At 43.4% G+C, this 1,120,518-nt stretch overlaps 4 protein-coding genes and 2 long non-coding RNA genes across 14 annotated transcripts; 2 read left to right on the forward strand and 4 right to left on the reverse strand.

The window, feature by feature from the left end:
- Positions 1-31,067: 31,067 nt before the first annotated feature.
- MTUS2 (microtubule associated scaffold protein 2) lies at positions 31,068-534,603 on the forward strand. The gene is made up of 16 exons (XM_038385037.2): positions 31,068-31,316; positions 51,643-51,715; positions 222,440-225,041; positions 230,845-231,085; positions 249,766-249,972; positions 387,138-387,299; positions 416,150-416,251; positions 422,216-422,427; positions 467,910-467,976; positions 482,315-482,529; positions 508,258-508,363; positions 513,315-513,388; positions 517,498-517,596; positions 519,093-519,212; positions 520,749-520,846; positions 527,519-534,603. The coding sequence occupies exons 3-16, from the start codon at positions 222,738-222,740 to the stop codon at positions 527,724-527,726; spliced, it is 4,215 nt and encodes a 1,404-aa protein (XP_038240965.1). The 5' UTR covers positions 31,068-31,316; positions 51,643-51,715; positions 222,440-222,737; the 3' UTR covers positions 527,727-534,603.
- A 6,190-nt stretch (positions 534,604-540,793) lies between these two features.
- On the reverse strand, positions 540,794-601,616 carry SLC7A1 (solute carrier family 7 member 1). Of its 2 annotated transcripts, none has more exons than XM_038398024.2 (12): positions 601,304-601,616; positions 570,075-570,458; positions 566,072-566,230; positions 562,431-562,605; positions 559,221-559,348; positions 557,001-557,223; positions 556,028-556,167; positions 553,881-553,983; positions 549,827-550,038; positions 549,391-549,557; positions 547,957-548,065; positions 540,794-547,689 (listed from the first exon to the last, which is right to left on the reverse strand). In XM_038398024.2, the coding sequence occupies exons 1-12, from the start codon at positions 601,614-601,616 to the stop codon at positions 547,580-547,582; spliced, it is 2,223 nt and encodes a 740-aa protein (XP_038253952.2). In that variant the 3' UTR covers positions 540,794-547,579. The 2 variants fall into 2 exon arrangements, with proteins under 2 accessions (XP_038253952.2, XP_043360299.1); XM_043504364.1 differs by lacking the exon at positions 601,304-601,616 and adding an exon at positions 600,999-601,126.
- On the forward strand, positions 600,626-604,299 carry LOC122457914. Of its 3 annotated transcripts, none has more exons than XR_006277644.1 (2): positions 600,626-600,843; positions 604,063-604,299. It is a non-coding gene; the product is annotated as an uncharacterized LOC122457914 (long non-coding RNA). The 3 variants fall into 3 exon arrangements; XR_006277642.1 differs by lacking the exon at positions 600,626-600,843 and adding an exon at positions 601,111-601,242; XR_006277643.1 differs by lacking the exon at positions 600,626-600,843 and adding an exon at positions 601,551-601,686.
- An 82,403-nt stretch (positions 604,300-686,702) lies between these two features.
- UBL3 (ubiquitin like 3) lies at positions 686,703-770,178 on the reverse strand. The gene is made up of 5 exons (XM_038374005.2): positions 769,178-770,178; positions 702,721-702,829; positions 694,210-694,296; positions 688,768-688,845; positions 686,703-688,428 (listed from the first exon to the last, which is right to left on the reverse strand). The coding sequence occupies exons 1-5, from the start codon at positions 769,202-769,204 to the stop codon at positions 688,376-688,378; spliced, it is 354 nt and encodes a 117-aa protein (XP_038229933.1). The 5' UTR covers positions 769,205-770,178; the 3' UTR covers positions 686,703-688,375.
- A 77,328-nt stretch (positions 770,179-847,506) lies between these two features.
- Positions 847,507-865,645, reverse strand: LOC122457598. The gene is made up of 6 exons (XR_006277228.1): positions 865,044-865,645; positions 864,016-864,017; positions 862,563-862,566; positions 855,694-855,702; positions 849,203-849,209; positions 847,507-847,517 (listed from the first exon to the last, which is right to left on the reverse strand). It is a non-coding gene; the product is annotated as an uncharacterized LOC122457598 (long non-coding RNA).
- A 74,994-nt stretch (positions 865,646-940,639) lies between these two features.
- Positions 940,640-991,307, reverse strand: KATNAL1 (katanin catalytic subunit A1 like 1). 6 transcript variants are annotated; one of them, XM_038388066.2, is made up of 11 exons: positions 991,022-991,307; positions 978,674-978,849; positions 974,230-974,390; positions 969,960-970,128; positions 961,533-961,660; positions 960,379-960,484; positions 955,416-955,574; positions 951,685-951,811; positions 949,514-949,648; positions 946,151-946,277; positions 940,640-941,045 (listed from the first exon to the last, which is right to left on the reverse strand). In XM_038388066.2, the coding sequence occupies exons 2-11, from the start codon at positions 978,833-978,835 to the stop codon at positions 940,847-940,849; spliced, it is 1,473 nt and encodes a 490-aa protein (XP_038243994.1). In that variant the 5' UTR covers positions 978,836-978,849; positions 991,022-991,307; the 3' UTR covers positions 940,640-940,846. The 6 variants fall into 6 exon arrangements, with proteins under 6 accessions (XP_038243994.1, XP_043360300.1, XP_038243996.1 ...); XM_043504365.1 differs by lacking the exon at positions 991,022-991,307 and adding an exon at positions 990,882-990,970; XM_038388068.2 differs by lacking the exon at positions 991,022-991,307 and adding an exon at positions 990,758-990,935.
- Between the last annotated feature and the right edge of the window lie 129,211 nt (positions 991,308-1,120,518).

Raw genomic sequence — 1,120,518 nt, forward strand, 5'->3', positions numbered from 1 at the left:
AAGGAATTATGACGTGATTGGAATAACAGAGACTTGGTGGGATAACTCACATGACTGGAGTACAGTCATGGATGGTTATAAACTGTTCAGGAAGGACAGGCAGGGCAGAAAAGGTGGGGGAGTAGCACTGTATGTAAGGGAGCAGTATGACTGCTCAGAGCTCCGGTACGAAACTGTGGAAAAACCTGAGTGTCTCTGGATTAAGTTTAGAAGTGTGTGCAACAAGAGTGATGTCATGGTGGGAGTCTGCTATAGACCACCGGACCAGGGGGATGAGGTGGATGAGGCTTTCTTCCGGCAACTCACGGAAGCTACTAGATCGCATGCCCTGATTCTCATGGGTGACTTTAATTTTCCTGATATCTGCTGGGAGAGCAATACAGCGGTGCATAGACAATCCAGGAAGTTTTTGGAAAGCGTAGGGGACAATTTCCTGGTGCAAGTGCTAGGGGAGCCAACTAGGGGGAGCGCTTTTCTTGACCTGCTGCTCACAAACCGGGTAGAATTAGTGGGGGAAGCAAAAGTGGATGGGAATCTGGGAGGCAGTGACCATGAGTTGGTTGAGTTCAGGATCCTGACGCAGGGAAGAAAGGTAAGCAGCAGGATACGGACCCTGGACTTCAGGAAAGCAGACTTTGACTCCCTCAGGGAACAGATGGCCAGGATCCCCTGGGGGACTAACATGAAAGGGAAGGGAGTCCAGGAGAGCTGGCTGTATTTCAAGGAATCCCTGTTGAGGTTACAGGGACAAACCATCCCGATGAGTCGAAAGAATAGTAAATATGGCAGGCGACCAGCTTGGCTTAATGGTGAAATCTTAGCGGATCTTAAACATAAAAAAGAAGCTTACAAGAAGTGGAAGGTTGGACATATGACCAGGGAAGAGTATAAAAATATTGCTCGGGCATGTAGGAAAGATATCAGGAGGGCCAAATCGCACCTGGAGCTGCAGCTAGCAAGAGATGTCAAGAGTAACAAGAAGGGTTTCTTCAGGTATGTTGGCAACAAGAAGAAAGCCAAGGAAGGTGTGGGCCCCTTACTGAATGAGGGAGGCAAGCTAGTGACAGAGGATGTGGAAAAAGCTAATGTACTCAATGCTTTTTTTGCCTCTGTTTTCACTAACAAGGTCAGCTCCCAGACTGCTGTGCTGGGCATCACAAAATGGGGAAGAGATGGCCAGCCCTCTGTAGAGATAGAGGTGGTTAGGGACTATTTAGAAAAGCTGGACGTGCACAAGTCCATGGGGCCGGACGAATTGCATCCGAGAGTGCTGAGGGAATTGGCGGCTGTGATTGCAGAGCCCTTGGCCATTATCTTTGAAAACTCGTGGCGAACGGGGGAAGTCCCGGATGACTGGAAAAAGGCTAATGTAGTGCCCATCTTTAAAAAAGGGAAGAAGGAGGATCCTGGGAACTACAGGCCGGTCAGCCTCACCTCAGTCCCTGGAAAAATCATGGAGCAGGTCCTCAAAGAATCAATCCTGAAGCACTTAGAGGAGAGGAAAGTGATCAGGAACAGTCAGCATGGATTCACCAAGGGAAGGTCATGCCTGACTAATCTAATCGCCTTTTATGATGAGATTACTGGTTCTGTGGATGAAGGGAAAGCAGTGGATGTATTGTTTCTTGACTTTAGCAAAGCTTTTGACACGGTCTCCCACAGCATTCTTGTCAGCAAGTTAAGGAAGTATGGGCTGGATGAATGCACTATAAGGTGGGTAGAAAGCTGGCTAGATTGTCGGGCTCAACGGGTAGTGATCAATGGCTCCATGTCTAGTTGGCAGCCGGTGTCAAGTGGAGTGCCCCAGGGGTCGGTCCTGGGGCCCGTTTTGTTCAATATCTTCATAAATGATCTGGAGGATGGTGTGGATTGCACTCTCAGCAAATTTGCGGATGATACTAAACTGGGAGGAGTGGTAGATACGCTGGAGGGGAGGGATAGGATACAGAAGGACCTAGACAAATTGGAAGATTGGGCCAAAAGAAATCTAATGAGGTTCAATAAGGATAAGTGCAGGGTCCTGCACTTAGGATGGAAGAATCCAATGCACCGCTACAGACTAGGGACCGAATGGCTCGGCAGCAGTTCTGCGGAAAAGGACCTAGGGGTGACAGTGGACGAGAAGCTGGATATGAGTCAGCAGTGTGCCCTTGTTGCCAAGAAGGCCAATGGCATTTTGGGATGTATAAGTAGGGGCATAGCGAGCAGATCGAGGGACGTGATCGTTCCCCTCTATTCGACACTGGTGAGGCCTCATCTGGAGTACTGTGTCCAGTTTTGGGCCCCACACTACAAGAAGGATGTGGATAAATTGGAAAGAGTACAGCGAAGGGCAACAAAAATGATTAGGGGTCTAGAGCACATGACTTATGAGGAGAGGCTGAGGGAGCTGGGATTGTTTAGTCTGCAGAAGAGAAGAATGAGGGGGGATTTGATAGCTGCTTTCAACTACCTGAAAGGGGGTTTCAAAGAGGATGGCTCTAGACTGTTCTCAATGGTAGCAGATGACAGAACGAGGAGTAATGGTCTCAAGTTGCAATGGGGGAGGTTTAGATTGGATATTAGGAAAAACTTTTTCACTAAGAGGGTGGTGAAACACTGGAATGCGTTACCTAGGGAGGTGGTAGAATCTCCTTCCTTAGAGGTTTTTAAGGTCAGGCTTGACAAAGCCCTGGCTAGGATGATTTAACTGGGACTTGGTCCTGCTTTGAGCAGGGGGTTGGACTAGATGACCTTCTGGGGTCCCTTCCAACCCTGATATTCTATGATTCTATGATTCTATGATGAGCTCTGCACTCACCTGCAGCTTGCCACGCTGGCCAAACAGGAAATTGAAATTCAAAAGTTCACAGGCCTTTTCCTGTCTACCTTGCCAGGAGTTGCATCAGAGTGCATCTGAGTTGAGAGTGCTGTCCAGAGCAGTCACAATGGAGCACTCTGGGATAGTTCCCGGAGGCCAATACCATCTAATTGCGTCCGCAGTATCCCAAATTCGACCCGGCAAGGCCGATTTCAGTGCTAATCCTCTTGTCGGGGGTGGAGTAAGGAAATCGATTTTAAGAGCCCTTTAAGTGAAAAAAAAGGGCTTCGTCGTGTGGATGGGTGCAGGGTTAAATCGATTTAACGCTGCTAAATTCCATACCTTTCTACCTGCTAGCTATAGGGGCAACTCAACAACAAAAAACGGAGGACCAAGAAATGAGATTCATTTTAAGGGGGACATTAACAAGCTAGAGAAAATGAGGGTTGGGGAAGCAGCTTGAAATGTTGCCCTTTGTACTGCAGGTATCTGAGTTAGCTTGCAAGTTCTTTTAGGCAGGGAGCCCGTCTGTCTTATATGTTTTGTAAAGCACTATATATGTTTATGGTGCTATATGGGAAGGGGGTGTCAAAATGCTCTGATTCTGGTCCACTGCTGGTGGAAGGAAGACGATATTTTAAATTCTCCAATATATTCATGCTCATCAAGACCTGACTAAGTGCCCCTTTATCTCTATGCAATGCTTAAAACCACTGGAATAAATATATAGAATAATTTGTTTTATACTTAATATGCTTGTTTTGCTTTTTGGGGGGTGAGGTATGGCTCTTGGACCACTGAAACTGAAAAGGTTGTCAGTTATGGGCTGCCCAATAATAGTGGCTTTCTGTTGTTTTCATCAGGAAGCAGTAATCCAGTTCTTGGGTTAATAAACTCCCAGTTCTCTCGCTGGGATAAACTGCATAACCTTGATTATCTCTGTCAGGAAGCAAGACAGTAGTATTATTGTCACTTTCACATTTTACAGATTAGAATTATTTTTTACCTCTTCAAGTCATGACTGTGCATCATGATAAATTATTTTGTGAATGTGAGCACCACTGCCCTCTACTGGCTGTCAAAACAGGCTTTTAGATTGATGTGTCAACTCTTTCATGCCTCAATGATCCATTGACAATTGCTAGACAATTGCTTGGTCAAAATGTTTGCTCTTGTACATTTCAGGAGATTGCTTTGGGCTTTTGTAAAGTCAATTTAAAAATGCAGTTGACTGTGTTTGGAGTTTATGAGATAAGAACTCCAAAACAGATGGGATGTATTACTGTTCTAGAACCAGTTTGGGCTGAGTGAACCTATGACCCTTGAAGAGAAGACATTCTACCTAGTGAAGCCCACATTACACTAAGGGCCAATTCTAGTTTCTGTTAAAGTAAATGGAAAGAGTCCCACTGGAGCAAATCAAAGGTGAATCAGGCTCTAAAATAAAATGCACTCTACCCCACATCCCTGCATTTCTCAGATATACCTACAGTTGCAGTGAATGGCTGATCATCAGAGTGTAGAGAGGTCAATGTGGCACCTTAGACACTAATAAATTTATTTGAGCATAAGCTTTTGTGAGCTACAGCTCACTTCATCAGATGCAGTGAGCTGTAGCTCACGAAAGCTTATGCTCAAATAAATTTGTTAGTCTCTAAGGTGCCACAAGTACTCCTTTTCTTTTAGAGAGGTCAATAGTGTGGTGCCCAAGAGCTGGTGTGGGGACCAGTGCTATTTCATTTAGATTGTAAACTTTTCAGGGTAGGGATAATTTCTTTCTTGTATGTTTGTAAATTACCTAGTGTCCAAACTAATAGTATTCTTATGCCACATGGATCTCAGATGCAAAATTAGTATCCGAGTCTATATATTGAACACTTGGATCTATTCATAGATCTCCTTCCTTTGAGGTTTTTAAGGTCAGGCTTGATAAAGTCCTGGCTGGGATGATTTAGTTGGGGATTGGTCCTGCTTTGAGCAGGGGGTTGGACTAGATGACCTCCTGAGCTCCCTTCCAACCCTGATATTCTATGATAAGAGACTATTGTGGTTATCTAGCATGACCTCCTGTTTAACACAAGCCACCAGAATTCCCTGGAATTAATACCTGCTTCAAGTCCAGTAGTTGTCATTGAGTGTGTGGAACAGTGAGGAGGTGGGCGAGTAAGAGTGAGTTTTCTAGGCAGTGGAAATAAGTGAGGTTACATGGAGAGAGTAAAACCATGCCTGTCAGTTGCGAAGACTGAGTGAGGACTCAACTAATGAGTAGGCACTTGAATGACCTTAACTGTCTTTTAACTAACCTTCTGGAATTATGAAGTCACCAGTAGAGATTCCAGTCAAATTGTTTAAAAATTATTAGTGATTTTGGGTTCCCACCTTGACACACTGATTTTCACAGGGTGTATAGCTGATCTGGCCAAATCCTATATGGAGCTCCACTGACTTGCCCCATTTGTGGATCTGGTCTGTATACTAAATTTGTCTGTGCTTTTGATAAGGTAAGTAATGTAGAGTATATAATCAACTTTGCAGTCATTTTCTGCCTAATGCATGATAAGATGATGGGAATAGTCTCCTGAGGGCTGTATTATTTTGCTCCAGTTCTGGTTGTTAGGCTTGTGTAAAGGTGGCTGAGTGGTATTGGTGGCCTGTTATATACAGGAGGTCAGACTAGATAATTTGGTGGTTCCTTCTGACTTTGTGGTAAGGTAACATTGCGAGATCAGAGTCAAGGCTGTGCAGTGCGATTTTCAGTTCTTCGAGGTGTGCTCTAAAGATGATAGCATTGTCACATTGAAAGCAAGTGTGTATTAGAGAGGGTATTAATGAGTGGGAGTAGTGGAGTGTCATGATGGTGGTGGGTGGCTAATGCTTGGAGATTGGGTTTGTGTTTGATGCAACTGTTTCCTTAATTGATGATGTTCTTGCCTTTTATTTTTTGCATATGGTAAAATACACTAGGGCAAGCTAAACCAATTATTTTGTTTGGGAATACAAACAATAAGTGGGCTATGCTGGAATAATTTGTTCTAATGTTCAGAACAGAAAACAAAAGCAAAGCAAAGCAAAGGGCATGCTTCTATAGAATATTTTTCTTACAGCCCTGAATTACTTTGTCAATTGTTCAAGTGACTCATAACACATTTGAAATTCAAACAGCCTTCACAGATTGCTATCATTTTTACCATCCGGATGTTTCAGTTATGCTAACATAATGGCCTCAAGCACTTTCATCATTGGTACCTTCAACTGAATGTGCAAGACTAGGGTCAGAATTAGTTTGATGTCATTGTAGCATGCAAGCAAGCAAAGGAGAGCATTAGCACTATATGTTTTTAAATGTGGGAAAAGGACCCAAATGAGAAACAAGACAAAGCAGTACAGAAAATTCCTTAGGTATAACAAAGGTTTTCTAGAATCTTAGGAACAGAGGTCAATGCTGTGTCTGTTATGAAATCACAGACTGAGAGAGTGAGAGAAAATATGCCAACTATGTGTTATTAAGGCAAATGTGAATCAAAATACAGGACAGGGAGGATAGTTCAGGAAGTGTTATATAACAATGGGGATATTAAAAATACAACATAAAGGATACTGACTTCTGTGCTATGCTGTGTGTTAACATATGAGGAACCTTACAGAAGAACCCCATATAAAATGTGATGAATTCAATGAAGATTTCTTAGGCTGAACTGAAGATGAAGGATACATTAAAAAAGTTGTTGAAGATGAAATTAGTCCACTCACCTTAGTACTACCAACCCAAATATTCAAAAAATCATGAGTCAGGTCCCCAAAAAATCAGAAAATGGGCTCAGAAATCATGAGATTTAAAAGAAAAATTGGGTTCACACTGTCTGGTTTTTTAATCTTTAGGGTGCACATTGTTGGCACCAGGTGGCTATTGCCCCGAACGGATCTTTAATGACTCCCAGTGGAGCAGATTACTGTCATGACAGTGAAAAAGGTCCACAGTAATTATCTTGCATACACTAGTTTATTTGAGAAGGAATTACACAAGCGGTAAAGGGTTACATTAAGCCCATATCTCCTATGTTAGACATTAAGAAGGAACTATAAATTAAGAGCTATACATTCCTCTTAGCTAGCCTCTCTTTCACAAAAATAGACAAACAGGCCCTGTGCTAGCCTCACACAGTTCCTGATCAGCCAACAGAAAAGGTGGTTACCAATACTATGGATGGCTTCTTCTCTCCAGGTCTGTTCTCCTCAGCCCTTTGGTCTGTTTCAGATTCTCTCGAGGCCAGGCCTTGGCTGCCTGGAGATCCCTCTGGTTCATAGTCCTACTTGAGCCCACGGAGCAGAGTTTTGGTACTTTGTCTAGCAGCATTGTTTCTTTAAGTGTTAATTAAAGAATCCCTCAACAGTAATTTAATTTGCTTGATTTTTATACTCTTTTTCCTCAGAAGAGTCACATGTCTTAAAAGCATGCCCAGTGGGCATGTAGCTACCAATTTTTACCTAATTATAGTTTAGGAGGAGACTGCAGAGTGGTGCCAACTGAACATTACCTCACATTCACTCCCTTATCAATCATTCACTTCAGCCCCCTGCCTGATGTCCTTCAACAGAGTCGAGATGCCCCGGTCAGCCCATGCTCCACTCAGGATGTTCTACATATGTTGTTTGCTTTCAAGTGGACATATCTGCTGACTCAAAGATCAGTACTGATCATACACACAGCATGGAGCCAGTCAGTTTTACCTCTGACATCTGCCTGATGCTAATAGAAGGATTCTGCTCCCAGAATCCTCTTTCGCAGTTCAGTCATGTCAAGCCATGTTCTCACCATTCATTCAGTATGGCCACATGAATTTGGCACTATCCCAACACACATGGGTCACATTGTCAAGCTTTCCTCCTCAATGATGAAGATTAGAAACTTACATTTTAAAAAATGAAAATGGACATTCTCATGACTCCAGGAGCTGGGGCTTTGAGAATAACACCAAATATCACAAGACTCACAATAAAATCATAGGAGATAGGAGCACTGTCATTTAACCCTAACAGAATCTGTGCTCAGCGCTCCAAGGTCCCTGCCTGTTCTGTGCAATTCAGGTTCTTATACTGTGCCCATCACGGTAGGAAGCCGAAAACATTTGCTGTGGTATCTTTGTGCTTGAGACATATTTTCAATCTTAAATTAGTAGCAAGATCATGCATCTAAGGCACAGCCCTGGGTTTGGGACAGTGCGGAGCTGCAGTACCTCAGCAGGAGCTCAGGGAGTAATTGCGCCTTGTGGAAACATAAACCCTCCAGAAGCTGCCTAGTGCATATATACACACACACACACACACACACAAAGACACAGAAGGAGCAGTCCCTGTATGTCCTAGGAACACAGGGACTGCAGCTGTAGCCCTATGCAGGCTGTGCACCCCCCTAAAAGGCCAGCCACAGTCTGATCCTTGGGGATGAATTAAACCCTGTGCATGTAAACAGGAATTACCATGTTAAATATCTAATCCCATATGAGACTTGAGAAATACCATGGGCACCCTAGTAATTCCCAGCTGCCACCACAAGCTTTTCCACTTTGCGTCCCAATAGTATCTATTCTGACATAATCTCCTGAAGCAGACAGCTCCCTCCCTCTCGCAGAGTGGATCCAGTATTGATTAAGTTTTGGCACCATTGGCTGGGACTGACTAGTGATAAGATCAGCACAAGATGGCTGCTGACTGGTAGATGAGCTGCCTGGAGGGCCTAGGGGAGGAAACCAAAATGGCAGCTGGCCAGCAAAAGAGTAGCAGCTTATCATATGCATGTGAAACAGCTGGTGATAGACATGGGGAATTAGTTATAGAAGAGAAATGAAAATCACGCCCCATTAAGAACTGACACAAACACATCATTTACTGCCTTAGCAACTAGCTTCACAGCATGCTAGGCTGGGGGTGGCTTATTTGTATTATTTATAGAGTGTCTGCAACTAACTACTGGAAAGATGAAAGGTCAAACTTTGCTTGATGCTGTTGAACAAGCACAAAAACAAGCGTGCTGTAATTTAGTATTTTCTACTGGACCGAACAAGTAACAACTGCCTTTCTGAAACTAAAATCCTGGTAATATTGTCATACTATGGGATTTAATTGCCTGACTTCAGAGAGAGCTCTGCGTGCTCAGGAAGTCCTAAAATCAGACATTACTAGGTGATGGATGAATTGTTTGTATGGACTGATTTTTTAAAGATCTTTCTATGTCCTTCATTGTAGGATATGAATACCTCACAAACATTAATGAACATAGTCTTAGAACGTCCTCATGAGGCAGGAAAGCATTATTTCCAAACCAGCTCTCCTGATTCTCATTTCTGGTCTTTAGCTACCAGACCAGCTTCCTTCCTCTCTACAAAGCACTGCTACCTTCTCATTCTAGCTGAAAACACTTTTAAGTTTATGTCTTTGTAATTTTATGGTGACGACATAGGTGGACACAAACGATCTTCAGACTGAGGGCAGTGAATCCACAATTCTCTCACCACTCCACTTCCATGGTGTTAGGAGCTGGAATTTCCTGCCATGTAATGACATTTTACAGACAAACTAATGCTAAATATTGTGAGGTAGACACTTTCTACAGCAAATTTACAGAACTTGTAGGAAGATGATAAGCTCCTAGTTTTGAGGAGCTTAAAGTCTCTCTCTGTCAACTAAAATACACAAAACAATAATTCAAACTCCAGAAGGGTCTGAAATATCCCTGGTGAGACCAGTGTAGGAAGGCTTCCTGAAACAAGTGTGTCCTAAGGAGGGAGGGCACTTGTCACAGCTAGAACAGCAGGCTTTTCACAAGAGGGTCAGGAAAGAAGGCACAAACAAGGACTGGGGAAGAGCAGGCAAAGGGATCAGTCTGGAGAGCATGTGTAGATGAGCATAATGGGTAAGAAAAGGCAGAGGCTGAGATGAGAACATGCTTATCACCATGGTGTTTGAGCCGCAACAGAGAGGGAAATATATTACTTATACAACACTGTTAAGTACACATGGATCTGCCAATGAATGTCCTTTCTCTCCAGTTTCCTATGCAGAGATTACTGTGAAGCTCAAACATAGACAATAACACTTGGTTCTAAATCTCTACTCTACAAAAGAGCATTTGCATGATGGATTTTAAAACAGGGATGTTTTAGCTAACTCCAAGTCCACGTAGTCTAGTCACAAAGCAAGATCAAACACCCAGAGCAAAATCCTGATGGCCATTGTGACAGGTGTACGTGACCCCTGCTGGAAGCCCTGCTGTCCTACTACATCCTGCCCCATGAAGGAGCAGTGAAAGTGGGTCCTCCAGGCCTGCCTAGAAAGGCTGTATGGTAGCAGTCAATCAGAGACCAGCCAGGCTTAAATAAAAGGAGCTGCAGGGCTTTAGCATGTTAGTTCCTGGTTAGGATGGATTGATCTTGTGCTCTGGCTAGAGCAGTTTGATGGGCTGCATTTGCTAAATGTGGGAGTGAGAAGATGAGAATTCTAACCCTAAGGTAATAGGTGGAGGTAAAGGGACTAGGTGGGAAGAGGCCCAGCTAATGCAGGAGCAACTAATTAAAGGAAACAGCATGTGGCTGCTGTTTATACGGTCCCTGGGTTGGAACCTGGTGTAGTGGGTGGGCCTGATTTCCCCCACTGGCTGCTAGCAAAGTGGCCTAAGCTCTGGGAAGTGGAACAAGGCTCCCTTAGAAATCTGAGTAAAGGCCTGGATTTCAAGGGCTCAGAGATGGGGAGGAAGACCTTGGTGAAGGCACATAGTTTGTTGAATTCTGCTATCCTGGAAGGAATCAATTTGACTGTGTGACTTGGCCAGAGGGCTGAGCCACTGAAGACTTGCCTAGGCAGGTTGGCAACCTACAGGGGGTGCCAGGAGTGGGGGGGAAACCTTGCAGCTGCTAGGAGGGACTCAAGAAGTGAGTGCCCCCTGTCCCCCATTACAGGCATGTTAGCCCCTTACTGCTGTGTATAGAAGTATCATGCCAGTCTACTTTCTCCTGTGGATGAGGGTAGTGTGGTAGGGAATGTGGTGTGGTACTTCAGCTGTTCTGTTGTCAGGCTCTCTGGAGAACTATAAGAGGCTCCTCATCCCCCTGACTGAATCTTTGCCTTCCCTGGATAGGCTCCATGGAAGCTACTGAAGCCCTGGGCCCAAAGGTTACTATAACCTTTGTAAAACCATCTGCAGAGGAGTCTGGGGACTGCGATTCTGTTACTTTCTCCCCCTATCCCCAAAAGTTAGCTGCTAGGAGGTTAGAGAGGTCTAAGGGGATAGTCTGTGCCTTGTAGGCTCCCTGTTCTGCAGCTGTCTAATATCTACTGGGAGGTCCATTTTGGAAAGGTCTGTTACTTCACATGTCTGCAGGGAGCTCTTGGACCCTTCCTTGCCTCCAAAGTTGAACTCCCTGTCACACTGACAGCTGAGGAAACCTTGCCCCCACAGACAGGGATTTTAGGGCTGTACACCTGGTGCCTGCCACAAATGGTGGTGAGGAGCAAAGCCTAAATAAACCTTCTGACCATAAGGTCTAGCTGGGTTGCAGGTCTCTGGTATTCTTGCCAGCAAGTTAAAGAAGTATGGGCTGGATGAATAGACTAAAGGTGGATAGAAAGCTGGCTAGATCATCAGGCTTAATGGGTAGTGATCAATGGCTCCATGTCTAATTGGCAGCTGGTATCAAGCAGAGTGCCCAAGGGTGAGTCCTGGGGCCAATTTTGTTCAATATCTTCATTAATGATCTGGAGGATGGTGTGGATTGCACCCTCAGCAAGTTTGCAAATGACACTAAACTGGGAGGAGTGATAGATTCATAGATACTAAGGTCAGAAGGGACCATTCTGATCATCTAGTCCGACCTCCTGCACAGCGCAGGCCACAGAATCTCACCCACCCACTCCTACAAAAAACCGCACCTATGTCTGAGCTATTGAAGTCCTTAAATCATGGTTTAAAGACTTCAAGGAGCAGAGAAGCCTCCCTCAAGTCACCCATGCCCCATGCTACAGAGGAAGGTGAAAAACCTCCAGGGCCTCTCCAATCTGCCCTGGAGGAAAATTCCTTCCCGACCCCAAATATGGCAATCAGCTAAACCCTGAGCATATGGGCAAGATTCACCAGCCAGATACTACAGAAAATTCTTTCCTGGGTAACTCAGATCCCATCCATCTAATAGCCCATCTCAGGGGATTTGGCCTATTTACCCTGAATATTTAAAGATCAATTACTTGCCAAAATCACATTATACCATCTCCTCCATAAACTTACCGAATAGAATCTTAAAACCAGATAGATCTTTTGCCCCCACTGCTTTCCTTGGAAGGCTATTCCAAAACTTCACTCCTCTGATGGTTAGAAACCTTCGTCTGATTTCAAGTCTAAACTTCCTGGTGGCCAGATTATACCCATTTGTTCTTGTGTCCACATTGGTGCTGAGCTGAAATAATTCCTCTCCCTCTCCTGTATTTATCCCCCTGATATATTTATAGAGAGCAATCATATCTCCCCTCAACCTTCTTTTAGTTAGGCTAAACAAGCCAAGCTCCTTAAGTCTCCTTTCATAAGACAAGTTTTCCATTCCTCGGATCATCCTAGTAGCCCTTCTCTGTACCTGCTCCAGTTTGAATTCATCCTTTTTAAACATGGGAGACCAGAACTGCACACAGTATTCTAGGTGAGGTCTCACACCAGGTCTTGTATAATGGTACTAAAACCTCCTTATCCCTACTGGAAATGCCTCTCCTGATGCATCCCAAAACCGCATTAGCTTTTTTCACAGCCATATCACATTGGCAGCTCATAGTCATCCTATGATCAACCAATACTCCAAGGTCCTTCTCCTCTTCCATTACTTCTAATTGATGCGTCCCCAATTTATAACTAAAATTCTTGTTGTTAATCCCTAAATGCATAAGCTTACACTTCTCACTATTAAATTTCATCCTATTGCTATTACTCCAGTTTACAAGGTCATCCAGATCCTCCTGTATAATAACCTGATCCTTCTCTGAATTGGCAATACCTCCCAGCTTTGTATCATCTGCAGACTTTATTAGTACACTCCCACTTTTTGTGCCGAGGTCAGTAATAAAAAGATTAAATAAGATTGGTCCCAAAACCAATCCCTGAGGAACTCCACTGGTAACCTCCCTCCAACCTGACAGTTCACCTTTTCAGTAGGACCCGTTGCAGTCTCCCCTTTAACCAATTCCTTAACCACCTTTTGATGTTCATATTGATCCCCATCTTCTCCAATTTAACCAATAATTCCCCATGTGGCACGGTATCAAATGCCTTACTGAAATCGAGGTAAATTAGATCCACTGCATTTCCTTTATCTAAAAAATCTGTTACTCTTTCAAAAAAGGAGATTAGGTTGGTTTGGCACAATCTACCTTTTGTAAAACCATGTTGTATTTTTGTCCCATTTACCATTGACTTCAATGTCCTTAACTAATTTCTCCTTCAAAATTTTTTCCAGGACCTTGCATACTACAGATGTCAAATTAACTGGCCTGTAGTTACCCGGATCACTTTTTTTTCCTTTCTTAAAAATAGGAACTATATTAGCAATTCTCCAATCATTCGGTACTACTCCTGAGTTTACAGATTCATTAAAAATTCTTGCTAATGGGCTTGCAATTTCAGGTGCCAATTCCTTTAATAATCTTGGATGAAGATTATCTGGGACCCCCGATTTAGTCCCATTAAGCTGTTTCAGTTTTGCTTCTACCTCAGATATGGTAATATCTACCTCCATATCCTCATTCCCATTTGTCATGCTACCATTATCCCTAAGATCCTCTTTAGCCTTATTAAAGACTGAGGCAAAGTATTTGTTTTAGATATTGGGCCATGCCTAGATTATCTTTAACCTCCCCTCCATCCTCAGTGTTAAGCGGCCCCACTTCTTCTTTCTTAGTTTTCTTCTTATTTATATGGCTGTAGAACCTTTTACTATTGGTTTTAATTTCCTTTGCAAGGTCCAACTCTACTCGACTTTTAGCCTGTCTCACTTTATCCTTACACGTTCTGACCTCAATTAGGTAGCTTTCCTTGCTGATCCCTCCCATCTTCCACTCCCTGTATGCTTTCTGCTTCTTCTTAATCACCTCTCTAAGATGCTTGCTCATCCAGCTTGGTCTACAACTCCTTCCTATGAATTTTTTCCCCTTTCTTGGGATACAGGTTTCCGATAGCTTCTGCAGCTTTGATTTAAAGTAATCCCAGACCTCCTCTGCCTTTAGATCCATAAGTTCTTCAGTCCAATCCACTTCCCTAACTAATTTCCTTAATTTTTGAAAGTCAGCCCTTTTGAAATCAAAAACTTTAGTTGCAGATTTATTTTTGTTAATCCTTCCATTTAGTTTGAACTGAATTAGCTCATGATCACTTGAGCCAAGATTGTCCCCTATAACCATTTTTTCTATGAGGTCCTCGCTACTCACCAAAATTAAAATCTAAAATGGCATCCCCTCTAGTCCGTTCAGCAACTACTTGATGAAGGAATCCATCAGCTATCTCATCTAGGAAAATCTGAGCCCTATTATTATTACTAGCACTGGTCCTCCAGTCTATATCTGGGAAGTTAGTCTCCCATGATCACGCAGTTTCCATTAGTATTTACTTTATTAAAGACATTAAAAAGGGCTCTATCCATATCCAAATTAGATCCCGGAGGTCTATAGCACACCCTAAACACTATCGTAGGAGAGGCTTTACTAGTTATCTTCCCCAACGTAATTTTTGCCCAGACGGACTCTGTCTTATCCATTGCATCGCTTCTTATTTCTTTACATTCTACCTCATCATTGATATACAATGCTACTCCACCACCTTTACCTTTGTTTCTGTCTTTCCTAAACAGCACATACCCTTCAATACCTGTAGTCCAGTCATGACTACTATTCCACCATGTTTCTGTTATCCCTCTAATATCTGGTTTCACTTCCTGCACCAGTAGCTCTAGTTCCTCCATTTTGTTACCTAGGCTCCTCGCATTGGTGTACAAACATCTTAATTTTTGCTGTTTGGCCTCGCTCACATTTTGTACCCTATTAGGCACAGTCATTCTACAGCCAGTATAACCTATTAGACTAGTATCCACACCGCTCTCGCTCCTTATATACATTCTCCTACCCACGGCTGTATCCTTTCTTACTTCGTCTTCTTCCGTTAATGCTAAAATCTGGTGTGGAGATTTCCTGGACATCTCCCATCCATCTCCCCTAAACTAATTCCTAGTTTAAAGCTCTCTTTATCAGTTGTGCCAGCCTCGATCCTAGAAGTCTATTTCCTTCCCTACTCAGATGAAGTCCATCCCGAGAGAACTGTCCTCTGTCCGTGAATGCCTCCCAGTGGCCATACATCCCAAAGCCCTCCTTATAGCACCACTGCCTAAGCCATCTGTTGACAGTCATAATCTTGTCACACCTTTGTTGCCCTTCTCTAGGAGCAGGCAGGATCACGCTAAAGATCACCTGAGCCTCAATTTCCTTAAGCGTCTTCCCCAGCCTAGCATAGTCTCACTTAATACTTTCCAGCGAGAATCTAGCCGTATCATTTGTTCCCACATGAAGGATAATTGGGGGATTCTTTCCCGCTCCCTTTAGGATTCTTTTCAACCTCAGGTCTACATCCCGTATCTTAGCACCCGGAAGACAGCACACCCTTCTATTCTCTGGATCAGCTCTAGTTACAGGCCTGTCTATTCTTCTCAATAAAGAGTCCCCAATCACATAGACCTGCCTTTTGCTGGTGACAGTGCTATTCTCCAGTCTCTCCCCTGTTCCCTCTGTCTGCAAGTTCTTTCCATTCCTATTTTCCCTTATCTTCTTCAACCCATCCTGTATCCTCCTGGGGCTCATATTTAGTGTAGTCTCCCTTGACTCTTCCACTTTTCCTATAGGACTAGCCTCTCTTCTCTTCTTCCTTACCCTTCCACCTTCAACAAGTACCTGCTGAGCCCCTTCTTCATTTGCCAACTCTGCAAACCTGTTCCTAAGCTCTATTTCTCCTTCACTAGCCCGTCTTTTCCTCTGCCTGGTTCTTTGAGTCACATGCTTCCACTGACCACTTTCCTCACCCAGTCTCCCCTCAAAATTCCCCAGCCCTGCTTCCATCTGTGAGTCTGAGCTTTTCCCTTCAGATACCTCATATCTTTGCTCCATCATCTGCTCAAACCCCTTCCTAAACTCAACCAGACTTTCCACCTGCATCTCCAAGCCTTGGATCTTTTCCTCCATCAGCTCTATCAGACGACATTTCATGCAGAAAAAACTCTTACCGGTTCCCCCCTCCAGGATCATGTACATACCACAGCTTCCACATCCAGTCATCCTCAATGTGTCTTCCACTACAGGAGTCACTCCCACAGCTGCCTCCGTATCTGTCATCGCCTTCCCACCTAAGTCCTGTTAATCTGGGAAACACAAGTCACACCAAAAAGACCATCCCCCCCAGCAAAAGCAAACCCCAAACAATCAGCACAATACAAACTCCCCTTTCAAACGCCCACTCAAACTCCCCTGTTTACAGCTCTGTTTGCTAGCTCCTGTGCCGCTGTTGAAAGATACGCTGGAGGGCAGGGATGGCATACAAAGAGATGTAGACAAATTAGAGGATTGGGCCAAAAGAAATCTGATGAGGTTCAACAAGGACAAGTGCAGAGTCCTGCACTTAGGATGGAAGAATCCCATGCACTGCTACTGACTAGGGACTGAGTGGCTAGGCAGGAGTTCTGCAGAAAAGGACCTAGAGGTTACAGTGGACAAGAAGCTGGATATGAGTCAACAGTGTGCCCTTCTTGCTAAGAAGGCTAACGGCATTTTGGGATGTATAAGTAGGAGCATTTCCAGCAGATTGAGGGACATGATCATTCCCCTCTATTCGGTATTGGTGAGACCTCATCTGGAGTACTGTGTCCAGTTCTGGGCCCCACACTACAAGAAAGATATGGGAAAAATTGGAAAGCATCCAGTGCAGGGCAACAAAAATGATTAGGGAGCTGGAGCACATGATTTATGAGAAGAGGCTGAGGGAACTGGGATTATTTAGTCTGCAGAAGAGAAGAATGGGGGGGGGGGGATTTGATAGCTGCTTTCAACTACCTGAAAGGAGGTTCCAAAGAGGATGGCTCTAGACTGTTCTCAGTGGTAGCAGATGACAGAACAAGGAGTAATGATCTCAAGTTGCAGTGGGGGAGATTTAGGTGGATATTAGGGAAAAACTTTCACTAGGAGGGTGGTGAAGTGGGTTACCTAGGGAGGTGGTGAAATCTTCTTCCTTGGAGATTTTTAAGGTCAGGCTTGACAAAGCCCTGGCTGGGATGATTTAGTTGGTGTTGGCCCTGCTTTGAGCAGGGGATTGGACAAGATGATCTCCTGGGGTCACTTCCAACCCTGATATTCTATGATTCAATGGCTTCCGCTCATTGGCTTGTTATGAAATTTTTAAATAAGTAATATTGCAATGAAAAATGCTTAGTTCCATGTACAGTAAAACTTCAAATATCTAAAGACTTTTTGGTGGGTGGCATCCAAAACCTAGGGGAAGCTGAGGGTTTGAAATGTGAGATGAACATGAAATAACCAACACAACTAGTGAAGAGAGAGATTACAATCGAAAGTAGGCACTGTTATATGAATCATTGTGTATACTTAATTGTGGTTCTTGTAAGATGTTAGTTACTGCTGCTAAGGTGTGAAGAAATTTATCACATATATTTTTTTTACTACTATTTTTCTCTACTGCTGTTATGTAGCGCTATCTCAGTAACAGAAGCTGCACACAATCTGTGTCACTTTTGCGATCTAGCTTGGATAAGCATTTCCCAATGCATTCCGCTGGCTCAGAATCTGTCAGTCATTGTTATAATTTTTTCCTCTTTCACTTCATTTGCGATATTCTTTCCTGGAACAGAGTCCATGTCATTCAGGGTTGTGAATAAGCCAAATTGTCAGTCATATTTCCACAACCCTCATTATTCTGTATCCACTTCCTTGATGATTTCAGAGTGTGAATTCCATTGCTGTCCTATCTGTTGGTTCTTTTTCCACAGTTGTTACTATGACTGTTCCCACTATGACTGTTCCCACATTACTTATACCTTACCTACAATAAGCTCTTCCTTAAAATTGCCAGCCATTGTACTCCCAGCAGTGGAACTTCACAGCTGATAGTGATGGTGAAAGCTGTATTGTAAACCTGCTGCTGCTATCTTTATTACTATCCTCTAACCATGCTCAGAGCAAACCTAGATGGCACAGGGGGATTAAAAACCAGGATGGCTGTGACACAGCTATTGGTGCCAAATGGCAAAGCGCTCACTGTTCTTTGCAAACAACTCCTGTCTCAGGTGTAGTGAGTTTGTCGGGTCTAATACACCATCATGGTATTTATCTATAAAGGCTAGGTGAGGTGTCTACTGAAACTTATCAATACTCATACTTATCAGTACTCATAATTGTGAGATGTGCACATGTAATTATTAAGGAATAATGTAACTACTGAAAACTATACCTTATGGTCATGGAGTGAAAGTGAGTCATCAGGGACCGGCCCATTCTAGGCCATTATGTAACGTATTGCTCAGTTGTCCACCACTGCAACTACCAAGAGTCAAAGAAAACCATCAAAGAAGAACTATAAACATTGAAACCACTGGGAAGCGAAAAGGAACGATATGACAGTGAAGGGATCTCCCAAACTGGGAATAAAGACAAACAACTGATTCAGTATATGACAGGGTTTCCAGTTTAGTAATAGTGACTTAGCCATAGGCCAACGTTTCAAAACCAAAATATATTACATTTTTGGATTTAGTTTTAATTATTGTAAAATCTAAATACAAACTTAAAACTAATTACATTGTGTATAATCATCATCCCACTTGCCTTTGCCTTATTTTAGTGGCTGATGGTACAAATAGGGCAACCACCCATTCAGATATGGAGTACTTGTGGCACCTTAGAGACTAACAAATTTATTTGAGCATAATCTTTCGTGAGCTACAGCTCACTTCATCGGAGGCATTCAGTGGAAAATACAGTGGGGAGATTTATATACACAGAGAACATGAAACAATGGGTGTTACCATACTCACTGTAACGAGAGTGATCAGATAAGGTGAGCTATTACCAGCAGGAGGGGGGGGGAACCTTTTGTAGTGATAATCAAGGTGGGCCATTTCCAGCAGTTGACAAGAATGTCCAAGGAACGGAGGGGGCGGAATAAACATGGGGAAATAGTTTTACTTTTTGTAATGACCCATACACTCCCAGTCTCTATTCAAGCCTAAGTTAATTGTATCCAGTTTGCAAATTAATTCCAATTCAGCAGTCTCTCGTTGGAGTCTGTTTTTGAAGTTTTTTTGTTGAAGAATTGCAACTTTTGGTCTGTAATTGAGTGACCAGAGAGATTGAAATGTTCTCTGACTAGTTTTTGAACGTTATAATACTTGACGTCTGATTTGTGTCCATTTAGTCTTTTATATAGACTGTCCAGTTTGGACAATATACATGGCAGAGGGGCATTGCTGGCACATGATGGCATATATCACATTGGTAGATGTGCAGGTGAATGAACCTCTGATAGTGTGGCTGGTGTGATTAGGCCCTATGATGTCCCCTGAATAGATATGTGGACGGAGTCGGCAACGGGCTTCGTTGCAAGGATAGGTTCCTGGGTTAGTGGTTCTGTTGTGCGGTGTGTGTGGTTGCCGGTGAGTATTTGCTTCAGGTTGGGGGGGCTGTCTGTAAGCAAGGACTGGCCTGTCTCCCAAGATCTGTGAGAGTGATGGGTCGTCCTTGATGATACGTTGGAGAGGTTTTTAGTTGGGAGCTGAAGGTGATGGCTAGTGGCATTCTGTTATTTTCTTTGTTGGGCCTGTCCTGTAGTAGGTGACTTCTGGCTCTGTCAATCTGTTTCTTCACTTCAGCAGGTGGGTATTGTAGTTGTAAGAATGCTTGATAGAGATCTTGTAGGTGTTTGTCTGTCTGAGGGGTTGGAGCAAATGCGATTGTATCGTAGAGCTTGGCTGTAGACAATGGATCTTGTGGTGTGGTCTGGATGAAAGCTGGAGGCATGTAGGTAGGCATAGCGATCAGTAGGTTTCCGGTATAGGGTGGTGTTGATGTGACCATCGCTTATTAGCAACGTAGTGTCCAGGAAGTGGATCTCTTGTGTGGACTGGTCCAGGCTGAGGTTGATGGTCAGATGGAAATTGTTGAAATCATGGTAGAATTCCTCAAGGGCTTCTTTTCCATGGGTCCAGATGATGAAGATGTCGTCAATGTAGCGCAAGTAGAATAGGGACATTAGGGGACGAGAGCTGAGGAAGCGTTGTTCTAAGTCAGCCATAAAAATGTTGGCATACTGTGGGGCCATGCGGGTACCCATAGCAGTGCTGCTGATTTGAAGGTATACATTGTCCCCAAATGTGAAATAGTTATGGGTAAGGACAAAGTCACAAAGTTCAGCCACCAGGTTAGCCGTGACATTATTGGAGATGCTGTTCCTGACGGCTTGTAGTCCATCTTTGTGTGGAATGTTGGTGTAGAGGGCTTCTACATCCATAGTGGCTAGGATGGTGTTTTTAGGAAGGTCACCGATTGGATTGTAGTTTCCTCAAGAAGTCAGTGGTGTCTCGAAGATAGCTGGGAGTGCTGGTAGCGTAGGGCCTGAGGAGGGAGTCCACATAGCCAGACAATCCTGCTGTCAGGGTGCCAATGCCTGAGATGATGGGACGTCCAGGATTTCCAGGTTTATGGATCTTGGGTAGCAGAATACCCCTGGTCGTGGTTCCAGGGGTGTGTCTGTGCAGACTTGTTCTTGGGGTAGGTCTTCTACTTGTCTAGAGCTGTATGGACAGAGCTGATTATGTTTCTTAATGCCACTATATAGTCCTTCTGAGCAAGTTGGCTTCATAAATTGAAAACAGAGCTGTAAAGGTCCTCCTTAACTTGTTGGACAAACTGTCTAAATAAGCAGCATACCTCTGACCTTTTTAACAAGGGTGAATTGGAAGACATATTTGTAATGGCAACAACTGCCATGTTTAGTTGCTTATTAATATGCTCTAATCTCAATTTGATTAGGGATTTCCCATTTTTTAAACTTTTTAAATCTAATCCGTTCTAATTCTGAGAGGCCTAGAGAATGCAAAAAGTTCTGCATACACTCTAACCAAGGAAATTTACGTGACAAAGCCTGACTAAGCACCGAGGAATTGCTCATCTTTGGCAAATATTATGGATGCAGACTATGAATGTGAAACCAAAAATTGATATTATGGAATTGCACTTTAACCACAATAGAATTAATGCCTGCCTTTGGCTGTAAGGAGAGTGGCTGGGGTATTTGGGAGACTCAGCATTTTCCAAAGAAACTTGTTTTGGATCACTTCCAATCTCCAATCACCATGACACCCTTCTGATAACAAAAATTACTCATGTCCCCAGGAAAGGAGACCAAAGCCTGAGCCCACCCAAGCCCACTGCCCCAGGTGGTGGTGGTGCAGGGGAGGGCAAAGCCCCACCACCCCAGGTGGTGGGGCTCAAGCTTCAGCATCAGCCCCAGGCTGTGGTGCTAGGGCTTTCCCCCTGGGTGGTGGGGCTTGGGTTTTGGCCCCGGGCCCCAGCAAGTAAGGTCAGTCCTGGCAACTCCATTAATATGGGCTTGCGACCCACCTTGGGGTCCCGACCCACAAGAACCGCTATCCTAGGATCATTCCACCTCATACTTATGCACCATACAAAATTTGAGCGCATACCTTGGCCTCAAACACTTTAAGGTCTGGAGCAATTAAGTTGCCTCTGAGTCCAGTTGAAACATAACTCAGCTTGCACTAAATTTGAGACCTTCTCTTTTGATCTCTGAACTATATCACAGGGTAGAGAAAGAACTTTGTAACCAATCACTGAGGAGGTACCCTAAAAAAAAAAAGATTAAAGACTGGGCCCTGTCTCCTTGAGGCTAGCAAACACTGCAAAAGACTGAATTTTGGGTTGAAAATCGAAAATAGGAAAGGTAACTATTAATAAAGTGTAGGCCCTAGTTCACTTTTTGTGCTTTTGTTTATGTATTGTACCCATTTGTTTTCATCACTCACACTTGTTTCTATTTGAACCTCTGTTTCTTAAAATAAACTTCCTTTGATTTTACTACAATCAGACATAAGTGCTGTGTATGATATAGGAGTGGTGGGCTAAGGTTAAATTGGTGTACACTGCTCCTTTGTGAATGGAGGATCTGGGGTGTCTGTGGATAGCCTGTGATCAGGGGTTAGATACTACAGGGGGATACTTTGAAGGGATTCAGGGGCTGGGATGCATCCATTGTCAACCGGCAGAGTAGTATAGGCCTGAGGAGAGTGCTTGAGTGGCTGACGGGCTGGCTGTGTTAGGGAGCTAACAACCAGCTGGGACAGGAAAGGTTCCCTCCTGCTGGAAGCAGGTGACAACAAGGTGTCTGACAGACCTGGATGCTCTGAGAAGCATCAGTCATCCTGTTTGCTCTAGAGCTTCCAATTCCCACCCACTGGCAGAGTTGTATTTCTGAATTAGTACACTCATGGGAGACTTTTTAAGGAATGCCTCAGTGTGGGCAGGTCTTGGTGGCTCAATTTTAAATTGAGCTAGTATTTGACCATGGTATCTATTCTCATCTCATTCTATTACAGTGCACCCTTAATTTTCAGACTTCATAACATCTACTATGGAACTCTCCTTATCTTCCTCTTTGAGACCATGGACTGATTCTCCCCATGTTTGGACACAATGCTGGCCATAGGGAGCTAGTTGCAGCTCCTGGACCCTTGGCCACCAGGCCTCAATGAAAATTGGAGCACTGGGGGCCTACTAACATCCACTACTGACGCAAATGGCACATCGGGCATAGTGGAGCTCTGCTTCTCCACCAGGCCTCTTCTCTCCCCAGGAATACCCCTGGCACCTCTCTTTACACTGCCATAGGTGGTGCAGGAGGCAGCTTTGCCTGGGGAGAGTTCCCTTTCTCCACCTGCTCTCTGGCCATTTTAAGGTCACTTTGTGGTACCTAAGTGACTCTGGAGAACCAGCGACTCCAGCTTAATTGTAAGAAGTTGACATCTGTAGTATCACCATCTTAAATTGTGGCTTTTCAATAACTTACTGAAAAATAGGGTATTATTAACATTTTATTATTTTTTATTTATTTGTATTGCAGTGGTACCTAGGAGCCCCAGTCCTGGATCAGGGCCCCATTGTAAGAGGTGCTGTACAAACACAGAACAAAAGGACAGACCTTGTCCTAATGAGATTACTATCTAATAGGGTTCTATGGTGGTTGTCATTCAATTAACTCTATCAAATTCACTCACTTAACAAGTAAAGGAACTGTTGCTGAGGTGTGTGTAGGTGGCTTTGTGTCACCCTCTCCTACCCCCAGCTATCAGTGGTGTAAAACTAGGACCAGATATTTCTGTCCTTACTCATGGAAGACTATTTGTGGAGTAAGGTACAACAGGGTGGCAGAACCGGGTCCTTAATTTTCAGTGTGCAAGTCAGCTTCTGTTTTTTCCATTCACCAATCTTCATCAGGAATAAAGATTCTGCAGGCAGAATATAGCTAACCATTTTATTGAGACTTAAGCCAGAATAGAACCCAGCTCACTCTTTTAGAGCTGTATCAGTTCTCTAACAATAACAGAAGTAAAATTAGGAAAAAAAGTATCTTAGCTAGCTACAAGCCTAATTCTGCAATGTTTACTCGTGATTACAAATTACTCACTTCAATAGTCCCATTAGTTCAGGCAAAATGTGTTCAGTTATATTCGTTCAGACAGTAAGCATAGCTTTGAGCAGGCTGCCATTTTTATCTGACCATAAGTGCACTTTACTATGGTAAGAATTCTTTGGTCCCAATGGGATGAATGTCTTCAATGGTATCCTTCAGGAGAAAACACAATTTAGCATGAGTATCAGTTGTGTCTAGCATGTCATTGCTGTTATCAATGTAATATAAGAACAGCCATACTGGCTCAGATCAAAGGTCCATCTAGTCCAGTATCCTGTCTTCTGACTGTGGCCAATGCCAGGTGCACCAGAGGGAATGAGCAGAACATGTAATCAAGTGATCCATTCCCAGCTTTGGGCAAATAGAGGCTAGGAACACCTATGAAGCAGTAATACAGCTCTGAGAGGCAACTGTTATCTCAAATGACTGAATTTATGGCTTAAAATAATCGAAGTATTTAAATCCATGCACTTGGCTGTATCCCCTCAAACAGGGAGGTTATCCATGTTACTGTGTTTAAAGCAATATGGCTGAATAGATGTCAGTCACCAATAATTTAAGCATATTAGATGTTCCTTATAACTTGAATCAAACTGCAAAATGAGCCACTGCTTTAAAGATACAGTTGAAGTAGAGCCAGATTCTCCCACAGCAAGAGCTTCAGGAGACAATACCTCCGTTTCTGAAGCTTGTTTAAATGCATATATTGTACCATGTTAATGATACTGGTAGAGCTAAAGAAATACAATCTCCTAGTGTGGATGCAGTTATCAGTACAAAGATGCTTATATAAATATAGCTATTCCATATGGGAAGGTGAATAACATGATTTAATAAATTGGTCTTATGTCACCTATTTAGTGATATAGCTGTGTCCACGCTAGGGCTCTTGCCAATATAACTATTTCAGTACTACCACCACCCTACCCCGCTGCAAATCTCAGCCCAAACCAAAATAGTTGTACTGGTAAAATTTTTAGGTGTAGATGAGGCCTGAGTGCATAAGGAAAGTGTCCCTTAAGAGGGTGTAGCATATGCTTCCTGCTGTGGCTGGCCACTGTGGGGAGAGGATGGATCTGGAGCCAGATTTCCTACCTATTCCTCTTGAGGTGCCTAAGGACTTGTCTTCACTGAAACACTGTAGCATTTTAAGCTTAGACATTACCTGTGCTGATGGGAGGGGTTCTCCTGTCAATGTAAGTAATCTGCCGAGGCTGACAGAAGAATTCTTCTATTGACCTAGTGCTGTCTACACGAGTGGTTAGGTCGGCCATAACTATGTCTCTGAGGGGTGTGGATTTTTCCAGCTCTAGCACAACTAGTGTTTACAGGTGGAAGCCGTCCTCATACTTGTGACCATAAGAACCACAACTGTGGTCACAAGCTGCAGAGGTGTGCAGAACAGGGAGAGGCTGTGACAGAGTGGGGAATTTATCATAATATGGATGAATATGGTGTGCCTCAGTTTCCCCATAGGTGGGAGGTTGTGGTCTTTAGACATCCAGATGTGACTGATGCTTGGCTATTTAGGCTTGGGAGCCATGCCCCTGGAGAGTCCCGGAAGGCAATTGGCTGGATTTTGGCACCTAGTAACTAATGACTGTGGTGGGGCCCACCCTTGGGAGGGCTTACTTGGCAGAAAGCCAGCTGGTTACCACCAGCTGGAGAAAAGAGGACTAAGGACATGGCCAGATGACCAGGTTTTCTGGGGAACAAGATCAAAGGACTAAGGAGGGGCCCCTTGGGGTTGTTAAGTGGTGGGTTTCTGGAAGCAGGAGAAGCTTCCAGACTGGGACTAAGAAGGGGTCAGAGGAGAGCTCTGGGCTCTGAACTGACCTAGATGGACTATGCTGTAACTTTCTGTTATCTGATAATGAAGGACATTCTATGCCTCGATCCAGATATTTAGTAAACTCTTCTGTCTTTACAATGCAGGCTGAGAATCAGTAGTCCATAGTCAGGAAGTCGGGTGCATTTCTCCCATTGGGTGTGTAAGTCTCCCTCTGGGGTCCAATGCAGGTGGACTTGCTGGAGGGAGCTCCTGGCGTGAAGCAGGGGTACTGAAGGCTCTGAGGTTTTGTCCCAGGAGGCAGTGAAGCTAAGGGGCTTACCACAGTGAGAGTTACCCTAAGGAGGCCGACTCACTGCAGGGGCTCTCCCATGGACTCTTCTAAAGCTGTATAAGAGCACCGGACCTCTGCATCTGTGACAAATTCATGATGTCCTCCTCTTCTCCTCCACTTGCGCTGGGATGGGCCACAGTCTGGCCTATAGCTTCCTCAACTGGAGAGTCATTCTGTTTCCATCTCTATGGTTGACTCTATTCAGCCAACAGCCACTAGTCATGATGGCTCATCTTAAATTGGATAAACTGAAGTGGTTTTAGCTTTGACCTTGTACTTGAAACTGCTGTACCTTAATTCAAGCATTCGTTTGTCCCAGGATTCATTTCTTTAGGTTTTTAAGGGTTTTTTTTTTTCTTCCCCCTCCTCCCCCCCTTTATTGTGTGCTGGACCTGCTCGTTGTCTGTAGAGAAAGCAATGTCTCCTCTTTTTTGCTTGTCTTGAGTCACATACTGTGACATTCCTTGCTACAAACTTAAATGCAACTTGCAGTTTTTTCAGTCTTTCCCAAATGTTCCATGAAACATGAATTGTCTTTTGTAGAGATTTCCCCATTGCACACAGAAACCAATGCCAAGAAAAACACCTAAGTTCTGTATTTACATAGCATTTGATTAGGTGTTGTGATGGCACTAATTGATCTCTGGAATGCAAACAGCTAGGTGATCAAGGGTGTTAATGATTTAGGTGCTAATTGGCTGCTAAAATGTTGTTGTGTTTTAAAGAAAGGTTTCAGAGTAGCAGCCGTGTTAGTCTGTATTCGCAAAAAGAAAAGGAGTACTTGTGGCACCTTAGAGACTAACAAATTTATTAGAGCATAAGCTTGAGCTCACGAAAGCTTATGCTCTAATAAATTTGTTAGTCTCTAAGGTGCCACAAGTACTCCTTTTCTTTTTGTTTTAAAGAAAGGCCTTCTCAAGGCCAGTTACAGATCTCTTTCAGAAAGTCAGGTTTTGATTGACCTGTTGATATTTTGAACCAATCTGGGGGGGGTGTCCAATTATTTTCCACACTTTGGATATGGCTAGTAAATTTTGGCAAGTACCATTATAGGAAGAAGACTGAAAGATTGCTTTCTTTGTCAGAGTGCCTCATTGAGAATTCAATGATGCCTTGGGGATGATTAGTGGGCCTGCCACTTTCTTGAGATTAATGTCTAAACTGACAAACGTCTTAAAAGGATGCTTGTAATCTTGGTATTTGTCATTATTATTGTGTACAATCCCAACTGGATGGAATATGTCTTTGTAGCATTCACTGCAGACTATTCAGGCCTGGGTTGGAGTTCCTGTTCCTTTGCGCAGTGCATTGTGAAACTTGGGGGAAACGCATCAGTGGTGAGATTGCACCTGATCAAAACAAACTCCTCCTTATATTGGATTCTTTAAGTCTTTTTTTTTTTTTTTTTTTTTTTTTTGGAAGTGAAAACTAGCTTTACTGAAAGGGCAATGTCCTTGAAAGCTCTCAACACCCAAGCCACCACAGATGAATTTCACGTGCACTAATGAGTCGGAGCACAATTTTTACTAAGGGAATTGCTACACTATGTTAGCTTGTCATGCTACAAGTACTGTACTTGCAGTCCTCTGTCCTATACACTAATACAAGCATTATGGGTTGGGTAGTAGTCCTTGAGCAGAAATGGTATCCTACTAATACTGTGTGTGTGTGTGTGTGTGTGTGTGTGTGTGTGTGTGTATATATATAATATATAAAATAATATGAATGAGAGGCAAAAATGAGATGAACTACTCTACAGTACAAGAACAGAACAGAGTCGTAATGAGTTTGATTCAGTGCCCCCTGAAGTCAGTCTTGAGTTAATGGGCATTGGGTCAGGCTCCATATGGACACTCTGTGCTAAATGGTACCAAATATGTTACATTATGGACAGATCATAATCTCTAACCTGGTTCATTTTACATAGCAGGTCTTAGGAGCTGATTTGAAACAATGGATGGTGTGTGTTTGTTTGTTTTTCCAGGAGTATATCTTTAATATAGTGGTATAAACTTACACAGAGCTTTAAAAATATAGATAAGATGAATTGCCACAGAACTTTTAGCTCATATAAAACTAAACAAGACACTGGGCAATAGCTCAAAAGTAAAAGTGTAAAGATTATTACTTGAAGAAACTATTTTTAAAAAGGGATTTAGAGGTGCAGGGTACTCTCTGCATATTTTGGAGGGTACCTCCAGAGAAGAGGATTGGAGAGAAGCCAATCAAGGATCAGCCATGGCCAACAAAAAATAGCGCATATGCAAGTTGGCCATTTACTCAGTCCTATATACTCAGAAGGCCACTAGCACATGTAAACGGTAACTTCATAGGAAAAGGAACAGGGATACAAATTGGCATATACTTTAAATGCCAACAGCATACAAAAATTTACTAAATATAGGTTTCAGAGTAGCAGCTGTTTTAGTCTGTATTTGCAAAAAGAAAAGGAGTACTTGTGGTACCTTAGACTAACAAATTTATTTGAGCATAATGCATCCGATGAAGTGAGCTGTAGCTCACGAAAGCTTATGCTCAAATAAATTTGTTAGTCTCTAAGGTGCCACAAGTACTCCTTTTTTCTTTTTACTAAATTTTTGTTTTCTTAATTTCATCTTCTGAATATCCCAGGGCTGGTTTGACCCTTATATTGCAAGCTCCTATGTCCAGGCACCAGTTGTGGTTTGTACAGCCGGTTGTAGACTGTCATCACTTTAATTTCCTACTTTTTGTATGACCTAACTGTGATGCTGGCAGACCAGATGCCAGCTCATGCGATGGCCAATAGGCCTCAACTGAACACTGACAAATGCATAGCTGGAAACCAGTTTGGCTCACCTGTTAGTATTGTTAAAATAGATATTTGGATTATGAAAGTGTCGAGACTTTGATATGCTTCTAAATTGCTGCATGCATTAATCTCACTTATAATGTGTGTATTCCATGTGATAAGGTAATATTTAAGTGTTTGCTCTGAAATTGTAAATCCACTAGTCAGGAGAGAAGTATTAATGAGTGTGAAATACTAGTTTACTACAGGGGGTGTTATTTCCTGCCCAGAAAAAGAAAACCCATAGACGCCAGATAAACCATTGTGGAACATCAGAGGACAAAAGACTTTGATTGCTCCCCCCCACACCCATGAAGAGATCTGCATGGGGACTCATCCTATCAACGTGAACTCTAGGGGAAGGGAATAAAAATCCTTAACAAGGAAACACTCTATGCTGCTTGAACTCTGAGGGGCAAGAATTACTAAGCGTAAGCAAAAGATCCCCAGTGCTTTGCCTTGGTTAGTCTTCAAGGACCACAGAGCTTGGTTATTATAGAAGATTCTACCACCTTTTGAAACCTAAGACTAACTCATTTGTGTGTGTTTGTCTCTTTACCTCATAAATTTCTTCTTTTTTTAGTTTTATTATAGGATTGCCTACAAGCATTGTCTTTGTAAGATCTAGGTGCCATTGACTCGGGGTAAGTGACTGGCCCTTTGGGACTGAGAGTAACATAAATATTGCTGTGATTTTTGGTGTAAGGGACCAAATGGCACAAAGGCAGGCTTGCCTGGGTGGCAAGATAGAATGGAGTACCCACGGGGACTGTTAGTGCCTGAGGCATTAACACATGGTACTTGGTTGGTGAAATCTAAGTATAGAACTCATAACCAGTTTGGGGATTCCTTGCTGCTTGACAGTCTGCTCTGAGGTTGGTACTTCTGAGCCACTCCAGACAGCTTGACAATTGCCACAACTGCATATGGTATTCAGTTGTGTGTCTGTATTTGCCTAGACTGTATGTTCCTGTTTTTATGTACTAACAATTAATTTGCATACATTATTGTGGGACTAAAAATCCCTTTCCTAGTCAGTTGCTCAGCCTGCATTTTTGATGCATCCAATATTGTCACTTAATTTGTTCTCCAGTTATCATAGTCTTCTAGATCAGACAGGACCTGAATTTCTAATGTGTGTGTGGTTTTTTTTTTTTTTTTTTTTAAAGCAAAAAACCAAATTTTTGGGAGGGTGGTTCGAGAAGCACATTTTAGGCATTCTTTATACATCATAAATAGGCACAATTTGTTTTCCTTTTCAGGTTTAAGTGAGAGCATATAACAAATTAGAATCTTGACATTTAGAATAGGAACTTCGAAATGGAAGGCCTCGAGCATGCATTCTGTCCTCAGTAAAGAAAGTACCCTAAAGCAGTGGTTTTTCAAGACACTATCACCTTGCTCTGGTCAGCACCGCCAGCTGGGACAGTAAAAGTTCTATCAGCAGCGCTGCCCAGCTAAGGCAGGCTAGTGCTTACCTTTTTTCCAACACTGCTCTGCACCCTGGAAGCAGCCAGCAGCGGATCTGGCTTCTAGGCAGGGGGACCATGGGGCTCCATGCGCTGCCCCACCCTAAGCGCCAGCTGCCACCCCAGAGCTTGCACCTGCAGCCCAAAGCCCTGAACCCAAACCAGAGCCCCCCAAACCTGGAGCCCCTCCTGCATCCCAAACCCCTCATCCCCACCCCCACACCAGAACCGGCACCCCTACACCCCAACCCTTTGCCACAGCCCTGAGCCCCTCCTACACCCCAAACCCTTCATTCCCAGCTCTGTTGGATTGCAGGCATCAACAATTTTCTTCAGCTGGGTCCCCAGAAAAAAAGTTTGAAAACCATTGCCCTAAAGGTTAGCAAACTCAGGCTATTTCAGACCAGGGCCTATCCACATTTCAGACACCAGGATTTAGCACATCATCATCCATCGTGTGATAGCATTGCAGAGTTCTAGCTTCTAATGCTAATGGTCAGAGTAATGGTCCCTGAAACAGTGTTGTCTACTGCAACTGTATCTCAAATCTCACAGTACTGGTGTCTTTCTGTTTTTTAAATCCCCAGCATCTGGAATCATGGTGTTGTTACATGAGAATCCCAGCCTTCATTTAATAAAAGGTTTTAGCCCTCACACTTGCAGAGAAAAGCCTGAAAATGTGAACCCTAAGGGCTCTGAAAACAGAAGGCAAATGAATCTTTCAAAATCTCACGAGTTTTAAGTCCATCCCCTGATTTTTGTGGGGCAGCTGACTCTCGGCTTTCGGCAGCCTGGGGCTGGCAATGCTTCTGGGAGCGTTTGGGGACCTGCCAACGTCCCATGAGCGGGGCCCACAGAGCCGGGCGCCAGCCCTAGTCAAAAGTGGGACAGCATTGGGTAATTGCTGCTGCTTATTATTTATTTGCATGCAGCCTAAAATCCATCCCCGTGGGCTTTCTTTGCTGTAGCGGCAGGATTGAGCCAGTCTGGACCCCCAGCTCCTTTGGAAAACCAGCCTCCAAGGGACACCGCTGCCGGTGCGCCTGCAGAGGGCGCTGTGGCTCCTGCCTTGGCCGGCCGCGGGAGGCTGGGGAGCGGGGAGGCAGCGGGCGCCGCTGGAAGAGGCTGCGCGCGGGGGGTATATATAGCTCCCTGCCCGCGCCCGCCTCTCCTCTTCGCTGGGGCTGGCCGGGTGCGAGTTGAGGCTGTAGCAGGAGCCCTCGGCTGGGAGCGGGCGCGCTGGTGCCCCCCGCCCCCCGCGTACTCCCGGCCTCCCTTTGTCCTGGAGGAGAAGGCGGCTGCACCGCGGACCCAGGTACGGATCGTGCATCCTTCCCGGGAGCTGCTCCCCGCGTGGCAGGGGCGGGCGGGCGGCCGGGGACTTCCCGGACCCGGCCACGCGGAGGCGGGTTTCTGCGCAGCATCCTCCCAGCCGCGGCTTTGCCTGCGCAAGTTTTGACCGCCCCGCCCGCCCCGCAGCGGGGTCTCGTTCTCGGGCGTCTGCCACCCGGGGGGGGGGGGCTTGAGGACTCCACATCCACGGCCCTCTGCCGCACGGGACCCTCCCCCCCCCCCCCCGCAGCCTGACGGCGCAAGGCTGAGCAGACCCCCAAACAAAACCAACCTCGCCACTGCCCGCTTTTGTGACTAGCGCGACCCGCCCCCGGCCAGCTGCGCAGGTTGCATATTTCCCAGGGCTGGAGAAGATGCTGTTTCTCTCCCCCCCCCCATGGCACAAGACACCTTAGCCCCCCCCCCCCAGCCCCACACAACACTCCCAGCTCCCCACAGAGAAAGGGTCACACGTTCCTAATAAGAAAAGGAGGACTTGTGGCACCTTAGAGACTAACACATTTATTAGAGCATAAGCTTTCGTGAGCTACAGCTCACTTCATCGGATGCTGTAGCTCACGAAAGCTTATGCTCTAATAAATGTGTTAGTCTCTAAGGTGCCACAAGTACTCCTTTTCTTTTTGCGAATACAGACTAACACGGCGGCTACTCTGAAATGTTGCTAATAACTGTCTAGAGCGTGACCTCATCAGGCATTTCTAGCCTTCTGGGGCTGGGACAGGTACTGCAGCGTCTTGGGCAGCTACTAGTCCTCTGAGTGCTGCTCATGTCACTTACACGGGCTGATGGGGGAAGCTGGGCTGCATGATGGGCGTATGATGAGACGGAGTTAGCTGCTTGGTGTCCTAGAGGCGCGGAGTGAGGTGAAAGCTGCATCTGAAGAAAGTCCAAGTGCCTCCTTCCCCTACCTCGCTGTGCTTAGGGGGAGCAAGCACATCTGGTGTGTGGAAGCGCTCACTGAGACCTTAGCGGGTGACGAGAAGGCTGATGCATCAGCCTAAACTTTGAACGTCCTCCTCGCTCCTGTTACCATAGACATAAGCACATTTTTAAAAAAAAAAAAAAATCTTTCTTCAAGATGGCACTTCCCTGTAGGATCTCTGACAGGAATTGCTATTAAGGGGCTAACTTTTGTTTTTGGCTTGTGTAGTGCTTTGTTCATTATGTCCACTGAGCATTTGTTTTCATTTTTTGCATATAATTGCTCTAGAGACATCTTGGGATATGTGTTTGAGCCTTCCCTGGAAGGAGATTAGTTTTGTTTATTTAATCCTTAGATGTTTGTATAATAAAAGTTAATGCAGAAGAAAATGCATAGAAAAGAACTTTAAATATGCCAAATGTTACTAGTATATTTTAAATACTAATGTAATTCTTTGAAACATAGTCTACAGGTTTTTTTTGTTTCAATATCTGACTATTGATAGAACTATTACTGCCTGTGGTGAAAACATATGTTATTATTCCTAAAATGCTTAGTAGGGATAAGTAATGTCACCAGGATTTCTCATATGCTCAGTGAAGAGTTCTAAGGAACCTAATGAATTAAATAGTTAAGGTGCCGTTTACCCCTGTACAGCATCTGGATGAGGACCAAAGGTTGCTTGGTTGGTGCTCACTTTTAACAGCAGCAACACTGCTGAGTTCTGGGTACCTATTGACAAGTGCATAGCACCCACAGCTCTTGTATTCAGTGGAGCTGACCTAATTTACTTCACAAAAAGAAAAGGAGTACTTGTGGCACCTTGGAGACTAACACATTTATTTGAGCATAAGCTTTCGTGAGCTACAGCTCACCACGAAAGCTTATGCTCAAATAAATGTGTTTAGTCTCTAAGGTGCCACAAGTACTCCTTTTCTTTTTGCGAATACAGACTAACACGGCTGCTACTCTGAAACCTAATTTACTTCAGGTGGTGATCTGACCCAGTGTGGTGGTCAGATTTCCTTAGCAGCACTCTGCAGCACCTAGTTACTATCTTTAAAGACTATAAACAATAGTAGCTACTGTGGATTATAAACTGGCATATATCTTCAGTCCTGGGGGAAATAGATGACAAAATCATTAAAGATGGCGGACCTGACTCTGCAATCCAAACTCAGACAAAACACCCATAACTACAGAATAAGGTCATAGTTAATCTTCCCCCCTACATTAGTGTAACATGGTAGGGATCAGTGTGATTTGCTAGGGGCAAGCCACTGAGGCTCTTGTCATTTATTATTGTCTAGTGTGAAGTATTTGTACACACATAACGGTATATTTTTGCAACAGATAGATATAAGATTGTTACAAAGGCACCTGGTAGCAACTCCATAATTGCATTTTGAAATAGGACCTAAATTCTGGGTTTTTGTCTAAATGTTAGTGGCCAGTTGGGATGAGACTTCACACAGGGTTAGGGTTTTCTGTCCTTCGGGTTTTCCGATAGACTTCGGTTTCTACACATTAACTTTTGAATATTTTGCCTTGCATTTGGGTATCTGAATTTTCCTTGGTAGGCCAGCTTTTTCATTGTTTTTTAAGCAAGAGCTACATTTCTGAAGCAATGTAGTATAGCACCAGAACTTTAGGGTAGCATTAATAAAGTATTGCCAAAAGAGTTAGCAGATATAATTTAATTTATTGGTGGAAGCAATAGTTTGTTTAGGTTAAATAGCAGTTGCCATAACATACGAGTTAGGAACAGTTCTTGTAGAGGTCACCCTAGTGCACCCCTGTGGTCAGGTGTGGTGCTGCAGGTGAGCCCCTGCCTTAGTGTTCCATCACCTGTGAAACAAACAAGTCCAAGAAGGCCTTTCTAATATTAAAAATCATCCTCATCAGTGGGTATCATCATTTTAACAGAAAAGGACAACATGAAAACAAAATAAAAGCTTCAGTCAGCTCCTCCACAAGAAACTCTCTGCCTCTGGGTTAATCAGTCTTACATCATGTCCCTCTAGCCATAGAGTGCACACTCAGGCTAAATTCCCTGCCTGGATCTTAGGCCTCTGTTAAGTGATCAGCCAAATGCCACCCTTCTCCTGACAGTGCTGAATGAACAAGTTCCAAGTAGCTCCCAAAGAGGTCCCATGCCCAGTTTGTTCTTCTGGGCTGCTTTGGGCCCTTGCTTGGGAGTTGTTAAATACTCCCAGTAATACATTAACGTCTTTCCTGGAAAAACAAAGGCTTGGTGCAAGACCCAGGTGTGGGTGTGGGGGAAGAGAAGTGACGTTTTGCCACTTTTTGGAGTCCCTGGACTCTGAGCTGGGCTGCTCTAAGTTATGTCTAGATAGAATGGCCCTTTGAGAGTGGCCCTTTGGCAGCCATTGTATCAGCCAAGCGCTGCCTGAGTACAGAGATGCTCCAACCACGTTCTCTTCCTTGACATGCTAACGGCTGAGTGGGATCATGTTAGAGCTCTTTCTGCCACCTGAGATTCCTCCAGTCTGGGGCAATCCTCATTTCGCTGTTTAAACTGACTGTACAGCCCCTTTTTTACTGCCAGGGCAATACAAAGGGGCTGGAGCAGATCTGAGGAGCTTGTATTTTATTATTATGATTTAAAAAACAAAACAAAACCAGCACAGCAATACTATGGCATTAGCAGGTGCTGTTATGTCATAAGTAAAGGTGAAAGCTAAAGAGAAAAGTGAAGATTCAGGGCATCATAACGGATCTATACAGCCTTGGCAGGATTTGCTGATGCCAACATTCCAGAATCATTATGATGGGTTGTGCAGAGGGAATGTCTTAGAGTTCTTGTCTAAAGCTCAAGATACCAGTAAAGACCTGCTCACCAGATAGCTTCACTCTGTACAAGACCTTCAAGTAGTGTCCCTATGGGTGCTCACAAGAACGGCCATACTGGATCAGACCAAAGGTCCATCTAGCCCAGTATCGTGTCTTCTGACCGTGGCCAATGCCAGGTGCTTCAGAGGGAATGAACAGAACAGGTGATCCATCCCCTGTCACCCATTCCCAGCTTCTGGCAAACAGAGGCTAGGGACATCATTCCTGCCCACCTTGGATAATAGCCATTGATGAATCTATCATCAATTTCATTCGCCATTTTGTTGCCCAGGCACCCAGTTTTGTGAGATCCCTTTAACTCCTTCGGACTTATCTTAAATAGTTTTGTATCGTATGCAGATTTTGCTACCTCACTGTTTTGCCCCTTTTTCCAGATCATTCTTACAGTTAAGAAGTTTTTCCTGAGATTTAATCTAAATATGCTAGTCTGTAGTTTGAATCCATTGCCTCTTGTCTCTGTGGCAAGAGAACAACTTTTCTCCATCTTTAATTCTTCAGCCCTGTTCACCTGAATTCATTCAGATTTGTCAAAGATCTGATGTTTACTTATCCTGATGTGCATCCCTTCCCCTTTATTTTCTATGATAACGTTGCTAGTCATCTGGTCACGTTTTTTTGAGAGACAACTGAAGCAAAGTAGGCTTTGGGCAGCTCTGCCTTCCTATCATCTTCTGTTACCAGCTCATCTTCTCCACTGAGCAGTGGACCAACACCATCCCTGATCTTTCTTTTGTCTGACGTATTTGAAGAATGCCCTCCTGTTGCTAACATTCCTTGCCAGCTGTAACTTATTCTTTGCTTTGGCTTTCCTGATTTTTGTCCCTACATGCTCATGCTATTCCCATGTTTTCTTCCTTGGTGACATGCTCCTCCTTCCATTTCCTGTGTGTCCCCTTTTTGGGTTTTAATTAGCTAAAAAGCTCCTTGTGCAGCCACATTGGCTTCCTGTGGCTCTTAGCTATCTTTTGCATTGGAATAGTTTTGATGTTGACCCTCTAGTACAGGGGTCGGCAACCTTTCAGAAATGGTGTGCCAAGTCATCATTTATTCACTCTAAGGTTTTGCATGCCAGTAATACATTTTTAAAGGTCTTTCTATGTCTTTAATATATAACTAAACTATTGTTGTATGTAAAGTAAATAAGGTTTTTAAAATTTAAATTAAAATGCAGAGCCCCCCCAGACCAGTGGCCAGGACCCAGGCAGTGTGAGTGCCACTGAAAATCAGCATGCCATAGGTTGCCTCCCTCTGCTCTAGTATTACATCTTTTAGGAACTGCCTGCCCCCTTCATCTCCTCCTTTTTTCTTCCTAATGGCATGCACCTTTCAATTGGAGATTTTTAGGTGGCAGTGCCTATTTAGCTCATGTATGCTCCTGTCAAGTTTCCTTCCCCACTCTGAACTCTAGGGTACAGATGTGGGGACCTGCATGAAAAACCCCCTAAGCTTATTTTTACCAGCTTATGGTCAACTTCCCCAAGGTACAAACTATTTTACCTTTTGCCCCTGGACTTTATTGCTGCCACCACCAAGCATCTAACAAATATACAACAGGGAAAGAGTCCGTTTGGAAAAGTCTTCTCCCCTCCCCCCCCAAAAAAATCCTCCCAAACCCTACACCCCCTTTCCTGTGGAAGGCTTGATAAAAATCCTCACCAATTTGCATAGGTGAACACAGACCCAAACCCTTGGATCTTAAGATCCATGAAAAAGCAATCAGGTTCTTAAAAGAATGTTAATTGAAGTAAAAGAATCACCTCTGTAAAATCAGGATGGTAAATACCTTACAGGGTAATCAGATTCAAAACATTGAGAATCCCTCTAGGCAAAACCTTAAGTTACAAAAAGACAAACAGAATATACATTCCATTCAGCACAACTTATTTTCTCAGCCATTCAAACAAAACAGAATCTAATGCATATCTAACTAGATTGCTTATTAGCCCTTTACAGGAGTTCTGACCTGCATTCCTGCTCTGGTCCCAGCAAAAGCAGCACACAGACGGAGAGAACCTTTGTTTCTCCCCGAATCCAGCTTTGAAAGTATCTTGTCTCCTCATTGGTCATTTTGGTCAAGTGCCAGCGAGGTTATCCTAGCTTCTTAACCCTTTACAGGTGAAAGGGTTTTTCCTCTGGCCAGGTGGGATTTAAAGGTGTTTACCCTTCCCTTTATATTTATGACACGCCCCCCCAAATCACAGATAGGGTGAAACGCTGGCTGTGATTTCTTCCTGGAGCTCTAGGAGAAAATGGAGTTAATAAGATACATGCACCTCTAAATATACTACCAAGTATATAAAGACTAACAATATTTTCCACATCTCAAGGACGATTTTAACCAGTTGATTCTGGGAAACTTTCATGGGAGAGTGCATCAGCCACTTTGTTAGAAGCTCCTGAGATGTTGGATGTTGAAATCAAAATCTTGGAGAGCTAAACTCCAACGAATAATTTCTTTTTTTTGTTATTTCCCATGACGGTATGAAGCCACTGTAGCGCAGAATGGTCGGTTTGCAGGTGGAAACGCTGTCCCCAAACATGGGCGTCGTTTTTCCAGAGCATAGACAATGGCGTAACATTCTTTTTCACTGACTGACCAGACAGCTTCTTTCTGAGAAACGCTACAGGGCGGAATTTTTGATCCGGTCCTTCCTGCGTTAAAACTGCTCCCACACCACACTCGGACGTATCTGTGATTACTAGGAACGGTTTGTCAAAGTCTGGGGCCCTTAGTACAGGGTCAGACACAAGTGTCGCTTTAAGCTGGTTAAAGGCCTTCTGACACTCTTCAGTCCACTGAACGGCATTTGGCTGTTTCTTTTTGGTTAGGTCTGTCAGTGGGGCAGCGATTTGGCTGTATTGCAGTACAAATCGCCTGTAATAACCGGCCAAGCCTAAGAAGGATTAGATCTGTTTCTTTGACTTTGGGACAGGCCACTTGGATAGCATCCACTTTGGCCTGTAGGGGGTTGATGGTTCCTTGACCCGCCTGGTGTCCAAGGTAAGTCACTCTGTTTAGCTTCTTTGACACTTCTTAGCCTTAACAGTTAGTCCTGCCTCCCTTATATGCTCAAAGACTTTTTGTAGATGTGCCAGGTGTTCGCCCAGGAATCTGAAAATATGGCCACATTGTCAAGGTAGGTGACTTCATATTCTCCTAATCCTGCTAGGAGACCATCTACAAGTCTTGGAAGGTAGCGGGTACATTCCGCAGCCCAAAAGGGAGTGCATTAAATTCATACAGCCCGACGTGTGGTGAAGGCTGACCTTTCCTTTGCAGATTCATCTAGCGGTACCTGCCAGTACTCCTTGGTTAAGTCCAAGGTAGAGATGAACTGGGCCCATTCCAGTTTCTAATAGTTCATCTGTGCGTGCCATTGGATAGTTGTCAGGGTGAGTTACGTTTGTGTGTGGACTACCGTAAGCTAAATGCTGTATCTCCCCATCTGGTTTGGGAACTAGAACCACTGGAGATGCCCAGGCACTGCCAGAGGGGCAGATTACCCCGATCTGTAGCATATCCTGGATCTCCCATTCTATAGCAGTTTTAGCTTGAGACGACACCCGGTAAGGCTGGATTTGAATTGGGTGAGCATTACCTGTGTCAATGGAGTGGTATGCCCATTCAGTCAGTCCTGGGGTGGCTGAGAACATTTGCGCGTAGCTAGTGCACAGCTCCTTGATCTGCTGTCGCTGCATACGCCCGAGGGTCATGGAGATGTTCACCTCTTTCATGCCACCAGCACTTTTCCTTTCATAGTAGACATCTTCAGGCCACTCAGCATCATCTCCTCCCTGGGTTGTAAACTGAGAAACCTTTAATTCTCTGGAATAAAAGGGCTCTAGAGAATTAATATAGTACACCTTAGGTTTTCAGTTGGAGGTTGGGAATGCTATGAGATAATTAACAGCTCCCAGGTGCTCCTGGACCATGAATGGCCCTTCCCATGATGCTTCCATTTTATGGGCCTGGAGCGCATTTAAGACCATGACCTGGTCCCCCTACTTTGAAGGAACACTCTCTGGCATGTTTATCATACCAGGCTTTTTTCTCTTTTTGAGCATCCTTTAGGTTTTCTTTAGCAAGGGCTAGAGAGGTTCGGAGGGTGTCTTGTAGGTTGGTTACAAAGTCCAGAATGTTAGTTCCTGGAGAAGGTGTAAACCCCTCCCATTGCTGCTGTACCAACTGTAATGGCCCCTTAACCTCACAGCCATATACAAGTTCAAATGGTGAAAACCCTAAACTGGGATGTGGTACAGCTCTGTAGGCAAAGAGCAACTGCTGCAACACTAGGTCCCAATCATTGGAGTGCTCATTTACAAATTTATGTATCATGGCCCCCAAAGTCCCATTACATTTCTCTACCAGGCCATTTGTTTGATGGTAAGGGGTGGCAACCAAGTGATTCACCCCATAAGCTTCCCAAAGGCTTTCCATAGTTCCTGCCAGGAAATTAGTTCCTGCATCTGTGAGGATGTCGGAGGGCCAACCTCCCCTGGCAAAAATGTCTGCTAGTGCCCAGCACACACTTTTAGCCCTGGTGTTGCTTGGAGCTACTGCTTCCGGCCATCGGGTGGCAAAATCCATGAAAGTCAGTATGTACTGCTTTCCTCTGGGTGGTGGGGTTTTTTTTTTTTTGTTTTTTGGAAAAGGACCCAGAATATCCACAGCTACTCGCTGAAATGGCACTTCAATGATGGGGAATGGCTGGAGAGGGACTTTGACCTGGTCTTGGGGTTTTCCCACTCATTGGCATACCTCACAAGACCAGACATAGGTAGAAACCTACTTTCCCATTCCCTCCCAGTGGAATGACCTCCCCAAATGGTCTTTGGTCCTGTTCACCCCTGCATGGACACTAGGATAATCGTGGGCCAAGCTCAAGAGCTTGACCCAGTACAGTTGAAACTACCAACTGTCTCTGAGAATGCCATAAAGAGGACTTTTATACAAGGAAACTCTTTCTACAACAAACCTGGATTGATTAGAAGAGCTGAGAGGCGGTGGGTTGCTCCATGCCATCGTCCAAGCTCTCTGGAGGCTTTCATCTGCTTCCTGTTCAGTCTGGAATGTTCCCTTGATGCTGGAGACATCAGTTCCTCATTGGATTGTGGACCTAGGCTTGGTCCCTCTAGAAGCAATGTAGGGGATGGGGCTGTTTCTGTTGACACTGAACCGCTCTCCGCTGGTGCACTATGTTGGGGATCAGGCTCTGGCTGAGCCTCTTGTATAGGGTTATCAGCTGCTGCCAGTTCCGATTCTGGGACTGGCTCTGTCTGGGTCTCTGGGACTGGATCACTACTGCTGTTGCAGACATTGGCATGGGGTCCGGGTCCATCACCTGGGTCCTAGTAGTTTCCAGAACAGAGCTAGGCGGGATGGCTTGCTTAGCCTGGCTGCGGGTGAGCATTCCCACCCTCTTGGCTAGCTTCACGTGATTGGCCAAGTCTTCCCCCAACAGCATGGGGATGGGATAATCATCATAGACTGCAAAAGCTCCTGTACTGGACAGGCAACTTGGCTGTAGGCAAATTGAAAGAGTTGGACTTGAAGGGTTTAATTGTCACTTGGATCTCTGGGTCAATTAAATTGGGGTCCACTAAGGAAGCATGGATAGCAGACACTTGTGCTCCGGTGTCCCTCCACGTGGTGACCTTCTTCCTGCCCACACTCAGTTTCCCTCCACTCCGAGGGTATCTGGTAGGTATCTGGGCCTGAGGACCTCTGGTGTGATTTCGGTGCAATGATCTGTAATCTGTTGGGGTTCTGGGAGCAGTTGGCCTTTACATGCCCCGGCTCATTACATTTAAAACATTGTCCAGCTGACAGGTCACTGGGGAGAGGTGGATTGCTGGAGAACAGTGTGGCAGGATGATAAGGTGTTTGGAGTATTCTTTGGTGTGTAGTTGGGGGGCCTTGGGCTGCCCCTGGTAGTAAGATGTGGTCTGAGGGTGTCCCTTCCGGTATCCGCTCCAACTGCGACCAGGGTTGTTCCTCTCTCTTCCCTCCACCCATTTTTGTTCCGGCTTGCCCCACCTCTCTGGTGGTCTGGGACTGCTCGTATCGATCAGCATAAGAAGCAAGACTTTCTGCTGAGTCCATTTCCTTATCCCATAAACGCTGTTTTATTTCCTCCTTGGACATGTTCAAGAATTGCTCCTGAGCTATCCAATCACACATTCTGTCAAATCTAGTGACACCCCTTCCTTGGACCCATTTATCTAACAGAGCCTTCATCTGGTTTAGATAAGCCACATTACTTAGTCCAGGCCCTCTCTTAAGGGTTTGAAATTTTACTCTGTACATTTCAGATGTAATTTGAAATTGCTTTAAAACCAAATCCTTGAACTTATTATAGTCAGAAGCCTCTCAATAGGCATCTTATTGAATATGCCCAGAGCTCTTCCAGTTCATTTTGCGACCAATATGGTCATCTTGTGAGCTTCAGGAATTTTATGGAGAGTGCACAGTCTCTAAGGTGAGAATATTCAGCAATATCACTGGATTCATCATACTGTGGACATAGTCGCTCCCATTTGTGGATTGTTGGGGAAGGATGGTTAGAGTTATCCAGTAGATTCCGCTCAGCCTTTGCCTTCTCCATCTCTAGTGCATGCTTCCTCTCTTTTTCCTTCTCTGCCTCAGCATGCTTTTTTTTTTTTTTCTTTTCCACCATTTCTTTTTTCCCTTGCCTCCATAGCTCTCCTGTGGGCAGCGTCTTTGGCAGTTGGTTTCTGTCATCTTTGCCTCTCTCTGTTTTTAACTAACTTTACACCCAAGAGTTAGAACTAAAACAAACAAACTTGGCTTGTCAAAACAAAAATACCTATGTTCTCTGATAGTGACAGTCAGCCTACAGAAATTTTTTTTTTTTTTAAAGAAAACAAAACAACCTAACACCTTTGTCTCCAGGCAAATAGACAGAAAACCCCTCTAGTTGCTCTTTGGTTTTAAAAAAAAAAAAACAAAAACAAAACAAACAAAAAAAACTTCAGGTCTGTGAAGACTTGTGAATTTCCCTGCAGGAGGTAAACTACCCTGCCTTTAGGTAGAGAACTCCAGCTCACAAAAGACAATTACCTTTTGTCTCTGCTCTGGACCCCAAGCAGAGACAAAAAAAAACCCTCTAACTGCTTTCAGCTTAAAACCTGCTTTCCAGCAGCCCAAAGGAAGAAAAATATTTCCTTTAAAAAAAAAAAAATCTGTGCTTCTGGTTCAAAAAAAAATCTCAATGATTTCAAGTTAATTCCACCACTCTGCCACCGTGTCAAGGTTCCTTCCCCACTCTGAACTCTGGGGTACAGATGTGGGGACCTGCATGAAAAACTCCCAAGCTTATTTTTACCAGCTTAGGTTAAAACTTCCCCAAGTTACAAACTATTTTACCATTTGCCCCTGGACTTTATTGCTGCCATCACCAAGCATCTAGCAAATATATAACAGGGAAAGGGCCCGCTTGGAAATGTCTTCTCCCTTCCTCCCTCCCCCCCCCCCCAAATCCTCCCAAACCCTACACCCTCTTTCCTGTGGAAGGCTTGATTAAAAATCCTCACCAATTTGCATAGGTGAACACAGACCCAAACCCTTAGATCTTAAGAACAATGGAAAAGCCATCAGATTCTTAAAAGAAGAATTTTAATAGAAGAAAAAGTAAAAGAATCACCTCTGTAAAATCAGGATGGTAAATACCTTACAGGGTAATCAGATTCAAAACATTGAGAATCCCTCTAGGCAAAACCTTAAGTTACAAAAAGACAAACAGAATATACATTCCATTCAGCACAACTTATTTTCTCAGCCATTCAAACAAAACAGAATCTAATGCATATCTAACTAGATTGCTTATTAGCCCTTTACAGGAGTTCTGACCTGCATTCCTGCTCTGGTCCCAGCAAAAGCAGCACACAGACGGAGAGAACCTTTGTTTCTCCCCGAATCCAGCTTTGAAAGTATCTTGTCTCCTCATTGGTCATTTTGGTCAAGTGCCAGCGAGGTTATCCTAGCTTCTTAACCCTTTACAGGTGAAAGGGTTTTTCCTCTGGCCAGGTGGGATTTAAAGGTGTTTACCCTTCCCTTTATATTTATGACAGTTCCCTACACATCTTCATGCCCTATATTGAGGATATATAGAGACACAGGCACTGGCTTCCTTCAGCCCTGTGGGTGCTCCCCACCCCCACCCCACCCCTTCTCCCCACCTCTTTCAAAAAAGTGGGAGGGCTACCTCCCCCCGGTTCCAGTGCCATTGATAGGTTTCAGAGTAGCAGAAAGCTTATGCTCAAATAAATTTGTCTCCAAGGTGCCACAAGTACTCCTTTTCTTTTAGTGCCATTGATGTATCCCAAGATCATTCCTCATTCTATGAGCTCATACTCCATATCTGTGGCCCTGCTAAAGGACATGTCTGTTATGGAAATATGCAAGACTGCTACATGAACTTTAATCCATGCTTTCCTTGGTTGATGCTTCTCAGATGGATGCTGCCTTTGGGTTTGAACTTCAATGTACATTTAAATCAAGGGTATTTAATCCTAGTTTGCAAACTGCAGAGCAAATATCTAAAAATTAGACTGGACAGAACTGCAAAATATACTAGAAGGAAACAACCTTACTTTGGCAGCATGCTGGACAAGATGACTTAACAGGACTCTTCCCTCTGTGAAGAAGTGAGACAATTGCAGCTATCTGTCCTAGATATTTATAGATCATGGATAAGGCTGCGAGTTTGTCACAAAAGCCACAGATTCACATGACTTCTGCAGCAGCCAGTGCAGCTGACCCGAGGGCTGCCTGAGCAGCTGGTGTGGCCCTGGGGCCAGCCACACCAGCCACTGCTGGGGCAGTCTTAGGCCTCTGTGTTTGGGGGGGCCCCCCCAGCAGCAGCAGGAGTTTGGGTTGGGGGCTCAGGGCTGGGGCACAGGAGGGGGTGAGGGCTCTGGGTGGCACATACCTTGGGGGAGAGGGGAGTTCCCTGGAAGCAGCAACATCCCTTGGCCCCCTGTGGGGGAGGTGTGGCCAGGCAGCTCTGCACGCTGCCTCCACCTGCAGGCACTAACCCCGCAGCTCCCATTGTCTGCAGTTCCTGGCCAATGAGAGCTGTGGAGCCAGCACTCAGGGCAGAGTGCAGAGCTGCCTGGCCACACCTCTGCCTAAGAGCTGAGGGAGGGGGATGTTGCTGCTTCTGGGGAGGTGTGGGGCCAGGTAGGGAGCCTGCCAGCTGCCCCCCAAGCACCAGCAGGGGTACCAGGCCACATGCCACCTTCTGCCCCAGCACCTGTGGTGCCCTCCAGGCCCCCACCCCCTAAAGTTTTAGTCAGGGGTATTTAGTAAAAATCATGGACAGGTTATGGCCCATGAATCTTTGTTTACTGCCAATGACCTGTCCATGACTTTTACTAAATACCCATGACTAAAATGTAGCCTTAATCATCAATTAACATAATATGTACATGCTGATCTGTATATAGCCTGGTCCTAAACAACGGTAGCTCTTAAGTGTTGTTTCTTAGATGAGCTGAATTTGCATGCATGGAAGCATAAGATCCTGTGTGCAGTCTAATTGTTTAGCTTAGTCTAACTGTAAAAGAAATGTAACTATAAAAATGATGCAGGCTTCATCTTACAGCTCTCATTGATCAAAGTCCTGTTATATGAAATGAGAACAGTGCAAGCTTACAGACTATTAGATAACACAGCAGAGTTTATGGCCCAATTCTGTAGCCTTTACTCATGTAAATCGACTCTTGATTTCATGAGGCTCTCTGATACTAATGCTGGAGAAAGAGAAGCCTGAAACCTCAAAATTGCACTCGGAGCAGCCCTCAAGTGCATGTGGGGCAAAGGTGGCTTAATCCCACCTCTATGAATCTCCAGTTCTATTGCTGGGTCATCTTCAGCATAAATTAGAGCAGCCTTAAGGTAAAACCTATCCAACTGAAACTATAACATTGGAGTCTGATGAACCCAAAACAATTTTTAAATGCACAGCTTTTTTTAAACATCAACTCACAGAAAATCAGCACTGTTTGTTCCTCTTATACAATAGCAATGTCTCTGGAATTTTAGAGAAGCCACAGGCTATATGTCTATTACATAACAAATGGAAGCTGTACTAATCTATGCTGGGCTGCCTATGACCTCAAGCAACTGTTCCAGCAACTAGGAATAGCGCTAGAGAGGAGATGTCATAGCCAAACTCCCTATGCCGAGGCTTCAGTGATAAGATGGAGCAGAGTTGCTACACTGCAAGAGAGTCCCTGCCAGACAGGTCTGATGGGTTTATAGTCCTCTTCTGCTAGAAGAGGGACTGTAGCGTAGTGGTTCTCAAAGCCGGTCCGCTGCTTGTTCAGGGAAAGCCTTGGCAGGCCAGGCTGATTTGTTTATCTGCCACATCTGCAGGTTCGGCCGATCGTGGCTCCCACTGGCTGCGGTTCACCGCTCCAGGCCAATGGGGGCTGCGGGAAGCGGTGAAGGCCGAGGGCTGTGCTGGCTGCCCTTCCCGTAGCCCCCATTGGCCTGGAGCGGCAAACCGCGGCCAGTGGGAGCCGTGATCAGCTGAACCTGTGGATGCGGCAGATAAACAAATCAGCCTGGGCCACCAAGGCTTTCCCTGAACAAGTGGCGGACCGGCTTTGAGAACCACTGCTCTAGATAGCTGCCTCTGCCACCTACTCCACCATGGTAACATGGCTGTTTGCCATGATGTCGTTGGCTGCTTCCCCATGCACTTGTGCTGTAGCAGCCACAAAGGCAACAAGGCAGGCGTTAATGCTGCTTGGAGTGTCATTCATTCCTGACCACGTCTCCATATTATATGTAGGGAAGTATAATTCAAAGGGTTGCTGCTCCCAAGCTCCAGTGAGAAATTTGGGTGTGAGTCTGATTCTGAGCTCAGATGGTGGGCGATCCTACCATGCAGAGAGTCCTCTTCCTCCCCAGTGGGTTCTGCACAATTAGGCAGGCAGAGTGGAGCCTTACTGGAGGGGAGAACAGGATACTGAGGATGCCCTGTCGGGTTTGGCCCTGTGTGAGCATAGGGCAAAATGAAAACTGCACAAAGGTGGCTGGGTGGGGGGGGGGATTTGTTTTGGTGTCTGATACCTGCTAGGGAGTGAGGTGTGGAGAGATTATTTAAAGACTAAATACCAATTTAGCAAATTAGTCCTTTTTTTTAAATATAATTTACCATGTAGCTATAACTTGCTTTTTCTTGGAGTTTATTACTTGGGTGAAATTCCTATTGAAGCCAATAGGCCAAGTGTAGCCCTGACTTACTCCTTGTGCAAAGCTATTGAAATCAGTGTTATTTCATGGACTATAAGCCAGGGCAGAATTGGGCTATGAGTTTCCTTAAATAAGGACTGAAGGATCCAACCCGAGTTTTATTTTAGTTCTTGCCTATTTATTTTGTTTTCTGAATCTTGTACTTATTTGTGCACAGCAAATACCAGAGCACAGCTGTTTGTATTCTCTGTGTATCAACCAGAGAGTGTTTCACGTGTTCTCCACAATTTGCTACACTGATGCCACAAAACCATCTAACTGTTTTTTGTTGTTTTGTTTTGTTTTTTAAGAAGTTTGTCGCCCAATGAACTAGGCAAAATAAGAGTTTTTATTGCTACTGGTTTAACATACAAAATGCATTTGGTAACAGTGGGCTTTTTTGGTTGATACTGTTTTGAGGGCTGCGTAATCCTATCTAAGGTATTTACGTGGCCCCCATTAGCACAGGGTCTGAGTACCAATCTTTAATGTAGCTATCCTCACAACACTCCTCTAATGGTGGGAGGGACTATGACTAGAGAGCCTAAGCATATATTAGAGCAAAGAATTGCACCAAGTCCAAGACTAGTGTTCTAACCACTGGACCCTAGCATTACTGGTACTCTCTAGTCTAGTCACAATGGGAAGATATTCCATTTTACTAACCTACAGGTCACAAGCACAAACCTACTTTGCTCTTTTTAGAACACTCTTTGCTGTAGTTTTCACTCAGTGCTCTAGCTATAGTAGATATTTTGTTAGTGCCCATTATTGTAGTATCAAAACACTTCCTCCCCTCTTCCCCCCGTCTTCTTTATACTGTGAATCTTTATCTCCTTAGCCCGCTGATGGAACAAAGCATATTGAAATGGGTCAGAGCCCAAAAGAACAGAAAGACAGTGAATGGGGATAATTTGATATTTGGATCTTAGGATGTTTCCCTTAATTAATATAAACAGCAGCTGAAAATGGCTGATAAAGCTAAATAATACTGTTTAATAAGCCCTTGTAAGATGAAGCCTAAATGCTAGAAAGCAAACAGTACCAGAGTCCGTATCATGGATGTAAGCATAGGAGAAATGGGTTCAGACATGAGGGGGCAGGAAGAAGTGTGGTGACCTTTTTAGCATCTTCCCTTTGCTGTCCACACTGTGTTTGGATTGTCTCCTGACACTATGTTGTTTTCTGGACCCACTCAGTTTAAACTTTGACTGAGTATAAATCTATTAGCTGAAAGGAGTAAATCTCTAATTTTGCTTTTAAAACAAAGATGTGTGGGTTTTTGGGGGTGGGTTTTTTATTTTTTTATTTATTTTTTAAAAACTAAAAAAAAATCCCTTCTGGGATGTTTTGGGGGAGGGAGGGATTGGAGGTAACTGTATAAAGAGACATCTAATTAAAGCAGTGAAGAAATGGATGGATTAGTAATGAGGCAGAAAATGCAACTAATGCAGTTGTTTGAAAAAAATATACTTTCCACAGTACCTTGTGATGGGGAACGGAAGATGGAAAATAGTCCATATCTGGACTCTTGCGTTAACTCACACAAGGTGAAATCCAGGCCTAACTGAAATCAATAGAAGTTTTGCCCCTGACTTAAGTTGGGACAGGATTTTTATCTGTAGTGTTTGGGTGGATTTTACTGCAGAAGGTGACTACAGCCTACAGGGGAGAAATGAGTGAATAAAACACACTAAGACAATACATACAAAAAAAAAAAAAGATAAATACCATAGTGTACAGTTAAAATATACAGTTAAAATCTCAAATCCTCAGGCGCTAATCCAAATTACTTGTTCTCAGAGCCAAAACTATAGCTATGGGGCATTAGTTCTGCCTCTGATGTAACCCTTTCCATTGGAGGGGCTCATTTTTATGAGTGACCTATCCTCCATTTTTAATTCCTGATTCAAACACACATCACAACTATGTATGTACAGAAATAGATTTTAATACCAGATGAAGGGAAGAGAAATGGTAGATTCTGAGACAGCACTTGCCTTCACTGTCCAGTTGGTGTATTCTGAACTTAGAAAATAAGTGGGAGGAAAGGGGGGAAAATAATCTTTCCTGTGAGGCTGCTGGGCCAGGAGCCATATTAGCTGTCCTTGTCACAATGTTTGCGTGTAACTAAATGCATAACTTCAACAGACTCGAAAAATATAATTTCGATCAGTCCTTCAACAACAGGGCATGTACTGAAATAGAAAGAAAAATACCCAACATAGGTTGAAACTACTTATCAGAAGAAGGAGGAGAGATACACAGCCACCCATGTGGGCCAACTCTATGAGTGCTCTTGGGCTCAAGCACTCACTGGAAAAAAAAATAGGGGGTGTTTAGCACACACAGCGCCAGATCAATCTTTTATGGGCCCCAGTGTCCAGACCAGCTCCCTCCCCTCTTCCCCCACTGCGCTCTGAGATCCCACCCCCAATCGGTATCTTCCCTCCCAAGACTCCACTTCTGCACCAAGGCCCCACCCTCGCTCTGCCGCTTCCTCCCCAGGCGTCACCCGCTGCGCGCAAAGAGTAGAGTGGAGCACCCACTGGCAAAACCAAGTCAGCGCCTGTGCAGCCACCAGTCTCAAAATTGTTGCTTTAAAGGCTCAGCATGTATGTTTTTGCCAAATGTAAAGGGCCAGTCCATTTCCACCACCAAGGCATGCTAGGAGAAAGTACCTGTAAGATGGCAGACCGAGGCAAGTCAGTAGAGAATGGGTAGTGACTGAGAGTTTGTCTTGGAGGAGACTGCTTCTCTTTATGTCACTACTAGATAACAAGGAGAAAGTCTTTTTTGAAAAAGAGGGAAGACAGCAGCTGGTGGAGTGACAAGAACCCTAATCTATTAGTTTTATATAAAGACCCAGCAGAGGTTACCTGGTGTGCAGTTTTCCAGAACCTACTCCATGGAAGTGGTCTCCAGCCTCAAGCAGCCTAATGGTAGGACCTATCAAAGTCCCTCATCCCAGGAATTTCTTCCCCTCTGAATCAGCCCAGTAGCAGGGGTATTAGCCTTTGCTGTTCTTTCTCTCTTCTCCTCCCCCCCAAACCTCAGGACACGCTGGTATTTTCTTTCATGATTCTCTTCCCAGTCTCCTGTGTGAAGTTTTGGACCCTGGTCTGTGTAGACCTCTCCTTTGTCCAACTCCTACTTTATTTCTTGCTTCTCTTTTCACTGCTGAGTGTTCCCCAGCTTCCTTTGAATGTTCTGTTTGTTACAATTTTCTTTCCTGCTCTTCCACATTTCACCTGTCTTCTCCCTAAAATCTAGTATTCACCTGAAAGGGATTTAAAATGGCTTTTTCCCCCATTGTTTTCTGCCCCCTTCTCTGCTTTCCCTTTACATCTCATCTTCCTGCCCCAATTATTGTCACTCCATTTCTTTACTGCTCTGTTCTCCTTTCTTCCTGAATTATTTTCCTTCTGCTTACTTCCCTAGCTGGCCTTGTCTGCTCTCCCTTCCCTAATTACATTTACTCTCCCTGCCTACTTTTTCCAATGTCTCTGCTGGGGCCTATGGCGTCTCCTCTATCATTGAGCTCTTGAGCAGTATAGTAGAAAGAGAGAGCCTGAAGCATGGGCCTGGCGCAAGGCCTGCAGCTGCTAAGCCCATGCTTCAGACTCTTTTTCTACTACAAATGGCTAGAAAATACCTGTGTTGGGGATGGGAAACCAAAGATCAGCTGCCTGTGTGGAAGGTGCTTCCTGCTGCAGTGACTGGACATGAAACTGGCAGATGAAATTCAATGTTGATAAATGCAAAGTAATGCACATTGGAAAAATGTAATCCCAACTATACATACAAAATGATGGGGTCTAAATTAGCTGTTACCACTCAAGAAGGAGATCTTGGAGTTCTGACAACATCTGCTCAATGTGCAGTGGCAGTCAAAGCTAACAAATGTTTAGGAACCATTAGGAAAGTGATAGATGACAATATCATAATGCCACTATATATATCCATGGTACACCCACACCCTGAATACTGTGTGCAGAGCTGGTAATCCCCTCTCAAAAGATATTAGAATGGGGAAAAAGTACAGAAAAGGGCAAGAAAAATGATTAATGGTATGGATCAACTTCCATATATGGGGAGTTTTAAAAGACTGGGCCTGTTCAGCTTGGAAAAGCGATAACTGAGGGGGGATGCGATAGAGGTCTGTAAAATCATGACTGGTGTGGAGAAAGTGAATAGGGAAGTGTTATTTACCCCTTCACAGAACACATGATCCAGAGATCACCCAATGAAATGAACAGGCAGCAAGTTTAAAACAAACATGAGGAAGTACTTCACACATCTCCAGTCAGCCTGTGAAACTCGTTGCCAGGAGACACAAAGAGCAAAAGTATAACTGGGTTCAAAAAAAGAATTAGATAAGTTCATGCAGGACAGGTCCATCAGGGTCTGTTAACCCAGATGGTCATGGATGCAACCCTATGTTGTGGGTGCCCTTAAACCGCTTGCTTCTAGAAGCTGGGATTTGACAACAGGGGGATGGATCACTCGATAATTGTCCTGTGCCTCTGAAGCATCTGGCACCAGCCACTGTCTGAAAACATGGACCATTCATCTGACCCAGTATGGCCATTCTTATGCTTTGTATTTAGTCACCAGAGGCCCTTGCCATGAATGAGTGCCCTCCCCCCCCCCCAACAAAATGTGACAAAGGGACAGGTGTTAGCCTGACACTTAAAATCACCCAAATCCAAACAACTCTGTCCCCCTGAAATAAAGTATTCCCCAAAGAAACCTGAGAGACAAGGTGGGTGAGGAAATATCTTCTTTGGACCCAACATCTTTGTGAAAGAGACAAGCTTACACAGAACTCTTCTTCAGAAATCCGTCGGCTTCAGTACTAATCTTCCCCCCAGTTCAACTGATGTACTCCTAAGTGATAGTACCCAAAGACATAGCTAGTTTATTAATTGACTGTGAAGATTGTTGTAAGCAGGATTGATAGAGGAACAGTGTGGACATTTGGAGTTCTTGGTTCACAAGGGCCTGTACCTCCCAATGTTTAAAAAAAAACCACCCAACAAAATATGGACCAATTTGTCTGTGAACTAGTTGCAGGAAACTGAGAAATAAGCACAATCAGAAGTAAAGATTTTTTGACAGGTTTAATCTTAAGCAAGATGTTTACAAAACAAAATAGGACGCACCATGTGTGTACTCTTGACAACCCATTTGTTTGATTCTAAAGCCTCTTTTGTCCTTTTTAAAAAGGTTTCCAGCGTTGGATTGTCTTCTAGGGCAAATTGTCACCAATGGCAGTAAAACTTGTTTTCCAGCATTCTGGGTGAGTTTGTTTTCTGTGTTGATTGATTCTATGATTACATTTGAATCTAAAGACATTTTAAGAACAGTATTTCATTTTTGTACCAAATCTGTTATTCATGGTGGGGAAGAATGGGGAACCTTTCAACAATTCTTGTAAACAGTACAGTAGTTGAAAGAGGTGACTTGAAAGCATAACTAAAAGTGAGACTTTTATACCAGGGGAAACTGTCAAGCATAAATAGAAATAAAAGTTCACAATATTTCTTACTGTGTCTGGCAGTTATACTATATTGATAGTAAATACGATATTCATGTCTAAACCAAGCTTTGCTCCTTCACTACCTAGTTTCTCTTCTGGTTTGATTCTTGTAACAGAGTGTACTCACCTCTCGTGAGCGTCTTCTGCTGGGGGTGAGTGAACCTGTGCGCTCGCTTTTTGCTCCTGGTGCCCCCTGTTGGCAGTTAACTCATCAAGTGGGTCTTCAATGGCTCAGCCCTCCAGCTAAGTCACTCATATTCTAAACATATGAAGGAATCCCTTCCAGGATAAAAGGTCCAGCAGGGCCTGCCCTGTGCCCTTGGTTATGTCTGCAGCTGTCTTTGGGCTCAGTTGTCAGCCCCAGCTGGGCTAGCTCTAAGACTACCCCGCCCTGTTATAGAGCAGCGTCCCCAGGGCTTTCTCCTTGGAGACTCTTTGTCCTCTGCAGTTCTCACTGACTCAGGCCTCCAGCCAGGTCACTTCTCACATTCAGTCCCCTTCTGGGGGTGGGGGGTAACAGAGTTCAACAAATGGTTGGGACAAGCTTATGGTTGGTATTCTAAATGAAACTTGTCCCCTTCTTGGGGCTTTGGCTACCCTGTCAGTGGCTTGCAGGGCAGCATGGGCCAGGACCACCCACTACTGTGGGTCCCAACCCAGGGACTCTACAAATGGCAGCCACGTGCTGCTTCCTTTAACTCAGTTGCCACTGCTATTGCCTGAATCACTTCCCATGTAGCGCCTTCCTCTTCACCCTTACCTCAGGGTTGAAGTTCTCTGTCTGTTCCCTGCTTGAGCAGGGTCTCTCTGAGGCTTCCTCACCTGGAGAGTCGCACAGCCTTCCTTGCCCCTCTGGTCCCAGCCAGCAACTGATCTGCTCAGCCCCTGCAGCTCCTTTTAACTGAGCCCTCTACACTCTGATTGGCTGCTTTCCTGCAGTCTCTCTAGGCAATCTGAGAGGACCCACTTTCACTGCTCCTTTTCTGGGTGAGGTTTGGTAGGACCATGAGGCCTCCAGCCAGGGGCCTTAAAAGACCTGGTACATCCTGTCACAATTCTCTAGAGGAGTATTAAAGCCATTTGTGGGACAGTCACATAACCATTGTGGTAATGGTTTTTTGATGTTGTGGGGGAGAGGTGGCCATACTCTGATCTCAAAATCATATGAGCGAAATTGTAACCTGCAGTTCCTACTGATTTTTGGTGTGGCTTACACAATTTTTTGTACTGGTGTAAGTATTTCAGTTTGCGGTACAATTATTTTTCCTGAAATGGTTATACCAGTAGTACCCCTACTGTGGATGTAGTTACACTGCTATAGCCTGTTCCCCTTCCCGTATAGGAATAAGCTATACTGGTATAAACATTTATACTTGTGTAACTGCATCCACACTGGTATGGGGAGGGGTTGTACAATTTTATCTATACCAGTATAGTTAAAGCAGTACAACTTTTGTGTGAAGAGAAGGTCTTCATTTAGACTTGCATGTGTATATCTGAGAAAATGGCCTGATACTGCATGGGAATGGGAGCTTGCTATGGATTGGACCTGGAATTTGGCCCATGATTATGGCTTTGCTTCAAGCCAAAGGGAAGATGCACTTAATTGCAATAGGGAGGGGAAAACAGAAAAAAGTGCATGTGAAATATACTTCCTTTTGTATAAATGTCTTTGTCTTTCCCAGTTTGCTTCAATAGTCTTCAGTGTTTGGCTGAAAATGATGAGGTCCAAAGCAGTACCACGGTAGATAGCACTGCGCTATTAACTTTATATGTTTTTGATTTTTGTATAACCATGCTTAAAGGAGATAAGAAAATATAAACAGGCGAGGGATTAGTTTCTCCAGTTGTCCCCTTCTAAATGCCATAATTAAGATGTTCCCACTCATTAATAAAGTCCTCTAAATTTCACTGTTAATAGGCATCAAATGGTTTCATTAATTTAATGCATTTGGTTCCATTTTTATGAATTAATCTGTTGGTGGTATTTAAAGTATGGCATTTGAAAAGCTGAATCTGAAGTCTGATTCCTCTCAAAATGATTAAACCAAGAGGATGATTCTTCCACCAAAGAGTACCAGCTGAAAAAGTCTGAGGAATCTTTTAAATGAATTTGCTACATGTAATGAGATTTTGAGGAATATTCAGAGTGTGAAAACCCTTTGAATACTTCAGTGAGTTTTGTAAGAAGAAAATTGCAAAATTAATAGAGGTCAAATAGAGCAACAGATATCAGGCAGTGCCTCAGAATATGAATGCTTTCTGCAAATCTAGAAAAGTGGACATTTCATTTAGGAGACTGAGTTATCGACCTCCTAAAATGTATTGTTTCAAGGGGAGCAGGACCAAAGTGCGTATATGAAGGAATAAAGTGGCACTTATTTTTCTGTGTGGATCTTAGAGAATTTTGTGGCAGGGTAACGGGTCCCTTTGTATTTCCCAGAGCCCGAGTGAGTCCTATTTGGACAACAGCATAATTCAAGAAGTCTGTGTATCAAAACCAGGGTTTTTTTCTTGTCAGTAGTTTAAAGAAATATGACCTTGTTTTAACAATTGAATTTTGTTACAATACATGACTGACACAACTGCACATAATAGGAAGTAACTTGAAACATCACCAAAGAAATATGGGATTATAACAGTCCTTTTTTTTTTTTTTTTTAAAGTAATAGGTCATCATGGTGCTTGCATACAAGGATTTGGGTCAAATGTTTAATACTGTTCCTGTACCTTTGTATAATTAGCTGGTAGAATGAGTCAAAGATGAATGGCTTTTTGCTACTGTTGCAATTAAAAGCAGATACTCCAGCAAGCAATCTGATAACACTTTACAGAGTCATCCTGTTAATTAATGCTGGATTACAGTAGAAATCCTATTGAAGTACTTACAGCACCATCGATATGTCAAATGGATTAATCATGATTAAATTTATTGCATTAAATACCAACGGGATTAATAATGTCTGGGTCTTTATATTCTGGATTCATAGGTTTTTAAGGCTAAAAGCGAACATTATTATCATCCAGTCTGACCTCCTGCATAATGCATGTCAAAGGAACTCACCCAATAATTTCTGCATTGAGCCCATCACTTCTGTTTGAGCCATAGCATATTTTTTAGAAAGATATCTGATCTTTAAATCAAGACTTCAAATGATGGCAAGTACACGCGGTCAATGGGTTAGTTGTTCCAATTGTTAACAATCTCACTGTTTAAAAAAAAAAAGAGAGAGTGAGAGAGAGAGAATGAAAATTGCTCCTTATTTCTAGTCTGAATTTTTCTTTCTTCAGCTTCCAGCTTCTTACTGTTCCTTTTTTCATCACACTGTTTCTTCCCCCACCCCGCTAGATTAAAGAGCTGTCTACTGTTAGAATGTCGATTACTCATTTACAATGACTTTTTGCAGTCTATCAGTTAACCCAGTTTTCAATCCATTTAATATGGGCTCCACTGATTTGGCATAGTACAGTTTTTTAATCAGAATGTCACATGAAACTAAGGGTATGTCTACATTTAAAAGCCATAGTGCTACAGCGGCAGTGTTTCAGTGTAGGTACTACCTATATCAAGGCTAGGGGTTCTCCCATCAGCACAGGTAATCCACTTCACTGAGAGGCCATTGCTAGATTGGAATTCTTCCAATGACCTAGGCCTTTCGTTACAGGGGTTAGCTTGGCATAGCTACGTCTCTCAAGTTGTGGATTTTTTCTGAGAGATGTAGCTATGCTGATGTAAGTTCCCGGGGTAGACCAGTCCTTAGTCAAATGCCTTACTGAAGTCTAAGTATATTTATATCCATACAGTTACCTTCCTACTTCAGAGTGAAACCAGTCATAGATTCATAGATACTAAGGTCCGAAGGGACCATTCTGATCATCTAGTCCGACCTCCTGCACAATGCAGTCATTGTAGTTAGCAAATTTCTAATGAAATAGGTTTAGCTTGACCTTTTTAAAAACTAAGGAAGTTATTCAAACAGTCCTGGCCATATTGGTGAAAATGTCATTATAGTTAGCTCCATAGTGTACAGTCAAAATTTATACTTTTTTGATAGTGGGATGCTGTTGCTAGCCATTGAGAGCTTGATTCTGCAGACTTCTGAGTCCATATGGCCTTTTGCAAGCCTGAGGTCATTACTGTGCTGCCATACAGCTGTAGTTGAGAACAGAGAATGTACATTTCATGAAGTGGAGATCTCTTTGTGTGTTGGCTTCGGAGATAACTTTCTACGGCAGCTGGTCCTTGAGACAGAAAGGACAATAGCCAGGGTCAAAAGTTGATATCTCTTTCCAGCAATAGATTGTGCAAAAGAGACTTAAAACAATTGAAGAAGATCCTTCTACTAGTAATCCAAATTACTAATAAAAAAATACCCAAAGAGTCAAAAGTAGCAGTCACCTAGGCTCAGATCCTCAAAGATATTTAGGTGCATACTTCCTATTGAAATGAATGAGAGTTAAGCACCTAAAGAATTTCTAGGGCCCAGATCATCAAAGGTAACTTCCCACACTCTTTGAAACAAGTTAAGGCATGTCTGATGTGACTTGTCAGTGTACTGTGTCCCTTTCTCTCTTTCACCTGGATCCTGACTGTTACTGGTGCTATGTCCCCTGGCATAGTCTAGTCATGGTAAGTGATTGTAGGGAGCTGTGAATAAAAAAAATTGATTTGGTCCTGGTCGCCACATGTGAATGCCTGAGCCACAATCACACTATCAAGGTTTTTATTCCATACTCATCACCGTGGTATCTGAGTGCCTCTCATCTCTTTGTGCAGAGGAATTGGAGAATGGCCTTTTATGGTAGTTTGGAGGGATCAGGATAGGAATAGCCATCTTCCCTGTTTTACATGCACAAGGTGAATGATTGTGCTGTTTCTAGGGCATAGCAAAATAGATAGATTTTAGCCTCTAAAGAGCAGTAGCAGATTTGTAAACTCTTTGGGTCAAGGACTATCTTTGTTCTGTATTTGTATAGCACCTAGCACAATGGGGTCATGGTTTTTGACTAGAGCTCTGTGATGGGGTGTACAAACCCCACACTGGACAGCAAGGGATTAAGAAGCTGCTCTGGGCTCAGTCAGCTTTGCCCCATCACACCTGCAAGGCATGCACAGGCTGGAGGAGGAGTTAAAAGTACTCCTGAGGGAATTCTGCTCCACTGTGCACACGCAGAATTCATGTCCTCTGCAGAATTTTTTTTTCTCCACAGAAAATACATTCTGCCAGAGAGGTGCTGCAATTATGCCTTTTGTGGTGCTAGAACAGCGGGCAGGACAGCGTGGGGCACATGGGGCTGTTGGGGCGTGTATCACAAACTGGGGTTCAGAAAGGCTAGTCAGAGGGACAGACTTGGGTGGGGGATGAATAGGAGTGGGGTGCAGGGACATATGGGGATGGGGGACAGGGGTGGAGCGGGGGCTGAGTGGTAGTGCAGTGACACATGTAAATGGGGGAAGGAAGGGTGGCTAAATGAGGGTACAGGGACACATGGGTAGGGGATGCTGAGGGGGGCATGTGGAGAGACACATGGGGGCAGGGGCAGATGTGCCTGACTGAATGGGAGAGGCTAGAGGTCAGCCAGGGTCTGCATGGGGGAGGCTCTCCAACTCCTTAACAAACCCTCCTCCCCCCCCAACCTCTGTTCCATACTTCTTCCACCCACACCCAACAACCCCCCAGGTTCATTCCCAGGTTACTTCCCAGCAATTACTTCCCTCTCACTCAGCTCCTCTGTTACCCCTACTCTCCCAAGCCTTAGCACTGCTTCTGAGGGGTGCAGGAAATACGGTTCTGTATAGTAGTTTGAACTAATTATTACTCAGTGCTCTGTATCAATATGAGGCTGGGGCTGGCAGCCGGGACCCCATGCAAAACCTCTAGTTCCCACACCTATGGACCTGGCCAGAGGGCCAAGTCACAGGAAGAGGCAGGCCACTGCAGAGGTGGAGCAACCAGTGGCAGCAGACCCCAGCAGAGAGAGACAGCTGCCAAGCCACCTCCAGCTACGAGTTGGTGCTGGTGGTGAGCTGATCCACTCACAAGCTTTTATACACTATTATGATATAAAATGAGGAGTGTAGACTGGACCAGATACCATGAGCTTGCAATGACATAATAGAAGGTATAGCTTCATAAACTCCTAGATAAGCCCACCAATGCAAAGTTACTTGCAAAAGATCTTTGGGTATGTTGATTTATTGGTGGCACCTTTCTGGATTGCAAAACAGTTTGACTTTGGCTGCGAAGTAAAGATGCATAAAAGCATTTTAGGTTTATTTTTCATAATTAATCATGCAAAAGTCAATTTTATGGTAAAATAGACAAATGAGATGTTAGGAAGCAGTTGATGGTGAATGCACCGCCTCAAGATGTTAGCATGATTTGTGTTTCAGCTAAAACAAAACACAGAATTTCTTTTATCTGCATTGTAAAATGAAACCAATACAGGAAAGTAGACTCCAGTTATTATATATTTATATTGTTTGATTATTGAAATCTGTCTAATTTGTAATCTGTGTGTATTGATATGTATATATAGGCTTGCAAGGATTAGATTATAATAAATGTCAGTAAGCATTGATTTCACTGTACATCCACAAACTGAAAAAATATTTCCATTAATAAAAATTGAAAATTACAGCTAGGCAAAGTAAGAAAAATGCTCCTTGAGGACTTGTTTGAGTTTGATATCAGGATATTTACATTGTATATTTTGACATGTGATGTTGACAATTTGTTTTAACTGCTCTAAAGCTTGAACTTTTTGAAATCAATGTCTGTGAATAACTCCGCTGTCGTCTGACCCCCAGCCATAATTTCCTGCAACTGTGAACATTTTAAATTGATAAAAACAAAAAGCAAAGTGCTTAAAACCCATAATTTTGTTCAACTGTGAAAATTTACATTAATTAAAAATTGAAAAAATGCTGAAATGAACATTTGATATCTTCTGAAATTCTAAAAATCAAATTTTCCTAGGCCTAAATATATATCAAACTTTCCCCTTATTCTCCCTTTCCCCCCTCAGCATTTCGGCATAGGCTGCGGCCATGTTTTCAGTCAGGGCAGCTTTTTCCTTCCCTGAAGGTCCTCACACACATATCAATTTCTCTCCATCTTCTTCCTTCTTTCCTTCTGAAGTAACTGGCTCCAGTGACTGTTGAAGAACAGGATACTGGAGTGGATGTACCATTGGTCTGATTTAGTATAGCCATTCTTCTATTCTTCATATTGCTCTGGAAACTAACTTTGTAAATATCAATAGTTTACTGTGCTACAGTGAAGCAAAGATCAAAAGGATAGTTCAAAGGCTGCATCTGCTCATATCAAGAAAAGCTGCAACAACCTTTCCTCTGAATGTCAGAGAAATACTTGTGGCCTCTTCTGGAGCTTCTGACAAAACTACTCTACAGATCATCCAGGAGAGTGACTCTCTTGAAAAGGGGTGGGGAGTAATTTACACTTCCCTTTGGACAACAAGGATGTTGCTGAAATTACATTAATGATGGTTGTTACTGACACACTGGGTATGTCTTCACAGCAAAGAAAAACCCGCGGCTAGCCTGTGCCAGCTCACTTGGGCTCCTGGGGCTGTTTCATTGCTGTGTAGACTTCTGGGCTCGGGCTGGAGCCCAAGCTCTGGGACTCTCCCACCTCGCAGGGTCCTAGAGTCTAGGCTCCAACCCAAGCCTGGAAGCCAACACAGCAATGAAGCCTGAGTCGGCTAGCGTAGGCCAGCCGCAGGTGTCTAACTGCTGGGTAGATGTACGCTCAGAGGGTGGCTGCTCTGCACTTGAGGCATTTTGGATCTGGCCCTCAACTTCATGGATGGGGCCATGTTTTAGAGATAACAAAACCTTCATGAATATGATATATACAGATAATTAACTCTTATAATGATGTTAATAATGGCAGCCACTGAAGCATTTATTATCATAAATGTCTCTCTTAATGGGATTTCCTGACTTCTAGTGTAAATTGTAATTTTATTAAAAAATATCTTCTATTGTCTTGTCCTTTCTATTTAGTCTGTCCTGGCCTGTTATATCTGTTACATATGCTCAGTATTAGTCTTCAAGGTAAGCCTGAACTCCTTAATATAAAGCAGTGTGACTGGAGTCTTGTGATATGTGTTGCCTTTCCTTCTGGTCTGTACAGGTGGGGGAGTGCAGCTTGGATGAGGAAAAGTCACTTAGGGTCTCTTAGTGAACTAGTTTGGGGAACAGTGGGTTCTTAGCTGTGGGGTTTTGCACTGAAGCTGTGTGAGTGTCAGATAACACGTGGTTAAAGCCCACCACCACTTTTTTTCCCCTAGTGTGGCTGCACCCACAGTTTTGTGTGATTTTGACACACAAAGAAATTAAAACAATTCAGCATCAGATTTGTTTTGAAAATTCATTTGAACCCAAAACACAAAGTGAAACTCAAATATATTGTGAAAGGGTCACCCCATACCTGGCATCAGACCTGGTTTCTGCCTCAGTTTCCCCACTAAGCCGTGGGCCAGCTCACTGGCCAGTGCATCAGTGAAGGTCCCATCATCATCAATATTTCACTTTCTTTTCCAAGGGATGGATTTATTGCATTATTGTTCTTGATTAAGTGAATTTAATAATCTAGGGAATAAAGTGGCAGTTCTCCATGGGCATATAATGTTTTCAAAAACAAATGTATGGAACTTCTAGTTTATCCTCCAATCTTTTGAGTTACAGTAGCATTCCTACTTCACTAGTGGTCTTTCATATTGCTCAGGAATCTGTTCCTGTAAATATCAATAGTCTAAAGTGCATGATAAAAAGAAAAACTCAGATGTGAATTTCAAATGCAGTTTCTGCTTGGAGCAAGAGTGCCTGTTGGCATTAAAAAAAAATCAAGATGTTCCCATTTTGAGTATGAGATAAGATCAGAGCTAAACTGAGATCCTTTCTTTTTGAGACCTGTACTCTCATGAGAAACACAGCTGGAAGTTGAGGGATATTTTCCATCTGGTTTAAGATTTTATGAATAGGGGGAAACTTGAATTTAGGTACATAGCTTGCTTTAAAATGTACATTTTACCATTTTTCATTCACAAGGAGAATAAAAATACTTTGTATTTAGGGACCTAAGCTGCTGCCAAACGAGAGTGGAATACATGAATTTGTGAACCTGCTACAGCTTTTAAAAGAAATCTTAATATCACTTTTTTTTTCCTTTGCATGCATGTTCCACTCGTACTAAATTTCAAAGATTACTTTGGTAAAACTTATGGGGCAATTGGCTTGGCATCTATTAATTTAATTCCCCTGTACTACTGTAATAGGATATAAATTAGAACTCTGGGGATCACTGGTAATGTTCAATGAATAAGATGAAACTTTGAAGGATATGAAAGGGATTGCTCTGCTAATACCACAAGTAGTAACATACAGAGCTAGAGGAAGATTTTACTGTACTGTAGTCTTCTGAGATAGTTGAGGAAGGAGGAGAGTGGGTAGTCCAAAAACCCAAACCCAGAGTTCCTGGCTATATTTGCTTTATATTTTTATATAGACTCTAGTTCCTCCCACTCACAATAAAAACATTCTCTGGCCTCTCCCTTCCTAAAACAACCCATTCTCTTAACTCGACCTGCCTTGTCAGCTAGCACCCTATATCCTGTCTTTCCTTCATCTCTATTCTCAAGTGTACTGCCTACAATTGCTGTTTCAGGTTCTCCTCCAACTCCAACTGGTCTGATTTCTGCCATCTCTACTCCACTGAACTTATTCTCGCTAAGATCCTTAATGGTGAGATCTCAGGACACCTTTTCATCCTCCTTCACTTTTCTGCTTTTGAAACAATTAAGCATTCTAGAGCTGAGCAAAAATCAGTATTTCCATCCACAGGAAATTCCAGTGCTTTATTATTTGTTTTCATACTGAAGTGGGGAAAAAATTCAAACTATCAACATTTTTATGGAATGAACATTTCCAAAAAAATCCTATTTCGAAATGCCAGAGTTCTGTTTTGACATTTTTGATTGGAACACTTTGACAATCCTGAACTGAAATGTTGTGTTTTGGTGTGCTGAATCAAATCGAAACAATGTTTTGAGAGCGTTCAGCTTTCAGTTGCATCTTCCTATGGGCCAGGTTCCTTGGCTGGACTACATCTCGCATGATGCACCGCATCATTTGGTTAAAGGGAAGGCTGCAGTGCATCATGAAAGATGTAGTCCAGGCCAGGACCCTGCCGCAGAGAAGCAAATGGGGGAATGAAAAACCCAAACTATAGCTCCCATGAAACACTGCAGAAGCATAAGTGGATGCAGTTTAATGTTGACTTGTAACAAAGTTTTGCTTCAGTTCAACAAAAAGAAATATTTTGATCTGGATTGAATTTACTCAGTGAAATTTTGTTTTGCTTTTCCTAATGGAAAATGAAAAATTTCAGTAAAATCGGATTCCCCCCCCCAAAATTACATGTAGTAGAAATGGCACTTTCCATCAAAAACACGTAATCAGAAAATTCCCAACAAGTTCTAAATCATACCAGGCTTTTTGAAATCTTACACTCCTTTTGGCTTTCATGAATCCATCCTCTCCTAGTTATCTTCCTACCATTCTGGTTGATCCTTCAGTGGATGGTGATCCTCCTTCTGTTTCTTACCTCCACGGAGATCTGTCTTTGCTCTGCACCCTCTCTAGATATTTTTTTCATCTCACACAGCTTCCATTAACAACTTTATGTCAGCAATGCACAAATCGGCCTTTCCACTCCTGATCTGAGGAGGCCTACATGTTGGCCTTTCTCTCTGACATCTCCTGAATGTTTCACCATCAATTTAAAACTAACATGGCAAACATGGAACTTTTCTTCCTCTCCTTCTGCTCACCTTTCTCTGTCACTGTTGATGGCATCACCGTCTTCCCCGTCTCCCTCTTCCCTCTCTTGCTTCATGCATCTCAAATTTGCCGTTGCTTCCTCCATAGCATCTCTTAGATTCAATCTGTTCTGTCTGTCAGCACAGCTAATACTCTCTCAGCTATGCCCTCATCACCTTCTGTTTTGACTACTTTCTGGACACCACATCACCCACTTCAGTCCATTTCAAACACAGCTGCTCTGGTGCTGTCTCTCCATCACCTTCTTCTTTGAATCCTTCCAGTGGCTCTTTTTTGTGGCCACATCAGGTTCAAGTTATCCTCACTGTTAAGGTTCTTCGCAGCTTTTCTCATCCTTATGTATCTGTTCTTGTATACCACGCAGTCACCCTCTGCTCTCAGTGATGCTGACCTCCTCTGCCCACTTTTCCAATTCTCCCTCAAGCACTTTTTCAATTCTTCCACATTGCCCTTTACACATGGAATGGCCTGTTAGAACACGTCTGTAAAGAAACTACCTTCTCTCCTCCCCCCCGCAACTACCATTATACCAACTGATAAAGGCTAGCTAGGGGCTAGAGGGAACTGCTGATTATTATTTATTAAAACCATAATAACCACTTTTAAACTATTTGAAATGATTAAGTGGAGCACATAGATCTATATAATAAAACCTGGCTCTTCAATGGCGCTTTTCATCAGTAGATCTCAGAGAGCTTTAGGGGGTCAGTATCATTATCCCTATTTACAGATGGGGAAACTGAGGCACAGAGAAGCAGAGCGACTTGCCTAACATCATCCAATAGGCCAGCAGCAGTCAGGAACAGAGCCTAGGTCTCCTGAGTCCCAGTCCAGTGCTCTTCCCAATAGGCCACACTGCCTCTCTGTGTAAACACATCATATTATGGTTATCATCATCTTCTCACCTCCTTTCCTCCAACTGTTTGTTACACCCTCTTGTCTTAAACTAGACTGTAAACTCTTTGGGGCTGGGGCTGTATCTGCATATATTTGTACATAATGAGTCCTGATCCTGACTGGTAATTCTGGACACGATCACAAGACCAATAATAAATAAGTAAAACAATCCCAATGCAGAGAAGATGCTAGTGAAAAGTAGTCTTGCTGCAATAAATTAGGGGTTTGTGGATAACAACACGCCTATATTAATCTTGATTTTCCAATCTGTAGAAAATTGCTAACAAAAAAAGATGGAAAAGCTGCTATTTTCTACCTGGAAAACTGTCTTTGTGTCTTGAATGGCTGCTGATAGTAGTTGTTCTCTTACAGCTTTTCTTCTCTTGTATTTTGTGAACCTATCAATTTGTAAAAGCTTACAACCCTGATGTCAATTAAGGACACCACTTCAAACCAGTGGTGAGGAAATACAAAGAAAATTATTGAAGGCCTGATTCTCCTCTCACACACACTTTTTACTCCGGAGCAGCTCCACTGACTTCAGTTGAATTACACCTGAGTTACACAGGAGTCAGTGAGAGGCCCTTTATGGAAGTTCATTGTGTGGTGCAGTGACTAAAATGGGGATTTAAAGTGAAAGATAATAAAGCATAATGTCTTTGTGAAGTGGGATTTGTATGTGCATTGATGTGAACTATGTTTCCTTCTGATGGTCAGACTCTTTCAGAGGGAAAACTCTACAGGAAATTACAGTGGTGAGGGTCATTCTGCAAACCGTCTTCCCAGGAAGTCATTTCTCAGCATAGTGCTAGGAAACATTGTGCTGACGGAGGTGGCATCTCTGCGTTGAGATAGAAAACAGAAGTCCTGATCACTTGTGCTCATTGAAGTTCCTATTACGGCTTTTGGAGTGGAACATGAAACCAGACAAATTGTCTGTTTTCAGATTTAGTAACTAGCCCAAAATTCAGCCCTCCTTTGCAGAAAGAGTTGTTGAGCTTTACTGATCTTTTGGGTGAACCTGGCCATGTTTTTTTGAATCATAGTTTTCTTCCAACAGGGCTCACTGGTTTGTTGGCTCCCCTAGTCCTAAGTGTTTTGAGGTTGGCATCCTTCTAAATCCTCTAGAAATGTCTTCAAGGTTGTCAATTCCTTGCCCATCAGTGGGACTCATAAATCCTCTTTTCGTCTCACAGATGCGGCTTTAGAGGCAATTTACTTTTATTCTGGGGCCTGAGGTACCTCCAGAATACACCTGGTGCTATTTGGGAATTGTTACTTGATGTTTATGACCCTACAGGATCTATTTTGGGCACGTAGTGTAGGTTCAAGAACATGGAGTCTCTGCCCTCTAAGTAAGTAAAGTCCTCTAAAAAACTGGTCTTTAAATATGAAAATGGGCCAACTGTAAAAATAATGAAAGTTTTTATGTTTGGGGCTTTTTGTAATTATTGCTAAAGGGATTTGCAGTCTGGGTGTCAGACAAGCACCGTTACTTGCACCTCTGTAAAAACCTGACGGCATGCTGCTGTAAAAATGGCTTAAGACTTGGCCTGATTCACCACTGCTTTGAATCCTGTGCAGTGACCTATGCCTGAACACAGGAGGTGCAAAAAACTTCCAGTCTGGGTTGGTAGCCCTTTGCAGAGCAGTAGACAACTGCACAAGGTTCAAAGCAGTGGAAAATGAGGCTCCTGACTTTCACTGTTCTCCTCCTCCTCTCCAGTTCCCAGGCCAACAGCACCCCAGGAAACAGTGAACATTCCAAAGAACAACTTTTTTAAAAAAAAATTGAGCCAGTATTAGCTGCAGAGATGCCCAGGGCATCACAACCAGTGAAAGAAGAGCCCATTTTTCATTTGTAAATGTGCTTAAGCATATGGATTTTGTCATCAGTCAAAGTAGGACAGGACAGCTTAGACAATCTAACCTTTTATCTATAACAGAAGAATATTTCCCTTATGAATAATCTTTAGATGTCAGAAAAGACCTATTATTCTGCTGAGAAGTCATCTTCCCACAGGTCTAGCAAAATCAGACACCTTTATTGCTTATTACCTTGTATCTATTAAACGTGCTGCTTCAGTGATGCTGTTGCCATTCTCAGAGGCCAAAGAACACTGCTTTGTACATGTAAAAACCTCCCCATATCCGGAAAATGTCCCTGCTTTCATCTGACACCATATCTCTTATTTAATAAGAGGATTAGTAGAGTCTTCATTTATGTGCTAGAGTGTTTTTGTAGTTGAGATATTGTATTAGAGGAGTTCCAACCCCTCCTTTCTCAGATATAGAGTTAATGCTCTTTACGTGCACAACTTCAGTATTCTACTCTATGCTCCTAACCAATCATTCACCAGACTAACTTATGGCAGGGCTGGGCTTTGCAGGTTACAGAATAGTGCTCTTAGAGGGATGCATCATCACACAGGCTCTTGACGTCTCTGCAAACCATTGTGTGGAAATAACATTCAGCATATCTGGCTGACAAATATAAAATCAAACTGTTGCATTGGTTAAAAGTTAACTTTCAAGTATGCTTGGATATGATGACTTGTCAAGCAGTATCTATCCAGAATTGTTACCAAGGCTCCATATACTCCATAGCAAGTTTGACATGACTTCTACAACAGAGTGGAGATTCTGTGGCAGGTGCAGATACATTCAGTAAAAACCTAGATTTTAAAATTATGTATGAAAATGGATAATATAATCACTACAGTCTCACCCCTTATTTAATTTGATACTAAATTCTGTTTGATCTATGCTGCATCTATATTTTTAATTTTCAAGTTGCTGCAGTATTTTTTATTGAAATGTATAACTGCATAGCTAAAGTACCAGGAGTGGGAATGAAGCTGAAGATTTGGGAAGCTGGAGAGAGGACACTTAGACCTTCTCTTCATTAGGCAGAAAGGTATGTTCTTAACTCATGTTAGTTACCAAGAGGTAACTTCGACCTGCTAACTTGTGTGAAAACTACACACAGCTTTGTCTTCATCCTGGTTTTATCCCCATGTTAGTTACCATGTGTTAGCTAACACAGGTTAAGAACACACCTTTTTTCCAAGTAACAACTCACCTTTTGGACTTCTTTCATCTGGGAAGGTGTGGGAGGCAATTTTGGATTGTGGGACATGCACATCAGGCTATTTCTGCTAAAATTATCATAATTTAAATAGTTAACATTGATATTGGCATTGTCGTCACTAGATTTCAAAGTTAAAACACTATTGTGACAAATGGAAATGGTTCACACTTTTCCCAGAGGTGCTGTTTTGGGTTGCCTGCAGGTATGTCTTCACTGCAGAGTTAACTCACATTACCAACACTTGGGTTACTCACAGTGCGTTAGCCTAGCTCAAATAACAGCAACACACCAAAAAATAACACTCAAGCTACTGTGTCTACACTAGCGCTTCACTCTCTCGAGTGTGGCATTGAGATTTCTGGGGACACATCTCGTACTTTCCGCTGCAGTAAGCTGAGCTGCTCTATGAATTTTTTTTCTCAGTGAGATATGGGTGAACTTGGCTGTCCTTTCTGGGCACAGTTTATTGGACTACTAGTAGCACATGAACCTGTACTCCTCCACCCCCCCATGGACAAAATCACACTTGAGTGAAGGGGGTTGTGTGTGGATGGGACTCAAGTTAGGAGCAAACACTCGAGAGAGACAACAGTTGAGTTAAGACAAGGCCTCAGAAAGAGAACACTACATGAGTTTGCACTCAATTTGTTTGGAAGGTTTCCTTTGCAACCACAGGGGCTAGAAATTTAAATTTTGTAAATGGAAGCTTAGATTTAGGAAGATTTTGAGCAAATCATATGGCTGTAGAATTATGGAGCCTTGATTATTACGTTTCATGATAGAATATCCTGTGAAAAAATTAACAAGCACATTGAAGTTAGTTCACATGACCAGAATATTATTTAAAATAGTCACTTGTATGTAATTCCTAAAAGCACTGTGTAAGACATCATCCTTGCCTCAAAGATCCTACAGTTGTCAGCAAAGAAACAGAGAAGAATAGTTCATGAAGCTGGGAGAAGCATGCAGAGACACTTACTTGTGAGGAAAAGGTGAAGAGTGTTCCTGAAAGAAGTGGATTTGAAAGAGGGGGAGACAGAGTTTGGAGAAGAAGGCTACTGAGCTATGGGGTAACACTGGAAGGCATGAAGCTGAGACTGGGAGAAAGATTAAGGGGCAGTGTAGGTGAGAAGACTGGAAGGAGAATAAGGAATGAATAGAAGGAAATAAGATCAGAAATGTAAGATTATGAAGGGGCCTGGAAGGTAAAGATGAGGACTTAGAAGTTGATGTTGTAAGGCACAGGGAGCCAATGAAGGTTTTTGAAGAAGAAGGTGAAATTGTCAGAGGGACAGGAGAGGTAGATTACTTTAGCTATGGCATTGTACACAGTCTTCATTAGAACTGTGTGTATGGTGTTGCTTCCCCATTACTAGTGTACGTTGTACTAGTTAGTATGTGCTCAGGAGAGAATGCATGGCCATCATTAACTGTGTGAGCCCTCAGCTCATACTGACTCTGCTCTGGTATCTGGAAATACCAAATTCACACTGGGAATGCTGGAGGCTTAACATAGGTATTAGCATTGTTTCTTCTATACTACTGTAGTCTCTTGATACCATCCCTTATATGTGCCAGCCACTGTATGAGTTCTGGAAATCGGAGAGGGAGTAGCAGCCATTTAGGAGCTAAAAAACTTTATGCTTTTGGTTTCTTTCTTTGTCCCATGGCAGGAAAGCAATCAGTCATGGTCAGATTTTTCATTTCTGTTGAATGCCAAAGGCAAGATTAGAGGCGGTATGGTCTACTGAATAGAGCACTGACCCTGGGAGTTAGGAAACCTGGATTCAATTCCCAGATCAGTTCCTAATCTGGTGCCTGCCCTCCTGGCAAGTTACTTCACCGCTCTGTTCCTCTATTTCCTCTCCTATTCTTTGTCTGCCTTTGTCTGCCTATTAGATTACAAGCTTTTTGAGGCAGGGCTTAGCGCAGTGGGGCTCCAGCGTTATTCGGCACTACTGTCATACAAATAATAATATACAATTGAATTAGGAAGAAAGAGAATTTACACTGGAGTCTGTGAAGCTCTTATGCTGGTATGTATGCTGGTATGTGCACAGTTACACAGCATGAAACGAGAGTAAACAAGAAGGTTGTTCCAGAGTTTACTGTTAAAGATTCCGTTGTGTTTGACCAATGAAACAAACCTTCAGAGAATGTTTACACACCATTAGGAATGTTTCTTCTTGTACAACACAAGAACAACAGGGACATTCGATTAAATTGAAAGGTGGCAAATTCAAAACGGACAAAAGGAAATACTTTTTTATGTAATGTGTAATTAGCCTGTGGAACTCATTGCCACAGAAAGTCATTTAGGTGAATAATTTGATACATTTCTAAAAGAGAACGGACATTTATATGGCTGTCCAGAATATCCAGAGTTATAATAGTGAATGCTAACAAAAAATTTGGAAGGGATCTTAAACCTTATACTTTAGGGTTTAAGGAATCTGTAATATTTGGAGACCAGGATGATGCCTAATGGTGGGGGTGGAGGGAACCGTATCCCACTTCTACCTACTGCAGGGTTCCTGTACCTTCCTCTGAACCATTTTGTACTGATCAGTGTTGGGGACACAATATTGGCCTAGATAGATCTCAGGTCTGATTTAGTATGGTGATTCATATGTTCCTCTCTGAAAATATCCTTGCTTTTCTTTATAGGAAACTGCTAAAGGCATAAAATACCCATGGTATTTGTATAAGAATCTGACTAGAATAAATGTCAGACAATGAGCTGCTACCCGGTTGGCAGTTTTATCAGAAAGGCTAGCAGTTAAATGTGCATAGAACAACCAAACCATTCTCTCAGACCAGGTGGTCCCCCCAAGGTCAGATCCAAGCAGCCTGGTAGGAAGATTTCATTTTCACTTGTGCTGCCCCGTAGACAAAGAGGTCTTTAGGTTCTGGAGCTGTCAATCTGGCACTTCTCACAAGCACTAAATTCACTTAAAAAATTAAACAAGTGCCCTAGAACTGAATGTTAAAAACACATTATAGATAATTGGGCTTTCTTCTCCCCATAATAAGAGCACATAATTCTCATTTGTAATGGGAATTATGTATGCTGATCTCAAGGGAAAATGGAGCCTATTGCAGGTCGAAGCTTATTGCAGATGTTAGCACTGATCAGACAATTTGTGTATTAATATTCTGATATTTCCACTTTAGACAGAAAACTGACTGAACGTGCTGCTTGTTTAGTTAAAATATATTTTTCTGAAGAGAACCAGTGATGTGTTCACACAAGCTGTGATTAAAACACTTACAATGTAGAATTTGATTTTAAAGCTGTACGAACCCTGGTGACTGACAGGTCTTGCCATGTGATAAAAGCATTTCAGATTTCATTTCTGTCACTGCTGTTCTCTGTGATGCATATTGCTCCTGTTGTGTCTGATTTCAGACCCAGCTCCTTTCCTGTCGTATATTCCTTTGTGGCCTTGGGTAAAACAGGTTTTTATACATTTCTGCTGTGCTATTGCTGGCTTGACTTTTGAGGAATGTTTATATTAAGTAAGTTGCCAGCCCTTTCCCAATGGAAAAACAGATATCCTCTTTTGCTGAGCCATTATTCTCTTCGCTGATCCTGGAATTCATGATAGGACATTCCTCCACCTGCCTGACTTTGCATCAAAACTGGGTTGTCAAACCAAGCAAGATAAATAACAATAACAATAATGATCTAATTTATTATTTGTCTTGCTATAGTGCCTAGGAACCCTAGTCATGGATCAGGACCCCACTCTGCTGGGAGTTGTAAAAACACAGAATATCAGCAAAAACCAACCAACCAAGCAAACAAACAGTCCCTGCCCCAAGGAGCTTACAATCTAAATATAAGATAAGAGATAACAGATAGATACAGACAGACAGACAGACAGGGGAGTACAAGGAAACAATGAAACCATATTGGCTAGCATGATAGGCAGTGGTCTCAGCACATCAGCAGCTTAACAGTTGTCAAATATTTTTTGTAGGTGTCATGGAAAAGGAAAGTTTTGAGGCATGGTTTGAAGGAAGTTAATGAGGTAGCATTGCTCATATTTACAGGGAGCTTCTCCTAAGCATGAGGGGCCATGTAGGAAAAGCACAAAGATGCTTGTTTGAAAATGTAACAAGTGGGAGATGGAGGCTGGCCAATCAGAGGCAGACATCAACAGCTCACTGGCGAATGAGAGATAATAGGTAGGGTGATGATAAACCATGAAGATGTGTCTGTAGCTTGTAGAGAGATTCCCTACAGGAGTTACCAACAGTGTTATTCACAGTGTGTGCGTGCTGCGCGTAAATATAAGACTTTGTAATAAATAAACCAGAAGTCCTTTCTTGAAAAAATAAAGATCAGTTATTCAGGGTAATTTTTTAGCCATTAGGTAGTTAGCATCCAAACATGAGAGGTGGTCAGACCTTTGTAGAACTTAAAAAAAAAAATTAAAATGCTCACACTCAAAGGATTTTGCAAACCACACCCATAAATGATATTAAACATACCTTTCTACTTATGCGGCCCATAGTCCAGCACAAGATAATGTTTAATTGGAGTGTTGTGGGGAATGAGACACACTTTGTTTACTATTGAAATATATCATTTTTGTCATCTAAACATAGCTGTTATGTAACTTTTAAGTTCATTCAAATGGAGCCCAGCTGTTACTACTTCAGTTAGGGAAAATGGTAAACCACATACATCTCAACCTTGTTCACCCTTTTGACAAAGAAAATGTGATGTGCAATCACTTTAATTGCAAAAGCCATGCAAATGTATACATGCAAAACATAACTATGGTCATGTCCTTTTTTTTATGCAGCCCTGTTCTTTTCAATAAACCTGCAGAACATACCATATAATAGACAATCTGTGCCTGATTCGGATCTCACTTGCACCATTTTTTTCAACTGTTTCTCCATTGATTTCAGAGTAGGGCTTGCTAGAAAATAAAAATTCTGTTTCATGTAGATTTTTGAGTTTGACGCTTGTTTTTGTTCCAGATTGGGACAAAATGGAGACCTTTTTTAAAATGTTCAGGGTGGGGAGAGAGTGAGACCCTAGAATAGCCAATAGCCCAGTGGATGGAAAACTCAAGTTCAAGTCCCTACTCCAGGTAGCGCAGGGACTTGAATCTGAGTCTCCTACTTTCCAGGAGACTAGCCTGACCACTAGGCTATTCGGGGGTAGATGCCTTGTTTCTTCAACCAGAAACTTCATCCGGGTCCTGAGAAAGTTTGGGTTTGTTGAGAAATTCCTGACAAGCTATACTTCAAAGGAGGTACTCCTCATTTACACCATTGTAACTGAGAGCAGAGTCAGGCCCTAGGGAGTTAGTGGCAGCCAAAGAAATCTGCTATATCTCCATGATTTTGATTGTCAAGGCACACTGTATATGTACGTTCTATGATTTGTAAATTGAAAGGGCGGGGGGAGAGAAAAAATGTGGGTTAGCTTTCATTTAAACTACAATGGGTAGTTTTAGTGCTGTCACGCAAGGCTGGCTCTTGTCTGCCAAGATTGAATAAAAGTCTGGATGAGAAAAAGGCCGCATTTCTCATAAACTGAGTTTAACTGGATTTTTTTTTTCATGGGCATAAATTGTGTAAATATAGCCATTGCTGTATAGCAACTGTTATTGTCAAGTTACTGCTTCTCTAACCCCTGTTGTCAGTCACTTAATGTTTTTCATCCTTTTGGGATGAAGTTTTTACTTGCTTGGTGTCAGCTCAAGGGTAATTTATTTTAGAAAATTTGAACTAATTTTCTTGCATAGTTTTTGAGTTATCAGACTACGGAAAACATACAATATTGCCTCCTCCTTACACCCAATTTTCTGCAAGTAACAGGGCCAAATGAGGAAGGACACAAGCAGTAGATTTAGGCCACGTAGCCACAGTATTATAAGCAAACAAGTTAACACGTAAAGGCAAACTGAACTAGTGTTAGTGAAAGTTAGGGGGAGGGGGACAGCTGTTGTAGGTTTTTACTGACCTGCTGTACTCCATTTGATACTCAAATCCTATGCATCCAAACTGTCAGAAGCCTAAGAAACCTACTTAAACCTAAGGCTTCGTTGGGTCACTGCATTTCCAAGGCCTGCAGCCCCATTTGGTTACTTTTGGGGAAGACAAGCAAGGAGAGCTTGGACATTCCTTCAGGTCCATCCCCCTTTAACAGAGAAAATTAATGTTGATTAATTCGAGGATAAGACATTATCCCCTCTCTCAATCTCCTCAGGCATGGTAACATCCAAGCTTCACTCCCCAATAACTATAATGCTGCCACAGGAAATATAACCGCTAGGGCCAGGATAAACTACTACAGATGTCACATAACTCACCAGCAAACTTTGTAATCAAATCCCAAGCTGGGATGGTATGTCCAGGTTGAAAAATATCAGCTTCTGCACACAAGAGGTGCATGCCACCTGGACAAAGAGAGTCCAGGGTAACCGTAAGCTTTCATGCTTCAGCATCTGGCTCCTGGTGGAATTCACAAAACTTTTCAGTGCCTTCTTCTGCACTGGATCCATTATCACAGGTGTAGACGTGCCTCTCCAACTCATCACAGTAGTAGCTCAGACCATACTAACATGGCCTCTTGCTTATACTTGTGTAAGACAGCAGTATCTCTATAGGGGTCACTGGTGTAATTGAGGGTGAATCTCATGAGCTCTGCTGAGATTAATTCTCCATGATTAACTAGATTAATAAATGGATTTTAAACTGGGATGATTTCTGTTTTTAATTTCTTCCTTATTTGTTTTCAGTATTTTTCTAAGCTCCAACTTCAAGTGACAGTTTATTTTTTGCCTAACACTACCCTTCTCCTTCTCTTTCTTATTATAGAATGCTTTTCCTGAGTCAGTTTCCTCTTTCAGTTCTGTTCTCCTTTCTTCCCTGCTGTTTGTCTATTTCAGTGCTTTTTCTATAGCTCTGAACTTTACTTACTTACCAGTTTACTCTTTTTATCTCTTTAAGTCCTTCTCCTCTTCCTGTGTGCACACTGCCATTCTCACCCCCTGCAAAAAAAGTATCTCTTCCCCTTCTGCTCTTTTCTTCTAGTCTTTTCCTCTTCCTGGCCCAGCCTGTAGTCGAAAGTTGCCCCTCTCTTCTTCCTGTCCAGATTTGCCCAAATTTCCCTCTTGAAACTGCCTCCCTCCTCAAATGGCCCTGTAGCCTGCTTTAGCTTCTCAGGGTCTCTGCAAGGTGCACCTGACATGACACTTGGGTTGTAAGATTTTTCAGGAATGCCTCCAAACTCTCAGGACTTAGGAAATTTCTATGGGATGGCAACAGTCCCAGAATGAAGGAGAAATAAATTGATGGGTCCTGCCCAAGAAGCAGCAAAGAACGTGATTTTTGAGCTCCATTGGTATCCAGGTGAACTCAGAATCAGGAGGTGATTATTTTCCTAATTTAAAAACAATATTAAATTTGATGGCCATTTAAAAGAAGAAATGGACAAGGGAATATGAGGTGGGAAGCAGCCAAGGTGAAAACCTCAGGCTTGTTACTTTCCCATTTTAGGCAGATATGCCGCAAGACTAACAGCTGCCAACACTGTATTAATTCCCCTATGGACTGCTAAGAATTTGGGAGAAGCACTGGAGAACTGGTAAGGAGCAAGGAGAACTAGTCAGAAGCGCTGTGCAGTGCTACCTGGGGTAAGGGGGTGGGGCAGCAGCACAGATTTATCTGAGTAATGCTGAGGCAGAAATATTTGAGCAGTAATCATGGGAGTCCCCTGGCAGACATAGCAGAGGAATCTGTCAGTGGTGGCTTCCATGCAGCATTCTGGGCATGGCCATCCAGAAGAGGCATAAAATCCAGGACACAGCACATACAGATTTTGCACTCTGAGTAAAAATAAGCTCCAGTGACATGTTTGTGGTATGCTAGTGCATCTGCTCCTGCAGGACCCCAGGAGTACAGAGCTGCATGAAAAGGATAAGTAAACTTGTGAGGGTGAGTGTGGTAACAGAACGCTCTAACTCAGCAGTCTGATTAGAGCTCTCGCTGAAACCATGGGAGTGGGGAGACTGTTTGCTCTGTCCCCCACCCTCCGAGTCAGTTCACTCCTAATTGGTATAGGTACTTATCTATGGCAGCATCCCCTTAGCATCTGTGAAGCTCCCAAGCATTTAAAAAATGGAAATTGCTGTAACAAACTCTCTCTCTCTCTTTGTTCCTAGCCTGTGGGATAAATAGCTTGGTTTAGAGAGGTTTTTTTAATTGTTCGTATGTCAAGAATTTATTGTAGGAAAGCTAAGCTGAAGGAGCTAGTTTTGCATTTAATTGTAAATGTGGTGAGGTCTGTGGTCATTCTTACCTGTTACAGGAAGGAGTTCTACAGCCTATGTCCAACTCTTGTGAAAATTCCATCTCCTGAACTCACCTGCCTCCCCCATGAGTTGACTTTTCATTGTTTTGCTGCGAATAACTCTCATGTGAGGTAATGGTTTAGTATGGAGGGGAAGGTGATCTCTCAGGTAGCTAGAGCAATGGTTCTGAACCTTTTTTCATTTGCAGACCTCTACATTTTTGAATGAAAGTGCGAACCCTTTGGAAATCTTAGACATAGTCTGCGAACCCCCAGGGTTACTCAGACCACAGGTTGAGAACCACTGCCATAGAGGTTTGACTATCAGGGCAGAGACCTGGGACTGGACTCTGTATTCAAAAGGGACCAGTACAAAAAGCTGAGCATTTGGGCGATGAGTTCACGGGGATCAACCCATCTATCTTAGGGTTTTACACTGTTGCCCATCACTGTAGTTTCTTAGCACCTTCCAGGTAAAATCACTAGCAATAGCAAAGTTTCTAGTGAACTTCATGGAGTTGGTGGTTCTTCCGTTGTTTGGTGTTTTGTTTACCTGTGTTACTAAGTAGACTGGCTGCTGTATTTTGTATCAGTTGGAGCTTTTCTAGAGTTTGTGGCTTCATACCCAGTTAGGAATTGCAATAATCAAATCTGTTGTTCATAGTGTTGTTGTAGCTGTGTTGGTCCCAGGATATTAGAAAGACAAGGTGGGTGAGGAAATATCTTTTATTGGACCAGCTTCTGTTCATGAGAGGGACAAGCTTTCGAGCTACACAGAGCTCTTCTTCAGGTTAATATCAAATCTGGAGGTCATGCAAACACACACAAACCTTATATGCTATCTTTTGAATTTATGCTGTTAAGAGACTGATTTGAACTAATCAGTTCCATTGAACTTGGAAAACCAGAGTTAGGACAACCCACTCCCTCTTTTATGCATGATTTTTGAGGTATTGCTGCACATATTATACATATATTAAGAATATACACTGTTCTCCAGCTCTTGAAATATAGGACAAGGACACAGTGGGATACATTTTCAAACATGAATGGAGTCATACAGCTAGCCTCATGCCACTTTGTTAGAAAGGTCTACTGAGAGAGCTTAAATAATCAGAATTTCCTTCCTTTAAACATTAAGGTTTTAAACATAGGATTTTTTATTTCTTTTGTTTTCAAAAACCCAAACTGCATTAAACTGTAATTGCTTCAAGATTTCAGTGGAATTATTCTGATACTTCCATTGATTGAAATTACTTCTTTGCAATCAATAAAATATGATTTGGAAATATGAGACATTTTATAATTTGTAGGCCTGTTATAATATTTTTGTGTGAAGGTGTATTTATAAAATCTTTAATCTGTGGATTCTTAAGAAGTACCTGCCTTTTAAATATCTTTGAGAAGCAGTTATTGTATATGTGCAGTAGCTGCATTCCTAGATTAATATATTGTCTCTTTCAATGTTTGTGAAATATCTGAAGGCTCTAGGTCCTTATTGGCCTGCAAGAGTACTTAAAAATAACTGACTTTTTTTACTCCTCCCCCACAACAAACCAATTCTTTTCACAATTGTTAAAAGTTGCACCACTCCTCTTCTCCTCAATTTTTTTAAACTGAAACAATCTAGGCACTTCCAGGATGGGAACTTTGTCAAACTTCAGCTCCTTTTAAAACAAACAAAAAAAACAATTTCTTTATCATTAGTTCCATTCCTAGCATTGTGCAGAGTAGATGGTAGGGAAATCTGCATTGAGTGGACTATTGTGAATCTGTTCCAACACCACATACCTTTGGTTGGTTGAAGGTGATTTTGGTAGATAGGAAGTGGTACCCTAAGGTTAGGGTACAGACCACGTAGTATGCTCTGTTCTTATTTCTAATTGATTAATTAACATTGTATCATAGAATCACAGACTCATAGACTTTAAGGTCAGAAGGGACCATTATGATCATCTAGTCTGACCTCCTGCATAACGCAGGTCACAGAATCTCACCCACCCACTCCTGTAACAAACCCCTGACCTATGTCTGAGCTATTGAAGTCCTCAAATCATGGTTTAAAGACTTCAAGGTGCAGAGAATCGTCCAGCAAGTGACCCGTGCCCCACACTGCAGAGGAAGGCGAAAAATCTGCAGGGCCTCTGCCAACCTGCCCTGGAGGAAAATTCCTTCCCGACCCCAAATACAGCGATCAGCTAAACCCTGAGCGTGTGGGCAAGACTCACCAGCCAGACACCCAGGAAAGAATTCTCTGTAGTAACTCAGATCCCACCCCATCTAACATCCCATCACAGGCCATTAGGCATATTTACTGCTAATAGTCAAAGATCAATTAATTGCCAAAATTAGGCTATCCCATCATACCATTCCCTCCATAAACTTATCTATCTTAGTCTTGAAACCAGATATGTCTTTTATCCCCACTGCTCCCCTTGGAAGGCTGTTCCAGAACTTCACTCCTCTGATGGTTAAAAATCTTAGTCTAATTTCAAGTCTAAACTTCCTGATGGCTAGTTTATATCCATTTGTTCTTGTGTCCACATTGGTACTGAACTTAAATAATTCCTCCCCCTCCCTGGTATTTATCCCTCTGATATATTTGTACAGAATAATCATATCTCCCCTCAGCCTTCTTTTGGTTAGGCTAAATAAGCCAAGCTCTTTGAGTCTTCTTTCATAAGACAAGTTCTCCGTTACTTTGATAATCCTAGTAGCCCTTCTCTGTACCTGTTCCAGTTTGAATTCATCCTTCTTAAACATGGGAGACCAGAACTGCACACAGTATTCCAGATGAGGTCTCACCAGTGCCTTATATAACGGTACTAACACCCCCTTATCTCTATTGGAAATACCTTGCCTGATGCATCCCAAGACCGCATTAGCTTTTTTCACAACCATATCACATTGGTGGCCCATAGTCATCCTGTGATCAACCAATACTCTGAGGTCCTTCTCTTGCTTTGTTACTTCCAAGTGATGCGTCCCCAGTTTATAACAAAATTTTTTTGTTATTAATCCCTAAATTCATGACGTTGCACTTTTCACTATTAAATTTCATCCTATTACTATTACACCTCTACCCTGATATAACGCGGTCCTCAGGAGACAAAAAATCTCACCATGTTATAGGTGAGACCACATTATATTGAACTTGCTTTGGCCCCCCCATTCCTTGTTCCCTGACCGCCCCCTCCAGTGACCCCCCCATCCCTAATCACCCCCAGGACCCCACCCCCATCCAACCCCCTTGTTCCCTGACTGCTCCGATCCCTATTCACACCCCCTACCCCCTGACAGGCACTCACCAGCGTCGGGAAGCGGAGCAGCCCACTCCACTCCGCCACTTCAGTGCCGCAGGTGAGTACGGGGGGCGTCCTTTTCCCAACCTCCCTGCACTCACCGGCAGTGGGAAGTGGAGCGCCGTGGCTGGGAGCTGGCAGAGTAGAGAGGGCTGGGACCAGGCTGCTCCACTTCCCGCTGCTGGTGAGTGCAGGGAGGTTGGGGAAAGGACGCCCTCCACACTCACTGGTGGCAGGAAGTGGAGTGACGTGGCCCCAGCCTGCTCCGCTTTCCTTGCACTGGCCCCAGCCGTGTCACTGCAGGGGATGTTGGGGAAAGATCCAGGACTCACCTGCCACAGGAAACGGAGCGCCATGGTTGGGAGCTGGCAGAGTAGAGTGGGCTGGGGCCGGGCTGCTCCACTTCCGCCGCTGCCGGTGAATACAGAGGGGATCCCTTCCCCCAAGCCCCCTCCCCTGAGCAACACGGCTGGGGCTGGGATGAGGGAAGTGGAGTGGGCTGCTCCCAGCCCCCCGCTAATCCCATGGCCACTCTGGGACTGTGGGGCCCCAAAAGTGTCCCCCAAAGCTCCTGCCTCCCAGACCCTGCGGGGGAGCCTCTGACTGCCCCTGAGACCCTCTGCTCCTTATCCAACACCTCAACCCCAGCCTGGCCTGGCACCCTTAACACGCTGCTCAGAGCAGCGTGTCGGCGCTTTCTGCATTGTATGCGAACCCACGTTATATCTGGGTAATGGTGTACTCCACTTTACAAGGTCATCCAGATCTTTTTGTATGATATCCCGGTCCTTCTCTGTACTGGCAATACCTCCCAGCTTTGTGTCATCTGCAAAGTTTATTAGCATATTCCCACTTTTTGTGCCAAGGTCAGTAATAAAAATTAAATAAGATTGGTTCCAAAACCGATCCCTGAGGAACTCCACTAGTAACCTCCTTCCAGCCTGACAGTTCACTCTTCAGAGTGACCCATTGTAGTCTCCCCTTTAACCAGTTCCTTATCCACCTTTCAATTTTCATGTTGATCCTCATCTTTTCCAATTTAGCTAATAATTCCCCATATGGAACCATATTAAATGCCTTACTGAAATCGAGGTAAATTAGATCCACTGCGTTTCCTTTGTCTAAAAAATCTGTTACCTTCTCAAAGAAGGAGATCAGGTTGATTTGGCACAATCTACCTTTTGTGAAACCATGTTGTATTTTGTCCCAATTATCATTGACCTCAATGTCCTTAACTACTTTCTCCTTCAAATTTTTTTCCAAGACCTTGCATACTATAGATGTCAAACTAACAGACCTGTAGTTACCCAGATCACCTTTTTTCCCTTTCTTAAAAATAGGAACTATGTTAGCAATTCTCCAGTCATATGTTACAACCTCTGAGTTTACAGATTCATTAAATATTCTTGCTAATGGGCTTGCAATTTTGTGTGCCAGTTCCTTTAATATTCTTGGATGAAGATTATCTGGGCCCCCCGATTTAGCCCCATTAAACTGTTCGAGTTTGGCTACTACCTCGGATGTGGTAATATCTACCTCCATATCCTCATTCGAATTTGTCGTCCTACCATTATCCCTAAACTCCTCATTAGCCTAATTAAAGACTGAGGCAAAGTATTTGTTTAGATATTGGGCCATGCCTAGATTATCCTTAACCTCCACTCGATCCTCAGTGTTTAGCGGTCCCACTTCTTCTTTCTTTGTTTTCTTCTTATTTATATGACTATAGAACCTTTTACTGTAATATTGTAATATCACTTAGAGGCCCTAATTAAAAATGAGAGCCTCATTGTGCTAGGTACTGTACAAATAAGTAAAATAAAGATAGTCCCTGCTCCAGAGTTCACCAGTGGGATAAAAAGGTAACAATAAAGACACGCATTCTTGTATAAACCACTGGCAGATGTAATAGCAAAAAATAGGACAGAAATAAAATTAAGTAGAGTTAATACTTGAACAATATTTGTCTTAACTATACATGCGAATACAAAATGTTATACAAAGATTCACGATTCACAAGCTGGTGTGTAGTCACACAGGATATTTCTTATTTCAGGCACAGGGCTTTGTGAGTCATAGATACTAAGGTCAGAAGGGACCATTCTGATCATCTAGTCCGACCTCCTGCACAGCGCAGGCCACAGAATCTCACCCACCCACTCCTACGAAAAACCTCACCTATGTCTGAGCTACTGAAATCCTCAAATCCTGGTTTAAAGACTTCAAGGAGCAGAGAAGCCTCCCTCAAGTGACCCGTGCCCCATGCTACAGAGGAAGGCGAAAAACCTCCAGGGCCTCTCCAATCTGCCCTGGAGGAAAATTCCTTCCTGACCCCAAATATGGCGATCAGCTAAACCCTGAGCATATGGGCAAGATTCACCAGCCAGACACTACAGAAAATTCTTTCCTGGGTAACTCAGATCCCATCCATCTAATATCCCATCTCAGGGGATTAGTCCTATTTACCCTGAATATTTAAAGATCAATTACTTACCAAAATCACATTATCCCATCATACCATCTCCTCCATAAAGTTATCAAGTAGAATCTTAAAACCAGATAGATCTTTTGCCCCCACTGCTTCTCTTGGAAGGCTATTCCAAAACTTCACTCCTCTGATGGTTAGAAACCTTCGTCTAATTTCAAGTCTAAACTTCCTGTTGGCCAGTTTATACCCATTTGTTCTTGTGTCCACATTGGTGCTGAGCTGAAATAATTCCTCTCCCTCTCCTGTATTTATCCCTCTGATATATTTATAGAGAGCAATCATATCTCCCCTCAACCTTCTTTTAGTTAGGCTAAACAAGCCAAGCTCCTTAGGTCTCCTTTCATAAGACAAGTTTTCCATTCCTCGGATCATCCTAGTAGCCCTTCTCTGAACCTGCTCCAGTTTGAATTCATCCTTTTTAAACATGGGAGACCAGAACTGCACACAGTATTCTAGGTGAGGTCCCACCAGTGCCTTGTATAATGGTACTAAAACCTCCTTATCCCTACTGGAAATGCCTCTCCTGATGCATCCCAAAACCGCATTAGCTTTAGCTGCCATATCACATTGGCAGCTCACAGTCATCCTATGATCAACCAATACTCCAAGGTCCTTCTCCTCTTCTGTTACTTCTAATTGATGCATCCCCAGCTTATAACTAAAATTCTTGTTATTAATCCCTAAATGCATAACCTTACACTTCTCACTATTACATTTCATCCTATTACTATTACTTCAGTTTACAAGGTCATCCAGATCCTCCTGTATAATATCCCGATCCTTCTCCGAATTGGCAATACCTCCCAGCTTTGTATCATCTGCAAACTTTATTAGCACACTCCCACTTTTTGTGCCAAGGTCAGTAACAAAAAGATTAAATAAGATTGGTCCCAAAACCGATCCCTGAGGAACTCCACTGGTAACCTCCCTCCAACCTGACAGTTCGCCTTTCAGTAGGACCCGTTGCAGTCTCCCCTTTAACCAATTCCTTATCCACCTTCTGATGTTCATATTGATCCCCATCTTCTCCAATTTAACTAATAATTCCCCATGTGGCACGGTGTCAAATGCCTTACTGAAATCTAGGTAAATTAGGTCCACTGTATTTCCTTTATCTAAAAAATCTGTTACTTTTTCAAAAAAGGAGATTAGGTTGGTTTGGCACGATCTACCTTTTGTAAAACCATGTTGTATTTTTGTCCCATTTACCATTGACTTCAATGTCCTTAACTAATTTCTCCTTCAAAATTTTTTCCAGGACCTTACATACTACAGATGTCAAACTAACTGGCCTGTAGTTACCCGGATCACTTTTCTTCCTTTCTTAAAAATAGGAACTATATTAGCAATTCTCCAATCATTCGGTACTACTCCTGAGTTTACAGATTCATTAAAAATTCTTGCTAATGGGCTTGCAATTTCAGGTGCTAATTCCTTTAATATTCTTGGATGAAGATTATCTGGGCCCCCCGATTTAGTCCCATTAAGCTGTTTGAGTTTCGCTTCTACTCAGATATGGTAATATATACCTCCATATCCTCGTTCCCATTTGTCATGCTACCATTATCCCCAAGATCCTCTTTAGCCTTATTAAAGACTGAGGCAAAGTATTTGTTTAGATATTGGGCCATGCCTAGATTATCTTTAACTTCCACTCCATCCTCAGTGTTTAGCGGCCCCACTTCTTCTTTCTTAGTTTTCTTCTTATTTATATGGCTATAGAACCTTTTACTATTGGTTTTAATTTCCTTTGCAAGGTCCAACTCTACTCGACTTTTAGCCTGTCTCACTTTATCCCTGCATGTTCTGACCTCAATTAGGTAGCTTTCCTTGCTGATCCCTCCCATCTTCCACTCCCTGTATGCTTTCTGCTTCTTCTTAATCACCTCTCTAAGATGCTTGCTCATCCAGCTTGGTCTACAACTCCTTCCTATGAATTTTTTCCCCTTTCTAGGAAGGAGTTGTAGACCAAGTCAATAGGTGAAAAGACTGCATGCCTTCAGCCTCTGAGAAATGTGTGTTTCTGGCTGAATCCTGCTCCAAATTATTGGGCGAATTCTGCTCTCAGCTACTAGGTGCAAATCCAATGAGCAATATCCTATGTAACTGCACACCACAAGTATTAGTAGGTTAATCTTAAAAGAAGGCTGACAGACAAATTCCAGAGCTGCTATCGCAGCCATCAGTGGAGTTGGACTATGCACTAACTGAGCAGACTGACACAAATCTAGATGCGAGTCCTAGGGGAAAAAAAAGTATTCTGAAGCTTAGCATTTGCAACCTACATCTGCCAAGTTGCTATGTTATTTGAAGGAGAACAGTAATTAGCTGTACACTTGGAGCAAGTATAAAAAGAGGTCTAAATCTTTATAACTGCTCATATGGATTGTAAACAGAAAATAAGAGTGCTGTACTTATCAACACGTAATGCTGAGGTTTGCAATAGCATGCATCTGTTTGTTTGCTTTGAAACTGTGCCACTGTAGATGTAACCTCGGAAACCTAATTGATGAATTTATGTGTGTATAAAGAATATGGGTTGTGCATACATGATAAGATGGGTGACCAAAACTGATTGGAGTAGGTCTTTCAAAAGTATTTTCTTGGAACCTCTCATATATGATAGTTTTCTTTCCCCCACATTTTATGATTTAAAAAAAAAACAGGATTGCAAACAACAATACACTAATAATATGGTAGTGATGACTGAGAAATAAAGCCTTTCTACAATAGCTATTCGTAAACAGAAAGTAAGAAAAAATTGGAAGTATGCATATCTTCAGTTACGGGTGACATGTATACTTGGGTGATATAAGGGAATTTACTTATGAATTTACCAAACCCCTGCTAACTGATTTTTGAAGAGTTATGGAGAGCTGCAGTACAAGAAGTCTTGAGGCAAGAAATGTTGTAATGATCTTCAAAGAAGGATTAAAAGAGTGCTTCTGACAATTACTATTGGGTAATGCTAAATCCAAATAATCATGCACCCGTTAAGAGAGAAATTTGTAAATTATCTTAAAGATAATGGACTTGTGAGCAATAAATAACATGGATTCATACAGGACAAATTGCAGTATACAAACTTGATTTCTTGGTTTTGGAAGAATTAAAAAAAAGTTGACAAATACAGGAATACGGTATTTGCCATTGGTCTTGACGTTATATTAAAATGTTTGATAGATTCTCTGTCTTTACCTAACACATTAATTTAAATTGGCATGGCTAGGAGTACTATCACACATGCTGAAGACCTCATGAAAGATGGTAAGTGAAGCGTACGAAATGATAGACAATCATATATCACATTGGGAGGTAGTGTCCATTGGGGTCCCATAGGAATTAGTACTAAACTTGGCCTTAACTAATTATCTGTAAATGTAAAGAGCACATCAGTTGAATGTGGAGAAGATACTAAATTGGGAGGTGCTGTGAATACCAGTGGAGATAGAGAAATTTCATAACAAAGAACTTAGAAATAATAGAAATATAGACAGTACATAACAAAATAAGGTTCAAATAGGAAAAATGTAAACTGACACACCTGGGGGAAATGATCTAACCCAGATATTAAATGGGAGGTGATAATTCATAAGTAGTAATGCCAAAGAATTTGGGGTGATAGTGGACAAAATATTAGTTTGAGCCTGTAATGAAGATTACTTTAACCATGGAAAAAAGCGGGAGATTTATGGACTGCATGCATGGGGGCCAACAGATCTGGGAGTTGGCCCATCCTATGTTATACAGCACTATCAATTCTAGAGAATTCAAACAAGAGCAACCAAAATCTTACTTCTTCTGAGGCAGCAATGTCAGGGGTGTTCTTTCAATGCTGCTATCCTAGTGGAGCAACATTGGGTGTACCCATTATCTTTAACCCTCTGTCCCACATACCCACCCACCTACCTCTCCCATATTTCTGCTCATCCCTATGCTCCATTCCTGTTCCTAAGGGGGGTGGCAGTGTCTGAGAAAGTGAGGGTAATATGAGGGTAACATGGATACAACAAAGAGCACTTATGGGGGAATAGGAAGGAGAGCTGGGATGGGGAAAGCCACCAGTGATCCAGAATGCAAGGGAGATCTTCACCCCAGTTGGCTAGAGTTCTGAATCAATGAACAGACTCTGGTCTTGTCCAGCCAGGACTTCCCTTTGGAAGTTCACCAGAGGGAAAATCAGCCTCTGGAGCAGAGAGGCTAGCTCTCCTCCCAAAGTATCCTCAGCTGCAATTCTGATCCTCTCCCTGCCCATGTTTATAGGTTCTGGTATAAATCAGAACAAAATTTTAATTGTTTCCTGTTTACAATATTTAGTGGTTCTTTGTGCATTGAAAATCTGGAAAACTTAGAACAGCTACACATGCATGTTTACATACAGGCTGTAGAATGGATTATATTTTGGTGATTGGCAAATAAGTATTAAGTCAACCATTTGTCATCTTCAGGGACTTAAGACTTATTTGTGTTGAGTTAGTGCTTAGAGGGCATCATCAAGATTGGGTTTTGCCTTCTAATAGCAATAGGATCTGAATTCAGTTCTTAGTGCCCAGGAGTTCACATGGCCAAAACCACCAGTTTTTGGCACCTTAGTTCACAGACTTACCAGAGAGGCCATTGAGACCAAGCATCTGTCTCCAAGTTTGACCCTCCAGGTCAGTGGTTATGACACGTTGTAGGGTAGTGATAGGGAAGCTGGCACATCTGCTCCCTGTTCTGTGTATGACCATAGGACTTTGGCCACCTTTCACAAGCTCTGAATTCTCCTTAAAATAATGCACTATGGTAAATCACATTTTTGTGTGTCTTAAGAGTTGGACATTTTGGTTTGATAGTGAACATTTTACACAAACATATACTTTTTTTCAAGGAAGGGGTGGAAAAAGCCCTTTTTTTAATTGAAGCATGTAAAAAAATCTTCGTTAACAACTTAATAGTACGTACTGTTCTACACTGGAGAAAAAGCCTATGTACAGTATAAGTGTAAGCATATCAATGCTGCAAATGACTCATTGTTGCAACCAAAAAAAAGGGAGGGGGAGAAGTACAAAAAGAAAAGAGAACAGCCTACTGTATAGAGCTCAGGTAACTTAAGCATTTATTGGATTGGATGTCTTCACTGAAATAAGCTGGGTAAGCATAAACACAGAGGACATTATAGGGTTTGATTTCAAAATAAATCTTGCTGATCAATACACTTCACTGAGACTGCTTCATCCAACATTTTATGTTTTCAGGGATTAACAGTTATATTTATGTTGTATAGGCTGGATAAGCAACTCATAAATACAATAACATCCCCTGTAAGGTTGATTGTGAATTTTCTCAGCTGAAACTTGACATGTGCTAGGTAGTTTCAGACTATGGCTTGCAAAAAGCACTCATTTGGGTATATGCATTTTGGATTTGCACTTCTAGAATATCATTTGTTTTTGAGGTTTCAGACTTCATCTGAAAGCGAATATACAATATATGATCTCATCCAGCCACATGTGGTACATTTTTGAAAGAGATAAAGAAGGAAGAAGATCAATAGGGGAAGCAGCATGGTTTAGTGAATAAGGTCCTGGATTGGGAGTCAGGAGACCTGAATTTTAGTCCCAACTCTGCTATTCACTTTCTCTGTGACCTTGGGGAAGTCACTTCACCCTTTTGTTTCCCCACTCCAACCCTTTGTTTGTCTTAATTGTTTAAACTGTAAGCTCTTTGGGACAAGGTCTGTCTCTTACTAATGTGTTTGCACAGTACTTCTCTTAATATTAATCATTAAAAAGTTGAAATATTTCCTACAAGTGAGTAAAAAATGTTACAGCAGATAAAAGGATTAGAATTTTTATGCCCCCAAAGAGGAACACAATAGAAAACTGACTTGAAAAAATATTAATCTGTATTATGAACTCTCTAAAATGCCTGTTAAAGGGCCAGTTCCTGTGGTCCTTACCCAGTTTGTACTGAGGCACTTTACTTTAGCAGTAGTAAACTGAGTAAAAACCGCAGGAATTTAGCCCAAAAGGAATAAAGTTGCTGAAAAAATAACGGTCTGCTGTATCAAGGTTATTCATCTAACTCTAATCTGTAACTTGCAGTTTGATCTTTCAGACGTGATTTTTTTAATATTATGCATAGCAGTGTGTTGCCATGTCTCTCATGGAGCAGGTTCAAACATTACTAAGAATCTGGGGAGTATCTCTAGTTTCAGAATGCTACTTGCTGTATGTGATTGTTTCTCCCTCTTCCCCTTTTCCCCCCCACCAAATCAGCATCTACAGCATATATAAACTAAAACTTTTGGGCAAGCTGTGTTAGTGTCATGACAGTATTAAGCATGAAACTATACTTTGCTCCCACAGATCTACTTCCTTTTACAAAGTATTTCAGTAATGGGACATATATCAAACAAGTTGGAAATTCCACCCCATTCTTTTCCATTCCCTCTTCATATTCATTTGCATTGAAGTTTATGTTGCATCTGACTTAGAAAATTTTGCATTCTTAGTAGATCTTAGGTCCGAATAAAAGGCTACATATTGGGCCTGATTTTGCAGCTGGAAACTCCCTTGACTTCAGGTGGGCTGTCATAAATATAAAGGGAAGGGTAACCACCTTTCTGTATACAGTGCTATAAAATCCCTCCTGGCCAGAGGCAACATCCTCTTACCTGTAAAGGGTTAAGAAGCCCAGCTAACCTGGCTGGCACCTGACCCAAAGGACCAATAAGGGACAAGATACTTTCAAATCTTGGGAGAGGTTTTTGTTTGTGCTGTTTGTTTACGTGGTTGTTCTCTCTTGGGACTGAGAGAAGCCAGACAGAAATCCATCTTCTCCAACCCATCCTAATCCAAGTCTCCAATATTGCAACCAGTATAGGTAGGACAGGCAAGGCGGATTAGTTTATCTTTTGTTTTATGTGAATTTTCCCTGTGTTAAGAGGGAGGTTTATTCCTGTTTTCTGTAACTTTAAGGTTTTGCCCAGATGGAGCTCCTTTGAATCTGAATACCCTGTAAAGCATTTTCCATCCTGATTTTACAGAGATGATTTTTACCTTTCTTTTTTTTTTTTAACAAAATCCTACTTTTAGGAACCTGACTGATTTTTCCATTGTTCCAAGATCCAGGGGTTTGGGTCTTTGATGATTTTGTAACAAATTAGTGAGGATTATTCTCAAGCCTCCCAAGGAAAGGGGGTGTGTAGGCCTTGGGGGGATATTTTGGGGGAAGACGTCTCCAAGTGGTCTCTTTCCCTGTTCTTTGTTTAGAACGCTTGGTGGTGGCAGTATACTGTTCAAGGCCAAGGCAAAGTTTGTACCTTGGGGAAGTTTTTAACCTAAGCTGGTAAGAATAAGCTTAGGGGGTCTTTCATGCGGGTCCCCACATCTGTACCCTAGAGTTCAGAATGGGGAAGGAACCCTGACATGGGCATTTTGTTTGAACACTGTAGCACAAACACCTTACTTTTTGCTGTTTCTGTGACATTACATTCATGGAGCAATATGAGCTCTTCCTGGCAGCTAGCGAACAGTTGCAAACTCCCACATGAAAAGCTATTACCCAAGAGTCTGTATCTTAATGGATGTATGCTGTAGCCTCCCACTGTGTTTAGAAAGGGGAGGTCAAATCCTGCATGGTGGTTCCCTTACTAAATTCTGTTTGTCTTGGGGAATCGAACAACTCAGTAGAGTTGTAACTGGCAGTAGTTGGAGTTAATATATACTTGACAACTGGCCCATTTTTTTCCAGGATTGTCCCAGATTTTACTCTGCTGTTGCCTTCTCAGGCCAAAGTCTTAGGTAGCTGACTGAGTCCTTTAGGTACTATAAGTGGGGTCATAGTTCCACTTACTATTAAGGTTACCTGAAACTTCTGCTTATGAGACCCTGTTTTCAGCTGCAGATCAATTCCCTGAAGATCCTGTTTGCACTGGGCATGCTTCACCCCTCGGGCTGCAGGGCCAAAGCTGGACTTTCTCTGCAATTGAAGCTAGGGTTGTCACCTGGCCAGCTATTAACTGGCCTGTCTGATTTTTGTATTGCTTTGCTGGTGAAAAGATTTAATGTGCTGGGTTTTCTTATTTGGTTACTTACAAGGTTTCCTTTAAGCTGTGTTCCTGTGCAGCAACCTTGTAACTACAGTACGTGTCACATGGCTGGGAGTGAGGTCAGCGCTCAGGTCTTGCTCTGCGTACCATCAGGCCCTCAGCCGGCCAAAACCACAGCAGTTCTTTCAGCACTGGGGCCAGGAAGTGGGACAGACTGGAGGCTCATCAGCAGGGTGTGGGAGGCAGGGGATCCTGGGAGGAGATGGTAGGGGGGGCTCCCTCAAGGGCTGAGATCTGGGGGGCAGAACATGATCGTGCATTTCAGAGGTGGCAGCCCTATCTGAAGTTGGGCTGCTGCAGAATGTGCGGGGTCCAGGCACCTGAAATGAAAGCAGGGACCTTGTCTCTACTGTGCTTTCAGTTATGCCCTTCTGAGCCTAGGCAGCGTGGAGGAGGAAACATGGTTCGAATGCACAGGAGACAAGAGCCAGACCTGCAGAGAGGGTAGGGGGAGTAGATTGGGACAAAGAGCTTGAGGAGTGGTGGAAACTGGGACTTGGAGGCAGGTGAGGAGAGGGGAGAGAGAAACTGGGACTGAGTTTGCAGGTGGTAGTGCTGAGCCTGACTGGGCAAGGAGACTAGGACTGGGAGTCAGGGAGGTGGGGATTTGGGAGTTTGAGTGTGAAGGCTGGGGAGAGAGATTGGGGCTGGGAGCCTGTGGGTGCAGGGAATGTGGTGGTGGTGGTGGGTGACTGGAAGTCAGATCAAGGGAGAGAGACAGATTGGATAAGGAGCTGGGGGAATTGGGAGTGTGGAGGATAGTGAGGCTAAGTGAGGAGAATGGGACTAGGACAAGGAGCCAGGGGTGGGGAAGGGACAGGACTGGGACAGGTTGGAGGGGACAGAGCAAAAGGGATCTAGCTCTGGAGGAATGGGCAGAAAACTGGAACACATTCCCCTCCAGATCCTAGAGTAGAATCCATTATTCCTGAGTCTCACCATTCCTCTGCTGTCAGCAAATATCTGTGAAATCCACTGACAAGGTGTCCCATCCCCCTTTAGTGCTGGCCTACACAGAGGATGACACCTTACTGCTGCTATCAGTTACTCCAAGTGGCACAGGGCTGTGAAGAGGATTTAAAAGTTTTAACCCTGCTAATGAAACATGTGGGTGTCAGTATGATGCCATATTATGAAACTTCTGTTTTTTCAGTTTGCTTAAAAAAAAAAAAACAACCTCAGAAATTACACACCAAAAATTGTTAAAAAGCCATTGTTGTGCTTGCAAAACCAATCACTCAAAAATAGGAAAATGCCAGAATTAAGGTTGTTTGTGCAATCTTCATTCAGCCCTTTTGTGCATATGCATTATGATACAGTCTTTTATACATGATCACATCCTATCTTTTTCCACAGGACCCCGTCTCATTCATTGCACAGGATGGGCCTGCTCTAGGGATGAATCAGGACTGTGTAGTGAAGGAGACTGCTGTCTCCTGCTTCATTTGTTGCAGAAGTTGGAAGATGTGTACCTGTTGTGGTTTCTGGGAGATGGCCGGCCCACCCAAAGCTAAAGGCCTGCCCTTCCTCTGATTAATATGGGGTGCAGTGTCACACTGTTCTTTCTCTATTTTGGCTTGCATTCCTTCCCCCTTGTTGTTAGTATTAATTGTGTTGAGTATCTGGTGACCATTAACCTTTTTAGTGAAGACTGAAGCAAAATAGACATTAAATACCTCAGCTCCTCTCCCATTAAGTAGAGGGCCTATACTTTCCTTCTTCTTTCTCTTACTCCTAATGTATTATGAAGAGGTTCTTTAATGTCTCTTTGTAGGTGTTACTCATTTTGTGCCTTAGCCTTTCTGATTTTGTTCCTACATGCTTGTTCCTTTCTTTTATACTCCTCCTTAGTAATTTGTCCCTATTTCCACTTTTTGCGGGATTTCTTTTTGATTTTCAGGTCATTAAAGAGCTCCTGATGGAGTCATATTGGCATCTTACTATTCTTATCTTTCCTTTGAATTGGGATAGTTTGCAGTTGTGCCTTTATTATTCTCTTCTTGAAACTGCCTGCTGTCCTGAAACCCTTTTTCCCTTAGATTTTCTTCTCATGGGACTTTACCTAACAATTCTCAGAAATTGTTAAAATCTGCTTTTTTTTTTTTTTTTTTTTGAAGTCCATTATCCTTATTCTGCTGCTCTCACTCCTTCCTTTTCTTAGAATTAGGAAAGCTATCATTTCACGGTCACTTTCACCCAAATTGCTTTCTACCTTCAGATTCACTACCAATTCCTCCCTGTGGGTCTAAAATGGCTGTCCTCCTGGTTATTTCCTCCACTTTCTGGAATAAAAGGTTGTCCCTAATATATTCCAAGAACATATTGGAAACTTGGTGTTTTGCTGTATTACTTTTCCAATGATAATTAAAGACCCCCATTACAATCAGGTCTTGTATTTTGGATATTTCTGTTATTTGTTCTAGAAATGCTTCATCCACTTCCTCTTCCTCATTTCGTGGTCTATATTAGATCCCTACCATGATGTCACCTCTATTTTTTACCCCTTTTATCTTTACCCAGAGAGACTTAGCCGATCTGCCTCCCACTTCCCACTGGATCTCAGAACAAGTGTATATATTCCTGATTTATAATACAGCACCTGGTCTCTCTTTACCCTGCTTGTCCTTCCTGAACAAGCTATACCCCTCTATGCCACGTTGTGACACTTAGGACCTGATATTTTAGAACACGTGCTGTTGGGGTGGAACATGAGGGCAAGAAAGTGGATGGCATGAAACATGAGTGTGTACAAATGTTTCCTGGGTGCGGTTCAGAGACAGACTGGCTGAATGTCATTCAGCCAACTCAGGTGGCATGTTGGGGCCTGCCAGGGAGGCTTGTGGGGCAGGAGCCCGCTGATGAGTTCCGGAGGGCCAGGGTTGGAAGGCGGGTGATGAATGAGGCAGGGGATTGCAGGAAGAGCAAGGATGGTCTCATGATTAAGGCAATTAAATGCAGCCCTGGAGACCCGGATTCTATCTCTGCCTTTGCCACAGAGTTCCTGTGTGATGCTAGACAAGACACTTAAACCAAATATTTCACAGGTGGGCACTAATTGTGTGTTCCTCATTTTCTGGGTGCCTGACCTGAGATCCTGAAGTCTGATTAGCAGAAGTGCTGCATGCTCCCAGCTGCAGCTGAAGTTCATGGGAGCTGCGGGTTTGACCACATACAGAGCTATATAATGCTAAGTATTCTGAAAGATCAGGTCCTGGGTGCCACAAATTAGGCACCCAAAATTAGTGGTACTTTTGACCTTAATCTCTCTGTGCCTCAGTTCACCATCTGTAAAATGGGGGTAATACCAACACCTCACCCCCCAGGGGTGTTGTGACCCTCTCTGTGTTTGTTCCCCTATTCCCATAAAATAGCAGGATGATGAAAATATTCACACCACTTACCTCACACAGTTGCTGTGAAGATTAATGTTTGGACAGGCCTTTGAAAATAAAATGTAACTAAAGGGGCTATACACTTACAAGAGGTCAGAAGCCACAAAGTGCTTTTCCTTTAGAGGGCTTTTTCTTTGATCTTTTGTGGCAAATGAGGGAGTTATATGTATTTTTAAAATATCCTGTTCACCTCAATTTACCTGTGTGTCTGCCTGGCTGAACACAAAGGAAACCAACAATGAACAAAATAATAGCAAAGATAAGGTACGGTCGAGCGTAAAGCAGAGGTCCTTGGGGAAACAATGGGGAAGATATTAATTGGGGAGTATCCTTGGCTTGGCTCCATCTTGGCTGGCAAAGTTGACTCTTCCTAGACCTGAGGCTAGAAAGAAAGAAGACCCTAAAACTGTAAGGATGCTGGCTTAAGGAAAAAGTGTGTGTGGGCGGGGGGGTGTTGATCGGGTTGTCAGCAGCTGCCCAAGAGTGAGATGTTGACAGAGACACTCCGAGAAAGAGACCAAAATGGCAGCAAGCAGGTTGTCTCTCCCAACCCAGATATGGAGGTGACTGGGCTGAAGGGAAATCTTACAAGGACCGATTAAGGGTATGTCTACGCTATAGCCTGTGTTGCATAACTTATTTCATTCTGGGGTGTGAATAAACTACCCCCAAGCGAAATAAGTTACAGTGGCATAAGCACTCATATGCACAGCATTATGTTGGCCTGAGAGCTTCTCCCACCAACACAGATTTTGCCACTCGTGGAGGAGTTTTATGCCGACACGAGACCTCTTCCATTGGCATAGAGCATCTTTACCAGATGAGCTGCAGTGGTGCAGCTGTACTGCAGCACTATACATAGAGCCATGTCTTTAGTTTTAGATAAGGGGAAATAGGTATTTAGGATTTTTGTTCTATCCCATTGCTCTGTGCATGACGCCCCTTTGGGTGATTAAATAATGCTTTGGTTTGAAGAAGATGTTTTGGTGTTATTTTAATTAGCTGCTGGTCAGAGGTCCCCAGAGGAAAAGGGCTTATAGGCGCCGAACCCAGTTGGACCTGTCAGGTTAACTGTGGGAACACGGTGTATCTGTGAGCTAGTTAAGAATATTTATCAGCTAGTCAAGGCCGCGGTGAACCTTTAATGAGCTTTGAGAAAGAGTTACAGGCTGGGACGTGATCCAGGCAAACTGGCAACACCAGACTTTGTTGACAACAGATAGCGGACAGCTGTGCTCCAATCAAGAGGAAGGACGCATGTGCATGGCCCGTGCTGAGGCTGCTCGACCAACGAGATGTCTCCGCTACCGGGTGATGGACTTTGGAGGGGGTTGAAAATATTATGTAAAAGGAGTGTATAAAAGCAATGAGAGAATAACAGATAAACGGCTTTGCTACCAACCATATTGGCTGATGTGCTTTGTCCGGCTCGCATGAAAACCCCAACAGTTAACATGGTTGGTAAACGGGGGCTGTAGCCCAGACTCCATCTGAGAAAGGTTGGACCATGTGGTACCACCCAGAGAGGGATGAAGCTTGTGAAGCCTGTCACCAGATGGGTGCACCCAAGGGGGACTCAAAGGGATCTAAAATATAGCTCACTCTGTAACTGTGACACCCCTCTTCCTTTTTCTGAGTGTCCTTTTCCCCTCCCTCTGTCGTCTTTTCTCTCCTTTTGGGCTGAAGGCAGTTAGGAAAAAGGAATCAGAGTAGCAGCCGTGTTAGTCTGTATTCACAAAAAGAAAAGGAGTACTTGTGGCACCTTAGAGACTAACAAATTTATTAGAGCATAAGCTTTCGTGAGCTACAGTGAGCTGTAGCTCACGAAAGCTTATGCTCTAATAAATTTGTTAGTCTCTAAGGTGCCACAAGTACTCCTTTTCTTTTTAGGAAAAAGGAAGAAATTTTCAGACTGCAGACTGAGGTAAGGACACCCTTGCATCCAGGCTGAGGTGACAGAAGGGGGGCTTAGGTGGCAGTAACTGACAGGGCTATTTGTCTCTTTCATTCTATGTAGGTGGTGTCATAAGTATTTACAATGTACTATGTCTTCTGTGAGCTCTAAACACATTAAAGTAAACATCGTCATTGCCATCTTCCAAATGGAAAAACTAGGGGTATGTCTACACTGCCAGCTCTGTTGCGGTAGCACTGTAGTGTAGACACCTATTATGACGGAAAGATTTTTCTGTTGCTGTAGTAAATCTACCCCCTTGAGAGTCGGTAACTAGGTTGATGGAAGAACTCTTTCATTGACCTAGCTGCATCTGCTGTGGGGGTTAGGTCAACCTAAGTATATTGCACAAGTCGTTAATTTTTTCACAGCCCTGAGCAATGTAGTTAGGTTGACCTAAGTTTTAGGTGTAGACCAGGCCTCAGGCAGAGAGAAATTAAGGGTCTTATCTAGCTCCCATGGATTTCAGTGGGAGTTGAATCAGATCCTAAATATTTTACTCAGAGCCACACAGCAAATCAATAGCTGAGCCAGTTTTAGAACTCAGCAGTTCTTTGCCCTTTCCCTCCCAGTCCTATGTTTTATTCCTCTAGCCGTGTTCTCTCTATTGCTCTCCATTCTAGATGTTTCCATTATAGGACAGGTGGGAAGGGCAGGAGAAACAGTCAGTTTTTTTGTGGTTTTAATCATATGCTAATTTGAAAAAATAAACTGTTATACAAATATGTTGTGAAAAATTCCGGTTGCTCTTTCTTAAAGTAAATCTAAACCCATGACATGTGCTGAGCACATTCTATAACTTGTACCTCTTAAAAGACACTTAATGGTTTAAGCTGCAGGTTTTAGCATTATCCAAGAATCACAGGACTTTTCCATTTGCAAATTAATTAGAACCTTTAGGGTCAATGCTGCTCACACTGACGTCAATGGGATTTTTATGCTATTGACTTCAGTTGGTACATGATCAACCCCCTGTTGTCCTTTGCCAATTTCTTTTTAGGTTATCCTGTATTATACAGTATTAATTGATGTATCCTGCACTCAGCTATGATCATTTTCTTCTCTAAGCTGATCATTCATTCTAACACTGAATAAATGAGAAAAAATAAATAAAATAAAAAAAGAAGAAAGCCTGGCACTACATGCAGAATGGTATGGCATGGCAGGACTACATGCAGAATGGTATCCAGTCCTTAGTGTGGACCCAAACATAAACAAAGCTATACCTGTACCATATCCACAGTTATAGCATGCAAATGTAGCATTTTAAAATGAGTAATATCCAGACTGAGTGTTAGTTTGATATTTAAGAGCATCAGAATGGCCATATTGAGTCAGACCAAAGGTCCATTTAGCCCAGTATCCTGTCTTCCAACAGTGGCCAATGCCAGATGCTTCAGAGGGAATGAACAGAACAGGTAATCCTCAAGTGATCCATTGCCTGTTGTCCATTCCCAGCTTCTGGCAAGCAAACGCTAAGGGCACCATCCCTGCCCATCCTGGCAAATAGCCATTCAACTACAGTACTTGGTGCTGGAATTGTAGACCAAAATAAAATGAGAATATATAACCCATTTTCTGCTATAAAGTATGATAAATGTGGGACAGCATGTTCTCTTACAAAGAATGCTCTCCTTAAAATCTGATCTATAACCATGAAGCATGCAATGGTTTTCTAACTTATTTCTGCAGTGCAATTAAAAAAAAATAAAAAGAGAAAAGAAAAGAAAAAACAGAACATTTTTATGGACCTGCAGGAAGCAAACTCAAATTTCTGGGCTAGCTGCCAAGAGCCCTGGATCCTGAGGCTTTGAATGAACATTAAGAGTTTTAGTCGATCTAGTTCCTTAGTGTTTCACTTTTTGTAACAATATTGTGATGTGTTTTATCTTTTGCCTCATACAGTGGTTTATCTTTTGCTTCTAGATTTCCAGAGAAAACAGGATTCAGAAACCTTGGTAGACATACAGATCAGACTAATCTGTGCATTTTTAAAATCTGATTCTAATTGAAACGACACTATACTTAATGCAGTGGTAAAAATGCTGGGTAGAAATAAGACTACGCAACCCTCAGGAAGTATTAAGATTTAATAGCAAGACTGAAACCTGACATACCATTGCAAACCCCTTAGAGCTTTACAGCATAGCATTTTGATTCCATTGTCAATGTGTTTGAAAATGAGTCTATACTTGATTATGCAAATTATTCTAATATCAAGGAACCACTGTGTGCTATAAAATTAAAACTGGCAGAAAAAATAACTACTATGGAATAATATGCAATAAATCTACTGCAGCGGTTGGCTTCTGTAACATAATGTCTCATCCTTGTAAGAATGAAATATTTCTCAGTCGTATCATTATTGTTCCACTCAGAAATATCCAGTTGATTGAACCACACTGGAAAGATCAGTAATGTGGAGCAAATATCAGGTTTTCCCTATAGGAACATTCTGCCGAGGAAGGGAGATACACTAGAGTGATGGTCTGGAAAGCTCAGCTGTTGCAGTTCTTGTAATTGCTATTCTCTTGTGATTTCTTTGCTGAATGAACTAAAAATGCTTCCCACAAACAGATCTGAGAACAAAACATTTGACTCCTCACCAGAGCAAAACTCTTAGTAAGCTGTGGTTCATGAATAGCCTTCTTCCATTGTTTTCCAGGTTCGCTATATGCTATTGAATGTCTCATCTGATTTTATGGTGCCAGACTTAACACGGAGAGCGAGTGCTTCTATTTCAGTTGGTGGTGTTTAATTTTTCATGATCAGTGCAGTGTCTCCCCAGGTAGGTGACTCTGACGCTAATTAGCAAGGAGATGTTTTCTGGCTGCACGGGATACGTGTCCAATGCATTTTGGTTCTATTAAACAAATGGGGGTAGTGAAATTGGTAGTGCAGCTAACAGTGACCACCATCTCCCTTCTTACTACTATTACTATTTGACAAAAGCACTGTTAAATGTAACTCATGCTGGGCACACTGCTGCAAAGTAACATGTTTTTCTGTGTGGGGACTCACTGTTGAAGGAGAACTGTGGTCTTTCTTGATAGAAGCTGGTGAGCATCAAACCTTATAGAAGTATTCTTGTGCATGGTGTGAACAAAGGGCAGATCGTGTTTCATTCTTGCATGTATCCTTTTATGATTAGGATATTGTTCCTTATGGCATTAATGACATTTTGCCTCACAGAACTATAACCAGTACAAATCCATGGCAAATAAATAAATCATCTCAGATCTCCAGTGTTGCATTTAAAATATTTGCTTTTCTTCAGTACACAATAAGAAAGAACTATAATACCATAAAATCCATGTTATTTTAGATGTTGAATGAAATAAATGTCAAGGTTTATTTTATGGACTTTTTCTTCAGAATGTATATTGAGATAAAAATTAGCACAGCAGCTACTATATCTCATTTAAGAGGTGGCTGTATTAAATAGCATAGGAATTGCTAAAGGGAATTGTTTAAAATGCATAAAATTAATTTTTTGCATAATTTGTTAAGGCGTTTTTATCGTTGCCACTTTTTTTGAACAAAGAGTTCTCGCTCCAAATTTTATATTGATTGGCAGTAGGTTTTTCAACAGCATTGTGTCTTGATGGCTGTCTGCATTTTTAAGGCTGTTTACCAGACTATTGCACATAGAGGCTACAGTATTTTAAAAGGTTTCAGAGTAGCAGCCGTGTTAGTCTGTATTCACAAAAAGAAAAGAAGTACTTGTGGCACCTTAGAGACTAACAAATTTATTTGAGCATAAGCTTTCGTGAGCTACAGCTCACTTCATCGGATGCATTCAGTGGAAAATACAGTGGGGAGATTTATACACACAGAGAACATGAAACAATGGGTGTTACCATACACACTGTAAGGAGTGATCACTTAAGATGAGCCATTACCAGCAGGAGAGTAGGGCGGGGGAGAAAACCTTTTGTAGTGATAATTAAGGTGGGCCATTTCCAGCAGTTGACAAGAATGTCTGAGGAACAGTGGGGCCAGGGGTGGGGGAATAAACATGGGGAAATAGTTTTACTTTGTGTAATGACCCATCCACTCTCAGTCTCTATTCAAGCCTAAGTTAATTGTATCCAGTTTGCAAATTAATTCCAATTCAGCAGTCTCTTGTTGGAGTCTGTTTTTGAAGTTTTTTTGTTGAAGAATAGCCCCTCTTAGGTCTGTAATTGAGTGACCAGAGAGATTGAAATGTTCTCCGACTGGTTTTTTGAATGTTATAATTCTTGACGTCTGATTTGTGTCCATTTATTCTTTTACGTAGAGATTGTCCAGCTTGACCAATGTACATGGTAGAGGGGCATTGCTGGCACATGATGGCATATATCACACTGGTAGATGCGCAGGTGAACGAGCCTCTGATAGTAAACTTCAAAAACAGACTCCAATGAGAGACTGCTGAATTGGAATTAATTTGCAAACTGGATACAATTAACTTAGGCTTGAATAGAGACTGGGAGTGGATGGGTCATTACACAAAGTAAAACTATTTCCCCATGTTTATTCCCCCCCCCCCGCCCACTGTTCCTCAGACGTTCTTGTCAACTGCTGGAAATGGCCCACCTTGATTATTACTACAAAAGGTTTTCTCCCCCCTGCCCTACTCTCCTGCTGGTAATAGCTCATCTTAAGTGATCACTCTCTTTAAAGTGTGTAAGGTAACACCCATTGTTTCATGTTCTCTGTGTATCTGTGTATATAAATCTCCCCACTGTATTTTCCACTGAACGCATTCGATGAAGTGAGCTGTAGCTCACTAAAGCTTATGCTCAAATAAATTTGTTAGTCTCTAAGGTGCCACAAGTACTCCTTTAGTATTTTAAAAGTTTTTGAATTAGGAAACTGATGGAGCAAATAGTGGTGTGGGTTTTTGTGTGTGTGTGTGCATGTGTATGGTAAAGTGATGTGGGAAAAAAACCCTCCCTGCATTGAAGTAAAATGAAGGTTTTGCCAGAAGTCCACAAGTCAAAGTTAGGAGTACCCTTTAGGTCAGGCTTGCTTTTTAACCTGATCTCTCCAGAAGAATAGTTGAGGCAGGACAGGATGGTGAAATCTGTGGTATACTACAGAGCTTAACTGAGTGCTGCATGTGCTACTGCTCCTGTTTTCTGAGGCTCCCATAACCCCCAGGAGGGGTCTTGGGAGAACCATGAGGGACTCCTCACAGAGTTTTCTGTTAGTCATTCAGAGTGTGTACATGTGGGTGGGGGGGGGAAGCGTGCTTCCCCCATGCAAAACTGGCAGCAGTCTTACCCCCCTGAAAACCTAAATATCTGTAAGACCTGTACGAAGGCCCTTCACCTGTTCAGATTTCCTGGTCCCTACTTTGGCCTCAGGGAATCTTTAGCCACTGGCTGTTCCTGGGATTTGTGCCTGGGTGGAGGGGACACAGAAAACATTATGTACTCTGAGGCCATGTGGCTTGGACCCTATGAAGGGCTCTTTTGGGTTCCACAATGTGGGTAGTTGGGGAGGAGTAGTGCCTCAGAAGTGATTGATTCATCTCCCCCATGCCTATTCCTCAGCACCGGGGGGAGGAGGGGGAGTGATTGGCATAGGAGCAGATTCCCCATTCGCTCCCTGTGAGATGGGGCAGATCCACACAGGGCGAACTTCCATGCTCCGCTGATGGAGCCAGAATTAAATGGAGGCTGTCAGCATGACATCTTTCTAAACCAACACCCAAAACAACAGAAAATTTAAGGCTGACACTCAGTTCTATTGATCCCAGATATTGCAGCATTTATCTACCTCCACTTATTGGTGCAGAGCTTGCCAAGCCAAGCTGTGGCAGCCTCATCAGCGAAGTAGAGAGCTCTCAGATCACCCATCATATCTGGTTAGAGGGCAGTCGTCAGTGATGTGTGACATTGTCCTTTTGGCCACAACTGCATTGGGATCCTCTCGTTGGCCACCAGGTGTGAAGCGTGGCTGCACGTTGACTCTGGCATTTGATATCAGTTCAGAAGGGCCCACGAGTGGCATGGCAAATCAAAGCCAGATACATACATGTCAGGTCAGTTATAAGAGACTGGTTTCTGATGTCATTAGACCATTCTTCATGCCACATTTAAGTTGCAGAGAAATCTGGGCAGCACAAGTGGGCCTACAACAGGTGCCTCAACGACCAGTGTGCTCTTGGGTGATTGAAGAAGTCTGTGTATAGTGGTAGGCTTTGTTTGCCCTGAACTTCTTAACCATTCTGGGTGTAGCATCGGATGGATTTGTGGAGGAGTGATGTTGCTTAACATGGGGAGCCATGCTACTGGTTTGGGTTGAATCATCCCAGTTATGATGTGTATGGTTGTGGCTAGTTGTGTGGCAACCAACTTGACGTGAGATGAATAGAGCCAGACTGGAGCACAGTATTCTGGTGCAGAATAACAGAGGGCTAAACTGGAGGATTGGAGAGTTTGAATGTTTGCTCCCCATGAAGTGATGGCCAGTTTGTTTAGATGGTGGTTGTTCATCCTCACCTTAGGCACGGTTTTCTTTAAGTGGTTAAGATACGTGAGAGATCTGACTAGGGTTTGTCTGAGGTAGACTGAGTGGGAATCGCGTTTCAGGCAGGGTCCATTGAGAAAGATATTCTGTTCTTGGTCTGCTGTGGCCTTGTAAAGATGGAACACACTCAAACTGTCTTGGTTACACTTGGCTGTAAATGCCACCGACTACAATATTCAGCCACCTTAGTCAAATCAGTGTTTAGGACATCTTCAAGTTTCATTTAGTTTCATTTATGTATTGATGAAAAGAGCTAGATAAGTGCTAGTATACTATTATTACAGAGTGTGAAAGGTTAATGTCTTGAGGTTGCCCCCTGGGGCTGAGAGCAGGCACCTTGCTTACCTCTTATGTCATTCTCCAGGCAGTTGCAATCCTGTGGTATGCTCCTGGGGTACAGTGTACAGTCTTCCAGTTGTGCCTTTCAGTGAGTCTACTCTCTTTTGGAGATACAAATCAGTCCAAACGAAAGGAAAATACTCTCCAACCCCATTCCTTGTGCTAGAGAGAGGGAAGCAGTTTCTCAGGCCCTGCAGGTAGTCTCAGTTCCTGCTCCTCACTCTGAGTCTGAATAAAGGTTGGGCTTAATCATGGGGGGATTTCAACAAGAAAACCAACCTGACCTGATGACTTCCTCAGAGGGTTCAGACAGGTGGCATTTGCAAGTTGGTCTGTTGGTGCCACAGGGGTCCCAGTCTGGGAGCTGAGAGTCCTGGCTCTGCTTGTTTCTGAGTGCCACCGCCACTGCGCTGAGCTTCTCCATTTTAAGGGCCCACTTCCAGGCCTGACAGGTACAATAGGGTGGATTGCGACAACAGGAGTTCCTTAACCCTTGCCTGGCTGGTGGAGGTGGGGGGAGGAGGGGCCATCTGCCCCATCACATACCACTCCCTTTCCCCCAAGACAGGGTCTCATCCTCCAAGCCTGGTTCACCCACTTCTTGAGAGAAGAAGTCTTCATTGTTGTGTTCTTTTCCTGTGCAGTGCTGGACTTGAAAACTATAGGGTTAGAGGAATAGGTACTAATGCATTATTTAGGGGTTTGGCTCCTTCACGGAATTCAGCCACTTCAACAGGGTGTGATTGGTAATGAGATAAAAAGGATTACCCAGCAAATAATAGCTGAAGGCATCTGTCACCCATTTGATGGTGAGAGCTACTTTTTCAATCACCATGTTGGCTCTCTCTCTGGGGAACAGCTTAGGACTGAGATAGAGGACATGGTCATTATTGTTCACCACCAGGTGAACTGCTCCCGGCATCCATTTGCAGGATAAATGTGGTGCTTAATTTGTAAAGAATTAAAAGGTTTTCTTCTAGCCCAGGTGCACAGCACAAGGAGTGTCATGAGCCAGGCACTGTACCATCCAGAGGTACAAGCGAGGTACCAGTTGTTGGATTCTCACCTCACCAGTTAGCTTATTTAGTCTGACACAACAGAGGCATTCATCATGGAGCACAACGTGTGGCCACTGCTTGACCCACTAGGGTTTCACTACTTGGCGATTTACAGAGGCTGTTTGCTCATAGGCCCAGCTCAGTGTCTGTCCCCATTCTGTTCCTGCATAAAACCTGTGTCATGATCTAGTGCCTCTAGATGGGTAGCACCAACTCTTGAGTCATCTCCTCCTTGTGGGGTGGTGTTAGGTGAACAGTGACCCTCAAGCCAGCTAGACCAGTTCTGGGACCACCTTCAACAAAGGGCCACTGCCATTTGTCCTGGTACTTTGCCTCCCCATTTCTCGTATCATCTCCTGAAAGTAGCCCCAATAATAACAGGATAGGCCAAGGTCAGAGACAGTTCTATCAGGAGCACCTCAGTGTGTGGTCCATGATTAGTTGCAGCCATCTACTCGGGTGTGCCTTCATATACATGTGGATACACTGGAGGAAAATTGTTTCTCTTGGGACCGCCTCTGTCCCCAGCTGATGAGTCTGCACCAAAGTCTGGCTGCACCCCAAGTCCAATAGCCCTTGACCTGGTCCTATTGATCCACTTGGGAACTGTTAGGTTGGCAGACCTTCGTATACAGACTTGGTTCTCAGCTGTCCATACCTGGGCATACCCACATTCCATTAAAGGGCTTTCCTATCAAAGGTGACCTCATTGTCCTGTTGTAGGATGCAACAGTGTGCTGGCCAGGAGTTGCTGAGCCAGGCCCCTGTTAGCCCAGCTCCAATGAAGAAGTATTAATTGGGGCTGGCTGAGTATGCCACGCCTAATTGCTAGAAAAGAAGCACCTGCGGGCCTTATTAGCCAGGGGGCTATATAAGGCTGGCAGGCAGGCAGGAAGGGAAGGGGAGGGGTTGAGCCGAGCCGAGCTGCCGCCGCCGCCGCCGCCGCCGCCGCCGCCGCAAAAGGCTGTGCATCTCTGCTGGCTGGAGAAGCTAACTGTCCCCCAGGTTGCTGGTTTGGAGCAGAGTCTAAATAGAAGGTGGTAGGAGCTGACACTGAAAATCAAAAGCACTGGTGATTGCACCCAGAAGGGGTCTCTAGCTGATTTGCTGCGAGGGCAAGGGAACTCCTCATTACATAGGGATATTGATCACAAAGGCCCAAAGAGTTAAAGATGTTTATAAACTCACTGTCCAACATTAAAATGTGGCTGATGGGTTTGAGATTATTTTTAAGAGCCTTTGGTTTTACTTGGTTACTTCGCAAACATCCAAAAGCATTCATACAAATTTAAAGTTTATTGATTAAACACAAGAATGAACAAGCAATTAAAACAGGCACTGTATACTGAAACTGTGGCTGAGGGATTTTGCAAAATGAACATAGTCAAATCTTATTAAAGTCTTTCTCCTTCTGGAGTCAAAGAGAAACCTTTATGTTATGAAAAGGAGAAAGTTAATTTTACTCTCAGTCTTGATATGAAAGACATTCACTCAACCTATCCTTGACAGACAGGCAGACCCCAGGTGGAGGAGAGAGTCAATACAACAGATGGGTTAAATACGGCTTTTGTTAAGTTTAGTTATGTTCTGGCCAGGGCCATCATCTCGTTGGATCGTTTCTCCTTAGACAAGGCATGTTTGGATGGATGCAATCTGACTGGCATCAGAATTCAATGAGAAGTCAAGAGAATGAGGTAGGATAGGAAGGAAAAAAAGAGGAGCAGAAAATAACACAACAAGGCAAGGGAATATGACACAGGCTCTTACATGCCTTTGCTGTGCGGATAATTAGCTATCTCCAGTGGGGGGCTAAGGACTGGATGTCATGATAATGTGATGACTTCCAGCACTCAGAGATGAAAACAAAGTTTTTTAAACAAAAGCAAGAAGAAAGTCCTGTAGATGAGTCAAAATGAGTTGCAGTGCTGGCAGCTCAGAGGATGAGCCGGGGGAAGATGAGACAAGACGAGTTGGGATGCAAGGTGGGACAGAGGATGAGAGGGATGTTTTTTCAAAGTCTCCTTTAAAGAAACCCAAAAAGGGAAAAAGTGGGTGGCATAGTTCATCGCCCTCATTATTTTGTCCACCAATTAGGCCTAAGATTCATCACACCAATTTTGATGTGTTTTTACCATGCGAAATTTCAATAGTCCTTGGATTACATAAACGTAGCCTTTTTGGTTTAGACTAATCCAGCTTCTTTGTCTGGTTCTCTTGCACTTATTACAACATTCATTGCCATAAACAGCTTGACCTATTCTTTATGGTTATCATAACATCTTATGAACCTTCACATATATCTTTTACATTTGAGCACACAATAGGGATATATTTTGTGAGCCCAATAGTCACAACAGTCCACATGAGAAGGAGGTCACCGGGTTACTGCCCAAGCCTCTTGCCTCATTCAGTAAGGAGTCTCCCTGATAGAGAAGTCAGACCTCAGGATTGAACAGGACCCTCCATGTGAGACCATTCAGCCAGTTCTGGCACCTCACTGAGCATCCTCTGCCTACTGCTGGAGCCAGGTGGAAATTGGAGTAGTCGGCTTGAGTACTGGTGGGGCCAGTGTCACTGATACTTGTCCCTGATGTGTGGAGGGCAAACCCCCCTGATCAGGACTTAACTCAGGTCAGGTCAATTTCTTAGTCCCTGGGTACATCCTTCCTCCCATCCCTGTAGGCTCTTCAGTGGCCATGAAGTTCTCCATTAATTGTATTGCTTCCAACAATGTCCCTGGCTGTGTCTTAACACCCTGTCTCATCCCCCGGCCAGGAGTATTTGTATAAACTGCTCTACCAAGATTAATTCTGCCACTGGGGCACCGATCCACTCTTCAGGCCATTGCCAGTGCCAGCAGTATAACTTTTAAAATTAGTAACTTAAAGGTAAGGAATAAAACTTAACTGAATTTTAAGGGTTGAGCTTTTAGAGCTGTTACAGGTAATCTAATTTAGTGGAGGACTGTGAATAACAATGAGGAATAAAATTAAAAACTTCATTTAAAATAAAATAGTTAATTAAAAGCAAACAGACATTACAATACAACTATACACTACATTTATATTGATGTTTTAAGATGAAATGATGCATCTAGAGGTGAATAATCTGTTGCTGCCACATAGTCAAGTCCTTGGTAGTCGGCCTGTGCTGGGCAAATCAAATAGGGGGACAGACCAAGGGTTTAGTTTTCCTGTGGCCTCTGTGTGGAAATTGCCACCTGTTCACAGGTGGTCAAGAATGCTTTGGTGTCATTGTCTGGTCCCATCTTTTTTAAGTTTCACAAGTACCAGTGGACATGCAAGTCCTGAATCCATGGTTCCTGCTGGTAGGCCTCCGGCTGCCCCAACTAGCTGTCATCCTGCCATTTGCTCTTCTGCTAGCGGCTGTTGTTGATCTTACTGCTGAGTAGCCAGCTTGCATAACAGCCGCTGCTGGTGGGCAGTCTGGAGCTGTTGTTGTGTCACCCACTGCTGTAATACTTGTTGAAACTGTTGTTGTTGGGCTGTCTGCTGTAGCAGGTTCTCAACGAACCACTTCAACTACTGTTCTATATCCAGGCTTCATTTGGTCTACGTCTTTTTGTGTCCACAGACCTTCAACCTTGTTTACACCACACCTTATTATAGAGCTGAGACTATTGCCTCTATTCTCCACCACTCACCAAAGGTTAATGTCATGAGGTCACCACTTTGGGGTGGCAGCTGCCACATCGTTTTGCTCCTATGTCATTCTACAGGCAGCCACAACGCTGTGGTCTGGTTCTGGCCCTCCAACTGAGCCTTTCTGAGAGTCCACTCACTTTTGGGGGATATAAATCAGTCCAAGCAAAAGGAAAATACATCCCTGACCCCCTTCTTGTGCTAGGGAGAGGGAAGCAGTCTTCATTCCCGCTCCTGAGTGTGAGGAAAGATCGGTGTTTAATCATGGGGGGATTTCAACACAGAAAACCAGCCTGGTCTGTCATCTTCCTCAGAGGACTGGGGCAGGCAGTGTTTGCAAGCTGTAGATCAGTTAGTGCCACAGAGCCGCGGACTGGGAGCTCACAAACTGAGCTGACTGAGACCACAGAAGTTCCTTAACCCTGGCCTGGCAGGTGGGATGGGGTGGGTGGGGGGAGTTATGCATTTAAATCAGAGAGAGGGGCACAAACTAGTGAGACATCACCAAAATTAAGAACTTCAATTACTGTAACATTGTTTTATGCACAATAATCGCCTTGGTTTTTTAACAGTAGGTATGAAACAAGCAAATAAAATTACATAGAATCATAGCAGTGTAGGACTAGAAGGGACCTTGAGAGGTCATCTAATTCAGTCCCTACACTCAGGACAGGATTACTTACTTCACCATTCCTGACAGCTGTTTGTCTAACCTGTTCTTAAAAATCTCCAATGACTGAGATTCCACAACCTCCCTTGGCAATTTGTTCCAGTGCTTGACTACCTTGACAGGAAGCTTTTCCTAATGTCCAACCTAAACCTCCCTTGCTGCGATTTAAGCCCATTGCTTCTTGTCCTATCCTCTGAGGTTAAGGAGAACAATTTTTCACCCTCCTCCTTGTAACAATCTTTTATGTACTTGAAAACTGTTATCATGTCCTCCCTGTCTTCTTTTCTCCAGACTAAACAAACCCATTTTTTTCAGTCTTTCCTCATAGGTCATGTTTTGTAGACTTTTAATAATTTTTGTTGCTCTCCTCTGGACTTTCTCCAATTTCTCCACATCTTTTTTGAAATTTGGCACTCAGAACTGGACACAATACTCCAGTTGAGGCTTTAGCATGGAGTAGAGCGAATACACAGTGTATTTCAGTTAGCAGTTATTAAGAAAACTTTAGGCAATAAAAGCATATTAATAGGGTTTTGGCCTACAGATTCTAGATTAAATAGGTCAACTTTTCACAGTTATTATGATCTGCCATAGCTATAGTTGAAAGCTTGTTAATTTGTGGCTCACCAAGACTTTAAACTTTGGAATTATTACTATTCATTTATGTAAGTGACGCTGAAATTCCTGTTGAAAATTCCAATAACATTTGCTTAACAAATGTACTGTGAATATACAGTAGCCATATCTATAAGCAGAATAAACTGTTTGGTCTAAAAATGTGTCTCCTCGTCCCACCAAAAAAATTGTGAACTAATGTCTTACAACATTTCAGTGTATTTCATTGGGGGGGTGGGGTGGGGATCAGCATTCACGTTGCACTCCCCCTCAGTACCTGGCCCAAGCCGGGGCAGCTAATGATCCAAGCAGCGGACCAAATTCGGTGATGAATCCTGATCATGTGCCACCAGAGGCACGTTGCGCTTACGCTAAGATGAGTGTATTTCATTGGAATTGCAAACATCATAAACAAATAATGTTTTCTTATATTGATATAACCTAAAAAAATGGCTCAATTGACTGTTTTTTCCTTCATACTTTAAGAGCCACTACTGAGACTGAGTTACTTTGGTATTAAATTGATGGCAATGGTTGATTAATCTTTTAAATCTGTGTCCATATTTTAAGAGCTTTAAGCATCTGTAAATCGGATGGTATTTGTACTTGTTTGAGATGTGGATACAGGCAAATGAGTTTAAAAATGAAATTTCACATATGATCTCTTCTTTAAAAAAAATAATTTGTTTAAATAACAGCTGGTTGAATTCTAGTTTGTTCCAATTGATGCCCAGGAATTGTAGCGTATTTTCTCCTGGGCAACTAATAAAACGAACAGCAATAGTAGTGTTGCCTATTCTTGCAATTTTATCACAAGTCATGCACCATTTGGTATTTATCTTAAAGCCCCATCTCCTGGATTAATGTGAATACATAAAAACCTCAGGTTTAATTAAACAAAAATAAAAAGTAAGTTTCTAGCCCTCATGGTTGTGGAGAAAAGTTTGAAAACATGACCCAAATGAATCCTAAAGGTTTACAAATAAAAGTAAATAAAAACAAGCCAAATATGTTTGTTTAAAATCTCATGATTTCTTGGGGCCTGACAGATGATTTTTGAACACTCGGGGTTTGCAACATACTAACCCCTAGGGGATTTTGGAGGAGGGGAGAATCTGGATGGCAGGAAGGAGTAGCATGAAATTCTCCAAGCAGGTTCCCCCTCACACTTCTGAGCATACTAGGCCATGAAGAAACCTGGCAGATTCTGTGGGGTGCAAGGCCTGGCCCTCTGAAACAAAATAAGCCAATGAGACGCAGGTTTGGAGTTATGAGCAGGTGATTTTCCAAGTCTGCGCTCATTGTATAAAGTCAGATTTGCCTCCTTCTTTGGGCTGGGCCTTATTGGTAATTCAATAACTGACAATAGCCTCAACCTAAGCTTTCTCCTCAGGTGTAGCTGTTCCTAGGTTTTCCTGCAGCAGCCTGGACAACACCAAACATACAAAAATCCTAAGTCAGGCTCTAAAAATCATGAGTTAAAAAAACAAGCAAACCCATAAACAAAAAAACTGTTTGGGTTTTATTTGCTTTCTGTCTGCTGAGACTTTAGGGTGCACTTGATTCACATTTGTAATATTTTCTGTAGGACAAAGGACTAGCAACTTCTTTTTTTTAAATGAAAGCTGAGATTCTCACCTAAGCACATGCATCTAGGAGGTGGAGCTTTAAGTAAAAACGCTAAATATTGCCAGAGTTAGAAACACTATTACTATTCCTAGTTCCCTCAGGGTAAAGGGGGTCATGACCATCTTTTTTTATAACCCCTTGAAGTTAACAAGCTTCACATGCCACAGTGAATCAGCAGAATTTACTCAGCAGTTGTATGCAGCTTTGTAACCTGTTAATAGGCTAGATCAGTGGAAGAGTCCCAAATCCTTATTTGAGGCTGTAGATCCCACTGCCCTGTTACAGGGGTAACACCAAAAATTCTGAGTAAGTCCTCTGAATTTTATACTAGCTATAGTTGGGTTTATTAAGCATATTCTGTATGATGTGTTCAAAATATTGTTTTTTTTTTTGGTAAATATAAACACACTTAGTTTGTTAGCCACAAGCATTTTCCTTATATGACTAATTCAGTTTTATTACCAAGATTTACAGTGTTATCTACAGAGTTCAGTAGCCTATTCAGTATTGAGTAGCCTTTGTGTGAAAGAAACACTTGGAACAGTAACCTGAGTTGAATATGTTGTTGCTTTCCATATCTATGGAAAAACATAAATGTTCATCTGTCACTGCTGAATTCTGTCAGCTCACATATTGAAAGTTCTTGGTTTAATATCTAGATTTAATTCCCAAAGGGATTTACAAAATGTACACGGTTAGGGAAAACACATAAGTAAACATAGATTGATTGATTGAATTACATGAACTGAGCTCATTGCTGTGGAGAAGAACGTCAGAGCTGAATTCTGTAATGCATCATTTGGTGTCTTTCAATAGAATACTGATGACCCTTTCAATGATTTGGGTCACTGGAATGGATGTAATTCTACCTTCATAACAGAAAATGTGTTACATTCACAAATTTTTGGGATGCATCATTAAGAATATTATTTAGAAGAAGACTTAATATAATGTTTTTTTTCAGAGTAGCAGCCGTGTTAGTCTGTATTCGCAAAAAGAAAAGGAGTACTTGTGGCACCTTAGAGACTAACAAATTTATTAGAGCATAAGCTTTCGTGAGCTACAGCTCACTTCATCGGGTGAGCTGTAGCTCACAAAAGCTTATGCTCTAATAAATTTGTTAGTCTCTAAGGTGCCACAAGTACTCCTTTTCTTTTTATAATGTTTTTGTCATTTAATATATTTTATTTATTCACTATTTGTAGTATTTTTCCAGGAGACCATTTGAATCTTGTTTTTATACACGTAGGAGAAAATGGGAGGGTAAACAACACAAAACTCTTCTCATGTCTAGTTTAAACCGACAAATGCCAGGAATTCAGAATGAATAGTAGTATGTGGCTAAAGCTAGTTTTGCCAGAGATTATAATTATAAACAGTAAGCAGTCTTATATAATACATCCTGTGGCATCACCTAGCAAGGGATATGAGTTCCAATCTTAACTCCTGACTTGTCCATTTTTGTGTACTTGTTTTTTCCCCCCCTCCTTTTTTAATTTGAGAGAGGAATGGCCAAAAATAGCTGGTGAAAGGGACAGCTGAGGGGGAAAAACAAAAAACAAAACTGAAGAAGAGCTCTGTATAAACTCATAAGCTTGGCTCTCAAAGATATTATCTCACCTACCTTGTCTCTGAAGCTATTATAGTCCTGTCATGTAAATGCATATTAAGGAATTTTGGCTTTTTATTTTTTTTTTTTTAAAGCATGTAATATTTTACACCTCTGTGCACCCTCCTTTCCCTGCCTGCAGAGATTGTAATGTCTCTGCTGCTCCTCAGAGCTCAGCCATGAACTTCTAAATGCACAACTTCAGTGCCAATTGCAGGGTAGATATTTTTCCCCCAAAAAGTGACACTTACAATTTGAACATCTCTTTTATTCCCATACTGGGGCTGGCAGGAACAGGAAAGGTTGCCAATAGCCTAGGTACAGAGACTTAGACAGATACCATTCAAAGAGAGCAATAGAGCTAAATGTTTGGGTCCCTGGGGAAGTCCAGTTGAGAGTTGGAGCTCTGCAGGCCTATAGCCTGGGTGCCTTCTCCAGTCTTGTCTCTATTCAAGCAAATAGGAGTTTTGGATTTCCAGGCCAGGCTCAGTTAGTGTCTTTCATTGGGGCCTCTCTCTACTTGCTCCCTGCCTAGCCGCTGCTGCTCCCCCACACAGACCTGCACCTAGGGTTGCCAACTTTCTAATTGCGGAAAACCAAACACTCCTTCCCTGAGGCCCTGACCCCAGCTAACTCCATCCCCTCTCCCTCCCTCACTCGCTCTCTCTCCCCCCCATGCTTGTTCATTGTCACTGCCAGGCCCGAGCAGGCACCAGGAACATAGGTGCCGATTTCCTCTCTACCCGGGGAGTGCTCGACTCCCCTCCCTTCCCCAAGCCCCCATCCCCACCCCCACTCTGCCTCTTCCCACCCTTGCTCTGCCCCCACATTCACTCCACCCCTTCCTTCAAGGCCTCATCCCCGCCCACCTCTTCCTGCCCCACCTCTTTCCGCCCCGTCCCCACTCCTTCCCCTCCCTCCAAGCACCTCCTGCCTGCTGTGGAACAGCTAATCTGCGGTGGGCAGGAGGTACAGGCTCTGGGAGGGAGGGGAAGAACTTGATCAGCAGAGCTGCAAGCGTGGGGGAGGTGCTGGAGGGAGGAGGGGAACTGGCTGCCGGTGGGTGCTAAGCATCTGCTAATTTTTTTTTCATGGGTGCTCCAGCCATGGAGTTGACGCCTATAGCCAGGAGCTGCAAAAGTTTGAATGTGGAAGATGGAATGTGTGATTCAAATAGCCTTCACCTCGCCAGGGAGAGATTTTAAACACTATTGTAAAATTAATTGCCCCCCCAAAAGAGTCCCACTCACTTGCAATGAGCGAGAGTAAAGAGACTATTGCAGGAGCTTGATTTTTTTTCTTGCTTTCTCCCAGCTTTTCTGGTAGAGGATCCAGTAGAGCTGCAGCCACTGACTGACTCCTTCCCTACCTAACAATGAACTGTATAGCAGGGAAAAAAAGTTATGCTGTTCCATGTTTAATGACTAGTTAAATTGTTTAAATGTATGCTTTAATAGACAATATATGCAATATGGACAAATTAATGTTATGGGAGTCTTAATGTTAACATTTCTTGACATTTATGTTTAAATATATAACCTTAATATTGCATTGATGTTATTTTATGAATTCATTATAGCTCTTTAATGTTAAGAGGTGAGGTTCCATAAAATGTAATTCATGCTGCAGAAACTGACCCCTCCCTATTTTACCATCCTGCTAACCAATAGATTTTCCAGGATTCTTCGTTTCAAGTTTTTTCCCCTGTACTGTGTCCCAGATTTGTCCCGAATCAGGTTGAGAGGAAATACCTTAGAATGTTGCACACAGCGTGACCACTTGTCCTTTGTTCGGTGCCCAATGTTCCACATTACACATCAAATCAATAAATATAGACTTGTATACATCAATAATCATGCAAAGGATTGTACACTCTAATACAACATGGTGTTTCTCTGAGTGTGTGTCACAAATAAAACATAATTTTCCTATATATAATTCTCCTATAATTTCCAAGTTGTCCTTTATTTGAAACATAAAGGGTTTGTATATGGGCATGAGGGAGATTACCATAGCCAGGGACTAGCTCTTCTGTTTCACGACCATCAGTCCTAGTGAAGCTGTGCATTCCCTGTTGCCAGGCCCCTTTTGTGCTACTTGTGGTGTTGGCGCCATCAGACTATATGACCCACTTACTTTTTGCAGACTCAGGCAGGCAGGCACCCACCAGTGTGAAGTGCCAGGCTTTGTGCTCAGCGATGTCTGGCTGCTGGCATGGCTCCTGATGTGCCCTGCTGACTGGGTGGGTGGCTCCTGATGTGCCCTGCTGACTGGGTGGGTGGCAGTGGCCACCCCAGTGGTAGAAGCCTGACCAGCCCCAGTGCACTGTCCCTGGATGCACTGACAGAAACACGCTCAAAACCACACTAATCTACATGAACCTCCTGCAGGGAGGGACTGGCTTGCACAGCCATCTAGGCTAGCAGCTGCTGTGTTCCACTTGCTGGGAAGGGGTGTGTGTGTGTGGGGGGGGGGGGGGTGTCTACACAGCAATTAGAGCTGGCTGCCCCCTGTTCGCTGACTGGGGCTTGCTATGGGGCTGTGTTTGGTCTAGCTGAAGCCCAAGCTCTGAGATCCTTGAGGGGGGAGGGACTCAGAGAGCCCAAATGTCTACACAGTAATGTTACAGCCCCAGTCTGCTGAGCCAGGCAGCAGGGTGTTTAATTGCAGTGTAAACATACCCCCGATTCCACAGAGGGGCTGAAGTGGAGGCTCCCAGGTAGGGACTACCGGGGAAGGGAGCTACAAATTTGGAGCATCTCCTCCTGATCCCTCCTCCTCAAGCAGCTGACGGCTGCTTGTAGGGAGCAGGACCCTCTAGGTGGGGCAGCTACTAGGAAGAGCAAGAGGGTGCTTGGGGCTGGGAGTTAGGTGAGGGAGCGGAGTGCAGGATGGGAGGCAGGGGGTTGGGGTGCAAGAGGGGGTATGGGCTCTGGGCTGGGGGGTGTGGGCTCCAGGGTGGGGTCAGACATTAGGGGTTCAGGGTATGGGAGGGGGCTCTGGCGGGGTAGGGAGTTTGGGTGTGGGAGGGGGTAGGGCTGTGGATGAGGGGTTTGGAGTGCAGGAGGGGGCTCCGAGCTGGAACTGTGGGTTGGGGTATAGGAGGGGGTTTGAGGTGCGGGCTCTGGGCGGCTCTTGCTGATGTGGTATGTGGGGTCTCTGGGAGGCACTGACCTCAGGTGGACTTCCTTAGCAGTCGTACCAGCTCTGCCCCAGCGTTTCCCGGGAAGGAGGAAATCCATGTGGCTCCCAGGAAGCTGCAGCATGTCCAGTTCCTAGGCAGAAGGTCAGCCAAGGGGGCTCTGTGTGCTGCCCCCGTCTGTAGGCACCACACTGAGTGCTGGCTCTGCAACTCCCATTGACCGCGGCACCCTGGATTTGCACCTACCCTGGCTTCCCGGTCAATGAGAACTGCAGAGCCGGCACCCTCAGGCTGTCCCTCCACCTAGGACCCGGAAGGACATGCACCCGCTTCCCAGGATGGGAGGCAGCCTTAGCCCTGCTGCAGCCAACCGGACTTTTTGCGACCCTGTCAGCTGTGCTGACTGGAGCTGCCAGGATCCCTTTTCAATTAAATGTTCCAGTTTAAAACTGAACATCTGTCAACCCTACCTGCACCCAGCTGTAATATCTGGCAGTCACAGCCTGTTCTGCACGGAGTTCTGCATACAATTCTTAGAGTTCTTTCTCCTCCAGCTTTTCTGCAGCTCCTGGCTTGGTGTCTGGCCACTGCCTCCAAACAAAACACGGTCACCTTCCGGTTCTGGCCCTTTCCCCTCTTTACCTGTCCAGGAGAAAGGATTTGTGTAGTGGGGAGAGGGCTGATGGGAGTTGTAGTTACCTGCTTAGCAAATCCATCACACCATTGTGACGATAGTCCCTGTGCATGCACAATAATTATTTTTTCATGCTTATAACTTGGAAATTTTAAATATTTCTGCAAATGGTTTTAGGACCATGTGGTTTAAAACTTGACATAGAATTAGTGTTCATGGGAGGTGTCATGTAGGCAGCACTACCAAAGCCCTTTATGTCTATCCAGCAGGTTCAACTTGGGCAACGACATTCCCTCAGCACCGCTCAGGAAGCTCACTTGTAGGAGTGAGAGAGAGTTCAGCCTCCAGGCTCATTCTTTTTTGGCTCCATGCTCATTCAATCCTGCTCTTGGTGTGTGTTGATTACAAAACAAAAAACAGCAGCAATGTTGGCAATCAATCCACTGTTCCACTAGGAGCTGGAGTAATGGCAAAAGCACATTTCAGATAGGGTGCCTGCAGATGATTGATTGCTTCCATCATGGAGTTGTTGTTTTTTTACTGTGTAGATCTCAAAGTGCTTCACACAGATAGGTAAGTATCACTGTCCCCATATTACAGATTGGAGAACCTGAGAGACAAGCAGGTGAAGTGACTTGCCCAGAGTAACAGAGCAGCTTAATGTTAATTAATAGCTGTATTATAGTAGTTCCTAGAGGTCCCAAATGAGAGTGGGGCTCCATTGTGGTTGGCACAAGACAAATCTCATGAACATTCTCTGCCCTGAAGAGATTAGATTAAATAGACAAGGCAGACCAAGGGTGGAAGGGGAAGTAGACAGACAGAGATTTCCAGAATCAGTCCTATATTTTATCCAGTATATTGCAATGGCTGCTATCCCGGGCAATATTTTAATAAGCATAAAATATCCCCACACAATTACAAATCCCAGTCCCATAAGTGATATAGTTCCTCCATAACTTGTTTTCAAAAAACTTTAAATTGTTTTGCATTTTATAGTCTTCTCATTATCATTGGTTGTAATACCCTCTTGAAAGCTTGGAAATGACATTTTTGTCTTTTATCCTTTTTTTGTTTCTGGCAACCACTGGAATTTTTAAAAACATCTCTTGTTTCTTTTTCAATACAAAGCAAATATATAGTAGCTCTGAATTATATATTTCCTAATTTGCTATCAACACCATGAGGGTGTAATAAATTACTGTGTATCAGCATAATGACAGGTTTCAGAGTAGCAGCCGTGTTAGTCTGTATTCGCAAAAAGAAAAGGAATACTTGTGGCACTTCAAATGCATCCGATGAAGTGAGCTGTCGCTCACGAAAGCTTATGCTCAAATAAATTTGTTAGTCTCTAAGGTGCCACAAGTACTCCTTTTCTTTTTGCATCAGCATAGTTTTCCAAAAAGGCTTTGTTAGCCATGTAGCGATCTGTCTGGCTTTTCATTTCAGATAAGTCCTGGTATTGTTTGTGCCTTACTTTAAAATAACTTTTATGTGTGATTTAATTTTTTTTTTTCAATTTACAACAGTAACTTCAACAATTCTCTATAACAGAGCAGTGGATTTTACAAAAGCAAGTGAGGAAAAATATTTACAGTTTTTAAATATTATTTAAAAGTAATGGGCTAAACTATACTTGTCTTCAAGAGCAAAATAGTTTTTGAGTTCTGGGAACTCAGAGAGAATGTGAGATTGGTAAAAATTGTTTTTTATTTACCACTTTTACTTTATTGTATAGCTCAAACACCCTGGTTTGATGGCCATTCTATACTGCAAGTGAATTTCCCCCCATAACTTTTGAGAAGACTTTAAGAAAATAAAATATGCTTTTGATATGAGTGATTTTCTAGTAAGTGGCAGTTGAGGAGAATTCCTGTACGTCAGAGTTGTAAACCCTTGAGATTAAAGATAGTAGTGATCAAATGTTAAATGTAGTAGCACTGCAGTGACTGGTTCTATTATAACACTTTCCAGATTCTTTTGCATTTCTGCTTTTATTTGCATCACTGGTCAGGAAATTCTTCTAACTCTGTAGGAGCTATTGGCACAGGAATGAACGCTATCCTTCTAGCAAGTGAAATATGAAAATAGGAAATATAAGCAGCATATTGACTTACTCATGTAACTTCTACAAATTCAAATCCTGCTTACTTTACTGATATAAGTAGACTGAATGACTTCCCCAGGGGGCTGTGTGGGGGGAAAAAAAGGAGCAGGATCTGTCCTAGAAGCTGTTTGAAGGTGAATTGTAGGGGAAACCAGTTTGGAAGTGCCAATTGGTAGATGCAGGTATTCTATGGGCTTATTTGCCTCCTACAGAAAGCTGTTGTGTTTGATTCGGTTCTTTCTGAAGGGCCTGAGCTGCTTTGCACAAGGAGTTACAATTGGTTTCAATGGGCCTTGTACACACAGGCTGCATTCTACAAACTGCTCTATCTTTCAAGGTGATCCGCAGAGGAAAAAGAAGATTGGGATTTTGCCAGTTTCCCCTTCATTGTGAGGATTAAAGATGGCCTGAGAGGTGTATTATCATGTTGTGGGTTTTTTAGTATTTGTTTTAAAACTGAGAAATATAAGGAGTGTTAGATCTCCTCTTTCTTGGTTAGATGTTCTTGGAGGGTTCAGATGTGTATTGTGAGCTTTCCCCACCCTTCATTGAAAAGGCAGAAGGCTTTGAATCATTAACATGCAGATCTTTTCTCCCAACGGTTTATATGGTATCTAAATGAAATAGCTGTAGCACAACACACAGGACAGTTTTAAACAGTCTGAATAGAAATGACGTCCCTCACTTAAGCAGACAGCCCTGTCGTGATGTCCTAATCTTTCTAGTTCTCCAGTCAGCTAGGGAGCCTTCCGCGTCGAAGAGGGCAGACAAAACTGTAAAAAAACAAAACAAAAAAAAAACACTTGGGCGGGGTGGGGGTGGTGGTATGCAAATCCTAGACAACCCTTTCGGGCCTTCTTTATACATCATAAAGAAACAAAAGGGCCTAAACACTTTTTTTTTCCCTTTTCCTTTTAAAACAACTACTGCCTCTACCTAAAGACTATGAGTCTAATCCTGACTTTTGAAGTCAGTGGCAAAACTCCCATGGATTTCAATGGGACTAAAATTTCATCCTATAACCTGTAGAACATATTCAGTCCCTACTCAGGCAAAGCTCCCCTTCTAGTCAAGATTAGTGGGGCATTCCATCCCCCTACCGAGACTCTGGAAACCTTCCTTGGGTTTACGTATTGTATATTATGTGTGCTAGATTCTGAGCTCAATGGGGATACTGGCTTATTTAAAAATAGTAGGGTTACCATACGTCTGTATTTTCCCGGAGACGTCCGGCTTTTTGGTTCTTAAACTGCTGTCTGGGAGGAATTTTAAAATATCTAAAAATGTCCAGGATTTTGCCATTATTATTTTTCCCCAAAGAAGGGTTGATCATTCAAGAAGAGAGTGAATGTCGGTCATTAGAGAGCGTGCCCGCTTTTCCCCCCTAGCTCCCAGTGCTTGCACCACGAAACAGCTGTTTTGCGCGGCTGGGAGGGAGGGGGGAGGAGGGGGAACGTGGTGCGCTCAGGGGAGGAGGCGGGGCTGGGGCGGGGATTTGGGGAAGGGGTCCAATGGGCAGGAAGAGGCAGAGTTGGGGCAGGGACTTTGGGGAAGGGGTTGGAAAGGGGGCAGGGAAGGGGTGGAGTTAGGGCGGGGCCAGGGGTGGGGGGGTCACGAGCAAATATCCCCCCCCCCGTGGAGTGTCCTATTTTTTGAATGTTCTAATATGGTAACCCTAAAAATAGAAGATTAAGTATCTTCAGGAGCCATCAAGCTACCTAAGTAATTATGATTTTATCTTCATTTCCCACCTCCCCCTTTCCCTCTTTTGATTTGTCATGCTTGCTTGTTGTGTCTTGTCTCAAATTAGAGCCTAAAATCATCAGGGCTGCTATTACATCTATTGCTAATAATAATTAATTAATTAATCACTGCAGCATTTGGACCTAAAAGTCTAAGCTTTTATTCTCTTGAGGCAGTTTTTTATAACTTCAGGGACTCTGACTTTCTATCCCTGAGCATCAGTGACCTCAGGAACATCTGTGCGTACTAATGCCATGAAGGGAAGACATGCTGCTACTGCCATTGTTCATTTGAAATGGAAATCCTAAAAATCTTCTTATTGTTGAAAATTGCTGCTAAAAAATGTTCCCATCTTTAATCTCTCTAAATCATAAAGCATGCTAATCCAGCCTTTGTTTTGAGTAACAGAAGCCCTAAAGCTTAAACACTGTGGGCCTGGTTCTGCCACTCTTTAATTGAGCAATACAAGCAATGGCACTACTCATAGAGTAAGGTACTACTCAACATGAGTAAGGGTTCACATTGGGCCTACAGAGATTAAACTAGATGTCCAGTTTCTGTTGCCCCAGGAGGGCTTGATTAAGTGCCCTATTTAGGGTCAGACTGTCCTCTGATGTCCGTGCCTTGTCATGGCAGGACAGCTTCCATGCTCTAATGATCCCCAGAGTCTGTGTCAGTGGGGGCTTTTTGCTCCTGGTAGGTTCAACCATGCCAGATTAGTCTGTGGTGGAGAGGCCGGACAAAACAGACACCCTGGTCCTCCAGGTTGGGGGTTAGTCACAGGGCTAACAACCCTGTCCGGTAGAACAGTGGTTCTCAAAGTCGGTCCGCCGCTTGTGCAGGGAAAGCTCCTGCCGGGCCGGGCCAGTTTGTTAACCTGCTGCGTCCATGTTTTCGGCCGATTGTGGCTCCCACTGGCCGCGGTTTGCTGCTCCAGGCCAATGGGGGCTGCGGGAAGTGGCGCAGGCCAAAGGACATGCTGGCCGCCCTTCCCACAGCCCCCATTCATCTGGAGCAGCAAACCGTGGCCGGTGGGAGCCGCGATTGGCCAAACCTGTGGACACGGCAGGTAATAAACCAGTCTGGCCTGCCAGGCCAAGTGGTGGATCTGCTTTTGAGAACCACTGCCATAGAAAACAAAAAAACATTATGGAAAAATTGACCATTACTGTGTGTGATGACCCATATAATTGCCAGTGGTGACAGCCGAAAGGAAGCCACTGGCATGAAGACTGAAGTACTCAACACTAAGACAAAAACCAGACTTGGTTTTTGGAACATACGGACAATATACGAAACGTGGAAGCTAGCTCAGGTCACAGCAGAGATGAGACGCTACAGCTTCAACGTGGTGAAGAGCTGTGGAAGCCAAGATGAAATACCTGGGGCACAGCTGGGGAACCATTGAAAGACTTGCCAGAAACAGACAGGAGTGGAGGAGCTTTGTCACTGCCCTAAATGCCAGAGGCATAATAGGAACATGATGATGATTAGGCTCAGAGTCTGATACAGTTACTCATGCTGAGTGGCACCTGGCTCCTTGAGTAATCCCATTGATTTCAATGGGATCACCTGCAGAATAAGGTATCATTCAATATGAAAAAGGGGTCAGAATCTTACTCTTTGTGATTTGGGGTAAAATTTTCAAAAGCACATAAATCCCATTTTCAAAAGGGGCATAAGCACTTTGGAGCCTAAATCTCATTTTGTAAATCAATGGGACACATGTCCCTAAGTGCATATGTTACTTTTGCAAATAGGACGTCGGCTCCTAAATTGCTTAAATGCTTTAACTTTGATCTAGTAAGATTTTAATTGTTCAGTCCTTTGTCTGAACACAACATGTGTGCTTGTCTGAACTTAAGAAACATTTTAAAATATCCTTTGCTCTAGGTAAAATATAAATCTTACCATGCTGTTTATCATCTGTGCATGTTGCTGTTGTCATTTGTGCATGAATTATGGCATATTTAGGCTTTGCAGGATTAGATTTTTATGGGTAAATTTCAGTAAACCTCAATTTCATCATACCACATACAAACCAAAAAATATTTCTATGAATAATTATTGAAATTTACAGATAAGCAAACTAAGAAAAATGCTGCATGAGAACTTCAGGGTCTGATTTAAGGATATTTACTTTGTGTATTTTGATATGAGGTGATGACAGTTTTGTGTTTTAAAAGTCAATAAGCTTTAACTTTTTGAAAATCAGTATCTACTGTCATTAAGTAATTGTCTCACCCCCCTGTAATTTCCCAAAACTGAAAATTTAAATGGATTAAAATAGAAAAATGTTTAAAAATAAATATTGATATTATCCATCAAAACTATTCAAAAAATAAAAATTGAATTCTGCCAACCTCATCTTCAGTGTGCTGCATAACTATTGATAGCACAGTGTTACCATTTGTGCAAATGTAGAAGTGTTGTGAATAGAGTGAAGCAGGTGGTAACTAGAGAATAATGAAACGATAGTTGTCTCGAGCAATACAAATTCATCTAGTATGAACCCTTGCAGGCAAATGAGTTTATCAAATCAGGGATAAAATTGGGTATTTTACCCTTGGATTTGGTGAAGTGAATGCATTTGAATTTTACCATAATCTATGCTTTACACATCAATCATTCAGAAGGTAATTGTCTCCAGTACTATACATTCTGTTTAGTACTGCCTTTAACAAATAAATAAAAGAAAAGCAGAAAAATTAGCCTGAGGTGATGCCTACACTTTCCTTAGAGAATCAGAGACTTTTTTTTTTAAACCATTCATTTTGCTCAGGTGTGCGTGCGTGTGTAATCATTTATCTCCTAGCCAGTCAGACATCTATTATCCCCTGAAACAGCAGAAGCCAAAATGTTTTGTGGATTTATACATTGCTGCATTTACTTGCTGAAGGACTACTGTCAGGATATTATAAGTTCCCATATGTATTAATGTGTGTGTGTGTGTGTATTCTAAAGGATGCAAGGGGCAACTGCTGTAGATAAGATTGCAGAACAGTTTCCATTACAAGCTTTCAGATTTTTACTTGCTCATAACTTTCTGAAACCTCTGTCTTTTGGGGTGAAATTTTCCATGGTCCATGTCAAAAGTTGACAATCTTTTTATGGAAGATTGAGCAATATCCTGTCCAGTATTTTTGAGAGAAGGGAGAGTGAAAAAGTAAATGTTCCCATTTTGAAGAACTTCCGTGGTGTTTCTTCTGGTGGGATTGTGTGCAAATTTAAACTTAAAGTTTAGGTCCTGTTTATACAGCTAAGGGTTTGCTATGTTTCAAAAAATGTGTAAAATAATGGAGTAATGGCTATTTGAAAATCAGCGCAGGTGTGCATATGGTAGAAAACACTGCTACCTTTTAAATTGTGATGTAAATCCCCATATGAACTGGGTATCCATGCAAAGTAAGTAGGGCCCTTCATTTTCAGTTTTTATTTTATTTAATTTATCCTGGGATAATGGTGTTTGTTACTACAACAACAAAAACAGGTGAAAATTGATGGGAAAAGCTATTAATAATTTTGCTGGGTAAATATCGGGGTTTATTTTGATGGACGGAAGGACGGGGGGGAAAAGTATTCAGTAGATTAATGCTTTGATGAACGGAATTCAATGTGGTTTGCTGCAGAACTAAAACAGAACTCAAAACACAATGCCACCTCTGACTTTAAGAAAACAATACATCTCTAATCCCCAAATAACCTTTTCATTTGAATAAACAGTTTACTGTTGCAGACGTAAAACTATTAGCCTATAAATATTTACATTTACATAATTGGGCCACACTATTTGCACTGCATACATTCAACTTCATCCTTTTTGTTTTTGTTTTTTTAAACTTTTGAATATTTGCTTGTGTTCTGAAACTTACTCTGATACAGATTTTAATTTTCTTCCTGTCTCAGTGTGTCAAATCTTTAAACCATTATCTGCTAACAGCTTGAAATGTATACATTGTGGGCAAGAGATTCATCTGTACATTCAGATGCTTGTGTGCATGCCTGTTTGTTTGTTGTCTATCTTCTAGACTAATACATAGCCTTAGTTCAACAGGCAGCTTTGCATATACACAGAAATAAATATCGTAATACATGTATCTCATGCAATGTATTGTATTTTTCCTAATAAAACAAGGGTTTTTTTATATATTTGAATGATACAAAAGTAGAGTGGAAAATTGGGGGGGAAAAAAGGAATTATACTTTTTGTAAAACCCAGGATTTTTTTGGTAAAAATCGGTTTAAACTGAAAATGAAGGGACTTAAATGTAAGATAGCTTTATAGCTAACCACCAGATCCGAAAAAATGCTCCAAACCATCCCAGGAACCTTTTCAAATGTCTCGGGTCAGATAAAAGGAGCCTCTTCCTCTAGCAGCAGTGAAAGGCAAAGTGGGGCTAATAGGCTAAGGGAACAAGCACACCACCTACATGCTCAGGGTAGCTAAACTGAGGGAAGTATGTTTACAATGTGGATTCTTCAGCCAAATCTTTGAAAACTGAAGTTCTGTTGTCTGAGTGTGGATGTCAGAATTGGGTACTGTCCTAGTGTTGCTGAACAGAATGGCTCATATTCCTGATTGCGGTGTTTTGGCTGCTACTGTCCTCCCCAGAGCCTGGTAGAATTCCAGGCTGCTGCGCTTATATATTCATATGTCATCCCTGCTACATGCAAGTTGAGAGCTGAGAACGGGCCTATAAGAATTCCATATTAAAGTTGCATGATGAAGTACTCAAGACATAAATACACCAAATTAAGGTTGAATGCCTAGCTTTAAGTCTGCCCCTGTACACATTACAATAGTCATCATTGTGTTCTCTTTTGTGTTACATGAGGAATCGGGTCTTGAGAAACTAGCTTGCCCAGGAAAAGCAGACATTTTGCTCATGCAAGTGGGGTGAGTGGAACCAATGATCTACTGTTTCTTTCTGTAGGGGCAAGTGTGGGGATGCACGTAGAACAGTGCCACTGCATGTTTAAGAAGGGAGCTGAACAGCCTCTGCACTGCTCGTTGGTTTTGAGTGGGAGGGAGCCAAGCAGATGGAGCTGTTACATCTTTCAAGGTAGAGGAATCGGTTGACAGAGAGCAGATCAGGGCTAGAGTCACTGCTGTTTTTACAGGCTGGGAGTTGGGATAGGAGCAGGGGGCCAGGTGTAGAGGAGAACTTGTTAGGAGGCCAAGTGCCATTTGCATGCTAGGAAGGCACCAGAAGCAAAAACAAAGGAGACCTGTGTAGCAGTAGGGCTCCTCTTAAATTGATTTATTGCAGGGGAGAGGCAGCCTACTCTGTGCCTGTGTTTTGTGGTGGGGGTGGGGAGGCATGGGTAGCATTAACTGGGAGTGTGGCGTTTAGCCTTCAGGAAACCAGGATCTTTGGGCCCAAGCAGTAAGTGGCAGGGGACTGGGCAGGAGGAAATGTGGCTTGGAGCATGGCCAGTGTGTTGCTCTATAGTAGGGTGGCCTGTCACTTTCAGGGCAACAGAGCCTGGAACCAGCAGCCCCGTTGAGTTTATCAGACCCAGCTGAGAAGAGATCCTTGTTCTCTACAAAGGGCTGAGACGGCTCAGTTGAACATCAGCTGCAGGAGGGAGGATGGCTCCTGTGTTTAGCCCAGGAGAGGGCGGAAAGAAAAAAGGAAGTGGGATGGGGGGGTCAGAGAGGTCTTTGGGTCCCAGTATCCTTTGTGTGAGTGACAGTGAGTCCTTCCTGGGAAGGCTGGGTGAATGTGGGCAGGTGATTGGCTCTGGATCTGAAGAGGAAACTGAGGCAGAAGCAGTTAGCCTGAAGACTGACTGGGTAGGCCGTGCTGTTGTAACACCGACCCCAGTTGTCGTCTGGCAGGATCGAACCAGGGACCTGTGGAGTTTAAAGCATGAACCTCTACTGCATGAGCTAAAAGCCAACTGGCTGTTAGCTAAGGCTGTAGAGCAGACTCATGTAACGCTCTCTCTGTCTCTAAGTGGCCTTGGTGCCACTAGATGGGACAAAACACTACACCCAAGAGATGTGTGGGTTACTCTGTGACACATCCCTTGACTGGGTGCAGCCCTACCACACCTGGGAAGCTATCCCTGGTAGACTTCAGTGGTGCATGTGTGTATTATTTAGTGACCTAGATATAATAATTTCAGTATTTATTCAAACATTGTACAAAAGGCTAATTGCTCCATCATACAGAGAACTTGTGATCATTGCTAAACCCCCCCCTCTGGAGAGTGGTCTGATTGTCCCTTTCTACAGGATGAAGAGGGAAGAAATTGGCAAGGCTCTCCTTGGGGAGTTTTCTCCTCAGTGATTCTGTCAGTAGGGTGGGCTTTGCTTTCCCATAGAACAGGCCTCTGGGCTGGTTGGCAAAGCCAGCAGCTCCCCAGAGATCTACTGAAGGCCAAAGATGCCTTAAACAGCTCTGTGACTTTAGCAGCACACTGTGTTCCAGCTGCTGACATGGCTTCCACAGCTGGCAGCTGCTCCCAGGACCCTCCTTAAAAGGAGGTTCCAAATCCTAGCCACTTGGGAGCAGGCTGCAGGAAAACACAACCTGGGGCTATGGATGGAAGGATGCACCCTCTTCGCCCTTCCTCCGCCTTTGGCTGGATTTAGGTACCTGGAAAGGGGGGTAATGCTGCCTCCCCCTTTCCTGTGCTGGATATGAGAGATCTGCATGAACAGCCCCCTCCACATAAGTGCAACCAGGCCCTTTGCTTTGGTTCTGCTATTAGTGACACAGTTGTGTTGCTAATATCTATAGAAAACTAAACTTGACAAAGTTCTTTTGAAGACAGGTTTCACTCCTTTATATCACATGAATCACACGTGTATGTGGGATATTTAATTTCAGTATGCAGCAGAATTTCTCTTCTGCATCAGTACATATTGCACTTCCTCGTTCTGTCATCTGCTACCACTGAGAACAGTCTAGATCCATCCTCTTTGGAACCCCCTTTCAGGTAGTTGAAAGCAGCTATCAAATCCCTCCTCATTCTTCTCTTCTGCAGACTAAACAATCCCAGTTCCCTCAGCCTCTCCTCATAAGTCATGTGTTCCAGTCCCCTAATAATTTTTGTTGCCCTCCGCTGGATGCTTTCCAATTTTTCCTCATCCTATTGTAGTGCGGGCCCAAAACTGGACACAGTACTCCAGATGAGGCCTTGTGGTCTCAAGTTGCAGTGGAGGAGGTTAGGTTGGATATTAGGAAAAACTTTTTCACCAGGAGGGTGGTGAAGCACTGGAATGTGTTACCTAGAGAGGTGGTGGAATCTCCTTCCTTAGAGGTTTTTAAGGTCCAGCTTGACAAAGCCCTGTCTGGGATGATTTAGTTGGGGATTGGTCCTGCTTTGAGCAGGGGGTTGGACTAGATGACCTCCTGAGGTCCCTTCCAAGCCTGATGTTCTATGATTCCATTGTACTTCCTCTCTGAAGGTTTAGATAGAATAAGCCGCATTGTTTGTTTTGAGTGAGGCCATCCAGGAGGATTAGATTGAAGTGTTCCATCTGGTAGCATAAACAAGCTTTGTGTGATATCTGCATCACTGCATTTTCCAAAATACCTGGTGTAAAGCAAAAATATCTGAAGTTATGTAAATATTTACACACACTGATTTTTATTTAGATTTGAGATAAAGATTGTCAGAGTGGTAAATTTGAGGACAGGGCAGTCATACAGTGCGATCTGTATCTCTTGGTAAACAAAGCCCGTTCAGATAAACTGTGCTTCAATACAGCCAAATATTAAGGCTTGGTACAAGGAATGCAGGCCAGACCTACAGAATGGGGGACTGTATCCTGGGAAGAAGTGTCTCTGAGAAGAATTTAGGGGTCATAGTGGACAAGCTCCCAGTGTGATGCTATGTCAAAAAGGACTAATGCAATCCTTGGGTGTAAAAACATGGGAGTAGTGAGTAGAAGTAGGGAAATGATTGTACCTCTGTACATGGCATTGGTGAGCTCTATACTGGAATATTCTGATGTCCACAGTCAGACACATTTCACTGGGAAATAAGGCACAGATTTTTAACAGTGAGGGTGATTAACCATTGGCACATTGCAAAGGTGGATATTTGGCTCTTAGTTTTTTTTATTAGAGCTGTTTGAATTATTCATTGTGAATAAATTTTGAATGAATTTGCCCCCTTTTCTTGTTAGTGACTAATTTGCAAACCACTTCTGAGTTCTGGGAATACTTTGAATGAGATATTTTCAGCCTTTGGGTGTTTGCGAAGTTCACTTTGACTATTTACTGTTTGGTTATTTGTGGAGTGTAATTAGTCACCTTCATCACATGATATTGGTTCTGCTCCTTGACTGGATTCCTGCAACTTTTAAAATAGGATGAATGATGGAGAGAATTAATGCCATTTAAATGAATGACAGACAGCGAATACTGAATACATTTTTTTAACTTGTGAATCCCTTGTTCACATCTAAATATAGACATATGTTCCAAGAGTAGCCATTAACTAAACATTGATGCGATTTAGCTCCAGGGGCAAGAAGAAGCAGTGCACTCTCTGCGCGGGCATGTGTGGTTTTATCCACAATTTTTTTTTCCCCCCACATCGTCTCACAAGGTAAAGACATGGAGTAGGGGAAGAGAAAGAAGCACATACAGACCTAAAATGTACGGAGTAAATTAGCATTATTGGGATGTTTCATGCATCATATTGATTTAAATTTATTTTTAGTTCTTTGAAATGGTGGCACTGATATACTGATGTATTCCTTGTTCCCTTCCATTAGTGCTGTAAAATAGTTCCTATTCTCAGAACAGCTTACGCTGATGGCCCTTTGAAATTATATTAAAACTAAAAGAGATGTTTAGTTCCATTCAAGGAGGTGGTGGGGGGAGCCTGAAACTTTCAAGAGAGCAGATTGCTTGTAAAGATAACTGTTCTGAGAAGTTTATTGCTCACCCTTCAGTAATTAGGCTTATTTCTATAGCAACATTATCAGTTCGGTACGAGAATTTTGAGATTTTGTATCATGCAGTAATTAAACTTTCTAATTTTAGCAAATATCACGTTTGTATTTGGCAAGAGTCTTATATGCGCATATACTTGGCCTTAGAAATAAGGCTCCATTTTGTTCATTTTTTTTCTTCTTGGCTCAGTGTAGGCTGGTTATGTAGTTAATAGCAAAGCCCTGAAGTCTGCTGTCATCACTTTTACCTAAGGGATCTGTCCAGCAGACCAGGTACATGCATGTATTTATTTATTTAAATTTATAAAAATGCTAACAAGTCTGCCTGCCCATATGCGCTAGGTACCCTTGATCTAACTTAAAGGTGCAACTGAAATGTAACAATTTAAAATAACCCAGACAATCCTCATTTAAATTGCTTGACTTTATTAAGGTAGCGAAGGTTTCCTTCCCTGATGAATAATTCGCAGTCAGGGACCAACCACCAATCCAGATAAGCTGTGGAGGGGGAATTCCCATTTGCCGCCTTTTTTTTTTTTTCAGGAGATTCACATCTAGGAACCCGAAAGATCTAGCTTAGATTGCAAAGATTCAAAATTAGTGTAACCCTTCCTATGGCGCTGGGAGCAATGGCTATCTATCAGCCTTACCTTTTAAGGCTCTGATTACTGTTGTCTCAGAGTGCCTCATGTCCTGTAGTGTAGTTATCCTCCTAACACACCTATGAGGTAAGGAGGGTGTATTATTTCCATTTTACAGATGGGGAACTGAGGCACAAAGATTTGACCAAATCTGCAGCAAAGGAGGGGACTGAACCTAAGTTTCCCAAATCCCAGGCTGGTGCCTTAACCACTGGATCATAAGCAGCTATCACTGTCCCTACACCTTTTACAGGGACAAGGAGGGTTTGCTGTAGTCCAGCAAGAAAAGTAGGAAGAAAGGGGGAATTACTGACCTAAAACAGCTTGTGCTGCCCATCACAGGTACCAAATATTCAACTGGGGCCACTGTTCTCAGCCTCCCAAGCTGATAAGCAACACAGCTAATATGGTTAGAAGGGGAGAGAGATCACAGCAAGGTAAAGGTCGCGATGAGCCCAACAGAACATTTACAAATACTTGGGCCCCCAGGTCGAAGGATATTGGAGGGTGTGCCCAATCGCCATTGAGGACTCTTTACTTTCATATAGATGAGGATTCCATTCTGTTCCTATTCATGGGCAAGGTGATGCAGACCTCTTCAGATCCAAGGGCGACTTTTATTCATGGAATTACTAAGGGAGTAAAAGTAGTGAGAGCAAATTCTTGTGCAAGATCCTTAGCTAGTGTAAATGATCATCTCTGTTGACTTCAATGGATCTATACTAGTTTACACCAGTAGAGAATCTGGCCCCTTACATCCTAACTCCTCACTCTTTCTGTAACCAGCCTGGAATTCTACATGTATTATTATCATTAGGGTTAGGCTGTAAACATTTACTAGTTGAATTAAAACAACAGTTTTCGACTCATTGAAGCTGTCTGTGATGATTTAGTGAGAAAGATCCTGAAAAAAAAAATGAGTAGGAAATATTTTAACAGTAAATCTCCCTGTCTAGGCAGATTTTGCAGAAACCCGTTGCATCCTCTTGCTTTCTAAGTTAACTTGTTTTTCAAGAAAGTGGGATATTTTATCCATATGGGGGAGGGGGGGAACAAAAAAATTCATCTTCTAAAATAAAAGTAACAATCTGGAGTAGCACAGAAGGCTCAGCAAATGTAGTATTTATAAAATAGCATCCGAATAATCATTTCAGTTGCTAATGAGCTCTGAAGGTAAGAGAATAGTTAATGTATTCATCTGGGACTTATACTCAGACTTATAAATATTTTATGATTTTCAGGGATTGGGAAGCAAACTACTATAAAGCTTGGACCCAGATATAAAGTAATTTTGATCAGCTAAGGCCTTTGGGTTTTGCAGATGCAGCAACTCGGCCACAATCTTTCTGGCAGGGGAAAAGAACTGCTTACGGGACTCACTGTACAGTGTTTGGGGACTTACAACTTAGTCTTTGTGGCCTCCTGGGGTTCTATCACAATTTGGGATCTCCCCCTCTCCAGGGAAAATGAAAGTCCTGTAGTATAACCAATATTTTGCTAACTTGTGTTTATCTGCAGAAATTCTGTTATAAATCTAAATTAAGGACAGTTGTGAAGCATATTGTTGGCATATAATGTGCTCTATTGGAGATGGACCTGAGTGTAAATTGGCAGATAGTAACTATTTTTAGGAAATACTAGTGATATGGGCAGACTTTTTTTGTATGTGAATCATTGTAATACTTGGAGTCTGGAACACGGATTTCTTTTCCCATGGAAACTTTGGGCCCTAAAATATTTAAATAGCTGAAATAATGTTCAAATATGAAAATTCTTCTGTGTATGTCGTGGTTACTCATTGCTCATGACTTACAAAGCACAGTTAATTTTTCCATTATTACCAGGGTCAAACAGGACTACTGGGTGGGAGAGAGTTCCAGGTTGGCATTGGTGTCCACACTGCCACTGCCTGTAAACAGGTGATATTTACTGTTAGTGCATGGAGGTACCTCAGATGTTGCAGTTGTGTCCTGTTCTAAATGTGAGGCAATGACAATAGTTTCTCCAATACCACCGGTATGGAATTATTTATGAATATTGACCTTTTAATAGTGACAATTGTATTTCACAAGAAAAGAATCGCATACAAAAAGGAAATTACAATAGACCAAAACAGATTGAGTATTTAGGTCCTAAATCTGCAGAGGGAACCACACCAGCATTTGCACATGCAGATCCATTTCACGATTGGAAGTGTAATCATCTCACTTACGTTCCACCTAGACCGTGCTCTACAGCAAGCCCTGCTCTGGGAGGTGGAGTGAGTGTAGCAAAACCACCTAGAGTGAGAGACAGGAAATAGTTTTCTCTTTCTATCTCTAATAGCTTCCTCTTAATTGATCCAGCAGCTCTCTTGTTAATAGGTCACTTCAATCAATCCATCTATTCTTCCCCTTTGGGAACTTTCCTCCAAACTTGGCAACCGAGATAGTACTTTGGAAGAGGTAAAGGATTTTAAGCCCAACAAACATTGTGTGGGCTCTGTGTATTCCACAAACGCTGGTTTGTCTTTTTTCTTTCATAATAGGATGATGGTAGAACATCAGCTTCACACATTACATCTTTCCAGTCACTACTTATGGTGAGTGGTCTATATACCTAATGCCCTGAGAAATGGAGATTCTACATTCTGTTTTCCTCTTGGCTCACAAGGGGTGGTTTTTGTTTTTTTGGTGTAGTCCATCTTTCCCTCTATGGAAAACTAAAGTAACAATTAAGAAAATAACTTGAGCAGCAAATCTGTTCAGGATATTGTAAAATATAGTAGAAATAATTTTACTTGTCTGAAAATAGGGGTACAGATTACAATTCACTAAATATTAATTACTGGGTATTTCACTGAACTCTCCAAATAAAAGGTATTTGTTTTACTGTAAGGTCTCTTCTGAATCATGTTTGATAGTGATTGTTTTAAAAAGTCAAGATGCTAAAAGTAAGGATCCATCATCTATCTTGGATTACTCTGTATTGCACGCAAATATCTAGCATAATTAACTTGTATGGCTAGAGTAGCTTAACACATGCACCTGACAGCAGCTGACTTTTTGCAAGAGACAGACTGGGGATGAAGAAGATAAGCAGATGCCAATGCATGGTTTCCCAGTGGTGTGTACCCATTTTTGCTACCACAGAATCCTGCTTGCCATCCTCAGGTTCCGTTTAGACAGAAATAGAGGAAGAGCTTCACCTGTGAAGCACCTTCACTGAAGCTACCTATTTGAGTCCCTCTGGGTGTTTGCTTAGGGCTTGGTGTAAGTCCTCCCTGTTAGGAATCATTTTATTCACGATCCTATATTGGTGATATACATTTAAGGGGAAATAAATATACGCTTTTCCCTTCTTTTCTTGATCTTGTTGCTGTATAAGGATCGGGCGAAGGAGAAGAAATGCCACCAAGCTGGTCTCAGTTTCAGCTGACAATAGAGGAATTTTTTTTACCAACATGCTATGGATTCTGATTGTGGTTGTGTTGGATGTCGGGATGCAAGTTGTCTTGTGGCTTCTCTTTTAAGTCTCTTGTGCCTGATCCAAAACACATTTACTTCAATGGGCTTTGGATTAGTTAAAGGAGATGCTCATATTTCATCCCTAAAATGGAACTTGTGGACAGCATTAGAGGGTCTATAGGAAAGTGCAAGATCTATTGCGAAGAGTAAAGAGAGCAGGAAAGCCTAATGAGAACCCTGTTACACTTTTTCAGTCAAAGAATTTGCATAGCTTTCTAGTAGGAAAAATAGGACACATGGGATGATATTTCTGGATTTAAAAATTGTAGTATGCAGTGATAAATGTAAGAAAGAAAAGACCACGATGAACGTCGTCTGAACATTTAGCACTTTAGTGGAAACCTGATTTCATGAGTACAAACTTGAATAAAACCATAACACCATAACCTACAGCGAACAACCAAAAAGCATCCAACAACTCCTTCCAATCTTCACCTTTTCTCACTTTTATTGACCATGTTTCCCATAGTGTCTCAGTGGAGTCTCACTACTTATAAAATTTATGTCAAGTCCAATATATAAGGCATCTCTTTCATTTTAGTATACCTTTAGCGATTTGTTTGTTTAGGGCAATGTGAAAAGGAAATAACGTCTCACATTTATTTAGTGCTTTTCATCCCAAATGTTCTTAGAGTGTTTTACAAACCATACGTAGGGATTCCGCTGAAATGGAGCCACCTGTGGGCTGAACCCCAGAAAATGTATAATAATAGCTTAGACAGGAAGTAAAAAATTGATTTGAAATGGTAGAAGACACTTAGCTGGGCAGTGTGAAACTAGCTATACTGAAATATGGCTAGGGCACTAGGCAACTGATCTCTTGTGGGATCTTTTTTTGACTGGAAGCAGTCAGTACCTTATTCCAAACCTGTTATCTTGTGTGCCTAGATGCTCTGCTAAGGCATTGGTTCAGTGCTACTGACTCAGAATGAGGAGAAGTGCCTATATAATCACAATATATAGGCAGCACTCTGGGGTCCTGAATCTCCATTAGTTGCATGTTAGTTAGTCATTTACACTTGAGAAAACTAAATGTAAAGCACTACCAGGTCAGAATGGTGGCATTTTACACCCAGGTGTAAACAGCCACACAAGGTGCAAGGCAGTGGAGAATCAAGTCCAGCCTGTTCCATAGGTCTCAGAATCAAGTAACAAGCTAACTTGACCCTGTTTAACTTGTAAGAGCTACCTAGGTCAGATCACGAAGTGGTATGCATTCAGACAATATTATTAAAATAATCATTTTTTAAATATGGGAAACAACTTGAAATGTTATAGCTATAAATCTCTAATCCACTATTAAGGGTTTTCATTTCAAAGCAATTAAATTAACCATAAAAATCAATTGCAAATACATAAAAGAATAAACAACTCATTCTAGTCCATTTCCCAAATAGACTCAAAGCTGGTCAGTATTGCTGTGAGTTAATTTCATTAAACTTTAACTGGAAGCAACGCTTCCTAAAAGTCAGCTGAAATCTTTTAGGCAAATTAAAGTGCTGACAAGCTAATAATGACTGTTCTGGTTGTTGAATAGGATTGACTTGGATTTAGCATTAGGAGGTAGGTGATAAATTCCTGGATTTGCAGCTGAAGAATATTTTATTAGACTGGCAGCTTCTGGAATCCGGCTGCATCAGAGCATTCAGATGTGGGCTAATTACAGCCATGTGAAAAAATTAGTGACCAATGAGAGAGACACTTACTTAGAACACAGTATAGTTCTTAGATACGTTCTTCTTCATACGTTAGCAATTACAGATTGCCTTTTATTCCTGTGATTCCTCAGGAGCCAAGAGTTATCCATTCTGTTACCGTTTATTTGTCCTGTTTAATCCCCTTGATACAGTGGATTCTGTACAATTATTAGTTAAAATTAATATGCAGCCCAGTGAAGAGAAACACGTTTATAGTGGTTTGAAAGAGTTTGCCTGGTTAGTCTTGTTAAGCTTTCATCATAAAATCATTTGGATTAATAATGCACTGGCATTCTAGAATTCACATCTGTTCCAACAATAATACACGAGGCAGCACTGAATATTTAGGATACAAAAATCACAGAAAGCTTGTATTCTACATAGAAAATCAAAAAGCTGGTGAATATTCAAAGTTTCTTTTTTGTCCAGTTAATTTCTGCAGCTGGGTTCTTCTTTCTGTATTGCCAGACAGATGGATTCTGTAGAGGGACTACCCCAATACAAGAATGAATGTGTGCATGGAACCAAAGTAACACTTTGGCTTTGGATGCCAAAGTCTGAAAGTTTCAGATGTCTTGAGACTGAGATCAGCACTGAAGAGAGAGGGGAAAATGAGGAGATGGTATTTATTGGATGTGAAAGTTACAGGGTCTGCCATTATGTGCACAGAACCCATATTGAAGTTGGAGTTTTATGTGCTGATCTGTTACAGGATTGAGTAGTTGACTTTGTTATTAGCAGCAAAAGCTATTGCACAAGTTACTTTAATCTTTGAGCATAATGGGGACGTTGATCAGAGTCCTAAGTGAATGTGGCTGAAGACAGTCTTCCTCACTATCCCTTCTAGGACAGGAAAGGACAAATGTTTGAACACTAGGGGGAAAGTCTGGTGTTCTCTGAAGGGCGCTATATGGAAGTTCATAGAAAAAAGTGACTAGATTATAGCATGTCTGTTGGACTAATAAAGCATAGAAGAGGGATTTAAGAATGAAATAAGAATCTTAACTCCAGATTTTTACCTTCCTCAGTTTGCAGTGTCAATGGTTTTTTAATGTAGCTGTTTGTATTTAATTATGAAACAGTACAATGTGTCCTAAGAAAACCTATGACAAGTTATATGGTAGCCCTGCTTTATAATGTATCCTTTTCTTGAAGAGACTGTATATTAATCTTTTATCATTTAGGTCTCTACAATTCCACAGGCAAAATTCTGAAACCTCTGACACCTTAGTCACCGGCCTTCTCACATGCATGCTTTCATTATCTAGGAAAGCTTGGTCACTGAGTGCACCAGGCAGATATAACTAAAGATAATGGGATGAAATTAAGAGAGGGGAAATTTAGGCTGATTATAAGAAAAATGACTTATTGACAGCGAGAAGTATTAAGCTGTGGAACAAATTCTCAAGGGAAGTGGTGAAAGTTACATCACTTATGGTATTCTAAAAATTAGATGGGATAAATAACTAGAAAACACATTGTCAGGCAGAGGCAACGTGTAACTGTTGGTAATGTGGGGGCACGTATTTTGAACCCGTTCCCCACCAAAAAAAAAATGAAAATCCTGGCAGATATCTGGCAAGGCACGTGACCTCCTCCCCTCCACCTCACCTCTGCTGTCGGGAAGAATCCTGAACTCTCGGAATATTTTCCCTATAATCAGTCTAATTTTTCTCTTTCTTAATGTTATGCACTTTACCACCCCAAATCTCGGTTTCTCATGGGCTTTTATATAGCCTCTATGGTATTGGTTTCTATCTATCTAGGTACTTAAATGGTATGCATCACCCTAATACTGAGCACTTCCCACGAGTTTGTGGATTTATCCTCACTACACCCCTGTGAGTTAGGGAATTACTATCCTTTTATATCCTCTCCATCAAGCATGCACATATACTAAACCTACCTGTGAATGAACAGCTAACGTGGGTCTGAATCCTATAGGGATTTAGAACCTAAGACCCTGAGCTCCGAAAGCTTTTTTCCTGACTTCTAACCACTAGAGGGCAAAACTGCCATATACAGACCTCCTCCTACATTCAAAAAGGGATACACTTTCAGCGCATAAATACTTGGTATCTATCACATTCCAGCAGGCACAAACTAAACAGCACCAAGGTTTACACACACCTGTGCCCACTTCGTGTGTTAGAGCCCTCTGCTTCTCCTGGGACTTGAAGCAAGGATTGTTGGATTTAAAATAGACACTCAAGCACTAGAGCTAAAGGAAAATTTTCTGCAAGGCAGTTCAAATATGTTGGTGGTGTTTATATGAAAATTCTTTGTTGGGACTGTCTTGCTCCTATATCAGATATAGACTGACTGCAGAGCTTACTTCTGAGCAAGACGCACTCCAGTGTGTTCATCACAAGATCCTTTAATGCACTGCTAGGTATGGCTGAGGTTAGCTTAAATAAGGTATAAAGAAAAGGTGGACTTGTGGCACCTTAGAGACTAACAAATTTATTTGAGCATAAGCTTTCGTGAGCTACAGCTCACTTCATCGGATGCATTTGAAGTGAGCTGTAGCTCACGAAAGCTTATGCTCAGATAAATTTGTTAGTCTCTAAGGTGCCACAAGTCCTCCTTAGTCTTTTTTTTTTTCTTTTTTTTTTTTTTGCAAATACAAACACGGCTGCTACTCTGAAACCTGTAAATAAGGTATGTTACACACAGAGCCCCCTGATGGATGAACAATGTAATTAATACAGGCAAAGAGTCCTGTGGCACCTTATAGACTAACAGACATATTGGAGCATAAGCTTTCATGGGTGAATACCCACTTAGTTGGATGCATGTAGTTGAAATTTCCAGAGGCGGGTATAAATATGCAAGCAAGAATCAGGCTAGGGAAAATGAGGTTAGTTCAGTCAGGTAATACAGTTTAGTATTCTATTACATCTCCCCCTTTAAGTTCTACATTCCTTCTATTAAGTACCTTTGAATTGTACTGGTTTTCTCATTACATGACCCGAATGTTTAACAGTTTGGTCATCTGGCTGCCCGCGCAGAGAGTGCACTGCTTCTTCTTGCCCCTGGAGCTAAATCGCATCAATGTTTAGTTGCAACAACTGTCCGTGGTCGGTTTGGAATCTGAGTTGTCATCATCTTGTTCTGCATTCACCATCTGTAGAATTTGTTTTGTTGATTGTTCTTTCTGAGGAACAAACTGTGGATGTCAACGGTTTCTGTGGAACTCTGTGCTGACAATCTCAATCAGATATGATTGAGGCACTGAAATCTTTTTCTTTACAACAGCTGGTGTTGTCCATCCTTTTTCTCAATCCAAATTGATATGAACACAGAACCAGGTTCTAGACCTGAAAGCTCTCCGAGTGACTTCCGTTGTAAAAGAGTTCATAAGCTCTTTTAGTCTTTTTTATCCAATTGGGCTACTCTCTCCATGTCTGGCCACTTTGGAGATGGATTCTTTTCCAAAATGGGATCAGGAGTTGTGCTGGACTGTATCCAGTAGTTGCTACTGGTCTTGATCTGTAGCTCAGAAAAGCAAGGATTGGATCTTCGTGCTATAGGATTTTTGTGGCTGTCTATATAGCTCTCTCAATCCTCTCCATTCACTTGTGGGTAATGTGGGCTGCTAATAATATTAAAATTATATTTCATTCAGAATGATTTAAATTCTGCTGGAGTAGACTGTGGTCTGTTGTCCATCACTAGATGTTCTGGAATACCGGAGTGAGCAAAAGTGCACTTCAGCGTCTCTATTTCACTGTGACACGTTACATTTTTCAAGTACATTATTTCCATGTACCCGGAAAAATAGTCCACCAAGTAAGGATGTTCTCTCAATTGGCATAAATCTGCAGCTAGTCTCTTCCAAGGTCTGTCTGCTAGGGGTGTTTGGTGTGGTTCAGCATTATCTCTTAAATTGATTTGTATGGGATCTCCTTTCAAAAGTCCAGTATCCTCAAATCCACAATCAAATTCTTCCCCTGTCTCATAAGTCTCATCATGGCTGCCACACTGCGGCTGAGAAAGTTGTTGGTCTTTGTTCCTTTGATCACATGCATTCTGGATTCAAAGCTTTTGTCTTTGTAAGTTGTTTCTGTAGTGAATTGGCCTATGCAGTTCAGGATATTTCCAAGGCTAGTCAGAACTGTGTCAGGTGACATCAGCTCTGGGAGGGATTGAAGGTGATTGTATGTCCCTTCTGAGATGATTGTGACATCAGCTCCTGAGTCAAGTTTAAAGTCAATAGTCTTGCCATGAATATTCAATTTCACTCTCCAGGCACATTGTGACATCACAAACAATAGCTCCCAAAAATAATAGCTCTTGATTGTCTGTAATATGTCAACTCCTTGATGGCTTTGGTGCGGCAAGCAGCAGCAAAATGTCCATATTTTGTATATTTATTATACACTTTTCCTCTGGCTGGAGATGCATCATCTCTTGGGATATGACTTTTTCAACACCTTGTGAGTATGGGCTGGAATTTGTCCCTTTTAGCCTCAGGAGTCTTATGATAATGACTTTTTAGAGTCATGCTGAGTCTTTCTACTGCTTCTAAGCTAGTTTCTTGTTTTTTAAGTTTGGCAGGTTGCTCTTGGTTTTGTTGTCTCACCAGCTCAGATTGCTTTGCTATTTGAATAGCTGTGTCTATGGTTAAGTCTGTGTTCAGTGGTAGCTGCTGTGAAAGATTTATCTGTTTACCCAATAAGCAGTGTCTCTGATATTTTCATGTTTTACAATGCCAAAATCAGTTTTCAGCCAATGTATGCAGCGCTCTTATAAAACATTCAGCATGTTCTCCTTGTTCTTGAATTATCTGGTGGAAACATGCTCTTTCTTAAACCACATTTCTCTGAAGTACAAAGTATGCTTCAAACATAGCCCAGAATCCTTTCAAAATCATTTTAGCGACTGTCTTCAGTAAAGTCAAAGGATTTAAAGGTATGCTCTGCTTGCTTCCCCATAGCATGAATTAAAGAATATACCTGTATATCTCCAGTTTCTTTGTGGAGCTTGTTTGCAATTGAAATCTTGCAAAATACTGCTTCCAATCTGTCCATTGTGAAGTTTTGTCATAACTGAAGTTCTCTAGGGCAGTGGAGGGGGATGTTGATGAGATCCTGCAATCTTTGTTGCTTTGTTTCTTCTGTTTCTGTTCTCCCCCGGCACTAGTTTACTTCTGACACCATATCATGCTCCTGTCTATGACTACAGAGCTTACTTCTGAGCAAGATACACACCAGATGTGTTCATCATAAAATCCTTTAATGCACTGACAAGTATGGTTAAGGTTAGCTTAAATAAGGTATGGTATATACAGTGCCACCTTCTGGTGGAACAGTATAATACATGTTAGCATTCCGTTACAGGGAGTGTAGAAGATTTTCTGATACAAAACCGGTAACTCCTAATTTGAACTAAGAAAATTTCCAATTCCTGTCATTGATATTTTTTTCCAGGCTTCTAATGAACAGAGAGCAAAGAGCTTTGATAAGGTGAATGCATTCTCAAGAACCAGACAGCAAGTAATAAAACAAGCATGTGAGGGAAATGTTCTCAGATATCACAGTCTGAAGTCCCTTAGAAAGAAAAGGAGTACTTGTGGCACCTTAGAGACTAACAAATTTATTTGAGCATAAGCTTTTGTGAGCTATAGCTCACCTGTCCTTTTCTTTGTGCGAATACAGACTAACACGGCTGTTACTCTGAAAAAAGTCCCTTAGGTATCTCTCAAAGGCAACACTCATTTGAATCTGAAAAGTACAATACCTCGTTAAACAGATAATCAGGTATCCCTTTCTCAGAACTTGAGGGGACAGCTATATATCTTTAACAATGAGATCTTTTATCTCATTCACTATTTATCAGGTGATAGCAAAACCAAAGTGTATTAAACATTGACAAAAAATTCCCTTTCTTTTCCATTGCTCAGATTTTACTCCCTTGGTACTTCTAATTTCTGTATGGAGCAGCATGAGCGGCTCCACAGCTAATGGATAAACCCAGTTTTAAATTCTTTCCCATAACTTCCCCCCAAATAAACCAATTCCTCTGAAATTTCACATGCTGCAGCTTATCCCTGGAACTTCTGGGAATTTTTGTAACGGAGTTTGGAAAATAGGAGTGTTTGCGAAATTTACCTCAGTTCACTTTTGAAAAATTTTCTAATTCTTTTTGGCATTTTGGTTTACAAAATAACTTGACCTATAAATTCCAAACTTGCTTTGCATTGGTGTTGCTTCAAAGAAATTCCTTTCAGTAGTGGAGATTTTGGGGGAACTAATGGGTAAATTACAAAGATGTTCAGTAGAAAAAGCTTGTGATACCCCACACTGAGGGAAGGTATGAAAGGGTTAATTAGAAGCTCATTAAAGCATAGACACTAAGTTTTGTTCTGCTTCATGTGATATTTTATACAGAATGAGTTTGCATATTAATAAATGGTTTGACTTTTACCATAAGCTTATGCTTATGGGTGACACCTCCTGTTGTAAACGGTGGAGGGGGCTGGACATGAAACTGCAGAAAACTGGCAGTTCTTTTGGGGTTGATGGTTGGGTACTAAAGGGTGTTGCTGTGACTGGGGGAGGGGGTAATTTTAACGCATGGGCAATTCAGGCTGTTGATGGTGCTGGTGGTATAGGAGGACCTGGGATTGGCATGACTGATTCTTCCTAAAAGTGGGAGTCCATGAGGCCCAACCCCCTCCATGGCCCTGCCCCCTGGCCAAACCAGAAGCCAGAGCTAGACCGGGGAGCCCCGGTCCCTCCACCTGCCCAGGGTCCCTTGCAGCCCCCAGCCCATGTCCCTTCCCTGCCCGGGCCCCTTGCCCAGGGCAGGTGGAGGATCTTTGGCTTCCCACAGTTGCCTGGATGGCTCTTACTATGGCTCAGCTGCACCTTTTCAGCCCCCAGGGTCCTGTCCCCAGGTCAGGGTAAGAGCTGGGCAGGCACATGGGCCAGGGATGCTCTCAGGCCCCCACACCCCAGACTGGTGGAGGGTCTGTGGCTTCCCCAGCTACCTGAGCTCCCTGGGCCATTCTTACCTGGGCTGAGCTCCAGCTTCTGGCCTGGGTGGGGGACGGGGGGGCAGGGCCTATGGGGAAAAGGAGGGGCAGGGGGCCAGGCCCGTGGCGAAAAGTGGGAGTACTGCACCCCCCCACCCACCGTTCCTGCGCCCCTTGCTGGGATTCATGTGGGGCAAAAGGATACCTGTGTGGGAGAGGGTGCTGGGACTTTTAGGACTAGGCTGCGACTGGGTTGGTATGGGGCCCTTCACCTAGTGGAGGTGGGGGTAGGGATAGGCTATCCTGCTGTGCCAACTTTTCTGCAGGAATTACTTTGGGGAAGTTCTATGGCCTGTGTTCTGTAGGAGGTCAGGCTAGATGATCGAAGTAGTCCCTTCTGGCCTTGGAATTTATGAATCACTCCACCCCCTTTCAGCTGCCTGTTCCTGGTCCCGGTCCAACAGGGGCACAGCAAAAGAGGTGGTGCCTGACTGCCTACTCATCAGATGCCACAGCAAAAGGCAGAAATTCAGACAAATGTCTCTAGCCTTGCCACAGCACAGCTGGCTGTCAATCCATTTGAGATGGAGGGATATGTAACAGGGCTGCCAAACGTGCTTGTGTGACACTTGGCAGTCTTTTATTAAAGCAGAGCTATAAAAAGGAGCCAGTGAAATGATGAGGAAGGGGCCTCTGAAGGCAAAAGGAAGAGAAGGCACCTGCCTATCTCTGCAAGAAAAGAGGAAGGATTTTATTCATACCATCATTATTGTTTCTAACTGTACCTGCACAACTTGCCATTGCAGATTTTTTTTTTTGCATATCTAGGAGAAGACAGTTTTTTCAGTTTTGATCATTATTTTATACATCATGCTATGCAATTATTATGCAGGCATTACAGTACTCTGTAAATCCAAGATCTGTATTCTTTGTTTGTTTGACCCATCTAGTAAAATAGAATCTTGCAATTGTTTGGGCTAATTCACTACTGATAGAAGCATATACTGTTCCATTGCAGTCAGTGGCATTCCACCCAATAGTATTACCAGTGAATTTGCCACATTTAAAAACATAAGATGTAACAAATAAGTTTCATGACTGTAGATTTAAATTGCCAGGTAAAAATTCCCAAATGGGCAATTAAGGGAGAAACGTTTCCATCAACATCAAAAATTGATGGCATTTGCTAGAAAGACACCTTGCTGGGAAATCTGAATGATTCTACAGTGCAAGTCTGTAACAGATTAAACTAATGAGCCTGTCACATTTTCAGTGTAACTGCACCTGTATTCTCCCCCAATCCCCATGGACCTGCAAGGGCATCCATTGAAAGGTTTTTGGCTTCCAGTCATCCCCTCTCTTGGGCAGAGATCCACATCTCATTCTCTCCTGACTGGGGGTTTTAAAGCTGCATAGCTCACTGGATGACACTGTGATATCCCCAGCAAGCCAGACTGCCTACAAGACCAGCTTAGAATCATAGAAATGTAGGACTGGAAAGGACCTCAATAGGTCATCTAGTCCAGTCCTCTACACTGAGGTAAGACTAAGTATCATCTAGACCATCCCTGACAAAGTTTGCTTTGCTTTACGAAGGCTATGACCAGTGTATTGCTCATAGTTTTAAACTACCACACAGCTCTTCTAAACAAGCACATTTATTCTTAAGATAAAATCATTACAGAGAAAACATTAACAAACAACAAAACAAAGTACCTACATGCATCCTAGAAAGTGTACCAGAGGTCACCCCCTATTCCAGCTCAGGGCTCTGGTAGGTTTCAGTCCTTCAAAACCCACAGTTGGTTTTTTCTGTTGGTTACAAATTCATACATCTTAGAACCAGAACCCCCAAATGGGCAGATCAGGGATTTCTTTGTACAGCTTAGACCTTTAATCTTGGCCTTCTGTAACAGGTACTCAGTGTTGGGTGTTTGCATAACCCAAGCTGGGTAATTTGCATCAACTTCTCCCTGGGGATTCCCTAGGAAATCTACTTAACACTTATTGGCCCCAAAGTCCCCACTTGTCTGGCACATTTTCAGTATAGTCTTTTGGATTCCTAGGTCTCACATCTGTAACATCTCCCTCCTAGAGAGGTTGCATTCAATCCAGGCCCATGATGATAGATAAACCTAATACAATTAGGTCTTTCAAGGATATTACAGGAAATTGCCATATCTGTCACATCTCCCCCCTGAAGAAGTGGATATAACTAGGTTGCATGACTGGCATCAGAATTTCTTATTTCAACTATGTGTAGCGCCCCCTCTCCACCTGGTTACCTCCTTTAATGCCAATTTTCTTACAGGTTTTGATGGACAGGTCTGGGTTCTTTGGGATCCCGCCACCCACTCAGCGGGTGTGTGTCTTCTTTCTTTTTTTCCTATGAAATTATTTGACGGTGCCTCCACCCCCTCGCTCCTTCCTGGCAGGATCACCAGGGCAGCTTGGGCGGAAAATTCTAACTACAGAGTAATCCCCACTTACTTGCCAGATTGCTGGAGACTTCCAAGAAATAACACAAACACATAAAAATATATTCAACACAATAATTATATTAAACAGGAGACAAACACAACATAACAGGGTAAAACACTATTTTTAGAGTCACCTGTGCCCACACTGCAAATACCTGTGACTTGATGTAGCAAATGTAAAATTAGTGTCCCATTGGTACGTGTACTTTGCTGGGGCCCTTGATGACCTATAACCACAAAATTCTTCTCTGCAGTGATTTAGCAGCGTGGCTGACTGGGTTCAGTATAGCCCAAAGGACTCACAAGTGGGAGATGGTGGTATATCCATCCACAGGTATAATATGCTGCAGGGTATAAAATCCTCAAACCCTTACTCCCTGGCTTGAGGACACAGTTCAGAGAGTAGGGGGTCCCCAGAACAAATTCTCTGACTAACTAACTAAACGATGATGTACTCACAAACTCCATGAATGATCCTCCGGTTCGAAGATGACTCTGGACTCCTCAGTCACTGCAGAGGGGCTGCTCTCTGCAGGCAGGGATCCTCCTCCGGCAGGAATCAGGCTGCGTCGGTCCCAGGGTTTCCCCTCACCACAAAGGGGTGCAGGGCTTAAGGTGTAGGTTACACAACTACTCTAACATCCAAACGGTAGCCTGCTAGCCCAGCCTCCAGTCACACACTCAGCAGGCAGCTTCCCTGGACTAGCAGACAGAGCAGAGCTGACCACGTGGTGACTGGTCTCACCTAGGGAGCTGGAGGGCGAACTCAGCCTGGCTGGGAAGTTTCCCAGCAAATGCTACAAATTGGGAATCATCAGTGGGGAAGGAAAAAACCCAGCTGAGGGATCTGCTGTCAGGTCCCTAGAGGCCTGTTCTCCGGGGGAACCCTGCATGCAGGCCTGGGACTCACCAGCTCCCCACACAGCCAGTCCTGCCCTTTTCCTGGCTGGCTCCAGACTGACTCCAAAATGGCTTCTCCCTGGGAGGGCCTCTCACTCCCCATTGGTGGCTGGGCGGACTCTAAGTCTGCCTTGGCTCCCCTTCCCTACCAGGGACAGTGTGTCTCTCCCTGAGCTGCCAGCAGACAGAGCCCCAGGAATCTGTGTAATCTCCTTGGGGGTTACATATGCTTATGTGGCTCTCTTCTGTTCACTGGCCTACTATTAGGTTGTTCAAGATAGGGGAAGTCTGCCTTGTGACTTTTTGCACAACTTTGGGAAACTGGGCCTGAGGCTCCTCCATGTGCTCTGTGTTGTGTGTCACTGTGTGTTCACCTCAGACTAGACTCACTCAGACAAACCACCAGGGACAAGGTTTTATTCTGTAAAGAAACATAGAATGGGTTTAGAATCCAGCAGCCTCCTCTCTGCTTTCCTGCCTCGTGCTCCCAGCTTAGTCAGCTCTCAGACTTCTTGCTGGGAGGGCAGAGGTTATGTCCTGGCAGGAACCAGGAAGTTCTCCCAATGTTCCATAGTTTGTAGTGCACAACTTGCCATTCGCAAGGCTGCTGTTGAAGCATACTGGAGCTTGGGCTACACATATAATAAACATTCTGCTAGCATGCCAGCATACATCCTTCAAAACCCCCTACAGAGCTGTTCAACAACTACCCTCTATAATTTCTCCGGGTAGAACCAATGGGCTAATCTCTCACACACCCTCTTGTACTGTTGTTCACCCCAAATCTTTGGCTGTGAACTTGAGACCTGATTCTTCCACTCCCACCTCCCATCCGGTTCCTAGGGAGTGTGTGTGGTGTCCCTTTGTCACTCAAGGGGTCAGCTGCCCCAGCAGTGGTTTGAGGGTCTCCCAGCCCCACTCAAAAAACAAGAAACAAGGCAGGGCTGGCTCCTTGTGAAGCAGCTCATAACCATGTGCTGCTTTTAACATCAGAGGGGGCAAGTAAGGGAGATTCTTCAAGCTTTCCCCATGGCCAAATTCCTTTCTCTTCCCCATCTCCTCAGAGGTTGGGACCTGGGGATTCTGGTTTCTTAACTTCAGCTTCTTCGAGGGGAGTGGGAAGATGTTGATCCTCCACCGTACTGGGATGGCCCTTTGATCCCCACATACTGAGTCAAGGCCCACAGCATTTCTTCTCCCACCAGGCTCAGGCAGTTGTAGACTGGGAGTAGACGTTCCCGTTTCTTCCTGGCTGTAGTTACTGCTATCCTCTCCCAAGCAGCTGCCATACACTGTACTTGGGCGTTCCTCACCTTATGGAGGGTGTTCTAGATTTGGCAGAGCACCACAATGGCCTCATTGTCTCTACTTTTGGCTGGAGACACTGCCATCACAATGCTCTGTATTGCGTCTGGTTCCCTGTTCAGGGTAGGCAGAGAGTTTATTTCCCTGGCCTGGGCTTCAGGACTCAGAGAATTTCCCTTCAAGTCAGGAGGCCCATCTGTGTGCTACATATTCCACCCAATCTGGTGCAAAATGCTAATTTTATTCCATCACTATTAAAACAACAACAAGATCATAAAGCTGTTTTAAGTAACTCCACAGACCAGAATAGAAACACTATACATAGTCTCTTCACTATGCTGCTAGTTCTAACACTTCTTTGGATGTTCCTTCACACTCTAATTGCCCAGCTGAAAGTGGTCTCATTATAAATTTGTTTATAACACTCAAAATGTTTGGATGCTGAGGGTTATGTATAAAGAGAAGGCAGGGTAGTTTAAAAACTTGTAGTAGTATTTTCTTTCCCCCCTAAGAGCCGCCCCAGAACTCAGCTCATTTCTAGGGCCAGATTTTAACCTCTGATATGATGTGCATTGTTTTGTAATGTGAAAAACTTTGTACTGTGCTTTCATGCACAAACACAGTAACAGATTGTTTCTGGTTTTGCATGCCAGACACTGGAGATTAGAATTTGACTCTGATGCTATGAATGATCTTGCAGTTGTATCAGCTTTCAAGGGCATACTTTGCACATGTAATTTTCATTGACATCAATTCAAGTTCTATTTACAAACCAAGTGTACAACATGCCCCATAATATATAAGATGTATTCAGTTTCTCTCTCCAGTTATTCTCAACATAGTACGAACACACTTATTACAATGTATACACACACTTCAGTGGAGAATGAGAGAGAAAACAGACTGTTGTTCTTAATCCTTCAAGTAACCCCATCTATGGATAAGGTAGTGACACTAATTACTTTTATAAATAGTAAACAGAGCAGAGTAACATCAATACAGTAAAGTAAAGCCAATCTGTTTTGCTAGTCCAACATCATAGATGAGTTTTAATGTTACATACCATGGACCACACTTAACAACTTGACACTTACTACCCAAAGAAGTGTGTTTTTGTTTTTTTTAAATGTCACTCACTGTCAGTGGGTGACTGGCTCCTTTCTGGGTCGATTGGGCCAGCCAGCCAGCCATACCTGTGCCATAATTAATTAGTTGCTTTCCAGCCTGAGGATGGGGGCGAGGTAATAGTTTAATGGACATCTGAACCTCATAAAAGGACTGAGACACCTCCGTCTGAGAAGAACCACAGGGAATGGGCAGGTTTCTTTGGAAGTCCCTGAGCCGGGGTCTACAGGAGGTCAGTTTCTCCAGGGGAACCAGCCTGGGAGCCAAGTGCTCTGTCCCAGAGCCAGAAAGACTCTCCAAAGTAACCCAAAAAGGGCCTAGGAACAGGGCCCAGATATCAGTCTGAGGAGAAGCCCTGAAGGGCAGAAGAATATTTTTTCCATGGGGACTTTTTTGTCCTTTTCGCTACCCCAAAAGGAATTAGGTTTGTTTGTGATTTGTCCAGAAGGCTAAACCACATCTCCAGCACAGACTAATGTGAAAAGCCAAGGAGACCCATCTCGAGAAAAATGACAGTCAATATGGGTTTATGGAAAATAGATCCTGTCAAACTAATTTGATATCTTTTTGTGTGTGGAGGGGGTGATATTACAAGTTTGGTTGATAAAGGTCATAGTGTTGATCTAATATTCTTAGATTTCTGTAAGGCATTTAACTAGGTACCACATGACATTTTGATTTAAATGAAACCTCCTTAACATGGCACATTAAGTGGATTAAAAGCTAGCTAACTGATAGGTCTCAGAATGTAATTGTAAACAGGGAATCGTCACTGAACAGGTGGGTGTGTTTCTGGTATGGTCCCACAGGGAGCAGTTCGTAGCCTTATGCTATTTAACGTTTTTATTAATGACATGGAAGAAAACATAAAATCATCATTGATAAAGTTTTCAGGTGACAAAAATTGTGGAAATGGTAAATAATAAAGAGGACAGGTCACAAATACAGAGTGATCTAGGTCGCTTGATAAGCTGAGTGCAAGCAAACAATATGCATTTTGATATGTCTAAATGTAAACGTATACATCTAGGAACAAAGAAAGTAAGCCATACTTGCAGGATAGCAAACTGTATCCTGGGAAGCTGAGACTCTGAAAAAGATTTGGGGATTGTAGTGGATAATCAGCTGAACATGAACTCCTAGTGTGATGCTGTGGCCAAAAGGGTTAATGAGATCCCTGGAGGCATAAACCAGGCGTCTTGAGTAGGGATAGAGAGGTTAGTTTATCTCTGTATGCGGTACTGCAACTGCTGCTGGAATACTGTGTCCCATTCTGATGTCAACAGTTCAAGAAGGATGTTGATAAATTGGAGAGGGTTCAGCGCAAGAATGATTAAAGGATTAGAAAACCTGCCTTATTGTGATTGAACTCCTTGAGATTATCTGTTTTGTTTATTAAATAAAAGGGTAGGCGTGACTTGATTACAGTCTATAAATACCTACATGAGAAATAAATATTTAATAATGGAGTCATCAATCTAACATGATCCAATGGCTGAAAGTTGAAGCTAGGCAAATTCAAACTGGAAATAAGTTCCCAAGGGTTGTGGTGGATTCTCCATCACTGATCATTTTAAAATCAAGATTGAATGTTATGCTAAAAGATCTGCTCCAGGCATTATTTGGGGAACTTCTCTGGCCTGTATTATACAGGAAATCAGATTAGATGATCAGAATGGTCCCTTCTGGCCTTGGAATCTAGGAATGCTTCACTTTTTTTGTATTAGTCATTATAGTTGTCTCCTGACTTCTCTATTGTTAAATGAAATTCTGTTCTTCTGTACTTATCTGTTTTGCTTGTTTCTTCCATTCTCTTCTGTAGCTATGGTCTCATATTTAAACTTTATCTTAAGCCCGATCTCCAGTAGTGGACTGGCAAATGGGACTAGTTCCACAGTTCTACAGCTCCTCTATGTTTACTGAAACATTGATTTTCTTCAAGTATATGTAGTTGGGGGAAAATGTATATCCCTTTACACAATGCAGAACCAGTAGTAAAGAGGCACCCTGCCAACCTACAATAAAGAGCTAGTACCCAGAGAGGAATATCGTTCATTGAAACAGAAACATATACTACTTAGTCTAAGGCAAAGAAAAGCTTGGTTCTCTGAACTGTGGCACTAAAGCCACCACACATAGAGCCTAAATACTTTCCAACCAACTTGCAAGCAAAGATCCAAAAGAAATCTCCCTCCTTCAACATGCTATGGAGAAACTGAGGGAATATTACACAACTTACCTGTCATGGCATTTTCAAATATTGGTGAACACACAGCATGATTCTTTTAAAATAAAATACAAGAGGCAAAATGTAAATCAGTGGGAGTTTTGCCATTGATCTCAGTTGAGCCACATTTTCACCCAGATCTCTCTTTCATGCAGAAAATACCTAATTTTCATTTTGGTAAATATATCCTCAATCTTTAGAAGAAGAGAAGTGTGGATGGTATGTGCCATTTTACAAATGTAACTTCATTTTCCATTCTTATGCAGCAGGGATGTGCTTCTTGTGACAGACAGATAATAAGAGATGTTCGCTTTGCATGTTATAAATGTGTTTCAAGCTTTTTTTGCACCTCATTCTGTAAAACTTGAAGGAAACATGATGAGCTGCATTTAGATGGAGAGTTGATGAAGAAGCGGGGTGGTACTTTGGTACTGTAATTATAAGCTTTCTCCAGCTTTAGTACCTAGCTGTGTGTGTGTGTTTTGGTTTGTTTTTTGTTTTAAGATTAACAATTAAAAGCAATATAAAGAAATGCCTTGTTGGGACTGCAGATACTATTTCATGTATTGTTTTTGGATGGCAATCCCAGATAGTGTCTGTCTCATGGCTTGTAAGTGGGTTCTTACCGGGAAAAAAAGAGTCTCAGTGAGAAATGTGTTGTGTATTCTTTTGTCTTGGTGTGGTGCCAGGCTACTAGTACTATGCAGGAGCGGGGAAGACTACAGTGGTATTTTGGAGGAACTATGGATACTTTACTTAGAGTGGCGAGGGCCCCAAAAAAGGCTGATGCATTCTTAGGTCTGAGCGTCAGTGGGGTTGAGTGACCAGCAAAGTTTTTAAGTTATTGTTGATCATGAAGAAATGTTACAAAGGCAGGTATAAAGATCTGGGATTAAGCAAACTATGTGAACAGCAAACAGTGGAGTTATTAGAAGAAATTCCAAGAGGCAGAACCTCATTCATGACATGACAGATTCTATGAAGCCAAGTGGCATCTTTGAAGTAATATCAACTGGGAACAGAATGACCAACGTGGTTGAATTGTGGAAGTTGTCTGTCTCTTTCTGAACTAAGATAAGGGCTAACGTATGAAGTGAAAGTTGGTTTTCTTTCTAGAGGGGAAGATGCAGGGGTTCAAACAGCAATCAAAATCACTGAGGACAAACCAAAGCTAAACAGATGGAATAAGAAGGAAAACATCATAAATCACCATAGATATGCTTTCTTCTCTATCTGATTTTAAATAATTTTATGTGTATTTCCAACATTCAAAGCAAGACAAGTAGTGTTCTGAAACAGAAGAGGTGACATATTTAGTGTACAAAAATGTATATACAAATGCAAGGAGTATGGGAGTTAAACTAGAAATCACACTAAATGATGGATATTATGATCTAGTAAGTTTCACTGAGACCTGATGCAATGTGTCTTGTGAATTGCAATGTCAATATAGATAGATACAATCCATACAGGAGAGACAAAATGAGAAAAGGTGATGAGTTGGCACTATGCCATTTATCCTACAGATCTACAATGCCACTGAGGTACAATGAAGAGAGGAGGAGTGTCTGTCATTGATGCTTCAGAGCCAGGATGGAGAAAGGAATATCCTTCTGAAATGGTCTGATTGTTCACTTTTGCCACAACTCCCCCCCCCCCCCACAGGCACACCCAGAAGCTTGAAGTGTTGAATAGTTATCCAAAAATGCATATGAAGTTAGACAAATAGCTAGTAAATACACACTGAAGAACCACACGCACAGGCAAAGAGATGGAGTAGATGATTTCCATCTCTGGACTGTAAGATGTAAAGAAAACAGAGTGAACAATGAAAAGTGATTGCTTGGTATGGTTCAAAAGTTGATGGCATCCTGACCAATATATGATGGAAGATTGGATTTTTTTATGTCAGCCAAACCCTGTATACCTCCTGATCTCTATGTGCTTATTAATATGATAAAGAGGGCTGAACAATTTTAAATTTAAACCTTCTCTGGTGTGCTTAGCAAAAATTAGTTTGAGTATTTACACTCTTAGTACCATACTCAGACAGGGATGAAGTGACTGAAGAGGCTGGAGTTGAGACTGAGAAGTTGAAATAATGACTGACTGGTGTTCAATTATTACAGGGATTCACACTGTATAAAGAAGAAAAATGCCCATATTTTCCACGATGGGACAAGGCTATTTCCTCTGCATACAATAACAGGCACTCAACTACTCCCTCGTGAGGCCACATTTTTATTTTCTGAAGTTTGCTGCAAGAGAACATTGAAGTGTGGTGTTTGTGAACTCTCAGCAGACATTAAAAGGAATGATCATGTTCTGTGCATCCAGTACTTTCCCACTCAGTGTTTTTGAAATCTATTTGATAAGCAGTAACCATAAGTAAAAGTGAATAGTTAAGGATATAGTTAATCTAAAATCTAAATAGTCTGATCTAGTGCTGTTTTTATATATGCTGGGAAAGCTTTTTGGTTTTATGTTTCCTTTATATAAAACAGTGTTGTGTTATTAGGTCACAAAAGTGTCATGTATAAGACCTCTCAATGGTACTTATCTGGCCCCCATCACCTTAGAAACTGAGCACCTCACAATATTCTTGTGAGGAAGCGAAGAACTATTTTTCCCATGTGACCGGGGTTTCTCAATTAGGGCAAATGGCAAAGAATAGGGCAGAAAATCCCCAAAGCTGGTGGATATTCCAATACCTAGATTTCCCAAGCCAGCACAAAACAGCTTCTACAATACCTTACCGGTTGCACAGAATCCAAAACACAGTTCCCTTTTAGTAACCCAGTCTTAGGCTTCCACCCAGACACCCAAGTCAAATATGATGAAGATTACTGAAAATCTTATCATATAAGAAAGTTCTACCAATCCCAAAGGATCGGACACATTACCTCCCAAGTTAATGAATATTTCAGATTTTACCCAAATACAGTCTTACAGCCAATTCTTATTAACTAAACTAAAATTTATTAAAAAAGAAAGAGTATTGGTTAAAAGATCAGTATACATACAGACATGAGTAAAGATCTGAGATCAGTTTCATAGTAGAGATGGTGAGCTTTGGAGTTACAAAGAGTTCTAAAATTAGTCCATAGATTCAGTCCAATGTTCATATCCAGGGTGATCCAGGTGGGACACGAGATCTCAGTCTTACGACTCAGGCTTCCTCTGCATGAAGCATCAAGCAGATCTGAGATTAAAGGATCAGGTCCCAAGAGTCTTTTTTTGTACAGTTTTCTGACAGGCTATGATAGCCTCTTCACAGCAGGTGTTCCTTGGATGAAGACTTGAAGTAGAACTACCTATTTTCTGGGTGTGCCCAAGTAACTAGTTGCATTCATCAGCATAAGGTAATTATTCATTAAGCAGTTTATAGACAGTTTACCACAAACCTTGAAGTGAAATATAGACAGTCACATTATCATACCCATGTTTCATCTAAATGTTAATATTCCCTTTTGATCTCTAAATCAATAGCTATAGTAATAGACAGGAACTGTTTGTTTACATGGCTAACATCTAACAAGATATAAGTAAACACATACAGTTAGTATCACCTCTACTTTTCTAACAATACAGGTTTGCATTTCAAAGTTCTAGCCTATCTAACATGGAATGGTGCTAATTACCATTTACATACTTTTCTAACATGTCTCTAAAGGTTGAATCTGGGTCATTTAGCTGGCTAGCTGCTTAACCCTTTCTGGCCAGGTGTCACACCCCATTTACAGATGGAGAGCAGAGGCAATAAGTGACTAACCCAAGGAGGCTGTGCAGACCAGGGAACTGAACCCAGGGCTTCTGTCTGCTTGGCCAGTGTCCTGACTATGACTATGTTCTTTCTCTCTGAAGAAGGCCCAGAACCAGTATAATGCACAGCCATCCACTCCTGGTAGGTTTCTCAGGCAAGTTAGTAATACCTTATAGTTGACTGTGTCAAATGCTGCTGATAGCAGAATGAAGATGACTGCTGGTCCTTTATATGGATTAGAGATGAGATTCTCCATACACCTGGCCAGCCCAGACTCGGTGCTATAGCTTAGACTGAAACATAACTGTGCCGTCTAAGGTATTAGGAGAGGTTAGATGTTGCAGACAGCATCTCACTTTGCTCCAGAATGATAGGTTAGACACCAGAGAGAAGGTGGGTGAGATAATATCTTTTATTGGACCAACTTCTGGTGACGAGAGAGAGAGAGAGAAGCTTTTGTGCCACACAGAGCTCTTCTTCAGGTCACCTGGTCCGACCAGGCTACAACTACACTGCATACAACAGATTAAACACCAGTCAGAAACTGGCAGATGGGTTACATCAAATGGTGTTTTTTAGAGTGCTAGATGAGATATTCTGGGCTTAAGTTGACAAGGAGTTTTGGACGGTAACTGAAGGTTAACGCTGTATCTCCATAAGGATAACACTGAATCTGAAACTTAGGGGGAGGAATTTAGGAAGGCGAAATGTAATTATTCACAGCGGAATTACGTTAGATCACTGAGGTTAATATTAGAACATTTTCAGGCAAATAGTTTGTCAAAAAATGCAATTTCATTTAACCTGAAACTTCTCATGAATTTGTGTCAAATTTGCCAAATACTTTCAGCTCCAAAAATAAAATTCAGGTGTGTTCCAGAAGGTGGCTTAGACACCATTCAGAAAGTGGTGGTGGTGGTACTGCTGCTGCACCCTCATGTGACCAATAGCCCATAGGTTAAGGCACTCACCTGGATTGTGAGAGACCAGCATTCAAGTTCCTGTGTTTGAGCAAGAATTTGAATCCAGATCTCCCACATCCAGGCATATGTTCTTACGACCTGGCTATTCTGTGATGGGGCTTTTGCATTAATTTAGATAGAATATGGCCAAAGTGTCAAAGGTGTTAACAAAACCCAATCACTTTAAATAGTTTTAAACAAGGTTTGGTATACAGAGATCTCAGTGTGCTTAGTACCGTGACAAACACATCATTAAAAATCTCTTTAACCTTTTATTAAAGATACAGAAAAGAAGGAAAAACAGTTAAAGCATTTGAAATGTAATGTATTAAGGCTTTCATTTTAACAGCATCAATTATCCCCTTGCCCTTTTTAGATGGAGAGAGTTTTTAGAAGGATACCGCCCTCGCCCTTGTTTGACAGTCTCTTAGGGGATATCACAGATGGTAAAAGCTGTCCTTTTTGGGGGAAAAGAGAAGAAGTTAGTTGAGATGTGTTGGAGCTGCTGCTGCTGCTGAAGTCCGATCAAATTTCCTAAAATAAAACAAACATACACAACATGGGAGAGAAAAGAATAACAAACATAGAAAGTGCAGCTTCTGCCTCTCGTTTTGACTTCTGGAGAAACAGAGGCCTGGCACAAGACCAAGACCTGGCAAACTTGTACCAGCATTGGGCTGTTCAGGGCATTACTTTTAGCTGCTTCTTTCAGGATTGCAGCAGTTGCTGCAAAATATAAAATCTTGACTGGCTAAACCAGGCTCTTATTAGACAGAAGGAAAAAGAAATAAGGTAGGGGGGAAAAGGACGCTTCTTAGGGGTGGAATGACAGTCTGACTTTCTAGGTGGTGTTCAGGATTCATCCATTGCTGGTGGAAGTGGCAGTGGCAGCTGGCTCCTTCTTTTTCTGGCCTGGTTTGGTCAGGACATCTCTCAGGAATCTGATTATGATAAAGACTGTCCAGGGTTCTCGCTCTGGATCCCTAGGTCCCAGGAGATGGGGTAGGGGAAGTGGGGGCGGCAGCCATGACTGTTAAGATCGCTCCTTCCCCTTCTTTCAGTCAGCCATTGTTGCCAGTAGCCAGCTTTTTCCCTCTGCTTGTGTTGTTGTAGCTTATTGTGGCACTTTCTGAACTTTCATCCTCTTTTTACAGTAGAACTCACAAATAGGGTAAATTTGTAGGCCCAATTATTGCAACAGGTCTCTCTCAATCTCTCCTCTTGAGATTGTTCCATTTTGTATAAAATACTTAAATATTCATTGGGCCAGTGAAAGAGTGTGAGAGATTTCAGAGTAGCAGCCGTGTTAGTCTGTATTCGCAAAAAGAAAAGGAGTACTTGTGGCACCTTAGAGACTAACAAATTTATTAGAGCATTCACTTCATCGGATGTGAGAGAGACTCTCTAGCCTTGTGGTTTGGGCACTTTCCTTAAGGGGACAAGGGACACCTGGTTTCCAGTCCCTGCTATAATGACTATTTAATTGTTTATACAAAATAGAATAGCTCTAGCGGAAGAATTGAGAGACCCCCTGTCAAGGTTCCTTCCCCACTCTGAACTCTAGGGTACAGATGTGGGGACCTGCATGAAAACCTCCTAAGCTTACTTTTACCAGCTTAGGTTAAAACTTCCCCAAGGTACAAACTATTTTACCTTTTGCCCTTGTACTTTATCGCTGCCACCACCAAATGTCTAACAGATATATAACTGGGAAAGAGCCCGTTTGGAAACGTCTTTCCCCCCAAAATCCTCCCAAACCTTACACCCCCTTTCCTGGGGAAGGTTTGATTAAAAATCCTCACCAATTTGCATAGGTGAACACAGACCCAAACCCTTGGATCTCAAGAACAATGAAAAAGCAATCAGATTCTTAAAAGAAGAATTTTAATAGAAGAAAAAGTAAAAAGAATCACCTCTGTAAAATCAGGATGGTAAATACCTTACAGGGTAATCAGATTCAAAACATAGAGAATCCCTCTAGGCGAAATCTTAAGTTACAAAAGACACAAAAACAGGAATCTACATTCTATTCAGCACAGCTTATTTTCTCAGCCATTTAAAGAAAACAGAATCTAACGCATATCTAGCTAGATTACTTACTAAGTTCTAAGACTCCATTCCTTTCCTGTTCCCGGCACATGCATCAGACAGACAGAGAGGCTTTGTTTTTCCCTCCCCCCAGCATTTGAAAATATCTTGTCTCCTCATTGATCAATTTGGTCAGGTGCCAGCGAGGTTATCCTAGCTTCTTAACCCTTTACAGGTGAAAGGGTTTTTCCTCTGGCCAGGAGGGATTTTAAAGGTGTTTACCCTTCCCTTTATATTTATGACACCCCCCACCCCGCCACTGCAGAATGCCCTACAGCTCAGAGATTAGAGCATTCACCTCTAACATTGTTTAAATCCCTGCTCTGCCACATTTGAAGCAGTAACTTGAACTTGGGTCTCCAACATCCCAGGTTAGTGCCTTAATTGTGGGAGGGGCATTGTCAGTTCCTCCCCCTGTTCTGTGAAAGCCCAAAATCAAAACATTTTTGTTTTGGAATTGAACAAAATGTTTCATTTGACCCAAAACTAATTTTGTTTTGTTTTCTTTACTTTTGCTGAAAAAGTCAAAACATTTTATTTTCAGGTTGATCTGAAGCAAAATCTTTTTTTTTTTTTTCAGTTCATCCAGTGAACTGTTAACCTCTGAGGATAGGACAATAAGCAATGAGCTTAAATAGCACCAAGGGCAGTTTAGGTTGGACATTAGGGAAAACTTCCTAACTGTCAGGATGGTTAAGCACTGGAATAAATTGCCTAGAGAGGTTGTGGAATCTCTGTCATTGGAGATTTTTAAGAACAGGTTCGACAAACACCTGTCAGGAATGGTCTGGATAATACTTAGTGCTGCTTTGAGTGCAGGGTACTGGACTAGAAGACTCTCAAGATCCCTTTCAGTCCTACGATTTTATGAACCAAAAATGATTATTTGCACAGTTCTAGTTAACATCTCCTACTCAGGGTTATTAAGGATCACTCTTTGTGAAACTGCTCAGGGTTTTGTTTTAAGTCTCCTCCAAACGATGACCCACTCTAACAACATAGTTGCCCCTAACAACACTCTGGGTTGTTTATTCAGTTCAGGCTCTTAGAAAAGTGCAACACACAGATACCTTTTCCAGCCAGGGAGACCCAGCTTAGCTAGTGGAGTCTAACGAGGTCACAGCCCACAGTGTTATGGCTCCAGTAATTGCTGAATAAATGAATCACTAATAACTCTCCAATGTTATAGCATCAACTTTCTTTATGTAGTAAAAACATTGTCTCTCCCTAAGTATGAGATTTTCCAATATCAGTATTAAACTTCCACTATTATTAGGACTACTATATGCCCAAATTGCAAAATTAACACCTTGTAATTATCTTGTACATTTCATGTCATTCACTGCCAGCATTCTGAATATAAAGAACAATGTGCAAACCCAGCAGTATTTTCAAATGACAAAGCCATTATCAATGCTAAACTCTGTTATCAGCCAGTAGCCAAATGTGTCAGCAGATGTAACCAAATACGATTAAAGTTTCGAGACCAGAAACGTTCTGATGCAAAAAGAACTTTTGCATGAACAGTTTTGCCTTTAAACATTATCTCCGAGTGCATGTACCATAATTTTTCCATCTGTTTACTATACATCTGAGGAAAGCAAAAACTAGAATATTGTAAAATTATAATTATCTGATTAATTTCTTTTTCAGTTACTGGGTTTTCTTCTAGGTAGGAGATAGAAATTCATTTTTTATTATGAATGTGGATAATTGTGGGCTCCAGAATATTCCCTGAAATTCAATGACTGCTTATTTTTTCTTTTCTCTGATTTGAGATTATATTATATAAACACAAATAGCCTAACAATGGATATTTTTTCTATGGGGTTAAATATGGCTGGTTTAGCTACATTCTTAAAATGGCTGGCTGCATTTGACTGAGACTATGCATTTGCTTTGGAAGTGTCCTGTTGTGCCATTTAATTAACTTGTGTCATGTGAAATATGTGAACTAAGAGATTACTATAAATTCTGAAATCCCAGAGGACATGAGTATGGACGTGTTTCTGTCATGCTCCATTCCCAATATTAGCACAAGTGTTTTTGAGACTGTATTAGAGGAACTTCATTAAATGAGGAAAATCAGTAGGGAAATACTTAGCAAAGTGAGAGAGAAGCTTTATTATAATACAAGCTAGTACACTGCCACTTATTCTTCAGTGCATCCCAGTGAACATAACTCAGCTACAAATCAGTGATAGGAAATAGATGATGTTTAATATATCTGATGGTAGCCTTCTCGTCCCACAAATCTATACCATTAAACAACTCTAGTGCCCTTGGAATTGAAGCAATTTAAAAAAAAATATTTAGAGTATCTTTCTGAAACATTGGCAAGTAGTTTATTGGGAATTTTTGTTGGTCAGTTTTGTTATTTGCTAGGCTAGGCATTAAATTACAGCATAGTATTTTATTAGATACCCAGAGGCCTTTGGGCATGGAAACCTATAATGTAAACATAATAAATTTCACCAAATTTTCACCAATGAGCACATTCAGCCTAACTGTGTTCTTAACTCTCACTGTTACTCCAGATCTCAGGGTTAACATTTGAGGGCTAAATAATACAAATTTGCTTATTTGTGACATGACTTTTGTAGCCAGTTATGAGACAATATTTTTCCTTCTACATAAACATAGAAAGTGGAGATGGAAGAAACTACAGCTCAACTGTGTTATGTTAAATGATTAAGTGTCTCATGGGTATATAGAAGGAATGTGTGTTAAGTGTGTACCTTGTGTGCTTCCTACAAGGATGAGAAGTCCAGGTTCTGCCTCTGAAAAACTAAATTATTAACCTCAAATATTCAATCTCCTGTAATGTACTGAAGGAACCACCCTTTAATATTTAGAAAACCAAAGCATTCTTTTGTGTGGTAGTGCATGGAGCTGGAGTTGTAGAACAGATGGTCTTAGGCAAGTGTTGCGTTTATTAATGCAGGTATTGTACCTGCAGAATAAGGACAGCTAGAGGATATGCAGCCCTGACGCCCAGAACTGTGTGTATTGTTCTGTGAGAGGTCCCACAAGTTCTACATGGATAGGAGCTGTCTTTTTTTTCTGGTCTGGAATCTGATGTCCTTGTATATGCAGCCCAAATTCACATAGGATTTTTGCCATCGTATTGTATTCTGAGCATATATTTAGTTCATTGTTACAGTGAAGTCTTTCAACATTGCTCCCCTCCCTCTGAATATTTCTCACCTGTCATTTTTTTATTGCCTACAAAGTCTGTATAATGTTGCATTCTCCTATATCTTTATCACTTCACCTTGTGGGATACAAGCTCCTTATGCACCAGCTCCTTGTGCGCTGAACCACCATTGCATCATCATCTCCTTTGCTGGCCTTGTGCCTTTTACACCCGGAACATCTCATGTCCTCATTCATCAACATGCATTCTTTCTTCCTTCAAATTCCATTTTAAAATTCACCTCTTCAGTTGATCCATCCTTCCCTTTTCTTATCATTCAGGTCATATCTGTGCTTGGAGCGGAGCGTGTGATTCCCAGCTCGCATAGACATATCACTCTAGCTCTCATCAAGCTAGTGCGCTAAAAATAGTAGTGTAGTGTAGCCGTGGTAGCATGGACAGCAGCAAGTGGCACTACAGGCTAGCTTTGCAGAATACCAACCTGAGTGGGTTTGTACTCTGCACACCCCTGGCTCCAAGTGTAGATATAGCCTTAATACCGTGTAGACCCTGCGCTAGACTAGCGGCTATGCATTTCTTGTCTTGAATGTATGTGTTCGTTCTTAGATTGTAAGAATTTCGGGTCAGGGAACATGTCTCATCTATTTTGTAAAGTCAGAGTAAATTCCCAGATTTTTGTTGTTATAATCATAATTTCCCCAAAAATATATTTTCTTGTATTTTTCCTAACTGAATTTCACTTTGTTACATGCTGCCTGTACACCCTGCTCTTAGAGAAGGACTCACAAATCCATTTAGTGATATTGTTTCCACAGTTACAGAATGTGTTTGAAGAACTAGCTGGTTTGTTGAAAGGTATGGCTCAGTAGTTTGCCAATCTCAGAATAGTAGCGACAACATAAGGGCTGCTGCTTGTACAAAATGTAACCATTAGCATGGGCATTGGTAATGAAAACTGTCTGTGGATTTTTTGTCTAATGGTAAGAAGCACTCTGCTAATAATGTAGGACAAGGAGAGGCACAGAGTGGATGCTATCCCTGAGAGTTGGTGGAATGGAGACTTCTTCTCTTTTCGGATAAAAATCAGTGTGAGAATTAGGTCACACGTGCCTGTTTAGTTGAAGTAAAAATAAATGTGGGACATAGAATGCAATTCTACTATGTGTGTATTAACCTACTGGGCTTGAGATGGTTTATAGTGAGTTTCTGTGTTTGTACTGAAGAAACAGATTTTCTGCTGAGGGATTTCTTCTTTGGTTATCTTTTGGCCTCAGTCACTGATGGCTCTTGAAAAACAAAAGCAAAACAAGATTTTTGTGTAGCTGATCTTAAATGGTTGTGAGCTTAATTGCATCGGTTATTGTGATCTCTCAGAAATCATACACAATCCCTATCTACCAATCAAATTTGAAAGATAGCTATTCAAAAAGGAATTAACTACATGGATTCACTCAGCAGAGGCAGTAAACTGAGTGCAGATGGCTGCCAGAGAATACCAAGAGCATAAAGGGTGTGTTCCCCCGAAACCACAAAGTTCCTGAAATGGTTCTATGCTGCCCACCTTCCTGGTCCCCAGTATAGGGGTGAACTAGTAGTGTGATGTAGGAAAGTAGAATTGTGACCAGAGTGCTGCTGTGCTCTGGCTAGTGTTGGGTGGTGGATGGCCCATTGGGAGCCAATAAGAACATAAATTAGAGCAGCCTGTCAGGAGGCACTGAGGTCCAAACCTGGCAGTACCACCTAGTAGCAATGGTCTGGGCTGTACACCCAGTAGTGAGAATCCATGGCCGGGATAGGGGAACCCAGGCCCTCCCTATTCCACCAGCTTCCAAACCAGGGCCCTGTGAACAATAGTTCAAATATGCGGCCTGGGGCAGATACCCTTATGCCTGTTCCCTGGGCCACTTCCTACCCTGGCTTCGGTTCCTCTGTCTGCACAATTGATCAGTTTCTGGATTCTCCCTGGAGTTCTTTCTGATCACGTTCCAGCAGGTCTTCCTCTCTCAGCCACGGCCCATCGTTCCCTGCCTTCGTGGAGTGAAGGACCTATGGCGGCTCGGCAGTGCGGTCTTGTGCATGGAGCCCCAATGACTTCTTTGCAGGAGCTTTCAGTGCGTGACTTCTCCCCTGCTCTGTCTGCCCAGACTGAATTAAGCTGCTCCCTTTTGAGCCCAGCCTCCAACGGGAGTATGCCTAGCTGGTGCGGCTGGGCAGGGTCTTCTAGGCCCAGAGCTGCTCTAACCTCACTTCACCATTCTGGGACATGTACACCCCATCACACACCTTTAATTTACAGTCTGGGCTGAGAATCCAGAGCATTCAAAAGTTGCTTGAAGCCATTTTTTTCCCTTCCTTCTCACCCATTCCCATGCTGACTGAAGATCTGGAGAATTGAGGGGTATGTGTGTGTGGTTTCAAATTATGCATGTACTATCTAATTGGCAAATGAATATATATTATGTAACTGCTAATCACATTACAGAGGCAAGGTGGGTGAGGTAATATCTTTTATTGGACAGACTTCTGTGGGGGAGAGAGACTGTAAAATCCTGGGACCAGCACAGCTACAACACTGCATACGATCATATTAGGAAGATGAAAATAAAATAGAATAAAAAGAACTAGGAATCTGTAAGAGGTGAAAAGAAAAAGCGGTTGGCAGGTGTATTACTGGCAAGGCAGGAAAGAAGAGGAGAGGAGGAATGGAAAACAGGCTGACAAGCGAGGACCTGCTGGCTTGCTTGTTTTTGGACGATCATTATTCCTGTAGGGCACATCTGTGTTATGAAACTACCTTGTAGCAGCTCCCAGGATGAGGAGAATAGATCCAGATTGCCTCATATTAAACACATATTGCACAGCCACATTTAATTTGATGTTTGTCTCTTTCAGTTTTCAAATTTAAATACAATCCTAGAGACATAAGGTAAAATCCTTTATTCTTCCATATGTGTGGAGTGGGGAGGGAGGCTTAAATTCAACAGAGCCTCTGTGATTTCAGTATGCACGGTGTGAAAGTCTGTTTGGGGCACAGTCCATCCTTTGCAGTGGTCATGGAGCAATGGTTTGCAGTGGCTCTCTGCAGCAGCACAAAGGGGATGTTGGGGGCTGAGCTAGGGCAGGACAAGGTAAGGAGAGGATGCAGCTGTATGGACTGAATGGCTAAATCTCCCACAGAGGGGTCATCAAATAATGTTCTGGGAAGGATTCTTTCTTCCCTGTTCTCCATGGAGATACCCAGCATTAATCTATATGCTTGGGCCCTGCTTATGCTGTGGGTTAAGGACTTGGCACATTGATCATGTTAAAGTCTTTCTTGTGGCCTGAGGAGTCATCTCAGTGAATGGAATTTTGTTTGTTTGTTAAGTGAACGATATTTATTTATTTATTTTAATGAGGAAACCATTTCAAACTGTATGCTAGCAATGTACCTAGCAGTTTAAAATGCACTATGTTGCTCTGCAGTGTCTAATAGATGGTTTAAAAACAATAAATCATAAAATAAACTGTCTTGTATTTTTTTAGAAAGTTAATAATTAATATGAATTATACTGAAATTATGCAAGAAGAAATGAAAGGCAGTCTTCTAATGGAAGTTATGGGGCTTGATTGTGATCTCCATTACAATGGTATAAATCTAGAGCCAGTGGTATCAATTAAATTACTCTGGGTTTGCACTGACATAACTGAAATCACAATCAAGCCCCATGGGTTCTAATCCTAGTGAGTCTCTATAATCTCTTCCCTGGCACCATGTTGTAAGGAATCAATTGCATTATCAAAATTGTTCATCTTTTAGATTGTGCAGATATAGTCCGGTTGAACTGTCACTTCTACCTTCTAGATAAAGAAAATGTTAAAAGTCCTCTATTGTATAACACACAACTCCAGTGGAGAGCCAATAAATTTTAGTGTAAAAAGGAAAGACAAGTATTTTGGTTCCAGAAAAGTAGCTGTGTGAAAGTACAACACAGAAGAATTAGTCGCTAATAAAAAATGTATTGCCTTTATGATGTACTTAAAGCTACATAAATAGTCTTTGATTGCACACAGCTGGATAGCTATATATAAAGAGAGCAATAAACATGATACTGTATCAGTGAAATGACTGAGTGAATTAATATAGCTTATATAAAATTTGTACCTAGTTCTGTTGTGTCCCTCTTCCTCCACTTTTTGTATGTTTTATCATAGAATGGTAAGACTGGAAGGGACATCAAGAGGTCAATCCAGTCCCCTGCGCTCATGGCAGGACTATATTATCTAGACCATCCCTGACAGGTGTTTGTCTAACCTGATCTTAAGAATCTCCAATGATGGAAATTCCACAGCTTCCCTAGGCAATTTATTTCAATGCTTAACCACCCTGGCAGTTAGGAAAAACTTCCTAATATCCAACCTAAACAGCCTTTGCTGCAATTTAAGTCCATTGCTACTTGTCCTATCCTCAGAGGTTAAGTAGAACAATTTTTCTCCCTCCTCCTTGTAACAGCCTTTTATGTACTTTAAAAACTGTTATGTCCCCTCTATTTTCTCTTCTCCAGACTAAACAAACCCAATTTTTTCAAGTGGCAGTTCCCACAGCTCCCATTGGCTGGGAACAACGAACCGCGGCCACAGGGAGCTGAGGGACTCCATGCCTGCAGAAGCTCCACGTAAACAAAACGTCCAAAAGCTAGCGGCTTACCCTAATGGGCCAGGAGCCAAAGTTTGCCAACCCCTGAAATATAGGGTCGGCTTATGAAAGGGTCATACAGTTTTTGCTCTTTTTACCTATCCATCTTGAGGGGTCGGCTTATAATTGAATGGGCTAATGAACGAGCATATACGGTGCTTCTCTTGTCTTGCTTACAACACTCCTGCTAATATAAATCTAAGACTGAAAAGTTGTAAGGCCATTTTTTCTTTGTGAATAAGAGTGCTTAGCACAATGAAGCCTCTAACAGACATTCTAATAGAAATAATAAATAATAATTATCCCTTCTTACATTTTATATTGTCAATTTCCATTATTCCTGTATAGCATTCTGAAGAGTTAAATAAAGAGAGCAATAGTGTGATGTTAAGGTATCTCCTACCCAAACCTGGATATTTTAAGAAAGATGTGGACAAATTGGAGAATGTCCAGAGAAGATCAATAAAAATAAGAGGTTTGGAAAAAAAAATATCCAGGAGGAAAGGCTGAAAGAATTGGGCATGTTTAGTCTGGAGAAGAGAGGAATGAGTGGGGACGTAAGTCTTAAATATGTGGAAGGTTGTTAAGAGAATTGTTAGAGAATGAGCAGGCTGACCCAAAGGTGTATTGAGTAAACGAGCTTCTTTATTGTGATACTTGTTCCCCTCGATCCAATTGTTGAGTAAGCACTGAGCTAATCACATCACACTCTTTTATCTAAGTTAATATGTAAATACCTACTTTTACTACAATACCCCCAAAACCCTTACTGAGTAATATGAACACCCATACAATGAATATTAATAGCTATATGCTTAATATAATTATTCTTGCCCCTGTTTACAGCATTAAGCATATTCTACAGACATTTTTACCTTGAAGATACATTTCTCTGCAGCAATTGCATTCACAAATTTCCTTGAGCAGCAGTTCACAGGTAAGGGAGAAAGGGACCATGACCCCAAGGTCGTTTATGTAGCTGGGAAAGGAAGGGAGGGGGCGATAATACTACTTTACACAAAGGATATTGTTTAGACACCCACATTCCTTATGCAGCTGCAATGCTTATCAATCCTTAACAAGCAGAAGGGAAGGGAGAGGAGGGATGGCACTTTATCTATCAAGCGCAGTAACTGTGCCTGCCCGGGTTCTACTCCCTAATACCATGTCAGCACATCAGCAGTTTCCCCGGTTTTTACTTAACCCTTACATATCCCAACAAGGATGGTGATCAATTGTTCTCCATATCCACTGAGAGAAGACCAAGGACTCAGTTAATCAGCAGCAAGAGAGATTAAGGTTAGATATTAGAAAAACTTTCTAACTAAAAGGATAGTTAAGTATGGGAATAGACTTCCAAGGGAGGTTGTGGAATCCCCATCACTGGGAGGTTTTTAAGAACAGGTAGACAAACATTTGTCAGGGATGGTCTAGGGTACACAATCCTGCTTCAGTGTGGAGGAGATGGATAGATGATCTCTTGAAGTCCCTTCCAGTCCTGCATTTCTATAATTCTATATTAAATATGCTGATAATTCCAAACTGTATGTCAGTATGACAAATGACCATGTATCACCTAACCTAGTGTAAAACCCATCTGTAATCCTGGACTTTTGTGGAAAAGGGATTATTTTCGGACTTTAGTTGTACAAATTCTATTATATTTTTGGGTTGATTTGATTTAATTTTATTTGAATTTATATTTTATGCAGCCTTTTATGGTTAATATTATTTCAAAAGTATGCAAATAATGGTAGCTTATTCCATTTTTAAAATAAATAAAAAAATAAATAAAAATGGAAAATATTTCCAGCTTCTCCTGTTATCTCATTCCTAGTGATAAGAGAATTAGGCTCATTTGTAATTTGTATTGAATTATTACAGAAAAAGCATTTCTCACAAATCTACCACTGTTTAAAAACAGAACTTTTAAAAATGAATAACACCAGTTCATTGGTTTCTGGACCCCAAAATCCTCCAAAAGGTGATTTAAAAAAATCAATATAATATCCTTTAACTGGAAATTTTAAATTAGGATTTGGATTTAGGTTGAAAGATGTACAAAATTATACGTAGATATCTCTCCATTGACTAAATGTCTGAGATTATATATTGTGCATGGTTTTTCAGCTAATGTGGAAAATATTGCTGTTAGGAGTTATATACGTGATGCCTTTTATTCTGACACAAATATGCAAATAGCTTGGGTCCAAGTCCTACATGCTCCCTTCCACAGGTTGTCTGAATAGACATACCTGGGACATTGGAGCTGGATGGGAAACAACTTTCCTGGCCCATGAAAAAAATTGAGATTTAATTGTTTACACAAAGTAAAACAGTTCTAATAGGAAAGACAGAGACCTACCCCGGAATTCCCAATAGCCTGGTGGTTAGGGCACACACCTGGAATATGGGAGACCCCAATATAAGTCCCTGATCAAACCTTTGGGCTATTGCCTATTCTTGGGTAATCTTTTGGCCACAAATTCCATTCTGGACCCAAGAAGCCATTTCTCAACAAAATTTCACTGAAACAGATATGTTTTTGAGAAAAGTTTGTTTCAATGAGTTGGCATTTGCTGACAATAACAGTTTTTCATCAAAAAATTTCTGATGACTGTACTGGACAGCTAGCATAGAGACTATTTCTTGCTCATACATACCTGTTGTTCTATTTCCAGATGATATTGATGTACATATGGAATTGAGAATCAGGCCCTTACAGTTTTGGTCTAGACTGCAATCCTTTGCATAAATTTATCAGAAACAAGTGCACATTTCATGAACACTATATATTCTATAATGGAAGAAAACAACAAACGTAGCCTCCTCATAAAAAGAAAAGGAGTACTTGTGGCACCTTAGAGACTAACAAATTTATTAGAGCATAAGCTTTCGTGAGCTACAGCTCACTTCATCGGATGCATTTATCCGATGAAGTGAGCTGTAGCTCACGAAAGCTTATGCTCTAATAAATTTGTTAGTCTCTAAGGTGCCACAAGTACTCCTTTTCTTTTTGCGAATACAGACTAACACGGCTGCTACTCTGAAGCCTCTTTATAGTCAATGAGGAGGTATCTGCCTCTGTGTGGTTTTTGCACATCTCTCAGCTAAATCAGTTACATTAATGCAAATTCTGTCAGTTGGGGATATCCTATAGATTTGGGAGTCTTTGGATCTATATGCAAATGAATGGATTATATTGCCCCAGATATATGGCTGTCATCTGGTGAAAGAAATGAGTAGATATTCTTTATTTTCTAAAGACTACAAGTCAAATTCAATACACATTTACTGATATTTGTTTGGAATACTCTGGACTATATTAAACTGCTTTAGAACACCATATGCGAAATAACACACCTGACTGGAAATTGCTTATACAAACCATGCAGGGTGACTGCTGTATTTGATGGAGAAGTGAAGTGAAAAGCATACAATACTCTGGTTTTTAGGAGGCAAATCACATTCAAGATGACATCCCATGCCTTTCACTTCACTGAGATATGCCACAAAATACTGCAGTCCCAACTCTCAAATTCTGCCATACGAGTTTTTCAGGTAATATTGTGCTATGTATTGTGTAATATATGGTTGCAATGTGAGTGGAAAAGTGATAGCCAAATATTATATATTTCCTTGTCATAGATGTGCTGGATATGCTGTTTGCCTCAAACTACAGAGTCCAAAGATGTTGCTTATTTCTCATATTTTAATTCCTATGTATTATGTTGATCTAACCCATCATGCAAAGAAATAGCTAGGAAGGCCATTCTGGATTGGACAGTAAGTAATAGACCTAAACTTAAGCAGAAATGCTTATTTGGTTTAAAATTTGCTTGAAAATGACTATTTACCAGACCCAAGATATGGAATCCCCAAATACAGCCAGAGCTGGTCATGCACATTTGGCAAAATAATCAGATTAATGTGTTGGCACCAGGAATTGTTGGTCCTCTGGATAAATTCGTTCTTCATAAAGCATGTCAAAATGCAACATCAAAAAATGATGATATTTCATGGGACGTAGATAATATTGGGACTCTTTAAATCCTTCAAGCCAGAAAACAGAATCTCTTCACTGAAACAGGGGAGATAAGAGAATATTATGTGTGGCAACTGATAATCTACTTTTCCCGCTTATTGCTTTTCACACTTTGATCAGCCTGGTGTATACTTCTGTTTAAAAGGTTTTTTCTTTGCTGGTTGCCTTCTCACTCCCCAAGAGTGATCTAGCCCTAAATGTAAGGTGCATATTATACATCTCTCCATTGGTTCAGAGTGAGACATATTTTTTAAAATAATAGCCACTCTGGTTTATTATTTTTCACTTTTATGTTAATATTTAAAATAATGTTAACCCCTACCTGGGCTTTCCACGGGGGCAACGAAATAAAATCCTGATAAACCAAGAACTCAGCGTTTTGAAATCACAGGGTGAGCAGTTGTTCCAAAGAGGATCTGATGGCTGTAGGAGAGGAACAACGTCTCTGATGTGGCAGCAATCCTAAAATAGGGTAATGTAGAAGTTAGAGCTGGAAAAGACATATGTTATTGGATAGAGAGCCTATTCCCCTCCCACTGTAGGATATTGAGCCCCAGTAAAGGATTTATAAAATAATAACCTGATAATAGATACTCATTCTGGATACTACACTTTCATGATCTGGAAAATGTAATGGATGGCTTCTAGCCACAGAACCATCGCCATTAGCAAAATGTAGTCTATTTTTAAATTATTTTCAGAGTAAAAACTGAGAATCCCTTTTATCTTGACTGTGTTTCATGTTTTGTATTAAATAAGCTAATGTATGTGCTGCAGGCAGCTGTCAGTTTAGAAGCATCTGACTTGTAAGAGCTTACTTTATCTCGCAAACTCAATAAAACAGTTAACATCGCCCTATCTTGTGTATAATTCTTCAGTTTACCAAGATAGGGAAAACTCTCCAGAATGGACCAAATTATGAAGATTTGGGATATAAATATGCTCAGTAGGTCTAATTCTTTTTCATATGCCTAACACTACATATTCTTCTCTATATGACCTTTTGGGCTGTATCTGGTAGCGTTTTAGTAATTTAAGGGCCAGATTCTTTCACCCTTACATTCAATTCAATTCAACCTCACTCCACAAATATTTCCATTAAAATCAGTGGGACAACTTGCAGGCACTATGAGTTTGAGTAAGGGCAGCAGAATCTGACCATGAAGTAGCTGTACCTCAATCATAAGAAGTGAATGAAATGTCTAGTAGAAGACTTGTATCCTCTAGGACCTTAATACATGTCTAGCATCTATATTGACCGTGGCTAATATTTTCAAAGGCATTTCAGGGAGTTAGGCCCCTTTGATAATCCCAGCCCACATGACTTTCTACATATCTTAGTAACTAGATTTTCCCTGGAAGTTCAGTATGTTTGAAAAAGAGAAATCTGGATGCTTGTAGCTCATCATTTCATGTAAAAATTTAATTGTAATTTTCTCCTTACAATTTTTCACTCACTACTGTAGATTACTGTAACGAGAAAAGTAACAATAAGATACAGTAATGGTACTAAAGAATGATAATGACATGAGGTGTGAATTAAAATGATCACAAGGGTTCTGTGTCAGAGGCACAGCAATAAAAAGAAAAAGAAAAGACATTCCCCCAAAAGTCTCAGTCTGAGAGAGATAAAGTATTGGTGTTAGAGATGCAGTTTTGGGGCTGTTGAAGCTTTCATCTAAAATAAAGTGTGGAAGAAGGGAAGGTGGCTGGCTGACTTTCCCTTTCTTCACAGATTCTTATAAAGTTTTTACAGGTGCCCAAACCAATTCTCACTACCTTCTAGACACTAAGATTGGTTGGCTTGTTGTTTTTTTCTTTGCCATTGCAAATTTGCAGGAGAGTTTTTTGCAGAAGAGTCTTATTGCCCATCTTGAAAGACGGGGACTGAAGGTATGATATACAGAATAGAACTAGGTTCATATACCGCTCATCACCATGGCTTCTGAGCAGCTTCCAGTAGTGCATCAAGTGATGTAACTAACATCCGTCATGTGTAGTTCATTCTCTCTCATCCACATCTCCTGGTAGATGTACTTCTCCCTGAAATTATGTTTCTGACAATATTCCACTATCTCTACATTTCCTAAATTCAAGGCTATCCTAATTTTATCCCTAATTTTATAAGCCTTCTGTGCTAGTCTAGTGGTGATCCTGAATAAGGTGTGACAAAGTTCCTCCTCTACCTTGGTGGGTCTTGCGCTTATTGGCAGATTTGCTTGTCTTGGAGCTTGACGGCAGCCCTCAGTTTGGCCATTTTCGTGAACCCACAGTCCAGGTCAACTCCTCCTATGTCTGACCAGGAGTTGGGAGGTTTGGGGGGAACCCAGGCCCGCGCTTTACTCCAGGTTCCAGCCCAGGGCCCTGTGGAATGCAGCTGTCTAGAGTGCCTTCTGGAACAGCTGTGCGACAGCTACAACTCCCTGGGCTACTGTCCCATGGCCTTCTCTCAACACCTTCTTTATCCTCACCATAGGACCTTCCTCCTGGTGTCTGATAATGCTTGTACTCCTCAGTCCTCCAACAGTATGCATTCTCACTCTCTGCTCCTAGCGCCTCTTGCTCCCCGCTCCTTCCACATACACCACAAACTGAAGTGAGCTCCTTTTTAAACCCAGGTGCCCTGATTAGCCTGCCTTAATTGATTCTTGCAGCTTCTTGATTGGTTACAGGTGTTCTAATCAGCCTGTCTGTTTTAATTGTCTCCAGAAGGTTCCTGATTTGTTCTGGAACCTTCTCTGTTACCTTACCCAGGGAAAAGGGACCTACTTAACCTAGGGCTAATATATCTGCCTTCTATTACTCTCCTGGAGCCATCCGGCCCGACCCTGTCACAAAGAGTAGTATTGTAGAAGGTGGAATACTGGCAGAGTTTAAAGCTTTATTTAACTTCCTGTTTCAATTTTTTTATTTGAAACAGAGTTGGGGTAAATTTAGGCTGTATTTGTGTCAAGTTTTTAAGCAGCACTCCCCATTGTTTTCAAGTGGAGAGTTCTACTTAGAAATTGATAGCATAATATCACCCTGAATTTGGGATATTCCATATTAATATGAAATGAATGATATAACCAGTAATACTTTTGTAAAATATTTTTATATCAAAGTTCATTATACATATACTATTAGACTTTAAAGTTCCAAGTAACATTATATATTATGAAAAAACCAAACGGCTGAAAATCAATTTCTCCTTCACATACCTGCCAAGACCTGATTTGAGAAATGAATGTTTTATGTCACTAATATCTCCACCCCTTGAGCTGTGATCTGGTATGTGCTGGGTGCCACCCTTCTTGTGGCATGCACCATCCACTAGATATATAGTGCCAACATGTGGGGCAACCTGTGGGGATTTTTGCAGGGAAGTGCAGCTCTTTTTATATTAGCTTGCTGATTGGCTGCTTCCCACACAGCTGTTCTAGGCAGTTTGGAGGATCTCCCTACTGCCCTTTTTCTGGGGAGGAGTGTGGCAAGGCCACAAGGCCTTCAAGAGGGGCCTCAGGGCCTAGTCACCCCATCACAGGGACCCTCAGAGCTTTTCTTTTCCTTCCTGTGGGTTCCCCTGGGGAAGGCCATCACTTTACCCACAGTTCTGAATAAAGAGTGGCATTTCTGAGCTATCTTCTGCTGGTGTCTGGAATCCTGAAAATTTGCATAATCATTGACACCAGCAATAAAGTAGTACAGTTTAAGAAAATTGTGAACCAGTGATCTACTTCAGAAGATTAACACAAACTAGATGTATACACATTACAGTTAAACGCTAATGATTTGCATTAATGCTGAAACAGCTTATGACAGAATTTGATTTGTAATTTTTTTCTTAGGATTCCCATACTTCTGGTATGAGAAATGGTGTCATTTTTCACCAAAATGTTTATCAGCAGAAAATATGCCCAGCAGTTATCAAAGCACAACATATTAAAATGTTGGAAGGAGAACAAGTCTGGTCCAGGAAGGCTCCATCAAACCCTATAGCCCTCCCCTCCACTTCCTCAACTGACACTGTCCCACATACAGGCCTGGATTCTTCTCCTTGTTGTATTTTTCTTCTTGAGAGAGAGGAAGAGACTGGCAGCCTATTATCCCTCAGGGGTGGATGTTCTTACTCTCTCAGGGAGGGCCAGGAACCTGCTGCTAGCCCCACCCTTTATAAAGCATTGTTTCTCTTTGTGGGGCAGGCTGCTGGCCCACTCATGCTTTCTGTGGATGTCCTCAAAAAGTAGCATGACCCAGTCCCTCTGCTGGGTTCCACTCATTTGTCATTTTAAACATAAGAACATAAGAATACTGGCCATACTGGGTCAGACCAAAGGTCCATCCAGCCCAGTATTCTGTCTACTGACACTGGCCAATGCCAGGTGCCCCATAGGGAGTGAACCTAACAGGTAATGATCAGGTGATCTCTCTCTCCTGCCATCCATCTCCACCCTCTGACAAACAGAGGCTAGGGACACCATTCCTTACCCATCCTGGCTAATAGCCATTAATGGACTTAACCTCCATGAATTTATCCAGTTCTCTTTTAAACCTGTTATAGTCCTAGCCTTCACAACCTCCTCAGGAAGGAGTTCCACAGGTTGACTGTGCACTGAGTGAAGAACTTCCTTTTATTTCTTTTAAACCTGCTACCCATTAATTTCATGTGGTGACCCCTAGTTCTTATATTATGGGAACAAGTAAATAACTTTTCCTTATTCACTTTCTCCACACCACTCATGATTTTATATATCTCTATCATATCTCCCCTTAGTCTCCTCTTTTCCAAACTGAAAAGTCCTAGCCTCTTTAATCTCTCCTCCTATGGGACCCATTCCAAACCCCTAATCATTTTAGTTGCCCTTTTCTGAACCTTTTCTAATGCCAGTATATCTTTTTTTGAGATGAGGGGACCACATCTATACACAGTATTCAAGATGTGGGCATACCATGGATTTATATAAGGGCAATAAGATATTCTCCGTCTTATTCTCTGTCCCTTTTTTTAATGATTCCTAACAACCCATTTGCTTTTTTGACTGCTGCTGCACACTGCATGGATGTCTTCAAAGAACTATCCATGTTGACTCCAAGATCTTTCTCCTGATTAGTTGTAGCTAAGTTAGCCCCTCATCATATTGTATGTATAGTTGAGGTTATTTTTTCCAATGTGCATTACTTTACAATTATCCACATTAAATTTCATTTGCCATTTTGTTGCCCAATCACTTAGTTTTGTATCTTTTTGAAGTTCTTCACAGTCTGCTTTGGTCTTAACCATCTTGAGTAGTTTAATATCATCTGCAAACTTTGTCACCTCACTGTTTACCCCTTTCTCCAGATCATTAATGAATAAATTGAATAGGATTGGTCCCAGGACTGACCTTTGGGGAACACCACTAGTTCCCCCTCTCCATTCTGAAAATTTACCATTTATTCCTACCCTTTGTTCCCTATCTTTTAATTAGTTCTCAATCCATGAAAGGATCTTCCCTGTTATCCCATGACAACTTAATTTCCATAAGAGCCTTTAGTGAAGGACCTTGTCAAAAGCTTTCTGGAAATCTAAATACACTTGTAGAATTTTAAAAGGTTTCAGAGTAGCAACCGTGTTAGTCTGTATTCGCAAAAAGAAAAGGAGTACTTGTGGCTCCTTAGAGACTAACACATTTATTAGAGCATAAGCTTTCGTGAGCTACAGCTCACTTCATCCGATGAAGTGAGCTGTAGCTCACGAAAGCTTATGCTCTAATAAATGTGTTAGTCTCTAAGGTGCCACAAGTACTCCTTTTCTTTTTACAATTTTAAAAGGCATTCTGTAACCTGTATCCCAAAGCTCATCCACAGTACTGTGAAATCCCTTCGCACAAGGATAGCAGATCCAGCCTTGGGATCTCAAATCCTGTCCCCCATTCTGAATTAACAATGGAGTCCCTTGGGTAAAAGGTATAAGCTCTAGCGGGACAGACTTAAATCAATGGACAGCCTGGCAATTCCTGAAAAAGGACATCCTGAAGCCAGAAAGGATAGCAGGGTCTTCTGAAGAGCAGAAAGATTCACCAAAAAGGACAGTACATTTCTGGTTTCTCCTTATGCAAGAAGACAACATAGCAGATAACATGCGAGGATTGCAAGGACCACTTTAGATAATCTATCTCTAGTCAGGAGAGGACACGAAATCTGAATGAACCTCAAAAAATGGTATGGTTGGTTTGAAATGTTTCTCCTACTGATTTCATTAGTTTCCTCATTCCTCTCAGAAATGCCAGTGGTGTTGATTAAAACGTTGTGGTATAATCTCTTCGTCAAATGCCTTTGTGGACCTTCTTGGAGCGCTGTGGATGTTAATTTACAGCAGAACATTTTTCACAATGTATGTAACAAATAAAAATGGCTTGTTTTTGTTTAAAAGTTTGATCAATGAAAAAAGAATAAAAAGGACTGCACTTTGAATTTTGGTTTCCCTCGAACTTCTGTCTGTGCTGCAAGACCTAATTTCATGTGCTGTTTCTGAAGTGCCTTCCAAAGTTGCAAATTAATTAAGGTGAGAATAACCCTGATTTATGATTACAAATGCACTGTGAGGCTGGAAGAAAAGGAGTACTTGGGGCACCTTAGAGACTAACAAATTTATTTGAGCATAAGCTTTCGCGAGCTACAGCTCACTTCATCGGCGAAAGCTTATGCTCAAATAAATGTGTTAGTCTCTAAGGTGCCACAAGTACTCCTTTTCTTTTTGCGAATACAGACTAATACGGCTGCTACTCTGAAATCTGTGAGGCTGGAAGATCAATAGCACTTTACTACCTACTAAAGAAGCTGTTTATTTAAATTGTTACTTCTTATGACATATACCAGTAAATAAACAGTGTGTAACTTAGTAAATTTTGTGTGACTGAATGCTCTGTGACTTGTCCCTTCAGTTCATTTTTATGCCATTAATTTCTGAATTTATTCCACAGTAAACACAGATACTGCCATTCCATAATTTAAAGAAGAGTTATGTCTCTTCAACTGAGAGAATCTGTGTGTGTTACATGAATTGCCTATCAAATTTTCATTGTTTTAGTCAATTGAAAGTGATAAGTACTTGTTTTCAGTTGGGAAAGTATTGTAAATTCACATAGTAATTCTTCCATCTAGAAACCCTACTGTCTGTTTTACAAAAGATCATAAAGAAACTTTATGCCTGTGCTCCAAATTTCAGCCCTTTCAGAAGTATTTATGCTCATGATAAAAAAAAATCACAATTTTTCATATATCAAAACTATTTATTGTACGTGATCTTGTTTCTGTTCCTGTACTGATGGCTGCAGCCCAGCCTCAGTTTGCCTCCACAGCTGCTTACTGTGAAAACTGCCCTCTCTTTTCTGAGAGAGGATAGCACTTTCTCCTGGGAAAGTGGGTACACAATTGTAAGCAGAGTCTGGCTAAGCTCTTCCCTGATATCTAGTGGTGAGCTGTGGAAAAAGACTTCAGAAGGTGATCTCATTTGCATGGACACACCCACCCTGCCTAGATGCTCAGCATGATGGGACTGCTTGCCTAAATGATCACTTGTGGCTGGTGTTGGATCCCCAGTCTCTTTGTTATTGGGACAGGAGTAATAAAGGGTTGCTATCCTCATTGTGTGACCCGAGGGAAGCAGAACTGTACCTGGAATACTCCAATGGAGGGACTCGCCCTCAACTGAACATCACTTGTTAGGCTGGGGACATGGGTTCCAAAGGCCAATGAGTTTAGAGAGGGTGTGGGCTCCTGTTTAAGGATCCTAGACACTATTTGACCCTTCCTTGGTATAATAAAAGAGCTAATTTAGACTCACTTAAGAGTTTTGTTACATGCTGCAGAGCTGAAATCACTGTTGCCTTCGTCTAAGTATTAGACCTACTTTGGGACAGTGTCTCTATTGCAAGAGTCTGTACAGGGTGCACTATCAGTGAGGCTCTCACACTAACAGCTGAAATCACTGAGAGCTGTGTTAAGTGTGGGGAGGGCCCTGAAGACATCTTGATGAGTGGGCAGCTGGTGGAAAGGTGTGGCATAGGTGGAAAGGTGTGGCGGTTATCAGGGTGGCTGGCAGAGAAGTGCGACCAGCAGTGCAGCTTGGGGAGATGTGTGGCCAGCGGCCAGCAGAGAAGCTGGTGGAGAGAGCCAGAGCAGTGCAGCATATAAGGTGCCTCTTTCCGCCCCCACCTTCCACACAGGATGGGAGGTGAACTCTGCGGATGAACCTCTGAACTCTGGGGCTGCACTGGCCAAGGACAGCCACTGTGAGTGGGGTACAGAGAAGGGACAGGCACGTTAAAGGGACTTTTGAGTTGCTGGATTTAAGACCCTGAGGGGAAAAGGACACTGCCCAACTTACTTGGGGGTGGGTCTTTTGCTCATGGTTTGTGTTTATGAACCCTAGTTCCAGTGTTTTCCCAAATTAATGCTGAGTTAATTCCCTCTTTTTATTAAAAGTTTTTGCTACACTCAGACTCTGTGCTTGCGAGAGGGGAAGTATTGCCTCTTAGAAGTGCCCAAGGGGGGGGGTGTATAATTGTCCCAGATCACTGGGTGGGGCTTAAGCTGGTTTTATATCCTATTGTTGAAAAGGAACCCCTCTGAACTGAACCCGGCCCTTGTTGCTGCTGGCTCCACCTGGCAGAAGGGTTACACAATGATGGTCTCAGTCCGGTCCCCTGCCTAGATGTGGAATGTGGCATAGGAATGACATTGGGATGTGCTTCTGGACTGGGAGGGGAGGGGTGGATGTCTCCTAAGCTGACTGATGTCATGGAAGATGTGTCACCTTTAAAGAGGCCATGTAGCCCAAATAATGTTTTTTGCCTTTTAGCTCTGAAAGGGAAATCTGTGAGGGGGAGAGTCTTGGCCCCCTGAGCTAATGATTCCCCCCACCACCAATTTTAATGACAAATGTGGCTTATAGGTAAGAAAAAATGCACAGTATTTTTCTCATTTTCTAACTAGCTCTGCTGTCTACTTTGTTCTCCATATATTTTGTTTCTTTCAGTCACTAATCGTTATGGCACTCTGCTCTACAGTTTACCACAGGGGTTCCCAAACTTTGCTGGCATGACACCATTTTAATGCATTATTTCCTCCTGGCACCTCAGACAGCATGGAGGACACAATTCTGTAGAGGAAAATGGTATCCTCCACATGGTGTGACATTGCATGCACTATATGTGTGGCATTGTTTGCACAGCATGACCTCATATGTAAAAGGCATGCAAGGTCATGCTGTGTGGAGGATGTCATATTGTAGAGCAAAATGGTGTCTTCCCTGCATTGTGTCCTCGCATGCATCATACATGCATGGTTATGCTGTGTGGAGCAAAATGGTGTCTTCGACGCACTAGTCTTCACCAGGGTCACTTGGGTTCATGACCCACAGTTGGGGAACTGCTGCTCTCTCCTCCTAGGTTCCAACTGCTGGATCCAATGGCCTCAAATTTATTGTTTAGTGAGTTCAGTTTCTAATGACCATTTCAGCTAGGCTGAATAGCTGTTTACTCTGATCAGCTTAATCTGATTGTGATGGGTTGGACACCCCCTTCCGGAGAGTCACTTGATGTGCGGGGGTCCTACTGAGCCCACCTGTTCCACCAGCCTGGGCTCCCTTACCCTGTTCCACTGTGCCAGGCCCTCAAGCCTTCTCCAGCACACACACAGGTGGGGACATACCCAGCTGCAAATGGTCCCAGAGACACTGAGTTCAGCTCTGTGTGGAAAAAAATAAGCTTGGGGATTGCCCAGCATTCAAGTGCACACTTCCTTTGGGATGCAAACCCAAAATTATATTGCATAGAGATCTATGAGTTATATTATCTTATGTAGAGATCTATACAGCAAAAGCTCATAAAAATTGCCCCCCTCCTTCAATGCAGAGGAAGATATGCACAGCTTTTTGGCAACTCCCTTTCCTAGTTATGAATTGCACAAACTGGATTTTGAAATAAACAAGAAACAAGTTTATTAACTATACAAGGTAAATTTTAAGTGACTATAAGAGCAAACAGAACAAAGCAGATTACTAAGCAAATAAAACAACATGTGCAAACTAGGCTGGATACATTAAAGAAATAGGTTACAAAAAGTAATTTCTCACCCTAAATGTTGGTTTAAGCAGGTTGCAGAGTTTCTTGACAGTAAACTGCACTGCTTGCAGCTTAAATCTCCAGGAATTCCTTTTACAGGCTGATCTGTTTCACCTGGACTCAGCCCCCCGCCCACCCCAGGTTAGTTCCTGTGTTTCTTCAGGTGTTTTCAGCAGTCTTCCTTCTTGGACGGGGAGGCAATGGAGAAGAGCCTTGATTAATTCACTGCCCACCCTTAAATAGAATTTACATATGGCCAGAACCTTTTGTTTTCCCAGTCTGGCCCCCAACGCCTCTTTTAATGGAAAAACACTGGAAGCCCAAGATGGAGGGTCGGGGGATGGTCTAGTATCAGGTGACACGATCACATGATCCTTCAGTGTCAAAGCAGCAACCTAGGAAGCTTCTCAGGAAGGCAGGAGATTAGTATCTTCGAAGTCTTTTTGTTCTTCCTAATGGCCCATTCAGACTGATTGCTTACTGGCTGGTGGATGTTCCCGGATGCAAACACTTTTGCAATTGATACAGATCTTATATTCCTAACTTCAGATACAGCAAAGATGCATGCATACAAATAGGATAATCATATTTAGTAAATCATAACCTTTCTAATGATACCTCACATGACGCCTCTTTCTAAAATACATCTATTATGCCATTTTCATATCATAAGTATATTTCTATGAAGAATATGGGGGGTAATATGACACTGATGGCTTTTGAAAATTGCCCTCTGTAGAGACACTTGGTAAGAGCTGAATTTTCCAGCAGTCACTGTGTCTAGTACTGAAACTGAACAGGGAGAAGAGAAACACTTTCCCGCAAATTAGTGTGCAGTTTTCAGCACCTTTGGGATATTAGACATGACCATGGAGAGAAACACACCTCCCTTGAGGCCTGAGATTGACTGTGAGCATATCTGAGGGTGGCAGTGGAAGGGGAGGGATAGCTCGGCATTGGCCTGCTAAACCAAGGGTTGTGAGTTCAATCCTTGAGGGGGCTATTTAGGGATCTGGGGCAAAAATAAGGGATGGTACTTGGTCCTGTTGTGAAGGCAGGGGACTGGACTCAATGACCTTTCAAGGTCCTTCTAGCTCTATGAGATAGGTATATCTCCATATTAAAAACTTAGGCCCCAAGGGACAGATTCCTTTCTTATTACATCTGTGTATGTGAAGTAAGTGGAATTACTCAGGATTTACCCTGGTTTAACTGATTCAGAAAACGTCCTGAAAGAAATAGGAATGTCACTCATAATGTTAACCTGCCTTTGCTTTTTCTGCTTACTATGTGAACTCCCACTTCAGCTTGTATTTTCACAATGTGGCAATCACCCAAAGGGTCTATGGTAATCATAACCTAATCTTCCAGGTCAACACAGACAATTAATTGCTTAGCGCTTCTCACTTCAATGCCTATTTCTGATGTGCAAAAGCTTTATAGTGATAATGGCAAATAACTCCAGTGTGCTATCCCTGCCTCACAGAACTGACTAATCGGTTTAACATTATGATATCATTACTACACTCTACCCCTTGTCAAATGTAGTACAAATCATTGCTGTGAGCAATAAAGAGAGGATTTGGCAGGAGAAAAATAATGGAGGAAATATAACTTCTTTTGCATATCAGAGAAATCAATTTGATTTTGCAACTGGAGTATTAATGCATCTGTATGTTGTGGAGTATAGTGCAAGTCATTCTTGTGCAGTAATAAGCAATTCTGTCTTGAACAGAAGGTGGGATTTTTGTTGTATCCAAAAACACTTCAGTACAAAACATGAAGAGCTTTTTCTTTTCTTTTTTCCTCTCTAGAAAGTCTTTACTTGGGCTTATCTCAATTTTTCCACTGCATGGCTTCACTGAATATTTTTCACATTTCCATGTTTTCTTACTTTTGGGCTAACCAAAAAAGTTAGTTAAAAAAAGATTATGCTGTTGACCCTGGTGTGCACAAGGGGTTATTTCTTCTAAAATTTAAAAAATCTTGAACTTCAGATTCACAAAATAAATGAGCAAAGGAACAGTTTTAATGATCAACTCAATGATTGCTTCACTGCTTGAATTGCTCGCTGCTCTCACAAAGAAAACAAACTACACAAAAATATGGCTAATAGTGACAGGATATGTTATATTAACTGTAACATGCATATTGTTCAAAGGGGAGTTCCAATTATCAAACCCTAATGCCCCTCAATATTTTCTTGCAATTAGTATATTATCAGAACTAGTGAATGTTTGGTATGGAGAACTCATGGCTTACTTTCATTCTCCACAGTCAGGAGCTTTATAAATGAACTATAGTTGAAAAATATGAGCTGCTGTCTAAAAAATTAACTAAAGACGTATGAGGTTGTGATTACATTCATGGTGGGAAACATAACAAATATTGATGATAGAATGATTAAACAAGATGCGAGAGAATGAACCACACATATCAGATGTTAGTCATGTCACAATGCACTTTTGGAAGGCTCTCAGGCCTACAATGATGAAGATGGTATAAGAATCTCTATAAAATAGTATAGAAAATTTGCTTCCACTTGTGTACCATGTACCTGTCTTGGATTTTCACTTAATTTTCATGAATGAGAAACATAATTATACCATTATACCATGAGGGATTTTGCCTCCCAAATCTACAAACTGAAAGTACAATGTGCAACCCCTTACCCCTACCAATGGTCTGTTGCAAACTCGGGGCAGAGCATTACAACTCTAGTCCTGAGTGATTTGAAATATTATGATGTGGAATGTGTGATTCTGAGACAAGAATACCATACATAGATCTTTTCCTTATTCAGGTTGGTATGTTTGGGATTATGGAAGCCCCTTTAAGGTTTTAAGACAAGAAAATTGTTTGGGATTTGAACACAACTATGTGGAATTGAGTTAGCTGACAAAATTCTGACTATAACTGGTCAGTGGAGATCAGACCAAATTGTGTCAGTGAATTGTGGTTAAAACCTGCTGAGGTTATACTGTTACAAAGTATCATGATTTGTTTTCTTCTGCACTGGCTGGTCAGTCATGATCATCAGTACTGGATCAGCAAATGTAACTCTAAGCTTATCGTGTTCAGACATGACTCAGTTTTCAGGTGAAGACAAGCCCTAAGATGGTATTGACTCATAAGGATCCATTTAAGGGGTCACCTCTGATTGCTCATGTGGCTAAGAGATGTATAAAAGGGCTTACAGTTGGTATTGCTGTTGGTCCTTGATGAAAGCCCATAAAGCCCAAATGTCTGATTTTTTTTTTAAATGAATTGGTTTCCTACCTCTCCCTCCCCCGCCCCCTCCCCCCGTCTCTCTCTACCCCACTTCCTACCATGGAATGCAGTCTCTACTAGAGGTAGTGCAAAACCAACTTGCTCTGTCATTTTTAAATTTTTCCTCCTGGGGAAACTTTTATGCCAAATTTTAGCTTGGAACAAATATTTACAACAGAGATGTAGATCACTGCAAACCAGGGTTTGAAATGGTAATTGTTACACAGCTTCAACTGTAATGGTGCTTTTGGCTCCTCTGTTGTTTTATCAATTACAGCATCGAGCTTCCTAATGAATTAACGATGTAGCTGTGTAAATGTTCCAGAATTCCTTGATGGGCTATGTCGAATGACATATACTCCACTCCATTTTATTTTGAAAATCCCATTCTCCTGTTTACTTCCAAACCCCTTGAGCTAGCTACGGGATAAAGAGGTGTCATATATAATAGAAGATTCATTATCGTATTCCAGTACCCATATTTCATTTCTGGGCAAATATATGCAACCAGAGCCGGATTTAGGAGCAGGTGACCACCTGGAGTGCTGGGCCTGGAGGTGCCAGATTTAGGGTGCTGTTTTTGTTGTTATTGATGAAAGAGAAAACAGAATGTTTTTGAAATAAAATATTTCAGGTATTCTGTATGTGGATTAATTTTTCACTACCCTTCTAGAATGTTCTGGACCTTTGTGGAATCTTGGGAAATCTTCCAGATTTTCTGAGGAACTACATTTTCCTCGAACCTCCTAAAATGTTGTCATTCATGCCCTCACAGGTATATAAGGGCAGGGCACCACCAGTCAATCAGTGAGATATAAGAATGAACTGAAGTGAAATGAACCCCGCTATGATATCATGAACCTTTGTTTTATTGTGGAAGTGTACTCGTGTTTTAAGACTTGAAGAGTGTAAATAGCAACTAATAAAGGACATATTTAATGAGATGCTGGAGTTATCTGTAGAACCCCTCTCTATGCAACAATCTAAAAGAAATACTGTTACTTCTTTTGCCATGCTTAACATGCAGTGTGGATGGCTTTCTAATACTCTAATGACTTTGGCTCTCCCAAACACTGTTTGTTTTTTCCCCCCATAGAAAATAAAAGATGCCCCTCAAGATGCCTTCAGAAGCTCAGTATAGGAAGCGAAAAGCTCAATTGCATCTAGTTGCAGCAAGGGGCAAATTTGATGGGAAAATATCTGAAACAGAACAACATGGACCGGGTTTAGGCAGTAGCAGTTGTCCCAGTGCAGAAGAAATTAAGGACTTTTTTAAAATTAAAAAGTTTCTATAAGTTTAGAGGAAACAGTTTTTTATTTGCTTATATATGGTATGACTAGATACAGATTTACAGATCCTAGCATGCAAATTCATCATTTTATGTGACAAGGAAAAATCATGCATGCAAATTATGCATAAAAGTTGTGAAAAGGGCTACAAATGCAATAAAAATAAGGTACCCAAAAGTTTAACAAATTGGGGGTGTAACAGGGTGCAGCTAGGTTCCTCTTCGCTTCCAACCCTGTTGCGCCCACAAGCCAGCCAAAGACCTCTGTGTTGGTGTAATCACTTGTGCTCTTTATTTATAGTTTACTTTCCCACCACCTTGAAGCTGTTGGTAGCTATAGTCTTACAGCCCCAGGGACTGCTAGCTCCTGCAGACAGCAGGGAAGAGCTCCCACTCCCTCTAACTCTCTGGTTCCTCCCTTTTCTGGCTTCCTTCCTGCCAGCTTTTATGTAGCCCCTGGCTAACGAGGCTGGCAGCAGTTCTCCGTTTGCCACTCAGGCCTGGGCTTACTCAGCCAGCTCCAATGCCCCTTTCTTGATTGGAGTGGGCAGGACAGAGGCCTGGCTCAGAGTTTCTTAGCCAGCACCCTGTGACATACCCAGGTTGTCCTTCCTCATCCTCTCTGCCTTCTACTGGTGGGATTTAGCCAGGGAAGTCTCTCCCCTTCTTCTTGGTGATCCTTGGCATCATTTTCATGGGGTTCCTTCATCCCCATCTGCAGAAAGTACACTGTTTATTCATGGGGACAGGAGATATTGTGGTGGCCCAGGTGCCACTAGAAGTGTGGGGCAGATTTAAATGGAAGCAGGTTGGGGTAGTAGAGGGGTTACCATATCCCATTGTGTTGGGTACGGACTGGGGTCCTCTCACTGGAGGGAAAAGGAAAGGTTCCCTGAAGAAGGGGGCGGAGATCCCTTGACTGAGAAGCCCTGGGGAGGAAGTCGAGCAGGGTCCTCAGGGAAATGAACACAGAAACCCTAGAAAAAGAGCCCAGATAAGGTAGGAAGAGGGGAAGGAGGTGCGGGGGAGATGGCCAGCCCAAGCCCCTTAGTGGGAGAAAAGGGGCAACTGTAGCTCCCCACAATGCAGCTCCTAGAGGAGGAGAAGCAGACCCCGCTTGGTGGCTTTGGAGAACCTGAGGCCCGGTGTGTCCTGGAGAAGGTCGGGATTGACCCCGACCCCCTCCCGGAAGAAAAGGGGATAAAGGAGAAGGGACGCATTAAGCTTTCCTCAAGTATCACTAGACCGGGGTTCTCAAACTGGGGGTCATGACCCCTCAGAGGGTTGCGAAGTTATTACCTGGGGGCGTTGCGAGCTGTCAGCCTTCACCCCAAACCCCGCTTCAGCTCCAGCATTTATAATAGTGTTAAATATTTTAAGTGTTTTTAATTTATAAGGGGGGGTCGCACTCAGAGGCTTGCTGTGTAAAAGGGGTCAACATTACAAAAGTTTGAGAACCATTGCACTAGACAATCATGGCATGTCTGGTGTACAGTAAAATTTCATACATGTGAGAACATTCATTATTATGTGAGAATTTTTTTTTAAACCTTAGCACCTTAATAAATTGAATGTGATCAAACAGAACAGTAACCAGAAAATAAGCTTTTAGGGTTAAAAAAAACTGTGCACAATAATATTTGTCAGGTTTCAGAGTAGTAGCCGTGTTAGACTGTATTTGCAAAAAGAAAAGGAGTACTTGTGGCACCTTAGAGACTAACAAATTTATTTGAGCATAAGCTTTCGTGAGCTACAGCTCACTTCATCAATGCATCCAATGAAGTGAGCTGTAGCTCACAAAAGCTTATGCTCAAATAAAATTATATTTGTGAGACATCTTTAGCCTGCTATTTTTTTAAAGCAAATATTTGAGCTATGTTTGAAAGCTAATTGCTTCTTTGGATTTTTGAAACATATTGTAAAGGGTTTGGATGCCTGTGAGAATTAAATCACATTTAAAACTTTCAGCACTCAAATCTTGCATTGAATAATATAAAGTATAATGAAATGTCTGACATTTCCTCCAGTGCTGAACCAGCATGATTTTAGCTGACTGTCTTTCCTGGCCATCTGGTAAAATAGTGTGAAGGAACTTTACAGGGACTAATTATTTTCTAGATTAATATTGCTGACAAGCACTCCATGGTGTAGTATGAGTGTTTCTGGGGTTTTATGCTATTAGAAATGTCATTAATTATTATGCCTATGATTGCTGTGATTCTGTATGTTGGCATTCCGCCCCAACGTCACCATCGGTGTACAACATTCCTATATCACAGGATATACTATGTAATTTACTTCAGTTTTCTATGGATGTTGTTACATTTACAGATCTAAGAAGCTAGATTCTTTCCAAATTCTGTTTGATTGTGGATTTTTTTTCTTTTGAGTATAATGACTGGACAAAAAAACTTTTGCTTTTTTTTTTAAACTTTCCCCTCATAAATTGTGAATGTCTAATAGTTATTGTTAATATATGTAAAGTACTTTTCCTATATTGGCTGCTTTCAAATGTAGCAATAGAAATTGAGTAATAAAATCTCAGGCATCAGATGATTTCTCTATTTGTGTATAACACATACTGTAACTAACATGGTTTTTATTTGTACAGAAATTAAAATGCTATACTTTATGTACTATGCTCTAATGTAAATACAGAAAATCACTTGTTCTATTTGCTGTTTCAATATTTATGATATGAATAGAGAAGTTGCCGTAATTTGACAAAACACAACAAAATTAATTCTTAACACTGTCAGGGCTTTCATTAAAATGAGGATGGAAATTATGCTAAATCAAAATACAAAAGAATATTTTAAAGTTGTAAACTGATTTTGCTTTCATTCGTTTTGCATACTGCGCATTTCTAATTATTTTCTTTCCAAAACACAAATGTGGTATAATTCCAAACTTAGTCACAGACTCAAGGAATCATTGTTCTTTTAAGTATAAATTTGTAAAGCCCTCATTAAGAATAATTTCAGTAGTAACATGCCAATAGGTTTTCTTTGACCTTCTCGGTTGTTTACTATAGCTTCAAGGTCTTTTGACACCTAAGGTGTAGAAAAACAGTCTGATGTAGCAAACTCCTGCAGGTTCTTCTGTTGTTGAAACAGATGCCTTGCCTTATGTACTGTACAATGGGACATTCACCCAGTGGAGCAACACACAAATTCAAAAGACGTCTATCCACTGGTTAAAAGAAAATCTCAAGTGAAGATGAGGGGAGGGAAGGGCAGTCGCGTGGTACTTCAGCAGAGAAAAGATGCACATTGACGAGTTCATACAGTGCCAGGGATCTTAAATCAAGAAACCAATTTAAAGATGGGGAACTTGGGATGGGTGAATTAAAGGTGTTTAAGAATGTGTACATATGGTGACAAATGGGAGAATGACTTGGGTTTGGGAGGGGCAGGGCAAAAATGTTCAAAGCTTGGTGGGAAAAATGATAAAAGTTGCCAGAGAAAGCCCAGCAATATTTTGTAAAATGTACGAAATAAAAGGTATAAGAAAAGGGCGTTCTCTTGGCCATGACAATCCCTAACCCATTTTGCCCACTAAGAAGTTTCTCCACCAATCTAGGCAGCTGCATGGGACAGGTTCAAGCAACAAAAGATGGACTTAAGAACAAACTACTCCACCCAGGGAAATGAGATAAATGTATCACATTCCCAAATTTCAGATCCTGGTTAGGTCTTTTAGATCTCTTTTGGAGCTCCTGAAGATTATGTAGGCAGGAGGTTCTCCTTCAGCTTTTGGTCAGTTAAGAGGAAACAGCTATGTTACTTGCTGAACCTGCATTAATCATACAATATCCTATTCTGACATTCATAAAAAGGGCTCGCTTCCTCTCAATGAGAGATACAGTAAAGCCACTGCAGTTGTTTATTATTTATATTACAGTAGCACATAGAGATCAGGGCTCCATTGTGCAGGGTGCTATACAGAGACATAGCAAGAGACAGCCCTTGACCCCAAGAGGATAAATCTAAACTGACACAATAGACAAAAGGTAAGAGAATGTAGGGCAGTGGGGAACTCTCCATAACTGAAAAAGGGGCTTAGTATGTACCCACAGCATTCATCTGGATTTGATCTTATTTTTGGATCAGCTGTTTATTGGAGGACATCCGAAGGCCAAGGCTGATCAAATGAATTCAGGTTTCAGAGTAGCAGCCGTGTTAGTCTGTATTCGCAAAAAGAAAAGGAGTACCCATGGCACCTTAGAGACTAACAAATTTATTAGAGCATAAGCTTTCGTGAGCTACAGCTCACTTCATCGGATGCATTCAGGACACCACTTGAGCTGAAGCACGGCATTGAGTTCAGTGGGGCTATACTGATATACACCAACTGAGGATCTGGTCCAAAACTTTATTTAACACACTCACAGATTTGTTTTTCTTCTTTTAAACAAAAGACTCTTGTGTTGCTTGTGGAGAAGTTTCCAGGGCAGGCTCTGGCCTCTCAGAAAGAGGCTTGGCTAATTCCATTTTTGTACAAGAACTCCAGAAATACTTTCTCACGTGTAACTTCAGGGAATACATGGAGAAAAATCTATAAAACTTCTCAGGATGTTCTTCCATTTCCCAAATGGCTCCTGTCACACCTGATCCCTGAAGTCCCTAGAGAGTAACTGGATTAGATTGATTTTTAATGTTGGATATTTTCAAGTGGGTCATACGGCTGCCTTATGTAATTAAAATACACTGTTGGCAATATCTAGCTCATTTAATAAAACATGTATGAACTAGATTCTGAAACCTTTACTCCTGGTGAGTAGTACCTTACTCCTTGAACCCGTCCATTGAAACCAGAGGGGCTTATTGTGATATAAGGTGCTGTTCATTGTGAGTAAGGATATTTCACTTTAGCTCAATATTAATAAATATCTCTATTGGGTGTGTTTTCTTCTCCAGTTTTCTCTCTTTAAATCAGTTGCTTTGTCTTGGGTGTGGTTTCTGTATCAATTTTAAAGGGGACAGAAGAGAGGAAAACATGCTCTATTTTTGCAGAAAAGAGAGTGTGATATTTTTGGAGTATATGGACATGTTTGCTTAAATACAGACTCACTTTGTTGTGGGAAAGAGGCAAAATATCTACCTTAAAAACATAAATCAGCATACAAAGGAGCTACATATAAACTGTACAAGAACTAGGTTCCGTAATGGAAGTAATTTTGGCCCTGATCCTGTATCAGGAGCTGCTAGTGTGGGGTCTAAATGAGACACTGTAGAGGGAACAAGTATGCACTAATGGATCTGAATGCTGAGTTAGGGCCTTCAGAACCAGGTAATGTGGAAAATGATAGAATTTCTTTTCACAGACCTTGACAAGCACTAACTAATACAATGCCCCTCTTTTGGATCCTTTTGTAAGTGAGGCAGAAATGTTGTGACCTGCCACAGAGAATCAATCAGGATTAGAACTCAGAATTCCAAGCTCCCAGTCATGTGTTCAGATGCCAGGTTATGTCTTGCTTTCAATATTCTTCAAAACAAAAATAAACCCAACAACAAAAGTTAGAACCATGAAAGTAATGGAAATAAATTCTTTCATATTTTCCTTTGTTCTTCTACATGAGAACATCCTAGATTTGCATTATAACCAGGAGGATTTTTCAGAACAGCTACATTGCTTATCAGGAGGAATCTATATCATTTCTGTAAGGCACAGCCATTGCTGTTCAACTTATTTGCATTTGTGGTTCTCAAAAATTATCATATTGTAATTAAGTTTATAGAAAAGAAAGAATGTTTTTTTGATTTTATGCAGAGTTTTCTGACCCAGAGAGGTTACTTGTTCTGGGAGATGAAACTGGCAAATGAGAACCATTTTTTTAACCCTTCTGATCGATAAATGCCTGTAAAAAAGGTGGATGCACTACTAGTGACGAAAATGAGATGATGATTGGGTAGTTAAAATAGCATGGCAGAATCCAGGCTAAACAATCACACACATAATTCATATATTAAAGAGCTTAGCACAACCCACCTGTGATCAAACATTTCCTTGGACAAGCCAGACTTTGGCACCCCATAACTGATGCCAGCAGGGTCAGATTGAAGAAAGCTGCTTTTGAGTCAGTGGCACATGCAGGAGGAAATGTGTTTTGCTGGGAAGGCAGAGACAGCATGGCATAATGGAGGTAGCCTTATTTAGTTGAGGGGTTAGTCTGGTTATGCCCCTAGTTGGGTCCATTGGCAAAGCCCTGGCAGGCAGCAATAGGCTGCCACTGTTTCTGAGTGAGACAAATAAAGAGAAGAGAGGATTAAGAGATGGCAAGGAAAGGAGAAGAATTTGATCTAGGTTTAGATTCTCAGATGAGGTGGTAGCTCATTGGCATCCTGTCTTGGAAGAACTTCGAAAAACAGATGCAACTTGGAACCAGTTAGTTGCCAAAGGAAACATGAAATCACTCCTTGTCCTTCCTTTCTCTCTCCCCTCATATCCCCAGTTTTCCTATTGTCTGTCACTTACATTGTGCTGCTTTCTTATTCCTTCTGTTTCCCAAGCCTGAATTGGGGTTTTTGGAAGCAACAGTTCTGTCTGAGATAGACAAGAAACACTTTTTTCCCACCCAGGGTGTATTTGGTGTTACTTTTTCTCTTGTCTGTACTTCTGTCTTCCTGTGTCTTTTCGCCTAACCTTATTGTATTTTTCCATTGCTAATCACCTCATTTTCTCCCTGCCTTTTTGTCTTTTAAGATTTTCTCTTATAATCTATTAACTCTTCTCCTCCTTCCTCATATGTTGGTGTTTCCTCATCTTTCCTCCCCTTCTTGTCTCTGCAAAATTCTTTAGCTCTCTGGTATGTTGTCATGTCGTAGACACTATGCTACCTGCGGACTGAGGTTATTTAATGGAGTGCTTCCTCTTTCTCTGCAGACAAATCCCTTCAGTGTAATGTGAGACATATCAGAAGAGCATAACCAAGAATGGCCCCAACCATATTGCTTACCTGGTACTGAAGCTCAACATAAAATTGGTCAAATAAATAGTATATTACGTGAACATTTTCAAAAGAAACATTATTGTTCCTTAGAAATTTCAGTGAAATTATTTTTTGTGATAGTTTTTTAAATGACATTTTTCAAAATGTACTTGCTTTTTAAAAAATGTCACTTGGTTTGGTAGGAAAAAAAAACACCTCTCACTTTTTTACTCCCCTCCATTTTTCCAGGGGGGGGGGAATAAGAAGAGGGAATGTCTTTCAATGAAAATTTTTGAAATCTTTTGAAAGATTTTGTTTTAGTTAGTAAAAAAAACCCAAACAAACAAAAAAAAAACCCCAACAACCCTAGACAACGACAAAAAGTTTTGACAGAAAAAATTTCACCAGCTCTAATAAACATTAATTCCCAATCCCATTGAAGTCCGTGGGAATCTTGCCATTATCTTCAGTGAGGCTCGGATTTCACCCAGAGGGTAGAAATTTGCAGTATTTTATACCTCATGCAGTTCAATTGAAATAAATGCTATTGATTCAGAGCCAGGTGTTGCACAGGTGTTGCATTACTCTGGTTATGGCTCTAGGTCTCAACCTTATGCAAGACATGGGGCAATAGAGCCATCCCTGTTCTCTGAGGAATTCTACTGATAATATTTATTTCATTATGAACAGCAAGTATAATACAAATGTATTTTCTAAAGCATTTTTTCCTATAAGCTGGGTTCCAAAATGTTTTATGGAGTTAAATAAGAGAGTTATAAATGTAAGTATTAAACAATGGAGAGAGTGAAGAGACTAGAAGAAGAGTATTCCAGGTGTTAGGAGTGTTAGAGGACCAGGTTGTGGCACCTGCAATAGGCAGTATTGCTTGAGCTTTAGTAAATAATTTTCCCTATCACTAATCGGTGTGAATGGGCAGATTCTTTACTTGATAGTCTGAACTCAGGAATAAATTGAGTCTGAATATTTAAGTGTTCTCAATGCACTAGGTTCACATCAGGCTTATTTAAGTTTGTTAAACCCTAACTTGATCAGGCCCTCTGTACAGAGGTGACTTTTACCATATTTGTTTTTTCTGGTGTGTGACTGGTCACATGGTGTGTTTGCTTCTTAATTGGATGACTGGAACTCTTCAAATGAGAACATGGGAAATCAAAGATTTCAATGTGATCTCTGTGTCAAGATTTCTCATAGCTGCATAAGTGGCTGCATGCAAGTGTATGAATATAATGGATTAGAAATGAGCATGAATTGACTTGATATAGGCTAAACAAACCTGAGGACAAAGATTCATTCCCATGCATTTTAAACTGGTGGGAATGCAAAATGAAGATAAATTTAATTATAATTCCACCAGAAATGAGGAGGAGGAATTTCTTTAAGCGCCATCTTTTTCCTGCAATTTTAATGCATATATATTCAGATATCTGTTTCACTGTGTGATCTTTGTTCCGTTTTTATAAATTTTAACATCAAATTATGGATGGCTAGCCAACCTGTCTTTGGGACTGCTCTATTTTGTATTACAGCAGTGTTTGAGATAGGGCCCTTTTATGCTGGGCACTCTACCAATGTGTAATATAAGATTGTAAATGCTGTGCAGCAAGGACTGTCTCAATAATCAAGACAGACCAAACAATAGTAGGGGAAACGGAGAGATGAAGTGTCTTGACTAAGGTTACACAGCAGACTAGTGACAGAACTGGGAATAGAAATCTGGTTTCCTGACTCCAGGTCTAGAGCCCTAATCATGCTCCCTGCTATAAAATACCTTCTTTTACCTTTGTGCATCCGATGAAGTGGGTATTCACCCACGAAAGCTTATGCTCCAATATGTCTGTTAGTCTATAAGGTGCCACAGGACTCTTTGCCACTTCTTTATAGGGCGGAGCAATAATTATTTTCCATTCTCAGCAAGCTGTTTGGAATTGAGTCTTGTGCTTTAACAGAGAATATTCTTGCTAAATCCTAGGGCCAGAGAGAGAATATCCGAGGAATGTAGCTAAGAACCATGAAGAACACAGTATGCAAAACTTTGGTCTTTGACACATTGCTGCAGAAGCAACAGTGCAGTAATTTATTTTCATTTGCATGTTGAAGGTGTGGTTTTAATTTTCAGACTGTGCAGAATAGGTCAGATAAGAGCTTCGATGTCACAATCCACCTGATTCCTTATGCACTCAGAAGCAGAAGAATTTTTGCCCACTGATGCAAAATGTAATACTGGCTAGTAGTTTTCAATTAATAAAAAGGATATATGCTGGAGGGACTTTGTTACCTCTAGTTGTTGCTTTGCACATTCCCTAGGGGTAAGATAAAATAATTTTGCTTGACTTATGCTCTGAATAGAACATTAGAAATCAAGAATGTAAGATAGGAAAGAGAGAAGATGAAAGCTGAGACATTATTAGGTATACATGTATTACAGAGGAAGCAATTAAAACCCAGATAGATTTTTACAAGAATTCAGGACCTGCAGAAATATGCCCCACCACTTGTAAAATCCTGATTATGCATTATATCATATTATGGCTATGCCCTCTAGCATTATTATAGTGACGGGTCTATCACTGTCTCCCTGTTTTTAGTGGTTTAAAACCAATTCATAAAAGATTAGCTCTGAGTTGAAATTTATGATGTAGTCTCTCACCCCTGAACATTTATTTCATTTTAAAAAATGGGTTGGCATTTTAACTTACAAACGTGCAAACAAAAGAAAAGAGCCTTTTCGAATGGCTACTTGTCACATTTTAAGTTAGTGTGTATATAGCACTTCACATGTTTAAACTGCTACCACAAGCAAGAGCTGTTTTGAAAAGCTGTCCATAATTCAGTGTGGTGAAAGAATAGTGAAAAGACAAAGGTATTTTGAATAGAAGCATGACTACCGATCATATGCAGTGACTTCTGTTATCAAGCATTTCAAGTAGGATTGCCAACTTTTTACTTGCACAAAACCGAATACCCTTGCCCTGCCCTGTTCCTCCTCCGAGGCACCACCCCTTCTCAGAGGTCCTGACCATGCTCGCTCTCCCAACCCTCCCTCACTCGCCCGTTTTCACCAGGCAGGCTCAGGAGGCTGGGGTGGGGGAGGGGGTGAGGGCTCTGGCTGGGGGTGCAGGCTCCAGCGTGAACATAAGAATGGCCATACTGGTACAGACCAAAGGTCCATCTAGTCTAGTATCCAGTTTTCCAACAGTGGCCAATGCCAAGTGCCCCAGAGGGGATGAACAGAACAGGTAATCATCAAGTGATCCATCCCCTATCACCCATTCCCAGCTTCTGGGGTGGGGCCAGAAATGAGGAGTTCAGCATGTGGGAGGGGGCTCCAGGCTGAGGCATTGGGTTGGGCTGCAAGAGGGGGTGAGGGCTCCGGCTGGAGATGTGGGGCCAGGGATGAGGGGCTTGGGATGTAAGAGGGTACTCCAGGCTGGGACTGAGGGGTTCAGAGGATAGGAGTTGGCTTCAGGATGGGGCAGGGTGTGGGGAGCTGGGGGGTGGGATGAGGGGTTTGGGGTGCAGGAGGGTGCTCTGGGCAGGGACTGAGGGGTTCGGAATGCGTGCAGAGGATCAGAGCTGGGATGGGGGTGGGGGTGTGGGCTCTGGGGTGGTGCTGGGGATGAGAGGTTTGGGGTGCAAGAGGGTGCTCCAGGCTGGGATCGAGGGGTTCAGAGGGTGGGAGGGGGATTAGGGCTGGGGCAGGGGGTTGGGGCGCAGGAGGGGGTCAGGGGTGCAGCCTCCCAGCAGCACTTATCTCAAGCAGTTCCTGGAAACAGCGGCATGTCCCCCCTCCAACTCCTATGTGGTGGTGCGGCCAGGCTGCTCTGCACGCTGCGCTGCCCCTGCAGCTCCCATTGACCGCGGTTCCCAGCCAATGGGAGCGTGCAGAGCCCCCTGGCTGCCCCATACATAGGAGCCGGAGGCAGGACATGCCAGCTGCTTCCGGGGAACTGCACAGAGAGGTTAACAGGGAGCCTGCCTTAGACCCACTGCGCGGCGCCGCCAACTGGACAGCCAACGGCTCAGTCAGCAGTGCTGACCGGAGCCATCAGGATCCCTTTTCTACCAGGTGTTCTGGTCAAACACTGGACACCTGGTCATCCTAATTTCAAGATGGATTTTTACTATGTAGATTTCAAGTGTGTATATGTTAATTGCACTGAGCCCATTTGCTAGAAATAACTCTGGAGCAGCTGTTCTGACATGTTTTATCAACAGTGTACATATTTGTGCAATAGACAATAAATTCCTCATTTTAATAAGTTCCTAAATACATATTTACAATATAGACTTTGACATCTCCTCAAATCAGATAAGGCTACAACACTGTTACCAGTGGGTTTTGGCATTAATTACTTGGCAACAGTTTTTGTTGGAAGAAAAATAATTAATGTACAAAGCACAGAGAAGCTATCTATAAAAATGTCCACTCAGCGTTTGTTCTAAACCCAACATTAACATGTTAACTGATTGAGTCCTTATGAGGTAGTCTAACATGATGGTGTAACTGCTTCCTGCAGTCCCCATTGGCCTGGAATGGCGAACTGCAGCCAGTGGGAGCTGTGATAGGCCAAACCTGCAGACACTGCAGGTAAACAAACTGTCCCAGCCCGCCAGCAGATTTCCATGAAAGGCCACGTGCCAAAGGTTGCCGATCCCTGATCTAGTCTATTCCCTGTGGCCAGGGAAGAGTTGTTGCTTACAGTACAGTTTGCAGTACTTTCTCTTAAGCAGTTTTGAATGATTCCAGCAATAGATTTGAACTTGCTCCTATTCAAGGCAATAAAAAACTCCCATTGACTTTGGTGGGCCAAGACAGAGCCCTAATAGGGGAAAAAAATGTTTCCTGATATTAATTTAGCCTAAAACTTCCTCTGCTCATTTCTATCCCATTCCTATGTGAACACCCTCTTGGAAAACTCTGAACAGATATGCTCCTTCCATGCTGTACAGTGGGTGGGTATTATTGTCCTAATCCTGTTGATACTTAGGCATGTGCTTAACTTTACTGCTTATATCTCCCTGTAGTTATAATTTAGCCAACTTGTACACATTTAGTTCTTTTTCTGTTTCTTCACAACGTATGTTAACACCTCCAGCCTTCTAATAATTTCTGTTGCTCTTCTCTTTAGGTCCTCTAATTTGTTGCCAAGTTTCTGGTATATGAAGTACTCAGAACTGCACACCTAATTCTAGGCAAACGACTTATCTATATCAATATAAGAGACTTTTACCTTCCCCGTCAGTGATGTGATGCTTCTATGTCTGAAGCGCAAAATAACAAAGGATAGGAATAAATACTCAGTTTTCTGAAGGGAGAGAGGTTAAATAGTGGTGTCCCCCAGGGGTCTGTACTGGGACCAATATTGTTCAACATATTCATAAATGACCTGGAAAAAGGGGTAAACCGTGAGGTGGCAAAATTTGCAGATGATACCAAACTATTCAAGATAGTTAAGTCCAAAGCAGACTGCAAAGAGTTACAAAAGGATCTCACAAAACTGGGTGACTGGGCAACAAAATGGCAGATGAAATTCAGTGTTGATAAATGTAAATTACTGCACATTGGAAAACATAATCCCAACTATACATATAAGATGATGGGGTCTAAATTAGCTATTAGCAATCAAGAAAGAGATCTTGGAGTCATTGTGGATAGTTCTCTGAAAACATCCACTCAATGTGCAGCGGCAGTCAAAAAAGCTAACAGAATGTTGGGAATCGTTAAGAAAAGGCTAAATAATAAGACAGAAAATAGCATATTGCTTCTATATAAATCCATGGTACGCTCACATCTTGAATACTGTGTGTAGATGTGGTTGCCCATCTCAAAAAAGATCTATTGGAATTGGAAAAGGTACAGAAAAGGTCAACAAAAATGATTAGGAGTCTGAAACAGCTTCCACGTGAGGGGAGATTAATAAGACTGGGACTTTTCAGCTTGGAAAAGAGACGACTAAGGGGAGATATGATAGAGGTCTATAAAATCATGACTGGTGTGGAGAAAGTAGATAAGGAAGTGTTGTTTACTCCTTCTCATAACACAAGAACTAGGGGTCACCAAATGAAATTAATAGGCAACAGGTTTAAAACAAATAAAAAAAAAATTTTCTTCACGCAGCACACAGTCAACCTGTGGAACTCTTTGCCAGAGGATGTTGTGAAGGCCAAGATTATAACAGAGTTCAAAAAAGAACTAGATAAATTTATGGAGGATAGGTCCATCAATGGCTATTAGCCAGGGGGGCAGGGATGGAAAACCATGAACTGAGTATCCCTAGCCTCTGTTTTCCAGAAGCTGGGAATGGGCGACAGGAGATGGATCACTTGATGATTACCTATTCTGGTCATTCCCTCTGAAGCATCTGGCATTGGCCACTATCAGAAGACAGAATACTGGGCTGGATAGACCATTTGTCAGACCCAGTATGGCCATTCTTATGTTCTTATGAAATCTTATTAATACATTTTATTGCCAGAAGGGACCACTGCGATCATCTAGTCTGACTTCCAGCATAACACAGGCCATACGACTTGTGTGATCATCTTTATTTATTTTGATTGACACATCTTTAAGAAGTGCCTCTCCAAATGCTTTTGATAACTGTTAAAAAAAACTCAGTTAAAATAATTTAAAACAATATAGTAGATAAAAATAACAGCGTACAGCCTATTTCTGCCATATTTCATTTGTAACTCATACCTTATTTGAAGTTCATTATGATCCCAAGGTCTTTTTTCACACCACTTTCTTCCAGACAGCTGCAGTGTCTTTCCAATTAAGTCCAAAAATAAAGTGCACATGGATCGTTATTTGATTGTGGTGCATGCATTGGGTGCATTGTGGGCATCATGATTTTTCACACTTGCTATCTGGTCAGCCTAATTGTGGGACATGATGCTGAAGGCTAAGTAGCTTCAACCAGCTGAGAAGGCAGAAATAGCCAAGTAAATGATGACCCTGATGTAGCTTTATTGTACTAGAGTAATTCAAAAATATGACAGAACCCTTTGAGAGTTAACAATAGATTATTTTTGGAAAAATAAATGAAGTAATTCCATAGAATTTCCATAAGCCAAACTTGCACTGACATCAATGGGAATTTTGTCTGTTGGGGCCAGGCCGGAGGGCCTTTTGACTATCACTGTGTTGGAAAATAGTTCAGAGAGAAAAAAAATGAACAAATTAAAACTGTTAAGAAGGATGGTTGGGGCTCCTCTGCGATGCAACAGATGCAAAAAATGGGGAAGTTATGGAAGGAATTGGGTAGATAACAGACTTTTGTCTTCTGTTTTGGGGTCCAGTGCACCAATATTCAAGGTGGCTCTGAGAAAGACAATGGTGGAGATGGTCAGAGGGCATAGATGCTCTGCTGTAGAGTTAGACCAATGTATAGTTACTCAAGCTGCATATACAATTCCAGGCATGCATTTCTTATTGTGTTGGTCATGGCTATGTTCGTTTCTGTGTAGTTACATATTTATTCAGATTAATATTTTCTCTAATGCTTTGCAAAGGATTTAAATTATAGTTATTGGAGATGGTTGTGATTTTGTTTTTTCCCTTGCTTTATTCCATTTGGCTGGTGCTTCTGGGATTTTCTGATTGCTTTTTTTCCCCCTCCCATCAGAAATAATTGCTGCCAGTTCAGTAAGTTAACAACATTTTCATGACAATGTGGAAGGCGTGTTCTAATGGAGTTATGCCACTGTATAATTGAAGTAACACAATGATGAATCCAGCCCAGTAGTTTTATGCTGATATAGCTATTAAGTGTTCTCTTATACAATGTACTGACAAGATCATTCATTCGCCTAATTCCTTCTCTTGTTAAAGAGTAATTTTAAAAAACATCGGAGAATTGATTTTGAATCAGAGTTGTTTTTCTCTCTCTCCATTTCAGAATCATAGCTCAATTTTAATGGCTTGCTTTCTCTCTAAAGTTTCATATACTCCTGATGTGTTCATAAAGCTATTCTTATACCTCTGAAGACCATGAGCTACTATTAACATATATTGCTTTTTCTGCTGCTCTTATCTTTTCTCTGCAATACTTACCTGATTCAGGATGTTCTTCTTTGATTCCCTCTGCACTTATCCACTTCCTGCTGTTTTCTTTTGTATTTTTTAACCCATAGGCCTTGGAGCAGGCCCTCCTGGGGTCATAGTGACCATTTCTTGTTCCTTATGCTTTTCTACTGTAAGATTGTGTAGAATGACTATGTTGTTTTTTCAGGATGCTTGAAATCGTACTTTCAAACTTCATATTGAAGTAGATATGAGTACAGTCACTTGTAATGAAAGCTGTCCAAAGGATCCCAGAGAAAGGAATGGCAAATGGTGATGTATTGAGTTGTGGAGAGAGAGAGAGTAGGGTGGCCAGGGACTGATAGGGCCACTTTTATGTAACACCTTCAGTATTCACTATAAGGCGATTAACAGCAAATTAATTAGGGCAGCAAATTAAATAGGACAGAAAATCTGGCAAGTATGTTACTGTCTGAATTAAAAGAGAGATGCGTGTATAGGGAAAAAACCTAAAGCTCCTCTTTTTTTTCTTTTTCTTTTTTTTAAATGGATTATAGGCCAAGCAAGCTAGTGCACAAGGCAATAACAGGGTTTGGAGCTCTTCTCTCCTGCAAACTTGCCAACGGAAGGTTTTGTACAGGCTGCACCATTGGTTTCAGACGAGCCATGGCAGCTGCCATGTGGATAAAGGATTCTGAAGTGCACAACTGCAGATTTGCTATTGGATAGTAGGCACCACTACATATTTAAATTTGGTGCATAATACATCATTTTATCAAGGGGAGTCACTACTGTAGTGCCACCTTACTAAACTCATTGTCTGTGCCTAAACCTGGCCCAGACAAACTTTGGCTAACATCCTTGCATCAGAGAGGTTTCTGATTTCAGAGTCATCATTTAGGATATCGGTCACTACAGGAACTCAGAAGGGTTTTAATATTTTTTACAGTATTTATACAGAACCCATTTCAACTTAAAACAGTAGGAGTAGTTCTGTTCCAGCAATAACCCTGAAAAATTCTACTGTACTAAAACACAAGAGAAAGACCACAATCTATAGATTCCTATCTGATAACCCTAACACTGTACAGACCATATCTTACCATACACAAATTGAGTATATTATGAAAGTTTTAAACAGATAAATGATAGCAGGTTTGTAGTTCAGTAGGCAGTTTTTTCCACCCATATGGTGGAAATGCCCCAAAGTTGTAGTGTGGTTCTAGTCTGAAAAGTGACTACAAAAATGATACCTTCAAGCACAGCACATCTGGTCCCTGTGTGTATTCAAAGTCATATCTACTTACTTTTGTGATAAAAAAGTAAGTTTTTTTTAGCTGTCCTTTTTAAAAAAACCACCTCTGTTAGCCCAGCAGAGCTGAGAGTGAGCTATGGATTCTATTCCTGTTTATATGTCATCAGTGGGATTATTTATGGCGTTCTAAACAGACCTGTGTAAACATATTGAAGGTATTGGGACGGCACATATTTTCCACAGGACATAATTTTCTGACAAAGACATGGCACAGGTGTAACTGAGGGAATAATTTGGCCTGCAGAAGTATTGTTATTGTTGGTGGTGATGTATGAGAAGTAGAGCCAGTCAGAAAAATGCAAATTAGTTGCAACTGAAATATTTAGCACAAGAGGTTTGACTTTGACAAACTTCGAACCCTATCCAGGGGATTTTGCTGAGCCTTGAAGCTGGTCTTTCAAGCTGTCGGCTCCCTATCACTCCTCTAAGTGGGCTACCAAGGAGCCAAGTTTTCTTGGACTTCCAGGCTCCCCGGGTCCCTGCCAGGTGGGCTGCCATGGAGATGGGGACCCTGAATGGCAGTGGTGAAACTGACCAGCCTAGTCATACTACTCTGGCTGTTTCACCTGCTATTCCTTGTGGGCAGCAGTGAAACTGACAACTATGTCAATTCAGTCAGCAGCTGCCAAGGTTTCTGGCTCCCTGTACCATGCCAGATGGGCAGCCAGGGATCCCGGCAAGCATATTTCATTATGGAAACACTATATTTTGTAGGATTTTAGTTCAGCAAAAAATTGAGGGTTTTTTGTAATAATTTGGGATAAAAATATATTTCTGAAAATTCAAAAATTTCCACAGAACTAAAAATCAGTTTCCCACTGAGCTCTAATGAGGAGGAAGGAACTCCAGTGTAATGTTCAAATTCCAGGTTCTGGTATTTAGAGCTTAGTTCAGGTAAAATAGAAGTGATGTTAGTACTATGAAGGAAACAATCAGAAACTATAGTGGGGATTATTTCTCCCCCTTTCATCAGAGGTGCATACCTGCTGGTTTTATATGAGCTGGTGTAACCTACAGGTCAGTGTGCATTACATGTGCCACTCTGAATGCCTCTGTGGCTCAGGCACAATCTGAAGCTCCTCATTTTAACAGAGTGGGGCTGCTGGCAGGCTGTTTTTCATGCAGGGCTGAGTCTTTGGAATTCACTTCCCCACTTTGCCTGAAATAGCCAGAATCTGTTGAGTTTAAGGGCATGCTGCAAAACTCCTATCTTTTCCCAACTTTTGAGATAGGAGATAAGAATCTCAGGCCAGAAAAATTGGATTGTTGGAATATTTTGGGCTGGGGTCAGTGACTTGAATGGGGTGTCATTTTCTCCTCTTTGGGGAGGGACTTGACAAGACTGCTGGTTTGCATTTGTGATGTTTAAATTGATTTGTATCTCTAATGTCAGAGATACCTTGAGCTTTTGTACAGGTGATTTTTAGGTGAAATTGAAATAATCAAATAAAAAAAAAAAAGAGTGTAAATGTATTTAATCTTCCCACTAGAATCCATGTATTCTTGTTGTTGTAAAGTCTGCATGGAAGAAAAAACTGAAATGAGAATGTCTTTTATTTTGTCTATAAGAATTAGAAATGTTAGGAGGTTAGAAAATGTTAAAGGCACATAAAGAATATCTGCTTATTTCCCTATTTTATGAAAAGGATAATGCAATTATGTGACAGACAAATTACAGAAAATGGCTTTGATATACATTTTTCTAAGCAGAACAAACATAATTGCTTACAGAGAAGTGATCATTGTGATCTATTTCCCTTGTAGTATTTTCAAGATTAAACAGCAGACTTGTGATGCATTATCTGTGCTTGATATTTCTGAATGACAAGGTTTGGGTTCTGTCCTCTGTGATCCTTAACGAGGATTTTCTTTCTTCTTCATCCTTGATAGGCCCAAAATCACCAAAACCTGCTTGGGCAAGTGTCACAGGGTCACTCACCACACTGGCACCTCCAGGTGGGCGTTTTGGGAATTAGATCAGTCCCAAAGGGTGTGCCCTCAGGCGGTGGTAGCTCTCCCATCTTTGCCTCCTCCTGTAGATCCGTTGTGTTTCCTTTCTTTCAGCGTCTGCTTCATGGCACAGCCCTCTGGCCGTGTCATAGAATCATAGAATCATAGAATATCAGGGTTGGAAGGGACCCCAGAAGGTCATCTAGTCCAACCCCCTGCTCAAAGCAGGACCAAGTCCCAGTTAAATCATCTTAGCCAGGGCTTTGTCAAGCCTGACCTTAAAAACCTCTAAGGAAGGAGATTCTACCACCTCCCTAGGTAACGCATTCCAGTGTTTCACCACCCTCTTAGTGAAAAAGTTTTTCCTAATATCCAATCTAAACCTCCCCCATTGCAACTTGAGACCATTACTCCTCGTTCTGTCATCTGCTACCATTGAGAACAGTCTAGAGCCATCCTCTTTGAAACCCCCTTTCAGGTAGTTGAAAGCAGCTATCAAATCCCCCCTCATTCTTCTCTTCTGCAGACTAAACAATCCCAGCTCCCTCAGCCTCTCCTCATAAGTCATGTGCTCTAGACCCCTAATCATTTTTGTTGCCCTTCGCTGTACTCTTTCCAATTTATCCACATCCTTCTTGTAGTGTGGGGCCCAAAACTGGACACAGTACTCCAGATGAGGCCTCACCAGTGTCGAATAGAGGGGAACGATCACGTCCCTCGATCTGCTCGCTATGCCCCTACTTATACATCCCAAAATGCCATTGGCCTTCTTGGCAACAAGGGCACACTGCTGACTCATATCCAGCTTCTCGTCCACTGTCACCCCTAGGTCCTTTTCCGCAGAACTGCTGCCGAGCCATTCGGTCCCTAGTCTGTAGCGGTGCATTGGATTCTTCCATCCTAAGTGCAGGACCCTGCACTTATCCTTATTGAACCTCATTAGATTTCTTTTGGCCCAATCTTCCAATTTGTCTAGGTCCTTCTGTATCCTATCCCTCCCCTCCAGCGTATCTACCACTCCTCCCAGTTTAGTATCATCCGCAAATTTGCTGAGAGTGCAATCCACACCATCCTCCAGATCATTTATGAAGATATTGAACAAAACGGGCCCCAGGACCGACCCCTGGGGCACTCCACTTGACACTGGCTGCCAACTAGACATGGAGCCATTGATCACTACCCGTTGAGCCCAACAATCTAGCCAGCTTTCTACCCACCTTATAGTGCATTCATCCAGCCCATACTTCCTTAACTTGCTGACAAGAATGCTGTGGGAGACCGTGTCAAAAGCTTTGCTAAAGTCAAGAAACAATACATCCACTGCTTTCCCTTCATCCACAGAACCAGTAATCTCATCATAAAAGGCGATTAGATTAGGCGATTAGATTAGGCCATCACCAGTGTCACCATCTGGTTTTCCCCCCCCTTCCAGGGGACTTCTCCAACAAGAGTCCAGCCACTCCTCGCAGCAGCTTGGCAGTCCACAGTCAGGCTGCTCCTTCAGCGGCTACTGGGGAAGGGAGGGAGGCGCCAGGCCCGCCCACTACTCTGGGCCCTGGTCCAGAAACCCTGCAAACAGTAGCTTCCCGCTGCCTCTTCCTTCCAGCTCACTGTCTCTATTCCCAGGGCCACTTCCCCGCAGCCTCGGTTCATTCTGCCTCTGGCTCCAGCTCCTTTGCCCTCTTCCCAGGGTCTCGAGCCTGCAAGTCCTGGCAGCCCATCAGGATCTCTCCCCAGGTCCCTGCTAGCACCTGCCCTTCCCTGCAGCAGATACTTGCTCTCATCTGCAGCTTCTTTTATATGAGCCAGCTGGGCCCTGATTGGCTGGTCCAACCGCTGCCCTAATTGTCTGCAGCTGCTGCACTAATTGGCTGTTTCCTCTGCAGCCACTCCTTTGGCTGCCTGCAGCTCAGCCTCCCTAGGCTGGTTTTAACCCTCTCATGGCCAGTGCGGGGTAGGCGCCCTATCACACCAAGAAAGGGGGGAGGGACTGGATGTTACTTCTTCTGACACACATCAGTTCAGCTTCTTGTTCAGTCACAGGGGTTCCAATGGAACAACACAAAGAGTTCCTTGGTCCCTAATAGCTGAAATTGCTGCTGGTTCTTACTGGGCCTAGGAATCTAACCCATATCCCTTGTAAGATATGGTGATGGAGCATTAACTAAAGAATCAACGAACTGACCTCACTATGCCAGTCAAAATGGGTTGTTTTAATTTATGGAATCAGGGCCCCATAATTAAGATTGTAATCTAGATTTAACCACTGTTTTCATCTCACCCCTTCCTTCCAATTTGTTAAATAAAAACTTTTGACCATTGAGTCTCAGGTCAAGGATAAACAGGTTTTGGAAGTTTAGAGCAAATTATCTCCACTTATTCTGAATTACAGGTTAGTGGAAATATACAGTATTTTTGACCGTGTGTGTGTCTTGGTTGTTGTATTTTTTTGTTAATACTTATTAGCTGGTTCAACCTGTCTGCAGTGATGTTTTTTGGTGATTTGACAGTTAACCTAAATTAGCATAGATTCTATAGTGTTAACATTTTCAAACCTGGATGCCTAAAATTAGGCTTCTAAATCCCCACTTAGGGACTGTGACAGAGTCAGGCCAGATGGCTCCAGGAGAGTAATAGAAGGCAGATATATTAGCCCGAGGCTAAGTAGGTCCCTTTTCCCTGGGTAAGGTAACATGGAAGGTTCCAGAATAATCAGGAACCTTCTGGAGACAATTAAGACAGGCTGATTAGAACACCTGCAGCCAATCAAGAAGCTGCTAGAATCAATTAAGGCAGCTAATCAGGGCACCTGGGTTTTAAATAGGAGCTCACTTCAGTTTGTGGTGTGTGTGTGAGGAGCTGGGAGTAAAAGGCACTAGGAGCTGAGAGTGAGAATGTGGCCTGTTGGGGAAAACAAGCATTATCAGACACCAGGAGGAAGGTCCTATGGTGAGGATAAAGAAGGTGTTGGGAGGAGGCCATGGGGAAGTAGCCCTAGGAGTTGTAGCTGTCGCACAGCTGTTCCAGAAGGCACTCTAGACAGCTGCAATCCACAGGGCCCTGGCTGGAACCTGGAGTAGAGGGCAGACCTGGGTTCCCTCCAAATCATCCCCAACTCCTGGTCAGACATAGGAGGAGTCGAGCTGGACTGTGAATTCAGAAAAACCGCCAAGCTGATGGCTGCCGTGAAGCTCCAAGGCGAGCAAATCCGCCAATAAGTGCAAGACCCACCAAGGTAGAGCAGGAACTTTGTCACAGGACTTATATAAGAGTGTACATATTTTCAGAAGTGCTGGGCACATTTACCTCCCATTGACTTCAGCAGGATTCAGAAACTGGTGCTGAAGATAGCTTACCCTTGGCTACACTTGCAGTTAAACTGAATTCAGCATTAGTTGTAACTGCATTATCAGCAATGGGTAAACTTGTTAAAATAGATAAGGTTTATGAGCTTCTCATTCTTGCTTCTTGGAAAGCAAAATTCCAAACTCATATGTGCTTAAATTTTGCAACTATAAACATTTTCCCCCTTTCTCAGCTGTTTTGCAAGAGGGGAATAATTTAGCAATCTTAACAAAGTGCTTCACTTTCAAAATGTTACACACTTCACAGGTTATGTACAGGTTTGGTACTGTACAACAAAAGATTAAGTAGAAAAGTGAATGGGGGCCCAAAATATCTGATCTTCAGGTGTTAGTAGATTTTATGATAATCCGTAGTTTGTGTTTTGTGAGGTGCGTTATATTGATCTGTTCATCTTGCTTTTTATAGAATGGAATGAAGTTGAGAAAGCTGCAGAAAAAGCCCAATAATCAACTTCTAGTGTTTACCTTTTCTCAAAAATCCTTCCCTCAACCATCCATGCATCCATTGATCTATTTTAGGATTTTATACTTCTGCCCATTTCTGGAGTGTCTGACCAATTTCTATGTAAAATCTATAGCAATAGTGAAGTCTCTTATGGATTTCATGGAGTGTCTGGTTCATCTCCCTTTTTAGGGTAAACATTCTGCTTTGGGTATTTTTTATTGTTTGAGGGGTTTGACTTCTTTTTCACAGGTTGGTTGATTCGTTACAGTTTAAAATATTTGGGTGGAGATATGGGTAAATGGGGACTCAATGTTGAGAGTATCCTTCTTGCTGTGGTAAAAGGGCTCTAATGAGGAGAGATTTTCAGCATTTCCTAAAGACTCTGGATGAGTGTAATCTCCTCTGGAAGTTTGTTCCATAGCCAGATCCCCTTGACGGAGATGCTTTGACAGATCCCCTGTTCTCCTGTGCATTATCCTGCGCTTTGTGACCAAGATCTTAAACTGGTATTTGAAATTGACTGGGGCCAGCGGAGAGACTTGAGCATGGTCCTTATATGCTCCTGGGAGCCAAGACTATGGAAGAAACAGGTGGCTGCATTCTGTACCAGCTGGAGACTGTGCACTGTCTTTACATTCAATATCAGATACAGTGAATCAGAGTCATCAAGCCTGGAGGTGACAAATAGGCAAAGTTTCCTGGAGAGCTGGAGATGAAAGAAGGCATTTTTAGACATTGATGCTATGTGGTCATCCAGTCTTAATGAGGAGTCATACCAGACTGAAGGCCTCACACTGCTTTGACTAATGGGGTCTGTACATCTGTGCAGACAGTATCTCAGCTGGTTTTTCAAAATGTTTCCCCCTTGCAACTGTAATCCACACACCTTCTGGGTGTGGTGTTCTGTCTGATCTAGTGGCACCGAGACCACTTAGAAAGATAAAATGAGTCTGGTTTACAGCCTTCGCGAATAGCCAGTTGGCTTTTGGCTCATGAGGTAGAGGCTCATGCACTAAGCTCCAAAAGCCCCAGGTTCGATCCCACCTGCCAACAACCAGCGTCTGTCAGTGTTACAAGTGGGGGTTCATCTGGGATTTCAGATGGGAAGACTCTGAAGATTGGGACGCGCTTCCTCAGTTAGGGGAAGTATGTAACCCACACACCTTCTGGGTGTGGTGCTCTGTCCCATCTAGTAGCACCGAGACCACTTAAAGAGAGAGATAAAATGAGTCTGCTCTACAGCCTTAGCTAATAGCCAATTGGCTTTTGGTTCATGCACTAAGCTCCAGAGGTACGCGGTTCGATCCTGCCCACCGTTGACCAGGGTCTGTCGGCATTACATAACCAGCATCAGTTCACTCTTGCCTGGGTTCAGCTTGGGCCAGCAGGTCTTTTTCCAAGGAGGTATTCCGACATCTCAGTTGTGATGGTGCTTGCATCAGCTGAGAATGGGCTAGATAGTTGTGTTGTCTGCATATTGTTGTCAGCTGTACCCATGCTATTTCACTAGCTCTCTCAGTGGTCTCATGAGATAAGTGAAGAGAAGCAGATATATCATCAATCCATGTATGATGGTACAGGTGAGGAACTTAAGAGAGGAGCAGTTACCCCTCACCATTGTGAGTTCTGCTGGAGAGGAATCATTGGAGCCACTGTAGTGCTTGTTCCATCTACTCCTTCTATGTCATCCAGGCAGGCTAGCAAAACCTTGTGATTTATTGCATCAAGAGCTGTAGTGAGATCCACCAATATGAGGATGGAGACAGTGCCTATGTCTATGGCCATAATGGATTCCTCTTTTAGTGCCTGTAGTTCTGCCCTGGTCTGAACTCTGATTGTAATGCACCTGAAATACTGGCTGATGTCACATTTGTTGGAGCTTGGAAGCTACTAGTACACCTCACTATTCTTTCTTTCTCTACTTCCTACTGTCCTTTAAAGTTCCAGTTCTGTTCTCTGTTAGAAAAGAGTGTGTGTGTGTGTGTGGGGGGGGGGGGGGTGGAATCATTCTACATATATTTAGCAACTCCCTCTAAAAGAAATTCCTTGTCGACTCTTGATTTTACCATTTTCATATTACTAATTTGGTCTATCTAAATGTGATCAACATTACTTCCTTTATCTGGCTCAATCTCCTGCCCTCTTTTTACACTTTCTGTGTTGCCCTGGCTGCTTGTGGCTATGTGCTACTGAGCTCACTGGTCAGGAACAGTTTGCTGGAATCTCACGTTGCTGACTTGGCTTCACTTCTACTTACCCACTTGCTCTTTTTACCCTTTGGACTGATAATATGCACTCATCTAGCTCTGTATCTCTCCACAGTGGTATATCCCTGGGTTGTCCTGGGTTTTAGTCCTTAAATTGTACTGTATTAAATGGAAAGCTTCAGTTTTCTGATAGTATGCACAAATTCCTATATGTTTAAACAAGCAACGTAATCTGAAACTAAAATAAAAATGAAACTTGTTCAAGGGTAGTTGAAATGATAATCTAATTAGCTTTGTGGTTGACTTTATTCAGAAGATCAGAGACATATGGCTTTTTGGAACCTTATTAATAGGATTGTTTATATTGCACTATGTCAAGTTCTCCAACTGTGAATTTTTTAAAAATTAGGGTTGGAAGTACACAATTATTATGACTTATGCCTTATAGAAACTTGTTTGATGCTAATTATTAAAATAATTTGTCAGTTTTGATAATCAGGATCTTTAATCCTAAAGCCTACACTCTTTTTTGAAATAACAGAAAGCAGGATTCTTTCCACATAATGTCCTTGGGTATTAGAGACTGACAGGTAATAAATTATTAGGTTAGCTCTTCACATTTTTGTTTAAAATATGCTGGTTTTGAAAAGCATTCATAAGATAACTTATGAAAAAAATATTTGATATATATTCTCAGAAGGTTTTTGATCTGAGATCTGTTCTCATATAAAATTCACTGAACCCCAAAATGTAACTGGGGAAATGTTGTTTGAGATATAGAGGGCTTGTTGCCCTCTACACTGCTGATGAATCTTCTATGGTGTGGTAAGTTGTAGGCCTGTTCCCTAGAAAGCGGGACACCCACAACTCCCATTAGTCAGCCAGACTTGCATGTGGCAATGGCCATTTCCTCTCAGGAACAGACCTGTGAAATCAATTACCCCCTTATTGAAAAGGGGTCTCTGGCTGTGAAACACGCATAGTATTGCCAACCCCAAAAGCTCAAAAATCCTGAGTCAGACGCCCAAAACCATGAGGTTTTAAAAATACTGTATTTTGGTTTTTGAACCCCCTTCTGCCCATCCCCAGCATGTGACCATTAGCATTGCCCACGCTCCCAAATTTACTGAGTAAGTTGATTTTGGCTCTCACTATAGGAGCTCTCACGTCCCCATCTGCCGGTCTCCTGCCCAGCAATTAACTTTGCTCCCCAAACCTCCAAATCCTCCCCCACATCTGTTCTGTTGGTGCCAGTCCAGGTTTTCCAATGATTGTGTTTTTTTTGAGGTAGCTGTCCCAGGACATTAAAAGTGAATTAACTCCTGGTTTTTGTCCGTTGAGTCACCTCTTGGGCTGCTGCTGGGGTGGGGAAGTCTCATCTTTCTCCTCCTCGTGCTGCTCCTCCACGCTACTGGCTGCTATGCAGTTCCCGCAAAGAAGCCATGCAGCAGCAGCAGCTGCTTCCTACTTGACCAACAAGCTTCTCAAAGCAGTAAAAAGAGCTCAAGGAAATAGCCCCACAGTGCCTTGCTTCTTGCCATAGTGTCAGCTATTCCTGCTCAGCAGGGCCCTAATCCACACCCACGAGCCACCTCCTATCTTCCCCTGCACCTTCCCAGCTCAGGGATATCCTGATTTTTGTACTTCAGAGGTGGCAACCCTACGGTCTCCCTAGCCCCATCTGTCCAGCCCCCATCAGTTGTGCCACACCCTCCCTTCCCCTGCCACATTTCTGATCATCCTGGAGCTCTTCAGCCCCTCTCCAGACCTGGGGGCTGCAGTAGGGTCTCCACTCCCCCTTCCAGGCTGGAGGGCAGCTCCAGGGGCTCTTCACCCCTTCTCTGCCCCCTTCCCAGGCCAGGTGTTGCAGGCAGCCGGGGGTGGATAGGAGGAGGCATCTCCTTGCTCACAGGAAGGGAGGGGGAAGAGGGAGTGAGTTGCTGGGCCTTGTGCTCCCCCCGCCACCTCCCCTCCTGTGAGAAAGATGGTGTCTGAGGGGAGCAGGAGGGAGTTCTGTCTGCTTTATGCAGCAGCCTGGATTGGCTGTTCTGTCCCCTGGAGATGGGCTAGTGGGATAGGCAGCCAATCAGAGGAGGTCCCATCCCCCTCTGGCAGGTCTGCAATTTGGCTAGAGGGTGGGAGCATCTCACCTTGTCATAAGACAAGCTCCAACCCTGGCCAAACTCCTGTCACTGCTGAAAAAATCCCTAGAGTTAGCAGCTCTGAAGGCAACATAATCCCTTTGCTATCCCTCCTGTGCTAGGGCCCCCTTTCTCCCTGCCACCACATTCCATGCACAAGGAAGTTAAACTGTATCAAAATGCTTATAGTGGGGCAAGTGCTGTTGGTTCGGCTTTTTACTCAGAAAGGAAAGTGAATTGTAAACTGATCATGCACTCCTTAAATGGATAGAAGCAATGAGAGATCCTAGTGCTGTTACCCAGGGTTTCTGAACCCAAAGCTCTTGGCAACTTTTACTCTTGATGAAGCGGTGGCAGGAAATAAATCACTAGAGACAGACGTTCAACCGATAGATGGCTGACACAAACAATACAAGAATGCTTTCACTGAAAGCTATACTTTTAGTCTCAAGCACTTATACACCTCCACATTGGGTTGCCAACCCTGACTGAAGCTATTCTGGGAGATTTTTCCCTCCAACATGACATAATGTCATTTTTCTTAAAATATCCTATTAAAATCTCCCGGATTCCTTTCAGTAGTCACCGGGAAATCGATGCTGATCCCAGGAGACTCCAGGCCAATCCTGAAGGGTTGGCAATCGTATCTCCACAACAGATTGGTAAAACACCCCCCAAAATCTCAGATTTGTATTTACCCAAGGTCTTGAAGAGGTTTTGAGTGGATAACTGCAAACGTCCAGTGGCCAGTGTTCTGTCTGCATGGGACCTTGAGAGGTGTTCAAGTGTCCATAGAGCTCAGATTTTTCCCTCTTTTTATACCCAATTTGTTAGTATTACATAGCTTGTTCATCAAAACAAAAAAACCCAAACAAACTGCTGAGTCTAAACTAAATTAAGTGTGGAGATTTCCAGCTTGTCAGAGAATATTCCATCAGTTAACCAACTGTATAGCAATAATTAACTATTGCCAGACTTTCAATCTTACAAAACTGCATGCTTGGGAAAAACAACTCAAGTCAGGAGGGCAGAGGATCATGTTTACTCCTCGAGCTCACTCACTTCCCTCTCCCCTCCTGGTCTGTTAGTTGTGCTAAGGTTTCAGAAAGGCCTTCTTTTAGCTGCTTTCAGCAATAAGCATAACAATTAGTATTGCAGCAACTGGCAGTGGTTTAAACACATTGCTTGGTTCTGGGGTATCAAAAATCTGCTCCTACAGTGCCTATTGGCACATGATTCTTCAGTTCTGTTCTTTCATGGTGTGCCACAGGTTGTGTAAGGTGCACTGAGATGCTGAGCTCCCCCTCCCCCCCATTGTGGGGTGGGAAGAGTGTGGTCTCCTGCATTTAATTTTAGCTATTCTTTCAGCAATGACGTGTGTGACAAGTTGATGAAATCCCCATTGATTTCCAGCAAACAGGGAATTAATTCACTTCCTAGATATTTCCTTGAAGCTTAAGATAGAGAAATAAAATGGAAGGAGGCTGAAGGCTTTTTGGCTTTTTCTGTTTGGGTTCTTTTATTGTATAGGAATTGGGTAGAATCCCTATAAATAGTCAGGTTTCAGAGTAGCAGCCGTGTTAGTCTGTATTCGCAAAAAGAAAAGGAGTACCCGTGGCACCTTAGAGACTAACAAATTTATTAGAGCATAAGCTTTCGTGAGCTACAGCTTACTTCATCGGATGCATTTGGTGGAAAAAGCAGAGGAGAGATTTATATACACACACACACACACACACACACACACAGAGAACATGAAACAATGGGTTTATCATACACACTGTAAGGAGAGTGATCACTTAAGATAAGTCATCACCAGCAGCGGGGGGGGGGGGGGGGGGGGGGGGCGGAGGAAAACCTTTCATGGTGACAAGCAAGGTAGGCTAATTCCAGCAGTTAACAAGAATATCAGAGGAACAGTGGGGGGTGGGAGGGAGAAATACCATGGGGAAATAGTTTTACTTTGTGTAATGACTCATCCATTCCCAGTCTCTATTCAAGCCTAAGTTAATTGTATCCAGTTTGCAAATTAATTCCAATTCAGCAGTCTCTCGTTGGAGTCTGTTTCTGAAGCTTTTTTGTTGAAGTATAGCCACTCTTAGGTGTGTGATCGAGTGACCAGAGAGATTGAAGTGTTCTCCAACTGGTTTTTGAATGTTATAATTCTTGACGTCTGATTTGTATCCATTCATTCTTTTACGTAGAGACTGTCCAGTTTGGCCAATGTACATGGCAGAGGGGCATTGCTGGCACATGATGGCATATATCACATTGGGAGATGCGCAGGTGAACGAGCCTCTGATAGTGTGGCTGATGTGATTAGGCCCTATGATGGTATCCCCTGAATAGATATAAATAGTCAGTGAGCCCTCTGGTGGTGCTCTCTGTGTTCTTAGAAACATGCCAGAGAAGTGGTGTATGTATGGAACTCAGCCTTGCATGTTGCGTGTAGTTAGTAAAGATGGTTATTTGACCTCCACTGTGCCATATGATTGCTTCATATTACATTTGTTGTGTAAAGAGCGAAAGACACAGCAGTTGGCAGCGAGCATGGGATAGTGATCCAGGAATACAGTGGAATAGAGCGTGCCTGCGGAGGCCTGGTACAACTGAAAAGCCCTCCAGCCACTGGGACTGTGAGAACACTGCTGATTTAGGGAGAAAGAAGGCTTAAAGTATGCATCTGTTTAGGGCAAATGGATTTTGAACTTCGATAGCTCAATAGAAGACTGGCTCACCTATACTGAGAAGCCAGAACGTTATATAGTAGGTCATTAGATCACCTAGTTTGACCTCCAGTATAACACAAATATTACAGTTTACCCAGTTACCCTATAATAGGGCCCACTGACATTAGTGAGACTAAAGCATTTCAGTCCTCAGGAGACAACTGTTCAGTGCCACAGGCAGAGAACAGGAGAGACCAAGGAGCCATCAATGCCTGAATCCCCTGCAATGTTAGAGAATTCATTAAGTGAGATGTGCCCAGATGATCCTAGCAGGTGATCCATTTGCCATGCAGAGGAAGGTGAAATCCCGCCAGTGTCCCTGCTAATATGACCTGGGGGAAATTCCTTCCTGGTGCTGAATCTGGTGATTAGTTTGACCCTGAGCATGTGAGCGAGATACATAGGGTTGCCAACTTTCTAGTTGCACAAAACCGAACACCCTAGCCTTGCCCCTTCCCGAGGCCCTACCCCTGCCCCAAGGTCCCACCCCCACTCACTACATTTGCTCTCTCTCCGTGGCTTGCTCTCCTTCACCCTCACTCACTTTTACTGGGCTGGGGCAGGGGGTGAGGACTCTAACTGGGGGTGCGGGCTCTGTGGTGAAGCCAGAAATGTGGGGTTCAGGGTGCAGGAGGGGGCTCTAGGATGGGAAAGGGAGTTGAGGTGCAGGATGGGGTGAGGACTCCGGCTAGGGATGACAGGTTTGGGGTGCAGGAGGGGGCTCCAGGCTGGGGCCGAGGGATTTGAAGTAGAGGAGGGGGCTGTGGGTTGAGGCAGGGGGTTGGGGTGCAGGAGGGGGTAAGGACTCTGGGGTAGGGCCAGGGATGAGTGGTTCGGGGGGGCTCTGGGCTGAGGCAGGAGGTTGGGTTGCAGTGGGGGTGACAGCTCTGGGCTGGGGGTGCAGGCTCTGGGGTGGGGCTGGGGATGAGGGGTTTGCAGTACAGGAGGGGGCTCTGGGTTGAGGGGGCTGTGGGTGGGGGTTGGGGCTCAGGGCTGGGGCATGGGCTTACCTCGCGTGGCTCCCGGTCAGTGGTGCAGTGGAAGGGACTAAGGCAGGCTCCTTGCCTGTCCTGGCACTGCGTTGCACACACCCCAGAAGCAGCCAGCAGGTCCAGGGTCTAGGCGGGGGGGCCAGGGAGGTTCCATGCACTTCTCTCACCCACAGGCACCGTCCCCCCCTCCAAGCAGTGCATGGAGCCTTGTGGCTCCCCCATCTAGGAGCCGGATCTGCTGGCCGCTTCTGGGGCACAGAGCGGTGCCAGCCAGGACAGGTAGGGACTAGCCTGCCTTAGCGCCGCAGCACTGCCGACTGGACTTTTAACGGCCTGGGTGACAGTGCTGGCCTGAGCCACCAGGGTCCCTTTTCGACTGGGTATTCCAGTTGAAAACCGGACACCTGGTCACCCTAGAGCAGAGGTGGATAAACTACGGCCCGTGGGCCACAACCTGCCTGGCCCCTGAGCTCCCGGCTGGGGAGGCTAGCCCCTGGCCCCTCCCCCGCTGTCCCCCCCTCCCACAGCATACCGCTGTGTGGGCAGCGCTCTGGCCCGCCGCTCCTTTCGGGCAGCGCAGCTGGCTCTGGCATGGTAAGGGGGCGGAGGGGGTGGGATAAGGGGCAAGGTATCCCGAGGGGCAGTCAGGGGACAGGAGCAGGGGTGGTTGGATGGGGAGGAGGTTCTGGAGGGGTGGCAGTCGGGACGGGGAGCAGCGGGAGCTGGATAGGGGATGGGGTCCCGGGGGTGGTTAGGGGCCGGGGTGTGGATAGGGGTCATGGCAGTCAGGGGACAGGGAGTTGGGGGGGGCGGGGAAGTTGGATGGGGGTGGGGTGCCTGGAGGTGGTTAGGGGCGGGGGGTCCTGGAAGGGGGTGGTCAGGGGTCAAAGAGCAGGGGGGATTGGATGGGTCAGGGGTTCTGAGGGGGGTGGGAAGTGGGAGGGGGTGGATAGGGGCAGGGGCCAGGCTGTTTGGGGAGGCACAGCCTTCCCTACCCGGCCCTCCATACAGTTGCGCAACCCCAGTGTGGCCCTCAGGCCAAAAAATCAGCCAGGCATCTGAGAAAGAGGATTCTTTGTACCACCTCAGAGCCCTAATCCACCATCTGGTGTCCTGTCTTCAGCCATGGCCAATCTGTGATACTTTGGAGAAAGGTAGGGAAAAAACTCCAGAATACATCTGGTCAATTGTGCATGATAGAATGATATAAATAAATATATCACAATGAGAGAAAAGTGGCAGTTTTGCTTAGTGTCATGGGGGCTAAAACCTGTAACCTGGGGCATGGCTCCTATTAACCAGCAGACAAAGCATTTGCTGAGATTGTGCAAATGCTACAAAAATCGCTTATCCCTAGAGCCACTGGTGCTTGCAGAATGTTTATGCTTTTATAAACAGAATCCAAAAGAAAATTTAACATTTCTGAATGTGGTTGAATTAAGGAAATTAACAGAGCATTGCCAGTTTGGAGAGAATTTAAATGATGCATTAAGAGATATATTGGTATGTGGTATGCAAAGTAAAACAATCCAAAACCAGCTATTGACAAGATTAATTTGACCCCACAATGTGCACTAAAATTTGCTGTATCAAGGAAGACAGCTACTAAAGATGTCAGGGAGTAGCATCATTATGTAATCTGTGCAACAAATACACGAGCCATCATGCAGGAAGCACAACCTGTGCAACACTCCAACACTGCATGCTTTCATTGTGGGAAACAGTCTCACAATGCAAATGGAGGGCAAATCTTGTAAAAACGGCAACGAACAGGTACACACTGAAAATGTGCGGGCAGTGCAGCAAGTACAACTGCTGCCTCGGAAGGGCAATTCCAGAGGATTTCAGATTCAGCAGCTTGCAGATAAATGACGACAGGAAGTCGATCTGTGCACCTGTTTAAATTAAAGACAATGAACAAAGGCCAGGACTACATTACAAAGTTTTGTCAGCAAAGCTATATCTGATGGGGTGTGAAAAAAAACACACCCCCTAGACCAACATAGCTATGCCAGCAAAATCCCCATTGTGGCCACCCTTTTTTGCTCAGGCTGTTGCGCTCTCGGAGCTTGGAGTGGCAAATTTTTTGCTTGGGGCGGCAAAAAACCTAGAGCTGGTCCTGGTTCTTGTAAATCAGAAACCAGAAAGAGCTGTCAGCATAAGCTCTAGGTACTGTACTGTAGCAGCCAACACATTTTTAGCATCAATTTAACATCATAAATATTTAGTTGATAGAATTGCAGTGCTGGTGATGAGGGAATATTTATGATATTCTACGCTCAGGAAATAGTTCTTATTAGAGCCGGTCAACAATTGCAACCAGCTTCTGGTTTTATTTCTTTGTTTCTAGCTTTTATTTCTTGTAATGTTTTTTGAGCATTCCTCTATGGACCTCAAGATTATTGATGCTCTATTTTTGGTCTCTTATTAAAAACAAAAAAAAGCCCCAATAATATGGTGAGGCTTTATCTTTTTTTCTTTTATGTAGCGCCTTCTGAGAATACAAACAACACATGCCACCAGTGTTATTCCTAATGTGCCTGTTTTACAATAACAAAGACAAGAGTTGCTGCTGTTGTTTCAAATGGAATGTCACCTTCCTGGTCTAGCTGATCCTATTCTGTTAAAAAGGTCCATATGGTATTATTGTCCCCACAGTGTGTGGTGGGACATAAATCGTCCAGTTCTGCCTTCACCTTCTTCCTTGTGTTGCAGGTGGTAGGTTGGAATCAGATGGCAAGAATGAAATTTAGGAGAGGCTAGGGCATGTGAAATTAGGGACCTTGTTACAGGTTGAAAGAAATCCTTAGTTAGCTTGATGACCATCTACTGGATTATGGTGACCAAATGAGATTTTATGGTGACCAGATTTTATATTTTATTTATTTAAAGTACATTTTTCCTCAGTTATTTTGTCTTGTTTTTAGTTGATCGTTATTTTCTGCTGCTTTTCTCTTGGGGTTATGATTTCAAATCTCTCTCCCATTTTTTAATGTTCTAAAGTAAATTGTTTCTCTCCCCACCCACTGTATTTTTCTTTTTCTCAAATCTTTTTCCCCCACCCCTTTTGTTTAATTGTGGTTATGTCCTCTGTGTTCAGTCTTTAAAATAATTCCATGCATGGAACTTCCCTTTCAGGTCAGTGGGAATTAGGAGTTTGGATTTGTAATAGCTACGTGTTCACAAGCAATCGTCATTGTCCTGTGATTATATACAGAGGTAAACTTTCTTGAAGTCAGACATCTGGGAGGGAAATGAAGGTTTCTGAAACTAACAAAACTAATTAGCAGTGTCTCAGGCTTTTCAGAAATTTTCTCTTCCCTTTAGGAACCGCCAATAATCATAGATTGATGGCTTGTCTTATTCTGCCCACCAGCTTCTCTATTTTGCTTTGTATACTTTGTTCACAGCATACTGAAATTGTATCCTACCATGATTTCAAGAGCTGTAACATAACATGAGTTTCCACACCCACAAATTCAGAAGAAACATTTTCTACCTTGCTTCGTATTGTAATATGAGACTTTTACCCACATCGAGACTTTTGTGTATTAAGTCCAGTCTTTAAATCTTTCAGTCCTACTCCTTATCCAGGATCTGCACGGCACTGCTTCTAGGGGATGTGATGCCACTGTCTTTGTTATCTGATGTCAGTAGTTTAGGTTTAAAAGGTTGCCTATTAAGAATTGTTAAAACCTTCCAGAGTTGCAAAAAGTGATGTAAGCTATGTGTGTGTGACCAGTTGCTAACAAGTTGATTTAGAAAGAACTCAGACACATTTATCTCCTTCCTCACTTCCCTCTTGATATTTGTTTCATCCTAATGACTCCCAAACAGCTTATTGAAGCTAAGGTTAGACATGCCATTTAGGGAAAGCTATGCAGCTCAATCCCCAGTGACATAATTTATTCACGTAGAAGTTATCTATATTAGAATGATCAGATGCAATAGGTGCCTACATTTAATACAAAACTATAAGTCATATACTCAAATATATCTGTCATAGTCACCTAAAATATTTATTGTGCTGACTGAAACAAAAAAAATGTTTTGGATTCCTTATCACAGAAGCCTGAATAAACAGTATATTTATTAATCAACATATGAATTCTTATCTCTATTTTATGCATTGGTTCTGCAGAAAACCTACAGCTTTGAGCATATTTTAAGTCAGAGTGGAGCCTTAAGATTTATTCCAGCACCACTGCTACATTCTTCTGAGTTGATAATCCTGACAGCTATATTTACATTGCATAATTTTCCATTATTGAAACAGGGATCATATGGCATAAATCCAACTATTGGTCTATCTAATCAAAGAATGTATGTCATGCTTACAAGATTGGGGATTGTATCTTGAAAAACAGTGGCTCTGAAAAGGACGTAGGGGTCATGGTGGACAATCGTTTGAACAGGAGTTGATGGTGCAATACTGTGGCTAAAAGAGCTAACACATACCTTGGATGTATAAAGAGGAGAATATTGGGTAGAAGTAAGGAAGTGGCATTAGTTCTGTATATGGTGTTAGTGAGACCATTACTGGGTGAAATCCTTGTCCCACTGAGGTCAAATGGGAGTCTTGCCATTGATTTCAATGAAGCTAGGATTTCACTTACTGTGTCTAAATCTAAAAAGAAAAGGAGTACCCGTGGCACGTTAGAAACTAACAAATATATTAGAGCATAAGCTTTCGTGAGCTACAGCTCACTTCATCGGATGCATTTGGTGGAAAAAGCAGAGGAGAGATTTATATACACACACACACACACACAGAGAACATGAAACAATGGGTTTATCATACACACTGTAAAGGAGAGTGATCACTTAAGATAAGCCATCACCAGCAGCAGGGGGGGGAAAAGGAGGAAAACCTTTCATGGTGACAAGCAAGGTAGGCTAATTCCAGCAGTTAACAAGAATATCAGAGGAACAGTGGGGGGTGGGGTGGGAGGGAGAAATACCATGGGGAAATAGTTTTACTTTGTGTAATGACTCATCCATTCCCAGTCTCTATTCAAGCCTAAGTTAATTGTATCCAGTTTGCAAATTAATTCCAATTCAGCAGTCTCTCGTTGGAGTCTGTTTTTGAAGCTTTTTTGTTGAAGGATAGCCACTCTTAGGTCTGTGATCGAGTGACCAGAGAGATTGAAGTGTTCTCCAACTGGTTTTTGAATGTTATAATTCTTGACGTCTGATTTGTGTCCATTCATTCTTTTACGTAGAGACTGTCCAGTTTGGCCAATGTACATGGCAGAGGGGCATTGCTGGCACATGATGGCATATATCACATTGGGAGATGCGCAGGTGAACAAGCCTCTGATAGTGTGGCTGATGTGATTAGGCCCTATGATGGTGTCCCCTGAATAGATATGTGGACAGAGTTGGCAACGGGCTTTGTTGCAAGGATAGGTTCCTGGGTTAGTGGTTCTGTTGTGTGGTGTGTGGTTGCTGGTGAGTATTTGCTTCAGATTGGGGGGCTGTCTGTAAGCAAGGACTGGTCTGTCTCCCAAGATCTGTGAGAGTGATGGCTCGTCCTTCAGGATAGGTTGTAGATCCTTGATGATGCGTTGGAGAGGTTTTAGTTGGGGGCTGAAGGCGATGGCTAGTGGCGTTCTGTTGTTTTCTTTGTTGGGCCTGTCCTGTAGTAGGTGACTTCTGGGTACTCTTCTGGCTCTGTCAATCTGTTTCTTCACTTCAGCAGGTGGGTATTGTAGTTGTAGGAATGCATGATAGAGATCTTGTAGGTGTTTGTCTCTGTCTGAGGGGTTGGAGCAAATGCGGTTATATCATAGCGCTTGGCTGTAGACAATGGATCGAGTGGTATGATCTGGATGAAAGCTAGAGGCATGTAGGTAGGAATAGCGGTCAGTAGGTTTCCGATATAGGGTGGTGTTTATGTGACCATCGCTTATTAGCACCGTAGTGTCCAGGAAGTGGATCTCTTGTGTGGACTGGTCCAGGCTGAGGTTGATGGTGGGATGGAAATTGTTGAAATCATGGTGGAATTCCTCAAGAGCTTCTTTTCCATGGGTCCAGATGATGAAGATGTCATCAATGTAGCGCAAGTAGAGTAGGGGCATTAGCGGACGAGAGCTGAGGAAGCGTTGTTCTAAGTCAGCCATAAAAATGTTGGCATACTGTGGGGCCATGCGGGTACCCATCGCAGTGCCGCTGATTTGAAGGTATACATTGTCACCAAATGTGAAATAGTTATGGGTGAGGACAAAGTCACAAAGTTCAACCACCAGGTTAGCCGTGACAGTATCGGGGATACTGTTCCTGACGGCTTGTAGCCCATCTTTGTGTGGAATGTTGGTGTAGAGGGCTTCTACATCCATAGTGGCTAGGATGGTGTTTTTAGGAAGATCACCAATGGACTGTAGTTTCCTCAGGAAGTCAGTGGTGTCTCGAAGATAGCTGGGAGTGCTGGTAACGAAGGGCCTGAGGAGGGAGTCTACATAGCCAGACAATCCTGCTGTCAGGGTGCCAATGCCTGAGATGATGGGGCGTCCAGGATTTCCAGGTTTATGGATCTTGGGTAGCAGATAGAATACCCCAGGTCGGGGCTCCAGGGGTGTGTCTGTGCGGATTTGTTCTTGTGCTTTTTCAGGGAGTTTCTTGAGCAAATGCTGTAGTTTCTTTTGGTAACTCTCAGTGGGATCAGAGGGTAATGGCTTGTAGAAAGTGGTGTTGGAGAGCTGCCTAGTAGCCTCTTGTTCATACTCCGACCTATTCATGATGACGACAGCACCTCCTTAGTGTCCACACATTGAAAAGGATGTTGAAAAACTGGGAAGAGTTCAGAAAAGAGCGATGAGAATGAGTCAGGGTCTGGAAAACCTGCTTTATAGTGAAAGACTAAAGAATGAATCTCCATCCTTAGAGGTTTTTAAGGCCCGGCTTGACAAAGCCCTGGCTGGGATGATTTAGTGGGTGTTGGTCTTGCTTTGAGCAGAGGATTGGACTAGATAACCTCCTGAGGTCTCTTCCAACCGTAATATTCTATGATTCTAAGATCAAGCTATGTAGTTTATTAAAGAAAAGGTTAAGATGTGACTTGATCATCATATATAGGTTCTCTGTGGGGAGAAGATATCTGATACTAAAAGTTTCTTCAATTTAGCCGATGAAGGCATAAAAAAGATCCAATGGCTGGATATTAAAACTAGACAAATTCAGATTAGAAATTAGGTACACATTTTTAAAAGTGAGGGTTATTAACCACTGAAGCAATTTACCAAAAGGATATAGTGGATTCTCCAAGCCTTGGAAGTCTTTAAATCAAGAATGGATGTCTTTCTAAAAGAGATGCTCCAAGTGAGACAGAAGTGATGGACTTGGAATCACTGGCTGAGATTCTCTTACCTATGTTATGCAGAAGGTCAGACTAGATCTCAGAATCTAGAGGTAGGTTGGGTTCCTCCCTTGGGAAGTGGCCAACACCTGATGCTGTAAATTAATCAGTGATCAGTTTATGCCCCAAAACATGACTTTTGACTACCTCATTTAGCTCTGTAATGTTCCACTGTAGTGAATGCTCCAGGATAAGCACATGTTCTGTGAAGTGTTTCTAATTTTTTTTTTTCAAATTTACCTTCCATCAGTTTCATTGAGTGCCCACTTGTATTCACATCATGGAGCAGTGTAAAGAGGGGGTACTAACTAGTGTTTATCTTATCCACCACAATCTTAAATACCTCACTTAATTCCCTTCTAACATTTTGTAAGACATTTATTTAAAAACTATCAACAGGCTAGAGTGCTAATCAAATTGCACATTTAAAAATGTGTAAGATATAATTGTGCACCTGCACGTAGCATTATTTATTTGTGGTGCTGTAGTGTCTAGATTGTTCTCCCTGGGTCTGAGAATCCATAAGTGAGGAAGGGACAAGGAGTTAGTGGCACAACACCAGAGGGGTCCATCAGCCTTGTGCAATTGAGGCAGGGTATATAATGCAACTTTGGGAATATTGAATCTTAGCCTTTACTTTCCCAGTGGGGATCCTGTTTAAGGGGGCTCCTTACAGCTGCTGCTAGCCTCAGAAGTACTGTCAGTGTAGCTCCACTGGAGTTCTGCTGCAGGATGCGCCAGAGACCCAGAGGTATGAGACCTCTGTGTGAATATACTTGGTCTTCTTTTTGTTCTGGGGATTCATCAGATCCTGGGGATTTCATGGAATTCAGTGGTGGACCCTGCCTCTTGTTGTCTGGGGGGAGCCCCTCCCTCTGGTGAGCTGACAGAATAACTGGGGAGAATTTCAGTGAGGGAATATCAGAGACTTCCTCCTATTAGTTTCCCTGCAGGAGTGTGTGTGGGGCGGGGAAGTAACATTCCCTAGTGATGTCATCCCTACTAATCTGCAGAGAACATGATAAAGGTTTTTTTTTTTAAACTAACTCAAATTATTGCAAAATATCTGACATCAAGATCACGCACTACTAAAAAAAAAAAGAAATTTTATTGTCCTTGTCAGTTTCGTTTTCCATTTGAGGGAAATACAGTTCTGTTTGAAGAACAAAGCCTGAGCACATCTCTTCAATTTAGTCAGATTGGTCAACTTTCCACTACAGGGAAACCATATGCCCAATAAAATTAATCATGTACATTCCACATGCTAAGCAAATACAAGTTTACTTTATTGACTAAGAGGTGAATATATATGGCTTTTGTTTTTTATTTGGTTGAAAAATTGTATTTGGCAAGCACAGTACAAATTTGAGAAAAATATTTCCTTGCGTGTACTTGAAAAGTGATCTGCATTACTGGTGAGAGTAAAGTGACAAAGAGGAGGTTGGGGTTTTCGTTTTGTTTGTTTGTTTTCTTGTTAAAATACTATTTTGTTCATACATTCTATACAAAAGTAATGGAACAGAATGCAAATCAGCCTATGACAATAGCATTGCTCCTCTCTCTGCACCCTCTACCCCCACCCCCAAAAGGCATGGAACACTGACAACTGAGCACCTGTTCTGAGTAAGCATAGTTCATACCTTTGATTCTGACCGTATAAATAAGTAAGTCAAATAGTGACTCAAAGCATTAACTTGGGTTACATACCTGGAAACCACAATTTTTATGATAGTCTTCTCTTTATTCTCCCTAACCCCAGGAGGAGTAGTGAGGAAAGGAAACCCATTACTTCATATCAGTTCTGTTTTTCCTTCCTTCTCAGCAATTACACAATTAAAATAAGATTCTGCTAGATAGCCTCTCTATTAATTTCTTTGTTAGTGCAATTGTATTATGTATAGTGTTTGAGGTTTTTTGGAGGTGGGAGGATGGAATTAGGAAGAGGGAAGGGATGTTGGGTAGAGGCTGAATTTGAGTTTTCCCATCCTTTTCTGAGCCCTAATGCTCTCCTTGCTGTTCTTTTTGTTTTAAAATCCCTTACCTTTGACGCCATGCACCCTAACCATTGACTGTCTATCGGAGAACCCGAGGGTCGCCATTTAGCAATGAGTCATCCCCTATAGGTTGAGGGTTTAGCCTTCACAATTAATGTGTAAATTCTGGTACTGTAATTCTGCAAAATATTTTAATTGGAGAAAGTCCAAATTTTAAATAAAACCTTTAAATATCTACAATCAGTTCAATAATTTAATCTCTGGGAGTAAAGGCAGAACATAGCATTAATTTAAAATTAAGATCCTAAAGTGCTCCAAGGATAAGATGTATAATAACACAGTTCTGTGATATTGAAATGGAGGTCTGATATAATGTCCTGTTTCATGAATTAACGTAATTAGTTAATGTTTGTTCTAGAGAGGGAACTGAGCCAGAAAGTGGAATCCAAACCCAACCGTGTGTCTGTCTGTCTGTGTGTGCATGCACACGTGCTAAAATCTGGACTTGAACTCTGATCTGAAAGTTAGGATCAGGGCCTTTTTGTATAATGGGCTGAACTGGAACCTTGAGTCTAGAGGGATTTTGAAATTCCATCCTAAACTTGCACCAGATGTTATAGATAGAGCCTATCTCTAAAACGGGCTGATACAGTACCTCCTAACTGGAATCTCAATATCTTAGGGTATTAAGGTGGTGGTTGCAAATCTGGGTCTCAGTTTTTCAGCTTTGGTTCATTTCTAGTTTTCCAAATGCACATATTATTACATGTTAAACATTATTCATATTAATAATTACTTTTGAATTACTTGAGATAAAATGTGAGGACACAAGTATAGAAAGCTGTCTTCTAGCCATTGCAGTTGACAGAGGATGCCTGCTCCCTTTTAGCGCCCTACAAAAAGTCAGGGAGGGCCTGCTTTGATGGCTGTAACATCTATACTATGATAGCTTACATCTATACTATGAACTAAGGGTGTGATTTCCAGCTCGTGTAGACATATTTGTACTAGCTCAGTTCTGAGATAATATGCCAAAAGTAGTAGTACAGCAGCACTGGCCGTGGTAGCGGAGGCATGGCTTAGCCATGCCAACTACGAATCTGCCTGACACTGGTGGGGACGCACTTGGCACGGCTAAGCCATGCCTCCACGGCAGCTCCCCATGCCACCACGGCTGCTGTTTATACTCACGCGAGCTCTTGTTGAGCTAGAATGGATGTGTGTCTGCAAGCATGGAAGTCCATCCCTAGCTCCTAAAGTAGATATAGCCTTAGCGTGTGTATCACTGCCATCTGGGGGAGGGAGGGAAGCCAAGTAAACTTTTCCTGACGTTGCCAGCATTTTGTTCCTCAGGACTTGTGTACACTAGAAAGTGGTGTCATTTTAATCATACTGGGATAGTTAAGTGGCATAACTCTCTCAGTTATATCAGTATACAAGTGCTTATACCAGTGTAGCTTTTTCCTGTACGAGAAGTGAAAAAAGCTATGATATAACTACATCCACACTAGTGCTTATATGGGTATAACACACACAAATCACACCCCTTTCCAACATAGTTATGATGATACACCTTTTCTGGTGTAGACCAGGCCATGGTCTACAAATATTTGTTATTAGCAATAATTGAAAATGTATATAAAGTGTTATGATACATTAATCTGTGGATGCAACAGTGCGTATTGCTAGTGACATCATTTGAGTTAACAACATGTGTGGGGGTTTTTTAAGCCCCGTGACCTAATGTAACTTTTTTTTCTTCCCTTATAGGTTAAATGGACTAACTGGCTCTCATTCTGAGGGAACCTAATGGATATATCTTGCTTTAAATAAATCTCTACTGTATGTCAAAAAGATTTCTCAAGTCTGGAAGCTGCTCTGAAAGCCATTGAAGCAGCATAAAAATGTGAATCTAACAAGACTCCAAACAGCTTGAGAGAGAATTTTCTACTGATCAGTTTGTAATTTAAATCCTTAACTGAAGCATGCATAATAGTTAAACTGGTTGAAGAGAGAGCTTGCTCCTTAAATAGGACTGTCAAAAAAAGCAGTCACCTGAAATTTCAAAATGAGTGCATCACTGATACCAAGTGAGCCATATTACACCCAGCTGCAGGACAACAGAAATGAAATAAAAAATAACAATGAAAGTATAATAAGTATGGGAGATACAAATGCCAACCAAATTATGACAAAGGTCAGAAGCACTGAAGGGGAGGTCAAGAGATGTGATTTGACAGCTGATCCTGGAAGTGGGCATACTGGTGGGTCAGAGAACATTACACAGTTGGATACAGAGCAGAATAAACTTCTGGTCTTCAAGGAATCTCAGATTTGTGACATCAATGTACAAGAATTTAGGTTGTCTCCTACCATAAACAGGGAATTGAATAAAGATTACAGGACTGATGAAGTTAAGGATACTTCAAAGAATATTCGAATTAGCCGAGGAAAAAGTCTGTCTAATTTGAAGAGCAGTGCAAATGACACCAGTTTAGGGGTTCTTTCAAAAGATGATGTTGAATTTACCCAGCATATTTCTAAGGATAAAATGATCAGGACCATGGAGGCTGAAGGAATAAAAAGGCTTTCTTTGGGAAGATCAAGTAAATTTTCTACTAAAACAGAAGCATTTTCAAAAGAACGTGTGTCGTGTAAACGTTCGCTTTCTGCATCACTGGATTCCATTGATACATCACATCATTTGATTGGTGATACTGAGAAATCACAGAAAACACCAGTGGATCATTTTCTAGGTATGGTTTTTCATCCACTTGACAATACCTCAGAGGAAAATACAGTGTTTTATTCAAAACCATCTACCTCAGAAAACAAGAAGGTAAATATTCCGGAGATCCAAATGGATGTGGAAGATGTACCAAATGTTAAAAGTAAAAGCGTACTGCATCCTGCTCACGTAGATCTAAACTTAAGTGGTAAGCCCAGTGAAGTCTCTAGTAAGTCAGAAGCACAATTAGGTCAGGGTGATAAGAGTAAAAAACTGGAGCTAAAAAATCCACCACTTGTACCATCTAAGAATATTTGTCAACAAAAAATTGAGAGAATTATGTTGGTTGAATTTCTAGGCTGTCAAAGAGAAGAAAGTACATTAGTACAAGAGAAGAAAGGATGTGGAGCTGAAGTGTCCAAAATGCAAGCTCCCCAGTTTCAAGACTTTTGTAGTAAAGTAGGGGATCCGCTCTTAAACCAAGTGGTAGCCTATGCTGAGGACAGACTACTAAGTGGTAATAACACCTGCCCTGGGTTAGGAAGAGGAAGTAGTAATGATGAAAACAGGGCAGCTAATCAAGTTCGTCAGGAATACATAACAGACAAAGAAATTGGATCTGTATTTCCTCTTACTGATGATAGCAAATCCAGTGGCAAACTGACACCTACAAGAAATAGAAACTTACTTGAAGCTGGTACAAGTTGCATTCAGACAGTTGGTGGACATATATCTTTTCTACACAACGTTAGTCTTCCTTACAGCAAAACCATGAAAGTTAATGAGAATAAACTGATGCTAGTCAAAGGGAACACTGAAAACACCACAATGTCTGCTTCTGATCTCTTGGATCAACACAGAGCGCTTAGTACAGAAACAATGTCAAACGAACAGCCAAACAACCGGAATAATGATGTGGAAACCACAAGCTTTTCAGTTCAGAATAAAAAGACGGCTGTTGCAAAGAAATATCTTTCAGATGAAGCATCAGAGAGTTATAAAATTTCAGCAAGGGCTGATGCCTTTTTCTGTGTCCCAACTTCCTTGCGCCCAGTGGCAACTGTGAATGTTAATAATCAGCCCACAATTTCAAACAGCAATTTAAAGGATCTTTATTCACTTCATGTTGACAAGCTGTCACCCTCCTCAGTCCTGTCTCCCATTGACAGTACCCAGTTGTTAAACATATCCCCTAAAGTGCCTATCAAGACTGCTGCCAACAGTGGAATCCCCAAACCAATCCTTGTCCATTCCAAGGGCTCCCTTACAGCCAAGGGTGATGTGGAGAGCAACTGCAGTGAAAAGTCTGAAGAAAACATTGAGATAAAACCTTCCATACCCAAGCCCAAACATGTGAGACCTAAGATCATCACTTACATTAGAAGAAATCCTCAGTCTATAGACCATCTTGACCCTTCCTTTGCCTCAACTGAGCTGCCGTATGGTCCCCCTGTGTGCGGTATGCCCATGGCAAAAGAACAGCAGATATTGAGTGGTGGGGATATTAAACCATCTAACATTCTGTATGACAAATTTAAACCCGACTTGCAGAAGCCAAGAATCTATGGTTCAGGACTCATGGTATCTGGCATTAAACCCTCAGGGCATCATTTTGGTCAAATGAGTGAAAAGTTTTTACAGGAGGTAAGGAGATAACCACCTTTTTTGTATACCTATTGACGTTTGTTTGTTTACTTGTTTCTTTGAGGAAAATAGCAGAGATTGGCTGTAAAACCTGAAAACAGTAAATCGATACTGGGATATATGTGGGCATTGTAAACAAATTTTCTTAACTGTTTCTGACACTGACGTGGTCACGACGAATAGTCTGTTGCTGGAAGCTGTCATTCTACTGTCACACTGCTTCCCAGAAGCACACAGTCACCCCCCTAATATTTGAAAGCTATAAATGGGAACATTGGAGAGAGAGAGAAAGGCCTGTCTCTTAACTTCATTGACATACATGGGCAAGCCTTTTGAAGAGACAGCTGAAGAAAATGGTAACTATTTGCTGGTAAACAGGGGCTTTTCCTCCTCCAGAGAAAAGTTGGCAGGTACATCCAGCAAGAGCTCTGGACTGGTGGCATGCAGTAGGACTAGAAGAGTTTGCCTCTCATTTGAACGAACCGAAAAACAGGGCCTTTCAAAGTTGCTGTAAGACAATTTATAATGTTTAGTAAAATGTTTGTCTTGGTTCATTTTGAAGGGCGGGTATATTAACCATTCTTTCAAAATAACAGAATTTTCATTTCCCCGGCTGTTTCTCAGTGCAGTCAAAGGATAACTGAATTCCCTATGGCCCATTGAGTTCCGCCTTGCCAAGATATCTGCTTCCAGTTTGATCACTCTGGGCAAGATCACGGTTCACCTTCTACCCCCATTGTCAGTTACAGAGCAGCTGCTTCTGTGCCACTACGCCCCCTCTAGTGCAGAAGGGCAGGGGAGTGGGCAAGCAGGGGTCACAGTTGGGTCCCTGGTTAGTTTGTGGGACAGCTACTTACTGCCCCTTACTTGGGACTTGTGGTACATTATGATACAGTCGTTATGTGGTCATACTATTTTTTCCACATTTCCCCCACTTCCCACACACACATTCCCAGTGCACAGGATGGAAGGTGCTCACTGACTGAGCAGCTATTCAATATTTTGTTTTATCCTCATTGTTCACTGTGTGGCCCTAGCCATATTAACCACGTACAATTCAAACCCCTCTTTGAAGATGGAATTATTAATTTCTAATGAGTTTGTTGGTGATGCTCATCACCATGGTATCTGAGTGCTTCACAAATATTAATTTATTTTTGTAATACTCTCTGTCAAGTAAGGTGGTATATTTTATTCCCATATTACAGATGGGAAACTGAGGCACAGAAATTAAGGCCTAAGTATCCACTAGTTTCAGGTGCTGTAACAAGGCGGTCTGTCCAGCTAAGGACAGTGGGCTCTGGGGCCAGCCAACCCTGTTCTAAAACATGGCACCTTTAATTCAGTTATTCAGGAAGAATCAGCAGACCAAGCTGGGAAGGGGGGCCAAATGCCAGAATCAGGTGACCACCTCCTGAGCATTATAAAGGACCACTCTTAGCTCAGTGGAGGGGAAAGCCAAGAGTCAGGAGAGATGACTCTGAGGAGGTAGAACCAGAATCTTGATGGGCCAGGGAGGCCTGCCCTGTTTAAAGTACAGCCCCAGGAAAGAAGGGCTGTGGGTGCACTGTTCACAGGGTAAAGGAATTTTAGCTGAGGATTACAGCTGAAAAGACTTTTCAGAGAGGCCAGGCTGGTACATAGGAAGAAGCTCTAAGAAGGAAAAGTAGAACGAGTTAGAGTTTGAATTATGTGGCATATAGCCCAGTAGTTTAGGGTTCCCAGGGTCAAGAAGCCACAGTAGAGGTTAGGTGTGTGTTCTCCCAATGCTGTCATCCTATGAGGGGATGCAGCTACTCTTGCTACTAAGGGGAGAGAAAGGGGCTGACCAGAGCCCAGGAGGGCTGGAACCTGAGCCCAAGAGAAGGGCCAAAGACTGTGGTATGGAACAGTCAGACCCTGTGGAGAAGGGCTCTGCATGGCACAGGTCCGGGGTGGAAAACTGATGTTGGTGTTTTACTTTGGACTTCGGTTACCCTGGAAGGGGTTGCATTATGTAGCCTAGCCAGAAGGCTAGGTCACCTCTATAACTGAACCTTGCTGAAGGCATAGAGAACTAATGGAGACAAAGGGAAATCAAGGCAGGGTGACTGCAGTGCCACACCATGGGGATGTGTTCTGGTAGTGCTGCCTGTCAAATTTAAGTCCTTGCTCCAAAGCATGGAGGCCAATAGAACCTCTCAATGAAAGGGCTATAAGAATCTTATTTTACATGGGCCATATAACATAATTTTCCCTTACATGCAGTGTAGTTGTAGCCATGTCGGTCCCACCTTTTATTGTCTCTCAACAACAGAAGTAGGTCCAATAAAAGATATTACCTCACCCACCTTGTCTCCATAATTTTCCCTTATCTCAGTCTCAGAAAAGGTGGAACCAAAAGAGTGAATAAATAAATAAATAAATCACCAGAACACAGACACCCAACCAAGAAAAGCTTGTCCTGAACGTAAAGTTTATTAAATGTAAAGATTGTAAAGTCTTATAATGGAAAATGCTGGGCAATCTTAACTGTAGGCATTGCTACCAGTTCTGTTTAGAATTAGCCATATTGTGGAAGTTTCAGTTGCTAATTTGCACTTAACTGCTGACTTTTCAAGTGATTGAGGCTTCTTCAGCACATTGGTTTATACATAGAGTGAGTAGGAGATATTTATTGCATACCATGGCATGTGAAATCAAAAGTCTAAAATTACAGGAGTTGGGAGCTTTAACAGGATATATCAGTTCATTCTTTAAAAGCCCCAAACAGCTAATGCAGAATACTATAGGCCAAAACGAGCCTTGTAATCAGGTACAACTCCACTGAAGCCAGTCAAATTACACCCTATCTACATTTGTCCCAAAGTACAAACCGTAAAAATGGACTCAATCCACAAACAGCAATTTTGTCTCACTCAGAATAGAGCGATTGTATGTGGAATTTTTTTTTAAACAAAACTATTAACTGTATTTGTTGAGAAATGATCAGGCAAGTCCTCCTGGATTCCATCAGAGGATTCGTTTTAAATTTGTGATAATCTTTTCATGTTAGGGTAACCAGATGGCAAGTGTGAAAAATTGGGACGGGGGTGGGGGATAGTAGGAACCTATATAAGAAAAATACCCCAAAATCTGGACTATCCCTATAAAATCAGGACATCTGGTCACCTTATTTCATGTCTGCAGCCCTGCTGTCTTACCTATAGAGCACTGTCAATAAAGATTAACACAAATAGTTTGAAGCCTTGGCAAAACTAATTCAGCTTATTAAAAATGCATGGTCTCTGTATTCAAAGAATTTCTCTGTTCCTTCTGTTTAGGAATTTATTGTTGGTCTATTCACTGCCAGTTATAAACAAAACGATAGGAAGTGTATAATGCAATCTGACTGAAATATGCTCATATGAGGAGAAAAGGTAACTAAATCTTATCCAGAAAAAGAATCTCACACCTAAAAGCTTCAGTAAAACTACTACATTGATTAATTTTGAAAAATTAAGATAATTTACTTTTATAAATTCATACAAGTTAGGCATCAGGAATCAGACATATGTAATAAAAACCTGAATTCTAACATAGAAAAGTAGGTCATATAAGTATAATACAAAGAAAGAAGAATATCATTAAAGATTCAATGGTGGAAAACAAGGCTACATTTATGGTGAGAAATGTAGAGCAAAGATAAAATGCTCAGGCCTGGTGTACACTAGGAAATTAGATCGTTATAACTGCATTGCTCCGGGGTGTGAAAAATCCACAACCCAGGAGTGACACAGTTAAACTGACCTAATCCCTGGTGTAGACGGCGCTAGGTCAACAGGAGAATTCTCCCTTCAGGGAGGTGAATTACACTGACAGAAGAACCCCCTCCTGTTGGCATAGGTTGGTCCTTTGCTGAAGTGCTACAGCAGCGCAGCTGCAGCGTTTTACGGGTGGACAAGCCCTAAATATCTACAGTATCTGTCTTATCAGAATTTCAGTATAAAATATGCAAAACCCTAAAAGATTCTAAACTGATTCTGTAATAGTTTAAGGCCAATCTTATGTATTTTGGAATGTTAAAGATGTGCTTATGAATCTGCTAGGATCAAAGCTCCTATAGTCACTGTTAAAGTGCATCCTCTAAATGCTTATAATTGCTGAAAAGATATGGGCTTGCCATATTAAATACATTGTAATTTACAGCAAAATTAATTAATCAGTAGATATTCTTCTGCATGTGTGATGGCCTGAGGCTATTTTTGATTAATTTTTAAAATAAATTTAGCCCTGGTTTCCAAGCCACTCCCCCCCTCCCAAAATAACCCCAAACCCCTAACTGGGACACACTGGAAAATATTAAAGGGTCCTTAACAGAGAATTATTATTTATATTTTAAAAGAAAAGTCTACAAAAGTTGGACTCTAATCCAGAGTGTTAATCGGGTCAATAGTGTAAATGTGTCTTAGCAAATTGTGGAGAAGTGAACACCCATAGGTATGTGACATCGCTGTCTTTTATCCCAAGTCATGGAAAGCAGCCACAGCCTGAAGAGGTAGACTCAGGGCAGGTCTACACTTAAAGCGCTGCAGCTGTAGCGCTTAGTGAAGACGCTACCTAAACTGATGGGACTCACGGGAGAACTTCTCCCATCAGCTTAGGTACTTCACTTCCCTGAGAATTGGTAGCTATGTCAACAGGAGAAGTCCTCCCATTCACATAGCGCTCTCTACACTGGGAGTTTGGTTGGTATTACTACGTCGCTCACGGGGTGGATTTCAGTTAAACTGACATAAGTTTGTAGTGTAGACCGAGCCTCCTCATGTGTGGAGCTAAGCACGTGTATAGGTCTTTGCAGGTTCATGGCCTTTATGTGGAGAATTTGCTCTGCTGCTGTTCGTGGGGCTGTGCTTTTCATCAGGATTCAGACAACAGCCGATTTATTTGGGACATGAATCCTGAAAGTTTATATGAATCCTGAAAGGTTCATGAATTGGACCACACATTTGTCAAAAACGTTTCCCTCTTTTAAGAAGCTTCAGTTTCAGGGAGCAGAAACAGCACCATATGATTTAAGTTACCTACTATATAGCATGAATAACAAAAGACAAAGTGAACAGTCTGTGATTAGCCCGTATGGTAATGTTTTCATACCAAACTATCTGGCAAATGTTTATGAATAGCAAATAAATTCATAGGACTCAGGGTCATTCTGTGAACAAATAAGGCCAAGTTTCTTTGTGTACCTTCATCACAATGAATGTGAACATATTAATCTCAAATGAGATTATTTTTCTGATGAAATTAGCTAAAAGTACTTTTAACTTTGTTTATAATTGTTTCATTCATCATGGTGTAAACATTTAAATTCTCCACATTCCTGTAATAAAAGACAACTTGCTCATCCAAGAAACTTTGCTAGAGATGAGTATCTTTTTTTTTAAAAAAATGGAGCTCTAGTTTATCTTCCAATAAGGAGTATTTTAAATAACATCCAAAAAAATTCCCTTTACTCATTTTCTTGGCACATTATTCTCCATGGTCAAGGAGATTTACCTTTCAGGTGTTAATAGTGTCACTTCATTTTCACTACTTGAGGCTTTTTCTGAGAGCAAGGGTCAGCAGTGTGTTGCATTTGGCTGGGTTGTGAATACAATTTTTATTCCATGGCTAGTGATCAATGTTATCAAACCGTCACATTTTGAATCTCCCATGCTGATCTCAAAGCAGAAACCACGAAGAGGAGAAATTAGTCATAGTCTTTACAAGTAAATGTAAGCTCCATGTGTCCTGGATGTCTGAATACACTGCAGTGATATCTGTTTCATTTGTTTCTCTATAGGTTGGGAAAAGGCCTATGAAAGAAGAATTCTGTTCTCCACCATATACCCACTATGAAGTATCCCCAAGTTTTTATCGATCTGCCATGATACTTAAACCACAGTTAGGACTGGGTGCGGTTTCCAGGTTGCCCTCTGCAAAAAGTAGGATTTTGATTGCAAGTCAAAGGTCCTCAGATAGCTGCCTCCATCAACCAGGACAAATAACAAATGCGTCCAGCCTTTATCATCCTGAGTCTTCAGGTAAACTACAAACACTTCCTTTCTTTTAACTATAATCAGTAATTATTTTTTCAGACAGGCATATGACAAAATGAGCAATACCTTGGCCTGATACCAGAAAGCTCTAATATCACTCTACAAGATGCCTTTATCCAGTCTGAGGTAAGACTCTGCTGCCTAAGGAGCCTGGGGCTTGTAGGAAGGTTACTGGGTCTCTTGCCAAGGAGGAATGATCAGTTTTGTACCAGTCATTACAGTGCTTGTGTACCTGATCCTCCTCCTTCCTGTAGGTGTCTGAAATGTCTTATCCGCAATAGTTAACTTTGCTGTTGTACTAGGGAAGTTAATTGAACACTTTTTTCCCCATCACAAAAGTCCTTTTTAGAATTTACTATCTCATTCCATCCCCTCCCCCATAACATTGTGTTCTGTTCTGATGTGCCTCACAGTGTTAAAATATGCTGGCAGAGAAGTGAAATTTACTACAGTCCTGATCTTCTGAAGGCCCGGCACAGACCTCTTCTGTGCCAGAACATTGAACACAGTGCAAGATCAAGCAGACTAATATGAAGGGGGAGGGAGAGAACAATAGAAGAATGTGAGGGAAAGAGTCAAACACAGCAGGAGAGAAATAATTCTCCTCCTCCTCATCAGACCTTACACAATTTATACATAATGGCTTTCATCCTGAAGGATATCAAAGATTATTAAAATGTGTATATATAATATCTGGTTCAAAGACCACTGAAATGTAGCCTTCTCTGGAGTGGAACATGGTAGCCACCTAATAGCATACCATACTACAAAGAAATGTAGGACAAGAAGTAAAGCTGCAATTAAAAACTCCCGAAGGTATTTAGGTAGGCAGAATGGAATATGACCCCAACATAGTGCTTAACACCCCCTCTATCCTTGAAAAGAGTGTTGTTTGATAGTTAAAAAGCACAAGTTGTCTGGGTCTTAGTTTTGCATCTCATCAGAAAGTCAGTACCTCCAGCAGCACAGTGCCTCCTATCGCCATCTTGGTGAAATTGGTGCTGTATTGCCTCAGTACCTGGATTTTTTTTCTCTGTGGTCCTATTTGCAAATATTGGCCAAATCCGTCTCTGCATAACTTCTGAGAATTTACAAGCTCACAGAATAAGGTAGTAAAGCTGTAAGTGACACAGGAATATAGGGGGACCAGAGTGAAGGGCTAAGAAGCTAGAAACAATACTGACACTGAGAGGAGATGTAAGAGCTTGAAGGAAGGGAAGGATGAGACAGTCCTTAAAAGGTGGAAACTCAGAGACGATGTAAGTTTATGGGAGAGGAAAACACAGGGAATGGGCATGCTAACATATTTAGTGACTTATCTGATGGTTCAAATGAATGATTTTTATTCACCCTCTTCATAAATAAAATAATTTTATTCACTCTGTACTTTTCATTTTGCAATCTCTGCTTTTGCCAATCCATTTCTTTGTTCATTCAAAGACATGCTGTCTTCCATGTATTAGCCTTGTCTAGATTATGCATTGTGTCTTACTTCATTGAAGTGTTGTTGTCGCCATGTTGGTCCCAGAATATAAGAGAGAGAAGGTAGACACCAAAAAACATGGACTTTAACAGGGACACTGATTTTATGGCTCATTACAACAGTTTGTAGCACACCACATTGCCTGCTACCTTTAATTGCCCAATTAAACAATCTGTGCATAACAATCTAATGCCCAGTTGCCCACTTCATTTCAAGTGACTGGCTCCAACACGTTATGCCTTCTGCTTAACAATCTATCCCAACTTGTGTTTAGCTCAGATACTCTGCATTGAGCCTCCTCCTCTGGACTGGAAGAAGAGCTCTGTGGGGCTCAAAAGCTTGTACTTTCCACCACAGAAGTTGGTCTGATAAAATATTCTACCTCACCTACCTCATCTCTTACTGTCTGCAACACCATCTGGAAATCCAAGTAGAATCTGTCTGTGCCTTGCCTCTGTTTCTTTTCTGTAATGTCATCTTAAAGTTTCTAATTGACAAGATTTATCCCTTAAGAAACAGTTGGCCATTAATTATCAAGTCATGTTTTTCTAATTATTTTGTGATCTCATCACTGATGATCTCTAGGATCTTGTCTGCCACCAAGGCCAGATTTAATTCCTTCGCTCCCCATAGCTTCCTTCTTAAAGAATTTCATTATGTTTGCATTTCTCCAGCCCATTGTTACCTCACTAATTTCAAAGATACTATTAAAAATAACTCTTGTTGGACTGCTAATGATCTGTTGTGCCATCTCCCTCTGCATCTTGATGTGTAACTCATCTGACCTTGGCATTCCATCTGTTTTTTATTGATTTTTAAATTACACAAAACTTGTTCTGGAATGATTGCCTAATGCCTTGAGTTTTTCATTGTGTTGCCCCAGACACGTTATTTCCATTTCTGTCATCTCACCTCCAATTTCCCTTATGAACAGTGAGATAAAGAACTGGTTTAATTTTTCTGCCGTATCTTGTTCCTATGTTGTTAAGTTCTTTCCACTGCTCTCTAGTGATTCACTGGTTTTCTTTATTGATCAATTTTTTTTATTTATTACAAGTATCTTCTATTGTTTTCCTTTACTTCCTGGGCAGTCCCTCTTTTATTTTCAGTATTTTCTTTCCTTAATACCCATGCAGTATTGGTTAGTATTTTTCTTTGTCATCTTTATAGTTTTGTATCCTTAAATCTTATACAACCCATTTTTCCCCTTAACAGCTTTTTGACTTCTTAAGCCATCTAAACCCTTCACCCCCAGATGGAGCCCTCACCCCCCTGCACCCCAACCCCCTGCCCCAGCCCAGAACCCCCTCCCACCCCCTGAATCCCTCTTCCCCACCCCCCCTAACCTGGAGCCCCCTCCTGCACCCCAAACTCCTAATCCCTGGCCCCACCCCAGAGCCCACACCCCTAGACAGAGCCCTCACCCCCTCCCACACCCCAACCCCCTACCCCAGCCTGGAGCCCCCTCCTGCACTCTGAGCCCCTCATTTCTGGCCCTACCCCAGAACTTGCACCCCCAGTTAGAGCTGTCATCCCCTCCTGCACCCCAACCCCTTGCCCCAGCCCAGTGAAAGTGAGTGAGGGTGGGGGAGGGCGAGCCACTGAGGGATGGGGAATGTAGTGAGCGGGGGCAGGGCTGTGGGGAAAGGGTGGGGTGGGGATGTGGCCCTGGGGAAGGGGCATGGCTAGGGTGTTCAGTTTTGTGGGATTAGAAAATTGGCAACCCTAATGTCCATACATGCTCTGATGACTCAGAGGCAGCGATCCCATATTCTTCCTGAGGCATCCATTGGAAAGGCTTACTGGGTGGGATGAATTTCTTAAAAGGCCCGTTGTGAGCTGACTGTGCTTAATAGGCCATCAACACATAGTTCGTTGGCCCTAATATAAATTCTCTCTGGGGGGGTGTTACCCAGAAATAAAACACGTATGTAAGATACCAATCCATAGCCAATATTTCTAACTTCAGATACAAAGATGATATAAACAGGATAATCGTACTTAGCAAATCATAACTTTTCCATTCACACCTTACATGACTTACTTTGTACAAGATTTGTTGCAACTAGGTAACAGTGGTAGCAATAATGATACAAATGGTCATATTCAATCATACAGCATCACTTTAGTGGAGAAGACAAGGAAGGAATGGGCCTGGAACTACTGTCTCAGATCCAGAAGGATTAAGGCACATTGACGAAGCAAGATTGGGAAGCTTGCACTGTTGCTGTATGTGTACTGTGAAAAAATAGAGAACTTCATTGTCTAAGCCTGTCAAGCTGGCACTTTCGCTTATGCTGAATCCACTAAAAATTTACTCTACCCAGTCTATGTAAATGGTTGCGTTTAGCTCTCCCTTTTGCACTGGAAGTGAGGAGTGGAATTCCATTTTGTTCATAGTTTTTGAAGTATCGGTTTATAATTTGAAATGAAAAGAGCAATCTAGCGGAACCCATCCCATCCAGATAACTGAGTATGACATACAGATCTGATAGATTCAAACAAAGCACTGATATTACTCTAACTGTTTTATGGTCAGAACAAACCTATTATGTTTCCAGGAATTCGACACTCTTATCTCTTGCTGTCAATTTATTTCCCTTAATTTGACGGGCTGTTGCGGTGTTATGTTAAATTATTTCCTTTTATCTGCCTTATTGTTTTGTATGTGGTATTAGAGCAACAGGATGAACTATAGCTTAGATAACCGTAATATAATCAAATGAAACACACAAAACAAAGCCCTTTCCTTGATATAAATGAAGGCAATGTTTTGTTCTTAAAAGTGCACATTTATAGGTTTGCTAGATTAAAGCATAATCAGCTGTGGTATCATAAGTGCTTTCTCTTGCTAGGCTACCATTATTACAAGCAAGAAACGTTAGTGAGCACCCATTTGAGGGCTGATCTTGAGCCCTTAATGCGACAAGCCTTTCATGGATTTCAGTCTTGCAGGGTTAGGTATTCGAGTGGTGGAAATGGAAGGAAATAGCCAGTCCCAGAGTGTGATGTTACTACTACGCGAATCTGCCTTGCCACAGTACAGAAGCCAGGGCAGAACCAGTGCCTTGTAATGGAGATTTTATTCCTCTCCGCTCTGCCTTCCACTCATTTAACCAGAGTTGATGTTGCTGTGGCACTGAGTATTTCAGCTCTCAGACAATAATAATAATGAAGACAATGCTGTCTCTAAAGCAGTTGAGCATTAAATCCCTAAACTCCTGCTGTCAGACAAGCCACAGAGCAATGCATTAAGGGTCTTGTTAGTTTCAAGCAGTTATAGTCTTCATTGGATTACTGGACTCCAGTAAGGCAGTGTTGTGGAGGGGAAATCTAATAATGAATGGTTCTGTGTATAATGCTGGTAAACATCCCATGATGAGACTAAAAATGTGATTGAGTTGATTACAATTCTGTATCTGTTATATATTCAGTCCATGGTGCACCTCTGCATGTGTTATACTGTCATTTTTGTATTTAGTGGTACTGTTCTTTAGAAACGTTTAAATGGATGACTAACTTTAAGAAGAGGATATAAAGTGGGCAGGCAAGGAGTAAGAAAGTGTTCAACACTATAGGAGGTATAGTAAGTCAATGAATTGTGATGTATTCAAAGGGAGTTGGGTGTCATTCTCTCTCTCTCTCTCTCTCTCTCTCTCTCTCTCTCTGAGCTTAACATAACACTCATTTATTCTGCATAAATTTCCCTTACCTCTTCTACAAGAGCCATCAAGTGTTGAACAAGTATTTAATATCACTTTACACTATGTCTGTAATGTATAAGTTGTTAATATGCTTTCCTCTGTTATGAAGACTTTTTGGAGCAAATATGGTAATGTTTGTGTGAAGTGGCTGATTTTGATTGGCAGACTATCTGACTTTGAAAAGTAAAATAGTGATCCCTTGGCCATCTTTTCAATTAAATTAAATGTCTACTATTTTTTCCTGATGTTTACGGATATTTTTTCCTTGTGGAGTGTGAGTTAATTAAATTCTCCCCCTTTTAATTTATGACGTTTACTATTTAGGATTTGTGGCAATCTTGAACCAACTCCATACAATGGAAATTGAATCAAAGCAAAATCTGTTACCAATAAAAGGATACTCAAAGCACTTATACTTTTCTCTCTGTTAATGAGTTGGGACATAATCCTGACAGGTGCTCAGCACCCCCATCTAGGTGCTAAGAGTTCCCAAGTCCCACTGGAGATGCATTTTTTTCTTCCAAAAGATAGAAACAGGACTGTATTTTTCTCTCTCGCGCGCGCGTGCGCGCGCGCGCGCACACATATGTAAAGTACATCACTAGTGCCACTATGTCTCTGCAGCTTTCTCCTTCTGGGTCGTCTTTATTTTTTATGTTGTCACTCAGGGCTACTGAATATCAAATGAGATTTGAAGATAAGAATTGCACTTTGAAGTTGCATCCTGTAATTTTGTATTTATGCTATTCAGGCTTCAATTTCATTCATTTGTTCTGCAATCTGATAAACCTGGGTCTGGGGGCAGATCTGAGTTGTTGAGCTTCTTAGTTTTTTGAAGAGAGAGATCACACACTCAGAATTCAAGGAGGAATATGTGATAGTGCTCTGCTCTGTATCTCCTAGTTACTCCGGCATAATGATTCTGAACGGCATTGCCTACTTTTTCAGCTGGCGGAATGGTGTCTGTATGTTTTTGTGGAGATTTAGAAGTGTCTCAATATGACATATCTCTTCAGAAGAATTATATGAAGGACAATTATTGCCACCTTAGAAACCTAGCTCTATTCTCCCTCCCCTCTCTCGGCTAATAGTGCCTGTTTAAAGTAAACAACCTGCAATAACATTTTACATGCCACATTCTCTGGCTGTCTCCATTGTTCTGTGTCACATTGTAATTCTACACCTGGTGCCACAGACGTTGTCAGTAACAGTATTGAAATACATTGCATCAATCTGTATTTTTGTACATTGCAAAGAAAATGCTAAAGTGATTATTAAATACTAAGTGCTTATGTACTGCTTCAATCTCACCCTAGCGTAGAAAATCTGACAGAATGCATTTCCATGGGGAGTTAGGATACAGAAAGAGAGGACTTAACATAATTCCATAATCAGTGTGTAAATGAAATGAAAAGGTGTGAAGGTGAAAGTGGATAATGAAAAAGGAGAAACATGGAATGAGACAAGAGTGAAAAAAGCAGGTGAGTTAGAGGCAGCCCTTAGTGAAGAAGGGAGGGAGGGAGTAAAGGCAGTTGGAAATGGAGAGACCTATCCATTGTGTGACATAATTGTAAGTGTACTGACTATAGCCATTCTTCAAAATACATTCTAGCCATCTTCTTGAGGATTTCCATTCAGTTAACTCCTAAGGCAGTTTCTCATGAGACTTTGCTTAATATCAACAAGCTTCTGGACACAGTGAGTATGGAAATCTGTGATCCAGAACAGGCTCCAGGAACAGAAAATAGGATCATAGAAATGTAGTATTGGAAGGGACCTTGAGAGATCTTCTAGTTCAGTCCCACCTCCTTGTAACAACCTTTTAGGTATTTAAAAACTATCATGTCCGTCCCCCCCGCCGCACCCAGTCTTCTCGTCTCCAGACTAAACAAACCCAATTTTTAAATTTTCCCTCGTAGGTCATGTTTTCTCGACTTTTAATCATGTTTGTTTCTCTTCTCTGGACTTTCTCCAATTTGTCCACATCTTTCCGGAAATGTGATGCCCATAATTGGACACAATATTTCAGTTGATGCCTAATCAGTGCAGGATAGAGTAGAAGAATTACTTCTCATTTCTTGCTTACAACACTCTTGCTAATACATCCCAGAATGATTTTCACTTTCTTTAGGGCTATCGATTAATTGCAGCTAACTCGTGTACTTAACTAAAAAAAATGAATCATGATTAAAAAAATTAATTGTGATTAATCACACTTTTAATTGCACTGTTAAATAATAGAATAACAATTGAAATTTATTAAATGTTTTTGGATGTTTTCCTACATTTTCAAATATATTTATTTTTATTACAACACAGAATACAAAGTGTACAGTGCTCACTTTATATTTTTTATTACAAATATTTGCACTGTAAAAATGATAAACAGAAATTGTATTTTTCAATTCACCTCATACAAGTACTATAGTGCAATCTCTATTGTGAAAGTGCAATTTAGAAATATAGATTTTTTTTTTGTTATATAACTACACTCCAAAACAAAACAAAACAATGTAAAACTTCAGAGCCTACGTGTCCACTCAGTCCTACTTCCTATTCAGCCAATTGCCAAGACAAAAAAGTTTGTTTACATTTACAGGAGATAGTGCTGCTTACTTCCTATTTACAGTGTCACCTGAAAGTGAGGACAGGTGTTCACATGGCAATTTTGGAGCCGACATTGCAAGATATTTACGTGCCAGATATGCTAAACATCCATATGCCCCTTCATGCTTCGCCCACCATTCCAGAGGACATGCTTCCATGCTGATGATGCTCTTAAAAAAATGTTAATTAAATTTGTGACTGAACTACTTGGGGGAGAATTGTATGTCTCCTGTTCTGTTTTACCTGCATTCTGCCATATATTTCATGTTATAGCAGTCTCTGATGATGACCCAGTACATGTTGTTCATTTTAAGAACACCTTCACTACAGACTTGGCAGAATGTAAAGAAGGTACCAATGTGAGATTTCTAAAAATAGCTATAGCACTCGACCCAAGTTTTAAGAATCTGAAGTACTTTCTAAAAATCTGTGAGGGACGAGGTCTGGAGCATTTTTTCAGAAGTCTTAAAGGAACAACACTCCGATGTGGAAACTACAGAACCCAAACCACCAAAAAAGAAAATCAACCTTCTGCTGTTGGCATCTGACTCAGATGATGAAAATGAACATGCATCGGTCTGCACTGCTTTGGAATGTTATTGAGCAAAACCTGTCATCAGCATGGACACGTCTTCTGGAATGGTGGTTGAAGCATGAAGTGACATCTGAATCTTTAGTGCATCTGGCATGTAAATATCTTGTGACCCACCTACAACAGCACCATGTGAACACCTGTTCTCAGTTTCAGGTGACACTGTAAACAAGAATTACAGCATTATCTCCTGCAAAAGTAAACACACTTGTTTGTCTGAGCGATTGGCTGAACAAGAAGTAGGATTGAGTGGACACGTAGGCTCTAAAGTTTTCCATTGTTTTATTTTTGAATGCAGCTTTTTTTGTATATAATTCTACATTTGTAAGTTCAACTTTCATGATAAAGAGGATGCATTATAGTACTTGTATTAGGTGAATTGAAAAATATTATTTCTTTTGTTTATTATAATGCAAATGTTTGTAATAAAAATAAAGTGAGCACTGTACACTTTGTATTCTGTGTTGTAATTAAAATCAATATATTTGAAAATGTCAGAAAGACCCAAAAATATTTAAATAAATGGTATTCTATTGTTTAACATCATGATTAATCGCACAATTAATCACAATTAATTTTTTAATTGCACAATTAATCATGATTGATTTTTTTAATCGCTTGACAGCCCTACTTTTTTTGCAACGATGTTACATTTTTGATTCATATTTAGCTTGTGATCCACTATGACCCTCAGATCACTTTCTGCAGTACTCCTTCTTAGGCAGTCATTTCCCATTTTGTATGTGTGAAATTGATTGTTCCTTCCTAAGTGGAGTTCTTTTCACTTATCCTTATTCAATTTCATCCTATTTACTTCAGACCATTTCTCTAGTTTGTCCAGATCATTTTGAATTTTAATCCTATCCTCCAAAGCACTTGCAGCCCCTCCCAGTATGGTATAGTCCGAAAGCTTTATAAGTGTACTCTCTATGCCATTATCTAAATCATTGATGAAGATACTGAAAAAAGTCAGACCCAGAACAGATCCCTGCAGGATCCCAATCATTATGCCCTTCCAGCTTGACTGTGAAACACGCATATCTACTCTCTGGAAACGGTTTTCCAACCAGTTATGCACCCACCTTATAATGCTCCAGCTAGGTTTTATTTCCCTAGTTTGTTTATGAGAAGGTCATGCGAGATAGTATCAAAAGTCTTACTAACATCAAGATATACCACAACTACCACTTCCACCCATCCACAAGGCTCGTTACCCTGTCAAAGAAAGCTATTAGGTTGGGTTGACATGATTTGTTCTTGACAAATCCATGCTGACTGTTACTTATCACCTTATTAACTTCTAGGTGTCTGCAAACTGATTGCTTAACTATTTGCTCCGTTATTTTTCCAGGTACTGAAGTTGAATTGACTGGTCTGTAATTCCCCAGGTTGTCCTTATTTCCCTCTTTATAGATTGGCACTCCCGTCTTCCATGACTTTTTGAAGATAATTGCTAATGGCTCAATCTCCTCAGTCAGCATCTTGTGTATTCTAGGATGTATTTTATCAGGCCCTAGTAACTTGAAGATATTAACTTGTCTAAGTAATCTTTAACTTGTTGTTTTCCTATTTTAGCTTCTGATCCTGCCTCATTTTTACTGGCATTCAATAAATTAGATGTCCAATTGCTACTGAACTTTCTGGTGAAAATCGAAACAAAAAAGTTCTTCATCACTATGATGGGTGGGTTCAGAGTAGGGGTGGAGTACTGCCTGCTGCCAAAAGTAACCAGTGTCCTCCCTGTGACAGAGTCATATCCCCGTTCCCCAGTGGCATGACAGCAATCCTCTCTAGCTCTCTATCCCATAGCTATCCCACCTGCTTCCTGAGGGATTCCACCAGGAGACGCCTTTCATGCTGGACGATCCTCCCACAGCCTGGATTTGCAGAGAGGCCCAGTCTCTGCAAATCCATATCAGGATATGGGTAAAGGCATCCATGATTAGCTTTTCTGTCTGGATACAGGTGTAGGTGGAGGGGAGAGGAGCAGTGTTGGCACTGGCGATGTGGCCGTTCCTAATCATAACGATTATACGTTAGTTAACAGCTGACCTTCCTTCCAAAGTAATTCTTTTAATCTAACATGTTAATTCTTGATATTTTTGAGAGAGAGAAGGATTTTAGTGCTAGCTGGAGGGCAAAATGATGAGAGAGCAAGAAGTGTGGGAGGGCGGGGGAGCTGAGTGCTTAGAGGATTGGGAATGGAGACTGGTTGACCATCCACCTGTCTCTCAGTATCGTTCTGCTAGTCTCAGCTTTCTTATTGAAAGGACAAAGGCAGAGCTGGGGACCAGCTATTCCCTTCACCACAGTAAGGTAGTGGCAGCCATTTTTACTTTCACTTGCTTGTTAGAGCTGGGCACAGTGCCTTGGGGGAGCACACAAGCAGAGGTGGTTGTCTCTCTTGCTGAATATGACGAAATGCCAAGCAGAGTCCCCGCCACATGGAGAGTCCATCTTGCATCAGAGCAGCTGCAACTGGAGGAAGGAAAAGCAGTGTCAACAGACAACTAAGTGGCCTTATCTTTTTCAGGGTAGTATTGTGTTCTGAGTCTGCGGGCAGGGAGTCTCATGGGGAGTATTATATTATCTGCACTGGCAGCTCCAGCAGAACCTTCCTGATCTGTACTTCAGTAAATTGCAAACATGGAAATCCAATGTGGATTTGTAATCTAAGTGCAAATTAACAAGTTTCTTCTGTGCAGTGAAAATTTCCTAAAGGAGGCCAATTGGGTTTTGTAGACTGGATTGTTCAGGAGCAGTAACATAGTTGAGTGCAAATGCGGGTAAACAGAGTTTACCGCTTTCCCATTTGGGAAACATGGTGTTTGCCACTGCTCAGCCTGGAACAGCAGAAAGGTCAGTTTACCCATTCCATTTTTTTACCATTACATCACTGTTCAGCAGACTGCAAGACACATAGCTTTTTTGAGTCTGAGTCACTGGTTCAAATCTGACCCAGGTTTATTTGAAAACTTGTTACCATTGGCTGTTTGCCATTAATTGATGGTCAGTCCAGTGACTATTGTTTAATTTTGGAAGCCAAACAGTCCTGGGCCTGACTAGTACTTGGGTGGGAGAACACCTGGGAATCCAAGGTACTGCATGCAGTCCAGTGACTCTTGTTCATGTACAAGTAGCAAAACATCTTAAGATCCATTTTAAGGTTTTTACTCAGATAAAAACTCCTGGTGACCTTAGCAGGAAAATTATCAATCCTTGATTGGAACAATTGTTGGCAGTTCCAGAAGAGATCGAAGATTGAATTACCTTCTGTGTTCATCCAAAATATGCATGCGGCATCATTGATTGCTGTGTGACCTGGGACAGCTCACTTCACCTCTGCCTCAGTTTCTCCATATTTAACATGGGAGTAACCATTAGAGCTAGCTGTAGAACGTCAGTTCCATTTTGTGACAACTTTCAAATTTTTGACCGTTTTTCCCCCCTCAATGGAATGAAAAGAAAACCTTGAATATTTTCATGAAAATGGAATTGTGTTGAATTTTCAGTTTTTGAAATACAAAACCTGAGGCTTTCATTTCAGTTGGAGTTGTTGAAAAGAGGGTAAGAGTATGTCTGCCCTGCAAACAATCAGCTGCAGCACTGAAGCTACTCCTCTCTAGCATAGACACTTACTATGAGGATGAAAGAGGATTTTCCATCACTGTAGTAAATCCATCCACTCAAGCCTATGTCAACGGAAGGACATTTTTGTTGACTGACCATTGTCTATTCCAGAGCTTAGGTTGGCTTAACTATGTCTTTCAGGGGTGTAAATTTTTCACACCACTGAGTGACATAGCTAGGTTGACCTAAGGTGCAGTCCAGCTGCCTGTGTGTGTGTTGGGTGAGGAGGTTTGGCTGCTGCCATGGAATGTAGGAAATCCAATATCAAGTCCCTGTTGAGGGAAAATGTGTCACAAAAACTTGAAGGGTCCTGAATTTCAAGGAGGGTTTGAGTTGTTGAGCTACAGATCCCTTTTATGCATACCGAAATGTACACAGCCATTTTCTTTTACTTATTGTTTGTTTTAGCTGAGACATTTTCAGATTTCACAGAGAGCTCACTTGAAAGTTATTGTTTAGTTATTCGCATCTATGGAGATGTAGTTTACATGCTGCACGAATGCTTACAAAATGATTGCTTGGTAGTTTCCTTGAGGCTTCTAAGGCACGTTTGTCTTGTGTTACCAATGACCACCTGCAAACGTTTTCTCATTCCCAGATAGAAACAGCTCAAGTGTCACAGAAACTGACTCATGTAACCTACAGGCAACAATTCTTAATTCTATAATTAGCTTCAAGCAGGCAGACAGCTGGAATGATTTTTGCCAGTTTTTCTTAGCTTATTTTGGCAGATTTTTATTAAAACGAAAGCTGCTCATTAAAATAACTTAATTCTTCTTGAAAAGAGAAAAGGAGTATTTGTGGCACCTTAGTGTTAGTCTCTAAGGTGCCACAACACTAAGGTGCCACAAGTACTCCTTTTCTTTTTGCGAATACAGACTAACATGGCTGCTATTCTGAAATCTTAATTCTCGGAGTGCTTGCATGTGTCCGTTCCACTTCAGATGTCTGCACACCAATGCATTGGAGCCAGAGAACTTTTTCCCATAGAGTTTCCCATCAGGGAAACATCTTTGTGCTGCCAGCCAAGAATAAAAAGAATCCAGGGCTTCTCATCCGTGGCACTGTGTTTACAAGATCTCCATCAAGGCACTGTTCTCTACCCGCTACCATCTTTGGTACCAGTACTGGTACCTAACAAAGTATGGATGCTATCCCTTCCAGTGTCTGACCCTCCTGCTCTAAATGCTGGGTTTCAGAGTAATTCTCACTCTTTACTAGACCAATTAATATTTAATTAAAGTGAAAAAACTTCAGTAAGAGATTGAGGAAGATCTACCTCCCATAGTCCAGTGGTTAAGGTACTCAATGAAAAGGTGGTTCAGATCTCTTGTCCTCATCAGACAGAGAGGGGATTTGAACAAGGTGTTTCCCATGTCCCACATGAGTACGCTAACCACTGGGCTAAAGGGAGGCCCTCCTCTAGCTGTTTTGCAGCCTCTGAGTTAGGCAGCCTACTACTGGATTGGGCCCTGCATATGACTAAGGTGGAGGAACTTTTGTCTTCCCCTGTTTGTGGATCACTAGCAGAGATAAGCAAACACTTGCAATCCAAATTTAGGTACCTGTCTCTGAGAGATGGGACGTAGCCCATATCCCTCTTGTTGGCATCTCCCATTGGCTAACTTAGGTGGCTCCTTTTGTGGAGTGCAATCGAAGGAATCTGTCTTTCCCCTATTTGTTGTATAGGGAGACAAACTCTTTGTGAATAGCTGTAATTTTCTAGGCATCTAAAGGTTAGATATTGTGATGTAGTGTCACAAGACCTAAATCCCTTTGTGAATCCAAGCCTTAGTACTTGAACTGTAAGGCAAGAAAGTTGTGCTTGAAAGCTATTTATGTTTTACCTGTAACAGTCATCATTTGTTCATTGGCTTACAAGAAATGAGTTGGTGATTGCATTCCTGAACCCATTACTCAAATGTCCACACCGCAGAGGCCCATTTTTTTTGCCTGGCCTTTGAAATATTGGCCAATGCATGAAGGTCTTAGTATCTGTATGGATTGCCGCCGTTTACAAAACCAAATGCACATTTCAATTTTAAATAACTGGCGGGGTACATGGAGCCTGTGTTTTGGGCCCTTTTTATTGTTCTTAATTGAAAGAGAATAAATAAAAACAACCAACATGATTTGCATTCATTGCCAACCTTGTTGGCAGTGACGGGAAAATATTAAGACCCAGTTCTCCAGTGCCTTGTCCCTCAAGTAGTCATTTCCATGTAAAGTGAGTGTAAAGTCCTACATGTTGTGTGAGTGAAGAATTCATGTTTGGTAGTTGTAACAGGGTAGTCTGCCCTTTAAGGGTCAGGGGGCCTGGGGCCTGCTAGCCCTAGGCAGATATAAGCCCCATCTGCAAAGGGGTCAAGTAATTATAAAAGCCGGTAAGTGGCTCAGTTGAGAGAGGAGTTGCAGGAGTGAGAGTGTTCCTGCAGTAGACCCTGAGACAGGGAAGGGTGGGGTAGGATGTGGTGTGTCCACCTTTTAGCACTGAGAGACAAGGAGAAAAGCCTGGGGGAGCTGTAGTCCATGCTGGAAAGAAGAACTATGTTTAGACTTTTTTTTTTTTGCCTGAAGTTTTATATTTGAAGAATTAAAACAGATTTGGGACATGGCAGCGAGTCCTTCATGGGCTGGGGAGGCAGGCCAGCAGCCTAGAGAGGTGTCTCAGGCTCATTTTACACAGATCTAAATGGCACCTACACATGATGCAAGGCAGGGGAAAATCAGGCTCAAAGGATTTAATGGTCAAAAGAGACCAAATTATCCTCTCAGTTTCTAGGGGTGGTCCCTCCAGGTCATGGTCATAGCACCATGGAGGGACAGTGTAGGTAAGCTAGTACCTGAAACCCCCCCTCCCCCCGTTTTTTCCAGTCTTTGTTTAAGTCAACTAATAGTCGTTGCCACATGTCAGATCAAACACTAGAAAATGCATAAAAGAATTTGTGCTGTATTTTTGTATAATAATTCGGAGGCAAAAAGATGAGAAAGTAGAGCTCACGTAAAATATACTTGTTAACAAAATAATGCAGAAGTGTAAAAGCAAAAATATTTTTTGTGCATGTGTGCCCATTGTCATCTGATGGCCTGTGAAAAACTTTACACTCAAACACCTGGTTCTTAAATGTTAGTACTTATCTAAAATCCTGAGAAGTTACTAAATGTTTTTCTAAGTACAGTTATAAGGGATTACCATATAAATCCCTTTGTTGGCTTAGTGGATAATCTTTTACTCTTATGTCGAGTACTTTAAAGGAAAATCTTTTAAAAAAACAGATTGGGGATTTTTTTGCATTGCTGTTACATATATTGTTTTCTTTTTAAAAAGATATCTGCTTAGTATTTTTGTGCTGAAATTCAGAAGTATATGTCAAATTCCAGTATTATTTAAAACTATTTTTCTGTTCAGACAGATACTTACTTTTGTTTTTTGTAGAGATTTGTCAAACAGTAATCCCTAATTAAACATAGTAAGGCTATGACCTACATAATTTACGGTGGATTTAAATATTGTGATAATACGAATGCTATATTTGTTTCTATGCAGTTAATTCCCATTTCCCCTATACGATTATGAATATACACTTAATTTGAAATATTCTTCGATTCTAATGTGTAAATTGGTTTCACAAAGTGGGGAGAGGAGTTTGACTGAATAAGCATATAACCTTGCTGGCTTTTAAATGACCCACTACTTTCTTGAAGAACTTCCAGGGCAGATGAAAGTAGGGATAGGTTCAAAAAAAGCATAACTTTCTTACCCCCATGCAGACCCTGAATCTTTCCACATTTCTAGAACCCAATTTTTCAGAAAGTTTTGGAAAATTTTGGTTTTTATTTATTTTCCTTCTTTGTCACTTTTGTATATCTTTGCACATCTGGATTCCAACAGGGATTGAAACCCAGAAGTGCCAAAATATCAGGAGAGAACTGCAGTATTTGTAGCCTAACTGGAGGAAAGAAGAAAAGGAGTACTTGTGGCACCTTAGAGACTAACAAATTTATTTGAGCATAAGCTTTCGTGAGCTACAGCTCACTTCATCAGATGCATTTGGTGGAAAAAACAGAGGGGAGATTGATATACATACACAGAGAACATGAAACAATGAGTTTATCATACACACTGTAAGGAGAGTGATCACTTAAGATAAGCCATCACCAGCAGCGGGGGGGGGGGGGGGGGGGGGGAAGAAGGAAAACCTTTCATGGTGACAAGCAAGGTAGGCTATTTCCAGCAGTTAACAAGAATATCTGAGGAACAGTGGGGGGTGGGGTAGAGTGGGGGAGAGAAATAACATGGGGAAATAGTTTTACTTTGTGTAATGATTCATCCATTCCCAGTTTCTATTCAAGCCTAAGTTAATTGTATCCAGTTTGCAAATTAATTCCAATTCAGCAGTCTCTCGTTGGAGTCTGTTTTTGAAGCTTTTTTGTTGAAGGATAGCCACTCTTAGGTCTGTAATTGAGTGACCAGAGAGATTGAAATGTTCTCCAACTGGTTTTTGAATGTTATAATTCTTGACGTCTGATTTGTGTCCATTCATTCTTTTACGTAGAGAATGTCCAGTTTGGCCAATGTACATGGCAGAGGGGCATTGCTGGCACATGATGGCATATATCACATTGGGAGATGCGCAGGTGAACGAGCCTCTGATAGTGTGGCTGATGTGATTAGGCCCTATGAAGGTGTCCCCTGAATAGATATGTGGACAGAGTTGGCAACGGGCTTTGTTGCAAGGATAGGTTCCTGGGTTGGTGGTTCTGTTGTGTGGTGTGTGGTTGCTGGTGAGTATTTGCTTCAGATTGGGGGGCTGTCTGTAAGCAAGGACTGGCTGTCTCCCAAGATCTGTGAGAGTGATGGGTCGTCCTTCAGGATAGGTTGTAGATCAGAAAACCTGTTCTTGCAAGCCTTCTAACCACATTTTGTGTACTAAAGGGGCTTGCATAGTTTAGATCTAATTGGGCTAAGCATCCAGACTTTTTGTGCTTTTCAAACAAAACTCAAACTCCAAACCTTTGGAGGATCATATATCCCTAGTTGAAGATAATTTGGGAAAGTTATGAAACGATATTCCTGAGTTGTCTAGAAAAGTCTGGCTGAGCCATAGCAGTTAACAATAAGGTCAGAGGTAGAGTGGAGAAGAATGGTCAGTTAACGGCTATCATAGGTACTATAGGTAGATCTGGTGACAATTTCTATTGCTGAGGTTGCCTAGTATTTTCTATTTTAAACTCAAGTTTTCAGTAGTTTATAACTTAGCTAAACATCATCTGCTTAGGTTGAACTTCTGTAGCAGGGAGGAGTCTGACAGTAGAAGTGGTGAATGTGGGGTATTAGGGGTGAAGGTGTACTTACTAAGCATACCTTAAGTGTAGATCATACTTACACAATGGTAGGAACAAAGAATGTAGGCCATACTTACAGGGTGGGGGAAGCAGCAACTCTGAAAAAGCTTTGGCCGTCATGGTGAATAATCAGCTGAACATGAGCTCCCAGTGTGATGATGTGGCCAAAAGGGCTAATTCAATCCTTGGATGCATAAACAGGGGACTCTTGAGTAGTAGAGAAGTTATTTTACTTCTGTATTTGTCACTGGTACAACTGCTGCTGGAATCTTCTGTCCAGTTCTGGTGTCTACAGTTAAAGAAGGATGTTGATATATTAGAGATGTTCAGAGAAGAGCCATGAGAATGATTAAAGGATTAGAACACTTGCCTTATAGTGATAGACTGAAAGAGCTCAATCTAGTTAGCTTGACAAAGAGAAGGTTAAGGGGTGAGTTGATTACAGTCTATAAGTAACTACATGGGAATAAATACTTAATAAGGGGCCCTTCAATCTAAGAAAGAAAGATATAACACAATCCAATAGCTGGAAGTTGAACCTAGACAAATTCAGACTGTAAATAAGGCATAACTTTTTACCAATTAATGTAATTAACCATTAGAACAACTTCCTAAGGGTTGTGGTGGATTCTCCATCACTGGCCATTTTTAATTCAGGATTTGACATTTTTCTAAAAGATAATTATTTTGGAATGGTCTCTGGCCTGTGTTATAGGAGGTCAGAATAAATTATCACAATGATCCTTTCTGATCTTTGAATCTGATGTGGACATTTCCTTTCTTTTAAGAGTTTAAGTGGGGGGTGATTTCATTTAGCAACTTTATCTGATTTTTAAAGAATCCTTTTCTTTGTGGGAATACATGAATGATTTTGGAAGCTACGTGGTAGAACGATTATTTCAAAAATGGCAGCATAAAGCTGTATTCCCACAAAGAAAAGGATGGATATATATATATATATAAATTCTTTTAGCTTGCAGAACTAAAATAGGATTTAACGGTGGAAAGTAATACAATAACTCATTTATAAAAGATTTTATTTGCTTGTTAGTCCATTAGTTGGATGGATTTTTGACTTCATACATTCCAGTTCTCAGTGTATTTCACCTTTTGCAATCCATTGTGAACTCTAATTGTTTTAAATGTATATTTGGCTGAGGAAAGGCCAAGATACCCATGCAGTTTAGGCAGCTTTTATTACTCACGTTCATTTTCATATTACGTTAATTTATTGATTTATTTTAAGTACCCTGCAACGTGTCCTGGTTTCCTAGTTTTAATACCAAATTGTTTCTTCTTTCAGTTGATCTAAAAAAAGACCCGTGCCCAAATGCTGCAAAATCCAGTCTCCCCAAGCCATGTCAATCTGGACTTCGTCCTCCTGGCTATTCACGCTTGCCAGCGGCTAAGCTGGCAGCATTTGGTTTTGTCAGGAGCTCGAGTGTATCCTCTGTCTCAAGCAACCAGTCAAATGACAGCGTTCAGAGTGATCAAAGCAGAACAACCAACCGTAAGTCAGAGAAAAAATGTTCTGTATTTTAATATTAAAAAGATGTATCCCAAATGTGCTCAAACTTGTGACAACTTAAGTCTCTTCTGTTCCATAAGGTTGGGGGTTTAGAATTCTGATTTTTCCCATTTGAAAATGTTTAATAAATAATGGTGGATTAATAATTACCAGAGATAAATTGCACAGAGGGGATTGCTCTCCCTGTTGCAGAGGAAATTGCTTTAAAGGATGCATTTAATTTTTGTACTCTATTTTTACTTACTTGGAGAATTTTCCTTCTTTAGTAAATAAATACAATAGATGTATTTGGTCAGCACATTGCGATCATGGACAACAGGCATTTTAGGGGAGAAATTATATGAACTGAATAGTATATTCTTTCTCATTTACTGTTTTTCTGCACATCTCCATGTGCTGTGTGCTAAACTAGGTTTAGAAAGTTAATCAAATAATGCGAGGGGTACAAAATAGGATCAGAATTGGTTTCTTATCTGTGGTCTCTTCTCCAGTCTTGGAAAGATCTCTTGGCTGAAATGTCATCTCAAATCCTATTTTCTGTAGCTAATGTTAATTTTATTAAGTACTAAATAATGCAAGCTGGAATGTGCACTCCTTGTGAAATACACACATACCATGGACTCGGAACATAAACGGAGATTGAGGATTTTTAATGCCAGTTTTTCTTTGAAGACTGGTTTCAGCCTGAACCATGTCAATTTCAAAGCAACTGTTATCAGTCTTAAAGTGGTTCAAATTGAATGTGCCAGACTGCATAAAATTCCAGTGGCTTTAGGATGCTGTTGGGTCCTAAATCTTTTAAATTTTATATTACTGTAATTTTTAAATGAACTACCTTAAATAAAAACAAAAATACACAAAAAATCCTCAGGATTTCTTCTTCTTTGTACTTTTTTATATGGGGTCATTGAAATGCAGGCAATTAATGCATCTAATGAGTTCTGACACACACAATGGTTTTGAAAGCTAAATGTGTGTTAGAATCCTTATTACACTGTTGGACTCTTCTTTATTCTTACCTGTCTCATAATGAATGTTCTTTAGTTCTGAAGTTTTTTTTGTTCCCCCTTCCCCTAATTTTGTGTGTTCATAAAATTTGTCTTTTATCAGTTATTAAGGCCTTTTTTTAGGGGGGCAAAAAAACTCATGTCACCACTTATTTAATCCAAGCTACTGTATTTTGGCTAGAAACTCTGTGTGTACAGATGTAATACAACCTTAGTAGATATTGTTGATACCTATAATTCCAACCTCTTCTATTAGAATATTTTAATTTTAGTAAACTCTCTGAGTAAGATTCTCAACTCCAAAATCCGGAGTCCGTTGATTTCAGTGCAGTTACTCTGGAATTACACTGATGAAAATGTGATCAGAATCTAGCTTTGTATGTATTCCAAGGATTACAAAACCTCATAAACTTTGGAAGAAGTATATAGTCATATGAAAGCCAGGCAGTTGAGTCCAAGTTTTGGTGAGTTTGAAATACAGAGGTAGTTTAGTTTGTATGTAGTGATGGACCCTGTCCACAATATCTGGATCCAAGTTTCCAACACCATAGTTTTTGTGGAGATGTTTGGATCAGAGATTTTGATTCAGGCCACTTGATTAAAGATTATAACCATTTGTACAAGTCAAACTTAGATTCATGTTAGGATTTCTGAACAACTCCGAAGTTTGTGTGTTTGGAATTGGAGTTTTGGCTGGACCCATCTATAACTATTGGTGGTTACCTATCACATACTGAGTTTGTGACTCATAAGCAAGGCCAAAAATAGAACCTTATCAGCTCCTGTGTCATAGAATCATAGAATCATAGAATATCAGGGTTGGAAGGGACCCCAGAAGGTCATCTAGTCCAACCCCCTGCTCAAAGCAGGACCAAGTCCCAGTTAAATCATCCCAGCTAGGGCTTTGTCAAGCCTGACCTTAAAAACCTCTAAGGAAGGAGATTCTACCACCTCCCTAGGTAACGCATTCCAGTGTTTCACCACCCTCTTAGTGAAAAAGTTTTTCCTAATATCCAATCTAAACCTCCCCCATTGCAACTTGAGACCATTACTCCTCGTTCTGTCATCTGCTACCATTGAGAACAGTCTAGAGCCATCCTCTTTGAAACCCCCTTTCAGGTAGTTGAAAGCAGCTATCAAATCCCCCCTCATTCTTCTCTTCTCCAGACTAAACAATCCCAGCTCCCTCAGCCTCTCCTCATAAGCCATGTGCTCTAGACCCCTAATCATTTTCGTTGCCCTTCGTTGTACTCTTTCCAATTTATCCACATCCTTCCTGTAGTGTGGGGCCCAAAACTGGACACAGTACTCCAGATGAGGCCTCACCAGTGTCGAATAGAGGGGAACGATCACGTCCCTCGATCTGCTCGCTATGCCCCTACTTATACAACCCAAAATGCCATTGGCCTTCTTGGCAACAAGGGCACACTGCTGACTCATATCCATGTCTGCTAGGGCCATGCTGTTGCCCACAATCAGACCACCAGATCACTTTTTGCATTTAAGAAGTGTAAAGAACAGTCTTCTCCTCATCTGAATACATGGAAAAATCCTTTTCTTGAAGGACAGAGAGGTGAGGTTTGTATTGCCGTAAACATCTTCCAAGCGCTGTGTCTGTACATGAGATGTATAGTAACCAGGAGATTTCTGGACTAGAAGCAAAACCTATTTTTATTTTGTCTTCAACCCAATATGGATAATTAACCCTTCTCTCCCAATCCCTTAAACTTGGTCAGATGGATTTATTTCTAAATAACTAATAGGAGACATTGCATTTTATTTTCTTACTGTTGAATAATTAACTGTAATAGAAATATTATCAAACTGAAACTCCCAACTCCTCCTGAATATACTCTGTAGATCAAGGAAAGTTGAAACAATGGTATCACACCTAGTGTACTCAAATTAGACTAATGTTTATTCTGTTCCAGTGAGCTTTGTATTCCACCAAGGTCACCGAGGTACCTGATCATCTATAGCATGGAACAAAATAGAAGGGGCGGGGAGGAAACTATCTAACAAATCTTAACAGGATAAATGATTTATTTTCCCTTGCTGTCCATTGGAAGAGTGGTTTTATTTAATTTAAATAGCTGATTCTATAACTTCTAAATTGGATCATAAAATGTAACTAAATCAGATGCATTTGCTGAGCAGAAGGCAGGGTAAGGCAAGGTATTTATATCCTGCCTCAGTGGGGTGCAGAGTGCTAAATGATGAATCTTTATAAATCTTTAAAGATAACATGATTTCCTATTCAAGCAGCACCACTGTGTATCAGGAAAACACAATATTATTGAAAACATCTTGGCAGTCCAAATATACAGTAAATTCAGGGGCATATAGTTGTGGATCTGATATGTGTCATAGTGAAACAAACAAACATAAGCAAATGGTAAAATATTGCTTCTGCAAGCAGATATCTATAATTGCAGAGTGGGGGGACATATAGTAAAGAACGATATTAGATCCAGATGATCTTTTCCTCAGGTGTTCCTGTCTCTTTTTTTTTCTACTCTTGGATGTTTCAAGGTGCTAGTTCTTGCAGTGATACATAATGGTCATATTACTTTCCAAAGCAACTATACTACTGTTTAGTTTCGGCAAATTAATATGGATTCATTAAATACCCTCTACACAGATAAATGGCTTTGAATTATGGTTGTCTAAGGAGACAGGTAACATTCCTTATTTGGAGAAATTTATTAATGAGGTTGTGGTGAGGCAGCTCTGGCATTACACCAAATTCTCAACTTTTCTTGATCATCCTGAAGGCTTTAAACGTGGGTATGGCACAGATCCTGTTCTGGTTTCCTTGGTCTACAGTCTCATTATGGCAATGGATAAAGATTGGGTGCTTGCTGATTCTCGTAAAGAGAATTACATTACATTTCACTTAGAGAGGACCCAGTGAGGTGATTTCTTGTTTGTTGTGAGTAGAGTGAATAATTTATTTATTTATTTATTTTTAGTACTGCCAGGGAACCAAAAAGATCAGGGAAAATACTTGGTTTGGTTCAGAAAATGTTTGTGATTTGTCAGCAAATTGGAAAAGTCCACATCTTCTCTGCCTGGTTCAGAGGAGGAATTTGAATCCCCAACTCCCAGGCGAGTGCCTTAGTCTCCAGGCTGTAGAGTCATTCTCATTGCTGTTGGTCATTGGCACAATGCATATTTAAATATTTATAAAACATGCAGCAGTTTCAACAGGAGAAATTGAGAGCGACCCATCCCAGAATAGCCAATGGCCTGTGGTTAGAGCCCTGGCAGTGAGGAGACCAGAATATAAGGACTTGCTCCAGAGTGGGGAATCAAACCTGGGTCTCCCCCATGCCTGGCAAGCGTCCTACCCTTTGGGATATAGGTTATAAAAGGTCGCACGCTCACATAGTTTGCTGGTCCTGAAAAACTTTTCCTTGGGCACAATTGTCAGGTCAAATTCACAAATAGTTTTGTGTCAGCTGATATTGCAGTTTTTGGTAAATAAACTCTTTGGCAAAAAAAAAATCACCCAGCTCTAGCTTTAGTTGTGAGGTCTTTCCTGTGTGGGGTACCACAGAGTTCTATTCTCTCACCCCTCTGCTGCAGCATGTAAGTTAGGCTGCTATGGGAGATTGTGTGAGAGCTTAGGTTGCATTACCCTCAGTTGCTGATGACATTGCTCCCTCGGGCAGATCAAGTTGTAGGGGAGCAGCTCCAGTGTATGCCAGTGGAAGAGCAGGCATACTGGAGTTATGCTTCCCCTTGATCCTGTCGGCTTCTCTTGGGGACAGAGAAGTGGCTGGAATCAGAGGGAGTAATGGATGTTGAATATAAGAGGCTTAGGGAGGCTAAGCTTCCCCAAATAAGTCTGACCATGAAGGAGGGCAAATGCCACAGATGCGGCGTGGGTCACCTTCCTTTGGAGGTGCACTGGCCCACCACCTTTGTAGCGCCGGAAGTAAAGATCCCTAGAAGTGTGGGGAGGCACGCCCACTTGGCCTCTTCCCCCATGTTCCCATTCCACCAGCTGCTCGCTTCTCTCTGTGGAGAGGAGCGAGTGGTGGGCAAGGGGGGTCCTCGTGGGAAGAGAAGGAGAGGGGCAGGCAAATGGGGGGGTCTCGCGGGAGGGAGCAGAGTGGGGGAGGGGCTTGCATGTAAGTCTCCACAAATGGAAGACTCATGTGCCGCCTATGGAGGAGGTAAAGTCTCTCCACCAGCTTTCTATTGGCAGGAAGAAAAGGAGTACTTGTGGCACCTTAGAGACTAACAAATTTATTAGAGCATAAGCTTTCGTGAGCTACAGCTCACTTCAGCTGTAGCTCACGAAAGCTTATGCTCTAATAAATTTGTTAGTCTCTAAGGTGCCATAAGTACTCCTTTTCTTTTTGCGAATACAGACTAACACGGTTGCTACTCTGAAACCTGTCATTATTGGCAGGAAGTTTCCTTGCACAGGGCAATTCTGCACTGGCCATCTCTGGCCATTTTAAATCCACTTTGTGCTGCTTACAGGCAAAGTGGATCAAGCACACTAGTGAATCGGGCCCTAGGTCTCCATTAAATCAGACTTGGATTGTGTGATCACACAGCTTTCCGAGTGGCTGGCTGAGACTGGAGCTTGGGTGGGAGCTAGCAGCTATATGAAGCTCATTCTGGGCAAGACTGAGTTGTTGCTGATGTTGGCGCAACTTCTATCTAGGTTGATTGGAGAAGCTCAGGACTGCAGACAGATCAGGGAGCCACATGACTGCAGACACCAGGCTCTGGTTAGAATGTTGTGCCATGTTCTAATAAAGTTAGTTTAATTGTTAAAGACAAACTCTCTCTGCCTTACTGAGAACAACACAGCTGATGGGTTGGGAAAAACAAGCAGAAGAATGCAGAAAGTGATATCTGTCATAAGAACATAAGAATGGCCATACTGGGTCAGATCAAAGGTCCATCAAGCCCAGTATCCTGTCCTCTGACAGTGGCCAATGGCAGGTGCCCCAAAGGGAATGAACAGACAGGTAATCATCACGTGATCCATCCCCTCTCGCCCATTCTCATCTTCTGGCAAAGAGAGACTGGGGACACCATTCCTGCCCATCCTGGCTGATAGGTCCATCAATGGCTATCTTCCATGAATCTATCTAGCTCCCTTTTGAACCCTGTTATAGTATTGGCCTTCACAAAGCCCTCTGGCAAGGAGTTCCAGAGGTTGACAGTGCATTGCGTGAAAAAATACTTTCTTGTGTTTGTTTTAAATGTACTACCTGTTAATTTCATTTGGTGGCCCCTTGTTCTTGTATTATGAAAAGGAGTAAATAACACTTCCTTATGTACTTTCTCTATACCACTCAAGATATTATAGACCTCTATCATATCCCTCCTTAGTCGCCTCTTTTCCAAGCTGAAAAGTCTGTTTTATTAATCTCTCTTCATATGGAAGCCGTTCTATACCCCTAATCATTTTTGTTGCCCTTTTCTGAACCTTTTCCAATTCCAATGCATCTTTTTTGAGATGGGGTGACCACATCTGCATGCAGTATTTAAGATGTAGGAGGACTTCAATAGCTCAGACATAGGTGAGGTTTTTCGTAGGAGTGGGTGTGTGAGATTCTGTGGCCTGCATTGTGCAGGAGGTCGGACTAGATGATCAGAATGGTCCCTTCTGACCTTAGTATCTATGAATCAGTTTCAGTTAAAATTAAATAAAACTGGGTCCTGTAAGATATGTAGCAGTTGTTAGAGTTTCTCGGGAATGATCTCTATGTGTTTGGATGTATTTTAAGTTTAAACGTATCTCTGTATTTCCTGGGTTTTTAATACTTGTTTTGGGTTTAACTGCAACAATCTCATGATTGTTTTTGTGTTTTGTTTTCTACCGTGAAGTTACAGATCTGTACTCTCAACATTAATTCCAGTTTAACCTAGTGGGGGTTTTTTATCTGGGAAGATAGGTAAGATTTAACAATGACTTTGAACTTCAGCACTTAATTGCCATTGTGCCTTTGAAAGATGTTTAGGATGGAATGGGCATATCAGCAATAGTAGCAGAACTGGCTTTACATTATAGGGGGAGATTTTCAAGCACCACTTTTTGCTCAAAATTAACCGTGAGCTACAAATTTATGCTTGCTTTAATACTGCTTAATATTGTGAGGGTTTGAATAAATGTGATGAGCCATTTTCCTTTAATTGAGCATGGGTTTTGAAAGGATATTTTCACACTGTAGGAAAATTATTAAAATGTTGTGTATACCCAGAATTGGTGAGAATACAGAAATTAAAATGTGCCATGTATTTAATTTTCATAGTGGGAGATTGAGAATTTTGCCAAGTAAGAGGAAAAAGTTGGTTGAGAAATAAAGACTTAATAAGGTTATGGCTGAAGTCAATGAGAGTTGGATCTGAGTAGGACTGAATCCTGCAACAGTTGTGAAATGACTGTTTCTTTCAGAATTTAAGATTTTCAGTTCTTTAGCTCCTCCCATATCTACCTCTTAGGTAATTTGTCTTAAAGTTTTTGATGCTGAATTCCAAACAGTATGCTAAAGTCTTCTGTTTGTTGTGTAATTTTTAATATATTGTGACAAAGCTCTGTCCTTGCCTCCGTGGGTCCCGCGTTTCCTGGCGGATTTCACTAGCCTCAGAGGTTCACTGTGACCCTCCACGTAACCCTTCCTTCTTTAGAGACAAGGGTCACAGCCTACTGAGCCATTTTCCTCATAAGCCAGCGAGGGAGGTGAGGAGAAGTTATCCTTCCTTGCACAGTCTCTGTTGTCTCCCAGTCTCAGTGATTAAACAGGGGGCAAAGGTGGGGGGGAGCCCGGGCCCACGCTCTACTCCGGGCTCTAGCCCAGGGACCCTAATAGTATCAGCTATGGTAGCTGACCTTTTAGAAACATGACATGTACAATTCCCTGGGCTACTTCCCCCACAGCAGCCCTTAATTCCTCAAGCTCCACTTCACCCTTACTAAGGGCCTCCTTCCTTGTGCCTGATATGGTGTGTACTACTCAGTCTCTCCAACAGCGCAACTTCTTCCCACAGCTCCTGACATGCACACCCACCTGACTGACTGGGAGGCTTTTAACTAGTTCCAGCCAGCCCCTGATTAGCTTCAGGTGTCCCAATCAACATAGCCTTCTCCCTGCCTTCTGGAAAGTTCTTAATTGGCCCCAGGTGTCTTAATTGACCTGGAGCAGCTTCCATTTCACTTAACTTGGTACCAGGGATTTGTTTAGCCTGGAGCTAATATATCTATCTCCCACTACTTTTCTATAGCCATCTGGCCTTGCCCCATCACAATATACACTTCTATAGTTCATTATATAGCAATATTACAATGTTTGTGATTTTGTTTCAGTTGTATGTGTTATAAGCATAATTCTCATAATTCTTGGCTTTAATGTTATCTGTGTTGCTTGTATCGGTATTTCTCTTGGTTCATTTAATATAACGTTGATTTAATTTATTTTGTATATTTAATCCAAAGGGATTCCAAAGTACTGTAAGTACTATAAAGAAAACACTTCACCAACCTCACTTGGGGAGAAATGCAAAAAAGGAAACATTGTTTAGGATGGTATGAATGAGATAACTGGGATGAATTCAAAACATGGAAAATGTAGGTTTTAAATCAGGGAAATACTTTTTGGTCATAAAATCTATTAGTAAAAATAATCTTCCAAGTCAAGTAATGAAAGCCTTATTGCTCAGGATTCTTAAAATAGAATAACAGCATAGTGTAAGAAACAGTTCTCCCTTGGCAAGGGAATGGACTAGAAAAGATAACACTATTCAGTCTCTACCCAACATTCTAGATTTAAAGAATTCTAGAATTAAAGAATTCCTTTAATGTGGGGCAGAGAAAGGATAGGGTAATGGATGCTTCTGTAAACTTCACTGATAATATATCAGGTCAGCAAATGTTTGATGGTTAAAATTGTAGAAATAGGAAACTCTTCGGTCTAATTTTATTTTGGTTTTATCTCTTGCAAGCTACACGTTTCACCACACAGCTTCACGCTTTTTTTGGCCTTTCTTTGCTTGCTTTATGAATATTGGATTTCCATAAGATTAAGCAAAGGTATCAGAGTAATCAAACATATGCAGGTGAGTGGAGAGAAGGCGAAATTAGAGTGGACACAGAAATCTTGAATCAACTGCTGATTGCTTCTAGAGAGGTAGAAACATCAGAAGTGTAACTTGGTGCCATGAAATACTCATTCATCTAAAATATGTAATTATGTAAATCCAGAATGTTTTTATCTATGAAAAGAATATCTCTGTCTTCCTGTTGATTTTTCCAGCCCCCCAAATCCAGCTATTTTTTCCTTTCCACTTGTCTTTTTCCCCCGACTTGAATACTGTGATGTGTCCTCTAGTAGGAAGTACGTTTTCAACTGCATTAGACAGAAATTGTATTAGGCCAATGTTTCCCAAAGTGTGGGTCACATCCCTTAAGGAGGCACACAAAACTAACCAGGGGAAAACAGGGTCCAGAAAGGCCTCTCAGCCATTCTCCAGAGTCTCAGCTTTCATTAAAAACAAAAAAGTCTAGCGTTACAGGTGTGAAGAAAACCTTCAGAGCATAAAATAACTGATGCAGCATTGTCTGCCGGAGCACGTAGAGAAGCTGAACCAGTAGCTCTGAGGTGTGAGCTGTCCCATTCCTTTCGATGAACACTGCTAAATCAGGTGCCAGTGATAATATCTTAAAACAAAAAGACTCTTCTGGGGCTTTTTTTATTTTTTTGGTTGGGTTAGTTTTGTTTTACTTTTGGAGTTACAAAGCTAAATCAGCCTTATCATGTAACCATGATTTCAATCTTAGCAGTCTCCCATTAGTAAACCACACACCCTGGCAGGGCTGGGCCAAAGACCCTGGTCCTATAGCTCCACAAACATTCCTTTTGCACCCACCTCTCTCTCTTTCTCCCTCACAGCCACATATAGGTCAACCTTTAGAAAGTGTTCACCAATTGTGGGTGCCTCCGTTTTGGAGTGTTTAAATAGAGTGTCTACTGATTTTCAGAGATGCCAAGTACCTGGAACTCTCATTAACTTCAGCTGGAGTTCTGGTGTGGGGTCAGAAATTCAGGCCTGTAGGTGTCCAAAATTAGGTGCACACAAATGGAATGATCCTGAAATGAAAGCCACTGTTGAAAATGTAGGCAGTAATGTCCTAGCCTGCACCCACTGAAGTCAATAGTAAAAAAAACTTGGTAAAATTGTATGGCCTATGTTGAGTAGGAGGTCAGACTAGATCGGGGAGGCCAACCTGAGCCTGAGACAGAGCCAGAATTTACTGATGTACATTGCCAAAGAGCCTCAGTAATACATCAGCAGCCCCCCCTTCACCTCCCCCCACACACTCCCAGTGCCTCCCATCTACTGGCAGTCCCACCAATCAGCACCTCCCCCTTCCTCCCCACACCTCCCGATCAGCTGTTTTGTGGGGTGCAGGAGGCTCTGGGAGGAAGGAGCGAGGGCACGGCAGGCTCGGGATGGGGCAGGAAGGGGTGGAGTGAGGGCAAGGCCTGTGGCAGAGCCAGGGGTTGAGCAGTGAGCACCCCCCGGCACATTGAAAAATTGGTGCCTGTAGCTCCAGCCCTGGAGTCGGTGCCTATACAAAGAGCCACATATTAACTTCTGAAGAGCCGCATGTGGCTCCGGAGCCACAGGTTGGCCAACCCTGGACTAGATGATCAGGGTGGTGCCTTCTCGCTTTAAGGTATATGCCTCTATGAGTGTGCAATTAGACCAAACACTGTCAGTGACAAAAATTATTATAAACTGTGCTGTATTCCTATATATTTTCTTCAAATATAGCTGATGAATAAACATTCAAGGGGATTTAACAGTCCAGAATAGAAAATTTGCCATAGTTGTCACAAAACATTTTTTGAATTAGAGGGAGGCAAAGAAATGCCAGAGAAGTCAAAAATTCAAATCAGAGTAATTTTTAAAATGACGTTTAACTGAAAATGATTTTGATCCAATTTCTTTAAACTTTGTAGAAACTTTCTCCTTTGCCTTCCCAGTAACTCTGGCAATTTTCAGACTAACTGAATTTTGTAAGCTAAAGTTACAGCTAAAATTGCGCTCTGTAATGCAACCCTAACAGGCTGCTACCTTTCTGTAATGTTCCATGTTGATGAAACACGTGTTTATTATATGTAGCTTCCCTGTAATGGTAGCAAACTGTTGTTTTAAATCACGCAGCAGATTTTTTCTCAAACAAAACAGGAAACTAAGGCAGGGTAAAAGCTTTCCCTGTTCTATATTGGCCAGGAAGAGGAAAGAATAAAATAAAAAGTTAGACATGCTGTTGATCATCTCATTCAGATTATATAGTTAGCATCTGCTGTGGACAACCAAACCTTTGAAGTTTGTCACATGTAGAAATAAAGCACTATGTTCCTTACTAGTAATAACTACATTAAAAAGCCAAAATTATATTGCTCTATGTTCTTGATAGACCTCATTTAGCCCACAGTTATCTGAAAGCAGCACCGGGCTCCTTGTACTACATGATTCATAACTGGTTAAATTAAATCTTATGTCCTTGCAAAATGAATATGGATGCACAAACAAACAGGGATTTGAAAAATGTGTGTACAATGTCTCTTCTTTTTAAGGAGGGAAAGAGACTGCTTAGTATAGGGGAACCTTGCTAAATTAGTGCAGGTATGGATTTATAATAGAGCAAAGCAAGGCAAACTTCAAAGCAATTCCAGTCTTTGATCCCCTTATGACTGCCTGTAGTAGACTTTTGAATTCTGATTCAAACAAATTCGAATTCTCAACAACAATAGTGAGTATAGCCAAAAAAACCAAAAAACTCTACGTCTTGAACAAACTTTTCCTGCATTATAGGGTGGGTTGGCATCTCCCTTATGAGGATTTTCCATCATGTTTAACGAGTCCAAAGAGCGTAAAATTAAGGTCAGACCAGTAGCCTCTCCATTTGTTCTTGAGGTTCTCTGCAGTAAAATGCAGAAATCGCATCACTTGATAGTGCCAAAGGTCTGTTAGTTGTGATTTGAGAACTGAGATTGCAGCTTTAACAGCTGCTCTTTCAAGCTTGCTGTTTTGACGTTCTCTAGAGTCTAATCTAAGACTGCAGATGCTGTAAAGAGTTAACAATTTGGTCAATTTCTGCATTGCATTAGGTGCAAGACCACAAGCCATCAATTTCTGCCAGAAATTCTGGTCTCTCAAGTTAATTTAGGTGTTAATCAGACGCTGGTTGAGGTCTAAAATAAGTCAAAACAGTAGTGGCAGAAAAAATGACAAATGGAGACCTGCTGACAAAAAAACATAAACCTGAATAAAATAGAAACAGTTGCACATTATTTTCCTTCTGGGTAGCGGTTATAGGAAATGTAGGTAATTGACACACTAGACATCTACAGCACAGCCGTCAGCTGCTAACAACCATTTACTCTGCTCCCTTGGATGTGAGGCTGAAAAATGGTAACATGCCTCCCATGCAGTTAGCCTTAATGTGTACCTGTGGTGTCAATATCATTACAGGAAAAGTTGACTGCTGTTAGACTTGTTTGCAAATTACAGTCAAGACTGGACTCCTTTTCTCATTGCAACAATAAGTAAATTAACCAGGATTATGTGGCGTGAATAGGAGTCTGAGTTCTTAATTTACACAGAATAACATCTCATAGGCTGCTGATGTGCTTTCATATCCTTTATCTTAAGTTATCATTCTTTGCAGAAAAGGCTACATTTTCAGAAGCTTGCAAAAAATTGAGCAGCCAGTGTAGGTGAATAAATATCTCAAAGCATAGGTGCATATTGGGATTTGCATAAGCACATTGCAGTATGTATGCATAAACTTCAATTAAAAGTGTGCATCGTGGAATTTGTTTACATACCCAGCATGCTTGCATATTTGTAATTACATTTCAGAATGGCCCTTAATAGTCTCATCTTCAAAAGAAACTCCTAATTTTGGAAGCCCATCTTGAGACTTCTAGGGTCTGATTTTCAGAGCTGCTGAGCACCCAAAGTAATCTCTGACTGCAGCTGGAATAGTGGGTGCTCAGCAGTGGCTATTGGACTCAATTCAACTCCACAAAGCAGCTCCGCAGCTGCTCACTGGACTTGGTCTGGGGGGAAGGTCCAGGCTCCAGTCTGGCTGCTGGTGTTTTGAGCACCTGGCGAAGGATTTACTCTAAAAACAGCTGCAATTGATTATTAGAAAAAATAGACTCCTAATAACACTAATGCAGCACTTCAGTGCTCCTCCATACCCCGTGAAAGAGGGTTTAGAGTACTTGGCTGCATGTACAGTGCACACAATTTACCTCCCTCCTAATTCTGAGAGAGAGAAATCTGGCACTGGCTGATGGGCTATGTTCTGTTTCAGTAATTTATTACTAGCAAACACAAAAACATTAATTCTCCATGCTGCTCCCTACTGCAACAAAACAGAAACAGCAGCTTGCTCCAGTACTTCCGCTCGCCTTCATAGCGACACCAAGACCTTTCTCCCACAGTACATGGAATCGTTTCTCCTTTTTTGTTGTTTTTAAGGCACACAAAATCCAATACACAAACCTTTATTTTTTTTTAATTATCAAAAAAGAAAGAAGAAAATAGGATTTTAATTGACAAATATGAATTGGAAGTTATTTTTTTTCAATGTAACTGTCATACTGCAGGGTGTTTCCTTAAGGCGCTTTGCGTGTCAGAAGGTGTGTGTGTGTGTGTTTGTGTGTCAGGATTGCCATGGTAATTTATTTTACTCAATGGTTAAAAAAAGAAAAAATATTTGAATCAAAATCCCACATGTTTTTTGAGTAAGCGTTAGCGCTACAGCACCATCCAGGAAAGGTGGGTAAAGCAAAACTGAATGAGGGTGGGTCTTGAATAGAGCACATGTTGTTCGCAAAGTCACATGATGGACCAGCAAAGAGAAACCCTAAGTTGCTTTCCTAGTACTGCTACTAACATATGGATTTGGGTGGAGATTGAACAAAATCAATTTTAAGTGTTTCAGTAGGATTTCTTGTGCTAAAGGGATGAAAGAATTAATCGAGAAGAAGTAGGGTTGCCAACTTTCCAGTTGCAGAAAACCGAACACCCTTGCCACGCCCCTTCTCCGAGCCCTGCCCCCAGTTCACTTTATTGCCCCTCCCTCCATTGCTCACTGTCCCCCACCCTTGCTCACTCACTCATTGTCACCAGGCTGTGCACGGTGTTCGGGTGCGGGAGGGAGTGAGGGCTCCAGCTGGAGGTGTGCACTCCAGGTTGGGGCCAGAAATGAGGGATTTTGAGTGTGGGAGGCGGCTCTGGGCTGGGACTGAGAGGTTCAGAGAGCGGGAGGCGTTGCAGGCTCTGGAAGGGTGTTTGGGTGCGGGAGGGGGCTTAGGGTTGGGGCAGGGGGTTGGGGTGCAGGAGGCGGTGTGAGGTGTGGGCACCAGCTCTGCGCAGTTCGCACTGGCCTGTCCACAGGCACCACCCCCGCAGCTCCCATTGGCTGTGGTTCCCGACCAATGGGAGCTGTGGTGCTGGTGCTCAGGGCTGGGGCAGTGCACGGAGCCCCCATGGCCAAGCCTCTGCCTAGAATCCAGAGGGGGAAGTACCGGCTGCTTCCGGGAGCCGTGCGGAACTGGGTAGGGAGCCTGCCTTAGCTCTGCTGTGCTGCCGACTGGACTTTTAACGGCCTGATCAGCTCTGCTGACCAGAGCCACCAGGGTCCCTTTTCGACCAGGCGTTCCGTTCGAAAACTGGATGCCTGGCAACCCCAAGAACAGCGAAAATATTTTATATAATGCATTCATCATTTATTGTAAAACCTTATGATGTATCCCCAGCACAGACCCAATAATGATAGGGAATGGTGTGAAAATGAATTTGTAATCTGAAAAAAGGGGCCTTCCCATTAAACAATATTGCAAAACTGTTCTTTAATCAGAAATTTTATTTGGAAACACTTGAAATGTCTTGGAATAAAACAATCCTGCTCTGAGATGTTCCAGTGTTTACTAAATATTTATGTAGTATGGACAGCTGTCAAAGGAATTTTAATTATCTCCTAGGTACACAATAGCTGTTTAGAATTAAGGTATTTATCACTTGTTATAACAGCTTGTAAATGTAGATACAAAACAGACTTGCACACTGTGCAGTGTATGTGAAAGTAAAAACAAGAGAGGTGGTGCTGTAGCTCTCTGTAGGCCTTCCAAACAGATCAATAATGAATGCACGTTTAAAATGTTTAATGCATAACTAAAAGTAAATTCAAATTTACAAGTAAGATGCATGAAAATAAAAATAGTGCCTCCCCCCCAGTATACTAGTCATATGTGTTCTAGTCATACCAATATCCTGATCCAGGAGCAGCCAGAGTAGCTAGCCCACTAAATTATACCTGTATTAGTAATAAATCCACTGCCAGAACTCTAGAAGTACATTGGAGCTTGGATCCTTGTGCCAAAAGAAACACTTAGGGAAAAGATGTGCATTATTTAGTGCAGAACTGTTATCTATACGTTGTCTGAACCAGTGTCCAGCATATGATAAAAGGCCAAATTAAAAATCAAAAACCCCACCAGGTACAAAGGCATAATATAGTATAGGAAAAGTCACAGTAGAAAAGAGCTAGCTATTGAATCAATCAAACTAGACACAATATAATTTAGTACTAATTTGGTCTGTCTTCCCCAGTTCAGAGCTCACTAGCTAAACATGTTAATTTTCCTAAACGTCTTCTGAAACAATAATTCATGTAAGTGTAACTTATTTTTTAAAACAAAATGATTCTTGTATGAATCCTACCACAGGGAACTGGTTGAGTTATCTGTAACCATGTCTTGTTTAACCTGATGATTTAAATGGTTAATCTTTTCCTAACATGGATGCTTTTCCAGCTGTCACAGGCCAAATTCTGCTCTCAGTTACTGTATACTGGGGTAAATGCTCTCCCCAGTTGAGCTGGGAGGCAAGAGGGATACTACCAGACAGCCCCACCCCTGGCCTTTGATGAACAATGGAAAGTGTCTGGAGGAGGGGGAGGTGCTTCTCTGCCTCCTATTGGTTGCAATGGGGGGAATAGTGGAGGTGATTGGCTCCAGTGAAAGCAGAATTTGATCTCACATCTTTATATGACTGAACTGTTCTTTTTCTAACTGATTTTTTTGTTTGTTTTTTGTTTTTGCATGTGAAATATCTTGGACTAGAATTTGTTTTAGGAAAGTCAGAAAAATTAATTTTGATACCACTTTGAATTGCTACATTGCTTTATTGTTCTAACATTTAAGGAGCTCCATAACCCGGCGCTTGCCTATGGTACATCTCTGCCCTCCTCAGACGTCCTTCATCCTCTCATCCCTATCCACCACCCAAGCTTCCCTGATCTCTGCTTTGGTCCATTTCACCTACTCCCGACTTCTTGCTGTCTTTAATACCACTTGGCATGCCTGGAAGAACCTGCCAATGATCATATGCCAAATTTGTTCTCTCATACATGTTTGAAAATACAACTGTTTCTTGAAGATTTCCTGTCATAATGACCATACGCTATCCCAGTGGTCCCCAAACTTTTTCCGTCGTGCTCCCCACCCCTTACCCGTAATGGAACCTGTCCACGCCTGCAGCTGGGAGCCAGGGGCCAAGCTGGGAGTGGGGCTGAGGGGCAGGGCTGGAGCGAAGCTAGGGGCAGAGTGGGGCTGGGTGGCACTTCTTCCCCACCACCTGTGGGGCTGGTCTGAACCCCATCACGCCCCTCCAAATATTCCTCCATGTTGCTCTACGGGGTGTGCCCCATAGTTTGGGGACCACTGCACTATTCTGTGTTGTACTGTTTTGTCTCATGTCCCTTAGAGCTCTTCAGATCAGTGATTTGTTATCTGTCTGGTGCTGTTCACCTATTGTGCTGTACCGTGTACACTCCTGGTGACATAATCTATCAGATTCTGGGAAAAGTTAATGTAAGAGCAACTGTAATTACCTTTCATAAAAGGTAGTGTCTCTACTAATCTGCACACTCCTTACTTAACAATGGAAATTTACAGGTATTCGATTAGCTCTGGATAATGCTTCCCGAATATTACTGAATGATTGGGTGAACCTGTACCTGCCTGCAAAACTACTAAGGAGTAGGTTTTGGAGTTAGGAGATTTTTCAGGGTTTAAGGTCCAAGAGTTTCCAAAATATTCTCCCATGAGATGGGTAGGTCTGGGGGGGCCTCCAGAGATCACAGAGAAGGAAGCCCCTATTCCCCCAGGCTCCTGCAGGAGCTATGTTGCAGGCTGCCTATGTCTGCACAAACGTCCCTCAAAAGAGGGTTTTCAGGAAATAACAGTTTAAGGAGGGGAGAATGCCATACCAGTGGTGTACAAACTGGAAAGTGAGCCCCCTCGGGGGTGGGGGGCACAAGAGGTTCTTTGGGATGGCGTGAAGAAACTGGGATTGGGCAGGACCCGCTACCATAATAGAAGGAGCGGGATAAAAATAGAATGGGTATTGCAGGGTGGGATTAAAAAAATAGTCCTCCGACACTGCAAACAACATGAATTCCCTGGCCAGCAGCTTCTGATCTCTGGCCGCCCAGCTCTGAAGGCAGTGCCACTGCAGCAGTGCAGAAGTAAGGGTGGCAATGCCCTGGCCAGCAGCTGCCTCTCTCCAGCCACCCAGCTCTGAAGGCAGCGCCACTGCCAGCAGCAGCACCAAGAGAAGGGGGAGCAGTAAAGGGAGGGAACGACAAATTCCATGAATGGTAAAGGGGGTGCTACTGGAAAAGTTTGCACAAATCCTTTTCCAATCCATTTTATCTGATGACTGTATCCCTTTCATAATGAGTAGCTGCTCTGGACATCTGCCACAAGTTTTATGTACTAAATTGCAACAACCCACTTCGTCTTGGCCAGTCTGGCAGTGAAGGAAAAATTCCTTCCCAGCCCCCAAAGAAAAGGGGGACCAGCCACTAGCATAATGTCCACAGCAGATGATGAAGAACATAGGTGCCAACTCTGTGGGTGCTCCGGCCTTGGAGCACCCATGGAAAAAAATTAGTGGGTGCTTAGCACCCACCGGCATCCAGCTTCCCCTCTTCTCCCCCAGCGCCTCCCATCTGCTGGCAGCCCTGCCAATCAACTCCTCCCCGTCCCTCCCCACACCTCCCACCCACTGCAATCACCTGTTCCGCGGCATACAGGAGGTGGGGGAGGAGGAGCAGGGAGAGGGCGGAACTGGGTGGGATGAGGCGGAGTGGGGGCGGGAAGGGGCGGGGTGAGGGTTTGGGCGAAGGGATGGGTTGGGGCGGGGTGGGGGTTTGGGGAAGGGGGCAAGTAGTGGTGGGGCCTGGGGCAGAGTGTGGGAGGTTGAGTACCCCCAGGGCCTGCCCCTTTTACAGATTCAGAAGCCTGGTCCTTTTAAAGAAGTTTGGTCCTTTTACAGATTCAATGGGTGAAAGCCGCCATTCTGATCCAGGTGAAAGAGGGCTCATCTGGGACTGAACGGGGTGTAAATACTCCCTCCCTTCTTCTGGTCAGATGTGAGAGCAGCGTGCTTCTTCTCCGCGAACCCCTAACCAGGTCCAGTCACTTTATGCTCCTTCCTGTTCTGTCCTGGTAAACTTTCTCCTTCCTCCCCTCCTGCTACTGGCAGCTGGACAAGGATCCACCACATATAGTTGCAGTGATTACATTGCGATAGGCACTGTACAAACACTTAGTGAGAGGCAGTCCCTGGCCCAGATGGAGTAGAGACCCATTACTTGAATTTTACCCATGGTTCAAGATTAAGCCTGCTAATATTAAACAAAACTGCACATTGACAATGAAATCTAAAATGCAGGAAGATGGTGCCTTGCCAAGCAATTTAGAAAAGAAATTAAAAACTAGGCTACTATAGTATATAATACATTTTACCATGTTGTAATATGAAGTTATACATTCCTGACTATCAAGTGGTTTTGTGTTTACACCACACAGTTACAGTGGGTAGAAATTATATTTAAATTCAACATCTCTTTAACATTAGCCTGAAGACTTGAGGGGAAAATAAAAATTAACAATAGATTTGCTACAGTTGACAGCAGTCTTCTGTTGCTCAGCAACCTTAAATGCTGCTTAGTGGATTTTCAAACTAACTATTCAAGCACAGATGCATTTTAACAAGGATAGCATAAGAAACTACATTATATAGCGCACATTGAGCTGATAGATGTTTTAACTTTCTCTTCTATTCTTACAGATTTGTGCCTGCAGTTAAATAATTATTTATAGTTAATCAAAGAGAATGAATCAGAGAGGATAGAAAAGTTCCTGACCAATGTTAGACTCTTTTCATATGGATTAAATAGTAAAAATGCAGAAAGCAATTAAGGGACCAAATCTGAAAACACGTACAGTACCAGGCTGTACTGCTTACTATCTCAAATAGTTTCATTAACTGACTTCAATGGGACTGTTGAGTGTAGTGCACATTAGCAAGGTTGGGCCCTAACATAACACTCTTGCACCAGCTTGGAAATCCATATCATGTAGTGTGCTTAAAGAGCAATATGTTCCCACTATATTTACATTTGGGAAGCCCAGTAATAATACATATTACTTCTCTAGCAAAAAAGAAAAGGAGTACTTGTGGCACCTTAGAGACTAAAATTTATTTGAGCATAAGCTTTTGTGAGCTACAGCTCAAATAAATTCGTTAGTCTCAAGGTGCCACAAGTACTCTTCTTTTTTGCGAATACAGACTAACACGGCTGCTACTCTGAAACCTACTTCTCTAGCAGTTGTCATTTAAGTGCATATGGCAAACATTACTTTTGTTTCGCAGTACCCATGTGGTAAGTACATCTTATCCCCGTTTTGCAGAAGGGAAAATTGAGGTACAAAGAGACTAATATTGTATTTTTCAAAACCTTGCATGGAAGCAAATAACCATTTAGGAGCCCATTTTCAGGCACAAATTGGGATTGGGTATACACGGAATTTTTAAAAATTGCTCTTGTTTGGGGTAGAGTGCCCTGCCCACTCCAGGTCTCTTATGTTCCATAGAGGCAGGTCTGGGATGTAGTAGTAGAGATGAGAGCTCTAAGAACATCAACAGAATCTGATCAGGGATTGCAGAGATTGACTTGTAAGTAAAGCTTAAAGAGCTGGCTTGGCTAAGTGATGACTGAGGTGGTCATGATAAGAGTGAACATATTTGAAGGACACTTAGTGCTACATTTAGCTACCCACCAACACTGAGAGTGGTGTGAAGCTGCACCATGCACCTGCCTGGGGCAAGCTTTGATTGGGATTCTGCCTTAGATAACACATCTGCTCCCCCAGGTCCCTCCCGAATACAGGGAGAATGTGCATGGGAAGCACTCCAAGCGAAGGTGCACAACAGTCCTGGCCTTCCATATAGATGGATTTTGAGCTTACCATATCAACATACTAAAAATTATAAGAGAGACGAGGTGGGTGAGGTAATATCTTTTATAGGACCAACTTCTGTTGGTGAGAGAGACAAGCTTTTGACCTTGCACAGAGCTGTTCTTCAAGTCCTGGGACCAACCCGGCTACAACAACACTGCATGCTAAAAATTATAAAGCAATTTGTAGGCATTCATTTTTTCCAATGGGTGAATTGTTACAAAATGGGAGAAATGGGGCAGCTTTCATGTTGACAGTAAATAGGGAATTAAGGAATAGTTATTTCTTTAACATGGTACTGAAATTAGAATGACTTTCTATGTAAGCTAATCAAAGCAAATATAAAAACAAGTTCAAGACATTTTGCCCTTTCCATGTAGAAATCAAAAGGAGGGGACAGATATATTTACAGAGTGCATATATTTCTGTATTCAGATAAATGGGGTTACACTATGGTAATTAGCTGAATACAACAGTCTCCCATGGGAAAAAAGCCAATCAAAATCTAATAGTTACTTTTCTCAATCAGAATTGATAATGAATAATAGCAGACTATGAAGTATTTTTATGGATATAACCTAAAAATTAGCTAGGACTCTCAGTAGTGGTAATAACTAACTCTTAATAGAACTTTTTTTCCATATATTTCAAAGTGCTTATTCATCCACGAAAGCTTATGCTCCAATACATCTGTTAATCTATAAGGTGCCACAGGACTCTTTGCCGCTTTTACAAAGGAAGTGAGTATCTGTTGTGAGGTGATGACTCACCAGCGCAGCGCCTCCTGCTGGTCGTCTTGGGAATTAGCTCTCCAGCATATGAAGCGCCTCCTCCTGGCCGGTGTCTCGCCTACCACTGGCCCCTGTGTCCCTCCCGGACCTCAGTGCCCCTTTACCTGGGGGTCCTGCCCCCTGGCAATGCCTTCACACTCTGGGTCTCCCCTCCCAACCCTTTAGCCCCACCTTGCCTCAGTGGCTACTGCCAGTCATCATCTGGCCCCTGCTCACTGGGACAGACTGCAGTCTGTAAACCACTCATCATTGGCAAGGGGGTTGGACCAGCTGCCTCTGCCTAACCCTGGGCTGCTCCTCCCAGCCCCCGTACCTGCATAGGCCTCTACCAAGGCCTGCAGCCTGGAGGTTTACCAGGCTGGAGCTCCCCAGCTCCCTTTGCCCTTTTCCCCAGCACTGCTTTCCTTCAGGTACCTTGCTCCCAGGCAGCTAGCCCTTCCCACTCCAAGGCTAGAGTGAGATTCCCTCATCTCCCGGCCCCCAGCCCTCTTATCAGGGCCAGCTGGGCCTTAATTGAGCTGGCTAACCTGTGGTCAGCTATTCAGGTGCTTTCACTGCTTTTCCCAGTCACAGCCCTCTCCAGGGCTGCTTTTACTGTATCATTGTCCCATTTTACAGCTGGAGAAACTAAGGCACAAAGAGGTGAGGTGACCGCTCAAGGTCAGCCAGCAGGTTAGCGGCAGAGGCAGGAATAGAATCCACATCTTCTGCATCCCTGTCCAATGCTCTCTATTCACTAGGCAACACTACCTCCCATTGCAAAATGGTAATTTACAAGTCTCTCATTAGTGAAATTTAGAATGTACCATTTCTAGAATACTTCCCCCTCCAAATACATATCCAATTTGTGTGTTACTTATTCTCTGTATAAAGCAATTCTACCTAAATTTATTTAGTTCTCAGCTCTTTCTCAGTTTAAGTGTGTAGCCTCTTCTGCCTGTGTTGACACTAATCTGCCTTCATTATTTCTCTGTTTTCTCCAGAACATTATATAAATCAGAGTGATCCCCTCTTAATCTTTCCCATGATAACACTAGTAAGCCTTCTATTCAAACATTTTATACAATGTCCAAATATGAGCTTCCAAACATTTAAACACTTGTATCAGTAATAGAGGCCAGATGCTGAGCATCTTCTGAATCCATGAGAGTTGAGAATGCTAAATATTAGAGTGGAATGGGAAACAGTTTTCCCAACCCTGAAAAATTTTGAGATTTCAAAAATGTTCCCATCCCAAATTTGGGTGAAAAAGTCATAATCACAAACTTTCACAGACTGAAAATCCAGACAAAAAATTAGCTAGTGTCAGTCAAAACATTTTGTTTTTGTAATTTGGATTTCAATCCTTATTTTTTTTAAAAAATGCTATAAATGAACTTAAATTTCAAAACAAAAAGTTGTTTCGATCTGAAAAATGTAACTTTTCATTTTGAAAACATCAGGACAGGATTTTTGATTTTAAGAATTTTTTTTTAATTGATCTCCTTTCCAAAGAAAATTTTCAGTTGTTTCAAGTTAGCAGCTTTCAATGGAAAACAATATTTGAGCAAAAAATTCCCAACCAGCACTATATTAAACATTGTTCAGGATCAAGATCTTAGTCACATTTGGATGTTGAAATGCCTGTTTCAGCTCCCAGATGTTGGCTATAGACACTTAATTTGGACACCATGTTTGATAATATGGTCCACAGATTTTGGAGGTTTGGTATTGCAGCTTTTTAACAGATGAATCTTTAAACATTGGAAATCTGGGATCTAAAGTTTCCTTAAACTATTAATTAAAACAAGTTTACTTGTCTCATTCAGAGATGCATTAGTAAAAACAATCCAAGCAATTGAAAGAAACCTGCGTGTAACCTACATGTCCTATTATATCTGGCTCTACAGAACTATTATACCCTTAATTTCATAATCTATGCAAGTAAAAATACTAGTAAGTTAAAAGTAAATTGGAAGAGAAGCTTCTCAACATGAGCTGCACAACTGGCAAAAATATTTCTCCTAGTAGTGAGAATACTGGGTCATTCAGATTTCTCCTCTTAGTTGTGGGCTGTTTGCAGAGAAGCACAGTCAGCTTCTGCTGCATGAGGTAAACATACCCTATTCTATCTGATAAAAAAAATTCTAATTAGTATTCAAATAATTTATACATCAGTGAAATGGCTCAGATGTATGTTTGCATATTCTTTTTGGCTAAGCTGTATCTGTTCTTCTCAATTAGCCTGGTGTAGTTTAGCTGTGACTTTTAAAAAGCAAGAACCAAGCCTATTTAACACAGTGGAATCCAGTGTGCTCATTTAATCTCTGGCAATTGTTTAACCTATTGAGTGCCAGAGGGATTCCAGTGCAAGACGAGGGCAATAATTACAGCTTTTTGAATGTGCACCGGTCCTGCTGGTGCTCTGCTGATAAAAATAGGTCTACCTCTGGGCATGCAGGAGGCACGTCTTCAAAGGGCTATTAGTATAAGCTTTTGGTGCCATTTTCACACACAGTTAAGGGTGTTTTATTGTCCTGAATACATTTGCTAGATTCATTTAATTTCAAGAGTAGTTAAAGCTACACAAGGAATTGATTTTCAGGCGGTTTGTCTTTCACTTAGAACAATTGTGGGAGATATTTTAGTTAATAAATATATCCGCATTTAAAATCCTTCAGGATCTGTACAGTCTTCTGCTGAATCTTTTAAACATGTGCATTTATGATTATTTAGAGAGCCAGACTCAGAATGGTTTAGTGGCCCGTTGGTGCTTTGTGCTTCCATATGTGAGACTTAGTTTTGATTAATTACTATTTATTATTTCGACAGCTTCATACGCATGCTTGGTGTTTTGCACCTACAAGGCCACAAACTCCCTGCCTTGAACAATTTACAGTCTAAGCCCCCAGGCCTGTGAAGGCACAAGCACAAACTTAGCTTTATGCGCTTTGAGTAGTGGGACTACTTATTGCATAAAGCACACATGCAAGTCTTTGCAGGATCAGGGTCTAAGGCCTCTGCTCGGCTCTCCACACGCAGGCCCCTACCCCTTCAGAGTCCCAGTGACTTCAGTGGGGCTCTGCACAGGCACTGGGGGCAGCCTGTACAAAGAAGCTCGAAGGGCTGGCATCCAAGTTCTATCATATCTCCTGTTCTGACTGCGCGTTAGACAGGGGCCCTGAGTTCAGGGCAGTCGGCAGAATAAGGCCAACATTTCAAAAGTGACCACTGATTTCAGGTGCTTCTGTTTCTGGGACAACTTCGTTTTCTTTTAATTTAAATCAGTGTGATATGGATAACAGTGTTCATGTAATAAAGTAATCTAATTTGAAAGACTTAAATACCCTTTACATTCTTTATAACATCATGTATGAGACAAAATAAGTAGGAAGGGGGCTTATTCCTCTAGCCTGTGCTCTTGTAGACTGAGAACTAGACAGGACAGAGGGGGCCATCACCACCACGACCCCCAGAGCAAGAAAAACTGGTGCTATGCAATAGAAATGATCTTATCCTCCATCCTTGAAACCTACTAATATAATCAAAGAATAGGCACCCGAAAGCCCACTCCCCACCCCAAACAATGTCAAAATAGGAGACATTTGTTAGGAACCCCAACATAAGAGCATGGCACAAGTGGGGCAGTAGTGCTGGTAAAGTCACACAGAGCAGGATAGCCACTGCTACCTATGACATGACAAACCCATGTTGGAGAGGGGCATGACGTTTGTGTCATAGCATATGAAAAGGGCAGCAGACCTGCAGGTCTCCCCTCTTTAAAAACAGGCAGCCAGCCAGGTCCATGGAACTAAAAATCCAAAGTGCACAGAATTGTGGGTAATTAGGACAAATCATGCCAGTTAATGTTCTCATCTTTCCTTCCCGCCCCCTCGCTCCCCCACACTCCCATGTTGTGTAGAGAAAACCAAATCCATCCCATGCATTAATATCCTCACCCTGTTTTTTGCTGTTAATGAGGGAGGAGGAGTGGAAGATGGGGAACCCTCTTCTCCGGAAAAGCATCCAGAAACAAGGTATTCATAATAGAATTCCCCATCCTGAGAGAATTTCATGAATATAAATATTTGCATTGGTACCAGAATGGCGAACTGGTCAATGTAGGCCCTTACAACCCTGTATAAAATGAACTGGCTAGGAAGCCTGGTCTGGATTATTCAGACAGAACAAGGCATGTAGTGAACTAAAACCATGCTACTAAAGATCACAGAGATGGTAATACTGCAGGCATAAGGGTTTTAAACATGTGTCAGAAGTCTGGACATGTACAGCCAGATCCTTATATAGGTCGGCCAAAGCAATCAGAGCATAGAAAGTATAAGCTTTGCTGCTGTAAGTAGATATACCTACACTTTCTTGTTTGCTTTTTTGAACAAAGCAAAGCATTATACTCTCAGAGCTAGTTAGCTGACCTAGAGTGCCACAAATTGTATGACAAAAAAGATCCTTTTTAAGCGTTTTAGTTTTGGTGAGAGACTTATACGCTGGCAGCTGCAGTGATATTAGAAGTATTGTGACAAAGAAATATATTGTATGTTTCCTGAAAGATCTGAATCCAAACAAATGTTGTGTTTTAAACCCAAATCTTCCTTGCAATACAAAATGAAACAAATACAATTTTTTGTTTAGAGTGATGATCCTAATCTTAAACTAAATTACATCCTATCTCCCAGTAACCATAATCTACTTATGATTTATCTTATGAGGCTGGCTAGCCATGGAGGACCCAGTTTTATGACTGAATACTACTGTTACCACTGGGTTATTTGCAGTTCCAGAGAGAGAGAAAGAGAAAGGTGAGGGCTAGGGTTTTATACAGTGAAAAGCTGTGAAGTGATATAATGCTTATTGCTTCAAGAGACAGCAGTTGCTATACTTGTCTTCACAGTATGAATGCACAAGTATTTTGTCTTTAAACATACTGTAGTAAACTATTAATAGTTCTGTTACTGGAAAATAAAATATTTATCAATAGACGTCAACTTTGCTGAACCGTCAAGATTTTCATTGCATTCATTGGTAACTGTTTACGACAGAATAGCAGTGTGTAGAGGGAGACTGCCATGTTAAAACTGGTATTTTAAAACAATCCTTCTTTGTTACAAACACCACCTGAGGTTGTTAAAACTGAAAGTGCTCAAAAATAGCCAGTTTACTTTTATATTGTCTGCTATCTTGGACATTTCACCAACTTGGACAGTGAAATTAGATTAGTCAGTTTTCCTTTTTCCTAGCCTGTTTCTAGTCAATTTAACTTCAAGCCTCTCCCACAGCAGCAACATATGGAGTGTGTTTGTTTTTAACACGCAATCCATGGGGACTTTATATATATATATATAAGTCATGTGTGACCTGGGAGTGTCTCTTTAAACAAAGATTTTCTCTTCACCCTTCCGGTTCTCCTACTGTACCTACTGTGCAGTGCAATCATAGGACCCAACACCACAAGTCAATTTCTCTAACTCAAGATCAGAGTCTGACCCTTCCAATTGTGATGGGTGGGAGGAGGAGGGCACAAGGAGCTTCCTTCTCCTTAGTGCAACCCAAAAGTGGGCAGGGCTGAGGCAGTGTCATTGCTTGGCACCTCCACACATGCTGGCAAGTAAGCTGCACCCCACAGTGGCGCATAGCAGTGGCCACTCCAACTCTGTTTGCTCAAGCGTTTCAGGAGACTTGTTGTCCTACGGGATCAGGCAGCGTGGGTTCACACTGTCCCTTACTGGGGGCTGTGTCTAAATGGTGTAATCTAGCTCAAAAGTATTCTTATTGACTTCAGTGAGACTGTTCTAAGGATCAAACCATTCATTCCTTATTTGTGGCATAATAAACTCTTGTCACTTGAGCTTGGTTTCTGGAATGTCATAAATTCTTTTTTGAGTGATGGTCCCTCTTGTATTCCACTGAGTGTTAGGCACGCGCACCGTATGCCCAGAGTCAGAGAATTTGACAGTAGTGTCCGTTGGTCCGCGCATACACCTTGGCTCGCCTTGTGCTTCTGTCCAAGGTGATAAAGGGCTGGGCAGACCAACTGTGCCGTCAGTTCCTTCTCACCGCCGCATGCTCTGGGTTGGAACTTTCAGTGGCCTCGTCTCTGACACACCTTTAAATGCATAGTTGTAAAAAGTTTCGAGTTTTGTAGTATTTTTACCAGTTTTATTGTAGTTTTCAGTGCTTAGTTTAGATAGATTGGGGGTTCATTTCTCTTCAATCCCCCATACCCACCTGCAGCTCCAGGACTATGCCCAGGAAGCTCACATCATATCTAGGTGCAGAATCTGCCAGTCCTTCCCCAGCCATACCTGAGAAGGCCAAGCTCTCTGCCTCCAGAGGCATCTCATGGAACTCTCACCATGGGGCCTCACTTGGACTGAAGCCAGGGGACACACATCTCCTGAAACCGCAAGGAGTGCACCTCCTGCTACTGAGTCCAAATCCGATACTGGTGGATGGTGGAACCATCCCTATGGATCCCATGCTGGGGCCTAGTTGGGAGGTAAGGCAGCATACCCATAAGCATGGGACTAAGTTTTCCTCAGAGGCAAAGAAAGTGGATGCTCCTTCCATGAGTTCAAGGCATGGAGATGGAGCTTGCGCTGAATCCCATAGACATGAAAAGAAGTCCTACAAACATGGGGATCTGGCAGTTCCAAGCACTGGTCCACGGTACCGTCCATACCGGTGCCCCACAAGACATGGGATTCACCTGCTCCGGGGAAGTCCACAGCATCAACATCGGTACTGAGTAAAGGGAGGGTACCTCTGACACCAGGGAGATCAGGAACTGTGTGTGTGCCCCAGGACGTATTCGCCTTAACCAAGGTCACCCTGTCTGTTGGACCTTTTTACCTCTAGGGAGATTATTTCTCCCCCTCGTGATATGCCTCCACTGTGGGACCCCTCGCTGCCCGCTCCGATGGTCTACACCCTTCCACCAGCTCCAACGGTACCGCCAATGGAACTGGAGTCTGCCTTCTCATCCTCCAAAAAATCAGAAGTTGGAGAGGGACTGTTGATGTCTTACCATCCATATGTGCATTTGTAGAGGCTGTCCTGGTCTTGGCAACAACTACCACTTCAATCACCCTGGAGTCACTGGTCCCGCATGATGTGGGGACTGCCTCAACATCCCCCAGATCCAGCCTATTGTCTGTACTGGGGACCCTGGTCCCAACACCCTCCCTCAGAACCAGCCTGAACTGCAAGGGAACTTTCACCTGCTTCTCCATTGAGAAGGAAGCACCAAGGAAGCAACAGAAAACCCAGAGATCCTACCTCCTGGGACCCCCTTCACAGGCTTTCACCTCACAGCTACAACCTCCTACCAAAAGATATTTCTGAGACAACCTTGAAAGCTGCTAACCACTTTGCCTACCACCTCACAACCTCTTTACCCCCTTTGGGGGTTGTTTAGCACTCTTTCCCCCAGTTTGGAGTGCAATAACAATGGACAAATGGAGAGCTGAACATCATCCACCGTGGCTATCTGATCGAATTCATCATACTACCTCCTCCAAAACTCCCCTCCCTATCCCTCCTCAGGGACCACTCTCGTGACAGCAGTCTCACGCAAGAGGTGAATTTCTTACTACAATGGGGAGTGTAGAACGTGTCCCCCCGGAATATCAAGGAACGGAGTTCTATTTGACTTACTTCCCGATATCTAAGAAGAAAGGTGGATGGAGACTAATCCTCGATCTCAGCCATCTCATTTGCTTCATCCACAGATTCAAGTTTTGTATGGTCATGTTGGCAGTGATTATTCCATCCCTATGAAAGGCATGTAGTTTATTGCTCTTGATATGCAGGATGCTTCTTTTCACATCTGTATCTATCCACCCCACAGACGTTTCCTGAGATTCACATTGTGCACCCACCATTTCCAGTACAGGATGCTTCCTTTCAGAATAGCCACAGAATCTTCACAAAGTTTCTCCTGTTGCAGTGGCCCGTATCAGACATGAAATGAAAAGCACTCTCACAATGTTAAGCACTTGGCACTCCAGCTGAGTTGCGCATACAGTCTGTATGTGGAACAAAACAGATCCCTTATGGGGTATATAGCCCAACAGGAGCCTATCCCAGTACCCCTCTGTTGGCGTCTCTGTAGTCCTCCCTGTAATTGCTGGAGAGTGATTGTCATCCATGTGTCCCACACCCAAGGACACTTCCTTGCCATTGGGTCACTGTGCTATGTGTTACCAGTATTTCCAAGCCTTTGTTCAAAAACCACATGGCAGAACCCCCAAAATCATGTGACGCTCTTAAAATATCATTAGACGTCAAAAAAAAATTAGTCTCATGTTTTTGGTCTGAAATACTTCTGTTTATTTAATTGTGAGAGAAAGCTCCCCCTCTCCTGATCTGTCTGAGATGAATTTAACTTGAAAATTCAAGCTGAAATGCATTGCACAGAAGAGGCGCCTCCTTGCTGGCAGTGTCAATGCATGGCTTCAGGGCAGCCCTGCATGCAGGGCTGGCTCCAGGCACCAGCTTTCCAAGCAGGTGCTTGGGGCGGCATTTAGAATGGGGCGGCAGTCCGTGTCCCACAGCAGCAATTCAGCGGCAGCTCCGCTGCTCTTCCTGCTGTGGCAGCTTTTGGCGGCAGCTCCACCGCTGTTGCGGTGGCGGCAATTCGGTGGCGACTGCTTGGGGCGGCAAAATTGGTATAGCCGCCCCTGCCTGCAAGTGGCCACTCAGTTTTTCTTGATTCCTCAAACTCAGGACAGCCTTTGGCATATGTAAGCAGCCTTTTTTGCAGCATTAATTTATTACCAAAAGTCCCATTACCATAAATCAGAATCACTCCAGCACAGTCCAAACAGGATTTTGGTCCCCAACAACTCCAGGTACAGCTTCAGTTTCTCTGACCATGCCTCACCCCTACCGCTGTAGCTGGGGACATAGAGTCTAGAGTTTGAGATCAGAAGGGACCACCAGATTATCTCGTATTACTTCTTGTATATCACAGGCCATCAACACCACCCACCACCTATGCACTAATGCCAACAACCAAAAGAGACCAGAGTATTACAGCCCACAGGAGACCAGACTATTATGTCCCACAGGACAGGGAACAGGAGGGACCGATGTGCACCAGTGCTCGAGGTACCTGCAAAGGCAGGGAAATGATTGAGAAATACCCAGATAATCCTGCCCCACCCCCACACAGTGCAGAGGAAGGTGAAAATCCCCCAAGGTCACTGCCAATCTGACCTCAGGGAAAATTCCTTCCCAACCCCACATATGGCAAACAGTTACACATGAGCATATGAGCAAGAGCCAGCCAGCCAAGCACTTGAGAGAGAGAGAATGCTCCATGTCTCCTCAGAGCCCCAACCCTCACTGTTTCTCCACACCTGGCGTTTCTCCACCCCTTTTTCTTCCCAGGTAGAGTACCAGCTCTTGTGTGGAGACATCTTAAACTCACCCCATCATCATTCGCCAGCCTTCAGCCCCCTCTGGCATCATCTCTCTGGCTCAGAGATCCAGCAGACATTTCCCTCTGCTGCTCTGTCTTCAGTCCTTTCCAGCCGTCTCAGGCTGCAGCTGTCTAACCTGAGACAGTTTGTAGGTGACCTCCTGACTGCCTTCCTACCTTCTACTTTCACGAGCCTAATCTGAGTTCACTGCTCAGCCAGGGAACCCTGACCACTCCCTCCATCAGGAGTATCCCCTCCCTGAAACGCTCAGACCAGCTCTGATCTTCCTCTGAGCTCTCTGGCCTCTGTCCCTTTCTAAACAGTGAGTTGTAAACTCTCCCTCCAAGTTCTGTCTCAGCATTCTGGACTCTCATGTATAACTCTTGGGGGCAGCCCCACCCTCTTCATTACACCAAACTGGGGTGCACCTGAACTGAAACAGGAGAGCTGAGCCCAGTTTTAGTTAAGGGGCCAGCTACCCTGTTATAGGCAAGTAAGAGGGAGATTCTACTGGGGTAGGGATAGAGGTGTTGTCACCCCTTCCCTCGTTTATTCTCATTCTGTCCTGGTCACCTGCCCCCACCCCCTCCTGCCTCTTTCTTGCCCTTTTCTTATCTCCTGTCTCCCTTGTGTACCTGCTGCCTCCACTCCCCCTCTGCCAGTTCTGCACCAGTATTAACTTCAGATCTCCCACTTTAAAGCAGTTATGACTTGCTTTAATTTATACTGTCCTCATGATGAATTCCTATGCATAGCCAAGAGCCCGTGCAAATTTGTGTGGTTAGACCCATCTTTCCTGGTGTACATCAGCACTTGGTGCATTATATGCACATTGGAGAGTGCTCAACCTGGTGGCACTCCTGTGGGGAGAATTTGATGCACCTATGATGCACTCATTTGCTCCCTCTTGTGTGTTGCACACTTGGAGGGAAGCTAGGAGCTTAAGTTTTGAGAGGATAGTCACATAACACATAACAGCTTTCAGGGCAATAATGCCCCTTTAAACTTGAAGAAGAGCTCTGTGGAGCTCAAAAGCTTGTCCCTTTCACAACAGAGTTTGGTCCTTTAAAAGATATCACTTCACCTACCATGTTTCTCTCAGATCCTGGAACCAACATGGCTACAACAACTCTGCAAACAACCTTTATATCAAAAGCAGTTAATCTAATTGATTATAGGTGGGCAAAGATGTTTAATTAAAATAAAGTTATGAGTAGTTTAATCCCTTTCAAAACTATAATTTAGGGTTGAAAGTCTGATGACAGTGAGTTGCTTTGAGGCATAGTTGTTTGTTGGCTGGTAATTTAATGGTAATAACATAGAACAAGCCTCCTTCTTAATCACCAAGCAACTAGTATTACATTTGGATTGTGGCATAGATTATACTACTTTGTAATGACAGAATCCTCCTAATGCACACAAAAGCACTGCATTTCTGAGGCTGCCCACACCCAATGGATTTGTTCTTTTAAAGACTGTCTCAGAGAAGGATGCCTTTCAAATGCTGTGCTGGGAAGTTACAAAGGCACTAGTGTAGTAATCTAAGATTTTGAACCAAAATCAGCTAGCTATGGGATTTGGTTTGCTGGGATGGTTTACAGTCCTGACGAATAATTTTTGGAAATGTGAACTATTTGTTGCAGCTATGAGGATTAAATTATCTGGAATTCTATCTGCTCATAAAGCCACCATCACCAAAACTGAGTGCCTAAACAAGGTCTCCTCTCTCTCAGTATCCCAAGAAATGACTGTTGAGCTATTTTATCCTTGCTATTTCCCTTCTGAATTTATAGATTATACAGAAAATGCAGACGTTTTACCAACATGTTTTTAGGTCTCTCGCTGGCCCCTAGCCAAGTTTACTTCTCTAGTAACCTTTCTTTTCTTCTTGTGCAATATGTTTATATTGGTTGCTAAGCAGATTACTTCCTAGTTGCATGTTTAACAAGGATGAAAATGCTAATATAGAGTTAGGAGGTGCCAGATAGCAGCATGGTATTTTTTAGTTAGGAAACTGTAAATAAGCGACTAAAATAATGATAGCTACCGCTGCCTGGGATGGAATTTTTATGCATGAAATACTTGGGATTTTGATATATACTGTGTTTTATGTTGTGTCTTTATTTCCATTATTGTCTGAAAATGTCTGCACAGACAGCAAGAAATTTCAGCTGAGGAAATGTAAGTGGTGTGTATATATTTATTCATTTATTTATTTATTTATTTATTTATTATGAAATAGTTTTTGAAACTTTAATCTTTTCTTCCAGTCTGTTCTCTTTCAAATCCTGTGTGCAATTATGCAAAGTCAAATTTAACTCATCATGTTAACCCTTCTTTGTATTATAAGTAGGGCTGTCGATTAATTGCAGTTAACTCACAGAATTAATTCAAAAAATTAATCGTGATTTAAAAAATTAATTGCAATTAATCGCACTGTTAAACAATAGAATACCAATTGAAATTTATTAAATATTTTAAATGTTTTTCTACATTTTCAAATAGATCTTTGAAATTTGAAGATTTCTTCTGTTGACATCGCTAATTGTCGTTTGGAGAGTTGGTGTTCGTGCACAGGCAAAAAACCTCCTGTTTTCATACACTGTGGGTATGTCTACACTGCAAGCAAAAGACCACAGTTGGCCTAGGTCAGCTAGCTTGGGTTCATGGGGCTTGGGCGGCTAGGAGCTGTTTAATTGTGTAGATATTCAGGCTTGGGCTGCAGTCCAAGCTGTCGACCCTGCGAGGTAGGGAGGGTCCCATAGCTTGAGCTGCAACCTGAGCCCAAACATTTACAGTACAATTAAACAGCCCCTCAGCCCAAGACAGCTGGCATGGCCCACTGTCTAACTGAAGTGTAGACATTTTTTTATGTATTTACACGGGGGGGGGTCAGTCTGTATAGCTATACCAGTATAGCTATATCAGCTGAGGTAGGTGTATTGTATACTGGCCTTTAGATCGCAAGGTCTTTGAGCCAAGAACTGTTATTCTCTGGCCCAGTAGAACCCCATGCTGGTTGAAGAGGCTGAGAGCTACCACATCGTAAATGCTAAATAACAAATTAAAATAATCTGAAAAGTTTGGATTAAATTAACATATTTCATCATTTTTAAAAAGAAGCACAGCTTCCTATGAAGCTACCTTCTGCCAATTAGACACAGCACTGCTTTTGGGGGACGATGTGCACCCACACTGCCCTACAGGGAGCTCCCACAGGTGACTGGGGGAAGGTGCGTGTGTACATATAATAAACACTTCCTGGGTGTAGTGTTCTGTCCCATCTAATGGCACCGAGACCACTTAGAGATGAAATAAGAAGAGTCTGCTCTATAGCCTTAGCTAACAGCCTGTTGGCTTTTAGCTCATGCTGTAGGGGCTCGTGCACTAAACTCCAGAGGTCCACAGATCGATCCTGCATGCCAACAACCAGGGTCTGTCAGCGTTGTATACGCACAAGCTACCCCATATTTTAGAATGGTGCATCCTGCTCCTACTCAGTGCATCTAGTCTGCTCTGTGAGGCACTGTGGGGAGGTGTGGAACTATGGCCCTGTCTCCTTCCTGCTCTCTTTCAGGGCAATATACACTTCAGGGGATACGTAGGCAGGGCAGTCCCTGCTCTCCACTCTTGCCACCAGCACATTCCCACTTCCTCAGTGCTCTCCACTTCTTTTTCTGTCCCGATCTCCTGCACAAACACCAGTCGTGATTTGGCCCACATCATTCCCTAGTACTGCACATACAGCTGACCATGGGTGGTTACATGGTTTTGTCTGTTGAGCCATTAATAATACACATCTAAACACTGATACCTAATACCCTGAAAGGGCGGTTTCTCGCTGCTAGTTAAATTGTAGTTTTTTTCCAGATTAGATAGGAATATGCTTGAGAATGGCTGAAATATGGAAGCCAGTTAAATTACACCAAATTATTGTTTTTGAAAGTGAAATTGGGGCAAGATATAAAGTGGTCTGTTGGCACCCTTTACATGTGCCAATCGCAATGTCTGCCTGAAAACTCAAATTATACTGCACTGCATACAATCAGATGGCAATGTGGTGATTTTTATTTTGCAACAATAGTGGGTAGATCAAAAAGAGGTTCACTTCCACCGCTTGTTGTTTCTTTATGGGCAGGTTAGCCAATCCCAGTGCTTAAAAGAAATGTAGGGAATATATTGATGGCAGCCTCCCTAACAGAGGAGGGCCACAACTGGTTAGCAGCCACCATGCCCCGCCCAAGGATGGGACTGCACATTTTGGCCCCCAGTCTGCTATTTGAGATAGCCATAAAGTGCCAGCCCTTGTTTGACACGAGTTTGGAATAACCTCATTGCCATCAAGTAATGCTTCACTTGCCACAACTTTACAGATCTTGTTTGTCCCACACATTTTAGGGAAAAAGCTATTTTATAAACATTTTATACTTTGTGTGAGTTTACTGTTGACATGAGTCATAGACACTAAAGCAATCCAACTACAGGATTTAGAATGAAAGAAACATAAATATCAATATTTTTCTTCAGTGATTTTCCTCTATCATAGCATGGAGCAATATAGACACTGTTGCAGTCATATCTAGCTCTTTTCCCTGAAATATGCTGGCTAATCAGTATTGTTTCTCTTAGTAAGCACTGCCCTACACTTACCTTCATTAAAATACATCTGCCATCGTGTTGCCCAGTCACTTGCTTTGATTAGATCCTTCTGGAATTCCTCACAATCCTCGGTAGTTTCTGTAACCTAAATAATTTTGTTTCCTCAGCAAATTTCAATATCTTGCTGCCGACTTCATCCTCAAGATCATTACTAAATTAGTTGAATAGCACTGTTATTAAGAGAACCCAAATATTTACCCTGACAAAAGACCCTTTAGTTTCTTTCAATGCTTTTTTTCTCTACTTTTAATCCACAGGAGGATTCTGCATTTCCCTGGATATTTACAAAGTATCATTTGTATTTTATTGTGTGCAGTCTCCTCAACAACTTTGTGTAAATCCAGATAAACTGTCTGCTTTAGTATCTCTTTGTCCACATAAAGAGTTCTACCAGGTTTGCCAGGGACAATTTACTCTGACAGGAATTTTGCTGGCTTCTTGCTATTCATTTATATTTAGCCAGTTGGTTTTATTAATCTGTCTTTAATAAGCCTATTGAAGTATAGATGATCACATCTATTTTGTAGCACTAAGCAGTAGTAAAAAGAATATTCCAAGATAGAGAGCATATTCATAAGTGTACCTTGGGATGTATGTATCAAAAATACAAAAACACAATGACAATCTTTCCCATTACATTTTACTGCATGTTTGAGACATATCTGTGGATTGTTTGCAATTAAATGAGTTGAAGTGTAAAAGATTCTTAGGTGCAAAGCTACCTTGATATCTTTGTTCCTTTCTAGGGGTCTTTTCAGTTTGTCTTCCATTCATTATCTGGTCTTTGTTTTTGTGTATTCTGATAAATATATATTGATAAGAAAAATAGTACAGATTTAGCTTACAGGCTATAAAAGGAAAAGATCTGTAAGGTTGCATAGGAATGGATGGATATTATGTTCTCCTTATTATTTTTCTGCATTTAGACTGAGGATTTTGCACCTGCAAAAGAAAAGATTAAAAGTGACCTGCAAATATATTTGTGATAGTCTATCAAGTACAAAAAGACAAAGTAAATATCATGGACACGCCAACCCTCACTGGAGTTTATATTTGTTGACCACTGCTTTGTAGCCTCATTGAACGTTGGGGATTTAAAATCCTATTTTCCACACACAAAAAAACAAAAATTAAAATAAAACCTTTCCAAGTGTTGCTGATTACTTTTGCTTATAACAGGTTTCAGAGTAGCAGCCGTGTTAGTCTGTATTGGTAAAAAGAAAAGCAGTACTTGTGGCACCTTAGAGACTAACAAATTTATTAGAGCATAAGCTTTCGTGAGCTACAGCTCACTTCATTGGATGCATTTGGTGGAAAAAACAGAGGAGAGATTGATATACACACACAGAGAACATGAAACAATGAGTTTATCATACACACTGTAAGGAGAGTGATCACTTAAGATAAGCCATCACCAGCAGCGGGGGGGGGGGGGGGGGGAAGGAAAACCTTTCATGGTGACAAGCAAGGTAGGCTAATTCCAGCAGTTAACAAGAATATCAGAGGAACAGTGGGGGGTGGGGAGGGGGGGAGAAATAACATGGGGAAATAGTTTTACTTTGTGTAATGACTCTTCCATTCCCAGTCTCTATTCAAGCCTAAGTTAATTGTATCCAGTTTGCAAATTAATTCCAATTCAGCAGTCTCTCGTTTTGAATCTGTTTTTGAAGCTTTTTTGTTGAAGGATAGCCACTCTTAGGTCTTGTGGCACCTTAGAGACTAACAAATTTATTAGAGCATAAGCTCTAATATGCTCTAATAAATTTGTTAGTCTCTAAGGTGCCACAAGTACTCCTTTTCTTTTTACGAATACAGACTAACACGGCTGCTACTCTGAAACCACTATTAGGTCTGTAATCGAGTGACCAGAGAGACTGAAGTGTTCTCCAACTGGTTTTTGAATGTTATAATTCTTGACGTCTGATTTGTGTCCATTCATTCTTTTACGTAGAGACTGTCCAGTTTGGCCAATGTACATGGCAGAGGGGCATTGCTGGGACATGATGGCATATATCACATTGGGAGATGCGCAGGTGAACGAGCCTCTGATAGCGTGGCTGATGTGATTAGGCCCTATGATGGTATCCCCTGAATAGATATGTGGACAGAGTTGGCAACGGGCTTTGTTGCAAGGATAGGTTCCTGGGTTAGTGGTTCTGTTGTGTGGTGTGTGGTTGCTGGTGAGTATTTGCTTCAGATTGGGGGGCTGTCTGTAAGCAAGGACTGGCCTGTCTCCCAAGATCTGTGAGAGTGATGGGTCGTCCTTCAGGATAGGTTGTAGATCCTTGATGAAGCATTGGAGAGGTTTTAGTTGGGGGCTGAAGGTGATGGCTAGTGGCGTTCTGTTATTTTCTTTGTTGGGCCTGTCCTGTAGTAGGTGACTTCTGGGTACTCTTCTGGCTCTGTCAATCTGTTTCTTCACTTCAGCAGGTGGGTATTGTAGTTGTAGGAATGCATGATAGAGATCTTGTAGGTGTTTGTCTCTGTCTGAGGGGTTGGAGCAAATGCGGTTATATCGTAGCGCTTGGCTGTAGACAATGGATCGAGTGGTATGATCTGGATGAAAGCTAGAGGCATGTAGGTAGGAATAGCGGTCAGTAGGTTTCCGATATAGGGTGGTGTTTATGTGACCATCGCTTATTAGCACCGTAGTGTCCAGGAAGTGGATCTCTTGTGTGGACTGGTCCAGGCTGAGGTTGATGGTGGGATGGAAATTGTTGAAATCCTGGTGGAATTCCTCAAGGGCTTCTTTTCCATGGGTCCAGATGATGAAGATGTCATCAATGTAGCGCAAGTAGAGTAGGGGCATTAGGGGACGAGAGCTGAGGAAGCGTTGTTCTAAGTCAGCCATAAAAATGTTGGCATACTGTGGGGCCATGCGGGTACCCATCGCAGTGCCGCTGATTTGAAGGTATACATTGTCCCCAAATGTGAAATAGTTATGGGTGAGTACAAAGTCACAAAGTTCAACCACCAGGTTAGCCGCTTCATCAAGGATCTACAACCGATCCTGAAGGACGACCCATCACTCTCACAGATCTTGGGAGACAGGCCAGTCCTTGCTTACAGACAGCCCCCCAATCTGAAGCAAATACTCACCAGCAACCACACACCACACAACAGAACCACTAACCCAGGAACCTATCCTTGCAACAAAGCCCGTTGCCAACTCTGTCCACATATCTATTCAGGGGATACCATCATAGGGCCTAATCACATCAGCCACACTATCAGAGGCTCGTTCACCTGCGCATCTCCCAATGTGATATATGCCATCATGTGCCAGCAATGCCCCTCTGCCATGTACATTGGCCAAACTGGACAGTCTCTACGTAAAAGAATGAATGGACACAAATCAGACGTCAAGAATTATAACATTCAAAAACCAGTTGGAGAACACTTCAATCTCTCTGGTCACTCGATCACAGACCTAAGAGTGGCTATACTTCAACAAAAAAGCTTCAAAAACAGACTCCAACGAGAGACTGCTGAATTGGAATTAATTTGCAAACTGGATACAATTAACTTAGGCTTGAATAGAGACTGGGAATGGATGAGTCATTACACAAAGTAAAACTATTTCCCCATGGTATTTCTCCCTCCCACTCCCCCCCCCACTGTTCCTCTGATATTCTTAGGTTTCAGAGTAGCAGCCGTGTTAGTCTGTATTCGCAAAAAGAAAAGGAGTACTTGTGGCACCTTAGAGACTAACAAATTTATTAGAGCATAAGCTTTCGTGAGCTACAGCTCACTTCATCGGATGCATTTGGTGGAAAAAACAGAGGAGAGATTTATATACACACACACCCAGAGAACATGAAACAATGGGTTTATCATACACACTGTAAGGATAGTGATCACTTAAGATAAGCCATCACCAACAGCAGGGGGGGGAAGGAGGAAAACCTTTCATGGTGACCTTTCATGGCCTAGGCCCTCCCACTCCACTGGGCTCTGACTCACCTCAGGGTTTTCAACGTCCTTACCCTCTTCTAGCTACGGAGGGGTGCGGGGGGTGGAAATGAGGTTTAAACCTAGCCTGCAGCAGGGGCAGTAGGTAGGGGAGCTCAGGCCCTTCCACTCCAGGACCCTATGAGAGACAACAGCATCATGCACTCTAGAGTACCCCAAAGATACCTCCCTGGATCAGTTTCTACCATCTGTCTACCCCCATGGAGCCAAGTCCAGTATAAGATAGCAAAAGAAAAGACAACTAAACCTTCAGCCCCAGCTAGGCTTAGCAGATAGCCTTTCTTCCTCACAGGGAGGCTTCTTTGGGACCCTTGTTCAGGAGCCCTTGGGGTAGGTCTGTTTTCCTCCCCCATCTGAGCTGAGTTGCTCCTTTTAAGCTTCCTTTCCAGTAGGATTATGCTCTGCAGGTCTGGAGGGTTGGGAGTGTTCCCCTGTGCCGAGTCTGCTGGCTCCCTAGACACCTTTGAAGAGCAGTGAGCGCTGTCCAGGATCCTTCCGGATCCCTGATTTTGAATCTGTGACCCTCACTCCTGACCCTGTTTGCCATTACTTGTCCCCTGACCTTGCTTGAGCCCTGGGTTTGGTAGGTCCTCCCCTTAGTCTGGGGGAGGGGGTCTTCAGATGTGAGTGGGCTTGTGCCTGCCCACCCACCAGAACTCACTAGGCCTGCAGGGGTGGGGCTACCTGGGTCCAGTATTGGCCTTTAACCCCTTCATGTCCTGGTGTGGGATTTGTACAGTCCATCACAGTTTACAGTTCTGAACATGAATTTAGCAGCTAATCTGGAAAATGCCTGGTTTATCTGCTTCTAATATATCAGCACAGAAATTCTGTTTGGGCCATATTGATGATATACATAGTTCAGAAATAAGTTTAGTGTACAGGCAACACCTTTGCTTACAATTAATGGCTAATCTATTGATGCTGATGTGTCTGTCATTTATGATTCTGGATATTGCTGTGGAGGTCAAAGTATATTTGACGTTTGCTTGCTTTGCAAGTTGTAGATGATAGAGTAGTAAATGCAAGTGTCTGATTTCACAGATAAATTTTAAAGCAATTATCTACACAGATATCAACTGTGTATCTTGATCCTGAGCTTCCGTATCATGCATTTTATTCCTGGGTCTTCCCTAAAATTGCTTGTTTTCTTTTAAAGCATTAGATGGCTAGGAAATGCTCAGTAGGACCCAATCTACGATGACCAAACTTCTTTCTATATACAGATGATATGGATGCAGATAATTGATATTTTATAGTAAAGTTTCACATAAAAAATGACTGACAGTAGAGAATATAATGGTGTCATTCGTATGCTATGGAGCAATGGGTCATACAGAAGGGACAAATGAAATTATAATTAGGGAGGTTCTATACTATGCTGGGGAATAGGGCCATGCTGTGGAACATGCATATACAGTATGACAAGTCAAAAGAAATTGCCTTGAACATGAACAGTACCTGAACTAAACACAGATTGCTTTGGCACAGTATAGGTAGGTCTCAATAAGTGGGGTTATCCTCCTAGGGAGGAGATTTCAAACCACTCATGTAGTATGGGTCGTCTTTCTAATCGGTGTCTAGTTTCATTTTATTTGAGATCTTAATTCTTATCCAATCCCCTGCCTACCAGTTCCAAAAGGCTAAAGCATTAGACTGCATGCCAAGTCAGAAGGCCTGAAAAGCAGACTAAAATCAAAGAATGTAACTGTATTTAGCCAATAAAACTGGGCAAGCACTTCTTCTGTGAACAGAGGACTTCTGACTGCATCGCTGCTGTAGTCCGGTCCCAACTTCTGACAGTCAAAGGCTTAGGGACACTCAGAGCATGGGATGCATCCCTGATCATTTTAATAGCCACTGATAGACTTATCCTTCATGAACTTATCTAATTCTTTTAGTTACACTTTTGGTCTTTACAACATCACCTGGCAACGAGTTCCACAGTTTGACTGTGCATTTGTGTGAAGAAGTATTTCCTTTTGTTTGTTTTACATCTGTTGCCTATTAATTCAAGGTGTGCCTGTACCATGGATTTATATAGTGGCATTATGATATTTTCTGTCTTGCTACCTACTCCTTTCCTAATGGTTTCTAACATTGTTAGCTTTTTTTTTATTTATTTTCTGCACATTGAGCAGATGTTTTCAGAGAACTATCCACAATGACTCCAAGACCTTATTTTGTTTTGTTTTTTGAGTGCTAACAGTTAATTTATACCCCATCATTTTGTATGTATAATTGGGATTGTGTGTTCCAATGTGCATTACTTTGCACTTAACATTGAATTTCATCTGCCATTTTGTTGCCCAGTAACCCAGTTTTGAGAGAGTCCTCTGTAACTCTTCGCAGTCTGCTTTGGACTTAACTATCCCGAGTAATTTTGTTTCTTCTTCAGACTTTGCCACCTCACTGTTTACCCTCTTTTCCTGATCACTTATAAATATGTTCAACAGCAGATGTCCCAGTACAAATTTTGGGGAGACCCTGTTATTTACCTCTCTCCATTGTGAAAACTGACCGTTAATTCCTACTCTTTGTTTTCTATGTTTTATAACCAGTTACTGAACCATGAGACAACTTTCCCTCTTATCCCATGATTGTGTATTTTGCTTAAGAGCATTTGGTCAGGGACCTTGTCAAAGGCTCTCTGAAAGTCCAAGTACACTATGTCCAGTGGCTCCCCATGTTTGTTGACCCCTTCAAGGAATTCTAATGGATTGGTGAGACATGCTTTCACTTTACAAAAGCTGTGTTGACTCTTTCCCAACATATCTAATTCATCTATGTATCTGATAATTCTGTTATTTACTGTGGTTTCAACCTATTTGCTGGTACTGAAGTTAGACTTACTGACCTGTAATTACCGGGATCGCCTCTCGGGCCTTTTAAAAAAATTGACATCACATTAGCTATCCTTGAGTCATCCGCTACAGATGATGATTTAAACAGTAGGTTACATACCACAGTTAAAAGAAAAGGAGTACTTGTGGCACCTTAGAGACTAACAAATTTATTTGAGCATAAGCTTTCATGAGCTACAGCTCACTTCATCGGATGCATGATTGCTTATGCTCAAATAAATTTGTTAGTCTCTAAGGTGCCACAAGTACTCCTTTTCTTTTTGCGAATACAGAGTAACACGGCTGCTACTCTGAAACATACCACAGTTAGTAGTTCTGCAATTTCATGTTTGAGTTCCTTCAGAACTCTTGTGTGAATACCCTCTGGTCCTGGTGACTTTTTATTGTTTAATATATCAATTTGTTCCAACACCTCCTCTACTGACTCCTCAATCTGGGAAAGTTCATCAGATTTGTCACCTAAAAAGAATGACTCCGATGTGGAAATCTAGTTTAATCTGTATTACGGCATGCCTCACATCTCATGGAAGCCTTGGTGAATCGTCTTTTTCACTGGATATCCTGGGGACAGTTACACTGATCCCTTACCTAAGGTTTTGTCAACTTGCACCTGCCATTTAATTGTATCTTAGAAGTCCATATAATGTGCCTTTCTCAGACTGATCCCTGAGCTCCTCATTACTGGAAAGATGTTGCCAAATTGGAGGTAATTCAGAGAGGAGCAAACAAACATGATTAAATGGCTGGAGGGATTAGATTTACATGTGGAAAAATTAAAAGAACTAATTATGAAGAACCAATTATAAGAACCAAGCTTGATTAAACAAAAACTAAGGCGAAGAGCAGGGGGACATTATAAAGACTGTACAAGTGTTTGAAAGGGTATAAATAATAATGAGGTAGGAATTATTTAAGGCAGTACAATGGAATATAACTAAGGGTAACGGAACAATGTCAAAGGCAGGAAAATGTAGGGTAGATATCAGAGGAGAAAATAATCATTCTGATAGTGAGAACTGTTACACTGTGTAACAGTCTCCAAAGGGAAGGGCAAAAGCCCCTTGCATGGGAAATTTTAAAACTAGATTGAACAAAGTTCTCAAGAGCATACTATAAAGAGCAGTCTTTGCACTGACCTCCAGGGATTGACCATGGGATCCACAAATTCATTTCCTTCATTATAATTCTGTTCAGTTCTGTGACAATGGCTGATCTGTTGCTATTCAAAACTTTTTCAGAGCTGAAAGCATGGTGCTGGAATATGGCAGACAGGCAGGAATTTGACAGTCATATTTAAATTGTGTACACTTGCACAGCAGTTTCCAGATTCAGCAGTTAATAGAAACTAATTGAAATCAGGAACTCTGTGTGTGTGTGTGTGTGTGTGTGTGTGTGTGTGAGAGAGAATTTTTTCAGATGATAAATGCCAAAAACCATGGTGGAGATGGCCGGGCCTAGTGGATGGAGCTGTGGCAGTTGGGCCTAGTGGTCAGAAACAGGGGTCAGAGCCGGAATCAGGTGTCTGGAGCAGGGTTGGAGTGAAGCCGGAGTGAGAGCAAGGCTGGAGCAGGACTAAGAAAAGGGCTGGAGCAGGAGCAAAGCTGGAGCGGGCTAAGGTTTGGAGACTCTGGTGCCACTGTCACTCAGGAGTGAGTTCCAAGCCCTGGAGTGACGCTGAACAGACTGAGTTAATGTTACTCCTGTGTGGTTTATATGCTTGTCTGGCGAGTCATCAGATTTATGGATTAGCTGTACCCTAGCACAGGAGTGATTGGTCACTTTACAAGAAAGTAACAAAAGGGAGCCGTATGTAGTTTTGGCCACCAAGGGGCATAAGGGTAAAGCCCCGATCCAAAAATTGCTGGCATGAAAAGGCACTGCAAGTGATTTAAAGACAGGAAGTGGTAGTAGAGATATTGAAAGAAGTTGAATTTACTGTAAATTTTGAATCTGAAATCTGGAAGGGATGGACTGGTGTAGGGCTCCTAAGTGCCATTGTAATATCTTTAAAAAGGGGAGCAAAAATAATATATGGAATTATAGACCAGTCAGCCTAACTTCGATACCTGGAAAGATACTGGAACAAATTATTAACCAATCAGTTTTAAGAACCTAAAGGATAATAGGGTTATAAGGAATAGCCAGCATGGATTTGTCGAGAACAAATCATGCCAAATCAACATAATTTCCTTCTTTGACAGTGTTGCTGGTCTAGTGATCTCTCTGGATGTAAAGCACTATTACTGATTATTACTCTTATGTTGTTGAGGCAGTCTTGTACTGTGATTGTGCAGAAGGTAAGGCAGGGATTCTTCACCTCTCTCATAACATCTGCAACAGAAAGCTGGTTTTGGTGCCTCCAATCAGATACTTCTGACTGAAGAATTGTTGTGTTTCTTTGTGGATAAAATTGTTCAGATCCTGACTGATCTTTTTATCATCACTGAGACAGGACAGTGTCTCAAATGCTACATTTTCCCTGCTTGAGTTCCAGCCACCTGTTTGGGCAACAACTTATGAGTTGGACCCACATGCCTACTTCATGGTTGGTTGAAGAACTGATGGAAAGTATTGGGATCATTATTGGTAGAGGTTGTTGTGTCTCAGTATGGAGGGTCAGTTGCCAGCTATCCTTTCAGTAGCTTTTTTAGGGCCTCTGCTCAAGAAACTGTCCCTGGATGCTGACAAACAATGTCTAATGTTCCATCTTGGGGAAAGGTCTGTGAGAAGGTTGTGTCTAAATAACTGCTAATTTCTGGAGTTCTTAGATTTTCTTGGCCCTAGACCAATTAACATAGGTATAGTACTGAAACTGCACTATTTGAATTGGTTGATGTTCTGCTAGTGATAGATGAAACTCAAGTGTCTGTGTGTAAGCCACCTTTGATGCCACTGATCTGTGCAGTTTTGTTGACACAACTGTAGTCGCTAGCAGTAATGGATGGAGTAGTTCTATTCTTTTCTTTCAGAGACCTCTTAAAAGGTGGTTTCAGCCAAGTATGCATCTGCTTAGAGGAATCTTTTATCTAGGATACCTCACCAATCTATTTTGTCATTCTCTCCTGTGCAAGATTGGAAGGGTTAGTGAGAGGAAAAGCAATTTTATTAGTTTATTTTGGAGTTCTTGTTTTTATTATGGGAATGTTAGCTGTGCTATAGGTATGATTATATTTTAGTAAAAATATTGTTTGAATTTGTATTATGTGATATAAAATAGAAATAAACAAAAAAAATCTCTCTACTTACCGTGTTTTCTTTTTCTTTGCTTTCATTTCTCTGTTGTCTCTTCATCTCTAATTTATCATATTTTCTCCTTCTTCTATTAACTCTCTTCCTTCTTCTTCTTCTCCAGTAGTTTCTCCTTTTATTTCTCCTACTGATGCCTTTTAAACTTAGTTAATAGTGCTGCATCTGATCTGAATACATGACTTCATCTCCTAGACTGTCAGAAACTGCGGTACCCAGCAGAACAATTTCACTGTGGTTCAGCAGTGGGACAAGTAGGTCAACTATCCTTGTTTCAGAAGTGCCCAGGCTGAAGATCTCCCCTGCGTACAGCACATGCCCAACTGTAATTTTCTGTACAAATGAGTACTATCAATAGTAAGCACTCATACAAGATTGTCAACTTCTTGCTAGCTGGGACTGGACAGTTGCATCCCCAAAAAACACAGTGAATTTGTAAGTTTAGTTTTTAACACTGAAGCATTAAATATTTACTCAACCCTAAGATCATTTTCAATGGTTTAGAAGATTTAAACTTGGAATATAGGGATACTGCCGCTATAGTATTTTGTCTGAGCAGTTTTTTAAAACTGCTCTGTAAGAAAGGTGAGTGGCTGCAATTATATCATGGAATGCATAATGCATTTCCTCCCCTTTCTGAGGAGGATTTACAATTCAGAGTGATGCTGAGTGCTTTATCAGTGAAGAAAGAGTGTATTGATTGGACACTATAATGAATGACGGGATAATGCATTGTTTGAACACTTCTAAGCAAACTGTTACTTTGCCTTGTTATAATGTAGCAGTTGCAATGCTTGTGTCATGAGACTCCAATGGCATCATTTAGACTGAACTCTGTGTCCGGGTGGTGTGAAGTTGCACTACCACTGGGGGAGTTCATCCCTAAGATCCTGGTGCAAAAAAGGAACATGCTCACTGCTATATCCCTTCAAAGGTGCAGCTTACTTACCCCTGCTGCACCAGTCCTGCTCCTTTTAGGCTGCTCTGAAGAGGGGAGTGGTGAGGAGCGGCCAACACCATAGCCCTCTCCCTTTACGCACTGTGCATTTCCAAGGGGGAATAGAAAGGCATTACCTTGAACAGCTTGCACTGGGGCTGTAGTTATGCATGACCTTTGGGTAGGCTGTATGAAGGGAGTTCTATACATGCTCTCTGCCATTGCTAGATTTGGGTGAAGTTTTTCACGATGAAAACTTTTCTCCCAAAAAATACAGATTTAAGTCAATTGAAATAATTTGTGAATTTGGACCAATTTTGACAAATTTTTTCAGTCGGAAACAAAAGAAAAAAATCTCAGCAATATCAAAATGATTCATTTTGAGCATTTCCAAAACTGAACATTTTGACTTTGTTTTGGAGGGATGTGTTGTTTCAGAATGTCCCTAAATATTGTTGAAAAAACATTTTAAAATGTTTTTAAAACCTCAAAACTGAAACAAAAACATTTTGTTTAGAGTTGACCGAAGCATTTTGGCTGACATGAAATGAAACTTTGACATTGTTTGATGGAAAACTTGGAAACGTTTTCATTTCAGGTTGGCCCAAAATGATTTTTTTTATTTTTAATTTTCATTCACACCTGCATCTGCACCAAATATTCAGTTATTTAAAGACGCCTAGCCATTGCACACCTCTGTAAGGAGCCAGGCAGAATCTGGCTCTAGGCAACAATTCCTCTTTTGTTTCCAGAGTAAAAGTGTCTACATCTGGCCATATGTAGACACCTCCACTTGCTTTATGTTTGGTTTCAGTTTAACAGCCTGATAACAGCCAAAGTCCCTATGGATTCGGAATTCTACATCCAATATATTATGTTCTTTTTATATTGGCCTCTAAGAAGCTTGAAACTGGTAAAACAGCAGCAGTTTAAATTATTATTGAAGTGCTTTCTCCTCCCTCATGTGTGTTTTCATATTTAGCATTATGCTATGGTGTGCTTAATTGTTGGATTGCTGGCCTGGATTTCTTTTGGGGGTTGATGCACTCTAACCTTGACAAATACCTATTAAATGCATTTAAATTTGTATTATGTTAATTTGAGGGAAAACTAGCTTTCAGATAAGTCATTGCTTTCCTCCTCTCCTCCTCCTCCCCCCTTTAAATCAGCTTATTCTTTACATATTTAGAAAAAGTGCTTCATTGATTTCAGTTGTTTTTTCCTGCAGCCTGGAAGTCATATAATGACAAGCATGTACCATTTAGTTTGCATAACATGGCACCTTTTCATAGCATATGTTTGGATGCACACTTCTAATGTATCCTCTTTACTTTTGAGATTATCAGAAACCAATTTCCTGACAACAAAGGAGGGACCCATGGTAGTTTGCACATTTCTATTTACTGTGTTACCCTTGAGAAATCCTTCACATGCTTTAAGCAGCAGTGTTAAAAATAAAATCAGTGAGCTATCAAAAATAGTGCAGCAACTTGTGTACTCTGTCATTAGTGTTTCATGGCTTTCCTGTTGGATTATGGAACATTAAATATTTTAAACTATGGAAGGAAAATCTTGGGTTTCATGTCAAATCCTGATGCCATGAGTGATGAATTAAATTATGTAGCATTTTGTGATGGATACATGCTCAGAGTTTGATTAAAAATGCATTATTTTGCATTGTTTCAAACTCACTTCTCATTAAACTAACTCATCCTTGAGAAAACAATTTAATAGGTTTTTCAAGTAGTAAATCTAAAATGCTGTCTTTTGAACGTTTATAGTATCTGGTCCAATTCAGCTACAACCCTGCTTTCTCTTTCCTTATATCATTAATGTAGAGAAACTCTTAAATGCATTTGAAGAGCTTTTTCTATTTGCCTGAAATAAATGAACTGTGGTACTATCTGCTGAATGTTTTATAAGACTAAGTTTTTACTTTTAAAGCTATAATTTTTAAAAGCAAAATGTGTGAAATACTATACAATACCTCCTTGTGACTCTCCGAATATCTCAGTATTGATTCTGGTTTATATTTACGACTTACTTACATATTTGTCTCCATACATAGTAATGACTATTAAATATAGGATTGCAAAACTAACATTACATTCTTACTGTAAATACAGACACACAACACAGACATTGTATAGCATAACTAGTGTATTGGATTATACATCTGTCTTCCAAACTGAGAGAATCTGAATTGAAATATCTATTCTTTATAAGCAGTCCTACATTCATTTTATTGCTTGTTTGGACTGGCTGCAGTTGTTGTTCCTCATTGCTTAATTACCAACATTTATTTTTTAATTAGGATCATTTATTACTGCTTGAAAATGTTGTAGGCACTGACGCAACAAAAACTGAGAACAACAATAACCATGGCAATAATTTTTAGCCAATATGTAATTCGTGCTTGATGGGTGTGTGTAATTGATTAAAAATTGCTTTCAGCTGGTAACAATAAAAGGATACACCATGCTCCATCTATCTGTCACTACAGCTTTGTATTGACTTTTGACAATCTTAGGGAGCCTTGCAATAATACAGAATACCAGTGCATCCTTTTAAATGAGTATCCCTAAACTGTTGTGTAATATGAAAGCGTCCTCACTGAAAGCTTCCTTATCAAGTCTCCATTTTTGTGATAGATTAATGCTGGCATAAAATTTAAGTGGCAATATTGCTTGTTAAATGGAAGATATTTAAACAAATCAGAAAATGGTATGTGTGGAGCTTCCATGATTCTGTATTAATCAGCAAGGATACATCGCCTGTAATAGTTTTGTGACAACATAACCTTTAGTCCTGATTGGAAGCAATCTGCACTTTATATATATATGCATCTGATTATTGGCTAACTGAGGAGGCCTATACAAAATACTGTTCATAGCCTTGTCTTGTAGCTAGACCCCATGAACATTCTTAATATCCTTTCCTTTCTATGTGAACCAGGGGTACCCAACAATTGATCCTTATGCATAAATAAGACTGGAATGAAGGCAAACTCAGCTTCCTACTCTTAAGGACACATCTCACTTTACTGATTCAGTTCCTAATCCAAAGCCAATTGAAATCAATAGGTTTCTTTCCAATGACTTCACTAAGCTTTCGATCAGGCCCCTCATGACCTATTCAACCAATTAAAAAGGTCTTAATTCAATAACATTAACCATGGTAAAATTTGAATTTTACAGCCAATAAGCAAATGAAGAGGTCCGCTCTTCTAGAATTAGAGCAGGAGTGGCCAACCTGAGCCTGAAAAGGAGCCAGAATTTACCAATGTAATTGCCAAAGAGCCACAGTAATATGTCAGCAGCCCCCCATTAGCTCACTCCCCCAGCCCCCCAGTGCCCACCCACCGGCAGCTCTGCCAATCAGTGCCTCCTCCTACCTCCCTGCACCTCCCGATAAGCTGTTTTGTGGCATGCAGGAGACTCTGGGGGGGAGGAGTGAGGGCACGGCAGACTCAGGGGCAGGGCCTGTGGCAGAGCCAGGGGTTGAGTGGTGAGCACCCCCCCCCCAGCACCTTGGAAAGTTGGAGCCTGTAGCTACAGCCCCGGAGTCGGTGCCTATACAAGGAGCCGCATATTAACTTCTGAAGAGCTGCATGTATACAATTATGTATGCTAGTAGACCATTGAAATTATTGAACAATTACTCACATAAGTAAGTACTCATCAACGTAAGAATTACAGAGTGAGGCCTGAATACTTCTAAGTGTTCCAGAAGCATCTCAGCAGCTTTCCTGCTTTGAGTTATACACATGTATAATAGCAGAGATTATTTTGTCAATATTTTCATTCATCTGTGCTTCCTCAGGCATAATGGAAGCTGCCTAAACCAACACAATTTTCTTTTCAAAATTACAAATGTGTCATTATAATTGTAGCTCCATCCCCTTCATTATTTGTGCATGGCGTGGAAGTAGTTTCACATTTGTTACAGTTTTTTTAAAAATGATGCTGCATATCTGTTTAACACATGACTTGAGCTGTAGAAAACAGCTGCTAATTTTTTGGGCAAGATTTCAAAATAATTGTCGTTCTGCAGGTTTCAACAGGAACAATTTTTCATGAAAACTTCGCCAGAATTTTTCAAGTTTTTTCAACTTTTCATTTCCCCCTCTTTGCTATTGAAAAAGAGGGGAAGAAACAGGGGAAACCAACACAAATGTTGAAAATGAAAATGATAGCAATATTTTATTGTAAAAAAAATGGAGAAATATTTTTTGGGTTTTTTGTTTTTGTTTTAAGAGAGGCCATTTTTCATTAAAAAATGTTTCAGAGAAAAATATGTTGGCCAGTTCTACTTGAGCGATTGAAAGACGATATGTATTGGCTTTTGCTCTCTTTCCCAATTTATTCTTGTGTGATATCTAACTGCACGATGCCATTAAGGGAGTTAGACATTAATTCTGCAGATACTAACCCACATGCTTACCTTTGCTACCAGAGTAGCCTAATTAATGGAGTAACTCATGGTAGTAAAGTTAAGCATGTGCTAAGTTTTGGCATGATTGGGAGCTTTGAGTGATGTATTCATGTGGCATGCAAAGTTTTGGAAATCTGTCTGTCCAGAGTTTTTCACTACTGCTCATCACCAAAGTAGCTGAGTACTTAATGTAAGTACTAAGTTTCAAATTTTCCATTATTAGGTGTTTTCTACAGAGATTTTAGATTCATAGATTCATAGATACTAAGGTCAGAAGGGACCATTCTGATCATCTAGTCCGACCTCCTGCACAGAAAGGATATAAAAGTTATCATATTTCAGTTGTCTGTGAAGGCACTTTTTATGTTTCAGGCACATTAAAATCAAAGGGGTATATATATTCTCACCTCTGTGATAGAGATTTATGTACATAATAACATTACTAATAAAAACTTACATTTATATAGCCTTATCACCCTGAAGCATCCCCAAGTGTTTTATCAGACTATTGTCTACACAATAGAAGAATCACTTCATCTGTCACTGAAATGCAACCACCTCAGTTGTTAAAAGCAGTTAACCATGTGCATTCTTTTAGAGCAAAAAAGACTAAAAAGCTAGACTTGTTCAATTGTCAGGGAGTGATACTGTTTAGTAAATGATTTATTTATTATTAATTTTCTGTGGGATAAATTCTGCTTGACCAAAGGATCAGCACAAGACCTTTGAAGCACTTAAGTGTGATTTCAGTAATGTATAGATTATGTGCTGGTCCTATGCCCTGGGTGTCAGTTTCAGTTATTTCATTTATCTTGGTTTCCCAAACACTGAGGACTAAATCTGCCACCATTACTCCCACTAAGTAGTACCGTACTTGTTTACTAGTCTCTTTGAAATTAATGGGCAAGGTATTTCTCATCATGAGTGAAAATGCAGGATTTGTTCCAGGAAAACAAAGAAACCTGTCTGTAGCAGTTGATAACATGGTGTTTTTCTTGCCTTGCTCATGCCTCAAAACATACTGTATTTCAGTAGATGAGCTATTCCGGTGTAATTTTATTGGAAGACCTTGGGCTTGTTTTTCTAATAGCATTTTGTCAATTAAAGAAAGAGACTGCATTTTGTGGAGAGAGAACATTTCATAGATAGCTATGGCATATGCTCATTTTCAGTGCTGGGGCAGAAAATAACCATTAAGAGTGAAGCTCCAGTACAGTACTGATGACTGCTACAAATGCACTATGTTATTTTGCACTGTTAAATTATTGTCAGGTAAAACATTACTCTGGTTGGACAGCAAAGGTCATCTTGAGGGCTTTTGATCTTTTTTGTTCTCCATAACATTATCAGCTGCAGACCCTAGTTTGGGAATCAACTCAGATTTTTTTTTTTTTTTGGTCCCAGGCAGATGGAAACTGAATGCATCATAGAAGTTATTTGATTGTTTCAGCTTTTTTCTGTTCAGTGTTATCTGCATCACATATGAAACGTAGGTCAAATATAAGAGTCACTACATTAAAGATGCCTATAGACTAATAAGACTGAGACTTGTGATTTAACTAATAAATTCTTTGTTTAGTTGAGACCTCCTTTTCTCTCTCTCCCTCCCCGCCCTTAAAATCCCAATGTGTGTAGATATAAACAATATATTTTACTAATTTATTCTTTAATAAAAGAATTAGGCTATAAGGTGAGTTCTAAATATAGGGGTCTCTACAAGGAAGAAGATGCAAAGACTGTTGTAGCAGTAAACCTCCAACTAACATGGGCCTGGAATTCTCTAATATCCAGATGTTTGTGCAGAAATACGATTCTAATATTAAGAGCTTCTTTGCAAGTCATAAGCGATTTCAAAAAATTGCCTCATGAGCCAATATCCCACTGATAAAGTACAGTGGAGAAAGGCCACCAATGCAGCTATTCAAGAATTCTTGTCTAAAATAAAATCCATGAAATCTGAGATGCAAACCACCTCCGGGGAATTCATTAAAAAATCAGAAGAACTTGCTGATAGTGACTGTACTGACTGAATGCTGCTAAGAATAGTCATGTGGCTGAAAGCAAAGATTGACTTGGAGCTTACAATGGATGATTGGGAGAATAAGGAGGAAAGAAATAACATAACATTGAAAGCACTTGTGGAAGGGGTAAAAGAAGGGAACCATAAAAATATATGGAGACAACTTCCGAAGCAGGGAAAAGACACTTGCTCCATTGTGGTGGTTTTCTACTCTCCCCCTGCCTGCCCCCGCTCCTCCCGCACACGTTTGGCATTGTTTTTATTTTTACCTGACTATATATACGAACTATTTGTGACTCCAGTGCAGCACACTCTGGGTGCGGTCCTACCATGTACTGAACACTTCTGTGAGGTGCTGAGAGCCCTCCACTCCCACTAACTTCAAAGGAAGTTGAAGGCACTCAGCACCTCACAGGAGTCCTCAGCACCTGGCACCTCAGTATCCTACATTTCTTGCTTTGTCCTTAAGCTTTCTCCTAGTTTCCTCAGCATTTTAAAGTCCGCCCTCTGAAAAACTTTGGCTGCACTGTATTGTCTTTAGGGGACTCAACATGATATCAAACTTAATGGTGCTGTGGAGACTTCCACCATGCATCAGAGTGCTTCCATTTTCCTCTTGTATGATTGCCTTAGAACCACATCTGAAAAAGCTGTTAACAGCTTGTTTGTGCCAAGGCAAGTGATCTGGAAAACAATGTGTGCCACCAATAAGTTGCTACTTTAAACTGCGCCCTGGTGTGCCATTCAACCAGTTTAAATATGTAGAAGGGTACTTAAAATCACCCATAATAATATCAAAGGCACACCATAACATTAAAATTCCTATTTAACCATACCTTGGGTATAAGTAACACTGCAGAAGAAAAGCTGGATGAACTAGTTAAACAGTTCATTTTAAGGTCCAGTTTCTGAGCTGTGTCCAAACACAAAAGTGGCTGACTAATCCTACGGGTATCTGGCTGCCAGGCTGACCCCTGGGATAAGGTCGTCCCCCTCAAATCCATACAGAACACTGCTGCTCTCTTTTTGCCCTTTTAGCCCAGACCTGAAGAAGAGCTCTGTGCGTGCTCAAAAGCTTGTCTCTCTCACCAACCAAAATTGGTCCAAAAAAGATATAACCTTACCCACCTTATCTTTTTGTCCTGCTAGTCTTACTGTGCCACCCCTTCCTTTGAATCTGTTCACTGAATTTGCCTTCTCAGCCACCTCAAACAGGCCTCATGTTCTTATCTTTAATGACCTTCATACTTCAGCCATGCCTTACCTTACCTATTATAGTATTGTTCACTGCTGCCTTTAATCCACCAATGAAGCAAGCTTTTTTCACTCATTATTCTACTTCTGCAATAAGCATGGTCATGTTTTCTTCTGTTCTAACACTTATGCTTGGAACAAAGTTCTTGAAAAGAACACATAAAATCACTACCTCCTTAAAGTCTCTGCCAACTCCCCAATATACTTCTTCTTTGACTCTAGCAAGTATTAGAAAATAACAATATTTTTGAAATCCAAAAAAACTGAGATCAACAAGACATGAGCTAAACAGCATGGTTCTCTCCCTTGCCTTTATTTACAGCTAACCCCTCATCGATACTTAGATTGTAAATTATAAAAGGGAAGAATCTTTTAGGCTTATTGTTTATTTGTTTTATGATGCCCGCAAGTGTGAAACATGATTCACAGGAAGCAAGCAGAAGACAGGTCCCTGCAAAGTTTCTCAATACAAAGTGATAGATTTGCTGGTCATGTGAAGAGACTATACTTTGCACCAGAAACTTGAGGGGTGAAGTATTTAATTACTCACCTTACACATGTGTATATTTACAGTGCCTACCATAGCTGGGCCCTTGAGCTGAATGGGGCCTCTTGGTGCTAGTGCATTGCTATGGCAGACAGATATGGCAATTTCTTCCAGTATCTTTGTGAGATCATACTGTAATAAGTTTATGTACCATTATGGGTCAGGAACTGAATGTAATTCCATGGTGGAGGGTGACCCCAGCCCTTCAGAAACTAAGAACAGTCAGGGGTGATAACACATCCAGAGAAGTACCACCACCTGGAAAAGCTCACATATATTGGTTTAAGACCAACAGACAGAAAGGACTTTTGGATAAATAGTCTGAGTTTAAAGTGACTTGGAGCCTTCTTTCTGATCCAGCAAACGGACAGGACCGTCTGTCCAAGGGTGAGGGAGTTGTGATCTGTGCTCCACTGCTGCTCTCAGTGCTGCTGCTTGCATCTGTCAGGATGCTGTATTGAGTACACCAGCCAGAAGCCATGGACTACAGCTCAAAGTTCACTCTCGGAGCCTAGTCCTGCGGCTCACACAGCCAAGCAGTAGTGCCTCAGAGCCTCAGGAATGCAGGTTATACTAAGCGGGTAGCTATTAAAGTCCTTAATTTCCACTGGATAAATCTACCTGTTAATTGGTAAATACCTAAACTGATCAATCCACCTCATAAAATAATCCCCCCTGTAAAACGTTGTTGTATAAGGTGGTGGTGTTTTTGAGATAATTATCACAAGGACCTGCCTAGAAAGATTCTGTTTTGCTTTTGTTTTCTTGTGGCACAAAGTGAGTGTAAGAAAACTGAACTCTCTCAAAATAATGCTATCTATCTTAAGTTTTTGCCTGCGGAGAATTTTTAGGGCTGAGTTATAAATAAATATGAACTTTATTATGGAAAGGCTTGTAGTCCCATAATGGTGGTGATGTTAGCCGGCACCAGTACAGTATCTTCACAAGGGGGATGCAATGAATTTGCTTCTCTCCTTCAAACACAAGGAGCTGGTAAAATATGTTTGAAGAAAAATCCATTTCTATCTTAATGCTTTTGTGCCTTAATGGATTTTTTTCCCCCGTGTTTGTTACCTCTAGTCAGAAGTACTTAACAGGGACTATATTCTGTAGTGGGTTATTTTTCTTTTCATATACAGAGCTTGGTTTGATTCCTCTGCAGTTGAAGAGACACTGTGCAACGGGAGGGCTAAATAATTTATACATCTTTAATACTGGAGTGGTAAATTATTCCTTAAAGTCCAGCATTTCATAACTTTTTTTTTATGCCTGAACTGACTTCTCTTCACGAACTGAGAAGCTTTCATGAAGCACGCAACTCACTATCTCACTTAGGTCTGGTACCATTTAAAACAAAATAGGTGAGTGTCATCACTGCCTTCTCTTTCTCTTTTATACACACACACATATATAACTTGGTCACAGAATTCATATTCAATAATATTTTACTAGCATTGGCATATATCAGGATACGGTGTCATCTATATTAAGGTTTCCCATGCTTTCCCATTCTGAAGGATCATTTTTAATTTCTCATCACTTTCTTAATGTTATACTTTTTTGCTTAAAATTTAGTATGCTTGCTTTCAGTTTTATCAAAAGCATACCAAACTGAGCTGTTTTCAAGCATGGAGAGAGTGGGCTTTTGCACTAACAAATAGTATTTGTTTGTAGAGTTGTTTTAGCCATGTTGGTCCCAGGATATTAGAGAGACAAGATGGGTAAGGAGATATATTTTATAGGACCAACTTCTACGAGCTTTTGAGCTACACACAGCTCTTCTTCAGAATAGTATTTGTGGCTTTTTTTTTTTTAAGTCGTACCTCCCACCTAAGATATTAGAGCTAAAAACATGAAAATGCCTAGATTGTAAATGTGCCTTTTGATGGTTTGACAAAAATAGGTTTTGATTTTGGTCAGGTATCAAAGGTTTAAAAAACGTACTTCACATGTGCATGATGATTTTTGGTATAATACAAAACCGTCTGCCAATGTTCTCTTGGCTCATGGCTTATGTATGCCTGTATGGATAGAGTGGGTGGCTACACCAGATAGAAGCTCGTTCATTATTCCATTGGATTTATGCAAGTGTGCATAAGAAAACTGAGTGTAATTTCAGTTTTAAAGTGTAAGAATTGGTTGAATATGGTCCACAAAGATTCTTACAGCGTCGAGAAAACTGTATCTAGAGGTCTGAAGGTATCCTGCCTCCTTCCGTTTGGTAAGTGAGGTTGGGAATGAAAGTCTTTCCCTATGTTATGTACAGAAGGTGGGTATAGGCAGGCCTCTCCACCTGCTTTCCCTAGAACTCTTATCCATAATGCAGGGCAGAATACCCTCTTAAAGCCCTCTAAATACTGTGGTACCCATAGTGTGCTGGCTTGCAGATGTGTCCAAAGCAGCACCCTTGCTTGTATGATGTATTTGACAACAGATGCTAGGAGAGAGGAGTTTTCTGTTCCTTTCTGTAACGTCAGTAAGCTTTTACTACAAAGGGCATCTCATTCAGCCCCTTGGATCATCCTAAACTGTGCCCATCACAACAACGTAGGCAAGATTTGTCAGCATGTGACATGTGCTCACGGTTTAGTACAGGAGGTAGTGTAAGATTATGTTGATTATAAATTTTGAGATTAAGAGTTTAAGTAATTTGTTAAATTTCCTTGCTTATTAGTAGACACAAAGCAAGGGGATTAATACTGTTTGACAAATAATTATTCCTAAGAATACTTAGGAAGTTTCCATCTCTTGATGCTCCACATTAGAGTAGGCTACAGCTGGCAGAATATTTCAGTTGAATATTACATTTTCTGCAAATTTTAGTTTTGGGGCAACAAACTATTTGCAAATCATTTTGGCCAAATTAAAAATAAGTGGGGGTTTTTTTAAGTCGAAATGATTCATTTTCTCATTTTTGAAACAAGCCATTTTGCTAACTTGTTTCTAAACAAACCATTTTGTTTTGATATGTCCCTTTGAAATCTTGTTTGGAAGATAACCATTTCATTTGGAAATTCAAAACAACCTTGGAAACTTTTGGTTTACTCAAATGAAATGTTTTTGGTTTTCCGTTTTGATGAGGGGAAAAAAGCCCCAAAACTTCAGTTTCAGTTCAGACGAACTAGAAGATCAGTTATATGCTCACCTGTAGCATAACCAAAGTTCTGACCTCCAAACAGCTAATGTTAAGACTCTTTCTTCAGTACCTTCTTAATGTAATAATACTGGGGTCTATTCTCCCCTGGATGTAATTTAATTGACATTAATGGGAAAAGTGCAGACACATCATGGGGTGAATGAGTCCATGATATCAATGAAATCATACCCAGCACAAATGTCCATTTACAGCAGTTCAGGATCTGGGCCTTAGATTTTAACAGCATGTGACACTTAATTAAACAAGTGAATGGGAAATATTAAGTTCTTTCATTACTTCAATTCCCACCATTCTACTTCTTTTCACTAGTGATTCCTCATTTACTTCAAAATTTCTCTCTCTTCTGCCTTCATTTTACTTCTCTTTTTCTCAATATAGATATCCTGTTAATTGTTTGTATTCTAGTAGCACTCAAAATGTGCTATACTACATGCACACAAGAAAACTGTCCTTGCCCCTGAAAGATTTCAGTCTAAGATGACAAGCATGGAGAGTGCTGGTGCAAGTTATAGTCAAAATAGGCACATTTTCTGTGTATGTTATGTATATTGGCTGTTTTTTATTAAGTAGTTACATATCAAATATACCCAACTGCCCCCTCAATCATTAATTGTCATTTTGTTGTGGGTTAGCGCTCACCTCTTTACATATTAGACAAACTCATTGGAGCAGCATTAGTTGGTATCACTCTGTTCAGAACTGGAACACCGGTTCCCGTCCATGCAGGGTAACTTGGTGCCCATACTTCCCATTCATCTTTGTAATTTAATTATTTCTAGTGAATTGACCTTTAGCTCCTTCCCAAACAGACCATTTGAATATTAAATTCTTCCCTTTCAGCTATTTCCCATTCTTTCCTGTACTGGCTCCTGTTCCTAAATTAAACATCACCATCTGCTCCCTTAATCATTCATTTACATCTTACTCCCTGGTCATGTTCACAGCCTTCATTATTTATATGTGTATTTCCTTAACTTCATGTAGATTGCTGAATGAAAGGCCTCCAACTCTAGTTGCTTGTATAGCTGTGTTTCATCACAATACTCTATTAATCTTTGATTAACCCATCTGAAGAAAACCATGCACAGCAAATTTCTGAGTTTTCTTCTGCAAGTTTTGGGGAATGTAGAGTGTCCTTTAGGCCTGACTTCTAGGCTGAAGCACAAAATAGTGAACTAATCAGATTCAGTCTCTTGTCAGTATGATTTAGTAGGCTTACTAATGTGGAAATATTTATAACCTTCTTAGTTCTTCTAGGTATTGCTTATAGAGTTTTGTGAGCTGGATTACCCTAGATTGGGATAGTGAATAGGCACACTGTGGGCCAAATCTGGGCTGCCAAATGCTTTTGAACGGACCGTGAAGTCTTTTTATTTGCTTATTATTATCATCATCATCACCACGTTGTTATTTTTATATTATTTTCTCCAGAGTCTAGACCTTGACTATACATTGACCAAGAAATTTGGACCTTGACAAAAATAATTGATTTCCTCTGTCCTAGATACAACAAGGCATGCAGTTTTAGATGACCAGCTACAAAGAAAACTTTTTAAAGTTTATTATATTTTTTATTAAAGATGCAATATGCTTTGTTCCACAGGACCTCTTTATCACTCAACATGGAGGCTACACAACACACCTTGAATGAGCCAGTTGCTCAATATTTATTTTCATCCTAACTGTTCAATGAGAAGCCCCTCCCCACCATCTCATTCCTTGCACACCATCCAAAATGTGAATTGGATGAGGCTGCAGAAAAAACAGTATGTGATCATGTAATTAAAGACTGTATCATATGCATATGCGCAAAGGGGTAGTTAATATTTTATGGACAACCTTAACTCTGGCATTCTTCACTTTCTAACCTTAAAAGTAATTTAACAATAACAATACCCTAAGTTATTAGCTGGAAAGACTTTTCTTTCCCAAAACCCTATTTTCACAATCAAAAAAGTGTTGTAAATGTTCATTTAGGGATGACATTTTTCATCCTTTATCTCAGTCGAAAGGTGAATTTCCAGGAGAGGGTTCAACAAAATTCTGCTTTTTTCCCCAAGCTATCTGAGCATAGCCTTAAACAAAATGCTTATGGTGCAACCCCCCATCCCCACATCATGCTTTTTGCAGTGTGATCATTGAAAGTGGGTGAATTTTCAGATATCTTTGACATAGTCATCAATAAGAGGTGTCTTTGTAAAGTCTGAAGAAAATTCGGTTTACATATTAAAGTCTTAAGTGATCAGAAAATAAATACTGACCATACCTACTCCTTAACTGTCATGGGAATGTGCCAATGAGGACAAACACCTGTTAGGGTTTGAAAAATGGCTGTCAAAGCAGCAAGTTTATTAAATCAAAATACATTAAAAATGGTCACCCAGAAGGCAGATGGTTCTGGCAGATGTTGAACGGTTAGATATGACAATAAATCCCGTTACTGTTGCAAGTCTCCTTTTCTGTACTCAAAATAATGAACAATGGTGCTAATATTATTTATTAGAATAGTAGTGCCTAAGAATCCTGTGCTAGACACTGTATGAACACAGAACAAAGACAGTTCCTGCCACAAAGAGCTTACCATTTAAGTATAAGACAAGACAGATGGATACAGACGGATGGGGTAATACAAGGAAACAATATTGATCAGCATGAGCATCAGTGGTGTCAGCATACCCAGTGGCCTAACAGTTGTCATGTTTTTTTATAGGCCTCATGGCAAAGGAGAGTTTTGAGGAGAGATCTGAAGGAGGACAAAATGTTAGTTTTGCAGATATCTACAAGGAGCTTCTGCCAAGTGTGAGGAGCAGCATGGGAGAAAGCACGAAGGACATATAGCAAGGGGGCGATAGTGGCTGGTATCATGGGCCGATAGGAGTTGACCTTTTGATACTGAATGAGAGATGGTAGATAGGAATGGGGATAGTCATGAAGGGTCTTGAAAGTTAAAACAAGTAAGCTTACGTTTGATATGATAGGGAAGAGGGAGCCAGGGAACAGATGCAAAGAGAAGCTTTGTCAGGAACATATCAAGGCCCAGAATTTATCTCTTGCTTCTGGCACATGCTTTTTAAGTGCACAGATGTAGAACTTCTTACCTTGTCAGCATACCACTGATGGACTAATGAACAGATGGAATGGGTGAATCAGTTCTTGGAACTTCCATTGCTTCCTAATGATCAGGATTACTGGGTCTCCATGCTGCCCTTTGCAGAATTGATCTATAGTTATCCAGTCTGTGTGTCTACCCAACAGAGCCATTCTCTGTCAGCTACGGTGCCACACTTCCACCCAGCATTTCCCACAGTTTCCTTGGTCCCTGCAGCAGTGGATCTAGTCACCTATCTGCACCACGTACACGCATGGAACATCTGGAAGCTGCCAAAAAGAAGAACATCTGGAAGCTGCCTAAAGAAGAACATCTGAAAGCTGCCATAGCTACAAGCGCTATGCCAATCAAGGCCGTCGGGCTGTACCTCACCTTACCATAGGGGACAGGGTCTGGTTGTCTACGAGAAGCCTCAGATCAACCCAAACATCAGCCCATTTAGACCATCAATACATAGCTCGGGTCAAGATCATGGAGCAAATCAATCCAGTGACATTCAAACTGCAGCTACTTGAGTCAGTGAAAACCCACCTGGTATTCCATGTCTCCTTCCTAAAACCTTTTATAGAAATCCCATTCCCTGGTTAGTCCAGCCCAGCCCACCAGCACCACCCATAACAGACCTAGGACAAGAGGAATACTTAGTCCAACGGATTCTGAACTCCAATCAAGTGTGGGGTAAGCTTCGTTGCCTAGTGGATTGGGAAGGCAGTGGATCTGATGGCCAGTCCTGGGAGCCAGTGGAAAATGTTCATACACCAGATCTACTGCAGGACTTCCACCAAGCTCATCCTGAGATGCCTGGGTCGAGGGCCCCTAGAAGTCAGCTCAGACGGGGGTGTGGGTAGTACCATCAGGATGAGCTCCTTCAACTGATCCTGAGGACTAGCCAGCTCAGCCTGCAGGCAGATTAATGAGCTCAGCTGGGTTGTGGTAAGACTGGCTGATTGTCTGGCCTGCCTGATTTGCTGAAGGGATCCAGCAGGCCTGTTTTGAAGCTCAGCAGCAGCTGCAATTGCTCTGTGTCCGCATTGTTCTCAGCTTTGTTCCTGTCTTGCTCCATCCCTGCTTCCCTCTTGCGGTTCTGACCCTTGGCTCAACTCCTGATTTCTGACTCTGGCTCCAGTACCTGACTCCTGCTCCAACCAGTAGGCACAATTGCCCATGCCCCAGTTGTGACAGGCTTGATATGGTCAAAGTGACAGGCTAAGAAAATGATCTTTGCAGTAGGATTCTGAACAAGATATGAGCAGGGCAAGACTGCATTTGTCCAGGCCAGAGAAGATGATGTGGTAAAGGCGGCATGAGATAAGAACCTGGATGAGAGGTTTTAGCTGTGATGGAATCTTCTGCTAACCCACTAATCTGGTATTGCTGCCAATGCCAAAGTCTAAACAGGCTACAGTGTCATGAAAGTTACTATTCCATGTTCTCACCTTCTTTGGCAAATGGAAAATGACACACTGGCTATTACTATAGTTCATTCATACCACAATCGTATCCAAGAAATTCAGCTCACAAATTCAAAAAGCCATAAGTGAGTGAGGATTATCAAAATGAAGCAATGCTATGCATGGGCAGCTCAGCATTTTCTAGTCACACTTTTTCTTTATTTGGGAAAAACATTTCTGCAGGCATGACAAAGGAACCTTGTGCCTGATTGCGTTTTTTCTTTGAACAAGTCTTTCTCTAAGCATGGACAATTTTTGACAGCAATCTATCATATTCAAGCACTGCTCCTCTGAGTGGCACAACAGCATGGATAACTATGGCAGCAAAGAACCCCTCTGGAATTGTCGAAATACTATCCTCCACTGAACTACATAAAATCATCAGAAAGGGGGAGTCTGAAATGGTGTGCCTTTCTGCTGCCACACTAATGGTAGCGGAAACATCAAACGCATTTTGTAACTCTCGGCCTCAATTCTGCAATTCCTTCTGAATCTCACATTTTAAGCTTTCCAATTCAGCCAATATTTCAGCCAACATGCTTTAGAATCAAGTGTTTTGAAACTGTTCATGTTCTCAAGTAAGAAAAACAAGGAAAGGTACAAGATCTTACTGTGCTGCTTCCTTACAGGAAGTATATGAAAGACTTTCATATATTTAAGGTTTCAGAGTAGCAGCCGTGTTAGTCTGTATTCACAAAAAGAAAAGGAGGACTTGTGGCACCTTAGAGACTAACAAATTTATTGAGCATAAGCTTTCGTGAGCTACAGCTCACTTCATCGGATGCATTCAGTGGAAAATACAGTGGGGAGATTTATACACACAGAGAACATGAAACAATGGGTGTTACCATATACGCTGTAAGGAGAGTGATCACTTAAGATGAGCTATTACCAGCAGGAGGGGCGGGCGGGGGGGGGGGAGAAGAACGTCTGAGGAACAGTGGGAGGGGAATAAACATGGGGAAATAGTTTTACTATTTTAACATAATGTGATATATGCCATCATGTGCCAGCAGTGCCCCTCTGCCATGTACATTGGCCAAACTGGACAGTCTCTACGTAAAAGAATAAATGGACACAAATCAGACGTCAAGAATTATAATATTCAAAAACCAGTCGGAGAACACTTCAGTCTCTCTGGTCACTCGATTACAGACCTAAGAGTGGCAATTCTTCAACAAAAAAACTTCAGAAACAGACTCCAACAAGAGACTGCTGAATTGGAATTAATTTGCAAACTGGATACAATTAACTTAGGCTTGAATAGAGACTGAGAGTGGATGGGTCATTACACAAAGTTAAAACTATTTCCCCATGTTATTTCTCCCCCCCACCGCAACCACCCACTGTTCCTCAGATGTTCTTGTCAACTGCTGGAAATGGCCCACCTTGATTATCACTACAAAAGGTTTTCTCCCCGCCTCCCCCTCTCCTGCTGGTAATAGCTCATCTTAAGTGATCGCTCTCCTTACAGTGTGTATGATAACACCTATTGTTTCATGTTCTCGGTGTATATAAATCTCCCCACTGTATTTTCCACTGAATGCATCCGATGAAGTGAGCTGTAGCTCACGAAAGCTTATGTTCAAATAAATTTGTTAGTCTCTTAGGTGCCACAAGTACTCCTTTTCATATATTTAACAAGTTGTTGGTATTTTTCTTTCTGTAAGGAAGAAAAGAGCAATTTACAGAGGAAAATAAACAACATGGGTTTTATGAAGTGGAGCTGATAACGAGCACTTCAAGACTTCTGTTTCACTCCCTAGATGATATTAAGCAGCGAGTGACTTCCTTTAACTCTGACTGGTACTGTAAATTAATATAGCCAAAAGGCATTATTAATAAAATATTGATAGAGTTGTGGAATGTTGTCTCATTGAATATGCTTCACATTGTACTCTAAAAGAAAAATTGAGAATGCAATATCCCAGTCACATTATACTAATGAAGACTCTTGCTCCAAGACGTAAAAAAATTTTGGGGCAAGAGCAATTTACATTATATTTTTGTTTAAAAGTTGGAGCTTTGTTTCTTCATTTTTTATTCATTCAGTTTATAATTAAGTGCATGTGTGCACATGAGTGTGTGCTCTCTCTAAATATACACACATGCACATGCAGACAGTGACAAAAATTATGTTAAAAGAACATTAAGGCTGTAGAATCATGCATTTGTACCATGCCTCCATATTTTCTTTACTGCACACTATTCAAGCCTGGCTCTGCAGATGGAGATATTAACTCTTGTGCTTCACAAACACCAATGAATTTTATTTTCACAACACCCCTGTTATTTGTCCAAAGCAAAGCTCTCATTGACTTCACTTGTGAATAGAGTCATAGAATTTAAGGCCAGAAGAGACACCAAATCACCTAGTCTGACCTCCTGTATATCACAGACTGCCAACACCACCCTGCACCCACACACTAAACCAAACCACTAAAATGAGACCAAAGTATTACAGCCCACAACAAGGCTAGACTATTATGTGCCACCGGCAGACGATAGGAGCGACAGAAGTGCACCAGTGCCTGAGGCTGCCACAATGACTGGGAAAGGATTAAGTGATTAGCAGTTCTGCGAATAAGACCCGAGAGTTTCAAGCAGAACCGGGTGAATAATTGATTTTTTTTTAAGGTTGAACAAACACCCGGCATGTACAGTTTCATCCCAAATGGATAAAGTTTGGGAAGTTATAAGCATCTGAAAACAGGATCTTATAATACAAAGTGTCTTATAATACTTTTTATGCACTGCCTATAATACACACATGTATATAATGGGGTGGTGTCCTCCAAACATACATATACACATATGTAAGTAGTGCTGGACAAATGCTAGATTGCATTTAGCATGCTCCTTTGATAGTCACCTGCATTATACCCATTAATTCAGCTCACGTGGAAATTATTCTAATGCCGAAATCCTCTGAGCAGCTTCAAGTAACAACAATTAAAAAAGAAACTGCCAAAGAAATATGTTTTCCTTCCCAAAGTATACTGGTCTAAGTTGCAAGCTTGGCAATAATCAATCCCACACCAGAGACAGAGTTAACCTCCATATCTACAGCAAACAGGGAAAGATTAAGAATGAGCTCTCAAAACTGGATACTCTCATAAAGAACCAACCTTCCACACAAACTTCCTCGTGGCTGGACTTTACAAAAACTAGACAAGCCATTTACAAAACACACTTTGCTTCTCTACAAAAGAAAAAGGACACTAAGCTATCTAAACTACTATATGCCACAAGGGGCCACAACAATGGTTCCCGTAACCCACCCAGCAATATTGTTAATCTATCCAACTATACTCTTAGCCCAGCAGAAGAATCTGTCCTATCTCTGGGCCTCTCCTTTTGCCCCTCCACCCCCACGAACATGATACAGTTCTGTGGTGACCTAGAATCCTATTTTCGACGTCTCAGACTCAAGGAATATTTCCAACACACCTCTGACCAACATATTAACCCACAGAGACCTTCCTGCCAACACTACAAAAAGAAGGATTCTGGGTGGACTCCTCCTGAAGGTCGAAACAGCAGCCTGGATTTCTACATAGAGTGCTTCCGCCGACGTGCACGAGCTGAAATTGTGGAAAAGCAGCATCGCTTACCCCATAACCTCAGCCATGCAGAACACAGTGCCATCCACAGCCTCAGAAACAACTCTGACATCATAATCAAAAAGGCTGACAAAGAAGGTGCTGTCATCATCATGAATAGGTCAGAGTATGAACAAGAGGCTACTAGGCAGCTCTCCAACACCACTTTCTACAAGCCATTACCCTCTGATCCCACTGAGAGTTACCAAAAGAAACTACAGCATTTGCTCAATAAACTCCCTGAAAAAGCACAAGAACAAATCCGCACAGACACACCCCTGGAGCCCCGACCTGGGGTATTCTATCTGCTACCCAAGATCCATAAACCTGGAAATCCTGGACGCCCCATCATCTCAGGCATTGGCACCCTGACAGCAGGATTGTCTGGCTATGTAGACTCCCTCCTCAGGCCCTTCGTTACCAGCACTCCCAGCTATCTTCGAGACACCACTGACTTCCTGAGGAAACTACAGTCCATTGGTGATCTTCCTAAAAACACCATCCTAGCCACTATGGATGTAGAAGCCCTCTACACCAACATTCCACACAAAGATGGACTACAAGCCGTCAGGAACAGTATCCCCGATACTGTCACGGCTAACCTGGTGGCTGAACTTTGTGACTTTGTCCTGACACATAACTATTTCACATTTGGTGTATACCTTCAAATCAGCGGCACTGCGATGGGTACCCGCCTGGCCCCACAGTATGCCAACATTTTTATGGCTGACTTAGAACAACGCTTCCTCAGCTCTCGTCCCCTAATGCCCCTACTCTATTTGCGCTACATTGATGACATCTTCATCATCTGGACCCATGGAAAAGAAGCTCTTGAGGAATTCCACCATGATTTCAACAATTTCCATCCCACCATCAACCTCAGCCTGGACCAGTCCACACAAGAGATCCACTTCCTGGACACTACGGTGCTAATAAGCGATGGTCACATAAACACCACCCTATATCGGAAACCTACTGACCGCTATTCCTACCTACATGCCTCTAGCTTTCACCCAGATCATACCACTCGATTCATTGTCTACAGCCAAGCGCTACGATATAACCGCATTTGCTCCAACCCCTCAGACAGAGACAAACACCTACAAGATCTCTATCATGCATTCCTACAACTACAATACCCACCTGCTGAAGTGAAGAAACAGCTTGACAGAGCCAGAAGAGTACCCAGAAGTCACGTACTACAGGACAGGCCCAACAAAGAAAACAACAGAACGCCACTAGCCATCACCTTCAGCCCCCAACTAAAACCTCTCCAACGCATCATCAAGGATCTACAACCTATCCTGAAGGACGACCCATCACTCTCACAGATCTTGGGAGACAGACCAGTCCTTGCTTACAGACAGCCCCCCAATCTGAAGCAAATACTCACCAGCAACCACACACCACACAACAGAACCACTAACCCAGGAACCTATCCTTGCAACAAAGCCCGTTGCCAACTCTGTCCACATATCTATTCAGGGGACACCATCATAGGGCCTAATCACATCAGCCACACTATCAGAGGCTCGTTCACCTGCGCATCTCCCAATGTGATATATGCCATCATGTGCCAGCAATGCCCCTCTGCCATGTACATTGGCCAAACTGGACAGTCTCTACGTAAAAGAATGAATGGACACAAATCAGACGTCAAGAATTATAACATTCAAAAACCAGTTGGAGAACACTTCAATCTCTCTGGTCACTCGATTACAGACCTAAGAGTGGCTATCCTTCAACAAAAAAGCTTCAAAAACAGACTCCAACGAGAGACTGCTGAAATGGAATTAATTTGCAAACTGGATACAATTAACTTAGGCTTGAATAGAGACTGGGAATGGATGAGTCATTACACAAAGTAAAACTATTTCCCCATGGTATTTCTCCCTCCCCCCCCACCCCCCCCCCACTGTTCCTCTGATATTCTTGTTAACTGCTGGAATTAGCCTACCTTGCTTGTCACCATGAAAGGTTTTCCTCCTTTCCCCCCCCTGCTGCTGGTGATGGCTTATCTTAAGTGATCACTCTCCTTACAGTGTGTATGATAAACCCATTGTTTCATGTTCTCTGTGTGTGTGTATATAAATCTCTCCTCTACTTTTTCCACCAAATGCATCCGATGAAGTGAGCTTTAGCTCACGAAAGCTTATGCTCTAATAAATTTGTTAGTCTCTAAGGTGCCACGGGTACTCCTTTTCTTTTTTCCTCCATATCTTGTGACCCTGAGCATCTACGAGCTTGAAAATCAGGTAACAAAAGTTGCATTTGCAATGTTCGGTGGCTGAATGGAGATTGCTTTCTATTGCTCATTTTCTGTTCAAATGCAATAGTACTGGCCTGGTTTCAAATGTTTGGAACTTTCAAGTATGTATATTGTACATGTACAGTGTGCTAAATGCAGAATGGGGAGTCACACCATTCCAAATGCAAGAAGCAGTGATATTTTCTCCCTAAGGCTATTGAAAAAGGTTTTAGAGCATCACAATACAAATGCAAAAATATAGTTGTTATCCTGACTGTGAATACTGTAAAATAGAAAAGTTTAAAACAGAAACATGGGGAAAGAAATTGAGTAGGTGTGTTTTTTCTTGTCAGATGTTTTCTTATCTGTACCCAAACAAACAAACAATTTTATTTTGTAATACTCATCATTTTAATGCTGGAAATTTTTAAGAGGATTGTTAAGGGGTGGGAATTTGCCCTCTGATCTTTATTGAAGAGTCTACTGGATAATTCAAGAAATGAAGACTCCTGGGTTCCTCACAGAGAACAAGGAATCTGTGACAGTTCTGGGCAACTCTGCTATTGAAAAGCAAACAGTTCCAGCTGATCAGTTTCCCAGCCATAAACCCAAAACTGAAACTCAAGCTACAATGTGCCTTGCACGCCACATTGAAAATTTACTTGTTTTAACCTGTTAGCTATCCGATCCCTATTCAAGTGCATGCAAGTCTTACAGCTAACATACCACATCTTTGAATATCTTCATCTTTAACCCCTACATTTTCAAAGTTCTTTTAAGGTTCAAAGCAGGAATATTGAAAAGTGCAGCTATTTTCACTTCCATGGCTTTTTATGAAAATGAAGATTTAGCTCTTCAATTTCAAGTAAAAGAGACAAAACTAAGATGAGCTAGAAAATGGAATCAACTCCTGAAATTGTAATTGTGATGGGTTCTCCCCAGGGTGCCACCTGGAAGTGGGGTACCACTGAGTCCTCTGACCTACCAGCCTGGGTCTCACACTGTGCTGTTGTGACACGCTGCAGACACGCTCCCGGTCTAACACTTCCACTAGCATTCACACAGCTGGGGGCACATGCAGACTCTCTAACTAGCCACTGCACGAACCAACAGTAGAAAGATTACAGCCAAGTAACACACCTCCCCAGGCACGCCCCCCTCTCTGGAGCATAAACCCAAAATTATACCGTCTTGCGCTGCACAGGGTACAGTGTACGTGCATAAGTTACCCCTCCCCCCCATGTGGAGAGGAATATGCAACAGCCTTTTCCCCTTGAGCTACAATTTCCCACACACTTCACTCCAATTCACTGGTTTAGATAAAGTGGAAGCAAGTTTATTCACTACAAAAGATAGCTTTTAAGCGATTATAAGTGATAGCAAACAGATCAAAGCAGATTACCTAATAAATAAACAAAAACGCAAACTAAGTCTAAGCCCTGGTCTACACTAAGAGTTTAGGTCAAATTTAGCAGCGTAAGGTCGATTTAATCCTGCACCTGTCCAAATGACCAAGCCTGTTTTGTCGACTTAAAGGGCTCTTAAAATCGATTTCTGTACTCCTCCCCGGCGAGGGGAGTAGCGCTAAAATTGACCTTGCTGAGTCGAATTTGGTGTAGTGTGGATGCAATTAGACGGTATTGGCCTCTGGGAGTTATCCCAGAGTGCTCCATTGTAACCACTCTGGACAGCACTCTCAACTCAGACGCACTGACCGAGTAGACAGGAAAAGCCCCAGGAACTTTTGAATTTCATTTCCTGTTTGGCCAGCGTGGCGAGCTCATCAGCACAGGTGACCATGGAGTCCCAGAATTACAAAAGAGCTCCAGCATGGACCGAATGGGAGGTACTGGATCTGATTGCTGTACGGGAGCAGAATCCGTACAGGCAGAACTCTATTTCAAAAGACAAAATGCCAATATATTTGCCAAAATCTCCAAGGGCATGATGAACAGAGGCTACAACAGGGACACAGCAGTGCTGCTTGAAAGTTAAGGAGCTGAGGCAAGCCTACCAAAAAACAAAAGGGGCAAACGGTCACTCCAGGTCAGAGCCCCATATATGCTGCTTCTATAATGAGCTGCATGCAATTCTATGGGGAGCCTCTACCACTTCCCTACCACTATCTGTGGGCACCCACGGGGGGGGAGTCTTACGCAACAGGGATGAGGATTTTGTGCATGAGGAAGATGATGATGAGGAGGAGGTTGAGGATAGCACACAGCAGGCAAGTGGAGAATCCCTTCTCCCTGGCAGCCAGGAACTATTCATCATCCTGGAGCCAATCCCCTCCAACCCTCCCAAGGTGGGCTCCTGGACCACGAAGCTGGAGAAGGCACCTTTGGTGAGTGTACCTTTGTAAATATAATACAGGGTTTAAAAGCAAGCATGTTTAATGATTAATTTGCCTTGAAGACTTGGAATGCATTTGCAGCCAGTATAGCTACTGGAAAAGTTGTTAACGTGTCTGGGGATGGAGTGGAAATCTCCATGAAGCTCTCCTGGAGGTACTCTCTGTGTTAGCCTCAGGAGAGTAATATCATTTATGGTCACCTGGTTGAAATATGGGAAATTTGTTTAAGGGGACATTCAGAGGTGCCCATTCCTGCTGGGCTGTTTGCTTTTGGCTGAAAAGAAATCGTCCCTGCTGTTAACCACGCGTTCGCATTTGGCTGACAGGGATCTTCCCTGATACTAGCCATGCGGTGGGAGGTGAGGTGAAGCGATCATCCCAGAGATTGGATGGTTGGATTGTGCTGCACATTCACCCTAAAACCTCAGCCCCTCCTTTTAAATGGCCAACCCAACGGGCTTTGATTGGTATGGAAAAGGAGGGCACTGCTGTTTGAAACAGTTCCCACATGTTATGAAGGTTGAAGAAGCTGAAACCCTTTGCCTTACCATGGCTGACCGCAAGCCAAATTCTATTGCCCAGCCAAGCATGTGTGATATCTACTGTGTGATATCAAACCGGCAGGCACTCAATATAAGAGGCAAAATGCGACCTTGTACCAAAAGCACATGTGCTATGTAATGTGAACCGCTTGATTCAGTGTGAAATAGTTTTTCCTTTGTTCTCTAAAATATATCCTTTTAAATACTACTCTCCCTTTTTTTTTCTCCTGCAGCTGCAAATGTTTCTACGCTCCCACAATCATCTCCGTTCCAGAGGCTAGCGCAGATTAGAAGGTGAAAAAAATGCACTCACGATGAAATGTTCTCAGAGCTCATGTAGTCCTCCCGCACTGAAAGAGCTCAGCAGAATGCGTGGAGGCAAACAATGGCAGAGTCCAGGAAAGTATTAAATGAGCACGATGAGAGGAGGGAGGAGCACAATGAAAGGAGGCAGGATGCAATGCTGAGGCTAATGGGGGAACAAAGTGACAAGCTCAGGCGTCGGTTGGAGCTGCAGGAAAGGCAGCAGGAGCACAGACCGCTGCTGCAGCCCCTGTATAACCGCCTGCCCTCCTCCCCAAGAAAGCGGTGGGGGAGGCTACGGGCACACAGCCACTCCATCCCAGAGGATTGCCCAAGCAACAGAAGGCTGGTATTCAGTAAGTTTTGAACTGTAGTGTGGCCTTGTCCTTCCCGCCTCCCCTCATCCACCACCCCACCCAGTGCTTCCCTCCTCACCCACCCTTCCCAGGCTTCCTTGCGAGTTTTCCCCCTATTTGTGTGATGAATTAATAAAGAATGCATGCTTTTGAAACAATAATGATTTTATTGCCTCTGAAAGCGGTGATCGAAGGGGGGAGGTTGGTTGCTTACAGGGAAGTAGAGTCAACCAAGGGGGCGGGTTTTCATCAAGGAGAAACAAACAGAACTCTGACACCTTAGCCTGGCCAGTCATGAAACTGGTTTTCAAAGCTTCTTTGATGTGCAGGGCGCCCAGCTGCGCTCTTCTAATCACCTTGGTGTCTGGTTGTGCGTAATCAGCTGCCAGGCGATTTGCCTCAACCTCCCACCCCACCATAAACGTCTCCCCCTTATTCTCACAGATATTGTGGTGCACATAGCAAGCAGCAATAACAGTGGGAATATTGGTTTTGCTGAGGTCTAACCAAGTCAGTAAACTGTGCCAGCGCGCTTTTAAACATCCAAATGCACATTCTACCACTATTTGGCACTTGCTCAATCTATAGTTGAACTGCTTCTTATTACTGTCCAGGGTGCCTGTGTATGGCTTCATGAGCCATGGCATTAAGGGGTAGGCTGGGTTCCCAAGGATAACTATAGGCATTTCAACATCCCCAATGGTAATTTTCTGGTCTGGGAAGTAAGTTCCTTCCTGCAGCCGTTCAAAAAGAGCAGAGTTCCTGAAGATGTGAGCATCATCCAGCTTTCCCAGCCATCCCACATTGATGTTGGTGAAACGTCCCTTGTGATCCAACAGTGCTTGCAGCACCATTGAAAAGTACCCCTTGTGGTTTACGTACTGGCTGTAAAGGTGGTCCGGTCCCAAGACAGTGATATGCGTTCCATCTGTCGCCCCACCACAGTTAGGAAATCCCATTGCAGCAAAGCCATGCACTATGACCTGCACATTTCCCAGAGTCACTACCCTTGATAGAAGCAGCTCAGTGATTGCACTGGCTACTTGGATCACAACAGCCTGCACAGTAGATTTACCCACTCCAAATTGATTCCCGACTGACCGGTAGCTGTCTGGCTTTGCAAGCTTCCACAGGGCTATCGCCACTCGCTTGTGAACTGTGAAGGCTGCTCTCATCTTGGTATTCTTGCGCGTCATGGCAAGGGAAAGCAAGTCACAAAGTTCCAGGAAAGTGCCCTTACGCATGCGAAAGTTTCACAGCCACTGGGAATCATCCCAGACCTGCAACACTATGCAGTCCCACCAGTCTGCCCTTGTTTCCTGGGCCCAGAATCGGCATTCAGTGGCAGGAACCTGCTGCATTACCACCATGATGTCCAAATTGCCAGGGCCCATGCTTTGAGAGAAGTCTGTGTCCATGTCCTCATCACTATCGTGATCGCACCGTCATCGCCTCGTCACCTGCTTTTGCAGGTCCTGCACATACTGCAGGATAATGCATGAGGTGTTTATAATGCTCACAACAGTAGCGGTGAGCTGAGCGGGCTCGATGCTTGCTGTGGTATGTCTTCTGCAGGAGAGCAGAGTTGCAGGGGAAGCGGTGGATGATGATGGATGCCATGAGAATAGATATTTATACAGAACAATGAGAGGACCTGCGTGGTGGATTCATGGCAGCAGGAGAGCAGAGTTGCAGCGGAAGCGGTGGATGATTATGACGGTTAGCAGTCCTACTGCACCGTCTGCTGACAGCAGAATGGCGTCTGCATGGAAAAAAGGCGCAAAACAATTGTCTGCTGTTGCTTTCATGGCAGGAGGGGTGACTGACAACATGTACCCAAAACCACCCGAGACAATGTTTTTGCCCCGAGGCATTGGGAGCTCAACCCAGAATTCCAATAGGCAGCAAAGAGTGCGGGAACTGTGGGATAGCTACCCACAGTGCAACACTCTGAAAGTCGACGCTAGCCATGGTATCGTGGACGCACTCTGCTGACTTAATGCGCTTAGTGGGGACGCACACAATCGACTGTATAAAATCGCTTCCTAAAAATGGAATTCTATAAATTTGACCTAATTTCATAGTGTAGACATACTCTTAGATACTAGAAATATAGGATATGAATTAGCAAATTCTTACCCGGGCTGATGATACAAGTAGTCTGCAGATTCTTAAGGGACAAACTGCACTTGCTTTACAGCTTGGGATCCCCAGGTCTTTCATACACAGACTAGAAGTCCCTTTAGCCTGGGTCCAGTAGTTTGTCCAGTTCAGTCTTTGTTCCTCAGGTATTCAAGAGTCTTCTTGTGTGGGGAGTGAAGAATAATAGATTATGTTACTCCCTGCCTTATATAGCTTTAGCATATGGTAGGAACCCTTTGTTTCAAAACTTGGTTCCCAGACCTGTTTGTGGAAAAATATTGACATCCCAAGATGGAGTCCAGAGACGTGTGGTCTGGTCACATGCCCTTGCAATGTTATAGCAGCCATTGCTTACAGGCTGGCCAAATTGCCCACAGGAAGGTTAAGCTATTCCATAGTTCATTGTCCTTGCTGATGAGCCATCAGCCCCATCTGGCTTCTTCATTGTTGTACCTGAAAGGCTAGTTGTGGGTGTTTTCCAGAGTAAGCCCATTTTAAATACAGATCCCTAGTGAATATTCATAACTTCAGATACAAAAATGATACATGCACACAAATAGGATAATAATATTCAGTAAATCATAACTTTTCCAATGACCTCTCACATTACCCGGCTTGTACAAAATGCATCATAATTATGCCATAATCATATCATAATAATATAAGTATGAAGAATATGGGGTGCAGCTTCACAGTAATAGTAATAGAATTTAGGGAAATGTTCATCCATCGATCCCATATCACTATTCACCTTTTACAGACAGAAAAACTAAGCTGGAGAAAATATCACAGCCAGTCAATGGCAGATTAGGAAATAGAGACAAGCTCTCCTGTGCACCCCAATCATGAGACTAAGATGGGGAAAACAAAAGAACTAGAAAATCTTCAGGTCAGCCTGAGATACATGGAAATGTTCTGCTGACTCTGCAAAACAGCAGTGAGTTGGACTTGATCACCTGTTATGTGCCCTTTCTATCCCTACAATTCTTTGAAAAGAAAACCCCAGGTAGTAAACTCTGGAATTCTATTCTATGATGAGATCAAGAGTTGTTGCATTTCAGGAAAAGATCTAATTAGGCTATCAGCCTTCCAAATGATACAGCACTACAATAAATGTCTTTGATCCGTCCAGAAGAACTGCTCAGCAGAGTTAAGTGCCATAGTAATTTACAAACTGGTTCTTGTTGGACTGATAAGGCTGTCCAGAGCAGTCCTTATCTCTATTATAAATGTGTTCATTACACAAATCTGTGTAGCAAACAAATTTATAATGTCAATAGGCCAATAAATGGAGGACAAGAGCTTTCAGCCAATCAGAACTATTATTCTAGGTGCCATTCTAATAAATTTACTATAGATTGATTTATTCCATGTTTTTTCTTCATTATCCTCTCTTATTTGGCTTTCAGGAAAGCCTCTTCAAATTACTAAACTGGGAGTACATAGCTACATTCTCAGCCAGTCTGTTTTCATACAGTTTAGCAGAGTTCTGAGATGAAAATGCTTATATCCTTTTTTCATTTGTGGCCGATTCAAATGCATCTGTTGGTTTAGTCTTACAACTCTTTATCAGAGTCCATGGGAGGAATAGTTGCTATTCCTTCTCCAGCTTTTTCTGGATTAAAGAAATCATGTGATATTTAGTAATTCCATTCAATTACTATAGAAATTGTAGCTTGTCTTGCTCGTTTGCCTTCATCTTTTAGTTATATTCACTTAGATTATGTCTCTGTGGAAGCTTTTGTGAATATATAAGTGTTCGATCTGTGTTTGCAATACTTAGTATATTCCTGATTGGTTCCCAGGTTAATCTAATTTATAGTAAGTATTAGATGTTAATAAAACCCCAATGATTTCTATTTTAAAGGCCTACAAGGACACCATATAGACTCTGGACTCTGTTCTGGACTGAAAGATTACTCTGTGAGAATTGTAATATTTATGTGACATTTATTCAGCCACAAATGGTTCAAAATTTCCAGTAATATTCGCAGTGTTGTTAATTTTAAGAATGGCAGCATATGCACTTTCCCACCTTCTGAATAACAAAAATGCTTTGCGACAATGTAATCTTTCAGTCTTACCTTCTGGTCTGTCATCACATGTTTGCAGAATTGCCACTGTCATTCAACTGATGAATCATATCATGAGCCACCGGTGGAAAGATTATTTCAGGAAGGATGATTGTGAAAGAAGGAGCTGAATAGTTTATCTGAGCTTAAAGCCAGGGGTATCAGTGATAGGACTTTTCATAGCTGAAATCAATTGTCTTTATTAATCTAGAAATCTTAGTAAATTGGTGTCAAAGTTATTATGGTTTTTGGTTTAGGTAAGCAGGTAGCTTTTTTAGAAAGAGAGCGTAATGTATAATGACTCATAAATTGTGTTTCATTTTAAAATTCAAGTGAAGTTGAATCAAATATGGTTTTCTTTATAGACTGAGATGGGTTTAAGGTTCAGAGAATTTCTTTCAAGATGTATACAATACATTCACTACAATATGCACAGTATTGTAATCACTGGGTCAGATTTTTTTAAATAATTCAAAATGTTGACAAAATGACAATCTAAGGAGTTAACAATTGCTCCCTCTGTTCATTGCTTTGGATTCATTAATCCATTGCAGGAAGCAATTCATTTGGATTTGATAATTAATTAGCTGCTTTTAAAATGTGAGAGTAGATTTATCCAGTAGGAGGTATTCTGTAATACTTGGTCTTTCACATCTGTGAGATCTGCAGAACTGGATTTCACCCAACAGGCTGCGTAGATTAGCCTTGTTGTGCTTCAAAGGATTGAGATCTCCCTTACTACACACTGGATGTAGGAACCGGTACTGCATTTTGAGTTTTATCCATGTAAGCTACTTGAGTGGTAAATGTGTGTCTATAGGTCATCCATGGTTTGTTAATTCAGCTGCAGAAAATGAAATGGTGTTTTGAAAAAAAAACAAGAATATGGCTAGTCTAATAAGCAGTTCAACTACATAAAAAATACCTAAACGTGATAATTCTGAAAGATCTTGTGGCTTGCCAGAATTATGCTAATGTAACATTACTAAAACTGAACATTGGGTTTGTAAGTGGTTTTCAGTGCCCTTTTCTGTTCCTTGTAGAGACTGCAAGGACTGAATTTGCTCTTTAAATATTGAAGGTCCAGAGCCACAAATCTAGAATAATAGAAAATAGAATGACTGTGCCTAATAGGGTACAAAATGTGAGCAAGGCCAAACAGCAAAAATTAAGATGTTTGTACACCAATGCGAGGAGCCTAGGTAACAAAATGGAGGAACTAGAGCTACTGGTGCAGGAAGTGAAATCAGATATTAGAGGGATAACAGAAACATGGTGGAATAATAGTCATGACTGGACTACAAGTATTGAAGAGTCTGTGCTGTTTAGGAAAGACAGAAATAAAGGCAAAGGTGGTGGAGTAGCATTGTATATCAAAGATGAGGTAGAATGTAAAGAATTAAGAAGAGATGCAATGGATAAGACAGAGTCCATCTGGGCAAAAATTACATTGGGGAAGATAACTAGTAAAGCCTCTCCTACGATAGTGCTTGGGGTGTGCTATAGACCTCCGGGATCTAATTTGGATATGGATAGAGCCCTTTTTAATGTTTTTAATAAAGTAAATACTAATGGAAACTGCATGATCATGGGAGACTTTAACTTCCCAGATATAGACTGGAGGACCAGTGCTAGTAATAATAATAGGGCTCAGATTTTCCTAGATGCGATAGCTGATGGATTCCTTCATCAAGTAGTTGCTGAACGGACTAGAGGGGATGCCATTTTAGATTTAATTTTGGTGAGTAGTGAGGACCTCATAGAAGAAATGGTAGTAGGGGACAATCTTGGCTCAAGTGATCATGAGCTAATTCAGTTCAAACTAAACGGAAGAATTAACAAAAATAAATCTGCAACTAGAGTTTTTGATTTCAAAAGGGCTGACTTTCAAAAACTAAGGAAATTAGTTAGGGAAGTGGATTGGACTGAAGAATTTATGGATCTAAAGGTAGAGGAGGCCTGGGATTACTTTAAATCAAAGCTGCAGAAGCTATCGGAAGCCTGTATCCCAAGAAAGGGGAAAAAATTCATAGGAAGGAGTTGTAGACCAAGCTGGATGAGCAAGCATCTTAGAGAGGTGATTAAGAAGAAGCAGAAAGCATACAGGGAGTGGAAGATGGGAGGGATCAGCAAGGAAAGCTACCTAATTGAGATCAGAACATGTAAGGATAAAGTGAGACAGGCTAAAAGTCGAGTAGAGTTGGACCTTGCAAAGGGAATTAAAACCAATAGTAAAAGGTTCTATAGCCATATAAATAAGAAGAAAACTAAGAAAGAAGAAGTGGGACCGCTAAACACTGAGGATGGAGTGGAGGTTAAAGATAATCTAGGCATTGCCCAATATCTAAACAAATACTTTGCCTCAGTCTTTAATAAGGCTAAAGAGGATCTTAGGGATAATGGTAGCATGACAAATGGGAATGAGGATATGGAGGTAGATATTACCATACCTGAGGTAGAAGCGAAACTGAAACAGCTTAATGGGACTAAATCGGGGGGCCCAGATAATCTTCATCCAAGAATATTAAAGGAATTAGCACCTGAAATTGCAAGCCCATTAGCAAGAATTTTTAATGAATCTGTAAACTCAGGAGTAGTACCGAATGATTGGAGAATTGCTAATATAGTTCCTATTTTTAAGAAAGGAAGAAAAGTGATCCGGGTAACTACAGGCCAGTTAGTTTGACATCTGTAGTATGCAAGGTCCTGGAAAAAATTTTGAAGGAGAAATTAGTTAAGGACATTGAAGTCAATGGTAAATGGGACAAAATACAACATGGTTTTACAAAAGGTAGATTGTGCCAAACCACCCTAACCTCCTTTTTTGAAAAAGTAACAGATTTTTTAGATAAAGGAAATGCAGTGGATCTAATTTACCTAGATTTCAGTAAGGCATTTGATACCGTGCCACATAGGGAATTATTAGTTAAATTGGAGAAGATGGGGATCAATATGAACATCAAAAGGTGGTTAAGGAATTGGTTAAAGGGGAGACTGCAACGGGTCCTACTGAAAGGCGAACTGTCAGGTTGGAGGGAGGTTACCAGTGGAGTTCCTCAGGGATCGGTTTTGGGACCAATCTTATTTAATCTTTTTATTACTGACCTTGGCACAAAAAGTGGGAGTGTGCTAATAAAGTTTGCAGATGATACAAAGCTGGGAGGTATTGCCAATTCAGAGAAGGATCGGGATATTATACAGGAGGATCTGGATGACCTTGTAAACTGGAGTAATAGTAATAGGATGAAATTTAATAGTGAGAAGTGTAAGGTTATGCATTTAGGGATTAATAACAAGAATTTTAGTTATAAGTTGGGGGTGCATCAATTAGAAGTAACGGAAGAGGAGAAGGACCTTGGAGTATTGGTTGATCATAGGATGACTATGAGCTGCCAATGTGATATGGCTGTGAAAAAAGCTAATGCGGTTTTGGGATGCATCAGGAGAGGTATTTCCAGTAGGGATAAGGAGGTTTTAATACCATTATACAAGGCACTGGTGAGACCTCACCTGGAATACTGTGTGCAGTTCTGGTCTCCCATGTTTAAAAAGAATGAATTCAAACTGGAGCAGGTACAGAGAAGGGCTACTAGGATGATCCGAGGAATGGAAAACTTGTCTTATGAAAGGAGACTTAAGGAGCTTGGCTTGTTTAGCCTAACTAAAAGAAGGTTGAGGGGAGATATGATTGTTCTCTATAAATATATCAGAGGGATAAATACAGGAGAGGGAGAGGAATTATTTCAGCTCAGCACCAATGTGGACACAAGAAGAAATGGGTATAAACTGGCCACCAGGAAGTTTAGACTTGAAATTAGACGAAGGTTTCTAACCATCAGAGGAGTGAAGTTTTGGAATAGCCTTCCAAAGGAAGCAGTGGGGGCAAAAGATCTATCTGGTTTTAAGATTCTACTTGATAACTTTATGGAGGAGATGGTATGATGGGATAATGTGATTTTGGTAAGTAATTGATCTTTAAATATTCAGGGTAAATAGGACTAATCCCCTGAGATGGGATATTAGATGGATGGGATCTGAGTTACCCAGGAAAGAATTTTCTGTAGTATCTGGCTGGTGAATCTTGCCCATATGCTCAGGGTTTAGCTGATCGCCATATTTGGGGTCGGGAAGGAATTTTCCTCCAGGGCAGATTGGAGAGGCCCTGGAGGTTTTTCGCCTTCCTCTGTAGCATGGGGCACGGGTCACTTGAGGGAGGCTTCTCTGCTCCTTGAAGTCTTTAAACCACGATTTGAGGACTTCAGTAGCTCAGACATAGGTGAGGTTTTTCGTAGGAGTGGGTGGGTGAGATTCTGTGGCCTGCGCTGTGCAGGAGGTCGGACTAGATCATCAGAATGGTCCCTTCTGACCGTAGTATCTATGTAAATAAATAAATAATCAATAAAATAAATAAATTTGTTAGTCTCTAAGGTTCCACAAGTACTCCTTTTCTTTCTTGTTAATTGTGTTCCGTACATGAGAAGAATGTTTAATTTAAAAAATACATTCTTGAGAGATTCCCAAGAGAGAGCCATTAACAGGGACCTTCATTATGCATATTTTATAAAATATGAAAGCACACAAATTGCTTGAATCACTTATTATTTATTAATGCATATATAATAAATCTTCGCAAAATAACTAACTTTCTTACTGATATCAAAAGAGCACAGATAAATCTCCCGCTCCTACAGAAGGTAGTAAATAGAAAAGACTGCATTAGGAGGGAGAGAAATAATTTTCAAAGCTATGACAAAAAGTAAAGACACAATCTGGAGAAAAGAAAAGGAGTACTTGTGGCACCTTAGAGACTAACAAATTTAATTTGTTAGTCTCTAAGGTGCCACAAGTACTCCTTTTCTTTTTGCGAATACAGACTAACACGGCTGCTACTCTGAAACCAATCTGGAGAAAGTAAGCAGTGTTTAATCCTTTGGCCTACAGGCTGGGAATTATATGGAAAAAGTTATTGACAGCACCATTTTGAGTAAGCAGGTTTTGTTCTAATCTGTACCCTTTCACGTGTACTGAAAGAATGAGGTAATATGAAGAACAGAGAATCAAGGATTTGTCTGATACAGATGAGGAAGAAAGGCAACTTATTTTTAATTATTTATTTCCTGTTCTAGGTACATTATAGATTTAAAAACTAGCTTTTATTACAGGGTATCAACAACTAAGTAATGGGAAGGAGTGAGGTTTTAAACATTCTCTCTACCCCAGACACCACCTCTGTCTTTCAGCCACAGGTTATTTTTCTCTTCCACTCCTCACCCGGTAAAAGCCCAGAAAACACTGGGTTATGGGGTTGTACCTAGAATGTTATTGGATAGAGCTTCGGCACGCCGCGCAGGAAGTGAGATTTTAAAGCTAAGGGAACTCCTCACCAGCATGCTGCTGCCATCCCCTGTCTCATTCATACCAAGATAGGGCAAAATGGACTAGGATTTCTGCATTGTTCAGGGATCATTTGTGTGGTTCCTGCTTCAGTTCTCTGCGTGTACAGGGATTATGCCCAGAAAACAGGCAGTGATGACAATGGTATAAGAACATAGAGAGATGCAGGTGAGATATAATGGAGAACATACTACTTCTGTGGTCAAGGGGGAAGGGCCTTGGAAGCCAGATCCACTGACCTTAGATCTATTACTATTATTTTATAAGACTCAAAAGTGCATGAGGCTTTTCACAGAAGGCAAAGCAAGGCACAGTTCCTTTCCCAAAGAACTTACAATCTACATTTTCCTGGGGCACAGTGAATGGCAGTGACAAACAGTAGGATGGGAATGGGCCAAGAAAGAACTAGGTTTCCAGCAATACAACTACATTGTATGTGCACATTGATTTTTTTTTAATGCATATTATAACATTTTAAGAAAGGTAAAAATCTGTGATGGTGGAAAGCTGTGAAACACGCTGTAGGTCTCGAGGACGTTTGAGTGTAGTCTTTTCATAGTCTTGAGTGCAGGTTTTCAAAATTTTTGAATAGTTGGATGAATCAGGTAGGCACCTCAAACTGTCCTAAGGCATTTGTCACAGTCACCACCAAAAAGACAGAAGACTGAACCATTCTGCCCTCTCTGCATTTTCTGGCAGCATCCATGACATGAGTGAATCTCAGACTTCTCAGTGGGTAGATGCTGGATGATGACTAATGGAGGAAGCAAAGCCATCCTTAGCCAGTGCTGTGAGGGCCTTCTCATGAATCTGGAAAATGGAGTGACTATGTTTGAGAGGCCATTAACTATAATACTCTCAGGAAAAAGTGAACTGTGCTCTGGGTGTGAGATATTGTTGAGCTGACTGCATGCACTGTCTCCAGAACCAGGTCTGCAGTAGATGCATAAATCACTTCCTGTTGAGAGGAAAGGGAGTGAGACAAGGCAGGTCTAAGCTCAGACTAAGGAGGGAGTTAAAGACAAAGACAATCTGTCCTAATGCTTGCAGGCATCCTTAAAAATGGGCTGTGCTGAAAAAAAAATGCTTTTATTAGTTATCTTTCACTTTACCCTGAAATTGAATCCTTTGTCTCTGTTAAGTGGAATCAACAAAACTGAAATCCAGCTTGTAGGAGTTTGTCACTGACTATCAGCATGACGTTCTGTGTTAGTTTTATAGCCTCTTGACTGCCAACTGTCATCGGATGTATTCCTGGGGCTTTCCTAAAAGGTCATAGACCTAAAATCATTCTCATTTACATTTTTCACTATGCTAAAAATGCTGTTTCAAAAAGGCACCAGTAGTTTTAAAAATCCAGACAAAGGGTGTCCCAGAGACATGTACCTTAGTGCTTTTTATGGCTAAAATATTTGACACTAAAATAAAATGATACAAATGTAAAATCAAATATCCAGCCAGATTAGAAAGTATTTTAAAGTGAATTTTGAGCAGCTATCAACCCTACACTATTTCTAAAAGAAAAATGTAAGTGGTATTGAGAATCAGTTTGAAAAAGAAATTAAACTATTCAGACATATGGCTATAATAGTGGAATAGAAAGAAAAGAAGCTTATGATGAGATTATCTAGTGTAGTAGGCAAATCCCACTTGGAATTCTTGTTCAGTTATGTGCTTTTGTGCCTTCTTTATTTAAAGGATAAGTTTGATTTGTAGCCTGTCCTTGCAGTTCATTCTTTTAAATCATGGGAATAGCCTTATTCTTCTTGAGTGCCGCTTTTGTGTGTGTGTTTGTGATGTGAAAACCAGAAGTGAAGTGGATAAAATCATAAACAATGTAGTTGTCACTTTAGATTATTTCTTCTATCTCAGCCTGTAAGGTTGTACAAAGACGTACAAATGAAAGTTAAAAAATGTTTGGAACTGGACTTGCTGGAATGTTTTTGACAGGGTCAGATCTAGGAAGCCACAATGGAGAAAGAACATGTCCTATATTTCATCATCCTTTTCCCCATCTGCAGTGATCTCGAGACAACTGGTATAATCTGGCATAGCTCCATCGGTGACTTCAATGGAGCTATGATGGTTTACAGCAGCAGAAGATCTTGACCCTGGCATCATCTGCCAACTGAGGCACAGTCTTTATTGTAAAAAGAAAAGGAGTACTTGTGGCACCTTAGAGACTAACAAATTTATTAGAGCATAAGCTTTCGTGAGCTACAGCTCACTTCATCGGGTGCATTTGGTGGAAAAACAGAGGAGAGATTTATATACACACACACACAGAGAACATGAAACATTTTTCATGTTCTCTGTGTGTGTGTATATAAATCTCTCCTCTGTTTTTTCCACCAAATGCATCCGATGAAGTGAGCTGTAGCTCACGAAAGCTTATGCTCTAATAAATTTGTTAGTCTCTAAGGTGCCACAAGTACTCCTTTTCTTTTTGCAAATACAGACTAACACGGCTGCTACTCTGAAACCAGTCTTTATTCTTTTAGAGACCAGCATTTCTGCTGCATTTATTTGAAATAAATTTGCTTCTTCTCTTGCCCAACTAGCCACCTTCCATTGAATGGCTCTGGGATAAGAATGAGAAGAGTCACTGTGTGGTTCCTGTTTCTGGATCAGATTAGCTTGTGGCCCAGTCAAGTTTCCTTCCTTGCTATCAGTCACATTGGCGTCTTTACTCCTAAAAGGGGACACGCTCAGAAGAAACATAAAAAGATCATTTTTGTCAAATAGCTTAAATAAGTACATGGAACAATTGAACCCACTTATGTCTGAGGCAGAGCATTTGGGGGCCTCCTCAAAAAACAGCAAGCTATCAATGTACTGGGAAGGATTTATGATTAGCATGAATAAGCTCTGATTGGGCTGAGCAAACTTTTCCCTATATAGTATGTTTTCAAATCTAAATGCATGTCAGGAATGATACTAAATATATCCACCAGCCTTATTATTAGCATACACATTTATAAACCAAGTATCCTTTCTACTACGGTACCCTGGCAACCTTTGCCTAATTAATACTTTTTTCCATTGAGGGGATTCCAATGTGATGAATCGCACAGTTCATGACAAGACGCTTTAGGAAATGTGCACATGAAATGCTGTTATAAATTAGCAATGGCTTTTCAACAATTAGGTTTGACTGTCTCTATAAAAGTCCATATGCTGTCATGTGGGGCAGAGTGAATGTGTTATGAATTCTTGTCTTGAGCGCCTTCTTTCTAGCTGTACTAATGTTTTTGTGAGGTATGTATTAAGTTACATTAAATTCTGGGCTCTTTCACAGTCACATAATTGAATTCAAACCAGGTCAGTTTAAAGCATGGCTCTACTCTAAAAAGTGACTGCAAAAATGGCATAGCAAGATTACATCTTTGTGTTGTCTCAGGGCCAGCTGCTGTCTGGCCCTTCTGTAGGGGTGCAATGGGAGGTGGTAAGGTTAGCCATTTGCATGACAGGGGAATGCAGGAGCCACTTCCTCCCTCATTACCCCAGGGACATGCTATGCCCCAAAATGGAAGGTCATGCCTCTACCCTTTATGCCCTGACGCATCAAGCTGGCTAGCTGGACAGGGAATAATCAGCTGCCCTTATAAAAAAGATATAACACTGGATACAAGTCTTCAATGATTTCCATATTAACAACACTCAATTTCCAGGTAAAAGGATGTTTGTTTTTAACTGCTAGCCAGCAAGGTCAGGCTGGGATATAGGAATCAAAATGGGTCCCTTCCCTCCTGCAGAACACCAGTACTAACCATTCTGTGGGTTCCGCCTGTGTGACTCCATTGCCCTGGATGGGTTTGTATAAGGGTATCTGGAATTTTGTAAATAATTCTGTTGCTGATGCACAAAAAAGAAGGAAATCATCTCACTGTCTATTAGTTGTGTTGGCTCTGAGGAAGTAGAAAGCAGTAAAATCTTTACTTTTGTCACTAGAATACACAGGCTCTGTGCTCAGACTCTTAATGTACAGAGAAAACGGATGTGCTTAGAAAGAATGTAAAAATGGCACCTTATCAAAACTACTGAGATTTCCGTATGGTCCACTGCCATACACTTTCCTCGATCTAGATGCTAAACTCCAGTTGGCATTAGTGGTTTCATTTTAAATGGCTTGGCAGTTCTATGAAATATGTTTAGATTTGACAGATTTATTCTTTTAAGGGGTCAATTTTTATTACACTTTTCTTTTTATTGAAGTGGAAGTTCATTCTTTTAAAAAGTGTATATATAAGCACTATAATCATTTTAAAAGCTTTTGCTATTTTAGTGGGTTCCAATGAATCATGTGGATAATTATCCACCTTTTACCATGCTGCTAGAATTTCAAGCTTGCTTTTTCTGAACAGTCCTAAGACCTGTAAGGCAACTTACAATGTACAGGCAAAGTGGCCATTGAAGTCAACTCTGCACAGACTCAGCAGATTGTCTGTGTGTTCTAAATTTCAAGATTAGGGCCGATGTGTGTATTTTTAAACATAGATTTGGTCTCAACTGTCCAACAGTCTAAGTTGCCCTTTACACTTAGTATTTTATCTTGGTATAAGACTGGTTTTCCATCTCAGGTTCAATCTTTGCCATCTATTTCTAGGAATAGATTGAATTAGACTTTATATTAGCTCATCTGACCACTTTCTGTCCAAGTTCGGCCAGAAAGGAAAAACATTATTTCATCTCTAAGAGAAATATACATCACTTTAATTTCCCACACGTTAGTCAAATATGTTTTATTGGTATCCTGCCTTCATGATAATTATGACTTGAGGCTAAATTAATGCTTTAATTATTAAAATGAATGCATACAATGAGCGCACTGAAGAACATAATGCTGCTGTGATTAAAATGCAAACTATAAGCTATGTACATGAAGATGTTATCACTTTCTTGACATGTATTACTGCACTATGAAGGTTGATCAAACCTATTAGCATACTATGCAGGTCATAGGTCTCACTGCGACAGAGCTTCCTAGTTAACTGGGGGCCAGAGCATGATATTCTTCCTCATATTGAATCATATTTACTCTACAAGTAGTCCCATTGACTTCAATGACATTATTCAGTGAGATGAAGAGTATCACAATCTGTCCCTTGAACATTATATTTTTACTATGTGTAAAGATGATAGGTACATAGGAATTTCTGTACTCAATCAGACCAGTGGTCCATTTAGTCCAGTATTCTGTCTCCAGGGGTGACCAGTACCTACTGTTCTAGAGGAAGGTGCAAAAAACTCTGTCCTAGGTAGCTATGGGATAACAAATCCCCAGGGAAAATTTCCTCGTAACTACTAACCATGATAATTTCCTTATTTCGATTTGTACAAAGAGTGCTTAGCCAATGTTCTTGGGTGTCCTTGGCATTATTTAAAAAACACAGTAAAATAAAGAGGCCTACCCAGTTCCCCCAGAGCAACTCCAATATCCTCTCTTGTCCAGAATAACAAGAGTGTTTACAGTTTATCCAGAATGTGAAGAGAATAGTCCCAGAATGGAGGAGTCTGACCTGTGCAGGGTCCAAGAATATAATGGGTGCAAGAGCATAAGTGGATATATGAGGATTCATTTTATTTCCCAGTCTGTTGAAATAGCTCCCTGTTGTGTACCACTAGGCAGGCCCATGCACCACTGCACTCAAAGAGAGTCATCGAACAGACAAAGTAAAATGCTGAGCTGAGCAGCAGGTGGAAGATCCTGAAAGCAAAAAAGAAACATTCCCACTGTGGCTGCAGCCATGGTACCAATGGTTCTGGTGTCACATGCAGGAGAAATTTTCCATCACTATCTTCAATAATGGCAACAATCCATGGAGTCACAGGGTTGCCCTGGACATGTCCATTTGGTATCAAGACACAGAGGAGGCCAGCCAGAACAGCCTGAAGCAGTTAGGCCCTAAAGGAGGGGTACCTATGGCCCCATCCACCCTTCCCATCCCCATGAACAGCTGACAAATGCAGAACAACTCTGCAGGAAGCATAGGCTTGAACCTGTAAAACAGGAGTAGCAAGTATCAAAGGCAAGGCCCCTTGGGGCCATTATGCCTGCTCCAGCACTGCACAGGCATAATGCCCAAGAGGAGCTCAGCTCGGGTTGTTTAATTTCACATGATCATTATGGTAATGCCTAAGGACCAGCCCAGAATGGGGCCCTATGTGCTAGGCGCTGTACAAACATAGAATAGCAGGCAGTCCCTGTCACAAGAGCTTACAATCTAAATAGACCAGACAGACACAGGGTGGGGGAAGGGATATAAACACACCAACAGAGAAACAAGGTGATGGCAGCAAATGTCAGGCTAGTTCCATGATTTGGGCGGGGGGGTTAGTTAGGAGGGGTTCAGTTAAATGGAGAGAATAGTGAAGGGCATGAGGGATGAGGATGACAGGGCAGGGAGAAGAGGGTTGGAGAGGTAGGTGTAGAGTGCAGCTAAGGTGAAGAGACTGTGTGGGAGGGGCAGGGGGCGAGTTGGAGCAAACAGCCACTTAGCACAGGGCAGAAAAAGTCCAGTTAAAACTGTGGAAAGTTCTCTGAATGTTCAGCAGTCCAAAGGTCCCTGTTTGGCTGCTTCTGCCCCTATTGCCTGGAGGTTCTGGCTGGCTCCTCCCTGCAGCCCACGTGTCAGGGATGGGAAGGGACTATCTGGGTTCTAGTGCCCCCCAGCAAAGTTCTGGGTCCAGGAGGTTACTGGAGGCCCCGTTTTAAGTTCTTACCCCCCATTGCAGCAGTCCCTGTTTTGGCTACTTCTGCCTTTGCTGGCTGGAGTCTCCAGCTGGATCCTGTCTGACTAATGCCTGGCTAGCGCTCCTCTTCTCACCCCTCCAAGCCTGGCTCAGGTTTGTAGCACTTTTCTACAGATAATAGGGGAATGTAGGTATATTTAAATCTGCCATCTTCGAATTCAGGTAGAACCCAATAATCAAGATGCATAACTTGACTTTTCAATCTTGCATATTGTGAGTACCTGGAAAATCTTTTCCATACAAATGTATTCCATGAGCATGTTTACCCACAGTTACAGCTTGGTTGCATGAGGCCAGGGGAAGGTCGAGTGATATGCCCAGTTTGAGGTCACACTGTCGGTCAGGGACACAGATTGACTTAGATCCCAGGATCCTCCAGGCTCCTTGTGCCTGTGCTCTTGCACCACAGAGCCTCCTTAAAAATAAAAGCATATCACCTTGGCTTCCCATCTGCTCTGTTAACTGAATCTAAAAGCAGACTGACAGTAAAGCAGTGCTGGGTTTGGAAATGCTACGATACAAGATGCTTTGCCTTCTTTGTTTCCATGTTGTAGGGACATTAGCTTTGTTCCAAAATATTTTGAGGTTTTAGTTTGCTAAATATTGATGATTTCTACGGAGATATTTACACATTTTCAAAGCCTCTAAGCCCCTGACTTTCTGCTCCTGACAGAACATCACTGCTTTGAATCTTACATACAATTTAAGAACTCAAACAAGATTGAAGAGATCTCACTAATTAGTCACTAGACACAAAGGTGGTTAACATCAAAAGAGACTGTCTCATCTTTCCTGGCTGCAAACTTACATAAATGCCTCACACTTAGATCTTGGATGCGTGGCTATTTAAATGATTCAAGCCAACAAACAAATTATCTCTAGTGTACATGCTATGAGTAGAAAATAGGTAGATATGAAGCCTGAGTTGTGAGAGTTGCTGTAGGCAATGAGGGCAAAAACAAAGGGAATGTTGTGTATAGCAATGATAAAATTATGGCTGTGCATGATAGGAGTTATCATTTGTATTGCTTTTGAATCTTTGGAAGGCTAACTTTCAGTTCTGAATAGTAATAATTATAAATACTTCCTGTAAAATCTTAAGAATGGAGTGTTCTTTTGAAAGGACATTGTTTTGTGGGCTTTTTTTAAAGGTAAGCAGTGGAGTGGCTTGCTCTAAGGGATACCACCCTAAGCCATCACCTAAATTGCATATGCAAAGCGAGAGACTAGGGATGAAATCCTGGCATCATTGAAAGCTCCCATTCTATTCAAAGGGGCCAGTATTTCTCTCCAGAGGTTTGGGGTTTTTAATGGATGCAATGTATCAATTGGGAATGGCATTTGAGGAGTAGTTTTGGGTAACACAAAGGGCACAGGGCTGGAGGAGAGGGAACTGTTCTGTTGACAGCAGCTGGAGATGACTTATGAAGTATAATTAAGAATTTGGTGCCCTGAGCTCATGTCGGGTCTGTATGTCAAAGAAACCTTAGTAATGGCACTGATATGTAAGCACAGAGCAGTTGGCAATGACAAATTATGGGGAAAAAGAGGCAGAGTAACAGGAAGAATGTGGCAGTAACATGACAATGGCCTTTTATAAGACTTTCTTTCCTATCCTTTATTACCTAGTACATCAGCATTAAGTATGTAGGGCTCTTTGCAATATGTTGACTGTACCACAAAGAATAGAAAATCTCCTTTCATCGAGGCACAGGTGCATACAACAGCATCCAAAACAACAAGGACAAGTGCCTATTAGGCAATCATGGTATGATGCCACTGCAGCTGGGATTCTTCCCTTAATAGATCTGTTCTCAGTAGCATTTGGAAAGGAGACTGAGGGGAGCTGGATGCTTGTGAATCTGGGAGATTGTCCCAGGCATAGAGGGAGGCATGAAACAGAGCACATAGACATGCGGAGGCGGAAGAGGAGGCAAAGGGAGCCGTGAGGAGTGTAACACTTGATAGACCAAAGAGCAGAAGATGAAGGCACAGGTGTAAATGGATATAGAATTATGGGGAGCACTGGAAATAAAGTAAAGTTTGAATTTTACATGGAGGAGGAAATGATGCCAATTCAGGGGTTCAAGAAGGTGGAAAGCTGGTGGCTCAGCACAAGAATTCTCACATATCTCATTAGATCTCGCAGCCAATACAGCAGTGTTTTCTAAATCAAATACCACAGCTATGGTGGTGATACAAGAACCTAAACCAAAGCAGAATGGAATAGATGGTAAGAGCAGACAAAAAAGACCTTGGTGGCAGGGGTCAGATGGACTGGAGAAAGAGAGACGAGAGAAAAGTAGAAAGTTGTAGTAATTAAGTAAGAAAGTAACTAAAGCATGGAATAACATCTAGACAATAGCAAAGTGCTTTGGAGAACTTGTGCCTGATCACACTTCCTCTGACAATCTACCTGTGATTGTCACATAAGCAACTCATATTATTTTGAAAATGAGTCTGGATCAGCCCTGATATTTAGTCATCAACATTTTTCACAGAAAATGCATTTTGAGTGGATTTTTATTTGAGAACAAATACAAAACACAGCTCTTGGTGAAAGGAGGTTATTGTACATCTTTTGGGGTCTGCATTAATTGGTATTAAAACTTTTAGGAATGGTTCCATCATCTGGGAACAATTCCCATTCTGCCCTACTGACAACCGTTGTGAGGCTGCTAACCAAGGAATACATCCTGCATGGGTCCAAAAGAAATAATCCTGCACAGAAATCACAGATGACTAATTCAGAGCACCATTTGCACAGCAGTTGAGAGCAGGGAGGAATGGCATCTCAGATGTGTTGTATAGACTGAATGGCAAAGAGCAGTCCCACTTCATTTTTCTTCTTTCTGTGCTTTCTGTTATCTTCTGTTTTTCAGGCTGGGTAGGAAGTGGCCTTTTGTTGCTTGCCTATTGGACGTCTTGACCTTTGGGTCAAAATGCCTGTTTGCCCCTTAAGCAGAGAAATTTCTAAATATATTATTAAGTTACATCTTTGCCAAGATCTGTGTTTTTCCTCTGCTCAATTCTAGTTTGCTATGAAAGCACTTGATGGCAGATTTTAGTACAATACATTTCTGATTGCATGAAAAGTGAAAGGCAACTGTTTGCCTTGACTAACCTTTGAAGTCATCTCAATTGTTCCTGATTTTTTTGTGGGGCTGTCTTAACGTTTCACCCAAAATAGTTTTCGTGTTGTCTTACTCAGATAGTGCTGCTCAATGAGAGGTGAAATTTGCTAATAGAAAATATCTAATTTTAAAAGAATTCACACAATATTTAATTATAGCTTTCTACATTTTCCCTCTTTTCAGCAAATGTCCCTGATTTATCTTTTGCTGTTAATTTTTTTTAAAATTGAATATGTAATTGATAATTTCTCTGCCAGAGTGGAACATCATCAGAAATGTATCAAATTATCACTTTCCAAAGAGAGGTTCTTTTTTAGAAGTCCTTCATTAGACACTTTGCTTCCGTGCTCATTTATATTTTTATAGATGTAAGCAGAGTCAGGATGAGCTCCACCCTGACATCTGGTGATGAGTTGTGGCAAGTTGTGGAAAAGAACTTCAGGGGCTGATCTCATTTGTATAGGCACACCCAACCTGCCTAGCATGAGCCCATAGTTTCCCAAATGGTCACTTTGGCTGCTGTGGGATCCCTAGTTTCTCTGTTATTGGGGCAAGAAGAATAAATTGTTGTTATCCTGATTATGTGAATCAAGGACAGTGGAACTGTACTTGGCCTTTTGTTATGATGGAGGGACTCGCCATCAACTAAGTAGCACTCATCAGGCAAGGGACGTGGGTTCCAAAACTCAGTGAATTGAGAGAGGCTGGGGACAGGTATTACTACCTGGTGGTATGGGCCCCTGATGAGGGCCCTACATGCTAATTGTACCTCGTTCTTCCTCCATTGTGGAATGTCAGAGCTAATTTTGATTCTATTAGGAGTTAGTTACAGGCTGCTGAGCTGAATTCACTTTGGGACAATGATGCACCAGCACTGAGTCTCCCCTACTACAAGCTGAAATCACTAAGAGCTGAAATCACCAAGTGTTGTGTTAAGTAGTGGGGGAGCCTGAAGATATATTGCGGAGCCGTTTGCGGGATGGCTGGAGTGGCTCATGGGACAGCTGGCAAAGCGGAACGGCTGCTGGAGCGGAGCAATCTGTGGGATGGCTGGAGCAGCTCACACTTGGGGGCTGGCAGAGCAGAGCGATTTGTGGGACGGCTGGTAGAGCAGGGCGGAGCCCCATGGAGAGGTGGGGCAATCGGCTTCGGACCATGTAAGGTGTCCCTTAGCCCTCACATTTCCACCCAGGTTGGGAGGTAAAACTCTGCAGCTAAACTTTCGAACTCTGGGGCTGCACTGATCAGGGACAGAAACTTTTGGGTTGTTGGACTTTTGGGACTTTGGGTGACTTTTAGGTTGCTGGACCCTCAAGAACCAAAGGCAAAGGACACGGCCCAATTTGCTGGGGATGGGTTTTGCTCATGGGTTGTGGTATGAATCTTTTTGGTGGTGTTTCCCCAACATAATGCCACATTGTTTCTCTGTTATTAAAAGGTTTTTGCTACACTCAGACTCTGTGCTTACGAGAGGGAAAGTATTGCCTCTTAGAGGCGCCCAGCGGGGGTGGTATATAGTTGTCCCAGGTCACTGGGTGGGGGCTCGAGCCGGTTTTGCATTGTGTCATTGAAATGGAACCCCTAATTACTGAACCCGGCCCTTGTTGCTGCCAACTCTGATGGGCAGAAGGGTTACATATATATATTTTTTCAGTGTAAAAAGCCTTTCATAGTCTGTTTCATGTGAATTTTTCCACAATGGAAGATGTTTGACAGCTTTATACCCTCACCAGTTCAATGAACATTGAACTTGAACGTTGCTCTCTCTTTATTTCTTAATTGTATATGTTAACTTTACCTGCCTATGCAGTAAGTTTTGTGCCATGCAATATAAAAATAATAATCATGTAAACTCAAAAGGTAATACCAGGACTCCAGGGCCTTCCAGTAATTTACAAATTAGATAGGATCCTCTGAACGAGTGCCTAATAATGAACTAATATCACTTAACAGGACATCGTCATCTTAAAAAACATACTTCTCCCTGATTGTTTTTGAAATCTACTATTATTACAATAGATCAGTATAAAAGAAATATTGCAGGAAAATATTTTCTTAGTTTTACACATTATTTACTTTATACAGTTAACACCATCTTGCACATAGTCAGTTTCACTGTTTCACCTGTATGGTCAATTAAGCAGTTTCCTCTGTTTGTGGGATTTTCACATAGCAAGAGGGGGGAGAGAAAATATTTGTAAAAACAGAAAAATAGGAAGACCACAAAGTCTAGCAGGGGTGCTCTAGAGCAGGAGTAGTACTTAGAAAACTACTTTGATTCTTTTTTTTTTTTTTAGACTGACTAGTCTTCAAGTTGTGGTGTCCATTTTTTCCACCCTTAAATTATAGAATCTCAGTTCTGATGTGGTAGGGGCATGTTTTCCCTTTCAGTCTGGGCACAGAAAATCTATGTTCATTTCAATGCGACTGTTGTCGCATTGAAAGAATGTGTTCCTTTAATGTTGTATTGGTTGGATTCTGAATTATTGCAAGTAAATGTTTTTTTGCAATTCCATAACATCCCATTAATTTTATTTAATCTCATACATCTAAACATGTAGTGTGTTTTTTCTCATGACTGGGAAATAAAACAGTGCTTTTCAGAAATGTAGAAACACTGATAATCCAAATAAGCATCAACCCATTTCATTCTTTCCCATCTTTTCTCAAATTCTTGGGCTGTTGATTAACAAGCATGTACCTGCCAGCTAAGATACCAATCAAACTATTCAATCACAAGTGGCCCACTCTTCACACCCCGGCACTGTGCCTGTTTTCATTGATTTTAATGATGTGACCTTTAGAGCATCATTTTCATTGTTTTATTGTAGTTCCTGAAATAGTTTTGCTGAATAAAAACTGTATCCTGTGATTTTGGCCAAAAGGCTTCATGCTTTAAAAGAATTAGTCTATGAAATATCCTAGATTTTTAGGTTAAGATTGTTTCTTCAGGGTGACTCTTATCTCTTGAAAATTACAATTGAAAAAGTATGCGACTTAGATGGCTTGCTAAATCTTCTGATTTAGAAAGCTATTTTACACTGAGAGAGCTGGCATTATTTTATCCCAGACAAAGAATAATGGATGAAAGACTTCTTTCTTTACAGGCATGAGTTCCTAGAAGTCACTGATATCAAGGCAGTGCACTAATGCAATGGACATTTTCTCTGACTGTACAGTACAAATGCATGAATAAAAATTAACTAATCCACAGTGCTGCTAATATTAAGTAATCCTTTCAAAATAAATGTTTTCCTCATGTTGTGCCATTGCACACTTGGCCTCATTCGTTATCGGGTTTTTTCTCCTTTCTCTGAAATTGTTCATTTTTAGAGTCAGATACCATACTAATAGACCACTGGTCTGATCCAGTATGAGAAATCCTCTATTCTCGTGTAACTCTAATAATCTGAATGCAAATGGTTTGGGCTGTGATCCAGCAAAGCACTTAAGGAGGTAATTCTAAGCGCCTGAGAAGTCCCATTAACTTCACTGGGACTCTTCAAACATATAGAATTAAGATTGTGCTTAACTGCTCTGCTGGATTGGGGCCTCAAACAGTAAATAATACTTATTTCCAAACCAAGCCCACTGACTAACTATTGAACACTTAGGTGCACTTGCGCCCTTCTTCTACTGTTTCAATGTCTTTGCTGCTTATCAAAACAGTGAAATCAAATAATATATCAGAGGGGTAGCCGTGTTAATGTGTCTCCACAAAAAGAACGAGGAGTCTGGTGGCACCTTAAAAACTAACAGATTTATTTGGGCATAAGCTTTCATGGATAAAAAACCCCACTTCTTCATGCATCTGAAGAAATGGGGTTTTTTATCCACAAAAACATACGCCCAAATAAATCTGTTAGGCCTGGTCTACACTGGGGGAGGGAGGGGGGATTGATCTAAGTTACGCAACTTCAGCTACATGAATAACATAGCTGAAATCAACGTACTTAGATCTACTTACCGCGGTGTCTTCACTGCGGTAAGCTGACTGCTGATGCTCCCCTGTCGACTCTGGCTACGCTTCTCGCTCCGGTGGAGTACCGGAGTTGACGGGAGAGTGCTTGGCGGTTGATTTATCACGTCTTCACTAGTCACGATAAATCGACCCCTGCTTGATCGATCGCTCCGGAGGTAAGTGTAGACATGCCCATAGTCTTTAAGGTGCCACTGAACTCCTCGTTATCAAATAATACAGTACTTCTATTTTAGGATCTCAAAGTATTTTATAAATATTAATTAAGCCTTAAAACACCTCCACCTTGCAATATATAGCAAAGTATTGTTATCTTTGTATTATCTACATCATCATCACTGTTATTATACTGCCCCAGTACTGTTTTGCAGATGGGGAAAATGAGACCCAAGGAGTTTGTGACTTGCCCATAGTCACAAAATAAGTTAGTTGCCAAGCTGACATTATTAAATAGTTGTTTTTTTTTCACTGATGGTCCTGTTCTTAGCTACTAGAACAGGGGAGCCTCTCTATGTTATGTAGCATGAGGGGTTTGGGGAGTTCAGAAAGTTAAGTGGAAGTTGGAGGAGAGAAATGAATGTTTTGAATATAATAGAAGACAATCCTGATTCAGTGGAGAAATACTTCAACCTTCAGAGGCACTCATCTCCAAGAATGTTTTGGACTTACCACCACCACCACCACCACCAGCACCAATACCACTAGAAGGTCCAAAATCATTGCTGATAGATGTTAGGATGATCATGGTAGCAAAATCATAGACTGACCTGTGAAGGATGTGGAAGATGCCTGTGATTTTGAATATTATATGCCCTGTTTGTTTGATTACTGTTGTATTGTTTTCTATATGATTACCAGGGATAATTCCAGCAGGCACTGATGGGCACGTAGGCAGGAAAGCGGACAAACTCTTCTGATAGTCACACATTTACCAGTAATTAAAGGATAATGCAGAGAATGAGCCACTTGAACTCCTATCCCTGGCCCCTTAGTGAGCTGCATATACCAGTTTGACCAGGTTCAAGAGACAAAGGGGAGACAAAGAACTTGAAAGTGGACATTAAGGGAAACCTTGAAGAACAGGCAGAGAGAGAGAGATAGGGACTCTTGGGGTGCAGAGTGGTGCCCTTTTATTATGCTTTGTTCCTGCTGTTAAGATCAAATAACACTTTGTTTTGAAAAAGCTGTTTTGGGTCACTATGTTAGCCACTGGTCACAGCTCTCAAAGAGTTGCTGGGTTTGAATCTAATTGGGCCTGCTGAGGAATCACTGTCGGTACACAGAGAACTGTAGCCTGAGAGTGGAAGAATCTGAGGATTCCACCTGGAGAGGTGAAGGTGCAGGACATGTCACATAAGTGGGTGCACTTAGAGATTACAGCAGGGTCAAAGGCGCATCTAGCTGTAAACCAGCCCCTAGAAGTATCCTGAGACATTTAAAACTTACTGGGACCATTTGTGCCCTCCACACCCTCCCTTCCCCCCCCCCCCCCCACTGATAAAACTGTTCTCTCGGCAGTCAGTTAGTACTAGTATGAAACTTTCTGGTTTTATTTGTATTTGCTGGCCTCTTTTTTGTGTTTCATCTTAGTTAACCCATACACTTTTAATATCTAGAGTTGGAAAACAACCAGCAGTTGTTCGCTTGTGAGCACTGTGAGTTGTTTGCCCTGGCGCTTGTGAATTACACAAATCTGGTACTGCCCAAAAGAGAAATCTTGAGTAAGTTGCCACAATGGGTCTTCCAACATGGCAACAGGATAATGAACCAGTGAAGCTCAGTGTTCTTGATTTATCATACTGAGCAGTAAGACTCAAACGTTGACAGGTGGAGAGCTACTTCTTCATTACATGGGATTGCAGAGAGCCCCAAACAATTACACCCAAAGATGTGACATATTTGAATCATGACATTTCATAAAAATGGGATGATACATTAATGTGAAGACACTGTGATGCAACATCATCACATATGGAGACAACATCCTCCTCTTCTCTCTCTCATCTCCTGACATCTGGGAGGGTAGGGCAGGACAGTGCATTTCTATGACCACTTCTTCCACTAGTGGCTGAAGAGGAGAATTGATGGATGTTATCTTTTCTTTCCCTTTCTTCCTCCCATTCCTTCTGGGAGGAAGCAGCGCTCTCACATGTCATGTGATTTGATTAGCTCTTTATCTTTCCCTCCATGAGTGAAGGCAATCTCTGTTCCATTTGCACAGTGCATTCTGCGCTCCCTGACAAGCTGCAAGTAGGACAGTGGAGAGCCATGTATCGCTCTAGAGACATGGGATGAGAAAAGGATCTGAAGTTCTCCTGAAAATGGCACTCCTGGCTTTGCGTCATTTGTACTGTCCCAAACCAATCACCTTGTATTTCTCATCTCTATTTTATAGTGTGAGAATGCATAGTCCAGGGCTATGATGATCCTACAGAGCTGATGTAAACCATGTAGTTTGTTGACAGTGTTTGTTTCCAAAAAGCCAGTGACTGACCTCTTGTGACTTAATATGTCATTCCTTGTGTTTCAGAGTAGCAGCCGTGTTAGTCTGTATTTGCAAAAAGAAAAGGAGTACTTGTGGCACCTTAGAGACTAACAAATTTATTTGAGCATAAGCTTTCGTGAGCTACAGCTCACTTCATCGGATGCATTTGGTGGAAAATACAGAGGGGAGATTGATACACACACACAGAGAACATGAAACAATGGGTTTTATCATACACACTGTAAGGAGAGTGATCACTTAAGATAAGCCATCACCAGCAGCGGGGGGGGGGCAGGAGGAAAACCTTTCATGGTGACAAGCAAGGTAGGCTATTTCCAGCAGTTAACAAGAACAACTGAGGAACAGTGGGGGGTGGGGTGGGGGGGAGAAATAACATGGGGAAATAGTTTTACTATGTGTAATGACTCATCCATTCCCAGTCTCTATTCTAAGTTAATTGTATCCAGTTTGCAAATTAATTCCAATTCAGCAGTCTCTCGTTGGAGTCTGTTTTTGAAGTTTTTTTGTTGAAGGATAGCCACCCTCAGGTCTATAATCGAGTGACCGGAGAGACTGAAGTGTTCTCCAACTGGTTTTTGAATGTTATAATTCTTGACGTCTGATTTGTGTCCATTCATTCTTTTACGTAGAGACTGTCCAGTTTGGCCAATGTACATGGCAGAGGGGCATTGCTGGCACATGATGGCATATATCACATTGGGAGATGCGCAGGTGAACGAGCCTCTGATAGTGTGGCTGATGTGATTAGGCCCTATGATGGTATCCCCTGAATAGATATGTGGACAGAGTTGGCAACGGGCTTTGTTGCAAGGATAGGTTCCTGGGTTAGTGGTTCTGTTGTGTGGTGTGTGGTTGCTGGTGAGTATTTGCTTCAGATTGGGGGGCTGTCTGTAAGCAAGGACTGGCCTGTCTCCCAAGATCTGTGAGAGTGATGGGTCGTCCTTCAGGATAGGTTGTAGATCCTTGATGATGCGTTGGAGAGGTTTTAGTTGGGGGCTGAAGGTGATGGCTAGTGGCGTTCTGTTGTTTTCTTTGTTGGGCCTGTCCTGTAGTAGGTGACTTCTGGCTCTGTCAATCTGTTTCTTCACTTCAGCAGGTGGGTATTGTAGTTGTAGGAATGCATGATAGAGATCTTGTAGGTGTTTGTCTCTGTCTGAGGGGTTGGAGCAAATGCGGTTATATCATAGAGCTTGGCTGTAGACAATGGATCGTGTGGTATGATCTGGATGAAAGCTAGAGGCATGTAGGTAGGAATAGTGGTCAGTAGGTTTCCGATATAGGGTGGTGTTTATGTGACCATCACTTATTAGCACCGTAGTGTCCAGGAAGTGGATCTCTTGTGTGGACTGGTCCAGGCTGAGGTTGATGGTGGGATGGAAATTGTTGAAATCCTGGTGGAATTCCTCAAGGGCTTCTTTCCCTGGGTCCAGATGTTGAAGATATCATCAATGTAGCACAAGTAGAGTAAGGGCATTAGGAGATGAGAGCTGAGGAAGCGTTATTCTAAGACAGCGATAAAAATGTTGGCATACTGTGGTGCCATGTGGGTGCCCATAGCAGTGCCGCTGATTTGAAGGTATACATTGTCCCCAAATGTGAAATAGTTATGGGTAAGGACAAAGTCACAAAGTTCAGCCACCAGATTTGCCGTGACATTATCGGGGATACTGTTCCTGACGGCTTGTAGTCCATCTTTGTGTGGAATGTTGGTGTAGAGGGCTTCTACATCCATAGTGGCTAGGATGGTGTTTTTAGGAAGATCACCAATGGATTGTAGTTTCCTCAGGAAGTCAGTGGTGTCACGAAGATAGCTGGGAGTGCTGGTAACGAAGGGCCTGAGGAGGGAGTCTACATAGCCAGACAATCCTGCTGTCAGGGTGCCAATGCCTGAGATGATGGGGCGTCCAGGATTTCCAGGTTTATGGATCTTGGGTAGCAGATAGAATACCCCAGGTCAGGGTTCTAGGGGTGTGTCTGTGCGGATTTGTTCTTGTGCTTTTTCAGGGAGTTTATTGAGCAAATGCTGTAGTTTCTTTTGGTAACTCTCAGTGGGATCAGAGGGTCATGGCTTGTAGAAAGTGGTGTTGGAGAGCTGCCTAGTAGCCTCTTGTTCATACTCCGACCTATTCAAGATGACGACAGCACCTCCTTTGTCAGCCTTTTTGATTATGATGTCAGAGTTGTTTCTGAGGCTGTGGATGGCATTGTGTTCTGCATGGCTGAGGTTATGGGGCAAGCGATGCTGCTTTTCCACAATTTCAGCTCGTGCACGTCGGCGGAAGCACTCTATGTAGAAGTCCAGTCTGCTGTTTCGATCTTCAGGAGGAGTCCACGCAGAATCCTTCTTTTTGTAGTGTTAGTAGGAAGGTCTCTGTGGGTTACTATGTTGGTCAGAGGTGTGTTGGAAATATTCCTTGAGTCGGAGACGTTGAAAATAGGATTCTAGGTCACCACAGAACTGTATCATGTTCGTGGGGGTGGAGGGGCAAAAGGAGAGGCCCCGAGATAGGACAGATTCTTCTGCTGGGCTAAGAGTATAGTTGGATAGATTAACAATATTGCTGGGTGGGTTACGGGAACCACTGTTGTGGCCCCTTGTGGCATGTAGTAGTTTAGATAGCTTAGTATCCTTTTTCTTTTGTAGAGAAGCAAAGTGTGTGTTGTAAATGGCTTGTCTAGTTTTTGTAAAGTCCAGCCACGAGGAAGTTTGTGTGGAAGGTTGGTTCTTTATGAGAGTATCCAGTTTTGAGAGCTCATTCTTAATCTTTCCCTGTTTGCTGGAGAGGATGTTGATTAGGTGGTACCGCAGTTTCTTTGAGAGAGTGTGGCACAAGCTGTCAGCATAGTCTGTGTGGTATGTAGATTGTAGTGGATTTTTTACCTTCAGTCCTTTTGGTATGATGTCCATCTGTTTGCATTTGGAGAGGAAGATGATGTCTGTCTGTATCTGTACGCGTTTTTTCATGAAGTTGACAGATTTCCACTCTATACGGCTAAATTCAGTGCCTTGCATAATGACAAGTTTCAGAGTAGCAGCCGTGTTAATCTGTATTCGCAAAAAGAAAAGGAGTATTTGTGGCACCTTAGAGACTAACAAATTTATTTGAGCATAAGCTTTCGTGAGCTACAGCTCACTTCATCGGATGCATTTGGTGGAAAATACAGAGGGGAGATTGCTATACACACACAGAGAACATGAAACAATGGGTTTATCATACACACTGTAAGGAGAGTGATCACTTAAGATAAGCCATCACCAGCAGCGGGGGGGTGGGGGGAAAGGAGGAAAACCTTCCATGGTGACAAGCAAGGTAGGCTATTTCCAGCAGTTGGTGATGGCTTATCTTAAGTGATCACTCTCCTTACAGTGTGTATGATAAACTCATTGTTTCATGTTTTCTGTGTGTGTATATCAATCTCCCCTCTGTATTTTCCACCAAATGCATCCGATGAAGTGAGCTGTAGCTCACGAAAGCTTATGCTCAAATAAATTTGTTAGTCTCTAAGGTGCCACAAGTACTCCTTTTCTTTTTGCGAATACAGACTAACAGGGCTGCTACTCTGAAAACTGTAAGGAGAGTAAAAAGAAAAGGAGTACTTGTGGCACCTTAGAGACTAACAAATTTATTAGAGCATAAGCTTTCGTGAGCTACAGCTCACTTCCCAATGTGTCTAATGCAATGTAGTTTAGTAGAGACCAGCATTTGCTGGTCCATTTAGGTGGTGGTTTAAGGTAGACATCACTGTATTTCATTTCAGTCTTATTTCAGTTAAAACATTTTAATGTCTTGCTGAACTTGGGAACCGAACCCTCCAACCTCATCAAAAGCTGGATTCAAGTCCACTGAAGACAATGGGAACTGGAGTGTGGCTGAGGTATTTTAGCAATGCTGCTACTCTGAAACCTGTAAGGAGAGTGATCACTTAAGATAAGCCATCACCAGCAGCGGTGGGGGGGAAGGGGGGCGGGATGGGGAGGAGGAAAACCTATCATGGTGACAAGAAAGGTAGGCTGTGATCTTTGCATTTCTTACAAGGAGCATTTTATGTCTTTAAAAGTAACAAAAAGTCTCTTTAAAAATAAGCTAAACAGGGTCAGGTTAATAATTTCCTGGGCCAGTGGATCAGAGAGGCTGAACAGATGAATGTGGATTTTCAGTCAGATGTCTCAGAAGGGATTTTTTCCTTCTGTTCTGTTGTTCTCATTATGCAAATTATGTGGATTAATGATATTGCCTGTGTTAGCTACCCATCTTTTCTTGGTAAAATTCCAAAGTTACACTGAAACTTACACTAAGAACCGCTTTCAACAGACAAGTCTGTTTTAAGTGACAACTAAAATATCCCCCAATGTGTCTAATGCAATGTAGTTTAGTAGAGACCAGCATTTGCTGGTCCATTTAGGTGGTGGCTTAAGGTAGACATCACTGTATTTCATTTCAGTCTTATTTCAGTTAAAACATTTTAATGTCTTGCTGTACTTGGGAACCGAACCCTCCAACCTCATCAAAAGCTGGATTCAAGTCCACTGAAGACAATGGGAACTGGAGTGTGGCTGAGGTATTTTAGCAATGTTTACTTTTGCTACATCCAGTTAAGTAAGCAAAGTCAAGGTAGGATGATCTGAAATTGTAATCTTGTCAGAGAATCTAACACAGAATTTTTATCCTGTCTTTACTGTTTGTCAGAGAGACAAGGTGGGTGAGGTAATATCTTTTTATTGAACCAACTTCTATTGGTGAGGGAGACAAGCTGTTATAACAAACAGGATAATGACTGACCTCTAGTGGTAGTAAAGGTGAATTACTAATTGATCCTGTCGAGGTCTCTTGGTAACCAGGTGTTTGATTTGCAAGCATCTTGGCAATTGTGCAATATATAGTATGGTTGGGAAATGAAAATCAGTAAACTTAATAGAACCTATATTTAATAATAATATCTGGTAACCTGAAACTGATTACATTTTCCACTAAACGTCTCAGAGAAGAATGCTACAATAAAAGCTGCTGAGTCAATTATTGATAAACACTGATGTTGCAATAAGTCAATAAAGGGACTGAGGCCCTGAAGAGAAAGAAATTTCTCAGAAACTTTGTCCATGCCTCCAGATGTTAGGACAGGATGGTACAAGAGGATTTGTACGTCTCTATTCAGTCTTGTTGGTTTCCACGCTATTTTCAATACAGAAGCCTGTTTGTCTTCTGTGTGCTTGAAATCTTTAAATAGTGCACTGTTTTAAATGTAATATAATATAATTATAATTAATATATACATACACCACTTATACATAGTACCAATCCATAACATATATGTCCATTCAGACCAAGAGAGATAAGGAAAGGAAAAAGAAAGTCATGACTAGCTCACCTACCTCACTCCTACCTACCAAAAGAACTCCAACCCTCTAGTCACTGTGGCTATGTCTACACTTATGGTGGTGTGTAGAATATATACACTGCATGCCCCCCTACAAAAGGTATAAATAGCAGTGTAGATGATGAAGCGCTGTTTAGATGAACAGAGTAAAGACATACCAAATGAAGTTCTGTGGCCTGCAATGTGCAGGAGGTCAGACTAGATGATTGTTATGGTCCCTTCTGGCCTTAAAGTCTGGGAGTCTACACTACTATTTTTAGCAGTGTTTTGTCCTGCTGCCTCAGCCTTTCTCCATTACAGGGAAAGGCTCCAGCAGCAAGGAGAGGCTCTAGCAGGGGGGGCACAGCGGGGAAAGGCTCCAGCATCTCCCTACTGCCAGAGCCTTTCTCCACTGCCTCTCCCCACCTGAGCCTTTCACTGCCACGTGTAGCTACACACTGCAGTGTGGACACAGCCTGCTTTTCACTGCAGCCTGTAGCTGTACATACCCTACATGCCACCACAAATGTAGACAAGGCTTAAGACTCTTTATTGGTCTTATTCCAGCTGACCACAAGCCAGTCATCTCTTCTAAGAAAAAGGAAAAGAATCCAGTTCATATGACTCCAAAACTAAGCAGCTAGTCATTTGATATATAAAATATTCATACAATGCTACCTCAGTCATATATACCCTAATAGAGGTACACGAAGGCCAAGATTTTCAAAAATGTCTACTAGTGATTTTGGGTGCCCAATTTGAGATAATTTGAAGGGACCTGATTTTCAGGGGGTGGATACTGAGCACTTTCTGAAAATCAGACCTCTGAAGGTGTGTCACATTGAAGCACCCAAAATCACTTCTGAAAATCTTGGCCTAAATCTTCAATGTGGAAAAACCCAATCAACTATTGATGATAACATTTGCTTTATCATCTGTGTCTGTCCATGTATTGTTACTAGGAAGCAGAGCAGGGTAGCAAATCTGCCCCACAGTGTTAATGCGTAAGTATGCTTAATTGGTTTAACTGTTAAAAAAACATACTTAAAAACCAAGTTAACACTAAATAATACATAGTAATCTAATTTAGTTGCAAAATGTCATTAATTTACTTACTTTGGCATAATCTTTTTTTCATGGAAAACTAAAACACATGGTGGAAGAAAATAAAAATAAAGAAATAAAGCATATGTGTACATAGTTTACATGGCTGTTTAGTAATCATTTCAATTTACAATCTACAAAAGGCTGCTAGAATGGCTGCTTAGAAAAGAGATAGGAGAATGAGTTTGGGGAGATCAACTTTCCCACCCCGAATATTTCAGATTCAGGAAGCAAGTAATTAATTCAGTTAATATAAGATTCCATTTTATATGTTCACATCTGGAGCAGTATTGTACATAGTCGATGGGATATGAAGTGCTTATCAAAATTTGTTTATCACACTCTTACACACACATCTCAAGGTTGAAATAGTCTGACTATGTGAACCACATATTTACATTTTGAGAGAGGCATGTTTTTAAAATTAATAATTTCTTTCTGAAGTGATTGTTTCAAAGCATAAAGAGTTTAATAACAATTTTGACAAACCCAAATGGCAAGTTGAAGTTGATTTCAGGTCATAATCAAATTGAACACAGTCAGAAGTGCTTTTACTTAATAAGACATCTATTAAACATTGGCTGAAAGCATTTCCCTTTCGGTAATCCACTCAAAGTCTTTGTTTCTGAAGGATTCATATAGTGGTTAAGTTAATATATTTCACATAAATAGTTCTCATTTTGATATCAAGATTTGACGGCTGGATTTATTGGGAAATGTCCTCATTTAGGGCTGTATTCTTATTTCAATTGGATTTGTGTGCATCTGTCATAGCTCTCAAAGCTCACCTTTCAGAGAGGCTAAGTAACTCAGAGTTCTGACTTGGGCAACACCTTGACTATCTTGGTGTCTCCCCATTCGCCTATGCAGGGAAAGTCTTCTCTCCTTTCCACTTCTAAACTATGTCATAAAATGCCTGTTTTCCCGAGGTGTTGTTTTTTTTTAGCAAAATGATTTCAGTAGGGGAGCTCAGAGAGGACACTGGTGTTTATGCAGAGCAGGATAGTTCTCATAAGCTCATTAAATACAACCATGCAGAAGATCAGCCTGTAAAACAAATACACATCTGTTTTTAGATTCCCTGCACTCAACTAATGGGAAGAACTAGGTGAAATATTCATGAGGAAACCCAAACTTCCTTTTGTCTAGTTGTGCTACAAACTTGAAACTTTTCCTAGCTCACTGAAATCATTTGCTAAATCTTTGTGCCATTTCTGGATTCCAGGGAATACAAAGAGAATTCAAAAAGTTGATTGAAACTCACAAATAATAAGTGCTAGGATTTCACTATGAAATGTAACAAACTCACTTGTAAATGTCTGGCCTCATCTGATGATGATCGCCATCCACTCTGAGTTTCCCATTATATTTTTGGTTTGTATGAAAAACAAAAGTTAGAGTGAGACCCAGGGGAATGTTATGCAGCTGTGCCAAGTAAATCTAGCAGAAAGCTTTGGCGACACTCATGCAATCTGAAGCTGCTTGGCTTTACCCAACTACCAGTATACTACTGAATATTTTAAAGCCTGGGATCCTGATAGAATGGAGCTCTGTTAACATTCTTCTAACAATAGGCATAGTTTGCACAGGAGAAGTGGTTTACATTACCGATGTTACCTCCAGCTGTGTCCTACATGGTCAGCACTGTTTCTTCTTTTCAGGCAAAAGACATCAGTGGCCAGGCAAATTTTCTTGGAGTTTCCACTCATGAAAGACCATCTGAGAGCTTGTTGCTGACATCTCTGTGTTACGCTTCTTCAGATACTAGTCCACGGCTTTGTGCTAAGTGCGTAACATGTTTTGGACTCAACTAGATGCATTTCAGTGATGCTTAGTTCATTCCTCAGTACCGTTGTTTGCTATGAGATTGCTCATACAAACTGCCTATGGTCATTTCCATTCTACCAACCCAAATAGTGATCCTAGGTTTTCCAGGTGTCCACTGCAATATATTCTGTCTGAGGATCATCAGAACTGCCCTTGAAGTCTATATCTTCTTTATTTCCGTGCTCAAATATTTTGATATTGACACAATAGTGTCAAAAGAAAGGATCATGTATATGGAGGCATTTGAAATGATGCAATTTCTGTAATGCCACAGCAAAAAATTGTGGAACAACACTTTTGTCCTTGTTATCTATTGAGAAACCTTATTGCCTGGAACCAGGGGTGAAAGTAAGTCGAGTGACTTACCGGTACTCTGGGGCCAGCTCTGGCCCCCGGAAGGGGCTGGGCCAAGGGCAGAATGGGTGGGGTTGAGGGGGTCAGAGCCAGCCCCAGCCCACCCTGTAAGGTAAGTGCCCCCCCCCACCGGGGTAGCAGCTGCAGCCTGGGGCTCTGGGGGCTATTTAAAGGGTCCAGAGCTCCCCTCTTCTACCACCCTGGCCCTTTAAATAGGCGCCGGAGCCCTGGGGAAGCGGTGGGGCTCCAGCAGCTATTTAAAGGACCGGGGCAGCAGAGGCAGCTGGAGCCCTGACCCTTTAAACAGCCCCTGGAGCCCCTGCTACCCCAGGGCTCCGGGAGCTATTTAAAGAGCCCGCGGCTCCCCTGCTTCCACCACACGGTCCTTTAAATAGTCTCCAGAGCCCTGGGGTAGAGGCGGTGGAGCTCTAGCGGCTATTTAAAGGGCCTGGGCGGTAGAAGCAGGGGAGCCCCAGGCCCTTTAAATAGCTGCCAGAGCCCTGCAGCCGCTACCCCAGGGCTCCAGCGGCAGGGCTCTGGAGGCAATTTAAAGGGCCTGGGGCTCCAGCCACTGCTGGTAAATAAAATAAATACTTGTTGCAGGTTTTTCCCCTTTCTCCTTCTCCAAAAGGTTCTTTATAAATATTTGCAGGACAGATTTATAACATGATTGCTTTCTGCAACTAACCATATATTCATAGCAATAGCAAGTGTGGTTGGTGGAAGGAAGTCATAGATCGTGTGTTTTACATTTACTAATCTACCTTATTTTATGGGTGACAGAGACTAGAGTGCTGTAGCTTGGTAAAGGCATTGCGTTTATGCGCTTACTGCTTCTGGTTCCATTTGACTGTTAGCCTGATGCAAAGATTTCTCTCTCACATACCCAGTCTATAAAATCCATGTGGTGAAACTGTAAACATAGTTAATATATCATGAACGCACACGCTCACATATCTATCCCTATCCTCTGTTTGCCAGAAGCTGGGAATGATGATTACCAATCACTCGATGATTCCCTTGGAAGCACCTGGCACTGGCCACTGTTGGAAGATAGGATACTGGGCTAGATGGACCTTTGGTCTGACCCAGTATGGCCGTTCTTACGTTCTTATTATTTCTCTGGGGATGTGAGACTGGAATCCTGGTCCTTTGAATAAAAATCCCACCGGCTTCTACCATTTGAACAAAAAGAAAACTTCTTTAGCTAGCAACAGTAGTAGTAAGTCCCTTATCCTGTCCTCAATTTAGGTCAGCCTCTAGAGAGTAACGTCATTCACTGTCACTTTCACACAACAAACCATTTCACTACACTACTATGCAGCTATAACACATGGTTGTGTCCTGAACTCAAGAGATATTTTTCAGAGTGGTAGCCGTGTAAGTCTGTATCAGCAAAAATAACAAGGCGTGCTTGTGGCACGTTAGAGACTAACAAATTTATTTGGGCATAAGCTTTCGTGGGCTAAAACCCACTTCATTGGATGCATGAAGTGGGTTTTAGCCCACGAAAGCTTATGCCCAAATAAATTTGTTAGTTTCTAAGGTGCCACAAGTACTCCTCGTTTTTCAAGAGATATTGGTGTTTGTTTAGATGTCAGGTTTCTGCTTACTGTAAAGAGAAAAATGCCCCATATTTAAATGTTTATATAATGTAAATGCCACACTCAAAGTGGAGATCCACCACCAACATTCTTCGGGAACCAAGGCATACTTTGGGCAATACTGGTCTGAAAGAGGTGGCTTCTAGTATGGATTCTAGTCTTCTAAATGGATTATTCTGCAAGCAAAATAGTTTGCCGTAGCTCACCTTGTTGTTCCAGAAAATGACTTGGCCAGGAGAATTTTTCATATTTCTACGAGATACACCACCCCAGCAACCCCCACAATCTCTTCTCTATGTTTTTCGTAGATGGGAATGATAAGATGGCAGGACGATAGGGTCAATCAAGTTGTAGGAATAAGTGCAGGGAGTGCTACTTCTCCCTGATACAGCAGTCCAATGCTACATCATATCTTGTGAAGATCCCTCGTGCCAATTTATTTTCAGAATTTTCTTTCATTTTAAAGCAATATTATTTGTATATTAAAATATTGTTAATCCAATGGTGGGGGTTAGTTTTCATCCAGTTTATGCAAGAATTGACTTTGAAGGCATTTTACTCTGCGAAGTCCTTGGCAGATAGAAACTTAGTAGCATTTTATAAATATTTTAAGAAACAATTTATTGCTTTCCTATTAAACTCATGAATTACTCATTGCATAGCATGTCTTCTCCTCTCTAGGCAAACAGCAGTACTTCCCATACTGTTTAAAAATGAAAGCTATTCAAGATAAAGGTGGGTTTCATTAACTAATTACCACTGCAATATTACACCTAAGGCTATAGCAGCTTGGCTGGGGGTAATTGACACACATTTACAAGAATTTGAATGGCACAAATGAAAAATATCCTCTTATCTGTATCTCCTCTTATTTTTCTCAAATGCTGCTTAATAATAGTACTTTACATTTCCATAGCACCTTTCATCCAGGGACAATAAAGCATTTTACATTAATTAATCCTCTGAGCGCTCCTGGGAGATTAGAGGGAATTGTCATCGCCATTTCACACAGGAACAAACTGAGACGCCCTAGAAACGAGGTTGACTTGCCCCAGGTCACATAGGGTCAGATTCTCCCGCCATTTCTCACACTGAGTAGCCCATTGCTAAGCCCCTATTATTTCAGTGGAATTGTCACATATGAAGAGAAATTGCTCTTAGCCCTTAAACGCTGAACGTCAATCAAGACACCGTCACTTGAAAATTGTGACCACACTATGGTAGCCCAGTCCCTAAACTCCTCCTTTAAAGAGAAGGTGGCATCAGACCAAATCCAATATCATCTTTGTTTACTTCATTTTTGGGGGCCCCTGTCATTCAGGTTTCAAACCTCAGTATGTTATAGAGGCAGCATAGATCTTGCTAGTGTCAGAATTTTTTTTGTCTCGATTTGTCCAATTGATTGTATGCTTTCCTTTCAGATATTGTGACAGGGCAAGGCCAGATGGCTATAGAAAAGTAGTGGGAGATAGATATATTAGCTCCAGGCTAAACAAATTCCTGGTACCAGGTTAAGAGAAATGGAAGCTGCTCCAGGTCAATTAAGACACCTGGGGCCAATTAAGAACTTTCCAGAAGGCAGGGCGAAGGCTAGGTTGATTGGGACACCTGAAGCCAATCAGGGGCTGGCTGGAACTAGTTAAAAGCCTCCCAGTTAGTCAGGTGGGTGTGCATGTCAGGAGCTGTGGGAAGAAGTTGCGCTGTTGGAGAGGCTGAGTAGTACACACCATATCAGGCACAAGGAAGGAGGCCTTGAGGTAAGGGTGAAGTGGAGCTTGAGGAAGTGAGGGCTGCTGTGGGGGAAGTAGCCCAGGGAATTGTACATGTCATGTTTCTAAAAGGTCAGCTACCATAGCTGATACTATTAGGGTCCCTGGGCTGGAACCTGGAGTAGAGGGTGGGCCCAGGCTCCCCACCACCACCTTTGCCCCCTGTTTAATCACTGAGACTGGGAGACAACAGAGACTGTGTAAGGGAGGATAACTTCTCCTCACCTCCCTCGCTGGCTTATGATGAAAATGGCTCAGTAGACTGTGACCCTTGTCTCTAGAGAAAGAAGGGTTACGTGGAGGGTTACGAGTGAGCCTCTGAGGCTAGTGAAATCCGCCAGAAAACGCGGGACCCACGGGAGGTAAGGACAGAGCTTTGTCATAATATGGACCTTGCTACAAACGTCAGGTTTCGGAGTAGCAGCCGTGTTAGTCTGTATTTGCAAAAAGAAAAGGAGTACTTGTGGCACCTTAGAGACTAACAAATTTATTTGAGCATAAGCTTTCGTGAGCTACAGCTCAAATCCGATGAAGTGAGCTGTAGCTCACGAAAACTTATGCTAGTCTCTAAGGTGCCACAAGTACTCCTTTTCTTTTTGCTACAAACATGTATCCCTCCATCACCTCCAGCCTAGGAAATATTCAACTAGTGCAGAATATGGATCCCCACCTTTGAAGCAGGACAGACTGACAAAAGCACATTGCACTTGTGATTCAGACTCCATACTGGGTTGCTAATTATTAACCATGAAGCCCTAAGTGCTCTAGGACCCAGTAGCCTCTGAAGTCAGTAGTCCCTCTGCACACACAGTTCCTTCTTCCATGTGGAAGGGGCGGTCAGTTACCTCTGCTTTTCCTACTCCCCATCGTTGCCCACCATTGCTTCAAGGATCTTTTGGGGGTTGGGAAAGGACTTGGAAGGGTAGATGAATAGGTAGCTGGGGCTGGTGTATATTACCCTCCATCTGGTCCCATGGAGTTCACATGGAAAGGAATACAGCCTGAACTTGTTTTATCTTTTCTGAGGTAGGAAACCACTTCCTCCCCACTCTGAGAGGCTCCCTAGGGCATTGGTTGCCAGGGGAAGCCCCTCATAGCATGGTTCCAGTGCAGCCATGCCAGTAGTGCCAATCCTAAGCATTTAAATGTCATGAATCAAGACCCAAAAAGTCATGAGATTAACTTAGAAATCATAATTTTTAAAAAAAATTACCTCTCAGAGTAAAATGCCTTTAAAGTTATATTCTTCCCACTATTGTATAAACCATTTTTAATTTAAAAACTCTTCTCCTTTGCCTCCACCTTGTCCTGTCAGTCGGGGTTGGTGGCTCCTATAGTTAATCTCCAAGCGTTCTTGTCAAGTGTGTCTTCCAACCTTCTTCATGTTTTGCTTCAGCATGTCAAACCACCTTTTTCTAGGTGTTTTTCATGGTCTTTGTCTGTGACTATTCGCTCTTGAACTCCCTGGCCAACATATCCTACATTTTATCATTTCACATGACCCAGCCATCTCAACCGATATTCCTTCGGGCATTCTGTGATGAGAGCTACCTGCATCATGGCTGCATCAAACTGTTTCATTGCGTAGTCTATCAGCTCTTGTCTAACACAGCATCTACCTGAGCATTCTTATTTTGGGTCTTTGAAGAAGTTCTCTCTTCCTCACTGGCCAGCATCATGGCTGGGCTATTCATGATTGCATACTTTGCTCTTTAGCTGGCATATCTTATTGCAGAGAATTCCCCATCAACTACTTCAATTTACCCCAAGCACTCTTCACGTAGCTTCTAACATCCAGATCCACATTTTCATTGTGGTTCAACACTAAACCAACGTATTTATGTTGTTGCACAGACTTTAACTCTGTACCATCTAATTTTACTGGCTTCTGGTTGTCCCTCTCAGGGAAGCATTACATGTGTTCTGACTTTTGTCAACTGAGTCCTAAGCCATTTTCTTCTAATGCAGCCCTCCGTAGTCCTAGGTCCCTTTCCAGTTCGTATTTATCTTCATGGTACAATATAAAGTCACTGATTAAAAACATACTCCATGGAGTCCTCTTCTAATCTCCTGAGTCAAGGTGTCCTTACAAATAGTAACGGGTTTAAGACTGATCCTTGATATAGGCCTACGTTCATTCTGAATGACCAACTGTAGCCACAGCTGCTTCTCAATACTGTTGTGCTACTTTCCTTCATGTCCATGATGGTCTGAACGTATGTCTCCAGTGGATTGTGCAACTGAAGGCACTACCATAACAATTCTCTGGGAATTCTGTCATAAGTCTTCTGTAAATCCACAAACATTGACGTATAGTTCCTTACGTTTCTTCTTGTACTTCTCCTGCAATATTCAGACCGCAAGCACCATTGTTGACCTTCCGGGCATAAAACTGAATTGGTTGTCACTTACTTGATACTCCAGTTCCTCCCAAAGTCTTTTCTCAATAATTGTTTCTAGCCATTTCATCGTGTGACTAATTAACTTGATGGATCAGCAATTACTACATTCTTGCACATCTCCTTTACGCTTGAAGATAGGAACCAATGTGTTTTTCCTCCATTTGTCAGGCAATTTCTAAGATGGAGAATTAAACTGAAAAAGTTTGTCATTACCACCACTCCCTCATGGCCTAATGCTTTAAATGCCTCAATTGGTACATTGTCCAGTCCCACTGCCTTCCCACATTTCATCATCTGTAGTATGTTTGATTCTCCAGCATGATGATAGGTCTTGTAACATTGTTACTTGCTCATACTTCCCTCAGTGGTTTTTTCACGTTGTTTTCATAGAGGAATTCCTCAAAATCACTGCTGTCTCCTAATGATTTCAACATCTGCCATCAATACTCTTCCCTTTTCATCTTTGACACACTTCACAGCCCCCAAGTCCTCTATGCTTCTTTGCCTAATCTTGGCTGAGCTATATGTTTCTTTCCCCCATACTTTGGTTAGTAGTCCTGTGTATAAGGCTTTAAATGTCTGACGATTAGGTCCTGCAACTGCTCTTTTTATGGTTTTCTTTACCAGCTTGTATTCCCTCATAACTTTCTGCCATTGCTTAAAACTTTTCTCTTTTTTATTGCCTCCTGCACATCACTGGACTACTGTCATGTCTCCTTGCCAGGAAATGTCCTTCCTTTCTTTTGGCCACAGACAGCTTTTGCTGTTGTGTAATATGTTTGGATATTTCCCCCCAAACCTTGCTGGCGTCGTTTTGGTTTGGTCATTGTCCAACCACCGTAAAACCTCATCCTTCAGTCTCAGATTAACTTCCCTATCCACGGGCCTCTACCACTTTATTCTGTGTTCCATATTCGTCTTTTGTCCCCCACTAGCCTTTTCACAAACAAGTCCATTACACACAAGCCCTTCTATGTTGCTCTGCAGTCTGCTCTCCCCGGATCACTTTACAGTCTCTTATGTTTTTTACATCTCTTCCCTTGTCAGGAGGTAATCTTGGAATCTGGGACCTGTTGGCACCACTGTTGTGTGTAATTAAGTGCTCTTCTCTCTTTACAAAGTATGTTTTGGCAACAATCAGACCATTGGCTTTGACTAACTCTAACATTTCTTTATTTCTGATTCCAAAGCTTCATCCTCTATGATGGTCACTATAGCCCTCATTGTGTTCTCCCACATGTCCATTGAGATCTTCTTTGATAATCAAGTACTCTGCTTGTTGTACTTCATCTATCACTTGATCCAGTGCTATCTGGAATTCCTCCTCCTCAATCATACAACCAACCTGTGGTGTGTCTCCACATATAACATTAAATATTTGTTCTCTACTCAGTGCTATTCTCACTTGCATCAGCTGGCCACTCTTCCTTTGGATGTTTACTACCTTATCTTGTAATATTTCTGCTACGATTATTCCTACTCCATTCCTCCTTGACTGAGCCATGATACATTATCTGATAACTCTCCCAATGTTAATGGATTTTGATCCCTTCCATTTTGCTTCTTGTGTGCAGGCAATGTGCACACTCCTTCTTTTAAATATCTCAGCTACTTCACTTGATTTCCAGTCATTGTTTCCACAGTCAGAGAAGCCGAATGTAGTTCTCAGACTCATTTCTTTAGCCACATGCACCCAGAATGCAGTAAGCTTTCCCCATTTTCCAGTTTTCCGGGGAAGTGGTCATGCATTGCTTCCTGGGACAGCCCTACCATCGTACTGATGTATTCCCTGAAGACAAAGACCCATAAAGTGTGTGTGAAAGATACAACTTTTACAAACTGCATGACATTCTTGGTTTGAAATCTGAGTCCCTTCTCCTAAGTGGCCTGTCTGCCATGGCAATTGAGCCCCATCTGTCCAGATATTTCTTTAAAATGAAGAACCTTAAGGGTGCACTCAAGTCACATTTTTAAGCTTTAGGCCACAGCCATGACTGTTAAACTCCTTACTTTTTTTAAATGAAAGCTGAGATTCTCACATGCCTCCAGGAGCCAGGGATTTAACACCAAATATCATGATACTCATGATAAAATTGCAAGAGTTAGCAACATGCAGTGTTGCTAGGGTCAGATGGCTGCTGCTGCAGAGACTCGGGCCTCCTGCTGATCCCCCAGGATCCATAGGTTTTGGGGCAGGCCTTCAGGCCTATTCCATGATGGGGAAGAGGCAATACCTATCCAAAACCCTATCCAACTGATAGAGAAACATAGGGAAATCTAACATGCTGTCTGGAGGGGCTCACAAGCGTGAATACCAGCCTCAGGGCAGACTGTTAAGCAGGGCACAAACCCCAAACTGGTTGTGAGTTCTATACTTACATTTCATCAACCGAATATCAAGTGTGAACTCCTCAGGCACTACAACAGCCTAAACATGGAGTCACAGACAGTCCCCTTAGTTGCTCTGGTCTATCTTGCCAGCGAGGCAAGCTTGCCTTTATGATATGACACCAAAAATCACAGCAATATTCAGGTTACTTCCAGTCCCAAAGGATCGGTCACTTACCCCAGATCAGTTCTACCTCAGATCTCACCCCAAAGACAATGCTTGTAGCCTATCCTATAATAAACTAACTAAATATTTATTAACTGAGAAAAGAAATGAGTTATTTACAAGGTTAAAGCAGGTAAACATATACACACAAATGAGTTACAGTCTTAGGTTCCAAAAGTGTAATAGAATCTGCTATAATATGCAAGCTCTGTATGCCCTTTAGGGATAACCCAGTGAAGCACTGGGGAACTCTTGCTTATGCTTAGAAATCTTCACCCCTCATAGTTCAAGCAGCATAGAAATAACAATTTCTTCTTGACAAGGATTTTTACTCCATTCCCCCAGAGTTCAAGCTGATGGGACAAGTGCTTGTGCACGTCTCCTCTTGATGTGCATGGGGGAGCAATCGGCAAAGTCTTTTGTCCACTGATGTTTCACAATGGCTTGTCTGAAGTCTGTGGGCCTTTCTTTTGTTGGAGAGGAGATGACATCTCTTATGGTAAACTAGGATTTTTCACTGAGTAATGCTTCTCTCCTGATTGGGTTTACAGTTTCAGATCAAATATTTTTATAGTTACCAAGCAAACGTATAAATATTACTTTATAACATGGGACATAGCAGTTATAAGTAAGGTTAATGCATGCAGCATCCTATAAGCATTTTGTAAAGTCTAAACACATTTTTATAAATCTAATATTTGTTTTAACAATACTAACACACAGGTGAGCCAGACTGATTCCAGCGTATGCATTTGTCAGAGTTCAGGGAAGCTCGGGGCCTTGGCATGAGCTATCACCTGGTCTGCCAGCATCATAAAGGCAAATCTCCTCAAGGGGATCCTGCAGAGTCATACTGCCCCCAGACCCCTGGAATAAGCATTTACTGGAATAAGAGCTCTTTGTTAATAGCATCCCCTGATGCTTTGAAGACTTTTCCTGAAGTTGGAATACTTGAATTACAAACATGTATTGAGCAAAGCTTGGTTTTATCATCTCACAATTTCTATTCCTTTGCTGTCATTGACATAGTTAAACAAATCTACGATACCAAAGTTTTTTTATTGGTACAAACCAGTCTAAATTATACTTCTGACTGTTCTTTCTGCTTCCTTTACATAATTTGATCCCCAGTTTTTGATGCTGTTAATAATTGTATGTATCCTAATGAAAAGTTTAACAGGATTTAACTTGAGCTAAATTGAAAGCTCTTCCATTTTAATAACCCATGTATTAAATGTATGATTAAAAATCTTCCATTAAATAGTCTCCTCGAAGTCTTAACTATTGAAGTATTCATACAGAGGTGAAATTAATTGGATAGTCCTCGTTAATACCATAGCTCAGTTTTTACATGCTAGAGATGGGCAAGTGGATTTATCAGCAAATATCCTAATTAAGAAAAATAGCTGTGGTAAGGATGATTGTAATTACATAGCTGCCTCCTTGGAACATCAGTACCTTGTTTTTCAAAGGCAATGGACTTAGAAACTAAATAATTGCAATGGGGAAATGAAATGCTTTTAAAATTATAAATGCAGAAATACTTGCTAAGTAACTAAATCCTCAGAGGGCGCATTTCACTCCTGATGGACTGGATTGGAACAGAACAAGTGGATAATCTTGAATTTACAAATAAATTATCAAACCAAATTTATTGTTTGAAAATCCTTTCCTAATTTTGCAAACACAGAATCCTTCATCGAGCATTGTGTTGGCGGAGAACCTCTGCTTTTGGTAGAAAGAAACCAAAAAATCCTTCCTGCTTGTTTTTTAAAATACATTTATCAGTCATTTTAAGGCTAACTAGATATTAATGTTAAATCTTAAAAGCTTTTTGAGTTTTAGATTTTTGGAAAAGTTCAGTTCACATCTGTTTATACGATTATAGCAGGGGATTCATCAGGCCATAGTCTACAGTGACACTAAAGGAATGTGAAGCTGGCCTAACTGGACAGCTAAGATTTCCTGGCTAGCTTATAGCCAGACTCTCCAGGTCTACACCACCTCTTCCTGACCCCCTCTCCTGCCAGAAGGTATGTCCAAGAGAAGGGAACACACTGTGCTGTCTTGCTGGTGTAAGCGACCCTTGGATTGTTACCCAGCTAACATAAGATAGAGCAACCCTGAGGCAATTTGAATTTATATGGAAGGTTGAAATGGCCTCCAGTCCTCCCCAGGATCAAATACATATAAAGGTGACATTCAGTCACTTTTGCCCTCTCCTTCTTGGATGATGCAATGAATGCCACTTGGCCAAGCAATGTGCACATAAACAACAGAAGAATATATCTTTTGAACAAGAAAGGATACCATCCTTGCACCTAAAATGGATGGTAATTGGGCAAAGGGAGTATTAACTACAGGCCATATGCTGCCTTCAGTCTACACTGTGCCTTGTACATTTTGGTTAATATCACAATGTAAACAATAAATTATGAGATGCAACTCACATAGACTTTGAGTCCTGGCTTGAGAGCAGCTTGGGGCCCATTAATGTTTGTCATTTTAGTCTGTTGCATGGTGGGTTTTGTTAAATGCTATTTAAGAGAGTGCATTATTTCCAGCTAGACAGCATGATTGTATGTGCATTAGGCATACTTTCATATTCAGTCTGAGGTTTTAGAGAAATGAGGGAATATTCTTCTCAGGATATAATTGTATGCTATTTCACCCTACTATTTGATATTCCATTTGCATTATCCCTAAGTGGGAAAAATTCCTAACATGTAAACTCAGAGTGACAATACCACCCGAGTTACTAGCAGAATCACCACTAATCTCCAAGTTTTCTTCTGGCACCATGTAATAAGGATGTGACCCAGAGGAATGATGGACACAGATTTGTTCAATTTCAAACCAAATAATGTAAAAACACTGTGCTTGAATACTTGTTGGAATAGGTTGGAGGTTTCCTTATGAACAATAATTGTTTCTAGAGCACAGCATCATCCCTTTATCAGGTTTGAGAGATTTTATGACATACAGTATTGTAAACTTCATAAAACTCTGGAGCTGTCTGATTGGCTGCAAGTGGGGCTATACCATATCAAAAGTGCCTAGTGAATAAAGGGATTACTCACTGAAGCCTGGCCACAAACTGCTCCATGCAGCAGGATAAGATGTTCTGTAGATGTTCCATCTGGTCACTAGCTCCAGCAGCCAATGACGATCTTTGGAATTGTGATCTCCTCTCGTACCCCAAATGTCTTAGTTTTAGGCAGATAATCCACCAGATAGGTCAGCGGGGAGAATCTGTGAGTGGACTAAAATTTTCTTGATTTTTGACAGCCTTTTATTTAACAATAAAAGCACTGTTACCATAAAAGTAGCCCAAGATACAATGTATTATATGGGTCCTTTAGGAAAGAAATGCACTCTTACAAAAACTTCAGTGAAACTAATCCACCTGGCAAGACTCTGCCAAACAAAGAAAAACAATAAAAGCTAACAAAATTTTAAGAACCATTAGGAAAGAGAGAGATAATAAGACAAAAAATATCATAAGGCCACTATATAAATCCATGGTATGCCCACAACTTGAATACTGTATCCAGTTCTGGTTGCCCCATCTCAAAAAAGATATCTTAGAATTGGAAAAAGTACAGAGAATGGCAAAAAAAAAATGGTATGGAACAGTTTCCGTATCAGAAGAGATTACAAAGACTGGGACTGTTCATCTTAGAAAAGGTACAACAAAGGGGTGATAGAAGTCTATAAAATTGTGAATGGTGTGGAGAAAGCAAATGTGGATGTGTTATTTCCACTTCACATAAGTCAAGAACCAGGGTTTCACCCAATGAAATAAATAGGCAGCAGGTTTAAAACAAACAAAAGGAAGCACTTCTTCACACAACACACAGTCAACCTGTGAAACTCATTTGCAGGGGATGTTGTGAAGGCCAAAAGTATAACTGGGTTCAAAAAAAGAATTGGATAAGTTCATGGAGGACAGGTCCATTAGTGGCTACGAGCCAAGATGCAACCCCATGCTCTGGGTGTCTGTAAATCTCTAACTGCCAGAAGCTGGGACTGGATGACAGGGGATGGATCACTCAATAAATTACCCTGTCTTGTTCATTCCCTCTGAACCATCCGGCCCCAGCCAGTCAGAAGACAGGATACTGGGCAGGTGGATCATTGGTCTGACGCAGTTTGGCCATTCTTATTTTTCCTTTGGTAGACAGGATTCCTTAGGGTACTTGTAATGAGACACCAAGCCCTTTCAGCTAATGGTAATCTGTTACTGACAATTGCTAAAAATCATTACTTTCGGATGGTGCTTCAGTGGCCTGAGTGAACTGAGTTGGTGGCCTCAGTCCATTTTCTTATGGACAGTTTTTGCTATAACAAAAGCCACTACCTGTCTTTGCACTAATTGGCACCCTTGTCTCAGGCTAGAAATGAGGACTGGATGAAAATGAAATAGGTCTCATCCTCTTGGGATGGTCCTTTTAGGTCAGAGTTAAGGTACATTGGGCAGGTAGCGTAAGGAACCTTGTGCTTGGATGTCTGGCTGTACTTGATCTCTGAACAGAGGATCTTAATCTTCTGGGAAGTCATGCTGGTACCTTTCATATTCAACAAACCAAATGGGAAAACAATAGATCCTTCCTATTTAAACTGAACTTTGACATGTTACGCAGTACTCCTTCCCAATATGACTGGCAGATGTCAGTACCTTGTCATCCACTGTAGGTTTGGAATTGTTTTTTTCCATAGAATAGGCACTAAAACAGTTTTCATCATGTGCTGTGTAAGGGCCTAAAGCTGTCAATGCCATACATTGGCCATGAGTTAACTTTTAATTTAAAGATATGCGTAAGTGAGCAAAGTGTAGAGATGTGGAATTACTGTACCAATTTGCTCACAAAGATCGGGAAAATGATTTCTTGATTCAAGTCTTCGCTGTTTGCTGTGTTATGCATATAATGCATGAAGAGCATAGATGTTAAATAACAGTTCCCCAAGAAATCCTACAATACATGCTTTAAATTATTGTTTATCTATCTGAGGATCAGAGGAGGCTATGTAAAGACAAAGCACTGAAGATTTTCTACCAATAGATGAAACCTTGTCCGTCTTATTTAAGGGTCTGGATAGACCTAAAGACAATGGAATGTTAGTGGTTTCACTTTTCAGGGAACAGATAGGCCATGCAGGGGAACTACTCCATGTCCCCAATGCACTATAGAGAACTGCTACCAATGGGTGACTGATCTCTCATGAGTAATGCAGGAAGCAGAAGCAAGGGACTGTCCAGTGAGTCCACAACTACAAAGATAATGACCCACTCACTCTTCAGTTCCCTCATTCCCACCTTGCAGAGGAGGAAAGCATCAGTAATGGATTCTACGCATTCAGTACCCACACCTAATGCTTGTGTGATGCATGACATGATTCTATGACAGAAATTACCTCTGTTATATGAGAGAGGGGGAGCACGAAGCATGGTTCTCTATTGCTGCAGCTGCAGGACAGTTCTATAATGTGATTTATTATTATGAGCCTTAGTTGCAAAAAGAAAAGGAGTACTTGTGGCACCTTAGAGACTAATAAATTTATTTGAGCATAAGCTTTCGTGAGCTACAGCTCACTTTATCGGATGCATTCAGTGGAAAATACAGTGGGGAGATTTATATACACAGTTACACAGAGAACATGAAACAATGGGTGTTACCATACACACTGTAAGGAGGGTGATCACTTAAGATGAGCTATTACCAGCAGGAGAGCCGGGCGGGGGGGGGAGGGGAGAAAACCTTTAGTAGTGATAATCAAGGTGGGCCATTTCCAGCAGTTGACAAGAACGTCTGAGGAACAGTGGGGGGGGGGGATAAACATGGGGAAATAGTAGTTTTACTTTGTGTAATGACCCATCCACTCCCAGTCTCTATTCAAGCCTAAGTTAATTGTATCCAGTTTGCAAATTAATTCCAATTCACCAGTCTCTTGTTGGAGTCTGTTTTTGAAGTTTTTTTGTTGAAGAATGGCCATTCTTAGGTCTGTAATCAAGTGATCAGAGAGATTGAAGTGTTCTCCGACTGGTTTTTGAATATTGGTCAAACTGGACAGTCTCTACATAAAAGAATAAAAGGACACAAATCAGACGTCAAGAATTATAACATTCAAATTCTGCAAGTTTTATTTCATGTACTTTTAAGAATTGTTGTTTGCAAAGTATCTGCAATTTAACATCTGTTTACTCACTGCAAAATATTATGCATCAAATGTTTTAGATTATTCTAGAAGCACAATTATATCTGCAACAAACTTTGAAAAATTTATTAAACTGGGTCACAGTGTTTAGAATTGCTGGTTTGCAAAGTAACCAAATAATGTTCAAAGGAATCTAATTAAAGTAATTGTTTTCAGCAAACATTTGATGGGGCAGATTTTCAATAGGTCCCATGGGAAAGTATATGTTTTCTCCACATAAATAATAACCATGTAAAGCACCAGTTTTGCTTTTGTTTTTTATTTTGCAGAGATTTTCAAATTGCAGTTTTCTTCCAAGCACCTCCAAAGTGAAAAAATTTATTAAAAGAAAAATTCAGTTTGATTAAGAAAGTTGAAATGTTTTTTTGGGGGGCGGGGGAAATGTTGTTTAAACAGCAAAACTCAATAAGCTTAATGTAGTCAGTTTCACTGTTGCAGAACTAAAAGCAGGGTATCTAGCATACGGGAAAATAAAGCCTCCCACAGCTAAATAGGCTGTCTAACAATTTGAGCCCTGGTGCATGACAAGAGTTTTATCTACTTTTTATTTTAGTATTGTTGCCTCTATGCACTTTCTTTTATATGCAGTTTTATTCTGTAAGATTGCTAGAGACAGGTAGCTATTACAGATGGGCCTTAACTGTAAAATGCAGATTCAGATTGGGGTTTGGGGCCAGATTCACAAAGGTATTTAGACACCTAAAGATGAAGATAGGCACGTAGTGGGATTTGCAAAAGCACCTAAGCGAGTTAGGTACCTAACTCGCATTGACTTTCAGTGGGAGTTAGGCACCTAACTCACTTAGGCACTCAGTGAGATTAACTAAAGTGCCCATCTGCATCTTTAATGGCCTAATTACCTTTGTGAATCTGGCCCTGGGACTCTACATGCAAAAGTTGTGGGTCTTTGGACCTGGTTCAGGCTCATCCCTGCCATTTACAGGTTACGGAGGAAAACAGTGTTCCCTGGTGTTTTCAGACATTTCTGCCACTAATGAAACTTGCAGTGTAACGGTTAAACAGGCCAGTCTCTTTCTTTTCTCCGTTCTATTTTTTCTCCAATGCGGGGGTTAAATACTTTTTTCCCCAGTGAAGGGGAGCATGTGCGCATTACATAAACTCTGCCACTAAGGGTATGTCTACACTGCAATTAAAAACCCGAGGCTGGCTTATGCCAGCTGACTCAAGTAAAGAGGCCATGTACTTGCGATGTAGACATTTGGGCTCGGGCTGCAACCCAGGCTGTCGGACCCTGCATGGTGGGAGGGTTCCAGAGCTCAGGCTCCAGCCTGAGCCTGAACATCTAAACCACAGTTAAACCGCCCTGTGAGCCCAAGTCAGCTGGCATGAGCCAATCGTGAGTGTCTAATTGCAGTGTAGATATACCCTTATGTTTCAGACATGGGTACGTGCTAACGTCATGTCTTACATACTCCCGGACAAGGATGATCTCAGCTCTGACACTTTATAATACCAGAAAACAGCTGTGTACTCCCATTCCATCAGCACTCATGCAGCTCTAGCACTTCCTTTTTCATGAGCTATAGCACTGTCCTCTGCTTCAGTCCATGGTCTTCAAGAGCTGGGGATAGTCTGCAATTCTGGATCTGACCTAGGTGTCCCTTGCTCTTCCCTCTTCCTGCCTCCCTCTTACTCTCTCTTTCTCTCTCCTTTACCCAACAACTGAGGAACAAACAATAGGCTAGGTGATGGCAGCAGCAACCTAGGAAGAGGTGGATGGCTGGCCTCTTGTCTTCCCAAAGTATAGGTGAGGTTCTTGTACATTCTATTTGACTTGGGTGCACTCAGTACTGTCTGCCCATTCTCAGCCTCTGGTTCAGAAGCCTCACTGCACACCCAGAGTTAATGAGGCTTCCAAACACAAATGGCAAAATCTGAGGAGGGCTGTACAAAGAGCTCTTGCAATTAAAGCTACCATTTCTGTAGTGCATGGAATACCACTCTGTTGCAACGGCCTGTCAGCCATAAGTAGTTATACCCTGCAATACAGATGAGGAGAAAGAAAGCATGATTGCCACTTTCAGAACGTAATGAGGTCATGGATTTTTCTCAGTGCTTTGTCTGATGCTTTGGTCCAGACAGTGTCTGAAGAGTCATTATTTGTTCTGAGATCATCCAAATTAACATGGGGAAGGAGGAAGATAACTATAGTACTTTGCACATATGTAACACAGGGAGTCAGTGGCACAGCCAGAATTAGAATACAAGTCTCCTGATCCCACTCAGAAGTCAGTGCACTATAGCAACATTTTCCTATCTGTGAGCTAGCAGCATCTCTTGTGTTCCTCCCTAAAAGGATAATAAAAAAGAAATGTCATGGTGATAGTCAGGTGCCTGACAGAAAGTAGTTTATGGAAGCTTCATTATGGGTAGTTGTCTCAAAAGATGGAATTAATAAAACCCAGTTAATTATCTGAAATCCATTTGTGGGCTCTCCACCCCACCACTCTTTATGTCCCATGACATCCAATCTGCCAGCTCCCTTCCCCATAACAATGTAACAGCATGCACTATTCTGCCTCACAGTGCCAAAGAGTGAAAAGAGACACATGCGTGCTTGCTGCATGATCTAGCAGGGTTCCATGTTTGCTGACATCATTAGCATCGTTCTGGGAGCTGGCAGGCAGGAATAGGACTGGATGTTACGGACATAAAATGCTGACAGTTATTAAGGTGCTGCTTGGCCCCTGTGTTAGTCTGGTGAGATGCGGCTGCCAGCACACATTGCTAAAACTGATGGAATTTAGTTAACTCCACTGGCAGGTTACCTTTACCAACGTTGTATCTTTTTAGCTGTACCCTTTCCCCACATCTTAAAATAAGGGATAGAAAGCTCTTTGCCAATTCTCCTGATTATCCCAATTTTTGATTATCCTATCTGGCCCTGGTCCCAATTAGATCGGATAAATGGGGTTCCACTGTAAATTTAAAGCACATTCAAAAATCTACCACAAGAGGGGGAGATTGCGTGCATTGAATAAGTAATACTGGTACTTTCAGTAAAATTTAGTTAATTGTTAATATGTTTTTATTTTTTCATAAAATGTAAAAAACTAAAGTCTCTGAAAAAAATGCAAATTCTGCATTTTTCCACATTTTTTGGTGGCTAATGGATATATAGGATCCCTGCTCATCTCCTATTCTGTCAGAAATTCCCATCCATATCCCCAGAAGATGCATATATATATGCAGGTACTCCTCTTTCTTCGCAGTTAAAAAAAACCAAACATTCTCACCCTCCCCTCATCTGTTTCTTAAAAGATCTCATCAGACATTTCATCATGATGGTAATAACTTGAGGCTGCTTCTTGTCAATTTGACAATAATCATACATTGGACTGAATAAATTCCTTGGGAAATATTTTCAAAAGTGATCAGTACGTTTTGGTGCCTCAATTTTTGGGTGCCCAACTTGAGATACTTAAAAGAAGCCAGATTTTCAGCGGATGGGTACTGAACACTTTTTAAAAATCTTTTCCTTCTTCCATGTCGCTTAAAAACAGTAATGTTAGATGATCCAAGTCTAGGTTAGTGATCCAATTGATTGTCTCTGGCAACAAAGAGTGGATGGCAGAGATACCATCAGGGTTTGATCGTTTCTGGAGGAGGTAGGTGCACCTGCTGTGTGGTATGTGGATGTGGTTCAAAGTGGACCATATTTTCCTTGGGAGGGAAAAGCCACTGGGTTCTTTACTTGGGTTCTCCATTAGATGTTTGTTCTGGAAGTAGGCGTCCTTCTGCCTTGCTTGCAATTGGGGTAGATAATGACAATGTTATCATGCTTGAATGCACAACTACAAAATCGGGAATAACTGACTGGGTGGTAGTACTGCTGAAAAGGAGCTGGGTCACAAATTGAATACGAGTCAACAACGTGATGCAATTGCAGAAAAAGTTAATATAATTCTGGATTGTATTAACAGGGGTGTTCAATGTAAGAAACAGCACGTAATTGTCCCACTCTACTCATTGGGTGAAGCCTCAGCTGGAGTACTATATCCAGTTCTCTGTGCCACACTTATGTCTAAACTACGGAATTAGGTCAATTTTATAGAAGTTGATTTTTAGAAATTGATTTTATACAGTTGATTGTGCATGTCCCCACTAAGCGCATTGTCAGTGGAGTGCATCCTCACTACCGTAGTTAGCATCGACTCACAGAGCAGTGCACTGTGGGAAGCTATCCCACAGTTCCTGCAGTCTCTGCTGCCCATTGGAATTCTGGGTTAAGCTCCCAATGCCTAATGGGGCAAAAACATTGTTGTGGGTGGTTTTGGGTATATGTCGTCAGTCTCCCCTTCTTCCCTCCCTCCCTCCATGAAAGCAACTGAAGACAATTATTTCACGCCTTTTTTCTGGGTTACCCATGCAGGCGCCATAGCATGGCAAGCATGGAGCCCGCTCAGTTCACCCCTGCTGTTGTGAGCATTGTAAACACCTCACACAATATACTGGAGTATGTGCAGAACCTGGCTAAGAGATGGCAGCATGAGGATGATTGTGATGAGGACATGGACACAGACGTTCCTGAAAGCACGGGCTGTGGCAATTGGGACATCATGGCAGCAGTAGGGTGGTTGATATGGTGGAATGCCGATTCTGGGCCCGGCAAACAAGCACAGATTGGTGGGACTGCATAGTGTTCAAGGTATGGGATGATTCCCAGTGGCTGCAAAACTTTCGCATGCATAAGGCCACTTTCCTGGAACTTTGAGTTGCTTTCCCCTGCCCTGAAGTGAAGGAATACCAAGATGAGAGCTACCCTGACAGTTGAGAAGCGAGTGGCAATAGCCCTGTGGAAGCTTGCAATGCCTGACTGCTACTTGTCAGTTGGAAATCAATTTGGAGTGGGCAAATCTACTGTAGGGGCTGCTGTGATCCAAGTAGCCAATGCAATCACTGACGTTCTACTATCAAGGGTAGTGACTCTTGGAAATGTAAAAGTCACAGTGGATGGCTTTGCTGCAATGGGTTTCCTAACTGTGGTTGGGGTGATAGATGGAACCCATATCCCTTCTTGGCACCGGACCACCTTGCCAACCAGTACATAAATTGCAAGGGGTACTTCTCAATGGCGCTGCAAGCACTGGTGGATCACAAGGGACGTTTCACTGACATCAACGTGGGATGGCCGGGAAAGGTGCATGACGCTCGCATCTTTAGGAACTCCAGGCTGTTCAGGCAGCTGCTAGAAGGGACTTACTTCCCAGACCAAAAAATTGCTGTTTGGGGTGTTAAAATGCCAAATAGTTATCCTTGGAGACCTAGCCTACCCCTTGCTCCCATGGCTCATGAAGCCATACACAGGCAGCCTGGCCAGTAGTAAGGAGCAGTTCAACTATAGGCTGAACAAGTGCAGAATGGTGGTAGAATGTGCCTTTGGACATTTAAAAGCTCCCTGGCTCTGTTTGATGACTAGGTTAGACCTCAGCGCAACCAATATTCTCATTGTTATTGCTGCTTGCTGTGTGCTCCATAATATCTGTGAGAGTAAGGGGGAGACGTTTATGGTGGGGTGGGAGGTTGAGGCAAATCGCTTGGCTCCCAGTTTTGAACAGCCAGACACCAGAGCGATTAGAAGCGCGCTGTGCATCAGAGAGGCTTTGAAAACCAATTTCATGACTGGCCAGGCTATGGTGTGACAGTTGTGTGTGTTTCTCCTTGATGCAAACACACCCCCTTTGTTGATTTTAATTCCCTGTAAGCCAACCCCCCTCCCTGCTCTGATCACAGCTGGCAAAGGAAATAAAGTAACTATTGTTTTGAAACCATGCATTCTTTTTTTTATTAAATAATAAAAAAGGGATAAAACTGATAAGGTAGCCTGGGGGGAGAGGGAGCGGCATAGGATGGGGTGGGGGAGGAGGGAAGGACAAGACCACATTGCTTATTGTAGCCACACTACAAATCAAAACTGTTTGAATGACAGCCTTTTGTTGTTTGGGCCATCCTCTGGAGTGCAGTGGCTGGCTGCCCAGAGCCTCCCCCCACCCCGTATTCTTGGGCATCTGTGGTCAGTTGTTCTCCATGTCCACTGAAGGTAGGATAAGAAGTAAGGGTCTTAATCTGAAACAAGGGAGTTTTAGGTTAAATATTAGGAAAAACTTTCCAACTATAATCTGGAATAGTCTTCCAAGGGAGGTTGTGGAATCCCTGTCGCTGAGGGGTTTTAAGAACAGGTTAGACAAACATCTGTTAGTGTAGGGCTAGGTTTATTTGATCCTGCCTCAGCTCAGGGGGCTGGACATGATGACCTCTCGAGGTCCTTTCCAGCCTTACATTTCATAGAATCATAGAATATCAGGATTGGAAGGGACCTCAGAAGGTCATCTAGTCCAACCCCCTGCTCAAAGCAGGACCAATCCCCAATTAAATCATCCCAGCCAGGGCATTGTCAATCCTGACCTTAAAAACCTCAAAGGAAGGAGATTCCACCACCTCCCTAGGTAACGCATTCCAGTGCTTCACCACCCTCCTAGTGAAAATTGTTTTCCTAATATCCAACCTAAACCTCTCCCACTGCAACTTGAGACCATTACTGCTTGTTCTGTCATCTGCTACCACTGAGAACAGTCTAGATCCATCCTTTTTGGAACCCCCTTTCAGGTAGTTGAAAGCAGCTATCAAATCCCCCCTCATTCTTCTCTTCTGCAGACTAAACAATCCCAGTTCCCTCAGCCTCTCCTCATAAGTCATGTGTTCCAGTCCCCTAATCATTTTGTTGCCCTCCGCTGGACACTTTCCAATTTTTCCACATCCTTCTTGTAGTGAGGGGCCCAAAACTGGACACAATACTCTAGGTGAGGCCTCACCAATGTCAAATAGAGGGGAACAATCACGTCCCTCGATCTGCTGGCAATGCCCCTACTTATACAGCCCAAAATGCTATTTGCCTTCTTGGCAACAAGGGCACACTGTTGACTGATATCCAGCTTCTCGTCCACTGTAACCCCTAGGTCCTTTTCTGCAGAACTGCTGCCTAGCCATTCAGTCCCTAGGCTGTAGCGGTGCATGGGATTCTTCAATCCTAAGTGCAGGACTCTGCACTTGTCCTTATTGAACATCATCAGATTTCTTTAGGCCCAATCCTCTAATTTGTCTAGGTCCCTCTGTATCCTGTCCCTACCCTCCAGCGTATCTACCTCTCCTCCTACTTTAGTGTCATCTGCAAACTTGCTGAGGGTGCAATCCACACCATCCTCCAGATCATTAATGAAGATATTGAACAAAACCGGCCCGAGGACCGACCCTTGGGGCATTCCACTTGATACCGACTGCCAGCTAGACATGGAGCCATTGATCACTACCCGTTGAGCCCGACAATCTAGCCAGCTTTCTATCCACCTTATCGTCCATTCATCTAGCCCATACTTCTTTAACTTGCTGGCAAGAATACTGTGGGAGACCATGTCAAAAGCTTTGTTAAAGTCAAGGAACAACACATCCACTGCTTTTCCCTCATCCACAGAGCCAGTTATCTAGTTATAGAAGGCAATTAGATTAATCAGGCATGACTTGCCCTTGGTGAATTCATGCTGACTGTTCCTGATCACTTTCCTCTCCTCTAAGTGCTTCAGAATTGATTCCTTGAGGACCTGCTCCATGATTTTTCCAGGGACTGAGGTGAGGCTGACTGGCCTGTAGTTCCCAGGATCCTCCTTCTTCCCTTTTTTAAAGATGGGTACTACATTAGCCTTTTCCTAGTCATCCGGGACCTCCCCCGATTGCCATGAGTTTTCAAAGATAATGGCCAATGGCTCTGCAATCACATCCGCCAACTCCTTTAGCACTCTCGGATGCAGCGCATCCGGCCCCGTGGACTTGTGCTCGTCCAGCTTTTCTAAATAGTCCCGAACCACTTCTTTCTCCACAGAGGGCTGGTCATCTCCTCCTCATGCTGTGCTGCCCAGTGCAGTAGTTTGGGAGCTGACCTTGTTCATGAAGACAGAGGCAAAAAAAGCATTGAGTACATTAGCTTTTTCCACATCCTCTGTCAGTAGGTTGCCTCCCTCATTCAGTAAGCGGCCCACACTTTCCTTGACTTTCTTCTTGTTGCTAACATACTTGAAGAAACCCTTCTTGTTACTCTTAACATTTCTATGATTCTACAATTTTATGGTCTGCCTGTTATGGACCACAGCATAACCAATGTCATCTGAACGTCACTCAGCAACGTCCCAAGTAGAACAACAGTGGGAATAGTTTCTAAAAAGCAGGCCCCTTTACAAAATGTGTAAGTTCCGTTAAATTGAATTTTAAAGCTCTTCTGTAAAGTATTAAGTTGCTTTTATTACATGCCAGTTGTGACTTTGTTTTGCCAATTATGTAAATGAGCCCAAATTAAATGTGCTATATAACTCTGCTGTATGGTCAGCAAGTTGTATGCATCTCTGCCACCAAAGTACATAGAAATTTTACTAAGTAATGAAATACTCACCTTGGTCAGCAATGTTTGTAACAATTCAGTAGTGGCAGTATGTAACTCCACTCAAGTATAAAGCTCATTTAGCAAAACAGGTGACACTGTATCTACTGAAAGATATAGTTTAATAGGTAAGGCAAGCTCAGAAATTAAAATATCATATTGGTGCATAGCACTGCATCAGCACTGGCTGTATTTTTACTAAACAAACACATAAGAAGGACACTGGAGATGGGCCCAAGCCACAAAATTTGGATCTAGATTTCAAAAACTCAGTGCCCAAAAAACCTTTAGTATGTTTAGGTTGGGGTTTGGTCTTAGACCTATCTGCCATGGGCTATAGACCCCATTGTACAACAGCCACCAAGAGGTTAACAAGTAGGCTAGGTGTCTCCTTAGCTGCCGGTAATTGCTGGGTCAGCAACTGCTGGGCAAAAAGAGTGCTGCAGATTTGTTTGCTGTAGCCCATTTTACCAAGCAATCCAATGTTGTTTAAAATGACTCATTGTAAATGTATACATCTAGGAACAAAGGATGTAGGCCATACTTACATAATTAGGGACTTTATCCTGGGAAGCAGTGACTCTGAAAAAGATGTAGGAGTCATGGTGGGTAATCAGATGAACATGAGCTCCTAGTGTGATGCTGTGGCCAAAGGGGCTAATGTGAGCCTTGGATACATAAACGGAGGAATCTTCAGAAGGAGTAGAAAGGTTATTATACCTCTGTATTTGGCACTGGTGCAACCACTGCTGAAAAACTGTATCCAGTTCTAGTGTCCACAATTCCAGGACATTGATAAATTTGAGAGGGTTCAGAGAAGAGCCACAAGAATGATTAAAGGATTAGAAAACAGGCCATATATTGATAGACTCAGGGGTGAAGGGATGACTTGATTACTGTCTGTTAGTAATTACATGGGGAAGAAATATTTAATAATGAGCACTTCAATCTAGCAGAGAAAGGTATAACAGGATCCAATGGTTGGAAGCTGAAGCTAAATAAATTCAGACTAGAAATGAAGTGTACATTTTTAACTGTGAGAGTAATTGACCATTGGAACAATTTACCAAGGTTGTGGTAGATTCTCCATCGCTGGCGATTTTAAAACCAAGATTGGATGCTTTTCTAAATGATCTGCCCTAGGAATTATTTTGGGGAAGTTCTGTGGCCCGTGCTATACAGGAGGTAAGACTAGATGATCACAGTGGTCCCTTCTGGCCTTGTAATCTATGGATCGATGATCAAAGGAGATCTATGGATTTGTGATCAAAGGAGAGGAGTGGCTGCCAGAGAGACCGACAGACTACTCAGATTAGACTCTTTCAGTAGTAGACTGGCAGGAAGCTGGCTAGGAAGTCAGAGAGGGAGAACTGGAGAATATGAGCCTGGAAAAGGCCTCCAGAGAGGCAAGGTAGGAAGCAGCCCTAGGAGGCAGCAAGGGAATGTAAGGAACTGGTCCCAGCTGCTTAACACAGGTTCCCTGGCTGGACCCCAGAGGAGTGGGCAGGCCTGGTTTCCATATGATCCCTAGCAAAGGGGATAGGTACTTCCTTTGGAGCGAAGGGGGTCGGGACTCTGCAGGGGCCTGATATTATCAACTCTTCATTAGGGTCATTGGGCTCCTTTTCTTGCCGACTTTATTGCCTTGGAAGAAAACAGAGTGTAAATGACCTGGCCAGATGGAGGGAAGCTACCCAGCACAGGCTAAATGACTTGTTGCTGGAGCAGGGAAACTGAGGCAGAGTTGCCATTATACTACCCGCAGCCATGAGGGGGTGCTGGCTGGCAAAGGCACTGTAGACCTGAATGTATGGGCTTGTTTACTAAGGCTCACCACTTATCTGATCAGAAGATATTTTAGGTTCTTGTCCCAATTCAGGCTACAGGGTTAGAGAACACAGAGAGTTCAATATTGTGAGAGGATTCTCAGGTTGTGTGGCAAGGACACTTACACTGAGGAGAATACCAAATTGATAAGATCTTTATTAATATGAATGAAAGAACACTAAATGATATGGAACACCAAGTCACAAAGAAGTAATACCATTCTATGACCCCTGCTGGTAACATCTCTATTCTAAAAGAGTACTTAAGCTAGCGTCCTCACACCCTTCCCTGAAGACCTGGTAGTAGGAGACAGAGGACCAGCCTCGTCTCTGGAAATCTTATTTCCTCATCCAAATGAATCTTCGGGTACACTTACTCTATAGGTTAACATGTTATGACATATATTCTTATGTATTAATATTGATTATCTCATGCCTGAAACCGTTACCCTTGGCCTTACTTATGACTTCCACGTTCTGCGGTGTGCTCTGTGGTTACTGGTCTGTTCCAGACCGATGAACAAACATGTTCAGTTCTTTGTTCGGTTCCTTCATTCAGTTCCCCAAAGTGAAGAGGGGTAACCGGTAAGCCATTTATCTATGCCAAAGGTTACAAACACTCATACTGACTTGCTCTAGCTAATCAAACCGGAAATAGGCTTGTAGGTTGCTTGCGTTACAGCCATGAATAACTATTATGAATAGTATATACTGTAATTCAACATGAACAAAACTCAAGAAAATAAGATGACTCAATAATACTAGGCTATAATAACAAAATAATATGAATCAAACCAATAAAGAAAACACATTATGCAATATAGCAAGCTAGCAAACTGGTCTTATGGTCTACAGCACCTCTAGGCACCATCTGTTTAGTGGTTCTCTAGCTTTTGTAGTAGTGACCCCTTTCACATGGCAACTCTGAGTGCAACCCCCCTAATAAATTAAAAATACTTTTTTTTATATTTAACACCATTATAAATGCTGGAGGCAAAGCGGGGTTTGGGGTGGAGGCTGACATCTCGTGATCCCCCAGGTAATAACCTGTTGACCTCCTGAGGGGTCCCAACCCCCAGTTTGAGAACCCCTGATATGCCCATTGGCCTGTGATGGGATGTTAGATGGGTTAGGATCTGAGTTACTACAGAGAATTTTTTCCTGGGTGTCTGGCTGGTGAGTCTTGCCCACATGCACAGGGTTTAGCTGATCGCCGTATTTGGGGTCGGGAAGGAATTTTCCCCCAGGGCAGGTTGGCAGAGACCCTGGGGGTTTTTCGCCTTTCTCTGCAGCGTGGGGCACGGGTCACTTGCTGGAGGATTCTCTGCACGTTGAAGTCTTCAAACCACGATTTGAGGACTTCAATAGCTCAGACATAAGTTAGGGATTTGTTACAGGAGTTGGTGGCACCTTAGAGACTAACAAATTTATTTGAGCATAAGCTTTCGTGAGCTACAGCTCACTTCATCGGATGCCACAAGTACTCCTTTTCTTTTTGTGAATACAGACTAACACGGCTGCTACTCTGAAACCAGGAGTTGGTGGGTGAGATTCCATGGCCGGCGTTGTGCAGTAGATCAGACTAGATGATCATAATGGTCCCTTCTGACCTTAAAGTCTATGATTATATATGGAGCTAAAATAATCATTATGTCAACTTATACCACTCTCATTACTGAACTATTTGAGGGCTTTACAATTTCCATCAAAGAAAGGCCCCAATCCTGCAAGATGGTCTGTGCAGGTGCAGAGATCCATCTGCACAAACCAAGTTGCAGGATCAGCATTTGATACATAAGGTCAATGTTTTTACTTCTTTACTTCTGTGTAGGTCTATGTTGTGAAAGCCAAATAAATTATATAAACGTACACATGTAAAATAGAAATAGAGTAGCTGAAAATGTTTCTCCTGTTGTCTTGCGTTTCAATGGTTTAGAAACATACCAGACTTTTCAGATTAAACTGTGATATGTTTTATTAATGTGGGGCCAACGTCAGATTTCCAATTGTTCAGGAGCCTCAAATGAGCCTAAATTTTCAAAAAGCTCAGCTCCAATTTAGGAACCAAAATTAGTGCTAGGTTTTCAAGGGCGCTCAGCACCCCGTTTTGACACCATATGTTGAGTGAGAGCTTTTGAAAATTTGGTTACTTATTTGGTGCCTAAATAGGTTGAGCTCTTTTGAAAATCAGATTCCAATTTTCAGTGTTGTGCTCTTTTTAAAATTCTGACCTGTGTGTGTGTGTATATATCTGTAGACAAACAATATACTACAGTAATTACATTATACAGTTGCATTGGTAAAATGTTAGTTCGGTTTAATGTGGAACAAAAGTACACTTTGAAGTCAGTAAAGTAAAGTGCAATAATAAAAAAAATGTCAACTAGGTTAAAGAAAATACTATGAATATCAATCCTCATGCCTCTTGGTATGAACTGATCATGTGCTAGATTGGTAATCTGTCACCTCATCACTACTCTCAATGATCCATTACACAGCTGGCCTGATGCATTGTGGGATTTGCACCTTTTTCTGAAATATCAGATATTGGCTGCTAGCAAAGGTGAATTAGCTGGACTAATAATCTGTTCTATAATGGTAACCTGGGGTGCTGCCTCTCCAGGCAATACCCCACAGATCTGGGTCTCCCCTCCCCGGGGAACCTCCCACCCTCTATCCCCACCTTGCCTCAGCCTATGGGCTACTGCCAGTCACCATCTAGCCCCCTTTCACTGGGGCCAAATGCAGTCTGTATAAGCCAGTCATCATAGGCAAGGGGCGTTTGGATCGCCCCTACCCTTGGGCTGCCCTGTTGCAACCCCAGTACCCTGTCTTAGGCCATCTGCCAGGCCTGCAGCCTGGGGCTTTTCCAGTGTGGAGCCTCCCAACTCCTCTGGCCTTCCCCAGCCCTGCTTCACCTCAGGTACCCTGGTACACTCCCCAGAAGCCAGGTCCGTCCGTCCCCCTTCACGGCTAGAGGAGACTCTGTCTGTCTGCTTCTGGCCCACTGCCCTCTTATAAGGGCCAGCTGGGCCTTGATTAAGCCAGCGGCGGCCTGATTGGGGTGTGGCCCCCGGCTGAGGCTGCTTCTCCCAGTCAGCCCCACTTTTCCTTCCCTGCCACAGCCCTCTCCCTGGGCTGTTTTAAGCCTTTTAAGGCAAGAGCAAGTGACCACCCCGCTACAGGGCCATAGATGGAAAGGTGCTGTCATGACTGACGGGAAAATTGTTAAGTGAGGAGTCATCACATTACCTAATTTGCTTCCAAGAGGTAAGTAGCTGCACTGAGTTAATTGAAACTATTACTCTCCTCTCAGGAGTTTTAATTTACTCTCTGCTTCAGAATGTTAGCTTAAAAGAAAAGAAAAAATTCCAGAAATGTATGTAGCAAGCTGGAATTCCAGCCCTGCTGCTCGACTGATTGGAACAATGGGGGCCCAATCCTGTCCCCAGTGACATCAGCGGGAACAGCCTTGAGATTATGTAAACATACGTGTGTCTGTGTGCACACATGTATTCCCACACACATTCATATGTGTATAGACTTCATATTTGGGTGAACAACAAGATGAGATATATTGTCCCTTAAGTAAAACAATGACCTCAGCGTGGTACCTCTTGGATCTATAAATCTTGCTATTCAACTTGACATCCTCAAGAAGTCAGTATCTCCTTATTAAAAGATGAATAACGGAACAAATAATTTAAAAAATTCTGAGAGTATTTGTTCCTCTTCTGTTCTATTATCAGCACTACAGTGTATGTGACAGGAAATGACCATAGGCATTAACATCACTCTCCAGGTACTGGGCATTTCTGGATACCTGGTATATGATCACATCACATTTCAGGTGGCTTTCCATTCAGCCTGAAATGATTCTTTAATTATTGGCCCTCTTCTGTTGTGTTTCAAAGGGCAAGGCTTTTTGTTGCCAGCTGCACTTCATACTAAAAAACCTGAATTTATTTATTTATTTATTTGTAATGCAAGATCTCTCTCAGAAGAGATTATATAGCTTCCCCTGACACCTCATGCTTCAGACAGAAGAATTGCTTCCCTTCTAGAAGCTAGCCAGATTTCTAAATTGAAATATTCTCTGTATAATAAATTTCACATAAGAGAAGGAAAGAGAGGCATATGAGGTTTCAGTAAAAGGACATTTGATGTGTATATCTCTGCAAATAACAAGAAATATTTCCTCTTGAAGGCAGCTCCTATACTTTAAAAAAATCATCCCATATCAGCTGTGTGAGCACATTTCAAAGAACAGTTAATAATTTTAGCAGCATGTGGTTAAATGATTAAACGAGAGCATGCCCAATAAAATATCTCTAACATCCAGGAGAGCCTTCAGCATGCACAACTGCAGTGGACATTACACAGGTTGGGCCAAATTTCCTGGTGGTCTAACTTCGTTCAAGTCCATGGAATTCTGCCAGCAGAGAATTAGCTCCATAATCTTTAGCCTTTGTTAAACTGGTGAAAAATTTCTGTAATTCTGAAGCAACACAACTGTGTAACGCATTAGAGGTGTTATGCGCATGGCAGTGTTAGGATGATACGTGCTTGTGGTTTTTCTGCTCCCATTCAAATACAGTGGATGGTTTAATTTGAATTTTTAATGTAGCTTGTTATTTGAGTAAAGGTCAAATAAGTTTGTAGTATGCAGTGTAGTTGCATCTTTGTCAGTCCCAGAATATTAGAGAGACAAGGCACGAGAGGTAATATCTTTTATTGGACCAACTTCTGTTTGGTGAGAGAGACAAGCTTTCAAGCTACACAGAGCTCCTTCTGTCTTTCCCAGATCTGAAAAAGAGCTCTGTGTGGATCAAAAGCTGGTCTCTCTTACTAACAGAAGTTGGTCCAATAAAAGATATTACCTCACCCACCTTGTCTTTTAAATGTGTTTGTAGCAATTCATGTAGACTTTAGGCACACTCCTTTAACTTAAGACCTGCACACAAGCCACCTTAAAGGGACAGCAAACCTTAAGGTATTTTTTCAAAGCTCCATGATACAGTTTTTCCTTTTATCAGAAAAGGTGCTTTTCTTTTTGAAATGTGCACCCTTTTTATAACAGATCCTAATATGTTCAGAAAGAAAATTAAGAGTCTCTTTATGCATGAATAAGAAGCCTACATCTTAAAAAGACTGAGGACCTTGGCATGCTAGCTATTTTAATAATGTTATCATTTCCCTCCAGGCCATACCTAAATAGCATTTTATTCCTCTCTGTTTAAAATAATGAAAAAAAAATTATAGTCTTTCTGTGAAATTCTGTGTCTTTCTTGCCAGTGTCTGTGCTCATTTTTCAAGCAAATGCTTCATATTCCTGCAAATGTTCAAGTCCAAACCTGCTGTAATCTCTCACTCCGCTTAGGTTTTCTACTTAATAGATAAGAAGACACTCCACTGTTTCTTTTTTAAATGTAGAAAAAAAACTGATTTCCTTATATCTGCAAGGAGCATAGGATGTGATTATTTCTTAGGTGGCAAATACAGGAAAGCCAAGTGAACACATACAGGGGTTTTGGAAGGTTTGTATCAAATGGAAACCTTGGCAACCTTAGATTAAGTATGAGAATATGATTGAAAAGTATGTGCTGATTAAAGCAGATTTTTCTTTTCATGTTATCATTCAAATTTCTGTATAAGATCAGAAGAATTGATTGTAACAAACCCTTGCTGATTAAGGACTTGATTCTGCAAGGTGCTAAGCCTTCTGGCCTTGATCTTACATACCAGAGGCACTGCTTACTACCTTTGGTGGTTCCATGGACAGTAGTCAAGCAAAAATGCTCACAGTAGTAAGCACTAAGGAGGCTGGTAGTAAGTGCTATCAGAAAAAGGCCCTAAAAGCAGCCTAGACTTAACATAGTAGAAATCCAGTATTGGGAACCCTTTACCTGTGAATAACCGGTGGCTTTGGGAGAAATATACATGTAACAGAGCCAGTCTGAGTAATGAGGAGAATATGCCTTTATAGCTTATAATTGTAAACATGAGCTCAGTCTATGCTCCAGAACTTGCATACATTTTTATTGAAGTTATAATTAGTGCAATTTTGGCCTCCTGCAGGTTCAAACCTTGGCAGTGAAGAGCAAACCCCTCCTAAGGCATCTGTGCCTTCTAAAGATTTACCCAAGGGGACCAGTAGGACTGCACTGCAGGTATCATCCAGCACAGCAACTCCCCGCAGGAGTTTACTTCCAGCACCAAAAACTACCATAACACCTGCTGGTAAGTTTTTCAAGCTTGTATATTCAAGTCACCGTCTGCATTACCTAAGTTCTGTTTAAATAATATTACTAATATACTTTATTTCTTGTGTAGTTACCTTTCACATGGCTCTGAGACATATTATCAAAATAACAGGTTTCAGAGTAGCAGCTGTGTTAGTCTGTATTCGCAAAAAAAGAAAAGGAGTACTTGTGGCACCTTAGAGACTAACAAATTTATTTGAGCATAAGCTTTCTGTAGCTCACAACAAGGTGCCACAAGTACTCCTTTTCTATGTTACCAAAACTGATCTGATTTTGATTCCATTTACCAGTAAGGTGCCATGGTCTATTTGAACCACAGTTAGTGACAAGGGGTAGTCTCGTTTTGCAAACTTAAGAATCTCTGGAGTTCAAGGCTTTCAGTGCTGCTGGCTGCACATGCCACAGATTCACTGTGTACAGTATTCATATTCATTAAAATACCCACAAAATGGCCTTTTGAAGACATGAAACTTCTCTAGAGACTGAACGCTTCCTTTGAGAAGAGAATTCATTGTGAATTATATTTCCAAGGACAACGACATGGCATTCCAAAACCAAGGAACTCATGACATTTTCACTTGAGGGAGGGAAAGAAAAAAAGAAACCAACCAGGATAAAAAGTCCTGGGAATTCTGGTTCCAAATCCTCCCTGTAACTAAATCCTCCTTCAAATCTATCAAGACTGATTTCTTCAAACAGGCCTACAACAATTCCTAGTCTCCCTAACAGTACTGGCCTTAACCCAGAAGAATTTCATGAGTGAGGAGGGAATGAGCAGAAGAGCATGTTCTTAAAATATAATTTCTTTAAATATAAATGTGAATTAAATGTTTGATCAAGTATCAAAACGCTCAAAGCAGGAATTAGCCACTTTTTAGAAATAAAAAAGAAAAGGCATAAGCTTCTTTATCAAAGTGTTTTTTCTACTATATGTCATCAGCTTTCCAATGAAATAATCCATGTATTACTGTAATACTGATGACTCTTCTTTCTTTTTAACTCAAAAGCATCAATATTTTTGCATAATAAATTGTAAAAAAAAGATTGCCATGGTTCATACAGTGACCTCACTGGGACTCCTTGCATAGAAAGGAGCTGCTCAGTGAGTGTATGGGTGAAAGAATCAGACCTACATGATTAACTTTTAAGATTATGATGCCCTTTGTCATGCTGAATAGTACCTTACTTCATGAGTAACCCCCTAAAGTCAGTGGGGTTACTAAACCAGAGTAAAGGTATCAGCGTCTGGCTTTAAATGATTCACATTTCTAGGCAAATAAACTGAGGGGGCGGGTAAGTATATACTCACTAGTAACATTTTCTTGTTATTTAACTCACAGGTGGATTTTTCTTTTTCCTTAGTCTTTGTTCATCGAAATGTTTCACATTAAGTTGCAGCTAGTACAGAGCTCTTCTTGAGATGAACCTATTTCTCATCTTTCTGAAAGTACCTCAGCCTAGAGACTAGCCCTGAAATCCTTACTCACAGGAGTAATCCTTGTGCATAGGACAATGATACCAGTGAAGCAGCATGTCAGAATGAGGGTTTGCAGGCTCTGGGTCATATTTTGTAATTTTGAGGATGTATTTGATCCAAACCATTATGAGGGTGTAGCTGAGTCAAAGTAACCCCAAATCTATGGCAGTGAACAAATGTATATGGACAGACCAGGCCTGGAGTTTTCAGCATCTTTATTCTAAAAGGTTTCCTGGGGATGAAAGCAAACTTAATGTTCCAGCCAGTTAAACATTCTTAGGATGGTATATTTTGATGGTATAATGCAGCTAATGTGAGCTAATTCCACTTGAAGTGTACTGGATTTATCCTACATCAACTGACAAAAAAAGCCTTTCTCCAAAGCCAAGCAGTTGTTCAGAGCAGCTTGCTTTGCTCACACCCAACCGGAAATTGGAGATGGGAGATTCTCTAATGGCTCCCCTGCTGCCTCTCCTGCCTCTGCTTCTGGACAGATCATATTTCTCATTGCTCACTGCACTCTTGTCCCTTGAACTCCTTACTGGTTTCCCTGTTGCCTCCCAAGGAAAAGATGCCTCACTTACTTCCCACTGTTGGGCTCCCACCTCTGCTAAGACTCTTCATTGATTTTCTGATCCCTCTGCTTCTTCCTTCCCTAAACCTTCTTCCATCTGTTAACATGGCCTGCTGCTATATTACAGGATGCCTTAAACCTACCCATGTCACAGCCTCTTCATCCTCTCAGGTATGGCTCCTCCTGATATGTGCTGGGTAGTTGCTTGTAGAGTCAAACGCACAAGGCAATGCACAGATCCAGGACATCTGCTCGGCTACACAACACCGATGCTGAGTCGACTGAAGTCGCAACAAAGTTTTCTTGCCACCATTAAACACAAAACATTGTCACCCAATAAAGGTTCAGTTATGGCAAACAAGAGTAGAGTACGACCCTGTAACCTGTGTGCTCTGGCTCCCACCAGTCGAGCACCTACCACCCAGTGCAGATCAACCCTGGACTTCCCTTAATCAATAGCGCACTGGAGTGGGTCTGGTCTAGAGAAGTGATGATCATCTGGGGCTATATCACTGGCCCCAATGCCTCTGGCTGCGGCAGAGAGCCTCAAAATACGAAGCATCTCCTGTGATGCCAGCTGCTTGAGTGTGAATGCTCTTCCAGTGACCTGGCAGAGTGCAATAATTAGGCAATGGTATGTGCATGGATGTGTTAGGAAGCAGTATGAGGACATGACAAGATGAATCCCTAAATCTGACTCCCTGTTATCTGTCTGCTTGGAATGGACATTGGCTGAGAAGGACAAAATGAGCATTGCCCATTTCGTATTTTCCTTTGGGAAATATGGCTTGGTTGGGCCATCTCTTTTATGACATGATCTTATATAAGAGCTAAATATTATAATCCATCATGGCCAAAATAGGAAATACCCTGTATGCATGTGGGAATGTCCATTTTGCCTGGATTAATGATAACGGTTTAGGCCCAATAGCAGAGATTGTTACTTATATTAGAATCCCTGTCCTACAGATTTTGGCCCTGATTCAGCGAAGCACATCTACTTATGTCCCATTGGAATCAATATGACTTAAGCACATGCTTAAAGTTAAGCATTTGATTAAGTACTTTGACTATTCAGGGCATTTGAGATTATATGTGAAAAATGCAGTGGGAGCACCAGTTCACCAAACATCTTTAATTTCCATCAGAGAGACAAGTTGGGTGAGGTCGTATATTTTATTGGAGAAAACTTCTGTTCGTGAAAGAGATGAGTTTTCGAGCTTGCACAGAACTCTGGGAAAGGTACTCAGGATGTCACAGCTAAATACAAGGTGGAACAGATTGTTTAGCATAAATAGTTAACACATATTTCAAGAGACCATTCAATGGGAAGTGGTCAGTTAACACCTCCCCAGTCGTGCAGGTGGGGGTGGGGGGATGAAGAAGAAAAAACATGGGGAGGGGAATTAGTGGGTTATAGATTGTTGTAATAAGCTTTAAATCCAGTGTCTCCATTCAGTCCATGATTTTTAGTGTTATGAATTTAAGATCCCGGGTTTGTCTTTTGAAAATGTTGTGCAGGTTTCCTTTGAGGATGGGGCCTGAGAGGTCAGATATAGAGAGATTGCTTTGTGAAAAGTGTTCCCCCGTAGGTGATCCTGTGTTTTTGTCTTTTATCATTTTTCTTTGTGAGCTTATTCAAGAGCATAGTGATTGTCTGGTTTCACCCACATAGTTGTTATTGGGGAATTTAATGCACTGGATGAGGTATATCTTATGATGGGTTGGATCACAGAAACCCCCTGGGGGCTGTCAACTGATGTGCCAAAACTACTTCTGCCCCAACTTTCTTGTCCTGGCAGCTTGGTACTTCAGTGCCTTGCCTGGTTTGAGCCAGACCCACTAGCCTGCTGCAAACCCAGACCCAGGGTATTAATATGTAATCCCCCCCCGCCCTGGGTATTAATACGTACTTTGGGTTAATTAATAAGTAAAAAGTGATTTTATTAAATACAGAAAGTAGGATTTAAGTGGTTCCAAGTAGTAGCAGACAGAACAAAGTGAATTACCAAGCAAAATAAAATAGAACATGCAAGTCTATGTATAATACAGTAAGAAAACTGAATACAGATAAAACCTCACCCTCAGAGCAGTTCCAGTAAGCTTCCTTTTACAGACTAGTCTCCTTCTAGTCTGGGTCCAGCAATCACTCACGCCCCCTGTAGATACTGTCCTTTGTTCCAGTCTCTTTCTGGTATCCTTGGGGGTGGAGAGGCTATCTCTTGAGCCAACTGAAGACAAAATGGAGGGGTCTCCCAGGGGTTTAAATAGACTTTCTCTTGTGGGTGGATACCCCTCCCTCCTCCTGTGTAGAATTTCAGCTACAAGATAGAGTCACATGGGCAAGTCACATGTCCATGCATGACTCAGAACTTACAGGTAGCAGCCATGGCTCACATGCTACCTTGAATGTCCTCATGTAGACTTATGTGGATTGGAGCCTTCCAAGATCCATTGTCTGTTAAGTGCTTCTTGATTGGGCTCTTAACTTGCAAATTCCTTTCTAAAGAAGCTGACCAAATGCCTTACTAAGACTATTTAAAATCAAACAAGGATACAGCCAATATTCATAACTTTGAATACAACAATGACACAGGCATAAAAATAGGATGAATATATTCAGTAGATCATAACCTTTACATAGATATGTTACATGGCATATGTAGCATAAAACATATTCTAGTTATATCATATATACATTCATAAGCATATTTCCATAAAGCCTTATGGGATGCACGGTCACATATTGCATAGTGTGATAGGCATGTTGCAGGACCTATGGATCTTGAAAGGTGTATTGTGTGGGTGTTGATCATCATAGCAATGGAATTATGTTTACAGGTTTTGCATCTGTTGTCCTGACAGGGTCTGGTGCTGCTTTGAGCTGGTATGTTCTGGTCTCTGGGGAGCTTGCTTCTGATGATGAGATGATGAACTGGGGAGGTTGTTTGAAGGCCAGAAAAGGAGGTTCAGAAAATAATTCTTTCAGGATGTGGTCCCCATCAAGTATGGGTTGTAACTGTTTGATGATACCCCATATGGGTTCCCGTGTGGGTGGTAGGTGACAACTAAGGGTGTGGGGTGGGGGAATTAATTCTGTACTGAAGCAGGTTCTCTTGGGATATTTGGATGGCCTGTTCCATGATGCATTCTATTTCTCTGGTGGCATGTCCTGGTCTGGTGAAGCCTGTTTTAAGTGTGTTAAGGTGTATATCCCAGACTTTCTCCTTGGAGCATATTCTGTGGTATCTGAATGCCTGGCTATAGATCACAGATTTCTTAGAATGCATCCGATGAAGTGAGCTGTAGCTCACGAAAGCTTATGCTCTAATAAATTTGTTAGTCTCTAAGGTGCCACAAGTACTCCTTTTCTTTTTGCGAATACAGACTAACACGGCTGCTACTCTGAAACCTGAGATTTCTTAGTGTGTTTACTGGATTTGTGAAGTTAGACCAATTGCCCTCATCAACAGTACATGCCCAGATCAGTCGCCACCATTACCCAGCTCAAAATCAATCCATTATCCATCTCCCTTTCTGCTTTCTCTCCCTGAAGGACAGACTTACTGTGGTTAATGTTGAGCAGCACTTCCATAGTGCAGTCACTCACTGTGCCACGGACACAAGGTCTTAGCACAGATAACTGTGCCACTGAGTAAGTCTGTGTCAGATAGGATGATACCCTGTAGGGCCTGAAATATAGGAGATTAGTAAAGATCTACTGTTCATGTGCAGGGAATGTGTGGCCCTGGAAAGCCCTTACATAGCCAGGCATATCACAGTCAGACCTGCCTGGCAGGCAGAAGAGGGACTGGGATAAACAACTATACCCTTGCTGGCATGCTTTAATGTATGGAACGGTGAATGATCCTCATGTGGATCTCTTTGGCAGCACTTAATGGGGCCCATTTCAGGGGCAAAAGACGGACATGTCTGCAGCCCCTATGGAAATATTCAAGTGTAAGCACATCTGGAGATTTATCTTCTGGAAACCCCAGTGCCCCCATCCCCATGAGGGTGATTTGTTGTTTTATCTGGTATTTAATAGTCTATTATAGAAGAAAAATAACTCTCTTGGATCTTTGATTTGGTTTTACTGTGTATATTATTGCTTTTCATACATAAAGGACTAAAACTTCTGTTGAATCTCACTACATCTGAAGAAGCTGCTGAAAAATACCAGGTCATTATAAAACTTGGGACCATTAAAAGAACACCTCCCATTTTCCCTACCAAAGAAACATTGTTTGGCTAATTGCTTTATGTCGTCACTATTTTATTACAAAACTGGATGTGTCATTTTTAAATCTTAGTTTGTCTGATTCAAACGGCTTGTTCCTGTCTTTGTGCTACCCAATGGTACCTGTTGGGGTTTTGGTTGTCTATGTAGCATTATTTGGGTGGTTGTACAGCAATCTGATACTCTCTGACTGATGCTTCTTGCCCACATTTTGTTTCCTATTGTGTAACTATTAACATCACTTTATTGACTGAGCACTGTCAGTGCACTTCACATACAGAGTGGAAGACACAAGGCTCAATGCCGAGTCCCACTGTGGCCCTTTTATGCTGCTTTGGGGGCACAAAGATGCCATGACCAGCCAACTGGGGATTTCCCCTACATAAGAGGAATGTGTTGCACTCTGGGAATCCCCAATTGCCAGGTGGCCCATTAGAGGCTGGTGCAGCCTAGGTATAGGATAAGCAGCCCTGATGCTGCTCTAAACTGCTCAGGGCTCCACAGTCGCTTTCCTGACCCCTCCCCGCCCCAGACCAGGGAGCCTAAACCAGCTCCCCCACTTCTGGTTGCATCCAGCAGAGACTGGATACAACAGTGGATTGAACCCACTATCTCTACCCTAAAGATCTTATATTCTAAATTAGGCAAGGCAGTACAGTTCAAACAATTAACTCTTTCTCCTGTTTTATTTCTGAAGCAAAATAAATGTGCAAAGTGGGAAAAAAACAGCTACATTTTGCAAAAAGATAGAAACAGACCCTGTTAAATAGGTACAGTTGGCAGGTGCTGTATGTTGCTGTTATAATACATAACATGGACAGAAACAAAAGCAAATATGTGCAGTTCAGTTGTCTTATTTTATTTTTGTAAGAGCCAAAGTACCAGCAGGTGCATCTATGCACTGGTCATACATTTCTTTTTATGAGAACAGTATTCCGGTTCCTCCCAATGCTAAATATTTTATGGAGACAGAGGACTAAATAAACAAAGGACTGAGAAATACAAGTATTTTAGCACAAGTCTGATTCTAGCTCCCATACCAGAATCTATGAATGCTGTCTAGATCCTTATGCAATATGGAGCCACCTACAAGGTAATCTCCTCTTTTTATATACTTAGTTATTGGCACTTCCCTTTGTTCAGTCCACTTAAGCATCTTCTTGTCAGTTCTTCCCGTCTCCTAAATGATAAAGCACTAAAAGATCTTTGTGAAATTAAATTCTTTATTAAATTGGGAGGAAAATGCTAAAGATGACCTAGAGGGGAAAAAGAGGACAGTGGAGGGTTCATATTACTTTGGGGTTTTCTGGTCTCAGACAAACAAAGCTTTATTACAAATGGTCTTTGCTGTTGTGTCAGGTTTGATATTTTAAACTTGACAGATGAAAGTGTCTAGGTGTCTAAATGCAGACTGAAAAGGCTATCCTTCAAAAGGACGTCCTATAACCAGAGACAGTCTGAAGTTTCAAAGTGTTTATGCCACATTGAGACATTGCAAAGTGCAAAGAATAATGGCTAGCGTGGCTGAAATTCTGCTCTGGGCAAATCTGTATTGGTACTGTAGCTTCACCTCATTTATCAATGGACATCAAAGATTGGCAGACTAAAAAGGATAGGGGAATGCAGAGGTGAAATCAGTGTTTAAAAATGTTTGAAGAAGTCATTAAAGAATAATCTATCCCACCCTCTCACTTTCGGTCACTGACATGTCATAAAGATGAGAAAAGTAATTTCTAGCAAAAATGGTAAGGGAGAATGCCAATCTCATCACTAAAAGAACTCTTACCGGTGCTCCAAGCCAGAGATAAAGTGACATCCAGCAGCCAGTAATGAGTCGGGAAGGAAGGGATGATTGAGAGCAAGAAGGCTAAAGTGGGAGCCCTTGGTGGACCACAGAGGCAGAATATAGATGCAGTTGCACTGACACTGGGCCCTCTAGGCTTAAAGGGCAGCAAACCCCATTACATGTCACAAAGATACCATTCCAGGAACATTGGAACAAAGGCTCATGAAATGTCCAAAGCTGGAAGAGAGGAAGCGGTCCAAACCCAGGAGACCGTTCCTTTAAGGGCCTGAGACCAGGAGCCCTGTACTGTAGGGTGAGGCAGAACTCCCCTCTCTCCCAGCCATCCAGGAGTTGCTCTCTATAGAAGGGCAATACACAGGGTGAGCAGACAGCAAGTGTGAAAAATTGGGACTGGGGATGGGGGGTAATAGGAGCCTATATAAGACAAAGCCACAAATATCAGGATGGTCCCTATAAAATTGGGACATCTGGTCATCCTAGCAGTACATCCATGCTGCCTTCTCCCTCTGAACAGGGAGCGTCTGGCAGGAGAAGCAAGCCAGAGCCAGGAGCTGAGAAAGGACTGGCAGTGGCAGCTTCGAGAGGAGCAGACAGACAAAAGGATAGCGCTGTGTATGGTAGCAGAGCCAGAGCTGAGCGTGAACTTTTGTGTTGTGGCGATAGACTTGATTTTGGGAGCCTGCGGATTGTGTTCAGCTCCCTCTGTTATTAAACCAGCCTTCAGTACAGGGGCAGTTAGCTGCGAGAAAGACTGAAGAGAGGAAACAGAAGCAGGGTGCTGCACACCCACCTCTGGCCACAAAGGGCACATCTACTCTACAAAAACAAACCCCATGGCAGTGAGTTTCAGAGCCCAAGTCAACTGGCACTACAGGGCTAAAAATAGCAGTGTAGACATTGCCACTCGGACTGGAGCAAGCCCGAGTTCCAGCCCAAGTGAGGGCAGCTACCCTGCTATTTTTAGCCTTTTAGTGTGAGCCCCTCAAGCCTAAGTCAGTTGGCCTGGGCTCTGAGTCTTGCTGATGCACGTCTTTTTTTGCAGGGTAGACATGCTCAAAGAGGGTGAGCAGGAAGCAGCTGCCCTTATACAGAGTATTTAAGGTTAGAGTCACAGCATCTATAATAAATCCCAGAAGGTCTAGACCAGGGGTCGTCAACCTGTGGCACGCGTGCCAAAGGCGGCACGCGAGCTGATTTTTAGTGGCACTTTGCTGCCAGCCAGGTTCCTGGCTGCTGGCCCCACTCAGCCCGCTGCCGGCCTGGATGGACGGAACCCCGGGCTGAGCTGGGCCAGCGGCTGGGACCCCGGCTGGCAGGGACCGGCAGACAGAACCCCAGACCGGCAGTGGGCTGAGTGGCTCAGTGTCTGCTGGTCTGGGGTTCCGTCTGCTGCCTATGCTGCTGGTCTGGGGTTCTGGCCACCGGCCCCTGCCAGCCGGGGTCCTGGCCGCGGGCACTGCTCATCCCGCTGCCAGTCTGGGGTTCTGTCGGGGGGCCCCTGTATATGTAAAATGTATTACTGGCATGCAAAATCTTAAATTAATGAAGACGTGGCATGCCACTTCTCAAAGGTTGCTGACTCCGGGTCTAGACTTTACCATAGATCTCCTTCATTTACTGAAGTCTGTCCATCCCAGTCCTCCCTAACAAGACACTTAACAAAGGTACAGTGATCAAGATATGCAGTCTTTGGCCTGGTCTACCCTGCACAGTTAAGTCGACGTAAGCTGCCGTGTGTCGACCTCGCTGTGGAAGTATCTTCACTTAAATTTGTCTCCCGCTGACATAAGTGCCTCTCTACGCTGACTTAATAACCCCCCCTCCCTGAGCGGCATAGAGTCACGGTCAATGTAATTACGTTGACGCAGTGTCGATGTAGACACTTCATTGGTTATGTTGATTGTTGCTGGCTTTTAGGAGCCATCCCATAATGCCCCACACTGACAATACAATCAATACAAGCACTCCTGGTGAGGACGTGCACCACCGACATGAGGAGCCAAGTGTACCCACACAGAAGCAATTTAATCACTGTGGTGGCTGTATGCTGATGTAAATTAAGTTGACATAATTTTGTAGTGTAGACATGGCTTCAGGAACCTGTGAGAGCTTTGGAGGGTGAAAGGGGAAGTGATTCACATTCAAGCAAGACTAACCTCTTATCAGATTAGGATATCATCCCAAGAAGGAAGAGAGCTGTCCAAGGAGTCAGTGGATATGTGACCCTGACCCTGTCTGTTATTGGTCTCCTAATACGGTCTGGAACTGGAGGAAAATACCTATGTGGAGGGTTGGTTGGAAATAGGTCTAGCTTCCATCTCAGTGGTATTTCCAAGTTCCTGCAGAACAGATCCACCATCAGACAGATCAAATGGAGTGTGGGTTGGAAGCAAAGAAATCCACAAGATAGAATTTTTTTCCCCAGCCCTTGCAGAAAGTCAGAGAGACAAGTTGGGCAAATGCTCAGAAGGCTGCACCTAAGGAGAGGAAGGGCTCCTCCATGTGGGGCATCCAGTGATGAGCATCAGATGAAAAGATCAGCTCTATCTGGAAGATAGACCTTTATAGACTGAAGAGAAATTCACATTTCTGGCATGAGGGACTTTTAACCATCACTTGACATCATTTTAAAAGGCGGGGTGATTTTCTAGTCATAGAAAAATACTGTGATGTTGTTGTTGGACTCTTGCATTTAGGTACAAACTACAAGCTCCATTCATCGCTCACCTGAGCAGTGCCATTAAAGTCAAAGGGTGCAGCAAAGCCCCTAAAATGGTGAAGAAAACTCCACACGGATTCCTTTGTGGATGTTTCCCCATCATTCCATCGGAAGGTTCCCCTTTCACAAAACAGGCTGTAGGACCCCTATGTAGAATGCTCCTGGGGAACCTATTTACTATGCCTCACCTGGCCACAGCTGCCCCCAGGACTCCACTTAAAGGAGGATGCTCATTGTGCAGGATCCATGGGGACGATAAGACAGCTCCATCCATCTGGCTGTATTGCCTTTCACAGGTAATCCTCTCCTTGGCCTGTGTGGGGATGATGGTCTTCTTCTACCCAGTGCTTGCTCCCGTTCCATTTGTGGATCCTTGAACCAGTGGAAAAGCCTCCACAGAGTCTGGCAGAGGGGTGGCGGTGTTGTGGTGGCAGCTGAGAAGCTCTTTTGGGTTGGAGAGGGCCAAAGGGCAGCAGATCTACATATAGAGTGTCCTCTTCACATGGAGATTTAAAAGTGGGATGGAAAATCCCCCCTCCCCATTGGGCCTGTTCACATAAGTAAAGTTACTCACTAAGTGTGTATAGGACCAAGCTCTGTAGCGGTTATTATAAATATATTTATTTCTTAAGGCTCCTGTGCAACCCACCTCCATTACTAAAACCAAATAAAGCTTGGAACACTGCACAGGCAGAGTTAAAATATAGCAACACACAAACATTATATAAATTATATACTGCAGCATCACTTTAAATAATGTAGGGGGAGAGGAAGAGTCTTGCACAAAGGTTGGCATTAATTTTAATGCAAAACATTTCTGAGGGAGAGGGTTACGAGGTGAGATTTGAAATGTTTGGATATTTTGAAAACGTACATCATTATAACCAGATCTAAGTAGGATATTTATTTGTGAAAGCACACGTCCAAATGTATTAATGAGAAAAAAATAACCAGCAAGCATCGTGTGAAACCTTTCATGTGTTAGATTCTACCTGAAAAAGGACCACCTGAACAGTAAATTCTCATTAAAAATAGTAAGTTCAAAAGAGATTATATTACTGGTATTTCACTAAATCTGCTTATCAACTAAATTGGACTAAAGGGGATAGATCTCCTTGAATTAATGCAAATGGGCTCCTATAGCTGCTGCTCCACAGTGATTCAGGCAGTTAAAAAAAGCAGGGAAGGGAGGGGACCTAGCATGGGACAATAACAATAGAAGATCATTGTCATGCAAATTGTTTTGATGACATGAACTGATTGCTTTTCTATCGGTCTGTGAAAGCAATACATTTAATTAGGTTTAATTAATCTTTTTGTATGTTGCTTTTTGTGCATTGCATTACTGGACCTCTTTCATTTTTGCATACCTGGCAATGTATGAAAGATTAAAAAAAAGAATTCATTTGAGTAGGAAAACTGGGACACATCCTTTAAATCCACTGAAATACATTAGCCTAGGAGAGTTGTCTTGAGGAATGCAGTGGAAAAATTAACAACATTTCATTTCTATTTTGTTTTAAACCCTAGAGCCATGCACCTTTGAGCTTTGAGAAATTCTGATCTGGAAGCTAACTTTGTAGTTCAGAGCCATCCCTTAATTTTTTTTTTAAATGGATTGTCTTTTTCAATAGGGGTAATTGTCATGTATGATCTACGAGCCACATAAATACTGAATTTTCTGCCTTACATCTCTGAATATGCAGGGACGTCTGCAAGAGGAAGTATTCTAAGAATGTATGCAAGCACTTTTTCACCCATTTGTGGTCTCATTCTTGCAAGGGTTTGGACTTGTCTTCAATGCAAGTTCAAGTTATAACTCAAGTGTAGCCTCTAACTCAATCCACATACTAAAACCCTTAAGTGTGGTGTTGCTGTTAACTCAAGTTGGCTGGCCCATCAGGGTATATAGTTCCAGTTCAAGTTAGAGCAACTCATCAGCTGGTAACATGACCACTGTGGATTATGGGCATAAACTAGTGCAACTCAAGTACCGCTAGACTGCTAGTGCTTTCCCATAATTCCCTTTGTGCCCAGAAAGGTCAGACAAGTTCCCTCAGGATTCACTGGGAAATAATTCATAAGCGACTCATCTTAGTGCAGCACTAAAAACAATTAGATGTGCCCTCAGACATGTTAATGCCACACAGGAGTGAGTACAGCGCCAGTGCAAACATATAGACGCAGCAACTCGAGGGTTACTTCACAGTGTGGCCACTCTCACTTCAACTAGGCTAACTTGAGAGGATTAATTTGAGTGTAGATAACTCAACTTAACTCTGCAACAAAGACATAGGGCAGGTCTACACTTTTAAAATGCTGCATTGGCACAGCTGCCTTGATGCAGTTGCACCACTGTAGTGCTTTAATGAAGACGCTCTGCACTGAGGGGAGAGAGCTCTCCCATTGGCATCTTATCCACCTCCCTGAGAGGCGGAAAGTATGTTGACAGGAGAAGCTTTCCTGCCATCTAGTGCTGTCTACACCAGGGGTTAGGTTGGTATAACTATGTTGCTCAGGGGTGTGGACGTTTCACACCCCTGAGCAACGCAGTTATACCAGCGTAAGTCGAAAGTGTAGACAGACCATAGCATTTGAGTTTGAGACTCCCACAGCAGCCAGCAGGAATTACACACGTGAGGAGGTGAAGGATCGTTATACATTTGAACATAAAAAGAAAAAAATGCATTTTACATCTTTAGGAAGTGGAAGGATTTTCTGTTCTATGCACATACTTTTTGATGGAATAACTATTTCTGCCTGATTATTCTTTTTACTTTGTATTCACCTCATGGACAAATTACTGCTGTCCCTCTCTAAGAATGTGCATAATTTAAGTGTAAATGACAGCATCAATGAGAAATTCACAAGTAGTTGGGTTTTCTCTGCTTGCCTTAGTGAAGTAATGACAACAAGCATTGCTCAGAAAACTGAATTAACCAAAGAAAGATGTTTCTGTTGCAACTACAATGTAAACAGCATCTCCATACTTCCACAGGTACTGGTAGATCGTAAATAAGCAGTGTAAGATCTAAAGTGCAATCAGTGTGATAGACGGGAACCCAGTATGCTCACAGATCTCACCATATCACAGTAAAGTACAATTGCACTTCCTTGAATTAGCTTCTTCACACCCAGAATAAAGCCAGCAACAAAGAAGAGGATGGGGAGGGCAGTGGGAGAAAAGAAATAAAAACTTCTGTGTGTCTGGAGATGTAGGGCGGAAACTAGTCCACTGGTTAATTGTGACAATGTTTTCTTTATAAGGTGTTCAGGAACTTTTATAAAATTGTAGATAGATGAATAGTAAGAAAGTAGCAGGTAAAACATGAAGTCAGTTCAAAACTTTAAATACTCATAAGAACAGCCATACTGGGTCAGACCAATGATCTGTCTAGCCCAGTATCCTGTCTTCTGACAATGGCCAATGCCAGGTGCTTCAGAGGGAATGAACAGAACAGGCAGTCACTGAGTGATCCATCCCATTACCCATTCCCAGTTTCTGGCAAACAGAGGCTAGGGATACTGAGATCATGGGGTTGCATCTCTGACCATTCTGGCTAATAGCCATTGATGGACCTATCCTCCATGAACTTACCTAGTTCTTTTTTTAACCCTCTTATAGTTTTGGCCATCACAACATCCCCTAGCAACGACTTCCACAAGTTGACTGTGTGTTGTGTGAAGAAATACTTCCTTTTGTTTGTTTTTAAACCTGCTGCCTATTAATTTCATTGGGTGACCCCTGGTTCTTTAGTTACATGAAAAAGTAAATAGAATTTCCTTATTCACTTTCTCGACACCAGTCAAGAATTTATAGACCTTTATCGTACCCTTTCTTAGTCATCGCTTTTCTAAGCTGAAAAGTCCCAGTCGTCTTAACCTCTCCTCATACAGAAGCTGTTCCATACCCCTCATCATTTTTGTTGCCCTTCTCTGTATCTTTTCCAATTCTAATGTATCTTTTTTGAGATGGGGCGACCAGATCTGCACAAAGTATTCAAGGTGTAGGTGTACTATGGATTTATATAGTGGCATTATGATATTTTCTGCCTTCTTATCTATCCCTTTCCTAATGATCCCTAATATTCTGTTACCTTTTTTGACTGCCGCTGCACATTGAGTGGATGATTTCAGAGAACTATCCACAATTACCCCAAGATCTCTTTCTTGAGTGGTAACAGCTAATTTAGACCCCATCATTTTATATGTATAGTTGGGATTATGTTTTCCAATGTTCATTACTTTGCATTTATCAACATTGAATTTCAGCTGCTACTTTGTTGCCCAGTCACCAAGTTTAGTGAGATCCTTTTGTAACTCTTCAGAGTCTGCTTTGGACTTAACTTCTTAAGTAGTTTTGTATCGTCTGCAAATTTTGCCCCCTCACTGTTTTGCCACTCCCATTTTCCAAATCATTTATAAATGTGTTGAACAGCACTGGTCCCAGTACAGATCCCTGGGGGACACCACTATTTACCTGTCTCCAGTGGTGAGCTGGAGCCGGTTCGCGCGAACCGGTTGTTAAATTTTGAAGCAGTTTTAGAACCGGTTGTTAACCTGCTTCCCTGCAGGGAGCGCTGAGGCTTTGATGTGCTCCGGCCGGGAAGTAATGTAATTCCTCCTCCAGCCGCCGGGGCGCTGCGCTGCGGGAGCCATGTGGGCTGCTGCCTGGCCCTGGGCACGAGCCCTGTTGCTGCTGCTGCTGCTCCCCTGGCCCTAGGGCTCCTGATGCTGCCTGGTGGGTCCCTGGCTGCTCTGCTGGGTCTGGGCTACATCCTGCTGCTCTCCCTGTGAGTACCCAGCACCCTACCTGCAGCCCCAGCCCCTGTCTCCAGCCACCCCTGTACCCTCTGCCTGCAGCTAGTCCCTGTCTCCAGTCACCCCCTGCCCTGCCTGCAGCCAACCCCTGCCGCACCTCCGGTACCCCCTGCTCGCAGCCAGTCCCTGTCTCCAGCCACCCCCTGCCCTGCCTCCAGCCATCCCTGCACCCCCTGCCTGCAACCAGCCCCCGTCTCCAGCCACCCCCTGCCCTTCCCACAGCTAGCCCGTCTCCAGTCACCCCTGCACTCCCCGCCTGCAGCCAGCCCCTGTCTCCAGCCACCCCGCACCCCCTGCCTGCAGCCAGCCCGTCTCCAGCCATCCCCTGCCCTGCCCGCAGCCAGCCTCTGTCTCCAGCCACCCCTGCATCCGCTGCCTGCAGCCAGCCCCTGCTGCACCCCCTGCCCTGCCTCCTGCCACCCCCGCACCCCACATCTGCAGCTAGCCCCTGTCTCCAGCCACCCCGTCTGCAGCCATCTCCTGCCCTGCCTCCAGCCACCTCCGCACCCCCTGCCTGCAGCCAGCCCCCGTCTCCAGCCACCCCCTGCCCTGCCTCCAGCCACCCCCGCACTCCCTGCCTGCAGCCAGCCCATCTCCAGCCAACCTACCTGCAGCCAGCCCCTACCACACCACCTGCCCTGCCTGCAGCCACCCCCGCACCCCCTGCCTGTAGCCAGCCCCCGTCTCCAGCCACACCCTGCCCTGCCTCCAGCCACCCCCACACTCCCTGCCTGCAGCCAGCCCTTGCCGCACCCCCTGCCCTGCCTGCAGCCAGCCCCTGTCTCCAGCCACCCCCGCACCTTCTGCCTATATAAGATAAAGACCCCAAAATCGGGACTGTCCCTATAAAATTGGGCATCTGGTCACCCTAGCACACCCCCAGGGAGTGGCAGGGACCCACACATGAAAGGGAGCTCATTTCTAGTTCAAGCCCATCTTTTTAAAAAAGAACTTTAGGCAGGGTTAACATACATCTGTATTTTCCCGGACAGGTCAGGCTTTTTGGTTCTTAAATCGCTGTCCGGGAGGCAATTTAAATTCCTCCCGGGAAAATACGGACGTATGGTAACCCTGTTGGTACAAAAAATACATACTGGGGCACATCCCTTAAATCAGAACTTTTTATAGGGAACCAGTTATTAAGATTTTGATAGCTCATCACTGCCTGTCTCCGTTCTGAAAACTGACCATTTATTCCTACCCTTTGTTTCCTATCTTTTAACCAGTTACTGATCCATGGAGGACCTTCCCTTTTATCTCATGACTGCTTACTTTTCTTAAGAGCCTTTTGTGAGGGGCCTTGTTAAAGGCTTTCTAAAAGTCTACATACACGATGTCCAGTGGATCACCCTTGTCCACATGTTTGTTTGACCTGCTTAAAATAGTTCTAATAGACTGGTGAGGTCAGATTTCCCTTTACAAAAGCCATGTTGACTTTTTCCCAACAAATCGTGTTCATCTATGTGTCTGTTAATTCTGTTCTATACTGTTCTGGTACTGAAGTTAGGCTTCCTGGCCTCAAATTGCCAGGATCATCTCTGGAGCCTTTTTAAAAAATTGGCATCACATTAGCTATCCTCCAGTCATCTGGTACAGAAGCTGATTTAATTATAGGTTACATACCGCTGTTAGTAGTTCTGCAATTTCATATGTGAGTTCCTTCAGAAATCTTGGGTGAATATCATCTGGTCCTGGTAACTTATTACTATTTAATTTATCAATTTGTTCCAAAACCTCCTCTACTGACACCTCAATCTGAGAGGTGGAAACTCATATCTGACAAACTATGGAGCAGTTTATAGTAAGACACTGAGCCTCAACCTTCCCCCAAGAATTTGGCCCAGAGGTTCACCCCTCAAAATGGGGAGGATTGTGTATAAGAGGATTACATGAGTTCATGAAATCCACAATATAAGGAAGAGATCAAGTTTTTATATTATCTCTGCAATTGAGCTCTGATGTGTTAATAAAGTTACTCTGAAATACTGCACTTATTTCAAGGAACTTTTTAATAAATTTTTCTCTATGCCAGACTTTGATTTTGGAGAGATCGTTTAGTATATTTTTGTCTTTTTTCTCTTATTTTTGTTTTACACCAGCTAATTTATGAAAAACTGTCTCCATTTAAAGAATGTCAGAAAATAATCACCTTCATATATCCAAGGAAATAGTCTTTGTCCTCTTATCTCGTACCAGGTGACTTCAAACTTGAAAAAAACACAAAGGGAAAAACTACCAGCGTTAGCCGTTTCTCGTTCGACAAACGTAATCTTTCTTTTACATCTACTTATTTATTCACATCCTTTCAGTATCTCATAGATCACAGGATGTATGGAGTCTCTAGAGAGAATTGGATTGTTCTTATTCCACAGAATCCATCATACTTCTAACTTTGCTCATTTTGTCTCAAACAATGTGTGCACGGAAGTCTCATTACTCACCATGGACATGACTAGTCATGATTATCACTGAGGGAGAGGAGTAGAAGAAGCTTGGTATGGTTGTCTGTCAGTTCACGACTGGAAAACACTTCCTTGGCTTTTTTTTTTTAACTCGCTAAATGCATTATTAACATATATAATACGCCTGAGAACAATTGCAGTCCAAACTCACAGCAAGTGGTTACTCTGCATTGTTAATGATATATATAGCATATTAGGGTTTGTTTAGGAATGAACATACATTACTTATTCGCCATATGTTTTCAATCTGAAGGGTAAATGCAAATTGAACCAATGTTAAAGGCTGTATTATGTGGGCTTTTAAAGACTAGATTGGCAAATACACTGTACGGATCAATGCTGCACTGGCCTCAGGAAAATGGCCTAGATAATATAATAGATGTTTTTTATTTCTAATTTCTATTATCAGATTCCATACAGTTTGGGAAAAGACGAACACATTTGGGGGATTTACCCATAGCCAAATTCCTGATGAATGACTCAGCACCTCTGTATTGTTTTGATAACATAATAGCTCCCATTTTTAAGTGCTACATTTGATTTTTATACCTTTATCTTTGCATCTTGTGTACAATTTGAAGCAAATTACATAATTCTAATTTGGAAATTTAAATATTTTTAAATACATACACGTGAACAAATGTTCAAAAATTAGCACCAAAATTGCACAAACTGAACCCATCTTTGCACCCGCTGACAGGTGCTTATGCGTGCAGTTACCCATATTGCAAACAGAAATGCCCATTTCCACATATAAATACAGGCTTAAAGAGAGCTATAGTACTTAAGCCGAAGCCTTTGGAAAGGGGGTACAGAGATTTATTTTAAATAAATACAACAATGAATAGCACATGACTTGGTTCCTGGCTGCCTCAGGGACCACCTCTCTCCACAAGATCTGTCAGTTAAGGTCAGCTGCCACACACAATCTAACAGACCCTAATGTCTGGGGGCTAGTGGTGAGATGTTCTCATTGAAAAGGCCCTTGATTCATAAATCTGATCCCCTAGCTGGTCAGAGAGAAGCTACATTTTTGACTTTTAGGATACAGTGCCAGGGACAATTCTTTTCTCAAGAATTTGCCTGTGGGTGATGGGCTTGGTGAGAAGGCCAGTGTTTGCTTTTGGGGATTATGCTACTTTCTTTTGCTTTTCACGGTCTTCCTAAATCCCTTCCCTCTAAACATCAGGAGGTCCACAGTGCAACAGTTAGACTACTCTCCCTCCAGAAAGCAAGACCACAGTTATCGACCCCTATCATCAGCAGCAGCTCCTTAGCTAACTAGAAATTGCCCTCCTGGCTTTTAAAATTCTCCAAGGACTTGCTCCATCCTACTCCTCTGACCTTGTATCCACCTGCTCCTCCCCCACTCCCTCTGCTCCACCACTCTCTATCCCCTCTTTCCTCGTCTTCCCAGTTGGGGGTCATTCTGTCGCTGTGCTGCTCCATCTGCTTAGAATTTCCTCTTCACCTCTCCTCGAGTCACTGAGTTGCTTTTCAAATGTGACGTTACAAACCTTCCCATTCATATAAGCTGAAGGATGTCAACCCACTCCTGTTTCCCTGCTTTGTTATTCATTGTTCTGTTCTTCCCTCACTGCAATATAACATAAATTACTAAATAGCAATCTGTAACGTTTCTAGTTGTAGATTTCAGCCTTCATTGCTCTTGCTCTACTCCAGCTTTGCACGGTACAGTATGTCGTTTTTCCCTTGCAGCCTGCTTTGGAGCTGCTGTCCACCACTCCGTAAAGAATCATCTCTCTACTATGCTATCCCTTCTTGCAAAATGTTCTTTGATATTTTGTGACATGTATTGCCATCGGTTCCGGGGTATAACTCTGATTGCTATCAGGAGAAGTAATATATGCCCTTACCATAAAGAATACTACATAAAAAAAATTGTGTTGTACTAGTGAGGAGTTGTGTTGGTGTTTGATACCTTTCTTTCCTTGTTGCTTCCTTTATTTAAACTAATGACAGGTTTCAGAGTAGCAGCCGTGTTAGTCTGTATTCGCAAAAAGAAAAGGAGTACTTGTGGCACCTTAGAGACTAACAAATTTATTAGAGCATAAGCTTTCGTGAGCTACAGCTCACTTGCATCCGATGAAGTGAGCTGTAGCTCACGAAAGCTTATGCTCTAATAAATTTGTTAGTCTCTAAGGTGCCACAAGTACTCCTTTTCTTTTATTTAAACTGAGATTTACTTTTTTGGATTTTTGCTGCCTGCCTGGTGCTTGGGGGCAAGAGCCTGTACGAATTCCCCATGAGCTCCTTGTTCAAGTCTTCTTGAAAATCAAAATAGTTTTGTATGTCCCTTGTCTCCAGTGAAAGCATTTCCTTTTATCAGTATTATTCTGAGATTCATTTTCTGAGTGTCCTGGCAGATGGCCCACTTGTGCATCGAATTTTTATTGGTAAACTACAGAAAACCCGCCCAAGGCATCATTGCCATGAAAAAAATTATTCTTGAATCTGTAACTACATAAATTATAGCTTGTAAAATGAGCTTTCTATTTTGTCTCACAGCTCCCATCAGAGGTAGCTTTCACTCAGTCACTGGCAATGAAATGGCAATATAAACCTGTTTTTATGTTGTGAAGTACTGTATAGCAGGTGCCAGATCCAGAAAATTTATATCCTCAGGCATTTAATTGTGAAATGTGTTAATCACAAATGTGATTCTTGGTCTCAATATTTCCAGTTTACAAATGTCCCAGAATATATTAAAAATGTTCTGAAATTGTGGTGCTAAGCGGACTATCCTCATTCCAGGACTGGGGTTGCATGGAGATTCACTGATAGGCGTTTACCATCCAGTGCTGAATATTGAGGTGATTAGAACTTATCTGAAATTCTCAGAATGGTGCAACTCTAAGAAGATGTTAGTTCTTCTCTTTGTGTGCCATCCTACCAGCTATTTCAGTTTGTGTTAGGCTATGTCTTCGCTAGAAAGGCTGCAGTTACATGGCTGTAGCGCTTCAGTGTAGATACTCACAACATCAAAAAGAGGGGTTGTCCTGTCGCTGTAGTTAATTCATCTCTATGAGAGGTAGTAGCTAGGTTGACGGAAGAACTCTTCCATCGACCTTGTGTTGTCTATATCAAGTGTTACGTCGACTTAACTATGTCACTCCGGGGTGTGGATTTTTCACAACTTTGAGTGACGTGAAGACAAGCCCTTTGACTGTGAGTCGCATCCATGGGTATCAGGTGAAAACAAAAAATGTATTAACATGTGAGACTTTTACTTACCTATCACTCTAAAAGAGATTCACCATGTCCTTCAAACTCTGTGAAAAAAATTCTAACAAGAACCTCAGTCCAAAAGTATTCTTCTCCCTGCCTCCCTTTAGAAACAAACAAAAGAATATATTGTCCTGGGTGTCCTGGTTTGGGGCTAATTCTGCCCCGTCTTTTTTCTGGTGTCTCTAAGGGCACCCCCTCGTGCAGCAGCCCTCATGCCTTTTCCTGACTTGAGGTGGAATTTTGCAGTTCTCCCACTCTTAGATTGGGCCCTGGACTCCAGTACCATGTGTGTCAACCTTTCTTATACAGCAAATCTGACTTGAGTTTGGTTACCTGCGGTTCTTCCTTTTGGGAATGTGTGAGCAGTGGTATGCAGTGATCAGAGAGCTGTCTTAGATCAAAGGTATTGTTTGTTTTAACAAGAGGAACAAGCCACTAGAGAAAAAAGGGATTTTAAGACAACAAACTGTGTACACACATGTCTGGCTTACTTAAAGGTTACCAACCCTGATGGTAACCTAGGCAGGCCTAACTTCTTCAGACACATCCAGGGTTGGGTCTCATGTTTCAGTCCAGTTCCCCCAAAAAACCTCCCACCTCCCTCTTAACATTGCCAGAGCGGTATTGTTTTGTGTTTGAGGACCTTTTCTTGTCCTGATCAAAATCAGTTTTGTAGGGTAGTTGGAGGTGGAGGCAAAAAGTTCTTACAAAAAGCTAAACATTCTGACATTGTCCCTGAACAAAGCTTAATTGTTTGCTAAGGGGTGGTTATTTTGAGACATTTTTTCCTTCCTATTTTTCCAGACAGACTCTTGTTGTATTGAACCAATATAGTCATACAGAAAACAATCCAATAACAAGTCCAACATACAATGTTTATAAATTATTACAGAGCAGCTCCAAATCTGTCATATAAAGCAACCGTTCTGTTCTGAGTTACAATACTATTAATCTGGAATAATTTCACTGGAATAACTTCAAATTTACACTGGTATAACTGAGAGCAGAATTTAGCTCAGTCTCTGTGTGTGCTGTTACAGGAGTGCTCTGTAAAAGAGAGATGTCTGTCTGTATGTAAATGTTTAATTTACAGAGTGCCAGAAGGTGGCACTAAAGAATATGCAGCGTAGTTCCTGGTATTGTAGGACTAATAAACTGCTTGTTCACTGAAAATGTCCTTTTGTGTGTAGCTCATTTCATGCAGCTATTAAGATGTGGTGAAGGGAAAGTGGTGTGTCAAAAAACAGGGCATATCATGGGACCTAACTTGTAACTCTAACAACAGCTTTGAATATTATGAAAACTATGTTAATCCAACAAGAATTTACCGGCAGGATTTTAATCTTAATATAAGATTACCAAATTCTATTGTCCTCTTCCTGTGTGCAGCACACAGACTTGCATGAAGCAAAATGGAATAGGGTCTCAGGATGCAGATTAGATAATTGTGAAATGTTTTTAAATTGTACCAACAGTGGCTTTGTTTTTCTGCTTCAGATATCCTGCAGGGTACACAGTGCAATGTAATTGTTCTATTTATTATTTCCCTAACAGACATATGAATGCACACATGAAAGATGTGGAAGTTTATAATGTAAACATTATTTATCCTCTACCAGAAACCATTTTTGTGTTCCCTTTGTTTGCATTGTATTTCCAATAGCTGTTCTACAGTCTGAGAACTACAATGTAAAAAAATTGCAAGTACTTAAAAATAAAAAAGGCAAACAAATGGGAAAATATATTTGAATGGTTGGCTTTTAGCTTTTGTTTTCTCATTCTTCATAACTTACGCACGTAAAGAGCTTTTTATCATTGACTGAGTAGAATATTGTGTGTCTGTGATTGTCACATGGCAGGGAAAGGGGGAGAGCAATGTTTTCACATTACCGTGCTCAGGGTGATTTTTCATTGTACGGTATGTTGATCAGTGAAATGGCGTTGGACGGCCCATGTTCCCTGGAGGGACTGTTATTGAGGGGACACCAGTAGAATAGGAAACACAGGGCATTAGGCCGGAAGCAACTCAGCCATATGGACAGGGCAGTGCATGGCATTAATAAAATTGTACTGATTCAATTTAAGATGCATTTGGCTTTACGCTTTGTGAATGAAACAATCATGGTGGGCGGAGGCGATAACTCTAGGCTTAGGTGGTCTCATAAGTGTCTCAGAGGGAAAGCAGTTCCTCGGTACAGGATCTATCCTCTCTGACTGGGAAACCTAGAGGAATGAAGAGCTTTTAAGAACCAACAGCTGAAAAAACTCTGCAGGTTGGAGGAGGAAATAACAAAGGCCATGTTACTTTCTCCTGCTTAAAAATTAATGGCAGAGGGAAAGCTAATACAGAGTTTCCATGGCTTCATAGCCAATGAAATCTCCAATGCATCACTATCAGTGGAAGGGCAGGGTGAAGGGGTTAGTGGCCGCACAGGGAGGGGTAAATGTTAGACAGAAGGCATGGAACCTGCAGAGCCAGTATTGGGTTGGTGACTGGGCACAAACTGGGCTGCCAGTGCACTAGAACCATATGCTGGCTTAGCCTCGTGGGCAGCAAAGATAACGGCATGGATCCCTTTGGCACATGGGGCTGCCAGATCAGCTCTTGCACTGATTTGGCTGGCATTAATTTACACTTGCTATCATGGCATCAGCTATTCCGAGGGAAGCCTCTTCCTCCTTCCACCCCTCTTCCCATTCCCTAGCAGACCTATAGATCCTCAAATTTGTTGAGGAGCTATGCTGGGCACACAGGAGCCTGCCTCAGAGGCTTAGCTCTGTTTCATTCACAGAGTGTGAAGCTGAATGTAGTTTAAATTGAACATGTGAAACTGTATTAGATCCCATGCTCTGCTCTGTCCATGAGGCTAAGTTGCTTCCAGCCTAACTCCCTGCCTTCCTTCTTCCACTGGTGTCACCTCAGTAACAATCCCTCCAGGGAACATTGGCCCTCCAGCTCCACTAATCAGGATAGAAAAGGAGTACTTGTAGCACCTTAGAGACTAACAAATTTATTTGAGCATAAGCTTTTGTGAGCTACAGCTCACTTCATCGGATGCATTCAGTGGAAAATACAGTGGGGAGATTTATATACACAGAGAACATGAAACAATGGGTGTTACCATACACACTGTAAGGAGAGTGATCACTTAAGATGAGCTATTATCAGCAGGAGAGCTGGGGGGGGCAGGAAGGGAGAAAACCTTTTGTAGTGATAATCAAGGTGGGCCATTTCCAGCAGTTGACAAGAACATCTGAGGAACAGTGGGCGGTTGGGGGGGGAAATAACATGGGGAAATAGTTTTACTTTGTGTAATGACCCATCCACTCCCAGTCTCTATTCAAGCCTAAGTTAATTGTACCAGTTTGCAAATTAATTCCAATTCAGCAGTCTCTCGTTGGAGTCTGTTTTTGAAGTTTTACGTAGAGACTGTCCAGTTAAAGAATAAACGGACACAAATCAGACGTCAAGAATTATAACATTCAAAAACCAGTCGGAGAACACTTCAGTCTCTCTGGTCACTTGATTACAAACCTAAGAGTGGCTATTCTTCAACAAAAAAACTTCAAAAACAGACTCCAATGAGAGACTGCTGAATTGGAATTAATTTGCAAACTGGATACAATTAACTTAGGCTTGAATAGAGACTGAGAGTGGATGTGTCACTACACAAATAAAACTATTTCCCCATGTTATTCCCCCCCCCAACCCCCACTGTTCCTCAGATGTTCCTGTCAGCTGCTGGAAATGGCCCACCTTGATTATCACTACAAAAGGTTTCTTCCCCCCCACCCCCGCTCTCCTGCTGGTAATAGCTCATCTTAAGTGATCACTCTCCTTACAGTGTGTATGGTAACACCCATTGTTTCATGTTCTCTGTGTATATAAATCTCCCCACTATATTTTCCACTGAATGCATCCAATGAAGTGAGCTGTAGCTCACGAAAGCTTATGCTCAAATAAATGTGTTAGTCTCTAAGGGGCCACAAGTACTCCTTTTCTTTTTGCGAATACAGACTAACACGGCTGCTACTCTGAAACTAATCAGGATATATCTTCCCTATTTTACAAACATTTCAATATAAACATAAAAAACAAATACATGCCCAGACTCCTGCCCCGGTGTATCTTCAGTCAGAGGTTGTTGGCAGGTAGTCATGTTGGAGTCTCATCTTTACCACAGAGTCAGCTGATTACAGCCTTTGAGATAGTTTGCTCTCCTCAACAGGCAACCACGCTGGGAAGGACCTAGCCCTGTCTCCCTGTCACCTGTCTCCGAGTCTACCAAACTCTCTCTGGCATCTCCTCCCTCCTTGTGGGGCTGGCCACTGGATAGGTCTCTGTGTGTCTGTTCTGTGACGATCTCAGTATCTCTGGGTGTTGTGTCTGCAGACTCACAAGTGCCTCTTGTTCCTTTGGATCAGTTGTCCCCCTTGCGTAGTCAACTTGCCTGATCTGGGTATCACTGCGCCCCTCACAACTCCTTTAGTCCACTCCTTCTGGTGTCTCTCTAATGGCTGGATCCCCACAGGAGTGCCTGTCTCCAGGGTCAATAGGTCCTTGGCTGACCTGTTATACTCTAGTTTCTGCTTTCTCTGATTGTTGTCCATCTCCTCTTAACAGTATCACCATCCTTATAGCTGCAACATGTCTCCCTTCATTGGCTAGCAGGGCTTTGGTCCTATGTCCCTTTGTCCTATCTGTTCCTGTCCTGGACTGGTTTGGCACCCCTGGGATGGTATTCCTGTGGTCCAAGAATGCTAACAAGGGGTCAGAATCAGAAGAAACAGCTTTGAGTAACCGTCTCTTAGCTGTTTTCACAGCTGATTCCACTTTACCAATACTTTGGGATATGCTGTGGAGGAGGCATGGTGGTCAAATTCTCATTTGCATGCAAAATCCTTGAATTCTTCTGAGGCAAACTGGGGTCCGTTTTCATTGAGTACAGTGTCTGGAATGCCATATCTCACAAAGTGGGCCTTCAGTTTGCCAATCACTGACTTGCTTCTTGTATCAGGCAGGACATGGACCTCCAAAACCTTTGAAGAGTAGTATTGTAATTAAGTACTGCTTTTTCATGCAAGGTAAATAAGTCTGTTCCCATCTTTTCCTGGCGGGGCTGCGGGGGGGATTTAAAAGGCCCCGGAGCTCCAGCCGCTGCTACTCTCCCCACTCCCCGGGGCCCTTTAAATCCCGGCCTGAGCCCTGCTGCCCGAGCCCCAGGCCCTTTAAAGCTCTGCCAGAGCCCCGGGGTAGCGGGGGCTCCTCAGTGATTTAAAGGGCCTGGGGATGTAAGGCCTTGCCTCTTCCGATTGAAGCCACGCCTCTTCCGGTTGAGGCCATGTCACCTGCTCAGGACTCCAGCATACCAGTAAGTCCTCTAACTTACTTTCACCCCTGAAGAGAGGCCAATTTCCTCATAGACTTTAAGTTCAGACGGGACCATCATGATCATCTAGTCTGACCTCCTGCACATTGCAGGCCACCAAACCTCAAGATGAAGCTGCCTACAGGTTTTCTTTCTTTTCCTTTACGCTTTTATTTAACCTTGTTTGCTGACTGTGGGAACCTGAGATGGGGAAAAATATTGAGAAGGCCTCAGCCAGAGGGTTGAGCAATGGCCTCACTAGACTCATACACCCTGCAGTGTCCATGGGGATGGGGGCAACTGGATATGCACACTTGTGCTTCCCCGTAGCTCATGAAGGGGGTGCTCTTCCATGGATAGATTTATGACACAGCTGTTTGTGCAAAAGCACTATATCCAGCCCTTTCTCTGATGTATCACACAGGAGTGTTAGTGGCTCTCCTGACTATTAGTACTACAGGACAGGGGCATCTGTATTCATTTGTTTCAACGTGTCAAATGCTTGCTGTTGGGGACCTGTCTAGTCTCACTCAACATCCTGCCTTGTGAGCTGACATATGGATTCTGCTGCTGCAGCCAGTTGTGGACAGAACTTGGACGTAAAATTTATCATTCCTATGAGCACTGTATCCCTTTCACATCCGCTGGAGTTGGCATGTCTCTGACTGCCTTGATCTTATTGGGATCTGCTTTCAGTCCCTCTGCTGTGAGCAGATGTCCAGTGTGTGTCACTGAATACTGTTTCAGTTGTGTTTTATTCTAGGTTGAGTTTTATGTTCTTGTCCCTACATTGCTGTAGAAAAGTTTGTAGTTTTCTGTCATGGTCTCATTCAGCTTCTGTATCATTGCTCCCTTCACCTATAATGAGGATATCATCTGCAATTACTTTCACCCAGCCAATCCTGGGGTGAGTCTTCTCTGGAACTCCTCTGGTGTTGGGCATATGCCCAGCAGCATTTTCAGCCATCTGTAGCAACCAAATGGTGTTGCAAAGGTTGTCAGCATGGTGGACTCTTTATCCAGGTTACGTACCAAAACCTGTTCACTCACATCACAGACCATAAAAATTCTGGCTTTGGAAAGTTCTGGTAAGATGTCATCAATTGTGGGTTGTGGATAGTGGCATCTTTTCAATGCCCAGTTCCATAGGTGCCGACTTCCCTGCTTTCCCCTGAGTGTTCAACCCTCCCTCTTCCCCCTCCATGTGGCCCCACCCCGTCCCGCCTCTCCCCACCCCTGCCCTGCCCCATTCCAACCCCTTCCCCAGAGTCCCCGCCCCAACTCCGCCTCCTCTCTGCCCCTATTCCAACTCATTCCAGTTCCACTGATCATGATACTGGCTTTGCTCTTACCTCCACTTTGGGGCTCATGTTATGCAGTTCACATGGCATAACAGTGCATTCCATAGTATGGGATGGCAGGGCCCAACTCATACTCTGATCAGAGGCTTTTTATTTCAAACCTGTGTTTGTATTTGAATTTTTTCCCCAGTAGTCTGATCGATAATAGGGGAAGCTTTAGTTTACAGACAGCCTTGAGCTTTCAGGAGAGAGCGCCACTGTGCACCAAGGTGCCCTGCTAGAAGAGTGAGACAACAGTATACTCACCCTGTCCGGACTCAGAAAATAAATGCCTGTTGGTAAGAACAGGTAAAGCATCTCACAAATAACATGGTGCTGTAAACCAGAATAGACATCAGGTACCAGATTTTTAAGGATATGTGTGTGCATGAGTGAAGTACACCACATGCAGAAGGCCAGAGGATTTGCATAGTGTGCCTGGCCTTGTGCTGGCCCTCATTAGTGTGGTGAATTTCACCCCTATTTGTATGTGCAGAGTTCCCTATTTGCAGAGGCACATGGTCAGTTAAGTGTCTAATTGGCCATGTGCTCACTGAACTCCCCAGTTGGCACACAGCATCATGATATCTTCATACATGCAAGAGGCATATGTGATTGTGCACGTTCAAAGGCGTATGCAAAGCTTTCAATATCTGTCCCAAAAGTAATATTGAAAAAGTATTTGTGTTTTGCCATGCTGTTGCTCTTCTTAGAGGCATGCTTCTGTGTGATGGCAAATAAAGTAAAGATTGGGTTTCTTTTTTTCAAGGAGGTGTGAAGAAAAAAGTACAAAAAGATCAAGATGCAAATAAACCCACTGTTTCGTCCCCTAAGAGATTAGCAGTATCAGCCACCAAGCTCCATTCACCAGGTATTTATAAACCGCCAGAGCACTCTTTTGAGGGAAGATTTAGACTTGTCGAATTTGCAGCTCTTGTTAATAGACAAACATATGAGACCCACTATTGTTAAAAGAAGATTGATTGCGTCCAAGTCTCATTAACCAGGCAATGAGTGCAGGAGGCTTCATCATAGCAGTGCATGAAGTGAACAGTCTTATGTTCTCCCTGGTAGTAAAGTAAAACCATCTGTCTTCCAAAACAGAGTCATTGCTGTTCAATGTTTAAGGGTACAAAGATCATTTTAAAAAATCTTTATTATTTTTATGTTAAAAAAAGAAAAGAAAACCAATACAGGGACCAAAAACTTCATATAATACAATCACCAACAGTAACAGTACACCACTTGATATCGAAGGTCACTGATGTGCAGACATGTTACATTTCCTAGGTTATTTCTGTAGATAACTGGGAAAGAGATGATCGTTAGAAATAACCTTCAGATAGCTATAGCAACACTGTCAACTTAAAAATTAATGTTGTAAACAAACACATTTCTTTACTCGGTGTTACCAGTAAAACCTTAGATTCTTTACAGCTAAAATCATTTTTAAAAATCCAAAGTACTTCTTACTATTTATGCTCTTTGGGCCAGATTTACACATGTCTTTAGGCACCTAAAGAGGCAGATAAGTGCCGTAAGTCTGTCCCTTTGGGCCTGAAACAAACACCATTGAAATCATGAGCCCATTGACTTCAGTGGGCTTTGGATCAGGCCCTTTGACTTTTCAGGTCAGACCTTTAAAATCTCTGAAGTTAGTTTCACTTTCAGCTTCTCAGTGTGACTGTATTTGGGTTAAGAAGAGTTCAAGGGGAACATTATGTTTTATAACTCTAAATTAATATGCAAAAGAGCATCGGTCCATTTACTTTAGTCATCACTCACATCACTTAAAACACACACATCAAGATTCCCATCGTTGTAAATAAACTACAGCAATTCTATCGCATGTGACCCCCAGCCAACAAAACCAAACAAGTGAACGGTTAAAACCAATCTTCCTTTCCTAGTCACTAACCTCAGAATTCCTTCCCTTCTTCAGATGCCAGGGTTAAAAGATGAGCATTCAAGCTGTTTTGGCACCATGGCTGGTTAAAAACAATTGTTTCCATTAGAATTTAAAAAGAAATCACAGGAACATTTCTGTTGGCTTTGTAAAGCTTCTGGGTTTTACAAAGGCCTAAATTTCCAAAAGTGACTAATAATTTTCAATGCCTTAATTTTTGGGTGCCCAGCTTGAGACATCTTAAAGGGCCCTGATTTGCATAAAGGACTGAGCACTTGCCCTCTGATGATTGGATCCTTTTAGGGTGTCTCAGGTTGGGGCCCCCAAAATGATGGCACCCTAAAATCATTAGTCACTTTTGAAAATTTGGGCCTAAATCAAAATTTAAATGAAGTCTACATTTCTTCAGTGGCCCTTTGCTTTCTTTAAACAAAAATAATAAAATAAAATAAATAATGACAAAGGAAAATTGTACTGCAAATAGAGTAGTTTTCTATGACAGCATTCTGAAAACTTACCAAACTATTCAAATTAGTTAGATAATGTGCTGTAAAAAATTGCTATTCCTAGTATAACAAGTTTATTTTCCTTCTATTATTGTACTATTCAAATACAACCCCCGTCCCCCATATAAACTCCTATTGCTGCCACAGAAGGAGGGATTATCTGGTATGTTTTAGCAATGGGTCTGACCTTCAGAGTTTGGATCAATATCCGGATCTGGATTTCTCCAAAGCTCTCGTGAGAGTGTTTTTTTAAGAATTCAACATTCCTGGACCTCCATCTGATCTATCACTATAACCCTGATCCTGCAATTTGATCTGTGGGGGACTTTGCACTGACACAAGGGTCAACCCACATGAATGTGATGACAGATTAGAGTCCTTGTCTCTATTTTAGTTATCTCTAAGGTGCCTATTACTGTGGTAGCTAACATTGTCCAATTTGCTTATTATCAGCCTCCTCAAAATTACTTCTTCACTTTCTTTATCTAAATACTGGAAACTGGAGACAAAAATATATTAGCTCGTGTACCACATCTAAATCTTCATGGATTGTATTAAATATCACTAGGTATTTGTTACAATATTTTATTTCAAACAGTTAATTAGCTTCAAAATTCTTAGCACTTTTTTCTATCAATGATTCCTGGATTTCTGAGTACAATGGGTGTGGTCCTGCTTTTCCACAGCGCCCCATATTCTAATTGACAAGAGGAAGCAGGATCAGGGCCAGCATTCAGTGTATTTCCCATCCTGTGCAAAGCAACAGAACACAAACATCAGTGGACAGAAGAAGCTTAGTGAGCTGCTTTTCAAACCCAGAGGAACTGAGAAGTTCAGATTTATCCCTGAGGAAAATATCACAGTTTAATTTACAAGGACAATTTATGCCATTGATAAGGACAACTTAGAGATGCACACTTCAAATGTTAGAAGGCAGGGGAAATCTAGAATGGAATTAAACAATTTAATAGTTTGTGTTAATTTAATCTTGACTGATTTCAAGGTGATTGGTTTTTTCTCTTTGCGTTTGACTTTTGTTGCATCACCATCTCCTTGGTGTCTAAGCAGTGAAAGACTTTTTTATCAAAAAGATAAACAAACACTTACAGTTATTATTAAATATTTTGTATTGTGGTAGCACCTACAGGCCCAGTCAGGAAGGAGCTCCATTGTGTTAGGTGCTGTACAATCATACAGGAAGACACTATTTCCTTAACTGAAGTCAGTCTAAATAGAGAAGACAAACAGCGGTGAGGGAAATGGGTACAAAGTGATGAGTGTCATAGATGAGCCTGTCTGAAAAGTGATCATCTATTTAACTGTCAGAGTTTTCTTTAGCACCCATCACTATAGTATTTAAGTGCTGCATCATAATTAGGGCCCTACCAAATTCATGGTCATGAAAAATGCCTCACGGACCATGAAATCTGATCTCCCCCATGAAATCTGGCTATTGTAAGGGAGGGGGGCTCCTACCATGCGCTTGGCTCCAGCTGCTAGCTCCGGCCGGGCTGGGGAGGAACGGGATCTCCTCTTCCCCTGCCAGGGATGCTCCCAGAGGGGTCAGACCCACCTCCAGGAACTTTTCTGGCAGCACGAAGCTCTGCAGCTGCTGGCTGGGAGCCCAGCTCTGAAGGCAGCACAGCCCAGCTCTGCAGCCAGGAGGAGGTTCCCAGAGGTGAGTCTGACTGGCCCTAGGAGCGGCCCCTGCAGGGGAAGAAGAAGTTCTGTTCCCTCCCCAGCCCCACCGGACTAGCAGCTAGAGTCTAGTGCACAGTAGGAGCCCCTGCTGGGGTGCCCCCAGCCCTGTCCCAGCTCCAGGCCCAGTGCTCGGGAGTTAAAGGGGCCTTGGGCTGGTTGGACCATGGTGCCCCCCTGACCATGGAGCCCTGGGTGGTTGCCCACCTGTAAGGCTGATCCTGCCCCGTCCCGCCCCGCCCCCGGCAAAAGTTACAACCTCCCCATACCTGAAACCATCACTTCTGCGCTGCTGCTGGCAGTGGCACTGGCTTTAGAACTGGGTGCCCAGACAGCAGCTGCTGCTCTCCAGCTGCCCAGCTCTGAAGGCAACACCCCTGCCAGCACCAGTGCAGAAGTAAGGGTGGCAATCCTGCAACCCCCCTACAGCCCCATTTTGGGTGGGGCCCCACGGTTACAACACCATGAAATTTCAGATGTAAACATCTGAAACTGTGAAACTGACTATTTTAAAATCCTATGACCTGTGAAATTGACCAAAATAGACAGTGAATTTCATAGGGCCCTAATCATAATGTATTAAATTATGAAATGTTGCTAAAACTGGCCTCCTTTGCAGCCATATATTGTGGACAACTCAAACCCAATTTGTGGAATGGTGGTAGAAACGTTCTCTGGTGTAAAGTCTCCGGAGGGCAGACTATCCTTAGCTCAGAAAAATGCATCAATGTTTTCAAAAGTCACAAAGCAGACCTGAACCCATGACGAGCCAGTGGTGCTTTAACCACTACCTGCAGCTTGCTGGTTATGAGTTTTGTCCAGGGTTGCTGTCACTGTGGCTGACTCCCTTCGCACTTCCCTTAGCAACAGCATCAGGAAAGCTGCTAATGCTGCACAGGGATAATAGAAACTCCCCCCTACTCCTCCCCCAAAAAGGGAAGTGATGGTAAAGTTTGAGCACTACATTTCCAAGCTGATGTTTTTTATATAGACCTGCAAAGTAATTCCTTTGGGTTCTGGTGAGTTAGTCAGTCAATGGAGAGTTAATTATAACTTCTAGAGATGGAAGAAAGCACTGAAATTTTAAGTTCTGCTCTAAAAACTAACTGTAAAAATAGCATATTGGGGGTTCTGTATGGATTGTGTCTCAGTGACTCCAGAACAGCTTTTCAAACTGCCAACCCTGCAAACTCATCCCCAGCACTGCTAGTCAGACTGGTTTATTTCTTCCTCACACATCATCACCAGATATAAAGGTTCTACAGCTGAACAGGCTATCAGTGATGGCTATTCAATCCTATTTTCTTTATACTGCTTCCTCAGTGATATGTGTGCAACTCCGTTGTCCTCAGTTGGGTTGCACAACTGTAAGTGATTGATCCTGTAATTGGAATTTGTTCACATATCTGTTGATGAGGCACAAAAATGAATAGAATCCAGCTTTCTCTCTCTTGGCTGTACTGGCATAGCAGGGTTCACAAGAGCACAATCCTCTGGCAAAATACAGTCAGTTTTGCAGCCCTTGGGGGATGTGGGTATCACTAAATGCTCATTCAATTTAGAGCAACCCCAAAGCTGCTCTAAATTGCACCAAAAGCTGAATTGGCCATCACCCTATTCAGAGGAGGGGCAGAAAGGTGAAGTAAAGCTACCTTTATTGCCCTCCCAAGTGCACCAATCAATTCTCTGGCACTCCTGAGGTTTGGGTCCTCTGTCTCCATTCCTGTGCTTAGTCCACTGGATCCCTGTTTCCATGAATTCATTCTTTTAAAGGCAGAATCTCTTTCTGTTCCTCCTCCCCCTTTTCCAATCTCTAGCTACATGGATTCTGAATCAGAATTCAGAAAGCCACTGACCTGTGAGTTTGATTTCTTGTGTGCCAGATGGCATAGAGAGTAGTGTATTCAGAGAAGAAGACTACCTTAAATCCATACTCACAAAACAGTTTCACAACAAGTGAGCAAACATACCTGACAGTCACCCTAATTCTTGTTTAGCTTTTCTAGAAGGATATGACATTTGTCTGACAGAACATGCCTTTCCTTTGATTCTGTGCCCGTCTTGGCTTGTATGTAACTGGAGGGTGTACAGAATATTAACAAGGGGCACAGGCTTGTTAATGAGAGGAGGACCATTGGGCCCAGTCCTGCACTGCACTGACACCTCCTGCGAGGTGTTGAATGCTCTAAACTATCATTGCATCAGTGGGAGCTCAAGGTGCTCGCCACCAGACAGGACACACTTAGGGTGTGTATACACTGCAATTAAAAACCTGTGTCTGGCCTGTGCCAGCTGACTTGGGCTTGCGGGGCTCGAGCTAAGGGGCTGTTTAACTGCGATGTAGAGGTTCAGGCTTTTGGGCTGGAAGCTGGGTTCTAGGATCCTGCAAAGGGGGAGGGTCCAGTGCTTGGACTCCAGCCCAAGCGTCTACACCGCTGTTAAAAAAAGCCCCTTAGCCTGAGCCTCACAAGCCTGCGTCAGCTGACATGGGCTAGCTGTGGGTGTCTAATTGCAGTGTAGATGCACCCTTAGCTCCTTGAAGGATCAAGCCCAAAGGAGTAACTTGTGCTTTGATGTGCCAGCACTTTTTACGAGTAAATTCACTAGAAAGCTTGTGTGAATGCTGCAGGCTATTTTTTAGTCAAGTTCCAGGAGCTGTCAAAGGTTGTGTCTATGCATATACAGTAACTGGTTATGGTCTTGTTTTTTTTATTTCATCTTGTAGGACACCCTAAACAAAGGGCAGCTGTTCCAAGGAATGGATTTTCCACCAAGGCAGATCTGCAGACTCGAGAGGCCGAACGGCAGTTCATACAGCAGCTGAAAGAAAAGTGTGACAAGCAGTCCAGGCAATTCAGCTGTATTCAAGAGGAACTTAAAAGGGCCAGTCGTGGCTTCGAGGTCTTCGCTGTAACAACACAGCATTTCTTTTGGAAGGTAAGTGCACCCCATTAGAAAGCATTCGTGCGGGTGTTTAATGCTAGTCATCTGCGCGAGCTACTCATTACTCCAGCCCAATTTTAACTCTGTTCTTGGGAGCCAAGTGTATAATTTCATTGTAACGGTTGCTATGAGAAGGGTATTATAATTAGATACCATGTAGCTGGGAATTGAAGATCGGCGCATTGAGATAGAGGAGAGTGCTGTAACCGATGCCTTTGTAATGAAGGTGGAGGGATTTTAGAATAGATTTAAGGATGTAAGACATGCAGAAACAAAAGGTGCCAGCCATCTGTACATTAGCGCTGGAATGGACAACTTCACTAAAATTGTGAAAGCTGCAACAAAGGTGCAAACTGGTCATAGACTTAATATCTCAAAGTGTGGCAGAGGGAGGAAAAGAGAATTTCCTATTATACCTGTGCACATCCCATTCACCACAGGCTGGGTAATGCTGACTTGTCATCCAAATTACAGTGATCACTCTTATAAACCTGTCAGTTCCCTTAGATACATGACATAACGATATCTCAGTATTTGCAGTATCCCTTATAGCAGGAACAGAATAATTAGAAGAGCATATCTGTTTACCAAATCCAGGACAACATTGGGAAGGCTTAAAGGGAAACCACGGTATTCTTGAAGGATTTTAACTATCACATTCCTCAAAAGCCGCTTGCTCTGGGATGTGGGGCCAGATTCACCAGTCTGTTCTGTTTGCTTTGTACCCCTCCAGGTGAAGCCGGATTTGTGACTGTTTTGCATTGCTGGAGCAGTGCAAAGCAGACAGAGGTCTCAGTGGATCTGGCTCGGGATTTCTGTAACATCCCAGAACTGTCAGTTTGTCTCTAAGTTTGGAACAGCTAATACTATACTTTGGGCATGGAGTGGAAAAAAAAAGAGCCCAGCTTTAAACCTTCTAAAACAATTCTGAAATGCTTTACATGCTTTTTTTTTTTTATGTTTGGTTTGTGGTTTTGATGGGGAAGGAGAGAGCTGCCTTAGAGGGGGCACTGGAAGCTCTGCCTTGTTCCCAAGTAGGAGTTGATCTAGCTGGCTGGCTGGGGAGTCTGAATGAGGGGGAAAGAAATTGGGTGACGGGAGGATTTTGTGAAACACTAAATATTTAAAATATTTTTCTGAGGGTTTCTTTTTCCTTTATTTTTTTTCCAGTCTTGAGACTTCTGGGCATTTTTGAAGCTCTTTTCGGAGCTGACTGTGGAGTGTTCTTGATTAAAAGCAGAGGGAAATACAAAAGAGTACAGAAGTCCCTGCACAGCTTTGTCTACGTTCTATCTACTGGAGAGGGATTTTTCCTCTCGTGCATCATTCACAACTTCCTACAGGGATTCTACAAAGTATGGGTGCATGCCAAGTAGCAGACAAAGAGAGAGAGAGAACATATATTCATGCTGTTGCTTTTGTATTAGAAATCAGGTAGATGGGCAACAGATCTAATTTTCTGTGCATGGCAACTTCATGAGCGGCATTAGTAACAGAGCTACATAGCCACCTGGACACAACTATTAATTTGTTCTATTATGGAAGTGTCAAATTGTCAGGGAGCTGTAGCATGGCTCAGGGATTTGGTTAAAACTTGTTCAGGTCCCATCCATGCTGCAAGGTGGGACAGTTTTGAAATTGTTTTCCCACTGATATAATTTAGGGTAAAAATTTTAAAGCAGCTAAGTGACTTTGGCGCGTAGACACCTAGAACTCATTGCATTTCAATGAGACTTAGGCTTTTAAGTCAGTTAGAAACTTTTGGAAATGTGATCCTTAGGTGTTTTTTTGTGCTTGGTCTCTATCCCAAGGTGATTTTTTGGTTGTTGTTGAAAGTTTGAACAAAATCAGTCCTGCTGCTTTTGAGTGAGAGAAGTATGAAAACGAAACAAAACCCTTTTCACATTAAAAAGGTGTTTGGTTTTGTTGGTTTAAAAGAGGTCTACAGGAAAACGGTTGAGGGTTGAGTTAAATGGCAGTTTGGCAGGGGAACAGTCCTAATTAAGGAGAGAGACATGGCTTTGTTCATGACGAGTTTAGTTTTAATTTGTACAAGCAATGAGTGCTTGAAAATTCCATGCTCTGCATGCATGGTGATGTCTTACTAAGCTCGCAGAGGTCCTGATCCAATACCCATTGACATTAATGGGAATCTAAATGTGCATGCATGTAAGGATCAATGTGCTGTAAAATATAAGTAAAATGCTATCTTTTCTGCTGTGCCTCAGAGTTGCTCCCATCTGGTTCAGATAAATGTCCAGATTTTGGGGGAAAGCCAGGATCTTATAAATATCCTCTCCCCCCTCCCTCCTGTTGCTCTATTCCCAGCCAAAATGCTCCCTTGAGGTTGAGGAATATACACAGGCCTGGGAGCCAGTTCCTGAGTTCCCGTCTCACCTCTTTCATGAACAAACGTTCTATAGGGCTTGACTGTGCACCTGTTACTCAAGTTGAGTAGTAGTCACCATTGGGAGTAGTCCCATTCAATTCTGTGGTACTAACTGCATAATTGCTGCTGTTGGGCTAGATGCTGCAGTTTTCACACAGCCCTGCATTGGGGATGGTATAGAACTGCACCACCTCACGGGTGGGAAGCACCAGAATAGATCATGTATGAGGAGGCACCCTACAAGTTCCCCAATGCACTAGTCCTATCCTACAGGACAGTAGAGAGGACAGGGCCATGGTCACTTCCTCCCTATCTTTGAGTAATTTGCTCAATGAAGGGATGAGCAGTCCCTACTTATGGTGATGGCTATTGTGATTAAGCATTTGTGCCGCATGCAAAGAGAGAGGCAAGGTTTCTTGCATGCTTTCACACTAACATTTGTGCAGATTTGGCCCTTACCAAGGTAAAGATCTTCCTCAGACAAAAACCATACAATTAATTTAGTTACATGGCAGTATTCTATTTCTCCTTTAGATAAAGGCTGTATTACAGTGTGTACACCAACAGGGATAGAGTTAAGGTTACATGTGCAACCTTAACTTTAGTATGTCCTACCTTTTAAGTGACTAACCTTTCAACCTTCAAGTTGCATGAGCTTTTTCCATTTAATCTATACTAATATGTCTTGACAGCCATTCTGAGAGAAATGTGACTGTTCAATGATATCTCAGAACAAATGTTCCTTTCTCCTCCTCCACTGAACAAATTCTTTAAAAAAAGAAAAAGATTAAAAACTTTTGTAAAAAGTACCAAGGAATTTGAAGCACAAAGTAATGCTTACTATATACCCATCAAATTGTAACTAAAACAGACCGTCATCTTGTTATCTAGAAGGATAGATAACAAATGTGATGCTGACTCAGTGTCAGAAAGCAAAGGAAAATGAAAGCAGTGGTTCTTACACAGGCCATTAGCCAGTTATGAAGGGTAATGATTGGTATGCCTGTGGACAGCTATATTTTAATTAATAATTAATTAGCAGATTAATTAGCTAGGATCAAATTTTGTCGTCAGATATATATGCATAACTCCTATTGACTTCAGTGGGAATTTCAGACTTATCTGAAACAGGATAGTTCTTGCTTAAATGTTTCATATTCATAATGCTTAATTCTATCCTTAGCTTATGTGCTGAGGATACCAATTGTGATGGTATATTACGTGAAGTGAGGAAACTGTCCACGAGGAATTGAACTAAGATCATCCAGTCATTTCACACAATACAATATAAACAGCCTTCTGTGACTTTGGTCACTACTGACCTCCACCAGCTAGTTTAGCCTGATAATCAATGAAATTTCTGGCCCAGTTTCAAGCCCTGTGTTAAAGCCAAAGGATTTTCTTTTGTTGCAAATTGCCTGTTAGAAGTGGCAATAGTGCCATCTACAGGAGAGTAGCCCCAAGTGACATGTTTTGGAAAGGTTTCAGAGTAGCAGCCGTGTTAGTCTGTATCCGCAAAAAGAACAGGAGTACTTTTGGCACCTTAGAGACTAACACATTTATTTGAGCATAAGCTTTCGTGAGTTACAGCTCACTTCATCGGATGCATGTTTTGGAAAGGAATCCCTTATTTGAATAAAAAGTAGACAAACTATATCTAAATATTTCTATCGTATTTATAGATAGAGCTTTTTCTGCTGAAAACTTGCATGGCCACACCACCCCAGTGCATTGGGCAGCTCTGTGATAATGGCATCACCTCTTCTTCCACCAGTTCCAGCTTAGATGTAAGTTTGAAAAACAGTGGAGATACCTTGTTAACAAGCTCCTTATTCTTTGGGTAAATGAGGAGCCTATGTAAGAAGGTACAGAGCTTCCCAACCTTTCTCAAATAAAATTGTTGCAGGAAATTGCTCTTTATATAATGTGTAGGGATGTTATTATTGGAACTTCCATTTCACTGAGGATCTGACAATTCTTTTTATTCCAGTTAGGAACAAAACATGAACATTTTGAAATTGACTGAAAGAAAGTTCCAAAAAAAGTTCCTTTTCACTTCAATTATGACTTTTAAAAATTGAACAGTCTGTCATAATATACACTATAATACAAAATAAAACCTTTCTAAACAAAGGGTCATTTTGAAAAGAAAAAACTCAGTGTTTTGGAACTTTTCCCCTAAAATAAAATTTCAACAAAATCAACATGATTTCATGAAGCATTTCAATTTCAGCAGAACTGCATTCTCTGATGGGAAGTGGGTCTATCAAAGATTTTCCAGCCAGATTTTCTAATTATTATTATTATTTATACATTGTCATAAATATTAATGGAGCTTTACAGAGAAATCTTTATACCTAAGGAGGGATGTGTGTGCATTTGCAGTACCCTAGGTATTCCTTGTTGTACTGACAGGGAAATACAGGGATACTGCAAATACTAATGTAACCATATCAAAGGCAAAACTGGTATATTAATAAGGGTGGCCATTGTTTGAGTATATATAAAATAATTCATTTACAGATCTTTGAATCAGATAAGAAGTCATAGACAGGAAACTTTCGCTGTGTCCAGAGAAATATAACAAAGCCAAGGAAAGTGCCCCTATCCTCTCTGTTCAAACACTGTTCTCTGTATGTCTGAAGAGTAGTGGTTTTGTCCTTTGAATGAACCCTATTGCACCAATGTAATGTGTTCTCCCAGGGGGAGCATACAAACCTTGGAACACTACATTCCCCGCAAACAATGTAGAGAAAACCCATGGGAGGGGGCTAAAGGGGAGCAAGTCCCAGGGAGGTTGTACCTGAGATTTCTTCCTTATTGTTCAGATGGAGTTTGCTGTCCTGCAGAACAGGCCATAGGGCCAGACTCCATGGATTCCTCTGGAGCTGCACAGATCTCAGGGGCTTCAGCAGGAGACCAGGGTTTTCTGCATAGAGGCTTCATGCCACAGCAGCAGTCACAGCCGCCCTCCGTGGCAGCATGGCTCCAACAGTGCCACATTGCCAGGAACTCCCCTGGCTGCAGTTACCTCCAGGATCCTCGCTTGTTCATTAGCAAATGCTGGCAGCTGAACATCTCCAGAACCAGGAAACTAGCATTTTGCAACTTAGCTGCATTGATTCTGCTGGGTATGAGACTCCAGAAGGTGTCATGGAGCATGAGATGACATCACGAGCTGTACTATGAAACAAAACGTTACAGAAGATGAGGTCAGGCCATAAGCAACGCATGGTGGGGAAGAGGCATGCGGGGTCAAGTGACTCCCCCTCTCCTCCCCAGAGATTTCTGCTTGGCCTGCAGGGTGGAGAGGGAGAGGGGCTCTGTCCTTCTCCTGCTGAGCCCATCCCCCAGCATGCTCAGCCCCTGTCCCTGGCAGCTGGGCCCAGGTGGGAAGCGGCAAGGGCAGGACAGACACTTCTCACACCAGTCACTCCAAGAGAGCCTGGCCAGGGAAGTGGCGGCAGGTCGCCCTCCGACCCAGCCCAGCTGCCAGGGACAGGGGCTAAGCGAGCCAGGGTCCCCTCTCCCCCCCTCCCGGCACATTTCCAGATCACTCTGCCCCTGTCCCCAGCAGCCAAGCCTAGGTGTGGGAACAGCCCCCCACCTCCTCCCCAGCCAGGCTCTCTCAGACAGCTTGCACTGCACTGAGCAGCAACCCAAACCATCCAGCTTCAGCCGTGTGAGAAGCAGCTTCGTCACGCTCTCCACCTGGGCCTGGCTGCCAGGGAAAGCGGCTGAACATGCCAGAGGTGCAGCGGGGGAAGGACAGAGCCCTCCCTCACACAGGTAAAGTGGGGCGGGAGAGCACTTTTGCCCCGGGCTGGGCACAGGGTCAGGGGAAGGTTGTTGGGCAGAGCAGACGTGGGGCAGTCACATGTCCTTCCCTTTAGATTATGCCATACACACACACCCCAGAATGGGAAGGCACAAGACATCTATGGGTCAGGCAGAGAAATCTAAAAACAGCATGTCCATCACTTTTACTGCAGTAAAGTCTCCAGAGCTTCCCAGGGTTAATATTCCAGCAGAAGAGAGATTTCTTGTGGATCAAATGTGAAAAATGCTTCTTTCCATCCTGCCCTTTATATCAGCCTCCTGTTTTCCATTCACAACTATTCTGCATCTCCACATTGGAGTCTCTTCTTCATGCCCTCTTCCTTTCCATCCCTGCTGATCTCTCACCCATTGCTGTTTGTATTATTTCCATCCAAGTTAGACATTAGTGCCATGGGCCATATCTAACCTATGTGTTTTGTAAAGTGCTGCACATGTCGGTGGCACTGTGTAAGTAACAAATAGTGAGTATTGCACATTGCTAGGTAACCGCTGCGACGAATAGGAACTCTGGGGTTGAGGGGAAGGGGGAGGCTTGGGAAGAGTACACAATATTTCCTACTTTCCGAGCCAGATTTGTAAAGGTGGCTGTCCAAGCTCAGGTTTCAGAGTAGCAGCCGTTTTAGTCTGTATCCACAAAAAGAAAAGGACTACTTGTGGCACCTTGGAGACTTTTTGTCCAAGCTCACTGTGCACAAATGTGGACAGCGTAGAGCTTGTGCTCTTAGGAAAAGCAAGTCAGGGAGAGAATGAAATTCCTAACCCAACTCTCTCACACCTGTATTTCCTGGTTCTCCTCTCTTTTTCCTCTCCCCAGCCCTGAACATCTGGCCGCCCATTGCTTGATGAAGATACATTTTTTTTTACCTTGTAAATCCCTAGGCCTCCTAACTTGTCTAATTAGCATGTTCAGAGGCATCTCCTTCTGGCACAGAGCAAGAAAGCAGCCTTTTCATTAAGCAATTAACTCTTCATCTGCCACTTTTCTAGGTATGTCTCAGTCTAAATGAGACCAAACAGACCCTAGTACTTGTCATTAAGTGTAGTTCTGTTCAGGGCCTCAGCATACTTACCATTTTAGATAGGGAAATCAGCTTGATGCTGCCTACTTCATGCTCTCTTTAAATGCCATTGCTGCTGAGCCCTCCTCACACCTGTAGCTAGTGATAAGTCCTTCCTTCTTCCTATTTCCTCCTGGTGGGTGACTCTGGTGAGAGGAGGGGCTTTTCTACCTCTGCTGCCACAGAGGACATAGTAGGTCCTTCTGGAATAGTTCTTCTGTGGAAACTGGGAGGGCAGAACAGAAGAATAGTTTTCTGCCTCCATTTCTTTGCGTGACTAGTACATGTTTTTCTTTCCCCTGCCTTGCTGCTCAGTGTAGCAGGACCTCTCTTGCTGACAGCCATATTTCAGAGCTAAACTAGGGAGAAGGAGCAGGGCCCATTAGGCTGAAGATGACTCCCGTTTCTCTGCTATTGGAAGAAGGAAAACACCATTTAGTTCTCTTGGCAATTAGGGGGAGTTCTCTGTACTGTGGCAGTGAGGTTCCCCAACATCATAACTGCAGTGACAGGGAAGAGGACATGCTCCCCACATTCTTGGATGATGGTGGACAGGAGTCACCACCCCATTTCCACTTCTATGCACCCTCTTAACAGATTCCATGGGCAACATGTCCCAGTGAAGAGATATAGATAGACCCAGGACAGGCAGTTGTACAGCTCACAGGGTGAGACTATGTACCTGTGTTCACCTCTCTGTGAGCCCCTTTCACCAGAGTTTGTCAGATTTGGTTTATGGGGGATGAACCTTTTCCAGGTCAGCTGATCTCCTGAAGAAAACCACGTGCCATGAAGGCAGTATCCAGGGTCACAGTCAAAATTTACAGGGCCTGGTGAGTCCACTCTGTCCCTCCAGTGACTAAATTGTCATCATCTTCTGCAACTTCATACCCTCCCACCAGAGGGCTCATCTCCATCTCCTCTCTACCTTGCCCCAGTGTTCTTATATCCCTGCATTACCCACCCACCAACCCTCACTTTGCTCCAGCCAGCCCACCCACATGTAGACTTACTTTTCTTTCTTCATATACATTGGTAATTACATTTTAAAAAAAACTATATTCAAAGAACACTACAGTTGCAAAGTCAAGCGCTCATAAGTTAGGAAATGCAAGAATAGTTCATCCCCCTTGTGTGTATGCATTATGATATAACCTTTAATTACATGGTAACATGCCATTTTTGCACAGCACTCTTGCTTTATTTGGTGAATGGCAGTGGTCCAGTCCTTCCCTTTGTGATAACAAAATACAACTAAAAATCCAAAACCAAAAGATCCTTCTACCCTGTCTTGGGCTGTTCCTTTTACCTCTCCTTTAGTCTCAGTCTTCAGCCCCACTCTGGGCTCAAAAGTATTTAGATCAGGTTTCTATGCTCCTGCCTTGGGGTTGTCAGGGGAACCCACTCGCATTTGTTGCTCTGGGGTCTGGCTCAGGGATGATATATTAAGCAGGTGGGTCTGGTCCTTCAAGATGTGCTGCTGTTTCTCTGGGCCACTTGCTACCTCTGAGCCCCATGTGCTGCTTCCCTGTAGCAGGTGCTTAAATACAGCTTCTCCTCTGATTCTCAGTCCTGTGACTTCTCCCTAGGTCCTCCCAGCTCTTTTCTCTGGTGGAACATTGACCCTCAGGACTTCTTCTCCACGCCTTGTCCCCTTTCCGGGGCCCAAGATTAATTCAGTCCCTGTGGCTTTCTTCAGTCGGCCTCACCCAGGCCCTTCCCAAAGAGAGGGAACTCCCTACCTCCTCTCTCCTGGGTTTCTCTACTCTCTCTTTTTCAATAGCTCTTGGAGCACTGCGGAAGACAGGAAGAACGCCAATGTTGTGACAATTTTTTAAAAACGGAAAAGAGATGACCTGGGTAATTATAGGCCTGTCAGCCTGACATCAATCCCCGGCAAGATAATGGAGCAGCTGATATGAAACTTGATTAATAAAGTGTTAAAGGAAGATAATATAATTAATTTCAATCAACATGGGTTTATGGAAAATATATCCTGGCAAACTAACTTGATATCTTTTTTTGATGAGATTACAAGTTTGGTTGCTAAAGGTAAGAGTGTTGATGTAATATACTTACACATCTGTAAAGTTTTTGATTTGGTACCACATGGCATTTTGATTAAAAAACTAGAACAATATAAAATTAACACAGCTCTTATTAAATGGATTAAAAATTTGCTAACTGATAGGTCTCAAAATGTAACTAAATGGAAACTGTCATCAAGTGAGTATGTTTCCAGTAGCATCTGATAGGGTTTAGTTCTTAGCCCTATGCAATTTAACATTTATTTCAGGTCACTGATAAAAAAAAACTTCAAATGACTACAGGTAAAGTTTGCAGAGGACACAAAAATTGGGGCAGTGGTAAATAAGGAAGAGGACAGGTCACTCATACAGAGTGATCTGGATTGCCTGGTAAACTGGGCTCAAGCAAACAGTATGCATTTTAATGTGCCTAAATGTAAATGTATACATCTAGGAACAAAGAATATAGGCCATATTTGTAGAATGAGGACTCTATCCTGGGAAAGCAGTGAATCTGAAAAAGATTTGGGGGTTGTGGTGGATAATCAGCTGAACGTGAGCTCCCAGCTTGATATTTTGGCCAAAAGAGCTAATGTGATCCTGGGATGCATAAACGGGAATCTCAAGTAGGACTAGAGAGGTTATTTTAGCTCCGTATTTGGCACTGGAGCAACTGCTGCTGGAATACTGTGTCCAGTTCTGGTGCCCACTATTCAAGAAGGATGTTGATAAATTGGAGAAGGTTCAGAGACAAGCCACAAGAATGATTAAAGAGCTAGAAAACCTGCCTTTAGTGATGGAAACAAAATGTAACTATTAATGAAATGGTGTTGGATTGGAAGGAGGTCTCAAGTGGGGTTCCACAGAGTTCTGTTCTGGGTCCAGTGTTGTTTAACATCTGTTTTAATGACCTGGCTGTAGGTATAGAGAGCACACTGATCAAGTTTACAGATGACTCAAAGGTGGAGGGGGGGGGGTTGCCAATACTTTTGAAGACAGAGCTAATATTCAGAGGGATCTTGATAACTGTGTGAACTGAGCTATAGACACAAAATGGAATTCAACAAAGACAAATGTAAGATGCTATATTTAGGGAAGAAAAAACAAATGCACAAACAGAATGGGGGATAACCGTCTTGGCAATAGCATTGCTGAAAAGGATCTGGGAGTTGTGGTGGATCACAACCTCAACATGAGTCACCAATGCGATGCTGTTTCAAAAAAAGCAAATGCAATTTTAGGTTGCATTAACAGAGGCATAGCATGCAAGTCATGGGAGGTGATAGTAGCGCTCTGGTACTGTTTCCAATTTTGGTCACCAATGTATAGAAAAGATGTAGAGAAACTGGAAAGTATTCAGAGGCAAGTGACAAAGACGATCAAAGGGACGGAATGCAAGCCATATGAGCAAAGGCTGAAGGAACAGGTATGTTTAGTCTGGAAAAGAGGAGATTAAGGGGGCGGGGGGACCATGATAGCTGTCTTCAGATACTTGAAAGGCTGCTGCAAAAAAAAGATGGAGAAAAGTTGTTCTTTTTTGTCAGAGAGGACAGGACAAGAGGCAGTGGGTTCAAACTGCAGCATAGCAGATTTAGATTAAATCTCAAGAAAAACTTCCTAAGAAGTAAGAACAGCAGGGCAAAAGAACAGACTGTCTCGAGAGGTTGTGGAAGCTCCTTCACTGTAGGTGTTTTTTAAAAAAAAAAAAGCTGGAAAGCCATCTGTCTTGGATGGTTTAGATACAACAAATACTGTATCTTGGTAGGTGGTTAGACTAGAGAGATGACTCTTGCAGTCCCTTCTCACCCTATGTTTCTATAGACACAAAGAGCTCAATATATTTAGATTAACAAAGAGAAGGTTAAGGGGTACTTGATTAGTCTTTAAATATCTACACGAGGAGCAAATATTTATGAATGAGCTCTTCAATCTAGCAAAGAAAGGTGTAATGTGATCCAACAGCTGGAAGTTGAAGCTAGACGCATTCAGGAAGCTAGATAAATTCAGAATGGAAATAAGGCATAGACTTTTTGACAGTGAAGGTAATTAACCACTGGAACAATTTACCAAGGGTCATGGTGGATTCTCCATCGCTGACATTTTTAAATCAAGATTGGATATGCTCTAGGAGTTATTCTGGGGAGTGTTATGCAGGAGGTCAGACTACATGATAACAATGGTCCCTTCTGGGTTTGGAATCTCTGACTCTAGCCCCAGAGAGTGACTCCCTCCCTACATCCCTCTTCTGCTCTCAACTCTCTCTGTTTATACTCCTCTCCCAGCCCCTCCCTAGCTGGGCTTCATCCTCAGTTAAACATGGCTCTCCCTCCAGGTGCAGCCTGGTATGTTAATTGATCTCCTTATTAACCCTTTTGGAGCCTATGTGGGGGACACATCACGTGACAGGGTCCCACAGCCAACAGCCTCCTTCACGGCACAGCTCTGATTCAGCCTGTGAACTGAGTGAAGCAGGAGTCCCATGGGGAAAAATGTATATGATCACATTATTAAAGACCATCATAATGCATAAACACAAGGACAACAAATTAAAGTTTGCACAGGCAACTTTAATTCTGGCACTTCATAACCTTTGAGTCCTTGATTTTTCAACTTTACATTCTGTTAAGTTGTTTTCATATGTACTTTCCTATGTTTATTTTAAAAAACAATTTAAAATAGAAAATCAATCATTTGGAACCATACTCACCTGCAGCTTGGATCATCATCAGGGCTCAGCCTTTAGATCCAAAGCACAGAGCTCTACCACTTGAACTAACAGTAACAGGTAGCCAGTAGTAGGCTATTATCCTCTATATGGACCAGTCACTAGATGGAGGATGAGACACGCCTTGCAAATGGTTTTCACATCTATTTACTGATAGCACAGAAATGAAAACCCCTGGGTTCAATTCCAAGTTCTTTAGGGAAGTCTGTACTTGTGGTATAGACCCTTCTGCCCCAAGCCTGTGTCTGTCCCCCAGCTGTTCCTATCCAACCCACCTCCTCTGGCTACTGCAACCCCTTCTTCCCCTCTCCCACTCCATTTCTCACTCCTTTGCATTCCGATATAGCATCTTCCTAGTCCCCAACACTATCTGGGCCCCAGAAGTAGGAGCACTGAGAGCACAAGGGAAACAGTCTCTCTGCAGCCAGTTCCAATGCCCAGCATCACAGCAGCCCCTGGCAACTGGGTGAGCAATTGCAGAGAAAGTTCAGATCAGTCCCTGCAGCCCAGGATGGGGCATGCTCAGTCAGTGTGGTGGCCGCCTGGGTGCAATTAGTGGTTGTGAGGGGCTGGAGTATGCTCAGTGCCAATGGAATCTTCAGCAAATTTAGCTGCCAAACGCTAACCTCTCTACTGATCATACACGACCTGACATTTTTCTGAGGCTTTTAGCCTGGACAAATTTGAATGAATTTTCATGGCAGTGACAACAGGCACATCCTTAACACAATTTCTGCAAAATCATTTAGAGCCTGCTCCAGCTCCCAATTATAGTCAATGGAAAGACTCCCATTGACTTCAGAGGGCTTTGGGTCAGCCCTTTGCTGCGTTAGTGCCATGTCTTTTATGTCAGAAATATCATAGTAACTTCTATTATGCATATAAACACATGGTATGTTACAGTCCCTAATTGAAATGAGTCTTTAAAAAGTCCTTTACAGATAATGTGCACATCCAGCCTTGAGACCTGTGGTAGAGCAATTGTGTAAATATGATGTGCATTAAATATACATATAACATCAGTCTCTATTCACCAGATAAATGGCAATGATTACACAATAGTTGTTCTTGTCTATTGAATTAATAATCTATTGATTTTAAATTGCCTTAATGTCAACTGTAACATTACACCTCATCAGCTAACCACCTTTACCACAAAGTGCTCCATTCCAGACTGTGCAAAGATCAGCACTTTACTAATGACATTGACCTAGTACCCATCTTCCACACTTAGCAGTAAAATGCATTAACTGGAGCTGGGCAAAGCCTGCAAAAACACTTTCTACACATGTTCCTTCAGATTTTTAAAAGAACTGGCTCTGGCTGGGTCTGCTCCACTCTTGTGTTTGTTTTCCACACCTGTTGTAGCAGACAAGTTTTTGGACAGGAATATTTGGGGAAATGAAATAATTTTATATTAACCCATTATTCACACCCAAAACCTAAGTCTAAGAATTATACTCACCCAATCAGGGAACACAAACATACTATATGACCTACATGTCCAATAAAAAGAGATTGAATTTCTGATATTGAATATTCAAAGTAGGACTGCATGCTATCATTTTTGGCTAAATGAACTGTTGTTGAAATGTTTTGAGGAGACGCATCTGTTTTGATGAAGTTTTTATTGGGGTGTTGGGAAAGGAAGACTCGGGCTTTATAGTATTGCTGGGTGGTTAGGGCACTGCTCAGAGAAGTAGGAACCCCAGGTTCAAGTTCCTGATTCAGATTTATCTGGGATGGAAAACCTCTGTCTTGAGTAAGGCAGAGCAGAGTCTTGAATTTGGGTCTCTCACATCCCAGGCCAGTGTCCTGAGCACCCAGATACATACACCCCTGAATCATAAAGTTCAGGTTTTGATCTGAAAACGGGCATTTCTGCACAATTGCATTTTCCTGAAAACATGCAATAGGTTTTGATTTGGTTCCAGTGCAGAACAAAACCAAATTTTGAAACCTTGACAGTTACCAAGAAACAGAATTGTCATCCTCCAGTCGGCTCTGCGGCTCACATACAAAGTACCAAAAATGATTTTGTGAAAAATTCTGAACAACAAATGATATCAAGAAAATCATGATTAGCCCAGTGAAAGGGGCAAATAATTTATTTGTTATGAATTCTCCACCAGCAACAACCATCGAGTTACTTGACAACTACTTATGTTATACATCTCCAGGGGATAGTTACGGTAGCATTGCTCTGGCAGGACTCGGCACAAGAATAACAGAACTATCACACTCTTGTGAATTCAGCTGTGAAACCACAGCCTAGCACTGGTGCTATGGGAATTTCTCCATGGTCTGGCCTGCCCTCACGTATACACTTATCCTTTCCACATGCTACTAAGGGCAGCTGCCTGATGAGTCATACATGTGCACACATACACACATCTCCTGGCTCCACCTGCACATGCACTGCTTTTATGGGCTTTTTTTAAAATTATGCTTTTGCACAAGTGAGAATTGACGTATCCACCTGCCTACAAATGTACCTGTAGCATTTAGCTTTCTCTCCTCTCACAATAATGCAGGCTGCCTGTCCCGCCAGTACCATGGAGGGTGAGCAGGTAGCGGCTGTGATTTTAGCAGCAGCGCTTTACAGGTAGGATGCACTGCAGGTGCCCCGAGGCCAAGTAGAGCCAGGTTGCCTCACTGCCATACCTGTCCTTTGCTCGTATCACATCGCAACTGACTTCTCAGGTGCATGCACAGTGACGCTGTGATTGTGGCATTCAGTGCTAGTGCCATGTTGCTGTCATGCTTATAATTACTTCTAATGAGGAGTTAGGGGCAGGGAATTCTTTAGTTTCAATTTTTCACCATATTCATGTGTTTGTATGTTGTATCCCCATCCCTTATGTTTTATCTGTAGATTTCGATTGTAGGTCCCTCCTAGGCAGGGATTGTCTCTCTTTCTGTGACTATACATCACCCAGTGCAATGGGGCCCTGATCCCTGCCCCCATTAATATAAATATTTAAAAATAACGAAAGTTGGTTTGTTTAGGGCTTTTTATTGTTACTTTTCTAACATAGCAAGATGAACAACTTATTACCAATAACAAAGGGTAATGAGACCGCAATATTAAGTGTCCATCAAGCCATTTACACTTTTCAACTGCAGAAACAGCAGGCTCAGCACACAATTGCCTTGATTTGTTTTTAACCATCACAAACCAGGAAGTTTAGCATTATTTCAAACATCCATTTTTACCCACGTGTTTCCCAGTGCAATAACATCACTATAAATAACATTTGCATGTTTTGTTTAATTTAATTATGTGGAGAAAGGGGTAAACATGCATTCTGGACTGGAATTAGATGAGTTAAAAGAAAAGGAAAAAATATGATTAACTGAGGGCTTGTGTCAAGGTTCCTTCCCTACTCTGAACTCTAGGGTACAGATGTGGGGACCTGCATGAAAACCTCCTAAGCTTATTTTTACCAGCTTAGGTTAAAACTTCCCCAAGATACAAACTATTTTACCTTTTCCCCTTGGACTTCCACTGCCACCACCAAACGTCTGGGTTTATTTTTGAGAAAGCATTGTTTGGAAACGTCTTTCCCCCAAAAAATCCTCCTCAAAACCTTGCACCCCCTTGCCTGGGGAAGGCTTGATAAAAATCCTCACCAATTTGCATAGGTGAACACGGACCCAAACCCTTGGATCTTAAGAACAATGCAAAAAACATTCAATTTCTTACAAGAAGAATTTTAATATAAGAAAAGGTAAAAATAATCACCTCTGTAAAATCAGGATGGTAAATCCCTTACAGGGTAATTAGATTCAAAACATAGAGAATCCCTCTAGGCAAAACCTTAAATTACAAGAAAGACACAAAGACAAGAATATTCATTCTATTCAGCACAGTCTAATTTCTCAGCCATTTAAAGAAATCATAATCTAACGCCTATCTAGCTAGATTACTTACTAAGTTCTAAGACTCCATTCCTATTCTGTCCCCAGCAAAAGCATCACACAGACAGACCTTTGTTTCTCCCTCCCTCCAGCTTTGAAAGTATCTTGTCTCCTCATTGGTCATTGTGGTCAGGTGCCAGCGAGGTTATCCTAGCTTCTTAACCCTTTACAGGTGAAAGGATTTTTCTTCTGGCCAGGAGGGATTTTAAAGGTGTTTACCCTTCCCTTTATATTTATGACAGCTTGTCTATATGACAGTTTATGTCAGCATAATTTATGTTACTCACGCCAACCTAAGCGGCGATGTGGACAGCACTATGTCAGCAGGAGAGCTTCTGACTATGTCAGTGGGAAGACCTGAAGGCCTTGGTTATTTGTGTGGCTTGATTGAAATACAGGCAACAAGGGTGGGTTGTGTGCATGCCGCACATATGAAATACGGAAGTGGTTACATTAAGTGCTGTTTTCCTTTTCTGTCAACAGGGATGTTGTTGGTGTTCGTATTAATTTACACCGAATGAATGTGATTAACATTTGGCGTCCCACAACATGTTCCTTCTGTAGTGCTGCGGGCCAGTCCCCAGCAACAATTCCTACTGGAATTCCTTCGGAATCACTCAGGTTATAAGATTCCATGGCTGTACACCTCTTTCCCTTTGTTGTGTTTTAAGCACGCAGTGTGTGGCCAGAGCTTTACAGAAATGAGCACTGTAACATTTAATAGGCAATATTCCATAGTGATGGCATCACTGGAGAGGCATCACTGGAGATATGGTGAGTTTCTGGGGCATTCTGATTGCCTCACTCTGGTTTCACTGGTGGGGAAGTGAAATATTTTCAATGGAATCCTTGGAGGGATTGCCTAAGAAATTGAAGAGGGGGAGCAGCTGTGAATTATAATATGAAACATGAAAAGAAAAGGAGTACTTGTGGCACCGTAGAGACTAACAAATTTATTAGAGCATAAGCTTTCGTGAGCTACAGCTCATATGAAACATGATAACTGAAGGGAAATAGAAGATATACAGGAAATAAAACAGAAAAACTGTGAACACTGGATGCTGATATAACAAAATGTGATTGGCTAATGTTGATAGAGGGTATGTTTGCCAAAGATACGAAGATCCATATTTTGACACTAACATTAATCGGACCGTGGTGTGATTTCTATAGTGCACTAGTTATGACATAGTCATAGGATGATGCTGAGGAAAGGCTAGCAATCTTTATGGAACAAAGAGCAAAACTTCAAGGAGTCGTCGTGTTTGAAGCAACGGTCAGAATGAGGTGATCCAAGAAGTTCTTGAAGTAAGGACCAAACCCTGCTCACCTGACTGACCTGAGGAGTCACACTGGGCCAGAGAGGAAGGCTGGTCGTGTGGTCAGAGTGCAGACCAGGATACCCAGGTTCAGTTCCCTGTTCCACCACAGACTTTCTGTGGGACCTTCGGTGAGTCCCTTAGAACATGTCTACATAGCAGGAGTGTGCTTCCCAGTGAAAATAGACAGACGTGCTAGTTCTGCTCGAGCTAGTGTGCTAAAAATAGCAGTATGGCACAGTCAGCAGCTCAGGCTAGCCACCTGAGTACATATCCAGTGGGTGGGACAGGATTGTGCCACTATGACCACACTGCTATTTTTAGTGCGCTAACTCCAGCAGAGCTAGCAGGTGCCTGTCTACCTATGCTGGGAAGCATACTCTCAGCTGCTGTGTAGACATACCCTTAGTCTCTCTGTGCCTCAGTTCCCCATCTGTGAAATGGGGTTAATAAGTCTCCAAGTGATGTGAGGGTGAATTATTAAATATTGTGAGGTGCTCAGATACTACAGTAATGGGGGGCCATAACAGTACCCTAGATGGAACAAATTCATCCCTTGTGTCTTGAATGGAGTGGCACAGGAATTAATTTGGCCTGACAGAACACGTTTCTGAATCTTTTCCACACTGTAAACCAATGTCACAACAGAAAAAAAGGTTCAGGAACCCCCTTCCATCTAAAAGAGAGGGTGGTTGTGGTCTCCAGGTTGAGAACCCATACAATAGAACCTGGCATGTGTGAAGAACTATAAAACATTGGATTTATTTTTATGGGGGGCAGGGGGAAATGTATGATCCAGTTCAGAATTGTCACCCAGTGGGTGTGAAGCGGCGAAGTTCATTATGGAAACAGGACAGGCAATGCTATTACTGGGGTGGAAATCACATAGGCATGTATAAACTGCCAAGGACTGTCAACCTATGAACTGAACTATAGAATCATAGACTATTCAAAATCCAGTGTAGCGTTATGCGGAGAGATACTGGTGACTGTATGGATCACAATCCTTGAGACCGATGAGAGTTAACCTTCAGTTAAAATATCTGTAAGGATAAATTAATCACAAGCCCCCACCTAAGACAAAAGTGGTATGTGGACCACTCAGGAGTTTAGGAGTGAGTGGGCAGAGGAACTTTGCTAAGTATTATCTGGGTAAGGAGTGGGAAGAGAAGAGGCAGAACACAGAGAACCACACAGACAACCTGAAGGAGCAGCTAAAAGTCCAGTGTCTGACCATGGAAGAAACCTGGGGAGAGGTTTTTGGGTCAGGGTGCAGGTTGAAAAAGGTGTTCTTGGTGCTGCAAGCAAAAGAAGCTATTTCCTGGCCTTGGATTCTTTCTGTGTTCAGAAGACTTTGGGCATTCTTTGTAATCAAAACTGCATCCGAGAAATACCTATCACCAATTTCTCCTAACTAGAACAACCTAGTAGACTGAAATTTTGGGCTAGCTGCAGGGGTCAAAAGGAGTAACAGTACTCACTTTGATGAAGTGAGCTGTAGCTCACAAAAGCTTATGCTCAAATAAATTTGTTAGTCTTTAAGGTGCCACAAGTCCTCCTTCACTTTATAAATGTTATATATATCTGTATGGCCTGCGGGTGGCGGGGGAGTTACTGGAATTTCCTACAGGAACTAAAATCGCTGGAAGAGGTAGGCTATTAATATAAATTCCTAGGCGAGTAAACAAGTCAGGAGAAAAACCTCACCCCCTGGGGGGAAAATGCATATACCAGTTGAAACTGGTTAAAGGAGGCTACCCAAACAAAGCAGGTAAGAACTGAATAAACCCAAATGACCAGCCTGCTACAGAGTAGTGGTCACGCTCACTGGGATCCAAGAATTGATGCAACACTGTGACAAAGAGGGATAGTCCCTGCAGAAAGGGTTTGAAGGACTTCGATATATGCTAGGGCTCTAGGGGTAGATAGGTATTGCCTGGTAAGCATGCAAGTAGGCTGTTCATTGTTTTATATATTTCTTTCTGTAAATAAATATTTTGCTCTATGAAGGCTGGCTGGTTGCTGGTTAACCCTCTCTTTTCCCCTGGGAGAGAACAGAATAGCAGGGGCTGGCGTGAACTCAGACTTGCTAAGGTGATCGCACTGAAAGGCAGGGGCAATTGCAACCTAAATCCCTGGTCTTGGTGGAGGGGAATGTGGGTTCCCATGCTGAGAGAGGTGATGGGTAGAGGCCTCAGACCTGAATAGTGGCAGGCCTCCAAGGAGGTCATAAAGGGGTCAAAGGCGCAGTCAACCCAGGAGCTGTGACAGCATGCACAAGGCAATCAAGATTTGTGTCTAGATTGGTGATCGAATTCCAAATATTTGGCCAGAAGTTTTGTCTTTGCAACAGGAATCTCTAAGTTCAGTCACACGGTAAAACAGTGCAGACTGCTCAGAAAGAAAATAATTGTAGACACATTACAGCTCTGAGTGTAATTAATAAACACAGAACTTTTGAATATATTCCAATTGCCTAGGTTCTTCAGATCTTGGGGCATGGGGGAGAAGCTTTTCCCCCAAACAATTTTAATCACCAGTTGCAGAAGGAAAGAGTTTGGGGGATCATTTACCATCTTCCCTTGCTATTGCATATAGTTAAGTTAAAAGGCCCTGCTGGTATAACTCACTGTCTCTCCTAAATTACTGTTGCAGTCCCAGAGGACAGGAATGTTAATAATATAACTCTTCTAATGAGAATCCATCAATCCATGAACAGAGGCATTGTATATTAGGGATTTTTGCAGCACTATAGTTGCACAGATGTAGCTACACTGCTGCAAATTCTCAGTGTAGATGGGTTGTTCCAGTGTCAATCAGGGCTTGAAACTGATTGGGGTAAGTCACACCAGTCCAAGCCATGCTTTAAACAACATTTGGGGTTTGCATTGGTTTGGCTACACTGGTGCAAACATTCCTAATATAGACAAGCTCTTGAGGAACACTATTCGCTTTTTTCAGTCAAGCTTAGTCAAGAGTAATTAACCATTGGAACAATTTACCAAGGGATGTGGTCAATTCTCCATCACAAACAATTTTTAAATTAAGGTGTTAGGTGCCTTTCTAAAAGAACTGCTCTAGGAATTGTTTTGGGTAAGTTCTGTGGTCTGTGTTATATAGGTAAAACTAGATGATCACAATGGTCCCTTCTGGCTTTGGAGTCGATAAATCTAGGAAAGCTTCCATTTGACCTCTGATTTCCTGAGTGCAGTTTTGTATCTACATTCAGAATGGATTATCATTGCAAATTTTAGCAGTTAAATGTCCAAATGCTGGATTTGGAGGCATAGGTCCAAGGGGTTGGGTCATCTAAGCACTATTATTTATGCCCTCAATTATTGTAGGTGCAAATCTGAAGGGGAATTGTCTTGAAGTCGCAAAAGTGTTGTTACATCAAAGAAAATCGCATCCATTTTTTAAGTCATGCATTTAGTCATACACTTTCAGAAAGCAAGAGCAAATTAATAAAATGTCGAGGAGTCCGTGGCACCTTAAAGACTAACAAATTTATTTGGGCATAAGCTTTCATGCATCTGAAGAAGTGGATTTTTTACCCATGAAAGCTTATGCCCAAATAAATTTGTTAGTCTTTAAGGTGCCACCAGACTCCTCTTTGTTTTTGTGGATACAGACTAACATGGCTACCCCCGATACTTAATAAAATGTGTTTGCTTTTTTCATTTATTTGAAATACTGTCTTTTCTACATTGACTGGAATACATTGTAAGGCTATTATGAAAAGATTCTCTAAAAACTGTGACAGAAAAATTCTATGACTATCACTCTCAAAACCAAAGACTCTGAAGAGATTCTCGGATTGAGTAAGATCATGTTTCAGACCTTTGCTCGCAACATGAAACAACCATGGCAAATTAAAAATGTTGAAAATACCATTAAGAGTTGGTTACAGTCCCCAGGCTCATGCCTGGTTATTACAGGAAACTTCAAAACCCCACATGCCAACAATTTGAACATCAGCCTTAATTCTGCTGTTGTCCAATAAATTGCTCTTGCCTAATAGGTTGCATAAACACAAATTATCTGACAAAGACCACCTGCATATCCCCAAGCCTCACATCACACATAACTGGAGTTGCTATGAAAAGCCAGCTGAAAAGACATTAGGGTGAAGAGGAATAAGGATTCCATACAATCACTTTTCCACGATCTCAGTCTTTCCTGTTGTGTTTATTATCCTTATCAGTAATTGCGACCTTCTACACACAAGAAACCTTCCAAATAAACTCCAAAATCTCTCACTCTTAACGTGTGGCTTGAATAACAACTTCATTCTACCCAGACTCCTGCTGCCTTAGACAACAACAAGCTTCCATCCCCTGCTAAAGGTGGTGTTGGTGGGCCATCATGGAACGCTAGTGCCACAATCTTCAAATGTGGATCCCTTAGGTTAGGCACTGAAATAAGTGGTCTGATTTTGACATGAGCTTGGGCACTCACAATTTTCCCTAAAATTAATGAAAGCTGGGGATGATTAATAAACATGAAAATCAGTCTTCCACCCCCACTCCCAGCTATATGTGCCTATATGTGGGTTAAGATGCCTAACATTAGACATCCAGGTTTGGCCTACATTGTATTTATTCAAAGCATCCACAGTGTGCCAGGATGCATTGACACATTCCCTGCCCAGAAGAGTTCTAGCCTAATAGCAGAACAATGCAACAAGTGGGAGCAATCAACAACAAGCGAGGAAATGAGAGGCTGGGCAGATGAGAGATACAGCAATAAGGTCACACTATTAGTTAGTAGCCATGTATATGTCCCATTCAAAACATGTTCCACTTCCTTGCTTATATGTTGCCTTAACTACTGCAGCCCCCTGCTCTCGGACCACCCTCTCTGCCATCTTACTCCATGCCCTCCAAAAGAGTGCCTCCAAAATCCTTTTCCTTTCCTGCCATGTGTCATCCCCTCCTTGAATGTGTGTGCTGGTTTCCCCTCTTCTAAACAGCAAGGTCAGGCTCCTCCTCTTCATCTTCAAGATTCTCTACAATTCAGCCCCAACTTTGCATCTCTGTCCTTATCCTCTCCGATATTCTTCCTGCTTTCTTCAGTCTTCTTGAGCATCATTTCTAACCTCTCCCTTTGTCTCCTTCCTAGTTTTATTTCTTCTCTAACAAATGGAATAACTTCCTAGTTAACATATCTCAGGACCACACGCTCTCCTTCCAAACAACTCCTTAAAACCCATGTGTTCCTGGAGGCATTCCACCTTTGTGCTTCGTTCTATTGTTCTTTACTGCACTTCAAACAGCTCGTGTCCTTGGACCATTATCATTCAGCATAGGTTTAACATTTATTTGATATACTTCTTCTGTGCAAATCAGTGTGCACTTAGATTCATAGATTCATAGATACTAAGGTCAGAAGGGACCATTCTGATCATCTAGTCCGACCTCCTGCACAGCGCAGGCCACAGAATGTCACCCACCCACTCCTATGAAAAACCTCACCCATGTCTGAGCTATTGAAGTCCTCACTTATAGTGTATAATAAAAGTTTAATAATAATACACAGTTTACATAAGGAAACCCCTGCTCAGTGACATAGATATTGCACCAGGATACTACCTTTATTTCCTTTCAGATGGGGTGTATTTAGTAAGTCTGTTCCCAGTAGTATCATCTCTGTGGTGAGTTGTCTCTTGTCTTCCATTCAGGCTATTTGCTCTCCCTCCTAGCAGCAGAGTGTTTACTAAAACTCACTTGAGCTCAGACTGGCACTTTGAGGAAGTTCATGAAAGGCACAATCTGTCTGTTATGGATATTAGCCTGCATCCACGAGGTGGAGTAGACATTGTGTACCGGCTTATGATTAGCAGCCCAAAGGTTATTATGTATATTTCTTGTGTTAGAAAAAGGATTGGCCACAGTTCTGCCAGCACAGAAAAGGGAAATTATCCTACATAGCAACATAGTCTGATTTTCCTCTTGCACTAGTGTAAATCAAGAGTAGCCCCGCTGAAGTCAATGGAGTTACACCATTGTAAATCTGGTGTGAGTTAAATGAGAATCAGACCTCCAGGATATTGCGTTTTAGGGGCTATTGCATAAGTAGACCAGCTATGAACATATTCTTTATGTAACAGAAGCACAAAACAATAATGAGTGATAGACAGCACACATTATCCCTCATCTGTCTACTCTGGGGTTTCTTGCAGGTCCCAAAGCATCTGGCACTGGCCAAAATCAGAGACTGGCCTCTGGACTAGATGGACCATAGGTTTGATCTAATATGAGAATTCCCATGTTCCTATATTGATCAGATTGGTTTGTAGCCACTGTCAGGTTAAGCAGCAAGTCCAGTTTCTCCCTTTGATTGGTTGGACCAACCAGTGAGATGTGATGTGGGCACAGTCCATGGTCTTCATAGGGCAGGGGAATATGTTCAGCAAAGTACACCCTACATGTTTCTTCAGTAAAACTGTTAAGAGTCTGGAGTAGGGGGCTCCTCGTGGTTGTATCCACTGTTTGTCTTGTCAGGAACTAAAAATAAAGACCCAGGGTGGTGCATGAACTGAAAAGCAGCAAGCACCAGCAAAGACTTTCAGCCTACCGAAAACATCACAGCTGAGATTATTGTCCCCTTCCATCATTCTGACCTCATCAACCCTCCCCAAATACTTGTGCTTGCTTCCTCTTTCCTTTCACATTAAGATCAAAGTCCTCATCCTCACTTTAAAGCTCTACACATCTCAGCTTCTGCCTACAATTCTGCAGTGATTTCTTCCTACCCCCTTCTCACTACCTGTGCCCCTCTATTCTGTCTTTCAACTACTCCCATAGCATCAGATCCCAATAGTTTTACTCATGTTAATTGGTACCCTACTCAGCAATGAGCTGCCAAAATCTTAACAACCATTTCCCTATAAAAAATTCTGATGTAAGGGACATACCCCAGTATGTATTTTTTGTATCAACAGGGTTACCATATGTCCATATTTTCCCAGGAGGAATTTTTAAAATTTAAAAATTCCTCCCAGATGGCAATGTAAAAACCAAAAAGCCTGACCTGTCAGGAAAATATGGGTGTGTGTTAACCCTGCCTAAAGTTCTTTTTTAAAAAGATGGGCCTGAACTAGAAATGAGCTCCCTTTCACAGGTGTGGGTCCCCGCCATCTTCTGGGGGTGTGCTAGGGTGACCAGATGTCCCGATTTTATAGGGACAGTCCCGATTTTGGGGTATTTTTCTTATATAGGCTTCTATTACCCCCCACCCCCGGTCCTGATTTTTCACACTTGCTGTCTGGTCACCCTATGGTGTGCACATGTGTGGGTCCCAGTGCTCCCTTCCCCCCTCATTGAAGCAGGTGTGCAGGATTACTGCCCTGGGAACTGCAGGGCACCAGTGGACGTGGGGCCAGCAGTAGACAGGGGCGTGGGCCAGGGCTAGCTGGAGGCAGGGGGTGCAGTCAGTGATGAGCTGCCAAAATCTTAACAACGGGTTCCCTCCTCACCCCACGAGGGGGTCGTTGCTCCCCCTGCCTCCCGGGACTCCTGCCCCATCCAAACCCCCCCGCGTTCCTTGACCCCCCAGGACCCCTGCCCCATCCACCCCCCTCCCTTGTCCCCTGACTGCCCCCAGAACCAGGCAGGAGGGTCTCGTGGGCCACCATAATGGATGCCCACCCCACCCCTAAGAGCCAGAGGGACCTGCCGGGGGACGAGGTGGGGAGTCCCAGCGGTGCTTACCTGGGACAGCTCCCAGGAAGCATCTGACAGGTTCCTCTGGCTCCTAGGGGCGGGGGAGCGTAGCTGGGGGGGAGCAGCCACTCCCCCACTGATCACATCAAAATTGGTGCCTTAGGCGCCAACTCCCTGGGTACTCCGGGACTGGAGCACCCGCATGGAAAATTGGTGGGTGCAGAGCACCCACCGGCAGCTCCCCACTCCGTGCCCGGCCCCAGCTCACCTCCGCTCCGCCGCCTCCCCTGAGCACACCGCCCCGCTCTGCTTCTCCGCGCCCCCCCACCGGCTTCCCGTGAATCAGCTGTTCGCGTGGGAAGCCGGGGAGGGCTGAGAAGCAGGCGGCGGCTTCCCGCTCAGGCTGAGTGTGGCGGAGATGAGCTGGGGCGGGGAGCGGTTCCCTTGCCACACCGCTCCCCCCCCCGGGTTACCTGCTGCCGCGCCGGCAGCCCTCCTCACGCCCCACCTCCTAGCTCACCTCTGCCTCCCTGGGCCTGAGCAGGAAGCCGCGGCCTCTTCTCAGCCTGCCCCAGCTTCCCACGCAAACAGCTGACTCGCGGGAAGCAGGGGGGGCAGAGAAGCAGAATGGGGCGGTGCATTCAAGGGAGGAGGCGGAGCGGAGGTGAGCTGGGGCTGGGGGTGGGGTGGGGAGCTGCCGGTGGGTGCTCTACACCCTCCAAATTTTCCCCTTGGGTGCTCCAAGGCTGGAGCACCCGTGGAGTCGGCTGGTTATGGCTTATGGCTTACTTATGGCTGGTTAAATTTAGAAGCCTTTTCAGAACTGGTTCTCCTTTGCGGAACAACCAGTTCTAAAAGAGCTTCTAAATTTAACAACCGGTTCTAGCGAACCGGTGCGAACCAGCTCCAGCTCACCACTGATCCTACTCCTCCAATCAGAGGTGCTGGAACAATTTGTATAGTGGGGGTGCTGAGAGCCATTGGACCAAACTGCAAACCCTGTATATGATGGAAACCACTTCAAACCAGGGGATGCGGTAGCACCCCTAGTTCCAGCACATATGCTTCCAATAGTGCCACTGATGTACCATGTGCACACCACTAGAGGAGTAAGGCACTACTCAGGTTGTGTAAGGGTATCAGAATCTGGTCCTTAATCATTTTCTTCCACTTCCCCTTCATACTTTCACTCATGCATCCCACCCCCACCTCCCTCAATGCTTGGAACAGTCTCCTATTTGTTGCTCATCAGACGTCCTCCCTTGTTCAGAGCCTTCCCTAAGGCTTGTGGTTCTACTCTGACAAGAGATTCTTTTAAGAACAGATCAGACAAACACCTGTCACGATAGTTATTACATAGTCCTGCTTTGAGTGCAGGGGACTGGACCAGATGGCCTCTCGAGGTCCCTTCCAGTCCTACGCTTCTATGATTCTATAAGGATGCTCACACACCCAGTCCTGTGCCCTGAGCGGTGGACCACACAGTTTTATTTTCAGATGAATTAAAAGGGAGCATTACTCTGACTAGGAGGACAGGTTTATCTCTGACCTTGTCCAGAGCTGCAGTGTGAGGACTTCTGGAGAGAGAGACTGCTTCTTTCTTCTGGTTCATGGTGGAAGAGGACTAGAAGAGACTGTAACCTGAACAATGCATGTGTATTATCAGTGGGCCAGAACCTTGGTCCTGAGCCTCCCTCCCCTCTCCTGAACTTTGTGAAAACTTGGGGTTATTTGAATCTTAGCTTGACAGATGGCTTTGTTTTTTGTCTTTCTGTTTGTCTTTTCTTTTATATTTGTACAGCATCATAAGGCTCCTGTGCTAGCTGCAGCCCCTAGGCACTACCGTAGTACAACTAATGCAGGTTAATAATGCTGAGATGTTCGGCTCATATTACTAACACGCTGGGAAGGCCCCGCTTTTTCCTTGGAGCTATTATTGTGGCAGTTATTTTGTTGCACATTTGTAAAGTTTTGTTTCCAATACAGACCTTTTGCATGTTTTATTCAATGCTCCATCTGCATGTGAAGCATTATAATAAAGAATAGTCCCTATCAAAACTCAGCTCCATCTCCAATATGTCATGAGGACTGAAAAGAGCTGTTTACTTAGGACTACCATGAATGGGGGATAGAGCCTTCTGCTCTAGAAGAGAGGAAGGATGGTTTTGTGGAGAAGGCACTGGAATGGGACTCTGGGCAATTGGCTTCTCTTCTTGCCTTTGATGCAGATTTTCATAGTTTCCAAGGCTAGTCTGTGATCATCTAGTCTGACCTCCTGTATAGCACAGGCCATAGGACTTCCCCAAAATAATTCCTTGAGCAGATCTGTTAGAAAAACATCCCAGCTTGATTTAAAATTTGTCGGTGATGGACTTTCTTGTGTGCTGCTGGACAAGGCACCTCATCTCTCTGTGCCTCCATTCCTCATCTGTGAAATGGGAATAAGGGTACGTCTACACAGAAAAGAAAAACCCTGAGCCAGCCGACTAGGGCTCATGGGGCTCAGGCTGCGGGGCTGTTTCATTGCTGTGTAGACTTCTGGGCTCAGGCAGGAGCCCGAGGTCTGGGGCTCTCCCTCCCCACCAAATCCTAGAGTCCAGGCTGCAGCCTGAACCCGGAAGTCTACACAATTCAGAGTCAGCTAGCACGGGGCAGCCATGGGTGTCCAGTTGCTCTGTAGAAATACCCTTACTGTGCATTATACAAGTATTGTAAGAATAAATTCATTCATGTTTGTTAGGCACCTCAATGTTATGATGATGAAGGCCATAGGAAAGCCTTCAAGTGCATAAATAATAAAACATGTTTTTATATAGGAAGTGGCACCATCTAATACAGACTTAAGAGAAGAGACACATATCATAGTTCTTGCACTTTTTGTGTTGTTGCTAAAAGAATAAAGCTAGAGCATAAGAATATTTTAAGTAAGAGACTTAAGTGCTTCTTGCATGGAAATCCTGTAAATAAAATAACCTCACAGTTACAGGTCTTCTATGTAAAGATCCTCCGCAAAACTGTAAAATATAGGGTATGTTCTGTACTATTTTTAATCTTCTGAATCTCTACTGCAGTATTTTTAAATCCAGTAAAGATGTTTGCAGAGCACCCATTATCTCTGTGGAGAGCACATTAGCTTTTGAACTTGCTCAGACTATAAATCATTCCATTTGAAGGGGACCATGGGCCAGATCATCAGCTGGGGTAAATTGGCCTAGCTCCAATCTGGCCTTGTGTGTTTCATGCATTGCTTTCACAGTACCCCGGGTACCTATTTAAAATGTTTGGGGGACAAATCCTGTGGTCCTTACTTATGCCAAACTCCCACTGATTTCATCCTAGAGAGATTATTGTGGTCTAATCTTGCACCATTGAAGTCCAAGACAATTTTGCCATTGACTTCAATGGGAGAAGAGCAGGTCCATAAGTTTATTTCATAACTGACAATGAGTTGTGCTTTGGATTTGCATTTATATAGACCTAGAAGCAGAAGCATGTAAAAAAGAAATGGGAAAAGCTATCTTGTGTGTATGGATAACATTTACAAAGCATCATTAAAAACAGCAGTATACAACACTGACCTAAAATTAAGAGATATCAGACTTTTGTTTATAATGAAATACTGCGATAATGTTGTCTATAGAAGGCGTTTTACGGAATGTTTTACAAATAAAGCAAGGAGATGTTGGTTTAAGGCCTGATCTTGCAAGGTGCAGAGCTCCACTTCTGAGTGGACTGGAAATTCATAATAACAGGCTTCTCATGGTATTTCCACCCCGGCCTATATTCTGGTGGGCTGAAAAAATCATGAGAATGGGGTTTTTTTAGGGTATTTTAGAGGGATGGATAAATAATCTGATCTCTGGATGATATTCACATTCAGAGGTTTAATTGGTTGGATGATACTCTAGGATGTTTGAAATCAGAAATGTTTATAATAATTATGGAATAGTTTAGAATATATTGGTAGAATATATAGAAAAATATAGAATTTAGAACAATAACATCCTCCATTGGAGGATCTCAAAGCATTTTACAAACAGATGATTAAACTTTACTAATAATCTCTCCCAGTTTAGCTTAGACCGAGATCAAATGAAATGTGTTGGAATTGACCTGTAAGTAAGAACTGTATTGGGCCTGAGTGGAGGAAAGAATTGATTCTGTCAGTACAGGAATGAATGAATGCCCACAATGCCTCTTTGCCATTAAAAAGGTTGTTTATAGAGTAAGCTCCCCTGGGACATTTGAGAAAATATAGAAGTCCTTCTCGAGACTTTAATTACCCGGAGGCTTCAAGCTGAGAGGGGCTGAGCAGATTCAGCTTCCATTGAAGTCAGTAGGTTTCAGAGCACTCAATACCATGCAGAACTGGACCATTAGTTTGCATGGTAGGTGACAATAGCATCCTACACTTTTGTGAGAGGGGCTTTATTATCCTTATATGACCAATGGGGAAACTGAGGCACAGAGCCTGTAAGTGACTTGTTCAAGCTCCCACAGGGAGTTTGGGGCAGAGAACCCAGATTCTCCTGATTCTTATTCCTCTGGGCCTTTTTTCTGCAAGACTCTCCTTTCTGCCCTTACTACCTGTCTTGTATTGGATCTGCCAACATGGATCCCTATATGAGGCAGTCTTGGCAGAGAGACGCATGCAGTTTGGGTGCGTACAAGCAGCACGTGGGAACAGAATATGCAGCAAGTATTGATGGTGGTGAGGGCACAGGCAGGTGGAGTTCAGCACATAGGGTGGAATTCATCCCAGGACAGAGGAGCAACCCAAGGCCTTTGCCCAAATTAAGTCCTAAATCTCAATTTATCATCAGGGTTTAAGTGGTGCATAGGCCTTCATTTCTGCACTTAGATGAACATCAGAAATAGAGAAAATACATCACTAAATGGGAAGTACTTCACTTCCGCATCAGGGGAGGTCTAGGTGAGCTATTAAAAGAAATTTTCTGTCTATCAGAATAGTTAAGCTCTGGAATAAGCTTTTAAGGGACGTTGTGGAATCCCCATCATTTTCATTTGTAAGAACAGGTTAGACAAACATCTGTCAGGGGAGGTCTAAGATTACTTATTCCTGCCTCAGCACAGGGGATTGGATTAGATGACCTCTCGATTCCCATACAGCCCTATATTTCCATGATTCTGTGAAAAGCAGACAAAGAGGAGAACTGAGGGCTTGGGTTTTTTTTATTCTGAATGTCAGACAGGGTGATCTAAACATTATAATCTTAATGGCCAAGTCTCCCTCACAATTTTTGTGGAAATTTGACCTCAGCAGGATTTTTTTCTTCTCCAGCAAATGCCTACATAGGGCACTAGATGGGGCGGGCTCTGAGTTACTACAGGGAATTCTGGTGGGTCTTGCCCACATGCTCAGGGTCTAACTGATCACCATATTTGGGGTTGGGAAGGAATTTTCCCCAAGGTCAGATTGGCAGAGACCTGGGGTGTTTTTCATCTTCCTCTGCAGCATGGGGTATGGGTCACTTGCAGGTTTAAACTAGTGTAAATGATGAAGTCTCTGTAACTTAAAGTCTTTAAACCATGATTTGAGGACTTCAGTCATTCAGCCAGAGGTTAGGGGTCTGTTTCGGGAGTGGGCGAGGTTCTGTGGCTTGCAATGTGCAGGAAGTCAGACTAGATGATCATGATGGTGCCTTCTGACCTTAAAGTCTATGAGTCAAATCACAGATTTGAGGGGCTGGGGCAGTGTCTACATTACTAGTTAGGGATGTGATTCCCCTGCTAGTGTGCACATACTTGGCTAGCTGTGCTGAGTACAAACCCTGCTGGGTATGTGCTCAGTGTGGCTCAACCGTGCCTCCAATGCCTCTATCCGGCAGCCTCTACCATGCCTACACTGCTATTTATATTTGTACTAGCTCAATGAGAGCTAGCATAAGTATGGATACCCAAGCAATGGAATCACACCCCCAGCTTGTAGTGTAGGCATAGCCTGAGTCACGTGACAGAGTCTAAATCCTCCCACTGAGGATGAAATGCTTTGGCATTGCCCTCTAACCTTACCCTCATGCTCCTGAATATCCAGCAGCTCAATAATTTCCAGGTGCTATGTGGAAACCTTTGATTCTCTAACGGGATTGTTAAAACTCAGGGCCACAAACTGGGATTATTCCTTTATTTTTCAAATTCACCCATCCCTGATAGTCTGACACTTTGCTCCAGCCCTCACTGGACCCAGGAAGAACAGAGGTTCACAGAAATGCAAGCTAATATGGACCAGGGAGTTATCTGAACCTTTAGATTTGGTTTGGCTCAAATTTTGACCAAAGGTTCTTTGTTGGTTCCTCTTTTATTCAAGACATTTCACACATCCCTGAACAGACTGAAAACAAAAAAACTGTGCCTATTTGGGGACACCCAGAACTGAGATATGCTCAGGCTTGCCGATGGGGGGTCACAAAGGAGGCAATTGCCCAGAGCCCCAGGTGATTTAAAAGGGCCTGGGGGCCTGCGGCTGGGAGGCCTGGGCCCTTTTAAATTGCCCGGGCAGGCAGCCCTGCGCTTTGGGGGGCTGGCATGGGTGGTCCCAGAAGTGGTGTATTTGTCACTTGTGCCCTGGGCCCTGCCCACCCTAGGGACGGCCCTGGCCCTGGTCCTGGGGCACTGATTTCTGCCATCTGGGCTGGCTATGCTAGCATGACACTTGAGTAGTTCCACCACAGTGAGAGTTGTTCTGGGTTAATTGAAAGGCAGTTTAAATGTATTGTATGTTTGATTGGTTTGAGATTAGGCTTGTGAAAAAATAGTGCACTTAACTTTTCTGTTTCTACTCTTTTAACATTTACAGTACAAATGTTTCCTAAAAATAGGGAAGGGGTGGGGTGTGAATCAACATGCTCTCTAGTCTATTTTCAGCATTATAAAAAAACAAAGGTCTATTCTCTCTCTCTCTCTCTCTATATATAGGGTCTCTGAAGAGGACTCCCCTACTGTGGGTCTTTTTACCCTATGAAAAATGTTAAATCACTTATAAATAGCTGCCCATTTAAGGTTTCAGAGTAGCAGCCGTGTTAGTCTGTATTCGCAAAAAGAAAAGGAGTACTTGTGGCACCTTAAAGACTAACAAATTTAAGGTATTTCAGTTGAAGGATGCCTGGAGGGTACAAAGCCTTTTATAAACACAGGGTTAATTATACAAGCACTCTAATGGATTGCACTACCCAGCCACAAGCAGGCACAGACTCAATTATGTATTTAGCATCAAAATCTCATCTAACACCAGTAATTAACTAAATAAAAATTCACAAGCAGTCACAGACTCAATTATGTATTTAGCGTAAAAATCTCATGTAACACCAGTAACTAACTAACGAAATAAATGAAAATTCACAGTCTACAAATCTAAAAAGCAGCAATTAGAGTTTCAGGCTTGGGCTAGGAATTCTGAAAGGCAGAAAAAGGCAAACCAAACACATTCATACCATAATAATAATACTTAGTACTTATATGTCATGTTTCATCCCTCAATCTCTTAAATGCTTTACAAAGGAGAAGAGGTAATATTATTACCCTTCTATAGATGCAGAGAGTGAGGCATGCAGAGGTGAAGTCACTTACTCAAGATCACCAGGGCTGGATTTACACTTTGGGTGCCCCTAGGAGCAGGAGGTAGGAGCTCCCCTCCAAACCGCATGGGGCAGCAGGGAGTTGTGGGGTCACCCTGCTGCCCTCGGCAATTCAGAGCTCCGGGGACCCCTGCCACTCGGAAGCAGGTGGGAGCTGCGGGGTACCCCCACCACCTGCAGCAGCTAAGAGTTCCTAACCACCGCGAGTGGCCTGGGTACCCTGCCACATTTAAATTTAGGCACCCCACTGCCCAGTGCTCCCCTGCCCACAACCCCCCAATGCCTAGCGCTCCCCTCACAGCCCCACCACATCTTCCCAGTGCCGCACACAGACCCCCACGGCCTGGCGTCCCCTGCCCTCTCACTGCCCAGAGTGCCCCCACAAACTCCCCCTCCAGAGACCCACTTTCCTAAGACCTGCCTCCTGGTACTGCTGGGAGGTGACGCTGTCTGCTGGGCTGAGCGAGGAGTGCTCCAGCAGGGCTATGTGGAGTGGCTCCCCCTCGGCCAACCCCACTCCATGCCAGGCTCCGAGGAGCAGCAACATTTGAATTTTTAGGTGCCCCTAAAATGCTGGCTCCCCTAGGCACGGGTCTACTGTGCCTAATGGGAAATCCGGCCCTGAAGATCACACTGCAAGTCAGTCTCAGAGTCAGGAACAGAACCCAGGTCTCCCAATCCCAAACCAAGGTCGTATACACTGCATCATGCTACCTGCACAGAGGGCTTAGTGGTTAAAGCAATTGATTGGGAGTCCAAAAGTCTTCTGTTCCTGTCTCTGCCGTTGACTATCTGTCAATGTGTCACTGAGCATAGCACAACAGTGTGCCTCAGTTTACCCATCCATAAACAGGGCAAATACTTAGGGTGGCCAACTTTCTAATCACACAAAACCAAACACCCCTGCCCCGCCCCTTCCCTGAGTCCCTGCGCCTACCCCCCTTCTCCAATGCCCTGCTCCGCTCACTCGCTCCATCCCCTTTCCCTCCACTGCTCACTCTCCCCACCCTCACTCACTTTCACCAGACTGGGGCAGGGGCTTGGGCTGCGAGAGGAGGGTGAGGGCTCCGGCTGGGGGGGTGGGCTCTGGGGTGGGGCTGGGGATGAGGGGTTTGGAGTGCAGGGGATCTCTGGGCTGGGACAGGGATTCGGCTGCAGGGGGGTGAGGGCTCCAGCTGGGGGTGTGGGCTCTGGGGTGGGGCTAGGGATGAGGGGGCCGGGGTTTGGGGTGTTGGGGAGATGCGGAGTGCAGGCTCTGGGAGGGAGTTTGGGTGCGGGAAGGGACTCCAGGCTGGAGCAGAGGGTTGGGGTCCCGGCAGCACTTACCATGGCTCCTGGGAAGCGGCTGCCAGGTCCTTACAGCCTCTAGACTCATGAGCGGCTAGGGAGGCTTCATGTGCTGCTCTCGTGCCCGCAGGCGCCGCCCCCACAGCTCCCTTTGGTCACAGTTCCTGGCCCATGGGAGCTGTGGAGCTGGCCTTAAGGCAGGGACAGCACGCGGAGCCTCTCTGGCTGCCCATGCCTCTAGGAGCAGCAGGGGCTGGTGGCTGATTCTGGGAGCCGCGCGGAGCTAGGGCAGGCAGGGAGCCTGCCTTAACCCTGGGCCCCTGCTGCGCTGCTGACCGGACTTTTAATGGCCCAGTCAGCGAGCCACCAGGGTCCCTTTTCAACCCGGCGTTCCAGTTGAAATATGGACGCCCGGCAACGCTACAAATAGTCCATCCTTCTGGTACAGGGATGTTGTAAGAAAGAATGAATGTTTATAAAGAATTTGCAGATGTTTGGATTAAAGGCAGTATATAATTGCACAGTATTATTATTATTATCATTGCAAATAACTCTATGTAACTTTGAGGACCAGGACAATAAAGACCCACCTTTTATGGGGAACACGGATCCGCAGCTAGATTCCTCTGTATTTTGTGCTTACTCTGTTAAGTTTCAAAATCTTTTTCTTTTTTTGCTTTGCTTGTATACATTCATGTTATCGTGTTCTTCGTTACTGTCTTTTGTGAGCAAACATGTCACATAAACCACATCATAACGCTGAAGAGGCTTGAGTAGGGCAAGCTGATGGCCATTAGTTTGCAGGGAAGAGTCTGGCTGTCCTCAGAGGGTGATGAGGTTCGTAAAGGCTCTATTATTGTGTCTCTATTGATCTGCCTCACTCTGAACCTTCTAGTGGCAAAGTGACTCTCCCTTCTTACATTAGGATGCTGACATGCTGCTCACTCTCTGCTTGCTCCGCCTCCTCTTCCTACACCTCCTTCTTCTGGATTCCCGAAGTTATTAAGAGAAATAAGGTAGCTGAGGGGACCACATGCAAGTTGTGGCAGCCTGCAGCAGTGCGCACCTGCCTTTTGTGACATTACTGCTGCCTGGAAATTTCACTCTGAATGAAGCTGGTTTCCTTTTCAGCAAGCCTGCCAGGATGGGCCAGTGCTGCTGCAAGCTTTATTACTGCCTTCAGTGCCTGGACAAGACGGTACTTTGCATCTTCCTTTTTATGCTTCATTGAAAGGGCAGAGAGCTAGCCGTTACGCTGATTAAATCTGTGCTCCTTCCTCTGGCTAATGTAGGTAATGTGTCTGGCGTAACTAAAAGGGGTGTAATGCTCATCTTATTTAGAATGTGCTGACTTCTCATTCATTAGTATCAAATCAAACCATTGGTTTCACATACACTGCAGTGCCTTACATAATTTTATCCTGCAGTCTCAAAGTGACAATTGCATTTTCATAAAACAATAAGGTACCAGGGACATGGGCTCTAGTTACAGCTGCCTTGATTTGTTGTTATGATTTTCATACATTTTTCATAGACCTTCAGAGCTCGAGTTATGCAGGATCCCTGCATGGAGTTTTAAAGTTAGCTTTTCACTTGCAGAGATTATTCATTCTCATGCTGATTTTACCTCTCTATTGTTCCTTCTTTTCTGACCTTATAGAATCCATTAGAAAAGAAACAAGGCAAAATATACATTTTCCTTTGTCAGGGTGAATCTGTACACAAGCAAAACCTTGAACACTGAACTGAATTGTGTTACATGTGTCAATACCAAGAGCAAGATCATATCCACAGGTAGTTAGAGGATAGCATGTGGGAGAGAATTTGTATGTCAGTTCTAACACGTAGCTCGTCATACTATTCTTTTGGACACTTGCCTAGATTTCTGAGCATATATAGAACAGGAAGGGAATGTACATATGATTTTAATTTGCTTAATAGAAAATATATTGGCAGGAACACTTGCTAGTGCAGTATATTTCATAAAAGGCTGGATTTTTGAAAGATCCATATAATAGGTCTAATGACAAGCTCTCCCTGCCTCCCATTTATTTAATATACATTCAAATATAGCTTGAGGTATGTTGCCAGCCAGGTTAAGGAAAATATATGGTTTAATATAAAACTCATTAAAATATAGTCACCGGGGAGCATCCTGGTGATCAGTTCTGCTTGGGAACTTTAACCTAAGGGGAATTATGGGGGGAGGTTGCCTGCTATCTAGTATGATTGAAATGGCACCTTTAAATTCACCCCTTTTTGGAAAGGAAGATAGTCCTTATGAACATCAGTTGCAATGGGATTTCATTATTGCGTCTTCAAGAATCAGCTGAAATATTTATTGCTGTAAGAGTATTATGAATGTGTCTGCTTGCTCTTCCAATGATAATATAAGGCCTTGCTCCAAGTGACTGTGAATCAAGTACAATGGTGACTAAGCACCATTTCCACACTAAAACATTCTGAAATATTTTCAAAACAATAGGTGCAGAGGGGTGACGTAAAACAGTGGCTATAATCACAAATGCTATAGAGCATCTGTGTGCAATGCGTGTTTGTACTATGTATAGTTCAAATGGAAGAAATGCTCAGGGTGGTACTACATGTATGGTTATAACTTGGAATATAACACACCAAAAGTGTCCTTCTTAAAGACCTTGTGGCGGAAGGGAGTATGGTCTGAGGAAAGAGCACAGACAGGGTGTCAGGACTCCCATATTCAGTTCCCAGCTGCTGCTGACTTCCCAAGTAGCACCGGGCAATTCTCTACACCTCTCTCTGGCTAATTTTACCCATCCGTAAAGTGGGAGCAATAATATTTACCTACCTGACAAAGTGCCGTGAGATTTAATAATTAGTATTTCTCTGAGATCCTCAGATAAGAGGCTCTCCAGGGCAAATCATTTTGGAAGTCAACACTTCTGCCTGAATAAGGACTAAGGGTCACAGGATATAGACCAATATTGGTAAATATAATAATAATGATTATTATTACTCCAGTTTACGTCTACATGTTGACCATATTTTTAGTTTGCACTAGTCCATAATATGTGCAATGTAACTATGTGCATTACTTCATAGGATGTAGCCGCAAATGCTTCTGAGCAATACAAATACAATTATCAAAAACAAAAATCACACTTGATAAGGCTGCGTGAATACAATGGAGTCAGAGGCTGGTTACATGGAGAGCCTGTTTCTCCAGTGGGTCTCTTCAGCTTTACCCTAGTGTAACTCTGTTGAAATCAATGCAGTTACACTGGTGTAAAACAGGCTCCATAAGCTTTGATCCCAATCCTGCCTGCCTTAACGAGGCAAATTTCCAGTTGCCCAGTGTCTCATTTCATGTTGTGGTGACTTTTCCTTGTATAAATATAGTGTATCTCTTTGTCTGTCATATCAATGCATTTTAAAAATGCCCAGTCACCCTGGTACCTGGATGCAGAATGGAGCTTGCAAATCACTTAACCACAGATGATGGCATAACCTATCACTGTGATTAGCCATTGTTATTTATTTGGATGAATGGCTTTTTTCTTTTTTGTCACTCTGTTGGAGTTACTCTGGATTTACACCAATGAAAGTGAGGTCAGAATCTGTGCAAAGGGAGTTTTGATTGAGTGAGGAATGTACAATCAGGCTCATAGTTTTATTCCCTTCTTATCTAGTGGAAATGGAAACACTGTAAGATGTGGCACTGGCTTCCCTGGAGTTGGGCCTTTTTACACTGGAGCTGAATTTGGCGCTCAGCCACTGTCACCGAGGGCTGGGTTCAAACTGGTGACCTGGAGAAGAAAAGGCTACAGATCCCTTTAATCCCTTGAGCCCTCTAGTCATGAAGCTTGATTATTAAGGCTCAGGGCTAGGGAGCATGATTGTTCCTTTGTCTTCTGTTACATATTCTTTGTTGCTATAAATATTAATGGGGTGGATTAATTCAGTGGTCTGTCATGTTCATTTTGATGCTTACACAATTATTTTGGCAGACGTTAGCTTTTGTTTTGGGGAGTTATGTAAAAGTAGTGGTGTTTTTGACACTTAACCCAAATGAACCTCAGCACTGGATGTGATGATGCTGTGTTTTCTCATCGGATTCAGTTTGACTTTGCAGTCATGTTTTGTTTAATTGGTGCTAGAATCTCTGATTTGCTGGCTTTATTTACCAGGATTGAAGTAGTGGCTCTGAGTAGAGTCGTGTTGATGAAGATGAAGAGAGGCTTTTTCATTTCATATTAGTGTAGTATTTACACTGGTCTCACAAATATCTCCAGTCCAAATACATAATGTAGCACGGACAAAGCAAATTAAGATAATAGAACATATCAGGGATTTGTGAGTTCACTGCACATCCAGGATATTCTTGGTTGTTTTGAAGATTAGCTAATGCCATACCTATCTCCTCTGTCAGAGAGAGAAACCAAAGGTGAATCTCTAAACCATCAGTTAAAGGGTCACAGGAAATCAAGGGCTATTTCTCAAGGACGTTTATAAAGAATTGGAAAACTGAATGTATGTGGCATTGTTCTAATAAAGAGAAAAAGAAACTTTTTCAAAGAGGGAGTATTTTAAAATTTGGTACTGAATTTAATCTACACATCTCACATCCAGCAAACAGCAAAACAAGAGCCAGGAAGGCAGTCAGAAATCTCTGGCCAATAAATAAACTGGGCTATTACTGACAGTGCAGGGCCCAGGGGATGCTAAATGTGGTAGCGCTGTGGTCTTTATTTGGATGAACCCAGTGTCTAGTTATTGCACATTCTCTGTACTCAGAGAGCATAGCACATTCAGAGAAAATGTTGTTATTTTGGAGAGAGTAATCAATATATCAGTCATCTCCAAGACTAGGATAAGCCTTTCAGTAGGAATAGTGGGGGCAAACAACACAACTAGTTTTAAGATGGAGTTTGATAAATTCATGAACAGGATCATATGACGGGGTTGCCTGTGATAGCAGGGGTCTGGACTCGATGACCCAAGAGGTCCCTTCCAGTTCTATGTCTTCTGTTCCTAGTACTCTAGTAGTAGCAGGCATCTTTCTATCTCGAGAGACTATGGGTATGTGACCCTGAGAGGTAAAGAATTTACTCAGTTGGTGTTATGGCAGCTGTGGCTTAAGAGACCCACTCGAGAGAGACAATCTCTGCCGTATCTGTCACGTTTAAAGGTGATGTTTTGACCCTTTGGGCTCTGCCTTCTGCAAGCTCTTTTCCTCTCTGCTAAGCTGGACAGCTTCCTCTCGTAACTCTGGAGACTTTTGTTAAGCTCTTGTTTCCAAAGGCTGCAGTCTTGAGTGTGATCTTCCCAGTTGTCCACATCCATGTCCATTTCTTTGAAGTCTTGCTTGCACATGACTCTGAAACACAATTTGGGGCATCCTGTGGGTCTTTTTCCAGATGCCAATTGGCTGTAGAGGATGCCCTTTGGGATGCACCCATCATTCATTCAGCACACATACCCAAGCCAGCGGAGGCGTCTCTGTATGAGGAGTGTTTGCATGCTGGGTGTGCTGGCCCGCTTGAGCACCTCAGTGTTGGTGACTCTGTCCGTCCAGGAGATTCCAAAGATTCAACGACGGCAACACACATGAAACCTGTTGAGTCTTTTTCCTGATGAGAGTAGAAGGGCCATGTCTTACTCCTATACAAAAGTGTGCTGATAACACATGCACGATACACACAGATCTTTGTGTGTTCTGTCAGGTTGTTATTTTGCCAGACCCTTTTTTTTCAGTCTAGACGTTGTTGTGGTGACTTTTCCAATGCGAATGTTGAGTTCCATTTCAAGTGAAAGGTTGACTGCGATTGTGGACCCCAGGTATGTGAACTCCTTCACCACTTCAAGTTACAAGTTAGCATAAAATGATCCTATGAAGAGAGCTTATGCATTCATTCATGCTGGGTTTCATCACGGGATTTTATTTTACTTTTTTAATTTTAACTGTAAGATTAATAACTTGGCAGAAATTTGCTGAAGTTCCATTTTTAACACTCTCTTTTTTTGCAAAAACGTGATAATTATGTACTTGTTTTTCAGTGTCTTCATTTAAGTAGAATAATAACAAAGTGTCTGTCTGACTTCGGTATGTATGTATTTGTTTGTCATGGTTTATGTAGTTCTTCCTTGCATTAAATAGATTTTGTTCGAAAAGGTGAGAGCTGGTGAGACAAGTAAGTGCTGCCCAGCTGCAGGAGTGCACCTGGCAATAAAATAGCCAGTGTACCCCCTCGCACTCTGCCTGCAGCCCTGCCCCTTCACCCCCCACAAATCTATTACATCTCTATTGACTGTATCACCATTAAAATTCTTCTTAAAATGACCCCACTGTTATTCAACCGGTACTGGCTATTGCTGTGATGTTCTGCATAAAGGGATCCTGTTCAGGGCTGCTGCTTTGGGAAACAGCACTCAAGATTGCCAATATACTGTCACCAACAGAGAGCGCTTGGCGGAAGCAGAGGAGCATTGAACATAATCATACATTTCTCAACCAGTTCAGCTCACCTTTTTGCATGTTTTATTCAACAAAACTTTGCACGCTGCCTAGTGTAGTGGGGTCTCCAGTCCTGACTGAGGTCTCTAGGCATTACTGCAAAACAAATATCATGTAATAATGCTGATGGGTTTACTGTTCACTCTTACTGTGTTACCATACAGACTGTAACAAGAGTGATCAGATAAGGTGAGCTATTACCAGCAGGAGAGCGGGGGCGGGAGGGAGCCTTTTGTAGTGATAATCAAGGTGGGCCATTTCCAGCAGTTGACAAGAACATCTGAGGAGCAGTCGGGGGGGGGGGGGGAGGGAGGAAATAAACATGAGGAAATAGTTTTACTTTGTGTAATGACACATCCAATCCTAGTCTTTATTCAAGCCTAAGTTAATTGTATCCAGTTTGCAAATTAATTCCAATTCAGCAGTCTCTTGTTGGAGTCTGTTTTTGAAGTTTTTTTGTTGAAGAATTGCCACTTTTAGGTCTGTAATCGAGTGACCAAAGAGATTGAAGTGTTCTCCAACTGGTTTTTGAATGTTATAATTCTTAACGTCTGATTCGTGTCCATTTATTCTTTTACGTAGAGACTGTCCGGTTTGGCCAATGCACATGGCAGAGGGGCATTGCTGGCACATAATGGCATATATCACATTGGTAGATGTGCAGGTGAATGAGCCTCTGATAGTGTGGCTGATGTGATTAGGCCCTATGATGTTGTCCCCTGAATAGATATGTGGACATAGTTGGCAACGGGCTTTGTTGCAAGGATAGGTTCCTGGGTTGGTGTTTTTGTTGTGTGGTGTGTGGTTGTTGGTGAGTATTTGCTTCAGGTTGGGGGATTGTCTGTAAGCAAGGACTGGACTGTCTCCCAAGATCTGTGAGAGTGATTGGTCGTCCTTCAGGATAGGTTGTAGATCCTTGATGATGCGTTGGAGAGGTTTTAGTTGGGGGCTGTAGGTGACGGCAAGTGGCGTTCTGTTACTTTCTTTGTTGGGCCTGTCCTGTAGTAGGTGACTTCTGGGTACTCTTCTGGCTCTGTCAATCTGTTTCTTCACTTCAGCAGGTGGGTATTGTAGTTGAAAGAACGCTTGATAGAGATCTTGTAGGTGTTTGTCTCTGTCTGAAGGGTTGGAGCAAATGTGGTTGTATCGTAGAGCTTGGCTGTAGACAATGGATTGTGTAGTGTGGTCTGGATGAAAGCTGGAGGCATGTAGGTAAGTATAGCAGTCAGTAGATTTCCGGTATAGGGTGGTGTTTATGTGACCATCACTTATTAACACTGTAGTGTCCAGGAAGTGGATCTCTTGTGTGGTCTGGTCCAGGCTGAGGTTGATGGTGGGATGGAAATTGTTAAAATCATGGTGGAATTCCTCAAGGGCTTCTTTCCCTGGGTCCAGATGTTGAAGATATCATCAATGTAGCACAAGTAGAGTAAGGACATTAGGAGATGAGAGCTGAGGAAGCATTATTCTAAGACAGCGATAAAAATGTTGGCATACTGTGGGGCCATGTGGGTGCCCATAGCAGTGCCGCAGATTTGAAGGTATACATTGTCCCCAAATGTGAAATAGTTATGGGTAAGGACAAAGTCACAAAGTTCAGCCACCAGGTTTGCCGTGACATTATCGGGGATACTGTTCCTGACGGTTTGTAGTCCATCTTTGTGTGGAATGTTGGTGTAGAAGGTTTCTACATCCATAGTGGCTAGGCTCCCCTGGGGCTGCAGGGACGTGCTGGTCGCTTCCGGGAGTGGCACGGAGCTGGGGCAGGTAGGAAGTGTGTTCCCCGGCATGCTGGGAGGCAGGGGGAGGAGTTGAGGAAGGGGGAGGAGTTTCTCAGCAGGGCCCATGTTCCCCCTGGAGTACCCTCAGGGACCCACAGGGGTCCGCGGATCCCAGTTTGAGAAACGCTGCCTATGGCATAAACTGACCTTAACAGCTGTAGAAGCTTAGCCAGTAAATATTGTCATTTCATTCACATAGTGTTTAGAACATTATTTTTTTTAAAGTACCACGCAGTCCAAGTCTGGTGCAGGACATAGGCAAGGCAGGTCACAAATCTCAACTCACTTGGTCTCCCCACTGCCAGAAACCTTCACTGATCCCCAGTGTAGCGTGCCCAATGCCACTTGCCTACCTGCTGCCGGTTCCCAACCCAAAAACTGAGGAACGAACTAGAAGAGGAGGAGGAAGGTTGGGTTGGAACATATACCGGTTGGTGTATGAAAGCACTGGTTGGGAACTGAAGTGGGTGGTAACAGACAGCCTGGCAGGAGTGGATAGAAAAGTGAGTGTGGTGATAGTATCACACTCACTGACTAATGGTTGGAACATATTTGACAGCAGATATATAATATATTCTGATAAATTGGACCTTCTAATTCTTGTGGATTGTATGTGTTGGATATTTTTTGATATCACCTTCACATTTACTAAGAGTTTAAACCAGCTGATTTATTTAAGTTAAGGCCATTTTACACTGCTGTAGTCAAGTAAAAAGGACCTTTAAGTAGGTGTAAATATAAATTACTCCCACTTTGAGGCCTCTCCACTCTGCCAGAGTGGTGTAAAGTGACCTAAGTCTGAATGGAAATCAGGCCCTGGATTTCTTAGGGACTGTGGTGCTCTGCAGTTCAGTGGCAGTGAAAGGGGGCTGCAGAATCACCCCGACTACAGTCTGCTTCCAACCATAAAATAGTGCATTTAAAATTATTTCTAGCTCTTTTCTAAGACTATAAATCGTGTGTGTGTGTTTGTGTGTATGTACATGTAGTTTCTACTCTAAAATATGGCCTAGATTTTAGAACAATATAAATTTTCCTTTTTTTTTTTTTTTTTCCCAAAATGCTTGCTACAGTTCATCCAAGATGGCCTAAAACCAGTCAAATGGTGTTGTGTCATAGAGACAAGCACCGGGTGGGAGAGGCTTTGCTGAGACATGCTGATTACAGAGGCAGTCTGAAAGCAGAACACACAAGAGTACAGGAAGGTTGCAAAGGAATTGTGCTCACTGCAGGCTAAAGAAGAAACAACAGAGACAGGAGGGGGAGTCTATTAATCTTTTTTTTTATGGTACTTCTGCCCTTTTTATAGAAAGTTTCTTCTCTAGCTCTTAATTTTATCTTTTTTTTTCATGTATTTCTGTTAATATTTGTATTAAATTAACTGTTGGACTGCAGGGAAATAAAAATAGGTGACAGAATCACCAGCTTTCTGCCATATGTTTCACAATGCCTGCTGCTGAACTGGTCCTTAAAGTGCCTGGATTCCCTTCAGCCCTGCATAGTGTTGACCAGTTTACTTGCTGGGATTCCTTTCCATTGAATTTGCTACTACCTTGCATGTCCCCTGAATATGATTTTTCTGTAGTGCCTTTTAAAGACTCTGGTTCTCTCCTTGCTGGGGGCATATTTATATAGTAGCTTGATTGAGTTTTCCTAATCATTGATGACGTTCCCAGTAGGATATGTTCCTTTGTCTCCTCTCTAATGTATCACAGGAAACATTCCAATTTAAAAGTGGCTTTATGTGCATGCTGTTACTCTGGGATCACTTGTACTAAATCAGTCTCCTGTGGATTTCCCTGCAACTAGCTTTCTCTCGTGATTCATTCAGCTCTTATGAAATATCTGCTACCAAAATCCTTACTCTTTAGTAGAGACATCTTAGTATTGCCAATATAAATATATTTTATATTCTTCCGGCTAAATGTCTGTCTTAATTCTTTGTTATATGTTAAAAGAATTCAGGGGTTCCTTTTTTGAGATGGTCTTTTTTCTTCTGATCTAATTAAAATGTACCATGTTCATGCATAAAGCTGGAAATATAGAATTGAAAGTCGGATTATTACTGGTATTTGTGTGTGTACTGTGTATACTATCTACAGAATGCTATAAATATATTAATATACACAATCCGATTTATGTGTATGAGTATATTGCACTATCTAGATCTAGCTGTATTGCTATATGCAGGGACACAAATATGTTTGTGTATGTTAATATCATTAATACCATTTTGCATGTGCTGTCCACACAAACTGGAACACAGACACGCACAAACACTGACTTGCAAGTACAGATGTGTGTGTAAATATAATATTGTGTTCCTTAGTCTTCCATGAAACATGATTGTGTCAATGCTGGCTTCCACAGTTGGTTTTAAAAGAGAATTAGTTCATAATAATTACAAAACTAGATCTGAAGAATTTACCTAATCCAGCTTAGTAAATAAACATGTGAAAGTACTTATCTGGGATAAATTGAGGGACTAGATGTTAGAGATCTTATTCCTTCACTCTCCCACTTCCCTGGTCCTTCTTGCATGAACAGAGAGCAACAATACCCGAAGTCCAAAGGTGCAAACAATTTGATGTTTATTGGGATGAAATTCCAGCAAGCTTAAATCCAAGTTCCTTTTTCCTTATTTTTGAATCCCAATTTACTTCCTGTTTGCCCCTAATTTATATAGTAATATTCTTAGCTATACCTTAACCAATCATTCTACTGAAATTTACCTAACCAATCCTAGCATATTGTAACATGATTAGCTAACCAATTATATCCCACCACCTTAATTAGTTTACACCCAGCAAAATTAATTATACAGCAGACAGAAACAATCACAGAACCAGACAGAGACCATGCAAATAAACAATCATAAAGGGGAAACTATAATGACAAAACAATACAGAAGTGAGGATTTCACAACTATATCTATAAAGACCTAAGGGTTTCCCAGCTGTGTCTATTGATAAATGAGTTCTTACCAAACAGAAAACTATCAAACTAAATTTCCTTTTACATCTTCTAGGCTCTTCCCTTTCTCTGGAGGTGATAGATCAGATCACCTTCCTAACAGCCCCAGACTGCCTTATTTCAATGTGACTAGTTTGGAATGTGAGGATGTGACCCGTCGCTTCCCAATTTATGGCTGCTCCCACTGCTTAGCCAAAAGCATTAGCCTAAGAACAGGGCCTCAGACTGTCACAGTGAGAGAAGGCCCTTACACAAGCAGACGGTGATTTTGATTCTTTCTTTTATACCTCTATAACTAGCTAAATGATAAATGTATACCTAAATTCTTAAAGTATAGGCCTTTATAGACAGGCCTGAATATTTATATCCTAACACTATACATATCCTTTTATTTTTTTTAACAGAATGAAAGTGCCCTTGTGAAAGAAAAGGAGCTGTCAGTCGAGCTTGCAAACATCAGGGATGAAGTTGGTAAGTAGGGCTTCAGATACTAACAATGTGAAAAATGTCCCTTCTCACATGTAACAAAAGCAGTTATTCCTTGTCGTGTGGTACAAGGAAAGCTGCAGAGCTGTAATAAAGTGTCTTCCTAAGCCCAGTGGTGAATTTTTGTGCCCTTGCAGGGAACAATAATTTTACCTCGTTATTGTGGAGACAGGTTCATAATCGTACACATTGGAGCTAATCCTGCATTATGTTTACTATTCATAGACTGTGATCTATAAATCTGTATCCTCTGTTCTCAAACAAAAAGAACAGGAGTACTTGTGGCACCTTAGAGACTAACACATTTATTAGAGCATAAGCTTTCGTCGGCTATAGCCCACTTCATCAGATGCATAGAATGGAACATATAGTAAGAAGAAATATATATACATACATATAAGTTGGAAGTTGCCATACAAACTGTGAGAGGCTAATTAGTTAGGATGAGCTATTATCAGCAGGAGAAAAAAATTTTTGGAGTGATAATCAAGATGGCCCATTTAGACAGAAGATGTGAGGATACTTAACTTTAGGGAAATAGATTCAATATGTGTACTGACCCGCCACTCCCAGTCTCTATTCAAACCCAAGTTAATGGTATCTAATTTGCATATTAATTCAAGCTCATCAATTTCTCATTGGAGTCTGTTTTTGAAGCTTTTCTGTTGCAAAATTGCCACCCTTAAATCTTTTACTGAGTGGCCAGAGAGGTTGAAGTGTTCTCCTACCGATTTTTGAATGTTATGATTCCTGATGTCAGATTTGTGTCCATTTGTTCTTTTGCGTAGAGACTGTCCAGTTTGGCCAATGTACATGGCAGAGGGGCATTGTTCTCAAACAGCATCTGAACATGCCATCCAGCTCAGAAAGCCTTCAGCTGTGGCAGTGCACTGATAGCTAAGAATTCATTACTTTGCTTGTGTGAGTTTACAGTTACTGCACTCCGGTTACAAACGGAAGAGCACCAAGATCAAAACCCAAAATCAGTGTTCTACAAAAACTAACACTTAGTAAATTGGTTATACTTTATTTATACTATATTGGTTATACGGGTGCCTTGAAAGGCAGGGACTAACTCAACTGGTGCCACTCATCCCATTTATTCTATGTACATCTGGGTGAGCACATTTCCCTTTTTTGTTCTGTTCTGGAAGCTGATAGGAAGGCAGTGACCATTAGAACACTGATTGCATCTCTAGGGAGAGGAAAATGGGTCCTACTCAGGACCCAGACATCAGGCTGAATTCTTTCCTGTGTGCTTTCTATAGAAAATTCACAATAAAAAGATTGCCAAGTTGTCTATACAAGGCCAGATTCTATGAAGCGCTCCCATGGGTGCACAGGTGCAAGAAGACTCCCCTCATCTACCTCCTTGCATGCCTGTGCAAGGTTCTCTCACAGTCCCTTAGCAGTCCCTTTGCTCCCTGAGTTCTGGGGAGTGAAGAGGTTGTTCATTCCATTTTCCCACTGGGGAGCAAGATGCCTAAAAGTGGGAGGGTAAATAACAGGATCATTGCCTTGCCCCGCCCCCTTCCCACCCCATCCTGTCTATATTGGGGCACGTGGTTGATTAACCTGTTATCCCTGTGCACCAGGAGCAGTGCTAGGAGAGAAGGTGTCCCCTACGCAGGGCAGAGTCTGTCACAATTTAGCTGTGTTATTTGGACAGTTACACGCCATGTGCACTAACATGGGTTTGCCTTGTTGTTTTAAAATGAAATAATAGATATATTATTTACATAATAAAAAATGCAGGATGCACTTGAATGACTAGTTGGATTTTTTTCTTAATCATCAAAGCCAACTTCACCCTTACCCCTGGTGTACAAATGGTCTGTAAACATATCACAGGCCCAAATGGGGAGGTGAAGGCATCTAATAAAAAGCACTATTGCATACTGAAAATGTCCCCCAAGGAGCTGGGGGTGTGCCCTAGCCAAAGCCTCGGGATTTCATACCATCTGTCCAATTCAAAAGGCTAATTAACAACACAATTGCTGCAGCCATATATGATATATATACTTTTCCTCTGCATCTTTAGTCAAATAGTGACCAAGCCACAACTTAGCGAAGGGCAGGGTATATCAATGTACATCTTTGCACCCAGCTTCCAGCATAGAGGGATCCTAACCTAATGATCCTAACTTGTGTCCGTCCACTTTCTTAATGTACCTGTCATCATGCTTCTCATCCCCAGTCAGAGAGGCTTCCTAACTCGTGTCAGTGAAGTAGTCACACAGAAGGGTGGACTGTTAAAGGGAAGGGATGCTGGGAAAGAGTCAACCTATGAGAGTACTTTGTAAACACTGGATTAGAAAAAGTGGTATGCTTAAAAATGGAGACAACTATTTTCCCTACTTATAATTCTTCTTATCAGAATGTGTTCCAAAGACCAACAAACAGTAGCTGTACAGGCCCAGATCCTCAGCACTGACCAAGAGGCACACAGGGCATCACAAAGGTGGCTTTAGGGTAGTGAACTGATCTTGTCCCCTGTGTGAGATAGAGCAGTCTGAGGTGTGAGCTAACTTGCACTGGCTGCCAAAAGTCAAAAGGGGCCAACATAGAAGCCATGAAACAATAGGTCACAAGAACACCTTGGTCTCACCCCCTTAACCCAGACCAGACCAGACCTCTTACTACTACATTGTCTCCATGCCACTGGAGGGTTCCCCCTACACTGGGGTAATCCTCCCATGGTCAGCGCGAAATCTACAGGGTTCCTTTGTGCCAGCAGGTCAACACAAAATGGCTGCAGTACAGCCAAGGATCTGGGCCATAGTACAGTATTTTTCTGTTTAAACATCTGAGTAACTTCTGCCATCCCTACTGCCCAAACAAAGAACTCTCCTTAACATAGTATTGGTTTTGCGTTAGAAAGTTTCTGCCATCTCTTCTTAACATTCAAAGTGAGACAAGGACTTGTAACATACTTACAGAGCTCAAATACTTGAGAAGGAGATATCTTCTGGGCACACAGGGCCCCTAATCCAGTGGCCACTGAATTCAAAAGGGAGGCTTTCCATTCACTTCAATGGGTTTTGAATCAGGCTCCTATTTTGGAGGATTATTATCGCTCCTTGTATGCTTATAAAAAAAATGTTTTAAAAAAAGCAGACATCCTACACTGGAGTCGGGTTCTGAGGAGGCCTGAGGCAGTACAACAGAGCTCTGAACTGTGGATTTTTATTTTTTATTAAAAATACTTGTAAAAAGTCAGGAGGAAGGTGATCTTGGTACGACATTTTCCAGTCATGGATTGAAGGATGAATGTGTGCAGGTATTTCACAAGGGCAGAGTATTAAAAAAACTGATCAGCAGGGCACTTTTTGGTATATATCTATCCATATGAAATATGAACTTCTCTGCTTTTTAATGGGTTTTTAAGGAAGACATAGTTTACAATAAGATGACAATAAGTTCTTAGCTTTCAGCAGAGACTGCACATGGGCCTCTTTAGTGAAAGATTGAGAAGAGAAGCTGGTCGGACATAGGTGTAATATGCCCACAAGGGCAGACCTGGGCATGTCTGTGTCACAGAAAGTTATTTTGTTCTCATATTTGTCTGGTTTTTTATTGCCAACCTTTAAGCAAACAAAGGAATGAATCATCATAGACTATAGCCCATCATAGGCTAGAATGGTAGGTACAGGTTCCATGGCAGGGATTTGGGGAAAACATACCTAACTCTTGGATATTCTGAATATAAAGCGTTCTGTCTGAATAAAAAGGAATGTCTCCCAGTCACTTAAAAATAATCAAGTACAGGCTGGTTAATCAGTTTGTACCTATGTTAGCAGTTCATGATTTACCATAAAAATAATAATAATTTAAGGCTTTCAGACATATAAACATCTGCATAAACCAATATACCAAGCCCAGACTAGACAGGTTTGATTGGGATCATTTTCTGGAGTAAAAACATTTTATGTCTATGAGGTAGTTAGATCTCAAGATTACTGCTATAGGGCTCGATCATGTGAGGGGCTGAGTGACACAGCTGCCATTTTCTTCAGTGGGAGTTGGTGATAGGCCTTGTATAATCAACGGAGTAAAATAACAAAACTTAATCTTAATTTCAGGGTACTTAACATCTTGGTTTCAAAGAAACCTTGCTTGGCAAATGTAACCCTTACTGATAAACTGTCAGCAGTTATAAGAGTCTTAAATCTGCCATTGGAGTGAAATAGGAAAGTATATCTCCAGTGCTATAAACACTGAGGAATTTGTGTTATCTTATAAAATCAAGATCTGCCCACACATTATGTCAGAAATGCCAGTGCTCTTAACACATTATACACAGGCAGTGCCTGAACTAGAAGCTGATTCTCATAAGTGTTAAACATACACACTTTTCAGTCGTTCCTGGGAAGCCACTGAAGCTGGGAAAAGGCCTTATCCTTGAAGGTGTTGAATATCCTCAACTCCCCTTCAGATCAAGGGGAGATGAGGCCATTCTAAACAGTGTTGGACCTGGTTTAAAAATGATCAAGATAATCCAATAGTTTGCAACAAGTAAAGAATTATAGCGAGGGGGCCATGTAAATAGCTAGCTATTTTGTTAAATAGGAAATACTCACATCCAGATCATCCGAATCCACAGGTGTTTAAAAGCATGTGTGCATAATACTGCTATATGTGTCTATGAGACAAATCGTGCAATCCTTATTTCATAAAAATCCCATCAAAGTCTGAGAAAGTTTAATCTGAATAAGGCCTGCAGGATTTGTCTGTTTATCTACAACCGTCAGTCAGAAATAAGGTTAAGGAAAAGAGAGCCCATATGTAATTAAAGATGTGTGGATCATAATCTCTGAACAATAATTGTAGAGCTAGCTCTCTGATCAGAAACAGATAAAGTCTGAAGGAGACAAGGTGGGTGAGATAATATCTTTTATTGGACTAACTTCTGTTGGTGAGAGAGACAAGCTTTCGAGCAGCTATACAGAACTCTTCTTCAGGTCTGGGAAAAGTACTCAGAACTCACAACTAAACACAAGGTGAAACAGATTGTTTAGCATAAACAGTTAACACATATGTTAAGGGAACATTCAAGGTGAAATGGCCAGTTAGCACCTCTGCAATCATAGGACAAAAAATTGTGGGGATTTAGTGGGTTACAGATTGTTGTAATAAACCAAGATCCTTTTTAAAACTAGGATTTTTAGTGTCTAGCAAAGTTATGAATTTAAGTTCCCAGGCTCCTCTTTTGAAGGTATTGGGCAAGTTTCCTTTGAGGATGAGGACAGAGAGGTCAGATATAGTGATAGTTTTGTGAAAACTGTTTGCCCTCGGATAATATGGTGTTTTTGTCTTTTATCATTTTCCTGTGTGAATTCATGCGAGAGCATAGTGATTGTCTGGCTTCACCCATATAGTTGTTATTGGGGCATTTAATTAACTGGATGAGGTATACCACATGTTGTGATAGACATGTGCAGGACCCATGGATAGGGTTGCCAATTTTAGTTGCACATACTCATGGAGTTTCATCACATGACATAATCTTTAACTAAAGATTAATCTTTAATTTCTGGAGACTCTGGGACAATCCTGAAGGGTTGGTAACCCTACCCATAGATCTTGAAAAGTGTGGGTTTGGGGGATTGATCATCGTAACAGTGGAGATATGATTACAGGTTTTGCATCTGTTGTTCTGTCAGGGGCTGGTATTGCTTTGAGTTGGTGTGTCCTGGCCTGTGAGGAGCTTGCTTCTGATGATGAGCTTGGAGAGGTTGAGGGCATTGTTTAAAGGCCAAAAGAGGGGGACTAGGAAAGACTTATTTCAAGATGGGGTCCCCATCGAGTATGGATTGTAATTGTTTAATGATACTGTCAGGGTTCCTTCCCCACTCTGAACTCTGGTATACAGATGTGGGGACTCGCATGCAAGACCCCCTAAGCTTATTTTACCAGCTTAGGTTAAAAACTTTCCCAAGGCACAAATTCCACCTTGTCCTTGAACAGTATGCTGCCACCACCAAGTGATTTAGACAAAAAATCAGGGAAAGGACCACTGGAGTTCCTGTTCCCCCAAAATATCCCCCCAAGCCCTTACACCCCCTTTCCTGGGGAGGCTTGAGAATAATATCCTAACCAATTGGTTACAAAGTGAAAACAGACCCAAATCCCTGGATTTTTGGACACTGAAAAAAAAATCAATCAGTTCTTAAAAGAATAATTTTATTTAAAAAAAAAGAAAAGGTAAAAATCTCCTCTGTAAAATCAGGTTGGAAGATAACTTTACAGGGTAACAAAAGATGCACAAAACATAGAGGAACCCCTCTAACCTTAGTTTCAAAGTTACAACAAAACAGGGATAAACCTCCCTCCAGCAAAGGGAAAATTCACAAGTTGAGAAAACAAAGATAAACTAATACGCCTTGCCTGGCTGTACTTACAATTTCTGTAATATGAGAGACTGGTTCAGAATGGTTTGGAGGACATGGATTGATGGCCGGTCCCTCTTAGTCCCAAGAGCGAATAAACACAGAAACAAAGAACCCAAAACAAACCGCCCCTGCCCTGATTTGAAAATATCTTTTGTCCCCATTGGTTCCTTTGGTCAGGTGCCAACTAGGTTATTTGAGCTTCTTAACCCCTTTCAGGTAAGGAGGAATTTTAGGCTACCCTTATGGTTATGACACATGCTCTGTATGGGTTCCAGTGTGATGTTGTAGGTGACAGCTAGAGGTGTGCTATCGGAGATGTTTCACGGGGGGTTGTTTGTTTTTTCATATTGAAGCAGGTTCTCTCAGTTCTCTCGAAGTATTTGGATGACAAAAACATCATATCTCCCAACCAACCCGGCTACAACAACACTGCAACCAGGTCAACTATGTGAGCGGTTACACTGCATCAGCACTCGGTTTAGCAATCCCCTTGAACATAAAGGCTGAATATAAAAATTCGTTGCTCAGTTTAGTTTCATGCGAGAGGCGCTGGAGTGACATGCCATTGGTGACATTTAACTCTTCCTTGCATTGTGAACTGGGCCTGAAATACATTTTGATTGGCTGTTGCATACAATAGTCTATAGGTCATTCACCAAGGGAAATAACATCAGCTTGGTGCTAGAAAAGCTGAGGAGCAGTGATGTCAACTCTGTGATTTAACCTGGTTGTCGTCCTAGTAAATGTCATTTTATATCAAAGTCCCTTCCAGCCTGGAAAGCACAAGTGAAATATCCGTGGGGAAAAATATCCAGCCTGAAATCCTCTTGATGGGATGTAGATTTTGGTTTGTTACTATGTCAGTGACTGTAGCAATTTCCAGGAGCACCTACGTTTTTGAAATTTTGCATTTGTTTGGGCACATATGGACTTTCTGTTTGTTAGCAATAAACCACTGCCTTCATCCTGACATTGGCCTTGTGCCGTTGCACCATATGCATTGTGCTTTGGACTCTCCTCTGAAGCTTTGTACTATGAAATGAAGCCCACGTCTGTTTCCAAAAGTGGGGGCTAGGCCATTCATTTTCATAGTGAAGAACTGACTATTAAATATGGGTTAACATGTTATACCAATAAAATAAAAACCAGCAGGATCTTATTAAAGGGGAAAAGGCAAAATGCCACATTTATTGTGCATACTGAAAGAATCATAGTAAGCAGTTAGTTATAGCTATAACATTCCATTCAATTTCATATTTATTCACACATTCATTCATACATACACACACAGGTTCTGCAAGGTTGTTATCATAGTTACCAGCCTTAGAGTTGCTCGTGCCAAGCCACTGGCCAGGTAGCCTGGACATGAGGAGGAAGCAGGGCTTTGTCAGATGCTCATCTGATGCTCCTGGAAGTTGGTTTGCAGAATCAGACCCCAAAGTTCTCACTTTCTAGAGTCCATTTTTGTAGGAATTTATTCCTATGCCAGTCTATGGGAATTGCTTCATTATGCTGTTGCTAAATCAATCAGCAGATGGCACATTCCTGACGGCTCCGTGCTGCCAGAGGTTATCTTGTTCTTCCGTTCTCCCATCCTTGAGGCTGTTGAGTGGATTCCAGTCTGCCCTCCGGGGTCCTCTGGTTGTTTCCACTTGATGCCCTTCTTCTGCTGATCCAGGACGCTGGATTCTTAGTCTGGCACCTCCCTGATCATTCATTTATTATCCACACCAAGCATCCATCCACATACATCCTCTATCTCTATTTTAATCACAATTGTTAACAAAGTGAGATGAACACAACAAAAGGGCGGGGACTCTCTGTGTGCTGTTTCTTTTGTTACAAAGTATCGCTTTGAGTCTCTCTCTGTGTGAGTAGTTGTTGTTACAAAGTATTGCTCTGAGAACAGACTCTGTCTTAGGATGTACTAACACAATTAGCAGCTTGCAAGTTTCACACAGAGGGAGAGAAACAGTAAAAATAAGAGACCAAAAACCAAGAGACCTCTTAATTAGTAATACCCTGGGGAATCAAACTCATTTGTGATTTTGATTATACTGAAACCAGAACTTTAATATGATCCAACAAACAGACTAACCCATAAGCAAGGCCATTCTGGCCATAAATCACTGGTTATTATTGTCTTCTTTTCATTAAATATATGTAGGGCCCCATTGTGAGTTTGATGCCAGGACCCAGGCTGCACCAGGAGCCCCCAGGAATAATTCTCAGACAGAATTCTTCCTGGAGACTCCCAGAAAGCACATGATACAGCAGCAGCTCTGCCACCCCTTCAGTGCATGCCACATGGATGCTCTTCTCCATGCGCAGAAAGCTGTGGTAACCAGTGCAAAGGAGATAAGAGAGATGGCCCCACCCTACCCTCTGAGCTACCTCCCTAAGTTAGTTAGCACCTGCAGGGGCAGTAGCAGAGAGCAATGCCTGTATTCCCCAGTAGTTTTGTGTCTGGACAGTAGGATTGTGTCTGGAGCCTACAGAGAGGCACAAGGGAGGGAAAGAGAACTCCTTGTGTTCTCTGCACTCTCCTCTTCATAATATGTCCCAAGCTCTAACCAAATCACAGATAATAATAAGTGTCAGATCAGTCCCAGGTGAACTTCAAATAATGCTGAGCCAAATTATTTCCACTTAATGTTAACTAGGAATCCTTTTTCATTGCCTGAAAAGCCAAGATGTGACAACAAGGAAAATGCAAAAATGTGGGACCATATGTAAGGTTACACATGCATTAAATATGGACCTTATTTAAAAGGGGTTTTGATCTGATAATGCTATATGCTCAAGAAGAGATCCAGAAAAATCAAAGAGCATAATTATGATCTCAGTTCTATTGCTCCTACTGCACACAGAGATCCAACAATATTTTGAAGTTATGGGGTGTGGATCTTCTAAAGGGCAGAATGGAGCTCCTAAATTAAAATTCTCATTTTACCTGTTGTATTTAATCTTTCTGTCTATCTCACTTAATCTATATTTGTAGGTATGTAGGGCATCTAATCTAAAAGATCACGTTCTCAGATTGTGTAAATCACTATAGCTCCACTGACTTGCTCCATCTGAGAAACACTATTGAGGAGTGGGTGGGTGAGATTCTGTGGCCTGCACTGTGCAGGAGGTCGGACTAGATGATCAGAATGGTCCCTTCTGACCTTAGTATCTATGAATCTATGAATCTATTATATTTTTTAATTTGCCATCTGTCACCGTAACAGTGAAGCTCCAGGGTTTCAGGCATTTATTTCGCATTGTTACTGCATTGTGTTGCAATTTCTCTATGTTAAGAAAAGCAAAAGCTCAGTGTCACAATACCAGTGACTCACTAGTTCAGGGGTGGACAAACTTTTTGGCCCGAGGGCCACATCAGCATTGTGAAACTGTATGGAGGGCCGGGTAGGGAAGGCTGTGCCTCCCCAAACAGCCTGGCCCCCACTTCCCGCCCCCTGACTTCCCCCCTCAGAATCCCTAACTCATCCAACCCCCCCTGCTCCTTGTCCCCTGACTGCCCCTCCCCACCCCAATCGCCCCCCCAGGGGACCCCACCCCCATCCAACCCTCTGTCCTCCCTGTCCCCTGATTGCCTCGACCCCTATCCACACCCTCGCCCCCTGACAGCCCCCCGGGACATGGATTGCCTTGACCCCTATTGACACCCCTGCCCCCTGACAGCCCCCCAGGCCAATCCTACCCCCCGGTTCCCTGTCCCCTGACTGCCCCACCTCCAAAACCTCCACCCCATCTAACCCCCACCCTCACCCCCACCCCGCTCCCTTATCATGCTGCTCAGAGCAGCAGGAGCTCGCAGCCCTGTTGCCCGGCCAGAGGCAGCCATGCCACCCACGCTGCCCGACAGGAGCAACGGGCCAGAGAGCTGGCGGCCCGGTGCACTGAGGCAGTGGGGGAAGGGGAACAGCGGGGGAGGGGCTGGGAGCTCAGGGGCCGGGCTGGATGTGGCCCGCGGGCCTTAGTTTGCCCACCTCTGCACTAGCTGATTGCAAGATCCATTATCATAAGAACAGCTGTGCTGGGTCAGGCCAAAGGTCCATCACGCCCAGTGTCCTGTCCTCTGACAGTGGCCAATGGCAGGTGCCCCAGAGGGAATGAACAGAGCAGGCAATCATCAAGTGAGCCATCCCCCATTAGCAAAATGAGTGGACTTTCTATTCAGACCTCTACAATTGCTTTGTATTTGAAGGATTTTGTTACCTTTTTTTAACATGTTGGTTTATGGTTTGTGTTTGAGAGTTTACTTTCGTCTAGTTCAAAAAGTGTCATGTCGTAGCCTAGGCCTGTGCATTGCGCAATCTCATTAAAGAGACAGCTGAAGGACCGATTTCAGTATAATTCCAATATAAAGCTTGAGTAGCTTTCAATTATAATGAATACAGAGCTTGAAGCTTGATCTCATTGTACTTTGGCTCTTTGATAGTTTCACACAGCAATGGAAGCTCATACACAATTTAGCTCTGCATAGTCACGCAACAAAATAATAAGAGAACGTTTAAAATTATAACACAAAACCACAAAAGGAAAGAAACTTCATCTAATGTCCATATAAATTGCTGATCTTCTACTTCACATACAAGGCATGTAATAGGACTTCATACATTGCGTATATTGATCTTGCAGAATTACTGTTTTTTCCCTCCCTCTGTAGGCTGCAGAAGACGTGGGAAGGGCAGAAACTCCATTTCAGTGCTCTCAAAACTATCAGATGGCAGGAAACACACCCAGAGAAGCAGCATCCAACTGTTTCCTCCAGTCCTGTGAAACCTCATCTGTGCAAAAACCGATGGTCAGGGCCCTGGGTTTTGATAGGGGCATGGCTGAGTGAAGGTAGTGGCACTGGGTTATCAGCTGCTGTGCATCACATCATTCCTCCAGGAAACCTGCTGGCGATTACTTATGGAAGTTAATAGCGACCCTGAAATCATTAACTTCCACAAGTTCTATTCCATGCTGTCAGCCCCCTCAAAAGGGGTTCCAGAGGCGGGTGGCAGGCATGGCAGCCTGGCTCCTGATCAGCCATGGTGCCGTGGAAGAGGAGAGTCCGAAGAGTAGCACAGAGGGGCAGATCACCTGTGTAACTGCTTCAAGATCCATGAATCTTAGAACATCAATGCATTTGGGCCCTACTGAAGTCATAGAAAGAGTCCCAGGGACTTCGCTGGGCACTGAATTACACCTGGTAGGGCCATGCCTCCAAGCGTCTCTGCAATTGCCATCCCACCAGCAGGACTAGGCCTCAGGAATTCAGGAAGTACAAACACACATATTTCCCTGGATCATTTTCCCCTTTCCATGGATTTTCTGCAGGAAGGAATGACAGGAGGTTGTGGAATCTTCATAATGGCAGGATTTTAAGAGCAGGTTAGACACAAACTTGTCAGGGATGGTCTAGGTTTATTTGGTTGTGCCTCGTTGTAAGGGGCTGGATTGATGACTTCTCAAAGTCCTGTCCAGCCCTACATTTCTATGACTCCATGAATTATGAGGGGATTTCTAGAATATATAAACTAAACAGGTGCTGCTTGGTGGGGTCTTCAATATTGGACTGAATACATTGGAAATAGGCTTTCTCTTGAGATTATCAGTACTTTGTGCTTCCAGGTGGACTGGAAATCCCACATTAAAAGCCCTTTATCCTGATGTTTCAGTACTTATGCTTATGGTCCCAGCCAGACCAAGAGCGGCAAAGGTTCATGGAAAAGGGTGTGGGGGGAAGATTCAAAACAGGTTAATTGAAATTTTTCAAACCTCAAACAAGGTTTGGTTTGGGAGTTGGGCAAAGATCCTGGTGAGGTCTTGCTTTATCCAAACCCCAAATGATTATGGTTTATTAATCTTTGTCCTAATCCATTTTAAATTGCCTCTAAAAATAAAAAATATCTGACATCATTACTGTAACTAAGGTTACATCTATACTGCACACCAGTTGTGGTGTCGTGTGGAATATGGATAGCTACACGCCTTGGGGAAAAGAAGGCTGTGTCCACAGTGAAAGTGAAAGGCTCTGGCGGGGGGGGAGACAGTGGGGAAAGGCTCCGGCAGTGTAGAGAGGGAGGCACAACTTGGGCGAGTAGAAGCCGTGTAGGATATGTACCCGGGTACACATCCACAGGGTTCAGGCACGTTTTTATTCTACTCCCCTAAGCCATGCCTCACAATCTGTTTATAGCTATGTTTGTACTGTATGTACTCTGCAGGCCGCTGAAAGTAGTGCACAGTGTAGATGTACCTTATTTGACAAACTAGTGCTACCATGGCAGCTTCTGCATGAAGAATGAGCTCAGACTGATGACATAGCAAAAAGGAGAAAAGAGCATGACCAGTGGTAAAAGTAGTAACCACTGGCTTTGGCAAGTAAGCTGAGTGAATGTGACATTGAAATTATAGAGCAAGTGTGTTTATGAAACAATATGAACCTTGTTCACTGAGAGTTGCAACAGCATCCACCATGCTAATTTATGCCATTATTCTGGTCAGCAATCTCGAGGTTTGAAATGGGGAGGCAATTTGAAATGGGAAGGCAGGAAGGATAACTAATTGGTGCAGCCAGTCTCCTCAGAAAGCTGCTTCTTCTTCCAAACAAGCTATGCCTATGGGTTGAGGATCTCAGACAGAGGAATGCCATAGTACAGTTCAAAACTCATCTCTGTTTCCTTGCTTCACTAATTCTTTTCTAACTTTAAATTTCCTGTTGATTTCAATCTTCCCCTACTTGAGAGATCTCAAAAAAGTTAGCAAGCTTGCTCTCTCCGTGGGTTCTATCCAACTTCACTCAGCTTGAACCCAGACATGGATTTTGAAACTCTCTGGTGCAGATGGGTGAAGAAAACATAGAACCATCCACACCATTGACGTACTCAGAGTTTTGGAACAATATCTGTATGCTCCTACAGCCAAATTCAGGCCTGATGGAAGCAGGTTAAACTTCACTGACTTCACCGGCACTTCTGTTGCGGTTGCACCCAGTTACACCAGTTCTAGGGTGACCAGATGTCCCGATACAATTGGCACTGTCCCAATTTTTAGTTCTTTGTCCCGCGTCCTGACCTATGCATGGTTGGGATGCCATTTAACGGCTTTGGCCACTCCAGCGGTGGGTTTTTTTTTGCTTCGGCAACTCTGTCCGCTTTTTTTTTTTGCTTCCCCCCATGTGTCCCAATATTTTGTCCCTTACATCTGGTCACCCTAACCAGTTCTGATATGGTCCCTTAACTCAGAGGAATAATAATAATGATGGATCATGAGAGTGTAAACCCCACCATTGCTTGTTGCCTTAAATGTTGCTCTTACATTTATATTCCTTAGATCCATGAAACACACAAACCACTTAATACAAAAACAACTTTAAAAAGTGGGCATTTATTTCTTCAAGGTCTTCTTTTTATATGTGATTTGTTGCTGAACCAGGACTGTGCTATTTAGTTTCTTTCCAGGCTCCAGTTTTTCATGTAGATAGAATGATTTTTTACTGTGTCTCAACAGAGAGCAGTGGAAATCCATTTCTTTCCTATGAATTATTGTTAGACAAAGCATTAAATCAGAATCAGAAAACAGAAATAAAAATTATGGCATCAGAAACCTAGACTCATATTCTAGATCCAGCGTAACACCTATGACGTCAATAGAATTGCCTTCCCTAACGCAACATATAATGCCTTGTTAAATCTGTATTGTGAGTTGAAGTGTCTGTGTGTGCGTGTCTGTGGTAATCATTTCTGTATCCACTGCAACCTTGTTATTATTTGTTTAATACAGATAGTATTGTGTTGGTGTCCAGGAGCCCCAGTCATGGACCAGGACTCCACTATGCTAGGCACAGTACAAATACAGACCAAAAAGATGGTCCCTGCCCCATAGAAATTACTATCTCAGACCTTACCGATTGTGCTTTCTTCTCTCCATAGCCCTCAACACAACAAGATGTGAGAAATTACAAAAAGAGAAGGAGGAACTGGAGAGAAGGTTTGAGGAGGAGATGAGGAAGCTGCATTGGCAACAGCAAGAAGAGCTGCGTGCACTTGAGGAGAGGTTGCAGTTACAGTACAGGGGCGAATTGGACCTCTTGCAAGAGGAACACAGTCTTCAACTTGTGAGGATCAAGTGTCAGCACCAGGAGCAGGTCAGCCATAAGTTATTCATGTTAGGGGGATAGAGCAATGCAATTACAATGCAGGTTACTGGCCAACTGAATGTCGTCACCTTCTCCAGTATTAAGACATTGGTAACAAACTGATAACTAGTAGAAGATCCAGGTTTCCTACCCTTCCTAGTCTAAAGAAAAGCACATACTTCTGACTGTACAATGGCTTTCATTCACACATCCTAAAGTTCTTTACAAATAACTCACTTGTATGGTACCAAATATAAATATTGGGCCCTGTCCACCACCTTTACTCACAATGAGCAGTACCTTACTTCCATTGATTTGAATGACTCTACATGGTAAGTAAGATGCTTCTCAACACAAATAAGGGAAGCAGAAGCTTGCCCAGTTATATTTCAAATTACAGATAAAGTGAGGCAAGAGCAGTGAAGTGACTTACCCAATAGCACATATTTTGTCAACGACAAAGGATAAAATCCAGGTTTCCTGACTTCTGTTGTTCAACCATTTGACATTATTGCCTCTAACCGAGCACATAACTTTGACTATGAGCCTCAAATATTTCTCCTGCTTTTCTTTCCTAAATAAATTGAATTACATAGCATATAGTATTTTTAGCCTTATTTTTTAATAAGTTTACTGAAGGGTCATTTTAACTCACATATGGGCCTTTTACTGTACTCGTGTGTAGATTGGGGTAGAATCGGATGTGCTAGCAGGATGCCCTGCTGTGGTTTATGGAAATGATTCCTTCCATTGACTTTGATTAATTATTCATATTGTTCACAATTAACAATTGATATGGTTAAAAAGATTTCAGCCCTGACAGACTCTACCCAAAGACTAAAGGCAAATTGACACTACAGCATTACACTGGCGCAGCTGCACCACTGTAGCACATCTGGGTGAAGACACACTATGCCGGTGGGAGGGCTCTCGCCTGTTGGTATAATTACTCCACCTCAACAAGAAACAGAAGCTATGTTGGCGGGAGAGCGTCTCCCACTGACAGCACTGGCATGGACAGCGCAAAACTTGTGTTTCTCGGGGGGGGAGGGGAAGGTTTATTGCACTCCTGAACAACGTAAGTTAAATGGACTTACACAGTAGTATAGACCTGCTCTACCAAATGCTATACATGGAAGGCTCTTCTCATTTTAATTTCTATATCTTCATCATGTCTGCATGGAATCTAACCCTGAAACCTAAGAGACAGCCTAGTCCTGTTGCCTGCAGGGTCTCCTGGCTGAAATTTCACATAGGGATGTATGTACAGTACTTGGATTCTTTAATATGTATCTCATAGTTTGGTGTTCGGAGCAAAAGCCTGAGACTCAGAATTCCAGGATTCTTCTATTCTTGGCTTTGCCTCTGAAACACTGAGAGATCTTGGGCAAGACACCTGACTTTTCTGGCCCTGATCCTTGTATGTAATCATTTGCAATTGTGTGAGGTGGATGTAAAGCACTAATCAGTCAAAATGACCCTGACTTTGCACCACAGTAAATGACTACATAGTGGTGCAAGACATGGAGAAGGAGACACAATGTCTCTGAGTTCATCTGTCTGTGAAATGGGTAGGATATCATTCATGTTCTGTAGCAAGTGTGTTGTAAAACACTTTGAGATCCTGGGAAGAGAGTACAAGTACAAAGTGGGGAGATGATGATTTTATTTTTATCAAGGGGTTCCTTATGGAGGCTCAGAGTGTTGGCCTGGAAGAGATGGGGTGCTGCACCATGTTATGTTGCTGTCTACTGTCTTATCGTCTGGATGGTATGCAGAGAAGGAAAATAGTGGAAAACATGCGTCTAGGACTCACAACCAGAGGGGCTAGCACTAGAGTTGCCAGGATTAAAATTGGGCAGGAAATAGTCTTCCCGTCCTGCGAAAATTGTCAAGATTTCAAAGCATCGGGTTGAAAGTGAGACCTTCCAAAATTAGGGAGAAAGAGAGAGAGAAAGAGAGAGACATCCTAAAATATCCTATAGCCCAGTGGCTAGGGCATGCCCCTGGAACATGGGTGACACAAGATCTTGCTCTGAATCCTGACTAGCTCTAGCCAGGATAACTGCATAGCCACAAGCTCTCCAGTGCATCTTAATGCTGAAAAGTTGTTGGCAAAAGGAAGCTTTTTGTCTGGGAATGTACATAGAGAATCCGTGCTCCTCCATTTCTAGCCTGAAGGTGTCTGTTTACATGTTGTTGGGTTTTTTTTTTCCTCGCAGCCGATGAACGGATAATCTCTTATGGCAGATTCTAGTTAACGTCTTTATCAAGGATGTTTTCCTTCAGTCTCCTATGTAAGGTTTGATTCCTTTGTGGAGGGATGGGAGTGCTCTTGCTGGGTTTTGACCATTCTGAATTGCTAAATCCTTTTGTAGCTATTGATCTTAAATCCTTCCCAACTGTGCTTGTTTTACACAATGCTTCTGTCTGAGCATTGATTTCCTAATATGTGGTGGGAAGTGCTGTGAAAGTTTGAGTCAAAGGGTCTTTGTGTTTTAAGCTAGAGAGTTTCCTTATCTTCGTTCTTAATCTTTTACCATCTATACTGAAACATACGTGTTGTTTTTACCCCTTTTATGTTGAGTCATTTTTGTTGGTTAAAGATGTCTTGTTGTGAAGTCTATATACTATCAGACATTACTAATTGTTCAGGAACTCATAGGGGAGGTTTTCAGTTGCTGAGGATTTAAGCTTTGGGTTTTTTTGTTTTTTGTTCTTTGTTTTCTTTGCAGTGTTGTGTTTCTATTTATTTCTTGGGCAGCTCTTAGAGATATTGGGCAGCATGGTGCTTTGCTCTTACTCAGGTCAGGCAGGTTGTTCTGGGATTGGACTATTAGCATCTTTATCTTGCTCATTTCCCAGACTGTTATGGTTTAATCCTCCACACTATTGCCATCTGAAGTAATGGACGTAAGTCTGTCTGTCTGTCTATCTCTTTGCCAGATACTCCTCTTTGCTCCCTGCTCTGGACCTTTTCCCTCCCAGGATTGCTAAAGATACTCAAAGCCTCTAGCTCTGCTGTTCTGAAAATAGCATTATCATTTAGCTTCACTTCTTCAGTTTAACCCTTCTAATGTCTTATCTCTTCCCCTCATTCTTCTAGTACTGTGGGTTCTGACTGGTCTATCTGGTGCTCTCTAAAGTAAGATTGCCATTGACTATTCAAGCTTTCCTTTCCCACTCACCTTTTTATGTTCTAGGAGCCCTGTAAAGGGCTCCCTGTGGTGCTTTCCAATGCGTTTTCCCCCCATTCATGCTCCACTGTGTGCTCCCCCATCCCCAAACACAGCAGGGCTCTCTCTCTCCCCACCACTTGTGTGTTTTGGTAGGGACTCAGGTGTGGGAGGAGACGGCAGTATAGCGAGCAGCTGCTCTCTTAATGGAAGGATTTTCAATGGAAAAGCTGCCTAGAGTTACTGCTTCTTGGACTAGCTTTAATTCCCTCGCATGTGTCTTCTGTCAGGGTAGGATGCAGGTGGAGGTTAGCTTACAGGAGCAGTGCTGCCCGAGTGGGAGTTGAGACCCCCTGGAGTCTATGAGGTCCACTTTTGCTGTCCTCATTCATCTTAGGGGTCCACTGGGTTTGTAGACCTCAGCCCCTACCCTCTCTTCCACCCCCAAACCTTCCCACAAGAGGGGACGATCATCCAGGAAGTAAAGGAGTGTCAAACTACTGGTGGGTTTTGCTGGCATTTTAGTAGAGTTGGTCAGAACATGTTCCACAAAATATATATTCATTGAAGTACCATGTTTTGTCCAGGTTGAAAAATTCCCTGGAGATTTCTTGATTTTGACTTAAGTTCTTGACTGGAAGTTTTTTGAGGACCATGGATCTCTGATCATTTCTGACCAGGGAGAGAGAGACCCCAGTCCAGAACCTGACCTCTTTAGTCTGAAAATGGATGTTTTGACACAAGCCCAAAAACATTGGAAAGGTTTTGGTTTCATTCTAATGTGGAATGAAAACAAACTTTGAAACCTCGAAAGTTATCGTGAAACAGAATTGTTGTCCTCTGGCTTGCTCTAGATTTTGTCTGCCTGTGGGCTTTCTCCTGCAAATGTGAACATGGGCCAGTACCACCGCAGGAGCGGGAAGAGGGGTTGACACTGTGTATGTGTACACAACAAAAGCTGTACTTGGTCTAGCTTACCCCAGATAGCTTGAATGAAGCTAGCATGGGTAAGAATAGTGCTGAAGACAGCTCAGCATGGGCTTCAGAGTGGGCTAGCGAGCTGAGTTCGTACCCAGGGTCTATGCCAGGCTCATACTATCCACACTGAAGCCCACACTACACTGTCTTCACTACTGTTGTTATCATCAATAGGTGGATTCAAGCTAGCTTGGGTAGGCTAGCCTGCATGCAGTTTTTGCTAGGTACACATATGTGACTGGGGTCCCAGTGAAGGCCAACTGTGGTCACACAGTTAGAGTGAACTGCAAAGAATGGGGCAGACAATCCCCAAAAATCTGGTGGATATTCCAATACTTAGATTTACAAAGCCAGCATAAAACAGCTTCTTTATTACCTTACTGGTTACTCAGAAGTCCCAACAACACAGTTCCCTTAAAGTGATCCAGCCTCAGGCCTCCATCCAGGTACCTAAGTCAAATATGATGATTTCTGAAAATCTTATTTCATCATATAAAAGAAAAGGTTCTACCAATCCCAAAGGATCAGACATGTTACCTCCCAGGTTAATGAATATTCCAGATCTTACCCAAAATCACACTCACAGCCTATTTTTATTACCTAAACTAAACTTTATTAAAAAACAAGAGAGAGAGAGCGCATGGTTTAAAGATCAATATACATATAAACATGAGTTCAGTTCATTGAGGTGCAGATTCATAGCAAAGATGGTGAGCTTTGTATTTGCAAAGAGTTCTTCCATAAATGTCCATAGGTTATAGTCCAATGTTCAAATATCATATTCAGGGTGTACCAGCATAACTGGGACCTCAGTCTTGCGACTCAGATTTTCCCTGATGAAGCCTAAGCAGCTCTGAGATGAACAGGATCAGGACCCAAGGATCTTTTATACAATTTCATGTCCTTTTTGACAAGTTGGAATTCCTGGGTGGGGGGGGAGGGAAGGTAATTAGGATGACTTTGAAGAAGGTCCATCACTTACTTACACGTACTTAGCTATATGAATTAACATAAGGCAATTTGCTTGTTCCTCCACCATTCACAGTACATTTCAAAGAGAGATGAATACCAAGATATCCCATGTTTACAGTTCATTTACATGCTGGGATGTTCTTTTGATCTCTGAACTATCAGAATACAGCATAGACAGGGACTGTTGATTACATCATTGACCCTACTCATATATATGTAAATACACAAAAACACAAACATTATCTCCTCACATGTATTTTGAGGGTTATTTATTTTGCAGGATATTTAACCCTTTCTGTCCATGTGTCACAATATATCCTTCCTATGTCACAATATGTTTTCATTTTCTCATAGCTAAGTCAGGGTATGTAGACCAGGGATTGGCAACTTGTGGCACACAGCCCATCAGGGAAATCTGCTGGCTGGCCAAGACAGTTTGTTTACCTGCAGCATCAGCAGGTTCAGCCAATCGCAGCTCCCACTGGCTGCGGTTTGCCGTTCCAGGCCAATGGGGGCTGTGGGAAGTGGCGTGGGCCAGAGGATGTGCTGGCCACCACCAGATGAGGCCCTGGCAGGCACTTCCGTAGCCCCAGCTCTGGAAGACTCCAGGGTGTTGCAGCAGTTGCTGCGTCGGGTCGTCCAGGGTCTGGCCATTAAGGCGGAGGAAGTGGCAGATGATGCAGACCCTGTGGTTGACATCCTGGCCCCCTCTGGCCCTTCCCATATAGCCTTAGGGTTTATAACGACAGTTACGGACATGACTAAGACCCTGTGGCAGACCCTGGCATCACTGCCACCCACCACCAAGTGAAATGAACCCAGATACTTTGTGCCCTCCATGGGTTATGAACACCTATATTCCCACCCCTAGCCTGACTCTCTGGTGGTGGGCACTGCTAACCAGCTGGAGAGTCAAGACTTTCAGGGCCCTTCCTCCAAGAATTGGGACGCTAAAAAACTAGACCTATTCGGGCAAAAGGTGTACTCAACAGGGGGAATACAACTCCGAATATCTAACCAGCAGACCATCAGCAGCAGGTATGCCTACAATACCTGCTTGGCAATGTCTCATTCACAGAGTTGCTCCCCTCGGACTTCCGTGATGAATTTTAGGCTTTGGTCAAGGAGGAGAGACTGATCTCCAGGGCGTCCCTGCAAGCAGCATTTGACAGGGCAGATGCTTCCACCAGAGTTATGGCCACTGGAGTACCCATGAGAAGGGACTGATGGCTCCAGGTTTCTGGTCTTCCCTGTGAAGTCCAGCAGACCATACAAGACCTGCCTTTTGAAGGTGAGACTCTTTTTTTGGAGAAAACAGATAAGAGGCTAAACAGCCTAAAGAACTCCAGAGCCACCCTCAGGTTCCTGGGCCTCAATGCACCATCAACACAGTGGAGACACTTCTGTCCGCAGCCTTCTCAGCAGTTCAGTCACCAGAACTGCCAGGACGGGTCCAGAAGGAGAAACAGGACTGGCAGGAGAAGGCCGTGTCAATCCTCTGGCCAGGGCTCAGGACAACCCAAGCCGTCTTCAGGGGCCAAACCGGCCTTTTGAAGGCACGATCGAGGATAGTAGACCACACTAAAGACTGGATCCACACCGCCCTACCTTCTCGTCCCGACTATCCCCTTTCTACTGTGCATGGTCCCGTATCACCTCAGACTGCTGGTTGCTCCGCCCAGTAGAGATACTCCATCCAATTCTGTGCCCTCCTGCCCTTCCACCCACCTTCCCCGTCCCTCTTCAGGGACGCTTCTCATGAGCAACTCCTTATCCAGGAAGTGCAGTCTCTCCTATTTCTAGGGGCAGTGGAGGAGTTTCCTCAGGAGCACAGGGGCAAGGGCTTTTATTCCCAGTATTTTCTAATAGCGAAAGCCTCTGGCCCATCCTGGACCTGTGAGAACTCAACAAGTTCGTGAAGAAACTGAAGTTCTTGTTGGCCTCCATCATCCCCTCACTACATCCAGTAGAATGGTATGCCGCCCTTGTCTTGAAGGACTCATACTTTCATATTGCAATCACTCAGCCCCACAGGAAGTACCTCAGGTTTGTGGTGAATAATACCCGCTACCAATTTACAATCCTTCCAGTTGGCCTGTCAGCAGCACCTTGAGTCTTAAGCAAGTGCATGGCAGTCGTCGCTGCATTCCTCCGCAGGCAGCAGGTACAGGTGTTTCCATACCTCCACGACTGGCTGATCAAGGGCCACTCCAGGACCTAAGTGGAAGCTCAAGTCAAATTCATCAGAGCCACCTTCGACAGCCTGAGTCTCCTTCTAAATGAAGCAAAATCAACTCTGTCCCCCGTTCAGAGGATAGAGTTTATAGGAGCAGTACTGGACTTGACCCAAGCCAGGGCATACCTGCTGGAAGTGAGGTTCCAGACCCTGGACGATATCATTCAAGGTCTCAGACAGTTTCCCACCACCACAGCAAGAAACTGCCTGAAGCTTCTGGGACACATGGCTGCCTGTACCTATGTGGTGCAGCACGCCAGACACAGGCTCTGACCGCTCCAGTCATGGTTAGCATTGGTGTATCGACCAGCCTGGGACAGCTTGGACTGGATTGTGACCCTGCCTCGCCCGGTCCTCGACTCCCTCCTGTGGTGGCTTGACCCTCAGGAGGTATGCTCAGGGGTATCCTTCACCAGTCCACAGCTGTCTCTTTCACTCCTCAAGATCCAGAGGGAACAAGTTCAGGTCATATAGATAGCTCCAGCCTGGCCCCACCAGCACTGGTACACATATCTCATAGACATGTCCGTGGAAGCTCCAGTCTCCCTGCTGCTCTTCCTGGACCTTCTGACACAAGATCATGGTAGTCTCCAACATCCGAACCTCGGGTCACTGCACCTCATGGCGTGGAAGCTCCGTGGTTGAATCCGGTGGAGCTTTTCTGTTCAGACCAGATTAGACAAGTCCTCTTTGGCAGCAGGAAACCTTCTATGAGAGCTACCTTGAAGAAATTTTCAATCCGGTCGGTACAGCACCATTCATTCTCGACGCTAGCCTCAGTGCCGCTTATTCTGGACTACCTCCTCCATTTGAAGCAGCAGGGGCTTTTTATGTCATCCAGAAGGGTTCACTTGGCCGCCATCTTGGCCTTCCACCCGGACATGGAGGACCGCTCTGTCTTTGCTAACCTGATGGTCAGACGGTTTCTAAAAGGGCTCAACAGGCTATACCCTCACGCCCAACAACCTGACTCGGCTTGGGACCTCAACCTGGTCCTTTTTAGTTTCATGGGACCACCCTTTGAACCCTTGGTGTCTTGCTCCCTGCTCTACCTCTCTTACAAGGTCACATTCCTGGTAGCGATAACCTCGGTCAGGAGGGTGTCTGAACTTAAAGCCCTAACCTCAGAGCCCCCTTACACTGTGTTCTATAAGGACCTCACCCTGCTTTCCTACCAAAGGTTGTGTTGCAATTTCATCTTTCTACCAGTATTCTACCCTACGCCACACTCCAGTGGCAGGGAGCAGAGACTCCACTCTCTGGATGTCTGCAGGGCGCTGGCCTTCTACGTTGAGAGAACAAAGCAGTTCAAAAAATTGGCCCAGTTATTTGTGGCAGTGGCAGACAGAATGAAAGGTCTGCCTGTGTCATTGCAAAGCATTTCGTCATGGATCACGTCCTGCATTTGTGGCGGGGGGTCCTGTCCCCTCTGCACTGCGCACTCTACCAGGGCTCAGACTTCATCAACAGCATTCCTGGCACAGGTCCCCACTCAGGAAATCTTCAGAGCGGTGACGTAGTCCTCCATTCATGCTTTCACCACGCACTATGCAATTACCCAGGAGGCCAGAGACGATGCGGCCTTCAGACGATCAGTGCTCCAATCAGTGGACAATTCTGACCATGCCTCCTGAACTTGGGCTTGGGAGTCACCTCATTGGAATTGACATGAACAAGCACTCAAAGAAGAAAGAACAGTTACTCACCTTCTCATAACCATTGTTCTTCGAGATGTGTGTTCATGTCCATTCCAATCCCCACCCTCCTATCCCTCTGTCGGAGTAGCTGGCAAAAAGGAACTGAGGGGGTGGCAGGTCGGCAGGGCCCTTATTGGGCACCATGAATGCGCAACTCCAGGGAGTGGCCAGGCTGACCCCACGGATGCTGCTAGGGGAAAAATCTCCCAGCTACTGTGCACATGTGCATGCACACACCTGAATTGGAATGGACATAAGCAACACATCTTGAAGAACAACAGTTACAAGAAGGTGAGTAACCATTTTTACCTGCCCACCCTGTCTCTCTGAGCATAGGAACATTATTGGCCTTTTCTGTGTCATGGGTCAGAATAGCCAACCTCATCGCAAACAGATCGGTAGCCACTATGAAAAGATAATACTTTGCTCTTATCTCATTCAAGGGTTGCAGTGTCCCATACAAAAAAATGAATTAGTCTTCAGAGCTGTCAATCCAACACTTCAAAAACACTAAATTAAATCAGGATTTTTTTAAAATCCAAAGTAAATTTGTGTTCCAGGTTATCAAGCATTTTCCTAACAATCTTACCCATGTACAGCACTATCCGGCTCATTATACTTCTCCAGTTTGGGCCTCCTCTCAATATTTATTCATTAATAAATCAATTAATTAATTTCATGGAGAATAGGTCCATCAATGGCTGTTAGCCAAGATGGTCAAAGTCAGGGTGTCCAGATGTCCTGTTTTTAAGGGGACAGTCCCATATTTAAGCCTTCCTGCAAGTGTTCCAGAGGTGAAAGTAAGCCTGTATGCCCCAGTACGGCATACCGGCAAGAGTCAGTGCACCATACCGGGATCGGCTTTCCCAGATGGCTATTTAAAGCCTGGGGTAGTGGTGGCAGGGCTCCAGCAGGGATTTAAAGGTCCCTGGAGCTCCAGCCACCGCTACCACCCAAGCCCTTTAAATCCCTGCCAGAGCCCTGCTGCCAAAGCCCTAGGGTAGCAGCGGCGGTGGGGCTCCAGAGGGGATTTAAAGAGCCGGGGCAGTAGCGGTTGCCGGAGCCCCAAGCCCTTTAAATCTCCACCTGAGCCCTGCTGCTGAATCCCTGGGGTAGCAGTGGCAGGGCTCCGGCAGGGATTTAAAGGGCCCCGGAGGCGGAACTCCAGCCCCTGCTACCACTCCGGGGCCCTTTAAATCCCCACCTGAGCCCTGCTGCCCAAGCCCTGGGGTAGTGGCGGTGTGGCTCCAGTGGGCATTTAAAGGGCCCCAGGGCTCCAGCCGCCGCTACCGCCCCGGCCCTTTAAATCCCCACTGGAGCCCTGCTGCCAAAGCTCTAGGGTAGTGGCAGCGGGGCTCTAGAGGGAATTTAAAGGGCTGGGGTGGTAGCGGCGGCTGGAGCCCCGGGGCCCTTTAAAGAAAAAGTTGGGACACCTCAGGGGTGAAAGTAAGTTAAAGGACTTACTGGTACGCCGGAGTACTGAGCAGGGGGCGTGACCTCAACCGGAGGAGGCAGGGTCTTAAATCCCCGGGCCCTTTAAATCAAGATTTAAAGGGCCTGGGGCTCCAGCTGTGGTAGTGGCAGTTGGGAGCCCCGGGCCCTTTAAATCACCCCCAAAGCTTCCAGCTGCAGAGGCGGCTGGGAGCCCCAGGGCTCGGGGGCGATTTGAAGGGCCCAGGGCTCCCGCTGCCACTACCGCAGCAGAGCCCTGGGCCTTTTAAATCACCGAGGAGCCCTGGGGGCTCCCAGCTGCCACCGCCACCCCGGGGCTCTGGGCTCTGGCAGAGTTTTAAAGGGCTTGGGGTCCGCTGTGGTAGCAGTTGCCGGAGCCCCGAGCCCTTTAAATCCCTGCCTGAGCCCTGCTGCCCAAGTCCTGGGGTAGCAGTGGCTGGGCTCCATCGGGAATTTAAAGGGCCCTGGGGCTCCAGCCGCCGCTACCACCCCTGCCCTTTAAATCCCCTCTGGAGCCCCGCCACAACTACCCTAGAGCTTCGGCAGCAGGGCACTACCCTAAGGCTTCTTCACCTGTGCCTCCTCCCCGCCCAGGAGTGTGGGGCTGCTTTGTCCCCCAGGCACCCTCCCCTGCTGAGCCACCTGTCTGGCCCAGTTCGCTGAAGCCCCTGCAGTCTGGTTCCCTGGGCCCTGGTGCACAATGCTAGGGCTTAACCCCTTCCTGCCCATGCTGTAGCCAAGGGACAGGAGGTGGCTGGGTTATGTTGGTAGCCAGCTGCAGCCTGGAGGTGTTAGCTGCGTTTCCACAGTGCGGGCAGGAATGGACAAGCTGCTTCCAGCCACAGGGTAGGGGATGGGGGTGGGGAGGGAAAGACATGGGCCAGGTCATACCTCCTCTCCCCTTCCCCCACGGCTGGAAGCAGCTTCCCTCCCACACAGTGCTGAAAGGCTGCTACATTCTCTTCACATTCTGGTTTGAACCCTGGCTGAAATCTGGGGAACGGGGGCATGTGACCTGGCATGCCCCCATACGTGTTTCCTCGGGAAGATGCGGCATCCGGTACCAGGAAAGGGTCCATCCCAGAGGCCCAGCTAGGCATGGAGGGCGGAGGGCACCAGGCAGGGAGGGTCAGGTCGGTCGGTCACCCCCACAACCCATGTAAGAGAGGTGTATGGGAGTGTGTGTGTGTCACCTCTCTCCATGTGAACCATAAAGCCTTAAAGATAAGAAGGTAAATAAAAAGAATCCAAGTACGCAGTATTTCTTTTAACAGGGGCTCAATCAACTTGATGTTAATTTGAACATTCATACTGCATAGTTCTGATTGATTGCCATTGAACTCGCTTGAATACAAGTAATTTTACCAGGTGTCCTGTATTCAGCATAGGAAATATGGTCACCCTGGTCAAGGTTGCAACCCAATGGGCTGGGTGTCCCTAAGTCTCTGACAGCTAGAAGCTGGGACTGGATGACAGGGGATGGATCACTCGACAGTTGCCATCTTCTGTTCACTTCCTCCGAAGCATCTGGCGTTGGCCACTGCCACAAGTACTCCTTTTCTTTTTGTCAGAAGACAGGTCTTCTGAACCACTGATCTGGCCACACATGGGCATTCTTATGTCCTTACGCCTTATAACTCCTTTGGGAGTTAGTTGTTACAGATGGGAAAAAAAACGAGGTTAGGTGACTTTGTCAAGACTAATGAGTGAGTCAGTAGTAGACCTAAGATTAGAACCCAGGAGATCTGATTCCATGTGCGAAAGAATCTACCTACTATGAAAAGTGGCAGAGGAGGCCACAGTGGAAGAACAACGGGAGCCAGAAGGAAAACGGGTATGGAGTCAGAAATGTAGGCTGGGCAAATCCGTGGAGAAATTTTTGAAAACTAGCTTTTTGGCTTTATTGAGAGGGAACCTGCCAATGAATCTGGTGGAGAAAAGAACTCTGCTCCTGTTTCCTAGATCTCAGAAGATCAGGGATTTAGCATAGTCATTCCAATGGACTGTTGTTCAAACAGAAAGCAAGTAAGGCATGAATAAAGATTTAAGCAAGTACAAGGTAAAGAATTCTGGCAGTGCTTCAGAGGTGTTGATAGGCTGACATACAAACAAATAGAATATACATACTAGGGGAAGGGGTTGATGGTATTCATACAAACTACAAGCCAGGGCCGGCTCCAGGCACCAGCTTTCCAAGCAGGTGTTGGGGCGGCATTGAGAATGGGGCAGCAGTCCGTGTCCCGCGGCGGCAATTCAGCAGCAGCCCCGCTGCTCTTCTGTGCGCAGCGGCAATTCGGCGGTGACTGCTTGGGGCAGCAAAATTGGTAGAGCTGCCCCTGTTACCAGCTCACTAAGCCATCCAGCCCTCTACTCACTCACACTTTAGATCTCATCTCAGCAACTAAATCCCACTTTGTTTTCTGAATAATTCTTAACTATAGCACAGTCTCTTCTCAAAAAGAAAAGGAGTACTTGTGGCACCTTAGAGACTAACAAATTTATTTGAGCATAAGCTTTTGTGAGCTACAGCTCACTTCATTGGATGCATGAAATGAGCTGTAGCTCACGAAAGCTTATGCTCAAATAAATTTGTTAGTCTCTAAGGTGCCACAAGTACTCGTTTTCTTTTTGCGAATACAGACTAACACAGCTGCTACTCTGAAACATGTCTCTTCTCGTTATCATTAAGACAAGTTTGTATAATTTCAAATTCCAAACTAAATGTATATTTTTCATTCTAAATGTAAATTTATGTAATTTAATTAGAAATGTGGCAGCTAATGGCTGAGCTAACTTAGATATTTTGAATGATTAAATGTAGCAAAACATTTATTCTTATCCACACTAGTTCTGTGGCTCTGTCTTTGTTCTCTAATCTAACATTGTGTACATAAAACAGCTGTGTGCAAGAAGCAACTTCACAGTGAACAGCTGTTTCACTCTAAAAAATACAATTGATACACCACATTACAAAACAACACAAGAGAATATGTTTGATTAGGGAATATGATCATTATAACTCACAAAGCCTAGAAGAGCAAGTGGCTTATATAGTCCTTTATATGTGGCAATGAGAAAATTACTCTGAAGGAGGCTGGAGGGCTCAGGAAATTGGAAATGGGATACAGATCTTTTGAACATTAGGTCATTGGGTCAATAGTGGCAAGGACTCATTCCCATCTGATGTTTTTTCATTAGTCCGCTATGATGCGAATTGATGGTTCTAGTTCATTTCCATTAGGACAGTTGTCCAAATCAACAGAAACCACCACCACAACTGATACTACATGGCACCATTGTAGACTAAGGGTATGTCTACACTACGAAATTAGGTCGAATTTATAGAAGTCGGTTTTGTAGAAAGTGTTTTTATACATTCGTGTGTGTGTGTCCCCACACAAATGCTCTAAGTGCATGTAGTCGGCGGACTGTGTCCACAGTACCGAGGCAACAGTCGACTTCCAGAGCTTTGCACTATCCCACAGTTCCTGCAGTCTCCACCACCCATTTGAATTCTGGGTAGAAATCCCAGTGCCTGATGGGGCTAAAACATTGTCGCGGGTGGTTCTGGATACATATCGTCAGGCCCCCGTTCCCTCCCTCCCTCTGTAAAAGCGAGGGCAGACAATCGTTTTGCACCTTTTTTCTTGAGTTACCTGTGCAGATGCCATACCACAGCAAGCATGGAACCCGCTCAGCTAACCGTCACCATATGTCTCCTGGGTGCTGGCGGACATGGTACTGCATTGCTACACAGCAGCAGTTTATTGCCTTTTGGCAGCAGACAGTGCAGTATGACTGGTAGCCATCATCGACGTAGTCCTGGGTGCTCTTTTAACCGGGTGCCTGGGCAAACATGGGAGTGATTCAGCCAGGTCATTTCCCTTGTTGCGTCTCATGGCGATTGAGTCCTATAGGCAGTGCACTGTCTTTTAATTTGCAGCCAGCAGAAGACGATGGCCAGTTGTCATACTGCACCGTCTTATAGATTCATAGATTCATAGATACTAAGGTCAGAAGGGACCATTCTGATCCATGAAGGAGGAGTGCTGGGCAGAGATTCTGATCCATTCTGTTCCATGAAGGAGGAGTGCTGGGCAGAGACGGACTCCATCTTACGAAGAGAGGGAAGAACATCTTTGCCAGCAGGCTGGCTAACCTAGTGAGGAGGGCTTTAAACTAGGTTCACCGGGGGAAGGAGACCAAAGCCCTGAGGTAAGTGGGAAAGCGGGATACCGGGAGGAAGCACAGGCAGGAAGGTCTGTGAGGGGAGGGCTCCTGCCTCATACTGGGAATGAGGGGCGATCAACAGGTTATCTCAAGTGCTATACAAATGCACAAAGCCTTGGAAACAAGCAGGGAGAACTGGAGGTCCTGGTGATGTCAAGGAATTATGACGTGATTGGAATAACAGAGACTTGGTGGGATAACTCACATGACTGGAGTACAGTCATGGATGGTTATAAACTGTTCAGGAAGGACAGGCAGGGCAGAAAAGGTGGGGGAGTAGCACTGTATGTAAGGGAGCAGTATGACTGCTCAGAGCTCCGGTACGAAACTGTGGAAAAACCTGAGTGTCTCTGGATTAAGTTTAGAAGTGTGTGCAACAAGAGTGATGTCATGGTGGGAGTCTGCTATAGACCACCGGACCAGGGGGATGAGGTGGATGAGGCTTTCTTCCGGCAACTCACGGAAGCTACTAGATCGCATGCCCTGATTCTCATGGGTGACTTTAATTTTCCTGATATCTGCTGGGAGAGCAATACAGCGGTGCATAGACAATCCAGGAAGTTTTTGGAAAGCGTAGGGGACAATTTCCTGGTGCAAGTGCTAGGGGAGCCAACTAGGGGGAGCGCTTTTCTTGACCTGCTGCTCACAAACCGGGTAGAATTAGTGGAGGAAGCAAAAGTGGATGGGAATCTGGGAGGCAGTGACCATGAGTTGGTTGAGTTCAGGATCCTGACGCAGGGAAGAAAGGTAAGCAGCAGGATACGGACCCTGGACTTCAGGAAAGCAGACTTTGACTCCCTCAGGGAACAGATGGCCAGGATCCCCTGGGGGACTAACATGAAAGGGAAGGGAGTCCAGGAGAGCTGGCTGTATTTCAAGGAATCCCTGTTGAGGTTACAGGGACAAACCATCCCGATGAGTCGAAAGAATAGTAAATATGGCAGGCGACCAGCTTGGCTTAATGGTGAAATCCTAGCGGATCTTAAACATAAAAAAGAAGCTTACAAGAAGTGGAAGGTTGGACATATGACCAGGGAAGAGTATAAAAATATTGCTCGGGCATGTAGGAAAGATATCAGGAGGGCCAAATCGCACCTGGAGCTGCAGCTAGCAAGAGATGTCAAGAGTAACAAGAAGGGTTTCTTCAGGTATGTTGGCAACAAGAAGAAAGCCAAGGAAGGTGTGGGCCCCTTACTGAATGAGGGAGGCAAGCTAGTGACAGAGGATGTGGAAAAAGCTAATGTACTCAATGCTTTTTTTGCCTCTGTTTTCACTAACAAGGTCAGCTCCCAGACTGCTGTGCTGGGCAACACAAAATGGGGAAGAGATGGCCAGCCCTCTGTAGAGATAGAGGTGGTTAGGGACTATTTAGAAAAGCTGGACGTGCACAAGTCCATGGGGCCGGACGAATTGCATCCGAGAGTGCTGAAGGAATTGGCGGCTGTGATTGCAGAGCCCTTGGCCATTATCTTTGAAAACTCGTGGCGAACGGGGGAAGTCCCGGATGACTGGAAAAAGGCTAATGTAGTGCCCATCTTTAAAAAAGGGAAGAAGGAGGATCCTGGGAACTACAGGCCGGTCAGCCTCACCTCAGTCCCTGGAAAAATCATGGAGCAGGTCCTCAAAGAATCAATCCTGAAGCACTTAGAGGAGAGGAAAGTGATCAGGAACAGTCAGCATGGATTCACCAAGGGAAGGTCATGCCTGACTAATCTAATCGCCTTTTATGATGAGATTACTGGTTCTGTGGATGAAGGGAAAGCAGCGGATGTATTGTTTCTTGACTTTAGCAAAGCTTTTGACACGGTCTCCCACAGCATTCTTGTCAGCAAGTTAAGGAAGTATGGGCTGGATGAATGCACTATAAGGTGGGTAGAAAGCTGGCTAGATTGTCGGGCTCAACGGGTAGTGATCAATGGCTCCATGTCTAGTTGGCAGCCGGTGTCAAGTGGAGTGCCCCAGGGGTCGGTCCTGGGGCCCGTTTTGTTCAATATCTTCATAAATGATCTGGAGGATGGTGTGGATTGCACTCTCAGCAAATTTGCGGATGATACTAAACTGGGAGGAGTGGTAGATACGCTGGAGGGGAGGGATAGGATACAGAAGGACCTAGACAAATTGGAGGATTGGGCCAAAAGAAATCTAATGAGGTTCAATAAGGATAAATGCAGGGTCCTGCACTTAGGATGGAAGAATCCAATGCACCGCTACAGACTAGGGACCGAATGGCTCGGCAGCAGTTCTGCGGAAAAGGACCTAGGGGTGACAGTGGACGAGAAGCTGGATATGAGTCAGCAGTGTGCCCTTGTTGCCAAGAAGGCCAATGGCATTTTGGGTTGTATAAGTAGGGGCATAGCGAGCAGATCGAGGGACGTGATCATTCCCCTCTATTCGACACTGGTGAGGCCTCATCTGGAGTACTGTGTCCAGTTTTGGGCCCCACACTACAGGAAGGATGTGGATAAATTGGAAAGAGTACAACGAAGGGCAACAAAAATGATTAGGGGTCTAGAGCACATGACTTATGAGGAGAGGCTGAGGGAGCTGGGATTGTTTAGTCTGCAGAAGAGAAGAATGAGGGGGGATTTGATAGCTGCTTTCAACTACCTGAAAGGGGGTTTCAAAGAGGATGGCTCTAGACTGTTCTCAATGGTAGCAGATGACAGAACGAGGAGTAATGGTCTCAAGTTGCAATGGGGGAGGTTTAGATTGGATATTAGGAAAAACTTTTTCACTAAGAGGGTGGTGAAACACTGGAATGCGTTACCTAGGGAGGTGGTAGAATCTCCTTCCTTAGAGGTTTTTAAGGTCAGGCTTGACAAAGCCCTGGCTGGGATGATTTAACTGGGACTTGGTCCTGCTTTGAGCAGGGGGTTGGACTAGATGACCTTCTGGGGTCCCTTCCAACCCTGATATTCTATGATTCTATGATTCTATGATCATCTAGTCCGACCTCCTGCACAGTGCAGGCCACAGAATCTCACCCACCCACTCCTATGAAAAAACTCACCCATGTCTGAGCTATTGAAGTCCTTAAATCATGGTTTAAAGACTTCAAGGAGCAGAGAAGCCTCCCTCAAGTCAACCATGCCCCATGCTACAGAGGAAGGCGAAAAACCTCCAGGACCTCTTCAATCTGCCCTGGAGGAAAATTCCTTCCCAACCCCAAATATGGCGATCAGCTAAACCCTGAGCATATTGGCAAGATTCACCAGCCACATGCAGAAAATTCTTTCCTGGGTAACTCCAATCCCATCCATCTAATATCCCATCTCAGGGGATTAGTCCTATTTACCCTGAATATTTAAAGATCAATTACTTACCAAAATCACATTATCCCATCATACCATCTCCTCCATAAACTTATCGAGTAGAATCTTAAAACCAGATAGATCTTTTGTCCCCACTGCTTCCCTTGGAAGGCTATTCCAAAACTTCACTCCTCTGATGGTTAAAAACCTTTGTCTGATTTCAAGTCTAAACTTCCTGGTGGCCAGTTTATACCCATTTCTTCTTGTGTCCACATTGGTGCTGAGCTGAAATAATTCCTCTCCCTCTCCTGTATTTATCCCTCTGATATATTTATAGAGAGCAATCATATCTCCCCTCAACCTTCTTTTACTTAGGCTAAACAAGCCAAGCTCCTTAAGTCTCCTTTCATAAGACAAGTTTTCCGTTCCTCGGATCATCCTAGTAGCCCTTCTCTGTACTTGCTCCAGCTTGAATTCATCCTTTTCAAACATGGGAGACCAGAAGTGCACACAGTATTCTAGGTGAGGTCTCACCAGTGCCTTGTATAACGGTACTAAAACCTCCTTATCCCTACTGGAAATGCCTCTCCTGATGCATCCCAAAACCGCATTAGCTTTTTTCACAGCCATATCACATTTGCAGCTCATAGTCATCTCATGATCAACCAATACTCCAAGGTCCTTCTCCTCTTCCGTTACTTCTAATTGATGCGTCCCCAATTTATAACTAAAATTCTTGTTATTAATCCCTAAATGCATAACCTTACACTTCTCACTATTACATTTCATCCTATTACTATTACTCCAGTTTACAAGGTCATCCAGATCCTCCTGTATAATATCCCGATCCTTCTCCGAATTGGCAATACCTCCCAGCTTTGTATCGTCTGCAAACTTTATTAGCACACTCCCACTTTTTGTGCCAAGGTCAGTAATAAAAAGATTAAATAAGATTGGTCCCAAGCCGATCCCTGAGGAACTCCACTGGTAACCTCCCTCCAACCTGACAGTTCTCCTTTCAGTAGGACCCGTTGCAGTCTCCCCTTTAACCAATTCCGTATCCACCTTTTGATGTTCATATTGATCCCCATCTTCTCCAATTTAACTAATAATTCCCTATGTGGCACGGTATCAAATGCCTTACTGAAATCTAGGTAAATTAGATCCACTGCATTTCCTTTATCTAAAAAATCTGTTACTTTTTCAAAAAAGGAGATTAGGTTGGTTTGGCATGATCTACCTTTTGTAAAACCATGTTGTATTTTGTCCCATTTACCATTGACTTCAATGTCGTTAACTAATTTCTCCTTCAAAATTTTTTCCAGGACCTTGCATACTACAGATGTCAAACTAACTGGCCTGTAGTTACCCGGATCACTTTTTTTTCCTTTCTTAAAAATAGGAACTATATTAGCAATTCTCCAATCATTCGGTACTACTCCTGAGTTTACAGATTCATTAAAAATTCTTGCTAATGGGCTTGCAATTTCAGGTGCCAATTCCTTTAATATTCTTGGATGAAGATTATCTGGGCCCCCCGATTTAGTCCCATTAAGCTGTTTCAGTTTTGCTTCTACCTCAGATATGGTAATATCTACCTCTATATCCTCCTTCCCATTTGTCATGCTACCATTATCCCCAAGATCCTCTTTAGCCTTATTAAAGACTGAGACAAAGTATTTGTTTAGATATTGGGCCATGCCTAGATTATCTTTAACCTCCACTCCATCCTCAGTGTTAAGCGGCCCCACTTCTTCTTTCTTAGTTTTCTTCTTATTTATATGGCTATAGAACCTTTTACTATTGGTTTTAGTTCCCTTTGCAAGGTCCAACTCTACTCGACTTTTAGCCTGTCTCACTTTATCCCTACATGTTCTGACCTCAATTAGGTAGCTTTCCTTGCTGATCCCTCCCATCTTCCACTCCCTGTATGCTTTCTGCTTCTTCTTAATCACCTCTCTAAGATGCTTGCTCATCCAGCTTGGTCTACAACTCCTTCTTATGAATTTTTTCCCCTTTCTTGGGATACAGGCTTCCGATAGCTTCTGCAGCTTTGATTTAAAGTAATCCCAGGCCTCCTCTACCTTTAGATCCACAAGTTCTTCAGTCCAATCCACTTCCCTAACTAATTTCCTTAATTTTTGAAAGTCAGCCCTTTTGAAAGTCATCCATCGGTCTTCTGCCGAGCACCCAGGAGGTGACAATGGCTAGCGGTCGCACTGCACAATCTGCTGCCAGCATGATGTATAAAGATAGATGAAGTGGCTCAAAACAAGAAATAGACCAGATTTGTTTTGTTTCATTTTCTCCTCCCTCTGTGAAATCGACGGCCTGCTAAACCCAGTTTTGAGTTCTATCCTTAAGGTGGCCATTCAGTTTCTCGCAAAGCCACCCCCTTTGTTGCTTTTAATTCCCTGTAAGCCAACCCTGTAAGCCATGTCGTCAGTCGCCCCTCCCTCCGTCAGGGCAACAGCAGACAATCGTTCCGCGCCTTTTTTCTGTGCAGACGCTATACCACGGCAAGCATGGAGCCCGCTCAGATCACTTTGGCAATTAGGAGCACATTAAACACCACACGCATTATCCAGCAGTTTTTGCAGCACCAGAACCTGGCAAAGCGAAACCGGGCGAGTAGGCGACGTCAACGCAGTGACGAGAGTGATGAGGACATGGACACAGACTTCTCTCAAAGTACGGGCCCTGCCAATGTGGGCATCATGGTGCAAATGGGGCAGGTTCATGCAGTGGAACGCCGATTCTGGGCTCGGGAAACAAGCACAGACTGGTGGGTCCGCATTGTGTTGCAGGTCTGGGACGATTCCCAGTGGCTGCGAAACTTTCACATGCATAAGGGCACTTACATGGAACTTTGTAATTTGCTTTCCCCTGCCCTGAGGCACAAGAATACCAAGATGAGAGCAGCCCTCACAGTTGAGAAGTGAGTGGCAATAGCCATGTGGAAGCTTGCAACGCCAGACAGCTACCAGTCAGTCGGGAATCAATTTGGAGTGGGCAAATCTACTGTGGGGGCTGCTGTGATGCAAGTAGCCAACGCAATCAAAGATCTGCTGATATCAAGGGTAGTGACCCTGGGAAATGTGCAGGTCATAGTAGATGGCTTTGCTGCAATGGGATTCCCTAATTGTGGTGGGGCCATAGACGGAACCCATATCCCTATCTTGGCACCGGAGCACCAAACTAGCGAGTACATAAACCGCAAGGGGTACTTTTCAATAGTGCTGCAAGCACTGGTGGGTCACAAGGGACGTTTCACCAACATCAACGTGGGATGGCCAGGAAAGGTACATAATGCTCGCATCTTCAGGAACTCTGGTCTGTTTCAAAAGCTGCAGGAAGGGATTTTATTTCCAGACCAGAAAATAACCGTTGGGGATGTTGAAATGCCTATAGTTATCCTTGGGGACCCAGCCTATTCCTTAATGCCATGGCTCATGAAGCCATACATAGGCAGCCTGGAGAGTAGTCAGGAGCTGTTCAACTACAGGCTGAGCAAGTGCAGAATGGTGGTAGAATGTGCATTTGGACGTTTAAAAGTGCACTGGCGCAGTTTACTGACTTGGTTAGACCTCAGCGAAACCAATATTCCCACTGTTATTACTGCTTGCTGTGCGCTCCACAATATCTGTGAGAGTAAGGGGGAGACGTTTATGGTGGGGTGGGAGGTTGAGGCAAATCGCCTGGCTGCTGGTTACGCACAGCCAGACACGAGGGCGGTTAGAAGAGCACAGGAGGGTGTGGTGCTCATCAGAGGAGCTTTAAAAACCAGTTTCATGACTGGCCAGGCTACGGTGTGAAAGTTCTGTTTGTTTCTCCTTGATGAAATCCCCCCGCCCCTTGGTTCACTCTACTTCCCTGTAAGCTAACCACCTTCCCCACCTCCCTTCGATCACCACTTGCAGAGGCAATAAAGTCATTGTTGCTTCACATTCATGCATTCTTTATTAATTCATCACACAAATAGGGGGATAATTACCAACGTAGCCTAGGAGGGGTGGTGGAGAAGGAAAGGACAAGGACAAGGCCACACAGCACTTTAAAAGTTTAAAATTTATTGAATTCCAGCCTTCTGTTACTTGGGCAATCCTCTGGGGTGGAGTGGCTGGAGGCCCCCCCCCAATGCGTTCTTGGGTGTCTAGGTGAGGAGGCTATGGAACTTGGGGAGGAGGGCGGTTGGTGACACAGGGGCTGTAGCGGCGGTCTGTGCTCCTGCTGCCTTTCCTGCAGTTCAACCATACGCTGGAGCATATTAGTTTGATCCTCCAGCAGCCTCAGCATTGAATCCTGCCTCCTCTTATCACACTGCCACCACCTTTAAGCTTCAGCCCTCTCTTCAGCCCGCCACTTACTGTCTTCAGCCCGCCACCTCTCCTCCCGGTCATTTTTTGCTTTCCTGCACTCTGACATTGTCTGCCTCCATGCATTCGTCTGTGCTCTGTCAGTGTGGGAGGACAGCATGAGCTCAGAGAACATTTCATCGCAAGTGCGTTTTTTTCGCCTTCTAATCTTCGCTAGCCTCTGGGAAGGAGAAGATCCTGTGATCCTTGAAACACATGCAGCTGGTGGAGAAAAAAGAAGTGACAGTGGTATTTGAAAAGACACATTTTATAGAACAATGGGTACACTCTTTCACTGTAAACCTTGCTGTTAACATTACATACATAGCACATGTGCTTTCATTCCAAGGTCGCATTTTGCCTCCCCCCCACCCCGTGTGGCTAACAGCGGGAACATTTCTGTTCATCCATAGGCAAACAGCCCAGCAGGAATGGGCACCTCTGAATGTCCCCTTAAGAAAAGCACCCTATTTCAACCAGCTGACCATGAATGATATCACTCTCCTGAGGATAACACAGAGAGATAAAGAACGGATGTTGTTTGAACACCAGCAAACATACACTGCAATGCTTTGTTCTACAATGATTCCCGAGTACGTGCTACTGGCCTGGAGTGGTAAAGAGTCCTACCATGGTGGATGGAATAAGGCTGCCCTCCCCAAAAACCTTTTGCAAAGGCTTTGGGAGTATATCCAGGAGAGCCACAAATGCCAGGGCAAATTAATCATTAAACATGCTGGCTTTTAAACCTTTTATAGTATTTTAAAAGGTACACTCACCAGAGGTCCCTTCTCCGCCTGGTGGGTCCGGGAGGCAGCCTTGGGTGGGTTCGGGAGGTACTGGCTCCATGTCCAGGGTAAGAAACAGTTCCTGACTGTCGGGAAAACCGGTTTCTCTGCTTGTTTGCTGTGAGCTATCTACAGCCTCCTCCTCATCGTCTTCCTTGTCCCCAAAACTTGCTTCCGTGTTGCCTCCATCTCCATTGAAGGAGTCAAACAACACGGCTGGGGTAGTGGTGGCTGAACCCCCTAAAATGGCATGCAGCTCATCATAGAAGCGGCATGTTTGGGGCTCTGACCCGGAGCGGCCGTTCGCCTCTCTGGTTTTTTGGTAGGCTTGCCTCAGCTCCTTAAGTTTTACGTGGCACTGCTTCAGGTCCCTGTTATGTCCTCTGTCCTTCATGCCCTGGGAGATTTTCACAAATGTTTTGGCATTTCGAAAACTGGAACAGAGTTCTGATAGCATGGATTCCTCTCCCTGTACAGCGATCAGATCCCGTACCTCCCATTCGGTCCATGCTGGAGCTCTTTTGCGATTCTGGGACTCCATCATGGTCACCTCTGCTAATGAGCTCTGCATGGTCACCTGCAGCTTGCCACACTGGCCAAACAGGAAATTGAAATTCAAAAGTTAGCGGGCCTTTTTCTGTCTACCTGGCCAGTGCATCTGAGTTGAGAGTGCTGTCCAGAGCGGTCACAATGGAATACTCTGGGATAGCTCCCGGAGGCCAATACCATCTAATTGCGTCCACAGTACCCCAAATTCGACCCAGCAAAATTGATTTCAGCGCTAATCCACTTGTCGGGGGTGGAGTAAGGAAATCGATTTTAAGAGCCCTTTAAGTCGAAAAAAAGGGCTTCGTCATCTGGACGGGTGCAGGGTTACATCGATTTAACGCTGCTAAATTCAACCTCAACGCCTACTGTAGACCAGGGCTAAGCATGGAGATCAAACAAAGAGGCAGTTCCTCCAGCTCCAGGTTAGAACGATTTGGAGAAGTTTATCTTGTCACAGCCTGTGATGTGTCTGTTCCATAGAGATGCCAGGTGCATCAGTCTCCAAGGATGCCAACCTGGCACCTTTCAAGAACACTAACTGTACTCAAAAATATAAAGTGTGGGGGAAAGCCACCTGTAAAAGAGATTGAAATGATTCCAGTGTATTATGTGGTAGATTAATTGTCTGATCAGCATTGTCACAAGAAACAATGTAGTTGTAGAATCCTTGCAATAGTTCATCAGAATGAGAGAGTGGTTATTTGTCACTGGACAAGTATGGATGAATATTCAAAAGTCTGAGGCTGTTTTACTTGATTTTTTTATGAGCATTGTGTTTTGATAACAGCTACATGACACAATTCCATTATATTTTACTTGATGCACATCTCTGGTGCTAAGAATGAATCTCAGCTGAATTATGAGGTTTTAATCCTATGTGATTTATTCAGACAAAACTCCCATTAGTCTTATTTATATATATTTATTCTTTATTGTCATTATCATATCAAAAATAAACCAGTGTGTGATCCACCAATGGGAGCTGAGGAATAAAGTGCACTTTGTTGAACTACTTTTTAATATATTCACCTCCTTGCCTATTTAGCCACTGGATTGGCCTAATATTGCAGTCAAGTAATTCTATATTCTCACTCCTGGGTCTCATGGACATAACAAGAAAAATTTGGAATCTGGCTATATCTTATCCACAGGCCCTATAACAAAAGATGTGAAGGAACGATCCATTGTCGCTCCTTACACAAAACCAACAGTTGTGTTATCTGAATGTAGGCAGTGGAAAGGTTTCCTGGTCTATATATTATCATGTAGCTTTTGTCGTTGTTTGCATCTGACTGAAACAACAGGAAAGCTTTCAGTGATCAGTAAGAGAAGAAGAAGGGAAACTTTCTGATTTCAGGGCATCTCAATCATTTATTTCTGCACCAACTTGAAAATACGTGTGCGTATATTAACAAAGGGTATCACTGATTTACTGGGATTGGATTAATAAGCATATTAGCATTTTAGCTGGGAATAGGAGTTTGTAATGATGATTCTCTAGATAATTATTGTTCAATTAACAAATTATATTTGCCGATAGCTATTATTTTCACTGTTTTTCTATAAATAAATGCTAAATCTTTTTGGCATCTTCCATTGAGGTTAATTCAAAGTCTTAAAATAAAAATAATTGTAGTAGAATACTATGAAGGGCAATAAACCCAGGAACTGGGTCTGTTTATCAGATCATACAGGAGAGTCTGGTTTGTTAATAACATTTCAGTTTATGGGCTGCTGAGATTTCTGAACACATAAATGGCCTTGACAAATGAAAGGTTTTCAGCCTGTGGTTTTTTTTTAAATACCACTATTGTTACCATTAAGTTGCAAGAGCAGCAAAGCAGGCTGCAGTGGCCACATGCCATCACTCCAGGAGTCATAACACACTTTCTGCAATTAATCATTACACTTGATAACATAAGAACCATTGCACTCAATCCATGTCATCTGTAATTTTCCAAGTCCCTGGTGTTTTCTGATAGTTCCTCCTGTTGGTGCTCCATAGCACTAATATTTTTCTGTCCATAACTTCATTTTGTTGTCTTTTGAACAGGTGGAAGATATTTCAGCCACTCACGAAGCTGCAATGTTAGAGATAGAAAACAATCATACAGTTGCCATTGCAGTACTCCAGGATGAGCATGACAACAAAGTTCAAGGTAATCCTGGGACACTTATACCTACGGAGCCATCCTAATCCTAAAGTTGGGAGTGCTGTGAGATAGGCTTGAAGCTCCTTAATCCCCATCAGATGACAAAATCACAGTTGGCCGATAACTCTGGCCCTCTAACTTTGGACTAAATTCTCACTATGTAGTTGCACTGTAGGGAGGTGATAAAGGGAGGAAACAATATTCCACAATGAAACTCTATAAACCTTCATCAGCTGTCTTTGCTGCCAAGGACAAGAGCAGAAAAGCACCTCAGTACATGCATAATGCTTAAGATAAGGGTTGACTAGAAAAGGCGGAACCCATGCCTTTTGATTGTTCAGTATACCCTGACATCCACTCCAGAACACAGGAGGACTCCAGTCACTCTTAATGGAAACATCATTGTTGTACACATTTAAAATTAGACTGATCCCACTCATAAATACAGGTCAGGGAATAACTCTGCACTTTAGAGTCAGTGCTGCAATGCTCAGAGGTTTGATTTTGCCAGGTATAAGTTAAGGGCTATTGCTATGGGCGCCAGTGTTGTAGAATGCTGCTCCCCAACACCTTCCCCTTCCTGATCAGCCACTATCGAAATGCAAGACCTTATGCACACATTGTCACTGCAGAGAGGCTCCTGGCAGGCACATGGTATCCAGCCCAGTTTAATCACCAATTCCTCCCCTTCGTTTTGTAAAACTGCATGCCATCTTTTCTATTACATCAGGGGCTTTGATGAGAATAATGTCATAAGCCTACATTACTGACCATTTCTAGGGAATTTATACTGATTGATGTGGTGTATAATAAATACGTAAAGTATGTGCAAATGATTTTGACCCCTGAATAATGACAGGACAATTGTTTTTATGGAAGCATGGTTACAGCCTTAAACTAGACATGTCACTGCTAATGTCAAGCTGGACCCTGAAAGGTGACACCTGCCCTCCACTCTCTGGGGGTTAGTGAGAACTGAGAGGTACTGGGAACCATGCACAGTCAGGCTCTTCATGAAATGAAATGTTAGTTTTAGCTAATAGTCTTAGACTGTGAAGGATGGTGAGCATTAACCGTGGAGACAAAAGGAATTAAACTGCTGCGTTGGAGAATGCAGCTGTGATATTATTTAAAATGAAGACCCTGGTGCTAATGGTGTTGTATATAAACCCACCAGTGAGTAGCGTCAAACACCTATAAAGGGAGCTAAAAAAGGAAGCGGTTAGTTCTCCAGTGCATTTCAGACCGAAATACTGCATGGGAGGAATCCTTCACTCAGGTTGGAAGGAACTGTCATGCTGTGATCAGCAAACTGTGAACAACTTCAGGCCTGATCCCACCAGGTGCTGAGCACTCAGCTTCCCATAGCTTCACTTGGTGGCTCTCTGCACCACTCAGGATGTCACAGTATGAGAAGTCTGCATTATGCCAAATGAGATTCAAATGCATGACTCCCTTTGAAGTCACAGGGAGCTGCATACTTGCAACTGAGAGCTGAATTCTGTCTGTATTGGTGATATTCCCAAGTAATGGAGATCCAGAACTTAGGGTAAAATGTTTAAAAATGTCATTGTTTTAGAAGCCTACATCCCATTGTCAAGACAGATATAGACTCTTTGAAGCCTAAACTTCATTGAAAGTCAATAGGAATTAGGTTTCTGAGACCTGCATTTTAAAGATATGTAGATGTTGCTCTGATCAGCACTTTAATACCTTGAGACTTAGGAACCAAAGTCTCATTTTCAAAAGTGACTGAGGCATTTAGGAACTTAAGTTCCCTTAACTTTCACTTTTGAAAATGAGATTTAATCTCCAAAATCACTTAAGCCTTGCAATGCTGAGCAGAGCAACACCTAAATACCTTTTAAAATCTGGGCCTAAATCTCTTTGGAAAATAGGCATATGCTTCTTAGTCACTTAGACACTTATGAAAATTTTACCCTCAATCCTTTGCCTTATTGTTGTGTGTCCATGTGATCTGATCAGACAATCAGAACACAGGCACTTCAGAATAAAACACAAAACACATCAATTTTCTTGTGTGGATTGATATGCAGTGGGTACCACTCTCTCGTACACACACACACAAACACACAGACACACACCGGATGCCTAATATCTAAATAACTATGTAACGGCATGGCACCCCACCTCTCTCAAGCACCGCTTCTGATTGGGTGTGTCTGCTGTCTTTAAATAGTCCTGGCTCTGGTATCAGGCCATACCCCCAGGGCTTCCTGTCTGGAGGCAATAGTTTCGCTCTCATAGTCTGTTCTGGTTCCTAGCTCCCCAGCTGGGCCACTAAGTAGTTCAGTTCCCCTTCTGGAGGTTAATTGCTGTCCGATTGTAGGCCAGTTCCCCAGTGGCTATGGGTGGGGGACCTCTGGTCCACCCACTACTCCGGGTCCCAGCCCAGGGACCATAAGAATAGCATCCACATGCCATCGTGTCTCTTTAATTACACTGCTTTCAGTTCCCTGGGCCACTTCCCCACAGCCCCAGCCTTCACCAAAGCTTCACCCTTACCTCAGGGCTCATCTAATTTCAGGCCCAGCAGCCAGGCAGGAGCTTTTCCTCGCTCCCATGGTCCCTGCAAGCACTGAGCTGTCTATGGTATTGCAGTTTCCTCTGACCAGCCAGGAACACCATCTGCACTCCTGTAACTCCCTGGTTCTCAGCCAGGGTTCGCATACCTCTGGGGGGCATGCAGACATCTTCCAGAGGGTACATCAGCTCATCTAGATATTTGCCTATTTTACACCAGGCTACATAAAAAGCACTAGCGAAGTCAGTACAAACTAAAATTTCGTACGGACAATGAGTTGTTTATACTGCTCTATATACTGTACACTGAGATATACATACAATATTTGTATTTCAGTTGATTTATTTTATCATTCTATGTAAGAAATTAATTCTATGTAAGACTATGATTTAGTCACGGGTATTTTTAGTAAAAGTCAGGGACAGATCATGGGCAATAAGCAAAAATTTATGGCCTGTGACCTGTCCATGACTTATACTAAAAATACCTGTGATTAAATCTTGGGGGGGGGGGGTGCTGAGAGGGTGTGGGGGCACTGCTGGGGGACATCCATGGGGGCCACTGCTGGGGGGGAGCGGGCAGGGCTGCTGCTGTGGGAAGGGGGGGGGCGCCCAGGGCCTGCGACACCATCTGTCCGGGACCGTGGACCGCAGCTGCTCCAGATGGCCAGCCAGGGACCGCTGCTGGGGGCCATGGACCATGGCTGCTCTGTCCAGCTACCCAGGGACCGCTTCTGTGGCCAGTGGACAATGCTGCTCCAGGACTGCTGCCGGGGACCACAGTAGCAGCAGCTGGTGTGGCTGTTCCCGGGGCTGCTCCAGCAGCAGCTGATGTGGCTGTCCTGGGGGTCACCTGACCAGCTGGCCCCAAAGCCAGCTGCTTAGGTGGCCCTGGGGCCACACTGGCGCCTAAAGAAGTCACAGAGATCATGCAAAGTCATGGATTCCGTGACTTCCGTGACCTCTGTGACAGACACAAAGTCAAATTATATGGTAAAAATGAGAAAGTAAGTAATTTTTCAGCGATAGTGTGCTGTGACACTTTTGTATTTTTGTCTGATTTTGTAAGCAAGTAGTTTTTAAGAGAGGTGAAACTTGGGGGTACGCAAGACAAAACAGACCCTTGAAAGGGATACATTAGTCTGGAAAGGCTGAGAGCCACTGCTCTAGCTCCAGCAAGGAACTGTCTCTGGCTCTGGAGCTTCTTTTATATGGCCCTCCTGCAGCCTTTCTGATTGGCTGTTTCTCCTGCAGCCACTCTAGGCTGCTTGGAGGAGTCCTCTACTGCTCCTTTCTTGGGATGGGTGTGTCAGGACACTGAAGCCTCTAGCAAGGGATCTCTTGGCGTAGTGCACCCTGTACCACTGTACTAGATTTTTCTATTACATTCCTGAATTAAGTAATATTGCTTAGGTTTGTGCTCAGCCTTTTAGAAACACAGTTCAGAACCATCTACTCTATGTTAATTGAACTCTGCAACCTGTTTCCTCATCCTATAGACAGAAGATAGTTTGGTATCTTTTAAAATTATTATTCCTTTTGAAAACAAAACTGTTCCCTGATTGAGGATATTTTTAACTATTCAGCTACTTTATTTTTCAATGATGGAACTCCAGTGTTACTATTGTGGCATGTGCTATCAGAATTTTTGTGCGTTCTTCTCCTAGCACAGGTTTCAAGTACCCTCTTGTGAATGAAAATGGCATTGCACCAGTTAAATTGTAATGTACTCCAAGCATTCGTGAACAAGGCTGCTTGGAGAGAGCCGATTTTATTTATTCAGTCACAATTTGCTACAATCGGTTTAGTTGTTAAACTTTAATCTCCTTCTGATTATTAAATCATAGTTGGGTGACTTATTCCAATAATTATAAAAATAATCATATAATACTTATATAGTACTTTATGATCTTCAAAGTACAACATGCTCATTAATTAATTAACCCTCCCAGTATTTCTGTGAAAAATCCTAGGTAAATATTCTTACACACATTTTTGCAGATGGGGACCTGGACACATGCAAGAGATTTAAGGCCCAAACTTAATATTGTCCACTCATTCGGGGTACCTCAGTTTTTGATGTATGCCTGGAAATATTAAGGGCCTGGTTTTCAAAGGTCTGAGCACCCACCATTCCAGTCAGACTCAGCGAGAGCTGTGTGTTCTCAGTACCTCTGATTACAAGGCCCTCAGAAATGGAGGCACGCAAAATCAGTGGATGCTTTTGAAAATTTAGGCTTTTGTGATTTGCCCAAGGCCATGCAATGAGTTATTGCCTGGCTCCTAGGCCCTGCTCAGTCCACTAGAGCTGCCTTCCTAATAAAGTTTGGTTCATGATAGGGAAGATAAATGTACTCGCTGTCCATGACTTATACTGTTTCTTAGCAATGTAATGTTTATGGATTTTCCCTAGAACTGATGTCTGCCCACGAACTGGAAAAGAAAGAATTGGAAGAGAGTTTTGAAAAACTGCGGCTGTCACTCCAGGTTAATACTTTCGTTATGTCCAAAGCCCAATGATGCTGCAAAACTGGTCATTATGGTAGCACTTCAGTGACATGGAATTCTCTCAGCCAGTCTGAGGGCATGGGTGCTGTATAGTTACTGCACCCTAACGGAGCAGCATTTTCTCAGGAAGGCACTTCCCCACACATGGATGGGTTCTGGATGTCTGATTTGCAACATGACCATGCCAATAGTTCTCAATAACTATAGTATGTGAATCCCGGCATTCTGATTGGCTTAATTGCTGTTATTAGTCAATCCGAGCTTAGGGATTTGCATAATTACTGTATGATGATTTTTAAAGGACTGTCCAGCAATTATGCACATTTTATCTGTGCTGATTGGCTAACCCCTCTGCTCTGCTTGGCTCTTGTGCTCATTCTTTTCAAGCTGAATGCTAGCTACAACGATGCCTCCTCAGCTTCTCTCCCTCCAGTGGAAGCAGCAAAACGCTAAATGTGCCTGAAGGAGAAGAGGGAAAACCCCAAAAGCAAAGAAATTGCAGCTGGGGAAATAGATTTTAAGAAGTTTTTTAAAAAATGTGTTGATTCATTCGCCTTCTTCAGGCCCATCTTGCTCCCAGCCAAGTGAATGGGAGCAAAATCTAGCTTTCCTCATCCATCCCAGCTGGACTCTTGTCCTCATAGTAGTTTTATATACCAATTTGTAAAATCTCCCCTTTGGGTTCTGCAGCTCTAATCCGTCACTTGCCCTGTCCTGTCTCTGTTTGCCTGGCACAATTTCTCCCCATAATGACCAGCTGAAAATCAGATCAACTTAAAATGGGTATAGTGAAATTCAGCTTTCAGTTCTCTAGACTGAGATCGAAATCCACCAGGACAAAGTGTGTCCCTGTGATGCATGCTAAATGTGCAGCTCTTGTATGAACAAGTAAAGGTGCCATGTTAAATGGTGTTAGCGCTGCTTGTTTATCTAGTCAAAGACTAATTTTGCTTTTCAAAAAACAAGTAACTTGCACAATTCCACACAGCTATTGCAGCAGCATTGACTGTGTAGCTATAGAATTGAAAATTGTATCAGTGGTTCTATTATTCGGTGCAATAAACTACATTAATGGAAGGTTATGGTTAAGATTTTACACAGACAAAAGACAGGACATCAAAATGATTGGTCTCCACAGCAACTGCAGCTTTTGCAGATGCTGTACGTAAGGTAGGAAAATTAAAATCTTGACCTATTAATGCACCATTTTAATACAATCACTTTTCTGATCAGATTGTTTCTCAAATCATTGCTCCCCTGCTGTGTATCTTGCTTACTTACAAAACAAGATTTCCTTGTTATCGTGCAAAGTTATCCACAGGCCACAATCAGGAACTCTGTGCTCATCATGAGGCAGAGCTATAACTGTTAAATAATGCACCTGTGTGAGTACTGAAACTTCCAAGACAGTGGTTCACTGAGGTTAACATTTAAAATCCTTTATTCCATAAAGTAATTAAAGAGCCTAGCTACAGCAGTAGGATCAATAACACCTACATGTTTCAGTCTGAAGCCTTCACCAGGGTCAAAAGTACATTGAGTGTCTCTTGAATCACATCACTGAGCTAGGTGAGTTGTTTTATAACCTGTAGTATTGTTTTAGTGCTGCAGAGCTAATGCCGTGACGAAAGAGCAAGCTGGATTCTGTTCTGCCTCATACATCATCATCAAAAGAGTTACCTACATTCTGACTGCAGGTTTCAGAGTAGCAGCCGTGTTAGTCTGTATTTGCAAAAAGAAAAGGAGTACTTGTGGCACCTTAGAGATTAACAAATTTATTAGAGCATAAGCTTTCGTGAGCTACAGCTCACTTCATCGGATGCATTTGGTGGAAAAAACAGAGGAGAGATTTATATACACACACACAGAGAACATGAAACAATGGGTTTATCATACACACTGTAAGGAGAGTGATCACTTAAGATAAGCCATCACCAGCAGCAGGGGGGGGAAAGGAGGAAAACCTTTCATGGTGACAAGCAAGGTAGGCTAATTCCAGCAGTTAACAAGAATATCAGAGGAACAGTGGGGGGTGGGGTGGGAGGGAGAAATACCATGGGGAAATAGTTTTACTTTGTGTAATGACTCATCCATTCCCAGTCTCTATTCAAGCTTAGAACGCCACTAGCCATCACCTTCAGCCCCCAACTAAAACCTCTCCAACGCATCATCAAGGATCTACAACCTATCCTGAAGGACGAGCCATCACTCTCACAGATCTTGGGAGACAGACCAGTCCTTGCTTACAGACAGCCCCCCAATCTGAAGCAAATACTCACCAGCAACCACACACCACACAACAGAACCACTAACCCAGGAACCTATCCTTGCAACAAAGCCCGTTGCCAACTCTGACCACATATCTATTCAGGGGATACCATCATAGGGCCTAATCACATCAGCCACACTATCAGAGGCTCGTTCACCTGCGCATCTACCAATGTGATATATGCCATCATGTGCCAGCAATGCCCCTCTGCCATGTACATTGGCCAAACTGGACAGTCTCTACGTAAAAGAATGAATGGACACAAATCAGACGTCAAGAATTATAACATTCAAAAACCAGTTGGAGAACACTTCAATCTCTCTGGTCACTCGATCACAGACCTAAGAGTGGCTATCCTTCAACAAAAAAGCTTCAAAAACAGACTCCAACGAGAGATTGCTGAATTGGAATTAATTTGCAAACTGGATACAATTAACTTAGGCTTGAATAGAGACTGGGAATGGATGAGTCATTACACAAAGTAAAACTATTTCCCCATGGTATTTCTCCCTCCCACCCCCTTTAATCTTAGTGGAGTGTTAACTCTGAAACATGATGACAGTACAAAGTCAATAACGTTAACTCTTTCCAGAGGTAGCACTGGGGGGAGGGGAGGCTTGCAAGGGCTATAGCCACCTCAAAATTTATCTTAGCCCCCTATAGCCACCCTTCCCAGTGCAAAGGTTAAATGTTATGCAGCTACTTCTCAGCTGCTGCTGGCAGCAGTGCTGCTTTCAGAGCTGGGTGCCCGGCCAGCAGCCACCACTCTCTAGAGGGCCACCCAGCTCTGAAGGCAGTGCCATCGCCAGCAGCAGTGCAGAAGTAAGCCCAGACAGGAGGCCAGGAGGCCTGAGAGCAGCCCCTGGCCTGTGTCCGCGTCTGCCGGGGCATGCCACTCAGAGCAGGTGGAGGGTCCACGGTTCCCCACAGCGGCCTGGACTGACCCACTCCATCCCATGCTCCTGGGCCCTGCCACCATGGTTGCTGCTCTCTGAGGGCTCTGCCAGCTCTGGAGCCAGGTCGGCTGCGAGCAGTCGAAGGGTGGTGGGGAGCTGAGGAGGAGCTGCAACCCTGGGGCCCCAAGCAACAACAGCAGGAGGAGAAGACAGGGGAGTGCCATGACCCCTGAAACCCTGGCACCAGCCAGTGCAGCAGCTGCCTTGCACTGTCTGGCTCTGGCTTCCGGCTTCCGACCTGGCCTGGGGATGGGGCCCCAAGGGGGAAGGAGAAGGTGGGACCAGCACTTATCTGAAGAGGAACAGGGGGTGTGGCCTTGTGGTGATGTGGGATGCAGACCCCAAAATTTTCTGTGTAGCCCACCTCAGCCTCCCCATTGGGAAGAAACTGGCACCGCTCCTGACTCTTTCACTGCTTATCATTTTAGCCGAGGCTTCTAGCTGCTCTGAAGCTTGGGATTGTGGGCAGTATTTGAGTACCTCCCCATGCTGAACCCTGAGGAGCACTAACCTTATAGAGGTTATCTGCTTCATGAGTATGACACAAACATGCCTGTCCTTCAAAGCAAGTGCACTTGGTCTCACACAGCCAAAAGGGCTAGGATATCTTACCTTGATACAGTTTTAGAAGCAGCTGTTGGCGGCCAATTTAAGCTAACCACATGATTAATCTCAGGTTCTCCATGTGAAATCCTGATTCAGTTAGTTACCAAGTTATCAAAATCTCCACTGCGATTTCATGTAAAAATGTCCTCTCGCAGTAGCTTCTAAGCCCTTCTTCTCAGTTCCCCCATGTACTTTGTGGTGGGAAATGATTTTCATCATTAGAGCCTAATGGTTTTTTTACTTGTCATTAATTGCAGGACCAAGTAGATACCCTCACCTTCCAGAGCCATTCTCTAAGGGACAAAGCAAAGCGATTTGAGGAGGCTTTAAAGAAAAACACTGAAGAGCAACTAGAGGTAGCTAACAACCTTAATATACATTTTAAAAACAGCAGGACCTGCTTGTAAATATGGCCCACATTTGTATTGGTAGATTATTAGCAAAGGAAATCTCAGCTCAAATGGGCCCAAACCAAAGCTCTGGATCCTGAGCTTTGTATGGGGGATTGGAATCTACGTGTGGCTCTGGATACAAAGATCTCCCACTCTCTCTATTACTGGGTCATTATCCATCCATATCTGGTTTTGCTTCATCTTGTCTATTTCTCACTTGCATTCTGCCTCTGTAGTTCTGTTTCTTGGGCTTTTTCTCCGGCTCCCTCCATTACTTTTTTAGTTCCCCAATCCTCTCTCTTCTCCCCTCTGTGGTGTTTCTCTTTCCTCTTCACATCTTTTCATATTAATGTGCCTCTCCCCCTCACCCTGCTGGGATTCTTTGCTATCCATCCTCATTTTTCCTGTAATGGACTGTCTGGCCCAGGAGATATCACAGGAGAGGTTTATTCCATCAACATCCTGTTCAAAATATGACAAAGCGATAGAATCCCTAAAGCTGGTGGTCGAAATGAAGCCCATTATTAGCAAACTCTGTAGGAAATTGGACGTAATGAAGACCATTTTCTAACATTGGGCCCCACATACCTTTTGAGAATGCAGAACTCCCTACTTTCTAGTGCCTTGGAATTTTCTATGGGCTAGATTGAGGTCAGCGCCTGCTTCTTTCCATCAGAGCAGCCAACACAACTGGGGTATGCCGGTGAACTTGCCCTCTCAGAGCAAAATGTGTGTAAAGGGCCAGATTCTGTTTTGAGTTACACGGCTGTAAATCCGGAGTATTGACACCCGCAACAGTGGATTGAGTTGTAAAGCCGAAGTAACTGAAGTCATTGGTGTTACTCTGGATTACATTCAGTGTAACTGAGGAAAAAATGCGGGCCAATACTGCTTTGGTCAATTGAACCCTAAGCCCCCTAACTTCAGAGGTACTAAGATGGAAAGGGGAGTATCTTTGTGTCCCGATTCACTGTCTGTCTCCCCTCTGGGACTTTAATCTTTATGAATAGTTTTGCCACATACACCACAGACAGAGAGATCCGCTGTTGTTCTAACCTGCAAACACCCAGCCCATCTCCAAACTTTGTTGCTATTTCACACTTGTGCTCTTCTCCAGAAAGAGTAAAGCTCTGCACAGACATAAACAATTCTATATATTAGGAGACCTAGCAGTGGGTCGGGTCATGGGTACTGAGCAACATTCGGATTTCTTTCACCTACTGCAATACCTCACCCACCGTGTCTCTCTTATGAAGTTAGGTATATAGCTAAAATGATTGAATGGTGATAGTGGGTAACATTTTCAAAACAACCCCAGTGATTTCGGAGCCTGCATCCCCTTGGCTTTCATGGGAGTTAGGCTCTAAATCAGTTGGGTGTTTGGGACAATTTTACCAAGTGGCTGAATATGTGATTACGGTTGGAAAACTTAGAATTCACTGTCATCCTTCTTTTCCTAGGTTACACTAGCTCCATATCAGCACTTAGAAGAAGATATGAATAGCCTGAAGCAGGTTTTGGAAATGAAGAATCAGCTAATTCATCAACAGGAAAAGAGGATCATGGAACTGGAAAAGCTGGTCAGTTATCGTTTTCCCCTCCCAGAACAGGGAAATGGGAAGCTAGGAGCTAAACTGGAGTGGGAGGAGGCCGGGACTGGAGAAACACAATGAAGGGATCACAGAGGGCTAAATAATGTTTTCTGCCCCCTGCACTTTCCTGTGAAGTGTCCCAGTTTTTCATTCTGAAAGGGAAAGTGGGAAGGGGGTGCTTCTTTTTATCTACTTCTACCACCCCTCCCCCTCCTTCATCCCCATGACATCCCCCAAAACCTCTCCAGGACTCCCCGTGCTGGTCTCTCTGGTTTTCACTTTGAAATCTGCTCCGCTTGCAGGGAGAGGTTAGGTAGGGCAGGAGACAGTGGAGGAGGGGGGCCGCTGTGATACCTGCATCCCTATAACTAATTATGGAGCACCAGCTGTCCCTCTCCCCTGCCTCCAAAGTCAGGAGTAGGGGCAGCCAACAAGGCGGGAGCAACATGGGTGGAAGAAGGAGAGGACACTTGTGCCATGTGGCTCCTTGATTCAGTAACTGGTGAGAAGTCTTGCTCAGTAGTGTAAATTAGCAAGGGTGCAACCAGAAATCCCAGGTTAGGATCATGCTGCAAGTGCTTTGAATTATAGCTCCCCACCATAAAGATAACACTGCCTCCTAGCCACTCTATTCTCTCTCTCTTTGTGTTTTGGTCTCCCCAGGTATGAACTTTTCAGTTAACCAGGAGTTATGTTTTCATTGTAAAGTGGAGCCATTTTGTGAGACATGACTTGTGTGAACTACAGCAGGCTTCTAGCACCGTGACAAGATGAGCCATTGCCACACACACCAGCCGGGCTGGCTGCTTTAGCACAGCACTTAGCAAGCTTTGTTTCTATTTATGGGAAAGTTTGGGAACCCAGTTGATTGAACGGAAATAGAGTGAAATAGACCTTCGCAGCTCAGACTTTTTAACAACATTCTCTAACCTGCTGCTTCCTTAAGCTAAAGCTGAATGTGGAAACAGCTAATACAGTTGCATGCACTGGCCTAGGTGGTCTCCAGTCATTCTGTTTATGCTATTTCTCAACCATGCCAGACAGTAGGGTTCTACTTCCACGAGGGATATGATTTATATAACCCTGTTACAGGAGGTCTCAGTATGGGGTGTGTGACCCCAGCAGATGTCAGGGGACCATGACTCCCCTGCCCTTTGGGAGGGGGAACTCAGACACACGTTCAGGAGGTTCTGCGGGGGGAGCAGAGGGGTCCAGTACAGATAAAAGGGGTACTAGGGTGGGAAAGGTTGACTCTGTTGACTCAGAACATTGTACCTAATTCACCACTGCCTCACTTCAGTGCCATACCAGTGTCACCCCACTGATTTCATGGGAGTAACATGCTGGTAAATTATTCACAACCTAAAATCGCATCTGTAGCCAGAATAGTCTACCTTCCTCTGACAATGAATATTAGCTCTTACTGTAAGAAAAACAGAGCTTCTTCCTAGGGATTAAAACCCAAATTCCCCCGCATCAAGTGCTGCTACTGCTGCAAACTCAGCAAGCCTTCTCTTGTTGCAGGCTGAAAAAAACACAATACTGGAAGAAAAAATTCAGGTGCTGCAACAGCAGAATGAAGACATGAGAGTCAGGATTGATCAGAATACCCTTGTGACAAGGTTTGTGCAGATACTTGTGAACCACCCTGAATTTTACAGGAACCAGTAACGCTACAACTACCCGTGGCTAACAGCTTCTTCGGAAGCAGTCACACTAAGCATATTTCCCCCACCCCGGAAACTTATTTTAATTCCCATCTGCTTATTTTAGCATAAAGGAGGTTGGCTACATAACCATGTTACATTAAGCTCCCGGCCTCACAAAATTCCCAGTAGCCTCTGAGTCCGGAGTCAATGCCGCATTATTAGTCAGCAGCTACTGGGTGCGGGAGAGCTAGCAGTTTGCACAGTAATATACTAACTATTCTGGTAACGTCACTGTACCTAAGGGTGCTTTAGCATATTATATTATATTATATTATATTATATTATATTATATTATATTATATTATATTATATTATATTATATATTGCAATAGAATCTTTTGTGCTAGGCAACCTATAAACAGAGAAGAAAAAGACAATCTCTGCCCTAAAGAGCTTACAATCTAAGTGCAAGTCACCAGATGGATACAGAGAGAGGGGGAGTACAAGGAAACAGTGAGACAATATTAATATTGTGGGCCAAGCACAGCAACAACCTAACCACTGTCAAGTTTTTGTAGGCATTATGGCAAAACAAATGGTATCACATCTCGACCGTTTCCAGGCTCACCAGATTAACACTCAATGTCAGTTAGATACAATTATTTTCTACACATATTTGCAGAAAGGATGCTGCTAAGTTAAAAGAGTGTTTTTCCTTAGTGGCTAGGTTTCCTTATGAGTCTTAACTTCAGGAGTTCCCTAATATATATATGAACCAAAGCTTCCTGAACATAGACATTTAAAAGCGAATATGCCCCATCAGCATTCATCTAGGACTGTGGTTTTCAGTCTGTGGTCGCAGACTCCTGCAGGTCTGCAGACTGTCTAAGATTTCCAAAGGGGTCCGCACCTCCATTTGAAATTTTTTAGGGATCCACAAATGAAAAAAGGTTGAAAACCACGGATCTAGGAGATAAGTTACCACAGTCACTTGTAGGTGTTGTTTTGTTTCTTTTATCTACATTTCTCAATGTGGGGAATGTTGCTTTAAAAATAAACTATTCAGAGAGGATCCCGAACTTAAGATCTACCTGGAAAGTCAACTTTAAAGCAAATCATTTGTCAGCCTTGTTAGATCATAGAATCATAGAATATCAGGGTTTGAAGGGACCTCAGGAGGTCATCTAGTCCAACCCCCTGCTCAAAGCAGGACCAATCCCCAACTAAATCATCCCAGCCAGGGCTTTGTCAATCCTGACCTTAAAAACCTCTAAGGAAGGATATGGGTATGGGGAGAGGTTTACATAAGATTTTTCACACAGAGGCAATCTAATGACATCCAGTAATTTGTCTCCAACAGTGGTTAATGCCTGATGCTTCAGAGGAAAACATAAAACTCCCACAATTCACCCCGTTCTGTATGGAGTGAAATGTCTTCTTGCCCTCAATTAGTGGTCAGGTTGAACAGCAGACAGGAGGATAACCCATATTGTTTTATCTTAGCTAGTGTAACAACAGGGGCTATTCTCATTCACAGAAATGTGTAATCCTTTAAAATAATCTGTGATGCTGCTTCCTCCTTCAACAAGGGCTCTGTCCAGTCCACAGCGTAAACCTCTAAGAGTCACGTAGCTCAGCCCTGCACTAGGTCAGCTCCAGAAAGCCATCTGCCACTCAAGTGGGTAACACAAGCCAAACCCTCAGCTCAGCAGTGTACAGGCATGGAGCAACTCGGGCAGGTTGGTGGGCTCATGTACTAGGCAATCTAAGATCATGTAGTGAGCAGTATCCAAGCCCCCTGTTCCTTTGCCGCCTTCTGGGCAGATGCAGGGAATAGGATTGACCCCTGCTGCTTGACCTCACTAGGAAGGAAAGAGGCAGCCCCACTCTGAGGTGGGGACATGAACAGATCTGTATATATGGGCATCAGCATAACTGTAGGGGTGGGCGTTCCTGACACCCAATCAGATGGCGAGGTGGGGGGGCTCCCACAGTGGAAGGCGGGAATCAGTGTACAGTAGATAGTGTTAAAATAGGTGGCTGATGATGGAGACAGTGAGGAGATAATATTTGATTCTAATCCTTTCTACATCCTCCTCCTCCATCTTGAGAACTCCAGGGGTTTTAGCAATCAGAGGAGAGGGCTGATCTCCCAAGGAGGAAGAATTGCTTGCAGTTAAATTGCTGGTGATCCATGTTCAGTTCCCAGTTCTGCCATAGATTCCTATGTGGTGTTGGGTAAATCACTTAACCTCTCTATGCCTCTGATTCCCATCTATAGAATCATAGAATATTAGGGTTGGAAGGGACCTCAGAAGGTCATCTAATCCAACCCCCTACTCAAAGCAGGACCAATCCCCAATTAAATCATCCCAGCCAAGGCTTTGTCAAGCCTGACCTTAAAAACCTCTAAGGAAGGAGATTCCACCACCTCCCTAGGTAACCCATTCCAGTGCCTCACCATTCTCCTAATGACATTTTTTTTCCTAATATTCAACCTAAACCTCCCCCACTGCAACTTGAGACCATTATTCCTTGTTCTGTCATCTGCTACCACTGAGACCAGTCTAGATCCATCCTCTTTGGAACCCCCTTCCAGGTAGCTGAAAGCAGCTACCAAATCCCGCCTCATTCTTCTCTTCTGCAGACTAAACAATCCCAGTTCCCTCAGCCTCTCCTCATAAGTCATGTGCTCCAGCCCCCTAATCATTTTTGTTGCCCTCCGCTGGACTCTTTCCAATTTTTCCACATCCTTCTTGTAGTGTGGGGCCCAAAACTGGACACAGTACTCCAGATGAGGCCTCACCAATGCCGAACAGAGGGGAATGATCACGTCCCTCGATCTACTGGCAATGCTCCTACTTATACAGCCCAAAATGTTGTTAGCCTTCTTGGCAACAAGAGCACACTGTTGACTCATATCCAGCTTCTCGTCCACTGTAACCCCTAAATCCTTTGCTATAGAATGGGAATAGTAATCCTTCCTTCCCCCCACTCTGTATCTGTCCTGGCTCTGCAGACTGTGAGCTCTTCAGGGGAGTGTGTCTTACCTCTGCTGATACAGTGCAATGGAGTCCTGATCTCAATTGGGGGTCTCTAGATGATACAAGAATACTAATAGGTCTCTTTTCCATAGCACCCATGACAAATCCTACTTGAAAGATGGAAAAGAGCTAGATGGGGCATGTGTCTTCATGGGCAGTGTGTGTATTGTTAATGTGCAATCACTTCGCATCTATTCATATGCCATCAACCTCAAATCAGCACTGGTAAAGTTTGCAGATGACACAAAAATTGGGGAAGTGGTAAATAATGAAGAGGACAGGTCACTGATTCAGAACAATCTGGATCACTCAGTAAGCTGGGTGCAAGCACACAGTATGCATTTTAATACGACTAACTCCAAATGTATTCAGCTAGGAACAAAGAATGTAGGCCATCCTTACACAATGGGGGACTTTGTCCTGGAAAGCACAGACTTCGAAAAGGATTTCTGGGTTGTGGTGGATAATCAGCTGAACGTGAGCTCCCTGTGTGATGCTGTGGCCAAAAGAGCTAAGGCAATCCTGGGATCCATAAACAGGGGAATCACAAGTAGGAGTAGAGAGGTTATTTTACTTCTGTATTTGGCAGTGGTACGACTGCTGTTGGAATTCTTTGTCAGTTTAGGAAGGATGGTGATAAATTGGAGAAGGTTCAGAGAAGATCCATGAGAATGATTAAAGGATTAGAAACCATTCCTTATAGTGTCAGACTGAAGGAGCTCATCAGTCTATTTAGCCTAACAAAGGGAAGGTTAAGAGGTGACTTAATTACAGTCTATAAATACCTACATGGAGAACAAATATTTAATAATGAGCTCTTCAGACTGGAAATAAGGTGTAAATTGTTAACAGGGAGAGAAATTAACCATTGGAACACTTTATCAGTGGTCCTGGTGGATTCTTCATCATTGGCAATTTTTAAATCAAGATTGGATATTTTTCTAAAAGATTTGCTCTGGGAATTAATTTGGGGAGGTTCTATGGCCTGTGCCATGCAGGAGGTCAGACTTGATGATCACAGTGGACCCTTCCAGCCTTGGAATCCATGATTCTGTGAATAAAATGACACAGGCAAGGCTGGCATAACGTGACCAAGCACGTGGCAGGGTTGCTGGAGTATGTGGCAGCACACAGGCAGCAGGAGCACTGTATTCTACCTAGAAGGGAAAAGCCTCCTCAATCTCCAATGCAATGTAACACTTGTTTCTCCTTGTGTCTGGTTACATGACATCAGATGACACAGCAGAAACTGTGCTATCCTGACACACCACGTGGGAGATGAAACAGGCAGTGTAACAAGCCAGGGCTCTTTTCCGTATCTGCATGCTAAAACAGGTTCTCTTCTGAGGACGTCTGTATTGCACAGCCTATTCACGGGTGCTTGGCTATGAAGGCACTATTTTACTCAAATGTCTCCCTAAATTATCCGTAGGTTGTGCATATACCTCACAGCCCTCCTCCCCGCTGCTAGCTGCAGTGTTTATGAAGGTCACAGAAGAGAGTATGTTGGCTGACAGTCTATCAAGTTCACTGTAATACTGGATATCACCCTATGTAGCTGGCAAGCAGTATTACATGTAAAAGAGGCTAATATGTTCTGAGGGCCTGATTCTCCAGCTGCTGCATGTGTATTTCAGCTTATGAGGGCAGCTCCATTGCCTTCACTGGCTTTGAGAATCATTCATGGGAGTAAGATCTGTAGGGTTACTCCCTAAATGTGCTCAGTGAGCATCCTGCTAAACTGTACTCAGAAAACAGGCAGGCACATATTGGTTGGTTGTTGGTCTATCTGGGCTTGCATAAAAGCTTTATGGCCCACACTGCTGTGCGATGGCGGGGGAAGAGGAAAGTAATGCAGTCTTTTAAGAAAAATCAAAACCCCTCCCCCAAGCTGACCCTGAAAAAGGAGCCATATCAGAGACTCTATGAAGTCCCGTAAGAACTTCGCTGTTGCTGTGGATTTTACAGGGCAGGTGCTCAGGTACTGCAGTGATGGGCAGCAGTATAAAACCAATTCATGGGTAGATTGGTATGTCTCCTTAGACACACTCTTCTCTCGCAGCTCAGAGCATAAATGGAAAAGTTAAAAAAGAGTTGGGTAGAAATCTCTCCAAAAATGTTCAGTTTGATATTTAATAAATGTTGTAAACATGAAGCCAAATTAATTTCTGAGGTAACTGAATAGAGCATGGGCAGCACGTGAACCACTTATTTGGAGAGGCTAGCCCCTGGTCCCGCCCTGCCCCCGCTGGAGTCCCGAGATCCCCACTGTGACCCCGGCTGCCCACCTCAGCCCCGGACTGCCCGAGCACCCCTAACCCCAGAATGCCAGTCGGCACAGCTCAGTGCCGGGCAGCAAGGCCCCAGCACCCCCATTGCCAGGTGACGTGCCCCCAGCCCCAGAGCACCTGGCGGGCAGCCCCAGCATCTCCAGCCCCAGAGTGCCTGGCGAGCGGCCCAAGCACCCCTAGCCCTGGAGCGCCAGGTGGTCATCCCCAGCGCCGGGCGGCCTGAGCACCAGCCCCAGCCGCCCCGAGCCCCTGGCCACAGGCCAGCCCTGCCTAGCCCCAGCCCCAACCCTGGCCCACGGGACGGGAGAGCGGGAAGTAGGAGGGGCCTCAGGGCAGATCATGTGCAGGGCCATGCCTGGCTGTTTGGGGAGGCTCAGCCTCCCCTGGCCTGCGATACCCGACATCCATGGCATTGAGCTAAGTGGCCCATTGTGCTCATGATCAGTATTAGCTTGACCACCCTAGAGATTGCACATGTCCTATTTATTCACAGAAAAGGAACAGCATGTTACACAGTGCCCCACCAACATGCTTTAAGCCTGACCCGAAGGGAGCATCAATTTAGTCTTCATGATCTTTTCATCCTGGCTGCATATGCTGCGGCTGCCATCAAGGATACCAAGAAGAGCCAATAGTAATTGGGGGAGTGTTTTGTTTTGCAGTGTGGACACCTGTCCACTAAGAATCAGACTAATTTTACCCAATATTTCATGTGGTCCTCCAAACACCCATCGGATGACAACAACTTTGAGTCACTCCCAACCTGGACCTAATTCAGACCCCAGGGACAAAGACTTGAAAGGCTCCAATTCCGTTATGTGCCCCTGAGCCATCCAGTCCTGTCCCTGTTTCTGTGATTTCTTTAAAATTTATTGTGTTTTGTGTCATCTGGGAAAAAATACACAATTCTAAAGTATTCAGAATAACTGATTTGCTTAATAACAAACTCAAGAGGGTATGCCCTCATGCTCACATGCAGTACACCTGGTGTCGAAAATGACAATAAATAGAATACAAAGAGCCGGGAATTTTCTGTCAGGTTGCGTTAGGTCACTGTGATCTGACTCAGCATCGTGCAATGGAAACACTGTGCCAGGAACTGCAGGTGTATTACCTGAAATACTCTGCTTGGCTTCATCAGGAGCAAACCATTGCTATGCCAGCATGGCTCTGGTATGAAGCTATCACAGGGGGTGACTTTAACAGCTGTGTGGGATAGTGTCCTCAGCAGCTGTCATATTTGCTTTAATGACAGTCCAGCACTGTTTAGACTTGTGAAATGTTAACTGGTGCATTATTTCCCTCTTCAGGCAGTTATCTGAGGAAAATGCTAATCTTCAAGACTACGTGGAGAAAGAAACCAAGGAAAAGAAGAGGTTAAGCAGGACTAATGAAGAGCTGCTTTGGAAGCTCCAGACAGCGGAGCCCATGAGCCCGGTTAAACTGTCTCCTACGCCTATTTATCGCTGTTCATCGGGGCCTCCTACTCCTGCAAAAGTCAGCACGGTGCCAAGATGACCGATCCACGCGGCTGCAGAAGTTAACTGGGCTTTTACACATTTTTCCAATCCGCTGAATGTGATCATCCAAGAAAGTATTAACAACCATAGATACCCAGGGTTGGTTACTCAAGCATGCTCTGTAGCTGCACAAGTGTAAGCTAGGCAGTGTACTATTATCATAGAAGCTCCCGGTACTGGCACACTGATGTCTTAGAGTAGTATAACCAGTGTAGTCTGATGTGTAAACATTTTGCCATGGTTAGAGCCAAAAGAAAGAAAATACTACTACTAATGGTTCATCAAAATGAACCTTTGCTGCAGTGTTTCAGGTTAGTTACAAACAGTTCATGTTTTGAGTATCTATATATGTATGTGTGTTTATATATATGTATGTATTCTACCTATATAGGTGTATATATTGACACACACAACATATATGGAGTTGAAGATGTTCTGAATTGCATTTTTTTATATTGTTGGATACACTACTAAGTGCTGATATATTTTCATTATGGTCAGCAGTTTTGTAACTTGTGCCTAAGACTTATAGCTAAATGAAATGCATTTCTGTCAAGCCTCCCAGGAATATTTCTACCCAAAATAGAAGAAAGTTACTTAGAAATAGAAGCGCCTTCCAAACTGCCACCAAGTGGTACACTATATAACGTGAACACCAGCGACATTGAGATTCTAAAATAGTACTGCCTTCAAAACAATCACCTTCATACACAATGCCAGATAAGGTTACTCATTCCAGTCTCCAAATTTCAATTATTAGCATCAATGTTGTGAATGGATGTAGGATAGAGACCAAAACCCAGAGGGTTTTAGCACATTCCATCCAGTTTATTTGAAAGAGTGACTCCATTTTACTCTCTCAAATCCTAGTTATCCTTTTTTTTTTTAACTGAACACTTTTGGAAGGACTCCGAATCTATAACAAATCCAGTCCCAGATTATTTTATTGCAAGCCCTAGGAAGAAGAAAAAAATATTTGCTGTGACCTTGACATTTGGCCAAAAGCATTAAACCCCTAGTGGGATGTTCTAAGAATTTAGATCCAGTTTGCCTCAGGGTACAGGGGATCCTGCACATACTAGGCTATTGTTTGCCCTTGTTAATGGCCAGGAGAACCCCAGGGAAGATCTATGGGCCTCATGGATCCCACTGAGGCCAGAATTTTGTCTCTTGACATATATACTCATATATTTTGAGGCCAAACTACCTTAAACCTCTGCCTTCCAGGCAAAATGCAAATACTCTTAGGTTTCCCTGTTATATTAACCCCCTTTGCTGCACCTGTTAACCATGCATGTGTTGCAGCAGCAACTTTCAATGCAGTGCCTATCTAGACCAGATGGAATGTCACACCATGCTGAGTGAACACGCTGGTTTCCCAGGGGTACAGCACCTCATACAGCAGTTAGAATGAGAAGGGGTTAACAGTATTTGATCTGGATCCTGGGTACAGGAAGGGAACTGCACAAAGCCAGGCGAGGTCCTGTTGTCTTTGATGTTCTCTAAATGTGGGTCCCAGCATTTGTATCAGATTTGTTTGTATTAGACTGGAAAAGCATTTGATGTAGCGCAGGGGCAGGGTAGGTGTGTGAGTCACCCACACAAAAGCAAAATGTTTTTTTTTTAAATGATGTGATGCTTTTATTTTCAGTTTGTGGCAAAGACCCTGCACTTTTTCCTGCCTATTCACAGAGCACACTGTGTGCTCCAGGACCTGACCAAGTTACAGCCAGGATGTAAATACGTACAGAAAATATTCCAGGGTCATGAAGCAATGTGAAAGAGTTGTTGTCACAAGGTGGGTATACAGATAATGACTCGCATGGAAGCAGGCAGGAAGACATTTACTCCAGCAAACATGCGAATTGTTTGCACTTGAAATATGCTTCAGCTTTCCTGTGATGTATTCAGAATGCTCAGGCTGCTGCTTAGGTACAGCCAGCTTCAATCTAAGTGTCTTTGGCCCATCCCAAGGTGTAAAAATTAGGTTAATTTTTTTTTTTAGAGAAATTTATTTTTGTAGCAGTTTTGCATGATATTATGATACTGAGTACGTTGGACATCTTATTAGACTAGACCAGGCCATATTTGACTAACACCGTTGAAATACATTACTAGATTGTATGTGTTCAGCAAGTACACCCTGAAAGTAGGAGAGTTGTTAAAGAATAAAAACCACTATCACTATAATTTTAGTCACTTTCATACTGCACTTGCTCAATGCACAGGTACTCTGCAATACCTACTTCATTGTTATGTTCCAGTCTAGTGCAATGTGTTCTATTACAGTACGAGTTGTTACCATGATGTTTATCTGAATTATCCCATGTGCTACTCACTAAAATGTTTTACTGTCCTGATCTGAGCTGGCTAAGCCAGTCTGTTTTCCTTCGTCATTTCTTTGTTTACGGTGCTTTACTCATCCTTTTGTCAGTTAAATGCACATGCAATGGATGCTCCTAGCAATGAATTGGGAGTTGGGGCTTTAGTGGTGGGTAGATTGGGCTGCTGGCAACCCCAACATCATTTGGTGTTGTTTCCATTCTCCCTGTCTTGTAATAGTCATTTCCTGATGGTGTTTGACACTGGATGCTGATGCTTCTGTTCATGTGACTACAGTTGGTTGTCCGGGGTTTCTCTTCCCCATTCCCTGTAGGGGGAAGCCACCCGGGATTTTTCTTCCCGGTTCCCTACAGGAGAAGGGGGAGCTCCCTGGGGCTTCCCCTCTCCCCCTCTGCTCCCTGCCAGAGCTGGGAAGCCTTGTCAATTTCACAGCTCAGCTATGAAATTGACAAGACTGCCCAACTCCTGGCAGGGAGCTGGTGGGGAGGAGGGCCCACTGGGGCTTCTCACCCTGGCTGCTGGCTGGGAACAGGGTCTGAAGCCCTACCCCCCCACAGCCAGTTTCTAGCCCTGGTTCTAAGTCAGGGGCAGGGTCCAGCCACCCAGCGGAGTGACACAGCTGAGCTCTAGCTGCCCAGCTTTCTTGTCAATTTCAGGGCTTCTGCCGTGAAATTGACAAGACAGCCAACAGTAGATGTAAGGGACGCAGTGTCTGTCACCCTAATTACACCAACATAAGCCTTACGCCTCTCATGGGGGTGGAGTTATGATGTTGGTGTAGTAGGGCACTTACATCAGTGGGAGGAAGGCTGTAGTGTAGACACTGACATAATTAGGTTGACGTAAGCTGCCTTATGTCGACTTAACTGTAGTAGAGACCAGCCCTCAGCAGCAGTATTACCGCCAGTGAGCCTTTCCCTGACAAGTGGTAAGCGTATCTCCCTCCAGTATAATCCATAAACCAAGCTTTTTTAAATGGCAGTGGAGAACACTGCCCCTCTGTCATTTAATCTTGTTTCCTAACCCTAGCACCCATCCCCCCTCCTCTTTCCCTGCCCACACTTCCACTTACAAACGCTAACATCTGCTGGCATGAAGTGGTTGGTCAGGGAGATGCAACTGTCTGGTGCAAGAACGGCATTGAAGTGAATGCAGTAAGAGCCAAACCTGTTTTCTTTGTGCACCAGAATTCCCACTAAAATTTCAGTGGGAGTCACAGGTGCACTAGGAAGCTAGTACCCAGGTCTGTAGGTTGGGGAAAGATTTTGTTTTCGGGACCTGGGTTTGTTTACTGGCTGAACTTCAGGCAGCAACATATTTGTGGCTGACTTGGCTGATCTTTCATCTACCATCGTTGGGGTGTTGGCTGAAATGACAGGAAATGTACTGGGCTCTGGATAGGGTTTTAAAAAGCAGAAGCAGCAGGATTCTGATAAATCATCACTATCTATTCAAAGGAAGAGTCAGTGGGGGCCTATCCTCTATACCGAGCCACAAGAAAAGAGCAAATATGTTAGGGGGGAAATTTACACCAGTGCAAAGAAGAATCAGCTCAGAGCCCTGTAAACTCACGTAAGACCCATGGAAGAACTACTGGGTGAAGAGGGGCCAAGGACAGTCCTGCTGTACAGGAATTTTTTAAGCACACTGAAACTGTGGGTGCCCAGAGATCTGTGACTACGTGGATTCAGTGACTCTAACAACCCTATTTTAGCCCTTGGGTTTAAATAGCAACCACAATGGGGCGCTGCTACAGATCCCCAGGTTGCCTGTGGGCTGGGTTAGTAAAATGCGTCGCCTCTAACTCTACAACACAGGCATCTGATGAAATGAGCTGTAGCTCACGAAAGCTTATGCTCAAATAAATGTGTTAGTCTCTAAGGTGCCACAAGTACTCCTTTTCTTTTTGCGGATACAGACTAACACGGCTGCTACTCTGAATCCAGGAGAGATGAATCTCACCCTGTTACAGCAGCATTTCCTGATGGCATGAGTGCAGGCCTGCGGAAGACACTTGGGGAGGATTACAGTTTATTGGCTGAATTTATCTATGTTTTGCAGCCAATGTAAATAGCAGGATTTTCAAGCACATAACTATGGTGCATCGTATGTCCTAGACTGTAACAATGTGGGAATTCACTGTTAAAGCAAATGTCATTAAATTATACCAAAACAGCAGCAGGCTAGCAAAGCATTGTGATTGTAGCTGGAGTTCTCACCCTGTCAGCGCATGCTCTTAAAGTTGGTTAACATGGGGCTGTTCATGCATTGTGCCTCAATACCAGAAAGGTAAATGATCCACTTACAAATAAACCCTACCGGCTAGTGAGTGCTGAATAAGGATTGTGGGGAGAGGGACTATCTTTTACAAGGCAAGTGCTCCTGAGACTTAATTATGGAGGAACCCTATCGATTCTTCCGCTTGCTCTCCTCATTAACCCACACTGTGAGAATACAAAGTAAAGGCTGTCAAACCACTCTTTGATTTAGCCAGCCCTGTACCCACTAAACATTAGAGTTTCTGCATCTCTCAAAGGGATACAGAGTGTATACTTTTCCTCCACAGCAAATGTCCACAAAGACAGCTATTTAGCTACTAAAAGTGACTTTATTGTTATATTGGAAGCCGTCCAATAGAAAGTGAAATAACAATTTTACAATGAAAGAACCAAAATACATGCCTGAGCTTCAGGGGGCTTTGTGGATGCTCAACAATTCTGCTAATCAGGCTAGTTTAATTTAGATTATTAAGTGTGGGTTTTACTAACTTCAGGCACCCAGGTTTTAACATTTTGGCCTAAGTTTTTAATTCAATGCACATAATTATGGCTGTGCTGTAAACCTCTGTAAAACCACATTTTATAATGGAAACACCTTTAACTGTGGAAGGATACAATAAATCCCTCTTTTCCTCCACCTCCACTGCAAACTCAAACTGTCCAGTAGCTAAAGCAGAATTACCTTCATTTCTATAGGTCACTAGGTCCTGCTTTCATTAATACGACTAAGCCACAGGGCTAGCATCTGAAATGAGGTTCTGTTCAAATGTTGGTGGGAGAGAGGGGGGGTCAGAAGCCAGGTTTTGGTTCAGTCCATTTCTAGGACATAGCAAGGGGAAGTTGGCAAGAGTAGTCAGATTGCTCCCATTCATGGCACATCACTTGAGCATCAAATTCGTGACTGGTTTATGAATAGCATTTGACTTTAGTTTTCATGTATTGAGCAGGTGAAATGATCAGTGTTGGGCTCAGCAATGGGTAGGGCGGGGTGGGGGTGTATGTGTAACGTTGGTGGCACAGGGCCTGTAGGTAGCACACTTCATGTGATTATTCTTCCACTCCCTTTCCCTTACAGAGATGACTCAGCCAGGCAGGTCAATGATACTTTATTATTGCTATTACCTTTTAGATAGCAAAAGAATTCAGGTGACATATACATAGGGAATAATTACTCCTGGGGACCATTGGATGTCACAGTTGCTCTATAAAAATACAACTGCAAGCTTATTTGGGGGCCTGGCCTTAAGCATATGTATTATCTCTACGGCAGCAGCTCCCAAAGGACCCTATCAGACTGAAGGCTCCATTGTAGTTGCTGTACAAATACAAATTAAACCATGGCCTCTGCCCCAAGGGTGGTCCCTGGAGAGAGTTTTTAAACAGCCCATCCACCCCAACCACCTTCAAATTCCTCCCACCCAACTAGTGTGTTCCTCAGAAAGAATGAGCATATGAAGCAGGGCCTCCTTGAGACCATAGCCAGCTGGTGGGCAGCCTTACTTAGGGCTTGTCTACACTTCTGGCTAAATCAGCACTGTTGCAAGCGATACAGTGGTGTTGATTTAGCGGGTCAGGTGAAGACAAGCTAAGTTGATGGCAGAGTACTCTCCCATTGATGTCTGTGCTCCACCTCCCCGAGAGGCGGAAGGTTAGTCGGCAAGCGAGCATCTCCCATTGACACAGCACTGTGTAGACACTGTTGTCAGTCGATGTAAATTCCGTCAACTTCAGTTACTTAACTGAAGTCGCGCAACTTAGGTCGACTGACAGCTTTAGTGTAGACCAGCCATTAGAGGCAAATGATGAAAAAGAGTCAGAGAGCAACAAATTCTTTCTTGTCTCTTTTTTTCTTCACATCTGTCTGTGGGACATGAGCAGTGTTTGAATTCTTGCAAGAAATTGGCATAAATCAGATCAGTAGTTAAGTTCCTGCATTTCACTGAAATAATTTGCTTACGATAAATCAGCAGGTACCTAATGTTTAAGTTCATTTTTTGGCGAGAAAAAAAAACAAGCTAACAAAATCAGGTATTTTATGTCTCTGCACTGATTGCATTTGTGTCCCATGGACACACTGGGGATCCTTCTGTAAAGTTTTTCCCACGCAGTAGGAATTCTGTAGTCTGATTTAATACGTGGTTAATGAATTACAGGAAAAGTTTGTATTATTTCTGTTATGATGTACAGATGAGTGTAATATATTCCTGATAATAAATTCATGCTCCAGCACAAATGTAGATGGAAGCATGCAAACTGGTGTGTCTTGCTGTGTTTTCTTTATGGTGTGGGGGGAAATAGGTCTGGTTGATTAGGTACATGACTGCATTTCCTATGCTATAAATTTCTCCAAAGTCTAAATTCAGTAAATATATTTTCCTTATTCTTGATCCTCTCCTGAAATTAGGAACTGTACAAATGAAAGAGATGGGTGGCACTCACTCAAGAGACATGGATCCTGGGCAAGATAATGGAGCAGCTGATATGGGACTCGACTGACAAAGAATTAAAGAAGGGTAATGTAATTAAGGCCAATCAGCATGAGTTTATGGAAAATAGATCCTGTCAAACTAACTTGATATATATTTTTGATTAGATTACTAGTTTGGTTAATACAGGTAAGAGTGTAGATGGAATATACTTAAACTACTGTAAGACATTTAACACATGATATTTTAATTAAAAAACTAGAAACATATAAAATTAAGATGGCACACATTAAATGGATTAAAAGATGGCTAACTGATAGATCTCATAATGTAATTGAAAATGGGGACTCATCATTCAACAGATGTGTTTCTAGTTGGGTCCTGCAGGGGTCAACGTTGGCCCTATGTTTACATTTTTATTAATGACCCGGAAGAAAACAATCATCACTAACAACATTTGCAGGTGACACAAAAATTGGGAGCACAGTAAACTATGAAGAGGATATGTCACTGATACCGCACGATCTGGATCACTTGGTAACTTGGGTGCAAGCAAACAATATGCATTTTAATATGGCTAAACATAAATGTATTCCTCTAGGAACAAAGCATGTAGGCCATACTTACATGATGGGAGATTCTCATGGGAAGCAGCAACTCTGAAAAAGATTGATGGATAACCAGCTGAACATGAGCTGCCAGTGCCATGCTGTGGCCAAAAGTGCTAATGCAATCCTGAGATGCATAAACATGGGAATCTTGAGAAGTAGATTATTTTACCTCTGGATTTAGCACTGGTGTGACCGCTGCTGGAATACTGTGTCCAGTTCTGGTGCCCACAATTCAGGAAGGATGTTGATAAATTGGAGAGGGTTCAGAAAAGAGCCAGGAGAATGATAAAAAAATTAGAAACCATTCTATATATAGTGATAGACCATCCATTTATAAACTATCCATTTATAGTGATAGACTCAAGGAGCTCAATCTATTTAGCTTAACAAAATAGTTACGATGTGACTTGATCACAGTCTATATGTACCTATATGGGGAACAAATACTTTTCAGTCTTGCAGAGAATGAGCCAATGGCTGGAAGGTGAAGGTAGGCTGAAAACATGTATATTTTTAGCAGTGAGAGTAATTAACCATTGGAAGAACACAAGGTCCTGGTGGATTTTCCATCACTGCCAATTTTCAAATCAAGCTGGGAGTTTTTTCTAAAAGCTTTGCTCTAGGAATTATTGTGGAGCAGTTCTGTGACCTCTGTTATGCAAGAGGGCAAACTAGATGATCACAGTTATTCCCTGCTGGCCTTGGAATCTGTGACCCTGTGAGTTAGTCAGAGCTTTACAATGACTTCTATAGGAGTTTAGACTTCCTGGACGTGTCCTTTATCTAGCTGGATCAAGCCTTTAGACATTATGACATATATTCCCTATGCTAATTCTTCTATAGTTTGCTAGTGCAAAGAAACACACAGGGAACCTGCACAGACTCAGTCACCTCAAGTTAAAATTGCCTGACACTTATCATCATAATAAAGACCCTATTTTCGCGTATAACTTTGCTGAACAACCATTTCAGGCTGTAATTTTGCATGCCTGATTGGCTGCCTGCACATCAAATTCTTTGAAAATGTCAGCAAAACTGCTCAGCCATTTCACAGACTGAGATTAGGGGAAAATATGTTGCTTGCAAATGTTAAAAAAATTCTTACAATCTTTTAACTGAGCTCTCGCACCTCTGTTCTTTGAAATTTGGCAGTGGTGGCGGGGATGTGCCTTTTCCATTCCCCATGAAAATCTGCCAGAATGTAGCCAATTTATAAGCCTCTGAACGTAGAGGTTTTCACATATTTAATAGAGACTTGTTAGCAAGGAGGAAAAGGAGGTTGGCCTGGTGAGGGAGAGAGATTGGGATGACGAGCTGGGGGGAACTGGGATGTGGGATTGAAGGGGACAGGGGATAGAAGAGGGCAGGGGGAGACTGGGACAAGGACAGACAGGCTGGAGGGGCTAGCAGCAGAAGGGTCTATAACCACTACAATACAATCTCATAGCTTGGAACAGAACCCAGGGGTCCTGCACCACTTGCCTCCTGTTAGTAAATACTTGTGACACTCATTGGCAAAGTGCATGTCTCATCCTGCCTCTAAAGCAACAAATGCAGCCACCGTGGCCACATGCGGCCACCAGGAGCTTTTCTTGCAGCCATAGCCTCCTGGGCTCTGATTTGGTTCCCCATATAGGTACATATAGATTGTGATAAAGTCCCTCGTTCTCCTGGATGCACTGCCTTGGTTTTGGTTGCTGGGGCCGCCAGCAGGATTTGGGCCCTGTCCCTGCCCCTCTCTGGAGACACCTGGGCACAACGCTGGAGGAGCAGGCAGCAGGTGAGTTTCCCACCTTCCCAGGGGCAGTGGGGCTCAGGCTCTGGGCTTCAGCCCCAGGCTCCGGCCACATAGCTTTGGGCTCTGTCCTTGAGCCCCATCCTCCAGCCACAGGGCTTCGGGCTCTGGCTCCCCACTGCCTCCCCCACCCACCTCTGGCCCCTGCTGCCTCCCCTGACCCTCCATCCTGTTCTCACTTTCAGGTAACATTGTAAATAAGAAACTGGCAGCGTTATCTCCTGTAAATGTAAACAAACTTATTTGTCTTAGCAATTGGCTGAATAAGAAGTAGGACTGAGTGGACTTGTAGGCTCTGAAGTTTTACATTGTTTTATATTTGAGTGCAGTTAGGTAAAAAAATCTACATGTCTAAGTTACACTTTCTGATAAAGAGATTGCACTACAGTACTTATACGAGGTGAATTGAAAAATACTATTTTTCATCTTTTTATAGTGCAAATATTTGTAATCAAAACTAATATAAAGTGAGCACTGTACTTTTTGTATTCTGTGTTGTAATTGAAATCAATAGATTTGAAAATGTAGAAAAACATCCAAAAATATTTAAAATACATTAAAATTGGTGTTCTGTTACTGTTTAACAGTGCACTTAAAACTGCGATTAATCGCAACTATTTTTTTTAATCTTGTGATTAATTGCAATTAATTGTTTTAATCAGTTGACAGTCTGAATGATAACCTACTACTGCTATCAGTTACTGAAGTGGCAGAGGTCTGTGCTGTGGGTCAAAGGTTCTAACCCTACTGCTGAACCACGTGGTGTTAATATGGTTCCACATCTTGGAATTTCTATTTGTGTGGTTTATGTTTGTCTTCAGTTTACTTTTATAAAAATTTAGACAATTATATTTACAAATGTTACATTAAAAGACCCCCCCTCCACCCTTGCCTGATTCAGTGCACTTGATGGACCATGCTCTGGGAATTGATCAGGTTTGTGTCATAAAGGAGGCTGTTGTCTGCAGGACCCCGTTTCATTTGTTGTGGAAGTTAGAAGGTCTGTAGTGAATGAGGCAGGAAACTGCAAGAGAAAGGATGGTCTTATGGTTAAGGCAATTGAATGGTGGCCTGGAGAACTGGATTCTATCCCTGTCTCTGCCAGTGAGCTCCTTACACCAAACTTAAGGAAGTGTAGCATAGTGATTAGTTCATTGGACTAGGACACAGGAAACCTTTGTTCAAAGCCTAGCTTTAGCACTGGTTTGTTGGGTGACCTCGGGCAAGTTATTTCACCTCCCTATGCCTAAGTTTTCCCGTCTATAAAATGGGAATAATAGTCCTGCCCTCCTTTGTAAAGCACTTTGAGATCCATGGGTGAAAAGTGCTGTATAAGAGCTAGGAATTATTATTGGTTGTTCCTTATTTCCTGGGTAACCAACTTTTGAGCCACTTCGCCCAGAATCTCAAAAGTATTTAGCAGTCTAAGTCCACCCTGAGGTGCCACTGACATTTTCATAGCTGTCACCTATGCCAGTCCCCTTAGGGGAATGGAAGTTGCCACTGGTCAGCATTTGCAAAATTGAGCTGCCCAGGAGCTGTGGGATATATGTAATTAGGGTTCAGGCAGAGTCTGGCTGAAACCCCACAGCCCCCAAACTGGGATTCTCAAGCTAAGTGGAGGTAATAGCTTTCTCACCAGTGGGGCTCAGCCCTAAGCATGCCTAACACCTGCCACCTGTCAGACCCCACAACAGGCAAGCTGCAGGCAGGCCACCCATAGGTTGAAGGGCAGCACATCATCCACACGAAAATGGAGGCACAGGGACACGTAGGGCAAGCAGGAGACAGATTGTTTCAGCTGCTGAGGCAGGGGCTGCCTTCATGGCTGTCCTGACTACAGTGCCTAACGCCAGGAGAGGGCTCATGGCTGAGGTTCCCACGTTGAGCAATGCACTGAGCCATGTGCACAAAGTCAGCCACCTAGGTGCCTCAGCACCTCTCCTAGCCCCTCCCCTCTCCTCACTCTTGACTCACTTAGGCAGGGCCTGCTGGCTTCCCAGAACCCCTTTCTTAGGCACCTGGCTCTCCCCAGGCACGTTACAGGGAACCGGGTCAGGGAGCTCAGGGCTGGGAATGCCACTGGATGGCAGAGCACCTCGATGTTGCAACACTTAAGTACATGTAAGGATCTAGGCCCTAGTGCCTGATCTGCAGAAGTGCTGAACACTTGCAGCTGCAACTGAAGTCAATGGGAGCTGTGCTTGAAGATACACAGTGCTACCTAATGCCACATACTCTGAGCAATCAGGGTTCAGGTGTCTCAAATTGGGGATTCAAAATTACCAGACACTTCTGACCTTAATCTCTTGTGCCTTTGTTCCCCATCTGTAAAATGGGAATAATACAGGGATGTTGTGCAGATAAATTTATTAATATTTGTGATGCACACAGATACTGTAATGATAAATACTATAGAAAAGCTCATGAGGAAATTAATACCAGTGGTTGAATGGGGTGCAGTGAACAAGGCATGGGTGCCACACCTCTAATGGAACTAAAATGAAATATTAAATAGCTGCTCGTTAAGTGAGCAATGACCATCCAGAGCACTGAATGAGGCTAGGGGGCCTGTAGAAAAAATTTGTATGGGATGATGTAATTAAAGACTGTACCATAATTCATATGCACAAGGGGGATGAACTAAGGTTGCATGGGCAGCCTTTATTCTGGCATTTCTTGACTTTGCAGCCTTAGTATTCTTTTAATGGAGTTCATAGAATATCAGGGTTGGAAGGGACCTCAGGAGGTCATCTAGTCCAAGCCCCTGCTCAAAGAAGGACCAATTCCCAATTTTTGCCCCAGATCCCTAAATGGCCCCCTCAAGGATTGAACTCACAACCCTGGGTTTAGCAGGCCAATGCTCAGACTACTGAGCTATCCCTTCCCCCGTTATGTAATATATGGGTGAGATCAAAAGAGAAGATTTCTGTGGGGCACTTGAATGGTTCTTGATGTGACTGAAAAATGCAAAAATAGAAAGGAAATAGTAGGGAAGAAAAAAATGCTTATTACTGCAGTATTGGGGGGTCATATAAGCACTTAGACAAATAATACCAATAAAAGTGCAATACATAATTCTTGGCACATTGTAGAGTACTTTGGCTGACAAGTTCTATATAAAGGTGGGTGAGCATCAGTAACTTCCACTGGCCAATGGATTAATAAACACAAAGGAGTTAAAGGCCAGTCCTTAAGAGTGGAGGAGTGCCTCACTAGAAGTACAGGGCCCCAAGCAACTCACAAGAGCAGGGCCTTACACTAATAAAAATGGACCCACCCTAGGACAACTGAATCCCAAAAATCTTAAAGACTGTGAAGTAATAAGAGAAAGTCTTTGTCCGGCCCAATTAAATGAAGATGCAGCTTCTGGATTGTTGCTAGAGCAGTTAAGAAAGGAGAATCTATTAAATTACAGACCTGGCAGCAGTTGAGGAGACAGATCCAAGAGCATGGGTAAGGGACAGAATTATATTGGAAATCAGATTAACAATAGACTTCTGAAGGATGTATTTATACACATAAGACCATGTCTGACAGATCTGGTGAAACAAGTGGGAATATACAAACCAGAATGGAAAATAAGGATGACTCAGTAGACCTAATTTATCTGAATTTCATGAAAACATTTTAATACTGTGCCATTTCATTACAAGTTGATTTCCAAAGTCAAAAAGCACAGTCCAGGGGAGATTTATTTACAGTGTTGTCTGTTGAAAAGTGTCTGTCTGCCCGTGCTGTGCCCTGGGTGAAAGTTTCACATTTTTAAAATGTAATTCTAGGGTCTAAACAGTACACAGTTTAAAAAAGAATTTATAACGAAATAACCAAACCCCAGACAGAGACAAAAACTAGATTTGCAGAGCTAGGACTAGGAGTCTAACCATGTATCATAATTGTAAGAAATTCCTTGAAATCATTAGAAAAATCGAACAAACCAAACAACAGAAATGTATGTACATTTTGATGAATAAAAAAAAGTAGGTAAACTCTTCCATGGCTGCTTGGTCAGTAAAAGCAACTTCACCGAAGAACCCCTCCCCTGTTTTGTATAGGTTTGTGATACATAAACCGACCCAAAGTTGTCATCAGTCTTTGTGCTCTTACGATCAATTGAAGCTGAAAGGCACAATGTAAACACGTGTCACAGCCATCCCATCATCTGGAAACACCGATGTTACTATGCCAAAGACTTGCTGTAAGTTATCAGTGGAGAAAAGATGCCATATTGCTTAGAAGTTTGCATGTCTTGGACTAACCTCACTTCTTGGAGCATGAGCCAAGAGCAAATACCCTGAGGAAATCATGGCTTGGAGTTTCATAACAAGCGAGTTCTTACGCCATTTGGTTTCCAGTTTGGTTATCAGACATGTTTAATATGATAAAAATCAGTTAGTAACTGACTAAACATGAAGGATTCAGAAAACCTAGAGGCTTTTCATGTCCTTTTTCTCCATGTCAAATGCCTGGAAGTTTTTGTATGATACATTTGCATATGTAACATGCTCTGAACCCCATTCATCATTAAAAAGAGTGAATTATCTACCCCTCCCACTGCTGAAACAGGAATAGTGTGAATAGGGGTAAACCTTTAAAATTGCATCAGGCATCATGGTTACAGTGATGAAATGCTGAACAGAACATGGCTTCTCATACCAGCACGTCAATAAACATTCCACTAGAAATTCCAACTATAAGAGTCCCCTCCTTTAAGCCTCTGAAGTGCCTACCACCCATGCCTCCCCCAACTATTCCAAATACACACAAAAATAGACATTATTTGTACACAATTCTGTCTTTACACGATTTCAATAAGACTTGGGTAATGCAGTTAAAAAACTAGAACGTGCTTTTGGATCTTCCGACAGTCCCCCAAGTCTGGTAACGCATCACCCAGCTACCCTGTCAATAGTGTGGATGCAAGCAAAGAATGATGAGAGTCAACAGAAGGCAGTGTTAAAATAAATTCTACAGCAAGGGTGAACTGCAACCCTGCACAAAGGCCTATCCACCTCTTAAAAAAACTGAACACAAGTGGTGCCAAGTCTCTAGGGGCCTCTACTTGAATAGGAGGCTGGGGGATGGGGTTGAATTTCATCCAAGTGAATGATGTACCAAATCTGTGGCACTGTCCAGTCCAGTGAAGTATATCCTGATGTGGATTTGACAGTTGGGTGGTGGGGAGCGGGAAATATTGTTGCACTTACATGACACCCTCCCACTCCAGTAGCCTCAAACACATCAGAGTTTTGGCTTTAACTAAGAAACAGCCACCCACTGGCATCCAATGAGTAGGAGGATGCAGTGAGTTGTAAAGAGGAAGTCACGGGGACCCTAACGCAGGTGTGGTCAGTAAACCCACATGTACAATGGAGAACAAAAGGGATTTTTTTAAAACAACACACTTAACACTAAGTACATTTTTGGGTAAAAGGATTTAGAAGTTTCACTGAAACTTCCCAGTAAATATATGTCCAATAATCAAGCTCATGATGCTGAAAGTGTATCCACCTCAAGGCCTAAGAAACAAATATGCTCTTGTGCTAAAGGGGATAGCAGACACTCTCTTAAAATAGAAGACTGGGTCAATATTCATTCTGAAGTGAAGGCAAGAGAGAAACCAGCAGACCTCTCTGCTAGTAAGCACATTGGTTTGTTTGGAACACATTCCCCGTGCATAGGATTGGAAAGATCAGGTTTTGATTGTCTATTACTTTTGACAGATGATACGGGCGAGCATTTCTAACTATCTTTTTCAGTGTTCATGAGTGGAAATTTTTGTACTAACAGGAATTTAAAAATTTTAAATCAAGGCAATATTTGTATAAACTGTAGTGACCGACTGTCCAAAATATAACCAGAATAGTTCACGTTGCTGTCTGTTAACTGAACTGATAGCAACAGAGGAGGAAGCTAGATCTCTACAAGAGCAACATATCATATGATATGTTCTTCACTTTCCCTCGCTGTACATTTTTTATTGTTAGTGATGGAATTTCTTTTCACCCATTTCAGCTAAAGGGCAAAAATGACAGTGGCAGACATTTGCTAATTAAAACCTAACCTTTCCAACACTAACTCTAAACAGATGGTCACTAAAACTAGCAAAACAGAGCACTGAAGCCATTTGGGACTTCAGTCTGCTAACCATCCGCAGAGTTTTAATTATGGACCCATCCCTGCTTGCACTGAAGTCAATGGGTCACATTCATCCCTGGTAGAAAATTCATCCGTCCAAGTCACCAGGGATGAATTTAGCCAAATAATTTAACAGACGTTTGGTCACTGACTTCAACAGAAGCAATCAGGTCGTCTATCTGCCTTTCCTTCAAAAGATAGTTGAAAACCCACCCCAGAAATTATCTGAAAATTTACTTGCGATAGTTTTTGAAGCAAGCTGATGTTTTATTTTTCTATATTTTTCCACTGCATTTTTTTTAAATCAGTAGTTTTCAAAAGTGATTTATTTTTTAATTTGGAAAAAAAAAATCCCACTAAGCAACTAAGGTGATCAATCAATAGGGGCAAGTAAATAAAAATCAACAACTCAGGCTGACAAAGACTGCAAAGAGTAACAAGAAGAAATCAGCACCTCAACACATACATGAGGAACTCAACAGTAATGGAAAACAAAGAGGAAAAATGATGACAAAACCCAACAGGTTACATTTTTCATTTACCATTTTCAAAGGAAAAATATTTTAAAAAAAATCTAATAGGTTTTGCACATAAAAATACCTCTTTTTGAAACAGACCATTTGTTGACCTAAGTTTTCATCTGAAAAATGTTAAGAGGCTCTAGTGACTATACCTAAAAATAAACATCTATAGATCTCCCCTAGAAGGCACCTTCCCTCAGATATGTATGAGCAAATAGAGTTCAAATGAAATCAAATTCCTGAGGGAAGAGGCTGCCTTGAAAATTCCGACTGACCACATTTGCCACTGCCTCTCCTTTGAAAAAAAAGTGGCCAATTCTTCTTGCTTTCGTTATCCCAAAGAAGGCATCATTTCTACACCCAACTTTACATAAAGAGAAAAGCTCTGGCAGCTATACAAAATACTCTTATAAACATAGAATAATTACTGAACTATTTACAAAAAGCAGCTCAACTAAATGCAGGCATGTTCTTCACAACAGCAAGATTACAGCAGTATTTGCATGTCTTCCCTGATACGCAGCTTGAGCTATGTACATTTGGACATCAGAGGGGGAAAAAAGGGCTTCATATATTTAGCACAATCAGTGTCACTATCCTAGAAAATTTTTGGTGGAACTTTGCCTTTCAACTTGTGAAAGAAAACTTTGGACATGTGTACGTAAGAGATAATTTAACTGCCGTTTATAATTAAATAGGATTTTTTTTTCCTCTGAACTTTCTCACAGCAAAGGAAATGAAAGAAAAATGATCTCCCACCAAAAATTTCCCTTTTCTTCTAAGTGCTGCTATTTTCTGCACTTTATGTGTAATTAGCTGAGCTAAAGCAGTGGAACATGAAGACCAAGCAGGTCCCAAAGACGACAAAAAATGCAAGACAAAAAAAATAAGTTAACATTTATCAAAACATTTTTACAGCAAGCAATCTGCCTAAATTTAAATAGTTTTCCTTTCAAAATCCACCTTTCAACCAGCGCTCACCCCTTTCAAATAGTCATGCAGTGCTAAATTTTACAACTGCTTAAAAGCTGTAGCCCAAGTTGAAGAAATGCACTCAGCTGTTTTTGGTACCACAGGAAACGTTCCCTTCTCTGACATCAGTGGTTTTCTCTGACATCACTGCTTTTTTTGAGCATGTGAAGTGTACTAAGAGTGTCTCCGTTTAGGATAAAAGGATGAGAACTGCACTGTGGTTCTTGACTCTGACATTCTTCCTTCCCGCTTGAGTGGAATTCTTGGAATTTCACATGTCTGAGGAAAGAAGACACTTGACCGACAGTCAAGAGCCATTGTATAGCTCCAAGAGCAGGACGTGGCCTTTATTTTGTACTACAAGCAGCACATGGAACAGTGTTAAAATGATCCATGTGTTACTGAAGTCCCACCAGCTGGTATCACTGAAATGGCACTAGACAACTGTGCGGAGGGGTGAGTGCCCCCAGGAGCCAGTGTCCCCCCAAAAGGGGAGCCAACTTAGGGGAGAGTTGCTGCTGCAGCCGAGCAGGCACGGACCCCTCCCTTAGAGTAAAAATACAAGCCAGATGCTTAATTACATCTCCAATAAATGGAGTAAAGAAGCTGGAAATTAACAATTTCATAATGGTTAAATTTTAACTACAGCACTAATAGAACCAAAGAGTCCCAACCAACAATGGGAACCTGGAGCTTCTCTTACCAAAGTACAGCCAAACTTTCAATCCTTTGTCATTTTCTTCACCAGAGCAGGCAGGTCTAGCAGGCACAGGGAGAAGGGAGCAGGCCCGGGGCAGAGCAGACCCAAAAAGGGGAGCCTGCTTGACAATTTTGTTAACGATTTTGCATATATTTAATTTCTTTCACAGTCGCTTTGGCCTGCGAAGACCCTTCAAAAAGCTAATATGGCCCTCAGCTCATGAAGTTTGGAGACCCCTGCTCTACACCATTTATGCCCTACTTGGTTTAACAGGTAGAAGGATGGTCAAGTGGTTAGATCACTAGCGGGAGACCTGGCTTCTATTGCATGCTGCATGCCAAACTGCCTGTATGATTTTTGGGACAGTTACACTGTGAGCTGGGGGTTTGCTTCCCAACTTGAGAAGCCATACCTGTGGCTAGCTCTCAGTATAGTTGAAGTGGCAGGAGGTGCTAGCTGCCTGAATACAATCCCATGCAAAACCCTAGGCACATCCTTTGGGTGACTAACCCCTCACACTGCTGTAGCTACATTCAAGCTAGCACAGGTGTGTCTCCTGGAGCTACTGGGAATCACAGCCCCAACTTGAGGTATAGGTTTAGTATCCACTCTGGGGATAACATAGGGGCATTATAAGGACCAACACATTAAAGTTTGTGGAGTGCTCAGACATTATAGTAATGGGGCCCTTATAGATACCTGAGATACCTAGACAGAGCTCTGCTCAGGGTGGGAGAGAAGACTTTCACCATAAGGAACTGTCTACTCTGGAAAGTTTTTTCAGCATAAGCAAAGGAGTGAATGTAAGCCAATATAATTACATAGTATAACTCCTGTGGGGACACACTTACTCTGGCATAGGAGTCCCTTTTTTTCATTTTAGCGTACGTTGCTTGGGAAGGGATGTAAGCACAACCAAAAAGAGTCACTTGTATACCAGAATAAGCGTGTGGATTTAACTGCTTACACTTATCAGTGTTGATCAGGCCTTTCAGCTTACCTCAGCCTTGCTGGGCAGGAGGCGGCATGCTCCATTGTGTGAATGGCTAAGGGGACATTTTACATTGCACACGGGGGTTGCTTGGGAGACCTGACAGGAGCCAGGAGAGTCTCAGATACTTTCCCCCACAGAATTTTGAATACCGTGAGACTATTTTGTGCGTCATTTTCTACGGGCTTCAACCTGTTGTTCCCATTGAAGTCAAAAGCAAACTCCCAGGGTCAGCTTCTCTTCTAACTTTGACTGGCATAAATCAGGACTATCTCCATTGACTTTAACGGAGGGCTCTTTGGAGACACCCGCATCTAGCGCCACTGAACTACTTATACCGAGCAGATTTACAGCTACAGCTGGAGGCCCCTCTAGTGAGCGGTGGGGTCTGTTATTCACAGAAGCATTTGTCTGTAATAGCTGCATGAAGGAAAAGGGAATTCAGCCTAAGAGCAGCTCCCCTAAACGTCACGCCAAAGTTGCATTTTAAAGTATACAAGTACCTATTCAGAAGTTAAATACAATTAAAATAAAGCCACTGGATGCTTTTCTTTAAAATGTAACTCACTGTAGGCACTTCGTAACCAAATGGGAGATTATTTTTGGTGAGAGGCTTTTTTTTTTTGTGATACAGCCCACATCACTTGATCCAAGGATCTGATCTAGGAATGACATTAGCATTGCAGAGTCTGCTCCATTTACAAACAAGTACCTGGGGAGTTAATTCACAGGGCTACTGAAAGGACTTTCAGGAGGCCTAGTCTCATAGCAGCATTGAAGGTTAACTGGCACACAGAGGAGCGGTTTTCTTTCTATGCATTTAAAATAGAAGAGAGAGCGAGCGCCAGCAGCCTCAGGGAACAGTGTTGTTGGGCGTATGGCAGCGGTGCGGCGTTTTCCTTGGGATCCCTTTTAACTGCATCATCAAAGTAAAGCGAGCTTCAAGTTGCAGCAAGCAGGACTGGGAATCCCACACTCTGCTGCATGCATTAACTGAAGAAGAAGTTCAGGGTCCCAGAGATGAAGCTTTCTCATCTGAAGCGACGGTTGGGTTGCTCTTCAGCCGAAGACGCTATCATTTACCGCTGTCCGAGTTGGTGTCCGTGTTTCTTTCTGGATCTGACGGTGCTGAATATGGACCTTCCACGCTGTGCCCCATTCCATACGCAAAGTAAATGATAAAGCCTGTGGGAGCGAAAGAGGGGAAACGTCCGCACTATAACCAAGTGGAAGCTACTTTTCACACTTATAGGCCACTTAGTCTCAATAAAATGTATTGGCAGCTAATACTAATCTTGCTAACGCTTGATATTGTAGCAATATCCAGCATTGCAACTAAAGTCAATGAGGTTAACCAAGGACACGCGGGAGGGCAGAATTTGGCCTTACACATTTAAAATAAGTTTGGTTTCTCAACCTCAAATGGCTAAAAAGACACATTTTTAAACTCACCCACGAACATCCAGACAGCAAACCGTATCCAGGTCCCTTTATCCAGCTGCATCATGAGATAAACATTCACAAAAATACTCAGAATAGGAAGTAAAGGCAAAAGAGGTACCTGAAAAGAAAGAGAGGCCAGTGACGTCCACAGGTCATGATAACACAGAGACATGAATGTCCCTTGTAAGCCGGAAGCTGTGCTAACGTCCAAGCCTCATCTGCCAGAGGTTCCTGGAGAAGTGATGAGTCTGTCAAAACGCAGTTCTCCATTCTCCAAGGTGAGGACCACCATGAGGAACAGCCCTGTGTGCGCAGAAAGCCCTTTGGCTTGGATTTTCCCTCCAGGTGATGCCACGAACTAATCATCTTCCTTCCAAAGCCCTTTCCACTATCCTGCTCTGATACTGTTAGCAGCACTGTCTTCATCCTCCCCTACCTGGGAGTCAGCTATGGTTCCTCGCTGTCTTTTTCACCTCACATCCAGGACCCCACCTAATCCTGCTCCTGCTCCTCTTACAATTCATCCCCCTCCTCTGTGGCCTCCCTCTTTACCCACCCTCCTTATCCCAGTCCACCCAAAGAGCTGCTGCCAAAACCATCTCCCTTCACTGCTACTCTGGCCACATCATCCTATTTTTTGACTCTGCAAAAGATTCCTCTATTCCAGCCTCTCCTCTTCACCTCCTGGGCTCTGCGCTCCCACTTACATTTCAGCCCTCCTCTCTTCCACTTCCCCCTCCTGCTTCCTCGGTTCTGCCCCAAGTGCCATTCTTCTCACGCTCTCCTAACTTGGTGCCTCCCTGTCCACAGGACAGCCTCACAGTTAACATCTGCAAAGCTCCTTCATTCTCCTACGTCAAAACCCTGCCCATTCCATGGCACAGTCCAGCTTCAGTGACCACCTGTTGCTTCCTTTCTGTACTGCACCGACTATTTGTTCTGAACTGAATCAGTTTGTGCCCACAGAACATAAGCCCTTCAGGGTTTTGATCTGTGATTTGCTTGGCTCAGCTTCTCTTGCTGCACAGCACTCTGCTAGATAATACAAGAGAATGAAGTCTGTCTCCAGGGGCTCGGTAGAGGTGCAGTCAATTGTTAACATACTAATCTTTTGTTTTTGGGAATCTGGGTTTAATTTTGGTTTGGATCACAAGAGGAAAGTGAGTTTGGCGATCTCTGCCTAGCTCCCACAGGACATCTCTCTACATATTTGAGGGCTAGTGCTGGAACATCAGGAGTGCTCACAGTCAGGTTGGAGGTGCACTGGCAGTGGTGTGGGATGGCTTGCCCAGTGTCCCTGCCTGAACTAGACCCACCTTTAGCCAAGAAGATCAGCCCCTCACTAATATGCACCACAATTCCCTGTCTCTTTTTTCCTCTCACACACATGCACAGCCAGCTCCCAAACAGCTCTTTGCCCTTCCTTCCTCACAGGCTGCTTACCTTAAACGAGAGCTTGGTTTTGCTTTCAGGTTGTCTCCAAATAATTAAACCGACACTGAGGCAAAGGAGAACGAGCATGGCAATCATGATGATAGCCCACGCAGTCCCTTTTATCAGCAGGTCTTTGCCAAGGACAGTAAAGCTACAGCAGCTGATGATAAGTAAACCTGAGAACAAGACAGGCCAGTGTTTATTGAATTGTGACTGAGCAAAACATTTGTAATTTCTAAGCCAGCCTCTGCATGTGCAGCTTCACTGTTTGAGGGATTTATTTTTAAACCAGTCATTTAATCCATGGTTTTCTATGTCTGTTTTGTTGCCTCAGGCAAGCGTTTGGGCTTCAGAACAGTTAATCAAACATATAAATTATCGATTAAGATGCCAAGAAGAGTTTGAATGAGCTTCCCTAGACTGGCAGCCGGCTCACAGTACTCACCTATGATACAAGATGAGATGTTAACCACCAAACCAGAGAGTCTGGAGGGATCTGAGTTTGGGGGAAACAGAATGCCTTTTATGGAATAGTTCTCCTCCTCTTCAGGCAGAAATGCAGTCTGCGATTCACTGGTGCTTGCAGACTCGTTGGTGTCTGGCTCCTCCGTTGTACTAGCCATCTGGTAGGCCAGGTTAGGCTGCTCTGGCTGGTACCTTGGAGAAGGAAAACAAAACCAAAAGAGCACTGCCTTGGTAGAGGGTACAGTAAACTGTCATCCAGAATTAGAAGAAAGCTTGCTCAGAGCTCTCCACATGGTTACGGACACCTGCGAGGCTTCAAAAGACATGCTGTGGCCAAAATTTACTGAAATGGGAGCCACACTGGCTACTCGTCTGGAGCCGAAGGGAGCCATCTGGTATGCACACATGGAGGACACTGCACAGGGATTAGGCAACTGGAAGCTGGAGTATGGAAAACATACTGTAGGCAGCAACCCTGGATTTGGGAGGAGCATGGACAAGATGTCCTAATAGGTCCTTTCCCACACTCTTGTGTTAGCGTCCCAGAATTCAATGCTCTGTCCTTCAGCTGAGCAGAGGCTGCTCAGATCTAGATGGAAGACTGCATGTTGGGTCACATAGGCCCTGATTCTTAGGTGTGGCTGAGCTGTGCTCAACAGAGGACCCAGGGACAGGAGACAAAGGTGGCTTTTATGTCACCTTTGAACGCCCCCAAATCCCTTGGGCAGCTGGAGACCAGTTCACTCCCTTGAGCAATTTAGAACAGCCACAGGGCAGCTGTGTCACACCAGCTTCTAACAGACCCCCACAGGGCCATCACTCCAGTGGAGTAGCACCAAAACACAGCACCTAAGCAGTGGGTTGTGACAGTGAGTAATGGATATGGCAGTAGGGAACTGGCTGGCTCTTTTAATCATTCATTTCCAGACTTTCTAATGTTTGGAAGTTAATTCTGAAGGAACAACTATTTTGGTCTGGAGGCAGGATAGCTGGACTAGCAGCTAGGCAGCTGGCATGCTGTTTATTATACAAAACTTGATCATCTCACAGTTGCCTTGTCCTTGTTCCTCCCCCACCCCATCTATCCATTTATTTGCTGTACCTGCCTATTGTCTCATGTCATATGCTAAGATGGTAAGCTGTCTGCAGCGGGGACTGCTTTTTATTACATGTGTCCAGTATCTAGTACAATGGAGCATTGACACCTGATCAGGTGCTACCACAACAGAAAGAAAACACAAGCTTTCACCCTTAACTCTCTTTTAATGAAGAATCTTACTGGTGAATCTCCATAGGTTTATACCACCAGCTTCAATTCAAGGAACAGGCCATTTCAAAGGGCCCCTTTTAAATCTCTTTTTGCAGACATATTTTAAATGAAGATGCAGGTGGAATTTTGCAGATGTGCAAGCTCAGCAAGATTGCACCAGCAGTGAGAACCTCTAACAACTTACGCAGCAACTCAAATGCTGCAACCTCATGCAGCGAAGTGGGAAACTGAAGCTCAGCTGGACTCAGGCTTCCATTCTTCAGGCCAGTAAGAGGCTGTGACTTACAACACTAGCTCTACTGGGACAAGGCTGAGGCCTTGTCAGTGCAGCGCTGCATGCCAGATGAAACGCACAGCAGCTTGACAAGGGAGCCACATGCCCATCTGAAGGACTGGAAGGGAACTGCTGGTTTGCAGTTGCTACACAGAAGAGGAGATTGGGAAATAAAATGAAAACACAAGGGTGCCTGGACAGGGGAGATCCAGTGGCACAAGGCACAGAGAACACAGGGAGAGCCCAGGGTTTGTAAATGTGCCTCGACTCTGGATGAGTGTCTATCTTTCGACTGTTGTGACTAATGGGAGCATCATGATGGCCTCACCTAGGCTTTGAATAAATGATAAATACTTTACAGTCACGTGGCACCTTTCAACTCCGAGCTTGTTACAAACATGAGGGGCGAGGAATTTATAATTGCTCTGTGGAGCAGGAAAATATTATCATCCCCCTGGTAGCTGAGTAAACTGAGACACAAAGCAGCTAGAGACTCAGATTTCAGATGTGCTGACTATGAGCTTCGGTCAATGGGAGGTGTGGGTGTTCAGCACTTCTTTAAAAAAGAAAAAAAAAGGCATTAAAGGCCCCAATCCTGCAAACACTTATGCACATGCTTAACTTTACCACTATTACTTTCCTTAGTTTTACTATTTACTTACAGTACTAAAGTTCAGCACAGCATAAGTGTTTGCAGGATCAGGACCTTAGTGACTTACCCAAAGTCTGTGGAAGAGTCAGAAATAGAATACAGGAGCCCTGTGATCAGTTCTTGCTCTAATCATTACACCCCAGGGCCGCTAATCTCCTGAAGCACACGCTTTCCTACAGGTGGGAACCAGGACAGAGGAAAACTGCACAGTTCCTCCTCTAGCAACATTTTCAAAACACCCTGGGGGAGGATTTCTTCCCACATCTCAAGGAATTTGTCTCTCTGTCCTCTGCAGCTCATCCCTTCCCCTCTCTTAGCAAGACTCCACTGATAGGCATCCCCGTACTGCCTCTTCCCCCCAGATCCCCACATAACCAACGGCAGGGTTCCTGGGCATGCAGTGAGTCCTTGTACAAGGCAATGTGGCTTTACCACTGGAGTTGATTCCTTGGTGATTCATGTAGGGGGAGCTGTGGCAGCAGAGCCCAGGTGCATCAGACATTTACAATGACTTGAAGTCCGGAGTAGGCGTTCAGTGACCCCTTTCACCCATACAGGAAAATCGGTTTTCTGGGTTTAAAACAGCTGACATTTAAACTGAGGCCAAAAGGAAAAATCTCCACACAAAAAAAGGCTTATGATGAAATGACAGCCCTGGTCCTGCAGCGTCCTCATCTTACCTCCTCCTTGGTGACAGTGGTGGGTGCTGCAAAAGGGTGGGGACGAGGGGGGATGGAAAAAAGAGGCAGATGATCTTGCACATTGTACTTTACTGAGCGCCTGCCCGCTTGTCCCCCAAGGCTGGCTTAAGCCTCCACAGTCACCTTGTGCCTGCAGGCAGCTGAATGCCACTGGCTGCCTTGGGATCTCTTGGATATTATTAACGAACCAAACCAAACCAAACCAAACCACACCTGGGGAGGTGAAAGAGTGAGGTGAGAGCGGCTTAAGGCATTGGGCACGAAAAGCCCCTTTGCTCTTTGCAAAGGGGAATTAGGTCCAATTCCCTTTGCAAAGAAAAAATAATAATAAAAAAGAAAGAATGCAAAATCCGAGCTGTGCACCTGCCACCTGGAGCAGTTGGGGAAGGAAGGCACTTTGCTAAGGGGGTGGGAGGGATTTGGGTTGTAATTGCACCAATGACGTGCCTATTCAGTGCTTTGCGTGGAGAGCGAAGGAGGAAGCTGGATGCCTTTAGGACTTTGTATCGCATCCCTTTTGAAGAGAGTTGTATCAATTCAGGATTGCCAGCGCATTTTATTTTGTAGCAGATGCTAATAAGAAAGGAGGATCTAGACAGCGAGGTGTGCAAGCCCACCCTGGACAAAAAAGAAAGTCATTATGGAGGGTTCTGTCCAAGGTGTCAAACTGATTCTGTGTTGCGCAAATAATAACTGCCTGGTGGGGACAGGGTTGTGAGCCCCCAATGGGCGCTGCCCAGAGGAGGCAGATTGCCAAGTAAATAAACACAGATCTCTCACAGCACTACACTCCTGCTCAGATTTGGGTTGGACTGGATGCTAAGTGCGTGGGCTGCAGCCCACCCAAGCCCACCCGTGGCTATGCCCCTGTCATGTGTTGGCATGTGTGCTACATTTGAGGATATTTTGTGTTCCCAAGGGATGATTCTTTGTGCATGGTCCCAAGATATCATACTAACATAAGAACGGCCATCCTGGGTCAAAACAAATGTCCATCTAGCCCAGTAACCTGTCTTCCAACAGTGGCCAAGGCCAGGTGCCCCAGAGGGAATGAACAGAACAGGTAGTCATCAAGTGATCCATCCCCTGTCACTCATTCCCAGGCTCTGGCAAACAGTTTTTCACATTAATCCATACCTCAGTACCAATACACAGGCTGCCACCAAGGAATAAGCCAGCAGGGTCCCGATGGACATAAGATCCACAAGATCTTTCAGGTCGAAAAGAAAGGCCATGACAGCTGGAGAGTGTGGAAAACAGAAACTGATAAGCTTGCAGAAGAGTCACATTATGGGAGTGTCAAATTCAATACCGTTGAAGCAAGACCATTGCTCTGTCCTCAGATTTGCACTGAGAGAAACCCCAGGGACACACTGGGCTTTGCAGTGTCTCTTGTGAGAGGAGATATGTGACTCAGGTGTAATGAATACATACCAAAATCTTTATTGCTGCTGATTGCCACAGACAGATCCTGTATTTCACTCTGGTTCCCACACTAACGCAGCCTAGAATGACTCTAAGAGCTTTTTTTGGTCTCCAAAACACTTCCCTCCCACCCTATGCTCTGGAAACAAGAACCAGACCGTGGCAGATTAGCCCTCTTCTAATCAGGCAGGGAACAGAACAGACCCAAAGGGCATTCCAGGAGGAATTAGTCAAAGCTCAGTAACTTGTTAACAAATGCTAAGGCCACAGGGCAGATTCCTAACACAGTTACCTACTGGTATCTGCTCACCTCAGGCTGCTAGGTAAAGGCTGTATATAGCTCAAGAGGAGGTGGGGTGCGTAACACAGGAAAAAAGCATTCCAGTCTCTTTGTCTGTGACCCTTCTCTGCCTGTAATATTTGCTCAAGTTTACAAACCCCACAGAGATTTTAACGTCATGTTGGTAAAAAACGTGTAGCAAAGACATGACTTGAGTCCCTGGGACTAATCATATCAGGAAGGGGAGCAGGCCTTGGCCATGTGTTGCAAACTCATTTTTGGGAGGTGTCACAGGGTAAGTTGGGCCTTAAAGAAGAGCTCAGGCCCCAGCTCCTGCTTGTGCTGCTTTTCCTCCCAGATCAGGTGACTTCAGGCCACAGCAAGGCATGATGGGGAAGATGGCAGGACAATATAAGGCTCCTTTCTGGTCCAGGAGTGAGCAAGCTGGGGAAGGATTACTGATTTTGTGTGATGAAGGTTGCTTGGTGGAGACCCATTGAGAAGAGATACTCTGCTCCCAGTGGGGAGAAGGTGAAGGGGGGTCAGGGGAGGACTGTTAAACCCTGAACCAGGGCAGGATTAAGACATAGGGACACTACAGGCCTGTGCCTAGGGCCCGAGCTCCATGGGTAACGTGATCATGTTAGAGCAAAGCATCATGCCACCCATCCAGCTGGCGGATGGCTATTTCTACCAGCCATGCATCTTGATCAGAAAGTTAAACCAATGCCCCCATAGGAGGCTTTAAAAAGAGCCATATGGAGCTTTACAAAGGAGACCAGCTAAATACTTGGAAGACACTAAAGAAAAATATTATAAAAATAACCTTAAAGCTGAGACACAGGCTCAGCCCCCACAACTAAGGTCAGAGTTTCATACGAGCTGAAATGTCCACAGCAGCCACATGTGGCGCATCCAGCACCAATTGCCAGTCCCAGCCCTGGGGCTGGGGGTAACGCAGAGACGCATGCACAGAGTTAGTTGTTAACTATTTAGGGAGTTTTTGCTTTTCTCTGATAGCCGGGAGGCTAAACTTCCCTATTTGTGAGGGTTGGGAGGCAATCTTACCAGCTGTAAGTAACTGGTTAACAAATGCGTAGGCCACAGGGCAGATACCCAACACAGTTACCTGCTCTTATCTTCCCAGCTCCGGCTGCTAGGTAAAGGCTTTATACAGTGTATGTGACCATAGTACACAGGCACAGGCAAGTCTACAGCCACATGGATCCTGGGTTGGGCTTGCTCACCTTCTGCACAAAGCTAAGTTTTTTAAAAAACCACAGCAGCGCTTTGGGACAGGAACAGTGAGTGGAGTACGGTGCTACTTGGCGTGAGTAAGGAAGGCAGTAGTGGGTTCTGAGAGAGACCCCATGAGAAAGATCTATATCCACATACAAAGATATTTTGTGTTTCCCTAGTCCTGGGCTATTCAGACTTTGGGAACCCAAAACTAAGCTCAGGAAGCCATGCTGTGGAAATACAGAACATAATATGGAGGATTAGAGCTGAGTTGCTGTATTTTCCTCATAGAGGAGCATATTTTTGTTTTCTGTGGATTCATGCAACTCTTGGCACTTACCTGCCACAGCCCCTGAAGTTACCGTAGCTATTGCTGGGGTTTTGGTCCTCTTGCTGACCGTAGCCAAACATTTAAACAGCAGTCCATCTTCTGCCATAGCATAAATTACTCGTGGCATTGGAAACATGGAACCAAGAAGGCTAAGGAGAGAAAAAGGCATTATCTACTAGTACAGCTCTCATACTACACACGGGCCAAAGGCAGAAAAACAGAAGTGCGTTAATCGCAGCCCAATAGCGGAATGGCTTTAGTTAACAAAGTTCAGTTCCAAGGTCTTCCCCAAGTGCTGTCCCCACTACACAGACATACTACTTACTACTGGAAACAAGACTTCAGATGTGCAAATTTGGATACCTAAAGCTAGCCACTTAGGCCCAGATCCTTAAAAGGTCCTTAAGCACTTAACTCTCGTTGATTTCAATGACTTTAGGTGCCTATGACCTTGGAGAATCTGTGCCCTACATCCAGATTTCGACTCCTGCATGGAAATGGCCTGATTTTCAGAGGTGCAGAACACCCAAAAACCCCGCTGGTTCCATGGAGCTGCTCCCACTTACATCTGGTCTGTCTGAGTCAGTCGTGTCTTGTTTCCCCAGGGCTACTGGTAAAGGAGTGCTTCTTTTTTATGTATTCAAGAGACGCACCGTTTCAGACGGTCCTTAAGATGGAGATTTCCTGAGTCACAAATGGGAGCTTGCAGCTCTGAAACCAATTCTAAGAAATTGCTTGAACCCTTTGACACAGGGTGAAATCCTGACCCTTTTGAAGTCAGTGGGGCCCAGATTTGACCCAAAGGGCCTGACTCCTCTGGCACTTACCCCAGCACAGATCCAAAGTAACATCACTGCAGTCAATGGAGTTATACCAGTGTAAGGGACATAGGATTAAGGCCCTTAGCTCGTAACATGCAGAAAGAGGAGACAATGGAAATACAAATCTGCACTGAGAAGGGTACAAGACAATAGCATCTCACCTAGTAGAAAGGGCACAAAGTGAACCAACGGCCACTGCATAGTTGGCACCCTCCCAGCCCACGTATTGGAATGCATTGGGTAAAGGACTGTTTGGATCAAGCAAGTAGTAGGGCATCATGAGCGTGAGGGCAGCTGACACGCCAAAGTAAGCAATGAAGCAGATCAGGAGTGAGGCGACGATGCCAATGGGAATCGCTTTCTGAGGGTTTTTCACTTCTTCGCCTAGAACAAAGACAGTTAAGTTACAGCCACAGAAAACAAAGAGACTAATTCAACAAGACTCACAGGCAAGGTGGGGCTTTCAAAGGAGCCTGGGAGAGTAAGGTGGCCAGGTACTAATGACAGTCAAGAGGAGTCAGGCGCCTGCCTGCCATTTATGTCCCTGGAGATCTCCCTCATAATCACTTCCTTAAAGGGAACTGCCAACACTTTGTGTGACAAGTTTTAGAGTTGAATGTTTGAAAAGAATCATTATCACTACAATTCAGATAGCCAGCATTCGTTCCAAAATAGGGTTGCGTGCTTCACCCCAATACAGTTGCTCTCATCATTAATTCAGAGGGGCATCGGGCACTCTGAATCAGGTTCATCTCTGGTGTAAATTCAGTGAGTTCAGAGAAGACTTTGGTCCTAGGTGCCCCAGCAGGTCAAAGGGAATGGAAGGTGCTCTGCTTCCATCAGAAAGCACGTGAGCTAATTAGAAAAATGGATCAAAAAAAATTCTCTGTGGAAACTATCAGTCACTTTCCTTCCTCGGGTTCCAAAGGGGGGGCTGGATTTTCATGTATTCAAAATTTTCTGTGAAAATGTATCCATTTTGGTTTTGACATCATAGATTCATGAAGTCCAAGGCCAGAAGGGATCACTGTGATCATCTAGTCTGACCTCCTGTATAGCACAGGTCATAGAAGTTCCCCAAAATAATTTCTAGAGCAAATCTGTTAGGAAAACAACCCAGCTTGATTTAAAAATCGCCAGTGATGGAGAATCCACCATGATCCTTGGTAGGTTGTTCCATGATGAATTACCCTTACCGTTAAAAATATATGCTTTATTTCTAGTCTGAATTTGTATAGCTTCAACTTCCAGCCATTGGATCAGGTTATACCTTCCTCTGCTAGATTGAAGAGACCATTATTAAATGTTTGTTCCCCATGTAGGTACCTACGGACTGTGATAAAGTCACTCCTTAATCTTCCCTTTGTTAAGCTAAATCGACTAAGCTCCTGGACTCTAATAATATAAGGCAGGTTTTCTAATCCTTTAATCATTCTCATGGCTCTTCTCTGAACCCTCTCTAATTTATCACCATTCTTTTTTTGTCCATTCTTTCTCCTCTCTAGCCCCCATCTCAGTTTCTTTTGTTTTATTCCGGGGGAAATAAAGAGGAGAAAACTCCACAAAACCTATGTTTCCATATTATGAAACCGAAAACGTTGAAAACAAATGTTTTGCCAGAATTTCTAATTTTGAAAAAAGGCTATTTTTCTAGCCCCCACCCAAAAAAACCCCCCAAAACCCCACCATTAAAACCTGTGACTAGCCAGTTCTCTTGAGCACCTTGTAAATCAGGACCCATGAGGCCAAGAGCCTGTCTCAAGATCACACAAGATGACCGTATCAGAACTGGGGACAGAGCTCTGTCTCCTGACTCCCAATCCTGTACTTAGCCCAAGATCATTTCTCCCCACTGCCCCACACTTCAGCATAGTGCAATGCTGCATTTCCTGGTTTCAGCTAGGACTCAGTGCAGTGGAAGCCTATTCTTGAAGTTTTACAAACCAACAGAAAATGGGAAGTCCTGGAATCTCACAAGAATAAAGAATGGATGGGCACCATCTGGATGTGCTGTTCAGTGAATGAAATCAGAAATATTATGTATTTCCATTATAGTAGCAACTAGAGGCTCCCAGTCAGGATCAGGGGCTCAATGTGCTGGCAACTGTACAAATCCAGAATAAAGAATATTCCCTGTCTCAGAGTGTACAATGCAAGTCTTAAATTTAGAAACAATAGGCAAGAGAAGAAAGATGGATGGGTGACCCTAAAACTGAAAAGATGAAGTGATTCTACAGGACAGTTAGTGCACAGCATGATTTCCTGATTCAGCTGAAAAGAGGTTTGAGTTATTTGTAAATTATGTCATGTGAAGTTACTGAGGGCAGCCAAGCTCATAATTGGAAACAAGTGTTCTCTCACAATGAGAGCTTTCTGCTTACCTGTGGTGGCAATACAGTCAAATCCTACGAAGGCGTAAAAGCACGTGGCTGCCCCCGAGAGGACTCCATTGAATCCAAAGGGCATAAAGCCCCCAACACCACGCTCCAGATCTCCTACCTGTGTTTGACTGAAAAGAACAAGAGATCAGGAGAGGTTCTGCCTCGGTACAGACACCTATCTGAAGTGCGTTCCTGCAGCCTGTAACAGAATCCACCATAACTGGAGCTGGAGGGAGTGTGGTTTCAGGTACACGTGGTCAACAGACTTATAGAGGACAGGATGGCATGTACTACAGCTTACACTACATAGAGATTTGAGTCAGCCTGTGACTGGCTAGGGAACCCTTTGAACACTCAGCATTTAAGGCTTGTTCAGATCGTCCATTGTTTTCTATGGTTTAGTAACATGGCTGAGGTGGAAGGAGGAGTGGGGAGGAAAGACTGAACTTGGTCTCCTAACATCTCAACCTGGAAAAAAGTTTAAACTTATTGAATTCAGAAAAGGGTGAATGGATACAAATGCTCAAAGGAATTTTACCCACTTTCAGGTCCTCCGTTGATCTTCTATTTTAAATAAAAGTTTATTTTAAATAACTCTGGCCAAAATATGGCCTCATCAGATTTTTATTTTCAAATATTACATCTCCTGCTTACTATTGTAAGGATTTTTAGGTAGGCTCTAAATCCTGAACAGACTTAAATCCGTGCTGCATTCTGAGCAGTCCCATTGTAGTAAACAGGGCTACTCTCAGAGTGCGAGTTAAGCACATGCATAGATTGCAAGTGATCAGGTCGCAAAGAAGGTGGCCTACAAATGAAATCATGAGCCACATGTTCTCACACTGGCCTCCAGTTTTGGTTGTGTAAATAACTGGGGGCACAACTTTGCGCCTATAAGTAAGGCATTAATAAAAATTAAATTAGGGCCATTAAATAATCTAAGCCCTGGTTTTGTCAATTCAGTTAGCTATATAGACAGCTAAGTCCCCTAAGCTTTGGAAGCCCCATTACATGTGAAAATAATTTAGACCAATGTTGATGTTTCTGAAGATACAGCTAAACTATGCACAAACCCCAGCTCCTCTAGCACACATCACCAAAATGCAAATCTAATGGGTTAAAAAGCTGTAACTAAGTGAATAATTATCACGACATGCAGGGCAATGCTGGTGCTGAGTCATGTTGTGTCCTTTTCTACAGAGGGAATTATTTACCAGAGAATAAGTCCACTATGGGCTGAATCCTGAAAACCTAATGAGGCCCATTAAAGGCCCTACATGCATCTGAATCAAATGGCTGCAGTGCAGAGGGGTGGGCAGGATGTGGGGAGCCCAGGCCAGGGGCCTGCACCACTCCAGATTGCTGTAGAAGTATGCTTTTTGGGATTTCCCTGCACTCCAGCACAAGTGGCTTAGGTAGAAAGCCAGGACTGGTAGAGCCATTAGATCCACCAGCCAAACAAGCCCATGGAGGACATGCAGTAGGAGCCTCAGAGCAGCTCTGCTGCATTCCACAGCCTGAGGGAAGAATTCCTGCCTCCACAATCCCTGCCAGCCTCTTTGCTGCTGAGATGCCTGACTCAAGCCTGGACCAGGGAAAAAGATTTGCAGCACCGTGATAACTGGATTTCTGATTTGCACACATCAATCCACTCGAATAATCTGGGATTTACATTTTAACTGAGGTACTTAGGGCAGATTTCAAAGGTATTTAGGTATTTAAGATTCAGATAGGTACATACTGGGATGCAACTAGGGTGACCAGATGTCCCGATTTTATAGGGACAGTCCCGATTTTGGGGTCTTTTTCTTATATAGGTTCCTATTAACCCCCACCCCCGTCCCAATTTTTCACGCTTGCTGTCTGGTCACCCTAGACGCAACAGCATCCACACAGGTTAGGTGCTTAACTGCATTGAAATTAATGGAAGGTAGGTGCCAAATCTGCTTGGGCACTTTTGAAAATCTCACTGGGTGCCTACTAGCATCTCTAGGCACCCAAACATCTTTGAAAATTTGGCCCTTGGGCATTATTTGGGCCACTGACTTCAATAGGTTTGCCTTAGTACTAATGGACCTCATGACGTGGTCCACTCCCAGAAGTTTCTCTACATCCAAAATTACTATAAGCAGGTGCCTGTGTATTCAGTTCTAAATGGGTTCATTATGATTACTACTTTCATTGTATTAATTCATATTACTAATAAACTGACTTGTCTCCACCGTGAACTAATAAGTGATGTAATGACAGCTGACACTTTTGTGCAGCACTGCTACCTGGGACCATCTCTCCAAGATGCTAATCTGCTTTTTTCCCCAGCATTAAGGGGAAAGTGTTAAGGTTGTTCTGAGAAGAGCTGCTTGCACTTCGTTGTTAAACAGTACAACCCATACAGTTTTGCAGCAGTGAATTGCATTTGCTTTGTATCCCCAAAGTTCTTTCTTTTTTCTCCTATCCTTCATCTAAATGGAGATTTATAAATGGAAGCTTTCAACAGCAGCAGAGCCCTGGCCGGAAATAACTGCACAAATCCCAGAAAAGGCAAGAACCAAATGGGTGATCAGTCCCAGGTTTAGGAGAAGAGAGGGATAACTTGACAGCACTGAAGTGTGCACAGCGATGACAGCGTTACTAGAAGTGGAACGAGCCATTAGCTTCACAGAAAATCTCCTAGTAAATGTACTGGTTTAAATGACTCAAGCTGGACAACAACCATTTAAATGCCTTCCGGCACTGTATATATGCCCAAGCTATGGTGGAAAACAACTAAAAAACATTTCACTGCTCAAATGATTTCAGAAACTGCTGGATTCATCCAATGTAAGCACTTAGAAGATGTTGTTACAGAAACAGTGCTCAACCTTAAATTCCTTATTCAGAGCCAGACTGTGTCCATGTCCCTCTCACCCTCTTAGCAAAGAGATCCTCACAGGGGTTTTCTCCCACAGGGCCTTTCTCCCACAGGGCCTCCCAGCTGTGGTTTTTAATCATGGGAATCTAGTTCTAGTCCCAAATGTCTAGTCACCCCTCCCTCATGCAGAGCTCCCACTGACATTCATGGAATTTCTGCCTGAGTGCAGACCGAGTGACCACTTGGCAAAGCCGTCAAATTTGGCCCATAATGACTATACGTGAATCTCTGAGGTGGTCTCTGAAAACAGATCGACTTGACTACGCAAACGTGAGAAGAGAAGAAATGCTGTGACGTACTTGTTTCTAGGTGAATCATTGGTCGTGTTATAGATGTCGTTGATGGTGAGGTGCCAGTTTTTGGCTGATCCCTTCACAAAGCCTGACACCATAACAAAGCCGAGGACGAGAACGTTGATGCAGGTGAATATTTTGTTAACCATTGCAGATTCTTTCACTCCACAAATTAAAAGCCCTGGAAAAATTACAAAGAACAATCATCAGAAGGGTAGCCGTGTTAATCTGGATCTGTAAAAGTGGCAAAGAGTCCTGTGCCACAGGACTCTTTGCCGCTTTTAAAGAACAATCAGACATTCGTTCAACAACAGCACATGACCCAGCCACAGCAGAGCAAAGGGAAGCCCTCACTTTTTGTGCATGTCTCTCTCACTGCATTATTGTGCTAATAAAATACCATTTAAGTGGTCTCTCTACACTGGAAAGCTGCTAGGTTGAGTAAAAGTCTAATACAAAAAGATAGGGCCCAATCCTGCAAACCGTTTTTTTCATGAAAACAGTCTTATTTAAGTCAATAGGACTGAGCCCTTAGTAAATACAAACTTCATCCAGAGACCACAGATCAGATTAGCTCTAGGCCTTGAAGAAAGCATCATTGGTGGTTTTTGTGAAGTATCTCTTTGTGGTCACGCAGTCCCTGACTAAAGAGTGGAAGTCAGCAATACCAGCCATCTTCAACACTTCCTTGGGAAGATGGGCAGGTATCATGCCAGTGTAGGGATCAGACACAGCAGGTCAATTATCTGACACTTAAATTGAATGAATCATAAGAACGGCCCTACGGGGTCAGACCAAAGATCCATCTACCCCAGTATCCTGTCTTCCGACAGTGGCCAGTGCCAAGTGCCCCAGAGAGAATGAACAGAACAGGTAATCATCAAGTGATCCATCCCCTGTCACTCACTTCCAGCTTCTGGCAAACAGAGGCTAAGGACACCATTCCTGCCCATCCTGGCTAATAGCCATTGATGGACCTATCCTCCATGAATTTATCTAGTTCTTTTTTAACCCTGTTATGGTCTTGGCCTTCACAACATCCTCTGGCAAGGAGTTCCATAGGTTGACTCTGCGTTGTGTGAAGAAATATTTCTTTTTGTTTGTTTTAAACCTGCTGCCTATTAATTTAATTTGGTGACCTCTAGTTCTTGTGTTATAAATCACAGAGGAAGAAGCCATGGGGAAAATCCTGACCCCACTGTAGCCAAGGGAAGTTCTGGCATTGACTTTGCTGTGAGCAAGATTTCAGCCCATTTCTTAAAAAACTTTCATCTTGATGAACAGCATATTTTTAAAAGTGCGAGCAATAAAGACAATGAGTCAGCACTCTACATTAAGAATAACAGATGTTTCTCTTTTTCGATCTTTAGCTAATAACTAGAATTCCTACTCCCTTGCTTGCTGTTTAAGAAAGAGGTTACCTGTGTAACCAAAATCTAACATGTAGTCTTAGTGATAAACACCAACGTGAGGTGTGAGCAGTGCTTAATTTCTAATGAAAGAGGGGCTGAGGCTCAAGCAATTAGGTGTCAGGGCTCAAGCAATTTTTTCACATTCATAACTGATGCAGCAAACTGAGAGGTGCAGGGGCTCTGAACTGCCAAGGCTAGAGGTGCCAGGGCTCAGCCCTGGCACAAATTAAGCATTGGGTGTGAGGAGGGGGAGGGAAACACTATGAGGGGACCAGGATTTGGCCAACAGTGAGTTTATTTCACTCACAGATGTGGAGTTAATAGATTATATGGTGAGAAGGGACCATTGTGATGGTCTAGTCTGACCTCCTATACAACAAATGCCCAAGTTTGTCTTGTTTAAACAAGGAAATAAGCCATGAAATAGGATGTGGACATAGCAAAATATCTAGATAAAGCAGGGTGGGCAACCAGAAAAAAAGAAATCAAGCACCAAAAAGGAGGGGATTTCGAGAGCTGAGACAGGCATCAACTACAGGGCATATATACAGTGGCAGAGCTAATAGAAGGGCAGGGGGGGAGGGTGAGGGGGAAGGGAGAGAGGGAGGAACCATGGGCTTTAGGTGCATGTGTAGCACCTTTTTCACAGGGCTGGAGTGAGAGTCTCTCCTGCACTCACCTGGCAGCAGCAGCTGGGACCAGCTCCCTGCTCCAGGCATTGTGACATGAAGCACAGGGTCGCAGTGGCATGTGACACTGTGTGCCAAGTCACAACACCACTCAGTCAGATTTGACCCGGCCGTCCCTCTGTCATGCTGGGCCAAACCTGAATGTTGCTGTGAGCTTGTGCGCCATGTTACAACGTCAGGAGTGAGGAACCAGTCCCAGCCTGGCAGCCGGGAGCCACCACTGCTGCGTGGTGTGGAGTGGGCTTGTTCTCCAGCCTGCCACCAATGACCCAGCTGCAAAACCTAGCTCTGCCACTGCTTACATGTGGAAATAAAGCTGCTTATTCAGAAGCTTCCTGAAGCTGCAAAGGTTTAGCCTGTTTGCAAAGTTTTCAAAATCAGAAGAGTTTTCTCATGCAGTAGGAAAAAGCTGCTGACTCAGTTTTACTCTCAAATAGCAGTGAGTGAAACTCTACAGAAAAAGAAATTGAAGTAAGCACATACTTACTTGAATACTGATCCAAATCAAACCCAAATGGAACCTCAGGGAGCAAATTCTGATCAGTCAGACCACTTTACATCTAGATTACCGGAGTACAGAATCTGCCCTCACATCATCTCACTCAGAGCTCAACACTTCAAGTCCTGTACATGAGGGGTTCCGATGGACTTCAACAGGAGTTCTACACTCATCAAAGGATTTGCAAGTTCAGGGCCCTCGGCTGGGAACCTCATAAGAACATGGTTCCTTGTGAGAGTTCTGACACTTCCTGCTTCTGATCAGGCCTAAAGTATTGCAAGAAGAGCCTCTGTTGTGGTATCATGGTATTGCCTACCCGCTAGGAAGCATACAGGTGCAGGAAAATGATTTTCTTTTAATTAATATGAAGTTTGACAAAGTTTTGAAAGATTCAGCTGATATTTGGGTGAAAGTTCAACTGGGTTTTCATTTTAATTCCTGCTCTTGTACAAAATACTCCCTGCATTCCGATCAAAAACCAAAGACATATTTTGCATGTATTGGAAAGAGAGAAACCAGTTTATTTTTCATGCAGAATTACTTCTCTTGAGTCCTGCAATCACTGCTGCAAATTGAAGTCCACATATTTTAAAATAAACAGTCATGCAGCAGGGTGTTACTTAGTTCCGTCCTTTCCCCCCACATTTTCCTGGCCAGTGTGCTATATAAACTGGCAGATCGTCAGAGTGGGAGTTAGAGTAATAGAACATAGTCCCTCTGCGATAGTTTTAAAAAAAATAAAGCCCTCCATACCTGTCTCAGGGTAACAAAGCTCCCTGTCTTACTCTACATGGTATAAAGATTGATTGTTTCCCAGTTTTCCTGTAAACACCTTGAATGCTCCCCTAATGAAAGAACTTGCAAACAGGATGTGCAGAGTCTGAACTCCAGAGCTGCTAAATAGGTCAATCCGACACTTTGGGCAAACAAATGAGCCTTTAATAAATTGTCCAAAATAAATGAGGGTGTTTGCTTGTCCACCAAAAGCAAAGAATGAAATTACAGAAAAGGAACGTATTGTCCCAGCAACCTTCCCAAAGGTTTTACCTGTTAAGGTTAAGATGATGAGAACGGAGAAGATGTCTGGATATTCTGCTAGCACCCCTGGAACGTTCATGGTCATGTGCTCTTGGCAGAAGCGCTCGATGTGCTTGCCTGTAAGTTCATCAAACGTCGCGCTCCATGCTCTGGCCACGCTTGATGTTCCTACCAGAAAACAGAAAGGACGCAGAGCACTTTTCATGACTAGAAAATATTTCTAAATGAGCAGCACTACTTACTGCTGCACGACAGCAGCAGGGATCAGCCCAAGAAGGGCAGAGCTGACCCCTGCTATTCAGTTAGCAGGGGCAAATAGTGAACCCTCCCCCACAGGTCCACTTGGAGGTTTCAGATTCTTTACAAACCCAAATCTCAGGAGACAACCCCTCCCACAGAAGACCTAGCCTAGCAATTGCTTACCCTCCCCCCAGCAGCCTTCATGCTCCCAAGACCCCTTGTGCAGAAACCACTTCTCACACTGGAGTAAACCACGGACTTCAAATGCGTTCCACTAGTGTAGACGCTGGTGTGAGAGGAGAAAGAGGTGCTAAGACAGGAAAAGGGGGATGAGCAGGTTAGCAGGAAAAGCAAATCGCAGGAGGGTATAAGATATACCAGGCCTTCTCCTTTTAAGTCATAGTGTTTCCTCAGTGCTGCCCATCACTCCCGTGAGCAGGAACGGCTCCCACTGACTGAATGGGAGTTGAAAGAAAACGCAAACTGATCCCTGCTCTGCAATTCAAACCCAGGTTTACAGGGAGATAAAATCTGCTCAGTCACACTGCTGAAAATCCAGAGAGACTCTATTGATTCCAGCTGACTCAATGGGAGAGTGGGAGCCAGGTCAGTCCTTAACAGAGAGCAAAGCAGGCCCCATGTATTTCAAACCCAATTCTTGAGCAACTCAACCGCCCCACAGCTTGAAGCATTGCCTAGGAAATAGAAGCTATCATACAAAATAAGAGAAATCCTGGAGTGCTGGGTAAATTCATGTTCAAGTTCTACAGCAGAGACAGAAAAATACCACACTGCAAGACAAATGCTGAAATGCAGTTCGCAAATTCGGACAAGATGTAAATAACTTTGGAGCTTTTGAAGATTAAAAATCCCTCAACACTCTTTCAGCACTGACACTTCCTTTCCTTCTCCTGACCGTCTAACCTCTTCAAGTGTATGCATGTAATGCACATCCAAGGAGCTACAGAACAGACTAGCATTCAAATTGGGTTTTATCTAGGGGTTTTTTTTTGTTTGTTTTGTTTTTTTAATATATATCCTCAAAACCATGGTTTAGGCTACAGAAGTTCCCCATTGCTGACAACAGGTGCAGATGATCCAATGCTGACCACGCTTGAGATGCACGTGTAGTAGACAGGGACCAACATCGTTCAGTGCCATTCCAGTAGCTGTACCCAAAACCTTCTGAAACACAATGAAGTCCCAGTGACTTCAATAGGATGAAGTGTAGCAGCAGGTACTACTCCAAGGAGTGAGTAATGGCAGGGTTAGGCCCAATCTATGACCCCTTGTGACTATGTAGTACCATTTTTTTATAAAACTTTTCACCCTAACAACTGTAATTTTTTCCCTGTTAACACTGATGTGAAATCAGTCTTACAACTGAAAATGAAATTAATACCAAGAACGAGAATTCTAATTGAAAATACGGGCTGACAAACTAATTCTCACAGATCCACTATTTAGCCAAAAAGACCTGAGTGAAGGTCTTGTGATCATTATAAACTAATACAGCTGTGCAGGAGAAGTTAGGGCATAACTGAGTCCTGCAGGGCTTGCCCATATCTCAAGTCCAAGCACAAGGGGTAAGGGGAAGGCAAGCTCCCTTATCATCTGTCCCTGTTTCTCAGACCCATTTAGCAGGGCATCACCCCCCTCTAACAGATGATGATGAGCTATAGCCTTGGCCTAGGCCAACATAGGTAGGTCTTTTTGCTCAGGCAGTAAAGGCTCAAGCCACAGGGCCCCAGTTCAATCCCCACAAAGGTGTGGTGTTTACAAGTCACTACTCCCTCTTGTGAGCAAGTTGGCAAAGAAGGGAATGGAGTAGGGTGACCACCCATCCAGAATTGGGGAGGACAATGCCGAAATGCAGAGTTCAAATCTTAGTCCTGGGCTGCATGACTCTGGCATGGGGTTGCCAATTTTGGTTGGATGTATCCCTGGAGATTTCATCACATGACGTAATCTTTAATTAAAGATGAATCTTTTAATTCCTGGAGACTCCAGGCCAATCCTGGAGGGTTGGCAACGAAACTCTGGGGCAGCACTTGTCCCAGATTCCCTGCAGTGCTGCTCTGTGCCCAAAGCTCAGGGGTGGTGCCAGCCTTTTCCCCGTGGGGTGGGCTGAGGCGGGCCCCCTCTTGCCATGAGGCTCTGCCCCCTGCTCCACCCACCCCAGGCCCTGCCCCTGCCCAAGCCAGAAGCTAGAGCTGGACAGTAATAAGAGCTGCCAGGGAGTTCAGGCCACTGTGGGAAGCCCTGGAACTTCCACCTGCCCTAGACGCACCTTGCAGGTGCACCTTGGCAGGTGGGGACAGGCCCATCTAAGCCCAGATCCTATGATTAACTTTGCTCAAGTGAATGTGTTTGCAGGATCAGGACCATGAGACCCTATCTAGCCCTAAATCCCCCTGACAGCTTCTGCTTTATTGGTTCTCTCATACCGTGGTGATAAATACAGTATCTAGATAAATGAGAACTGCTGGACTACAGAATTTTCTGTTTATTGCCACAATTAAACCCCGGAGGATGCATCTGTAAGAGGTAATTAACATTTTTTTATAGAACAAAGCACCTTGAGAGGAACCTATTTTGGATATCGGGGGGGGGGGGGATCAGTTTGTTTGGAGTTTTTTTAAACTACATTTTATCCCCTTTCTGACATCAACCCAATTCAAAAAGAATATCAGAACACTAACTTCTGGGCATATTACCTGTCACTCTCTCATTTTATATACAAAATCTAGAATGTAAAGAGGTTTCATGTAACATACAGAATAGAATCAATACTAGCCAAGACAAGCAGCACTTACGTTACCAAGCAAGTCTTTATCTGATCTCCTGCCAGGCACCCTGGAAATCAATCTTAGTTTTAATGGTAATATTTCCTATAAAGTGAAATTTAGCCCCCCTCCCCCCCCAATAATGTAATAGCAAATTGTTTGTCATTGTAGCTAGTGGAGTTCTTCCCTTAACTGGTATGGTGATTTCAGCCTGAGCTCTGGTGCCATGACAAGTGGCACCATAATACACTTGAAATGTTTGATAACCTTGATTAAATGGATGAATCTTTAATAAATCAAAATGGTTTCTTTTTAAACCTTGGAAGTGTGAACTGAGTTGTCTACTTACTCAGGGCCTGAGCCAAAGCCCATTGTAGTCAACCAGAGATTTTCCATTGACTTCAAAGGGCTTTGGATTGGGCACTGGACTGAAATCAGAAGTTAAGCACCTAAATATCTGTGAAGATCTGAGCCTGAGTGCTGCAATCCACACTGGGCCCAATCCTGCACCCATTAAAGTCAATGCAAAATACCTACTGATTTCAATGGAAGCAGGACTGTGTCCTTAATCAGCAAACACCATAGATGCTGAAGCAGTGAGAAGCTGACTCCCCTGCCAGCTGAACATCAGATTTTTCTTCCATAGCAGAAGGAAAACTCCTGATTCCTGGCAGATAGCTATCAGGGCCTCAAGCCAAAATTGCATGAATCCGTTTAAACTAAAGGAAGCGGAAGTGGCAACCTGGCACTGATCCAAACTGTTAACCTGTAATATTTACCTAGTTCATAGGATGACATGAACCTTTATCACTGAATTTCCAGAAAGAGCTCTGAAATGCTCAGATCTGGATGCTGCTGTAGGTGCAAGGTATTCTGTAGTTTCTATTTTTATAACAATCTTACCGTGCAAGTGAAAGTTAGTGTACAAATCAGACAGGCATTCTGGATGAATGCTACAGTATTTCTGCATGCCCCTCAGTACTTACCAATCACATAAGAAAGGATTAAATTCCATCCAGTGATGAATGCCCACAGCTCACCCACAGTCACATAGCTATAGAGATAAGCAGACCCAGTCTTTGGAACTCTAGCACCAAATTCTCCATAACAAAGTCCAGCCAACACAGAAGCCAATGCGGCAATCAAGAAAGAGATAACAATCGCAGGTCCCGCGTTTTCTCGTGCCACTGCTCCAGCCAGTATATAGACACCCGCACCAAGTGTGCTACCTACACCAAGAGCTACCAAGTCAAAAGTGTTGAGGCATCGTGACAGCTTGCTCTCTTCTCTGGTCCAGTCCACAACTTTCCGGCGAAGCAGCTTCTTTCCAAAACTGAGAAGTCCTTGGCAACCCATCCTTTTGTGAAGACCTGTTAGGAAGATGCTGCATAATTAGTTAAACCAGCAGTAACTCAGGAAACGTCATCTCTGCATAGTAATACCATACTGCTCTTGTATTTAAAGAACAAAACCTTTTCACTTTACACCTTTTGACTCTACAAACTGGCTGCCTGGGTCTTCAGAGTTTTATCTGCTTAGTGCATAGTCAGATCACTCCTGCTCATAGAACAACATATATGTATAAAATACTAAATAAAATTTACAATAAGGCCATGTGAAATTTACATTTTGGATGTTAGGTTATACACAATGTAAAAGGTGATATAACACTTACTGAAATACATTTATATTATGCAACTGAACTCATTGTACCAGCTATGAAATCTATAATATCGACCCATGGAACAGAGACATTAGCTGAAGGAACAAACAAATTCATTATTCAGAAGACACTAGCCACACACCCTGGCTTAACCCCGTGATATATGGCTCTTACTCAGTAAAAATCATTATTACAACTGCAGAAAAAAAGTTTAGGATTTCATACACCCCACTGTTTAGGAAAATATCTAAGTCAGCGCTAACAGTAAAGCTTTTCATGAGCTACATGAATTCAAACAAGCAGCAAGGCAAATCTCAGAAAAATCTCATCTGCTGAATTGTAGGCGTTCCAAAGCACACAGGGTGAGGAAAGTATTTTCTCCCTTCATATAGAAGGTAGAACTCTTTATCTAATGGTATTAGCATATCAACACCCTCTGACAATTCTCTGAGTTAGGACCAAATGCAAATATACATCTGCTGGATTTTTCTTCAGACAGATGGCCATTCACTCCCAAAAACCAGAAGTACCAGAGAACTATAAACTTCAGATTGGTACAGTAACTCCTTGCTTAACGTTGTAGTTATGTTCCTGAAAAACGCTACTTTAAGCAAAATGTTTTTAAGCAAATCCAATTTCCCCATAAGAATTAATGTAAATAGGAGGGTTAGGTTCCAGGGAAATTTTTCACTCAGCTAGGCCCTCAAGGGTTAACATACTACTGTTAATGTAGCCTCACACTCTAAAAGGCATCACAAATGGAGGGAGGAGACACAATAGACGCATGGCAGTGGCTGTGAACATTCCCTGCCAAAACTGTGGAAACTGAACATGATGAACTGAACCCATGCTATCCCACTGTAATGCACCACTCCCTCCACTTTCCAAAGTGCCGCGGGGTGCATGTGTGTGTGAGACAGAGACACACATCATGTGTGTGTGTGTGTGTGTGTGTGTGTGTGAGAGAGAGAGAGAGAGAGAGATGCTCATTGCCCCTTTAAGTACGCTAACCCCACTCTAAGTACGTTGCCTTTTTAAGTATATCAGCAAGTTTAGAAACCAGCTGCTGCCAGCAAGCTCCCTCCTTCCTGAGCCCTGTCTCTGTGGAGATGGGGCACAGGAGCAGTGGGGCAGGAACAGGGGGAGGGGGACACCCTAACATCAGCATCCCTCTTCCCCCCACCCCCTGCACAGCAAGCAGGAGGCTCCCCGGAGTAGCTCCAAGGCAGAGGGCAGGAGCAGCACTCGGCAGTGGAGGGAGGGACACCTGAACTACCCAGCAATTGATAGCCTGCTGGGAGGCTGCCACACAGGGAACTTAGGGGAGCTGATGGGGGGCTGCTGGCCCACCCTGGTTCCAAGCCCCCACCAGCTAGTCCAACGGGCTGCTCCTCCTGCAAGCAGTGGACAAAGCAGGTGGTTGCCAAACAACGTTATAAGGGAGCATTGCGCAACTTTAAACAAGCATGTTCCCTAATTGATCAGCGACGTAACAACAAAACAACGTTAAGCAGGAAGACATTAAATGAGGAGTTACTGTATACGATAGCCACAGCCTGAGTATGAAACTCACCCCTGTGCAGAAGGTTAGCACACTCATAGACTTTAAGGTCAGAATCTAGTCGGATCTCCTGCACACTGCAGGCCACCGAACCGCACCCACCCCATCCTGTGACATTCCCAGGCCAGTTCTTCAAATGAAACTCACTAGCGCTCCAGTATATCCAACAGAGCTACGTGGATCAAAGCCAGACAAGGATCAGCCCCACAATCCCTTTTAGACTGTGCAATAGCATCTCAGGGAAGTGGTGGAAACCCCTTGCTTGGGATTTTTACATTTGAATCACTTCAGTCGCACTGGCCTTAAGTTGCGTAGGCCTTGTGCTGCCCTGCATTCACAATGAATAGTGATGGGCTGACTCAGCAGGCTAGAAGCACAGCTATCCACTCCCAAAGAGGGATCCAAGTTGGAGCTGAGCTAGCACTGCATTCCCTGTATTCGCAGCACTTGCTTAGCACTCCCCATTGTCACATCCTAGTGACTTCACCAATCAATTATAGAGGGAACAGTGTCTGCCTCCGGGAAGGTTGCCAGAGAGCAGGGCCTTTGAGGGGACCAGGAAGGAAATGGGAAAGATGGAGTGCCACCTTTGGGGAAAGAAATATGTATGTTGACTTTGCACCAGCGGGTTCTTTATACCTCAGCCATTTTGTTCAGACTCCGCAAAGCTGCTGTGTAATGTAGAGTAGTCCTCACTCTGCTTTACATTTCGGCAGGGGGATGGGCTAAAGCCTGGTGGCCCCAGGATCAGAAGGAACACGAAGGGATTTAAATGAATCTTCACCCCCAATTCCCTCCCCCTAAAAGCTGTATTAGACCCATGGAGCTGGCCATCAGTCTTCCGATCCATGCTTTTTACAAGAGACACTAGCTTAGGCTCCTGCTTCCCTCATATTTGAAATGCTTGATCTACAAGAGGGGCTGGTCCCTGAGCCTTTGGCATACAGAAGTCTGACCACCTCTTTCACTGACTTTACTGGAATCAGAATTCCACCAGGGGTCTCAAACTCCCGGCCCGTGGGCCATCTGTGGCCCTAGAACCTCCCCAATGTGGCCCACGGGGCTCCAGCAATTTTGGGGCCGGGTCTCTCCCTTGGCCCCGCCTGCCGCCCCCGGGCACTCCCCGCACCGCACGTCCCCCGGGCAATTTACAATGGGCCAGGGCCCCACCCACCACCAGCAGTACAGCAGAGCTGAGCGGCTTTCTGCATGCTCGCTCCACGTGTCTGCTGGCCCCTCCCTGCAGTCCCAGGGCAGGACTGTGCCTCTGTGCGCTGCCCCAACCCCGAGCACCCCTGCGGCCAATGGGAAACTATGGGGGTGGTGCTTGGGGGGCAGCAGCACTCAGAGCCCTCCCACCCCTCCCCGCCTTGGAGCCCCAGGTAAGCACTGCATCCCACAACCCCCTCACAGAGCCTGCACCTCCTCCCCAGCCCCCAACCTCCCTCCCACAGCCTGCAACCCCACCCCCTGCCCCAGCCCAGAGCCTGCACCCAAACTCCATCCCAGAGCCTGCACCCCAGACCCTCCCCACCCAAACTCCATTCCAGAGCCCAACCTCTCACCCCTTCTGCACCCAAACTCCCTCCCAGAGCCTGCACCCCAAACCCCTACCTCAGCCCTCCTCCCCCACCCAAACTCCCTCCCAGCGCCTTAGGCAGGTGGGGGGTGGAGTTTGGGGGGCAGCGGAGTTTTGCAGGGTGGGTTCTGGGCAGCATGAGTGATATTATTGGCCCGCTGGGAGGATATGAGGACTGGCACTGGCCCTAAGGTAAAGTGAGTTTGAGACTCCTGATTCCATCCATTCTTATTGGTTTATGTCTTTGCTTTATTATTAGAACAACTTTTTAATGCATTTTGCCTTTGTTTCTTTGTGTTCAAAATCAAGTGCATGATTATATTTATGATAAAACAAAGTTCCTGCATTCTTCCTCCCATTACATTGTGGTTAACATTACTTTATCAGGTTTCCCCATTAATGACATTTAAGAAAGGAACATCTTTCAGAACAATGCAGTAAGAAGGTGAGCAAATTCACATCTGATTAATAGGAAAAAGGAAAATGCAACAAGCATCTGTCCTGCTAAATATAAAACTCCACATGTAAAATAAGCTGATAAGGTACAAATTTACATAAAAAGTGCTATCTCTTCCTAAATAATTACATTTTTTTTCACTTCTGGAAACAATTTCTTATCTACAGAGCCTTGAAATAGTTCTTGAGAATTTGCTCTCAGAAGTAAACTTCAGTGTGTGTATGAGCCTCAATCGAAGTGGATTATACAGAAGCTGGAATGATCTACAGAGTAAGAGAAAAACTGCATTCATGTATAATAAAGTCGCCAAGCACACTTTAGCTAAATCTTCAGGCACCTCTTTTAAGGAAAGAGACAATGAGCAACAGAAGATCCCATGGATCATTCTATATTTGCTGTTGAAAAAGGATAGCGGGAGCAGAAGGATAAGACTTGAATTTATTTTACTATAATGCATTATATAAAAGAAGAATTTGAGAGATATCTGCACTCAGTGCCATCTCTCATCATACTAGAGTGCAATCCAATGAGCAGTTTCAGTTCTCCCTCAATGTCCTTTTATCTTCATCAAATGACTCCCCCAACATAGCTATAAACATGAAAAGATATCACTGGGATTCATTACTAATATACAGTAGAACAATCAGCTTTACTTGTGCAAAACAATTGTTTTTGACAAACAGTGGCATTACACCTAGGGTAAGTTTGGCCTTTAGTCTTTTAAAAATAGGCCTGCTTCTTGGGCCTGGTCTACACGGGGGGGGGGGGGGGGGGAATTCGATCTAAGATACGCAACTTCAGCTATGAGAATAGTGTAGCTGAAGTCGACGTATCTTAGATCGACTTAGAATCACTTACTTCGCGTCCTCGCAGCGCGGGATCGACGGCCGCCACTCCCCTGTCGACTCCACTTCCGCCTCTCGCCGTAGTGGAGTTCCAGAGTCAACAGCAGAGCGATCGGGGATCGATTTATCGCATCCCAATGGATCGATCACTACCCACCGATCCGGTGGGTAGTGTAGACTTGGCCTTGAACAAGCACTCATTAAAGAAGCATATTTTGATGTGGCACACAAATAATTACTCCTGGTGGAATTCTGGACCAAAAAAATTAAAAATTCTGCACACAGTATTTTAAAATTCTGCAAATTTTATTTGTCAAAATAACACAATATAATCAAACCAGTTTCAATTATTTTTGGTCATTTATTTCAAAATACCTGTCAGCAAGTATGTCTGTAACAATACAGACAACAATTAAAATTCAGGAAATGTTTTTTGACAAATAGTTTCCTTACTAGGCATATTAATACAGAACTCTGAGTAATAATTCATTTAAACTACAACACAGAACCACCCCTCAAAAGCAGTGCAAAGCCTTGGGGGAGACAGGGGTTACAGAGGAGCTGAGGGAGAGGGAAGTAAATTGCTGGGAAGGAGCCTGGGTGTGAATTTGGAGGGTTGTTGGGTATTGGTGGGAAAAGTTGCGGGAACGGGGAGCAATTGTTAGGGAGCTTCCCCCATGCAGACCCTGGCTGACCCCTAGCCTCTCCCATTCAGTCAGGCACATCTGCCCCCGTCCCCATGCGTCTCTGTACCCTCACCCAGCCTCTCCCCTGTCCCTATGTCTCCCTGTACCCCCTCCCCAGGCTCCATGTGTATCTTTGCCCCCTTCCATCCACTCCCATCCCTATGTAGCTCTGCACACCCTCCCCCATCACCATGTGTCTCTGTGCCCTCATCCAGACACTCCCCTGTCCCTATATGTCCCTATACCCTTTCCCCATGTGTCTCTGTGCCCCCACCCGGCCACCCTCTGTCCCTGTGTCTCTGTACCCGCTTTCCCATGCGTCTCTGTGCTCCAACCCAGCCACCCTGTCTCTATGTAGCTCTGCACCCTCTCCCTGTCCCCATGTGTCTCTGCACTTCCCTCCCCCCTGTAGCTCTGTGCCTCCACTCCCATTCAGCCCCTGACCCAGTCTGTCCTCCCTCACTAGCCCTTATGAGCCCCTGTCTGACCCCCCCATGCTGTCTGTCTCCTGACCTGGCCATAGGCACTGTGAAGAAGGCTCTGCAGGCTCTTGTTCTCCCTTAGCTGGCTGTGAGCTGCAGCTTTGTTCTATCGCCACAGAGTCCTCCGCTGGGAAAAATGCAGAACTGCAGCAACATTTTGGCAGAAGCTTTTTTCTGTGCAAAAAATTAGACATCTGCGGGGCGCATTAATTATGCGAGCATGCAGTAGCGCAGAATTCCCCGAGGAGTAAAATAATGTATTTATTTAACAGAACTGTTCTTAAAAGGTCAATTCTACCATCTTTACTTGTGTTGAGTAGCACCTGTTGAGGGCCTATTCATAAGAAAGAAAGGTGATATTCAAAAGGTGTAGGGGTGGCAGAATCAAGCCCTTAGCATTTCCATTAACCCCACAGATGTACACTAGGCACTGTATAAAAGACAGGTGTGCCAGATAAATAGTGGGATACATGCCTCAGACAGCTTAAAGTCTAAGACCACAAACTGGAGCCACACAAGGCCTAGAGAACTATACCACTCAGCAATAGAGTGACTAGGGGTCATTGTCACTGGAACAGGTCAGTAACATTTGTAATTTAAGATGTTTGGCCTCCCTGGATTCCTGTGTGAAGTATGTCTGCTTGGTTCAAAGAATATGTAACCCTTCAAGAATTCTAGCTTTTGAAAGACTTAAAGGGCTCTATGTAGTTACTACACTGGTCAACAAATCACACAGGTGTGGAGAGAGACGATGGAAGAGAATTTCTACCATGTCAATCTACTGCAATTGAAAGTATTTCTCTGGGTCTTTCAGTAGAACAACAAATAAAGAGGTCCCACAGTTTTGCATTATGTCCCCAAAGTGTCATTTGAATAACCACGACAGGCATCATTGGCAACTCATCCAGTGTAGTAGGTGATCCCCCAGCCCATGTTAAGAGTTGGCTAAGAAAAAACTATGGTAGCAGACACAGGCGCATGCCAATGGAGAAAAAAGTTTATATCCCGATAAAAATACACTCACGGTCATTTGCTAAAGAGTTTTCTTGGAAGACATCCCAGCATGGCAGCTGTCATGAAGCAGGGCCCAACCCAACTCCCACTGACATGACTGAGAGTCTTTCCATTTAGTGGGAGCTGGGTCGGGCCATAAATGCATCCCAATTACACATTTAGCTGGTGCAAAGACAGTGTGTCAGTATGCTTGTTAAATCTTTAACCTCCTGGTTCACACACACACAACCACTATATTATTTGAGGAAAAAAAATCTAAAATGTCTTATCAGACACCTCAGCAAGAGATCAGTGCACATGCGTGTCTGGTGCAGTGACATCCTTCCCTCCTCTTTGTCTCTCCGCAATCCATCAACCTTTCAAGCTACTTTGATCTGCTTCCTGTGATCTCACCTACAAAGATATTTACCCAGCTATACCACTCTTCAAGGAGCAGAAGACAGCCCCTTGCAATACTATCCATTCTATGTAGCCCAATCTATTCAAGATGGTATTTATTCCTTTGGATGAATGTCCAGGGGGTCCTGATTTTTTTTCCCCTGTATCATTTTTAATAACACACAAAGTCATTTTGATAGTTTTCTCTCAGCCCAGGTTGGAATTTTATTTCCCTAATAAGCATCCCTTACTGCAAAGACCACCTGTTCTTTATTCTAGCCTAATGACCATGATTTTTGTATGTTAATTGACATGACTGGAGGTGCCCACCTGAAAATATGTAAATCCTTGTCAGCTTTTTATCTGAGCTTTAAGATACAGAAGAAGCACACATGCTTAATGTCATTTCACAGAACACAGAGTTAATCTACTCCATATCAAATATAAAGGCAATATGTCACTTGGGGCAGATTACAGGCAATCTGTCACAGGCTCTCATTTGTCCAGTCTAATTACCAACAGAGTTCCCCTCAGATTTTAGGACACTCTGTGTGAGCTAAACTGTGAAATAGTCTTGCAGTGTGTTTTGTCAAAACAGAAGAATTTTAAAAGGTGTTCAGAACAACAGCAGAGGGGGCGATTCAGTAGTCAGGTGAGGTCCATCGTCCCCTAGAGCTGTCTGGGACTCCGCAAGCAGCACCAGAGTCTTGGGCCATGTCTACACTGCAGACTTCTGCCAGCACAGCTTTCGGTCAGGGGTATAAAAGGGATGATCCCTGACTGACACAGCTGTGCCAACATCCAGCGTAGATGAAGTTATACCAACAAAAGCGCAGTTGTGCCACTATAAAGTGTATCCACAGAGGGAGTGCTTTGCCAGTGTAATACATTGGTATAGCTATACCAGCAGGTTGCTCTTAGTGCATGCCTGGCCATAGTGAATTCTTCATTTTGAACTGTTCTGCCTAATTCAAGCTTCCTCTTTCACTATGCAGCTGCTTGCAAGGGGAATGCAATTTGGAAGAGAGGGCAAGACACCAGGCTTTCCTACAAACTAAAGGAATTCCCCCTTCCACTCTTGAGCTGAAGGGTAAATGGAGAATATATAACTGACACATCATTCCAGCCTTCCATAGCTCTGGGAACAGAAATCTGCGTAGTTCCCAAAAGTGTGTGGCAGATCTATGTGCTGGTATCCAAGCAACACATTTCTCATCTAATTAAAAAAACAACTGTGATCAAAAGAAAAATGTAACATTGTTGACAGTTTCTATTGCTCAGCAGTATCTCTTTAATCATGGATAATATAATATATTCTTTTGCACACACTCTCCCTAAGTGCAATAAGAAACGAGTCATTCTCACAAGAACGTAAAAATGGCCACACTGGGTCAGACCAAAGATCCATCTAGCCCAGCATCCTGTCTTCCGACAGTGGCCAATGCCAGGTGCCCCAAAGGGAATGAAAAGAACAGGTAATCATCAAGTGATCCATCCCCTGTTGCCCATTCGCAGCTTCTGGCAAACAGAGGCTAGGGACACCATCCCTGCCCATCCTGGTTAATAGTCATTGATGGACCTATCCTCCGTGAATTTATCTAATTCTTTTTTGAACCCTGTTAGTGTCTTGGCCTTCACAACATCCTACAGTAAAGAGTTCCACAGGCTGACTGTGCACTGCGTGAAGAAATACTTCCTCTTATTTGTTTTAAACCTGCTGCCTATTAATTTCATTTGGTGACCCCTAGTTCTTGGGTTATGAGAAGGAGTAAATAACACTTCCTAATTTACTTTCTCCACACCAGTCATGATTTTATAGATCTCTATCATATCCCCCCTTAGTCATCTCTTTTCCAAGCTGAAAAGTTCCAGTCTTATTAATCTCTCCTCATACGAAAGCTATTCTGTACTCCTAATCATTTTTGTTGCCCTAATCTGTACCAGAATACGATACATTCCGTAAACTTTAAATTCTTAAAATGTGCTTGTACTTTATGATCCCAACATTTTCTGAGTGGCACAAAACACTTTCATATATAGGTAAAACATCAGTAGTCTCTCCCCTTATAAAGTTGCTACACTCAGGGCCGGCTCCAGGCGTTGCTTGGGCTCCAGGCAGGTGCTTGGGTGGCACTGTGAAAGGGGCAGCAGTGAATGTGCCGTCAGGGTGGCACTCGTCTTTCCGCGGCAGCGGCAAATCGGCGGCAGCTCAACTCTGCAGGCTGCGCCGCAGCGGCGAATCGGTGGCAGTTTCACTCTTCTGGCTGCTGCAGCGGCAATTCGGTGGCAGCTTCTGTCTTCAGACATCCTGCTTGGGGCGGCAAAAATGGTAGAGCCGGCCCTGGCTACACTATTAACCATGTAGATTATATTAGTTTTCTCCCAAAGATTTCCTGAGGCTTCACTCAGGTTGCCTTGCTCAGGTGTTGGTCCTGCTTTGAGCAGGGGATTGGACTGGATGGCCTCCTGAGGTCTCTTCCAACCCTAATATTCTATGAATTTTTATTGAAGATTCACATCCATCTTACTCATCTGTACAGAGTAAATGTCTTTGAATCTCTTTCTGCTTTTCTAAATCCAGACATTGAAAATCCACATGCACCCTCCAGTATACTGTAGACTATTGGTAAATATCATTTTTATTTAAAGCAGTTCTGCAACACAACAAGTTTTTTCTTCCAGAGCCAAATCCCTCAGCCAGGCTGGCATTATAGCTCTGTTTCAGAGGAAAGCATTCTACGGTACTTCAGACAGCACGTTCAGAGTTTACTGAATGGGGCAGTGAGACCAAGAGACATAATGTTCTCAGCCAGACTTAAGACCTTTTACTGATCAAATAAGAAGAGGAAAAGACAGGATGTAGTCAAGGCTTTACATTTTCTGACATTGTATTTCACCTCCCACTTCCAAAGCACCGTGGGCTAGTGGGTACTTTATAAAAAGGTTAGCCATTGAAACGTATCCTAGGGCAGGGGTTGGCAACCTATGGCACGTGTGCCAAAGACGGCAAGCAAGCCGATTTTTAATGACACACTCAGCCCACTGCCAAACCCAGGCCAGCAGCGGGCTGAGCGGGGCCCGCGGCTAGGACCCGGCAGGCAGCAGCGTGCTATTAAAAATCCTGCCCACCCGGGCCCACTCTTCTCCGCCCCCCAGCCGCTCTCCAGTGGGGGCAGGGTGAAGAAGCTTGGTCCTGCAGGCTGCTGCTTCAGGGCAGGCAAGCTCCCTCCTCCCCGGCCTCTTCCCCCAGCGTGCTGGGTTCCTGCCACTCCTTCTCTCCCTCCCTCCCGGCTGCCAACCAGCTGATGGCCCTTGCAAGGGAGGGGGAGCGCACTCCAGGGAGGAGGCGGAGAAGAGGTGGGGACCGGGCCTTGCGGAAGACGGCTGGAATCAGGGCATATCCCCTCCAGCCCCCTGCTGTGAGCCGCTCTGGGCAGGGGGCTGGGAGCACCCCCATGACCCTAGCCCACACTCCCAGCCCTCTGCCCTGACCCCTGCACCCCTCCACACATTCCCAGCCCTCTGCCCTGACCCCTGCACCCCCCACACACCCCAGCCCTCTGTCCTGACCCCTGCACCCCCCTCACACACACTCCCAGCCCTCTGCCCTGACCCCTAAAACCCCCTCACACACACCCAGCCCTCTGCCCTGACCCCTGCACCCCCCTCACACACACACCCCAGCCCCCTTCCCTGCCCCACGACCCCAGCCCTGACTCCTGCAACCCCCTCACATGCCCCCAGGCCTCTGCCCTGATTCCTGCACCTCCTACACATACCCAGCCCCCGCACACTCCATGCCCTGACTCTTGCACCCCCCACATTCCCATCCCCACCCTGAGCACCAAACGGGAGCTCCTGCACACACACACCCACATTCCCACCTGCACCCCTGGCAACAAATGGGAGCTGCCCAGGTAAGCACTCCACACCCAAACCTCCTGCCCCAACTCTGAGCCTCCTCCCTCATTCTAGCTCCTAGCCAGACCCTACATCCCAACCCCCAGCCTGCTCCTTCACCTCCAGCCCTGTGCTCAGTGCACTCCCACCCTCAGCTCAGTGCAGAGAAAAAGAGGAAGAGAATGGGCTAGAACCAGGGACAAGTAGGTATCCACTCTATGTGGGCAGGGCCGGGATTCCAGACCGGCAGCGGGCTGAGCTGCCAGTCTGGGGTCCCGGCCGCCGGCCCCGCTCAGCCCACTGCTGGTTTGGGGTTCTGGCTGCTAGCCCCTTGCCAGCTGGTGTCCGAGCTGCAGGACCCGCTCAGCCTGCTGCCAGCCTAGGTGAACGGAACCCCAGAGATCAGCATTTTAATTTAATTTTAAATGAAGCTTCTTAAACATTTTGAAAACCTTGTTTAGTTTACATATGACAATAGTTTAGTTATACAATATATAGACTTATAGAGAGAGACCTTCTAAAAAACATTAAAATGTATTACTGGCACGCAAAACCTTAAATTAAAGTGAATAAATGAAGACTTGGCACACCACTTCTGAAAGGTTGCCAACCCCTGTCCTAGGAGAATGGTGCATCTGATAGCTTTGGACATCTGTAGCTGGTATTTTTAATGCTAAAGCATCTTCAATTCGCTTTTACCCCCAGTGACCAAAGGAGACCTCAGAACTCTTCTGATCCTGTCTGTTCCTCCCCCACCCAGCAGAGGAAGATTAATGTGGCTTTCTCCATGGGACACCAGCAATTTTCCTTGAGTTAGACAGATGGGGCCTGGAAAACGCATCATCACGTGGTGCTTCCAACACATTGGGGGAAAGTATGATCTTTGTATCTCTGCAGTCTGCTTTGGAATGCAGGTATCAGAAGGCAAAGAACTCAGAACTCCCCAAATCTACTTTCTCCATATGCAGGGGGAAAAACTAGGCATAACCTTGCGGATTTACCTGTATACACCTGGCATGATAATCCAGGGGTGAAAATACCCATAACTGAATTACTTCCAAATAATTGTGCTACTGGATAAAATCCACCTCCCCATCTCAGGGACATCCAATAAGGCCACAGTGCAGCATCTGTGCGGGCAATATACTAATTAACTAATAGACTGGAACAGCATCTGCAGCTCCTCCACACTGTTTACATGAGGATTCGTGAATCCACATAACCCAGGACCCAGCAGCCTACACTCTTCTGCTCAAACATCCCCCCCCCCCATTACAATGATTCAGAATTTGCCTGGAGCTCGCTCTGCAGCACACAAGTGATAAGGATACCCTCTATGGGCCCCCCTCCTCCCCACACATCCCTACCAGGAGGTAGAGGGTCTGGAGCCAACTGTCCTCAGCTCAGTTCATTCACCCATATGGAACTCTTACACTCTGCAAGTTGGTGTGTATACCTACAACGTAATGGGCGGTCGCATGGTTAACTGTTTATCATTAATAGTTTGGAGGGTGGTTACGGGTATGCAAAAACACAAATACAGTGCATCAGGGCTTCACACAGACACTAAAACGTGGGTGGCATAAATGTTAGCACAACAGTTCTGTTAAGCTTTAAAAAGGGCCGGAAAGGGAAAGTTTTATCCACAGCAAATGTAAACGAGCCCCTTGAAAATATATTATGTACATGTGGTGGTAATTTCTGTGCTCTACTATACAGTTTGTGCAATCGGACCAAAAGCTATTGCTCACCACAGATAGTAGCAATGGCTCCATTGATGCTCTGTGGCATTAGTGGGGGGGGGGGGGAGGAAATTTCTCCCTCTTCAGGCCTCACACAAATGTCTTATCCTAAACCAGCTACTCAGGATTGCACCAGGGGGAGGATTTAGCCCTTAGTGAATAAATAATGCAATTGGAGGGGAAAAAAGATATTACTGCAGCTCCAAGGGGTTGAGTCCACCAGAGTGTCAGAACAGATTGACTATACATTTTCAAGACAGATTTTACCATCCTCCCAGTAGAACTGCATCTTCTGATACTGAATTACACTAGACCTGCTAAAAAATTCATTGGGATAAATGGGATTACAATGCATACCAAATCAATTAATTAGAAATGGCTTTCCTTAATCCAGGAATGTTTCCACTGATTTTGAGGCCATTCCTGTAAGCCATCCATGCATGGAGCTCTGAATCAGGTCAGGGTGAGCCCTAGACCTGTATTCAGTTTCATTAGATTTGCAAATGATTTGACACAATGAAAGTTGTTGTTTTTTTTAAACTGCTCCCTTTCTATACTGAGTGAAGTTAATTTCTCCTATAAGCAACTAAGCTGCATTCCAAACTATATTACTAATTTCCAAGGGCATTATTATGACTATGAATCTAATACTGTTGCATTCCTGTGATTTTAATTTATACAGCATATAAAAGAAACCTATAGTGAAATTAACTAAAAAGGTTGGCTTTGGCACTAGCATTCCTACAAGTGATTTATAATTTGAGAAAAAAAAGTGCTAGATTTTTCAAAGCATTTTCCAAAGTCTGACATGCAGTTGTTGCATATACACATGAGGATTTGTACGTGTAAATCAAGTAATTAAGTGCACAATTTCTGGTCTGGACTCTCATATCCCCTTGTACACACATAGATATACACTCATATTGTGTGTGTGCAGTCGCAGAGGTTGCTCTTCCACAAGTCACCCCACGTAGCTAAATAATCTCCACTGAAGTACTATTCAATAAGACACTAAGAATCATAGAATATAAGGATTGGAAGGGACCTCAGGAGGTCATCTAGTCCAACCCCCTGTTCAAAGCAGGACCAATCCCCAACTAAATCATCCCAGCCAGGGTTTTGTCAAGCCTGACCTTAAAAACCTCTAAGGAAGGAGATTCCACCACTTCCCTAGGTAACGCATTCCAGTGCTTCACCACCCTCCTCGTGAAATTTTTTTTCCTAATATCCAACCTAAACCTCCCCCACTGCAACTTAAGACCATTACTCCTTGTTCTGTCATCTGCTACCACTGAGAACAGTCTAGATCCATCCTCTTCGGAACCCCCTTTCAGGTAGTTGAAAGCAGCTATCAAATCCCCCCTCATTCTTCTCTTCCACAGATTAAACAATCTCAGTTCCCTCAGCCTCTCCTCATAAGTCATGTGTTCCAGTCCCCTAATCATTTTTGTTGCCCTCCGCTGGACTCTTTCCAAGTTTTCCACATCCTTCTCGTAGTGTGGGGCCCAAAACTGGACACAGTACTCCAGGTGAGGCCTCACCAATGTCAAATAGAGGGGAACAATCATGTCCCTCCATCTGCTGGCAATGCCCCTACTTTTACAGCCCAAAATGCCGTTTGCCTTCTGGGCAACAAGGGCACACTGTTGACTCATATTCAGCTTCTCGTCCACTGTAACCCCTAGGTCCTTTTCCGCAGAACTGCTGCCTAGCCATTCAATCCCTAGTCTGTAGTGGTGCATGGGATTTTTCCGTCCTAAATGCAGGACTCTGCACTTGTCCTTATTGAACCTCATCAGATTTCTTTTGGCCCAATCCTCTAGTTTGTCTAGGTCCCTCTTCTCTGCTTGACCATACATGAGCATACATCAAATACCTTCAGGCTATAACAAAATGAACAGGTGCCATAAACTGAATGAATTGTTGAAATATTGTACGAAATACTGAAGAAAACACAGTCCCTGCCTTAGAGCATAAAGGCCTAAGTGCTGGGCTAATTGTTGACACCACAGGGAATGTAGGGTGTTTAGCATCTCACAGGATCAGGCCCTAAATTAGAAAGGCAATATAGTTCAGGTATAATAGGGCCCTGGTCCATGACAGTGGCTTCTAAGAGAATATAAATAATAATTAATAATGCATTAGAATAATCATGAGAATCTAGAGGTAGTGCCTTTTTTTAAGTATGCATGTAGGCTAACCATATATGTGGCTTATTGTTAACGGACTACTGTACAGATGTATGTTCTAAGGTGAGATTTGAAAGAGGAGACAGTGGCAATTTAGCACACATGGAACTGGAGGGAGTTCCTAGCACAAGTAAGGAGCAGTATGGAACAAGGCACAAGGACTGGGAGTGGGAGGAAGATACAAAAGGAGCAGTAAGCAGAGTAGAGCACAGGCAGAGTTAGAGAAATAGAAAGAAATGAGAGCAGAAATGTAGGCAGGGGCAAATAATGTGACACCCATTCTGTTCTGAATCACTTAGAGGGGGTATAGCGGGATTGGAGTGACCCTCCTAATCCCAGTGATTGTCTACAGAGAAGAACTGCAACATCACCTGGCTTGTTGATCATTGTTCCCCTCCTCATTCGTCATTCAGCTCCCACATGAGGCAGTGGGTGAGAGCGGGCAGCTGACTAGAGTAGGCTACATTGCAGATGCAGAAACATGAGTGCCCCCCTAAACCACAAGTGAGAAGTATCAAGATCATGGAAGTGACCATAAACTTAAAGTGCCTTGAAGCAGGCATTATGTACTGAGCATAGTACATTACATTATTATTATTAACTATGGTATATCTCCCTTGACAGTAGATTGTACTAATAATTTTTACTTGGAGGGTGACTCTTTTGGAAGGAGCAACCAAGGAGAAATAGATGGAAAGAAGGACCTAGGGGATCAGATCTTCAGTTGGGGGACATACAGTGGCGCTGACTTTATTAACAAAGGTGGTGTAAATAAGAGAGCTACAACAGAATAAAGGGGAGAAAAGAAGAAATAAGAAGGTAAGGAAAAAAGCAGGGGGAAGAGAAAATAAAAGAATGGGGCTGTGCAAGAGCATAGATGATGGGACGGAAGTAGGGGTCCTTTCCACTATTCTGTTTGCATAACAGTCCTGACTAAATGCACCCAAGCTCCCCTACTGCAGAGACCCCACCCCCAGTGCTTAATTTGTGCTGGGGCTTGCCAGAGCTGAGCCCTGGCACCTCTGGGCTTGTCACATCAGTTATGAAAGTAAAATAATTGCTTGAGCCCTAGCACCTAATTGCTGGAACCCCAAGACCTCTTTCATTACAAATTAAGCACTGCCCACCCCCACCCCGCACATAAACTGAGCACAGCACAGCTATAGACTTTCCCCCTTTTTTCTCAATTCTCCTGAAACACTTTTGTAAGAGATACAGAGAATGGACAATGGATACTATTGTTTTGTTCCAGGTTCCTGAGTGAGTACTATCCCTTTGACCTCCACCCGCTCTGACAGGGATACCGAGCAGTCATTTCTAATTTGGAATTAAAAAGGTCAGGTTTCAACCATTCTGACCATATTTTTCTTCACAAACGCCACACCCTTGCTGTCACTTCTCAGTAATGCTACTATCCTGTACTGATTGCCAAACTTGCAATGAACCTCTTGAATTGCATCATCCTCTCTACCTCACTCCCTCCCAGGACAGCCTCTCCTGTGCTCCCAGCTACCATGAGTAAAAAGCACCTGCCATTTTAACAGCGTCTTAGTAATCAATAATATCAACACTGTACAGCTTGGCAGTTCCTGGCACGTTAAAAGCCATTGCTATGGCAGCCTCACCCACAGACTGATCCACTTTCAGTTAAAATTTTACATTATGCAAAAGTCACTGATGTTTGTTTCTGGGCAGGATCCTGCGAGGCACTCTGCTCCTTCAACTCCCATTCACTTCAGTGGAGAAAGCTCAGCACTCTGTGGGAGAGGAGTCCTGGCTCATATAACAAGCGACCCTCTGAAATAGGGTCATTGGTCTGTTGCTCAAAAAATGTCAAAACAAAAAAGTCTTACACAAAAGAAAACCACAACATACAACACAGCACGCTCTCACTGTCAAATTTAGCACTCAGTCAGTAAGACTTCAGCTCTTCAAAGTGCACCTTTTATACGCATTAGCAAATTCATCTGCACAGCACCCATGAAAATTAGGGCCTCCATTTTCAAACCTAAAGTTAGATTCCTAAACCCACAGCTCAGCACCTACATAAGAATGACCTGATTTTTCAAATGTCCTCAGTCTCAATGGGACTTGTAGCTGCTCAAGGATCCTGAACTCAGGCCACTTAGATTTAGGTGCCTAAATATAGATTTAGGAGCCTAACTGAAAATCTTGGCCAGTCAGGAACATTATCCTTCCCATTTTACAGAGGGGAAACTAGAGTTAAACATCACAGAACAGTGGATGTAAAATCAGTTCTCATGTAATGAATACTGTGTTCATAGTTACTGAATTATTTGTAGTAACAGTTGTAGCATTTGCTCATCTTTCTGTGCTGTGTTTATTGTACATGAAGCAGAACGAGAGCAAATGCCGCGTTTTTAACTTTACTCTCTGTATGTTGCATCTCAAGGCCCTGCCCTGATGTGGAACAGAATAGTTTGGCTCAGAACTGGGGCTTCTCTGAACCCCAATATATTTGCTACTACATATAGAATAAAATTGTTTAAAAAATGATATTAAGGTCGCAAAGTCAGGTTGCTCATTGCAACTTTAATTCAGCCCCCTGGAGCATATTAGCTGGGGAGCGATAGCTCAGTGGTTTGAGCATTGCCCTGCTTAACCCAGGGTTGTGAGTTCAATCCTTGAGGGGGCCATTTAGGGATCTGCAGCAAAAATTGGGGATTGGCCCTGCTTTGAGCAGGGGGTTGGACTAGATGACCTACTGAGGTCCCTTCTAACTCCGATATTCTATTCTATGAACATATGCAGTATGATACAGTTTTTAATTACATGTTCACACCCTATTTTTTTCACAAGGCCCTCTGCTTCATTCAGTGCACAGGATGGCCAGTGCTCAGTGAATCAATTAAGACTTTGTGGTGAATGAGGCTACAGTCTAGGAGAAAGAAGATATCAATTTTGTCTGTGTCCTACCCCAAAGGTCTAGTCTGTGTGGTTGCTTCAGAAGGCTCAGTAGGGCTGGGGAATATGCTCAGTGAGCATATTCAGAGATTTTAGAAACAAGCCTCTAGCATATTCTACTGCACATATGAAAATGGTGATTTCCTGTCATTTATAACTTGGTCATATCTAGCAAGATTTTCACAGGGGCAGCACAAGGTAATACTCTGATCCCAGGACTACATCCCTGCCAGATTTCAAGTTCTTGCTCCAACTTCTGGAGGTGCAAGAGCTCTTTAAAAAAATGGACACAAAAATTAGTCAACATATATTTTAAACCAGCCTGCTCCTTGGGGGCGTGAGAGAAAACCCTCTTTCAGCTAAAACTCCCCAAAAATTCAACCTAAGGCAGAGACTGTGCATAGAAAATTTCAGCCTCAGTGGCTGAAGCTTAGCAAAATTATAATCAGTTGAAATCGAGTGATTATAATGGAGCAGGGGTGGGCAAACTTTTTGGGCAGAGGGCCACATCCGGGTGGGGAAACTGTATGCAGGCCAGGGACAGGGGGTTGGGATGCGGGAGGGAGTGCAGTGTGCAGGACGGCCTCAGGGCAAGGGTTTGGGGCAGAGGAGGGGTGCAGGGGACACAGAGCTCCGCGCGCTGCCCTTGCCACACCTCCAGGTACCTCCCCCAAAGCTCCCATTGGCTGCAGTTCCCTGTTCTCAGCCAATGGGAGCTGCGGGGGCCGGTGCCTGGAGGCAAGGGCAACACATGGAGCCCTCGGCCCCACCCCCTACCCCCGGGACGTGGTGCCGGCCACTTTTGAGAGCTGTGTGGGTCTGCAGCACCACAGGGGGCAATCCCGCGGGCCGGATCCAAAGCCCTGAGGGGCCAGATTTGGCCCATGGGCCATAGTTTGCCCACCCCTGTAATGGAGAGTAAGAGGAAACCTTAATAATAGGGTCATAACTAGCACACTCTGTAACAAGAAGATTCCTGGGAGATGGTGATTAAACCTGGAATTTTAGCCAAATGTGAGGCAGAAGTGTGAACTACTATTGCAGTGTTGTCACAGAAACCAGGCAAGCAAGTTCCGAAGGCATCTTTAATTTAGCAGCTCCCATAGCCCAGTGGTTTAAGCATTAGCCTGCTAAACCCAGGGCTGTGAGTTCAATCCTTGAGGGGGCTATTTAGGGATCTGGGGCAAAAATTGGGGATTGGTCCTGCTTTGAGCAGGGGGTTGGACTAGATGACCTCCTGAGGTCCCTTTCAACTCTGATATTCTATGAATCTATAAGCTTACCTGACAGCTCTATTGGAGCTGTAGAAGAGAGGGTGTGTGCTCCAACTCACGAAGAAATTTGTGTGGAAAGAACTTAGACTAGCTAATAAGCCTCTAGGAAAGGAGGGTATAATACCAGCAGGCAAAAAACCCCAGAGGATGCTATAAAAGGAGCTTATAAAAAGCCTCTACGAAAGGAGGCAGAATACAAATATTCCTGTTATGCCAACATAAGGGGCAGGCCAGACAGGGTAACCTCTCTGAAGAATGATCAATAGCTGTCTTAGCTATTTCTAAAAGGCACTTATTATGTGGTATATAAGGAGGAGCACTACAGGGTGGGTTGAGAGACTGTCATGCTATTTTAGTTTTTTCTTAAAGATCAGTAGGAGTTTAATTAGGTCTATTTTTCAGAGACGTTTCTGTATATAAAGTGCTTGCTTCTGTGGTAAGTGCACACTGCATTCACTTTCACATAGAACAAAATTCATAAGGCCATTTAAGTCCCACATAAACCACAACCCAGCTAGTCCCCTAACTACATGTGTCAGGCCCATTGATACAGTTAGCCTTGCAACAAAGCCCGCTGCCAACTGTGTCCACATATCTATTCAGGGGACACCATCATAGGGCCTAATCACATCAGTCACATTATCAGAGGCTCGTTCACCTGCACATCTACTAATGTGATATATGCCATCAAGTGCCAGCAATGCCCTTCTGCCATGTACATTGGTCAAACTAGACAGTCTCTACGTAAAAGAATAAATGGACACAAATCAGACGTCAAGAATTATAACATTCAAAAACCAGTTGGAGAACACTTCAATCTCTCTGGTCACTCGATTACAGACGTAAAAGTGGCAATATTTCAACAAAAAAACTTCAAAAATAGATTCCAATGAGAGACTGCTGAATTGGAATTAATTTGCAAACTGGATACAATTAATTTAGGCTTGAATAGAGACTGGGAGTGGATGAGTCATTACACAAAGTAAAACTATTTCCCCATGTTTATTCCCTCCCCCCCTTCCCCCACTGTTCCTCAGCCGTTCTTGTCAACTGCTGGAAATGGCCCACCTTGATTATCACTACAAAAAGTCCCCCCCCCACTCTCCTGCTGGTAATAGCTCACCTTAAGTGATCACTCTGGTTACAGTGTGTATGGTAACACCCATTGTTTCATGTTCTCTCTATATATAAATCTCCCCACTGTATTTTCCACTGAATGCATCCGATGAAGTGAGCTGTAGCTCATGAAAGCTTATGCTCAAATAAATTTGTTAGTCTCTAAGGTACCACAAGTACTCCTTTTCTTTTTGCGAATACAAACTAACACGGCTGCTACTCTGAAACAAGTTAGCCATATTGAGCTTAGAGAAATGGAGGAAGCAATCATCATTCTGCAAATCCCGTCACCTGAAAACTCCTGCCTTGATGCTCGGAGTGTAATAGGGTGGCCTTGCCAGGGACCATTCAAAATGAAAGTCCATTCTGCATGGCTACATCTCAGCCACACGAACCTTCTGCTGCTGTGAAGTTCGCCCAGCAACACAGGGACAGCAGACAGTGCAGCTGAACTGCTGCTGTTCCACCCAACAGAAGAATAGGTGATGGCAAAGCATGAGTGCAGCGGGACCCGCACACCCTATGGAAGTGGAGCTGGACTCCATGTGAACCAGCATAGAAGGGGATTAAAGGAAAGGCAGGGTCATGGTTAATGTGTCTGAAGTCATGCAGATCCAGGTCCACAAATCACCACCTAGGAGGGGTGTTAAGGTAATTAAAGCCTATGGACTGGGGAAGCAATTACAGAGGGGTTGTGAGGCTGCCCTATTCCTTGTCATAAACTGGGAATGGATTTCATACACCTACCCTCCCCCCCCCATGTACTTTATCTGTCAATTTCTTGTAATCTCTCCACAAGAGTCAGGTACATGGCACACACAGCCTTTCCAATCATCTCTCCACATCACAGCACATCCCAGTTCCAACTCATCTGGAATACTGTGTGCAATTCTGGTTTCCCATGTTCAAGAAAGATTAATTCAAGCTGGAACAGGTGCAGAGATGGGCTACTAGGATGATCGAGGAATGGAAAACTTACCTTATGAGAGGAGACTCAAAGAGCTTGGCTCGTTTAGCCTAACCAAAAGAAGGCTGAGGGGAGGTATGATTGCTCTCTATAAATACATCAGAGGGATAAATACGGGGGAGGGAGAGGAGTTATTTAAGTTAAGCGCCAATATGGACACAAGAACGAATGGATATAAACTGGCTAACAACAAGTTTAGGCTTGAAATTAGATGAAGGTTTCTAACCATCAGAGAAGTGAAGATCTGGAACAGCCTTCCAAAAGGAGCAGTGGGGACAAAAAACTAAATTGGCTTCAAGGCTGAGATTGATAAATGGAAGGCATGGTATGAGACTGCCTACAATGATATGTAGCCCATCTGCAACTGCGAGCAACAAATATCTCCAGTGGCCAGCAATGGAACACTGGATGGGGAGGCTCTGAGTTACTATAGAGAATTCTTTCCCAGGTGTCTGGCTGGTGGATCTTGCCCAAATGGTTAGGGTCTAACTGATCACCATATTTGGGGTTGGGAAGTAATTTTCCCCCTGGTCAGATTGGCAGAAACCCTGGGGTTTTTTTGCATTCCTCTGCACCATGGGGCACGGGTCGCCTGCAGGTTTAAACCAGTGTAATGGTGGATTCTCTGTAACTTGAAGTCTTTAAATCATGATTTGAAGATTTCAGTAACTCAGCCAGAGGTTATGGGTCTATTACAGCAGTGGGTGGGTGAGGTTCTGAGGCCTGCAATGTGCAGGAAGTCAGACTAGATGATCAAGATGGTCCCTTCTGGCCTTAAAGTCTTTTGAGTCTAAATAATCACAATGCACTGCTGATGTGTTTCAATCCAGTCAGTGAGTTCTCATTAGGTTTAACATAATGTTACTTATACTTAAAAAATAAAGTGCTTGAGATTTTCCTGTGTCATTGATTTTTAGATTGAGGCTTCACATCTTTCCCCATGCCTGCAAGGGCCCCAAGGGCCAGATTTATCAGTGGCCAACACCGCCTGTAAGTGCCTCTCATAGAATTCTCCTCACACAGGGACTGTCCCTAACAGATGAAGAGTCAGTGTAGCAGAGTTAGTGTCTGGGTGGTGACACAAAAGTCCAGGGTGCAGAAGCATGCCAAACATGCCATTCCTAGAATGGCCAGGAACCTTTCTACACTCCAGTTATTCCCAGTTTCTACAACCTGAGGCTTCTCTACCCTGCACGAAGTGCTGAACCAGCCCCCAGCACCTCCAGCATAGGGTGCAGAGCAAAACCACCTTTGTCCCCCCCTCTTTCCCCGCCCCCAGGATTCGGTAGCCTTTTGGTCCCACTTGGCACAGATGCAATTGACTCCACAAAGCACAGGGAAATCGGGTCTCAGGCCCTTGCCCTTTGGGTGACAGGACATTTGATTTTTATTCACTGCTCTGTTACCTTCACTGGCATTCAGGCAGCTGAATCACTGCATTTTTAAACCAAGCACAGATCTTATTTATTTGTTATGTTCTGCTCTGATTTAATGGGAGTTAATGTACTTAGAAATGTATTTAGAAAGCTCATTAAAGTCCCTCTGTCAGAAATTTTCTACGTAAGACCTCTACTTGTATAGGTTTCAGGGTAGCAGCCGTGTTAGTCCGTATTCACAAAAAGAAAAGGAGTACTTGTGGCACCTTAGAGACTAACAAATTTATTTGAGCATAAGCTTTCATCAGCTACAGCTCACTTCATCAGAGGCATTCAGTGGAAAATACAGTGAGGAGATTTATATACACACACAGAGAACATGAAACAATGGGTTTTATCATACACACTGTAAGGAGAGTGATCACTTAAGATGAGCTATCACCAGCAGGTGGGGGGCGGGGGAGGGAAGAAAACCTTTTGTGGTGATAATCAAGGTGGGCCATTTCCAGCAGTTGATAAGAATGGCTGAGGAACAGTGGAGGGGGGGGGGAATAAATGGGGAAACAGTTTTACTTTGTGTAATGACCCATCTACTCCCAGTCTCTATTCAAGCCTAAGTTAATTGTATCCAGTTTACAAATTAATTCCAATTCAGCAGTCTCTCACTGGAGTCTGTTTTTGAAGTTTTTTTGTTGAAATATTGCCACTTTTACGTCTGTAATCGAGTGACCAAAGAGATTGAAGTATTCTCCGACTGGTTTTTGAATCTTATAATTTTTGACGTCTGATTTGTGTCCATTTATTCTTCCACGTAGAGACTGTCCAGCTTGACCAATGCACATGGCAGATATATGCCATCATGTGCCGGCGATGCCCCTCTGCCATGTGCATTGGTCAAGCTGGACAGTCTCTACGTGGAACAATAAATGGACACAAATCAGATGTCAAGAATTATAAGATTCAAAAACCAGTCGGAGAACACTTCAATCTCTCTGGTCACTCGATTACAGACCTGAAAGTGGCTATTCTTCAACAAAAAAACTTCAAAAACAGACTCCAACGAGAGACTGCTGAATTGGAATTAATTCTCTGTGTGTGTATATAAATCTCCCCACTGTATTTTCCACTGAATGCATCCGATGAAGTGAGCTGTAGCTCACGAAAGCTTATGCTCAAATAAATTTGTTAGTCTCTAAGGTGCCACAAGTACTCCTTTTCTACTTGTATAGTAATCAGGAAACTCTGGGGGGGTAAGGAGACTGAGTTAATTGGTCCACTAAGTTTTCCTTTCCTCTGCAGTTCTTTATTATTAAATAGCATGTGACCAGTAAGCAAAGCCCAAATGAAAGCCACACTAAGGAGCACTGAAATGATTTTATCTCTGGTGTAATGTATGCTCAAACTATAGAAGTTTTGGGAAAAATCCAAGGAGAATTACAAGATTCCAGAAGCAGAGGGGATGACTCAGTAGGCTAAACATGTGTGTGAAATAAGTAGGCCCTGTGTAATGCAGATTCAAATCTCACCAGGATTAGCTCCGCCCCTCATTTTTAGGCTGGTAGATGAATTTGATGCAGTTTGTGAAAGGGTTGTGTGTGGGGTAGTTTCTTCTATGAAACCCTAACTACTGAGATCCTGGCTGCTCTGGATAGTCATTGAACATCCCATGGCACTTTCTGTTCCAACAAGGCTTTATTCCAGCGTCATTGGCTAAAAATCCTCCTACCTCTTCCCTGCTTTATGGCTTCTGACTTCCACCCCAAGGCTGGCTGTATTTCAGTGATGCTGTATGTGTATCACTGCCCAAAAACTTCACTAATCCAGAGCAGAGGTTGCCCATCGCTGCCTCGTACCCTTCCAGATCATCAATTGCACTGATACTAGAACCTCTGAAAACCACGGCATACAGAGTTACATTGATTCTGAGTGTGAGCACGTGATAAAGAGAGGAAACCACTGAATAGTTAAACTCCCAGGCTTGGAGGAGATTGGTCAGTAATCATTCCCTCCTCTCCTTCCCCCTCCCCTCCCACCAGTTTGACAGAAGACAGAAATGGAGAAGGGCTATTCACTGTTTTCTATCCCTATTGTCACTGTTTTCTATCCCTATTGCATATTTAGCACTCTCTCTGTCTCATTCTTTAATCTGCATTAGTACATCTGATATTCTCCTGTTTTCATAAGCTTTGAATAGCTTTTTAAATATCACTTCCTGAAAGGGGCAGTGGATGTCAGACATTAGCCAAGATAATTACCAAGAGGGTGTTATCAGCTCGGGGAGGCTCAGAGCCACAGTTTGAGCTCCAGGTGTGTGCAAAAAAAGTTACAAGAACTATACAATTTTGATGTAACATGATTTGTTATGGAGGCTGAATCTCAGGAACCCCTGGCTTGAACAATCTCATTTTTGGACCACTTACCTTATCCCAGCTTTCCATCTGTCACAATAATTTTCAAAAAGAAAAGGAGTACTTGTGGCACCTTAGAGACTAACAAATTTATTAGAGCATAAGCTTTCGTGAGCTACAGCTCAGTGAGCTGTAGCTCACGAAAGCTTATGCTCTAATAAATTTGTTAGTCTCTAAGGTGCCACAAGTACTCCTTTTCTTTTTGCGAATACAGACTAACACGGCTGCTACTCTGAAACCAATAATTTTCAAGTCAATCCAAGTAAGCATGTGGATTTTAGAGCACTTAAAAAATCAGTTGTTCAATAGTAAGGCAGACTCAACCTTAACTATAGTGATGCTACCATTCCATTCTAATAAAATCAAACTATGGCTGCTCTAATGTAAGTGTGTTGGAATGGACCAAAAGGGTGCACAGAACTCCTCCCTCTCTCATTGCTCCAGTGTAGAAAGCAGCCATAATTTGGTTGCTTGCATGCCCCACATGCAGAGTGCGGGCAGCTAGCATTATTGGCAGGGCAGAATGACCTGGAGGGGGCATGTCTGGGCAGAGTGGGCCCCTAGCCATGCTATGCACTGTAGACAGCAAGCAGAGAGCCCACTGAGTTGGAGCCCTTCCAAACGGTATAATAGGGGCTTTCAATAGCATGCTTAATAATGCAGGTATACTACCTCTAAACACTGATTCTTTTGAGGTGACCTTCTTTTCCTTTACTGGAGCCTTAACTTGGACCACAGTTTGTAAAGTGCTCTAGGATTCTTCCTCAGTGTTGAGGATGGGTTAAAATTAGATGACCTCTTGAAGTCCCTTCTTGCCCTACATTTCTATTATGAGAGTCATTGTACAACACCATTAAACTTTATTCTGTTTGCATTCTGATTTTGCTTTCTAATTCACCCTGTGGGAATCTAGTTCTTACAGTCTTACCATGTCTCCACCCTGGAAGTTAATTTTGACTCATTCTAAAATGGAAGTCCAGTTATACAAGAGATGGACTCTGAAAAAGTTTAACTGATTTTCCATAACTCCTTTTACAATCCTGGCAGACTGCACATTGTCTGCTTTGCTATAATAAAACCTTACTCAGTCTTTTTGCTTCTATAGCAATCTACATTCACATCTGCCTACATCAATGGTTATTTCTGTGGAAGTCAGGTTTGGACAAAAGCCTGTTTCCTATCCCTTAAAAGTCACTCATTAAACTGTACTTAGTTTTGAGAACATGCTTTGACAATAGTATCACTGGGCCTCTCATGTTACTGATGTGGAACTCCATGATAGAAATAAGTGAAATCACTTAGTGCCCAATATTATCAGAGATGACTATATTTATATCCATAACAAGATAATATCCTCATCAACCAAATGATGTTTTATGAAGCAAGTGTACATTTTCCTTGAGAAAAATTTGCCAAATGATGTTTTAAGACCAAAATAGTGTTCTTTTTTGCATTGTCATCAATGCCCACATTTTTCAAGGAAAACACCATTTAATTTTGTTTCACCTTTGTCATCATATTTTAAAACAGCAGATTTCAGCCAATATCTGGATATATTGTTGAGTTATATATTTCAACATACCTTCCTCCTAGAACCACCACATCGGACATCCCATCTCATCCCTACAGAGCAATTATTTAGAATCAGATAATGAAGGCACTGTATGTCAGACATATACAATAAGTGCTATTACTATTAGAGCCTTTAAATGACAGCAAGTGGTAACATTTTAGTTTCATCCCAGGCCTTGGGGGGGGGGGGAAGGAGGGGTTTAAAATAACACTGGATAGTTTAAAGCAAGATAAATTATTGGAAAAAAATGTTAATTACTGTTATCACCAAAAGTTTGGACCGTGGGATGAAAATGAAATCTTTTGCTGTATTTTATTATTTCCTTGGAAGAAAAGGATACTGTCATCAGTTAGTGGTTCTACTAGAACAGTAAAGATCTTTCCACACCACAGCATATTCAGGGTAAATAGGACTAATCCCCTGAGACGGGACTAATCCCCTGAGATGGGATATTAGATGGATGGGATCTGAGTTACCCAGGAAAGAATTTTCTGTAGTATCTGGCTGGTGAATCTTGCCCATATGCTCAGGGTTTAGCTTATTGCCATATTTGGGGTCGGGAAGGAATTTTCCTCCAAGGCAGATTGGAGAGGCCCTGGAGGTTTTTCGCCTTCCTCTGTAGCATGAGGCATGGTTGACTTGAGGGAGGCTTCTCTGCTCCTTGAAGTCTTTAAACCATGATTTAAGGACTTCAATAGCTCAGACATGGGTGAGTTTTTTCATAGGAGTGGGTGGGTGAGATTCTGTGGCCTGCACTGTACAGGAGGTCGGACTAGATGATCAGAATGGTCCCTTCTGACCTTAGTATCTATGAATTGTGCAGTCTGTATATATACCTATGTTAAAAAAAAACTATTTCAGGAGTTTTTAGAGAGTTTCTAGAAGTCTTATTAGGAATCTTTTTTGTATTATTCCACCAGCAAGCCAGGTTCCTTCAATACCAGGGCTCAGAGAGGTATTTTCTAGAAAATTAGCTCAGCCATAAAGCCACTGAGAGCACATCACTCTGAGGATCCACTCACTACAATGGCTACCCACAGACCGATCAATTTCAAAGTCTCAGGCTTGATCTTCAAGGCCCAGTCTATCTCAAAGACCACATTTCTCCCAACAAGAATGCCTTCCTGCAACAGGGACATTCCTCAAGAACTATTAAACTATAACCCTCAAGGGGGAAAACTCATGGGAGCAGGTTAGCTTCCTACACAAGGCTTTGGAACTCCCTACTGAAGGAGTATAAAGGACCAGTCTCAATCCCTTTTACATAGGCCACCAAATAGTAGAGAACCTGGGTTAGATTTTAATAAGCAATGCAGAGATGGAAGACTCCATATTCTGTTACTAAAGCCATCAAATCCCCTGTACTTAGAATAATTTTTAAAGATGCATAATACTATTAACATTTCTAATTGTAACAAGTAAGATAAGACCCACTTCCATAAAATAAACCCAGTCTTACAACTGACAAGTCCGTGAACCTACTTTTCAAATTCACAGTTGATTCTCTTGCTTCTAATTCTTTCTCTCCATTATTCAATCACTGCATTAGCCATTTATATGAGCATATCAAGCCTGATTCACTGCGGCATACATTTCAGATAGATGGTTAATACACTTAGGTTTTCAACTGATCTTTTGATATTTTTTTGGGGGACAGAGAGGATCAGATGCTATGATCCATCCAAACTGTACTAAGAGCAAAAGAAGGGAAGGCAAAGGAGCCAGGAGAGGAATAAAAGATGGCTAGCTCCCATATCCTCCTACAGGACCACTCTGGTATGTATCATCAGGGTGTAGACATACTTCATGACTTTATCTCAGTCATATCCCCTATGCTGGGGACGGAAGGTACGGACTTAGGCTTTGTGTACTCTACACACCTTTTAGCAACACTGCAGCCGTGGTACTAAAAGGAGTGCAGTGCAGCTGCTGTTTGTCAGCAGCAAAGAGATTTCCTGCCGACAAAAAACTTCTACCCCCAATGAACAGCGGTAGCTTTGTCGCAAAGCGCTGTTCACACCAGCGCTTTTCGTGGGCAAAACTTTTGTCATTCAGGGGAGGGTGGTTTTTTTTCACACCCTGAACAACAAAAGTTTTGTCATTCTGTTTCCAGTGTAGACAAAGCCTTAGTGCCACTACCATGGCTATATGCCACCTGATGATTTCCCAAAGCAAGGAAATCCTCAAGGGTCTAGAAAAGCCAGATTTAGGTCTGTTTTGTCCCACTGAAGCAGCACAAAGCAGCCGGAGCAGGGTTAAGGATTCCAGAGTTGCCAAAACAATGTTTTTCTCAAATTACTGATCAAATACACAGCTGACTAGAATATGTATGCAAAATAGTTACCCAGGTCTCAAGCCAACAAACAAAAGGTTTCAGAGTAGCAGCTGTGTTAGTCTGTATTCGCAAAAAGAAAAGGAGTACTTGTGGCACCTTAGAGACTAACAAATTTATTAGAGCATAAGCTTTCGTGAGCTACATGCATCCGATGAAGTGAGCTGTAGCTCATGAAAGCTTATGCTCTAATAAATTTGTTAGTCTCTAAGGTGCCACAAGTACTCCTTTTCTTTAAACAAAAGGTTATCCACTTCTTTTTTGTGTGTGATGGTGTCAGCATCTGGCTAAGTAGAAAAAACATTATTTTCACTAATCTTTGTTCAATTATAGTAATCTCAGGTGTTACTTGTGACAACACCAGGTAAAAAATGTCAGACATAGTGTGATTTTTAAGTTGATGGTGTTCCTTTAAAAATTAAGCAACAAATAGCTGAATTCCAGTATTACCAAACTTCCCTTGCAATTGAGAGAGAGAGAAAAGAAACACGGCATTGCAATCCTGCTTGAATGATGTTAGGCAACTGAAGAGAACTAGCTACTTAAAGAAGCAACAGATTCTCCATACATTCAACTAGAAAGTACTCACAGGCCCTCCTTTCCAGGACGTGGCTTAATGGCTTTTACTCTACCCCTCAGCTAGCACAGGGGGGAGGGTGAACAATGACAAAATCAGAGTAGCAGCCGTGTTAGTCTGTATTCGCAAAAAGAAAAGCAGTACTTGTGGCACCTTAGACAAATTTATTTGAGCATAAGCTTTCGTGAGCTACAGCTCACTTCATCGGATGCATTTGGATGAAGTGAGCTGTAGCTCACGAAAGCTTATGCTCAAATAAATGTGTTAGTCTCTAAGGTGCCACAAGTACTGCTTTTCTTAATGACAAAATGTGATTGATTGAAAAAAGCCACAAGGGAATCTGATCAGATTCACAAGTCCAGCTTCCCCTCACCTCTTACCCCAAAAAGGGGAAAAAAAGCATCGGCCACAGTTAGCCATTATTAGACTTCGCACGTGGGTTTGAGCGGATTCATCGGATGGTTTTTCCCCTATGCAAATCAAGAGAGATCAGTTGCCTATAAACGTGGGATCGCCGTTACCTCTGCGGAAGGCATGGCAGGCCATTTCCCTCCCATGAGCAGGTAGCTCGCAGCTCTGACTTTTCATTCAGCGAGCCAGGGCCGCCCGTGACAAGCATCCCTGCGAGGTGGGAGAAGCTAGCAGCGTGGCGCTGCCGCGGCAAGAAGGAGAGGGCGATAAACGGCGACGCATGACAACCCGAAGCGCCATGTAAGGCAAGCTTCCCGGGACGCAGCCGTAGATCCGTCCGGCTGTCTCTGCATGCGGGGGAGCGAGCAGGGATCTTGCTCCCCGGAAGCGTGTTTTGGGGAGGGGGGGGGGGGGTTAAGTCCGCCTACAAGAGGGGACCCCGCGCGCCCACTGACCGGCTCAATGCAGCTGGCGCTACTTCCTCTCGCCATAGTATAAATATTGCATCATGCACCATGCCGCGTGGTAAAATGGATCCCAGCGCTGTGAGAGTGACTGAAGGCAGCCCCCGCAGCGGGACGACACCGCAGGGCAGCAGCCCCCCGGGAGGGGGGGGGGGATCCCACGCGGGCACGGCAGCCGGGAGAAAGCCGCGTGGAGCCCGCACGGCCACGGCGTCCCCGGGGCGCGCGCGGCAAGGTGAGGAGCCGCCGCCGCAGCCCGCGGGGCAGCGCGGGGCAGCGCAGCGCATCGCACTCACCCTGCCTGCGCCCGGCGGGAAGGGCGCTGCAGCAGCAGACGGGCCAGGCTGGTGCCAAGGGCGCGGAGGGCGGCGCAGGGGCCCGAGGGAGGGCGGCGCAGTCCCCAGCCGACGGCCTCAGGAAGAGACGGTGCAGGTGCTGCCGCGGGAGGGGGTCGGCGAGGCGCTGGGCTCGTTTCCGGCTCTCTGCACACCTCGCCTCCTGGCCGGCCCGCGGCTCCTCCCTCCTGGATGAAAGAGAAGGGGATGGGCCGGCTTGCAAAGAGCCGGCCGGGGAGCCCCCTGCCTCCTCCCTTTTCGCAGACAGCAGCATTGTGGGAGCTCCGCTCACCCCCTGCGAGCGCCTCGCCGCCCGCCCGCCCGCCCAAAGGCTGCGCGCAAAAGTACCAGGAGGCCGGAATGGGGGCGCGCCTAGGAGTGGGGCTAAACGAGGGCAGGGTCTCCGCCGGGGCTGGGAACAGAGCCCGGAGCGGGCTGCCTGGCGCCGAGGCGAGGTAGGGGCAGGCTCGGGGCTGAGGACAGCGCTGTATGTAGCGGCCACCGGGCTGCGAGCGCAGGCTCAGCCCGCGCACACAAAGGGACCCCCGCCCGCGTGGCCCGGGCCGCCCCCCGCCTGCCTGTGCGCGCGTCGCCGGGCGGGGGGCCAGGCTGGGACAGGTAACTGCATAACGTCTCCGCCTAATGGAGCCTCCGAGAGGCTTCTTCCTCCTGGCGGGGAGGAGAGCTGGAGAAACACAGAGAGCCAGGCTGCCCGTTTAGAAGGGCCACTGCCTGCATTTTAAAGGCAAAAATGTAACCCTCCCCTTTCCAGGGTGGCCCCCCCCCCCAAGAAAACTCATCTGCCCCCAAAGCTACCTCCAAACCTCCCTGCAGCTATTAGCACCTGCTGAACTATCCCCCTTCCTCCCTCCAAAGCGCGTCTGTCTCATCAACAGAAGTTAATCTAATCTCTTATCTCACTGACCCTTTGGTATTTTCCACCAAATGCATCCGATGAAGTGAGCTGTCGCTCAGGAAAGCTTATGCTCAAATAAATGTGTTAGTCTCTAAGGGGCCACAAGTCCTCCTTTTCTTTTTGCGAATGCGGACTAACAGGGCTGCTACTCAGAAACCTCTCACTGACCCTATCTCTCTCTCACACACATGCATTCGCTCCCATCACGCCTTCCCTTCTGCATGCTGCCAGCTTCTCTTCTCCGCTCCAGGGGCCAATTTCAAGTTGTGTGTCCGCAATCCCGTTAACTGCAGTGAGGGGGTACATGGACAACTGGGAACAACTGACTGGACACAGTGCAATGCTGTGGCATAAGGGGCCAGTGCAATTCTTGGCTGTATAAACCGGGGAGTAGAGAGTAGGAGTTGAGGTGATTTTGTCTCGAAAGGGCATTGGTGAGATGGATATTGGAATACTTTGTTCATTCTGGGGTCCGTAGTTTTAAATGGATGTTGTAAAGTTGGAGAAGGTGCAGGAAAAAGTCACAAAAATGATTTGAGGGCTAGAGAACATGCCTTACAGTAAAAGCAGCAAAGAGTCCTTTGGCACCTTGTAGACTAACAGACGTATTGGAGCATAAGCTTTCATGGGTGAATGCCCACTTCGTTGGATGCATGTCTTACAGTGAGACACTTAAAGAGCTGGAGCTGGTTAGTTTACCGAAAAGATGATTGACAGTTGACTTGAGTAGTGTCTAAGTACCTTCAGGGGGAGAAAATACCAGATATTAAAAGGCTCTTTAGTCTAGCAGAGGAAGGCATAACAAGAACCAATAGCTGGAAGCTGAATCCGGATACTCAAATTAGAAATTAGGCACAATACTTTTAACCGTTGGGACCAACTACCGAGGGAAGTGATTGATTCTCCATCTCTTAATGCCTTCCGATCAAGACTGATGCCTTTCTGGAAGTTATGCTTTAGTGAACACACAAGTGTTTGGGCTCAGTACAGGACTAACTGGTGAAATGTAATGGCCTATGAAATACGGGAGGTCAGACTAGATAATGTAATGGTCTCTTCTGGCCTTTGAATCTTTGAACTCTTTGAATCTATGAATTTGACCATGCCATTTTTATGATGATTGGCTATGGATTAGACTGAGCTGGTACGTGGTTGAATGAGCCTGTCCTTAGTGGTATGCCATATGCCGGTGCTCCCATTTGTTTCTGCAGAATGTAAGCTCTCATTTACTGAAAAATATTAAATTTTTAACCTTTATGGCTGTTACGAAACTCTTGGAATATGAACCTATGTACTGTGGACTTGCTAGACAGCCTGAAACTGTAGCTCTGAAATGTGAATTGTACACATTCATTTCCAGGCGGTGTTCATTCAGAAGCTTAATGATGACAATTAAAATGTTGCCATTGTGAACAATTTCAGCACGAATCACTTTAGCAAACAAATTGTCTGAAATCAGTGGAGCTGTGTTGCCAATTTACACTAACTGAGGATCTCTGTTTTGAAAGTTCTTTGTCAAACAGAAAGCAAACAGCAAAAATATAATGCTTGCTTTACAATCTTCTCTGTGCTTTGGGTTTCTGATGCTGATGTAATCTGGAATGCCCCATTAAATTCATATAGAATAAATATCAGGAAAATCTGAATAATTTCATGAGTTCTGTCCTATAAAACAGGATAACGGAGCTTCTGATGGGATTCTGGCACCATAATGCAAAATGTTCCTTTTTGATGATATACTAATTTAAAGCAATCCTTCCTCTCAAAATCTTTAACCTTCTCTTCTCATGTCTGTCTCTCTCAGGTGGAGCAGCTCCCTAGGGAGCACTATCCAAAAGCCCCCTTTGAAGAAGTACTCAAGTGACCCTCTGTGAAGTGCTATCTGAGCAAATCATTCTGAAACCTGCTTGCACCTCCCCTTTTAAAGTGCTTCCTAAACTGCAATCCCACAATGGTAAGATGTTTACCTTGGGTAGGTAAAGTAGCTCACTGTGGATTTTTCATTTATATTAGGCTACTTTTATAAAGGAGTTCCAATGTATGTAAAGCTACAGTCCATTTTGCTCCATATAGATCATTGTTACAAAAGACCAATTCACTTTCCTCACACGCAACTCAGTGGGACTGGTCGCATCAGTAAGGTCGGCAACAGCTTGAGAAAATAGCCCTCAATATTGACTTTTTAAGAAATGGTCTGAGAAATTCTCTTTTGTTGCAGGTTTCAGAGCAGTAGCTGTGTTAGTCTGTATCAGCAAAAAGAATGAGGAGTACTTATGGCACCTTAGACTAACAAATTTATTTGGGCATAAGCTTTCGTGGACTAAAACCCACTTCATCAGATGCATGCAGTGGAAAATACAGTAGGAAGATAGACAGATAGATACACACATACAGAGAACATGAAAAAATGGGTGTTGCCATACCATGTCTAACAAGACTAATCAATTAAGGTGGGCTGTTATCAGCAGGAGAAAAAAACTTTTGTAGTGATAATCAGGATGGCCCGTTTCAAACAGTTCACAAGAAGATGTGAGTAACAGTAGGGGGGAAAAAAGTCTTACCGCAAAAGAATAAATGGACACAAATCAGACGTCAAGAATTATAACATTCAAAAAACAATCGGAGAACACTTCAGCCTCCTGATCACTCAATTACAGACCTAAAAGTGGCAATTCTTCAACAAAAAAACTTCAAAAACAGACTCCAACGAGAAACTGCAGAACTGGAATTAATTTGCAAACTGGACACCATTAAATTAGGCTTGAATAAAGACTGGGAGTGGATGGGTCATTACACAAAAAAGTAAAAACTATTTCTCCGTGCTAATTTTTCCCCTACTGTTACTCACACTTTCTTGTCAACTGTTTGAAATGGGCCATCCTGATTTTCACAAGTTTTTTTTTTTCTCCTGCTGATAATAGCCCACTTTAATTGATTAGTCTCATTAGAGTTGGTATGGCAACCCCCTTTTTTTCGTGTGTGTGTGTGTGTGTGTGTGTGTGTGTGTGTGTAATCTTCCTACTGTATTTTCCACTGCATGCATCCGATGAGAGCTGTAGCTCACAAAAGCTTATGCCCAAATAAATCTGTTAGTCTCTAAGGTGCCATAAGTACTCCTCCTTCTTTTTGCTGATACAGACTAACACGGCTACCACTCTGAAACCTGTCATAGTTTTACAAGTTCTTTTCTGTTAGTCTTTGAAAAAATGCTGTAGTGTTAGTTTTGCATTGCAGGCTCTTAAGCAAGCTGTGGCAAACACCAGGAGAATATGATCTGTGCCTTAATCTCTCACTAGAGAGAGCAATTTTTCGTATACAGTTGCTTTCTGATATCCAGGCATTGCTACTGGGGCTGAGATTTCTGAAAGAGGGTTTGCCTGCTTGCCTCTTGTGATGACCTTTGATCTAGGACTGCTGTAAGTGTGTAAATAAAACAAAATGCACTAAGAATATACCCAGACTCCATAACAATGATTTATCTTCTACTAGGAGACTGACTTGTAAAGCCCTGAAATCTGCTAACACTCAAATGAGGAGCAATATTATAAACCGGCTTTGGAATTTTTATTACGTATGTACATAAGTCATTTTCTGCAGAAGAAAGGACTAGATGGGGCAGAACCCTGTGCAGAAGTACTAGAGAGAGGAGAAGGCACAAGGGTTGGGATTTGAAAAAGCACTCAACTGCACAGGGCCCAGGCCCCACCTTAGTCCTTGCACTCCCAACATACTAAATTTGGGAGAGTCTAGTAGCAACAGCAGCTATAGTACCCTAGCCTCTGTGGAAAACACACTCAAATGTGCACACAAGCCAACAGATCTTGGCTAGAGCAAGGGAGTATACATTGCAACCCCATTAAAGGCTGTATCAATATCCACTGTTGTATGCATGTAGCAGATCCAGAGCCATTGGTAAGGAACCACAACCTGAAAAGAGCCCAGGGGCTGCACCCTCTTCCAGCTAATGGGCTGGAGTTGTGGCTGTGGAGAGGCTACATTGCATCCCCATAGGCTGCCCATGGGTTGAAGGTTTGAATTCCATTCCATCTGCTACACGTTTGGAGTTCTCAGCACAAAGCCCAGTTACTCAGGCTTTGAGAGAGAGGCAAATTGCACCTTAGCAGCACTTTAAATCATCTCTACCTTTTTAATTAAAAGCGGAATCACTGATTTGTTTTAGTTACAGGCAAGTTAAGTCCATCTATCTAAGCCTTTATACCATGCTCAACACCTTAATATTTGAGTGCTTGTACCCAATACCTCAAATAAGTCTTTGATTTCATTTGTCTTTGTCCTGTACCCTTGTTTCTTGGAAATAGAATCAGAGAAAAGTAGGGCTGGAAGAGATCTCAAGAGGTCATCAAGTCCAACCACCTCTGCTAAAGCAGGACCCAGTAAACCTAGACCATCCCTGACAGGTGTTTGTCTAATCAGTTCTTAAATTTTCCAGTGATGGGGATTCCATAACCTTCCATGGAAGCCTATACCAGAGCTTAATTACCCTTATAGTTACAAAGTTTTTAATATCTAACAAATCTCCCTTGCAGATTAAGCCCATTACTTCTTGTCCTTCCTTCAGTGAACATGTAGAACAATTGAACACCCATCCTCTTTAGAACAGCCTTTAATGTATTTGAAGACTTAACAAGTCCCCCCTTTAGTTTTTCTTTTCTCAAGACTAAACATGCCCTGTTTTTTAACCTTTCCTCATAGGTCAGGTCTTCTAAACTTTTTACAATTTTTGTGGTTCTCTTGACTCTTTCCAATTTGTCCACATCTTTCCTAAAGTGTGGCACCCAAACCATATGAGGCCTCATCAGTGCCAAGAAGGATGGGACAATTAGCTCCCATGTCTTGCATATAACACTCCTGGTTAATACAGAGTGATGTTAGCCTTTTTCATAACTACAACATATTGTTGACTTCTATTCAATTTGTGATCCACTATAACCCCTCAGATCCTTTTCAGTGATACTACAGCCTATCTAGGTATTCCCCATTTTGAAATTAGACAGTTGATTTTTTTTTTCCTTCTTAAGTGTTGCACTTATCTTTTTTTGAATTTCATCTTGTTGATTTTAAGCCAATTTTCCAATTTGTCATGGTTGTTTTGAATTCTAATCCTATCCTCTACAGCAGTGATTCTCAGCCATGGCGTACACAGAGGTCTTCCAGGGGGTACATCAGTTCATCTAGATAATTGCCTAGTTTTACAACAGACTACATAAAAAGTACTAGTGAAGTTAGTACAAACTAAATTTTCATAGACAATGACTTGTTTGTACTGCTCTGTATACTATACACTGAAAAGTAAGTACAATATTTATATTTCAATTGATTTATTTTTATATGGTAAAAATGAGAAAGGAAGCCATTTTTCAGTATTAGTGTGGCTGTGACACTTGAATTTTTATGTCTGAGTTTGTAAGCAAGTAGTTTTTAAGTGAGGTGAAACTTGTGGGTATGCAGACAAATCAGACTCCTGAAAAGGGTACAGTAGTCTAGAAAGGTTGAGCCACTGCTCTAAAGTGCTTGCAACCCTGCTCAGGTTGGTGTCTTCTGAAAATTTTGTAAGAATATTGTCCACTCCATTATCCAAGTCATTAATGAAAATATTAAATAGTATTGGACCCAGGACAGACCCTCCCAGTTTGATAGCAAACCACTGATAACTACTCTTAGTGTACAATCTTTCAAAGAGTATGATCTTTCAACCAGTTGTGGACTCACCTTACAGTAATTTCATCTAGACCACATTTCCCTAGTTTGCTTATGAGAATGTCATGTTTCAAAAGCCTTTCTAAAATCAAGATATATTACATCTATTGGTTCCCTACTATCAATTGACAAAGAAGGAAATTTGGTTTGGCATGACTTTGTTTTTGATAGATCCATGCTGGCTATTCCTTATAACCCTATTATCTTCTAGGTGCTTACCTAAACTGATAGTTTAATAATTTGTTCCAGTATCTTTTCAGGTATCGAAGTTAGGATGATCAGTCTATAATTCCCGAGGTCTTTTTTGTTCCTGTTTTTTAAAGATAGATATCATGTTTGTCCTTTTCCAGCCATCTTGAATTAGGTGTTTTTATTTTACCTCTCTCCAAGCTAGCAACCCTTGTAGAAATAACCTCTCGCAAATAAGGTTATTGGAAAATAATTCTGAGATGGGGAATTTCCATTTCAGTAAAAAGATCTTTTCTGCTTTGGCTGCAACCAGTATTCTCATGTTTCACTGTTTCTGGTTTATTCCATTTCTTTTGCTTTGCTCCTAACTCGGTGAAAGCAAGAATTCAGCAACAGTTCAAGAATCCAGAGATAAAAGGTAAGTAAAAGCTGATGTAACTAGAATTGAGCTAATGGACACCTTTCATTCCAACAAGGGATTTTAACCCTTGCAGGCCAAATTCTGTTCTCCCAGCACTGTAAATGTGGAGTGCCTCCATTGAAGTTCATGGAATTACTCCAGATTTACAGCCGTAGAAGTAAAAGAAGAATCATGCCCTGTGCATTTAAATTTTCTCATCAGGATAAAGAGATTCCTAGAATGTGCTCAGCCAAGGCAGTTTGGGGAGGGTATTGTGGTATGAATCCTTTTGTACTACTTTAGAACTGGTTTGTGTGTGTTTTTTTTTTTTTTGTTTTGGTTTTTTTTTTTTTGCCCCCTGAAATGACCATCTACAGTCCCATCCTTTTCTCATCCTGTAATCTTTTCTTAAAACAACTGGAGCTAAAATTCTGGTACTATTTTGGGCTGGCCAGATTAACAACATTGTTCTTTTACCATCCTTTCCTAATCAGATCCTTTCACCTGTTGAATGAGAACTTGTCTAAGTACTTCATCTTGCAACATGACTTTGTTCTCCAGTTAAGATTTATTGGGCTGTGGTGGATGTATGCCTGTGTTTATCTGGGGGGAAATAAAGTGATGACTTTACTGGAAAATATTTGTGTAGTTCACGTTTCATGCTTTATAAAAATTACTACCAATGAAAAAATACTTTGTACTTTTTGCTCTTAAAAAATTATAGTTCTGGGCAAAGCTGCATTGCTTGTTCCCAGCTATGAAGTGATGGGAGTTCACAGTCCAAAAAACCCCATATTTAGCAGTGTTGAGAGAGAGAGAGAGAGAGAGAGAGAGTTTGAAATGCTTTATGACAAGTTGATAGGATCGACTGTGGAAGCTGTATTTTCTGACAGGTTTCAGAGTAGCAGCCGTGTTAGTCTGTATTCGCAAAAAGAAAAGGAGTACTTGTGGCATCTTAGAGACTAACAAATTTATTAGAGCATAAGCTTTCGTGAGCTACAGTAGCTCACGAAAGCTTATGCTCTAATAAATTTGTTAGTCTCTAAGATGCCACAAGTACTCCTTGTATTTTCTATATAATACATATGTTGTATCATTGGCATTTTGCAGTTGAAAAAAGTGGAACATGGCATACATATAGGTAGACTTGTCACATATTGCACTGAAGGACAGTTTTGGTTATTTTAGGGAATGTTGGTAATTTTTAGTGAGGTTTTCAGATACACAATTAAAGCAAATTAGGCAAAACTACAGGTAAAAAAATGGAAATAAAATAAGCATGTAAAATTTCACTCAGGATGTAACAAACAAATACCAATCACATATTCAAGAGTAAGGATGAAATCCTGGCTCCAAAGAAATCAATGGCAAAACTCCCATTGACTTCAATGGGGTCAGAATTTCTACCTAAAATTATGCATTGTGATTTGTCCATTCTACTTAGCGTGGGTTTGATCCTGCTTCCACTGCAGTCAGTTGAAAATCTCCAGTGGTGCAGGGTTACGTTCCATAGGCACTTTTCCCAAGCAGACAAGAACCACGTGAGAAAATATCATTCACACCATTATTTAAAATATTTAAGTTAAGATTCTAGGGGAGCCAAAAGATCTCATTTCCTTCCTTTGAATGGATCTTCAAGCCAGCCCAGGACACCCCTGTCCTCACTGCCCAGGATAAAACAGCCCTTCAGGGCACCCTCATGTATACCATCATGAGGACTGGAAATCTGGAAACACAAGCAGAGAAATAGTGATTATCCTCTCTCTCCCTCCCTCCCCTTTTATTCAGTGCCTGAACACTGTGCTGACAGACCCACATACCAGCAATCTCAGCTTAAAGGAACCCCTGTCTGGGCCACTCTCCTCTAGTTCATACACTTCCCCCTGATCTTGTGAAATGCTGTAACAGACCCCACAAAGCAAGCACATCACCACAAATTGCCTAATTTCACAATCCTCTCCCAGCTGGGTGCTGTAGCTCTGAAGCCAATATCCTGGCAATGTCAATCATCTTGTGGCTGAGTTGCCTGTAGAAAGTGATGAGTTTTTTCCTCCTTGGTTCCAAATCCTGCTTTCACAGGTACATCTAGATTCTCAGAAGGGAACTTACTGCTGAAGAAACAGTAACTTGTGGGTCATCTTCTGCATGTAGAACTCAGGTGGCTGGAGAGGAGAATACTATTATGTTGGTTTTGGAGCCATTAGATACAGCAGCTTTCTCCAACAAGTTACTATCCTAGGGCTTGATCTCCTGTCTCCCAGGCAGGGCATTCCCTTTTCCCCTCTGGGAATGAGAATATATTGGAGGCCAGACTTCCTCTTCATACCTACCCAGGACCTTATGCCACTTCACACACTCCAGCTTCTGATGGCCCAGGGCATATAGATGGTGAAGCACCTTTTGGTGGATTCACTGAGGAAGAGGCTCACTATGATGGAAGAGCATGCACACTGGATAAATAAATCGCCAGTGCTCTGAGTCACACATTACATTAATCCATTCACTGCTGGCTGAAATATACGGGATCAATGTTACTCTGAAAAACGTGCAGTGTACAGCCATCAATGAGAGAGTTCCTAGGGAGGCTTGCAGAATCTGTAACATTCTTTATGTACACTAGCCAACAGTTAATAGATTAGACATTGCAGCACTTCCAGCTTCCTGATCATTCATCACTCCCATGGCTCAGCAGACACAGGCCGTGGTGAGGTGAAGTCAGTTCTCACTGGTTCATGCGAACTGGTTGTTAAATTTTGAACCAGTTTTAGAACTGGTTGTTAACTTGCTTTCCTGCAGGGGCACTGAGGTTTTGATGGGCTCTGGCTGGGAAGTGATGTAATTCCTCCTCGGGCCGCCGGGGGCGCTGCGGGAGTCATTTGGGCTGCTGCCTGGCCCTGGGCCCGAGCCCAAGTGCTGCTGCTGCTGCAGCTCCCCTGGCCCTGGGGCTCCCGACGCTGCCTGGTGGGTCCTTGGCTGCTCTGCTGGGTCTGAGCTACATCCTGCTGCTCTCCCTGTGAGTACCCAGCACCCTGCCCGCAGCCAGCCCCTGTCTCCAGCCACCCCTGCACCCCCTGCCCGCAGCCAGCCCGTCTCCAGCCACCCCCACCCTGCCCACAGCCAGCCCCTGCTCTGCCTGCAGCCAGCCCCTGCCACATGCACCCCCTGCTCTCCCCGTGAGTACCCAGCACCCTGCCCGCAGCCAGCCCGTCTCCAGCCACCCCTTGCCCGCAGCCAGCCTCTGTCTCCTGCCACCCCCTGCCCTGCCTGCAGCCAACCCCTGCCCTGTCTCCAGCCAACCGCTGCCGCACCCCCGGCACCCCGTGCTCGCACCAGCCACTGTCTCCAGCCACACCCGCACCCCCTGCCCTGCCCGCAGCCAGCCCCTGCCCTGTCTCCAGCCAGCCCTGCACCCCCTGCCTGCAGCCAGCCCCTGCCGCACCTCCTGCCCTGTATCCAGCCAACGCCGGCCGCACACACCCCCTGCCCTGCCCACAGCCAGCCCCTGTCTCCAGCCAGCCCTGCACCCCCTGCCCTGCCTGCAGCCAGCCCCAACCTCCAGTCAGCCCCTGCCATACCCCCTGCCTGCAGCCAGCCCATCTCCAGCCACCCCCACCCTGCCCGCAGCCAGCCCCTGCCGCACCCCCTGCTCTGCTCGCAGCCAGCCACTGCCACATGCACCCCCTGCCCTGCCTGCAGCCAGCCCCTGCCACACGCACCTCCTGCCCTGTCTCCAGCCCGCCCTGCACCCCCTGCCTGCAGCCAGTCCCTGCCGCACCCCCTGCCCTATATCCTGCCGCATGCACCCCCTGCCCTGCCCACAGCCTACCCGTCACCAGCCAGCCCCACACCCCCTTGCCTCCAGCCAACCCCACACCCTCCTGTCTCCAACCAGCTCCACAACCCCTGCCTCCAGCTAGCCCTGCCCCATGCCCGTCTGCAGCTAGTCCCACTAGTCCCCCGCACGTCCACTGGTGCCCTGCAGTTCCCAGGGCAGTAACCCTGCACACCGGCTTCAATGGGGGGGGCAGGGAGCAGTTGGGACCCACACATGTGCACACTTTAGGGTGACCAGACAGCAAGTGTGAAAAATCAGGACAGGGGTTGGGGGGAATAACAGGAGCCTATATAAGAAAAAGATCCCAAAATCGGGACTGTCCCTATAAAATCGGGACATCTGGTCACTCTAGCACACCGTCAGGGAGGGGCGGGGACCCACACATGTGAAACGAAGCTCACCTCTAGTTCAGGCTCATCTTTTTAAAAAAGAACTTTAGGCAGGGTTAACATACATCCGTATTTTCCCGACAGGTCAGGCTTTTTGGTTCTTAAATTGCCGTCTGGGAGGAATTTTTAAATTTTAAAAATTCCTCCTGGGAAAATACGGACATATGATAACCCTGTTGGTAAAAAAAAATACATACTGGGGCACATCCCTTAAATCGGAACTTCTTACAGGGAACCGGTTGTTAAGATTTTGGCAGCTCATCACTGGACACAGGTACTTGGGCTGGTGAAAGTTTGGCCACTCCCCTTTTCCAAGCGCTAATTCCCTACCATCATCACTATACTGGACTGAGTCTGAAACCCAAGATGAGCCCTTAAAGTTTGCATACACATCCCTCACCCAGAAATAATGAGTATACTCACTTCTGATCCATTGATACCTGCCTCTACCCCAACCCCACACCTGGTTCTCTTACAGCAGGGGTGGGCAAACTTTTTGGCCAGAGGGCCACATTGGGTTTCAGAAATTGTATAGAGGGCTGGTTCGGGGAGGCTGTGCCTCCCCAAACAGCCAAGTGTGGCCCGGCCCCGCCCCCTATCCGACCACCACTGCTTCTCGCCCCCTGATGGCCCCCCCCAGGACCCCTGCCCCATCCACCCCTGTCCCCTGACCGCCCCCAGACCCACTCCTCCTAATTGCCCCATCCAACCCTACCTCTCCTTCCTGACTGCCCCCTGGGGCCCCTGCCCCATCCAATGACCTCTTCTCCCTGACTGCCCCCTGCTGCCCCATCCAACCCCTCCTCTCATTCCTGACTGCCCCCCTGGAACCTCTGCCCCATCCACCCCTGCTCCCTGACAGCCCTGGAACCCCTGCCCCTGACTGCCCCCCATTGCCCCATCCAATCCCTCCTCTCCATCCTGACTCCTCCGGCATCCCCTGACCCCATTCAACCCACCTGTTCCCCTCCCTCTGACTGCCCCGACCCCTATCCACCCCCCTGGCCCCTGACCACCCTCCCCAAACTTCCCTGCTCTCTATCCAAGCCCCCCCCGCTTCCTGCCCCCTTCCCATGCTGCCTGGAGCACCGGTGGCTGGCAGCACGGCTGCACCAGGACAGGCAGCTGCACCGCCAGGCTGGACCCAGCCACGCACCGTGCAGCACAGAGCACCAGGTCAGGCCAGGCTCTACAGCTGCACTGCCCCAGGAGCTCACAGCCCCGCTGCCCAGAGCATTGAACCGGCAAAGCAGTGAGCTGAGGCTGCAGGGGAGGGGGAACAGCAGGGGAGGGGCCGGGGACTAGCCTCCCAGGCCAGGAGCTCAGGGGCCGGGCCGAACAGTCCCACAGGCCGGATGTGGCCCATGGGCCATAGTTTGCCCACCTCTGTCCTACAGCTTCATCACCCAGTACTTACTCTGCTGGAAAGCACAGTGCTCCACATTGACTAGAAGAGGTGGAGAAACAGCTCTGAGTGGGGGTATTTGCATAATATCCATCTCTAAGCCATGGCAAGTCTTCCTCTCCCCCACCGTGTACTACCTTAACACTGTTGGGTGTCATGCACATGCAATGGCTGACACAATCTCCTCCCCACACCCAAAATGCCAGACCTAAGAAACATCTTTCCCCAGAAGTCCTCCCCTCTCTTGTCCTTGGCTAATCTAATGTCCTGCCCTCCCTCCCTGGCTTGGCCCTAGCCCAGAAGTCTCTGGAAAACTGCTCTCTTTATTTCTGAACATTGGACTCTCACTTGCTCTTTGTCTGTCTGTCTTTCAATCTCATGCTTGCCTGAATGTTTGGGGTAATTAATGTGGAGGTGGGTTTCTTGGGTATGTAGTATGCAAAGCAGAGCCTGGTGCCTGAGTGACATAATTTGATCCAATCTTGCCCCAGCACAGCTAGAACAGCAGCACCAAGCTGAACATGTGGGAGCCTCTGAGTGCATTTTAAAATCTCAGTCAAGTTTCATCCAGCATCGTCACCATGCCTCTGCCCTACCCTCTGTGAGCGCTTGTCTCCCAGAGAGCTCGAGCGCATAGGCACAGCTAACAAGTTGTTTTGAAAACCCCTGAATGCCCAAACACAATAAGCACCCAGGGCAAGCTTTGAAAATCCTGGCATCACTTTTTCTGTGCGTCAGTTCCTGCAAAAAGGGGATTATAAAACTTTCCTTCCTCACAGAGGGGTTGTGAGGATAAATATATTCATGTTTGTGAGGCACTCAAATGCTGTGTTGATGGGTTTGATGGGTTCTCCCTGGGATGCCACCTGGAACTGGGGTAACACCGGCTCTCTGACTCACCATCCTGGCTCCCTCTCATGCTGTGCTCTGTGACAAGCTGTAGATCACTCCCAGTCCTACACTCACATAAACATTGACATAGGCAGGGACACACCCAGCTGCAATTACATCCAGCCACTGCATGAACCAACAATAGAGAGGCTACAGCCAAGATAACTCCCAGCCTAAGACCCCAGAGCTGTATTGTCATGCCCTGGTCAAAATCCCAATCAGTATGAATTTATTACTCAGTTCGCCCCACCCTCAGTGTGGAGAGGAATATGCAACAAGTCTATGTTAACCAAACTGAGATTTTTCTCCAGGCACTTCACATAAAGGCACTCTGGTTTAGATAAAGCAAAAAACAAGTTTATTAACTACAAAAAGATAGATTTTAAGTGATTGTAAGTGATAGTAAACAGATAAAAGCAGATTGCCTAGCAAATAAATAAAACCACAAATAGCCTAAAATACTAGACAGATTGTATATGAATTAACAGTTCTCACCCTAGCTGATAATACAACTGCAATCCACCAGGCTTCCATACACAGACTATAAATCCTTTTAGCCTGGGACCAGCACTTCCCCCAGTTCAGTCTTTGTTCCTCCGGTGTTTTTCAGGAGTGTCCCTGTGTGGGGATTGAGGCCCCTAGATGATATCACATGTCACCTTATATAGCTTTAACATATGGCAGGAACCCTTTGTTCCAAAAACAGTTCCCAGCCCAGTTTGTGGAAAAATACAAATACCCACAATGGAGTTCAGTGTCATTCGGTCTGATCTCATGCCTTTGCTGAGTCATAGCAGCCATTACTTACAGGCTTGCTGAAATGTTTACAGGAAGACAAAGCTTTTCCATATTTCATTATCTTTGCTGATGGGTCATTAGTACTATCTAGCTTCACCACAGTTGTACCTGAAAGGCTGGCTGTGGGTATTTTCCAGAGTAAACCCATTTGAAATACAGATCCAGAGTCAATATTCATAACTTCAGATCCAAAAATGATACATGCATACAAATAGGATAATCATATTCAGCAAATCATAACTTTTCCAATGACACCTTAAATGATTCATCTTGTACAAATTGCATCATAATTATATAATAATCATACAACTATGAACAATATGGGGTGCAGTGTCACAATGGGGTTGTCTGTCTATCGAATCAGCTAACGTATTTATATGTCCCCCATCATCATGGTATCTGAGCACCTCACAATCTTCAGTATATTTTTCCTCACAACACCCCTGAGAGGTAGGGAAGGACACAGAGGGTTAGATTCACAAAGAGACACAACTCCTAGGCGCTCTGCTGCCTACTAGAAGTCACAGCCTGGAGCGAGGTGCCCAGGTTCTCCATGTGCTGTACTGAGAGAGTTAGGCGTCTAAGTAAGGGATTCTCTGAAGCTAGCATGCTGAGTGGAGAGCTTCCTAAGCTAATCAGGAGTGAAATGCAGAGAAAAGGGTTAAGGGCCTAAATCCTCAAAGGTACTTAGACACCTAACTCCCACTGAAATAAGTGGAAGTTAGGAGCCAAAATAACTTTGAGTATCTGGGCCTAAATGACATGCCCAAGGTCATACAGAAAGTATCTCTATGTAAATACCTAGATAGATCTTATTTACTAATAAAACACAAAGCAGGAATAATTTCATTGAAGTCAATGGAGTTACGCAGCAATAAAGTAGAAGTGAGAGAAAATTAGTCCTAGATTCTCTACTATTCACTGATTAGAGCAGCATAAAGTATATTCTGTGAATAAAATGGAAGCAATCATCTTAAATCACAAGGATATCAAATGAACCTTTCTCCAGTGACAGATTTAGCTCACATTTCCTTTCATCACAAAAGGGATAATTACTCTGCTCTTCAGGTTCCTTCTTCAGACCAGTCACATTTTTACAGTATTTTAACAAGCAAGTTACACTGGGAAGGTAAAAGGACACTGATCTCAAATATATTGCTGAACTTGGCCTGCTACTGAGTCCTATTAGCTCAGTGTAATGTCAGTTTCAACAACATTTTCTCAGTCATGGTATTTTTGATTCATTAATTTGTCACTGAAGACACTGCTCATAGGATTCCCCCTAACATCAGACAGGTGGGAACTATCCAAGCTTTCTGGGTTTTCAGCTCACAGAGGTACTGGCATTTTGGCCTAGCCCTTTGCATCCCCATCACCCTCATCTTGTTCCAGTCCAACTACAGTTGCCTCAGCTCCCTCCCAGTGTATAGCATCTTCTCAGTCAGTCCATTTTGGTCTGCGGTCAGCTCCCCACAGGAGCTATGCACCAGTGTTATGGTAGGTCTGTGCTGCAATCAGGAGGTGTGATGGCAGCAGATGTAAACATACGTGAGCTAGTTTCGGTGCAGCTATTAGTCAACTTTGGATGCTCTCTTTACTTCAGACAGATTTGCAGTATCCTTTACTGGTGTCTCCCTCCTCAGTCATTCCAGTGTAATTATTTATCGATTGGTGTTGAGCTTTTGCTCTAAGTAGTGGCTTCCCTTCAAAGCAGTGGTTGTTTTCCTCTTAGGAGTGATGGGTCTGGGGGATGGTAGCAGCTATGTGCTAGCCTTCCTGCCTGTGGAAGCTTGGAGATACTGCTTTTTCTAGGGCGATTTTTCTTGACCGTGATACCTTAGGATGGTTGCTCTGTCCTCAGGACTTCTATCTGCCTGGCCAGTCTGTGATGACTATTGCCTGGCAGAGTTTGGAGAGCTTACCTCTAACATTCGTCCTGGTTTCTGACAGGACATGGCCGATGTGGAGATCAATCCCATCTGTGACTCATTGAAGAGCGCTTGGGATGTTCCCAATGGTGTATCTGGAGGTGGCACCCCCTGGTGCAGGCTTTTTGAACTTACAGCTCTAGCCTCTGGAGTTGTTAAGGAACATTCCCCTATCTGTGAGTAGAGAAAGATGCTAGAGCAGTTTCTCCAACGTCTGGACAATGTGGCCATTGAGGCTTAAACTGTGGCCCTCAAGGCCAATCATTATGGACATTTGTGTTTGATTGGGAATTGAAAATGTGTTCCCTGTGTGTCACCCTGTGATTTTTAAACCAAGTGTTTGAATCAACACTGAGAAGGCGGTAGGAGGCACCAATGGCCCTCCAGCCCAGGAGCAGGTCTGACGTGAGCTGAGAGCACTCTGAGCAGCTGCTGTCCCTTCCCAGCTTCAGCTGTTCAGCAGCTCCCCGATGACTGCCTGCAGCATGACAGAGAAAGGAACAAAGAGTAATTGGCTGCTCCATTGGCTGCTTCCCTTCCATGCTGTGGGAGCTCCAGGGAGAGCAGAGTAAGAGCTCAGCTTGCTTTGCCATCACCTAAAGACACAGCCACTCAAGGCAGCCTAGCAGAGGGCGAAAAGAAGAGAAGCTAAGGACTTACAGCCAATGACAGCTGCCAGTTCTCGGCCTTACCCAGCCTCTGGCACAGGTTGAGCAGCCTAAGGGCTGTTCTAGCTTGCACCAGCTGGTGGTTTCCCCAGGGACAAAGTGACCACATGTCTCGTTTCTACCAGAACAGTCTCTGTTTTTTCATATGGTGTCTTGGTGGCCCATGAACTTCTTTTGGAACACCTAAAATGTCTTCTTCTTTTTTTTATCATCAGTCAAAATATTGTTTACAGCTGTAAATGCTTGTTCAAGTTGTATTGCTGTGCCAAATAAATTTTTCCTCTGTTTACCAGGAACAGAGTCTACACACCACTGCAAATGTAGACATACATTTAGAGTACAGACACTGCGGGCTCAGCTAACATGGGTATAAATAGCAGTGTAGATGGCAAACAGAGTAGAGTTCCCTACGTGCATAGGGCATATGAACCCTAGAGCATACCCCCTACTCTACACACCCACGTAGTGCCTCCCAAGGCTACACTGCTATTTTTAGAAGCACAGTGTCCCCTGTTGATGGATTTTCCCCTGCTGCCTCCCCAATGCATGAGCCTTTCACTGCCGTATGTGTGGACACAGCCTACCTTTCGCCATGGCATGTAACTACAGGTTCCCTACGCACCGCCACAAGTGTAGACATGCTCTAAGAGAACGAGTAGACAGGGTTTGGGGTAAAGAGAAAAGTTGACTGAACATCAAAGGTGTTCTTTTGCTCCAAGTGAATGCTAATGACATTTGTTCAGTGTTTCATGACAAATTAGTTCAGAACACACTGTTATTGGAAGAATCCTCCACTTTGAGAAATATGTTTGTGCGGCTGTTTAGTCTGAAGTTGGCAGTAGTGACACCAGCACATATTTTTAAAAGTGCATGCCTGTCTTTCATCTGACTGCTAAGAAATGTCAGCATAGACGTGGCTGATTTTTCATTTTAAAAATATGGTCACCTAACCAAGGGGTCATAGGTCATCTGGAGCAAAACCCATTGCTGCCACTCCCCCTGCATGCCCCCTATACCAGGGGCTGCAGGGAGAGAGACCTAGGAGCCAGCTCTGCCAGCTGTATGCCTGCTCCCCCAAATCAAAGGGCTTAAGATGGTTTCTGCTCTTTTTCCACCGCTTGAGAGTGCAAATGAAGTAGAATACGGCAAAGAAACTTCCCCAAAATATTGGTTGTGGCTTCATGACCTTTTAGAAATAATAGGTTTGGCCCTCAGGATGAAAAACGTTGGATCATCACTGCAGTGGAGATTACAGGGCTCATTTATCTGACCGCAGGGCAGGGTGTTAATGTCAAAGTGTGCAAAAGCACTTGACCCAAGGAACATGGAGGGCTGGGGATCGAGCAAGGAGATGACACTGTGGCTGAAGAGATGGTTCACCAGTGCCTTAGCCATGGCATACTAGCACCTGACAGAAGAAGTTTTACAGTATGGGATCTCTAATTTGGAGCATCAGCATCTGGGAAGAGAAATGGTTCTGGCCTGCTTCCACCTCTATTTTCCTCCGGTGAAATGGTGCTTGGAGAAGAGATGCAGTCCAGTGGATGGATACCTCCACCTCCTTACATCACTACCAGGCAAGAGGTATATTGTCCTGTCTGCATTAGCTGGTTGGTGAAGCATAAAGCAAGGCAACTCAATGCCCACAGGAGACTGAGGATATGTCTACACTGCAGCTGGGAGTGTGCCTCCCATCCCAGGTAGACAGACACGCACTAACTCTGCTCAAGCTAGTATGCTAAACATAGCAGTGTGGACAGTGTGGCCTGGGAAGTCCACAAGCCAACCACTCCAGTATGGACCCAAGGGGTTGCAAGGGCTTCTACCTTGGGCCACTAGCCTGTGCGACTGCCTGTGCTGCGACGTCCACACTGCTGTTTTTAGCACACTAGCTCAAGCAGAGCTAGCGTGTGTCTGTTACCCAGGCTGGGAGGCACACCCCCAGCTGCAGTGCAGGCATACCCTTATTCTTATGTTTGGTCTGCCCATTAGCCTGCTTGGTTTGCCCAATTTTTCCCTCTGTAATTCCCAGATCAAGGGTAATTTACCCTCCATCTGTACATTATTGGGAGTTGGGATACCCAGCCAGGCAGCCAAGAAGAGACCCCCCCCAAACAGACTTCAAAGAGAAACTACAGAATTAAAATTCATTTGCAAATTTAACACCATTAATTTGGGCTTGAAAAGGAACTGGGAGAGGCTGGTTCACTACAAAAGCAGCTTTGCCTCTCCTGGAATTGACACCTTCTTGTCCATTATTGGAAGTGGACCACATCCACCCTGATCGAATTGGCCCTGTCAGCACTGGTTCTCCACTTGTGAGGTAATTCCCTTCTCTTCATGTGTCAGTATACAATGCCTGCATCTGTAATTTTCACTCCATGAATCTGAAGAAGTGGTTTTTTACCCACAAAAGCTTATGGCCCAAATAAATCTGTTAGTCTTTAAGGTGCCACCAGACTCCTTGTTTTTGTGGATACAGACTAACATAGCTACCCCCTGATACTTTCCCCCCAAATATAGTCAGTTTATAACCGGAAATTCCTAACTTTTCCTCATTGGTACCTTAAAGTTCAGCCCATTTTCTACAAATCCTTTTTCTTCTGCTTAGTTTATCCTCATCACAGCTAAATCTTCTGGAGTCTGGAGTCCCCTGACTGGACATTGACACACAAACCATCACAGAAGGCAGCTGCAGTGTGGAAACATCTTTCTGCAAATCCCATAAGAGTAAAATATTATCACTGCTGGGACATTAAACCTGTATGATTCAGAAGCCACACCAAACCCAAATTTCAAAGACAGTATAGTTTTCATTGAATGTCCAAATACACAGTGGTAACAGCATGGAACTGGGAAGTGGGGCTCAATTCCAAGTTTGTCAGTCTTCTCATGCAGCCTTGGACATACCTCACTGTACCACAGCTGCCTCATCTGTTTGCATTATACTAAAACTCTTGTACCTCATAGGTGAGTTGGAAGGCAAAACTGATGTTTTTGAGGTGCTCAGTTACTACAGTCATGAGCACCAAGAGTAGCCTATTAATATAGTCCCAGATAAAAACGCTGCATTAAGATGGTGGTAAAGTGGAGTGTATGAAAACATGCAGCCACAAAAACTTCGAAGAGCATTGACAGACTAAGTAATTTACTAATGAGAACTTTTGACATACGTATCCACTCTCCTTCACATCCCTGATTCATCACAACCAATACAATTATACATGCAAATTAACTATAGATAAAGGTTGGTGATTGATTGAATTACCTGAGCTGTTGGTTTGACCCAGTCTGTAGCTGTATAATAAGAACAATTAGATACAACAATCATGAATAACTTCAGCTTAATTACAACTTAATTTGTTTCAAATATAGCCTATACACAACATTTCTATTATTTTTAACTATAAGAAAAATTTGAAGGGTCTGCATTATTCCACTGTTAAGATCATTCAGGACAAAGAAAAGACTGTCACAAATGCTAGATTTCTTAAAGGGCCCAATATTTAATAATTTTAAGTTATATATTAGTTAACAGATTTACTTGTAACTTTTCAGAAAATTCATTCGATACTCAGGGAGTAAGTGCTGTAAGTTTGGGGAGGATACATTGTATTTTTCATACAAAACAGAGGGATGGGATCTTTGTTTTAAATGTGAAACAGAATTCAATCTTAATTATGATGAGTGCCTCCATATTTACTGCAAACATAATAACAATGAGAGGTCTTGAGAGGTCTTTATTTTTTGAAGTTTGCATTGATATTCATATAGGCAGTATATTAAAAATTAGAGCTCTTTATTCTTTGAAGTGTGCCTATTTTTCTGCTTGTCTAATATCCAAGAGCAGATCATGATTCCCTTCGGTCAATCTATTTTCAGATTTATTCTTTTTGTATTAGTCACATCCTGGATACATCACAAATATTCACAGGCCTTGATTATGCCTGTAGGCATAGCCCAGAGCAAGGGATAGTACATAAGCTATGCCTCCCCAAGACTTGCACTGGGAGGCATTGGGACTTAGAAAAACAACGCTCAGTCACAGTTCTTCATCTGCTTCTTTACCTCCAGGTAGTAGTAACTGATTGCTGCCCTGTACCAACAGCAGAGAATTACTATTATTCTGGCCAGTCAAGGGAGGTAAAGGGGATTTTGAACAAAGTCTTCCCTCTTCCCACCTATTCCTCATGTTCCTATTCAGGGGATGGAGTCAGTGAGCAAGAAGCCCTGCTTACTATTACACACCTATACCCAAGGTCTAGGTAGCCCGCTAGAGGTGCCTGAGAAGTTCTTAATAGCGTTCTGTGACTGGTCAGGTATAGCAGTCACCCTGAAGTTCTTTCTAATTTTGCATTTGATAAATAAACAAGATTACCCCAGTGCTCACTCAGATCCTTCAGCACTCAATACAGAGAATGCGCCGGGAGCACTGCTGACACTGAAATAACACAGTATAGCTACATGGTAATTGAAAGTTTTGTTCGGGTGACTGCTTTAAGTTACATGGCATTGTTACCATTAGTTGGATGGACCAGTGAGCAAGATAGTTCCAGCTCAGATAGTTCACAGCAGGAATTGTAGAATGGCTTAACATAAAAACTTGCCTTTGCCAGCTGCTTTCTAGGGTATATCTACACTAGAGCTGGAAGGTGTAAATCTGAGCTCAAGGAGACATACCTGCTCTAGCTCTGATCAAGCTAACACACTAAAAATAGATGTGTAGCCATGTCAGCATGAGTGGCAGGAGGGGGCAAACTCTCCAAGGACAATGCCATTCCAGACACTAGGCATACACTTGAAGCAGCTAACCCCTCCCACTTCTTGTGCCACCACAGCTGCACTTCTATTTTTAGCATTCTTGCTTGCTCAAAGCTAGCACAGATGTGTCTCCTCAAATTGGAATTGACACTTTCCAGCGCTGGTGTAGACATACCCCTAGAGACATCAATAAAATGCCACCTACCAAAGTCTGATGGAGACTGAACACAAAAGGGCATTTATATAAAAACTCAAAGGAATACTTGCAGACTTTTTTTTTTATCGTATCATTAACTAATCTCTAGTCAAAACGGACAACCTCCATGTCCTTTGCATAGAATCATAGAAATGTATGACTGGAAAGGCCTTCAAAGGTTACCTAATCCATCCCTTCACAGTGAGGCAGGATTAAGTATACCTTGACAGATGTTTGTCTAACTTGGAAAACCTCCAATGATGGGGATTCCACAACCTCCCTATGTAACTGTTCCATTGCTTACCTATCCTTATAATTAGAAAGCTTTTCTTAATAGTCAGCCTAAATCTGCTTTGCTGCAAACTAAGCTGATTACTTCTTGTCCTACCATCAGTGGACACTGAAAAAAATTTACCACTCTCCTTTCCAGGCTGCACAGGCTAATTCTGCCCCATCCCTACAGTTAAGCACAGCACTTTTTTCCATTCTCATGAGTGAACACTGGGACATCTTCACCGACTCTGTGGAGCAATTGTAGGAGCATTGGCTTGCTAAACCCAGGGTTGTGAGTTCAATCCTTGAGGGGGCCATTTAGGGATTTGGGGCAAAAATTGGGGATTGGTCCTGCTTTGAGCAGGGGGTTGGACTAGATGATCTCCTGAGGTCCCTTCCAACCCTGATATTCTATGATTCTATGATTGATATAAGGCTATGCGGTTGCTGGGGGGAGGGGGTGGTGGGCAATGAGCACCAATGGATCTGACACTGGGCTTGGGAACAATAGACAGATCTCTCCGTGGCTTTGCCACTATCCTGCTTGGGCGGTCACTTTGCCTTTCTGTAATATGGAGATAATGATGCTTACCTTCCTTTGTAAAATGCTTTGAGATCAACAGACGAAAGTAACAACCTATAATAACAGGCAAGTATTATTATTATTATTACTGTGATGTTTCCCTTGCCCGCTTGTGGGCCAATGCTGCAGATAAGGCACTCCCTACTAACTGCTAGGGAGACTGTAGTTGGCATAGAGTCCCCAAGACATGTGTCTACACTGGAACTGGTGGTGTAATTTCCAGCTTGAGTAGACATACACTAGTTCAGATTGAGCTAGCATGCTAAAAATAGAAGTGTAGCCACTACCATCTTGTCTTTTTTCTAAGAGGGAGAAGACATCAAGGTATCCAAGCGGGAGTAGTCAATCTTAGCCATGGTAAGTCCTGTGTTACTTCAACAACGGACGTGGAAGGGTTAAGTCCTAGACAGAGGTACACTATGGGGACAATTTCATAAAAATGGCAGAGGATCAGTTATGCATGGAAGAAGTCAGGGACCTAAAAGGGTAGTGATAACATTTTTTCCCTCCACCCAAATTCTCTGTGAGTTGCACTGAGGCTTCTTTGTCCAAGCTAATCGGTGGTGGATAGTGTTTCCACTACCTCCTTTCTCAAACACTCTGGACAACACCACCATCCTGCCTTCCACTCAAGCCTGCAACTGGGCCTCATCTTCAACTCGGATCTCTCTGTAGGTCCTTACAGCTAGGCTATACCTAAATATTGCCAATTCTTTCTGCATAACATCTCTAAGATTGACATGTATAGCTGACAAAAGTGAGATGGAATCAGGCCCGACCTGTTTCTTCTTCACTTGGATGTTGCCTTGCTTGAGCCGCCTCTCAGGACTCACGATTAATAATTTAAACTTAATCCAAGATTTTTAAGCCTACCGAAGGAGCCAGTTTCCTCAGTCAATTCCAGGGTTCTCCCAGTGGACCTCAGGAGATTCAGGAAATAGAGTAATATGTTTTCTACACTATGTATAATGAAATTATATCCACCATATTTCCTGCTGGGATGCCTTGAACTCCAGGGTTATTTCTTATCTAGACAGCCAAACACTGTATTGCCAGAGTAAATAATAAAAGCAAGAGTGGACAACCTTGTCTAATGGATCTAAATAGTTCGAAGAGGTTGACATGATAGATTTTCAACCTGATTGTTTTCTGGGGATTGGATCTCACAGAGACTTAAACTGATCAATTATAGTGCAAATTGCTATATGGCAAGGATTTTTAAAAGTTACACCTACACTACCAGATAAAAAGTCTTTGCACTATTCAAAAATAGAGTTCTCTCTCCATTACAATAATTATCTTGTAGAAATGCAGCATTTAAGAAAGGTAATAGACTGTGAGTTGTCAGCCTGTGTGTTATATATTTAATTGATTACAGGGGATCCATTTTCCAATTACAGCAAAACCTGTATGGAAACTACCCTTATTTGCCACCTTTCTTAAAAGACCCTCTAAAGATAGTTGTAAAAGTCCCGAGTACAATTCTCCTCCACAGTTTTTTAGAAAACTCTGCTCAGCAACCAGGTTTTGTTGACTTGTTGCTTTAGACATGTATCACTTGACTTGTTCTTTATGCATGGCAAGCATTGTACAGTATTTTTGGTAATAGCTTCAAAATCAGAATTGAGAACCATCTTTCAAAGGACACTTCCCAATACGTGAGGCAAAATAACCACAGACAAGAGGGTGGAATTACTCAGCATTAAAAACAAACACAGCTGCAGTTGCCCTTAAAGAATGATGCTCATAACAAGAAATGAAAATAACTCAACATAAGCAAAAATAGAGAGAACAGAATATTCCCCAATTTGCAGGTCATCACAGTCCCATGAGTCCTAGGTGTGCAGTTGCAATGTCATATTCCTGTCTCTGTCTCCCCACTATCCACCCACACAGCTCTTCTGAGCACCCATGGAAGAGGAAGGGGAAGCTGGGGAAAGCCCGAAACCCCATCAGCAGGTGCTGCTGTTTTCAGGGACGAGGTTGTTTACCTTCTGCACTTAGCGCTTAACTGTCACTGAAATCAAACTCCTTTTCATTAAGCACCTCTAGTTCTTCCTGCTCATATATATCCCCTTTCCATTGCATTAGCTGCACATCTCTAATAAAGCCTTTCCTCATTTGATAGGTAAACAGTCAGGACCTGGCATTTAGCCTTTTCTCCTGCCGACTGTTGAAAAGGTGACTGGTAATTAGGAACTGGGGAGGCTATGCCCCAGCAGGCAGCCCCACAATAAATACTGATGAGTGGCTGTAGTGCTTCAGAGCACACCACCACAACAATAAACAACATGTTCCTTTGGGTCAACAACTCTCTGTGGACCCACACCATCCCAATTCCCACACCCCAGCACAACCATCACACCACACAAAAATAACTCACCTTTTGGCCCTCACATCTTCTTTCACACCAATCTACCACCCCCCCCCATTACCCCTGGGCTTTACACCTTCCGCACCTGTAATAAAGATCAAACAATATCTATTACAGGCCCTGAATTTTTCTTCTCCCCCACCCCCCATATCATGCCCATCAGTAGGGTACATGTACCTCTGCATTATGTGACTCTGTTTGGAGGTCAGTCTGGCAGTGAGACTCAGGCCCAGATCTTCATCAAAGGCATAGGACTCTCAATATGAGCCAGCATCTGATTCTGGTCTTTCACCCATTAACACTGCACTGACATTGCCTTGATCTTTCATTGGCTCTCCAGTCAACTTGACACATAGTGAGATACACTCACTGGTTTTTAGCCAACTCAGGATCTGCCTAGATGTTCTCCTCACACCAGACTGTGATCAGGGTACTGACCTCAGTGTCAGACCACATGCTCAGCCATGGCTTCTCCCATTCAGCACAGTCACTGTGGGCAGCGGCTAGTATGAGAGAATTCAGCTAACCAGCAGACATCAATACTCTTCTCCCATTCCTTGCTTTTCATCTCCATGCTATCACAGCAGAAGTGGCCAAAATATTAGTTAAGTTTTTCACAGCGGTCCAGAGAATTTAGATAGACATCTTCCTTTAATTTTAATGAAAAATGTGTCTAAATCCCCTACACAGCCTTCATTTCATAGATTTAATCTCGGTCACAGTCAAGGGCCTGATCTCACAAGCTGTCTGTATGCAGAACTGCCACTGGGGTAAACCAAGGATTGCAGGACTAAGCCCTTAATAAAATAAATTGTACACAAAAATGGGAAGTAATTGCCAAGACAGAGAAAACCAGTCACAGACAATTCCAACAGAAACACTCCAGGATCTTGGCTCAGCTGGAAAGTAATTAAGATATTTTGGAAATCAGATTCAAGGCTGCACATACAAGAATAGATCCCCCTGCTAACAGCAACAGCCTTGTAGTGTAGAGTATGCATACCATCCATTACAAGGTAACAAAGAACAATTTGATCGTAACTGATAATTCCTCTCTTGTGTTAATCAATAAAGTCTGTATTAGCATCCACACCTCTTACACAGCTTTTCTTTTCTTCTTGCTAATCTTTCTTTTCCCTCCATACATACTGCAGACAATTTAGCTGTGCTAATAGTAGTAGTAAATGTTAAATACCTTCCACTGGTTTATCATTATATTTACTGGCATTTCAAGTACATTTCTGTCAAAACTTTCAAAGATAGTGACAACAACAATACCTAGCACGTCATTGTCTTCTAGAAAGGTAGGGCCACTGACTGGCAACATGTGAATTCATTTAAGTCCCCCAGCATCCACTTCCCTTGGTTCCAGGGCCCGAGGAACAGGATCTGAAAGCAGGATTCTAGGGACCACTTTCAATGGCCATGTCTACACCAGGACTGCTAAACCGATAAGGATACTAGTGTACTATACCAGCAAAGCACTTCTAGTGTAGACGCAGCTTATACTAGCAAAGCTGCACTTTTATCAATAAAATAAAGCCACTTCCCCATGAACGCAACAAGCTAGACCAGTAAAAATGCAGCTTAGTCAGTACAGTTGCATCATTGCTCAGGATTTCTGCCGGCACAGCTACATCGGTCAGGGAACACACTCTTCATACCCCTGACTAACATAGCTGTGCTGGCAGAAGTCTGTAGTGTAGACTGCAGCTGCTAACATTGACTCCCTGAGACTACCACCACCTTCATCTGGTGCCATCAGAACTTCATCAACCCAGAGACATCCTCCCCGTCCTAATTCTGGTTTTCACCTGTGACATCACCTCATTACCATATTTTACCTATGACTGGGCACTTTCACTTTTCCAAAGTCACCTGGACTCACTTGCTGCTTGCACCATCACCTCTGCCCCATCACACCATATGTCATATACCTTTCTCCTCTCCCATCTCATCCCTTCAACTTCTGCTCACCCCCAACTCCTCCTCCTTTACTCCTTGCTACACCTACTCATGATGTTCTGTCTAAATGTTTCAGAGTAGCAGCCCTGTTAGTCTGTATTCGCAAAAAGAAAAGGAGTACTTGTGGCACCTTAGAGACTAACAAATTTATCTGAGCATAAGCTTTCGTGAGCTACAGCCCACTTCATCGGATGCATTATTTCTTGTCCTAATGTTATGGCAGATCCTCAGCTGGTGTAAATCAGAGTAGCTCTTTGAAGTCAATAGAACTATGCCCATTTTCACCAGTTGACAATCTGGCCCTATGTCTAAACTTAGAGTGTAAGTGCTTTGAGACAGGGACCTTGGCTTTTCTATGTTCTGTAAAGTGCCCAGCTCCCTTTCGGTATTATAGAAATAAAGTATAACACAGCCAAGTAGTTTTCCTGATGTATTAAAAACATCCATACACAAAGAGGGAGGCACCAAGCAACCATAGGGAAATTCTCCTCTAGTCTGACAAAGTACATGACAGGATAGCTGGCAGAGAATAATTACACTGGCCGCATGATGTTGGTGCGACAGAGTGAAATTTTCTGCAGTATCCGGGGTAAACGTTATTGAACTGTTTAACACCTTTGAGGTCCATTGTATTAAAAATGCAATTGTTTGTGTAGGATTCTTTGTAACTTTTGTTAGGAACACATGATTCTCTTAGAAGTATTATAAACATCAAAGAACTGTTTGGGAACAACACATGTAAAATGGGTTTCCTAGTAAGTACTTGGGAGGAGGGAAATGCAAATTCTCCCCTCTGAAGCCAGCCTTTTGAAGCTACACCCTGGGGTGAGAGACCCATTGTCTACTGGTTACATGCTCCTGGAAACTTCAGATCAGAGACCCCCCAAGCTGTATAAAGGATAGACTAAATTGTCCATGAGGGTCCTAGTACTGAGCTGAGGCTCTAATGAATCTGTGAAGGACTGCTCACATGACAGAGCCCATGCTGGAGTGGGGAGATCTCTGGTAAGCTTACTAGCATGTGTGTAGGTTCTTTTATTAATTTTAATATGTTTTCTCTATAGCGCTTTTACCTTAAGAACAAAATGTGCTTACTTAGAAAGAGCTGTGTAGCAACTTATACCTGTGGCAATTACACTATCTTTGAAGAGAAAGCAAGCAGGTCTGCTTAGATAATCTGACTTTGCTGGGGAAAATCACAGTATAGTCAGGGAACTATGGAAATACCTCACTCAAAAGGGAGAGAGTTGCACGTCTCCATCCAAGAGAGGCAACAGCGAGGCAGCTGGAAGTCAAGAGTAGGTGCCAGACTCAGAGCTTTTGCAACTAGGAAAAGTGTTTGAAAAGAATGGAAAGAAATAAAGAGCTGAACAGGGCTGAGAAGAGGCTGTGTCTGTGCTGGCTGATAAACAGAAAAGGACAAATTCATCTCTTTTGTACTAAACTGAAACTAGTAGAGCTGCACCAGAAGATAAGAACATAAAAATGGCATACTGGGTCAGACCAGTTCAGTGTACCCCAACTCACTAATGTCATAACCCATATCTAAAGAGTGTCATGGAACATCAGAACAGCCATACTGGGTCAGATGAAAGGTCATCTAGCCCAGTATCCTGTCTTCCAACAATGGCCAATGCCAGGTGCCCCAAAGGGAATGAACAGAACAGGTAATCATCAAGTGATCCATCCCCTGTCACCCATTCCCAGCTTCTGGCAAACAGAGATTAGGGACACCATCCCTACCCATCCTGGTTAATAGTCATTGATGGACCTATCCTCCATGAACTTATCTAGTTCCTTTTTGAACCCTGTTATAGTCTTGGCTTTCACAACATCCTCTGGAAAAAAGCTCCACAGGTTGACTCTGCATTGTGTGAAAAAATACTTCCTTTTATTTGTTTTAAACTTGCTGCCTGTTAATTTAATTTGGTGACCCCTACCTAGTTCTTCACCAGGGATGAACGTGTTCCTGATTTGAGTCCTTTGCTGCAAGTTTCGCCATTGACTTTCGTAGGACCATGATGTCAACCAGAGTGAACAAATTGGCCTTCTATGTGCTGTTTCTGCTGTTTAATACATTTCTTTGTGGAAAATAATGCTCTGCAGGAACACATAAGGCCAAGTCCTGAAGTTCTGACTCCATTTTTACTCAGCCAAAACTTCAGGATTTTGCCAGCTGCAGATAAAAGCAGACCAAGAATCTGTAGCAGACTAAAATGGATACTTTAGTGTCTCCTTTTTTCATAAAAAGAAAATAAACTAAACAAGGGATCCAAAGTTTCTTGATCAACTCAGGAGTCATGTCACTATTTTCTTTTTGATGCTGAGCTTTTCCATCTTACTCCTCTTCCATGTTCTCTCTCTTCTCCTCATTATGGACCTGGTCCAACTCCTATTGATTTCAGTGGGAGTTCAATCAAGCTCTCTCACTGTTACCCTGTTCTCATTTAGCTTTATATCTCTACTTGCTGTGCTTATGCTCTTCTTGTTTTACTTAGAGAAAAGAAAAAAAAATTGGTCTTATGTCAATTTCAGTGTAAGCATCGTTTATCACTTACCCCCTGGAATCACAATGAAATTGTGAAATCACAATCTCCGATAATATTTGATTGAGGCATTTGAAGGTGAGACAAAAAAGTCAATAAAGTCTAATTCGTACAGAATCTCCTTGGTGCTCTTTTCTCAAATTTGCCCTGTGGGATATTTGGCAACTTTGCCCACAGTGGCCATAACAAAATTGACTTATTACATACAGTACTTTACAATAACACAAAAGGAATTCAAGTGCTCTGCTTAACAAAATATCACGAAGAAATGATTCAAGTTTCTATTTGCATTTGCTACAACTTCTTAATTCCCCAGATATGCAGCCAAACCATAAGTAAGGATTAAATTATAAAACATTGAGGAAATAATCTGATGTTTTAGTGACGAAATCTGACCTTCTCTATTTGAGGTTGCTAGGGGTTTTTTTTGTTTTTTTAAGAACCCTTTTCAACACCAATGCTATTTAGAGTTAGATAAATGCATCTAGGAAAGCCTAGACCTTCATTTACACTATGACTCCTTTACATGGCTTGAGCCATGTAAAGGGGCCTTAAAATGGGTGCACATGAAGGCCTTTTTACACTGTCAGAGCAAGGCCTTTACATAAATGAGAATGGCACTTGAAAGTTATTGCTTGTCAGTGCAAGCAGGCACATGTTCTTCATCATCCTGGTTGGTGGCATACATAGGCCACAGTACCGTTTCAATTTAGGTTGATTTCCCTATGTTATACAGGACAATTATAAGAGACTAAGAGCTCAGTCCTAGAACCCCACCATGTAGCAAATTATCATTGACTAGTTTCATTAGGGATAAATTCAATGAGACTTCAAAGGAAGCTTTGTGTGCAATAGGATTGTAGGGTTGGGGCCTAACTGTCCTGTCTCTTATTACGTTCATTCCACACTAGTCACACTTCCCTTTTATGGTCCTACCCAGATTTACTGTTCCCAGAGCCAATGCATCAATACTTCATGTCTCCCATGAACCCTTTAAGACATGCTGCATGTTTTCCCAGACTGGAGGATGGGGGGAAGCAGGTTGTTTGGGGAAGTGATTATTTGATTGCATTTCAGAGTAGCAGCCATGTTAGTCTGTATTCGCAAAAAGAAAAGGAGTACTTGTGGCACCTTAGAGACTAACAAATTTATTAGAGCATAACCTTTCGTGAGCTACAGCTCACTTCATCGGATGCATTCATCCGATGAAGTGAGCTGTAGCTCACGAAAGCTTATGCTCTAATAAATTTGTTAGTCTCTAAGGTGCCACAAGTACTCCTTTTCTTTTTTTGATTGCATTGGTTATCATTACTGTATTTTGGTTGCCATAGTGATTTTACTAGGCCAAATCCTTAGGTCTTTACTCAGTTTCTACTCAGACCTTACTTAGGTAAATGTCTGATGTTAATCTGTGTAAAGAATGACCACAAGGTTCAAGATTTGGCCCATTGTTTATACTGTAAATGCAACTGGCTGCTGAAAATAGGTGCATCTTATAAATGGAAAGCTAAACTAAAATAAATAAAAGGAAAAGTTCTTAACTAAACTTGAACTCCAAATACCAAACCGAAACATCTCTTTTGCTATAACATTCTGCAGCGCGAAAGGTGCAGTGTGGGAGGAATATGGGCAGCAGCAATACACTTCAGCACCGGTATGGATATCTAATGCATATTCTAAAAATTCCAGCTTTTAAGCTGCAGACTTGTCTGACTCCATCCTAACCATACTTTTTTACAGCCAGTTTTTACTTCTCTCAAGAATGTGTCATTGCTGGTGCAATCCAGTAATATAATAATAGAGGCCTCAATATGAATTTTATTCACTATGAAAACTTTAGAACACTGTATCTCTTCAAGAATATATCAGTTATGTAACTGACAATGTTCTGAAATGAGTCAGTCTATGAATCATGGAAGATAAAATGAGAAACCAAGCCACATTATGCTCTGTTCTTTAATAATACAGAATTATTTTTTCTGGCACATCAAATGAACTTATGCCTTTACTCCACTGTTCAGATTTTTAACTATTTTTTTCACTGAACAGAGCAATGTCTGATATGAATGTGTTCCTAGTCAATTTGTACTGTAACTTGATGTTGCAAATTATATAGAAAATTGAATAGATTGCATACAGATTCTTACATAGATTCTATGTAAATATATTAAGAAGATCAGTTTTGTTTTATTTATTTTATTTACCATTTATATTGGAGTAGTTCTTAGAGACCTTGATCAGATTAGGGTCCCTTTGTAGCAGGTACTGTGCAAATATTTAGTAAATAACAGTTATTGCCTCAAGGAGCTGCAGTCTGAAAGATTTGATAGTGGCTTTCACCTGGAGTGCCTTGTTTTCATCTGTTTTCTCATTTATGGGAAATGGCAATCCAGCTCAAGTCTTGCTATGAGGAAACTGAAATGCATTGGAAAATAAAGAGCCAGGGTTTCAATGAGCAATTGCACACACATATTAGTGAGCCTGTAATGTGCACATACCAGTCTAATATTAAATATTCCTGCATGCTCATTTCAGGTATTCACATGCATAAAGTGAGGTACACACAAATGTATGCTTGTAATTACAAATGCCTAACTCTGATAACTTGTCCTAGCCCTCGTAACCCAAAGCATTTTGGAGCTTCTGTTGTTGACGGTTTTGGTGAAAAGCTCTATAATTTATGATACTGCCAGATGGAAGCCTAATGTAAAATAAAGGCATGAATTAGTGTTGTGATAAATTTTCCATGACTATTTCATCAAATTCTAAATAATTTTTCAGTTCATCCCTTTTTGTTCTGGTTTCGCACAAACTTGTTTTTCATTTCATAAATGTTTGGAGAGGAGCTTTTCCTTTGGTGTTGAAGTGTATTCATGTATGAATGTGAGTGTACTCATGATGGAAATGCTGACCCAGCCTACTTATGTATATCAAAATCTCTGCCCCACTGCCTCCTGTTCTGGGGACAGACAACAGGAGAAAAAATCTGGGTTTATTTTCCCTGATGGGAATTCTTCTGGTTTCAATTTTTTGTTTTGTTTCAAGTTTGACTTAAAAAAAATTGTAATATAAAATAAATTTCAAAACAAACAAAAAAATCAAAATGTTCCATTCTGAAAATGTCGAAATGTAACATTACAATCTCACCAAAAGTCTTCTTTTCTATTTTCTTTTTTAAGTGAAATTTAATCAAAATTGACACATTTCTGCTGAACGTTTCAGTTTCAACAAAATGGCATTTTCTGATGGAAAATTTCCAACACCTCTAATAATAATAGTAATAGCACTGAGCAGCACCATCCCTCCACCCCCATGATGTCAGCCTATGGTGTGTATTAGGTGCTGCCATCTGTGCTGCTATTGGTTGCCCGTCCATCACGGTAAAGACAGCACTGTAGAAATCATCAGCACCTCTACCATGCCCTCCTACTTCTTTTATTCCACTGGCTTCCTCTTGCCTCCCTGATGGTTCTCCAGTCAGGGAACAGAAACAATACCATGTGACATAGGTGACCAATCCTGCATCACAAATAGTACATTGCAAGTATCAAGCCTTTACTGTGAATGATTCCTGAGCACGCGCTGAAATATGTTTGTAAAAACTGCGCATTACATAAGAACATAAGAATGCCCATACTGGGTCAGACCAAAGGTCCATCCAGCCCAGTATCCTGTCTACCGACAGTGGCCAATGCCAATGCATTGAGAAGGTTTGAATAATAAATCAGGATGGAAATTTCACATACAGAAAAAAGGTCTAAAGTCTATAAATAAACAAACTGGTTTCAACAAGTAAGAAAGAAAAGGAGTATTTGTGGCACCTTAGAGACTAACAAATTTATTTTAGCATAAGCTTTCGTGAGCTACAGCTTACTTCATCAGATGCATTCGGTGGAAAATACAGTGGGGAGATTTATATACACACACAGAGAACATAAAACAATGGGGTTTTGTCATACATACTGTAAGGAGAGTGATCACTTAAGATGAGCTATTACCAGCAGGAAGGAGAAGGGGATAATCAAGGTGGGTCATTTCCAGCAGTTAACGAGAACGTCTGAGGAACAGTTGGGGGTGGAGTGGGGGGAGAAATAACATGGGGAAATAGTTTTATTTTATGTAATGACTCATCCACTCCCAGTCTCTATTCAAGCCTAAGTTAAATGTAGCCAGTTTGCAAATTAATTCCAATTCAGCAGTCTCTCGTTGCAGTCTGTTTTTGAAGTTTTTTTGTTGAAGGATAGCCACTCTCAGGTCTGTAATCGTGTGATCGGAGAGATTGAAGTGTTCTCTGACTGGTTTTTGAATGTTATAATTCTTGATGTCTGATTTGTGTCCATTTATTTTTTTACATAGAGACTGTCCAGTTTGACCAATGTACATGTCAGAGGGGCATTGCTGGCACATGATGGCATATATCACATTGGTAAATGCGCAGGTGAACAAGCCTCTCATAGTGTGGCTGATGTGATTAGGCCCTATGATGGTGTCCCCTGAATAGATATGTGGACAGAGTTGGCAACGGGCTTTGTTGCAAGGATAGGTTCCTGGGTTAGTGGTTCTGTTGTGTGGTGTGTGGTTGCTGGTGAGTATCTGCTTCAGATTGGGGGGCTGTCTGTAAGCAAGGACTGGCCTGTCTCCCAAGATCTGTGAGAGTGATGGGTCGTCCTTCAGGATAGGCTGTAGATCCTTGATGATGCGTTGGAGAGGTTTTAGTTGGGGGTGAAGGTGATGGCTAGTGGTGTTCTGTTATTTTCTTTGTTGGGCCTGTCCTGTAGTAGGTAACTTCTGGGTACTCTTCTGGCTCTGTCAATCTGTTTCTTCACTTCAGCAGGTGGGTATTGTAGTTGTAAGAATGCATGATAGAGATCTTGTAGGTGTTTGTCTCTGTCTGAGGGGTTGGAGCAAATGCGGTTATATCATAGAGCTTGGCTGTAGACAATGGATTGTGTGGTGTGATCTGGATGAAAGCCAGAGGCATGTAGGTAGGAATAGCGGTCAGTAGGTTTCCGATATAGGGTGGTGTTTAGGTGACCGTCGCTTATTAGCACCATAGTGTCCAGGAAGTGGATCTCTTGTGTGGACTGGTCCGGGCTGAGGTTGATGGTGGGATGGAAATTGTTGAAATCATGGTGGAATTCCTCAAGGGCTTCTTTCTCGTGGGTCCAGATGATGAAGATGTCATCAATGTAGCACAAGTAGAGTAAGGGCATTAGGAGATGAGAGCTGAAGAAGCGTTGTTCTAAGTCAGCCATAAAAATGTTGGCATACTATGGGGCCATGCGGGTACCCATCACAGTGCCGCTGATTTGAAGGTATATATTGTCCCCAAATGTGAAATAGTTATGGGTAAGGACAAAGTCACAAAGTTCAGCCACCAGGTTCGCCGTGACATTATTGGGGATACTGTTCCTGATGGCTTGTAGTCCATCTTTGTATGGAATATTGGTGTAGAGGGATTCTACATCCATAGTGTCCGGGATGGTGTTTCTAGGAAGATCACCGACGGATTGTAATTTCCTCAGGAAGTCAGTGGTGTCTCAAAGATAGCTGAGAGTGCTGGTAGCATAGGGCCTGAGGAGGGAGTCTACATAGCCAGACAATCCTGCTGTCAGGGTGCCAATGCCTGAGATGATGGGGCATTCAGGATTTCCAGGTTTATGGATCTTGGGTAGCAGATAGAATACTCCAGGTCGGGGTTCCAAGGGTGTGTCTGTGCGGATTTGTTCTTTTGCTTTTTCAGGGAGTTTCTTGAGCAAATGCTGTAGTTTCTTTTGGTAACCCTCAGTGGGATCAGAGGGTAATGGCTTGTAGAAAGTGGTGTTGGAGAGCTGCCTAGTAGCCTCTTGTTCATATTCCGACCTATTCATGATGACGACAGCACCTTCTTTGTCAGCCTTTTTGATTATGATGTCAGAGTTGTTTCTGAAGCTGTGGATGGCATTGTGTTCTGCACGGCTGAGATTATGGGGCAAGTGATGCTGCTTTTCCACAATTTCAGCCCGTGCACGTCGGCAGAAGCACTCTATGTAGAAGTCCAGTCTGTTATTTCGACCTTCAGGAGGAGTCCACCCATAATCCTTCTTTTTGAAGTGTTGCTAGGAAGGTCCCTGTGGGTTAATATGTTGGTTAGAGGTGTGTTGGAAATATTCCTTGAGTTGGAGACGTTGAAAATAGGATTCTAGGTCACCACAGAACTGTATCAAGTTCGTGGGGGTGGAGGGGCAAAAGGAGAGGCTCCGAGATAGGACAGAATCTTCTACTGGGCTAAGAGTATAGTTGGACAGATTAACAATATTGCTGGGTGGGTTAAGGGAACCACTGTTGTGGCCCCTTGTGGCATATAGTAGTTTCGAGAGTTTAGTGTTCTTTTTCTTTTGTAGAGAAGCAAAGTGTATGTTGTAGATGGCTTGTCTAGTTTTTGTAAAGTCCAGCCACGAGGAAATTTGTTTCAGAGTAGCAGCCATGTTAGTCTGTATTCGCAAAAAGAAAAGGAGTACTTGTGGCACGTTAGAGACTAACAAATTTATTAGAGCATAAGCTTTCGTGAGCTACAGCTCACTTCATCGGATGCATTTGGTGGAAAAAATAGAGGGGAGATTGATATACACACACAGAGAACATAAAACAATGGGTTTATCATACACACTGTAAGGAGAATGATCACTTAAGATAAGCCATTACCAGCAGCAGGGGGGGGAAAGGAGGAAAACCTTTCATGGTGACAAGCAAGGTAGGCTATTTCCAGCAGTTAACAAGAATATCTGAGGAACAGTGGGGGGGTGGGGTGGGGGGGAGTAATAACATAGGGAAATAGTTTTACTTTGTGTAATGACTCATCCATTCCCAGTCTCTATTCAAGCCTAAGTTAATTGTATCCAGTTTGCAAATTAATTCCAATTCAGCAGTCTCTCATTGGAGTCTGTTTTTGAAGCTTTTTTGTTGAAGGATAGCCACTCTTAGGTCTGTAATCGAGTGACCAGAGAGATTGAAGTGTTCTCCAACTGGTTTTTGAATGTTATAATTCTTGACGTCTGATTTGTGTCCATTCATGCTTTTACGTAGAGACTGTCCAGTTTGATATGGCAGAGGGGCATTGCTGGCACATGATGGCATAGATCACATTGGTAGATGCGCAGGTGAACGAGCCTCTGATAGTGTGGCTGATGTGATTAGGCCCTATGATGGTGTCCCCTGAATAAGTATGTGGACAGAGTTGGCAACGGGCTTTGTTGCAAGGATAGGTTCCTGGGTTAGTGGTTCTGTTGTGTGATGTGTGGTTGCTGGTGAGTATCTGCTTCAGATTGGGGGGCTGTCTGTAAGCAAGGACTGGCCTGTCTCCCAAGATCTGTGAGAGTGATGGGTCGTCCTTCAGGATAGGTTGTAGATCCTTGATGATGCGTTGGAGAGGTTTTAGTTGGGGGCTGAAGGTGATGGCTAGTGCCGTTCTGTTATTTTCTTTGTTGGGCTTGTCCTGTAGTAGGTGACTTCTGGGTACTCTTCTGGCTCTGTCAATCTGTTTCTTCACTTCAGCAGGTGGGTATTGTAGTTGTAGGAATGCATGATAGAGATCTTGTAGGTGTTTGTCTTTGTCTGAGGGGTTGGAGCAAATGCGGTTATATCATAGAGCTTGGCTGTAGACAATGGATCGTGTGGTATGATCTGGATGAAAGCTAGAGGCATGTAGGTAGGAATAGCGGTCAGTAGGTTTCCGATATAGGGTGGTGTTTAGGTGACCGTCGCTTATTAGCACCATAGTGTCCAGGAAGTGGATCTCTTGTGTGGACTGGTCCAGGCTGAGGTTGATGGTGGGATGGAAATTGTTGAAATCCTGGTGGAATTCCTCAAGGGCTTCTTTTCCATGGGTCCAGATGATGAAGATGTCATCAATATAGCGCAAGTAGAGTAAGGGTATTAGGGGATGAGAGCTGAGGAAGCGTTGTTCTAAGTCAGCCATAAAAATGTTGGCATACTATGGGGCCATGCGGGTGCCCATCGCAGTGCCGCTGATTTGAAGGTATACATTGTCCCCAAATGTGAAATAGTTATGGGTGAGGACAAAGTCACAAAGTTCAGCCACCAGGTTAGCCGTGACATTATCGGGGATACTTTTCCTGATGGCTTGTAGTCCATCTTTGTGTGGAATGTTGGTGTAGAGGGCTTCTACATCCATAGTGGCTAGGATGGTGTTTTTAGGAAGATCACCAATGGATTGTAGTTTCCTCAGGAAGTCAGTGGTGTCTCGAAGATAGCTGGGAGTGCTGGTAACGTAGGGCCTGAGGAGGGAGTCTACATAGCCAGACAATCCTGCTGTCAGGGTGCCAATGCCTGAGATGATGGGGCATCCAGGATTTCCAGGTTTATGGATCTTGGGTAGCAGATAGAATACCCCAGGTTGGGTTTCTAGGGGTGTGTCTGTGCAGATTTGTTCTTGTGCTTTTTCAGGGAGTTTCTTGAGCAAATGCTGTAGTTTCTTTTGGTAACTCTCAGTGGGATCAGAGGGTAATGGCTTGTAGAAAGTGGTGTTGGAGAGCTGCCTAGTTGCCTCTTGTTCATACTCCGACCTATTCATGATGACGACAGCACCTTCTTTGTCAGCCTTTTTGATTATGATGTCAGAGTTGTTTCTGAGGCTGTGGATGGTATTGTGTTCTGCATGGCTGAGGTTATGGGGCAAGCGATGCTGCTTTTCCACAATTTCAGCTCGTGCACGTCGGCGGAAGCACTCTATGTAGAAGTCCAGGCTGCTGTTTCGACCTTCAGGAGGAATCCACCCATAATCCTTCTTTTTGTAATGTTGGTAGGAAGGTCTCTGTGGGTTAATATGTTGGTCAGAGGTGTGTTGGAAATATTCCTTGAGTCGGAGACGTTGAAAATAGGATTCTAGGTCACCACAGAACGGTATCATGTTCGTGGGGGTGGAGGGGCAAAAGGAGAGGCCCCGAGATAGGACAGAATCTTCTGCTGGGCTAAGAGTATAATTGGATAGATTAACAATATTGCTGGGTGGGTTAAGGGAACCACTGTTGGGCCCCTTGTGGCAAGTAGTAGTTTAGATAGCTTAGTGTCCTTTTTCTTTTGTAGAGAAGCAAAGTGTGTGTTTTAAATGGCTTGTCTAGTTTTTGTAAAGTCCAGCCACGAGGAAGTTTGCGTGGAAGGTTGGTTCTTTATGAGAGTATCCAGTTTTGAGAGCTCATTCTTAATCTTTCCCTGTTTGCTGTAGAGGATGTTGATCAGGTGGTTCCACAGTTTCTTTGAGAGTGTGTGGCACAAGCTGTCAGCATAGTCTGTGTGGTATGTAGATTGTAATGGATTTTTTACCTTCAGTCCTTTTGGTATGATGTCCATCTGTTTGCATTTGGAAAGGAAGATGATGTCTGTCTGTATCTGTATGAGTTTTTTCATGAAGTTGACAGATTTCCACTCCATACGGCTAAATTCAGTGCCTTGCATAATAACAGGTTTCAGAGTAGCAGCCATGTTAGTCTGTATTCGCAAAAAAGAAAAGGAGTACTTGTTGTACCTTAGAGACTAACAAATTTATTTGAGCATAAGCTTTCGTGAGCTACAGCTCACTTCATCGGATGCATTCGGTGGAAAATACAGTGGGGAGATTTATAGACACACACAGAGAACATGAAACAATGGGTTTTATCATACACACAACAAGTAAGGTGAATAGCTCTGCTCAGAGATAATAATATAGTAGTTCCCTAGAGGCTCCAGTCAAGAATCAGGGCTGCATTGTGCTAGGCACTATACAAAATAGTAATAAGAACAAGATTGCTCCCAAGCCTGCTTTGTGACAACAGGCGAACGCAACAGACAAATCAGCTGGGGTGTGACACCAAGACAAAAGTGAAAAAGCACATTTGGCATAGGCACAATAGTCTCAGCTCACCACCCGCCTACAATCAGGAAATCCCGCATTCAGGCAGCAGGACTGGGGATGACACAGCAACAGGCTTTCCTGGGGGTGAAGGCGACAGAGTGATTGAGATGTTGAATAAGAACATAACATAAGAGCAGCCATAATTGGTCAGACCAAAGGTCCATCTAACTCAGTATCCTTTCTTCTGACAGTGGCCAGAGGGAATGACCAAAACAGGCAATCATCAAGTGATCCATCCCCTGTCGCCCATTCCCAGTTTCTGGGAAACAGAATGAACGCTGGGTGTCTGTAAAATGCGCAGCTTATGCTTTGAGGGTCACTTGTCCTAATCCTCCAGAGCTGACAGCTTCCTGCTTCACGTCTCTGGAAAGTGTTGGAGTCCTGCCTGGGGATAAGCCACTGGATGCCACTGCTATACCAATACTGTTCTGGTTCAATACGCCTTTGAGGTAATTTAGAATAATAGACAGAGATTGAGAGAGAGGGAGAGGGAGAGGCAGTGATGCTGTGCTCCAGTCGGAGAGCATGAGGCTTTTCTTATTCCTCTCACACAGGTGACACAGGTTTCAGATTTCAGAATAGCAGCCGTGTTAGTCTGTATTCACAAAAAGAAAAGGAGTACTTGTGGCACCTTAGAGACTAACAAATTTATTTGAGCATAAGCTTTCGTGAGCTATAGCTCACTTCATCAGCTGCATTAGCAACACTAGTCAAAAAACATCATATGTTGGTACTCTCACAAAGGGAGGGAAAGGAGCTGGCTGCAGCCGGGTTTGCTAATAGATCACATCAGCCTTTGGCTAGGATTTACAGAGCAGTAATTAACACAAAGGAGAGCAGACAGAATCAGCATGTGACTGTCTGATTTTAACTAACTGACAGTTAAATCCTGGGAAAGAGACTGACCTGATGGAGCTATTGATCAAACCTGCGATAGCCACTTCATATTTTCAGCTACAATCTTTCCTAAGGAAAAAAAAATGTTTAATCTCTGCCTGTAATTTTCCATAAATCATTTTTCATGCCCTAATAAACCTCATTCTCTTAGGAGACACTGGAAGCTCAGAGTGCTACTGTGATGGTCTTTATAAGGTTTCAGAGTAGCAGCCGTGTTAGTCTGTATTTGCAAAAAGAAAAGGAGTACTTGTGGCACCTTAGAGACTAACAAATTTATTAGAGCATAAGCTTTCGTGAGCTACATGCATCCGATGAAGTGAGCTGTAGCTCACGAAAGCTTATGCTCTAATAAATTTGTTAGTCTCTAAGGTGCCACAAGTACTCCTTGGTCTTTATAAGGTTGCTTGAGCATTGGGGTGGTGGCAGGCTAGGCTGAGTGACTGGAGGGGGTTTTCATTTCCATGATGTCTGTTGGAGAGTGCTTATTAGAGTGGATGCACAGCCTATTATATGGATTTTTGAATGCTGTTTATTATTGTGAATTTTAAACAGTGATGTTCCAACTAGAAAAGTTGATTCCGTCCTCCATGATTTTTTTTTTTTAAATAGCTGCAGTACTTTCTACTGCTGCCCAAAGGTGCCACATGTTGCTTCTATGAGCATCTGAGACAATGCAAACTGGGACACTCTTACAATGGAGGATATATTTTTTTAAAAACAACTTCATCAATAAAAAAATCCGTATTATTTTTCTACTTGGGCTTCATTTATTACTTTTACTTAATCTAATGTACATGCCTAAAAAGCTAGAAAGTCTATTGTCCTTAAAGCAGTACAAAAATGGGTAGTGTTTTGTCTAGAGCTGTGCAGAGAATGGACATTCTGTTTCTCAGAGGATTCTGAAATTTGGAATTAATTCCAATTTGGAATTAAACCTGAAAATTTCAAAATTCTCCATGAAAGAAAATTTGGAAAAAAATTAATTTTGAATCAAAATATTTTGTTTCAATTTTGACTTTTTAAAAATTTATTATATAAAATATAATAAATAATTGAAAATGAAAAGTGATTTTGAAAGGAAAAATTAAACTGTTTCATTCCAAAAACCTAGAAATGTGGCACTGACATTGTTAAAACTTTCCTGTTTTTTTCTCTCAAATGAAATTTGAGCAAAATCATGTTTATTTCAAAGCGTTTGGATTTTGACAAAACTCCATTTTCCAATGGAAAATTGTTCTATCCAAGGTTTTTCCAACAAGATCTAGTCTTGTCTTTATGTGAATAGCTGTTGTACACCATTTTGTGTCCATATTTACTGTTGTAGGATTATTCATTTCAATACTTGCTTATGTTTGCTACCATGCAAAAATACATTTAAAAACACCAACACATGAGAGGGATGCAAACGGATTTTCTTACACATCAAGATAAAGAGGAAACCCAAAAAGCTACTGAAGCTTCAGTGCATGGCTTCCTGCCATGGCTTTTCTCTCAGAAGGCTGCAACTGTGATCTACTACTCTGCTTAGGGTGACCAGATGTCCCAATTTTATAGGGACAATCCCGATTTTGGGGTCTTTTTCTTATATAGGCTTCTATTACCCCCCACCCCTGACGGGCCACGGGCCAAAGGTTGCTGATTCCTGAGCTAAAGGATTACAAAACAAAGAAGCTGTACAGAGCCAAACTACCATTGCAGGGGACTAGTGTGGAGCATGATATTTCCAATATACCAGGGGTTGGCAACCTTTCAGAAGTGGTGTGCTGAGTCTTCATTTATTCACTCTAATTTAAGGTTTTGTGTGCCAGTAATAAATTTTAATGTTTTTTGAAGGTCTCTTTCTATAAGTCTATAATATATAACTAAACTATTGTTGTATATAAAGTAAATAAGACTTTAAAATGTTTAAGAAGCTTCATTTAAAATTAAATTAAAATGCAGATCTTATCAGTTTAGTGGGATCCTTGCCCTTGCTTTTCCTTGCTGAGTTTTCCAATTTCTGGCACGTATTTGGATACTTTAAGCTGCACACAGGCTTCTCAGTGATCAGTTGTTACCCGGCTCCAAGAGGGACAGAGGACAGATTTCATGTGTGAAAATACTTGTTCATATAGTTATGTGGATCCAAATGCTGAAAGCATTGCAAATGCAATTTTCTTCAACCAGTTAAATTTCACTGGCAGGGATGTCCAGAATAGAGGCCCATGATCTCTCTTAGTAGCTCCAAGTGCACTGCGCAGATCTCTAAACTTTGATGCCCACAATTCTAAGCTTTTTACTGAATGAACTGCATTTCGAAATCTTCAACACCCATCCACTGAAATAAAGTCGCTTTCGTTGAACTTTTCAGCTTTAATTAGAAAAAAAAGCATTGGGCCAAATTGCTGGAAACCTTGAAATCTGTCAGAAAATTCAGATTCCAGTTCTTGCATGTACATTCTAATCTCAACGTCAAACACAGTGCGCTGTTCCCCGTGGCGAGATAGTGATGCAAGCAGCAAATCAGGTCTTAAAAATGTCCCAGCACAGTGGCGCTGGAACAATTTTTAAGGAGGAGGTGCTGAGCTGCGCCCCCTCTTGCCTCTGTCTGCACCCCTCACTGCCCCAGGCTGGGGCCAGTGGGCCATCACTGGGGGTGGCTGCAGAGCCCCGGGCTGGTGGCCGGGACCCCAGGCCAGCAACAGAGCCCCCCAGACTGGTGGCCAGGACCTGGGGCCGGCAGTGGGCTGAGTGGGGCCAGTGGACGGAACCCCGGCTGCCAGGGGGCCAGCGGCTGGTACCCCAGGCCAGCAGCGGAGCCCCCGGGACCAGTGGCCAGGACCCGGGCACTGTGAGTGCCACTGAAAATCAGCTCATGTGCCGCCTTTGGCACACATGCCATAGATTGCCTACCCCTGTTTTAGAAAGTCTATCGGGAGTGGGGTGTCTTACATTTTGTTGCCTTCTGTGAGATTGAAATTGTCCCTTGGTTTCTGGAGGTCGGAGCCAATGAAATCTCTGGATAATTCTTCATGGCTGAGCCCAATGTAGAGGCAGGGAACTCTGACCACACAGGTCTAAGGGAGCGTTCCATGAGAAGCAGTTTCCGGCAGTCTTCCAAGATCTGTCTCAAGGTTTTCAAGATCTGCTCTTGAAGCCAGAGCTGATTTTACACTTGGACGGGGCATGAACCTCTCCAAGGGAGTTGAGGCAGCTGGAGTGCCCGTCACTAAGTGGAAAAGACCCGTGGCAGGTCTTACGCTTGAATTCTTGGGTCTTGAGCATTCCCTCCCAGAATGTCACCAATCAAGAAGGCTTGAGAGAAAAGGGGGGCCTTGAAGAAAGAGGTAGAAAAAGGTTGGGGAATGTGACAGGTTGCCCCCCTTTAAGGTGCCACTGATGTACTGGGATACCACTGAGCCCACCTGTTCCGCCAGCCTGGGCCCCCTTTACCCTGTCTTACTGAGCCAGGCTCTTAAGCCTCCTGTAGCACACACAGAGGCAGGGCCACACCCATCTGCAAACCCCAAGATATATTGTCTTGCGCTATATAGAGAAATCTGCACAGCGCAAACTCATAAAAATTCGCCCTCTCCCTCAATGTGAAGAGAGATATGCATGGCTTCTTGCTCCCACCCCCAGATATGGATTGCACAAACTGGGTTATGTTATAAACAAGAAATAAGTTTATTAACTACAAAAGAACAATTTTAAGTGATTATAAGGGAAAGCAAACAGAACAAAGCAGATTATTAAGCAAATAAAACAAAACACACACTAAGCTTGATTCACTAAGGAAACAGGTTACAAAATGTAATTTCTCACCCTAAATGTTGAATAAAGCAGGATGTAGAGTTTCTGTAGCTTAGAATTCCAGGTCTCTCTTCTTATCCCTGTCTCAGTCAGGACTCACCCCTGTCTTTCCCCTCAGGAACTTTCAGCAGTCTTTCTTCCTGGTTAGGCAATGGAGGAGAGACAAGACCAACTCCGTCCCCAGCCTTAAAAAGGATCCACCTAAGGCGGAAAACCTTTGTTTGATCCCCATCCCTCTACAGAGGAAAAGTACCCGCAGTGTCCAAGATGGTATTTTGCATCAGGTGACATTATCACCTGACCAATGTAGCATCCCAGGAAACTCCTCAAGAAGTGGGAGATTAGTATATTCAGAGTTCTATTGTCCTTCTTAAATGGCTCATCGAGGCTGATTGTTTACTGTCTGGTGGGCATTTTCCCAAGTACACACACAGTTGTAATGGTTACATAGTCAATATTCCTAATTTCAGATACAGAAAAGATACATACATACAAATTGGATAATCACATTCAGTAAATCATGACCTTTCCAATGATATCTTACATGAGTCATCTTGCATAAAGTATATCTTAGTTATGCCATATTCATATCATAACCAGATTTCTATGAAGGATACGGGGTATAACGTCACAGAGAGAACCCCCTTCAAGGCACAAACTGTGCTGGAAAGGTAAATTAACAACAAAATAGCTAAAGAACTAATTATAAAACAAAAATTAAGAATAGAAGGGGCAGAAGAATAATTGCTTCAGCTAGATGGCGGGTGCCACACAACTCCATCTTGTGCCACAGTTGGCTGAGAAGGAACTGGAGTGGCATGGGTCCGCATCTCTCTGTATGCCCTCATACAGGAGAACAAGGAGCCATACAGCATAGGTGCAGGGCCACAGGCACTACTAGCAGAAAAATCTCCGAGAGAGTGCAGAAGTGTGCTCCCATCCTCACATGGAGCACCCATAGGGACAACAACTTGAAGAAGAATCTCAATATTTATTAGTTAAAAAAAAAATTAGGTAAGACAAAATGCTCCTAAGGCATTTCTACCAGGGGTCATCACTTTACAGTTTTATAGAGATTAAAAACAGCCTGTAAAATAGTTGACTCCATTCAAGTTTTGCGCTGACCTGACGTAAGGACCACCGTTTCCAGCTATGTCTCAAGGCTGCGTGGGGACAGAGCTAAACAAAAACTAGCAGGATGTATCTGTGGTCTAACATGGTCCCAGTGTTGTGAAGGTCCTTTCTAGCTATGTCTATCTCAGTGGTTCAACCAGGGATCTAGTAGGCTGCAATCAGGTTTCAGGGGGAGTGCCAAGCAGGGCTAGCATTAGACTTGCTGGGGCTCAGGGCAGAAAGCCGAAGCCACACTACCTGGGGCTGAAGATCAGGGCTCCAAGCTCTGCCACCCAGGGCTGAAGCTAAACCCTGAGCAACTTAGCTTCGCAGGGCGCCCGGGGCATGGGGCCCCGAGCAACTGTCCTGCTTGCTACCCCATAACGCCAGCCCTGGATTTTATATTCAGAAAAACAGTTGTGGCACAGGTGGGCCATGGAGTTTTTATAGCTTGTCGGGGGGAGGGGGGCTCAAAAAGAAAGAGGTTGAGAACCTCTGGTCTATCTTACCTGCTTAGCCTCCTACTTCCCTGCTCCCATTGTAGGAAGCCATCCCATAGTGCATTGGCCTTTTAAGGAGTGTTTGAATGAGTGCTTTCTAACCAAGTCCTCTCAACACTCTAATAGCCCCTTCGTACTTTGTGGAAGGTTGCTGACACATGTCTGTCTCTTCCCATGGCCAGCTTCTCCTCGGTATTAATGTAACCTTTGTACAAAGTATGGGTAATGCTCAGCGCTGAACCAAAAAAAATCTGTAATGAAGAATTTAGATAACAAATTAGCCTCTTTTTTGTCCATGGTATATCTATGAACAGCTTGTATTTTCCTGGAATGCATTCAAGAATCAGTCACGTTTTTAAAAACTCTGTTAATTGCAGCCTGTTCAGTATTTGCCCCATTATAGCAGAGCACTGCTATACTTAAGGGTAAGACCAACTTTTTATTCAAAGCTTGACTATTCAAACTGTTCTAAAATCCATACAGTTACTCAGATTGCCTGGAAAGTGGGTGTGCCTCATAAGGCACGCAGTTAGGTCAGTGATTTAAATTTGGGGGTCTTTTAAACAAGGGGTTCCTGAGCTATAGCCCTCCAAATAAAACAACTTTTCCTACAATTCAAGTGTGCTAGCAACACATTTTTGCACACAGATAGAGATCAAACCAGGGCTGCCGGAAATCATCACACCAGACTTTTGAGAGTTACCCCAGCAGAGTGCATGCCACCAATTAGGCCTTTGGGGGAAATCAAATTACAATGTCATAGCCAAAGACTTGAGTTCTTCCGTCGTGGGCAGCAGCCTTTGAAGCACTTAGTGTCACTCGCTAATGGATATGTAGGACCCCTTCCTCCACTATCCATCTGATTTCATACAATATTATTGAGGAGCTGCACCGCACCAAAGTCCTTGTGAGTGGATTTTCACAGAAACAATTTTGCCGTGTTCATTGAGTTCTAGTTATAACTCAGACACATTCATTATGTAAGTACCTATTGAACAGCAACCTGAACTGGGAGGTAATTTTTAAATTTAAATTCAGCATGGGTTCAGCAATCAAGAAAGGCTGAAGAAGAGCAAAGTAGCAGGGTAAGATCTCTAGCTGTCCGAAATGACAAGGATTAGTTGGTGAAACCTGTGCAAGGGATGTTTGCTTTCAAGTAATCGCTTTAGATTATGCAACCATTTTTCATTAATACAGCCCTTCCCCGACCCTTTAACTTGAGAGAGAGACCTCTGTGCTTCTATAATGGATTGTTTGAGTTTTTGCTTGGCTGGAACCAGATTACTCCCCTTTATAAGCGTCTCATACTCTGTTTGCATAGTGGGCTACCATTATGATTAATAGGAGAAAGGAGCATAAGGACCCAATCCAAAGCCCATTAAAGAAAGTGAGAAGCTCCCCCTTCACTTCAGTGGGCATGGGATCAGGCCCTAAGTCTCCAGAGTAATGAGAACTGACAGCTTTGTGGTTGGCTTGTAGAGCTGTCACTTGGAAAGCTGGGATGGGGAGGGGGTAGGTGCAGCGATGAGCTGCCAAAATCTTAACAACCGGTTCCCTGTAAAAAGTTCTGAAGTAAGGGATGTGCCCCAGTATGTATTTTTTGTACCAACAGGGTTACCATACATCCGTATTTTCCTGGGAGGAAATTTTAAATTTTAAAAAATTTTAAATTTTAAAAATTCCTCCCGGACGGCGATTTAAGAACCAAAAAGCCTGACCTGTCGGGAAAATACGGGTATGTGTTAACCCTGACTAAAGTTCTTTTTTTAAAAAGATGGGTCTGAACTAGAAATGAGCTCCCTTTCATAGGTGTGGGTCCCCGCCACTCCCTGGGGGTGTGCTAGGGTGACCAGATGTCCCGATTTTATAGGGACAGTCCCGATTTTGGGGTCTTTTTCTTATATAGGCTCCTATTACCCCCCAACCCCTGTCCTGATTTTTCACACTTGCTTTCTGGTCACCCTATGGTGTGCACATGTATGGGTCTCAGCTGGTCCCTGCACCCCCCATTGAAGCAGGTGTGCAGGGTTACTGCCTTGGGAACTGCAGGGCACCAGTGAACATGGGGCCAGCTGCAGACAGGGGCATGGGGCCGGGCTAGCTGGAGGCAGGGGGTGCGGGGCTGGCTGCAGGCAGGACAGGGGGAGCAGAGCTGGCTGGAGACAGGAGGGTGTGGGGCTGGCTGGAGGCAGGGTAGGAGGTGCGTGCGGCAGGGGCTGGCTGCGGGCAGGGCAGGGGGTGTGGCAGGGGCTGGCTGCAGGCAGAGGGTGCGGGGGTGGTTGGAGACGGGCTGGCTGTGGGCAGGGCAGGGGGTGAGTGTGGCAGGGGCTGGCTGTGGGCAGGGTGATGGATCATATTAAAGAAGTTCTGTATTAAAATCACAAATGAGTTTGATTCCCCATAGTTTAAATTCCAGGGTATTACTAATTAAGAGGTCGCTTGGATTTTGGTACTGTTTCTCTTCCTCTATGTGTGAAACTTGCAAGCTGCTAATTGTGTTAGTACGTTCTAAGACAGAGTCTGTTCTCAAAGCAATTCTTTGTAACAACTACTCCTCACATAGAAAGAGACTCAAAGCAATACTCTGTAACAACAGAAACAGCACCCAGAGACTCCCTGCCCTTTTGTTGTATTCATCTCACTTTGTTAACAATTGTGATTAAAATAGAGATAGAGGATGTATGTGGATGGATGCTTGGTGTGGATAATAACTGAATGATCAGGGACGTGCCAGCCTAAGCATCCAGTGTCCATTGGCTGAAGAAGGCATCAAGTGGAAACAACCAGAGGACCCCGGAGGGCAGACTGGAATCCACCCAACAGCCTCAAGGATGGGAGAACAGAAGAACAAGATAACCTCTGGCAGCACGGAGCCATCAGGAATGTGCCATCTGCTGATTGATTCAGCAACAGCATGATGAAGCAATTCCCTTAGACTGGCAGAGGAAGAAATTCCTATAAAAATGGACTCTAGAAAGTGAGAACTTTGGGGTCTGATTCTGCAAACCAACTTCCAGGAGCATCAGATGAGCATCTGACAAGGCCCTGCTCCCTCCTCATGTCCAAGCCACCTGGCCAGTGGCTTGGCATGAGCAACTCTAAGGCTGGCAACTATGATAACAACCTTGCAGAACCTGTGTGTGTGTATGAATGAATGTGTGAATAAATATGAAATTGAATGGAATGTTATAGCTATAACTAACTGCTTACTATGATTCTTTCTGTATTCACAATAAATGTGGCATTTTGCCTTTTCCCCTTTAATAAGATCCTGCTGGTTTTTATTTTATTGATATAACAAGGGCAGGGGGGCGGCAAGGGCTGGCGGCAGGCAGCAGGCATGGGGGTAGCTGGAAGCAGGGGCTGGCTGCGGGCAGGGCAGGGGGCACGGGGGTGGCTGGAGACAGGAGCTGGCTGTGGGTAGGGGGCGTGGGGGTGGCTGTAGACAGGGGCTGGCTGCGGGCAGGGCAGGGGGCGGCGGGGGTGGCTGGAGACAGGGTGCTGGGTGCTCACAGGGAGAGCGGCTCAGAGCAGCCCGAGCAGCAGGACGCTGCCCAGGCCCAGCAGAGCAGCAGGGGACCCACCAGGCAACAGCAGGAGCCCCAGAGCCAGGGGTCGGGGGAGCTGCAGCAGCAGCAGCACTAGGGCTCATGCCCAGGGCCAGGCAGCAGCCCACATGGCTCCCGCAGCGCAGCGCCCCGGAGGCCGGAGGAGGAATTACATCACTTCCCGGCCGGAGCCCATCAAAGCCTCAGTGCCCCCTGCAGGGAAACGGGTTAACAACCGGTTCTAAAACTGCTTCAAAATTTAACAACCAGTTTGCGCGAACCGGCTCCAGCTCACCACTGGTTAGGTGTCCCTGGGGCTAATGGAACCTCGCCCTTTTGGGCAATCGGGGGCGGCAGCCTGGCAACAACCCCTCAAACCTCCCATCAACTAATTTTTCTGGGAGCTCCCAATGAGCATTCTAACCCCCAGACCCCTGTCTTCCCCCGCTGGCTGCTCCACATGGGGCAACTGACAGCCTCAAGACCTGCACAAAGGAGTCAGAGTATCAAGATCTGCAGCTAAATGACAGACAGTGGGGAGTTCACTTGCAGGAGCTCCCCTTCACTAATTTCAGGGTCCTACAAAATAAGTAGCTGCTCAACACCCAATATTACACCAGTCTGGCTATCCCCAGGTTTGCTTAGGCTGGCACAAAGGAATTCCCCTTAATGGGAGCAATGATCATGGGTGGACCACAGGCTTCAGCCCCAGTGTATTGTGGTTAAGGCTCCAGACAGGGACTTAAGAGAACTGGGTTCAGCTCCTGGCTCTTCCATGGACTTATTGTGTGATCTTAGGCCAGTCACTTACTTGGTGCATGTTTCAGCTCTGCATCTGCAAAGTGGGAATAATCATACTTCTGTGCCCTCCTGAAAGCCATTGGGAGGCTGTATTCATTAATGACTGCGGGGGGATCAGAAGTGACAGGGACCACAGAGATACCTAGATAGGAAATATGAGGGTCTCAGTGCACTTAATCAGGCACATGCCTCCTGGTATCTAATATACAGTTACTACTCAAAGAGCTTGGTAAATAATCAGATTGTATTTAAAGTGCAATAGCTGTAGCTGTCTTTGGGACTCTAAATTAAACCCGCTTCATAATTCTTTGAAATAGTAAAGTGACTATGTCAGAGGGGACTTTACTTACAGCTAACATCATTACACTCCCAATCAGTTTTAAACTGTGTGTTTTAAAAGAGGAGATTTTCAAAGGCACAAATGGGAATTAGGCATGTGCTATTGACTTTCAAGGCGAGTTTGGCACTTACCTGTCCTTTAGCCTTTGAAAATATCCATCTCCAAGGTGCTGCTCTGCTGGAAGTTTGGTGAAACTGCATTGAAGCTGGAAGAGCATGACAGCTGCCCATCATTCAGTGTAAATGTAAGAAGCAATTAAGTTCCTTTATAGAGTAGAGAGCTGAAACACTAGGAGCCACCGCCCAAAATAGGGGACATATGCCATGCTGGTGAGGACCTGAGCTATGTGGGCATAGGGGTTTCACTGGCTAACGTTTGATGGAGGTAGGTGTGCATCAGAGAGCAGAAGCACACAGCAGCTGCCAGAGAACAGGCAGGAGAAGCAACCAAAAAAGCCAAGCAGACAGCAAGAGAAGCTTTGGAGACATGGTGTGACAGATAGAACAATATCCTGGCCAAACCTTACAGAATTAAGATAAACATTATTGAATTAAATTGAATAGCTTTGGGGTCCATTATGTGTATATGCTATTATGGGATTGTATCTAACCTCTCTAGACGACTGACTCAGGCAATCTCTGGGTACGAGACTGAGTCAGTTGACCCGGGCCAGCTACGGCCATGCAGCAGGTCTTTTCTGATAGTCTAAATGTGCATCGAGTCTACCCTTTTGCAGCTGTGCCGCGTGACAGACCCATAGTTTACTGACTACCTGCTTCTGGAAACTCCAGATTGAAGACCCCTAAACTGCATAAAGGATGGACTAAGCTGTTCCTGAGGGTGCTAGTTCTGAGCTGAAACTGTCACAAACTAGTGACTCCAAAACAGACTCCTTTGGGGGATTGGAGGACCAGACCAGAGCCCATTTTGCAGACAGTTGGAGAGGATCTCTGGTGAGCTTGTTAGCATGCATGTAGGTTCATTTACTGTTTTTAATGTTTTCTCTGCAATGCTTCTACCCTAAGAATAAATATGCTTACCTAGAAAGTGCTGAGTGGTAATTTGTAACTGTTGGCAATTACTTTGTTATGAGCCTCTGAAGAGAAAAAAGCAGGCCTGCTTAGTCAGACTGTCTTTTGCTGGGAACAACACAGTGAAGGCAAGGAACTGTTCAGCCCAGAAATATGCCTGTCAGAAGGGAGAGAGGTGTGGGTCTCCACCCAAAAGAGGCAATGGGTGGGGAACTGGAAGCTTAGAGTGGGTGCCTTTGCTGGACCACAGAGGGGGAGTACAGGTGCAGTTGTCCTGTACTGTGACACATAAGCCTGAGAGAAAGCCAAGAGAGGGAGCTTTTGGAGGCAGAGTGCAGGATGCAAAGAGGCTTATATCAGGGGTCTCAAAGTCCTCGCCCACGGGCCATCTGCGACCTGAGAATCATAGAATCATAGAATCATAGAATATCAGGGTTGGAAGGGACCCCAGAAGGTCATCTAGTCCAACCCCCTGCTCAAAGCAGGACCAAGTCCCAGTTAAATCATCCTCCCCACTGAGGCCTGTGGAGGAGAGACGCATGCAGACACGCTGCCGGCAAAGTCTGCTGCAGGCGCCGCCCCCCCCTCCAGCTCCCATTGGCTGTGGGAGAGTGACAGGGATACCATCACTAGTTGCCGGGCAGAGTCAGCCATGGAGGCAGCATCACTTTTTTCCACAATGAATATAAACAAGTCAAAATACTGAACACAACTATCTGATGCCCACCTCGCTGCAATCCTGAAGGTTTCAACTGCTCAGTCACTGAGGCCAAACATCAACAAACTGACAGAACTGAAGCATTGCCAGGTCTGGCAAACACTAAAAACTCTCTGGCAGGCGAAGAATTGTACAAAGTTGTATGACAGTTTTATTATTTCTAAGAAATTCGAAATAAAAAATACAATATAAACATTTTCTTTTCTGAACACTATCTTCAGTGACATTATTGGCCCGCTGGGAGGATTTGCGGACTGGCACTGGCCCTAAGGTAAATTGAGTTTGAGATCCCTGGCTTAGATCTACGAGCAAAGAAACTGCCTCTTCTTTGTTTCCAACTGTGTTCAGGGGAAACAGAACTTTGGGTACAGTCTTTGTAAATACATTGAATTGCATCAGAGAAATAGCTGACTCTATTATCAATTTCTCTTCCTGATGGAAACAACCCGTAAGACCTCAAATATTGGCTAACTGGTCAGGTCAAAAGAGGTAACATTATCAATGATAGAAGAATGTCCTACATTACACATGAGATTTGCTAAAGTGCTTTAACAGTCAAAGAAAAGTTACAAGTCTTACATCACTATCTACTAGATTTCAGTGCAATATGCTTGCAAAGCAAGTCTGCATGAACAAGGGAGCATGTTAGAGCTAATCACTGAAGAATGGTATTATCCTCCTGGGAGTTTTAAATGGTCACACTGTTCGTGTTCAGACTTCATTTCACTATGCTGACACTGTGTTCGCAGAGAATGGAAATGGTATCAGGTATAAATATATGTGTTGTTTCAAGTTATATCGATTTACACCAGTTGAGGAGCTGGTCCAGTATCTCTTGCTACTAGAATACTTTGCAGAATACAGACAGATTTAGTCAGTCTACAGAAGTTTGCAAACATCTTTGTTATATAGCTGTAAATGACTTCAAATTATCAAGTGTGTTTTGCATAACTGCATAAAAACAGACAACATGGCCTATCAGGTCAAAGGTAGGGTACATACTGCCTCCCCCCTGAAGGATGACCAAGGCACTCGCAGTGCTAAAGAAGTTGCCAAGCTCTTTTTAAATCAATTTTTACGTAAGAAATTGAATTCGGAGCTGATTCAGAGCACCTAGTTCAGTCTTTTAAAGAAACCATAAATGTTTAAAAGAGGATGAGAGCTGACAGGGGAGGAGAGGAAGACAAGAGAAAAGGGAAAAGATTATGCTTACGGAATCTAAGTGGTAATTCTACAATGGTGCCACTCCCTTCATCCCATTAGCATGCTGCCCTTCCAGTAGCAGCCTTTGTGGGCCAATAGCCATTTTGAATCCACTTTATTAAAAAACGGAATTGGGAGCATTTCTTCAATAGCTCCTGGTTGAGTTTAGATAATAGGAAGTGAATTAAAGTGACAGTTAGGCCACACAGTGCTACTAAAAGGCAGGAACACTGCTGGGAGTTATGGAGATGGATGGAGGGATCTGACACATCCATGGAACCTCACAGTAAAATTGAAAACATGAACCGATTGTGCCAGTGTGATAAACATGAACCGATTGTGTCGACTGTATCAAGGATCTGGCCCAACAGAACCTTTGCTCTGTTTATTTTCCTCTTATCCTCCTAACATAAAGTCTTTTTTCCACCGTGAAGGGATATTTTACTTTAAAAGGTCTGTACTCTAATAGCAAAAATCCATATCAGGCTGTGCCATGATGTAGCTATTGGTCATCTGCACTTACTGGGTGACTGTGGGCAAGAGGTCAAAGGACATACAGAGCAGACAATAAAACCTGCCTGCTAATGGACACTCTCTTGTGGCTTATTGCTAATATTAGGTGAAATCCATTCCTGTGGAGAGAGCCAGAACAAGGTCTATGCACCACTTAAGTGAGGCCTAAGTGGGATATAGATTTTGCACTGGTCCTCTGCACAGGAGTGACTTTCATCTCCTCAGAATTTACAGCCTTATGTCCTATCAGAGGAACAGAATATCGAGAATGACAGGTATATCCTGCCTTGCAGGATGAAGGCATTAGGGAGATGTTTCTGATAAGACAGCGAGCATGAAATAGTTAATATTCCACTGACCTCCGCGGAAGCAATAAGTGCACCATTCTCTTGGTGCTATCATTTCTGTCTGGCAGCAGCTGCAACAAAACTACAGGGGAAAAGCAGATTTCAGAGAGTACATTAAAATCTGCAGGTGGCCCCCGAATTCTCAGAAGTGATGGATTTTCTGCAGCTGTAGATTTCTATTACTCCAGTTAAGACTCTGTGTACCAGATCAATCATACATAACAATTATGAAAGAGAGCCAGCCTCTCTACTGTCATACCTAAAGCCTTATGTCACAAGCTGAAAGCGAGGGCTTACATATAGACCCAGGTCTGCTGAGGGATCCCAGCTGTATGAATTATCTCCATTAGATAATCATGAGACCGCAGCGTTAAGGAGCTGGAAACAACCAAATAAAATAGTCAAATGGAACTTACAAATGGTCAGGATAGCATAATGCGTGTCAGTATCTTCTGTGTTAAACCGTGTATTCCGATACATCTGGTGAGATACTAGTATGCTGTAGTAGTAGGCAGACACTCCCACAATCTTATCCATACAACTAGGAATGCTAAAGAAGAAAGGCAGATCAGAGGAGAAGTCATTAGACTTAGTTCTGCCACCTGATATAGATGCAAAACTCCCTTTAATTTCAGTGGGATTGGTGCACAGACCCAACCCAGAATTCAGGACACAATGCAACTGGTCAGTTAAACCTAGGTGCTCAGATACCATAATGATACGCACAGTACATATGCCACAGACAGATTGTATGCAGTAGTGTTGTAGCTGTGCCAGTCTCAGGATATTAGAGTATAAGGTGGGTACAGTAATGTCTTTTATTGGATCAACTTCGGTTGGTGAGAGACAAGCTTTCGAACCACACAGAGCTCTTCTTCAGGTCTGGGGAACATACTCAGGGCTTGTCTACACTTAAAACACTGCAGAGGCACTGCTGTAGCACTTCAGTGCTGTCAATATAGGTACTCTAACTCCCTGAGATGTGGTAGCTAGGATGACAGGAGAATTCTCCTGTTGACTTAGCGCTGTCTGCATTGCGGGTTAGGTTGGTTTAACTGCGTCACTCAGAGGGTTGGGTTTTTCACACCCCTGAGTGACATAATTATACCAACCTAATTTCCCTGTTAGACCAGGCCTCAGAATGCCACAGCTAAATACAAGGTGGAACTGATTGTTTAACATAAGTAGTTAACAAGTATTTCAAGAGGCCATTTCAAGGTACAATGGCCCATTAACACCCCTCCACTAATGGGGGGAAGGAAGGGAGGGAGAATAATACAGATGTGGCGAGTTATTTGTGGGTTATAGATTGTTGTAAAAAGTCATAAATCCAGTTCTCTAGTCAGTCCATGATTTTGTGTGTACAGCAAAGTTATGAATTTTAGCTCCCAAACTCATCTTGTTGTGCTGATGTTCTTTGAGAATACGGAGTGGGAGGTCAGAAAGAGAGTGATCATTTTGTGAAAAGTGTTCACCCACAGGCAATAGTGTGTTTTTGTCTTGTTATTGTCCTGTGTGAGTTTATTCGAGAGTGTAGTGATGGTCTGGTTTCACCCACATAGTTGTTATTCGGACAGAATGAGGAAGAATTTTTGGACGAATGCGCCACAAAACCAATAATATACTCAAAATACATTGATGATATTTTCATCCTCTGGACAGATGACCTAAGCTCCCTCATAGATTTCTACAACTTCAACAACCATCACCCATCCATTAACTCTCTCTGAAACACTCCCACGCTTGCATCAACTTCCTGGATACTATAATTGGCTTCAACAATGGGACCCTACAGTCAACTATACTGTATACAAGAAAACCACAGATCACCACGCTTATCTTCGCAGATACAGTAACCACCCCAAACACAACAAGCAATCTGTTCTATACAGCCAGGCACTCAGATACCACAGAATGACCTGACGAGAAAGTCTGGAATATACACCTTAACACACTCAAAACCACCTTCGCCAAACAAGGACCCTCCAGCAGAGAAGTAAATCGCATCATGGAATGGGCCACCCAAATACCCTGACACACCCTGCTTCAATAGGGAAATAAAACTGCCTCCAACTGCACCCCCCCAGTTATCACCTACCACCCCGCACTGGAACCGATATGGGGTGTCATTAAATTACAACCCATACTCCATGGGGACCCTGTCCTAAAAAAAAATTCCTGAACCCCATTTTTTGGCCTTCAAACCCCCCCACCAGCCTCTCCAAGCTCCCCGCAGACCAGGATATACTTACTCAAAGTGGCACCAGAGCCTAGCAGAACAAATGTAAAATCTGTAGACATCTTGCCACTGTTATGATGATCAACAACGCCCACCAAACATATCTTTAAGATCCATGGGTCCTCCATGTGCCTACCATGTGTGTTGTACCTTGTCCAGTGCACTAAATGCCCCAACAACAAATACTGTGTATGGGTGAAACCACACAATCACTGCACTCTCGCATGGATGCACACAATAAAATAATAAAAGACAAAGACACCCTATAACCTGTGGGTGAACACTTTTCACAAAACCATCACTCTGTATCTGACTTCTGTCGTCATTCTAAAGGAAACCTGTTCAACACCCTCAAAAGAAAAGCCTGGGGACATAAATTCATAACTTTACTAGATACTAAAAATCACGGTCTTAATAAAGACACTGGGTTTATGGCTTATTACAACAATCTATAACCCACTAACAACTCTCTCCAGCTGCCCTTTTCCCCACTCCCTTCTTTCCCCCACTCTGATGGGAGGGGTGTTAACAGGCCTCTGCATTTTGAATGGTCCCTTGAAATACGTGTTAATTACTTATGCTAAACAATCCATTCTACTTTTTATTTAGCTGTGATACTCTGAGTACCTTTCCCAGACCTGAAAAAGGAGAGCTCTATGTAAGTTCAAAAGCTGGTCTCTCTCATCATCAGAGGTTGGTTCAATAAAAAGTATTACGTCAACCACCATGTCTCACTAATAGACAGACTGAGCAGATGAGAGTAGATAAAGCCAACAATACCTAGATTTCTATAAAAAGAAAAGGAGGACTTGTGGCTAGTCTCTAAGGTGCCACAAGTCCTCCTTTTCTTTTTGCAGATACAGACTAACATGGCTGCTACTCTGAAACCTAGATTTCTATAGTAAACTCTATGAATAGAAAGCAGAGAGGTTTTTCACTGGTTGATAATTCTTCACTGTGTTGCCCCACCATGATATTTTAAAGTTAGATAAGAGATCAAGGAGACTAAATGCTCCTTAATTGTGGGAGGGCACTACACCCAAGTGGATGGCTGCTGGGTGGTTATTGTAAGCGTAATTACAGTCGATGCACCCAGAGGGCATTCTCTTTTTATGTTAAATCTAAAGAAACAACAGTCTCAGACTGGACTTTTTAATTGGATAGCTGTACCCCGCCTTCCCATCTTCATTGGACATGGAAAATTGCTTCATAAAACAGGAATCCATGCTGAATTTGATGAATGCCATCAGTATCATTTTTCTACTTAAAACCAAAGGATCCTGAAAATGCAAATGCTGTTATATTTGATAAGAAATAAATGCCAAAATTATAACCAGCCATTTATTAGGTCATGTCAGGTCACCCTATTAAACCAGATTGTAAGCGAATAAACTGCTGTTATGCAGTTAACGAGTCTGATGACCTGTGTGACGGATTGGACTCTCCCCCACCCCAGGATGCCACCTGATGTACTGGGATTTCACTGAACCTCTCCTGCTCCGCCAGCCTGGGTTCCCACTCCCTGTTTTGCTGAATTAGGCTCTCCGGCCTCTTGCAGCGCACACACACACACACGTAGGGCCACACCCCGCTGCCTGTAACAGACTGAAGTCAGCTCTGTGTGAGAGGACTCCCCCAGCACTCATGTGCATACCCCTTTTGGGAGTTAAACCCAAAATAATATTGATTTGCACTGTACAGAAAAATCTGCACAGCACAAGCTCATAAAAATCCACTCTCTTCCACAATGTGAAGAGATATGTGCACAACTTCTTCCCCCCCCACTCCGTTACCCCCATTAGAAATTACATAAACTTTAATAATAAACAAAATAAGTTTATTAACTACAAAAGGTAGATTTTAAGTGGTTAAAGGGATAGCAAACAGAACAAAGGAGATTACTTCAGTAAATAAACAAAAGCCGCAAATTGAGATTAACACACTAGATAGATAGGATACAAATTAACAAATTCTCACCCTGAGTGATAAACAGGCTGGCAGATTCTTAAGGCACCAGTTGCCTTGGCTTTCCCAGGTTTTCATACACAGGTTAAAGATCTTAGCCTGGGACCATCACTTCTCACAGTTCAGTCTTTGTTCCTCAGGTGTTTTCAGGTGTGTTGTTGTAGGGAGAGTGAGGACCCTCATGTTGTCATTGTCACTCCATTATATCTTCCCCCCCACTTGCTGGAAAGATTTTTTTGCTGTGACCTGAGAACATCTTCCCATGAACATGTTTCCAAGAACATCTCAAAATGACCATATCATCACAACTATTACAGGCCCCAGCTACAGAGCCTTGCCTCTAACTCAGTGCAGCTCATGCTTTTAGCTCTGGTCATCTGCAGTTCAATCCTTAGCATGTCAGATAAGATGGCGGCCATCACACTGGTATCCCCCTCAAGATACCATAACATTGGAGGTACAGTTAATAGACAGTAAATGTGATCATTCAATGTTACATGTTGTGGGGAATGTCAAAAGAGTTACAAAATACAAAACAATGCTCCTGTTTACGGTCACTGATGCCATTCCTGAATTCTTTCCTGGGATAGATAATAGGGTCTTAATTTGGTACATATCATTAAATTACTTCAGCACAGGTATCTTCAGGTAGGTCTTGTATCAAAACTTGGAGGCCACTAGCCCTGGAATCCTCTTGTTCTTATAACCGAAGGAAAGAATAAAGAGTCAGGACACAGGCATCCTGAGATAATTTTTTTCATGTTTCTGACAAGAAACTATCACTAAGAAATTCTTAATAACTATTGTAATGCACTGAACAGACAAGTCAAACAGTACTTACTAATAAGCAATTTTGTACATATAATTCATAATTCTCCTGGAAAATCTGCATCATTACTATATTGAGAGATTAGATAACATGTACCGCATAGCACAGAAAGAGACTCCTCTCTCCTGCAAACTTTCCACACCCCTGACTCCCCAAATGCAGCACACTAAAATGGGAGAAGGATCTGCAAAATGCTCTCTGGGACTGTGGTGTTTTTAGTATAGCAAGGAGTAAAGGCGCACGTGTATTAGCACCTTTGCATGCTAGTTTTATTGAGCAAAAAATGTGATCCACATTATGACACGTGCAAAAAGGAAGACTGAAAAAGGACAGTTTATTTTCTTCATTGGTTTGGCAATGTCTTCAATTCATATTGTTCCACCAAAAAACACACAGTGAATAAGTACGAAGGAGTCCATTTCCTGTGCAGCCCATCCTTTTCTGTTGGCAAATCTCTCAGTGCTTGGAAGAATTCTATAGCTTCAGCTAAAACAATCTGACTTTCCTTTGCATCTTACTGCACCAACATGATTTTGAACCCATTTGACCAATATAACCCCCTTCATTACTTCGGTTCCTTATCTTCAGGGATGGGCCAGTCCTGGATTCACATTTGATTTGTGCATGAATTTGTTCATATTGAGTGTTTTCAGATTAGTTGAATCTCAGTCTAAAAATCAGCGGGCTAGATCTTCCAATCCAGCCAAGCCGCACAATGCACAATACCAGAGTAGGAAGCAGAGGTAGCTTTAAAACACCAAAAAGATGGACAGCAGGGATTAGGGGAGAGGAAGTGAGAGAGCTAGGAGAGAGATGTTGGCAGTAATCACAATTGGGTTGAAGAACCTCAAAGGACTTCCAACTGAGCCAATTCACTGGTGTGAACTGGCTGCTCTCAGCATCTCTCTAGCTAGCAATAAGCTGATCAATCCATTGTAGGTTTCAGAGTAGCAGCCGTGTTAGTCTGTATTCGCAAAAAGAAAAGGAGTACTTGTGGCACCTTAGAGACTAACAAATTTATTAGAGCATAAGCTTTCGTGAGCTACAGCTCACTTCATTGGATGCTGAGCTGTAGCTCACGAAAGCTTATGCTCTAATAAATTTGTTAGTCTCTAAGGTGCCACAGTACTCCTTTTCTTTTTGCAATCCATTGTAGATTCTCAATTTAGGTTCCCATACAGCTGGCATTGCTGCAGTATCTGTTTTGGGATGGGGAGGCCTAAGGGCTGCTCTTGTCCTCACCATAGAGCTATACATGAGGACACTGCCATCAAGAGGCTGTTCTTCGCCTTCCTACCCATCTCCCCTATTATTCTTTTGACAAATGATGTTGACTATTTGTGTTTTAATGGTTATAAAGCTTTGACTTTTGAATCTCAACAACTAATGTTAATAAGAGATTGTTGTCTGATCCTGGCTCCATAGTTTCCCACAACTGTGAAAACTTAAGGAGATACAAAAGAAAAAAGTGCTTTAAAACACACCATTTTGCTCCGCTGTGAGCATTTTAATCTGTAAAAATTTTAAACACTGATCAAAAATAAATATCCATATTAGCCATTGAAATTGCAGGAAAAAAAACATTGAATTCTGCCAAGCCTGCTAATAACTATGACTCAGTTAAGACCTCTGGTGAGATTCCCCACTCTCCCTTCTGGCCCCGCTATGTGCTACACTTGGCCAAAGGGTTGGAACAGGGCTAAGGAGGGCCTAGAAACCCCATAACTGGCAGAGGGGGCATTCCCCTGACAAATGCACTGCAGATGCCTGCCTCCTGAGGACCACTTTGCAAGCCCTGGAGTAGGTAATTTGCCAGAGATGAGGCTAAGAGCAGCAGGGGCATTTTGGGGGTGGGGCCACCGCACTGCGGAGATTCCAGACAAGAATCTCTTAGACAGGGCTGTCCACGTTACACAGTGGATGTCATCCCCTGGAGCAGCCCAGGATTGGGAAAGTGCTCAAAGGTGATTTAAAGCCATGTCAGCCCCTGCATCTCCTGGGGCTGCGTGGGACATGCTAGGCAGACAGGACCATGCTGGCCCTGTGCCCTGGGATGAATTGCACTCATAGTGAGGAAGAGCTTACAATACCAGGAATATTTACCTATGGAGAGCTGCTAGCCCAGGGGTGTGCAAACTTTTTGGCCCTAGGGCCACATCGAGTACAGAAATTGTATGGAGAGCCAGGGTAGGGAAGGCTGTGGGAGGCGATGCCTCCACAATGGCCCCTGCCCCCATTCCAGCTCCCCAGAACTCCCACCCCCATCCAACCCCCCCCCCCCACTCCCCACCCCTGACTGCCCCCTAGGACTCCTGCATCTTATACAATCCCCCCCTGGTTCCCACCCCCTGGCACCCCCGCCCATATCCAATCTCCCATGCTCCCCACCCCCTCGTCCATTACCTAACCCTCCCTGCCCCATGTTATCTGTGGGGTGGGGGAAAGGGGGGCTCAGTCATTTCCCTGTGCATTTCCCCTGCTCCTTTGGCTGCTTTCCCTGGCGGTTGGGCAGGGCTCACTCCCTGTCTGGGCTTGGCTGCTGGGGACAGGGGCCAAGCATGCTGGAGGTGAAGGGGGGCCCTGGTTTGCTCTGACCCTGTCCCTGGCAGCAGGGCCCAGGCCCCTTAACCATCCCCTTAACCATCCATGTGCATCCTCGATTCCTCGCCTCCCCCCACCCAAACTCCCCCTGACTGCTCTGCCCTGGAGCACCAGGTTGGGCAGTGCTGTAGCTGTACCACCCAGCTGGAGCTGCAGCCGTGCTGCCCAGGTGCTGGGGGAACTGTGACTGCGAAGGGAGCAGAAGGGGAGAGGCCAGGGGCTAGCCTCCACCCCACTCACCACGCTGCTGCCTGGGAGTTGGGCTGGCTCCTCTGCAAACCTGTTCTGACCCCACTCCCTGGCAGGAGCTTGGGGGCCAGAGGGAAGGGTCCTGCGGGCCGGATGTGGCCCATGGGCTGTAGTTTGCCCCCTCTGTGCTAGCCTGTCAGAGGCCTCGTCAACATCCAGAAATTGTAACAAAATCACTCCCCAGCCGACATTAAAACCCGAGTACAAAAACTGTTTCTAGACCAAGCCCTGGCTGAAGAGAAGCCGGGGAGGTTTACCTCCTTTGGTGGAATTTTGGCTAAAAACCAGTGCAGCTTCTCCTAGCCCATGGTGAGGAGGAAACGTCCCTGGTCTCTGCAGTTCAGTTAATCCATTTCCCATTCACTGGCATCCGTATTTGTCGACAGACATACCTGGAGGCCTGCATGAGGTGTGCCATTATTTAGCTACATTTCAGTGTATGAACATAAAAGCTTAGCAGAAGATAATGCAAAATGTGACATTACTAGCTGTCCATATGGAGACCTGCTAGCCAACAAGATGGCAGCTGATATTTGGTATTCAGAGCATTAGGAAGATGACGACGATAGTGGTATGCAAGTGTGCGGGTGGTAATATTCATTTAACTCTCATTAGCATTAACACGCAGAGAAATTCAAGTCTGGGCAGCTTTTGACAATGAGAAGTGCTGTTGTTCATTATTGGCAATCCATTTGTGAAACTTGCTGTACAAAGACATAGGCGCTTAGGGCGGTCGGCTAGCTGCTAATGCTGATCCGGAATCATCCATCCTCCAAAGTGGTTTAACTACATTATTAACTGGACCAGAAGGAGAACATATACTTGTGGACTGGCCTTTCCTTCCCCTCCCCACCCCTGCCCCCATTCTGCTTCCTGTGATAAACTATGATGGGAAATCCATCATGGCAATAGATCTTATTCATGGGCAGCACTTGTCTCTCTTATGAGCTTAGTACTACTGACTAGGACAGCACCTAATTAGAATCTGTGCTGTATGTTTCTTCTTTTGTCTTCTACAGAAATCAGGAGCAATACCTTCAAATGCTCACCAAAACAAAAGCAGCCTGCAGACTTAATGTTTCGTCTGTACCCTGGGCATTGCAATAAAACAAAACCAGACAGTTGTGGAAGCATGCAAGATCAATGCACAAGATCCTCAGCTGGTGTAAATGGGTTTAGCCCTATTCCACTCTATGCCCATTTATACCAGCTGAGAATCTGGCCCAAGGTTTTTATTACTACATGATTAAAGCACAAATTATCAGGCTTTAGATGTACATAGTAGCGCCAAGCTGCAGCTGATTCTTTAATATGTTCCTTGTTCCCAGGTGAGTAGAATGGCAGAGTTCCCAAGGCTGACAGGTTCTGTTTGGTGGCCCCCATTACAAAATAAACACACCTTAGGAAGGTACTGTATCTATCACAATAGTTCCCCCGGCTGGGGGATGAGATTTGCAAAAGTACTTAGTGCTGGATTAATTCTGCTCCTATTTAAGTAAATTAATGGCAAAATTCCCATTGACCTCAATGGGAGCAGCATTAGACCAGTACAGAGCACTTATGAAAGTCTCCTTCAGAGCACATGCTGCAGCAAGGTGTGAATACTGCAGGAAAGCTTTCAGTGCGACTTTCAGTCACAGCCTGCACTGGGGAGAGGGCTGTGTAGTAAATGCAGGATCTGATCCAACCAAATTGATAGAGAGGGTGGGACCCTGGCCCATTCAACCCCCTTTGGGATGGTGGCACTAGATTCATGGACTCAAAGTAGGGGAGTGCAAGTAGGGAGATTGGCTGCCCCCACATAGGATGAATAGAATCATAGAAGATTAGGCTTGGAAGAGACCTCAGGAGGTCATCTAGTCCAACCCTCCGCTCAAAGCAGGACCAACCCCAACTAAATCATCCCAGCCACAGCTTTGTCAAGAAACTAGACTGGTTTACTTTTTAAAAGTGCTCATAATGGGCCATATCCAAAGCCTATGAAGCCAGTAGGAGACTTTCCATTGATTATCATAGGCATCGGAAGAGGCTTATAAGTGCTTTTGTCAGTACCTTTTCCTTTTTATTCTTCTTTCTAGGCAATCCTAGAGATGGTTAAAAAGCAAAATATCAGTCCCCTTACCTTGCTCCTAATTTGTTAGTGTATTCAGAAAATCAATATCCTTGCACTGGCTATTTGTGCTAGCACATTGTTGGAGTTTCCCTGAGACCTCTTCCACTCGCTTCCCCAAGAACTCAGCCTGACTCCAGCCTTGTCATTCAGGTTCCTCTGTTTGGCATACAGCCAAGCTACATGGAGTTGCTCAGACTCAAGTGCGGGGGGCGGGGGCATATGATATACCACACATGCAAAGTTACACAGCGAAGCTCTCCCTTTATATTAGGGCTGTCGATTAATCACAGTTAACTCATGCGATAAACTCAAAAAAAAATTAATCGCCATTGATGGCAGTTTTAATCACACTGTTAAATAATAGAATACCAATTGAAATTTCTTCTTTACAATGTCACCAGAAAGTGAGAACAGGCATTTGCTTGGCACATTTGTAGCCAGTATTGCAAGGTATTTATGTGTCAGATATGCTAAACAGAAGTCTTAAAAGAGCAACACTCTGATGCGGAAACTACAGAACCCGAACCACCAAAAAAGAAAAACAACCTTCTGCTGATGGCATCTGACTTAGATAATGAAAATGAACTTGCGTCGGTCTGCACTGCTTTGGATTGTTATCGAGCTGAACCCATCAACAGCATAGACCAATGTCCCCTGGGATGGTGGTTGAAGCATGAAGGGACATATGAATCTTTAGTGCATCTGGCATGTAAATATCTTGCAATGCTGGCTACAACAGTACCATGTGAACGCCTGTTCTCACTTTCAAGTGACACTGTAAATAAGAAGTGGACAGCATTATCTCCTGCAAATGCAAACAAACTTGTTCATCTGAGTGATTGGCTGAACAAGAAGGAGGACTGTGTGGACTTGCAGCCTCTAAAATTTTACATTGTTTTATTTTTGAATGCAGTTTTTTTGGTACAGAATTTGTAAGTTCAACTTTCATGATTAAGCGATTGCACTATAGTACTTGTGTTAGGTGAATTGAAAAAATACTTTTTCTTTTGTTTTTTTACAGTGCAAATACTTGTAATCAAAAATATAAAATGCATCCGATGAAGTGAGCCGTAGCTCACGAAAGCTTATGCTCAAATAAATTTGTTAGTCTCTAAGGTGCCACAAGTACTCCTTTTCTTTTTGCGAATACAGACTAACACGGCTGCTACTCTGAAACCTGTACACTTTGTATTCTGTGTTGTAACTGAAATCAATATATTTGAAAAATGTAGAAAACATCCAAAAATATTTAATGGTATTCTATTAATGTTTAACAGTGCAATTAATCGAGATTAATATTTTTAATTGCTTAACAGCCCTACTTTATATACATTTACCCATTACATTGAATTTACTGTATATTGCATCCACACATTTTGGGATTGGTTTGATCACTTGGTAGGAACCAATCCCTGTACTGCATGCACTGTCCGTGCATGATTTACTCTTTACCTCATCTTATGTTCCAGGCTTATCTAATCCATTGTTATCTTGTTCTTTGTAAATGGTTCCCTGGCTGTTCTCCCTTATCTTAGCTAGCACAGACATTCTATGTCCAGCCTGGCAAGTCATTTACCTCCCTAATCCTGTCTCCCAAGAAATGATCCTCAACTGTGTCCAATTACTCATGTGAAGCCAGACCTACACACACCACTGTTTCCCATAACAAGGATCATTTGACAAAATAAAGTTTAATCTAATTAAAGTTTGCAGAGTAATTCTGTTGATATTGGTTCTCTCGAGGTCGGGATTATGTTTCATACAATTTCTTCTTGGGAAGACCACAAAGGTCTTTATTAGTTCTTTTCAAGAAGTTATCCTCTTTCCTTACTTTCAGAATACTCTCTAGGTTCACAGTGTCCGGTCCACAAATCCAGGATAACACTTAATTTTGAATATAGGAGGAGAATTCTAGACTTTATAGTCTCAGCATAACAGGGCCTTAAAATGGGTGAAACTGACATATACCCCCAGTGGCTATCACAGAGGTGTAAAGGGGCTTTGATAATCAAGCTCTGTATCATCATCACACAGCAAAAGAAGCTTGAAGAACAGAAATTTTAGTCAGATCAGATTCCGATCTATTGTTTCTGTTTATCATTTCAATTTTTATTTTAAGCTCATTATCTTATCTGCCCATTAACATATTGTGTATTGTCTTTTCAGTCTTTCAAAAGATCCTACAGCTTTCATGTCCCGATTATGAATTTTAAGGTACCACATGACTCGACACTTCAGGCTGATTTATAATTTACCACATCCATGTTTATTATTTGACAGCAATTCTGTTGGTCATATTTAAGCCCGTACTTTAATATTATTATAATCTTCTTAGTACTCAAAAGCAGACATAGCACTAGATCTGCAGTTGGATCCAGGGGATGGAGCTATGCCAAACTACACCAGCTACATGGATCCACTGGATAGAGCTAGGCTGATTTACACCAGGTGAGGTTCTGGTTCATAGTTCGCGCTTCTAAGCAATGCAGCAGAATCTGGCTAGTGCATATTACAAAGTTACAGACATTACCTCTGCTACATGCTTCTTTACACTGGTCACATTCACATTTTTCAGTGTAGTCAAATCAGATATCGAGTACCAGTTCTTATTGCAAAGGTGTAATTTCTAGGCACTCATGGCATTTCCCATTTTATAGAAGTAATAAAAATTCATCAGAATAAATTTCAGGGTCTAGACATTACAGTGAGTGCTTCTGATAAATGCCAGAGTTTGAATTATTTATAAAAATGCTCCTATGATAAATGATAAACAGCCTTTAGTTATGATTTTGGTGCTCAGAAATTGGGATACACCTGCTTCATCCAGAGTTGATGAAACGGTGGCCTGTGTGCAATGCTTTTTCAATGGGATGCTCTGTATGGTATGTTCTGCATGGCTAAGTTGATTGGTATTGGATTTTATTACTAACATCCTGCCTCAGCAAATGAATAAATATAATACATGTGACTCTGATTTCTCTATGAATATTTGGCTTCTAATTCAGCTTTGGCCGAATACCACTTTGAGATACTTGGCCAAACACAACAAGAGGAGATTCCATACACCACAAATTTAAATCTCATCATATGTTTTAGAAAATCCAAGGTTAGCTGCACCTTGCGACATTGTCGGAGAGGATGCTTTGCCCATCCTCCCCCACCCTTCCCTGGTTCCAACATGTCTGGGAAAGAAGGAACGCTCTTTGGTCTATTGGGGTTGTGAGGCACTTAAGGGCTATCGAGTTTCAGTGGCTTCTCACCCAGCAGATAATAGGTTTCAGCCTGTATTTTTATAACTCCCAGTACCCTTCTGGAAGGAGGGGGAGAGAGGAATGCTTTGAGCCTTTAGAATCCAGTGTAAATACTGGGGCTGTTGGAGTACTTGGAGCACTAGTGTGCCTGGTGTACTTGGATTTGGAGGCAAGCACTGCAAATGCTTCAGCAGCTAGGCTTTGCAGGCACCAGCCCTGGTGGGTCCCTAATAACCCCTCAGACCCATGGCTGAGTTAAAGGGTATTTTTCTGGGGCTGGCAGGAAAGGGAAAAGTTGCAAATACCCTAGGTACAGAGATTTTAACCGTTACAGAAGAAAGTGAGCATGACAGTGATTCCTGTTTGGGTTCCTGCGGCAGGCCAATCATCAGGCCTAGTGCCAGGGGTGTCATCTCCAGTGCAGTTGCTATTCAAGCAAATAGGACCTTGCAGATTTCCAGGCCAGGCTCAGTTAGTCTTTCATTGGGTCCCCTCTGCACTGGCTTCCTGTCCAGCTGCTGCTGCTCCCCATAAGTCCCACACAGACCTGCATGCAGCTGTGATGTCCAGCCATCTCAGCCTGTTCCACACATGGCTCTGCATACAGTTCCTGAGGGTTACACTCTGCACCTGCCTTCTCTGCAACTCCTAGCTTACCATGTGACTGCTGCTTCTCAACAGAACCCAGCCACTTCCCAGTTGAGGACCCTTCCCTGGCCAGGGGAAAGGGAAGTTCTGGGCAGAAGAGGTGGGTGGGAGTTGTAATCCTCTGTTTAGCTAATCAGTTCTTGCGTCCTGTAGGCTGTATATGAGAGTTCTCCAATATATACCAGATATAACATGTCCAGTATTCCAGAGATATGCAATTTGAACCTGCAGCTTGTTAAAAAAAGATACGTAACAGGCCATCAGCTGGAAAGAGGAGTTGCATATAAGCTCTCAGTTATATTTTAATTATAGTGGCTTCATTTGGCTCCAGTTCCTCATGATTTCTGTGACTCACAAAGGCAGGAATGGATTTCCATCTCCTTTCTTTTCCACCGCGAAATAGAGGATGGTTCACTAAGTGCTGAAACGAGCATGCAGTATCAGGAGGATGTGACATTCTATACCTTGTGGGACCATACTGTAACCCCCATATTCCTCTTTTCATATAGTCGTGATCTTACATATAAAGCATGCCTTGTAAGGTGTCAGGGGAAAGGTTATGATCTGCTGAAAGTCATTTCTCTATCCATGTATGTGTATCATTAATGCATGTGAAGTTATGAGAATTGTGTTGTATGGTGGTCACTAAAACATGCTGTCAGGTGGGGAATCAGCCAGATATTAGCTCCCCAGAGGCAACAGCAAGGAAAGTAACAATGCCCGGGTGGGGTGTCAAACAACCCATCAACAACCATTGTCCAGCAAGGGAGCTAGAATGCAATGACTCACCTGCATGAGACCACACCAGGGGAATTGCTCAACCTTGCTTGGAGAGACTCAGCAATGCCCCCCAGACATGCCTGGACTTGTGCTCCCCAAGCACATGGACTGAGGGTATAAAACAGGCAGACAGAGAGTGGACACATACTGGGCCCTTCTCCAGCCCCTACCTTCGCTGCAAGCAGCTAAGTCACTGAGAAGAAGAAAACAGAGGAGATTGATCCAGGTTTAAGGAATAAACCTGTATATTAAGGACTGCAATATCCAGTGGGGTGAGAAAAACTGCTTAATCTAGATGTTGCCCAGTCTAATAGGATTGAGAGTTTAGACTGCGTGCTTATATTTTATTTTGGTAACCATTCTGACTTTTTGTCCATCACTTAATATCACTTAAAATCTGTCTTTGTAGTTAATAAATCTGTTTGCTTCATGTAGAGTAAACAGTACATTTGGTTGTAAGCGTGTCAGAGACTCCCCTTGGGATAACAAGCCTAGTACATATCAATTTGTTAAATTGAAGAACTCATATAAGCTTGCAGCGTCCAGCGGGCATAACTGGACGCTGCAAGACGGAGGTTCCTAGGATTGTGTCTGGGACTGGAGATATTGGCTAGTGTCATTTGCTTGCAAGTAGCTGGGAGCAGCTCACATGCCAGAGGCTGCGCGTGAACAGCCCAGGAGTGGGGGTTCTCACAGCAGAGTAGAGTAAGGCTGGCTCCCAAAATCAAGGATCACCTAGCAGATCACCAGTCCAGATAACACCAGGGGAACATCAGAGAGGGCTCATCCAGAGTTTTAATCTGAGTTGCTGCTGGATTTTGTACATTAGGTAGTAAGGAGAGAGGTCTAATGTCGCTTCTTATTTGACCAATGCTCTCCTATGGGAGCATGCACAGAAAAGTAGACTATTGAATCTCACCCTTCAGCCAAGAGATCTTCAGGCAAACTATCAGCCACTCATAAATAAGGGGAACAAGATGGGGCAATGGTGCAAATTGTTGATCTTTTCCATAAAGCAAACACTCTTTTCTCTCACAGTAGAACTAAGGATTTCTCAACAACCAACTAAACCCATCGGTCTTCAGGTCCACATTTTTTCACGCAACTCCTAAAATAGTGCCTGCAATCTTTGACATTGTGACACAGGGCCAGAAAGGGTTAAGCAACTTGCAAACTAATTGACCCAGATTCAACCTTTAGAGACTGATTAGTAAATAATTATTGTGTTTTTGTGTGTTTACATATATATTGTTAGAGGTTGAAGGTGTAACCAAACAGTTCCTGTCTATCCCTGTATTCTGTTAATTCAGAGCTCAAAAGGAGATAACATTTAAATGAACCGTGAATGTAGTGATATCACTGCCTTAATTTCTCTTTGAAGTTTGTGGTAAATTATCTATAAGTGGCTGGAGATAGGCAATTGATTTATGTTAATCCATGTAGCTAATTACCGGTGATGCTTAGGAAATAGGAGGTTACTTCAAAAGCCTATTGTTCACCCAAGGACTGCATGCTGTCAAAAGGCTGCAAAAAACACTATAAAAGGAATTCTTGGGCCCTGATCCTTTTATCTCAGATCTGCGTCAGCTTTATCAGGGGAAGTTTGAGCCGAAAGACTGAGGTCTCCAGGCCCATCTGGGTCACCCTGATACTGGATATTGGACTGAACCTATGGACTAATTCTGAAAGAACTCTTTGCAACTCTAAAGCTCACCATCTCTACTGTGAATCTGATGTAAGAATTCGTTTCAAATCAGTATGTATAATGATCTTTTAACCAATACACTCTCTTTTTTGTTTTTTAATCAAGTTTAGTTTAGTTAATAAGAATTGGCTTTAAGTGTATTTGTGAAAGATCTGAAATATTCATTGACCTAGCACGTAATGTGTCTGATCCTTTGGGATTGGTAGAATTTTTTTATAGGGGAACAAGATTTTCAGTAATTCTCATCATATTTGACTTGGCTGTCTGGGAGGAAGCCCAAGGCTGGGCTGCTTTAAGTCAACTGTGTTTTTTGGCTTCTGGGTAACCAATAAGGTATTATGGAAGCTGTTTTGTTTCTGGCTTGGTGAATCTAAGTACTAGAATAACCACCAGTTTTGGGGATTGTCTGCCCCATTCTTTGCAGTTTGACCTAACTGAGCAATCTCAGTGTGGCTCCCCTGGGACCCTGGTCACAAATATATTCAGATTGTTCCCATGTACACACAAACTGCAGGGGCAAGCACTGACAAGGCAGACCTCTCTTCCAAGGTAGTTTGTGTTACATATGCACGCACAAAAGGAATTTCCTTTTAACTGTGGAGCATTATGCATAAACACCTGCAATTAGAGTGGCCAAGCTGAGCCCAAATGTATTTAACCATTATTAATTTTCAGTGGAGGAAATGGGTCCAATTCAAGGCACATGTACAGTATTTCAAGAAAAAAGCAGTTACTAACCTTCTCGTATCTGTTGTTCTTCGAGATGTGTTGTTGACATCCATTCCAATCAGGTGTGCGGTAGCCAGAAGATAGCAGTATCCGTAGGGTCGGCCTGGGCCCCCCCTGGAGTCATGCCTACATGGTACCCAATATAGGACCCTGTCGACCCGCCACCTCCTCAGTTCCTTCTTGCCGGAGGGTGCTGGAATGGATATGAGCAACACATCTCAAAGAACAACAGTTACGAGAAGGTTAGTAACTGTTTTTTCTTCTTTGAATGATTGCTCATGTCAATTCAATTAGATGATTCCCACGCCTAAATTTTAGAGATGGGGTCGGAGCTTAAATGTCCGCTGATTGGAGTACCTCTCTACCATCATCTCTGGCCTGCTGGGTAATCGCTGTGGCAGAGCTCCGACCTTGTCCCCATGGATCCCGCATTTCCGGGTGGTTTATGCTAGCCTCAGAGGCTCACTGCGACCCTCCATGTAGCCCTTCTCTCTCTAGGGTCAGGGTTACAGTCTACTGAGCCCTTTTCATCATAAGCCAGCAAGGAGGTTGCTGAGAGAACTCCCACAGTCTCTGTTGTCCCTATGGGCTTATTCCAGAACAGTTTAGCCTCCTGTCCTGACAGGGGCCTGTCTTCCCCTCCCAGGAGGTGTTTCTGTAGTGGTGGGTGGGCGGGAACCCAGGCCCATCCTCTATGCCAGGTTCCAGCTCAGGGACACTAATGGCAGCAGCTGTTGGCAGACGACCTTTCACTGCCATAGTTGCTACATTTCCCTGGGCCACTTCCCCACAGCTCTCCCGCTTCTCTCTCTTAATGCCTTCTTCACCGTTACCTTAGGGCTCCCTTTCCAGTGGCTTGAGGGTGTCTTCATTACCCAGCCCTTCGGCTGCACTTTCTCTCCTCTGGTTCCCTGGCTCTCCTCGGCCTGACTGGAATGAGCCCTTTTATAGTATCAGAGGGGCCTTAATTAGAGTCAGATGTTCACATTAGTTTAACGGCCTCACCTGACTCTTTGCAGGTCAATTGGAGTCAGGTGTCCATCCTAGCCTGGAGCAGACCCTGCTCTGGTCAGTCAGGGAACAGAAAACTGCTTATCCAGTGGCCAGTATATCTGCCTTCTAATACTCTGCTGTACCCAACTGGCCTGGGTCTAGCACATCGGATAATGCGAGGTGAAAGTGTGTTTTGATGACCACACCACCGCTCTGCATATTTCCTAGGTTGGAACATGCACCAGGAATGCCGCTGACAAAGCCTGCGCCTTGGTGGAATGCAGTATGAGCAGAGGGGCAGGCACCCCTGCTAGGTTGTAGCATTCCCGGATGCAGGACGTGATCCATGACAAGATCCTCTGGGAGGAGACTGGAAGATCTTTTATCCTGTCTGCTACAGCAACAAACAGCTGGATGGACTCCTGGAATGGTTTCGTTTGCTCCATGTAAAAGGTCAATGCCCGGCGAACGACCAACGAGTGAAGTTTTTGCTCCCTGCTGTTTGAGTGTGGCTTAGGGTAGAAAACTTGGAGAAAGATGTCCTGGTTGACGTGAAAATGGGAGACAATCTTAGGAAGGAATATAGGATGTGGCCTGAACTGAACTTTGTCCTTATAGAACACAGCGTAAGGAGGTTCCGAGGTTAAGATCTTAAGCTCAGACACCCTCCAAGCTGATGTTATCGCTAGCAGAAAGCCATCTTGTATGAGAGGTAGAGCAGAGAACATGTTGCCAGCACTTCGAAAAGTGGCCCCATCAGTCTGGAAAGGACCAAATTAAGGACCCAGGCTGGGACCAGGTGTCGGACATGCGGATATAGTCTGTCGAGACCTTTCAGGAAACGACTGACCATGGGGTTGGCAAACACCGACTGGCCCTCTATGCCTGGATGGAAGGCAGAAATGGTGGCCAAGTGAACCTTTATTGATGACATGGACAAACCCGCTGCTTAAGGTGGAGAAGATAGTTCAGTATAAAGGGTATGGACACAAGCGTTGGAGACAGATGGTGTTGTGCTGACCAGATCAAAAACCTCTTCCACTTGGCCAGGTAGGTAGCCCTTGTGGAAGGTTTTCTACTGCCAAGGAGGACTTGTCTGACCAGGTCCGAACAAGTGAGCTCTGTCGGGTTCAGCCATGGAGCTTCCATGCTGTGAGGTGCAAGGACTTGAGGTTTGGGTGCTGTGGATAGCTGTGATCCTGAGTTAGCAGGTCTGGGAAGAGTGGCAAAAGGTGATTGGAGCCTCCACTGACATTTCAAGGAGAGATGTGTACCAGTGTTGACAGGGCCAGGCTGGAGCTGATATCAATCAATCAATATCACCGAGGCCTCGTCCCTCCGAACTTTGAGGAGCACCTTGTGAACAAGGGGGATGGGAGGGAATGTGTAGAAGAGGTGGCCTTTCCAAGGAATCATAGAATCATAGAATCATAGAATATCAGGGTTGGAAGGGACCCCAGAAGGTCATCTAGTCCAACCCCCTGCTCAAAGCAGGACCAAGTCCCAGTTAAATCATCCCAGCCAGGGCTTTGTCAAGCCTGACCTTAAAAACCTCTAAGGAAGGAGATTCTACCACCTCCCTAGGTAACGCATTCCAGTGTTTCACCACCCTCTTAGTGAAAAAGTTTTTCCTAATATCCAATCTAAACCTCCCCCATTGCAACTTGAGACCATTACTCCTCGTTCTGTCATCTGCTACCATTGAGAACAGTCTAGAGCCATCCTCTTTGAAACCCCCTTTCAGGTAGTTGAAAGCAGCTATCAAATCCCCCCTCATTCTTCTCTTCTGCAGACTAAACAATCCCAGCTCCCTCAGCCTCTCCTCATAAGTCATGTGCTCTAGACCCCTAATCATTTTTGTTGCCCTTCGCTGTACTCTTTCCAATTTATCCACATCCTTCCTGTAGTGTGGGGCCCAAAACTGGACACAGTACTCCAGATGAGGCCTCACCAGTGTCGAATAGAGGGGAACGATCACGTCCCTCGATCTGCTCGCTATGCCCCTACTTATACATCCCAAAATGCCATTGGCCTTCTTGGCAACAAGGGCACACTGCTGACTCATATCCAGCTTCTCGTCCACTGTCACCCCTAGGTCCTTTTCCGCAGAACTGCTGCCGAGCCATTCGGTCCCTAGTCTGTAGCGGTGCATTGGATTCTTCCATCCTAAGTGCAGGACCCTGCATTTATCCTTATTGAACCTCATTAGATTTCTTTTGGCCCAATCCTCCAATTTGTCTAGGTCCTTCTGTATCCTATCCCTCCCCTCCAGCGTATCTACCACTCCTCCCAGTTTAGTATCATCCGCAAATTTGCTGAGAGTGCAATCCACACCATCCTCCAGATCATTTATGAAGATATTGAACAAAACGGGCCCCAGGACCGACCCCTGGGGCACTCCACTTGACACCGGCTGCCAACTAGACATGGAGCCATTGATCACTACCCGTTGAGCCCGACAATCTAGCCAGCTTTCTACCCACCTTATAGTGCATTCATCCAGCCCATACTTCCTTAACTTGCTGACAAGAATGCTGTGGGAGACCGTGTCAAAAGCTTTGCTAAAGTCAAGAAACAATACATCCACTGCTTTCCCTTCATCCACAGAACCAGTAATCTCATCATAAAAGGCGATTAGATTAGTCAGGCATGACCTTCCCTTGGTGAATCCCTTCCCTTGGAAGGAGGAACGCATCCAGGATGGAGCCTGGGTTCTGGTTCAGGAAAGAGCAAAACTGCTGGCACTTCCTGTTGCATCATGTGGCAAATGGGTCTATCTGGAGAAACCCACACTGATGGAAGATGAAGTTCATGACGTTCAGGTACAGAGACCATTCGTGGCTGTGAAACAACCTCCTGAAATAGTCCGCCAGCTCATTCTATACTCTGGGGAGGTACAATGTTTCCAGGAGTATCAAATGAGCTACACAGAAGTGCCACAGCATGAAAGCTTCCTAGCAAAGGGGAGAGGAGTGTGCACTCCCCAGTTTATTTATACAAAACATCACTGTGGTGTTGTCAGTCATGACCTATACACATTTCTCTGCCAGGTGGACACAAAAGGTCTGGCATGCCAGGCGCACTGCTCTCAGCTCTCTGACATTGATGTGGAGAGCGAGTTCTGCTTAAAACCAGAGACCTTGTGTCCTGAGGTCTCCCAAATGTGCACCCCAACCCCAGGCTGATGCACCCGTCAGCAGAGAGAGGGATGGCTGAGGACTGGTGAATGGAACCCCCCCCACACTACCTGTGGGTCAAGCCACCACAGGAGGGAGTCGAGGACCGGGCAAGGCAGTGTGACGATCCGGTCCAAGTTGTCCCAAACTGGCTGATACACCAAGGCTACGCACGCTTGGAGCGGCCGAAGTCTGAGCCTGGTGTGCTGCACCATATAGGTACAAGCAGCCATATATCCCAGGAGTTTCAGGCAATTCCTTTCCATGGTGGTAGGGAACTGCCCAAGACCTCGAACAACATCACCCAGGGCCCGGAACCTCGCTTCCAGGAGGTATGCCCTGACCTGTGTTGAGTCCATTACTGCTCCTATAAATTCTATCTGCTGAACAAGGGACAGAGTTGATTTCCCTATATTCAGGAGAAGCCCAGTTCATCGAAAGTTGCCCTTATGAAGTCGACTTGTGCCTCCACTTGCTCTCTGGAGCTGCCCTTGATCAGCCAATCATCAAGAAATGGAAACACCTGTACCTGTCGCCTGCGCAGGAATGCGGCCACGACTGCCATACACTTGGTAAACAAGCAAGGCACCGCTGAAAGGCCAAAACAGGAGGACTCTGAACTGGTAATGAATGTGGTTTACCACAAACTTGAGGTGCTTCCTGTGGGATGGAGTGATTGTGATATGAAAATAAGCGTCTTTTAGGTTGAGGGCAGAATACCAGTCTCCTGGATCCAAGGAAGGGATGATGGAGGTAAAGGAGACCATGTGAAACTTCAGTTTCTTCATGAACTTGTTGAGATCTCCCAGGTCTAGGATGGGAACTTTGGCTTTCGGTATTAGGAAATACTGGGAATAGATGCCCCTGCCCCTTAGCTCCTGAGGAACTTCTTCCACTGCCCCTAGTGATAGGAGCGAGTGCACCTCCTGTATGAAGAGTTGCTCATGAGAAGGGTCCCAGACGAAGGACTGGGAAGGGGGTGGGAGGGCAGTAGGGTTGAGAATTGGAGGGCGTATCCCCTTTCTACTGTGTGGAGCACCCAATGGTCTGATGTAATACGGGCCCATGCAGGGTAGAAAGGGGATAGTCAGCACAAGAAGGTAAGACGGTGTGGATCCAGTGTTCATACTGGTGAGCTGTCCTCAAGCGCACCTTCAAAAGGCCTGGTTTTGGCCTGAGGAAGGCTTTGACTGGCCAGATACTGGCCTGAAGAAGGGTGAGGCCTCTTTCTGGAGTTCCTGTTCCTCCACCAGGAGCCGTCTTATCCGTTATGCAGCTGGTAGAACCACAACATGATCCTTGGTAACTGTACTGAGGTGGCATGGCCTGACGAGGACTTCCCAATTGACTGGTCCTTGGACTTGGCTGGGGAACGACCCCTCTTTGGTCTCCTCCTCTTCTGGGGCATTGGGGATTGAGACCAGTGCCTCACAGAGGTGCATGCTGGGGCTCTGTGGGCAGAGTCATGGTGATGCCGAGGGTCTCTGGATGAGTCCTTCCTCAGGGCCAGCGCACTGTGCACGGAGGAGGAGGTGCTTGGGGCCAGCTCTGCCAAGCCAGGGTCTGATTGAGGATGGAGCATTGCCTCTATCAGGAGAATACAAAGGCACTGGTCCCGGTCCTTTAGGATCCTAGGGTGGAAACCTCTACAAATCTTGCAGCACTCCTTGAGATGACTCTCTCCCAGACACTTCAAACATGAAGTGTGGGGGTCCCTCTTGGGCATAGTCCTCACAGGGTTTAAAACCCAGGGACCCAGGCATGACCTGGTGCGGGGAGAGAACAGAGGGGTTGGGGAACCCCCAACTAAACCTATAGACAACTAAATAATGAATACTAACTGCTAACTATATACAGAAACAAGAAAAAGTTCACTGCTAAAAGCGGGGAAGCTTGCTGAAGCAAGAGAAGCTAGCCATCACTGACGGTAAGAAGGAACTGAGGAGGTGGCAGGTCGGCAGGACCCTATCTTGAGTAACATGAAGGCGTGACTCCAGGGGGCACCCAGCCTGACCCGATGGATACTGCTAGGGGAAAAATCTTCCAGCTGTTGTGCACGCAGTGCACGCACAGACACCTGATTGGAACTAACAGGAGCAATCACTTGAAGAAGAACAATAGAATTCTCACTACTTTTAACCAGCAATCAAAAAGAAACTAGCCATCACCCCCAAACTCCCCCTGCAGATAAACACTTGAGTAAAGGGTTGAGTCTTGCAATAGACTCTTGCTCTGTTGGATCTGTGAGACAAGTGAAACTAATATAGAGTCAAGGGCTCTCTTCTGGGAGAGTTTTCTCTGATGATAAAAGGCATTTTAGGTGGTATCTTGGCATCCTCTGAAGCCAATAGCAAAACTCCCATTTACTTCAATGTGGTCAGGATTTCACCTTTAAATCTACCACTCAAGAATCTCAGCTGATCTCAGGGGCCATAGGAGTATGTAGGGAGAGAAACCATTGCTCAGGAAGCCAGGACCAAAGTCATATAAAACATTATAAATCAAGGTCAACAGCTTCCATTGCAGCCAGAATCAAACAAGCCAGAGTTTTATAATGTCCAACAATATGTGCTCTGTGGCTAAAAACACCAAGCAGGCAGGCAGCTGCTTTCTGCCCCAGTGGTAGTTTCCAGGTGGTCTCCCAGGGTAGCCCTGTGTAGACTTCATAGCAACGATCCAATGCAAAAGTCCTGAAGATATGGATTACTGTAGCAAGGTCCAGATCTAAAAGAAATGGTGGCAATCACCTTCCCTGAGTCAAATAAAGGCATTTTCCAGTGATGCCAATTGGGATTTCCTGGCCAGCAGGGGATTATAAAGCATCCCCACACTGCGGACCCTTTGGAGTGGAGCGCACTATGTCAGTAATAGTGGCAGGATCCAGTTCTGCCACTCACTCCAGAGCCTTGTATCAATCCCATTAGCATTACCTCTGTGTCTTGTCTAGTTTGATCTTCAGCCAGTCTGTTCTCTCATTTGCAGCCAGACCCTGAAAAAAGCAGACACACCAGACAATTGGGGTCAGACAAAAATGACGCACGCTGTAGAGATGCTGGTGGCATTGCAGCCCAAATCATTGTGCTCTCTCCCTCAGCAGCCGTGCCTGCCCATTAGACAGGAGCCTTGCAGAACCCCTCACAAGTGATTCCCTAAGGCAGGATGAGCATTTGCCCCAAACTCTTGGGGATCTCTCAATGAGAAAAGAACGAAGAACTCAGGGATGATACTGGCAACAGCAGTTATGGTCAATCCAGTCTGCAGTCTAGCAGTGCCCTTGGGTTCCTCGCTGCTAGTAAGTTCTTGGGTCCATCTGTCAGCAACGTTTTGTACCATATCTGGTTGGCTAGGAGACTCCATCCCACCCGGGTGGACTATAGCCTGGTGATGGTCCTAGCTCAAGGGTTGGTTGGTAGGGTAGTGTCACCTAGTGGGCAGGGCTTAGGCCTGTGACTTGCAAGGGGGTTGCTGGTAGGGGAACCTGGGGCCTCCTGCTCTAGCAGGCTCCCACCCAGAGTCCTCTGAGAGCTATCAGTGATCTGACAGCCAAGGGCTGCTTAAAGCTGCTCTCCCTGGGCCACTTCCTATCACCCCCCAACCCCCTGCAATTGTCCAAAGTCGCCATCTGGGTCCAGGTAGCATGAAGGGTATCAGCTCACCACCCAGCACCTTCTGGTGACTGCACGTAGCTTGATAGCTCTCTTCCTTTCTAGGGTAGCAACTGTCTCCTTCTGCTGTATGGCCCACCCTCTTATGCCAGACTGGTCCCAGGGCTTTCCCTGGCTGGGGAATTAACAGAACTAGAAGTCCATACGAGAGGGAGAGGGGAATGCGTCCTTTTCAGGTCCTCACTTCCCTCAGGGAGGGACTTTTGGGCAGTTGTCATAGAGAGAAATCCTGCCTTTCCCTCAGCTTTCCTCTGCTGGAGCTGCAGATTGCAGGTCTGCCTTCTTCCCTGGTCTGCCACCAAGTAAGCTGCTCCCCTGCCTTTTAACTCCTCCTCCAGGTGAGGGGAGAAGGGGGGCTTGCTGAGGCTAGAGCAGCTCCTTAACCCCTGGTTGCCCAATGGGGAGTTTGTACACGCCATCACACCTGGTCTCAGTTATTCACCCCTCCATCATCTCTCCACTGGAACACGGCAATATGATATACCTGGGCATGAAGCCCTCAGCTATTAGGAAAGGTCACCTAGTACTGAACTTTGCAGTGTCTCCCCTCAGCAACACTGGCTGCTGCAACCACCTCACAGCTTGAACAGCTCCCCGAGGTCAGAATCCCCAGTAGCAATGGGAGGAGAAAACGCCTCCTTTATACTTGTAGCACAAGACTTGAAAAGAAACTGTGTCACAAGTGATCACCATTGGTGAGCAATTTCTGCCATGGGTGTGCTGACCACTACCCCATGGTTCAGCTGCTTGAAATATCCTATTACCACCCAGCCTCCAACTGAGCAGAACACTAAGAGTAGTCTCTGTTATAACGATCTAAAATCACTAGTTTCCATGGGCAGCCGAATTAAGCATGTTCTGATCAAATGGCAGCGGTGTTTTCACCTCAAACGGCAGCAGGTGGTTGTCAGACAATGACAATGACAACACCAAGATACCCAACTCTCTCCAAGTCAGCTCCAAAAAAGCACTCAAGCACAGAACAGCTGCAATACATATGCCTTAATCCCTAAATTATTATGGAACGAACATAACATTCGTTGCCATCATGCTGTTCATTCTGCTGGTGTGTTATGCCCCTTCCCCCATTTATGTGGATAACAAGGATATCCAGAGTTATAATTAATAACAAACATTTTGGAAGGGATATTAAACCTCATGCTTCAGGGGTTAAAACCAATCTGTCTTGTAAGCTCTTTGAGAGAAGGCCTATCTGCTACCCTGTTTGTACAGTGCCTAGGACGATGGAGCCCCACTCTTGGTTGGTCTTTAGGCACTTCTGTAAGAAATATGATTAATTATATAATGGCATCAACTTGTTATCCTATTTCTCCACAATTGTCTGTCCAACTGCCTGTTATATCAGGCCTACTTTTAGGTTGTAAGATCTTTGGGATACGGGCTGTGCTTTCTTTATGTTCAGTGGGACATCTAGCACATTTTCAGGGCATGGATAAATAAAATACAATGAAGAGGAGAAAACCTGGTAGTTGCAGAGTGGAACAGGAATTGCTATATTAGATTAATCCCTGGTCCATTCAGTCCAGTATGCTGCCTCCAACAGTGACCAATACCAGATGTTTCACAGGAAGATCCAAAAAAAATCACAATATGCAGATGTGGGATAATGTGGCCTCACATCAGGTCTCCTCCTAATCCCTAATAATTAAATATTGGTTTTGAAACTTTTGAAACTTGGTAAGTTTTTGGCCTCAATTACTTCATGTGGCAATGAGTTCCACAGTCTAATTACACATTGCAGCAAAAGTATTTTATCAGTTTTGCTTTTTCAACCTTTTAATTTCATTGAACAACCTCTTCTTGTTGTGCTTTGAGATAGGGAGAACCAGAAGCTCCTGACCTACTTTCTTGATAGCACGCATTACAGGGCGGCTCATCAGCCCAGGCAAGGGAGAATAACCAAGAATTCTCCAAAGCTACAAAATACCTTTTGCATAGTCTTCTTTACTTACTTGAGAAATCTATACAGACTTAAGGACAAATAGTGATTTGATTTAAATGCCACAACTCACTCCAATAGCAAAACGTAACACCAGAAAGTTTGAAGAACATAGTGCTGCATGAGGCTCAAATCGAAGGTACAGCCAATAATGCCTCAAGAAACTGCCTTGTTAGCATGGTAATTTTCCTTTCCCTGGAGTCACTTTCTAGGGCGTTGGCGTGGTAATCACAGCTTGGTGAGGCCGAGGCAGGATTGTACTAATTAAATCTGAGCTGTAGGAGGCTTGCAGGGGGTAGGGATGGGGCCTGTGCCGTGACTCCCCTTCTCCCGCCCCCAGAGGGTGTTCACTGTGCATGTGCACCAGGCACCTAAGCCCCAGGCCTGCCTTGTGCCCCATCCCAACCCCAGTGGCCCAGGTAGCAGCAATAGCAGCTCCAGCTCCTGGGTCTGCCTGCTGCTTCTTAGCTATTTGAAACATACCTTATTTGTAGTGATTAAATTATACACTGGGCGGGGGAGGAAATATCTATTTTGTGATTTATTCCTCACCTGTCAAAAATGTCACGAGCCACCAATCCATTCCTATACACACTGTTATCACATCTGCGCTCATATGCCGCCTTTCTAAGGTAAACAATCCCAATCGTTAACTCTATCATACGAGATATTTTCCACGTCCCTAATCCCTGTTGCTGTTCTCTGAACCTTTTCTAATTCTGCAATATTCTTTTTGAGATGGGGTGAGTGGTTCTGCACACATTGTTCCAGATGAAACTGCACCACTGACTTTTATAATATGTAATATATATCATTTATTAGATTTTCCATATTATTCTCCATACTATTCACTATGCATACTCACATCTTTTCTTTTTGGGTGAAGCTTCACATTGAGCTGAGTTCTTCTCTGACTGAGCTGTACACTCTGATGCTCAACTCCCATTCCTGGGTTGATAGTTACTGTAGAACCCTGAAATTTGTGTGAGTAGTTTAAATGTTTCCCTCCAATGTGCATTATTTTGCATTTATCAACATTGAACTTCCTTTGCCATTGTGCTGCCCACTCAACTAGCTCAGTTATGTCCCTCTAATGTTCCTCCTTTTCTGATCATTTTGCATTTCACTGCTCACTTCCATTTCCAAATCATTAACAAATGAATTAATCAAACTGGCAGCTGTTCAAAAGCACTCAGAAATCTTAGAACAGAATAAATATTTTTGTTAATTATATTTCTCATTATATATTATGTGGCATAATTAGATCTTCGGGGTAAGGACTGTATTTTAGTGCAACTCCCAGGACAAAAAGGACCCTGATCCCAGTTGGCATCTGTGTGTGCTGCTACAATATAAATAGTACTAACATATTATAAATTTAGGTGATAGGATACTGACAGACCTAATACATTGTTACTAGGGAAAAAACATTCTTTTTCAACTTGCACTCTGAAGTTAGATTTTGACACTCAAGTTCACAGAAAGACTATAAAAAGAAAAGGAGTACTTGTGGCACCTTAGAGACTAAAATTTATTTGAGCATAAGCTTTCGTGAGCTACAGCTCACTTCATCGGATGCATCCAATGAAGTGAGCTGTAGCTCACGAAAGCGTATGCTCAAATAAATTTGTTAGTCTCTAAGGTGCCACAAGTACTCCTTTTCTTTTTGCGAATACAGACTAACACGGCTGCTACTCAGAAAGACTATACAAGTTTAAGGAACTCTAAATATTTCAGCAGAAAGAAAGAGGTAGAATCATTTCTTTGACAGTCATGGAATGCTTCTATATTCCCTTTGATCAGCATACAGGATTTCCGTTGATTTCAGTGGTGCAACTGGAATCTCTGGGAGCTCCCAGTACCAATCTAAGGCAGTGCTTGACCCTACCTCTGCATTAATCAGATGAGTAAGCTCAGGCAGAGCTAGCAGGAGAAGTTTAAATCAAATAGCATATCCGTGAGTTTGCCTCTTGAACAAAGACCACAAAGGTGCATTCAATCAGACTACAGAGCCACAGACTGCACACGATTTCCCTTCTTGAACTATGCTCTGGAACCTACAAACACAACTTAAAATTGCAGGAGGATGACAGAGAATCAGCTCATGACTTTGCTTTCAGATGTGCTGAAAAGTCTGCATGCTGGCAATGTTAACAGCAGCCTGTGACTGCAGTGCACACTAACTGAAGAAGAGATCAAAAACTGTTTGGCTGCATGCCCTTTCAGCATATTTACAAAACTCATGAGACATTATCAATGGAGCAGGTACTGAAGACACATACTGGAAGGAAACAGCATCTTTTCATATGTTGATAAGGAAGATAATGAACAATTCCTACTTGTTGACCTTTTTCTAAGTACCAGGTTTCCCTCTTCTAAAATAAAGGTCAGAGTATCAGTGGTTGTAGGTGCTGCCTATTATAACTGGAATTTTAGACAGACAAATTATTAGCACTGGATGAACATCAATGCAGCACATTGCTAATGCCTACAGAATAATTCTGAAAGGCATTTACCATGCTTTCTTCCTCCATTTGGTAGCTTAGGCAAGCCTTGAGGTTGTTGCAACAGATTTACTCAAGCTGTGATTTATGAACACTAGAATCTGTACAGCATCTTAATACTATCAGGTTATAATCCCCCATATGTATCTCTTGTATCCGATATGGCCAATTTACAATAGGGAGTGGGAGATAAGCCGCTCCTTCTCATGCTTCCATGTCTAAGTATTTTAGAACACAATATGTCTCGAACAAACCTTACCCTTAACTATCCAGGCACATTTGCTCCCAGAGCCCACACAATAGCAATGCGATGGAATAGGTGGAACACCATTCTGGGTGCTGGCAGGCAAACAAGCATAAAAGTGTTCTATTTTGCTTCTAGAGACCCTGCATATTCACAAGTACTGACTTTTAAAGCTGAGCAGAGTTTAAAAGAATTTATTTGAACATTCTTGTGTGTGTACTTTGTTCTCCTCAAGAGCAGGCAAAAGCATGCTGATATTTCTATTAAAATTAATCTCTTTGCAAAATAGCAAATATCCAGCAATTTTACTTAAATGGATCAAAGAAGGGTCACACTTTTTCTAATAAGTATATAATGTGGCATTAGTATTAATACCTTAGATGACTACAAATTATTTTACTATATCTGAAGCTCGTTATCTTCTTCAGTGTCCAAACTTACTGAATAACATAAAAGGAAATTACTTAATTTTAAGCTACCAGCACAAAATCTGACTCTTCAGCATTTAATATATAATTTTTAAGCTATCAGCAACACACTAGATAATCATTTTTCAAATACCACCAGTTCACACTAAAGATTTATTGAACTAACAAGACAAATCATACTTCATCTCATTCCTTTTTTTTGCACTATGTGGTAGATCCTTTTCCCATATAATTTCCCTCTTGCAATTTCCCCTCTCTTGGTATTGACACTTCCTCATCAATTACTGGGAGTGGACCACATCCACCCTGACTGAATAATCCACCTGGCCTTCAATATTGGTTTTCCACTTGTAAGGCAACTTCCTTCTCTTCATGCGTCAATATATATATTTATGCCTGTATCTATAATTTTCACTCCATGCATCTGAAGAAGTGGGTTTTTTACCCATGAAAGCTTATGCCCAAATAAATCTGTTAGTCTTTAAGGTGCCACCGGACTCCTCGTTGTTCTTTTATTTTTATCTCTTTGGGGCAGGGTGTTTTATTCCATGTTTGAGCAACCAAGGAAACTCGAGAAAAAATGATGTTGAACAGAGACTAAAACCAGGAATTGTTCTATAAATAATCTTATAAACAGTTATTTTTTCAAACAGAGGAGAACTAGGTTTGACACTTCACCAGTTTTCATGATTGTGAAAACACATATAAACCAGTTACAGACCCAGTCATTAATTTTAGATCACCACCAAAATGCACTACAATATTCTTTTATTTAGTTTACAGAAGAATCTATCAGTACAGGTTGCAGGAAGAAAATGTTTAGTGCTATTTACAATTTGTTTTAAAACTCTGCTCTATACAAATTTAATTCTGATCAGTATGAACAATATTTTTGTAGGCCTATGGCATATAAAGCATTTCATCAAAGCAGTAACAATGGGTAAAATAACCTGATTACATTTGAATGATGCTGACCATTTGAAAAAACAATTACATAGAACATCTGTAAGGGCTGTGAACACTTATTAAGTACAGAACACAATGTCAACCTGTGACTTTTTTTATTTTTTTAAGGCTAATGCTATTTATATGGAATATTGTTCTATTATGCTACACGCCAATCTATATTTAAGTTCTATAGTTATGCATTTTATAAGATTTTTATTAAATATATTCTACACTTATTTGTAATTTCATCCAGGAAGAATTCTTCCCGAGTGAAAAAATATAAAATCTTTTATATTTTTACAGGTTTAGATGAAACTAGCTCATGCTTTAGTGCTGTGCAAACTTCTTTAGCATATCAACCTTTAAATTATTGATATGAAATAAAATGGCATCCTTTTTAATTATGTATGCCTTTAAAAATCAGCTTCTGATTTTAATACAATTGCAAGCACTAATACCAAATGCAGATTAGATAAAGAAACAAAACTAGTACTATGGCAGAGGTTTTCTTCTTTTAACTTTAATAATTTTTTTGAAGTCTCTTATGAGTAAGCATGACTCTGGACACAGATACAAGGGAGTAAGAATTACTGAAAAACATCAATTGCTGATATTCAAATACATAAAATTGATTAGTAAATGAAGTCTTCTAATATTTATGCACAATAATAAAAGCCTATGAACGACAGGAAATTACCCCTCCCATATTAAGGCTAGGAAATGCACTCTGCACTTGTTTGTGCTGTATGAACAAGCACTCAACTAACGTAGGAGAAAAGAGTGCACATAATAACGAAAAAAAAAATCAGTTTCAACAGCCCTCTACAGAGTGCTTTTAAATTACAGGCACATAGTTTTGTTTGTTTGTTTGTTGCAGTGAAAATATATATAGCCAGGCTCGGTTTAGTTAGTATTCTGTGCCAGTTCGGCCACCAAGGTTGACTTGGTAGAATTGACTTCAGTTTTTCCTTTGAGTTGGCCATTAGTGAGCTTTTTTAAATTATGGATTCTATTTTCCAGTGTTGTATTACATATTGTAGATTATTTCTAGGTGTCTGAAATATAAGAGATTGGTGATGACAAACATATCGTCAACTGTTTTTAGTGAAAATTGCATCTAGAAAGCTTGACTGATTAGCTCCGGTTAATGAAGATTTTTGTGGCAGCAAAATGGTTTCTGCTGTGGAAGAGAACACTAACTTTTTCTGGAGATTGAATGCATTCAAGAGCTGATGTATTATAAGATTATTCAGCAAGAAAAAATAGAAATAAAATCATAATGCAATTGTTCATAGAGCTCTCCTTTAAAAAAAAAAGAGAATAACGTGACAGTGTTTATGTAATATTTCAGTTCAATGGATTTACTGACAGGCTCTTCCTAAAGGTGTCTGAAGCAAGGTTGGGCCTCTTCTATTGCAGCAGCATGAAAGACAAAGACTATATTACATCACACTTAGCAGGTACAGCAGACAGAGTTTACAGGATCACACAGCAATTGCTCTCTCCAGTTTTTTCACGGTTCCTCTGACCTGTGGAACAACGAAAAGAAGATTTGCTTGTAAGTCATTTACAAAACATTCAGTTGGGGTGAGGGGGGGATAATTGTTAATGATACAAGAATTACGCAAAAATTTTATCTTGTGCAATTTTATAAACTCTGGAGAATACAAAAAATGTTACTCAGATACAGAACTAAGAAATATGATTTTTATTTTAGTGTGTCCAAAAACATTTGGTTACTTGCTTACAAGAACTATTCATAAACCATGATGATTTTTCTCCTTTCAAAACATCCAATGAAAACCATGACATTTTTGAACATGTGCCTATGCAGCTGAAGTTGGAAGCTCATCTACGGTTTAGCCTACCTTGAGAGTTTGGCTCCGGCAATGTCTCTCTAGCCACCAAATGCATCACTGTTGTCTTGCCAAAAGGAAGTTTTAATGCTGTGTGAAAAATAGAAGACGATTTATTAACACAATCATTCTTTTCATCACTACAGAACACACACAACTGAATCCATAACTTTAACTGGATTCGCTTGTTTCACAGCTTCCTACTTCTTATTTTACAATTCATACTGCTTATTTACCAATCCTAGAAAGAAGGTTTGTATAAATGTTACATAGATCAGGGTCTTACAGAATGATCAAATTAAATACTGTGCTTTTAGTGTTTGTCACTGTGAGGATGATAAAGTTCTGAGGCCTGACCCTGCTCCTTTTGAAGACAGTGGTACAATTCACTTTAATGGGAGCAGGAATGGTCGCTTATACCCTGATTCAGCAAAGTGCTTAATTTTAAGCATGTGATTAGGCCTAGGTGACCAATTTAAGCCATAAAATAAACACTTACTGTCAAGGAATTGAACAGCACACTAAAGCGTGCATTACCAGAACCCTAACATTTTTCCAGTTCTCTTGAAAAGTAAATAATCCAAATCTCTGCTGATATGATGTGATGTTTACAAATAATTTCATGGAACCTCATTGCAATGCCTCATGCTTTTATACTGAACACCCATCACATTAGTAGTATGTGAGAACCGTGTATCTCCAGAAAGTTTAAAATGTTGTTTAAAACCAGTTGTTTAAGACAAAGTGTTTTCCTTAATACTGTTACTACCCTGTATCATTGAAATTGAAAGAATTTTCTTTTCACAATTCATTCCACTTTGCAGTAAAACTAGATGGTCAGCTTCATATTCCAGTTTTCATAATATTGTGTTTACATTTTCAACACTCTAGAGTTTTGATAAATATTCCACTGCAATCTCACTGACTGAAAAAACAAAACAAAACACAAAAAACTACAAAAGCATTTATACCCTATTCATATTAGGTTTGACCCACCCTTTTTCAATGCTCCCCTCAAGGCTTCTATGTTTTGGACCGCAACTTTGTGACAGCATTTGTCAGGATGGTTATTTGTAAAAGTTTCACATATTACTAGAGCTTCATTTTCTCCTGAGGTTTTAAATTTTCCACTATAAATTAGGAGAAAAATATCTTCTGCTGCATGCTCCATTAAAAATATCTATCTATCAATCAATCAGGGAATATCAGCAATAGATGAACCAGCTCAGTTTCTCTTTAGGAATTCAAGGTACTTCCTCCCCAGTCTCTTAGTACTTGTGCCCAAATACATAACCACTATGACTTAAAGCAGAACCTTAACCTCTAATGAGTAGGTCACAGCTTCCATTTTCACCTCACAGTCTGCCATCTGCATTGAGAAATAATCCATCTCACAGTAACTGAGGAGGGAGGATGGAGCGGGAGTATCCCAACAGTCTCTCTTTTCCATTTCAATCAGTTTATTGCAGATCCAAGAATCAGATATAAAACTAAACCTGGCACTTGCATGGCAGAAACACCAGATCCCTAGTTTAGATGGACTAATGTAATTAATTTAGTTCTAAGCAGCCAAACATTTTCTTTGTAAATATATTCATTGTAAAATAGGCAATTATCTTAACTGGGAGAAAGAGACATTGAAACCCCTTTGAAATACAATTGACATCTGTACTTCCCCGAGAACAAGCTATGTAGTAAACTAAGGCTATGTCTACACTACACCGCTTTTAGTGACATGGCTGTGTCACTACAGCCGTGCCGCTAAAAGTTGTGCAGTGTAACCGTTGTTTGTCGGCTCTCCTGCTGACAACGCGCTGTTCACACTGGCACTTGTCACGGCAAAACTTGTGTCTTTCATGGGAAGGGGGATTAACACCTCTGAAAGACAAAAGTTTTGTCATTCAATTGCCAGTGTAGACATAGCCTAAATCTGAAGGATGTTTTTACCCTATGGAAAGCTGCCTGTGCCTACACATAGAGGCTGTTGATCGTTCTAAATCTGAAAGGAATAAGTATTCTGAGTCTTTGATACAACTGATAACTCTACAAAGGCTATATTAACAAGTCAGTTAAAGAAGAAAATCCCTTTATATCTAGTTTATGTGAACTCTAAGAAGCCATGATTAGAGAAAGACCAAAATGTTACAAACTAATCACATTAGGGAAACGTTACCTAAACTTAAAAGGACACTAGAGGAGACTATGCTTTGATTAGTGAACTGTGGAGCTTGATTATTTTACAGTAATCAAGTAAAAGTGTGCTAATATTTCAATTAATGGCTTGAATAATTTTTACACAAGTCCTTGTCAGTGGTTTCTAATATTTCCCTGGTCTGGGGTACAGGAAGGGAGACAGAAGCATCTTTGATCTATGCCCAGTTCTCCTTTCCTGTTGACTTTTTTGGTTCTTTTTTTCTTTTCCTCAACCTTGATTCTATTCTCTTCATTTAGTTCTACTGTCCTGTTTCTGTAATATTCTTTCTTCTGCCTTCTCTCTCTAGTGTCCTTTCTCTTCTTGTCTTTTTTTTTTTTTAAATAAAAAGAAGAAATATTGGAGCAATTCTCTACTGCCTCCTCCCAGTATCTGATTGGAGAAGGAGAACTTCTGAAATTCAGTACCTCATGGCTATTTGTAAAATTAGTTCAACCACAAGCTACCAGTCTAATAATCAACTATCAACAGTAATCAACTGATGCTGGTGGCATCTGAACAACATGCTCTCTTCACCCATCTTTTCACACACTGACTACTAGCAGCAACAGAAAATGATGGATCTGGCACTTCTTGCAACAATGACATTGCAGACTTGAGACAAATATTTTTTTTCTATTACCATTCCCAGTGATACTTTTGCTGTTTCCTCAGTCATTCTTGCATCAGCAGATACTTCAAAAGATGCATTAACACAGGCTGGCAGACAAGCTCAAGATTTTTTTTTTTTTTTTTTTTTTAGTTTTAAGCTTCAACTTCAGTCAGTATTTACAAGATAAAGTTTGAGTTTAGAAGTAGAAAACTGCCACAATTTGACAAAAAGACCCAAAGATGATATTTAGTTCCCAAAGAGACAATCTGAGAGTACTGTTGCCTCTCCAACTGACTAAATGACTTTCAGTGGTGAGCAAGCCCAAACTCCAGTCAATATTCACTAACCACTTGAGACAAATGAAATGCTCTTTATAAATGTTATAATTCAACACCCCTAAAATCCTCGGGTGAAAAGCACTACAGAAATGCAAAATATTATAATGTCATGAGAAACTGCATACTCGATTAAACATTAAGTTACTATTTTCTTGTTATGAAATGGGTCCATGTTGCTATAGTAAAGGTTGAATCAACATTCCTTTTTCAGGAATTTATACCTCAGATGTATAATCTTACTCCAGGTTGAAGTTTATTACATTATTTCATTAGTGTTGAAATAAATGTTTAAAAACAAATCTCTAAAATACAACAGAAATAAATCTTTGTAACACATGACATATCCCTGGGGTGAAGCTGTGATGATTAAATTGCAATACATCAGTGAGCAGCAATCTGAACTAAAATTCCCTGATTCTAAGTATGCATTTAAAATCCATTAAACTGTCTTAATGTAGCAATCAAAAGCATGCTAGCTATTCTTTTCCAGTGGAACTGGATAAATAACATTGACTCTTGTTCAGACTGTGAAGTCCAGTCTGATCTCAGTGAAGAAAGTGAGTAACAGTGGTGCACAGAACCACCTACAGATGAATACCAAAGAACATCTTGTATAGCCATCTTTGGCTGGAGAATGATAATCTTGGACAAGGCACCATGGGAGGAGAACTTGATGATGATCCAAGATTGGGGTTGGAGAAATGAGGCAAAGGGTAGGGGAAAAGAGGCAATATCTTCACTAATGCTAAGAACACACTACTTCTCACTACTTTCAAGAGTGGGCCATAAAATTGCACAATAGATATTACGTATATTAACTAACTGAAGCCTAAATAAAAATTCCACAGATAAGTGAGAGTTACTACTAAGCAGTACACAGTGAAGTTTATCATTATCTAGCCAGTATATAAAGCAGCATTAGAAAACTGAACCGTATGGAGGATAAATTGTCCAAAAGGAGATCAGCAGCCCAGGTTAGTAATGGCTAAAAGCTGTTATCTGATAGCAGTATACTAATCTATTTAGAATGAATTGTTGACTCCAGTCCAGTTCTTAATGGAGAAGCATCCATATCACAACTAGCACAAAATGACAACCTGGTTACCATTATTAGCAAACAGGGCAACAATTAAAGGAGAAAAATAGAATGAACTGCCCTGTCATTCTAGAGCTAGTCTCTCCGAGTTGGTGTGGAGGCACATTGGCAGGGCACATATGAAACTTTCCCCATAATATATTGCATTTGTTTTCCAGAGTCTTTATATCGTGAGATATTGTGGGATGCCAAAGACTCAAGTTTCTAACTAGTGCCACCACAGAGTGATAGAAAAACAAACAAACAAACAAACAAAAGAAAAAAGAAAAACAAAAAAAAAAATAATACAGAGGAATAAAGTCATTCCAGGTTTACCTTTAACTTCAAGACAGCTACCCCAGGTATGATTTTATATTACATTTTCCCCTCCCTGTGCATTCATAATTACCAACAGCATTAACAGAAGGAATTTGTAGACAAGAGAGAATAGGCCCTTCAGCTCACTTGCTAGATTTGGTAAGAGCAAAGAGAAAAGATATATATTTTCTTTAGACATAGATTTTACTTAAGATTCATATAGCTGCCACCACCTCTGAAAGGAAATATTGTTAATTACAATACATTGTACTATATTCTGATAAATAAAAAATAAATCTATAAAATATAACAAACCCTACAAAATATAATTAGAAAACATGACACAAGGGGGCACAGTTGAGCTGTATTTCCTCAACACACAAAGTGAAGCCATTTACTTTTGTTCTCACATAACTATACAATTGTATCCTTGGGACAGAGCTAGATAGCAAAAATATTTTCCCTCATTCTAATTCACAGGGTGTCTTTCTTCATTACACTAAGTTCCCTAGTATTGTTTAACCAATCATCATAATCTTGTATCCATCATTTTTAATATATTTAGAGATTTCTGAAATGGTTTACACTATAAATGCAGAATATGAGAAGTAGAATAAAATCATCCCTCTTCCATTAAAAGACAATAAAGATAGCATAATTATTCCTTAAGTGAGAAAAGATTTAATTTACACAGTGATATATACCATAGTCTAACACCCGATTCAAGCAGGATGGAAAAATATAAAGGTAACAAGAGTATCCCATGTTATGCTGCAGCAAAAATGTGCAGAAAACCATGCTGTGACCTTGAAGTCTAGAGAGGGTTTTACTTAAATGAGAATTTACTGTATTTTAAATAAATATTCACTTTGCCTGGGGAGAAAGTTGCTAAATTATACTACCCAAGTTATTTCATTACCTCCTAGTGTCACATTGCCATGAAGAAACCGTCCTTGATAAATAAGCCGCAGAATATTTGGACTGCTGACCTGCTCTTCTTCCCAATCTGAAAAAGAAGGAAGAGGACTTTGTCAGAAACAGCCCAGCATATGCATCTTTTGTTTATTTCCCACCCATCCAGGGTAGAAAAGAGAAAACAGAACGCTTCCAGTTCAGTACTAACAGGACAGTGCGGCCTGCTGCTTAATGGAGAGAATCTGAAGTTAAGACTCCTAAATTCTGTTCCTAACTTCCCCATTCAAACTTGAGCAATAACTATTTTGTGCCTCACTTTACTTCTGCTTGATTAATGGTTATAAGTTCCTATGCAAAATATTTTTAAATGGATGATAAGGAAGAAACTTCCAGTGCCCATTCAGACTCAATATCCACAAATCAGACGTCAAGTATTATAACATTCAAAAACCAGTCAGAGAACATTTCAATCTCTCTGGTCACTCGACTACAGACCTGAGAGTGGAAATTCTTCAACAAAAAAACTTCAAAAACAGACTCCAACGAGAGACTGCTGAATTCGAATTAATTTGCAAACTGGATACAATTAATTTAGGCTTGAACAGAGATTGGGAGTGAATGGGTCACTACACAAAGTAAAACCCAACCCCCACTGTTCCTCAGATGTTCTTGTTAACTGCTGGAAATAGCCCACCTTGATTATCACCACAAAAGGTTTTCTTCCTTCCCCCCAACCTCCGAACCTGCTAGGAATAGCTCATCTTAAGTGATCACTCTCCTTACAGTGTGTATGGTAATAATCCATTGTTTCATGTTCTCTGTGTGTATATATAAATCTCCACACTGTATTTTCCACTGAATGCATCCGATGAAGTGAGCTGTAGCTCACGAAAGCTTATGCTCAAATAAATTTGTTAGTCTCTAAGAAAAGGAGTACTTGTGGCACCTTAGAGACTTAGAAGACAGCTTGTGCCACACACTCTCAAAGAAGACAGCTTGTACCACACACTCTCAAAGAAAATTTACATACCACTCAGCCTATGCTGACAGCTTGTGCCACACACTCTCAAAGAAATCCGATGAAGTGAGCTGTAGCTCATGAAAGCTTATGCTCAAATAAATGTGTTAGTCTCTAAGGTGCCACAAGTACTCCTTTTCTTTGTGAATACAGACTAACACGGCTGCTACTCTGAAAAATATCCATCTGGTTAATTTAGTTCCATTTTCAGAGATTCTCAATCTCTCTGCCCTCCAACATTCAACTGGCTGAGTTCAGCCTCAGTCTAGGACTGATAAGCAGCCACATATATAGTAGGAACACATCAGTTCTCTGATTTGAAAATCATTTTAAATCAGTAAGCAGAAGTGCTCCTCTCTGTGGCTACTGGGTAGTGTTGGATTAGATTTAGCCAGTTGAATTTCCAGAGGGCATAATGAACTGAACATACCCTGAAATTCCTGGAAAAGCTGAATGGTAAGCATCTGACCCTCGCAGAAGAGAGACATATTGATAGATTTTGGAAATTTCTCATAGCACAGTCTGTACAGATTTATGTACCATAAATTAGCTGTAAGAATCATGTATTTTCCCATTAAGTGTTTTAGCTAAAGTAAATAATGTATAAGATTCGGTGATCACTTATTATTCCTGTTTGAAATTTTTTGTCAATTTTCAAAACAAGTAAGTGAATCTGCATTAAGTTTTAAGGGTAAACATTGCAAAACATTAACAAAATTATTTAACTGAAATCTGCTCTTTCAGAATGCTGACCAGGTATCTGATACCAACTGTTCACAAATCTGCTTCTGCTCTGCTCCACCTATTGTAACGTTTATATAGCAAACACGAATATTCAAGAAGGGATAGGAGAAGCCAACCTTTATGCACAGAATCACAATGGATACAATGGGCAGAGAGGAAGAGAAAATGAAACAGAGGTGTTGGGAAAGGTATTTAAAACATTGTGGAAAGTGTGCAACCAGCATCCGGCAGGAAAAGATGCAGGAAGAGAAGAATGAAAAAGGAACTATTACAATTGATGTCTGTTCACTTTTAGAGGCATCAGGCACAATGACACATGATTAGAGGTGTACAGAGCACTACAAAGTTAGAGCTGACATCAGAAACAAATATGAGCGGAAAGTGTGTAGAAGTGGCAATATTTACTAGATGCCTTAGCGTGTATAATTTACAAGATATGATCAACCTAGACAACTGAAACTATCTGAAATTCAAATGTTTTCATTTACTACCTCTTTTAATTGTAATGCAATTCAATGAAGGGACATTGATATGCTGTCAATAGAGTAGCTAAAATGAAGTGTTACAATTATCCTGATTATTAGTATCAGCTATTTATCTGCTTGACGAAACGTTATCTATAATTTTCTGCTTTAAGATTTCACTTCTCTGACTACCATCTGGACTGCAGTACTAAAGTTTAGCCAATTTGTAGTAGTAGAAAGATGCAATAATACAAGAAGCCAGAAGATGAAAAGTGGCAATTTGGTATAATAATTCCTGACTGATGATCCACCGTTTTATGTTTTTAATCTTTGCTCCTTGGCAGAGTCTCAAGAATTCTTCCCCTTAAACCGTCACTCAGGATATTTAATTTTCATAATGAAAACACTTCTCCACTAGCTAAACCAATGAAAAAAGTTCAACTGAAAAGTGACATAACACTTATCAGATGATCATCGTAAGAGAAAATTTAATTATTCCAACAAGGATAAAGTAATTTTAGAAAAGAGGGAATAAAGAGAAACTTTTCTAGCTTGGATATCAACTATACATCTGAGCAAATGAATCAAACTGGACAGCCTCACTGGGAGTGAGAAAGTTTTTAAATCAAGAGTATTTCAACCTATACATGGGGGGAAGGGAATAGAAGAGAAGTGGCTTAAGCATGGTAGTTTATAACCCTTAAAATCATCAAATTTAGTCAACTGACAGGACACTATGCAAATTTCAGATATATGGCAAAATTCTGCCCTCAATTGCAGTGATGTAAACCTAGACTATCTCCACCAAACTCAGTGATGTTAATCTGGATCTGTATTATTGTACCTAAGAGCACAATTTTGCCCATATCTCTGAAAGACCCCACGGCAGATTCATCTCTGCACATCTTATGGACAAATCAAACACAAATAAAAAACCTGGGGGAACAGATTCAACATAGTCACCTATCGAGGCTGGCACAACTGATAAAGAGAGCTTTAAACTAGGAATTGGGGGGAGATGGATGGGAGATGTCCAGAAATTCTCCACGCCAGATTTTAGCATTGAGAGGGAAGAAGATGAAGTAAGAAAGGATACAGCCATGGGTAGGAGAATGTATATAAGGAGCGAGGGCGGTGTGGATACTAGTCTAATAGGTTATACTGGCTGTAGAATGACTGTGCCTAATAGGGTACAAAATGTGAGCGAGGCCAAACAGCAAAAATTAAGATGTTTATACACCAATGCGAGGAGTCTAGGTAACAAAATGGAGGAACTAGAGCTACTGGTGCAGGAAGTGAAACCAGATATTATAGGGATAACAGAAACATGGTGGAATAGTAGTCATGACTGGACTACAGGTATTGAAGGGTATGTGCTCTTTAGGAAAGACAGAAACAAAGGTAAAGGGGGTGGAGTAGCATTGTATATCAACGATGAGTTAGAATGTAAAGACATAAGAAGCGATGCAATGGATAAGACAGAGTCTGTCTGGGCAAAAATTACATAGGGGAAGAAAACTAGTAAAGCCTCTCCTGCGATAGTGCTTGGGGTGTGCTATAGACCTCCGGGATCTAATTTGGTTATGGATAGAGCCCTTTTTAATGTCTTTAATAAAGTAAATACTAATGGAAACTGCGTGATCATGGGAGACTTTAACTTCCCAGATATAGACTGGAGGACCAGTGCTAGTAATAATAATAGGGCTCAGATTTTCCTAGATGCGATAGCTGATGGATTCCTTCATCAAGTAGTTGCTGAACCGACTAGAGGGGATGCCATTTTAGATTTAATTTTGGTGAGTAGCGAGGACCTCATAGAAGAAATGGTTGTAGGGGACAATCTTGGCTCAAGTGATCATGAGCTAATTCAGTTCAAACTAATTGGAAGGATTAACAAAAATAAATCTGCAACTAGGGTTTTTGATTTCAAAAGGGCTGACTTTCAAAAATTAAGGCAATTAGTTAGGGAAGTGGATTGGACTGAAGAACTTATGGATCTAAAGGCAGTTGAGGCCTGGGATTACTTTAAATCAAAACTGCAGAAGCTATCGGAAGCCTGTATCCCAAGAAAGGGGAAAAAATTCATAGGAAGGAGTTGTAGACCAAGCTGGATGAGCAAGCATCTTAGAGAGGTGATTATGAAGAAGCAGAAAGCATACAGGGAGTGGAAGATGGGAGGGATCAGCAAGGAAAGCTACCTAATTGAGGTCAGAAGATGTAGGGATAAAGTCAGAGAGGCTAAAAGTCGAGTAGAGTTGGACCTTGCAAAGGGAATTAAAACCAATAGTAAAAGGTTCTATAGCCATATAAATAAGAAGAAAACTAAGAAAGAAGAAGTGGGGCCGCTTAACACTGAGGATGGAGCGGAGGTTAAAGATAATCTAGGCATGGCCCAATATCTAAACAAATACTTTGCCTCAGTCTTTAATAAGGCTAAAGAGGATCTTGGGGATAATGGTAGCATGACAAATGGGAAGGAGGATATAGAGGTAGATATTACCATATCAGAGGTAGAAGCGAAACTGAAACAGCTTAATGGGACTAAATCGGGGGGCCCAGATAATCTTCATCCAAGAATATTAAAGGAATTGGCACCTGAAATTGCAAGCCCATTAGCAAGAATTTTTAATGAATCTGTAAACTCAGGAATAGTACCGAATGATTGGAGAATTGCTAATATAGTTCCTATTTTTAAGAAAGGAAAAAAAAGTGATCCAGGTAACTACAGGCCAGTTAGTTTGACATCTGTAGTATGCAAGGTCCTGGAAAAAATTTTGAAGGAGAAATTAGTTAAGGACACTGAAGTCAATGGTAAATGGGACAAAATACAACATGGTTTTACAAAAGGTAGATCGTGCCAAACCAACCTAATCTCCTTTTTTGAAAAAGTAACAGATTTTTTAGATAAAGGAAATGCAGTGGATCTAATTTACCTAGATTTCAGTAAGGCATTTGATACCGTGCCACATGGGGAATTATTAGTTAAATTGGAGAAGATGGGGATCAATATGAACATCAGAAGGTGGATAAGGAATTGGTTAAAGGGGAGACTGCAACGGGTCCTACTGAAAGGCGAACTGTCAGGTTGGAGGGAGGTTACCAGTGGAGTTCCTCAGGGATCGGTTTTGGGACCAATCTTATTTAATCTTTTTGTTACTGACCTTGGCACAAAAAGTGGGAGTGTGCTAATAAAGTTTGCAGATGATACAAAGCTGGGAGGTATTGCCAATTCGGAGAAGGATCGGGATATTATACAGGAGGATCTGGATGACCTTGTAAACTGGAGTAATAGTAATAGGATGAAATTTAATAGTGAGAAGTGTAAGGTTATGCATTTAGGGATTAATAACAAGAATTTTAGTTATAAGTTGGGGACGCATCAGTTAGAAGTAACGGAAGAGGAGAAGGACCTTGGAGTATTGGTTGATCATAGGATGACTATGAGCTGCCAATGTGATACGGCTGTGAAAAAAGCTAATGCGGTTTTGGGATGCATCAGGAGAGGCATTTCCAGTAGGGATAAGGAGGTTTTAGTACCGTTATACAAGGCACTGGTGAGACCTCACCTAGAATACTGTGTGCAGTTCTGGTCTCCCATGTTTAAAAAGGATGAATTCAAACTGGAGCAGGTACAGAGAAGGGCTACTAGGATGATCCGAGGAATGGAAAACTTGTCTTATGAAAGGAGACTTAAGGAGCTTGGCTTGTTTAGCCTAACTAAAAGAAGGTTGAGGGGAGATATGATTGCTCTCTATAAATATATCAGAGGGATAAATATAGGAGAGGGAGAGGAATTATTTCAGCTCAGCACCAATGTGGACACAAGAACAAATGGGTATAAACTGGCCACCAGGAAGTTTAGACTTGAAATCAGACAAAGGTTTTTAACGATCAGAGGAGTGAAGTTTTGGAATAACCTTCCAAGGGAAGCAGTGGGGGCAAAAGATCTATCTGGTTTTAAGATTCTACTCGATAAGTTTATGGAGGAGATGGTAAGATGGGATAATGGGATTTTGGTAAGTAATTTATCTTTAAATATTCAGGGTAAATAGGCCAAATCCCCTGAGATGGGATATTAGATGGATGGGATCTGATTTACTATAGAAAATTCTTTCCTGGGTATCTGGCTGGTGAATCTTGCCCATGTGCTCAGGGTTTGGCTGATTGCCATGTTTGGGGTCGGGAGGGAGTTTTCCTCCAGGGCCTCTCCAATCTGCCCTGGAGGTTTTTTTGCCTTCCTCTGTAGCATGGGGCATGGTTGACTGGAGGGAGGCTTCTCTGCTCCTTGAAGTTTTGAACCATGATTTGAGGACTTCAATAGCTCAGACATGGGTGAGGTTTTTCATAGGAGTGGTGGGTGACATTCTGTGGCCTGCGCTGTGCAGGAGGTCGGACTAGATGATCAGAGTGGTCCCTTCTGACCTTAGTATCTATGAATCTATGAACCTCTTTAAATAATTTTAATGTGTCATTCTAGGTCAGTTATAATCAACTCTTGTAACAAAGTTTTCAAATTGTAAAGAACAAGAGATTATTCACATATGCTCATTGCTTGGGAAGGCTTAAACAAGTCAATAATTAATTTCAGAGCAGCCTCAATTTTAAATAATTCCAGTTTCTTCCTCTCAGAACTAACCTAACACATGAAATGGGATTTAAAGAGATGGGGAAGAGAGATGACAAATATAGGCACTTTCTCCTACAATATAAATCAGGCCATTAGCAGTTATTTGTTCTAAAGATTTACATACACATAACAACTTGATCTGTAATCATATTCAACCTATGAGCCATTTCTCTTGTACATGTTGCATACTATGATCACACATTAACTTTAGCTGTTGTTCCTCAGCTAATATGGAATGGCTTTCTTCCTATTAAAATAAGTAATTTTCTTCATTCTTTGTTATGTGTACAAAGTACAAATCTCAGTTTTAATTGCTGCTGCACAAGTCTGAAGTAGTCAATGTGATGAAATGCTACTAATTAGATCCACTGACACATAAATAAGAGTCACAAAATATAAATCCTTGATTCTGTGTTACATAGTGCCAGTTATGCGCCTTAATAGCTAGGCAGGGTGCTGACTTGAAACTGCAATGTAATATACTCAGGAGTAAATTTAAGAGGAAAAACAGTTGTTTCGGCCATTACTAACTAATTCACACAAATGCACACAAGATAAAATTTATTTTTTGTCAGTTGTGTTCGAGAAGCACACTAAAACAATGTACAGAAGATACTGAGTTGCCATACTAAAGAGAAACATTGGTCCAGCTAGTTTGGTATAAAAAGTCTCCAACAGCTGTGTCTCTGTATCTAATACTTTAGAAGACCACAAACCTCCTCAGTGTTCTTTTTGTCAACTGTGTAAAACTGCATCAGGGACAGAAAAATTCCTTCCTAACTTTCAGAGGAGACCAGTTTAAGGACTAAGCATGCATTGGGGATACTCCTATTGACATAGATAGCATCGATGCACATTATTCCTGTTCATGTGCAGTAATTTTCTAGCCCTCTTGCAACACTAAGTTAGTGGCCCTCCATGACCTCCAGTATCAGAGAATGTCTAAGTATTTTCTTTCATCAAATTTAACGTCATTTCTCAGTTTTGGCTAGTGTTTTGGATTGCGGGACAGGGAGATGAAGATTGCCTGATCAGTTTTTGTTGAACAATTCATTATTTTACTTACACCCACACAATCTCAGTTTACACTTCTACTTTCCAAAATAAATACTCCCAAATAATTTAAAATATCTTCATATTTAAATTTGTTCCCAGTTTCCCTCATCCTTTAAAGTCTTTTACAATTGCCTTTTATCATTACCTTTTTTCTGGACATTACTGTATTTTTGTAGGTTGTTTCTGAGGCAAAGCAATCAAAAATACAAAATATTTGAGGTTCAGTTTTTCATTCATATAAAATGACATATTTTCCTTACTCATCCTTTGACAAAGGGTATAATATCTAACACCGGCCAGGATCAGTCTGCAGTTATTAGATTTGTACCAAGTCTGTCTAGAAAAAAAAATCAAGATGAGGGAAAAGCCGTACGTAGGGCACAATGAATATGAGAAGTAGCCTCAGAAGTAAACTGGGTAATGGACCATACTTCAACATCTCAAATTTTGTACCACTGAAAACAGAGGAGAAAATATATCTATGTAAACTTCCATTTGAATATGAAGAACAATGATAAAATTGTTAACATTTCAATCTTAATTACAGAAGAGTAAACAGTTTTAACTGGACAGTTAGCAGCTAAAGGACACATAAGAATGACTCACCCATAGGCCAGTTGTCATACACATGTTTTGCAATATCTGCAGCAGAATCATTTGGTGAAAACAAGAACTCTTTCGTTTTCCCACTTACCAAGATGAGGCGCAAATTTATCTGCAAAGAAAATGGAATATTAGGAAGATTTGCTAAAAATAAATACAAATACACTATTTAATCAAAAGGTTATTTAAATTGCCAAAGTCATTCACTGGTTTTAGCAACTAATCAGTCCAAATTAGTCTGGAAAAAAATCACAACAGATTTAAACAGAAAATATTAAATATAGACAACCGTATTTCAACCGTATTTGCATCAACCAAAAAGGATGGACAGAAGGGAGTTTTCCCATAGATGGGCCAAGAAGATGACAATTATACTCATAAAATGTGTCATGTATATTAAGGCTCTTTAATTTGATCACAATACATGCAAATGCCTTTTATTAGTTAACAGTACCATCAAATACAGTTTTTCAAGGAACAAACATTAAAGAATATTGCTAAATGCTAAGAATTCATCTTCTCTTGACCTTTTACTTAACTGAAGGAAGAAAAATAAGAATAATGCCTGCTTCCTTAACATATGCAAATTTAAAAATATGAAATTCTGCTTCTAAAAATTAAACCCTAGACTAACTCCAAACCCCTCTTCTGTATATCTGCACCTTGACTGTCAGACCTGACTTTACCACATGGACCCACTACAGAATATTAGAAAGTCAAACAGCCTCTTGACAGTGCCTGTATGTTTTAGGACTTCGAATCTTCTGATGATCTAACTTGCAACTTTACTTTTCTCCAAAGGAGAACAAGATCCTGACTCCGTGAAGTAATTAATAACACCATAATTTTTCTCTTAGATGTCATCAAACAATACATCCAGATATTGGCATCTTCAGTTATTATTTCCCCCCTTTCTGTTTGAGTTACTAATGGATTGAATCAAGACATTCCATCTCTACAGGACCCAGCCCACAGACCAAAAAAGACGATAGAAAGACGTCCTAATGTCTAGGTCTCAAAACGGTCCTGGTTACAACAATATTAGTAGTAGCTAAACGACTCAAAGCCTACATTTCCATCCCCACCCCCTCACCATCTACCATTCTGTTCCAAGTAATAGAGCTTAGTCAGGGCCAGCTCTAGGTTTTTTCAGCCCCAAGCAAAAAAATGTTGGCTGTGCCCCCGCACTTTTTGGGGGGGGGGGCTTTTACACGTTTGCACTTTGAAATTTTTTTGTTCGTTTGTTTTGGGGTTTTTTTTGACTGTTTAAAATTTAAAAAAATGAAAACAGAGAATTTGTAGTTAGTGAAATAAAACAAATTTCCTACTAGTGTACTCATGTAATTTTAACAAAATCACAATTACAAACAATTTGGGTTCAACTATACAGTGTAATGAAAAACATTAGTGTCTTCCGGTGCACGCAGTTTTTCACTAAAGAATTTATATGAACTGAATTTTTCTGGTTTTAATACTTGCATAGTCTTAATAATTCAGTGAAATCTACATTTTGTGCAATGGTACTTCCAACTGAAATTCATGCGAGTCCTGACAAACGATTTTGAGACATGGTGGACTTCAAATAATTTTTTAGTAATTTAAGTTTTGAGTAACTGCGCTCCCCAGAAGCCACTGATACTGGTAAATATTAAAAAAATGCGTAATGCTATAGCAGTGTTTGGAGTGAGGTGCTCGGGGCTGTACAGCCTGCCCGTGGGCCCCCCGCCCGATCTCAGACCTGGCCCCACCCCTGCAGAGGGGACAGTAACCGACAGCGTGGCTGGAGGGTGGGTCGGCTGCGGGGAGGGGGCGGACCAGGGGCGCCCGCCCAGCATCGAGCCACCAAGGGCAGCAGGTCCCTTACCGGCCACGGGTCCTGCCCCGATCCCAGGCTCTGCTCGGCTCCTCTGCCACTTGTGACACATGCTGCAGGGGCAGGCGGGGGGGAGGAGCCAAATCGCCCCCCTGCCCCAGTGGCAGGGGGCCATGGCAGGGACTGCCCCCGGGGCCGGGACCCCTGTGCTGAGCCCACTGCCCCGGCCCCATGCAGGGACTCATTGGTTGACTGAGTGGGGCTGGGGGAAAAAAAAAGGATGGCCGGAATCCCACCCCTAGAAACGTATCGCCCCAAGCACGTGCTTGCTTTGCTGGTGCCTAGAGCCGGTCCTGAGCATAGCGATAACCACAGGGCTAACCTCTGCAGCACATTTGGGTGTGCTAGACAAAATGCCTTTAGATATATGGTTCCCCTTGCCACTTCTCAGCCCTTGAGCTGTAAGACAATGAATACTTAGTATAACAATAAAAAGTGAGGCTTTCCTGGATTTTGACCTGTATTCAATAGGGGTTTTTTTCCACTTGCTATACTACTCACAAATAGGAGCTTGAACAGAGATTCAGCTTAAAAGTTCTAGAGGACATGATATTTCTATCAGTATTTTCTTTATCTGAAATTCACTTATGAATCCAAGGGGGAAAATAGGCTACTGTACAAATTAAATGATTATTCTTTTTCTTAAACTCCTGACTGTCATAATGGCAGAAACCTTGTTTTTCGACTGTAGTCCAAATGTCAATGTTTATTTATTTTTGCATAAAACCCATAAATAATTTTATAGTATGCCACAGTATTTATTATTGTTTGCATTGTTCTGTACAACACAGATAAAGTCAAAGAAGAGGTAAGGCAGGAAGGGGAAGGAGTTTTAGAAAAGTTGTTTAAACAAGGAAGATTCTTCAAATGCTCAGACCAACCCCAACTGAAAAGCTTAAGAACAGTCATACTGAGAAAGCAACAGAAGATTGCCAAATAGACTGTTCACAGACACACATTACATCATATACAAGGACTGTTTGAATTGTGTGTGTTTGGAGATATTCAATGCTACAGAAAAACCTCTAAACCTACAATACTAGGTTAATCTGTTTCAATAATCTGTGTTACATTTTAACAACTACTGTCTCTACTGTCACTGAATTGCCAAACAATCCAGAAGGTTGAGAAAGGATCTCGTAATCTAAAATAGTTACACTACTACTTTTTTAGGTGCTGAATAGTCTTGTCACCAAACATTGACTGTCCAGCTCTGCCAAAGACTGATGAGCTAAAACAGACAGAGCAATACCTAAGGCAATAGTCCTTGCATTAATCAGAGAACTTATTCCCCACTTAGTACAGTATTTAGGGGATGGCATATTTCCTTGTTTTTCTGCTTTTTAGGCTTGTCAGGCTCACTACAGAAAACAAAAATTATGTAAAAGTAGTGTGAAAATGTAAGTAAAGTTAAAGTAACTGCAACATTTCTGTAAGGACCTAATGCTGTCCCTAACAGAACTCTGAGTAAATACACAATTTAAAATGAAGATAAGCAACAGAAATGAAAAAGTGAGTAAAAATGTTCATTGACATTCACCCTACATGGCTGACTCCATTATTGCTGAAATTCTGCTATTATCTCAGAGGTTCACAAGATCCTGTGATCCAATATCAAGATGCTTCAGGTAAAGCTAACAAATTTTTAAAGAGTTTACTACAACTATATGTAGACTAAGGTTTTTATTTTTGTCTCAAAATGTGACCATTACTGAATATTAGCAAAAGCCTGAAGCAAATCCCTAAAATACTTAAACGGATGTTATGCCAAGTTATGTAAGGAAACAACTGCTCTAATAAATGGTTAAATATTTTCTTATTTATAGCACTGTAGACTATAGTCGTATTTAGTGTGCATGCTTGTCTAAATTTTAAATCTTAAAATCTTTTCTTGAAGGAATCTTACTGTTCATCGTGGTGTGACAGTCTCATGAGGTCTGAATCCGAGAGTCTAGTCTTTAAAATCTCCTTGAGGCACCGTGAACTGTTATAGGCATTCAACTGCTAAGCTACTTACTCTGCAAAACTCTCTGATTAAGATTATCTTTTTAAAGATACTATTGCAAATCTGAGAGTCTGAATGCATATAGTAGGGGAGAGCCTGAGTAATGGATGAGTTATCTAATATACAAGTAGCTAATTTTAAACTCCTACGGTTATACAATGATTCAGATGCCAGTTGTATAATACATCATATCTCATCATTTGAAAGGCTGCAATGGAATTAAAATGTGTCCCCAGATGATTACCAAAGAGAGTTATTTTTCTTCCTTCTTCTTAAGGAGGTCCTCTATCCTTGTTATGCCTTCTGTGCTTTTCATGATCATGGCTGGTTTGTCCCTCCATGGGGGATAGGATAACAATGAGTCTTGTGATTCTTTTTATGAAGACTACAGAAGATAGGTTCCAGCCTCTTGCTGTGAGCAAGACAACCCAGAGTCTTTGATATGAATTTTAAAATTCAAGTTTCTGTATTTTAGTAACAACTGAGATGTTATTGATGAAAGGTGAAAAGAGTCAGCGATGTTGGAAGTAATATTTAGTGTCAATTCTGAACTATGTCCACTCTGGTTGGTTCTTGCAGAATCAAATTATGAACATTACGTTCGAGAATTTTAAGCATATAAAGTCACTAACTTTTAACGTTATCTTTTATAACCCTAATTTCTTGGCGGCTTAAAATGTTTTTATGAACATTGTAAATGTGGGGAAGGAAGTGGCTTGGTGAACAAATTTCTGCGCGCGTGTTTACTGGGTAAAAGCCATTTTTGAAAAACAGGCTATAAAATTGTTTGAATGCTCCAGATTCCTTAGAGTTTCATTTTCTGGCCCAAGATAGGATTCTGCAACACAAGAATACTGTAAACCATTGTAAACAGCAAGTAGTGAGTAAAGTAAGTTACAGTATTTCCATCCTATTCTTTTAATTTAGATATTTTGTATTATCAATTTTTATATTTCAGTGATGACTAGAGGCTTCTAATCAGGAAAAAAGGACCTTCATAAAGCTATACACTATACATACATAGTGTCAGTATCTGTCCTGAAGAATTACAGTCTATGATGTATCAGAGGAGTAGCTGTGTTAATCTATCCATAAAAACAACAAGAAGTCTGGTGGCACTTTAAAGACTAACAGATTTATTTGGGCATAAGCTTTTGTGGGTAAAAAACCCACTTCTTCAGATGCATGGAGTGAGAATATCAGGGTTGGAAAGGACCTCAGGAGGTCATCTAGTCCAACCCCCTACTCAAAACAGGACCAATCCCCATATAAATCAGCCCAGCTAGGGCTTTGTCAAGCCTGATCTTAAAAACCTCTAAGAAAGGAGATTCCACCACCTCCCTAGGTAACGCATTCTAGGGCTTCACCACCCTCCTAAGGAAAAACTTTCACAATATCCAAACTAAACCTCCCCCACTGCAACTTGAGACCATTACTCCTTGTTCTGTCATCTGCTACCACTGAGAACAGTCTAGCTCCATCCTCTTTGGAACCCCCTTTCAGGTAGTTGAAAGCAGCTATCAAATCCCCCCTCATTCTTCTCGTCTGCAGACTAAATAATCCCAGTTCCCTCAGCCACTCCTCGTATATCATGTGCTCCAGGTCCCTAATCATTTTTGTTGCCCTCCGCTGGACTCTTTCCAATTTTTCCACATCCTTCTTGTAGTGTGGGGCCCAAAATTGGACACAGTACTCCAGATAAGGCTTCACCAATGCCAAATAGAGGGGAATGATCATGTCCCTCGATCTGCTGGCAATGCTTCTATTTATATAGCCCAAAATGCTGTTAGTCTTCTTGGCAACAAGGGCACACTGTTGACTCATATCCACTGTAACCCTTAGGTTCTTTTCTGCAGAACTGCTGCCTAGCCACTTGGTCCCTAGTCTGTAGCAGTGCATAGGATTCTTCCATCCTAAGTGCAGGAATCTGCATTTGTCCTTGTTGAACCTCATCAGATTTCTTTTGGCCCAATCCTCTAGTTTGTCTAGGTCCCTCTGTATCCTATCCTTACCCTTCAGCGTATCTATCACTCCTCCTAGTTTAGTATCATCTGCAAACTTGCTGAGGGTGCAATCCACGCAATCCTCCAGATCATTAATGATCATTAAATTGTGGGAAGGAAACTTCTTCCCTGTCATGCACAGAAAATATGTTTAAATGAAAAACTTGTTGGGCCAAGGGAGTAGAGAGGGTGGCAAACAGCATATAGAAACACAGAGATTTAAGTTTCCCTTTCTGCAGTCTGATATATTTAGTTCCTGGTTCATTTTCATAATTAATGTTTTAAAAGAGAGAGATGTTCTCCAAAGCTTAAAGATAAATCTGGGGCTGCTAAAGATTCAGTATCACTAGCCCAGAAAAAGGCCTCTGTCTCTAGGTACACATCACCACACAATACAAACTTTATTTATCAGTGTCAGATTTGCTTAACAGAGATTGTAAAGAGATGAAAAAATCAAACCAGTGGCTTGAAGAAAAAGCTTGGATCAATGCTAAGGTTCTTGGAACACAGGCTAAAAAGTGACGTCCCCTTCCTCCACCAAAAATTATGAGGATTGTACTGTTTTTCTGAGTATGCCATGGCTCTTTTGTATCTCTGGGACGTCCTAGCAGGCAACACAAACACATACCTGTCAAATACCCAAATATTTTTTAAAGCGCCACACAATCATTCTACAAAAAGAAAAGGAGGACTTGTGGCACCTTAGAGACTAACAAATTTATTTGAGCATAAGCTTTCGTGAGCTATAGCTCACTTCATTGGATTTGAGCTGTAGCTCACGAAAGCTTATGCTCAAATAAATTTGTTAGTCTCTAAGGTGCCACAAGTCCTCCTTTTCTTTTTGCGGATACAGACTAACACAGCTGCTACTCTGAAAACAATCATTCTAGTTTTTCAGGATCAGGAATACCATTTTACGGTATTCTGCTGCTTAGGGACCTCAAACTAATTATGAATATATATATTTTAAAAAAACATTTTACCCTTATAATGTCCCATTATTCAGAAGCATGCTCTTCTTTATACTGCAATGATTAAAATAAAAACTAAACCAGAATGTAATTTTACACAGGATCATTTCATCTCAAAGGAACTCAGAGCACTTTACAAACTTTATATACTACTTAATAAAATAGATAAAACCCCTAATACATCCACATGACATTATCAAATTTATTTTAATAACATTTCTAATATTGGTTACTCTATTTATTGTAAGAGAACTGACAATGCAAGAAATGGCTTTGGAGAACTTTCACCTTTAAGTAAACTTTGATTAACTATTTTACATTTCCTAAAAGGAACTACTACTCTGACATTTTTTACCTAAGACTTCTATAGCCAAGAGATTAGAGGGAGAAAAGTTAGTCTCCCTGTATTCAGTTTGTTTATTCTGGTGCAGTTAGTTTCACTGTTTCTCCAATGTAGTTAGGCTCGGCAGAATTCAATTTTTATATTTTATAATTTTGACTGATATCAACGTTCATTTCAAGCATTTTTTTATTTTTATCTATTTAAATTTTCATAGTTGTGGGAAATTATGGGATGAGGGGGTGTCAGACTATAGTTCTTTAATGGCTGTCACAGAGATTCAAAAAGTTAAATTTTATAACCATTAAAACACAAACTGTCAATATCACGTCAAAATATAAAAGTAAATATCCTTAAAATCAAACTGAAATAAGTTTTCAAGCAGCATTTTTCTTACTTTGCTTATCTGTAAATTTATATTATTATTGACGGAAATATTTTTGTTTGTTTGTAGATGTATAGTGAAATCGACATTTACCAACATTTAACGATAAAAATCTAATCCTTCCAACTCTAAATATAGTCAGTTTCCCTGAGTATCTACAGGTCTATTCCACAATATGAAAGAAAATCAGTTTTTTTAAAAAATAGGAAAATATGGTCCTAAATCTGCACTGAGGACCTTGCAGTCATACCCATGGCCACACAGAGCCCCTACTGAAGTCAAAGAGGGTCCACCTGCTTGCTTCTCAGTGCAGGATGGGGGCCTATGAGCTGTGACTATAATGTCACACATTAGCTGGATGACAAGTAGAGCCCCTGAAATAACTGGGAGACGGGGGGGAAGCACAGAAGTTGACTGCCATTTTAATAGTTACCCTATTACATATGCTACAAACGCTATTCCATTAATGGCTATGTTTTGAAGATACTTATTATAAGTTAAAAAGAAAAGGAGTACTTGTGGCACCTTAGAGACTAACACATTTATTTGAGCATAAGCTTTTGTGAGCTACACGAAAGCTTATGCTCAAATAAATGTGTTAGTCTCTAAGGTGCCACAAGTACTCCTTTTCTTTTTGCGAATACAGACTAACAGGGCTGCTACTCTGAAACCTGATATTATAAGTTGACTTTATACAGCACTTGTGGAAATCACTAAGCTCTGCCCATAAAATGGCCCTATTTCTATAGTAAATTCCTTATTTTGAAGCAGAGGGAGATGAACAATGGACAAAGATTAAAGAAAGTAAGTGGCAAAAACAAATTAATGGCATGGAGCACTATGGCATGGAGCACTATGAAGTTTTATTGCCACTCATTTGGTAGACCTGCATAACTCACTTGTAGCCACACCACTTTTGGAAAAGGGGGTCATCCCAAACATGAGGCCATAAAAACTTTATAGTATGCAATGCTTTACTCTAGATTTATATGAACTTTGTAACTATTTTTATAACAGGAGCACTGATCACTTTATAGGGAAACAAATAGTTTTAAAGAAAAACAGAAAACTTGTTTTGTATGTGTAATTGGCTCCTTGAAGTGAGGAATGATTAGGAAGTGTTTGTACAGGTAAGGCAGTCTCAATATACATTGGCAAAGTTTGGAGAAGCAAGTGAGGGGAGAGGTAAAACCAAAATAAAGGGATGCCATTTTCTTTGGGGGGAAAGTCCAACCTTGCTGGTAAAATATAAACATTGAACTCGAAGTATAGCTATAGTATCAATGGCTGTTTCTATATATATACAATGTCCTCAGTGACACCCATTCTTTCTCTCACTCCTGCTCAAATACCATAAAAGCAAAAACAGTATTTTACTAGATAACCCTGGGGCTTATAAGAGGATAACACATTATTTTCTGAGTGGGAAGAGCTGGGAAACAGTAAGCTTTGATCAAACTAATGAGAATATTGTTGTAGATAATGAGCCAATGGTAAAGCACAATGGGTCCAATTACAGTTGATAAGAAAAGCCTTGCTCAAACTAGACAGTAAACGCCCTCGAGGCAGGGACTGTCTTTTACGCTACATGTCTGTATGGTGCCTAGCATAATGGGCCCCCATTATACCACAATAATGCAAGAAGTAGATAACTTCTGAATGTTAGCATCAGCCTCCTATGTTCCTCTCCCCAATTTAGTAGAAATTTTCTTCAAAACTTTTTGTATCATTCAGCATATATAAACACATGTGTCAAGGCCAAACGATAAACCATGAGATAGTTGTATTATAAAGACAGATAGAAGCAAATCAACTAATATTAAAATCTCTCTTTTAAAGTATCTAAGCGTAAGTTGTGTGTGTGTATGTAACACACACACACACACACCCTTCTGTTAAAATGCACGTGCATTCCCACTTCTATCCTGATTTTAATACCTGGATACAAGATAGAGAAGACCCAATCTTGGAACTGAGCTAGAATAAAAGTTGGTAGTAACCATAGGTTTATGAAACTGACACAATGGCAATTGAATTAGTTAGTCTCAAAGTTCATCCATTCAAATTAGCACTATGTTTGGGATAATGCATTTTAAACTTCAGAATAACATGGATAATGCTGAATAGAGAAGCAGATGTACACAGATACTACAAAGTTCTAACACAGCCACTGATAATAGGACATCCAACAATGAACCAATTAAAACAAACAGCTTAGAACACAACAGTGGAAATAACACCTGAACTATTCCAAATGACATTGAGGTAAGTTGAGGGGGGGGTCTTCTCATTACAAGCTAATGGGGCTAAGCCTCACCAATGTGTACACACATGCTGGGTTGTAGACTGCTGCTTGCAATCCTGCCACAATTTATCACAAGCCACCACTGGATAAATCTATCAAAGTTGTATATTTTCTAAAGTTTATTCGGTATCTGAGATTTAGAAGCTCAGTAAGCAAGGGCAACTCAGCAGAGCCCTCCTAACAAAGGCGAATAGAGACAACACTAAACTCGTTAAATTAAATTGCATTTAATTCTAATACAACTCAAATTTTGAACTGATTTGTTCTATATCTAGAGCTCTGTTAAAAGGTAATAATGACCATTTCAAAAAATTTCTTAGAGATAAGGTGTGTGAGGTAATATCTTTTATTAGACCAACTTCTTTTGGTGAGAGAGAGAGACTCTTTTGAGCTTTCTGTGTAAGCTCAAAAGCTTGTCTCTTTTACCAACAGAAGTTGGTCAAATAAAAGATAATTACCTCACCCACCTTGTCTCTCTAATATCCTGGGACCAACATGGCTAAAACAACACTGCATTCAAAAAATTCCTCATCATTCAATCCCCCTTTTCTCACCCCCCCTCCCCAAAGATCTTTAGGACTGGGAATGTACCTTTGCTTGTTTTGTGAAATATCTAAAACACTATTATATGACCAAAACTAAAAATAAATATTATTGGCCTAACTAATCAAAAGATTCAGAACCACTTGGACAATGCAAACCCCAGAAGCTGGCTCCATAGGAGGCCAGCTTATTCAGGGTCAAATGGACAAAGTTTGCCTCCCAAATCAATTATTTTTACCTCATGTCAGATGTCTGGCAGATCCTGCTAATTCAGTTTACAATTCCCCATTGTCTCCCCATGTAAAGCTATTGCATATGGCTAAGCAGCCCACTGGAATTATTCTAGTTCTATTGTAAAAAACAAAAAACCCTCAAAGAAGAAACAGAAACTCCATAATTTATATATGTTACTATTAAATTAATGCAGCAGCCCCATTCTCCCCAATCCCATAAACATCACCCCAATAACATTTGCTTCTTAAGCAACCCTTCTATACAGAAGCATCTTTCCCTCAATGTCAGTAGATTCTGGTTATTTTGGACCAATGAGGGGAGTAGTATCCACTAAGTCCCATAGAAAACTAATGTATGTTACCCACAAAGTCATCTTTAAAGAGCCTGCAACCATGTAGAGAGGAGCTACAAGGAGTGGGGCAGGAGGAGCCAAAATTATCCGTGCCAACAGTAACGTGGGCCTCCCAATTTGGAGGTAGGGGTGTGTGAGTGCACACACTCTGTGGAAGAGAAAGAAAGACATGACTAAAGAAAATGGAAAAAAAATTAAGACAGCTGCTTTATGGCTAGCAACTTTTATTTTATTCATGTTCTTACATATTTTCAGGCATGACCCTTATAAGGAGAGGAAGAAAGAAAGACGTTACTTGTGCACTAGAGAGAGCATACAGAAAGGTCCTCATGTGCACTAGGAAAAGGTGGAAGTGAAATGGCAGTCTGGGTTTCCTACTGAGAGACAGAAGGGAATGAAGCAGAGAACATTGAAGACTGGGGAAGTGTGTGCAGGGGAGCTGGACATGGAGACATCAGCAACTCTAAAGCCTGAATCAAGAAGTCAGTGAGATCATTGGCAAAAATGAATACAAGCTTCCAGATGTAAATCCTTATGCAGTTGAAATTAAGGGCAAAATTCTATTAACTTAAACAGGACCAGAATTTGGCTCTTCAGCTGAAAAATCAAATACAAATGTCACTAAAACACACAATACGACACCGAACGTTTCAGATCTGTGTTATTAACTGGCAATGAAGTCAGCATATTTAGGACGGCAAATGACATATGGTCATGTGATCTCATTAGATCCAATACACTAATTTTCCAGCACATAAAGATAGACAATGCTCATTCAGTGATACTGCATTTACTGTGAATACTAATTTAAGAATGTCAGTTGTGCATTGCCTAGGGAGCTAATTTATTTATTTTAAATAGATTAAAATGAATAAAAATGGTTTAAAAAAAACGAACAATATACATAAGAGCGCTCAGTTTTCCAAAATTTACTTTAGCCACAGAAAACCAATCGCTCACACCAGGATTCTCCCATGAGCCCAGGTTACATTAGGAACAGAGCAGGACCAGAGGAGCATTTCCATGTTAAAGTGTGTATTATTTGTTTTCAAATTATGAACGACATGTTTTACTACCAAAAGAGAAACAAAGGTAGTTAAGGTATTTTAGAAGCTTCCTTGAAAGTCTTAAGATACAATACCTCAGGGGGGAGAGAGAGAGAGAGAGAGTTTCTTCATCCTTTAAAATTATTTTGTTTTTTCATGGAGATGGGAGTCCCATATATCAGAGCATATGGACTAATGTCATGGTGAGTCTCCCATGAGACGAAGGCTGGATAGCTCTCCTTCTGAAAGCTATTAAACTGTTCCTTGTTTGGGCCCAAAGTGGATGGGCACAAGAGAATGCCAACATGCTCCCATCCAGAGTGGCAAGAGAAGGAGGGACAAGCCTACGGCCAAAATGCTGAACCTATATATGGTAATGCAGCCATTAATCCAGCTCAAATTTCTGTTCTATTCATATTCTATTGTGAAGCATGTTGCATTTGTTATGTTTTTAATGCTGTATTCAAAAGTGTTTTAAATAGAAATCTTTGAACAAGTGCAATAATTTTACATGAAGTGCTGAAATGAACAATATCTGCCACTGAATTTAGACACAGCTTGAATAATTCTAGAAAAAAAAAATGGCCATGCTGCAGTGTAGGGAGAAGAAGTGAAGAGTTATTGGCCATTCATGTAGTGAGATCATTGCTTATTCTTTAAACACACTACACATAAGTTACTAGCCAGAAAATGATATGGAAAATGGTGGTCCCATGAAGGGTCCCAGGGTCAGCATCCCTATAGAAACCTTAGCACTCTTTCCTGACCCAACAGATGGACATGGCAGAATTTGGGCTTCTCACCAATGTGTTGTCCTAGAGTCCTGGTGGTGGGACCCACAGTCCTCTTTTGTTTCTATGGCTTGGCTACTATGCATCTGGTAAGTTTTTCTAGCCTCAACTGCAAGCATCAAGAAAGAAACTGAAAAAATTCTGTACTTACAAGTATTTTTTTTTAAGTGAGCAAAGCAGAGAATTACACCTTGAAGCAGAGACAGATTTCAGTTCACTTGAGCCGAAATACCATGAAATTAAATTTGTATCATCAGCAACTGATTCCAAGTTTCATTGGGCTTACTGTGTACCGTGGCAATCAGCCAGAATTTTGCCATTTCAAAGCACTATCTAAACCATTGAGCTGTGATAATTAAAGGCAAAATACAGGACATAAGATATTTTTATCTTTGATGCAAAAGATAGTAAAGTTTAACTGAAATGGCTGTTTAAGTAACTATAGATCTGATTTACTCAAGTGAAAGTAAGCAATTCAGACATGAATGAAAGCAAAATCCCTTCTTCCTAATTGGGTTCTTCCTAATATAGCCCATAGCAAACATTTAATCACATGATAAGAGGATTAAGGATTGTGAGGTTACTTACTAGTTCCCCTAGAACAAAACTCCTTACAAGCCAACAACATGATCTAGGACATTGAATGTGCTTCTCAGAGCAGGCCAGTGGTCATTCCCTACCTTCAGAGATTTTCATCCTTAATGAATAACGCTTAAAGCACAATAAAATATAAAACTTGCTTTTAAAGAAATCTACATATTTGTTTTGTTCAAACACCAAACATGGGATGGGTTAAATTCATCACTGATGCAGCCCCACTGAAGTCAACTGGCTTACATCAATGGCATTACATCACAGATTAAGTTTGACCCAGGTACTATTCTGTTCAGTATATTCAGTTTTATATTAAAAAGGGTAAATGTAATTTTTCTGGATTTTTGCTGTATCATGCCAGTCCACTGCATGTGTCCTACCAATCCGTAGGTAGACAAAAGTTATGATTATACCACTTCCCTTACAAAGGGAGCTTGGGTAGCATGTACTAGCTACTTGTTATTAATGAGTAGAGATCATTACTCTATTTTTCCTCCTTGAATGTTTCTTCTACATCTACTGTAGACTTCTATAAAAAAACCTGTACTTTATCAATTGCTATCCGATCACTTGATCCTTTTTCAGCCCTGAGTTCCCAATCCAATATTTCATAACAACCCCAGATGCCTATCTTAGGGTTTTATACACCACTCATTGCCATAGTAGTGAAAAACTTCCAGCTGAACTGGATCTGCACCAAGATGTCTAATGGATTTTGTGGAGTGCTTTTCTCCCTTCCCTGATATAGGAGGCTCTGTGTGGGAAACACTTTAATATCCCTCACAGTGATTACAAAATAGGAAGACTTAATATTGGCAAGTTTTTTCCCCCCATCCAACAACAATTCTTTTCTGATAAGCCATCTGATATGCTTCACCAAAGAAGTGAGCAAGGTTAGATTCTATAAATTTGGCCAACTTGTGCAGTTCTCTCCATCTTAATAATTGTTTGTAAAGCACTCTGAAGTATTCTCTTTAGATGATTCAACAGTAGACAAAAATAACTTTCATAAGCTTCTTACCATTTAGTAATAAGTTTACAGCACAACTGATTCAAACATGTATGCAGCACAATGTATGATGATCCGCATTTAGTAGGCTTTCCCCCTCCCCCATCTAACAACATTTTTCCATCACACATGGCATAGGATAATTTTAGACCTGGGATATTTGGACGCTGAAGAGCAGCTGATTGACCGTTTTGATTCTCATCGTCTTTGACGGCTGCTCCAAATTAAGTGGCAGGAGAAGATCAACAAGGAGGATACTTGTAGCCAAACCCAGCAGCCGCCTCCATCATCACTGGTTTGGTTTTGACACCTTTCTTGGTGCAGACATTTTAGGATGGAAGATAAATGAATTATGAAGTTCCTTTACCAAGCAATGCAGCTACAAATGGTCAGCAATAACACAATTGCTGAAGCTTCAATGCCACCATAAGATCGCCAGTGATGGAGAGATTGAACATCCAACCAGACCATCTTAAGGACCTAGCTAGGTCATCTAGTGGCGCTTTGTCTGCAAGGAGGGCTACATTCATTTTGGATTTGCCTTGAATGATGAATGAATGAGTGATTAGGCTAAATCATATTCAACATCCTCAAAAACATGTATTCACCACTTATGTTTAGTATATTTGGCACAAACACAATTAATACCATGATAGAACTAAACCTTGAAAAGAAGGATGCTTTTGCGGCTAAAGCACTGGAATGAGACTCAGGAACCCTCTTTATTCAATTCCGGTCTTTGCCACAGACTTCGCAAGTCACTTCATCTCCCTGTCCTCAGTTCTCATCTGAAAAATGGGAATAACCACCCTTCCCTCTTCCTACACTCTGTTCCTCCTGTCTATTTAGACAGTAAATGTCAAGGGTCTGCACTTGTAAGGTCATCACTAAAATGGGGTCCTAATCTCTAAAACCATGTGTGTTAAAATTGAGTACTTCTGTGATATTTTAATGGATCTCCTAATGCTTCTCACAGACTACTCACATTACTTTAAAATAAAGGCATTTACATAGCACTCCCAGCTATCTTCAAGACACCACTGACTTCCTGAGGAAACTACAATCCATCGGTGATCTTCCTGAAAGACCATCCTAGCCACTATGGATGTAGAAGCCCTCTACACCAACATTCCACAAAAAGATGGACTACAAACCCATCAGGAACCGTATCCCCGATAATGTCACAGTAAACCTGGTGGCTGAACTTTGTGACTTTTTCCTCACCTATAACTATTTCACATTTGGGGACAATGTATACCTTCAAATCAGTGGCACTGCTATGGGTACCCGCATGGCCCCACAGTATGCCAACATTTTTATGGCTGACTTAGAACAACACTTCCTCAGCTCTCGTCCCCTAATGCCTCTACTCTACTTGCACTACACTGATGACATCTTCATCATCTGGACCCATGGAAAAGAAGCCCTTGAGGAATTCCACCATGATTTCACCAATTTCCATCCCACCATCAACCTCAGCCTGGACCAGTCCACACAAGGGATCCACTTCCTGCACACTACAGTGCTAATAAGCCATGGTCACATAAACACCACCCTATACCGGAAATCTACTGACCGCTATTCCTACCTACATGCCTCCAGCTTTCACCCAGATCACACCACACGATCCATTGTCTACAGCCAAGCTCTACGATACAACCTCATTTGCTCCAACCCCTCAGACAGAGACAAACACCTACAAGATCTCTATCATGCATTCTTATAACTACAATACCCACCTGCTGAAGTGAAGAAACAGATTGACAGAGCCACAAGAGTACCCAGAAGTCACCTACTACAGGACAGGCCCAACAAAGAAAATAACAGAACGCCACTAGCCATCACCTTCAGCCCCCAACTAAAACCTCTCCAACGCATCATCAAGGATCTACAACCTATCCTGAAGGACGACCCATCACTCTCACAGATCTTGGGAGACAGGCCAGTCCTTGCTTACAGACAGCCCCCCAACCTGAAGCAAATACTCACCAGCAACCACACACCACACAACAGAACCACCAACCCAGGAACCTATCCTTGCAACAATTCAATCTCTCCGGTCACTCGATTACAGTCCTAAAAATGGCAATTCTTCAACAAAAAGACTTCAAAAACAGACTCCAACGAGAGACTGCTGAATTGGAATTAATTTGCAAACTGGATACAATTAACTTAGGCTTGAATAAAGACTGGGAATGGATGGGTCATTACACAAAGTAAAACTATTTCCCCATGTTTATTCCCCTCCCCCCGCTGTTCCTCAGATGTTCTTGTCAACTGCTGGAAATGGCCAACCTTGATTATTACTACAAAAGGTTCCTCCGGTTCCCCCACTCTCCTGCTGGTAATAGCTCACCTTACCTGATCACTCTCCTTACAGTGTGTATGATAAAACCCATTGTTTCATGTTCTCTGTGTATATAAATCTCCCCACTGTATTTTCCACTGAATGCATCCAATGAAGTGAGCTGTAGCTCACGAAAGCTTATGCTCAAATGAATTTGTTAGTCTCTAAGGTGCCACAAGTCCTTTTCTTTTTGCTAACACGGTTGCTACTCTGAAACCATTTCCTTGAGCATTAGTTTTAAAAGATTATTGACTAAAGGGTTAATCAACACAAGTGATGAAGAAGAGCTACTCCTCAGAAAATAAGAGTAACTAAACCTTTGGTACATGACTATGGGAGGGGGGGTAGACATTACAGTACATATCAGAAAGAAATACTCCTTGTTAGGATTGCTTCTTTTTAACTCAGAGTTATGGAGGCAGGCATAACTCAGTTGTGCCAGGTCATTTCTAACAACAGGAATTAAAAAATATATATGTTTTATGAGATACACAAGATGGGTGATGTAATATCTTTTATTGGAACAATTTCTGTTGATGGATGAGACAAGCCTTCAAACTTCATAGAGATTTTCAGAGTTTACATGAGAAATGCTTTATTTTTGGCTATGGAAGACTGGGATTTAAAATCTCTTTACAGTTTTTGTCATGGCATTATAAATGTTACTTATTTATACCAGAATGTGTAGTTGAAGTATCAGAAAGTAATTTAAACTGATTGCCCTTGGAACAAGTCACCACCCTGTATACACAAAATCTTTATGAAAAATATATACAAAGTACTGTTGACTTGGGGGTTACTAGCTGGAATTATTGGTATTTTGTGAATAGCTAGGAAATCCATTTGTTCGCAATTCCCTAGATGATGTTTAATGAGCTCTGTCATAGTCATGGCATAGTTACATTTACAATTCCACAACTGTCTTGCAAAAACTAAAGTGTACCCTCATAGGACACTACAATGAATACAATAAACAGCTGCTCAATATGAAGAGAGAAAAAATCCACATAGTTAAAGCTATTCTATTCTTTCCAATATGTTTGTCAGACAAATCATTGTACAAAGCTGAAAAGAGGAACTGGTGTTTAAAAAGAAGACTGCATTTGTTTTACAAACTAGTTATCAAGAAAACTATTGTCTCAAGCTATCCATGCTAACCACAGACAATTTGCATCAACCTCCGACTAGTGATACCGTCACTTAGTGGTGCCACAGACAGCTATGGCATCATCTGCTTTACTATTACCATTCTTATTTATAAATTAGCGTTTTTAGAACATTTATGAATTCTCATGTGAATACAATTGTATTTCATTGATTTCTTCAACAGACGAGACGCTTCAGCTGAAATAAATAGACTATCAAGTTATACAGGATGACTGTTACAAATAATGCACAGCTGTGTAGTATCACAAACCGAGGAACTGAGTAGGTGGATAAATGCATGTAATGTCAGATGTTGTCTAGCATTTTTCCTCCCCCATCCCCTGAACACACAATGATATAAGAAAGTTGCACCTCTTGCTGTCTTTGGAACAATTAGGTAGAAAGGACAAAAATACAGCTGCATATATAATTTTATTTCCATGAACCTGCCCAAGTGTCAGATCTTCTGCACAGAGAAGCACCATTCGGAACAGTTAGTTCTGATTTTCCCCAAAGAACTTTGGCCAGCATTTAAAACTTAAATTGAATTTCTAGTTGAAGTCTCAGACTTTTATAGTAAATTTAAGACCACTACTAAGCTCTTAAGTGAGGCAGAGATAGGTGCAGCCTAGAGAACAAAGATGAAAGAAACTGGCAGAAGTAGCACAAGAGAGAAAATAAAGATGACAGGCAGAAGGAATAATTGAAAATTAAACTCATGGAGAGGGAACACCAGTTTGGCTTGTGAAGAACAAAGGATTCCAGAAATAATGGTGGAAAGGGGAAGAACAGTAGCTAAAGGAAGGTGCTCAAATACCATGGTGATGAATGTATTATAAAGTGAGACAGATGTAGTCATCCAAGGGAACACTGAATAAAAATGGTGAAGAGAGTTCCCAAATTTGAACACAAGCCAAATTCTGCTCTCAGTCTCACTTGGACGATAGCATTACATGGATGCCACAGTTCTGAATTTGATTTCTAATGCCTAAATTAAGGCAACAAAGGAAACGAGTAGGAAGGAGAAAAAACACAAAATACCTCAGCTAGTGGAGGGGAAGGAGGAAGCAGAGAAAAAAGGATTTTTATGAAAAAGGGAAGCTACATTTAATGGACTTTTCTTTGTTAATTTAACCTGAAAAAAAACATTTCTGGACCAGAAGAGGAGTGTCATATACCTGACATGTATAATACTCCTCTAGTCCCCTCCCTTGCCAAGAAACAATTTTCTACAATATCTGCCCAATCTACTCTCTCTAGCTAGTGGTACCTGAAACAGCAGGATTTTCATCAACCCCACAAAATTTGTGGGTAATTTAATGTTGAATTTATCAACATTAATTTAATTCACTTCCCTTCTTCACTCTTTGGATCAATCTCCCTTTGAAAGGAGCAGTAGGGCCGCATCCAGAGAGAGCAGATGGTGATTAAGTACATTGGAGAAGCACAGGGCTCCCAGATGGGCAGTTTGAGATCCACTGGTCTGGGGCAAGGAAGATGTCCCCTGCTCACCACCAAGCAAACAGAAGAACATGTAGAAACTTGGAACAGTTTCTTGACTGATTCAACAGTAGCCCAGAATGATGTTAGGTTTCAGAGTAGCAGCCATGTTAGTCTGTATCTGCAAAAAGAAAAGGAGTACTTGTGGCACCTTAGAGACTAACAAATTTATTTGAGCATAAGCTTTCGTGAGCTACAGCTCACTTCATCGGATGCATTCAGTGGGGAGATTTATATACATAGAGAACATGAAACAATGGGGATTACCATACACACTGTAACAAGAGTGATCAGGAAAGGAGCTATTACCATCAGGATAGCGGGGGAAGAGGAGGCGGGGGAACCTTTCCTAGTGATAATCAAGGTGGGCCATTTCCAGCAGTTAACAAGAACAGATGGGGGGGAAATAAACAAGGGGAAATAGTTTTACTTTGTGTAATGACCCATCCATTCCCAGTCTTTATTCAAGCCTAAGATAATTGTATCCAGTTTGCAAATTAATTCCAATTCAGCAGTCTCTCGTTGGAGTCTGTTTTTGAAGTCTTTTTGTTGAAGAATTGCCACTTTTAGGACTGTAATCGAGTGACCAAAGAGATTGAAGTGTTCTCCAACTGAATGTTTTCAATGTTATAATTCCTGATGTCTGATTTGTGTCCATTTATTTTTTTTACATAGAGACTGTCCAATTTGGCTAATGTACATGGCAGAGGGGCATTGCTGGCACATGATGGCATAGATCACATTGGTAGATGTGCAGGTGAACGAGCATCTGATAGTGTGGCTGATGTGATTAGGCCCTATGATGGTGTCCCCTGAATAGATATGTGGACACAGTTGGCAATGGGCTTTGTTGCAAGGATAGGTTCCTGGGTTAGTGGTTCTGTTGTGTGGTGTGTGGTTGCTGGTGAGTATTTGCTTCAGGTTGGGGGGCTGTCTGGAAGCAAGGTGATGTTGTACACCAAGTGTCTTAAGCTTAAAACCAAAAACGTACAAACAGGAAGACACCATGACAATCTGATGACGCAAAGTGGGAATGAAAGACCTAACTTTCTCACTAAAAACACTAGAAAAAAGCGAATACAGTTATTTGTATATATAAAAATAGGACAGAAATTTAGGAAATTTGCCTAAAATAATCACTTGTGTTTTCCTTTAATTGACCTTTTTGATTTGTTTTTACCTCCTTTCCATCCTCTATATCTACCACACACAAGCCATCTCGATAACTCAAGCAGCATATACATGGTATGCATGCAGTGTTTTGCTAATGTGCATGACATCTGGGGTTCTTATGAGTTTTTTGAGCTGGAAGTATACATAGTTAAATTTTAAAACAAAAGAAACAAAAAGCATCCCCACACCACCTATCTAAGAGACTATCAGATACTTATATGGTTCCTATTACTGGAGTATCTGAGTGCCTCACAATCTTAATGTATTTATCCTCATAACATCCCTGTGTAGTAGGGAAGTATCACCCCCATTCTACTGATGGGGAACTGAGACTCGGAGGTTAAATGACTTGCCCAAGTTCACTCAAAGTCTGTGGAAGACCAGGGAACTGAATCCAGGTCTAGCAAGTCCTAAACTAGGATCCTATCCACTGGATCATCCCATATATAAGCAGAGACAAATTTAAAGATGCGTATTTGACTTAACTGACTTGGCAGCATCTTTTAAAGCTTCATTCAAATTGATTTCTGGCATGTGGCCTGAAGATGTTTGTTGATCTCATGCGTTTTGCCATCAATCCTCAAAACATACCAAAATAAGTACAATAAAAGCCCTATTCTCCATCCACACACAAACTACATCTTCATGGAACTAAGCGGGTTTTAAATGGCTGAACAACTGCATGGTGCTGTTAGGAGCAAGCTGATCCTTGTTTAAAAAATGAATTTTAGTGCAGGCATCAAATTATCCATAATGCTGAAAATCAAGTTTATAATCTCTTCATCATCAGACCTGCGGAGACTGTAAGCAACTCAGATAATAATCTAAGAGAATTTATTTATTTGCCCACCCATCTATAGGTGTTAAGAAGGGATTCTTCACTTCACCCCTCACCATATTTTTTTCCTCCTTTCCTGAAGTATCAGGAATAGTCACAGCTGGAAACTGGACGTTGGAAGAGAAAGGACAGGGCTCTGAGGTGGCACCGAGCATTCTCTTTCCAAGGTGGCTTGCTGGTTATTGCTCATATGTTCAGGGTCTAGTTGATTGCCACACAGTTTGGTTGGGAAAGAATTTTCCCCAGGTCAGATTAGCAGTGACCTTGGTTTTTTTTCCACCTTCCTGTGCAGCACCTAGGTGTAGGTTACTTGCCAGGATTATCTGGTTATATCTAACAATCATTTACTTTTTTCTGCGGGGGCCTTGGGAACTGGTGCACCTCAGTCCCTCCTATTCTCTGCTTGTGGCACATAATAATCTAGTCTCCTATAGGCTGTAATAATGGTCTAATTTCAGTTGTTGGGTTTAATGTGCAGGTGCTGAGTGGTTTTGGTGGCTTGTGATATATAGGAGATCAGACTGAATGCCCAGTAGTCCCTTCTGCCCTTAAATTCTATGCAAAGGTTGTTTTATTTTCAAGTACATTTGTACTTTATCAGAATATACTATTAGTTCTTAAAACTATAAAGCAAGATACATACACACACACACACACACACACACACACACACACACACACACTTGTCTCAGCCTCAACATAACTAACATATCTAGCTAAGAACTTATTTATTAAAACTCAAATGAAGGGAATCAAAGTGTCATTTCATTACTGCATAGAGGAAATACTCAAAATCAGCCACAACAAACATCTACTTGCAGGCAGATGTTATGTAAGAGTTATTTAAATGCAGGTAAGCTGAAAACACATTCACACATGATAAACTTACCCGACTTCTTTAATCAACATACATTTATGAAAAAGTTAAATTATATAAACTATATAAGAAGTGGAGTACATCAGTCTATGCTCACACATGTTAAAATACTATGGTAACAGAGATTAGAGAGGTTTCAGAGTAGCAGCCGTGTTAGTCTGTATCTGCAAAAAGAAAAGGAGTACTCACTTCATCGGATGGCATGCTGTAGCTCAAATAAATGTTAGTTAGTCTCTAAGGTGCCACAAGTACTCCTTTTTTTTTTTTTTAAGAGGTGTTAACATCAGCTTCCTTATACAATCAGCAGGTGAGTCAATGCCCCATTGCAACAGTCCGATATACAAATCATTGAGGATTCCTTGAAAAAGCAGAAGCACAATAAATGTCTTGTTGCTAATGTAACTGGTTTTGTAAGTTTAAGTTTTCATGAGCACATATTTTGTGACATGAAATTTTTATGGGAAGAGAAACTTGTCCACTGGGGGGGCTTAGATTTACCAAAGATTTTTTAACTCTCTCTTGTTTATATATATATTTCTTACTAAATTTTCTATTTCTCAAATGGTATTAATGACAAGGACTTGCTTTTCTTCTCAACCCCCTCTCCTACTACTTGATCCTGCAGAAATGCCGTAGTGTTGATCCTGGATTCAAAATTTCCACAGCAACAGACCCATCGGATAGATACAGAATTAAGCACTTCCCCATAGTATCAAGAAGGAGAAGTTGTGCTGAGGGAGAACATGTATCCATGTAAGAGTACTTGTAAACTGCTTTTGGTACAAGTTGTCTCTTTATAACTTTTGCATCAGCGCTAAAATCTGTCTTTGATGTCAAGAAGGACGGTCCAGTGTCTAGCACTAGCCTGGAACTTGATAGACCTGGATTCAGTTCCTTGCTCTGCTACAGACTGTGTGTGACCTTGAGCAAGCCACAATCTTTGTACTACAGTTCACCTACATGTAAAATATGAATAATGGTACTTCCCTTTGTCACACGTGTGTGTTGTGAAACATTCAGATACTACTGAAAGGGCATGCAGAGCGGATAAAAATTGGGGTTTATTTTATTCAAATTTTTAAAAATCCAATTTTTAAATCATTTTTTTATTTAAATGAGATTTAAAATAAACCTAACTTACAATTAAAAAAACCTGTATTTAAATTTTAAATTTAAATTATGACAAGTTACATTAAGGCATAAATTTACTATAATTTATTAAAATAATTTAAATAAAATAAAACAATAATATTAAGCAGCATATGTTTGCTGCCAAGTTTTAAAGAAAATCATACCACTGAACTGAAGGAAGTCACTGGCTAAACACCAGAGTTTGCCAAAGGGCTAATGCAGCTTGTGAATAGCAGTAGCCTTTTCTGCAGATGCAGAGAGAATATTTTCTTCAATTCAGTTTATTCAACTCGTTCAGTTCAATGAGGCATTTACTGAAAGTTAATAAACTAATGGGAGTTGAAACAGCAGAAAAGCTTCCAATCTATTAATAAAAATTAAATGCCAGAGGATAAAATCTACTAGTTCTAAAAATCTCAAAGGACACAATGATCAAAACCAACCAGTTCCAGTCACTAACTACAGATAATATTTATTTTCTTTAATAAATCAATTCAGTTTTAAATTAAAAACAATTTCATATAAAGTTTCTGATAAACTTTATGTATCCAGCACATTTAAGAGCCTTATTTAACTAATAAAAACATTTTAAAATTATAGTTTTATGCATTTTAATTTAATTTTAATTTCTATCCAAATAGAGCTTGGCAAAAATCACAACTGAAAATTAATCATTATCTAGTAAATAAGAAATACATCATTCACCATTTTTAATTGCTTAAATAAATGTGGATAGATATGGTGTATCCTCCTGGTTAGCAAAAAAAAGCACCAAAATATAGTGTAAAGGCTATATTTAATTGAAAAAAATCAATGTTTTAATCGTTACCAGCCAATAAGAATAAAACTTTCTTTAGGAAAACAGTTAATGCAAATACTAAACAAAAATAAAATTATTTAAATTGCTTTGATTTACATCAATCCTCTGGGGAAAGAGGGGACATATAAGTACCTACGATTTTTTGAATAATTAATTAGTGTACTAATCCATGCCTTTTCTCCAAACTCTGGGTCTCTTGAGGACTTTCACAGAAGCTTCAATTAAGTAACAAACTGTGCATTACAGCCAAGAATAAAAGTTGTCCAAATAATTCTAGTTGATTAGAACTGTACTAGGAAACTACTTTTGATAGAAACACTTTAAAGTCTTTCATCAGACAAACATGATAAATACTCTACTTCTATTAAGTCCTCACTAAAATTTAATTTCAAAATTTTAAAAGCTGACAACTCACTACTAAAACTGCAGTACTGACAATAAGTGAACTTCTCCCAGATCTAAACCCATGATATTTTGGACCTTTCCAATATCTGCCTAAAAGGTAGCATTAAAAAGTTTAATTAGTTCTTGATGCAAGTACTGAACCAGCTGATCATCTTCACTTTCCTCCCTAAATGCGTCACTAAAATCATCAGGGAGCTATCTGTGCTGTGAAGGAAGAGACTATTATTGTGATTACCTGCTGCAATCTCTCTCACAAACTACAGCAGCTACAGTGCAGTTCTTTAGAATTAATATAGCTCTGCACTTGACAATACAGCACTCCCAGTGTTTGCAGTCATTCCAAGGTTTCTTAGAGCAGAGAACACATCAATATATTTACAATTAGCCCATTATTTAGATGTCAGGAGAATGAGTTGACCTATACCAGAGGTTTTCAAACTGTGGTGCCTGCCCCCCTAGGGGGCGCAGCAGAATGTTCAGGCTAGCCCCGTGTGGCAGAAATGTTCGGGGACATAACGCCACAGCTACCCCGACTCACCTCAGTGAGCCACCCAGTATGTGGGTCTATTTAGTCGGGGGAGGGGGGAAGAAGGGGTCAAAACCAAAAATTGTAATTTAAAGGGAAACCTCAGCTCAAAAAGTTTAAAAACTACTGACCTATGCTATATTAAAAAAATCCCTGTATAGTAGGTAAAAGAACTAGACTTGCAGAAGTCATTATTATCAGACAAGTATAATGGACCAGATTCCAACCCATTAAAACACAAAATAAAAATCTCTGGAGATAGAATGTCTGATATTTGCTATTAATAAAGGACAAAATAAATTATTTGAAAGTTCAAAATATAAATCAGACATACTATTGCATCTCAGGAGAGAGACAAGGTCATTAGCAAACATACTAACAAATACAAATGGTGAGAACATTTTCACTGCCACCTAGAATACTAATGCTGGGCCAAGTCAATTATACCAGATTGGAAGATAAATCTCCATACAAAAATGTTCCTGGGAAAAATAATTCAAGGAGGTATTACATACCTATAAAATATTAATACTAAAATTTTATGTAAAATACTCTCTGAGAAAATTTGTTTGTCATTGCATAAAGACAAAAGCAAACAGACAGTATTTCAGTACTATATTCCATAATAATTGCCAGCATACAGATTGGTGTTTTTTTTAAAAAGATGCTCTTTGGGAAGCTCTCATTTGTAGTTAGCAATTATTGTCATTTATCATATAATACATGTTAACATTCATAATTTACTCTTCATAAAGACCTCCGCTAAATCGGGCAAAATGTTTTAGTTCAGCGGTTCCCAAACCTTTTATTAAAGTGACTTACCAACTGCATTTTGACTTTCTGGGGGACCCACCATTACTCCTGCTATCCCTCTACTCCCTTTCTCAGCCCTCCAGTCCCCTACTTCTCAGGCCTTGCCCCCTCTTTGGTTCCCCCCAAGAATCCCTTGCTCTCGCTCTCCCAGCCATGCCACCTCCTGTAGCCCCAGCCAGCTCTTCTGTCCTACAGCAAGGCCAAGATCACTACACTAAGCTATTGTCTGCCTGCTCACTGGCTCTGCCCACTTTCTCAGCACTGCTGCTGCCTGCATCCTCCACACTGCTGCTTGCTGCCCAGAGGAAGTGAGCTCAGGATCCACCCAGCAATGGCAGCATGGAGGAAGCAGCCTGTGCCTTTCCCACCCATGGCCCTGAAGCGTTTCCTCTGCGCTGCTGCTTGGATCCTGCTACCCAAAATGCTGTTGCCTGCTGACTATGGGAAATGAGAGCCTGGAGCAGGGGAATGCCTCCAAGGCACACATAAAACAGGTAAAAAGAACAAGGAGTACTTGTGGCACCTTAGAGACTAATAAATTTATTTGAGCATAAGCTTTTGTAGGCTAAAACCCACTTCATCGGATGCATGCAGTGGAAAATACAGTAGGAATACACACACACACACAGAGAACATGAAAAAATGTGTGTTGCCATACACATTATAACAAGAGTGATCAATTAAGGTGAGCTATTATCAGCAGGAGAAAAAAACCTTTTGTAAGGATAATCAGGATGGCCCATTTCCAACAGTTGACAAGAAGGTGAGTGTAACAGTGTGTGTGTGTGTGGGGAATAAGCATGGGGAAACAGTTTTACTTTGTGTAATGACACATTCACTCCCAGTCTGTATTCAAGCCTAATTTAATGGTGTGCAGTTTGCAAATTAATTCCAATTCAGCAGTGTCTTGTTGGAGTCTGTTTTTGAAGTTTTTTTCTTGTAATATTGCGACTTTTAGATCTGTTATTGAGTAACATAGGAGATTGAAGTGTTCTCCAACTGGTTTTTGAACGTTATAATTCTTGACTTCTGATTTGTGTCCATTTATTCTTTTACGTAGAGACTGTCTGGTTTGGCCAATGCACATGGCAGAGGGGCATTGCTGGCAAATGATGGCATATATCACATAGGTAGATGTGCCGGTGAACGAGCCTCCGATAGTGTGGCTGATGTGATAGGTCCTATGATGGTGTCCCCTGAATAGGACCTAATAGAGTGTATGGCAACACCCATTTTTTCATGTTCTCTCTCTCTCTATCTTCCTACTGAATTTTCCACTGCATGCATCCAATGAAGTGGGTTTTAGCCCACAAAAGCTTATGCTCAAATACATTTGTTAGTCTTTAACGTGCCACAAGTACTCCTCGTTCTTTTTGCTAATACAGACTAACACGGCTACCACTCTGAAACTTGTCACCACGCAAGGCATGGCATTTTGCTGTATGAAGTGGAAATCCATCAATTTCATGAAAAAACTCATACAGATACAGACAAACATCATCTTCCTTTCCAAATGCAAACAGATGGACATCATACCAAAAGGACTGAAGGTAAAATATCCACTACAATCTACATACCACACAGACTATGCTGACAGATTGTGCCACAAACTCTCAAAGACACTGAGGAACGACCTGATCAACATCCTATACAGCAAACAGGGAAAGATTAAGAATGAGCTCTCAAAACTGGATACTCTCATAAAAAAAAAAACCAAAATCTTCCATACGAACTTCCTCATGGCTGGACTTTACAAAAACTAGACAAGCCATTTACAACACACACTTTGCTTCTCTACAACGGAAAAAGGACACCAAACTATCTAAACTATCACATGCCACAAGGGGCCACAACAGTGGTTCCCTTAAGCCACCCAGCAATATTGTTAATCATTCCAGCTATACTCTTAGCCTAGCAGAAGAATCTATCCTATCTCGGGGCCTCTCCTTCTGCCCCTCCACTCCCATGAACATGATACAGTTCTGTGGTGACCTAGAATCCTATTTTCGACATCTCCATCTCAAGGATTATTTCCAACACACCTCTGAGCAGCATACTAACCCACAGAGACCTTTCTACCAACACCACAAAAAGAAGAATTCTCGGTGGACTCCTCCTGAAGATTGAAAGAGACTGGACTTCTACGTAGAGTGTTTCCGCCGACGCGCACGGGCTGAAATTGTGGAAAAGCAGCATCACTTGCCCCATAACCTCAGCCATGCAGAACAAAATGCCATTCACAGCCTCAGAAACAATTCTGACATCATAATAAAAAATGCTGACAAAGGAGGTGCTGTTGTCATCATGAATAGGTCGGAATATGAACAAGAGGCTGCTAGCCAGCTCTCTAACACTGCATTCTACAAGCCATTACCCTCTGATCCCACTGAGGCTTACCAAAAGAAACTACACCATCTGCTCAAGAAACACCCAGAAAAAGCACAAGAACAAATCCGCACAGACACACCCCTAGAACTCCGACCAGGGGTATTCTATCTGCTACCCAAGATCCATAAACCTGGAAATCCTGGATGCCCCATCATCTCAGGCATTGGCACCCTGACAGCAGGATTGTCTGGCTATGTAGACTCCCTCCTCAGGCCTTATGCTACCAGCACTCCTAGCTATCTTCAAGACACCACAGACTTCCTAAGGAAACTACAATCCATTGGTGATCTTCCAGAAAACACTATCCTGGCCATTATGGATGTAGAATCCTCTACACCAACATTCCACACAAAGAGGGACTACAAGCCGTCAGGAACAGTATCCCTGATAATGTCACAGTAAACCTGGTGGCTGAACTTTGTGACTTTGTCTTCACCCATAACTATTTCACATTTGGGGACAATGTATACCTTCAAGTCAGCGGTACTGCGATGGGTACCCGCATGGCCCCACAGTACGCCAACTTTTTTATGGCTGACTTAGAACAACGTTTCCTTAGCTCTCGTCCCCTAACGCCCCTACTCTACTTGTGCTACATTGATGACATCTTCATCATCTGGACCCACGAGAAAGAAGCCCTTGAGGAATTCCACCATGATTTCAACAATTTCCATTCCACCATCAACCTCAGCCTGGACCAGTCCACACAAGAGATCCATTTCCTGGACACTACAATGCTAATAAGCGATGGTCACATAAACACCACCCTATACCAGAAACCTACTAACCGCTATACATACCTACATGCCTCCAGCTTTCATCCAGACCACACCACATGATCCATTATCTACAGCCCAGCTCTAAGATAGAACCGCATTTGCTCCAACCCCTCGGACAGAGACAAACACCTACCAAATCTCTATTAAGCATTCTTACAACTACAATACCCACCTGCTGAAGTGAAGAAACAGACTGATAGAGCCAGAAGAGTACCCGGAAGTCCCCTACTACAGGACAGGCCCAACAAAGAAAGTAAGAGAACGCCAATAGCCTTCATCTTCAGCCCCCAACTAAAACCTCTCCAATGCATCATCAAGGATCTACAACCTATCCTGAAGGACAATCCCTTACTCTCACAGGTCTTGGGAGACAGGCCAGTCCTTGCTTATAGACAGCCCCCCAACCTGAAGCAAATACTCACCAGCAACCACACACCACAAAAAACAAAAACAAACCAGTAACCCAGGAAACTATCCTTGAAACAAGGCCCGTTGCCAACTCTGTCCACATATTTATTCAGGGGACACCATCATAGGACCTATCACATCAGCCACAGTATCAGAGGCTCGTTCACCTGCACATCTACCAATGTGATATATGCCATCATGTGCCAGTAATGCCCCTCTGCCAAGTACATTGGTCAAACTGGACAGTCTCCACGTAAAAGAATAAATGGTGTGACAAAGCTCTGTCCTTGCCTCTGTGGGTCCCACGTTTTCTGGTGCATTTCACTAGCCTCAGAGGCTCACTGTGACCCTCCACATAACCTTTCTTTCTCTAGAGACAAGGGTCACAGTCTACTGAGCCATTTTCATCATAAGCCAGCGAGGGAGGTGAGGAGAAGTTATCCTTCCTTGCACAGTCTTTGTTGTCTCCCAGTCTCAGTGATTAAACAGGGGGCAAAGGTGGGGGGGGAGGCCCGGGCCCACCCTTTACTCTGGGCTCCAGCCCAGGGACCCTAATAGTATCAGCTATGGTAGCTGACTTTTTAGAAACATGACATGTACAATTCCCTGGGCTACTTCCCCCACAGCAGCCCTCACTTCCTCAAGCTCCACTTCACCCTTACCTCAGGGCCTCCTTCCTTGTGCCTGATATGGGGTGTACTACTCAGCCCCTCCATCCACACAACTTCTTCCCACAGCTCCTGACATGCAAACCCACCTGACTGACTGGGAGGCTTTTAACTAGTTTCAGCTAGCCCCTGATTGGTTTCAGGTGTCCCAATCAACATAGCATTCTCCCTGCCTTCTGGAAAGTTCTTAATTGGCCCCAGGTGTCTTAATTGACCTGGAGCAGCTTCCATTTCACTTAACCTGGTACCAGGAATTTGTTTAGCCTGGAGCTAATATATCTATCTCCCACTACTTTTCTATAGCCATCTGGCCTTGCCCCGTCACAATGCACACAAATCAGACGTCAAGAATTACAACATTCAAAAACCAGTCAGAGAACACTTCAATCTCCCATGTCACTGAATTATAGACCTAAAAGTCGCAATTCTTCAACAAAAAAAACTTCAGAAACAGACTCCAACGAGACATTGCCGAATTGGAATTAATTTGCAAACTGGACACCATTAAATTAGACTTGAATAAAGACTGGGAGTGGATGTGTCATTACACAAAGTAAATCTATTTCCCCATGCTTATTCCCCCCGCCCTCCCACCCCCACTGTTACTCTCACCTTCTTGTCAACTGTTGGAAATGGGCCATCCTGATTATCACTACAAAAGGTTTTTTTCTCCTGCTGATAACAACTCACCTTACTTGATCACTCTTGTTATAGTGTATATGGCAACATGCATTTTTTCATGTTCTCTGTGTGTATATGTATCTTCCTACTGTATTTTCCACTGCATGCATCCGATGAAGTGGGTTTTAGCCTACGAAAACCTATGCTCAAATTTGTCAGTCTCTAAGGTGCCACAAATACTCCTCGTTCTTTTTGCTGATACAGACTAACACGGCTACCACTCAAACAAAGCAGGTATAGGCCGCTGACTGTCAGCTCACTCGCTGGTTTGGGCCATTTCCTTTGTGCTCCTGCTGAGGCCTGCTAGAAGCGAGGAAGGAGGGAAGCTCTTCCAGGGCACGCACAGACTATCTGCACCCTTCCCAAGACCCTCTGGTGTGTTGGAACCCACCATTTGGGAAACACTGTTTTAGTCATTTAGAAGAAATATTTTGAATGAATTACTGAAACACCTGGTACTGTATTATAGTTTGTTGTTTTAATCCAAAAGCAATAAATAAATAAGGACTTATCAGCAGACAGATAGCTTATGCATGGGATTGTGCAGAGTGCCACTGGAGTCAATGGGGCTCAGTGTATCCTTAGATTACTGTGTCTGTGCAATCTATCATAGGATCAAGCTCTAAGTTTATTAATATTAAACCACACTCAATCCCCAAAAGTTATTGTCTGAAGGCCTGATCCAATCCCCACAATTCTCATTGACTTCAATTGTGCAGGATCTGTGCTTTAGTGCACAATTTTAAAGCAGTATAACAAAAATATGAAATCAGAAAAGACAAAATGTCATTTTGCATTATTTCCATGAAGTTACATACAGCAGCAAAATGATACATATGCAAAATAGGAAGAAGTGGGGGAAATGGTCAAACATCTACTCAATTTTATTTGCTTTAGAAACTGAGTTTAGGAATATAAATACCATCAAAGAGTAAACAAATGATCTAACCCATCTGGATCCTATCCCTGACATAGTCCAATGTTGAATACCTCAGAGGAAGAAGTAAAATCCTACAATGAGCCTAAATTGTGCTAAACTATATCTGGAGATTTTTTTTTTCTTGGTTCATGATAATTTTCATGCTTCAAGGAAGAAGATGAACAGCTCTCAGATTTTTATCTTCATGAAACTGTACATACTCTTATTCAAAAAATAATTAAAAAATGTTTTTACTCAACTATTCCATTTGCCTCAACACCACCATACAGCAGAGAATTCCACAGATTAATTATATACCTTCCAAAAGCTCCCCTTCATCCTTTTATGAATTTGCCACCTTTAAATTCCATAACTATCCCTTGTCCTTCTATAATGGGAAAGGTAACATAGGTGTAAATATGAACAGCCTTTCTTAAGACATTGTGTCACCTTCATTTCTTATCTGCACATCTCTTTTCTTATCTCAACTAGTGAAATTAATATTGCTCTGTATATTACTCCTGTACTTTTTCCACTCAAAAAACCCCCCAACAACCACACCCAATATTTACCTGATTATATTTTGAAAGACTATTTATCTTAAGGATGTCAGAGAAAAATAGTGTAATCTTACCCAAAAATGGTATACTTACCCTTTCATGTAATGTGTGCATTCCATATTTCTCCTTCAGTTTAAAGGACAATAAAGCAATTTACAGCTACTCAGAATACATTATTTCCTAACTTAAGGTTAACATTAACGTAATTCATGTGGAGGCATTTCAATTTATTCATTTGGTTGGAATCAAATACGACTTTATCAGGTATAAACTCCTCTTCCTCTTAGGCTTTATCTGTAGGTATTCCTCAGGTGATGAACTTAAGACTTAAGGACCTAGATGGAAATTGATCTAGGTAACACTTGATCTACACTCTACAAGGAGGCTACATCCCTTTTGGATTTGCCTTGAGAATGATGATGCTGATGATGAAAGTTTTCATATGAAAGTATAGTGGAGACTAACCCTATCTAGTATTGTACTGGCTGCTTTGCCAGAGAGGGGCTGCTGGGGAGCGAGTCCAACTGATATTGTCAACCACAGAAAATTAACAGACGGTAGGAACATTTTGTTCTTCTACTAGCCGCTTTCATGGAGGACAGTGAGCTCCCAACCGGAGCACATTACAGGTGAAGTGGAAAGAGCCTCATCTCCACTCCTCCTGAGAAGTCCGAGACCCTCTGATTTGTAGCTCTCCTAGCTGCTGATACTGCTGTAAGAGAGATGACTTGAAACAAAAGAAACAACAACAAAAAAAAGACTGGGGAAAACCTGCAAAAAGAGCATAGTGAGAAAGAGGACTCGATGCAAAAATCCCTTCTGACTGGCCACCATCTACCTAACTGACATACAGTGAAGAATATAACTCATTATCCCCACTGGTGGCAGTCAAGCTACAGAAACAGACACACAGACAATCATTTCTCCAACGAAGTGCTGCCACTTATGTGGGTTGAACTCTAAGGAACTGATTATTAAGTATTTAACTAATGCCATAAGTGTACTTGAGCTCTACAAAAACAAGACACAGCCCCGTCCCAAAAAAAGAACTTCAGCTCAATCCAATTTAATCTGTAATGGTTATTTAGGCAGGCAGAATGCAATTTCCAGAATTGGAATTTGTCCAGGATGCAAACACACCACTCTTTCAAAAGTATGAACCTGTGGTTTAAGTTTCAAAGCCCATCCCTCCAGCATAGAAGCCCTGACTTGGAGCATTGGTTTATCACAGACTCAGAGGCCAGAAAACCATCTACCGAATCACCATCACCCCTGCTGTCTATAGTCAACATAACTAGGAGATCTTAGAGGAAAGCTAAGTATTGACAAAAGTAGAACATGATTAGCTTATGAGATCTGGTGAGATTACAGATAGAGATGTTATGGGTTCAGGCCAAAAGTATGTCTTTATTGGGACTGAATTTAAATTATTCTAAAGATATCAATCTTGTATACATATTATTTAATTAAAATGTGCCTTGGCATTGAAATTAGAACCAGTAATAAAAAATTTATTTCCCTTTACACACTCAAGCCTGAGCAGTACAAAATGTAGAACAAATATTTGATTTCATGAAGTAACACTGATTACTTACCTCTCATTTGGTTAAAGCAAACATTTAAGTGTACACAGACTGCTAATAATGAATACCTTGACATATATTAGATCTTTATTGCACAACACATTAGACCTATTCCGGGCAGAATATTTACTATTCTTAGAATTTGTCACAACTATTTTAATGGCTCTTGAAAACCATGAAATTCCACACCAGGCTATAAATTTAACCCAATTATATTCAGAACATATTCAGTAATACAGATATGGTAGAATGGAAGCTACAATTAAGGTTGCCCAAACATTTCCATTTTAACCTTCGGTTATCACTCATGCTTAGCTTTCTGAACCTTGCACCATTCAGGTTGAAATTTCCCAAACCTGGTCATTGCTCAAGAGTCTTTTTTTTTTTTTTGAAGTATGAGTAAGAACAATTTAGTCATTTTTGAAAATAGTGGAAAGAGGGGGAACTACTTTCTCACATTACAAAAAAGAGCAATTTTTTTCTGAACAGCTCTAACCCAAAATGACTGAAAGTGGAAAGCAGAAAACAGGAAGGGCAGATACACATTTGTAAATTTAAAAAGAACTACATACCACATATACTCAATTTTTAACACATGTACATATGTAGGAACTTTCTAATACGAAGAAAAATAAAGTATTTTAGCAATTAAATAAAACTGTTTACTTGAACAGGCACCACTATGCCCATCTGAAAACAGCTTTGCCTTATTTAAGAGCAGGTGTCCCCATATCTCTATTTGGCAACTAATGCATGAAAAAGTATTTAACCTTCTCTAGGCAAACATTCTTAACTGAAGTTCTATTTTGGTTTCCTACTTAGGATTCACAACAAACCAAATGTGATCACAGACTTTAAGCTCTGCCAGAGACAGTAGCTGCTTCAAGATTCTATTTCTGTTAAAGCTGATGAACAGTTCATTTAAAAAAAAAAATCTTTAAGCATATTCTGTAATATGAACTCTAGAGTATCAATGCTCAATTTCCCAACTGAAACACCAGCATAATAGCCAATTTCCCCAATACCTTCTGAGAAGTCACTTCCTGCTTTAACTGCTTTAGGTCTGTTATGGCTTTGTACCACATAGCAAAGAGGAGCCACCAATCTTTGGCCAACCTCACAAAATATTGTATTGGCTGACACAGGAAAAAAAATCTTTGTGAACATACAAATAGCTGAATTACAATATTTAGTGAAATATCAATGTGAAGCAAAAACTGAAAAGGAAAAGTTCCTCTTCCCCCACCCCCTGCCACTCAACTTCATAAGAACATAAAAATGCCCACATTGGGTCAGATCAATGATCCACGTAGCCCAGTATCCTGTCTTCCAATAGTGGCCGATGCTGGATGTTTCAGAGGCAATGAACTGAACAAGGCAATTATTGAATGATCCATTCCACACTGTCCACTCACAGCTTCTGGTAGTAAGAGGCTTAGGACACCCGCAGTACGGGGTAACACCCCTGATCGTCTTGGCTAGTAGACACTTATGGACCTATCCTCCATGAACTTACAGTAGAACCTCAGAGTTACAAACACGAGAGAGTTACAAACTGACCAGACAACCACACACCTTATTTGGAACCGGAAGTATGCAATCAGGAAGCAGCAAAGGGGGCGGGGAAGCAAATACAGTACAGTACTGTGTTAAACTACTAAAAAAAAAAGCAGCATTTTTCATCTGCATAGTAAAATTTCAAAGGAGGGAATTGAACAGTGTTAAGTCAATGTTCAGTTGTAAACATTTGAAAGAACTAAAATGTTTTGTTCGGAGTTATGAACATTTCAGAGTTACAAACAACCTCCATTCCCAAGGTACTCATGACTCTGAGGTTCTACAGTATCTAATTCTTTTTTTAATCCAGTTATACTTTTGGCCTTCACAATAACCCTGGTAATGAGTTCCACAAGTTGACTGTGCATTGTGTGAAGAAGTACTTCCTTTTGTTTGTTTTAAACCTTCTGCCTATTAATTTCACTGGGTGACTCCTAGTTCTTGTGTTCTGTGAAAGGGTAAATAACACTTTCTTATTCACTTTCTCCACACCAGTCATGATGTTATAGATCTCTATCATATCGCCTGTTAGTCATCTCTCTTCCAAGCTAAAAGTCCCAGTCTTTTTCATCTCTCCCAATAAGAAAGCTGTTCCATACCCCTAATCATTTTTTTGCCTTTCTGTACGTTTTCCAATTCTAATATATCTTTTTTCAGATGGGGCAACTAGAACCGCCCATAGTATTCAAGGTGTGGGCGTACCATGGATTTATATAGTGACATTATGATATTTTCTGTCTTATTATGTATCCCTTTCCTAATGGTTCCTGATATTCTGTTAACGTTTTTGACTGCCGCTGCACATTGAGATGTTTTCACAATTATCCATGACTCCCAGATCACTTTTTTGAGTGTTAACAGTTAATTTAGATCCCATCATTTTGTATGTAAAGTTGGGATTATGTTTTCCATTGTGCTTTACTTTGCATTTATCAGCATTGAATTTCATCTTCCATTTTGTTGTCCAGTCACCCAGTTTTGAGAGACCCCTTTGTACTTCTTCACAGTCTGCTTTGGACTTAACTATCTTAAATAATTTTGTATCTTCTGCAAATGTTTCCACATCATTGTTTTGCCACCGCTTTTTCCAGATCATTTATGAATATGTTGAACAGAAGTGGTCCCAATACAGATCCCTGAAGGACCACTTTTTATCTCTCTCCATTCTGAAAACTGACCATTTCTTTCTATACTTTGTATCCTATCTTTTAACCAAAAAGAAAAGCAGTACTTGTGGCACCTTAGAGACTAACAAATTTATTAGAGCATAAGCTTTCGTGAGCTACAGCTCACTTCATCGAATGCATCCGATGAAGTGAGCTGTAGCTCACGAAAGCTTATGCTCTAATAAATTTGTTAGTCTCTAAGGTGCCACAAGTACTGCTTTTCTTTTTGCGAATACAGACTAACACGGCTGCTACTCTGAAACCTATCTTTTAACCAGTTACTGATCCATGAGAGGACCTTCCCTCTTAACCCATGACAGTTTACTTTGCTTACGAGTCTTTGGTGAGGGACCTTGTCCAAGGCTTTCTGAAAGTTCAAGTACACTATATCCACTGGATCACCCTTGTCCACATGTTTGTTGACCCTCCCTTCAAAGAATTCTAATAGATTGGTGAGGCATGGTTTCCCTTTACAAAAAACATTTTGACTCTTCCCCAACAAATTACATTCATTTATGAGTCTGGTAATTCTGTTCTTTACTATACTTTTCACCAATTTGCCTGGTACTGAAGTTAAGCTTACTTTTGAACCTTTTTTAAAAATTGGCTTCACATTAGCTATCCTCCACTCATGCGGTACAGAGGCTGGTTTAAGTGACAGGTTACATACCACAGTTAGTAGTTCTGCGATTTCATTTGAGTTCCTTCAGAACTCCTGGGTGAATATCCTCTAGTCCTGGTGACTTATTACTGTTAAATTTATCAATTTATTCCAAAGCCTCCTCTACTGACACATCAATCTGGGACAGTTCCTCAGATTTGTCACCTAAAATGGATAGCTCAGGTGTGGGAATCTTCCTGGTGCTAAATGAATCAGTCTTCACTGCAGAGAATATCCTCTGCAGTGAAGACTGATGCAAAGAATTCATTTAGCTTTTCTGCAATGGCCTTATCTTTCTTGAATGCTCTTTTAGCACTTCGATCATCCAGTGACCCCACTGATTATCTGGCAGGTTTCCTACTTCTGATGTACTGAAAAACGGTTTGCTGTTAGTTTGTGTGTCTTTGGCTAGTTGTTCTGCAAGTTTTTTTTTTCTGGCCTCACTAATTATACTTTTACACTTGACTTTGCAGAGTTTATGCTTCTTTCTATTTTCCTCAGTAGGATCTGACTTCAGCTGTTCACCTTACTTGTTGTGTGTATGATAAAACCCATTGTTTCATGTTCTCTGTGTGTGTATATAAATCTCCCCACTGTACTTTCCACCGAATGCATCCGATGAAGTGAGCTGTAGCTCACAAAAGCTTATGCTCAAATAAATTAGTCTCTAAGGTGCCACAAGTACTCCTTTTCTTTTTGAGATTCTATGGTACAGCTTGATTCATTTAAGATTTTTACTATATTTGACTCTGCTTTCTTTCACATATAGTGCCTCTCTCCACCAGCATGACCTAATTCTGTCATTCCTGTATATTTTGTACCCTAGTATTACTATGTCCCATTGATGATATTCATTCCATCTAGTTTCTATAATGCCCATTATATCAATACCTTCATTTAATACCAGGCACTCAAGTTCACCCATCTTAAAATTTTGACTTTTAGCATTCATATACAAGCACTTTTAAAATTTGTCACTTTTTAGTTGTCTGCCATTATGTTATGTAATTAAATGGGACACTTTCATTTGACTGCTTCCCTTCTATTCCTACCTATACTTTATCAATTTATATCCTCTCCTCTTTACTAGAATTTAAAGAATACCCATTAATAGAACCTCCCCTAAGGGACATCTTTGTCCTAACTATGCACTCCTCTACACCTGTCAGCTTTGCCCCCATTCCCTCAGCCCTTAATTTAAAAGCTCCTCTATGGCCTTTTTAATTTTACATGCCTGAAATCTGGTTCCCATTTGGTTTAGGTGAAGCCATCCTCCTGTATAGGCTCCTCCTTTCCCAAATGGTTTCCCAGTTCCTAAAAAACCCAAATTCTCCTCCTTACCCTATTGTCTCCTCGACGCATTGAGACACTGACGTTCTGCCTGTCTAACTGGCCCTGCAGATGGAACTGGAAGCATTTCAGAGGGATGCTACCACGGAGGTCCTGGACTTTAATCTCTTACTTAGCAGCCTAAATGTGGTCTCCAGGACCTCTCCCCTATTCCCATGTCTCCTGGCACTGCTATTGGTACCAATCAATCTCTTCTCTCTAGAGCACAGGTAACCGGTCACATGTCTTAATTTGGCCCTCGAGCTCCTGCCAGAGAGCAGGATTTGGGGCTTGCCCTGCTCCTGCGCTCCAGCCAGGGAGCGGGATCAGGGGCTTGCCCCACTCCGTGCATGCCGTAGCTGTTTGGTTCCCAGAAGCAGTGGCATGTCCCCCCTCCGGCTCCTACATGTAAGGACAGCCAGGGGGCTTCGGACGCTGCCCTCACCCCAAGTGCCACCCTCGCAGCTCCCATTGGCCAGGAACTGCAGCCAATGGGATCTGCGGGGGTGGTGCCTGCAGATGGGGCAGTGCACAGAGCTGCCTGGCCATGCCTCCATGTAGGAGCAAGCATGGAGACATGCCACTGCTTCTGGGAGCTGCTTGAGGTAAACGCCACCCAGAGCCTGAACCCCTGACCTCCTCCCTTACTCCAACCGCCTAACTCCTCCCCTGATCCTCCTTCCACCCTCCAAACCCCTCTGTCCCAGTCCGGAGCACCCTCCTACACTTCAAACCGCTCATCCACAACCCCATCCCAGAGCCAGCACCCTGAGCCTGCCATACAATTTCCATTCCCAGATGCAGCCCTCGGGACAAAAAGTTTGCCGATCCCTGTTCTAGAAACATCCTATCTTTTGCTGACTTAACCATATGCACACATTTATCTACCATTTTCTTTGAGGATGTCTCATGTTTACCTTTGCCCCCTTCGTCCAGTCCCACAAATCTCTTTCTCTGGGTGTGTTGAAATTGCAGCTGGTAGTATGCCTTCCAGTCTGGATAGACTGACACATGCCAGCTCCACTTGAGTCAGCTAAAATTAGCAATATGGATGTTGCAGCACAGGCTAGCTGCCTGAGTGCAAGACCACCCAATCTCTGGGTCCAAGCTCAGGCATCATCATCGAATCTGCAATTATTAGCACTCTAGCTCGAGCGGAACTAGTATACATCTGTCTACCCAGACTGGGAGGCATACTACCAGCTGCAGTGTAGACACACCCTCTGGTATTTCCTCCTGACTGATCTGCTGCTAACCCAATTTGAATGTGACCAAAAATAAGCTTATTTTTTATTCCCAAACCCTGACCCCTTCACCCTTCCTCACGGCTCATTATCACATTCACCAATATTCTCATAACTTTGAGGTTCTGTGACCCTTCCCCCTCTTGCATATATATAAGCCAATGTCTATCTCATCACTTTCCCCTTATTAATATATTATTTGTACAATCATAGCACATAGCAGGCCTAGTCATGGACCAGGAACCCACAGTGCTAGACTCTGTACCAACACAGAACAAAAACATGCTCTCCAAAGTGGCAGAACTGCAACCACTTCAGAACTCAAGCAAAATGGGAATTGAAGACCCTCTGACTTAATTTAGTATTTTGTACTGCCACTCATTACCACAGTGTTTGAGCACCAGCTGATGGTCTTTGGCTGTTGCCAGTATTCAGAGAGAACACCCAGGTTAGAATGCGTGTACCAATCTCTTGGGACAACTGATACATTTCTTAAATGAATAGGTAAAACTACAGATTCACAAGTTGAACTGATTAAAAGTTTGGCCTAGTATTATTACTAATAAAAATTCACATTCCCACCTAATTAAAAGTTCTTGTACTGTAGTTCAGTAGAGTTTACGTAGTGTTCTTCAAACAGGACATTACTAAAAACTTCAGAGTGAGACAGTCACACTTGTAGTTGAAAGAGAAAAGGAAGGTTTCTAATGTGAGATTTAAAAAGAAGAAGAGACCAAGTTAGAAAGGGGAGAGGGGTTTTGGTTGAACAGAAAAATATATGGTAATCAAACCAAACAATATTGCCACCCCATGAATAGGAGGGTTGATCAAAAACAGTCTCTTTTTATAAAAATAGATGTACTTATTTAATATAACAGCTACAATTTTCAAAGAAGTGTAAAACATCAGGAGATTCCCTGGCAGCCTTTTATTATTATTTGATTTTTTTAAATAGTGCTTTTATTTTGCTTTTTCTGCCCAATCAACCAGGCAGCTAGTGCTTTTTTTTTTTTTTAATTAAAGCCATCTGGCCTGATTTTGGCGTTCTGAGCAAATTCCGAATTTGTGTTCTCAGTAGGTCACTCACTATTAATTTGCTGCTCACAAATGTACATTTGGTTTTACAAACTGAGTTTCCATACAGCCTGATTTCTGACTGAAATCTGAATTTTATATTAGTATTGTTTCATAGATACTAAGGTCAGAAGGGACCATTATGATCATCTAGTCCAACCTCCTGCACAACGCAGGCCACAGAATCTCACCCACCCACTCCTGCGAAAAACTTCACCCATGTCTGAGCTATTGAAGTCCTCAAATCATGGTTTAAAGACTTCAAGGAGCAGAGAATCCTCCAGCAAGTGACCCATGCCCATGCTACAGAGGAAGGCAAAAAACCTCCAGGCCTCTTCCAATCTGCCCTGCAAGAAAATTCCTTCCCGACCCCAAATATGGCGATCAGCTAAACCCTCAGCATATGGGCAAGATTCACCAGCCAGATACTACAGAAAATTCTTTCCTGGGTAACTCAGATCCCACCCATCTAATATCCCATCACAGGCCATTGGGCCTATTTACCATGAATATTTAAAGATCAATTAATTACCAAAATCACATTATCCCATCATACCATCTCCTCCACAAACTTACCGAGTTTAATCTTAAAGCCGGATAGATCTTTTGCCCCCACTGCTTCCCTTGGAAGGCTATTCCAAAACTTCACTCCTCTGATGGTTAGAACCTTTGCCTAATTTCGAGTCTAAACTTCCTGGTGGCCCGTTTAAATCCATTTGTTCTTGTGTCCACATTGGTGCTGAGCTGAAATAATTCCTCTCCCTCTCCGGTATTTATCCCTCTGATGTATTTATAGAGAGCAATCATATCTCCCCTCAACCTTCTTTTAGTTAAGCTAAACAAGCCAAGCACCTTGAGTCTCCTTTCATAAGACAAGTTTTCCATTCCTCGGATCATCCTAGTAGCCCTTCTCTGTACCTGTTCCATTTTGAATTCATCCTTCTTAAACATGGGAGACCAGAATTGCACACAGTATTTCAGGTGAGATCTCACCAGTGCCTTGTATAACGGTACTAAAACCTCTTTATCCCTATTGGAAATACCTCTCCTGATGCATCCCAAGACCGCATTAGCTTTCTTCACAGCCATATCACATTGGCAGCTCATAGTCAGCCTATGATCAACCAATACTCCAAGGTCCTTCTCCTCCTCCGTTACTTCTAATTGATGCGTCCCCAGCTTATAACTAAAATTATTATTATTAATCCCTAAATGCATAACCTTACACTTCTCACTATTAAATTTCATCCTATTACTATTACTCCAGTTTACAAGGTCATCCAGATCCTCCTGTATGATATCCCGGTCCCTCTCTAAATTGGCAATACCTCCCAGCTTTGTATCATCTGCAAACTTTATTAGCACACTCCCACTTTTTGTGCCAAGGTCAGTAACAAAAAGATTAAATAAGATTGGTCCCAAAACTGATCCCTGAGGAACTCCACTGGTAACCTCCCTCCAGCCTGACAGTTCACCTTTCAGTAGGATCCGTTGTAGTCTCCCCTTTAACCAATTCCTTATCCACCTTTCAATATTCATATTGATCCCCATCTTTTCCAATTTAACTAATAATTCCCCATGTGGCATGGTATCAAACACCTTACTGAAATCTAGGTAAATTAGATCCACTGCATTTCCTTTGTCTAAAAAAAATCTGTTACTTTCTCAAAGAAGGAGATCAGGTTGGTTTGGCACGATCTACTTTTTGTAAAACCATGTTGTATTTTGTCCCATTTATCATTGACTTCATTGTCCTTAACTACTTTCTCCTTCAAAATTTTTTCCAAGACCTTGCATACTACAGATGTCAAACTAACATGCCTGTAATCACCCGGATCACTTTTTTCCCCTTTCTTAAAAATAGGAACTATGTTAGCAATTCTCCAATCATATGGTACAACTCCTGAGTTTAAAGACTCATTAAAAATACTTGCTAATGGGCTTGCAATTTCGGGTGTCAATTCCTTTAATATTCTTGGATGAAGATTATCTGGGCCCCCTGATTTAGTCCCATTAAGCTTTTTGAGTTTCGCTTCTATCTACCTCCATATTCTCATTCCCATTTGTCATGCTACCATTATCCCTAAGATCCTCTTTAGCCTTATTAAAGACTGAGGCAAAGTATTTGTTTAGCTATTGGGCCATGCTTAGATTATCCTTAATCTCCACTCCATCCTCAGTGTTTAGCAGTCCCATTTCTTCTTTCTTTGTTTTCTTCTTATTTATATGGCTATAGAACCTTTTACTATTGGTTTTAATGCCCTTTGCAAGGTCTAACTCTACTTGACTTTTAGCCATGTATCCCCTACATGTTCTGACCTCAATAAGGTAGCTTTCCTTGCTGATCTCTTTCATGTTGGTCAGCAACTAATGCTAAATCATAGTCCAGGGGAACGAGAAGATGTGACAAAACAGGGTGACCAGATGTCCTGATTTTATAGGGACAATCCTGATTTTTGGGTCTTTTTCTTATATAGACTCATATTACCCCCACCCCCATCCTTTGATTTTTCACATTTGCTGTCTGGTCACCCTATGACAAAAAGACTTATTACCTCTGTATCAATTTTTGTTGTCCTTTCTCTGAAGGCTAGATGGGAAAAGAAATAGAACTTTTTTCCTTAATTTAGATTATGGTTTTATCCAATCGTTCATCAAGACATTTGCCCTCAGTTATCTGAACAGGACCATTAAGTGCTTGGCTTGGCTCTTCATTTGTCAGGACTTCAGAGGTGCTCTCTTGCATCAGTGTTAAATAGTATAGCTGTAGCTGCAAGCATTCAGTGAGGCATCGGAGAGTCCAAGACTGCGGCAAAAGAGAATTTTTTAAAAGGGTAGATTTGATGTCTTTGATCTGCCTAGAATGATCCTCTGATGCTGAGACAGTGCCACATGGAGGTAGCCCAGACAAAACATGTAGCAGCAGCAGAGGCTGCAGAAAATGCTTCATTTTTTTTTCAGGGCAGTTTCCCATCCATGCAGGAGATTGGAAGAGCAAAGCATTTCAGGCACTTACGTAGTAGGGTAATGAGTACTAAAGGAGACCATAAAGACATCAGTAAAATAGCCCTACCTTTTTGTTTCTTTTTGATGTGTTTATCTACCACACTGAGTGGCTCAGAATGAGTGCCCTGTCAAAATAAAATGTTATTTTTCTGAGGAGCCCAGAAAATAAAGCTTGGCATAACTAAGAAAGATCCCTGAACCCCCTAAATTTTGCAAATTAACAATTTTTCAGTGCTCTATGAATCTGTAGACCCACCGGATAACTCTGCTAGGAGTCAGAAAGAAGTGAGGATTTTCCATAGGGTGGAAAGAAGTCTTTCTTCAATTGACAATTCTGTTCCTGCCTAAAGGAGTAGGGAAAGCCCGCTACTAGAATGGTAAAATTGCCAGTGGTGAAGAACTCACAATTCTGTACAATATACCGCAACATCCACCGAGTATTCCACGGAAAACTAGCTGAGTAAATATACAATACATTATCTCATCCAGTTCCTTAAAAATATTTCTGCTAGATTTCACTGAAGTCTTACGGTCTGATTCAACAGAGCATAGTTCCTGTACAAGATGGCAGAATGATTTCCCAACATTTACTTTTAAGATCACATTAAAGACATTTCAAGTAATTCTCAGTCAGAAGGAGACCTGTAATCTTGAACTGCTTTCAGTAATTTTATAGAAAAAAACACTAATATCAGATTTAAAAATAAGTCTACTTTTGCTGCACAACAAATGGCAGAATAATGCAATTATATTATATAATTGACCGACAATAACAATGTACTGTCTTTTCGCAGAATTAATATCAAATGTTCTCTTGATCTCAACACCCCAATATGTTGTTTATTAAATTGCAATAGCTACAATATTTAAATATATCTGCTAGTTTCAGTTTATGTCCATGCTAGAGAGTTTATAACTCTGTAATTAAACAAAGTAAACTTTCAAGAAGTATATTTTCAATAAACATCACTAGTCTGTATTACAACCAGAGCTGGTCAAAACATTTTGGCTGAAACTTTTGGGAGGGGCAGAAAACACAGATTTGGGTTAACTGAAAAATTTCACAAATTCATGTTGATTTTGGCAAATTGTTTTGGTCAAAAAAGAGAAAGATTCAGAAACTACTAAATGTTAATTTCAGCATGATCTAAACTAAATGTTTCGATTGGGGGGGGGCTAGATTCACAAGGGGATGTTTGTCCCATTCATAAAATCATAGGGCTGGAAGGGACCTCGAGTCTAGCCACCTGCACAGAGCCAGGAACAAGTAAATGAGGGAAAACCTAAAATGGAGGAAGAGGAGTTGTGCTCCTGCCCCTTATACCAAATAGGTTGGTAGCCAGGGCACTCACCTGGATGTGGAGACCCAGGTTTTATTCCCTTTTCTAGGGTGGGAACTTGAATCCAGATCTCTCCCCTACCAAGTGAGGGCTGCACTTTGCATAAAATACTTGAATATTCATTGAAGAGACTTTCATATCCCCTCTCCCAGGTGACTGCCCAAACAACCTACCAACAAAGTCATTTACTCTCTCTCTGGCCCAATGAATATTTTTTATACAAAAGTAGATTTCAATTTGCTAAGAAGTCTGAAAAATGTTGGTTGCGGTTGACCCAAAATGACCTTTTTTTCCTCCAGATGCCAGAGAACTAAAAAGACCCCCAGTATTTATACAGCTTGAATTAAAACAATGACACAGCTATATCTTAACTAAAAGTTACAAAAAGCTGCATCATCTCAATGGATCAGAAAGAAAGGAGAATGTCAGACAGATTACCTAAATCAGTGGTTTTCAAAATGGGGTACCCAAGCTCTGATCAGGGGACACACGAGACAACATATTTTATTTAGTGAGACTTGGCAATCTAATAATAGATATATTATGACCCTATCTCAGATGGGAGTATGTGGTAGACCACATTATTTGGAAAGGGGTACACAGCCTAAAAAGTTTGAAAACCACTGACCTAAATGCTACTTGAGTTACATGACAAAAGTTACAGCTACAAAACACATCAACATTCCTCACAAAGAATTCAGCAGGAATGTACATCTCTAAGCATGGGTAGTACCTCTGTGGAGCAGTTCCAACCCTAAGTTGGAGAAGATGAAAGCATAGACCAGAGGAAGGGAATGCAGCAGAAAATTTTCAAATACATTCCTCTCATCTGCGCAAAGACTGAATATAAAAAAGCATAGACAAACTAAAAGAGTTTCAGATCAAAACAGAAAAAGCTTTTGTCAACTCACAGAAAGCCTCCTGTGTTGTTCTTAAATGCATACCCTCATCCAGTCAGCAGTCCAAAATGGACAGCTGGCTAAACCTCTTCCAGAAGGAAACGTAAGTTGTAGTGTAGTTAGCAGATGGTGGCACAGGTTATGAGATTGGGCTTCGCTTCTGTCTCTTAACATAATCTTTTACAATGTTCATCTGAACTGTAATATTTAAATAGTCTATCTTACTACAGTTTAGAATTCTACTGATGAAACAAAGCTGAACATCTGAATATTTTAAACATGAGAATGTGTGATACTCTACAAATGTATGTATCTCCTACCCTGAGTGTTACTATCTATCAGTTTCCAGCAATAGAAAGAATCTGCAAATTAAAAAAAATAAAAATTCAGGGTTATTTTCTTATGCCTCAAGTAAAAAGGGTAAAGGGGCATGCAGTCAGGACACCGTACTGCTTATTCAGACCTGACAGGCTGACTTTCCACATTCACTCCATCCAGGGATCCCATTTCCTAGCTTCATGATCTCTAGCTTCATGATATCCCAGCATTCATTCTGCTAGTGATGCCACACCTATCAAGCCATACCAGGGACTGAAACCTTATTATTATAAGAATAAGACAAGAGCCACCATCTCCATTCAATGTTGCATGGTGTTTTTAAGTCTTCAATATTAATCTCAAGTGCTACACTATAACATAATATTTCCTAACTTTTTAAATATACAATACTGGGGAAAGTTAATGTATTTGCCCCCTTGACATGCACCAGTCTTCAGCACTGTTCATCAGCCTTTAGGACATCAGGGCATCCATCTTAAGCCTAAACCAGCCTTTGCATCTGGGTGGCATAATCTTTGTTATGTTGACATCAGAAAGAGGTGAGTGGAAGTAATTACAAGTGTGTTGATCTATTTCTTGTCCTCTTTATTTGGGACATTCCTAACTTACTATAATCCAAACATTGCGACTTACAATAAAATGTTTGCAAGGCACCTTTAAACTCCATAATCTTGCTTTTAATATAAGCAGCTTTGCATTCAGCAGAAATAATTGTAAGTCTCATATAATACATAGAAGTATTTTAAAACATACATTTCTAAGCATGAGTAGACTCCATGGAGCAGTTTCAAACTTAAGTGGAAAGAGATGAAAGCACAGATCAAAGGAAAAGAATGCAGCAGAAATGTTTTAAGCATTAGTGGTATCACGTCCATGATCTATAGGTGTGGAATTCATGTTTACATGATTTTTCATTGTTAAGTCAAATACCTAAATGTAAGTTGAAAAACACACACACACACACACACACACACACACACACACACACACACCCCTCCCCTAATCTCACATCAATTTAATTATGCTAAATTTTTTAGTCTATCAAAATATGTCACACACAAATTGCTAGCTGATTAATATTGTATATTCTACTTCACACTACTCCAATTTGTAAGGGTAAAGTCCCAGTTCTTTTCTAACATCTGAAACTGAGCCATGAGACTAAGCGTTACCATTCCATTTAGCAAATGACAAAACAAGGAATAATGGTCTCAAGTTGCAGTGGGGGAGGTTTAGGTTGGATATTAGGAAAAACTTTTTCACTAGGAGGGAGGTGAAACACTGGAATGCGTTACCTAAGGAGGTGGTGGAATCTCCTTCCTTAGAAGTTTTTAAGGTCAGGCTTGACAAAGCCCTGGCTGGGATGATTTAGTTGGGGATTGGTCCTGCTTTGAAGCAGGGGGTTGGACTAGATGACCTCCTGAGATCCCTTCCAACCCTGATATTCTATAATATTCTATGATTCATTTCCATGATGGATCATTTGGTAAAATACATAATCCCTTCAGAGTAGATAATAAAAATCTATTTATATGCTATATTGAAAACATACCAAGTTTTTATAAATTCCTTAAAAGGTGCAAGAAAAGAGTTATTGGTTAAACTAATACACAAAATGATTCTCATTCCTCTGCAAAAACCTCTCACATTTACCAGAATCTAAAAGTCACTTTTCAAGCATATAGGAGGCTACAGTATTTATGGATTTAATCCATCTGAACTGGAGAAGCAATAGCCTATCCACCTAACTCTGGATAGGAATACTCTGCATGGGATATCACTTCAATTCCTGAGATTAAATATATATCCTAATAATTAAACTCAAAGTTTATGCAGTATTTACTCCTGAGGGAATTCTGCACCACTGTGCATGCACAGAATTTATGTCCCCCGCAGATTTCTTTGCTTCCCCACAGAAAAATGACTTCCTCGCATTCCCCACAAGAACGGTCATGCAACCCTTCCCAGCAGTATATTTCGGGTGCCCAGAGCAGCCGGTAGAGAGACAAGTCACTGTGGGGAAGGAGGCGGGAATGGGGAAGACCCAGATTGTGGTTCCTACCCTGCGCAGAGTTTAGCTGCTAATCTGGGCTGGGGAGGATGGAACTTCCTCTTCCCTTGCATGGCATCCGGGGCCAGGTCAGACCCACCTCCAGATTTCTCCCCCAGCTTCAGGAAGCTCTGCAAACTCACCATTCCTCCCCCCTTTCCTGCACCCATCGCTCCTCAGCTGCAGGGGGAGGGATCCCTGTACAGGGAGCTGCTCCCCCATCCACCCAATGCCCATCCATCCAGACCCTCTCATAACCAGACCCTCCTGCTGAACCTCACCCCCCCTGCACTCAGAACCCCCCCCGGATGAGCCCCACTTCCCCTGCACCTGAACCACCCTGACAAGCCACCCGCACCCAGATCTCAGCCCAACCGAGCCCCAACCAGTTGCACCTGGATCCCCACCCCACTGAGCCCCACTCCCCCAGCATCTGGACTCCCCCCCAACTGAGCTCCCCAAACCCAGACACACATCCCCGCTGAGCCCCAACCACCTTTGCCTGGACCCCTCTGTAAAGTCCAATTACCATTGCACCCAGAACACCCCAACAAGCCCCCGTGCATCCAGATCACCTCCGCATCCGGATCCCGCACTGAGCTGCCCACACCCAGATTGCCCAACACAGAACCCTCTCAACCCACACCTGGATCCCCCCCACACTAAGCCCCTCCACATTTGGATCCTGCCTTGCTGAGCCTGCCTCCCACACTTGGTGCATTTGGCATGGAGGGGCAGGGCCCTGGGGTGTTCCTGGGGCAGGCCCAGTCCTTGCACTGTGTCATGGTTGGGTGCACCGCTGAGTCTACGTCCCCGGGGGGGGGAGGAGTGGGGGGTAAAGGGGTGCTGCACAATGATCTCCAACCTCTTTGCAGCCAGTGGCCTGCGCTCCCCAATGTCATGCTGGAGCCTCCACATTTATCGGACAAATAAAATTTGCAGAATTGTAAAATATTGTGTGTAGAATTTAAATTTTTTGGCACGGAATGCCCTCAGGAGTAAGTATTAGTTTTCTAGCATGTCTTCACTAATGCTTATCTGGTAGGGCAGTATCATGCCCACTTGCAATGTGGTCTGCCAGTTCACCAGGACCTAGTTGCCAACCAAAAATGTTTTCAACAGCTAGCTTTTTGGTGGCAATCAATACCAAATTAAAGCTACGTACTTCATTTCACAAATTTGTATCTGTTAATGCACACGAGCATTTTACTATCAAATGCTATTTTTGCTGTCTTTTCCCAGATTCTCTTACTGATCGAATCTCACAAGTGGTAATGTGTATTTAATAGATGCAGTCAACGGTCTCTAGAAATTTACCATTTACTTTTTAGACAAATTAAAAATTGTATGCAAAAGTTAGCCATGGCTGAGATTTTTTTTTAGAGGACTTAAGGGAGTAACACACAACTCCTCGCCTTTAAAAATCACAATATAAAAATCTTATATCCAATAGCACAATATCAAATTTAAAAATTCTTTGGACTTCATGGTGACATGAGTGATCCACCATGTCATTGTCAGGTTTTTGGGTACAGTTTGAAGAAATGCATACCAAAATGGAAGACTTAATTGCTTTTAATATTACATTCCTTCATCTTCACCTCCATCCAAAAACAGAAAACCCCCAACAATGCCAGACAGCCATTCTGTGCCAGCAACACAGTCATATTCCACCCAGACAGGGGCTGCCTTTTAAGTGATGGGACAGCGACTTGTCTTATACATGTTATATATTACCTTGTTATATTTTACACTCATTATATTTTCTTTAGTAGAATAGAAATAAAAGTATCATCTCTTTTACGTGATGTACTCAAGGGTTTGAAAATCTACTAACTGTAGTAATGGGCTTCAGTACTGTTGCAATTCACTTTACATAAATTTCAGGTGCCATAAAGACCTTTACAATAATGGTTCCTTTTCTAGAAAGTAGATATCAAAGTGATCATCAATAAAACAGAAACAACACTAAGCCAACAGCCCTTAGAGTGACATTCCACATAAAATGTCACAATCTGTATTCTTAGCCTTTTAGTACAGTTTCTGTAACTGCTGCCTTGAACCTTATTTTTGATATAACTACAGTAACAAGATAACAGTTTACCAGTTCCATCTTTAGCACAGAAAAAATACATTACAAGAAATTAAATAGTATTACAAACTTTAGTAATTTATAAAGACATACATAATAAACAACATTCCCCTAAAATTCTGACATAATTCTTAAACTCCTGGTATTTGTAATAAGACTATTTTCCACCAAGGTTCAGAACTTGACCATTTTACTCAACATGGTAAAATCTGTTACATTTTTGTAATCTGGTGCTAAACTGTCCATCCACCACGTCTCCACCCTTCCCCCCGCTCCCAAAATTGTTCAATTGTCTCCTCTCTTACTTAGTTAAAGGAAGAAAGAATACTACTAGTTCTCAATACTCAGTCTTATGACAGGTTTCAGAGTAGTCGTGTTAGTCTGTATTCGCAAAAAGAAAAGGAGTACTTGTGGCACCTTAGAGACTAACAAATTTATTTGAGCATTTGCTCAAATTTATTTTCTCAAATAAATTTGTTAGTCTCTAAGGTGCCACAAGTACTCCTTTTCTTTCATTCTTATGAAGCACTCCAATACTTTGGCAATAAGCACTATAAACGTGCCACTAAATATCCATGTTGATCTGTGAACTCATTCTCCTTCAAACCTCTAGATCAGTGTGAAAGAGGAAAGATATACATTCCCAGCACTGGAAAAATTGTTGATTATATTTGTTTTCCAGTGATTTGGAAAATTTGTAGCTTTAAATCTGAAAGTCAACTTTTTTCAGGAGCAACCATAATACCTGGGAGAATTATCATTTGTTGTAACCCAAGTACTTCAAAACTAGTGAGCTAGAGGAAAATCATTTACAAAAACAAATATATGTAAATGTTACACATACTGTGGCCAATACTGGACTTCATACATCTCTAAACATTCTGAAGTGTTCTATTGCACTATAGCCCTACCTTTAAATGTGGAAGTTTTACTTCTTCTAAAGGCTGAAGCTAACATTCTGTTGCACACGGATAGACCTTGTTGCACTTGCATACATTGATGTCTATTAGTGCTACCTCCACTCAATCTTAAAACAAGACAGTATTGATAATTTTTTTTTAGTTTAGTAATGCATATAAATAAAAAATGTAAAGAAAGGGAAAAAACAGATTCAGGAATGGGTAAGGATTTGCATTATCATCATCATCATCCAACATGTCAGAAAAATGATTTATAATAGAAGTTGGCCAATAAGCCTATAAATGTACGATAGGGCATTTTCTTAATTCAGAACTATATTCCTTACTTTACATGACTTCTTGCGGCTGTCCATTCATGCTTATGTGCTAATTTATTGCCCATAAGTAAGTCTGTTAGCTTTGGTTCCCCCTCTTTCCAATGTTTGTAGGTTTCTTACTGGCTGACTGTATGACTTCTCCTTCCAACCCTTTTTCAGCAGCTATAACCACAGAATCTTCAAGGTCTAAATACAATTCACATTGCCTATCCTTGAAAGTGAATTTGTTCTTTCACACCAGTAATCCAACTAGAACTATTGATAAAACGATACAGCAAATTTCCTCTTCCCTTCTCTCACATGTCTAAAGTAAACAGGATTAAATTCAATAAGACAAATGAAAAGTACTCCACTTAGGAAGGAACAATCAGTTGCACACACACAAAATGGGAAATGACTGCCTAGGAAGGAGCACAGTGGAAGAGGATCTGGGGGTCATAGTTAAGGCTATGTTTTAGTCATGGGTATTTTTAGTAAAAGTCACGGACAGGTCATGGGCAGTGAATAAAAATTCACAGCCCATGACCTGTCCATGACTTGTACTATATACCCTTCGCTAAATCTTGGGGGGGAGGCCTGGGGGTGCTGCGGAGGCAGCGTGGAGGGAGCCGCGGATGCTGGGGGGGGCAACCCAGGGGGCACGTAGCCTGGAACCCCCTGCTGGTGTTGTGAAGGGGGAATTGGCAGGCTCCCTACCCAGCTCCGTGCTTCCTTGGAAGTGGCGACATCCCTCTCTCTCTGCTCCTAGGCGGAGGCACAGCCACGGGGCTCTGCACACTGCCTCCGCCCTGAGCGCTGACTCCACAGCTCTTATTGGCTGGGAACCAAGGCCAATGGGAGCTGTGGGGGCGGTGCCTGCAGGTGGAGGCAGCGCACTGGGCTCCCTGTCCACACCTCCACCTAGGAGCTGAGGGATGTAGCCACTTCCAGGGAGCCCCCCTGAGGTATGCACCTCCCAGAACCCTCACCCCAACCCCACACACCCCAACCCTGAGCCCCCTCCCACACACAAACTCCTGTTGCTGTTCGGGGGAAGGGGCGTAGTGGCCCAAGACTGCCCCAGCAGCAGCTGGTGCAGTTGGCCCAGGGGCTGACTGAGTTGCTCAGGTGGCACCCGGGCCAGCTGCACTGGCCGCTGCAGAAGTCACAGAGGTCCCGGAAAGTCATGGAATCCGTGACCTTCATGACAAACTCACAGCCTTAGTCATAGGGGATCATAAGCTACAGATGAGTCAACAGCATAACACTGTTGCAAAAAATGCAAACATCATTCTGGGATATATTACCAGGAGCGTTGTAAGCAAGACATGAGAAGTAATTTTTCCACTCTACTCTGTGCTGATTAGGCCTCAACAATTAGTACTGTGTCCAGTTCTAGGCACAACATTTCTGGAAAGAGGTGGACAAATGAGAAAGTCCAGAGGAGAGCAATAAAAATTATTAAAGATCAACAAAATATCATCTGTGAAGGAAGATTGAAATAATTGGGTTTGTTTAGGCTGGAGAAGAGAAGACTGAGGGGGAACATGATAACAGTTTTCAGGTACATAAAAGGTTCTTATAAGGAGGGGGGGCAGATAAATTGTTCTCTTTGACCTCTCAGGATAGGAGAAGAAGCAATGGGCTTAAATAGCATCAAGTGTCGTTTAGGTTGGACATAAAGAAAAACTTCTTAACTATCAGGGTAATTAAGCACTGGAATAAATTGCCTAGGGAGGTTGTGGAATCTCTGTCATTGGAGATTTTTAAGAGCAGGTTAGACAAACACCTGTCAGGAATGGTCTAGATAAAACTAGTCCTGCCTTGAGTGTAGGGGACTGGACTAGAAGACCACTCAAGGTCCTCTCCAGTCCTACAATTCTATGGCTGGTTGGCTGATATTCAGAGTTTCAGACACTCTGAAGCTGGCTATTACTGTTCCTAATGCAGCACCCAGTGTACAGCTAAAAACAGCCAACTGGCTTTACCCCCAAAGTTAACAGGCAGAGAGTAGGTAGCCTTGCCTTTCTTTCAACATACAAATTTCAATTTTTAAATAAATACTTTTGTTCAAACAATTCTTGAGAGTTACATCATATACTTGCTATGAGCCACACTACAAACATTGGGTTATAACAAATTACTATGCAACCTTAACTACAGGAGGACCTCCCAATTTCCTCTACATAACAGCAAACCGGAACTGATCTTCAGGGATAAAGGGTATAAATAGTAATCTTGGTTCTCCTGGGGGAAAAGTACCATATTTCTTAGAACATGTTTCAGTATTTTAGTATGAAATATTGACTCAGTGCAAAAAACAAAAAAACCTCTGGGTGCAGTAACATGTAACCAATATCTGTCATGTTTTATTTCCAGTCTTTCATAGAATCATAGAAATGTAGAGAAGGAAGGGACCTTGAGAGGTCATTAAATCCATCTCCCCCATGCTGAGGCAGAGCCAAGTATACTTGTTCAATAACATAGGGAAGTGGTTCTCAACCAGGGGTATGTGTACCCCGGGGGGTACGCAGCTGTCTTCCAGAGGGTACATCAACTTGTTTAGATATTTAACGGGCTACATAAAAAGCACTAGCGATGTCAGTAAAAACTAAAATTTCATACAATGACTTGTTTGTGCTGCTCTATATACTATACACTGACATGTAAGTACAATATTTATATTCTAATTCATTTTATAATTTTATGGTAAAAATGAGCAAGTAAGCAATTTTTCAGTAATAGTGTGCTCAGACACTGGTCTGATTTTATAAGCAAGTAGTTTTTAAGTGAGGTAAAACTTGGGGACACAAGACAAATCAAACTCCTGAAAGGGATACAGTAGTCTGGAAAGGTTGAGAGCCACTGACATAGAGCTCATCACTGCTCAGGCATGACAAGGTATTTGAAAGCATCTTCAGTATTAAGAAGGATAAAAAGGGCCAAAAATATATACAAACAGTCCACTACATAAAGCCATCCAGAAATTACTATCTATGGTTACTACTCTTCCTTTCCTCTCATGTCTATGAATTTTAGCATTTTTTCCTTTCAGCTGTTTTCATACACTGAAAAATAGGACATTCTTATACTCAAACTAAGTTTTTAGGATGGGGGAGCTAAGGGGAAAATGAACATCTCCTAATGGCAGGTTTATCATCAATAAAGACCTAATTTGTTTATGATTTTAAAGGGCTTTAATATTGAAAAATATACTCCATGGCTGTGAAGGGTGGTTGGATAATACCTACACATCTTCAGAGATGAAAGGTCAAAGTATAGATCTCATTCAGGTCACAAATTAAACAAATTGATTGATTTCCCTAATCCCAAATGATGGGTTATTACAATCATAAAGATACTACATACAGTATTGGTCACAATTGTCTGTCTCTGCTCAGAAGATGCCCAAGACTAGCAAAAGTGTTGAAGGTTGAACTGATGTGAAGTGGCAGAACCAACTGAGAAAGCCTGTAAGTACCTAACTTGCCTATGCCTGGCTCAGCTCTACCCAGAATTCTTAGTCCCTCACTTTTACAATTTCAAACCCAACTCATATAATCAAGCACACACAAAACAACATACATGTAGATAGAAGGACTGATCAGTGATCAGCCTATAATCCATGTATAGGGCAGGCTGTCTTTATAAAAGTAAAGAGATAGCAAAGATATAGTACCTGAACTAAAATTAATCTGGGTTGCTGAAAACTGGACTGCAGTATACTTGGTGGAGGATGGAATCTTTGAAGAATTTAGCAGCAAAGTTCTATTAAATCTCTACTGAGCATGTGCAAAATGCAACTTGGCCAAATTTGAGTGGATTTCTACAGGGATGGCAAAGACATCACTGACACAAAGGTCAACTCCCTGCCAAAATTACAAATCTCTGCTCCAAAGCATGGAGGCACTAGTGGGTTTCAAAAAAAAAAAAAAAAAATAGATTACTGGAAGTTTTAACGTGGTCAAAACAATTTCTCTCTAACCTAGTTCTTTGAAATGGCTGAATTGTTTTGGCTGAAGTTTTCCATAAAAAACCAAAGCCTAAGGCAAACATGGTGGTAAAGTTATAAGCAACTGAATAAAATGGGAAGTATCAGGTAACCTTAGCAACAGACAGCACTACCAGCCCTACCTATAATAATATACTGTTCTTTTTTCAGAGGATGACAGCAAATAGTATGTAAAAGTACTTTCATTTTAGGTACATAGTTAGTAATATTACCAGCTCACCTGTTGCAATACAACTGTAGAGAGTCACCAATTCTTTTACATATTTTCAGTTCTGTCCCAATATTTTCATTATTAGCATGATAAAAAGAGTTCACGATTGTCTACCTTTCTCATTAAAAAAACTTGATAAATCAAAATTTGAAATATTTTTGCAACCAGTCTTGGTATTGTTGTAAACAGAAAAAAGAAAAGCTGCATACAAGTATCATATACAAATACAGATGAGTCCCCATAAAATGATCTACCTTAAACTGTAAAGATTAAAACATGCATAACTATGTAAATCCAATACGAAATTATGTGTCCATTTACATCAGTAATTCAGTTTTCACAAATGAAAATTTTATTTGCTTTATGATGTTTCACACAGGATGGATTTGATTTAAATCATGATTTAAATTACTAGTCAGGAAGACTCGATTTAATCATAGATTTCTACATAAAAGTGCATTCTTGTTGGTTGTTATAACCTTAATACATATTCTTCACAACTCAGAGATAGAGGTAGGTTTCATATTTAGAAGTACACACTATACATATTTAAAGTGATTTATTTTGAAAACTTTTCAAATTAGTTTTACAGCTATATCAGAAAATGAATGATTGTTTGGTTATTTCAGGTCCCAAACGATTTCTCAATTTGGAATGAATTAGTCCAACGGAAGAAAATATTCTTTCTACACCGGCAGAAGAAGCTACTGCTGTTAAAAGTGAGATTATCACTTCAACAGTCTCTGAATCCAACTGCTTAAGTGACTTCCACCAGTTCACTGGAGTGACTTTCTTTAAAACATCATCAGCAAACATATTTCTTGAATGGTTCACCCTTAGCTCTGAAGTTTTTTATAGCTGGCATTACCGAGGGATGATTGCTGGATGCATTTTATTAAAAAAAAAATCCAAAAAAGCTGATTTATATAAAAAAAATCCCATTTTTTTTATTTTATTTTTTAAATAATTGATTTTTATCCACCCTGGTTTCACAACAGCTATTAATTATTCTGCATAATTCTTCTTTGTAAAGACTAAAATTAAAAATCTATAGCACCAAGATGACATACAAACTTCAACCCTTATTAGTACACTGTACAACAACTAAAGTAACTGAACATTATTCCAAACAGTCACTTTCATGCCACCGGCCCATGCAAGTACTAATGTGTAATAAAACCTATTACATCCACGATTTTAAACGTTATTGATACTGTATAGCTCATTATTAGCCATTCTCTCAGTCATTAATGATACAATACATAATGCTATGAAAAGAATATCTGGTACTTAAGCTCCTTTGGAAACTATAAACTTTTTTGTTTTAATATATATATAAGGCCACAATTCTAAAATAACTGAAGTGCTCCCCTGATGACTCATTAGGGTAACAAGGGATTGTTGGATAACTAATCAAGCTCAACACACCATCAGCATCTTAAAGTTATACCGCAGCTCTGAAAGGCACAATTGATTGATTAAATATTGATCTTCACTATTTATTTTTATTACAAACAATAATGGAATCTCTATATTAAATATATACGTCAGTATTCGAAGGGACTATAAGTAGTATCATTTGATATGGTTTGTTAGAGTTCAGAAACAGATTAGTGTGGCACAGGTGACTGTTAGACCACAATGCACTGGGACATCATGCTTGCTGCACAGAGGAGATATTAACCAATGTTGCAATATCCAACTCTGAAATGAAATTACTTTGGAGATAAAACACATTCTTCTCACTGTTTAATCTCAAAAGAAGAAAAAAACCCCACCATGTTATGTTTATTTTAAAAAGGTACCACATTTACATCTAAGTAATTCAGAGAATTTCTTATCTTACATAACATAATATGATGCAAGAAAGATCATGGGAAAGCTTCCAAAAGAGCAAAGACCCAAGTTTTTCAAGGTTGAAGCATTCATCCATACCTGAAATACTGGCATTACAAATTGAAGTCCAGATCTGCAGCTGAATAGCACTAAAAGAGGAGAGCCACCATTGTTTCCCCCCTGAATCTACTATGGCTGTCCCAGCACAGGTCCAGGTCTTTGGTGTAAATCAGATAAGCCTGAACAGTACTTGAATCAATGACAGCTACCTGGAGCAAATCAGGGGCCATTCCAACAGATAGACATACAGTGTAGGAGTGTCATAGACACACTTCTTAGTTGGTGACTATGAGATACTATTATCCAGCAGCTGGATAATAGTTCCCTCCTCTTTCAGATGCTTTTATAAGTTTAGTGGCTCTCTGTGAAGACTCTTTTTGGAGAAAATTTATAGTATGTTTTGATCAACGCACTCTTCCTTTTTAGTGCAAATTTAAAACACATCTATGATGATTACCAGATGCAAGTTTAGAGAGAACCTGCCAATGGATTCCACTGACTGCAATTGTCAAACTAGAACATATCAATCCTTCTCTGTCAACCAACCAACCAACCCACCCACCCTGAAACTGACAGTCGCTGTCAAAGAATATTTGAATGTTCACTCCATGCTTTAGGACAGTTCGATGTTACTTCTTTAACAAGGTTTAAATATTTCTGAAGACTTATAAATCAGAAGTTGAGAATGACTACCACTGAGAAGTCTCATCTTTTTTCCTTTGTCATAACAAATAACGAAGATATCCTTGACACAATTTTACCAATGTTCTTTGAAGGCCCCTTCAGCAACTTTGACATATTATTCTCTAAATTTTCTTTTCTGACATAGAATCAATAGCATTAATTTGGAAAGCATTTGGCTGCATAGACACAATTTAAGGAATTTTCTCATATTTGACCAACAGTCCTTACAATTATAAGTGTTCGTTCTTTAATTTTTTCCTTCAATATTTCTTCATTTTCATCACAAGTAGCATCTGGTGGTGGACCTGCCATTTTAAATTTGTTTGGGGAAGTATAGCCAGGCCAAAATACTTCAGTCATTCTTTTAAATTGATCATTTTGCGCTACCCTGGAGGTGGTTAGCATAGTAAGAGGTTGCAACTCCTATCAAATGCAAGTTGTTGTTATAGCATAGTCATAGACTGATCTTTGCCAATTTTTGGATACCAAAACCAGAGACTACTCCAAAACTAAGCTGAAGTTGAAGATGTGCTAAAAGGTCTGAAATTTAGACTTAAATCAGCATCATGGCTAGGATTAGATGACAATGATGGAATCAAAAGTTTTCACTGTTACTAAATTTAGAATAAATGGCCAATATCTAGTGAATGCAATAGTGCAGATAGACAGAAGACTGAAAAATAAGAAAAAAATGAGAAAGAAAAAAAAAAGAAAAAAAAAATATATACAGAACCATCAAGATTACCCAGAACTTTCCAGAAGTGCCTAGAATCTTGCAAGACCGCTCTCCCAAGAATAATGTAAATTCTTCAGAGTGAGGAACAAGCTCAAAAGTTTAAAAAAAATAAAAAAATTCTCTAAGATCCAGAGGCTTTGCTTCTCTGTGGGGAAAAACAGGTTTTATTTTGGGGATTTGGGATTGTTGTTGCAACATCATCATTTTTGCAGATTATTTACTCTGTGTATTTGACAGCACTTTGCATATAGTCAGTTCCACAGTTTCTCCTACATTATTTCTAACATCTATCTTACAGTAGCACTCAATGGGTGCATACAGGACTGGAACATCATTGTGTTGTGCACTGTACAAGCATATATGAAAAACAGTTCCAGCCCTCAAACCTTATACTCTAAAACTTATTTAAGCATAGAAACAGACAAAAACTGGATATAAGTGTATATACAAGCAGGCCCCATGTATTCCACGTTCCATAGCGTCAGATTTCACCCCTTTCACAGAGCTGTGCTCCAGAATCTGTGTTTCTAGATAGATAGATAGATAGATAGATATAGCAGCATTTCCCAAACTTTTCTGGCCATGGAACACTTTTTAGCCTATTACAGAACATTTATAATATTATTTTGTAGTCGTTTGGTTTTCAAATAAAAAATTGCATTATTTATGCTCAAATATATTTTATTTTATAAAGCAAAGCAAAAATACAAATTTAAAATAACTTGAACTAACAATTTCTAACTGGAAAGCGTGTATAAAGTAGTACAAAAATCAAGAGCAAGAGTCAAAATTAAATTCTAGATTCTTTCACGGAACACCTATTCACATTGTGTGGAACGCAGTTTGGGAAACGCTGGTCTAAAGTCATAGTGATCATGGAAAAAACCTTGAAAGCATCAACACTGTTACCTGCCTGCGTTTGCACAGAGACCAAAACAATAGCTCTGAGAACTGTGAATTGCCCCATTTATCTCAAACAGAGCCCTGTGGACTCCAGAGCTGCAGAATTTGGCTATTTTTTTGACATATAAAATTCAATTTTTGTTGCTGTAGAATTCATCATTTTGCTACTACCAGGTGCCCAGCTTTTGTTTTCCGTCTCTCAGTCTTTCCAGGACCTGCCAGCAGTTGCCTCTGGCTCCCAAGCATTCCCCAAAAGGGGGAATTAATTGGATTACAGTGTGTACTCCCTGCACTGTTTCATGGAACTAGACAACGGGGAGCTGGGGAGCAAGAACTGGAGTCCAGCTTGCAGCCAGGAAACAGAGGGAACCAGAAAATAGGCCGATGACTTAACTTGCCTGGAAAACAGTGTAGCAGTCAAGGCCAGGAGGAAATGTCCCAATGAAGCAGACTATAAGCCCTGTCAGTTCCTTGCACAATGGTGGACGCAAGTTCTGTGCCAAATAACTTGAACAACAACATAGGAGCCAAGGCCCAGGGAGAGGAGCTGGGCCACCTGGAGAGCATAGCAAAAAAAACCTCATCTTCAAAAATAACCATTGACAAATTTCACATCTGAGTATTTTCAACTATGAGACACAGATCTGTGTTCATGTGGGGGAATAAGATATGGGGCATTTTATTGTGAAACGAGTAAATTAACACTGCCTAAAAGTTATGGATGGGTACTGTGGAATTTGGTCCTATTCTGCCACGGAGTATACAATGTCCTGTATACAAACAAATGATCATAATAATGATTGGTATGCCTGGTTAGATACATGGGTTGTTCTGTTTTGTTTGTTGGGCAAGGGGAATATTTTCAGATTATTTTAGTACAGGTTGCCAAGTATATATGTGACATCAGCTTTGAGCATGTATGGCCCTGATCACAGCTGCAGGTAACAGGAGAGTGTTGGAAGACAGGCAGGGAGAAATGTCTTGTCCCTTTAAAAGCAGCACTGCGATATGTTACACACCCTGATTCAACATACAGGAAACCAGAAAAGGAGCTTTCTTCATCCTGATCCCCTCCCACATCCCCGACATACACACTCAAAAAGGAAGACGACGACAACACATGAAATGATACACTATGATATGTTTCACTCTCTCCTGTATCAGGAAAGAAAGAATACCCAAATGCTTCCTGGCTGCAAACTGGATAACATTACAATTAAATACAGAACACAATATACCATGAATAAATACTTAAATGCTTCAGATTGGAGATGGGGATGTAAAATGCACAGAAATAACATTTTAGCATTTATTAGTCACTCCCTCAAGTGCTCTTTAATAAAGTTAACACAGTCAACTTGGTATCTAATCAGTTTAAAAAATAAGAAGAGTTATTTCAGATTCTGTCACAAAGCCTACAAAAAGGTAAAAGGAGGAACAGTAACTAAAATAAATAAGGTAAGAGGATAAAGATGCACCACTTTTTGAATTTTGTCCCCATAAATGAAATGCTGTGAATAAAATCAAATATGTTTAACTACTTTATTTCCAATATATTATGTTGATATTCTCCTTGAGTATTCTTATCTTTAGAATATTTTTAAACTGGTTGATGGATACTGAAACTTAACTGCACACAACTACTTCTTCAGGTTCTTCTTCCACTCTCCTACTGCACCTTCTTTCAGGCTGTGCCATCTGCTTGAGGCCATATCCCTGTCTGGTTTTCTCCATGAAGTCCCTCATGAAATCATACTTCACAGGTGCCAGTATACACTAGGCCACCCATCTTCTCCCTACTTTTTATTTCCTGAAATAGCTTGTACAGGCACACATATAAACCTCTTCAAAAACTGTGGAATAAGTTTGGAACCAGTTTTTGTTGTTGTCCTTCTTTTGTCCACTATCCTCATTACCCATTGAGACGATAGTGTTTCTGCCCACAAGCACCTGTCTTGTGTCTGTTAAGTGCCTAGCACGGGAGACACTAATTAAGTTTTACTAAAAATAGGCATTCCATACACCATGATGTCTTTTGATTAAGTCTTAGTATACGGACTCAAACAGACTGTAGAAAATAATTTAATAGTCTATAAATTCCTAATTTATAAATGTTTTGTTGTTTACATGGTGCCCATGCAAAAGGGGTCAACAAAAAGAATATCTCCCTCGAACATTACTCAGAGAGAGAAAACGTATGGGACTTAACAACATAGAAGACATGCAAAGGGTGGCCCTGGATATTCAGGGGTGGCAGAGTCTTGTTCATGCCCTAAGCAATGTCTGAAGGTGCAGGAAGGACTTAGTTTGAGACTAAGCCATACAAGGTGCTTTTCAAAGACAGAAGTCCTCGAAAAGAAATTAGATTTGTAAGGAAGAGTGTCATAACAGTACAAGAGACATGGACACAGCCTTGCCTGGATTACATGACAGTCCCACTGAAATCCCTGGAATTATTCATTTAAGTAATATTTTCTGTACTGAGCCCATGTTTTGAGTAGCTTGTGCTGAAACACTTAACTATGCTTATATCAAAACTCAAACAAGAAAACTAAATATTTTCATTAAGTCAAAAGAGTAGATTCAAATTAACTACTGAATCTGCAAACCAGTTAGTGCCTTCTTATTTTTACTGAAGAAATATGACTTGCAAACAGATCACCTGTTATCTACAATCTATTTCCAACCACTACTGCATGGCAAAACTGGTCAATTTTCTGGTGAAAGTGTTTGAAATATTCAGAGACGATCCCTATGGTCACTGGCACCCCCAAAATTCTTTTACTAAAACAGGGAACTATGAGAAAAACAAACAAAATTATGCTCCAATCCTGCAATACAATCTGCTACCACTGACCCCTACACATGTCTAGAGTCCTAATTAGTTGATGAAAAGCCACACAGCCACATAGGTCAACACTAGCAGGTTTCATTGAAGAACTGGAGCCTTAACCTTTGAGTAGCATGTATTGCAACAGTAGTAGCAAAACACATACTTATAAAATAATGTTTGGAATGTGGTGTGTCAATCTACTTTGTTAATAGAATGCAAATGATAAAGAATTATATTAATCATTTAAGACTGATGTGTTGAAATGTTTAGCAACATAAAAAGCGACTAATTCTAGAGGAAGTCAATCAAACATGTGACTGAAGAGGTCAAAGTTTTGCACATATTCAAATGCTGTACTAGCTTTAAATTTCTGTACAGCTTTTATAGATTTATATAAATTCAGAATATATATATACACACACCCCCCAGAACATTGCTAATTTCCACTGATAGAAAGAGCTATTGCAAATAACTACATTTTGCAAAGTAGCCATTAAAATAATAAAAAGCAGATACTAAATCATTTATCTGACAAATACAGTTTAGTTTTAATTATTTATTATAATACTTGGGTGTTTTGTAAAAGGTTTTGTAAACATAATGAATTTTAGTAATACGACATCCCTCTAGACTACTATTAAATCGTTGAGAACTGGGAAAAAGACCATTACTTGTGCATACAAATTACGGAGGGGGTGGATTAGGGAAATGCAAATTACCAATATTCTATAGTAAATACAAACAAACAAGGTGACAGCCTGATAAATGTTTCTCTTTTAGGAACAATCAGTTTAAACAACGATTACTAGAAAATGTGAGCTTTTGGAGTGAGGAGGTTGACAATAGGAAACTAAGGGCTAGTCTACACGGCAGCGCTTTAACTTGGCTTTTGTAGTTGCAGCAGAGCGCTGGGAGAGAGGTCTCCCAGCGCTCTAAGAAACCCACCTTCACGAGGGGCATGGGTGCACTGTCTATATTGGCACTTTACAGCGCTGAAACTTGACACCCCCCGAGTGCTGCATTTCCCCATGTTCCTTCTAACAATTTATCTATACTTAATAGCCCAATTTTTCACAGTGTATATGACTCAAGCCTGTTAAGACAAGACAACTGCAGCTAAAAAAAAAAAGCAGAAACCTATTGAAATGGTCCTGAAGAGCCAGCATGAATTTATACCCCCCAGTTAAAATGAATAGATACTGATGTTATCATTTGATATTTCATCCCCATATATCCAAAAAGTCACTACTGCTAACAATCTTCTTGATTAAGAACAAATGGCATATCTTTAGGCCTAGATTTTACTACTAGCAATGAGCCAATATGGCATCAGAATAATTACTACCTTTAAAAGATAGAACAGTTTTTATAGCTAAAAAATTTTTATTTCTATCGTTTAAATGTGTACATTGATATAAAATCAAGTCTTCGGCACAAGATGTCTAGTGACAGCACAATGATTCCCAAGTAGGTAGGGTCCAGGAGTACTGTGGAGGGGCAACTTGCTCAGCTCAGGGAAAGGGGAGAGAAGAGTGCTTCCTGTTGCTGTCTAGAGACCCCTCCAGCAAATTTCAAAAACAATGCTAAGGGATTTGCATCCAGCCCTCCTCAGCTAGACTAAGATTTGCTATGATATGACGCATTAGTCAGGGAGGGGAAGGGGAAAGACTATTCAGTGTATTCTCAGGGTTAAGGAGACCCTGAAAGGAAACATATACTAAATAATATTATGACTGAAAATTACAGTGCAAAGGATTCAAACTCAGACACAACAGTCCCCCATCCTCCAAGTCATAATATAAGGAATATATGAGAGAGAAAAAAAGCCCACAGCCACTGATTTTTTTAATCATTTATCTTATTACTTCTCTTTTTTTGGCAAAATTTAATTTTTCTACAGCAGCCAAAATGAATCTCTGCAAGAAACAATGAAAGTAAGCTCCCAAATGGTAGCGCTATTCCAACAGCCTGATTAGCATGAATATGCACATTAACTGCATACCTACTATGCCTGAAACAAGGGCTATCCATCTTTACATTCTTTCTACAGTACTAGGTTATCAAGGCAAAAAGTAATTTCACACCAAATGACAGAAGCATGGACATGTCTTCTGCTGTAAAACAAAGTCACCACCAATCACCTTGAAATATGAAGAATGAAGTGATATGTGGAAGAGTTTTGCTGTAAGAATAAAGAGCTAACATCAAAATGTATTAACCAGTTTCTTTCAATTTATAACATCAGAAAATTCATGCTGCAAATAGATTAATTAGCAGACCTGAAAGACTAGTGCAAAAACTCCCTCCTCCTCCTCCTCCCCCCAAAGCACCAGAACATGCCCATCTATACACCTTTCTGGTTTTAAATTTATTGATCTAGCAGGTCCAAGGGGAGCTCAACAGAGAACTATACTGGTCGAAGTACAGTTCACTAAAAGAAATACAACTGTCCTTGAAAAACGTCAATACTGCAGCTAGTACACAAGAGATCTTATTGTGTAAATAGATGTGTGAGTTTTTGCCTGTTGACCTGTATCAAGTGAAGAGATTACCTCCCTATCAATCTAGATGCCAAAGTGTTGGTGAGAAGCCAGGGAAGTGGGAGAAAAGAATAGGGCCGAATTTCAGCTGGTTCTGGAGGATAAACGCTTTCCAGTATGCTATGGTTTGGACACAAATGGTTTCTGGTACAGTTTTATTTTGTATAGCATATCGCTCACACATTATAATCCAAAATGCTTCACAGAGTTACACAATACAGCTTCACAAAATGAAAAGACGCAGACAGCTATTCACTGGTGTAGGTAAAGGAGAAGGACAATTACCTCTCCGAGTTGCCTTACTACATACAAGACAGGTTTCAGCGTAGCAGCTGTGTTAGTCTGTATTCACAAAAAGAAAAGGTGCCACAAGTACTCCTTTCCTTTTCTTTTTACATACAAGACGACACTGCAGCTCCCCGATTCCCTTACGAAAAATCAAAGCAGCATCTGGACGTATGGGGGGGGGGGAGAAGAGGAGACACTAGAAGGCTGGAACTTTTTGTCCCCTACATCCTTAACTGACAGGAGTGTCATTTTCTGCTAACCCTCTTTGCTGAACCCCTCTCTTTTTCCCTCTTCATCTCCCAAACACACCCCCAACAGACTGTCAACCAGTGGCTGTAGTAACGACAGCAAATAAGGCGCACGGTACTTACCATGTCAGCTGGGACACTGCTGGACATCTTGCTGGTATACTCTAGTGGTTTAAAACAACTTTTTTTTTAAAAAAAAAAAATAAATAAATAATAATAATACTAAGCTCGCACAGCAAGGGACGCGCGCGCGGTTCGGCGGCAGTAAGTTCAAGTTACTATGAGTGGCTGATATGCAGAGACGAGGCTGTTTGCTGAGGGGGAAATATCCAAGAGGAGCCGGTCTCCAGCGGGCACAGCAGCAGCCCGGAGATGGCAGCAGATCCTTGTCAGCAGCAGCGGTGCCAGGTGGACCAGGCAGGGCTGTACAGTGACATGAACTGCGGGCGGCGGGAGGGGAGGGGGGGGGGTTCTTCCTTTTCCAGCCCAGACGGATAATGACGGGATGATTCACGGGATAGCTCTGCGCCCAAGTCACCTCCTCATTAAAGCGGGTGACCCAGACAGGCTGGGCGACCTTCCGCTGGCCGGGGCGAGCGGCTGAAGTTTGTGTCCTCCCAGGAGGCGGGGAGGGTGCCGGGGGCGGACCACCCTGCACGGTGTCTGCGGGCGAGGGAGAAGGGCAGCGTCTCTCCCCGGCCCGGGGTGCCCTCCCCCCACACCGCTCCGGGAGCGGCAGCGCCTCAAGGGGAATTTAAACGGCAGCCGCCTCCAGCCCGCAGCAGCCTCAGGTCTCTGCTCTCATCGCCGCTGCCTCCCCCGTCCAACGGCTCCCTCAGCGGCCCGGCGGGGACCCCAGTGCCGGGCTGGCTGCCCTGCCTCGTCTCGCTGTGGGCCGGGGCCGTCTCAGTGCGATCCGCGCTCTGCCCCGCGCCCGCAGCCGCCGCCTGTCATCTTCCTCTCAAGCCAACATGGCGCCCGCCGAGCCGAGGGAAGGGGACACAGCGGGGGAGAGACGAGCCCGCCCCTCCCCGTGCGTCACGCCCGGCATCCCCCGCGGGGCACCATGGGGATTGTAGGCCGCGGAGCGGGGGAAGCCTCGGGAACCCACAGCCCGGAGAGTCGAGCGCCGCCCTCGCTCAGCGACGGTTGCTAGGGCTGGCAACGGGTCGTGGGGGCGGTATCCTGGTCCGCTGGCCGCGTGCTCACGAGGGAGCCCACGGGGGCCGAGGAAGGCCGGGCGCCTCGCCCACAGTTCCCCGGCTCCGGGGGGGGGCCCCACACTTCCCCAGGGGGCTGCAAGCTCGGCGGGGGCCCCACACTTCCCCAGGGGGCTTCCAGCCTAGGAGCCCCACACTTCCCAAGGGCCCCTCCCTGCCAGCAGCAGGGGCTGCAGTCCCAATGATCACCCTGCTCCCCAAAGTCTCTGGCTGGAAGCTGGGCCACTTGCAGAGCTTGGCACCACCAGGGCACCCAATGCCCTGAGCTCCTTACAGACCCAGCTGGGCCACAAGCAGATGTAGTTTTCCAAAGTCCTCAGCCTGGATTTCACTCCGTATTCCTCGCGCAACTTCTCGGAGCTTGGCCCAGGGGCCGGGCACCAACTGAGACACAGCCGCTGAAAGTGATGATGTGGTACAATGCACCTATTTTCTTTATACATTATAAACCTCCGAGTAAATATTAAATAAATTGCACTGTTTTCATGAGGTGGGCTGTAACATACTTTACAGCTACTTGGGGACCACTGGGAGCCCTTTTAGATGGTATTATTTACAAAATATGGTTGTATGTTTTGTTCCTGTACATTTTCCAGCTGAGTAGAAGAGAATTATTTCTTTATACCACAGGCTCGCATGTCTCAGGTGCCACACCACTTCTTTGTACTTCTCAGTTCTTAGATTTTTTTAGCCTGAAATATCAGTCATTTCTAGTCTGGACCATTCTTTCTAAGCTGTGTAGTTCTTCCAGTGAAAAGCTTCAATGGGACCCATAGCAGAAATGATGACTTATTGCAGTTTCAAAAGGAAAATGGTCCCTCACCAAATGCTTCCTTACTTCAAGGCCAAATTTTTTTAAAAGGAGGCTGTAGGGCAATTTTTGCCTTACCATAGTCTGATTTGGAATCCCAGCCCTGACTAAGTAAAGGTAATGTCAGGTGGAAGCAATATTCCACCTCTAAAAAGGAAAAACTGATGTCCAACTGTCTAACCAAGATGCAGATGTATAGACACGCATATCTGCTCATGTAAAAGTGTCAAAGGAAATATTAAGAAAATCAAGCAGATGATTTCTTAAGGATGGTTCACTATCATCTACACATTCAGTATTGTGTCTATAGGTCATAGGTCTCCTGTAAACCCACATCAAAATATGGCTAAGTTCAATAGTTCAGAAAGTTACAGACTGCCTCTCTCCGCATGCTATACTACAGCAGTGGTGTTCAGAGGAGGTATTTGAGCAGGAGCCGTCTCAGTATAATACAGAGGGAACTCACAGCAGGATGTTCTTCATGATGGGTCCTCCAGTTTGGAATGCATTTCTCTACTCCAAAAAGAAAAGGAATGGCACCTTAGAGACTAACAAATTTATTTGAGCATAAGCTTTCGTGAGCTACAGCTCACTTCATCGGATGCATTCAGTGGAAAATACAGTGGGGAGATTTATATACACAGAGAACATGAAACAATGGGTGTTACCATACACACTGTAAGGAGAGTAACCAGGTAAGGTGAGCTATTACCAGCAGGAAAGCGGGGGTGTGGGGGCACCTTTTGTAGTGATAAGGTGGGCCATTTCCAGCAGTTGACAAGAATGTCTGAGGAACAGTGGGGAGTGGGTGGGGGGGGATAAACATGGGGAAATAGTTTTACTTTGTGTAATGACCCATCCACTCCCCGTCTCTGTTCAAGCCTAAGTTAATTGTATCCAGTTTGCAAATTAATTTCTCTACTCCTTGGCCCAAAATACCACAAAGCTGTTGACCTCCATGGCTTGCAGCAAGGTCCAACTCGTTACAAGAGTTTTGGGGGCATGAGGAGTGTTACAAGAGAGGGCTAATGGAGAGGCCATGTGAATAGGAGATCTGGCTTCTATTCCCAGCTCCCCTGCTGTTATGTTGTGTGACCTTGGACACATCACTTCACTTTTCTGTGCCTGTTTCCCTTGCTACCATTGGTCAGTCTTGCTTGTTTTGTCTGTGAGCTCACTGACTGACTCTCACTCTGTGTATATGGTACCTTACATAATGGGGCCCTGCTCTCAGCTGGGGCTTCTAGGTCTGGCACTACATGTCCAGAAATAATAATAAAAGGACTGGTAGTTATGGGAGCAGCAGGATAATGTTGGGGCATTGATTTTGGAGATGCTGGTGGGTTTTTATGTGAAAGAGCTACGCTCTTTGTATTTTGATGTATCAGAAAAAGAATTTAAAATAATGAGCATTGTAGAACATCAACCATAAGGGAGTCTGTCAGTAATAGTTCTCCATCCTACATAAGACACATTCTTCCTGTGCATGCATGGTTAAATCTGTGACAGACCAAGGAACTGTGAACAGGTCAAACTGATTATAATTTTGTCCCCAAACTATGGTTAGGCCCAGGTCCTGCAAAGACTTACACATGTGCTTAACTTTATGGACTGCAAGTAGTCCCATTTCTTGATACTGCAAGAAACTGCCATATCTATCACACTGAGCTCCTCCTGATGTGTCCTGAGCATTGTCAATTTCCATTGTCCACACTTGTGGTAAGGGTATTCAGCAGCTCCCAGGACTGGGCCTTGATAAGGACATCAGGATTTGACCCCAAGTTTGGAAATATTTTCCCCCTACTACAATGATTCCTTTTCATTTTGCAAAATATTGATTTTCCTTGTTTGTTTCACACATTCTGCTTATGTGAAGCCAACACAGCGTATGTACCAGCCACATCAATTGATGTCAGCAGCATTCTGGAAATAGCATTTATTAGTTAACTTCTGCTTCAGAGCCAGTAAGGAAATTAAAAGAAAACTTTTGAGTTTTTGCAGTGTTTACATTACACGCTAGCGATTACTTTTTTTCAATGTTAGGTGTCAGACTGATATAATTAAAAAAACTATAACAACTCAGATTGTGGGTCTAAAACATTAACAATATCCCTTTATGTTTCAAGGGTTTACTTTTTCCATGCACGTGTCTATATTGTAGTATCTATATACAAATGTAAGGAATATAAGGAACAAACAAGAAGAATGAGAAGTGCTACAAAGTGATGATAATTATGATCTAGTTGGCATAAATTAAACCTGGAGGCAATAGTGCAATGCCAGTATTAATGGACACAAGTGGTAGAAAAGGCAAGATGGAATATTGGTGTCATGTATCAAACATTTTTATGCCAATGAGCTGCAAGTCAACAATGAAGAATGTATGGAGTAAAATTCGATGGAGTAGGATATAAGGAATGAAAAAACAAAGGGGTGGGGGTGGGATACAGTAATAGGTATAAAGAGAACAAAGCCAAAACATTCCTAGAACTACTTTTGGAAGTATGTGAAGCCCCAGGATGCTATACTCAGGGATTTTAACTACCCAGAAATCTATGAGGTAACAAACACAGCCAAAAAAGCAAATGGAAATTCCTAAATTACATATGTAAAACAAGAGCCAGAAAATAAAATCCAAGCAGACGACAATCCATCTTGGGGTCTGTTTCCTACAAACAAGGTGGAACTGAAGGAAAACATTGGAAATAATAGGGAAGATCTGAGCCAGGAGCTTGAATTTAGCATTGTGAGAAATGGGTTTCAGACCACAGCAGTAAAAGGATATTAAACATCATGAAATCAAATCTGGGGAAATTAAAAAAATTTGTGACTAAAGGTGTGGCAGCAAAGAAGTACTAAAACTGTCAGCATTGGAGAAGGCTGCAGAATCCCAAGGGTGCCATAATAAAAGTACAACGGACTGCAATTCTTTAGAAGAAGGAACAAGAAGCAGCAGCTTCATGAATGACCACTACAACAAGTTTATAAAATCAACTGCACAGGAAAGAGAAATGGGGAAAAAACAAAAATACATGCTTAAGTTAGGAGGGAAATAGAAGAGCTCTAGAAAACAGAATTTCTTACTTCTAAGAAAAAGTTCAAGGAGAATAAGAAGGGCTTTAACAAATCTTAAGGAAGAAAAGTGATGCTCAGGATATTTGTTAGTGTCACCAAAATCCCAGCCTTCATTTATGTTTTGCAGAAGCCATTTTAGGCCGGGGCTGAATGTAGCCTATTGTCTTCAGAGAATCAAATTTCATGGGGAATCTGGAGTACGGTTACAGTTTGTCATTTCTATTTTTTGCTGACTAACACAGGGTATTTTCTGGACTTGCAGCACATAGAAGCAATGCTATATTCATTTATTATTATTAGGGCTTCCAGTGTTAGGCTAAATCTCAATAATCAAAGCACATATTTAAGATTTATAAAATGCGTATCAAAAGATCAGAAATTGTAAATGTCTGCAGAGTGAAAAGTTTTTGCAGAGCAGAATCTGGTTCTAAATTAGAATGAACAATCATTCCTGATTTCTCAATGTTTATGTTTGCATTATCTAAACTCCACTAGGATTCCTAGTACTGTACTAAGACAAGTTTTCATTTATAGAGCCCTGCATGTCTGTGAATATCCACTTTATAATCCCCAATATTTGCCAATGCGGATATCCATGGACCATGTTTGTGGATCGCTGACGGATGCGGATCCAAATTTTATATCTAGAGCCCTGCAAATCTGCAGATATAATTTTGTATCCACGCAGGGCTCTATTCATTTACCTAAGGATCTTAACTATATTTTTTTCATTCTCTGAAACACTTCCTCTCAGGTCAGCTACACCAGCCAGTGGAATTACTCTGAATTTATATGGTTTAACGAAGATCAGAATATGTCCTTGTGTTTTTAATGATGTCATAATTAGCAGCAATAGACCTTTTTATACCAAGCACGTATTTATTGGTTGCATACATTATTACATCAGTGTAAAATAACCATCAATGTGACTTATATTCTAACATTCACAAGCCCCAAAATCTGAATAAAGCAGCATTTAGAAATTCTGCTTTTTTAATTGACTCAAGAGACCACTTGTCCTTTGGTTACCACTTGCTGTTTGCTCAGGAAACTCTTTACAGTCACTGTTACATTTTTGAACATAATAGGACAATGGTATAGTGTCGTCTATGGGGTACGGGGACACCACTGTTTTGTATTTCCTTAAATTTATTACTATAGCTACTAGGAACAATAAACAAAGAGTTCCTGAGGATGAATGTTGTCAGTATATGAAACATTGAATAATCCTTTTTTTTGTTTTGCTGAATGCTCTGCTTTCTTTTATATGTAAAGGGGAAAAATAACAGTACTGGGGAATGGAGTTGTACATATATGACGGGTTTTTTTAATTAAAAAAAAGTGGGGACTTTGGGCTGGATTATGATCTCAAACTAATTCCATACCACCAGTGTAACTCCATTGATTGAGCTATTCATGATTTACACTGATGAGAGAGCAGCAGCAAGCCCTTTAACTGAAATTTCCATTACATTTCAATCTGAATTTTATTATGTTTATATTGCCAGACCCAGATAATCTAGAATGCTGCAGCTGTTGTGACAGATTGTTTTCTTTAAGATTCAGTCATGGCACTGGCATAGACTCAGACTCTCAGGTCAGAACGCACCATAATAATCATCATTGGCAGATTAACAGGCCCATACCCAAGGGCCCCAGACAATTTGGGGGTCCCTGCAGGAGTGTTTTGAGGTGGTGGGGCCACGGGTGCCAAAACTCTGGCCCTGCCCCTGCTCTTCCTCTTCCCCCTGAGTTCCTGCTCCCTGGCTAGGCTGAAGCTGGAGTTGGGCTGTGGTAAGAGCCACCCAGGGAGCCTGGGCCGCTGTGGGGAGCCCCGGACACTCCACCTGCATTGGGCATGGGGGCCGGAGACCCAAGAGCAGCTCCCAGCCCGCGTCCACACTAACCAGGGCAGGTGGAGGGTTTAGGGTAGGGTTGCCAGGTATCTGGTTTTCGACTGGAACACCCTGGTGGCTCCGGTCAGCAACGCTGACCAGGCTGTTAAAAGTCAGATTTTGGCGCAGAGGGGCTGGCAGGCTCCCTGCACGGTTCCGCACAGCTCCCAGAAGCAGTGACATGTCTGCCTCCTAGGCAGACAGGCAGGCTCTGTGAGCTGCAACTGAGTGCCAGCTCCGCAGCTCCCATTGGCCAGGAACTGCGGCCAATGGAAGCTGCAGGGGCGACGCCTACGGGCAGGGTCAGCATGTGCAGTCTCCCTGGCTGCCCCTGCACCTAGGAGCCATAGGGACATGTTGCCACTTCTGGGAGTTGCCTGAGGTAAGCGCTGCCCGGAGCCCGCATCCCTCACCCCCTCCTGCACCCAAACTCCCTCCTAGAGCCCACACCCCAGACCCCATTCCACACCTCAACCCCCTCCACAAGCCCAGAGTCCCCTCCCACACCCTGAACCCCCAGCCCAGAGCCCTGCACCCCAACCCCTGGCCTCCGCTCGGAGCCTCCTCCCACACTCCTAATCCCTCGGCCGCAGCCTGGAGCCCCCTCCTGCACTCCAAACCCCACATCCCCAGCCCCACTCCAGAGCCCGCACCCCCAGCCGGAGCCCTCGCTCCCTCCTACACCCCAATCGCCTGCCCCAGCCCGGATCCCACCCTGCACCCCAGCTGGATCCCTCACTGTCTCTGACATCCCAACCACCTGCCTCAGCACACATTCTGAATCTCTCAGCTCCAGTCCAAAGCCCTCTCCTGCACCCCAATCCCCTGCCCCAGCCCAAAGCCCCCTCCTGCACCCCAAACCCTTCACTCCTGGCCCCACCCCTGAGCCCAGCCCCCCAGCCAGAGTTCTCAGCCCCTCCTGCACCCCAATCCCCTGCCCCAGCCTGGAGCTCCCTCCTGCACCTGAAACCCCTCATCCCTGGCCCCACCCTAGAGCCTGCACCTCCAGCCCTCGCCCCCTCCTGCATCCCAACTCCCTACCCCAGCCCGGTGAAAATGAGCAAGTGAGCAAGGGTGGGGGAGAGCGAGTGGCTGGGGCCTTGGAGAAGGGGTGGGGCAGAGGCATGGCCTTGGGGAAGGGGCAGGACAAGGGTGTTTGGTTTTCTGCTATTAGAAAGTTGGCAACCTAGTTCAGAGCTTTCCACAGCAGCCCAGGCTCTCTGGGGGCCTCTTACCACATCCTGGTTCCAGCTTCTGATTTGGCCAGGGCCTTAGGGGGAAGAGGAGGAGCAGGGGGTGGGACCCTGTAGTGAGCGGTGACTAAGGCCCACCTCAGCCCCTGCGCTTGAAAGAGGCTGATCAGCTCCCCCACTGTGAAGCACAGCCCCTGCTATAGCCGCTCTACACCTGCCCAAGGCTACTACGCCCAGATTAAAAAGTGGGCAGGCAAGGCCCCTCCATTTCCATTGCCTCTGAGCCCCCAAGGTGTGGGGAGCCCAAATGTTTTTTGTGCCCAGGGCCCCACTAAATCTTAATCCGCCTCCGATGATCATCTAGTCAGACCTCCTGCACACTGAAGGCCACTGAACCTCGCCAACCTGTCACCTCTGGCTGAGTTACTGATGACGGGTTGCAGAATTCCAGAATGCATCAATTAAATCTACCCCCTGTGCATAGATGTACAGTAGCAGTATTTATATTGTATACCCCCAAACAAGATAACTAGCATTAAAAAAATCATATAATTGATGTAGCTTCAGCAAAAGGTTGAAACAGGACTTTGAGACACCCATACAACAGTTTTTAACAATAGTGTTTGAGCTGGTTACGATTTCTAATAGCGCTGAGCAGGCATTACCAGCTCCTATCATTCATTTAAAAGCTCAATTATAAGCTGTATTAACTCAAAGTTAAATAAAAGGAGAATTCAATGCACATTTATCTCATCATTCAGCGCTAAAGCATCCATCACTATTAGTATCTGGGTGCCTGGAGACTACACCCACATACAATTGTAATAGCATAAATATTTGTCCATACACAAAACCTGTCATAAAATTTCAATTCTTTTTATTAGTGTAAATGATTTCTTAAAAGATACCATAAATCCAATGTTTGCAAGGTCACACATTCATTTTTCTGTTTAAAAAGTGTATTATTCATTAATTAATTGCTAACAATGTTCCTGGTGCAGTATGACACGCAGAATGGGAAATGATCCCTGCTCCAAAAAGCCTATGATCCAAAGTCCAGGATCCTGTGAACATTTATGCTTGTGCTCAGCTGAAAGCATGGGAGTAGTCTCACTGAAGTCAAAATTAACTAGTGCACACAGGACTAGTGCTGTGCTTAAGAGTTAAATCTGTCCTTAAACTTTTGCAGGATTGAGGTTTTAGATTGTAAGTGCCTCAGGACAAGAATCTTGTCTTATTTTATATCTCTTTTACAACATTGAGTATGCAGCTGGCATTTAATTAATAATACATTTTGAAACAGATGAATGAGCGTGTGACTTCACAAATGTTGCAGTCAAGGTATCTTAAGAAAATATTTAAGCCTCATAAGAAATAGACAAAAACTCATCACTGGCTTTGCTATAGACATTTACAATGTGGCAACTGGAGTTTGCAGTTAAGTATGCCCATCAGGGTTTGCAAGATGGGGGCCTCAGTCCAGCTGCCATTAAAACAAATGGGAAGATTCCCACTGCCTACCATGAGAGTTGTATGAGATCCTAAATCCATTCACTTTCCAGAAAGCCTCCCTTTCTGAAGCACTGAGGATGTGGCGAGAGACTTCATAAAAACTTGTAAAAAATAAATTGAAGAAAAATTGAAAGGGGGAAAATATATCCAGCTCTCTTCCCTGCAGCTTCATTGTGAGATTAAATACTTGTATACTTTCTATTTTATTGGAACAAATTTATTTGCAGATCCAGCAAAATGTATGTTTTAACACAGAATATTAATGCAGAACAATACAGTGGTTTTTTTTGCAAAGTATTAGAAATGCCACCAAACAAAGATGCTGTTCACTTCTCAGCCATTTTGTAATAAATGATTGCAGTAAAAGCAAAATCTGTGTTTCCTTATTGATGAAACACCTCTTCAACTTTGTATGAAAACCTAACTCTCCTATGACCTAAGAAGGGCATAAATGGTATTTTAAAAAGTGGGAGATGGCTTGAGTATTAATCTAAAGGAGCAAAGCATGCACCTTAAAACGAAAAAGCTATTCAATATTTTCCATAAAAGAAATGGAGTGAAAGCTGTCATCAGATTTAACTTGTACTATTCCTGACTACCATGAACTACATAATTAAATGAAAAATACATTTTGTCATAATCTCCACATGCATATATACCCTCAAAATCTGTTTGATACAGAGCTCATTTGTAAAAACACTTCTGTACTTAGGTGTTGTTCCTACACAGCTCTCCATGCTAACCGAGCTTCTTTCATCCCAAAAGAAGATTCGGGCTTTCCCCAGTTCATTTTGGGCACCTAGACTCCAGCATATTCTGTAAAGCAGATCAGTTTATTTCATAAATTGGTTCTGCACTTACAGGGCTCCGGCCAAAACACAATGTTTTGGCCTTGTGAGAGATATAGCAATTTCATGCATGTAGCAGGGTCGACGACTCATAGGCACAGCACCTCCTGCTGGTCATCTTGGGGATTAGCTCACTCCAGCTCCAGAGCACCCTCTGTTGGCCGGTGTCTTCCCTGCCTCAGGCCCCATGTCCCTCCCAGACCCCAATGCCCCTTTTCCTCAGGGTTCTGGCACCAGGAGTACCCCCACTCTCTGATTCCCCCCATCCAGGGGAGACATCAACCTTCTACATCCACCTTGCCTCAGTGGCTACTGCCAGTCATCATCTAGCCCCCGTCACTGGGGCAAACTGCAGTCTGTAAAGACCACTCATCATTGGCAAGGGGGTCAGACCAGCTGCCTCTGCCTAACTGTGGGCTGCACCTCTGCAACCCGAGTACCTGCTTTGGCCTTTAGCAAGGCCCACAGCCTGGGGATTTGCCAGGCTGGAGCTCCCCAGCTCCTCTTGCCTTTCCCCTGCACTGCTCTAATTCCAGTACCCTGAGCTCCCAGGCAACCAGGTCCTTCTCTCTCTCAGCTCCTGGCCCCCAGCCCTCTTATCAGGGCCAGCTGGGCCCTGATTGGCATGGCCCCAGCTGTGGCTGCTTCCCCAGTCAGCCTAGCTTGGCTGCTTTTAACCCCTTTTCTCCAGGAATGGGGCAGCCGCCTCACTACAATGCAGTATCTTTGGGGACTATTGCATTACATTTATGAATCGTTTATGTATGATTGTGTTCTACTCCATGCGGGAGGGTTACCACAGCTCCCCCAGAAACTAAACACAGAGTGTGTGTGTTGGGGTGTGGGTGGGTGTGATTACCCCGGTGATTATAAAGAACTCCAGAGAAGTTCCACCCAGCCCCACCCCCAGGATGGTTTGTGTATACTGGTTCAAACTGGGTTTTCCGGAGACCAAGAGACAAAGAAAGGACTTTTGGTATAAAAGCCTGAGTTTAAACTGATATAGGATCTTCCTTTTGACTCAACAAACTGACAGGACCTTGGGTCCTAGAAGGACTCCTCTTTGTGGAAGGGTTGGGAAGACTGACACCTACCGGAGCCCTATGTTGGAGTTGGGAGTTACTTTGGGCAAGAGTTTAATAAACATGTAGGAACTTTTCTTGTATTTTATATCTTTTCTCTGTAATGCTTTTACCTTAAGAATAAATGTACTGCAGAGAGAGCTGTGTGGTCATACTGGTAAATCACACCTGTCGTAGCCCACAGAGAGTAAGCAACACACAGGGACTGGCCGTGAGGCAGGCCGTGTTGCTGGGAACATCACAGTGTAAGGCAGGGACCTGTGCAGCCTTAAAATCCCTCAGTTAGAATGGATTGGGACATGGGTCCCTGCCCAGCAACAGGTGACAGCTGGAGACCTGAGACCTGACTGGGCACTTCGGGAGTGGACCTCGGAGAGGGGAATTCAGGAGCAGTTACCCTGAAATTGGGACAGGCATCACTTAATGTTTTGTTTACTTGCATTAGTAGGCAAGTTACACCTAAAAATAGATTCAGTCAGAGACAGACTCAGGCAGAACAGATTTGACTGGTGATATTTTCAGCATCAAAAGAGAAGTGCAACACAGCTGACAATAAATTTATACTATCTGTTAATCTAAACTAACGACCATTTGTAATAGCACCTTCTTGTGACTCTCAACAATGTTATAATGTGGAGTGCTGCAAATATGTCACATTTTGGGATGCAATCCAGACCAGTGAGGGCTTGTGTCACCACCTGCCCTGCAACCTTGGGTGCCTCAAAATACTTTGCTGCTGTAGCTCCCTCCTTGAGTCCCTCCCAAACAGCATGCAGGTCACCCCCTGACTGTATATAGCTGCAGCCTGCGAGCAACACTCCAGTCACACTCTCGGTTACTACTTGCAAGGTGACCCCAACACAGTCCTAGTGCCAGATTTACCCCCCTCCCCCCAAATGTGTGTTCTGCACTGACTAGCCCTCTCCTGGACAGCTCAGACATTAGAGGTCCATCTCCCCTGTAAGGGGTCAATATACAACAGTTTGCTACTTTAATTGGAGTTACCAAACAGCTCAGTTTAAACACAACACTGGATTAGTTTTGATTAAAAAAATAAAACAAGTCTATTCAACTCCAAAGAGATAGATTTTAAGTGAGTACAAGTATAAGGCATTAAAGTCAGAAATGGTTACAAGAGCAAAAGATAAAATCCTTTCTAGTATCTAAAACTTAAACTAGACTTGGTTCAAGATAAAATCCTTACCACATGTTCCCGGCAACGCTGCTAAGCAAATTTTTAGATCAGAACACCTCCCAAAGTCCTTAGGTTGGTTCCTATGTCTTCTTAGGTGAGAGAGAAAGAAAGAATCCCTGGGGTGTTTTGTGCCTCACTTTTTATAGTGCAGTACTCCTTTGAAATGCACTTTCCTGAGGGTTATCCTAGGTACAGTTTCTTCCTGCTGTGAAGACAGAGAAATGGAGTCTCACAGTGGAAGAAGTTCCATGTTGTTGTTTGTTAAAATGCAGACCGATCTGTCCCTGTCACCTCCATTGCCAAAGAATGGACACTTGACTGGTGATTGCCAATCAATTTTGATGACACCTGGCTAGAGGTGTCAGCTTTCCCTTTGTCTTTGAGGAACAGGTTTACCCCCTTCCCAGACTTGTCTGGTAAACACATTTCAGTCATAATTTCAGCTTATGTTAATAACTTTACATATAATGTTGCAACACACATTTCTCCATGATATTATTGACCAGCAAGTTATGAGCTTTCTAATGATACCTCACAAGGCATATTTTGCACCATGATTATTACAATAGTGTGTAGGGAGTGAATACAGGGAGTGCATTCAATCACAAAGGTTAAAAATTAATGAGCAGGATATTCAGAGCATGGGAGCCTAATTCTGTATTAATAAGAGCACTACCCTGGAATAGCTAGCAGCAGTAGCAGGAATCAGACCTATGAGGGGAACATATAGCTAAGCATTACTTAAACACCGCACCATTACCCATGGTTCCTGACACACCCATTCCCCAATGCTGTCCTGCCCTACCTTGCCCCCCGACCTTTTTTTTTTTTTTTACCCTGAACATGTGGCAAGTGACTAAGCATCAAGAGGTTCAGAATTACTATCATTCCATGCAGAGGACACAACACCTTGCACTTAACACTACTTCACCTATGTATAGCCTTCACCCCACATTTCTGGTGGAGCACAAAAATCTTGTGTGTGCTGTTGCACACGATGTGAACAGTTATGAAATCAAAACCACTGATTTTTTAAAAAAACTTTTTGTCATTGTTTTCCAGAATCCAACTTTTACAATAATTTCAAACTGTGTAGTTTTTTTATATAGTCCATGTTTCTTTTTCCTTTGCTCCAGCAGTAGAAACACATAAAGTAGATAATGTTCAGAGTTAGGAAGGAAAAGGATTTGAACAGCTTTCTGGGTTCTCTAGCATACCATCTTTATTGCTGCTGGAATGCAGCAAAATTATACTTGCTTTTATTCCATTGACTGAAATGCCAGGCTAGCCCACTAATGAATGTAGGATCACTACATCATATGATTATTACTTCTATGGATAAAAGGGAGTGTTTACCAGTAAATGTGAATGGGCTGATTTCTTCTGGCTGCAAATAGTCTAATAGCGTTCTATCAACTTGCCCTTCTAAAGACAGGGGTTTTATTTGAGTGCATCTGGACATGCTGGTGAATGTAAATAAAACCCCTCAGATGCTGATAATGAGATGAAGTCGAAAGGCTCAAAACATACTAGAAAAATGAAAAAGAGAGATCTTAAGATCAGACTGGTATTTTGGTATGAATGATCTTGCCAACTTGAAAAATATTTTTCCAGTGAAAGAGAGATTAGAGAATATTTAACAACATTAGGTCTGATTTCTCATATGTGTATGAATAAATAACAGCATACTTGGTGTAGTGTATGTTGATTCTTATACTAAATCGGTTGTTTGAATTAAGCTGTTAGAATTGTGTGAATGTGTCTCTGTTGCCAATATCCATCCTCATACTCCCTCTTCCCATCTATTTAAAAGAATGTTTTTCAATGAAAGAAAATAGCAACAAACTGTTCTGTCCATGGAAATCCAGAGTAAATCGAGCTAGCTAGATCAGAATCTAGACCAATGCTGCTAGTCATTGTTTGCTCTAAATGCTCTGATCCCTGATAGCACAATCTCCAATCTCAATATATTTGAACTGTTAACATCCATCACTCAGTTTATAGGAGCCCCAGGATACTGAATCAGTTAGGATCATAACTAAATTGGAGGAAGTTTTAGGGCTTAATTCAGGAAGGTGCCAAACACTCTGTCCCCAGTCAAGCAAAGCACTTTGGCATGTGCTTAACTTTAAGCATGTGAGTAGTCCCAGCCATAGAGGATCAAACCTTTACCCAGTAAAGGCTGTATTGTGTGTGTTAGGCACTGCTCACAGTATCAAAGGGAGAAAAGTTTCCCGAGGGGTGGACCACACAGGCTGATCAGCTGGCTGCTGATTTTCAGCAGCCAGATACAAGGACAATTAGTGGGATGCAGTGGGAGGCTATTCGAATCCTTGTTTTCAGAGGACAAGTGCTCAGACCCCTTTTAGGTGTCTCTGGTTGGGCACCCAAAGTCACTAGTCGCTTCTGAAGATGTTGGCCATAATTTCTAACAGCCAATCAACAGATCTGGCATTTGTTAAAAATGCCCTGGTCTGTACCACATTGCAGTCCACAAACAAAATATCACATCCCCCAACTCTAAGCAAAATCACTTACAGCAGCACCAGACACTTTGGCCTTGTCTACACTACACAGTTTGGTCGACAAAAGTCAGCTTTCATCAACAAAACAGTGGAGGTGTACACACTGAAATGTTCCTCCCGCCGATGTAACTACTCTGTTATGCCGACATAATAAAACCACCTCAACGAGCGGCATAAGAGCTTTTTGTGACTTAGTTAGAGAGTCAGCGTAGACACCGCACTGGGTTGTTGCCCTAATTGGCCTCCAGGAGGTGTTCCACAATGCCCATCATGATCGCTCTGGTAAACAGCTTGAACTCTGCTGCCCTGAAGGTACACAAGTATGTGCCCCTCCCCCATTAAAGGCCCAGGAATTTTTGAAATTCCTCTTCCTGTTTACTGGGTGTGCACAATTCACACAGCATCTTCCCAGCTGACCATGCCAGCTTTCTGTAGCAGACGCGCTCCCGTGTGGTGTACACCAGAGCTGTTGGATCTGCTGAGTCTATGGGGAGAGGAGGCTGTGCAGCTGCAGCTTCTCACCAATTGTAGGAATTTCTATACCTGTGGGCTGATTGCTAGTGGCATGCAGGAGAAGGGGCGCGAAAGGGACATGCAGCAGTGTCATGCTAAAATCAAGGAGCTGAGGCAGGCCTACCAGAAGGCAAAGGAGGCCAACCATCGCTCTGGTGCAACACTGAAGACATGCTGCTTCTATAAGGACCTGCACCCCATCCTCGGTGGTGACCCTACCTTCACCACCAAGAGCCCTGTGGATACTTCGGGGGGATTGGAGACAGTGGCCAGCAGACTCAACCCTGATAAGGAAGTGGAGGACAAGGAGATGGAGATGGAGGATGATGTGGAATACACACAGGGTTGTCCAGTGTCGCAGTGAGTAGGATTTTTTTTCCACTCCAGAGGGGTCTAGCCAGTCCCAGCACTCCAGCTCTGGTATACAGGATGCAGGAGAGGGGAGCTCCGATAAGTGTTCAGTTTGCTTTCATACTGCACAGTGAGAGGAGATTGAGCTCTCCTGTACTTTGTTATATGATAGAGGAGGGATAAGGGACAGCAATTAACAACAGAGCCTGTCAATCTACGCCATGGCAGAAAAGTTTGTTAATGTACACGGGGATGTCTCTTAAATCCTCCATAGTGATCTCTAGGAAACTCTTCTGTAGATATGCTGCAATCCTCCGCCGAAGGTTCCTTGGGAGAGCTGCCTTGTTTCTCCCCCTGCTGTAGGAAACTTTGCCACACCATCCAGCAGTTATTTCTGCAGGGACCAGAGCGGCACACAGGCAAGTGGCATATGGAACCAGTCTGAAGGCAAATGCATGCAGGAGATGGGTTGCCCTTAGGAATGAGGTATTGGGTTCAATTACCCTAGCCTGTGGAAATAGACTCCCTAGCTGCTTATAGTAACCCCCTTCACAGACCTCCCTTTCTCCCTTCCTGCCCTTTTCCCCCCATGTCCATCCTCCCTTTCCTGCTAATTAGCCATAATAATGACTCACGCAACATGTGTGCTAGCCGAGGGGCAGTTAGAAAGAGATGTGTGTAACTATTGTGATTCACGACTGTGAGTGCACTCACAATCCTGTCTCTGTTCATTGTTTCTTTGCCTTCTGCAGATGTGCCCTTGGGAAACACACTCCTCCACACCTGCGGAGCCTTATCCATCAGATAAGGCGACAACCCAGGAGGAGTAAGGAGGATCTATTTTGCAAGGCGCTGCAGTCTACAGATACAGCTCAGAGCAAAAGAAGAGCATGGAGGGAGACAATAAATGAAAGACTGCAGCTGTATAGCCAGGAAAGGGCACAGGGGCAGGAGCAGATGATAAAGCTCCTTGAGGACCAGACAGAGATGTTGAAGTCCCTCGTTAGCCTGCAATTGTAGTAAATCTGTGCCCAACTCCCCCTTCAGCCAGTACACAACACCAGTCCATGCCCTCCCCAAACTCCCCCCACCCTTGCATTCATCACAACTTATCAGTCCCTCACACAGGGATGCACTCCACGCCTGGGGACTGGTTTCCCAGTGAAAGCTGGAGCTCACCCAGGTGTGAGAGCCCTAACTGTGAGACTGTTCCTCTTTCATGTTCCCTGTTTGACCAAAAGTTTGCATTTGATCCTGTTATTAAACTTGAGTCTTTGAAATTAAATGTCTTTATTTGTGAAATACAGACAGACATACATCGCTCAGTGCTAACATTGAAACACACTGGCTATAGGTAGGACTATCTGCTCCTTGCAATTAATGCTCAAGAAGCAAGCATAGCAGGGGCAATGCATGGCAGCAAGTAAACATTGTCTAGCCAAATGAATCACATAAAAACATATTACTGGGAATCATTGTCAAAATGCTCCTTCAAAGGCTCCCTGATTCGAATAGCCTCCCACTGCATCCCACTAATTGTCCTTGTATCTGGCTGCTGAAAATCAGCAGTCAGCTGATCAGCCTCGGTGGTCCACCCCTCGGGAAACTTTTCTCCCTTTGATTCGCAAATATTATGGAGAGTACAGCAGGCCACAATGACCATCAGAGTATTTTCCTCATTGAGGTCTAACCGGCCAAAAAGATAGCGCCAGTGTCCTTTTAATTGGCCAAAGTCACATTCAACCATCATTTGGCACCTGCTGAGCCTATTGTTAAAGCACTCCTTGCTGCTGTCTAGGTTCCTGGTGTAAGGCTTCATGAGCCAGGGGAGCAAGGTATGCAGGGTCACCCAGGATCACTACGGGCATTTGCACATCCCCCATTGGAATCTTCTGGTCTGGAAAGAAAGTCCCAGCACACAGCTTTCTATACAGTCCAGTCAGTGTTCCGAAAGATACGTGCAACATGCACCTTCCCTGACTATCTCGCATTGATGTCAGTGAAAAGTCCCCAGTGATCCACCAGTGCCCGCAAGACTCTGGAGATGTAGCCCTTTTGTTGATGTACCCTGTTGCAAGATGGTTGGGGCCAAAATGGGAATATGCGTTCCCTCTATTGCCCCGCCGCAGCTAGGGAATCCCATTGCCTCAAAACCATCAATTATTTTGTAGCAGGAGGCAATTAATGGCCCTGCACACTTGCATCACCACAACCCCCATGGTGGACTTTCCAACTCCAAACTCATTCACAATTGACCAATAGCAGTCTGGAGTGGCCAACTTCCACAATCGACCACCACTCGCTTTTCCACAGTGAGGGCAGCTCTTATTTGTGTTTTCTTTGTGCCACCGTGCTGGGGTGAGCTCCACAGACAGTTCCAGGAAGGTGGCTTTGCGCATCCGAAAGTTCTGTAGCCACTGCTCATCGTAGCAGACCTTCATTACAATGCGATCCCACCACTCAGTGCTTTTTTCCTGAGCCCAGTACCGACAGTCCACTGTGGCAAGCTGTTCCGTGAATGTGAGCAGCAATCTTGAATTATTTGTTTCTATGGCAGACAGCAGGACAAGCATCACTGATTCTCTCTCTGATTTGCAGCTCATGAAATACTGCAGGACCAGTTGAGTTGTGTTCATAATGCTCATCACCACAATGGTTAGCAGCTCAGGATCCACACTGTTAGGCAGAGACGGCGGTTCTCTGTTCAATAGGGGCTGTTGAAAAATGGCATGAAACCAAGTAAGAAGTATGAAACCCATGAAATGATGGGATGGAAAGAACTACATCACAGAATTGCGAGCACATCCCCAGATGCACCGAGATCTGTTCCCAGAGCTCCCAGTGGCAAAGGGTGACAGAGGGTGGCAAGTTACACAGAGGGATAGCTACCCATGATGCCACACTCTCTCTTGTTGATACAAGATCAACGACTGTGGACGTACTCAGGTGTTACAAGGAGTGTTGTGTGGACATGCTCCACCGATGTTATTAAAGCAACTTATGATCGTCGACAAAACTTAGGTCGACTTAACTCTGTAGTGTAGACATAACCTAACTTTTCTCATTTTAGTTACCCTCTGTCCCTGTTAGAACCCACTGACCCATTTCTAAAATCCTTCTTCCTTCTAACCCTCCTAATGATCAGAGCAGAGGTCTTGTCCTAGGTAGTGGTGAAGGTCACAACATTCAGTATAACAAAGTCCTTCAGCAATTTTATGGCTACAGATGTTGAACAGAACACCTCCATGTTATTGCTCCCAGAACATAAAAACACGAGTATACACAGCTGCATAATGAAACCTGAACAGCATATTCATGCCTAACAGCATCATACAGTGCAGCTTTCAGGGAACATACTATTAAAAATTGTGACAGGATCGGGCCAGATGGCTATAGGAGAGTAATAGAAGGCAGATACATTAGCCCCAGGCTCAGTAGGTCCCTTTCCCTGGGTAAGGTAACAGGGAAGGTTCCAGAACAATCAGGAACCTTCTGGAGACAATTAAGACAGACTGATTAGAACACCTGCAGCCAATCAAGATGGATGACACAGAGACATAAAGAACGGATGTTGCTTGAATGCCAGCAAACACTGGGACCACACGCTGCCATGCTTTCTTGTGCAATGATTCCTGTGTACGTGCTACTGGCCTGCCATGCTAAAGTGTCCTACCATGGAGGGCACAATAAGGCTGCCCTCCCCAGAAACCTTTTGCAAAGGCTTTGGGAGTACCTCCATAACAGCTTCATTGAGATGTCCCTGGAGGATTTCTGCCCCATCCCCAGACACGTTAAAAGACTTTTCCAGTAGCTGTACCGGCCGCACATGCATCCCAAGTCTTCAGAGAAAATTAATCATTAAACACGCTTGCTTTTAAACTGTGTATTATATTTACAAAGGTATACTGACCAGAGGTGCCTCCTCTGGCTTCAAGGTCCGGGAGCCAAGGTTGGGAGGGTATTGGCTCCAGGGTGATAAACAGTTCCTGGCTGTCAGGGAGAATGGTTTCTCCGCTTGCCTGGTGTGCGCTATCTTCAACCTCCCCCTCCTCATCATCTTCCTCGTCTCCAAAATCCTCATCCCTGTTGCTTCAGACTCCCTTGTAGGAGTCCACATACAGGTGTGGGGTAGTTGTAGGGGCACCCCCTGGAATTGCATGCAGCTCATCATAGAAGTGGCATGTCTGGGGCTCTGACCCCAAGCGAGCGTTTGCCTCTTGGATTTTTTGGTAGGCTTGCCTGAGCTCCTTAAGTTTCACGCGGCACTGCTGCGGGTCCTGTGATAGCCTCTGTCCTTCATGCCCTTGGAAATTTTTTCAAATATTTTGGCATTTCATCTTTTGGAACGGAGTTCTGATAGCACGGATTCGTCTCCCCATACAACGAACAGATCCAGTACCTCCCATTTAGTCCATGCTGGAGCTCTTTTGCGATTCTGGGACTCCATGGTCATCCCTGCTGATGAGCTCTGTCTGTGTGGTCACACCACGGTGGCCAAACAGGAAATGAAATTCAAAAGTTTTCTGGGCTTTTCCTGTGTACCTGGCCACTGCATCCGAGTTGAGAGTGCTGTCCAAAGTGGTCACAATGGAGCACTGTGGGCTTGCTCCCGGAGGCCAATACCATCAAATTGCGTCCACATTAACCCAAATTCGACCCGGTGATGTCGATTTCAGCACTATTCCCCTCATCGGGATGGAGTGCAGAAATCGATTTTAAGAGCCCATTAAGTCGACAAAAATGGCTTTGTTGTGTGGACGGGTACAGGATTAAATCGATCTAACACTGCTAAATTTGACCTAAACTCGTAGTGTAGACCAGGGCTAAGCAACTTCATTAATGAACTGAGTCTTTTCTTTTCAGTACTATCCCTTTACAACAGGTTTCAGTGAATGCTAATGAGGTACCACACTCACTAGCACTTAGATACTCCTGTGCCAGGCATATGATGGATAATTAGATATTGGCTGGAGCAGTGTGAAGTGGCAGCTGAAGAAGAGTGCTAGCTGAAAAGAAATTAAGATCAATGAACCCCATGATAATCAGGTATAGTGTTCTGCACACTTTTCCTAATTTCCCTTCTCTGGAGTGTATCCTCCTACTCGGGTACTATATAGTTCATATCTCAAGTGCCTTGCCTCCACATAGACAGACTTGACTCCCACAGATAGCCTTATCACCAGATTGGACCCAAGTTCTTGTGATGCTAAGAAGAAGAGGCTCCTTGTTAGTGTTTGTATTACTGTAGCACCCAGAAACCCAAATCAGAATCAGGGCTCTACAGTGCTAGGTGCTGTACGGACAGAAACAGTCCCAGCTCTAAAGACCTTACAATCTAAATTGGGATTTCCTTCCAAATCCATTTAGGGTTTTTTTACATGGGGAATTTGACAAGAATAGCTATTTCAGAATAAGAGTGTCCTTATGGGGAGGTATTCCAAAATAGCTACTCTAGTCAATTTCTTGATATAGACAAGCCCTTACTAACTGCCCTTCTCCCATACTTTCCCTCTCTATCCCATTCTATGCCTTTCCATAAACATTGAATGATGTAAGAGCCAAGGGACCTATTCTGTGATCCTTCCCCAGGCAATACCCTTTGAAGAAGTCAATGGAGTTTTACCAAGGTAAGGACAGATCAGGAGCCAAGTAGGTGAAGAATTGGTACAAGTCAGAATAATATGTAGTAATGGATGCATTAACTTCAGCAAGAGGAAATTAAGCAAGAGGAAACTGTAGTCTAAATAAAAGGGGAAACCTTCTAGGAGTGAGAATTACAGCATTAGGCTATGGAACAGTCTGCCAAGGAAGTGATGGGAGCCGCATCACTTGAGACATTTAAAACTAAAGTCTGCTTGAAAGGGGGTATGGGCCAGCACAGAGCACCCACAATCCCTACTCTGTTGAGGAACCTGAAGCCACTTCAAAAGGAGAAACTGCTGAGGATGGGTGACATGGCTGGGGAGTCCGGGAGCTGAGCCAATTCAAGACACTACCCAGGCAGTGGTTGGGGCTCCTAGGCCATCCTGGTCACAGTTTAATGCTGCCTTACCTTGGGGTGAATTCCCCCTTTGATGCAGTGGTCCCTGCTGATGCAGGGGCCTACAAGTTGCACATATATTCATTACTGCACCAGTGGGGGTGAGCTGAGCCCCAGGAGTGTACCGTGCCTTTCAAAATTCTGTTATTCAAAAGCCACTCTCTATGTTGGAAAGAAGGAATTTGTGCGCCTGGACTGACGTATGAGAAAAACTGCAAGAGTTGAAACCAACTGAATGCTTTTCACACATATTCAATATCTACAAAAATAGTTACAAACAGGGAAAGAAGAGGAGATTAAAGTAGAAGGTGGTGGAGTGAAGGAGGGGAGCCTAGGATACTTCGTTAGCTCTGTGCAGCACAAAATCCTCACCTTCTTGGCTTGGCAGAGGCTCACAGCAAACCTGATCCTGCTCATGTTGCAGTCTCCGGCTAAACTGGAGTGGGATTGGGCCTAATAAAACTGCACTGTGCAACCATTTCATTATGGCTGCTGGACAATGTTGAAGCATGATAATGGCTTCACCCACCACTCTGCCAGGGATTGAAAATGGCAACCGTTATGCTTCTAGACAAGGCCATAGCCAGGGCGGGGTGAAGGAGGCAGCTGCCAATGGTGCAAAGCTGCGGGGGCAGAAAAATGATTAAAAAAACAGTAGGGGGCACAAATATGGTTATTCGTCCCAGGTACTAAAATGCCTTGTTACGGCTCTGCTTCTAGACTCTGTTGATGCATGGGAATAGGAGACCTCATGAGGTTTTATTCTTACAGTCTCCTGCACTGAGCGGTTCCCAGTGGCCTAGCCCAGAGTTTACTGCCGTTTTGTTTTCCCTTCAAGTCAGGATACACTAGGGGACTTCCTGTGACTGCCTGCAATACACCCAACCTGGCAATTATTTAGATACACTTTGCTCTCAACCTTTACATCAGCCTCCGCACAAACAGGCAGGCACTAATACCGCTCCAAACAGAACAAGCGTCATGTAAAAATAAAGCAAAGAAGTGACCTACAAGCGTGGAGGAAGCAAAAATAAGATGCATGGTTTGAAGTTAATTAACCCTTGAACTGTCAGGCCCAATTACTTCCAGTGGGCTCTGACATTTCTAAGATTAATTAGGGTGTTCGCAGTCACATTTCGCAAAGGGGCCACCATTATATGAGCAAGCTCTACCAGCTTTCGGCACACAGTGTCTTGAAATTTTGCAGTGTGAAATTATAGCCGAGTGTTAATTGTGGAGTCTCTGGTAGGAGCCTCCCAATTTTTAGATTTCTGTTGAGGAATGCACTGTATCTATACACTGCAATACGGGTTTGAAGGAAAGGGCTAAATGAATGGCTGATGGATTTTAATCATGTAAAACTGCTAGGTATGAGTCCCTGATCTTGCTCTAACTATAGGTGCAGACTGGAGCACCCACAGCAAAAAACACCCACTGGCAGCTCTGTAGATCAGCTCCTCCCCCTCCCTCCCAGTGCCTCCCACCCACCGGTGACCAGCTCTTCAGCGGTGTGCAGGCGGCACTGCAGGGGGAGGGGACGGAGCAGAAGCGGGAAGAGATGGGGTGGGTGGGGATTTGGGGGAAGGGGTGGAATGGGGGTGGGGTCTGGGGTGGAGCAGGGGTGGAGCACCCCCCGGGAACGTAGAAAGTCAGTGCCTCTGGTTCTAACTATGAGAATATTAGCTGTACACGCATACTGGTATAGTACACACAGTATAGACATATTATATAGCTTATATTCACCACAGGACAGTCCCAGTCCTACTACTTTATAATTGTGTCTGAAACTAGTTTTCCAAAATGTTTAGGAGCAACAGTGGATGCAGTGGACGGTTCCTAAAATCCACATTAGTGATTATTTCACCATTGTTTCGACATTATTGAACCACACTCTAGAAAAGATAACAAGCAATGGCAAATTTCACAACGGGCGTGTGATCATCCCTCAGTTTCCATGAGTAGGTGCTCCACAGAGCAGGAGGGCCACAGGTCGGAAGGGGACAGGGCTAGAGTGGTGGCTATAGCTTGCAGCATCATCCTCCCTCATTCATCACGTAAGCTAATGGTAACATTGTCAGCAGTATCGTACGCAATATCTGCCTCGGCTTCAAGGACAGAAGCAGCTGTGAGTTTTCAAAGAAGCTCTGGGGATTGCTGGAATGCAGAGTGGAAGCATGGGACCCCATGCCTACGGCTTTGCCCTCTGCAGGTCTCCCTCATATCGACAGATCTGCCACGTTACAAGGGCTTAGGGGCTAACTCCTCTACTCATTCCGCAGAGACAAGACAAGACAAGGAGTGGGAGGAAGTTCTGACCGGCTCAGTTTTCTGCCCCTTCCATGAGGGTCTGTGGAGGAGAATTAAACCCTTTACATACATGTGTACACAAATCATTTCTTTAGAACCCATATTTGTGAGCCCTTTACAGATGGGTAAATCTTTGCTTAGATCATCTACAATCTAAATCTTTGGCGTTTTTAGTTTCATTTGCCATCTAAGCTGAATGCTAGCATAAAGAGGTGGAATCCAGATTTTGCTCTGGAGATGCTGACATCTCTGGTCACTCTGACGTCTGGTAGAAGGGAGTTCCATAGCAGCACAGAATGTCCCATCTCCTGTGACTTTCAGCACAGGCACAGCCAACTCTAGTGTTTCCGGTGATTGCAGTTGTCAGGGAAGACCATGCAGATTGCAGTTTCCATGCAGAGACAGAGATGATCGATAAGGTACTTGGTCCCAGCCCTCTAAGAGACTTGAAGATAAGCACAGTGAACACCTAGGAGTGAGTCAGTGCAGAATCTGTCCTACTGCTAATATCCTTAGTTTTTACTTGCATAATGACAGGTTTCAGAGTAGCAGCCGTGTTAGTCTGTATTCGCAAAAAGAAAAGGAGTACTTGTGGCACCTTAGCGACTAACAAATTTATTAGAGCATAAGCTTTCGTGAGCTACAGCTCACTTCATCGGATGCATTTGGTGGAAAAAACAGAGGAGAGATTTATATACACACACAGAGAACATGAAACAATGGGTTTATCATACACACTGTAAGTAGAGTGATCACTTAAGATGAGCCATCACCAGCAGCAGGGGGGGGAAAGGAAGAAAACCTTTCATGGTGACAAGCAAGGTACGCTAATTCCAGCAGTTAACAAGAATATCAGAGGAACAGTGGGGGGTGGGGTGGGGGGGAGAAATACCATGGGGAAATAGTTTTACTTTGTGTAATGACTCATCCATTCCCAGTCTCTATTCAAGCCTAAATTAATTGTATCCAGTTTGCAAATTAATTCCAATTCAGCAGTCTCTCGTTGGAGTCTGTTTTTGAAGCTTTTTTGTTGAAGGATAGCCACTCTTAGGTCTGTAATCGAGTGACCAGAGAGATTGAAGTGTTCTCCAACTGGTTTTGAATGTTATAATTCTTGACGTCTGATTTGTGTCCATTCATTCTTTTACGTAGAGACTGTCCAGTTTGGCCAATGTACATGGCAGAGGGGCATTGCTGGCACATGATGGCATATATCACATTGGTAGATGCGCAGGTGAACGAGCCTCTGATAGTGTGGCTGATGTGATTAGGCCCTATGATGGTATCCCCTGAATAGATATGTGGACAGAGTTGGCAACGGGCTTTGTTGCAAGGATAGGTTCCTGGGTTAGTGGTTCTGTTGTGTGGTGTGTGGTTGCTGGTGAGTATTTGCTTCAGATTGGGGGGCTGTCTGTAAGCAAGGACTGGCCTGTCTCCCAAGATCTGTGAGAGTGATGGGTCGTCCTTCAGGATAGGTTGTAGATCCTCGATGATGCGTTGGAGAGGTTTTAGTTGGGGGCTGAAGGTGATGGCTAGTGGCGTTCTGTTATTTTCTTTGTTGGGCCTGTCCTGTAGTAGGTGACTTCTGGGTACTCTTCTGGCTCTGTCAATCTGTTTCTTCACTTCAGCAGGTGGGTATTGTAGTTGTAGGAATGCATGATAGAGATCTTGTAGGTGTTTGTCTCTGTCTGAGGTGTTGGAGCAAATGCGGTTATATTGTAGAGCTTGGCTGTAGACAATGGATCGAGTGGTATGATCTGGATGAAAGCTATAGGCATGTAGGTAAGAAGAGCGGTCAGTAGGTTTCCGATATAGGGTGGTGTTTATGTGACCATCGCTTATTAGCACCGTAGTGTCCAGGAAGTGGATCTCTTGTGTGGACTGGTCCAGGCTGAGGTTGATGGTGGGATGGAAATTGTTGAAATCATGGTGGAATTCCTCAAGAGCTTCTTTTCCATGGGTCCAGATGATGAGGATGTCATCAATGTAGTGCAAGTAGAGTAGGGGCATTAGGGGACGAGAGCTGAGGAAGCGTTGTTCTAAGTCAGCCATAAAAATGTTGGCATACTGTGGGGCCATGCGGGTACCCATCACATCGGAGTATGAACAAGAGGCTACTAGGCAGCTCTCCAACACCACTTTCTACAAGCCATTACCCTCTGATCCCACTGAGAGTTACCAAAAGAAACTACGGCATTTGCTCAAGAAACTCCCTGAAAAAGCACAAGAACAAATCAGCACAGACACACCCCTAGAACCGCGACCTGGGGTATTCTATCTGCTACCCAAGATCCATAAACCTGGGAATCCTGGACGCCCCATCATCTCAGGCATTGGTACCCTGACAGCAAGATTGTCTGGCTATGTAGACTCCCTCCTCAGGCCCTTCGTTACCAGCACTCCCAGCTATCTTCGAGACACCACTGACTTCCTGAGGAAACTACAGTCCATTGGTGATCTTCCTAAAAACACCATCCTAGCCACTATGGATGTAGAAGCCCTCTACACCAACATTCCACACAAAGATGGACTACAAGCCGTCAGGAACAGTATCGCTGATACTGTCACGGCTAACCTGGTGGCTGAACTTTGTGACTTTGTCCTCACCCATAACGATTTCACCTTTGGTGACAATGTATACCTTCAAATCAGCGGCACTGCGATGGGTACCCGCATGGCCCCACAGTATGCCAACATTTTTATGGCTGACTTAGAACAACGCTTCCTCAGCTCTCGTCCCCTAATGCCCCTACTCTACTTGCGCTACATTGGTGACATCTTCATCATCTGGACCCATGGAAAAGAAGCTCTTGAGGAATTCCACCATGATTTCAACAATTTCCATCCCACTATCAACCTCAGCCTGGACCAGTCCACACAAGAGATCCACTTCCTGGACACTACGGTGCTAATAAGCGATGGTGACATAAACACCACCCTATATCGGAAACCTACTGACCGCTATTCCTACCTACATGCCTATAGCTTTCATCCAGATCATACCATTCGATCCATTGTCTACAGCCAAGCTCTATGATATAACCGCATTTGCTCCAACCCCTCAGACAGAGACAAACACCTACAAGATCTCTATCATGCATTCCTACAACTACAATACCCACCTGCTGAAGTGAAGAAACAGATTGACAGAGCCAGAAGAGTACCCAGAAGTCACCTACTACAGGACAGGCCCAACAAAGAAAATAACAGAACGCCACTAGCCATCGCCTTCAGCCCCCAACTAAAACCTCTCCAACGCATCATCAAGGATCTACAACCTATCCTGAAGGACGACCCATCACTCTCACAGATCTTGGGAGACAGGCCAGTCCTTGCTTACAGACAGCCCCCTAACCTGAAGCAAATACTCACCAGCAACCACACACCACACAACAGAACCACTAACCCAGGAACCTATCCTTGCAACAAAGCCCGTTGCCAACTCTGTCCACATATCTATTCAGGGGATACCATCATAGGGCCTAATCACATCAGCCACACTATCAGAGGCTCGTTCACCTGCGCATCTACCAATGTGATATATGCCATCATGTGCCAGCTATGCCCCTCTGCCATGTACATTGGCCAAACTGGACAGTCTCTACGTAAAAGAATGAATGGACACAAATCAGACGTCAAGAATTATAACATTCAAAAACCAGTTGGAGAACACTTCAATCTCTCTGGTCACTCGATTACAGACCTAAGAGTGGCTATCCTTCAACAAAAAAGCTTCAAAAACAGACTCCAACGAGAGACTGCTGAATTGGAATTAATTTGCAAACTGGATACAATTAATTTAGGCTTGAATAGAGACTGGGAATGGATGAGTCATTACACAAAGTAAAACTATTTCCCCATGGTATTTCTCCCCCCACCCCACCCCCCACTGTTCCTCTGATATTCTTGTTAACTGCTGGAATTAGCGTACCTTGCTTGTCACCATGAAAGGTTTTCCTCCTTTCCCCCCCTGCTGCTGGTGATGGCTCATCTTAAGTGATCACTCTCCTTACAGTGTGTATGATAAACCCATTGTTTCATGTTCTCTGTGTGTGTATATATAAATCTCTCCTCTGTTTTTTCCACCAAATGCATCCGATGAAGTGAGCTGTAGCTCACGAAAGCTTATGCGCTAATAAATTTGTTAGTCTCTAAGATGCCACAAGTACTCCTTTTCTTTTAGTTTTTACTTGTAGTAGAATAGCATGTAGAGGCCCCAGCCAAGATTAGGGCCCTGTTGTGCTAGTCACGGCACAAACATACAGTAAGAGACAATTCCTGCCCTGACAAGCTTTGTCTAAAGAGATCAAACAGACAAAAGGTGGGAGAAGGAAGTATTATCCCCATTTAATAGGTAGAGGACTGAGACACAAGGACATTAAGTGATTTGCTCAAGGTCATACATAGTCTGTGGCGAAGCCAGGACATTAATGCAGATCTTCTGAGTCTCAGGCCAATCCAGTGCCTTAACCCCAAGCCCATCCTTTTTCTCATGCATATACATTTTGAAACCTAATAGCAAACAGACCAGCTAAAAGCTGTGGCACAGATTCCAAATGCTTTGTCATCCGCTGTATCATCAATGCAGTATTTACAAGTCCCTACTGAATCCAGTGTAATGCTTTCTCCTTTAAAGATGGTTACTGACTTTAAAAATGAAGGAAAAAAAAGTTACTCTAGCAGACAGCTGTTAATCATTAACAGCATGTGCAAACCAGAATATACTTAACCCTTTGACACACTGTAAGAAATACAGATGTGTATGGCAACAGATGACAAGATATAGTGGTTTGCGTTTCTTTCAGAAAGTACTGCATAGCTCAGTGGTGGGCAACCTGCGGCCCGTCAGGGTAATCCGCTGGCGGGTCACGAGACAGTTTGTTTACATTGCCGTCCGCAGGCACGGCTGCCTGCAGCTTCCAGTGGCCTCGGGTCGCCGTTCCCGGCCAATGGGAGCTGCAGGAAGCAGAAGCCAGCATGTCCCTGAGGCCCGCGCTGCTTCCCGCAGCTCCCATTGGCTGGGAACGGCGAATCGCAGCCACTCTGAGCTGCAGGCAGCCGTGCCTGAGGACGGCAATGTAAACAAACTGTCTCACGGCCACCAGCGGATTACCCTGATGGGCTGAGTGCGGCCCGTGAGTTGCAGGTTGCTCACCACTGGCATAGCTACTAGGAAGAGGGAAATTAAATCTCATACCAGTTGAATTTGGTAAGGTAGCTGCTTTTTCAAATAGAGGAAATAGATACTGTAAAGCTGGTAAACTATCAGTGCATAAGTAATGGCTGCTAAAAACTGCAAGATCTTGTATGTTGTGCCCCTGATTAAGCAGAGAATCCAGTATGCAAATGCTTAGTCAGTCTGATTTTGCCAACTCACATAGCTTTGCTCAGAGTATTGGAGAAAGGGCTACTTCTGCACAGAATAAAAAAAGATGAACTGATATAGGGATGGGATATTGATCAGAACCCATTGTGTATTTATCTATGTCACAGGTGAATAATACCAGCTAATGAGGTCTGAGTTTTCATCAGAAAGAGATTTTCTTGGGGCTCAGTCTGAATACCCCTTGTAAGGTACTGAAAAACTTTGACTCCCCCTGAAGTCAAAAAGATTTAAGGGTGCTTGACACCTCAAAGGTTCAGGCCCTTGCTTTCAGTGAAGAAATAGTATATTGTTCCTAAGCATTGCTTGGGTTCTCATGAATCAGGCACTTCAGCTTTTTGTAGCACCTTTTGTTCAATTAGTTTACCAGTGAGACTTTTTCTGCTCACTGTCCTCCAGGTTCAAATCAAATGTGATGATTGTTTCATTTCCTAAAATGGCTTGGCCACTGGAAGACATAGCAGTGATGGGACACAGGTTCTCATATCCTCATATGCATGAGCACTTTTCTTACTAGAATCTTTCCACCATTCAGAAACTCAAAGCAACAGTAATAACTTTGCGTGGGGAAAGGCAGCTGGCATGAAATCCCTCCCTGTGCTTCCCAAGGCCTGGAGATTTACCCTCCCTAGTGTAGCTCAGCCTGCCAACCTGCCTGTCTTTCAAGATATGAATGTGCTGATGCCACCTGCTGGTGAGAACTAGAGGGGGCGACAGAAGATCCATTTTCAAATTGCTTTTATAATGTAACATTAAGTTTTGCTTTAGGAAAAATGTTTATTGTTACTGAAAATATCCCATATACTAATTTTGGAAGCAATAAATGTGCTGCTATTTTTTGTCCCTGAAATCAATTTATTAATACATTATTTTGAATTCATGGGGGGTTTTCTCTATATATTATATATTATATGCATCACAGTTCAAGCTGCATATACGGAAACACTTATGCTTCTTCACTGGTTAAGTGTTATGGTACAAGGCTGAGCACCACACATGATGTGGATGTACCGACTTTTCTTGAGTACGTTCAGTCATGTGATGTGTCATCTCATACTTAGCACAACAGGGATCAACAATCGTTTCAGAACCAGAATTTCTTTCCACCTATTAGTACATCGCTGGGGAACTCAAGTGAAGATTTGCCAATGTGTTTCAGAAGCTGCAGTATTTTGTGTGGCTGCCTTTATGACAGAGAAAGGTTAATGTCACAGCATTACTGTATTACGGCAGAAGAAGGCGTAGCCGTTAACACACTGGACTGGGACATTGGAGGCCTGTGTTCAGTTCCCAGCTCTCCCAGAGACTTTCTGGTAATGTCTACACAGCCTGAGGCAGCGAGCCTCCCAGCCCAGATTGACAGACTCAGGCTAGTGGGGGCTCGTGCTAGTACTAGTGCTTTGAAGTTGTAGCTCAGGCTCTGAAGCTCACCCCCTCCTGTCAATGACCAGGAGGTGCTCATATAGTACTGTGATAAGAGTTATATAAATACCGGGTTAATATTATAGGAATGATTTTAAGAAAACCATAAAATTAACATGAAAAACATTTGACAAGAAATAAATGTCTCAGACCTGTCTGACGATCACCAAACTGAGTTCATCGGGCCCAACCTCTGGATCCCACATGCAGCTAAGCTGCGTGGGTCTGGCCAGGGCCCAGCCTGTTTGTAGCGCTGGGCCTCTAGGGTACACTCCCAGGTACAGACTCCCGGTCTGTAGCCTGTCCTTGGGACTCCATGGTCCAGCTGACCTAGGCCCCAAGACCTCCCGAGCCTTGCCAGCCCTTTGTGCACACTACCCAGAGTTTCCCCTTTGTGGGTGCTCTGGTTTCTAGTTAACTCTTCAAGGACACATGGCAGGTAAAGCAAGGAACACAGGCTTTGAACAGGAACTTCTTACACTCTCTCTCTCTCTCTCTCTCTCTCTCTCGCTCTCTCTTTACTTTTAGAAACCAAGGAAAGTTTCAGATCTAGGCAAAACAAAAAACCACTGAACATGCTCTCCTCCCCTCCCCCTGAGTTGTTAACCCTCCTGAGGGTCCTTGGCTTGGTCAGTGCCCTTGGGGGACAGCTAGGGTTAACAACCCTCCCGGATTGGCTGGGAGTCTCCCAGAATTGGGCTCAATCTCCCGCAAGCTACTGAAGCCAATCCGGGAGATTTTACGCCGCTAAAAATTTGATGGTGCAGCAGGGTTAAGGCAGTCTCCCTACCTGCCCTGACTCCACACTGCTCCTGGAAGTGGTGACATGTCTGGCAGCAGCTCCTAGGAGGAGGCGCAGCAAGGGGTTCTCTGTGCACTGCCCCCACCCCAAGCGCTGACTCCACAGCTCCCATTGGCTGGGAATGGGGAACCACAGCCAATGAGAGCTGCGGGGGTGGTGCTTTCAGGAAGGGGCAGTGTGCAGAGCCACCTGGCTGCCCAGGAGCCTAGGAACTGCTGCCAGATATGCCGCCACTTCCGGGAGCCACCCAAGGTAAGTGCCACCCGGCCAGACCCTGCACCCTGAACTCCCTCCCACACTCCAACCTCCTGCCCCAGATCCCTCCCACACCCAAACTCCCTCACAGAGCCGTACCCCCTCCTGCACCCCAACCTCCTGCCCCAGCCATGAGCCCCAGCCCTGAGCCCCCTCCCTCCCTCAAACTCCCTCCCAGAGCCAACACCCCGAACCCCCTCCTGCACACCAACCCCTGCCCCAGGCTCAGCTTGGAGCCCCCTCCCACACTCCAAACCCCTCAGCCCCACCCCCCAGCCCAGATCCCGCACCCCATCCCACACCCCAATCCCCTGCCCCAGCCCGGTGAAAGCGAGTGAGGGTGGGGGAGAGTGAGCAACAGAGTGAATGGGGGGGCGCCTTGAAGAAGGAGTGGGGCAGGGGTGGGACCTTGGGGAAGGGATGGAGCAAGGGTGTCTAGGTTTGTGCTGTTAGACAGTTGGCAACCCTAGGGATAGCAAAGCCCCACTCCCCCACTGTCACCATTCCTCCAGTGGTGTCTTCTGTTTCTGGTGATGGACTCCCTCCCTTGCCTATCGGGTCTATTGTTTTTCAAAGCTGCCTGAGACCCATTTTTTCTTTCTCTTCTTCTTCTGTGGATGTTCCATGCTCCAACCCCCTCTTGGGTGTTGGGCAAAGGTCATTAAAAGTCAATGGCTCTGCCAGTAGCAACCCTATTATCCCACCAAGGTAGCACTACAGTATTCAATAGTTGGTAGCCCTTTGAAGACCCTGTTTTAGCTTCTCAGACACAGGCTAGGTCTACACTCTAGGCTTTTGTCGGCATAGCTCCATCAGTCAGGGGTGTGAAGAAGTGTGGTCCCTGACCAATATTGCTGTGCTGGCACAATCCCCGAGTGCAGGTACTGTTATACAGGCAAACTGTGCTTTTACTTACTGGTATAGCTTGTTTCACTCAAGGGGGCTAGAATAAGATACACTGGCGAAAGTGCAGTTTTCTCAGTCTCAGCTCTGTCCATATGAGGAGTGCTTTGCCAATGTTGTGTACATTGTTGTATAGCTATACTGACAAAGAGTATAGACCTGGCCTTAGTCTGTTTCTGCTACAAAATGGAGGTTCCAATCCACACCGAAGGTTACCGTCATAAATACTATTTCACAAACCAAAAGGAATTCGGACACTGACACAGACATTTTCCCCAAACTGTCCCAACAGAATTTAAGTGAAAAGGGACAAATGTTGATAAATGATTATGATGACATAGTAAACATTTGTAGGAAGTATTAGCTGTGTGACTCCCACTAAGCCAATGTAACTTTCAGGATTTACCTCCAATCTGAGAATCATTTTCTGTTTCCACATAGAGTGATTTGTAGAGTTACAAAGTGGAAGCTGCAGTCTGCTGCATTGGTGTAGCTTCGATCCAGATGTGTTTACTTTAAAGGGACAGTGTAAAGGCATCTCCTTTTTGTCTGAAGGTGACATTTTCACATGCCAGACTTTAACTTAGTAGCTTTTTTTCTGGTTCACTATAGCATCTACATGCACACAGCACCTGTGAGCGTAATCACATCCCCTCACCCTTCTGTCTGTTGACTTCATTCTTGTGCGTAGGCAGGAGTTTGAAATACATAAATCACTTCAGAGAGCAGGATTCTTGTACATTCCAAACCCTGCCAATGGTTGTTATCAAAAAGTCAACATTTACCAGTGATACCTAGGTCTTTTCAACAGTAGACCTCAAAGCATTTTACAAAGGAGATAAGTATTGTTATCCCCATTTCACAGCTCAGGAAACAGGCATGGAGAGGTGAAGCGATTTGCTCAAGGCCACACAGCAAGCTAGGGAGAGAGCTGGGAATAGAGTCTAGCTCCCCTGAGTCCCAGTCCAGTGCTCAAGCCACTAGACAACACTCCTAGATAGTGCAAAAAATAACAGTGGCATCTCAGCTATCACCACAATGTGATAACTTGCTGTATGTTGCATTTATGCTTTCTGGGCTAAATTGTCCACTGGCACAAGCAGGTGCTGCTCCACTGAAGTCCTCTTACACTGGGGAAAACTGAGAGAGAAAGTCAAACTGTAACTCCCACACTACTGGAGAGCTCTGCATACGAGGAAGAGATGCCCAGATGAGAGTGGGGCATGAGCAAATAAGGTCAGTCGTGCCCCTGGCTTCATCTTTGAAAAAGCGGTGCCATGAGCAGCGTGTGAGCTGCCTGTTTGTGGAGGCTAGCCCCGTCCCAGCCCCTTCCGCCCAAGCCCCGCACTGCAGCTGGGGGAGCCCTGCCCCAGCTGCCAGGAGTCCAGGCCTACCATCTGGCCCTGGCTGCCAGCTCCCCTCACCCCAGCCTCAGCTGGCCTACCTGAGCAACCCCAGCCCCAAATCGCCAGGCGGGTGGCCCCAGTGACCCCAGCTCCAGAGCGCTGGGTGAGCCAAGTGCCGCCCCGGCCGCCCCGAGTCCCAGGCCACCAGCCAGCCTGCCTTAGCCCCAGCCCCACCTGCTTCTGGGAAGAGGAGCTGCCTGGGCTGGGGCAATGGGGGAAGAGCGGGAGGCAGGAGGGGGCCTCAGGGCAGAGCATGGGCAGGGCCATGCCTGGCTGTTTGGGGAGGCTCAGCCTCCCCTGACCTGCAATACCCACCACCCATGGGTGGTGCAAATAATCTTTACAGCGCAGTCAACCCACTACTTGGACGCTGCAGGGATGAGCACAATGTAAGAGCCTAGACGAATAAACAGGCCATGATTCTGCTCACATCCCACAAAGAAATGCTTTGGGATGGGGCCAATCAGCACTGCAGGCAAAAGGAGCCTGCCCTGATGCTTAGTCTCTGGAGCACTGCAAATCAACTGTCTGTGCCCTGCAGAAATACAGTAAAGAAAGGAAGGAGATTCCTGAGCCTCCTGTCCAGTCTAGCACACCTGCACGCAGGCAGACCCATTTTAGCCATAATTGACTTGTCTAAAAGCACAGAGAGAGCCAGTATCAGAGCCCGGGATCAGAATTTATGACTTCCTGATTCCTAGCCTTGCACTTTAAGAATAGACTGGACCTGTCTCTCGAAAGACTTTTCAGGATCAGGATGAGAATGAGGATGCCAGAGAAAGAAAGGAAAAAAAAAGCAGCTTTAATGTAGGAGAAAGTTTGGCCCTATTAACCCTGAGAGTGCCTCTTCAAATGTGTTGTTTGGTATATGTATCCCTGCCTCCATTCTGAGATCTGAAATGAATATTCTGTAACTGCTGTGGGAGGCACGCTGTAAGATCAGAACAAATGTTGCAATTTCTCATTTAGAGTCAACAGTTCTGAATACGTCATAAAGTAAGGAAGATTACTCTAAGTATTTCTTTTGGATCTTCATGAAGCTATAACCCAACATGCTTGTATTGGTTGTAAGAATTTGCTTGGTTAAAGACCTGATTTGATTAGTTGAATTAGGTGCCTTGAATCCATGCCCAGCTGGAGAATACACTGAGTTACAGGTGAAGAACGATGTGACAGATTCCCAAAAGATGAGCTACAGTAAGTTCCACTGTAATAAATCACAGCATGTTGTGCATTTATTTTATTTCTCCTAATAATAAAAAACCCTACCTCAATAAAGTGTATATAAAAATCTCCCACGTTTCCTAGTTCAGCCCTTGCCCAGCATCAGCTGTGTAAAATATAATTAAGAGCAAGGTTCTGGGGCTCCAGAGGGGTTGCAGAGGGACAGTGTGTTAGCTGGGGCCCCAGGAAGAATTGTGGCTGATTCATCCACAACTCATTCTAGTGGGCCCCTAGGATGTGCACACTGGACTTGGTCCAAAATCCAGTTAACTCAGGGGAAAAACTCCCACTAAGTTTAATGGGCTTGGGATCAAGCCCACTGAGCTGTAGCTCCACCCGCCTTTGGAGAGGATGTAGCACTCTCTCCTGGTCCTCTGACTGCCTAAACCTCTGAGTGCCAAAAGCTGGGACTGGACGACAGGGGATGGATCACTCAATAAACTGCGCTGTTTGGAAGTATCTGGCACTGGCTGCTGTCAGAAGACAGGATCCTGGGCTAGATGATCCATTGGTCTGTCCCAGTATGGCTGCGCTTATGGTCTTATTCACAAGCCAGTGCAGGGAGGGCTAAAGGTCTCATACTCTCTGCTTCCTTATGGCAAGTTAGCACTCATGGGGCTGCTAGGAGGGAGCAGGCAGGGTCTGTGCTCCCCAATGGGATTCTGAGTAGCATCTACTTAGGGATGCCATGGTGGGAGGAGAGGAGAAGAGGATGTATCCTCCCCATTTTTGTGCACTTGTGCTGAGTCTGGCCAGAATCTAGCCCTACAGTAGTAACATTAAAGAAACCAGTTTCTAACTTAAAACTGCAGCAAACTGTTTCCAACCCCACAACACTGGCCCCATTTAATTGTGTCTTCAGTTAAAGCCACACCTGGCAGAAATATCAGTGCAGTTGGATCACTGCTTAAAATGGCCAAAAGAAATATGGAAATAGGTAATGTAAGGATGAGACAATTTTCAATGCCACAAACCGCCCATTTTCTTTGGTGCTACATGAAACTCCCCAGTTCTGCTTCCTGTGCAATGCCAACGTCGTGACCCAGATGCAAAAGTCCATGACAGCCTGCAAACTTCTGCAAAGTGCAACATAAATAACAACTGGACGGAGGCCTGGCACCTGATGGACGGGCATGACTCAAGTGTTCTCTAGCATATTAGACATAGCACAGCATCCTGGCTAAGAACAGAAGCAACCCTCAGTATGGAGATTATTGTCTACCCAGCTGGCCTGATTCACTGCTTCGGTAATGCCACCTATTCCAGGCAAAGCTGGAATAACAAAAAGGTGAATTAGGTTAATTGTGTGCATAAGGAGCAGCTCAGAAGAGGAAGTTGCAAAGAAGAACTCCGGCTTAGTGGCTGCGTACCCAGGGACTGTGTGCAGCAGGGAAAAGAAGAAGTGAAAGGAAAAGCCTCTTACTTGGGCCAAAGGAAACCAACCACTAGAAGAAGTGTGACTAGCTGCAGTGGCAAAGGTCACTGGCAGACAATGGTAACCAAACACAAAATGATTTACAATGTAAAAGTTATGTTTGGCGGGTAGCAATCATCTCTAATGCAACACCGTCTAACTGTAAATATCACACCAATGCCAACCCTTGAGGAGGTAGTGTGTCTAATGGGTAGGAAGCTGGCCTGAAAGTCATGAGATCTAGCTTCTACTCCCAGCTCTGTCCCTGCCCTGCTGTGTGACCTTGGCAAATCTTTTCACCTTTCTGTGCCTCTGTTTACCCCAACTTCTTTGCCTATTTAGATTATGTCTCTCACTATGCATTTGTACAGCACCTTGCACAGCAGGCGCTGCTGCAATACAAAAAATAATAAACTGGTGGCTAGATCTTTTGCGGTGTGTCAGTCAGTCCTCATCAGGCTGCGCTGGAGCTTTATAGAAGCACAATTCTTTAAATGTCCTGTTGTTTTATGGAGTTGTTTTTGAAAAACTATTGCCTGAGTCCTAATCACAGAATTTGAGATTCAGAAAGTTTGAGTCTGAGTCCAGCATCCCTGATACACAGTCTCTCAATTTCTTTCCACCGATTTCATTCCTTAAATGCATCTGATGAAGTGAGCTGTAGCTCACGAAAGCTTATGCTCTAATAAATTTGTTAGTCTCTAAGGTGCCACAAGTACTCCTTTTCTTTTTGTGAATACAGACTAACACGGCTGCTACTCTGAAACTTGTTTGACTCTGTTTCTCATATTAAAGTCAGATTTTTAAAAGATGTTCAGCATCTCAGTTATATTTGAGTCTCCATTAACTTCATTCCCCTCCTTTATTAAGTGATCTACTTCCTCCCTTGTTCTTTTCTTCTCCTTGGTATATATGTAAAGGCCTGGATCGGGGCACTCACCTTTTGAGCATCTCCGAGCACCTCCGAGTAGTACCACAGTCCTTTCCTCACCCCTGGTGTCCCCTGTAGGTACCGAACAATCTTGGTGGGTCTTCAGTAGCATGGTTCTGCAGCTGAGTCACAAAGTCTGAATGAAAGAGGCCAATAAATAAGCCATCTCTCTGCCTTCAGTAAGGTCATCAGCCCCAGGTCTTTAAATCCACGCCTTGGTTTGGGTTTCCAAATAAGCCCTGTCCCCTTCTTGGGGTCTACACTACTTTACCTGTGGCAGTATGAGAACCCAGGCACCGCCCATTACTCCAGATTCCAACCCAGGGACTCTGCGTACAGCTCGCACTTACTGCTCACTTCAATCCTTTGCTGCTATTTCTCTGGGCCTCCTACCACCGGGCCCTGTCATCTCCAGCCCTATCTTAAGGTCAGTATCCTCAGGTCCTTCTGTCCCACCTATGTAATTTCAGCCAGCCATCAACCCTGCCTGACTGTCAGGCTCCTTTGGCCAGAGAGGAGCATCTGTCTTCTCCCCCCAGCCCCCAGTTCCAGCCATGGAGTGCCCTGCCAATGCCCTGCAGCATCATTTTATCTGAGCCTGCAGGGCTCTTACTGGCCATCGCTAGCCCTTGGAGGACCAGGTCTCCAGAGGCAGGCCTGGAGGACCCACCTTCACTGCTCCCTTCCTCCTATATCTCTGCTTCCTTAGGCGGGTTGTAATAGGACTGTGGGCCATCCTGTAGGGACTTGTAAAGGACAGGTGCACCCCATCCCAGGGCCCTTCTTATTCCCTTTGGATTAGCTTTAGTCCATTTTGCTCATTGCTTCCCTCATCATTCCCTCTTCCTTAGCAAATGCTGAAGGCCACGTTTTAAAAAAACAGCCTGCAAATTTGCACCTATAGTTAGTTATGCCAGTACAGCCATTGTGTGTGCAAATAATGACTTCCAGACCCCTCCTGAAGATATTTATTAAAACATCTAGTCAACAGTCATGTGGGACCTTGCACTGCTGACCTGCCATCCAGGTCTTCCTCACCTTCAGGATGTGTTATCATGGTTTGCTTTACTTGGGTCTAGCAAAAAAGGAGCTTTAGCTGGTACACTGCACCAAGCTGTTGTGTGAGCAGAGGGAAGATTACAACAGCATATTGCCCCACTGTTCCCTAATATACCCTGTATCCCTTTTCATTACCAGGCCCAGTTCAAGGTTCTGATTTACAAAGCCTTTAATGGGATAGGCCCAGAGTACCTTATGGACTGACAGGATCTTATGACTAATGAAGCCCAGGTAGAGAGTCAATGGATACAAAGCAGGAGCCTTTTAATAGCAGGCCCAATAACTGGGAACAGCGTTCCCCAACAGAGAGCAGGAGGAGTCTGAGCCACACCATCTTCAGTCATATTGCAGAGCCCACCTCTTCAGCAAAGCATCCTCCCAAAGGGGCCAGTGCAGACGGCTGCCTGGCTACAAACAAAGAGAGGGATGGGGAATGGTCTGTCTTGTCTGGACAGATCTCACTGGGCCTTATTCTCCTCTCACAAACTCTGGTATAAATCATCAGTGGTTCCATTAAAGTCAATGGAATTACACCAGTGTAAAATCAGGATGACAGGAGAATCTGGACCACCCCTTTCTAAGCCGCATGTCCAATTCCTAGATCCCGCAGCGATAGAAAACCTGCTAGATGCAATAGATTGGCTTGAACCGGCCTCCTGTTCCTCCTACTGCTAACAAAGGAACTCATTGGGCAAGATTCTCTGCCCAGGTGACCAAGGAGAGGGGAAAAACACAGGCAGCTCTTCTTACCGTGGCACACCTGCGCCCAGCAGGAAAAATCTTAGTGCAAGGAGTTCTTGAGCACAATGTGGAGTGGTGTCATTGTGCTGGCTATGGTAATAGTAGCATGCCCCCCAAAGGGAGTGTGGCTACAGGCCCATCCTCCTCCACCATTGTGTACAGCTGTTGGTCCAAGATCATTTCTGGGGAGAGTGCTTACTGCATCTTCAAAAAAGATGCAGAAACCAGTGTCTTTTAAGTGTCCTAAGACACAGTGTTCATTTCTGTCTCCAATAAAGCCCTTTATTTTGGGTTGTAATTTCTGAGCCTAATACAGCTGGTTTTGCTTCATAATAAGGAGATACATCGATTTTACCAGTTGATGGATGTAGTAGGCACCATCAGTGTCGAAGGTCCTATTTCAATCAGTAAGTTATCTAAGCAATCTGTGCATGCTGCCAAATGCTAGACAATACCACATTGTTCAGCCACTTAGGCAGACATTTCTAATGTAACACTGCGATAATATGCCAGCCTTTCTATGTCAAATTCCTAAACCCTTGAACACCTTGTGCAAAACAGAACTTGAATACTGTGCAGTACTTTACTACCATTATTACCACCAGTATTTATATAGCCCAGGAGACCCAGGCCCCATTTTGGCCAGATCAGGGTTTGGGCCCTGGACAGCCCCAGGCAGGATTAGGCGATCCCCCCTCGACTCCCCATTAGCCTTGGGCTTCTCCCATCACAGAGGAGACCTGGCTGCTGCCCCAGAGACAAAATCCATCTCTGAATGACAACTACAGATCTTGACAGCCCCAGGATCTTGGGAGACTCGCACCTCCCCACACACGCTGGGCCCCAGGGAGATCAGCACACTGTCCTTACATCTAGCAATCCTATCTTAATGCAGCCCAAGTCCTCACACAGCAATTGTCTGTCCCCAGGTAGCACCGAACTCAAGAACGCTTCTCACTTTCCATTTCTGCAGCCTCTCTCAAACCATATGCACCTGCAACCCAGAAAGTGGAAGAGAGGAACCTCATTACAATGTCATGTGGGTTCAGTATTACAGAATGAAATTCATAGTGCAGAGGGCCCAAACAAGGCCCTGTACATTACATCAGCTCTTACAGTGTGGCCTTGTGGACAGGATACCAGCGTGAAAGTCAAGAGACCACTGTTCTATTCCCAGTTCTGCAACCAAATAGCTATGTGACCTTGGGCAAGTCAGTTAGCTCCTCTGTGCCTCATTTTCCCCATCTCTCTAAAGGGGATAAAGATACTTAATCTCCTTTGCTATCCAGTATTGCCAACCACAAGCATTCAAATATCAGGAGTCAGGTCCCCCCAAAATCATGGGATCTGCTTAAAAATCATGATACTGTATATAAAGGAAGGTGACTATCTACACTAACATTGTCACCATTGTTGCGCAATTGTGATAAATCTTGTACAAAATATGCCTTGTAAGGTTTCATTGGAAAAGCTGTAATCTGTGGAACCATGATAACTTGATGAAATGCATATATCATCATTGGGTATGAAGTTATGAAATTTTGCTTGTCACTAAACATGTTATGTTCCTGGGTAACACCCACAAGACAGATTTACCACAAGACTAGACAGCCATGCTTGATGGGCCAATCAGGAGAATCAACTCTTCCAGTGGGCCCTTCTCAAGGATGCCTCAAAGAGCACAAGGACAATGGAGACCCCATGATTCAGCGTGGAACGTAGAACATGTGATGCATAACTCCATGTTTGAGCCAGTACCAGGCTGGAGATATAAATTGGAGATGGAGACAGCACCTCCTGGTCTCATTCCTGCCCCACATCTCTGAACTTCTAACAAGGGGAGCTTTGAACAGTGGACTGAGGACCCTCATCGTTTGATTGAACCAGAGAGACTTACTACAAGCTAGCAGATTTAACATCACTGCTATTATCCTGATCTACAGACTCTGAAATCAACTGTAATGTATATGATTCACTTTAACCTTTTCATAACTCTCTTCTTTTTTATTAATAAACTTTTCGTTTACTAGAGGATTGGCATCAGCATGGTTTTTTGGTAAGATCCTGAAGAACATATTGACCTGGGGTGAATGGCTGGCTCTCCAGAGCTGGAAGAACCTAATGTGTGATGACTTATGGGTTTGATAGCCTTTCACATAAAGTCTGGTTTGTCTGGGTGGTGCATGAGGGGCCAGAGGGCCTGAAGGTCTGTGGCTTCATAATAACTAGTATAGTATTTTGGAAGTACACATATGTTACTGGCTTGCTAAATCTTATGAGAGAGTACACCACCCGTCTGGGGTGAATGCCCTGTATTTTGGCAGTCTGGCCTGAGATTGGCGCTCTTAGCTGTGTCCCAACATCTGAAGTAAGGTCCCTCCAAAATCATGGGATTTGCTTAAAAACATGAAATGTATAAAATAATATAGTTGGATTCTTTTCATTTGCCTTTTGAACCTTCGGGGTTTCTGCTTTCAAGTTTTCTTCCACAACCATGAGGCCTAGAGACTTACATTACAAAAATTGAACACCTGTCATTCATGGTATAGTCACATGACTCCAGGGTCTCATGCTTAAAGACAAACACCAAATATTGCAACTTGAGTTGAGGTCACAAAAGTTGGCAACACTGGATCATATCTACAGATAAAAAGTGCTAGAATAGTGGGGTGGGACCATAGTGGCAAACACAAGACCTGTTTGTCTTGATAGGGAAGATGACTCTGGGGCCAGTGTCTGAATGGCAAATTTTTTTTAAAACATTTTTCTAAAGCTTGTGATCTCTCCTCAGCTCTCCCTCAGTTCCAGTCCATTCTGGAGCCAATAATGATTCAGTGTCTCCTCCCTGTTGTCTCAAACTTCACCCTCACTTCAAAGTACAGAAAAAATAGAAAATCCGTTATATATAAAAATAAAATGTGCTTTGTATGCCAAATGTCAGACTGAGAGGATTCCTATCCTGCAGGCTCATACGAGTTTTCTAAGCTAACTGAAAACTCATTTCCTGTTTATTACATTGATTTCATCTGCAAGCTAACTTGTGAGTTTTCCTGCTCTTAAAATGTTTCCTTTTTTCTATTTATACAGAGCATATTCCCTTTATATTTCTCAAAGAAAAGTAATATCCTTACTGAAAGATAAGGCAATGCTCCTTCCAGCACTCACAAAGGCACTAACTATATATCCATGGAGATTATGCAAAATTGGTTTTAGGCACATGGGGGTTGCAAATTCTCTCTGACCAGTTTTAACCCAAGTGAGGTTCACATTAGCACACCCAGTGCCCGACCCAACAATTATTTCTCTTTCCTTGTTGTTTTGCAAAGGAAGACACTGTTTAGCCATAACAGCCAAAGCACAATAAAAATATGAGAAGTTTACCCAAACATCCAAATTTATCAAGGCTCTCCCAGGGTGGGATGTTGCCAGGTGTAATCTGCAATTGTTCTTGATGCCTTCTCTGACCTGAAAACATGTTTCATATTAGACATTTACGGATGAAGGAACAAAAAACAGGTCTTTTTTCTTCTTCTCCTCTATTTTTGAACATGGAGCCAATATTTCCTGATTCAGGTAACCCATACGTCCCCTGAACAATTTTACTGGACTAGAGCGGGACACATGCTTTCAAGAAATGGCCCCTTCTGTACTGCTTATCAGCTGTTAGCACCGCAGGCATCACTACATCCATGCCAAGGTGCTTCTCTTCCCACATGGGGTTCAGAGCAGCATATTGGGAACAGACAGCTGGGGAGCAAAGTATCCTCCTCTTTGTGCATCTTCGACAGCCAAATATGCCACAGTCTGGCTTGCCCAAATTTTCCTCAAAAAGAAAAGAAAGGGTTAATTTCCAATGGAAAGTTTTCTTCACAACAGCTTTCCCACTTCAGCTAAAATTATACCAGGTGATTAAGGCCTCTATGACGGCCTTGCAGGCACAGCCACAGTAAAAAGAATGGGTCCAGGTCCCCTCTCGCTGACACCACTGACCTGAGCTGAGTTAATCCTGATAAACACTGGGGTAAAAAGGCGAACCCGGCCCGGCACACAGTGTGCACCAGTGGCAGGAGGTACTCTGTGTGTGGAGTACATGGAGGGGAATTGGGGAGTAGCATACGCACAGGGAGTTCTTTTCTCTCCTTTCCGGGGGCGGGGGGTGTTGAATCTGTATCCGGCCCACATCTACCTCCAGGCTGTTGACAGGCGTGGAAAGAAGTGGGCTCGCTACCACTCTCCTGGCATGCTCCCTGCTGGTGCGACTGGTGGCACTAATGCTCTTTGCAACTCAGGAAGCCAGATCCTCATCCCAATATCACTGGTGAAATCCAGAGTAAAGCTGCAGATTTCACTGTTGTAACCCCAGAATTTACACCAGCATCACTGAGGGCCCATAAGCATCTGAAATGTGGCTCACCCCGTGCTGGTGCACAAGGAAGGGGTGAGCCTTCGAGCTCTCTCAGCCCCACTCACCCCTCCTCAGACCGAGTCAGCCAGAATCAGGCTTCTCACAAGGGAAATCTAAAGGTGGGACTGGTGGCTGACAGTGCAGGCCCCATGCTGCTCTGGAGGGAGGCACTGATATTCTCTCTCTCTCTCTCTCTCTCTCTGGGACTCCACGGTCTAGATTCAACATGAGGAATTCTCTTCTATTCTGAAACGCATCATTTTTGCTACACCTGATTAAAAGTCTGAATGGCTTTTATATATATGGCCACATTTTCAAAAGCAGCGTCCTTTGGGGTACGGCAAATGTAATTCAGTGTCAGTTAGTGGGTCTAATTCCCTTAGGGTCCTTTGAAAACTACAGCCTTTAGGTTTTGCCTCAGACATTAAGCATTTTTAGATAAAGCACACCAAGCTTATTCTGTGTTGTTCTGAATTAATGTGCCTCAGAGCAGGGGCTTTGCCAAACCCCAGGGGAGGCTTGTTTTAAAAAAATTGTTTCTCTCTCTCTCTCTCTATTCAGCCTCCTCAAACGCACCTTTTATCAGGTCTAGCTAAAAATGATGAACAGCAAAGAATTCACTGCATTGAATCTAGATGGTAAAGGTATCAGTGGGAGGTGGGTGCTAACAACCACTGACTCCTTTGAAAATATCAAAAAGTCAACAGAGGCTTGGTATGGGACCACCCCAGCAGTGTTTAATTTGTAATTAAAGAGGTGCCGGGGCTCAAGCAATTTTTTTACATTCATAATTGACATAGCAAGCTCAGAGGTGCCAGAGCTTAGCCCTGGCACAAATTAAGCACTCACCCCTCGCATGGACCAACTCATGAGAGAGAACAACTGGTAGCCCCAGGACCCATCAGAGGAGGGGATAGGGCATTCCCTCCTTGCCCCAGGGTCCTGTCAAGGGGGTTAGCCTCAAGAGCCTGGAGATCTCTGGGGATCTTCTGGAGGCACAGGGCCATCTGCGTGCAGACCCTAAGCTCTTCACAGCTTTGGGCCCACCTTGCCTCTACTGACACCCAGGCAGTGAGTTTCCCTTCGAGATGTACTGCTGGGGTGTACCTCACCGGTAGCTTCCCCCTGAATGGAGATTTTTCCCAATGCAGAAAGAGTGTCACACAAAAATTAGGGCAGGCTTAACCTGCCTGCTGGCCCTCCTTCATCTCTGTCTTCTCCTGCTCTCTCTCCATGTGTAGATCCTAGGACTCTCAGAGGTGGATCTACAGATTCTGGGATGGAAGGATGGTGGTCTGGAAGTTGTTAACCAATCCCCACCTTTCTATTCAGCAGGTGGGAAATCACAGTGCAGAGGATTCACTCTGTTGATGGGTTCTCAAGGAAATAATCCTCAAAGCTAATAGCAGAAATCAATAACAGCAGAAAAATGAATAACAAAAATGGAATCTATGATACAGGTAACTAAGAGGCATTACTTAGAAAAAATTAACAGAACTGATAGAGCACTGGGATGGCAGTAAACTAGATACTACACTGCACGTTTCTCCCTCTGTAGAGAGAAGGAGAAATCAAACAACATGAAATAAACGGACACAAATCAGACATCAAGAATTAGAACATTCAAAAACCAGTCGGAGAACACTTCAACCTCCCTGGACACTCAATTATAGACCTAAAAGTGGCAATTCTTCAACAAAAAAACTTCAAAAACAGACTCCAACAACTGCAGAACTGGAATTAATTTGCAAACTGGACACCATTAAATTAAGTTTGAATAAAGACTGGGAGTGGATGGGTCATTACACAAACTAAAAACCATTTCCCCATGCAAATTTCCCCCCTACTGTTACTCACACCTTCTTGTCAACTGTTTGAAATGGGCCAACCTGATTATCAGTACAAAAGTTTTTTTTTTCTCCTGCTGATAATAGCCCACCTTAATTGATGAGTCTTGTTAGAGTTGGTATGGTAATACCCATTTTTTCATGTTCTCTGTATATATATATATACACATCTTCCTACTGTATTTTCCACTGCATGCATCTGATGAAGTGAGCTTTAGCCCACTTATGCTCATAAAGCTTATGCTCAAATAAATGTGTTAGTCTCTAAGGTGCCACAAATACTCCTCATTCTTTTTGCTGATACAGACTAACACAGCTATCACTCTGAAACCTGTTATCATAGGATAGATGTGTGATTACATTGCTCAACACACTACTGGAAGGTGCTCAGATACTATGATGATGAACGTGGTACAAGAACCTATACAGAATAGGTTAGAATAGAAACAATCACTCATATTAAACATTCCTGGCACAAGAATAGCCAAGGAAGAATCTGTACATTTCTACCAGCGTCTGTTCCATCAACCATCAATACTAAACAGGTGGATATTAAGGATAAACATAGATATGGCTAAATTACACTAGCTGGTGTGGTTGAAGTAGAGGCAAGGAGAACAGAAGGAGGAAATGACTCACATTAGAGCCTGCCAGTGAACAAAGTAACCAAACTGGATGATTTTCTTGCTGACTTTTTAAGTCATTGTGTAGGAAGGAGGTGATAGTATAATTCTGACAAACATATGTATGAGGTTTCAGTGCAGGTGTTTTCCCCCCTGAATATAAGAAGTTAATATAAAATGTTGGAGATAGGCCAGGATCAACTTCTGGATCCAAATATTCCTACATTTTGGCAATGTTTGTCTCTGGATTTGGACTCTGATCTAAACATTCCAGATGACCCCATATTTCTAGAATGAGCCAAACCTTACCCTTTAATCCAAATACCAATAATAGGTACTGAAGGATAAAGGTGAGAAGGGAGAATTTAAATACCTTCCTTCATTCTTCACTTTTGAGCTTGACAACACACAGACATCAATATAGAAAATGTCATCCCTCCCTCTCAAAAATTACAGAAGATTTTGAGGAAAGATCCATCTCACTGGCTAGCTGAATTGGTAGAATAAATGTATAAATAAGCTCTATTTTTATTATAAAGGTATTTGAGCAGGAGGAACGGTTGAGGACGGCTGAGGTTCTTGGTTTGGCTGTTTTCTCTTAGGTCAACAGGTTTTTCAACAGTTTAAATAAACATTTGAAAAAGGATGTGGGGCAAAAGTGAGATGTGAAATGAGGTGAGAGCTTCCATTTGAGGGTATGTTTTGTTGGAAGGCTATTGCACAGCATTGCTGAGAGCATTCCCATAATGATAGACACTCCCAAATGATATCCTTTGGGGGAGTTACACAAGCATGTATAGAGGTGTCAAACTGGCTAGTTTGTTGATGAACATCCCTACAGTCAGCTGTCCAGATCTAAGGAAATATCCCTTTGCTGTCATGGAAGAGTAAATCTGGAATATGAGATTCAAGAATGCTTCTTGAAAGAGTTATAGCTAGCAAGGGACATAAAAAGCAAAAAGAGGTTCTTTAAATACATTAGGAGCAAAGGAAAGTGTAGATCCTGTATTTCCAGGGGAAAGGAGAGCAAATGACTTCAAGATGGCTGAGGTGTTTAATGCCTGTTTTGCTTCAGTCTTCACTTCAGTGGTTAATGGTGACCAGATACTCAATACAATTAATATTAACAACAAGAGGGAAGGAACAAAAGCCAAAATAGAGAAAGAACAGGTTAAAGACTAGTTAGGTAAATGAGATGTATTCCAGTCAGCAGGGCTTGATGAAATTCATCCTAGGGTACTTCAGGAACTAGCTGAAGCAATCTTGGAACCATTAGCATTATCTTTGAGAACTCATGGAGAATGGGTAAGGTCCCAGAGGACTGCAGATGGGCAAAAGGACACAGAGAATTATAGATCAAGCAGACTAATTTTGAACCTGGACAGACACTGGAAAAAATAATTAAGCAATCAATTTTTATGCACCTGAGGATTATAGTGTTATAAAGAATAGCCAGCATGGATTTGTCAAAGACAAATCATACCAAACTAACCTAATTTATATCTTTGACAGGGTTACTGGCCTTAGTAGATAGGGGATAAGCAGTAGACATGATATATCTTGATTTTAGTAAGGTTTTTGACACCATTCCACATGACATTCTCAAAGGAAACTAGGGAACTGTTGTCTAGCTGAAATTACTATAATGTGGGTGCACAACTGGTTGAAAGACCATACACAAAGAGTAGTTATCAAAGATGTCCTGTCAAAATGGGTGGGACATATCAAGGGTGGGGGATCCCTCAGGGGTCAGTCCTGGGTTCAGGACTAGTCAATATTTTCATTAATAACTTGGACAACGGAGTGGAGAATATGTTTATAAAATCTGCAGATGACACCAAGCTGGGAAGTGTTGCAAGCACTTTGCAAGACAGGATTCAAATTCAAAATGACCTTGTTAAATTGGAGAATTGATCTGAAATCAATAAGATGAAACTCAGTAAAGATAAGTGCAGAGTTCTACACTTCTGAAGGAAAAATCAAATACACAACTACAAAATGGGGAATAACTGGCTGGGTGGTAGCTCTGCTGCAAAGGATCACAAGTTGAATATGTCAACAATCTGATGCAGTTGCAAAAAAGGCTAATATCTTTCTGGGGTGTATTAGCAGGAGTGTTGAATGTACAATACAGGAGGTAATTGTCCTGCTCTACTCTCCAATTAGCTGGTCTACCGTGTTCAGTTCTGGGTTCCACTTTTTAAAAAATATGTGGATAAATTGGAGTAAGTCCTTAGGAGAGCAACAAAAACGATAAAAGGTTTAGAAAAGATGACCTATGAGGAAAAGTTAAAAAACTGAGCATGACAACAGAAGACTGAGGGGGGACCTGATAAGAGCCTTCAAATATGCTAAGGGCTTTTATAAAGAGGACTGTGATCAATTGTTCTCTATGTCCACTGAAGGTAGGACAAGAAGTAATGGGCTGAATCTGCAGCAAGGGAGATTTAGTTTCGATATTAGGAAAACCTTTCTAATTATAATGGTAGTTAAGTTCTGGAATATGCTTCCAAGGGAGGCTGTGAAATCCCCACCATTGGAGCTTTTTACAAACAGGTTGGACAAACACCTTTCAGGGATGGTCTCAATTTACTTGCCTCTGTGCACGGGGCTGGTCTTGATGACCTATGGAGGTCCCTTCTAGCCCTCCATTTCTATGATACTATGGTTCTTACCCTCATACACCATTAGAGTACTTTGAGTCCTGGACTGATTTATCTGTGCAAGAAAATCAGTCCAGAACTCAGCAGGCATTGCTAAAATGATTCCACTATTTGATAAGGATGAAGTGAAGACAATGCAACTTCAATATATAGCAAGGATTCCTTTTACCAGTGCTTATAATTACACCATTTTGCACATTATATAAAATATAATGCTAATTTGAGCAGTCTTCCTTTAGGATTATTATAGAAAATACTCCCAGAAGGCTCAAGTATGTGGCTGATCTCCCATAGTTATAAAACTTGAGAAAGCGTTGCCTAGTAAAGAGTCTACACTATTTCACGCAGTCAGGGAAGAGATTTGTTGGGTAAAGATACAGGAGTGTGTGAGAAAGAAAATGGCAATATATGCATGTGTTTTGATTTTTTATATGGTCAAAGAAGCTCAGCTAAAATTGTTGCTAAGAATATATGCAATACCTGAGTATTTTTAGCTTATCTCAGTTCACATTTCCTGTATGCATTAATCTGCGGTTGGACTAACAGCTCATACAAACACTCTCGTCAATTTTCAGAGTAGCAGCCGTGTTAGTCTGTATTCGCAAAAAGAAAAGGAGTACTTGTGGCACCTTAGAGACTAACAAATTTATTAGAGCATAAGCTTTCGTGAGCTACAGCTCACTTCATCGGATGCATTTGGTGGAAAAAACAGAGGAGAGATTTATATACACACACAGAGACCATGAAACAATGGGTTTATCATACACACTGTAAGGAGAGTGATCACTTAAGATAAGCCATCACCAGCAGCGGGGAGGGGGGGGAGGAAAACCTTTCATGGTGACAAGCAAGGTAGGCTAATTCCAGCAGTTAACAAGAATATCCGAGGAACAGTGGGGGGTGGGGTGGGGGGAGAAATACCAATGGTTCAGATCAATGTGCAAGAGGGATGACATTTGGGCATTTCAGATTGAAACAAAAGTGTTGGCTCTATAGTTAAATATTCTACTTATGGCTCATGATAAGGCTCTAGTGGCAACATAAGTCTCAGCAAAACACCACTGAAATAAATAAAGTTATATCAGGGATGAATTTAGTCCTAAGTAAACAATTCATATTTGTAAAGGGAAAGGCTCACTGGTGAGAGAGAGGTTTCTGTTACTTCCAAGGTACTGTGGATTGATTGAGTTTAGTACATTATGTAGAGATGGGCCAAATTTTTTGATCAAATAGTAATTTGCCAAAATATGCAGTTTTGGGGCAACTGAAACTATTTGCAAATTCAGGTCAAATTCGACCAATAGTTTTAGCCAAATAAAAATGTCAAAAAAGTTGAAACGGTTCAGTATGACATTTTCAAAATGAAGTGTTTCAATATTTCATTTAGAAATGAACTGTGTCATTTGAAATCGACATTTCTAAAACAAAATGTGGGTTCAAAACAATGTTCAAAAATTTTAGTTCAACCCAAATGAAATGTTTTTCATATTGTCATCCATTTAGTTTGCAACTAAGCAATTTTTTTTCCAGATTTTTTGGTTCAGCTAATTAATCAAAAACATCATTTATTTACTCAGCTCTAATATTTTGATGGAGTAGCTAACATTTTCATTAAAAGGCAAGTACCAGAATTATGTTACACATCTCATTACAGAAACTGGACATCATTACATCTAACCTCAACTCTAAGGAACATCAAATGCTGAAGTGACTTAGAATAAAGACTGATGGGATTTTTACAATGTGGTCCATACAATGACTTTGTATATGTTATGAGGGTTACTGTTGATTATAAAATTATAGTAATATTTGGATACCATGCATGGCAGAGACACAGACACTAGTTGGAATGGTAAGAATAGATATGCCGATATAGATACAATTCAGATTTTATTTGCTGCTGGCAATGACAATTCCGACCTCCTAGAAAGGTTTGAGTGGAAGAAGATTTTTATTTTTTCTTAAATAGCAGAAATGTGTTACTTTGGTGTTATTCCAGAGCTAGTATATTCATAGGTCATAGGAAGAATAAGATAGAAAAGGAGAATCTCTAGCTGATCATTTTCAAGAACAGGCACTTGAGTTGTTCATACAGATGCAGAGCTAAATTCTTGTTCTTGCCAGTTCCCTGTTTGTGGTCAGCAACTTTTATAGCCTTCTTCCAAAACTCATGACTGTATGCCTGGCTGTCATGCAAATCGGTCTTTCTGAGGCTAAGGTCTGCAGATATCTAGTCCAAGTACCGAGTCTTCGGCTTCCCCATGGTTGTCTTCCTCCACAGTCTCTAGGAAACGGGAAATTCCAATTTCAAACCAAAGGCTTTGACATCTGACCTTCAAAGCTTATGCAATAGACACACTCATGTGAATTGATGTCCATGTCAACTGTAATCGGGCTAAAGTGTTCCCCAGAAACAACATACCATAGCTTTGCACGACTGTTGTAACTGAGCATGGGCTGCTAAATTTAAAGATACAGAGTTAAAAGTTAGCAGAAAATATGCAATTTCCAGTAGTTTGCATATGAAACATAGGTACTATTTTGAAAAATTAGCTCTATATTATGGGACACCTAATCACGTAGAAAGAAAAGGAGTACTTGTGGCACCTTAGAGACTAACAAATTTATTAGAGCATAAGCTTTCGTGAGCTGTAGCTCACGAAAGCTTATGCTCTAATAAATTTGTTAGTCTCTAAGGTGCCACAAGTACTCCTTTTCTTTTTGCGAATACAGACTAACACGGCTGCTACTCTGAAACCTCTAATCACGTAGGTGAGCAGTTACTATATCATGTCAATAGTCCCACTAGCCTGAATGAATCCATTCTTCTTCCGTGCTCTGGCCCCAAATCGTTACATGCACAAATAAATCTAAAGAAAATTTTCAAGCAGAAGACCCTGTAAGAACCGGAGTCACTCCACTGCCCCAGTGTGAACTATATGAATGGTACATAGCTTTTTATCCTGTAAGGATGAACTCAGAAGGGCGATGAACTAAAGCACCATCTGGCTAGGTTTCTGAGACAGTACTGAGCGAAACATACAGAAATCCCGTGTGATTTTTGTATTGTGTTCCTGGTTACTTTTAAATCAGGGCATTTATTATTCTTGAGATTACAATAAACCCAAAGGCCCCACTCACCACTGGCCCCCATTGTGCTGTGCAAATATGTTTTCCACTGAACATCAGTAATTGGGTACGTGACTTTATTAATCATACCTACACTGCATGAACATTCACACAGCAATGATTGAGGCCCCAGCATGGTACTTATGCAATGTGCTTAACTTTTAACATGTAGTCCACTGACTTCAGGTTAGACATGTGCTTGAGTACCTTGCTAAATCAAAGCCTAAACTCTGCAAATCCCATTCCAGTCTTAGTGTGGAAAGGATTCCCTGGGAATTGTCTCTTCTATGCTTGTTACAAACTCCTAGGCCATGTCTACACTACAGCTTATCTTGGCATAATTTATGTTGCTCAGGGGTGTGAATAAATCACCCCCCACAAGTGACATAAGTTACACCTAAAGTGGTGGTGTGGACAGGGCTATGCCAGCTTTTCCCACTGACATAGCTACTGCCCCTCACAGGGGCTGGAGTAGTTGGCTTAGAGTGGCTACATTAGAGAGCTTATAGTGGTGCAGCTGCATCAGTGCAGATTCACAGGTATAAACTATCTACTGTAGCAGTGCCCTTAGACAGGAATATGGACAGAATATTGCAGCTTAGATAACAAGGAGGAACTATCAGATACCTTGAAGTAGGAGCAGATATAAACACACTAACCATTTTTGTAGTCTACATCCTCACATATACTCAGGCACGTCTGCTTAGAATAATCAAGGGCATAAGACATACAAGATATGTTTATGCAGGTAAAAACAAGATGAGGCTACAAAAGACACTGAAAATGTTTAGTATTTGAAACACAGAACTCAAGTGAGGAGCTAATAAAAACTAAACTTTAGTTTCACCTGGTTAAAAGGCCTCCAGGAGAATGGCTGAGATGAACTGCCAAAGAGAAACACATTGGGAAGTAGAAGGAAAGCCAGAAACAATGATTGAGATAGGGTAGACAGATAAAGGGATAGGTGCTCATGACTTTTAAATGTCACAGCCACACAAATCTCAACGTGCAGGTCAATAAAAAAGACAAAGAGAAAAGAAAAATAGGGAAGAAAAAACTCTTCTCCAATAGAATATTTCCTGAAGCACCAACTAAGATATTAGTCCCCTCTGAGCTCTCTCCTTGTATTCAACCCACTCAATATCTTTGACCTTATATTTGACTAATTGCATGGTTATTATATATTATTTATATTACAGTAGTGCCTGGAGGCCTCTACTGAGATTGTAGCCATGTTATGCTAGGTGCTATACAAAGTCCCTGCCCAAAAATCTTACAACCTAAATAAATGAGGCGCTCAAAAGAAGGATTATTATTCCCATTTTGTGGATAGGAACTATTGCCCAAGTCACACAGAAAGTCTGTGATAGTGCCAGGAAACAACCTATAACTCCTGAGCTCTAGTAGAATGCCCTAATCACAAGACTATCCTTCTGCATCTTCTGTTTCACTACTGATACCAGCCTTGGTGCCCCCTCTGTTCCCTTCTATCACCTCAGTATCTGTATCTTCTCCAATGCAGCCTCATACATGGAAAGCTCTTTTTTTAAAGCTATTTTCAAGCATCTAGTTTCACCATGTTCAAATTCTCCTTAAACATTTGCTTCCTTGTTTGCGAGGAGGGAGGGAGAGGAAAAGTAAAGATAAAAATATATTTTAAGAGCCCCCCCCCAAGTCCCACCAAGATGTGTACACACCTTCCTGGGTAACTACATCAAATCACTACTGACACTCTTGTCCTATCTCTTCCCTTCTTCCTGGTCTATTTGTGACTTTCACCTAGGACCTGAGCCCAAGCCAAATGTAGCTAAAGGAAAGTCTCTTTGGAGGCCTCCATGGGCTTTGGATCAGGCCCCTGTTTTATGTCCCATTTGGATTGTGCACTCATTAGAGCAGAGACTGCATCTTTGCTCCATTTTCTGAGGCTCTTGCACATTGTTGGGTGTTTGAAAAAAATACTAATAACGGTGTCATAAAACTGGATGGTCAAAGCAACCAAAGTGATGGCCCAGGGCGAGGGAGATTATTGAGTGACCTCTGTACTGCCAGTGTTAACCAGTTAAAACAGGAAAGGACAGGCTGCCTGCTTACCAGCAGTACAAAGGAGCTTAGTCATGTCAATAATTTCACTAGCCCTAGGACCCCTCTCATGTTGCATTGACCATCTATTTTTCTGACACCAGAAATGAAAGGGGATGGAACAGTAATTGATAATGAGTTGGAAGAAAATAAAGGCTGTGTAATCTCCCAGTAGTGCAAAGAAACAGATAAGCATCAGATTTTAAAAAAACAAAACAAAGAACCAGACAATCAGAGTAACTGTAGTCGCAAATAGTTTGTCAGGCCCAGAAATCAGCTGGAATTCAATAAATAGTCAAGAGAAGCACTGCAGCCTTTAAATGTAGTTACAGTCAGAAAAGTGACCTTCATATTCAACACATCTGCTCCCTGTGGCTTTGCATCATCTCTGCTGCCCCAGTGCACTGTAGTAGGGGAAAGCCTCATGTATCACCAACAAAATTGACAGCTAAATTCTAGTAGCACAATCATTATCAACAGTAATGATATGAGAGAGAACGAAAATTGCTTGATGCAGAGATCTCATTTTGAGTTTACAATTATGGCCATTAGAAAAAAAAATCTTTTGTTTTTAAACATGAACATTAAGCACATTTCATATATAGTATTATTATTATTGTGTTATCTTAGCACCTAGTTGTCCCAACCAAGTTCATGGCCCAATTTTCCTAGATACTATACAAATGTATAATCAGAGACAGACCCTGCCCAAACAGCTTACAGTCTAAATGTATAGACAGTAAATAAAAAAGAATGAATATGGGATTTTATTAATTATTGTTATTACCTACTTGTAGACTGGTAGTGTTGGAAACCCTGCAGTGTCATTTCCAAAGTAATTGTTCTGATTATAACCATACTTCATGCAATGACAAGCATTTTGTTTTGAAATCATTTTACACGATATAGACATATAACATATCATCCTTAGTACAGTAATAGCCTGATTTCCAGAAATACTGAGCCCCTGTAGGTCACATCGACATTAACTGGAGTTGTGAGTGCTCAGTCCCCCTGAAAGTCCGGTCATAATGGGAAAGGAGTACTTGTGGCACCTTAGAGACTAACCAAGTTATTTGAGCATAAGCTTTCGTGAGCTACAGCTCACTTCATTGGATGCATCCGATGAAGTGAGCTGTAGCTCACGAAAGCTTATGCTCAAATAAATTTGTTAGTCTCTAAGGTGCCACAAGTACTCCTTTTCTTTTTGTGAATACAGACTAACACGGCTGCTACTCTGAAACAGGTCATAATGGCTCATCGTCAATATAATTCAGATGTTTTAGATCCACCTTCATAACATTTTAAAAGCAAGTATAGCATCGAGGTAGTTCCAAAGCACCATCTAAAGATCAGAAGTACCTGAGTACTACATCCAGAGCACTTCTGATACATATGGATCCTGAAATTTTGACTTGTGCCTTTATCTTTCCCCCTTGAGATTATACTAATTCCTGGTTTGTCAAGGCTGATCCTTCTTTGTCTGGACCTTTATAAAACACCCCACAACAAAAATCTTACCTTTAAAAAATCGACTGACCACTTGACCTGAGTCTCAAAGTCTTTACGTGAGATGCCTCTGGGGTTTCAGATGTATATTTCAAAGCTGTGACATTGGCTTAGATAGTAAATCCACTCAGTTATAGGCCATAATTTCTGAACCCCTTCAGTGCTGACTGGCTGTTTACTCTGACTTTCTCCCACTCCTCTCCAGCTGTCGCAGAGGGTGACTTTGAACAGCACCAAAGTGACTTAGGAACATTGGAAGTCATCATTTTAGCTTTAAAAAAAGAAAAAATGAGTCCAGACATAAAATATTTAAGTCTGAGAAAGGATATCCTTGATTTTACAATAAACATTTATTCAAATCATTTCATAATACTTAATTAATAGTTTTAAGCTATTGAAAGCCCGATAATCCATTGCACTGGATGTATACAGAACCAAATTTGTAAAAATATGTAGTGGAGCTGAACAGGATAAAAATGATGACTCTGTAGTAAACCCCACATCCCACCCCACAAAAATCACAGGTTTTGTTGCTTAAGATATGGTCTTAATGATTAGGGGCCAAGTATGTTCACATAATGTTTGTTTCTAGGTGTTCCAGATATGGAAGGAATATATATCATGACATTCCAGTCATTTGACTGAATGCTCCTTAGAAAACTTGCTGGGACAAAAGCATTCTCTGGAAACAGCAACGGAATTAATAATCAGTTAACACTGCATTGGCCAGATCACTTTCCCTTCAGTTCTTGTCTCTTAGAAGTTTCTACAATTTCTTCAGTGATTGCATTTGACTAGTCCTGCATAACAGTAAATTGTTAATGTGCTCTCACCCAGTGCTATGGTTTGGTCTGAAGCCTTTTTCTTTTTTCTTCATTACCTTTGAAACTTGACCTCAATTTATATGAAAGACGCACTCTTTCTACTTTACAACACCACTTTGGGGTGATCCTGCACCCACTGAACTCACTGGCCAAATTCCCATTCTCTTAAATGTGAGCAGGATAAGGCCCTCAAAGATGAAGGCAAAGATATTCAAAATGAGTGTCTAACATTATTTAGGTTCCTAAATAATTTGCCTAATTTTGAGAGATGCTAAGTACCTGTAATTCACAGGTCACCATGATGACTTCTGAGGGAAGTGCATGTGCTAAGCAACTCTGAAAATCAGGCCAATTTCTTAGGCACCTAAGTTTTTAGGTGACTAGCTATAGACACCCAAGTTTTAAAATTTTGGCCTAATGGTTCAATCTCACCAGGAGCTGGGCTCTTCCTAAAGTCACTGGAAACAGAGAGCATTCACCACTTGCCTGGAGGCATGCAGAACCTCACAGGATTAGGCCCTGTTTCATGAGTTTAACTTTCTGTTTTTACAACATCGTGGAAGGTGGTTCAGGACCCATCATTGCAGATACGTAAGAATAGAACCTGTGGTGATGATGGATTTTTAACTCAGACTGACATTCGGCAGGATGTTTTTTATCTGACTAACCTACAAAATCTGTGACATACACAAACTAGCAGATGTCAAGGAACAAAACATGGGAACAGTAAAGCATCAACATTGTCACTTCAACAAACAAAATGTACTAGGTTAATACCTTCCTATGAGCAATGTAATTTAAGAGCAATTATAATATTCTAGGTTGGTATTACATACCTATGTGCATTTTGGGAGTCACTCACATCACACCCACAGCATGCATGACATATATGACGCTATAATTGCACATTCTGTTGCATATCACTGCTTGCATATATTATCCATCTTACAGAAATTAATGTGACACAAAACACAGGTGCAATGATGTGTCTGAATGTTATTAAAAAGGGAATACAAGTCTGGCTGTACAATATGTTAGAAAAAGGTCATTCATTCCTTGAAGTCCAAACTCATTTCCCAAACTGCACTTAACCTCATTTCTCAGAATCTGCAAAACAAAAATGAATCACAAATGCCTTTTGTCACCTTTTTGGTTTAGAAAATCTACTCTTAGTTGTAAAAAAAATCAGGTAATACAGTACTTGATTTGGACGGAATCCAAGAAATTATACTTGCTATAAATACGTGCTACTGGACTTGGGTTTGTAACAGCTGCCTTTGCAGTCAAATGGGAGTTTTCCATTGTCTTTATTAGGAGCTGGATTGGGCCCTGAAGCTAGCAATTATACTTGCCCTGGGCTTTATCTACAGTATCTTGACTATATTTAGGCCCCTGTTGTGCAACCCATTCTCGAGATGCTGAGCATATACTCACATGAGTCGTCCCTTCGATGTTGACATGGGTACTCACAACAGTAAGTACTCACCAGGGTGGGCAGGGCTTGCATTTCGTTTTGATATCACAGATCAATGAGACAAAGAACAGTCTCCTTAAGAAGATCTGGGGAAGATGGAAAGGTTCCCACTTTGGACATGTATATTGATTCTTAATTAACTTGTATTGCAGTGGTACCCAGAGATCAGCCAAAGCAGGTCCCATTGTGCTGGGATTACCGGAAGAGTAGGTTCGTTTTTCTGGTCTACTGGAAAATATTTGAACTATTATTTCCAGCTCTTTTTATTTATGCCCTGATCACTTTGAAGGAGTAAGAAAGGAATGGGCATGTTATAAACACCATTACTTGCATTGTTATAATCTTTTGAAAAATAGCAGCAAATCAGAATATCTTTGTGACACTCCCCAGGGTTGTGATCACTTCGCTCCCACCTGCCCTTAGCATGCTGAAGCCTTGTCTGTGCCTGCCAGGGTCAGTTCCCCGACACCCCCCACCCCAGTCAGCACAAGCACTCCCCTCCCAGCTCAGTGAGCTCTGCTGTCCCTTGTGCAGCCTAGTGGTAGGCACACTGCAACCCCTGAGTCCTCTGAGCATCCCCACATGGTGTCCAGCCCCTTATCCATTGGACAATCACAGAATGATCAGATCCGCTGTTCCCAAAGGAATGCTACACCATGGCTTACTGGTTACATCTTAGGGGATATCTACACAGCAAAGAAAAACCCGCAGCTGGCCGTGCCAGCTGACTTGGATTCGCAGGGCTCAGGCTGAGGGACTGTTTCATTGCTGTGTAGACTTCCAGGCTTGGGCTGGAGCCGGACTCCAGGACAGCAAAGTGAGAGGATCCCAGAACAGCTCCACAGTCTGAGCTCCACGAGCCCGAGTTGGCTGGCATTAGACCCCAGCTTTGCTTGGCACACAGCACTTAGTGTGATGCTGGCAGACCAGGTGCCAACTCATGCCAAGGTCCCATGTCTCCAATGAACAGTGACAGATACAAAGCTGGAAGCAGTCTGGCTCATCTGTATGTCAGTATTGTTAAAATAGGTATTAGAGGTATAAAATGTGCTTAGTGTTTAGACTTTATGGAATGCTTGTGAGGTGCTGCATGGGTTAATCTCACTCATAACATCTGTATCCCACATTGTAAGGTAACATTTGTCGATCTGCAATGTAAGCCTCTTTTAACTGTGTGACTGTGTAGATCACACATTAACTCCTGTGAAACGCTGGGCTCCCACAGAAAGTGTTACGTCTAATAAGGAAGGCCTATCAAGGACAGATGGACTAGAGTGGAACATTAAAAGGGACCAAAGACTTTAGTGTTTATTCTTCCACCCAGGAAGATGAGACTTGCAAGTGAAGACTTTGTTGTTTACTAGAGTGAAACATTAAAAGGGACAAAAGACTTCGTTGTTTACTCTCCTGAATTTGTCCATCAGCTGAGTTTGCAACTCCAAGCAGAAGGGAGGAAGCAAATAAAAACCTCTAACAAGGAGGAATTGGATCTTTATGATGCTTGGATCTGCAGAGCAAGGATTACTAGGCATAAGTAAAAGATCCCCAGTGCTTAGTCTGAGTAAGGCCTAAATGCCAATATAGAGCTTGCTTATTTTTGACATTTCTACTGTTTTTTGAAACTTAAAATTGGAACTCATATATATGTTTTCCTGCTTTAACCTTATAAACAACTCTCGTTTCCTTTTTCCTATATAATAAATATTTAGATAATTTACTGTAGGGTTGGCTACAAACTTTGTCTTTGGTGTGAGATCTAAAGTGAAATTGACCTGTGGTAAGTGACTGGACCTTCAGGATTGGGAGCAACCTGAATAGTGCTGTGATCTTGGGTGTAAGGGACCATCTATCACAAAGGAAGGCTTACCTGGGTGGCAAGACAGATCAGAGTAGCCAAGGGGACTGCCTGTGACTCCATGTTAAGGCTGTTACCGTGCCTGAGGAGTTCACACATGATATTGTTGGTGAAATCTAAATATAGAACTGACAACCAGTTTGGGGTTTGGGCCCTGCTTCTTCATAGTCTGCCCTGAGGTTGGTACTCATGCTCTTGAGCCACTAAAGAGCAGCTTGACACTTATATTTGTTTACAGAGAAAGCAAATATAAGTTTATCTAATAAACCACAGAGATTTAAATAATAGCAAGCAGAAACATTGGAAACAAAGGGTTCCAGATAAAATAAAATTCTAACACACATTCTAGGGCCTAAACTCAACTAACGAGATGTTCTCTTATCGAATAAGATATTCCTTACTCCTTACCCCAAAGTCCTTCTCATGGTGTTTTTCAACCAGAATGGCTGAGACTCTCTTTCATGAGACCAAACCCACTGGCAACTTTTCTCCTGAGATGGAGGATGCTGAGGCATCTTTCTGCATGCCCAGATATATCAGACCAGTCCTTTGGTCTTCACCTGTAAAACAGGGTTCGTTCCCCTCTCCCCTTCGCACCCCCTGGCCCGCTGTTTATCTCTTCCTGTTAATTTTTCCTTCGGAAGTCCCTGTAATCCCTTCATTAGCATTTTCCTCAGCATGCTAATCGACTTCCGTTGTAAGACACACAATCAGCTAGGCAGATAAGTAGCTGAGGGACCTGCCTTTAACTACAAGGCCTTAAGAACATAATTTCCAACATATGTACCTGTCTCCTTACGTATTATCCACACATACATTTCACAATGGCTATGATGACCTGTGTGGCTCAGGCTTTCAATGACATTCCTTGGTGAACTAGTATATAAATACAAAACCCAGGGGATCCCTGGAACCCTTATGCAGCCTTGTGTCCTCTGCCAGCTGCTAACCAGTGGTTCTTGGGTCACAATCTTGTCAGCCAAACTGGTTTAATTAGCAAAGGCAGGCAGTGACTAAGGCCCTGTGTCTTGTTGATCTGGAGGATCCTTTGAGATGAAATCATAGTCAGCTGTAGCACATGAGCAGCATTCTTTAATGCTTGGCTTTTGGGGGCAGGCATATTGGAATGCTCTACGGATGTAGAAGACTCATCGGTGATCAGAGACTTCTTTCATTACCAGATCACATATTTTAAAACAGGAAGGATGGTGTCCAGTTCCTGACAAACTGAGGGTATGTCTATACTGCAACCACAGGATGTGACGACTGCAACTCATGTAGAAAGAGCTGAGCTTTGCTCAGGTTCCAGAGCAGTGAAGCCGCAGCAGTGCACAGTTGTACAAGGTAATTATTCATGGGGCTAGCCTGCGCTGAAGCCCATGCTCCCACAGCTCCACTGTGCCAGGACCCAAGCTAGCTAGGTAAAAACTAGCTCAGGTGTGTCTACTCGAGCTGCAATCACACCCAGTGACTGCAGTGTAGACGTATTTGAAGATCTAATCCTGCTCCCACTGAACTCAGTAGAGACCAGATCAAGTCTCATTGGGCAAAATCCTGATACAGGCCCGATTTTCGGCCACACTTACTCTCTTTGAGTAGTACCTTATTCCACGAGCAATCCCAGTGAAATCAGTGTGTCTACTTGTGGTGTAAAGCACTAATCAACATGTCAGAATCAGGCCCTCTGCGGGCCAAGGATTTTTAGTGCAGAATCAACAAAAGCAGCTTGAACCCAGCAATCTGCCTTGCTTGTTGCAAAAGATGACTGACAGTTACAAAAGTCAGATTTATTTGTCACAGATTTCCATGGCAACTCGACACAGTAAAATAAGGACTTTTGTAAATATGCATTCCACAAGCCCTCGTATCAACTCTGAGTTCAAACTAACAGCCTACAAGAAGGGTTCGCATTGCAAGCATTGCTCTGCAGCTAACAGATATTCAAGCACACAGAGAGCAAGGAGCCTAAATTTACCTTTCTCCCTTCTGTTGCAGGCTCATTAGGAGGCCAGGGCACAAAATGCCCATGTTATGTTATTTTACTCCAGGCAAATCAGCTGTGAGTCATGGTATGGATTGCACACCGTCTTGAGGTAAAATAGTCATCTCCACCAATTAAATAAATTAGCATAGATTGTCAAAAGGCTTTAAAGGTGATTAGCAAATAGCAATGAGAAATATACTCCAGCTTCAGAATTCTGTGCTAAATCCCCTGAGCAGCCAGGATGAGAAGTGGATTGCATGAGTCTGCAAAGTCTAAAATAATAATCTTTTCAAATATACTTTGCAAAACTAAACAGTCGCTAAAACGTGGCATTTACCTAACCTTCCCTGCTCCCTTATCAACCTGCTTTCCTGTCTCCTGGATAACCACCAGTGGATTGCCTTCTGGACTGTCACATGGAGTGGGCCTATATCATCTGCAACTTCAGAGGATCTGAGAGACAAAAGAAGCATGTTCGCTAACTCTGATATGTCTAATGACCTTTTTAGCCTTAGTATTTGGCACATCCACCATATAAGTCTAAAGAGCAGGGGCCTGATTGCCTCTTGTTTATGCCAGCATAAATCTGGCACAATGCCCAGCACAGTCAGTGGATTTACATCAGTAATGCACTGATGTAAGTGAGAGGAGAATCAGGCCTTTTTCTGAGATGAATACAGGAACACCTTTAATTCTACCTGTAGGGTTGCCAGGAGTCCGGCTTTCGACTGGGCAAAGGGACCGTGGTGGCTCTGGTCAGCACGGCTGTTAAAAGTCCGGTTGGTAGTGTAGCGGGGCTAAGGCAGGCTCCCTGCTGCCCTGGCTTTGCACTGCTCCTGGAAGCAGCCAGCATGTCCGGTCCCTGGATTCAGGGGTGATCAGGGAAGCTCCGCATACTGCCCCCGCCCCCAGTGCCGGCTCCACAGCTCCCATTGGCCAGGACTGGGGCCAATGGGAGCTACGGGAGCGGGCAGTGCGCACCGTGCAGAGCCACCTGGCTGCCCATGCGCCTAGGGGCTGGACATGCCAGACACTTCTGGGAGCAGCGCAGAGCCAGGGCAGGCAGGGAGCCTACCTTAGCCCCGCTACACCACTGACCAGGAGCCGCCTGAGATAAGTGCACCCCAAATCCCCTGCCCCAGGTTGAAATACCCTCCTGCACCCTAACTCCCTCCCAGAGCCTGAACCCCGCACCCCCTCCTGCACTCCAACCCCCTACCTCATCTCTTAGCCCCCTCCCAGAGCCCACACCCCACACCCCCTCCTGCACCCAAACTCCCTCCTGGAGCCCTCATCCCCTCCCACACTCCAGCCCCCTGCCCCAGCTCCGAGCCCCCTCCTGCACCCCAAATCTCTCATCCATGGCCCCACCCCAAAGCCCAAACTCCCAGCTAGAACCTGCACTCACTCCCACACCTCAACTCCCTGCCCAAGCCCTGGGCCCGCTCCCACACTTCAATCCCCTGCCCCAGCCTGGAGACCCCTCCTGCATTCCAAGCCCTCATCCCCAGCCCCACCCCAGAGCCCACACCCCCAGTCGGAGCCCTCACTTCCTCCCACACCCCAACTCCCGGCCCCAGCCCAGTGAAAGTGAGTTAGGGTGGGGGCTGGAGTGAGTGGGGGGCAGGGTCTCAGATAAGGGGCGGGGCAAGGGTGTTCGGTTTTGTGCAATTAGAAAGTTGGCAACCCTGCCTACAGGCTGTACATAGAATTGAAGCATATTTTGTAAGTCGGGTTTAATTTTCTTGCTGAGAGTGAATAAATAAAAAAACAAAATGAAAATGCAACAGAGAGCAATTTCCTTCAGTGTATTAACTCCGGAAGCCTGATTCTGGCCAAGATGTTCTAACACAGATGTCTGTTTGTCCTGTGCAAGCACTGACGAACTAAGGGCAAGTGCGGCTAGTGAAGCTGGAGATTTCATGAACATCTTACATTATTTTGTGGGTTTGAAGTGCTGCAAAAATAGGAGCTGCTCCCGCCTTCTATAAGCACCGCTGAGCCTTGAACAGGAAAGGCACTATGTGCATTCAAACGGTAGTCTAGAAATAAGGGTATGTTTTGCAAAATGTATATTCCAGATTCCTGGAGTCCTCTAGTATTTCAGGGCCAGTTATCATAAGAACGTAAGAGAGTTCAAGACAATATTTCAATGGGAATAGCCAAACAACCCTGCCTCTGAAAACAGCACAGAAGCCTGGATAAAGCAATGCACTTGAGTCAATGTCTTCAATGAGCATATTCATATGCTTAAAATTAAGCATGTGCTTAAGTGTAATCCTGGAGTGGGGCCAGAATGAGCTCATGAGTCCCTCTCCCTGCTGCAGAGAACACTGGCTGTTCATTTGTTGGCCAGGAATCACTTGCTGAAAGAGTTCTGTTAGGGCCCAAGCTTAGGAGGGGCTGTTGGGGGCCTTCCACTGCCAGCTGAATTCCCTGGGAACAAAGGGCACTCCTGGCTCAGCATCTCTTTGATGGGGCCATTAGTTCTGCTGGAGGTCTGGATGTCTGGGCAAAATTATATACAACAAACACTACCCGAGGTAGAAAAAAGTAAGGGTCTGAGCACTTGATGTTGGCCTGTGCTTTTCCTCAATTCAGTACTCAGGGCCTTTGGGAGTTCAACGGAAATACACTCAATGCTTTACAGTACTTGCTCAACAACTCATAGCATTGGGCCTGTAAGGATTTAGATAATTATGGAGGTACCGGTCATAGCTCCATGGTTAAGGTATTTACATTATTTGCTTATATTTTTCAGAACATGCTTTGTCCAGTGAGTTTCACTCATGTTATTTTCCACTACTTATTGACTTCTTGATTAATCCTTTTAGGTTTCTACCTTGCAAATCCACAGTTTTAGGGGCATCCCAGATTTGCTCAGGAGAAAAGTCAAATATTTCAAGCAGTCAGGATATTATTTTCCCCCTCAAATGGTTGCGTAGAGCCTCTGTTATTATTCACACAATAGTGTTTTAAAAGAAAAGTCAAATAAAAAGTAAGCATGTTGGTTCTGAATTAATTCTGATGGCATTTTTAAAAAGAGAGTAGCAGATCTGAGTGCAGTGCTGAAATGAGTCACAGCTGGCCAAATGCTGTAGTCCACTGGGAGTTTTGATTGGGAATGATACAAAGAAGAGCTGCAAAATGTAACTGAATACTGTCTATCGTACACACAACCCTTGTTTTTCCCTTCACGAGTTTTCAGCTTCACTCCCTACAACTGAAGTTGATGTTTCTAGTTTAATTCTTGTCCTACATGACATCTCCAATTTAAGTGGACTAGAGATGAAAGGCATGTTTAATTGGTTTAGGATGATAATTCCTGTTTCATTATGACAGGAAGGCCACACACCCACACCCACACCCACACCCACACCCCTACCTACCTTGTTTTTTTTTCCCCATGCTACTTTTGCAATCTGGGCCAAGGCAGTTTCACAAAAAGCTGTTTTTTTTCTTAATGCCTATTTTGAAATCTTACCCATTGCCAGAAGTCACATACAGTCACACACTTGTTTCCATGCCAATGAAACATGTTAAAGAATGTGTTCCATCTTGCAAAACAATGGGGAATAGTGAGTGTGATAAAACGATGCACAACCAACATGGTATAACAACTAGGGTGCTTCACGCTCAGATACTTCCCTTTCTCTGTTTTCAGAGCTTTTTTAAAGGTAAGAATCTCTGGCTCCATTAATGCCTATTCTCCCTTTAGTAATCAATCTGCAATGCAGGCTCAGTAATTCTCACCAAAAAGAGGCGGGTCCTTGACGGGAAATACGTCAAAACGCAGTGGCGTGCTATAGTGAGGTCTCATGTTAGTAAGACTGCAGGACTCTAACAATGTATAATACTGTACATTGCCAAGTGCAATGAAGTAACCTTATTCTGCAAATAGGCCCAATGAAGGCAACGGGACCACTTGTGGTTTAAAGTAGTGCTCTGGGTGAGGAAAGGGGAGTGGGTGTAAACTCTGGCCCTAAATGAATAAAATCCTTGTTGTGCGAAAGCATTTCTAATTTGTGTGCTTGTTCACTTACTCTACCTCAAGTTTCTAACTGTTTTACATGAATTGAGGATTTTCATTTGTATTCACTATAACAATTATCGTTACATATTCAGCTGACTCTTGAAACACTGATCTCACTGGTGTGGGTTACCTTAAACCAAAGTCCTTGTTACACCTGACATAATAGGCTTCCTGAATCTTGAGCAATAACAAAGTCAACAGGAAGACTGGAAGTCTATTAAGAATAATGACTCCTGAGAGTCCACAGGATGTAAAACAGCTGGTCCAAAGATAAAGGTGTTAACTTGGTCAGGTAGTAAACTACCTTGTTGTTGAACAAACCCAATACACTAGCTCAGGGTGTGGAAGGTGGATAACCTCGAATTGTAACGATGAATCTCCCAGGGATATTTTGAAACTAATCTTCTAGGTATTGAACATCTGCAATATAGGAGAGGGTTCATTCTCCAGGGAGTGATCTTCAAGGGCAATGAGTGGTTGAAAACAAAGGAAGAGAACCTCCATTTTGACAAGACAGAGACTAGCTGTATTTATGATGCCTAACACTACCAGTCCTGATGGTGCCTTCAACTTCTCAGTGCTACTGTAATACAAATAAAATATGAACAACAACAAGCTTGTTTGGACTGTTCAGAATATGACTTTGAATTCTAAGGGGTAATTTCTAGATATAGGCTAACATTTTCAAAAGTGCCTAATCCCCACTGACATTCCCAGACACATACACATGGCTCTCTACTCTCCTGGGTGGGCCATAAAAATGTCCCCTCCCCCCTCCTGCTCACAAAGTGGTCAGAGATAATAGGTGATGATAGACTTTAAGAAAAGGAACCTACAGAACACTGCAATTGCCAAGAGAAAGACCTCCCCTGTGTCACCCCTGGGCATTTGTGAGCTCCTTAAAAAGAATACCCCAAAAATGGAGAAAAGGAAACCACAGATATGGTTGGGTGCCAGAAAAACACCTGACTGGAAAAACAAGTAAGACAACTTAGATTGCTGAAATATTTGTAACAGGAAGGTGCTGCTCAGAGGCTTTGTATACTTTGTATACTTAGGTAGGGCCGTGCCATTCCACAGCACGAGGGCACAGAATGAATCACAGCATAACTTGGCAGGCTTTAAAATAAAATGCCCAATTCCTATTTACACCACAATCCCATTTTCACCGCTCGGCCAGTGTAAAGAGGCCACAAAGTGGGTATAAGTTGTATTAGAAGTAGAGCTGCTCAATAGTTCTTAAACAAAAAACTCTTTCATTAAAAAGAAGAGAAAATGAAAAATGTTGCGAAAAGCGGGTGCCTTTTTAAAATTATGTGACATCATTCACATTTCTCAGTAAAAATGTGACCAAAACTTGACTGAAACTGGGGGCAAAAGAAACAAGGTGTGTTCTCTCTGTCTGGGTTAACCACACCAGTTCCCCCGGTACAGCCGAATTGACACCGACTGTAAATGCCAGAGGGCATTTAGAATCCTGTCTTTTATGCTTCCCAGCCTCTCTCAATCCAAGGAAGGAGAGAGACCACTTCTGGTTCTGAAGAGAATCAGTCTGTGGTCACCGCTTGTAACTGGATCTTAGAGACTGCAGGACAGGGAACCCCTCCTTAGTAATTGGTTTGGCTGTAGCGGGTATTTGTATACAGTATGCTCATAGACCCCCACGATGGTGAACCTATAAGGGGCACAACAACAAAAGCTGGCCTTGCCTAGGAATGATCCTGAATTATTTCCCCAACCACCACCACCTAAAAAAAATCTTTTCTTACACTGAAAGACCGACTCTCTCTCCACAGACTGAGCTGTAGCTCACGAAAGCTTATGCTCAAATAAATTTGTTAGTCTCTAAGGTGCCACAAGTCCTCCTTTTCTTTCTCCTAGTGAAGATGAACCAGAGCATGTGAATGAAACAGCTGCAGTGCGATCCTAAAAAGTGTCATGGGCCACATTCTCAGCTGGGGTAAACTGATATCACTACATTGACTCAGCTCCGAAAAATAGCCTCTCAGATACCGACTTCAATGGAGCTGCACAATTTGCACCAGCTGAGGAATTTGGTTCATTATCTTTAAAAAATTTGTTCTCCAAGAGGTTTATTTTCTTCTGAATTGAGCAGGAAGTTGAGGATCTTCCCAGGAATATGGGGAGAAGTAAAGTTTTGGGGGAAACTGCTGGTGGAGATTTAAGGAGACTCTTCTCCAGCCTTTGGTGTTCTTCAGTATTGCTCAGGGATACCCACGCTCTTTCCAGCACTTCAAAATTTGCTAGAAGCAATAAGAGGAAAAGTGGCTCTGTGTAAGTCCCAGCTGCATCTCATTACAAGGTTCAATATTTAATGCATGTAGCCTGTGTGCCGCCAGCCCACAAAAATCTGTTGTAATCTCACTGTTTAATTTCCATACATTAATGTGAAATCATGAGATTATTGAAAACTTCCTGGGTGGAGTACACATCAGCATAGCTCCACAATGGTACTGTCCCAATGACCACTGGCTAAGGATCTGACTTATGTATTGTAAAGAAAAAAAGCATGTCATGGAAGCCTTCGGGGCTGATTCTGCTCCTATGGTGGTTTCCTATGGAGATTAGGCCCACAATAGTTTTATTATGCATGGATCTCATTCTTTATCATTGGTGCTGCACACAGTTTTGTGGGGTTGACATTCTGCCTGTTCATGCCTGGGGCCCACTCTGCTCCCTTTGAGTCACTAGCACAGTGTCAGGAGAGCAAAAACTCCTGTAACACTCCAGTGGAGGTCACTCCAGCACTGGGGAGTCCCTGGCAGGTGGAGAGCTGGCAGAGCTCTCTCCCAGTGCAGGGGATGTGACAGGGCAGAGGAGGAACAGGCTGGAGGAGCAGTTGCAGGGTGAAGCCGGCAATCCCCAGGTTGCCTGTGGTCACTAGGCAACCATACCATCCTGTCCAGTCAAGGCAGGCCAGAAGCCGATAAACTGTTCAGGACTGCAGCAAAGAATCAGGAAACTATAATTTACAGCCCCGCTCTCTGACGTGCCCAGCCTAAGTCAGACTCAGCACAGAGCCTGGACCCCTTTCTTTAATAATCTCTTCACAGAGGGAGGGAGGGGTAGAGGTTTTCTTAATCTTTAAAATGAGGAGGAGGGGAAGCCATGTCAGTTTCACTTGTCCTGGGGAACAGCTGCCAGAGCCCCAGGGAGCTGCCTCAGAGAAGCCACGCCTACAAAAGTGAATTGTGATCGCAGGAAAATTCTCCACTTTTCAAACAAAAAAAGCAAGCCCAGTACCCCTTGTACTTAGGGGAAGAGGTGTTTAAAAAAAAGACAGTCCCACTCACACTCTTTTTACTATTTTCATCTCTGTCAAATTAAGAAAAAAAAAACACTGAACAAAAGGAACACAACCCACAGCCATCTGAAGTGATCTGTCAGGGGAAAAGAGGTGTACGGGTCTATAGACAATACAGAGTATATATATAACCCAGGGGATTTGCAATATTGAAACTGCCTCAACAAAACGCAAGAACATTCTAGAAGCACCAGGTGTCACGGGCAAAGGGACAGCCATGGGGAGTTTTGCTCCATAAGAGGAATGATGCCAGGATGCCAGAACCCATGTAAGGGATAAGCAGTTCTTGGACTGCACATCCCAGCTCCATGGGGATCCTCCCACACTGATGATACAGTGTTTCTCTCACTAAGCTGTCCTATTGGCGTTTTCTCTTGTGGACGGCTTTTGCAACACTGAAAGCATAGGAATAGTTATACAGCTGCTTACTGCTGCTCCCCAGTCTGGAGGAATGTGCTTTCCCTTCAGCCTCTGTGGAGTTGTCCCTGCCACACCCCTGTACCGGAGTTTGGCACAGGGGACAGGATTTGCCCTTTAGAGCAGAATTTGGTTCCTGGTAGTTAAGTCCTGGTATCAACAGCCAGGCACCTTGGATTTGTTCCATGATTAAATCTGGCTCGGTAAGGGCCTGATCCAAAGCTTATTGAAGTCAGTGGAAAGAATTCAGTGGGTTTAGATTAGGCTGTAAGTGCACAGGAGGTGACCAAGGTCACCATGGAAGGGGAAGTTCTCTTTCCTTCCACGGAGTAGGTGTTGACAGCTCAGGACTGGAGGTGTGGACTTTCAGATCCTTATCTTCTCCTGGCTGTGTTCTGGAGAGAGTGATAGGCTCCCGGGCAAGACACTTGCTCATACGGCAAAGAATTCTAAATTACAGAGCAGAGCTGGAATGCTATCGCCCCATGTGCTGGCATCTGCCTGGGCCAGTGTGCAGCATGGTCACAGCATGGAATCTTCTCAGTCGTGCTCCAAGAGTGGCTTGGGAACAGAGAGAGCACAAAGAAGTGGATGATGGAAAGAAAGTGTGCGGCTTCCTGGAAACTGAGCCCTGGCAGAGTAGAGTACAGAAACCTGACTAGAGAGACTACCTAGCAAATGACTCCTGTAGTCTGGGACGGTGATGGGAGACTAATTTCCGCATTGCAACTGCAACATCGGGCACTGCCCAGTGGAGACTGGCACAGTGATTATCCTTGTGCAGAGCAGGTACAATCCATACAGTGGGGTGAATGTCCCACACAGTTGGTACCAATTTAGTAGACACAACGGGTGAAATTCTGGTCTGGGCTTCAACGTGTATATATACACTGAAGCTGGAGGGGTGATTTCGAGCTGAAGGAGACACACCTGTGCTAGCTTTGATTGAGACAGCCCACTAAAGATAGAAGTGTAGCCATTGCAGTGCAAGCAGCGGGACAGGCTTGCCACCCCATCCAATGCCCTAGGTCTGTACTTGGGCAGCTAGCCCCTCCCTCTGCTTGCACAGCCACAGCTACACTTCTATTTTTACCATGCTGACTCGACCAGAGCTAGCACAGGGAGGTCTCCTCAAGCTGGAAATTACAGCTCCAGTGTAGACACACTGTCAGAGTGCCACACACAACTCACAGCCCAGAGGGAGAGATGAGTCAAGGAGGCCGTAAGCCACCTTTGCACCCTCCGGAGTGTGGGCTGCTCCAGGGGCTGGTGAGGTTCCCAGTGTAACTTACAGAGCTCTGGGAGCCTAATTTAAGCTATCTCATTTGGCTACCCTATGGGCAGAAGCGCTGCCTGGAGTCCCCCCAGTGCTGCGTGCTGTGGCCCTGCCCCCAACATGATTCTCCTACCTCCATTCTCATGCTGTGCATGCTCCCTATGCCAGGGTTGGCAAGGGGGTCCTTGGATGTCAGCCTTTTGATTGTCTTCCTTGCTGCTCTGCCAGGGAAACCTTGCCCTGAGAAAGAGTAGACTTTTAGGGACCCTTTGCCAGCGTGAACAGGTCAGCACATTGGGGCAATCATAGGAGCACTAGAGAGTCCACAAAGTGGTGAGCACATCAAAATTCTCTGGTGTAGAAAAGTCTCTTGAATCATCTGCTTGGTAAATACATTTTAACATTTCCTAGGCATAGTTGGTCATTTGGCAGTTTAATGAGGAGTGACACTATGAACATTAACTCCCCTCCCATCTCCTTGGCTTTTTACACAACATGCGCTTGTTGTACAATGCTCAGAGATGCCAACATATTTCCATTATCTGCCCACTTACTAGGTTAGGACGTAGTACTGGGAATAATTATTTCATGTAAGAGAATAGCAGCAATAAAACAACCTGGCATCTCTCTGTAGAAAACAGTGCAAAGGAAGTTTGCAGTCTGTTTTTAAGTTCAAAGTTTCTTTAATGCTGGGATATGAAAAGGCTTACTCAGGCATTTATTTTAAAATGTAAAGAAAATGGACTAACTGGAATGATTCATCTTTCAGCTCAATGAAAAATAGAAGCATTTCAGTCCCCTAGACCAGGGGTTCCCAAACTTTTTTCCTTCACACCCACCTGTGCAGCTACAATAGGCACTGCAGCCCACTATTAACATGCGTCTGTCAGGGAGAGGGGCCCCGCAGAGCATGCGCGGCCCCTTGCCTCAGCAGGGATCAGGGCCAGCTAGCAGGAAAAGAGACCAGGCAGGTGCCACAGACAGCCCCCACAGACACCCTCTGCCTCAGCAGCCTGCCTCGACCAGATCAATTGGCAGCCCTGCCTGTCACCCACCAGGCACCCCGACATGCCTCAAAGGCACTCCCTGCCCGGGAACGAGGGAAGAGTCTGGGTGCCGCCAGTGCTGGGCAGAGGCAGGCACTCAGGCTGGGCCAGGGATCATGATGGTCCCGGTTACCCACCACTGAGCCCCAAACCCTGTGAATTGGCACACTGAGGTTAAGCAACTTCAGAAATTTAATCCAAATTTCACGGGCCCAAGTTCAGTGCCTTAGCCACAAGACCATGCGTCCTCCACCAGCATTTCCCAAAGAGATCATGGGCAATCCACTCAAGATGCTTTATTGGATCAATGCTGCTTCAACGGGGACCTTTAATCCTGAACCTTTCACCTCATTGATACCATGCCAGCAGCTAGCAGCAACAAGAAGGCAGTTTTCTCCCTAAGGTAATTTTTACAACACAATGTTCCTTTTGGTCACAGGGCTAAGGGAAATACAAGGAACAAATGATAACATCAACTGAGATAAGAGGAAAGAGAAAAACTTTATCTGGAACAGCCTTCAAGTCAAGCGTGTATATGACCTGGCAAAGTCCACATTCAAATGCCCAGAGGGCTTCAATCAAACTATATTTTGGTTTTTGGATGCAAATAAAACCTGGATACCTTTCAATATCCTTTCACCAGCAGATGACAAGCATTTGAGAATAATAACCTGACTGTTTACATTTGCGTCCCTTTAATTCTACATGAGTGGCTTAAATTTCCTATCTCTAGTGCAGCTACAGTGGAGCGGACCCCGCTTATCACCACTTGGCTTTCATGGCATGTTTCCTCCAGGTACCTTGTGGTGTTGGGTGCTGGAGCAGTATTCTAATAGCTTGGCATTCGACGGTTGCCCATAGCAACTAAGCTGTACTGGAGAGTTGTGTTTTGCAAGTATGCGTGGGTCTGAAATTATAATTAATTCCACTGAGAAGAGCACAATCTGATTTGGACAAAGCCCTGACCAGGTTCCCTATAAGCCTCCACAGCCATCTAGAGCAAGAATCATTTTGTCCTCAGCCCTCCCCCATACCAGCAGGAGTAAATATTGCCCAAGACAACAGGGGTTTAAGAGATTGAGGGCATGTCTACACTATAGCCACTGCAGCAGCACAGCTATGGCGCTGCAGCAGTGCCCAGCATAGTGCTGTGGTGTAGACACTTCTTCTTCTTACATTGATGGAAGGGCTTTTTCCAACACTGTAGTTAATCTACCTCTCCGAGAGGCAGTTGGTAGCTAGGTTTCCAGAATTCTTTCGTCGGCCTAGCTGCGTCTACACAAGGGGTTAGGTCGACCTAACTACAGCACTCAGAGTATGAAATTTTTCACAGTGTAGACCAGGCCCAAGAAGGCTCTGGCACCCAGACAAGTAGGCCAGGAGCCAGGGAGTTACTGAATAGCTGAGGTGATAGAGAAAGGGTGTTAAACGTAGTTTAGTTAGTTAGTTAGTTCGTCCGTTAAACCTACTACTTTTCTCTAAAGGTTTATAACCGTGCTCGGTAGCTATGCTCACAAGATGTCAGAGAAAAATGATATACTATCACCAGAAAGATGACTGTCAACTTTAAAAATAATGGGGCCACTTCATCCTTTCTGGCCATTCAGGCTTTCCCTGAGGAATCATTCAGAGAGAATCTAGGCTGCTGTCAGATCCACTGGCCGAGTTCATTTGTAATCACCCTAGTCAATTGTACATGCACATTTCTAGTTGCAAAGTGTATGATCAAATCCTCGCCTGGTTTATTTAATGTCCATTGTGGCAGCATTTCTGCTAACCTTGTGCCCCTGCCATCAGGAATGGGCAACAGGGGATGGATCACTTGATGATTACCTGTTCTGTTCATTCCCTCTGGGACACCTGGCATTGGCCACTGTTGGAAGACAGGATACTGGGCTAGATGGACCTTTGGTCTGACCCAGTATAGTCGTTCTTATGCTGAGTCAAGCAGTGTCACATCTGTATAAAATATAGTCAGGGTATTTCACTTAGTGGGCTGTATTTTCCTTCTCATTGCCTAGCCATAGACACAAAATCCTAGTGTGTCTTCATCAACAGCCTGGTAGGGAAAGGTGGGGCCACAGTTTACTCTGGTCATTTATTGCTCTGTTTAAAGTTAGCCTCCCATGAATCCACACTGCTGCAGAAGGCCAATGCAAGTCATATGCAACAGTTAAATCCCTCCTAAGACTGACTTAAGAGGTACATGGCCCTTGAGCTCTGGCCCTCTGTAAACTGAGCAGAGCTCAATTGCTTGCACGTCCATGGGAGAGTAAACACCAAGTGAAGATGGATGAGGCATGAGGGCTGTTCATTTTTAAATTCAACCATATATATTTGCAAGAATCACCCTCTTTTACTTTTATACCTTTGGGATTTAATCTAGTCTTTTATTGGATTTGTTCTCACAGGCCTGTGGTGGACTCTCCTATCAGATTTTTCCTTATATTGCTCAACATATGAGGGGACACAGGACTTCTGGATCTTTCTAAACCTTAAGGAGACAAAGCAAAACTGGATTCTAATTAGAGGTGGGTGGAATTTTTTGGCCGAAGCTTTTTTTGGCAATAAAGGCAAATTTGGTAACACCGAAATGTTTCACAAGTTTGTATCAGTTCCACTGAATTGTTTCTGTCAAAAAAAAAAAAGAAAAAAGAAAAAGACGGGAGGTGGGAGGAAAAAGTCTGAAAAAGTCAAACGTCTTTTCACAAAATCAAAACATTTTGTTTGGCCCCAAGCCATTTTCCCCCCAGAACCGCCAGCAACGTGAACAATCAGTAATTCACACAGCGCATGTTCCAAACTGAGTTCTAGCGCTCCCAGACAGAATTCAGACATTTAGGGGTTTCCTTCTCTAGGGCTTATAGGGTAGATCTTCTGCCCCACTCTCAGAGTATGCCTACACTGGAGATGTTTCAGAGTAGCAGCCATGTTAGTCTGTATTCACAAAAAGAAAAGGAGTACTTGTGGCACCTTAGAGACTAACAAATTTATATGAGCATAAGCTTTCGTGAGCTACAGCTCACTTCATTGGATGCATTCGGTGGAAAAAACAGAGGGGAGATTTATATACACACACAGAGAACACGAAACAATGGGTTTATCATACACACTGTAAGGAGAGTGATCACTTAAGATGAGCCAGCGGGGCGGGGGGGAGGAGGAAAACCTTTCATGGTGACAAGCAAGGTGGGCCACACAAGAGATCCACTTCCTGGACACTACGGTGCTAATAAGCGATGGTCACATAAACACCACCCTATATCGGAAACCTACTGACCGCTATTCCTGCATTCTTACAACTACAATACCCACCGGCTGAAGTGAAGAAACAGATTGACAGAGCCAGAAGAGTACCCAGAAGTCACCTACTACAGGACAGGCCCAACAAAGAAAATAACAGAACGCCACTAGCCATCACCTTCAGCCCCCAACTAAAACCTCTCCAACGCATCATCAAGGATCTACACCCTATCCTGAAGGACGACCCATCACTCTCACAGATCTTGGGAGACAGGCCAGTCCTTGCTTACAGACAGCCCCCTAACCTGAAGCAAATACTCACCAGCAACCACACACCACACAACAGAACCACTAACCCAGGAACCTATCCTTGCAACAAAGCCCGTTGCCAACTCTGTCCACATATCTATTCAGGGGACACCATCATAGGGCCTAATCACATCAGCCACACTATCAGAGGCTCATTCACCTGCGCATCTACCAATGTGATCTATGCCATCATGTGCCAGCAATGCCCCTCTGCCATGTACATTGGTCAAACTGGACAGTCTTTACGTAAAAGAATAAATGGACACAAATCAGACATCAAGAATTATAACATTCAAAAACCAGTCGAAGAAACTTCAATCTCTCCGGTCACTCGATTACAGACCTGAGAGTGGCTATCCTTCAACAAAAAAACTTCAAAAACAGACTCCAGCAAGAGACTGCTGAATTGGAATTAATTTGCAAACTGGATACAATTAACTTAGGCTTGAAGAGAGACTGGGAGTGGATGAGTCATTATACAAAGTAAAACTATTTCCCCATGTTATTTCTCCCCCCCACCCCACCCCACCCCCCACTGTTCCTCAGATGTTCTTGTTAACTGCTGGAAATGGCCCACCTGGCTTGTCACCATGAAAGGTTTTCCTCCTCCTCCCCCCCTCCTGCTGGTGATGGCTCATCTTAAGTGATCACTCTCCTTACAGTGTGTATGATAAAACCCATTGTTTCATGTTCTCTGTGTGTGTATATAAATCTCCCCAATGTATTTTCCACTGAATGCATCTGATGAAGTGAGCTGTAGCTCACGAAAGCTTATGCTCAAATAAATTTGTTAGTCTCTAAGGTGCCACAAGTACTCCTTTTCTTTTTACACTGGAGATGTAGGTGTCATTTCCATCTTGAGTAGACACACCCATGCTAGCTCTAATCCAGCTGGCACGCTAAAGATAGAAGTGTAGCCATGGTGGCATGAGCAGAGGGACGAGCTAGCTGCTGCCCAGTACAATCAGGTCCAAGACCCTAAATACAGACTCGGGTGGCAAGCCCCTCCCACTGCTCCGGCTGCAATAGCCACATTTCTATTTTTAATGTACGCCCAGCTCCAGTGTAGACGTACTCTCAGTCCTTTGCACTGCCAAGGAAGCACAAAGGGAGTATAGACTAGTTGCACATCCCCTGCTGAAGGTTCTCCTAGTGGCTCTAGCAGGTGAAACATTGAGGCTAGTTTTTTGCACACATACACCACCTTGAACCTGCATAAGCGGCAATCAGAACAGGGACCTATTCGCCATTCACCATTCATCATTGCCCTCTTTAAAAAGTTGTAGGCATCCAACCAGGGAGCAGAAACAAATACCCTATCGTGAGTGACTACTCACCTGTCACAAATATGGAGTTTGCATAAAACCCGTGGGATGAAATATGCTCATGCAAACTATTCAGTGAATGCATGTGAATGACAAAATACACTGATGGGGGAAAAGGGCTACATTCTTCTGATCATCTATTCATAAGTAATCTCTCCACTCACTGCCCTCACAGCCCATTTTAGGGCCATCAGTTTGCAGCCAAATCCATGCTGCTGCAAGGGAAGTTGCCAACTGAGTAAATGACTTAACAAAACAATAACATCCCAAAGGAAGTCAGATTTGGGCTTCACTGGTTTGGCTGCTCTCACTAGCATGCCAGACTCCCTAGTTTTAGTTAACTCAGGACAAATGGAAGCCAGTGCAGAGCCATATGTCTTAATAGTGGCAGCAGATTCACCATCTGCCACCTTGATGTACAAGTTCTCCAGGATTTGGAGGCTTAACTCCAGAAAATGAATTTTTATTTCCCAGCTTCAGGTTTCTGGTGAGATTAGCCCTCTGTTCTGGTGTGTTCAGCCCTTATCTGACATCACTGTAAAGAACAGACGATAACCCCTATCTTTCCATTTTACCTGTTGATAAGGTTCTGGCCAACTTGTTATCTAGATACAATCTGAATACTGACAAAATAATGGGTTGTGTAGCACTGAGCCCTCACTGAGTTAGCATGGTCTGCTTAATGAGCTGCTTAAAAGGGGAGCTTTTTTCTCTCTCACCCCTCCCTTGTCATTCTGGAATAGTTCCATTTATAGTAGATATGACTCAGGTGAACAGGCAATACACTACAATGCCTTTCATATACCAGCCATCTTGGCAAGTCAACCTTTCTTCTTTGAATTTTCCAGAAATCCATCTAGCACTAGAAGTTGCTTATAAAAATTTACTGATTCTGAATAGTGAATGACTAGATAGCTCTATTGAAAAACCTAAGCCTCCATGCCAGGATCTCAGTGAAACAGAAAGGAAAATCCTATATCTTCCACAGCTCTGAAACTGCAGTTGGATGGAGAGGCAGCCTTGGTAGTGCTAGCTGATCAGAGAAAGGATTGCAACTGAACTCAACCAAATTAAAGATTGTAATTTCCTTTCCAATCAATCTGGGGAGGAGGAAATGATAGATAGCCCTATGAAATACTGACTAAGTACTGTAAGGTGTCTCGGGGAAATATTCCTTGTCTATGGATTGCAGCATGAATCATTATTAATACAACATCCTGTACAAATGTATGTGGACTGCATCTCTTATAAAGAGAGGAATACTAGAGTGGGGAGTTCTTATATTAAATATATAAATAAGACATTCTGGTAAAATGTTACTAAAGATGCAAAGAGAATACAAACATGGTTACACATTTCAGTCACGATTAAATGTGAGGCAATGGGAAATGGAGTGAGGGGCTCAAAGTCATTGACATATGGCACTTTGTCCACACCCTAACTGTACTTGCAAGAAATACACATGCTTTATGCTGCATAGGTGGGTGTTTAGTAACAGTCTATTAAACAAATATAATATTGGCACCAGTTGTATATTATTATTTACAGTATCAGAGCACCTAGGAAACCTGCTCCTTGGCCAGGCACTGCACAAACCCAGAACAAAGCCAGATCACACTGATCAAGGCCAGAGAGAAGTATGTTGTGGTAACTGAGACGTGAGAGGAAGACAGCCAGGATGAGAGTTTTAGCTGAGCAGATGGATAAGAAAGGCTGTATCTGAGGGTATGTCTACACTACGAAATTAGATCAATTTGATAGAAGTTGATTTTTAGAAATCAATTTTATACAGACAATTGTGTATGTCCCCACTAAGCGCATTAAGTCGGTGGAATGTGTCCTCAATACCGTGGCTAGCATCGACTTAAGGAGCGGTGCACTTTGGGTAGCTATCCCACAGTTCCCGCAGTCTCCACTGCCCATTGGAATTTTGGGTTAAGCTCCCAATGCCTGATGGGGCAAAAACATTGTCAAGGGTGGTTTTGGGTGCATGTCGTCTGTCGCCCCTCTCTCCTACTCTCCCTCCCTCCCTCCCTCCGTGAAAGCAACGGCAGACAATTGTTTCATGCCTTTTTTCCGGGGTTACCTGTGCAGAGGCCATACCACAGCAAGCATGGAGCCCGCTCAGCTCATGGCTGCTGTTGTGAGCATTGTAAACACCTCGCTCATTATCCTGGAGTATGTGCAGAACCAGGCTAAGAGATGCCAGCACGAGGACAATTGTGATGAGGACATGGACACAGACGTTCCTGAAAGCATGGGCTGTGGCAATTGGGACATTATGGCGGCAGTGGGGCTGGTTGATACAGTGGAACACTGATTCTGGACCCGGCAAACAAGCACAGACTGTTGGGACCGCATAGTATTGCGGGTATGGGATGATTCACGGTGGCTGTGAAATTTTCACATGCGTAAGGCCACTTTCCTGGAACTTTGTGAGTTGCTTTCCCTCGCCCTGAAGCGCATGAATACCAAGATGAGAGCTACCCTGACAGTTGAGAAGTGAGTGGCAATAGCCCTATGGAAGCTTGCAACGCCTGACTGCTACCGGTCAGTCGGGAATCAGTTTGGAGTGGGCAAGTCTACTGTGGGTACTGCTGTGATCCAAGGAGCCAATGCAATCACTGATATTCTGCTATCAAGGGTAGTGACTCTGGGAAATGTGCAAGTCATACTGGATGGCTTTGCTGCAATGGTGTTCCCTAATTATGGTGGGGCGATAGATGGAACACATATCCCTATCTTGGCCACCTTGCTAACCAGTATGTATACCGTAAGGGGTACTTCTCAATGGTGCTGCAAGCATTGGTGGATCACAAGGGACGTTTCACCGACGTGGAATGGCCGGGAAAGGTGCATGACACTTGCATCCTTAGGAACTCCAGGCTGTTCGAGCAGTTGCAAGAAGGATGTTGAAATGCCAATAGTTATCCTTGGGGACCCAGCCTACCCCTTGCTCTCATGGCTCATGAAGCCATACACAGGCAGCCTGGACAGTTGTAAGGAGCAGTTCAACTGTAGGCTGAGCAAATGCAGAATGGTGGTAGAATGTGCCTTTGGATGTTTTAAAAGCTTGCTGGCACTGTTTGCTGACTAGGTTAGACCTCAACACAACCAACATTCCCATTGTTATTACTGCTTGCTGTGTGCTCCATAATATCTGTGAGAGTAAGGGGGAGACATTTATGGCGGGGTGGGAGGTTGAGGCAAATCACCTGGCGACCGATTTTGAACAGCCAGACACCAGGGCGATTAGAAGAGCACAGCAAGGCACGCTGCGCATCAGAGAGGCTTTGAAAACCAGTTTCATGACTGGCCAGGCTACGGTGTGACAGTTGGGTGTGTTTCTCCTTGCTGCAAACCTGCCCCCTTTCTTGACTTTAATTCCCTGTAAGCCAACCATCCTCCCCCCTTCGATCACAGCTGGCAAAGGAAATAAAGTAACTATTGTTTTGAAACCATGCATTCTTTCTTTATTAATTAAAAAAAAAGTGAGATAACTGACAAGGTAGCCCGGGTGGGGTGGGGTGCAGGAAGAGGGAAGGACAAGGCCACATTGCTTATTGTAGCCACACTACAAATCAAAACTGTTTGAATGACAGCCTTCTGTTGCTTGGGCCACCCTCTGGAGTGGAGTGGCTGGGTGCCCGGAGCCTCCCTCCGCCCCGCATCCTTGGGCATCTGGGTGAGGAGGATATGGAACTTGGGGAGGAGGGCAGGCGGTTATACAATGGATGCAGTGGGGGGTCTGTGCTCTTGTTGTCTTTCCTGCAGCTCCAACAGATGCTTCATCGTGTCTGTTTGTTCCCCCATTACCTCAGCATATCCTCCTGCCTCTGCTCTTTGCGCTCACTTAATGCTTTCCTGGCCTCTGCCACTGAATACCTCCATGCATTAAGCTGTACCCTATCAGTGCAGGAGGACTGCAAGAGTTCGGAAAACATGTCATCGCGAGTGCATTTTTTTCACCTTCTAATCTGCGATAACCTCAGGGATGGAGATGATAGGGGGAGCATAGAAACATTTGCACCTTGGGGAAGATAAAAAGGGAGAGTAAAATTTAAGAGGATACATTTCTGAGACCAAAAGGGAGACTCTTTCACAGTGAATCAAGCAATTCACAGAAGACAGCACATGTGCTTTAGGTACAAGGTCGCATTTTGCCTTTTATATTGAGCACCTGCCGGTATGGTGTCACATCACAAATGGCTGGGCAACAGAATTTGGTTTCCAGGCAGGCATGGTAAGCCTTTTGGCACATGGAGTTGGCTTCCTACTCCTTCGTAACATGTGGGAATGGTTTCAAACTGCAGCGCCATCCTTTCCCATAGCAAGCAATGCTGGCTGGGTTTCACATTTAAAAGGAGGGGCTGCGGTTTTCGGGTGAATGTGCAGCTCACACCTCCCTCCACCGAACTGCATGGCTATTCTCTGGCATGATCCCTTCACCCCTCCCTCCACTGCGTGGCTATTCTCTGGGATGATCCCTTTTAGCCAAGCACAAACAACCCAGCATGAACGGGATCCTTTTACTGTTCCCTTACAAAAATTCCCCAATTTCAACCACGTGACCATGAATGATATCACTCTCCTGAGGCTAATACAGAAAGATAAAGACCGAATGTTGCTTGAATGCAACCAAAACCCAGGACCATTTGCTGCCATGCTTTGTGCTGCAATGATTCCAGACTATTTGCTACTCGCTTGGTGTGTAAAGTGTCCTACCATGGAGGACGAAATAAGGCAGCCCTCCCCAGAAACCTTCTGCAAAGGCTTTCAGAGTACCTCCAGGAGAGCTTCATGGAGATGTCCCTGGAGGATTCCCGCTCCATCCCCAGACACGTTAACAGACTTTTCAGTAGCTGTACTGGCCGCAAATTCATCCCAAGTCTTCAGGGCTAATCAAACATTAAACACTATTGCTTTTAAACCCTGTACTGTAGTTATCAATGTGCACTCACCAGAACTGCCTTTTCCAGCTTCAGGGTCGGGGATCCCGCCTTGGGAGGGTATTGGCTCCAGGGTGATGAAAAGGTCCTGGCTGCCAGGGAGGACGGATTCACCACTTGCCTGCTGCACATTCTCCTCCTCCTCCTCTTCCTCTTCCTCATCCACAAAATCCTCCTCCTTATTGCGTGAGACTCTCCCATTGCAGGTGTCCATGGACAGTAGTGGGGTAGTGGTAGGGTCCCCCCCAAGTATACCATGCAGCTGATCATAGAAGTGGCATGTATGGGGCTCTGACCCGGAATGACCGTTTGCCTCCTTTGTCTTTTGTTCGGCTTGCCTCAGCTCCTTGACTTTCATGCAGCACTGCTGTGTGTCCCTGTTGTAACTTCTTTCCACCATGCCCTGTGAGATTTTGGCATATATATTAGCATTTCTTCTTTTTGATCAGAGTTCGGCCTGTATAGATTCTTCTCCCCATACAGCAATCAGCTCAAGTGTCTCCCTTTCAGTCCATGCTGGAGCTCGTTTGCGATTCTGGGGGGACTGCATGGTCACCTGTGCTGCTGAGCTCGCCACGCTGACCACACAGGAAATGAAATTAAAAATTTCCCAGGGCTTTTCCTGTGTACCTGGCTAGTGCATCGGAGTTCAAAGTGCTGTCCAGAGTGGTCACATTGGAACACTCTGGGATAGCTCCTGGAGGTCAATACCGTAGAATTGTGTCTGCACTACCCCAAATTAAACTCAGCAAGGTCGATTTTAGCCCTACTCCCCTCGCCGGGGAGGAGTACAGAAGTTGATTTTAAGAGCCCTTTAGGTCGACGGAACAAGGTTGGTTGTGTAGACGCATTCATTATAAAATCAACCTAATGTGGCTAAATTCGACCTAACCACGTAGTGTAGACCAGGGCTTAGAGATGTTATGCAGGAAGAATGAGTGACATTTAGGGCTTGTCTTCGTGTACAGTGCTACAGCGGCCCAACTGCACCAGTGCTGCTTTGATCTTGTAGAGCTTTAGTGAAGAGCTTCCTCTGTCGGCATAGTTAATCCACCTCCCTGAGAGGTGGTAGCTATGTTGACAGGACAGCTTCGCCAGTCGACATAGCACTGTCTACACAGGGGGTTAAGTTGGTATAACTACGTTGCTCAGAGGTATGGATTTTTCACATCCTGAGTGACATAAGTTATACCAATATAGGTCTGTAGTGTAAACCTGGCCTTAGATACAGCAAGGACCTAGAGGGAGGTCCTAGTTGAAGATGATGCCCAGGTTATGGTCTTGAGTGACAAGCAGGATGATGGCGCTGTCCTCATTGATCAAGAAAGGAGGTAGTGAAGAGGATTATTTGGGGAGGAGAAAGATTGGGAGCTCTGTTTTAGCCATGATGAGCTTGAGTTGATGGCCAGACATCCCATGAGGAGATGTTCAAAAGGCAGGCTGAGATTTTAGTTTGGAAAGAAGAAGACAGATCTGAAGTAGAGAGGTAAATCTGTGAATGGTCAGCATAAAGATGGTAGTTGAAGTTGTGTCTGTGGATGAGATTACCTCACGAGAAGGTGTGGAGAGAGAAGAGAAGGGGATCAAAAACAGAACCCTGTGGAACCCCCACAGAAGGTTGGAGGGTGGATGAGGAGGATCCTCCAAAGGACACACTGAAGGACTGCATAAAGAGGTAGGAGGAGAACCAGGAGAGGACAGAGTCACAAAAGCTAAGAGATGACAAGTAGATACAGAAGGTGCCATGGTCTGAAATACCTTTTTATGTAAAACTTACAACATATTTCTCTTGCTTGGTGTATCTAGAAATACAATGCATTGTTCTGCTGTCTTCATGCAGATGGTATGTTGTCTGACCTCTAGTGGCAGCAGAAATTAATTTTAATGCTATTTCTAATGTATTAAACATGCTTATAAAGCAGTGGTCACCAACCGGCCGATCGTGATCTCTGGCGGCACAACAGGGCCGCCGCTAAGAAGCTCCCTGCCTGCCCGGAAGCTCCCGGAAGCAGCCAGTGTGGCCCCAAGGCATGGGGCTGGGGTAGGCAGGGAGCCTGCCTTAGCAGCAGCCATGCTGCACCACTGACAAGGAGCTGCCGGAGGTAAGTGCTGCCCTGCAGGAGGCCGCACCCCAAGCCCCAGCCTTGAGCCCTCTCCTGGAGCCAGCACCCCAAACCCCCTCCTGTACCCCAAGCCCCAGTCCTGACCTCCCCAGAGCCAGCACCCCATACCACCTCTTACACCCCAACCCCCTGTCCCAGCCCTGACCCCCCTCCCAGAGCCAGCATGCTGTACCCACTCCTGCACCCCAACCCTCTGCCCCAGCCCAGAGCCCCCTCCTGCACCCAAACTTCCTCCCAGAGCTTGCACTCCTCACCTCCTCCTGCACTCCAACCCCCATCCCAGGCTCAGCCCAGAGCCCTCTCCCACACTACAAACCTCTCAGCCACAGCCCACAGCCTCCACCCCCTCCCGAACCCCAACCTCCTACCCCAGCCCGGTGAATATGAGGGTGGGGGAGAGTGAGTGACAGAGAGAGGGGGGGATGGAGTAAGTGGGGAGGGGCTTTGGGGAAGGGGCGGGGCTTTGGGGAAGGGGCAGGGTAGATCCTGGGTTGCCCTTAAATTCAAAAAGTGATCTTGGGTGTAAAAAGGTTGGAGACCACTGTTCTACAGGGATAAGGTCACCACGTAACACACTGCCAGTTCAGTCAGTGGCAGAATAAAGGGGTGTAAATAAATAGCATAAATGAAAATCGGGCCCCTGATATTTAAAGAATGCAGAATGTAGCTTTACATTTGACTACAGCTGTAAGAAAAACAGAACTCCACTCCCAGAACGACATTAATCATGACAGGAAAGATTTGTATGAACAGCATTCCTACATCGGAATATCACAAATCAGTTTCTGGAATACCTAGCCTTTGATAGTCTCTAGGTCTTGTTGGAACAAAGTATCACCCCAGAGCCAAGCAGGCAGACCCCTGCACATGGATGGTGTCCCAGTAACACCAGCTTAGCCTCTGCTTGTTGGTTTCCAGGTGTAGACTGCAGTGCTGATTTTGACCTTTGAATGCTGTGGGACTTTCCTACCCAGACACTGCCTCCCCCTCCCCCTATCCCCTGCCCAGCTGCCACCCTTGTGATCAGCAAAAATGCTCAATCTGGAGCTCTCTCTCAAAGAGAGGGGGCTGCTGGCAGAATGTTCTTGGTGAAGGAGCCTCGACTCTGGGATACAAAATCCACCTTAATCTTCTAGGGCCTGGCGCCATGAACCTTTGGGACATCTTGCAAAGCACATCCTTCCTCTTGGGTTTGTCTACACTGCAATCAGAGGCATAGTTGCAGCATGTGTGGAGCTAGCTTTAAACTAGCCAATGCGGGTACCAAGAGCAGTGAAACTGCAGCCACAAAGGTTTCAGCGTGGGCTGTACAAGTCCATCCGGGACCCTGGCTGCTTCCTTGTGTGGCTAGCCTGTGGTTAAGGCACTGCTATTTGTACCGACATTAGCTAGATTAAAGCTAGCTCAGGTATGTCTATGCAAGCTGCAATCACACCTCCAACTGCACCATAGATATACACATAGACCTATCCTTAGAGAGGGAGGTGGATTGGAGGGGTTGCTAGGAGATATTATTAGATGCCTTTTGCTGGAAAAAGGGGAGATTCTTCAGATGCTGTCTGTAGATGGTATTATCCATTACACATATGCTAAGTATAGCATTCATCACATTAGTAGGCATTATGTCCATGGTATAAATGTACATTATATATATATATGGTGTTGGGAAGTTATGTTCACTAAATGTATTATGCTCCTCCCACAATTCTGTACACCCATGTCAAGCATCCCACAGCACTTTGCAAAGCTGAAACTAGCTTTGGCATCAGAAAATAGACATTTGTTAAAGCAAAGCTGCATGAATACTTTGTACCAAGCACAGCAAGCAAATCACTTTCATGGCTCATCAAGCCTTGAACGTAGATTCCAAACGAGATATAGGAAAGTATCGGGAGGTACCAAGGACAAAGCTGGCACAAAGTAGTGTGTTAAACTTAAACTTTGGGTGGCATATAGGGGCTTTGCGTTTGCAAACAACTACAGTATACAGTAACTCCTCACTTAACGTCCTCCCGCTTAAAGTTGTTTCGAAGTTACATCGCTGCTCCATTAGGGAACATGCTCATTTAAAGTTGTGCAATGCTCCCTTATAACGTCATTTAGCTACCTGCTCTGTCCACTGCTTGTAGGATTCTGGGAAGAGCAGCGACTCTACAAGGGAGCATTGCACAAGTTCCTCTTCTCCGCCTCCTTCCCCTCCCTCCCAGCGCTTCCCCCGCCACCAAACAGCTGTTTGGCGGTGCTTAGGACTTTCTGGGAGGGAGGGGGAGGAGCAGAGACGCGGCGCTTCCCCGCTCCTCCCCCTCCCTCCCAGAAAGTCCTAAGCACCGCCAAACAGCTGTTTGGCGGCAGAGAAGCGCTGGGAGGAAGGGGAAGGAGTGGGGATGCGGCATGCTCCGGGGAGGAGGTGGAGTGGGAGTGGGAAGAGGTAGGCCTGGAGTGGAGCAGGGACAGAAAGAGGCAGGCCTGGAGCATCCCCCGGCAAAGTCGGCGCCTGTTCTTCTGGGGGGAAGCTGCCGCTGCTGCTGAGCAAGGTGTTTTCTAGCATCCTTGCCTGCCTCATTGTCTGCAGTGGGCTGTGCCTGTGTGGGGTAAGCCAGGGGCACCAGTACTGTACAGTCTATAATGCCTTTTGTCTGCCCCCCAAAAATTTCTTTGGAACCTAACACCCCGCATTTACATTAAATCTTATCGGAAAATTGGATTCATTTAACATCATTTCACTTAAAGTTGCATTTTTCAGGAACATAACTACAACGTTAAGTGAGGAGTTACTGTAAATAGAAGATGGTTTGAGGGCATATCTTTGTAGTACATCTTCCATGTAGGGTGAGCATAGAATTATAGCATTATAGAAATGTAAGGCTGGCAGGGACTTCCAGAAATCATTGAGTCCAGGCCCCTGTGCTGAAGCAGGACCCAGTCAACCTAGACCATCCCTGAGGTGTTTTTCTAACCAGTTCTTAAAAACCTCCAATGATGGGGATTCCACAACCTCCCTTGGAAGCCTACTTCAGAGCTTAACTACCTTTATAGTTAGAAACATTTTCCTAATATCTTACTTAAATCTCCCTTTCTGCAAATTTAGCCAATTATTTCTTGTCCTACCTTCAATGGACATGGAGAACAATTGATCATCATCCTCTTTATAACAGCCCTGAACATATTTGAAGACTCTGATCAGGTCCCCTTCTCCTATCTTCTTTTCTCAAGACTACACATGCCAGTTTTTTTTAACCTTCCCTCATAGATCAGGTTTTCTAACCCTTTTATCATTTTGGTTGCTCTCCTCTGGACCTTCTCCAATTTGTTCACCTCTTTCCTTTAGTATGGTGCCCAGCATTAGACACAATAATCCAGCTGAGACCTCACAAGTGCCAAGAGGAGTAGGACAATTACTTCCCATGTCTTACATCCGACACTCCTGTTAATATACCCCAGAATGATATTAGCCTTTTTCGCAGCTGCATCACAGTGTTGACTCATATTCCGTTTCTGATCCACTATAACCCTCCGATCCTTTGCAGCAATGCTATCATCTAAGCAGTTATTCCCCACTTTGTAGTTGTGCATTTGATTTTCCTTCCTAAGTGTAGTACTTTGCACTTGTCTTTATTGAATTTCATCTGCAAGATAAGATTTCCCTCTGGGAAGGAGGGTATGTATATCTCCTTTTCGTATGGTACTGTTTTTTCTTTGTGCTAAGCATGGTTAGTTCTAAATAACAAACCAGAAATGTAGTCAACAATTGGTTGCACCTTTTAAACAATAGTGTATATTTATGTTTACAGGAAGAGAGCAGTCCCTTATGTGGATTGGTTAATTGTTAAGTAGGTTATGGGAGGAACAAGGCTAGGAAGCAGCCACCCTTTATTCTGTTAGGAATCACCTGCCATCTAAAATAATACTTATTTAAATTGCATTTATACAGCGAGCTGAGTGAAAAGGAAAGTTTCTCTGTAAACAAGTTGCTCACATTTATCATCCGTTAGGAAGGCGGTGACACTCTGGGTGAAATTGAAGGGGCTGCGGGCCACTGGGATTCTTGGGTTTTGTTTTCCAGCTCCACTACTGCCTCCCTGTGTATTCTTAGGTAAGTCACATAACTTCCATCTATACTTAAGACACAGGGGAGGAAGTGACTCACCAGTGCACCAACTAGGAGAGTCCCTCTGGCCTGCACAGGCAGGAATTAAAACACAGCTTCCAAAAGCAGCAATAACCGCATGCTGGCTCTCAGAACAACTTGGTGAACCACAGTCTGATCTCACACTCTATGAGTAAATCCAGAGTAACTCCACTGAATTCTGTGGAGGAACTGTGGATTTACACCAGCATCTAACAATGGAATCCAAGGCAGAGACTCGAGGGTCTTGCCCCGAGTATGGAATCTCATCTCGTTGCCATTATGTCTCCTGCTGCAGAGAGTTGTCTACTATTTTTAAAATAGAGAACCCATAGGTCTCTCAGGACCTAAGCTAGGCTATGATTAATAATAGTCCTTGCTGACCCAGAGTGTACAATTCTGAAAGTGCTGAGATGTAGCCCCAGGCAAGCAGAAGCAGTAATGGCTGTAGCTTCCATCACTACAAGCTGGAGCTCCCATCACTACATAGCTACAAGCCACAGAGACTGGAGGAGTCCTGAGCCTAGTTTAAGAGGACCTGTGTTATTTGTCACTGGGCTTGCTGCTGTACTGAGATGCCTGAAGTTTGTAGGAAATACATACATTTCTCTGACCCTAAACTACAGTATGACTAATAAACTGTCCCACTAGTCCAATGTGTCACTACAGGCTGGCAGCAGGGAGCCAATTGGAGCTGAACTCTGTGTCTGTCACCAAGCTCTGGATGATGCAGGAACCTTGCTGCTGTTTGCCAATTGTCCCTGTGAGCCCCAGACTGCTGTGTAACTGCAGGCAGAGTTATTTTTAAACTATGAATGTTTAAAAAAGAAGACGACGACAGATTGGGTCTCTCTCAGACCCTAAACTAACATCATCACAGTTCCGCTCTGACTGGAGAGTCCGTCCGATGTCAGGACCTGGAGCATTAATTCAAAATTAAGTCAGCCCCAGCTGCTAACATTGTGCAGCAGCAAACAGCTTTGCTTGGAGCTTGAGCTGCCAGCAATCGCCACCATACTGACTGCAGTGCGGAGTACACCAGAGAATAGAGCCCTGCTGGGTCCTGCTGTTTGCAGTTTGTGTTCCTTCCTAAACCCCTCTAATATTACATGATTGCCATAACACCAGCACTGCAGACAGCTGCAGAGCCAGGGAACTGCTGGCTCCCCACTACTGATGCACTTCTCCCTTCCCTTCCCCTTCCTCCAGTAGACAGGATTGCAAAATAAGGGAGTTTCAGGTTGTTATTAAATTTAAAAGGGGGTTTTAGAAGCATTTGACTATGGTGAGCAATCACAGCTGCTTCTAAAGGGCACAAGAGCAGCAGCAAATTGCTTCCACTCTCAGCCAATACTCAAACTAGGGTTGGGGGGGATCCCCCCAAATTTTTTCTTCTTTTTTGGTAAAAATTTTGTTTGCATCAAAATTTTCGAGCCTGCTCTGCTCAGAATGGAATAAGCAGAAGTGACACCATAGTGATGGATTCCCATAGGTCACATGACTGGGAGTCTACATCTTGTCCCTGATTGGCTCAAATCCTCTCATCTGACCTCCCATTCATGCATGTGCAGGCTCCCAAATGAGACCCAAATTTTTCCATTTGACATTCATGTTTATGAGTAAAGGCTGATATTCAGCTCAGATAGCTCTACGTAATGGGTCTCCCTTCTACCCACCACACACATGCAGACCTTAAAAAGATTTGCTTACACACAACCTAATTTGACTAGTCAAAACAAAGTTTTAAGGAGGCAAAAGTATGAACCACTTTATCATGAGAACAATGGACAGTACATTTAGGACATGTTGTTACACCTCAGGCTTATGAACATTTAAGGCTGATTCCTGAATCCTTCCTCACTCCTAGACTTACAGTGGGAGTTTTGCCTGAGTAAGGATGTCAGTATTGGGCCCTTACAATAAAACTGGATGTCCCACCTTCCTGCTTCTTGTAGCTGTGATACTGCCATGACTAAGTTGTTGTGCCTGGGGACTCCTGCCACTAAAATGGAAGGTATAATTATGTAGTATGTAATTCTCTTACTAAATGGTTTAATAACTAATATGTGTCATGAAATCACAGCTCTGGAAGCGCTGAAGACACGAGCCAGTCTGGGATGAAGGCAGCTGTTCACCCCATCAGCTTATTCACCCCTACTTTGGACTGTCTGTTGACACTCAGCATCCCAAGTCACATGCTGCTGATTCATCTGGATTCTATTTTCCATACTAGCTAAGTTTTGGTAATACATCCTACCACAAAGATTTCATCTTAGTATTGATATATGAAAGGGCCCAGCCATGATATAAGATTTGATGTTAAACTGGATTTAGATGATGCTATATAAACAAGAACTAAAAATAACCACTTCTCTGTACATTTCAGAGTAGCAGCAGTGTTAGTCTGTATCCTCAAAAAGAGCAGGAGTACTTGTGACACCTTAGAGACTAACAAATTTATGAGAGCATAAGTTTTCGTGGGCTACAGCCCACTTCATCGGATGCATAGAATGGAACATATAGTAAGAAGATATATATGTACATACAAAAAGAAAAGGAGTACTTGTGGCACCTTAGAGACTAACAAATTTATTAGAGCATAAGCTTTCGTGAGCTTTTTGCGAATACAGACTAACACGGCTGCTACTCTGAAACCTGTCAATATGTACATACAGAGAAGGTTGAAGTTGCCATACAAACTGTAAGAGGCTAATTAGTTAAGATGAGCTATTATCAGCAGGAGAAAAAAACTTTTGTAGTGATAATCAAGATGGCCCATTTAGACAGTTGACAAGAAGGTGTGAGGATACTTAACATAGGGAAATAGATTCAATATGTGTAATGATCCAGCCACTTCCAGTCTCTGTAAACTGTTAACTTAATCTTTCAGTATGCTTGTCCTAGAGTGTTGTACGATGGATTCTCTCTCCATATGTAATCATAACATCTAGCCTACATATATGTACACAGTCTTAATTCGGACTTCTTGTGCATACGCATTATGATACAGTCTTTAATTACATGACCACACATTAGTTTGAGACAGGACCCATGCCTCATTCAGTGCACAGAATGGACCATGCTCTGGGGATGAATTAGAGTTGTGTAGAGAAGGTGGAGGCTGTTGTCTGTAAGATGCCTGGAGAATTTGGAAGGTGTTCAGTGAATGAAGCAGGGGATCGATAGCAGAGGTGAAAGTAAGCCGGTACACCCCAGTACGGCATACCGGTAAGAGCTGGGGTGCCGTACCAGGACCGGCTTTCCGAGAGGGCAATTAAAAGCCTTGGGGTAGCGGCAGCAGGGCTGTGGCAGGGATTTAAAGGGCCCTGGAGCTCCAGCCGCTGCTACCCCCCGGGGCCCTTTAAATCCCCACCTGAGCCCTGCTGCCCAAGCCCTGGGGTAGCGGCGGCGGGGCTCCAAGAGGGGATTTAAAGGGCCGGGGCGGTAGCAGCGGCTGGAGCCCCAAGCCCTTTAAATCCCTGCCAGAGCCCTGCTGCCGAAGCCCTGGGGTAGCGGCGATGGGGCTCCGGCGGGCATTTAAAGGGCCAGGGCAGTAGCGGCGGCTGGAGCCTCGGGGCCCTTTAAATCCCCAAGGGAGCCCAGCCACCACTACCCCAGGGCTCGGGCAGCAGGGCTCAGGCGGGGAATTAAAGGGCTCGGGGCTCCGGCAGCTGGTACCACAGCGGAGCCCCAGGCCCTTTAAAGCTCTGCCAGAGCCCAGAGCCCCAGGGTAGCGGTGGCAGCCGGGAGCCCCCAGGGCTCCTCAGTGATTTAAAGGGCCTGGGGCTCCGCTGCGGTAGTGGCAGCTGCAGCCCTGGCCCCTTTAAATCGCCCCTGAGCCCCAGGGCTCCCAGCCGCCTCTGCAGCTGGTAGCTCGGGGGTGATTTAAAGGGCCTCAGGCTCCCAGCCGCCACTACTGCAGCTGGAGCCCTGGCCCTTTAAATCAAGATTTAAAGGGCCCGGGGATTTAAGGGCCTGCCTCTTCCGGTTGAGGCCACGCCCCTGCTCAGGACTCCAGCGTACTGGTAAGTCCTCTAACTTACTTTCACCCTGATCGATAGTGAGAGGAGAAAGGATCCTCTCATGGCTAAGGCAGTTGAATGCCATCCTAGAGAACTGGATTCCATCCCTGCCAGCAACGACAGAGTCCCTATGTAATGCCGGGCAAGTCACAATTCAGAATGTTCATGCTAATTAGCATTTGTAAAGCACTCCGTTATTATGGGGCAAACACCACAGGAATGCCCATAAACAAATTAATAATTATGTATTCAGCTCAGGGGCTGGCTGCTATGCATTCTAAGGCCTGGAGGCATACGCTGAAGGTGGAGAATAAAAGGAAATATTGAATAATTTCTCATTCACTGAATAAGGCGGGGGTCCTGTGGATGTGATATGACCACACAATTAAAAACTGTATCATAATGCATTGAAGCAAGTGGACCAAACGAAGACTGCACAGGCAACCTTAATTCTGGCATTTCCTAATTTTTGACTGTTTGACTTTGCCACCTTAATGGTCTTTTGCTGCAGGGTTTTGTGGGGTTGTTGGTTTGGGGGGGGGTTGTCTTTTTTATATTTGTTGGAATACCAAATAGTCACTATCCACATTCAATGAACAAAATATAATTAAAAAACAACAGATTTTTTGTGGTACTTCCCCCAGACCAGACCAAGGAGAACAAGATTTCGAGACCTTCCCTGTACAGTAGTCGAAACCTGGAAACAGACAATTCTATGATTTTGAGCCAAGCATTGCTAAAATTGCACCTCTCTCTGGTTACTTAGCTCACTGGGGCTACTCAGGTATGTCTTGGCTCTTATCTTGTCCTCCTACTCCTCTCCCCCTTGCTTGTCTCTTTATTTATGCACTGCATATTGCCTAATTCAGTAGTTCTCAGCCCACGGCCCAATTAGCACGCAGCTGCGGCCCAACTCAGCTGTGTGATAAAGGCTGGCCCGCGAGCTGGGATCTGCCAGTGGGGCTCTGGGGTCAGGGCAGCCGTGTCCAGGGTCCAGGGTGGGGGCAGCCACACAGCAGGGATCCAGGGGTCCCGGCTGGCCCCACAGGGTCCAAGCCAGCCACCTGTCCCCATGAGCTGTGGCGTCGGGGCAGTTGGCCTACCCCGCGTGGTGGGGTCTGGGGTTGCCAGCCAGCCTCGTGAGCTCTGGGGACTGGGGCAGCCACCTGGCCCCAGGGCAGCCACATAGCGGGAGTCCAGGGCAGCCAGTCGGCTGGCCCCACGTGGTGGGGGTGTGGGGTCGGGATCCGGGCAGCTGCTGCCCTGCCACCCAGCCCCTGTGGCCCAGGAAACACATTGTGGGCCACGTATGCGGCCCACAATGTGTAATAAGTTGAGAACCACTGGCCTAATTCATAGATTGCAGGCTCTCTGGGGCAGAAGGCCTCTGTGCCCACTATTAGTACAATACCTAGTTTAACAGGGTCCCAATCCTTCTTTGGGATCCTTAGGCACAGAAATAATAACTGAGAACAGACACCTCCTTCCAGCTTTCAAAACATCAGTTGTCTAGATTTTACTTTCTGGTCACTGAAAATTCCCTGTGATGGAACTGGATCGAGCACACTGAACTGTACAAAATAGTTGAAGCATGGAAGTAGGAGGAAGACGTAAGGGGAGGAAAGTTAGTCCTGGTCTACACTACGGAGTTAGGTCTAATTTAGCCGCGTTAGGTTGATTTTATAATGAATGCGTCTAGACAACTAACCCCGTTCCATCGACCTAAAGGGCTCTTAAAATCAACTTCTGTATTCCTCCCCGGCGAAGGGAGTAGCACTAAAATTGACCTTGCTGGGTCGAATTTGGGGTAGTGCAAACGCAATTCTACAGTATTGGCCTCTGGGAGCTATCCCGGAGTGTTCCAATGTGACCGCTCTGGACAGCGCTTTGAACTCTGATGCACTAGCCAGGTACACAGGAAAATCCCAGGGAAATTTTTAATTTCATTTCCTGTTTGGTCAGCATGGCGAGCTCAGCAGTACAGGTGACCATGCAGTCCCCCCAGAATGGCAAACGAGCTCCAGCATGGACCGAAAAGGAGACACTGGATCTGATTGGTGTATGGGGAGAAGAATCTGTGCAGGCCGAACTCTGATCAAAAAGAAGGAATGCTAATATATACATGCCAAAATCACACAGGGCATGGTGGAAAGAGGCTACAACAGGGACACACAGTAGTGCTGCATGAAAGTTAAGGAGCTCAGGCAAGCTGACCAAAAGACAAAGGAGGCAAATGGTCATTCCGGGTCAGAGCCCCACATATGCCACTTCTATGATCAGCTGCATGGCATTCTAGGGGGGGATCCTACCACTACCCCACCACTGTCCGTGGACACCTGCAATGGGGGAGTCTCATGCAATAGGGAGGAGGATTTTGTGGATGAGGAAGAGGAAGAGGAGGAGGAGGAGAATGCACAGCAGGCAAGTGGTGAATCCGTCCTCCCTGGCAGCCAGGACCTTTTCATCACCCTGGAGCCAATACCCTCCCAGGGCAGGATCTCTGAAGCCGGAGAAGGCAGCTCTGGTGAGTGCACATTTATAACTATAGTACAGGGTTTAAAAGCAAGAGTGTTCAATGTTTGATTTGCCCTGAAGACTTGGGATGCATTTGCGGCCAGTACAACTATTGAAAAAGTCTGTTAATGTGTCTGGGGATGGAGTGGGAATCCTCCAGGGACATCTCCATGAAGCTCTCCTGGGGGTACTCTGAAAGCCTTTGCAGAAGGTTTCTGGAAAGGGCTGCCTTATTTCCTCCTCCATGGTAGGACACTTTACCACACCAAGCCAGTAGCAAGTAGTCTGGAATCATTGCAGTACAAAGCATGGCAGCAAATGGTCCTGGGTTTTGGTTGCTTGCAACCGAACAAAAAAAACTAAGACAGATGGTTCTCCAAAACGGCTTGGCGTTAGATATTTTGCTGGCCTCTCAGGGAGGAACATGTGCATTAATTGGGCAAGAATGCTATGTATGTGTTCCGGATGTTTATAATGCCACTTGGAAAAGAGCATACCATCTTATACAAGTTGTAAAAGACCATGGAGGAGAGCGAGTCAACTCATGGTGGAGCAATTTGTTCAATTGGGTTCCAGATATAGGTGGCTGGTTACATAACTTGCTTCGCAGTGACGTTGTAATTATTTGTGGCCTAATAGTTTTGTATATTATGTTAAGATGTGTCTGTTGGATGTGTACCAAGCTGTGCCCTACTAACCAGTGAATATTTCTAAGTCACTCCCCACAAAGACCAGTATGTCCAAAGAGTTCCCCTATGGCACTCTAGGGACAAAGGGGGGACTGTTAGGTGAGAAAAATTAAATATGAAGCAGTTATGCGAACCGAACCAAAGTCAGGCCAATAAAGGTTGCTTGGAAAGTCCCTGAACGAGATAAATAGAATGAAGGAATACTTGTTTAAGTTGCAGGGAGTGAGAAAAAAGGGGAGGCCTGCATTCCTGCATTTTTTACTAGATGTTCTGGGAACAGTTTGTTGAGATACGGGGGCACTGTTTTCCACTCCCTGTTCTTGTGTTATGTCTGTTTTTAACTCCTTGTCTCCTGGTTGACACCCATACTGATAAGAAAGTTAGTGAAGCATTACGATTTGCTAAAAGTTATCTACAATAAGGGGGTAGAAGTGCATGCATAATAGAAAAAGAGGATTTTAACTAACAGAGGGGAGGGGTGGGCTGCTTTATGAATAAATCTGTGATGCGATGGGACCCTCTATAAAAACCTATTAGTTTTACTTAGAGGCTGCTGGTTCTCTTTGGAGATGGGCTGCTCACTATTGTTGTGTGCACTCTTCAATAAAGAGCTTTGTGTTCGGACCTTGCTGGTGTTGCCTGTCTCTCTCCGGTCAGACAACGAACTGTGCCGTCTGGGGTTCGAGTCCTCGACAGTTGCATTCAAGCAACATTCGGTCTATATCTTTCTGTGTTAGTCTCAGGAGAATGATATCATTCATGGTCACCTGGTTGAAATAGGGGAATTTTTTAAGGGAACAATAAAAGGACCTCGTTCATGCTGGGTTGTTTGCGCTTGGCTAAAAGGGATCATCCCAGAGAATAGCCATGCGGCGGGGGGATGGTTGAAGGGATCATCCCAGAGAATAGCCATGCGGTGGGGTGGGGGGAGGTGTGTGCTGCACATCCACCCGAAAACTGCAGCCCCTCCTTTTAAATGTGAAACCCAGCCAGCATTGCTTGCTATGGGAAAGGATGGCGCTGCAGTTTGAAACCATTCCCACATGTTACGAAGGAGTAGGAAGCCAATTCCATGTGCCAAAAGGCTTACCATGCCTGCCTGGAAACTGAATTAGTTGCCCAGCCGTTTGTGATGTGACACCATACCGGCAGGTGCTCAATATAAAAGGCAAAATGCGACCTTGTACCTAAAGCACATGTGCTGTCTTCTGTGAATTGCTTGATTCACTGTGAAAGAGTCTCCCTTTTGGTCTCAGAAATGTATCCTCTTAAATTTTACTCTCCCTTTTTATCTTCCCCAAGGTGCAAATGTTTCTATGCTCCCCCTATCATCTCCGTCCCTGAGGTTATCGCAGATTCGAAGGCAAAAAAAATGCATTCGCAATGACATGTTTTCCGAGCTCATGCAGTCCTCCCATACTGATAGGGCACAGCTTAATGCATAGAGGCATTCAGTGGCAGAGGCCAGGAATTCATTAAGTGAGCGCAAAGAGCAGAGGCAGGAGGATATGCTGAGGTAATGGGGGAACAAACAGACACGATGAAGCATCTGTTGGAGCTGCAGGAAAGACAACAAGAGCACAGACCCCCCACTGCATCCATTGTATAACCGCCTGCCCTCCTCCCCAAGTTCCATATCTTCCTCACCCAGACGCCCAAGAACGTGGGGCAGAGGGAGGCTCCGGGCACCCAGCCAATCTACTCCAGAGGATGGCCCAAGCAACAGAAGGCTGTCATTCAAACAGTTTTGATTTGTAGTATGGCTACAATAAACAATGTGGCCTTGTCCTTCCCTCCTCCTGCACCCCACCCCACCCGGGCTACCTTGTCAGTTATCTCACTTTTTTTTTTAATTAATAAAGAAAGAATGCATGGTTTCAAAACAATAGTTACTTTATTTCCTTTGCCAGCTGTGATCGAAGGGGGGAGGGTGGTTGGCTTACAGGGAATTAAAATCAAGAAAGGGGGCAGGTTTGCAGCAAGGAGAAACACACCCAACTGTCACACTGTAGCCTGGCCAGTCATGAAACTGGTTTTCAAAGCCTCTCTGATGCGCAGCGTGCCTTGCTGTGCTCTTCTAATCGCCCTGGTGTCTGGCTGTTCAAAATCGGTCGCCAGGTGATTTGCCTCAACCTCCCACCCCGCCATAAATGTCTCCCCCTTACTCTCACAGATATTATGGAGCACACAGCAAGCAGTAATAACAATGGGAATGTTGGTTGCGCTGAGGTCCAACCTAGTAAGCAAACAGCACCAGCGAGCTTTTAAATATCCAAAGGCACATTCTACCACCATTCTGCATTTGCTCAGCCTACAGTTGAACTGCTCCTTACAACTGTCCAGGCTGCCTGTGTACAGCTTCATGAGCCATGGGAGCAAGGGGTAGGCTGGGTCCCGAAGGATAACTATTGGCATTTCAACATCCCCAATGGTAATTTTCTGGTCTGGGAATTAAGTCCCTTCTTGCAACTGCTTGAACAGCCCGGAGTTCCTAAAGAGGCAAGCGTCATGCACCTTTTCTGGCCATCCCACATTGATGTTGGTGAAATGTCCCTTGTGATCCACCATTGCTTGCAGCACTATTGAGAAGTACCCCTTGTGGTTTATGTACTGGTTAGCAAGGTGGTCCAGTGCCAAGATAGGGATATGTGTCCATCTATCACCGCACCACAGTTAGGGAACCCCATTGCAGCAAAGGCATCCAGTATGACCTGCACATTTCCCAGAGTCACTACCCTTGATAGCAGAACATCAGTTATAGCATTGGCTACTTGGATCATAGCAGTCCCCACAGTAGACTTGCCCACTCCAAATTGATTCCCAACTGACTGGTAGCAGTCAGGCGTTGCAAGCTTCCATAGGGCTATCGCCACTCGCTTCTCAACGGTCAGGGCAGCTCTCATCTTGATATTCCTGCGCTTCAGGGCCGGGGAAAGTAACTCACAAAGTTCCTGGAAAGTGGCCTTATGCATGCGAAAGTTTCATAGCCACTGTGAATCGTCCCATACCTGCAACACTATGCGGTCCCACCAGTCTGTGCTTGTTTGCTGAGCTCAGAATCGGCATTCCACTGTATCAACCAGCCCAACTGCCGCCATGATGTCCCAATTGCCACAGCCCGTGCTTTCAGGAATGTCTGTGTCCATGTGCTCCTCACAATCGTCCTTGTGTTGGCATTTCTTAGCCCGTTCTGCAAATACTCCAGGATAAAGTGTGAGGTGTTTACAATGCTCACAACAGCAACAGTGAGCTGAGTGGGCTCCATGCTTGCCATGGTATGGCATCTGCATGGGTAACCCCGGAAAAAAGGCGCGAAACAAGTTTCTGCCATTGCTTTCACAGAGGGAGGGAGGGGCGACTGATGACATGAACCCAAAACCACCTGCGAGAATGTTTTTGCCCCATCAGGCATTGGGAGCTTAACCCAGAATTCCAATGGGCAGCGGAGACTGCAGGAACTGTGGGATAGCTACCCAAAGTGCACCGCTCTGTAAATTGATGCTAGCCACAGTATTGAGGACACACTCTGCCAACTTAATGTGCTTAGTGGGGACATACACAATCGACTGTATAAAATCGATGTCTAAAAATCGACTTCTATAAAATCGATCTAATTTCATAGTGTAGACATACCCTTAGAAAGACTCATTCTCCAGCATATGAACTGTTGGCGGCGTAGTTGAGCTGAAGGCTACATGAATAGATGAGTGAAGGCCCAGTATAAGGCCACAGAAAGTCAGCGAGGCCATGTGCGATCACCGAAGACCAACGGGAATCACAGAACAGGAAACGGATTGTGAAAGCTAGTGGCATTGAGAACTGGCTCCATTGACCATTATTAGTTAATACTATGGTTCAACATGTATTTAGACCCCTCTGTTTGCGTAGTGTTTACATAGCCACTGGAGACAGTCACGGCCCTAAGAATCTCATAATCTAGGTTAAATATATCTATGATATGACGCAGGGACTGATAACAAGGGGGGCAGGGGGAGAGAAGGATGGGAGCAATTAAGAACAACAACAAAGGATGAGCTGGCTTGTTTTGAATGGTGCACGGGGTGAGCCAGTCCTGTGAAGCCATACACAGAAGAGTAATTTTACTGCCATGAGTCGTATCTTGGTCTTTGCAGGATCAGGCTCCATGTTAACTCCTTTGTTTGTTTGTTGGGCTTTTGTCTCTTAAGTTGTGAGGTTGGCATAATGGAGGGGGGTCACTGTCACAGAGAGAGATTGAAGAAAGAGGTGGGTTTTGAAGAGGAATTGGATGGGGAGAGGGAGCTAAGGAAAGGCATGGGGACATCCCAGTGTGAATTCATCCTCCAAAGAATCTCTTGATGAGCTATTGCATTTAGAATCTGTTGTGTCTGTTTTGTCTCAGAACTATTGGGCATTCTCTGAGGGCCTGACCCAGCAAAGGTAAACATATGCTTGACATCGACCATGTGAGTAGTCTCATTGAGGTCAATGAGACAACGCATTTGCTGATGTACTTGGCTGGCTGGGGCCTGTTTGCATACGGTAAGAGAGACATACTCTGATGACTGTAGCAACAAGTGCATCATTTTGCATCAGTACTAATTGTGGTGTTAATTTGCCATATACTTAGAATGGAACTTCTCCTTTCCGCCAAAAGTATCTTGTAACTCACAGTCTCATCCCACAACAAAGGTAGAGGAACCTGTTCCAAAAACCCCAGCATTGGACTGGGAATTCTATTTAGCCATACTAATGGGGAATATTAGTTAAAACTGAGAGAAATGTCTAAAGTGGCAAAATATAAGGAAAGGTGCATATAAGAAAGTTAAACCCCTGGGATTTAGTCACCCTGACCGGACCAGTTACTGTCCGAATAACCAGAGGTGGAGACTATATTTATTGTGATCTATACAAATCAGAGAGATGCCACAAAGGGAACCAATCTACCCCAATTGCCCCAGGGAGAAATTCTTTTTTACCAAGCACATCAGATAATGTCAGTTGTGGGGCTAGTAAACTGAATTGTTAAAGAGGGGGAGGGGTTCACAAACAGACCTCCCAATAGTCCCAGATTTCACAGGACTGTCCCACTTTGATCCCCCAACCCCACTGTCTTGGTTGAAGTGAACATTTCCCATGTTCAAGGCTGCTCTTGGGGCTGGTGGCGAGGGAGAGGAGTGACAAAAGGGGCAGTTTGTTCCAGGCTTCCTGGGGGTCCCTAAACTGAGTGTTGTTGTTACCCGGCACATGGGTTTGCAGTACCACTCAGGTCAGGCCTGGCTGACTCTCCCTCTCTGACTAGGGAGAGGCTGACCTTCCATCTACAGAGGGGCGACCCGGCCAAATCTGAGTGGTGATGCATTCCATTTTAGCCACCTGAAATGCTGGGAGATATGCAGAAGTGATCAACATTATGGGAAGAGGCCAATATTTGGGAAGGAAACACACAGGTAAAAGCAAATCTGAATATGCACAGGACAATCTCCTCTCGGGTATACATTTCACTTCAAAGAAACCTGCTCTGTGGTTTATCTGGAGGCCTAAAGTACAAGTTGAAGCAGACTCCATTTTGAGCAGGCTGGGGAGAGGGGGAGAGAGAGTCAGAGGAGGAGAAGGATTTCTCCTTCATAATGATACCATGCCTTTTATTATTTCTTTTCTCTTACGGAACAAGTGCAGCTGCTAGTGCACCACTGCTGAGCAAAGCCCAGGCTCAACTGGGCCACTGCTCCAGGCACTGCACTCCCTGAGATCCACTGTGGAATGGCCAGAGGATTGGGCCCCTAGTTCAAGATACAGCTACCGCTGAGGGTATATCTACACTAGAAATTAAGTCAACCTACATTAGCTCAATTTACAGCCGCATGTCCACACTACCCTCCTTGGGTCGGTGGTGTGCGTCCTCACCAAGAGTGTTTCCAGCGACCTAAGAGGGGCAGTGTGGGTAGCTGAGAGCCCAGTCTCTCAGCTCTGCTGGCAGCTCCTTGCTAGGAGTCCAGCTCCCCCACAGGCTCCCAGAGGACTGCCTTCCCTCTCTGTTCCCCGTTCTCTGCCGGGAGTGGGGGGAAGCTGTCTGGGGCTTCTCTTCCCTGCTTCCCCACCAGAAGCCAGGGACAGAAGCCCTGGCTTCTCTTCCCCATTCCTTGTTGGGAGTGGGGGGAAGCTGCCTGGGGCTTCTCAGCCCCCTCTCCCCACCCATCTGCTCCCTATAGGGAGCCTAGCAGCCTTGTCAATTTCATGGCTCACAGAGCCCTGAAATTGACAAAGCTGCCCAGCTCTGGCAGGGAGCAGGCATGGGGCCCCTTGGGCTTCTCACCCCGCTTCCAGCTGTGAGTGGGGTCCAAAGCCGCTTCAGCTTCTCAGCCCAGCTCTCAGCTGGGAGGGGGGTCCAAAGCTGCCCTGGCTTTGGCTCCGGGCTAGAACTGGGGGCAAGCGCCCTGGGCTTCTCACCCCAGCTCCCAGCTGGAAGCAGGGTCCAGCTGCCCAGCTCTTCAGCAGAGCTGGAGCTTTCTTGTCAGTTTCACAGCTCCTGCCATGAAATTGACAAGACAGCCAATGTAAGGGATACAGTGTCTACATAGACATTGTGTTGCCCTAACTACACCAACACAAGCTTATATCTCTTGTGGAGGTGGAGTTGTTAGGTCAATGTAGTATTGCACTTACATTGGTGGGAGGAAGGCTGTAGTGTAGACACTAACTAAGACCCTTTGTGGCTTGTATGTTGTGATGCCTTTGCTACTGAAGGTCTGTGTTCAGAGTTTGGAAGCTAGAGTTAGTTTCATAGTCCACATTTCATGTTTAACTAGTCTGCAAGGGGTCTAATTATTTGGGTTTTTTTGCTATTACCATAGTACCTAGGAGCCCCAGTCATGGATTAGGACCCCATTGTGCTAGGTGATGTACAAAACACAGAACAAAACGATGATCCCCCTGCCCCAAGGAGCTTATAGTCCAAGTATGACTTGCTGATTCACCCAACAAGTGGCTCCCGAGAGCTGCCCAGGTGGTCAAAAATGAGTCTTGCAATGCTGTAAAACACAATCAGGTAGGTCTATGGCCAGAAGTCTGTGAGGCATAAGAAGATTGCTCTAGCACAGGGGTGGGGAACCTACGGCCCGCAGGCTGCATCTGGCCCATTGATTAATTTCATCCGGCCCACGGTAAGTTTCGGCACCCCGCGTGGGACCCTCGACAGGTGAGTGGCCCACGATTGATTTGTTCTGTGGGTCAATGGCCTATGACAGAAAATAGGTTCCCCACCCCTGTAGCAGATGCTAGGAGATGACAAAACAGAAAATAAACTAACCTCATCTACTCCAGCCCCTGGCTTAGTTCACAGATATACCTACTAGCTAAGATTGCAAACATCTTCAATAACCAAAGGAGGGACTTTATAGGAAATGGAAGGGACAGAGCAGCAATAAAATATTTGGAATGGGAATACGTTTAGTGTCAAGGCAGCTAGGAGCCAAATCCTACAATTAAAGAGTCTATTCCGCTACTAGAAAAGGAGGACTTGTGGCACCTTAGAGACTAATAAATTTATTAGAGCATAAGCTTTCGTGAGCTACAGCTCACTTCATCGGATGCATCCGATGAAGTGAGCTGTAGCTCACGAAAGCTTATGCTCTAATAAATTTATTAGTCTCTAAGGTGCCACAAGTCCTCCTTTTCTTTTTGCGAATACAGACTAACACGGCTGCTACTCTGAAACCTATTCCGCTACTGACATGCCATTTCTCTCTCTCTGGTAACCATCTCTCATCCACAGCAGTCTTTTGTAGAATTTTTACTAACCGTGGTGCTACTGTTATTTTATTAATCCTACCAAGCTGAAGTCACTGTGGACTTTTCCATAAGCCATCCCACTACTCTGAGCCCCTTATAGACAACACAGAGAGAGAATAAAAGTATGGAAATGGATATAGCACCAGGAAAAGAAAGACAAATACTGAATAAGAAAATTAAGTCAGGAGCCGGAAGGGAAGGAGAATGAAAAGAAAGCAGAGTAACAGGGAAAATTAGCTCAAAGGATCTAAACCAAAGTAATAAAATAAGTCCCAGAAGAAAGAGAGCAGAATCTGAGTGAAAATAAGAGCAAGAACAAAGACCCAAATGTTGCAAAAAGTGAGACAAATGTGAGAGAACCAGTGATGGAGGGATGGAGAAATTGTGAGCTGGGAAAGGCCTGCCTGTAATTTTCAGTTTTCCTAGGACACAAAAAGCCCTCAAGCCAGCCCCAGGTAGACAGCCAGATGCCTATGGAGCTAATTGCTCCTGATTCAACAAAACTAAAAATAAAACCCCGGGAAAGACCTCAGCGAGCGATATGTCTCAGACGGATGCTGATTCGGCCAGAAGTGGCACAAGACAGACAAATGAAAAGGCAAAACCATGCAGTGAAGAAATCTCATTACAGCCACCGAGCAATTCCTACCAACCTGGCTTCTGTTTATTGCCCTGAGGGCTTCGGTGAAGAACATTAAGAATGAAATTAAGAAAATAAAAATTTAGGCTGAATGACAGCTAAAGCTTCCTGACACGGAGAGATGTAGCCTCCCGAAAGCCAAGGAAATATTGTTGTTTGGTTGGGACATTTAGCACTTGACAAGACAAAACACTGGAGAGAACAATCCCACATCGCCCCCTGGAGGATGGCAAAAGCATTTTCATCTCTAATTTCTACGGACCGAGTCCTGCAGTGGCAAGTGCTACCAGGGGGAGCAAAGATGCTGCTTGCTACATCCTCTGTTATAGGATCCCTACTGGCCAGGATAGGACTAGGCCGGGTCTCCATGCAGGGGATGCACTGCTTCTGCTCAGAGGAGCAGTGAAAAGTGTGTCTAGCTGCAACTTGCTGCTCAATGGTGGAGACGTCTGCGGTCAGGCAGGGTGCGCAGTCATGCCTGCTGAGCAGCAGATCATCCTGTTGGACAGGTGGGTCACAGGCTGACACATCATTAGGCTTGGTCTTCGTGCCCAAAAAGGGACGTTTTACAGCAGTTTGCGAGCGCATATTAGTTATCCCTTGCTAAACACATACCTGGTTTGGCAATGAAGACAAAGCTTTAGGTGCTCCCTCCTTCCCAGGGCTCCCGAGTAACATGACGAAGGCCGTCTGCCTTGCTGGATGAATGGGCAGAGGAGTCTCCCTATTCCCTCATGCAGTAGTGGGCAGGATTTAGCTCCGGGAGTCTATGGGACATGTGATACAGTTTGATGTGCCTTCAAATAGTTGAACAAACTCATTTGATTACCACTTTGAACTGGCCAAATCCTGGTCCCACAGCCCTGGAAACCAGGCTGTGGCACTGGGGATCTGCACAGGGACAATCTGAACTCCAGAATGCAGAGTGACACCAGAGTGCTCCACGTCCACTACTGAGACCTCAAGGCCCTGTACTCAGCCCTGCCTACTGCAGTAGCCCCTTCCTCCTCCATCACCTGTCTGGATAAAGAGTTTTGGATCTACATAGTCACAGATCTACTGGCTCTCCTCTGTCAAGCCCCTACACACTGAGGCACAGAGAGCTCCCCACAAAGCATGGCTCTGCATTGTGCATCAGGCATGGGGTCCCCTGAATCCTGTCTCCCTGCATTACAGAATGCACCAGGGGCCAAGGACTTGAGGCTCAGAGGCCTGGAGAACAGGCAACAGTTGCCATAGAGGTACCACACTAACATGCATTTTCCAACATGCAGTTTATCATATTGGCTCTGAATTGTCTGCTAGCTCTTGCAGTCAATAAATAAATAAATAAATAAATGCCGGTACCAAGGCTTGAAGGGGCAAATACAAACCCACATACTTATCTCTCTCTTCCCAGGAAGAAATACTGTATTCAAGTGCAGAGAAGCATTGAGTACTAGCGCTCAGACTAGCAGTGCAATTAGATGCTCTCCTGCACTATCCATCCTATAATTAATGACATTGACATAGACACCTGTGCTGGTAATTATGCACCCAGTGGGCTCTGCAGTATTACACTAGTGTCTAGTATGCAAAAGGAGCCGTGAGGGCTCAGGCTTCACATAGCACAGCTGGGTGAAACATTAGGCATGGTCAGAGAGTTTGACAATGCACAGTCGGGCTTCCCAGAGGAGGCTGCAATTACTGAAAATATCAAACTGTATATATGATAACAATCAGCTAGATAATATCTCAATAGTACCTTTTAGACTTTGCAGTGCTTGGAGTGACGACCAGGCAGAAATAGTGTGTGAGGCACAGGATTATAAGACAAATATATTTTTGATGGGGGTAGAGGGAGATGTAGGATGGGAGGGTCTCCTCTCTTAAGTGTCCTCTCTTTTCTGAAATCCATTTCAGCAGATTGAGCAGTGACAGCTAGGACAGCTGCAGTTTCAGAGTCCTCCACAGCTCAGAGGAAGAGCAATATATTCTGAGGCACCTCTGAGCATTGTAATTCAGAGAGAGAAACCAGAGAGAAACCTGCAGAGCATAACTACCTTCGACATCCTCCCTCCTCCCCCAACTCTCTCTCAGCAAAGCACTCAAACATGTGCTTAACTTTAAGCACGTGCTTAAGGCCCAGCTTCAAATGGGACAGAACATAGAGGAAAAGGAATTGCCGTCAAACCCAGGGTCCATCTAGTCCTTCAACAGTGGTCAGCATGAGATGCTTCAGAGGAAGGTGTAAGAAACCCCACGAGAGGCAGATGAGGGTAAATCTGTCCCCCATGAAGGTCTCTTGGGAATCACTAATGGTTAGAAATTGGATTATGCCCTGAAGCATGAGGTTTAATGTCCCTTAGCATTAGCATTAACTGCTATAACTTCTTGTTATCCATATAAATGTTTGAATCATGCTAAATTCTCAGCCTTGATAACATCCTGTGGCAATGAGTTCTACAGTCTAATTATGCATTGTATGAAAAAGTATTTCCTTCTATCAATTTTGAATTTGCCACCTTTTCGTTTCATTGACTATCCCCTTGTCCTTGTGTTAGATCAGGAGCTTCTGTTCTCCCTGTCTTATATCCTCTCTATCCCATTCATTATTTTAGCTGCTTTATATAAAATAATGAATGATGTAGGAAAGATAGAACATACTTGCATAAGTACTTTGCTGAATCGGGGCTTTTGAAGTCTCCTGGAAGATTCTGATTGACTTCAGTGGGCTTTGTACCAAGCCCTTGTGGAATATCACTCACAGCAGGGTGTATGAAGACAAGAAATGGGAGAAAGGAGTGCAAAACATGCAAGAAGCAAAGAAGGAACTGAATTGGCCGAGAGGAATAAAGAAAGAAGCTGGGAAGCAGAGGAAAGAAGCTGATACTCCAGACTTCGAAGAGTTTGCATAAACTGGGATAATCTTCAGCAGCAGTAATGATCTGACCATTAGCACCTGAAGACACCTGCCAATCAGTCTGTGTTCTCTCCTTGTTATTCTGTACCCTGATTCACATCTAAGGAGGTAGGGGGCCTGATTCTCCATTGCCTGGTATCTCATATAGTCATTTACTCCCATGCAAAGCAACAGCAAAATGGAGGTAAAGCATTGCTACTGGTGTGTGAGTGAATGGTTAATTTTGATTTTGTATCTTTTTTTTTAAACACCTACTCTTCACAGGAATAGATGACTCCACAAAGTGCAAGTGGAGAACTGGACCTAGCAGTCTAGCGCTTAGAGCAGGAACTGAGTTCTGTGGGCAGCTTTGACTTTGTGTCTGGTCTTAGACAAGTCATTTAGCTTACTTAGCTGACTTTAGCCCAAGTTTTGTCACTGTCAAACCAGGATAATACTAGGTTTCAGAGTAGCAGCCATGTTAGTCTGTATTTGCAAAAAGAAAAGGAGTACTTGTGGCACCTTAGAGACTAACAACATTAGCGCTACATTGATGACATCTTCATCATCTGGACCCATGGAAAAGAAGCTCTTGAGGAATTCCACCATGATTTCAACAATTTCCATCCCACCATCAACCTCAGCCTGGACCAGTCCACACAAGAGATCCACTTCCTGGACACTACAGTGCTAATAAGCGATGGTCACATAAACACCACCCTATATCGGAAACCTACTGACCGCTATTCCTACCTACATGCCTCTAGCTTTCATCCAGATCATACCACTCGATCCATTGTCTACAGCCAAGCGCTACGATATAACCGCATTTGCTCCAACCCCTCAGACAGAGACAAACACCTACAAGATCTCTATCATGCATTCCTACAACTACAATACCCACCTGCTGAAGTGAAGAAACAGATTGACAGAGCCAGAAGAGTACCCAGAAGTCACCTACTACAGGACAGGCCCAACAAAGAAAACAACAGAACGCCACTAGCCATCACCTTCAGCCCCCAACTAAAACCTCTCCAACGCATCATCAAGGATCTACAACCTATCCTGAAGGACGACCCATCACTCTCACAGATCTTGGGAGACAGGCCAGTCCTTGCTTACAGACAGCCCCCCAATCTGAAGCAAATACTCACCAGCAACCACACACCACACAACAGAACCACTAACCCAGGAACCTACCCTTGCAACAAAGCCCGTTGCCAACTCTGTCCACATATCTATTCAGGGGATACCATCATAGGGCCTAATCACATCAGCCACACTATCAGAGGCTCGTTCACCTGCGCATCTACCAATGTGATATATGCCATCATGTGCCAGCAATGCCCCTCTGCCATGTACATTGGCCAAACTGGACAGTCTCTACGTAAAAGAATGAATGGACACAAATCAGACGTCAAGAATTATAACATTCAAAAACCAGTTGGAGAACACTTCAATATCTCTGGTCACTCGATCACAGACCTAAGAGTGGCTATACTTCAACAAAAAAGCTTCAAAAACAGACTCCAATGAGAGACTGCTGAATTGGAATTAATTTGCAAACTGGATACAATTAACTTAGGCTTGAATAGAGACTGGGAATGGATGAGTCATTACACAAAGTAAAACTATTTCCCCATGGTATTTCTCCCTCCCACCCCACCCCCCACTGTTCCTCTGATATTCTTGTTAACTGCTGGAATTAGCCTACCTTGCTTGTCACCATGAAAGGTTTTCCTCCTTCCCCCCCCCCCCCCGCTGCTGGTGATGGCTTATCTTAAGTGATCACTCTCCTTACAGTGTGTATGATAAACCCATTGTTTCATGTTCTCTGTGTGTGTGTGTATATAAATCTCTCCTCTGCTTTTTCCACCAAATGCATCCGATGAAGTGAGCTGTAGCTCACGAAAGCTTATGCTCTAATAATTTGTTAGTCTCTAAGGTGCCACAAGTACTCCTTTTCTTTTTGCGAATACAGACTAACACGGTTGCTACTCTGAAACCTACTAATACTGTGTGTACCTTTGTTTCCCAGTGTACTGCACCAATGCTTCGGTGGTGGGAATTGGGCGAGGTCCTCAGGGCAGGTGAGACAGCCCAGCTACTTGCATCTATGTAACCTGAGACCCAGGAAGGGCGTGTGATCAGGTGACACCTTTGGCCCGAGAAGGAAGCGAGACAAAGAGAAGGAGGAGGGGCATCAAGGGGGGTGTCGGAGGTTGGGTGGCTGGAGGCTGGCAGTCTGCATGGGGGGACTGGAGGAGGGGGAATCCAGGGCATCTGGCCCAGGATTCCCAAGATGGACTTGGCTGAAAGTCATTGATATCTGTAATAACAAGCTCTGTTCTACGCTGTGTTCCTGTCGATGAATAAACCTTCTGTTTTACACTGGCTGAGAGTCACGTCTGACTGCAGAGTTGGGGTGCAGGACCCCCTGGCTTCCCCAGGAGTCCCGTCCAGGCGGACTCGCTGTGGGAAGCGCACGGTGTGAAAAGGGGATGCTGAATGCTCCGAGGTCAGATCCAGGAAGGTTGAAGCTGTGTAAGCTTCTTGCCCCGGTGACAATATGCTCAGAGAGAAGAGGAATGCTCTTCCAGAGTCCTGACTGGCTTTGTATGGAGTAGTTCCAGAGCATTGCCCAGTGACTCCGTGACCGCATGCACAAAATATTACTGTCAATCAATGTTTTTCTCTCGTTTGAATGGACTAAAATGAGCAACTTACTGTGAGCATTTTTAATTAAACACTCATAAGCTACTCGTTATGTGTCAAATAGTTCACATTAAATTACTTCAGTTTCCACGTTCCCAAAAAACAACAGTTATTGCTGTCTTTGCTACTACGATTATGAATCATCCTAGAAGGGTTTTCTCATTTATGTATTTCAGTGTCCACTAGTGATTCAGCAGATGTAGTCAATATAAAATTCCTACACTTCCTAGAATTACGCCAAGCTATTTGCATCAATTGCTATTGTCCAACACATTTATCATAAATCACATTGAATTTAAAAAACAAATCCAAAACAAACCCCCTGATGGTTACATTTCTGTTTGAAATGATCACCTTCTGTTTCAAGCTGAGCAAGTAAAAGAAGAAGTTTTATCTTTCCACTTCTTCTTGCAGAGATTATATTCAGAGTTTTTTCAACTATGTTTTTGCTGTTTTGCTAATGGCTCCAAAGTGCTGGGACTTCCCTTGCCAATGATAATAAATAGTGCCTTTTGTCAGAGGGAGCCCAATGCATTTTGCAAACTAGGCCTCAGTCCTGCAATTGGATCTGTGCAATTAGACCAGGGATGGGTAAACTTTTTGGGCTGAGGGCCACATCTGGGTGGGGAAATTGTATGCAGGGCCAGGGTTCGGGAGGGAGTGTAGGGTGTGGGAGAGGGTGTGGTGTGCAGGAAAGGGCTCAGGGCAAATTGGGGCAGAGGAGGGATGTGGGGTGTATGAGGAGGCTCAGGGTAGGGGGTTGGGGTACAGGAGGGATGTGGGGTGTGACGGGGGCTCAGGGCAGGGAGTTCGGGTGCAGGAGGGGTGTGGGGTGTGGCAGGGGGCACAGGGCAGGGGGTTGGGATGCACAGGGGTGCAGGGTGCAGCAGGGGCCTCAGGGCAGGGAGTTGGGGTGCAGGAGGGGTTCAGGAGGGGTGAAAGCTGCAGGCAGGGGGCTTAGGACAAGGAGTTGGGGGGCGGAGTTCAGGCTCCGGCCTGGCGCCGCTTACCTAAAGCAGCTTCGGGGTGGCAGCGGTGCGCACCAGGGCCAGGGCAGGCTCCCTGCATGCCTGCTCTGGCCCCATGCCGCGCCGCTCCGGGAAGCGGCCAGCACCACATCCCTGCGCGGCCCCTGGGGGGGGCCCTTGCCGCACAGCTGCCCTTGCCGCGCCTCCAGGTACCTCCTCTGTAGCTCCCATTGGCCGCAGTTCCCCATTCCCAGCCAATGGGCAACCTCAGCCTCCCTGAGTTAGACCCTTGTGTCCCCACAGAGCTCAGCTGGTGCCAAAACAGAGAAGGAGAAAAGGATCTCCTGACATGTGGGCATCTGCCTCCATAGATCTAATTGCAGAACTGGGAACTATGTCATAGAGCAACATTTTGTCCACCACTGAAGTGCTCCCAACTTAGGGCAACAGTCAATAGGCAGAGCAAGAAGGTGGATTCAGTCTCGATTGAGGCCAGGACATGGAACTGAAACTACTTTGGTGGTACTGACGGATGAACTCCTGCTGTCAATGGATAAGAGACAGATATCCATTCTCATCTGCCTGGACTTCTGTTACGGATCCACAGGCCCGGCGCTCATGACCAGCTCTGGGACAATCCCTGGGAGGACCCCCCTTCAGTATGTTAACCACCTTAGGGTCACACTTTTTCACTGGGGTAAGCCCCTTGGCTTCACTGAGACCGAACCTCAGAACCTTCAGCACCCCCACTTCACGCCATGAGATCCCTGCAGTAAGTTGACCTGCATTGGACACCTGGGAAAGACTTCTGCATCCAATGGGAGCAATGCACCCCCAACTTTCTGACTCTGGAGTGGCTCTCAGCCTGCATTGCAAAAACAGATGGGTTTATTAGATCTCTGGCACACAGCACAGAGAGTCCTTGGTTAACACAGAGATTAGAAAGTTACAGCAAAGTCCATCTGGGTCAGTCAAAAGCTCTCTCTGACCCCTCTGTAGTCTCAACCCAGAAGTGTCTCCTGCTACCAGCAGCCCACACCTAACAACCCCAAAGAGCCCCTCTTTAGTCCTTTTTTCTTGTTCCTGGGGAGCATTGTCACCTGGCCTTGCCCTTAGCCCTTTGTTCTCCAGGTGGTCCCAGCCAACTGGCTCCCTACTCGTTAGTTGCTAGGTACCAGATGTCCAGGCAATTGGATTAGCCATTTTCTTCTTAGGCCCTCCATGGACATTGGGCCCAGGCCCCAGACAGCTAGGCACCAGTCACACCTGGATCTCTGCAAAACAACATTTCCCCCCCTACTTAACCATGCAGCACATAGGGAAAACTGAGGCACACACAATATTCATCCAAATTATTATTAAAAATTCCCACTTGGTCACAGCTTCTCTGCAGCATTTGACACTGTTGATCATGAAATACTGCAGTCTCACCTGAAAGAGATGGAAGGGGTCCAAGGTAACGTGCTAAAATGATTTGAGTCCTTCCTAGAGAGACTCACCCAATGAGTACTGATGAGAAACTGGACCTCCACCACTACATCCTTCATCTGTGGAGTTCTACAAGGATCAGTTCTCTCTGGTTCTTTTCAACATTGACATGCCGCCACTAGGGATATGTCTAACTGCAGCTGGGAGTGAGTCTCCCAGAGTAGATAAACAGAATTGGGCTAGCAAGACTCGCACTAACACACTACAAATAGCAGTGTGGCCATTGTGGCATGCACAGCAGCTGACCCCCTGGGTCTGAGCTCAGGTGGCTAGCCCCAGTCTCTGCCAGAGCCTCATGCCCACACTGCTATTTTTAATGCACTAGCTTCCAGCTGCAATGTAAACATAACCTAGGTGAACTGATCAGGTGACATGGACTCCAGTGCCAGAAATACGCAGATAACACACAGCTCTACCCCTCTTTCACCCGATATGACCAGCCCACTGCCATTAAGATGGCCTAGTTGCTTGAATGAGATCAGCTCATGAATGAAGAACAGCTGGCAGAAGCTGAATTCAAGCAGGAAAGATCTGATGCTGGTGGACTGAGGAAAGCATTTTGAAGAGCATGCAGACACAGTGCAGTCCTCTTAGGTTGAAGGTTCACACTCACAATCGGTCAGTTCAGTCCAAGGTTAGGAGCGCTCCTGGATTCCTCACTCACGCTAAGCGCTCACACAGCAGCATCCATAAGTAACGCTTTCTACCTTTGCCAACTGGCTAGGAGACCATCCCATCCTGGTGAATGAAGGCCTGGCCTCAGTTATTCATGCCTTTATCACCCCTCACCTGGACTACATCAATGTGATATACCTGGGCATGAAAACTTCAGCACTTAGGAAACTCCATCTAGCACAGAACATTGCAGTGCATCTCCTCAACAACACTGGTTAATGTGAGCACATCACACCTGCCCTCTGCTCTCTATGCTGGCTTCCCAAAGAATTTCAAATCAAATTCAAGGGCTAGGTCCTTATCTTCAAGGCACTCATTGGCCTGGGCCCAGGATATCGAAAAGATCACCTAAGGCTCTGGGACAAAGACCAATGTCAATAACTTCACTCCTCTGACACAACAGAACTCTTAACAAGAATGGTAAAACTTGCTTGTGCAGGATACAGAACTTTCTTGGGGCCAGTCCAAGACTGTGGAATGAACTCCCGCAGGACTAAGGACCATCACAAACTTCACCACCTTCCGCTCTAAGGGCAAGGTGTATTTATTTGACCTTGCCTTTTCTAGCAAATACATAGCAACATGTATATTACACGCACAGAGACTCAAAAATAAAACTAAAATACAAGAGACACTGTACAAAAACAAGTCACCCCACTGCACACAGACCTCTTCCCCAGGGGGGAGAATGAGAGAACAAACATGTGATAGATGTTAATCTTGTTACTTAGTGCAGTACCAGAAGGTGTTCAGATGCTACGGTGGTGATGAGCAAGGTATACGAACCTTAATAGAAAAATTAAGGAGGCCAGTCCAATGAAGTGCTCAACGCCTTTACTTACATGGGAGTTGAGAGTGCTCAGCACCTCAGAGGACTGCCCTCAGTGGAAGTGTAGGGAGAATTTTAAGGTAGGTGGAATGTAATTCCCCAAATTAGAATTTGTCCAATACATCCAGGTTAACATACAAACTCATGTAAAAAGTGCCATTTTAGATCATAGGTCTTGCTTTGGACAGGATCATGGTTTTACATTTTATCCAAATACCTTTCTTCCCAGAGCACAACATCCCTTAACAGTAGGCTGGGACATTGGTTCAGCATTAATTCAGAGAGAAGAGAGCCACCTACTGAAGCACCAGCACCACTTCCTGCTCGGCTTTTTTTACCTAGCAAGTCCTCAACTCGAGTACTGATTAGACCCTGCTTAGCTAAGGAGATCTGACAGGATCACACTCAGAGGAAATACTGCTGCAGGCTCTCCTAGAGAAGTAGCACCCTTGTGTTCGCCCACTACATAGTGTTTTTTGCTACTCTCATCCCTCCATCGTCCCTTCTTTCTATTTTCAGAGTCCTGGGCTGCTCTGAACAGCTATAACAGGGAATGCAAAGGGACACTTTAATGCTAATAGAATGGCTGGCCTGGAACCTAACCCAATTCACATTCGAAAAGGGGCCCACTAAAACAATCAAATTTGGTGTCATCCCAGCGTTCTGGATCAGCAGTGTTCCCCTGACTCTGCCAATTATATACCATTTTCCTAGGCCTGGGGAATTCCTCCCCACATCAGGTCCTGCCACCATGAACATCACCTGGCTCGTCGACGCACTTTGGTGGTTTTGTTGAATACTTTTATTGTACACTAAAAAAACCATCTATAGAGATCTCCCCACACTGTCATAGGCCAAGGAACACACTAGCTAGAGTGGGATTTAGAAAGCCTGAGATTTTGTTCTTGGCTAAGATAACCATCCCACCTCCCCACCCGCCACGCCAATTTCCCTCAAACACGTGTGGGGGGGAAAGTGCTTAAAAAAATCAGGACAGTAACATACCCCTATGGTCGATGAATCCAAATACTATCTGCTTTAACAGCTAGAATGGACCCAAGACACAAGTCTGTATTCTCCCTTTATTCTACTGAAGATTGCTTTCACGATTGCAGTATCTACAATGGCTGTGGCTGAGAAAGGTGGGGACAATCCTGAGGGTCTCGGGCCAAAAGCCCAAATTGGGGCATTGCCTGTGAGATATTTGTTCTCTCTCGCTGCTCAGTTATAGGGCATGAGCGTGGCTTTCTGAAGAGCTGTTCAAAAATATGCCAAATAAGAAGTGACAAGTGATACTTATGACTCATAGGATCCTGCACTTTCTGCACTCAGCCTGTTGGTTTGAAGTCAGAACATGAAAGCCAGTAGCAAGACACAAGGACCCTGATTCTCAGTTGGTGTGAATGGACGCAGCTCTGGTGACGACAGTGCTGTCGTGCTGATTCACAGCAGCTGAGAATCTGGTTCCAGAAATAAAGTTAAGCCTAGTGGAACTGGCATGACAGTAGGTATCTATGACACATTTTGCTTTTGTTCGTTCAAGATGCAGTCACAGAATGGGAAAGTGCACCTTGACAATACCAGGAATATTTTGTGGCAGGATGGCTGAGAATTCTTTTTAAATCCATTGGTATTTAAATATCCTCTCTTCCTTTCATTCCTTTCCCTGGAAATCAAATTTAGATCATCCTAATCTTAACACAGCTCAAAGCTTCTCTAAGAGCAGCAGAGATGGTTGAGAAACTGGGTATAAACATCAGAATATCTCTGCTCATAACGAGCATCCAGGGGCAGTAAAGCTTTTCAAAATCAGAACAACGAGTATCCACTTGTCCCCCTTTTCAGATGCAATGCAAATTCCACAATGCTTCTTTTGGGGCAATCTCAGATGTCACTTCATCACTTGTCATACGGTGTGTGACGGACTCTGGGGAAGTTGCCAGACAGTGGAAAGAAATACAATTTGTCAACACTTCCTGGAATATATTTGCAGTTTTACTACACACTGCTTCATTTCAAAGGGGAGGGGCTTTTTTTTTTTTTTTAAACAGAAGACTATATCAATGCAGGTCCTTTATTTTCTAAATAAATAAGTGGACAGTCGTACATAATTGAAACAGTAGAGGGCAGCTCCACCCTGCTTAACACAGAAAATATTGTTTGTGAATATAGTACTGCTCAGATAAACCAGATATTTTGCCTGATGGGATCATGAAACATACCACTCAGTAGGCACCATTTTCTGATTTAGCTCCTTATCTTCAACCTCCCTGGGCAGGCTGAGATCTGCATAGGCCCCTTATACCCATTCTTTAAGAGCTCACACAAGCTGGGTAACAGAAGTGGCTGTGCTAGCCAAATAATTAAATAATTGTAGATCCACGGGCTGCAAATTATTCCAAATAGTATCTTTTGGATATAGGCCCAGATCCTCAGAGGCTGTCAATCTTTTACATAGTGCTTCAATTACATTGGCTTAAGTTCATTTCACATGTGAGTGTTCAGGCAGTACAGAAGCCGGTAGCATTATTTATCTGGTGCTCTGAAATTTTCTAGGCGCCTCAGAGGACAGCCAGTTTCCATCACAACCTAAAAGAGCAGCATCAACAAACTGCGATGCAAAGATGTGGACAGCAAGTTGAGAGTTGCAAAACTGAGATTCAGCAGCTATATGGGGTTATATGTATTCGCTGATGGTTATATAATACATTGACATGAACATAAACACATGCAGACTGGGTATATGTACACATACATTTTAATAAATACAGGTGCAGTTTTTGGTGGGATGGGTATAGAACAAAGGTGGGAGAGTTAGGTGGGAGAGTATCCGAGGGAAGAAGAAATCTGAGGAATTAAGATATAAAGATATGGGAAGGAGTAGAAGCTGGAGAGGGGTCAGCATGAAGTGGAGGAGGCAGGGGGAAAGGGTGGACATAAAGGTAAGGAAGATCAGAGTGGTATGTAAATCAAAGCCAGGCAAGGGAAGATAACTGATGTCATAAAACAAGCACATAAAGTTCAAATCAGTAGAAAATCAGCTATGATTGAAAGACTGGTGTTCAACGTTCACAAAACCTAAGTTTCTGGTCTCACTATCATTTATGCAGTACATTGGCTCCTAAGACCTCCATGTCAGCCTTTGGTGAAGAAGGAAAATGCCCTTGAATCTGACACAAGGACATATGTTTTTTTTTTTTCACATATTTAACTATAACGTCTAATGGACATACTGGAAAAAGGATTTTTTTGTTAAAGATTAGACTCCTTAATGTGAGAGAGCTCACAATATACATCTCTGAAACCACCAAGGAAGCCTGCTGCAGAAATAAGGAAAGCCTCAATCAATGTTCCTGATATTTCTAAGACAAAATTCAAGTGGAAAAGAAAACATATGGCTTTTTTTTAAAAAAAGAACACGATTTCCGTATACATCTTAAAGCAGCAAGAAAGGGCACAATCCCAATTTTAAAAAAAGTTATCTGCAAATCATTTTTAAATAAATAACTGAAAGTCCTAACTAGTGTAGTAGAATGAACTCTGTTATTTTGCATCATAACTCACAGCCTAGGAATTATTTTCTCTCTCATCAGTGCCTGGAACTTGGACAACTGGCAGCTGGATGTGGAGAATAAACTCTAAACTCAAGTTATTCCTGCAGACGTCAGTATTAACCTGCACTCACCAGAATGCACAGATGTGCCCGTGCTGTAAGAGTCAGTTTTCTGACCATATGTGTTTTCCCTTATCGCTAATCCAAACTAGAGATCCAAATGTTAAACCTGGCATTCAGAATCATTATGTGGATTTGTGATACTCCTTTGAAGACTTTGGATCCAGAATAAAAGGAATGGCTAGCATGGAGCACATCTGTTGTATTTTCAATTGTGACATATAATCCAACTCCTCTATTGCCCCTGAAAGCTAAAGGAAACTGTACCAATTTTCTACTCACCAGCACTCTGAATGTCATGAGGAGAGAGGGCCCTCCAAGCATGAATAAATGAAGAAAAAGAATAGTGACTGAAACAATTAAGCTGGCACCATCTTCTAGGCTTTCAGACAGCTGGGCTAGAAAAATGACTGCAGTTCTCTTTTTATTATTTTACACCAGTGTCTGTGAGGAGACACCATGATATGCAAATTGCCTGTGCCAAGAGTGAAAGGGGATCATGGTATTTTGTGGCACATGTGGGGCATGTTGAAATAAGAGACTTGACATAAATACTTAAATTTTTGGCTGTGACATGAAAGGCCACAAGCAAGCAGTTTGGCAGCTAAGCTTAAGTGACTCACCATCATAGTAAAATGTGTTTGAGACACATCTCTTGCTACATGGACATGCATGGCACATATTGCCACTACTCCTTCTACGTAATGCTGTGGTGCTTGACACTCAGGTATGTTGTGTTTCTGCACTAGAAACATCACAGTGTTTGGAAGCCACTGAGTTTTCTAATGTTGAAATCAGGAGGGCTGTATATCACTGTAATGGCAAGATCTGTACAACTGCTGATATACAATGTCTGTGTAAGCTTCTGACGTTTGATGTTGCTAAAATGTTATCATTAGTAGCCTTCTCATTGATCCCTATTTGTGATTTGTGCTGTTTTTCTAAATACAGTTAGAGAGAACCCATGATGGAGCAGTCTTTCCAATTAGCTACTGGACACTCTGGGTAATGCTATTCCTTGTTAGGAAGATAACAAAAGCCAAATTTCCAAAGCCCCTTTGAAAAGTACTCATTATTTTTGTGAATGCACCAATTTTCATACGCCAAAGAGCACTTCTGCATGCAATCACACATTCTGTGCCTGCCATGGTAATGTCTGTTGCATGCACAAATAGGTGTAAGTACAGATATTGTAGGTTCTTGGAATATTTCTGACATGGTTCCAAGACTGATTGCACCCCGGCCCTTTTCTAGTGTCTAGGTGCACCCCTTCAGCTGCCCAGACACATGCTGTTACTTATCTTGGGATGGAAACTCATAATTCTCCCACTCTTAGGCCAGGTTTACACAGGTCAACCTAGATACATCACTCGGGGACATGAAAAATTCACACCTGTCAGAGATGCAGTTAAGTCGACTTAAGCCCCAGTGTAGATACCCAGAGAAATTCTTCCATCGACCTGGCTATTGCCTCTTGAGTGGGTGGATTTACTACAGTGATGGAAAAACCTCTTCTGTCACTGTAACAAGTTGTCAAGCTGCCTGCAGTGACTCAAGAGCATGAGTACTAATCTCAGGGTACACTGTTAAGAACCAGGTCACAAACTCCAAATTGGCTGTGAATGCTATACTTAGATTTCACCAACCAATTATCAAGTGTAAATTCCTATAGTTAGGCACTGTAATAGCCTAAACATGGAGTCACGGACAGTCTTGACTTCTCCAATCTATCTTGCTACACAGGTGAGCATACCTTAGTGACAGATGGTCCCTTATACCAAGAATCACAAGCAATATTCAGGTTACTCCCAGTCCAAAGGACCAGTCACTTACCCCAAGTCAATTGCACCTTAGATCTTACACTAAAGACAATGCTTTTAGCCAATCCTATAATACACTATATAAAGATTTACTAAGTAGGAAAAAGAAACAAGAAAGTTATATACAAGGTTAAAGCAGGTAAATTTATATACATACATGAGTTACAAGCTTAAGTTTCAAAAAGTAATAGAAGCTTCTTGTGACACTGAGCCAGAAAGGATTAAGCAACTAGCAGGCTAAATGACTCAAATTCAACCTTTAAAGACATATTAGAAAAGTATATAAATGGTAACTAGGGCCATTCCTTATAAATAACTAACAAAGCCATGTTAGATAGACTAGAGCTTTGAATCATAGACTTGTATTGTTAGAGAATTAGAAGAAGATAGTGATTGTATTGGTCTGGGTTTACTTATATCTTGTTAGAGGTTAACTATGTAACCAGAAGGTTCCTGTCTGTTACTATATTCTATTGATTTAGAGAGCAAAAGGGAATATTAACATTTAGATGAAACTTGGGTGTAATAATACCATTGTCTATATTTCTTTTTGAAGTTTGTAGTAACCTGTCTATGAACTGCTTAATGGATAATGACCTTGTACTGATGAATGCAACCAATTACCTGTATATACATAGGAAACAAGAGGTTTTACTTCAAAGCCACAATGCTTCACCCAAGGAATACTTGCTGTCAAGAGGCTATTGATAGTCTGCCAGAGATCTATAAAAGAACTCTAGGGCCCTGATCCTGTTATCTTAGATCTGCTTAAGCTTGGTCAGGGGAAGCTTGAGTGGCAAGACTGAGGTCTCCAGCTCCAGTCTGGACTATCCTGCTAATTCTCTTGGAATAATTTGAACAAACTCTATATATGGACTGCCTGTTTGAACTATGACTGGATGAACTGATTCTGGAAAAGACTTGTTGCAACTCAGCAGCTCACCGTCTCTACTATGAAACTGACCTAAGAACTTTATTCATATCTGTATGTATGATGATCTTTTAACCACAATATTCTCTCTCTTTTCTTTTTTGATAAATCATAATTTAATTAATAAGAATTGGCTGTTAGAGTGAATTTGGGTAAGGTGTGAAATATTCATTGACCTGGTGGGTAATGTGTCCAATCCCTTGGGAATGGTAAAACTTTATGTATGATGAACAATATTTTCAGAAATCCTGACCATATTTGACTTGGCTGTCTGGGTGGGAGCCCAAGGCTGGGTTGCTTTAAGGGAACTATATTTCTGGCTTCTGGGTAACTAGTAAGGTGTTGTGGAAGCTGTTTTGTTGCTGGCTTGGTGAATCTAATTATTAGAATAACCACCAGTTTTGGGGATTGTTTGCCCCATTTTTTCAGTTTGCCCTGATAGAGCTATCTCATTGTGGCCCCTCCTCGCAACAACAGTCACACTTCTATAATAAGCAAGCTTTATATATCCTTGAAGGATAACCCAGGCTAAGCACGGGGATCTCTCCTGTATGCCTAGTAAACCTTGCTCTCCAGAGCCCAAGTAGTCTAGAGATCCAGTTCCTTCTTGTTAGGGGTTTTTATCCCCCTCTCCCCTTGTGCTCTGAGCTGTGAACTCAGCTGACTGGAAGAATCCACTTGCATGACCTGTCTTGACAGAGATGAGGGCAGAACAGCCAATGTCTTTTGTCCTCTTTATCATCCCACAATAGTCCATCTGGTGTTGATGGACCTTTTCGGTTGGGCAGGACATAACACCTTCTGTTGAAGACCAGCATTGCACACTAGTTAATGTCTCTCTCCTGACTGGTGATTTACACTGTCGCACAGGCTTACAACACAACCACTTAAATATTATCTTGCAAAATGGGATACAGATGTTATAAGAGAGGTTAGTGCATTCAGCAGCTCACAAGCATTCAATAAACTCTAAACACCAAACACATTCTTATAATTCTAAAACCCATTTTAATAATACTAATAAACAGGTGGGCCAGAGTCATTCCAGCTACATATTTGTCAGTGTTCAGTTGCGAAATAGGGACATTGGCATGAGCTGGCACCTGGTCTGCCAGTGTCACACATGTGTCTGCACTACAAGTGCTACAGTGGTGTAACTGCAACTGTGCCACTGTCGTGTGGACAGCTTTGGATTGGAATCTGGGTACAACACCCTATCTTTGTCAGTCACTTGTTAGCGCACAAGTGCGACCAATGGTGTAGCCCTGAATAGGTTGTGCACTACCAGAATGCCCTTCTGGCGTGACCTCGCACACATGTTCAAGGTCACACTGTGCAGAGGTTGCTATGGTGAAAGTTGTTCCGGCTCCCCTATACCTGTGAGTCTGACTGGACACCTGCATGTCTTCCCTTCAGGAGCCTATGATCAGTGGAACAGAGGGGAAACAGCTTCTTAAAACAAGGATGTTCATTAGAAAACAGAACTAAGCACTAGAGAAAATGATTTCAAAAGGCCTACACCCAGTCTCACCGAATCTAACACTTCACTGCAAGCTAAATTAGATGGGTTTCCCTCTTGAATTACAGGAAAAAAGCAGAACCACCTTGAATTCCTTTAGGAAGCCAAGGAATTCTCAGGACCAGTTTTCATTCCAGAGAATGTCTCCCAGAATTGCTTCCCAAGTTCCTTCTCTCAGGAAAAACTGCCTTCTCTCAAAGGCCCACAGGCCACGGCTCACACAAGAGACAAAGCACTCAGCTTCACTGGACTTGTCTTTTGTTCCAGGATGCAAACATATGTTGTTCATCCTATGGGTTAGCCACATTTGTAGACTGCAAGAACTGTGTGGGGAGTGTCCAGGCTGGCCTTTACATGCATGTTAAATACTTGGAATGAACTGGCAATCCTGTAACTCCAGATATGCTGCCCAATGGTCTTTGTTACAGTGCATAAGTTTGCATTCTTCTTTTTACCTCAGACTAGCCAGCCTGGCCATCTAGAAGTGCCCCGTAAAGGTTGCTCCATTGTTTAGCCAGGTGGGTGAGGGTCTGACCTGAAGAAGAGCTCTGTGTGGCTCAAGAGCATATCTCTCACCAACAGATGTTGGTCCAATAAAAGATATTACCTCACCCTCTTGTCTTTCTCCTGTACTGGGACCGACATGGCTACTACCACCATGCTCCATCGTTTGGCAGTCTGTAAGCCATTCAGGTGCAATGGCTTGCAATCAGATATTTTGTGACTGGGAGAGTGCGCTGAAACTGTCTTCTCCCCATGACATTCCACGCCTCCCCCTCAGGAGTTCTAGCCATAGACACATTTTGAGGTACAGACCAATAATCACCGCTGAGCACCCCTACGTTTGTCACAATCTGTTCTTCCATGTAACTCAAGTAAAAAAAAAATTACTGAGGCGTTGGTTCTGTTTGGGGTTTAAAACATCTTGGAGAAAACTTTGTCTCCTTGTTACAAGCAGTGCTTAGATCTAGCCCCAGATATGGGATTAGAGTTAAGTGCTGTTCACGTGGATTGGGAAAGGGCAGAATTCTTCACATCTCTACCCTAGCCAGATCTACGGAGTGAAATCCATGTTTGTGAAAGGGAAGGATCTGATAGAATCTGTGCTCCCCTTGTGGAACACAGAGATCTGCTGAAAAGTTACAGCATGGGCCCAATCCTCCAAAGTTATGGGCCCCTCTCAGGAGTTGGAGGCACTCATCTCACAGAATCAGGCTTTAGAAAAGCATCATACTTATTCCTTAAACATACACTGTGATGCTTCCCATGGGTACCCAGGGTTGTGAGGCACCTCATCAACACCTGCCCTTAGCATGAGGAAATTCTGTCTCTTCCTACTGAGGATCAGCTCCCTGACTCCATCAGCCTCTGGCAATATGAGCACTGCTTTCCAGACCTCTGCAGGCCTCACTCTCTCTGTACAGGTTAGTGATAAGCACACCTCCCCCTCTCTGAGTCCTCTGAGCATCCCTGTAGAGTCCTGACCCTTATTCACTGAAGACTCACAGAATTATCAGGCCTGCTGTTCCAAAAGGAACAGTACACCGCAGCTTACTAGTTATACCTTAGAATACAGCTCTGCTGAACACACAGCACTTAGATACATTTATAGTGAAAACAAGAATAAGTTTAGTATCAAAGAGATTCAAGTGATAGTGAGTAAGAATATTGGAAAAACTGGTTACGTATAAAATAGAGCTGTCAAACGATTAAAAAAATTAATCGCATGATTAATTTGTTTAATCACATGAATAATCGCACTGTTAATAATAGAATACCATTCATTTAAATATTTTGGATGTTTTCTACATTTTCAAATATATTGATTTCAATTACAACACAGAATACAAAGTGTACAGTGCTCATTTTGTATTTATTTTTATTATAAATATTTGCACTGTAAAAAACAAAAGAAATTGTATTTTTCAATTCACCTAATACAAGTACTGTACTGCAATCTCTTTATCATGAAAGTTGAACTTACAAATGTTGAATTATGTACCAAAAAACTGAATTCAATAATAAAACAATGTAAAACTTTAGAGCCTATGAGTCCTCTCAGTCCTACTTCTTGTTCAGCCAATCACTCAGACAAACAAGTTTGTTTACATTTTCAGGAGATAATGCTGCCCGCTTCTTGTTCACAATGTTACCTGAAAGCGAGAACAGGTGTTCTCATCACACTGCCATAGATGGTGTTGCAAGATATTTATGTGCCAGATGTGCTAAAGATTCATATGTCCCTTCATGCTTCAAACACCATTCCAGAGGACATACGTCCATGCTGACGATAGGTTCTGCTCAATAACAATCAAAAGCAGTGCGGACTGATGCATATTCATTTTCATCATCTGAGTCAGATGCCACCAGCAGAAGGTTGATTTTCTTTTTTGGTGGTTTGGGTTCTGTAGTTTCCGCATCAGAGTTTTGCTCTTTTAAGACTTCTGAAAGCATGTTCCACACCTCGTCCCTCTCAGATTTTGGATGGCACTTCAGATTCTTAAACCTTGGGTCAAGTGCTGTATCTATCCTTAGAAATCTCACATTGGTACCATCTTTGCATTTTGTCAAATCTGCAGTGAAAGTATTCTTCCAATGAACAACATGTGCTGAGTCATCATCCGAGACTGTTAACATGAAATATGTAATATGAATATATATAACATGAAATATATAATAGAATGCAGGTAAAACAGAGCCAGAAACATACAATTCTTCCTCAAGGAGCTCAGTCACAAATTTAATTAACACATTCTTTTTTTAACGAACGTCATCAGCATGGAAGCATGTCCTCTGGAATGGTGGCCAAAGCATGAAGGAACATACAAATGTTTAGCATATCTGGCATGTAAATACCTTGCAATATCGGATACAAAAGTCCCATGCAAAAACCCGTTCTCACTTTACGGTGACATTGTAAATAAGAATCGGGCAACATTATTTTCCAAACAAATTTGTTTGTCTTAGCGATTGGCTGAACAAGAAGTAGGACTGAGTGGACTCGTAGGCTCTGAAGTTTTACAATGTTTTATTTTTGAGTGCAGTTATGTAACAAAAAAAATCTACATTTGTAAGTTGCACTTTCACAATAAAGAAATTGCACTACAGTACTTGTATGAGGTGAATTGAAAAATACTATTTCTTTTGTTTATCATTTTTACAGTGCAAATATTTGTAATAAAAATAATAATATAAGGTGAGCACTGTACACTTTGTATTCTGTGTTGTAATTGAAATCAATACATTAGAAAATGTAGAAAAACATCCAAAAATATTTAATAAATTTAAAATTGGTATTCTATTGTTTAACAGTGCGATTAAAACAGCAATTAATTGCAATATATTTTTTTATTCACGATTAATTTTTTTGAGTTAATCGCATGAGTTAACTGCGATTAATCGACAGCCCTAATATAAAACAAAATCATAACATGCTCTCTAGAGAGTAAACTTAACTAATAAGGTATTCACCTATCTCTTATCAGATAGCTTACCTCAAGTTCTTTCCCCGGTGTTTTTAACCAGTTTGGTTGAGACCTCTTCTCCTAGCTTTTTGTCCTCACAGATTAAAGACTTTGCATGACATTCTTTGATGAACTACAATGTGAATACCAGACCCAGAGGGATTCCCGTGATTCATATGCGCTCCTTATGCCCTCTGCCAGCTGGCATCAAGAGGTTAGTCATATGCACATGCAGACGCACACACACGAATAATATAATAGCTTGTTTAAACTCTAACATACTGATTGAATTTGACACAAACATTCTTTCTAACGTTTTATTTAAGCAATTATCTTTGAGGTTCAGTTCATGCCATTTCTGTAAAGCCCCAAATCAGAGAGCTTTAAGTTTTCATAGGGGCCCTATTCATAAAACATTGGGCTGTTTCCACATGAACGTCATGTTCTGTACATGAAAAGCAGCGTTCAGCCCACAGTCTGAGCAAAGAATGAATTTCCATGAGTCATTAAACTCCTTTTCCCTTGAGAAAGGGCTAACTCTCAGTTATATGCCTGAGGGGCGTGCAACTCCCACAAAAGGTAGAGGAGGGAAGTTCTTAGCTCTTGAGTATCAAATGAATATTCAATAAATATTATCTTTTTTCCAATAAAGGAATGCAGTGCTCTTGCACCATGCTGCTATTTACTCGACTATCCAAATAGTGGTGTATTTTGCATAGCAGATCCTAAACTTTGCTGCACACAAAGTATATTGGTCTGAGCACTTCTGTTTATTTAAAAAAAATAAACACATGACACAGAGACAGCGCAGTCTCGCTTCGTTTCAGGCATGCCCACAATATCCATCTAGGTTTCACTTTTGACTGATCTTCTCAGGTGAACAAGGCTAGATAACAAAGTTGTCACAAGTGAATTAAAGCAGTCAGTGCTGAAGCCTCCGCCTGGAAGACACTGCAGTCCACTCCTCAAAAGCCACCACCTTTAATTCACAACTGTCACACATGATGCATAGTCTGGAGCGTGGCAGCTAGCAACAACTCAACACAGCATGTGAAGGTCTGTGTTTTAAACACAATTAGGTGCATCAGATTAAGGCCCCAGTCCAGCAAAGCACTGAAGTACATGCATAACTTTAAGTATGAGTAATCCCATTGAAGATATTTTACCCAATTTGACCCTGCACTCACTGAAGTCAATAGCAAAGCTCCCATTATCCTTAACGGCGCAGGGTTCTGTTTTTCCCTCCAGTGTCTCTGTGCTTCTTTTCCTTGCCCCTGGGAAGGTCTTGTCTGCTTCAGTCCAGGAAACTGCAACTCTCTCTTCACCTCTTCCTTGTTGCCCACAAGTAAGCATCATTTCTCCTTATCCAACTTTATGTTTATATTGAGCAAAATCAAATAAAACCTGTGATGTCTGTAATGTATAAAAATTGGGGAGTATCCCTTTAAATAGCCTGTGAGCTCTTTAGTGGCTCTCACTATGTTCTGGGTTTTAGAAGACACCCAGAAACCAGCAGGGTGCCTATATAGCTAGGCAGTGCTTGTTGTTGTTGTACATATACACCAAACATGGGCACCATGGAGTCCAAGTAACCATGTGGTTCCTCCTTTGTGTTTGTTGTGTAAAGAGCAAAGGACAACAATGGGACTGGACGACATGGGATCACTTGATAAATTACCCTGTTCTGTTCATTCCTTCTGAGGCACCTGGCATTGGCCACTGTCGGGAGGCAGGATACTGTGCTAGATGGACCATTGGTCTGAGCCAGTATGGCTGTTCTCATGTTCTGAACAACGTCACTGTTGGGTGTAAACATTCTTCATTGTGATGTTATCCCTGCCCTTGCAAATGTAGTTTGCATCTCTATGGGTGTAGGACTGTCTTTTAAACAGAGATGGGCTTGGGAAGTCAGACTCTGAATTCAGCTGGTGGTGCTGTGACTCCCATACGGGGTGGGGGTGGGGGGAGCTCGATCAGGGTGGTTGCCCTGTGTGCCAGTTTCTGGGGGTACCAAATCAGGTTTATTTGGGTTTTTTTGCTCAGCTGGGGTTTTTTTTGGTGTGTTTTTTTTGGTGGGGGTGGGGGAAAGCTGCCAAGAACGTTTTCTGCCCCGGGGCAGCAAAATCCCTATGGTCAGCCTTGCTCCACAGCATTCGTTCCAGAAATCAGCTTCCCTCACCCCCGCTGGTGAGAGGGGATGGCCCAGAGCTCTTCCAGAGCCTGTGCACTAAACACAGTAAGCTGTGGTTACCAACAGACAACTGTGTAGCCAATTACGCTGCCCAGGTGAGGGCTGTAGTGTCACATGTAGGCCCATGAGAACGATCTCCCTCCAAGTACACATTAGAACGGGGAGGTTTGTTAAGCATGCAATGAAATCGTATGCTGTGTTAAAGTCAAAACAGAAACTGAAATCTATTCATAGCTATCATAAATATAAAGGGAAGGGTAAACACCTTTAAAATCCCTCCTGGCCAGAAGAAAAATCCTTTCACCTGTAAAGGATTAAGAAGCTAGGATAACCTCGCTGGCACCTGACCAAAATGACCAATGAGGAGACAAGTTACTTTCAAAGCTGGAGGGAGAGAGAAACAAAGGGTCTGTCTGTGTGATGCTTTTGCCAGGGACAGAACAGGAATGGAGTCTTAGAATTTAGTAAGTAATCTAGCTAGATAGGCGTTAGATTATGATTTCTTAAATGGCTGAGAAATTAGACTGTGCTGAATAGAATGAATATTCTTGTCTTTGTGTCTTTCTTGTAACTTAAGGTTTTGTCTAGAGGGATTCTCTATGTTTTGAATCTAATTACCCTGTAAGGTATTTACCATCCTGATTTTACAGAGGTGATTCTTTTTACCTTTTCTTATATTAAAATTCTTCTTGTAAGAAATTGAATGCTTTTTTCATTGTTCTTAAGATCCAAGGGTTTGGGTCTGTGTTCACCTATGCAAATTGGTGAGGATTTTTATCAAGCCTTCCCCAGGCAGGGGGTTGAAAGGTTTTGGTGAGGATTTTGGGGAGAAAGACGTTTCCAAACAATGTTTTCCCAGTAAACCCGGATGTTTGGTGGTGGCAGTGGAAGTCCAAGGGCAAAGGGTAAAATAGTTTGTACCTTGGGGTAGTTTTAACCTAAGCCGGTAAAAGTAAGCTTAGGAGGTTTTCATGCAGGTCCCCACATCTGTACCCTAGAGTTCAGAGTGGGGGAGGAACCTTGACAATAGCACTGTGCTAAATTACAGATCCTACATAATAACAACACTTACCTAGGGAATTGTAGCCATGGATTTGAAAGTGCTTTCATGAGGGGGTGAGCAGAATTATAAAATGAAGCACAAAGTGGGGATGCGACTCGCCCACGGTCACACAGTGAGTCAGTGGCAGAGCTGGGAACTGTAGGTGCTGACTTTATTTTTCTCCAGAGGTGCTCCACGCTCTTTCCGCCCCAACGCCCTGCCTCCACTCCACCCTATCCGCCCTTGTCCCGCCTCTTCCCATCCCTGCTTTGCCCTACTTCAGGTCTCAACCTCTCTCCACTTCTTGCTGACCATGCTCCAATCCCTCCCTCAAGGTCCCCGCCACGTGCTGCTCTCGTGCTGGAGCACCCACTAAATTGGCACCTATGCTGGGAACAGGCCCCAAGCCTCCCATTGTCAAGGCTGGTGCCCTGTCCACTGGACCGTCTGCTTCCACATAAGGAGGGCTAATCATGTGCAAACACATACTGAGTACTTACAATTGTGGCTATTAACCTATCCTCTCTCTCCTGCTCACCTTGACCACTTCGCTAGGCAGTGTTATGGCAAGGGGACTGAAAAGAAGTGTGTGAGTGAACTCGTCCCCATCTCCCAGGTATTGCAATGGCATTCCCTCCCCTTCCCTGTGATTAGTCTTTGGAGAATTTGCCGCTTTGAATTTGAATCCCCTGCAAGCTCTCTCTAACTCTATAAAGACAAAAAGAAAAGGAGTACTTGTGGCACCTTAGAGACTAACAAATTTATTAGAGCATAAGCTTTCATGAGCTACAGCTCAGTTCATCAGATGCATTCCTTAAAGACAAGAATTAACACCCATCATGATCCTTTTCCTGGGTGTCATCTTGGTATGATTGCCCCTATGTTCTTTAGCTGCAGAGTGAGAATGTTATGAAGATTACTTGGCAAGGGAAAATTGTATTTATTTATTTTCCATGTAATTAGGGTACATTCTTGTAACTGTTGGAAAGAGTCCCTAATTCCCCCCACGCACATACCGATTCATGCCCTATGCCTTCTTCCCCCACTCCATGCAACAACGTCCTGCCTGGTTTGAAACCTCATTAGATTAATTTAAGAGGTTATTTTACTAGCGAGAATGAGCCATGCCACTAACTAACACAAGGAAAGAATTGTCATCTGTTTACTCTTTATGAAGTGTCATTTCTGATCAAAAAGCGACCCCAAAACCTAACCTTTTATCATCTCAAACAGACACTCTCCAGTAATAATAAGGCTATTTTGTTCTGCCCCTCTGGACACAGTCTAGGTATCTAGCCTACTAAACAATGACAAGACACCTTCTCCTGCCTTACGCATAATTAATGCAAGTTGGCAGGCCTGTAAATCCTTTGTGAGGCCCTGGATACACAGCATATGTTCAGAGCTGTCTAGCCCTGGGATGCACAGGCTGTCATTCCTTCTGCTCTGTGCTGTTAACTACAGGCATCCTTTCAGGGGAGGGGATAGACCCCAATCAAATCAAAAGATATTAACACCCAGGTAGCTACCATTATTGTCGTAGAAAGATAAAGCCTTTGGAATCAGGAAGTTTCACAGTTTGTGTTCTTATTCAACAAGCTGCACATATACCAAGATGCTTCTATATCTTTAGGCGTGGCAAGGTAGGGAAACTGATCAGAATAGTTATTGCCGTGGGAATAAGCTATTGCACACCAGTGTCCGCACGAAGATTTATTGTGGAATAAGACCAGACCTAATGATTATTATTAATCTGCAATAGCTATACAGGTCTGCTTTGCTGACTAGACCAGACCTAACAGACATCATACTGAAATGGGCATTAAAAATAGGTAAAGAAAAACAAACCATCCTAGAGGTCAAATCAAAGCTTGAAATACACTCTTTAAACCCCAAGCCTCCCACCTGCCAGCACCAAAGTAGGGGACAGAGGAAAAAATATTTCCTGCACCACTTTGCATCCACTAATCTTAAAGCCTTGTACAACCTTAGTGTATGGAGCCACACAACAATACTCCCAGGGGGTGAGGGGCAAGAAATAGAGATGAAGGCACAAATCCGCCCCCTTCTCTCTGATCCCGAGATGCCACGTGCTGTGCAAGGTGCAGCCGGGACATGGGGAGTGGTGCCTGCACAAGAGGTGAAGTCGCGCTGTGTATTGCAGAGCCCTTCTGCGTGCAAACCCCTTAAGCAATAGCACATAAGGAGTGGGGCAATGAGTGGGAATGTTAAGGCTAAGATGATGTCACGGAATCCATACTTCCAGAAATCTCCATGACATTTCCTGCTTCAGTTCCCAGCTGCTGCAAGTGGTTGGGGACCCCCTGCAGCTCCCAGATGTTATGAGCAGTGGGGGGGACCTGGATCTCCGAGCCACCACAGGCACCTGTGGGAACTAGGAGCAGCAGCAGGGATTGGTGCTGGACCTCCTGCTCCCCATTTTGTCACAGTTATTTTTAGTAAAAGTCAGGGACAGGTCATGGGACGTGAATTTTTGTTTATTGCCCCTGACCTGTCCAAGTCTTTTACTAAAAATAACCATGACAAAATCTTAGCCTTAGGAATGATGATGTACTGATCCTGCCTCCCTGCCCACACACACACACACACTACAAGGGGGTGAGCAAGGACTAGGGTTGCCAGTTTTGGTTGGACGGATTCCAGGAGGTTTCATCACATGACAATCTTTAATTAGACATTAATCTTTAATTCCTGGAGACTCCAGGCCAATCCTGGAGGGTTGGCAACCACAGCAGGGGCCTGTGTAAAGGACCTGCATAAACTAATCCAGCCATGCATGTGTCTTAGACTCCAGAGAGCATCACCCTGGTTTGTAGGGGATGTTTGTAGTGACTAACCCAGTCACTTGTCTTGGGCCTGGATTTGCCCCTGAATTAATTGCTAAAGTCAGCCACAGAGGAAAGAATCTCAAAAACCAGTTGGAGAACACTTCAATCTCTCTGGTCACTCAATCACAGACCTAAGAGTGGCTATACTTCAACAAAAAAGCTTCAAAAACAGACTCCAACGAGAGACTGCTGAATTGGAATTAATTTGCAAACTGGATACAATTAACTTAGGCTTGAATAGAGACTGGGAATGGATGAGTCATTACACAAAGTAAAACTATTTCCCCATGGTATTTCTCCCTCCCACCCCACCCCCCACTGTTCCTCTGATATTCTTGTTAACTGCTGGAATTAGCCTACCTGCTTGTCACCATGAAAGGTTTTCCTCCTTCCCCCCCCCTGCTGTTGGTGATGGCTTATCTTAAGTGATCACTCTCCTTACAGTGTGTATGATAAACCCATTGTTTCATGTTCTCTGTGTGTGTGTATATAAATCTCTCCTCTGTTTTTTCCACCAAATGCATCCGATGAAGTGAGCTGTAGCTCACGAAAGCTTATGCTCTAATAAATTTGTTAGTCTCTAAGGTGCCACAAGTACTCCTTTTCTTTTTGCGAATACAGACTAACACGGCTGCTACTCTGAAACCTGTGATTATGCAAGGCACTGAATTTAGCCGTATAGAGTGGAAATCTGTCAACTTCATGAAAAAACTCGCACAGATACAGACAGACATCATCTTCCTCTCCAAATGCAAACAGATGGACATCATACCGAAAGGACTGAAGGTAAAAAATCCATTACAATCTACATACCACACAGACTATGCTGACAGCTTGTGCCACACTCTCTCAAGGAAACTGCGGAACCACCTGATCAACATCCTCTACAGCAAACAGGGAAAGATTAAGAATGAGCTCTCAAAACTGGATACTCTCATAAAGAACCAACCTTCCACACAAACTTCCTCGTGGCTGGACTTTACAAAAACTAGACAAGCCATTTACAAAACACACTTTGATTCTCTACAAAAGAAAAAGGACACTAAGCTATCTAAACTACTATATGCCACAAGGGGCCACAACAATGGTTCCCGTAACCCACCCAGCAATATTGTTAATCTATCCAACTATACTCTTAGCCCAGCAGAAGAATCTGTCCTATCTCGGGGCCTCTCCTTTTGCCCCTCCACCCCCACGAACATGATACAGTTCTGTGCTGACCTAGAATCCTATTTTCGACGTCTCAGACTCAAGGAATATTTCCAACACACCTCTGACCAACATATTAACCCACAGAGACCTTCCTGCCAACACTACAAAAAGAAGGATTCTAGGTGGACTCCTCCTGAAGGTCGAAACAGCAGCCTGGATTTCTACATAGACTGCTTCCGCCGACGTGCACGAGCTGAAATTGTGGAAAAGCAGCATCGCTTACCCCATAACCTCAGCCATGCAGAACACAGTGCCATCCACAGCCTCAGAAACAACTCTGACATCATAATCAAAAAGGCTGACAAAGGAGGTGCTGTCGTCATCATGAATAGGTCGGAGTATGAACAAGAGGCTACTAGGCAGCTCTCCAACACCACTTTCTACAAGCCATTACCCTCTGATCCCACTGAGAGTTACCAAAAGAAACTACAGCATTTGCTCAAGAAACTCCCTGAAAAAGCACAAGAACAAATCCGCACAGACACACCCCTGGAGCCCCGACCTGGGGTATTCTATCTGCTACCCAAGATCCATAAACCTGGAAATCCTGGACGCCCCATCATCTCAGGCATTGGCACCCTGACAGCAGGATTGTCTGGCTATGTAGACTCCCTCCTCAGGCCCTTCGTTACCAGCACTCCCAGCTATCTTCGAGACACCACCGATTTCCTGAGGAAACTACAGTCCATTGGTGATCTTCCTAAAAACACCATCCTAGCCACTATGGATGTAGAAGCCCTCTACACCAACATTCCACACAAAGATGGACTACAAGCCGTCAGGAACAGTATCCCCGATACTGTCACGGCTAACCTGGTGGCAGAACTTTGTGACTTTGTCCTGACCCATAACTATTTCACATTTGGTGACAATGTATACCTTCAAATCAGCGGCACTGCGATGGGTACCCGCATGGCCCCACAGTATGCCAACATTTTTATGGCTGACTTAGAACAACGCTTCCTCAGCTCTCGTTCCCTAATGCCCCTACTCTACTTGCGCTACATTGATGACAACTTCATCATCTGGACCCATGGAAAAGAAGCTCTTGAGGAATTCCACCATGATTTCAACAATTTCCATCCCACCATCAACCTCAGCCTGGACCAGTCCACACAAGAGATCCACTTCCTGGACACTACGGTGCTAATAAGCGATGGTCACATAAACACCACCCTATATCGGAAACCTACTGACCGCTATTCCTACCTACATGCCTCTAGCTTTCATCCAGATCATACCACTCGATCCATTGTCTACAGCCAAGCGCTACGATATAACCGCATTTGCTCCAACCCCTCAGACAGAGACAAACACCTACAAGATCTCTATCATGCATTCCTACAACTACAGTACCCACCTGCTGAAGTGAAGAAACAGATTGACAGAGCCAGAAGAGTACCCAGAAGTCACCTACTACAGGACAGGCCCAACAAAGAAAACAACAGAACGCCACTAGCCATCACCTTCAGCCCCCAACTAAAACCCCTCCAACGCATCATCAAGGATCTACAACCTATCCTGAAGGACGAGCCATCGCTCTCTCAGATCTTGGGAGACAGACCAGTCCTTGCTTACAGACAGCCCCCCAATCTGAAGCAAATACTCACCAGCAACCACACACCACACAACAGAACCACTAACCCAGGAACCTATCCTTGCAACAAAGCCCGTTGCCAACTCTGTCCACATATCTATTCAGGGGATACCATCATAGGGCCTAATCACATCAGCCACACTATCAGAGGCTCGTTCACCTGCGCATCTACCAATGTGATATATGCCATCATGTGCCAGCAATGCCCCTCTGCCATGTACATTGGCCAAACTGGACAGTCTCTACATAAAAGAATGAATGGACACAAATCAGACGTCAAGAATTATAACATTCAAAAACCAGTTGGAGAACACTTCAATCTCTCTGGTCACTCAATCACAGACCTAAGAGTGACTATACTTCAACAAAAAAGCTTCAAAAACAGACTCCAACGAGAGACTGCTGAATTGGAATTAATTTGCAAACTGGATACAATTAACTTAGGCTTGAATAGAGACTGGGAATGGATGAGTCATTACACAAAGTAAAACTATTTCCCCATGGTATTTCTCCCTCCCACCCCACCCCCCACTGTTCCTCTGATATTCTTGTTAACTGCTGGAATTAGCCTACCTGCTTGTCACCATGAAAGGTTTTCCTCCTTCCCCCCCCTGCTGTTGGTGATGGCTTATCTTAAGTGATCACTCTCCTTACAGTGTGTATGATAAACCCATTGTTTCATGTTCTCTGTGTGTGTGTATATAAATCTCTCCTCTGTTTTTTCCACCAAATGCATCCGATGAAGTGAGCTGTAGCTCACGAAAGCTTATGCTCTAATAAATTTGTTAGTCTCTAAGGTGCCACAAGTACTCCTTTTCTTTTTGCGAATACAGACTAACACGGCTGCTACTCTGAAACCAGTGTCAAGAATAGAAACCAGAATTCCTAACATGAAGACCAGTTCAGTGTTTTAACCACTAGGCAGCCCTCCCACCCCAAAAATTAAGGGCTCAAGAAAAGGGTAGGGATCATTTTAAAATCATACCAACAGACAACTGTCTAGTGCGAGGATTTCTGACTGCACGCTGTGTAAATAATTCACTTTGAGACAAGCAATATCACTGGGTCTGTGGAGCAGGCAGGTAAATTCTCTCTTTGAGAAGAGCTTTCAGACCAGGTTTGTTGTGGTTCTGTAAGGAAGTTTCCCTCTGGCACTAGAATCCTCTACAGAGCAAGATCTGAGTTAAAGAACCTCTTTGCTCTGCCCACTCTAGACTTGGAGATGAAGGAAAAGTTACTGGCTGCCTGCAGTATCCCAAAGGCTCTTGCTCTGCCATCTCAAAGACTAGTGAGCTTTTTTCTGATCTATTTACTTACAGGCACTGCAGTGTGTATTTGTGTCATGTTTCTGTTTCTAGGCAGCAAGTTCTGATAAACAATGGCTTCCATTTTCAAAAGGGACTCGGACCCCAAAATTTGTAGTCACATTTGAAGAATAAGGTACTAATCACTCTGGGCTTGATCCAGCACAACATTGCAGGAGGTGTCACAATGTGGGGGTAGCCAATGAAGGGAGTTATGCTTCATTCCATCTGTGACTAATTAGTTGTCTCACAGGTGATGAGTTTACTCAGTAATAAAGGATTAACAACTTCTTTCCTAGAGAAAGATTATGAACAAAAGTGCCTAAGTGTTTGCAAAGTATTACTATTATTACAGTGAACTTATGATACAGGGATCACAGCTAAAAAGTCAGTATTTACCAACAATTAGTGTAGCTAAGGAGTGTAGGATTTCTCTGTGCTTCGAATAGGAAATAACTGCACTAGCACATGCACCGCTGCGTTATAAAACTTATTGTAAAAGTTACCGTTTAATGGCAAAAAGAAAAGGAGGACTTGTGGCACCTGAGAGACTAATAAATTTATTTGAGCATAAGCTTTCGTGAGCTACAGCTCACTTCATCGGATGCATTCAGTGGAAAATACAGTGGGGAGATTTTATATACACAGAGAACATGAAACAATGGGTGTTACCATACACACTGTAACGAGAGTGATCAGGTAAAGTGAGCTATTACCAGCGGGGGGAGGGGGACGGGACCTTTTGTAGTGATAATTAAGGTAGGCCATTTCCAGCAGTTGACAAGAACATGTGAGGAACAGTGGGGGGGGGAGGAACCATGGGGAAATTGTGTCCAGTTTGCAAATTCCAATTCAGCAGTCTCTCGTTGGAGTCTGTTTTTGAAGTTTTTTGTTGAAGAAGTGCCACTTTTAGATCTGTAATCGAGTGACCAAAGAGATTGAAGTTTTCTCCGACTGGTTTCTGAATGTTATAATTCTTGATGTCTGATTTGTGTCCATTTATTCTTCCACGTAGAGAATGTCCAGTTTGGCCAATGTACATGGCAGAGGGGTATTGCTGGCACATGATGGAATACTGCATGCCACTGCTGAAGTGAGCTGTAGCTCATGAAAGCTTATGCTCAAATAAATGTGTTAGTCTCTAAGGTGCCTTTCTTTTTGCAGATACAGACTAACACGGCTGCTACTCTGAAACCTGTTTAATGGCAAGTATCAGAGAAGTAGCCATGTTGGTCTGGATCTGTAAAAGCAGCAAAGAGTCCTGTGGCACCTTATAGACTAACAGACATATTGGGGCATAAGCTTTCGTGGGTGAATACTCACTTCGTTGGATGCATGTAGTGGAAATTCCCAGAGGCAGGTATAAATATGCAGGCAAGAATCAGGCTAGGGATAATGAGGTTAGTTCAATCAGAGAGGATGAGGCCCTCTTCTAGCAGTTGAAGTGTGATCACCAAGAGAGGAGAAACTGCTTTTGTAGTTGGCTAGCCATTCACAGTCTTTGTTTAATCCTGAGCTGATAGTGTCAAATTTGCCTCCCTCTGTCTATGGATCTTAAGAGTGCTTTACATACCGATGAATCAGCCCACCACAAAACCCCTGAGAAGTGAAAATTCATGACAGTGTAAATGGCAAGGTCTTGAATTTCACCTGCAAACTTAATCAGCAAGTGTGCACAAAACGTCTATTCTTCCACACAGATGTGTATAGCACTCCATTCTTCGATATGCACACAGCACAGTAAGTGAAGTTAATATTTAAAATATCACAGTAGCTAAAGTCATATTTGAAATGGTTTGAGGGCATTTTTCAGATTTCAGTGCCTTTGGTGAAATCATGATTTGCACCAGGCTCTGATTATCAACTGGGGAAATTGAAGCACAGAGCAAGTGGCTTGCCCAAGAAACACAGCAAGTTTGTTGCAAAGCTGAGCTTAGGAGATCTGGGCTCCGACTTGCTGTCCCCACGTCTTCAACATTCCACAAGAACCTCCTAATATAGGCACCAGCACTATTAAGCTGGTTCTGTAGCTTGGGAATTGTGGCAGCACCATCACCCGCAGAGAGCTAGTTTCGGAGCAATTTTCTTTGGTTAGCAAAGCCAGATCAGTTCATTGAATGTGTGTGTACAAGGCCCTTCATTTTCATTTTGTTTAAAAAATTTCCCAGGAATTTATCTGTTTATTACAACAAAAATTAAAAATAAGTAAAAAAATTGGTGCAAAAAATTAACTTCACGGTTTTCTGGGTAAATATCGGGGGACAGAAAGAAAAAAAAAAGGCAAGAAAGAGAAAAATGAGCCCAGAGGAGGAAGAGGCAAGGGCACTATCTCTATTTTAATCACAATTGTTCACAAAGTGAGATGAATACAACAAAAGGGCGGGGAGTCTCTGGGTGCTGTTTCTGTTGTTACAGATTTCAGAGTAGCAGCCGTGTTAGTCTGTATTCGCAAAAAGAAAAGGAGTACCGGTGGCACCTTAGAGACTAACAAATTTATTAGAGCATAAGCTTTTGTGAGCTACAGCTCACTTCATCGGATGCATTTGGTGGAAAATAGAGAGGGGAGATTGATATACACACATAGAGAACATGAAACAATGGGTTTTATCATACACACTGTAAGGAGAGTGATCACTTAAGATGAGCCATCACCAGCAGGAGGGGGGGAGGAGGAGGAAAACCTTTCATGGTGACAAGCCAGGTGGGCCATTTCCAGCAGTTAACAAGAACATCTGAGGAACAGTGGGGGGTGGGATGGGGGGGAGAAATACCATGGGGAAATAGTTTTACTTTGTGTAATGACTCATCCATTCCCAGTCTCTATTCAAGCCTAAGTTAATTGTATCCAGTTTGCAAATTAATTCTAATTCAGCAGTCTCTCGTTGGAGTCTGTTTTTGAAGTTTTTTTTGTTGAAGGATAGCCACCCTCAGGTCTGTAATTGAGTGACCGGAGAGATTGAAGTGTTCTCCAACTGGTTTTTGAATGTTATAATTCTTGACGTCTGATTTGTGTCCATTTATTCTTTTACGTAGAGACTGTCCAGTTTGACAGAGTATTGCTTTGTCTCTCTCTGTGTGAGTAGTTGTTGTTACAAAGAATTGCTTTGAGAACAGACTCTGTCTTAGAACGTACTAACACAATTAGCAGCTTGCAAGTTTCACACAGAGGGAGAGAAACAGTACCAAAAACCAAGAGACCTCTTAATTAGTAATACCCTGGAATTTAAACTATGGGGAATCAAACTCATTTGTGATTTTAATACAGAACTTCTTTAATATGATCCAACATAATCCCCCTTTTGACACCAAGATTTATAATCGTCAGTGTCACTTTCTATGGAGTCTATTCAAGAGAAGAAAAGGAGTACTTGTGGCACTAAGTAGTACTTAGAGACTAACAAATTTATTTGAGCATAAGCTTTTGTGAGCTACAGCTCACTTCAAGCTGTAGCTCACGAAAGCTTATGCTCAAATAAATTTGTTAGTCTCTAAGGTGCCACAAGTCCTCCTTTTCTTTTTGCGAATACAGACTAACACGGCTGCTACTCTGAAACCTGTCATTATTCAAGAGAAGGTACTGTGAGGCAATTTGAGTTTGTGATTCCAATTCATTCCACGTACATGATCCTAGTGATGTATCTTTACTACAAGGTGCTGGGGCAACAGGCAAGGTGAGGCACACTCACTTTTGAGGAGTCCATTCGGTACAACCTCTAGCATCCAATGGCTTTCCTCCTTCCCCAGCCCACTGGCTCGAGATCCAGGATAGCCATAACGATCCCATGTGTAATATGGGGAATGGGCTAACCTTCAATAGCTTTGCCTCCAGGGACTGTTGATGTGCAAGTTTGACAACATTTCTCCCATTAACAAGTCTGGTTTTACAATATTGGAAACGTATTGCATCCATTCATATTGATAAGTGTCAAACAATGATCTCTTTCTTTGTTTTAACAAATGCATCAAACCCTTAATATTTCCCAGTATGACCCAGAACATTTCGTGTTCTAAAGTAGCTAGGGCAAGTATCTGCATTTCAGTGCATCCCATAGCTATGGCTGTATAGTTTTCTATTTCTAATTTTTTTCTTATGCATAAGCCATGTGGTAGTATTAAACCATTGCCAAAGATTCCATTGAGCTTTTAGGTTACCCAGACCAGTTTGGACCAAGTCTTCAATGGCATGTACTTGTTTTTATATGAGGCTGTCCTGTAGCTGGGACAGAGAGCTTAATTTATTTTTAATTACCTGCAGGTCTGCAGTATTATTTTATTTTATTTTTTTAAACACACAACAGTGCTAGCAGCAAGACAAGACAAAACATAGAACACAAAACACAATTTCTATTGTGACAGTAGATTCATGGTGTTGGGTTGCTCTTCAGCTGGCATCAGCCTTTCCTGATTTTCTGAAAGGCAAAAGAATATGTTTCTACCCCTTTTTGGGGTGGCAGATTATTGCTTAAAATATTTCTTTTACAAATACCCTTGCTGATTGCAGGCAAAACAGAGGAATTACCCCCATATTTTCCTGTTTTTGTTCCATAGACAGGCCAGGTTTCAATGGTCTTTGAAATTATCCTACTGTTTAGTCATTAAATCCATGAGGTGGGGTATCTCAGTTTTCCTTCTTATACAGCAGATCAAGTTTATAACGTTTTTCCTGCTGTGTTAAGCTTTAAGTTTATTTAGAGGTAATAACTGAGAAGCATCATTACCGTATGACCTTAAAGGATTTTTCCAAAAATCATACACACTATACATTGTTACAGGGGTACTTATTAATCATTAAATTTATTTAAATTATTTTGTTATACCATGCTTTTTATTTAGACAATTTGTTTGCTGACCAGGTATGTCCTTTATCTGCAGCTCCTTTGTGCTGCTAGTTCTTTCCTTCCTTTATCATTTAGGTAATTAGTATTTTCACAGACACTTCCTGCTTTTGGATTTAAAGCCATCAGCAGCTCAGAGACTCTATATTTGTTAGTCTCTAAGGTGCCACAAGTACTCCTTTTCTTTTTGCGAATACAGACTAACACGGCTGCTACTCTGAAACCTATCTTAAAAGGGACACAATCAACTTTCACCAGAGTTTTGATTACTTTTTTAACTTCTGCTTCCAAAATACACAGCAATCTGAAAAAGAAAACCCAACCTATTATGGCTCACTTTGGAGCCCTAATAGCATTTTAATTAAGTAGTATAGTATATTTGCATTTCTTTTGCCCCTTCTACAATATACCCTGCACATGTTCTGGGGCAAATGCACATTCCTTCCATAGTTTAACTTCTATAACATTATCCATATAAATTTTTACATAAGGTGCAACTATTTCTTTTTTTGCTCAGAGTTTTCATGTACCTTTATCAAAGTGACAGTCTGATTACTCAGAGCCATTTTAAGGGTCAGTGTTTCTAACATTGCTTATTTTTGTTTTGTGCACCTCACCCCTGCTGTTGCTTCAGAGGGGCACTGTCTTTTTTTAATTTCTTATTATTTATTTACTACAACTCTCATTTGTAACAAAACAAACAAATACCAAACAAACAAACAAACAGAATCCAGAATTTTTCTTCTATTTTCCTGATTTTGACTGCCCTGCTGCAGCCACAACTTAAAAACATTTTAAATCTTGTAAAGCATTGACAGGTTTCAGAGTAGCAGCCGTGTTAGTCTGTATTCGCAAAAAGAAAAGGAGTACTTGTGGCACCTTAGAGACTAACAAATTTATTAGAGCATAAGCAAGTGAGCTGTAGCTCACGAAAGCTTATGCTCTAATAAATTTGTTAGTCTCTAAGGTGCCACAAGTACTCCTTTTCTTTTTGTAAAGCATTGAGTTACCCTTTAAGGGTTAAATGCCAAATGCCAAAGCCAAACAACACTAATTACCTGTGTCTAGCAAAAAAGTCTGTCAGTTTTGCAACTTTGAATTAAAGAGTCAAATGGATTTTTAGTGTCATTATTTAAAACAAAAACAAAACCAATTGGTCCTTAGAACTTTACATATTTCCACACACACAGATAGATATATACACATTTTCTTTTCCTTAACATCCCTTCCACGCTGCTCAGTTTTTTACATCTTACATTCCCTTTATACATTTGAGGCAGTTAAGTTCCAGTAGAACCCCCTTATGTTCTTTTAGCAAATTTGACTAAATTGTCCAGTCAAATGATTTTAATCAGATAGTTTATTTTTGCCTGGCTAATTTACAGACATTCCTTTGGAAAAGGGCCCATTTTTCCTTCAGAATGGCTGTAAAGAAACCAAGAATACTCTCTTTCTCTAACACTTTTCCTTTTTAACATTTTCACAAAATTTAGTTGCTTAATTCACTCCAGCCTCTGCAGAGTTAGCTTTTTCACTCTCTTTTCTCTTTGTAATTATGCCTGGGGGTGTCATACTCCCCCTTCACCTGTTGTAATGGCTGCTATCTGTTTAGAGGCAAAGCCCAATTTTTGTCTCAGACTCTTAATTAGTGATTCACAATGACTATGATTTGCAGGTGGTCTGCCCTGCTTCAAAGTTAATTTCTTTACCATACCTTGGAGCACATGATTCTCTCTTTCAATTTTCTCAGAGGCTTTAGCTTGGTCTGCCAAGAATCTCTCTCTCTTTTTGCATTCCTGAAGTGCCCCTTTCATTATTTTCAGCTGACTTTGGGTATTTGTAGCCAGTACCTTCCAATTGTCTGCTCCTTTTTCTGTTTGTGCCTTTTTCTCTTTACATGAAGACAAGTGGAGGTAAGAATCCTTATATGCCTCCCACAACCACCAAATTGCTGCTGTATCTCTTTTGGCAGCACTAGAAGGTTTGTATATGAGGATATACTGAGCCAATCTATCCTCTAGGTCTGAAATAGTGCAGACATCAGCTAGGGCTTGTTTAGTCCAAGGACTGTGCCCAAATTTTTGAAGGATTTGTTTAAACGGTGTAATTTTTTTTTTTAACAAAAGGTGAGGTTGGAGTTCCTTCTGACTCCATTCCTCCCTCTGGTACTGGCTTACCCTGTTTTCTTTTAAACATCTTAACACAGATATTTCAATCTCTTTGTCACTCCTGGTAATACTTAGCAAGTGACACACCCTAGATTCTGAAATCATAGTTTATCAAATTTCCTCGTCACACCTGGCACAGGTCAGCGAGTGGCACAGCCTAGATTCTCTGAACCTGCTACTCCTTATTCCAGCAAGTAGCTTACCCTGGCCCTTAGGCCTTCTTGCTGTCCCTGATACCTCAGTGAGCAATAGGACTTAGGTTTAGTAATCATAGTTTAATCTATGTGTTTTTCCCCTGTTACCTTCCCGGAGGCCAGCAAGTCCCCTGCTACCTTCCCAGAGACCAGCACGTCTGGTTAACTCAATAGAAATGCCTAGCTCAATAGAGCTGGGGGTGTGCATACCAATATTTACAATAACTGAGGTTTTTTTTACCAATATTCCCCCTTTCTCAATTCTCCACCAAAATGTTATACTAATAAATTAAAAACCATCAGGATCTTATTAAAGGGGAAAAGGCAAAATGCCACATTTATTGTGAATACAGAAAGAATCATAGTAAGCGGTTAGCTATAGCTATAACATTCCATTCAATTTCATATATATATTCACACATTCATTCATTCATTCACACACACACACACACAGGTTCTGCAAGGTTGTTATCATAGTTACCAGCCTTAGAGTTGCTCGTGCCAAGCCACTGGCCAGGTGGCCTGGACATGAGGAGGGAGCAGGTTCTTGTCTGATGCTCCTGGAAGTTGGTTTGCAGAATCAGATCCCAAAGGTCTCACTTTCTAGAGTCCCATTTTTATAGGAATTTCTTCCTATGCCAGTCTAAGGGAATTGCTTCATCATGCTGTTGCTGAATCAATCAGCAGATGGCACATTCCTGACAACTGTGCTGCCAGAGGTTATCTTGTTCTTCTGTTCTCCCATCCTTGAGGCTGTTGGGTGGATTCCAGTCTGCCCTCCGGGGGTCCTCTGGTTATTTCCACTTGACGCCTTCTTCAGCCGATGGACACTGGATTCTTAGGCTGGCACCTCCCTGATCATTCAGTTATTATCCACACCAAGCATCCATCCACATACATCCTCTATCTCTATTTTAATCATAATTGTTAACAAAGCGAGATGACTACAACAAAAGGGCAGGGAGTCTCTGGGTGCTGTTTCTGTTGTTACAGAATATTGCTTTGAGTCTGCTACTCTGAAATCTGTGAGAGTAGTTGTTGTTACAAAGAATTGCTTTGAGAACAGACTCTGTCTTAGAACATACTAACACAAATAGCAGCTTGCAAGTTTCACACATAGAGGGAGAGAAACAGTACCAAAAACCAAGAGAACTCTTAATTAGTAATACCCTGGAATTTAAACTATGGGGAATCAAACTCATTTGTGATTTTAATACAGAACTTCTTTAATATGATCCAACATCTCCCCATGCTGTCTCCTCCACCGCTTCTGCTCTGGAAGGAGAGATGGTTGCTTGGTTATATGGGTCACCCAGGTTACCGAGCAACCATCTCTCCTTCCAGAGCAGGGAGCCAGAATTTTTTTTTTTAAAGCATGTGAGCACTGATATTCATGTATGCAGATATATATATGTGTGTGTATATATCTTCCACTACAGTGCCTTACTTTCGCAGACAGCCTTGCATTTACACTTAGGCTAACTTATTATTAACATAAACACATCTACCTAATGTAAAGTATTGAATTTGCTTGACATAATCAGTATTTTCATGTACTTGAGTAGTCCAGATTTTAAGTGTAAAATCAGTGGAAACAAACAGCTTTTGTAAAAACCAGGAATTGTTCAATGAATACTGAAAACAAAGGGCCTTGCTTGAATGTCATTTACTTCAGAGAGAAGGATTTCTTCCATCTATCACCAAAGTTCAGCCCTTTGACAATGTGCTTGTCATAGGGTGGCCTTGCCTGGAACACCCTCCTGTGGCAGGCCACAGTGCAACATGTATGCCTGCCTCAGTTTCCCTTCTTTAGAATCCCCAGAAATAGTCCAAACAGTCTGAGCACAAATAGCCCTTGAGGGTTAATTTATTACAGAAGAAAGGTACTTAGGAGCCAAAATCTCATAATTTATCAAACATTTTAGTAAACAACTTTTCAATTTTGATTAAAGTCTCTCTGTGTGAGATGACTGGTGGCTCTCTGTGCCAGGGAGCTGAAGGTAGAGGGCCAGAGAAGGCTGAAGGTTGTGTGAAGTGTGGTGAGTGATGCTGGAGCTGTACTTGGTGAGTTGCATATATTGTTTGTATGATGCTGGGGAATTCTGGACTGTAGTTATGGGACAGCTACAGGAGATGCTAGCTTCCTGGCCCTCAGCCCTTTTCAGCACTGGCTTTGGTTCTTGGAAGTCAGCAGGCCAGGCCTTCCACTGGCTTGCTAATAATTCTTCCCTCTCTCCTACAGAGTTTTCCGCAGCTTTCCTCAGAGACCTCCCCCAGTCTCCTGCTGGACTCATTCTCTTTTCTAACCTACTCCCCAATTGATATGGCCTAGGTGCCCTCTCTTAAAACCCAGTTGTGAGCTGATGAGTCACAGATACACCGGTCCAGCCCTGCTCCCTCTTACAGGACAAGTGTCAGCCTGCAATGGAGCAGGTAGACCCTATTCAAACCATCTCTCATGAAGCCAGAAAACTGCGGTCTCTCTTAGGACTGCAGGTGGAAACAGCCACCATAAGCAATCTGGCAGCAAGCCCTCTTTCACAATGCAGCTCATTTGTGTTGTTGAGAAATAGCCTTTTTTCAAAACACATTCTGTGAAGAATTGTTAACATTAAAAATGAAAACTGGTAGACTTTAATCAAAGTTGATAACAGTTGTTTAATAAAAGGTTTGATAAATTACATGATTTTGACTTAAAACATTGCAAAAATTTTCAAAAGGAAAGATAATGGAGCTGTTTGAAGCCCTGTGGAATTAAAACTTCAAGATTTTTCATGAAGTGTCTTCATTTTTCCACCACTTATACTAATCGGTCAGCAGAGCTCTGGTCATGAAGGTTTAGGTGCTGTTAGGAATTGTGTAGTGCTTGCTATAAATATTACACTGTGTGTTTTTCTGAACCTATGAATGATGTGGTGTTTGCTGTACATGTACACACGTCTCCGTGTTTTGCTGAACTCTGAGTTCTGTGGTGCTGAACACTTACAAGTTCTGGGTGTTTTAAGGGACTTAGAAGACGTTACAGATGTTGGTGAGGGCTGGCTTTTTATATAGTTCAGGTGACATTTTTATGATATGGAAGCAGACATACCCTAAGTTCCTGTTAGTAATGTTAAACGGGTTAGGTACCATGATCTTTGAAAAGTGCTGAAGATCTAGTTGTTTTAACAGGGTTTTCAATTTGTTTGTTTAATTACATGACCGAATGGATCTTTGTGTTTAGTTTCTGTGACATGGAGACCACATTTTCTGGAGTGCTCTGTTCATTTGTGACAACACTTGTTTGCATTTGATGCCCAGACATGTGATTGGTAAATGCAAAGCAAATGGTGTTTGTGCTCAGACTGCAAGATTTTCCATGGGCAAAATATGTAACCCTCAAGGAGATTACCAGAATCCTGTGGCTCTGGGTGCTGGTACCTCAGGGAGAGGCGCACTGTCCCTGGTAGAAAGGGGAGCCAAGGGCAGACTCAGAGTCTGCTTGACAACCAATAGAGAGTGAGATGCCGGGGTGGGGCAGAGGACGGGACAAGGGTGTTCACTTTTGTGAAATTAGAAAGTTGGCAACCCTAGTGGGGAGTTGATGAGTCCCAGGCCTGCATTCAAGGTTCCCCTGAGAACTGGCCTCTGGGGACCTGAAAGCAAGATCCCTCAGCGTGAGCCTTTCCCTCTCCAAGGTGACTCCCAGTTGGTAGAGCTTTGTTGGGAAATCTTCCCCCACCCAAGCTGCGTTAGCTCTCCAGCTCCCTAGGTGAAGTCAGTCACCACATGGTCAGCTCTGCTCTGGCTGCTAGTTCAACTGGGATCCACAAACCATCCATCAAACCCTGTTGGCACCTAAACTCACTCAGCACCTACATTTTCAGGATAAAAGTTCCCTTGGAGCCTGAATTGCTGCCGCAGTGCATATGCACTGCTCTCTCACTCTAAGCATAGGCATCGACCAATGCACCCACAGGGAAAAAATGATGGATGCTGAGCACCCACTGGCAGTCCCCCTATCAGCTCCCCGACCCCAGTGCTTCCTGTTGGCAATCAGCACCTCTGTCTCCCTCCCCACGCCTCCCGCCCACCATAATCAGTTGTTTTGTGGCATGCAGGAGGCTCTGAGGGGGAGGAGAGGGGATGCAGCGAGCTTGGGGGAGGGGGCAGAAGAGGCAGGGCAGGGATAGACCGGGGGCAGGCAGAAGTGGGGCTGTAGCAGGAAGAGACGGGGTGGGGCCTAAGGGGAAGGGGTAGAGTGGGGTCAGGGTATGGGGCAGAGCACATTGGAAAGTCAGCCCCTATGACTCTAGGCATCTGGATGTCTATCTCCCACCTAAGCCCCAGGATGATCCACAAACCAGGGGAAGATAGGCATTCGCCTTCTTCTCTCCTATGCAGGGCCCAGTCCAGTAGGCAAGCTCAGAGGCCACCTACCAGATTGGGTCCCATTCAAAATCTGGCACAGGAGGGATGTGCACTGCCCACCTTATAACTATTAGCCCAATGGCTAGACCACTCCCCTGGGATGTGGGAGACCCAGGTTCAATTCCTCTCCTCTGCCTGATGAGGAGCAGGGATATGATCAGGGGTATCCCACCTCTCAGGAAAGTGCTCCAAGCACGAAGCTAGGGACTATTCTGATGTGGGACTCCTTTGGTCTCTCCTGTTGAAGCTGTTCCTCTGTTGATAAATACATGAATAGTCACTGGGAAAGAAAGAGAGAATGACTTTATAGCCCAATGGTTCTCAACCAGGAGTACGCGTACCCCTGGGGGAACGCAGAGCTCTTCCAGGGGGTGCATCAACTCATCTAGATATTTGCCTAGTTTTACAAGAGGCTACATAAAAAGCACTAGCAAAGTCAGTACAAACTAAAATTTCATACAGCCCAGATTTAGGAACTTAAGGGGCAGGGTTTAGCACACTTCCCTCTGGTTGGCATTTCCCACTGGCTAGCTTAGACAGCTCCCCATATAACATTCAGAATTTTCTGGATTGCAATCTAAGATGCCTGTCTTGCCTCATTCATTGTACAGGGAACCCACTTGCCTTTGCAGATAGCAGTACTGTTCCTATGATTTTCTAGGCGCTACAGTGCATGCAATCACATGGGAAGCCAATGATGGAGCAGGGCCTGGAACCTAGCGTTCCCCCATCCGAAGGGAGTGCTCAAACCACTGGACCATCCTTGCTCTCATTTACCCCTGAGATGATCAGACATGGCCTCCTATTGATTTTCATGGGTTTTGGAAAAGGCCCAAATTTTCTATTAACTGTGACACAGGAAGGGGACAGCACTGGTTGGCAGACCAGCATATTGCAGGTACATTTGGGAACGTTTGGGATACTGGAAATTGTCACAGATTGTTCCGGAAAACTATACCAAGTCCAGGATAGCACCATTTTCAGTATGTGTTAGTTGAAAGGAAAGGTGGATGAGTGAAGACCTTTAGGAAAACACCTGCTGCATGGTGAACTATCTGCATATCCTGCAACAGAAAAGTGCTCTTCATTAGCATTTGTGTGAGCCCTGAGGATAAAGCACATTTGGCAGGGCTAATTGGCAGCATCCAGCAGAGGGGTGATCCCAGGAGAGAGAGGGAGGGAAGTCGTCCAAAACCGCTCTCCGGCTTGGGGACAGAATTTTAACAAGGGGCTGTGTATGCCCTGCTGTACAGCAGTAACCAATCCTTTTCGTATTGCGTCACCTCTGTCGGCTTCTTCACATCGCACAGCTGCTCGCTCTTGTCTCTTTCTCATGGCTTGCCCACCAAGGTGTCATCTCAGCTTAAAGGAAAGGGAAATAGCCACAACATGGCTGTAACAGTCTCTAAAGGAGAAGAAACTGTTTTACTCGGCATTCTATATTGACCTATTTGTTCAGGCTAGCGTCACACTGGGCTGTTGCTGCTGCTTTGGTGTCTTATGCTGCTTTCTTCTTGGCTCCATTTTTCTCTTTTTAATATCACTATCTCGTTTCGCAGTTCTTAAAAGTGGGCTCTCTTTTGCCATCTGCTGTGGCAAAGAGGGCGAATGTAATCTTTGGCTTTAGGGTGACCATATGTCCTGTTTTGGCTGGGACAGTCAGTTTTTTAAGCCCTGTCTTGGCCAGCCCCACTTTTTTGATAAAAGTGGGCATTTGTCCCGTTTGCTGTTGCCAACTTGATCATTTGGCAAGAGCAAATGGGCCAAATGCCCACTTTTGTCAAAAAAGTGGGGTGTGGAGGAACGTGTGGGGGCGAGCGGCCATGCCAGCCCTATGGAGGGGGGAGGCAGGGCTTGTGCAGGGTGGGGGGAGCAGCGATGCCAGCCCTATGCAGGGGGGAGGCAGGGCTTCAGCAAGCAGCGACATCAGCCCTGGGGGGGGAGAGGGGGATGGGAGAGGGGGAGAGAGTCTCGGGCAAAAGTGGTTGGGCCAGCCCCATGCAGTGTGGAGGGGGCCTTAGTCTAGCCTCATGAGGTGTCCCATTTTCCCTTTGGGAAATATGGTCACCCTATTTGGATATGGAAATGGGGACTACTGAGGGGGAGTAGGAAGATGATTTTACCTCTATACAGCATTGGCGAGACTGAGAGTGGAATACTAGGTACGGTTCTGGTGTCCACATTTTTACAAGGATGTTGAAAAACAGGACAGAGTGCGGAAAGAGACATCAAAATGACTCGAGGGCTGCAGAAAATGCAAGATGGAAAGGAGACTTGAATATGGTGCCTAAGTACCTGCACAGGGAGAAAACACCTGCTAACTTAGTAGAGAAAGGCACAACGAGAACCCGTGGCTGGAAGCTGAAGCCAGACCAACTAAAAATGTGGGCCTCGCTTCTAATTTGAACAGTGAGGGCGATTAACCGTTGGAACAAACTATCAAGGGAAGTGATGGATTCTCCATCTCCTGATGTCTTCAAATCAAGGCTGGATATCATTCTGGAAGCTATGCTTTAGCTAAAAAGTATTGAGTGGGCTTGATACAGGGGCAATGTAATGGCCCATGAGATACAGGAGGTCAGCCTAGATGATCTAATGGTCCCTTCTGGCCTTCAACTCTATGAATTCAGATCAGATTCTGATCTTCACTGCAACAGTTTAGACTGTGTGCAACTCCTTGGATTTTGTGGTGTTCAGCTGAGGAACCCCCTTGATTTTAAATGGACTTCTATGAATTTACACCTAATTTATTCCAGTGTAATTGAGCTCAGACTCTCCCCAGTCTCCTTCTAATTGATTCAGATAGAGGTCATGCCTGGTCTGCCAGGCACCAGCCGTGCTGGGAGGGTGACGCAGAGCCACACTGCCTACAGGAGGCGCTGTGTCTCAGATGCTATCCCTCCCAGAGCTCCCACACAGGGGTACTAGAACAATTTGTATAGCAGGGGTGCTGACAGCCATTGAACCAAACTGTAAACCCTTATATGCTGGAAACCACTTCAAGCCAGGGAGTGTGGCAGCACTCTAAAGCAGTTTAGAGTGAAGGGCGGATATTAAAACCACTTCAGCCTTGAGTTGAGGCCCTTAGTTGTTTACAGACTTTGGACTGGCTTAGCAGCTGCTTTCACAGACTTTAAGGTTCCTGAGCACTTAAGGCCACTGTTAAGCTAACTTAAGCTCTTAAAACTTCCTGAAATGCTTAAGGGGCCTGAAATGAATTAAAGCAGTTTGTCTCAACTCCTTAAGGACCTAGTTTTACAGATGGCTGAGTTCACAATGCATCTGTTTGCTCCAAAAGCCAAATCATAGGGCTTCCAGAGCTCTGTGAAATTTCAGTCCTACTCCAGTTCAGCTCTTAAACTATGTAGGGCTGCAGCCTCCAGGAATGTCTGCATCACAAGCACTACGGTGGCATAGCTGCAGTTACTCTGCTGGAGTGTAGATGCCTACGGAAGGGGTTTTTCCATTTCTGTCATACATCCACTCCCTTAAGAGGCTGTAGTTAGCTCCATGGAAGACTTCTTCCATCAACCTAGTGGTGTCTACACTGGGGCTTAGGTTAGCTTAACTACGTCTCTCAGGGGTGTGACGTTTTCACACCCTGACTGAGATAGCTAGGTCAACCCTAAGTTTTAGATGTAAGCCAGGCCTGTGGTTTAAGGCAGTGGTTTTCAAACTTTTTTTCTGGTGACCCAGTTGAAGAAAATGTTTGATGCCTGCGACCCAACAGAGCTGGGGATGAGGGGCTTAGGGTGTGGGAGGGGCTCAGGCAGAGGGCTGGGGTGCAGGAATGAGGGCTGTGCAGTGGGGCCAGGAATGAGGGGTTCAGGATGTGAGAGGGGGCTCTGGGCTGGGACAGGGGGTCAGGGCTCTGGGCTGGGGGTGCAGGCTCTGCGGTGGGGCCAGGGATGAGGAGTTTGGGGTGCAGGAAGGGGCTCTGGGTTGGGGGGGCTCAGGGCTGGGGCAGTAGGTTGGGGGGCGGGAGGAGGTCAGGGCTCTGGGCTGGGAGTGCTGGCTGTGGGGTGGGGCTGGGGATGAGAGGTTTGGGGTGTAAGAGGGGGCTCTGGGTTTGGGGAGGCTCAGGGCTGGGGCAGGGGAGTGAGGCGCCAGGTTGGGGCATGGGCTTACATCCGGCAGCTCCCAGCCAGTGGCAGAGCTGGGATGCAGAGGCAGGCTTCCCCTGTGCTAGCACCGTGGACCGCAGGGTGCCCCAGACGTGGCTACCAGCAGGTCTGAATCCTAGGCGGAGGCGCGCAAGTGGCTCCACGTGGCTCTTGCCCGCAGGCACCGCCCCACTCCCTGCTCCCATTGGAGCTGGTGCTCGGGATGTGGGCAGTGTGCGGAGCCCTGTGGCCCCCTGCCTAGGAGCCGGACCCACTGCTGGCTGCTTGTGTAGGGTCCAAAAATTGACATCAGAGGTTGATGGTCTGTAAGAAGAGTAAACTTCCACCCAAACAGGTACTGATGAAACTTCCAAATTCCAAAAACGATTCCCAATGCCTCATGTTCGATTTGGGCATAGTTAGTTTCTGCTTTGCTTACAGTGCGTGAAGCAAAAGCAATAGGTCTCTCTTCTCCCATGTACATCTTCAGAACCATTTTTGTTGCCTTAAGAAAAGCTTTAGCTTTTCTTTATACACAGTCTCGGAGAGCAGCGAGACGGCTGCCTCGGTGTCCAGTTCCATGCGTATAGGTTTGCCATCCAACAATGGGGTTATCCATTATTCATATGAGCCCCCTGCCAAAGACAAAATGTGCAGTGGCTCTTCTTCTTGCGCTGAGGTGTCACCTTGGTCATCCTGGGTCTGCTCTAGGGTATGCAGGTTCCCCTTTTTGGTCCGCCAGACCACAGGACTCCTTTTTTCTTTTGTTTACAGGCCCACTCAATGTGTCCCTTTTTGCCACAGTGTCGACACACCAGGTCCTGACACCAGCATTCCAATGCCTGGTGACCCAGCTTACCTCCTGACGCAGCACAGTTCTGCGGGTAGGTTCTTGTGACACTTTATGCACCCTAGGGGATGCGCCGATATATTGTACCTCCTTTGTAGCCAGTTCCATGGAGACTGCAATATCAACAGCCTTCTGTAAGGTAAGCTGAACCTCTGTCAGTAGGCGCGTCCGTATAGCTTCACTGTACAGGCCACACGCTAACCTGTCACGCAGAGCATCATTTAACATCTCCTTAAATTCACAGTGTTCTGCTAACCTTTTTAAAGTTGCTACAAATTGTACAGCTGTTTCATCTTCTTTTTGGCCTCTTTTGTGGAACCTGTATCTTTCAGCAATTACCAGTGGTTTGGGGGAAAAATGGGACCCCAGGATTTCTACAATGTCACTGTAAGATTTGTCAGGCTTAACAGGGTGTAGAAAGCTGCATAGCAGGGAGTAGGTTTTAGCCTCCACAACACTTAAGAATATGGGCACCTTCTTCTCTTCTGTAATGTCATTTGCAATAACAAAAAGCTCAAAACGCTCAGTACACACATGCCATTGCACTATATTCTCCTCAAAAGGTCCCAGTGGCCCTGTAAGTGTAGCCATGGTTTTAGTTTCAGGTTTCACGGTCAGTGCCAACAAGCCAGTTCTCATCCCCTTCCAACAGCTAACAGATTTTGGTAGGGTTTTTTTTTCCCTTTCTTTTTTTTTTTTTTTTAAACCATGACTTCTACTTCCTTCCGTTGCTGGAGATCCCATCCTCATCACCGCTTTGTTGTATCCTTGGGCGCAGCAGTTTTAGGAAGAAATCACTTGAGACACAGAGAGCTATGACAGGTTTCAGAGTAGCAGCCGTGTTAGTTTGTATTCGCAAAAAGAAAAGGAGTACTTGTGGCACCTTAGAGACTAACAAATTCATTTGAGCATAAGCTTTCGTGAGCTACAGCTCACTTCAACGGATGCATTCAGTGGAAAATACAGTGGGGAGATTTATATACATAGATAACATGAAAGCAGCCATTTATTTTCACACACTGAACTAACCAAACCAGCCAAAACTGGCTGGACTATCCCCTAATAACCTAACTCAGTTGCCATAGCAACAACAAGGTGATATTACCACGACAACCAAATACACAACACCTTGTATCTGGGCAGACTGTACAGCCTAATATCAATGAGTATCCATAACTCCCTACATAGTGTTAATACCATACATTGCACAATATTAATCGCCAGTCTGTCATTAGCTTTTAGAAAAGACCTCACTCTATACTGTAGACAATCATTTGATTCAGTTGCTTATCACTTATCACTGGTGGTTCAGCCCCCCGCCCACCCCCACTAGTAAACCTTTGCAATTTATTATTTGAAAATTGAAACCCAGACCAAGCTTCTCTCTCCTGTGGGGGTGTAGACACCAGGCTGTCTCCTCCCCCTTTCCTAATGTGAGGTTTGCCCCCATCCCTTGTTAGTTTGATGAGTCTGTTTACTGTGTATATGTAAATTGAGGTAAACACACATTCTTTATGTTTAGGAGAAACATGTTTAACAACTCCCGCTGACACACCTGGTCTACACAACCTTTTGTTATAATTCCAGCATAAACTCAGACTCTCAATATGCATCTCAGACATATATCACACAAGAATATTAATGATCAATGAATTGGTAGTTTTCAAATGATCCCTCACACAGCATATTTTGTGCAAAGATTACTACAATACTGCGTAGGATATGAATACGGGGTGCTTCATGTCACAGCTTCTTACACCAAGTTAGTTACATCAATGTATATTAAATAATATCTGAAATAGATTTGGCCAGGATGTGGTAGTGCTTACAGTTATTTTGTTGCCAGTTATTGTTCATGTTGCTATTATAGTCATTACTGCTATTGACTGGCTAAAAAATGGGGCATACAGCAAATCTGTGCTAGAACATGCCATATTTTTATTACTCCTTCCTCTCTTCCACGCACACCCTCTCTCCTGGCCAAACACACACCCTACACTGGCTTGTCTACATTATCTTGTCTTTTAGACTGTAAACTCTTTGGGGCAGGGATGATCATTTTCTCTGTGCTTGTACAGCACCTAGCACAATGGGGCAACAACCTAGAAGAGGCCTCTCGGTGCTACTGCAATAGATGTGATCAGTAATAAATGATAATACTAGCAGTACATCTGAATTGAAATGATCCCCTTTCCCTGAAAGAACAAGAATGGAATGTTTAACTTTACTTCCCTGGCCATATCACAATGGTGCTCTTTCAAAGAATATAGTTCGAGTATTTCTTGCACCCCAGCACATGAAATTTCCTCCATCTGCCTTATTTAATGCCTCAGACAGTCTGGTTACTTGCAAAGATAGCATTTCATAGCCAGAAAGGACCAGTGATCATCTCATCTTACCTCCTGCATAACACAGGCCATTACATTTCACCCAGTTACTCCCCGTATTGAGCCCAAAGACTTTAGTGAGACTAAAACATTTCAGTTCTCTGAAGACTAAACCATTGTGTGTCACAGGCAGAGAATAGGGAAGAATGAGGTGCCACCAATATCTGAGGCCCCTGCACTGGAACTTCTGGTGTCCTGTCTCCTGCTGTGGCCAATCTCAAGATGCTTCGGGGGGGGGGGGGAAAGGCCCAGAATACATCTGGCCAGTTATGTATTGGGGGCAATCTACAAATTATGTAACACATTATGGGGTGGGTAATCCTTAATTTTGCATGTTTCTTTCAGTTTTACAAGGGCTGGGTGAGACTTGGAAAAAAAGTCACCAAAAATGTTACATAATTTAGGGACACACCTACGGGGTTAAAAACCACACAACAAAAAATACCTTCCTGACCCCTGCAGGCAACCATTTGAAGCCCTGAAGCATAAGATTTGATTATAATCATTGTCTTAATACACAGCAGTGAGTGTTACAAGCATGTTGAACCAATGTAATTCTCCCCATGGTCTATGAGGAAGGAACACACTGGGGGAATTCATAGATTTCAAGGCCAGAAGGGACCACCATGACCAACAGCCCAATTTTATTTTGTTGGAATTGGATTTGATGGTAGGGTTCGATCTGTGTTGGCTCCAGAGAGATGCTGAGGTTGTAATATTCAGCAGATTGTTTTCTCTTTTATACTGTTTCTTTTCATGTTGTATGTGAGGTTTAGGGATTGGTTTTATGTATAATAGCTCTGATGTTTTGGGTTTCTTGGTGAACTTGTAGAGAGGGATTAGAAAATTCAAACCTGTGAAAATAATTTGTTGTTTCATAAACTATGTGGAGTTATTCCTATAGACACACTACCCTGCCCCATGGTGCTCTGTGTAGATATGCTGCCATGGCCTCCTGCTGGTAGTTGTCTCCCACCAGGCTTTGTGTGGCTGGGTTCACTGTACAGGAGACAGAGAGAGGGGTCATCACTTCCCAGGGGGAAATCCTCATGGATTTGCTGCAGGGTGATGCTCCAGAGAGTGGCCACCCCCAGCTTTGCCCCACCAGGCTCCTGGTGCAATCACTTCAGAGGTTCTGCTCTCGCAAAGTATTAAGTACTAGCTTAACTAATTAGTCCCATTGATTTTAATAGGGACTGTGCACAAGCTTAAATGCCTTGCTGAGTTGGAGCTCCAATAAGAGCAGAGGGGTGGGGAGGAAGAACCATACCAGGGAGCTACCGAGTCCTTCCCCCCCAAACATGCGCAGATACACATGCATGCTCTCTCTCTCTCTCCTCCTGCACCCCTCTGTGGCCCTGGCCCATTTCCACTGGATTTGGATCGCATTCACTCACATTAGGCCATATGCTCCCTCCCATCTGTGCACGATATTCTGCATGAGAGAATGAGAAAAAATGTGTATCTTTAATGCACAGCAGGTAAATGATGGATTCTGCCTCTGAACTGCAAAGTAAACTTGATTTATAAGTGCAAGCAGTCCCAGATGCTAGCCAGCCTCAATGTGGCCTTGCATACTGTCTGGGGGCTGAGAGAAACGCACAGAGATTCTTTCCGAGACAGAAGAAAGTGGAAGAGGACACTGCCTGTAACATCCAAGGAGAAAGTGGGCTGATTTTCATTGTAGCACAGGGCAAGTTAGCCAATAATTATTGAAACGAGAGACAGAGGAAAGAATCATGAAACTGTCAGCACAATGTATGGCTGCTGTCAAAGAAACAAACCAAGTACTTGGATATATAATCAAGAGGAGCACTGGAGATGGGAGAAAATACTATTCTAGCACAGTGTGTAGAACTCGGACAACATTCAGAAAACTGAGTCCAATTATGGACACCAGAATATAAAGTATCCAGGGCATAAACTGACCAGGGATGGCAAGAAGGGTAATGAAAGGATTTGGTGATGCTGCTCACTGGGGAACGAGCAAAATGTACAGGTACATGTTTTGAACCAGTGTTGATCAGGATTTTTGGATGCTCCCCCTCACCGCCCTGCAAAAAATGGCGCAAAGAGAGAATTCAGAGCAAACATTTTCAAGAACTGGTTAACAAACTGCCTGAGCAGCCTATGTACAAAAATCTATAGGTAGGACCAAACCCAAATAGCCGTCAGCACCTCTGGTATAGTATATTGAGACCCCAAATTATTTGAGTCCATCTTTCTCCCTACCAAGCCTGCACATCCCCCTGGCTCTGGCTCATGGAGCCCAGAAGGTCTTCATCTCTCGTACAAGCCAGACCTGGATTATCTTACAAATTGAGCTCACTTCTGGACTTCTTCCTCAGGCCGGGACTGAACTGTGATTTGTAGAACACTGGCTTTGTACGGTTCTCTGTGACCCATTTCCCTCCCCTGGAGCCACACGGGGCAGAGAACTGAACCTCAGCCTCTGGCAGAAAAGAATGGTTAAGTATTTGGCAGAACGCATGGCACCTTCACCCGCTCTTTGCCAACTGCAAGGCCCTGAATAGCTATTACTGGACCCTGCAAGACATCCTTTGAAATCCTGCTGAGTGTTGAGAATGCCAGCGCTCCCCAGCATCTTTATATCTCATGCGCTTTGGCGCCGAGATAAAACTTTTTTTTTTTTTTGGCTGGAAAAACATAAAACATCATCTGTGTACCCGATTGGATTTCTCCCTTTCACTGCTAGCTGAACCATGCCAGCACAGATGAAAGAGTATCTGGGTCATTTCCAGATTCTCCCAAAACAACCAGCACTAGCAATTCTAGCTCTCTCTGAAAGAATCCTCCTTTGACACTAGACAGAGCCTGAACATCCTATTCTCCAGCAACCTTAGGCCTATTGGCACGGTATTTGCAGGGAAGATCACAGTGAAGCTGAGGAAGCATGTGCAATTGCAAGAGTTTGTCTGGACAGGAGTTAGCAACAGGAACCCAACGGAAAGTTTTATTGAAGAGTAGAGGAGCATGTCTTGGTGGGGAAGGCTGTTGAATTACACTCTCTCACTGGGTGTCCAGCAAAGGGAAACACACAAGTGGACTCAGGCCCTTCTTTATCCTGTATAAAGTAGGCTTGAAATGAGTGTTTCGGTATTTTGTTTTTATTTAAACAGTAGAACTGAGGTTCTCTCTCTACCCTGGTTTTTGTTTGAAGTCTGTGCAGACAACTGGGAAACAAGTAGTGCATCCGATGAAGTGAGCTGTAGCTCACGAAAGCTTATGCTCAAATAAATGTGTTAGTCTCTAAGGTGCCACAAGTACTCCTTTTCTTTTTGCGAATACAGACTAACACAGCTGCTACTCTGAAAGTAGGGTTATGACATCACAGAGATCAAACAACTGAAAGCTGAATGACTGAGACCTCTTCTTCCCTACAGAGTTACCATACATTATAGGTAGGACAGTCCCCAATCAATAGTCCAATGACCTTACACCAGGTCTTGGCCCTCAACTCTGGGCCCAGTGGTCCTTACACCCTTTTTCCCAGGGCTTTAAAGAGTCTTTACCCCTCAGCAGCAGGTAGGTGAACCTAGGCCTTCCCACTGCTCTGGGTGTCCAAGGACCCTATAGTGAGCAGTTAAGATCTGCTTCCTCAGACTCCATGGAATACTACCTACCTTTGATTGTCTCTAGGCCCCATTCCCATACCCTTTCTGGCTCTGGTAGTAAGCAACACCTCCCAGGGTGGTCTCCCCAGGGGCCTGGTTCCTACCCTTTTATCCAGGCTCACCACAGGCACTTGCTCCACCCCTATAGCATCTCAGTGCCTTTCCTGGCCTTTTGCCTGAGTTCCCATCTCAGAAGAGGATCCCAACACCTATGCTCCCAAAGTCCTTCTTTCATTAGCCACCCCTCAACCCTCACAGCTGGGCCTTATCTTTATTTGGACCTGCTCTGCCCTCTAGGTACAAACATGTGCGCTAATCACTCTCTGGCTACAGTGAACTCTTTCCACACCAGTGTGGAGTATATTCCCCATCACTGGCGGATGCAAACTTTTCCTACAAGTTATTCCTCCCCCAGTTTTTGAAATGAAGAACATCTTCCTGGAAGGGTGTGGCACTCAAAGATTGTCCTCCCCAAGATGTCAGCTTGTGCCTGTGGTAGAGGCTCGGAGGTGAACTGGGATAGACGCTCTGGCTTCTGTCTCTGAGTAGCAAATGTGACTGAGTGGGCACCAGTGGCACAACCTAGGCTTTGCTGTCCCTTCAGCTAGAGGTGCCTCTATTAGCAGCACAGCCTAGTATCTGTCCATCCCCCATGGCTGGGCATGTTGTTCTTTTACAAGTGAGATGTACAGTATCAGACACAAACAAGAGCTAAATTCCTAGGAGTCTACAGTCTCAAGGTCAAGTGGTGGCTGCCCCTATGCCCAGAGTCATGCAGATAGAAGCTACAATATCACAGCCACAATGATCTGAGAACAAAGGGAGGGGCTGCTGGCAGTGAAAGGGGACACGGCCACGTGCATGGTCTGGGCTAGTCATTCAACTGCAGCAAGAGACAACTTGACAATAGAAGATGCCTTAAAAATCAGAGCTCAGGCTGATGCTCCATTTCTCTCCCTGCTGCACAGAGCAGAAAGGACCCAAACATCCAAAAAAACAGCACAAAACAAACCCCAGCCAGGGCCTGGAATGACCTGGAGAGAGATCTCTTAAGGTGCCTGCTTTTAGAGTTTTCAAGGCACCCAGATGATCTGGTGATGGATCTAGCATAGGCTTTTCTCTTGGGCCCATCACCACCATGGTGGCTAAGCACTTCCCAGATAAATTAGATCTGCATGGCAAGGTCCATAGTGAATGTCATGGAGTTTCCTGCTCTTCTCCCATCCATGGCAGAGGGAGCTATGCTTCGTATCTCTCCATTGGGCCCAGGGTGGTGGTGTTCTCTGCTCCTCCATGAATTTGAATATGATGGAAGCATGTTACCAGACATGAGGGTCAGCATGCCCTAACAACAAGCAGACTAGATTAGCCTGATCTCCTCTTGAAGCTTGTTCTCTGAGACCCAGAACAATTTGTCTTGCTCTCACATGCTTCATTCTGGTTTTTCCAAGCATCAGTGTCCCAGAGCAGTGTTGCTGCCTCAGTGGCTGTGGACAGAGGTACAGTCACTGATTGAGCTGAGTTGAGAGCTGGCTCATTTGATGGCTTTTAGGCTCAGGACCAGGACATTGAACTGGCACTGGAAGCAGATTGGAATGGAGAACATAGGGGCCATGTGCTCCTGGCAGCCTTGGCCAGCAAAGCCTTTTCTATGAGCCGGGGCCTCTGTGTTGTTGTCACCTTCTCACCCACATATAGTGAGACACAGGAATCCAGTCTGGAGAGGAGACATGCAGGAATCACTGCTCAGATCCCCAGCTAGGAGTGAGGGGCACAGTTTCCTAGCAGTGTGGTGTAAATGCCTAGGTAGCTATTTAGATATGATCAACAAAGGGATCTGAATGTTCAGGGACTTTAGTGCACAAGCATAAATTAAGTAAAAATCATATTTATTTTAAACAATTGTGCCATATGCTGACAATATGCTAATCTTCACTGTATGAACACTGTAAATGAATTCCCCTCCAGAACCTCGCATCCCATGGGTTGCATCTGTTTAATCAAACTAGGAAAAAGTATGTTTATAATCAACAGTGTCATCACATGGCATCTTCTTTAACAAGTTCTGTTAAGACTGGCATGTAACATGGTCCAGGGACCTGGGAGTCAGGAGACTTGGGTTGTATTCCTGGCTCTGACCTGTGGTGTGACCTTGAGCAAGTCACTTCACCTGTTTCCCCTCCCATCTTTTGTCTGTCTTATCTATGCAGCTTGTAAGCCCTTCCAGGAGGAAATCACTACTTACTATATATTCGTACTCAGCACCAGGCAGCCCCTATTTCAGCTGTGGCTGCGAGGTGCTACAATAATACATCACTGTATTATTATTAATTCATCATCTTTATCATATCAAGGAACACCAATGAGCCATTTAAAGAAAATCCAAGCTGGAAGTCAAATATGCCAATGTGACAAACTGGGAATGTTCTTAATGTCTTCTCTGAATAGTGTGTGCATGCCTCAGTTTCCCCTATGTAAAAAGAAAAGGAGTACTTGTGGCACCTTAGAGACTAACAAATTTATTAGAGCATAAGCTTTCGTGAGCTACAGCTCACTTCATCGAATGCATCCGATGAAGTGAGCTGTAGCTCACGAAAGCTTATGCTCTAATAAATTTGTTAGTCTCTAAGGTGCCACAAGTACTCCTTTTCTTTTTGCGAATACAGACTAACACGGCTGCTACTCTTTCCCCTATGTGTTACTCAAGTATTTAGGAGTTGGGATAAGAGTGTGTGATAACTTCAGTGATCCCTAGAGGGCAGGTGTGACTGCAGCCTGGCTGCCTGGGACAGAGAATGGCTGACACTCTGTAGCCTGGCAACTGATGACCAAGCCCCCTCTTGTGAAAGAATTAGCCAGAGGTGTCAAGGCAGATCAGGTGACCTGCTGGCTGGGGAAAGAGACAAAGGAAGAGAAGGGGCAACAGGTGTGTCTGGGGCCAGGCCGCTGGAACTGTTTCAATCACCTGTTTGGGACTCAAGGGGGAGGGCCAGGACCCCAAGACTTGGGTTTCCCTTTCCCCAAGATGGACTTTACTGAATTGTCCTACTTTCTGTGCTAACAAGCTCTGTTCTATGCTTTGTTCCTGTCGACTAATAAACCCTTCTGAGAGTCACTGTTGACTGTGAAGTTGGGGTGCATGGGCCCTCTGGCTTCCCCTAGGGTCCCGTCCAGGGGGACTCGCTCTGGGAAGTGCATGGTGAGAACGGGGGGCGGACCCAGGAAGGCCATAGCCGAAAAGGCTTCATGCCCTGGCGACAATGGCTGAGGCATGTCACGCCAGAGTCCTGTCTGGCTTCAAACAGAGCAGTTCCAGGGCACTGAGCCTGTGATTCCATGACAGCCTAAATAAGAGAGCCCTTTTGGCGTCCTTAGCAATCCTATATGGAGACAGGCAAACCAGGCAGGATAAGAAGCTAGTGACTGAGGCAGTCCTTCCTTCAGTCTCGGAAGCAGACACATTTTGTTACAGTACAGAAATGTACTGGCACAGAGGTGAATACGGCATTATTCTGATCAACATGCATATTGCAGCGTGTTGGCAGCACAGCAGCTCCTTCAGGCTATTCCCTTTTCTTTTGTTATATTTATAAACCCTTCACAGAGTTGCTATGGTTTCTGTTACTTTCCACCCAATTGCTATTCCGCACGTTTTCTCTCACCTTCACCAGCCCAATGACCTTTATTTCACTTTATCTCATACAATCAACCTGCTCAGTTATAAATGGCACAACAGCCTATACAAGAACACCCATTGCTAAGCAAGATAGGTGCCTGTTGAACCAATCCATGTGTGAAAGACATCTGTGAAGAGACATGGAAACATTTACACACATTTCAAGGCATAGGGGGATCATAAAGCTCAGCACAACCGCACAGCAGCTGTGTAAGTGAGAGGTGGAAAAGCATGGACACTCTTAACTGTCAGAGGAGAGGGCACATGAGCGCCCAGGTTTCCTGAGCCCAAGTTGTGTGTGTTTGTTTTCTAATTATGTTAACTTTTTTTAAAGGTGTTTTGTGGTCACAATATTCTCCAACACTTCAAGAATGAAGCTTGCTGACCAAAGGACTGTTCTTTCCATTGCTGAACCTGTTAATCCATTCCACCACCTGAAAGGAAGGTAATTTCACATAGAACCTGTAGTACGCCCATTTAAAAAAAAGGAGAATACAAAGTTGCACCATACTGCTCTGGTCACTGAAGATGAAAGAATGTGCACACACTTTGTAAAGGGAGAGAGTGCACCAAACTATCTGGATAGCTAGAGAAACAATGAGATCATGTGCAACCAACCGAGGAGGAAATGTGAAAAAAAATCTCCTGTCAATTTTGGAATAAATTGTCCTGAATCAGGTCCAGGAATGTAAACTGCAATTAGGGACTGTTATTCCTATCTGCAATTACAGTGCTTGGCACATTTTGAGCATGACTATAATACAAATTATATTATTGCCTATTTGTGCATAAGTGAAAAACTGGGAGAGTGCAAAGTGTGAGTGGAATTCATTACTCACCAATATAAAGTAAGTGGGTGTAATCATGGGTGGATGGGGCCTGATTTGACTCAGGTGTCCACATAGCAAAGGCACAAAGAGGGACCATTCCTAAGCCAGTGGCAGGTATGCAGCCAGGCAGTCTCTCAGTGCGCTCATGATGGAATAAAACTTGTATAAAACCACCAGTGGTGGGGGTGAGGGTTGCCACAGTAAACAGTTGACAGTGGAGGAATTGTAGCCAGGGGGTTGTCAGCTGGACAGTGAACTGGCTTCAGAAGTTCTTCTTCAAATGCTTGCTCATGTCCATTCAACTTAGGTGTGTGTGCTCACCCCATGCACCTGTGCAGGAACTTTTTCCTTCAGCAGTATCCGTAGGGTAGCGGCTCCGGCACTCCCTGGAGTGGTGCACACATGCTGCAGCATACAGGGCTCTGCCCATTCCCCCCACCCTCAGTTCCTTCTTGCCACCAGTGATGGTGCTGGAACTGCTGCAGCTTCAGCTAGTGCTGTTGTTGCTCATTCATACAAACTAGTTATCTCTTGTATGATAGTGTATATTAGTTTTCTGTTAGTGTTTATAAATCCTTTAGCTATAGTTAGAGACTTCATAGGTCCTGAACTGGACTTTGTCGTGGGATGTGGCATGCCCCGGTCCCCAGGCTTTAAGCCCCGTGATCGTTGCAAGAGGCCCATGCCCAGTTGTCCGCGTTGCTTGGGCAAAGGGCATGTTAGTGAGAAGAGCAAAATTTGCAAGTCCTTCAAGCCAAGGACTAAGAACGAGTGGGATATTCATTTAAAAGCACTCCTTATGGAGTCACCCCACCCCCGGAGCAGCACTCTGTCTCTGCACTGAGTACCGTGACCTCGGTCTGCAGCACCTCCCCGGGACTGTCCACTGGCCGGCACCGGTCCTGATCTGTGGCTCCGACCAAGAAGGCAGGCTGAGGCCAGTCTCCAACCTCCTGCAAGGGAAAGGATAAGATTGGATGCGAGTAAGGTCCCATGCCGGGCAACTCTTCACCCATGTCAGGATCTTGGGCCCAAGCTCCGGTGGAGCGATGTAGCCCAATCTGCTTCCTGCCAGCTACCCCAGATAGTGGCAGAGGCCTCCATCAGCTCTAGGTACCATCCACACCAGAGGCCCTGCAGGCAGCTCAGGAGATCATGTCCCTCCAGTGCCACCCACACCAGCTCCTGTGGTTCCCCGGTCACAGGGTAAACCCACATTTGAACCACTTCAGTCTCCCAACTCAGTGGCACCGTTCTCCATCGTGGGGGACGTCCCGCCAGTGCTTGCCCTCCTGTAGCCTCCTCACATCTGACCACAGAAGGCAGACGCAATGTAGCCCCATTCGGTCCCCGGATCTTGGGCATGGGCAGAGAGGCTCAAGGCACAGCTCACCGGCCACAGACCTTTGGAGGCACATGCCCCCCAGCACCCAGCATCGATCCTGGCACCCAGTATCTCCGAGACTGCAGTAGTGCTCCAGGGACCCATGGAGGGATCGATGTTACCATTCCTCAGACCGTCGCCAATCCCCTAGGAGGGCATCACCGCAGGTAAGCGCTTCCTGGCACTGGGCCCATTCTGACTCCTGGTCCTGCTCCTCATCCTGGTACCACTCTGCAAGTGCGAGATGTAGATCGCTGGCTCCAAGCTGTCACGGATCCATTGAGTGCCACTGGTCCCTAAGACCCCACTCTTGATCGGACTCCAGGCAGAGTGACCAGCACCAGTCGGGACAAAGCCACCGTTCCGCTCCATCCTGGTCACCTTTGAGCGACTGCTCAGGATCCAGCCTGGTTCGGAGCAAGGTTCCCTGATGGCGGGACAAGCTCCAGTACCGGCTACATTGTCTGCACCGAAACTGACCCCATGGCCTCAGGCACAGTGGCTGGTGCCGAGGTACCCATGGAACCTGTGGGGGTTCACCCAGCCCTCCCATGCCGCTTACTCAGTGTCTGGAGCCTCAGAGAGATCAGCTGCCTTTCTCCCCCATCCTCCTCTGGTGCATGAAGCCTCAGGCATGAGGACCCCGCAGGTCCAAGAGGGAGAAGGGGAACAAGCCACTAGGCCATCAATGGTCTTGGAGGACCCTACGTCACCTGGCATCTTCATCGTCACCGGAAAAGGCTATAATGAGGCCCTATCCCCCGATTCCTCCGGATGATGCTAAAGTGCACCCAGAACTACTGAAGAGTGTCGCTGCCAACCGGGTCTTCAGGCGGAGGAGCTAGAGGAGCCTTCATACTCTCTCTTCAATGTCCTCTGCTCTACAGCACTGGCCAGGGTGGCTCTGCCCCTTCATGATGGGGTCTCTAAGATCACTAATGCCTGTGGCAAACTCCCTCCTCCCTGCCACCCATCTCCAAAAGGGCTGAGTGCAAGTACTTTGTGCCATCCAAAGGCCATGAGTACCTGTACACCCACCCTGCTCCCAACTCCCTAATGGTAGAAGCAGTTAACCACCAGGAGTGACAAGGTCAACCCGAGGCTATCCCTAAGAACAAAGACTCCAAGAGAATAGACTTGTTTGGTTTATTCGTCCTCTAGTCTCCAGTTGAGGGTGGCCAACCATCAAACCCTCCTAGGACGCTATGATTTTAACATGTGGCAAGCCATGGCTAAGTTTGAGGGCTTTCTTCCTGAGGCTTCTAGGAAGGAGTTCCGGGATATTATGGAGGAGGGCACGACTGCGGCCAGGGCGACGCTCCAGGTGGCGTTGGATGCGGCAGACACTGCTGCCTGAACCATGGCCTCGGCCGTTGGCATGCGCCTGGCATCCTGGCCTCTCCTCTCTGGCTTGTCCACGGCAGCTCAGCAGTCGATGAAAGACCTTCTCTTCAATGGGCAAGCCCTGTTTGTGGAACTGACAGACGACAAGCTCCATGGCCTAAAGGACTCCCGCACGGCCCTTAAAACGCTGGGCCTGTATGTGCCCAATCTTCCCTGCAAGCAGTTTAAGCTGCAGCAGCCTCAGGGTCGGGGAGCCACTCTCACCAGGAGCCTCCCCGTAAGAAATTGAGGCTACAAGCAGCGTCCTAGCCACCAGCCTCCACAGGCTTCTCAGTCAAGCTCGACCCCAATACGCAGGTGGGCAAGCGCTCATTTTGAAGGTATGCCCAAGGGTGACCTACTGGACTGTTCCCAGGATCCTCCCTCCCCTATTTTTGCCAACCACTTTTCTCCTTTCCTCCCTGCATGGGCACCTATAACATCGGACCAATGGGTCCTCAGTACGGTGGCGCGGGATTACACCCTTCAGTTACTTTCTACCCCTCCTTCCCACTCCCCCACCCCATCCCTCTTCAGGGACCCTTATCACGAGAGTCTCCTCGCGCAGGAGGTAGAGGGGTTGCTGCAGTTAGGTGCGATGGAGGTCATTCCTCCAGAGTACAGGAACGGGGTGATCTATTCTCGCTACTTTTTAATCCCAAAGGCCAAGGGCAGTCTGCGACCTATCCTGGACCTGCGAGACTTGAACTGCTTCCTAGTTCGCATGGTCTCCCTGGCCTTCATCATCACCCCCCGGCTCCGGGAGACTGGTACGCCGCCTTCCTATGAAAGATGCGTACTTCCACATCGCCATCTTCGAGGGATACAGACGCTTCCTCCAGTTTATGGTAGGTTCTAACCATTATCAGTTTACGGTCCTCCCATTTGGCCTAGCGACTGCATCACACGTATTTACCAAGTGCATGTCGGTGGTGGCTGCTTACCTCAGATGTCAGGATGTCCAGATCTACCCATACCTTGACGACTGGGTAGTCAAGGGCAGCTTCCGGTCCCAGGTCCAAAGGGATGCTGTTAGCCACCTCCCGTCGCCTCAGCCTGCTGGTAAATGACAAAAAAATCTATGTGGGTTCTGGTGCAGAGGATCGAGGTCATCAGACCGGTGCTCAACTCGACCTGTGCCAGGGTGTTCCTGCCACTGGAGAAATTCAGGGCACTGACGGACCTCATTGTGGAAGCTTTTGCATATCCTCTGACCACGGCCAGGGTTTGCCTGCACCTACTAGGTCACATGGCAGTGTGTACATATGTGGTGCACCACGCCAGGCTCCGGATGTGACCCCTGCAGAAATAGCTGGCGATGGTCTACTCCCAGTCCAGGGACCACCTGGAAAAGGTCGTTACCACCCCTACAATGATACTTACGTTGCTGCGATGGTGGACCTACCCCTGAAAGTCCTGGAAGGAATTCCCTTTGTCAGCACTCCTCGTTCAGTCGAGTTGGTTTCAGACTCCTTGGCACCCTTGCACACCTTGGCACTCTCCAGACTCATGTTATGTGGTTCCCAGAGGAGTCGACGCTACACATAAATGTCAAAGATCTCAGGGCAGTGCACAAAGCGCGTGCGGTCTTCCTACCTCACCTGTCGGACAGCACAGCCTCGATGTTCTACATCGACAGACAAGAGAGAAGAGGGAGCGTGATCCTCTGCCAAGAGGCACTCCATCTCTGGGACTTCTGCATCAACCACAGAATTCATCTAGAAGTGTGTCACCTTCCGGGTGCCAAGGACATGCTAGCAGATCACCTAAGCAGGGACTTCTCTCACCACAAGTGGGTGCTCCACCCAGAGGTAGCAGTCACTCTCTTTCAGAGGTGGGGAACTCCCCAAGTGGATTTGTTCACCACCAGGCAGAACAGGAGGTGCCATAGGTTTTGCTCCAGACGGGGTCTGTTAATCATATAGCTTCTTGAGTGCCTGATTAGACTTTCAGGCCCCAGGAGCAGGTAATAAAGGAGAGCTGAACAACTGTGTAAGGTCTGAGCAGGGCATTAACTCTCTGCTGAAAATCAGAGAGGGCCTTTCCCATTTCCTCCATCAGCATCAGCCAGGCAGTATACACTCTTTTATAGCTTGTGGCCACAAAAGGCCCGCCGAGAATGTAAAGTATGACTGATGGTTAAATCCAAAACACAGATTCTGTGAACATCAGTCCCTGGCTGCCGAGGGTTTTAGTGACTCAAACGTCAACACCACTGAAAAAAATCTCACTCGGGTGGGAGACTCCTAGATTGAACATCAGGAAAACATTTGCGAGAGCAAACAGAGAAAGACTCTCCACGTTTATCAATACAACCAATTTATTAAGATTACGACATTAATGGTGCCAGCAGGAGAGGTGTTCGCAGATGTTTGGAAAGATACCTTAATACTGTTTTAAAACTATTTCCCCTGTAATTTAGGTACAAAATACTGAGAGGCTACACATTGAATAAAATATATATAGAGAGAGAGATACACACAAAATGATCCAATCGTTGTCCTAGATTGTGGTTCATTTAGACTTTATGCCCCTGGTAGTTCAGGCATCACCAAATGCAAGCAATGACTTACTGTGTCACAATTGCAGAGATTTTTTTTTAAGTCAACTGATTCCTGCTAATTGTGCCCATAGCTAATCTAGGTAACCATGAGCTCTTGTCACGGTTAGCCTTGCCCTCCCTCCTCATTCACTCTTACATCCTGCAAGCTGGTAGGTGAGGTAGACTCCTGCAGAGCCCCCATTGGCCTCAGTAGGGCTTTGTGACTGTTCAAGGATCTAACTGCAGGGAGCTGAAATGCAGGATTAGAGCCTTATCTTCCAAAGTCTTTGGGGCAGAGACTCTTACAGTGTGGTTTTACAACGGGGCCCTGATCCTGGCTGGGGCCTTTGAGCTCTACCATGATACAGATAAAGAATAAAATCTGTGATTTGGGGGCATTTTCACAAGTCTGTTCTGAAGATGTGAAATACATTTCTATAAGGGCACTATCAACATGAGAAAATTGATTGAGGTGTGGGAGTAAGGCTCATGATGTGGGGGCTCAGTGATATAACATTTTGGTCTTGTATGAGCGGATGGGTTCAAAAGGTGTTTGAACATTTAAGTCCCCACCACAGTGAATTTTGTTTCACATATGGCTCCGCTGATGTGACATAGTGGCTTAACACTTTAAAGTGGCAGTTTGAGTGAGGAGCTAAGGGTAATGAAACCTCTCCTAAGATCACCCCATCCTCCCAGTGCTCTCATTGGCAGTGAGGTCACTGCCTCACATGACACAAAAGAACATGCGGACATTTGAGACATTCTGAATCACGGTGGCTGAATGCACCTTGCGGGGACACTTGCATTGTGCAGCAGCCCAAAGAGCAATGTTAGAGTCTTGTGGTCACTTGTAGCAGGTACAACCCCTTTGATTTCACTGGAGTTACTGCTGCACCCAACAGATCGGAAGCTGAAGTGTAATGTTCAAAGCCCAAAACACGGATCAGAATTTGGAGGGGTAGGAGGGAAAAGTGCATGACTATGATTCCCCCCGAGTGACCCATTTACTGAGGCAACCAACCTCAAATCACAAATCACAGTGGCAAAGGAGACTTTTGTTACAAAATGGATCTACAGAGGAGGGCAGCATGATCTAGTGGGTAGGGATCCTGACTGGGTGTCAGGAGAAGCTCTGTCCCAGAGCTGCTGCATTGCCTTGGGCAAGTCACGTCCTGCCTCCAGTTCCCCTTCAGTCTTCTGTCTGCCTAGGTTGTAAGCTCTTGAGGCAGGGACTCTCTCTCTCTCTCTCTCTGTACAGAGAGAGAACACAATGGGGGACCAAAGCACTACTCCAGTGGTAGTGATTAGAGAATCTCATTGGGTCCTTTAATTTCTGTAGTGTCCATCTAGTAGCCACATGAAAGAACATTAAAATCAAATGAACAGTAATTACAGGAAAGTGCAATGCCTGACAGCTTCACCACCCACAAAGGAACAAGGAGTAATTATAGAAGCTTGCTATTTTTTAAAAAGCTTTTCCCCCCCCCCCCCCCCAGGAAAGGCTTAGCTATTCACTAGGGGTGACATTCATTTTTGTGCAAAGGGCAATGCACCAATTAAATCCCATTTAAGCCCACAGGGCTTGTGCTGACTGCCTGAGTAGGGATGAATTCTATTCTAGAACAATACAGATTACACTTGGTTTCCGCTTGCTCCTCTTGCAACTTCCGAGGCTTCCCCTTTATTTAGTCTGATGGTCACACATATTATTAGTGATATGTGAAAACACAAGGGGTCCAAATGTACCCAGCCCTGCACAAGTGCAGCAAACTGGTCAGAGGAAAGAGGGCAAATAGAGCCTTCTCTCTCTCCACCATTCAAGGGATGACCACGAGAGTCCATGTGTTCCCTGAGCCCGGTAGCCTCCCCCGGCAGGGGTACAGTGCAGCAGGGCCCACAATTCCTTTTCCGCAGCTCTCGCCAGTGGAGCAAATGCTGCACCCTTTGGAAGGTCTCTGCACCAGCTGTGCTCCCCTTGCACTGCCAGAGCTCAAGAGGCATTGTGCTCAAGTCAGCCACAGGGGCCTGGGCCAGAAGAGCCACAGTTGAGCCCAAGTCTGCATCCAAACAAAAGTACAACGCAACATGAATGAGTGTCATCAGGACATTTATTTGGATTTTTTCCATTCAAGTTACAGCAGGCCCTTTGTTTGAAAAGAGCAAACCGTACCATTCACAGGCTCAACCCAAGGTGCTGTCTACGTCCAAGGTATCTACAGATAATGAATCCATGGCAAAACTATTGCAAATGTAGCCTACATAACTAGTTATGTGCTGTAGAACTGTTTAGAATAAATCCCAGACGTCTTTCTCCCCTAACAAGCGAATGGGTGAGGCACCAGAGTTGTGTTTTCACTAGCAATTCATTTAAACAATTCTGGCCAACTCCCGCAGGTACTCTGAAGGGCCGGCTAGCTCGGTGGAGTAATAATGGTAGCTGGAAGCTTTTTAGGTCCGGTCAAAGTCAGTTATAGTAAGAAGTTGATTGCATCCCATAGCAGTTTGGCGATTATATGAAAAGTGGACTCGGTCTAATTCCTAAAGAACAGGTCTATGTTACAATCCCCATCGTCACAACTGGCAGCCTTACTGACAGCCTCAGCAGAGAGGCCAAGGACAGGATGGCCACTGAAACTGAACTCTCTCTGTTCCTAACAGAGGAAGCTCCGGTACATCAGATATGAGAGCCACAAACTCGTGTGGAGAGGGGCCAGCACAGCTACTTCCAGTGTGACAGCCACACTCTGGGACGGAGGCCTTCATGCGCCAAAGCTGCCAATGCAGCATTTTTCAGCACTACATAGGCTTGGGGCAGAAGAGAGACAATCTACCGAAATTAATAATTTTCCCAGTCAAAGCATTTTTACACATTTAAGAAAACTGCATAAAAGTTTTAACTGCAAAAACAGTTCCACAGAGTAAACAAATGTCGTCCTGTACCAAGTCTAGGAAACAGAGTGTTTGCGACTGATAGGAATACGAGAGGTCCATGTCCAGTGTCTGTCTTCTAGGAGCAGGAATGGGCTTGGTATTAGAGTCTTGAATTGAGTCAAGCACTCTATTGGTGTTTAATAAATAAGAATAAAAAATATCTAGAAAACACAAACAAAATATAGGGGAATGAGTGCAAGAGTGGAGGGTCAACTAAAATCCGTTAAAAAAAATCACAGCTTTGGTTACACTGGTGCAAATGTGGCCTAAGCTTGACCAAAAGAAATCAAGAAATCAAAAGAAATCAAGTGCCCCTATTTTCCTTTCACTTCCACTGGCGTAAAGTCAGAAGCAACACCACAGAAGTCTGTGAAGTTACACCAGTGTAAAATTGGTGAGAGTGAGAGGAAAATTAGGCTGAAAAAGTTTCCAACAAAATCGTTAACAATTTGATGCAAACTGCTCTCTGCTTATTGTAAACAAGGCCAATTTTACCCACTTACTTTGCTCAGAATAACCTAATGAAAGGAGAAGCAGCAGCTGAACAGTAACTTCAGTGCCACAAGGGCAAGGAACCTGATCCTTACTAGAAATACAGCAATTCCTACAAATAAGGTGTGCAGCAAGTCTCTGCTAGCTTCTCTCATCACCCTCCCATGCCTGATTTACAGATTTGGGCCATGAAAGACTAGTGTGTGTGAAAATAAGGAACACTGACATTCACTGGAAAAGTGCAGCTTATCTTCAAAAGTGTATTTTCCCTTTGCTATTTATGCATTTTACTATTCAGTCAGAAAACATCTTTATGTCTTGTGTGAGTTACCATTTTTGTTCCTTTCAAGAGTACCAAAATTTAAAGGGGGGGGGGAATTCTTGTCACCAGAAGAAAAAAAAATATCAAACCTTTTATTAAACCTTTTAAAACATTAACTCATTTTACAGTTTACAACAGAAAAAGATAAAAAGAAACTATAGCCCAGAACAGACATCACTGAGGTTAAGCAGATCCAAACTCTGCCATCCATTTTTCATACTTCTCCAGGTCTGCAGCTGAAACAGACTTGGAGATTTTCTTCAGAGCCAGCTCAAAGTCCCCCTTGGTGACAGGCATCTGAAGTTCCTCTTTAGAAAGTGCACGGATCTCTTCTGGGGTTAAGCCGTTAATGCGCCGTCTCATTGCCATCAAAGAGGCATCCCTGGAAACAAAAGAAAATACATGGGAACTAAGTGTCAGTACTGTGTGCTGTGAGCCATATGAATTTTGATTATATTCTCAAGCTTCACTGGAAGGAACACTTAAGAATGCATTAACTTCTAAGATGTAGAATACATCTTTCTTCGCTTCTATGTTCCAAGATCACTACATTCATTTGATGTAAAGAACGCATTGGTACCCGAATCAGTTTAAGCATATGGTAAATGTGCAGAGATAATTAAAACTATAAAACTGAAAACCTTTTACAATGATTCATGGAGATGAATCTTGTGACTTCAATGCAGTCACTAAACTCATGAAAACAAAAATTGTGCTCAACTGCTCCCTCCTTTTTGAAACATTCAAGAGCTTCTGCTCCCCTCTGATGCAGCACTAACTCCCACTCCATGGCTTCAACCTCCTTAGCAGTGTGCAGTCCCTGGTGAGGGAGCCAATGGTAGCTTGACATGCAATTCAGCCCTGCTGCCAGTTTTGGCAGGGTCACTTGGTCCGGATAATGCAGAGTGGCAGCCAAAAAGCACAAATGACATATTAATTCACAGGGCTGAGGACACTGATGCCTGCAGATCCTTATGCTTTGTTCGTCTGGCAGACTCTTCCCCTGGCCCTTTCTAAGCCCTGCTCACCAGATTAGAGAACGTCGCTCATTTCTCACAGCGTGGCCCATGTGGAATTTTCAGTTATGGATTCTCTTTTTGCAGTTTTCCCAGCAAGGGAGAATATAGGCCAGAGGGATAACATTTAACCTAAGGTTTCAGAGTAGCAGCCGTGTTAGTCTGTATTCGCAAAAAGAACAGGAGTACTTGTGGCACCTTAGAGACTAACAAATTTATTAGAGCATAAGCTTTCGTGAGCTACAGCTCACTTCATCGGATGCATTTGGTGGAAAAAACAGAGGAGAGATTTATATACACACACACAGAGAACATGAAACAATGGGTTTATCATACACACTGTAAGGAGAGTGATCACTTAAGATAAGCCATCACCAGCAGCAGGGGAGGGAAGGAGGAAAACCTTTCATGGTGACAAGCAAGGTAGGCTACTTCCAGCAGTTAACAAGAATATCAGAGGAACAGTGGGGGGTGAGGTTGGGGGGGAGAAATACCATGGGGAAATAGTTTTACTTTGTGTAATGACTCATCCATTCCCAGTCTCTATTCAAGCCTAAGTTAATTGTATCCAGTTTGCAAATTAATTCCAATTCAGCCGTCTCTCGTTGGAATCTGTTTTTGAAGCTTTTTTGTTGAAGGATAGCCACTCTTAGGTCTGTGATCGAGTGACCAGAGAGATTGAAGTGTTCTCCAACTGGTTTTTGAATGTTATAATTCTTGACGTCTGATTTGTGTCCATTCATTCTTTTACGTAGAGACTGTCCAGTTTGGCCAATGTACATGGCAGAGGGCATTGCTGGCACATGATGGCATAGATCACATTGGTAGATGCGCAGGTGAACGAGCCTCTGATAGTGTGGCTGATGTGATTAGGCCCTATGATGGTATCCCCTGAATAGATATGTGGACAGGTTCTTGTGCTTTTTCAGGGAGTTTCTTGAGCAAATGCTGTAGTTTCTTTTGGTAACTCTCAGTGGGATCAGAGGGTAATGGAGCATCGCTTACCCCATAACCTCAGCCATGCAGAACACAGTGCCATCCACAGCCTCAGAAACAACTCTGACATCATAATCAAAAAGGCTGACAAAGGAGGTGCTGTCGTCATCATGAATAGGTCGGAGTATGAACAAGAGGCTACTAGGCAGCTCTCCAACACCACTTTCTACAAGCCATTACCCTCTGATCCCACTGAGAGTTACCAAAAGTAACTACAGCATTTGCTCAAGAAACTCCCTGAAAAAGCACAAGAACAAATCCGCACAGACACACCCCTAGAACCCCGACCTGGGGTATTCTATCTGCTACCCAAGATCTATAAACCTGGAAATCCTGGACGCCCCATCATCTCAGGCATTGGCACCCTGACAGCAGGATTGTCTGGCTATGTAGACTTCCTCCTCAGGCCCTTCGTTACCAGCACTCCCAGCTATCTTCGAGACACCACTGACTTCCTGAGGAACCTACAGTCCATTGGTGATCTTCCTAAAAACACCATCCTAGCCACTATGGATGTAGAAGCCCTCTACACCAACATTCCACACAAAGATGGACTACAAGCCGTCAGGAACAGTACCCCCGATACTGTCACGGCTAACCTGGTGGCTGAACTTTGTGACTTTGTCCTCACCCATAACTATTTCACATTTGGGGACAATGTATACCTTCAAATCAGCGGCACTGCGATGGGTACCCGCATGGCCCCACAGTATGCCAACATTTTTATGGCGGACTTAGAACAACGCTTCCTCAGCTCTCGTCCCCTAATGCCCCTACTCTACTTGCGCTACATTGATGACATCTTCATCATCTGGACCCATGGAAAAGAAGCTCTTGAGGAATTCCACCAGGATTTCAACAATTTCCATCCCACCATCAACCTCAGCCTGGACCAGTCCACACAAGAGATCCACTTCCTGGACACTATGGTGCTAATAAGCGATGGTCACATAAACACCATCCTATATCGGAAACCTACTGACCGCTATTCCTACCTACATGCCTCTAGCTTTCATCCAGATCATACCACTCGATCCATTGTCTACAGCCAAGCGCTACGATATAACCGCATTTGCTCCAACCCCTCAGACAGAGACAAACACCTACAAGATCTCTATCATGCATTTCTACAACTACAATACCCACCTGCTGAAGTGAAGAAACAGATTGACAGAGCCAGAAGAGTACCCAGAAGTCACCTACTACAGGACAGGCCCAACAAAGAAAACAACAGAACGCCACTAGCCATCACCTTCAGCCCCCAACTAAAACCTCTCCAACGCATCATCAAGGATCTACAACCTATCCTGAAGGACGACCCATCACTCTCACAGATCTTGGGAGACAAGCCTGTCCTTGCTTACAGACAGCCCCCCAATCTGAAGCAAATACTCTCCAGCAACCACACACCACACAACAGAACCACTAACCCAGGAACCTATCCTTGCAACAAAGCCCGTTGCCAACTCTGTCCACATATCTATTCAGGGGATACCATCATAGGGCCTAATCACATCAGCCACACTATCAGAGGCTCGTTCACCTGCGCATCTACCAATGTGATATATGCCATCATGTGCCAACAATGCCCCTCTGCCATGTACATTGGCCAAACTGGACAGTCTCTACGTAAAAGAATGAATGGACACAAATCAGACGTCAAGAATTATAACATTCAAAAAACAGTTGGAGAACACTTCAATCTCTCTGGTCACTCGATCACAGACCTAAGAGAGGCTATCCTTCAACAAAAAAGCTTCAAAAACAGACTCCAATGAGAGACTGCTGAATTGGAATTAATTTGCAAACTGGATACAATTAACTTAGGCTTGAATAGAGACTGGGAATGGATGAGTCATTACACAAAGTAAAACTATTTCCCCATGGTATTTCTCCCCCCCACCCCACCCCCCACTGTTCCTCTGATATTCTTGTTAACTGCTGGAAATAGCCTACCTTGCTTGTCACCATGAAAGGTTTTCCTCCTTTCCCCCCCCTGCTGCTGGTGATGGCTTATCTTAAGTGATCACTCTCCTTACAGTGTGTATGATAAACCCATTGTTTCATGTTTTCTGTGTGTGTGTATATAAATCTCTCCTCTGTTTTTTCCACCAGATGCATCCGATGAAGTGAGCTGTAGCTCACGAAAGCTTATGCTCTAATAAATTTGTTAGTCTCTAAGGTGCCACAAGTACTCATTTAACCTAACTATTGTACAGTTCAGCACAAAGATTTCAAAACTCTGGAGTCATTTCAACACAGGTTAATGGCCACTTAATCAGTAGAAATATGGGTGACCACAGTCTTGAGACATGTTCGTAGAGTGCAAGTTCCTCTGGGCAGGGACCAAGCGTTTGTATTTGATGTTCAGCCCCTAGCTCTAGCACGGGTTTCATGTTTTCCAGCAGAAATTTTTTCTATTAGAAAATGCTGATTCTTCTAAATTGAAATGTTTTGCAGTAACAAGGATTTTGATGAAATTCTGATGGAAACCAGGCAGTCTGCTGGAAAGCCTGGGGGACCCTGGAAGCCACAGATCCCAAGCTCCCAGGCTTGTGGCTCCTTGGCAGCCAAGCTCTCAGGGTCCCCAAGTTGCCCATCTCCCTGCCTGGCAAGTTGACAGTGTTCCTGTGAATGCAGGAAGCCACTGAAATGTTTGAAAAAGATCAAAACAAGAGGTCATTTTGAATTTTTCAAAACAAAATATTGGAATTCCCATTCTGCAGGAAATGTCATTGTTCTTTTTGGTTCAAAGCAATATATTTTTTAAATTTTGGAACATCCTGCGGAATAGGGATTCCAGTTTCCAGCCAGCTCTATCTAGCACAGAGAGCATCTGAGTCCTGATTGGGTCTCTGGACACAAATGCAATAGAAAATATTATATAGGAATAAGTAAAATATCTTGTTTCTCTCTGCAGCAGGAAATTCCAGCTCTTAAATCCACAGGGTTAAAAAACCCCAAGCAACCCAACTTTATACTAGATGAGAACATTAAAACAGGAGTCGGTGAAAATAGACAATGGTAACAAAACATTTGCTCAGGCTGTCTGTTCTCCCATGACCATAGCAGACACAGTCACATTTTGACACAGTCTCCAAGCTTTCTAAGAACCATACTATTGTACGGAATAGTGCTAGCAAGTGTATTCAAGCCTTAAACATAGTTGCTGCTAGCATGCTTTCAACTATTGTGGGCAGGGCCTGGTGCTGCTCTCTTTTATTGAGAAACATAACTATTGATTTTATAAAAAGAAAAGGAGTACTTGTGGTACCTTAGAGACTAACAAATTTATTTGAGCATAAGCTTTTGTGTGAAGTGAGCTGTAGCTCATGAAAGCTTATGCTCAAATAAATTTGTTAGTCTCTAAGGTGCCACAAGTACTCCTGTTCTTTTTGCGAATACAGACTAACACGGCTGCTACTCTGAAACCTATTGATTTTATATTTGTTTGCAAATAAAGTGAACAAAATACCTGCAAACATTAGTTATATCAGCACCAGAGTAGCCTTCGATCTTCTCAGCAATTTCTTCAAGGTGTATATCAGGATCCATCTCTACTTCCCGAAGATTAATCTTAAGCAGCTCTGCTCTACCTTTTGCTATGATACAAGAATCACTTGTTTAAAGTTTAATAATACTTTTGTTCAAGTCACTGACATGCATACTCAAAAAGACAAACATGATCTAGGCTTTAAATGGAAACTACAGATGAAAAGCCTTATTATGATGGGTTATACAAACCTAGCACCAACAAGGAAGGAGATAAGCAGCTGCTCCAGACCCAGGCAGCCTCATCAGGCCATACCTGCAAAGCATGCATGGCTTGGAGGAGGAGGAGCACAAAAGGAACGGGTCAGCTCAGTAAGGCAGCATACAGTGGAGGTGAACTGACATACATTCTGAGTTCCTGGGAAGGAGCACTGCAGGAGCCCTTGCTGCCTGCCTTGGCAAAGTGGCAAGTGTGGCAAAGTTGCCACATCCAAAGGGAAGAGCCTAGAGATTCTCTGAAGGTTTGAGACTTTATCTTTGATTCCAGTTATTAAAAATCTTTACAGTAGAACCTCAGACTTATGAGCACCTCAGGGATGGAGGATGTTTGTAACTTGGAAATGTTTGTAACTCTGAGGTTTTACTGTACTTTATCTGTTGTGAAAAGAGGGGACAGGTAGCAAGTGACCCAGAGAAGGAGCAGTGTAGCACTCTGGGGTGCAGGATGTAGCTGCTTACTACTGAGCCCTGGATTGGAAGCTGGTGGAGAGGGTGGTCCCAGCTTGCCCTACCACCCCTTAGGCTAGGGGTATCAAAGCCAGAAGTCTAACCATGATGGGCACTCTAGATGAGAGAAGGCACTAAAGACAGACGAGTCAAGACCCTGACTTGTGAGCCCTTTGCTTTACCTAGAGGGCTACCCCATTGCTGGATTCTTCTTATGCTCCAGAAGGGGCGGACATCAATGTGACACCCAGCAGGAGGGCTGCGTCACAGAGGAGCACACCACCACAGACTAGAGCAGCTCTCAACAGGAGGTGCCAGGAAAGAAAAGAACCTGGCATGCCCTGCCCGAACACTGGGCAGCACCTATGGTTAGTGATCTCCTTTGTACTCACATATTAGAAAAACAAAACTGATCACATTTTTGGCAGAGCATGAAGTTAAAAAAAATCCCATACAGACACTTCATAAAAATCCCAAAACAGCTCAGGAAGTGCAATCATACCAAATGCTTACTCTTCTCAGATGACTGAAAGCACTTAGCCATTTGCCTAATTCTGCACAATATGCCTGAGATAAACAGATACTGTTTCTGGTATAACCACATACCTTGCTGTGCATCATTTTCTCACTATACACAGCTGACCAGGAGGGAATATTATTCTTACAAGAAACAAAGGCGTAATCCTACAAACCTCCGATTCTCCTCCTGACCCCTGGGATACACCTGTCTGTTTAGAAGTTGGACTGCACATTATTTACGTGGTTTTATTAGACACACCATGAACTTGTTGACACAAACATTTCCATTTACATAAAGGCAGAAAGCATTTAGCAAAGCACTTAAGCATATGCTAAACTTTAAGCACATGCTTAAGTGCTGTGCTGAACTGGGGCCCAACAGAGTTGCCGAAGCCTCATGGAAAACAGAAATTATATTTAGAAACAATTGCATTGGCTAATTTTCAAACACAGATGCTGTGTGCACAGCATGGTAACTGACTAAATAAGTACCCATTTACACAGCCAATTTAACCTTTCTGCACACATAGCATGTGCGTATGCAAGTCCTACATTTGTGCTTTGAGAACCCACATTTGAAAGTTTGTCCCTTTATGTTATTTTGAGGGGTGGGGGTGAAGAGAAAGAGGGTTTCTTTTCAGTTTTTTATTGCAAAGGAAAATGTACACTACATCAGCGTCTTCATTTCTACAGCAACCAGCTTTGATGCCTTAAAAATAGAGGATGACCATTTTGCGGGGGAAGCTGCAAGATGAGCAGACAAAATCTTAAGAACACAACTCCTGTTTTATAAGTGTCCCCAGTGACTAACGGAGAACAGTGAAAAAGAAAATATAGAAAGTATTTATACTACTGTGGTACCTTAAGTTCCTTACAAAATTATCTATAATCCAGAGAGGGTCTGTACAGAGAGATGGCATTTTCTTTAGAAGGGTTATTGATTATTTACAGGACACCATAGATGCACATATGGCATACATGCAGAATTGTTTCTCTCAAACAGAGTATTTTCCTAAGTTTTCCCAGAGCCTTGTGTCATTTTAGAAATATCGCATTATAAAATTCACACTACACCAGATCCTACAATTTATTTTTTTTTTTGTTTAAACTTTTCCCAACTGAAATCCCTGGTGATCTCAAATGACAAAGCATGAATGCAAATACATCATCTGGAGATGCACAGAACAATTTAACTTCCTCATAGGCGGAATAAGATGATAGAATGTAAACTCAACTACAGTGGCAATCCACCTCATGTAAGAAGTGCAGGGTGTATTACACTATGTCAAAAGCAAGTCTTGTTCAATTAGAAACAAGAGCAAACTGATAGAATTTTAGACTAAATCGGTCATAAAGCCAGTCATCCTGTTATGAGCTATTACTGTCTGTGAGCTGCAAAGACAAGCTGTATACCTATTAAAATGTCCTTATACCGGTTAAACTCAATCACAATTGCTGTCACCATGAACATGCATCTTGTTATTTAGTGTGCTCATGCAGCGATACAAGGCATTCACTGTCCCAAGAAGAAACAAAGCTATACAACCTTCAAGTGATACGAATCTTGAAATTCATAGGGTATATGAGTGACAGCCAGGAATGACAATGCAAGCCAAGGAATCTTGGGCAGGAGAGCAATCAGCCTGCTACATTTTGAGTGACTTGAAGTCTAGGCATAAAGGCCGGCAAGCAGTGATTTACAATGTGCTAAGCCAGGAAGTGATAATTCATGGATCCACTTCTCTGCATTCATCTGCAAGGGAATGGGAATGCATTTGCAATATTCCTTAAAAAGTCCAAAGGCTGCCTTTGATGATCACTCAAGGATTGACTGCAACATTTAAAATAATCCCAGGCTCATTAAAACTAACTTGGTTTCAAAACGTAAGAACCCATCAATGGGTCTGCAATGAAATACCATAGCTCACTGTTTCTGAGCTCCAGGCAATTTTTTAAAGAAACCAGCCAGCCAAGTTATTAACCCCACAAATGCAATGTTTAGAACAGACATATCAAGGGCCTTAACAATCTTAAGAGATACAGTGAAGAACAAGTTTCCTAGAAAAAAACATTTAAAGGAAAATGCTTGTAGCAATTGTACCTGTTGGCAAAGGTATATAAATCCGTTTCTCTAATCTTCTTCGCAATGCTTCATCGATGTCCCAGGGAAAGTTTGTAGCAGCCAGCACCATCACCATTTTGGAAGGGTCATCATTTTCTAGTGCACCACCTACTCCTGCAAGTCCAACAGTGTAGGAAAAAGAGTCATTTTAATGACTGTAGCAAATACCATGCTTGCTAAAGGTGCTGGACTGACAAACCTTGGAGAAGAAGGCACTGCATTTATCAATACATGGGTACAGCACGGTCAGCAGCAGTGCAAGCTTCTCTACACCACTCTCCCAACATACCCCAGCTCTGCTTTGGAGGCAGCACCTACCTCTAGGGAGGAGAGAACAGTTTATTCTGCCTGAACAGTTCAGTTCTTGGCCACTACCAGACTGCCAACAACGTAGTTTTGTGATGCGTGGACACTTGCCCACTATGAACTGAACTGAAACTACCAACTTCTGTATTGGCCACTGAAGAGATGATAAACTTTCAGTCACCCCCCAACCCAAGCAGTTAGATTAAAAAAGAAACTGATTCCCTCTGGACAAAAAGCTGTTGTCCCTTTGTGTTCTGTGGTGGACTAGCCACTGGGCCTATGGGCCTGTGCCCAGGGACCTGGCCCACTGGGGGGCCCTGGAGCCCCGACCACCAGGCAGCAGGGGCAGGAAAAGCCCCTGCGCCCAACCCCACTCCTAGGCAGCTGTTCCCGGCAGGCGAACCCCCGCGCCCCTGCCCCGACAGCTGCGGGGGATGCCCGCATACTCTAACATGGCTCCTGGGCAGAAGCCAGGGGGGTGGGGGAAGCCCTTGCGCACCAAATCTGCTCCCTGGCAGAAGCCTGGGTGGCAGGGAAAGCCCCCGTACCCCGACCCCACTCTCCCGCAGAACGGTGGAAGCCCCTGCACCTCCCGACCCTGCTCCCCTGCAGAACGGGGAAGCACCCACGCTCTCTGGCCCAGCTTCCTGGCAAAAGCTGGGGGACAGCAGTGGAAGGCCCCAGCGCCCTCCGACCCCATCACAGGTAGAAGCTGAGAGTGGCGGCAGGGGAAGCTCCCCCGCGCTCTCCAGCAGAAGCACTGAGCAGGTGGGAGAAGCCCCAGTGCCCCTAACCTGGGCCCCCACAGAAGCTGCGGGGTAGCAGGGGAAGCCCCAGCACCCGAACCCCTGCTGTGGCCCTGGGACTGGAAGATATCTCACTACCTGTCACAGCCTCAGGGAGCTCTCCCTCCCCGCTGCAGCCAGGGCTGTGGTGGGGGGACAGAGCTTCTCCAGTCTTAAGGCCACAGTAGGGTTGGGGCTAGAAATTAGCAAATAGGTTGCTGGGCAGCAGTGGAGGGGCAGAATAGGGGGTGAACAAGGGCAGAGCCTGGGGAAAGGGGCATAAAGGGATGGGGCTGCAGGCAGAGGAGGTGGAACTGGGGCAGGACCACAGGTGGGGTGGGCCCTCCTCCCACCACTTGCTCTGGCCCAGGGCCCAAGGAAACCTTAATCCGCCTCTGGGTGTGCCTACACACTTGGGAGTGCTGCCCTACAATGACTAACAGCAACAACAGAGTGGTGGGTAGTCAGACCCCTGTACCATAAATATTCCTTTGATGCTGGTGTTAAATGGTACATATACAGAGAATAGTGATCCAATGGTACATATTATTAATGAAATGACACTAGTTGTCAGTGCAAGGTCTGGTCTAGTCAAATCCAACAAAGAGGTCCTGCATGGGAGAATCAAGGAAGGCGTTTGTTCACAACTTTGTATTGCAGAAACCCCCTGTGCACTGCATCACACACAAAAGTCTGTGTTAAACTGCATGAATGTTCAAAATATGCTTCTCCTAGAGCAGGCTACATTTTTCAAATTAAAGTTTATCAAAAATGGGTTTATATAAAACAAAACTTTTGCAGCCATGTCATGTTTATAAAAAAATGTACTTTAAAAAAATGAAATGTTCTGGACTCTCTTATTCACCAAAAGATGGGCCCATTCTGAACACTTCAGAATTAAAGAGATCTCTTCCTCTGCCCGCCTCCTCCCCCAGTAAAAAGAGGTGGTTGTTTTCTGCCAGCTCTTCTCATTTCTGAACAATGAAGTGTCTACAAAGCATGTCACAAAACCAGAAGAGAAATAGCAGCTCCACTCTGAGGTATCTAAACACCAATTACCGTCCATCTGAACAAGCAGCTCCGACTTGACCCTGCGACTTGCTTCATGTTCATCGGAAGTGCCTCTGCGGCTGCAGATGGAATCGATTTCATCAATGAAGATTGTTGTTGGCGCATAAAACCTTGCCTTTATTGAAGTGAAAATACAATTACTTAGATTGCAGTCGCAAGCACAAGCCCCAGTCAGATTTCAGGCCCTATTGTGCTAGGTGCTGAACAAATGGAAGATATGTCCCAGGCACAGAAAAATTCATCTAAGATCCTGACCCTGCGAAGACTTCCACGTGCCGAACTTTATACACACACACACACACACACACACACACACACACACACACACACAGTCGTACCGCTGAAGTCAATGGTTAACTTTCACAGTGCCGAAAGTTGAGCATGTGCAGAAGTCTGTGTGTGTTACTTGTTTTCTTGTATGCAGTGTAGTTGTAGCTGTGTCAGTCTGAGGATATTAGAGAGACAAGCTGGGTGAGGAATTATCTTTTACTGGACCAACTTCCATTGGTGAGAGAGACAAGCTTTTGAGCAGCACAGAGCTCTTTGGGTCCGGGAAAGGTACTCCAAATGGCAAAGCTAAATACAAGGTGGAACAGATTCTTTAGCATGTATTTTAAGTAGGGTGAGCAGATAACTGTGAAAAAATGGAACAGGGGGTGGGGGGTAATAGGCGCCTATATAAGAAAAAGTTCCCAAAAACAGGACTGTCCCTTTAAAAACAGGACATCTGGTCACCCTAATTCTAAGGGACCATTCAAGGTAGAGTGGCCAATTAACACCTCTGCAGTCATAGGACAAAAAGGGGAGGGGGGGGGGGGTTAGTGGATTACAGATTGTTGTAATAAACCATAAATCCAGTGTCTCTATTCAGTGCATGATTTTTAGCCACTAGCAGAGTAATGAATTTAAGCTCTGTGACAGAATGTACCAGTGACCACACCCTACATACTGTTGTAATAATCTTTATACAAAGCGTTCCTTGTAAGATATCATTTGAAGACTCAATTTGCTCGTCAATGTTGTCCTGATAAAATGTGTGGCAACACTGAATGTGCAGTTATAAGATTTCCATGAGCAGCACATGAACCGCTGGCTGGGGGAGGCTAACCCCTGGCCCCACCTCTTCCGACAAAGGCCCCACCCCTTCCATCCCCCACCAGAGCCGAGCCCTCCCTTCCATCCACCCCGGCCACGGCCACGGCCAGTCCCCTATCCCCAAAGGAGCACCGTGAGGGTGGGCGGTGCATGGCCCCAGCCTCCCCATCCCCGGAGCAGTGGGAAGGCAGGCAGCCCCAGCCTCCCTGGCTCAGCAGGTGGCCGCCAGCCGCAGCATCCTCAGCTCAGGAACACAGGAAGGCGGGCAGTGTGAGGCCCCAGCCCCATCAGCGGAGCACTGGGGTGCTGGAGCTGGAGAACTGGAGCCACCCACAGGGAGCAGTTAAGGCAGGGGGCGGGGTCATGCCGGGCTGTTTGGGGAGGCTGAGACGCCCCCAGCCTATGTGACCCGCTGCCCATGAAGATTTCCCTGTATGTTGTTATTAACACATGTTCCAAACTGAGGTGGCAACAGGTCTGTCTCAAACAAAAGAATGTGCTCTGCTTAATCTGCATTTAAGAAGTAAACAAAGTCATCAAGCAGGAAGGAAAACAAAAGAAACTCCAACAGGTGAAGAAGAGCAGCCGGGAAGATCCCTTTCTGTAGACTCTCTGTCTCCTGAATCTCAGCTGGAAATGTTTTCCAAATGGGGGGCTGACACTACAGAAAAGGGGGACAAACACCCCAAGGCACCCTGTCTCCTCCCTCTCTTTCTGCCCATCAATTCACCGCACGAGAAGAGACAAAGGAAGCAGCCATTAAACAGAAGAAGGGGTCCTGGCCTAAGAAGTTTCGCCAATAAGTCTGTTGAGAGCATGTAGTGAGAAAGACTTTGCCCTGCACTTAACATAGTTACGGCACTAGTTATGTTTTATCTTTATTTTTCTTATAACCACTTCTGACTTTTATGCCTCATTACTTGTATTCACTTAAAATCTCTCTTTGTAGTTAATAAACTTGTTTTACGGTTTTATCTAATCCAGTATGTTTAAACTGAGGTGTCTGAAGAACTATTCGAAATACTAATACTGGTATATTATCATCTTTTAAAAAAAAAAAAAAAAGGCAGGGGGGGACTTAACATACTTGTATTGTCCAGGAGAGGGCTGGGCAGTACAGGACACATATTTCTGGGTCGGGGGGAATCTAAGACAGGGAGTGGGCTGAGGTCACCCTGCTGCACACACACACACACACACACACACACACACACACACACACACACAGACATAGCAGGCAGTGACTTGCATACGGGAGGCTGTTTGTGAGCAGTCCAGACTAGAGGCTACAGCAGCAAATCAGTACAAAGATTATAGGGCAAGGGGGAGACAGATACTCATTAGACTAGATCAGGGGTGGCCAACCTGAGCCTGAGAAGGAGCCAGAATTTAACAATGTACATTGCCAAAGAGCCACAGTAATACATCAGCAGCCCCCCATCAACTCTCCCCTCCACTCCCAGTACCTCCCACCCACCGGCAGCCCTGCTGATCAGTACCTCCCCCTCCCTCCCCACACCTCCCAATCAGTTGTTTCGTGGTGTGCAGGAGGCTGTGGAGGCGGAGGGGGAGGAGCGAGGGGACGGCAAGCTCAGGGGAGGGAAGGGGTGTAGTGGGGGCAAGGCCCGTGGCAGAGCCAGGGATTGAGCAGCAAGCACCCCCCGGCACATTGGAAAGTTGGCGCCCGTAGCTCCAGCCCCGGAGTCGATGCCTATACAAGACGATGCGTATTAATTTCTGAAGAGCCACATGTGGCTCTAGAGCCACAAGCTGGCCACCCCTCGTCTAGATAGTACCCTGGGTATATCACAAGCTCCCAGGCTCATCTTTTGAAAATGTTGTGCAGTTTTCCTTTGAGGATGAGGACTGATAGCGATTATTCTACATCTGACCTTTGTTTTCTTAGGTCTTGATCCTGCAAAGGAGGTGGGGGAACAATCAAAGTATACTATTTGTAATATACATATTGTGCGTCTTGTGAAGGCAAAGGTTGGGAGGGGAAGGAAGATTCATTTTCCAGTCTATCTAAAAATCGCAAGGTGTTTTAATGGGCACCATCTTGGAAGTGCAAAAGCAAGTAAGGATGAGGAGAGGGTAAATGGCATATTTGCACGCATGCACAGAGCACAGTTCCTGGGGTGAGACTGTGTGTAAATATTTCTCAGCTGCAGTTCAGGATCTGGCCCTTGATATTCAGAAACCAACCTTCAGCTTGGAACAGAGAAAACAGAAACACATTTTGCTTCTAGAAACAAGAGTAATTTACTCCACAATCCTCAAAAATACATCATACAAAATACATTTCGGGGGGAGGGATAGCTCAGTGGTTTGAGCATTGGCCTGCTAAACCCAGCGTTGTGAGTTCAATCCTTGAGGGGGCCATTTAGGAATCTAGGGCAAAAATTGGGGATTGGTCCTGCTTTGAGCAGGGGGTTGGACTAGATGACCTCTTGAGGTCCCTTCCAACCCTGATATTCTATGCTTCGATGATTAAGAAGGGCTTGCTATATAAGCGTGCACACCCATCCACTGGAGAGGTTTCAGGGATAGTGAACTCAATCCTGCAACTATGTGCTGTGAGGAGCTTGATAAACCAACAAAGTTCCCTAACATTGAGGACTTACCATTTCAAACAACAGGCGGACTAGCTTCTCAGACTCGCCCCTATATTTGGACGTCAGAGTGGAGGAGGAAACGTTGAAGAATGTCGTCCCACATTCCGTAGCAACGGCTTTAGCTAGCATGGTTTTGCCAGTCCCAGGGGGGCCAACCATCAGAACACCCTAAAATTCCATACAGAGTAATAAATAAATGACAAGATGAGACCCCCAAATTCAGCCCTGATGTAAGCAAAATGCTAATCCACAGCAATCAGCTGAGTTGCACAGGGTCTAAATGTGATGCAAGGTCTGCAGTTTAATTGCTTAAAAACATAACTCTGCCATATGCCTGGGCCTGCTTTTGTTTCCAAGCACTCGTTTCACTAAAACTATTAATTGCATTTGTGGGTTTCTCATGTTATTTATTCTTACTAAGATACTAACATGGCCCCCATTACCACGGTATCCGAGTGTCTCAAAATCTATTGTATTTATCCTCACAGCACCCCTATTATCCCCACTGTACAGAGATGGAACCGAGGCACAGAGAGGCTGTGACTTGCCCAAGATTGCACAGGAAGTCCATGGCAAAGCAGGTAAATGAACCCAGTTCTCCCAAGTCCCAGGCTAGTGGCCTAACCATCCTTCCATCTCCCATCCAGGTAAAAGAGAGGGCAAGGTGGGAGAGCACTTATCTCCTCTACATCAGTGCCTGTTTGTTCACTGAAGTGTACAAGATATTATGGATGGACAAAGTTTTCAGGGCCCAAATTAGGCGTCCATGCTGGGGCTTGCTGATCGTCTTGACTGAAAAAAGGCATTAGTTTTTAAATGGCCTCTCATGTCAAGAGTTCCTGAAAATGAGTGGTGGTAACGACCATTTCCCCTTCTGTAGTAGGGTTAGAACTGTCCCAAGCAGGGGAGTAATACTTGAATTTTATTTAAAGTAATTAATTAATAATCATCAAGACACTTTGAAAATCTGCTTTCCAAACTGTGGGTCTCCCTCAGCCATCGTGGTAATGAAAGACAATGTTTTCCCCACCCAGAAGGGACAAGAAGAAATACGGAGACTCCAAATACTCTGCTGTCACGAATATGGCAGCTTTCTGAGCAGCTTTCTTTTACATATGCAAGATTTGATTTCATACTAATAAGAGTTTACTAAGGTAAAGTTATACCGTGTTTCAAGGGTAATCAAATTAGCTAGAATTAGATTTGCACATCATAATGTGCTTTGCAATTAATATCTTACATAAAATACCACAACAATAAAATATCTGTTAAACGCAATCCATGCTGCAAATTAAATTGTGTCTGTTCTACACAAAATTTACCACAAGGAGCACAAAGAATGACATGGAAGAGATCTATAAAAACAAATCAACCGGGAATACAATTATTCAAAAATGTTTTCCCCCATGCTCATCAAGAGCAATAGCCTCTCTTTGCCTACAATTTCCATTAACCATTAATACCTTTATTGCCATTTAACACTTAGCTATTGCAAGCTCCCACAGACATTCATCGGTAAATTAAATTACAAACTATCATATTCCTTCCAGAGAGCTGACACCCCACCTCCCTTTATAAGGATGCCAAAGTTATCCTAAACTCCCAGGCAGCAACTATAAAAGATAAATGGACTCCTGTTCTGCAAGTTCATCCAGGCATTGTCTACACTGGAATGTTAGTCCCTGCTAGAATTGCACCCGTACAACAATACTACTGGAGTACCATGGTGTAACACAGCGGTAACTAATACAATTCTGTGGCCTGTACAGTACATCCTTGCTATAACTCCCTTCACAGTAACGAACCCGCCCCTGGATCCCACCTCGAGCCGCAGCCCCTGTGCTGGAAGAGCTCTCTTTTGCTCTAACAAATGAATGGTGTGGATCCTGAGGGGTCTGTTATAGCGAGGGGGTACTGAACATACAGGAGGTCAGACTAGATGATCTAATGGTCCCTTCTAGAGTTAAAATCTATTAACCTCATGGTTTACACTGGTGCAACTTGATTTGCATCAGTGCTGACCTTGGATTGAAAGCAGAGCTAAACTGCCCCAGTTCAGATCACACTGTACCTGTGCAAGTTGCGTTCACGTTAGGGGTTTGCACCAGTCTGGCTACAATGGAGGCTAAAAACTCACTCTAGACAAGGCTTCAGTCTTAAAATGAATAGCGATACAGAGGGTCAAGTTCTGTCTTGAATTATACCCCATCCAATGCCAATGAATTCAAGGGGTCTAACTGCTCACTGTCTTACACCTTGTGTCATCATTTATCCCCATGTAAACAGAGTGTAACATTACCAAGAGGGAATGGTAGCATTTTACATTCACTTTGCACAGGTGTGAATGACCTCATAGGGTTCAAAGCAGTGGGAGAATGATGTCAACTGGGGATGCACAAGATATAAGGATCGGTGCACAATGTGAGCCTGAATTGCTAGCTAAGCTAGACAGATGCACAAGGGGGAAGGAGGGGGAAGTACAACTTGCTTTCTCTCTATACAACCTATGAGCCTGGCAGTTACTGACTAATTAAAATCTTTTATAAACATAAAATCTTTTTTACTCTTCCTCTTTGGCTCTGTTGATCCAGTGTTTCCCAATAAGAAGCTAATATGCACTGCAGGGAGTAAGTGGTTTGATGAAATCACTGCAGGGTTAACTACCACTAGTGGAGCAGTAGGATGCCCAACTAAAGACAGGACCCTCTTGGCACAAACGCAGGTCGGAGAAAGGAAACAACCACTCTTGGACGTTCAGAAAGTGATGGCTGAAAATGCATGACACCTATGTTTAGTCAGGAAGAGTGCTGGCCTATGAGCACCAATGGGTTTAGGAGGGAAAAGGGGCCCTGCCCTCCCCACACAGGACCACCGGCACACTAGTCTTCTTAAAGAAGGTTAACAGCCACATTCTGTCTGCTTCTCCCACAGGGCAAAGTGAAGAAGAAAAGCTCCAGCCATGAAAGGGAAGCCACAATGCCACCCTAACTACTAACTGGTTAGGTATTTAGAACAAATATGTGCTTAAGTACATTGCTGAATCTGGGCCTTAAGTACTGGGACAGCTCATGTATTTAACATTAACCACATGCTTAAGAACTTTGCTGAATCGGGGCCATAAAGAGGATATTCAAGGAAATATCTTCCTGGACTTCATCATCATAACTAACTCAATGAAGTGACAAGCCCCCAACTTTCAGAATAGCAGCCGTGTTAGTCTGTATCCGCAAAAAGAAAAGGAGGACTTGTGGCTCTTTAGAGACTAAAATTTATTTGAGCATAAGCTTTTCTAAGCTACAGCTCACTTCACCAGATGCATTCAGTGGAAAATACAGTGGAGAGATTTATATACACAGAGAACATGAAACAATGGGTGTTACCATACACACTGTAAGGAGAGTAACCAGGTAAGGTGAGCTATTACCAGCAGGAGAGCGGCGGGGGGGGGAGGGACCCTTTTGTAGTGATAATCTAGGTAGGCCATTTCCAGCAGTTGACAAGAAAGTCTGAGGAAAATTGGGGGGTGCGTGGGGAACAAACATGGGGAAATAGTTTTACTTTGTGTAATGACTCATCCATTCCCAGTCTCTATTCAAGCCTAAATTAATTGTATCCAGTTTGCAAATTAATTCCAATTCAGCAGTCTCCTTGGAGTCTGTTTTTGAAGTTTTTTTTTGTTGAAGAATAGCCCCTCTTAGGTCTGTAATCGAGTGACCAGAGAGATTGAAGTGTTCTCCAACTGGTTTTTGAATGTTATAATTCTTGAAGTCTGATTTGTGTCCATTTATTCTTTTACGTAGAGACTGTCCAGTTTGGCCAATGTACATGGCAGATGGCATATATCACATTGGTAGATGTGCTGGTGAACGAGCCTCTGATAGCGTGACTAATGTGATTAGGCCCTATGATGATGTCCCCTGAATAGATATGTGGACACAGTTGGCAATGGGCTTTGTTGCCAGGATAGGTTCCTGGGTTAGTGGTTCTGTTGTGTGGTGTATGGTTGCCGGTGAGTATTTGCTTCAGGTTGGGGGGCTGTCTGTAAGCAAAGACTGGTCTGTCTCCCAAGATCTATGAGAGTGATGAATCGTCCTTCAGGATAGGTTATAGATCCTTGATGATGTGTTGGAGAGGTTTTAGTTGGGGGCTGAAGGTGGTGGCTAGTGGCGTTCTGTTATTTTCATTGTTGGGCCTGTCCTGTAGAAGGTTACTTCTGGGTACTCTTCTGGCTCTGTCAATCTGTTTCTTCACTTCAGCAGGTGGGTATTGTAGTTGTAAGAATGCTTGATAGAGATCTTGTAAGTGTTTGTCTCTGTCTGAGGGGTTGGAGCAAATGCGGTTATATCGTAGAGCTTGGCTGTAGACAATGGATCGTGTGGTGTGGTCTGGATGAAAGCTGGAGGCATGTAGGTAGGAATAGCGGTCAGTAGGTTTCTGGTATAGGATAGTGTTTATGTGAACATCGCTTATTAGCACCGTAGTCTCCAGGAAGTGGATCTCTTGTGTGGACTAGTCCAGGCTGAGGTTAATGGTGGGATGGAAATTGTTGAAATCATGGTGGAATTCCTCAAGGGTTTCTTTTCCACAACTGTATCGTAAGTCATTCCCTGAATAAGGGACAATCAGTCCCAAACCAAAAGCTAGGTCATTTCATTTTCTGTTTACACAGCAGCTCATATGCTTCCTCAACAATTTTTTTTTTTAAGTTGTGAATCAGATCCAAATTGGGCTCTCACTTACTGTGGTCCAGCTACTCTGGATCAATCCCACATTTATTATAATTAAAGAATTATCCATCTTTGCTAAATAAATGTGTATTTTAGGCTATTACGGCAGTATAATAGCTATACGTATTACAGTATACCATCGGTACAAGGAAACATGAGCACATGATGCTACGCTCATGTAGATACAACTTGGCATACATGAAAGCACCATGACCAGTCTGCAGAATGTGGTTGTACATGCTCACCTTCCACGGCCTTCTGATCCCTTTGAAAAAATCAGGCATCCACATTGGCAGAACAACCGCTTCCCTTAATAATTTCTTGGCTTCTTCCAAATCTGCTATGTCATTCCTGCAAAAGACCAGGACAAATTTACAAAGCATAACATTTCACTTTGTTTTTAAGCCATGAAAAACAGAGAAAAGTATTGTATTTACCGCTATCCTTTTTACTATGCCAGTATGTTCCTATTGAGACCATTGCTATAAATCTGTGGCCTTACATTGACCTCTCCTGTGAAAGGCAGGAAAAAAAATTACTTTCAGCTAAGGTTACTAGGATACTCAATTAAAAATTGTTTTGGCTCACGTGATCATCAGTGACCCTGATTTTCCATGTTAAAAAGACCAAAACTCTCTAATAAAGAATCAAATATCTGTGTTTTTTCATGATTCAAATGAAACACTGAACTACCCTCAGTACATATAGGTACTGATATAGGTTCAACATCAGTTGAACACCATGTTTTATTGATATACAGTAGAATCCTGTTTAGCCAAGCCTCCATTATCTGGCTCTCCATATTAACCGAACCATCAGCAGCTTGGGATCGAAATAAGGGTAGAAAGCTCTTGCAAATTCTCTTGATTATCCAATCTGGCCCTGGTCCCAATTAGATCATATAAACTGTAAATTTAAAGCGCATTCAAAAATCAACCACAAGAGGGGGAGGTTGCACACATTGAATAAGTGACACTGGCACTTTCAATAAAATATAGTTAACAGTTAATATATGTTTTTATTTTTTCACAAAATGTAAAAACTAAAGATTCTCTGTAAAAACACAAAATCCATTGTTTTCCTTGTTTTTCCCCATTGCAAATGGATTTCTAGGATCCCTGGTGATCATCAAAACAATACTTTTAATGTTCTCTGGGGTGCAGTTAGGCTTTTGAGTAGGTACTTGTAATGGACATTTTGCATAGCATACTGGGTAAGAATGCCGAGTAAGACTTTCAATCAAATTAGTACACGATTAGAACCAGAAGCCCTTGTTTCCCCTATCTGGAAAGACATGGCTGTTTGCCATTTTAAAAGAGTTAAGGTCCCAATTTAATGAGAGGACATGCTCTTTCCCCTCCAGCCTGGCTAAAGAATTTAATTGAGAAAATTCTCATACCAATGAATGCTTGGATTTCTTGATACAATGTCCCTTTCCAGTGCTTCAACCAGGTCTTTATCATATCCTGCTCCATCATATTTCTGAATTTCCCCATCACCAGCACCTTCCTGTGGAATTTTCTTTCCCTAGGAACGTTAAGAAATCACAGGAGTCTATAATGAAACTTTTACTTTGAACAGCTCCAAGATTTGAATCATAGAGTAAAATTGTTCAGTTGCTACTATGTTTAAGCCAAGAGAAATTTCAGATTTTTTACACAGAACTGTGGCTTGTCTCATTCCTGCAACAGTCAAGGAAGCACAATCTTTTCACATCTTATCTCCACGGTCTCCAGATACTTGTCACTGTCGCCAGTCCAACAGAATGTGCTATAGAGTCATTCATAAAGTGCTGTTACCTTGATCCCAAAATCAGTTTAAAATTTTTTTTTTTAATTTACAAACTAGACTCTAGTAGCAAGAATGACAGGTTTCAGAGTAGCAGCCATGTTAGTCTGTATTCGCAAAAAGAAAAGGAGGACTTGTGGCACCTTAGAGACTAACGTTTATTTGAGCATAAGCTTTCGTGAGCTACAGCTCACTTCATCGGATGCATGCATCGGAGGTGCCACAAGTCCTCCTTTTCTAGTAGCAATAAATCATTCTTTGAATTACCAGCACACTTCTCATGACGTTCAACACACGAGACAGATGCAGCACAAGCCTATCTGTGCAGGCTCTGTCATGACGTAATGCTATATTAGATCCTGGCTTAGGACAAGATTGTCCAAAGGTGCATTTTGATTGGCTAGCTGGGCCAGATGATGCTACATTTGTTGGCCAGCTGGTACTAATTTAGATCTAGACCCTACCACCACCAAAAAAATTTTGTTGAATCCCTATACCTGTTCTCTCTGATGGGAGAAAATAACATTTTTTCTGCCTGGTTTTTAACGGATATATAGTTTTTATTTATTTATTTCAATATAGTCGGGACTTAAAGAAAAGGTCTTCCCAGCTTGGCTGCTTCTCTTCCCGCAACTCCAACAATTGTCTATTTCCTATTCCCTTTCTCTGTCTCAACACAATCCCCCACACGGTCAGAATACTTTAAAGTCCATTTAAAGGGCTGCATTAGGAGCCCTAAAGTAGGGTTATCAGGAGTCTGGGGTTGCCAGTCCTCCAGGATTGGCCTGGAGTCTCCCAGAATCGGCATCGATCTCCCAGTGACTACTGAAAGCAATCCGGGAACAATAGCAATAGGCTATTTTAAGAAAATGACATTACAACATGTTGGGAAAAAAAATCTCCTGGAATAGCTTTGGTCAGAGTTGGCAACCCTTTTTGACTGGAAAGTCCAGTTACCATGAGGGGGGAGGGGAGGGGTAGCCTGTTGCCCCTTTGAGGAGCACAGTTTGCAGGACTGCGGCAGAGGACAGGTGTAGGGGCCCATAGCAAGCGGGTTAAAGGGCTCCCAGTGGACACAGAATGTTCTGTGGGAGGGAAGCAAAGGCGGCTGCCCCACCAGCTAGTGCTTCCCCCAGCCACGCTAAGGAAGCTCCGGGGTGGCAAGGGCTCAAGCGAGCAGGGGAGGGGGCTGCTGGGCAAGCCACAAAGAAGGAGGCGGGAGGCTGCCATGCAGGACTGCTGCATCCTAGCTCGCCAGTGGGACTGCCTGGCTGCTTCCACACGGCCACAGCTCTCTGCTACCTGAATTCCCAGGCGGCCTGCTGGAGCTGGGGTTTGCAAGTCTCTTGGAGTAACTCACACTGGAGTTGAGGGGGAAAGCAATGGGGGTAGAAGAGCCTGGGGGAAGAGGCGGAACAGGGGCATCCAGTTTTCAGAAACTAGAAAGCTGGCAACCCTACATTTGAGCCTAATTATTGTTTTTATTACAGGAACATCTGGTGTGTCCAGAATTGTCCCACAATTGGATAAAACAGCCTCAGCCCCAAACTGATCATAAACTCCAAAGTTAGTAGTTCCACAGCTCTGCTGATCTTATGGGTGACGCAACATCTTCCCTCTGAAGCAACACTTCTAATTCTCCTCCTCTAACAATTCCCCTCTAATACTTCCCCTCCCAGCCCAACAGCAGGGCTAAGTGGAGCCTGAGGAGCAGCTGCATTGCTTTTTAACTGAACTAGGCTAAATTGGAAGCTGGTTTAGAGTTCCCAACACAGCCTCTAAGTACTAACAAAGTTAAAGTATCCCAGCTGCCTCAGAAAAGCAGCTATGGGCAAGTGGACAGAGGCAGCATAGGAAGAGGGAGTCAGAGAGACAAATGAGCTAGCAGAGGAGAAAGGGGCAGTTAACAATGCCTCTTCCCTTTGCCCATTAACCCACATGCCCTTCAGGGAACTGTCTGTGCCTGTGTTCTAGCTTCTTTCAACTCTCACTTTTATTACAAAACTGAGCCCATAATAGCAAGCAAGTTGAAAGTTGCACTGGGACCAGAAACTGCTGTCAAAACGACAGTCAGGAAGAAAAGGAACAATGAGAAGGGACCCATAGTGTTGAAAAGATTTTAAAAGACAGGAGTTACCTACCTATCTATCAAGGTAAAAATAAGAACAGTATTCACAGTGACAAAAAGGTGTTTGCAGACTCTCTCTGATATTGAATTCTCTCTTATCTCCCTTCAATGAGCTAGGGGTTTTTCTTTTTACAGTGGAAGGATTTGCTGCACACTGAAAAGCTGATTTTAAGAGGATTTTTAAATTGAAACAAAATTAAGCCAAGCTTTAATAGCAGTAAGCCAAGGGATACTTAAATAGGCTATTGGTGCACTGCAAAGGTGAAAGAAAGTAGCAGGGCTGAACAACATATCTGAGGTGTCAGAGTAGCAGCCGTGTTAGTCTGTATTCGCAAAAAGAAAAGGAGTACTTGTGGCACCTTAGAGACTAACAAATTTATTAGAGCATAAGCTTTCGTGAGCTACAGCTCACTTCATCGGATGCGTGCTCCAACATTTGAGCAAACCAGAGTGTACGTTATTGCTATGCAAAAAGATGGTACACAAATAAACAAAATACTGCAGGAGATAATGTGAGATCTATGTAGTGAAAACAAAAAACAGACAATGCCAGAAAGCCATCCGCCCAGCTGCTGCGTGCTGGGAGCATGCCAACAACTTTATTTATTCACTTGCACTAAGACCATTACATAACTATGTAATTACTACAAACAACCACAGGGTGGCAGCATAAAAGGAAAAGCACGAACAAAGGGATTTGTAAGGATACTACAAGTACCCTCTGAAAATAACTGCGTAAGTAAATCAATCTTATGCTAAATAAAAATAAAATATAAGAATGCTACAGGCTCTCATCTCCACTTCATGATCCTCTTACGCACAGCTTTCACAAGTTGGCAACCTTCTAGCATAACAAGCCTTCTCAATGGTATGCATTCATTTATATGATAAATGATTTTTATAAACTAAACAATGACATCTGAAAATTTGCCTCCACAGCAGATCTTATTTTTTAAACAGTGTCATGTTATAAACAATCTATTCTGACATAACTCATTTGAATTTCCTGCAGCCATAGAGTTAGCTTTGAACTAAATGCCACTTTGCAGACATTTTGACAATCTTAGTCCTGGTGAAAAATGGAGGATACTTCCAGTAACTGGAGGTTCTTCAAGATGTGTGGTCCCTATTTATATTCCATACATTGGTGCGCATGCGCACCATGCCCCGAGACTGGAAGTGTTTCTTAGCAGTGTCTGTTGACCTGCACAAGTGTAGTGCATCCCCTCATGCTCGCAGCCAAGGATATAATAGGTCGGCTGGGTCAATGCCTCACCTGGGTCCCTCTTACTGTTGTGCAGTCTCGCCCGCAGCAGAGGACTTGAGGGTGGGTATTGGAATATAAATAGGGACCACACATTTCAAAGAACCTCCAGTTACAGGTAAGTAATTTTCTCTTCTTCGAGTGATAGTCCCTATACGTATGCCATACGTGGGTGATTAGTGAGCAGTGTTGAAGTACAGTACAATCTACAGTACCGCTTGGCCTACAGCAACCTCCATACCCATTGCTCGTGCAATGGCATAGTGGGCCGTGAACATATGGATAGAGCACCAAGTAGCTGCACTACAGATCTCGTGCCATGAGATATCTGCAAGGCAGGTCAGTGTGGATGCTCGCACTCGCATAGAGTGCGCTGTGACTCCATTGGGTGGGGGAATGTTGGATTGTGTGTTGCATTCACAGATAAACCCAGAGACCGAATTGGAGATTCATTAGGAGAAGAGGATTTAGCCCTTGGATTGGTGAGCAATGGCCACAAATAGTTTTGGCGATGTGCGAAAGGAGCGAGTCCCGTGGAGGTAAAATGCCAGTGCACGGCAGACATCAAGGGAGTGCAGGACCCTGTCCACATGGGAGGGGTGTGGTTTGGGGCAGAAAACAGGTAGGTAGATGCAATGATTTAGATGGAACTTCGACACTACTTTTGGGAGGAATTTAGAGTGTGGCTGTAAGGACACTGGAATATAGTGTAAGGGAGGTCTGCAATCATGGCCACCAGTTCACTGACCCATCTAACTGAGGTAATGGCTACCGAGAATATCACCTTCATGGAGAGGTAACACATTGCTAGTGGCTTTGTCAGAGCAGAGATAACGAGATTAAGGTCCCTCAGGGATCTGGGCTTGAATACTGGGGGGAAGGTATTGAGTAAACTCTTCCTGAAATGGATGGTGGTGGGGGTGTAACAAAATAAAAATGAAATCAGCGTTTATCCAATAAACAATGGAAAGACACTGGAAAGGGTTACTTAAGGGCTCGTCTACATGGAGCAATAATGAGGACAACAGGGGTGTAATTTCTAAAGCACACTAATGTGTTGCACATTAATTGGTCTGTTTAGACCCTGCTGGTGCACACTAGAACTTCCCTAATGCACTTAATGGTAGTGCTGTTTGAAACAGTACTACATTAAAGTTCACTAGGGAACCTTACAAAGAGATTATGCATTACATTACATACTGTGATGAGCAATGTATATTGCATACATTACTCATTACAGAATATACAAAGAGCCCTGAAAAAACCTGATTCTTTGTACACTACATAAAACTCAGAAATTGCTAAAAAATAAACTCCAAAAAATGAAATTAATAAACCCTCAAAAATAGAAGTTCTGCCAAATCGACACTCAAGCTGTAGAACAGGGCATTTATTACTTATCTACAACTGAAATAAAGTAAGATTTAAAATATTTATAGTTTTCACATGCAACAAAATGATTAACAATAGTTACAAACAAACCCAATTCTGATGCTTTTACTTGGGTGATTAATCACTAGTCTTGCAAGTAGCTCCATTATTAATGTAAATAGTATTATTCACAGATTTAAGGATTAGTTGCCCAAATAAAGGTTGAGTTATACATTCGTGGGTGGTTCTGAATACTTTTCCAGGCGTAACAGCATCTCCTTTTGTAGCATTAAGTTGGTAGAACTACTCTGCATGGCTTTGTGGTGGTTTCTCTATTAGAAGACACTAATCTAATTCTCAGAGTACTCCCAAACATTCTCCTAGGGTACTCATGGGGCACTATACAACCTTAGTAACATACACATATTGCCTATTTAAATTAAGCCGCGGGGCTGAAAGGCTGAAATTCCTGACAATATTCCAGCAGGGGGGACCACAACAACCAGCCTCGAGGCTTTCAGTGCAGCAGAGAAAGAAAAAAAAATAACACTTAGGAAACAGCATTTTAAAGGGGTGCTAGTGCATAAGCACCATCAGAGTGGATAGTATTAATTAGAATTATTAATTATGTAGCACCATAAACATGCATATTACTTTACAGGCAAAAAAAGGACAAACTCCACGACCCTGCTTACAATCAGTTTGAGGAGGTTGTTACATGGCTTGGGAAGAGGATGGCTGCAAACCCATAAGATGAGATGGTTGTTTTGGCTACAAATCCAGAAAAGAGCATTTATTATCTAGATATCATCATTAGCATACCCAGCACAAGCTACAACCAGTCACATTGCAACCAATGTCTTACTGGATGAGAATCTTATCTTTACAATTTCTAGCAAGACCTGGCCAGGCAACCAAACAAATCCCCTTTAAAATACAACATTCAATCATTTTAGAAATCTCTCTGCATGCTGTAGAGCACCATGATTTATAGCAACAAGTGCCTATGGAACAGCCAACAGAATTTTAATCAAAATGTGCCCTACTCCCAGTAACATTTAAAAATAAATGGAACATAAGCAGCAACTGATCTCATGTCAACTGACGTGTTGACAAAAAGAAGTATGCTAATTTCAGCTCCATTCCAAACACCACATGACATCAATGCTTATTAGCGGACAAGGATAAAACTGGTAGGAGAAAACTAAGTTCTTGCTTATATTAGGTATTAATGTAAACCATGAGAAGTTTTTTAAAAAATATTCAGATAAAATCTATTTAAAATGTTAAGTAACTACAGAAATATATTTCTATTTATGAATCTTCTCCATCTGGCTTCCCTGATGTAGATTAGTAGTAGTATTACTCCCAGAGATAATTACTGTCCTAGAATAGTACCAGCACAGGCTCTTCCATAGTAAAGCCTTATACTGCTCCTTATAGGAAACTTTAGAGTGCATGGTTTTATCCTCATTAGAGTCAAGACTTGAATGCATATGTGCCTGGTGTATTAAACTGGTCACACAACAGGATTCTAGTTCCTCATTTCACTAGCAGAACTGTAAACAATTTTCACAGTTCTTGAAAAGCTTTTTATAGCTTGCAGAGTGTTCCCTTGTTATTGTAAATCTTGCTGTTCTAAGCATGCAGAGAGAGATTTCTAAAATGATTCAACTTTACATTTCAAAGTTTATTTGAAGTTTATTCAGTGGCACTGCTAGAAGAGTACATCCGAACAACCAGTGACAAAGAGGACTAGTGTTGCTTAATACCCTCTTCCACAGAATCAAAAATGACTGATACAAAGGTCACTTTTGTCTATCCCTTAACAGAGCTGGATTCTTCCCTTTAAGTCCTTTCTCATTCTTGAATATTTAGTGTGTAGCTATGAAAACTTACCAAAATATTTTATAACTCACCAATCACAACCTGTATTATACCACAAGCTCCAAACAGGTAAGATTGCATATCTCACAAAAGTAAAGCCATCTCATTATGCTCCAGTCTTGTACTGTTTATATCAGTGATACTCAGACTGCGACCCATGAGCCACAAGAGGCTCTTTAACGTGTTAATGCGGCTCTTTGCAGCACATAATATTAAAACACTGTGTGATTTAATTATTAACCCCCTAAGTTATTAACCAATCAGGATGCTTTTAATATGTTAACCAGTTAAGTTATTAACTTATTTGCTGTGCGAATACTATATATGTATATAAAAACTAAGTATTTTCCCTGTTAGACTGTTTAAGTATGAATAGTAGTAAACAACACAATGAATTCACACTACTGTGGCTCTTTTGGCTAATTTGGCTCCTGAACCACTGAGGTCTGCGTATCACTGCTTTATACCATGGCTTCCTGATAGTGACTCCACAGTTAAGGTTGTAAGGCAGTTTCAGTTATAAACACCCAATTTTTCACACATGCATCTTACTTTCTCAAAAAGCATTCCTTTTGAAATGTCTTCTACAGTTATATGTTGGTGAATCAGTTCCTACTTTCTTCTCTCTCTCACTCTATTATTGTTTCTCTTTTTACAACAAACCTTTTAAAAAAACTAACCTTAATTCCCAGCCCATTTTAATTCAGAACACTGTCTTCCCCACAACGCTTTTCAAAGAAACATCTTCCTCTAAATGTTTTGTTATTTATAATAATAATCTCCTAATGATAGGATTATTTAAAAAGTTTGGTTGTCTTTTTAAATCTGTATGCTTTTGGTATATCTCCACCTGCTAGTTAAGAACATACTTAAAAATACTTTTGTAAATACTTGTAGATCACTGCAGAATTTACAGAACAATCTCAATTGTTTTAACTCATCTTAATTTAAATTCTGCAGAATCCTACTAAAAATGCATAATATCTAATGAATCTCACTGGTCTCACTTCTATATTCCTTACTTGGAAAACTTTATAATCGGGCCCATTTCTGATCTCTTACATTGAATAGAATTTACTCCTGATTTACACTATTATACAGGAGATTAGAATCAGGCCCTTGCTGAAACATGCAGAAAAATAAAGCTACAGTAAACTGTTCTGTTATAAAAAAATAACCTTCCTGATTAAAAACAGTGCTGAGAGTTTAAAGCAGTACCCAGCTTGGTAATATTACAACTGAATCACTCTGTGACATGCACTTTGTCCACGATCTGATGTAGACCCTCCACGTTGCCCTTGCACAGGAAAACTTAAGTTTTTGCTTATTTATTTAAAAAAAATGCTTCCCCCCAGCACACACAACCCTCCCTCCTCCCCAGTTTTTACCTTGTCCTCTCTCCCTTTAGCTCTAGATTCCCTCTCTCGGCTACTGGTAGGCTTTTCACTTTTTGATATTGGGTGTGCTCTGCCCACAGGCCCTCGCGGCTGCAATCCTGGTGATTCTTTCCTCAAAGGTTTAACTTCTCGGTTGGGACGTTTTATCTGAGGCGGCGCCCTGGCAAACAAAGAAAATATATCGATCACAGTTTAAAAAAAAAAAAAAAAAAAAAAGACAATGCTTTAGTATTTCACTAACTCCCTTGAAAAATCACTTTCAAAGCCAAAAGGCCCAAGTTTCCATCTTCTATTCATTCTCCGCCATTTGTCAATCAGCATCATGTGACTGTGTGTGATTTTAAAAAAAAAAAAATGCTTCACTGTTTAAAAAAAAAAAATCAATACCAACAGCTCAGCACCTGTGACCAACCCTACAATAACAAACCAAAATGCATGTGGAAAAAACAAATCAGATTTCAGTTTCAGGGTTTGAGTTTCAGTTTCCTGAAGCTATAAATCATGGGACTAAATTATGCTATATTCAAAAGCACAGTCATAGAAGAAATTCTGGGAAATAGGCCAGCTAAGAACTTTGACAGGCCTCAATATCTGAGAGAGCAAGACAATGAGAAAAAAGTGACCCTTTCACAATCTTGATTCCCCCATATGAAAGTGTCAACACTTACAAATTGTCCAGAAAGTTAGGACTAAATAGAACCAAACTGCATATTCATACACCTTTGTATATCTCCCACTGACCTTAATGGAAGCTGAGCAGTGATACGAGGGGGCAGAATTTGGTTTTAAGATTAAACTGAGAGGTCATATTCATTTTGCTTGGGATGTCAGTTTAGACTTGAAATATAGAAGAAAATATATGGCCAAGATTTAATCAATTTAAACTAACGTTCCCTCTAATAAATCCCTTTATTCATGTTTGCTGTCATTGTTTCAAAACTTGCAATTACTTTCCTGAAAGATTCATTTTTTAAAAGTCTCTCACACACACTTTCACAAACTGGATGTGATTACTAAGTGTTTACTTCAAATAATGTTTCATCACACGTAAAGGAACAGAAGAATTGCTGCTATTGTTACTGTTTAAAGTAATTTTATTCACTCATTTGCAGCCGCATGAGACTTTAATTTATTTTACAAGTGGTGCTGACATGCTGGGATGGGTCACCTCTCCCATCTATGACCGTACACCCAAACCAAGAAACAGTTTAATCTCTAAACAACATATATAAATAAATTCACTTTGCACTTTATACTGCCCTTTAACCAAAATCGCCTGCAAACTTTAAAGCTCACTGTAACACTGGCAGACCAGGTACCAGCTCGTACTCAGGTCCCCATGTCTCAACTGAACATTGACAGATACATAGCTGGAGCCAGTCTGGCTGTTAGTATTGTTAAAATAGGTATTAGAATTATAATAATGTGTTTAGATTTTATTGAATGCTTGTGAGCTGCTGCATGCATTAATCTCACTTAGAACATCTGTATCCCATATTGTAAGGTAATATTTGAGAAGTTGTATTGTAAACCTCTGTAAATCACCACAGGAGAGAGAGAGACATTAACTAGTGTGAAATGGTGGTCTCCCACAGAAGGTGTTATGTCCTGTCCAACACGGAAGGTCCAGTGACACTAGATGGACTATTGTGGGACATTAAAGACGATAAAATAAATTTGTTTTGCCCTTCCCCACGTGAAGATGAGTCACACAAGTGGATTCCCCCCATCAGCTGAGTTTGCAGCTCAGAGAACAAGGGATGAGGGAGATAAAAACTCCTAAGAAGAAGGAACTGGAGATCTATGCTGCTTGGACTCTAGAGAGACAGGTTTTCTGGGCATAAGTAAGAAGTCCCCACAGCTGCTTAGCCTGGATTAGCCTTATAAAACATATAGAGCTTGTTTATTATAGAAGCTTCTATTACTTTTTGAAATTTAAGATTGCAACTCATCTGTGTGTATCTGTTTATTTGCTTTAACCTTGTAAATAACTCTTATTTCTTTTCATATTTTAATAGATCTGTATATAATTTATTATAGGATTGGTTACAAGCATTGTCTCTGGTGTGAGATCTAAGGTGCAACTGACCTTGGGTACATGACTAGTCCTTTGGGACTGAGAGTAACCTGAATATTGTTGACAGGTTTCAGAGTGGTAGCCGTGTTAGTCTGTATCAGCAAAAACAATGAGGAGTCCTTGTGCCACCTTAGAGACTAACAAATTTATTTGGGCATAAGCTTCCGTGGGCTAGAACCCACTTAATCAGATGCATGGAGTGGAAAATACAGGAACAGGTATAAATATATGAAAAGATGGGAGTTGCCTTACCACTTGATAACTGGTTGGTGAAATCCAAGTATAGAATTCACAATCAATTTGGGGCAAGTGCCCTGGTTCTTAATAGTCTGCCCTGAGGTTGGTACTCATGCTCTGGAGTCACTGCAATAGCTTGACACTCACAACAGTGTAATGAGGCAGAGATGGGGGAAACTGAAGCAGCAAGCTATGGTAATGTTTTACACCCACTTTGAACAGGGGGTAAATACTACATATGGTGCAAAGCAATGAAGAATCAGGCCCCTGTCCACTAGGTAATGCACTAAGAAAAACAAACACATTTCATATAGGCTACAAAATAGCCTTTGATTAGTAACGGCTTCCAATTACTACCAAATACAGTCACCAGCTTTCCTAAATCGTGTAGAAAATTCCCAGTTGTGCTAACTCGGCTCTACATCATTCAGTGATATCTTGCAAGATGATAAATATCCCAAGAGCACTTTGAGCAGGCCAGCCCCTTCCTCCTTCCACAGATTGCTGTTGTCCATCTGTGGGGGACTCAGGGCCCTGTACCCCCCACTTGCTGTGATTCACCGTGACTCTCAGCCAGCCAGTAAAACAGAAGGTTTATTAGACAATAGGAACACAGTCCAAATCAGATCTTGTAGGTACAGACAACAGACCCCCTCAGTCAGGTCCATCTCGGGGGCAGGGAGCTTAGACCCCAACCCTGGGGCTCCCTCCATTTCCCCAGTCAACTCCCAACTCAAAAACCCCCTCCAGCAGTCTCATCCAGCCTTCCCCCAGCTCCTCCTCCAGCCTTTGTCCAGTTTCCCAGGCAAAGATGTCATCTCACCCCAACACCCATCCTGGGCTCAGGTTACATGCTCAGGTATCGTCCCTCAAGTGAAGTCACACCCTGATATCCCCACCACCAATGCAGACAGTCCCAGTAAAATTCCCACGCAACATTCCCAGGTCAATCCACCCCACTCCCTACTCCGTCATACCATCCCACAGGTGCTTGTATTCCAGTTCTGCTGAACAGGATCCTTCCAGATGAAAGGCATTTGGGACATCAAAAACTAATATAGATGCTTTACTTTTTTCTATTGTATCCCTCAATTCCAACTGGCAAAAAAAGCTTCCTATGACCTGATATGAAAGCCTTTAGGACTTCATGAAAATAGTTTATTTAAAAAAAAATAAAAAACAAAAAAAAAAATCAGACAACTGACCGCTCTTTCAAACAAAATGGGCAACTCAACTATTTTCAGAGACCCCCTTAACTACAATGTGTAACAATTTTATGTTGTAAAAAGTTAGACTAGAGACCTAAGTTAGGGGCCTGTTATAGAGTCCAATGAATTCAATAGAAGTATTTCCATGGACTACAGTGGGCTTTGGATCAGGCCCTAGATCTGCAAAGCATCACCTTGTCTGCAGACTTCCTTCAGTACTAAAGCAATGCCTGAAGCTTTTGGCTTCAGGCAACATATTATGTACCGTAGGCCATACATGAACCATTACTGACCTCAAAAACAGTCACTGTTCAGACTAGCGAATAACCCATTCTACAAGGTCAGGGATCTGAACTGGCTGATTTAATAGGTCTTTTCTATCTGTAATTTTTATGATTCCAAGGCATTTATAATAAACAAAGAATTTTGTTGAGTTACAGTTGTTCAAGTGAATTTCTTAGCAACTAATCATCAAAAGTCAAGAAAATCAGTTATGGAAACATTAACATCCTGACCAACCTCCATACATAGGCTTTACCACACCATAATACCCAAACACACTTCCTCTTCCACCGTACAAACACATCCAATTCCTCAAAAATCACCCCCACATTTGAACTGCATCATTCTTTTTAGGTAGCAACAGACTCTTGAAAAATCAATTTGTTTGCTGCTAAGAGGGATTAATGTTCAAGGGTGGAGTTAAAATTTGAACTATCCCATAGTGCTTTCCAGTTACCTGTGCTCAGCGGGAACTGGAGGTGGCCAAACAGCAGGATCCCTAAATGGCTCATCTTGATAGGATACAGGAATATCTGGAGGTTTGTCTATTTTAAAACTCTCTAACGTGTTGACAATACTCTTTACTTGCTCATATTCCTCCAGTAATTCTTGCCGGACCTTCAAAATAAACAATTGATTTCAGAAAAAAATTGTTTTAATTTTTGCACAGGTCTTATTTTTTTTATATACAATCTCAATTTACAACAGAAAAAAGGTTTAGAAAATGTTTACTCCCATGGAATAAATCAATATTTACAAAAAACTAACAGTCTGTGATGGTGCACCCCATAAGGCTTTATGGAAATATGCTTATGAACGTATATATGACATAACTGGAATATGTTTTATTCTACATATGCTATGTAACAATTCTCTGTAAAGGTTATGATCTACTGAATATATTAATCCTATTTGTATGCATGTGTCATTGTTGTATCGAAGTTATGAATATTGACAGTGTACTTGCTTGATTTTTAAGTAGCCTTAGTAAAGCATTTGGGTAACTTTTTTAGAAAGGAATTTGCAAGTTAAGTGCCCAGTCAAGAAGCACTTAATGCACAATGGATCTTGGAAGGCTCCAATCCACATAAGAAGTCTACATAAGGATGTTCAAGGTAGCATGTGGACAATGGCTTCTGCCTGTAAAAACTGAGTCATGTATGGACATGTGACTTGCTCATGTGACTCCAAAACTCCATCTTGGAGCTGGACTTTGCATAGGAGAGAGGAGGGGATCTCCACCCACAAGAGAAAGTCTATTTAAACCCCTGGGAGACCCCTCCATTTTTCTTCAGCTGACTAAAGAGATAGCCTCTCTACCTCCAAGGATACCTGAAGGAAACTGGAACAAAGGACAGTAACTACAGGGGGTGTGAGTGATTGCTGGACCCAGAGACTAGTCTGTAAAAGGAAGCTTACTGGAACTCCTCTGAGTGAGGTTTTTATCTGTATTCAGTTTTCTTACTGTATTAGACATAGACTTGCGTGTTCTATTTTATTTTGCCTGGTAATTCACTTTGTTCCGTCTGCTATTACTTGGAACCACTTAAATCCTACTTTCTGTATTTAATAAAAATCACTTTTTACTTATTAATTAACCCAGAGTATGTATGAATACCTGGAGGGGCAAACAGCTGTGCATATCTCTCTATCAGTGTTATAGAGGGTGAACAATTTATGAGTTTACCCTGTATAAGCTTTATACAGGGTAAAACGGATTTATTTTGGGTTTGGACCCCATTGGGAGTTAGGCATCTGAGTGTTAAAGACAGGAACACTTCTTAAGCTGCTTTCAGTTTAAGCCTACAGCTGTTAGAGGACGTGGTTCAGACCTGGGTCTGGGTTTGCAGCAGGCTAGCAGGTCTGGCTCCAACCAGGCAGGGCACGGAAATCCCAAGCTGGGAGGGCAGGGAAAGCAGGAGCAGAAGTAGTCTTGGCACATCAGTTGGCAGCCCCAAGGGGGTTTCTGTGAGCCAACCTGTCACACGGTCCAATCCAGCAGCTCTCAAACATGTGGCTACTCCTATTACACTTCAATGGAATCTTGAGAGTATGGGCTGCGAGATCCATGCCCTGATATTGTTCAAAACTTGACAGAGATGTTCACTTGTAGAGTTGAACAGTCACAATACATTCACAGTATCAGGAAATGTTTTCAATAATACAGATATGAAAGAGGGCAATAAAGGTAGCCTAGATTAAGACGACAACTAAAGCAATAGAAGAAACTGGGAACATGACTTACTTTTATAATTTGTTTTCAGTGTTATTGTTGCCATGTTGGCCCCATGATATGAGAGAATCAAGGCGAGTGAGGCAATATCTTTTATTGGAACAACTTCTGTTGGTGAAAGAGACAAGTTGACATGAAGAAGAGCTTTGTGGAGGTCAAAAGCTTGTCTCTTTCACCATAGGTTTCTAATCTGCTGGGGGGTGCTTCCCTTGTCTCTGCCCCCACTCCACCTCTTCTCCCAGTGCCCCACCCCCACCCTGCCTCTTCCCACCCCCTCCCCCGAACACACTGTGCCTTCGCTCCTCCCTCTTACTCCCAAGCGCCTCCTCACACTGCGAAAAAGTTGATCCACAGCAAGTGGTAGACACTGGGAGGGAGGGGGAGATGCTGATCAGCGGTACCCACCAGCGGGCAGAAGGCGCTGCTGGGAGGGAGAGCCCATTGATAGGGGGGTTGCCGGTGGGTGCTAAGCACCCACAATTTTTTTCCTGTGGGTGCTCCAGCCCCGGAGCACTCATGGAGTCGGTGCCTATGTCTTTCACCAACAGAAGTGGGTCCAATAAAAGATATTACTTCATCCATGTTTTCTTACTTTTACAATGGAAGTCTGAGTGTGAAGTTATACACTTGCATTGTATGTTTGCAACTTCCATTTTCTACTGGTCAGAGAATATAGTAGCTAACTAGCACCATTCAAATACATTTTAAGGAATTATCTATCTCATACTTGTTAATCTACTATCTGTTGACTCCTGGCCTGATCCAATTCCCACTGAAATCAAGGAAATCCTTTTCTTTAATACACTAAATTAATTTGAATTTGAAATCCAAGTATTAGAAATATCAAGTTAATGTGGCAGTTTGACAAACCTTAGTAAGAGCCAAGACCTTTCATAGCCCCAGTGTAAAGACCTATGAATAGTTTGATATTTGGTATTTGTAGGTCAATTTCTAGCAGCAATGGAAAGAGCGAGAACGAATCTATAGTGCTAATGGGAGGTAAATTGCTCCCAAGCTACTGATCTTTGTTAGTGCAGAGGTGGAAGAAGCAGACCTGCAAGGCAGTAGAAACAGATATGCAGCAGACAGTGTGCTGCATGACTTAATGCTATAAGCAGGTGTCATCTTAGATTCCAAGGCAGATAAATCCAACAGCAAAGAAAACATACAAAAGAGCCGAAATGCATAAGTCATGGATTCAATACTTAAACACAATATTAACAACAGATGTGAGATCTTTGAGGGATAATGTCACAGTTTTTAGGCCAAAATATTTGCGTTAGCTCAACAGTGTAACAATATTAGTGTTGGATCCTGCAGTCCATTAACTCACATGAGCTCACATGTCAGTCTGGGTTTGGATAAATTCTTACAGCGTAAATCTCTTGGGTTCCAAATATCACTTTTTTTAAAAAAACAAGTTAACAGGCTACATGTGGAGGTGGGGAGGGGTGGGCAGAAAAACTGCCTATTTTTGTGGAATCTATTAAACTAAATGGGACAAATTCTGTCCTTGGATCTGGGCATGCTGGTATCATGGCTTTAGTAGGAGCCCCCTTGCAGGCAACCAAGGATAGAACTTGATCCAGTGTTATGTGCTATGCAGGTTTTAAACAAATACATATAATTAGATAGATACTGATGTCAGACACATTTTGGCAAAATATAAGGCACTATTTAAATTAAAGTTGTTGTAGACAAAATGTTCTATGTTAACTTCAGCTCCATTCAAAACACACACACAAAAAATCTGTTTATCAAGGCAAAATGGACAAAGTAGGGCGACAATACAGGTTTATGTTTGTACGTGATACTACTGTAAACAAGCAAAAATTAAAATTTAAAATAATTACCTGAGATTATCGTCTTAGTTAAAGTTTAAAAAAAAAAGTGCACAAGACATATTGCCTCCCATTCAAAATAAATTTTATACAATAAGAATCTGTACTATGAATACACTTATACATATATATACTTATACATATATACACTTGTACATATATCCTCCAAAGATTAATTTCTTGATGTTAGAAAACACTTTTTGTATAATGGAGGGAATCCAGGACGAAGGCTGAAGACAAGCTCATCAGTTTTCAAAATGATTTAAAAGGTCTAATCCTTCCACCACTGCAATCAATAGGAATTTTGCCATTTACTTGAATGTGGCCAGAATAGGTCATTAAAGCTCAAGTGCTTAACTTTCACCCCAGATTACTCCCACTGACTTCAACAGTACTCCTCATGCAAATAAAGTTGAGCACATGCCAAGTGATGGTGAGATCAGGGCCTAAGAGTACTATCTAAATCTGCAGATAACGTTTTAGTTAATTGCAACTATATTGATCTTTTTAATGATACAAGCCCATCTCCTCACATCATAGCTTACTGCATATTAGTTGGATGAAAGATGAGACAGCAAAAGGAAATCATTAACATAATAGCATTTCCAAAATAGGCAATCACACACAATTAGTCCAGTGAAGACAAGAAAATTGATTTAATTAGAACTAAAGAATCCCTTCTAACTATGTCACAAGAAATATTGCCACATAAATATCCTGAACTTCAATTTAGCCAATATATACTTGAGCTACATTTTAAAAAGCTTGTGCAATGCAGTATTTCTTTCCAAATTTACCACATACAGTGCAATACCACTTCATCATACCTGTTGCCATTTGCCCTTAACTGCTGGGTCTCTGACTGATTGACAGTGTCTCTGAATCTGCTGGATGACACCTTGGTAATATACCATAGAGGAGTCGTAGTTCCCAAGAAGCGCATATTCTCTTCCTTTTTTGGCATTATCACAAATCTCAGCCAAATTCATCGTCTCTCACAAACCTAAAACATAACATTTAATCATAACACAAAAACTCGTACAGGCTATATAACGATTCAGAAAATCATTAGGTAGTTTTTGTTTTGCTATTCCTTGTATGGCTGCTTTACATCCATTTTACCATTTAGATGTAGAGATTATTATAGTACCTCCTTATTATACTGATTATTGACAATAAACCACAATTGTCCCAGATGACTGGTAAAGCTTATGTATTTTTCCTCTGCCCTGAGCCTGTTAAACCATTGCATGCCAGTGGACTGCAGCACCCATGCTGTGCCCTCTTATCACCAATACTCAGTTTACAGCAAGCTAGGGTGTAAACGCAGTGCACGGCAGGCTAGTGTAGGATAAATGCCTGTGTGGACCATGCTGCCTTACACTAACAATTCACTAGTATGCTTTAATCCATTCCAGTTTCAAAGAGCAGTAGGGAACTTTTAGTGCACGGCAACAGGGTCCACATCATAGACGCTTGGTTCATGGCAGGCTAGTGCAGGATACATTTACACTCCATCTAACTGCAAACTAAGTGTTTGTGTACAGAATCAGGCGTTAATTTATGTAACACCACAACATATATTAGCAACCAGCTACCCATGAATCATATATCACATGAGGCTTTACATTTATGATATTTTTTGTATTACATGAGTGATTAGGAGATCCAATCAACACTAAGGGCCCACTGGGTTAGGAACTTTTGAAAGACCTCATCTTAACCAGGTTACATTTTAAATATACAAGACAGGGAAAAGACAGGAGAAAGGGAAAGGCCACGCAAGCAGAAGATTGGGAACAAAGGCAGAGTCAAGAATTGACCTCAGCTCTCAACTCCCATATGAACGCGCCTTAACCACGAGACTATCCTTCCTCTCTTTTAAAAATATTTTCTTCTCAGTAGCAGTTGCCCTGAAGATATCTCTAACCCAGTAGTTCCCAGTTACTCTATGTCTAAAGAACTCAGTTACATTCCATGCACTATAAAGACAAATGTACTTCTGCATACTATCCAATTTCTTTTAATTTGTATATTGTACCTAACAAGGTCTGATGAGGCAAATGTTTGTCAGCTTTTTTGGGTTTTCTTCAAATATGAATTGCAATGCTCATGAAATGTGCCAAATTGACAGCAATAGAAACTCAAGTCTTCTTTGAAATCAGAGGACATGACATGGGCAGTGGTGTTGAAAGCTTGGACATACTTTGTCCCAGGAATGTTGCTTTTACTTGAATCATAAAACAAGGTTACTCCCCTGCCGCTGGATGTCTTCAGAAAGATTGTCAAAACAGATCTCCATCACTGGGGTGAACCCAAAGCTTGGAGCCCTTTGAAAAGTTTCTGAGAACTTGGTGAGATGGAGGCTGGTGTCATCCAGAAATTTTTGGTAGGATCCATGAGGCCATTATTAATACAACCCCTCTGTCTAACTGACTCATTTCCAGAATATCCAACAATTTGTGAGACTTTTCTTGAATAGCAGATAACTCAAAGACCAATACATTCACGGTCCTGATGAGCAGGTCTTGGAAGATTTTATATCTTACATAATACTGATAATGTCTATCATAACATCCTCTGGATAAACATCAATCATATGGAGTATGGCCTACATTCTCTTCCTCAGCTGTGGAATCTGAATCATCTCTCAGTGAAGGAGGTAATACAGGGGTTTGGCAGGTTGGTATACTAAGGGGGAGATTAAAAAGTGACTGCCATTCCTATCCTCCAAGACTATGATGTCCAGGAAGGCCAGTTGGCCCATGGCAGATAAATGTGCAAAGTAGCCCTTGGGCAGAAGGGGGGTTCAAAACCTCAACCAAGAGGGATGTACTGAAGTACTCAGTGCTGATGGTGAAACCAAGAAAGGTCTAGTTTGAGGGAAAAGGAACTAAATGACCCTAGAATGAACCTCTCATTCTATTCCAATGGCACCAAAGTAACAATAAGGAAACTTCAGCTCCAAATCCTCAGTTCCAAGGGAATCTTTAACATCACCCTAGCAAGTGGAGCATTGTGGGATTTCTGCTCAGCAAAACAGATAATGAAGCCTGAAATGAAAACTGTAGCCTCTCCAGGACTGAAACTGGGTAGAATAGACAATCTTTCCATCAGAACTAGATAAGATGGACCTACTCCTTAGAACCAAGGAAATGGGCTTCTGATAACAAGAACCTCCTACCTTAGGACCAGACAATTCCACCTTAATTTTCAGTCCAGAATGATTTAAGTTTGGCAAATAATAAGCAGCTAAAAACCAGATCTCATAATGGGAAATATTGGGCCATCTTAAAAGATAATGCTACCAACTTTGCCTATACCTGTCCCCTGGTAGTAACCAATATAATGATGATCCTCCAGAGAAGGCTAAAAAGCCTTTTATACTAACTGTACGTGATGAGTTGTGAACTGTATGTCACAGAAGAGAAAAATTCTTTCCTGACCCCAGTTAGGGATCAGTTCAGCTTATGTGCCAAAAAATGAAGATTGATATCCCTTGTGACTTGTTTAACCTAGCTAGTGCAGGATTTTTAACAACCAAACTTAGGGCCCATCTGTAGCAGTTATATTGACACTAATGTCTGTAAATGGTTCCTATTCCCAATGTTCCGTGAACTAAGACATTTCTAAGGATGTCTTGACGTGATGGGAAGCTGTTTTACTCTAGTGTAGGAAAGAGCCACATGATGATGAGGGGAAGAGAGGCTGCGAGTAGGTTACAGGGGGTCTGCCAAGCAGGGATCCAGGGCAAAAAGCTGAAGCCGGAGCCCCACTGTGGCAAGGTTGAAGCCCAAACCCGAGCAAATTAGGTACCTGGGGCCCCCCCATGGCATGTGGTCACGGGCAGTTGCCCTGCTTGCTACCCCATAATGCCAACCCTGGCTTTTATATGCAGAAAAAAAGTTGTGGCAGCACAGGTGGGCCATGGAGTTTTTAATAGCATGTTCGGGGGCCTCAGAAAGAAAAAGGTTGAGAACCCCGATGTAGAACACAGAAATAAAACTAAGCAAAATATATATAAAATAAATAAATGGTCCTCACAATTATGGAAAAAGCAAAATAAACTAAAATCAACTAAACTGGATCAGAGAAACAACAAAGAAAACAATTCAGAAAACAAAAATCCACCTTCTCCTGAAAAATAAAAGGAAAAAATAAAATAATTATAAATCCTCTATAAACATGAGCTCTCGTAAGGCTAATGCAGCATAGTCAGGATCTTTAAAAAATAAGGCAAAAATGAAGAGGCCTAGGCTATGTTTACACTAGCACTTTTGTTGGTAAAACTTTTTTCTCGGGAGTGTGAAAAAACCACACCACTGACCAACATAAGTTACACCGACAGATGTGCCAGAGAGGACAGCATTATGTTGGCGGAAGACGCTCTCCTCCCGACATAGCTACAGTTGCTTGCTGGGGTGATTTAATTATGCCTACAGTAGAGCTCTCTCCCATCAGCAGAGCGGCTACATAGGAGACCTTACAATTGTGCCACTGTAAGGTCTCTAGTGTAGACATAACCTAAATCAGTGATCTCCCTGCTGAGTCACACTGCATGAGGAGACTGTTGCCTGCCTGGGATGCAGAGGGGACTAAATCCAGAACAAGGGGCAGGAAAAGGACAAACTGTTCCTGGGAGTTGGGGTGCAACAAATGGATGGGCAAGGAGACTGGGATCTGCGGGAGAAGACGAAGAGAGGCTGGAACAAGGAAGGGATATAGACTGAGACTGGATGAGGAACCCAGAGAGGGAAGCTAGAACAGAGGGCAAGTGAAAAAGCAGGGAGGCTGATCAGACCAGGAGCAGCAAACTAGGAGTGGCTGGGCAAGGAGACTGGGACTGGGGAGAAACCTGCAGACTAGAGACTGGAATAGGGTAGGCAAGGAGAATGGGACTGGGAGAAGGAGCCAGGGTCAGGGAGAGATGGGACTAGGATAGATTGGAGGGGATGGAGCAGAAGGGATGAAGTCTGAGGGGAGTAGGGATAGAATGCGCAGAAGTCTGTGCCCAACAGAGAACAATCCTCTCCAAAGCCTGGAAAAAAAACCCATTAATTCCTCAGTCTCATCATTCCTCTACTGACAGCAAATACCTGTGAAATCCATTAGCAAAATGTGTCTCACACCCCCTCTTGTGGTACACACAAAGGATGACAACCTACTACTGCTATCAGTTACTTCATTAGTAGCAGAGAACTGGGCAGTAGAGCTAAAGGTTCCAACTCTGCTGATGAACCATGGGGGTGCCAATATGATGCCACATGATGAATTATCTGTTTTTCAATTTGCTTTTTTTAAAAACTAGGAAATTACACATAAAAATCCTAAGATAAAACAATAGTAAGGTTGTAAAGTCAAGCATTCAAAAGTTAGGAAATCCCAGCTCCTTTGTGCACATGCACGATACAGTCTTTAATTACATGATCACATCCTATTTTATCCAGAAGATCCCTATCTCATTCAGTGCAGAGAATCAGGGATGTGTAGCAAAGGAAGCTGTTATTTGTAAGACTTCTGCCTCATTTGTTGCAGAAGTTGGAAGGGGTGTAATGAATGCGGCAGGCTTTTGTAGAAACAGAAAAGATAGTTAAGGCAGTTAAAGACTGCCTTGGATAATTGGATTCTATCCCTACCTCTGCCATAGACAAGAAACTTAAACCAAAATGTTCAAACTAATTGTCTGTTCCTCATTTTCTGGGTGTTCACCTTAACACCTTGGTGTCTGATTTGCAGGAGTGCTAGGCATTCGCAACTGAAGTCAATTGGAGCTGTGCTTTGAACATATAAAGTGCTATACAGGAGAACCTCAGAGTTACGAATACCTCGAGAATGGAGGTTGTTCGTAACTCTGAACAAAACGTTATGGTGGTTCTTTCAAAAGTTTACAGCTGAACATTGACTTAACACAGCTTTGAAACTTTACTATGCAGAAGAAAAATGTTGCTTTTAACCATTGTAATTTAAATGAAAAGCACAGAAACCATTTCCTTACCTTTCAAATCTTTTTTTTTTTTTAGTAGTTTATGTTTAACACAATACTGTACTGTATTTGCTTTTTTTGTGTGTGTGTCTCTGCTGCTGCCTGATTGTGTATTCCCAGTTCCAAATGAGGTGTGTGGTTGACTGGTCAGTTTGTAACTCTGGTGTTCGTAACTCTGAGGTTTTACTGTATAATGTTATGTTTTCTAAAAAATCAGGTTTTAGGCATCAAAATTGGGCACCCAAAATTGGTGGAAACTTTTAACCTTAAATCTCTCAGTGCCTCAGTTCCCCATATGTAAACCAAGGGCAATATCTCCCCCTTACCTGAAAGAGGTTGTCATAAATATAAAGGGAAGGGTAACAACCTTCCTGTATACAGTACTATAAAATCCCTCCTGGCAGTATCTTGTCTCCTTATTGGTCCTTTTGGTCAGGTGCCAGCCAGGTTACTTGAGCTTCTTAACCCTTTACAAAAAGAAAAGGAGTACTTGTGGCACCTTAGAGACTAACAAATTTATTAGAGCATAAGCTTTCGTGAGCTACAGCTCACTTCATCGGATGCAAATGCGAATACTTCTTTTTGCGAATACAGACGAACACGGCTGCTACTCTGAAACTTAACCCTTTACAGGTACAAGTATTTGTGCCTCTGGCCAGGAGGGATTTTAAAGTACTGTATACAGGTTGTTACCCTTCCCTTTATATTTATGACAGGGGTATTGTGAAGATTAACTAATTTTGTGAAGCACTCAGACAGGATTTTGAATAACGTGCAGTAAATAAGGCATGGGGTCACACAGTAAGCAATGAGAAGAAAACAAAATATTGAATAGCTACTCATTAAGTGAGCCCCATCCATCCTCTGCACTGAATGAGGCAGGAGTTCCATGGAAAAAATAGTATATGACCATCTAATTAAAGTCGGTATCACAATGCATGTGGACAAGGGAGACAAACGATGGCTGCACAGGCAACCTTCATTCAGCCATTTCCTAGCTTTTGTATGCTTGACATTGGATGACATTGTTTGTATGTAAAACAGAGATAAAGCCAGTAGTCTACTCAACAATTCCTATGGTTCCTAAAGGAACTACTAACTTTACAATTTTTATCCAGGCACATCACCTCCATATTGGTGCACATAACAAAATCCACGTGACGGGGGATGGGGCCGAGGGGTTGGGAATGTGGGAGGGGGCTCGGGCAGAGGGTTGGAGTGCAGGCATTGGAGTGCAGGATGAGGGGTGCGGGCTCTGTGGTGGGGCTGGGGATGAGGGGTTTGGGGTGCAGGCTCCCCTGGGGCTGTGACGGGGAGAGAGAACTCCCCCCAGCTCTCTCTCCCCATAGCAGCACCTGGGCTGGGGGGGGAGGGGCACCTCTCCCGCCATGGCAGCTTCAGGGCTGGGGCCGTGGGATAGGTGCCTCTCCCACTGCTGCAGCAGGTCTGGGGCTAGGTCGGGGCTGGGCGAGAGGCACGTCTCCCCCAGCCGTGGCAGGTCCAAGCCAGACTGGGTTGGGGCCGGGGCTGGTCTCCCCCAGCTGTGGCAGGTCTGTGGCTGGACTGGGTTGAGTCCCGGGCTGGGGGAGAGGAATCCCCGGCCACATAGCTTAGAGGAAACGTAGGCGGTAGCTATGTTAATAAAAATTCTTCCATCGACCTAGCACTGTCTACACCAGGAGTTAGGCTGACTTAACTATGCATCTCAGGGGTGTGGATTTTTCACACTCCTGAGTTACACAGCTGGGCCAATTTAACTTTTTAGTGTAGACTAGGTCTCAGTCTGTTGACCTGGGCTGGGAGGCTCGCTGCCATGAGCTGTGTAGACATAGCCTGTGCTTAGACACAAAGGGTATTCCTCCAAGTTTGATTTCTAGTCTCTGCATTTTTCCATTAATAGTGTCTCAGCAACTGCTCTTGGCTGCTGTTTCACTGTTAAAATGGTCATATCATCTGGAAGGTTTGCCTTACAACTAATCTAAACTTGCCCTTCTTGAATTTAAGGCCATCACTTTAGTTATACATCTTTGATCAATTTGGAATACGTTTCTCCCTCCTTTTATCTATTTCAATGCTTTCTATGTAACCATCTTATCTCTCACTTTCCCTTCAATGTTGTAAACTCTTTAAAATATAAACATAATAGATATGTTAACAGAACCTGAATGAGTAGCATGAATTGTAACACTTATTAAAACAGAGAAAAGCAACCAATCCAGTTTCATTTTCAGCCATCTCACACCTGTTACAAGTCTGCAGGAATGTTCACATATCATAGCCTTTTAATTTCATATTATATTTCTTCACAATACCAATAGCACAGGGGTTTTTTAACACTGTAATCTTTCAGAACTGGTTATTCATCCAATATTAAATTATTCATAATATTTTAAATTAATCTTGTATGTGTGTAACAAATAGATTTCTTTCATTTCAGGTTCTACATCCTAGGACCATTGGCACTGATGTCTGTAACGAACATTGTCGCCTGCTCAGGAACTAGGACTCACATTGAGGTCAATCATCAGAGACCATGTGTGTTATTGTAGATGCTATGGCCTAGTCTACACCTAAAACTTTAGGGCCTCTCTATACTAGAAACTGTACAGTACTGCACCAGCAACACTGTAGTGCTCTAGCTTAGGCTGCGTCTACACTGCGCATCTTACAATGGTGTGGCTGTGCGGCTGCATCCGCGCCATTGTAAGGTGAGTTGTGTGGCTGCTTTTTACTGTGAGTAGAGAGCTCTCCCGGTGACAAAATAAAACTACTTCCAATGAGGGCTGGTAGCTTCATCGCTGAGAGCACAGCTCCCGCCAACAAAGCACTGTCCATACCAGCGCTTTTTGTGTTTTTTCACACCCCTAAGCGACAAAAGTTTTAGCGACAAAAGTGCCAGTGTAAACAAAGCCTTAGACACTTAATACAGTGACAGAAGGCGTTTTTCCGTTGTTGTAGTAAAACCACCTTTCCAAGAGGTGGTAGCTAGGTTAACATAAAAAAAATGTGTCGAGCTAGTGGGGTCTATGCCAGGGCTTTGGTCAGATTAGTCACAATTGCACAGGGAGTGAAATTTTTCACAAACTTGAGCAATGTAGTTAAGCTGACCTAACTTTGTGGTGTAGACCAGCCCTTAGGTCGACCTAGCTAAATCACTCAGGGCTGTGAAAAATTCATATCCCCGAGAGACACAGTTAAGCCAACCTGAGCCCAGATGTAGACACCACTAGATCGACCGAAGAATTCTTTCATCAACCTAAGTAACACCTCTTGATGCGGTAGATTTACTATAGTGATAGATTTCAGAGTAGCAGCCGTGTTAGTCTGTATTCGCAAAAAGAAAAGGAGTACTTGTGGCACCTTAGAGACTAAAATTTATTAGAGCATAAGCTTTCGTGAGCTACAGCTCACTTCATCGGATGCATTTGGTGGAAAAAAAAACAACAACTTTTTTTTTTCCCCCACCAAATGCATCCGATGAAGTGAGCTGTAGCTCACGAAAGCTTATGCTCTAATAAATTTGTTAGTCTCTAAGGTGCCACAAGTACTCCTTTTCTTTTTATAGTGATAGAAAAACCCTTTCCATCATTGTAGGAAGTGTCTATGCTATAGCACTGTAGGTGCAATTGTGCTTCCCTGAGATCTGGTCTACACCTAAAAATTAGATTATCCTGGCTACACAGCTCAGGGCTGTTAACAGTTTCACACCCTGTGTGACAGAATTAGGTCGACCAAACACACACTGTAGACCTAGCTAGGTTGACAGAAGAATTCTTCCATCAACCTAGCTACCGCCTCTCAAAGAGGTGGATTAATTACATCAATGAAAAAACCCCTTCAGTCAAGTAGGAAGCATCTACTCTAATGTGCAAGCTGAGAAAATACAGAGGCAAAAGATACCAGTCTTTACCCCCTTTTCATTCACTTTTCTGCCTTTTTCATGCTGCCCATTATACCTGCAACACCTTCCTTGTTCTTGTCTACTAAGGCACTACCCTTGCCTCATTTAAGTTGTGCTTAAAAAAAAAAAAATCTCACTTTTCCTGCAAAGTCTACAATAAATGAGATCGTTATTTTCATTGGTTTTAATGTGATCTGTTTTATTTTCCCATTAAAAAAGAAAAGCACTAAGATGTGTACATCTTATAGCAAATAGCTGCATTATGCTATTGCTGTAACCCTCATTTTCCCGTACACTATCTCCCTCCCTACTGCTGTAATCCTTACTGATGGTGTTATGTCTAAGGCTATGTTTACACCACAGGCAGCGGGTATAATAGGCCTTCCCTGGCACAGCCATTGCCACAGGACACCATTTGAGAGTTTTAAAATATTATGCATCATGCAGGTTCCGGGGCAATTGACGAGGCTGTATCTGCTATTCAGTTTCCTGTAATCAGTAATCTCCCCGGACTGGAGAGAGATTACTGATGAACCCAGGAAGCTGAGTAGCAGATACCACCTCCTCAGCCACCCTGGAACCTGCATGGTGCATATAAAGAGCTCCCCATTCTTCCGCTGGGTGATGTGTGCCGCCTTTCTCATTCTCCTGCCGGTGCGGAGGTGGCTCAGGCCAGCATGGCCAGGAGTGGCTTGGGCTGCTGGGGACCAGGGCTCAGGTAGGGCACTGGGGCTCCTCCAGAGATGGAGGGGGGGCTTAGGGTTCTGATGGGCCCTGGGCTTTTCCAGAAGCAGGAGGGGTGGTCTGGGTGGCTCAGGGCTCTGCTGCATGGGGTGGGGCCAGGGGGCTAGCCTCCCCGAAAGGGGTGTTCACCTGCCACCCATGGTCTACACTACAGCCTATGTCAGCAAAATTTATATCACCCCGGGGTGTGAATATTCCACATCCTGAGCGACATAAGTGACACTGACATAAGCACTCATGTGCACAGCGCTCTGTCAGTGGGAGTGCTTTTCCTGCCGACATAGCTTATGCTGCTCACGGAGGTGGGTTTTTTATGCCAACAGGAATGCTCTCACCAGCTGTGCCACTGCAGCGCTGTATGTATAGACATGGCCTAAGAGTGGATTGTCAAGGGCTTGTCTACAGTGGAAATGCTACAGCACATTAGCGTAGAAACTACCTATTCCAATGGGAGGGGTTCTCCCATCAGCATAGGTAATCCACCTCCCCAAGAGGTGATAGCTAGGTCAACAGAAGAATTCTTCCATCAGCCTAGTGCTGTCTACATGGGACTTAGGTCAGCTTCGCTACATTGCTCTGGGGCATAGATTTTTCACACCAATGAGTAACATAGCTGATTTCAGAGTAGCAGCCGTGTTAGTCTGTATTCGCAAAAAGAAAAGGAGTACTTGTGGCACCTTAGAGACTAACAAATTTATTAGAGCATAAGCTTTCGTGAGCTACAGCTCACTTCATCGGATGCATAACATAGCTGAGTCAATTTAAGTTTCTAGTGTAGACCAGCGCCAACTCTTCTGGGTAGGAAAAGCATTTTTCCTCTTTTCTGAAGGCTGTATCACACATTTGGGTACTATAAAATAAATAAGTCGAAAATATTTAACTTTTCCCAACTGAGCAGCATACTAAATGTATTGACTGCATTTACAGCAAGAGATAGCAATTTTTCAAATGTAATTAAATTATAAATGTTTACAATTTGTGAATATCTTAGGAATGGCTGGGAAAGAAATCCCTAGAGTCCGAAATCATATGCCTATTCACCAATCAATCCTTCCTCTTTGGACACTTTAGAAACCACTCACAAGTGCTCAAGTAAAATCTCAGTGCATCTGCTACAACTAGAGTAAAATGCACAAAATATGGTGTGTCGAGGATAGAAAATGTTTTTTCCTCCCCCACTAGAAACAAATGTCCATCATTTTAAAAGTAGAGGACACAAGCCACCTAAGAATAGACTTCATAGGAAAATGCATCCGATGAAGTGAGCTGTAGCTCACGAAAGCTTATGCTCTAGTAAATTTGTTAGTCTCTAAGGTGCCACAAGTCCTCCTTTTCTTTTTGTGAATACAAACTAACACGGCTGCTACTCTGAAACCTAAGAATAGACTGTAAGGAAAAATCCTGCACTAGTCCCTACAGGATGAAGCATGACCTAACATTTTGTTCCATCTCCAATTACTATATTGAACATAGACTTTTGTATGTTAAATCTCTTTGGATCAGGAACTTTGTTTTCTGTCTTTTCTAAAGGGACAAGCTGCAGAACACACTAAATCTGCAACCTCGGGAGAGGAGGCTGTGCAATCAGGATGGAAGAGCTAAGCATTTCAAAGACAAAAGGAACTATGAAAAAGTAAAACTGGGTGTGTGCATGCGTAGAGCGGCTAATGCAACAGGGTCAGTGTTTGAGAGGTGCATTAGAATTGCACAACATACAATAAATCGATGACACTTCAGAGCCTTCACTCCCTCCTTACACACCTCCCTCATTCCCCCATGTCCCCTCACACAGCACTCACCCCCACCCCCTTACACACCCATTTCTCCATCCTCATTATACAGCACTCAGCCCCCCCCCTTACCTATCCATCTTCACTATGCAGCACTCAGCCTCCCCACCCCCACTTCTCCATCCTCGTTATGCAGCACTCAGCCCGCCCCTGCCAGCTCCCCCTCCAGCCCCCACGCACAACTCGCCCCCTCCCCCAGCCCCGGGGAGGGGAGCGTTTCCCAGCCCCCTGCCTGGCTCTGGGGCGCTGGTTTGGCCGCTCGCAGAGCCCCGCCCGAGATGCGGAGGCCCCACAAGCCCGCGACAGACGGTGGGGCGGGGGAGCAGCCTCAGCACCGTTATACGGCCCCAGTCTGCCGCAGCGGCCCCACGCTGGGGCCCAGCCTGCGCTGCCCCAGGCCCCGGCGCCGCACCCACCTCCGGGCCCCCAACAAATCACCCCCGACCCCGGCAAAGGCTCAGATGCCGGGGCAAAGCCTGGCTGTGCGCCCCACCCGGCTACACGCAGCGCGCTGGGGCTCTGTAGTCCGCTCCCGCCCGCGCCTCTGCGGGCCATCGCAGAACGCGTGAGCCCAAGAACTACATCGCCCGTCCTGCTTCGCGGCAGAGGCGCCGCACCTCCCTCCCCCCGCGGCCGGCAGGACCGAGGAACGTTCAGTCGCCCAACGCCGCTCGCGCCGCGGCCCCGCTCGGGGTTTGTTTCGCGTCCCCGCCCTAGCAGCCGCGATGGGCGCCGCCTAGTCAGACCCTGCCCTCACCTGGTGGAGCCACCTCTGCCCTTGGGGGGGGGGGGAGCGGGAGCGGGAGCGGGGGCGGGCGCAGCCTGCCGGCTCCGTTAGCCCGTGGCCTGCGAGCGGCGGCGGCGGCGGCTCGTTGCCATGGAGGCGAGGGGCGTCGCCCGGCCCTGGTGCCTGGGTATCCCGCTGCTCCGCCCCTCCCCCGCCCAGAGAGAGGCTGCGGGCGGGTGCAACCCAGACCCCTGCCCCTTCCTCCACCGCACCCGAGCGGGGGGGCGGGCAGCGCCCACAGGCCCCACCCACCTCCGCCCCCCCACACCCGCGGGGCGACGTTACCTTATGTATTATGTGACTTCTGAGACCCCCATGACATCTGATGCCTCAACCATTGGCAGCACATATCATAGGCTGGGGGAGGCTAAGCTGCCCCAAATAGCCCCATGTGGCCCCGCCAACCCTCCACCGGAGGCTCCTTCCCGCTTGCCACTTCCCTCTTGATCCCAGGCCAGGCAGGCTGCTCCTCTTCTGGGGCAGCCGGCCTGTGGCTGGGACTTGGGGCAGTTGGGGCTGCCCAGCCCTGGGGAGACCCCGGGCGTGCCCCCTGGTGCTCCAGGGCTGGGGGCAGTTGGAGGCACTGGGGCTGCCCACCCTGTGCTGGGTGCGCTGGGGCTGGAAGCGTGGGGCTGCAGCACCCGGGCTGGGGAGTGAAGCATGCTGAGGAAACTAGGGCTGCAGGAGGAAGAGTGTTCCAATTTGATTTCCAAAAAACTATCCTCCATGTCCGTTTGCAGAAGTAAAGCCCATATGCCTACCGAGCGATTGTTGTTCATGGTAAAGCTCCATACTGGTGCTTAGGCCACCCAGCAGTGGGGCCGTGGGGCCTGGTGCTCCAGGGCTTGGGGCCACGCACCACCCACCTACACAGCGCTCTGGGGCTGGAGGTGTTCAGGCATCCTGGGGCTGCGGGGGCAGGGTCTTGGGCGGCTGGGCTGGGCTGGGGGCTAGCCTCCCTGAGCCCACAGTTCACCCGCCGCCCATGTCTTCACCCCCGGGGCAGAAGGGCAGAAGCTGTCAGCCAATGTGGGCCTGAGAACTCTGAGCTGCCACGGATGGCAGGGGCACCAGCAGCTCCCAGCCGCTGCTGGGGGACTCAGAACTCCCAGCCGATGCGAGCAGTGAGGAGATTTGCAGCTCCAAGCCACCAGCCCCGGAGTCATGGGCTGTGAGTATCATAGACAGTGGGAGGCTGTGCCTCCCCGAACAGCCTGGCATGGCTCTGCCCATACTCCACCCCCAGACCCCCTTCTGCAGTTCCCAGCGCTCTGCCATGGCCAGGCTGGCTGGGGCTGGGGCTGGCTGGCTGGCCTGCCTCCTTCAGGGACTCAGGGTGGCTGGTGCTAGGACTGCACTACCTGCACTACCAGGGCTGGGGGTGCTACGGTCACACCACATAGCCGTCTGGGGTACCGGGCTTGGGGGCAGCTGCCTGGCACACCAGGGCTGGAGGCGCTGCAAGCATGCTGCCCGGGCGCCCAGTGCTTTGTGCTGTCACGAGGGCGCGGCAGGGAGACCCCAAAGCTCCCAACTGCCAGCCCTGAAGCTCTGAGCCGAGGACCCACAGCACCGAGCCACCGCAGACAGCTGAGGGACCCCAGAGCTCCCAGCTACCACTGACACTGAGGGACCCCAGAGCTCCCAGTGGCAGCAGGTGCTGGATCCTCCTCCTCTTTCCTTCTCGCAGCAGGGCTGGGCTCATCCCCATTTTGTCACAGTTATTTTTAGTAAAAGTCAGAGAAAAGTCATGTGCTTCTATGAATTTTTGTTTATTGCCTGTGACCTGGTCTGTGACTTTTACTAAAAATAACTGAGACAAAATCTTAACCTTAGCAATAAAAGCTAATTTATACCTTGGCGAATGAGGTTTGCTTTCTCAAGATAAATTTATTAAATCAAGTTCTGACCTTTTTGGAGTTTACACAGGTGGGATTTTCCATTCTGGACACGCAACCAAAATCAAAAATTTTTCTCAGTCTTAAAGCCTATTTTTACAGACAAAAAAAGGTGTGTTTTTCACTCATTAGCTCAATTGAGTTAGATTAACACAACTGAAAAGCTTAATTTAACCTCACATGTTTGAAGTCATGTTAAGTGGTTCTGTTGTAGCTTAGGATCTTCAACTTCAAATGTATTAACCTACATTTTAGCACTCTTTAAGAAGACTTGTCAATTGTGTTATGTTAACTTGATTGAACAAATTTGATAGAAAATCATATCTTTTTGCCCATCAAGACATGGCCAAACATACTCCTGTAAACCAATAGATCTCAACCTTTCCAGAATCTGATTTGTTTTATGTATCCCCAAATTTTACCTCACTTAAAAACAACTTGCTTACAAAATCAGACATAGAAATACAAGTGTCACAGCATAGTATTACTGAAAAATTGCTTACTTTTTCATTTTTACCATATAATTATAAAATAAATCAATTGGAATATAAATACTGTACTCACATTTCAGTGTATAGTATGTAGAGTAGTACGAACAAGTTGTTGTCTATATGAAATATTAATTTGTACTGACTTAGCTAGTGCTTTTTATGTAGCCTGAAGCTCCCAACTGCCATCCCTGAAGCTCCAAGCAAAAATAAAATAACTAGGCAAATATCTAGATGAGCTGATGTACCCCCAGAAGACCTCTGCATATCCCCTTAGGCAGTACGATAGCTAGATCAATGGAAGAAATCTTCCATCGAGCTAGTACTGTTTACCACAGGAACTTAGGTCAGCTTTACTATGTCTCTCATGGATGTGGATTTTTCACACCCCAAGCAATGTAGCTGGGTCGATCTAATTTTCTAGTGTAGATCAGCCCATGGTTACTGAGAGATTCACAAATGAGATGGCTGGAAACAGAAATGAAAAAGGTTATGGTTTGTTATTTTCTGTTTGTTTATTTCGGGTAAGGGAAATAGAACAGACAATAGCACCCAGTGACTAAGCAAGAATCGTATTCCAAACTAAAGAGGCAGTAGCTGGAGCAGCAGTGCACAACTCAGGAAATAAATACTGAAGGAATTGAGATTTTCAGTCAAGGAACAAGATAAGTTATGTGCAAGCATAGGTCTCAGTGAAACAGCCATGAAGTTGGAGTTCGTCATGTTGGAGATGGCAAAAGTGGAGAAGGAATGAGAATTAATATAAGAACAGCCATACTGGCTCAGACCAAAGGTCCATCTAGCCCAGTATCCTGTATTCCGACAATGGCCACTGCCAGGTGCTTCAGAGGGAATGAACAAAACAGGTAATTATCAAGTGAGCCATCCGCAGTTGCCCATTCCCAGCTTCTGGCAAATTCCAGATATAGGCTGCCAAAGAGAAATGGATAGTGCAAGAAGAGACCCACCGGAGTGCACTCGAGTTAGAAGGGCAAACATGGGAAGGAGAGAAAGCAACAGCTCCAGAAAGAGCTGGAAAGGCAGTTCATGATCAAAAGGCTAAAATTAGAAAGTCAGGTCCCTCAGCCAGTAGGTAATCTTCACCAGGTAGTCACAGTTGAGATAAAGTGTGCCCGACAGTTTCGGGGGATTGATTGCATTGAAGACTAACCACCTTCAAAAGGATATGCACGGTACACAGAACCCCTGGAGAATGACTTACTCCCCAAATGACTGGTAAAGCTTTGCAAGTATTCAATGATATGGATGTAAGTGACGCTATGAAATATGACCAGTATAAGAAGTCTATATTCAGTAGGTTTCAAATTACCCCAGACGCATATTGCCTCCAATTTAGAAACCTCAAAAAACTTCACAAAATGAATCAAACAGGAAATATGTTCATAAAGTGGTGGATTATTTGAGAAAAGCAATCAAAAGTAAAGGGGAAGACAATTATGACAACACCTGTTTGCTCAGGAGAATGGTGGGAACAGTCTCCAACTTCTGTTGTGGTAGCAGCTGAGGCAGTGGACCGTACTCATACCTGCCAGCAAGAACCTTCTTAGAACTCAAATCCCAAAGGGAAGGGCCAAAGCCTAGTATAAAAGGGGCTTCCTGATTTGTCCCCAGGAAAAAGGAGGGAAGGGTGGGGACTAAACCCATACCACTCCAATTCCCATTGCCTGAGTGATTCTGTTAAATTTGGGGTGGGTATCCCAAAGTATCAGTATCCTCAAGCTGTCCTCTCAGGTGTGCTGTGATCAAAGTAGACAGAAGATGGTTACATTTGGAGGGATCAATGAAAACTGTTTTGAAGGTCTACTCAAAATGGTACGTGTCTGCAGGTAGATGCTGCAGAAGGTAGGTACTGGAGAAGCTACACAGCTGTATCAGGAGAGCAACAGAATGTCCTCTCCCATCGTTCTTAAATAATTACCTAAACCCATTCTGATTAGGTGGCCCGGGGGTCAGCCACACTGTCTGCTGCAGAAGTTATGGAGGTTGCAGGAAATCACGGAATCCGTGACTTCCACACCTCCGGCTCCATGACAAACATGGAGCCCTACTCATGATTTATATCAATGTAAGATGAGAGGTGAATCAGGTTGTATATCACAGGTATCCATATTAAAGACTCAGAAACTAAACGAAGTAGTCTAATGGAATCATCAATATGCTGTAAAGGTGGATTCTAAACTTTATAAATGAATCTAAGGCCACGACCAAGGTTGGTCGATGGTGTACAGCTGCCGAAGTTCATCTATTGCTCAGGCACATGCACACATGGGTGCTTGTATTGGTACTGCGCATACTCACCAGGAGTGTTTGCTCTCATGTAAAATGTAGTGCACCATGGTTGGTATCCCAGTGTTTTGTAGGATACCAGCGATTCACTCAGGGTTTCCTGGGAGCTAGGGGTCAAGTTCCCATTATGTCATTTTCTCCATCCCATAATACTTTTCACTTCCCATAATTTTCACACAATTTTTTAAAACTCCTATAGTTCCACGTGACACTTTTTGGCCTCTGCTATCTCTGGTAGAAGCATGCCAATGCATCAGCACAATGCTCATGAGTGTTGTTACTACAGGACTCATGATTCACCTGTATTTGCAGAGTTTGAAAGAGTACTGCTCAAGCAAGATTGCTGTGAGGAACATGTGAAGATGTTCAAGGACAATACCTGGATGCTGATGGACACAGCAACTAAAAATGTAAGGTGGTTGGTGGTGTTTGTGGAGCAGCTCCAAACGGTGGTTCACCACTTCTGGGCCTGAGAAACAAGCATTGTAGGATCGCGTTGTAAATGCAGTTCTGAGATGATGAATAGTGGCTGCAGAATTTTTGTCTGCAGAAAGCTACATTCCTTGATCTAAGTATCAGAGGGGTAGCCATGTTAGTCTGTATCCACAAAAACAACGAGGAGTCCGGTGGCACCTTAAAGACTAACAGATTTATTTGGGCATCCTTGATCTGTATGTCAAACTCAACTCAGCCTTCCGGTGCAGGAACACCAAAATGAGAGCTGCGTTGTCAGGGAGGAAGCAAGTGAGGATCACACTCTGGAAGCTTGCAACCCGAGACTGCTATCCATCAGTCGGCAATCAGTTTGGAGGTGGAAAATCCATAGTGGGGGCCATGGTCACCAAAGTGTGTAATGCCATTCGGCATCCCCTGCTACACAAGAGTCTGACTCTTGGTAATGTACAGGAAATAGTGGATGGATTTACAGCATTGTGTTCCTGAACTGTGGTGAGGTGATAGATAGCACACATATCCAGGGCCGTCCCTAGCTATTCTGGGGCCCCTATGCAGCCCCCCCATTGCCCACCCCGTTGGGGGGTGGGGCCACAGGCTTCTGTGGGAGAGAAGCGGGGGGGCTGGCCCCAGGCCTCCGCGGAGGGACAGGGCTGACTTGGGGGGCAGGGTGGAACCACCCCCCAGCACTCACCGGCAGCGCAGCTGGGGCCAGGGGTCGCTGCACTTTTTGCTGCCGGTGAGTGCAGGCCCGACCCTGCTGCAGAGCTCAGGGGAGTGGGGGCAGGGCTGGGGCAGAGCAAGGGTGGGAAGAGGAGTGGCTGGGGTGGAGCAGACGCAGGGGCTCTGGGGAAGAGGCGGGACAGGGGAAGGAGCAGCACACAGCTGTGCAGGGCACCAGGAAATTTGGTGCCCCAAATTTCCTGGTGCCCTACGCAGCTGCGTACTTTGCATATGGGTAAGGACGGCCCTGCGCATATCCCTATTCTGGCACCAGCCTACCTTATCACTGAGTACGTCAACAGCAAGGGATGCTTTTCGATGGTTATGCAAGTGCTAGTGGATCACCAGGGATGCTTCACTGATATCGGTGTGGGCAGGTCAGGGAAGGTGCATGATACTCACATCTCTAAGCACACAGGACTTTTCAAAAAGCTACATTCTTCCCTGACCAGCTGGTTACCAACCATTGGCGATGTTGAAATGATTCTGGCGGACCCAGCCTGCCCCGTGCTCCCCTGGCTCATGAAGCCGTACACTGGCCATCTTGACAGCGCCAAGAAAAGATGAAACTACCAGCTCAGCAGATGCAGATTGACTGTTGAATGCTTTCGGTATACTGAAGGAATATAGGTGCTGTTTATTCACTATGGCTATGTCTACACTACATAGCTTTTAGCAATATGGCTGTGTCACTACAGCGTGCCGCTAAAAGTAGTGCAGCATAGCCGCTGTTTGTTGGCTCTCCTGCCGAAAAAACCTTCCACCTCCAACAAGCAGCATTTCCATTGTCATCAGGAGAGCACTCCTGCCAACAACATGCTGTTCACATTGGCGCTTGTCACAGCAAAACTTTTGTCTTGGGGGGGGTAGGGAGTAACACCTCTGAAAGACAAAAGTTTTGTCATTCAATTGCCAGTGTAGACATAGCCTATATTGGATCTCAGTGAGAGAAACATCCCAGGGTTAGAGCTGCCTATAGTGTATTGCATAATATATGTGAGGCAAAGGGAGACAAGCTGCCATCAGACTCCTGAGGATGACTAAAGCACAGAGGACTGACCTGCTACTGGCTTCCTGAAGATGCCCAGGCCCATATCTTGCTAGCCTGTTTATTGCAATGGTGCCAGCCGAACTCATTGCAGAGTGGCGTGCAGAGGCGTGCACAAAGGGGGGCAAGCAGGGGCATACCCAATAATGGTCAGGGGCACAGAACTTCTCCTGCCCCGGGGCCGCAGAAGCAGGAAAGATCAAGCTCCTGCCGGGGCTGGGCAGGGACAAGATGGAGGGAGGGAAGATCGAGCTCCTGCCCAGGGCCAGGGCCGGGTGGAGGGAGGGAAAATCAAGCTCCTCCTGGGGCTGGGGGAGGGGAGTGGAGGCGGACAGCGAGCTCCTCCTTGGGCCAGGGAAGGGGTGGGAAGGGGGGGCAGCGATCCTCCTGGGGCGGGGGGAAAGGAGGAGAAGGAAGGGGGGCAGCAAGCCCCTGTGCCCCCCCAAAAGGGGTCAAATTTAAATTCCTCTGTACGGCCCTGGTGGCGTGGGAAAGTCTCCTATTGCAGTGGAAGACACAAGGCTGCCATTCCTACAAATCTTTGGGAGAGGATTGGAGAGCATCTCCATGAAAGTTTCATCGAGATCTCTTAAGAGGATAAAAAGGACATCCCTATTCAGATCAACAACTTACTCCACATGCCTCCCACCCCCATCTATGCCAGCAAGCCAAGAAATGAAAAGCCAATGCTGACTTTAATTCTATGTTTGTTCTACCTCCCCTTGAGCACAGGACACTGATCTGGTGTGTGCACTGTGTAATCAAATTGCCATACTACTCTTTGTGTATTTAGTCCCTAACATTTTAGTTTGCAACATTACATCAGTAAATTAATCAAAACTCAATACCTTTGTATTCTCTAAACTTGTGGATAGGATGGGCGCTGTTGTTAAACGGGGAAGAAGAGCCGGGGCTAGGGATGGAGGCATGGCAGGAAAGAGGGAGAGAAAGGAGATTTCAGGAAACAAAAAGCCAAAAAAGACAAGGAATAATGCATGTACACACTTACCCAAGCTCCCTTGCCCTTCATCATCAGGCTAATCTGCGTTTGCCTGTCAGAACTGGCTTGACTAAGGCAGAGTTTCAAACAGTTCCTGGCTCATGGCATGGTTTCAGTCCCCCATCACCTCTCTTTCCCCTCTTTCCCATCTTCCTCCTCTTCCCTGTTTGTGGCAACTCAGGTGCCTCTGAAGTGTCCACAGTTGTCAGCAGATTGCTAGTAGGGTCACTGCCAAAGTATTGCATGCAGTTGTTCTAAAAGTGTGCCTTGTGATATGCCTGGCATAGTTCCTTGACTTTCATGCAGCTCTATGACTATTCCCATTGCAACATCTCTTGTGCATTCTGCACATAGATGTTGATATTTCTGTAGCTTTCTATAGCTGTGCTTGCACAGTCTCTTCTCCCCACAGGCCAAGGAGATACAAGACTTTGTGCCTGCTCCAGCCAGGAACACGTCCAGTAGTCTAGCTTGGTCAGATGCACACAACAAAGGAGAACTGATAGGTGTACTGACCAAGGTGGGCAATCAGGAAAAGGCATTAAAAAACATAGTAGAATTTTAAAGGAGGGGGGTGCAGGTAGGCTTCTGGTCTCTGTGATCTCTGGGCAGTGGAGTTCAAAATTGTGACCACTGTCCAAGTGTCAAGGACATTGTGGGACTGCTGCTGGAGGCCTGGGAGGGTCAATACAACTAATGCAGTATCTATACTTGCATCAGTTAAGGAGATGATCCTACTGCGTCACTGTAATGGGCTGCTTACATTGGCAGGAGACAAATTGTAGTGTAGACGTATTCACAACTAGTTTGACACAAATCCACTTATGTTGACCTAACTTTGTAGCATAGAATAGGCCTAAGTCTCTGTTAAGGCTTGCAAGAAGCCACTCAAATTCAGCAGTATTTGGTTCCAATAATGGCCACTATTAGGAGAGCTTGTCCAATATCTAGCAGTAATGTGTTTCATCCTATAACATAGTATCATATATATCATGTAATTAATCTGCTTTTGCGTATTAGCACAAATTACCATGGGTGACCACAAACCGAGAATACAATCAACCTTTTTACTATTTTTAATAGTTACGAGTTATGTTTTTGGAGAAATTACTGGGGTGAGATTCTGGACCGTGCCACTGTATTATTTTTATACAGCCTTTGAAAACAAAGGCAGCTAATACCACTATTCATGAGCACAAGATATTTCACATACTAGCTGTAATAAAGCACCCCACATGGGCCTGCTCACATTGTAGTCATTAGTTGAATCAGCAATTCTTCACTCTTTCCACTACGTTAGAGGACTAAATGTAAAATCCATCCCACAGGGACATCCTAAAGTCCAATGACACTCTGTGGAGGTGTTGAGCATATCAAAAGTGGAATGGATTATACTCATTGTGTGTATCTTTGTCAGCCATGACATATATGCAATATTAATTATATTCTTCATCACGTAAATCATCCAAATATAATTCAGTGCAAATTACTAATATAGGACATTATATAACATAGCTTAGCAATTTATCCCATGGATGTCACCTGCACATATGAGGCATGTGTAATTATAGATAGAGTGTATAGTGGAGATCGTAGTCTTGTATTCAGGAATAACCCGCAGGGGACAATTTGTCCCTAAGTGTTTTTAATAAAAAGGAATGTACAGACTACATGTACATACAGTGTGACGTAGAGCTGTAATATAAACTGGTTTTCTAAATATCCCCAGGAGTACCTTTTTAGACACAGTCATTGGCTAATATTTATGGTGGAAAGTATCTTTCCTATTTGAAAGTTTCATTGAGATTCTAAACATACTCATTTCTTGGAAGCAATGCTTAAATAAATCAGCTAGTATGGTTCTCCAAGCAATAAATATAAAAGTCCAGCCATATTGTTTATACACTCTGCATTATGCTACAGGACTATGTAAGATAACCTTATAAATGCATCCACCCGAACAAAGACAATCTTTACAGGATTGTGCTTAAAATATTAACATAAAACATTTTTCCATAGATAGGTCTCAGATAAAGAGTGTATATATATCTGATAAATATATAAAATACAAATAATTTTGCATAGCATCCTTCATCTGAAATATCACAAATTGATTTACAGAGAACGGGAGCATCACTGGCGCTGGGTGTGCTTCTTTGGAGAGTCACTGCTGCCCCCATCAGGACCCTCTTAGTTTGCCCCTGCTCAGGATGGTTCTTTGATTCAGAACTTTGACTGAGTCCAGAAGTGTGCCTCAGGACTCTTGGCTGCAGTCAGGGAGGCAGCCTGGAACAGGGGTGTTATCCCATTTCCGTCCCAGACCTTTTTGCCTCCCTTCCTTGTTTGTACTCTCTCCTTTATAGCAGACTTTGTTTCCCCCACGGGGCACAGCTAGGCATGCCTGCCTCCATGACTGGCAGCTCTGGCAGCTGCGTGTGGGTGTGGTCAAGCTGCTTGCCTGCAGACAGGAGAGACTCCCCTCCCATTCCTGCCTAAACTCAGTACGGGATTTGTAGATCCCATTACAGAGAGAATATAGTATAATGATGCTTTGCACGACTGTAGCACCTTTCATCAGAGCATCTCAAAGCAATTTGCAAACATTCATCTGCTAAGCCTCACTCCACTCTCAGCATTATTATACCAGTTTTACAGATGGATAAAGGAGGCACCAAAAGCTAGTGTGGCTATACTCTGAAAACTTACTCTAAAAATGGCACAGTGGAATTCAATACTTATTGTGACTTCCAAAATAAATGTTCTCCGATTGCAGATAAAAATATCAAGTGGAATCTTGGCCCCCATTTAAGTCAACAGCAAAGCTCCCATTGACTTCAATGGGACGAGGAGTTAATCCATGGTTTTTCTTAACTGCCCCCCCCTCACCTCCCAGCAAATGCAACCTGAGACCTGCAAGTCAAACTGTGTCCTTTCTGGTTTGGTTATCAGCATTAGTAATGAAGGTTCTGTGGTAAAATTATGCCATCGGTTATGGAATCAAAGAGGCAGCAGGGCTGTTCTAGATAGGGTGGAAGACAAGGCTCTGATACAAGCAGTGGGGAAAGTCAGTGCTAAATGGATAAAGAGGGTGGGGAGGGGAATAGACAGAGACAGAATGAAACAGCCTGAAGGCTATGGAGAGTTTTAGAAACAAGAGGGGCAATGTTGAACTGGGCGCTGAAATGAATGTGACACCTGTGGAGTTGTTTGAGGCCAAGAGAAATAAGCTGGTGCTTCTTTGTGCAGAACAGCCAGGTCGGCACTGTTCTGGGGACAGTGCGTTCTGTAGAGTAGCTGGAGGCAAGGAGTGGGATTTCAGCAAAGACAGAGTTCAGGCAAAAAGAAAAGGAGTACTTGTGGCACCTTAGAGACTAACAAATTTATTAGAGCATACGCTTTCGTGAGCTACTCTAATAAATTTGTTAGTCTCTAAGGTGCCACAAGTACTCCTTTTCTTTTTGCAAATACAGACTAACACGGCTGCTACTCTGAAAAGAGTTCAGGCAGTGTCCCAGAAGCAGTGATCATACAACAATCGTCACTTTACACTTATACTTTAGATTTTCATTCCAAAATTCGTTACAATCACCTGAATTAATTCTCACAAGACTCTGGGAAGTAATACATCATGTTTACAAATAGTTAAACTGGGACAGCAAAATGTTAAGTGATGCCTTGGGTGATGCTAAACTGGGAGGAGTAGTAGATACGCTGGAGGATAGGGATAGGATACAGAGGGACCCAGACAATTTAGAGGATTGGGCCAAAAGAAATCTGATGAGGTTCAACAAGGACAAGTGCAGAGTCCTGCACTTAGCATGGAAGAATCCCATGCACTGCTACAGACTAGGGACCGAGTGGCTAGGCAGCAGTTCGGCAGAAAAGGACCTAGGGGTTACAGTGGACAAGAAGCTGGATATGAGTCAACAGTGTGCCCTTGTTGCCAAGAAGGCTAACGGCATTTTGGGCTGTATAAGTAGGAGCATTGCCAGCAGATCAAGGATGCATAGGCACCGACTCCGTGGGTGCTCTGGGGCTGAAGCACCCACGGGGAACAATTGGTGGGTGCTCTGCACCCACTGGCAGCTCCCCACCCCAGCTCACCTCTTCTCTGCCTCTGCCTCCTCCCCTGAGCACGCCGCATCCCACTTCTCCCCCTAGTTCCCAGCGCTTGCCACCATGAAACAGGGGAATGCAATGCACTCCGAGAAGAGGTGGGGCTGGGGTGGGGATTTGGGGAAGGGGTTGGGATGCGGCGGGGCAAGGGCAGGTGGGGGTGGGGCAGGAGTGGAGTCGGGGGTGGGGGCGAGCACTCAGCAGCGCCTGGAAAAGTTGGCACCTATGGAGGGATGTGATCATTCCCCTCTATTTGGCATTGGTGAGGCCTCATCTGGAGTACTGTGTCCAGTTTTGGGCTCCACACTACAAGAAGGATGTGGAAAAATTGGAAAGAATCCAGCAGAGGCAAAAAAAATGATTAGGGGGCTGGAACACATGATTTATGAGGAGAGGCTGAGGGAACTGGGATTATTTAGTCTGCAGAAGAGAAGAATGAGGGGGATTTGATAGCTGCTTTCAACTACCTGAAAGGGGGTTCCAAAGAGGATGGGTCTAAACTTTCTCAGTGGTAGCAGATGACAGAACAAGGAGTAATGGTCTCAAGTTGCAGTGGGGGGAGGTTTAGGTTGGATATTAGGAAAACCTTTGTCACTAGGAGGGTGGTGAAGTTCTGGAATGCATTACCTAGAGAGGTGATGGAATCTTCTTCCTTTGAGGTTTTTAAGGTCAGGCTTGACAAAGCCCTGGCTGGGATGATTTAGTTGGGGATTGGTCCTGCTTTGAGCAGGGGGTTGGACTAGATGACCTCCTGAGGTCCCTTCCAACCCTGATATTCTATGATTCTATGCCAAGGATATGAAAAGGAGGGGCAAATGAGAGGTCTCAGGTGAGAAGAGATAGAGGGGATGGAAAGATGTTAGAAAGTATGTCTACACTGAGGGCTTGCTACACTTAAAACGCTACAGCGGCACAGCTGCACTGCTGTAGCACTTCAGTCTAGTCACTACCTGCCTACAGGAGGGGTTCTCCCATCAGCATAGGTCAGGGTTGGCCAACCTGTGGCTCCGGAGCCACATGCAGCTCTTCAGAAGTTAATATGCAGCTCTTTGTATAGGCACCGACTCCGGGGCTGGAGCTACGGGCGTCAACTTTCCAATGTGCCAGGGGGTGCTCACTGCTCAACCCCTGGCTCTGCCACGGGCCATGCCCCCACTCCACCCTTCCCACCGCCTCCCCTGAGCCTGCTGTACCCTCGCTCCTCCCCCTCCCACCAGAGCCTCCTGCATGCCACAAAACAGCTGATCAGGAGGTGCGGGGATCGAGGGGGAGGTGCTGATTGGTGGAGCTGCCAGTGGATGGAGGCTCTGGGAGCAGGGTGGGGCAGCTGATTGGGGGCTGCTGACGTATTACTGTGGCTCTTTGGTAATGTACATTATTAAATTCTGGCTCCTTCTCAGGCTCAGGTTGGCTATCCCTGGCATAGGTAACCCATCTCCCCAAGAGGTGGTAGCTAGGTTGACAGAAGAACTCTTCCTTCAGCCTAGCACTGTCTACACCAGGGGTTAGGTCAGCATAGCTACATGTCTCTGGGGATGGATTTTTCACATCCCGGAGAGAATTAGCTATGCTGATGTAAGTTCCCATGTAGACCAGCCCTGAATCTTTCTTGTTTCTTAGGTCTGGTCTACTCTGGGAATCAGTCTTACAGATTGCTTTTTTTACTTGGTAGGTGTAGCAGATTGAAGGGGCAGCTAGGAAAAGAGCAACTGCTCCTCCAACCAACTTGAAATGAGCAAGAGGACATAGTGAGGATGACCAAGGGTTAGTTGAGGTCTGTCAGTAGCTCTTTGTCCCACAGAAACATTTTTGTTTCCTTTCAAAATTGCCTTTTCAAAATTGACGTAAAATTCAGCATTTCTATTACATCTAGTATTATCAGCCATTTGAAAATCTTTATGTCCGATTGTCCTCGCATGGTGCTGGAAAACAATACGTGGGAGTTATTTTTCATACAAGATCCTTATGGGTTTCTTTCTAGTAAACTAATTTTACATGACTCAGATTTAAATAATAAAAAGGCTTACCTCCAGTCTGAGAAGAGTATATTGTCCACAGTGATAGCCTCGAGACAAACACTTACACCTTTGGGACTCCGCAAAGGCAGCAATTAGGCAGCTTTTTACTGTGATGCAGTGAGTGTGCAAAAGATGAAGTTACACTACTCTCAAGAGCCTAGAAACCAAATTGGCTTCCTGGAGAGAGAACATAAGAAATCTGGCAACCTAAAAATATTTAAAGAGCTTATGACTCCCAGGGGAGAATTTCAGGCTATTGAAGTGGAAAAGACCGAGCATTTGCTGAGAGTAAAAAAAGGCTTTTTAATGAAAAAAAAAACCCAAAGTGCACAGATTTGGTGTGTGTGCGTGTGGCATGTTTAAAAAGGAAAAAAATAAACCCTGAAATCAACCTGCAGCAGTAGATTGACTACTGAGGATCCAAATCAAACTGCCTAGACCTAAAAATCTGAGGCAAAATATTTTTGAAAGAGAATATCTCCAAGAAGACATTTCAGAATTATAATTCTGAATTCAGAATTATAAGCTATCCAGGCCAAGAAAGGTTTAAAAGAGCGTGAAATGGCTGGGCTAGAGGGCATCTCCATGAAGTCATGTTTGCTCAGGTGGCCCAGCTTCCGAAAGGTTTTGCTCAGCCTGTTCTATCCTTCATTGGGTCTTTGTGTTTCACCTCTCAATCTCGCTTCTCTCTGTCCTTTGCTCTAACTAGGGCATGCAGTAGGGGTACCTATTAGCCCCGCTCTTGGGAGCACCGCAGCATCCAATAGAGTGGAACAGCAAAATAAAAACAGATGGCAAAGTAACTAACATTTCTTCATTCACCGTGGCTGTTACAAACTTCTCTACTGCACCCACTCTAAGGCCTGGTGTGCTATTTTGGATAGGGGTGTGATTTTTTAACCAATATAGTTGTACTGGTACAACCACTAGTGTGGATACAGCTTAGGATTGCCAACTTTCCAATTTTCAAAACGCAACTGTCGCTTGCTCGCTCCACACCCCTGCTCCCAAGTCATTTGCTTTCCCCTCCTCCGGGACTCACCTGCCGCCTGCAGAGCCAGAGCCTGCCTGCCTGCCCAATCAGGGCACAGCGGGGTAGAGGGGGAGGTCCCCGGAGCGAGGGGTAGGAGAGAGTTGGGCCCCCAGGAGGCTGAGAAGGCAGGATGGGCCATCAGAGGTGGCGAGCCTAGCAGCCAGTCCTGCTCCTCAAACGCCTCATATTACCAGGTTCCCTTCTCCTCCAGCTGCAGCTGCTCTTCTCACCCTCCTGGCAGCAGAGGCCGATTGCAGTTACTGCAGCAGCCTGACTTCTGGTGTCCAGTCAGCAGTACTGACCTGACACTGCACAGGTCCCCTTTCGACAAGAAAGTCTGGTCGAAAACCAGACACCTGGCAACCCTAATACAGCTATATCAACATAAAAAAGCTTTATGTGGGTATAGCTTATTTCCCTTCCCAAACAGGAATAGTTACACCAGGATAAGGCTACGTCTACTCCGGTGACATACTTGGTTACCTGATCATGTACATGCTCGCACATGTTCCTCATACTCGCAACAAGTGTGCACCTATGCTGTGCTGAACACAGGTATAATGTTGTGTACACGTGTATACCTGTGTCCACACTGCCATGGTTGTTACATGACATTCATGCTACCATTTCAGGTATCCAAAGGTTCTGTGTATCACAGGGAGATGTTCTAGGAACCACTTTGCTGTGTGTTGTTGGTACTGTCTCCTGCCTTCACACATTTGCCAATGGCAGTTCCTGCTTACATCTCCCCCTGCCAAACTCAGAGGAAGACATGGAACAATGGGGTGATGTAGTTTTGCTCCTGCTCCTTATCACGGGACAAATGCTTAGTGGAGTAGGTGATCGGTGATATCCTGGATGGAATTTGAGTAGAACTTTCTGACATATCGAAGAAGGTTGAGCTTGAAGGTCAAGGACAATTCATTCAGCTCCCATGCTATGGATATGATGAATGCCAGTATTGCCACGATATGCCTATGGGTGGGCCATCACTTCTGGTCCAGGAGACCCAGGGATCACATTGTTTTCAAAACCTTGAATGACCAGCAGTGGTTTCAGAACTTCCCTGAATGAGGAAATAGACCTTCATGGAGTTGTGTGAGGCGGTTACACCAAACCTCCAGCACCAGAACACTCAATTCAGGGGGTCCATGCTGGTGTAGAAGCAGATAGCTACTTCCCTGTGAAAACTGGCAACACCAGACAGCTATAGACCCATTGCAAACAACTTTGAGGTTGGAAATTCCACTCTCAGGGTCAGAAAGTCCACTGCTGGGGTTGTGGTTGCGCATGTTTGTGAGACAATTGATACTGTGATCTTCCCACAGGTGCCTGACATAAGAAAAGTTCCAGAAATAATAGCTGGATTTCAGAGGATGGGGTTTCCAAACTGTCCATGAGCCATGGATAGCATCCATATCCAGTACTTTCCTCATCACATGGGGGATAGTGAGTACGTAAACCAAAAAGGTTACTATTCATACGTTCTGTCAGGCTTAGAGGCCCATAGAGGCCAATTCATGAATGCCAAAGTGGGAGACACTGGAAAGGGCCATGATGCCATGGTGCTGAGGAGATTGGGATTGAGTTTTGAAGGGGGAAGAAGGGACATTATTCCCCAGAAATGATATGATTCTCTAAGGTGTGTTTGTGCCAACTGTTATTTTGGGGGACCCCCCCATACCCAGTCATAACTTAGCTCCTGAAACTATACCCCAACATCAATGACCCTGGAAAATGGGAATTCAGTTGCAAACACAGTGGCTGCAGAATGGTTGTGGAGTGCGCATTTAGTGGTGGTAGTGCCTACGTACCCATCTGGATGCCCATGTGGCAAATACCTTTCTTATAATCGAATATCATGCACTCCATAACATTTGTGAAGGCAACAGGGAGTGCTTCTGTCCTGAGTGGGATCAGGACAAGTGCATCCGATGAAGTGAACTGTAGCTCACGAAAGCTTATGCTCTAATCAATTTGTTAGTCTCTAAGGTGCCACAAGTACTCCTTTTCTTTTTGCGAATACAGACTAACACGGCTGCTACTCTGAAACCTATCCCTCCCATGTATCCTTGGGACTTCAGCTATTTCGTAACCCTGGGAGAAAGAGGCAGACATTGTGGGTATGGGGCAGAGAGAAAAGTGTTTGTAGTTGTCCCAACGCCATGGTAAGGAACATCGCAGCAAACGCCCTCCATGACGCAACAAAGAAGAGGATCGGCAGAGCCACCTCCAACCAAGACACCGCCATCTTCCTGAGTGGTTCCCTGGATGGCGAAGTCGGATGGGACGGACGCGACATCACTTCACTGTGGTCCTGCACTCGCAATGCCATGCGTCGCCTGAGGAAGCGCATCAGCTACAGCTGGGAGCGGTGCGAGGAATGCCAGGGAGCTGGGAGTCCTGGTGCCACAGATCAGGTCCGACAACAACACCATTGTCACCCCGAGCGCCGGGGCATGCTGGAGAGGATCCTGAAGGCAGCCATCCACTCACTGTACATGGAAACCCTGAAGCGTAAACCGGACCAGGGTAAAGCCTTCGAACTGACCAGCAAGTGGGAGCCAGCAACCATTTCCTCGCCGGGGGCAGCTTTACCTGTTTCGCTGACTGGCGGTTCATCCACCGTGCCTGGCTCAACTGCGTCCCGCTCAATGGAGCCGTCCGCCATGGGAACCGAGACAAGCATTGCAGGAAGTGCAGCTACTCCAACGAGACCCTGCCCCACGTCCTGTGCAGCTGCAAGCCCCACTCCAGACCCTGGCAGCTGTGCCACAACGCCATCCAGAACTGCCTGGTGAAAGCCATCACACTGTGCTTGGGGGAGGTCGCTGTGAACTGCACCATCCCCAGTACTGACAGCCAGTTGCGACCTGACGTGGTAGTCACTGATGAGGCCCAGAAAAAGATCATCCTCGTTGATGTCATGGTCTCCTTTGAGAACAGGACCCTGGCCTTCCGTGAATCCCGAGCTCATAAGCTGGAAAAATACACCCCCCTGGCCAACACCCTGAGAGCGAATGGCTACAAGGTGCAGATGGATGCCCTGATCGTCGGAGCCCTGGGCACTTGGGATCCCTGCAATGAGCGTGTGCTGCGGACCTGTGGGATTGGTTGACACTACGCATGGATCATGCGGCGCCTCATGGTCTCGAACACCATCCAATGGTCCAGGGACATCTACATCGAACACATCACCAGCCACCAACAGTACCAGGAGGTGTGAGCCGGTATGACATCGTGCATCTACTATGGGAAAGGGACTGAGAGACTTTTTCCATTGGACCATATAAACTGGAACCATAAATTCACTGAACATTAAATCCCACCAAATGAGGGTAAATCCATCCTCATCATTGGATCCACTCATTATACTCCACACCTGAACATAGCCATTATATGAACAACATACCCCCATATCTCAATGTCTGTACTTTGACCCGTTAAACTTTTACCCCCAATCGGGGAGATTGCAGATTATGTATTCCTTATGCCACCCGATCCTAAACCAAATTTCGCACCCCTTGATAATCTGTACCTTATTCCCTGATAACCAGAAACTTCTATGCTTAAACTCTGTACCATTTTCTTTTTACTTCAATATCATCTTAATAAAATTGTTAAATCTGAAGGCACCACACAGTTGCACCATTCCAGCTTCTGTACTGTGAATCCTGGGGCATAATCCTGAACCTGAAAACATCTTAGGCTCATCATACTTAGGAAGGAGAGTCCACACACAAGTCAAGGAAATGCTAATATTGATTAAAAGTACTGTACTAGGCATGTAAGTAAAATATTTTTAAAAAGAGAGGGAAACCAACAAAACATAATGGGACTGAATACGTGAATGGCCAAATGTTAATGTCTCTGCACCCATCTCCTGGCCCTCCCGCTGGCAGACAGGGGAACAATGAGCAATAATTGTTCTTGGGGACAAACTGTGATGTCTCTTGCATGGAGTTTGGGGGACAGGCCCTTGGTGGGCTTCAGGGACTCCCACAGGCTCATCGTTCCCCTCCTGGATGCTCAGGGGGTTCTCCCGGGAGGGATTTCAGATGTCGGTGTTTAGACCAAAACCTTTCTAAACCCACCCTCTTCCTTCCCCCAGTCTGTGCAGCCCCTGGAGCACCATTGCCTGAGTGCTGGCCAAAAAACGCACAGATACGGGAGTATAATGATTGTTCATTAATAATCTGTTTTATAGCTTCTGCCAAATGCATAACAGCGGCTCATCGGCAATCAATAAAATCATTTATTTATAGCTATGTCTTGCATGGGGCTGGGCTTAAAATCTAGAACAAGGCAACCAGAGCAAGAGGAGATATTGGCAGGAAGTGTGGGTGTCCACTGTAACTTACCAGCCTCAGGTTCCAGCTCCTGCCATGGCTCTGAGTCCTGCTCAGGGGGTTTCCTCAACTGGCTCCTTTGGTAGAGGTGCAGAATCACGTTTTCCTCATCATCCAGGTGTTCAGGGGCATCCTCTGTGCCCCCTCATCAACATCCCTTCAGACAAAGAGGGTGGTGGGGTTGTGGAGAGGGTCATGAGCCACTTTATGATCTGACAACACCCAGTCCCGCTTGTCATAGAAAGAGCATGTATGAGGAGTCCTCTTTGAGCAACTCTTGGAGTCTTTTGCCCTCCAGTACAGGAGCCTCAGGTGCGTGATGCATTCCCACACGGGGTTGGCATTCGCTCAATGCCAGCCTGCTCCAGCCTCTGAAATTTCCCCATACAGAAGAATGTTCCTGCTGCTCCAGGCAAAGTCATGGAGGACGATGTACTCCAACCACACACTGATCAGCACCCGGTGTGGTCAGCAGACCAGACAGCTACTCTCGAAGCAGGATCCATGTTCACCTATATTGATCAGAAGAGTGCAGCAGAAAGCTGTTTTAATATGGTCAGTGCAACTCACTATCATCAGTGAAAACAGGGGACAGGGACCTTTGTAGATTGGAAAGAGTCAGGCAGAAAAGGATTCACTGCATTGTGGCAATGGGGTGGAGGACTACTAAAACTCGAGACCTGGTCTGGTCTTTTTACCCCCATTCACACTGCACACTGCACACTAGTATGGGGCCATGCCACAGCCTAAGAATGTACTTACCTACACTCCTCAGGTGTACTAGCTTACTCACCCTCTACTCACTTTCAGACATGTGCTTCTAGGGATTAGATGTTGTCAACACGGGGATTGTGGCACCACCATGCTCATGGTCATGTAAAAACATAGTAAGAGAACCAAAAAAGAGCCACCGTGCCTGAACAACAAAGTAAGAGAAGCAGTGAGAGGCAAAAAGGCATCCTTTAAAAAGTGGAAGTTGAATCCTAGTGAGGAAAATAGAAAGGAGCATAAATTCTGGCAAATGAAGTGTAAAAATATAATTAGGAAAGCCAAAAAAAAATGTGAAGAACAGCTAGCCAAAGACTCAAAAAACAATAGCAAAAAATGTTTAAGTACATCAGAAGCAGGAAGTCTGCTAAACAAGCAGTGGAGCCACTGGATGACCGAGATGCTAAAGGAGCAATCAAGGACAATAAGGCCATTGTGGAGAAACTAAATAAATTCTTTGCATAGGTCTTCACGATTGAGGATGTGAGGGAGATTCCCAAACCTGAGCCATTCTTCTTTGGTGACAAATCTGAGGAACTGTCTCAGATTGAGGTGTCAGTAGAGGAGGTTTTGGAACAAATTGGTAAACTAAATAGTAATAAGTCACCAGGACCAGATGCTATTCACCCAAGAGTTCTGAAGGAACTCAAATGTGAAATTGCAGGACTACTAACTGCAGTCTGTACCTATCATTTAAATTAGCTTCTGTACCAAATGACTGGAGGATAGCCAATGTGACGCCAATTTTTAAAGAGGGCTCCAGAGGTGACCTCGGCAATTACAGGCCGGTAAGCCTGACTTTAGTATTGGGTGAACTGGTTGAAAAGTAAAGTACAGTAAAGAACAACATTGTCAGACACGTAGATGAACATAATTAGTTGGGGAAGAGTCAACATGGTTTTTGTAAAGGGAAATCATGCCTCACCAATCTGCTAGAATTCTTTGAGGGGGTCAACAAGCATGTGGAAAAGGGGGATCCAGTGGATATAGTGTACTTTGATTTTCAGAAAGCCTTTGACAAGGTCCCTCACCAAAGGCTCTTAAGCAAAGTAAACTGTCATGGGATAAGAGGGAAGGTCCTCTCATGGACTGGTAACTGGTTAAAAGATAGGAAACAATGGGTAGGAATAAATGGTCAGTTTTCAGAATGGAGAGAGGTAAATAGTGGTCTGTCCTGGGCCCAGTCCTATTCAACATACTCATAAATGATCTGGAAAAAGGGCTAAACTTTGAGGTGGCAAAATTTGCAGATGATACAAAACTACTCAAGATAGTTAAATCCCAGGCAGACTGCGAAGAACTACAAAAGGATCTCTCAAAACTGCATGACTGGGCAAAAATGGCAGATGAAATTCAATGTTGATAAAGGCAAAGAATGCACATTGGAAAACATAATCCCAACTAAACATGTAAAATGATAGGGCCTAATTAGCAGTTACCACTCAAGAAAGAGATCTTGGAGTCATTGTGGATAGTTCTCTGAAAACATCCATTCAATGTGCAGTGGCAGTCAAAAAAGCTAACAGAATGTTGGGAATCATTAAGAAAGGGATAGATAAGAAAACAGAAAATATCATATTGCCTCTATATAAATCCATAGTATGCCCAAATCTTGAATACTGCATGCAGATGTGGTTGCCCCATTTCAAAAAAGATTTATTGGAATTGGAAAAGGTTCAGAAAAGGGCAACAAAAATTATTAGGGGTATGGAATGGCTACCATATAAGGAGAGATTAATAAGATTGGGACTTTTCAGCTTGGAAAAGAGATGACTAACATGGGATATGATAGAAGTCTATAAAATCATGACTGGTGTGGAGAAAGTAAATAAAGAAGTGTTATTTACTCCTTCTCATAACACAAGAACCAGGGGTCACCAAATGAAATTAATAGGAAGCAGGTTTAAAACAAACAAAAGGAAGTACTACACAATGCATAGTCAACCTGTGGAACTCTTTGCCAGAGGATGTTGTGAAGATCAAGACTATAACAGGGTTCAAAAGAGAACTAGATAAATTCATGGAGGATAGGTTCATCAATGGCTATTAGCCAGGATGGACAGGGATGGTGTCCCTTGCCTCTGGTTGCCAGAAGCTGGGAATGGGCAACAGGGGATGGATCACTTGATGATTACCTGTTCTGTTCATTCCCTCTGAAGCACCTGGCATTGACCACTTTCAGAAGACAGGATACTGGGCTAGATGGACCTTTGGTCTGACCCAGTATGGCCATTCTTATGGACACGCATACAGTTGCTAGTGTACATGTAGTGTGCCTGTGTCCACAATACAGCCCTGTCTACACGTGAAAGGGTTTGCCTGTAGAGGGTAGAGATACACCAGTAGAGCTCTACCAGAAAACCCTCCTTGAGGAGACACAGTTTTTACTGGCAAAAGAGTTCCCCAAGTGGAACATGCTATACAAGCAAAAGGACTTGTTGCCAGTATAGCTGCATCTACAATAGGGCTTTTGCCAGCATAGCTGTATTGGTAAGGGGTGTGATTTTTTCACACTTCTAACCAACTTGGCTCTGCTGGTAAAACTTTTAGGTGTACACCAAGCTGGATGGATGGAGGGGTAGGGGAATGGGCAGTGGGTGTAATAGGCCCAGCACTGACGCAGCCACCAGAACCCCGGTTGCGCGGTTTGGGGGGGGGGGAGCTTTTGTTTTCTTATGCTCCATGCAGGTTCTGGGGCAGCTGAGGAGGCAGTATGTGCTATTCAGCTTCCGGGGTTCATAGATTCATAGATACTAAGGTCAGAAGGGACCACTCTGATCATCTAGTCCGACCTCCTGCACAACGCAGGCCACAGAATGTCACCCACCACTCCTATGAAAAACCTCACCCATGTCTGAGCTATTGAAGTCCTCAAAAACATTCATCAGTAATGTCCCTGGACTCCAGAGAAATTATTGATGAACCCAGGAAATTGAATAGTAAATACCACCTCCTCAGCTGCCCCAGAACCTGCATGGGGCACAGCAAAAGCTTCTTCTGGAGAGAGCCCAAGATGCTTTTCCCCGTGGTGGTTTGGGGTCTGGAGAAGGGTCTGTCTGAGGATATGGAGGGCGGTGCTCAGTCCTTTGGCCAGCCCAAAGCTCCTCTGGCCGAGGGAGGGGCACTCTGGCCAGGCCGAGGGAGGGGGGCGCTCTCTGGGCCGGGGGGCTCATGGCTTTCTGACCGCAGGGGGCGGAAGAGATGGAGCAGTGGGCTAGCCTCCCTGAAGGGGGCTCCACCTGCCACCCATGGGTAGGAATTGTACCACTTTTACTGTATTCCTATAGATAAAACAAAACAATTGTGGGGTTGACAAGCCCTAGTTAAAACATTCCCCCAATATCTCCTTATAACACACAGTAATGTGTGTGATCCCCTGCTAACTTAAAGCCCAAATCCTGCAAGCTTTCACTACCAGACTAAGTTAGGTCGACATAGGTTGCCTTACATTGAGCTATTTGTGAATGTGTCTACACTAAAATTTGTTGCCAGGCAACTATAAACGCTTCATTACGGTGATGCAGTAAAACCACCTCCCCAAACAGTGTTGAGCCATGGTCAATCTAAGGTCAATGTAGTCATGCAAGTGTAGACACTGTGTGACCTGTATCAACCCTAACAGTCCTAGTCTAGCAATTGTCCTGATTTTTAAGATGACAGTGCTTCCTTCACAAAGCCTACTGTATGTTGAGGAGACAAGTGGGTGAGGGAATATCTTTTATTGGACCAACTTCTTTTGGTGAGAGAGAGAAGCTTTTAAGTTTACACAGAGCAACGTAGGGTATGTCCACACTGGAAATTCAAAGTGCTGCTGCGGGAATGCTCCCGCAATGGCACTTTGAAGTGCTAGTGTGGCCACGTGCAAGCGCTGGGAGAGAGTTCTCCCAGCACTCCTGATAATCCACCTTCACGAGGGGATTAGCTCCGAGTGCTGGGAGCATGGCTCTGAGTGCTCGGAGCCTGTCTACACTAGTGCTTTAAAGCGTTCAGACTTGCTGCACTCAGGGGGGTGATTTTTCACACCCCTGAGCCAGCAAATTAGAGCGTTATTATGTAAGTGTAGACATACACTTACGTACATTTAGCTGTGACACTCTGAGTAAGCTTCCCACACCTGAAGAGCTCTGTATGGCTCGAAAGCTTCTCTCTCTCACCAACAGAAGTTGGTCCAATAAAAGTTATTACCTTCACCCACCTTGTCTCTCTAACATTCTGAATTGACAAGGCTACACCACTGCATACTGTATGTTAAATATATTAATTTCACCTTTTATATTTTAAGGTTTACCAATTTAGTGTTTAAAGGAACTCCCCCAACCCATGTAGTCCCGTTGGTAGATTGAAGGTACTCCCGCTCTCCCCTTGTGTTTTGGCATGACAAACAGGGTTCCCTGCTGTGAACTTTAGTGTGACATGATAGAAAGGGCCAAATGTCAACAAATCAAGGTTGGTGCAAGCTGCCCTGAGGCTGTCCCTGTATACATATGTACAGTACTTAAATATAGTAAAGTCCCTTTTCCCTCTCTAAATCTGCACTGGATCCTTACAAAATCTACCAGAACCCTTTTCTGAATAACATCTTATTGACAATGAGAAGATAGTGTTATGCTGAGGCACTGGTGACTGCACTGATCACAAACCTCTCTGAGATTGGATAGGAACACACCCTTCACTTAACCTACCTCTCAGGATGAGTTAATCAGAAGCCTCCCCCTCCCACCTAAAACAAAAGCAGGTTGTAAACCTACTCAGGAGTTTGAACTGAGTGGATGAAGGGCTTTTGCTGAGATGTGTGTGCTCACGTACTTGTCTGTCTATGAAGGTAGAACACAAACAAAAACTGAGAACAGACAAGAACAGAGAGAGAGGCAGAGCAGAGGCAAAAGCCAAGACAGCCAAACAGAAGCCTGTGAGCACAGTGTGACCCCTGAAAAAGGGAGAGAGAAGGCTTTGGGGGCTGTAAGCTAAAAAACTGCTCCTATTGATCAGCCTATTGGATGAAGACAAGTTATAAAGTTTGCAGAGAGTCTGTAGTGACTTTCCATTATCCACTTGACAACAACAACAGCAAAAGCCATTACAGAATCTCTGTATTTTTCAGCTGTTCAGATTTTTTTTTCAGTTATCCATCAGGGGAAGATGATAACCTTCACTCAGTGCTGCTGTCACAAGTAATTGAGTAACAACAAATGTCATCAGAAGGCTACTGAACATTGATTTGTTGACCTCCCAATATGATTAGCAATGTGAAATTTACTGGGAGTCCTTGTTTGGGAAAGCACCAAAGCTTCTCACAGGCTCACCAATCTGGACTTGGGTATTTGAATATTGTTAATCACCTCTCTTGCCATACAAAAGAAGTGCCTTGCATGGTATCAAGTATCAGGGGTCAGAGTAGCAGCCGTGTTAGTCTGTATTCGCAAAAAGAAAAGGAGTACTTGTGGCACCTTAGAGACTAACAAATTTATTAGAGCATAAGCTTTCGTGAGCTACAGCTCACTTCATCAGATGCATTTGGTGGAAGTATCAGGGGGTAACCGTGTTAGTCTGTATCTGTTCACTTCAAGCATCTGAAGAAGTGATTTTTTAACCATGAAAGCTTATGCCCAACTAAATCTGTTAGCCTTTAAGGTGCCACCAGACTCCTTGTTGTTTTTACAAAAGAAGAAGTTTTCTACCCACGGTAGTTCAATACTATTGTTATTGTTTACTGTTTCCAAGACTATAGACCATAGACACCTTACGAAGGATTGGGATCTTTGAATGTAAGTAAGATCTCAAAACATTTCCTTGAACCCTAATGCAATGCAATATATTTGGAGTTCTCATATCAACCCAATTTTGAATTTTGAGTTATGCAATGGTAAAAAAATGTATCGGACTCTTCCAAAAAGGGATATTTGTCATTTTTTGGAAGTTGCATAGTTCATAAATAGCTGGTCCAAATATTCAAACACTTGGTAAAAATGTTCTCTGACAGGAGAACACATATGCAAAGTGTTTCTTAGAAAATATTGTGTGTATGTGTGTGTGTAAACTATATAGTGGAGGGATCATATTTTGCTCTTCTATATTAATTTGATTGGAGTATATCAAAGTTGTTTACAAAGATCAATGAATTAGGCCTCTAACTCTGTGGTGAGAAAGATAAGTAGTATTATTCCCATTTTATAGCTGAGGAAACTGAAAGCAGAGAGGTAATTAACTCACAGCTTGTAGTGGCAGAGATGGGAAAGGAACCCATTCGTCTTGATTTCCAGTTCTCAGGACACAATGCTCCTTCATTATGGATTCAGCAAGGCTTTAGCTGATGAACCATAGAATCACAGGATTGGAAGGGACCTCAAGAGGTCATCTAGTCCAGTCCCCTGCACTCATAGAAGGACTAAGTATTATCTAGACCAGTGGTTCTCAAACTTTTGTACTGGTGACCGACCCCTTTCACATTGCAAGCCTCTGAGTGCAACCCCCCCATAAATTAAAAAAACCTTTAAAATATATTTAACACCATTATAAATGCTGGAGGCAAAGCGGGGTTTGGGGTGAAGGCTGAGAGCTCACAACCCCCCATGTAATAACCTTGAGACCCCCTGAGGGGTCCCAACCCCCAGTTTGAGAACCCCCGATCTAGACCATCCCTGACAGGTTTTTGTCTAACCTGCTCTTAAAAATCTCCAATGTCAGAGTTTCCACAATCTCCTAGGCAATTTATTCCAGTGCTTAACCACCCTGGCGGGAAGTTTATCCCAATGTCCAGTCTAATCTGTCCTTGCTGCAATTTAAGCCAATTGCTTCTTGTTCTATCCTCTCTCCTCCTTGTAACAACCTTTTATGTATTTGAAAACTGTTATCATGTCCCCTCTCAGTCTTCTTTTCTCCCAATTTTTTCAATCTTCCCTCAAAGGTCATGTTTTCTAGGCCTTTAATCATTTTTGTTGCTCTTCTCTGGACTCTCTCCAATTTGTCCACATCTTTTCTGAAATGTGAACACAATATTCCAGATGAGGCCTAATCAGTGCGGCGTAGAGCAGAAGAATTACCTCTCGTGTCTTGCTTACAACACACCTGCTAATACATCCCGGAATGATGTTTGCTTTTTTTTGCAGCAGTTTTACACTGTTGACTCATATTTACCTTGTGGTCCACTGTGACCCCCAGACAGCGATGAGCTGCCAAAATCTTAACAACCGGTTCCCTCCTCACGCCACGAGGGGGTCGTGGCCCGCCCCCACCCCCTGGGACTCCTGCCCAATCCAACCCATCCACCCCCCTCCCCTGTCTCCTGACTTCCCCCAGAACCGGACAGGAGGGTCTCATGGGCCACCATAGTGGGTGCCCACCCCACCCCACCCCTAAGAGCCAGAGGGACCTGCCAGGGGGCAAAGTGGGAAGTCCTGGCGGTGCTTACCTGGGGTAGCTACCAGGAAGCATCCGTCAGGTCCCTCTGGCTCCTAGGGGTGGGGTAACATAGCTGGGGGGAGCAGGGGGAGTGGTCGCTCCCCCCACTGATCACATCAGAAGTGGTGCCTTAGGTGCCAACTCTGTGGGGGCTCCAGGGCTGGAGCCCTCACGGGGAGAATTTGGTGGGCGCAGAGCCCCCACCGGCAGCTCCCCGGCCCGTGCCCGGCCCCAGCTCCCCTCCGCTCCACCTGCTCCCCTGAACGCGCCGCCCCCCTTTGCTTCTTCCCCCCCCTGCTTCTTCCCCCCCCCCGGCTTCCCGCAAATCAGCTGTTCATGCTTTGTGCTCAGGCCCAAGGAGGCGGAGGCGGAGCGGACAGGAGCTGGGGCGGGCGCGAGGAGGGCAGCCCACGCTGCAGCAGGTAACCCAGGGGAGGGCACAGGGGAACCGCTCCAACTTACCTCCACCTCCCTGGGCCTGAGCACAAAGCCGCCGCCTGCTTCTCAGCCCTCCAAGGCTTCCCACACGAACAGCTGATTCGCAGGAAGCCAGGGGGGCGGAGAAGCAGAGCGGGGCGGCGCATTCAGGGGAGGAGGAGGCGGAGTGGAGGGGAGCTGGGATCGGGCGGGGAGCTGCCACCAAATTTTCCCCGTGGGAGCTCCAGCCCCCACGGACTCGGTGCCAAAGGCACCACTTTTGGCCGGTTGTTAAATTTAAAAGGGCTTCTAAATTTAACAACTGGTTCCAGCGAACCAGTGTGGACCGGCACCAGCTCACCACTGCCCCCAGATCCTTTTCTACAGTACCTCTTCCTAGGCAGTCATTTCCCATTTTGTATATGTGTAACTGATTGTTCCTTCCTAAGTGGAATACTTTGCATTTGGCCTTACTGAATTTCAGACTATTTACTTCCGACCATTTCTCCAGTTTGTCCAGATCATTTTGAATTTTAACCCTTTTCTCCAAAGCATTTGCAACCCCTCCCAGCTTGGTGTCATCCGCAAACTTTATAAGTGTACTCTCTATGCCATTATCTAAATAATTGATGAAGATATTGAACAGAATCAGATCCATAACTGATCTCTGTGGGACCCCACTCAATATAGCCTTCCAGCATGACTGTGAACCTCTGATAACTAGTCTCTGGGAACAGTTTTCCAACCAGTTATTCACCCACCTTATAGTATCTCCATCTAGGTTGTATTTCCCTAGTTTGTTTATGAGAAGGTATGGGAGACGGTATCAAAAGCTTTACTAAAGTCAAGGTATGCCACATCTATCACTTGCCCCCCAACCACAAGGCTTGTTATCCTGTCAAAGAAAGCTATTAGGTTGGTTTGACATGATTTGTTCTTGGCAAATCCATGCTGACTGTTACTTATCACCTTATTATTGTCTAGATAGTCACAAACTGGTTGCTTAATTATTTGCTGCATTATCGTTCCTGGTACTGAAGTTAAGCTGACTGGTCTGTAATTCCCTCCGGTTGTCTTTATTCCCCTTTTTATAGGTCAGCACTATATTTGTCCTTCTCCAGTTCTCTGGAATCTCTCCTGTCTTCCATGATTTTTCAAATCACTAATGGCTCAGATATCTCCTCAGTCAGCTCCTTGAGTGTTCTAGGATGTATTTCATCAGGCCCTAGTGACTTGAAGACATCTAACTTGTCTAAGTAATTTTTAACTTGTTCTTTCCCTATTTTAGCCTCTAATCCTACCTCATTTTCACTGGCATTCACTATGTTAGATGTCCAATCACCACCAACCTTTTTAGTGAAAATTGAAACAAACAAGTCACTTCTGCCATTTCCACATTTTATGTTAGTGTCTTCCCCGCTCTCAATGAGTAACGGGCCTACCCTGTCCTTAGTCTTCCTCTTTCTTCTAATGTGTTTGTAGAATGTTTTCTTGTTACCTTTTATGTCTCTAGCTAGTTTGATCTCGTTTTGTGCCTTGGCCTTTCTAATTTTGTCCCTACATACTTGTGTTTGTTTATATTCATCCTTTGTCATTTGACCTAGTTTCCACTTTTTGTAGGACTCTTTTTTGAATTTCAGATCACTGAACATCTGAAAGATAAAGTGAGGGGATCAGACAGTACAACAAAACCTATAAGCCTAATTCTCTTCTCATGCCATTGATTGCACTGGAGATACTTCTGATTCATACACCAGTGTAAGGGACAAGAGAATCAAGCCGTGTACATTTTGGGCAAGGAATCCTGTGGGGGAAAAAAGATACAGATCAAAACTGAATTGCAGCTGGGGACTAAAGGCCTGATGCTGATCTCCCTTATGTCTGTTTTACACTGGTGTAAATCCATTGATTTTCATAAATGGAGTTACTCTTAATGTATTACTAGGATTATTTTATTGTCTGGACCCATTGTGCCTCGAGACCCCAGCCAAGATCAGGGCTGCGTTGTGCTGGATGCTGTACAAACACACAGTGAGAAAAAGTCAGGTTGAAAAGGGAAACAGCAGTCCAGAGAGCTGAGGTGACCTAAAGTCACAGTACATCAGTGGCAGAGCACAGAATGGAACCCAGGTGTCCTGACTTCCAGGCCATTGCCCGACTCACTAGACTGCCTTTCTGCTTACCTCTATCCCAAGTGAGTGAAAACAGAACCAGTCTTTAGGACTAGATAAGGGATCAGATGACAAATACATCAAAATGAGGCGTTTTCTAGACTAAGAGAAACCCTGTATGAGGAGACTCAGGTACTTAGAGGGAGATGGGAAATTGCTTTTTCTGCCACTTGATTCCATTGTTAGAACAATCTTTCAGCCCATTATTCTTCTTGGTATGTCCCCCCTTTCCCACTGCTCCTAGCCTTCCAGCTCCCCCATTTTAGAGAGAGGACAGATTAGACATGCATTCTGGAAAACAGACTGTTCTTTGGTACAGTGTACTCTGAACCCACTACTGAGAAAAAGAGAATTACTCCCAGAAGGACTGGAATAGCTACTTATCCACAGCGAGGAACTGGTATTTTGGGGCAAAAGGGAAGCTGTAATGTTTCCTTGGTACTGTAGTTGGCAGTATTTCTCTATATCCAACACTTCTTTTGTAATGGGCTCTTTACTCATTTCTGTAACTGTAATAGAGGGAGACAATTACACAAACCACTGTTGGGATTAAAAGAAAATACAATTAAAATAAGAATGTTTTAAACCCTTGAATTTCAAGCCCTCCAGCAATGGAGCGAGATAGGGACAGAATGAGTCCCCCAAATCAGGGCGGTTGATCAGAGTGAGAGGCAGTGGCTAAGTAGTGGGAAGTATTTGTATTTAGCATATTTCAAAGGGCAGACTGTTTGGAATCGTAACAATGGGGACATTAGCTTGTATCTCTTTCTGGGTTCAGTGAGTGCTCAGCTCAATAAAGTGGAATGACTGCATGGATGTTGAACAAGCTGGGAAAGTTAGTTGAGGTAATTGCATTGATTGGGCCCATCAAGAAAGCTGAGGGTGTGGAGAGGATTTGAGTGATTTACTGCATGTACTTAATAAAGCCAGACAGTGATCAGCCTCTCTTAAAGATGTGATTTTAGGTCCCAGTGCCAGAGACCACCTCTTAACCCTGAATTCGCCAGTTACCAATTTGTCTCTAATCATCCTTTTTTCAGGAGAGGTTATTGAGAAGGTTGTGTTGAGTTAGCTCTGGCAGTACCTGTCATCTCATGTAACTTGATTTTATGGTGGCTGGGTTAACCAGACATCGGCCACAGATGAATTCTTCATGAAATAAATTAACAGTCCTATACCACAAGAAAAATCACAGAAGGATTGTTGAGTAAGTCATTTAAGTCATCTAGACTTGGGAGAACCTTTCTCCTCTAAAAAGTCAATAGCCCAGCTTGTGACATCAGACTGATACAAAGAGAGTACAAACAACTCTTCCTTTTGAAGATATAGCATCATACGAAGATACGGTAAGTGCTTGAATTAATACAAATTTTGCACTGAACAAATTTCCATTATGGTAACAGAAAGACATAGTGCATTTTGCTTGTTTGATAAGATATTACAAATCTTTGCCCTAAGTGCTATGTAAAAAAACAGCTCACTTAAATGCATTAGGTCTGTTTGCCCTGTAGCATCATTCCCAAGCAGATCGTTGTCAAACACCCGTAACTGTATTTTCAAAGGAACTAAGGGAGCTCCTGGATAATTACCCAGGGCAAGTTTCCATCCTAAGTGCCAGCAGATGTGCTGGAGGGGGAAGCAAGAGCCAGGTGTATCTGAAGCTCACTCAGTCAAAATTGCCCTTGGTTGGGGGCTCCTCAGGAATGATTTAAAGACAAATAAAGTCTGAGACAAATGAAGAAGACATCATAGTGACAGCTCCCCCCCCCCCCCCCCGCTTTGAGAGAGTCCAGCATGCTCTGTGCCTGCCATTAGTGAACAGGCATCAGTCAGTGTCCTTTTACATTTTAATAGCAGCCCTCAATGTCTACTATATTTCCAAAGCCACAAGAACAGCAGTGTGTATATGTAGCCAGGCCTTGCATATTATACGCAGTTATCTAGACCCCAGCATGCCCATGTCTTTCCTTTGTATTATGGATGTTGTGTACACAGCAGAAGACACAACACGGGCCACTTCCATAGGACAATGGGGATATGGAAAGGGGACCATGACCCTGCCCCCCTTTCAGGCAGCGAACGCCCACTGGGGCACTAGCTGAGTGCAAGCAGCATATGCCCCAAAGAGACTCCTGCCTGCCCCTGTGCAAGGGAGGGGTGGCTCCTGGCACTATCCCTGTCTCTTGTGAATATATGCAGGGAATGGCCTGAAATAAAGTCTGCAAATGACTCAAAAATTGTTCTTCTTTTTATCCTGGAGCATCTGTGCGACACGAGGAGTAGTACAGCATCACCATTCATTCCTGTTTATGGCTTGTTCCTCCATTAAGCACAGCCTGGTTATATCCCCACATAAGATGTCCATGTTCCGCCATGTAGCTGGTGGTCAGCTTCTAGGTCAGACTGACTTTGGTTGTATTCGCATTGTCTTCTTTGCCATCATATCATCAGCTTGTCTTCTACAAGTTTCAGAGTAGCAGCCATGTTAGTCTGTATTCGCAAAAAGAAAAGAAGTACTTGTGGCACCTTAGAGACTAACAAATTTATTTGATCATAAGCTTTCGTGACCTACAGCTCACTTCATCGGAAAAATTTCCACCAAATGCATCTGATGAAGTGAGCTGGAGCTCACGAAAGCTTATGCTCAAATAAATTTGTTAGTCTCTAAGGTGCCACAAGTACTCCTTTTCTTTTTGTCTTCTACAGTGTCCCCAACATCAGAATGTTTCCGATTGCAGCCAATCTCATACCTACTGTCCTTCTAACTTCTTCATTTGTCTTAAAATCATTCCATTTTACACCTGCCATCTTTTGAAGAACTTTCATCTCTACTGCCTCCAACTTTCTGCTCTCTGTTTCATTTAATGCAGTTGCTTCCAGACCATAGAACAATACTTTTAGTACACTGGTTTGATACATTTTCACTTTGATACCAGACGTAATGTTTTTATCAGTCCCTAATTTCATCAATTTCTGCACAGCACTTCTAGCTACGCACATCTTTTAAGCTCATCCTTAATGGAACCGTCAGTACTCACATTTCCTAGGTACACATAAGATTCTACTTGTTCTACAATCTTAACTGCTGCTACATTTCAACACTTTATCCACTGACCCTTTTCAAAATGAAACCATTTTGTCTTCTTGGCATTTACTGCAAGTTGACTACACCACTTTCCAAAGTAGAGAAAAGTATCATTATTAATACAAGCACATCTGCCAACAAAAAGATTGAGAGAGTGGTAAATAATTAAAGGGGAAAGTCACTGATACAGAGTGATTTGGGTCACTTGGTAAGCTGGGCGCAAGCAATATGTTTTCATATGGCCAGTGTAAAGTCAGACATCTAGGAACAAAGAATGGAGGATACACTTGTAGGATGGGGGACTCTGTCCAAGGAAGCAGTGACTCGAAAAAAGACTTGGGGGTCATGGTGGATAATCAGCTGAACATGAGCTCTCAGTGCGATGCTGTGGCCAAAATGGTGAATGTGATCCGTGGATGCGTATAAGAGAATCTCAGGAAGGAGTTAGGAAGTTATATTACCTCTGTATGTGGCACTGGTGTGACTGCTGATGCTGGAACAGTGTATGAGTTCTGGTACTCGCACTCAAGAAGGATGTTGATATATTAGAGAGGTTTCAAATTTCAGAGAAGAGTCATGAGGATGATTAAGGGATTGGAAAATATTTTTTCTAGCAATAAACTCAAGGAGTTCAATCTATTTAGCTGAACAAAGAGAAGGTTAAAGGGTGACTTGATCACAGTTTCTAAGTGCCTACATGGGGAACAAATATTTAATAATAGGCTCTTCAACCTAGCAGAGAAAGGTATTACACAATCCAATGGCTGGAAGTTGAAGCTAGACAAACTCATCCTGTAAATAAGATGTAAATCTTTACCTGTAACAATAATTAACCACTGGAACAACTTACCACGGCTTGTGGTGGATTCTCCATCACTGATCATTTTTAACTCAAGATTGGATGTTTTTTTCCAAAACTATGCTCTAATTCAAACAGGTGCTGTCTGAGGGAAGTTGTCCGGCCTGTGTTACACCGGAGGTCAGACTAGATGATCACAGGGGTCCCTTCTGATGTTGGAATCTATGCATCTATGAAAATTTAGGCCTGTGTCTTCATGTTGTTAACATATGTTACAGCAACGCAGAAACTTCAGACCAAATTCAGCCTAACTATAGCTTTCACTTTTTAACTTTCCACTACAATTCATAGTTGTGTGCCACCTACTGATACAACCAAGAATTGCAGTTCACTTATTAAGCTTACAGCAAGCAACAAACAGAAGAACAAAAGCTTACAATGTTGGAGTAGGTTATTTTTCACATTTCCCAGTGCAAGAGGCTGGCACAAACTTGTGCAAGCTGAGGCACTTGTCTGGGGCACAGTGATTTGTTAGATACCTGTGAAGCAAGCAAGATTTTAGGAAAGAAATTGCTTAGCACAACAAGAAAGGGATACTGAAAACCTCAGAAGTGCTTGTAAGGGAGAAAGTAAACTTTTTCCTTAAAGGTAGCTATGGTTAGAAAGTAATGTTGCCAACTCTCATGATTTTGTCATGAGTCCCATGATAATTATTGTTTTCTTAAAGCCCCAGCTCCTGGAGTCAAGTGGATATGTGATGATTTCAGCCTTCATTCTTAAAGAAAAAGTAAGTTTCCAGCTCTCGTGGCTGTGGAGAAAGCTTCAAAATGTGACCCTAGTGCACCCTAAAGGCTCAAAAAGCAGAAGGCAAATAAAAAGAACTCCAAATCTATTAGTTTTACACAAACACATGATTTTAAAACCAATCTCATGATTTTTGGTGAGCCTGACTCATGATTTTTGAACATTTGGGTTTGGCAATACTGCAAAAGGCAGCTCTGTAACCAGCTTTGTCTTATTCCATATTAATTCTCCATCAATGACTTCCAGAACAGAACTGCAAACTTTACAAGTCAAAACAGGATTGCTCTTAATTGACAGCAGTACAATCGCCACTTAGCAACTGAAAAAAAATCCATCTAAATTCCTCCTGCTCTAGTGTACACCATCTGCTCTGTACACGAGCTGAGGATTGTGTTGCTACTGTGGGAGGTACAATTGAATACAGGCTCAATGCCCTCTTCCTATGCTTCATTGACCTTGCCATATTGACAGTAGTAAACCCGTCTCTTTGTCAGTGAACTAAGCAGATAGCATAAGACTCAAAAGACTTATAGGTATAATACCTCAATGTTCTGTGTTTGGTTTTACCCTCACTCAACTCCTATTTACTTTAATAGGAGTCATGCAGCTAATACTCTGTGCAATGCTTTGAAATTTTACCCCATGGGAAGTGGATAATATGTGAAGTAACAAGGTGCCATTTTCCACAGAAAGAGTTTTCTAACCATAACCACCCTGTAATGGTACAATTTAGGGCTACACTAGATTGATGTATCTATTTACCAATTACTCTAACACTAAATCAGTTAAACTATTCAATCAAGCTATCCCAAAGAGTTCAGTTTGCAGTGGTGCTGCTGTAACCTATTGACCCAAGATGCCTGTTTTTGTATGGTTTGGATATTTCCAGTAATTATGTCAATTTCTTCTGTTTTCATCTCTGCCAAAAAGTCATTTATTCTTTTTATGCACTTTTATTAGCCACTAGTATATGTCTGATTAGGTTCTTTCATTATGTTCTAAAATCATTTCCTTGCCATACTCCTGGTGAGACTCATTTCAAGGAAGAGAAGGAATGTCTAAAAAGGCACATTCTGTTCCTAAATCAAACGGCTCAAGAATGTGCATTCCAAACAAGAAGGTTCAAGTGTGATCTTGCTTAAAAACATCTCCAAAAACACTAGCCACTTGGTAAATGGAGATGATATCTTTAAAATCAAAAGTCAAAGTACACATCAGATTTATTTTTCAGATAGAAAAAGAGAGGTATGATACAAAAGTGACAGTGTTATAGTGTGATTTTCCTTTCTGTCCAAAACAAGGACAGAATTTTATGCTGGTGGTGCCAGACTCAAAGGCCCAGTAGATTTGTCTTACCAGTTGAATGGTGTTCCATATAATTAGCTAGTGCCATGGGACAAGATAGCTCCAGAGACCACATTATCCATGACATGGCAGAAATCCTGTCTTCTGTGTTGTAGGGAGCTGCATAATGCTACCTAGTCCCCTTTCCTCCCCAGAGTTTTGCCCATTCTCGCATTTGCTTCAGAGGATTGAAATCAAGCCTTTGATAACTTCAGGGTAGAATATCAGGAATGGCAGGAGCTGAATTTTGCCCCAGTACCATCTACTCTTTGCTCAACTCCCAAAATGGAAATGGAATGGCAAAATATCACATTAAAAAACCTCCAAACAAGACTCACAAGCAACATAGGAAGCAATTCTCTTGATACATCTCCCTGAAATCCTTGCCCTTCCCTTCCCCAGTGGCAGCTACCACTCCAGCAACTCTGCTTGTGATAGTCACTGTATTGGGGCTGATTCTTCACTGCCTTGCAAACTGGGTAATGTTTTACGCCTATGCAAAGCAAGTGCAAAATGCTACCATCCACTGGCAGTTTGCACCCATAGTGCACAGGTATAAATGACTAAGCAAGTAAAAGGAAGTGGAGAATCAAATCCACTCTGTCTGACTCAGAACATGAGCCTGCTTTCATTCACATAAATGGCACCTCTCACCACCTTGATTTAATAAAACAGGATCAGGCCCTTCACACTGTATTTCCTCAGCGCAGGGGACTATGTAATGTTTATACAAAGTGCAATGCACAGCTGTGTGACCACATGGATAATAACTGTAATGGAATCATTCAGACTCAATGCAGGACTTTAGTGGAGAATCTGCCACAGCATCCATCTAAAAGAAGCAGTTCATTCAGATCATAAATAGGCCTTACACTCAACTTGCCAGCGTTTCTCTGTCTGTCTGTACGCATGTAACAGGATAACTTTTGAACACCACAGCTGATCAAATTCCAAAATCTCAGGGAATTTTCTAGGCATCCATGAGCAGAATTCTATTGATATGGGGGGAAATTAGAATATTGAGGAAAATAAATGGAGGACACATGGATGTTCAGCAGAGCCACAGCTTCAATCCCCACCCCCCTGCCCCCACGCAATTGTCTGGAGATCAAAGCATTAGTTGATGGCACCCATTAAAGGCCTTCATGCATAACAATACCCCCATTTCAACTCTGCCCATCCCCCCACTAGCGTTTAACATGTCCACACCCTGAGTGACTTATCTTCCAGATAGAAAACAAATAATTATGTTGGGGGAAGGGAAGAATGGAGCTGTGCAAACATACCCTGGCTTGGGGGGGGTGGGTCGGGGGAGGGAGAGGAAGAAGGGGAGGCTCTGGTACGGAAGGAGATTGGGGGACCCTAATGTGATGAATTGGGGGCACTGGCTGTACCACTCCTGAATCAAGAATTATTTTATGATCTTGTATCACGAAATTACTGTAGCATGGACAGCCTATATGGATATGGCGCCACCATGAATTAACAGGGTTGTGTCATGTGTCTGTCAGGTCGGAGACAATGGTGAGTGATCAGCTCTCACCTAGTCAAAGTAAAATACCTTGGGACAGTGGATTTGCTTTGCCTGGGAGAAGACACATTCTATCTGAAAGACACGGGGGTTGGAAGTACTGGAAAATAACCAAAAGAGACGGAAAAAAAGCAGCAGGTGACCCTACCAGCAGTCTAGAAAAGGACTCAGGGCTGTGGGGGGACAAGGGGAGGAAACACTACACTGCGCCTGGGGGGGGGAGGGGAAAGAGCCATTTTGAAGCAGATTAAGATGCGGGAGGCTGCTGGGGCAGGGTTGGCAATGGGGCAGAGGGCCTTGCCTGCCTGACAGAACACAGATTTCAGAGTAGCAGCCGTGTTAGTCTGTATTTACTTGTGGCACCTTAGAGACTAACAAATTTATTAGAGCATAAGCTTTCGTGAGCTACAGCTCACTTCATTGGATGCATTTGGTAGAAAAAATTGTAATGGACAGAACACAGAGGATCCCACAAGGCCTCCCAAGGGAAGGGTGCGCTAGTGAGGGACATAGCGCTTAGAGTGTTCCATTGTTTTGTGTGATCTGTGCGTTATCTGTTAAGTGTGTGTACTGTCAGCTTCACAACTGCTGCATGCTCCTGAAAGAGTTAGGCTGGAAACCAGATGCTTCACAAATCACACCTCTGGGAGAAGGGTGTGTTTAGGCAGCTGGCCAGTGGGTTCTGAAACTCAGCTGGGGGTGCCAGAGAGAAAGTCTGCAGCATCCTGAGAGTGCCTGGGAACCCCAAGATTGGGGCAAGGGCTGGGCCCTGTTCAGCCTCCAGCAGCATAACACACCCCAGCAATCCAGTTTAGATTCCCCTCAAAGCAGTCCTAGTGGTGGGGGGGCAGGAAGGGGTGCTCTCTAGGACCTGAGACTGTATGTGGGGGTAAGGGGCAGACAGAGCCCCTAGTATGGAGGAAGGGAGGAATCGGGGGGGGGGGCAGACAGAACCCATGGCAGGTGGAGATCAGGGGACCCCAGAAAGGGAGGCAGGGGGAAATGGGGCACACACAGCCCCTAATGGGAGGGAAATGGTGGTACACAGCACTCCTGCCATGGGGGAGAAGGAATAGGGAATGTGAGGGGGAAGGGAGCTGTACACAGAGCCACTGGCTTGCGGGAGAAGATAGGGGACCTGGCATGTGGTGGAAGGGGATAGGGGTACACAGAGCCCCTGCCATGGGCGGGGAGGGAGGAATCAGGGACACACAGAGCTCCTGGCATGAAGGAGATGCTAAGCAGAGTTGCAGAGAGTCTCTGAAACAGAATGGGATGGGAGGGTGGAACACAGGGAGCCTGGGGGGTGGAGGAAATGAAGGCTACAAGGGGCTGGCAGTGGATGCAATGAGCTGAGCCCACTGATGCTATGAAGTGCATGGCTCCTCAAGTGTCCTCAAACCACTAGAGATAATCTCGTAGGTTTAGAAAAGTTAATTTTCATGTGTTGCAGCAGGTACCATCCAGGTAAAGGTCTTTATATAGAGCTGAGTGGGTTGTCATCTTTCACCCATTTTGTATCCTTTCTCATCCATTTTGTGGCTGCCAACACAGCAGCAGAAACCTCTCGCTGATGCAACAGCTGAACAGCTGCAGTAAACAGTTGTTGGTTTAGAGAAAGGAATTCTCTCACTTTGAAACCCTCCTGTACAAATATGACAGTGCAGAGGCTCAAAGTGCAGCTTGAGGGAGCTGACAGCACAGAGACATCACTTCTTCAGGAACCCAGACCTCTTTCTGTGTACCACAGGGAAGGAGCGGGTTTGGGTTCTTCCACTCAGACATGGCCCCAGAGTTACCACTAAAAACAGATGTCTCTGTAAAAAGGCTTCACACCTGCCAAACCACCAGCCTCAAGCTTCCTTCCTTGTTTCTTCAGGCCTCAGAATAACGAGAGCATTTGAGCAACGTGCAGCATGCTCTGTGGTTTTCTCTAAACATGCTATCTAATCTGCTCAGAGCAAGAAATCCTACTGCAAGCCTTCTAAGATAGGAGAAAAGAGGTCAATTATGCAGCAATGTGCACTTTGTTCAGAGGGTTTCACTTTTCAACTCTAAATGCTTAGAATAAGAGAAGTATAGGTCAGTATTACAAATCTTGCAGGAGTGGAACTCAAATTCTCCAAAATCAAAATGGTTCTCCTCCTCAGTCTTTTTCTATGAAGTGACCTGCAAACCACAAAGACAGAACAACTGTGCTAACTGAAAGTTGTCAAGAATCAGAATGTTTTAACCGTGATTCTTTTTAAAAGCAACGGCATGAATTTTGAATTATAGTGCTTGTTTGCTTTTAGTTCCTGTTTTTGTTAACATTGAGAAATGAGGGGCTGCAGAAAGCCAAGTAATGTGCAACATACAGAATACAAAAGAAGGAAAATGGTATAGCAGGACCGTATTGAGAAAATATCTTATTTGTACAGTTGTGAGTTGAAGAAAAGCAATCCAGAACAGACTAGAGAGCCAGAGAGAAATGAAAGGAAACAGAATAAAGGAAATAAACCCCAAATTATAGCAAACACTGATTGTGCACAAAAGTCTAATAGTTCACAGTGAAACCTTGTAAAAATATTGCTCATTTTTCTCTTTCTATATTTCATCTTGATTAACTGGAAAAAAAACACCTTTGGTACTTCTTTGCTTCTGTATAAATGCCCAGTCCTGTAACAGTTGGAAATCTCCCAGTAATTCCAGTGGCAGTTATGTCTGCACTAGACTGACAGACCAGAAACAGTTTTTCAAGAATGATTCCTGACTACTTTTTATCCCAAAGACACTGACTTTCAGGGCCTTATTCTAGAAAACCTAGAATTTACAGCTGTGATTATTATTGCAGATATGAAAAAAGCCTTCTTTTATCTTATTTTTCATAGAATAATTACATTTTCAGGAGCTTCAGTTCTTGGTTTATATTAGGCCTTTTCCAAAGTTTGTTATGCTTCATCTCTAATACAGTGAAACTCTTTGCCTGAAATATTTGCGCATTCCAGATTATGTACCGTTATGTTGGCCTATTTCAAAATGAGTCCATTTTAAATCATCACACTCTCTAACCATCTCTAGAATACAATTTTAGTTAAACACAAAAATTCAGTGTCATATAAAACAACCTTGCAATGGAGTGTCTTGTCTCTGCAATGGGAAAATCATGTACTGCATAATCTGCATGATGCTGCAGAATGGTTTCTTCAGAATTGATTCAAGTGGTTTATGGTCAAATTTAGCGACCATACATATACAGAGGAAGATGCTTGCAGCCAAATACAGGTGCATATAGTTCCTTTTTATTTGTGCATAATGTTCCTCGGTGGGTGTGAGTGAGTGACTGATGTGTAATATTATGACCTGCCTTCCTGCAGCAGTACATTACCAAGTCCCTTCTTAACTGCATTGGTTATTAGACTCAACTATTTATTAGAGTCAAAGAAGGCATGTAATACATGCAGTTCCTTTATATTCTGGAGTGTAGTATCATGGTGATTATCCCAGATTAATTCGTTGGCTTGCTTCTGCAACTGCTCCAATGGCCCATTGATTTTAAACAAATTTGGCGCAAACGTGGACAAGGAGGTAAACATGACAAGGATTGTATTTAGCAACAGTTTATGGGGTAGTTCCATGTTCTTCACCTGAGTGACTTTAGATGAGCCCATCTGCAGCAAGGCATTGTGCAAAATATCTTCCCTCTGGATTTATTATTTTTATTATAGTAGCACCCAGAGGTCCCAGCTGAGATCAGAGCCCCATTGTGCTAGTCATTGTGTACATATATGGTAAGAGACCATCCCTGCCCCAAAGAACTTCTAATCTAAGTAGACAACACTGACAGGAAAACAGATGCAGTGAAGTGAAGTGACTTTCATATGATGCCATTCTCTGGTTTCAAACATACCTGTTTTATCATGTGACTTCTGGAGGACAGTAAGACCATTTGCATCATGTTCTTCCTTTGAATAGTCAGAGACAAGGAGATCATCACCAATGGCTGCAACTCCATTGAGTCCCATATGAAGCACCTACTACCATTGCAATATGAACAAATGATAGATATATGTTGGCACAGTTTGAGAGTAACTCCAGCTGCATCCCACCCATGTGGTCCACTCCTGGTGTGCCCAGTCATGTCTCAGGACTCCATCTATCACCTGTCTCAGGGAGGGGACACTTGTCCCACCCTCACTCAGACTGGAGGTGTTAATGCTGCACAGGCCCCTGCCATCCACTGTGATAGCCCTAGCAAGCCAGTTTGCCTAAAGGAGTCACTCATCAGTCTTATGAGGCCCTACCAGGCCAAAGTCTTTCCAACCCTTCCTCAAGGATGGGGGCCCCCTAGGACCGGAGGTCCTGTCCTTTTGCTGGATTAGAAAGAAGACTCTGTGTCCATCCCAGCTCATCCTTTTATACCAAAAGCCCTGATCTCTGGAGAACCCAGCATGGTCTATGGTATATGTAAACCTCTCCAGGAGGTGGTACCTCTGCAGTTGTTTAGTTTCAGTGAGTCACCTTAATCATCTACTGTTTTGAGTTCCTGAAGAGGCCATTGTGACCCTTCCATGGAGCAGAACACAATCACACATAAACAATCCATCATTCTAATACACAGGTCCCCAAAGATACTGCATGGGGTTGCAATAACTGCCACAGATGTGTCTCATGAATCTGGCATTGGAATTTCCCTGGTGCTGAAATGTTGCGTTAAAGATGGGCAGGAAGCTGTAACAGCCAAAATTTGTGATGAAAGTTCAAAGGGCTTGTCTACACACAAATCACTACAGCAGCATCACTGCAGGGCTTCAGTGAAGAAGCTACCTACGTGCATGGTGTCAGCATAGGCAATCAACCTCCCTGAGAGGTGAAATTCTCCCATTGACCTAGCGCTGTCTATACCAGAGGCTAGTTGGGTTTAACTGCATTGCTCAGGGGTGTGTGGATTTTTCACACCTCTGAATGACATAGTTATACTAACCTAATTTCCTAGTATAGACCAGGCCTAAATTATGATGATTTTTCCCACCCCTGAGCAACGTATTTATACAGACATACGTCTGTAGTATAGACCTGGCCTTACATTCTAATAGGACAAGGAGCCACCTGCAACTGAAAGCCTGCAAAGCATTCTTAACATTAGCAGTATCATCATCCAATAATGGGGTGTGGTTTTCTGGCAAACACTGTCAGCCTGTGATATTTCCTTGCAAGGTTGTTAAGGAATAATAATAAAATGAAATAAGTGAGAGTGTGTGTGAGAGAGAGAGTATGAATGTGTTACTGATATGTAGCTGATATGAGATTTGCCAGAACCGAAGTCGCAGATCTGAAGATCCCCAATCTTTGAGAAAATTCAGATGTGACTCTGAATTTTGCAGCTCAGGCCAATCTGTAAGAAAGACAGCTAGATCTATGAAATACATAAACATGTACATTGCTTCCAAGTATCACTTCAAATGTGGATTCCTAGAAGTTCTTTAGATGTCTCTGTAGTTTTACTCTGTCTGTTGTATGTTCGTGCTGTCATAGGCGCTGACTTTTACTTTTCCCCAGGGAAAAGGACTTTTACTCCACCCCTGCTCTGCCCAGAGGCCCCACCCTGACTCCAACCCTTCCCCCAAGGCCCCACCTTCACTCTGCCTCTTCCCGCCCCCGTCTGCCCCCTCCCTAAGGCCCCCGCTCACCCGCTCCTCTCCGCCCTCCCCCAAGCCACCCAACAGCTGATCAGCAGAGCCACTGAATAGCTGTGGCTGGTGGGTGCTGAGCACCCCTGGAGTCAGCACTTATAAGGGCTATTGTCTCTTGCCCTGTCACTTTGACATATGTATAAAATACATTTTTCTAGGACATTAATTTTAGATTCAGTGGCAGGGATGTTCCCTGTTTCCCCTTGACAATTAGAGTGAATGGGGAGCTGGGTGAGTGTTCCCCAGAACATGGTGAGAATGAGGGGACAGAGGGATGCTGATATTCAGATCACTCCACAGACAGGCATATCTATCCCACTGGAAGATGGAGAGGGATGGAAAAAGAAGGAGCTTCATGTGGCTCTGCTACTGGACATGTTGCTGTTATGGTAGTTCTGTCCTAGTAGCAGGAGAGTTACAGCACTAGAATGGGACTACGGACAATAGAATCTCAATTCATCATTTATATCCCGATGCTCCAGGCTGACATTTCTTTCCCCAGTATCCTCTGCTGTAATATGGGCCATTGCATTTCACAGTCTTCGGAAGCTCTCTCTAGCTGATTGAACCCAAAGTTTTTGAAGTTAAACAAGAATAAAAGTTAAATGTAGTTGCTTGGTTCAGCCAATCAGTTTTTCATGTCTGAATCCCATTTCTTGGTGCTAATTCCTCTTGCTCACTCTTTATTTCAACTATGTGGAATTCTCAAGACCTTTTTGACCCTGGTTTATCATTTCCTGCTGTTTTATTGCAAAGTCATATAGGATTCATTGGGCTTACATTTCCAAATCGTGTATACCTTTGATTGTATTAGTGACCAAAATATGCTTTCACATATGCCCTGGCTAGATCATTATAACCAAAGTCCTGTACACTTGGCAGTTTCACAGCTCCAGGCACCTCTGACCCAGCAAGTCTCCCTTCAAATTTGTTAATTATTTATGTTTTTTTTTTCAAAAACATTAGCTTTCTTTACTCACAAAACTTTCTCTGAGCAAATGTTCCCTCTTGTAAAATCATATTCATGCTCCCTCCATGTGTTTCCTTTTTCCTCTCTCCTTGTCACTTGGCACGTCCACTTCACATGCTGTTTCTCATTTGCTCCTGAAGGGTGGAATAGTTTCATTGAGGCCATCTGTAAAGGTGAGTTTCTCTGCTTAAAACGTGTAAGCTCAAAACATGTTTCTATTTTAATTAACATTAGAGTTTTACTTGTTTTGTAAGGCCAAATCTTCAAAAGTGTGTGTAGGTGCACATTTGCTCACCCCCACTATACACATATCATTGAGGTATTTGTGCTTCTAAACTGGGTCTGCATAAATGGGCATATATATTTTTTGCACACACTTTTGAAAATATGGCTCTGAATGTTTTATTGTGCCTCATGTTTAAAGCAATTTTTATGTGTAATGATTTTGTTTATTGCGACATTACTAGAATATAGTATTATTAAAATTGAGTGATTGAATCCTTAGTGGCAACTATTTTGTGATCTATAATAACTTTCTGATCCCACAAACCTGGGGCTGAACCAGCTCCTGGTATAATTTACAGCAGCCTAAGGACTGCTCCAAATTGTGCCAGGTGGAGTGGTCCCTGGTCTCATAGGTAGGGCCCTACCAAATTCACAGTCTATTTTGGTCAATTTCATGGTCATAGGATTTTAAAAATTATAAATTTCATGATTTTAGCTATTTAAATGTGTAATTTCCTGGTGGTGTAATTGTAGGGGTCCTGACCCAAAAAGGAGTTGTAGGGGCGGGGGGTCACAAGATTATTGTAGGAGGGGGGTATTACTGCTACCCTTACTTCTGCACTGTTGCTGGTGGCAGCGCTGCCTGCAGTGCTGAGAAGCTGGAGAGCGGCAGCTGCTGGCCAGGAGCCCAGTTTTGAAGGCAGAGCTACTGCCAGCAGCAGTGCAGAAGTAAGGATGGCCTGATATGGTATACCCTGACCCAAAAGGGAGTTGCAAGGGGTCACAAGGTTATTTTAGGGGGTCACGGTATTGCCATCCTTACTTCTGCACTGCCTTCAGAGCTGGTCGGCCAGAGAGTGGCAACTGTTGGCTGAGCGTTCAGCTCTGAAGGCAGTGCCCTGCCACCAGCAGTGCAGAAGTAAGGGTGGCAATACCAGACCGTGCCCTCCTTACTTCTGCGCTGCTGCCTTCAGAGCTGGGCCCTCAGCAAGCAGCCACCGTCCTCCAGTTGCTCAGCTCTGAAGGCAGCAGCGCAGAAGTAAGGAGGGCATGGTCTGGTATTGCCACCCTTACTTCTGCACTGCTGGTGGCAGGGCACTGCCTTCAGAGCTGGACGCTCAGCCAACAGTTGCCACTCTCTGGCCGACCAGCTCTGAAGGCAGTGCAGAAGTAAGGATGGCAATACCGTGACCCCCTAAAATAACCTTGTGACCCCTTGCAACTCCCTTTTGGGTCAGGACCCCCAATTTGAGAAATGCTGGTCTCCCCTGTGAAATCTGTATAGTATAGGGTAAAAAACCACAAAAGACCAGATTTCACGGTGGGAGACCAGATATTATGGTCCATGACATGTTTTTCATGGCTGTGAATTTGGTAGGGCCCTACCCATAGGGATTGCTCCACCCTTGGAGGATTGGCTGGAGCACTGTGCACTCTGTGGTCTGGCCTCCAACACACCCCCAGCATGTAGAAGGTGAATAGAATAGCCAAATCTGAATTCTGCAGCTGGGGCTAAACTTTCCCCCCAGTATCTGGGCTCAGCTCTGGAGACTTCCATGAGATCCCCTCTCCCAGAATGCAGCAGTATCAGAGGTGTCCCATGGTCATTACTTCAGGCTTAGAGCTAGGTAGCCAGGAGAGTCTGAACACTCCCAGTCAGTGTAGGGTTATGGCAGGTGGATTTGTCCAGAGGCACATTCAGTGGAGCCATTTCAGAGCTTTCCCAGCAACCCCTGCTGAACCTCTGCAGGGAGACAGTAGTATGCCATGGTAAGTTGTATCAAATGCTGCAACAGGCCTACGAGGACTAGGATCAATGTCCTTCACATGCACCACCAGTGTTAAACTCTATACCATGACCTGGCCTGAACTCCAGCTGGGAGAAGGGCAGTTGATATGTGTGCTTGGACGTGGTTCTTCACTAGCTTCTCAAATAACTTGTTCAAAAATTGGAGGCTTGAGACAGGGAGGTGGTTTATGAGGTCTGCTCAGACCACAGAGCTAAAATTGGCTGGGCTATGGCTTCCTTTATGGGGGATGGTAGGTTTCCCTCTTTAAAGCTGGAGCCAGAGTCCCAGATTCTGCAGAAGTCTGCTCAGTGCACTTCCCTAATCCTGGAGCCATCCATCAATGCAACTTAGAGGAGCCTCAGGGTTTCTCTGAATTACACTGTGAATAATGGCCTTTAAGGGATTGTTACACCAACTGAGGAATGTGTGGGGAACACCCAAGTTGGTTCCTACACTAAGGTATCTGTGGAGGGGGTGGTGTGGAGCAGTTACACTAGCTTTATGCTACACAGAGATTCCTTTATATCAGAGGAAATCTGCAGCTGGCCTGATACCCTGGCTTTCCAGATGCAGGGGCCAAGGATCTGGCCCATGGTGTTGGTAATCTCTGTCAGTAGGGATGCTAAGGGCCCCTGAGTGCCAGGCATGAAGGACATAGGCCCAGTTTCTTTCAGAAGTTCATTAGGATGAAGGTTATTCCCTCTCCAGGGAAAGTGCTTACTCCTCAACAGCTGCTAATTTTAGTATTACATAGTCAACCCTTCCCTGGTCCCATGCCCAGAGCCAAAATCCCCATGCAGTCCAATTGGCATAGTCACTGCGCAACCAAACTCAGACTCAATGGAATGAATCAGGACTCGTATAGCTAACTGACAGGCAAGAAACTCTGAAGGCGCTGCATAGCCCTAAGGAAACATCTCCCAGGCTGAAACTTCATTCTGGAGCTCAGTCAGGAGCCCATAAAGCCAAAATCCACCCCCTGCCCCCCCACAATCACATCCTCTTAAGATTGGAGGCAAAGCTGAAGGAGCAAGAGGATCCCATCCGACCCCACCCTCCCCCATTTTTCTCCAACACACTGTTCTTCCTAGTGACTGGCGGCGGCGGGGGGAACCAGGGTTTCTCCTTTCCCAGAAAAAGCAGAGAGGAGAGACCAGGTTTTACTTGCATTGAAGAATGTCATTCTTGGATACTGATGCACTAAGTCCAGCTGCTGACACCGTGTATTCAAACTCCCAACCTATTAATTATTTGCTGAATGCCAACAGTGTGCTCACTGTCATGCAATGCATGGGCCGGGCCCAAAGAGTTTCCATTTTAAGAGGGCATATGTAGGCAACAATTAAAGTGTTCAAAGCACAACTGGCTTTGGATTTCGGTTTGGGTTCATACTTTGTGAACCATTCCATCTCTAAGGGTGAGGCCACTGGCAGGCCCCAGGAGAGAAGGGAGGCTTGGGGAGGGATTTGAGAGAGAAGAGGGTAGGAAAGAGCATGTTGTGAAGCAAACTATTCCAGATAAAAATTGGGGTATGATGGGAACAGATGTGACAATCTTGCTCTAAACAGTTACCCAGGAAAGACTGAGGCTTAGGGGATATCTGCACTGTAGCTGGTAGTGCCATTTCCAGCTCAGGTAGATGGACATACTCTAGCTTTGATCGAGCCTGCGTGCTAAAAATAGCAGCTTAGCCAGGGCTGCACAGGCAGCAGGAAGAATAGCCACCTTAAGTATGTACCTGGGGTTTCAGATGGGGTCCCATCACCTGAGCAGCTGCCCTGAAACGGATATTTTCAGCGTGCTCGCTCACTCAGATGTAGCATCCACCCCAGCTGGAAATTACGCCTCCAGCTCCAGCATAGATATACCCTTACAGTGACCCATCAGTGTAGGACCTCAGGATCCATGCCTTTCCCAGCTGTTGTTTAGATCAATAAAAGCACTGGTGGTTTCTGGAGTCTGAACAGTCACTTGCATCTTCTCTCTGTCAGATTGGTCAGTGAATGCACATGAGAGGCTATCTATTCACGCAGGCTGCAGGTCCACTGGCAAAAGAGATCTTATTTTATGGACCTTGATCTTTGTTGAAAGTCGCACTGCACTGGCTTTGGATGCACGGTTTAGTATATTATAGTATATATATATATATATTTATATATATATATATATATATATATATATAAATATAAATATATATATATAAATATAAATATATATATATTTAGTATATATATAGTATAAAAATATTGCTCGGGCATGTAGGAAAGATATCAGGAGGGCCAAATCGCACCTGGAGCTGCAGCTAGCAAGAGATGTCAAGAGTAACAAGAAGGGTTTCTTCAGGTATGTTGGCAACAAGAAGAAAGCCAAGGAAAGTGTGGGCCCCTTACTGAATGAGGGAGGCAAGCTAGTGACAGAGGATGTGGAAAAAGCTAATGTACTCAATGCTTTTTTTGCCTCTGTTTTCACTCACTCTCACTGTTTTCACTAACAAGGTCAGCTCCCAGACTGCTGTGCTGGGCATCACAAAATGGGGAAGAGATGGCCAGCCCTCTGTAGAGATAGAGGTGGTTAGGGACTATTTAGAAAAGCTGGACGTGCACAAGTCCATGGGGCCGGACGAATTGCATCCGAGAGTGCTGAGGGAATTGGCGGCTGTGATTGCAGAGCCCTTGGCCATTATCTTTGAAAACTCGTGGCGAACGGGGGAAGTCCCGGATGACTGGAAAAAGGCTAATGTAGTGCCCATCTTTAAAAAAGGGAAGAAGGAGGATCCTGGGAACTACAGGCCGGTCAGCCTCACCTCAGTCCCTGGAAAAATCATGGAGCAGGTCCTCAAAGAATCAATCCTGAAGCACTTAGAGGAGAGGAAAGTGATCAGGAACAGTCAGCATGGATTCACCAAGGGAAGGTCATGCCTGACTAATCTAATCGCCTTTTATGATGAGATTACTGGTTCTGTGGATGAAGGGAAAGCAGTGGATGTATTGTTTCTTGACTTTAGCAAAGCTTTTGACACGGTCTCCCACAGCATTCTTGTCAGCAAGTTAAGGAAGTATGGGCTGGATGAATGCACTATAAGGTGGGTAGAAAGCTGGCTAGATTGTCGGGCTCAACGGGTAGTGATCAATGGCTCCATGTCTAGTTGGCAGCCGGTGTCAAGTGGAGTGCCCCAGGGGTCGGTCCTGGGGCCCGTTTTGTTCAATATCTTCATAAATGATCTGGAGGATGGTGTGGATTGCACTCTCAGCAAATTTGCGGATGATACTAAACTGGGAGGAGTGGTAGATACGCTGGAGGGGAGGGATAGGATACAGAAGGACCTAGACAAATTGGAAGATTGGGCCAAAAGAAATCTAATGAGGTTCAATAAGGATAAGTGCAGGGTCCTGCACTTAGGATGGAAGAATCCAATGCACCGCTACAGACTAGGGACCGAATGGCTCGGCAGCAGTTCTGCGGAAAAGGACCTAGGGGTGACAGTGGACGAGAAGCTGGATATGAGTCAGCAGTGTGCCCTTGTTGCCAAGAAGGCCAATGGCATTTTGGGGTGTATAAGTAGGGGCATAGTGAGCAGATCGAGGGACGTGATCGTTCCCCTCTATTCGACACTGGTGAGGCCTCATCTGGAGTACTGTGTCCAGTTTTGGGCCCCACACTACAAGAAGGATGTGGATAAATTGGAAAGAGTACAGCGAAGGGCAACAAAAATGATTAGGGGTCTAGAGCACATGACTTATGAGGAGAGGCTGAGGGAGCTGGGATTGTTTAGTCTGCAGAAGAGAAGAATGAGGGGGGATTTGATAGCTGCTTTCAACTACCTGAAAGGGGGTTTCAAAGAGGATGGCTCTAGACTGTTCTCAATGGTAGCAGATGACAGAACGAGGAGTAATGGTCTCAAGTTGCAATGGGGGAGGTTTAGATTGGATATTAGGAAAAACTTTTTCACTAAGAGGGTGGTGAAACACTGGAATGCGTTACCTAGGGAGGTGGTAGAATCTCCTTCCTTAGAGGTTTTTAAGGTCAGGCTTGACAAAGCCCTGGCTAGGATGATTTAACTGGGACTTGGTCCTGCTTTGAGCAGGGGGTTGGACTAGATGACCTTCTGGGGTCCCTTCCAACCCTGATATTCTATGATTCTATGATATTATGCCTGGGACTCAATACATTTAGGTTCGATTCCTTGTTCTCCCACAGACTTCCTGTGTGCCTTCGGGCAAGTCACTTGATCCTCTCTGGACCTCATTTCCTCATCTGTCAAATGGAGATAATAGTTCCTCCCTCCCTACCTCACAGAAGTGTTATGAGAATCACTACAGTAAGGTTGTGGGGTGCTTAGATACTACCATGAGAGGGGGCCACATAAGTAACTAAAAGATAGAAAAAGAGACATCTTAGATATCTCTAAATGAGTACCCAAATCAGTAGCAAATTTTTAAATTTAACATCTTCTGTTATGTTGCCCTATGCTTTCCTGACTCAAGCCATTCCTCTGAACTGCACCTCTTAAAAGAAAAATTAATCATTACCCATAAGTGATCAGCTGTAGAGGGCCAGTCCCCTCTGCAAGGGGCTCAGCACCTCACAGAATCAAGCCCTAGAAGTCCTGCATCTGAGCTTCCATCATGTAATTTTACACCTGTAAGCAGAGTCAGGATGAGCTCTACCCTGACATCTGGTGGTGAGTTGTGGCGGGTTGTGGAAAAGAACTTCAGGGGCTGATCTCATTTGCATAGGCACATCCACCCTGCCTAGATGGTCACTTTGGCTGCTGTAGGAGCCCCAGTTTCTCTGTTATGGGGCAGAAATAAAGTGTTATTATCCTGATTATGTGAATCAAGCACAGTGGAACTATACTCGGCCTTTTGTTATGATGGAGGGACTCACCATCAACTAAACAGCACTTGCTAGGCAAGGGTCATGGGCTTAGGGGATAATTGCACTTCTTTCTCTCTCCCCTGTGGAATATCAGAGCTAATTTTGAAAAGGAGTACTTGGGGAACCTTAGAGACTAACAAATTTATTTGAGTATAAGCTTTTGTGAGCTACAGCTCACTTCATCGGATGCACTGATGAAGTGAGCTGTAGCTCATGAAAGCTTATGCTCAAATAAATGTGTTAGTCTCTAAGGTGCTACAAGTACTCCTTTTCTTTTTTGTGAATACAGACTAACACGGCTGCTACTCTGAGAGCTAATTTTGATTCCCTTAGGAGTCTAGTTACAGGCTGCTGAGCTGAATTCACTTTGGGTTAATGGTGCACCAGCACTGAGGCTCCCTTACTACAAGCTGAAATCACAAAAGAGCTAAACTTAATAAGAACTGAAATCACTGAGTGTTGTGTAGTGGGGGAGTCTGAAGATATATGGCAGAGCAGAGCGGCTGGTGGAGGAGAGCCATTTGTGGGACGGCGAGCAGAGCGGTTGGTGGAGCAGAGCAGTTTGTCGGATGCCTGGAGCAGCTCATGGGGCAGCTGGCAGAGCGAAGCCCCATGGAGAGGTGGGGCAATCAGCTTTGGACCATGTAAGGTGCCCCTTAACCCCTTCCCCACCATCTCCACCCAGGTTGGGAGGTAAAACTTTGCAGATAAACTTTTGAACTCTGGGGCTGCCCTGACCAGGGACAGAGACTTTTGGTCGTTGGACTTTTGGGACTTTGGGTGATCCAACATAATGCCACATTATTTTTCTCTGTTATTAAAAGGCTTTCTGCTACACTCAGACTATGTGCTTGCGAGAGGGGAAGTATTGCCTCTTGGAGGCGCCCAGCAGGGGTGATATACATTCGTCCCAGGTCACTGGGTGGGGGCTCGAACCGGTTTTGCATTGTTTTTATTGGAATGGAACTCTTAGATACTGAACCCGGCCCTTGTTGCTGCCAACTCTGACGGGCAGAGGGTTACACACCCCATACAAATCTTGTTTAAAAAAACAAAACAAAACACAAGGAAATAATATAGAGGGGGAAAAATGTGTGTGAGATTAAATTTTTTTCTTTTGTTCAAACAAATATAAATGCTTTAAAGTGTGAAATCTGTCTTTCTTGGTTGGGTTGTTTTTTTCTGTGTTCTGGTTAATCACGAAAGGAAAACCGGACTTAAATGAAGAGATCATATTGTAAACGTCCCACAGGGTAGGCAGGAAAGCTACTGTAACTCTCTGAAATAGAGCATGGGGATGCCTTTAGGACAAGGTTCAGAAAGCAACAGTAATCTGAATGTTTATGAATAAATAAATCTCAACTACTATTTTAAAGGTTGACATTGCCAGCTTTTCAAAACCCTCTCTAGGGACGCATCCCTGTTGGGAAGAGACCAAGAACAATTGTAATGGGAAATAAATTGGCAAAGATATTTTCTATGCAAAGCCAGAAGTGGATTAATTCTGACAGGATGACCCCCTTCTCTCTCTTCTCTTCCTCCTTTTGCATACCACTGGTCTTCCTTGGGCTTCTCCTCTGGGGGATGTTACATGGGATTCACTTTACAGTAGAACCTCAGAGTTAAGAACACCAGAGTTACAAACTAAATGGTCAATTACACACCTCATTTGGAACTGGAAGTACACAATCAGACAGAGAAGTACACACACACAAATACAGTACAGGATTGTGTTAAAATTAAACTACTAAAAAAACAAAGGGAAAGTTTAAAAAATATATATATGAAAAGATAAGGAAACTGTTTCTGTGCTTGTTTCATTTAAATTAAGATGGTTAAAAGCATCCTTTTTCTTCTGCGTAGTAAAGTTTCAAAGCTGAATTAAGTCTATGTTCAGTTGTAAACTTTTGAAAGAAAAACCTTAACGTTTTGTTCAGAGTTACGAACAATCTATCATGTAGCTCAGCAGAGGTCCTCCAGGCTGCCAGATAGCAGTTCAAACATGGCACTGGCAAAATTAATGGATGATAGAGGAATCAAAGGAGACAATTAGTTTGACCTCCATCTCCACAATTTCTGAAATTCTGAGAAAAGCCACAGACCATAGATCTGGGCTGCAGAACACAGCCCCATGGGATATCTGCCCGGAATGATCAGCAGTTGATTCAAACAAGCGCAGAGCTGTGAGTGTGCAATGATTAACAAGTACCTTAATCTGGCTTAAATGGTGTGGATGCACATCAGTTTGATATAGTTAAATTGGTGCACTTGGAGTGAACTGCTTAATGAGATGTAACATCCCTGTGTAGACAAGCCCCTCAACTGTAAGCTTGTTGGTGCACAAGGGCCCCAATCCTGTGGGGCCTCTGCACACTACTGGAATATAAATAGTTTATATAACTATAATTAAATCCTGTGAGCACAAGTGTGCCTTTAAATTAGTAGAGAGTGATCCAGTGGACCTTTCAGGAGGCACCTGATCTGATTCTCCTCTCATTTCACCAGTGGAGTTACACAAACACAAAAGAGAGGAGAATCAGATCTATTGTGCCTTAAACAGGCAGAATGCCTCCAAGAGCACAGGGGGAGCATGGGTGATGTACCACCCTTTGATAAGTAAGAGGTTCTCCCCAAAGCCCAGTCCAAATCCTGCCTTTGACTCAGTTTCCCTCTCGCCAATAGTCAGTCACCATCTTCCAGTGCTTTTTAAGTTGCTGAGGTGACTAACTCATGAAAGTCCACCTCTTCCAGAGTAATCAAAGTTCCAGACAAAAACACAAGTGTCCACCCACCCACCCAATCTTCTGTCCACAGCTTCATGCAAGGCACAACCCTTTCACTTCCCCTCTGTTCCAACAGACCTCTGCCCTTATCCTGGGTGCCAGCGTCTAGCCTTCTGGGCCCCAATCATTCTCTTTGCATTTTCCATCATTGATAGAGGTGGCTGCACTGCCTCACAAGCTGGCAGCATAGCAGGAGCCCGCACCCACCCTCTGCTATGAGTGTGTGATCCTAGGATTCCTAAACAAGTGGACTGTCTACCCCCATTACCTAACTGCCCTCTCTCTCCTTTCCAGGGCCTCTTCCCTACATTCCCAGCCTAGGCCTCTTCACTGGTCCTTTCCTGGCTGGTCTTCCCCTCTTGCACAGAGCACTGACTCCCAGTCCTGCTCTCCCTGGAGTTTCTCTCGGATTAAGTCACAGGTTGACCCCATTACAGTGCCAGTGTAACCCATGTGCCTAGTAGGGAGATCTCTCTTTAAGAGACCCCTGGGGGGAGGTAGGAGTGAGTTGTGTCTGGGTCATTGTTGCTAGGCAGATTAAGCACTCCACAGCCAGAAGCTTCTGGAGTGGGTGTGGTAGTTTTGGATCTGCTCCAATAGGTTCCCTGTTGCTGGAATTGGACTCCTTGAGATAAGCAGTCAGGGCAGCTGCTTTGCAGAAGGCATGTGCCCTGTGTGAGCTGGGAGAAGCTGAGCCCAGGAGCAGAAAGCAGGTTGTTGTTCCTAACGCCGAAGCATTTTACAGCAGGGTTTTCTTTTAATCTATACACTTAACTGCGTGGTTGGTTAATCAGTCAGGTGACTGGCTAGCAGTGATTTCAGTAGAGGAAGAATCTGCATGGATTCCAACTGAAGATTCCCACAAGCAAGTGGAGGGAAGCTGTTGTTTTAGACTCAGCAGATGGTATAGATTTACAAAAAGAAAAGGAGTACCCGTGGCACCTTAGAGACTAACAAATTTATTAGAGCATAAGCTTTCGTGAGCTACAGCTCACTTCATCGGATCAAAGACTAACTAAGACTCGGGTGAACAAAACTCTATGCTTCTGGGAACTTTCAGTTTCTTCTCACTGTATTTCTGTGGGGACTGAACTGTCAGATTAATTTCAGGTTTCAGAGTAGCAGCCGTGTTATTAATTTGTTTTCTTTATTTATGTATAACTGTGAAAGTAATAAGAAAAGGAGTACTTGTGGCACCTTAGAGACTAACAAATTTATTTGAGCATAAGCTTTCGTGAGCTACAGCTCACTTCATCGGATGCATCTGGTGGAAAATACAGTGGGGAGATTTATATACACACACAGAGAACATGAAACAATGGGTTTTATCATACACACTGTAAGGAGAGTGATCACTCAAGATGAGCCATCACCAGCAGCAGCAGATGGGGGAAAGGAGGAAAACCTTTCATGGTGACAAGCAAGGTAGGCTATTTCCAGCAGTTAACAAGAACATCTGAGGAACAGTGGGAGGTGAGGTGGGGTGGGGGGGAGAAATAACATGGGGAAATAGTTTTACTTTGTGTAATGACTCATCCATTCCCAGTCTCTATTCAAGCCTAAGTTAATTGTATCCAGTTTGCAAATTAATTCCAATTCAGCAGTCTCTCGTTGGAGTCTGTTTTTGAAGTTTTTTTGTTGAAGGATAGCCACCCTCAGGTGTGTAATCGAGTGACCGGAAAGACTGAAGTGTTCTCCAACTGGTTTTTGAATGTTATAATTCTTGACGTCTGATTTGTATCCATTTATTCTTTTACGTAGAGACTGTCCAGTTTGACCAATGTACATGGCAGAGGGGCATTGCTGGCACATGATGGCATATATCACATTGGTAGATGCGCAGGTGAACAAGCCTCTGATAGTGTGGCTGGTGTGATTAGGCCTTATGATGGTGTCCCCTGAATAGATATGTGGACAGAGTTGGCAACGGGCTTTGTTGCAAGGATAGGTTCCTGGGTTAGTGGTTCAGTTGTGTGGTGTGTGGTTGCTGGTGAGTATTTACTTCAGGTTGGGGGGCTGTCTGTAAGCAAGGACTGGCCTGTCTCCCAAGATCTGTGAGAGTGATGGGTTGTCCTTCAGGATAGGTTGTAGATCCTTGATGATGCGTTGGAGAGGTTTTAGTTGGGGGCTGAAGGTGATGGCTAGTGGCGTTCTGTTATTTTCTTTGTTGGGCCTGTCCTGTAGTAGGTGACCTCTGGGTACTCTTCTGGCTCTGTCAATCTGTTTCTTCACTTCAGCAGGTGGGTATTGTAGTTGTAAGAATACATGATAGAGATCTTGTAGGTGTTTGTCTCTGTCTGAGGGGTTGGAGCAAATGCGGTTATATCATAGAGCTTGGCTGTAGACAGTGGATCGTGTGGTATGATCTGGATGAAAGCTAGAGGCATGTAGGTAGGAATAGCGGTCAGTAGGTTTCCGGTATAGGGTGGTGTTTATGTGACCATTGCTTATTAGCACTGTAGTGTCCAGGAAGTGGATCTCTTGTGTGGACTGGTCCAGGCTGAGGTTGATGGTGGGATGGAAATTGTTGAAATCATGGTGGAATTCCTCAAGGGCTTCTTTTCCATGGGTCCAGATGATGAAGATGTCATCAATGTAGTGCAATTAGAGTAGGGGCATTAGGGGATGAGAACTGAGGAAGCGTTGTTCTAAGTCAGCCATAAAAATGTTGGCATACTGTGGGGCCATGCAGGTACCCATCGCAGTGCCGCTGATTTGAAGGTATACATTGTCTCCAAATGTGAAATTTTTATGGGTGAGGACAAAGTCACAAAGTTCAGCCACCAGGTTAGCCGTGACATTATCGGGGATACTGTTCCTGATGGCTTGTAATCCATCTTTTTGTGGAATGTTGGTGTAGAGGGCTTCTACATCCATAGTGGCTAGGATGGTGTTTTTAGGAAGATCACCAATGGACTGTAGTTTTCTTAGGAAGTCAGTGGTGTCTCGAAGATAGCTGGGAGTGCTGGTAACGTAGGGCCTGAGGAGGGAGTCTACATAGCCAGACAATCCTGCTGTCAGGGTGCCAATGCCTGAGATGATGGGGCGTCCAGGATTTCCAGGTTTATGGATCTTGGGTAGCAGATAGAATACCCCAGGTCGGGGTTCTAGGGGTGTGTCTGTGCGGATTTGTTCTTGTGCTTTTTCAGGGAGTTTCTTGAGCAAATGCTGTAGTTTCTTTTGGTAACCCTCAGTGGGATCAGAGGGAAATGGCTTGTAGAAAGTGGTGTTGGAGAGCTGCCTAGTAGCCTCTTGTTCATACTGCACAAGATTAACATAATGAATAGACTTGTGCTCCCTGAAACCAAGAAATGCATTTGGACCCCACTTGTGCACAAGTGTCATCACAGGGCTGCGTAGTAGTAAGCCCTATGTAACATATGGCATCTCTCTCACCTGTTTTATGATAGAGAGGAAGAGGAAGGAGCTCTATAGAGAAACTTGAGCTGTTCTGTGTTTGTGTGTATGTCTGCTTCAGTCTCATCCTATAAAATATTACCGAACAGAGTGCCAGAAAACATACAGATCTCAGCTAACCGGGCTCTCACAGAATAAATGCAAGATTTTCCTGGCAGAAGTAGTAACTGTGAAGAAACCAGAAATAATAGCGCTGCTCAAAGGCTTTGCCAGGCCCCAGGCAAGAATTCTAAAGCAAACTCTCCATTCAAATAAAAAAAAAAATCAATAAATAGACCGTGGCACAATGGATGGCGGAAGGTTGTGTGAGAAATTCAGAACTGTGTGTGGTTCTTGCAATTGCTGTCTTTCAAATGAAATGGAACGTAAAGAATTGTTTTGCCCTGGCCACATACCGTCAGGCTCCTCCCGGCCCCAATCATCCCAGGTGGGAAATACTGGAAGCTGTGAATGTGTACACAGTGCGTGGCTCTGAAAAACAAAGACATGAGAGTGAAGACAAGCTGGGGAAATGAACGTGGGTCCCATCTTGACCAAATTAGAGGTCAAAGCATGTGAATCCCATGGTAACTGATGCAGTAGAAAGCCCTGAGAAGTGGGAAGCTAAGAACAGGAAGAGGAATGGTGTTGGCAGGTATACGCACCCAGCTAGGCACAGAAGATGTACTGCCTATATACCACAGGGATGGGCACCCTAGAAAGAGAGTTCAAAGAGACTAGGAAAAATGGAAACTCTCTCTGAATAGTACTCATGTCACAGTTGACTAGATCAAATGTGATTTGAGTAGGTACAAGTTTTGTAAACCGGATCTAGGAGACTTTTTGGTAAGACAAGGAAGCCCTTATTTCTAAAAGCTGGGCTCTCTCAGTTCATGTCCAATTCCATTGCCCTGGATCCACTGTGACCACCAATATCAGGAGTAAACAATGGGCTGGGCAATCAAGAGGGGAAAAATATATGAACCCTGCCAGAATCAGCCCTCTTTGCATTTGCCAAGCTACATCTGTATACATGGTGGGTTTCAGTTCAACAGTCCCCAAATTCACGAGGACATAATGTCATAAGCAAGGGCATTCATGTCTCTACACAACATGACAAGGTCTGTCATGACCCTGTCCCAGGAGACTCAATGTTCTGGGATGGAATCCCATGCCTGTATGGGTGTTTTATAGGTCCTGCCCCCTAGGATCCTCCTCAGCTTCTGCTGCAAAAGTTGCTCTCTCCACAAGGAAAAAAAGACACTTCTTTTTACAAGGAAAACCTAGATTCTCCCTTCCAGTCTGATTCTGCCAAGCTGGGGGGCTCAGGGACATGAACTTTGCATGACCCAAAGGCTACCACCCTGCTACCAGAGATAATGCAGCCTGGTCTCCACACAGTTATTATACCAGTATAACTATTTTAGTTGGAGTTTTTTTTTAACCACTGAGGACAGAACAAGAAGTAACAGGCTTAAATTGCAGCAAGGGAAATTTAGGTTAGACATTAGGAAAAACTTCCTCACTGTCAGGGTAGTTAAGCACTGGAACAAGTACCTAGGGAGGTGGTAGAATCTCTGTCATTATCTAACCGTTCTTCAAAACCTTCAAATACCTGTCAGGGATGGTCCAGATAATACTTAGTCCTGCCGCAGTGCAGGGGCCTGAACTAGATGGCCTGTCATCCTGCAGTATAACCAAGGCTGGGCAGAGCCAGAGTGTCACCCAACTGTGGCTGGCAGGCTGCAGTTACACACAGATCACTCAGGGTGTAGCTTTCATGTCGGAAGGCTGTTTGTGAATACTCCAGGTGGGAGCTGCTCCAGCAAGGCATTGTAAAGGGTATCCGAGGTTGCAGGGATTCAGCTGCTCATCAGTCTGGATTATACTCTAGTATGTCACAGTAGGGCTGGTAGAAAAATAGTAAGAATTTCCCATAACAAATATTGAAAGCAACAACACATTTGTTGGTTTTGGTTCCCCCCGCAACTTTCTGACTTTCCACTGGGAAAAAGGAGAGAAGGTGAGGAGAGAAGAACCAAAAATTGAAATGAAACATTTGAATTCAAATGGAAACAAAATTCTTCATTCACAAAAAAGGTAAGGCAATACAATTTTGAAAAGCCATTTTCCATTGAAAAAGCTTTGACCAAAGAAATGTTGACCACCTGGATGAATACATTACCTATTTTTCCTAGAATTGCTGAGCACCCAGCAGTCTATATCACCTTGGAGGGGGACTGGCTCAGTACTCACAGAGGGAAGAAAGTCAACTAGCAAATCATAAATATCACTTCTTGCAGTACCTAGGTATTGGTGGGAGGCCTTTTGTCCAAGCACCAACTCCTCAAGTCTATATTCACAGATGCATTACGGTTAAATTGGACCCTGGTCCCAAAAATTCTGCACAGGCCAAAAATCACCTGGTGGTTCTTTTCCTACCTGAACAGACTCTTCCTTCCAACATTCACTCCCAAGATGGACTCTTGCCATCTTCCACTCCCAAGACCTTAATCTTCCTGCCACATAAGGCAGTGCAATGCACTCCAGCAGGGAGCTGGCTAGCAGCAATCAATTATGTCATACACTGCTGCCCACTGTTGTGTCAGGCAATGATCTTGCCTTAGTCTTCCCTTGTCCAGCTCAGCTGGTGAAGTCTGACAAGATTATAACCAAAGGAGTTAAAGCTCCAGAGTAACCTCAGGCTTTGTAGGTCCTGAAATGCATCAGCTCTAATAGAGTTTGAGAAGTCCCAGTGTGCTTCAAAGAAAACAAGACGAAGGCTTATGAAGATGTTATTTTCCCTTCTGGCAAGCAGCAAAGGGCCTCACCCTAAACTCACTCAGTTGTCATCGCTCCCATCTTATATAAAAAAAACCGCTAACATTTGCTACTGTATGTTGTCATTTGTGCCATGTGACCTGAGCTTGTGATTATGTTGTTGTTACTTGTTATTTTAGAAGAGAAGGATCAAATTCATTGGGGCTTTAAAAGCTTGTGTAACTTGTCAGTGCAATTCACCTCCCTGACAAGTTACACAATGGGTTGGAGAGCCTGTCACTGCCCCAGGGCATCCCACATGTATGTGCCTTCTCTCTTGCCAGCTTTTACAATGGGTTTTAAAAAGCAGTGACTAGGCTCATTTTTCTAAACATGGGGACAATTCTTTTTAGACATGTAAGATGCACTGCAAGGAGCCTGTGTTAATAAAAGGTTTCAGAGTAGCAACTGTGTTAGTCTGTATTCGCAAAAAAGAAAAGGAGTACTTGTGGCACCTTAGAGACTAACAAATTTATTTAAATAAATTTGTTAGTCTCTAAGGTGCCACAGGTACTCCTTCTCTTTTTTGTGTTAATAAAGCAGCATCTTCTGGCCTTTATTCAGTTTGGCCCTTGTTGCTGTGGTGTAGATTATACAAAAATGACTGGGGACCAAGTTTTAATCCAGTAGTTTCCCCAACATGGTTAAAAAACTTGGTTTGGTCTTGCAGTGTGCACAGAGCTGAGCCCTGTTTAAATTCTGAATCACATTACATGATTGGGCTTTGCAGGTCTGTATGGTTCGGAGACTCTGTTCATTCCCAATTACCCAGAAAAACCATGTTGGCAGACAGCTGTATTGTAACTGGGTGTCCTCCCCCCAGCCCATGATGGCATTTTGTACTGCGTGGATGGGACCTAGAAGGGTGCCATGGAGCCCTTTTGCAAGAGGACAAAAAAACAAACAAACCCAGAATTCTGTTTTACTGGAGATTTAGATGCGTGCTTTAAATGCTGTCTTGCAATGGTCAGAGTGATCAGAAATGGGCCAGATACGATCCTGACACTCTCCTCAGGTCCCTTCAGTTCCTCTCAAATTGAAACTTACATTGGACTAGCTTCCTGGGTCCAGCCAACGTGCATTTTATACAAGACCTGAACAGGAGGGAAAGGTGCCTTTAAACCAATTTTATGATCCTCCAGTCCTGGAGCTGGTCTGGGACTGGTCCAGAATCTGATGTAAGTTACAGCATTAGGCAGCTTACCCACAGCTGCCCATAGTCCCAAGGGGTTTTTCCAGCAGCTCCGGATCATCCAGGTGTAGCTGCACTCTATGCCTATTTTGCTTTGGCCTCGTGGTACAGGGATGGGGATGGAAATAGAAACTGCTCTGTCAGCCCTACTACAGGTGAGGAATTCTATACACAAAGGGAATTCTCAGGCAGACGAGCTTTCCAGCTGCTTTAACAACATAAGAACATAAGAAAGGCCATAGTGGGTCAGACCAAAGGTCCATCCTGCCCAGTATCCTGTCTATCGACAGTGGCCAATACCAGGTGCCCCTGAGGGAGTGAACCTAACATGGAATGATCAAGTGATCTATCTCCTGCCATCCATCTCCACCCTCTGACAAACAGAGGTTAGGGACACCATTCCTTACCCATCCTGGATAATAGCCATTAATGGACTTAATCTCCATGAATTTATCCAGTTCTCTTTTAAACCCTGTTATAGTCCCAGCCTTCCAAACCTCCTCAGGCAAGGAGTTCCACAGGTTGACTGTGCGCTGAGTGAAGAAGAACTTCCTTTTATTTGTTTTAAACCTACTACCCATTAATTTCATTTGGTGGCCCCTAGTTCTTGTATTATGGGAACAAATAAATAACTTTTCCTTATTCCCTGTCTCCACACCACTCATGATTGTATATACCTCTATCATATCCCTGCTTAGTCTCCTCTTTTCCAAGCTGAAAAGTCCTAGCCTCTTTAATCTCTCCTCATATGGGATCTGTTCCAAACCCCTAATCATATTAGTTGCCCTTTTCTGAACCTTTTCTAATGCCAGTATAACTTTTTTGAGATGCGGGGAGCACATCTGTATGCAGTATTCAAGATGTATTCAAGATACCATAGATTTATATAAAGGCAATAAGATATTCCCCGTCTTATTCTCTATCCCTTTTTTAACGATTCCTAACGTTCCATTTGCTTTTTTGACTGCCGCTGCACACTGCATGGACATCTTCAGAGAACTATCCACAATGACTCCAAGATCTTTCTCCTGATTAGTTGTAGCTAAATTAGCCCCCATCATATTGTATGTATAAGTTGGGGTTACTTTTTCTAATGTGCATTACTTTACATTTATCCACATTAAATTTCATTTGCCATTTTGTTTTTCAATCGCTCTTAGTTTTGTGAGATCTTTTTGAAGTTCTTCACAGTCTGCTTTGGTATTAACTATCTTGAACAGTTTAGTATCGTCTGCAAACTTTGCCATCTCACTGTTTACCCCTTTCTCCAGATCATTTATGAATAAGTTGAATAGGATTGGTCCTAGAACTGACCCTTGGGGAACACCACTAGTTCCCCCTCTCCATTCTGAAAATTTACCATTTATTCCTACCATTTGTTCCCTGTCTTTTAACCAGTTCTTAATCCATGAAAGAATCTGCCCTCTTATCCCATGACAACTTAATTTCCGTAAGAGCCTTTGGTGAGGGACCTTGTCAAAGGCTTTCGGGAAATCTAAGTACACTATGTCCACTGGATCCCCCTTGTCCACATGTTTGTTGACCCCCTCAAAGAACTCTTACTAATCTATTAGACACAATCTCCCTTTACAGAAACCATGTTGACTTTTGCGCAACAATTTTTATGTTCTTCTATGTGTCTGACAATTTTATTGTTTGAACTAATTTGCCTGGTACTGACTTTAGACTTACCGGTCTGTAATCGCCTAGATCACCTCTAGAGCCCTTCTTAAATATTGGTGTTACATTAGCTATCTTCCAGTCATTGGGTACAGTAGTGATTTAAAGGACATATAACCATATGGTTATAACCATAGTTAATAGTTCTGCAATTTCACATTTGAGTTTTTTGAGAACTCTTGGGTGAATGCCATCTGGTACTGGTGACTTGTTACTGTTAAGTTTCTCAATTAATTCCCAAACCTCTTCTAGTTGCACTTCAATTAGTGACAATTCTGTTTTGCGCTGCTAAACGGAGCAGGGACCAGAATCTAGCCCTATGTTTTTAGATATTATGGTTGCAAAAAAACCTGAATGTGAAGCATTGCACTGTCTCTTTTTCAGTGGAGGTAAGGGAGATGTGAACTGCTCCCATTCACTGCAGTGGAGCATTAAGACTGAAGCCTAATCGTGAAGTGTGAATGTTGTTAATCCCAATCACTGTAGCAGAAACCTGGAGCTGATGTGCAAATCCATTGTAGGCCTCTATCACAGAAATGAGCAATGGAAGAGATGGGAGAGCAATTTCAGCCCCTTGTCACAGTAGGATTGTTCCCTGGAATATTTTATCCAGTGCTCTGTCCAGTCCCGTTTTAAATAACTCGGTTTACCAGGTGTGCAGCACTTCACTTGTGAGACTAATCCCCTGTCAAATAAACCTCATTTCTAAATTCTATGTTGGGACCCAATATTTCACCTATTGCTTCTTAAAGTCTAGCAGCCCCATTACACTCTCAAGGAAAGGTAAAGGTGGCATCGACCATCAGAGGAGTGGATAGATGGGAAATATAGTAGTTGGCTTTCCCACCCAAGTTCTCTAGAGCCTCAACTCACACCTTTCCAGGGTTGTGGCTTAATTTACAAAGATACAAATAGTATCATAACAAATGCCAGTCCAAGCTTGCTCCTGCAGATAAAGGGTTATCTGTTCAGAACCTTCCACTCAAAACCACGTCCTTTGCATCTCGGTTGGAGTTAATGAGCATCACCTGCTGTAGTGGGTTAGCAGGGGTCTTTCTGCAGTTCTGTGCTGGGCTTCATTGTCCGTCAACAGAAAACCCTCCACATTGTTACAGGGCGTTACTTGGGAATGGGGGCTGTACAGTTCTATCACCTTCTCATCCTCACCTCCCCAGCTGTGTGCTGAGCTTGTGTTTGTTTGAAGGACCATGTGCTGTGAGCTTCTAACAAGGTTTGAAATCTAGAAGCCTCTGTTCATTGGCTGAGCCTTAATCAAGGAGTAGGGCTATCAAGGAGACCAGGGCTTTATAATGCAGTGAACAAGCGACCAGGGAGCTTTGCGAACAAGGGCTGCTAACAGAGTTTCAAGAGGGAGTTGGGAAGCGAGGGGGGGAGATATACTTGCCATTCTTTAAAACCTTTACACTAAACTATAATCAAAACTTCTTGATTTAAACAGGTTTCAGAGTAGCAGCCGTGTTAGTCTGTATTCGCAAAAAGAAAAGGAGTACTTGTGGCACCTTAGAGACTAACAAATTTATTAGAGCATAAGCTTTCGTGAGCTACAGCTCACTTCATCGGATGCATTTGGTGGAAAAAACAGAGGAGAGATTTATATACACACACACAGAGAACATGAAACAATGGGTTTATCATACACACTGTAAGGAGAGTGATCACTTAAGATAAGCCATCACCAACAGCAGGGGGGGGAAGGAGGAAAACCTTTCATGGTGACAAGCAGGTAGGCTAATTCCAGCAGTTAACAAGAATATCAGACGAACAGTGGGGGGTGGGGTGGGAGGGAGAAATACCATGGGGAAATAGTTTTACTTTGTGTAATGACTCATCCATTCCCAGTCTCTATTCAAGCCTAAATTAATTGTATCCAGTTTGCAAATTAATTCCAATTCAGCAGTCTCTCGCTGGAGTCTGTTTTTGAAGCTTTTTTGTTGAAGTATAGCCACTCTTAGGTCTGTGATCGAGTGACCAGAGAGATTGAAGTGTTCTCCAACTGGTTTTTGAATGTTATAATTCTTGACGTCTGATTTGTGTCCATTCATTCTTTTACGTAGAGACTGTCCAGTTTGGCCAATGTACATGGCAGAGGGGCATTGCTGGCACATGATGGCATATATCACATTGGTAGATGCGCAGGTGAACGAGCCTCTGATAGTGTGGCTGATGTGATTAGGCCCTATGATGGTATCCCCTGAATAGATATGTGGACAGAGTTGGCAACGGGCTTTGTTGCAAGGATAGGTTCCTGGGTTAGTGGTTCTGTTGTGTGGTGTGTGGTTGCTGGTGAGTATTTGCTTCAGATTGGGGGGCTGTCTGTAAGCAAGGACTGGTCTGTCTCCCAAGATCTGAGAGAGCGATGGCTCGTCCTTCAGGATAGGTTGTAGATCCTTGATGATGCGTTGGAGGGGTTTTAGTTGGGGGCTGAAGGTGATGGCTAGTGGCGTTCTGTTGTTTTCTTTGTTGGGCCTGTCCTGTAGTAGGTGACTTCTGGGTACTCTTCTGGCTCTGTCAATCTGTTTCTTCACTTCAGCAGGTGGGTACTGTAGTTGTAGGAATGCATGATAGAGATCTTGTAGGTGTCATGCATTCCTACAACTACAGTACCCACCTGCTGAAGTGAAGAAACAGATTGACAGAGCCAGAAGAGTACCCAGAAGTCACCTACTACAGGACAGGCCCAACAAAGAAAACAACAGAACGCCACTAGCCATCACCTTCAGCCCCCAACTAAAACCCCTCCAACGCATCATCAAGGATCTACAACCTATCCTGAAGGACGAGCCATCGCTCTCTCAGATCTTGGGAGACAGACCAGTCCTTGCTTACAGACAGCCCCCCAATCTGAAGCAAATACTCACCAGCAACCACACACCACACAACAGAACCACTAACCCAGGAACCTATCCTTGCAACAAAACCCGTTGCCAACTCTGTCCACATATCTATTCAGGGGATACCATCATAGGGCCTAATCACATCAGCCACACTATCAGAGGCTCGTTCACCTGCGCATCTACCAATGTGATATATGCCATCATGTGCCAGCAATGCCCCTCTGCCATGTACATTGGCCAAACTGGACAGTCTCTACGTAAAAGAATGAATGGACACAAATCAGACGTCAAGAATTATAACATTCAAAAACCAGTTGGAGAACACTTCAATCTCTCTGGTCACTCGATCACAGACCTAAGAGTGGCTATACTTCAACAAAAAAGCTTCAAAAACAGACTCCAGCGAGAGACTGCTGAATTGGAATTAATTTGCAAACTGGATACAATTAACTTAGGCTTGAATAGAGACTGGGAATGGATGAGTCATTACACAAAGTAAAACTATTTCCCCATGGTATTTCTCCCTCCCACCCCACCCCCCACTGTTCCTCTGATATTCTTGTTAACTGCTGGAATTAGCCTACCTGCTTGTCACCATGAAAGGTTTTCCTCCTTCCCCCCCCTGCTGTTGGTGATGGCTTATCTTAAGTGATCACTCTCCTTACAGTGTGTATGATAAACCCATTGTTTCATGTTCTCTGTGTGTGTGTATATAAATCTCTCCTCTGTTTTTTCCACCAAATGCATCCGATGAAGTGAGCTGTAGCTCACGAAAGCTTATGCTCTAATAAATTTGTTAGTCTCTAAGGTGCCACAAGTACTCCTTTTCTTTTTGATTTAAACAAAAACCCTATCATTAAATGAGGTAACTGTAGGAGAAAATGCAGGCTGAAGCCCAGCAGCAGAGTGGGGGCTATCCTGTTTATTGCACTCAGTGTAGCATGTATGATTACCTTCCCTGTGGTTAGGTGGCGTATGTGTGTGTAACCCTTCTGCCCGTCAGAGTTGGCACCAACAAGGGCCAGGTTCAGGATCTAGGGGTTCTGTTCCAATAACACAATGGAAAACTGGCTCAAGCCCCCACCCGGTGACCTGGGACAAATATGTATACCATCCCCTGGTTAGTGAGTGGCCAGAGAGGTTGAAGTGTTCTCCTACCCGTTTTTGAATGTTATGATTCCTGATGAATAAATGGACACAAATCTGACATCACGAATCATAATATTCAAAAACGGGTAGGAGAACACTTCAACCTCTCTGGCCACTCAGTAAGAGATGGCAATTTTGCAACAGAAAAGCTTCAAAAACAGACTCCAACGAGAAACTGGTGAGCTTGAATTAATACGCAAACTAGATACCATTAACTTGGGTTTGAATAGAGACTGGGAGTGGCTGGGTCATTACACATATAGAATCTATTTCTCCCCATGTTAAGTATCCTCACACCTTCTTGTCAACTGTCTAAATGGGCCATCTTGATTATCACTTCAAAAGTTTTTTCCTCCTGCTGATAATAGCTCATCTTAATTAGCCTCTTACTCTGCCTTTTCATGGTCTCTGTATGTGTGTATATCTATATCTTCTTACTATATGTTCTATTCTATGCATCCAATGAAGTGGGCTATAGCCCACAAAAGCTTATGCTCAAATAAATGTGTTAGTCTCTAAGGTACCACAAGTACTCCTTTTCTTTTTGTGAATATATCTTGAGGCTCCCTACTACTTAACACAGTACTCCATGAGTTCAGCTCATAGGAGAGGAGCCCCTATGCTGGTGCACCATTAGCCTAAAGTGAATTCAGTTCTGCAATCTGTAACCAGACTCCTAATAGAATCAAAATGAGCTCTGCTATTACACCATGGAGAAGGTGCAGTTAACACTTGAGACTCTCAGAAAACACCCCATACACCTACATCTCCCTCCACCCACTGAGTTTTGGAACCCATGTCCCTTGCCTAGAGAATGCTACTTAGTTGATGGTGAGTCCCTCCATCATACCAAAAAGCCAAGTACAGTTCCACTGTCCTTGATTCACATAATTAGGATAGAAAAACTTTATTCTTCCTGCCCCGATAACAGAGAAACTGGAGATCCCACAGTAGCCAAAGTGACCATCTAGGTGGGGTGGGTGTGCCTATGCAAATGAGATCAGCCCCTGAATTCTTTTCCACAACCCACCACAGCTCACCGCCAGATGTCAGGGTAGAGCTCATCCTGACTCTGCTTACATCTGCATTTGGTGCAAGGAGTTCCTGGCCCTCAGAGACTGTGGCTTTGGATGCCAGGGTGGCAGAACTGGAAGAGCTAAGGGAGGCAGAGAGGTATGTTGATGAGGCGTTCCGGGACACTGTAGATTTGTCCCACCTCCGGTCAGACAGCCCCAGTGCCGTTAAGGAGGATGAAAGGCCCAGAGAAGGAGAGCAGTCAACAGGAACAGAGGGAAACCTTCCCATAGTTGGGACCCTCCTTCCAGATGATATTGGGGTATTCTCTCACACTGAGGTTACCTCTCCGGGGGAGGGAACTCCAGTCATTAGGAAAAGGCAGGTATTATTGATGGGAGATTCGATCATTAGAAACATAGATAGCTGGGTTTGTGATGACCGGGAGAACCGTATGGTGACTTGCCTGCCTGGTGCAAAGGTTGTGGCTCTCTCAAGGCATCTAGATAGACTTGTGTAGTGCTGGGGAGGAGCTGGTGGTTGTGGTACATGTAGGTACCATTGACATAGGGAAAGGTAGGAGAGACCTCCTGGAGGCCAAATTTGGGCTGCTAGGAAAGAGACTGAAATCCAGGATCTCTGTGGTGGCACTCAAAAATGCTACCAGTTCTATGCACAGGGCCAGGTTGGCAGGCAGAGCTTCAGAGTCTCAATGTGTGGATGAGACGATGGCGTAGAGAGGAGGAGTTTAGATTTATTAGGAACTAGAGAAACTTTTGGGACGGGGGAGCCTCTACAGGAAGGATGGGCTCCACCTAAATCAAAGTGGATCCAGATTGCTGGCACTTAATATTACAAAGGTTGCAGAGCAGTTTTTAAATTAAGAGATGAGGGAAAGCCGATTGCTGCAGAGGAGCGCGTGAATTGGACAGAGACTTCTCTTAGAGGCGAGTCTATTGATAGAAGCGGCAAAGAGTCCTGTGGCACCTTATAGACTAACAGATGTATTGGCGCATAAGCTTTCGTGGATGAATACCCACTTCATCAGATGCATCTGACGAAGTGGGTATTCACCCACAAAAGCTTATGCTCCAATACCTCTGTTAGTCTATAAGGTGCCACAGGACTCTTTGCCGCTTTTGCAGATCCAGACTAACATGGCTACCCCTCTGATACTTGTCTATTGATAGAGATTCTCTAGCTTTTAGTCAGGCGGAGGGAATGGGCCAGATCAGATGAGAAACAGTCACATAAAGAATCTGACACATCAGAAAAGGGCAGACAAATAACCAGTGACAAGTTTTTAAAGTGCTTGTACACAAATGCTAAAAGTCTAAATAATAAGATGGGTGAACTAAAGTGCCTCGTGTTAAAGGAGGATATTGATATAATAGGCATCACAGAAACCTGGTGGAGTGAGGACATTCAATGGGACACAATCATTCCGGGGTACAAAAATATATCGGAAGGACAGAACAGGTTGTGCTGGGGGATGTGGGGGGAGTGGCACTATATGTGAAAGAAAATGTAGAATCAAATGAAATAAAAATCTTAAATGTATCCACATGTTCCATAGAATCTCTATGGATAGTAATTCCAGGCTCTAATAAGAATATAACAATAGGGAGATTAGAGAGGCTATCAAAATAAAGAACTCAATAATAGTGCGGGATTTCAATTATCCCCATATTGACTGGGTACATGTCACCTCAGGATGAAATGCAGAGACAAAATTTCTCAATTCTTTAAATGACTGCTTCTTGGAGCAGCTGGTACAGGAACCCACAAGTGAGAGGCAACTCTCAATCTAGTCTTGAGTGGAGCGTAGGATCTGGTCCAAGAGGTAACTATAAGAGGACAGCTTGGAAATAGCGACCATAATATAACAACATTTAACATCCCTGTGGTGGGAAGAATTCCTCAACAGCCCAATACTGGCATTTAATTTCAGAAAGGGGAACAATGCAAAAATGAGGAGGTTAGTTAAACAGAAATGAAAAGGTACAGTGACTAGAGTACCTGTGGCACCTTAGAGACTAAAATTTATTTGAGCATAAGCTTTCATGAGCTACAGCTCACTTTTCAAAGACACCATAATAGAGGCTGAACTTAAATGTATACCCCAAATTAAAAAACACAGTAAAAGAGCTAAAAAAGAGCCACCGTGGCTTAACAACCATGTAAAAGAAGTAGTGAGTTAAAAAGGCATCTTTTAAAAAGTGGAAGTCAAATCCTAGTGAGGTAAATAGAAAGGAGCATAAACACTGCCAAATTAAATGTAAAACTGTAATAAGAAAAGCCAAAAAGGAGTTTGAAGAACAGCTAGGCAAAAACTGACATCAGAAGCAGGAAGCCTGCTAAACAACCAGTGGGGCCTCTGGACGATCAAGATAGAAAAGGAGAACTTAAAGACGATAAAGTCATCGCAGAGAAACTAAATGAATTCTTTGCCTCAGTCTTCATGGCTGAGGATGTTAGGGAGATTCCCAAATCTGAGCCGTCTTTTGTAGGTGACAAATTTGAGGATTTGTCACAGATTGAAGTGTCACTAGAGGAGGTTTTGGAACTAATTGAGAAACTTAACAGTAACAAGTCACCGGGACCAGATGGCATTCACCCAAGAGTTCTCAAAAAACTCAAATGTGAAATTGCAGAACTATTAACTATAGTTTGTAACCAGTCCTTTAAATCAGCTACTGTACCCAATGACTGGAAAATAGCTAAAGTAACGCTAATATTTAAGAAGGGCTCTAGAGGTGATCCTGGCAATTACAGACCGGTAAGTAACGTCAGTACTGGGCAAATTAGTTGAGACAAAAGTAAAGAATAAAATTGTCAGACACATAGAAGAATATAAATTGTTGCGCAAAAGTCAACATGGTTTCTGTAAAGGGAGATTATGTCTAATAGATTAGTAAGAGTTCTTTGAGGGGGGTCAACAAACATGTGGACAAGGGGGATCCAGTGGACATAGTGTACTTAGATTTCCCGAAAGCCTTTGACAAGGTCCCTCACCAAAGGCTCTTACGGAAATTAAGTTGTCATGGGATAAGAGGGCAGATCCTTTCATGGATTAAGAACTGGTTAAAAGACAGGGAACAAATGGTAGGAATAAATGGTAAATTTTCAGAATGGAGAGGGGGAACTAGTGGTGTTCCCCAAGGGTCAGTCCTAGGACCAATCCTATTCAACTTATTCATATATGATCTGGAGAAAGGGGTAAACAGTGAGATGGCAAAGTTTGCAGACGATACTAAACTGTTCAAGATAATTAATACCAAAGCAGACTGAAGAACTTCAAAAGATCTCACAAAACTAAGTGATTGGGCAACAAAATGGCAAATGAAATTTAATGTGGATAAATGTAAAGCTGGGGTCAGCAACCTGCGGCATGCGTGCCAAAGGCAGCACATGAGCTGATTTTTACTGGCACACTGCTGCCAGCCGGGGTCCCAGCCGCTGCCCCCGCTCAGCCCACTGCTGGCCTGTGTGAATGGAACCCCAGGCCGGCAGCGGGCTGAGTTGGACCCGCAGCTGGGACCTCAACTGGCAGAAGCTGGCAGATGGAACTCCAGACCGGCGGTGGGCTGAGCCGCTCCACACAAATTTCTCCCCGTAGGAATGTGCTACTTGCAGAGCACCAGGACTGGCAGCCGTAAGTAGTACACCGTAAGTAGCACATTCCTACGGGGAGAAATTTAATACAGTACACCAGGGTAGGGAAGGCTGTGCCTCCCCAAACAGCAGGCCCACTTCCTGCCCACGACTGCCTCCCTCATAACCTCTGATCCATCCAACCCTCCCCCCCGCTTCTGGTCCCCTGACCACCCTCTCCTGGGACCCCCTGCCCCCTGACTTCCCCGCTCAGAACCCTCCACCCATCCAACCCCCACTGCTCCTTGTCTTCTGACCACCCTCTCCCGGGACCTCCCCTACCCTTATCTGCCCCCCCGGGACCCCACCCCCCCATCCAAGCCCCCCTGCTCCCTGTCCCTTGATTGCCCCAACCCCTATCCAAAACCCTGACCCTTGACAGGCCGCCCGGAACTCCCACGCCTATCCAACCACCCCTGTTCCCTGTCCCCTTACCATGCCGCTCAGAGCATCAGGACTGGCAGCCGTAAGTAGTACACCGTAAGTAGCACATTCCTATGGGGAGCAATTTAATACACTATACCTGGCCCCACTCAGCCCACTGATGGTCTGGAGTTCTCAAAATATGTTCTCTCACCCCTTATCAAAAATTACACTACAATTAGCTTAAAAACTTTGTTTGTATATTACAGTAATCATTAAAAAACGTATAATGTTAATAAATACATAGGTTTGATGAAACAAAGTAGTTGTACTTATGTGCCTGTGCTTAATTTGTGTTTTTGATGATTTACCTTTTAAAAAAAATCTCCCATGTCTCGCACCCCCAGAAAGAGCATCTCGCTCCCCCAGGGGATGTGTGCACCCCAGGTTAAGAACCACTGCACTAAACTGATAAGATCTTCATTTTAATTTAATTTTAAATGAAGCTTCTTAAACATTTTAAAAACCTTGTTTACTTTACATACAACAACAGTTAAGTTATATAATATAGACTTATAGGGAGAGACCTTCTAAAAATGTTAAAATGTACTATTGGCACGCGAAACCTTAAATTAGAGTGAATAAATGAAGAATCAGCACACCACTTCTCAAAGGTTGCTCACCCCTGATGTAAAGTAATGCACATTGGAAAAAATAACCCCAACTACACATACAATATAATGGGGGCTAATTTAGCTACAACTAATCAGGAGAAAGATCTTGGAGTCATTGTGGATAGTTCTTTGAAGATGTCCATGCAGTGTGCAGCAGCAGTCAAAAAGCAAATGGGATGTTAGGAATCATTAAAAAGGGAGAATATCTTATTGCCCTTATATAAATCCATGGTACGCCCAGAACTTGAATACTGCATACAGATGTGGTCCCCTCATCTCAAAAAAGATATACTGGCATTAGAAAAGGTTCAGAAAAGGGCAAATAAAATGATTAGGGATTTGGAACGGGTCCCATATGAGGAGAGATTAAAGAGGGTAGGACTTTTCAGTTTGGAAAAGAGGAAACTAAGGGGGGATATGATAGAAATGTATAAAATCATGAGTGGTGTGGAGACAGTGAATAAGGAAAAGTTATTTACTTGTTCCCATAATACAAGAACTAGGGGCCACCAAATGAAATTAATGGGTAGCAGGTTTAAAACAAATAAAAGGAAGTTCACTCAGCGCACAGTCAACCTGTGGAACTCCTTGCCTGAGGAGGTTTGGAAGGTAGGACTATAACAGGATTTAAAAGAGAACTGGATAAATTCATGGAGGTTAAGTCCATTAATGGCTATTATCCAGGATGGGTAAGGAATGGTGTCCCTAGCCTCCGTCTGTCGGAGGATGGAGATGGATGGCAGAAGAGAGATCACTAGAACATTACCTGTTAGGTTCACTCCCTCTGGGGCACCTGGCATTGGCTACTGTTGATAGACAGGATACTGGGCTGGATGGACCTTTGGTCTGATGCACTATGGCCATTCTTATGTTCTTATCCCTGTCTAGCCCTGGCCTACTGACCCATTAGCCCATACTGTCCACAGACCTGTGCAGAATGACTGAAGTCTATAACCTTTTGTAATCCCAGCCCCATGTCACATGACTTTGGCTAGTAAACCAAGATCAGTATTTCTGACTAGAAATATGCTAACATCTTAGGACATTCTGTTTTGTTTCTTTCAAACATAAAGCCCTGAGGCAAATAGTTGAGAAAGAGCTTGTGCAGTCATCATTATGTTTCCAGCTCTCTTACTTTGCTATATGTGCATCTCTATTTCAGACAGTGACTGCTTGGCAAGGATATTTATAAACAGGCCAGCATTTAGAGGGGAGCAACTTTTTATTGGTACCAGCTGGATACTCAGGCCACTTATTTATGTACCTAAATACAATTTTAGGTGCCTAACTCTGTGGCCAAAATTTTCAAACTTGTGCCGCAAACGTATATGGTAGAATTGTGAAGTATTACTTCTGCATTCCCCTAGTGTTTAGTTTACTGTATTCCTACCTCACCTTTTAGTTATGTTCTACGCAAGGAAGAGTCTGCTTCTCTGCTGCCCTGGGAGAGGAGGGGTGGGGGAAAGGTGGCAAAGTCCCACAAAACAATCTATAAATGCTCCTCTGCCTTACACCTGAGCGCTGGAGGTTTGGATCTAGGGGACTGAAATGCTGTGTACCATGTAAGAGATTAAATTATCTGCAGCCACTAAGCATAATCTTCCTTGGCAGGTCACTCATCTACTTACATCCTCCTACTGGCTCAGCCTTTTACACCGCATTTACTTGAAACTTCCTGCCTTCACCTTCAAGAGTAGAGCCATATAGAGCCTTTCTTACATCCATGTATTTTATCTCCTTCATCCTACTCCCTCACTAGCTATATTAGTGCCCACACCACACTTGTTTCCATGTATGGAAATCCCATGTACCCAATTCACCAAGCCACTGGCACAAGAGTGCTACATATATATGTAAATAGTTAGTTAATAGTAGTCCAAGAATATGGAGTACAGTTCCTGAGTTTTCTGCAAAGGACTTCCTCTGGCAACTGAGCATATCAGCTTTTAATACCTACCACCCTCTCATTCAAAACTAATGATACCTTTTTTGGATGAGATTACAAGTTTGGTTGTGTAACAAAGATCTGTCCTTGCCTCCGTGGGTCCCGCGTTTCCGGGTGGATTTTGCTAGCCTCAGAGGCTCACTGTGACCCTCCACGTAACCCTTCTTTCTCTAGAGACAAGGGTCACAGTCTACTGAGCCATTTTCAACATAAGCCAGCAAGAGAGGTGAGGAGAAGTTATCCTCCCTTACACAGTCTCTGTTGTCTCCCAGTCTCAGTGATTAATCGGGGGCAAAGGGGAGCCCAGGCCCACCCTCTACTCCGGGCTCCAGCCCAGGGACCCTAATAGTATCAGCTCTGTTAGCTGACCTTTTAGAAACATGACATGTACAATTCCCTGGGCTACTTCCCCCACAGCAGCCCTCACTTCCTCAAGCTCCACTTCACCCTTACCTCAGGGCCTCCTTCCTTGTGCCTGATATGGTGTGTACTACTCAGTCTCTCCAACAGCGCAACTTCTTCCCACAGCTCCTGATATGCACACCCACCTGACTAACTTGGAGACTTTTAACTAGTTTCAGCCAGCCCTCGATTGGCTTCAGGTGCCTCAATCAACATAGCCTTCTCCCTTCCTTCTGGAAAGTTCTTAAGTGGCCCCAGGTGCCTTAATTGACCTGGAGCAGCTGCCATTTCAATTATCCTGGTACCAGGGATTTGTTTAGCCTGCAGCGAATCTCTCTCTCTCTCCCCCACTGCTCTCCCATAGCCTTCTAGCTTGGAGGGAGGTGGGAAGCTGCTTGGAGAGGACTTTAACATCACCCTTGAGGAGCGGGACCGCTCGGGGACCGAGCAGAGCCCGGCTGCCGTCGCCGTCCTCCAGGAGATAGTCGAACACCACTCCCTGGTGGATGTCTGGCGTGACCACCACCCGGATGACACTTCCACGTTCACTTTGTCCGGGTAGAGGCCCATCGGTCGCGCCACTCCCAGTTGGACCGCATTTATTTATCACGCTTTCATCTTTCACGAGCCCACTCCTCCAGCATCCGGCCGGCCCAATTTGCTGACCATCATATAGCCATCTCCCTGCGGCTAGGGTCCGTGCTGGTGGACGTGGTCCACCCAGACCAGACCTACACTGTCCCGGGCCACAGCATCTTCGACAACCTATATCTGGTCCGGGACCTATTGGAACTTGGGTGTAGGGATGGTCTGTCGTTCGCCCTCCTGTCCTTAGATCAGGAGAAGGCGTTCGACAGGGTGGATCACGGGTATCTCCTGAGCACTCTGCAGGCATTTGGATTCGGACCCAGGTTTGTGAATTTTCTCCGGGTGCTGTACGCTTCTGCAGAGTGTCTGGTAAGGCTCAACTGGACCCTGATCGAACCGGTCAGCTTCAGGCGAGGAGTACGGCAGGGGTGCCCCCTCTCAGGCCAGCTGTACGCTCTGGCGATCGAGCCCTTCCTCTGTCTCCTCCGAAGGAGGTTGACAGGGTTGGTGCTGCGGGAGCCGGAGCTGTGGCTGGTCCTGTCGGCGTACGCTGATGACGTGCTCCTCGTGGTCCAGGACCCGGGCGACTTGGTGCGGGTGGAGGCTTGCCAGGCCATCTATTCAGCAGCCTCCTCTGTGCTGTGCAAGAACTCTGGCTTGGTGGTAGGGGACTGGCGGCAGGCGAGCTCCCTCCCACCCGCGCTTCAGGCCATCCAGTGGAGCACGGGTCCGCTGCTCTATCTGGGCATTTACCTTTCCGCCACGCATCCCTCTCCGCCAGAGAACTGGCAGAATTTAGAGGGCGGGGTGATAGAGCGGCTCCGGAAATGGACAGGACTACTCCGGTGCCTCTCCCTTCGAGGGAGAGCGTTAGTGCTTAATCAACTAGTCCTGTCCATGCTCTGGTACCGGCTCAACACCCTGGTCCCGGCCCCGGCTTTCCTGACCAACCTCCGGACATCGATTCTGGAGTTCTTTTGGTCAGGACTGCACTGGGTCCCTGCAGGGGTTCTCCATCTACCTCTGGAGGAGGGAGGGCAGGGCCTCAAATGTCTGCTTACTCAGGTCCATGTCTTCCGCCTCCAGACCCTGCAGAGGCTCCTTTATGGTGCAGGTAGTGCGGCGTGGAGCATACTGGCTCCGATACGACCGGAAGCTCCTTTATCTCCGTCCGAGAGGTCTTCCGCGAGACCTCTCCGGGCTGCTGGTCTTCTACCAGAACCTCCTCCGGACCTGGAAACTATTTACAACGACCAGGTCCGTGGCGGCCACCGAGGGGGCAGATCTCCTCACGGAGCCCCTGCTACACAACCCCCAGCTCCGTGTGCAGGTGGCGGAGTCCCGCTCGGTGCGCCAGAGGTTGGTCCTGGCAGAGGTCACAAGAGTCGGAGACCTCTTGGACTATGACCGGGGAGACTGGCTGGATCCCCTGACGCTCGCTCAGCGCATGGGGCTTTCCGGACCTTGTACTCCCCGGCGCATACTTCAGGAGGTGAAGGCTGCTTTGCCGCCCGCTGCTCGGGTTCATCTCGACTGGGTCCTGCACGAGGGCACGCCCCGCCCACCCGTTACCCCAGGCCCGCCGGACCTTTTAATTGGACCTCTGCCCCGTGGACCCAACCGACCCCTTCACCCCTTCACTAGAAGCCGGCTGCACGAGATGCAGCCGGTCTGCTTTCAAACCACGCCAAGAAAACATCTCTACACGCTCGTGCTCCACACCCTTCACGCCCGCACCCTTGTGTCCCGCCCCGATACAAAATGGCGGGACCTCCTGCCACCTTTGGAGGGTGAGGAGCCCCGGTAGGCCAGCCTATATTCCACCTTAGTCCCAAGGCCCGCCGGGGATGTCAGTTGGCGGCTCCTTCACGGAGCCGTGAGCACAGGCGTGTACTTGGTGCGGTTCACCACAATCCCAGACATCTGCCCCTTTTGCGGCGTGAGGGATACCCTGGCACATGTCTACCTGGACTGTGCCAGGCTGCAGCCCCTATTCCGGCTCCTCACCAATATTTTATTACGTTTTTGGTTGCACTTCTTCCCTCACCTTCTCATTTATGCACTCCCTATCCGTGGCCCCACAAAGTCACGGGATCTCCTGGTCAACCTCCTCCTGGCCCTAGCTAAAATGGCCATCTACAAAACCAGAGTGAGGTGGTTGGCCGATGGAGTCTCCTGTGACTGTGGGGCCTATTTCCGAACCTCGGTCCGTTCACGTATCCGGGCAGAGTTCCTCTGGGCGGCGTCCTCTGACTCCCTTGACGCCTTTGAGGAGCAGTGGGTGCTGTCCGGGGTTCTCTGCTCAGTGTCCCCGTCCGGTTCCCTTCGTTTGACCCTTTGACCACACTCCTATCCCTGTTATTTTATTAGTTGTCCCCCGGAATTTTTTGGGTATCTAGGTCCTGTGGATCCCCCTTTTAAGCTGGGGGGGATCCTTTAGCAGTGGATGGGCTTCGCCCGCCCACTTCCCGGATCCCAATAAGACTACTACTCTCCCATAGCCTTCTAGCTTGGAGGGAGGGGGGAAGCTGCTACTCCTGCTGCTGGGCCCTAAGCTATCCCTGCTGCTCCAGCTGCTCCCCTGGCTGGGCCAGACACCCCCCCCCCGGTTCTCTGCTACCTGGTTGCTGGACCCCCCACTCTCGGGTGCTGCTGCTGCTCCAACTGCAGCCCCAGGGCGGGGGGGGGCTGCTAGCCCACTCCCCAGAGAGGAGGAGTGAGGGACCCCAGCCACTGCTGTTGTGGTTACCACCACCACCACCTGAGAGGGGTCCTTTCTGCCTGCCTGGACAACCACCTGGAGTTCCTGGAGCTGCTGCTGCTGTGGAGTCTGTTGCCTGGAGCTGCTGAAGCCCTGAGGAGGAGAAGAGGTCCATCTACCAGTGGGGGAGCACCTAGAGACTTTGCAGACCACCGTGGAGGGGGCCTAAGACTGAGTAATTTTCAAACTGTGCTCTTGTGGTGGGGGTCTTGACTGTGTTTCCAGGGACACAGGGGGTGTGGCGTGGAGCTGCCCCCCAATCCATCTGTGTGTCCCCCCCAACCCCCACCGCTGCCCCCTCCACCATCCCCACTGGCTGTAAACCATCTGCCTCAGCTCCTGCCTCTGGACTCAGCTGCTTGCTTGGCTTGCCACGCCCTATTTCCACCCTTTGGGCCAGAAGCAGCAGCCAGCTAAAAAAAGACTTGTGCAAGTGCACATGGGTACATGTGCCCCCCCTGGACTGCCTACCCCCCAGCTTTGCCCTTTACTACCTGCCCCATTTGCCACTTGCTTTGCCTCCTCTTTTGCCCCAGCCCCCCTTACTAGCTTCAGTTTGTTTGCCTGCCCCGCCCATTTCCTTCTGCAGCCTTTGTTTGTTTGCCCCGCCCCAGCCTCTGAAGCTAGCCCCTTGGTTTCCCTGTTCTACCTCCAGACCGCTTAGCCCCTCACTCCGTGTGCCCATGCCCCCTCCCATGCGCTTGTACAATTCCCCATTTTAGTTGCAACCCTCTTCACTGCATCCCCAGTGTTGATGTATCCCCCCCTCCCCTAGTGCACCAAGAGGAGCCGGAATTCCACCCTGTGTCGGTGACTGACCCCTAAACCCTGATTGCCCCCCGTCCAGCCCACCCCTTTTGGCACCCTCCTCCCCTGCCTGCAGCCTAGCGGGGAGGAGTGGTTGACCTGCTTCCCCTGTCCTCTCCTCCTTCTGGTGTCTCTCCTTCCCTGCCTGCTCATGATGGAGGGGGATGAGACGGGTGGAGCCCCTCCAGCAGCCCCAGCTACCTCTCCCCAACCTGCCCCTCTGTCACCCCCCCAAGCCTCTACCTCCACCGCCGAACCATCTGCCATCGCCCCCGCTGGGGCACCAGCAGCGACGGGCACCGGGGTGACCTCCACTGCTGCCACGTCTCTCACCCCCTCAGATTCGGGGGGAGTCCCCCCAGCTGGCGGGAAGGGCCAGGGGAAGAAGAAGGGGAAGGGCCCTGCTAAAAGGACCAGGCCCTCCATGGCAAGGGCTGCCCCCAATGCCCCGGCCCCACCGCCGGCTGGGGCGTCCCTCCCCGCTGTTCCCTCCACCAGCTCTGCGGGTGTCCCTCTCCCGGCCCCCAGAGCATACGCCCAGGTCGTGGCAGCCCCCGCGCCTGCCGCTACATCATTTCTCCAGCCCACCGCCTCCGCTACCATCTATAGCGGCCGGGGCCCCTTTCCCACCATGACCAGGAAGCACGGCGTCCGTTGCCTCCTGGTGCCCGCCTCGCCCCACGTGGAGACCTATGTACGGGCGTTGGCGAGGGTGGTGGGGCCCACGGCCCTTGTGGCGGCCTCCAAAACGTATGGCAAGGTCGTCTTCTTCTTAGCATCGGAGGCCGCCGCCCAGGAGGCGGTGGAGAAGGGCCTGGCGGTGGGGAGCGTTTTTGTCCCCTAAGAGCCGCTAGAGGACCTGGGCGTCCGCCTGGTCCTGACCTCTGTCCCTCCCTTTCTTCCCAATGCCGCCCTGTTACCCGCCCTCTCTACCCTGGGGAAGCCCATCTCTGTCATCAGCCCTCTCCCCTTGGGCTGCAAAGACCCCACCCTCCGTCACGTCCTCTCGTTCCGCCGGCAAGTGCAGCTTCAACTGCCGCCGGCGGCGCGTGACGGAGAGGCGCTGGAGGGGTCATTCCTAGTCCCCTACCAGGGGGCCCGTTACCGGGTGCATTACTCCACGGGGGAGGCCCGGTGCTACCTCTGCCGGGTGATGGGGCACGTCCGGAGGGACTGCCCCCTGGCCCGGCAAGGAGGGGCATCCGGGACCCCCGAGCCCTAGCAGGGCACCGGCCCCGTCATCACCGGCGCCCCTGGCTGCCCGGCGCCTGAAACCACCCCTCCTCCTTCCCAGTCCACCAATCCTCCCACTCGGGCCCAAGGGGCACCTCCTCCACTATGCCCAGATGAGCGGGAGAGCCCCGCCCCCGCTGTTTGCAATCTGGCGGGGCCTGTGGAGGAGGGTGCGGCAGGGACACTGCCGGGCATGGGAGAGGGCCTGCCCCAAGGGGAATCTTCCCTCCCTTGTGCTGCCCCCTCCGTTACCCCCTCGAGTTCCTGAGCCATCGCTTCTGCCCCCTGACACAACCCCTGCTAGCCAGCCCCCGGATGATGCCATGGAGGGCTGGGCCCTAGTCCCGGGGAAGCGGGGCAAGCGGAAGGCTCGAGCTCCGCTCCTCCCATCTGATGCGGAGGCCCCCCGGAAGACCAGGAAGGGGGGCACTGATGCCGAGCCTTCCGCTCTACCCACGGGTGTGTTCCATCCACCAGAGCCGGCTGGGGAACACATGGCAGCACTGGAAGGCGGTATCTCCCCTCCACGGGAGTCCCTCTCCTCCAAGGCCCCTGAGGCTCCATCTGAAACCTCAGTGTGCCCCGAGGCAACAGTCGCGTCAGGTGGCAGCGGGGAGAATCCCGGGGTGGCGGAAACTGATCTCCCATCAATATACGAGGAGATCGAGGCCCTGGGTCTGACCCCGGTCACCCAGGGGGAGGACAACCCTATGCCAGCGGACCTCGATATAGGCGACTTCACTCCAGCCCCCCTTTCCCCATGCTCCCTCCCCCTAACCGTTGCTTCTGCTCCCACCTCCGAGGGGCCCCTGAACTCCTCCATCAACCCAGCTGCAGATGGCACCCCACTGAGGGCCGCCAACCCTGTTGAGGCGACGGCCAGTGCCACACGGCCAGGACCTGAGCCACCAGGGGCACCCGTCGTTGGTGAGGAGCATTCGACCTCCTTCCCGGGAGAGGGCCCTACAGGAGAGAGTCCACCCCCTGATGCCGTGGCTGCCAAATCCACCATAGAGCCTGCGCCCGGCATCACGGAGAGCCCTCTCCCCGCCCAACATCTCACATATCACCTTGCCCCTGCCCCTGTCCCTATCCCGTCCACATCCCGAGATGTTATTGCCGCCCCTGGGGCTGTCTCCTTCCCCTTGCCAACAGATGACCCCCAGGGAGCGGCCTTTGTGTTTACCCGTCCCGACCTACCAGGGGCTGCTATCCTCCCTCCGCCACCCCTATCACCCCAGCATTCAGGTCAACCCATCAGGAGCCCCGTCGGGGGTCCGCACCCTGTCTGCCCGTCTCGGTGGGCCATGGGGCTGTACCAAGGGCCCCGTCGGGGAGTAACCAGACCATAACCCCAGCCCCCCATGCGCTGCGAGAGGAGTTGCGGGAGTTTCTAGAAGACGTCCGTGGCTCCCGCAAAAAAGTCCAGCTTGCCCTCCAGCGATGGGGGGACTTTAATCAAATCCTCTGGGCCGCAAGGGCCCTCATGGGGAGGGTAAAAGGACCGGGAGGCAGGGCACCGCGGCCTGCCAGCGGGTCCGCCCCTTCCATGACTCCTTGCTCACCTACGGGGTGGGTCACGGACTGCTGCGCGGCCCGCCGGGAGCCACGAGCATCCCTGCCGGCGAGGATCCCCCCCCAGCCCTCCTCATGGCACCCTTTACCATCGCAACATTGAACACCCGTGGCTGTAGGATGGGTCTCCGCAGGTCCCAGGTGCTCTCCTTCCTTCGAGAGGGGAGGTACTCTGTGGTTTTCCTGCAGGAGACCCATACGGATCCGACCGCAGAAGACAGCTGGCGGCTGGATTGGGGGGACAGGGTCTACTTTAGCCACCTCACAGTTCGTACGGCTGGAGTGGCGACCCTGTTCTCCCCCGACCTACGGCCCGAGGTGGTGGGGGTCACCGAGGCTGTGCCAGGCCGCCTGCTGCATCTCCGAGTCCGCATGGTGGGGTTGGTAGTCAACCTCGTCAACATCTATGCCCCAGTAGCGAGCCCAGAGCGGCTGCAATTCTATCAGCAGGCATCCGCCTTCCTCGGCACCTTGGATCCTCAGGAGTGCCTGGTCCTGGGAGGGGACTTTAACATCACCCTCGAGGAGTGGGACCGCTCGGGGACCGAGCAGAGCCCGGCCACCGTCGCCATCCTCCAGGAGATAGTCGAACACCACTCCCTGGTGGACGTCTGGCGCGACCACCACCCGGATGACACTTCCACGTTCACCTTTGTCTGGGTGGAGGCCCATCGGTCGCGCCACTCCCAGTTGGACCGCATTTATTTATCACACTTTCATCTTTCACGAGCCCACTCCTCCAGCATCCGGCCAATTTGCTGACCATCATATAGCCACCATGACAGCCTCCCTCTGCACGGAGAGGCTGGGGCCGGCCTATTGGCATTTTAACAACAGCTTGCTGGAGGATGCGGGCTTCATGGCGTCCTTCCGGGAGTTCTGGCTGGCCTGGCGAGGGCAGCGGTGTGCCTTTCCCTCGGCGCAGCGATGGTGGGACCTAGGGAAGGTGCGCGCCCAGCTCTTCTGCCGTGACTACACCCGGGGCGCCAGCCGACGGAGGGATGCGGCGATAGAGCAGTTGGAACGGGAGGTCTTAGAGCTGGAGAGGCATCTGGCCGCCAGCCCCGAGGATCCACCCCTCTGCGGAGCGTGCCGGGAGAAGCGGGAGGAGCTCCAGACCCTCAAGGACCATCAGGCCCGGGGTGCCTTTGTTCGATCCCGCATCCGTCTCCTTCGGGAGATGGATCGCGGCTCCCGCTTCTTCTACGCCCTGGAGAAAAAGAGGGGGCCTAAGAAACATATCATCTGCCGACTGGCAGAAGATGGCACCCCCCTCACGGATCCGGTGGAGATGTGCGGGAGGGCGAGAGCCTTCTACGCAAGCCTTTTCTCCCCGGATCCGACCAATCCTAACGCTTTCAGAATGCTTTGGGAGGAGCTCCCGACGGTCAGAGTGGGCAACTGAGACTGGCTAGAGCTGCCTCTCACTCTGGCCGAGTTCTCGGAAGCCCTCCATCGCATGCCCACCAATAAATCTCCTGGCATGGACGGGCTGAACATGGAGTTCTACCGCGTGTTCTGGGACGTCCTGGGCCCAGACCTAGTCAACGTCTGGGCCGAGTCTTTGCAGAGCGGGGTCCTCCCTCTTTCGTGCAGGCGAGCCGTGCTGGCCTTATTGCCGAAGAAGGGGGACCTCCGCGATTTACGAAATTGGCATCCCGTCTCGCTCCTCAGCACGGACTACAAAGTCGTGGCAAAAGCCATCTCGCTGCGGCTAGGGTCCGTGCTGGCGGACATGGTCCACCCAGACCAGACCTACACCGTTCTGGGCCACAGCATCTTCGACAACCTATATCTGGTCCGGGACCTATTGGAACTTGGGTGTAGGGATGGTCTGTCGTTCGCCCTCCTGTCCTTAGATCAGGAGAAGGCGTTCGACAGGGTGGATCACGGGTATCTCCTGAGCACTCTGCAAGCGTTTGGCTTCGGACCCAGGTTTGTGAATTTTCTCCGGGTGCTGTACGCCTCCACAGAGTGTTTGGTCAGGCTCAACTGGACCCTGACCGAACCGGTCAGCTTCGGGCAAGGAGTACGGCGGGGTGCCCCCTCTCAGGCCAGCTGTACGCTCTGGCGATCGAGCCCTTCCTCTGTCTCCTCCGAAGGAGGTTGACAGGGTTGGTGCTGTGGGAGCCGGAGCTGCGGCTGGTCCTGTCGGCGTACGCTGATGACGTGCTCCTCGTGGTCCAGGACCCGGGTGACTTGGCGCATGTGGAGGCTTGCCAGGCCATCTATTCGGCAGCCTCCTCTGCGCGGGTCAACTGGGTCAAGAGCTCTGGCTTGGTGGTAGTGGACTGGCGGCAGGCGAGCTCCCTCCCACCCGCGCTTCAGGCATCCGGTGGAGCACAGGTCCGCTGCTCTATCTGGGCATTTACCTTTCCGCCACGCATCCCTCTCCGCCAGAGAACTGGCAGAATTTAGAGGGTGGGGTGATAGAGCGGCTCCGGAAATGGACAGGACTACTCCAGTGCCTCTTCCTTCGAGGGAGAGCGCTAGTGCTTAATCAACTTGTCCTGTCCATGCTCTGGTACCGGCTCAACACCCTGGTCCCGGCCCCGGCTTTCCTGGCCAACCTCCGGACATCGATTCTGGAGTTCTTTTGGTCAGGACTGCACTGGGTCCCTGCAGGGGTTCTTCATCTACCTCTGGAGGAGGGAGGGCAGGGTCTAAAATGTCTGCTTACTCAGGTCCATGTCTTCCGCCTCCAGACCCTGCAGAGGCTCCTTTATGGTGCAGGTAGTGCAGCGTGGAGCATACTGGCGCACGCCTTCCTGCGCCGCTTCCGAGGGCTCCGATACGACCGGCAGCTCCTTTATCTCCATCTGAGAGGTCTTCAGCGAGACCTCTCTGGGCTGCTGGTCTTCTACCAGGATCTCCTCCGGACCTGGAAACTATTTACAACGACCAGGTCCGTGGCGGCCACCGAGGGGGCAGATCTCCTCGCGGAGCCCCTGCTACACAACCCCCAGCTCCGTGTGCAGGTGGCGGAGTCCCGCTCGGTGCGCCAGAGGTTGGTCCTGGCAGAGGTCACAAGAGTCGGAGACCTCCTGGACTATGACCGGGGAGACTGGCTGGATCCCCTGATGCTCGCTCAGCGCATGGGGCTTTCTGGACCTTGTACTCCCCGGCGCATACTTCAGGAGGTGAAGGCTGCTTTGCCGCCCGCTGCTCGGGTTCATCTCGACTGGGTCCTGCACGAGGGCACGCCCCACCCACCCGTTACCCCAGGGCCGCCGGACCTTTTAATTGGACCTCTGCCCCGTGGACCCAACCGACCCCTTCACCCCTTCACTAGAAGCCGGCTGCACGAGATGCAGCCGGTCTGCTTTCAAACCACGCCAAGAAAACATCTCTACACGCTCGTGCTCCACACCCTTCACGCCCGCACCCTCGTGTCCCGCCCCGATACAAAATGGCGGGACCTCCTGCCACCTTTGGAGGGTGAAGAGCCCCGGTGGGCCAGCCTATATTCCACCTTAGTCCCAAGGCCCGCCGGGGATGTCAGTTGGCGGCTCCTTCACGGAGCCGTGAGCACGGGCGTGTACTTGGCGCGGTTCACCTCAATCCCAGACACCTGCCCCTTTTGCGGCGTGAGGGATACCCTGGCACACATATACCTGGAGTGTGCCAGGCTGCAGCCCCTATTCCGGCTCCTCACCAATATTTTATTACATTTTTGGTTGCACTTCTCCCCTCACCTTCTCATTTATGCACTCCCTATCCGTGGCCCCACAAAGTCACGGGATCTCCTGGTCAACCTCCTCCTGGCCCTAGCAAAAATGGCCATCTACAAAACCAGAATGAGGAGGTTGGCCGATGGAGTCTCCTGTGACTGTGGGGCCTATTTCCAATCCTCAGTCCGTTCACGTATCCGGGCAGAGTTCCTCTGGGTGGCGTCCTCTGACTCCCTTGACGCCTTTGAGGAGCAGTTGGTGCTGTCCGGGGTTCTCTGCTCGGTGTCCCCGTCCGGTTCCCTTCGTTTGACCCTTTGACCGCACTCCTGTCCCTGTTATTTTATTAGTTGTCCCCCGGAATTTTTTGGGTATCTAGGTCCTGTGGATCCCCCTTTTAGGCTGGGGGGGATCCTTTAGCAGTGGACGGGCTTCGCCCGCCCACTTCCCGGATCCCAATAAGACTACTTTTCTATAGCCATCTGGCCTTGCCCCGTCACAGTTGATAAAAGGTAATAATGTTGATGTTGTATATTTAAACTGCTGTAAGGCATTTAACTTGGTACCACATGACATTTTGATTAAAAAAAACTAGGAAGACATAACACTACCATGGCACATATTAGATGGACTCAAAGCTGGCTAACTGATGGGTCTCAAAATGCATTTGTAAACAGGGAACCATCATTGAGTAGGTGTGTTTCTAGTAGAGTCCTGCTGGGATCCATTCTTGTCCCTACACAATAACATTTTTATCAATAACCTGGAAAAAACAAAATCACTGACAAAGCGCGCAAGTGACTCAAAAATTGGTGAAGTTGTAAATAATGAAGAGAACAAGTCACTCAAATGAAGTTATCTGGATCACTTGGTAAAATGAGCGCAAACAAATAATGTACATTTTAATATGGCTAAATAGAAATATATACATCTAGAAACAAGAATGTAGGCTGTACTTACAGGACGGGGGATTCTATCTGGGAAAGCAGCAACTATGAAAAAAAGATTTGGAATCTTGGTGGATAATCAGCTGAATGCATGCTCCCAGAGCAACACTGAGGAAGGTCTACACTGCAATAAGACCTTTGCAGCTGGACCATGCCAGCTGACTTGGGCTCACGGTTCTCAGCCTAAAGGGCTGTTTAACTGTGGTGTAGACATTTGGGCCAGGGCTGGAGCCCAAACTCTAGGACCCTTTGAGGGGAGGAGTGTCTCAGAGCTCAGGTTCCAGGCCTTGCCCGAACATCTACACCACAATTAAACAGCCCCTTAACCTGAGCCCAAGTCAACTGGCATAGGCCAGCAATGGGTGTCTAATTGCAGTGTAGACATATCCTAAGTGGCCACAAGGGCTAATGTAATCCTTGGATGCATAACCAGGGAAATCTAAATAGGAGCAGAGAGGTTATTTTACTTCTATATTTTGCACTGGTATAACTTCTGCTGACATACTGCATTGAGCTGTGATGTCCACAATTCAAGAAGGATGTTGATAAATTGGAGCAAGTTCAGAGAAAATCTACAAGAATGATTAAAGGATTAAAAAACATGCTTTAGAGTGATAGATGCAAGGAGCTCAATCTATTTAGCTTAACAAAGAGAATGTTAATGGGTGAGTTGATTACTGTCTGTAAGAACTTACATAGGGAACAAATATTTAATAATGGGCTCTTCGATCTAGCAGAGAAAGGAATAACAGTCCAAGGCTAGAAATTGAAGCTAAACTTGATTAGAAATTAGGTGTAAGTTTTTAACAGTGAGAGTTTTGTTCCAGTGATTAATCTTACCCAAGGTAGTGGTGGATTTCCATCACTGACAAATTTTAAATCAGTATCAGATGCTTATCTAAAAGATGTGCTCTAGGAATTACTTTGGGGTAGTTTTGTTACACAGATCAGATTAGAGGATTGCAATAGTCCCTTCTGGCAGTGGAATCTATTAAATCCCTGCTAAGATGCTCTTCCTCTGAGGTGTCCATGACATAGGAGTTTATAATAAGGATAAGCAACAAATATTTACAATAGAACTGGTTGACATTTTCCAAATGTCATTTTCAATGACATTTGTCAACATTACAAATTTCAACACAAAATGATTTGTGAAATCATTTGTGAAACACTTTTTCAACCTTCAAATTCACTCTGTTTCTTAATAGTAGGTTATGCAAACTTCAAAGCAAATGGCGAGACAAAGAATCCAAATCCTTCAAAAGCTGTCCTCTCATGCCTAACTTAAAAAAAGGGGTTACATTTTCACTATCCCAGAGCCTCACTGTGCAGCAGTATCTAGCAATGCGGAGAGGTGCCCATTTAGAACCAAGCATCCAGAGTCTAAATTGCAGTTCTGTTGCTATAGCACAGTTGATCAAATAAAAATTCTGTTAACAGAGCAGAGCCAAAAACATTTTTGATTACAGCCTCAAGGGGTATTTCTTGGCTCAGATTTCTGGATGTTTTAAGCAATATACAGCTCTATAAGTCTTTAATAACATTTGAAATATCTTTTTTCTTATTATCTGAGGATATGTGGGATGGAGACTATTTGCCTTCCTTTCATAGCTAATTAGGATTATTAAACCACAGGAATGAAGACACGTACATGAGAATTCAGTATATCAAGGCTCTTCGCTTTAACATTATTTCCAAAAGAGCAAAGTATATTTAAACATCTGATTGAGCCCACTTTTTAATCTGTCTTCTCTTATAATTGTATTTATGTGCAAAGGTTTCACATAATTTGTGTAATAATTTACTATTCATTAGTCGTAATATAAAGGTTCTTATTGCTATATTATCTGGACACTTAAACAAATCCTTTCACTGGTCTAATTGACTTAGCTTCAACTTCACTTCCTCACCTTTACATGGCTCTGACCCTGCCTGCAGCTCAGCTATCCTCTCTTCCTAAGCTCTTTGCTTTTGTTTCTTCCACCCTCATCTTCTCACTGCTTTCATGCAGGGAAACCCCACCCGCTCCCACCCACTTACTTACAGTGTCTTCATCACAGTATTATTTTAGCACCTCAAAGTCACTAATGGAGTTTTAGTTTTATAACATCTCTGTGACGGAGGGAAGGGCAAAACCCATTTTACATATAGGGAACCAAGGCCCAGAGTAGATTAAATGATTTGCCCCAAGGCACTAAGGAAACTTCTTTCTGAATCAGGAATTGAATCCAGATCCACTGAATCACAGCCAGCACCCAATCCACTGGACCATCATTCCCACATCTATGGGTGCCAAATGAAAACCTCTTAATTCAGCAGTTTCCTCCTCAAAACCTACCAATGTTAATCCAACAAAGGCAGCATGTTCACCAGAGCAGGAGGTGTAATTTCCATCTTGGGTAGACATGCACATTAGCTGTGATTGAGCTAACACACTAAAAACAGCAGTGTAGTCACAGTAGCTTGGGCAGCAGGATGGGTTAGCTCCCCAACTACATACCTAGGGCCTCGGACAGGATTGTACATGGGGCAAGTATCCTGTTCCACTGTCTGTGCTGCTGTGGCTAATCTGCTATTTTTAGTGTGCTAGTTCCATCCAAACTAGAATTAAAAGTGGTGTCTCCCAGGGAATTGATGACACAAGGGATTGAAAATGAACTGTGGAGTCTTTCATCTCTAGCTCACTGGATTCAGTCTATCCTATGCTGATAATGATTGCTATTGTTTTACCAACTAAGAGGAAGGGTAATCTCAGGATTAAGTTTCTGGTCCAGGAATCAGGAGGTGTAGGAGCTATTCCTGGCTCTGCCACAGACTGTGTGTGATTTAAGGCCAAACACAGTTTCCCCATCTCTGAAATGAGAATACTACTTCCCTACCTCACAAGAGCATTATGCGGCTATTGTTGTTAATGTTCAGATATTAAAGTGATCAGCCTATAAGTATCTACATAATATAAATAAGGGTAAAATTTTCAAGTGTGTATAAGTGATTTAGGCACTGAAAAATTTCAATGAGATTAAGGCTCCAAAATCCAAGTTTCTTTTGAAAATGAGATTTAGGAACCTAACTCACTTAGGCACTTTTGAAAATTTTACCCAAAGTCTGATGGATTCTACAAGTGCATTGGCTACATCAGTCTAATACTTGGAGGACAGGAACCCCACCATCCAGTTGGCACCCCCTGAAGGCAGTCTCAGCAGAGACGCCAAAGATGGAATGAGCAGAGATGGCACTACCTTCCACTCCTGCAGGTGGACCCTTGAATATTAGGTTTGGGAGGTCACCCTGGAGAAACTTGCTGTACTTGTTCTGTTGCTGAAGAGAGGACTTCATTAGCCTAACAGCCTAGGTAATCTCCTTTCATCAGCACTACATTTAAATGCAGTCAAGCTGAGATACCTCTTTGCCTCATGTGATATTTTAAATCTTCTTCATTTTCCTATTGAGTGACAAACCAGTGCATGTGGTCACTGCCCACTCTGAAAATGTGCTTATTTGTCTGCTACCCTGCCCTTCCACCAGCTGTGTGCTTATCTTATACATTTATTGTGTCTTGTCATAAGTCTACAGTGTGAGCTCTCTGGGCCAGAGACCGCCTTATTACTTGTGCATATAGGGCCCAGCAAAGTGGGGCCCTGATCCTTGATTGGGGCCCCAGATGCTCAATGGTAATGTATAATAAAAACTAGGAATCTGGGACCCCGATCACTGCTGTAATAACCCATACAGGTGACATGAAAGCTAGAATACACTCTGGCTCCTAACTCAGTTTAATTCTAAGATAAATATACCCTTCTCCTGGCTGCCAAAAGCACACACAATAAAATGTTATATGTAAGGAATAATACCAATGGCATAATTAAACTTCAGAAGCATCTCAGTAGCAATCTCCAGGGCGAGGAGTTTTCCTTCCCTACAGATGTTTTGTGTTGTTTATATAACGTTGTTGGGTGTTGCGTTACATAGAGGTTAAAGATTTCCCCTCTCTTCATGGCAGTTCAGACATTTTATTTAAAGGACAAAACCTGGCTGCCTATTAAGAATGACATTTACATTATTTCCTCTAAAGCCCTTAACAGCAGACTATCAGCACTATTTAGTTACATCATGCTAATAAAAAGTCAGCATGATTAATTAATTGTTATTTGTATTATGGTGGTGCCCGGGAGCCCAAGTCACACACCAGGACCTCACTGTGCAAGGTGCTGTACAATCCCAGAACAAAAAGATGGCGCCTGCCCCAAAGAGCTTTCAATGTAAGAAGATAAGAAACAGTAAGATACAGACAGAGATTGGCATGTAGAGCCAAGTGTAAAACACACCTTCTCACTCTGGCTTTCCCCTAATAGTACCCTCATTCACATACATTAATTCATTAAATTTGCCCTGGTCCTGCTTCCCAGGGGACAGCAAGGAAGAATGAGAGAATGCATATCTTTTAAGTAATAGGAGGTGTTCAGATACTAAGGTATTGCGGACCATTTAAGTGCCTGCCTGCCTGCCTGCATTGAGAAAGAAAAAGATACTAGTGTGTGATGCTGGCCAAGGCTGTAGGCATTGGCTAAGAACTGACAGACTCATAGCTGAAAACCAGGTCACCTGTATGTTATTTTGTTCAAAATAGGTACTAGTCTTATAAGAATGTGTTTAGACTCTATGAAATGCTTGTAAGTTGCTGCAGGCATTAATCTTGCTTGTAATGCCTATATCCATGCTATAAGGAAATATGTAAGTTTTGCTTTAGAACTTGAAAATGTTTGCTCTAAATTTCTGAGCCCAGGCATGGGAATCGCTCTACCACCACCATCCAGGTAGGTGGCCTATCAAGATTAAACAGGCCATTAAGGAACATCACAATACAAAGGATTAGTGAATGGCACACCTTGGAAGTGCTACATGCAAAGGAGCTTGTCTCATGGACTGAAAGGCCAAAAGTAAAAGATAAATCAGGGTCAAAATAAAATGTTCATTTCTTTAGTGTCTCTGGCCCTGTGAGAGTTCAAACAACAAACTAAAGCAGAGATCCCCAGAGTCCGCCCTGAATGGACAGATTACTACATCTCTGTCACCTTTAGGAACCATAGATAACTCATTTGTGTGTATGTTTTTGCTTGCTTTAACCTGCAAATAACTCTTATTTCTTTTTCCTAGTTAATAAACCTTTGATAGTTTATTTCAGGATTGGCTACAGGTGTTGTCTTTAGTGTAAGATCTAAGTACCAATTGATCTGGATAAGTGACTGGTCTCTTGGGACTGGAAGCAACCTGAATCTTGTGATTTTTGGTGTAAGTGACCATTTATCACTGCGTTCAGCTTGCCTTGGTGGCAAGATAGATAGTCATCTTGGGCTCTCCAATCTATGACTGTACAATGTTTCAGGAGTCCATGTGTGTTACTGGGTTGGTGAAAACTAATTATAGAACATACAACCGTTAGGGGTGTCTGCCCTGGTTTTGACAGTTTGGCCTGAGGTAGGCACTCACAGTCATAAGACATTCCAGACAGTGTGACATAGTGAAAGAAGTTCTCCAGAATGACAACTTGTCTAAAACTTCATTCCTCCAAATGTTATGTTTCTGTAACATTCAGGGTTTCAGATTATAGGGTCATATCCTCAGCTGCTGTAAAGGGACACAGCTTCATTGATGTAACCACTGCTGGATTCCTTCTCACACCATAAGTGTAACAATGCAGGTCAATGTATGTCTTATTTTACATATTAGAATTACTACACTTAGTAAAAAGTTTCAGAATCCAATTTCATAGATGCACAGATTACATTAATCATTTGTAACAGCTAAACAATTCAATTCTGAAGATAAGAACAAGGCACAGGATATTCTCTGGTGGTTCAAAATTACCTAAATCAGACTTAAAATCCTAACTTCTGAGCTCCTAACAATGGAATTGATCATATCTCTTCAAACAGTAACTCTGAGAAAAGTGAGCTCCTCCTTTTAGAATATCATATAGTTGTCTGGGCTTGTCTGTTAGGAAGCAAGCACAGACTGACTTTGCCTTCAAAACAAATACTCCCACATCTCACAAACTGATTTTTGTGGCTTGGGGAACAACAACTTAGGTTATCAAAAACAACTGCAGACTGGCTTCTAGTTTGAAAGCCTCCTTGTATATGGGCCCTTTGCCTTAAGATGGCTGCTCTCTTTGGCCATGTCTTGATGGGTGGAAAGAGTGTGGTTTTTCATTCAAGTCCACTCCATTGAGTTAGCATCATGTGATTGAAAATCCCTCTCAACACTTAAGTCAAGTCTCTGGCTAAGGCCAGTTTGACTCTGGAAATTTTTGCAGCAAAATTAACATCAGTTGGGATGGGTGTTATTTGGTAACATTTCTATACCTGCAAAAGCCCAGGTGTAGACACAGGTATTGCAACATAAAAGTGCTTTTGCCAATATAACTCATTTCAGTCAATGAACCTATCTAAGCTATACCCACATAACCACTTTTACTGGTATAATCCATGTCTACACTAGGAGGGCTTGCCAGCATACTTATACTGCATAGCTAGCCTGGAAAACCTTTTAAATGCAAACTAGAGCTAACATGTTTGAAGTTGTTACTAGCTGTGTTGCAGGTTAGGCTCTCCCCTAGGCTACATGATCAGCTAATTGGATTTCAAATGTATGAGGAAATCATCCCTCAGATTCCCCCAAGGAATATCGCACTGGAGTAGGAGGCCTCCCCAACAGGAGCAAAGCCAGCATAGCTGGTGCTATGTCCCCCACATAAGAGCTTCTGGTATGTGGGCATCAGAAGTGACTAACAGGTGGGAGGCAAGCCTCAGCCCCACCTAATCTTGAGTGGTAAGGAACATTGCACGTTGGGTACAAATTAGGCCAGCCCAAGGAACTTCTCTAACCTGTGAAAGGTCCCCGGGGTAGAAGAGGCACAAGCTACACCTCCACGGTCTCTGGGCTTAGCGCTGATACAGGCCTGAATCGGCAGCTCTTGATTTCAGTGGAAACAGGACTGGGCCTTAAATATACAACCAAAAAGAACAAACCTCACCTATAAGATTTTCCAGGCTTTCCTGTTCATATTTAAGATGCTGTTTAATACCTTTTAGAATTCACTTTCGCCTCAGAGCTATAGACAAGTATGTGCTGCTCTGTGCTAAATACTTGCGCAGTAAGTACAAACAGATGTTTGAAGATACGCTTTGCAGCAAAACTTTACCCCCCAGATTCTCTCTCAGGAATTTTTAGAAACAATATACATGAACGTACCCAGGCTAAAAGACTTGAAGAGCTGAAGACCAGTAAAGTCAGTGGAGGGGGATGTGCAGGAGCAGCAACTGATGGAGCAGGAACACAGGCTCATATCTCCACCACATAAAACTTTTCATAGCAGTGTTTAGGCATCTTTCCATCACTAGTTAATTGGCTTGGCCCATTTCTAAAACGCATCTGCAGTTTGTGTTTAGGTCTTTCTGGGCACCTTTTGAGCACTAACACCTATAAGCCAGATTCTGCTCCCTTTAACAGCTTGGAGTTATCACCAATACACAAGGAGTTCCGTTAATGTCAATAGACAAGATGCTACTTGTGAAAATGGCTGGTAAAATCTGGTTCATGTGCACAGATGGATCTGACACGTCAGTTCTATTGACTGCATACACAGGTGTTAAATAAGGGTGTTAATTATTTGGATCCTAGACAGCTCTAGAGGCCCACAATCAGGGTCCCATTGTGCAAACTTCTGTACATGCATTAAACAGAAGAACAGCTAGTCCCTACCTCAAAGGGCTCACAATCTCATGTCAAGACACAATAGGGGACAGAAGGGACTGCAAGTGAAAGATGACAAGGTAACGGTGGAACAAGCCAATGTTGCACAATCAGCAGTAATCATTTGGAAGGCCAGACTGAGGCCTCTTGGACAATCAAATACATTGTAGTAGGTCTTTGGTTTTGTCCCTTCTAGTCCCTTCTTTTTGTCCAGTGGCTGGGCATTAACTTAGGACTTGGAAGACCTGGGTTCAAGTCCCAACTCCTCCATAGATTTCTTGTGTGATCTTGGGCAAGTCACTGAGCGTCAGTTCACCATTTATAAAGTAGGAATAATAGCACTTCCCTACCTCACAGGTTGTTGAAAGGATAAGTACTTTACAGTTTGTGGGGTGCTCAGACACTATATTAAAGAAGGCCATATAAATATCTAGATAAATTCACTCTGTTTTATCTTTCTACTGTATACAATGGACTATAAAGTAACTTTTAAACATTGACTGTTCTCAGTGCTCTAAACAGAAAGTGATGCTAGGTCTTAACTATATCACAGTGCTGGTGCACGACTATCAATCTTTCTACCATATACCTTAAAATATTTTCCCCTTCATCTTTTTTTAATTTTCCCTTTCCCTGATATTCCTTGTTCCATGCTTGTGAAAATCCACTTATTTTTAACTTTTAAGATCATTGTTCTTCCCTTTCTCACCCACCCACACTTTCTTCTTTCCTGATTCTACTTCTCCCGTTAGTTGCATTCCTTATCTACTTTTCCCTTCAGTAGTCTCTCCCCCTCTCCTTTACTTCTCTTCCTCCAGAGTATTTCTGTGCCTAATTTCCCGTTTCAGTCTCTCCCCATTATGGCAGAAAGGATGGCCTGGTAGATAAAGCACGGGCATGGGCCTCAAGAGATTGGGGCTCGATCACTGTTCAGCCACAGACACCCTGTGTGACTTTGGGTGAGCCACTCAGTCTAATTTGGGCCTTAGTTCCATCTGTTAAGTCAGGGAAAAATGCAGGAGGGTTGTGAGGATCAAACCCATTAATGATTGTGAGACACACTTAGATACACTGGGAGCGAAGGCCATATAACTACCTAGGTAGAATCCTTCTAACCCAAGCCCATGACTCCATTTACTCAATCCCCACTAATGGAGCTCTAGGGAGGGCATGATGGAGAAGAGCCTTTCCTGTTCTTAGGGTAGCATGTTACTTCTACCTGCTTCTTTGTGGACAGCAGCAAGGCCAGGCACTTGCCACTTCCCCTAAAGCGGTGTCTGCAGAGGGCGTCTTCTCTGAAAGCATCCCTCTATTGCTTACATCCATGCAGCTGGTAGCAACAGTGTGCATGCTTGTGTAGACAAGGCTGCAGGAGTCTGCCCTATTATCACAACTACTCAGAAAAACTCTTTGTGGCATGGTGGTGAAAACTCCGATGCCTTGTCCTCTGTTAGCTCCTTATTCTAATACAAGGCAGGAACTAAACAGGGAAAGGGGACAGCAGATCATATTCCACCTTATGTTTATGGTTTTCAGTTCAATTCCATTTCTTTGTTAAGCAATAACTCCCTGCTAAAAACAGCTTCCTCTGTCAAGTTGTGACTAGTTTTAGATACTGGCAACTTGAGCTAAGTTCATGGAACTGAGTGTCTGCGTGACATGTTCACACACTGTAAGACAATACCAAACACCAGAGCACAGTTTACATTTAGGTCATTTTCTTTTTCAAATTGGGGTGCCTAAAGTCAGACATCTAGATTCATATTTAGGCATCCAAACAACAGTGAACTGATTTTCAGTGGAGCTGAGCATCCGCAAAAGATAGGCCACTTTTATTTAGGCCTTATTTAAGCATCCTAGGTGCCTAACTTTAGGCATCCCAGTTGAAAACTTGGGCCTTATTCTCCACTTAAAGGCATGTTCAGTGATTTCACTGAGTTAAACCAGAAAAGTATGCGATGGATTTGTATATCACCACTTGGGTAATATGCTGGGTATGTTTTGTCCCACATTGGTTTATGCGTTAATTTAATCTAAAACGGGAGTCCTTCATTTCTAGCCACACTATCTTTCTAAATAAAAAGTGTCTTCTCATAAACTAGACAGCATATCTCCTTCAAACAGTGTATTCATAATTCACTCCCTAGAAATCGAGAGCTCTTCCAATGTGCTTTATTCATGTGTGCTGCACATGACAGCTGCTCTGTATAACTGGAAACCATAGTCTGGTTTTGGGTTGTGACAGGACAGCTTGGCTTTAATTTTTAAATCACATAAGATAGTGAATGACCAATTAAGATATAAACAACTGTATTAAAAATTTGGCAACTGCTCGAGGAACAAGTTAGTTCATTGGTTGCATTAAATATCATTAGAAAAGCCTGACAAAAGAAAATGGGAAGCAGCTGGGCCGGGGGGGGAGGGAGGAAGAGGGAGGAGAGAGAAGAAAAAGGATCAGTGAAATGGCCTTGGAAATGAGTTGCAGAAAACTTCTAGTGGACCATGGGCCCCAGGTTATAGAGACCAGACAGGGGCAGACTGGTGAAAAGAAATAAAGATTTGAGAGAGAAGCAGGAACTGCTGGCTATCCCACTGATTGATAGAGGGAACAAACTTTACCATTATAGGGACAAATTCAGATACCACAGCTGTGATATTTAGAGTTGGAAAAGGATGTCTCCCATTTATCCCCAGTCCTGTCAGGAGCACATCATATATTCTCCCTTCATCCTGTTTAATAGGAAACATTCATCCACTGTTCTCCTAATTCCCTCCACAAATGCACCAGGGGTTAATTCCTGATCCCAATGAAGTTAATGGCAAAACTTCCACTGACTTCAATGGGGCCAGCCTTTCACCCAAGGTCTGGGCATGATACCTATTCTTACCAGTCCTTATTTCATCCTTTCTGGAAACGAACTCCATAGCTGGCACGGCACAGGAGTTTGGGGCAAGTGAGAGAAAGCATCTTGAGCCTGCAGCTTGGGTACCCCAGCTGAACAGCTTTACAGGAAGCCTGAAATTTTCTGAAGTTAAGTTTTGCTAATGAACATGCAGAAGAGAAATGGAACTAGTTTGTTTTGACCTATTGAATAAACTATTTCAAGAGTCTTTTCGATCTCCTATGGGACAGGTTCTGATCTCACTTGCAGTGGTCTTAGGAGTAACTCCACTGAAGTGAATGGTGTTACTCCAGATTTACATTGATCAGACGGAGCAGAATGTGACCACATGTAAAAACAGGGCAAGCAAACTAAGCCATGGAATTCAAACTGAGATAATAATGAAAATTCCCATCTGAGCAACTACCTGGCAAAGGCTACAGGTGGATATTATGAGTTTAGTCACAGTGGTACAAGTGTGCCCGGGGTTGCTGGAGGTGTATTTACAAACACCTCCTTTCAACCAAAGGATTGTTATACTGCCTACTCCCTGCTGCACTAAATCACCACTTCCAGAAATACTGGATCCCAACTGATTGACAGGAGCTGACATGCTTCCAGAAGTGCCAATTATGTGCAGCAGGGAGCAACGGTCAAGCCAGAAAGGAGCCTTTGCTAACTCATTGGCAAAGCTATGTTAAAGCTACAGAATCATTTTTTTGAGAAAGGACCTACAGCAAATCATCTTGACCCTCTCCCGGCCTCCTGGCAGAATTAGCTTTGGTACCTGTCATCCCTGGTACATTTGGTTCAATTCTAGCCTTGCACATTTCCAGTGCAGATGATTCAACACAGCCTTGACAGTTCCAGAGTGCAACTATTTTTATACGGGGGGAGGGGAGCTAATTATTTTCCTAATATTTATGCAGAGTTAAGTACTTATCACCCAGCAGTTACACAAATTGTGAAGTGCCGCACCCTGAATTCTTACCCAGTGCTCATGCTGTTCTGTACAGATGGTCATCCACCATGCCCAGGCCTCTGGTATCTGAGCATCTGAAATCAATGACCTGCTTAAGGACTGTGTAAAAATTGAGTCAAGACCTCAGCATTTGTCCCATTTAAGAATTGGATCCACAGGTGCTCAGAAAAGATAGCCTAACAAGTTGCTGCTACTGTTGCACCCAGGAAGCCTCTGCAGCAGCAGTAACTTCAGCCAGTCTGGAGGATGTTATAGGGTAGAAAACAATCAAAGCCAAACAAAACAAACATGCTTTATAACATGCCCTGAAAACATCCAGGTTAAGCCAGGAGAAGAGGCCCAGCTCCTCCACAGAGCAAGCTCTGCCACCAGTCCCTGAAGTGTAACCCTAAGGAAGTAATAGCAATTTCTATGACAAGACATAGGGCAAGAGGTGATCCCTGAAGTAACTGGGTCCCAGACCATTTCAGGCTTTAAGTACTTAGTCAACACCTTCAGTTGTAACCAGAAGACAATGAGTAGCCAGCGCTGCTGAACACAGGTGGTTGTGCACCCATAACAAGCAGTCCCATACAGAAGATGAGAAACCCTATCCTTCACTGTCTAAATCTGCTAGGGGTACTCACAGCAAGTCCTAAGACTAGGCTATTGCAATAGCATAATACTAGTGTATCTGACATTAGCAGTGACTCTGGAAAGATTTGGGGATCATGGTGGATAATCAGCTGAACATGAGCTCCCAGTGCAACACTGTGGTCAAAAGAGCTAATGCTATCCTTGGATAAACAAACAGAGGAATATCAAGTAGAAGTAGATAATTATTTTACCTCGGTGTTTGGCCCTAGTGTGATTGCTGATACAATACTGTGTCCAGTTCTGGTGTCGACTACTCAAAGCAGATGTTGATAAATTGGAGAGGGTTCAGAGAAGAGCCATGAGAGTTACTAAAGGATTAGGAAACATGCCTTATAGTGATACACTCAAGGAGTACAATCTATTTTGCTTAACAGAGAAGGTTAAGAGGTGACTTGATTGCCATCTAAGTGCCCACATGGCAAACAAATATTTGATAATGGGCTCTTCCATCTAGCAGAGAAAGGCAATGGCTGGAAGCTGAAACTAGACAAATTCAGACTGGAAATGAGCATAAAGTCAACAGTGAGAGTAATCATTGGAACAATTTACCAAGGATTGTGGTGGATTCTCCATCAATGACAATTTTTAAATCAAGGTTGGATTTTTCTAAACGATCTGCTCTAGGAATTATTTTGGAAAGTTTTATGGCTTGTGCTATATAGAAGATCTGATTAAATGATCATGTTGGTCCCTGCTGGCCTTGGAATCTAATCTTGGAATCTTGTGACAAAAGCATGACTGACTTCTGGGTGATCTGAATTAGAGAGGAAAATTTACAACTTCTTGGCTAGTCACAGATGTAAAAAGTCCCTACAGGCTAACCCTACTATCTGATATTTCAGGAGCAGGAGTGGCTCCAATCAGACTGAGTTTGTAGGAACTAATCTGGCCAAATATGGTCACACACTCAATAGATGGTGAAGGCAGCAGGAAAATAAAACTTAGAGGCTTGACTTTCAAAGGGACCAGGCTCTGGCCACTTTGACCTTCATGTAAACAAGAGAACACATCACCCACCTTTTTGATGACCTCTAGAATTTCCCCCCCCCACAGCCCTTCAAATTCAGCAACATCATGTGGCAAACAATAAAATAGGCCCTTGTTTAAAGCATAAAGTGCATAATAAATTTGAAACCTAATCTTAAAAATACATCACCCAAAACCAGCACCAACACTCAAATTTTAAGTCCTAAAGATAAAATGTCAGCCTATTGTCCATCTTGGGGATCCATTCTTTAGCCCTGTCCCCACAGAACCCCATTCCCTGGATTCAGTGGGGAACAGAGTAGATCTTCTAGTGCCCAGTGGCTCTCCCTTCACGAAAACCCCAGGACAAGAAGGGTGAAGATGTCTCACTGACCACATACAGGCCCCAGCTTCAGACAGGGGGTGGAAAATGGTTATTCTGAAGTTCCCCCTCTTTCTTGGCCTCTTGTGGGGTGGGGGTGGGGAAAATGTCCTTTTTTACCTTTCCCAGTTTCCCCTCTCTGCAGATGAGGGAAAATTCCCAGATCCCTTCCCTCACATATTCCCACTATCCCTAAAAAGGAGGGGAAAGGGATTTTTCCAGCATCTCGGAGAGAAGAGTCAATAAGTATCCTTGGCTCCATGTGTTGATACCAATGACGAGGGAACAAAGACCCTTTCTCCCCACACTTAAGACCTTGGTCCTTCCTACAGATGCTAAGTTCCCTTTCCCTTACATGGAGTTATCTTCTAGGGGGCCTGGTGGCCTGCCCCCATTTGCCATTGTTTTCAAGTTCGTCCTTTCCATCTTCTGTCTGGAAAGGAGGGCATGGAAGGCACCCTGTCATCCAATCTCAGTCACAGGAGAAAGGAGTGGCAGGTGGGCACTCGTATGTGGTGCATTTTGAGGGAAGAAGTGAGACACCAGCAGGTGGGGGAAGGAATGGAACATCAATCATTCAGTGAAAGATGAGCGGTACTCTAATGGAGATTCTATGGAACTACTCCTGTATTAAGCACATGCAAAAATCTTTGCAGGATCTGGGCCTGAGTTAGAAACTGCTGTGCACTTTCTTTCTGTAACTAATTGATAAAGACTTTGTACCTTGGATTTTCACAGTCTTTCCTTTCTGTCATTTATTACTGGACAAGCGTACATTGCCTGGGCACCCTTAAGGACTAGCAACTAGCATTTGAAGGGCCTGTTGCCAACTATCTAAAAGGGCTTGTATACAACACACCCAGCAACACCCTCACAAGAGTTAGGGGTCCCCAAATTAATCCAGAAAGCAGCAACCCTGTCCACAAATCCATCCTCAAATCTAAATCTACTGAGAGACGCAAGGTAACTTGCCAGTTGATAATGGCTGGACAGACAGCCAATGAAGATTATGGACACTATCAACATCTTCTGTTCATTTATAGCTATAAAAAAGAATCTCAGACCTACAAACTGAGCACACGACCTGGTGCTCCTATTGCTTTTACCCTCATCTGCCATCCCACCACCCAATTTGTTTTTGTTACTTCAGTTTATTGTGTCTTAATTTATATTGTAAACTCCTCTGACTAACCAGCCCTTCCACAATGGGGTCTCAATCCCTGTTGGGGCCTTTAGGCAATACCATCATTATCCAGTTACATCTCTATAATACAAAGGGGTGGGACCTATCCAAGGCTGCAGATGCCCCTACCATAAATTACAAAGGCAGATCAAATTCAGCAGCCAGCAGAACACCAAAATCTCCTTCCCACCACAAATTGTATCCCCCTGAGATGGCTACACAACAACTAGACACCCACCACTAGACCATGCCAACCAACTTTGGCTTGCAGGTAGGGTTGCCAGTTTTGGTTGGACATATTCCTGGAGGTTTATCACAAGACATAATCTTTAATGAAAGATTAATCTTTAATTCCTGGAGACACCAGGACAATCCTGGAGGGTTGGCAACCCTACTTGTGGGGCACAGGCTGTGTGGACATCTGGGTTTGGGCTAGAGCTTTGACTCTAGGACCCTGCAAGGTGGGAGGGTCCCAGAGCTTGGGTTCCAGCCCAAGTCTGGAAATCTACACAACAACAAAACAGCCCCAAAGCCTGAGGCCCACGAGCCCAATTCAGCTGGCACAGGCCAGCCATGGGTTTTTTTTTTTGCTGTGTAGACAAACCCTCAGATAAATGTGCTTTACAGTAGGCTCTGATGGTCAGACTGGGGGGAAAACTTGTTCCAGAGCTGAGGGTTCCTGACAAAGAGTGGTCTACCACAAGGCTCTGTTAAGCAGGTCCTCAAGGAATCAATTCTGAAGCACTTAGAGGAAAGGAAAGTGATCAGGAACAGTCAGCATGGATTCACCAAGGGCACATCATGCCTGACTAATATAATTGCTTTCTATGATGAGATAACTGGTTCTATGGATGAGGGAAAAGCAGTGACTTTAACAAAGCTTTTGACATGATCTCCCACAGTATTCTTGCCAGCAAGTTAAAGAAGTATGGGCTGGATGAATGCACTATAAGGTGGTTAGAAAGCGGGCTAGATCAAGAGGCTCAACAGGTAGTGATCAATAGCTCCATGTCTAGTTGGCAGCCAGTATCAAGCGGAGTGCCCCAAAGATTGGTCCTGGGGCCGGTTTTGTTCAATATCTTCATTAATGATAGAGAATGGCGTGGATTGCACCCTCAGCAAGTTTGCACATGACACTAAACTGGGAGGAGTGGTAGATATGCTGGAGGGTAGGGATAGGATACAGAGGGACCTAGACAAACTAGAGGATTGGGCCAAAAGAAATCTGATGAGGTTCAACAAGGACAAATGCAGAGAGTCCTGCATTTAGGACGGAAGAATCCCATGCAACGCTACAGACTAGGGACCAAGTGGCTAGGCAGCAGTTCTGCAGAAAAGGACCTAGGGGTTACAGTGGACAAGAAGCTGGATATGAGTCAACAGTGTGCCCTTGTTGCCAAGAAGGCCAATGGCATTTTGGGATGTATAAGTAGGGGCATAGCCAGCAGATTGAGGGACATGATTGTTCCCCTCTATTCGACATTGGTGAGGCCTCATCTGGAATACTGTGTCCAGTTTTGGCCCCACACTACAAGAAGGATGTGGAAAAATTAGAAAACGTCCAGCGGAGGGCAACAAAAATGATTAGGAGGCTGGAACACATGACTTATGAGGAGAGGCTAAGGGAACTAGGATTGTTTAGTATGCAGAAGAGAAGAATGAGGGGGGATTTGGTAGCTGCTTTCAGCTATCTGGAAGGGGGTTCCAAAGAGGATGGATCTAGACTGTTCTCAGTGGTAGCAGATGACAGAACAAGGAGTAATGGTCTCAAGTTGCAGTGGGAGAGGTTTAGGTTGGATGTTAGGAAAAACTTTTTCTCTAGGAGCGTGGTGAAGCACTGGAATGCATTTCCTAGGGAGGTGGTGGAATCTCCTTCCTTTGAAATTTAAGATCAGGCTTGACAAAACCCTAGCTGGGATGATTTAGTTGGGGATTGGTCCTGCTTTGAGCAAGGGGTTTGATTAGATGACCTCCTGAGGTCCCTTCCAACCCTGATATTTTATGATTCTATGATTAAGGGGAGGAGCATCCAGCTCACATGCCTTAGCTGGTTGCAACTATGGTAATATTACTTAAGTAAATAACATTTAAAAAAACAAACAATGTGGCAAAAATGGCCTTTTACAAAAACAGATGTTCGTATGAACATTTTTTTTCCAATATTTTCCTCTATGTTCTATTTATCTGCTTCTCCAAAAGCATCTTCACACCAACTTCCATGCAGCCTCACTCATCCGTGACACATTGTTCCTGAACTGGTCTATAGGGCCACCCCATTTAAGCCCTCCTGAAGACTCACTTCTTACTGTGACACCTACAAGAAGTTAACCAAGTACAAATGGCAAGATCAAGGGCCAACTAGACAGACTATATAAATTCCATCTATATATGTATGCAATGTATGTAGAACTAGCAGTATGTGTGCCAGTCATCTCCATGATCACTCTGCTTGCCTGTTTCATTCCCTCCTTTCCCTCCCTCCCTCTGATTCAGGAAAGCATTCCTATCCAGGAAAACACTTAAGTGTGTGCTGAACTTTGAGTATATGTTTAAGTGCTTTCCTGAATCTGGGCTTCAAACTGTAAGCTCTTTGGAAGTACTGAAATTCCTCCTGACTCTTTGTACAGCACCTAGCACTTTTTACATGCTATGGTAACATGAATAAACAATTTCAGAATCATTACCACTAATGATCAAGTATGAACTAAAAAACACAGCTTAACTGCCAGGTCCTAGGGGAAAGAGTTGGCAATTAGGAAACCAACATCTTTTTACTTGTAAGCTGAGCACATTTGCTATATAGTTACCAGTATATAACATGGAATCCGTTAATGCCATATTCATAAGAACATACATAGTGGGACAGACCAAAGATCCATCCAGCCCCATATCCTGTCTTCCGACAATGGCCAGTGCCAGGTGCTTCAGAGGGAATGAACAGAACAGGTAATCACCAAGTGATCCATCCTCTGTCGCCCATTCCAAGCTTCTGGCAAACAGGCTAAGGACACTATCCCCACCCATCCGGGCTAATAGCCAGTGATGGACGTATCCTCCATGAACTTATCTAGTTTTTTTTTTAACCTTGTTATACTCTTGGTCATTGGTCATTTTTTAACCTTGTTATACTCTTGGTCAATCTTGGCGGCTGTGATTGCAGAGCCCTTGGCCATTATCTTTGAAAACTCGTGGCGAACGGGGGAAGTCCCGGATGACTGGAAAAAGGCTAATGTAGTGCCCATCTTTAAAAAAGGGAAGAAGGAGGATCCTGGGAACTACAGGCCGGTCAGCCTCACCTCAGTCCCTGGAAAAATCATGGAGCAGGTCCTCAAAGAATCAATCCTGAAGCACTTAGAGGAGAGGAAAGTGATCAGGAACAGTCAGCATGGATTCACCAAGGGAAGGTCATGCCTGACTAATCTAATCGCCTTTTATGATGAGATTACTGGTTCTGTGGATGAAGGGAAAGCAGTGGATGTATTGTTTCTTGACTTTAGCAAAGCTTTTGACACGGTCTCCCACAGCATTCTTGTCAGCAAGTTAAGGAAGTATGGGCTGGATGAATGCACTATAAGGTGGGTAGAAAGCTGGCTAGATTGTCGGGCTCAACGGGTAGTGATCAATGGCTCCATGTCTAGTTGGCAGCCGGTGTCAAGTGGAGTGCCCCAGGGGTCGGTCCTGGGGCCCGTTTTTTTCAATATCTTCATAAATGATCTGGAGGATGGTGTGGATTGCACTCTCAGCAAATTTGCGGATGATACTAAACTGGGAGGAGTGGTAGATACGCTGGAGGGGAGGGATAGGATACAGAAGGACCTAGACAAATTGGAAGATTGGGCCAAAAGAAATCTAATGAGGTTCAATAAGGATAAGTGCAGGGTCCTGCACTTAGGATGGAAGAATCCAATGCACCGCTACAGACTAGGGACCGAATGGCTCGGCAGCAGTTCTGCGGAAAAGGACCTAGGGGTGACAGTGGACGAGAAGCTGGATATGAGTCAGCAGTGTGCCCTTGTTGCCAAGAAGGCCAATGGCATTTTGGGATGTATAAGTAGGGGCATAGCGAGCAGATCGAGGGACGTGATCGTTCCCCTCTATTCGACACTGGTGAGGCCTCATCTGGAGTACTGTGTCCAGTTTTGGGCCCCACACTACAAGAAGGATGTGGATAAATTGGAAAGAGTACAGCGAAGGGCAACAAAAATGATTAGGGGTCTAGAGCACATGACTTATGAGGAGAGGCTGAGGGAGCTGGGATTGTTTAGTCTGCAGAAGAGAAGAATGAGGGGGGATTTGATAGCTGCTTTCAACTACCTGAAAGGGGGTTTCAAAGAGGATGGCTCTAGACTGTTCTCAATGGTAGCAGATGACAGAACGAGGAGTAATGGTCTCAAGTTGCAATGGGGGAGGTTTAGATTGGATATTAGGAAAAACTTTTTCACTAAGAGGGTGGTGAAACACTGGAATGCGTTACCTAGGGAGGTGGTAGAATCTCCTTCCTTAGAGGTTTTTAAGGTCAGGCTTGACAAAGCCCTGGCTAGGATGATTTAACTGGGACTTGGTCCTGCTTTGAGCAGGGGGTTGGACTAGATGACCTTCTGGGGTCCCTTCCAACCCTGATATTCTATGATTCTATGATTCAGAGAGCCACTTTTCAGAGGTTAGCTGCACATTAATGTTAATATAGTTCACATTACATTACAAAGAAAACCAGTATGTTTTCCTCTTACCCTAACACTTTATTTTCTAGTGGTTAGATTTCAGAGTAGCAGCCGTGTTAGTCTGTATTCGCAAAAAGAAAAGGAGTACTTGTGGCACCTTAGAGACTAACAAATTTATTAGAGCATTTCAGAGTAGCAGCCGTGTTAGTGGTTAGAGTAAGGGACAGGTAGTAATCAGATCTAAGGTCCTAACCCCGCCCTCAGTCTTGTCTCCTTGTGGTGGGTGAAGGGGCTGGAGCAAAGTAAAAGAGCTCAAGGAATCCTGGATTCAGCCAGGCAGGATTTCCCTGGCACAGATATTGCAGAAGACAATTACAGGCTATTCTCTGAGGACCCCCTCACAAATCCAAAATCATGAGGGTAAAGGGGTGGCTTAAAGTCCCGTTAGCCCCCCACTCCTCCTGGGCTGAGAGTTCTGTGCTGCACCGGATATCATCACTGCAAAATGAAGGTGTGGTTGTAGCATAGGGAGACTAGCTAGCAAGTAAAAATAGCAGTAAAGACATGGTGGCATGGGCTTGTTCACAGGCTAGCCACCCAACTACAGACTTGGATTCATACTTAGGTTGCCAGCCTCCACTGAAACCCATGCCACCATGTCTTCACCACTGTTGCTCATGCTGGCTGGATTAAACGTAGCATGGGTATGTCTACACGTGCTACAATCATACCATCATCTGCAGTGAAGACATACCCTTAGAAGCACAGAACAGAATCTCACCCTTAGGTTCTGTTCCCAACTCTGACAGACCTGGGTAGGTGATTTTGGACAAAAGCCACAAATACTGTACAAACCATACATTACCAAAAAAAAAAAAAAAATCACACTCTTTTCCCCCTGTAAAGGTATTTTTCTGCTTAAAATGACAAGCAAGATCTAGTATAGTGTTACAGGCCCCAGGGAAAACGCAGATCACATGCAATGGTTGAGATAAAGAAAGGGAGGAGAGAATGTTTTGACTTATGTAAGGGGAGGGGGAAAGGGAAAGAGAAGTCTCTTAATATTACACTTACAAACACTCACTCCTGACCTAACTTTCTTGAACATCAGACCTGAAACATCAGCACAACTCTCTCTCCAGAGTTTAGAGGAGCGGGCCTTGTTCAATGACAATCTGTCCAAAATAAATTTAATCTATTTCAAGTGTGTATACAAGGTTAAAAAAAAAACAGACATAAAAAGTAGTTCTGCTGTGTGAAAGTTGTATTTCAGTGATTTGTTATTGCTGTGAAGCTTCTGTAGAATTGCTCACCCTTGACACACTATGTGAGAGCTAGCATTATATTTTTCCCTGTGTTTAACGGAGAGTTGTAACCCTACTTACCCTTTCTTTTTCTAGCTGCCAACACTGGGTGGCACTAAATAACTCCTCCTGACATTTACAAAATCAGCTCTAAATACAGTGCTTGCAACACAGACTTGGCTTCAGCCTATCCTACCAGCAAATGGTTTTGTATGAGAAACTTTTGGATCATATGGTTGTTACAGTAGAAACATCTGACTCACACAGCATATTTTGTAGTTAGCTTGTTCGTTGGATTGTTCAACTGCTCCTGAAAAACTCTTGCTTCAGCAGTCTTGCCGGGAATAGCCGGGGGAGGAGTGTCTGTGCTACCTGGGTTTTAAAGTAACATTTCCTGTATTGAGTTGCTGAAATACTTTTACAAATGTCTTTCTGAATGCTATAGACAAACAAATCTCCCTAAAATACTTCAAAAATAAATCAACTTTAAAAATAACGAAATCAATCAATTGATTTTCCTTCCCAAAGTCAGTGTTTATGGTACAGATGATGAAGCCGCCAATCTTATAGTAGAGTAAGGGCCTGCAGTTCTGCTTTGTTACTCAGTCACTCCACTGAGCTGTGCTGATGTGAAACTGGAGGAGCACAGTAGGGAATCAGGTCCCCAGAAGGACATTTTCAATCGATGTTCAGCTTCTGTCTTACATGCTGCCCTACAGGTTGAAGCCACAGAGTGGCAAACCTGTGAAACTGTTATTTTGTGGTTATAATAAAATAACAGTCATCATTTTGTCTGTAAAGCTCCCCTTCTCCCTACCGAGGTAAAGCATGGTTAAAATGTAACAAACATTTAAAACAAGATAATAGGTGTCAAAGTACTCAATGCTGAAAACAAGTGGAGATGTCTGGGACAATCCTGATGAGGAAATTAACTTCACTAACCAAAGCTAGTCTCAAAGGGTCAAATCTTCTGGCTAATATTAGGCTCCCAGTGAGCCCCAGGCTGTCTCAGTGGCATCACCACCATCCTCTGCACAAGATTCCCACAACAACCTCTGAAGGATCAGAGATCAGTGGCTGAGGAAGGGTGGGCTAGGACAAGAGAGGGGCCATTGGGAGATACACCTCACCCTTACACAGGAAAAACTGGCAGAGGGCTAGGACAGCTTGGAGCTACACTAAAGGCCTGATCAAACTCCCAGTTAAATCCAGGGGAATCTTTCCATTGACTTCAAAGGGAGTGGGATTAAGCCCTTAAAAATGGGATTGCAAGGACAAAATGACTCCAATAGACTCATGCTATCAAGTAAACAGGGAGAGCTGTAGGGTCAGAGGCACAAGGTCTTAATGAAGAGTATCCTGGCCTCACAGGAGCCTGGGGTTCATTGGCAAAACTGCTCCCATTCAGTGGGAGAATGAATCCTGCCTCCCAAAAGGAATAAATCAGGGAGAACTCTGACTGGAGTCTTGCAGGTTTCTCCACTCCAAGAATCTTTCCCATCATCCAGCCCACATTGATTAGCTACGCACTGGCTTCTTAAAAACAGATTAATGACATCATATGGAAATAGAAACAGATGTACCATCTGGTCTGTGGTATATAGTTTTGAAGGGCAGGTTTGTTAAAACAAATACTGTTGTTCTAGGTGTCAATATTAGACTCTGCTTGACTGTAACATGGAACATCTTCTTGCTGCTTCCCCAGAAACCAAAACCCCCTCCAGAATACAAACCAAACCAGAGGTATTCATTATCAGTGGACTGATGGTATACTTCCAGACAATGGCTAGACTACGGCCTTGTCTATAAAAGACATTTCAGCTACTGATGTCTACACTAGAACTTCACACCAGTGCAGCTGCCCAAATGGTTAAATCCCAGAGTAGGCAAGACCTATGCTTCAATCTCAATTTGCATATGTGCTTCATGGCCTCTTTCTCCAATACACACAGACATTGTCCTTTCTTTGAGGCCCACACTACTTCTTTGAATACTATTGTCAGGATTAATGCTTTCGGCTTCCATTGTGACACAAGTACATACTACAGTAACCCCACCTACCAACCATCCATCACCAGTCAGGCAACCATGATCATCTCATTTTCTTTATTTCTATTTTCCTATTTTCTCCCCTTATCTTTCCACCTCAACATTTTTCTGTTGTCTTACCTTAAAGGGCTTTCAGCAGGTTCAGTAACTTTTTATGGAAACATGTCCTTCCCCCGCCCCCATCTTTCAGAGGGTTTGACAGCCTTCTCCTGCTGGTATCTGTCCTGTTTTGAGAGCTAGGATATATGATGCCTATTTCTCCATCTTCCAGCTCATTACCAATTGGTTGGGTGAGAGAGCAGCTTTGCTTCGCCCTCTCTGCAAGGCTCCTTGCCCCAGGCCTTTAAAGGTACAGTGACAGGATTTCCTCCCAAGCAGCACTCATTCGTAGGAACCCTTCCTCTCTATCTATATCCCCCTTAGTTCCTTATACTGGATTTTTCAAACCCTAAAAGGGCTACGCCAAGTGTTGGGTGTAACGTTCCCCTCTGGAGTTATCTGGACTGGTGATCTGCTAGGTCATTCCAATCCTTGACTCTGGGAGCCAGCTTTACCCTGCTCTGCTGTGAGAACCCCCACTCCTGGGCTATTCACGCACAGCCTCTGGCATGTAAACTGCTCCAAGATACTTGTAAGCGAATGACACTAGACAATATCTCTGGTCCCAGACACAACCCTTGGAACTTCTGTCTTGCAGTGTCCAGTTATGCCCGCTGGACACTGCAAGCTTATATGATTTTGTTAATTTACCTAAGAAATTGGTATGTACCAGGCTTGTTATGCCAAGGGGAGTCTCTGACACACTTCAAACCAAACACACTGCTTCAGGTAGAACAAACAGATTTATTAACTACAAAGATACATTTTAAGTGATAAGTCAACGATTTTAAAGAATCCTTATTAAGGTTGCAGGAACAAACCATCCCGATGTGTAGATAGAATAGTAAATATGGCAGGCAATCAGCTTGGCTTAACAGTGAAATCCTTGCTGATCTTAAACACAAAAAAAGCTTATAAGAAGTGGAAGATTGGACAAATGACCAGGGAGGAGTATAAAAATATTGCTCAGGCATACAGGAGTGAAATCAGGAAGGCCAAATCACACTTGGAGTTGCAGCTAGCAAGAGATGTTAAGAGTAACAAGAAGGGTTTATTCAGGTATGTTAGCAACAAGAAGGTCAAGGAAAATATGGGCCCCTTACTGAATGGGAGAGGCAACCTAGTGACAGAGGACGTGGAAAAAGCTAACGTACTCAATGCTTTTTTTGCCTCTGTCTTCACGAACAAGGTCAGCTCCCAGACTACTGCACTGGGCAGCACAACATGGGGAGGAGGTGACCAGCCCACTGTGGAGAAGGAAGTGGTTCAAGACTATTTAGAAAAGCTGGACAAGCACAAGTCCATGGGGCCGGATGCACTGCATCCGAGGGCTAAAGGAGTTTGCTGTGGTGATTACAGAGCAATTGGCCATTATCTTTGAAAACTCATGGTGATTGGGAGAGGTTCCAGATAACTGGAAAAAGGCTAATGTAGTGCTCATCTTTAAAAAAGGGAAGGAGGGGGATCTGGGGAAGTACAGGCCAGTCAACCTCATCTCAGTCCCTGGAAAAATCATGGAACAGGTCCTCAAGGAATCAATTCTGAAGCACTTAGAAGAGAGAAAAGTGATCAGGAACAGTCAGCATGGATTCACCAAGGGCAAGTCATGCCTGACTAATATAATTGCCTTCTATGACGAGATAACTGGTTCTATGGATGAGGGGAAAGCAGCGGACGTGTTATTCCTTGACTTTAGCAAAGCTTTTGACATGGTCTCCCACAGTATTCTTACCAGCAAGTTAAAGAAATATGGGCTGGATGAATGGATTATAAGGTGGATAGAAAGCCGGCTAGATCGTCAGGCTCAACGGGTAGTGATCAATGGCTGCATATCTAGTTGGCAGACGGTATCAAGCGGAGTGCCCCAAAGGTCGGTTCTGGGGCCGGTTTTGTTCAATATCTTCATTAAGTGATCTGGAGGATGGTGTGGACTGCACCCTCAGCAAGTCTGCAGATGATACTAAACTGGGAGGAGTGGTAGATACGCTGGAAGGTAGGGATAGGATACAGAGGGACCTAGACAAACTAGAGGATTGGGCCAAAAGAAATCTGATGAGGTTTAACAAGGACAAGTGCAGAGTCCTGCATTTAGGATGGAAGAACCCCATGCACTGCTACAGACTAGGAACCAAGTGGCTGGCAGGAGTTCTGCAGAAAAGGACTTAGGGGTTACAGTGGACGAGAAGCTGGATACGAGTCAACCGTGTGTCCTTGTTGCCAAGAAGGCTAACGGCATTTTGGGCTGTATAAGTAGGAGCATTGCCAGCAGATCGAGGGATGTGATCGTTCCCCTGTATGCAGCATTGGTGAGGCCTCATCTAGAGTACTGTGTCCAGTTTTGGCCCCACACTACAAGAAGGATGTGGAAAAATTAGAAAACGTCCAGCGGAGGGCAACAAAAATTATTAGGGGGCTGGAGCACATGACTTATGAGGAGAGGCTGAGGGAACTGGGATTATTTAGTCTTCAGAAGAGAAGCATGAGGGGGGATTTGGTAGCTGCTTTCAGCTACCTGAAAGGGGGTTCCAAAGAGGATGGATCTAGATTGTTCTCAGTGGTAGCAGATGACAGAACAAGGAGTAATGGTCTCAAGTTGCAGTGGGGGAGGTTTAGGTTGGATATTAGGGGAAAAAATGTTATTAGGAGAATGGTGAGGCACTGGAATGGGTTACCTAGGGAGGTGGTAGAATCTCCTTCCTTAGAGGCTTTTAAGGTCAAGCTTGACAAAGCCCTAGCTGGGATGATTTATTTGGGGATTGGTCCTGCTTTCAGCAGGGGGTTGGACTAGATGACCTCCTGAGGTCCCTTCCAACCCTGATATTCTATGAAAGCACAAGTCAGATTTGGTCAAATGAAATAAAAGCAAAGCACATTCTAAGCTGATCTTAACACTTTCAGTGCCCTTACAAACTTAGATGCTTCTCCCCACAGCCTGGCTGGTTGCTCTTCACTCAGGCTCTTCCCTTAGACCAGTGCTTGGTGTGGTGTCTGTAGATGCAGGTGGAAAAGAGAGGAAAGAGTATGGCAAATGTCTCTCCCTTTAATCATATTCTTTGTTCCCTCTTGGCTTTGCCCCCTCCCCCGTTGCCCTTCAGAGTCAGGTGAGCATTACCTCATTGCAGTCCCAAACTGACCAAAGGAAGGGGGGTGACTCACTGAGAGTCAAAGAGATCCTTTTGTTGCTGTCTAGGCCAGCGTCCTTTGTTTCTGTGAGGCTGGGCTTGCCCCATATATGCCCTTATGAGGTGTGAACTGCCTCTCTGCTCTTGGAGAGTTTTTGCCTGGGTTTATTTTAAGCCATGAAGACACATTTTCAGCCTCATAACTATATACATGAAATTATAACCTATAACATTAGTATAGCATTACTGTAACAACAATGCTCAGTGCATCATGAGCCTTCCGAAGACACCCGACATGACAAACTTTGCATTAGATACCACACAATCATTTTACAAGGATGAAAATGGGGGTGCTGGGTATTCCCCTGAGGTATAGAGCGTCACAATGTGGTAGGCTGATCACTAGACACTACTGCCTTTAAGGGAAAGAGTACCCCATCAAAGTGCATGCGAGGTAAATGTGCTACTGCAGAACACTACAGAGTGACCAGCATCCATAAGGAACAAGAGGAAGCAGAAGTAGATGAGCCTGCCACTTCTTCCTGTTCCAAGGCTCTCATTCAAACAGAGCACATCCCAACAAACTCCACAGGCAGGGTCTGGGATATGTCTCTCAGTTAAGCTCCCACTTTCACAGAGACCTCCCCACAGAGCTGATTCAAAAAAGATTTTGGCAAAATATGTTAAGGATTTCAGACAAAAATCTCTCTTCAAAGTCCAACACCTCCTTCTCTTCTTCAGAGCCCAGGAAGCAGAAGTCCAAATGATTCATATCTAAAAGATCTGGATTACACTTCCCCATTTCCCCATAATCTGAGGAACGAGAACCATGTGCCTAGGAGAAACACTTCCTGACTGATGTATATTTGACACTGTGGCAAAACAATTGATCAGTCCTTAGCCCTGCAAACTCTGCTAGAGTAATCAGTGTCCAAGTCCTCTACCATCATATGTTTGTTACACAGTAACAAAAAAAGATTCTGGTCTCCTCAGTCAGGTCATAATGAATAAAAGGAGAATGAGGTTTCCTGCAAAGGCAGATGCATAAACAAACTAATTATTATGTTTTAAAAAGTCAAGAAAATAAATAACCTTATATCCAGATTCCTAAAGGGGATATCACATAGGTCACTGAAGCAAATGAGATTCTCATTCCCACAGAGGGAGACTTTTCCAAAAAATTACAGAAGAAAGAAAAAATGGGACTTTTCAGGCATTTACATGAGCCTTTATACAGCGGTATATCTTCACTGCAGAGTTAGCTTGAGCTCTTACCTGGGCATTGCCCCTAATCCTCCACACAAAAAAGCCTCTCATCTATGTTTGGTGATGCCTTAAACTCAGGTGGGGTGAGGTTAGACCCCAGATTCCACTTTCATTTGGGGTGAGACCTGCCCACTTTGCAGTAAGGATGCAGGCTAAACCACTTGAGTGTTGATAGTCCTCCACTGCCTTCCACAGTTCCCCCATGTGCCCAGAAAGACAGACATGTTCTCCCACAATTCACTGGAAAATAATCAGAGTGGCTCAGTTTACTGCATCACAAAGAACCATGGAATATGCTCTGCCAAAAGTAATAGTGACACATGCAGGGGAGTGCAGCCCCAGCGAGGTCACAATAACTCAGGTAGGGCTTTTCCTATGTGTTTCTTTAAAATACAAGATCTAAAGTGCTGCAGAAATCAGAAAAATATGGGGGGGGGGGAATGCAAATCCATGAAATCAATGAATTTTCCATAATTTTTCATCTCTGTGTTTGTCATTTTAAACTGTGTCTATACTGGTAAGGGCCCCACCCCTCACATTTCCTCACTATTTCTATAACTTTTCCTCAGATTATCTGCTTTTGCTCTCTTCCACCAGAAACTTGAGGGGAAATGGTTAGTTTAGACAAACCAGGACAAGACAAAATCTTTTCCGAGATATTAGCTAATCCTTGCCTTCAATCTTCCTTTACTAACTACAACAGATCCCAAATTTGAATTATACATCACTAGTAGTAGCTAAGACTGAGATTTTCAAGAGAGTCTCACTGCCTTGCCTTTTACCTCTCTGTTAGTTAAACCTGGTGAAAACAAGTCTAGCTGACACAGCGGTAAAATGGATCTGGCTATGGGAGCCAACTAGGACACTTACAGGGCTATTGTGACAGTCACCATCTTGGCCAACAGAGGGACCTCCAGAACCAGATACATGAGTTTCTATAGCTAAAGAGCCAGTGTGTATAGCTGAGTGCTGCTACAGATGCATCTTCTGTGAAATGGGCACAGAAAGGAAAGCATGACATGGACTGACCAGTGATAATCAAGACATTTTCTGATAGCAGCCATTTGCCCCTAAACCTTTGATAAACGGAGAAATCAAAATGTAATATTGGTCTGTTTTGAAATGTAAAAAGAAACGGAGTACTTGTGGCACCTTAGAGACTAACATATTTATTTGAGCATAAGCTTTCGTGAACTACAGCTCACTTCATCGGATGCGAAAGCTTATGCTCAAATAAATTTGTTAGTCTCTAAGGTGCCACAAGTACTCCTTTTCTTTTTGCGAATACAGACTAACACGGCTGCTACTCTGAAACCTTTTGAAATGTAGAGACACATGGGAAAAAACCCCAAGAAACTACTGTATCTTTTGTACTGATGACATAATCAGACATCACTACCTGCCAAGGTATATATGTGGGGCACACTGTGTGACAAAATCCCCAAATGAGGGTGTCATCAAGCCAGACATCTCCCCAGCTTCAATGTAAGCACTGCCATGCCCAGTATCAGTCAAAGAGAATTATTTCTTTAAACAGAAAACAGCAAACAGAAAACAGTCTTAACGCTGTCCTTGGATGCAGCAACCAGGGCCACTCTGTCCAGAGGTCTCTAGCACTTCAGGTTTTGACAGCTTCCTAGCCTCAGCCACTTCTGCTCCCTTCCTAGAACAGCAGTCCCAGGGCTGCTCCTCTTAGCCCCTGGGCCCTTGCTCTAGGAACTCACAATAGGCAATAGCTCCATTCCAGTGCAACTTTCCTTCCCTCAGAGTCAGCCTGTCTCCTTCCTTCTTCTCCAGCTGCCTACTAGCAGCCCTTTATAGGCCCAGGTATAGCCCAGCTCTCTTTAATAGCTGGATTGGGCTCACCTACTCCAGTCCAGGGGCACTGGGCTTAATCTATCCACAGGGACTAGCTACCCTGTGACATACTGACAAAAAAATATCATTCAGGGAAACTAAAATGCTGTGGAATTTATTCCTTTGTAAATAACTCTTTCTATAACCTCAATTTCATCATTCTTTGTTTTGGATATAAATAATTTTCAACAATACAAACTGAAGGGATGTCAAATTTGTGTTGAATAGGTATGTTTGGGCCTAAAATTAGTGGTGTCCCTCAAAATGAGGGACTTTTGAGTTTTACAACAATATTGAAGGCAAGGGTACTAAGAACATCTTGTTTTTCATGTGTTTATAATGCAGCTTTTCCTGTCTTTTAATTCAACAGCTATGGAACTGTCCAAGGAATATACTAACTTCCCTCCTGGTTGGGGTTTCTCTGAAATTTGCACTTAGGATATATAATCAAGTTATGCCAAGGACACCTAGAGAGAATGGATAGATGATCATTATAGATTTTTTTAAAATCTAATAAATAAATGGAGTGTAGTACATTTTGATATACAGTTTACAAAACAGCTAGTCCAAGCGTAGAACATAGAATCATAGAAGTATAGGGCTGGAAGGTTCTTCAAGAGGTCATCTTGTCCATCCTCCCTGTGCTGAGGACTTATATTTTAAATTGGTTGGACTAAATTACATTATCATCATCAAACTTCAAATCAAGGATCAGTGCACCATGTTTTAAAACTGCAGAATGTAAGCAAAAAATCCTTTACAGTTTTTTTAAATTATCAGCCTCATCTGTTTCAGACTACTAAATATTCTCAAAGAAAATTACAAATAGGCCTCGGATGTTCTTCAACCAAATTAAAACATAGGGGGCCTGAATCTCCACTGATTGACATCTTGTGTAGCCATTCACACCAGTGCAAAGTGGGGAGTAAAAGCCTACTACACCAGCTTGACACCCACTTTGCACTAGTGCAAATAACTACAGAAGTTGCACGGCAACAGAGGATCAGATCCACCAGTTTCCATAGGACTAAACAGATATTTGCCAGATTCATCTGTCAGATTCTCTTTTTGTTTATGCCTTTGTCATTTATTTGACTTCACTGAAATTACACAAGTCTGAACACACAATAACTCCATGGACTCCAGTGGAATTTCTCCCAATTTTCACAAGTATAACTGAGATTAGAATTGGCTCATTTTGTTCAGTGGTAAGACTTAGTATGTTACTTCACTCTATTTAATCTATTCTATAACACTAAATAAAATATTATTATTAACCCTCCCAACAATATTCATTATGTTTGCTGCTGTTTTATCTCCCATTTAATTAAATAATAAGTGAACCACAAAATCATTAAACATTCTGGATATCAAGATATGCCATTTCATGAATATCTCTGTCACAGCCAGGTTAAAAGCTCAGAGTCTGTGGTTCAATTTGTCAAATGGAATAATTATTAAATATTTTCAATTATTCTGATAATGCTTATTTTGTTGTTCAAAAATGTATTATACTACAAAGTATTTATTATACTAATTTAAATGTAGGTTTCCACATATAGTTCTACATATTCATAGCAGCAGCAAGATGATGTATTTATTCTTTTAAGATAGCATAAAGTGTTTTAATTCTGGGTTATAAAGATAAATACTCTCAATCTGTTTTCCCTGACGATCAGCAGCCAGGAAAGTGAGACACCAAGTCATCCATCCGCAAGTCAATGTCATGCTTGTCTTTATTGGTATCAGAAGCTATAAACTCAATCCTGCTTTCTTTGATATTGATGGAAGTTTTTGGAGCAGGATCTATCTAACTACCTAGGTACTTGTCTGCCCCATCATTGTAGCATCTATCTAAGCACCTCCTGTCTTAAACATACAGCTAAGGGTATGCATAAAATCCCTCCTTTACCTGTAAAGGGTTAAGAAGCTCAAATAACTTGGTTGGCACCTGACTAAAAGGACCAATAAGGGAAGAAGATACTTTAAAATCTGTGGGGGAAGGTTTTTTTGTGCGCTCTCTTTGTGTTCTCTCTGGGACAGAGAGGGACCAGGGCAGGAAAAATACACCTCCTAAAGCCATATCTGAAATAAGCATCTAAGATTACAAATTGTAAGTAATAGCAAGGAAATGCATTAGGTTATCTTTTGTTTTAGCTTGTGAATTTTCCCTATGCTAATAGGGAGGTTTATTCCTGTTTTTTGTAACTTTAAAGTTTTGCCTAGAGGGGAATCCTCTGTATTTTAAATCTTATTACCCTGTAAAATTACTTTCCATCCTGATTTTACAGAGGTGCTTCTTTTACTTTTTTCTTTATAATAAAGTTCTGTTTTTAAGAATCTGATTGGGTTTTCAGTGTCCTAAAACCCCAAGGGTCTGATCTGTGCTCACCTTGCCTCCCCAGGAAAGGGGGTGAAGGGGTTTGGGGGGATATTTTGGGGAAACAAGAACTCCAAGTGGACCATTTCCTAAATCTTTGTCTAACTCACTTGGTGGTGGCAGCTATACCATCCAAGGACAAGGAAGAATTTGTGCTTTGGGGAAGTTTTTAACCTAAACTGGTAGAAATAAGCTTGGGGGTCTTTCATGCAGGTCCCCACATCTGTACCCTAGAGTTCAGAGTGGGGAGGGAACCCTGACACCTCCCAAAGTGTAATTCCAGCCTAGAGCCACCACTGATAGATCCACTGAAGAAAAAGCTGATGGGAGAGTTCAGAAAACAATTTTTATTCTCCTTTTCCCCCTTTATTCCCTTTCATTTTCACACAAAAGATGCTGTCAATGGAATGAAATTCAGGCCCCAGTCATGCACTGGAATCCATTATCATGGACACCTGAGCATACACACAGTCTTGTTGTGGGTCACCACATGGACACAGAGGTCTGCATTAGTCCATATTGATCACATATTGGCAGCTTCCTCTGAGTAACAATTCAGCCTTACAACTCTCTTTTAAGATAGGTAAATAATGCTATCTCCATTTTATAGGTCATGATACTGGGATATGGAAAATTAAGTAATTTGCCCAGGATTAGAATTCAGGAATTCCTAATTTCCAATCCCGTGCTGAGCCTGCTAGACCATGCTAAAAGGATCAGGGCAGAGATATTTTTGCTCACCCTTCAATATGAGAGATTCCTCTCTCCTGGGCTAATTTTGGCCCTTTAGTTGAATAGTCTCTTTTACAAAATACAGTGCATCTTCTTCATGTTAGACCCATGCCAGCTGTATTTTTGACAGGTCATGCCTCCCATTTCCACTGCTGCTGTCAAGGTTTTCTGAAAAAAAAGCCCTGAAGACTCTCTCAAGAAGGCATCAGTAGGTCCACATACCCTATGGCATACAAAGTAAGTTCAATTACATTGAACAGTTGGTAACAACTTTTGGTCACTACCGACATGAGCCAGGTTTGAATCAGTCACCTAGAAGCAAAAGGCTCTATATCCCATTACAGATTCCCAAAGGAAGTTGGACATGTTTTTTATTAAATCAAGCCATAGTTCTCAAAGTATTTGTTTCTGGAAATAGGAACTGAACCTTATGTTTGGTTTCCTGCCGAACACAGGATAGTACATGAAGGCAAGGAATACATATTTTTGAATTGCATGTTTGTGAACTGGCTGTTAGATAAAATTAAAGAGAATATTTATAAATAATCCTCTGATGGTGACACAAATGTGGAGGCTGACTTGCTGACAAGATGTATTTTTGATGTTCAGATGTATATTTTTTATTCAGATTTTTATAAGCTATAATAGTCTGTATGTTTCACTAACTGAACTTGGCATAATGCCTAATATCTCATGACAAACCTGTTTACTTAATCCATAGTAGCTAGAACATTGGATTTAGGTTTTATTACTCCCCTTAACATTACACCTCTATTTAGTAGTGTTGGTATATTGTGGCTGTTTTGTTTAGTTTCACTATTTTGCTGTAAATGTTACTCATAGTAACAGAAGTAGAGGAAGACTATAGCTGCTGCAGGATTACTGCTGTGTTTTGGACAACCACAGACTCCCATGGGGATTTGTTTATTCAAACTACAAGGAACGGTGGGCCAAAATTTGGTTCTTATTTGTAGTGATGTAAATCCAGAGCAACTTTATAGAAGTTAATGGAATTACTCTTGATTCACACCAGTGCCAACTAGTAGCAGAATTTTGTCACATAATACAGTGTTATTGCTTTTGGGGCTATATTCAATATTATCAAAAATATTCTTCTGTGGGTCTGAATGTGACAATTCCGGTTGTACTGAGTGTGATGTCACACTCAATATCAAATTGTAAATTTTTGCTTTGATGTTATGGTGTAAATTAAGCAAAAAATGTCAGCCTTAGCTTAGAATTTCCTGTTTGTTTGTTTTTCAATTTGTGTCACACACTGACCATGATTATTTGGGGCCCTTTAAGATTTTATTCATCTTCCGAAAGTAGAAACGTACAAACTAGACTCAGTTGGCCCTTAAAGCCAAAGCTCCAATAAATGTTAATTTAATGCAAATACATTTCACATATATCAAAACAGAAACCATCAAAAAATTAAAACCAACATGTGTTGCTCACATATTCTGCCTGGATGCTATTTAATAGAGTTACAATATTAGTGGATAAAGGGAAAGAAGTAGATATAATGTATTGTTATTTTGCTGTGGCATTAGTTAGTTTTTCATGAAATCCTCCTTTCAAAACTCCTGGGAGGATCTGGGAATAGGAAATGGGCCTGTAACATTTCTAAACCATTTCAGAACTAATTCTGGTCTACGTTGTTACATAACAGGTTGCCTCAAGGACAGCTGCCGAGCAAAGTTATGCTGTCCCATGAGCCAGCCAAGGAATGGACTGTGACTGAGAATCATAATTTGCTCCCTAGTTTTCCCTTATAGGTTGCTATTCGTCTATACCAGCAGTGGGTTATTTACCTCCTCACACCGGCACAGCTCTGGTGGCTGGTGTTTTGGGGGCAGGTTTAAAGTTGCTAATCATGTTCATTCAAACTTGTCTCCCTTCACAGGATGGGGAGTAGTAGACCATGGATATTCTTTCTGCCACCCCAACACATCTCTATTCTTTCCTCTGGACCACCTGCACACTTGGTGTCAGTCTGTCTTCTATTGGGGGTTGACTCAACCCTCTAGTCCAGTTACCACTCAGTCCTATCTCTCTACTACTTTCTACAGACCAATTAGTGGATACATTCAGCGCATACATTTGAGTTTAAATCCATCTTCATTTCTGCTTTGAAATTCAACTTTAAACCCAATACTTTATGGGCCTTTTTGCCGTTTTAGAGTCACTAGATTTAAAAGATAAAAGAGGTAGTGGAGTGCACTGTTTAGAAGCCCAGCCTGTAGGGAAGTGGATGGCTTGCAGGACTGGTACTGAGACGTAGAGCCTTTCACCAATAGGTCATTGATTCAGATATGACCCAGGTTAATAGTGGGTTTAAAAAAAAAACAGTTACCATTTTAGGTTCAGTGGCCTATGGGAAATTAGGTTAGTATTCTTATCTCAATTCTGAGTGGTTACAAAAATCACTATCTTTGGCACTTGTTGAGTGTTACCAAGTGTCACAATTTTATTGTGAGTTTCACACTATTTGGTGTTTTTCTTAAAGTCCCAGTTCCTGCAGTCATGGCATGATGGGAGAATCTCAGCTTTCTCTGTTTAAAGAAAGCAAGTTTCTAGCATTTATTGTTGGAAAGAAAAGCTTGAACACATGACCTTACCCTTCCCCCTAAACATTCAAACAATAGGAGAGGAATAAAAAGAACAACAATTCATTCTTTTTAAAAAATCTTATAATTTTTATGACAGTTTAATGATTTTTGAACACTTTTGCTCAGCCGTGCTGCTTATTGGCAGTCTCAGAAGAAAGGCCAATGTTTGAATGGACAATGTGAAGAAGCCTGAATTACTCTCTTGCTCCATTTGGTGGTCTCCCCAGTCCCCAGGACTGAGATATTGGCATGCCAGTGTGGAGAAACTTGTGCTGACAGAGATCGCGTTGCATTTGTTGTGAAGATAAATACAGGACTTCGCTCTCCGGGGCCTTCATTCTGGCATCTTAGATGGGCAATTTAGGAAGAAAGTCCCACTCTCTTTACTGAAGAGCTTCAGATATACAAAAAGTGCTTTTGGTCAATAAAGAGGAGGACAGCTGGAAAAAATTGCATGTTTTACAGTGATTGGCTGCCAAGCAGGCCTGTTAAGGCCTCAAGTTTCATTTTTAGAGTGATGGCAAAAGAGACAAAGGGGTTGTTTGCTTCACCTGAGACTAGGACAGATGTAGGGATGTAAGCACAGAGGGCAAAAAAAGTAGGAAAGCTTATGACAAAACAAGTGAAAAGTTAATTTTTAGCTAGAAATTGGCAAGTGTATCCCAGGAAAAGGTAAGTGCCATTCAGCTATTTTGGTACAAGAATTTAGATTAAGATGACATTTGTTTTTTTTTTTTTAAAGAAAAAAAATCATGGCTCCTGTGGTCCCCACAGCTGAAGATAAATTATCTTCCAATGTGCCTTCTACAAGGTTTAATGAGCAGGAAATTCTGTAAAAAATGAATTACTATAAGGTGCAGAAATAATTGGCATCAAGGTTGGCAAAAGACAACTGGGTATTCTCCGTGTCACCCACTATGTAATCAATAGGTTGCAATGTAACTGGAAAAGTTACCTAGAGGAAGGGAACTTGAATGATCAGGAAAATGTAAGATAACTTTGGAGCCAGATGCTTCTCCCCACTTATGCTGAAGGAGGGGAGCAAAAGCTAGAGAAGCTGAGCCGTGAGTACAGAAGTGCGGAGAAGCATATTTCCCCTTGTTGCCAGAAGTCCCTCTGCTGGTATATTTCCTGTGGGCTCTGTGGACTGGGAGGAGGAGAAAGGATGGAGATGAGGAAGCAATTGAGTCTGGGGGATTTCCAAATGGAAATTAACTTTTAATTTATCCTATTTCGTTCTAGATCCTGAGAGTCCACGCTGCTCTAAACATATTTACTTCCTCCTCTGCACTTTCCGCCCACTTCAGAGGGACCTGCAGGCACTAAGTGGAGAGCCAATGGCAGCATGCTTCTGCAAGAAGAGCTTAGGATTTGGGCGAGTGTCCAGGCATTGTCTCTTCACTCACAGATGAAATTAGAAGCCCTTCCTTCTTGTGAGAGGTTGGGAAGGAAATGGCAAAATGAACCTCATCGAAGGCCCAATCTTGAAAGATAAAGAGTACCTCAGTTTCCACCTGACATTTAGATTCATAGATTCATAGATACTAAGGTCAGAAGGGACCACTCTGATCATCTAGTCCGACCTCCTGCACAGCGCAGGCCACAGAATGTCACCCACCACTCCTATGAAAAACCTCACCCATGTCTGAGCTATTGAAGTCCTCAAATCATGGTTCAAAACTTCAAGGAGCAGAGAAGCCTCCCTCCAGTCAACCATGCCCCATGCTACAGAGGAAGGCGAAAAACCTCCAGGGCCTCTCCAATCTGCCCTGGAGGAAAATTCCTTCCCGACCCCAAATATGGCAATCAGCTAAACCCTGAGCATATGGGCAAGATTCACCAGCCAGATACCCAGGAAAGAATTTTCTATAGTAACTCAGATCCCATCCATCTAATATCCCATCTCAGGGGATTTGGCCTATTTACCCTGAATATTTAAAGATCAGTTACTTACCAAAATCCCATTATCCCATCATACCATCTCCTCCATAAACTTATCGAGTAGAATCTTAAAACCAGATAGATCTTTTGCCCCCACTGCTTCCCTTGGAAGGTTATTCCAAAACTTCACTCCTCTGATGGTTAAAAACCTTCGTCTGATTTCAAGTCTAAACTTCCTGGTGGCCAGTTTATACCCATTTGTTCTTGTGTCCACATTGGTGCTGAGCTTAAATAATTCCTCTCCCTCTCCTGTATTTATCCCTCTGATATATTTATAGAGAGCAATCATATCTCCCCTCAACCTTCTTTTAGTTAGGCTAAACAAGCCAAGCTCCTTAAGTCTCCTTTCATAAGACAAGTTTTCCATTCCTCGGATCATCCTAGTAGCCCTTCTCTGTACCTGCTCCAGTTTGAATTCATCCTTTTTAAACATGGGAGACCAGACATTTCCCTCACACCAGGCTTTGCTGCATGAAAGCCTGATCAAGTCATTTATGAAAATACGAACATGATTATGAATGGCATATTAACATTATATATATAGTCCTAAAGTTTGTCAGTCACTGCTTAATGTAAACTCAGCATTAAATTAAAATGATGTGTATTAAATGGATATTAATCTGGATTAAGTATATATTGAGAAGAATCATTTAGAACACTGAATGCATTATAAAAAGCAGTGATATAACAATTTCATTGAGCAAAGTTTCTGAAAGTGCCCATTTTAACCCACTGGTTCCCATCCGTCATTTACTTTCTAGTACGACAATGGTCTGGGATGTTGGCAAAAGTACTGAGGCAAGGGGTTCAGTGTAAATGAGGGTTTTACTATGGCAGAATAAAGGAAATGCAAGATTAAAACTCAAACCACCATTCCTAACTTGGGACACTGTGAGTGGAGGCATGTGGAGGGAGGAATAGAAGACAAACAATAAATCCATAATAGCAAGTGTATTTGTGCCATAACTGTATTTAAAGGCAATTTATGTGAAGGTTGGGCGGCTGTACGGGAGAGTTGTTTAAATATAGACACAAAGCTTTTGTAGAAGGCTATAATATATAGGAATATATTTTTAAATGGCTCAAAAAGCATTTACTTCATTTGAATATTGGCTGCTATAGGTAAATATTTAATGTATCGTTTAATACAGGCATCCATATTTTTAAGTTATAACCCCCCAAGTGGTTTTAATGGAACTTGTTATAATTGTTAAATTTATTATCAAATTATTATTATTATTTGAAGTGCCGGTAGTGGTCTGTGGGCTTAGAAAGGCAGATTGACAGAAATGAGTGATTGAGTAAACGTCACTGCTTGGCTATTTGGGGAACGTATTCGTTCTGTGCTGCTATTCAAACAGCGAGAAGACTGGTGGTTTTGGGTGATGGCCCCTTCATAGGAGACGGAATAGAATGTAGGAGTCAGAAGGTTCCAAGGCAGGTGGAAATGACATTTGCGGGAGGGGGGGCTGGAACTGAACAAGTAGGCACGGCCGTTGACAGGCTGGTGGGGTATGGCAGTTGAAACTGGAGATAAGTGAGGGGCATTTGGAACGGGGCAGATGGAAATGGCAGTAAGAGGCAATTGGAATTAGGGACGAGGTGATGGCAGTTGGGAACGCCAGTGAGGAGAGGCAGTTGAAATTGTGGTTGGAGAGGTAGCTTCCTGCCCCCCAGCCTTGACTTGTTCTACCAGCTTTCACCACTGCTTGATACACACCCCAGCTTCCTGCAGCACCTCGCCTCTCCCCCAACTGCCTAAATAGCCCCATTCATTTCCCATTTCCCTATGCTGCCTCGTCTGCCTCCTTGCACTTCAACACAGCACTGGGGGGGCGGTTCTCGTACTCAGCAGAGCTAATGAGGCAGGTTGGCAGCACTTAATAATGCAAGCAGCTGGTGGACTTGACATTTCTATTAGCTCAGAGATTCCCAGAATAATGGGACATGTCTCACCCTGCCCAGAGACTAGCAAGGTTGTGTATTTAATAAGGCCGTTAACATCAGGAGAAGGTTGTGGAGAGATGGGTGTGCAACTAGTGTCATTTTCCTGAGGGAGGTGCAGCTTCAGAAGTTTGGGAAATGCTGCATGCACTTTTTGTGGCAGAGATTAGAGTATGAATAACTGGTTTGGGGTTTAAGCTTAAAATTTTAAAAGTGGCCCATGTCCAAGGAGTATGGTAAGAAAAAAATTAAGAAAAATACAGAATTTTTGGTATATTTGAAATGTTTTTATTCTGTTGGTTTTGTAATGGTCCATTTTATAAAATTTACCAAATTTTCCACATTTTTTCTACACAAAAACATTGTTTCAAAATTGGAAATTTGCAAAAGCAAACTGTTCTATTTTGAAGCAATTTAAAACTATTTATATTTTTAAAAAAATCCCACCATGTGAGTCTATTGAGAAATAAAAGTGGCCAATACAAAAACTAACCCAAACCCTAAAAACCATTTCAAACAACCACAATATTTTGTATTTCCTTTAAAGCTTCTGTTGACAAATTTTGGAAAATGAAAAATTCCTAAGAGAATTGAAATAACATTGTAAAAAAAATCTGGTTTTGGAAGAAGACCAAATTTAGACCAGCAGCATCCACCCACCCAAAAATTGTTTGAAAAATTCTGTCTCATAGGAATGGCTGAATGTGAGAATTTGGTGTGTATAGGGACTGTGGTGCTAATACTGCAATAAAATCCATATAGGCAGATCCCTGACAATGGAGCTCTTTAAGGATGCAGAGGTCCACTCACATGGCTCGCCTTGTGGGACAGGGACCTGTAATTCTTTAGCTATGAAAGCTTGAAAAAACATTATAATCTCAGGGGAAATTTCAAACAGGACTCTGCAAATGTTTTCTCTTTGAGATTTACTCAATATTTCATCACACAAATATTACTGTAAATTAAACTGTCCCCTGAAGAATGAGTATGTTAAGTGTGGAAGCTAAATTAAATCAATAAAGTGTGCAATAGAGGGAGTTTGGTCATGATTTAAGTGCACATCTCAGTGCAACCTTAATTACGGAGCCGCTATGACACCTCCATAATATTGTATCAGTTTGATTTAACATTTGCACAGTTCAGTGCTATGAACAGATCCCAGTTGAGTCTAAAAGTCAAGTAAACCTGTTTTTAATAGCTTGGATAGACAGTGACTATTTTTCCAAAATGCACAATTTCATATGCACATAAGAGTGAAATTATTATTCCTGGGATGTGGCCGCCTTGTAGGAATAGAGTGGTTTGATTTCGTTAAAGAAGGACTTTTTACTGTGGCTAAATATTTTATTTTCTTGAAGGACTTTGGCTTACAGGCAAAATAACTTTTACAAGCAGCAGCATTTACTGCTCTCTGTTTCTACATCTGGTTGGTATATTATAGCATCCATATATTCCCAAATAGTACCCCAACAAGATCATAAGATTCTCTACCCTATAATGCATTCCCTCTCTTTTACTGGCATTATAATGGCTCCTTCTAGTTCATAAAACTGTTGCCTTTTTTTGACTGGATAGCCAAAGTTTGAGGTCCTCGGGCTGTTACAATCAGAAGAAATTGGTGAGTGTTGGGAATTTTCTTTGATGTAAACTTGTTTATTTACAAGTAATATACGATGTCCTGCTTCTCCGAATGCAGGAAGAACCAAGAACAGGAAGAACAGTTTCTAGCTTACAGACCCATGCCTCTTCAGCCAACAAACCCAAAACTGTCTCTCTAGCGTCACTCTACGCTCACAGGCTACTACTTGGCTTTCTTGCTTTTTGCCTCTGCCTCTCTCTCTCTGTTCCCAATTTTTCTATGTTCTGCCTTCCTCTCTGTCTCTCACACACACCCACACCACACACACACCCCTCCAAAGCACATGGGTTACAAGCACGATGCTGTCTTCTCCTTCCTTTCTTTGTGGAAACTCACCGACATTGAGGACTCAAAATGCCTTTTTAATATGGAAAAAGCAGAAAAGGTTCGTGACAAAGTCATCACCTCCTAAAGGAATAACAAGAGGCAGACATGCCAATTTATAGACATACTCTACCAATCCCTTCAAGTATGCCTACACTACAGCTGCTACAAGGGGCACAGCTACCACACTATGGCTGTTCCACTATCGTGCCATAGCACAGAAGCTTCCCATATTGACAGATGTAGATTATCCACTAATGGAGTTAAATCCACATGGTAGCTAGGTTGATGAAAGAATCCTTCCATCAACTGCATCTACACTAGGGGTTAGGTCTCCTTATCTACAGTACTCAGATCCCAAAACTTTTCACCCTCCTAAGCAATGTGCTTAGGTCAATCTAATTTTTAAGTGTAGACCAGGCCTTCCTTTCAGAACAGGTCAGCTGGGAAAGGTAATGGTCCTACGTCTCCCTCAATTTTCACACTGGGACTTGTCTAGCTAGAAAAGGAGAAACCACATCTGCTACATTGATGTCCTCAGCTGCAAACACTTTTGCCAGCCATTCTAGCCTGTGTGGATGACTTTAGAGAATTTCTTTTCCACAATATTAAAAAGGAAAAAAAAAAGTGATACAATATCTCATCTTAGAATTTCTCATTCGGCTACCAAGAGATTCCTTAGACAGTCTATCAAACATCCTTTAGAACTACTTCATGAAGTCCTTCTTTTCCTCTCAATTAAGGTCACATTCTTAAAGATGTTCTTAAGTAATTATGCCCTCTCTTGCTTTATGATGTACAGAGAGCCTGAAAAGGTCCCCCCCCCTTTAAAAAAATATATTTGATTGAGGACCTCGGAGATATCTTAGGACCATTTCCTCTGAGTTTATTACACACTAATAAAAAGAGATTAAAAATACCTTCTCTATTGCTCAACTTTTCATTATTTTAGCTCTTTGTGATGTCACCATTTCACTAGCTCTCGTCTTCCATCTGAGACAGCCTGAATTTCTAATGTAAAAACAAGTGGATATTTGTATTCATTTTAAAGTGCAAGATTTGTATCCATCATGAAGCAAAAGGAGAGCTTCTCCTTTGCAGGTCACTTTTAATAGCAATCACTTCCACAAGATGAGTTTCTAAATTAGGTACTCTCTAAGTAGAACCCAATGTTGTATGGCTCAATAGCACAAATTAGCTTTAAGAAAATCTGATCTTCATCCTTAAAGGAAAATCTGTTTTCATAGAAACTAATACTGCCTTCCTTTGCCTAAACCTATGGAATCAAAAGAAAAATTGTGGTATAATCTGTCAGAAAGCCATGAAAATTTATGCTAACTGAACAAAACATTTAAAGTTTTCATTTGTTTGTACTTTGTTACTCAAACGTCAGAAGAGAGTCTGATGGCTTGTCTGCACGTGAAAATTATTTCATAATTTAAAGTGGAAAAGTTGTTATGGAATAACCATGTGTGGACACTTACTCTGAAATAAGAGCGTCTTTTACTAGTTTAGGCTGAAGTGGATTAAGACAATTTGGAAAAAGGCATTTTTATTCCAGAATAAGGGTGTGTACACACACACACACACACACACACACACACACACACACACACACTATGGAATAGCTCATGTATAGACAAATTCTGGAGTTGCCTATTTTCAGGGGGTGTACATCAACTACAGAGAAAAATGTCCCACTACTTTTCCTTTTTAAGAGCATTTCCTCTAAATATACACATACTCTTATCCATTATAGGAAAGAAATGTGGAGGGATGCCAAGAAGGGAAAGAATACAGCAAAAACGAGACACGATAAGTGGGGCTGTTTGAAAAACTATTAGCTGGAATTTCACTGTTTATCAAATAATTGGTTAGGTATGTTTTTATTGTAAATTTTATTATTTTAAAATCTTCAGCTGGTCAAATACTACTGGCAAATATTTGACAAATGCAGATGAAA

The sequence above is a fragment of the Dermochelys coriacea genome, chromosome 1 (genome assembly GCF_009764565.3).
Source record: "Dermochelys coriacea isolate rDerCor1 chromosome 1, rDerCor1.pri.v4, whole genome shotgun sequence".
Lineage (NCBI taxonomy): Eukaryota > Metazoa > Chordata > Testudines > Dermochelyidae > Dermochelys > Dermochelys coriacea.

Coding starts and splice junctions, on each gene's coding strand:
- KATNAL1 (XM_038388066.2), bottom strand. CDS start 978,835: ATGAATTTGGCTGAGATTTGTGATAATGCCAAAAAAGGAAGAGAATAT. Junction 949,649..951,684: donor GCTGCTTGTTCAGATGGACG/GTAATTGGTGTT, acceptor TTGGACTTGCAG/GAGTAGGTGGTGCACTAGAA. Junction 946,278..949,513: donor TTATATACCTTTGCCAACAG/GTACAATTGCTA, acceptor CTTGTATCATAG/CAAAAGGTAGAGCAGAGCTG.
- MTUS2 (XM_038385037.2), top strand. CDS start 222,738: ATGAGTGCATCACTGATACCAAGTGAGCCATATTACACCCAGCTGCAG. Junction 482,530..508,257: donor AGTGTCAGCACCAGGAGCAG/GTCAGCCATAAG, acceptor TCTTTTGAACAG/GTGGAAGATATTTCAGCCAC. Junction 513,389..517,497: donor AACTGCGGCTGTCACTCCAG/GTTAATACTTTC, acceptor CATTAATTGCAG/GACCAAGTAGATACCCTCAC.
- UBL3 (XM_038374005.2), bottom strand. CDS start 769,204: ATGTCCAGCAGTGTCCCAGCTGACATG. Junction 694,297..702,720: donor GTATGACAACTGGCCTATGG/GTGAGTCATTCT, acceptor CTTCTTTTTCAG/ATTGGGAAGAAGAGCAGGTC. Junction 688,846..694,209: donor TGGCAATGTGACACTAGGAG/GTAATGAAATAA, acceptor TTTTTCACACAG/CATTAAAACTTCCTTTTGGC.
- SLC7A1 (XM_038398024.2), bottom strand. CDS start 601,616: ATGCTGCTGTCTGCGAAAAGGGAGGAGGCAGGGGGCTCCCCGGCCGGC. Junction 562,606..566,071: donor CATCATCTTAACCTTAACAG/GTAAAACCTTTG, acceptor TAATTTTTCCAG/GGCTTTTAATTTGTGGAGTG. Junction 549,558..549,826: donor CATCTCATCTTGTATCATAG/GTGAGTACTGTG, acceptor TCTTGTTCTCAG/GTTTACTTATCATCAGCTGC.